Source organism: Homo sapiens, chromosome 7, assembly GCF_000001405.40.
Source record: "Homo sapiens chromosome 7, GRCh38.p14 Primary Assembly".
In the NCBI taxonomy this organism is placed as follows: domain Eukaryota; kingdom Metazoa; phylum Chordata; class Mammalia; order Primates; family Hominidae; genus Homo; species Homo sapiens.
Window position 1 is genome coordinate 101,358,224 of NC_000007.14, and position 1,103,592 is coordinate 102,461,815.

The window sequence follows — 1,103,592 nt, forward strand, 5'->3', positions numbered from 1 at the left end:
ATCTGTTTAACAAAGCACATCTTGCACCGCCCTTAATCCATTTAACCCTGAGTGGACACAGCACATGTTTCAGAGAGCACAGGGTTGGGGGTAAGGTCACAGATCAACAGGATCCCAAGGCAGAAGAATTTATCTTAGTACAGAACAAAATGAAAAGTCTCCCATGTCTACTTCTTTCTACACAGACACGGCAACCATCCGATTTCTCAATCTTTTCCCCACCTTTCCCCCCTTTCTATTCCACAAAACCGCCATTGTCATCCCGGCCCGTTCTCAATGAGCTGTTGGGTACACCTCCCAGACGAGGTGGTGGCTGGGCAGAGGGGCTCCTCACTTCCCAGTAGGGGTGGCCGGGCAGAGGCGCCCCTCACCTCCCGGACGGGGCGGCTGGCCAGGCGGGGGGCTGACCCCCCCACCTCCCTCCCGGACGGGGCGGCTGGCTGGGCAGAGGGGCTCCTCACTTCCCAGTAGGGGCAGCTGGGCAGAGGCGCCCCTCACCTCCCGGACAGGGCGGCTGGCCGGGCTGGGGGCTGACCCCCCCACCTCCCTCCCGGACGGGGCGGCTGGCCGGGCGGGGGGCTGACCCCCCCACCTCCCTCCCGGACGGGGCGGCTGGCTGGGCAGAGGGGCTCCTCACTTCCCAGTAGGGGCGGCCGGGCAGAGGTGCCCCTCACCTCCCGGACGGGGCGGCTGGCCGGGCGGGGGGCTGACCCCCCACCTCCCTCCCGGACGGGTCGGCTGGCCGGGCGGGGGGCTGAGCCCCCCACCTCCCTCCCAGACGGGGTGGCTGGCCTGGCAGAGGGGCTCCTCACTTCCCAGTAGGGGCGGCTGGGCAGAGGCGCCCTCACCTCCCGGACGGGGCGGCTGGCCGGGCGGGGGGCTGACCCCACCTCCCTCCAGACGGGGCGGCTGGACCGGGCGGCTGACCCCCCACCTCCTCCCGACGTGGCTGACACCCCCACCTCCCTCCCGGACGGGGTGGCTGGCCGGGCAGGGGGCTGACCCCCCCACCTCCCTCCCGGACGGGGCAGCTGGCCGGGCGGGGGGCTGACCCCCCCACCTCCCTCCCGGATGGGGCGGCTAGCCGGGCGGTGACCGCCCCCACCTCCCTCCCGGATGGGCTGACCCCCCCACCTCCCTCCGGACGGGGCGGCTGGCCGGGCCGGGGGGCTGACCCCCCCACCTCCCTCCCGGACGGGGCGGCTGCCGGGCGGAGACGCTCCTCACTTCCCAGACGGGGTGGCTGCCGGGCAGAGGGACTCCTCACTTCTCAGACGGGGCGGCTGCCGGGCGGAGGGGCTCCTCACTTCTCAGATGGGGCGGATGCTGGGCGGAGGGTCTCCTCACTTCTCAGACGGGGCGGCTGGGCAGAGACGCTCCTCACCTCCCAGACGGGGTCGCCGCCGGGTAGAGGCGCTCCTCACATCCCAGACGGGGCGGCGGGGCAGAGGCGCTCCCCACATCTCAGACGATGGGCGGCCGGGCAGAGACGCTCCTCACTTCCCAGATGGGATGGCTGCCGGGAAGAGGCGCTCCTCACTTCCTAGATGGGATGGCGGCCGGGCAGAGACGCTCCTCACTTTCCAGACTGGGCAGCCAGGCAGAGGGGCTCCTCACGTCCCAGACGATGGGCAGCCAGGCAGAGACGCTCCTTACTTCCCAGACGGGGTGGTGGCCGGGCAGAGGCTGCAATCTTGGCACTTTGGGAGGCCAAGGCAGGCGGCTGGGAGATGGAGGTTGTAGCGAGCTGAGATCACGCCACTGCACTCCAGCCTGGGCACCATTGAGCACTGAGTGAACCAGACTCCGTCTGCAATCCCGGCACCTCGGGAGGCCAAGGCTGGCGGATCACTCGCGGTTAGGAGCTGGAGACCAGCCCGGCCAACACAGCGAAACCCCGTCTCCACCAAAAAAGTATGAAAACCAGTCAGGCGTGGTGGCGCGCGCCTGCAATTGCAGGCACTCGGCAGGCTGAGGCAGGAGAATCAGGCAGGGAGGTTGCAGTGAGCCGAGATGGCAGCAGTACAGTCCAGCTTCGGCTCAGCATCAGAGGGAGACCGTGGAAAGAGAGGGAGAGGGAGACCGAGAGGAGAGGGGAGAGGGGAGAGGGGAGAGGGAGAGGCAGAGGCAGAGGCAGTACAGTCCAGCTTCGGCTCGGCATCAGAGGGAGACCGTGGAAAGAGAGGGAGAGGGAGACCGAGAGGGAGAGGGGAGAGGGGAGAGGGAGAGGCAGAGGCAGAGGCAGGGGCAGGGGCAGGGGCAGGGGCAGGGGCAGGGGCAGGGCTAGTTATCCAATTTTTGTATTTTTAGTAGAGACGGGGTTTCACCATGTTGGGCAGGCTGGTCTCGAGCTCCTGACCTTGTGATTTACCTGCCTTGGCCTCCCAAAGTGCTGGGATTACAGGCGTGAGCCACCATGCTTGGCCATCTTCCTGTCGTCTTCTAACAACAATCCTACAATCCTTCTTTGAGGGGAGAAGGACAGGCTCAGTATGTAACCCAGGCTGAAGTGTCATGGCACCATCATGGCTCACTGCAGCCTTGAACCCTTAGGCTCAAGCAATCCTCCTGCCTCAGACTCCTGAGTAGCTGGGACTACAGGCACACACCTCCACGCTTTGCTTTTTTTTTTTTTTTGTAGAGATGGGGGGGTCTCACTATGTTGTCCAAGCTGGCCTCGAACTCCTGGCCTTAAGCAATCCTCCCGCCTCAGCCTCCCAAAGCATTAGGTCTTTGTTGTTTTGTTTTTTGAGACGGAGTCTCACTCTGTCCCCCAGGCTGGAGTGCAGTGGCATGATCTCAGCTCACTGCAACCCCGGGTTCAAGCGATTCCCCTGCCTCAGCCTCCTGAGTAGCTGGGATTACAAGTGCATGCCACTACGCCCAGCTAATTTTTTCTATTTTTTTAGTAGAGACAGGGTTTCACCATGTTAGCCAGGCTGGTCTTGAACTCCTGACCTCAAGTAATCTGCCCACCTCAACTTCCCAAAGTGCTGGGATTACAGGCGTGAGCTACTGTGCCCGGCTTCCAAAGGATTAGGATTACTGAAGTGAGCCATTGCCACTGGCCTCTACAATCCTTTTGCAAAATGTGCTCCAGTCCAGCAAACACTTCCATATTTGATGGTTTTTCTCCATCCTGTAGGCATTTTACAGACAGGAGTTTTCAACTGGTCACAGGGGCAGAGCAAGCCTCAGGGCATCTGCACCCTTAGGTTGCTTTTGGAAGAATTAGGAAAAAAGCTCCCAGGCCGGGCTAGGTGGCTCACACCTGTAATCCCAGCACTTTGGGAGGCGGAGGTGGGTGAATCACCTGAGGTCAGGAGTTCGAAACCAGCCTGGCCAACATGGCGAAACCCCGTCTCTACTAAAAATACAAAAATTAACCCGAAATGGTATTGCTTGCCTGTAATCCCAGCTACTCGGGAGGCTGAGGCAGAAGAATCACTTGAACCCGGGAGGCAGAGGTTGCAGTGAGCCGAGATCGCACCACTGCACTCCAGCCTGGGTGACAGAGCGAGACTCCAACTCAAAAAAAAAAAAAAAAGAAAAAGAAAAAAAAAAAAAGGAACAAAATGCTCCTAACCCGGGCGAGTAGAGTACGGGCTGGATTTCTGGTCCCACCTGGGCCTGGAGCAGGGTCCAAGCCCTATGGGAATCCTGCAACATAGAAAAGACCAAAACTTGGGTCCAGGCTGGCCTTGGGCCCAGCATGGGATCTAGGACTCTGCTTTTCTGTTTATAAAAGGTGGGATTGTCCTACATCTTCCTGAAGCCCTTTTCTGGATAGGATGTCTCATGAATCTGTGATTCTAGCTACAACTTTTTTCTTTTTTTGAGATGGAGCCTCACCTTGTCATCCAGGCTGGAGGCCAGTGGCCTGATATTGGCTCACTGCACCCTCCGCCTCCTGAGTTCAAGTGATTGGCTTGCCTCAGCCCAGCCTGTAGTTGAGATTACAGGCACCTGCCACCACACTAGGCTAATTTTTGTATTTTTAGTAGAGACGAGGTTTCACCATGTTGGCCAGGCTGGTCTCGAACTCCTGACCTCAGGTGATCCGCCCACCTCGGCCTCCCAATCTAGCTACAACTTCTCACCCCAACTGACCCTTCCGCCCCTCCCAAAGCTTCTTACCTGGAAGAGACAGCGGGGCAGGTGGGGGCTGGAGGTTAAAGGGGAAGGAGGAGAATCCTGGGAAGCTCTGGTCAGTTTCTCACGGGAACGCAGCGCTTTGATCCAAAGAGCCCTGCACAAGGATCGGAAGACTCGCATTTGTCTGGCTTAACTTTCTCCAGCCTCAGTTTCCACTTCTGAATGGGACCATCGAGGGCAGTGTGGCGAGGATTCACCAACATCGTCCAGGTGAAATTGGCAGACACAGAATGGGCGCTCCGAAAGCATTCGCGGACCCGAAGAAGGTTTGGTTTCAAAGGTTCTAAGGTGTGTAGCGGGGGCCTGGGCGCGAGGTCTGGCTTTCGGGGTGTTAGGCTCCAGGGACCTCCTGCGGAGCTCGCACCCTAGCTCTGCCGCCACTGCCGCCTCCTCGGCCCCGGACCGCCGAGGGTTAACAAAAAAGCCCCACGCCCCCTTTGACGGCTTAGAGCCCACCTCGCCGAATTTGAAAAGGCGGCCCCGGAGAGGCGTGGGCGCCCCCCACACATTTCCAGCTCGCACCCGGGCTCCGACCGCTCGCCCCGCTCCTCTCGCTGTGCTCCCGGCCGGTGCCGCGGGTTCGGTCCGGGCGCCGGTGCGCTCCTGCCGGTCCTCGTGCCCGGGACTCCGGGTCCCCGCGGGCTGCTGCGCACGATGAAGCTGGCCCTGCTCCTGCCCTGGGCGTGTTGCTGCCTCTGCGGGTCGGCGCTGGCCACCGGCTTCCTCTATCCCTTCTCGGCCGCAGCTCTGCAGCAGCACGGCTACCCCGAGCCCGGCGCCGGCTCCCCTGGCAGCGGCTACGCGAGCCGCCGGTGAGTAGCTCGGGGCCGAGGGGCCGGGGGGTGGGGGGAGGGAGCGGACAGCGGGGGCCCTGGCCACTGGGTGGCTGGAGCGAGGCTTGGGGGCTGGAGAGCGGGGCGATCCGGGACTTGGGGGCGCAGGGCAGCGGGGACTGGGGGCTGCAGACACCGGGCAGCTGGAACGAGAGCTGGAGGGGGTTGGGGTGCGGGGCGATTCGGGCCTGGGGGCGCGGGGTGGCGGATGCCAGGGGCAGGGGACACGGGGCAACTGGGACGAAATGGCGGTGGCTGGGGGTTGGGGTCACGGGGGGAAAGACCGAAGGGCCTTGGGTGCAGGGCGATTGGGGGCTGGGGCGCGGGGCGGCGGGGGTTGGGGGCTGCAGACGGGGCAGCTGGAACGAGCGATGGAGGAGGCTGGGGGTTGGGGCCGCGGGGCTGCGGGGCTGCGGGGTTGCGGGGGCTGAAGGTTCGGGTCCGGCTCCGGGGCTGCGGTGGTCTCTGGCCGCGCCCACCCTGTCCCTTCCTTTCTTCGCTTCCCCAACCTTCGCCCCCTCGTTCCGGGCTCCGAGTAGAGGTGGTTCCGACCGCCGTGGCTGGGGCTGGGGCTCTGCCCGGGGCGTTCGGCCGCTCACGTGGCTCTGCCGCTCACCTGCGCGGCTGCGGCTTTGTGTCGCGGAGCAGGTTCTCGGGTGGCCAAGGCCTCGCGTCCCGGGCACCCCTCTCCTATCAGCGGCCCCAGGACACCAGAGGGGTCATTCCCGCCCAGTCTTTGGGGCTGAGGCCGCGGAGGATCCTCGGCTGCGACTCCCCAGCCACCCCGGGACGTGGAACCGGCTGGGATCGGGTGGCTCCGTGGCGGGGTTGGAGAGGGCGCAGGGTCACCGGGCCCGGGCGCCGGGACCCGCCAGGCGTCTCCTTCCTCTCGGCCGGCAGGTGGCGCCATGGCCACCCCCGGGACGCTCAGGGCTGCGGCTCCGGAGCCCGCATTTGAATTTCCCCAGAAAACCATAAGCATGCAAGTAAAAGTTGCCAAACGCCTCGTTTGCATAACTCGCTTGAATTTAGCTTTTCTCATTTAGTGATAACTACAACCTACACAGCTATGACAGCGCTCTGGAATGCACTACCTGTGTCTGTTCCCTCCGTCTCTTTTTTATATTTTAATTTTTTTTTTTTGCAGAGGCAGAATCTCAACTCTGTTGCCCAGGCTTGTCGCAAACTCCTGGGCTCAAGCGATCCTCCCGCCTTGGCCTCCCAATCTCCATTTCTTTTGATCCTTAACAACCCTAGGGTTAAAACATTAGAGTAGTATCTTTCCTTTAGCTGAAGAAACAGAGGCTCAGGATTTGCTAGGCCTAGGAGCCACTCAGGACTGACCTCTTGTGCTTTCTTTCTTTTTTTTTTTTTTTTAATATAGGGTCTTGCTTGCTCCCCAGGCTGGAATGCAGTGGTGCGATCATAGCTCACTGCAAACCTGATCTCCCAGGCTCAAGTGATCCCCCGACCTTGGCCTCCTGTGTAGCTGAGATCACAGGTGTACACCATCATGACTGGCTAATTTTTTGATTTTTTGTAGAGGTGGGATCTCACTGTGTTACACATGCTGGTCTCAAACTTCTGGCCTCAAGAGATCCTCCTGCCTCGGCCTCCCAAAATGCTGGGATTACAGGCGTGAGCCACCACGCCAGGCCCAGATCTGGTGTTTTCTAGCATACTGCTCTGCCTATCAAAGCTAAAAGACAGCTCCTAGTTCTTTTTTTCTCCTTGATATTTACCAAATCAGAGGACTCCAAGATGATTTCTGGCTAATTCCTTAATAACAAGGAGACAGGGATGTTTCATGCTGGGAAGAAATATACAGTCATGGCTGAATAGGGCGGGACCCAGAAAAGCATAAAAGTGCCTCTGGAAAAGTTTGTATGCAATCCTATTTCTCTCATTTTGTTTGGAAATACTTACCCGGGGCTTCTATGAGGAGCATTCTCCAAACACCCACGCTAGTGTGGCCTCTGCACAGTTCCATATGAGGATTGTCTAAAAAACAAGCTTTTCAAGTTACAGAATAATATATACAGCACGATTTCATTTATGAAAAGGAAAATCAGATCTACATCTAGGTAGATAAATGCCTGAAAAAAGTTTCTAGGAAACCATTTCAGCAGTTAATGTTATGAAGAAGTCTAGGGCTGGGCCAGGGGACTGTCCCATTTTCCCTCTGTCTGCTTGTGGCTTGTCTGAATGTTTTTCTGGTTTCTGTGTTTTTTTTGAGACAGAGTCTCGCTCTGTCTCCCAGGCTGGAGTGCAATGGTGCAATCTTGGCTTACTGCAACCTCTGCCTCCCAAGTTCAAGTGATTCTCCTGCCTCAGCCTCCCAAGTAGCTGGGATTACAGGTGCCCACCACTGCGCCTGGCTAATTTTTGTATTGTTGGCCAATAAAAAATGTAACGTTGGCCAGGCTGGTCTCAAACTCCTGGCCTCAAATGATCTGCCTGCCTCAGCCTCCCGAAGTGCTGGGATCACAGGCATGAGCCACTGTGCTTGGTCCCTAAGAGAACCTACTGGCCGGTACGGGGATTGAATGGATGTTTTGCAAGGAGCGTATATTCATGTAATACTTTTGTAATTAAAAGGTGTGGGAAGGAAAAAAAAAAAGGTGTTTGCAGCCTGAAATACGCCTGCAAAAAAGCAAGAGGTGAGGACCATGAAGAGCGGGAGCGAATGGGGACCTCATTCTGGCATTTGGTGGGTTGGAACTTGGGGACATCTGCAGAAACTTGGAAGGGATCATTTTAGCACAAACAAAAAGAGGCTCAAACAAGTGTGGAATCTTCCAGAACTCTTTCCACCAGGATAAGAACAGGGAGAGGATATAATTAGGTTTAGGGAGGATGTGGATGAATCTGTGGGCAATGGATTCCTAAAAAGGATACCAGAAGGTGTTGGGGAGGCTTGGGGCACATTGATATTCCAGAGTGTGACTGAGTCTCTTTGCCCAGAAAGCCCAGCGTGGGCATTGCAGGCACCTGGTTGTTGCCTGGGTGAGTTACAGGCTGGAGCTGGCTTGGGCGTCACATGTTTCTGTGTCTCATGAGCTATCTATCACAAGTGTCCCTTGTCCTTGAGATCCAAGATGTCCAGAAGCTGAAGGCTTGGGGACAGCAGTGGTCCTTGCAGCCTTGGCCTTCAGTAGTGTGTTTACCGGGGCTTGGCTTCAGTTGACAGGCAATGATGACAGGGCTGTTTCTTGACAAAGAGTGCTTTAATTTCATTGTTACTGCTCCTTGTTAACGTCTGATTTTTTTTTTTTTTTTTTTTTTTTTTTTTTTTTTTTTTTTTTTAAAGACAGGGTCTTGCTCTGTCACCCAGGCAGGAGCGTAATGGTGCAATCATAGCTCACTGCAGCCTCGACCTCCTGGGTTCAAGCAATCCTCCCACCTCAGCCTCCTAAGTAGTTGGGACCATAGGCATGGGCCACCATGGCTGGCTAACTTTTAAATTTTTCATAGAGGTGGGGTCCTGCTATGTTGCCCAGGGTGGTCTTGAACTCCTGGCTTCAAGTAATCCTTCAGCTTTGGCCTCCCGAAGTGTTGGAATTACAGGTGTGAGCCACTGTGCCTGGCCAAAAAGCAGTTTTTAATTGTTAGTTTGTTCAAATCAGGATCTAAATAAGTCTGCTTATTGGTTATTCTGTCTTTTCTCTCCCTTTTAGTGTAGGAAAGTCTTCCCCCTTTGAGAGAGTACTTTTTCCTCCACGCTGTTGACTTGTTGAAGACCAGTTGTTCTCTGCGATGTCCACGTACTAGATTTAGCTATTTCCTTCCCAGTGGTGTAGTTAACTTGATCTGCAATGTCCACGTACTAGTTTTGACTAATTGCTTCCCAGTGGTGTAATTAATTGGATCCTCTGCCCCCTGTATCTCTTCTATTTTGGAAGTTAGGTTGGAAGGTTTGATTAGATTTATGGTCTCTATTTGGGCTTGCTGGGAGAGACAGAAATTCTTCATAGGTGGTCTAGTCTACCATATTATATCAGGAGATGCTCTGGACTGATGTGTGTGTCCCCACCAAATTCATATGTTGAAGCCCTATCCTCCAATGTGGTGGTATTTGGAGGGGGGACCTTTGGAGGTAACTAGATTTAGATGAAGTTGTGAGGGCTGTGCCCCATTATTTGATTAGGGATGTTATAAGAACAGGAAGAGAGGCCAGGTGCGGTGGCTCATGCCTGTAATCTCAGCACTTTGGGAGGCCCAGGTGGGTGGATCACCTGAGGTCAGGAGTTTGAGACCAGTCTGGCCAACATGGTGAAAACCCGTGTCTACTAAAAATACAAAAATTAGCCGGGCGTGGTGGTGCACACCGGTAGTCCCAGCTACTTGGGAGGCTGAGGCACTAAAATCGCTTAAGCCCGGGAGGCGGAGGGTACAATGAGCTGAGATCATGCCACTGCACTCCAGCCTGGGCAACAGAGTGAGACTCTGTCTCAAAAAAGAAAAAAAAAAAAAAAAAGAAGAAGAGAAATCAGAGCTCTCTCTCTTTGCCATGTGAGGACACAGCACAGCAAGAAGGTGGCTGTCTGCAAACCAGAAAGAGAACCCTCACCAGGAACTGAATCTGCCAGCACCTTGATCTTAGACTTCCCAGCCTCCAGGGCTATGAGAAATAAATGTCTGCTACTTAAGCCATTCAGTCTGTGGTATTCTGTTACGGCAACCTTGAGCTGACTAACAGAAGGATGTGGCTTTATTCTGGAAAGCTGGGTGTTAAATATTCAGCAGAACACCACTGTCTACAAGTCTCCTCCACTGTCTCCCTTCTTTTTGTTGCAATTTATTTGTTGAAGAAACTTGGCCTTCTAGATTGTTCCTTTTTCAGGATTTTGTTGGTTATATGCTCATGGTGCCTGTGAACATGTTCATCTGTCCTCTTTATTTCCAGATAATGGGAAATTAGATCAAGAGCTTGGTTGGATCTAGTTCTTCCTCCTCCTTCGTTTTCTATTTTGGCAGAATTACATCTTGGGTGCTGTAGTGTTTTTCCATTGGAAATCACAACGTCTGGTTGTCTCTCTTTTTCTCTCGTGATGCTTGAGGTGTTGGTGATCATTGCGTATGTCATTCTTTCATTAAGGATCGCAAAGTGGATGCAAGACAGGCAGGCCCCCAAATTGGGGCTTAGCCAGGAGGGTTCTTGGCTTCACCCAGGAAAGAATTCAAGGGTGAGTGGGTGGTTTCAGACAGCAACTTTAATTGATGTGGCAGTGTACAGCTGCAGCAGAGGTCCTGCTCCTTGCAGAGCAGGGATACCCCATAGGCAGTGTGCCCAGACTAGCAGCTCAGAGGCAGTTTGGCACTATTTATACTTACTTTTAACTATATGCAAATTAAGGGGCAGTTTATGCAGGAATTTCTAGGATGAAGGTGGTAACTTCTAGGTTGTTGGGTTGTTGCCATGGAAAGGCATGGTAACTTCCGGGTGTTGCCCTGGCAAATGGTAACTGACATGGTGCCCTGGTGAGTGAGTCTTATGGGGATGTGCTTCGTCCTAACCTGTTTTAGCTAGTCCTCAATTTGGTCCGGTGTCAACCCCAACCTCCAGAGTCAAGTCCCGCCTCCTACTTCAAAGTAGTACTATAATTTTGACTCTTTTTAAAATTCGTAATTGCTAGAATACTTATAATTTCCCCCTTATTTACTATTTGTAGGTAGAAAAAACTCACTCAAAATCTGGCTCTTTCCAAAAAAAAAAATTCTTTTTGCAAATGTAAGCAATTTGTGTGTGTATGTGTGTGTGTGAGCGTAACAGTGTGTATGAGTATGTGTGTGTTTGTGTCTGTATCCTCCTCCTTTTCTTACACAGAGGTAATATGCTAGTTACTCTGTCTTCAACTTGGCCTTTTTCCATCATAACGTGTTGTGGAGATGGCTCTATCAAAAAGCAAAGATGGGGGGGCATGATGACTCACGCCTGTCATCCCAGCACTTTGGGAGGCCAAGGTGGGTGGATCGCTTGAGGTCAGGAGTTCGAGACCAGCCTGGCCAACATGGTGAAACCCCTTCTCTACTAAGAATACAAAAATTAGCTGGGCATGGTGGCGCATGCCTGTAATCCCAGCTACTTAGGAGGCTGAGGCAGGAGAATTGCTTGAACCCAGGAGGTGGAGGTTGCAGTGAGCTGAGATCACGTCACTGCACTCCAGCCTGGGTGACAGAGCAAGACTCAGTCTTAAATAAATAAATAAATAAAGCAAAGGTAATCTGCATCTTTTTTTTTTTTTTTTTTTTTTTGAGACAGAGTCTCGCTCTGTCGCCCAGGCTGGAGTGCAGTGGCGCAATCTCGGCTCACTGCAAGCTCTGCCTCCCGGGTTCAGGCCATTCTCCTGCCTCAGCCTTCTGAGTAGCTGGGACTATAATCACCCGCCACCACACCCGGCTAATATTTTTGTATTTTTTTTTAGTAGAGTTCTGCATCCATTTTTATGGGTCTGTTGTTCTGTACAGTGTGAGTGACTGTATTTATTCAGCTAGTCCTCTACTGATAGACACTTGTGTTGGTAAATGGCAAACACATGTTTAATTCTGCTAGATAGCGTCAAGTTTCCCTCCACTGGGGTTACAGCATTTTGCATTCCCATCAGCAGTTTCTTCTTGGGGTACATTTTGAAGAGTCCATTTTATTTTATTTTATTTATTTGTTTTTTGAGATGGAGTTTCGCTCTTGTTGCCCATGCTGGAGTGCAATGGCATGATCTCGGCTCACCGCAACTTCCGCCTCCCAGGTTCAAGCGATTCTCCTGCTTCAGCCTCCGTAGTAGCTGGGATTACAGGCATGTGCCATCATGCCTGGCTAATTTTGTATTTTTTGTAGAGATGGGTTTCTCCATGTTGGTCAGGCTGGTCTCAAACTCCCGACTTCAGGTGATCCACCCGCCTCAGCCTCCCAAAGTGCTGGGATTACAGGCATGAACCACCGCGCCTGGCCTGAAGAGGACATTTTAAATGATGCTGGTTGATATGGCCTTTCAGGGGTAAGAATAGACTTCCCTGATCTTATAGCACCTGCAAGTCCTGGCCACCCCTAACCTTTTTGGGGCTTGGGGCAAGACTAAAGATGAAGACCATTCACCATTTGGCTAGATATTTAAAAGTATAAAATCAAGCTGACACACTGTTTGTTTTGTTGTTGTTGTTTGTTTTGTTTTTGTTTTTTGAGACGGAGTCTGGCTCTGTTGCCCAGGCTGGAGTGCAGTGGCACGATCTTAGCTCACTGCAACCTCCGCTTCCCAGGTTGAAGCGATTCTCCTGCCTCAGCCTTCCGACTAGCTGGTATTACAGGCATGCACCACCATGCCTGGCTAATTTTTTGTATTTTTAGAAGAGATGGGGTTTTGTCATGTTGGCCAGGCTGGTCTCGAACTCCTGACCTCAGGTTATCTGCCCACCTCATCCTCCCAAAGTGCTGGGATTACAGGCATGAGCCACTGCACCCTGCCCACCTTTCCTTCATCTATACCTGCTGCTTCAAACTCTCTCTGTCTCTGAATTCACTTTCTTGTGGTTTCGTCTAAGCCAAAGTGCTTGGTGTGTCCCCTCCTCACTCAAAATGCCTCCCTCTTACCTTGACTCCCCCCTCTTTTGGTAGAACCACAAGCACCCTTCCTCCAGGAAGTCTCTCTGGATTTACCTCCCAGCTTTCTGTTCATCTCATTTGTGGGTAGCCCCTGCACCTGTGATTTGTGGGTAGCCCCTGCATCTGTGATTGTGGTTTTGGTTCTAGAACTCACTTCCCCAGTTTCCCTCCTTGCAGATGGAGTCATTTCTCCTTCCTCATTTACTCCCTACAGGAGTGGCTCTGAGCAGCCGTCCTTGGGCAAGCGTGCATGAGCTGGAGCTTAGCCCTGCCCACCACCCACCACTGCCTCTTGGAAATGTGAGCCGCTCCAGGTCAGGCATTTAATCACCTTGCATTCACTGAGCCCACGTGTAGGTAGGGTAGAGGCTGGGGACTCAAACGTGAAGGCAGGGGGCTGTGCCTGGTGGCCTGCATGGAGGAAGAGCTCAGCAGACTCTGGGGAAGTGGATGATCACATCCATGGGGACTTGTCCCTCCGACTGGATTGCATGCCTCTGCAGTGTTGGACCCCTGCCTTTGCTCTCTGGTTCCCTACATTCAAGAATTGGCAACTGTGATTAGCTATGGTGCCTCATGCCTTTAATCCCAGCACTTTGGGAGACCGAGGTGGGAGGATCACTTGAGCCCAGGAGTTTGAGACCAGCTGGGACAACATAGCCAGACCCTGTCTCTGTAAAAAAAAAAAAAATTAAAAAATTAGCTGGGTGTGGTGGTGCACACTTGTAGTCCTGGTGGAAGCTGAGGTAGGAGGATCACTTGAGCCCAGGAGTTTGAGACCAGCCCGGGAAATATAGTCAGACCCTGTCTTTGCAAAAAAAAAACTTTAAAAAATTAGTTGGGCATGGTGGTGCACACTTGTAGTCCCAGGTATTTGGGAGGCTAAGGTGGGAAGAACGCTTGAACCCAGGAAGTTGAAGCTGCAGTGAGCTATGATTACACCACTGCGCTCCAGCCTGGGTGACAGAGTGAGACCCTGTCTCTGGGGCAGTGAGATGTTTCAGACCCAGCCTCCGTCCTTGATGAGCTCAGAGACTGGTTGGGGAAAACAGATCCATGAGCAAGAGTGGAATTTGGTGTGATACAAATGTGTGCAAAGTGAGCTAGGGGAGTTAGGGTTTGTGGGAGCCTGGGAGTCTTTGTGCCTCAGTTTTCTCATCTGTAAAATGGGAATGACTTCAGTACTTCATTAAGTTGTTCTGGGGCTTACATGGGTTAATATTAATAATGTTCTTAGGAAAAAGGATAGTAAACCCTCTGTTCATGAATGTGACCGTGGACTGCATTCATATGCCTTGCAAAGGTTGCAAGGACGGGGGAGTTCCACAAATATATGAAGCCTTGGAATCTTTTTCTGGGGAGCATTTTGTTTTTTGAGACGGAGTCTGGCTGTGTTGCCCAGGCTGGAGTGCAGTGGTGCGATCTTGGCTCACTGCAACCTCCGCCTCCAGGGTTCAAGCGATTGTCCTGCCCCAGCCTCCCAAGTAGCTGGGATTACAGGCGCCCACCAACATGCCAGGCTAAGTTTTGTATTTTTAGTAGAGCTGGGGTTTCTCCACGTTGGCCAGGTCTTGAACTCCTGACGTCAAGTGATCCATCTGCCTTGGCCTCCCAAAGTGCTGGGATTATAGGTGTGAGCCACCGCACCTGGCCTTCTGGGGAGCATTTTGTTAGGATTGTGTTCCTGACCACATACTTAGGGAAATGTTCTAGTGGATAGAGACTAAATGTTGAGGACTTCTCAGAGGAGTCAACATAGGAGGTGGGTTTTGTAGGATGAACAGGAGAGCTTGAGGCAGTGACTGGGGCATTCTGGGCAGACAGACAACTGTGTAAAGGCTTGGAAGTGTCATTAGCTATTGCCTGACATATAGTTAGTGGGACTGAGTTCAGAGTGGCTGGACTAATGGGATGTGGTGGCTCATGCCTGTAATCCCAGCACTTTGGGAGGCCAAGGTGGGAGGATTGCTTGAGCTCAGGAGTTCAAGACCAGCCTGGGCAACACAGCAAGACCCCGTCTCTACCAAAAATAAAAAATTAGCCAGGTGTGGTGGAACACACCTGTAGTCTCAGCTACTCAGGAGACTGAGGTGGGAGGATTGCTTGAGCCCAGGAGTTTGAGGCCGCAGTGAACTATGATCGTGCCACTGCACTCCAATCAGGGTGACAGAGCAAGAGCAGACCATGGGCTTGGGCAGGCAGAGGACAGGCACTGAGCTTTTGGAGTCTGGATGTGAAGTCTCCTTCCTGCCACCTTGAGGAGCTTGCCTTCATAGTCTGGGCTTTGTCACAGTCAGGCTTGTGCCAACTTTGCTGGTCGGGGAGAGGCTGGCAGAGGAAGGATAGTGGAAGGAGGGAGGCCAGTTAGGAGGTAGTTGATGGATGGAGCAGGGGAGAAGGGAGTGCTCAGAGCTAGCAGGACCTGGCCCCTTGGTGGATCACGGATAGGCAGAGACAGGCTACAGGCCTGAGCTCCTGGCTGTCTCCAGTGCCTGGGGGACACCAAGGAGCCTGCTGCTTTGCTTCTCAGAACATTGCAAATTTTTTGCAGCACTTTCTTGGTTTGCAATGGCAGCAAAGCAGAGTTCAAACATCTTGCATTTTTGTGAAATACTTTTATTTTTCCTGCATGGAGTTTTCAACCCCAAATTTCAGCATCTCCTGGACTTGCACGGATCAGGTGCTCAAGGAAAGTTTGTTGAGTGAATGAATGAACACATGAATGAATGAACAAATACCTTGACCTTTCTCCTTTGGGACACCGAGGCAGTGCCTCTGCCTCAGTGCACGTTTGCAGTTCTGAGGGATCCTGGAGCGAGGTCCCTTTCTCTGCACAGGCCAGCTCCTGAAGCTGCTTTTAGGGGAACCATGGAGACTCCAGCTTTAGAGGTCCCGCTTCTCCCTTTGAAGTGTGAGCACATAGAGGAGGGAGACTTTTCCTGAGAATCACACAGAATGGCTTTGATGTTAATATCAGTGAGACCTTGTCCTCAAGCTCCAGGATTTTCTGAATCTTCCCTCTCTTCATCTCACTCCCCTCTTCCCCCAGCTCATCTGTTATTTTAAAATCCATTCCCAGAGAAACAATTCCTATGGCAATAAGAGCACTCCTCCAGGCTTCTCTTGGCTCGAACTCGTGTGACACTTCATTGCCACTTCCAGAGTGTGTGAGCTGGACCCGGACCAATTCAGCCTGGGGCAGGGGAAAAGAGCAACAATAACTAACTGTTAGAGGATTTTCGGGAATGTTAGCACAAAGTGCTCCGGGAATTCTGCAGACAATCCTACGGAAACATACACATGCCGTGCTGTTCTGCCCTCCGAGTTGTCAGGGGTCCCTGGCCTTCCCAGCCTGGCCTTGTCTCTACCTGCCTCCCAGAAACCAGGGTCTAGAGCTTCTCTTCGGAGTCCTGTAACAGACTACCCTGAAACAAGCTGGACTGAGTCCAGGTTAATTCTGAAATACTGGAGGAGAGCGGTGTGCGTTCTGGCCCCCTGCATCTCCTTGTTTGCCCCACCCCTAACTACCTCCAGAGTGATCTATGTAAAGCAGGAGTCCCCAACCCTGAGGTCACAGACAAGTACCGGTTCAAGACCAGTTCAAGGAACCGGGCCGCACAGCAGGAGGTGAGTGATAGGCGAAAAAGCCTGAAGCTTCATCTCTACAGCTGCTGCCCTCGCTCGCATTACTGCCTTAGCTCTGCCTCCTGTCAGACCAGCAGCGGCAGTAGATTTTCATAGGAGCTCCAGCCCTGTTGTAAACTGCACAGGCGAGGGATCTAGGTTATGCACTTTTATGAGAATCTGATGTCTGATGATCTGTCATTGTCTCCCATCACCCCCAGATGGGACCGTCTAGTTGCAGGAAAACAAGCTCAGGGCTCCCATTGATTCTACATGATGGTGAGTAGTAGGATTATTTCATTATATATTACAATGTCATAATAATAGAAATAAAGTGCACAGGCCAGACACGGTGGCTCACGCCTGTAATCCCAACACTTTGGGAGGCCAAGGCGGGCAGATCATCTGAGGTCATGATGGAGTTTGAGACCGGCCTGGCCAACATGGTGAAACCCTGTCTCCAATAAAAATACAAAGAATTAGCCAGGTGTGTTGGCGGGCACCTGTAATTCCAGCTACTTGGGAGGCTGAGGCAGGAGAATCGCTTGACCTGTGAAGCGGAGGTTGCAGTGAGCCGAGATCACACCACTGCACTCCAGCCTGGGTGACAGAGTAAGACTCCATCTTAAAAAAAAATTTTTTTTAAATAAATAAAAAAAAAGAGGAAGGCTGTGAAGAGTAGGATCTGGAACCAGGCTGCCTGAGTCTGAGTCCAGGTTCTGTGTGGCCCTGACTAAGTTGCCTGCCCTCTCTATGCCTCAGTCACCTCATCTATAAAATGGGTATGATTAGAGTGTTTCCTTCATAAGGTCATTCTGGGGCTTATGCAAGTTAATATTAATCAAGCGCTTAGAACAATGTCTAGTATGTGCTCTAGGAGGCCATATGAAAGGATAAAGGCTTCTCTCAGATGGTGTAGTGTGCTGATGGGGACTTGGCAAAGCTTGGGAAGATGATGGATTTCACAAACATAGGAAGCATGGCTGGGCACAGTGGCTCACACCTATAATCCCAGCACTTTGGGAGGCCAAGGCATGAGGATCACTTGAGACCAGGAGTTCGAGACCAGCCCGGGCAACATAGCGAAATCCCCTGTCTACAAAAAAATAAAATAAAAATTAGCCAGGTGTGGTAGGGCACACTTGCAATCTCAGCTACTTGGGAGGGGAGGCTGAGGCAGGAGGATTGCTTGAGCCCAGGAGTGTGAGACCAGCCTGGGCAACATAGCAAGACCCCATATCTACAGAAGAAAGAAAGAAAGAAAAAGAAAATTGGCCAGGCACGGTGGCTCACGCTTGTAATCCCAGCACTTTGGGAGGCTGAGGTGGGCAGATCACGAGGTCAGGAGATCCAGACCATCCTGGCTAACACGGTGAAACCCTGTCTCTACTAAAAATAAAAAAATTGGCTGGGTGTGGTGGCGGGTGCCTGTAGTCCCACCTACTTGGGAGGCTGAGGCAGGAGAATGGCATGAACCCGGGAGGCGGTGCTTGCAGTGAGCCAAGATCGCGCCACTGCACTCCAGCCTGGGCGAAAGAGTGAGACTCCATCTCAAAGAAAAAAAAAAAAAAAAAGAAAATTAGCCAGGCACGGTGATGTGTGATTGTAGTCCCAGCTACTTGGGAGAGGAGGCTGAGGTGGGAGGATCACTTGAGCCCAGAAGCATGAGCCCAGCCTTGGCAATATAGCAAGACCCTGTATCTACAAAAAAAAAAAAAAAAGAATAGAAACTAGCCAGGTGTGGTGTTGAATGCTTATAGTCCCAGCTACCTGGGAGGGGAGGCTGAGGCGGCAGGATCACTTGAGCCGAGGAGGTGGAGGCTATGATTAAGTCACTGCACTCCAGTGTGGGTGACAGAGTGAGACCCTGTCTCAAAAAAAGTCTCAAAAATATCCTCCCCAAAACAAAACAACAAACATATGAGGCCACAGAATCCTTTTCTAGGGTGCCTTTTGCCAGGGTGGTGTCTTTCAGACTGCACACCCTGTGAGATGCTGTTGTGGATGGGGGCTAAATGCTGAGGACTTCCTAGAGGAGTCTCCATTCAAAGCAGGTCTTGTAGGATGAGCAAAATGTCCTGATAGGTTTCCGGTGCTCTCCCAGAGCTGGTCCTAAGCCTGCTCACTGGGGTCGTTTCGGACCTTCTCCTGTAGCTGAGCCCACCCTTGCTGCTGCAGGGGAGCCGGAGAAAACAGAAGCTGTAATCCTGATGGTTTTTCCTTGTCTCTTAGGACCCTGCTCAGGTTTTCAAGACCAGAGTGAGGGGTGTGGGCCTATCTGCACTCCCAGCTGAACCTCAGCCACTTTGGGCGTCAGTGCAGAGGATCATCCCCAGATGTGATTGAGGAGCAGATGGGAGGGATCGGAGGGTGCTCAGATGCCTGTGGTGAGGACTGAGGCTGAGGATTTATTTTCTTTATTTTATTTTCTTTATTTATTTTTTGAGGCAGAGTCTGGCTCTGTCACCCAGACTAGAGTGCAGTGGCGTGATCTTAGCTCACTGCAATCTCTGCCTCCTGGCTTCAAGTGATTCTCCTGCCTCAGTCTCCCGAGTAGCTGTGATTATAGGTACCTGCCACCACACCTGGCTAACTGTTGTATGTTTAGTAGAGATAGAGTTTTACCATGTTTGCCAGGCTGGTCTCAAACTCCTGACCTCAGGTGATCCGCCTGCCTCGGCCTCGCAAAGTGCTGGGATTACAGGCCTGAGCCACTGTGCCTGGCCTTCTTTTCTTTTTTCTTTTTTCCTTTTAAATAGAGATGGGGGTGTCACTATGTTGTCCAGGTCAGTCTCAACCTCCTGGCCTCAAGTGATCCTCCCACCTTGGCATCCCAAAGTGCTGGGATTACAGGCATGAGTCACTGTGCCCGGCTGAGGATTTCTGATGAGCTTCATGTCCCAGACAGTGTGAGAGCAGAAGGGACCTGGGGAGGCCCTAAGGTTGGGGGGAAAGGGCTTTTTCTGCCTTGTCTCATGCAGCCAGCCTGCAGTGACTCACTTTTTTTTTGGAGCCAGGGTCTCACTCTGTTGTTCAGGCTGGAATGCAGTGATGTGATCACATAGCTCACTGCAGCCTTGACTGTCTGGACTCAAGTGATCCTTCCACCTTAGCCTCTCGAGTAGGTGGAACTATAGGCATGCACTACCATGCCTGTATCATTTTGGTATTTTTTGTAAAGACTGGGTCTTGCAACGTTGCCCAAGCTGGTCTTGAACTCCTGGGCTCAAGCGATTCTCCTCCCTCAGCCTCCCAAAGTGCTGGAATTACAGGTAGGAGCTACTATGACCAGCAGTGACTTACTTCTGAAGGACCCACAGTTAAGCCAGCAACTTCCCTTCATTGCTTTAGTCCCTCATCAGTGAACAAAACAAAATAGGTTGGAATCAAATGAGGAAATGTGTTTAGTAGATAGGCTGACTGATCATTGCTGTTCATTTGAATGAGGGCTCCATCTATCCTTTTTTAAATTTTAATTTTTTTACATTTTAGAGACAGGGTCTTGCTCTGTCACCAAGGCTAGAGAGCGGTGGCACAATCACAGGTCACTGCAGCCTCCACCTCTCGGACTCAGGTGATCCTCGTGCTTCAGCCTCCTGAGTAGCTTGGACTACAGGTGTGCACCAGCATGTCTGGCTAATTTATCATTTAAAAATTTTTTGGGGGGCTGGGCCTGGTGGCTCAAACCTGTAATCCCAGCACTTTGGGAGACTGGGGCAGGTGGATCACCTTAGGTAAGGAGTTCGAGACCAGCCTGGTCAACATGTTGAAACCCTGTCTCTACTAAAAATACAAAAATTAGCTGGGTGTGGTGGTGCATGGCTGTAATCCCAGCTACTTGGTATTGGCTCTGTTTCTCCATAGGCTGTGAGGCAGGGATTTAACTTAGTTTTTTACTCAAACCGCCCTCACACTTTTATTGAATAACCCATTCTTCCTTGCTAATTTGAAATGCCACTTTTATCATATACTAAATTTCCCTATATGCATGAAGCAGGAGAATCGCTTGAACCGGGGAGGCAGAGGTTGCAGTGAGCTGAGATTATGCCGTTGCACTCCAGTTTGGGCGACAGAGCAAGACTCCATCTAAAACAAAAAAAATTTTTTTTTGTACAGACAGTGTTTCCCTATGTCACCCAGGCTGGTCTCGAACTCCTGGCTTCAAGCGATCCTCCAGACTTGGGGGCTGGGGACACCAAGACCGGTGGGGGGACAGACATTTGCTCTGCATGTGTGTAAGCTGTTTGCACTCATGACTGAGTGGTGGTTTGCAGCCTAAATATTATCTGTCTTTGTTTGCAAGAATTTGATCTCCCACCCCCTTTCTTGTTCTGGAAATGCAAGGACTCTGCGGCATTTGTCCGAGAATCTCCGACAGTTCCCAGCCCCTTGGAGGATGTCCCCTGCTTGGAGTCTTTATGATCGGCTCAGACTTTTCTTTTCCCCGGGGAGTTGTCCCTGGATCAGGGTTTGTTGCAGGATGTCTGCGGCTGTGCGGCCCCTGGAGGCGACCAGGCCTGCCAAACACTCACTGGAGTCTCACTTGGGCTTCCCCAGCCCCCGTAGTTACGAAGCCTTTGAGAGAAGGTAGCAGTTTCCTTCTGATTTGGCTCCGGCTGTCTGCGCCCCAGCCAGTTGCCTCTGGCTTCTGACATTTTTGTCATTCCTGCTCTTCTGGGAGGGTTTATCTCCCTTCCTGGCCTCCTTTGATTGACTTGGCCACACGGCTGATGCTTGGGCTCCAAGAAGTCTTGGCCTGCCCCGGGCACCCATTTCTGCCGTGATGTGATCCTGGCTGGCTGCAGGATTTGCCAGCCTCTTCCCATCTTTTGTTCTGCGACTGATGACAATTAGACCCTGAAACGCTTCACACAGGGACTCTGAACATGTGTGTCTACCAGGGCAGGAGTGGAGCAGGCAGGTGAGCCTCTGCATCAGGGGCTCGGAGGGAGCCCCGTCCTGGCTCTGCCTGATGGGAGAAGACCTGGCTGTGCTCCTGGTCTCTCTTGGTGCTCTGCTCACCATTGCCTGCCTTTCACCCTCCAGATCCTTCCTGCCTCTCACCCTCCAGATCCTTCCTGCCTCAGGGCCTTTGCACAGATTGTTGCCCCTGCCTTTGTCAGAGGTGCGTGAACCACAGCAGCTACATCATGAATACAGGTTGGGTAAAATGAGGCTGAGGCCTACTGGGCTACTTACCCAGATGGTTATGGCATTCTAAGTCACAGGGCGAGATAGGAGGTCAGCACAAGATCATAAAGACCTTGCTGATAAAACAGGTTGCAGTAAAAAAGCCGGCCAAAACCCACCAAAACCAAGATGGAGATGAGAGTGACCTCTGGTCGTCCTCACTGTTACACTCCCACCAGCGCCATAACAGTTTGCAAATGCCTTGGCAATGTCAGGAAGTTACCTTTTATGGTCTAAAAAGGGAAGGCATGAATAATCCACCCCTTGTTTAGCATATCATCAAGAAATAATCATAAAAATGGGCAACCAGCGGCCCTTAGGGCTGCTCTGTCTATGGAGTAGCCATTCTCTATTCCTTTACTTACTTACTTTCTTTTTTTTCTTTTTGAGACGGAGTCTCACTCTGTTGCCCAGTCAGGAGTGCAGTGGTGCGATCTCGGCTCACTGCAACCTCTGCCTCCCGGGTTTAAGTGATCCTTCTGCCTCAGCATCCCGAGTAGCTGGCACTACAGGTGCCTGCCACCATAGCTGGCTAATTTTTGTATTTTTAGTAGTGATGGGGTTTCACTATATTGGCCAGGCTGGTCTCGAACTCCTGACTTTATGATCCACCTGCCTCAGCCTCCCAAAGTGCTGGGATTACAGGCGTAAGCTACTGCACCCAGCTACATTTTTTTTTTTTTTTTTTTTTGAAACAGAGTCTCTCTCTGTCGCCCAGACTGGAGTGCAGTGGCGCTATCTTGGCTACTGCAACCTCTGCCTTTCAGGTTCAAGCAATTCTCATCCCTCAGCCTCCCAAGTAGCTGGGACTACAGGCACGCACTACCACGCCTGGCTAATTTTTTATATTTTAATAGAGACGAGGGTTTCACCATGTTGCCCAGGTTGGTCTTGAATTCCTGAGCTTAGCCAATCCACCCACCTTAGCCTCCCTCCTTTACCTTCTTAATAAATTTGTTTTTACTTTACTCTATGGACTTGCCCCAAATTCTTTCTCACACAAGATCTCAGAACTGTCTCTTGGGGTCTGGATCAGGACCCCTTTCTGGCCACACCCTGATCAGTCTTTGTGACTTTTGGCCTAGGTAACTCCTGCCCAGACTTTAGAGATCAGCTTAAACATCACATCTTCAGGGACCCTTTACTTGCCCTTCAGGATAATATCAGGTTCCTTTGTTAAAAGCTCTTAGAGCTAGCTCTCTAACTTAGAGGCTTATGACAACAGTGAGTAAATTCCATAACTAACGAATTGATAATTCATGAGTGGTTATCTTCCCAGAGATGGCAAATTCTCCCAGGGCAGTGGTCCTGTCTGGTTTTCTTCTGTAGCTCTAGGTTCTAGGTTGTTCTCTGTCATCCTTGCCTGGATTACAGAGGGTGCTTGGGAAATGACCAACCTCTTTGCAAGCTGTGTTAGATTCGTTTTGCTGCTGTAACAAATTACCACAAATTTAGTGACTTAAAATAATACCAGTTCATTATCTTACAGTTCTTGAGATCAGAAGTCCAAAATAGCTCTCACTGGGCTAAAATCAAGGTATTTACAGGGCTGGTCTTTTTGGAGGCTCTGGGAAAGAACCTATTTCCATGCCTTTTCCAGCTTCTAGAATTTATCAGCATTCCTTGACTTGTACCTCCTTCCTCTATCTCCAAAGGGCATTACTCCAACCTTTCTTTCTGATACCTCCTTTCTCTCTGACTTTGATCTTCCTGCCTCTCTCTTGTATGGACCTTTTAGATTAGGTTGGGCTCATCTGGATACCCCCTCAACTTCAGTATGCTTAATTTAATCATCAAGTCCCTTTAACCATGTGTCTTAGTTCCTTTTGTGCTGCTGGAATAGAAAAGCACAGACTGGATAATTTATAATGTATGAAAATTTATTGGCTCATGGCTCTGGAGGCTGGGAAGTCCAAAAGCCAGGGGCTGGTATCTGGCAAAGGCTGTGTCATTTTATGGTGGAAGGGCAAAGAGAGGGAGAGAAAGAGCGAGAGATTAAACTCTAAGCCTCAAGCCCTTTTACAATCCGTATAATCTATTCGTGAGGGTGGAGCTTTTATGACCTAAACATCTTCCATTAGGCCCCACCTCCCAACACTGTTGCACTGGGGATTAAGTTTCTAATGTGTGCTTTGTGGGGGACACATTCAAACCATAGCACTGCATAAGATAACATTTTCTCAGGTTTCAGGGATTAGAAAGAGGACGTCCCTGGGGGAGATATTATTTGGCCAAACACACAAACGGAGATGAAAAGGGAAAGATGTGCCAGATACTGGGGAGCCTTGGAGGGTTGCACTGATCTTAGGCTCCAAAAAGAATTAAGACTGAAAGTGGCTTTGGCATCAAAAGGCTGTTAAGATTCAGCCTTGAGCTAAGGGTCATTAGAGCATGGATTTTCCATTTGTTTTTTAAAATTTTTATTTATATTTTGTTGCTATTTTGAGATAGGGTCTTGGCCTGTTTCCTGGGCTAGAGTGCAGTTGCATGATTATGGCTTACTGCAGTTTCATACTCCTGGGCTCAAGCAATCCTCCTGCCTCAGCCTCTTGAGTGGCTGGGACTGCAGGTGCATGCTACCATATCTGGTCAATTTTTAAATATTTTGTAAAGAAGAGGTCTTGCTATCTTGTCCAGGCTGGTCTCAAATTCCTGGCCTCAAGCAATTCTGGGTTGGCCTCCCAAAGCACTGGGATTACAGGTATGAGCCATCGTACCTGGCTCTGTTTCTCCATAGGCTGTGAGGTAGGGATTTAACTTAGTTTTTTGCCCAAACTGCCTTCACACTTTTATTGAATAACCCATTCTTCCTTGCTAATTTGAAATGCCACTTTTATCATATAATAAATTTCCCTATATGCATGATCCTTTTTCTGAACTCTTATTTTCTACTGAACTCTATCTGGTCTGGTGCCAAAACCACAGTTCTGTGTTTTAATTATTATATCTTTATCATATATTTTGTTAGCTGATAGAACAATTTCTCCTTCACTGTTCTTTATCAAAATATTCTTAGTTGTTCTTATACATCTTTTTATTTTGGGTGAATTTTAAAATCATCTTTTCTAGGTTTATAAAAATGCTGTTGGGATTTTGATCAGGGTGTGTTAAATTAATGGAGTCATAGGATTACAGGTTTATGGCCAAGCTTGGTGGCTCACACCTGTAATCCAAGCACTTTGGGAGGCTGAGGCGGGCAGACTGCTTGAGGCCAGGAGTTTGAGACCAGGCTGGCCAACGTGGAGAATATCGCTACTAAAAATACAAAAGTTAGCTGGGCGTGGTGATGTATGCCTGTAATCCCAGCTACTCTGGAGGTGGAGGCAGGAGAATCACTTGAGCCCCGGAGGCAGAGGTTGCAGTGAGCTGAGATCACATCACTGCACTCCAGCCTGGGTGACAGAGCAAGATCCTGTCTCAAAAAAACAAAAACAAGAAAGAATTACATGCTTATAACATTGTGTGTTTTTTAGGAACATGTCCTGCTGCTCCATTGACTCAGAGTTTTTTAGACTTAGGCATTTTATCATTTTTATTGCTGTCATGAAAGGACTCTTTTGTTCCTTGCCATTTATAAACATTTATGTTTGGCAGGTAGGAAAGCTGTTCATTTGAGGCATGTCGATTTTGTATCAGCTACCTTTGTGAATTTTCAAAAAATTATTTTAATTTTTTTTTAGGTAGTTCTCTAGGGTTTTTGGAGGTGGAGAATTTTATTTTTTATTTTTATTTTTATTTTTTATTTTGAATTTTAATTTTTTGAGATGGAGTTTCACTTTTGTTGCCCAGGCTGGAGTACAATGGCACGATCTCAGCTCACCGCAACCTCCACCTCCTGGGTTCAAATGATTATCCTGCCTCAGCCTCCGAAGTAGCTGGGATTACAGGCATGTGCCACCACGCCTGGCTAATTTTTTTTTTCTTTTTTATGAGACAGAGTCTCGCTCTGTTGCCCAGGCTGGGGTGCAGTGGCATGATCTTGGCTCACTGCAATCTCTGCCTCCCCGGTTCAAGCGATCCTCCTGCCTCAGCCCCCCTAGTAGCTGGGATTATAGGCATGTGCCACCGTGCCCAGCTACTTTTTGTATTTTTAGTAGAGACAGGGTTTCGCCATGTTGGCCAGGCTAGTCTTGAACTCCTGACCTCACGTGATCCACCTGCCTCGGCCTCCCAAAGTGCTGGGATTACAGGCATGAGCCACAGCGCCCTGCCTAATTTTGTATTTTTAGTAGAGATGGGATTTCTCTATGTTGGTCAGGCTGGTCTCAAACTCTTGACCTCAGCTGATCTGCCCACCTCGGCCTCCCAAAGTGCTGGGATTACTGGCATGAGCCGCTGTGCCCAGCCGATAATTTTTTTTTTAAGGAAGGCAATATTTTTTGCAAGTTTGTTTATTTATTTATTTATTTGAGACAGGGTCTCACTCCATTGACAAGCCTGGAGTGCCGTGATGCAATCACTCTTTACTGCAGCTTCCAACTCCTGGGCTCAGGTGATCCTCCCATCCCAGCCTTCTGAGTAGCTGAGACCACAGGCGTGCGCCACCATGCTTGACTAATTTTTAAATTATTTGTAGAGATGGGGGTCTTCCTATATTGTTCAGGCTGGTTTTTTTTTTTTTTTTTTTTTTTTAAGACGGAGTCTCACTGTGTTGCCTAGGCTAGAGTTCAATAGCGTCATCTCGGCTTACTGCAACCTCCGCCTCCGGGGTTCAAACCATTCTCCTGCCTCAGCCTCCCGAGTAGCTGGGATTACAGGCTTCAGCCAGCTAAATTTTGTATTTTTAGTAGAGATGGGGTTTCACCATGTTGGACAGGCTGATCTTGAACTCCTGACCTCAGGTGATCCACCTGCCTTGGCCTCCCAAAGTGCTGGGATTACAGACATGAGGTACTGTGCCTGGCCTCAGGCTGGTCTTGACCTCCTGGGCTCAAGCAATCCTCCAGCCTCGGCCTCCCAGTGTGTTGGGATTACAGGCATGAGCTATTGCACCTGGCCAGTGGAGACTCTTATAGTCTTCCAATGTGTGTGTATGTGTGTTGGTCATTGTGTGTGTTAGGACTCTCTAGAGGGGCAGAACTAATAGGATATATATGTATATATGAAAGGGAGTTGATTAAGGAGAATTGACTCATGCAATCACAGGGTGAAGTCCCATAATAAGCCGTCTACAAGCTGAGGAGCTAGGAAGCCAGCAGTGGTTCGTCCTAGTTCCAAAACCTCCAAAGTAAGGAAGCCAACAGTGCAGCCTTCAGTCTGTGGCTGAAGGTCTGAAAGCCCCTGGCAAACCACTGGCGTACATTTAAGAGTTCAAAAGCTGAAAAGCCTGGCGTCTGATATTTGAGGGCAGGAAGCTTCCAGCACGGGAGAACAATGAAGGCTGGAAGACTCAGCAAGTCAGCTCCTTTCACCTTCTCTGCCTGCTTTTTCTAGCCACGCTGGCAGCCGATTGAATGGTGCCCACCCACATTGAGGGTGGGTCCTCCTCACCCAGTCCACTGACTCAACTGTTAATCTCCTCTGAAAACACCCAGAAACAACTAGAAACAATACTTTGCATTCTTCAATCCAATCAATTTGACACTATATATACACACACACACACACACTATATATATATATATATATACACACACACACATATATATGTGTATATATATAGTATGTGTGTGTATATACGGTGTGTGTGTATATATATACTCGACACTAAATATGTATATATATATATGTGTATATATATGTGTGTATATATATATATATATATTTGTGACGGAGTCTCACTCTGTTGCCCAGGCTGCAGTGCAGTGGCGTGATCTTGGCTCACTGCAACCTCCGCAGCCTGGGTTCAAGTGATTCTCCTGCCTCAGCCTCCTGAGTAGCTGGGATCACAGGCATCCGCCACCATGCCCAGCTAATTTTTGTATTTTTAGTAGAGATGGGGTTTCTCCATGTTGGCCAGGCTGGTCTCGAACTCCTGACCTCAAGTGATCCACTTGCCTCAGCCTCCCAAAGTGCTGGGATTACAGGCGTGAGCCACCACGCCTGGCCCCATACAATTGAAAAAAATTTTTTTTAATTTTTTAATTTATTTGTTTATTTGTTTTTTGAGTCTCACTCTGTCGCCCAGGTTGGAGTGCAGTGGTGCGATCTCGGCTCACTGCAAACTCTGCCTCCCAGGTTCACGCCATTCTCCTGCCTCAGCCTCCCAAGTAGCTGGGACTACAGGCGCCCACCACCACGCCCGGCTAATTTTTTGTATTTTTAGTAGAGACCGGATGTTAGTTAGCTAGTAGTTAGCTAGGATGGTCTCGATCTCCTGACCTCGTGATCTGCCTGCCTCGGCCTCCCAAAGTGTTGGGATTACAGGCGTGAGCCACCGCGCCCGGCCACAATTTTTATATGTTGGTTATACCTCAGAGAAATAGGGGAATAAAAAACCTCAAAACCTTGTTGAGTTTCATCAAGGGTGGGGCTTCATCTTTTTTGCAGAGGATGTCCGAAGTAGAAGGCTCTGAGGGGAGAGAAAAGTTCTAGAGAGGGGATGATGCTGCAGTTGGCCAGACTGCATTCTGAATTGTGTATCTCCTGCCGAGTGTCTGCCCTGAGCAGGCCTCCTCTGGTCCTGTCCTAGCTTGTTTTTTTTTTTTTTTTTTTTTTTAATTTTTTGAGACAGGGTCTGGCTCTGTTGCCCAGGCTAAGTGCAGTGGCACGATCACGGCTCACTGCAGCCTCAACCTCCTGGGCTCAAGCAAGCCTCCTGAGTAGCTAGGACTACAGGTGTGCACCACCTAGCTAATTTTAATCTTTATTTTTTTTGAGATAGGGTTTCACTCTGTTGCCCAGGCTGGAGTGCAGCGGTGCACCGCACCTGGCCCTGGCTTGCTTTGTTCTCGTTTCACGCACTTCATCTGCAGCTGAACCGCAGGCCCCTGGGGGTCAGGAGCCCTGTCCCAGAAGGTTATGTCTGTCACGACAGGTAATCCAGCACTGAGCACAGGATGTGAATTAAAACAATCCCTTATTGAATCAACGGCAGCTGGACCCACTGGGACAGCGCTGTGTTGACTTTTTGGGCTGCAAAGTCCAACTCACGCAGGAGCTCACAAGGCTGGAGTTGGATTCTGACCCGAAGTGAACCAGGAGTGAACAGGGAGCACGGTGGACCCAGACCCAATGTGAGGGTCCAGGCTGTTGCCTGAGTAAGGAGTTTGGCAGGAAAGCTCAATATTCTGTACTGGAAGGGGGTGGTAGCATTGCAAGTTGTCTGCCTGCTAGGCCTAGGTCCGGGACAGCTGCTTGTGGGGACAGCTGTCTCAGCGTCGGACAGAGCATCTGCCCTAGATTAATCCCAGAACCTGGCCACGCCCCTGGGGAGCAGAGCCGGGGTAGGGTTACCGCACACCAGGAAACGCGCCTGCTTTGCTGACAGCGGGTGGGTAGCTTGCAGGATGGATGGGCTCTGGGGGCGGCCAGGGGTGCCACTGGGAAAGGCAGACTCACTGCTGGCTGAGCCAAAGCCACCCCCACGGGATGCAAGCTGACACTCCCAAGAGCTGCTTTCTTTCCGCTGGACCCGAAACCGGCACGAGATGATCTCCAAGAATTATGAGAAGAGTTGGGAATGGAAACCAAATGTTCGTGTCAGGTAGAAAAAGCTGATGGAAGCCCATAGCCCAGCAGGCTCTGGGTGCTTCAGGGTTCAGGCTCCTGTGGTCAGCACAGATGTTTAGGTGAAAGAAACCCGACACACTGAAAAAAAAAAAAGTTTATTTTTTCCCCCTTGATTATATTTATTATAGAAAACCTGGAAAATCTGGAAAAGTGAAAAATCATTTATCATTGTATTTTGCAAACATTTTAAACTTTTTATTATTTATATTGTGGTAAAATAGACCTAACAGACGATTTACTGTCTTTTATTTTCTTCTTTTTATTTTTATTTTTTTTTGAGACAGAGTTTTACTCTGTCACCCAGGCTGGAGTGCAGTGTGAAGCATTCTCTCTCTCGCTCTCTCTCTCTCTCTTTATATATATATAAATACATACATATATATATAAAGAGAGAGATTTTATATATATATTGTAATATTTTTTAACATATATTTTAATATAATTATATATATATATATATTTATATATATATATATATATATATATTTTTTTTTAAGACAGAGTCTCACTGTGTCACCCAGGCTGGAGTGCAGTGGTGCAATCTCGACTCACTGCAACCTCCATCTCCTGGGTTCAAGCGATTCTCATACCTCAGCCTCTCGAGTAGCTGGGACTATAGGCATGCGCCACCATACCTGGCTAGTTTTTGTTTCTTATTAAAGAGGGGTTTCACCATGTTGGCCAAGTATCGGACTCCCAGCCTCAAGTGATTTGCTCACCTCAGCCTCCCAAAGTGCTGGGAGTACAGGCGTGAGCCACTGCGCCCTGCCAAAATTTACCATCTTAAACCATTTCCCAGTGTATAGCACAGTGGCATTAAAGACATTTACATTGTCATGCAATCACCATCACCATCCATCTCTGGAACTCTTTTCATCTTGCAAAACTGAAACTCTGGGCCGGGCGCCGTGGCTCACGCCTGTAATCCCAGTACTTTGGGAGGCTAAGGCGGGTGGATCACCTGAGGTCAGGAGTTCAAGACCAGCCTGGCCAACATGGTGAAACCCTGTCTCCACTAAAAATACAAAAAATTAGCTGGGTGTGCTGGTGGAAGCCTGTAATTCAGCTATCTGGGAGGCTGAGGCAGGAGAATCTCCTGAACCCGGGAGACGGAGGTTGCAGTCAGCCGAGATCGCGCCATTACACTTCAGCCTGGGCAACAAGAGCAAAACTCTGTCTCAAAAACAGACAAACAAAAAGCCCCGAAACTCTGTACCTGTGAAATGCTAACTGCATTTCTGTCCTCCCCTGGCCCCTGGCAATCACCACCTATTTTCTTTTTTTTTTTTTGAGACAGTCTCACTCTGTTGCCCAGGCTCGAGTGTAATGGCACGATCTCAGTTCACTGCAACCTCCACCTGCCAGGTTCAAGCAATTCTCCTGCCTCAGCCCCCCAACTAGCTGGGACTAGGGGCACAGCCACTGTGCCCGGCTAAGTTTTTTTTTGTACTTTTAGTAGAAACAGGGTTTCACCATGTTGGCCAGGCTGGTCTCAAACTCCTGACCTCAAGTGATCCTCCCGCCTCGGCCTCCCAAAGTACTGGGATTACAGGCGTGAGCCACCATGCCTGGCCCTTTTTCTTTTCAGCCTTGGACTTAGCGACTGAGTAGCTCCTCTTGTACATTGCCTTTCTGGAACACATAGCAGATCAGGAATATCTACCAATTCCTCTGACAAGGACAGGATTTTGGCCGCCATGGGGCTTCCCCTTCTTGGGCTTTTTAGCCTTGAGGTGACCGTTTTTCACCTTGCCACCAGAATCAGCCTTCTTGGCTTCAGGTTTCCTCAGTATCCGTCTTAACATTTTCACCCACTGTCTTGCAAGATGGGAAAGAGCGGGTTTTGACCGAATGGGTATGAAGTGGTATCTCATTGTGGTTTTGATTTGTCTTTTCCTAATGATTAGTGATGTTGAACATCTTTTTAGGTGCTTGCTGGCCATTTGTATATCTTCCTTGGAGAAATTTCTATTATTAAGCTGTTAGCCCTGTTTTGAATTGGGTTGTTTCTATATTGTTGTTGAGTTGTAGGAGTTCCTTATGTATCTGGATATTAACCCTTTATCAGATGTATGATTTGCACATTTTTTTTTTTTTTTTTTTTGAGATGGAGTCTCACTCTGAAGCCCATGCTAGAGTGCAGCGGCTCAGTCTTGGCTCACTGCAACCTCTGCCTCTGGGGCTCAAGCGATTCTCCTGCCTCAGCCTCCTGAGCAGCTGGGACTACAGGCATGCACCACCATGTCCAGCTATTTTTTTTGTATTTTATTTTATTTTTTGAGATGGAGTTTTTCTCTTGTTGCCCAGGCTGGAGTGCAATGGCGCGATCTTGGCTCACGGCAACCTCTGCTACCCGGGTTCAAGAAATTCTCGTGCCTCAGCCTCTCGAGTAGCTGATTACAGGCATGCGCCACCATGCCCAGCTAATTATGTACTTTTAGTAGAGACGAGGTTTCTCCATGTTGGGCAGGCTGGTCTCGAACTCCCAACCTCAGGTGATCCGCCCATCTCGGCCTCCCAAAGTGCTGGGATTACAGGCGTGAGCCACCGCGTCTGGCAATTTTTTGTATTTTAGTAGAGATGGGGTTTCACCGTGTTGCCCAGGTGGTCTTGAACTCCAGAGCCCAGGAGATTTCCCCACCTCTTCTTGTATTCTGTGAGTTGCCTTTTCACTCTGTTGATTGGATCTTTCGATGCACAGAAATTTTTACTTTTGATGTAACTTAATTTATTGATATCTCTTTTTTTCTCCTGTTGGCTGGGCTTTTTTTGGGTGTCATAGCCAAGAAATCATTGCCAATCTAGTGTCATGAAGCTTTTAAGAGTTTTAGACCTTTTAGGTCTCATGTTAAGGGTTTTTTTTTTTTTTTTTTTTTTTTTTTGAGACAAAGTCTCATTCTGTCATCCAGGCTAGGGTGCAGTGGCACAATCTCAGCTCGCTGCAACCTGCCTTCTGGGTTCAAGCGATTCTCCTGCCTCAGCCTCCCGAGTAGCTGGAATTACAGGTGTGTGCCACCTGTAATGGGGTTTCACCGTGTTGGCCAGGCTGGTCTTGAACTCCTGACCTCAAGCGATCTGCCCGCCTCGGCCTCTCAATGTGCTAGGATTACAGATGTGAGGCACTGAGCCTGGCTTTAGTTTTGTTTTGGTGAGACAGGGTCTTGCTCTGTTGTTCAGGCTGGAGGGCAGTAGTGCAATCATAGCTCACTGCAGCCTCAAACTCCTGGGCTCAAGCCATCCACCCACCTCTGCCTCCTGAGTAGCTGGGACTACAGGCATGCACTACCATGCCTGGCTACTTTTTAAATTTTTTGAGAAATGGGATCTTGCTATATTGTCCAGGCTGGTCTCAAACTCTTGGCCTCAAGTAATCCTCCAGCCTCAGGCTCTCAAAGCATTCAGATTACAGATGTGAGCCACCATGCCTGGCCTGGAGCCACTTTTAAAGAAGCCACCAGCTTTAGGGCATGGAAGTGGATGGAGAAGGGAGATATTTCTAAAAATTTCTTGGAAATATCTGGTGAGGTCTCAGGGATTCCGAGGCTGGGAAGCTCAGTGGGCTGTGCAACCGGTCCAGGCTGTGTGGGGAGGGGGCCTTGCCTGTGGGCCTCCCGGGGACCTCAGAATTCTTTGCTCCTCTCTCCTCCCACTGTGGCTTTAGAGATCCTTTCCCTCTCTAGGTCTACTCTTTGGCCTGTGCCCTTTGCCTCTGGCCTGACCTGCTAACCAAAGCCTTCTGTTCTGAGGTCAGCCGCTGCCTGGCTGTGGTAACAGGAGCCTCAGGGGAACAGAGCAGCGGAAGGAAAGGGGGATGGGGAGGGCCCCAGCCCTTGAAGCTGAGCAGATGGCAAAGAAAAACATGGCCTGTTTGCCTCTCTGGGGTGTCCGGTTCTGGGGGCAAGGCAGGAGTTTCTCTGGTCTCAGTTTATTCACACATGACTGTGCGTGGGAGCATATAGGGGGGTGTGGGTCACCCCCTTTTTGCTGGAAGCATCCGGGCCTGGCCGGGATTCTATTTTTTTTATTTTTTTTAAAAAGTGTTCCTGGGGCCTGATTGTATCTGATCTGTGAATTCATCTTGGGCAAGGGCTGTGATATACTCCTGGGCCCGTATCCTAGGACCTAGAGAAGGTCCTATTGGATGACAGCTGGAGCCAGGAAATTTCAGAAGCAAACTAGAGTCTTCATGTTTCTCATTTAGTCCTTCTAGGTCTTCTCTATGGTTCTCTGGAAGGAGACATTGATCTCTGCATTTGGACCCTATTTTTATTATTATTTATTTTTGAGACGGAGTCTCACTCTTCTGCCCAGGCTGGAGTGCAGTGGCACGATCTCAGCTCACTGCAACCTCCACCTCCCAGGTTCAAAGAGATTCTCCTGCCTCCCGAGTAGCTGGGACTACAGGCGTGTGCCACCACGCCCGGCTAATTTTTCTATTTTTAGTAGAGACGGGGTATCACCATGTCAGTCAGGCTGGTCTCAAACTCCTGACCTCAAATGATCTGCCCACCTCGGTCTTCCAAAGTGCTGGGGTTATAGGCATGAGCCACCATGCCAAGCCTTTCTTTTCTTTTCTTTTCTTTTCTTTTCTTTTCTTTTTTTTCTGTAGAGATGTGGTCTTGCTATGTTGCTCAGGCTGATCTTGAATTCCTGGTCTCAAGTGATCCTCCCGCCTCAGCTTCCTAAAGTGCTGGGATTACAGGCATGAGCCACAGCACCTGGCCTGGAAGTGCATTCTCAGAGTCCAGCAGGGCAGTGTGTGTTCTTCGAGGCAGGGAAGTGTATGGGCCTGAGACATCAGTGGATGCAAATGGCTAAGGAAAGAGGTCATTCTGGCAGAGGAGGGAGAAGTTGCTAGAGATTTCACTGCAGAGGTGTGACGGGGCTGGGCCGTGAGGGTGGCGGGTGCACAGGCAGGAGGGTTACTCCAGGTTGCAGGAAAACAGCAGGAGTGAAGGTACATGAGGGCCATGAGTCTGGCCTGTTGGGGCAGTGTGCATCTACCTCCTGCCCCCCAGCTATAGGCACCGGTTCCTTTTTCCATCTGTTGTTATGAGCAGGTGCCTTCCGTACCAGCTAGGGAACAAGTATCCAACAACCAGGCTTTTTTTTTTTTTTTTTTTTTTAAGATGGAGTCTCACTCTGTCATCTAGGCTGGACTGTAGTGGTGCCATCTCAGCTCACTGCAACCTCCGCCTCCCGGGTTCAAGCAATTCTCCTGCCTCAGCCTCCTGAGTAGCTAGGATTACTGGTGCCCACCACCATACCTGGCTAATTTTTGTATTTTTAGTAGAGATGGGGTTTCACCACATTGGCCAGGCTAGTGTCAAACTCCTGACCTCGAGTGATCCACCCGCCTCAGCCTCCCAAAGTGCTGGGACTACAGGGATGAGCCATTGCACCTGGCCAAAAACCAGGCTTTTTGGTGATGGCTGGGAACCCAGAAAGGGTGACAGTCATTTGTGATCCAATTCCTAGTTGTCTGAAATGTGCCTCCCTCCACCGCATGGCCTCACCACTGATAGCTTGGTCACCTATCAGCTGTGTGGTCTGGGCTTGCCACGGGTGGGACGCAGGAGAGTGGCCCTCAAAGATAGGTAAGTCCTAATCCCTGCAACCTGTGAATATGCTACTTTACATGGTAAAAGGGACTGTTCAGATGTAAACAAAATAAGGATCTTTTTTACATTTTCAATAAAAAAATGTTTTTTTGTTTTTTTTTTTTTTGAGATGGAGTCTCGCTCTATTGCCCAGGCTGGAGTGCAGTGGCACAATCTCAGCTCACTGCAACCCCCACCTTCTGGGTTCAAGCAGTTCTCCTGCCTCAGCCTCCCAGTAGCTGAGATTACAGGCGTGTGCCACCATGCCCAGCTAATTCTTTTGTAATTTTAGTACAGACAGGGTATATTAGTCAGAGTTTTCTAGAGGGACAGAACTAATAGGATATATGTATATGGGAGTTTGTTAAGGAGTATTAACTCCTGAATTAACACGATCACAAGGTCTCACAATAGGCCATCTGCAAGCTGAGGAGCAAGGAAGCCAGTCTGAGTCCCAAAGCTGAAGAAATTGGAGTTGGATGTTTCAGGGCAGGAAGCATCCAGCACGGGAGAAAGATGTGGGCTGGGAGGCTAGGCCAGTCTAGCCTTTTCACATTTTTCTACCTGCTTTATATTCTAGCTGCACTGGCAGCTGATGAGATGGTGCCCACCCAGATTGAGGGTGGGTCTGCCTTTCCCAGCCCACTGACTCAAACTGACAACATCTTCACAGACACACCCAGGATCAATACTTTGCATCCTTCAATCCAATCAAGTTGACACTCAGTATTAACCATCACACAGGGTTTCATCATGTTGGCTGGGCTGGTCTTGAACTCCTGACCTCAGATGATCCACCTACCTCAGCCTCCCAAAGTGCTGGGATTACAGGTGTGAGCCACTGTGCCTGGCCAATTTTTAATTTATTTTAGAGACAGGGTCTCACTCTGTCACCCAGGCTGGAGTGCAGTGGTGTGATCCTAGCTCACTACAGCCTCAAACTTCTGGGCTCCAGGGATCCTCCCACTTCAGCTTCCTGAGTAGCTGCGACTACAGGTGTGTGCCACTACACCTGGCTAATTTTTAAAAATATTTTATTTTTTAGATTAAAAAAAAATTTTTTTTTTAGAGATGGGATCTTGCTATGTTGCCCAGGCTGGTCTCAAACTTCTGGCCTCAAGTAGCCCTCCTGCGTAAGCCTCCCAAAGTGCTGGGATTATAGGCATGAGCCACTGCGCCTGGCTGGGAACCAATGCTTATTGAGCACCTACTGTGTACTAGGCTTAGAGCTAGGACCAGTGGACCTTGTAAGAGGGTAGCAAGAGGGCCAGAGTGAGTAGTAGGAGATGTTACCATGGAAACCAGAGGTTGGAGTGATGTCAAAAAGAAGCCTCCAGCCAAGGGACAGGGGGATCTCTAGAAGCCAGGAAAGGCAAGAAATAGATTCTCCCACGGAGACTCTGGAGGAAACTCACCTGCTGTCACCTTGGACGTCTCATTTCTAGAATGATAAGATTATAAACGTGTGCTGTTTTAAGTCACTCAGTTGGTGGTAATTTGTTATAGCACAAGGGGTTTTGTTTGTTTTTTAGAGACAGGGTCTTGCTGTGTTGCCCAGGCTAAAGTGCAATGGTACAATAATAGCTCACTGCAGCCTCGAATTCTTGGCCTTAAGCAATCCTCCTGCCTCAGCCTCCTGAGTAGCTGGGACCACAGGTGTGTACCACCACGCCTAGCTATTTTTTTCTTTTCTTTTTTTTTTTTTTTTTTGTAGAGATGGGGTCTCGCTATGTTGCTCAGGCTGGTCTTGAACTCCTGGGCTGAAGCGATCCTCCTGCTTCCACCTCCCAAAGTGCTGGGATTACAGGAATGAGCTGCTGCGCCCGGCCAACCACACTCTTTTCTCTCATCTGTAGAATGGTCTCAGTATCCTTGTCCTGACTCTGTGTCTCTGAGGATGAGAAAGCAGGAGACCTCCAGTTCTCCTTGGCTGTTGCTGTAGATTTGTTTCCATAAAGCGGTTTCTTTTTCTTTTCTTTTTTTTTTTTTTTTTTTTTTGAGACAGAGTCTCGTGCTGTCACCTAGGCTAAGGTGCAGTGGTGTGATCTCGGCTCACTGAAACCTCTGCCTCCCAGGTTAAGTGATTCTCGTGCCCCAGCCCCTTGAATAGCTGTGATTACAGGTGCCTGCCACCATGCCTGGCTAATTTTTGTATTTTTAGTAGAGACGGGGTTTCTCCATGTTGGCCAGGCTGGTCTTGAACTACTGACCTCAGACGATCCGTCTGCCCTGGCCTCCCAAAGTGCTGGGATTGCGGGCATGAGCCACCGCGCCCAGCCCCATAAAGCAGTTTCTAGATCTCACTGTCATATGGCTCCGAATGTCCTGTTGTGAGATCTCTTCTGAAAGGGAGAAAACCTTATCCTGAGGAATTCTAACCGAAAGCCTGGAGAACCCACCACAGACTGATTAAAAGAAATCTTTCTCGTAGGAAAACTGCAAGTCCTGAGTCTCCAGCTTTTTCATGTGTGACCCTTGGGTGGCCCACTTCAGAGCATTCTGCAGCTTGTGATGGGTTTAATTTTCTGTTTTGATCCCACGGTGAAACCACAAATGAGTAGAAGTGCCTTAGGCAGGCCCTCCGCCCTGGTAGCCCCACTCTTGGGATGAGGCTAGGTGGGAACTGGCCGTCTGCAGGGGTTCCTGGGAAAAAAGCTCTTTAATCAGCGGGGCTGGAGGGAAAATGGCTCTGCAGGAATGAATTGAGAACTTGAAACGGCATCTTTCCCTCTGGTTGCCAGGGGAGAGTTGCAATTCTTTTGCGGTGATTTTGTGACTTTCTTGTGGTCAACCCCCTGGTGCCTGTCGGACTTGAGCACAGCAGCCAGATGAGAGGGGAAAAATAGGGGGAAGGTGGCTCCTTCCACCTGAGGGACATCTGCCTTTAATCACCGCTGAAAACAAAGCAGGCCAAGGAATTGCCTGCGACCCGCTGAGGGCAGCTCAGGTATCTCTGGAGGCTGCAGCCTTGGGGTTGTCGAGGGTCTCAGCCTTGGGGTCTTTGTGCACTTAGGTGCTCTGGGAGAAAACCTTCTGGAACTTTGTTTTGTTCACATCCGGCCCTTGCTTGAAAACTCCTGGTGGCCCAGCATGGTGGCTCACGCCTGTAATCCCAGCATTTTGGGAGGTTGCAGTGGGAGGATTGCTTGAGCCCAGGAGTTTGAGGCCAGCCTGGGCAACATAGTGAGATCCTGTTTCTACCAAAAAACCAAAAAAACATTAGCCAGGTGTGGTGTGGTGGTGAGTGCCTATAGTCCCAGCTACTGGGGAGGGTGAGGGGGGGATAATTGCTTGAACCCAGGAGGTTGAGGCTGCAGTGAGCCGAGATCGCACCACTGCACTCCAGTCTGGATGACAGAGCAAGACCCTGTCTTTAAAACACAACACAACACAACACAAAACTCCTAGTGGTTCCCCATGCCTCAGGCCAAGGTTCAAATCCCATAGCATGGCACTTAAGGCCTTTGTCTCTTCCTAGTCTACTGCCCAGCCTCAGCCTCACTTCCCAGCCCCTGACTGACTACTCCAAGCCCCATAGAGCTGCTCCTCTGACAATTCCAGAGCTGTTAAGCATTTCTTTTTTTTTTGAGATGGAGTCTTGCTATGTTGCCCAGGCTGGAGTGCAGTGGCACAATCTCAGCTCACTGCAACCTCTGCCTCCCGGGTTCAAGCAATTCTCCTGCCTCAGCCTCCCTAGTAGCTGGGACTACAGGTGCCCGCCATCATGCCTGGCTAATTTTTGTATTTTAGTACAGATGAGATTTCACCATGTTGGCCAGGCTGGTCTTGAACTCCTGACCTCAAGTGATCCACCCACCTCGGCCTCCCAAAGGTGCTGGGGTTACAGGTGTGAGCTACCACTCCTGGCCATGCTCTTTAGAGGACTGTGGCACCCTAGAGGAGGACAGAATCCCAGGCTTGGGGACAAGGGTTTGATGTCAGAGACTGGAGAATGCAGCTCCCTAGAGCAAGACCCAGTGGAGATCAGACGGTGAATGTGTGGAAGAACTGGGGCTCCACATCTTGTGGCTGTGGGGTGCTCCTTCAGCAGCCCAGGCCTGGGGTGACGCTGGGTAGATGGGGCTGTAAGATGCAGAGGTGGGGGAATGAGGAGCAAAGACAGGCTCCAAAGCATGGGATGGAGAGACATGGCCAAAGGTGAGGCTTTGGGAACAAAGGGAGGGGCTAGAGTCCCTGTGCAATGGGTGAAGTTGACCTCCCTGTCCCTCCCCGGCAGAACCAGACACCACCTTCTAAGGGCTCCTGTGCACTGCAGGTCCTTGCCTGTTCTTGTCACCTGTGTCATGTTTCTGTGATTCTTTGTGTTGTCTGTGTCTTCTCATTAGATTGCAGGTCTCCTTTTCAGCTGTCTCAGGCCAGTAAGTGTCTCAGGATCTGGTGCTTAGAAAGGGCTTCACAAATGTTCATTGAACAGAGGACTTAGAATTGCTTTCTTTTCCTTCCTTCCTTCCTTCCTTCTTCTTCATCTTCTTTCTTTTTTTTTATCTTTCTTTTTTCTCTTCTTTCTTTTCTCTTTCTTTACTTCTTTTCTCCTTCCTCCTTTCTTTGCTCTCCTTCCTTCCTTCCTTCTCCTTTCCTTCTCCTTCTCCTTCCCTTCCCTTCCCTTCCTTCTCTCCTCCCCCCCCCTCCTTTTTTTTTTTGAGACAGGGTCTCCCTCTGTCACCCAGGGTGATGTGCAATGGTGGGGTCATAGCTCAGTGCAGCCTCAACCTCCTGGGCTCAAGTGATCTTCCTGCCTTAGCCTCCCGAGTAGCTGGGACTACAGGCACACACCACCGTGCCTGGATAATTTTTTGTTGTTTGCAGAGACAAGGCATCTTGCTAGGTTGCCCAGGCTGGTCTCGAACTCCTGGCTTCAAGCAGTCTTCCCACCTCAGCCCCCCAAGGTGCTGGGATTACAGGTGTGAGCCACCATGCCTGGTCTAAAGTGTATAATCTCAACTATACAGCTTGATGAGTTTCTACTTATGTGTATGCTCATGTAAACCACCATTCAGGCCCAGAGGGAGAACATTTCCAGCACCCAGAGGGCTCTGGTGTGCCCAGGTAGGCCCCCTAGAGGTAACCATGGTTCTGATTTCATCACCATAGAATAGCTTTGCCTGTCCTTGAATGTCATATAAACAGAATCATTCAGCATGAACTCTATTGGGTGTGACTTCTTTTGCTCTGCATCATCTCTGTGTGATTCATTTAGATTGTTGAAGTGGCTTGTGCTTTTTCAGTGCTGTGTACTATTCCACTGCAGGAATCCCATGCTGCTTCCATTCTCCTTTCGTGGACATTCTGGATTGTTTTTCACTGTATCTATTTTACAATCTATTGGAGAATATGAGCTGGAGCTTGTCAGCTTGAACTTGTCATTTTCCAATGAGGAGACCTGGAGATTAGGGGTCACTTAGCCAATGTCACCTGGGAAGTCACAGGCTGAGCTGGGATAAGACCCCAGTTTCTTGACACACAGCTCTGTGATTCCCTCTCCCTCCGCCCATAAAGGGCAGAAATACGAACTCCTGAGCTTTCTCGGCAACCAAGTCCTCTTATTGGGCTTATGGACATGTCCGCTTATGGACGGAATCCTGACTTTCCCTCGCCCCAAGTCAGCAGGTCACAGAGAACCCAAGCAGCCTCTAAGATGTCATAGGTCTCCCTCCTGACCTGCAATAATGGCAAGAATCAATGTGTCAGCGGCTGCTTTTCGTCGTGTGCTTCCGTGAGCCAGACTTTGCACCAAGGGCAAATGTGTTATTCACCCTCTCAGCCCTGCTTCCTTGTCTGTACCTCGGGAAGCAATTCAGTCCCCTCCCCAGTTATCACTCCCCAAAGCAGCGCGTAGAGTTCTCAGAGGGCCGCTGCAGAGGAGGGGGTCGACTTTGCTGAGTCGAAGCCCTTCATCATAAGGGCATTATCAGGCGGCAGTCTGATTAGAATCACAAATGCCTGGCTAGGGTAGATATGGGAGGAGGGGCTGATTCTGTGCTGGGAAGGTGGGAGTGGTGCGGGATGCTTACCCAGGTGTGGAGTGAGCCCCTGGGTGGGCTGCACAGGGGGATGGACAGAGCTTTAAAATACTCAGTGTGGGTCAGAATTGCCCATCAAGATGAGAGACACTAGGCGTGGTGGCTCATACCTGTAATCCCAGCACTTAGGGAGGACGAGGGAGGAGGATTGCTTGAGCCCAGGAGCTTCAGACCAACCTGGGCAATATAGTGAGACCCCCATCTCTACAAAAAATTTCAAAATTAGCCAGGTGTGGTGGCGCAGGCCCATAGTCTCAGCTGCTCAGGAGGCTGAGGCGAGAGGATTGCTTGAGCCCAGGAGGTCAAGGCAACAATGAGCTATAATTGTGCCACTGTACTCCAACATGGGCAACAGAGTGACACTCTGTCCAAAAATTTTAAAAAAAGGAATATTCTTTCTAATGAGCTTTCTTTCCCTTTGTCTCTCTCTTCTTTCTTTCTTTCTGAAGCACGATCTCAGCTCACTGGAACCTCCATCTCCTGTGTTCAAGCAATTCTCCTGCCTCAGCCTCCTGAGTAGCTAGGATTACAGGTGTGCACCACCACACCTGGCTAATTTTTGTATTTTTAGTAGATATGGGATTTCACCATTTTGCCCAGGCTGGTCTTGAACTCCTGACCTCAGGTGATCCTCCTGCCTCGGCCTCCCAGAGTGCTGGGATTACAGGTATAAGCTACCACACCTGGCTAAATTTTGTATTTTTAATAGAGACAGAGTTTCACCATGTTGCCCAGGCTGGTCTCAAACTCCTGACCTCAGCTGATCCTCCTGCCTCAACCTCTCAGAGTGCTAGGATTACAGGCGTGAGCCATTGTGCCCCGCCTTCATTCTAATTTTGAACATGCATTCCCATGGGAAATAATCTGATCACAAAATATGTTAGAAACAACATAAGAATCATAAAGTTGTTTCTTCCAATACACAGTTTATGTATAATTAGTTCTTCCATGGCCCCCGCTGCCCCTGGCCTTCCCAGATATTTACTTATCACCCACTCAATGCCAGATGCTGCCGCAGAGATCCAAGTTGAGTAAGTCTCTGCTCTCAGGGAGAGAGAGACAGTCATGTCCGGGGGTGGTACAGTGGCTGCGAGTGCTGTGGGCAGAGTTGGAGGAACCAAAGGGCGGGGACCAAATCTGTGCAGAGGGGACAGCAAATATTTGAGAGTGAAGGGGCCACTTGAGCAGGATGTGGAAGACGAGTAGGTGGCCCTCAGGGAGGCAGGGGTGGGGAGGGGAGTAGGCATTCTAGACTTTGGTGGGCTAAAGGCCCAGATGTGGAGAGAGGCATGGCTCAGCCTAGGGCTCAGGGGTTCAGGAGCGCAGGGAGATCCTTGCAGAAGGCCTGGTGGGCTCGGTCATGGAGTGGGCTTTGTCCCTTCCAGACCTCAGTCCACACTGCCTTTCTTTTTTTTCCTATTTTTTTTTTTTTTTTTTTTTTTTTTGAGATGGAGTCTCACTCTGTCACCCAGGCTGGAGTGCAGTGGCACGATCTCGGCTCACTGCAACCTCCACCTCCTGGATTCAAGTGATTGTCCTGCCTCAGCCTCCTGAGTAGCTGGGATTGCAGGTGCCCGCCACCACTCCTGGCTAATTTTTGTATTTTTATTTTATTTTATTTTTTGTTTGTTTATTTGTTTTGAGATGGAGTTTCGCTCTTGTTGCCCAGGCTGGAGCGCAATGGTGCGGTCTCAGCTCACTGCAACCTCTGCCTCCCAGGTTCAAACGATTCTTCTGCTTTAGCCTCCCGAGTAGCTGGGATTACAGGTGCACATCACCATGCCCAGCTAAGTTTTGTATTTTTAGTAGAGACCGGGTTTCACCATGTTGGCCAGGCTGGTCTTGAACTCTTGACCTCAGGTGATCCACCCACCTTGGCCTCCCAAAGTGCTGGGATTACAGACATGAGCCACTGCGCCCGACCCACACCGCCTTCCTTCCTTCACTTGTTCATTCAGTAAATACCACTGATGTGGGCCCTGCGCTAAACCCGAACGAGGGGTGGGGAGATGCGGAGACGGGAGTTCAAGGGCCTGTGGTCTCTCTGCAGGCTGCAGTTACACGGGTCAGGTGGACAGCAGCACGTCTGCACAGGTGTGTCCCGTGTGAGGCTGCATTTGGCTGGAAGTTGTCACCGAGTCCCTGGCTTGGGGATGATTTTGCAGACCCAGGGATGGCGCTGTCATACCAGCTCTTTGCAGAACTACCTGCCTGGAGAAGGCATAGGGGTAAGGCTTTCCCTGATCCTTCAAGCCGTCTGGACAGTGGAGACCAGCCCCAGAGGATTGTAGAACATGACGAGGCCTTTGACTCTGCCTGCCTAGCCTCCCAGTCACTGGGCTTCTGGACAAGAGGCAGCACTGCTCTGAGCTTCCTACCAGTGATGATGAGGGTGATGATGAAAGCTATGTCAGCGGGATGGTCTCTAAAGCCTCTCCCAGCTCTAATCCTGCCAGGAGGAGGAGGAAGAAGAAGAGGAGCAGGAGGTGGAGGAGAAGGAGAAGGAAGAGAAAGAGGAGAGAAGGAAGAGGAGAAGGAGGAGGAGGAAAAGGAAGACTAGAAGAAGGAAGAGGAGGGGGAGCAGGAGGACAAAGAGAAGGAGGAGGAAGAGGAAGAGTAGGAGGAAGAAGAGAAAGAGGAGGAGGAAAAGGAGGAGGAAGAGGAAGAGTAGGAGGAAGAAGAGGAAAAGGAGGAGGCAGAAGAGGGAGAGGAGGAGGTGGAGGAGGAAGAGGAGGAAGAAGATGTTGGAGGCTGAGGAGGAGGAAGAGTAGGAGGTAGAGGAAGAGGAGGAGAAGGAAGAGAAGGAGGAGGAAGAGGAGGAAGAGGAGGAGGGAGAAGAGGAGGAGGAGGAGGAAGACCCTGGAGAGGGATGGACCCTGCAGCAATTTCCCAACTGGGCCCCAACCCAGGACACCACCTCTTGTCTCCAGCGGAAAGCTGCAGGATCTGGTGGTGTCGAAGCCACGTTTCCTCTCTGCCTGCTGGGGGTTACGTGAACTGCCAAAAATTCCTACCTTGAAAGGTAGGAAGAAATGTCAGACTTGGAAAGAAATGATCCAACATAAAAGGCAGACTTCATTACCAGCCGGGTTTATTTCATTCTCCCCTGGATTCGGAGTGGCTTCAAATTCTCCCGGGCCTGACCTTTGCAGGGGAACTGAGGAATTTCTCAGAGATGCCAAGACAGCAGTGTGTGGCGGGGGTGCCACCGGCTGCCGGACAATTAGTCCCAGAGCCTGGTCCTTTGGAAAAGGTGTTCTGCTGGTGGAGACTCGCTGGGCTGTGATGTGATCGTGTCGGATGCCAAATTCCACAGTCAGTCCCTTTCAGCAGTCACATTCCTTAGATTCTTATCAGGGATTTTCCCCCCCAAGTGAACACTGGGAACCAGCCTCCCCGCTGATTGCAGGAGGATGGGAGGAAATTAAAAGCAGGAATCCTGGCGGTTGTCCTGGTTCGTCACCAGCTTGCCGTGCCAGCTTGAGCCCTTCCCTTCCCCTTTCCCCTTCTCTGGGCCTCGGTTTTCTCACCTGTAAAAAGGGGGTTGGGGCGGGATGATCTTTCCAAGGCCTCTGGCTGTGAAAATTCTATTTTCTCTTTCTTTTCTTCTTTCTTTCTCTTTTTCTTTCTTTCTTTCTTTCCTTCATTCTTTTTTCTTCCTTCCTTCTTTCCTTTCTTCTCTTTCTCTTTCTTTCTCCCCTCCCCTCCCTCCCTTCCTTCCTTCCTTCCCTCCCTCCCTCCTTCCCTCCCTCCTTTCACTGCTTCCTTTCATTTCTTTCTCTCTTTCTCTCCTTCTTTCCCTTCCTTCCTCCCTCCCTCCCTCCCTCCCTTGCCCCCTTTCCTTTCCTGTCCTGTCCTTTCCCTCCTCTCCCCTCTCCTCCCCTCCCCTTTCCTTTTCTTTCTTTCCTCTATCTTTCCTCTTCCTTTCTTTGACAGGGTCTTGCTCTTTTGCCCAAGCTAGAGTGTGGTGGTGCAATCTCAGCTCACTGCAGCCTTGACCTCCGGGGCTCAAGAGATGCTCCCACCTCAGCTTCTCGAGTAGCTGGGATTAGTCACGTGCCACTATGCCCAGCTAATTTTTAAATTTTTAGTAGAGATGGGGTCTCGCTGTATTGCCCAGGCTGGTCTCAAATTCCTGGCTTTAAGCAATCCTCCCTCCTCAGCCTCCCAAAGTGCTGGGATTACAGTCATGAGCCACTGCGTGTGGCCGGCAAAGTCTTAATAATTCTCCATTCAAGTCCATAGAGAGATGGTTTCAGGGGACAATAGACCTAAACAAAATTCTGTCTTCACAGAGTGGGAGATGCTTGTGGGACAGTTGCTGCAGTGGGAGATTAGGAGTGGGGGCCTTCTTGTGTGTCCCCTCCTTCATGGGGGAGCATTCCTCCCCCTGAAATGGTGCAGCTCTACTAAGTCTCTACTAAAAATACAAAAATTAGTGGGGTGTGGTGGTATGTGCCTGTAATCCCAGTTAATTGGGAGGCTGAGGCAGGAGAATCACTTGAGCCTGGGAGGCAGAAGTTGCAGTGAGCTGAGATTATGCTACTGCACTCCAGCCTGGGAGACAGAGTGAGACTCTGCTTCAACAACAACAACAAAACAAAACAAAACAAAAAAACTTTTTGTAGAGACCAGGTCTTGCTATATTGCCCAGGTTGGTCTTGAACTCCTGGCCTCAAGTGATGCTCCTGCCTCGACCTCTCAAAGTGCTGGAATTGCAGCATGAACCACCGTGCCCAGCCTAAACCATCTTTTCAATGGCAGTCCTCTTCTCTTCTGTTGGCCCACATTTTAAAACAGCTTTTATGAGAGTGCCATTTATTCAGAAAAAAAGACTCCAGGATTATCCTGGTTAAATTTCAGATTAAAGCCTGATCCAGGCCGGGCACGGTGGCTCACGCCTGTAATCCCAGCACTTTGGGAAGCCTAGGCGGGCAGGTCACTTGAGGTCAGGAGTTCGAGACCAGCCTGGCCAACATGGTGAAACCCTGTCTCTACTAAAAATATAAAATTTGCCGGTGTGCTGGTGGGCACCTGTAGTCCCAGCTACTTGGGAGGCTGAGGCAGGAGAATCGCTTGAACCAGGGAGGTGGATGTTGCAGTGAGCCAAGATCATGCCATAGCACTCCAGCCTGGGCAACAGAGCTATGCAAGAAGAGAAGCTGTGTCCTTATTTCTGGACACAGTTGTGTGAGGTTGTGAAGCCTGGAGCGGTGGCAGCCATCTTAGAGCCATGAGGCAAGACAGCCTGGGGAAGGCAGAGCAGGAGGCAGGGTCTTTGACTGTGTGATGCTGCCTAATTAGCCAACTCTGCAGCCACTCACTTCTCAATATGTGAAATCTTAAGTGACCTGGTTGTTCAAGCCCAATTTATCAGTAGGGTTTTTACAACGCATCTGAAAGCATCCTCGCCAAAACAACCTGCTGTCAAAACATACTATCAAGGCGTGAGAATGTGAGACCGGGAGACACTTGGTGTCCTGGTTGCACCATTTACCCTCCCCCCCCAAATGGCTTTGGGCAAATCTCAATGCCACAACCTCAGTTTTCCATCTACAAAGTAGCAGTTCACCTTCCCAGGGGAGCCAGAAGTCCCAAAGACAATAGCACCGATATGAATGTAAATTTGTGGACTGCAAACTTCTAAGCATAGCAGATGTTACCATTAAACTATAAATAGGCCAGGCACAGTGGCTCATACCTGGAATCCCATCTCTTTAGGAGGCTGAAGTAGGAGGATTGCTTGAGCCCAGGAGCTCAAGACCAGCCTAGGCTATATAGTGAATCTCCCTGTCTCTACAAAAACAAAGTGCGAAAATTAGCTAAGTGTAATGATACGCGCCTGTGGTTCCAGCTACGCAGGAGGCTGAAGAGGGAGGATTGCTTGAGCTCAGGAAGCAGAGGTTGCAGTGAGCTGTGATCATGCCACTGCACCCCAGCCTGGGTCACAGAGTGAGATTTTGTCTCCAAAATAAATAAATAAACAAATAAATAATTGTACTTTATGGGCCGGGCATGGTGGCTCATGCCTATGATCCCAGCACTTTGGGAGGCGGAGGCGGGCAGATCACAAGGTCAGGAGATCGAGACCATCCTGGCTAACACGGTGAAACCCCGTCTCTACTAAAAATACAAAAATTAGCCGGGCGTGGTGGCAGGCGCCTGTAGTCCCAGCTACTCAGGAGACCGAGGCAGGAGAATGGCGTGAACCCCGGGAGGCAGAGCTTGCAGTGAGCTGAGATCGCGCCACTGCACTCCAGCCTGGGTGACGGAACAGAGCGAGACTCCGTCTCTAAAAAAAAAAAAATTATACTTTATAATGAAAATATAATCATAATCCTGAACTAGCTCTATCTCTTCTGGTAAGGAAAGGAGACAAGACTTTTTACCCACATGGTATCTACATTTTTTTTTTTTTAGAGACAAAGTCACTGTATCACCCAGGCCAGATCGCAGTGGTACAATTACAGCTCACTACAGCCTTGGACTCCTTGGGCTCAAGTGATCCTCCCACCTCAGCTCCCCAAATTGGACTACAGACACAAGCCACCATGCCCAGCTAATTTTTTTTTCCCCAAATGCTGATCCTCCCTGAATGCTGGTCCTCCCTAAATCCTGATTGTCCCTGAATGCTGATGCTTCCTAAAATGATCCTCCTTAAATGTGCTCCTCCCTGAATGCTGATCTTTTCTCACGTGGTCCTCCCTCACATGATCCTCCCTAAGTGCCGACCCTATAGAAAGCGCTTGGCACCATCTCTCCCCCTAGCCTGTTCCCTCTGGCCCTCCTATTAATGGCGGTAGTTGGGGATCACTGCTGAAGTGCTCAAAACCACACAGCCTGCTTGGCCAAATCACATACTTCTCAGCTGCCCCCTCCACATGGAAAACTCAATCCATCAGTGGCCCCGCCAGCCCTTCCCGCCAGTGCGCAGGCAAGGAGCCGATGCTGCCTGTGGGGCTGGCTCTCAGGTGGGGTGGGCCCCAAAATTCCCCACCGTGGAAGCTGCTGGAGAATAAATGCAGATAACGAGGAGGGAGGAAGCTGAGAGGCTGGTGGCACGGCCGTGCTCCGTGGAGTAGGTCGTGCACTCCCGGAGCCCCTCTCCCTCCTCCCCGGATGGAAATCCACACAACTCCTTTGCCCTTCAGACCTCCGTGCTGCGCCCTGGAAACCATGTCATCGCCTTTGTGTTTTTGCAAAAAGATTTGGTCAGTCGCCATGGAGATTTCAGATCATCTTTTCCCTCCAAAAATCAATGACCTTAACTTTTCAATTCCTTCCCTGCGGTGCTTCGAAATGGACAGTTCCAGTAAAAACTATTATGAGGAAACGCAGGCAGGTCTATCTGCTATCCAAACACTCCTACTGTTTTTTGTGCCCGAAAAACTGATCAGGCCATGGTGTTACATACACTCGGCTATTCCTATGTGAACAAAACCACCACTCCCTGCGGTGTTGAGGCGGATGAGTGATGGACAGGAACAGCAGCCTCAGAGACACTCATTTTGCTGGAAGGGATGACCCGATTTGTGCCAATTTGCTCGATGGCAGACAGATGATGGAGAAGTGCTCTCAGGGGGCTGTTGGGGGGCTATGGCCATGAGCACCTTCATGGACTGTCCATTTACCCCCACTGGGCTCAGCTTCCAGCTTCTGCCTCTCCATCCTGCCCCAGCAGGTACTCCTGGAACCCCACTCTGAGTTCCCTTCTTTAAAAACTTTCCATGTGTTGGCCGGGTGCAGTGGTGCAGGCCTGTAGTCCTAGCTACTTGAGAGGTGGAAGAATCTCTTGAGCCCAGGAGTTCTGAGACCAGCCTGGGCGACATAGCAGGACCCCATCTCTGCAAAACATTTCTTAAAAAAATAGCTGGGCATGGTGGCACGCACTTGTAGTCCCAGCTACTTGAGAGGCTGAGGCAGGAGGATTGCTTGAGCCCAGGAGGTTGAGGCTGCAGTGAGCTAGAATTGCATCACTGCACTCCAGCCCGGGCAACAGAACAAGATGCTGTCCCTGTAAAAAACAAACAAGAAAACCTCATCCTACTTTCCACGTTTTCACCTCCTCTTTTCCAATAGGGTGAGTCTCCAAGCTCCTCCAGAGCCAACATGTCTCCACCTTCCACCCCCATCGAGTGGGTATCCTGCTCGCCCCTTCAAGGATGGGGTATCTACTCCACCCACTGTGGGCAGCCCATTGCACTTGTGGGCAGCTCTTCCTGGCAGCGGGTACCTCCTTATCCTGAGTGATGCCTGTCTCCCAGCAGCTTAATGCTCTGACCTGACTCCATGCCCTCTGGGGCCATGAGAGCAAGTCTGGTCCAACTCCCCTACAGGATGTTGGGGCAGAAAGCTGGCTGCCTTCACCATGGCCCTCCGCTTGTCTCTGCTCGATATTCCTGAGGAACCTGTCCTCAACAGCCCTCACCTGTTCTTCTAGAGAGGGCAGGTCTGAGCCTGAGGAGCCATGGGACCTCCTTTTCACCTGGCCAAATCCCGGGTGATGACTTTTCTTCCCATGGAAGCTCACGGCTCTAACTCTGACATCAGCCTCCCCTCCCTCCCAGCTCAATCACCTTCTGCTTGTAGGACAGTGGCCATAGATATCTCCTCCCGGGGCTCTGGGTGGCAGTTTCTCTGCATTTCTATTGAACCTCATGGCAGACACAGGGAGAGTCCTCAGTGAGGTAGGAGATGGGATTTGACTCTGGAGGTGGGGTGCAGACACTGGACCAAATTGAGGACTAGCTAAAACAGGGAAGAGGTGAAAGCACCTCTCCATAAAACATACCCCCTAGCACCATAACGATTTACCATTGCCATGGCAACACCCAGAAGTTACAGCCCCTTTCCATGGCAATGACCTGATAACCCAGCAGTTAGCACCCCTTCAAAGTTATCACCCGGAAGTTACCACTTAATCATATGCAAATTAAGGGGCGGGTTATACAGAAATTATGAATAACCTGCCTGTTAATTTGCATACCATTAAGATGGGTATAAATAGGAGTGAAGCTCTACCTCTGAGCTGCTACTCTGGGCACACTGCCTGTGGGGTAGCCCTACTCTGTAAAGAGCAGAACGTCTGCTGCTGCTGTGCACTGCTGCTTTGATAAATTTGCTAATACCACTGGCTTGCCCTTGAATTCTTTCCTAGGCTAAGCCAAGAACCCTCCCTGGTTAAGCCCCAACACTGGGGTTCACCTATACTGCATCAGTGGAAGAAGATTCTGAGCCAGAGTCTAACATGGAGGGTGTTTATTAGGGATGGCTTTTAGGATAAATCCCTGGGGAAGGGAGGGGACTGAGGCAGGAATGAGCAGAAGGAGACGAGCCTCCATATAGGCCAGGACAGCTGCCCCAGACCCCATGAGGCTCTGCAGCTGGGATGCTCTTTCAGCGTTGTCCCCAGGCAGGGATATGTCCAGGCTTTTCAAGTGCGCCTCCACCAGTCACAGGATGGAGGGTGCCCCAGGAAGAGCTGGGACCTTGGATGAGGTGACTCTGAGCAGCTGAATGATGGATGTCTGTTGACAGCACTTCCTGTAGCTGGGGCTAAAAGCCTTTCTCAATGCAGGGGATCTGGGTGGCACAGCCCAACATCTACCACAAGGGCTGGTGGGCATGGAGGGGAACAAGGTGTGTTCCTGATGCTATTTTGCTAGTAAGACAGCCTGGGATGGCCTTTGATTTGTAGAGGCCACAACTCTGTTGACTCATGCTGAACTTATTGTTGGCAAGAACCTCTACATCCCATCTGAGGCTTGTCCTCTGGGCTCTGGGGCTGCAGTGCAGGACTTCATATTTGCCTGGTTGTATTTCATGTTGTTAGACTTGGCTCCTTGCTGCGGCTGTGCAGATCTAGCTTGGATCCCAACTCTCTCCTAAGACCCAGGCCCCTGTCTCTGCTGGCTCCTGGTCTTCCACAGTTCCCAGCAGCAGTTTACTGCCTCCCCAGTCAAGGTCTTCCTCTCCTAGAGGCATGGCCTCAAGAAGACAGACAGCCACGTGCCAAGACCCAGATCGTCTGGCTGTTTAGCAAAGTGTCTAAGAGTTGCCCGTTGACTTGTTGTTGCCTTGGACATGTTATTTACTCCTTCCTGTGCCTCAGTTTCCTTCTCTGTAAAAGTAGAATAATAACAGTACTTACCACCCAGATTTGGGTGAAGATGATCAGGACACCTTGCTTAGGTAGCAGAATGAGGAGGGGAAGAGAAACCACTCCATGCGCTTGGCTGGGGTCTGAACCACACTCAACTCTCATCTCACTGGTTTCAAACAGGAGTAGGGATAGTTCCTCCTCCTTGCTATTTTTCCTGGTCCTTGAGGGATATGGGTAAGAAGGACCTATGAGGGGATATTTTATTTGCTCTCTGATTATCCACCTGTTCTCATTAGCAAAGTGGATGGAGCATGGGGTTGGGAATGAGAAGACTGAGTTTCAAGGCATAAATTTACTACATACTCATTCTGTGACTTGTGGTCTTCTCTGGAGTTTCTTATCTGTAAAATTCCTGCATGTCACATTGTTGAGAAGACCGAACAGAAGAATGTACATGTATTCATTTGCCAGGGCTGCCATGCCACCGACTGGGTGGCTTAAACAAAAGAAGTTTATCTTCTCATAGTTCTGGAAGCTGGAAGTAGAAGCTGGAAGTAGATCAAGGTGTGTTACCACCTGATCAGGGTTCTCACCCACCATGCAGATGCAGCCAAAATACTGAAACAGCAGGTGTTGCAGCAGAGAAAGCATTTAATTATTTCAAGGCAACTGAGCGAGGAGGACAGGAGATAGTTCTCAAATCCACCTTCCTGAGATTTCAGAGGCTAGGGTCTTTTTTTTTGAGACGGAGTCTCGCTCTGTTGCCCAGGCGGGAGTGCAGTGGTGTGATCTCTGCTCACAGCAACCTCCACCTCCCGGGTTCATGCCATTCTCCTGTTTCAGCCTCCCGAGTAGCTGGGACTACAGGTGCCCACCACCACGCCCGGCTAATTTTTTGTGTTTTTAGTAGAGACAGGGTTTCACCATGTTAGCCAGGATGGTCTTGATCTCCTGACCTCATGATCCACCCGCCTCAGCCTCCCAAAGTGCTGGGATTATGGGTGTGAGCCACCGCACCTGGCCAGAGGCTAGGGTTTTTAAGGTTGGTTTGGTGGGCAGGGGGCTAGGGAATGGGTGCTACTGATTGGTTGGGCATGAACTCTTAAGGGTGTTAAAACTATCTTTGTGCACCAAGTCCATTTCTGGGTGGTGGAGGGTCATGGATTGCTGGGCCAGCTGGTGTTCGTTGGTTCATCAGTTCATCTGAATGCAAACTCTAAAAAGTATTGCAAAGACCAGTCTTAGGTTTCACAATAACATGACTCCTGAATGCTAAGTTATTACAGAAGAGCAAACTAGGGAAAAATAGTGGGTTCTTGTTTTACCGTACCTGCATCTTAGCAACTTTTGGTTGTCACAAAAGAAGTTACATGACTAAGGATCATTGTTCTTAAGAAAAGAAGTTTATTAATCTTGTTGGACAGCCTGCCTGGGACTAGGAGAGGAAGGTAGTGAATTATTAGTGACTACTGTCTGTTGAAATGACTGTACATGTAATCATGCATAAAGGATGAAAAGGTCAGAGAGAAAGGAAAAAATATATAACAAACATCTTATGATTGAGTTCTCCCGGGTTCAAGAGATTCTCCTGCCTCAGCCTCCTGAGTAGCTGGGACTACAGGTGTGCACCACCACGCCCGGCTAATTTTGGTGTGTGTGTGTGTGTGTGTGTGTGTTTTGAGACGGAGTCTTGCTCTGTAGCCCAGGCTGGAGTGGAATGTCACGATCTCAGTTCATTACAACCTCTGCCTCCTAGGTTCAAGTGATTCTTCTACCTCACCCTTCCAGAGTGCTAGGATTTCAGGCATGAGGCACCACACCCAGCTAATTTTTTTTTCTAATTTTTTTTTGTAGAGCTGGGGTCTTGCTACGTTGCCCAGGCTGGGCAAACCTTAGTTCTAACAGAGCTTCTTGAACACAGTTGGCAGGCAACCTCACTGGCACTGGCCTTTCTGAGGGATTGGGCAGGTGTGGCCAGGTAATTAGAACAGTGAGGGCAGGTGTGGTGCTGGGGAGCTGGGCCTGAAGCTGGACACCCCCAACCTTGAGATGGCTCAGATCCTGCTGGGGCTCAGGTCCTGGCACAGACCACAGCCCAGAGCAGCTGCTGTGGTTGAGCTGAGTGACTGTGGATGGGAGGGCTCCTTCTGGGATGCAGGGGTTGGGGTCGGAGCAACAGAACTTTACCAGGCCTGCCCTGTGTCCGCCGTCTTCAGGAGCTGGGAGTCTTCCCATAGGACGAAGGCTAAGACAGAGGCATACAAGGGGGCCCTGTGGGACAGGAGAACCTTTCCTGGCTGGAGGGTCAGGGAAGGCTCGCGGGAGGGACACGGCCACGTCTGTGCTTGAGAGCGCGCCCTCTGGTGGTAGATAGAGGAGACTGCAGGCTGGGAGGGCAGGAGGGGCCGAGGTTCAGGACCACCATGGGAGGGGCGTCAGGACACGGACTTGCAGGCACGGTGCCTAATTGGCCGTAAGGAGGCAGGGAAGGGAGGGAGGAAAGGAGAAGGTGGAGTCTGGGTGATTTGCTCCTGGTAAGGAAACGGGGAACTTAGAGGTGCTGGCCTCCAAGCTGGAGGAGCAAGTCGGGGTTGAATAGTGATGGATTCAGTTGGATTGGACAGGTTGGCATTGTGTGTACTGCAGTGTCCTGTGGGACATGACGGTGTGTGACCACTGTCTAGGCAAGCAGGCAGGCACAGTGGTGACTCAACAGGGGGCCAGGACAGAGCTCAGGATGAGGAAGTGGGGACAGACTGTGTGGTTCTGGTGGAAAGGAGGGGGGCCCTGGCAAGGCCTTGGGGCCTTGCAGAATTGCTTGAGCCCAGGAGGTCAAGGCTGCAGTGAGCTATGATTGTGCCACTGCACTCCAACCTGGACAACAGAACAAGACTCCATTCCAAAACAAAACAAAAGAAAAAACAAAAGCCCTGGTCTCTGACTCAGGCTCGGGACTCAAGTGTCCTGGGGAGGGAGGGGACGCATGAGATCAACCCTCAAAGCAAAGCTCAGTTAGGAGCACTGGGGCTTGGAAGGCCAAGCCTGAGGCTGGGGTAGAGGTGGTGAGGTAGGAGGTGGAACTTGACTCCAGGGGCAGAGCTTGGACACCAGACCAAATTGAGGACTAGCTAAACAAAACAGATCGGGGCAGAAGCGCCTCCCCATAAGACATGCCCACCAGTGCGCCATGTCAGTTTCCCATTGCCATGACAACACCAGGAGTTACCACCCCTTTCCATGACAACGACCCAACAACCCTAAAGCTACCACCCTCATCCTGGAAGTTTACGCATAAACCACCCCCAATTTGCATACAATTAAAAGTGGGGCCGGCACAGTGGCTCATGCCTGTAATCCCAGCACTTTGGGAGGCCCAGGCGGGCAGATCATTTGAGGTCAGGAGTTTGACACCAGCCTGATTAATATGGTGAAACCCCCTCTCTACTAAAAGTATAAAAATTAGCCAGGCGTGGTGGTGTGCACCTGTAATCCCAGCTACTAGGGAGGCTGAGACAGGAGAACCCCTTGAACCTGGGAGGCGGAGGTTGTAATGAGCCAAGATTGCATCGCTGCCCTTCAGCCTGGGCCACAGAGCGAGACTCCGTCTCAAAAAAAAAAAAAAAAAAAAAAAGTGGGTATAGATATGAGTGCAGCCCTGCCTCTGAGCTGCTACTCTGGGCACACTGCCTCTGGGGTAGCCCTGCTCTGCAGGGAGCAGGACCTCTGCTGCTGCTGTGCACTGCCACTTCAATAAAAGTTGCAACACCACTGGCTTGTCCTTGAATTCTTTCCTGGGGGAAACTAAGAACCCTCCCTGGCTAAGCCTCAATTTTGGGGCTCCCCTGTCCCGTGTCACCAGGGCAATGGGGGGAAGAGGCTGCTTCAGCAGCATCTCTTAGGGCAGCAGGCAGCCTCGGAGAGGGGTTGACTGGTCACATTCCGAGATGGGCATGAACCTGGGAAGTGTCCTGAAGATCTCTCTATCGCATCATGACATGATTTCCTGAAATCACTTAGCACTTGTTTTCTCTATTAACCGCCAATTAAGGATTTGATGGCTCAGCCAAGTCACAGAGCCAAACGCCTGGTGGGGTGAAAGTACTGTGCAAGCAAGCCTTGAGCTGGTGGTGGCTCGGGACGGTTTGATTGCTCCTCCCCCTAGGTGAAGTGGGCCGCCTCTTGCAAGAAAAAGAGACTTGTGGCCGGGCGCGGTGGCTCGTGCCTATAATCCCAGCACTTTGGGAGGCTAAGGCAGGTAGATCACTTGAGGTCAGGAGTTCCAGACCAGTCTGGCCAACATGGCGAAACCAGTCTCTACTAAAAATACAAAATATTAGCCGGGTATGGTGGCGGGTGACTGTAATCCCAGCTACTTGGGAGGCTGATATAGGAAAATTGTTTGAACCCAGGAGGCGGAGGCTGTAATGAGCTGAGATCATGCCATCGCACTCCAGCCTGGGCCACAAGAGTAAAACTCCATCTCAAGAAAAGAAAGGAAATGAAAGGAAAGGAAAGAAAAAGAAAAGAAGAAAGAAAAGAAAAAGAAAAGGAGACTTGTTTGGGAGCAGATCCGTCCTCAAGACCTTTGCTAGGAGTGAGTTTACTGTCTTGGACCCTCCCTGAGTGCTCAGCTGGGGAGAAGGGAAGGGAAATGAGGAAGGAACATTGCTGAGATGATGCCCAGAGATAATGCCAGTCCCTTGCCATCCTGATGGAGGCTGCCGGGAGTGTGTTCATTTCTTGGCAGTTCGAGGACCAGGCCTGCCATGTCCCAGTTCTGTCCTCCTGGGTCAGTCCTTCCAGGAGGGTCGTGAAAGGGACATGTGTCTCCTGCTAAGCACCTTTCTGGGTGCAGTTATTTTATGGCCCCCAGAGCACTGTTCACCCACTGCTGTGCACCCGCCATAGTCAGGAGCTGAGGTGCGCAGGTGGGCGGTGGCAGGACGACACCACCAGACAGCAGACAGAGGCAGACAAAACACTCAGGACGCAGGGATCCTAGGGGCAAGGCAATGGGGGTCCCCACAACCGCGGCTACCTGGGGATGCACAGGCTTTAGAGCTCCATCTGGAAAGGCCTGGAGCCCTTTCCTTGTCTCTGCCTCCCTTCTTCGTTGTTTTTGGCCAAGTTTTGATTTTTGGAAGCCATTTCCAGCCCATTTAAAGACCAAATGTTATGGGGACGGTGATTTGAGGTATTTGGAAATGTTTTCCAATTCACAGCTCATTTCTCTATGGAAAGCCCTGACTCAGTGTGGTTCAGAGATGCTGGACGACGGCCTGTCTGTTCTAGAACCCTCGGGCGGATCTCAGGATCCCACATTAAACCATCCTGAGGAAAGTCACCTCTCTCTCTCTCTCTCTCTCTCTCGCTCGCTCTCGCTCTCACTCTGTGTTTGTGTGTGTGTGTGTGTGTGTGTGTGTCGGAGTCTTGCTCTGTCACGCTGGCTGGAGTGTAGTGGCACGAACTCGGCTCACTGCAACCTCTACCTCCCGGGCTCAAGCAATTCTCCCGCCTCAGCCTCCCGAGCAGCTGGGATCACAGGCACCTGCCACCACACCCGGCTAATTTTTTATTTTTATTAGAGACGAGGTTTTGCCATGTTGGCCAGGCTGATCTCAAACTCCTGACCTCATGTGATCCGCCCATCTCGGCCTCCCAAAGTGCTGGGATTACAGGCATGAGCCACTGCGCCCGGCTCACCTTTCTTTTTGGAAACACACACTGAGTGCTTGAGCTGGAGCTGAGGCTTTCCAGTAGAATCAAAGGAAGGGCCTAGGCTGCTGAAGTCTCCCACAGTTTCAGGACCTTTTTAATTGGCAGAGGTGGAATTCACAGTTTGTACTGGGTAGGTGGGATCCCGCCAGTCCTCGGGTCAGGAAGACTAGACTCCCTTTGCAGCTCAGCCTGTGGTTTGAGCTGTAGCTATGGGCAATGAAGTTTAACCTCTTAGACTTTCTTTTCCATCTGCAAACTAGGACTGTCTTTAAGCTGTTAGATTCCTTTGTAGGGTTTAAGTAACCAGTTGATTAAGAATGATGCCTTGATTTTGGTAATGCTGCATGATTTACACACTACTGACTGGGATGTGTTCATTTAGTCCTGATCATAACCCCCCCCCTTTTTTTTTTTGAGACGGAGTCTCTCTCTCTGTCGCCCAGGCTGGAGTGCCGTGGTGCGATCTTGGCTCACTGCAACCTCCGCCTCTCAGGTTCAAGCGACTCTTCTGCCACAGCCTCCCCAGTAGCTGGGATTACAGGCGCCCTCCACCATGCCCGGCTAATTTTTTGTATTTTTAGTAGAGACTGGGTTTCACCATGTTGGCCAGACTGGTCTCGAACTCCTGACTTCAGATGATCTACCCGCCTTGGTTTCTCAAAGTGCTGTGTTTACAGGCGTGAGCCACTGTGCCCAGCCTCATCATAACCTTAAAAGTTAGATTTTAAATATAACTGAGGCTCAGAGAAGGGACATCACTCTGCCTAAGTCATACAGCAGGTTTGTGGCAGAACCTGGTTTTAAACTAGGTTTCCTGGTGCCTGTGAGAAGAGGGCTCAACTTTTCACTACTTTCCCTTTTCTTCCATGTTTTTGTTTTGTTTTGTTTTGTTTTGAGACAGGGTCTGGCTCTGTCATCCAGACTGGAGTGCAGTGGTGCGATCATAGCTCTCTCCAGCCTTGATCCCTGATCTCAAGCGATCCTCCTGCCTCAGCCTCCCGAGTAGCTGGGACCACAGGCATGTGCCACCATGCCTGGCTAATTTTTACTTTTTATTGTATAGAGATGGGGTCTTGCCGTGTTGCCCAGGTTAGTCTGGAACTTCTGGGCTCAAGTGATCCTCCCACCTCAGCCTTCCAAAGTGCTGGGATTATAGGCGTGAGCCACTGCACCCAACCCCTTTCACGTATTTTTGAGTGTGCTAGTACTGGTAATATGTATTTTCCTAGAAAATTGTCCAGTAGTCAGGATTTTTGAAATTTTTTGATGTAAGATTATACCTAATATTTGCTTATACATTTAAATCTCTATATGGAATTTTTTTTTCTTGTTCTTCATGTCTATTAAACCTGAGTTTAGCAGGGCATGGTGGCACACGCCTGGAATCCCAGCCCTTTGGGAAGCCGAGGTGGGACGATCACCTGAGCCCAGGAGTTTGAGACCAGCCTGGGCAACATAGCTAGACCCTGTTTCTACAAAAATGCAAAAGTTAGCCAGCATGTTGGCGCACACCTGTGGTCCCAGCTATCTGGGAGGCTGAGATGGGAGGATTGCATGAGCCCAGGAGGTTGAGGCTGTGGTGAGCCATGATCATGCCACTACACTCCTGACCTCAAGTGATCCACCCACCTCGGCCTCCCAAAGTACTGGGATTACAGGCATGAGCTACCACACCCAGCCTGAACTCATGTCTTTCTTCAGCTCTTGTAAATTTTCTTGTTATTTCTTCAAGTACATGCTTCTCTTTGTTCTTTTTTGATCATGCCTTCCAGAGCTACTACTATATAGATGTTGGTCCTTGGTCTTCCTCTAGGTCCCTTGTTGCCTGTTTCTGCCTGTTTTCCATCTCCTTTTCTTTTTGCAGTGGCTACTGGGAAAGGTCACAGCTTAGATTTGCAGCTCATCGGTTTGCCCTTTAGCTGTTTCCATTCTGTTTTTCATAGTCATACATTTCACTTCTAAGATAATGCATTTTTTTAATTTCATTTTTTTTGTGTGTGTATGTCACAGGGTCTTGCTCTGTCACCCAGTGTGGAGTGCAGCGGTGCGATCATGGCTCACTGCAGTCTCAAACTCCTGTGCTCCAGCGATCCTCCTGCCTCAGCCTCCTGAGTAGCTGGGACCACAGGCATGTCAGGGACCATGCCTGGCTAATTTTTGTATATTTTTGTAGATACAGTGTTTCACCATGTTGCCCAGGCTGGTCTAAACTCCTGGGGTCAAGCTATCCACCCGCCTCAGCCTCCCAAAGTGCTGGGATTACGGGTGTGAGCCACCATGCCTGGCCAGAATTTTTTAGTGAGTGATACATTGTCTTATTTCTTTGAGGACATTAATTATGCTTTAAAAAATTATCTCCATCTATTTGCTTTACTATTTTTTAAGGGGATGTGATTTATTGCCTGTTGAGTTGGTGCCTTTCTTCCATGATACTGGCCTTTTTTCCTCAAATAATTTGAAAGTCTTGGTATCTGGGGTTTTCCATTAGCTTGTTTCTGTTTCCTGAGAATTTGTCTGTTGGTGGGCTGGAGGTATGGATGAAGAATGGGAAACGAGTGTGTAAGAATTCATTTATCTGTCTGACTTTGAGAGTGACCCTGTTTCTCCTGGAGGTCACAAGCTTTTTTTTTTTTTTCTTTTTTCCATCCCCCAAGACTGAAAGGTCACCAGTTTTTGAGGTCAGCCAGCACCCACTCCTGTGACCATACCTACCTTAGGACAGGTGAATCCAATGCCTAATATCTTTTTTTTTTTTTTTTAAATAGAGACAGGGTCTCGCTCTGTCACCCAGGCCAAAGTGCAGTGGCACTATCATATCTATGTATCTCTACATATCTATAGATACAGGTATATCTATATATCTAGACATAGATATAGAGATATATCTCTATATCTAGACATAGATATAGAGATATATCTCTATATCTAGACATAGATATAGAGATATATCTATAGATATCTATATCTATAATATATTTATATCTTGAGATGGAGTCTTACTCTGTCATCCAGGCTAGAGTGCAGTGGTGCGATCTCGGCTCACTGCAACTTCTGCCTCCTGGGTTCAAGTGATTCTCCCGTCTCAGCCTCCCAAGTAGCTGGGTCTACAGGTGTGTGCCACCAAGCCTGGCTATTTGTTTTTGCATTTTTAGTAGAGACAGGGTTTCTCCATGTTGGCCAGGCTGGTCTCGAACTCCTGACCTCAGGTGATCCGCCCACTTTGACCTCCCAAAGTGCTGGGATTACAGGCATGAGTCACCATGCCCAGTCGTATATATATACTTTTTGTAGAGACAAACAGGATCTTGCTATGTTGCCCAGGCTAGTCTAGAATTCCTAAGCTCAAGCGATTCTCCCACCTTGGCCTCCCAAAATGCTGGGATTATGAGTGTGAGCCACCGCACTCAGCCTCCAATGCCTGATTCCTGAAACCAGCAGGGACAAGGACCCGGGTCCTACCTGTCCAGCTCTTTCTATGGTGGTCCCCTAACCAATCTCTCTGATGGTCACCTTTGGGTCCCTCTCTACCTCCTCATCTGCATCTGTGCCCCCATGTGGCTCCTAGCTTCAGCCCCGGTCCTCTTTTGTGTGTTTCTGGCTGTGATTTTTGCCTTCAATGTGGGCCCATCTACTTTCTGTCTCTTAGGGACCCCTCCAAATGTCTGGCCCATTGCTTCTCTCTTTCCAATGCCCTTGAGGACTTTTTTTCTTATTTTATTTTATTATTATTTTTAGACAGGGTCTCGCTCTGTCACCCAGGCTAGAGTGCAGTGGCATGATCACAGCTTACTGTAGCCTCAACCTCCTGGGCTCAAGTGATACTCCTGCCTCAGCCTCTTGAGTGGCTAGGACTATAGGCGTGTGCCACCACAGGTAATTTTTAAATATTTTTGTAGAGATGGGGTCTCGCTATGTTGCCCAGGCTGGTCTCAAACTCCTGGGCTCAAGTGATCCATCCTCCTCGGACCCCAAAAGTGCTGAGCCACCACCCGGCCAGGGACTTATTTTTTAATTTTCAATTTCTAGGCTATGGGGATGGGAGGAGGAGGTGGGAGCACCTTAACCTGATCCCGTATTGTTTGTGTACGTCCCTTCCTCTTTCCTCCTCTCCACTGCCCAAGCTTGCTGCCCCTTGCTTCTTGTACTCTGAAGGCATTTATTCCCTAGCCCGGCAGGTCACATGTCTCTTCCTTTCTCCTGGCTCCTCCCCTTCCTTCAGCCTTCTGGCTCTTTCTTTCTTTCTCTCTCTCTCTCTCTCTGGCTCTTTCCCTTCCTCCCTCCCTCCCTCTCTCCTTCTCTCTCTCTTTCTCTCTCATTCCTCCTCCCCTCCCCTCCCCTCCCCTCCCCTCCCCTCCCCTCTTCTCCCTTCCTCTCCTCCTCTCTTCAGGGTTTCACTCTGTTGCCCAGGCTGTAGTGAAGTAGCATGATCATAGCCACTATGATCCTGGGCTCAAGCCATCCCCTGCCCCAGCCTCCTGAGTAGCTGGGACTACATGTGTGTGCCACCACGCCTGGGCTAATTTTTTAATTTTTATTTTGTAGAGGCAGGGTCTCACTATGTGGCTCAGGCTGATCTTGAACTCCTGGGCTCAAGAGATCCTCCTGCCTCAGCCTCCTAAAGTGCTAGGATTACAAGTGTGAGCCACTGTGCCTGGCCTGGCCACTTCCCATTGCAGGCAAGTCTCTAGACTTGCCGTGGTCTCTCTCCGCTCTGTGCCTGTTACACCGCTGCTTCCCCTGCTGGCTTCGTCCCCTCTCACGGCCCCCACACATTGGTCAGTTGGTCGGTTGGTCGGTTGGCTAACTTATCTTGCACTACTCAGCTGGTGGCCTCAGGGCCTGCTGGGCGAGATGCCCTGCTCCGTTCCTGTAGCTTGTGTGTTCACCACGTGGTGGAACGTGTTACCTGCTGTTCCTATGGACTGTGTCATCTCCTCTCCCCACCAGGGTGAGATTTCCACGGGCAGGGCTGAGTCTTTCTCACCAATTCCACACTGAGTGGTCAGTGACGGGAATGATGCCAGGGCTTGGTGGCCAAGGGTTGCAAGTGTTCTCTCTTCCCCTCAGACCGAGACAGAGGGTCTCAGTGGGCCCCCCATCCAAGAGAGCGAGCCTCCACCCCAGGTTTGCGGGGGCCCCTCCCTGTCCAGCACGGCCCCCTGACCCGAAGTTGGCAGCTCTGGGAACAGGCAGGGCTCATGTGACTGTTGCTCTCTCCACAGGCACTGGTGCCATCACACAGTGACACGGACGGTGTCCTGCCAGGTGCAGAATGGCTCGGAGACGGTGGTCCAGCGCGTGTACCAGAGCTGCCGGTGGCCGGGGCCCTGCGCCAACCTCGTAAGGTAAAGGCCGCTGGGCTAGGCTGCTCTGCCCTTCCCTCCCATTCCCTCGGACAAAACCAGTCCCAGGATGGCTCTGGGAGAGGCTGGGCTGTGCTCACAGACAAAGGCTGAGCATGCATTTATGGAGCACCTTCTGTATATAAGGCATGGGTGTGTGTATATAGGGTATATATGTGTGTGTGCAAAGATGTCAGAGACATGCTCCTACCGCAACAGAACCACACAACCCAGTGGGTGTTTGACAGACAGAAGACCACCACAGATGAGTGGGGTATGGGATCCGAGGTCGGGGAAGGCCAGGTGGGGTTGAAGAGGGAACCAACCAGCCTTATGGCTCCAGGCTGGAACGAGGGGCTACAATGACCTTGGAAATCCAGCCTGTCTTTGGCCCCATCCATCACAGGCCTCGCCCCTGGCAGCACTGCCCCACTCACCAGGCATGTCCCTCTCACTGGCCCTACTTGTTACTGGACCTGCCCCTCACGAGGCCTGCCTTTCACCAGCCCTGACCCTCATGAGCCCCACCCTTCACCAGCCCTGCCCCCACCAGCCTTGCCCCTCACCAGCTCTGCCCCTACCAGCCACGCCCCTCACCAGCCACACCCCTCACCAGCCCCTCCCTCTCACCAGCCCCGCCCATAGTCAGCCCTTCCCTCTCACCAGCCCCTCCCTCTCACCAGCCCCTCCCTCTCACCAGCCCTGACCAGACCACAGGCTTCAGGGACTCTTCAGCATCCGCAGAGAGATCTTGCTGTCAGACACCAGCATTCACGGTCTCCAAAGTTCCAACTCTCCTTCTTTTCCCTTCTTCCTCCTCTCCAGGCCGTGCTTAGCTCCAGGGACTGGCTTCCCCAAACCACTCTCCCCACAGCCTGCCCAGCCTGGGGCCTCTACCCCAAGCACCGTGGAGCCGCTGTCCTCAAACTCCAAATCCCTTCCCCTCCTTTGTGCCCTCCCTAACGGGACATTTTGCCTGGGTCAGGGTTCTCCAGAGAACCAATAGGAAGGGATGGGGGAGAGGGAGAGTGGGAGAGAGATTGAAATGGTAAGGAATTGGCTTGTATGATTATGGAGACTGGCGATTATTCCAAACCTGCAGGGTGGGCTGGCTGGCTGAGACCCAGGGAGGAGAGCTGATGTTGCAGCTTGAGATGGGCTGGCTGCTGGTCAAATGCCTCCTTCCTCCGGGGAAGTCAGTCTTTTTCTTAAAGCCTTCGACTGATTGGACAAGGCCCACCCACATTATAGAGGGCAACCTGCTTTACTCCAAGTCTACTGATTTAAATTAATCTTGGCTGGGTGCGGTGGCTCATGCTTGTAATCCCAGCACTTTGGGAGGATGAGGCGGGTGGATCACTTGAGGTCAGGACTTTGAGAGCAGCCTGGACAACATGGCGAAACCCAGTTTCTACTAAAAATACAAAAATTAGCCAGGCGTGGTGGTGGGCGCCTGCAATCCCAGCTACTGAGGAGGCTGAGGCAGGAGAATCACTTGAACCCAGGAGGTGGAGATTGCAGTAAACCGAGATTGCGCCACTGCACTCCAGCCTGGAAAAAAAAAAAAAGAAATTGCTACGTCTCATGACTGGTGATGTTAACTTTGATCGCTTGCTTATGATGGTATCTACCAGGTTTCTCCACTGTTGCATAATTATCTTTCCCTTTGTCTTTTACATGTATGTTGTGGGGAGACATTTTAAACCTATACGAACATCCTGTTTCTCATCATACTATCATATTGCTTGCAACAGTTAATGCTATGGTGTTTGCCAAATGGTGATTTCCTATTTTCATTCTTCTTTAATAGTAGAGATGCTTCACTTGAGACCCCTATTGCATACAAGTGTTTTGATACAGGTCATTCTGCAAGGGGAATGGCTAGGTAAACGGAATGTCATTCATTTTCATTTTTATTAGAAACAGCTGCTTTTGCCAGTTGCGGTGGCTCACGCCTGTAATCCCAGCACTTTGGGAGGCTGAGGCAGGTGGATCACCTGAGGTCGGGAGTTCGAGACTAGCATGACCAACATGGTGAAACCCAGTCTTTACTAAAAATACGAAAATTAGCCAGACGTGGTGGTGGGCACCTGTGATTCCAGCTACTTTGGAGGCTAAGGCAGGAGAATCACTTGAACCGGGAGAAGGAGGTTGCAGTGAGCTGAGATTGTGCCATTGCACTCCAGCCTGGGCAACAAGAACAAAACTCCATCTCAAAAAAAAAAAAATGCTGGTTTTAAATGCTATACTAGAGAGATGGCAGTGGGTCCAAAATGAAAAAAAAAAAAAAAAAAAAAAGCTTTTTCCTTTTCAGCAGAGGGTACAGACACTCCCTATCCCCTGCCTTCCCCACTTCCCCAGGAGCTAAATTCCAAGACTCTCCTGCCTTTCTCGTCAGCAGGGAGTTTCAGATTACCAGGTCATGGCCTCTTGATTTGGGAACAGCTTCTGAGAAGAAAAGTCTTTGAAGTCTGATCTGTCTGTGACCCTGACAGGCTGGGCTTTGGCTCAGAGCTCTGTTGGAGAAGTGGCTGTCCTACTCTTTCTTTCTTTCTTTTTTTTTGGAGACAGGATCTTGCTCTGTTGCCCAGGCTGGAGTGCAGTGGTGCAATCATGGCTCACTGCAGCTTCCAATTGCTGGGCTGAAGTGATCCTCCTGCGCCAGCCTGAATAGCTAGGACTACAGGCATGCATCACCGTGCCTCACTAATTACTTTTTCTTTGGTAGAGACAGGGGTCTCGCCATGTTGCCCAGGCTGGTCTTGAACTCCTGGCTTCAAGGGATCCTCCTGCCTCAGCCTCTCAAATTGCTGGGATTACAGGTGTGAGCCACCATGCCTGGTCTCAACAAGTTAAAGCTGTTACACTATCAAAACACAATAACGCAGCCGGGCACGGTGGCTCACGCCTGCAATTGCAGCACTTTGGGAGTCTGAGGCGGGTGAATCACCTGAGGTCAGGAGTTTGAGACCAGTTTGGCCAACATGGAGAAACCCTGTCTCCACTAAAAATACGAAAATTAGCCAGGTGTGGTGGTGAGCACCCGTAATCCCAGTTATTCAGGAGGCTGAGGCAGGGAGAATTGCTTGAACCTGGGAGGCAGAGGTTGTAGTGAGCCAAGATCGTGCCACTGCACTCTAGCCTGGGCGACAGAGTGAGACTTCCTCTCAAAACAAAAACCAAACAAAAAAAAAGAAAAATACAATAATGCACCTATAAGAAAAGCTGGACAAGCTAGCGCCTGAATCACTGACCTGGACTGAAAATTTTTCAAGTGATCATTAATGTTGCATAGTTGTTCTCTCCTTTACCACTTAAGTAATTATCTGAACAATGTTTCAGAAGTGCTGGGGTCCGGCCCGGCGTGGTGGCTCACGCCTATAATCCCAGCATTTTTGGAGGATAAGGTGGGTGGATCACACGGTCAGGAGTTTGAGACCAGCCTGGCCAATATGGTGAAATCCCATCTCTACTAAAAATACAAAAAAATTAGCTGAGTGTGGTGCCACATGCCTGTAATCCCAGCTACTTGGGAGGCTGAGGGAGGAGAATTGCTTGAACCTGGCAGGCGGAGGTTGCAGTGAGCCGAGATCGCACCACCGCACTACAGCCTGGGCGACAGAGTGAGACTCCGTCGCAAAAAAAAAGAAGGACCGGGGTCTTCGATGTGGTGTTCACTGACTTTCCAGGGAGTTCTTCTCACTCACTCCTTGGAGTTCGGAGGCCAAAACAGAACATTCAGTCAGGGCTGACATGAATTTGTCATAAGTCTCCCCTTTGCCTATAACATATAACTAGTGGGAACCTTGCTAATTAAAACAATTTGGCCAGTGACAGTGGCTCACACCTGTAGTCCCAGTTACATAGGAGGCTGAGGCAGGAGGATTGCTTGAGGCCAGGAGCTCGAGACCAGCCTGGGCAACACAGTGAGACCCACCCCATTTTTACAAATTTTTTAAAAAACATCAGCCATGGGTTGTGGTGCGCACCTGTACTTGGGAGGCTTAGGTGGAAGGATCGCTTGAGCCCAGGAGTTCGAGGCTGCAGTGAGCTGTGATTGTGCCACTGTACTCCAGCCTGGGCGACAGAGCGAGACCGTGTCTGAAAATAAATAAATAAATACAATAATAAAACTTAATTTTCATTCTCTTAGAGAAATCCCAAATTGCTGATCTTAATTGTCATAATTTCTGCTGTTATTATATTTTACTAGGGAATGGGCCGGGTGTGGTGGCTCACACCTGTAATCCCGGCACTTTGGGGGGCCAAGGAGGGTGGATCACCTGAGGTCAGGAGTTTGAGACCAGCCTGGCCAACATGGTGAAACCCTGTGTCTACTAAAAATACAAAAATTAGCCAGGTGTGATGATGCACACCTGTAATCCCAGCTACTCAGGAGGCTGAGGCAGGAGAATCACTTGAACCTGGGAAGCGGAGGCTGCACTGAGCCAAGATCATGTTGCTGTACTCCAGCCTGGGTGACAGAGCAAGTCTCCGTCTCAAAAAAAATTTAATAATTTATTAGGGAAGGAGAGGTTAACACAGTTTTCTTTCTCACTAGTAACTCATAAATGAGCTAGAATTGGGTGCACACCCTCTGTCTGTGGCCTTGGGGCTGCTGTCTGGGCAGGGAGAGGCAAGATGACAACAGGTTGCAGCATTATCCTTTGGTCCCCTGGGGTTCCATATGCATTCCTGTCTCAGGTCCTGGTTTTGCTGGCCTTGCCTATATGAAGCATCTGGTTTGTGGCAGCCATCTCACTGGTCTCCCCACTCCCCACCCTGCCCCGCTCTAGCTCCTTCTCTCCACAGAAGCTGGAGGGATATTTTATTTTATTTTATAAGGGTCAGGATCTCCCTTTGTCCCCCAGGCTGGAGTGTAGTGGTGTGATCATAGCTCACTGCAGCCTTGAACTCCTGGGCTCAAGCAATCCTTCTGCCTCAGCCTCCTGAGTAGCTGGGACTACAGGCACACACCACCATGCCCAGTTAATTTAAAAAAAATTTTGGCCAGGCGCGGTGGCTCATGCCTGTAATCCTATAACTTTGGGAGGCTCAGATGGGTGGATCACGAGGTCAGCAGTTCGAGACCAGCCTGCCCAACATGGTGAAACCCTGTCTCTACTAAAAATACAAAAATTAGCCAGGCGTGGTGGCGGGTGCCTCTAATCCCAGCTACTCAGGAGACTGAGGCAGGAGAATCGCTTTAACCTGGGAGGCAGTGTTCATTCCCTGGCCGAATTGCTCATCGTCTGCCCGCTCTGCTAGTCTGGGAGCCTTAGGAGGTCCGGGACTGTCTCATTGGCTGCTGTGTTCCCCATACCTGGCTTGCAGGAGATGAAGCAGCATTACTGAATTGAGGTTAGGTTAGGAGGATGAAATCAGATCAGAGATGTCAGAGAACTCTGGGTTTTGTTTTAGATGGAGTCTCATTCTGTCACCCAGGCTGGAGTGCAGTGGCGTGATCTCGGCTCACTGCAACCTCTGTCTCCCAGGTTCAAGTGATCCTCCCACCTCAGCCTCCCAAGTAGCTGGGACTACAGGTGTGCATCAGGACACCTGGCTAATTTTTTTTTCTGTATATTTAGTGGAAATGGGGTTTCACCATGTTGGCCATGTCGGTCTCGAACTCCTGAACTACCTCAAATGATCGGCCTCCCTCGGCCTCCCAAAGTGCTGGGATTACAGGTGTGAGCCACCATGCCCGGCCCCCAGTGCTTCTTAGCATAATTTTTTTTTTTTTTTTTGGAGACGGAATGTCATTCTATCACCCAGGCTGGAGTGCGGTGGCGTGATCTCAGCTCACTGCAACTTCTGCTTCCCGGGTTCAAGCGATTGTCCTACCCCAGACTTCTGAGTAGCTGGGACCATAGGTGTGTGCCACCACACCTGGCTAATTTTTGTATTTTTAGTAGGGATGAGGTTTCACCATGTTGGCCAGGCTGGTCTCGAACTCCTGACCTCAAGTGATCCACCCATCAGCCTCTCAAAGTGTTGAGATTACAGGCATGAGCTGCTGCGTCAGGCCAGCATAATTTTTTAGCATAGTTTTTCAGTTTTCTTAAGAGTCTGCTGCAAGAGTCTGCGTGCTGGGTAGAATTCCCTGAGCGAGCAGAGCCTGGGTGGGAGGAACTCGGAAGGTTCCTGGGAGCACTTTGAGGCAGGGTCTGTCTTCTGCACTGGTTTCCCCATGGCTCATAATGGCTTGTGTCATCACTATAAATGACGTTACCAAAAGAAGCTTCAATAACGGGGGAATATTCACCTCACAATCTATCTGGGAGAGGCGGCCAGGTCTCAGCCATGAAGATCCTGGGATCCTTTGACTGAACTCTCCACCCACACCTGTGTGTCCACCATGACCTTCCTCAAGGTCGCAGAAGGGCAGCAGCAGCTCCAGGCATCACGTCTCACACCACAGTGTCCCAAAAAAGAGAGGAAGGGGATGGGACACAGTTTTCTCCTATCAGAGAGTACAGCCTTTTCCAGAATCCCTAGCAGACTTCCCTGGATGTCTCATTGGTCAACATTTTTCCTCTGAGCCTCAGTTTCTCCAGGGCTAAGATGGTGGTGATAGAAGGCTGCCTCAAGAGGTTCTTGGAAGGGGATGTGAGGTTTGCAGGGGAAGGTCCTGCACTGAGCCTTGCTGTAATAAGAACCCTGGGAATGCAGACTGAGGCCAAAGTATGGGTGAGCTATGAAGAGAATCAGAAGCAGGTCCCAGCACGTCAGCCGAGGCAGCTCCCAGCGGGCAGTTCTGGCCTAGGCATGCCTTGATCTTGCATTCCGCTCTCTGAGGTTAGGGTGGCAAACCCCAGCTGGGCCCTGTGTAGCCGCCTTGTGTGGTACTCTGTTGCTTACCATCCTGCCTGCTCAGTGTGTCTTGCTACATTTCACCCCCAGCATTTACATAGAAATTTGCAAATGTGTGTATTTCTTGTCTGTTCCCCCTCATCATTTACTTATTTATTTATCTTTAAGAGAGGGAGCCTCACTCTGTTGCTCAGACTGGAGTGCAGTGGCACAATCATAGCTCACTTTGGCCTCGAATGCCTGGACTCAAGTGATCCTCATGCCTTAGCCTCCCAACTGGGTGCCATGATGGATGGATGCCATATGCCTGGCTAATTAAAAAATTTTGTTTTTTGTAGATATGAGATCTTGCTTTGTTGTCCAGGCTGGTCTTGAACTCCTGGCCTCAAGTGGCCATTCCACTTCAGCCTCCTGAGTAGCTGGGACTACAGGTGTGTGCCACCACACCTGGTTAATTAAAAATTTTTTTTGGCGGGGCATGGTGGCTCATGCCTGTAATCCCAGCACTTTGGGAGGCCCAAGTGGGCAGATCATTTGAGGTCAGGAGTTCGAGACCAGCCTGGCCAATGTGGTAAAACCCCTTCTCTACTAATAATACAAAAATTAGTCAGGCATGGTGGCAGGCACCTGTAATTCCAGCTACTCGGGAGGCTGAGGCATGAGAATCACTTGAACCCAGGAGGCGGAGATTGCAGTAACCAAGATCGTGCCACTGCACTCCAGCCTGGGTGACAGAGTGAAACTGTTTCTTAAAAAAAAAAAAAATTATTTTTTGTTTTAGATATGGGATCTTGCTTTGTTGCCGAGGCTGGTCTTGAACTCCTGGCCTCAAGTGATCCACCTGGGCTTCCCAAAGTGCTGGGATTACAGGTGCGAGCCATTGCACCTGGCTGTCTTCACCATTTTCAGGAGCTGTAGGGGACCCAATTCTGGTTCCCTTCATTCTTTGAAGCATTTTGGATGCTTTCATTTGTGTTGGCTTAAAACTTTTGTGTGGAAAAGAGAATGGAGTCTGCTCCTCATGGTGTGACTAATGTAAACAGCCTCTCCTGGTTCCCCTCTTCCTACGACACATTTCTTTTGCTATTTTACACATTTGTGATTTCTACGGCGTGAGTATATTCTAGATTTATTGTCATGATAACACAAGAAAGAGAAAGGGGAAAGTGTCTTCCAGGTTGTTCCCCAGGCTTTTTTGGGAGTTGGAGGTGTCAACTTAAGCAACAGAGAGAAGCCCTCTGAAAGAAATGACAGCCCGGGCAACATAGTGAGACCCTGTCTCTACAAAAATTTTAAAATTAGCTGGGTGTGGTGGTGCATGTCTGTAGTTCCAGCTACTCAGGAGGCTGAGGTGGGAGAATGGCTTGAACCTGGGAGGTTTGAGGCTGCAGTGAGCTATGATTGCGCCACTGCACTCCAGCCTGGGCAACACAGTGAGACCCTGTCTCAAAAAAAAAAAAAAAAGGCAAAGAGAATGATATTTATTTGAGAATGGGCATTGCAACGGGAGTATGCATGCATCGTAAATGATGCGGGTATTCAGGGAGGAAAAGGAAGATAAGGGTTTTTAAAGAAAAAGTGAGAAGTAGATAATTGTTCTGAATCAATTATCCTTGGCTACAAGTATCAAAAACAAGGGTGGTGTCAGTTCAAGGTTGGACAGGCAGTCGCTGGGTAGATGTAAATATATTTTTGTGCATGTGTAAGGTTGTGGTGGACTTTGTGCAAGGTTGTGGTTTTTGCAGTCTTTTGTGGTCGTGTGTGTGTGTATGTGTGTGTGTGTGTTGAGACACAGTCTTGTTATGTTGCTCAGGCTGGTCTCCAACTCAAGCAATCCTCCTGCCTCGCTCGGCCTCTCAAAGTGTGAAGATTACAGGCATGAGCCACCGCACCTGGCCCGCAAATAATTTTATCCCATTCCCTGGCTTGTATTTTCATCCTCTAAACAGTCTTTTGAAGAGCAAAAGTTTTTATGTTTGATGCAATCTAATTTATCAATTTTCTTTTTCTTTCTTTCTTTTTTTTTTTTTTCTTGAGACGGAGTCTCACTCTGTTGCCAGGCTGGAGTGCAGTGACGTGATCTTGGCTCACTGCAATCTCTGCCTCCAGGTTCAAGCAGTTCTACTGCCTCAGCTTCCTGAGTAGCTGGGATTACAGGCACCTGCCACCACGCCTGGCTAATTTTTGTATTTTTAGTAGAGACAGGGTTTCACCATGTTAGCCAGGCTGGTCTCAAACTCCTGATCTTAAGTGATCCATCCACCTCAGCCTCCCAAAGTGCTGGGATTACAGGTGTGAGCCACCATGCCTGGCCTCTGCTTTTTTTTCTAAAAGTTTTATCGTTTTCTGTTTCACATTTAAATTCATCATACATTTTGAGTTATTTTTTGCATAAGGTGTGAGGTTTAGGTTGAGTTTTATTTTTTTGGCCTATGGATGCCTAATTGTTCTAGCACCATTTGTTGAAGACGTCTCCTTTATTGAATTGCTTTTATAGCTTTCTCAAAAATCATTTGGACATTTTTTTTTCTTTCTAAGTTCTCTGTTCTGGTCCATTGATCTGTGTAACTAGTGTTTTGCCAATACCACACAGTCTTGATTACTATGGCTATATAATAAGTTTTGAAATCAGATAGATTGATTCTTCTCACTTTATTCTTTTTTTTCCTTTCTTTTTTACTTTTTTTTTTTTTTTTTTTTTGAGACAGGATTTTGCTCTGTCGCCCAGGCTGGAGTGTAGTGGTTCAATCATAGCTCACTGCAGCCTTGACTTCTTGGGCTCAAGTGATCCTCCTGCCTCAGCCTCCCGAGTAGCTGAGACTACAGGCACATGCCACCATGCCCAGATAATTAAAAAGAATTTTTTTTTGTAGAGATAGGATCTTGCTACATTGCCCAGGTTCGTCTCAAACTCCTGGCCTCAAGCAGTCCTCCTGCCTTGGTCTCTCAAAGTGCTGGGATTACAGGAGTAAGTCACCATGCTTGGCCTCCAGAATTGTTTTAGCTATTACAGTTCCTTTGTCTTTTCATATAAATTTCAGAATAATCTTGTCTATATCTACCAAAAGTCTTGATGGGATTTTTTAAAATAGGAATTGCATTTAACCTGTATATCTATTTGGGGAGAATTGGTATTTTTAGCATGTTGAGTCTTCCAATCCAAGAACATGGTATCTCTCTCCATTTACTTAGATCTCTTTTTATTTCTTCCAGCTTTCTTCATTGATTTCTTTGATATCTTGTAGTTTTGGGCATACAAATCTTATACTTATTTTGTTAGATTCATACCTAATTATTGCATTTTCTGTGTGATTGTCAGTGGTATTTTTTGGTAAAATTTGTAAAGCTGTATTTTTAATTTCTTTCTCTCTTTCTCTCTTTCTTTCTTTCTTTCGACGGAGTCTCACTCTGTTGCCCAGGCTGGAGTGCAGTGTAGTGGCGCGATCTCAGCTCACTGCAATCTCTGCTTCCAGGGTTCAAGCGATTCTCCTGCCTCAGCCCCCTGAGTAGCTGGGATTACAGGCACGCAGCACTGCACCCAGCTAATTTTTGTATTTTTTTTTTTAGAGACGGGTTTCACCATGTTGGTCAGGCTGGTCTTGAACTCTTGACCTCATGATCTGCCTGCCTCAGCTTCCCAAAGTGCTGGGATTATAGGTGTGAGTCACCATGTCCAGCCAGTATTTTTAATTTCTATGTCCATATGTTCTTTGCTAGTTTATAAAAACACAATTGATATTTATATATTGATCTCGTAGCCTGTAATGCAGCTGAATTCACTAGTTCTGAAAGGTTTTTTGTAGATTCCCTGAGATTTGCTATGGAGGCAATCATGTTGTTTGTCAACAGAGACAGTCTTATTCCTTTCCTTTTGATCTGTATGCCTTTTATTTTATTTTATTTGAGACGGAGTCTCGCTCTGTCACCCAGGCTGGAGTGCAGTGGTGCGATCTCAGCTCACTGCAACCTCACCTCCCGGGTTCAAGCAATTCTTCTGCCTCAGCCTCCCGAGTAGCTGGGATTACAGGTGGCCCACCACCATGCCCGCTAATTTTTTTTATTTTTTATTTTTAATAGAGATGGGGTTTCGCCATGTTGGCCAGGATGGTCTTGAACTCCTGGCCTCAAGTGATCCACCTGCCTCAGCCTCCCAAAGTGCTGGGATCATAGGCATGAGTCACTGCGCCCAGCCTGTATGCCTTTTATTTTATTTTCTTGCCTGTGTACTGGCTAGACTTGTAGCACTATGTTGAATAGGAGTGGTAAGTGTGGAGAGAATTGTTTGTTCACAATAAAACATTCTGCTACTAAAGATGATATTAAATGTAAGGTTTTCTTTTTGCTTTTCTTTCTTTTTTTCTGAAACAAGGTCTCTTTCTTTTGCCCAGGCTGGAGTGCACTGGTGCAGTCATAGCTCACTGCAGCCTGCAGCCTCGACCTCCTGGGCTTAAGCAATTCTTCCATCTCAGCCTCCCCAATAGCTGGGACTTTGGGCGTGTGCCACCATGCCCAGCTAAGTTTTGTATTTTTAGTAGGGATGGGGTTTCACCATGTTGCGTAGGCTGGTCTTGAACCCCTGAGCTTAGGGAGCTTCCTGCTTTGGCCTCCCAAAGTGTTGGGATTAACAGAGGTGAGCCACCATGCCCGGCTGTAAGGTTTTCAAAGATGCTTTTTATCAAATTAAGGAAGTTTTCCTCTTACTATTTTTCTGAGAGTTTTTTTTTTAATTATGGGTGTTGAATTTTGTCAAATGCCTTCTTTGCATTGATTGATATGATCATGTGATTTTTCTTCGTTAGGCTGTTAATATGATGACTACATTGAGTAACTCTCAAATGTTGAAGCAATGTTGCAATCCTGGAATAAACTCTACCTGGTGATAATTTTGTGTTTGTTTTAGAGATGGGGGTCTCGTTTTGTTGCCCAGGCTGGGGTGCAATGGTGTGATCATCTCTCACTGCAGCCTTGACCTCCTGAGCTCAAGCAATCCTCCTGCCTCAGCCTCCCGAGTAGCTGAGACTACAGGCGTACACCACCATGCTTGGCTAATTTTATAATTTTTTTTTTTTTTTTTGGAGACGAAGTTTTGCTCTCGTTGCCCAGGCTGTGAGTGCAATCTTGGCTCACTGTAACAGTTGCCTCCTGGGTTCAAGAGATTCTCCTGCCTCAGCTTCCCGAGTAGCGGGGATTACAGATGCCCGCCACCATGCCCAGCTAATTTTTTGTATTTTTAGTAGAGACAGGGTTTCTCCATGTTGGTTAGGCTGGTCTCAAACTCCTGACCTCAGGTGATCCACCCGCTTCAGCTTCCCAAAGTGCTGGGATTACAGGCATGAGCCACCATGTCCATCCTGATTTAGGTTTTGAAGAGATCCCTGGCTGCTGTGGGAAGAATGGACATTGACCCGGCATGAGATGATGGTGGCTCATGCTAGGGGGATATCTGAGGACATGAAGAGGAGTGGGTGGATCCAGGAGGTATTCTGGAAGCTGAGATGACAGGAATGTCTGGTCCCTTAATGGCAGGGAGCAATCAGGGACTACCCTAAATTCCTGGCTTGAGCAGTTGGCTGGCAGGGCATGCCATTTATTGAGATGGGGACACTGGGAGGATGTCAGGCATGAGAGGTGGGAGCCGGCAGCTGTGCTTTGGCTGAGTTGAGTTGCCTGCAAGCCATCCATAGGGAAAGGGTATCAAGTAGGAGGCTGAGTCCCAGGAAGAAGCCAGAGCGAGAGGCAGATTATATCTCAGAGATCCTAAGATGCCATTGGTAGTAAAAAGTGCATTCTTTTTTTTTGTTTGTTTTTTTGAGATGGAGTTTCACTCTTGTTGCCCAGGCTGGAGTGCAATGGCATGATCTCAGCTTACTGCAACCTCTGCCTTCTGGGTTCAACCGATTCTCCTACCTCAGCCTCCCTAGTAGCTGGGATTAGAGGTATTTGCCACCACACCTGGCTAATTTTGTATTTTTAGTAGAGACAGGGTTTCGCCATATTGGTCAGGCTGGTCTCGAACTCCTGACCTCAGGTGACCCACCCGCCTCGGCCTCCCAAAGTGCTGGGATTACAGGCGTAAGCCACTGTATCTGGTGAAGAAGTGCATTCTTTTATTATGGTTAAGAATGCCACTGGACCGGACGTGGTGGCTCACTCCTGTAATCCCAACACTTCGGGAGGCTGAGATGGGTGGATCGCTTGAGGCCAGAAGTTTGAGACCAGCCTGGGCAACATAGTGAAACCCCGTTTCCACTAAAAACAGAAAAAATTAGTTGGGCATGGTGGTGGCCACCTGTAATCCAAGTTACTTGGGAGGCTGAGATGGGAGGATTGCTTGAGCACATAAGGTAGAAGTTGTAGTGAACCAAGATCATACCACTGCACTCCAGCCTGAGCAACCAGAGCCAGACCCTGCATCAAAAAATAAATAAATAAAGTTGTGGGACTGGAGGTGACCATGGAGATGAATAAATGGAGAAGGGATACTGGCCTCAGAAGAGTCCTGTGCATCCCAGCCTTACAGGTGGGGCTTAGGAGGGGAGGCAGGTGTCCTCCTGGTGTCCTGGGAGGTGTTTCCAGAGGGAGGGTGGAACAGAGAATGCACTGTCCCAGATGCTTCTGAGACACCCCATAGGATGAGGGCAGAGGAGTAATCATTGGGTTTGGGGTCACTGGAGACCCTGGCAAATGCAGTTTTTGGGCAGTGATGCTTATAAACCACTGAGAATGATCCTCAGAAAGGGGAGAAAGGCTGGGGCAGGCGGGGAAAGGACAGCTGCAGGGACCAATGCTGGAGAAGCCGAGCAGGGTGGCTCGGAGAAAGAGGGGGGCCCTGTCAGAGCAGCAACAGGAGGGAAGGCCACAGCAGGGGTGCCCACGCAGGGGGATCCACAGAACACTGAAAGTGATTTCCAGGCTGACTCTTCCCACCAACCCAGGAGTGCCTTGAAGGCAGGATGCTCTGTCCTCATCTCATTATTCCCAGGACTTTACTACATGGACCAGCACATTGAGGTGCTCAACAATGTTCATTAAATGAATGCGTTCATCTTCTTGTGAGATGAAAGGAAAATAGGTATCTGTAATACAACCATTTTCTTTGTGGATTTTCCCATCTGGTGATTACTCCCTTCCCTTCCCTCCCTCCCTCCCTCCCTCCCTCCCTCCCTCCCTCCCTCCCTCCCTCTTTCTTTCTGCTTTCTTTCTTTTTCTTTCTTTCTTTCTTCTTTCTCTGTCTCTCTTTCTCTCTCGTTCTTTCTCTCCCCTTCCTTCCTTCCTTCTCTCTCTCTCTCTCTCCCGCCCCACCTCTCTCTCTTTTTCCCTTCCTCCCTCCCTCCTGTCTCTCTCTTTCTCTTTGTCTTTGTAGAGACAGGGTCTTGCTCTGTTGCCCAGGCTGGAGTGCAATGGCACAATCATGGCTCACTGCAGCCTCCAACTCCTGGTCTCCAGTGGTCCTCCCATCTCAGCCTCCCGAGTAGCTGGGACTACAGGCACACGCCACCACGCTTGGTTAATTTCTTTTTGTTCTTATTTTTTGTAGAGACAGGGTCTCACTGTGTTGCCCAGGCTGGTCTTGAACTCCTGAACGCAAGTGATCCTCCCGCCTCTATCTCTCAAAGTGCTGAGATTATAGGTGTGAGCCACTGCGCCTGGCCTGATTTTTTTTTTTTTAATAATATTAGAATGTTGTATTGTGTGTGAGTGAGTGTGTTGGTGAGGAGAGAAGGCGGCACTCAAAACTAACGCTCACTAGTGAGCATGGGGACAGGGTGCGAGGCAGGGTGCCCAGTCAACAGCATGATGTGGACAAGAATGCAGGCACCTGCCTGCTCCGGTTGGGTGTACTGGGGACAGTGACCTTACCTGGGGTTTTGCAGATCATGTGTTCATCTATTCAATTGTTCATTCAATGTTGTCTGAGCAGTGAAGGGCCAGGAACTAGTGTGTAGAGAGAACACGATCCTCTCCTCGTGTGTACAGGGTTGATGCGGGGAGGACATGTTCAAAGATTCACAGCATTGGAGGGAGACCTGGTCCGTGGGTTTCCCTTGGGAGTGACATTTAGCAGAGACCTGGGGGACTAGGAGATTTCACTAGGGGAAGAGATGCTGGTGAGGAGGAAAGAGCTCTGTTCAGGGTTGGGCGTGGTGGCTCACGCCTGTAATCCTAGCACTTTGGGAGGCTGAGGCAGGCAGATCACCTGAGATCAGGAGTTCGAGACCAGCCTGGCCAACATAGTGAAACCCTGTCTCTACTAGAAATACAAAAATTAGCCAGGTGTGATGGCGGTTGCTCCTAGCTACTCAGGAGGCTGAGACAGAAGACGTGCTCAAACCCGGGAGGCAGAGGTTGCAGTGAGCTGAGATTGTGCCACTGCACTCCAGCCTGGGCCACAGCGAGACTCCATCTCAATAAAAAAAGAAGACAGCTGTTCAGGCCATGTAGTCGCCCCTGGAGGAAGCCCCTGGCTGGAGGCAGACACCCTGGGCCAACCCCCTCCCTGCTGGCTGGGAGGCTGGACTGGACTGGGTGACTTTATTGCCAGGGTCGGGGACTCAAAGGCAGACAGACAAACCATGCTTCCCTCCTCCGTGCCTCAGTTTCCCATCCTGGGAAATAGAACCCCCCCACCTTCCTCTGGAGTGGATCACAGCCCCGGCTGGGCTCTGTTCATTGCAGTGGGGACGTTGGGCGTCACGGACATTGGGTGTCACTGACACCACCCTAGTCCCCTCCTAAACCCCTCGGTTGGCTGCTGGCTGGGACGGGCTGGGGCTCTGGGGCCTGATAGACTTAGAAGGACAAGTCCCAGGGACTCGGGGGGTTAAGTTTTCTTCGGCCGGGCTTCCCCTGCCCTTGGCTGTCTCCCAGGCCCCTCGGAGTCCTTTGATGGCATTAGAGCCAACCTTTTCCAGATGTGCTGAGCAGAGGGATTTGCCGGAACTCTCCGGGGCTTCATCTGCCTCCTTCATTCCCCTCTGCCAGACGGCCCCCTGCCCGCCAGCCTCCCCCCTCTGGTTGGGTCGCCTGCTGTTCAGGATGGATGCCCGCAAGGCAACACAAAGTCCTGGATTGAAGTGCTTTCTTAAAACATGCTCTTTCTTCCCTGCCTCTCCTCCTTAGCGGGACTGTTTGGGTTGAGAAGCTCACCATGGCTGCCCACCCCAAGCAGTGGGGGCCTGTCTGGGCTGCATCCACTGCACCACCCCGCACCGCCCCCAGGTGGACTGTGACCCTGGGCCAGAGGGTGAGGTGAGGTTTGGCAGAAGACCCTGCCCACTGGGCCCACTGTCCATTCCGTCTGGCTCTCGGGAACGTCTAGCTTGGATTCTGGGGAGGCTGGAGGCCTCAGAAATGCAGTGGGAAGCCCCTTTCCCCTCCCCGCTGGCCTGCAGCTATTAATCAAGAGATTAATAATCCCCTGCCTCCCGCTCTGAAACCTCCACTCTCGTTTCCTGTTGAGTCTCCAGCCTGACTCGGAACCTCCCAGTCTGTTTCTCCCCTCGTGGGGGTTCCTAGTGAGGAAGTGGAGGCCAGGGGAGGAGTCGGGGGCGGGCAGGCATGGAGGCTGAGAAGGGGTACGTGCCCAGTGAGGGAGGGGCATCTGGCTCCCCCAGGCAAGGTTCTGGGCTGGCAGAGTCATTCTGAGCAGGCGATCCCTGGATGGTGCAATGTCCCCCCGCACCCGAGGCAGGACTTCGTGACGCTTTGGGCCACATCCACTTTGGAGACCAGAGAGCCAAGACCTCTGCTTACTCACCTCCAGTGATGGGGACCTCATTTCTCCGGGGAGCCCTCCCCACCAGCATTTCATTTTTTTTTTTTTTGAGACAGAGTCTCACTCTGTCCCCCAGGCTGGAGTGCAGTGGCACAATCTCTGCTCACTGCAACCTCCACCTCCTGATTTCAAGCAATTCTCCTGCCTCAGCCCCCTGAGTAGCTGGGATTCCAGGTGTGCACAACCATGCCTGGCTAATTTTTGTATTTTCAGTTGTGACGGTTTCACCATGTTGGCCAGGCTGGTCTCGAATTCCTGACCTCAGGTGATCCGCCCGCCTTGACCTCCCAAAGTGCTGGGATTACAGGCTTGAGCCACTCCCAGACTGAGACTGCATCCAGGCACCCTGTTCGTTGAATGCTTCGTTCTTTCCACCAGTCTTCACTGGGTGCAGACGATGTGCCTCGCTCTAAGCTAGGCAGGCGGTGTAGCCAGTGGCTCCGTGGAGAAGGATGTCAGACAAATAATTACATACATGGGTGTACAATCATAAGTGCTTAGAAGAGAAGTCTGGGTACTTTGAGGGTGTAGATTGAAGAGGCCCAGCTTGCTGTAGGGTGGAAGGGACCGAGTGTGGGCTAGTCAGGGTGGGCTTCTAAGAGGAGGCAGCACTTTCACTGAGCTCTGGGAGGCTGCATGACTTGGGCAGAGACAGAGCACATGCACACAGGGCCAGTGGAGTCCTGAATGGGGGCGGAGTTCCGAATGGGGGGCGGAGTTCCGAATGGGGGCGGAGTTCTGAATGCTGGTGGAATTCTGAATCGGGCGGAGTTCTGAATGGGGGCGGGGAGGAGCTGGTGGCCAAGGAGAGGAGGAGGGATGGCCAAGGTATACAGTAGCCAGATGGCAGAAGTCCACAAGGTTAGGCTTAGGATTTGGGTATTGTCCTAAGATTTTTTTTCTTTTAAGAGACAGGGCCTCACTCTGTTGCCCAGGCTGGAGTGCAGTGGTACATTCACAGCTCGCTGCAAGCTCAAACTCCTGGACTCAAGTGATCCTCCTGCCTTAGCCTCCCAAATAGCTGAAACTACAGGCACGTGCCACTACACCCCACTAATTTTTTTTTTTTTTTTAAGAGACGGGGTCTGGCTATGTTTCTCAGGTTGGTCTAAAACTCCTGGACTCAAGCAATCTTCCCACCTCAGCCTCCCAAGTACGTGGGGACTACAGGCATGCACCACTATGCCTGGCTAATTTTTAAATTTTTGGTAGAAATGGGGGTCTTGCTATGTTGCTCAGGTTGGTCTTGAACTCCTGGCTTCAGGTGATCCTCCTGCCTTGGCCTCCCGAAGTGTTGGGATTACAGGCATGAGCCACTGTGCCTGGCCTTGTCCTGAGATTGAAGAAAAGCTAGGAGAGGTTCAAGGACATTTCTGCTTTAAAAACGTCACTTGGAGCTGGGCGAGGTGGCTCATGCCTGTAATCCTAACAGTCTGGGAAGCCGAGGCGGGCGGATCACCTGAGGTCGGGAGTTGGAGACCAGGCTAACCAACATGGAGAAACCGCATATCTACTAAAAATACAAAATTAGCCAGGCGTGGTGGTGCATGCCTGTAATCCTAGCTACTCGGGAGACTGAGGCAGGAGAATCACTTAAACCTGGAAGGTGGAGGCTGCAGTGAGCCGAGATTGTGCCATTGCACTCCAGCCTGGGCAACAGAGCGAGACTCCGTCTCAAAAAAAAATAAACAACAGTAAAAACAAACAACAAAAAAGCATCACTTGGGAGAACCAGAGAGGGAGGGAGGCAGATGGGGTATATGTGGAAAGATGGGGTATATGCAGTCAAGGGTGGGGTGAAGGTTCAGGGCTGGCTCCTCCACTTTCTGTTGGTGTGGACCAAGTCCAGCTCTGCACCTACCTGCCGCACAGTCTCTGGTGGACTCAGTGTTTTCATCCATAAAATGGGACAGTAATACTCTCAGGTGTGAGTGGGCCGAGTACGCAGGCATTCAGTGGCTACAGCCCCCTTAAGTTCCCCTTTCTTTTCTTTTTGTATTTTTTTTAGACAGTCTCAATCTTGCGGTCCAGGCTGGAGTGCAGTGGTGTGATCTCAGCTCACTGTAACTTCCGCCTCTCGGGTTCAAGCAATTCTCCTGCCTCAGCCTCCCAAGTAGCTGGGATCACAGGCGTGCACAACCACGCCTGGCTAATTTTTGTATTTTTAGTAGAGATTTTTAGTAGAGATGGGGTTTCACCATGTTTGTCAGGCTGGTCTCGAACTCCAAGACGATCCACCCGTCTGGGCCTCCCAAATTGCTGGGATTACAGGCGTGAGCCACAGCGCCCAGCCCCCTTTCTTTCCTGAGCTGATTTTGCCATCCTTAAAATGGGCATGTAGAACATTTTCCAGGGACCAGTGAGGGGCTCGCCCACCTTCAGCTCATTCCTGGAGTCTGGTGGTTTTGGCAGACAGACTCTAGGAGGACCACCCCACCTTGGGGTTTGTTTGGACCCACACCAGGCTGAATGTAATACCCAGGAAAAGCCTCAGCTCTGCATCCTGAAGGGGTGCCAACAGACCCAGGAGAGCCAGATCCCTAGTCAGTCGATTGATAGTGATATGTACCTCCTGGGTGCTGGGCAGATGTGGTGGGAGACCTTAGAAAGGCTTCCTGGAGGAGGTGACCTAGAGAGAGACAGAAAGAGAGAGAGACAAGAAAGACCAGCCCCTCAGAGGGCAATAGGGTGAAACCCCGTCTCTACTAAAAATACAAAAATTAGCCAGGAGTGGTGGTGCGCACCTGTAATCCCAGCTACTCGAGAGGCTCAGGCAGGAGAATCACTTGAACCCAGGAGGCGGAGGTTGCAGTGAGCCGAGATTGTGCCACTGCACTCCAGCCTGGGCGACAGGGTGAGACTCCGTCTGAAAAAAAAAAAAAAGAGGTAAGGAAACTGGTGTGCTGGAGATTTGTGAGAAGACCAGTGTGGCTGGAAAACAAAGTCACCTGCGAGGCCAGGGAGGACACCAGATCAAAGCAGGCAGAGCCCGTGGGCCATAGAGTGGACTTGGTGACCACTGGAAGTCATGGATGGATGGGGCTGCTCCACCTTGGGGAGAATCCAGGCATCAGAGGCCAATCTTGTTTTTGCCTCCAAAATCTAAGAGTTGTTAAAGTCTTAGGGGTAGGAGGGACAACACCCCGCTCCAGAGCTGTGTGGCACCTGGCCGGGACCTTGTTATTGGCCCTTAATGTTCCCACCAAGCAGCAAAGTTGACACTACCATGTGGCTGGGGACTCTGCAGGGAGCCTTGAGGAAGATGAGTTCCCTCTTGGAGCCTGGTGTCCTCAACTGAGTGCGGCCTTAAGGCTGACAGAGGTTAAATAAAATATGTACACCCTGTTTTTGAGGGAGGGCAGTCCCTAAACTGGATCTGCATTTTAGAAAGTTTGCCTAGGCCAGGGGCAGTGGCTCACGCCTGTAATCCCAGCACTTTGGGAGGTCAAAGTGGGCAGATCACCTGAGGTCAGGAGTTCAAGACCAACCTGGCCAACATGGTGAAACCCCATTTCTACTGAAAATACAAAAATTAGCCAGGTGTGGTGGTGTGCGCCTGTAATCCCAGCTACTCAGGAGGCTGAGGCAGGAGAATCGCTTGAACCCGGGAGGTGAAGGCTGCAGGGAGCTGAGATCGCGTCACTACACTCCAGCCGGGGCAACAGAGCGAGACTCTGTCTCAAAACAAAAAAACAACAAAAAAAGAAAGTTTGCCCAACTGGACCCTAGCGGCAGGGGCTGGCAATTCTTCATGGGGACAGGAGGCCAGCCTCCCTCGGGTTTTTTTCCAAGACTGGGGAAATGGGCCACAAATGTGGAACCTGTCTTGGGCATTCAGGTGAGACTCAGGGGGGCTACCAAGCTGAGTCTTGGCCGGTTGGGATGGTGACACAGTGCCACCTACTGGTGTGCCCCACGCCTGGACTTGGCAGCCATCAGGTTCCAGAGTGGCATGGGCCAAGCCCATGGAATTCAGAATGAGGGGCCAAGAAAGACTGTGGCCAGGAGCGGTGGCTCATGCCTGTAATCCCAGCACTTTGGGAGGCCAAGACAGGCAGATCACCTGAGGTCAGGAGTTCGAGGCCAGCCTGGCCGACATGGTGAAACCCTGTCTCTACAAAAAATACCAAAATTAGCTAAAATTAGGTTAAAAATACAAAATTACTCCTGTAATTGCAGCTACTTGGGAGGCTGAGGCAGGAGAATTGCTTGAACCCGGGACACAGAAGTTGCAGTGAGCCACGATTGCGCCACTGCACTCCAGCCTGGCGACAGAGAGAGACTCCGTCTCAAAAAAAAAAAAAAAGAAAGAAAGAAAAAGAAAAAAGAAAAGAGCATCTCCAGAGGGATGAGCTCAGTTTCTGAATCAGGGGCCCGAGATCAGTCCCTGTGTGTAGATGAGAGGGAAAACCTTTGCCTGTACTGAACGAACACAAATTAGTATTACTGGGCTCTGGAACCAATTCTGCCTGGGTTCAGATCCCAGTTCCACCACCTTGACAAAGTTGCTTAACCTCTTTGTGCCTCAGTTTCCTTGTCTGTAAACTGGGAATAATGGCCTCTGTTGTTCTCAGTCAGCTTATGTAAACCACTCAGTACACTGTGAGTCTGCAATTGAAGCTACTATTATATTTATATATTTTTTAAGACAGAGTCTCCCTCTGTCACCCAGACTGGAGTGCAGTGGTGCAATCTCAGCTCACTTCTATCTGTGTCTCCCAGGTTTAAGCGATTCTTGTGCCTCAGCCTCCTGAGTAGCTGGGATTACAGGCGCCCACCACCATGCCCGGCTATTTTTTGTGTGTGTGTTTTTAGTAGAGATGGGGTTTCACCATGTTGGCCAGGCTGGTCTCGAACTCCTGGCCTCAAATGATCCACCTGCCTCAGCCTCCCAAAGTGTTGGGATTACAGGCGTGAGCCACCGTGCCCGGCCTATCATACCTACTTTTATTGTTCTCATGACCATCTTCATCATTCCAAGTGTGGATTGAAGTGAGAGTGTCTGGTGCATCTGGAGGGCTCCCGCCTGGTGGGTGAGGGCCAGAGGTGTCTGTGTGAGGTGGAGGAGGGCCAGCACATTTGGCTCAGCAGCCCGGACTCTCTCCTGATGACAGTGGGGACGGCCGAAGGGTGTGGGTTGGGAGGAATGAGGTCAGGTCTGTATTTTGCAAACCCAGCATCCATGCACCCCTCCTGCACTCACAGCCTTACACCAGGCATCCTGGTCTCCCTGGTATCCTCATCATACAGACCAGGAAACAGGCTCAGAGAGGTTTAGGTACCTGTGCAATGTTGTATAGTGAATTAGGGACAGAGCCCAAATGCCAGGCTTGCACTCCTGAGCCCAGGGCTCCATTGATCCCATCGTGCAGAGGTTAAGGGAGGGACCTGATTTTTTGGCATCAGCTGTGCTCAGCAGGGTGCAAACAACAGCAGCTTGGCCCTTGCGCCTGCCCCGGGCCCTGGGTGGACTCTGTAGTTTTTCTGGTCTCTCGTAGTCGGAAGACCATTTCAGGAATTAATTTTAAAACTGCCATTTTTAATCTAAACAAAAGCTCTCCTCTGTCCAAGCTGGGCCTGCTTTCGGCTGGCAGATCTGCGGCAGCAAGAGGGTTGTGAGCCCTTTCTGTTTTTCTAGGTCTTTCTTTTTTTTTTTTTTTGAGACAGAGTCTTGCTCTGTCACCCAGATTGGAGTGCAGTGGCACGATCTCGGCTCACTGCAACCTCCGCCTCCCGGGTTCAAGGAATTCCCCTGCTGCAGCAGACTCTGTCTAAAAACAGAACAAAAGATATGGCATAGAAACATATTTGGGGTTGAAATATTTTGATTTCCTTCCTTATCTGCCATGCGATGTTATGCTAGAGCCTGGTTGGAAAGCCAGCCACATCATATAGGGTTAAAATAGAACCTGTGTGATGAGGCTTTGTGGTTTGAAAGGCGTGACTCCCCAGGCTCCTTAGATAGGAATCTGGGCAAGAGAAGAAAACGGTCAGAGGTTAGTCCTCAGGTATGTGAGCGTGTTTAGTGTGTTAGTGTGAGGCTGAGTGTGTGTTTATCCAAGCGTGTGAATAGGTGCATGTGTGTGTACATAATTGCGTACAAGTGTGTGACTGTGAGTGTGCATGAGTGAGTCTGAGGGTGCTGAGCACGTGTTTGTGTGAGTGCGTGTGTGGAAGTGTGCACGAGTGTGTTTGTGCGAGTGTGCAAGCACGAGTGTGCACACGAGTGTGAGAGAGCAAATGAGTGTGTGACTGTGTGAGGGTGTGCGTATGTGTTAGTTTGTGAGAGCTTGCAAGTAAGTTTGTGCAAGCGTGTGAAGGTGTGAGAGTGTGTGAGGGCACGTGTGTCCTCACATGGGTATGTGAATGTGTGTGCATGTATGTGAGTGTGTGTTTATTGTGAAAATCGTGTATTTGTACTCATCATCGCATACCAGAGTCACTTGCTGTAAGGAGGGGTGACCTTGGAACTAAGGCTCTGCCACCTCTTTCCAACCCCCCATCCTGCACTGGATTGCCCAGTTGCTCCCAAAAGCTGGGGGCTTTGCTCTCCAGCTCACAGCTGTGGGCACCTCTCCTGGTCATCTCCTACCTCCTGTCCCAGCTGCACACAACCACGCTACCCCCAGATCTCCAGGGGGAAACTGGTTTGCTGGAATGTTTATGAAACACGAGTGCAGGTTTTTGCTTTTTTAAAAAAGAAATGAGCGTAACAGGATTTTTCAGATTCAGAGCTGTACTTCTGAAATCCAGTTCTCCACTCGTGTGTTTTCCTGTCAACAGTGCGTCTCCAAACGTCGCGCCTGCTGCTACCAATTAATTCATGATTGTTTCATTCACCGATTAAGTTGCTCGATGTCAGCAGATTTAAATTTTGTGAAGTTATGTAGTTTTGTCTTCAGGGGGACATTGTGCAAACTTGATCAAGCAGCAGTTATGACAATGCACGTAAAGTGAATAATAAAAGCTGAATGTGTCTCCCTTATGAAATTTGGTCATGCATTTTATATTCGCGATTCTTGGAGTGTGACAAAAAAGCATCCAACTTATGTGTAAGAAAAATTTCGAAACTGTGGGAGTGTGAAACTTTACGATGGGATTCACAGCATTTTGCAAGAATTTTTTTTTTTAATTCCTGCAAGAGTCCCACTACTGTATTCCAAGTTTTTTCTTTTCCTTTTTCTTTTCTTTTTTTTTTTTTTTTCAGAGACAGGGTCTTGCTCTGTTGCCCAGGCTAAGTGCAGTGGTTCGATCATGCTCACTGTAGCCTCAAAACTCCTGGGCTCCAGTGACCCTCCCACCTCAGCCTCCCAAGTAGCTGGGACTACAGGTGTGCACAACTATGCCGGGCTAATTTTTTTATTTTTATTTTTTGTAGAGACAGCATCTTGGTATATTGCCCAGGCTGGTCTCGAACTTCTGACTTCAAGCAATCCTCCTGCCTCGGCCTCCCAAAGTGCTAGGACTACAGGTGTAACCCCTACTCCTGGCCGTGTATGCCAAGTTTTCTTCATTGAAGTGTCTCGCTCTTCTCAGGATGATGACACAGTTTTATAAATCTATGACCGCAATATAGCACAAAGTGGGTGTTCAATAAACCCACTTTGGGTTTATTGTTGGTGAATCAACCAAAAGAAATTATAATTGGGAAAAAGGTCAGAGTAGATGATAGTTGAAAATTTTGCAGGTCCTGCTAATTTCTTTCTTCCTTCCTTTCCTTCCTTCCTTTCTTCTTTTTTTTTTTTTTTGAGACAGAGTTTCACTCTTGTTGCCCAGTCTGGAGTGCAGTGGCGTGATCTCCACTCACCGCAACTCCGCCTCCTGGGTTCAAATGATTCTCCTGCGTCAACCTCCCGAGTAGCTGGGATTGCAGGCATGCGCCACCACACCCAGCTAATTTTTGTATTTTTAGTAGAGATGGGGTTTCTCCATGTTGGGCAGGCTGGTCTTGAACTCCCGACCTCAGGTGATCCGCCCACCTCGGCCTCCCAAAGTGCTGGAATTACACGCGTGAGCCACCGTGCCTGGCCCCTTTTCTTTCTTTATCATCTTGGTCAGTGTTCAGTGTTCAGGACACTTTCCCCTCACAGGTGGCCACACTTGGAGAGTTGTACAATGGCAGAGCTAGAGGGGACTTTATTTTTTATTTTATTTTATTTTGTTTGTTTATTTTTTTTGAGATGGAGTCTCACTCTTTCACACAGGCTGGAGTGCAGTGGCATGATCTCGGCTCACTGCAACCTCCACCTCCCAGGTTCAAGCTATTCTGCCTCAGCCTCCTGAGTAGCTGGGACTACAGGTGCCTGCCATCATGCCTGGCTAATTTTTGTATTTTTAGTAGAGACAGGGTTTCACCATGTTGGCCAGGCTGGTCTCGAACTCCTGACCTCAGATGATTCACCCACCTCGGCCTCCCAAAGTGCTGGGATTACAGGCGTGAGCCACCATGCCTGGCCAGGTACTTTATGTTTACTATTATTTTTTGTTTGTTTAAATTTATGGGTTACAAGTGCAACCGATATATTGCACAGTGGTGAAGTCAGGGCTCTTAGGAAATCCATCACCCACATAATGTACTGTATTAGACTGTTCTTGTGTTGCTATAAAGAAATACCGGAGACTGGGTAATTTATAAAGAAAAGTTTAATTTGGCTCACAGTTCTGCAGGTTTACAAGCATGGTGCCGGCATCTCCTTGGCTTCTGGGGAGGTCTCTGGAAACTTTCATTCACGGCTGAAGGCAAATTGGGATTAAGAGAGTGAGGGGGCCGGGCGCGGTGGCTCACGCCTGTAATCCCAGCACTTTGGGAGGCCGAGGCGGGCGGATCACGAGGTCAGGAGATCGAGACCATCCCGGCTAAAACGGTGAAACCCCGTCTCTGCTAAAAATACAAAAAAATTGGCCGGGCGTGGTGGCGGGCGCCTGTAGTCCCAGCTGCTTGGGAGGCTGAGGCAGGAGAATGGCGTGAACCCGGGAGGCGGAGCTTGCAGTGAGCCGAGATCCCGCCACTGCACTCCAGCCTGGGCGACAGAGCGAGACTCCGTCTCAAAAAAAAAAAAAAAAAAAAAAAGAGAGTGAGGGGGCACCAGGCGCGGTGGCCCATGTCTGTAATCGCAGCGCTTTGGGAGGCCGAGGTGGGCGGATCACGAGGTCAGGAGATCAAGAGCATCCTGGCCAACAAGGTGAAACCCTGTCTCTACTAAAAGTACAAAAATTAGCTGAGAGTGGTGGCATGTGCCTGTAATCCCAGCTACTTGGGAGGCTGAGGCAGGAGAATCGCTTGAATCTGGGAGGCGGAGGTTGCAGTGAGCCGAGATCGCGCCACTGAATTCCAGCCTGATGACAGAGCAAGACTCCGTCTCAAAAAAAAAAAAAAAAAAAAAAAAGACAGTGATGGGGGAGGCGCCACACCATTTTAAATAACCAGATGTCACGTGAACTGAGAGCCAGAACCCACTTATCACCAAGGGGATGGTGCTAGACCATTCATGAGAGGTCTGTCCCCTGATCTAATCACCTCCTACCAGGCTTCACCTAATGCTGGGAATTACATTTCAACCTGAGATCTGGAGTTTGGACAAATATCCAAACCCTATCACATACATTGCATTCATTACCTACCCATCCCTTTCCATGTCTCCATTGTGTACACATTGTTTACCTCCCTCTTAGAGAACATATGGTATTTGTCTTTCTGTGCCTGGGTGGTTCATGTAAGATAACAGCCTCCAGTTCCATCCACGTTTAGATCACAGCTGATACAGAGAGGGATGGCGACTTGTGCAGGGTCACACAGCTGTCACTGCCCAAGGGGTTCACCTTGCCTGCTGCTTAGACACAGCTGATTTATCAAGACAGGGGAATTGCAATAGAGAAAGATGGCCGGGTGCCATGGCTTGCTCCTGTAATCGCAGCACTTTGGAAGGCTGAGGTGGGTGGATCACTTGAGGCCAGGAGTTCGAGAGCAGCCTCACAAACATGGTGAAACCCTGTCTCTACCAAAAATACAAAAATTAGCTGGGCCTGGTGGCACACACCTATAATCTCAGCTACTCCGGAGGCTGAGGCAGGAGAATCGCTTGAACCTGGGAGGCAGAGGTTGCAGTGAGCCCAGATCGCGCCACTGCACTACAGCCTGGGCAACAGAGTGAGACTCTGTCTCAACTAAAAAAAAAAAAAAGAGAGAGAGAGAGAAAGAGTAATTTACACAGAGCCGGCTGTATGGGAGACTGGAGGTTTTTATCACTCAAATCAGTCTCCTGAGCATTCAGGATGGAGTTTTTAAAGACAATTTGGTGGGTAGAGGCTCGGAAGTTGGGGAGTGGTGACTGGTCAGGTTGGAGATGGAATCGTAGGGGGTCGAAGTGAGGTTTTCTTGCTGTCTTCTGTTTCTGGATGGGATCATAGCACTGCTCAAGCCAGATTACAGGTCTGGGTGGTATCAGCTGATCCATCGAGGACAGGGTCTGCGAAATATCTCAAGCACTGATCTTAGGTTTTATAATGGCGATGTTATCTCCAGGAGCAATTTGGGGAGGTTCAGACTCTTGCAGCCATAGGCTGCATGACCCCGTAAACCATAATTTCTAATCCTGTAGCTAATTTATTAGTCCTACAAAGGCAGACTGGTACCCAGGTAAGAAGGGGGTCTTTTTGGGAAAGAGATATTATCAATTTTGTTTCAGAGTCAAACCATAAACTAAATTTCTTCCCAAGATTAGTTCGGCCTACTCCCAGGAATGAAGGAGGACAGCCTAAAGTTAGAAGCAAGATGGAGTCAGTTAGGTCTGATCTCTTTCGTTGTCATAACTTCCTCCGTTATGATTTTTGCAAAGGCATTTGCACAGCCAGTGAACACGGACCCCGGCAGTGGTTTCCACGCCATGGGGGCCTCCCGGAGCCCTGGCTGGGCAAAACAGCCTGGCCCATCTTTGCAGCAGTGGGGTCTGGAGGTGGGTGGGTGGGAGCTCATGCCCCCCTGACGCTGTCTGTGTGTTAGTTACAGGACTCTGATCAGACCCACCTACAGAGTGTCCTACCGCACGGTGACGGTGCTGGAGTGGAGATGCTGCCCTGGCTTCACCGGGAGCAACTGTGATGAGGGTAAGTTGGCAGGCACTTGGGCTGCAGGGGGCCAGGCGTGGGCCAGGCTGGAGTTTCTCCCTTCTCTGGCCTCCTCCTGCAAGCAGCTTTCCTTTCCTCCGTAGCTTGAAATCCTTTCCTTTTCCCAATCGCCTCTGAAGCAAATGTTCTGTATCGGCCTGGCCAAACCAGGATGAAGCTGCCCGCCCTGCCCGTGGGCACCGAGGCAGGTCCTAGTTTGCACTGGTTGGGTAGTGGAATACAGAAGCCAAAAACAGCACTGGTGCCAGGGGAAGGGATTTGATTTCTAGCCGGTTTCTTCCACTTTTGGCTCCGATGCACCCAGAACCCCTGGGGCAGGCAGAGTTGGATATCTGGGCTCTGAGCAAATGCGGATGAGGTCCCACCAGCCTTGAGGCCACGTATTTTGTAGACTGAGACAGAGAAGCTGACCGGTAGCTGCAGATAGACGTTCACCCAGCTGCTTTCTGCCTTTCTGCCCTGTTGGTGTTTAGCCCGGGGGCCTGGGCTCAGCCTGGCTCTGGAGCCTGAGAGGGTCACATAACAGCACTTAGGTGGGCCAGCAGTGGCAGACAGAGCAAATCCCCCTTCACTGCTGGCCAGGGAAATTGAGTCCTGCCTAATGAACAAGTTTGCAGCCCACCTTGTTCCCCAGCATGGCTGGATGGGTCTGGAGGCTGAGGCTCAGCGGTCAGATTTTTCTTCTTTTTCTTTTTTTTTTTTGAGACAAGGTCTCACTCTGTTGCCCAGGCTAGAGTGGAGTGACATGATCATGGCTCACTGCAGCCTCGAACTCCTGGGCTCAATTGATCCTCCCACTTCACCCTCCTGTGCAGTTGGGACTGTAGGTGTGCACCACCATACCTAGCTATTTTTTTGTATGATTTTTAGAGACGGGTCTTGCATTGTTGCTCAGGCTGTCTCGAACTCCTTGGATCAAGCGATCCTCCCACCTTAGCCTCCCAAAGTGCTGGGATTACAGGTGTGAACCACCTCTCCCGGCTGGAGGGGTCAGTTTTGTATTTGGAAACAGTAGCTGTCTCCCACCTTCGCTTTCTGACAAAATTCTTCTCTTCTCTGTCATCTTGTTACTTACTGATTTGATAGCAGGATCTATATGCTTTGAGTGTAAACTGTCTAAAGAGCTCTTTGGGTTACAAAGAATAACGCAATTGACAGAAATAGAGACTCTGACAATTGCTTCAGGGGGCCTCTGGCCCACAGCAGAGCTGAAGGAAAAAGGCTGGGATGCCAGGGAGTCCGACAGGTGCCTCTGGTCCTGGTTGATGAGGTGCCTGATGCTGGCAGGGGAGGCTGGGCTATCCTTGTTGGAGGTTCCAGGGCTGACTTGGACCCTTCTTTGGAGAGGAGCAGGAAGGACCTCCAAGGTGAAGGGGTGAGGGGATGCCAGGTTTCTGAGCAGTGGGCTGGCCCTGGCATAATGCTATGGTGTTGAACGACCACAGCTCACAGGTCCCTCATGGAGGCCTGAGCCCTTCAATGCCAGGACTTGGACCTGCCATTCTGGTCAGCGCCACGGCTGTGGACACAGCCATCTGGTCCCCCCAACGGGATGGAGCAGGCCTGCCATCTAGATCCTGCCAGGGGCCGAGGAGGCGAGAGTTGCTAGGGAAGTGATTAGTTTACCCTTAAGTAAGTACCTGAGCCTGTTTCAGTGATCAATAAAATCAGCAATGTTAGCCGGGAATGGTGGCTTATGACTGTAATCCCAGCATTTCAGGAGGCTGAAGCCGGAGGATCGCTTGAGCCCAGGAGTTTGAGACCAGCCTGGGCAACATGGTGAAACCCTGTCTCTACTAAAATATACAAAAATTAGCCAGGTGAGGTGGCATGTGCCTGTAGTCCCAGGTACTCAGGAGGCTGAGGTAGGAGGATCACTGATGTATGTGTGTATACACACACACATGTATTTGTAGATTGGGGGTCCCCAAGACCACCCTTAGGTTTGACACCTTGCTAGAAGAACTCAGAGAATGTATTAAAAACTATTATGCTCATGGTCATGGTTTATTACAGCAAAAAGATACAGATTAGGATGGGCGTGGTGGCTCATGCCTGTAATCCCAGCACTTTGGGAGGCTGAGGAGGGAGGATCACTTGAGGTCAGGAGTTCGAGACCAGCCTGACCAACATGATCAAACCCCAACTCTACTAAAAACCCAAAAATTAGCCGGGCATAGTGGTGGGCGCCTGTAATCCCAGCTACTTGGGAGGCTGAGGCAGAAGAATCGCTTGAACCCAGGAGGCACAGATTGCAATGAGCCTAGATTGTGCCTCTGTACTCCAGCCTGGATGACAGAGTGAGACTCAGTCTCAAAAAAAAAAAAAAAAGATACAGATTAAAATGAGCTAGGGAAGAGACACATGGGGCAGGCCGGGCACAGGAGAGTTTCATGTATGGAACCTCTAGTTGTCGCCTCCCAGTGGAGTTGTGGACAGCTGTACTTTCCCAGCAATGACATGTGTCAGTATATACAAAATATTGCCACCCGGGGAAGCTCATCTGAGCCAGAGATTTTACTGTGGCTTAGGTACATGGACCATGGCCAGCCTGCATGGCTGACTCAGATTCTAGCCCCTCTGGAAGATGAGCTGGTACCAGGTGGTGCAAGGATGTCCTCATCAACGACATTGTTAGCACAAACTATCCAATGTGGCCTGCGTTAGCATAGACTGTGTGGCATGGTCGAAGGTCCCCAGGTAGGCAGATACTGTGACCAACCTGGACATTCCAAGGGCTTCCAAATACCTCCCACGAGCCAAGTGCAAAGGCCAGACCTCCTTTAGGGTAAGATTAATTCTTTGTGTGTGTATATATATAATATGTGTATTACATATTATTATTGAAATATATAATATATAGTAATTGTGATATATTAATAATATATATTCTATATTCAATAATATAGAATTATTGAATTATTTATATTCCATATTCTATATGAATATGAATTCCATAGTCTATATGAATATGAATTCCATAGTCTATATGAATATGAATTCCATAGTCTATATGAATATGAATTCCATAGTCTATATGAATATGGAATGTAGAATGATATACAATTCTATATGGATATTGAATGCGTTATTAATAATTTATATATTCCAGTAATATATATTATCAATAATTATAGATATTAATTATTGATAATAAATATTATCAAATAAATATTCATATATTGAATAATATATAATATTGAATAATTGTTGATATATATTATTGAATAATTATTAATAATAATTAATATATATTCCAGTAACATATAATATATATTATTGAAATATATGATACGTATTATATATTGTTGAAATATATAATATATAATTGAAATATATAATATAGTCATTGAGATATATATGTAATATATATCTCAATAATTAATATAATCTCAATAATATATATAAAATATGTTACTGTAGACAATTTATACATTGTATATAATATATACAATATGAAAGATATATTTATATATGATGTAAATTATGTATTATAATGTGAATTATGTATTATAATTTATATTATATTTCTATTTAAACAATGTATGTATTATATAAATTATATATAATGTTATATTTAAATTATAATTTATATTATATATAAATTATATACAATTTAAGTATCCCTAGTCCAAAATCCAAAATGTTCTAAAATCTGAAACTTTCTGAGCCCTGACATGATGCTCAAAGGAAATGCCAAGTAGAACATTTTGGATTTCTGATTTTCTGATTTGGGATGCTGAACTGGTAACATAATTATATATTATACGTAAAGTATATAATTTATATATGTATATAAAAACGAACCTGAAATTAAGACCACTAAGGTTGAGCCTATGGGGTAGTAAAGACAAAAGCTTTGTGGTTATTGTCTCTACTGAAAAGAAATCATTTGCATCTTTTTTTTTTTTTTTTTGACGGAGTCTCGCTCTGTTGCCCAGGCTGGAGTGCAGTGGCACAGTCTCCACTCACTGCAACATCAGCCTCCTGGGTTCAAGCGATTGTCCCACCTCAGCCTTCTGAGTAGCAGGGATTACGGGCATCCACCACCACACCCAGCTATGTTTTTTGTATTTTTAGTAGAGATGGGGTTTCACCATTTTGGCCAGGCTGGTCTCGAACTCCCGGCCTCAGGTGATCTGCACCCATCGGCGTCCCAAAGTGCTGGAATTGCAGGCGTGAGCCACCGCGCACAGCCAAAATCATTTGCTTTTTACCAGTTTTGTATGAGTTAACATCCAACTTGGCAGAATCTGAGCTGCAATGCATAGTGAGCGGTAACTCAAAGTGACATTCTCCTGGGGTGTCATACGGCACGTGGGCAGGCTCATGAGATAGTGCTGTAGCCTGACTCTAGAAGGTTAGTCCCTCAGCTTTTTGCCCTATTTCCACATTTTGCAGAGCTCTTCTTGCAGACTGAGTGGATGAAACACAGTAGCCCATGGCAGCAGGTGGCAGGACCGTGGGAGGACAGTCCCTGCTGACTGGGAGGTCCTCACCACCAAGTAGGTTCATGTGGGGCTGTGGACCCACCTTTCTCAATAGAGGAGGCAGAAGTGAAGGGGGGTGACTGTGAGCTGGTGAATTGTTCCAAAGGTGTCCACCCTCAAGGGCTTGGCACTTCCCTTCAAGAAGAAATTTCTTATCCGATAAACCACATTGATATGATCAATATACAGTCATGCGTGGCTTAATGATGTGGCTATGTTCTGAGAAATGCATCATTGGAAGATTTGTCTTTATGGGAACACCAAAGGATGTACTTACAGAAACCTAGATGATCTAGCCTATTACACACCTAGGCTAGATGGTCTAGCCTATTGCTCTGGGCTACAAACCTGTATAGCATGTGACTATGCTGAATTCTGGAGGCATTAGGAATATAATGGTAAGTATTTGTGTATATCAACATATCTACACATAGAAAAGGTACAGTACAAATATATTATTATTATTATTTATTAATTTTTTTTTTTGAGATGGAGTCTGTCTGTCAGCCAGGCTGAAGTGCAGTGGTGTGATCTCTGCTCACTGCAACCTCCGCCTCCTGGGTTCAACGGATTCTCCTGTCTTAGCCTCCCAAGTACCTGGGGTTACAGGCATCTGCCACCATGCCTGGCTAATTATTGTATTTTTAGTAGAGACGGAGTCTCACCATGTTGGCCAAGCTGACCTCAAGTGATCTGCCCGCCCCCGCCTCCCAAAGTGTTGGGATTACAGGCGTGAGCCACTGTGCCCGGTCTAAAATACAGAATTATAATTTTAATGGGGGTGGGGGAGCAGACGTGGTGGCTCACGTTTGTAATCCCAGCACTTTGGGAGCCCAAGGCAGTGGATCACTTGAGGTCAGGAGTTCGAGACCAGCTTGGCCAACATGGCAAAACCCCGTCTCTACTAAAAATAGAAAAACTAGCCGGGCGTGGTGGCACGTGCCCGTAGCCCCAGCTACTCAGGAGGCTGAGGCAGGAGAATCACTTGAACCTGGGAGGAAGAGGTTGCAGTGAGCTAAGATAGTGCCACTGCACTCCAGCCTGGTTGACAGAGCGAGACCCTGTCTCAAAAAGGAAAAGAAATTTTATGAGACCACTCGTATATGCAGTCTGTCGTTGACTGAAATGTCGTTATGTGGCATGTGACTGTACTCACCAGAAACATCTGGAGTTCTTGGACTGATTATGATGAGTTCCAGCACCTCTCAAGATGCTCTCAGCCTCAGACCTCTGCCAGCCCCTCCCTGGTGGAGAAGCCTTCTGGGCTTCAAGCACCTTGCTCAGGATGCGTGTCCCCTTCTGAAAGTTTTAGGGTTAAGTGACTCTTCTAGCTGTGTGCCTGAGGGTCCTGGACATCTCAGGAGTGGGGAGTTGGCAGCTGAAGAATTCCTGGGAGTCTGAGCCTGGGCTGAGTTTGGGATCGGCTCCTGAAAACCCTTGTAAAGATTTTACATTCCCGAATATAAACCAATAAAGACAGCAGGCTAAATCAAGGCCATGCCCATGTCTTGGGCACATTCCGAAGATGGTTGTGGTGAGTCCCGCACCATTAATTCCCTTTTGCGTCTCATTCCTGCCTCTCTGGAAACAAGCAGGTCCATGAGATGCAGTTCAGTGGGTTTTGCTGTGGTTCAGTGGGGTTTCCCTCCCTAGACACCCCAGGAGTGCAGGTCTAAGGTTTGGAAATACTTTCCTTTCTACATATGTCTATACATGATCCATCTTAATGAATTGCACATTTCGTGTTTGTGAATTCACCTCCTTGATAAAATTGATGGGTAACCCCTAAATCAATAACTTGCAGCGGTCATTCATGGATATGGGGCACAGTAGCAAAAACTTTGAGTCACCAGACATGCATGTTTCCTACTGAGGTCAAACCAGGTGACACCCTGGCTCCCTGTTTCCCTCTCAAACTGCAAAGAAGTGTCCTGTTCTTTTCTTTTTTTCCTTTCCTTTTCTTTTCTTTCTTTTTTTTTTTTTTGTTATGGAGTCTCGCTCTACTGCTCAGACTGGAGTGCAATGGCATGATCTCGGCTCACTGCAACCTCCCAGGTTCAAGTGATTCTCCTGCCTCAGCCTTCCAAGTAGCTGGGATTACAGGTGCCCGCCACCACACCCAGCTAATTTTTGTATTTTTAGTAGAGACAGGGTTTCACTATGTTGGTCAGGTTGGTCTCGAACTCCTGACCTCAGATGATCCACCCACCTCGGCCTCCCAAAGTGCTGGGATTACAGGGGTGAGCCACCGCACCCGGCCAAGTGTCCTTTTCAAGGTCTGTTTAGTACCATAGTTTTTGCATCTTTCTGCCTTTTTGGGGGTGGTTTGTTGTTTAGAATGTCCCCCAGGCATAGCGCTGAAGTGCTCTCTGGTATCCCTAAGCGCAAAGAAGCTGTGATGTTCCTTGCGGAGAAAATATGTGTGTTAGATAAGCCTCGTTCAGGCATGAGTTACAGTGCTGTTGGCTGTGAGTTCAATGTTAATGAATCTACAGTAAATATGTTAAAAGGTGCCTTTAAACAGAAACACAGGTAAGACAAGGTTATGTATTAATGGGTTGATGATCCTGAAATCAGAGGCTCAAAGGACCTAACCCTGTATTTCCCGTATAAGCAATGGTTCAGTATTCACTAAGGTAGTGTAAATGGTGATTTCATAGAGCATAAATTCTGTGAGCCAGCATCAATTGTATATATGGATCTATGTCTAACTAAATATCTAAAACAAAATTTTTTCTTTATCTTTTTTTTTTTTTTTTTTTGAGATAGAGTTCTGCTCTGTCACCCAGGCTGGAGTGCAGTGGTGCCATCTCCACTCACTGCAACCTCCGCCTCCCAGGCCCAAGTGATCCTCCCACCTCAGCCTCCCAAGTAGCTGGGACTACGGGCATGAACCACCACACCTGGCTAATTTTTGTGTATCTTTGTAGAGACGGGGTTTCACCATGTTGCCCAGGCTGGTCTCCAACTCCTGGGCTCAAGCAATCCACCTGCCTAGACCTCCCAAAGTGCTGGGATTACAGGCATGAGCCACCATGGGCAGCCTAGTTTTTTCTTATTACAAAAGTAACTACATGTTTAGTGCAGAAAACATAGAAACACGTAGTATTACACCTCTCACTTGGGTGAGAAGCCTCCAGATCTTTTTCTGTGCTTGCATGTTAATTGCACTGTACATGCTGTTTGGTAAGTTTCTTTTCTTTTCTTTTTTTTTTTTTTTTTGAGACTGAGTTTCACCTTGTAGCCCAGGCTGGAGTGCAATGGTGCAATCTCAGCTCACTGCAACCTCCGCCTCCCAGGCTCAAGCGATTCTCTTGCCTCAGCCTCCCAGGTAGCTGGGATTACAGGTGTGCACCACCACCCCCAGCTAATTTATTATTTTTATTATTTTTAATTTTTTTTGAGATGGAGCCTAGCTCTGTCACCCAAGCTGTAGTGCAGTGGCGTGATCTCAGCTCACTGCAACCTCCGCCTCCTGGGTTCAAACCATTCTCCTGCCTCAGCCTCCCAAGTAGCTGGGACTGCAGGTGCACGCCACCAGGCCTGGCTAATATGTTTTGTATTTTTAGTAGAGACGAGGTTTTACCATGTTGGCCAGGCTGGTCTCGAACTCCTGACCTCAGGTGATCCGCCTGCCTCGGCCTCCCAAAATTCTGGGATTACAGGCGCGAGCCACTGCACCTGGCCTGGTAAGTTTCCTTCTCACATAAATTATCATGAACATCTGTCTTTGGCAATAGATAGCCTTCTATAATATCATTGTGAGTGGTTGTAGAACTTGAGTATACACACACTTTATTAAATAATGTAAGATATTTAAATTGTTTCTAATTTTTAAATAACATTACTGTAAGTATATATATATATATATTTTTTTTTTAATGGAGATAAAATTTACACATACTTAAATGCACAGATTTTCTCTTTTTTTGAGATAGGGTTTCATTCTGTTGCCCAGGCTGGGGTGCAGTGGTGTGATCATGGCTCACTGCAACCTTGACCTCCCAGGCTCAAGCAATCCTCCTACCTCAGCCTCCCAAGGAGCTGGGACTACAGGTGTGCAACATGCTGAGCTAATTAAAAAAAAAAATTCTGTCTGGGCGCGGTGTCTCACGCCTGTAATCCCAGCACTTTGGGAGGTGGATCACCTGAGGTCGGGAGTTCGAGACCAGCCTGACCAACATGGAGAAACCTCGTCTCTACTAAAAATACAAAATTAGCCGGTCGTGGTGGCACATGCCTCTAATCCCAGCTACTCGGGAGGCTGAGGCAGGGGAATCGCTTGAACTTGGGAGGCAGAGGTTATGGTGAGCCGAGATCACGCCATTGCACTCCACCTCGGCAACAAGAGCAAAACTCCATCTCAAAAAATTATATATATATTTTGTAAAGACTTGTTTACAAAACAAGTCTTATTATGTTGACCAGGCTGGTCTCAAACTCCTGGTTTCAATCTATCCTCCTGCCTCGGCCTCCCGAAGTGCTGGGATTTTAGGTGTAAGCCACTGTGCCAGGCCCACAGATGTTAAATGTACAATTTGATGAGTTTTGATAAATGCATACTCATTTCCATCAGCTCCCAGAAAGTCTCTACCCCAGTGTAATTGCTCAGTGGGTTCTTCCTGCCTGCCGCCCAGACAAAACCAGTTCGCTGAGACCGTGGTATTACAGTAAAGAAGTATTTTAATTAACATGATGCCGGCCACGTGGGAGAACTGGAGTTATCACTCAAATCAGTTTCCTTGAAGGCTTGAAGGTTAGGGTTTTTCAAGGATAGTTTAATGGGCAGGGGACTAGGGAATGGGTGCTGCTTACTGTTTGGGGATGCCATCATAGGGGTGTGGAAAACGGTCCTTGGGCACTGAGTCCAACACTGGGTGCAAGGCTACAGGACTGGTTGAGTGATGAGTCATGAGTCCGGGTGGGGTCAGTCAGTTGCCAGCATGCAAAAGTCTGAAAAATATCTCAAAAGACCAATCTTAGGTTCTACCATAGTTATCTATAGGAGCAACTGGGGAAGTCATCAATGTTATGACCTCTGGCCGCATGTCTCCTGTGTCATAAAGGATTATAGAAACCATGTCTACATTTTAGCAGAATTCAGGCACCTATAATTCTAATCTCATGTCCTTTCATTGTCTTTCAAAGGCAGTTTCCTCCCCTAAACAAGGAAGGAATCCGTTTTAGGGAGAGAGTGTTATCATCCTTGCTTCAAAGTTAAACTATAAGCTAAATTCCTTCCATGTTCAGCTTGGCCTCTACCCAGGAGTGAGCAAAGACCCCCAGCGTGTGAGGTTAGAAGCAAGATGGAGTCAGCTATTTCAGATTTCACTCACTGTCATAATCTTTGCAAAGGCAGTTTCACTAGAAAGCACTGTTCTGACTTCTATCATCATAGATCAATTTTGACTATTCTTGAACTTTATATAAATGGAACCATACAGCATATAATCTTTTGTGTATGGTTTGTTTCACTTGCATTTTTGAGATTCTTCCATGTTTTACATATACATGTGTAGTTTACTTGTATTTGTTGCTGGATATTATTCCATTGCATGAATAACCATCATTTTGCTAGGTTGTGGTATAGCTTAACTTTTTTTTTTTTTTTTTTTTGAAATGGAGTCTCACCCTGTTGCCCAAGCAGGAGAGCAATGGCACGATCTCGGCTCATTGCAACCTCCGCCTCCTGGGTTCAAGCGATTCTCCTGCCTCAGCCTCCCAAGTAGCTGGGACTACAGGCACCCACCAGCACACCTGGCAAATTTTGTATTTTTAGTAGAGATGGGCTTTCACCATGTTGGCCAGGCTGGTCTTAAACTCCTGAGCTCAAGCAATCTGCCTGGCTCGGCCTTCTGAAGTGCTGGGATTACAGGGTTAGCCATGGCACTTGGCCTCATTAGATTTATACTTTAAGGATAATTCCTTAAGTCACATTTCACCAGTAGATGTCCTACCAGTTAGTTCAATCTGGCTAGCAGCATAGTGGACTTCATCACCTTTACCAATATCATGTCAATGTGTCTGTATTCCTCACCTGTGAAATGGTACTTTAGGCCGGGCACAGTGGCTCACGCCTGTAATTCCAGCACTTTGAGAGGTTGAGGCAGGAGGATCACCTGAGGTCAGGAGTTTGAGACCAGCCTGGCCAACATGGTGAAACCTCGTCTCTACTAAAAATCCAAAAAAACTAGCCGGGCGTGGTGGTGCATGCCTGTAATCCCAGCTACTTGGGAGGCTGAGGCAGGAGAATCACTGGAAGGTGGAGGTTAGAGTGATCTAAGTGAGCCAAGTGAGCCAAGATCACACCACGGCACTCCAGCCTGGGCAATGTGAGTGAAAACTCTGTCTCCAAAAAAAAAAGAAATGGTACTCTATAGTTTAGAAAGTGTTTTCAGTTTGTTGTGTTTCCATTTTGTAGATGCAGAAACAGGCGCAGAGGAAATAAGAGATTTGTCCAAGTCATCTAGCTAAGGAGTGGCCAGTGTAGAACTGAAACCTGGGTCTTTTTTTTTTTTTTGGAGACATGGTCTGACTTTGTTGCTCGGCCTGGAGTGCAGTGGCATGATCATAGCTCACTGCAGCCTTGAACTCCTGGGCTCGAGCAATCCTCCCACCTCAGCCTCTTGAGTAGCTGGGACTACAGATGCGTGCCACCATGCCTGGCTAATTTTTTAATTTATTTCATTTTTGTTTTGTAAAGTGAGGTTTCACTATGTTGCCTAGATTGGTCTTGAACTCTTGGCCTCAAGCGATCCTCCCACCTTGGCCTTCCGAAGTGCTGGGATTACAGGCATGAATCACTGTGCCTGGCTGAACAGGGATCTTTTTGTTCCTAATTAGGTGCCCTTTACTCTAAGCTACCTGGGACCTTTGCAGTCTTGGGAAATCCCACCCGAAGTTGTCCCAGTACAAGGGACAGGGCCGCTAGTCTCTGGGCTGGCTCCTTCCTGCAATTCCTAAGGTGGCCTTGTCCCTAGAGTTCTTTTGTTTGTTTGTTTGTTTGTTGTTTGTTTTTTGAGACGGAGTCTCGCTCTGTCACCAGGCTGGAGTGCAGTGGCACGATCTCGTGCTCACTACAACCTCTGCCTCCTGGGCTGAAGCGATTCTCCTGCCTCAGCCTCCTGAGTAGCTGGAATTACAGGTGCCCACCACCACACCCGGCTAATTTTTTTTTTTTTTTGTATTTTTAGTAGAGATGGGATTTCATCGTGTTAGCCAGGATGGTCTCGATCTCCTGACCTCATGATCCTCCCACCTTGGCCTCCCAAAGCATTGGGATTACAGGCATAAGCCACCACACCTGGCCTACACCTGGCCTACGACCGTGGAGTTTTAAGGCCCCATCTCACATTGGCTTGGTGTTGTAGAAGAGATTTACCACAAAGTTGATCATCTCCTCAACCATCAGGAGATGATAACTTTATTCTGAGTAGGGGATTTTTACTCTTTTTTTCTGTATTCCAGCTGGAAATGAATCCAACCAGGACAGGAAATGAATCCCCTAGACTCCTATATGGGCAAGGGCAGGCCTGGGACAGAGGGGCTTAGCTAGTCCATCCAAGCGTGGAGCTGATTGATTTGAGTCCAAGGCGATGCTAACCATTCTGCCCCGACTCTAGCTCTGTGTACGGGCATGTCTGTGTTTTGAATGGCTGAGGGTTCAAAGCCAGAAGGAGTTAGTTCTCCTGAGAAGAGGCTGCAGCCTCCTGGTCTATCTGCAGAGCTCATCGCTTTAGGAAAGTGACTCCCCATGAATCTGATGATGTTTCTGAGACTTGCCTTCCATAGCTGTCATTCAAACTAGGACCATTTATCAAAATGAGCCGAGTGCATAGCACGTTCCGGGCGCCGGATGCTTGGATCACATTGATGAATAAGGGACTTCAGGGGCTCCCAGGTGTGCTGTGTGTGTGTGGTGGAGAGTGTGCAGGGGCCAGAGGAATGAACAAATCATCCAATACTGTGAGATAAGGACTTCGCTAAAGGTACGATTGAGGTGTTGTGAGATTCACAGGAGGTAGAGATCTGGGTGATCCTCCTCTGGTTCAAGGCCTGGCTCCCTGGGTCTAAGTTTCTCAGAATCCCACTTCACCATGCATCCTCTCTCTTCTGTAGATTGCATCTTTCTTCCCCACTGGCTCTTTCCCATCAGCACCTAAGGATACTCCAGCATCTCTCTCCTTTAAGAAAACAGCCTCAGGCCAGGCGCGGTGGCTCACACCTGTAATCCCAGCACTTAGGGAGGTGGAGGTGGGCGGATCACGAGGTCAAGAGTTTGAGACCATCCTGGCCAACATGGTGAAAAATTGTCTCTACTAAAAATACAAAAATTAGCTGGGCATGGTGGCACGCATCTGTAATCCCAGCTACACAGGAGGCTGAGGCAGAAGAATCGCTTGAACCCGGGAGGCGGAGGTTCCAATAAGCCGAGATCATGTCACTGCACTCCAGCCTGGGTGATAGAGAGAGACTCCATCTCAGGAAGAAAAAAAAAAAAGAAAGAAAAGAAAACAGCCTCATTGCGTCTACATCATTCTTTTGCTGTTGGCTTTTCTCAGCCAGCTTTCTTGGAAGCACTGGTTGCTCTGCCTGACTCAGTTTCCTTGTTTATAGGGTCTTCTCCAACCTCTGCGGCCAGGTCTCTGCCCTGCTTACTGTCTCATTTGCACCTGCGGGATGTTACTTTATTTTATTTTTTGAAACAGGGTCTTGCTCTGTCACCCAGGCTGGAGTGCAGTGGAGCTATCATAGCTCACTTCAATCTCCTGGGCTCAAGTGATCCTCCTTCCTCAGCCTCCCAAGTAGCTGGGACCACAGGTGCACCACACCACGCCCAGCAATTTTTTTTGTTTTGTTTTGTTTTACATTTTGTAGAGATAGGGTCTCTCTATGTTGCCAAGGCTGGTCTCGAATTCCTGGTCTCAAGCAATTCTCTTGCTTTGGCCTTCCAAAGTGCTGGGATCACAGGTGTGAGCCACTGCACCTGCCCTCCTCCTCCTCCTCCTTCTTTTTTTTTGACGGAGTTTCGCTGTTGTTGTGCAGGCTGGTGTGTAATGACACGATCTCAGCTCCCTGCAACCTCCGCCTCCCGGGTTCAAGCGATTCTCCTGCCTCAGCTTCCCAGGTAGCTGGGATTACAGATGCCCGCCACTACACCCGGGTAATTTTGTATTTTTAGTAGAGATGGGGATTCGCCATGTTGGTCAGGCTAGTCTCAAACTCCTCACCTCAGGTGATCCACCTGCCTCGACCTCCCAGAGTGCTGGGATTGCAGGTGTGAGCCACGGTGCCCAGCCACCTCCTTCTTCTAATTATGATCTTCCCTGGGGCTAATTTCACACATTGCCACTCAAGGTCACACACCTTACCTTTCTCACTACAGCAGAGGAAGCATTTCTAGAACCTCCTGGTTGGGGCTGGGGTCCCATCACATCCACACTGTGGCTGGGAGAAGGGAAGGGCTTTGGTCAATGTTATCAATCATCAGCTCCAGTTGGGCCTGAGGCATATAAGTTCAAGGTCTCGTCCACAGTGTGCTGGCCCAGACTGGGCAGAGCCAGTGGCTGGCAGGGGTTGCCGGTCCACTCCAGCCCTCACCGTTGGGGCCATGGGGTGGGTTGATTGGGTTTTGCCTCTGCTTAGCCTGTTATGGTGATGGTGAGTAGAGATGGATGGGCTGTCTATCCACGGAGCACTTTTTTTTTTTTTTTTTTTTTGAGACGAAGTCTTGCTCTGTTACCCAGGCTGGAGTGCAGTGGTGCGATCTTGGCTCACTGCAACCTCTGCTTCCCAGTTTCAAGTGATTCTCCTGCCTTGGCCTCCCAAGTAGCTGAGACTACAGGTGCCCGCCTCCACGCCCGGCTAATTTTTGTATTTTCAGTAGAGATGGGGTTTCACCATGTTGGCCTGGCTGGTCTCACACCCCTGACCTTGTGATCCACCCGCCTTGGCCTCCCAGAGTGCTGGGATTACAGGCTTGAGCCACCGCACCCAGCCTCAGGGAGCATTTTAAACTTATCTCCTTTTCTTTTTTGAGATAGGGCCTCACTCTGTCATCCAGGCTGGAGTGCAGTGGTGCCATCTCGGCTCACTGCAACCTCTGCCTCCTGGGTTCAAGCAATTCTCCTGCCTCAGCCTCCTGAGTAGCTGGGATTATAGGTGTGTACCACCACACCTGGCTAATTTTTGTATTTTTAGTAGAAAGGGGGTTTCACCATGTTAGTCAGGCTGGTCTCGAACTCCTGACTTCAGGTGATCTGCCTGCCTCAGCCTCCCAAAGTGCTGGGATTACAGGCGTGAGCCACCGTGCCCGGCCTTAACTTCATGTATTTATTTCTTTTTCTCTTCCTGGGGCCTCCAGGGCTGTGGTGTCATCAACAGTTCCCCGTACTGTTTACTGGGACCCCCATGCTTCCGGCCCCCGGTGACACGTGGGAGCTCAGTAGCTGGCAGGGCAGGACCCATCATGAGAGTCCCAGAACTGGGGAACACCGAGAAGCAGAGAATGGGGCCCCACGCAGACCAGGAGCCCCATGCCTGAGCTGCAAGGAGGGACTTGCAGGCAAGGTTTTCCACCTGGATCTGTTCAGATGCAGTGACCTTGCAGAGTGATGGGGCCGGGACACTTCGTGCATCAAAGCACATAATTAACAATAAAAAGGAAAGGGGCCCAAGAAGAGGGGTCCCAGAAGAGAGGTCCAAGTTTCCTAGAGGGCAAGGACAGGCCATGATTGACAAGCCAGAAGTGGGCTCATGAGAACTGGGCTTTCTCTGCCAATAGTTGTGCTGTCCTGACCTAAGCTTACCTTCTCTAAATGTGTCAATCTAGAAAGAGAACAGGGCTTTGGTTTTGCAAGATTAAAAAGGTCTGCAAATTAATTGCACACACATTGTAATAAATCTCCACCCCTTTTTCATCTTGCAAATTCTATGAATTTTGGATGCCTCATATAAGTGAAATCACAGTGTTAGTTTTTTTGTGACTGCCTTATTTCGCTTAGCATTATGTCTTCAAGATTCATCCATGTAGCAAGGGTCAGAATTTCCTTCCTTTAAAGGCTGAATGATATTCCACTGTAGGGATATTACTATCCATTCATCTGCCATGGGACATTGATTTGGGTTGCTTTTACTTCTTGGCTATTGTGAATAATGCTGCCATAACCATAGGTTGCAAATATCCCTTCCCTCCCCTCCTTTCCCTTCCCTTCCCTTCCCCCCTCTTCCCCCTCTTCCCCCTTCCCTCCCCTTTTCTTTTTCTTTCTTTCACTTGTCCTTCCCTTCCCTTCCCTCCCTCCCTTTCTTCTTCCCTCCCTCCCTCCCCCTCTTCCTTCCTTCCTTCCATCCTTCCATCCTTCCATCCTTCCTTCCTCCCTCCCGTCCCCTTTCTTTCTTTTTCTCTCTCTTTCTTTCTTTTTTCCCCTCCCTCTCTCCCCCCTCCCTTCCTTCCTCCCTTCCCCTTTTCCTTCCTTCTTTCTTTCTTTCTTCCTTTCTTTCTCTCTCTCTTTCTTCCCTCCCTCCCTTCCTTCCTCCTTCCTTCCCTCCCTCCCTCTTTTTTCTCTTTTTTCTTTTCTTTCTTTCTTTCTTTCTTTCTTTCTTTCTTTTTCTTTCTCTCTTTCTTTCTTCTTTTATTCTTTCTTAATCTTTCTCTCTCTCTTTCATTGTTTTTCTTTTCCTTTTTTTGTGACAGGGTCTTGCTCTGTCACCCAGGCTAAATTGCAGTGGCACAATGATAGCTCACTGCAGCCTCGACGTCCTGGGCTCAAGCAATCCTCCTACCGTAGTCTCCCAAGTAGCTGGGTCTACAGGCATGTACCACCATGCTTGGCAAATTTTCAAATTTTTTATAAAAATGGGATCTTGCCATGTTGCCCAGGCTGGTATGGAACTCCTGGCCTCAAGTGATCCTCCCATATCAGCTTTCCAAACTGCTGGGATTACAGGCTCATGCCACCACTCCCAGCTAATTTTTTATATTTAGTAGAGATAGTGTTTCACCATGTTGGTCAGGCTGGTCTCGAACTCCTGACCTCAGATGATCCACCCACCTCGGCCTCCCAAAGTGCTGAGATTACAGGTGTGAGCCACCAAGCCCAGCATCTAATTCTTATTTTATTATTATTTTTTTTGAGATGGAGTTTTGCTCTTGTTGCCCAGGCTGAGGTGCAATGGCGCGATCTCAGCTCACCACAACTCTGCCTCCCGGGTTCAAACGATTCTCCTGCCTCAGCCTCCTGAGTAGCTGGGATTACAGGCTCCTGCCACCACGCCTGGCTAATTTTGTATTTTCATTAGAGATGAGGTTTCTCCATGTTGGTCAGGCTGGTCTTGAACTCCTGACCTCAGGTGATCCACCCACCTTGGCCTCCCAAAGTGCTGGAATTACAGGCTTGAGCTACCGTGCCCGGCCTCTAATTCTTATTTTTATTTTATTCATTTATTTTGGAGACAGTGTCTTGCTCGGTTGCCCAGATGATCATAGCTCACTGCAGCCTCTAACTCCTGAGCTCAAGTAATCCTCCCACCTCAGCTTCCTGAGTAGGCGGGACTACAGGTACACACCACCATGCCCGGCTAATTTTAAAATTGTTTGTAGTGGCGGGGTCTCGCTATGTTGCCCAGGCTGGTCTCAAACTTCTGGCTCCAAGTGATCCTCCCACCTCAGCCTCCCAAAGCACTGGTATTATAGGTGTAAGTCACCACCCTTGGCTTTAAGCTTCTAATTCTTTCTTTCTTTTTTTTTTTTTTTTTTGTTGGGACAGAGTCTCATTCTGTTGCCCAGGCTGGAATGTGGTAGTGCGACGATAGCTCACTGCAGCCTTGAACTCCTGGGCTCAAGCAATCTTCCCACCTTAGCCTCCCAAGTAGCTGAGACTACAGGTGCACACCACCTGTAGCTCTGCTAAGTTTTAAATTTTTCACAGAGGTAGGTTCTCGCTATGTTGCTGAGGCTGCTCTCCAACTCCTGGGCTCAAACGATCCTCCTGCCTCAGCTTCTCAAAGTGCTGGCATTGCAGATGTGAGCCACCACGCCCAGGCTCTCTGCATCATTTTAACAAAGAGTCATAGCCTCTGAGCCCTGGGCTGTGGCGGGGCCAGCCCTGTTTCCCTCTCACACTCCAGTGCAGGACAACATCAGCAAGTGCTTTCAGATTACAGGTGTGAGCCACTGCGCCTGGTCAGGAGTTCAAGACCAGCCTGGCCAACATGGTGAAACTCTGTCTCTACTAAAAATACAAAAAAATCAGTCGGGCGTGGTGGTGCATGCCTGTAGTCCCAGCTACTGGGGAGGCCAAGGCAGGAGAATTGCTTGAACCCAGGGGGCAGAGGTTGAAGTGAGCCGAGATCATGCCATTGCACTCCAGCCTGGACGACAAAGTGAAACTGTCTCAAAAAAAAAAAAAAAAAAAAAGAAAAGAAAAAGAAACAAAGGAAGTGCTCTCGGCCTGGCGTGGCAGTGATATAAGACATCAGGCCCCTTCCCATGTAACCGGAAACCCATGAACAGAGCCTGGTGGTTTTACAAACAGGAGGAGCAGAATGGAGAACAGAGAATCTCATCTTCTGGGGGTCCACACGTGTTCCCCAAGATTGTGGGAATGAGTGTGTGCAGCTGGCTTGGGCAAGGGTGCCGTGGCACTGCAGGGGCCAGCAGCTTTCCACCTATCCAGGACTTGCTAACAACTTGCTAACGGCCCTGACTGAGATGACTCAGTTTCCCAGCTAGAACTCCCCAGCAGCAAATGCAGGCTTGGCTGCTGTATCATTGATCACTCCCAGCCTGTCCCTGCCAAGCAATTCTATATCCCTCACCTGCTTGGAGAGTGGAAAGGCCACAGGCGTCAATAGCCTCAGACCCAGCATTTAAATCCTGGCTCCACACACTAGTTCTGTGGGCTGGTCGCTTCCTGTCTGAACCTCCATTTGCTCATCTATAAAGTGAGCACAGCGATACCTGTCTTGCAGAATTGTCAATATATTGTATATGAAATGAGGTGACAAGTACCTGATGTGGCACAATTGGTGGTACAGAGTAGGCCTGAATAAATGGCCCTTGTTACTGTCATTCCCCGACCTGCCCAGCACTAGGCACAATAGTGTTAGAAACCCACATTGATTAGCCGGGCACAGTGACTCATACCTGTCATCCCAGCACTTTAGGAGGCCAAGGCAGGAGGATTGCTTGAGGCCAGGAGTTAGAGACTAGCCTGGCCAACATAGACCCCGTCTCTACAGAAAACTTTAAAAATTAGCTAGGCATGGTGGTGTGCACCTGCTACTCAGGAGGCAAAAGTGGGAGAATCGCTTGAGCCTCGGAGGTTGAGGCTGCAGTGAGCTGTGATTGTGCCACTGCACTCCAGCCTGGGTGACACAGCGAGACCCTGTCTCCAAAAAATATATAAATAAATACAGACTGACTGATTTTTGTATTTTCCCCTTCAGGATATAGATGCTTAGGACTGAGATGAGAATGCTAAGACCCCGGCATGTTCTGGTGTGTGTGTGTGTGTGTGTGTGTGTGTGTGTGTGTGTGTGTGAGAGAGAGAGATTCAGTCTCTGCCTTTTCATGCAACGTGAAGGGTCTCAGTATGGATCCCCTGAGTACCAGAAAGCACCCTGTCAGGTAGAGGGTGCCAGGAATCCCCGGTCTTGCTGCCAGCGCTGGGAGCCCTGGGCTGAGGTCCAGAGTTAGTGACCCCCTGCAAAGCTGCTGTTTTCCTTTAGGGAGTGGAGATTGGTTGGGGTTTGGAGTCCAACCAAATTCCCCTTGGAGGGCAGCCCATCAGCAACAGGGATGCTGTGAACGTCCCTGGGAGGTGGTGGGTTGTGTAGACAGAGGCCGGAAGTCAGGACCTTTTGAAGCAGCATTATTGTCAGGGGTAAATACCTGAGGTTCATCATCTCACGCCAGGGAAATCAAAGACATGGACCCACAAGAAGTGAGTTTAAGAGCAGAGGTTTAATAGGTGATAAAGAGAGAAAAGAGAACAGCCCTCCCTCCTGCAGATAGAGAGGGGCTGCCGAGTGGGTCTTCTGGTTTCATGGCGAAATGCACAGGGCGGGGGGAGGATGGGGGGTGGTTTATAGATGAGCCTGAAGAGGCAGAGTCTGATTTACACAGCGCCCGAGAGATTGGTCAGACCAGGTGTGACGTTTGCATAGTGTGCGAAGAAGCTGGCCATCCCACCCCAATCTTTTATTGTGCAGACGGGTTCTCTACCTGGCTGCTGCCATCTTGTCTGTTCCTTCCTGTACACATGGTTGACAAAGAAAAGGGAAGATGGGGCCGGGCGCGGTGGCTCACGCCTGTAATCCCAGCACTTTGGGAGGCTGAGGCGGGCAGATCACGAGGTCAGGAGATCAAGACCATCCTGGCTAACACGGTGAAACCCTGTCTCTACTAAAAATACAAAAAATTAGCCAGGTATGGTGGCGGGCGCCTGTAGTCCCAGCTACTTGGGAGGCTGAGGCAGCAGAATGGCATGAACCCGGGAAGCAGGGCTTGCAGTGAGCCGAGATCGCGCCACTGCACTCCAGCCTGGGTGACAGAGCGAGACTCCGTCTCAAAAGAAAAGAAAAAGAAAAGGGAAGAAGGAGCCGCCATGTTGAACCTACCTGGCCCCCAGGTAACCCTTTTCTATTGGCACGGCTGCCGGCATTTACATATGCAAGCTTTTAGCTTGCTTACCTGTGCTTGTAGATTTTCAGGCTGCTTTTTGTTAGAAAAGAAATGATTCACACTTGTAATCCCAGCACTTTGGGAGGCCAAGTCTGGTAGATGGCTTGAGGTCAGGAGTTCAAGACCAGCCTGACCAACATGGTGAAACCCCGTCTCTACTAAAAATACAAAAATTAGCCGGGCATGGTGGTGCACGCCTGTAATCCCAGCTACTCAGGAGGTTGAGGCAAGAGAATCGCTTGAACCCGGGAGGTGGAGGTGCAGCCAGCCAAGATCACACCACTGCACTCCAGCCTGGGCAACAGAGCAAGACTCAGTCTCAAAAAAAAAAAAATAAAAGAAATTATTTTGCAGCTGCTTTTTATTAAAAGGAAACCCTTACCAAGGACTCTCTTACCCCCACTATCTGCCTAAAGAATTTCTTTCTAGCTCTTTTATCACTTTGTAAGTGACCTGCCCATCCGTTTCTCTTCTGGAAATAGGGTCATAGGAGTAGCCCTGCTGGGGAAGGGGCACCTTGGAGGTCTCTGCTCCCCGAGGCAGGGCTCCGTGCCGCCAAGCAAGGCCTCCGTAACGACCCACTGAGCCCTGGTTATCGTAAACTTCCTGCAGAAGGGGGCTTACCTTCCCATGATGCCATGTCTAGACACAAGGTCAGGTATAAGTTATGGAGATGATGTAGCATGTTCGGTGGTTAAACCGTAAAACTTTAATGAGAGATTTCTGTGTCTTGAACATGTGCTGGGGAAACTGTGGGAGGAGGGAGGGGGAGACGCATTCACTTCCTTTCCACTTCTTCTCTGGCCATCTGTAGGGGTGCAGGCACCGCCCTGGAGGCCAAGCCCTTGGCGCTCAGCTGAGATTTGGTGTCAGTGAGTGGCCTCCACCAGACCTGGCAGTTCCCAGGCCTGGCTCCCATTAAGCAGCTAGATGGAGCTCTGCCCTGCTGCACCGGGTGGACCTTGGCCAAGTCACAGCCTCGCAGGGCCTCGGTTTTCTCATCTGTGAAATGGGGTTGGGAGAGAGACTCTCCCAGCACAAATGTTTCCATCTCCTGATCTTCTATGATCTGGCAGAGCGCATCAGCAGACACGCATGTTGAGCAGAAGGAATGCCTCTCTGAGTTTCAGACCTGCCTCGTGGGGCCCTGGGGACACTGTAGGGCAGAGGAATAGCTTTATGGACTGTAAAGTGCTGTGCAGACACACAGCCCTCCTGGAAATTCTGGGGGTCTCTCTCTGAAAAGGGGTGAAAGCTATGCTGGTAGCTATTTAGGAGATATCTTTGTGGAAAAGGAAATGGAGACTGCTGTGGTTTTTTTTCTGACTCCAAATACATTGCTCCAATTCTCTGACACCACCACCATTCCATTCAGACACTACTGGGAGTTAGAGCAGACCCCAGAGTTTAAGGGCTCAAGACCATAAGACTGCTCCCACGTCAGATGCCGGCCATAAACGGGGTGCCCAGTTTACCTGCACTTATGCAAATTCAAGGGTTTACACGATTTCTCTCTTTTTTTTTTTTTTTGAGACAGAGTTTTGCTCTTTTCGCCCTGGTGTGCAGTGGCACGATCTTAGCTCACTGCAATCTCCGCTTCCTGGATTCAAGCAATTCTCCTGCATCAGCCTCCTGAGTAGCTGGGATTACAGGCGTGTGCCACCATACTCAGCTAATTTTTGTATTTTTAGTAGAGATGGGGTTTCACCATATTGGCCAGGTTGGTCTCGAACTCCTGGCCTCAAGTGATCCGCCCACCTCAGCCTCCCAAAGTGATGGGATTACAGGCGTGAACCACCGCGCCCAGCTGGTGTCCACGATTTCTGCCTCATGTTTGGTAATTCGCTAGAACCACTCACAGAACTCAGGAAAGCACTTTGCTGATGGTTACCATCTTATTGTAAAGGAAACACTTGAGTAGCAGCCAACTGGGAGAGATGCACGTGAAGTGGCGTCGCTGTCTGGGGTAAATACTCAAGATTCGTTGTCTCACGACCATGGGCAACTAGGACACAGACACACAAAGAATGATGGTCAGTGCAGAAGTTGAATCAGCGAAAGCAAGAGAAGAGCTCTCTCTGCTGCAGAGAGAGGGGTCCCGGAGAAATGGATTGCCTTTTTTTTTGTTTTTTTTTTTTTTTCGAGACAGAGTCTGGCTCTGTCATCCAGGATGGAGTGCAGTGGTTCGATCTCACTGCAACCTCTGCCTCCCAGGTTCAAGCGATTCTACTGCCTCAGCCTCCTGAATAGTTGGGATTACAGGCGCGCACCGCCATGTCCAGCTAATTTTTTGTGTAGGGAGGGGGTTTCACCATGTTGGCCAGGCTGGTCTTGAACTCCTGACCTCAGGTGATCCGTCCACCTCGGCCTCCCAAAGTGCTGGGATTACAGGCATGAGCCACCACGCCCAGCCCCGGGTAGCCCTTTTCTATTGGCATAGCTGCCGGCATTCACCCCTGCAAGCTTCTGTCTTTCTTCTCTATGTCTGCTGCTTGATTTTTCAGGCTGCTCTTTGTTAGAAAAGAAATGATTTGGGGGCTGCTTTTTGTTAAAAGGGAAACCTTGCCAAGGACTGTATCGCCGTTGCTCTCTGCCTAAATAATCTCTTTCTATCTCCTGTATCACATAGGCCAGTATGGAGGGTGGGGACGGGATGTAGAGCTTCTCTATCTTTTCTGAGTATCCGCTGTCCCAGAACATTCAGGTGCTTACCAACCTGGAAGCTCCATAATCTCCACTGTTAGGGTTTTTATATGGGGTCTCGTTACATAGGCTCGATTGATTACATCATTGGCCATTGTTGATTAACACAATCTCATCTTTCTTCTCTTCCTGGGGGTCAAGGTTGGAGCTGAAAGTTCCCACCCTCTAGTCACGTGGCTGGCTTCTCTGGCCCCCACCCTCTCACCCTGAAGCTGTCTAGGGGCCCAGCAGGGATCACCTCACTTAGCATAAACTCAGATTTGGGGGAAAGAGGCTTGTTATGAATAACAAAACACACTCCTATCACTCAGGAAATTCCAAGGGTCTTAGGGGCTCCACGCTAGCAATTTCAACAAAGACCAAATACATATATTTTATTATACCACAGACACAGAGGCCTTTGGAGCTGAGGCTGGATGCTACTCTGTGTACTGAAGACACTCACTCGGGCCTTAAGGTCAAGGTACAGGAGGCCCTGATTTCCAGCAATGACATTTCACAGTGCCAGCCCCCACGTGCCATAATATCTGTTCCCATGCAATTAAGCATAAGGGCTTTATACTTGCCTTGTGCACATGGCTGAGCAATGGCAGAGATTTGAATAGGGTGGCTGATGTGGAGCCACATCACGATACACCCTGTGTGAGTGTGTTACCGGAAAGGAGTGTCATCTAGACTCCCAATAGTGGGTTCTTGGATCTTACACAGGAAAGAATTCAGGGTGAGTTGCCGAGTATAGTGAAGCTAAGATAATGTATTAGAGACTACTCAATTACAGAATAGGCTATCCTCAGAAAGCAGAAGGAATACACTCACGTCAAATACAATGCTTGCTTAAATAGAATAACAGAGCTAAGAATAATGTTTTGTTGTTGTTGTTGTTGTTTGTTTTTTTTTTTTTTTTTTTTTTTTTTGAGACAGAGTCTCACTCTGTTGCCCAGGCTGGAGTTCAGTGGCACAGTCTCAGCTCACTGCAACCTCCACCTACCGAGTTCAAGCGATTCTCCTGCCTCAGCCTTCAGAGTAGCTGGGACGATAGGCACGCACCATCGTGCCTGGCTCATTTTTGTATTTTTAGTAGAGATGGGGTTTCACCATGTTGGCTGGGCTGGTCTCCAACTCCTGACCTCAAGTGATCTGCCCACCTTGGCCTCCCAAAGTGCTGAGATTACAGGCATGAGCCGCTGCGCCCGGCCAGAATAAGGTCTTACATGCTTTATTCCAAAGGTTTGTGATCAGGTTGTGACAGGCAATTAGTATTGCTATTCTCTTGTGTAACTGTTGATTTCAGCAAGAATTAATAGGTATGCTATTATCTTTAAAGCAAAACTTTTTTTTTGAGACAGGATCTTACTTTGTCACCCAGGCTGGAGTGCAGTGGTATAAACATGGCTCACTGCAGCCTCAACCGCCCAGGGTCAAGCTATCCTCCTGCCTCAGACCGCCAAGTAGCTAAGACTATAGGCATGCGCCATCACGCCTGGCCAGTTTCCAAATTTGTTTATAGAGATGATGGTTTCACCACGTTGCCAGGCTGGTCTGGAACTCCTGAGCTCAAGCAATCTGCCGACCTTGGCCTCCCAAAGTGCTGGGATTACAGGTGTGAGCCGCTGTGCTCAGCCTTGAAACTTATTTTTAAACTAAGGATGTTTTTTCTTCTTAAGATATCAGGGCATCAGGACATCTCTTTAAGTTCGAGGTCTTATTTAGTTAGTTAACTCATCCCTTCCACCATAAACACCCTGTAACCAAGAGTGCCTAACTTCCTGGGAATGTAACCTACCAGGTTTGGCTTTATTTGGCCATTATTCAAGATGGAGTCACTCTGGTTGAGACTCCTCCAACAGGTGGATCCATTCCGCCATGGAGGGGTTGTGCTAAGCATGTATGGACTGAGGCCATCCTGGTAGGTGAGGACCATGTAGCTCAGGTCATGCACATTGCGCCTCGGGAAAATGCCTCCCAGGAGAGCATGGAGCAGCTGGGATGAGGACAGCCCTTCCCTCAGCCAACTGTTCCACCATCAAATCGCATTTACGAAGTGCCCACATGCTCTTAGGAGCCCATAAACACCGCAATCTGTGGCTCTAACCCTCACTCCTTCCAGTCGAAGTGTTGTGGGGCCCCAGGGGACCTCCGGATCTGCAGAGGGGGTGCACTTGTCTCTGGGTCTCCTGTTCCCACAAGAACCACCTAAAGCATTGCCTGCGTTTCCCCGACATGGCGTTGGAATGTTCCAGAATCCCTGAGCCTTGCTGTGCCTTTGTAGTTATTTATTGCCTGGGCCTCTCATTCAGTGCTTCTCTTACAGGCTTGGAGTTTTCTTCTTTTTTTCTCAATTGCCTATATGTTTATCTTCCCAACTGGTTTATGAGCTGACTATGGGTTGCATCTTTTTTTTTTTCTTTTTTTTTGACACGGAGTCTCACTCTGTCGCCCAGGCTGGAGTGCAGTGGCACAATCTCTGCTCACTGCAAGCTCCACCTCCTGGGTTCACGCCATTCTTCCGCCTCAGCCTCCCGAGTAGCTGGGACTACAGGCGCCCGCCACCACGCCTGGCTAATTTTTTGTATTTTTAGTAGAGACAGGGTTTCACCATTCACCGCATGGTCTTGATCTCCTGACCTTGTGATCCGCCCACCTCAGCCTCCCAAAATGCTGGGATTACAGGCGTGAGCCACTGCGCCCGGCCTGGGTTGCATGTTTTGCTGCCGCTTTTTGGTCTGCTAGGACCCCACCCAGAGGAGAACAAACACTGGGGCTTGGCACCACCTGCAGTCAAACCTGGTCCCACCACCTCTAGTTGTGAAGTTTTGGACAAGGGCTCATACAGGCAACCTCAGCACTTTGGGAGGCTGAGGCAGGAGAATTGCTTGAGGCCAGGAGTTCAAGACCAGCCCAGGCAACAGAGCAACACCTTGTCTCCACACACACACACACACACACACACACACACACACACACACACACAAACACACACAACAAAAAACAAAAACAAAAACAAAACAAAACAAAAAAAATTAGCCAGGTGTGGTAGCTCATGCCTGTAGTCCCAGCTACTTGGGAGATTGTGGTGGGAGGATTGCTTTGAGGCTGGGAGGTTGAGGCTGCAGTGAACTATGATTATTCCACCAAACCGCAGCTGTGTGACAGAGTGAAACCCTGTCTCAAAGAAAAAAAAAAAGATATTTCAAGCAAGCTATCTACTTTTTCAGAGCCTCACTTTGCCCATCAATGAAATGGGAAAAAATGATGCATATCCTCCAGAGTGTTGGAAATATCCTCCAGAGTGTTGGAAAGTAGAGAGGCTGCTTGAATGTGTCTGGTGCATGGTGGGCACCCATGAAACAGGTCCAATGCCAGCCTGTGAAAAGCATGTACGGCTGGCAAAGCCCTGAGCCCTCAACATCACTTCCTTTTACTTTCCCAGTAACCCTGGGCAGCAGGCAGGCAACACTGTGTTCCCATTTTACAGATGAGAAAGATGGGGTCAGGTGGTTAAGTGATTGGATGAAGGCCACATAGATAGTAAGTGAATGATTGATCCTACACCAGAAACCGGGCTTGCTTTTCCTGGCACCATCCTCTCTGAGGAGGAAATGAATGAATCAACAATTACAATACAGGGTTGGGCTGGGTGTGATAGCTTATGCCTGTAATCCCAGCACTTTGGGAGGTCGAGGTAGGAGGATCACTTGAGCCCAGGAAGTCGAGACCAGCCTGGGCAATATAGCAAGACCCCATCTCTAAAAAAAAAAATTAGCCAGGTATGGTGTCACACACCTGTAGACTCAGCTACTCAGGGGGCTGAGGTGGGAGGATCGCTTGAGCCCAGAAGTTTGAAGCTGCATTGAGCTATGATCCCGCCACTGCACTCCAGCCTGGGTGACAGAGCCAGACCCTGTCTCAAAAAATAAATGAATAAAATAAAATAAAATACAGGGTTGCACTGTGTCTGGGGCTATGGTGAAAGGCCTCTGCATGATGGTAGAGGGAAGAAAAGATTTCTATTCTCATCCATTGCTAAGTCCATAGTTAATACCCCTGTGACACAAGATAGATTAACAAGAGAAAAACATGCACATTTGTTTAAGTTTTATGTGACATAGGAAACTTCAGACATGAAGACCCAAAGAAACAGGGAGACCTGTGTATTTTTATGCTAAATTTGATAAAAAAGCGGACAGCTGTGGAGAAGTGTGATTGCACAAAAAGAGTATGATCTCAGGCCAGGCGCAGTGGCTCACGCCTGTAATCCCAGCACTCTGGGAGGCCAAGGCGGGTGGATCCCTTGAGGTTAGGAGTTCGAGACCAGCCTAGTCAACATTGCAAAAATCCATCTCTACTAAAAATGCAAAAAATTAGCTGGGTGTGGTGTGGTGGGTGCCTGTATTCCCAGCTACTCGGGAGGCTGAGGCAGGAGAATGGCTTGAACCTGGGAGGCAGAGGCGGAGGTGAGCCGAGATCGCGCCACTGCACTCCAGCCTGGGCAACAGAGCAAGACTCTGTCTCAAATAAAAAAGGTATGACCTCATCATAACAAACTGGGTGAAACTTAGCAAGGCATGTTCAGATTCTTCTCTGTGTCCCTGTGTCCTCAGAGACAAGGATGTTCCTTTCCTTTAGGTAGGGAGGGCACCTCTGGGGTAAAAGTCTTATGATCTACTTTAGAGGAAAGTCAGAGAATTCTTTTATGACCCGTGTCAGGGGAAAAGTGTGGGGGAAAGTCAGAAAGAACTTCCTGCTTCTGCTGTTTTCTCAAACACCAACATACCATATTTAGGGGTACAGTGTCCTGAGCCCCACTGATGGAGAGAAGCAGGGGCTGTTATTTCCACTACAGAAGGTTTTCAGAGGCCTTATTCACACACAAAGGGTGAGGGTGGATTTCAGGGCCACTAAGTTACGGGCTGGACGCGAGTGTGTGTGTTCGATGTGTGTGTGCGTATATTGTGGGCCTGGTGTGTTTCCGTGTTGTTGTGATGTGCATGTGTGCCTACTGTGTATTGGATGTGCGTGGCGATGATGCATGATTCTGTGGTGATTCCTTCCTTTCCTTCCTTCCTTCCTTTTTCTTTCTTTCTCTTTCTTTCTTTCTTTCTTTCCTTCCTTCCTTCCTTCCTTCTTTCTTTCTTTCTCTCTCTTTCTCTCTCTCTCTTTCTTTCTCTCTCTCTTTTTCTCTCTCTTTCTTTCTCTTTCTCTCTCTTTCTTTCTCTCTCTTTCTCTCTCTCTCTCTTTCTTTCTCTCTCTCTTTCTTTCTTCTTTCTTTTTTTCTCCCTCTCTCTTTGTCTCTCTTTCTTTCTTTCTTCTTTTCAGTATCTCATGTTGTCACCCAGGCTGGAGTGCAGTGGTGCAGTCTCAGCTCACTGCAACCTCTGCCTCCCAGGTTCAAGTGATTCTTGTGCCTCAGCCTCTTGAGTAGCTGGGATTACAGGTGCATGCCACCACTCCCAGCTAATTGTGTGTGTGTGTGTGTGTGTGTGTGTGTGTGTGTGAGTAGAGATGGGTTTCACTATCTTGGCCAGGCTGGTCTTGAACTCCTGACCTCAGGTGATCTGCCCACCTCGACCTCCTAAAGTGCTGGGATTATAGGTGTGAGCCACAGTGCCTGGCCAATTCTGTGGTGATTACATATATGCCCATGTGTTAGTGTTGTCAAAAGACAAAATCATAACAAATGTAGTTATAGATCTAATTGGTTTTTATTCAAGGTTTATCAATTCGGGCAGTCTTCATTCTATAAAATAGAATAAGAGCTTCCACTGCAATAGCAAAACACTGGGTTTTGTAAGATGGAAACAAGGAAATAGAATGATAGGAAAAAACCGGGTTGGTTAACATCGGGTTACTTCTGGTTACTTGGTTACTTTTTTTTTTTTTTTGAGACGGAGTCTCGCTCTGTTGCCCAGGCTGGAGTGCAGTGGCATGATCTCGGCTCACTGCAAGCTCTGCCTCCAGAGTTCATGTCATTCTCCTGCCTCAGCCTCCCGAGTACCTGGGACTACAGGCGCCCGCCACCACACCCGGCTAATTTTTTGTATTTTTAGTAGAGACGGGGTTTTACCGTGTTAGCCAGGATGGTCTCGATCTCCTGACCTCGTGATCCACCCACCTCGGCCTCCCAAAGTGCTGGGATTACAGGTGTGAGCCACCATGCCCAGCCATTTTTTTTTTTTTTGAGATGGAATCTTGCTCTGTTGCCCAGGCTGAAGTGCACTGGCACGATCTCGGCTCACTACAACCTCCTCTGCCTGGGTTCAAGTGATTCTCCTGCCTCAGCCTCCCGAGTAGCTGGGATTACAGGCATGCACCACCACGCCCGGCTAAGTTTTGTATTTTTAGTAGAGACCAGATTTCACCATGTTGGCCAGGCTGGTCTTGAACTCCTGACCTCAGGTGATCTGCCCGCCTCAGCCTCCCAAAGTTCTGGGATTACAGCCATGAGCCACCGAGCCCGGCCTCTGGTTACTTTTTTGTAAGGGTTAAGGCAAGGGGGATGTCTGTATTATACTGACTCAGGTAGACTGGAATCTCCTCTTTTCAGGGAAAACTGGTCTGTTAGTGTGTGAATTGTAAGGTATTGTGTGTCTGCGTGGGATATGCGTGCTGTGTGTGTAGTTAGTGTGAATGATACATGGTCATGTTTGTGCGTGTTTGTGTGTGTGCATTAGCATGCGGAGTGTGAGGTTTGTGTGTGTGCAGTTTGCACAGATGTGCAGTGAGTGCATAGTATGTGTATTATAAGCCCTCAGTGACCCTCTCTTGGGCTGGTTGGATCTGCCTGAGAAAATTTGTCTACTCTTGTATCTGGAGGGTGTACATCTGGCCATCTGCCAGCTAGGAGCTGAGGGGGAGGAAGGGTGTATAGGGAGTATCTTGATATTCAGTGTCTAAACTTGCACTTAATTCCCAGTTTTCAGTATAGTTCTCAGACCCTCAATCATACCTGGTATTCTTCAGTCATGAGATTCCCCCATTTTTTCTCTCCTAAGAATAAGCCTCCAGATTTCTGCCTGAGTGAAGGGGAGGACACAGAGACATCCTCTTTCTTTGAGACTTTGAACCTATCTTGTTTTCAGCACCTCTGTATACCTTCATTTGTCCAAGTACTTGGTATGTTGCCATTGTGGGAGGGGTGTTCTGCGGTGTAGATGAGATTTTCTCAGCTTTCCCTGACCTTTCGTGGGTCAGTAAAATCAGCTACCATTTGTCCATTTGTTTTGCGGTTTCCACATTTCTGTTGCTGTTGACTCTTTTACCCTTGTCAATTTCTTTGTTCTTGTCCATTGATATTTCTTTTTTATTTATTTATTTTTTGAGACGGAGTCTCGCTCTGTTGCCCAGGCTGGAGGGCAATGGCAAGATCTCGCCTCACTGCAACTTCTGCCTCCCAGGTTGAAGCGATTCTCCCACCTCAGCCTCCTGAGTACCTGGGATTACAGGTGCTCACCACTACGCCCACCTAATTTTTGTGTTTTTGTAGAAATGGGTTTCATCATGTTAGCTAGGCTGGTCTTGAACTCCTGACCTCAAGTGATCCACCCACCTCAGCCTCCCAGCGTGCTGGGATTACAGGCATGAGCCGCCACGCCCAGCTCATTGATATCTTTTAAGAAAACACAAACCTTTCTGTGACTTGAGGTGCGGTTTCGGGAGAGCGTGGTGGTAAATGTGTGTCTGCTATCTGTGCCCAAAACAGATGAGCAGAGGAAAATAAAGTGTCCTTTTGTAAAATTAGGTCATGACACAGGACAGCCAGACTCAGTCACCCTTAGTGTCCCTCTCACCATTCTAATGGTAAAGTTAAAACTCTGAATCTCCAAAATTTACATAAGAAATATTTCAAATTAACCGAAAGTACACAAAACGCCCCATAAAATACATATATACTTACCACTAAGATTTAACAGTTGTTAGCATTATGTCATATTTGCTTCAGTGTTTCCTTTTTAACTTTTTATTTTGAAATAATCCAGAACAGTGTATTTTAAAGGAATAAAATGTTATGGGTATGGCTAAAGTCAGGTATCCTGTATGCGTTTTCTCTTTTTCAAAATGTGACACTAATCAAGTTGGTGGGTGTCATTCCTAGACAAATTTCTCTACTTTTACTACATATATATTTATAGCTATAAACAAAACATACTATTGTGTGTTTTAAAATTTGCATAATGATGTTCTGCTGAATTCATCATTTTGTAGCTTGCTTTTTCACTTGACAAAATAGTAGTAAGATCTATACATATTGACTCTTTTGCCTCTCATTGATTTTAACTGCTTTATAGTATTTCACTGTGGGGATATACTGCCATTTATTTATCATTCCCCTACTAACAGATATATTGCTTCTGCTTTTTCACAATTACAAACAGTGCTGCAGGGACTACCTTTGAATCCTTGTGCATGCGAGCAAAGGCTTGCCCAGACAGAAAATACTTACAGTTAATTCTTCTACATATTGTCAATTGCTCTCCAAACTCAGTGTTCCAATTTCCACTTCACCAGCAGTGTATAAAAGTTTTCCATTATTCCACAGTCTAGCCAATTTTTGGTGTTACTAGAATTATTACATTTTGGACACAAATGGATGAGAAACTGTATATCATTTTAAAATTTGCATCTCCCTAATACATCCAAATTTAAGCCTCTTTCAGTTTTGTTTGTTCAAAAATTAGTCTTTAGACATCGCTCTTGAATGATGGTTTAGCTGGGTATAAAATTCTGGGTTGACAGTTATATTTCCTCTGCATTTTGGAGATATTACACCATTATCTTCTAGCCTCTATTGTTGCTGTTGAAAGATTTACTGAAGGTGTCTTTGGAGGTAATTCATTCCTTTTCTTTGGTTGATTATAGTATTTTGTCATTATATTTGGAATTCTGCAGAGCCACTATGATTTGGTGTCTAGATATGTATCAGTTTACTTACCCATTTAAGACTCTTTGTAAATCTTGAATCCTTGATACATGAGGATCCACATATTTTTAAATCAATTCCAGAAAACCTCAAGCTATTATCTCTTCAGATTTTGCCTCTTTATAAAATTTCCTCTATTCTTTGTTTCTGGAACTCCTTTTATTATTTGTTTGTTTGCATTTTTATTGGCATATCATCATTGTACATATTTTGGGAGTACATGTGATATTTTGATATGTGTATATAATACATAATGATCAAATATCCATCACCTCAAATATTTATATTTTTCCTGTGTTGGAAACATTACAATTCTTCTCTTTTAGCTATTTTGAAATCTATAATAAATTATTGTTAACTATAATTTCTCTACTGTACTATTGAATACTAAAACAATTTTTTTTAAGAGTCAGGGTCTCACTAGTTTTTCCAGACTGTTCTTGAACTCCTGGGCTCAAGCAGTCCTTCCACCTCAGCCTTCTAAGCAGCTGGGATTTAGAACTTATTCCTTCTATCTAGCTGTATGTTTTTACCCAGTGGAAGTTCTTTCAGATAATATCCTCATTCTCTCATTCTATCCTCTGAGTCTCTAAACTGCTCATAATTTCTATTTCTTTTGCATTTTGGGCAATATTCTCAGATCTAGCTTTCATTTTATTTGTCTTCTCTTCAGTGTGTCCAATAAGACTTTTTATCTGCCAATTTAATTATTATTATTCTAATTTTTCCAAGTTATACTTAGTTCCTTTTCACTTCTACCCTATTTTCAACTCCTTCTTTTAGCTCTTTGATATTTTTAAACATTCTTATTTTACACATGTCATATTTTATTTCATATTAGAGTTTTTATTTTCTCATGTTGCTGGGGCTTTAATCTTTCTGATTGTTTTAATTTATTTTTGTTTGTTTGTTTGTTTTGAGACAGGGTGTCACTCTATTGCCTAGCCTGGAGTGTCATAGTGCAATCCTGGCTTACCATAACCTTGACCTTCTGTACTCGAGTGATCCTCCCACCTCAGCCTCCCAAGTAGCTGGGACTATAGGCGTGCGTCACCATGCCCAGCTTTTTGGGGGGTATTTTTTGTAAAGACAGAGTTTTACCATGTAGCCCAGGCTGGTCTCGAACTCTTGGGCTCAAGCGATCCTCCCGCCTTGGCCTCCCAAAGTGCTGGGATTACAGGTGTGAGCCACTGTACCTGGCCTTCCCTGGTGCTTTTATTTCCTCTCTCATTGTTGCTTGTTTCCTTGTTTGTTTTGTAATTTTTTATGGTTAACTCATCTTTGTCACAGCTTGTTTTTCAATGAGAAAACAAGCAGTCCGGATTGTGGAACCATTCTTCCACAAAGCTTTGTAAGGCACTCCAGAATATCCTGGGCAGGAGTTGATTTTCATGTTAGTTTCTTGATTTGTGGGTTTCTGGATAAATGCTAGTGAATTTCTGATATTAATTCAAACCTCAGATCCAAACAAGGCACAGGCCTGAGGTTTGGATGTTATCAGGGGAGATTTTCTTTTTAAATTCAGGCAAAGAGGAGATGCCACGTTGTTCCCTCACTCTGCTGATCAGCAGACAGTTTTCTAGCAAATCTTTCATGGAAGGTTGTCATTCCTTATTTCATGGGTTATCAGAATGCATGGGTGTAAAACCCCACACTGAAACAGCTAAGTTACTATGATAGCCACCCCACCCAAGGTCAGTTATAGCATCTTTATGATTTCATATAGCAGCTTCTGTGTCTTCAGTTTTTCTCTTTATTCTTGTAAGCACCTCCTTTCTTTCTTGGGAACTCAGCTATGCATTTATCACAATTATATATATATATATAATTATATAGAATCTCCCAAAATATATATATATATATATATAATTGAAACAGGGACTCACTGTCACCCCGGCTGGAGTGCATGGCACGGTCATAGCTCACTGCCATCTCAAACTCCTGTGCTCAAGCGATCCTCCCTGCTCAGCCTCCTAAGTAGCTGGGACTACAGGAGCATACCACCACACCCAGCTGATTTTTAAATATTTTGTAGAAACGGGGTCACGCTATGTTGCGCAGGCTTGACTTGACCTCCTGGCCTCAAGCAATCCTCCTGCCTCAGTCTCCCAAAGTGCTGGGATTACATGCATGAGCCACCCCACCCGGCCAATTTTTGGTATATTTTGTCCAGCATTCCAAAGTGTTTGTAGCAGAGGTTTTTCTGGTTATCTTACACACCATCCTGTTAAAGAGGTATCTTTTTAACCTTCTTAAGTTTCAATTTCTTTATTTAGACAGTGGGAATATTGTCCTTTCTACAAAGAATTATCGGGACTAGGTAAGGATTTAAGTAAACAATCTAACCATGTGGTAAGTGCACCATAAATGCTAACAATAATGATTATTATTACACTAATATCATATGTACTCTTTTTCCTTTTTTTTTTTTTCCTAGACCAAGTCTCACTCTGTCACCCAGGCTGGAGTGCAGTGGCATGATCTCGGCTCACTGCAACCTCTGCCTCCCGGGTTTAAGCAGTTCTCCTCCCGAGTAGCTGAGATTACAGGTGCCTGCCACTATACCTAGCTAATTTTTGTATTTTTTAGTAGAGACGGGGTTTTGCCATGCTGGCCAGGCTGGTCTCTAACTACTGACCTCAAGGGATCCACCTGCCTTGTCCTCCCAAAGTGCTGGGATTAAAGGCGTTAGCCACCACCGCGCCTGGCCTTCTTTTTCCTTTTTATTGATGTTTTTATGTAGCTCAGCATGAGGCCTTTGAAAATAAAATAGCCCATTTTCTCTCACTGTAAGTTGCAATCTTTAATTGCACCAAATTCCTCCCAAGAAGGAAGTGGCAGAAAGGCAATAAAATGAGAAGTGAGTGCTCTTATATTGTGTGAGTTACATTAACATACATTATCTCATATCACCCCTATCATAATCCCATGATGCAGGATATTGTAATAGTCAGGATGGACTAGGTTGCACTTTGGAAACAAACAGTACCAAGGTTTTAGCAGGTTAGCCCAGCACAAGTTCCTGTCTTACTCCTGCTTCATGTGCAGTGCTGGTCAGTGGCTGAGCATCTCAGGGCTCCTTAGGGTGACTCACGCCTGTAATCCCAGCACTTTGGGAGGCCGAGGCGGGTGGATTACTTGAGACCAGGAGTTCAAGACCAGCCTGGCCAACATGGTGAAAACCTATCTCTACTAAAAATACAAAAATTAGCCAGGCGTGTTGGCACACGCTTGTAATCCCAGCTACTCAGGAGGCCAAGGCAGGAGAATCGCTTGAACCTGGAAGGCGGAGGTTGCAGTGAGACAAGATGGTGCCACTGTACTCCAGCCTGGACGACAAGTGAGACTCTGTCTCAAAAAAATGAAAAACAAAACAGAGTTCCTTAGGCACAGAAGTTTTACCATCTGGCAGCTGTGGGATGCCTGGGAAGTTGCGTGTGGATCTTTTACGGCCTCAACCTCTTACAACTTAACTGGTGCAAACAAATCATATGACCATGGTCTGCTTTAAGGGAGCAGGGAAATGTAGGGAAGAAAATGGGGCATTTAGTCACTACATTTGTCTCTGTCACCCTCAAAATAGAAAGAAAGAAATTAGCTTTTTTTTTTTTTCTGGAGACAGAGTCTCGCTCTGTCACCCAGGCTAGAGTGCAGTGGCATGATCTTGGCTCACTGCAACCTCCGCCTCCTGGGTTCAAGCGATTCTCCTGCCTCAGTCGCCCAAGTAGCTGGGATTACAGGCACATGCCACCGTACTCGGCTAATTTTTGTATTTTTAGTAGAGACGGGGTTTCACCATCTTGGCCAGACTGGTCTCAAACTCCTGACCTCGTGATCCACCCACCTCAGCCTCCCAAAGTGCTGGGATTACAGGCATGAGCCACTGTGCCCAGCCTTTTTAATTTAATTTTATTATTTTTTTAAAGAGACAGGGTCTTGCTCTGTGGCCAAGCCTATAGTGGAGTGGCGTGATCATAGCTCATTGCAGCCTTGAACTCCTGGGTTCAAGCCATCCTCCTGCCTCAGCCTCCTAAGTAGGTGGGACTACAGATGCATGCCACCATGTCCAGCTAACTTTGTTTTTTTTTTGAGACAGTGTCTCTCATTGTCGCCCAGGCTGCTGGAGTGCAATGGCGCGATCTCAGCTCACTGCAACCTCCACCTCCCGGGTTCAAGTGGTTCTCCTGCCTCAGCCTCCCGAGTAGCTGGGATTACAGGCACACACCACCACTCCTGGCTAAATTTTTGTATGTTTAGTAGAGAAGAGGTTTCACTATGTTGGCCAGGCTGGGCTCAAACTCCTGACCTTGGGATCTGCCCACTTCGGCCTCCCAAAGTGCTGGGATTACAGGCATGAGCCACTGCACCTGGCCCCAGCTAACTTTTTAAAGTGTGTGTGTGTGTGTGTGTGTGTGTGTGTGTGTGTGTGTGTGTAGACAAGGTCTCGCTGTGTTGCCCAGGCTGGCCTTGAACTCCTGGCCTTGAGTGAGCCTCCCACCTCAACCTCCCGAGGTGCTGAGGTTACAAATGTGAGCTACTGCACCTGGCACTAGAAATTAGCTTTTATTTACACTTTCTAAGCATTCACACTGTGCCTGGTTCAGGTCTTACATTCTCTTTAGACTCTCAGCAATGCTGTGAGGTAGCTTTGCTGATGGAGAAACAAACTGTGTCTCAGAGACATTAAGGAACTTATGCAAGATGCCATGCTGAAGAAATGAATTAGTAGCTGTGCCAAAATTTCACTCCACATCCTATACTTCTTATTTTATTATTATTATTATTTTTGAGGCAGAGTCTCCCTGTGTCGCCCAGGCTGGAATGCAGTGGCGTGATCTTGGCTCACTGCAACCTCTGCCTCCCAGGTTCCAGCGATTCTCCTGCCTCAGCCTCCTGAGTTGCTGGGATTACAGGTGCCCACCACCACACCCGGCTAATTTTTGTATTTTTAGTGGAGACAGGGTTTCACCATGTTGGTCAGGCTGGTCTCGAACTCCTGACCTCGTGATCTGCCCACCTCAGCCTCCCAAAGTGCTGGAATTACAGGTGTGAGCCACCATGCTGGGCCCTTTATTATTATTTTTAGATGGAGTCTTGCTCTGTCACCCAGGCTAGAGTACAGTGGCACAGTCTCGGCTCACTACAACCGTCACCTGGGCTCAAGTGATTCTCCTGCCTCAGCCTCCCGAGTAGCTAGGATTACAGGTATGTGCCACCATGCCTGGCTAATTTTTGTATTTTTAATTAATTAATTAATTAATTAATTTTTTTGAGACAGAGTTTTGCTCTTGTTACCCAGGCTGGAGTGCAGTGGCACAATCTCGGCTCACTGCAACCTCTGCCTCCTGGGTTCAGATGATTCTGCCTCAGTCTCTGAAGTAGCTGGGATTACAGGCATGCGCCACCAAGCCTGGCAAATTTTTGTGTTATTAGTAGAGACGGGGTTTCACTATATTGGCCAGGCTGGTCTCGAACTCCTGGCCTCAAGTGATCCACCTGCCTCAGCTTCCCAAAGTGTTGGGATTACAGGCGTAAGCCACCATGCCCGGCCTCACATCATATATTTCTACCGGGGGAGAGAAAGAGTCAGAAAAAAAGAGAAGCATACATGGAGGAAGGAGAGAGAAGGCCAGAGGTCAGCTCTGCACACGCCGGTGCTGAGAGGTGATGCTGCCTCACCTGCCTGAGCCCTGGGAGCAGTCAGGTTCCAGCTCACCTGCGTGAGGTGCTCCCAGAGGACTTTCACATCAGGCCAGACACATGCATCTTTGGAGACACATTTTGACGTCAGGCATGAACGCTGAGTGACAAGTATGAGTTTGGGTCTTTTTCGTCATAGGCTATGATGCTGCAGGGGCAACCAAGACTCCCCTGGGACACACGCTTGTGAGCTAATGGACCAGAAAGGGTGTGATCCTCATAGTCGCTTCCTTCTCTGTGCCCCCAGTAGCTTGTTCTGGCCTCTGTTACAGGTCTTGCCACCCAACTCCAACTCCCCTGCCTATGGCTGCCTTTGTTTACCTGCCGTCATCTGATCTCTGCATCCCCAGTGCCCTGGACAGGGTCTGGCCCTGAAGAGCCCTCAGGAAAGGCTCTTTGGTGAGACAGATGGACAGTTCTGGCAAAAACCTGTATGTGCTGGGGCTACAGGTGTTGGGGGTGGGAGCAGTGGGAGGCAGAGGGCTGAGATGAGCCGAGGCCCAGCCGCGGCAGCCATGTGACCTTGGGATTGTCCCATCCTGTCTCTCAACCTCTGATAGTGGTGTGGGGTGTAAAGTGATCTCAGCGGAGCCCGGGCACGATGGCTCACATCTGTATTCTCAGCACTTTGGGAGGCCGAGGCAGGTGGATCACTTGAGGTCAGAAGTTTGAGACCAGCCTGGACAACATGGTGAAACCGCGTCTCTATTGAAAATAGAAAAATTAGCTGGGCACGGTGACGGGCACCTGTAGTCCCAGCTACTCAGGAGGCTGAGGCACGAGAATCACTTGAACCTGAGAGGCAGAGGTTGCAGTGAGCCAAGATTGCAGCACTGCACTCCAGCCTGGGTGACAGAGTGAGACTGTCTCTAAAAAAAAAAAAAAAGTAGTCTCAGATTCTCTGGGATTTTCTGGGATTTTCGGATCCGTCTTCACCCTCTGGGCATAGTTGACCCTTGGGAAGGGAACAGACAGCGATCTTCAGTTTCACAAGGGGACTAAGCTCAACTGTTCATTCCACGTCCCCCCCAACCCCACAGCCTGAGGCTGTCCGTGTCATACCCCATAGGGAGCTCTGAAGCCCGGTCTTGGGGTTCACAGGCCAGCCTCAGCAGAGACATTGAGGACAGTGGGGGCTCCAGGTCAGACTTGCACAGGCAGGTCCCTGCACAGGCAGCTTTGCGGTGGCGGGAAGGGCTGGAGACAGCCCTCACCCGCCCGCCCTGGCCCTGCCGTCAGCAGCTGCAGGGAAGAGGACCGGGCGCATTTATAGAATTCCTGCCTGCAAAGGCCATGCAGTTGTTTTAAATTAGCATACAAATCGACATTAGTGTAGTACATCTGTTGTTAATCCACATCCCGGTGGAACGGAGATGCCAACACGCCTTTTATTAGGCACGTCGATCCCATAATGTCCTTTCTCCCTGCCTTTGTCTTCTATCAGAGTCCGTAATGGGTTCCAGGATGTCTTTTATTTTGCTATGGACCACGTTTCCTCCTGCCCAGCGGATCAGAAACGTAATGGATTCCAGGATGGAATTTATGTTCCTTTGGAATCAGACCCTGTACGATGAATTCTAAAGCCTTCGGGCAAATCTCCAGGGAGGCCGTGGCCCTGTGTTTGCCCCCATGGTCATCAGACAGGCACCGGGAACCCGGGCACAGTCCCAGGGCTGGAGGGGGAGGAAGGGAGCCTGGGCCGACAGCTCCCAATTAAGGGAATTCCAGGCAGGCGTGGGAGGAGAGGCCAGGGGTGCTGGTGGAGACAGACAGGGAAGCTGGGAAGATGCAGGGCGGGGAGGAGGGGGCACAGATATTCTAGAAACCCAGGAACCGGCAGCACCAGTGTTTCTGGGGCTGGTCACAGACACTGGACACCAGTTTGCGAGGTCCTGGAGAAAAGGACCTTGACCCTGAGTATCCCAGCAGGCCTGGGGAGGAGGGCAGGGTGTTGTGAGCCAGAGACTGCCCTTGGGGCTAACCAGGCCGGGACTAAGATACCCAGCTTTACCCTTTGCTCATGGCATGGCCCTGGAGAGTCACTGTCTCTTGCTGAGGCTTGGATTCCATAGCCTGCACCCCATCACCCCGTGTCAGCACCAAGGGCTCCCCAGCCAGCATGCCTCCTCTGCCTGCTACCAGGCCTTCAACCAGTTTCCTCGGGTTCTTTCAACCCCCTCTCTCACGACATGGCTCTCGGTGCCCTCCCTGCCATCTTGGCTCCTTCTAGGGCACACTCGAGGGGCCCCATCTCTCTCAAGAGAAGGACTCAAACCATCCATGAAGCTGGGGCTGTGGAGGGCAGGGTCCAGGACTCTCCTCCCACCTCTGAGATGCCGCGCTCCTGTGCAAACCTGAGACCCTCGGCCACTCTGGCCACCACTGTGTCCCCAGGGCCTCCAGTCCTCCAGCCAGCCCTGTGGTTGGCCACCCTGCCCGTAAGATAAGCCCACGCCCTGTCACTGGGGCTGGAGGGGCTCTGAGCAGAAAAGATCACCTTCAGGGGCAGGTTTGGCCCCCACCACAACACTGATTTTCCAGACCACAAAGTGAACCCACCCTGCACCCACCGGCTATCACAGTATCGTTTTTTATTTTGTTATAGAGATGGGGTCTCACTATATTGCCCAGGCTGGTCTCAAACTACTACAGTGTCTTTTACATTGAAGGCTTTAAAAAAATTGTGATTAGGCTGGGCGCAGTGGCTCACGCCTATAATCCCAGGACTTTGGAAGGTCAAGGCAGGCAGATCACGTGAGGTCAGTAGTTCAAGACCACCCTGGCCAACATGGTGAAACCCCCATCTCTACTGAAAAAAAAACAAAACAAAAATTAGGCAGATGTGGTGGCGGGTGCCTGTAATCCTAGCTACTGGGAGGCTGAGGCACAAGAATCGCTTGAACCCTGGAGGCAGAGGTTGCAGTGAGCTAAGATCGCGCCACTACACTCCAGCCTTGGTGACAGAGTGAGACTCTGTCTCAAAAAAAAAAAGTAATTAAATATACATAAAATACATTTTAACATTTTAATCCGTTTTTAATTTTATTTAATATATATATATATATATATATATATATACACACACATTTTTTTTTTCCAGAGTCTAACTCTGTCACCCAGGCTGGAGTGCAGTGGCGCAATCTCAGCTCACTGCAGTCTCTGCTTCCTGGGTTCAAGTGATTCTCCTGCCTCAGCCTCCTGAGTAGCTGGGATTATAGGTGCCCGCCACCACGCCCGGCTATTTTTTGTATTTTCAGTAGAGACAGGGTTTCACCATGTTAGCCAGGCTGGTCTCGAACCCCTGACCTCAGGTGATCCTCCCTCCTCGGCCTCCCAAAGCGCTAGGATTACAGGCGTAAGCCACCGCGCCCGAACTTTAACCAGTTTTAAGCGTTCAATTCAGCCGTGTTAGGTACCGTCACACTGTCGTCCAGCCATCTCCACTGTCCATCTTCAGAACTTTTTCATTGTCCCAATTAAATTGCAGACTTTTAAAGGAGGAAAAAAAGTTTATTGTGTGTGTCCTGTCTAGCGCACTCTTCCAGGTTAGTTGTACCTTTTATTGTCTTTGAGCCAGTTTACAGCTCTGTAAAGTTGTGCAGTAATCATGAGAATGGATTTTTGTCCACGTTCCTGTAAGTTAATTGTGTCCGGTGGAATGCAATTGGATATTGCCCTGGGGACAAACCTGTTTTGCGTCTATTTGTAAATTCACAGCAGCATTCCGTGTTTGCCTGCAAGATTCCGTGCTTCTACGAATTTGCCTTTGAACCGCCCATGGCATCTGTCTGCTTTGTTCCCTCTTTGATTAATGTGTTAAATAAAATCTTTGACACATGTTCATTTTCTACTTGTATGAGAGCCGTGATTTTTTTTTTCCTCTTGTGGGAATCAGTCCTTTAACAACAGGACTTTAGTCTGTGGGATTGGAGGAGCTGTGGTTTAACCCCTGAGATTCCTCAGCCAAAGGCACTGTCCCACATGAAGTTAGAATATGTGGAGTCCAGCTAGGGAAAGAGGTGCCAGATATATTCCATCCTCTGTCACCCTAAGAGCAAATGACAGTGATTCTGTGCTCAGCCTGACCAGAGCTGCAAGAGACCTGAGAGCCTCTCTCCAACTGGCTCATGTTACAGGAACAGGGTCCTGATCCAGACGCCAAGAGAGGATTCTTGGATTTCACACAAGAAACAATTCATAGCTCACCTCAGCTTTGAACTCCTGGGCTCAAGAGATCCTCCTTCCTCAGCCTCCTAAGTAGCTGGAGGTATGCACCACCACACTCGGCTATTTTCTTTCTTTTTCTTTCTTTCTTTCTTTCTTTCTTTCTTTCTTTCTTTCTTTCTTTCTTTCTTTCTTTCTTCCTTCCTTCCTTCCTTCCTTTCTTTCTTTCTTTCTGTCTTTCTTTCTTTCATTCTTTCTTTCTCTCTCTCTTTCTCTCTTTCTTTCTTGTCTCTCTTTCTTTCTTTCTTTCTTTCTTTCTTTCTTTCTTTCTTTCTTTCTTTCTTTCTTTCTTTCTTTCTTTCTTTCTTTCTTTCTTTCTTTCTTTCTTTCTTTCTTTCTTTCTTTCTTTCTTTCTTTCTTTCTTTCTTTCTTTCTTTCTTTCTTTCTTTCTTTCTTGTCTCTCTCTCTCTCTTTCTTTCTTTCTTTCTTTCTGATGGAGACTTGCACTATTGCCCAGGCTGGAGTGCAATGGCCCGATCTCGGCTCACTGCAACCTCCGCCTCCCAGGTTCCAGTGATTCTACTGTCTCAGCCTCTCAAGTAGCTGGGACTACAGGCACCTGCCACCACACATGGGTAATTTTTGTATTTTTCAGTAGAGATGGGGTTTCACCATATTGGCCAGGCTGGTCTCGAACTCCTGACCTCGTGATCTGCCCGCCTCGGACTCCCAAAGTGCTGGAATTACAGGTGTGAGCCACCGTGCCGGGCCTTTTTAAAATTTTTAAGTAGAGACAAAGTCTCAGTCTGGCTATGTTGCCCAAGTTGGCCTCAAACTCCTGAGCTCAAGCGATCCTACCACCAGGGCCTCCCAAAGTGCTGGGATTACAGGAATGAGCATTGTGCCCGGCCAACAGTCCATTTTTATGGGCGGCCCATGATAAAGCAGAGAGGCAGGCCAGGCACAGTGGCTCACACCTGTAATCCCAGCACTTTGGGAGGCCAAGGTGGGAGGATCACCTGAAGTCGGGAGTTCGAGACCAGCCTGACCAACATGGTGAAACTCATCTCTACTAAAACTACAAAAATTAGCTGGGTATGGTGGCACAAGCCTGTAATCCCACCTACTCGAGAGGCTGAGGCACAAGAATCACTCGAACCCAGGAGGTGGAGATAACAGTGAGCGGAGATTGCACCATTGCACTCCAGCCTGGGTAACACAGTGAGACTCTATCTCAAAAAAAAAGGTCGGGCACTATGGACCATGGCTCATGCCTGTAATGCCAGCACTTTGGGAGGCCAAGGTGGGCGGACCACCTGAGGTCAGGAGTTCGAGACCAGCCTGGACAACATGGTGAAACGCTGTCTCTACTAAAAATACAAAAATTAGCCAGGCATGGTGGTGGGCACCTGTAATCCCAGCTACTCAGGAGGCTGAGACAGGAGAATTACGTGAGGTTGCAGTGAGCTGAGATCACGCCACTGCACTCCAGCCTAGGGACAGAGAATGGCTCTGTCTCAAAAAAAAAAAAAAAAATTAGCTGGGCATAGTGGCACATGCCTGTATTCCCAGCTACTCAGGAGGCTGAGGCACAAACATTGCTTGAATGTGTGAGGCAAAAAAAAAAAGCACTATTACCTTAAGCCCTGTGAGCCTCAATTTTCTCACCTGAAAAATGGGGATGATTGTGCATGCTCCCCCCTGCACGGCATGGTCAGCTGTGTTTGAAGCCACCTTCAACTAGATCACGAGAGCTGGTTTTGTGTATTGCCTCCCAACTCCCGTGCAGGGGTGTCGTATTGGTGGCTTGAAATTGGCCATGCTGGGAGTATTTACACCATGGAAATTGACAGACACTACAGAGAGCTGGTTGTTAAACACTTACCAGCACACCATTGGTGGCCATCCCAAATGTGTGGTTGTGTTACAAGAAAGGGGTCCCAATAGAGACCCCAAGAGAGGGTTCTTGGATCTCACACAAGAAAGAATTGAGGGCAAGTCCACAGTGCAAAGCAAAAGCAAGTTTATGAAGAAAGTACAGGAATAAAAGAAGGGCTACTCCATAGACAGAGCAGCCCTGAGGGGTGCTGGTTGCCCATTTTTATGGTTATTTCTTGATGATATGCTAAACAAGGGGTGGATTATTCATGCCTCCCCTTTTTAGACCATATAGGGTAACTTCCTGGTGTTGCCATGGCATTTGTAAACTGTCATGGTGCTGGTGGGAGTGTAGCGGTGAGGACGACCAGAGGTCACTCTCATCGCCATCTTGGTTTTGGTGGGTTTTGGCCGGTTTCTTTACTGCAAACTGTTTTATCAGCAAGGTTTTTATGACCTGTATCTTGTGCTGACCTCCTATCTCATCCTGTGACTTAGAATGCTTTAACCATCTGGGAATGCACGCAGTAGATCTCAGCCTCATTTTGCCTAGCTCCTATTTAAGATGGACTTGCTCTGGTTCACATTCTTCTGATAGTTGGAGGACCTGGCATTTGGGATGCATGTCCCCTCTGAGGTGTGGGAACTTTGGTACAACAGGATGGGTGGACAGGCTGGGGTCCTCTGGGGAAAATCCTGCTGGGATGGAATGATGAGGGCAGGGTGCTCACCTGGAGGCCAAGACAGTGGGGGCCAGAGGAAGCCGCTGGTAAGCCTGGATGTTGAATTTAAGAGGGTGAGAACTGAATCCTCTTGGAAGTGACATTTCCTGCTCTTTCCTCTTGTCCAGACAGTAGAATCTTGACGGAAAACTACTGTTATTTTCCCTTAAGAAAAAGCAATAGATAAAAATAATAGCAAAAATCACACGGAACATGATGAGGATTTGCCACTGTTTCTTGGGGAGCCTCTAGGTATGAGGTGTGGTGGGCAAACCATGGCCATCAACTACTGTCAAAATTATTATTTTACTTTAAAACAATTATTTATTATTTTTTAAAATAGAGTTGCAGGCCGGGCGCGGTGGCTCATGCCTGTAATCTCAGCACTTTGGGAGACTGAGGCAGGAGGATCACCTGAGGTCAGGAGTTCAAGATCAGCCTGGCCAACACGGAGAAACCCCATCTCTACTAAAAATACAAAAATTAGCTGGGTGTGGTGGTGGGCGCCTGTAATCTCAGCTACTCAGGAGGCTGAGGCAGAAGAATTGCTTGAATCCCGGAGGTGGAGGTTGCAGTGAGCTGAGATCATGCCACTGCACTCCAGCCCGGGCAACAGAGCAAGACTCTGTCTCAAAAAATAAATAAATAAATAAATAAATAAATAAATAAATAAATAAATAAATAATAAAAATAGAGATGGGGTCTTGTTCTGTTGCCCAGGCTGGAGTGCAGTGGTGTGATTACAGCTCACTGCAGCTTCCAGCTCCTGGGCTCAAGTGGTCCTCCCATCTCAGCCTCCAAAGTAGCTAGAGCTACAGGCGTGCACCACCACGCCCAGCTAATTTTTGATAGGGGTCTTGCTGTGTTGCCCAGGCTGGTCTCAAACTCCTGGGCTCAAGTGATCCTTCACTTTGGCCTCCTGGAGTGCTGGGATTAGAAGTGTGAGCCACCACACCTGGCCCATTGTCAGATTTAGTCCTCAAACAAGATGGAAATCATCATTCCCCTTTCACAGAGGAGAATAAGAATGGGGAAGAGAGGTTACTTTATTCAGGGACATTCAGCCGGGAAATGTCAGAGCCAGGATCTGTCTCAAGCCAAAGTGTGTCTTTCCCCATCTCACTGCAAGAAGCTAGGACGGACCAGGCTGCCCACCCCCTTCCCCCTGCCCTTGCCTCCCTCCCCACCCCGCCCACTCTATCAGACTGGCCACTCTTCCCTCCTTCCTCCATGCTTAGGCCCCAGTACTCCACCCTTACCCCTTCAGTGTTTGCCTGGCAGGCTCTAGTCCATCTGCAAAGGCTCAGCTCAGAAGTCCCCGCCTCCATGAAGCCCTCCTGACTACTGGGTTCCTGCAGAGCTGGCTTTTGCCATTAGTTCAAGTCCTCACCACACTAGGTGAGAACAGCTGTCACCTTGGCCAGGGCTCTTCGCTTGTGGACCTCTTTGGCCGTCTGCTGAATCCTGTAGACTCTTACTCAGAACGGTATTTTTAAGTGCATAAAATGAGCTATGAGGATTATCAATGACCATGAAATACAGTGCATCGGAATTTTGTTTTAAAAAATCAAATTATGGCCGGGCGCGGTAGCTCACGCCTGTAATCCTGGCACTTTGGGAGGCCAAGGTGGAGGATCACGAGGTCAGGAGATTGAGACCATCCTGGCTAACACAGTGAAACCCCATCTCTACTAAAAAAAAAAAAAAAAAAAAAAAAAATTAGCCGGGCGTGGTGGCGGGCGTCTGTAGTCCCAGCTACTTGGGAGGCTGAGGCAGGAGAATGGCGGGAACCCGGGAGGTGGAGCTTGTAGTGAGCTGAGATCGTGCCTCTGCACTCCAGCCTGGGCAACAGAGCGAGACTCTGTCTCAAAAAAAAAAAAAAAATACAGAATGATGAGTGTGTTTCTTTCCTAACGCAAACAGCAAGATCCCACAGTAAGGCTGACAACTTTCAGAATGTTGGAGTAGAAATGAGCGGGAAAGGTATTTCAAGACAGTGGCAATAATTGTGTGAATTCGATTGGGAACGAAGACACAGGTACTTCTACTTCTATTGCATTGTCGTTTTGTTTTGTTTTGTTTTGTTTGAGACAGAGTCTCTCTGTTGCCCAGGCTGGAGTGCAGTGGTGTTAGCTCACTGCAAACTCCGCTGTCTGGCTTCAAGCAATTCTCCTTCCTCAGCCTCCCGAGTAGCTGGGATTCCAGGCACTTGCCACCATGCCCGGCTAATTTTTGTATTTTTAGTAGGGATAGGGTTTCACCATGTTGACCAGGCTGGTCTCGAACTCCTGACCTCAAGTGATCTGCTGGCCATAGTCTCCCAGAATGCAGGGATTACAGATGTGAGCCACTGCGCCTGGCTGTCTATTGCATTGTTGATGTTGTTGTTACTACATTCATAATAGGAAGAGATGCTAAATCGCAGTTTGGTGAAAGTAAAGGCGTAGTTCTATTTCCTATCAAAGTTCACCCATCCCTGATTTCTATCCTTGGACCCTGGCTAAGAGCCTAGGTTACAGACTCAGAGCCCCTTGAGGGGCAGGATTGAGTTTCGTCTGCATTTCCAGCCAGGTTTGCACATTGCAGACAAGCTGACTACAGCCAATCATGCAGGTTTGGTGAATGGGTGAGAGAGTGAATTAAGTCAAGGAAGCCACAGCAGGGGGCCCAGCCCGCTCCTCCTCCAGTCCCAGCTCTTCCAGCTGCACTTGTTTAATGGTATGAACGTGACTTGGCTTGGTCCCGGCGCCATGGCTGGGAGCACAGGCTGCCCAGAGCGTACACTGCAGGTTGGAAGCGAGACCCTCTCTCTGAATCAGTGTCTGAATGTGTGCTGCCTAGAGTTGGTCGTGATTCATCTCCTCTATGGGGAGAGGGGCTGCCTTCATCTCAGCCCTGGGCTTCCTTCCCCGTGGCTTCCAAACCCTCCCCCTGGCGAAAGGCAGCCTGAAGGAGCTGCTGCGGTTTAAGAAAGTAATTGACCTGATATTATTCTGGCCTGGAGAAAAAGATCCTGAGTGTTGTCTTAAAGAGGCATTACGTTATCTGCTGAGAATGTCAGGAGATCAGGGGGATCGGTGCCCCCCTCCCACCTCAGGTAGAGGAGCCATCAGTCCCAGCTGGAACCCAACACACAGGGCTAGAGCTTTATCTGCCTGAGGCAGCCAGGATGTCCGGCAGAACAGGTGCTGGAGACCCTGGTAGTCAGAGCTTTCCAAAACATGTTGACTTGATTTCCCTCTCTTTCCAAGAGAAGCTGTCGAGCAATTCAAGCTTCCAGGGCACCTCTGGCGGGGGGATTTGGTGCATGGGCACAGGCAGGGGCTACGTATGGGCAGCCTGGGGAATTTTTTTTTTTTTTTAAGATGGAGTCTCGCTCTGTCGCCCAGGCTGGAGTGCAGTGGCATGATCTCGGCTTACTGCAAGCTCCGCCTCCCAGGTTCACGCCATTCTCCTGCCTCGGCCTCCCGAGTAGCTAGGACTACAGGCACCCACCACCATGCCAGGCTATTTTTATTTTTTATTTTTTTATTTTTAGTTGAGACGGGGTTTCACCATGTTAGCCAGAATGGTCTCAATCTCCTGACCTTGTGATCCGCCCACCTCGGCCTCCCAAAGTGCTGGGATTACAGGCATGAGCCACCGCGCCCGGCCAGCGTAGGGTATTTTTGCCACCACATCTGGCATCTGGTCACTCTGTGCCTAGGGCCTTCAAAGTCCTCACACATAACCAGAAACGTGGCTCAAGGCCGGGCGCAGTGGCTCACACCTGTAAGCCCAGCACTTTGGGAGGCCGAGGCGGGATGATCACACGAACCCAGGAATTTGAGACCAGCTTGGGCAACATAGTAAGACCCTGTCTCTACAAAAAATAAAAAAAATTAGCCAGGCCTGCGGTACCAGCCACTTGGGAGGCTGAGGCAAGAGGATCACTTGAGCCCAGGAGATTGAGGCTGCAGTGAACCATGATTACAACACTGCACTCCAGCCTAGGCAGCAAAGCGAGACCCTGTCTCAGGGAAAAAAATAAAAAAGGCGGCTTAGCATGACTAGGCATGGCCCAGTTCCCAGCAGCCCACGTCTCCTGGCAAACCGGATGTTGCATTTCCCAAGACCATCTGCTTCCATCCAGAGTGGAGAACTCCTACTGGTCAGAGTCTAAAGGCAGCTGATTCCTGGACCAGTCGGCTGTGGCCAGGGCCATGGGGTTAATGCCCGGGTAACTGAATAGGTTCATTGCCCAATGCACACAGCAGGTCAATTTACCAAGACACCGGATTGCAGCAGAGAAAAAGGTTTAATCATAGCGTCACTAAATGAGGAGATGGGAGGAAACCTCAAATCTATCTCCCTGAGGAGTTTGGGGCTGGGGTTTGGGGGTTTTGGAGTGGGCTGAAGTGTGGAGATGGTTGATGGGTGGAAGAGTGCAGGGCGAGGTCCTGGGACTGAGAGGGGAAGAAGCTGTGTTCTACGCTCATCCTCTTCCTCTGTGGGGTCTTCAAACTCCACAGGAAAGGGGTGCAGATCTAGACCCCAAGAGAGGGTTCTTGGACAGGGGCGGTGGCTCACCCCTGTAATTGGGAGGCCAAGGCGGATGGATCACTTGAGCCCTGGAGTTTGACACCAGGCTGGCCAACATGGCAAAAACCCATCTCTACCAAAAATACAAAAAATTCCCAGGCGTGATGGCGCGTGCCTGTAATCCCAGCTACTCAGGAGGCTGAGGCAGGAGGATCACTTGAACCTGGGAGGTGGAGGTTGCAGTGAGCCGAGATAGTGCCATTCAACCTGGGCAACACAGTGAGACCCTGTCTCAAAGAAAAAAAAAAAAAAGAATTCAGGGTGAGTCTGTAAAGCGAAAGTAAGTTTATTAAGAAAGTAGAAGAATAAAGTCCAGGCCCAATGGCTCACGCCTGTAATCCCAGCATTTTGGGAGGCCGAGGCGGGCAGATCACTTGAGGTCAGGAGTTCGAGACCAGCCTGGCCAACATGGTGAAACTCCGTCTCTACTAAAAATACAAAAATTAGCTGGGTGCAGTGGTGTGTGCCTGTAGTCCCAGCTACTTGGGAGGCTGAGGCAGGAGAATCACCTGAACCCGGGAGGCAGAGGTTGCAGTGAGCCAAGATCAGGCCATTACACTCCATCCTGGTGGACAAGAGCAAAACTCCATCTCAAAAAACACAAACAGAAATAGTTCTGGAAACATGACATGTGACCCAGGGAGCGGGAGGCTCCTCCTGTGTCAAGTTCACCCTATTTTGACTAACATGTACTGAGCACCTTGAAACCCAGGCGCTGGGCTGAGCCTCTTAAAGGTATTTAACCCTGGCCACATGCAGTGGCTCATGCCTGCAATCCCAGCACTTTGGAAGGTCAAGAAGGGTAGATTCCTTGAGCCCAGGAGTTCGAGACCAGCCTCGGCAACATAGCAAAATCCCGTCTCTACAAAAAATACAAAAAATTGGCCAGGTGTGGTGGTGCATGCCTGTAGTCCCAGCTACTCAGGAGGCTGAGGTGGGAAGATTACTTGAGCTCAGGAGGCTGAGGCTGCAGTGAGCTGTCATTGCACGATTACACCCCAGCCTCGGCAACAGAGCAAGACCCTGCCTCAGAAAAAAAATAAATAAATAAAAGGCCAGGCGCAGTGGCTCACATCTGTAATCCCAGCACTTTGGCAGCCCAAGGTGGAAGGATCACTTGAGCCAAGAAGTTCAAGACCAGCTTGGGCAACATAGCTAGGCCCCATCTTACAAAAACATTTTTTAAAAATTTGCTAGGTGTGGTGTCATGCACCTGTAATCCCAGCTACTTGGGAGGCTGAGGCAGGAGGAGCACTTGAGCCCAGATGTTTGAAGCTTCAGGGAGCTTTGATTGCACCACCGCGCTCTAGCCTGGGCAACAGAGCGAGACCCTATATTCATGAGTGTTGCAATGAGCCAAGTAGTGGAGGTTGGCTTTTGAAGGCAGAAAAGGACTGAGAAAAGCTAACACAGAGAACAAAAAGCCAATTGGTCATTTCAAAGTTACTTTTCTTGTAAAGGTTGAAGCAGAGGATGGCTTCTTCATCATGCAGGCTAAAACTGGCCAGTTTGGCTATTGTCTCTCTCCCCGGATTTCTCAGCAGGTCGGATAAGGATCTTAGTTTCTTTTTGGTGATGTGAATCTTAGCATGAGTGACTCCATTTTGGTTTGGTCTGTTGGAGCCTAGGGCAGGAGTTCAGTCCAAACCAATGACCTCTTTCTTATCAGTTTCATGTAACACAGAAAAAGTAAAGCCAAGGCTGCCCCTAGTGCTCAGTTCCTCGGGGCTCCCCCTGGACACCCAACATCCTGCCTTTGGGGACCTCAGAGTTACACCAGAATGATAGAGAGAGGAGACCCAGGTGTGCACAGCCCGCAGAGTGTGGCATGAGCACTGCGCAAGAATTGGGAGCCCCGGTTTCTCACACTGGCTCTGAGCACCTTGGTGAGCCTTGAGTAAGTGTCCGATGCCTCTAAGCGTTTGTTTGCCTTTCTTTGCATGAGAAACAGTGACCCTGCCGGCGACACCAAGGCTGTGGATGCATGTAGTGGAGTCTCCACTCTGCACACTCTGGATTTATTTCGTGATGTTGCTTTTCATTTGGAGAAGGTCTTTGAAACAAGCAAGCAGTGAGATGTTCTTCTAGACATGTATGTTGCAGGCTTTGGTGAAATTCAACAGGATGTTTTCCCAAGTCAAAGGCTATTGTTGTTGGGAGACGCAGGCTGGAGAGGATTTCCCCAGGGTTTGCAAAGGCGAGGGAGGCTTGGTGCTGGCTCCCCACCGCGCGCGGCACCCCTGAGAATCTGGTCTTCATCGAGCGCTCTCAGGCACGGCATGTAAGCCGATCCCCGCACAAAACTGTGCATTAATGAAAGTTTTGACAAAGAGATTTCATTTTGGAGCTCACGTTCCCTGAAGGGTTTGTAATAATTGTACTTGAAATGGAGCCATTCGGCCTCAATGCTTTCCAGATTGGGGGCGCGAGGCATAGCCCATCCCGGGAAGGTCGGCTGGGGAGGGGGAGGCCGCAAGAGGTGCCTTGGCTGGAGTTCGCGGGGATCCCTGGCACTGGCTGACCTGGGGACTGTGTGTCCACAGCCTCGACCTTCTGCATCCTCCCAGCCATCACAAGGTGGGCGTTAGGACTCTTGATTTAAAGCTGAGCACAGGGCTGGGCACATTGGCCCACATCTATACTCCCAGCACTTTGGGAGGCCAAGGTGGGAGGATTACTTGAGCTTGGGAGTTTGAGACCAGCCTGGGCAACATGATGAGATCCTGTCTCTACAAAATATATAAAAATTAGCCATGGCCGGGTGCGGTGGCTCACACCTGTAATCCCAGCACTTTGGGAGGCCGAGGTGGGTGGATCACCTGAAGGTCAGGAGTTCGAGACCAGCCTGGCCAACCTGGTGAAACCCCGTCTCTACTAAAAATACAAAAATTGGCTGGGCATGGTGGCGCATGCCTGTAATACCAGCTATTCTGGAGGCTGAGGCAGGAGAATCACTTGAACCTGGGAGGTGGAGGTTACAGTGAGCTGAGATTGCACCACTACACTCCAGCCTGAGTGACAGAGGGAAACTCTGTCTCAAAAATAATAATAAAAATAATATTAAAAAATAAAAATAAAAAAATTAGCCAGGCATGGTTGCACATACCTGTGGTCCTAGCTAATCTGGAGGCTGAGGCAGGAGGATCACTTGAGCTCAGAAGGTGGAGGCTGCAGTGAGCCATGTTGTTCACATCACTGCACTCCAACCTGGGTGATAGAGGGAGTCCCTGCCTTAAAAAAAAAAAAAAAAACACCTTTGTTATGGTTTCCTGTGCTCCCTTTAAAATGTATTCAGGCACAGTGGGTAGGGGCAGTGTTCTACCCTTACCCTTGAGTGGAAACTGGACATTCCCATAACCATTTGACAGTCAGTTGAAGTCATAAGCTATGATGCATCAATTAGCTGTCTTGTTCTATGGAATAAGCAAAACTCCAAACTTGGTTCAGGATTGAACCTGCCCCTTCTGCATTTGGGGCCTGCTATTGTGGCTGTTTGGAGTAGGCTGGGGCATGCGTGCCTTCTCTGCTATTGCAACGTCCCCGCCTCTCTCGCCACCCTTCCTAGCCTTTCCAGGGTTGAAGCGGGGATTGCCGGGAGGGGGGGCAAGTTGAGCAGGACATCTGTACTTGCTGTGGTCTCTCCTCCTCTCTGGGCTACAAGGCTCATAGCTGCCTTTCTCTTTGGAGGGACACCCCTACCCCCATCTCGATCCCAAACACTTGGCAAGTGCACTTCCTTCTGGCCGTTGCTTATGGTTTTTTCAACATCCAGGAGTTTGGAGACCACCTCCCAACTTCTCCTCTGCTGATGTCTGTTCATTACACTGGACAGGAGGTGATGCCCTGGCCAGCTTGCTGTCTGCATGGCCTGCATCTGATCTAAAATACCGGACCGGGCGCGGTGCCTCATGTCTGTAAACCCAGCACACTGGCAGGCCGAGGCGGGCAGATCACCTGAGGTCAGGAGTTCGAGACCAGCCTGGCTAGCATGGTGAAACCCCATACCTAAAAAAAACCCCACAAAAATTAGCTGGGCGTGGTGGTGGGCACCTGTAGTCCCAGCTACTTGGGAGGCTGAGGCGGGAGAATCACTTGAACTCCAGAGGCTGAAGCTGCAGTGAGCCGAGATCGCGCCATTGCACCCCAGCCTCGGCAACAGAGCGAGACGCTGTCTCAATAAATAAAAAAATAAATAAATAGATAAAAAAAGAAAAGTGCCGTGATTGTCTAAATGAGGTTGTTAGAAATGCTTAGGAACCACCGGGCGGTGGCTCACGCCTGTAATCCCAGCACTTTGAGAGGCCAAGGCGGGCGGATCACGAGGTCAGGAGTTCAAGACCAGCCTGGCCAACACGGTGAAACCCTGTCTCTACTAAAAATACAAAAAAAGTTTAGCCGGGCATGGTGGTAGGCGCCTGTAATCCCAGCTACTAGGGAGGCTGAGGCAGGAGAATCGCTTGTACTGGGAAGGCGGAGGTTGCAGTGAGCCAAGATCGAGCCATTGCACTTCAGCCTGGGCTACAGGGCGAGACTCCGTCTCAAAAAAAAAAAAAAAAGAAAAGAAAAGAAAAGAAAAAAAAAAAAAAAAGAAATGCTTAGGAACCTGCCAGTTGGAATAATCCTGTGGAATCAGGGAGTAAGTGGGTTGGGGGCCACGAGAGTCATTAGCTAGGAGACACGCACACATCCCCATGTCGGCCCCAGGCCTCTTCCAGCTCCCATGGCCACTGTGTTGGGCCTGGGGTACCTAAATGCCCCCACAGCAGTGGTGGGGCAAGGCCAGGAGGAGCTCAGAGGTGAGACTCCTTGAAGATAGCCAGTTTCTTCAGCTCCAATATCTTCCCCTGCTTCTTCCATATTCACCAGACACCGCCTCCAGGAAGCCTTCCCTGGTCTGTCCAGATGGAAGCCAGGTTCCTCCAGGAGCTGCCCCTCTTTTCAGCCCTTGTCACTCTCTGCCTGTTGTTTCTGCCCCAGGCCTGTATCCTTTGCGCTGTGTCACACTCCATTTGAGCAAGATGGCCACTGGGTTCATCCCCATGGTGCCCAGCACAGGGCTTTGTCCAAAGGGGTGCTCAGACTCTTGGAGGTGCATGCTCATAGAAAGTATGTGTGTGTGAGTGTGCGCCATGGGCTGTGTGTGTACATGAGCTGTGTACAAGCGTGGACTATGTGTGCAAACACAGGTTGTGTATACAAACAGCTGAGTTTGTGTGCGTGTGTGTGCATGCATGGGCCCTGTGTATACATGGGCTGTGTGTGTGCATAGTGAGTACATGTACATGGGCTGCGTGTGCAGCTCCAAAATCTTCCGCCCTTTCTTCCGGATTCACCAGACACCTCCTCCAGGAAGCGTTCCCTGGTCTTTCCAGAGATGGAAGCCAGGCTCCCTAGAAAAATCTAGTTCAAAACTATGCTTGAAGGCCGGGTGCGGTGGCTGACGCCTATAATCCCAGCACTTTGGGAGGCTGGGGCAGGCAGATCACCTGAGTTGAAGACCAGCCTGGCCAACAGGACGAAACCTTGTCTCTACTAAAATTACAAAAATTATCTGAGCATGGTGCCACATGCCTGTAATCCCAGCTACTCAGGAGGCTGAGGCGGGGGAATCACTTGAATCTGGGAGGCGAAAGTTGCAGTGAGCCGAGATCGCACCACTGCACTCCAGCCTGGGCGACAGAGCAAGACTCAGTCTCAAACAACAACAACAACAAACAACAACAACAACAAAAACCAGCTATGCTCAAGAAAAATACACACGGAATATATTGCCCCTTCCAAAGCCTTTGAGGTCATTTGGCCCAATCCCCTCTTGTTCTAATGGGGAAACTGAGGTTCCAAGAAGGGATTGGGCTTTCTATACTAACAGGTCCCAGACTCAGAAACTCCTGCCAAGCTGGAGGCTAAGGCCCCTCAGGGACTGGCAGGTGCTGTGGAGAACACAGGACCGGGGCCGGAGTTGGGCTGGAGCTGGGCTGGAGCCCCACTGTCAGGGGGGACCCAGGAAAGGGGCTGTTCCACTGCAGCCTGGGAGGGTGGCTGGATTGGGAGCCCCCTCATCTGACCCAGTGTGGGTGGGTGGCTCAGCCCATGGGAGTCTCAGCTCACAGGGTCTAGGGACGCATGCCCCCCTCTTGTTGCCATGCTCCCCAAGCGGCTGTCCAATCTCTTCTTGGGCACTTACAGGAACGGGCACTCCCTCCTTCCCGGGGCTGCCTGGCTCTGTGCTGAAAGCTCATTCTCTAAGGGGCGGGAGCTGCTCTACATGGTGTCCGCCCAGTGACTTTGGGTCCCAAGGTGGGGCCCATCTGCTGCCTCCTCCTTCTCAGGGTGAGCTGCCCAGTCCCTCTGTGGCTCCCCAGGGCCCAGCCTGCCTGCTGCCCCCAGAACCTTCTCCAGCTCATCTACCATTGTGAAGAATAGAGCCTGGGCCTCATATACGCAGTTACTCCTGTTACATGCCTTTGTTGTGATTTCTTCTCTCATCAGTGATGCACCTTCCTCCCAGGCCCCAGAACTGGGTGTTGGGGCAAGGTCTGTGGGGTCCCCTCTCGCCTCTGTTCTCTAACAATGCATGGTGCTGGTGACAACAGGACGGTCACCACCTCCTGGTTTGTATGTCTCAGAAATGATGGTTGGAAAATGAAATATAAACAGCACTTCTCAAACTGTCCCACGTGCAGGAGTCACCCTGGGGGGTCCTATTTAAATGCAGATTAGGATTGATAGGTCTGGGACAGGGCCTGAGTGTCGCCCTACCCTGCCCTGCCTTGTCACCCAGGCTGGAGTTCAGTGGTGCGATCATCACTCAATTGCAGCCTCAAATTCCTGGGCTCAAGGGATCCTCCAGCCTCAGCCTCCCAGGTAGCTGAGACTACAGGTGTACATCACCACACCTGGCTAATGTTCGTATTTTTTTAGAAGCAGGGTCTTGCTATGTTGTCCAGGCTAGTCTTGACCTCCCGGCCTCTGGTGATCATCCCGCCTCAGCCTCCCAAAGTGCTGGGATTACAGGCGTGAGCCACTGTGCCCAGCTAAGGGTCTGCATGGCTCACAAAGCCCCAGCACTTGCGGACAGGGGGTCTGAACCACACAAGATTGCCTCAAGGGAAGGTGCTGGAACTTTTGTTTCAGTCCTGAAGTCACAGGCACTGGTCAGGTTTGTGAGCAGGGAGGTGACACCTCCAAGGGACATGAGTAGGGAGCAATGGCCATTCTCCTCCTTGGAGAGTCCCTTGTTAGAACCTAGGCCTGCCACTTCCTGTTTCACAGTAGTTCAGTATTTACAGTAACTTCCAGGAAGGGGACCATGTGTCACGCCTGAGCTGACCCTTTCTCTCTGCTGCGAGCTCAGGATGTGGGCAGGCGACCCTGAGCCCAGCAGGGCCCTCCATCTGCAGGTGTCCCCCAGCTCCCCAGTGTCCCTGAGCTCACTACCCCAGCTGAGCCCCAACACCTCTTTTTTTTTCTTTGGGGACACAGTCTTACTCCATCACCCAGGCTGGAGTGCAGTGGTGCAATCTCGGCTCACTGCAACCTCTGTCTCCTGGGTTCAAGCGACTCTCCTGTCTCAGCCTCCTGAGCAGCTGGAATTACAGGCGCGTGCCACCACACCCCACTAATTTTTGTATTTTTAGTAGAGACGGGGTTTCACCATTTTGGCCAGGCTGCTCTCAAACTCCTGACCTCAAATGATCTGCTCGCCTCGGCCTCCCAAACTGCTGGGATTACAGGCATGAGCCACGGTGCCCGGCCCACTGGCACCACCTCTTTGCCCCATGCTGACCCCTCTCATGTTGGGATTAGGGACCAGGGCCAACCTCCTCCCCTGTCTATGCTCGCCTGATTCGGGGACTTCCGCCTCGCTCCTCTCCACTCCAGAGGCACCAGGGCTTCTGTCTGAGCTGTGACCCCAAAGTTGCTGTTGACAACTGACATGTGTCCCGGGTCCTGTGATTTAGAAAACATCTCACCTCTGCCTCCGCCATCTCATTGGTCCTTCTCCAGGGCACCCAGAGGCTGGCATTGTTATGAGGATTTATGTGAATTTTTTACTTCCTTGTCGTCCACACGATGCTGCTGAGTTCAGAGCGATTCAGTGAATTTTCCACCGTCACCGGCCATGAAAGGCCAGAGCCTGGACTCTTGGTTGTTGCCCAGACTGTGTGTGTGTGTGTGTGTATGTGTGTGTGTATGCCTGTGTGTGTCTGTGTCCATTTATGTGTGTGGGCTGGGCACGGTGGCTCACGCCTGTAATCCCAACTTTGGGAGGCTGAGGCGGGCAGATCCCTTGAGGTCAGGAGTTCCAGACCAGCCTGACCAATATGGTGAGACCCCATCTCTACTAAAAATACAAAAAATTAGCCGGGTATGGTGGCGAACGCCTGTAATCCCAGCTATTCCAGAGGCTGAGGGAGGAGGATGGCTTGAACCAGTGAGCAGAGATGGCGCTATTGCACTCAGCCTGGGTGAAAAAAAAAAGTTATGTGTGTGGATGAATGCACGTGGGTCTGGGTGTGCACGTGTGTAGATCCATGTTGGGTGGGTGTGCCCGTGTATGTGAGCACTCTCTGTGATTGTGCAGAAGTGTGTATGTGTGTTGTGTGTGTGCATGACTGTGAGTGTGCATGAATGTGTATGAGTGTGTTGTGTGTATGCATGAGTGTGATGGGTGTGTGGGCACTCTGTGTGTGCATGGGTGCATGTGTGTGCCTAGGTGTGTGCATGAGTATGACCACTCCATGTGTGTGCATGACTGTGAATTTACTTTGTTTTTGTGTGTACATGAGTATGTGTGTATACTTTTTTTTTTGGATGGAAAGAGGAGTTTGTTAAGGAGTATTAACTCACAGGATCACGAGGTCCCACAATAGGCCGTCTGCAAGCTGAGGAGCAAGGAAGCCAGTCCGAGTTCCAAAGCTGAAGAACTGGTAGTCCGATGTTCGAGGGCAGGAAGCATCCAGCATGGGAGAAGGATATAGGCTGGAAGCCTAGGCCAGTCTAGTCTTTTCACATTCTTCTGCGTGCTTTGTGTTTTGGCCACACCGGCAGCTGATTAGATGGTGCCCACCCAGATTGAGGGGGGTGGGGTCTGCCTTTCCCAGTCCACTGACTCAAATGTTAATCTCCTTTGGCAACACCCTCACAGACACACCCAGGATCAATACTTTGCATCCTTCAATCCAATCAAGTTGACACTCAGTATTAACCATCACAGCTGCCTTCTCTTATAAGACGGGGAAACTGAGGCCCAACAGCCCAGAGATGGACAGACACTTGCCTAAGATGACACAGTGGTATTACAGACTAGACCCTGAGTCTCCTGGTCCCTCCCAGCTCGTTACACCTTCGAGGACCCTAGGACAGGAGAAGCCACACTCTAAGCTAGAACCCATCCTCACACCACAGCCCTTGAATTCTCCTTCTGTCCTTTCCCTCTGCCCGAATGGGGTCAGTGGAGGGAATGGACTCTGGGTGAAATCACACCCATTCAGAGCCTTTGGGACAAATATTTGAGAGTCACCAATTACCTGATCATCAAAGACATGCCTTTAACTTCCTGACTGTCCCGGTTGTTTGGGGCGGCCAGGAGGCCCCCTGGAATCCCTACTGTCACTGGCATATTGCAAGCACATGTTTTCTGCACACAGAGCTGCTCACAATAAACCAACGCTGAAAAGCACATTAAAATGAATCGGAGAAGAGAGAGTCACTTTGTAACATGCTTTATTTTATTTTGTTTTTGCCTTGGAAAGGAGCATGTTTTGGCTGCCAATGAAAGAGCTGGTGGGGGCCTCTTAGCAGAAACCAAACGGGTCCAGATTAGACCTACCCAGCCCACCCCCTGGGACAGTGGCTCTGGCTCCAGGGAGCTGAGAGGGGCCCCGAGACCAGGGGTGAGCTGCAGGGCTGGTCTAGAAACTGGAGATCCCGGGTACCAGCCCTGAGCTCTGGGACACTGGATCCCTTTTCTCCTTTTACCTAGCCTCCGTGTTCCTAACTGCAGAAGAGATTCCCTGACTGTATTTGCTCCTTCTGATTAGTCAGTGGGCACCACGGTCCCTAAGGAGAGTGCATTTCTCATAACAGCTCTGCAAGATGGTTTGGACCATCCGGGGATTTCCAGCCAGAGTGCTGTTATTTTGCATGGATTGGTCACAAGCTGAGATTCATACCTTTCTGTCCAATCCCTCTCCAACTTCCCTCTTAGGTGTGCTGTCTGCAGCCTTCTCCTCCCTGCACACATCCAAAAGCAACTCCTCCCCACTCCCTAGAACCACTCCTTTTTTTTTTCCCCCTCACTCTATTGCCCAGGCTGGAGTGTGGTGATGTGATCTCGGCTCACCGCAACCTCCGCCTCCCGGGTTCAAGCGATTCTCTGGCCTCAGCCTCCCGAGTAGCTGGGACTACAGGTGTGTACCACCACGCCTGGCTAATTTTCGTATTTTTAGCAGAGACAGAGTTTCACCACGTTGGCCAGGCTGGTCTCAAACGCCTGGCCTCAAGTGATCCGCCTGCCTCGGCCTCCCAAAGTACTGGGATTACAGATGTGAGCCACCGCGCCCGGCTTTGCCTAGAACCACTTCTAATTCTCCTTGCTCAGTGAAAAACACTACTCCGTCTAGCCAATCTGCCGTTGAAATCAGAAACCTCAAAGCCTCAACTCTCTCCTTGTGACCCTGTTGCAAGGGATCCCCAACATCCCGTGGATTCTTCTGTCTCTACAGCCCTCTCTAATCCATCTCCTCTTTTCTGCCCCTCCTGGCTTTGTTTTTTGTTGGGTGGGGGGAGCAGGAGACAGAATCTTACCCTGTTGCCCTGGCTGGAGTGCAGTGGTGTGATCACAGTTCACTGCAACCTCCACCTCCCCGCCTCAGGTGATCCTCCCACTTCCCCATCCTGAGTAGCTGGGACCACAGGCACACGCCACCATGCCTAATTTTTAGTGTTTGTAATAGAGATGGGGTTTCTCCGTGTTGCTCAGGCTGGTCTCCAACTCCCGGGATTAAGTGATCCTCCCTCCTCCACTTCCCAAAGGTTGGGATTACTGGCGTGAGCCACCACAAAGTGGCCCATTTTCTTACCTTAGATCTCACCCACCTATCAGAACTGTCTCAGCAACCTCCGGTCTCTCCCCACCAAGAGCAAGCAGAAATCTAAACATTCCCCTTCCCTGTTTGAGACCCTTCTGGACTTTCCACCCCACCTGGATATCAGCCAAATAGCACCGCCGCTGGTCCCTGTGGTTTCTTTGTGCAGATTAAGGAAAAAGCGCCCCTTCCTCAAGGCACGTGACTGCCATCTGCTGGAAAACTGCCGTAATATATATAAAATTATGAGGACCATGATATGATGGCGCCCTCTAGGGTTGTGCAAACACAGCATCCTGAATCCCACAGCCTCCTGGCTTTCAAGAGCCTGATGGCCCTCCAGCCTCATGTCTTCCACTCCTTGTGCCTGCTCACATCTTCTCTTCCACTGATCACAAGCTGTTTGAGGCTCTCCAAACACACTGGAGCATGGAGGTGGAGAATGTGGACTTTGGAGACAGAATCCCAGCTCCGTCATGTAACTGTTACAAAATTCCTTAACCTGGCCAGGCGCGGTGGCCCATGCCTATAATCCGAACAGTTTTGGAAGCCTAGGAGGGAGGATTGCTTGAGGCCAGGAGTTCAAGACCAGCTTGGGCAACACAGCGAGACCCCATCTCTACAAAAAATAGAAAAATCATCCAGGCGTGGTGCACACCTGTAGTCCCAGCTCCTCAGGAGGCTGAGGTGGGAGGATCGCTTGAGCCCAGGAGTTTGAGGCTGCAGTGAGTCATGATCACACCACTGTACTCCAGACTGAACAACAGAGATAAAACCCTGTCAAAAAAAAAAAAAAGATGATGGTCTTAACATTTAGGGTGGCATGAACCAACAACCCTCCCTTCCCACCCCTCCTTGATAAACAGATGAAACATTGGCCCCTCTCTCCTAAAGCATGCCCGGGCACAGAGAATCTTATTTACAGGAACCCTCAGAGGATTCTCCCATCACTCACGAAACCTGACCGTAAGGTCTTTCAGCTCAGATGAAGGAGGAGAGACCCCTAATCTTTGCTGGGTGTCATTTCACATGTGGAAGTGGTCACTTTTCAAATTCAGGTCTTTACCTTCCCACCTGTATTAGTTCGTTTTGTGTTGCTATAAAGGAATACTTGAGGCTGGGTAATGTATACAGAAAAGAGGTTTGTTCCAGCTACTCAGCCAGGAGGCTGAGGCGGGAGGATCCTTTGAGCCCAGGAGGTCGAAGCTGCAGTGAGCTATGATCGTACCACTGCACTCTAGTCTGAGTGAGGTTTACTTGGCTCACAGTTCTGCAAGCCTGGCACCAGCATTTGCTCAGCTTCTGGTGAGGCCTCAGGAAGCGTTTACTAGTGGCAGAAGGTGAAGGGGGAGCTGATGCGTCGCATAGCAAAAGAGGGAGCCAGAGATGGGGGAGGAAGAGGTGCCAGCTCTTTAAGACAACCAGGAGGCTGGGCATGGTGGTTCGTGTCTGTAATCCCAGCACTTTGGGAGGCCGAGGTGGGCGGATGATTTGAGGTCAGGAGTTTGAGACCAGCCCGGCCAACATGATGAAACCCACTTCTCTACTAAAAATACAAAAGTTAACCAGACGTGGTAGCAGGCGCCTGTAATCCCAGCTGCTCAGGAGGCTGAGGCAGGAGAATAGCTTGAACCTGGGAGGCGGGGGTTGCAGTAAGCTGAGATCGTGCCACTGTACTCCAGCTCAGGCTACAGACTGAGACCCTGTCTCAAAAAAAAGAAAAAAGAAAAGAAGAACAGAAAACAGCCTCTGATTCCCTCCCTCCTCCTTGCACCTAGAGCAATGGCATCTCACTAAGGCTGGTAAACTCACTAATGGGATGCCAGTCTGGCCAGGGATCACTGGTTCTTGCTGCCAGATGAAGAGTGGGGCTGCAGAGGTACAGGGCAGGGTTCATTCCCACCCCCAGAATGGTCTAGGCCCGGCCAACACGGGTGAGTTGAGGCCCCCAGCAGCTCAGGGTTTGGCTTCCTGGCCTCTTTCAGCACTGGGGGCTCTTTTATTTTTTTTTTGACGGGGCCTCACTCTGTCACCTAGGCTGGAGTGCAGTGGTGCGAGCTTGGATCACTGCAACTCCTGCCTCCCAGGTTCAAGTGCTTCTTCTGCCTCAGTCTCCTGAGTAGCTGGGACTACAGGTGTGCACCACCACGCACGGCTAATTTTTGTATTTTTAGTAGAAACGGGGTTTCACCATGTTGGCCAGGCTGGTCTCGAACTCCTGACCTCAGGTGATCTGCCAATCTCAGCCTCCCAAAGTACTGGGATTATAGGCATAAGCCATCGCGCCCAGTCTTTTTTTTTTTTTTAAGAGGGTCTCACTCTGTCACCCAGGCTGGAGTGCAGTGGTGCAATCATGGCTTACTGCAGCCTCCAATTCCTGGACTCAAGTGATCCTCCCACTTCAGCCTCCTGAGTAGCTGGGACTACAGGCAATCATCACCAAGCCCAGATAATTTTTGAAATTTTTTTGTAGAGATGTAGGGATCTCACTATGTTGCCAGGGTGGTCTCAAACTCCTGGGCTCAAGCAATCCTCCCATCTTGGCTTTCCAAAATGCTGGGATTACAGGCGTGAGCCACTGCACCCGGCCTCTCAGAGGAGCCTTTTAAAGATGTAAATGAGATCATGAAATCGCCCTCCCTGAAACTCAGTAATTCCGTTCACTGTGATAAAAGTCCCCTCCTGGGCCCTGCAGGTAAGGCTGCACCTCATCCCATGTCACACACACCTTTGCTCACTACCTGCCAGCCTTTTCCCTGCCTCAGGGCCTTTGCACCTGCTATTCCTGCCTTCTGACACAGCTGCAGAGACAGGGCGAGCCTGGGGCTTGGGGCTGAGTCAGGCTCACTGCAGCCTCAAATTCCTGGGCTCCAGTGATCCTCCTACCTCAGCTTCCCATGTAGCTGGGACTACAGGTGAGCACCACCATGCCCAGCTAATTTTTTAATTTTTTGTAGAGAATGAGGCTGGGAGGGGGTCTCACGATGTTGTCCAGGCTGGCCTCAAACTCTTGGCTTCAAGAGAGCCTCCTGCTTTGGCCTCCCAGAACATTGGGATTACAGGCGTGAGCCACTGTGTCTGGCTAATGGGGGCTTCTCTGAGCGAGCCACACAAGGTGATTCAGAGCACTTGTGCATCTCACTTTTTTCTTTTTCTTTCTTTCTTTTTTTTTTTTTTTTTTTTGAGACGGAGTCTCGCTCTGTCGCCCAGGCTGGAGTGCAGTGGCACGATGTCGGCTCACTGCAAGCTCCACCTCCCAGGTTCACGCGATTCTCCTGCCTCAGCCTCCCGAGTAGCTGGGACTACAGGCGCCCACCACCATGCCTGGCTAAGTTTTTTGTATTTTTAGTAGAGACAGGGGTTTCACCATGTTAGCCAGGATGGTCTCGATCTCCTAGCCTCATGATCCACCCGCCTCGGCCTCCCAAAGTGCTGGGATTACAGGCGTGAGCCACCGCACCCGGCCCATCTCACTTTTTTCAAAAGTATTCCCATCTGAGTTCAAGTCGACATCAGGTGGTGGCGCACGGGCAGAGGCCCTCTCCCTGCCTCCCTTGGCCTGGCCACACCAAACCCTTTAGAAGGCTTTGACTTGGGAAAGCATAACCCGCTGGACTCGGTTTCAGGGCTGGGTCTCCTGGATGCTCAATGTGAATGCTACTAACTGAACTCCCAGAACAAATCCTGATTCTCAAGGGCAAAAGTGGCCTGGCTGGTCCAGGGGCTGAGCCCTTGTGGGTTCCGTTAAGCTATCCTAAGAAAAGGCGGCTCAGAGCCCTGCTCTAGGCTGAAGGCAGACAGGACCTGCTGGTCCCTGGCCATGGTAGTCACCAAGCGCCACACGTGGACAAGAACGTTTCAAGTCCCAGGACATAGGATTGTCCCCTGATCTGGCCAGTGTGGCTGATAGTATTCATGTGACTACTTGCAACCTTACAAAAAGGGGCCCATCAGAAGTGTTTCCCCACAGGCCAACAAAAGGGAGGACCCCGGTTCTGCTGAAGTCCAATTCTGCCAGGACTGTAGGTGGGAGGATTGCATAAGCACGGGAGTTTGAGACCAGCCTGGGCAACATAGTAAGACTCCATCTCTACAAAACCCCCCAAAATTAGCTGGGCATGGTGGTGCACACCTGTAGTCCCAGCTACTCAGGAGGCTGAGGCGGGAGAATTGCTTGAGCCTACTTAGGAGTTTGAAGCTGCAGTGAGCTATGATCACACCACTGCACTCCAGCCTGGGCAACAGAGTGAGACCCTGTCTCTAAAAGTAATAATAATAAATAAAATGAAAGACACAACCGAATTCATAAGGCAGGAATGTGCTCTAGGTGCCCCAGTTACCAGAAGCTAAGGAAGCAGAGGGTTTCGCTGCTGGTGCTGTGGTCACCGTGGAGGTCGGGGTGGAGTGAGAATATTGGTCTTGGTTTACCCCTGAGTCAGCACAGGGGAGGAGGTTGGGCTCCTCTGTTGCTGAGTTAGGGCTATGACTTAGTGCAAGAGGCAACTCAGGAAAGCCCACTGGCTCATGGAGGCAACAAGAAAACTTGTCCATCTTCTGTGTACTCTGGATGGGGAAAATTTGGCTGGAAAAAATCAAAACCTAGCCAGGTGTGGTGGCTCACGCCTGTAATCCCAGCACTTTGGGAGGCCAAGGTGGGAGGATCACTTGAGACCAGGGGTTCGAGATGAGCTTGGGCAACATACTGAGAGCCCTGTCTCTACAAAAAAATAAAAAATTAGCCAGTGTGCGGCATGTGCCTGCCTGTAGTCCAAGCTACTAGGGAGGCTGAGGCAGGAGGGTCGCCTGAGTCCAGGAGGTTGAGGCTGCAGTGAGCTATGATCGTGCCACTGCACTCCAGCCTGGGCAATAGAGCAAGACCCTGTCTCAAAAAAACAGAAACAAAACCTTGGCCTCTACTTCCCACAAATTGGCCCTACCTCTGTGACCACCAAATATTCAGTTGGAGCTATAAATGATTTAGGCACAAACCCCCAAATAAGATAGCTATTCAAATCCAGCAGTGCACCAAAAAAGTAATAGGTCCTTACCATGTAGTTCTTCAGAAAATCTGTTTATGTAATCCACCTCATTCACAGATTAGAAGATAATAGAGTTTGATGAACTTCAACACCTATGCATGATGAAAACTCTTGCTAAACTAGGAAAAGAAAGAAGCTTCTTGGCACATAGATCCTGGCTGCTGCACTCCCCAGAAAGCATTGCACTAGTGTGAGACATTAAAAGCCTCCCTTTTTACAATTTTATTATTATTATTATTATTATTATTTTGAGATGAAGTCTCGCTCTGTCGCCCAGACTAGAGTGCAATGGCATGATTTTGGCTCACTGCAACCTCCGCCTCCTGGGTTCAAGCAATTCTCCTGTCTCAGCCTCTAGAGTAGCTGGGATTACAGGCATGCGCCACCACACCCGGCTAATTTTTTTGTATTTTTGTAGAGACAGGGTTTCACCATGTTGGCCAGGCTGGTCTCGAACTCCTGACCTCAAGTGATCCACCCTCCTTGGCCCCCCAAAGTGCTGGGATTACAGGCATAAGCCACCACGCCCAGCCTCTATTTATTTTATTTATTTTTATTTTTATTTATTTATTTATTCTGAGACAGAGTCGCCCACGCCACTGAGTGCAGCAGCGTGATCTTGGCTCACTGCAACCTCTGCCTCCTGTGTTCAAGTGATTCTCATGCCTCAGCCTCCTGAGTAGCTGAGACTACAGGCATGTGTCACCGTGCCCAGCTAATTTTTGTATTTTTGTATTTTTGTATTTTTTTAGTAGAGATGGGGTTTTGCCGTGTTGGCCAGGCTGGTCTCAAGCTCTTGGCCTCAAGTGATCCACCTGTCTCAGCCTCACAAAGTGCTGGGATTACAGGTGTGAGCCACCATGCCTGGCCAGTAGCCTCCCTTTAAGGTCATGAATGGGATTTGGAGGTAGTTGTCACAACTTCTACCCAGCATTGCCTTTCAGATCCTAACCTGTGCAATATGTGGAGTTAAAGGAATAAAAGGCAAATTGGAAACATTTTTATGACAAAAGGCAGTGTTACCACAGCACAAACACATGCTACAGATTGGGAGGAGATATTCGCAAAGCATGAAATTGACGACGGGCTGGTATTGGAAATACGGCAGAAAGAACTCCTATGCATCAAAATGAAAAAGACAGAACAACCTAATAGGAAAACGGGTCAAGGGCATGAATGGGTATTTCCCAGAGTGGGGAAACAGAAATGGCTCAAAAACCTGTGAAAAGATGTCCAGTCTCATTAACAATGTAGAAAATGCAAATTTAAACCACAACAAGGCTCGGCACGGTGGCTCACTCCTGTAATCCCAGCACTTTGGGAGGCCGGGGTGGGTGGATCATTTGAGGTCAGGAGTTCAAGACCAGCCTGGCCAATATGGTGAAACCCTGTCCCTACTAAAAACACAAAAAAATTAGCCGGGCGTGGTGGCGGGTGCCTGTAGTCCCAGCTACTCGGGAAGTTGAGGCAGGAGAATTGCTTGAACCCAGGAGGCAGAGGCTGCAGTGGGCCAAGATCACGCCACTGCACTCCAGCCTGGGTGACAGAGTGAGACCCTGTCTCAAAAAAATAAAAATAAAAATAAAAACAATAAAAAAAATAAACCACAACGAGATTCTGTTTCACACCCACCAGATTGGCAGAGCTGCTGAGGTTTTGGACAGCTGCCTCTCTGGGCCCTGGGGTCTGGAGGAGGAGGGGTGTTGGATGAGTCAGGGGACCCAGGGTTGTCCCCAACAACCCTATTAGGGAGGTTTATTCCTTCCAGCTGGGGCTGGCCGGAGAGCAGGGGACAGTGAGCTATGGCTAGCGAGGCAGTGCTGTTTGGGTCTTACCCCAGGCTCTGGGGGTGGGTGGGGCTGATCCACTGATGTCAGGACCCCCCTCCAAGACAGCTAGATGTGTCTTTGGCTGCAGCGCCTGGGCCCAGCCTGCAGAACTGGCGGGCAGGAGAGAAGGAGAAAGGGGATGTGGGGTAACCGGGCAAGGCTGCCCTTCCCTTGTACTTGGACAGTCTCCTCCTCGCAGAGAATCTGCATCTCCAGCTACCCATCCGCCACCACCATATCCCTAAAGCTCAGAGAGGCTGAAGTGGGGAGATCTAGGCTCCCTTCCCGGCTCCTCCCATGCTCCAGCCCAGCTGTGAGCAGAGAGCAGGCATCAGACACTGAGGCCAGCCTCTGGTTGTCCCAAGTTCTTTCAATGGCTTTGCTTCTGGCCTGAACATCCTCCCATCTGCACCTTCGTGAGTCCAGCTGGGCTCCCAGAAGCCTGGGATAAGACCAGTGTGGACGCCAGCCCTGCCCACGGGGCAGGAGCTTTCCTGGTTGCTCCAGACCAGTGTCTGGGTGCCGATAAACAAGGCAGACAAGAGCCCCAATTTAGTAGCCTCACTCTGTGCCTGAACAGAGTCTTCTGTCTCCTTCTTGGAACCTGCACACAAACGGTGCCTCTCTGATCAAGGAGAAATTGGTGTTTCTGGATTCGAGACCCTCTCTTACTATAAATATTTATTTTTTTTTTGAGACAGGGTCTCAACAGAGACTCTGTTGCCCAGGCTGGAGTGCAGTGGCGCGATCGGCTCGCTGCAACCTACAACTTCTGGTTCAAGTGATTCTCCTGCCTCAGCCTCCTGAATAGCTAGGACTACAGGTGTGTGCCACCACACTCAGCTAATTTTTGTATTTTTAGTAGAGACAGGGTTTTGCCATGTTGGCCAGGCTGGTCTGGAACTGCTGGCTTCAAGTGATCTGCCCGCCTTGGTCTCCCAAAGTGCTGGGATTACAGGCATGAGCCACCATGTCTGGCTCTTTTTTTTTTTTCTTTTTTTGAGACAGAGTCTCTTTCTGTCACCCAGGCTAGAGTGCAGTGGGTTGATCCCTCGGCTTGCTGCAAGCTTTGCCTCCCTGGCTCAAGTGATTCTCATGCCTCAGCCTCCCAAGTAGCTGGGATTACAGGTGTGTGCCACCACAACCAGGTAATTTTTGTATTATTGGTAGAGACAAGGTTTTGCTAGGTTGCCCAGGCTGGTCTTGAACTTCTGGCCTCCAGTGATCTGCCCACTTCAGCCTCCCAAAGTGCTGGGATTACAGGCATGAGCTGCTGCACCCGGCCAGACCCTCTCTTACCTTTTCTGGGCTTGGCCATCTCTCTCCCGTCCTTCACTGTGGGGACAGAACTACCTCTCAGGCATCTGGAAGGCGAGGGGGATGCTTTGTAACGCATCGTGCCCCCTGTGGAACTGAGGATTAATTCTTACTTTGGTGTAAATAACTGAGGGGGAAGTAAGGAGTTGCTGCCCTGGGAGGGTGAACCTGGTTTTAGCCCTGGGTTGGCCACCATTCAAATGTGTGATTGTGGCCGTGAGCCACTTAACATCCAGATATCTTTTCTAATCTGTACGAAGAAAGGGCTGAGTGAGATCATTCTAAGATCCTTCTTGTCTTTACAACTGTATGGGAGATTTGCTTTTTTGTTGTTTTTTGTTTTGTTTTGTTTTGTTTTTTTAGAGAGAGAAAGAGAGTTTTGCTCTGTTGCCCAGACTGGAGTGCAGTGGCAATAGTCATAGCTCACTGCAGCCTTGACCTCCTTAGCTCAAGCAATCCTCCCACCTCAGCCTCTCGAATAGCCGGGACTACAGGTGCGCACCACCATGCATGGCTAGTTTTAATTTTTTTTTTAGAGATGGGGTCTCACTAGGTTGCCCCACCTAGTCTCAAACTCCTGGGCTCAAGTGATCCTCCGGCCTCAGCTCCCAAAGTGCTGTGATTATAGGCATAAGCTAGTGCACCTGGTGAGATTTGCTTTTTAATATAAGAGTACAAATTACAGCTGTCTTTTCTCAGCCATGCAGTCTAGTCCCACATTCTCTAACCAGTTCAGGGGCCCAGGAGACGGCTTTGATCATTCGTGTCTTAAGGGCCAAACAACTGAGGTTCAGAGAGCCGAAAAACTTTCTCAGGGTCACACAGCGTGTCGGGGGCAGGGCCCAGAGAGATGACTAGGCCTTAAGCTATTAGGCAACCACTGTAAAATCCTGCACAGAGGCCGTCATGTTGTTCGAAGGCATTTTAAAGAACTATTCGGGGCAGCAATACACAGAAAGTCTCCCTAAGAAAGAGCCAGATCGTGTTTGGGTGATTTCCCAGGCTGGAAAATCCAGGCAAGTGGAAGAAAAAATTCATCCTTGGTGAAGGTCGGTGCCTGGTAAGGGGAGGGGCCTTGTCGAGTGCTCCTCGGATTACCATGGCAACTGCCTCCTGCCAGGAAAGGTGTGATCCTGAGTCTGACCCTGAGACTCAAGGAGTCTCCTTCACTTGCCCCGTGATTCTTCCCTTCCTGTCTCCTTCACCCATCCCATCTCCCGCCTGAGCTGACATCACTGCCCTAGGGAAGCTGAGCCCAGGCTGCCAAATGCCACCAAGCAGGTAGCTTCCGTGTGAGCGCAGTATTCCCCAGAGATGTGGATGGATCTCCTTCACCTGTTCCTCCGTTGGGTGTCTAGGAACCTGGGCAATGGGGCTCTGACACCTGCCTGCCCATCTGTATTGGTCCGTTTTCACGTTGCTGATAAAGACATACCCAAGATTGGGCAATTTACAGAAAAAAAGAGGTTTAATGGACTTACAGCTCCACGTGGCTGGGGGAGCCTCACAATCACTGCGAGGTGACTTGCTCCTCCTTGCCTTCCGCCATGATTGTGAGACTTCCCCAGCCACGAGAGAGCTTGTGCTGGGTGCAGGGAAACTCCCACTTATATAATCATCAGATCTCGCGAGACTTACTCACTATCACGAGAACGGCATGAGAAAGACCTGCCCCATGATTCAATTAGCTCCCACTGGGTCCCTCCCACAACATGTGGGAATTCAAGATGAGATTTGGGTGAGGACACAGCCAAACCATTTCACCATCTCTTGCCCATCTTGATCCCAGGGGATAGAAGATAGCTGGGCTGGAAGACAGGGTTGGGGTGCTCCAGGGCTTCCCCCACTGCAGTCAGAGAAGCTTCCCTTCTCCCCGCATTTTTTTTTTTTTTTTTTTTTTTTTTTTTTTTTGAGATGAGGTCTTGCTCTGTGTCCCAGGCTGGAGTGCAGTGGTGCAATCATAGCTCACTACAGCTTCGAACTCCTGGACTCAAGCGATCCTCCCACCTCGGCCTCCCGAGTAGCTGGGACTACAGGCATGCACCACCCAGGCCTAGCTTGTTCTAAAAAACTTTGAGAGACGATGTCTTGCTAAGTTGCTTAGGCTAGTCTTGAACTTCTTGGCTCAAGAGATTCTCCCACCTCTACCTCCCAAAGTACTGGGATTACAGGTGTGAGCCACTGCACCCAGCCTGTCTTTTGTTTTTAAAACTCTGCTGCCATTTCTCTCTGAAAGCCCCAATGGCCAGAGAACCTTGCCCGCATCTTGCTGTATTTTTGGGAATTTGTCTGTTCCTTGAGAGGCGATTGCCTCCTCCTGAGCCTTGACCAGTGGGTGCTACAGGAAGATGAGGCCTCACCTAGTCCCAAGGCTGTGGGTGCCCCTCAGCCCTCTGGGGTTCAGAGTGCCTGGCAGTGTCAGGCCGCTCCCCACCCCACCACAGCCTGGAGGCTCCAAGGCTGCCAGCTTTGTTTCATGACCCTTTGAACCTTGACCTTGGGCTTGGAGCACCATTAAGACAAATTCTTTCCCAGTGATGAAGAGCAATGGCAGCGCCAACTCCCCGTGTCCAAGTGGGTCAGGAACCACAGAGTCCGTCTCCCCCTGCACTTGGTGTCATCTTTCAGGCCCAGGCGGGGCCAGCTGCCAGCTTTGCGGGGCCCTGGAGTTATTTATGATTTCTTTCTGGATGAGGAAGAAAGGGTTAGAGCACTTGAAGCAATAACTTCAGATGAACAATGCGATCCTCAGAAATCCACCCAAGAGAAGCAATTGAATCGCTGAAACCGGCAAGATAAACATGTACAGTGATGTTCCCCTCTCCTGGTATCCTTGCTGCCCCAAACAACTGCTGGGACTGATCACTTATTTTTGTTGCAATGAAATCCCCGTCAAGTCCTGAGGGACATTCCTGGAAGACTTGAAATCTCTCCACCGAGCACATTGTAACCCAGCTTCCTTCATCCAAGCATCCCCAGCTGTGGGGACCCCAATCTGTCCCCAACGGAGGGCCAAGAAGTACTTGATCCTGAAAGAGTCTCGTCCCTCTATACTCACACCTTCATTCTGGGGACATCTCCCATTCATGGCTGGTCTGAAGGAAAGCTGGTCTATGGAACAGTGTTGCTGATAAATTAATATATTAATTTAATCAAACAGACCTGCCATGACCTGTTACACTTGCCTGTCCAGAAGAGGCGAGCTAAACTCATCTCCAGGTAATCTGTCTGGCAGGTGACACAGGTACAGATATGGCCCCAGGAGGTGTCAGGATCTGGGCACTAATGCTCATGCACCTTTTTGGGAGCTCTCCCGGATGTTACAGTTCTAACTCACTGACTCCTGAGGTTTCCAAAGTGGCCCAAAGCAATCAGGAGCCACAAATTCTTTTTTTAGTTTTTCCCCTAGAGACAGGGTCTCGCTCTGTGGCCCAGGCTGGAGTGCAGTAGTGTCATCATAGCTCACTGCTGCCTCCAACTTCTGGGCTCAAGCGATCATTCCACCTCAGCCTCTCCAACAAAAGGAACCAAAGTGAGCATTAGGAGGCTGCAGAGGGAGAGGCTGCCGGGCCCTGCTGGTGGCTCCCTGCCACTCTGCACAGGCTGCTGAGGCCAGGGGACAGGCTTCCTGCTCTATGCATGTGCACCTTCTGAGATCCCACTCAGCCACTGCCAGCTGGGGGACACTGAACAGGGAGCGGGGTCAGGCACTGGGAACTGCCCTGTGCATCCTCAGGCAGAGCACAGCCCTCTCTGTGCCTCAGCCACCCATAGATCAGAGGCAGGGACCACCTGGACACTCTTTTAAAGCCCGTTCAACCTCGTCATTCTGAGTCAGTAACTAACGGAGCTAGAAGTCACGTCATCTGGGCGTCCAGTGTTCCCTCCTCTCTCCTCGGGAAAAGGAGCTGAGTTTTGCTTGCTGAGAGCAGATGGATCACATCACCGCGGCTCATTCTCAAGCTTCCATGGTGAAATGTGATCCCCTGTGAAGCATCCCAGGCCCTCCAGTCCAGGCAGGGCTACAGGATGAGCAGCCAGATGCCCTGGTTCCATTTCAGCTCATCTGCTCCCTCTCAGTGGCCCTCAGTTTTCCTCCACAATAAAATGGGGCAATAATCCCCTGGTCTATTGCCTGGTCCAGATCTTTACCCTCAGCCTGCAGGGAGTGTCCTTATCTTTAGTCCCAGCTGTTTATCCAGGGAGGATGTGCAGGAAGGGACAAGCTCTCTGTGTGCATGCTGAGTAGAGACCACCATTGCTACATCCAGAAGTCCCCCCGGAGCATCATAAGCTGAAGATGGGGTCTGAAGGTCTCAGGGTACGCTCTTGAGTCAAGCCCACCCAACACCTGCCTGGGGCAGGCAGGGCAGCTCAGCTAGAGACGGTGCAGAACACAGGGTCCTTGGGGACCCTCCCAGCCTCCTGATAGCAGAGCCTTTTATAGCCAAATCATTTTGGAGAGAGACTCATTTAAGAACTGGCCAGGTGCAATGGCTCATACCTGTAATCCCTACACTTTGAGAGGCCGAGGTGGGAGAATTGCTTGCGGCCAGGAGACGCGACCACCCTGGGCAACATACTGAGACTTCGTCTGTACAAAAAAATTTTTAAAAATTAGCTGGGCATGGTGGTGCACACCTGTACTCCCAGCTACTCAGGAGGCAAAGGTGGGAGGAAGAGAACCAGGTTGACAGACAAGCACAGACACATACACACACACACACACACACACACACACACCCCCGTGTTCTTGCATGTTTTTGCTCCAGCAGGGGGACATGTGGAGTGGTCTTCCTTTTGCTCCCCTCTCATGCTCCTTCCCCAGCAGCAGGGCCCTGACTCTCTCTATAAGCCCCTTTATGTTTTTTCTGGACTTAGTGGAAATGGGAAACAGCTGCTGGGGGCTGCAGGGAGAAGCAGTTCCCATGCACAGTAAGGAAGCCTCACCAGATGGCTGATCTTGATCTTGGACTTCCCAGCCCCCAGAGCTGTGAGGAAATAAACTTCTGTTCTTTATAAATTACCCAGTGTATTAGCCTGTCTTCACACTGCTATAAAGATACTACCTCAGACTGGGTAATTGACGAAGAAAAGAGGCCCAACTGACTCACAACTCTACATGGCTGGGGAGGCCTCAGGAAACTTACAATCATGGTGGAAGGCAAAGGGGAAGCAAGGCGTGTCTTCACAAGGCAGCAGGAGAGAGAATGTGTGCAGGGGGAACTGCCACTTTTTAAACCATCAGATCTCATAAGAACTCCTTCACTATCACAAAAACAGCACGGGGAGACCACCCCCATGATCCAGTCACCTCCCACCGTGTCCCTCCCTTGATACATGGGGATTACAATTCGAGATGAGATTTGGGTGGGGACACAGAGCCAAACCATATTACCCTATCTCAGGTATTTGGTTCTCATAATGCAAAATAGACTGAGACAGGTGGATATACAAAAAGTGATCCCATCCAGGGTGCTAAATTCTGTAAGCCAGTTGTGTACAGGGTGCATGGCAATTGGTGGGAAGGTGGGTGCCTAAGTGCCCTTGGGGTGGTCAAGGAAGGCTTCCTGAAAGAGGTGGTGCTAGCTGACCAATGCAGGTGTGAGGGAGGGTTGGGAGCCATTTCTAGATGAGAGTACAAGACTGGTAAAGGCTTAGGAGAGCAAGAGGTGCACAGAGCATGGCAAGTAGGCCACAGCAGCAGCACATAGGGTGACAAGGTTGGATTGGCATTTGAGGACAATTAAGAGAACACTTTGGCATGTTTATTACAAACTGATCATGCCTGTGTAACCAGCACCCACATTAACAAAGAACGTTCTCATGATCTTGAAAGCCCTCTTCTTGCCTCTTTCAACTGTGACTCTCCCCACGGGTAACCACTCACCTGAATTCCAACACCTTAGACTCTTCCGCTTGTTTCTGAACTTCAGATAAATGGAATCAGACAGTAGGTACTTGTTTGAGTCTGTCCGCCTTCACCTGACGTGTTCTGTGAGACTCGTCCACACTGTTGCATGTGGTTTGCCTACTGTTCTGACCGTGTTGCATTTCATTTTGTGATATGCAATTTATTTATCCAGTTGGCCATTAATAGGAATTTGGGCTGTTTCTAATTTTGGGTTATTCTGAGCAATGCTGCCATGAACGTTCTTGTGCATGCCTTTCAGTGAACATATTTATTCATTTTGTGAATGAATTTCGTGCCTGTCTTGTTCTCTCATCTAGAAGTGGCTCCCAACCCTCCCTCACACCCGCATTGGTCAGCTGGCTCCTAATTAAGCACCACCTCCTCCAGGAAGCCTTCCTTGACCACTCCAAGGGAACTTAGGCACCCACCTTCTCGCCAATTGCCTTGCACCTGTGCCCAACTGGCTTACAGCACTTAGCCCTCTGGATGGGATAACTTTTCGTATATCCATCTGTCTCAGTCTGTTTTGTGCTACTAGAACAAAATATTGGACACTGGGTAATTTATAAGGAACAGAAGTTTATTTCCTCACAGCTCTGGGGGCTGAGAAGTCTAAGATCAAAATCAGGCATCTGGTGAGGCTTCCTCACCATGTTTGGGAACAGCTTCTCCTGCAGCCCCCAGCAACTATTTCCCATTTCCACTAAGTCTAGAAAAAGCAGAGAGGGGCTTCCACTGGAGTAACAGGGACTTAAGACAGAGATCAGGAAGATGTTTGATGCTGAAGTTTATTATATCCTGGCTTGTATTTTCATGGGAAGGGAGGAGATATCTGGGAATGGAGTTGTTGTGTCATAGAGCGGGCTTATATTCAGCCTTATTAGAGACTGCCAAAGGGGTTTTAAAAGTGGTTGTACCATTGATACTCCCACCCGCAGTGTATGACAGACAGTTCCAGTTGCTCCGCATCCTCTCTAATACTTGGTTAAAAAAAAAAAAAAGAGTAACTGTTAGTCTTTTTAATATCAGCCATTCTAGTGGCTATGTGGGAGTATCACATTGTGGTTTAATTTACATTTCCCTGATATGGCAAATGAACTTGACCCCCTCTTCATATGATCATTGGCCATTTGGAGCTCTTATTTTGTGCATACACATATTCCAAGAATCCTCTTCCAGTTGGTGATATACTTCTTCATTCATTCTCTTAATGGTGTCTTTTGATGAAAAGAAATTCTTTTTTTTTTTTTTTGAGGTGGAGTTTTGCTCTTGTTGCCCAGTCTGGAGTGCAATGGCACGATCTCGGCTCACCACAACCTCCGCCTCCCGGGTTCAAGCCATTCTCCTGCCTCAGTCTCCCGAGTAGCTGGGATTACAGGCATGCGCCACCATGCCTGGCTAATTTTGTATTTTTAGTAGAGATGAGGTTTCACTATGTTGGCCAGGCTGGTCTCAAACTCCTGACCTCAAATAATCCACCTGCCTCAGCCTCCCAAAGTGCTGGAATTACAGGCGTGAGCCACCACACCTGGCCCGAGAAATTCTTAATTTTAATGTGGTCTACTTTATCAATTTTTTTAAATGGTAATGCTTCTTGCATCCTGCTTAAGAACTCTATTTTGAGGTCATATAGGTAGTCACCTATGTTTTCTTCCAAATGCTGTATTTTTTTACCCTTTATGTTTAGATCTACAATCCAACTGGAATTGACTTTTGCACGTGGTATGGATTAGGAGTCAGATTCTTTTACTTTTCTTTTTCATTTGTATATCCAATTGACCAGCACCATTTATTGATATGTCTATCCTTTGTCTTCTATACTGCATTTGCGCCTTTTTCATAAGCCAAGTGATGTGTAAGTGTGGATCTATTTGTCTAACTTTGTACCATCCATCTGTCTCGTGTCTTAATTACTATAGTTTTGTAACAAGGTCTCAATTCTAGTAGTATAAATCTTTTACTTTTGTTCTTCTTCAAGACTGCCTTGACTAGTCTTGGACATTTGTATTTTCATATACATTTTGGAATCAATCGGACAATTTCCACCAAAAAAAAAAGTCTACTGGGATTTTGACTGGGATTGCATTGACTCTATAGATCAACTGGAAGAATTTATATATATTTATTTATTTATTTTCAAAAACAACAATTGTGGCCAGGCACAGTGGCTCATACCTGTAATCCCAGCACTTTGGGAGGCTCAAGTGGGCGGATCACTTTAGGTCAGGAGTTCGAGACCAGCATGACCAACATGGTGAAACCCTGTCTCTACTAAAAATACAAAAAATTAGCCGGGCATGGTGGTGGGTGGCTGTAATCTCAGCTACTCGTGAGGCTGAGGCACTAGAGTTGCTTGAACCCAGGAGGCAGAGGTTGCAGTGAGCTAAGATGGCATCACTGCACTCCAGCCTGGGTGACAGAGTGAGACTCTGTCTCAAAGAAAAAAAAAAAAACGACTATTGCAGTGACATCGATGATTAATCACCTGTACTCCCCCTACTGCTAAGGGAAAAACCTTCTATACAGTTGAGTTACAAAGGAAAATCAAGACAATTTATCAGGCACCTACAGCCAGAAAATGCTCTGTTGTTTCCAGAGGTATAGACCTGACATGTTTGATGTCCCAGCGTAACACACCAACCCAGTGGTATAGACACTGACATGTTCAATGTACTAGTGTAACACACCAGCTGCAATTTTTACTGGGATGGGGAGAATTAACATCTTTATAATATTGAGTCTTCCAATCCATGAACATAGTATATCTTTCCATTTATTTAGTTATTTAATTTCTCTCAGTGGTGTTTTATAGTTTTCAGGAGATTTAGTCCTATGTAATTTCATACTTTATGATGCTTTTGTACATGGTATCACTTAATTTCTTTTTCTATTTGCTTGTCGTAGGTAGGAATATGATTGATTTTTGTAAACTGTCTTTATATTCCAGCCACCTTGCTAAACTAGCTTAATAATTCTATAACAGTAGTTTTTCATTAGATCTTGCTGGGGGGAAGATGCTTTGGCCTGTGGTCCAGCCATGGTGCAAGACCCATCAACCTTGAATAAGGGTTGGATGTGGAGGCAGAGAGGGAGAAAAACAGACTCTGCCAGCCAAGTCAACAGAACCCCCAGGGTTATAGACAGACTTTGTCCATGCCCAGTCATGGTCCAGGCACTTGCTTTCATATCATTGAGAATGGGTGCCCCAGAGAAGAATCTTATGAATCTTATGATTTGTGAGTGTGTGGCATGGCCTTTGATGCCAGCTTTCTAAGAGCCAGGTGGAGCAAGAGTGCTGAGATAGTTCCCACTCAGTATCCATAGTTTGACTTCATTCTTTTTTTTTTTTTTTTTTTTTTTTTTTTGAGACAGAGTCTTGCTCTGTCACCCAGGCTGGAATGCAGTGGCGTGATCTCAGCTCTCTACAACCTCTGTCTCCTGGGTTCAAGCCATTCTCCTGCCTCAGCCTCTTGAGTAGCTGGGACTACAGGCGTGTGCCGCCATGCCCAGCTAATTTTTTGTATTTTTAATAGAAACGGGGTTTCACTGTGTTAGCCAGGATGGTCTTGATCTCCTGAAGTCGTGATCTGCCCTCCTCAGCCTCCCAAAGTGCTGAGATTACAGGTGTGAGCCACTGAGCCTGGCCTCTGACTTCACTGTTTTTTTGGTTTTTTTTTTTTGAGATGGAGTCTCTCTCTGTCACCCAGGCTGGAGTGCAGTGGCATGATCTTGGCTCACTGCAAGCTCCGCCTCCCGGGTTCAAGCAATTCTCCTGCCTCAGCCTCCTGAGTAGCTGGGACTACAGGTGCCCACCATCACGCCCGGCTAATTTTTTGTATTTTTAGTAGAGACGGGGTTTCACTGTGTTAGCCAGGATGGTCTCGATCTCCTGACCTCGTGATCCGCCCACCTTGGCCTCCCAAAGTGCTGGGATTACAGGTGTGAGCCACTGCACCTGGCACTTCATTCTTACTTAAGTTAGAAAGTGACCAAACGTAGAGACTTTCTTCCTTTGACCCCCCTCCTACATGGCAGTCCAGCCTTTACACTGACACCCCAATGCTACCCTGCTGGCTCACCTCTCAATGGGATTTTGATAATGGGGATCCAGCCAGTCTCCTTGGGGACAGCCACAGTGGGCCATGCTGCCCTCCTATTGGCCATGGTATCTTTTTAGCTGGAGCAGAACTGCGTTTTCTTTTTCTTTTCTTTTCCTTTTTCTTTTTTTTTTGAGACAGAGTTTCGCTCTTGTTGCCCAGGCTGGAGTGCAATGGCGTGATCTCGGCTCACTGCAACCTCCGCCTCCTGGGTTCAAGCGATTCTCCTGCTTCAGCCTCCCGAGTAGTTGGGATTACAGGTGCCCGCCACCACATCCAGCTAATTTTTGTATTTTTAGTAGAGACGGGGTCTCTCCATGTTGGCCAGGCTGGTCTTGACCTCTCAACCTCAGATGATCCACCCACCTCAACTGCCCAAAGTGCTGGGATTATAAGCATAAGCCACTGCTCCCAGCCTTCTGGATGGATTTTTAAGGATCGCCTCCAGCTGGGCCCTGGTTGGGGTGGCCTGCTGGTGGCACTTGCCCTGCACATGCCCTCTGCCTGCAGACCCCTCTGAGACCTCTCACAGAGGGAGCTGGGCCTCTGGGGACAGGACCATCCATGTGCCTTGCCTCCCACTGGGATCTTGTGGCTCAAGTAGACTCCAGCTGCCTCTTTCCATTTCCCTGCAATAACCAACTCCTGCCCTATCTGCAAATCCCCTCTCAGGGCCCAGGCCTTGGGAATCCAGCCTCATTTGGGAGGTGGGTCCTGAATTCTGGGAGCAGAGCCATCACCAGGAGCAGTGCTGACCAAAGGCAGATGGCAGGTGGACTTGACAACTGTTGTCCTGCTGTGGGTGGGCAGAGCCCGGAAGTGAGAGGCCGAGGAGGAGGTCACCGGTGGCAAGAGTGAAGAGTCCTGGAGCCTGAAGCCACTGGAGCTGATCCAGTGTAAACCCCCTTTATAGATGGGAAAACTGAGGTGTGGAGAGAGAGAGGGCGTCTCAAGCCACACGGTGAGTTCCTGGCCAACTTAGACCCAGGTCTCTATAGTTCTCTTTACAATGAACACACCGCACAATCAACTCTCTCTCTCTTTTGAGACAGCGTCTCAAAAGGACACTACATCTCCAGCCCAGGCTGGAGTGCAGTGGCACAATGACAACTCACTGCAGCCTCCACCTCCCAGGCTCAAGCAATCCTCCCACCTCAGCCTCCTGAGTAGCTAGGATTACAGGCACACGCCACCATATCTAGCTAATTTTAAAATTTTTTCTAGAGACGGGGTCCTGCCATGTTGCCCCGACTGGTCTCCAACTCCTGGGCCCAAGCGATCCTCCCACCTTGACCTCCCAAAGGGCTGGGATGACACGCATGAGCCACCCCACCTGGCCTGCTCTCTCTCTCTATGTCTCTGTCTGTCTCTTTCTCTTTTCTTTTTCTTTTTTCTTTTTATTTTTTTCTCTTTTTGAGATGGAGTCTAGCTCTGTTGCCAGACTGGAGTGCAGTGGCACGATCTCGGCTCACTGAAACCTCTGCCTCCCAGGTTCAAGCAATTCTCCTGCCTCAGCCTCCCGAGTAGCTTGGATTACAGGCACGCACCACCACGTCCAGCTGATTTTTTTTTTTTTGTATTTTTAGTAGCGACGGGGTTTCACCATGTTGGCCAGGATGGTCTTGATCTCTTAACCTCGTGATCCGCCCACCTCAGCCTCCCAAAGTGCTTGGATTACAGGCGTGAGCCACCACGCCAGCCTGTGTCTTTCACACACACACTTGCTTGTGCACCCACAAACACAGACTAGTTTGCCTGGTACGTTGACACTTCCAACATACACCTATTGGCAAAGGTTTACCCCGCTGGTTTCTGTGTGGGTCCTAGACGCTGGGAAAGGCACTGTGGCCCCAGGTGCTCCAGGGCCAGTGTGTTCTCGGAGGGGCCAGGCATTTGGGACACTTCATAATCCTGGAAAGTTAGCGACCACATCGTAGAGTAGTTCGGGCAGGGCCTCCTCTGGTCACAGAGCCAGGAGGGGGCAGGATCAGCACCCCCATCACCATTTCCATGTTTCCAGCACTCCAGTGAATAATCAAAGAAAGTTAAACAAACATGCTTTAATTGCCTGTCGATGACAGATGCCAAGGGAATGAAAATCCCGTCCGGTTCTGGAGCGCCTGCCCGGGGATGGGGGTGGTGTGGGGAGTCCGAGCTGGCTGGGCCTCTAGGGCCTCACCACAGCTGGGGAGCTGGACCCACCCCACAACCCCCATGTCCACCGTTGGCCAAGCTGCTCCTCACCTGCCAAGCAGGGTGCCCAGTGCCAGAGCAAACTGGGCCCAGGCCCAGCATAATTTCCAGAAATAGGTCTTTGAGAGAGCTGGGCCTCCCCCTCCATCCGCTGAACTTCCACCATGCAGGGGATCCTATTTGTTGCCTCAGGCCCTTGAAACACTCTGCTCAAGGCCCCTAAAAGCCTCCAGATTGTGCAGTTTGCCCAGAGTTCCTGGACAGGCCAGGGCTGTCATTTGTAACTTCCCCATGTCCACCTCCTCCTCCTCTTCCCTCAGGCCCCAAGGGTGGGGTGGTGTCTTCCTGTGTGGCTCGAGCTGGAGAGTTGCTTTTCCCTTCCCTCCCCTTCCCTCTCCTCCCCTCCTCTCCCCTCCTGTCCTCTCCCTTCCCCTCCCCTCTCTGACAGGGTCTGGCTCTGTTGCCCAAACTGTAGTGCAGTGGCGCCAACATGGCTCACTGCAGCCTCAACCTTCTGGACTCAGGTGATCCTCCTGCCTCAGCCTCCAAAGTAGCTGAGACTACTGGCACGCACCACCATGCCTGGCTAACTTTTGTATCTTTTTGTACAGACAGGGTCTCACTGTGTTCACCAGGCTGATCTCAAACTCCCGGGCTCAAGCGATCCACCCACCTCAACCTCCCAAAGTACAGGGATTCCAGCCATGAGCCACCACACCCATCCTTCTTTTCTTTTTTAAATATGTTATTTTATTTTAAGGCTAGGTGCTGTGGCTCACGCCTGTCATCTCAGCTCTTTGGGAGGCCAAGCCGGGTGGATCACTTGAGGTCAGGAGTTCGAGACCAGCCTGGCCAACACAGCGAAACCCTATCTCTACTAAAAATACAAAAATTAGCCAGGCACGGTGGCACGTGACTGTAGTCCCAGCTACTTGGGAGGCTGAGGCAGGAGAATCACTTGAACCCCGGTGGCAAAGGTTACAGTGAGCCAAGATTGTACCACTGCACTTCAGCCCAGGCAACAGAGCAAGATTCTGTGTCAAAAGAAAATTATTTTATGTTAGATTCAGGGGGTTATATGTGCTTGTTTGTTACATGCATAATAGTAGGGATTGGGCTTGTAGTGCACCCATCACCCAAATATTTTTTGTTTTTTGTTTTTGAAACGGAGTTTTGCTCTCTTGGCCAGGCTGGAGTGCGATGGCTTGATCTTGGCTCACTGCAGCCTCTGCCTCCCGGGTTCAAGCGATCCTCGTGCCTCAGCCTCCCTAGTAGCTGGGATTTTAGGCATCTGCCACCACACCTGGCTAATATTTGTATTTTTAGTAGAGACAGGGTTTCACCATGTTGGCCAGGCTGGTCTCGAACTCCTGATCCTCTCACCTCGGCCTCCCAAAGTGCTGAGATTACAGGCGTGAGCCACCATGCCCGGCCTCATCACCCAAATGTTGAACACTGTACCAGAGAGATTATTTTTCAATCCTCATACCCCATCTTTATGTCCATATATACCCCTTGTTCAGCTCCTACTTATAGGTGAGAACATGCAATATTTGATCTTCTGCTTCTGAGTTTGTTCGCTCAGAATGACAACCTCCAGCTGCGTCCATGTTGCTGCAAAGGACATGATTTTATTCTTTTTCATGGCTGTGTAATATTCTACAGTGTATATGCACCTCATTTTCTTTATCCAATCCACCATTGGTGGACGCTTAGGTTCCATCTTGCTTTTTCCAAGTGATCCTGGTCAACCCACAGAACACAGCTACTAGAGAGGGGTCATGCATCTCTGCTTTCAAGTAGACAACCCCTGAAGGCAGGCATTCGGGTCTGTGCAGCCCTGACCCTCTCCCCACCAGTATTAGAGTGTTGGCACAGTGTCATCCAGTCGCAGGAACATCCACAGAGCCTTCGGGTGGATGAGGGATGATTAGAGGTAGAGGAGAGGAGGTGGACAGATGGGGAGCAGGGTGAATGTATAGGTGGGTAGATGGGGGTGTTTAGGGCTGGGGTAGCTTAAGGTGTAGGATGGGTAGCTGGGTGGGTGAGTGAATAGGTGAACAAATGGAACCCTGTTCATTTTGATCTCTGCCTTTCCCATTAAGGACTTCTTTCAGCCGCACAGGAATCATTGGTTGTGTAAGTTTAAGAGGAAGGCACTAGGCTGGGCGTGGTGGCTCTCACTTGTAATCCCAGCACTTTGGGAGGCTGAGGTGGGCGGATCCCTTGAGGTCAGAAGTTCGAGACCAGCCTGGGCAACATGGTAAAACCCCGTCTCTACTAAAAATACACAACTAGCCGGGCGTGGTGATGCGTGCCTGTAATCCTAGCTACCCGGGAGGCTGAGGCAGGAGAATCACTTGAACTTGAGGCGGAGGTTGCAGTGAGCAAGATTGCATCACTGTACTCCAGCCTGGGTGACAAGAGTGAGACTCTGTCTTTAAAAAAAAAAAAAAAAAAAAAAAAAGCAGGCACTGAAAGCCCCCTGGACGCCAGGGCCTTGTTGACTGGGGACTTCCTGGAGGCTGGCCTTTCAGGGACTCCACCGTTTCATCAGGGATGTTCCCAAATGTCAGCGTCGGTGGGTCTTTCCTCTTTGGCAGGCCCCTGTTTCCAGGGAGGACTCCCTCCTCTGCCCCATCTGGGGCATTTTGAGCCCCAGGAGAGCCAGTGGCTCCCAGTCTCCATCCCCGCCTTGGGTTTGCAAGGCTGGCTGGTGCACCTGGCTGCATGCACCTTGCAAAATAGTATTTGCATTGTTCATCTGCCAAGAGGTCCCTCCGCCTTTCCCTTTGCTTTGTGGATTTTATACCTTTTTTATTTCTTGTTTTTTTTTGTTTTTTGTTTTTTTGTTTTTTTGTTTTGAGAAGAAGTCTCACTCTGTCACCCAGGCTGGAGTGCAGTGGTGCGATCTCGGCTCACTGCAAGCTCTGCCTCCTGGCTTCATGCCAGTCTCCTGCCTCAGCCTCCCGAGTAGCTGAGACTACAGGCGCCCGCCACCATGCCTGGCTAATTTTTTGTATTTTTTAGTAGAGACGGGGTTTCACCATGTTAGCCAGGATTGTCTCGATCTCCTGACCTCATGATCCTCCCGCCTTGGCCTCCCAAAGTGCTGGGATTATAGGCGTGAGCCACCACACCCGGCCTACCTTTTTATTTCTTTATCAGCCCTTTCCTGAGAGGAAACAGAAGGGAACCTGTGTTCAATCCACCATGTTTAACTAGAAAACCACATCCCTGTATCATGTGTCTTTGGTGAAGTCCTGCCTGGTCCCAGAGTCAGAAAACTGTATATATTCCTCTAGTTGTTTGAATGTTCAGTGTTTATACCTCAGTCTTCAATCTGTTTTATGCATCAGAGGTACTGACAAGGTTTTATGGAGGAGAAAGAGTTCTATTCCTTAACAAATGCTTATAAATCACTGATTTGGGCCAGCCAGGGGTAGAAGGGAGGGAAGGAGGGAGAGGGGCCCTCTGCTAGGCCACATGTCACTGAGGAGCAGCGAGTAGGGTGTTGCCCCCTCTTGACCCGAGACTGAGCACCCTGAGGGTACAGCCTCGACCACCTATTCCCAGGGTCCTGAGACTCCCCCCAACTCCCCGTGGTTTCTCCCCAAACATCTATTGCAGAGGAATCGCCCTTTGTTTTTTGTTTTTTTTTTTAAGGACAGGGAACATTTCAAGGTGATTTGCGTTCGATGACAAAGACGGGGATAGCTCCAAGAACAAGGGGGAGGCTGACAGTGTCGGGGGGCCGTGGACTGTGCGTGTGGGCTGCAGTTCTCACCTCTCCCAAGCAGGATCGTGGTCAGCCCCAGCACGCAGAGTGGGAGCTATTCAGTTACCCAAATACCTCTTAGGCATCTGTTTAACAGTGATGGGGATGTGCAGGGTCAGGCTTTGAAATGAGCTGAAGAAAGAGACTTTAGGCATCCCCTGACTTCTAGAGCAATAAAAGCTCTTTAGAACAGCTTTGAACCATCTATTTCATCATTAAAGAGCTCCAGGTCTCGGGCCTCGGGGGAGACAGACATAAAAAGGTAATTACAGCCCAGAGAGATGTGCTCTTGGGCGGGGTCAGCATCACAAGGCTCCTAATTGGCCTTCCGGGCTCCAGTCCCTCCCACTTCCATCCACTGCACACTCTGCTGCCAGAGTGAGCATCTACAAATGCAAACTTGACCTCGAATTTCACCCGCCTAAGACCCTCCAGTGACCTACAGACACTGCCACAGCCCTTCCCAGGCCCCTGGTGTTAGAGATCCTTGACCTTTCCAGCCTTGGCAGTCCTCAAGTGTGTTCTGAGTTGGCCAACCTGCCCTGTTCTCACTCCCCTCCCAGCCTCAGAAAATGTACTCTTTCAGAATGCATTCCTTTTTCTTTTAGAATGCATTTGCTCTTCTCTCTGCTGAACCTGGCCAGCTATTGTGCATTTCTCAGGTCTCATCTTTGATGCCACTGCCTCCAGGACGTCCTCCTTGATTGTCCCCCTGATTGGACTGGCTTTGGCATCCCCTTCCTACCCTGTGTCTATTAGCCCAACTCCTTCCCCAGACTCTGGTTCTCAAAGTCAGGGGCCCACCTCACTATCTGTTCATCAATTGTCAGATATTTTTTGAGTCTCTGCTTTGTGCCAGTCACTGAGATTCATGGGTGAACACAATAGAAAAAGACCCCTGCCTTCATTGTGCTCACCAGCTCATGGCATCACCTTGTCTGAATAAACAGACAGTATAGTGTACTGCGCGTGCTCAGAAGGGAGGCTCAGTGGTCCAGCAGGCTGCATGGAGGAGGGGGCTCTGAGGGTAAGGCTTTGAAGGATGAATAGGAGTTTTCCAGGCAAAATGACTGGAGATTTCTCTGCTTGCCTGCCTGCCCAGAGGCTATCCTGGTGACTGGGCTGCTGTCTTCCTAGGGTCTACACTCTGCTCTCATATAAGTTCCTCTTCTCTTTCAGAATGCATGAACTGCACCCGGCTCAGTGACATGAGTGAGCGACTGACCACACTGGAGGCCAAGGTCAGTCGGGCTGGGGAGTCTGGGCCTGGGGAGCTGCCTGGGGACCTTGGGTGGTGGAGGGAGGCATCAGGCAACCACTGGGTGTGGCCGTGGAATTCCCAGCCCCGGGTTTCCAAGCAGGCTTGGACAGCCGGTCCCAGGTACTGGGTACTGTTCAGGCCTTGGTGGCTCTGGGTGGCCTTCTTGGGCTGGGAGGTCCCGGGCAGCAGGCTGGTTTTGGGCAGGTCAGAATGGTGCTGAGCTCCCAGGACCCGGGGGCTGGGAGGCTGGACACCCAGAAGACAGTGGAAAGAGGAGGGAGTCTCTGTCCCTCCAGGGCCACTGTTCCCACCTCCAGAATGGGGCTGGGCACAGAGGAACCGATGGGAAAAGACTCCGTGGAGGAGGAACTGCTGGGAAGTGACCAGCTTTTGGCCCAGTCTATAAGAACAGGACTCCCTAAGTGGAGTCAACCCAGAGGCAGAAGGAATCCACAAAGGACAAGTAATTTACCTGGCAGTGACCCCAGGCAGCACTGGGCAGGGAGAGAGGCCAAGAAGGGTATGCCCAGTACAGGTGTGTTCATGGGCAGGTGACCTGTGGGAGCACCTGGGGCTCCATCCCACGCTCCCTCTGGGAGACGGTGGTTTTGAGAACGTTTCAGGGGCAGCCACCTTAGGGCGATGAAGCCAGGCATCTCTCCTGCTCCTCACTGGGTAACACTTACCCGAGGGTACCTCTGTCTCAGCAGGCTCATGCCAGCTCCTGTGGCTGGAGAAAGCCCTTGGCAGAGTTGCAGGTGGCCACAGGCAAAAGCCAAAGCCAGGTGGGGCTGAAGGGTGCGTGTGGGGCGCCAACAGTGTCTGCCCCGATGGGGACAAGCCCCGTTCTCACCCAGAGGGCTTGGTAAGCAGGCTCTGGTGTTTAGCCAGAGGGGCTCGACCTGAGGGAGGACAGGTCTGGAGGGATGAGGCAGCCTCCAAATATCTACAAAGCCTCTTGGGACAGCAGGGTTGGCTGCACTGCCTGGCCCCCCAGGGGAGAGCCAGCACCAGGAGGCTGGAATCACCTGAGCCTGAGGCAGAGCTCTCTCCGGGGAAGAACTGTGGTGACCAGAGCACGTGGCATTGTCCAGAGAGAGTGTGTGAACAGGGCCACGTGGCAGGGAGGACCAGGGACCTGAGACGGTGGGGCTGGAGCCCCAGGCAGCAAGAACCCCTAGAAGAGAGCAGGGCCAGGGTCAGCCATGCCTCCACCCAGAAGAGCACACATACACACGCATGCATACCCACATAATACATGTGCACACACATGCACACATAGGCACCTGTGCACACACATCTGTGTGCATGTGGAGACACACATACATATATACACATACAGACACACACATTTGCACATGTGCACACAGACACATGCACACACACAAAAACAGGGACACACATATGTAATACCCATGGTCACATGCACGGATACTCAGGCATACATACACACACACACAAGCATGCATGTCAATGGGCACACATACATATACACACACACACACACACACACATGACACAACTGTGCACACATTAACACACACAGCCCTTGACAACTCCACATTACCCTTGGCCCTGACTTCCGCCCTGGGGGTTGCAGGTGAGTGTGGCTTGGAGTCAGACATTTGTGGGACCACCACCCGCCAGCTGGGTGACTCTCTCAGAGCCCCCTTCCTCATCTGTAGAATGGATCAGAGCATCAGCCCTGCAGGGCTGTTGAGAGCCTCCAGGGAGATGGCAGTGGGAACCGGCTTTGGAAATGGTCTAATGCTGACCAGGAGTCAAGGATTAGTGCTGTCACCCACGCCAGCCACGTCACTGTTCCCGCCTTACAGATATGAACACAGGTGTGCGGGAGACATCTGTGCAGAGCAATGACGGGGAGCCCCACGGCATGCATTCGCGGCTTCCCTTGTCCTCCAGCCCTTCCATGGGCGGGCAGGGTCTCCCAGCAGCCCAGGCCCCTGGGCACAGGCCTGGGATGGGAGAGACCCAGCTGCTCTCCTTGGAGTCTTAGCTCTTGTGGGGCAGGATTGGAGGGCTCCAGGGAGCAAATGTTTCCACATGGGCTGAGCCGGGGCCAGGACCCCCTAGAATGAGTATAGGGGAAGATGTTGAGCCGGTAAGCTTCTGGCACCTGAGATTTTAGAAAAGGCAGGGTCCCCGAGCCATGCCCAGCCTGATGGACATTTTCCTAGTACCGGAAGCCTCTGTGTGGTTTGGCACAGAGCAGCAGCCCTGGCCTCAGCCCAGTATTGTGGGTGTTAAAAGTCGCAGCTCTAGGGTAGGATGGCCACATTGCCAGCTGTCCCCCACCCACCTGGCCCACATCCTCCCATCATGAGCAATTCCTCCCTGTGGTCTTCCCGGCCCTGACACCCTCTCCACCAAGGGCCCCAGCTCCATGGCCTCCAGCAGCAGGCCCGGGGCAGAGCTTTGTCCTGTGACCCTGAGTGAGAGGACTGTGTCCTCTCTGTGTGCCTCGAGGGCTGGAGGGAGGGACAGCAGTGCGTGGGAGGAGCCCAGGCCAAGATTCCCACCCTTCCTCCACTCCATCTTGGCCAGCCCTTCCCTCTGGATCTCAGTCGGATGGCCTGGAAAATGGAAATTGGAGTCACTTCGTTTTGAGGCTGGTCCAGAGTGGGGAAGCTCAGGCAGCTCTCGAGTGGGGAGCTGGGGTTGGTAGCTTGGGCCTGGAGTGTGCAGAGATGGGGTAGCTCTGCAGCCCCCGTCCTTTTGACAGTTGTCTGCATTTCTAAGTAGGGGCTGGGAGACTCCTATCTTAGCTCCCCCGTCTTGTCTGGAGCACCTTCTGGCCGCCCACCTGCCCACTCCATGCCCACGTATGTTGAGAGGGCCTCTAGGAGGTTTTTTTAGACAAGGTCTCGTGCTATCTCAGTGTGGTGGCGTGATCTCAGCTCACTGCAACCTCTGCCTCCTGGGACAGGTTCAAGTGATTCTCCCGCCTCAGCCTCCTGAGTAGTTGGGATTACAGGTGTGATCCACCACATCCGGCTAATTTTTGTATTTTTAGTAGAGACGGGGTTTCCCTATGTTGGCCAGGCTGGTCTCAAACTCCTGACCTCAAGTGATCTGCTCGCCTTGGCCTCCCAGTGTTGGGACTACAGGCATGAGCCACTGTGCCTGGCCCCACTGGCAGCTTTGATGGCCCAGATCAGAGGGCCCTGAGAGGCAGCGGCCTGGAGAGGGGAAGGGAACACCAGCTGGGCTAGTTGCCAAGACAGCCCAGCGGCACCAGAGGCCATGCCGAGGTCAGGCGAGTCTGCAGGAGCCAGGACACGGAGCTGGGTTTTCAGCTTAGATCAGAGGCTAGGGGTCAGCCAGGGCAGAGGCTGGGATCCTAGCAGGGTGAAGGCAGAGCCAGGACAGGAGCCAGGCAGGCAGATCCCAGACAGGGAAGCAGAAATCAGATGGCTTGCATAAAACAGCAGCAACCCAGAGCCTGGACACTGGGGCTTCTGCTCCCTTAGACAAGAAGTCTGCTTTGGTATGTCGGGAAGGAGGCAAATGAGAGAAACCTGGCCAATGGTAGCTTATTCCATAAGGACATTTATTGTTTATTCCACAAGAAGTCCAGGAGCAGAGGTGGTCTCGGGATTGGTTTGGTGTCCAAAGAAGCCAGGCTCTTCGCTGACTTCTTAGTGAGCTGGTTGATGCCTCATGATTATAAAGTGGCTGCTGCAGCTCCAGGCATCACATCCTCACCTTGTATGTAAAGGCAGGAAGTGGAGGGTGAGGTGAAGCACCCAAACAGACTCCTTACGTTTCATGAGCCTGTGCTGGGGCAATGTGACCACCTCCTGGTTGCAAGGGAGCTGGGAAACTGAGTACCTGGCCAAACAGAAAGGGATGGCTCTGCCTGGCTCAGGCTGGTCCTGATTCCTTTCCTGGGTCACATGTACAGAGTCACAAGAGGGAGTTCTGGGGCAAGAGAAGAAGGGGCATTGGGGGCCAGGCAACCCACAGAGTCTGCTCCATCTGCTCTCCCACTGGTGCAGACCTAGAAGCTGGTCCAGGATTTCTGCCACCCTCTATTCCTGGGACAGGCTGGCAGGCAGAAGGCCAGCAGGGTACCGGGGAAGATTCCTGCTTGCCCTCCCCTCTCCTGCCCCGGGCTTTACTCTCTGACCTCATGGACCACAAACAGTACACAAGAGTCACAGAAGCCTCAGAGTCCCAGCAGTCTCTGGTGCAGAGGGCAGTGTCCCGGCTAGTCTGCCAGGCCACAATGACATCATCAGGGCCACTGCCCCCGAAGGCCGTGGCCTGGTTTTCTTGGCCCCACGCCCATGGCTGCCCACCCGGGTGAGCTCATGCCTGGACAGAAATGGGATCAGTTTCTCCAGGTCAGACACAGCCAGGCCAGGAGGGCTGAGACGCTGGCAGGGGCAGATTCCAACCAGGGCTCCTCTGCCCAGGTCTGCAGGCTCTGTGGGCAGGGGTGTCCCAGTGGGAGGTGCCCCATGAAGGAGAGAGCTAGGCCTTTTGTACTGGCTGGCAGGTCACTTCGGGGGAAGCCAGAGCTTTGCCCAGAATGGGGAACACTAGAGGTTGCCTGTAGGAGGCCAAGGCGGGACCCCTCCCCAGATCTCTCCAGGCTTCACCCTGCTCCCTCCTCCTCCACCCTAGCCTCCCCACACCATCCCTGCCTCCTCTCATGGTCCTCTACCTCCACTTCCCAGCCCTTGGGACCACCCCCTGTTAAATATGGCCATCTGAGTTCCCCTTGGGATACTGCAACCCACCCCCGCCAACTTATCACCTTCACTCCCAAGCCTGCCCCTCTCCCGTGCCCTTGTTCGACTGGGGGCATTTCTACTATTCCCAGCAGCCAGGCCTGAAAGGGGAGACACACTCCAACCTTCACCCCACCTCCTGCCCCCAGCCCCAGGAGCACCAGGGCCTGACGCTCCTCCAAATCCCCTGCGCTGGCCATCCCAGGCCCCTTCCATCACGTGACCTGACAGCCACCGTCTTCTTGCTCCTCTCCAGAGCCCCTAAACTTGGCTGTGGCCCGTCAGCTTCTTCAGGGGTGCCAGTGGCTGGGGCAGGAATCGGAACCCTTCTCTCCTCCTGGAGATTCAGGAGAACGGGGTCCACCCTTCACTGCCGTGTGATCTGAGCCAGCTGTCCCCGCTCTCTGTGCCTCCACGAAGCTCAGCCGGGGTTGAGACAGAACTGTTGGGAGGATAAACTGTGGTTTGGTGGATGAGGCACCACTAGGGGCCCCGGCCTCACCGCCCATTTGCTGGGTGATCTCAGGCAAGTCACTTGCAGTCTCTGAGCCTCTGTCTCCACCTCATTTGTGATGTCGCCGCAGTGACCCTCCCAGTTTCATGGACCCTTCTAAGGACCAGAAAGGGGAGGGGCTGAAAGAATTGGCTCTGGGGGGTTAAGGGGCCCTGGGCCAGGCATCCAGGCCATCGGAGGACTGTGTCCCATAGAGGGGTGGAGGGGGAGCCCGTTCTGCAGCCCACAGCAGGGCCTGAGCCCAGGGGGCCCAGCCAGAACCCTGGGTGCAGGGTCAGAGCCCTGAGCAGCCGCTAAGTGCACCCTGGAGACACCCCTGCTGGGGAGGAGCCCAGAGCAGGCCACTTTGTCCCCAGGGATCCCAGGACTGTCCCCCAGGCCCAGGGGCACTGCAGAACTGGTGAGGGAGCTACTCAGGCAGACCATCTGCCTGTGCACCATGGACTCTCAGCTCAGCCCAGCAGGTCCTTCACGCCCCTCGGCCCCAGGACCCACCCAAGTTCCCAGCAGGGATCTCCACCCACCCTGAGCCTATTTCTGGCACACAGCGCCCCCTGCTGGCCTCTTCGGGGGCAGCAGAGACTCACGGGGCCTCTGAGTCCTGGCTCTCAAGTTGTTTAAAGGAAGGAGAAAGTCTCCCGGTCCCGGGATCTGGGTCTCAGCCACCTTTGACTCCTGCCTCCCTCAAGGAGGGACAGATGGGGCCGCATTGCAGGCTGGTCCCAAGCAATCGTGGCCACTTTTGTTTTTCTGGAAAGTCTTCTAAAGGTCATGTGCCACAAGGGGCCTATTTATACCCACCCTTTCACTCTCCTCCCTCCCTTTCTTCCCTTCCTTTTCTGTCTGTGTGTGTGTGTGTATGTGTGTGTGTGTGTGTGTGTGTGTGCGTATGTGTGTGTGCTTTTTTTTTCTCTCTCTCTCTTTTTGTAGATGTGGTCTCGATCTGTCACCCAGGCTGGAGCGCAGTGGCACAATCATAACTCACTGTAGCCTTGAACTCCTGGGCTCAGCCTCCTGAGTAACTGGGACTGCAGGCGTGTGCCACCACGCCTGGCTAATTTTCTTTATTTTTTGTAGAGATGGGGGTCTCACTGTGTTGCCCAGGCTGGTCTCAAACTCCTGGCCTCAAGTGATCCTCCAGCCTCAGCCTCTTAAAGTGCTGGGATTACAGGCATGAGCCACCACTCCCAGCCAGCACAGGGACTTTGACGGTGTCTGAAGGGCACTCCTTGAACCTGAGGGTCCAGAAAGACTTTCCTGATGTCAGAAGGAGGAGAGGGCTGGGATGGAGGGAACCTGGGCCACGAGTGAGGTTCTCCCACTAAGGAGCGTGACGGGGCACACACAGCGTGGACAGCTGCAGGTCTCATGGGGTGCACATGCATGTCCCTGTGTGTCACGCATGTCCCTATGTGTCAGGCCCAACTGGGACCTGACTCTCTATCTCCTTTGGCCCAGGTCCTCCTGCTAGAAGCAGCAGAACGGCCCTCCAGCCCGGACAACGACCTGCCAGCCCCCGAGAGCACTCCGCCGACCTGGAATGAGGACTTCCTCCCCGACGCCATCCCTCTTGCTCACCCTGTGCCACGACAGAGAAGGCCCACGGGCCCAGCCGGTGAGTGAGGGCTGCAGAGAGGACAGGCTGGGGCAGCCGAAGGGACCTTGGGCATGGCCTCCCAGGGCCTCCCTAGAGAGGCCACACACTAGACACTCTAGTTCCAACATGCCATGTGGCATTTTGAAAAATTAAGCTAACAGTTGAAAATGGGTATTTCACCTAAAAGCCAGGATTTCTAGTTTCTCTTAAGAAGTAGACGATCTGGTCAGGTGCAGTGGCTCATGCCTGTAATCCCAACACTTTGGGAGGCCGAGAAGGGTGGATCATTTGAGGTCAGGAGTTCGAGACCAGCCTGGCCAACATGGTGAAACCCTGTCTCTACTAAAAATACAAAAATTAGCCAGGCGTGGAGGCAGGTGCCTGTAATCCCAGCTACTCAGGAGGCTGAGGCAGGAGAATCGCTTGAACCCGGAAGGCGGAGGTTGCAGTGAGCCGAGATCACGCCACTGCACTCCAGCCTGGGGGACAAGAGCAAAATTCCGTCTAAAAAAAAAAAAAAAAAAGTAGACCATCTGGCCGAGCATAGTGGCTCACTCATGCTTGTAATCCTAGCACTTTGGAAGGTCAAGGCAGGTGGATCATTTGAGGTCAGGAGTTCGAGACCAACCTGGGCAACATGGTAAAACCCCCATTTCTACTGAAAATACAAAAATTAGCCCAGCATGATTAATCCCAGCTACTCCTAAGGCTGAGGCATGAGAATTGCTTGAGCTGGGGAGGTGGAGGCTGTAGTGAGCCAAGATCATGCCACTGCAATCCAGCCTGGAAGACGGGGTGAAACCCTGTCTCAAAAAAATAGATGATCTTGGGCAGGTGCAGTGGCTCACACCTATAATCCCAGCACTTTGGAAGGCTGAGGTGGGAGGATTGCATGAAGCCAGGAGCTCAAGACCAGCCTGGGCAACATAGTGAGACCCTGTCTCTACAAAAAATTATAAAAATAAAAATGAGAAAATTGGCCATCAGGGCTGGCAGTCCCTCATGGAAACAACCAGCTACTGGGTTGCCACTGTAGGTCCAGTCCAGGCTGTGCAGTTTGCCGCAGTCCCCACCATTCCCTATTGTCTTACAGCTCAGCTACTGTCTTCAGTATCTGCCCTGCTCCTTGGCTTCTGCACTTATGGCCCCCAGCCCAGCCTTGCTGGGTTCAATTTTGCAGCATTCTGCCTGGCCAGGGAGCAGGAACTTACTGCTTCCCACCTCTTTCTGGGGTTTGCTCTCTGAACTCTCTGGCTGGAATTGGAGGACATCTGCCCCCCTGCCTTCCTGCCACACTTTTACAATTTTATTTTATTTTATTATTTTATTTTGAGACAATGTATTGCTCTGTCACTGAGGCTGGAGCACAGTAGTATGATCATAGTTCACTGCAGCCTTCATCTCCGAGGCTCAGGTGATCCTCCTGCCTCAGCCTCCCAAGTAGTTGGGACTACGAGTGCACACCACCACACTTGGCTTTTTTTTTTTTTTTTAATTTTTAGTAGAGACGAGGTCTCACTGCGTTGCCAGGCTGGTCTCAAACTCCTGGCCTTAAGCAATCCTCATGCCTCGGCTTCCCAAAGTGCTGGGATTTACAGGTGTGAGCCACCATGCTTGGCCCTGGCCACATTTTAAAGTTAAGGGGAAGAATTTTCCCTCTGCAGATTCTACCTACTGGTCTGGGCTCTGCCACCTGGGGCTGTAATTACCTTTGCTTTAATCACAATTGTAATAATCATAGTTGCAATCGATGAAGCCCTCCTGGTTGCCAGACACTGAGGTGGGGCTTTATCCTGGAGGACATTTAGCAAACAACACCTGTCTATAAGGCTGAATCCAGGGGTTGAAGGCTGAGGTCTACCATGAGTGGTCAGGATCTGCACTGTGCCAGTTATTAAATATTTTCATATCAGATATGAAAATATTTCAAATACAGATATAATTTTTTTTTTTGACATGGAGTCTCACTCTATCACTCAGGCTGGAGTGCAGTGTCGTGATCTCGGCTCACTGCAACCTCTGCCTCCTGGGCTCAAGGGATTCCCCTGCCTCAGCCTCCCTAATAACTGGGATTACAGGCACGCACCACCAAGCCCCGCTACTTTTTGCATTTTTAATACAGAAGGGGTTTTGTCATGTTGGCCAGGCTGGTCTTGAACTCCTGACCTCAAATGATCTGCCCTCCTTGGCCTCCCAAAGTGCTGGGATTACAGGTGTGAGCCAGCACACGCAGCCTAATTTTTGTATTTTTAGTAGAGACGGGGTTTCACCATGTCGGCCAGGCTGGCCTCAAACTCCTGACCTCAAGTGATCCACCCGCCTCGGCCTCCAAAGTGTGGAATTACAGGTGTGAGCTAGCGCACCCAGCCTACAGATATCACTCTTAATCTTCACACAAAGCTTGGAAGCCTTGAGGTTACAGGGGAGACACCTGAGGCTCAGAGAAGTTAAGTGACACCCCTGGGGTCACCCAGCAAGCCAGCAAGCTGGGGGCATTTTGCCTCCATGATTCTCTGCCCTTAGAGCCCTTTGGAGGGGGCGCTCTCCCTCTGCCCTCTGTTCTGAGTGTCTATTCTGATGCTGGGTTGGGGAGCAGGGGCAGAGCAGGGAGGAGAGATGCATGACACAGGTGGCCTCCAGTGGCCAGTCCCAGGGCCGGGGAAGGAGAGTAGGGTATCCTGCATTCTTGGAAAGGGACTGAAGGCTGCGGGAGGAGGGCCGAGCTCAGGTCTCCTACGGGAAGGGGGACCTCTCTCACTCTGGCCCCCGGCCTACCCCTCGAGCCGCTGTCCCTAAGGTCTCACCCCCAGAGCGTTACCTCATGCCCACATTCTTCAGATCTTTCTTGGGGGATGGAGGAGGAGGGGCTTCCCATCCCACCGGGGACCCAGGCCCACGAAAGCGCATGCCTGGCAAGACCTTTCCAACCAGGGGAAAATGCAGTTTCAAGAATGGCCACCAGGTGGGGCACACACTCTACACATGGTGACACCTGCAGCCAACCTGGATTCCAGAGCGCAGGTGGGGCTCTTCCGAGGCCAGCAGCCCCCAGCCAGGCCCTCCCCACCATACCACAGTCCCATGCAGGCAGAGTGCAAAGGGCCCTAAGACTCAGTGCAGGTCCCTTCATCAGATCAGCAAACTTTTTTTTTTTTTCTGAGACGGTCTCGCTCTGTAAGCCAAGCTGGAATGCAGTGGTGTGATTATAGCTCACTGCAGCCCAGACCTCCTGGGCTCAAGCCATCCTCCCACCTCAACGTCCCCAGTAGCTGGGGCCACAGGCGTGCACCACTATGCCCGGTTAACTTTTGTATCTTTTGTAGAGATGGGGTCTCACTATGTGGCCCAGGCTGGTCTCAAACTCCTGGGCTCAAGTGATCTTCCTGCCTCAGCCTCCTAAGGTGCTGAGCAAACATTTTTCAGCATCCTCTCTGGGCCAGAGGGAGAAAAGGCTGTCCCCTGGCCACACAGCAAGCCTTACCTCTCCATCTCCTTGTCCACCCTTGGGGTTTAGAGATCTGTAGCTGGGAAGATCCATCCTTCAGGACCTCCTGGGGCCTCCTCGGAGGCCACCTGTTGGGGAGCACTTTGCCACAAGCCCGGTTCTTGACCCTAAGCAGAGAGACAGCAGGGTGTGAGAGAGGGACCTGGAGCTAAGCAACTTCATCTGCAGCCTGGCTGTGTGAGCTTGGGCAAGGGACCAACCTTCCTGAGCCTCAGTTTCCCCACATTGAAAATGGGAACGAAAGCAGTTCTTAGAATCATAGATGTTTGTAAGTGCAAAGCTGGTTTGTAAGTTGTAATAACCAGCTCCAAGGTGATGTGAGTGCCTTTGCCTGTTTAGGGAGTCCCAGGTAGGCAGGGCTCCTGGGGGAACGTAGGCTGACAGCCCAGGGGGCCAGGCCTGGAGCCACTGGAGGCTGGGGGTCCACCATGTTCTGATGCCCTGTCTCCTTCTCTCCCCAGGGCCCCCGGGGCAGACAGGACCACCAGGGCCTGCAGGCCCCCCCGGGTCTAAAGGTGACCGAGGCCAGACAGGAGAGAAGGGTCCAGCGGGGCCGCCTGGTAAGAAAACCCCCCACATATGTGATGTTGTCAACCTGCGGAAGGGGCTGGGCTTTCTTCTCTACTGGAACAGGCGAGGTGTCCCACGCACCCACAGCCCTGATCTTGCTGGGTACCAGAAAAACGGGGTCTTTTTTTTTTAATTTTTTGAGAGGGAGTCTCGCTCTGTTGTCCAGGCTGGAGTGCAGTGATGCCATCTCGGCTCATTGCCACCTCTGCCTCCCGGGTTCAAGCAATTCTCCTGCCTCAGCCTCCTGAGTAGCTGGGATTACAGGCATGCGCCACCACACCTGGCTAATTTTGTATTTTCAATAGAGACAGGATTTCACCATGTTGGTCAGGCTGGTCTCGAACTCCTGACCTCAGATGATCCACCCACCTTGGCCTCCCAAAGTGCTGGGATTACAGGCGTGAGCCACCACCTCACCTGGCTTTTTTTTTTTTTTTTTTTTGAGATGGAGTCTTGTGCTGTGTCGCCCAGACTGGAGCACGGTGGCACAATCTCAGCTCACTGACACCTCCACCTCCCAGGTTCAAGCAACTGTCCTGCCTCAGCCTACTGAGTAACTAGGATTACAGGTGCCTGCCACCATGCCTGGCTAATTTTTGTATTTTTAGTAGAGACAGGGTTTCACCATGTTGGCCAGGCTGGTCTTGAACTCCTGACCTCAGGTGACCTGCCTGCCTTGGCCTCCCAAAGTGCTGGGATTACAGGGGTGAGCCACAACACCTGGCCAAAACAGGGTCTTCAGGGGCTTCGGGTACAGGCATGAGCATCGAGGCTGTCAGGGGCCAGGAGCAGTTCTCAGCCATTTAAACACCTCCAGAGACCACCCTCTCAACTCCTCCTGGGTCCTGCCGGGGAAGGACCCCTGGTTCAGCAGGTACAGGGCCAGCCCAGGATGGTGGCTTATACTTGGTGTTCCTGCCACAGGGCTGAAGTCCCTGGGAGGGACCAATGGGCCTCTGGCCAGAGCCTTTGCTGATTTCACCGTCCCTGCCCCCCTCACCCTCCCAAGCTGCCACTAAGTGTCCCCTCTGGACTGGGCTGGGAAGGGAAGCCCATTTCATTTACACCCCAGGACACCCCCAAGGAAGACTGTGGATCGGAGGTCACCACTGACTGCCTGTGGGCCCCTGACCAACCCTGTTTCTTTCAAGGCCTCAGTTTCCCCATTTGTAAGTTGCAGCCACCCGCCAGGCTCCGGCTGCCACAGTGACTGTTCTTTTCCTCATTGCAGGGCTCCTGGGGCCTCCAGGGCCCCGTGGGCTTCCTGGAGAGATGGGGCGCCCCGGCCCCCCAGGACCACCCGGCCCAGCAGGCAACCCAGGCCCCTCACCAAACAGCCCCCAGGGCGCCCTCTACTCCCTGCAGCCGCCTACAGACAAAGACAGTGAGTAATGCCCCTGGGGGGCCAAGGGAGGGCTGAGCTACGCTGTGTTCTGGGAGGGATCAGCCTTCCTTAAAGGATCCTGGGAAGTGGACCCCACCACATGCCCATCCTGCTGCACCCAACTGGCTCACTCCTGCAGGCCTCCTCCAGGAAGCCCTCCATGCAGTGTCCAGGGCCTGCCAGTGACGATGACAGGGAACAGCTTGGGAGCAAGGCTTGGTCCTGGGGCTAAGCATCCTCAAGTGGACCCAGGGCTAGCCCCAAGCCCTGCTTTTGGCCCCAAAGTGGCCTGTCTCTGCCTCAGTGCTCAGCTCCCTGCCTTTGGGGTTGTGAGCCCCAAAGTTCACTCTGCTGGCTGACTTGGCCCAGATTCCCTACCTGGCTACCCCACCCCACCAAGGTTATCCCTTATTGTACTTGTTCCTCACCCGCCCTCACTGCAGGTCATTCAGCAGGTGTTTAGTGAGCACCTACTATGTGCAAGGCACAGGATTTTAGCCACTGGGGACACAGCAATGTGCAAAACAAACTCCGGCCCTCGGGGGCACCGGCCAGTCCAAGAGAGCCTCTGAACACACAGAAATGTCCACTTCTACCTTGGGAGGTGGGGACAAGGAGGTGCAGAGAGTGGACGGGACCAGGACTCTGGGCCTAAGGGACCATGAGGTAGTGGGAGGCCAGGCAGAGGAGTCCGTGAGCCCTGAGAGGAGCATCATTTCTGGTTAAGTGTCCCGGCAACTGGGGAAGATTTTTACTTTAATTTTTTTTGACATAGGGTCTGTTGCCCAGGCTGGAATGCAGTGGCGCCATCATAGCTCCCTGCAGCCTCTCACTCCTGGGCTCAAGGGATCCTCCCACCTCAGCCTCCTGAGTAGCTAGGACCCTAGGCATGTATCGCCACATCTAACTAATTTTTTTTTTTTTTTTTGAGTGGAGATGGGGTCTCACAATGTTGCCCAGGCTGGTCTGGAGATGTGGTCTCACTATGTTGGGCAGGCTGGTCTTGAACTCCTGGCCTCAAGTGATCCTCCCTCCTCAGCCTCCCAAAGTGCTGGGAGTACAGGTGTGAGCCACTGTGCCCAGCCTGGGGAAGGGTTTTATGAGGAAGGTGATGGCATTGCCCTGGGGCCCTGGGTCTGGTTCAGGATTGGCCAGGGTGAATCAGGTGAGGGGCTCATCCTGGAGGGCCATGGGAGATGGGTTGTTAAACAGACTCCACCCCTGCTCCAGGCAGTGTGGTCGCCATGATGTAATCAGACTCCCCAGGCACAGCTCAGAGGGGTGGGCATGGAGGGCTTCCTGGAGGAGTGAGCCAGTTGGGTGCAGCAGGATGGGCCTGTGGGATGGAGCCTGGAAGAAGATGCCAGCCTGGGGCATTGGAGAAGTGAGCAGGGCAGACCCAGAGTCTGAAGAGCCTGGAATGTTCTAGAAGGTATTTATGTTTTATATGAAGCTGACCGACCTGGCTTTCCCTGCTCTTTGTCTGGGCCTCTCCGTGCTCCTCTGAGCAGTGGGGGCAACAGTATCTGCAGCGGGCCCCAGGGTGATGGGAGGAGCCCCCCTGGGCTTCGTGTGGCCTGGCTCAGGGCTCAGTGCCCCGGACCAGCCTCCCAGCACTGCCAGGTCTGCCCCACCAGACCCCTGGCCGCTCCGCTCTTCCCACAGATGGAGACTCAAGGCTGGCCTCTGCCATCGTGGACACAGTGCTGGCAGGTGTCCCAGGACCCCGGGGTCCCCCTGGTCCACCAGGTAAGTGAATGGTGGGCTGGCCTGCATTGAGGACTCCATCCCCCCAGGGCTGGCCTGAGCCATGGGGCCTTGAGGGGAGCTGGAGGTCGGCTGGCGGTCCATGGCTTCTGGGCAATGCTGGGGACTGGGTCTGTCCCACCCGCTGTGTGGCAGGAAATGAAGCCCCTCGTTTCCTAGTGGCAGTGCCCCTGGGGGACTGGATGCATGAAACCCACGTGATTCTGCTGGAATAAGATGCCTGCATGAGGCTGCCCTTGCATGGGCCAGAGTGGGACACACACCAGTGGGGGATGGGGTCAGGACAGAGGTGGCAGGAAGTCCCTACCTTTGAGGCAGAAACCAAGGGGTTCAAAGGGGCTGGGACCTGGCTGTCAGTCCTGGCCTGACCTTCCATCATCCACATTCCTCATTGGGGGAAGAATGCAGGGCTGACTGCCTTGTCCCTTTCTGCCCGGGAAGGGAGTCATTCATTCATTCATTCATTTGTTTATTCACTGATTCATTCATTCTTTTATTCATTCATTTATTCATTCATTCGTTCATTCATTCATTCATTTGTCCATTCATTCATTCGTTCATTCATTCATTCGTTTATTCATTCATTCATTCATTTCTCTGTGCGTCTCACAAACATTCATTGAACATCTGCCACTACATGTGCCAGACAGTGATCTAGGTTCCCGGAACTCCTGAATAATCAAAACAAACATCATCGAGAAACTCTCATTCTGGTGGAGGACAGGAATATCATCATAAATTGTGACTTCGACAGGATCTGAGGGAGCTACAAGGGAGAAGCTGGGGCGTGGCGGGGAGGCGCCGTCAAAACGTGACATTTCAGAAGATGCTCTAGGGAGGAGAGGGAGTAAGCTCAGAGGGTACCTGGGGGCCTTCAGGTGACATGCCAGGTCTCTGGAGAACTGGACAGACTCCTGACATTTGTCCCCTGGAGTGCCTGTCCTCACATGCCCTCTCCAAACCTGGGAGCCAGGCCATGCTGGACAGCCCAACATGCGGCTCCCTGCACCACAGGGAGGGATCATGAGAGACCCTCCCTGGGCCCGTGTGGGGTCATGAGAGACCAAGACCTTACTCTTCCTAGCAGGCTGGAGATTAGTCATGAATCTCCCTCCCTGAGCTGGGCACACACATGAGACCCAGCCCGGCCCTCTGGGTACTCCACATCCCATGGGGCAGACAGACGTGTAAACCTCAGTGGCCATGGGCGGTGGCTGGTTTACATAAGGGATTTGCCTGGAGAAGCAGTGGAAAGCTGGGAAGGCTTCCTGGAAGAGGTGATGCTCTGTGTCAGACTGGTAGGAAAACCAGTAGGAAAGGGTTTGCTGGGAGAGTGGAGGAATAGGGAGGCTCCAGGAGGAAGGACAGCTTTAGCAGAGACGCCAGGAGGGTGTCTGGCTGGGGCAGGGAGGGTGGGAAGGGGCCGGGCTGAGGACTTCAGGAGCCCTGAAAGGGATGTAACTGGGCTTGGATTTTTGAGAGTGTACTCTTGGGGGCCATAGGAAGGGTCGATGATCAGGAGGCTGTTATAGTAACCCCAGCAAGAGGGATGGGTCCCAGGTCCCGAGGCGGGAAAGACCGGAGAGACGTACCAGGGGACCAACTGGCTGGGGCGTGGGAGCAGTCTGGACGGACTTCCTCCCTTGCCTGCCGGGTCTCGGGATTGGGGCTGCGTCGTGGACGAGGCCCTGGGAGGAGGAGGTGTGGGAGCTGTGGGCAGCCGGTGGAGAGGACCCTGGGCTCCGAGGATGGAGACCTCGTTGAGAGGGGGTGTGCCTCCCTCCTCCCCACACCATTCATTCCCAAACCCTCCTTTACTTCCCATGGAGACAGATCAAGAACAGGTGCTGGGGTGGGAGGCTGGGGGCGCCCCCTCTCTGGCCCCAGGTGACCATCTGTGACTCTGCCCACAGGTCCCCCTGGGCCTCGAGGTCCCCCAGGACCCCCAGGAACACCTGGATCCCAGGTAAGGACTTTGCCATTTTAGGTAGGGTGTGGGAGGCGGCGGGTGGCGGGTGGCCTTGTCTCCCTAGGGGAGAAGAAGCACCTTTTTACCAGCAAGAGTCACTCAGGAAGGAGCCAGTCGGCCTGGCCGGTGAGATTTTATTTTATTTTGTTTTATTTATTTTTAAATTTATTTTTGAGATGGAGTCTCTCTCTGTCACCCAGGCTGGAGTGCAGTGGCGCCATCTCAGCTCATGCAACCTCCACCTCCTGGATTCAAGTGATTCTCCTGCCTCAGCCTCCGGATTAGCCGGGACCACAGGCGCACGCCACCACGCCCAGCTAATTTTTGTATTTTTAGTAAGAGATGGGATTTCACCATGTTGCCCAGGCTGGTCTCGAACATCCGACCTCAAGTAATCCATCCGCCTCAGCCTCCCAAAGTGCTGGGATTACAGGTGTGAGCCACTGCGCCCAGCCGAGATTTTAATTTTATTAGCAGCAGTGACTCTTTGCTGAGTATATCCTCCTCCTGTTATGCCAGGGAGGTGTTAGCATCACTCGCATTTCACAGATGAGCTAACTGAGTCCCAGAGAGACCAGATGCTGCCTGAGGTTGTACAGAGGGTGTAGGCAGAGTTGGGCCAGGTCACAGAATCTCTGCCTCAGCCCCTCACCTTGCCCTGAGAATTGCCCATGGGGAGGCGGCACCCCAAGCCTGACTCAGCCCCTAACCCCAGGTTCGCCCTGCCTCTGCAGCTGTCAGAAGTCAGGAAGAGCAGGTACAAAGGCCCTGAGGCAGGGAAAAGGCTGGCAGGTAGTGAGCAATGGAGTGTGTGGTGTCGGATGAGGCACAGTGGGCAGGGCCTTATCTACGGGTCCCAGGTGTGGGCTTTTGTTACAGTGGATGGAATTATTGAGTTTCAGGGAGGGTGATTCCATGATCTTATTTACATCTTTAAAAAGCTCCTCTGAGGGGCCAGGTGAGATGGCTGACGCCTGTAATCCCAGCACTTTGGGAGGCTAAGGTGGGAGGATCGCTTGAGCCCGGGAGTTTGAGACCAGCCTGGGCAACATAGCAAGACCCCATCTCTATAAAAAATTTAAAAATTAGCCTGGTGTGGTGGCGTGCGCCTGTAGTCCCAGCTACTTGGGAGGCTGAGATGGGAGGATGGCTTGAGCCCAGGAGTTGGAGGCTGCAGTGAGCTCTCATGGCACCACTGCCCTCCAGCCTGGGTGACAGAGCAAGACCCTGTCTCATTAAAAAAAATTAATTAATTAATTAAATATGTAAAAATAGAAAGTAGACTCGGCATGTCTGGCCAATGGAATAAGTCTGGTGAGAAGGGCAGGGAAGGCTGTAGTTTCACTCCCTGGTGTCTGTCAGGAGCAGCTGGGAGGACCAGGGAGGCATTTCCTGAGAAGGGGAGGCTTCGGGATGGGGGGCACCAGGAGTTCCCTTTGGAGAGAGGGGGAGTGGGCACCTCATGGTCAGCTGGGTGGCGATGTCAGGGGACAGCTGGACACGGGCCTGGGGCTCCCGGGAGCCGTCTGGGCTGACATCAGCACACGTGGGACCCTGGCCATCGCTGTTAGTATCACTAGTTCTCTCCACACACCGGACCACCTGCTCCCCTTCTCTGCCTGACAGCCGTACGTGGCATTGGCCCATTTTGCAGGTGAGAAGACTGAGGGCTCAGCTGGGGTCCCTAGTCAATAGCAGCTCCAGGTGGCTCCAGGACTGGAGGCCTTTGAGTCTGCCCTTCCCGTGCCGGCCGGGCCATCCTCCTCTCCCTTCCTCTTCTGCAGACTCAGAGCACAGTGGGCGGGGAGGGGGGTGGCCAGAGGGCACTGGAGACTTGGCCAGGACCGGCAGGCCTCACACGCTTCCTTTGGTTTTCTGCAGGGCCTGGCTGGAGAGCGAGGCACAGTGGGGCCGTCCGTAAGTGTGGGCTGTGCAGATGGGCCTGGGCCACTCCCAGGCAGAGGCTCTGATGCAAGCCCAGGGCACTGGGTGGCGGGGGTTGGTGGGGGGGTTCAGCCCTGGGTGGCCCTGCTGGAGCTCAGGCAACAGGGAGGGACTGAGAAAGGACTCAAATCGCCTCCTGCTGCGGGGTGAGGAGGGAAGCGACCTCCAGAGAGTGCGCTGACAGTCCTGAGTGCCTGCAGCCCTGGATTAATGCACTGTGTGACCCTGGCCTTTCATTCATGCGCTGTGTGGCCTGGGGCCATAGGTTAACATGCCGTGTGACCTGGGAAGTCCCTTCTTTTCTCTGAACCTCCCAGAAATAGGCTTAGACAGCCTTCCTTTAATCGACTTTCTTGGAAACAAGAACTTATGAGTCTCCCAGCCTGACCAACATGGTGAAACCCTGTCTCTACTAAAAATACAAAAATTAGCTGAGTGTGGTGGTACGCATCTGCAGTCCCAGCCACTCTGAAGGCTGAGACAGAAGAATTGCTTGAACCCGGAGGCAGAGGTTGCAGCGAGCCAGGATCACGCCACTGCACTGCAGCCTGGGTGACAGAGTGAGACTCCATCTCAAAAAAAAAAAAAAAATTATGAGTATAGACTCCTGCCTCTAGGGCCAAGGAGTCAGGCGCTTCCTTGATGCCCAAGCCTCACTGTAGGGGTGTGGGGCGGGGAGGAGGAGTGGAGCTTTGCTGAGCACCTACTATGTGCTGGCCACAGTGGAGGTGCTCTCTTCCCCCACAGCGCATGTAAGCTTCACAGCGACCCCAAGAGACCATGCTTTATTATCCCCGTTTGCCAAAACTGGCCACTAAGGCTCAGAGAGGTTAAGTAACTTGCCCAAAGCCACACAGCGAGGCAGTGGTGGAGCCTGGATTTGAACCAGGGAGTGTCAAGCTCCCAAGCCATGCCTCCTCCCGTGCTTGTCTAGTGACCAAACACAACACAGGAGACACAATGATGGCACTTCTAGGTGCCAGGCTCTAATCTAAGCTCATTGTCCCTATTGATTAACTTAATCCTCCTAACAACAGATGAGATAGATACTATTACTGATCCCATTTTACAGTTGGGAAAACTGAGGCACCAAGAAGTACAGTGACCCACTCAAGGCCACACAGTAGTAGCTGGACATTTACATGTTACTGTGAGCTGGGCATGGTGGTGGCTCATACCTGTAACCCCAGTGCTTTGGGAGGCCAAGGCAGGAGGATCATTTTGAGGCCAGGAGTTCAAGGCCACCCTGGACAACATAGTGAGACCCACCCCCATCTCTATAAAAATATTAAAAAATTAGCTGGGTTGTGGTGGTGCGTGCCCATAGTCCTAGTTACTCAGGAGGCTGAGGTTGGAGGATCACTTGAACCCAGGAGGTAGAGGCTGCAGTGAGCCATGATCGCGTCACTATACTCCAGCCTGGGCAACAGAGCAAGACCCTGTCTCAAAAAATTGGCTGGGTGCGGTGGCTCACGCCTGTAATCCCAGCACTTTGGGAGGCCAAGGCAGGCAGATCACCTGAAGTCAGGAGTTCGAGATGAGCCTGGCCAACATGGTGAAACCCCGTCTCTACTACAAATACAAAAATTAGCCAGACATGGTGGCGCATGCCTGTAATCTCAGCTACTCAGGAGGCTGAGGCAGGAGAATCGCTTGAACACAGGAGGCAGAGATTGCAGTGAGCCGAGATCACAACACTGCACCCCAGCCTGGGTGACAAGAGTGAAACTCCATCTCAAATAAATAAATAAATAAAATACAATAAAATATGTGACTTTGAATCTGGTATTACTGGCCTTGTGTTGGAGACAGACAGCAGCCCTTCCAGGCAGGCTACTCAATCCTGGAAGGGCCCAGGCATGAACTTGCCGGCTTCCTAGCCTGAGTCTCTTCTGCCCCAGAAGCAGAATGAAGCACTTACAGCCAACCCTGGACACTTCCCTGCCATGCCAGGCTGAGCAGGCTGTGCCCCGGAGCCGTGGCCTCCCCTGCTGTGCTCAGCCCAGGGCAGGAGTCCCCTGGGCCCAGCACCCGTTTCCCAGGCCCTGCCTGCCCAGCCTGCCCCTGACTCCCTGCAGGCCCCCAGGGAACTGGAGAGGGTGGAGAGGTGCCCCCACCTCCCGTTCCAGTGTTGACTGTGTGACTTGCTTCTTAGGGTGAACCTGGCGTGAAGGGGGAAGAAGGAGAGAAAGCCGCCACTGCAGAGGTAACCATGGCTGCCCTTCACGTTCCCTCCCGCCTCCTTGGCTGTGAGCACTGTCACGGGAGGGCAGGTGCCCCACAGATCTGCGCTGACCGTCAGCCAGCCCCGAGCTGGGTGCTGGGCCACCGGGTGTACAGGGCCCCTGCCCTGAGAAGTTCACAGCCCCATGGGAACTCAGCTGAGTACAGCAGTGATTGCAAGAGAGTGAGAAGGTGGCTGGGTGGGGATGCCACAGAGGGGGTGATTGGCCCTTGGGGGGGCTTCCCGGGACAGGGAGAGGAGTCGCAAACTTGTAGGAAAGACAGTCTCCCTGGAGGAGGCGTCAGGCTGCAGAGTCCCTCTCAACGGACCGGGTTCTCCCGTGAATGGCGTCTCGGCATGGGCGTGCTTACAAGGTCAAGGGTGCTGGGGGACTGAAGGGGACAGGGCTGCTGGATGTGGTAGAGGATGGATGGAGGAAGAGGGACTTGCAAACTGGGAATCTGAGGAGAGAAGATTGGAGCAAGCGGAGGCTGGGGCCAGTGGGAGGGGGCAGCCAGGGCACGGGCTTGGCTGTGGGGACCTGCGGCTTCTGGGAGGAGGAGGGGAGGCTGAAGCTGGGGTAGTGGATGAAGGGGATGAAGGGCTCATCTGAGGTCCAAAGTCAAATTCCTCCCCTCAGCTGGCCCTGAGCTAGGTGCTGGGCCACCAGGTGTACAGGGTCCCTGCCCTGAGAAGTTCACAGCCCAGTGAGGGACACAGCTGAGGACAGCAGTGATTGCCAGAGAATGAGAAGGTTGTTGCGTGGGGGTGCCACTGAGATGGGGCCGGCAGGGGGGGCCTTGAAAGCTAAAAGCGAAAGTGCCTGAGCAGGGTTTCCCTTGAGTGTGTCAAAGCTGGGTGGGCAAAACAGCTGGGAGGGCCAGGGCGGGTCCAGGGGACCTTCAGGAAGTCCTTGCAAGACCAGAGAAAGGGAAGAGGCTGGAATCAAGGCCGCTGTGAGGGGTGCAGGAGGTAGTAAGAGGGGCTGAGGCATGAGCCTGATACACTGGTCACTCACAGCAGTACTCTGAGAGGTGACTGTGACCCCCTCCATTTCATAACAGCAACCTGCCTGGCCTGTAATCCCAGCACTTTGGGAGGCTGAGGTAGGAGAATCGCTTGAGCCCATGAGATCAAGACCAGCCTGGGAAACCTAGCGAGACCCCATTTCTTAAAAAAAAAAAAAAAAAAAAAAAGTAATGAGACAGGCGTGGTAGTGTGTGCTTATAGTCCCAGCTACTTGGGAGGCTGAGGCAGGAGGATTGCTTGAGCCCAGGAGGTTGAGGCTGCAGTGAACTACAATCGTGCCACTGTACTCCAGTCTGGGTGACAAAGCAAGACCTTGTCTCTAAAACCTAAAAAAACCCCAAAAAACAAAAACAAAAAAACCAACCACCTGTGGCTTAGGAACATGAGGCTCAGCCAGGTCCCTTGGTCTCCCCTGCTCCTTCTCTGAGTTGGGGACACGACACTGACATCCCTGTCCCAGACCCTGTAATTGGCTCAACTTCCCATTGTCTTTGGTCCCCTGGTGGGCAGACCTTTCTCCTATAACCCAGTAGGATGCTTTTTGGTTTCCTTTTGTTTCATTTTAAGCTAAATTAATCTGAACATAAGACAGATCTGTCATGTTACACCAGCAAAAGGCACCCATTCTGCTGCCAACTCCCAGGGCTGGGCAGGATGGGGACAGTGGCTTTGTCTCCTCATCATCACTTTTCAGAGTGGCCTCGACACCTGCCTTCTCAATAAGTCAGCACCCTGTCTTGGCTGACTCAGGTGTCTCTGTGCACAAGGTCCTCTGCTTGTGTGCAGACCGGGCCCTTGAAATACAGACTCTGCCATCACGCCAGCCTGCCTGCCTGCACTTTGAAATGGTGGCTTTCTCTGCTGTCTTTCTTGCCTGGCATGGCCACACCTACCCTGCCCCTTGCCTGCTGTTTGGTGGCGAGCTCTTGGGCATTCAAGGAAGGAAACAAGCAAAGAACTTCCTACCTTCGGGCCCTGGGATAGGTGCTCTGTCCTGGTTAGGGTATTTTCAGGACATGTGGGGGAAGCTGACAGGCAGCTATGGTGGAAGGAAAAGCTCAGGCTGGAGGCTGACAGGTGTGGATCTGCAGTCTGGATCGGCCGCTTTGCCAGGCTGTGTGGCCGTGGGGAGGTTGCCTGCCCTCTCTGTGTTTCAAGCTCTTTGTCTGTGAACAGGGTTTGAAGCCCTGTCTGGCACATAGTTGATGATGTTCAGTCTATGCTTATTTGCAGTGGTGAGGGTGTCGGGTGGGAAGAGGCAGGGGTGGGGGGCTTTGAGGACACATACACTGTCACTGTATCAGGATGGCCCTGACCCCTTCCTCATGGCCGGCCCTGACCCTGCCTGTTTCCTCCCCGCCAGGGCGAGGGGGTGCAGCAGCTGAGAGAGGCCCTGAAGATCCTGGCAGAGCGAGTCCTCATCCTGGAGCACATGATTGGGATCCACGGTGAGCAGTGACCAGGATCAGCGGGCTGGGAATCTCTCTCCCCTCCTTCCTCTCCCAATGCTGCCCTCATGGCTGCTGCCTAGGGTCTCTGGTCTCCCTCCCTTGCCCCTAGTCTGACCCTCCCCCTCCCCTGCTCAAGGACCCTCAGTGGCTCCCTGCTGCCCTTGACAGACTTCCAAGTGCATCAGCCCAGTTTCCCAGCCCCTCCCTAGTATAGCCATGGTGGGCAGAGCCCTGCCCAGCCATGTTGAGGCCCCTCCCACCTCCATGCCTTTGCTCGGGCCATGCCTCTGCCTGGTGAACACTGACTGCCACTTCGGGACCTGCTCAAAGATCTCGGCCTCTGTGAAGCCTTCTCTGAACCCTCCTCTTTGTCCCTATGGTGACATAGGGGAGGCTTCCATTCCATGCTGGGGTTTCTGTGACCCTCTGGGAGTCCCTTGTGCAGAACAGTGAATGATACCTCTGCAGGGCCTGGAGTAGAGGCCCATCAGCATTTGCTGGAAAATGAATGGATGAATGAATAGGTGAATGGACAGGTGGGTGGGTGAGTGAGTGAGTGAACGAATGGCTGGTTGCCTGGATGAATGTATGCATGGGTGGATGCATAGATAGATGAATGAATGAATGAATGAATTGTTGAATGGACAGGTGGATAGGTGGATGAGTGAGTGGATGGGTAGATGCATGGATGAATAAATGAATGGGTGGATGGATAGATGGATAAATGGATGGATGGATGGATGAGTGGACAGGTGGGTGGGTGAATGAGTGAATGGATGGATGGATGGATGATGGATGAGTGAACAGGTGGGTGGATAAATGAGTGGATGGATAAGTGGGCAGGTGGGTGGGTAAATGAGTGAATAGATGCATGGATGAATGAATGAATGGGTGGATGGGCGGGTGAGTGGACAGGTAGGTGGGTGAATAAGTGAGTGAATGGATGGATGGATGGATGATAGATGGATGGGTAAATGAGTGAATGAATGGATAGATGCATAGATAAATGAATGACTGAGTGGATGGATGGATGGATGGATGGATGGATGGATGGATAGATGCATAGATGAATCAATGAGTGGATAGGTGGGTGGGTGGATAAGTGAGTGGATGGATGGGTGGATGGATGGATGGATGGATGGATGGATGGATGGATGGATGGATGGATGGACGGGCAGGTAAATGAGTGAATGAATGGATAGATGCATAGATAAATGAGTGACTGAGTGGGTGGATGAATGGGTGAATGGATGAATGGGTGGATACACAGATGGATGAATGGGTCAATGGACAGGTGGATGGGTGAATGAGTGAATGAATGGATGGATGCATGGATCCATGAATGAATGAATGCATAAGGGGCTGAAAGCCTGCTGCTGCCTTGCTTCTCCACGCTGGGCAAGAGCATCTCTCCGTGGCCACATATCATGATCAAATGTACCCCCAAGTGTTCCTAAGGCTCTACCTCGAGTCCACCCTCCTGCTCTCCTTCCAGATCCCCTGGCCTCCCCAGAGGGAGGTTCTGGCCAGGATGCTGCCCTGAGAGCCAACCTCAAGATGAAGAGGGGTGGCGCCCAACCCGATGGGGTCCTTGCTGCCCTGCTTGGGCCCGACCCTGGACAGAAGAGCGTGGACCAGGCCAGCAGCAGGAAGTGAGAGCCCACTGCTCCAGGACACCCTGTCCTGGCTAGAGACCCAGCCCCAGAGGCCTGAGCCGCCGCTGTTTCCTAAAGATGCCCCCAGGGGAACTGGGCTCCAGGCATGGATGATTGTGAGGACATGGGGGGCTTTGGGGACAGATAATGTCTCCAGGGGCAGGGTCTGGAGGGGCCAACACCCTCATCAGAGCCCTCCTCTGGCCTGTCCCCTCCCCTACCCCCACTCCCGGCTGGAGACGGGGTCTGGGTGGGCTGGGTGCTGGGAATGAGAATAATCCTAATACCCATCATTTATTGAGTCCCTGCTGTAACTGGCCCTGTCCAGGGAACTTTCGTTACGTTGTCTCATTATTTAACCCTTAGGAGGTAAGCTTATTATCCCCACTTCACAAGGGGACCGAGGCTCAGACGGTAGAAATAACCCTCTCTTGGCCACCAGATCACGGGTGGCAGGGGCAGGATTTGAACCCAGGACCCTCAGTTCCTGAAGCCATGTTCTCTCGACCCTGCCAGCTTCCCCTCTTCGAGAGAAAACTCAGACAGGGAGGGCGCAGGGCCAGAACGGCTCCTTAAGGCAGGCAGGGCTGCGGGGAGGCTGGGCCAGCCAGCCTGAGGGGGTAGGCAGGGTCCTGCAGGGCCTGGGGCTTCCCTTCCTCATCCCCCTTCCCCACTGGCTGGGGGAGCAGCCTGGACTGCAGCTCTCAGAGGCCAGGGAGACCCTGAATAAATCACTGCCAGCCATACGGACTTGAGGACCTTGAGAGAGAAGCATTGGGGGTGCAAGTGTCCACCAAACCAGATAGGCATCCCTGGCCACTGCCTCCCAGTCTTGCTGAGCCCACCCGCTCTCTCTGGGTCCATCCCATCCCTGAGCCAGGGGAGGCAGCATTTCATGGGCATGTCTATCAGAGGTGGGACTTGCAGCCTCTGCCCCACGAGTTTGTCTCTCAGTGGACTCTATAGGTTTGCTACTTTTGCATGACACAGCAAGCCCAGTGTCCCCTTTGCAAGCTGCAGAGAGGGAAACAGAGTCCCAGGCCTGCTGGGAAGAGATGCTCCTGCCTCCCACCTTCCAGAGTTGGGGGCCTGGCAGGCTCCATGGCAGGCACCAGGTCCCTAGCAGCCCAGAACAGCTCTGACTGGAGCCCTCAAGGCCTCTGGGGCCAGGGTCTCCGTGATCAGCTCAGCCCTGGTGTTCCTCTCTTGCTGGGCTGGGACCTGGGACACAGCCACGGCAGCAAACTCAGAGAATTGAAGGTGCTGGCGCCACCCTGGGGCACTCTGTCTTCACAGCAGGAGTGACTGTCTCCAGTGCTCTTGGTACTCCTGTTTGGCTGTGGCCTGGTCCCTCTGGGCCCTGGGATCTTCTTCTGGCCCTTGAGGCAGGTCTGGAGAGGCAGTCTCTGTCTTCATGGAGGGGTGGTCAGAGGCGGGCGGGACCACCAGCCTGTAGCGTTATTATTATATGTGACAATAAAGGTGCTCTCCCCACTGTGGGTCTGTTTGTGTGGTGACAGCTCTGCAGGAGGCTGGTCTGCATCTTACCGGCCAGGTGCCAGGGAAGCTGTGAGCAGCTCCAGCCAGGCCCGGGGTGACCACAGGGCCTCTGTGGCAGGGAGGTCCAGCTCTGCCCTCAGGACCTCCAGGGAGGGGGCTGGGAGTGACACACGATAGGCAAGCCCCGGATTGGGGCTTAACCTGCAAGGGCTCTTGGCTTCACCCAGCAAAGAATTCAAGGGCAAGCTGGAGGCAAGAGAAACAGCTTTATTGGAGGGGCAGGACTACAGCTCCATGACTGCTCGTGCAGAGCAGGGCTTCTCCCCAGGCAGAGAATAGCAGCTCAGGGCAGTTCTGCACCATATTTATACCTACTTTTAATTGCATGCAGATTAAGGGCTGGTTTATGCAGAAATTTCTAGGGAAAGGGTGGTTATTTCCGGGTCATCAGGTCTTTGCCATGGAAAAGGGCAGTGGCTCCTGAGTGTTGCCATGGTGATGGCAAACTGACATGGCACACTGGTGGGCGTGTCCAATGGAAAGATGCTTCCGCTCTGTCCCTGTTTTGGCTAGTCCTCAATTTGGTCCTGTGTCTGAGCCCTACCTCCAGAGTCAAGATCTGTTTCTTACCTCCAGAGGGTGAGGGAAGCCCCTTCAGAGGCCACCTCACCCCTCCACCCAACCACACTGTCTATAAACTGGGCCTGGCCCCCAGCTCTGCAAGAAGGTGAGTTAAGTTGGGGCGGCCTCAGGGCTCTTGGAGGAGCAACCCTGATCCTGCTCCATGCTCCTGTCCAGGTCTGGGGTCAGTGACATATCAGAGACCCCAGGGAGACCCATATACCCTGATGACAAGTCCCAGGTACAACACAGAGACCCAAACCACTGCTGAATCACCCTGTGACCCTTGTAGGTATTAAGCTCTTGCCCTGTGTATTATGTCTGTTCTCACTCTGCCAATAAAGATATACCCGAGACTGGGTAATTTATGGTAATTTATAAAGAAAAAGATGTTTAATGGACTTACAGTTCCATGTGGCTGGGGAGGCTTCACAATCATGGTGGAAGGGGAAAGGCACGTCTTGCATGGCAGCAGGCAAGAGAGAGAATGAGAACCAAGCAAAAGGGGTTTCCCCTTATAAAACCATCAGATCTCGTGAGACTTACTTATTCACTACCATGAGAACAGTATGGAGGAACCGCCCCCATGATTAAATTATCTCCCAACAGGTCCCTCCCACAACACATGGGAATTATGGGAGCTACAATTCAACATGAGATCTGGGTGAGGACACAGCCAAACCATATCACCCTGTGTCCAGTGCCCAGTGCTCAGCTACAGACAGAACCCTGCCTGCCTCTGCCTGGAGCTTGAAATCCTATAGAGAGGGTGAGCATTGAACACCACACCAGGCCAGGCATGGTGGATCACACCTGTAATCCCAGCACTTAGAGAGGACAAAGTGGGAAGATTGCTTGAGGTCAGGAATTCAAGACCAGCCTGGACAACATAGCTAGACCCTGTTGCTACAAGTGTTTTTTTTTTTTTTTTTAAAGTTAGCCTGGCATGGTGGTGGCTTGTCCCTGTAGTCCCAGATACTTGGGAGGCTGAAGTGGGACGATCATTTGAACCCAGGAGTTGGAGGCTGCAGTGAGCCATGATTCCGCCATTGCACTCTAGCCTGGGCAACAGAGCGAGATCCGGTCTCTAAAAATTAAACATAAAAAAACACCACAGCAATCATGTGGAGGAAGGAGATTCCAGGCTGCTCTGAGAGTCCAGGACCCAGAGACCAAAAGGGCAGGGAGAGCAGGGAAACAGAAAGAGAGAAAGAGGGAGGGAAGGGAAAAGAGAGACAGAGCAAGAGGCGAGAGGGAGAGAGAAACAAGAGACAGAGACAGAGAGATGGCCTGCCAGAGCTTCATCTGTCTTTATTTGCTGGTGAATAGGCAACACGTTCCTTAAGCCGGAGCCTCTTCTTCCAAGCCCCATTGGCTCTGGGATACTTCCTCCAGCCACAGGTCCTGGGCCCAGCAGGCACAGCTCATTCAGCAAACAGGGAGACCCGGGGTCGGGCAGGTGCCTGAAGTCAAACCTTGGCAGGAACCACTGGGCAACTGTCCCAGGCAGGGAGTGTGAGTAGGTTTAGGCTGGAGAAATGTCCTCGCCCCTTTTATTCCTTTTCCCAGGGCAGGAGTTACAAAACCACGCATCTTTCCTTCCTTCCTCCTTTCCTTCATGTAACAAATCTTTTATTGATCACCTTAATTGAGCCAGGCCCTGAGAACTTTCCATGAACAAAAGACAGGAATCTCTGCCCTCAATGAACCAACGCTTCAAGGGGAAGAAGTCAAAATAGGCAATAAACAGCCTGGACAACATAGTGAGACCCCATCTCTAAAAAAAAAAAAATTAGCCAGATGTGGTGGCATGCACCTGTTGTCCCAGCCACTTGGAGGCTGAGGCAGGAGGATCACTTGAGCTTGGGAGGTCAAGGCTGCAGTGAGCTGAGATCACACCACTGCATTCCAGCCTGGGCAACAGAGCAAGACCCCGTCTCAAAAACAAAACAAAACAAAACCAAAATAGGTGGTAAGTGTATGTATTTTTAAAGCCAATAAGATGATAGGCTAGAAGCCTAGCCACGTCCAGATGATCAGCAATATGGAAGCGCTAAGGACTGGGAGCTGACAATTAGTCTTATTTTTTAATTTTTAAAACTTATTTTAATTTTGTGTGTGTGTGTGAAAAAACACCTCCTCTCCTCCTTGGGGAAGCAGACCAGCAGGCATTCATTCCCCCAGACCCAGTGGCAGAGATGGGATCCTAAGAGAGAGATTTGCCTGCATTACCTAGGACACCAAAACGTCCTGCCCCAGGGCTGCCCCCACTTCCCCCAAGGTCTTCCCCTTCCTTTTGTCTTAAAGGCAGACTCCACGCCCAATGACACCTTTGTCTTTCAATCAAGGGGTTGCTGAGTTTGGAGGGTGTGAACTGAGCTTAGACGCTCCAGGTGGGCACCCTCAGGTGGGCACACGAAGCCCCCCGTGGTGCAAGGTGGAAGCTAGTGAGGGAAGCAGAAGGGCTGGAGGATGACAGGGGCTGGCTCTCCCGGCTGTCACCTTCCAGCACAAGACTCTGACAGTCACAATTCCAACGTCAAACCTGGCCTTCCAGGTCCTTGGAAAAAGATATCTGTCAAAGTAGGAAGATAGAGCCTGTGTTACTTAACAGCTGGTTAGCTCAATGTATAACTTTTTTTCTCTCTCTCTCTCTGTCGCCCAGGCTGGAGTGCAGTGGCACGATCTCGGCTCACTGCAACCTCCGCCTCCCAGTTCAAACAATTCTCTTGCTTCAGCCTCCTGAGTAGCTGGGATTACAGGTGCCTGCCGCCACACCCAGCTATTTTTTTTTTCCTGTATTTTTAGTAGGGACGGGGTTTCACCATGTTGTCTAGGCTGGTCTCGAACTCCTGACCTCAGGTGATCCACCCATCTCAGCCTCCCAAAGGGCTGGGATTACAGGTGTGAGCCACCGCACCCAGCCTCGATGTGTAACTTTTAAATAGACTCATGGGATGCCTTCATTTTTCCTCTGGTCCCTGGATCCCGCTATGGGAGAGCCTGGATGGGACCAGCAGAGTCTAGGAGGGTAGGGAAAGGGCTGTATGAGGAATGTTTGGGGAAAAACAACTTCCAAGCTCCCGCCAGCAGGGTGGACGGGCCAGCCCGGAGTGTGTTCGATGGAGCCAGGGTAGCAGATACTGTGGGTCCCAGAGAAGGTCTGAGACAGAGCTGAGGGAGAAGGTCTCCCCCAAGGGGCTGGGTGTGAGTTGGTCCTTAATATGGTGAGGACAGATCCAGTGCTAAACAGTGAAACATGTCACCTCCTTTAACGTCACAGCCACCTCTCTCATTTTGGGGTGAGTCAGCTGAGCCCCAGAGAGGTTACATAGCTTCCTCAAGGTCACACAGGCGGTTGGCGGTGAAGCTGAGTTCCAGATCAGGTCTGTGGGATTTGGGAAGCCATGCTCTGCTCTGCCCCCGAGAAAGCGGTTCTGGAAGGAAAAAAGAGAGTTCACATAAACCCAGGGATGGCGCTGCCGAAGAGGCCAAGTGTGAGCAAAGGCTGGGGGCGGATAAAGGGCAGAGGAGATTTGGGTGGGGGTGGAACGAATCTCCCAGGACACTGAAGCACCTGCCAGGGTGGGGATCTCCGAGGACCGTGATGCTGGAGGGAGAGGAAACTGACCACTGAGGGTCTCAGTCTGGCCTCTCCTTGCCATCTGGCCGTAGAATGACCTTTCTGAAGTGCAAGCCTGGCGTTGCTCCTCCCTCACTCATGAATCTGCTGTGGCTCCCCTGTTCCTGGCCTCAAGCCTGAGCTCTGCCCCCTGGTGCTGTCACCTGGGTCCCTGTCCTGACCACCTTCTGCACACATAGTGGCTGCAGCCCCAGGAGTCAGCCAGGAGGTCTGCCCATTGTCCGGCCTCATCTCTGTCCAGCTGTGGAGGCTGGCTCCCCCCGCGCAAAGCAGTGCTAAGCGTCTGCAGGAAATGGGACAGCGCTGTTGGGGGAAGGGCCTCAAAGCCCCAGGGGGAGCCCAGCTCTTGGCCTTGTGTGACCCCCTCAAATCTTCACCTCCTCTCACCCCTGCAGCCAAGGAGACAGGGCGGGCCCATCTGATCCTCTGCCCAGCTTCAGGAAGGTTCTTGCATGCATGTGTGGACACCGCCGCTTGCACTTCCAAGCTGTCCACAGGGCCCAAGACTCGGAGTAGGAAGCAAAGCACCCCAGGCTCCCAGCTAGGACGCTGCAGGGCTGGACTGTGGTCATCCTCCCCTGCCCAAGATTGCCTTCCCTCCTCCCTCTCCACAGCCCCTGGGGAAAGGGGACTCACCAGGGTCAGCTCAGTCCTGGCAGGAGCCTCCAGGTCCCCTCCTGGCTCACAGCTGAGCTTTGAGGGCCAGATCTGGGGACAGGCTGGCTAGAGCCCTCACTGCCTGGGTGCCCAGAACTCCCAGTCTGAGGCCACCTGCCTGGGCACTAAGGAGGGAGAATTAGCATAGGCCCCTGCTCACCTCGCCCCGCCCTGCTCCACCCTGTCTCCACTTTGCCTGGCCCAGACATGGCTGTCTCGAATTTCCTGCCTGAGTCTCCTCTGCTCTCCTGCGCTTCCTGCCTCTGCCTCCGGCCGCTGTTTCCTGCGCATACCCCCTTCTGTGGCCCGGGGTCCAGATCAAACCTGACATTTCTTCTGAAATGCCAACTGGCTCTAGGCCCTGCTATACATGTGCGTGTGCATATGCAAGTGTGTGCATGCATAAGAATGAGTGTGTTCATGTGTGTGCATGTTCTGTGTGTACACATATGTGCACGTGTGTGCATGTGTAAGAGTGTACATGCATGAGAATGTGTGTGTGCGTGTCCAGTGCGTATACACATATGTGCACGTGTGTGTGCTTGAATGTATGTGTGTGGGTATTCGTATCTGCTACGGTGTGTACACACAGTGTGGAGGTGGCTCGGGCTGGGCTGAACCTCAGAGGTTCCCACGAAGGCACGCTCTTCTTAGCCTGGTCCTGGCATGTCCTGAAGACCCACGAGGGGCAACTGTCCTACCGGAATGGCAGAAACAGCCCGACTCTGGCTTTGGGCTCAGCCAAGGGTGGTCAAGGTGCCATTGGGGTCCCCCAGCTTCACTCGTCACCTCCCTAAATCCAAAGCGCACCCTCCCAACTCTGTCTCTTCCAGTCGGCTGTGAGCGTCCTGTGTGCCAGGTCACGTCTGCGTGCCCAGCTCAGGCCAGGTGCAGAGCAGATGAATGACTGCAAAGGAATCACTGGCACAAGGCAGGACATTCACGGTGGGGGCGTGGCTTCTTCCCTGACACTGGCACATAGCAGGACATTCACGATGGGGGCGTGGCTTCCTCCCTGACACTGGCACATGGAGGACATTCACGATGGGGGTGTGGCTTCTTCCCTGACACTGGCACAAGGCGGGACATTCACGACGGGGGCGTGGCTTCTTCCCTGACACTGGTACACGGTGGGACATTCACGATGGGGGCGTGGCTTCTTCCCTGACCCTAAGAGGCCATGTTGGAGGTTATGGGCAGGGGCAGGTGGGAGCCAAGACTGGCCTACATCAGAACAGCAGCCCCCTCCCCACTCCAACCCTCCACGCCTGCAGTTTCCACCACCCCCGAGATTTCTGGAACACCTCTCTCCCAGACCGGCTTTATGGATTATATAAAAAAAGAATTTCATGAGGTTTTCAGTTAATTGAATTCCAGGGAGATTTATTCCCAATGTTATTAATAAATTCTAATGCCACCTATAACTTTCAATTGCCAGTTAATTAACTTGCAATGGGTGCATTGTAAAAGGCAAATTAAATACTTTTTCAGGCAGGGGCTGGCAAATTTAATGAGCTGATGTGTCCCAAGGGAGACGGCCGGGCTCACACATCCCATCAAATACTCCTCCCATCAGCAGATGAGAGTGTGATCTGGGTGAGTGACAACTGGACCTCCGCATCCTCATCTGTAAAAAGGGATCACAAAACCTGCCTCCAGGACCCTCAGATACCTGGAGTGGATGCTGTGTTTTATTCATACACAAATACAACGAAGGGGCCCTGGGGCGGTGAACTTTATGTGTCAACTTGACTGAGCCATGGGGTGCCCAGACAACTGGTCAAACACGCCTGCCCTGCCCAGCCCAGGTCAATTCATCTGGTCAGTCTACAGGGGATTGGGGGCAGGCCAGCCTCTGCCTCCTTCTGAGTAGAGAACAAGGATGGCAGTAAGGACGGCAGGGAAGACAAGGAGCAGGGGATCCCAGGGAGGACCACCGGGCTCACTGGAGGGAAGAGAGTCCTCCCCTAGGAAGGGACACAGCTGAGGAGTCTGAGAGATTTAGTAGGAGTTGTCTGGGTGAAGGAGAAGGCAGGGCAAGTTGGGGAGGCACGAGCACGTGCAAAGGCCCAGTGGTATGAGAAGGGGAAAAGCACTGGAAATTGTTGGAAATGCTCTAGGGTGGAGCCGGCAGGGGAAATATGATAATGTGGGCTTATTACAAGGCTACAGGGATCTCAGTGGACCCCAAGGACAGGAGCTGGAGTCAGAACAGGTCCCAAGAGAGTAGTACTGGATCTGAGTTAGTCCCAAGGCCTCAGTGTCAGCAGGAGATTACTGATTCCCATGGGCTCTGCCTGTTGCCTGTTTGTCCCTCTTCTTGTGGCAATGTGACATTTTGTCTTGGCCTCATAGCTTCAGCATGCTCATGACTTCTGCTTCTTCTGATGGCTTGCCATGACCTCTCACTGGCTATCCTTCAACAGCAGTCAGCTTTGCAGTGACACAATATTCAAACTGGGTGTCAAGCACCTTCATTGTCTCCCCAGTGACCCAGCACGCAGGCTCCCTAAAGGTAGAGTTCTCAGGCAGTACCTGGTGCTGTAACAAATATCCCATTGACCTGGGGGCGACATTTCTCACAGCTCTAAAGGATAGGAAGTCCAAGATCAAGGTGCCAGCAGATCCGGTTCCTGGTGAGGGCTCTCTTTCTGGTTTGCAGATGGCCGCCTTCTTGCTGTGTCTTCACATGGTGGGGAGAGAGAGAGGAAGCAAGCTCTGTTGTGTCTCTTCTTATAAGGACATTAATACCATTATGAGGGCCCCACCCTCATGAACTCATATAAACCTAATCACCTTTCGATGGCCCCACCTCCAAATGTCATCACAATGGGGATTCAGGCTTTAACATACAAATTTTAGGGGCACATAAACAAGTGGTCTACAGCAGTAGAATGCCTTGTCCTTGTAGGCAGACAAGGACAGACCTCGGTCTGGTCTCCCCTAGGCCTAGACACAGATACTTGATAAGGAGGGAGGATTCTAGGGAACCAAGGTCAGAAGCCTCATAGAGCAGGAAGTATGGGTTTTGTGGCCTGTTGATGGCAGAAGCTTCTATCTTAGGCTTAGAGTCTCCAGCTAGGCTCTTGCTGGGAAAACAGTGCAGTCTTTGCTTTCTTTTATATCAGAGCTGCATTTTCAAACGTAACCATCCCACACCCACTCTCCAGCTATTCGAGGACTTTGATGACAGCCCTCCAGTTTCTCAGGATGTAACAGCAGCAAATCACTGTGCACTTTCTCACTTGCTGCCCATGATCCCCCATGCTCCAACCACCGGGCAGGCCCATATTGGGCATGAAAGGATCTTGGCCTTAATTTTTCTTTTGCCTCGTGGCGATAAAGGGAGCATTTTGTTTTTTTCAAAAGACAAAACCAAAAGGTGCATCTTAATTAGGGAACAGGTGCAGTGAGACCAGACTGAACTCTGCCAGGCAGCAGCCTTTCACTTTGTGCGCACAATGCTTTTAATGCAGCCCCGTTGCCATGGCGATTACCATGTCTCAGCTTACTGAGGTGGCGTTGCAAACCTGTAGGGAAGAAATGGATTATTCAATAAATGATGCCGGGACATTTGGTTAGCTATTTGGAAGGAAATAAAATTAGCTCTTTCCTTCACACCATACATTAATATAAATTCCAGAGGACCTAAAGAATTAAATGTAAGAAAGGGAAATCATTAAAAAGCAAACAAATGTTTGATCTTGGGGGTACATGGAAACATTTTAAACCTAAAAGCAGTAGAAAAAATAACAAAGATTAAGGTAGAATTTAATACATAAAATTTAAATCTCCTTGTTTTAAAAATTATTTAGTTAATTTTATTGGGAGACTACAAAAAAGAATAAAATGGTTGCAAGAAATATGACAAAAGATTAATACCTCTAATATGTAAAAAGTAATTACAAATCAATAAAAATGAACAGTCCAATAGAAAAATAGTGAATGAGAAATGCCCAAAAGATGAAATAAAAATATGTAATAAAATATTTTTAAATATTCAGCTTCATTGGTCATCAAAGAAATGCCCATTAAAACATCAATGAGATTTTCTCCTATAGCTTATCAAAGAACGTTTAAATATAATTATAGCATTCAATCTCATTGAGTGGAGTAAAATTGAGTATTCCTATTCATCTCACATGTGAAAATACAAGTTGGTATAAAATTTCTAGGAAAAAAATTAAGTTTATGCCACAAGAGATTTTAAAATGTTCACACTATTCAGCTGGTAATTTCACTCCGAAGATATCCTAAGGTGCTGTCCAGGATTGAAGCCAAAAATGTAGATATGATAATATTCATTATAAGTATTTAATAGAAGTTTATAATTTACTAAAACACGTGGGCATGGTTAAATAAATTATGATACATAAATATGATGAACTATTGTGCAGCCATTAAAATAATATTTTGAATAATACTTAATGGCATGGAAATATGTCTATGACATAATATTAAGCGGAAAATAGTATACCATTTGGGTTTCTTAGCTGACAGCAATAGAAACCCACTCTGGCTGTCTGGATAAAGCAGAAAAGGAATTCATTGGAAGAAAATTGTAGGGCTTGGAATCAACAGGAACACAGGAGAACTAAACTGAGAAAGAAAGAAAAATAGAGAAAGAAATAGAGGAAGAGAGAGAAAGCAAGGAAATATAGAGAAAAGAAAGAGAGAAAGAAGAATGAAGGAAAGAACCAAGGAAGGAAGGAAAGGAGCAAAAAGGCAAAACAGGGCAAACATCCATCAACAGCTATAGTTACGGTACCAAAGTAGACATATGGTATGATCCCAAGTCAAGGCAAAATTGGCTATTCAGAAATACCAAATTCATCCCGGAATCTCAGTGCTTCAACCCTTGCAATGTTTCCTTCTTACTCACACAAAGTAAGTACTTACCAGGTTGGGCAGCCTGTCACCATCTTGTAGCCCAGCCATTGAAAGAACGTAGGCTCTGAGACTGTCACAACAGGGAAGACAGAGATGGAGGAGTCTCCATGCGAGTGATGCTGTCATTTCTGTTCACAGTCCATTGGGCAGCACTAGTCATATGGCCCCCAACCTCACTGCAATGGAGGCTGGGATAAAGAAGGCAGTGAGCCAGTTGAGGCTGCAATTTGAAACACATGGTACACTTAATTTAGGATAATTTGAGGAAGATTTAATTTCAAGGAGACTATTTTCAAAGGTGTGGGTGGGCTGCAGAAGAACCAGAAGGGAGAATGGGAGAATGTGATGAGCTAGGGCTATTAACAGCCCAAAGAGACGAGGGTCAGATTGGATTTTCAAAATCTCAACTATATGCTGTTTATAAGCAGCACATTTTGAATAAAAGATCACTATAGAAGATTTGAAGCATACAGTTATCCAGCTTCACCCAATGGACAATATATAGAACACACGCCTACCAATTGCATAATATGTGCTCTTTTAAAGTGTACATGGAACATTTTCCAAAATAGACCATATGCCTAGCCATAAATAAATCTCAACAAATTTCAAATGATTAAAATAATAAAATATGTTTTCTGACTACATTGAAATTAAACTAGAAACTAATAACAAAAAAAAATAGAAAATATCCCAAACCCTTGGAAATAATCCACATTCTTTTAGATAATTCAATATGTCAAAGAAGAAATCACAACATAAATTATAAATTCATGGAAATAAAAATGTAACGTATAAAATTTGTGGGATGCAGTTAGCACAGCTCTTCTAAGAATATTTACAACTTTAAATGAATATGTTAGAAAAGAAAAAAGGTAGAAAATGAATGATCTATGCTTTAATCTCAAGATGCTAAAGAAAAAACAGCATATTTAGAAAAAGGAGAAGGAAAACTAAAGGAAATAATAAAGATAATGGCAGAAATGAATAAAATCAAAAGCAAATGTATAGAGAAAATTTAAAAGCCACACATCGATTAAGATTAATAAAACTGATAAATACTTAGCAGGCTGGATCAAGAAAAAGAAATGAGAAAACATAAATTAGCCATGCCAGGAGACATCACTACAGATCCCCAAGACTTTCATGATACAGCAAAAGGATATTGTCAACAGCTTTATGCCAATAATTTAAAAATTTAGATGAAATGGCCGGGTGCAGCAGCTCACACCTGTAATCCCAGCACTTTGGAAAGCCAAGGTGGGCAGATCACAAGGTCAGGAGATCGAGACCATCCTGGCTAACATGGTGAAACCCCGTCTCTACTAAAAATACAAAAAATTAGCCAGGCATGATGGCGGGCCCCTGTAGTCCCAGCTACTCGGGAGGCTGAGGCAGGAGAATGGCATGAACCCAGGAGGCAGAGCTTGCAGTGAGCCGAGATCATGCCACTGCACTCCAGCCTGGGCGACAGAGTGAGACTCTGTCTCAAAAAAAAAAAAAAAATTAGATGAAATGGATAAATTCATTGAAAAATACAATGTACTAAAATCATTATAAGAAAAAATAAAAAATTGATATACTTTTATATCTGCTAAAGAAATTGAATTCATAATTAGAAACATTCCCACAAAGAAAACTCCAGCCTCAGATTGCTTAAGTGATGAATTCTACCAAACATTCAAGGAAACTCATAGAGACAGACAGACAGATAGTAGATTAGTGGTTGCCAGCGGCTGGGAAGTATTTGCTTATTCTAGACATGTTATATCAATGGAATCATACAATATGTGGTCTTTTGTGTCTGGCTTCTTTCATTTAGCATATTTTAAAGATTCACCCATGTTAAAAACAAATAAATAAAATTTTATTCATTTTTATGGCTGCATAATATTCTACCATATAGATAAACCAGATTTTGTTTATCCATTCCTCAGTTGATTGACGTTTGGGCTCTTTCTACTTTTTGACTATTATGAATAATGCTACTATGTACATTTTTGTACACGTTTTTGTGTTGACACATGTTTTTGCTTTTCATGGATAGCTATCTTAGAGTGGAATGGCAGGGCCATTTGGTAACTCTCTGTTTAGCTTTTTGAAACACTGCCAGACTATTTTCCAAAGTGGCTGCACCATTTTACAATTCCACCATCAATGTATGAGGACCACAACCTCTCTATATTCTCATCAACACTTGTTATTGCCTTTTTAAATTTTAGGCAAATTAGTGAACATGAAGTGGTAGGTCACTGTTTTGGTTTGCATTTTCCTAATGACTAAGAATACTGAACATCTTTTCATGACTTATTGGCCATTGTTTATCTTTGAAGAAATGTCTCTTAAAATCCTTTGCCCACAACAGACCTCTACCTCCCACCATATAAAAAAGTGAACTCAAAATAGATTATACACCTAAATGTGGGAGCTAAAACTATAAAACGCTTGGATGAAAACATTGATATAAATCTTGGTGACCCTGGATTAGGCAACTTGTGGATTGAAGTTCTAATTGGTATGTTTGCATTTTTACTGTTGAGTTGTAACAGTTCTTTGTATATTCTTGATAAAAAGTCCCTTATCAGGTATATGATTTGTAAACATTTTCTTCCATTCTCTCATTCTGAGGGTTGTCTTTTTACTCTTTGATAGTACCTTTAGAGCACAAAGGTTTTATTTTTGAGAAACTCCTATTTATCTAATTTTTCTTTTCTTTCTTACATTTTGGATGTCACATCAAATAAACCATTGCTTAATCCAAGGTCATAAAAATTTACACCTATGGTTTCTTCTAAAGGTTTTGTAGTTGAAGCTCTTACATGTAGGTCTATAATATATTTTGAGATAGTTTTTACATGGTGGGAAGTAGGAGCCTGCTGTGGGTGGAATTGCGCCTCCATCAAAAGATATATTAGAGTTCCAGCTCCCAATACCTGTAAATATTACCTTGTTTGGAAATAGGGTCTTTGTAGATGTAAACAAGATAGGATTGGACCTATATCCAATGACTGGTGTCCTTATAAGAACACCATGTACAGGGATATAGAGATACACAAGAAGAATGCCATGTGCCAATGGAGGCAGATATAAGAGTAAAGTGTCTGCAAACCAAGGATTGCAAAGTATATACAAGCCAGAAGCTAGGAAGAAGCAAGGAAGGATCCTCCCCAAGAACCTTCAGAGAGAGCAAGGCCCTGTTATGACACCCTAATTTTGGACTTCTAGCATCCAGAACTGTGTGACAATAGATTTCTTTGCTCTTAAGCCACACGGTTTAGAGTAATTTGTTATGGCAGTGAGGAAACTAATAGGGGATCCAACTTCATTCTTTTTCAAGTGGATATACAATTGTCTCAGTCTTTTGTTTGAAGAGACTATTCTTTCCCCATTGAATAGTCTTGACACCCTTGTTGAATATCAGCTGACCGTAAGTGTAAGTGTTTATAGCTGGACTCCAATTAGATTCTATTGAGCTACATGTTTTGTTCTTATACCAGCATGACATTGTCTTGAGTATGGTACCTTAGCAGTTTTGAAATTAGGAAGTATACATCTTCCAACTTTTGTTTTTCTTTGTCAAGATTGTTGTGGCTAGTCCCAGTTCCTTGTATTTCCATAATAATCTTGGCATTAGTTTGTCAATTTCTACCAAAATAGCCAGCTGAAATTTTGATAGCGATTGATCAATTTGGGGAGTATTGCTATCTTAACAATATTAACTCTTTCAATCCATGAACATGAGATGTCTTTCCATTTATGTATTTTATTTAATTACTTTCAGCAATGTTTTATAGGTTCCCACATAAAAGTCTTGCACTACTTTTGTTAAACTTAATCCTAAGTATTTCCTTCTTTTTGATGCCACTGTAAATGGATTTGCTAAAACTTTTTCAGGTGGTCACAGTGGCTCACACCTGTGATCCCAGCAGTTTGGGAGGCCAGGATGGGAGGAACACTTGAGGCCAGGAGTTTCAGACCAGCCTGGGCAATATAGTGAGATCCGTCTCCATAAAAAATTTAAAAATTAGCTAGGTGAGGTGGCAAATGCCGGTAGTCCTAGCTACTTGGGAGGATGAGGTTCAAGGTTTGCTTCAGCTCATGAGTTTGAGGCTGCAGTGGGCTATGATTGAACCACTGCACTCCAGCCTGGGCAGCAGAGTGAGACCCTGTCTCCAAAAAAAAAAAAAAATAAACAAAATAAAATGAAATATTTTCAGATTGTTTATTGCTAGTCTATAGAAGTAAACTTGAATTTTGTATGCCAACCTTATATCCTGAAACTGCTGAACTTGTTTATTAGTTCTAATAGTGTGTGTACATATTCTTTAAGATTTTGTATATACAAGTTCTTGTCATCTGAGAATAGAAATAGTTTTATTTCTCTTTTTCCAATCTGGATGGCTTTATTTATTTTTCTTGCCTAATTACTCTGGCTAGAATCTCTAGTACAATGCTGAATAGAGATAGTGAGAGAGGACATCCTAGTTGTGTTCTTGATTTTAGGGTAGAAACATTCATACTTTCTCCATTAAATATGATGTTAGCTATGGGTTTTTTGTAGATGCCCTTTTTCAGGTTAAAGAGGTTCCCTTATATTCTTAGTTTATTGTTTTGTTTTGTTTTGTTTTTATCATGACAGTGTGTTAGATTTTATCAAATGCTTTTTCTGCAAATTTTGAGATGGTCCTGTGTGTTTTGTCCTTTCTTCTATTAATATGGTGTATTACTTTGATTGATTTCAGATGTTAAACCAATCTTGCATTCTTGGGATGAATCCCACCTGGTGGTGATACATAATCGTCTTATATGTTCCTGAATTTGGTTTTCCAGTATTTTATTGAGGATTTCCATCTATGTTCATAATGGATACTGGTTCATAAATTTCCTTTCTGGTGATGTCTTTGTCTAGTTTTATTATCAGGGTAATACTGGCATCATAGAATGAGTTGGAAAATGTTCTATTAGCTCATATTTTCTGGAGGTTTTGTGAAGAATTTGAGTTTATTATTTGTGTTAGTCCATTTTCACAGTGCTATAAAGAACTACCTGAGACTGGGTAATTTATGAAGAGGTTTAATTGACTCTCAGTTCCACAGGCTTACCAGGAAGCATGACTAGGAGGAGGCCTCAGGAAACTTATAGTCATGATGGAAGGCAAAGGAGAAACAAGCACCTTCTTCACATGGTGGCAGGAGAGAGAGTGAGGGAAGCAGGAAGTGCCACACAATTTTTTTTTTTTTTCAAGACGGAGTCTCACTCTGCAACCTCCGCCTCCTGGGTTCAAGCGATTCTCCTGCCTCAGCCTACTGAGTAGCTGGGATTCCAGGCACATGCCCAGCTAATTTTTATATTTTTAGTAGAGACACGGTTTCACCATGTTGATCAGGCTGGTCTCAATCTCCTGACCTTGTGATCTGCCGGTCTCAGCCTCCCAAAGTGCTGGGATTACAGGTGTGAGCCACTGCACCTGGTTGAGAACTCACTCAATATCATGAGAACGGCAATGGGGAAATCTGCCCTCATGATCCAGTTACCTCCTATCAGGCCCCTCCTCCAATTCAACGTGAGATTTGGGTGGGGACACAAATCCAAACCATAACATTCTCTGCATTTTTGGTAGAATTCGCCAGTGAATCCACATGAGCCTGTGTTTCTATTCTCTATTTTATCTACTTCACTCCAACAGATACAGGAGCTAGAAAGAAATTATTTAGGAAGATAGTGAGGGTAAGAGAATCCTAGTGTAGCAGGACGAGCCACAGACAAAACTCCTCAGACACTGAGTTAAATAAGGAAGGGGTTTATTCAGCCGGGGGCATTGGCAAGACTCCTGTCTCAAGAGCTGAGCTCCCTGAGTGAGCAATTCCTGTCCCTTTTAAGGGCTTACAACTCTAAGGGGGTCCACATGAGAGGGTTGTGATCGATTGAGCAAGCAGGGGGTACGTGACTAGGGGCTGCATGTACCAGTAATCAGAACGAAACAGAACAGGACAGGGATTTTTACAATGATTTTCCATACAATGTCTGGAATCTATAGATAACATAACTGGTTAGGTCGGGGTCGATCTTTAACTATCAGGCCCAGAGCATGGTGCCAGGCTGTCTTCCTGTGGATTTCACTTCTGCCTTTCAGTTTTTACTTCTTTCTTTGGAGGCAGAAATTAGGCATAAGACAATTATGAGGGGTGGTCTCTTCCCTTACTAGGTAAGGTTTCCTTTTAATAAAAAGCAGCCCCCAAATAATTTCTTTTCTAACAAAAAGCAGCCTGAAAAATCAAGCTTCAAGCATAGATAAGCAAGCTCAAAGCGTGCATAGGTAAATGCCAACAGCTGTGCCAATAGAAAAGGGACACCTGGAAGCTAGGTATATTCAACATGGAGGTTCCTTCTTCCCTTTTCTTTGTTGCCACATGTGTAGTAAAAAAGCAGGCAACATGGCATTGGCCAAGTAGAGACCCCATCTGCATAACAAAAGATTAGGGTGGGATGGCCAGCTTCTTCGCACACTATGCAAATGGGACACCTGGTCTGACCAGTCTCTCATGTCCTATGTAAATCAGACACTGCCTCCTCAAGCTCGTCTATAAAACCCCATGCATTTCACCATGAAGCCCAAAGACCCTACTTGGGAGTCCCTCTCCCTCTGCAGAAGAGAGAGCTTTTCTCTGCCTTTCACTTATTAAACCTCTGCTCTTAAACTCATTCCTTGTGTGTGTTTGTGTATTCAGTTTCCCTGGTGTGAGGCAATGAACCTCGGGTATTTTCCCCAGACAAACCATGCCCCTTCACAATCTTTATTATTTCCTTTCTTCAACTTGTTTTAGGTTTAGTTTAGACTTCTTTTTCAAGTTACAGGAAGTGGAAGTTTAAGTGACTGATTTAGATCCTTATTCTTTTTCATATAGGTGATTACAGCTATAAATTTTCCTCTAAGCACTGCTTTATGGCTGCATTCTACAAGTTTTGGTGAGTTGTTTCATTTTTATTTAAAGCATGCTCTAATTTCCTTGTGGTATCTTCTTTGATCCATTGGTTACTTAAGAGTGTGATGTTTAATTTCCACATGTTCCTGAATTTCCCAATTTCCTTCTGTTATGCATTCTCATGAGATTAGAAAACATACTTTGTATGATTCCAATCTTTTTAAACTTACTGAGTACTTTTTTATGGCCTAACATATGGTTTACAGTGCAGAATGTTCCATGTACACTTGAGAAGAACATGTATTCTGATGTTGTTGACTGGAGTGTTCTGTAGGTGTCTGTTAGGTTCCACTGAATAATAGCGTTCCTTTAATTCTTAAGACGTGGTTTCCTCTAGTTTTTGCACATATTCATAACAGTGTACTTGAAGACTTTGCCTAGTAATTCCAGTGTCTGGACTTCCTCAGAGACAGTTTCCTGTGAATGGACCATACTCTTCTGTTTCTCTGCATGTCTCATAATTTTTTGTTGTTGAATATTAGACATTTAAAATAATATAATGTAGCAAATTTGGAAATCAGATTCCCTGACCCCCCACCACAAAGAGTTTGTTGTTGCTATTGCTGTTTGTTTCCTTAGTGATTTTTCTGGATTAATTCTATAAAGTCTGTGTTCTTTTTCATGTTTTGCTGCTAAAATTCCTGTTAGCTTAGTAGTCAACTAATGATTGCACAGGCTTTTTTTTTTTTTTTTTTTTTGACAGAGTCTTGCTCTGTCATCCAGGCTGGAGTGCAGTGGCGTGATCTTGGCTCCCTGCAGCCTCTACTTCCTGGGTTTAAGCAATTCTCGTGCCTCAGCCTCCCAAGTGGCTGAGACTACAGGCACACACCACCATGCCTGGCTAATTTTTGTATTTTTGGTAGAGATGGGGTTTTGCGTGTTGGCCAGGCTGGTCTCAAACTCCTGGCCTCAAGTGATCCACCCACCTCGGCCTCCCAAAGGGCTGGGATTACAGGTGTGAACCACTGTGCCCAGCCCAGATATTTCTTTAAATCCCTTAACCCCATAAGTGTCCCAGCCTTTGCTGAGGAACACTGTGTGTGTGTGGAGCCTGACTTCAATGCTTTATCAAGCAGTTTGCAGCTCTGCCGTAGCCTTCATTTCCTTCTTGTGCAGAGCCTCAAGGTCAGCCAGAGGTGAGACATCAGGGTCTTATCAGGTCTTTCTGTGCATGTGCACTGCTCTGCACATGCATGAAGCCTCTATCCTATCATCCCAGGAATGTATCGAAACTTTTAAAACCCCCAAAGGAAAAAAAAACCCAAAGGATAACTCATTTCCCAGTTTTTCCTTTCATGATTTTACATAGCCTATTGACCCCAAATGGTATTGCCACATAGGCAGCTACGATGTTGAACAGTTACTGCTGATTGTTTTTGACAAGTGCCCTGAGGCCAGGGCTGGTCACACAGAGTAAGCTCTGAGTCAGGTCAGATAAAGACAATCCCTGGGAACAGAGCTTTTCAGGCAGCTTCCAGACAGGTCAAATAGTGGCCATTTTCTGGGGATAGAGCTTTTTGTGGGCTGGTTTCGCAGACATCATAGTTGCAAGGCTGTTGGTTTTCATGCCTGCAACAGAACTGTAAAGAGGGCTGTGGGAATAAGACAAGTTAAAACTTCACAAAGCTTGCTGTTCTTACTGCAATACGGCCTTATTTTATTTTTTTTAGAGACTGGGTCTCACTCTGTCTCCCAGGCTGGAATGCAGTAGCATGATCATAACTCACTGCAACCTTGAACTCCCAGCCCAAGTGATCCTCCTGCCTCACCCTCCCCAGTAGCTAAGACTACAGCCATGTACCACTGCACCCTGATATTTTTTAAAAAATATATAGTATTTGTAAGGATGGGGTGTCACTGTGTTGCCCGGGCTGGCCTCGAACGCCTGGCCTCAAGCGATCCTCCTGCCTCAGCCTCCCAAAGTCAGCCTTATTAAAAAATAATAATTGTAATAATAAACACTCCTCAGGTAGCTGCAAGCCTTTGGTTAATTTGCAGAAGTATGAAAAAATTGATTTTGACTGTTTTTGCCAGCATGCTCATTGCTTTTATGAAGGAACAGATTTCAGAAGTCCTTATTCTAATTATCCTCTCATTCTGGTCATGCTCCTCCACCTGTTTTTGTGCCTAAAGTTTTATTGGAATGCAGGTTTGCCCATTCATTTACATAGTGCCTATAGTGGCTTTCACACACAACTGAAAAGTTGGACAGTTGCGACAGAAACCATATGGCCTGCAAAGCCTAAAATATGTACTATCTGGCCTTTAGGAAAAGGTTTGCCAAGCCCCACCATAAGGCAAGAAAATGATATACAGATTGCAAGGAAAAAGTAAAGTGCCATCATCCACAGGTGAAATTTTTTGGCATTTAGAATTTTTTTATTTTTTGATCATTTATTCATTTATTTAGAGACAGGGTCTCACTATGTCACCCAGGCTGGTCTTGAACTCTTGGGCTCAAGTGATCCTCCCATCTTGGTCTCACAGAGTACTAGGATTATAGGCATGAGCCATTGCACCCAGCCCAGAAAATTTTAAAATCTGTGAACAACTTGTTAGAATTAGTAAGTGGCTGGACATGGTGACTCAATGCCTATAATCCCAGCGCTTTGGGAGACTGAGGCAGGAGGATTGCTTGAGGCCAGGAGTTCAAGACCAGCCTGGGAAACACAACAAGACCCTGTCTCTACAAAAACAATAAAATAAAAATCAGCTGGGTGTGGTGGCACCTGCCTGTAGTCCCAGATACTGGAAGGCTGAGGCAGGAGGATAGCTTGAGCCTGGGAGTTGGAGGCTGCAGTGAGCTATGATTGTACCACTGTACTCCAGCCTGAGTGACAGAGTGAGACTGTGTTTCCAAAAAAAAAAAAAATAGTAAGAGAATTTAGCAAGATCATTGACTACATTAGCATGCAAAACTCAGCTGCAGGACTTATGAACACACCCCTCCCTGCCTCTCTCAGTGATCACGACTAAAAATTCTGAACAGAATGCCTATAGTAACTGTCTGAGAACTCTGAAAAGTAGATCATAGGTGGCAGATTAAGGAAGGAAATGAAAACTGAAAGAATGATGGGCATTGCTGTGAGTTCCTGGACTGGTTGGTTGGTTGGTTTTTCTCCACATTCCATAAGATAGATTCTAGCACAGCTCAAATCCTGGAGCTGTGAAGTGGTTGGAGGAAATGCCTTGTCTTTCTGGCCAGAGAACCAGGAATGGGGGACAAAGAGTCAGGGGGTGGGGGCAACTCCAAATTTTTATTTTTTATTTCCCTTTTGACTGCATCTCCATTTGCTCTCTTCTCTTCTGAAACTCATTTTCAATGGATGTCTCCTCGTAGGTTGACCCTCTAGTGTTTTTGTCTTTTCTCTCCTAATATCCAATCACTCTCCCATTTCTCCTGGGATTTTCCGTTGCACATGCCATTTCCTCTTCAGGGAACATCAAAGAACACTCTTCCTGCCCCTGCAAAGAGATGTCTACTTAACTCCACCACCCAACATTCAGATGGCTTTTGCCATCTTCTCTGACTAGCCAAGTCTCTCTACTGGATGCTGTATTTAGTCCATTCAAATGCTGCTAATAAAGACATACCAGAGACTGGGTAATTTGTAAAGGAAAGAGGTTCAATTGACTCACAGTTCTGCATAGCTGCAGAGGCCTCAGAAAACTTACAATCATGGCAGGAAGGGATGCAAACATGTCCTTCTTCACATGGTGGCAGCAAGGAGAAGTGCCTTAACAAAAGCAGGGAAAGCTCTTATAAGACCATCAGATCAGGCCTGGCATGGTGGCTCATGCCTGTAATCCCTGCACTCTTGGAGGCCGAAGTGGGCAGATCACTTGAGGTCAGGAGTTCAAGACAAGCCTGACCAACATGGTGAAACCCTGTCTCTCTACTAAAAATACAAAAAATTACCTGGGCATGGTGGCGCATGCCTGTAATCCCAGCTACTTGGGAGGCTGAGGCAGGAGAACTGCTTGAACCCAGGAGGCGGAGGTTGCAGTGAGATGAGATCTAGATTGCACCATTGCACTCCAGCCTGGGCAACAAGAGCGAAACTCCCTCTCAAAAAACAAAAAAAAACAAAACCAATCAGATCTCGTGAGAACTCACTAATTATCATGAGAACAGCAGCATGGGGGTAACCACCCCCATGATTCAATTAGCTCCCACCGGCTTTCTCCCACACCACATGGGGATTATGGGAACTACAATTCAATATGAGATTTGGGTGGGGACACAGCCAAACCGTATCAGAAGCACTATGTCTTTTTCATTTCCAGCACTGGTTAGAGTTGTCACCTTGCATTTACTTGCACAATTCTTAGATTGCTGCCAGTTTCCTGTTCGGTCCATAAGCCCTATCTGACTTTGGTCCATCATTGTGCTTCCAGAATCTAAAATGGTGTCTGACATGTAGAGGGCTTCCAAAAATGTTTCCTGAATGAATGATGAATGTCTCTATGTCTTTGCACATGTTGTTCCCCCTACCTGAAATATCCACCCTTTCCATCCCCTGTCAGTACACCTCTGCATTCCTACAAGAACCAGCCCAAGTGTCACCACCTCTGGGAGGCCTCCCCTGGTGCCCTAGGCAGACACATTGCTTCTGCAGCATTGTGACCATGGGCTGGAAGAAAGCAGCCTTGTCACCTTGCACTACAGTAGCCTGGGGCATAAATATTGTCTAAGAAATCATTGCAGTTTCCATATTTTTATGCAATAAGGAAGCCTACTTCCAGCATGAACCCAACTTAGAAAATACTCTCAGCCAATATTTCAGATTTCAGCACAACCCTCCATCAGGGTGCATGACGTGAGGACTTTACAAATGCCGCGGCAGAACCTATGGGCCTAGATGAGAGGGAAGGGGTGGAAGCTGTGCAAGGGCCCACAGCACGGGCTGCCCTGTGGAGGCGGGTCTAGATGCTGCTGCTGATGCAGGTCTGATGTGTCAGCACAGAGACCCACCCTGAGCCCTGGAGGAGTCCAGCCCAACGCTTAGTAGCAAGGCATTTACAGAGGATCCATTCCACTGTGGAGGGAGCATGATTTATCCTCGTAAATAACACCTACTCCACATTGATATGTGTCTTCCTTGGCACAACCCTGCCAGCTCTACACATGGGATTTCAAAAGTGACTGATTTCTCAATCTAGAATCCTGCACAATGTCACCTTGGACCAAGAAATACTTTTTTTTTTTGAGACAGTCTTGCTCTGTTGCCCTGGCTGGAGTGCAGTGGTGCAATCTCGGCTCACTGCAACCTCTGCCTCCCAGGTTCAAGTGATTCTCCTGCCTCAGTCTCCTGAGTAGTTGGGATTACAGGTGCCCATCATCACGCCTGGCTAATTTTTGTATTTTTGGTAGAAACAGGGTTTTGCCATGTTGGCCAGGCTGGTCTCGAACTCCTGACCTCAAGTGATCCACCCACCTCGACCTCCCAAAGTGCTGAGATTACAGGCATGAGCCACTGCGCCCCGCCCAAGAGATCAATTTTACAGCAAAAGGTCCACAATGGATACATGGCAATGGGATCCATTGGTCCTATCAACAACTACATGAGCTGGACACAGTCAGCCTGGATGACCATTGAAATGGCTTATTAAAGGCTAGGCTAAGGGGTCAATTTGAGCTTTCTCTGTGGGGTTTGGAGCTTGTATTAAATTAAAATGTATCTGGTGGCTCATGCCTGTAATCCCAGCACTTTGGGACCCCGAGGAAGGAGGAACGTTTTGAGGCCAGGAGTTCAAGACCAGTCTGGGCAACACGGTGAGACCCCAACTCTAAAAAATATATATAAAATAGCCAGCCATGTTGGTGGATGCCTGTAGTCCCAGCTATTCAGGAGGCTGAGGTGGGAGGATCGCTTGAGCCCAGGAGTTCAAAGCTACAGTGAGCCATGATTGTGCCACTGCATTCCAGCCTGGGCAACAGAGCAAGACTCTGTCCCCAACTCTCTGCCTCCAAGAAAGTACCTGGGATTTGTTTTAATCAGGTATGGTGAGGCCAACAGGTCAGGAGATGAATGCCGTGAAGCAAAAATTTTTACTCACCCATCCCTAGAAACAGGAGGCCACGTGGAGCCACTCAGGAAAGCACTCGGGTAGGTCAGGAGGGAGAGGCGGAGGGGGAACGGGGCAAGAGCCTTCACTGTGGTTTGTGCAAGAAGGAACGGGTAAGGCTGGGGGAATGGGTTGATTGGGTTTGGGATTGGCTCATTTGAGTAATTTCAGCAGCCTCCAGGGTATAGGGGCCACTCCTAGCTGTCTGATGTCTGGCCCTGGGATGCTGGGGGTAGAGGAATATTGTCTCCAAGAGTGCAAAATCCAGATGGAGAAGGTGGTTGAGTTTAGGCTCTGGATTGGTCGGTTTGCATACCAAAGGCGTGCTAGCGCTCGCAGGAAAGTTGTTTACCATCTCTAGGAATTCACTAGCGCTGGAAGGAGCAGTCTCTCCAGGATTAGCAAGGCCCCCAGAAGTCAAAGCATCATAAAGTACAGAAAATTTAAACAAATATTACTGATACGAGCTATCTTCTACAATGTGCCGTACGCATTGAACCAACAGTTGATGCACCGTATCCCAGTAGCTGGAATTGAAATTTTCCCAAAGCAAGGACTGACCCCTCCCAAATCACTCCCAGTGACCCCAGTGGCACCAGACAGCCCGATTTTCCAGTTGCCAGAGAAACACTTCCATTAGAAAATTCACTGAAATGGGCCAAGTGCAGTGGTTCACAGCTGTAATCCCGGCACTCTGGGAGGCCGAGGCCAGTGGATCGCTTGAACCCAGGAGTTTGAGACCAGCATGGGCAGCATGGTGAAACCTCATCTCTACCAAAAAAAAAAAAAAAAAAAAAAAAAAAACCAAAAAGTTAGCTGAGTTGTAGTGGTGTGCATCTGTGGTCCATGCTACTTGGGAGACTAAGGTGGGAGGATTACCGAGCCTGGGAGGCAGAGGTTGCAGTGAGCCATGATGGCACCACTGCACTCCAGCCTGGGTGACAGAGTGAGACCTTGTCTCCAAAATAAATAAATAAATAATAAAACCATGAAAAGTTCCTCTGAACCTGCATCTGTACATGTGTAAATGTTATCTGTCACTTTGGGTTTCTTGTGCCGATGAAATAGAATTCAAAGGAAGGAGCTGCCATACTAATGGGGGTCATTACTGAGTATTATGAGGGGTATGGATGGCTGCTGCACAGTGGAGGTAGGGAGGAGTCTGTCTGGAACATGGGGTTTTACCAGGACCCCAGGAGCCCAGCAGACCATGAGGATCTTGGTGCATTCGTGCCTGGCGATAACGGTAAACAGGGGGCAGTCATGCCTGGCAGAGAACAGGCAACCAAAGGCTGGGGTCCCTCAGGGATGAGGGCCTGGGTCACCCCAGCAGGCAAGAGCCTTAGACCATCTGAAGTGCTGGCTCAGGGTGAAGGAAATCTTGCATGGGTTCTCTCTAGAGGGGACTGATGACAAGTATTAATTATGGTCTTGGGACCAGCTGCAGCTGCCCAGAATGTAGCTCATTCCAACACATCTTTGTATTCACTCTCTCTGTAGGTCATGCCTGTCCACTCTCCCGAAGACTCAGTGCCACCATGGACTTGGGGTGGGCACACGTGGATCTGAGTGGTGCAAGGGGTGGACTGTGGCAGACACTTTCTGGTGCTCTGTGTCACTTTCCATTAATTTCCTTCTGATTTCTGCAGCAGCAGTGGTGGTCAGTTACGGGCAAGCACAGGCATGCAGGGAGTGTCCCACATCAAGCATGTGACAGCATCTTTTCCCTCTCTGGCTCAGGGTCCTTTCAACAACAAGGGTCTGTTGAGGCTATGAGCAAGCTCTGTCCAGGATTGTGAGGAAGTCAGTGTCCTCAAGGGACACCCTCTACCTCTCGGGGGGTGGAGGAACAGGTGGATACATGCTCCAGGCTCCTTCTTGCAGAAGGACAATTCTGGGAGACATTCTGTACTCTTTGCAAGGGTTCCTACAGAATCAAGCCCCCTTTGCTGAAGCAGCGACCTTGATAACTCACCCTGACACCAGCTTTTCCTCTTTCCCTTTAACACTCTTTTTTTCTTCTGTCTGTTCCTTGAGGTGCCTCCCAAATAAACTCCCAACTCCCAAGACCTTGTCTTAGGTTCTGCTATGAAGGCCCCCAAACAAAGACACCCCCGTGTTTTTGTTTGTTTGTTTGTTTGTGACGGATTTTCACTCTTGTCGCCCAGGCTGGAGTGCGATGGCAGGATCTTGGCTCACTGCAACCTCCGCCTCCCGGGTTCAAGCGATTCTCCTGCCTCAGCCTCCCAAGTAGCTGGAATTACAGGCATGCGCCACCAAGTCCAGCTAATTTTGTATTTTTTAGTAGAGACGGGGTTTCTCCATGTTGGTCAGGCTGTTCTCAAACTCCCGACCTCAGGTCATCCGCCTGCCTCAGCCTCCCAAAGTGCTGGGATTATAGGCATGAGCCACCACACCTGGCCTGTTTGTTTGTTTTTTGAGGCAGGGTCTTGCTCTGTTGCCCAAACTGGAGTGCACTAGTGCAATCATAGCTCACTGCATCCTTGACTTCCCAAGTTCAAGTGATCCTCCCACCTCAGCCTCCTGAGTAGCTGGGACTACACGCATGCATCATCATGCCTAGCTAATTTTTTGTTGAGATGGGATCTCACTATGTTGCCCAGGCTGGTCTAAAACTCCTGGGCTCATGGCCAGGTGTGGTGGCTCATGCCTGTAATCCTAGCACTTTGGGAGGCTGAGGCGGGTGGTCACTTGAGGTCAGGAGTTCGAGACCAGCCTGGCCAACATGGCGAAACCCCGTCTCTACTAAAAATGCAAAAAAAATTAGCTGGGCATGTGGTGCATGCCCGTAGTCCCAGCTACTTGGGAGGCTGAGACAGGAGAATCACTTGAACCCGGGAGGCAGAGGTTGCAGTGAACTGAGATCGCACCACTGCACTCCAGCCTGGGTGACAGAGCAAGACACCATCTCAAAAAAATAAAAATAAAAAGTAAAACTCCTGGGCTCAAGTGATCCTCCTACCTCAGCTTTCCAAAGTGCTAGGATTGCAGGCATGAGCCACCGTGCCTAGCCAAAGACACCCTGTAATCAAGCAGTCCTGGTGGAAGGGCTGGGGTGGCCCAGGGCAGCAGGTGTCTGGCCAACAGTTTCTAGTGTTTTGTGACTGCTACTTACTGACACACATAAAAGAGACAGTCATACTGGTGTGTACTGGTGGAATGTCGACTCTTATCTTCAACAGTGCCAAAGTTCAGGGTTTAGTAAAAGTATTTAAACAGGGCGTGGTGGCTCACATCTGTAATCCCAGAACTTTGGGAGGCTGAGGCAGGTGGATCATGAGGTCAGGAGATTGAGATCAGCATGGTTAATACTGTGAAACCCTATCTCTACTAAAAATACAAAAAATTAGCTGGGTGTGGTGGCACATGCCTGTAGTCCCAGCTACTAGGGAGCTGAGGCAGGAGAATCGCTTGAACCTGGGAGGCAGAGGTTGCAGCGGGCTGAGATCATGCCATTGCATTCCATCCTGGGTGACATAGCAAGACTCTGGCCCTCCCCGCACCCCCCGCAAAAAAAAAAAAAAAAGTACTTAAACTGGGCCTGGTGGCTCACATTTGTAATCCCAGCACTTTGGGAAGCTGCAGCAGGAGGATAGCTTGGGCACAGAAGTTGGAGACCAGCCTGAGGCAACATAGTGAGACCCTCCATCTATACAAAAATTACAAAAATTAGCCAGGCATGGTGGCATGTACCTGTAGTCCCAGCTACTTGGGAGGCTGAGGTGGGAGGATTGCTTGAGCCAAGGAGGTCGAGGCTGCAGTGAGCCATGATTGTGGCACTGCACTCCAGCCTGGACAAGAGTGAGACCTTGTCTCAAATAAATAAAAATAAAAAACAGTATTTACAGGTCTGAGAACCGCGCAGGTCAAGCCATTCATAACTAGTTCTTTCATGTATTCATAACATTCCAAGACAAAACCTCCATTTAGGTGATTATCTGAATGGCTGGGGCCTATGCCACTGGTATACAGAGTATGCCACTTGGTAAGTGGTCTCTCTTTTCCTAAATGGGGCTTCAGCCAGAAATTTGTCTTGTTTGGTTTTGTAGGGTGGTCAGATTGTGCCAAGCATTACATATGATGCTTGAGTCATAATCACGTTGATAACAGAAAAAGAAACCATTTATGGGCCCTTCCTGTACTAAGCACTTCATATGCAGGATCTTGTATGCCTCAGAATTACCCTCCATGGTAGCTATTGCTGTTACTTCCAATTTCTTGATGAGGACACTGGCTCAGAGAGGTTAAGTAACTTGTCTGGGGTCACTCAGCAGTTAGGTGACAGAGCTGGTATTCTTGCCCTCTCCCTGGGCTGTTTTCTTAGTAGCACCTGTGAGCTCCCGCCTGGAAGAGATGCAGTCATTTCCGCTCACATCCTATTGGCTGGAACTGGTCACATGACCCCAGGTGAATTGGGAAGGAGGCTGGGAGGTAGAGAAGCACGTGGCTAACTGGTGAACATTTGCAGCTCAGCATCAGATACAGCCGGGTGCAGGCAGGGCTCTGTGAGATGTGGTCATCTCTGCACATTGATTGCCATGCAAGGCTTGACTCAGAGCATCTGTTGGCCTGTGTCTGCTTCTCCAACCTGTGCACGCACAAATGGGACCAGCCCTCGGCATCTCTGAGAGACTAGAAGAGGCCTTGAACTCCACTTGGGATCAGCTCTTCCGAACGCAGATTAATTGCTGTTGATGTTCTTTGGACATAATTTTCCGCGAGACAGGATCATTTGGAAACCCATAAATACACATTCAGATGCACGTGATGGATAAGAAACTCGGCTCCAACGAGTCATTTGAGCTGCCATAAATCTTGTTTGCATTTTCTTCCCTGGTGCCTGTAAATCAGGCCCTATCTCCGCCTTCTGGGTCCTGGTGGCCCCTACCTGCCATCCATTACACTGCAGGTGGGGCATCTGACAGTCAGCCCCACACGCCGCCCTCATGCCCTACGCACATCCATCACGTGGCCAACCCTGCATCCTGCCACCCTCCTGGGGGGCCAAGGTTCCCTGAAGTTTTACTTGTCTCTCGTGCTTTTCTGAATAGCAGTTGTCCCCTACCCCCAAAATCACAGATTACACAAGCCTGATTGGGTTTTAACGACATGCAAGTTTTAAAAGCAAACTGGAGAGAGCTGCTCCTGGGTTTCTACCTTCTCCTTGGCCTGTGCCCCTGTGAGCTGTTTTGTTTTCAACAAGCCAACCATGCAAAGAGCAGGCAAAACCTCACGGGGTTTGGAATCAGACGCGGTGGGCTGCAATGGTTCTGTAATTAAGAGATTTCAGCCGAGTTCTTTCTCTGGGCCTCAGCGTGCTCATCTGCAGGATAGAGATAACAAACCCTACTTCCTCAGATTGTATCTCAGTGTAATAATACTCAGGTAATCGACGTAAGAGAAACCCCCAAAACTCAGTTGCTTAACCCAATGTACAGGTTTGATTTTTGCCCCATGCAAAATCCAGTATGGCAGCTTCCTTCTCTCTTACAGCTTTGTTTTCTGGAGTGGATATTCCTCTAAGATCACCGCGGCAGGAGAGGAGAGAGACAGAAAGAGGACCTTGGCTCCTAACTGCTCCAGTCCAGAAGAGATGCAGTCACTTTCTGCTCACATCCTATTGGTTGGAACTGGCCACATGACTCCAGGTGAATTGCAAAGGATGCTGGGAGGTAGAGAAGCACATGGCTAATTGGTGAACATTTGCATTCCTGCAAGAGTGGTTGTGAGTGTTCAATCACATGCAGTTCTCGGGGCAGGGCACCGAAGGGGTCTAGCAGAGCTTCGGGATGTCAGAGATGAGCCTAAAATAAGATTGGCCGGGCGTGGTGGCTCATGCCTGTAATCAGAGCACTTTGGGAGGCCGAGGGGGGCGGATCACTTGAGGCCGCCTGGGCAACATGGTGAAACTCCGTCTCTACTAAAATACAAAAAATTAGCTGGGCATGGTGGCACCTGCCTGTAGTCCCAGCTACTTGGGAGGCTGAGGCAGGAGATTCACTTGAACCTGGTAGGTGGAGGTTGCAGTGAGCTGAGATCACTTCATTGCACTCCAGCCTGGGTGACAGAGTGAGACTTTGTCTCAAAAATAAAATAAAATAAAATTTTGCCTGTGACCTGCTCTGGGCTGGGCAGCAATTTTTGTTCCTTTGGAATCCAGGCAGGACCCAGAGGTCAGCCCTGGATCAGAGGGACTGTTCCTCCTTTCTTCCTTCTCCCACCCTAAGGATGAAATCTGTTGCTTGTCCTGGTGGAATTCTCTTTTTCCAGCTCCCATTCTCAAAAGCACCCCATAAAATACCAAAAATAAACACTGTTCATGGCTTCCATTTGGGGAGGATTTATCTTTTTCCTTTAATACTTCTTACCACAACATACCAGTCTTTCATCTTTGCATGCCTGGGTCTGTGACCCTACCCTGGGAGGCAGGCCAAAGGCGGTGTATGCAGGCCTCTTGGGTCAAATGAGGACTTACCCCTCTGAATGCTGAGGAAAGCACAGGGGACTGTCTGGGGAAGGCAGCACGCAGTGAACAGACAGGGAGATGCTGGGTCTGGGCCTGGAAGGATGCGTAGGAGTTTGTCGAGTGGCAAGGTTGAGGGAACAGACAGGGAGACATTGGGTCTGGGCCTTGAAGGATGCATAGGAGTTTGTCAAGTGACAAAATTGAGTGTGTTCCTGGCAGAGGGAGCAAAGTGTGCAGAGAGATAGGAATGGGAATGGACTGGCGTGTTCTGGGAGCAACTGGAAGTTCCGGAAGTCTGGATGTTAGGGTTCCTGGGGATGGAGAGGCCAGGAGGACTGGGTTGTGGAAGACCAGACTTTATCTCCAGGACAGTGGGGAGCCAGGGAGCAGTGCAAGTGAGGCGGGGACGTCCCAGGACACCTGTCCACCACGGCCAACTTTTGTGACAGCACTGACTCTTGTATTGGTGGCAGGGTGGCTTGTTTTCTCCCCACATTTCACTTCCTGAGCAAAGGCAGTCTTGCAAGAATCTGAAAGGAGGCACCACATAAAATGACTCTTTTTTTTTTTTTAAGTAAAAAGTCAACAGTTCCGTGATCTTTGTAAAAATTAATCAGGAACACATGCGTTCTATTTTTCGTAAATTGCAAGGGATCAAAAGGAAAGGAAAATGCTCTTAGGGTGAAAGACAATGGGAGTTCCATCACCAGCTGGAACACTCCACACACTGTCTTGGAGTTGGGGGGCCTTCCCTGCACCCGGCGTCCTGGTGTGCCTCCCTGGAGAGAGAGCATGGGCTGGGCACGAGATATGGGGTGGGCTTAGATACGACCCAGACCTGAGATGCTCCCAGACAGGAGCAGGGGACCAGGCCCAGCAGGGGGCAATGACAATCTCTGGAGGGACAGTCCAGGGCCGAGGGAACCCAGAGAAGGCCTCTAAGTGTCTCAGACACAGGAGGAGGAACAATTGGAGAGGAGACCAAATGGGTGGGCTGGGGATGTATTAAGACTGTCTTTTTTTTTTTTTTTTTTTTTTTTTTGAGACAGGGCCTCTTTCTGTCACCCAGGCTGGAGTGCAGTAGCACGATCTCAGCTCACTGCAACCTCTGACTCCTGGGTTCAAGCAATTCTCCTGCCTCAGCCTGAGACTGTCTAGAATGTACAGCTAATGAATCTCTATTTTTCTCTTGTACTTTTCTCCCTTACTATCTGAGGATGGGGGCACAATGGCAAAAGCCCTGGGCACAGAAAATCAATCCAGCTTTTCTCTTACAGTGAGGCCAATCCCATACTTTGTAGGGTTTTTCATTTTTTTTTTTCTTTTTGAGATGGACTCTCGCTCTGTCACCCAGGTTGGAGTGCAGTGGCACGATCTCGGCTCACTGCAACCTCTGCCTCCTGGGTTCCAGCTGTTCTCCTGCTTCAGCCTCCTGAGTAGCTGAGATTACAGGCATGCGCCACCACGCCCTGCTAATTTTTGCATTTTTAGTAGAAATGGGATTTCACCATGTTGGCCAGGCTGGTGTCAAACTTCTGGCCTCAAGGGATCAGCCCGCCTCAGCCTCCCAAAGTGCTGGGATTGCAGGCGTGAGCCACCATGCCCAGCCCCAATCCCATCCTTTGAACCTCAATGCCCTCATCTGTAAAATGGAGATCATAATGAGCCCTACTTCCCCCAGGGGAGCTATGGACAGGTTCACGCTCTCCGGGGCCTCTCTCACACTGGCCTTCCCCTTGCCGGCCTCCCCTGGGTCTATCTGCTGTGGGGGCTGCAGTCACTCATGGGCAGGAGAGGTGAGGAAATGCAGTTGCACAGGCCTAGACCCAGCTGATGCCCTGTGTGTCCAAAGCCCAGTGGGGCCTGGGCTTCTGGTGGCCAGGACGCCCCTATGTCCAACCCAGGGTGGAGAAAGAGGCCAGGAGGACATGGTACTCTGAAGGCCTTTTGTGTGGCATCCTCAAGGAACCAGATCCAGGGCTCCTCCTGCACCCTGAGCCCCACCACGGGACCAGAGCAGCACCCAGCCTGCCGCCAGCCACCCCCGCGGTGGCCTGGTGCCAGCCCTGCAGGCGGGCAGTGAGATAATCCGGCTAGACGGGCTGCCATCTTGGCACGTCCCAAGACGCCCGAGGCCACGGGGAGCTTCAAAAGGAAAATTAATGTCTCTTACCAGCAATTAGAGGAAATTATTCAGATAGAAATCTTGTTTTCTATCTCCTCATCCTTGTTTTTGAATCCCCAGCCTTTGATTTCTTTCTTCTCTGGGGATTCTCAGAAAGACACTCTGAGAGCCTGGGCTGTGCACTGAGGCCTAATGAGGGCCTGGCACACCTGGCATCACAGCCTCGCCCGGGGTAGTCGGCTTCTGAGGCCTGTGCCTCCTGAACCCAGCCCTGAGGTCTTCCAAAGAGGCTGGCGGGCCCTTGGCAGCTGAGGGCAGCTCTCCCGAGGTGGGTGGGCCTCTGCTGGGGCTGGCTCCCCCTGATGCCCAAGGGAGGTGGCACCGGGCTACAGGCGGACGTCATGCACCTGGGGTGAAGGGGTGCTGAGGGCACTCTTGGGTGGAGGAGAGGCCCAAGGGGTGGACTCAGTGGGAACTGACACCCTTCCTGTCTCAGCGGGGACCCCTCATGCTCTCCGCCCGTCAGTCTTTCCCCACTGCCTCAGATGCAGCCTCAACTTCCCAATCTGGCGCTCAAAGCCCTGCAGATCTATCCTCGTCAGCTTCCCTGGCCCTTCCCCCCATCCCCTCCTCTAAATGTCCCCCGCTCCACTTGCCCAGGGTGCTGGGCTTATTCCAGACAGGAGCTCAGCCGCCATGACCCACGGTGGCACACACCCTGACCTGACGTAAATGACCTTCTTCTCTTTTTCTATCTGGCAGACTCCTGCACCTCCTCAGGTGGCCCAGCCCTGCCTCACCTTCTCAGGGATGCTGGCTTGGACCCCACCCAAGAGAACAGTTGGCATCTCCATCACCTAGCCCAGGCCACTGTCCTGAGCTAATCAGGAGCTACTCATGGGCTCTCTTCCCTAGAAACTCCTCGAAGCCAGGGAGAAGGGCGGCTTCATCTCCAGGTTCCCAGCACCAGGTGGCCCAGAATGGGCTTTAATAAGCTCCTGCTTGAATGAGTGACACCCAATGATAATGATGGTTTGAATAAATAAAAGAATGAAAGAATGAATGGGACTGATTAGAAGAGGCACCAGGAACAAGGTGTCAAGAGACTAATCTTGAATCATGATTCAGTCACTTCCTCCCTGTGTGACATGGAGCAAGTTGCTTTACCTCTCTGGGCTTCATTTTTCAGTTCTGTAGAATGGGATTAATAGTTTTAGCCCTGCCTTCAAAACAGTTGTGTGGCTAAAACAAAATAAAGGTGTTGCCAGGCATGGTGGCTCACATCTGTAATCCCAGCACTTTGGGATGACGAGGTGGGTGGATCATTTGAGGTCAGAAGTTCGAGACCAGCCTGGCCAACATGGTGAAACCCTGTCTCTACTAAAAATACAAAAATTATCTGGGCATGGTGGCGGGCGCCTGTAATCCCAGCTACTCAGGAGGCTGAGGCAGGAGAATTGTTGAGCCCAGGAGGTGGAGGTTGCAGTGAGCTGAGATGGCACTACTGTATTCCAGCCTGGGTGACAGAAGGAGACTTAATCTCTAAATAAATAAAGAAATAAATAAAGGGGTTGAGCATGCAATTATATTAAAATTACATGTACCACTCATCCCTCCCTCCATCCATCCATCCATCTACTCATTCATCCAATTATCAATTCATCCATCCATCCACTCATCCATCCACCCGTCTATTCATCTATTCACCCATCCACCATCCATCCACTCATTCATCCATCCACGCACTCACACAGTCATTCACCCCCTCACCCATCTAGGTATCCATCCAATTATCCACCCATCCATCCATTCATCCATCCATTCACTCATTTATTTATCCATCCAATTATCCACCCATCCATCCATTCACTCATCTATTTATCCATCCAGTTATCCACACATCCATCCATTCATCCACCCATTTATTTATCCATCCAATTATCTATCCATCCATCATCCATCCATCCATCCATCCATCCATCCATCCATCCATCCTCTTGTCCATTCCTTTAACAACCACTCACTGAGACCTCCTGCATGCCAGGCCTGTGTTGAGGAATGGGGGACAGTGTGGGGTCAGAAGAAGTACCTGCCCAGGGAGAGGTCATCAGTGGCAGCAGAGAAGCCCAGACAGGAGCTAAAGGAAGGAGGCTGAGCATGCCATCTCAAGAGTGCAGCCCAGGCTGGGTGTGGTGGCTCACACCTGTAATCCCACCACTGTGGGAGGCTAAGGCAGGCAAATCGCTTGAGCCCAGGAGTTCGAGACCAGCCTAGGCAACGTGGTGAAACTGTCTTTAGAAAATATTAGCCAAGGCCGGGCACGGTGGCTCATGCCTGTAATCCCAGCACTTTGGGAGGCCGAGGTGGGCGGATCACCTGAGGTCAGGAGTTCGAGACCAGCCTGGCCAAAATGGTGAAACCCCGTCTCTACTAAAAATACGAAAATTAGATGAGTGTGGTGTCGTGCACTTGTAATCCCAGCTACTTGGGAGGCTGAGGCAGGAGAATCGCTTGAACCTGGGAGGTGGAGGTTGCAATGAGCCAAGATTATACCACTGCACTCCAGCCTGGGTGACAGCGCAAGACTCCGTCTCAAAAAAAAAACAAAACAAAACAACAACAACAAAAAAAAAAACAAAAAGAAAAGAAAAGAAAGAAAGGAAAAGAAAAAATTAGGCAAGCGTGATGGCGCATGTCTGTAGTCCCAGCTACTCGGGAGGCTGAGGCAGGAGGATCACTTGACCCCGGGAAGCAGAAGCTGAAGTGAGCCCAGATCACACCACTGCACTCCAGTCTGGGTAATAGAGTGAGACCCTGTCTCAAAAACAAAACAAAACCAAAAAAGAGTACTACCCAAATCTCTGCTTCCCACCGCCTCAAATGCACCTGCTCTTGTCATGCTCAGCCGGCTTCAGAAACCCTAGGAGGCCAGGAACACTTCTGCCAGGGGTCCAGTTGGGAGGACACCTGGAGAACCTGGAGGTGGAGGTAAAGAGGAAGGGAAAACCAGACACAGAGAGGTGAAGAAATATGCCCCCAACTACTGTTGAATTGGGATGTGAGTCCTGAGCCACATTCTTAACCAGGTCCACATCCTGGATCAAATGGGCCCTCAAGTCCAGTGCTTGGAAAGCCTCCAATAAGTGGCTGGCCAGCATCTGTTACATACTTCCCCTGACGAGACACTCACTACCTTTCCAGGCTAGTGAGGCTCATCTGTGTACGGCTCTGACTGTGAAAAGCTCTTTCTTGGATAGAGGATCCACATTGGCCCTGGCTCGGCGCACTGGACCCTGTATTCCTGCTGGCCTGGAATGTCCGTGCAGAAACTTGAAGACAGTGGTGTGTCTCTGAGCCTTCTCTTTCCCAACATGGGTACTCTTCCCTGCTCCCCCCAAGTCCTTTCACCTCCCAGCTGTCCGTCTGGCACAGAAGATCAAGTGCATTGTTGAGACCACAAGGGAGGGGAGGCAGCTTAGGAGATCAGGAAAAAAACTTATGACACTAATTTAGGGTCTTAGCCTCACTCTTGGCCTTATCCTGTGTTTTCTAGACATTAACTTTCGTCAGCCCCCAAATCTTGATTTAATCATTCCATCTTAATGTATTGTCTTCATTGCTATAAAATGCCTTGATTCCTTTTGGGGAGTAGAGATAAGTAATAAATAAAGGTACCAGTTAACCCCCCCTAAGTTTTGGGGGATGATCACATCTGGGTCCTTTCTCTCTTGCCTGCTTCAAGAAACAATTGTTAATTCTTTTAGTAAGTTTCAGGCCAGTTGATGTAATGACAATATCTTGAAATCAACCATCGTGGCCAGGCATGATGGCTCATGCCTGTAATCCCAGCACTTTGGGAGGCTGAGGTGGGTGGATCACATGAGGCCAGGAGTTCGAGACCAGCCTGGCCAACATGGCAAAACCCTATCTCTACTAAAAATACGAAAAATTAGCTGGGTGTCATGGTGCGCACCTGTAATCCCAGCTACTCGGGAGGCTGAGGCAGGAGAATCACTTGAACCCGGAATCTGGGAGGCGGAGGTTGCAGTGAGCTGAGATCACACCACTGCACTCCAACCTGGGTGACAGAATGAGACTCTGTCTCAAAAAAAAAAAAAAATCAACCACAGTGAGGGTCTTTACACCATGAGAATTGGCAAACGCTACCAGTCAGGGCTTTCCCCACTACATTTTCCAGCACACAACTGAATATGCCTCTCATCTTTCTTCTCCCCATAGAGCAGTCAAGTGAGGAGGACTGCCTGATCCTAGAGACTCTGATCCTCCCAAGACGCAGACCAGGGCTCTATTCTCACAGGACTTTCCCCTCAAGTGACTCTCCTCTGTGCACACATGCTGTCTTACTCTGTATTCTTTTAGGAGCCACAGGGCTTCAAGCATGCACCCATTCATTCAACATATGTTCAACACCACTATCTGGCAGGCCCCAGGCTGGGGACTTGTGACTGGGGACTTACAGATTGGACAGAGCTGCCTTCTCTACCAGTGCCTTGAGGGGACTCACTCTATGTCATGTGCATGATTCATGCTATCTCATTTAACCCTCACAACATCCGGGCCCATTTTATAGATGAGAAAACTGCAGAGCCTGGAGTGCCAAGTGGGTGATTTCTATCTGTTCCACTCCGAAGACCCAGGCTTACCACTCCAAAATGACAGTGGTGGTGATTTTTTCTTTTCTTGTTCGGTCTTCACTATGGCTCTGAGAGGAAGCTGTTCATTGCTCTATTTGCCAAGGGGGAAAACCTGAAGCTCAGGGATGTTGACCGGTCCAACTTGCAAGCTTAATGAAAATGCAGGACTCTGTCTCCTAAGCCAGGTGGTGGTGCAAAATGAGCCCCACTCCTGGGGTGGAACCTTGAGTTGGGAGCCCTGAGTTCTTGGCTCAGCTCCACTGGGGATGTCAAGGGTGACCTTGGGCAAGTCACTTCTCATGATCTAAGCCATTCTGTGCCCCTCAGCCCTGATTGCTCTGAGCCCCAGACCCTGCCATCCCCTGTCACTTGAGCTTCATCATAAGATGTTCCATGAGCATTGCCACTTATTGCAACACAGATGGAACTCTCTAAGCCTCTGTTTCCTCATGTGTAAAAACTGGATAACAGTAGTTTCTACTTTACAGAATATTGTGAGGATACAATAATATCATACTCTCAATGGATTCCTCACACTGCAGTGGTGTGATCTCAGCTCACTGCAACCTCCGCCTCCCGGATTCTGGGTTCAAGTGATTCTCCTGCCTCAGCCTCCTGAGTAGCTGGGATTACAGGTGCACTCAATTAATGTTAGCCATTAACTCTCTGGGAACATGTCCCCACTGTCTAGCTGGCTGTGGTACTCATGTATGAAGCCCACAAACATTCAAGTATCCAACGATCACCTAAAATGCACACAAGTTCATCCATTCAGTGTTGACATGGACAGATGGTATGATGGATTACAGATGGCTATAAATTATTTGTCATGCCTTTCAAGAAATCTATTTCCCCTCCTGTTTAGTCTAGACTATCCTCATGGCTGCTTACCCAATAGAATGCAATGGAAGGAACAGTGGCCAGTCAGGGTCCTAGTCTTTGTGAAGACTGGCAGTTTCTGCTTCTCCCTCTTGGAACACTTGCTCTTGGGACACTGCTTCTCAGAAACCAGCCATCATGCTCCAAAAGACGTACAGAAGCCACATTTAGGCACTCTGGTTGACAGCCCCGCTAAAGTCCCAGGCAACATCCAACATGAGCTGCCAGTCATATGGATGGGCCATCTTGGATATTCCAGCTCGCTATAGCTCCCAGATGGCTGCATCCCCAACCAACATCACATAAAGCAGAAGAACCTCCCAGCCAAGCACAGTCAACTCATAGGATAATGAGATTTAAGATGGTTATTGCTTTAAACCACTAAGTGTTGGGACAATTTGTTATGCAGAAAACCAAAGTGTTGGGGCAATTTGTTATGCAGAAAACCAAAACATATAGTATACCCATTTATGAAACTTTAAAGTATTTATTTACTACTTTTTGAAAAAGATTAGTCATTCTGTACTACAGAAAACTATAACAATAATTTGCTGCCTGTATTTGTATAGCCTGCAAGGTAAGCAAGGCTTTTACACTATAACATGGCTGGAAAAAATCAAAAGAAGAATATTATTTTGTGAGCTATGTGAGAAATTTATACAAAATTCGAATTTTAGTATCCACAAATAAAGTTTGATTGGAATACAGGCATGCTCATTCATTTATAGCTTGTCCACAGCTGCTTTGTCATGAGAGCAGTAGAGTTCCATGGTGGTATCAGAGGCCATATGGACCACAGCACCTAAAATATTTACTGTCTGGCCCTTTCCAGGAAAAGTTCACCAACTCCCTTCTCTAGACCATTAAATATGTATCATCATTTTGAACTTAAAATCCTGCATATAAGAACTTGTATGTGTCTGAAACTTATTGACTGAGTCCTGTAAGGAAAAAGCAAAAAAGCAACAGTGGGCATTTTTGCTTATTTATTTTTAATGTTTATAGAGACACGATCTCAGTCTATCACCTGGCTGGAGTGCAATTGTGCAATCATAACTCACTGCAGCCTCCATGTCCCAAGCTCAAGTGATTCTACCACCTCAGCCTCCTGAGTAGCTGGGACTACAGGTGCATGCCACCATGCCCAGCTACATTTTTTATGTTTTATTTTGTAGACACAGGGTCTTGCTATGTTGTCCAGGCTGGTCTCAAACTCCTGGGCTCAAGCAATCCTCCCACCTTGGCCCCCCAGAGTTCTGGGATTACAGGTGTGAGCCACGGTGCCAGGTCTATTTATTTGTTTGTAAGTTTGAAAGCTTTCAGAAGTATAAGAATGGCCCAAGCTGGGTGTGGTGGCTCACACCTGTAATCCTAGCACTTTGGGAGGCGGAGCTGGGTGAATCACTTGAGGTTGGGAGTTCGAGACCAGCCTTACCAACATGGAGAAACCCCGTCTCTACTAAAAATACAAAATTAGCTGGGTGCGGTGGCACTTATGTGTAATCCCAGCTACTCGGGAGGCTGAGGCAGGAGAATCGCTTGAACCTGGAAGGCAGAGGTTGCAGTGAACCAAGATCATGCCATTGCATTCCAGCCTGGGCAACAAGAGCAGAACTCCGTCTCAAAAAAAAAAAAAAAAAAAAGAATAGCCCAACAGTGTGCAAACATAGGAGGAATGCCTAGAAAGCATTCAAAGAGAGATCAAAAGGAAACTCTGATTATGGGGGTGAACAGGGGACTTTGAAGAAAGAAACCAGAAATGGAAGGGGTCCTAGTGGGAAAAGGACATTCCCTAAGGCCAGGACAGTATCCATGCCCCCAGCCCCTTCTATCCTCCCCACCCCCACTGTCCTGCCCTGGCCAGAGCTCCAGGCCACACTGTTCCCACTGTAGGGCCTACACTAGCTGTCTCCATCTTTGTCCCCTGCCCATCTTCCTCCACTAGGGCTCAGCTTGACAACCCTTCCTCATGCAGCCTACCACCTCTAAGCCTGCATTCCCTCCCTTCTCTATGCTCTGAAGTTCTGTATACAGGACTTGCCTCTAAGATCCCACTGGCCAGGTCGTAACGTTGAGACCCAACCACTCATTCTGCTCCCTGGGCTGGGTGCACCTCGTGGGTAGTCATTGGCCTTATTTATCTCTGGGCCCCCCGGGAAGGCATGAGAGCCAAGCTGCTGAATACAGGGGCCCTGCAGCTTGTACTGAGCATTTGAGTACCAGACACTTCTAGGATTTCACGATGGAAGACCCTATGATACGGCATCTCCTTCCCATGCCCCACTATCAGGGACAAGGGGTGCAGAGACAACGGGGCCTCCCAGCTGGAGGGACTGTTCAGGGCCAGCTCTGAGCTGCCTCCCACCCTCGCCTAGCCTCTGGCAGGGCCTCTGGCCAGGCAGGAACGGCCAACAGAGTCACCTCCTGCTGACAAGCCTGGCGCTGACAGCCAGGATCTGGGAGAACAAGAAGTCCATTCAAGGCGCAGGGCCGGGCGGGCCCACTTTCAGGTGTATGATCTCACCTCTCGGAAACTGGCAAGCCGCCGGAGGGCCTCGTCAAGGCTTTGATGACCCTGTGCTGAGGACGCAAATCCTAGGCCTGGCCGACACCCTGCTCCAAGGACCAATGACTGAGGCCAGAGAGGGTCCCAGATGGAGCCTGGGTAGGGGTGAAACTGCACAGGCGGACGGGCAGAGCGTCCACCCTGGAGAAGAGACCCAGGCCCAACCAGGCCCCAGAGCCTGCACGAGCACCTGGAGTGGCAGGGACAGCCCAGCCCCCTCCTGCCCCACTTCCTGGGAAGCAGCAGCTTGTGTGTTCTGGTCGGTCGGCTTTGGCAAAGCTGACTGGTGACGTCAGGCAGGCACCCCCTCTCATCCAGATCCTGGGCCCCCCACACACTGGGCCCAGCTGGGGGATGGAGCTAAAGGAACTTTGCTCCCAGCTCATCTTGTTTCTGGGCTTTGTTGCCCAGTGGCCACTGGCACCCTGGTGGAAGGGACCAGCCAGGGGGAGTAGTAGGCCCCATCTCAGCTGGAATCTCCCAGGGTAACTGGGCCTGCAGCTTGCTGGAGTCCGTACTTTTCTGTGAGCTCACAGGGCAGATCCCAGAAGCCAAAACTGACCCAGAGGGAATGGAACTCAGATGGTCAAGAAACCACTGCCCTCTGCCCTCTTGGCATGTGACCTTAGTTCCACCCATAGAGACCAGATGGCAGTCTCTGGCTTTTCCAAGGACCCGCGGGGCAGGAATGCAAGACAGAGCACACACTGGCCTCTCACTGTGACCAGCAGTGGCCTCTGTCGTCACCTCTGTGGACGGCAACACGGGCCTTCCATCCATTCCCCAAAAGGAAGGCAAAGCCACAGCACCCATGCAGGGGCCGAAGCCTCACGGGAGGTTCCCCATGCCTTCGAAATGACTACTCTGCTCTGGCCGGAGGACCCGGGTCCTGCCACCTGACCTGAGAGCCTCTCTCAGCTCAGGTCCTGCCTCCTGATCACTCGCTGAGCTTGGCCTCCCAACAACTGTGATGACAACAGGCTGTCTACTGCCTCTCGGAGCTCCTCCTGCCCTGGCGGGCCTGGCTCATTGGTGCCCTGGATGGCTCCCCATCTCCCAGCAACCGGGACTTCTCCCTCCTCCAGGCCCCCGGGACTCTGCCTAGCCCATGCCCTGGGATGTTTATGGATGTGTCCACTGCCCAGCTTCTCAAGAACAGAGGCTGGGTGTGAGCCCACACCGATTCCTAGTGCTTAGCATAAGCCTGGTCCAAGGAGGCACCCACTGGTGGTTTGCAAAGTGAAGTCTCTGGTAATTGAAAGGGCAGTGTGACCACATCCTTGGAGTGGAAAGATGACAGGCTTCGAGAGCAGACAGCCGTGGGCAGTTGTGGCCCTTGGACAAGTATCTTAGCTTATCTGAGCCTCAGTTTCCTCATCTGCAGAATGGGAATATTAGCACCTATTCCCCTACAAAATAGCACAGCAACACAAGGCTAAAGAGAGGTGTTTGTTGTTTTTGTTTTTGTTTTGAGATGAAGCCTCACTCTGTTGCCCAGGCTGGAGTGCAGTGGTGCAATCTCAGCTCACTGCAACCTCTGCCTCCCAGGTTCAAGTGATTCTCCTGCCTCAGCCTCACGAGTAGCTAGGACTACAGGTGTCTGCCACCGTGCCTTGCTAATTTTTGTATTTTTAGTAGAGATGGGGTTTCACTGTGTTGGCCAGGCTGGTCTTGAACTCCTGACCTCAAGTGATCCGCCCACCTCAGCTTCCCAAAGTGCTGGGATTACAGCGTGAGCCACCATGCCCGGCCCTAAGGCTGGAGAGAGATTTTAGAGAGACCAACCGCGTGAAGCCCCGTCTACCAGATCCAGCACAGGCGCTCAAAAAAATCAGTCCCTGCTCCAGCTCTGGGCTTCTCTGTCACTGGCCTTCTGTGCCCAGTCCCCCGGAAACTGATCTGAGCTGGGGTGTGAGCCTTCACAGCAGCGTGTAGGGAAAGTGCTGGGCCAGGGTCCTCCGCCCTGACTTTTGGGCTCATCCTGCCACTTCCTGCCTATGTGTGCAAACGAGAGCTGCCTTTTCTCTCTGAATCCCAGCTTTCTCAACTGTAAAATGGGTACTCCAGCCTGCCTGGCCCACCTCACAGTGGAGGTCCAGGTGCTGTGTAGACTGTTGAGGGCCATGTGTCAGGTGGCCCAGGCCACCCAGGGACTGGGCAACCTCACTGGCAGGTGGGCATAGGGACGGCTCTTGTCCAGGAGGGCCTGCCTGGATGGTGAGCCAGTGAGAGTCCTCAGTCCCCAGCCAGGACTGCTCTGGGCCCAGCCTGGCCGGAGATCCCATCCCAAAGGCAATGACCATGCTTCAGCCTCTCGAGTAGCTGGGATTACAGGCACACAATCATACCCAGCTAATTTTTTTAGTAGAGACGGGGTTTCACCATGTTGGCCAGGCTGGTCTTGGACTACAGACCTCAAGTGATCCGCGTGCCTCCGCCTCCCAAAGTGCTGGGATTACAGGCGTGAGCCGCTGCATCTGGCCAGGCCTCCAGCTTTTATGGGAGACTCACGTCTGCCCGCTTGATGGAAGTTCTGGGCAGGGCAGGAGGGAGAAGAACCAGTATTTACCAGAATGGATGAGGGCATTCCAGGAGGGGCCTTTCGCTGAATGGAGGCAGTGTGGAAAAGGGGCAGGTGGGACCCAGACGGTGCAGGAGCCTGAGGCTGTCCCTCCAGGCTGTCCCAGGGATCCAGAGCCTCATCGAGGCCCCATCCTTGGCTCTTCTACCGCCCCTATCCATGGAAGCCAGGAATCTTGTTGCCCCACTTTGGGAGTCAAACTTCACAGCTTTGTCTGTCTCCAAGCCTCCCACTGGAGGTGCTTGGAGGCCTCAAACCTGCAGCCTTGAATCACCCAATGCCCTGATGGGCTGGGCTGCAGAGAGGGAGGGAAAGGTTATGGGAGTGCTGGCAGTGGAAATGGCTGGAGGTATAATGTCATTCCATTTGCAGACCAGGAAACAAAGGATGGCAGAGGGGACCACACAGCCAGGCAGTGACAGGTGGGGACAGAAAGGGACACCCCCCTGCCACCCATTGTCCTGGGGGTGCTGCCCAGGTTCCTGAGTGAGTGGTTGGGTCAGGTCACCTAAAGAACACTTGGAAGCCCGCGAGGAGAGGAAACCCACTTTGAACAAATGTGGAGAAAGGCGTGGATCAGAGTCTAACAGCTGAGGTCCCCGATGACTGTGTCCCGCTCCATTTAGGGCCCGGGACACACAACCCTCCTTGGTCCCCTCCCGTGGACATGGGACCAGGACCAAGGTCTCTTCCCCCTGAATATCCCGCCCTCCCCAGCCTCCTGCCAACTGCCTGCCTTCCAGTGCCCCCGAGGACACAGGACTGAGGCTGGATAGAGGATTGCTTCGTGGACCTTTGCTGGGGACATGTGGACAGGCAGGGGCCACCAACTCAGAGCGAAGACGTCACAGATGTGTGAAAACACTGAAGATGGGGACACAGAGGCACCGAGCGTTAGGTGGCTGGAGTCACTGGATCACAGCGTCTGGAGCCAAGGGTTTCCACTGTTCCCAGGTGTAATTCCTCCCCGCAGCCGTGCAAGGCGGGTGCCCCAGCTGTACTCACTTGGCTGCTCTGTAGGTCGCACAGTCAGTAAGCGGCAGAGCTGGGACAGGCCAGGCAGGTAGGCGTCTTGACTCGGTGCCTTACCCTCTCTGGCCTCAGTCTTCTCATCTGTCAAATGGTATAATAATAGGATGTACTCCTCAGGGTTGCTGGGAGGGTTACACACGTTAGTGCACACTGCCTGGGGCTCGGTGACTGTTCTCTAAGTGTTTGCTGCTATTTTTTTTTACTTAAGGAAACTTAACATCGAATAGGTTAAGCAGCCGGGGCTTGAATTTAGTCTTCTCTGCACCAAAGTTGCGCTGTGGACTCTTGTGCCGACTGTGATCTAGAGATTCCCAAGCCCCAGAGGCTTTGGGGAAGGCGGAGCCAGGAGAGGCTGCTCAGCTGTCAGTAGATGGCGCTGTGGAGCCACAAGGGCCGCCCTCGCTGCAAAAGCCCGTTGACGCACCAGGCTGTGCACAGACTGGGGTCTCCCCGCCCTGGGCCAGGCCCTGCACCAGATATGGCCCCAGGAGAGGGGGTGCCGCTAACCCTGTTTCCCTGATGAGGGATATGAAGGCTCAGAGAGGTTGAACCACTAGCCTTGAGGTCACACAGCTATAAGGGGCAGGGCTGGGGCTCCCCACCCCAGATGCCTCACTGAGCTCTCCAGCCCCACCCCCATCCCACCCCTCACCCTGGCCCTCAAGAGGCCACAGTGACTCCCTGGCGCTTGATGGGAGCCAGGCGCGTCCCTCCTTCCCCCATGGCTGGACATTCCAATGAAGCTGAAGCCACCAGCTTTGAAGTGAGAGCTAAACCCGGATTAGGGCGGCTCCAGGCTGGCCTCTCCTTCCCAGCCCCATTGCCAGGCCCACGCTCACCAACCACGTCAGGCCAGAGTCCTGGCGGCACAAAGGGGTCTGGGGCCTAGAGGAGGCAGGACCTGCCCCGCACAACACAGTCCCTCTCATAGTCTGTTAAGAAGCCTCGGGGGCCCCCACGACCTGCTACTAGCCTGAAACCCCACGTCACGCGGGTGCCAGCACAGAAGCTCCCACGGGGCTGGGAGGCTGTGTGTCCGTCTGTCTGTGAGCAGCCACACTTCCCTGGCCTCACCCTGCCTGTTTGGGTTCCAGGATCAAGCCTCTTTATTCAAGGAGATTTGGACTCAAGACTGGAAGATGACACTGGTATAGTGAAGCTACACCAGTTCTGGAACCCGTGTTCCAGAAGGTTCTGGAACATCCACCTTCAAATTAATCTCTCACAGCCTCTTCTTCAGAATTCAGCTCTTCCCAGACTTCACTTTTTTTTTTAATTTTATTTTATTTTACAGAGTCTCGCTCTGTCGCCTAGGCTGGAGTGCAGTGGTACAATCTTGGCTCACTGCAACCTCCACCACCAGGGTTCAAGTGATTCTCCTGCCTCAGCCTCCCAGGTAGCTGTGATTACAGGCATGAGCCACCATGCCCAGCCTTATTTTATTATTATCTTTTTGAGACGGAGTCTCACTCTACCGCCCAGGCTGGAGTACACTGGTGCAATCTCTGCTCACCGCAACCTCTGCCCCCCGCTGGGTTCAAGTGATTCTCCCACCTCAGTCTTCCCAGTAGCTGGGATTACAGGCATGTGCCACCATGCCCGGCTAATTTTTATATTTTTAGTAGAGACGGGGTTTCACCATGTTGGCCAGGCTGGTCTTGAACTCCTGACCTCAGGTAATTCACTCACCTCGGCCTCCCAGAGTGCTGAGATTCCAGGCGTGAGCCACCGCGCCTGGCCTTTTCCCAGACTTCAGTGATTCTCATTTCACCTTCATGACTTTTTTTTTTGTAGCTAAATATTGTTTACATTTATCTTTTTCCTTAAATCGACTCCTATACATATGTTTATTTTAAAGAAAGCTTTTATAAAAAAGAAACCTTGCTATCAAAAATGAAAAGCTAGTCCCCTGTGCCACATACAGACAACATGCATAAAAATGCATGCCATGGCTGGGAGCAGTGGGTCATGCCTATAATCCCAGCACTTTCGGAAGCTGAGGTGGGTGGATCACGAGGTCAGGAGTTCGAGACCAGCCTGGCCAACATAGTGAAACCCTGTCTCTACTAAAAATACAAAAATCAGCCAGGCGTGGTGGCAGGTGCCTGTAATCCTAGCTACTCAGGAGGCTGAGGCAGAAGAATTGCTTGAACCCAGGAGGCAGAGGTTGCAGTGAGCCGAGATCATGCCACTGCACTCCAGCCTGGGTGACAATGCAAGACTCCGTCTCAAAAAAAAAAAAAAAAAATGCATACCATGAAAACGGAACAATGCCGTTCAATTCTGGCTGGCTGCCGGGGCCTAGGGAAGGCTCTCAGCCTGGTGTCTGCTCCCTTGCTAAAGAGGGCAGTAGGCTGGTCAGAGACCTGTCTGCACCAAATCCAGCATCTCTCCTTGATGCAACCAGGAGAGAACATTGTGGAAGGAGACTCCCTTTCAGCATCTTTCATTTGGAGACTGGTCATCATCTCCTCTTTGTCTGCATTTCTGCCACCCATTCTTCAAGTTATCACCTCCTCCAGGAAGCCCTCCAGGCTGAAAAGGGCATCCCCACTGTGCTTCTTCAGCTCCACAGGCATTTCCTGACTTGGCATTTGTCATCCTGGTTTAATAAATCACATTTCTGGTTATGTCACTCCCAATGGAGTGAAAGTGTCCCTTTTTTATTCCTTAGAGACAGGGTCTTGCCCTGTCACCCAGGCTAGAGTGCAGTGGGACAATCATAGCTCACTGCAGCCTCCAATTCCTGGGCTCAGTCAATACTCTTGCCTCAGTCTCCCAAGTAGCTGGGACCCCAGGCACACAGTACTACACCCAGCTTTTTTTTTTTTTTTTTCAGAGATGGGGTCTCACTATGTTGCCCAGGCTGGTCTCAAACCCCTGGCCTCAAGCAGTCCTCCTGCCTCAGCCTCCCAAAGTGCTGGGATTACACACGTGAGCCACCACACCCAGCAAGGGCCAAACCTTTACCATGGCCCACACAGTTGTGGGCCACTCTCTTCCATCCACCACAGCCTGTCCTCTGGCTGTCTACCTCTCTGTCACCTTGAGTCCTTCTTGCATCATGATGTCCTCACTGGTCATGGCGTTGGCCTTCTCCTGGATATAAGCTCAGTGTGGTCTGGTGAGGTGTTTCTGTCCACCCTCGGATCCCCAGGCCTAGCCTGCTTGAAGGAGGAGAGCAGCCTGGAAACTTGGCATCGTCACTGTCTCCATTTTCCAAATGGAGAAGCTGAGTCCCAGTGAGGTTGGTGACTTTCCCAGGGACACCCATCTAGCCGTGGCAGACCTGGATGCAAACCCAGGCCTCCGGGGCCAGCAGGGATCCACCCTCCCCTAAACTCCCTCCCTCTCAGGGCTCTACTTCACCTTGATCAAGCGAGACCTTGTGTTTGAGAGAGACAGGAAGAGAAAAACAGACACGGACAGACCCCTGGGATCCCCGGAGGCCCAAGCCAACCCCCAGTCAGACTGAAATCCTTAGCCCAGCCCGGGCCTCAGCTCACAGCAGGCATAGAGTACAATTTTCCATCCAGACTCTAGCTATGGGGGCACCCCCTCGGAACCTCACCGCATGCCTTCACCAGCCCCTGAGGCCTGAAATTCCATGAGGACATTTCATTGCCCTGAAGTGTGGTGTCCCAGGCTAAAGACACCATCAGCCCCTAGTCCCCACTTCCACCCCAGCCATGTCCTGGCTGTGAAAAAGGTGCAGCCGCTCCCAGGGTTGCCAGAAAAACAGAGTGATGGTGGAAGCCGGTGCCAGGCAGGGTCCCTCCACCAGCCACGCTGTCCCGGGAGGGGCCCCACCCTTCTGCGATCAGCAGAGGATCCCTGGGAGAGTCGCCGCCCCTCCAGCTCCAAGCCCCTGGGGTCCGTCCTGGAAAGACCTTCAAAGGACTTGGCCATTCTTGAGTGAGCGCCAGGACGGAATCTGCTCCCAGAGTCAATTTAAGCAGCCACACGGGTGGAAGGAATTTGCTGTTTCTCTTAACAGCGACCCCCTCATGATTTATGCGGGGGCCACTGTCCGAAGGCCCCCGGCTGATGGCTCCTGAGCGGAAAAATGAAATGCCAAGACCCAGGCATCTTGCTGGGCTAATTACTCTCAATGAGACCCAGCTGGCTGTGGGAGCCGGCGGCGCCGGGGCAGGCCCGGATCCCTGTACCCAGCTCCCTGGGGCTACAAAGGCCTGTCCCAACCCTGCCTGTGTTCCCTGTCTGTCACCTACCAGGCCAAGTGTGGGGCTACCAAGGATTCTAGGAGAGCCACTTTGGCCAGATAACAAGATGCATCACCTTGGATGCTGCCAAGCAAGCCCAGGACTGGCCATGGCCTTGGGTTTGCTGCTGCCCTGGGGGGTACATATCCTTGAGACACCAGGGGCCCTGGGGTTCCATTCTGCTTATGGGAAGACTAAGGCCCAGGCAGACAGGGAAAGTACCCTGAAGCCTCCAGGAGGCTCAGGAATAATTGCAATTCCAGCCTCAGCTTCTGCCCTGCAGTGTCTTGGAGGCCCAAAGCCACAGAGCTGCTTCCAGATAACTCCCGTGATTCGGGGCTGGCTCTCTGGGTGTCCTGGAGACAGTCAAATATTTCCCAAGAGCCTCCTGCATGCCAGGCCCCATGTAGGGTGCTGGGGGCATAGCTGTGGGCAAATCCAGCCTACTCCCTTCCCTCAGGGACTTATGGCACTCTGGGGGAAGACAGACACCACTTACCAAAAAGTGAAAGTTCTTGGTGCCATGAAACTACATGGAAAGTGATTTGGCCTATGCCGCTGTCAGGGCCTTAGGATACGCTGCTGACCTGAGACCAGAAAGCTGAGTAGGGAGCATGATGGTTACTACTGGGTGTCAACTTGATTGGGTTGAAGGATGCAAAGTATTGATCCTTGGTGTGTCTGTGAGGGTGTTGCCAAAGGAGATTAACATTTGAGTCAGTGGACTGGGAAAGGCAGACCCACCCTCAATCTGGGTGGGCACTATCTAATCAGCTGCCAGTGAGGCCAGAATATAAAGCAGGCAGAAGAATGTGAAAAGACTAGCGTGGCCTAGCCTCCCAGCCTACACCCTTCTCCTGTGCTGGATGCTTCCTGCCCTCGAACATTGGACTCCAAGTTCTTCAGCTTTGGAACTTGGACTGGTTTCCTTGCTCCTCAGCTTGCAGACGGCCTATTGTGAGACCTTGTGATCCTGTGAGTTAATACTTAATAAACTCCCCTTTATGTATATCTATATCTCTCTCTATATATATATCCTATTTTATATAATGTTATATAATATATATTATATAATTCTTTATATATAAATCTATATATATCTCTCTCTCTTATTAGTTCTTTCCCTTGTGATCCTGTGAGTTACTACTTAATAAACTCCCCTTTATATATATATCCTATTTTACATATATCCTATCCTATTATATATATTATATATAATACAATAATTCTTTATATATAATAATTCTCTCTCTATATATATATATCCCATTAATTCTTTCCCTTGTGATCCTGTGAGTTAATACTTAATAAACTCCCATATATATATATATATACACACATCCTATTTTATATATATATATCCTATCCTATTATATATCTATCCTATTAGTTCTTTACCTCTAAGAACCCTGACTAATGCAGGGGGGATTGGGCAAAGGGGGCAGGGAGTGTTCCAGGTAGAGGGAGCAGCATGAGCAAGACTCTGCAACAGGAGGAAACGTAGGGTCCCCAATGAAACTGTGCAGCTGGAACCCAGAGCCCAGGGCACGGTGGTGCAGGGAAGTTCAAGAGGCCGGCAAGGGGTTCTTTTGTTTGTTTTGTTTTGTTTTATTATTTCTTTTAGAGATAGGGTCTTGCTTTGTTTCTGAGGCTGGTCTAGAATTCCTGGGCTCAAGCAATCCTCCCACCTTGGCCTCCCAAAGTGCTGGGATTACAGGTGTGAGCCACCGCACCCCGCCACGTTCTTGTACCTTTAGAAAGGTGCTTTCAGAAAGAACACTGGAAAGACGATGTGTCCACCCACATGCTCATTCTTGCTGATTTCTCTCTGGCTTTTGGGAGCCTCAGCCCTCTACCCCTGGAAGGGCAGCTCTGTGGATTACCCCAGCTACAGGGACGGGAGGAAGAACTGTAGAGCCTGGGGTCATCCAGGTATTCCTCAAGGACTGGACAGAAAGGCGTGGATATTGAAGGCAGCTAGTCATGTGCCCAGGTCAGGGGCAGTGGAGACCACCAATGAACCACAGCTTGGGAGAGAGGGGCCTCCAGGAGGCCATGCTGTGTAACTCCCAAGAGTGGCAGAGACCAGGGAGTTGGAGCCGCCAGCAGCCTCACAGCCATCTTGTGCCTTCTGAGAGGCCCCCTGCTTTTCTTTTCCCTGGGGCCCCACTTGTGCCGCATCACTCCCATGCCTGTAGCCTACCCCCATCCTGGTATCTCCCAGCCAGAGACCATTGAGGGCAGAGGTGAGGTGTTACTGGTGTTATTGATCACCCTCTCTGAGCACTGGTACAGAGGAGGTATAGACAAGTGGAGGCACTGAGGACAGAGGAATAAATGAGATGAATGCCCCGGCCTCCTCTCTGAGCTGACGTGGAGTCCCTCTGGCCTTCCCTACCGGCTGGCCCTGTGTCTTGGAGGAGCTGGGCTCCTGCAGGTGGGCAGGCCTAGCTGCAGGGAGCAGCTGGCAAGCAGATGCCTGTGGCCTGCAGTACCTTGGCGCTGGCTTGGTTCTGCGGGGCACAAACAGGTCTGACAAGTTCCTCAGCAGCAGAGACAGGGCTCGGTCCGTGATTTCTAGGAAAGTCAAAGTCTTGGAGAGCAAGCGGAGCCAGGCTTGGGGTGGAGGGAGGAGCTCCTCTGCTATGTACCTGTCCCCTGTGTCCTGAGCCCAGAGCTCCAGACTGATGGTGGTGCTTCTCTCTCCCGCCTCCCACAGAGGGAACAGGAGCTCAGCAGTGGGGAAAGAGGAGGGGAGACCTTTCACTGTGGCCAAGGGGTAGGGGAGTGTGGCCCCTGTGGTGAAGCAGCTACCGTCAAAGCCAGGGCTGGCCCTCTGCAGGGTCCAACATGCCACTCTCCTTGGCCTCCTTCCTCCTGGCCTCTCAGGGTCTGAATTCTACCCCTCAACCCACAGCCTCCAATCCTTGGCTCCAGGGACCTGCTCCCCCAACCTCAGCCACCCGATTCCAGGGTCACACCTTAGACCTGCTCTTCTCTTCCTTAAACACTCGGTTCTTGTTTCTTACTTTTCTTTCCTTTCCCTCCCTCCTTCCCTCCCTCCCTTCCCTCCCTCCCTCTCTCTCTCTTTCTTTCTTTCTTTCTCTCTCTTTTTCTCTCTCTCTTGCTTTTTTTCTTTTTCTTTCTTTCTCTGTCTTCCTTCCTCCCTCCCTTCCTCCCTCCCTTCCTTCCCTCCTTTCTTTTCTTTTCTTCTCTTTCTCTTTCTTTCTCTCTTCCTCCCTTCCTCCCTCCCTCCCTTCCTCCCTCCCTCCCTTCCTCCCTCCCTCCCTTCCTCCCTCCCTGCCTTCCTCCCTCCCTCCCTTCCTCCCTCCCTGCCTTCCTCCCTCCCTCCCTTCCTCCCTCCCTGCCTCCCTTCCTCCATTCCTCCCTCCCTCCATTCCTCCCTTCTCCCTTCTTTTCTTCTTTCCTCCTTTCCTTTCCTTTCTTTTCTTTATTTTTTTTTCTTTTCTTTTTGTTGATACAGGGCCTCAGGATCTCTCTCTATCACCCAGGCTGGAGTGCAGTGGTGCAATCACAGCTCACTGCAGCCTTGAACTCCTGGGCTCAAGTGATTCTCCTGCCTCAGCCTCCCAAGTAGCTGGGACTACAGGTGTGTGCCACCATGCCTGGCTAGTTTTTTTGTATTTTTAGTAGAGATGATGTTTGGCCATGTTGGCCGGGCTGGTCTCAGATTTCTGACCTCATGTGATCTGTCTGCCTCGGCCTCCCAGGGGCCGGGGTTACAGGCATGCGCCACTGCATCTGCCCAACAGTTCCTTAGATATAACACCCAAAGCACGAGCAGAAATAGCTAAAATAGACTTCATCAAAATGTAAAACTGTTGTACATCAAAGGGCACTATCAAGAGAGTACAAAGACATCCTACAGAATGGGAGAAAATATTTGCAAATCACATATCTAAAAGGGTCCAGGCTGGGCGTGGTGGGCTCTTGCCTGTAATCCCAGCACTTTGGGAAGCCAAGGTGGGAAGACTGGTTGAGCCCAGGAGCTCAAGACCAGCCTGGGCAGCTCTCCAAATAAATAAATAAATAATAAAATAAAATAATATAGAAATTAACCAGGTGGGGTGGCTCATGTTTATAGTCCCAGCTACTTGGGAGGCTGAGGTGGGAGGATTGCTTAAGCCTGGGAGATTGAGGCTGCAGTGAGCTGTGATGGTGCCACTGCACTCCAGCCTGGGTGACAGGGTGAGACCCTGTCTCAAAAATAAATAAATAGACAAATAAATTAAAATAAAAAGATCTAGTATCTAGAATATATAAAGAACTTCTAAACTCAGCAACAAAAAAGTGTAACACAATTTTAAAATGGGCAATGAACCTGAACAGATTTCTCCCAAGAGATACAAATGGCCAATAAAAACATGGTAAGATGCTCAATGTCATTATCCATTAGAGAAATGCAAATCAAAACCCAAATGAAATACCACTTCATACCCATTAAGATGGTTATAATTTTGGAAGAAAAGAAAAACAGAAAATAACAAGTGTTGGCAAGAATGTGGAAAAATTGAAACCCTTGTACATCACTGGTGGGAATACAAAACGGTGTAACCTTTTTGAAAAGCAATTTGGCAATTCCTCAGAAAGTTAAATATAGAGTTACCATATGAACCAGTAATTTCACTCCTAGGTATATGCCTAAGAGAATTGAAAACATGTATTTACACAAAAACTTGTACACAAATGTTCATAGTAGCGTTATCCATAATAGCTAACAGAAATATCTCAAATGTGCATCAACTGATGAATAAACAAAATGTGATCTATCCATAAAATGGAATCTTATCTGGCTACAGAAAGGAATGAAGCCAGGTGTGGTGGCTCATGCCTGTAATCCCAACAATTTGGGAGGCTGAGGCAGATGGATCACCTGAGGTCAGGAGTTCGAGACCAACTTGACCAACGTGGTGAAACCCTCTCTCTACTAAAAATACAAAATTAACCAGGCGTGGTGGCGTACGCCTGTAATCTCAGCTACTCGGGAGGCTGGGGTTGGAGAATCACTTGAACCCAGGAGGCAGAGGTTGCAGTGAGCCAAGATCATGCCACTGCACTCCAGCCTAGGCAACAAGAGTGAAACCCTGTCTCAAAAATAAATAAATAAATAAACAAATAAAGTCTACAACAAGGATGAACCATGAAAATGTTATGCTAAGTGAAAGATGCCAGACACAAAAGGCCATGTATTGCAGGATCCTATTTATATGAATGTCCGGAACAGGCAAATCCATAGAGACGGGCAGTAGTAGCTTCATGGTTGCCAGGGGCTGAGTGCAGGAAGAATAAGGAGTGACCACTAATGAATTTCATTTTGTGGTGATTAATATTCTGTTTGTAAATAGTGGTAAAAGGCAGGGCGCGGTGGCTCACACCTGTAATCCCAGCACTTTGGGAGGCCGAGGCGGTTGGATCACCTGAGGTCAGGAGTTCGAAACCAGCCTGGCCAACATGGCAGAACCCCGTCTCTATTAAAAATACAAATGTTGGCCGGGCATGGTGGCACGTGTCTGTAATCCCAGCTACTTGGGAGGCTGAGGCAGGAGAATCACTTGAACCCGGAAGGCGGAGGTTGCAGTGAACCGAGATCACGCCACTACACTCCAGCCTGGGTGACAGAGTGAGACTGTCTAAAAAAAAACAAAAAAGAAGGGGGGGGTTTTATGGTATGTGAATTGTATCTCAATAAAAAAGTTTTTTTTTAAGTATGCACTCTTTCGCCTCTTTTTCCATACAACATAGTATATATGAGCAATCAACCAAACTGTTGTGTACATCAGTAGTTTGTTCTTATTGCCATGTGGTATTCCCATGTATGAGTGCCCTATCATTTATTTTTATTTATTTATTTATTTATTTATTTTTTCAGACAGGGTCTCGCTGTCGTCCAGGCTGGAGTGCAGTGGTGTGATCACAGCTCACTGCAGCCGCCAACTCCTGGGCTCAAGTGATCCTCCCACCTCAGCCTCCTGAATAGCTGGGACTATAGGCATGCGCCACCATGCCAGGCTAATTTTTAAATTTTTTTTTATTTGTAGAGATGGGGTCTTGCTATGTTGCTGGGACTGGTCTCAAACTCCTGGCGTCAAGCAATCCTCCTGCCTCGGCCTCCCAAAGCTCTGGGACTACAGGCCTGAGCCACTGTGCCCGGCCTCTTTTCAGATCTTTATGGCCATTTGGATATTATTATTGTCGTCTACCTTTTTTGGGGTTATAATCTTTCTATTATAGATATGTAGGATTTTAAAAAAATACATCTTCTGGATATGAGATCTTGTCATGATCTACGTTGCCAGTATCTTTTCTCGTCCGGTGCCTTTTTGCATTCTTAACTGTATCTTTTGGTGAGCAGAAGTTTTTAATTTTGATGAAGTCCAACTTATCCACTTTTATGATCACAGTTATGTGTGTCCCATTTAAGAAATCCTTGCCTACCCCCTAAACATCCCTTGAAGCCACCTCTTCCCTTCTGACGTCTTCACCTCTAGCCAGCTCTTTGCAGCCAGTTTTCTCCCGTGCTTCTCCATTCTCCTCCCACCGATGTCCCCACCCCACTTTTTGCCCCCTCCTCTGCCTTCCTCACTGCAGTCAGCACCATATCCTGCCCAGGGACAGTCCTGGCTCCTCTGAGAGTCCCTGGGACCAGCACAGCCTCTGGCATGCACTAGGTGCTTAATAAAAGCTCCATAAATGAAGGCAATATCCCGTGGCTTAGCAGGGAATCGTTAAAACTGTCAATTAGCTCTAAACACCAGCTCCTCGGGAACATTTGAGCAGAGCCAGAGGAACAAAAAAGGTTTGGAAAAACCAACAAGATAGGAATGTTTCGTTTTCTCCCTCGCTGGAGCATTTACCGCACAAACTCAGACCTCATTAGCATTATTTATTCTTGCTTTGTCCCCAACCGTAGGACAAGGGAAGCCTTTTTCCTGCAGCCTCTGGCTGCAAGAGCTCCCTGTCACACCCCACAACAGTGTTTGCTGCCCCTGAATGTCGGGGAGACTTGTGATCCCCTAATCCTTCTCTTCACCGTGAGTGATGACGTAGCACAGGTTTCTGTAGTCCAGGTTGCCGCACACATCTGGGGGAAATGCTGCAAACATCTGCTTGACCTGAGAAGGAGCAGAGAGTCAGCCTGCACCAGGCCAAGTGGGGGCCAGAGCAGAGAATCCGCCGTGACCCACCAGAATCCCAGTTTACCTCCTCCTCACTGAAGCGGTCTGCCTGGGTCATAAGTTTTTCTTTGATGCTGTTCAAGGGAGAGACACAGTCATGTTCAGGGAACGGGATACCCAGCTTGAACATGCAGATCCCAGGGGTGATGAGGGGCAAGTGGGGGCAGGGGGACATCCTGGACCAGGAGGACATCAACCTGGGGCTGACCCTGCCAGCCCCCCCGATGGCCAAGTAGCTTCTGAACCTCGGTTTTCTCCTCCATGAAGTGGGCTTTCCTCCCAGCATCAGGTAGGGACCAAAAGCAATGACCTGGGGACCCCACCATGAGGGCTACTCTGATTTCCCATCATGCACTATAATCAAGCTCTGGATCATTGAGGGGAGACACCTCAGGTCCCCCACCGCAGAGCCTCTTTTGCCTGATTCTGGACACACTCTTTCCTCCAGCTTGTGACGTTCACTGACACCTGCATAGTGTTTTAGAGACAAGATGCCTGTGCTCTGCCAAGGGTACAGGAAGGCCTGCCCAGGTCCGTGTCCTCCTGGGCCTGCAAGGGCCTGCCCCCTCAAGCTTGGAGGGTCCTGCAGGGTTCTTAAGGGAGCTCAGTGGGCAAAGATGGGATCAGACGGCTGAGTGGGGCCTCGTCCACCCAGAGTGTCCTCTGGCACCGGCTGCGGCAGGCCTCGCTAAGGACCAATGCACATTTTCCATTATTTATGTTTCTGTGGGACAGTCACAGTTTCCAGCTCTCCAAGCCGGGGACTTTTCACAGACTCTGTTTCAACCAGAGCCTCCACCGTGGCCTGTCTGGCCTGCCTGGCCTGCAGCCACAGATCCAGGTCCCATGTCCCAAGGCAGTGCCTTCAGTTCCCAAATTAGGTCCCCAAAGGGTCTTCCCAGCCTTGTCCTTGCACTGGTGAGAGAGAAAGTGGTTGACAGTAGAGGGAGGGCTTGGGGTTACTCCGGGGGTGACTCTGATGCCTCCCCAGGTCCCCAGGATGGAGGTAGGAGCCACAGACCCCGAGGGAGGGGTGAAGGGGAGGACTGTGGACTGCAGCAACCCTCAGCATCCCCTCCCCATCCCAGGGGAGTATGTGACTCATGGTCTTGGAGTTGAGAATGTGTGAGACGGGACAGACCCTCTCCACCTCCACCCCTGCTGCGTCTGCCCTCTCCCTTTGAGATGCGAGAATCTCAAAACCAGCAAAACTAGCCTCAAAATGAAGGCTGGCAGCATTACAGTAATTGATCAGGAAGCCTGGGCCTGGGGAGGAATCTCACCTGCCCCAGGCCACCCTCAGGTCCAGCAAGGTTCTGAAGGGACTGCGTCGGCACAGCTCAGAGGTCAGCCCTGAATCTTGGGTCCTGGGAAGGCTGCCACTCCCCCGCCCACTCCTGCCTGCAATTCTTGGCTCTCTGTTCCCTTGCTGTCACTGGGTGGGGCACCCCTACCCTCATGATGGCAGCCCCGGTGCCTGCCAGACAGCTGCCTGCAGCCACTTCCCCTTCATGCATTCCAAGTGAGCTGGTCACTTTCCCCAATCCTTACTGCCCTCTTGCCCGAGGCGGTGCTGGCTACGATCTGGCTCAGTCCTCTCCCCAGACCCTGGATCCTATGGGCACTGGCCCCTGGCTCTTTGCTTATCTGTCCGCCCGACTCCATCTCGACGGCCATGACCCTCCTGGGAGCTGCAACCCTCTCCTCTCCTTCTCCAGGCTGGCCTCCATGGTGTCCTTGCCTAACTCCTCCTCAGGTTCTCCCATGCTCCCAGGGCAGACGCAGGGTCCAGGGGCTAGGGTGTGAGCGCTCCCCCAGAGGCCCCGCCTGCCGCTCTGTGCTCAGTCTCCCCTACACCACCTCCACCCGCACCCTCCAGCTGCAGCCAACTCTGAACAAACATGCACATGCCAAGCCCTGGCCCTCCAAGCTCTCTGTTCCCTCATCTAGAATGCTGTTCCCCCCCTAGCCTGGGCAACCTGCAGTCATTCTTCAAGATCTGCCTTTGCCCCCACACCCACCCCACTAGGAAGCTCTCCTGGAGTGACCCACCACTTCTTCTTTTTTTTTTTTTTTTTGAGACAGTCTCACTCTGTCGCCCAGTCTGGAGTGCAATGGCGTGATCTCGGCTCACTGCAACCTCCACTTCCTGGGTTCGAGCGATTCTCCTGCCTCAGCCACCAGAGTAGCTGGGACTACAGGCATGCACCACCATGCCTGGCTAATTTTTTTTATTATTTTCAGTAGAGATGGGGTTTTGCTGTGTTGGCCAGGGTGGTCTCAAACTCCTGGTCTCAAGTGATCTGCCCACCTCGGCTTCCCAAAGTGCTGAGATTACAGGCGTGAGCCACCGCGCCCAGCCTGACCCACCATTTCTTATCCATTTCTACTTCCACGCACACATAGAGAAGGGGACACCAAGGCCCAGAGAGGGGAAGGGACATCAAGCGATATCACTGGGCTGGGCAGCGGCCCCCCAGCTCCTGGCTTCTGGGAGAGGAGACTGGGCGACCATCCACCCTGACCCCAGCCCAAAGCTGGCTTATTCCCCTGAGCATTTTGGGGGAGTCAGGGGAAACTTACACATCGGCCTTGACGAAACCTTTCCCTTCAGTGTCGAACACTTTGAAGGCGTGGAGAATGGTCTCCTCTGGGTCCGTGCCTATAAGCAGCACATACAGGGCAGGGAGAGAGGCAGGTGAAGAGGGCCCCACAGGGACAGGCACAAGGCTGGGCAGGGGCTGGGGCTGGGGGCAAGTCCCACGGCCCCTGCACAGAGGCACAGCTCTGGGGAACTTCTTCCCCAACTTTCACTGCACAGCGAGGGCCGAGCTCACTTGAAGCAAGAACAAGGAGGGAAACAGGTAATTGTAATCATAGACAAGGGTACCACATATATATATTTTGTGAACAACCTGAGCAACTGTACACGGAGACCCTGATTGAGCATTTAATTTGTGCTTAGCCCTTCCCTATTTTACAGATGGAAAAGCTGAGACCCAGAGAAGTTAAGTGACTTGCCCAGGGTCTCACAGCTGCATGACCAGTGGTCTGGGTGAGGGGGCATGACTCTGGGGCTCACGTGTTACCCAAGCTGTGCACAAGAGGCCGTGGGTGGAGGAAAAAGAGTTCTGTACGTGGATGCCAAAAGGCTGGGGCTTGGGCAGTGTGGCATTGGAGGGGTCTGAGAGAGATTGTCCCGGCCAGAAGTGGGGCAGGTGGGCCAACAGGCCAAGGGAAGGGATTCACGGGGGCAGAAGTGAAGCCAGAGAAGTTCTGCTTTTATCCCGGTCACAGCACAGCCTTGGGGAGAGATGTCATTAGAAGAAATTAATCTGATACCCACAATGGGATTGAATGTGCAGCCCCCACATTGCACCAATGGGAAACTGAAGCCCAGAGAGAGGAAGGGTCTTGCCCAAGGCTTCACGGGCTGCGTGAATGACAGCAGGTGACCTGGCCACCCTCGCCCGGTGCCCTTTCCCCTTCTGTCACCATGTCCCCCTTGTTCACTGTGGATGCGGGGGTGCCCCCTTCCTTTCTTCAGTGCTCAAATGTGTCATTGGTGAAAGGGGACAGAGATGGTGCTTGCTACCCACCTCACAGGAGCAGCTAAGATAACATACCATTCATGGTAAGGTTTTAACGAACATGGGTTGATCAGGGCTGCAAATACATCTGAGCGCTCTATGCCTGCAGCTTTAAGATTTTATCCCCTGGAGCTCTGAGAGCACCCATGGAGTAGATGTGGATATCTTGGTTTATCATAGAAAAAACAGGCTCAGAGATGTTTCATTACTTGCCCAAGTCCCCACTGATAAGAGAAGGGAGGATTTAAACCCACCTCTGTGGACTCCAGAGTCCCCTGCTCCTTTTGTCACCCTGTGCTCTTGCCAGTCAGATTAGGTCAGCCAGGGCCATGTGCCTCCCTCATCAGACTAGGTCAGGGCCATTTGTTCCTCCACCATCATACTAAGTCAGGACCATCTGTGCCTCCCCCATTAGAGTGGGTCATCGCCATCTGTTCCTCCTGCATCAGACTGGGTCAGGGCCATCTGTGCTTCCTCCATCAGATTAGATCAGGGCCTCATCTGTGCCTCCCCCATCAGACTGGGTCAGGGTCATCTGTGCCTCTCCCATCAAACTGGATCAGGGCCATCTGTGTCTCCCCGATCAGACTGGGTCAGGGCCATCTGTGCCTCTTCCATCAGACTGGATCAGGGCCTTCTGTGCCTCTTCCATCAGACTGGGTCAGAGCCAAGTGTGCTTCCCCCCTCAGATTAGATCAGGGCCTCATCTGTTCCTCCCCCATTAGACTGGGTCAGGGCCATCTGTTCCTCCCCCATCACACCAGATCAAGGTCATCTGTGCCTCTCCCATCAGACTGGGTCAGGGCCATCTGTGCCTCCCCCATCGGACTAGGAACTAGCCAGGACTGGGCAGTGTCTGAGTCTCTGGGCATCTCTGAAACTGGCACAGAGTGAAAAAACCTGGCACACACTGGCCTTGCTGGCCTGGGAACTCCTAGAGGGCAGCGCCATGGACTGCCTCTGGGCAGGGTGGCAGGGAGCTGGTGTGCCCAGCAGAGAGGCTCAGCCCAGGGTGCAGCGAGGGCAGGGCTCCAGGCCCTCACAGCCTGGCCAAGCAGGCAGGGGGTAGCAGGTGCCTCTAGGCGGGTGAGGGTTGAGTGACCAGAGCATCACGTGGGGCACCCATGTGGGATTTGCCTCCGAGGCCACAGCCTCCCAGGTTTCACTGATTAGTTGAAAATTCCCAACGTCTTTGAAGAGGCCTCACTGCTGAGGCAGGTTTGTGGCCGGCTCCAGCCTATCCCCCTGCGGACAATGCACATGGATTTAGGCACCCAGCGCAGCCCTGCCACTCCCTGTTACCGTGGCTGGCAGTCCTCCCTTCTCTCCTCCCCAGAAAGAGCCTCTGTTCTTGAGACTGCAAACCTCATAAAATCTGCTATAGAGTGGCCACTTCCTCCCATCATCGTTGGGAATCTCATGACACAGTCTCCTCTTCCCAATTAGCGGGGTGAGGCGGCGCCGGCCCCAGCACCCTGCCCTCCCGGCTCCTGTCCCCTCCCACCAGCCTCTCACGCAGTCTGGCCACGTCTGCATGACAGGCTCAGCCGGAGCCCCAGTCCCGGCGCCCCTGCAAAAATGAGAAAAAGCTGCAGCCCTGCAGCCCACACCAGGCCCTGGATCACAGCTTCAGCTCAACCATGGACCGACACGAGCTTTTAGTCTCAATCTTCCCATCTGCGAAACAGGTTTGGGGCCCACTGTGAGCTGACAGAGTCCCCTCCCCTTCCCCTGAGCACTCTTGGAGGTCTCTCTAAACTCCTGCTCTGGCAGCAGGGCCCCTCGCCCATGCCCAACACCAGGGGCGGGAGGTGCTCACAGCCTCACCTCCTGGGCCCGGCCCTGGGCCGTCCACCCTGGCAGAACCACAGGCCACTTCCCCAGGCCCTCCCACTGGCCTTTAACACGCCTCCTTCAGTTATGTGCCTGTGGATAAAAGAATCAGGCCTGTCTGCTTCCTTTGAAGTTGCTGGCTGGAGTCACACATGTCTTTTCCACAGAGCATTCTTCTCTCCCGGCCTCCTGGGCTTCTGAGCTCTTCCAGGAGGCGCACATGGTCCTGGGAATAGGCCCCGACAAGCTGCCTGGAGGTGGGCCCAGTGATGCTCCTGATTCGGCTACACAGCCCCAAGTTCAAAGCCTGCTCCAGATGAGCCTGCCCTCCCCAGCCCTGGGTTTCCTCATCTCTCGCACCCAGGCTGATGGCTGCCTTCCTTCTGGCTCTGGATCTGCCAGGACACGGTGCGTGGAGGCTGCTCTACCCCACAGCAGGTCACGACCCATGACAGTACTGATTTTTCACCCCATCAAACCTGTGATGTCAGGTCGGATCACCCTGTGGTGGACTGAATGGTGGCCCCTAAAAAGAGACGTCCACCAGAGGCCGGGCACGGTGGCTTACGCCTGTAATCCCAGCACTTTGGGAGGCCGAGGAAGGCGGATCACGAGGTCAGGAGATCGAGACCATCCTGGCTAACACAGTGAAACCCCATCTCCACTAAAAATACAAAAAAATTAGACGAGCGTGGTGGCAGGCACCTGTAGCCCCAGTTACTTGGGAACCTAAGGCAGGAGAATGGCGTGAACCCGGGAGGCATAGCTTGCAGTAAGCCAAGATCACACCACTGCACTCCAGCCTGGGTGACAGAGCAAGACTCCGTCTCAAAAAAAAAAAAAAAAAAGATATGTCCACCAGAGCCTGCAAATGTCACCTTATTTGGAAAAAAGGACTTTGCAGATGTAAGTTAAGCATCTTGAGATGCAGAGATCATCTTAGATTATCCCAGTAGGACCTGAATCCAACGGCAGGTAGAGTCCAGGCGCGAGGGCTCATGCCTATAATCCCAGCAGTTTGGGAGGCGGATATGGGCGGATCACTTGAGGTCAGGAGTTCGAGACCAGCCTGGCCAATGTAGTGAAACGGTATCTCTACTAAAAATACAAAAAAATTTAGCGGGGCATGGTGGCGGGTGCCTGTAATCCCAGCTTCTTGGGAGGCTGAAGCGTGAGAATCGCTTGAACCTTGGAGGCGGAGGTTGTCCTAAGCTGAGATGGCGCCATTATACTCCAGCCTGGGCAACAGAGTGAGACTCCATCTCAAAAACAAAACAAAATAAACAAAGAGGCAGGTGGAGGGAGGTTAAATAGAAGAGGGCGGGGCCATTGACGGCGAGGCTGAGATGGGAGAGGTAGAGCCACCAGAGGCTGGGAGAGACAACGGATTCTCCCCAAATCCTCTGCCAGATTTCGCACTTCTGGGCTTCAGGACTGTGAGAGAATACATGTCTGTTGTTTTGAGCCACCTGGTTTCACAGAATTTGTTACAGCGGGCTCAGAAAACTATTATAAGCCCATTTTACAGACCAAAAAACTGAGGCCAGAAAGCAGATAAATCTGTGCAAGGTCAACCTAGGAGTCAATGGGAAGCCAGGGTCTGACCCTAGGCCTAGCCAAGGCAGGGGGTTCAAGGGAGGGGGCCTGGCAGGGGCAGCCTGAGGGTGCAGAGCTGACAGTGCTCACTTCCCAGGGACCACTGCCTGGGCTGACCCTTCCTTTTTTTTTTTTTTTTCTTTTTTTTTTTGTAGTGGAGTCTGTCTCTGTCACCCAGGCTGGAGTGCAATGGCACCATCTCGGCTCACGGCAACCTCTGCCTCCCAGGTTCAAGCGATTCTCCTGCCTCAGCCTCCCGAGCAGCTGGGATTACGGGCACCCACCACCATGCCCAGCTAATTTTTGTATTTTTAATAGAGACAGTGTTTCGCCATGTTAGTCAGGGTGGTCTTGACCTCCTGACCTCAGGTGATCCACCCACCTCCGCCTCCCAGAGTGCTGGGATTACAGGCATGAGCCACCGTGCCCGGCCTTGGCCCTTCCTTCTGACCACGGAACCCTCAAGCTCCAGGATGTCACTATGGGAGAGCTCCCCCGAGGCCAGGACAGAAAGGAGACACAGATGGCTCCAACCCTCCACCCCATGCCTAATGCTGTGTCTCGGGCGGGTACAGTGGTTAGAGCCAGGGTTTGGGGTTGAGGTTGCATCCCGGCCACTTTTTGCTGGAGCATCTGGGGCAGGGGTCGTGACTCCTCTGGATCTGAGTCTCTTCATTTGTGAATGAGGCTCCCCGATCCTTCCTCTGGGGGCTCCAGTGACCACAGAAAAAGACAAGGGGAGTAACTTGCCCTGCACAGGGGTCGACCACAGCATCTTTTGGAAACACCCTCCCTCCGGCACCCTCTGCCTATACCCCCAGCCCCATGTGCAGAGCGGGTAAAAGGAGCTCACAGGTAGGAAGGTAGGGAGGCAGCATGGCTGGGGGCAGTGGGATGGGTGGGCAAAGGGGTTAAAGGCAGTGTTTAGTTTTTATGGTTGTTGTTGTTGTTGAGACAGGGCCTTGCTCTGTCACCCAGGCTGGAGTGCAGTGGTGCGATCTCGGCTCACTGCAACCTTCACCTCCCAGGCTCAAGTGATCCTCCCACCTCAGCCTCCAAAGTAGCTGGGACTACAGGCATGTGTCACCATGTCTGGCTAATTTTTGTATTAGTAGAGATGAAGTTTCATTATATCACCCAGGCTGGTCTCAAACTCCTGGACTCAAGCAAACCGCCCGCCTCAGTCTCCCTAAGTGCTGGGATTACAGGCGTGAGCCACCATGCCTGGCCAAGGCAGGGGTCTTTATAGTTACCCCAGTCTGCGGTGAAGAGAGGGAAACCGAGGCAGGGCCCCTGAAGGTGCGTGCACCTGGGGGCTGGTGTCTGGGGCCACATCATGCTCCCACCTGTGGTGTGTATGTGTGTCAGGCCCCTGCCTTCCTACATCCGTCCCCCTGCCATTCCCTGCTGCCCCTCCAGGACTCCAGGAGCCTGGCTCACCCTTCAGCTTCTCCCCAAACATGGTCAGGAACACCGTGAAGTTGATGGGTCCGGGGGCCTCCTTCACCATGGCCTCCAGTTCCTCGTTCTTGACATTGATGCGGCCTGTGGGAGGTGAGAGGTGGGGGCAGGGAGGATAAGAGAGATCAGAGCTTGGGCCTCGGAGGATCCCACAAAGCCTCCCCACTCAGCTGCTCCACGTGCCCCCCACTCAGCCCTAAGGCCCTGACGCCTTTTTGGGGGACTCTTTAGGGGGCATTTGGGCCACAGTCAGCTTCCGGCTGCCCCCAGCCTCATGAGAAGGGAGCAAGTCACTCTCATCCCCATTTTACGGTGAAGAAACTGAGGCCCAAGAAGCTGCAGCTGAGGTGCACGGGGGCTGCAGGCTCAGGGTTCCTGTGCCCCAGGAGGGGATCAGTGGATGCCTGGATGCTGGGATTCCCTGTGGTTCCAGGGGACACTCAGATTCCCAGGGGATCAGGGCCTGGTTACGTCCGTTCTGCCACCTAAACCCTGCATAGGCGACTTCAGGCTCTTCCCTGGGGCCTTAGAGGGATCAGAAACCTCAACCTGGGAGTTGGGTCTTTCCCTCTGACTCAGCTTCTCCCCTGCTTTCCTGGCCCCTCCCCACACCCAGGGTCCCCTACACCAGGCCCAGGCCCAGGCCCAGGCCCATGCTGCTACTCCTGTCCCTGAAGTGTTTTCCCCTTCCCTGGCCGAATCCTTCTCCAACCCCCCAGGAAGGTCCCCCCCTGACTTTCCAGACAGTGGCTGCCTTTACCCTGTGCTCCCCAGCACAGGAGCCTCTCACGCTCACCGCGAGCCCTGCCCTGCTGGCCCCAACCGCCCACTCTGTCTGGCTGGCCTGGCCCTAATCTCCCCCGGCTGCTGGCTCACCCACCCAGCGCGGCAAAGGTGTCCCTCAAGTCCTCTTTGTCGATGAAGCCATCACGGTTCTGGTCCATGATGGTGAAAGCCTGGCAGAGACACAGGTGCTAAGTAGTCACCTGCCCTTCCAAGCCCGGCCACCTCCCCCAGGGACCGTCCTCCTGCCGACTGCTGCCCAAGGAGCCTCGGGGCAGGTCCCTCTGGCAGCCCAGCTGGGATGGGCTCCATCCCCAACCCCTCATTTCAGGCTCACAGCAACTCCAGTTTGCAGACAGGGAAACTGAGGCTCAGAGAGAGAAAAGTCTGGCCCGAGGTCACACAGCAAGCACAGGGTCAGGTACAGAGAGACAAAGAGGCTGCCTGAGGGCAACAGGTCACTCACCCAGGCTCTGGGCCATGGCCATGGTGGCCTCAAAAAATAATGTCATTGGCCAGGCTTGGTGGCTCATGCCTGCAGTCCCAGCAATTTGGGAGGCAGAGGCAGGAGGATTGCTTGAGGTCAGGAGTTTGAGACAAGCCTGGGCGAAATAATGAGACCCTGTCTCTACAAAACATTAAAAAATTAGCCAGGCATGGTGATGAATGCCTGTAGTTTCAGCTACTCAGGAGGCTGAGGTGGGAGGATGGCTTGAGCCCAGGAATTTGAGGCTGCAGGGAGCATTGACTGCAACACTGTACTCCAGCCTGGGTAACAGAGCAAGACCCTGTCTCAAAAAAAAAAAAAAAAAAAAAAACCTAATCATTTAAAAATGTAGTAATGGGCGCTGGGCACTGTGGCTCACGTCTGTAATCCCAGCACTTTGGGAGGCCGAGGCGGGTGGATCACCTGAGGTCAGGAGTTCCAGACCAGCCTGGCCAACATGGCAAAACCCCATCTCTACTAAAAATTCAAAAAATTAGCTGGGCATGGTGGTGCGTGCCTGCAATCCCACCTACTTGGGAGGCTGAGGCAGGAGAATTGCTTGAACCCGTGAGGCAGAGGTTGCAGTGAGCCGAGATCATGCCATTGCGCTCCAGCCTGGGCGACAGAGCCAGACTCTGTCAAACAAACAAATAATAATAATAATAATAGTAATAATGACATCTTCAGCCCCTCGAGACTGAGGACTGAGCCTCTGCCCAGCTCCTTGAGCAACTGGCATGCATTCCAAGAATCCTCATAACAGCCCCATGGGGCAGCAGACCAACCTCTTTAAACTCCTGGATCTGGGACTGATCAAACATGGAGAAGACGTTGGAGCTGGCGGTGCCTTCTGCTCTTTTCCGAGCTCTTCTCGGTGCCTGCGAGGTAGCAGACAAGGCCTTGCAGCGGCCCCTGCCTCGAGGGTCAGCCCCCACCCCCTGTCTCACCTCCCAGGGCATCACGGTCCAGAATGACACCGCTTTGCCCTTCCCGGTGCCTACAGCAGACAGACAAGGCTACCCCTGAAGCCTTGCAGGTAATCAGGACGTTTTCCCAGCCCATGGCAAGAAGCCTGCACGGCGTGCACCCCCACAGAGCTGGACAGCTGCTTCCTGGCCCTGTCCCCCGGGCTCCGGAAGGTGGGCAGCCGGTGCCCGTGCTGCAGAACAGAGGCGGGCATCTCTTCCTTCAGCCTCCCCATCTCTACCCCGGCATCCTCCACTACAGCTGGAATCTGACCTTATCGCCAGCTGCTAAAAACCTTCTTCGTGTTCTCAGGAGAACAACTGCGCTCTTAGCCCCACCACAGGATCTGCCTCTTGCCCTGTCCCAGAGCTGCTACTCCCTCTCACCCAGGCCCTCTACTCTGTCCCAGAGCTGCCTTCCCTCCCAGCGTTTGCCCCTGCCTGGAATGCGTTGCTCTGTTGGAATTCCCTGCTTGGAATGCCTTCCCTGGAGAATCTATCTAGAGACTCCTACCCATCCTGCAGGCTCAGCTCCCTGTCACCTCCTCCGAGAAGCCTTCCCTGACCCCAGGCCACTCTCCCCTCCCCACATGGCTCCACTGTGGACTGTCACCCCTACAGCATGTATCACACTGTCCTGACATATCTGTGCGTCTGTGTCCTCGACTAAGTGGACATCTCAGGGGTAAAACCCACTTTGCCCCATCTCTGATCTCTCCTATCCCCACCCTGAACCTGGCTCAAAGTGGGGATCAGCCAGTGCTTGGAAATAGCTGCCCAGAACTCAGGGCCAACCCACGCAGCAGGCAAAGCAGGAGGCCACCCACGTTGAGTAGTCAGATGGTTTCTGGCCAGCCTTCCTGCCTCTGTGATGTCAGGGTGTCTGGAAGTCCACCATTGGGCATTTGCTGAAAGCCCTAGGTCCCCAAGACCCTCAAGAGTCCTGTTCCTGGGCAGCCATCCTTACAGCCCCCAGGGGCGCTGTGAGCCCCAGAATGGGCTCTCGATGGGGGAAAAGAATTGCTGGATTCCAGACGGGGAGGTGGACGGGATGGCACAGAAATGGGTTCCCACCACCAGCTCCTGTCTCCGTCACAACTTGTACCACCCTCTCCTGCCAAGCCCTTGTCTACCTGCCCCCACCAGAGCAGAGGAGTCCCCTCATCCCCTGCTCCCCTCCCCCAACGCCTGTGTGGTCTCCCCTGCCCCCAGCTCACTGCTGTCCCCACCCCCGCCCAGGAGCCCGCGTCGTCGAGGGCAGGGGCAGAAGCGCCGGCTGACTTATAATTAGCTTTTACTGGGTGCTCTGTCTCTCCTAATCCTTTGAAAGGGGGCTGCCAGGGCGGCCGGGACGTTATGATGCTGTAAAACCTCTGTAATATTTATAAATCCTTTCAGACATCATAAAGAAAAGAACTTCCCCACAGAGTTCATCCCACATAATTACATATACATTTCCTCCGATTAATAAAAAATGATCACTTCCGTCTGTGGGAGGTTCTGCCCTTTCTCTGGCACACCTGGCTGTGGCCTCGGCGTCCTCAGTCCCTGCCCCCCACGCCCCCAGCCTCTCATGATCCCCCTGGTTACACCCCCACCCTACACTGTCCCAGAGCTCCACGAGGGAGGGAGAGATCATTTTCTTTACAGCACAAGAGTCCTAAACCCTAGGGTCTTTGCAGCCCAGCTGTCTTGAAAATTCCTTTTGAGAATGGGCCCCTGAAAAATAAAATTCCCCTGAAAGGAACATCTCAGGGAAGAAGGGGGGGTCACCCGGATCTGGGTTCAAAGCCTGGCTTGGCTGCTCCCAGCCTCCGTGATGTTAAGAAATTCACTTGTCTTCTCTGAGCCTGTTTCCCCATTTATAAAACCTAGAGCAGGTCAACCTCAAAGCATCAGGACATGTATTAGACACCTACGGACCTCCAGGCAGGTCCGTCCTGGGGACCCAGGGCTGAATCAGGCCCCGTCTTGGTCCCCAAGAAGATCACAGTCCCGCTGGTGACAGGCAGTCCATAGAGGCTGACTCGGAGGAGGGACAAGCGCTGAGAAGACAAGACAGAGAAGCCCCTAGGCCCTCGGGCAGTCAGGAGGTGACAAGCCGAGGCTGACAGCCAAGTCAGAGCTCTGTGCCGAGAGGGACTAACTAATGAGGCAGGTGAGACACAGGCACAGAGGGACAGCCAGATTGATACCCCGCAGGGAGTCCCCAGGGGCAGGAACCCAGAGCAAGCCCTGCGTCACATGAGGTGCACAGGCAAAGGTGAACAGGGGGACCTCGGAGCTCCAGAGGTGCCACGCTGCCCCAAATACTGACCCCCGGCCCTCCCAGGGGGCCCCTGCCCTCAGAGCCACTGCCCCTGTGAAGCCCCCAGGCCCTGCCCACCTCGTCTCTCTCCACCCTCCTCTTCCTCATTCCCCAGCAGTCCCCACAAAGTCCAGGAAAGCAGAGGCTCAAATCAGGACCCACGTGGAGAGGAGTCCCGAGTGGGGCAGGTCCAAGCATGGGATCAAGAGCAAAGAGCAGGTCAGACCAGGGACAACATCAGATTAAGGTCAGGAAGGTCAGTGAGAGGCAGGATGAATTCAGGCAGGAGGTGAAGGTCAGAATCACACACAGAGTCAAGGTCACAGAACAAGGTCAAAGTTGAGAAATGAGGCCGGGCGCTGTGGCTCACGCCTGTAATCCCAGCACTCTGGGAGGCCGAAGCGGGTGAATCACTTGAGGTCAGGAGTTCGAGACCAACCTGGACAACATGGTGAAACCCCGTCTCTACCAAAAATACAAAAAAAAAAAAATAGCCATGTGTGGTGGCGGGCGCCTGTAATCCCAGTTACTCGGGAGGCTGAGACAGGAACCTCACTCGAAGCCAGGAGGTGGAGGTTGCAGTGAGCCGAGATCGAGCCACCGCACTCCAACCTGGGCAACAGAGTGAGATTCTGTCTAAAAAAGAAAAGGAATTGCGGAGTGAGGTCAGGGGCAGGGGCAGGGGCAGGGGCAGGGGTGGGAGGGAGGGGACCGCAGTGCTGAAGCCAAAGACACAACAGCCACAGGCCTGAGCTCCCCAGGGAGGAGGTGGAGGTGAGAGGAAGGTAGCCGTGGCAGAGCAGAACAACCCCAGCCTACCATGGTCTGGAGAGCTCCCTGAAGCTGCAGTTGGCCTGGGGATAGCTCAGAGATGGCCCTTAAATAGTGGTCCTCCCAGGGCCCCTGGCATGCACCGGGCCCAGTGTGGAAGGTGATCCATGACAGGACGGAGACCTCCCTGCCAGGCACCTGCCTTGGGCCATTCAGAGTGGATAGGGTTGGGGGGAATCCGTGGGCAAATACCACGGACGCAGGGACTGCCTAAGCCTCCAGGATCTCCGAGAGCCCTGGGCCAACTGTTTTCTCTAGAGCCAAGGGACCAAGACCCAGGAAGGGGCATTTGGCCAAGGACACAGAGTAAGTTGAGGCTGCCTACCCCAATGGGAAGACTTGGCCTTGAGCCGTCAGGGAGTGTTGCCCAGGGTGGGGCCACCCATGCTGGCTGGGACCCACTCAGACTGCAGTGTGGCCGGACCTCTGGAGCTGTGGGACTCTGGGTGGGACATCACCCTCTAGGAGGCTCAGCCATCTCATAGGAATAGGGGGGAGTGTATGAAACCCCCGGTCTGCTTATGGAGAGAGTTTCTGCACCAACCTGGCCCTCGGGGGCCCCTTCTACCAATATGCCTATTATCAGGGTGTCCATTAAGCACCCCCAGGCCAGGGGACCCCCTCAGGGCACTGAAATGCTCAATGAACAGAGAAAGCAACAGGACAAATAAAAGAAAAATGGGGTGGGCGCAGTGGCTCACGCCTGTAATCCCAGAGCTTTCGGAGGCCAAGAGGGAAGGATCGCTTCAGGCCAGGAGTTCAAGACCAGCCTGGGCAACATAGTGAGACCCCTATCTCTACAAAATATCAAAAAAATTAGCCGAGCATGGTGGTGTGCTCTTGTAGTCCCACCTACTCAGGAGGCTGAGGCAGGAGGATTGCTTGAGTCCAGGAGTTTGAGGCTGCAGTGATCTATGATTGTGCCACTGCACTCCAGCCTGGGCGACAGAGTGAGATATTGTCTCTTAAAAAAAAGAAAACAGAAAACTGGAGGTGACTCTGATGAGGAAGAACTGAAAAATGAGACCTCCATTCCACCCTGGCCTCACACACACACATCCATCCCCACCAGGCCTGGCCCAGCCCAAGAATTCTCTAGTAGATCTGCCAAACAGAGCCCACACCTGCCCTGGAAAGCCCCTCCTGTGTCTAGTGCAGCCCCAGCAGCCCCAGCTCGGCCTCAGAGGCTGCCACTGTCCATCTGGGGCCCGCCATATCTGAACAGCTGCCAGGGCCGGCAGTGCTGGGTTCAGGCAGTGAGCCCACGGGTCCCCAGGGGCTGGAGAGCTTAACTGTCCCTGGAGCTGGCCTCAGGCCTTCAGCCCCGGGTACAGCTGATCCCCTGCCTTTGGGGAAGGGAATATCATAATAATAATAAGAAGAGCAGCTAATATACAACACAGAAGGTCAGGCCATGTCTTAAAACACGTGTCCTCACATTCAATCCATATCCCATTTTCCAGATGAGGAAACTGAGGCACGCATGGGTTAAGTCACTCACCCAAGGCAGATAAGAAGTGGGGCCAGAGGCCAGGCACAGTGGCTCATACCTGTAATCCCAGCACTTTGGGAGGCCGAGGAGGGAGGATCACTTGAGGCCAGGAGTTTGAGACCAGCCTAAGCAACATGGTGAAACTCTGTTTCTACAAAAAAATTTTTTTTAATTAAAAAATTAGTCAGGCATAGTGGTGAAGTGAAAAAGTTCCCTTATCCCGTTCATAGGGCATGCGATGGGGGTGTGGCTCGCTTCTTCCATGCCCAGCTGCTCAAACCTCTAGGCGGACCATGCAGACAGGCAGGCTATGGGGCTCCGACCCCACGGCAGTGTCTAGGGGTGGATGCTTACAGCTCCTGAAGCCCCAGTGGGCGTGTGTTACAGGATGCTCTTTTACTTTTGCCATCTGTAGGTGGCTTGTGTTCATCAGCTCAGTTAGACCCTCTGCCTTATTGCAAGGACAAAGGGCTTTTTGTATCCTGGGGTTCTTGCCTTGGTGTACTGTGAAAATTGAATCACATGTGGGCTTGGAGAATGAGTGCGAGGTTTTATTGAGTGGTGGAAGTAGCTCTCAGCAGATGATGGGGAGCCAGAAGGGGGATGGAGTGGGAAGGTGATTTTTCCCCTGAAGTCAAGGTGCTCAGCAGCCAGACTCTCCTCTGACCATCCCCAGCCAAATTCCCCTGGGCATTTGTGTTATTCAGCCAGTCGATGGCCTGCCAGCATCTGCCAGTGCTGTCGGTGTGCTCTTCCGATCCTCTGCTCCTCTTGATGTCCAGCCACCTGTGTGTGTACCCACTGGGGTCTCAGGGTTTTCATAGGCACAGGATGGGCGGGGGGGCGGGGGGCGTGGTGGGCCAGGGTGGTCTTGGAAAATGTGACATTTGGGCATATAAACAGGAGTGCCTGTCCTCACCTAGGTCCGTGGGCACAGGCCCAAGGGTGGAGCCCTTGCCAGGGACCCTGCCTTTCTCCTCTCAGCACTTCCCTGTCCCCCCTCCTGTATCAGTGGCACATGCCTGCAGGCCCAGCTACTTAGGAGGCTGAGGTGGGAGGATCACATGAGCCCAGGAGGTTGAGGCTTCAATGAGCTGTGATTGCACCACTGCACTCCAGCCTGGACAACAGATCAAGGTCTCATTTCTAAAACAAAAAAAAAAAAAAAAAAAAAGAGAGAGAGAGAGGGAGGGCCAGGACAAGAGCCCCTCTTTCTAGTGTTTCCAGAAGGAAGCTTCCAAAAGGTTCTGCTCATCCAAACTCTCCCCTCCTCCTGCTCCCTCCCAGTCATCCCTGACTACAGCTATTTCTGATGTCCCTAAACTCCTGTGACTGAGTGCTCCTCCCAGAGCTGGGGCCAGGTCCAGCCATGATGCTGTGCAGCCCGCTTTCTGCAGCAGGAAACCGTGTGCCTCAGTTTCCCCGACAGGGCTGCTCTCCTGGTGTCCTGGCGTTCCTCTCCGGGGAGAAAAACCACACGTTCCACAGGTGTTCAACAAGCCAGGCGGAAAGGAGAACCCAGCTCTGGGGACGGGAGCCTGGATTCCAGTCCCAGCCGCCTGGACCTGCTACAGAAGGGGGCCTGTGTGACCGCGACAGTGGCTAGGGTGCAGGCTTTCCATGCCCGGTCTGTGAGCCTGGCCCTGGGGCCTCCTGGCTCTGGGCTTACAGAGTGGGTAGCAGACCTATAACTCCTGCTTCCTGCCTCTGGCTTCCTGCTGCCCTGAGGCCTCTGCAAGCAAGGGCTCTTGCCTCCGGGGAGCACGCCCAGGACCGTGGCAGGGGCTCCCAAAGGCCGGGGACAGGCCTGAGCAAGCGGAGAGCCCCCCCGCCTGCCCGGAGGAGGGGAAGCGGCGCTGGTGAATCACACCGGGCTTACAAATTAGTCTGAGTGGATTTCCTCCCCTGGCCTCCTCCTTCATAGGACCGGAGGCAGGAAGAACCGGTGAGAAATCTGGTAGAGACGTGAAAACCCCGGGGTGAGATGGTTGGGAGATGTTTGTTCCTGGGGGGCGGGAAGTGTGAGGGTGCAGTGGCCTTGAGAAGGGGGAGCCGTGAGTTCTGCACCCACAGTGGGACCCTCAGTTTTCCCCATCTGAGAAATGGTGCCAGCAGCCAGGACCCCTTGAGGCTGCCATCGGGAAGCTTAGTGCCATTGGAAGGAGGTGGGCTTTGGGGTCATCGGCCTGGGGTTTGGAGGGCAGAGCCTTCCCCTGTCCCCCTTTCCCCCTGTGTAGATGGAGTCCTTGACAGAACTTGCAGCCTCTCCAAGCTGCAGCCCCCTCACCCAGGTGACACTGCAATGAGTCAGTTGTCGTGGCTGGGTCACACTGTTTGACTCAACTGACCACAGGGCCAGGGCCAGTTCTTGGGGTCAGAGACACTCTGAGAGGTCTCTGCTCCCAGCCAGGGGACCCTGGAGAGTAAGTGTCCTCTGGAACTGGAATTCCAGGTCTGCCTGGGGTTGAGTCAGAGAATACTTAGCACTCTCGGTTTCCAGAGGTAACTGAGGTCCTGGGAGTGGCCAAGCCAGGAAGGGAGCTTGGAACGAGCCCAGCTGCCTGGCAGGGGGACAGCTGTTCCCCAGACAACACTGGAACAAGCCGGGGAGATGCCTTCCCCTTTCAACCCTCACCCCTAACCTCTCACCTATAACTCCTCAGGGTCAGCAGGCTGTCCCTGTCCCCCAGCCCCACAGCCCTTGACCCCTTCCCTGGCCAGCCATCACCCTGACCTTGGCTGTTCTGCAAATTCTTCCCGAAATCTCCTTCCTCCAAGCCTTTGGCCACATTGTATGTTTCCCTACTCATCACAATCAGTCTCCAGCCTGCTTTAGAACACCTCTCGGACGGCCGTGGTGGCTCCCGCCTGTAATCTCAGAACTTTAGGAGGCCAAAGTGGGTGGATCACCTGAGTTCAGGAGGTCAAGACCAGCCTGGACAACACGGCAAAACGCTGTCTCTACTAAAAGTACAAAAATTAGCCAGGCGTGGTGGTGTGCGTCTGTAATCCCAGCTACTCGGGAGGCCGAGGCAGGAGAATCGCTTGAACCTGGGAGGTGGAAGTTGCAGTGAGCTGAGATAGCACCACTGCACTCTAGCCTGGGTAACAGAGTGAGACTGTGTCTCAAAAGAAAACACAAAAAACAAAAAACAACAAAAACAAAAGGAAGCCAACAGTGCTGCCTTCAGTCTGTGGCCGAAGGCCCAAGAGCTCCTGGCAAACCACTGGTTTAAGTTCAAGAGTTCAAAAGCTGAAGAACTTGGAGTCTGATGTTCGAGGGCAGGAAGCTTCCAGCACAGAAGATGAAGGCTGGAAGACTCAGTGAGTCTTCTTATTCCACTTTCTTCTTTCTGCTTTATTCTGGCCTCACTGGCTGATTAGACGCTGCCCACACAGATTAAGGGTGGGTCTGCTTCTCTCAGTCCACCGACTCAAATGTTAATTTCCTCTACCAACACCCTCACAGACATACCCAGAAACAATACTTTGCATCCTTCAATCCAATCAAGTTGATACTTAATATTAGCCATCACACCTACCTACTGAATTTGAGAGCCTAGGCCACTTTCTGACCTTCCCTGAGCAATCCCAGGCTGCCGTAAAAAATGCCTGCAAATTCTTTGACACTTTTTCCATGGAGAGGCGGGATCTATAACATCATTCCTTGCCAACAGGCAGGCTTTTGTGACTGCTTTGACCAAGAAAGTAGGGTAGAAGTGTCACTATGTGACTTCTGAGGTTAAGTCACAAAAAGCCATGGAGCTTCTACCTTATTTGCTGGGACTTTGTGCTGGAGCCCTGAGTCACTCTATGACGAGTCTGACTACCATGAGGCGGCCATGTTGTAGGGAAGACCAAGTCACACGAAGAGGCCCCGTGTCTGTACTCCAGTCAGCAGTCCCTGCCTTTGAGTCATCATCCGAGCCTCCCAGACAACAAACGTGTGAATGACCAGTCTTCAAGTGATTCTGGCACCAGCCATGGAGTCATCCCCATCCTTAGAGTCCCCCGAGCTGAGGCCCTAGACATTATGACAAGCCACCCTCACCATCCCTTTTCTGAATTTCTGATCCATAAGAACCCCTGAGCACACTGCTATGCTTTGGGGTTTTTTTTTGTTTTTTGTTTTTCTTTGAGATAGAGTCTCACTCTGTTGCCCAGGCTGGAGTATAGTGGTGTGATCTCAGCTCACTGCAACCTCCACCTCCTGGGTTTAAGTGATTCTTCTGCCTCAGCCTCCCGAGTAGCTGGGATTACAGGCACCCAACACCACGCCCAGCTAATTTTTGTATTTTTAGTAGAGACTGGTTTCACCATGTTGGCCAGGCTGGCCTTGAAGTCCTGACCACAAGTGATCTGTCCGCTTCGGCCTCCCAAACTGCTGGGATTACAGGCATGAGCCACCATGCGCTGTGCTTTGGGCTGATTCTTTACAAAATATCATAATAACCATCACAGTGAGATTTAAATGTGCTCTGTAGGGGGACAGGCTACACAGCCATAGTCTACTCCTCAGGGCTCTGGGGAAGATGAGAGCATGAATTTGAAATCAGATGAAAGTGACTTCAAGTCCTGCTGGACCACTTGCTCTGTGACCTCACCCACATCACTGAATTTCCCAGAATCCTCAGCTTCTCCACCTGTCACATGGAATCAGTTTTCACTTGGCAAGTTTGTTACATGCCTGGCGCTTGTAGACTGCGGCTACCAATCCTGTCTGGTTATTGGCAGAGGACATGCTGCCTGTGACAAGACACTGAGCCAAGAGATGCCTCTGTTGGGCTTCCAGAACGTGCTTCCTGTGCCAAGGCTCCAGTGTCCTTAGTGGAAGAGAGACGCCCTCACGGCCTGCCCTTTCTGGCCTGGCCAGGGCAGCATGACTCATTGGATGACCCCTCGCCCCATCCCAAATGTCACAGCCCTGCACCATGGCTTCCCTTAGACCCTGTGGCCCAAGGACACACAGTAGGCTGGGTCCACAGGAAACACCCAAAGCCACAGAATGCCATTTGCCCACTCCCCCATCTGTATCTCCTTTACCCATCTCTGTCACATATTGAGAAAATGGCTCCAGATTGGGGGTGCACACAGCCCCTGAGCTCCTGCAGCCATCAAGGCTCCTGACAGGCTGGAGCCGACCGAGAACTAGAGGCCGGCTCAGGCCAGAGCAGCCACACATAGCATTTCAGACAGACCCTGACTCAGGGCCAGTTCGCCTCTTTCTCCCTTAAGCCAGAGGAAATAGCCTCGTATGTCCATCAACTCTCTCATTGCCAGGTGGGATGCCTGAGATGTTGACAGTTAGAGACGGTGGGCTGTCTTTTCCGAAAGCCCCTGGTGTCCCCTCCTCCCCAGCTCCCGTCCCATCTGGAGCCTTCTTCCAACTGGAGATCACTTAGAAAAGACAAAGAAACCTTTAAACTAAGAATGCCTCCTGGAATGCCTCTTGCCTGTTTTATAGCTGCAGCTCAGCGGGCTGGTGAATGTGCTCTCTCGCCCACAGAAGCTCAAGAGAGGCATCCCATTCAAGGGGCCTGTGGTCACAGCATCCTGCTGTAAAAATAGCTGTGGATGGCCAGGCACGGTGGCTCACGCTTGTAATCCAAGCACTTTGGGAGGCAAGGTGGGAGGATCACTGAGGTCAGGAGTTCGAGACCAGCCTGGCTAACATTGTGAAACCCCATCTCTGCTTACAAAAAAAAAAAAAATTAGCCGGGTGTGGTGGCACACACCTGTAATCCCAGCTACTCAGGAGGCTGAGGCAGGAGAATCATTTGAACCCAGGAGGCGGAGGTTGCAGTGAGCCGAAATCACACCACTGCACTCCAGCCTGGGAGATGGAGGAAGACCCTGTCTCAAAAAAAAAAAAAAAAAAAAAAGAAAAGAAAAGAAAAAAAAAGCTGTAGAATCAATGGCTGACAGGAGGAGAAAGGGGTAGGGTTTTTCTGCCCAGTGGGACTGGAAGTCACCCTAAAAGTGAGTAGATGAGGTCTCTGAGCCAGGTCTGGGAACATGTGGCTGGATCTTGTTTGCTCTTTTTTTTTTTTCTTTTTTTTGAGACAGGGTCTCACTCTGTTGCCTAGGCTGGAGTGAAGTGGCACAATCAGGGCTCACTACAGCCTCCCAGCCTCAAGCAATCCTCCCACTTTAACCTCCCGAGTAGCTGGGACTACAGGTGCACACCACCATGCCTGGCTAATTTGTGTATCTTTTGTAGAGACGAGGTCTCGCTATGTTGCTCAGGCTAACCTCAAACTCCTGGGCTCAAACGATCCTCCCGCCTCAGCCTCCCAAAGTGCTGGGATTACAGGTGTGAGCCACCGCACCCAGCCGGCTTCCTGACTTTTGAGGTTTTGGGACTCCAACTGGCTTCCTTGCTCCTCAGCTTGCAGACGGCCTGTTATGGGATTGTGTGAGACAATTCTCCTTAATAAACTCCCTTTCATATATACATCCATCTTATTAGTTCTGTCCCTCTAGGGAACCCTGGCTAATACAGTAGGGGAGCCAGAATTCAGATCCAGGCCTGAGGGACTCTGTCCCACAGCCAACTATGTGAGCCCAGGAAGTCCAGGAAACTCAGTGGGGGGTGGCACAGCATGGCAGGTGGTGACTCTCTGGCTACAGCCAGGAAGGCCTGCATTTGGAAAGGAGGCCAAGAAAGGAAGAGAGGTCGGGCCCCCTTTTGCTGCTGAGAGTGACCTTGAGAGGAGGCTGGGCCTTCCTTCAATGCCAGCTCCCTCTGACTCAGCCTGGACTGGGGCATCACCTCTCTGGGTCTGCGTGTCCCCACATGCCCTTCCTTAAGCCCCTGACCCAAGCCCTGGGGGAGGGAGGGGCTTACACTGCTCCCTCTTGCCTCACTCTCCATTGACAGCTGTAGAAACTGAGGCTCACAGGCTGGGCGTGGAGGCTCATGCCTATAATCCCAGCATTTTGGGAGGCCGAGGTGGGTGGATCACCTGAGGTCAGGAGTTTGAGATCAGCCTAGACAACATGGCAAAACCCTGTTTCTAGTAAAAATACAAAAACTAGCCAGGTGTGGTGCTGCACGCCTATAATCCCAGCTACTCGGGAGCCTGAGGCAGGAGAATCGTTTGAACCCGGGAGACAGAGGTTGCAGTGAGCCCAGATCGTGCCACTGCACTCCAGCCTAGGCAACAGAGTGAGACTCTGTGAAAGAAAGAGAGAAAGAAAGAAAGAAAGAAAGAAAGAAAGAAAGAAAGAAAGAAAGGAAGGAAGGAAGGAAGGAAGGAAGGAAGGAAGGAAGGAAGGAAGGAAGGAAGGAAGGAAGGAAGGGGAAGGGAAGGGAAGGGAAGGAAGGAAGGGGAAGGGAAGGGAGGGAAGGAAGGGAAGGAAGGAAGGAAGGAAGGAAAGAAGGAGAAAGAAAGAAACTGAGGCTCAGGAGGGCTGAGCCTCCTAAGCCAGCTGCTTCACCAACCTTCTGCCAGCTCTAGCCCTTTCATCCTTCTGCCCTGTCAGTCCCTGCCCTCTGCAAGTGGGACAGGGGTGAGGGGAGTGTAGGAGCTCAGGTACGTGCATTCTCCAGCCCCCGTGGCATTTCTGCAGGGGTTTGGAGCAGAAGAGAATGATGAGGTGGGCAGAATCCCCGGAGCCTGCGTGGAGGAGGAGAGAGAGGATGAGCTGGGCCCTGCTGGATGCCTGGTTTCCCTATCTTTCCCCTAAGAGCCAGGCCGACCTCGTCCTGCTGGACGGCTGAGGAAACTGAGGCCTGGAGCAGCGAGGGGCCTGCTCAAGGTGCACCACTGCAATGCCAGCCGCGACTCCACCCACCCCATTCCCTAAGGGATGCCTGGGAGGTGAATAACCTGGAAGTTCAGGTGGGACCTCCCAGAGGATCTAGGCATCCCTGTAGTGGACAGTGGCTCAGGCAGGCAGTGCCCAGGCTCGGAACCCTCCCAGGGGCCTGGAGGTTGCCAAATGGGCCCAATTTGCTGTGCTAATGTGGGCTTTCTGCTGCTTGGAACCTGTGCACACCCTCCTCCAAGAGCTGAGCCAGCAGCAACAGGACAGACTATAATTATGACAAGTTACATCCTGTTGTCCTGGCTCAGTTATTAGCCACATCGCCCAGCACCCAGCAGCTTGCACTCCGGGGGTCTGCCAGAAGCAGGGAGGGTGAGGTGAACCATTTGTTAACACTCGCCCCCCATCCTGCCATACAACTTCTCCCCCACCCCCTGCCAACTAGGGATGCCTTTTCCTGCTAGTTACTCATCCCCTAAACCTGACCTCAATCACCCTCCAGGGGAGATCGCTGAGCTGGACATTCCACCAGCCTCTACAGACCGGGGCACCCACAGCAGGGAGGATGGTGGACAGTAGGGAGTCCTCCCGAAAGATATCCCACAGCAACCCTCATTTTTCCGCCTTTAATCCCACACTTCTGGGGCTGGGCTCTGAGACAGGAATGCCATCCATGTTTGTTCCTTGCACAACTCCAGGGAAGCCACTCACATAGACTGCAACAACTTAGAACCTTAGACTCCAATTAAACTGTGGCCTCTGCAGTTGGGCAGTGTACAACTTGAACGGCTGTACATGTTCTGCAAGGTACAATTTCTCAACTCCTTCCCTCAAGCAAATAAGACACAAGTCCTGGAGGCACAGATCTGTCCACCCAGCTGACAAATTCTGGGGCTGCATTTCCAGAATGTTCTATGTGAAGTGGGAAAAGGATTCTTTCTTTTCTCTCCTCCTCTGGGCCAGTGTCATCATGGGAGTTCTGAGTACAGTTGCAAGCCTGCTCTGGGAGAGAAACAGATACATGGAAGGAGAAATTCCAGGAGCTCGGGAGACAGCAAGGACCCAGACCCACATTGTCTGAGCCTGGCTGATGTTCTTCAGTCAGCAGAGCTTCTCGGACCTCAAGTTTAGAGAGTTAGATTCATCATGAATTTTGGTTCATGGAACACCCGATCATTGACCCATAGCTGGCCCTTTTTATCTCCATCTGGTTGATTAATTGATTGATTGGCTGATACAATGAACATCCATGAACACCACCCAACTCAGGGACTAGAATGTCACCAATAACTTATGTCACTTGTGCCTTCTGATATAGTTTGGCTGTGTCCCCCGCCAAATCTCATCTTGAATTGTAGCTCTCACAATTCCCACGTGTCATGGGAGGGACCTGGTGGGAGGTCATTGAATCATGGGGGTGGGTCTTTTTCATGCTGCTGTTCTCATGATAGTGAATAAATCTCATGAGATCTGATGGTTTTATAAAGAGGAGTTTCCCTGCACAGGCTATTTCTCTTGGCTGCTGCCATGTGAGACGTGCCTTTCACCTTCCGCCATGATTGTGAGGCCTCCTCAGCCACGTGGAGCTGTGAGTCCATTAAACCTATTTCTTTTGTAAATTACCCAGTCTCGGGCATGCCTGTATCAGCAGTGTGAAAACGGACTAATACATATTCCTACCCACCTGCCCTCCTTCACACAGAGGAACGACCATCCTGAACTTATGCCTATTATTCTCACCCTGATTTTATGACATCTACATGTACACTTAAACAATACATACTTGAATTTTGCTTGTTTTTAAACTTTTTTTTTTTTTTTTTTGAGATGGAATAGTGCTCTGTCGCCCAGGCTGGAGTGCAGTGGCATGATCTCAGCTCACTGCAACCTCTGCCTCCAGGGTTCAAGCGATTCTCTTGTCTCAGCCTCCCAAGTAGCTGGGACTACAGGTGCACACCACCACGCCCAGCTAATTTCTGTATTTTTAGTAGAGATGGGGTTTCAACATGTTGGCCAGGCTGGTCTCCAACTCCTGACCTCAGGTGTTCTGCCCGCCTCAACCTCCCAAAGTGCTGGGATTTCAGGCGTGAGCCACCACGCCTGGGCGATTTTTTTTTAAGACAGAGTTTTACTCTTGTTGCCCAGGCTGGCATGCAATGGTGTCATCTCTGCTCCCTGCAATCTCCACTTTCTGGGTTCAAGCGATTCTCCTGCCTCAGCCTCCCAAGTAGCTAGGATTACAGACATGCGCCACCACGCCCGGCTAATTTTGTATTTTTAATAGAGACAGGGTTTCACCATGGTGGTCAGGCTGGTCTTGAACTCCTGACCTCAGGTGATCTGCCCGCCTCAGCCTCCCAAAGTGCTGGGATTACAGGTGTGAGCCACTGCTCCCCGTCACTACATGATTTTTATTACAAAAAAATTTCTTGGCCAGGCTTGGTGGTTCACAGCTGTAATCCCAGCACTTTGGGAGGCCGAGGTAGGAGGATCGCTTGAGGCCAGGGGTTCAAGACCAGCCTGGGCAACACAGCTAAACTCTGTCTCTACTAAAAATAAATAAATAAATAAGTAAATAAATAAATAAATAAATAAAATAATTAGCTGGGCATGGTGGCATGTGTCTGTCATCCCAGCTACTCAGGAGGCTGAGGTGGGGGAAGATCACTGGAGCCCAGGGGTTTGAGGCTGCAGTGAGCAAAGACGGCACCATTGCACTTTAGCCTGGGCCACAGAGTGAGATCACTTCTCAAAAAATGTGTATTTTTCTTTCTTTAGTAATAACTAACCTCAGCTTACTGTAACTTTTTTACTTTATAAGCCTTCCAATTCTTTTTAACTTTTTTACTCTTTTGTAATAACATTTACTTTAAAACACAAACATATCATACAGCTGTACAAAAATATTTTCTTAGGCCGGGCGCGGTGGCTCATGCCCGTAATCCCAGCACTTTGGGAGGCCAAGGTGGGCGGAACACTTGAGGTCGGGAGTTCGAGACCATCCCAGCCAACATGGTGAAAACCCGTCTCTACTAAAAATACAAAAAATTAGCCCAGGCATGGTGGCGGGTAACTGTAGTCCCAGCTACTTGGGAGGCTGAGGGAGGAGAATCGCTTGAACCCAGGAGGTGGAGGTTGCAGTGATCTGAGATCTCGCCACTGCACTCCAGCCTGGGTGACAGAGCAAGTCTCCATCTCAAAATAAATAAATAAATAAAAATAAAATAAATTTTTTTCTTTATATTCCTATTCTATAAGCTTTTTGCTATTTTTAATTTTTGTTTTTACTTCTTAAACTTTTTTGTTAAAAACGAAGACACAAACACACACATTAGCCTGGGCCTACATGGGATCAGCATCATCAATATCACTGTCTTCCACCTCCACATCTTATCCCACTGAAAAGTCTTCTAAAACTCCTGGGGCTGTCATCGCCTATGACAACAATGCCTTCTGGATACTTCCTGAGGGAACTGCCTGAGGCCGTTTTATAGTTAACTTCTTTTTTTAATAAGTAGAAGGAGTACACTATAAAATAATGATAAAAAGTGTAGTATAATAAATACATAGGCCGGGTGCAGCGGCTCACGCCTGTAATCCCCACACTTTGAAAGGCCAAGGCGGGCAGATCACTTGAGGTCAGGAGTTCGAGACCAGCCTGGCCAACATGGAGAAACCTAGCAAAAAATACAAAGATTAGCCAGGCTTGGTGGCATATAAATCTCAGCTACTCGGGAGGCTGAGGTAGGAGAATCACTTGAACCTGGGAGTCAGAGGTTGGAGTGAGCCGAGATCAAGCCACTGCACTCCAGCCTGGGCGAGAGAGCGAGACTCTGTCTCAAAAAAAAATAATAATAAAATACATACATACATAAACCAGTAGCATAGTCATTTGTTATCATTATCAAATATTATGTACTATATATCATTGTATGTGCTAGACTTCTTTTTTTTTTTTTTTAAGACAGGGTCTCGTTCTGTTGCCCAGGCTGGAGTACAGTGGTGCAGTCACAGCTCACTGCAGCCTCAATCTCCTGGGCTCAAGTGTTCCTCTTGCCTCAGCCTCCCAAAGTGCTGGGATTACATGTGTGAGTCACTGCACTTGGCCTTGCTTATTTTTAAACTTTAAATAAAGTTTAAAGTTAGCAAAAGTCTCTAGAAGTTGCCTTTTCACTGGACATGACACAATCAGGCATCACTTAATGACAGAGATAGATTTTCTGAGAAATATGTTCTTAGGTGATTTTATTGTTGTGTGAACATCCTACAGTGTATTTGCACAAACCTAGATGGACTAGCCTCCTACACATCTAGGCTAGAGGGTCTAACCTGTTGCTTCTGGGCTACAGACCTGTATAGCGTGTGACTGCATTGAATGCTGAAGACGCTTGTAACACAGGGGTAAGTGGGCAGGCATTTGGCCATCTCACACTATTTAGATGAGGGATTCCTCCTTCACCAATGGGGTGAATAGGAGATTATCAGGGCACATGTGACTTGCTTTGATCAATGGCATGAGAGGAGAAATGATGGGCCAGTCCCAAATCTAAAGCCTTGACTCTCTCCTTCTGCCTTCACCCCATGCCATGACCAAGAGAGAAGCTGCACCCTCAGCCTGGGACCCAGGAAGAATATACTCAGAGCAGAGCAGCCCTGGCCAATCCCCAGACTCTCAGCTTGAGTCAGGACTTCCCACCAAGCTCAACATAGCCCCAACCTAGATCAACCAAGCCCCAGCCAAGCTGCAGAGCCATTAGCATTAACGAATGTAGCTTTGAGCCACCAGAGATGGGGGTGATCTGTTACTCAGCATTATGGTGTCAACGGCTAATCCATTGAATCAAAATTCACTTATGTTGCTATATGACGCCACATGTGGCTTATTCTTAATTGTGTACCTATAGGCCCATTAATGTATCCACTTTTCTTATTGATGAGTATTTGAGTTGTTTCAATCTTTTGCTACCATAAATAGCACTGTCTTAACCTTCTTTTAAATTTCTCAGCCAGGTGCGATGGTATACGCCTGTAATCCCAGCACTTTGGGAGGCTGAGAAGGGCAGATCAACTGAGGCCAGGAATTCAAGACCAGCTCAGCCAACATGGTGAAACCCTGTCTCTACTAAATACAAAAATTAGCCGGGCATGGTGGCGGGTGCCTGTAGTCCCAGCTGCTCGGGAGGCTGAGGCAGAGAATTGCTTGAACCTGGGAGGCGGAGGCTGCAGTGAGCCAAGATTGTGCCACTGCACTCCAGCCTGGGTGACAGAGTGAGATTCCATCTCAAAATAAATAAATAAATAATCTTGATGTGTGTGGGCAAGAGTTTCTCTGGAGAATATAGCTAGAAGTAGAAACGCACATATTCAACTTTACAAGATAGTATCAAATTGTTTTTCAAAGAGGCTGCACCAATTGTCACTCCTACCAGTCATCCATGAGACCCGGCTCATTTCATCCTATCCAATATCTGCTGTCAGAGTTGGGTGGTTTTTTATTTTTGCTTTGTTTTGTTTTGGGTTTTGTTCTTGCTTTTCCTTTCTTTCTTTCTTTCTTTCTTTTTTTTTTTTTTTTGGGACAAAGAGACAGGGTGTCACTCTGTTGCTCAGGCTGGAGTGTAGTGTTGCAATCATAGCTCACTGCAGCCTCAAACTCCTGGGCTCAAGCAATCCTCCTACCTCAGCCTCCTGAGTAACTGAAACTACAGGTACACACTCCATGCCTGGATAATTTTTATTTTTTTATTTTTGTAGAGATGGGGGGGTCTCGCTATGTTTCCCAGGCTGGTCTCAAACTCTTGGCTTCAAGCAATCTTCTTGCCTCTGCCTCCCAAAGTATTGGGATTATAGGTGTGAACCACTGCACCTGGCAGAAAAATATTTTTTTATGAATGTAGTGTAGCCCAAGTTCTCCATCTTAATGTAGCCAAATTTTTCTTTGCTGTTTTGGTGTGTCTCACACCACTTCACTAATAGCAAGCAACATTAATGGCAACTAGATGCTAAATGTTCTATAACAGGGATAAGTTGAATTATGTCAAATCCACACAATGAAATACTATACTGCAGGCCAGGCATGGTGGCTCACGTCTGTAATCCCTGCACTTTGGGAGGCTGAGGTGGGCGGATCACCTGAGGTCAGGAATTGGAGACCAGCCTGGCCAACATGATGAAACTCCATCTCTGCTTAAAATGCAAAAATTAGCTGGGCATGGTGGTGTGCACCTGTAATCCCAGCTATTCAGGAGGCTAAGACAGGAGGATCGCTTGAACCCGGGAGGTGGAGGTTGCAGTGAACTGAGGTCATGCCACTGCACTCCAGCCTGGGTGACAGAGCAAGACCCCGTCTCAAAAAAAAAGAAAAGAAAAGAAAAGAAAAATATTATACTGTAGTTAAAAATCATTATTTCAAACACATATGATATTAAAAGATATTCACATTGTAATAAGTAAAACGGCTAAGTAACAAAATTTGATTCTAAATGTGTTAAGATAAACTGAAATGTCTTCCACCTGTCATTAGACCCAGACTTAGAATAAAAATCAATCTAATCCAAGCTGAGTCCATCCACGCAGGTTAGAAAAGAGCCCTTTATTGCTAGAGAGGGTTTTATGGTGATGTAAGTCAGGCTTCCCAGGAAAATCTACGGAGGGGACAAGACCAACGCCGTATAAATGAGGGAAACAGATTCATCTTTTTTTACAGAGTCTTTTTTTTGAGACCGAGTCTCACTCTGTCACCCAGAGTGGAGTGCAGTGGTATGATCTCGGCTCACTGCAACCTCTGCCTCCCAGGTTCAAGCAGTTCTCTTGTCTCAGCCTCCTGAGTAACTGGGATTACAGGTGTGCGCCACCATGCCCGCCTAATTTTTGTATTTTTAGTAGAGACGGGGTTTCACCATGTTGGCCAGACTTGTCTTGAACTCCTGACCTCAAGTGATCCACCCACCTGGGCCTCCCAAAGTGCTGGGATTACAGGTGTGAGCCACCGCACCCAGCCCAGGTTCATCTTGATTTGAAATTGGCCATGTTACTTCTGAGAAAGAAATGATGAAAGCAGTGGTCATTTTGGTGAGATGTGCTTAGTTCTTGCCCTCCTGAGGGTGGTCCCTGCCGCCCTCTCTGGGAGGATCCTGAGGTGGTCTGGAGTGCCAATCTTTGTTCCCCAGCAAAGCACCAGAAGGGGCCAGTGGAGGGTAGGGGAGACAGGGAGAGTCAAAAATTTCTGTCATATAAGATTAGAAACAAGTCAAGTGTGGTGGCTCATGCCTGTAATCCCAGAGTTTTGGGGGGCCGAGGGGGGAAGATCGCTTGGGCCCAGGAGTTCAAGACCAGCCTGAGCAACATAGCAAGACCCCATCTCTACAAAAAAATGTAATAATTAGCTGGGTGTGATGGCACAGGCCTGTAGTCCCAGCTACTCAGGAGTCTGGGGTGGAAGGATCCTCGAGCCCAAGAGTTCAAGGCTACAATGAGCTATGATGGCACCACTGCACTCCAGCCTGGGTGACCGAGGAAGACCCTGTCTCTAAAAAATAAAGTCAAGAGGGCAGGCACGGTGGCCAGCACTTTGGGAGGCCGAGGTGGGTGGGTCACTTGAGGCCAGGAGTTCGAGACCAGCCTGGCCAACAGGGGGAAACCCCATCTTTACTAAAAATGCAAAAATTCCCCGTTGTGGTAGCGCATGTCTGTAATCGCAGCTACTTGGGAGGCTGAGGCAGGAGAATGCAGTGAGCCAAGATTGCGCCACTGCACTCCAGCCTGGGTGACAGCAAGACTGTCTCAAAAAATAAAAATAAAATAATAAAATAAATAAAATCAGTAACTATCTATTGGAAGGTGGAACTTCTTTGAGATCTGCATCAAAGTTACATTTGTATAACAAATGCCCTAATTTATTTATGTTGTCTATTTCAGGTGGCTGGGCGCAGGTGGTGGGGGGAAGCCCCTACAGAGATTGGAGGGGGAGCTAAAGATTCCCTAAGCCCTCACTTGTGCTGTGTGTGGTGTAGGTGAAAGTGACAAGGGGTTTCTTTCTCCACAGGGGAGGAGAGGCGTATCTAAGACCGGGATGTATCTAACATGGGGACTTAGAGGGAGGGGGTGCAGAGGAGAAAGGAAAACAGGAAGAGGGTCTTCTCCTTCTCTCTGCTCCACCTCAGAGCCGCTAGCAGAGCTGGGCACGTGGCGAGTTCTCCGGGAAACCTCCCAGGCTCCGCTCACGCTCCCACATGGCCCCAGGTGACCTCGGGGTGCCCGCGCTGTGGGGAGCCTTCAAGGCGCCCGAGTGAACCTGGGGACTGTTTGAAGTCCCGGCACCTTCTAAGGATTCCGTTTAACAAGCTGGGTGCCGTGAGCACTTGGATGAAAGGCGCTATGTAAAGACATGATATCATAACCTATTAAAGCTCGTTTTCTTAGAAACAGGAAGGTCCATTTGCCAAGAGTAAACAGTGAGGGCAAGCCCTGCCCGGGCACAGGATCCCACAGTTGAGAAAGTCATTCTGGGTGGGCTCAGGAGCCAGCGTGGGTCAGAGCGTGGGGGTGCAGAGGGGTTGGAGGTCTCCCCCACGCCCCAACCCCAGGAGGGAGAAGTCAGCAGAAACAGCAGCTGGGGCCCCAGAGGGCTGGAGAATTCCAGCCTAGCAGGAATGAGGGAATTACTGGCCCGGTCTGGATGGAGGGGGCCACTCCGTCAAACTCAGAAACACCCCGACATCCTCTGCAGGATGTCACCTCCATGAAGGGACAAATGGGGGGTGCTGGCCCTGTAATTCCCCTTTCATTAATTCTACAAATGTCAGGCCGGGCACGGTGGCTTACACCTGTAATCCCAGCACTTTGGAACACCAAGGCGGGTGGACCACTTGAGGTCAGGCGTTCGAGACCAGCCTGGGCAACATGTTGAGATCCCTGTCTCTATTAAAAATACAAACAAGTAGCCAGATGTGGTGGTGTCTACCCATGATGCCAGCTGCTTGGGAGGCTGAGGCAGGAGAATCTCTTGAACCCGGGAGCTGGAGGCTGCAGTGAGCTGAGATCGACCCACTGCACTCCAGCCTGGGCGTCTCAAACAAACAAACAAACAAACAAACAAAAACATTTTTTGGAAGAGGTGGTGTCTGAGCTTCACCTGGAAGGATAAGTAGGACTTGAGGGACAGAACAGGAAGGGACACAAGCACCTTGAATATGTCCAGGGATTTCCAGAGGCAAAATGCACTTCACTCACCCAGCAGGAGGGCCCTGGGCTGGAAGCAGGGCCGGGCTTCCCATCCCTTCTTGAGCATGAACAAGCCAAGGCTTGCAGTGGGCCTGTGACCCACCCCTGACCAGACCCCCCACCTCCCACCCAGCTCTCCCCTACCCCCCACCACGCCAGGCCCTGGCACTGAGGCTGTACCGCGTCTCCCCGTCCTGCAGAGTCCAATCAGCTCCCCCAAACTCAACCTCAGGCCGCGACCCTGGCGAAGGCCCGGAGGAGCCAGGCGCTGCTTCCCAGCAACTGCGTTTCCTCAGCCTTGTTTACAGTTGTTGAACTATTTTCGTCAAATTAATTAAATACATGCTAAATCCTCTCCAATTTGTTGTGCGATAAATTAAAGATGCGAAGATTGTGAAACGCTCAAGAAAACCCACTGATGCTGATAAAAGCCGGCACCACAGCCCCGAGTCAAGCATCAGGCAGTCCAGAGTCTGCTTCTACCACCCGGCTGAATCAGAGTGGGGTTCTGAGGTCTCAGCGGCCAGGGTCCCAGGGAGACTTCATGTCTACCCACAAAGGTGACTCAAGGCCCAGGGGTGGCCCATGTCACTGGAGAGCACAGCGCATGGCTGTCAGGGGCACAGGACACAAAGTCCTTCCCCAGAGTGTACCGCAGGGCTTCCTACAACCCCTCAGGTCAGCAGCTTGCAGGAATAGCAACAGCTTGACCAGGCATGGTGGCTCACACTTGTAATCCCAGCACTTTGGGAGACTGAAGTGGGAGGATCACTTGAGCCCAAGAGTTTGAGATCAGCCCGGGAAATACAGGGAGACCCCATCTCTACCAATAATTTTTTAAAAAACTAGCCGAGGCCAGGCGCGGTGGCTCATTCCTATAATCTCAGCACTTTGGGAGGCCAAGGTGGGTGAATCATTTGAGGCCAAGAGTTCAAGACCAGCCTGGCCAACATGGTTGGCCATCTCTACTAAAATACACATCTCTACTAAAAATACACAAAATTAGCTGGGCTTAGTGGCATGCACCTGTAATCCCAGCTACTCAGGAGGCTGAGGCAGGAGAATTGCTTGAACCTGGGAGGCAGAGGTTGCAGTGAGCTGAGCTCACCTCATTGCACTCCAGCCTGGGTGACAGAGCGAGACTCGATCTCAAAAAAAAAAAAAGAAAAGAAAAGAAAAATTAGCCAGGCGTGGTGGTGTGCACCATGAGTAGTCTCAGCGACTCCGAAGCTGAGGCAGGAGGACCGCTTGAGCCCGGGAGGTCAAGGCTGCAGTGAGCTATGATCACGCCACTGCACTCCAGCTTGGACGACAGAGTTAAGAACCTGTCTCCAAAAAGAAAAGAAAAGAAAAGAAAGGAATAGCAACAGCTAATGTTGATCTGAGATCGCAGTGCACAGTAACTCACGTAATCCTCATGCAACTCTCCAAGGGGGCAGGTGCTGCTATTATCCCATTGCACAGAGGAGAAAATGGAGGCACAGGAAGTAACTGGCCAAGTTCACACAGCCTGGGAGGACAAAAGGCCTGGATAGAGGCTGGGCTGTCCAGCTGTAGAGTCTGTGCTGGTAACCACTATGTACACGAGATCCTCCTCGAGATCCTCCTCTAGCTCTGGCCTGTGCCAGGCATGGCTTTGGCAGAATCAGCCACCACAGGCCAGACCACACCCCTAGGAGGCCTCTGGGGTCTGGGACACACACCATCCCACCCACCCCACAGCTAGCATCTACCTCGTTCTAGTCTTGTTCTGTGTAAAGTGTACCCCATTGGCCTACATGAGAGGGCAGGTCACCTATGAAAATCCCTTCACTCAGACAGGGGCCTCCTGCACCTGCCCGGGAAAAAAAGAGAGGCATGAGTGTTCCAGCCAGAGAAACTGAGGCACAGAGGGTCTTGCATCTGTGAGTCCGTGGCCTAAGCCCCCTTTCCTGGAGCAAGGTGATGCGTAGATTCAAAGTGACCCCACAGCCATTGCCCATGTGGATCCAGTGGAACCCCAGGCTGTGTGTTTGTTTGTTTCGAGACGGAGTTTCACTCTTGTCACCCAGGCTGGAGTACTATGGAGTGATCTCGGTTAACTGCAACCTCTGCCTACAGGGTTTAAGCAATTCTCCTGCCTCAGCCTCCTGGAATTATAGGCACGCACCACCACACCCAGCTAATTTTTGTATTTTTAGTAGAGAGGGGGTTTCACCACGTTGGTCCGGCTGGTCTCGAACTCCTGATCTCAAGTGATCCACCCACCTCGGCCTCCCAAAGTGCTAGGATTACAGGCATGAGCCACCACGCCCGGCCTGTGTTTTCTTTATTCCATGTTGTGGATGAAGAGACTGAGGTCCAGAAAAGAACAGGGACGCGTGCCCAACATGCAAAGAGAGTGGGTAGGAGAGCTAAGTTCAGACCCGGGAAGGGCTGGCTGAGCTGCTGGTACCCAAAGCCCAGGTCCCATGCTGGGGCTCCCCGGTCACTGCCATCACTCCACTCCCCCAAGGTGGCAGGCAGTCTGGGTGTCTTGGGGCCCAGGGTACCTTTCACAGAGCCTTGATTCCACTCTTTGAGGTGGGCACGGGTGTACCCCACCCGCTAAGCAGCACTGAGAGGCCAGAAACAACTGTGGATTTGAAAACATCTCGTAAACTCCAAATCCCAAAAAGGATGGTGATTGTTGGAAATGTTGATGCTGGAGAAGAGGATGGGGACAAATTAGGTGAGTTCCAGGCCAGTGCCTCTTGCCAAGACACATGCACCCCCTCAACAGACCTCATTCCTTTAATATATATATATATATATTTTTTTTTTTTTTTTTTTTTTAAGAGACAGGGTCTCAGTCTATCACCCAGGCTGGAATGTAGTGATGCAATCATAGCTCATTGCAGCCTCGAACTCCTGGGCTCAAGTGATCCTCCTGCCTTACCCTCCCAAGTAGCTGGGACTACAGAAGTGTGCCACCACACCTGGCTAATTTTTTTGTATTTTTAGTAGAGACGGGGTTTCACCATGTTGACCAGGATGGTCTCGATCTCTCAACCTTGTGATCTGCCCCCGCTTGGCCTCCCAAAATGCTGGGATTACAGGCGTGAGCCATCATGCCCGGAAGCATTTTTTTTTTTTTTTTTAGCTCATCAGCTATCATTAGTGTCAGTGTATTTCATATGTATGGCCCAAGACAGTTCTTCTTCCGATGTGGCCCAGGGAAGCCAAAAGATTGGACACCCCTGGATTGGAGGGACACCAGTGGGGAAGAGCCAGGAGGATATGGGACCACCTGCGATCAAGGAGAAAGCTCACCCCCACTTCCTGTGCTGTGGCCAATGGGTGGTGCCAGTCCTGCTCCTTCAAGGAAGCAGAACCAGGGGGGGTATTTATTATAGAATAAGAATGAGCATTGGCCAGGCTCAGTGGCTCATACCTGTAATCCCAGTATTTTGGGAGCCTGAGGCGGGCAGATCACTTGAGGTCAGGAGTTCAAGACCAGCCTGGCCAACATGGTGAAACCCTGTCTCCACTAAAAATACAAAAATTAGCCAGGCATGGTGGTGCATGCCTGTAATCCCAGCTACTCAGGAGGCTGAGGCAGGAAAATCACTTGAACTCGGGAGGCGGAGGCTGCAGTGTGCTGAGATGGCACCACTGCACTCCAGCCTAGGCGACAGAGCAAGACTCCATCTCAAAAAAAAAAAAAAAAGAGGGGGAGATGTACTGGGGACCAGGGAAAAGTCAGCGGCCAGCCCTCCCGCAGCAGGGAGGCAGGCAGAAGAGCTGGAGCTTGTGGGGAATCCCGGAGCCCGGCGGATGTGGCTGCTGCAATATGAAGGCAGGGCCAGTGTAGACGCTTATGGAGGTCTCTTCACACCATCTCTGTAAGATCACAGCCAAGCGTCCAGGGAAGGCACGGGTCACTGTGACTTCTTAACAGGGCCAGCAGCCTGGGAGAAGAGCCAGCCACCAATCAGGGAATAGGACATGCAGAAGAGTGTGGATAAACTGGAACCTGCGGGCACCTCTCTGTCCGTCTCTCTGCCCTGCCTCTAGCCATGATGATGCTCAGAGCACAAAGTTCGCTTTAGTCCAACTCTAACTCAGACCCACAGCGGGAAGGGGATTCTAGGAAACAAGGCTCCAGCTTGGCCAACTTGACTCAGTACAAAACCACCACAGCAGGAAGAGATGGAGCTGCTTGCTGAGACCAGGCGCCGGGGATGGGGGCAGGTTCAGGGATGCCTGGTATGGTTGTGTATGTTGTTCACTGCTCAAGAGCACCTGGCTAGGGAGCCAGGAGGGGCTGAAGCTGACCCTGGCATGAAGCCATATCTACCTGGAGGAAGGGGCGTCTTTTTCTAACTTGCATAAGATACCATTCAAACCTGGGCAGGATGAGGGAAAGGCGTGGTGTGCTGGTTGAGGTGGAAGGTGTGGGGGTGTCCATAAGGTTAAACTTCTCCCAGCATCCATCATCCCCCTCTGTGACCAACACTGTAAGGGCCCCATACACAGGGCCCTTGCTGTCAGTTGGACTAACCAGTAACAGGCTTGTGGCATATGGCGATGGTCCTAAAATTCCCAGAGGGCAGGCAGTGCAAAAGCAGGCAGAGCCAGCTAACTTGGAGGGAGGATTATGCCTTAGGCAGAGCTGTTTCAGATAGAACGAGATGTCTTTTGAGGTAGTGAGCTCCCCGTCACTGGAGGTATTCAAGCAGAGCCAGATGGATGCTTGCAGGGTTTGGTGCAGGGGATGTCATGAAGCTCCAGGTGGCAGTTCAGCCACTTGCTCCTCCTGGACAGTGAGTCAGACATGAACAAGACTTCAGAGGATTGGTGGCAGGTCTCGGGCAGGGTTGGGGGGAGTTCCTCTCCAGCCCTCCCCCACCCTTTGTCTCTGCTCAGTTCTTTTTGGAACCAGTTTAGGTATTTAGAAGATTAATTTCATATTTGTGCAAAGCAGGGGATTAGGAGGGGAGGAGACTGAGGCTCTCTGCAGGTCGTTAATCTAAAAAAAGACTGCAAAATCGCTCTGGCCACGAGTCACAGCTGAGGGTGCCACTCACCGCCAGCAAGCCAGGGCTTTTCATCAGTAGTTTGCTTTCATTTTCTGCCGTCTCAGGACCAACACTCTTGAGCTCTGGGGAAGGTCAAAGGCAGAACATGGTGGGGTGGCCTCCATGCCACAGAGCAAGGAGGCTGGAGTGCCACCCCCATCACGCCAAGGTCCAGACTGCAGACCTCAAACAGAATTACTGCCATGAGGACCACCCTGATTCCTCAGTCCACTGCCACCTCCTGCCTCACTCTTCGGTGCTCCTGGAGAAACCAGAGGCTCAGAGAGGGCATGGATTCACCCCAGCACACACAGCAAGTTGCTGATTCCTGACTCAGAGCTCCTCCTCGATGCTGCCACTTAGAGTTGAGGTGGTGGGAGCTGCTGGAGCCGTTCTGGGACTATCTGGAAGCACAGCCCATACATCCAGGAGTCTAGGGGGATTTTTTTTTTTTTTGTAACAGCATTATTGGGATAGAATTCCCAAGCCATACAATTCATCCATTTAAAGCAGGGATGTCCAATCTTTTGGCTTCCCCGGGCCACACTGGAAGAAGAATTGTCTTGGGCCACACCTAAAATACACTAACACTAATGATAGCTGATAAGCTAAACACAAACAAACAAAAAAACTGTCGCAAAAAAAGTCTCATAATGTCTTCAGAAAGTTTACGAGTTTGCGTTGGATTGCATTCAGGGCCGTTCTGGGCCACGTGTGGCCCATGAGCCTCGAGTTGGACAAGCTTGATTTGAAGTGTACAATTCAATAAACTATCGAACTTTTGTATATTCAGAGTTGTAAAGCCACCACCAAAATCAATTTTAGAACAGTTTCATCTCCCCAGAAAGCAACCCTGTACTCATTGGCAGTCACTCCTCACTTCCTTCCCCATCCCAGCTCCTCGTAAATAATCTACTTTCTGGCCAGGCAGGGTGGCTCACGCCTGTGATCCCAGCACTTTGGGAGGCCGAGGCAGGTGGATCCCTTGAGGTCGGGAGTTTGAGACCAGACTGGCTAACATGGTAAAACCCTGTCTTTACTAAAAATACAAAAATTAGCTGGGTGTGGTGGCGCACATCTGTAATCCCAGCTACTCAGGAGGCTGAGACAGGAGAATCACTTGAACCTGGGAGGTGGAGGCTGCAGTGAGCTGAGATCACGCCACTGCACTCCAGCCTGGGCAACAGAGCAAGACTCCGTCTCAAAAAAAAAAAAAAGACAAGCTCAGGAAAGATTTTGGCTAGTAAACTAGAAGGGAAAAAGGAAGAGGCTGGAAATGTCGGGGTTTGCAGGGTTTGAAAAGCCAACTGTAGGCTGGGTGCAGTGGCTCCTCCCTCTAATCCCAGTTCTTTGGGAGGCCAAGGTGGGAGGATTGTTTGAGCCCAGGAGTTGGCGACCAACCCTGGCAGCATAGCCAGACCCCATCTCTACAATAAATTTTAAAAATTAGCTGGGCATGGTAGCATGCACCTGTAGTCCAAGCTACTCGGGAGACTGAGTGGGAGGATCACTTGAAGCCAGGGGTTCGAGACCAGCCTGGGCAACATAGCAAGTCTCTGTTGGAGTCCAAGGCTGCACTGAGCCATGATCGCACCACTGCACTCCAGCTTGGGTGACAGAGCAAGAACATGTCTCAAACAAAACAAAACAAAATAGAAGAGAGAGAGAAAAGAAAAGCCAACTCTTTCTGGCTTTTAACTTCATATATGTTAAATGTCAATAAATTTACCTTCGTGTATGTAAAGTGTCAATTAAAAAGTGCCCTTGACGAAACAAAGTTAATTCAGGAGACAGAAGATAACTTGAACAAAAACTAGTTAACATCCCCAGGGGATTCACTAAGTAAACAAAAAAAGAGCTCTGGGGAATTCAAAATATCTTTGCTAGAATTTTTAAAAGGTAACAAAAGAGTTGGTGATTAAAGCTGAGGAATCTCCCAGAAAGGAGAAAAAGAGAGATGGGAGATAAAAGATCAGACGTAGAGGGGAAAATCCAACCGCTATCCCTGGGCGTTCCAGAAGGACAGAACAGAGAATATAGAAGGAAATAAGTGATCAAAGACACACAAGAAGAGAAGTTCCCAGAACAGAAGGCTAGGAGCCTTCAGATTGACGGCCATGCAATATGATAATAAAACTAAAGATGGCGAGGTGCGGTGGCTCATGCTTGTAACCTTAGCACTTTGGGAGACCAAGGTGGGAAGATTGCTTGAGGCCAGGAAATCAAGACCAGCCTGGGCAACATAGTGAGACCCCATTTCTATTTAAAATAAAATAAAAATTTATTTTGTTTTTATTTTTATTTATTTATTTATTTTGTGGCAGAGTCTCGCTCTGTTGCCCAGGCTGGAGTGCAATGGTGCGATCTTGGCTCACTGCAGCCTCCACCTCCCGAGTTCAAGTGATTCTCCTGCCTCAGCCTCCCGAGTAGCTGGGATTACAGGTGCCCACCACCATGCCTGGCTAATCTTTGTATTTTTAGTAGAGACAGGATTTCACTATGTTGGCCAGGATGGTCTCAAACTCCTGACCTCAGGTGATCCGCCTGCCTTGGCCTCCCAAAGTGCTGGGATTACAGGCATGAGCCATCACACCTGGCCAATAAAATAAAATTTTAAATAAAACTAAAGAAAAGGCATGAAGAAACATCACTGAGAAACTTCAGTAGGTGTACCAGTGATAAACAGATGGTCCTAAATATTTCCAGTGGGCAGAGGTAAAAGCAAGTCACTACAAAAGAACTGCTGATCAGCTGGACACGATGGCTCACGCCTGCAATCCCAGCACTTTGGGAGGCCAAAGTGGGTGGATCATTTCAGGTCAGGAGTTCAAGAGCAGCCTGGCCAACATGGTGAAACCCCATCTCTACTAAAAATACAAAAGTTAGCCGGGTGTGGTGACGCATCCCTGTAATCCCAGCTACTCGGGAGGCTGAGGCACGAGAATCGCTTGAACCTGGGAGGAGGAGGTTGCAGTGAGCAGAGATCATGCCACTGCACTCCAGCCTGGGCGACAGAGAGAGACTCTGTATCAAAAAAGAAAAGAAAAGAAAGCAACAGAGCTGTGTCTTCTCGGTTCTCAAGGATAAGTTTTGTTTTTTGTTTTTTGTTTTTTTTGAGATGGAGTCTCGCTCTGTCGCCCAGGCTGGAGTGCAGTGGTGCGATCTCGGCTCACTGCAAGCTCCACCTCCCGGGTTCACACCATTCTCCCGCCTGTCTCCCGAGTAGCTGGGACTACAGGCACCCGCCACCACGCCCGGCTAATTTTTTTTTTTTTTTTTTTTTTGTATTTTTAGTAGAGATGGGGTTTCACCGTGTTAGCCAGGATGGTCTCGATCTCCTGACCTCGTGATCCACTCGCCTCAGTCTCCCAAAGTGCAGGGATTACAGGTGTGAACCACAGAGCCCGGCCAAGGGAAAATATTTTTAACCTAAAATTCTATACCCAATCCAACTATTGTGAATGCGGAAAATCTGAGACGGGTCTGCCTTAATTTAGAAAGTTTATTTTGCCAAGATTGAGGACACGCACCCGTGACACAGCCTCAGAAGGTCCTGATGACATGTGCCCAAGGAGGTCGGGGCACAGTTTGGTTTTACACATTCTAGGGAGACATGAGACATCGATCAACATATGCAAGATGAACATTGGTTTGGTCCGGAAAAATGGGACAACTCAAAGCAAAGGTGGGAAGACTCAAGCAAGGAGGGGGCTTCCGGGTCATAGGTAGATAAGAGACAAATGGTTGCATTCTTTTGAGTTTCTGATTGGCCTCTCCAAAGGAGGCAATCATGATGACACGCACCTGTAATCCCAGCTTCTCGGAAGGCTGAGGCGGGAGAATTGCTCCAACCCGGGAGGCGGAGGTTGCAGAGAGCCAGGATTGTACCACTGCACTCCAGCCTGGGCAACAGCACAAGACTCCATCTCAAAAAAAAAAAAAAAAAGATATGCCTTTATCTCAGTGAGCAGAGGGGTGACTTTGAGTAGAATGGGAGGCAGGGCTGGGAGGCAGAGGCTGCAATGAACCGAGATCAGGCCACTGCACTCCAGCCTGAGCGTCAGAGTGAGTGAGACTCTGTCTCGAAAAAAATAAATAAATAAAAATAAAAATAATAAAATGAATTTAAAAATCGAAAAATGCTTTTGTAGAGATGGGGTCTTGTTATGTTGCCCAGGCTGGTCGCAAACTCCTGGGCTCAAACGATCCTCCCACCTTGGCCTCCCAAAGTGCTGGGATTACAGGCGAGTGCCACTGTGCCTGGCCTGTGAATGCTTTTTGCTTTAGGGTCCAGTTTTTCTTTCTCTGGCAGTTTCTAAATGTTGTTCTTTTGCCTGCATTTTCTGCATCTTGAGTTCTTCTGATGTTTCAGAAATGACATCACATCTATGGGGACCTTGTTTTCCCTGGGTTTCTGGTCACTGGTGTTCACTACTCACCCATCCTCTTTTGCTAATCTGGATCCTGGCATCTGGACACCCCCTGGACTGCAGCTGCTATTGCCTGCATCCCATTTCTCCCTCTTTTTTTCTTTCTTGGTTTTTTTTTTTTTTTTTTTGAGATGGAGTCTCACTGTGTCGCCCAGGCTGGAGTGCTATGGCTCGATCTCGGCTCACTGCAGCCTCTGCCTCCTGGTTTCACGCATTTCTTCTGCCTCAGCCTCCCGAGTAGCTGGGACTACAGGTGTGAGCCACCACGCCCGGCTAATTTTTTATTTTTTAGTAGAGACAGGGTTTCACCATATTGGCCAGGCATGTCTCAAACTCCTGACCTCATGATCTGCCCGCCTCAGCCTCCCAAAGTACTGGGATTACAGGCGTAAGCCACGGCGCCTGGCCCTCCCTCTTTCTTGGTTTATTTATTTACTTTTCCTTCTGGGAGGGATGGATAGACAATACATTCGTGAAAATTTTGGAAGTCTAAAAAATAATATGGTCCCCAGGCTTGTTCAATAGTGTGAAAGGAAAATAAATCCTGGGGCCCCCACATCGCTAAGCTAAAGAGAAAAGTCAAGCTGGGAACTGCTTAGGGCCAACCTGCCTCCCATTCTGTTTTGTTTTGTTTTTTTGAGATGGAGTCTTGTTCTGCCGTCACCCAGGCTGGAGTGCACTGAGGTGATCTCAGCTCACTGTAACCTCCGCCTCCCGGGTTCAAGCGATTCTCCTGCCTCAGCCTCCCTACAGGTGCCCGCCACCATCCTTGGCTGATTTTTTGTATTTTTAGTAGAGACACAGTTTCATCATATTAGCCAGGCTGGTCTCGAACTTCTGACCTCAGGTGATCTACCTGCCTTGGCCTCCCAAAGTGCTGGGATTATAGGTGTTGGCCACCATGCCCTGCCCCCCCAAATTTTTTTTAATTAGCCAGGTGTGGTGGAGTGCCTGTAGTCCCAGCTACTTAGAGGCTGAGGTGGGAGGATCACTTGAGCCTGGGTGGTTGAGGTTGCAGTGAGCTTTGATGGTGCCACTGCAATCCAGCATGGGCAACGAAGTGAGACCCTATCTCAAAACAAACAAACAAACAAAAATTCTGGGGTCACGTTATGGTTGATGAGCAAGCCAAGGTGTGACAGTCAAGGGAAGCATCTGAGTGGGGTGGAGAGGAAGTCATTTGCCTCACTGTGAGATAGGTGACCCTCGAGGCTCAGAGGCTGTGAGGGTGGAGGAGTGAGAGGAACCCCACAAATGGGGCTAATGTCTTCACTGAATGAGGAGTTATGGGGATCAATGAATGAGCCTCCAAGGATCCTCAGAGACGTTTCTGCTGCCTGACCAGGCCAGCATCCCACAGCCAAGGAGGCTGGGCTCTGTATTTGGTTCATTGATCCAAGTTCCCTCTAGACCCCGGGATCATCTTCCTACCCCACCCCACACTGATCCCTCCCACCTCTCATCTCAGCCCACTCCAGTTCTGACAAACACATTCCCCAAGACCTCATCAAATCCCACATCAGTACATGCTCGGGAAGGAGTGGAGTTGGTTCCAGAGAGGTTGGCAGTGAACTGGAGTGAGAGATGGACAGAGAAATTAAGGGAATTTTCCTGGAGGGAAGGGCTTGAGGGTGGAGGTTGGGAGGCTCAGCTGCTAGAAGATCCGAGGAAGAGGACGCAGACCAACTGTGGTCTGGGACCCCAGATTGCTGAGCCATCAGCAAGGGGAGGGTGCTGCAGGGAGTTCCATTTGGGTTCAAATAAGGAAGCCCTCTTGAAGGAGTGAGTTCTCCATCCAAGGGGGTGTGTAAGCAGAGGCTGCACATCCACCCCGCTGGGATGGTGCTGGTAGGATTCAGGCATGAGATGAGGATCTCCAGCCCTGAGACTCTACGAAAAGGAGATGAAGAGCAATGGGAGGGAGGGGAGAGCAAGACAGTGCCCGAGGCTAAAGAACAGACGCCACTATCTCAGCTGTGGAAGCAGCAGCTGGAGATGGAACAAGCCCTTATGTGTGGGGAATTTGCCTCAGCAGATGAGGTACAGCGAGGATGCTCATGATATCTCCTGAAATGAATACAATCTGGAAAAAAAACAAATTCAACAGAACCCATTTTTTTTCCACTAATAAACCAAGCCAACTTCAGTGCCATCCTAATTTATCTGTTGAGAAAGAAGGTCTTTATTCTCAGGAGGTGGGAATACCACTTCTTTATTATCATCATCATCATCATCATCATCATTTTTTTTTTTCTGTTTGAGATGAAGTCTTGCTCTGTCGCCCAGGCTGGAGCACAGTGGCACGATCTCAGCTCACTGCAACCTCCATCTCCCAGGTTCAAGTGATTCTCCTGCCTCAGCCTCCCAAGTAGCTGAAATTACAGGTGCATGCCACCACGCCCGGCTATTTTTTTTTTTTATTTTTAATAGAGACAGGGTTTCACCATGTTGACCAGGCTGGTCTTGAACTCCTGGACTGATGTGATCTGCCCGCCTCGGCCTCCCAAAATGCTGGGATTACAGGCATGAGCCACCGCATGCCCAGCCAGACTCCCAAGTTTTCTTTGTCAATTCTTGCTTTAAATATCTTGAGGCTATGTTATTAATGTATAAAAGATAAAAATGTTCTCTCTTTCTGATGAATTTACTTTTTTATTTTTCATTGACCCTCTTTATCTCTAGTAGTGCATTAGAGCTTAACGTCTATTTTTTCTAACATTAATATAGCTACCTCACCTTTTTTCTTTATTTGCCTAGAGCATATTTTTCATCCTTAGATTTCTAATCCTTCTGTGTTCTTATTTTTGTGTGTCTTATGTTTTTGTGTGTCTTATAAATACCATATACTTGAATTTTATTTTAATTTTGTTTGACAATCTTCGTCTTTTAACTGGAGAGTTTAGTTTAGTTTGTTTATTTATTTATTTATTTATTTATTTAGAGATGGAGTCTTGCTCTATCGCCCAGGCTGGAATGCAGTGGCTCAATCTTGGCTCACTGCAAGCTCCGCCTCCCGGGTTTACACGGTTCTCCTGCCTCAGCCTCCTGAGTAGCTGGGACTACAGGCACCCACCACCACACCCGGTGAAATTTTTGTATTTTTTAGTAGAGACAGGGTTTCACGGTGTTAGCCAGGATGGCCTCGATCTCCTGACCTCGTGATCCGCCAGCCTCAGCCTCCCAAAGTGCTGGGATTACAGGCGTGAGCCACCACGCCTGGCCTATTTATTTATTTATTTATTTTTTAGATACAGAATCTCACTCTGTCGCCCAGGCTGGTGTCCAGTGGCACAATCTAAGCTCTCTGCAACCTCCACCTCCCGGGTTCAAGCGATTCTCGTGCCTCAGCCTCCCAAGTAGCTAGGACTACAGGTATGTGCCACCATGCCCCCGCTAATTTTTTGTATTTTAGTAGAGACAGAGTTTCACCATGTTGCCCAGGCTGGTCTTGAGCTCCTGAGCTCAGGCAATCTGTCTGCCTCATTCTCCCAAAGTGCTGGGATAACAGGCGTGAGCCACCACGCCCAGCTAGTCCATTTACATTGAAGTGATTGGTGAGCAATTAGGGTTTATTGCTATCATCTTATTATATTTTCCTATTTGACTCATGTTTTCTCCTTCTTCGTCCCTCTCTTTTCTTGTCTTCCTTTGGTTTATTAGTTAGATATTATTGTAATAATGTTGCATAACAGAAAACTTCAAAATCTCCGTGGTTTACAACACCAAAAACGATTTCTCACTCGAAGATCTGAGGCTGGCTACCGCTCTGCTAAGTCTTCTAATTGTTCTATATTGTGGGTCTCCTCTAAGCATATTTTCACAGGGAGCAGGCTGAAGCAGGAGAGGCTACCTAGGGCATGTTTTTCTCACAGCAGTGACAGGCACAGAGGGACAAAGCTAAATCATGCAAGGACATTTAAAACCTCAGTTTGCAGCCAGCTGCAGTGGCTCACACCTGTAATCCCAGCACTTTGGGAGGCTGAGATGGGCGGATCACTTGAGGTCAGGAGTTTGAGGCCAGCCTGGCCAATATGGTGAAACCCCGCCTCTACTAAAAATACAAAAATTAGCCAGGCGTGGTGGTGTGTGCCTGTCATCCCAACTACTCAGGAGGCTGAGGCATGAGAATCACTTGAGTCTGGGAGGCAGAGGTTGCAGTGAGTCAAGATCACGCCACTGCACTCCAGCCTGGGCGACAAGAGTGAAAGTCCGTCTCAAGAAAAAACAAACAAACCAGAATGTAGATTTTCCCCATGAAAGACAGTTTTGTAGGGCCATTTCAAAATACATCAAAGAAATATATTTGTGGGTAAAATACTTTGATTTCTTTCAGGGCCTGCTATCTGTCATGCTGGTATCTTATTGCTAAAGAGAGTCTGTTTTGTCAGTCTTAAGGTCTCTGTTTTAATGTGAATGCTGGTCAGCTGTACCTGAATTCCAAAGGGAGGTGGGTATAATGACGCATGTCTGACCAAAGCCATTCCCATCACAGCCTGAACTAGTGTTTCAGATTTACTTTAGAATGCCCTTGGCCAAGAGAAGGGAACTATTCACTTGGCTGGTGGGGGTGCTTAGAATTTTATTTTTGGTTTACAGCTCCTAGGAGAAATATGTGTGTAGGTATGTACACCCACCACACACACACACCCCGCACTCATATAGATTATAATATAAAAACAACACATTCTGGCTGGGCGCGGTGGCTCACGCCTGTAATCCCAGCACTTTGGGAGGCTGAGGCGGGCGGATCACCGGAGGTCAGGAATTCGAGACCAGCCTGACCAACATGGTGAAACCCTGTCTCTACTAAAAATACAAAAATTAGCCGGGCATGGTGGAGGGTGCCTGTAATTCCAGCTACTCAGGAGGCTGAGGCAGGAGAATCACTTGAACCTGGGAGGCGGAGGTTGCAGTGAGCCGAGATCACGCCATTGTACTCCAGCCTGGGCAACAAGGGTGAAGCTGTCTCAAAAAAAAGAAAAAAAAGAGAGACAAGAAGAAGGAAATGCATTTAATACACCTAATTTACCAAACATCGTAGCTTAGCCAAGCCTACCTCAAACACGCTCATGTAACCAAGTATCGCCATTTTTCTAAGAGATAGTTTATTTTTCTCTCTCCCTTCTTTTCTCTTTCCTCCTTTACGCTGCTTCCTATTTAGCTATTTAGAAATGCAATTATAGCCTTTTACCTCCCCTGCACCAGATACTCTCTATTTTAGGCATCCCCAGCCCCCAGGCCATGTTAGGAACCTGTTAGGAACCGAGCTGTGAGTGGCAGGTGAGTGAGCATTACTGCCTAAGCTCCACCTCCTGTCAGATCAGCGATGCCATTAGATTCTCATAGGAGCGCGAGCCCTATTGTGAACTGTGCATCCGAGGGATCTACGTTGTATGTTCCTTATGAGAATCTAACTAATGCCTGATGGTCTGTAGTGGAGCAGTTTCATCCCAAAACCATCCCCTGCATCCGTGGGCTATGGAAAAATTGTCTTCCATGAAACCAGTCCCTAGTGCCAAAAAGGTTGTAGACTGCTGCCCTACAGGCAAGTTCATCTAACCATGTGCTTAGAAGCTCCAGAGCGGAACTCTCTCCCACCACGAAGTTGCCTTGGCAGACAACAGTCCATCTGCAGCCCAAAGTGTGCCCGCTACGAAACTCTCCCCTACCTGGAGAGTTTTTGGCCACTTCTCCAATGTAGTTCTATCCACAAAGGTGCCAGCAGTCACCAGCTCAAGGGCCTGGTCATGCTAGCACCAAAGCTATCATGAAGAGCCCCCCAACCTGCTTGCTTCCTTCCCTGCATGTCACTCATGCCAAGCCCCCTTCTAAAAGCACCTGCCTTCTGCTCTAAAAGTGAAGGGATACCCTTAAGGCAGGAAGCCTGTACTTCTCCCCCTAAGCTAGCTTTGGAATAAAAAGTCACTTTCTTGGCCAGGCGTGGTGGCTCACGCCTGTAATCCCAGCACTTTGGGAGGCCGAGGCAGGTGGTTCATCTGAGTTCAGGAGTTCAAGACCAGCCTGGACAACATGGTTAAACTCTGTCTCTACTAAAAATACAAAAATTAGCCAGGCGTGGTGGTGCGCACCTGTAATCCCAGCTACTTGGAAGGCTGAGGCAGGAGAATGGCTTGAACCCAGGAGGTGGAGGTTGCAGTGAGCCAAGATTGCACCACTGCACTCCAGCCTGGGTGGCAGAGCGAGACTCTGTCTCCGAAAACAAACAAACAAAAAGTCACTTTCTTTTTTTTCTTTTTCTTTTCTTTTTTTTTTTGAGACAGAGTTTCACTCTTGTTGCCCAGGCAATGGCGCCATCTCGGCTCACAGCAATCTCCGCCTCCTGGATTCAAGCAATTCTCTTGCCTCAGCCTCGTGAATAGCTGGGATTACAGGCATGTGCCACCACGCCCACCCAGTTTTGCATTTTTAGTAGAGACAGTGTTTCTCCATGTTGGTCAGGCTGGTCCTGAACTCCTGACCTCAGGTGATCTGCCCACCTCAGCTTCCTGAAGTGCTGGGATTATAGGCGTGAGCCAGCAAGCCTGGCAAAAAGTCACTTTCTTTATATCAGACTTTGCTCTTGTTCATCGGACTCTACAAGCAGCAAGTGACTGAACCCGCAATTCGGTTACACTCAGAACACTGACATTAGCCTACGGTTGGGCAAAATCATCTGGCAACACAGTACACTGTACAGTATCATTGTTGACTCTCATGGTTGCCTGGCTGACTGGGAGTTGCAGCTCACTGCAAGAGAGTATCATACTGCATATCGCTTGCCCCGGAAAAGATCAAAATTCAAAATTCGAAGTATGGTTTCTACTGAATGCATATCATGAAGTCAAAAAATCCTAAGTTGCACCATTGTAAGTCTGAGACTTTGTATGTAATCTTTCATCCTCTGCCAGAAATATCTCTTCAGTAATTGTCCAGTGCTTTAAGTATATTTCCAGGGAGCTGGGGAGTAGCAGGGCAAAGGGCCTTGGGCAGAATGGTCTATGCCTTTGTGCCTCCGAATTTCATCTGTCAAATAGAAAAAAGAATCCAGGTCAGATGAGCAAATGGAATCGTGTCAAAGTGCTCAGCAAACAATAATGTACAAGAAAGTGCTTAGCAAACAATAATGTACACGAAAGTGCTTAGCAAACAATAGTGTACATGAAAGTGCTTAGCAAACAATAATGTACACGAAAGTGCTAGCAAACAATAATGTACACGAAAGTGCGTAGCAAACACTAAGGTACACAAAAGTGCTTAGCAAACAATAATGTACACGAAAGTGCTTAGCAAACAATAATGTACACAAAAGTGCTTAGCAAACGATAAGGTACACGAAAGTGCTTAGCAAACAATAATGTACATGAAAGTGCTTAGCAAACAATAGAAGTGTTAATACCACCTGCATTCTTGCAATAGCACTGAAACTACAACTTCAGTGACACTCTGGTTCTAAGCATGATTTTCAGTTATTCCCAAGGAACTGAAGTTGATGTAGCAGTGAATGTCCCAGGAGCAATTAGACCCACTTCACTTCTCTTGATTGTCATTTAATATTCTTTTATTAAGCATCAGTTGTGAGTGCAACCTGGAGAACCACTTGATGTCAGAGACATCAGAACTGAGCTCAAGAGACACTCAGATACCTGATCCAGACCTCAAAGGAAAGATCTGTCCAAAGTTGAGAAACTAAGAGAATGATCTGTCCACCTAGACAACGCCAGGCCCTAGGAGAAAGTCTGTCCACTCAGACCCTACAGGAGAAGCTCAGGGAACAGTTTGACCACACAGGAGCTGCTGAAGAACAGCCAGTCATAGGTGTTGGGGGAGAAGGGTGCCGGGAAAGAGGCAGGAGGAAGATGTGCTTCCAGGGGGGCAGAAGTTAATGGCGCCCAATGCAGCTGAGATTGCAAGTATGACACAGACTGAGAATTACCCATTGGGTTTGGGCCATGATGTGGTTTGGTTGTGTCCCCACCCAAATCTCATTTTGAATTGTAGTTCCCATAATCCCCATGTGTCACAGGAGGGACCCAGTGGGAGGTAATCGAATCATGTGGGCAGTTACCTTCATGTTCTCATGATAGTGAGTGAGTTCTCATGAAGGCTGATGGTTTTATAAAGGCTTTTCCCCCTTTTGCTCGGCACTTCTCCTTGCTGCTGCCATGTGAAGAAGGACATGTTTGCTTACCCTTCCACCATGATTGTAAGTTTCCTGGGGCCTCCCCAGCCATGCTGAACTGTGAGTTAATTAAACCTCTTTCCTTTACAAGTCACCCAGTCTCGGGTATAACTTTATTAGCAGCATGAGAACAGACTAATACACCCCATGTTCCATCTCATTTCATCTTCAAGCACCCCTCTGGAGATGGGTTCAGAGAGGCAAGTGGCTTGCCAAAGGTCACACAGGTGAGAGGAGCCAGAGGCAGAATTTAGAGGCTGGCCAGGCACAGTGGCTCATACCTGTAATCCCAACACTTTGGGAGACTGAGGTGGGAAGATCACTTGAGGCCGCAAGCTCAAGACCGAGCCTGGGCCACATAGCAAGACCCCATCTCTACAAACGAAAAAGAAAAAATGATCCGGGCATGGTGGTGCATGCCTGTTGTCCCAGTTACTCAAGAGGCTGAGGTGGGAGGATCACTTGAGCCCAGGAAGTTGAGGCTGCTGTGAGCCATGATCACGAGACTGCACTCCAGCCTGGGCGACAGAGTGACACTCTTGTCTAAATAAATTAATTAATTAAATAAAGCCTCAGTTTGTGTTACCTCCACTCACAATCATTGGCTAAAGCAAGTCACACCGTCAGACTCAATATCAAAGGTGGGGGGAGTTTGAAAACCAATAGCCTCAAATTCTTTGGTTTTGAAACTTGAATGTGATGAGAATCTCCAGGCTACTCATTAATTTGCATCTGAGATGGGACTCAGAATTCCACTGCATACCCACGAGGCCCCAGTAGCATGCATGGCCTCCTTCCTACTGACCCTTGTAGCCGGGGGTCCCTGAGTTCTGTTGGGCTCCCCTCACCACCCTGCCTGCAAACACATCTGAGTATATCACCGAGGTTGCTCCCCAAGGGAGGAGGGTGGCCCCCAGGGCACTCGCGGCCCCTCCCCTCTGCCTGGCCCTCCCCTGAGCTCTCTGCAGATTCCTCATTAGCAAGTGCAAAGCCAGCCCCTTCACGCCTTCCCAGGCCTTGCAAGGACTGAGAGAGGCTGGAATGCAAGCCCCGAACCACCCTCCAGCAATCCTTCATTATCCCTTCCCTCGCAGGTCCCACCACCAGGTAATTCCATTGTTAATTAAAATCCTGCAGCCTTTAATATCTCGGCTCATAATTGCTGTTTTCCCCAGCCCTGGATTGGCTGTGCAGGCTTCGGGGGGGACCCGGGTTTTTTTTTCCTGGGATCTGCTTTGTACAACCACCGGCTGTCTATTTCCTCAACCTCAGCCAAAAACCTTCTTCTCCGTGGGCTTCAATAGTGGAGCAATGGGGACCACCCTGGGGGCCATATTAGCACCCCCTGGACACCTCCTAGGAAAGGAGGCCAAGGAAGGAGTCAGTCTCTTCCCCCAACCCCAGGCAGGCCTCCAAGTACAACCCCCAGCAACACAGCCTGGGAGACAGAGACAGCCAGCTCCTGTACACGCAGGCCACGAAGGCTCCAGAGTCCCGCAGAGGCCCCCTGAGGCCATGTTCATGGGCAACAAGGATCTTCCTCATCCACGTATCATTTGCTGCTCCCCCGAGCCCCGAGCCCCCATTGTTCAGCTAAAGAAGAAAAAGATCAGAGAGGGAGGTGAATTTCCCAAGGCCACACAGCAGAGCCAGGAGGCCTAGAGTGCAGACCCTCTGCTCTTCTGACCATACCCTCTGCCCGTTGACCTTCAGGCCCTTTCTCACCTTCCTGCTCTCAGCGTTGATACTTTTCTTCCTCCTCTGCTAGCCTCACTCACACTTAGCCCGGCCCCTGTCTCTTCCTCTGCCATTCCCATTCTAGCTGAGGATGTGAATGCTGTAGATGCCCACAGGGGAGGCAGGGGGCCAACAATGAGAAAGGACAGAGGACTGTGACTATTGGTCACAGATTTCAAAGGCTGGAGGACCACAGTGGAGCCAGGAGGGGGACGCGCTGAGGTTAGCCCTGTCTTTTTTTTTTTTTTTTTTTTTTTTTTTTGAGATGGAGTTTTGCTCTTGTTGCCCAGGCTGGAGCGCAGTGGCACGATCTCGGCTCACCACAACCTCCGCCTCCTGGGTTCATGCACTTCTCTTGCCTCAGCCTCCTGAGTAGCTGGGATTACAGGCATGCACCACCACGCCCAGCTAATTTTGCATTTTTAGTAGAGACGGGGTTTCTCCATGTTGGTCAGGCTGGTCTCGAACTCCCAACCTCAGGTGATCCACCCGCCTTGGCTTCCCAAAGTGCTGGGATTACAGGCGTGCGCCACCGCGCCCAGCATGCTCCATCTTAATCACTCTGTGCTGTTGACCCAAAGGCCCCGTAAGGTCTGAAGGATCAACCCCCATCCCCTGCCCACTGGGAAGGTGACCAGGTATTGCTCTCTGTGGAAGACAGCACCTCACTCAAGGCCAGGCCCCTCTTGGGCAACTGTGCAGATGGGGGCAGAGCTTGGCTGGCCTGGCTCCAGCTTTGGAGGGTCTGAGGGTGGACCGAGCTCTTGTCACAACTGCCCTGCTCCTCCCTCTGTGGCCCCTGCTGCCATCCTCCTCCCGGCAGGTGTTGACCCCAAGGCCATATGACCATAAAACCTCCATCCAGAGTCTGCATCCCGGGGGACCTGGCCTTCTAGAGCCATTTTTCTTTTTGGGATTTCTAGGGCCTGCTTCCTCTCTTCTCCCTTCCCACAGGGACCCCAGACCCTGTGCACCATGACCTATTACCCACGCCTGTCCCATGCTCCTGGCTGGTCTGTCCTTTCAGAACTGGAGAACGGAGACGTATCCTCTCCACTCTCAAGAACCTCAGCTCGACCGGGTGCTGCAGATCCTGCCTGTAACCCCAGCACTTTGGGAGGCTGAAGCAGGAGGATTGCTTGAGCCTGGGAGTTGGAGGCCAGCCTGGGCAATGTAGCGAGACCCTGTTTCTACAAAAAGTTTAAAAAGTAGCTGGGCGCATGGTGCATGTCTGTAGTCCCAGCTACTCAGGAGGATGAGCAGGGAGGATCATTGAGCCCAGGAGTACGAGGCTGTAGTAAGCCATGATTGCACCACAGCACTCTAGTCTGGGCAACAGAGTAAGACCCTGTCCCCCCACCAAAAAAAAAAAACCTCAGCTCCCCCTAACAGAAAGTCTCCAGGGGCCGAGGACCCCTTCAGAGCCCTTGATGTTTCTGAGGTCAGCTGTGTCATCCCAAATTTCCAGGAACTGGAAAATCTGTCACCTGTCCCAGTTGCATAGCTGGGAGGTGTTGGAGATGGAGTTCTGAACACATCTGGTTCTCATCTAATCCTCAGCTCACAGCTGCCTCAGTCAGCCTCCAACAAGATTCCTCTGTCACTGGTGGCTCTGCGAGAAAACCAATCCCTGAACTGACCAGCTCTTCTGACTGCTCAGAAGTAGGATCATGTTTTTGTTTTTGTTTTGAGATGGAGTTTCACTCTTGTCATCCAGTCTGAAGTGCATTGGCACGCTCTTGGCCCACTGCAACGTCCACCTTCCACATTCAAGCAATTCTCCTGCCTCAGCCTCCTGAGTAGCTGGGATTACAGGCACGTGCCAGCATGTCCAGCTAATTTTTGTATTTTTAGTAGAGACGGGGTTTCACCATGTTGGCCAGGCTGGTCTCGAACTCCTGACCTCAGGTGATCCGCCTGCCTTGGTCTCCCATAGTGCTGGGATTACAGGCATGAGCCACCGTGCCAGGCCAGAAGTAGGATCGTGTTTACAGAGCACTGCTTGCATTCACTCATTCATTCATTCATTCAATAAACATGATGTCTTGAGCATCCCTTGTGCCAGGCAATGTGTTTGTTGCTGGGGACACCTTAGGGAACAAGATGGACAAAGCCCTGATCCTCTTGGAGCTTCTATTCTAGGGAGAAAGATACACAATCAACAAGATAAGTAAAATAACATACAATAGGTTAGATAGCGCTAAGTGCTAAGGAGGAAAATAACAGGGAATATGGACAGGAAATGCCTGCGGTGGGTTAGAGGGTGAAAGTTGAGTCAGGGTGGCCAGGGAAGGCCTCAATGGGAAGGTGGCTTTTGACAAAAGGGTGCAGGAAGACCAGGTGCAGTAGCTCACGGCTGTAATCCCAAAACTCTGGGAGGCTGAGGCAGAAGTTTGAGACCAGCCTGGGCAATGTAGCAGGACCCTGTCTCTACAAAAAAACTTTTTTAATTAGCTGGGCCTAGTGGCACGTGCCTGTAGTACCAACTACTCAAGAGGCTGAGGTGGGCGGATCACTTGAGCCTGGGAGGTCGAGGCTGCAGTGAGCTATGATGGTGCCACTGCACTCCAGCCTGGGTGACAGAGTGAGACCCTATCACAAATGATTGAGAGAGAGAGAGAGAGTGAAAGGGTGAAAGAGTGAAAGGGTGCAGGGCCCAGCTGGGAACAATAGGTCACACGGAGCCCTTTCTCTGGACTCTTGGTGGGGAAGTTCCTCCAAGGAAGAAGTTCCTCCAAACAGAGGCTAAGCAGAGAGGAACGGCTGCTGCCCCAGCTTCTCAGTCTGGTTGTCCTGACAGGGGCAGCAGGAAGGGTGCACGGACACCCACCTGAGTGAGGAGCTTGCTAGGCAGGGGGCCCCCTTGTCCCAGTGCTTCCACCAGTGCACCCAACCTGAGCCCCACCCAGGTCCTGCTCACCTGCTGAATGGCCTTCCAACACTGAAGACCTCAGTCAGCTGCTTCCTAGCAAGGAAACACCTGCAGCCTCCTTGCAACAAGTACTATATATTGGAAGGGCACCCTGAGATTCCAGGTGAAGGAAATCGGTCACCCAGAGGTGTTGTGTGTTCCCTGCAGGAGATAATGCAGCTTCAAACCAGGTCCCCCAGCCTCCGTGAGGAAAGTGCCCTGCACTGTCATCCTGACCACAGTTCCTGGAAACCCACGAGGAAATTGGCACATTCTGCAGATCTGATCTGCTGGCTTCATCTCTGTGAGGCACCTCATCAGTGACAACACCCAGATCCAGGCTAGAACCCTGTAACATTCCACTAGTGAATCTGTGCTGGCTGCCCCTTCGTGTTTGCTAACAAGCTTTCTGAGGTATCAGGGAGGGACACCAAGCTCTCCCCGCTGTGTGACCTGAGTGTCGTGTCTCTCTTTAGCTCCCATGTGTGGAGGGAAGAAAGGGAAAGGTGCCAGCTGATATCAAAATGGACAGAGTAAAACCATGACAAATACAAGACAAACTACCCAAAGTCCTTTGGAACCATTCTGGCCTTGGGAGGTGTCTGAATCCACAAGAAAGACTCAGTGAGAGTTAAAAAGAAGCATTCTGCTCAAGACTGGAGAGCAGCTGGGATGAGGCTAAGTAGTAATGGACAACAGCTACAAATTCATGAGAATGGGAACTGCCATGGATTGGACAGCAGGGCCCTCGTGTGTGTGTGTGTGTGTGTGTGTGTGTGTGTATGTGTGTGTGTGTTTAAGAGATGGAGTCTCATTCTGTCACCCAGGCTGGAGTGCAATGATGTGATCACAGCTCACTGCAGCCTCAATCTCCTGGGTTTAAGTGATCCTTCCACCTCAGCCTCCTGAGTGCCTGGGACTATAGGCATGCACCACCATGCCCGGCTTATTTTTAAAACTTTTTTGTAGAGATGGGGTCTCAAATTCCTAGCCTCAAGCAATCCTCCTGCCTCAGCTTCCCAAACTGCTGAGATCACAGGTGTAAGCCACCATGCCCAGACCACACACACTTTTTATTCATGAGAAAAGTGAGGCTCAGATAAATTAAGTATCTTCTTCAAGTGGTGTGGTAGGGATTTGAACCTGCATCTCTTCAAATTTCAAGAGGCATCTTTTCTCCTTTGAGACAGCCAAACCCCTCAGGATGTGCGTGTTTTCCATAGGTGGAGGGAGCACCTTGAGTGCCAGCAGGAGGCAGTGTGGAGCAGAGGAAAGGCCAAGGCTTTGGACTCAGACCCACCTAGGATTGCATCTCAATGCTGTGCTATCTTGAACAAGTTACTAAGATTCTCTGAATCCTGTTGTTGTTGTTGTTGTTGTTTTCCTTATTGGTGCTGCAATAAGTTATCACAAACTTAGCAGCTGAAAACAACACAAATGTATTATCTTATCATTCTGGCAGTCAGAAGTATGAGATGGGTTTCACAGAGCTGAACTCAAGGTGTCGGCAGGACTATGTGGATTTCTGGAAGCTTGAGGAGATAATCTGTTTTCTTAATTTTCCTTTTTCTTTTATTTTTTTATTTTGTATTTCTTTATTTTTTTTTTGAGACAGCATCTTGCTCTGTTGCCCAGGCTGGAGTGCAGTGGGGCAATCTCAGCTCACTGTAACTCCACTTCCTGGGTTCAAGCAATTCTCCTGCCTCAGTCTTCCAAGTAGCTGGGATTACAGGTGTGCGCCACCATGCCCGGCTAATTTTTTTGTATTTTTAGTAGAAACAGAGTTTCACTATGTTGGCCAGGCTGGTCTCGAACTCCTGACCTCAGGTGATCCACCCGCCTCAGCCTCCCAAAGTGCTGAGATTACAGGAGTGAGCCACCATGCCATGCCCGGCCTTAATTTTCCATCTTATAAGACTACCCACATTCCTTGGCCTGTGGTCCCCTTCCATCTTCCAAGCCAGTGTATTAGTCCCTTCTCGTGCTGCTATGAAGAAATACCCGGGACTGGGTAATCTATAAAGAAAAGAGGTTTAATTGACTCACAGTTCCGCATGGCGGGGGAGGCCTCAGAAAGCTCACAATCATGGTGGAAGGCAACTCTTCACAGGGCGGCAGGAGACAGAATGAGTGTCAGCAGAGGAAATGCCAGATGCTTATAAAACCATCAGATCTCGTGAGACTCACTCACTATCACGAGAACAGCATGGGGGAAACTGCCCCCATGATTCAATTACCTCCCACCAGGTCCCTCCCACAACAGGAGGGGATTATGGGATTACAATTAAAAATGAGATTTGGGGCCAGGCGCAGTGGCTCACAGCTGTAATCCCAGCATTTTGGGAGGCCAAGGAAGGCAGATCACCTGAGGTCAGGAGTTCAATATCAGCCTGGCCAACATGGTGAAACCCCATCTCTACTAAAAATACAAAAATTAGCCAAGCATGGTGGAATGTGCCAGTAGCCCCAGCTACTCGGGAGGCTGAGGCAGGAGAATCACTTGAACCTGGGAGGCGGAGGTTGCAGTGAGCCGAGATCACGCCACTGCACTCCAGCCTGGGCAACAGAGCAAGACTCCGTGTCAAAAAAAAAAAAGAAAAAGAGAAAGAGAGATTTGGATGGGGACCCAAAGCCAGACCGTATCAGCCAGCAAGGTAGCATCTTCAGATCTTCTAATGCTGACCTCCTCTTCTGCCTCCTGCTTTAAAGAACCTGATCACGGCTGAGCGCAGTGGCTCATGCCTGTAACCCCAGCACTTTGGGAGGCCGAGGCGGGTGGATCACCTGAGGTCAGGAGTTCCATACCAGCCTGGGCAACATGGTGAAACCCCATCTCTACTAAAAATACAAAATTAGCCAAGCGTGGTGGCTCATGCCTGTAATCCCAGCTACTCGGAGGCTGAGGCATGAGAATTGCTTGAACCTGAGAGGCGGAGGTTGCAGTGAGCTGAGATTGCGTCATTGCACTCCAGCCTGGGCAACGAGTGAAGCTCTGCCTAAAAAAAAAAATTAAAAAAAAAAATTAAAACCAGTTTTAAAAGCGATTATCTCACCAAGGTTATCAAAATCTTTAAAGGAGCCGGGGCCAGATGCTCCCTGCCACCCGCAAACCCACCCCTGGTCTGCTGTAGGCAAGCTGGGTCACAGCAGGCTTGGCAATAAGGGGGTCCCCAGGGGAAGTGCTCCCTCCAACTGGAGGCTCCTGCCCGGGCTGTGGGGATGCCCTCCTGGGAGGTGAACTGGCTGGAGTTGTGTGCCAAGACTTAATTAACCCTGGAGCAACCAGATATCCAAGGACAACTCTGGAGCCGCTGAGAGTGACCCAACCTAGATCTGGCACTTCCCCCAAACAGCCCCAGGTGCAACAGACTAGGGGGGCCACCTCCCAGTCAGCCACAGCCAGCTGGCTCCAGGCCTCTGGAAGTGCTAGTGCTTGGGGTCCACTGAGCTTTCTGACTCCTCCTCAGATATTTTAAAAATCCTAGCCTAAATGAATTTGCTACTTGCAGTCTTGTGCCTTTAAGTGAAATTCAAGCCACTGATTTCCAGAGTCTAAGTCACCAGCTGGTTTTACAAATAGACATGCAAGGTCCTAGAATCTTCCAGCTGTTTGCCTTAAAAGACAGGACACCAGATTTCTTTTATGAGGCAACCCTTGAGCCCCTACAGGCCTAGCTTTGGAAGGAAGGAAAGATTTAGGCTGCTTAAGTCTTATTGCAGCCACTCATGGCTACCATAGACAGTTGTGCAGCCTGCGCACTACACAAATGCCTCTGGGATGTCAGGGGGAGCGAACATGGGAATTAAGATCCAGCCACACTGCACTCACCAATGGCATATATGATCTCAGACTGGCCCCTCCCAGAGGGAGGTGCGCACACAGCGCAGGCTCAAACTCTGCTTCTCACACTAGCTGTCCATCATGCACAAAACGTGGCCTACCCGCACAAAATCAGGATGCTGCTCAAATCAAATGTGACACAGCTCAGAAGCTCACAAAACTCAAACTGGTCTATTCCCCCGTGTGTTTGAGGATCACAAGCTTAGATGTCAAGGCAATGTCGAATTTCCATCTGGGTGCCTGGACGTTACTCTCAATTTCTGTGTTCATTGTGTCTCAACCAGTAACTGTTTGCCCAGTGCTGGGCCTAGAGGCAGCCCTGCTCTCACCCATTGTGGGTTTCCTGAGTATACTCTGGGGCCTCCTAACCTCACTCTTTGGTAGATAGTCAGAAATCAAAGCCAGGGGTAAGTTCTGAGTCCAGAAGAAGAGGCAGTGAGGACCTCCTTCCACAGGCCCCATTTTTCTTCCTTTCTTTTCTTCCTTCCTTCCTTCCTTCCCTCTCTTCCTTCCTTCCTTCTTTCCCTTCTTCCTTCCTTCCCTTCTTCCTTCCTTCCTTCTTTCCTTTCTCTCTCTCTTTCTTTTCTTTCTTTCTCTCTCTCTCTTTCTTTCTTTCTTACAGAGTCTCACTCTGTTGCCCAGGCTGGAGTGCAGTGGCGTGATCTCAGCTTACTGCAACCTCACCTCCTGGGTTCAAGCAATTCTCGTGCCTCAGCCTCCCAAATAGCTGGGACTACAGGTGTGCGCCACCACACCTGACTAATTTTTGTATTTTTCGTAAAGATGGGGTTTCACCATGTTGGCCAGGCTGGTCTTGAACTCCTGGCCTCAAGTGATCCACCCACCTTGGCCTCCCAAAGTGCTGGGATTATAGCCATGAGCCACTGTGCCTGGCCCAGGCCTGGCTTTCTGTTACGCCTGGACGTGCTCTCAGCAGCTTACTAGCTGGTATGGAGAGGACGTTTCAGAGGAAACACAGACTGTCTCGGCTCTGAAAAGCTGCCTAGATTCTGTCCTGTTTGTGAGAAGGCTGGCACTGAAACCTCCACATCACCCTGAAGTCCTGGTCTAGACCCAGGAGGCATCAGCAGTGTGAGGTGCTAGGCTAGTTATCTGTTGTTTCCTAACAAGCCACTCAAAGCACTGTGGCTTTACAAATTTTATGATTCTCGTCCTCATGGTTTCATAGAGCTTACTGGTTTCAGCTGGGTGGTTGGTTCTGGCCTGGGGTCACTTGTGGAGTTACAGTCAGATGGCATCAGTGGCTAGTGTCATCTGACTAGAAGTCCAGGATGGTCTCCTTACTCACATGTCTGGTGGCTCAGCTAGAAGACCCAGGGCCTGGCCAGATCACTCTCTCTCCCTGACAGACTTCTCCATGAGGCTCCTTGGGCTTCCTTCCAACATGGCCACCTCAGAGGAGTCAGACTTGTTACACAGTGGCTGGCTTCCCCTAGAACAGGTGTTACCAGAGAGCCAGGTGGAAGCTGCAAGGCTACTTCTGACTTAGCAGGGCACACAGTCCTGCCCACTGGAGGTATACCCAGGGCCAGCCCCTATGTATTCAAGGGGAGGGGATTATATAAGGGCATGACAACCAAGAGGCAGACTGGGCGCGGTGGCTCACGCCTGTAATCCCAGCACTTTGGGAGGCAGAGGCGGGTGGATCACAAGGTCAGGAGATCGAGACCATCCTGGCTAACACGGTGAAACCCCGTCTCTACTAAAAATACAAAAAATTAGCCGGGTGTGGTGGCGGGGGCCTGTAGTCTCAGCTACTCGGGAGGCTGAGGCAGGAGAATGGCGTGAACCCGAGAGGTGGAGCTTGCAGTGAGCCGAGATCGCGCCACTGCACTCCAGCCTGGGCGACAGAGCCAGACTCCGTCTCAAAAAAAAAGAAAACTAAGAGGCATGGTTTATTGGGGCCCTCTCTGGTTACTATCCATGACAAGGGTGGGCAGGTCCAGGGTGGGACAACAGAGAACAGGTGGCCTGACTCTTCCCTCCAGCTAGGACTGAGCTGGGCTTTTCCACAAGCACCATCATCCATTTATTTCACAATTGTTCTGTCACCTGCCACAGAGATGACTCAGCCCCTGTGCTCACCAACTATCTTTCCTATAGGAAATGATCCTTCCAGGTGGAGAAACAGTGCAAGATATTCCCGTCCTCAGTATTCAATCCAAATCACTGATTCAATATCTGCATATTTGATAACAGGCCTGTAATCCAAATGCTTTGGGAGGCTGAGGCAGGAGGATCTCTTGAGGCCAGGGGTTCCAGACCAGCCTGGGCAACATGGCAAGAACCCATCTCTATAAAAAAGATTGGCGTGTTAGTGCACACCAATAGCCCCAGCTACTCAGGAGGCTGAGGTGGGAGGATCATTTGACTCCAGGAGGTCGAGGCTGCAGGGAGCTATGATCACACCACTGCACTCCAGCCTGGGCAACAAAGACCCTATTGCAAATATATTTATATCATATTTATATTTATATTATATATTTATTTGTATTATATAATTATATTATAAATATGTCATAAAATATAATATAAATATGAATTTATCTTTATAAACATATATAATATATATATATACACATATACAGTATTGACTATAGCCCACTCTGTTTTTCAGCTAGTTCAGAAAGATCCACAATTTTTTTCCTCAAGCCACAGCCTCCAAATGATTGAACTCTTTCGTGGATTTCCAGCCAGACCAAGGACATGCACAGCTCTCTATCCATCCACCCAGGAACTCTAAACAAGCTCCTCCCCTCCCAAGTCTTGGTTTTCTTCTGGAAGAAAGGGGGTTTATGGAGACAGAGAGGTTGACCAGATGGCTGGACTCCAAGAGCCACCATTATGATCAAGGAGCTCCAGCTACCTTCATACTCTTGGGCAGGTTCCTCCCTTATCAGAGTCTTAATCTCCTACCTGGATCACAGAAAGTCAGACAAGATGACTCTATGGGCCCTCCCAGCACCACCATGCTTCAGACTCTCATCCGACCCCCTTCTGCACATCCAGGAATATAACCATTGCCTTGGGATTGGGATTTCAGCCCAGATGTTCAGTGTAGCCTGTTCTCCCCCAGATTCCACTCCTCTGAAGTTCAAACAATTGCAAACAGGCAGACACTGCAATGGAAGCTGATCTGAATCCATTCTCTGGCTGGGTGCAGTAGTTCACACTGGTAAACCCAGCACTTTGGGAGGCCAAGGCAGGAGGATCACTTGAGCCTAGGAATTTAAGACCAGTCTGGGCAGCATGGCAAAACCGCATCTCTACAAAAAATAAAAATAAAAATTAGCTGGGCGTGGTGGTGCACGTCTGTAGTCCCAGCTATTTAGGAGGCTGAGGCAGGAGGATCACTTGAGCCCAGCAGGTCAAGGATGCAGTGAGCTGCGATCACACCACTGTGCTCCAGCCTGAGCAACAGAGTGAGACACTGTCTCAAATAAAATAAAATGAAATATTAATAAAATAAAAATAAATCCAGCCGGACGTGGTGGCTCACGCCTGTAATCCCAGCACTTTGGGAGGACAATGTGGGTGGATCGCAAGGCCAGGAGTTCGAGACCAGCCTGGCCAACAAGGCAAAACCCCGTCTCTACTACAAATACAAAAATTTGCTGGGCATGGTGGTGCATGCCTATAATCCCAGATACTTGGGAGGCTGAGGCAGGAGAATCACTTGAACCCGGGAGGCGGAAGTTACAGCGAGCCAAGATCATGTCATTGCACTCCAGCCTGGGCAACAAGAGCAAAACTCCATCTCAAAAAAATAAAAAAAATAATTTAAATCCATTTTCTGGCCCCTAGCTACCACTGAGTGATGGGGCCAGGGTGGGCAGCAGCTTAGTGTAGCAGAAAAGATTGAGATGAGGGGTCTGCCCGGCTGGGTGACAATCCAGGCTCTCCTACTTGGTGACGGCATGACCTTGAGGCATTTCTTAACCTCTCTGAACCTCAGTTTCCCCATTTGCAAAATGAGGGTTATAATGCCCACCTCACAGGATAGTTCCTATCTGAGAAGGCCGGAGGAGTGCATGTTATTATTCAAACTGCATGCTGGAAAGTGACATCTGTTTCAAAGGCAGCGGCGCTGATTCTTGTCACCGGCTCAGAGCCCTCCCTGATATAATTTAGGAGTTCTGGGTTTGGGAGTGATCCCCGGGCAGAGCTGCCATCTCCCTCCACCCCTGACATCCGCAGGATGAATAAACCCTGCAGCCCGCCTGGAAGGGCTCTTGATGCAGTGGCCTCAGAAGATGCCCTGGGCTGTCGTACTCTCCAACAGGCCGTGCTAAAAAATGACTCCAAGGAAAAGTAAGCAGACACTCCAGGCCATAAATATTTCAGAGCGGAATGAACGTCCTTTCCCCAGCACCGACTTGCCATATATATTATTTATAAAACCATAACTTGAGTTGAAAGGTAGTCGTCGAAAGAATAGACAGTCTCACTCAGATTCACCCGGCGATTGGGAAAACCATCTAGAGGGAGAGAAAATAATGTCTGGGCTAGGTGAGGTCATAGGAAGTCACCTGGCCCCATCCCCTGGCCCCAGCCTCGCCTGGAGGGACAGCCCAGAGAGGCCCCAGACCCAGCAAACTGCCAGGTTTGCACAACCCAGGGCCTCCCTGGTTTCTTAGGAAATCTCCATCAAATGCCAAACAACAGTCACAACCAGACGGTTAAAAAAAAATCTGTTATCCCCCCTTTATAACAGGGGTAGGGCTTGTCATGAGAGAGCGAGTTGAGAAGGGCTTCCCAGAGGCTATTGGGTGAGCAGACTCACTCCCCAGCTAATTTTTGTATTTTTAGTAGAGACAGGGTTTCACTGTGTTGACCATGCTGGTCTCGAACTCCTGGCCTCAGGTGAGCTGCTCACCTCGGTCTCCCAAACTGCTGGGATTACAGGCGTGAGCCACCGTGCTCAGCCCTATATTGATTTTGTAATATGTATGTAGATATGAGGTAGGAGGTGGGGCTTGACTTAGGACCAGATTGAGGACTGGCTGAAACAGGGAAGCAGCAGCAAAGCCCCTCTCCATAAGACACGCCCACCAGCACCATGTCAGTTTCCCTTTGCTACAACATCCGGAAGTTACCACCCCCTTTCTATAAATTTCTGAATACTCCACCTCTTCATTTGCATGTAATTAAAACAGAGTATAAACATGTACAAGAAGACAGCTTCCACTCCCTTTGATTTTATCCCTGACCAATCAGCACTCCTGGCTCACTGGCTTCCCCTCACCCACCAAGTTGTCCTTAAAAACTCTGCTCCCCAAATGCTCAGGGAGACTAATTTGAGTAATAATAAAACTCCGGTCTCCGGCACAGCCGGCTCTGCGTGAATTACTCTTTCTCTATTGCAATTACCTGTCTTGATGAATCGGCTCTATCTAGAGAGGGCAAGGTGAACCCCTTGGGCGGTTTCAGCCCCACCCTGCCATGGTGTGCGTGCGCATGTGTGCAGATGTATCTTCCTCCCCCATCCAATCCTCAGGCCGGGCTTGTGCCCCTGAAAGCCCGCAGTTCTGCAGGAGGAGGTCCCTGTGTTCCCTCCCAGATCCTCCCAGGTTATGCCAGGAACCCAGGGAGGACTCACAGATGCCCTGGAAACTCCAGCTTGGCTGCAGTGGGCCCCTGAGGCTCTCCCTCTCCTGTTGTAAGGCACTGCAGCCCCCTGAGCTACTAGGACCCTCAAGGGTTGGCCACACTGCCCACCTCATGGAGGACGCCACCACAGCAGACACAGGTGAAGTCCGCTCCAAAGTATGGGTGTCCAATGTCAACAGCATCACAATCTTCTACGAGGCACCATCTCATCATCACCAAAGCTGCCAGCCCCGTGATGTGGAAGCACAAGAGGAAATGGTCTCAGCCGGGGACGGTGACTCATGCCTGTCATCCTAGCACTTTGGGAGACCAAGACAGGAGGATTGCTTGAGCCCAGGAGTTCAAGACCAGCCTGGGCACCACAGCAAGACCTCCCCGCTCCAACCATCTCTACAAAATATAGAAACATGAGTCAGGCATGGCGGAGTGCACCTGTAGTCCAAGCTGCTGGGGAGGCTGAGATGGGAGGCTCGCTTGAGCCCGTGAGTTTGAGACCAGCCTGGACAACACAGCAAGACCTCCGTCTCCAGCCATCTCTACAAAATATAGAAAAATGAACCAGGCGTGGCAGAGCACGCCTGTAGTCCCAGCTACTGGGGAGGCTGAGATGGGAGGATCACTTGAGCTCAGGAGTTTGAGACCAGCCTGGGCAACATAGCAAGACCCCTTCTCCACAAAAACAATTTTAATAATTAGCCGGGTGTGGTGGTAAGTGCCTGTGGTCCTAGCTACTTGGGAGGCTAAGGTGGGAGGATTGCTTGAGGCCAGGAGTTTGAGGCTGCAGTGAGCTGAGTTTGTACCACTGCACTTCAGCTTGGGCGACAGAGTGGGACCCTGTCTCCAAGAAAAGAGAGAGAGAAAAAGAAACAAAATAGAAATCACTGGTAACTCCATGACCCAGAGGTACTCCAATTACCATTGGCGTCCATGTGTGTGGATGGACGGTTACATATGCATAAATATCTATACACATACATATGTATATATCCCTGTAGGACAGTATGAATGAACTTTAATTTATTTAAACTATTCCCTACTATTGTTCCCACCTAAGGCGTGGGAATCCCAGGTCCCAGCTGGAGAGAGACTGTCCCAAGGCAATACCGTGGCAGCACTGAGGTCAGTGAATCACCAGCAGAAATGAAAGCCGCTGGGCGCTGGGCCGAAGGGCTCAGGAGACTCAGAAGACACTTCTGGGATCAAGGCCCAGCCCAGCTGTCTGGGGGCTGTGTGGTATCTGGGGACAAACCAAGGAAGGACAGGGCGCTGGTGGGGTCTTCCTGGCACTGTCGTGTTCAAAATGAACACAGCACCACCTGCCCCGGCCCCCATCCCACAGACCCCCTGCTCAGACTCATGACTCCAGTGGGGTGGCCCATACCACCCTACATGCAGGCTGGGGCTCTTCTCCTTCCCCACAGTGGATCCCAATCTAGCAGCCACGGTCAGCAGGACCAGGGCACGGCGGAGTGGGGCATGGAAAGGTGGGAGAAGTTGCGGGGAGGGCGCATGAGCTAGGGAAGGTCTCGAAGGCTCTCAGGGAAGGCAGAAGTTAGGCTGCTAAGGGCCTGGATGGGGCCTGATACAGAGAGAGGAGGGGACCTTCCAGGAGAGAAAAAGTGCACCAAGACCCCAACCAGAAGCAGACATCGCCTGGTCGGCGGGGAGGCCCACAAGGCCACAGTCCCTCACCACCACCCAAGGGAAGCCCCCAGGATCGGAACCACTGGCCACCCTCAGGCTCATTGGCTTGGTATGGCTCTTTATTTTATTTTATTATGATCATTTTTTAAGAGACAGGGTCTCAACCTGTCATCCAGGCTGGAGTGCAGTGGACCATGATAGCTCACTGCAGCTTCCAACTCCTGGGCTCAAGCAATCCTCCTGCCTCAGCCTCCCGAGTAACTGGGACTACAGGTGTGTGCCACCACACCTAGCTCTTTTTATTTTTCACAGAGGCAGGGGTCTTGATTGCTGCCCAGGCTGGAATGCAGTGGCGCTATCATAGCTCACTGCAGCCTCAAATTCCTGGGCTCAAACGATCCTCCCGCCTCAGCCTCCCGAGTAGCTGAGACTACGCTACAGGCATGTGCCACCACATATGGCTAATTTTTTAAATTTTCTCTAGGGATGGGGTCTCACAATGTTGCCCAGGCTGGTCTTGAACTCCCAGCCTCAACTGATCCTCCCACCTCGGCCTCCCATAGCATTGGGGTTACAGACATGAGCCCTGGCACCTAGCCAACTCTTTAAGATCAAATGCTGGCCGGGAGCAATGGCTCATGCCTGTAATCCCAACACTTTGGGAGGCCAAGGTGGGCAGATCACCTGAGGCCAGGAGTTCGAGACCAGCCTGGCCAACATGACGAAACCCCATCTCTACTAAAAATACAAAAACATTTAGCTGGGCGTGGTGGTGCACACCTATAATCCCAGCTACTCAGGAGGCTGAGGCAGGAGAATTGCTTGAACCCAGGAGGCAGAGGTTGCAGTGAGCCGAGATCATGCCATTGAACTCCGGCCTGGGCAAAGAGAGCCAAACCCCTTCTCAAAAATAAAATAAAATAAAATGCCTTTTGTACCCCCAACCATTTGAGGCGGGGAAGATACAGGGCCCTACTGAGAGGCGAAGGGAGCAGGGCCCGGGGTCACTGTGTGAACTTGGGTGAGATTCCCATGCTCAGGGGGTAAAACAGGGTTTGCGGTACCTACCTTAGGGCTAGAAGTAAGAATGAAATGCAAGAGCAAACATAAAAACCCCAGGCTGGAGGACTGAGCCCATCGGTGCCTTGGGAACCACAACAGTGGGATCATTCACACACAGACAGGCCTGGTGGAATCTTCCAGACCGGCGCCTTGTGGCGAGGAGGCAATATGTCCCACGAGGCCCACTCAGGCCCCAGGAGCCCCCCTCACTTGGGCACAGCCCAGCTACCATGCCCTCCTGGTTAGTGGGCACAAGAGTGTCGAGGGAATATGCTTTGTGGGCAGCAAAGTCCTTCTTCAAAGGGGTGTTTCCACCTGCAGGTCTGAGCAGGACATGAGGTCATGTCGGGCCCCAGGACAGCAGCCCCTGTCCTAGGCTCGGCCCTGACCCACCTTCTCTGGAAGCCGGTCCTCGAGTACCCTTAGGGCCTTTACACACTCACACGTGCAGACACACGCACATGCACACACACACGCACGCACACACACGTGGACACACATGCACACACAAACACACACATGCATACACGCACACACGGACACATGTGTGCACACACGTGCGCAGACACACGTGAACACACGCACACACTCACACACACATGCACACACAGCTGCCTCCACTCACTCAGGCCTCCACCAACCCCCTCCCCAGCTGTAGCCACCACTGCCACCCCCAAAATTAAAAAGAAATAAAAATAAAAAACTGAACGAGTTAATTTGCTAAAATGAACCAGAATGCAATAACTGATTACATTTTTCCCCAAAGGAAACTTGAGTTAATTTGGCCGGTGACTCATATGACTGGCTGCCAGTGACAACACACACCATCCCAGACACAGCTCCTCGCTGTGCCCCGTTGCCAGCCGTCCCCCTCCTGGCTTCCCTCCTGCGGGAGGCGGGGACAGAGGGGTGGAGGCAGAAGTGCCCACTGGATAAAGAGCTGTTTGAGGCCCTTCTGAAAGTGCAGGATACACACGCATGCACACAGACATATATCTGTACAGAAGTGCGTGTCTGTGCACTCACACCAGGCACGCACATGCACACACACATACACACACGCCTGCACCACAGCTGAACTCTGGCATGGGCTACTCAGTAAATCATTCAACGATAACCTCTGCATACCAATACTGGGGGAAAATCCAATTAAAGTAACTCATTACTAAGTCATTCCTATTTTCCCAGCATCTTAAAGCTCCTGGGAAGAGAAGGGAAGGACAGGCAGATTACTAATGTGACCTCTCCTAGGCTGTGGGGAAAATTCCTGGCCCGGCTCCCAGGAGTGGAGGCCCCAGATGGATTTCTCTGTCTGCTCGGGGGTGGGGGGAACACTGGGTACAGCCCCCCTCCCCATCCCTGTGCCCTGTATACGGCCATAGCTTCTCCTGAAAACAGCACACATAGCTCAAGCTAAGTCCTAGGGTCAGCAGACCCAAGAGGCCCAGCCTTGTCATTCACATGCTGTGTGACATTGCACAAAGCACTTAACCTCTCTGAGCCTTAATCTCTTCTCTAAAATATCTTCATCTGATGGTTGTTTTTTGGGTTTGTTTTGTTTGGTTTGGTTTGAGACAAGGTGTTCCTCTGTCACTCAGGCTGGAGTGCAGTGGCACGATCATAGCTCACTGCAGCCTTGACCTCCCTGGCTCAAGCAATCCTCCCGCCTCAGCCTGCTGAGCAGCTGGGACTACAGGTAAGTACCTCCATGCCTGGCTAATTTTTTTGTATTTTTAGTAGAGATGGAGTCTCACCATGCTGCCCAGGCTGCATCATCTGAATTTTTTTTTTTTTTTCCTGAGATGGAGTTTAGCTCTTGTTGCCCAGGCTGGAGTGCAATGGTGTGATCTCCGCTCACTGTAACCTCCACCTCCTGGGTTCAAGCGATTCTCCTGCCTCGGCCTCCTGAGTAGCTGGGATTACAGGCGTGCACCACCATGCCCAGCTAATTTTTTGCATTTTTAGTAGAGATGGGGCTTCGCCATGTTGGCCAGGCTGATCTCGAACTCCTGACCTCAGGTGATCCACCTGCCTTGGCCTCCCAAAGTGCTGGCATTACAGGCATCAGCCACCGCATCCAGTCCATCTGATTTTTTTAAACTAGGGGGTGGGGGAAAAGGAAAGGCACACACTTTTCCTCTTTCCCCCTTGCCACTGGGTGGGTTACAGAAGCGATGGCGGGAGCTGAAGCAGCCATATTGGACCCAAAGATAGAAGTCACCTACTGAGCAAGACAAGAAAACCCAGCAAGATACAAGGAAAACGGAAAATGGTTCCTTGAGATTGTGGAGCTGCCGTGGAAGCCCTGGATTGTTTGTCATCAGACTATTATATGCAAGAGAAACAAACTTCTATGTTGTCTTTAAAATATGTTACGTATATTTATATATCACCATCATCCCTATGCTCACACATGGTGAAATCTAAAACCATTCAGAGGCCAGGCGCGGTGGCTCACACCTGCAATCCCAGGACTTTGGGAGGCCGAGGCAGACAGATCACTTGAGGTCAGGAGCTCAAGATCAGCCTGGCCAACATGGTGAAACCACGCCTCTACTAAAAATACAAAAATTAGCCAGGTGTGGTGGTGCACACCTGTAATCCCAGCTACTCGAGAGGCTGAGGCAGGAGAATCACTTGAACCTGGGAGGTGGAGGTTGCAGAGAGCCAAGATAGTGTCACTGCACTCCAGCCTGGGCGACAGAGTGAGACTCCGTCTCAAAAAATAAAATAAAATACAAAACCATTCAGAGGAGGTCACTCGATAAAGACAAGAGATGTCCCCAGACTCCTCATCCAGGAATCCAGCGAAAGGGCACTATCCAGGGCTCCACGTTTTGGCCCAACTCGCCCAGCAATTTCTGTGCATCCTCAGGTACATCATTTTCCTCCCCATGCCTCAGTTTCCCTACCTGTCTTTTGACACTAATATCAGTCTCAATTTTTAAATGCTGACCAATGAAGGACTCAAGCCAAGGATGGGCAGGAAATCACTTTGTAAAGAACTGGGATTGGGCAAGGTGGCTCATTCTTGCAGCACTTTGGGAGGCTGAGGTGGGAGGATCACTTGAGGCTAGGAGTCTGAGACCAGCCTGGAGAACACAGAAAGACCCTTGTCTCAAAAAAAAAAAAATTAAATTAGCTAAGCATGGTGGTGAGCATCTATAGTATAGCCCAGCTACTCTGGAGGCTGAGGCAGGAGGATCGCTTGAGCCCAGGAGTTTGAGGCTGCAGTGAGCTATGCTCAAGCCACAGCACTCCAGCCTGGGTGACAGAGAAAGACTCTGTCTCAAAAAAAAAAAATATTTTAAAGAGCAAGAAGGCTGGACATCCGGGCATGGTGGCTCATGCCTGTAATCCCAGCACTTTGGAAGGCCGAGGTGGGAGGATCACTTGAGCCCAAGGAGTTCAAGACCAGCCTGGGAAACATAGGTAGAACCCCATCGCTATAAAAATTAAAATTAAAAAATTAGCTAAACATGGTGGTGCGTGCCTGTGGTCCCAGCTACTTGAGAGGCTGAGGCGAGAGGATCCCTTGAGCCCAGGAATTGGAGGCTGCAGTGAGCTGTGATCACACCACTGCAGTCCAGCCTGGCAACAGAGAGAGACCCTGTCTCAAAAATAAATAAATAGGCGGGGGGATCACAAGGTCAGGAGATCGAGACCATCTTGGCTAACACAGTGAAACCCCGTCTCTACTAAAAATACAAAAAATTAGCCGGGCGTGTTGGCGGGAGCCTGTAGTCCCAGCTACTCCGGAGGCTGAGGCAGGAGAATGGCATGAACCTGGGAGGCGGAGTTGCACTGAGCCGAGATCGCGCCACTGCACTCCAGCCTGGGCGACAGAGCGAGACTCAGTCTCAAAAATAAATAAATAAATAAATAAATAAACAAACAAATAAATAAATAAATAAAGGACAGAGAAAAGCAGGAACTGGGTCTAGGTGTCTAGGTGGGACCGATGACTGGCTGGAGCACAGAGGGCAGAGACACCCGCAGCCGCCAGGCTGGTTTCAAGCTCACCTGATCCTGTTGCTAAACCACCTGGCAGGAGAGGAAGCTGAGAAAGAGAGAAAGCTGGAGGAGAAGCTGGAGTCCCACCACCCAAGCCCTACCGCACAGCTGCAGGTCGTCAGAGCCTGCCAGAGCCCTGTGCCCGCCTCCCAGGCCAGACAATGGAGACAAATGCAATCCCAAGTGGGGCACAGGTCAGGGCTCCATGTGGCCCCAGGAATGATGACACCTGGGGACGGTTCTCAGAGTGGCCAGACGTCTGCCTAAACGCTGAACCCAAAATTCAAGCACAGAATAACTGTCCACCATGACCTTGAAGGCCAGCTCTCACAGCCCCGGGGAGCAACAGCCAGGCTTCTAGGCAGCGGGCGCCAGCGGTGCCCACCCTGAGGCACACCCAGGCCCCACCGTCCCCTTGGTGTGGGTCTGAGCTCGTGCCTTTCGGCAGGTGCACAGCCTTGGGGTCGGTCTAGCCTGGATTCGAATCCCACCTGTATCACTTACAAATGGAGGGACCTTGATCGAGGAGGGTTTATAACCTCCCAGAGGCTCAGCCCTGCCCCTACACCCAGGGGGCTGCTGAGAAGCCGAGAAGCTGAAGGAGTTCAGGGCATAGACAGCCGCGCATGCTGTAGGCTCACACATAGGAAGGGGACTTCCCCTCCCTCCCAACTGTGGCCATCTGCACCCTGACTGGCATGACAAAAGGGCAAAAAACATTGGTCAAATTTCTATGCAGCATCCTTCAGTGTCCCCAAGCCCTGTCATTTCAAGATAGAAATCGGGCCAATGTGCTTCCTCTTCTCCAGAAAACAGACTCCAAGCATGGTCAAAAAACCAAAGGTGACTGGGCACAGTGGCTCACGCCTGTAATCCCAGCACTTTGGGAGGCAGAGATGGCTGGATCACCTGAGACCAGGAATTTGAGACCAGCCTGGCCAGCATGGCAAAACCCCATCACTAACTAAAAATACAAAAATTAGCCGGGCATGGTGGCACACACCTGTAATCCCAGCTACTCGGGAAGCTGAGACAGGAGAATCGCTTGAACCCAGGAAGCAGAGGCTGCAGTGAGCCAAGATCACACCACTGCACTCTAGCCTGGGCAACAGAGTGAGACTCCATCTCAAAAAACAAACAAACAAAAAACAAAACAAAACAAAACAACAACAAAAAAACGAACAGCGAGGGAACCTTAAGGATCCAAGATTCCCACTGAGAAACCAGGTCTCTATTTCTCCTTGTTCGGTTCTGGAGCCGCACGTTCTGGACTTCTCCAGGCCCCAGACACAGCAGAAAAAAAACACGAGAATCCTCATGCACCTGGCTTTTTCATTTAATTAATTAATTAATTAATTATTTGTTTGTTTAAGACAGAGTCCCGCTGTATGGCCCAGGCTGGAGTGTAGTGGCGCAATCTTGGCTCACTGCAACCTCCGCCTCCTAGGTTCAGGTGATTCTCCTGCCTCAGCCTCCTGAATAGCTGGGATTACAGGTGCCCGTCACCACACCCACCTAATGTTTGTATTTTAATAGAGATGGAGTCTCACCATGTTGGGCAGGCTGATCTCAAACACCTGACCTTCCATCTCAGCCTCCCAAAGTGCCAGGATTACAGGGGTGAGCCAGCACTCCCGGCCACACCTGGCTTTTTCTTATTATTTATTTATCTATTTAGAAATGGGGTTCTCACTCTGTGGCCCAGGCTGGAATGCAGTGGCGCAACCACAGCTCACTATAGCCTTGACTTCCAGGGCTCAAGTCATTCTCCTGCCTCAGCCTCCTAAGTAGCTGGGACCACAGGCACGTGCCACCACATCCGGCTGATTTTTTAAATTTTTTGTACAGCTAGGGTTTTGGTATGTTACTCACGCTGGTCTCAAACTCCTGACCTCAGGTGATCCGCCCCCCTCGGCCTCCCAAAGTGCTGGGATCACAGACATGAGCCACCGCGCCAGGCCCACATTTTGATTTTTAAAGCACCACCACATAGCTTTATGTCCTCGTTGTTTTCCACCTGAATCTCCTTATACAAGACTCAGGCTGGGCCAGGCACAGTGGCTCATGCCTGTAATCCCAGCACTTTGGGAGGCCAAGGCAGATGGATCACCTGAGGTCAGGAGTTCAAGATCAGCCTGGCCAACATGGCAAAACCCCGTCTCTACTAAAAATACAAAAATTAGCTGGGCATGGTGGCGCATGCCTGTAATTCCAGCTACTCGGGAGACTGAGGCGGGACAATTGCTTGAACCCGGGAGGCAGAGGCTGCAGTGAGCCGAGATCATGCCACTGCACTACAACCTGGGCAACAGAGTGAGACTCAGTCTCAGAAAAAAAAATAATAAAATAAATAAATAAAAAGATTCTCAGGCTGAAGTCACGAAGTAGGGTGGCCCCGAGCCCCCCTCAGCAGACACAGCCCAAGAGGGCATCTGCAAAGAGCAGGACTGTGGGTTGTGGGCAAGACGTGGAGGGGAGGTAGAGGAGAGAAGGGGACCCCCTACACCAGGAGGAATTTGCAGGCTTCACCAGGGAAATAGGACGGCACCCCCTGCCCCAGGGAGGTGGGCAGGGCATAGAGGGCATTTTCCAAATTGTACAGCCACAGGGACCACTCTGCCCAGAGCTCCACTCACACCCTCCAACCCCCTAGTCACACAGACACACATTCACACACACACACTACAGTCGTACACACACAGACATGCATTCACATATACACTCACTGACATACAGATACATACTCACAGGCACACACAGACATGCATTCACATACACACTAACGCAAAGACACACACAGACATTCACACAGAGTCACACTTACACACAGACATGTATTTACACATTCAAATGAATACACACACTAACACACAGAGACACACACAAACACGCACACACAGACATGTAGTCACACACCAGATGCACACACATACACTAACACACAGAGCTGTACTCACATAGACCACACACATACACACATAGGCATCATCACTACGCTAATGTCTCTCAGTGTCCTACGACAGGTGTGCACGGCCTTGCCTTGCACTGAGGTGCCCCTGCAGTATTGGGGGTTCCACCGTAGTACTGGGGTCCACTCACCCATAGACCGTGCATCTCCAGCTTCATGCGCAGGAATTTCCCCATGCCACAGGGCCTTTTGCTGGGGAAGATGCTGGTCTGCCCAAAGTCAGCGTGGAATCTGGGCAGAGCCAGAATGACCTGCCCCAGGCTTGGGAGCCGAGCATATAACCCCCCTACACACAGCGCCATTCAGACCCTGGCACCCCACCGTTGGGCTCCCTAAAGATGTGTCCATTCTGCTTGACTTAAACACTGTATTCCTGGTTGGTCCTTCAGTGACAGGGGAGGGAGGAAGAGGCTGTGGCTTGCAGGACAGGGGGTCAGGATATGGGCAATGGCTTGGGGACCTCCTACTTGTAAGGAACCAGGGTGGGGTCCTATTGGGTGGACAGGAGACCCTGCAGCCCTGGCCTCACTGCCTTCTGGGATCCTCTGCCACAGGTCCCACCCCGCAGCCCATCCTGGGCCTGCGACCCACAGCCTGTGCCTCCTGTCCCCTGTCCCTCCCAGTGCACCCTGAGCCCACCCTACCCAGCCCCCGCCACCCCCCTGCTGCACTCCCAGGGCTGACCTTCTTCCCTGCCCAGGCTGGACATCCCTCCTCTCTTGCCTCCCCCTTGACCTCCCTGATGGGACTAAGTGGAGGCTTCTGTTCATGGAAACTGGGGTTAAGGAAGCAAACTACAGGGCCTGGGGTCAAGGTCAGGTCCAAGGTCAGGGCTGAGTCAGCCCTGACTTCGTTCCTCCCGCCTCTTCCCCCGGGCATCCAGGCCCTTAGGTGTCAGGAGTTACAGCCTTGCCCTCGCCTCCTGCTCCTCTGGCCGAGGCCAGGGCGGCCCCTTCCTGTCCCCCCTGCCCGTCGTTCGCTCCCCGAGGGCGCAGCAGAAGCACGGGGAACTCCGGACCCCACGAGGCGCTCTGGACGAGGTCGAGCCGCCGCTTCCCCCGGGCGCCGCTAGGTGGCGCCGCGCTAACGAGGATCGGGATAGACCGGAGGGGCCGCGCTGCCACCAACCGGGTCTCCACTCCCCAGGTCCTCACTCCCCGGGCCCCAGCCTCGCCCCAAAGCTCAAACACGCACCCGGGAACCCTTCCACCACCCTCCCTCCCCACCCCTGGCATCCTTAGCCCTCGGCAGCTCCCGTGGTCCCAGGGGCCTCTCCGGTCCCTCAGCAGGAGACCTGGAGTGCACGGCCTGTCCATGCCTCTGGGACGCAGGACAAAGTGGACGAATAGGAATCAACCGTGGGGAGGGAGGGGCCACCCAGGAGAATCCCAGTCCACGGAGTAAGGGAGGGTGGCATGCTGAGTGCCAGGCAGAAGGCCTGGCCCAGGCGGTGCTCCCTAAGTGAGGGTGCACCCTCACTTACATCCTTCCAGGATAGTTCCTCTTCACATCCTTCCAGGATAGTTCCTCGCCTAGGCGTTTTCTCCCTCAGTTTGGGGGTAGTGGTTTTTAGGGCCCCGTGTGAGAGTGAGAAGGCTCAAGGGTGCCACTACCCCAAAACCAAGGGGGCAAGGGGCAGACCCCAACTGTACCAGGAGCAAGGAGCTGCTTTAATTTACTCCTCCCAACATGTCTATTAGACGTTTTACCAACGAGGAAGATGGGCTCAAAGCCCAAGGTCACATGGGGGTGGATGGCCAAGGCAGGGTTGGAACCCAGGTCTGGCAGATGCCCTTGCCATGCCCTGGGGTGCCCCAACTCTGACCACAATGAGCCCTTCCAGCTCCTTCCCAGCCCAAAACTAAACCCTGAGGCAGAGTGACTGGGCCACGCTCAGACGTCCCTGACTCTATGCCCTACCTCTGTCCCTCTGAGACTCCCACTGTCCTACAGCTGCCTTCTGGTCTTTGCAATGGCTGATCGTCCTGCCGGGAAAGGTGTTTCCCCAGCCTCACCAGGGCCCACTCTGGCATCAACTCCTACAGGAAGCCCTCCCTGATTGATCCCTAAGTGGAGGCTTCGGTTGGGTCCCAGCCTCAGGAAACTGGCATCAGAGCCTCCCATGGTCCCGGGCTCAGACACAATAGTGAACTCAGCCAGGTGAAGGAAGAGCTGAGAGCCCACCACCACCACGATGCTGGTCCATCGGCAGCCTGTAGCACGCCCCAAACACCCCATTTACAAAGAAACTTTTCAAAGGGCATTTAGGGCAGATGATAAAACTATGGCCCGGAGAGGCCAAGTGACTAGTGCAGAGTCACACAGCAAACCAGAAGAGACTAGACACCAACCAAGATCTGTCACTATATTCATAAAAGAAAAGAAGGCTGGGTGCGGTGTTTTGTGCCTGTAATCCCAGCACTTTGGAAAGTCAAGGGGGTGCAGATCGCTTGAGCCCAGGAGTTTGAGACCAGCCTGGGCAACATAGTGAGACCTCATCGCTACTAAAAATGTAAAAATTAGCCCAGCATGGGGACGTGTGCCTGTTGTCCCAGCTACTCAGGAGGCCGAGGCAGGAGAATTGCTTGAGCCCAAGAGGTGGAGGCTGCAATGAACCGTGATTGTGCCACTGCACTCCAGCCTGGGTGACAAAGCAAGGCCCTGTCTCTAAAAAGAGAAAGAAAATAAAAGGAAGACCAAAAGCAATGAATTTAAAACACACACACACACACGCATGCATGAGTGCATGCATGTACTTAAGTGGTAGGGCAAAGTGCCGCTGCGGACTGCAGCTGGGAGAGAGGGTGACTCAGTGCCAAGATGCCCTGCACAGGGCCCCACGCTTCTGAGAACAGTCCAGAAGCCGCTCCCAGCATGCAGCTAAAGCCATTCTCTCCTGTGGACACATCCCTGGGGACAGACCCCGTCTGTCATCACCTGGCTTGGGTAACCCAGAAAGCTCTGCCCTCCAGGCACCAGGACAGTGTCACCCATAATGAATGCCCCAGAGCACCTAGGGGTAAGTTGAGCTGGGTCAGGCCGGGCCAGTCCAGGCAGCCCCCAGGAACCCCAAAACCCACTGGCATCTACCTCTCAGGGTCTCAGGCTGAGAGCCATAGGTGCTGGGGGACATTCTGGAAAGTGCCCCCAAGAAGGCTTCACAGAGCAAGTCCTACACTTGGGAGTTGGATCCAGGTTCAGCCCCTGCTCTGCCCTACCTCGGTGTAGCCCTGAGTGCTTCTTTGAGTTTCATTAATACAACCATGGGCTGGGGTGGGTGGGCACAGAGTAGCATGTGCTGGAGAGAGAGAGAGAGAGAGAGACAGAAAGAAAGAGAAGGCACATGCATATCATACATACCTTCACACTACTACTTCTTTTCTTTTTTTTTTTTTTTGAGACAGGGTCTTGCTCTGTTGCCCAGGCTGGAGTGCAATGGCATCATTGAACTCCTGGCCTCAAGCAATCCTCCCACCTTGGTCTCACCACACCTGGCTCATTTTTTTTTTTTTTTTTTTTTTTTTTTTGAGACGGAGTCTCGCTCTGTCGCCCAGGCTGGAGTGCAGTGGCGGGATCTCGGCTCACTGCAAGCTCCGCCTCCCGGGTTCACGCCATTCTCCTGCCTCAGCCTCCCAAGTAGCTGGGACTACAGGCGCCCGCCACTACGCCCGGCTAATTTTTTGTATTTTTAGTAGAGACGGGGTTTCACCGTTTTAGCCGGGATGGTCTCGATCTCCTGACCTCGTGATCCGCCCGCCTCGGCCTCCCAAAGTGCTGGGATTACAGGCGTGAGCCACCGCGCCCGGCCCACCTGGCTCATTTTTAAAATTTTTTTGTAGACATGGAATCTTGTGCTATGTTGCCCAGGCTGGTCTTGAACTCCTAGTCTCAAGTGATTCTCCTGCCTCGGCCTCCCAAAGTGCTAGGATTACAGGGCATGAACCACCCCTGGCTCCTCTCTCTCTCTTTTTCTTTCTTTCTTTCTCTTCTTTGTTCCTTCCTTCTTCTTTTTTTTTTTTTTTTGAGATGGAGTCTCGCTCTGTCACCCAGGCTGGAGTGCAGTGGTGTGATCTTGGCTCACTGCAACCTCCACCTCCAGGGTTCAAGCAATTCTCCTGCCTCAGCCTCCCCAGTAGCTGGAACTACAGGCACCCGCCACCACGCCAAGCTAATTTTTTTTGTGTTTTTTGAGACGGAGTCTTGCTCTGTCGCCCAGGCTGGAGTGCAGTGGCATGTTCTCCACTCACTGCAAGCTCCACCTCCCGGGTTCACGCCATTCTCCTGCCTCAGCCTCCCAAGTAGCTGGGACTACAGGCGCCCGCCACCACGCCCGGCTAATTTTTTGTATTTTTAGTAGAGACAGGGTTTCACCATGTTAGCCAGGATGGTCTCGATCTCCTGACCTCGTGATCCGCCCTGCCTTGGCCTCCCAAAGGGCTGGGATTACAGGCATGAGCCACTGGGCCCGGCCCCTTCCTTCCTTCCTTCTTTCTCTTTTCCTTTCTCTTTCATGCTTTTTTTTTTCTTTCTTTCTTTTTTTCTTTTGAGAGCCAGTTGTAAATCATTTACCTGCAAAGGCTGAGAGAGCAGCCTCTTCCTCCTCCAGCCCAGGAAGCCAGCCAGCAGCACATCCAAGCAGCAAGCCTCCCTCCCTGGGTGTCGCTGCCGCCCACCCGGCTGCACAGGGAAAGCTTGCGACGTCTGTTCTTCCTCTTGCTTTATTTCTTCGTTTCCTTGCCTAAGCCTGGGAACCTGCACTGACCCTGCCCTCCCTACCCCCTCTTGACCTCTGCCCCATGGATGTCTGGCCCCAGAGTGTTCCTGGAGGACATCCTCTCTGATATTTTCAGAGTCACCTCTGGGCCTCCCGGGGACTATCCACACGAGGGGGTGATGGTTTCTGAGGTTGGACCCCGGGAGAACACAGCAGCAAGCCCTGAGCCTCCAGGACAATCTCCGCACCACTCAGCAAGAGCCCGTGCTGATCAATCAGTGAAACGGGAAGGCAGGGCCATCGCTAATTCAGGCAGCACCGGCATGGAGTTGGCCTAATTTGGAAGTGGCCTCTGCTAAAGCTGGCCTTCGAACCCTCCAAGGGGGGAAAAAAAAAGAAAAGAAAAGCTTTACTAAGCTATAAGCAGAAGCAGGACTGCAATCGAGCTGCTTCACCTATTTAAGGAAAGTGATCATTTTCAAATGCGTTTAATGCATGAATTCGGGTACACCAAAAACTGATATCCTGATTATGATCTGCCCTTTGTCCCCTAAAGGTGGTGACACTCTCCTTAGCACTACCAGCAGTCAGAATTGCTGCCAGCACTGAGCATTAAACTCCCCATCTTGTGTTTTGTTTTTGTTTTTGTTTGTTTTTTTTTTTTTTTTGAGATGGAGTCTCACTCTGTTGCCCAGGCTGGAATGCAATGGTGCAATCTTGGCTCACTGCAACCTCCACCTTCTGGGTTCAAGCAATTCTTCCACCCCAAACTCCTGAGTAGTTGGAATTACAGGCACACACCACCACGCCTGGCTAACTTTTGTATTTTTAGTAGAGACAGGGTTTTGCCATGTTGTCCAGCTGTTCTCAAACTCCTGACCTCAAGTGATCAACCAGCCTCAGCCTCCCTAAGTGCTAGGATTACAGGCATGAGCCACCATGCCCGGCCAAAACTCCTTTTTAAAGAACATCCTTGGCTGGGCACGGTGGCTCACGCCTGTAATCCCAGCACTTTGGGAGGCCAAGGCGGGTGGATCACCTGACGTCAGGGGTTCAAGACCAGCCTGACCATTATGGCAAAACCCTGTCTCTGCTAAAAATACAAAAATCAATGGGGTGTGGTGGCACATGCCCAAGTAGTCCCAGCTACTTGGGAGGCTGAGACAGGAGAATTGTTTGAACCTGGGAGGCGGGGGTTATAGTGAGCTGAGATCATACCACTGCACTCCAGCCTGGGTGACATAGTGAGATGGTCTCAAAAACAAAAAAAAACAAAACAAAACAAATTCTGGCCAGGCACAGTGGCTCATGCCTATAATCCCAGCACTTTGGGAGGCCGAGGCAGGAGGATCACTTGAGGTCAGGATTCTGAGACCAGCTGGAGCAACATAGTGAAATCCTGTCTCTACAAAAAAAAAATGCAAAAACTTAGCCAGGCGTGGTGGTGCACACCTGTAGTCCCAGCTACTCAGAAGACTGGGATGGGAGGATCGCTTGAGCCCAGGAGATCAAAGCTGCAGTGAGCCTATGATGATGCCACTGCACTTCAGCCTGGGCAACAGAGCGAGACCTTGTCTCGAAAACATAAAAGAACATCCCGCCATCCATTCCATCAGGCAGCCCTTCTCTCTTTCATGTAGCAATGTTTATGAAAGGACAGCTGTGGTCACAGCCCTGTTGAGTTCACACACAGAGATGTTTTCTGTGGCACGTTGCTCCTGTCCTGCCCTTCATGGGGTCTGATTGCAGAGGCTCTGGGAATAGGACGTCACTGGACTGCAAATTAGCACTGGCACCACGTCGGTCCCACGTCCCGCCCAAGTCTAACTTGACTTCTCTTAGTTGCTACCCCGTCAATGTTTGCCCAGTGAACGTTCACTGGTCCTGCTCACACCCCAAGCGAGTGGCTGGCAGGAAGGCCAGGGCTGTTGGGGAAAGCAAGTAACTGCCTGTTCTGGACGAGGTCAGTGGCTTTTAATTATTTTTCAGCAGAATTCTCTTTACAAGCAAAATCATAGTCAGAGCCTCCAGATGTAAAACAAGAGAGAACAAAACGGCTATAGTTGAATTGGGCCCTGCCTAGCTGCCCCTCCACCTGGGATTTCCTGGATTTTCTCTGGATCTTCAAGTTTTGAAGTCTTTTTTTTTTTTTTTTTTTTTTGAGACGGAGTCTCCCTCTGTCACCCAGGCTGGAGTGCAGTGGTGCGATCTCGGCTCACTGCAACCCCCACCTCCCAGATTCAAGCAATTCTCCTGCCTCAGCCTCCTGAGTAGCTGGAATTATAAGTGCCTGCCGCCATGCCCAGCTAATTTTTTGTATTTTTAGTAGAGACGAGGTTTTACCATGTTGGCCAGGCTGGTCTCAACCTCCTGACCTCAGGTGATCCACCTACCTCAGCCTCCCAAACTGCTGGGATTACAGGCGTGAGCCACCGCGTCCAGCCTAGCTTCGAAGTATCTGGTTTCCACCAGGGCCTGATTCTGCCTTCATCCAGAAACTCAGTCTCGAACTCCTGTGGGTGTAAAAGAAAATATAAGGAACAAAAATTGCTGGCACAGTGGTTCATGCCTGTAACCCCAACACTTCAGAAGGCTGAGGCAGGAGGATCGTTTGGGGCCAGGAGTTGAAGACTAGCCTGGCCTCTTCAAACATAGCAAGATCCTGTCTCTCTCTCTTTTTTTTTTGAGGCGGAGTCTCGCTCTGTCGCCCAGGCCGGACTGCGGACTGCAGTGGCGCAATCTCGGCTCACTGCAAGCTCCGCTTCCCGGGTTCATGCCATTCTCCTGCCTCAGCCTCCCGAGTAGCTGGGACTACAGGCGCCCGCCACCGCGCCCGGCTAATTTTTTGTATTTTTAGTAGAGACGGGGTTTCACCTTGTTAGCCAGGATGGTCTCGATCTCCTGACCTCATGATCCACCCGCCTCGGCCTCCCAAAGTGTTGGGATTACAGGCGTGAGCCACCGCGCCCGGCCTTTTTTTTTTTTTTGAGACAAGGTCTCTCTCTGTCACCCAAGCTGGAGTGCAGTGGGGTGATCTTGACTCACTGCAGACTCGAACTCCTGAGCTCAAGCAATCCTCTTGTCTCAGCCTCCCAAGTAGCTATGACTACAGGCACACACCACCACACCTGGCTAATTTCACTCCTTTTTAAATTTTTTTGTACAGACAGAGTATGGCTATGTTGCCCAGACTGGTCTCGAACTCCTGGCCTCAAGCGATCCTCCCACCCCCGCCTCTCAAAGTGCTGGGATTACAGGCATGAGCCACTGTGCCCAGCCAAAACCCCCATCTCTACAAAAAAGAAAGATTAGTGAGGCATGTGGTGCACGCCCGTAGTCCCAGATACTTGGGAGGCTGAGGCAGGAGGATCACTTGACCCCAGGAGTTCAAGCCTGCACTCCAGCCTGGGCAACAGGGTAAGACCTCCATCTCTAAAATAGAAATAAATAAATAACAAACACTGTGCCAGGTGCAGTGGCTCACGCCTGTAATTCCAGCACTTTGGGAGGCTGAGGCGGGCAGATCATTTGAGGTCAGGAGTTCAAGACCAGCCTGACCAACATGGTGAAACCCTGTCTCTACTAAAATACAAAAATTATCCAGGCATGGTGGTGGATGCCTGTAATCTCAGCTACTCAGGAGGCTGAGGCAGGAGAATCACTTGAACCCAGGAGGCGGAGGTTGCAGTGAGCCAAGATTATCCCACTGCACTCCAACACTGGCGACAGAGTGAGACTCCCTCTCAAAAAAATAAAATAGGGCCAGGCGCTGTGGCTGTAATCCCAGCACTTTGGGAGGCTGAGGTGGGCGGATCACTGGAGGTCGGGAGTTTGAGACCAGCCTGGCCAACATGGTGAAACCCCGCCTCTACTTAAAAAAAAAAAAAAAAAAAAAAAAGCCTGGCATGGTGGCACACTCCTGTAGTCCCAGCTACTCGGGAAGCTGAGGCAAGAGAATCACTTGAACCCAGGAGGTAGAGGTTACAGTGAGCGGAGATTGCACCACTGCACTCCAGCCTGGATGACAGAGAGAGACTCCATCTCAAAAATAAATAAAAATAAAATAAAATAAAAATAATAAACAAAAATTGGAAATTACAATAACGTCTCCAAAACACCATTTCCTGGGCTCCACCTCCAGCTCCCCAGAGTCCCAGAAAGAAGAATTCTCTTCTTTTGCACCTAACGGCTACCCTCTCCCTCCAAGGCTCCAGGTCAGCCTGGCAGTGATGATTCTGGTTACACCATATTCCAAACCAATGACTGGGACACTGAGGCCTGCAGAAGACCCCGTTGTCCCTACCAGCACCTCGGACACCAGATTGGACCTAGGAGCCATCTCCCATGACTGTACAAGTGACAATAAATCACTCATTCTTCATTCATTCATTCATTCAATGCTGCCGTGTCCCTGGTGCCCAGTGCAGAGCCAGGGACAGCTGTGAAGGGCGCATTCTCATTGACATGTGCCAGGCTTTGCACTGGGCACCAGAGACATGGCAGTGCCCAGGTAGACAGAGGTGCTGCCTGCATGAAGCGTGAGATGGACTCTGGTGAGGACACGGGCAGTCCCAGCCTGGAGCCACACAGGCATCCATGAGAGCAGGAGGGGAGCTTTGGGGCACATGGAGGGATCTGATTCAATCTGGGAGTCAGGAAAGGCTTCCTGGAGGAAGTGGCCTCTGAGCTGATACCTGGGGAGTTAGCAAGAAGAAGAGGGTACAGGCTGGGTGTGGTGGCTCATGCCTGTAATCCTAATGCTTTGGGAGGCTTAGGCAGGAGAACTGCTTGAGGCCATGTGTTTGAGATCAGCCTGGGCAACATAGTGGGACCCCATCCCAAAAAAAATTTTTTTTAAAGAGGGTGGGTGCATGGCCGGGAGTGGTGGCTCATGCCTATAATCCCTTTGGGAGGCCAAGGCGGGTCGATCACCTAAGGTTAGGAGTTCGAGAACAGCCTGGCTAACATGGTGAAACCCCATCTCTACTAAAAATATGTAAATTAGCCAGGCGTGGTGGCACACATCTGTAATCCCCGCTGCTCGGGAGGCTGAGGCAGAATTGCTTGAGGTAGAGGTTGCAGTGAGCCGAGATCGCACCACTGCACTGCTGCACTGCAGCCTGGGCAACAGAACAAGACTCCATCTCCAAAAAAAAAAAAAAAGAGGGCTGGGTGCGGTGGCTCACACCTGTAATCCTAGCACTTTGGGAGGCTGAGGTGGGCAGATTGCCTGAGCTCAGGAGTTCAAGGCCAGCCTAGAAAACATGATGAAGCCCTGTCTCTACTAAAATACAAAAAATTAGCCAGATGTGGTGGTGGGCGCCTGTAGTCCCATCTACTAGGGAGGCTGAGGCAGGAGAATCGCTTGAACCCAGGAGGTGGAAGTTGCAATGAGCAAAGATCGTGCCACTACACTCCAGCCTGGGTGACAGAGCAAGACTCTGTCTCAAAAAAAAAAAAAAGGGTGCAGGTGAAATGGGGTTCCAGCAGAGGAAATGGCACATGCCAAGGCTCAGGGTGTTGCAGGAGTGTGGGAGCTGGAGTTTGGTGTGGCTTGGAGAGAGAGGTCAAGGTGAAGGTCCGGAATGAGGAAGGCTAGTGAGGGACAATTGGATTTCTAAGGTCCTAGTAGGCAAAGCAAAGAGGGAAACTCGATCAGTCATTACATTCATGGGTCCAAGCAGGTGCTGGGGATATGGACGTTTTTTTCCAAGGACTGAGGCCAGGGAGAGAGGCCTTCTGTGTGCTCCCATAGGTGGGTACAGGGGCAGGGGGAGGGTAGCATTTTGGACAGCACCCCCATGACAGAGGCACGTTGGTAGTCCGGGGCCGAGCAAAGGCTGGTAGAAGTCAATCTGTGAGCGTCCAACTCCCAGGGGTCCCATTCCACCATACCTCGAACTGGTAACATTTGGGATCCCGGAGCAGCAGACGGCCCACCTTGTTCATGGGCAAACAGCCCAGTCCCTATCTTCCGCTGCTTTTCCTCGTCCTTCCTCAAGGCACACCTTGTACCAATGTGGCACTGGCCTTTAGCAGGCAACCTTGCCTGAGCCCTGCAGAGGTGCATCCTTGCCTGCACTGGCTGGTTCCCAATGGAGCTGCGGCTGCCACCAACCCCCAGACCCCAGGCCTCCTGCTGGTGCTGCACAATCTCGGCTCACTGCAACTCTGCCTCCCGGGTTCAAGTGATTCTCCTGCCTCAGCCTCCTGAGTAGCTGGGATTACAGGCACGCACCACCACACCCGGCTAATTTTTGTGTTTTTAGTAGAGACGAGGTTTTGCCATGTTGGCCAGGCTGGTCTTGAACTCACCACCTCAGATGATCCACCCGCCCGGCCTCCCAAAGTGCTGGGAGTACAGGTATGAGCCACTGCGCCTGGCCTCTCCTATTGTTTAAATGCATCTCTGTATGCCTCCTGACATCCTTTTCTGAGCAAGGCAGGTGCAACTAACCAAATAAACAAATTCAAAATGACTCCCCACCCACCCACTCCTCCCAGTACTGAGCCATTGTCGAAAGGTGAGTGTCATGAGGCCAGGGTGACTTTATTCCCAGGGGGCCCCAGGCTTCTTGTGCCAATGAACCCAGGCAGACCTGCACCCACTCTGCATATGCCCTGACATCTTAGGGAGGCAAGGCCCCCTTCCCGCCCCAAGCCATCCATTCATACATTCACTCAGTCACTTGTTCAGCAGATGACGGGTCTGAGGAGGCTCTAGCTGGCTCACCCCCTGGCTGCCCTGGGCCTAGGGGACATGGACCTCAGCAGCTGACCGATGGGACCTGTGGGACAGTCTGTCCTCACCCTGGCATGAGGCTTGCTGCAGAGTCCGAAGTCACCGTGTGCCTCCGGGCCTGGCTCTGTGCTGGCAGAGACTGTTCCCTGGAGCAGATGCAGGCTCCCATCTGGGGCCTCAGAACCCCGGCCCTGCCCACTGTCTGTAGCCTCTGTCACCTTCTCCTACACAGGCATCTCCAAGGCATCCCCTGCAGACACAGCTCCAACCTCCGCAGGCATCGGGCCAGGGCTCCCTGCAGGACGGCCATCACCCCAGCGGGCACCAACCTCCTTCCTCTTCAGAGCTGCCCCAGGTCTCCAGGGACTGGATCCAAGGCTCTTGCGTCTTAGAGAGGACTGGAGACGCCCTGTCCTTCATCCCCTCCTCCTGCCTCAGCGCAGCCCTGGATCCTCAGATCCTTCCCCAGGATAAGAGATGGTGGTAGAAGTGAAAGCTCCATTTCTCCTTCATGCCAATAGGCAGACAGACAGACAGACAAAAAGGCAAGCAAATAGGCATGCAGACAGACAGGCAGATGGGTAGGCAGACAGACGGGCAGGTAGGCAGGCAGATAGATGGACAAGCGGGCAGGCAGACAGGCAGGCAGACAGACAGGCAGGCAGACTGGCAGACAGACAGGAAGATTGTCAGGGAGACACAGAGACAGGCAGATAGGCAGGTGGGCAGGGAGACAGGCAGATGGGCAGACAGGCAGACAGAAAGCAGACTGGCAGGCAGACCGGCAGACAGATGGACAGGCAGACAGACAGGCAGACTGGCAGGCAGACAGGCAGACAGACAGGCAGACAGATGGACAGGCAGACCCACAGACAGGCAGACTGGCAGGCAGACAGGCAGACAGATGGGTAGGTGGGCAGGGAGACGGGCAGATGGGCAGGCAGAAAGACAAACAGGCAGACAGACGGACAGGCAGACAGTCAGGCATGCACAAAGACAGGCAGACAGACAGGAGGCCAACAGACAGGTGGTCAGAGCTGCAAAACTCCCAGGCCAAGCAGAGACATTTTGACAGAACTGGGTGGTGGGTTTCCCAGGGCCCTCTCCACTGTGGTGACGAGCAGTGGCTCAACCCCCCACCGGAAGGTGGAGAACAAAGACCAGGCAAGGGGGCCACCTTGTCCTTACCCTGGTCACCCCAGCCATCACCCCCTTGGGGCCCCGCTGACCCATGAACTCTCCGTGGCTCCCGGAGGCGCCATCACCCTCATCTTAGGGGAGGGCGCCTCGCGGGGCCGAGAGTACGGAAAGAGTGCAGTCTTATTGTGCACTTTTTCTTAAATCTGCGATAAGCTCCTTCTATTAGACTATAGATCTCGTCACATAAAATAGATTTGTGGACTCGCAGCCAGGGAGAGCCACGTTCTGGAGCGGCGGAAACGGCTCATTTTTCCCTCTCTTCCGAGAGTAACTGATGGTCATGAATTTTTTACCCAAATGTCGCCACTAAAGATGTCACCAGCCTCCCTCCCCTGGAGATTTTACGATCTGGCTCTAATGGGGTGGGGGTGGGGGGCCTGGGGAGAAGGGACTGGTGTGACCTGGGGCTGCAAAAAGGATTCAATGTCATCCGGTGGGGCGGTGTGGAATCAAAGGGGTCAGAGGCTGGGGTGTTGATGCCGGGTGACAATAGCAGTTCTGTTTACTGAGCAGTTACTGCGTGCCAGACATGTCATCCACCCTCTCTGGCTGAAGTTCTTGATGCAAATAAGATAACATGAAGTAGCCAGGCCAAGATGTAAGCCATACACTTGCCTTCTCACCTGTAAGGAGAGAATAACTCTTCTTTATTTTTTATTTTATTTTATTTTATTTTTTGAGACGGAGTTTCGCTCTTGTTGCCCAGGCTGGAGTGGGCAATGGCGTTATCCTGGCTCACCGCAACCTTCGCCTCCCGGGTTCAAGCGATTCTCCTGCCTCAGCCTCCCAAGCAGCTGGGATTACAGGCATGCGCCACCACTCCCAGCTAATTTTGTATTTTTAGTAGAGACGAGGTTGCTCCATGTTGGTCAGGCTGGTCTAGAACTCCTGACCTCAAGTGATCTGCCCACCTTGGCCTTCCAAAGTGCTGGGATTACAGGCAAGAGCCACCGTGCCTAGCCTGTTTTTTTTTTTTTTTTTTTTTAAAGAGAGAGAGGGTCTCGCACTGTCACCCAGGCTGGAGTGCAGTGATGTAATCATAGCTCACTGTAGCCTCAAACTCCTGGGCTCAAGTGATCCTCCCACCTCCGCCTCCCGAGTAGCTGGGACCACAGGTGCAAGCCACCACACCTGGCTAATTATTTAATTATTTGTAGGAAGGACAAGGGCTTGCTATGTTGCCCAGGCTGGCATTAAACTCCTGGACTCAAGCGATTCTCTCTCCTCGGCCTCCCAGAGTGCTGGGATTATGGACACAAGCCACCACACCTGGCTGGGAATAACTCTTTTACAAGAATCTGTGTCAAAGTCCTTCAGCAAGGCTACACTCTAGGAAAATGGGATGCTGGCTTTGGCAAGGCGTGTTTTCTGTTTGGGTCACTCATTAGGGAAATACCTACAGCCATTGTGGGAGAGGGGATGAAATTAGGACTGGAAATAGCCACTGTCTCCCTGCTCATGGAATCCCAGCCAGCCTCCCCAATCAGGAAGGGTGAAGTCCATGCCGGGAGGGCCTGACCAACACCTGAAGTACCAGGAGAGCTGGAGCCATAGACTCGTCACCCTCTGCGGAAGGACGGGGAGCCGGATTGAATGAGAGGGTCCTGGGAAACAAACAGAAAGAGGAGATCCAGGTGTAGGAAGAATGTTTTTGAGGGACGTTACCCCCAAACATCCAGGCTGTCAGGGCCTGCTCCCCTCGGACGGTGCAGAGCAAGGAGAAGGTCAGACAATGGCCCCGTCATCCTCCCACACCCTGAGCTATACAGTTAAATAACAGCGGCACCTCCATCACAGCCCAGGGTCTATTTGGTTTGCAGGGACTGGCACCAAGCAACAGACACTTGAGGAAGGGGTGCTACTTCCTGATCAGCAGAGAAGGGACTAAAGAAATGCTCCTGGCCGGGCACCGTGGCTCACGCCTGTAATCCCAGAACTTTGGGAGGCCGAGGTGGGTGGATCATCTGAGGTCAGGAGTTGAGCAACATGGCAAAATCCCATCTCTACTATACAAAAATCAGCCAGGCATGGTGGTGTATGCTTGTAATCCCAGCTACTTCGGAGGATAGGCAGGAGAATCGCTTGAACCCGGGAGGCGGAGGTTGCAGGAAGCTGAGATCGCGCCGTTGCATTTCAGCCTGGGCGACAGAGCAAGACTCTGTCTCAAAAAAATAAAAATAAAAATAAAAATAAATAAAAAAACAAAGTCCTCTTTCCCAGGGTGAGGAGGCACAGCCTGGGGGAGAGGGAGGGAGTTAGCATGGAGCCCATGGGAGGGGGCAGCAAGACTGAGGGATGGGGGGCAACGGAGGAGAGACATCTAGCGCCAAGTCCCAAGAGGGGACTCGGGAAATGTCCAGGGATTGATTGACACTTTACAAGACTCAAACACGTTGCACGTGGCACTCCCCAGATTATTGCCCTATAAATGAGTATGCAGCACGTTGACTGCTTCATGACCGGGAGGAATCCAGCCCGACACAAGTAAACAGACGACTGCAGTACCGCCCAATAACGCTAATAGGTGCTTTGAGAGAAGTGAGTTCAGGGTTCGCTTTCCAAGCTCAGGGTTAGTGACTGGCTTGCTGGGCAAATTACTCACTCTGCCTGGGGGCAAGGAGATGTCCAGGAAGGCTTCCTGGAGGAGGGGACAACTCAGCTAATAACCTTTAAGAGCACCAGGAGTGCAATTCTCTTGTTGGCAAGAGAGTGATTAATACCGGAGGTGGGTCCACTGTGTGGAGGAGAGAGTGGAGGGACAGTGAGAGAGGAGAAAAAGTTAGGGACAAGCTCAGAATCTCTTGGAGCTAGAGCGTTTTTTCTTTTCTTTTCTTTTTTCTTTTTTTTTTTTTTTTGCCCGACCGCGGCTCACTGCAATCTCCGCCTCCCAGGTTCAAGCAATTCTCCGGCTTTAGCCTCCTGAGTAGCTGGGATTACAGACCCATGCCACCATGCCGGGCTAATTTTTGTATTTTTAGTAGAGATGGGGTTTCACCATGTTGGCCAGGCTGGTCTCCAACTCCTGACCTCGTGATCCGCCCCCCTCGGCCTCCCAAAGTGCTGGGATTACAGGCGTAAACCACCATGCCCAGCTGGGAGCAAGAGTTTTATCTTGAAAAATACATGCAACTTTCCCATCCTGCTCCGTAATACAGTGTTGGTTTTTGTTTTGGGTTTTTTTTTTTTTTTTGAGAAAGGGTCTCCCTCTGTCTCCTAGGCTGGAGAACAGTGGCACCAGCATGGTTCACTGCAGCCTCAACCTCCCAGGCTCAGGCAATCCTCCCACCTCAGCCTCCCGTGTAGCTGGGACCATAGGTGCACACCACCACCCATCACGCCAGGCTAATTTTTAATTTTTTTGTAGAGATAGAGTCTTACCAGGTTGCCAAGGCCGGTCTCGAACTCCTGGGCTCAAGTGATTCTCCTGCCTCAGCCTCTCAAAGTGCTGGGATTACAGGCATGAGCCACCACGCCCAATCAGCGTTGGTTTTCATGTAAAAACAAGTTTTCTTTTTTTTTTTCTTTCTTTTTTTTTTTTTGAGACATAGTCGCTCTGTCACCCAGGCTGGACTGCAATGACTGCAATGGCTCACTGCAACCTCCGCCTCCTGGGTTCAAGCAATTCTCCTGCCTCAGCCGCCTGAGTAGCTGGGATTACAGGCATGCGCCACCACACCTGGCTAATTTTCACATTTTTAGTAGAGACAGGGTTTCACCATGTTGGCCAGGCTGGTCTCAAACTCCTAACCTCAGGTGATCCACCCGCCTCAGCCTCCCAAAGTGCTGGGATTACAGGCGTGAGCCATTGCACCTGGCCTAAAAACAAGTTTCCTAATTACTTACCACATATGAGTAGACAGGTCAATGGAACAGGAAACAAAGCCCCAAAATGTACACCAAAACATAGTGGAATTTAGCATATGATAAAGAGGGCCTTACATCAGTGAGGTAAGCATGGGCTTTTTAATAAATGGTGTTGGTAAAACCAGGAAACCACCTGGAAACAAATAAAACTGAATCTGTTCGCCAGAACACAAAAACAAATTCCAAATGGGCCCAAGATTTAGATGTAAACATTAAAATCATAAGAGAACCAGAAGAAATATGAATGAATCCCTTTATAACTTTGGATTGGGGACCATCTTCCAATGACTTAAAATCCAAAACCAAGGAGGGGGAATAGTGAGCATTTAAGTTGATGATGATGATGATAATGATGATGATAATAATAATAATAATAATAATAATGGGGCCAGGCACGGTGGCTCATGCCTGTAATCTCAGCACTTTGGGAGGCTGAGGGAGATGGATAACCTGAGGTCAGGAGTTCAAGACCAGCCTGGCCAACATGGCGAAACCCCGTCTCTACTAAAATTACAAAAAAATTAGCCAGGTGTGGTGACATGTGCCTGTAATCCCAGCTACTCAGGAGGCTGAGGCAGGAGAATTGCTTGAACCTGGGAGGCAGAGGTTGTAGTGAGCTGAGATCATGCCACTGCACTCCAGCTTGGGCAACGAGAGCAAAACTCTGTCTCAAAAAATTAATTTAATTAATTAATTAATAACAATAATGAACAACTTCTACATGACAAAGAACATCATATGCAAAGTAAGTCAAAAGATAAACAGGGAGAAAATATTTGCAACTCATATTACAGCCAAGGGGCTGCTCTCCCTAATATGTAAAAAGTTCTTACAAAAAAAGAGAAAAAACACCAAAAATCTGGTGGAAAAATGGGCAAAGGATTTGAACAGAGCATTCCAGAGAAAAGAAATATAAGTGGGCTTTAAACATATGAAAATGCTCAACCTTATTCACATTAAGAGAAAAATGGGCCTCGGTGGTGGCTCACACCTGTAATACCAGCACTTTGGGAGGTTAAAACAGGAGGATCACTTAAGCCCAGAAGTTTGAGATCAGCCTGGGTAAAAATCTCATCTCTACAAATATTTTTTTTTTAAAAGTGAGCCAACATGGTGGCACATGCCTGTAGTCCCAGCTACTCAGGAGGCTGAGGCAGGAGGTTTGCTTGAGCCCAGAAGGTAGAGGTTGCAGTGAGGTGAGGTTGGGCCACTGTACTCCAGCCTGGGCAACAGAGTGAGACCTGTCTCAAAAAAAGAAAAGAGCGAGAGAAATGAATTATACACCACACCAGAATACCATTTCTTACCTATCAGATAGGCCAAAATCCAAAATTATGCCAACACGGTCCAAGGATGAGGCTATTGTGTAGGCAAACAGGCCGTCTGGTATGTTGCTGGTGGGAATGCAAAATGATACAACCCCCAGTGGCAAGTGGTTTAGTAATTCTTATCAAAGTTACGGATGCATTCACCCTATGGCCTGTCAGTCCCACTTCTGGGAATTTGTTCAACAGTGCCACCTTGAACATGTAAGAAATGATGTACATATAAGCTTAATCATCGCAGCTGCGTGTAACAGCAGAAAGCTGGCAGCAATCCAGTTGTTTCACACATTATGCAAAAAGACAGTGAAATAAATCATGGTACATCCACACAATGAAATACTATGAAGCTGTTGAAAAAGGAGGAGGAGGAGAAAGAGGAAGAGGAGGTGGGAGAGGGGAAGAAGAGGAGGTGGGAGAGGGGAAGAAGAGGAGGAAGAGGAGAAAGCTCTCTATACCCTGACGTGGAAAGATCTCCCAGATAGAATATTGGGTAAAAACACAAGGAGTAGAACACCATAGGCTGGTGGGGTGTCTCATGCCTGTAATCCCAGCACTTTGGGAGGCTGAGGCAGGAGGAGCGCTTGAGCCCAGGAGTTCGAGACCAGCCTGGGCAACATAGCGAGACCTCGTCTCTGCAACAAATCTTTTAAATTAACTGGCATGGTGGCTCACACCTGTAGTCCCAACTACTTGGGAAGCTGATGTGGAAGGATTGCTTGAGGCTGGAAGGTCAAGGCTGCAGTGAGCCGTGATCATGGAACTGCACTCCAGCCTGGGTGACAGAGCAAGGTGCTGTCTCAAAAAAAATAAAAATAGGCTGGGTGCAGTGACTCACACCTGTAATCCCAGCACTTAGGGAGGCTGAGGCAGGTGGATCACCTGAGGTCAGGAGTTCGAGACCAGCCTGGCCAATATGGTGAAACCCTGTCTCTACTAAAAATACAAAAATTAGCTGAGCATGATGGTGGGCACCTGTAATCCCATCTACAGGGAAGGCTGAAGCAGGAAAATCACTTGAACCTGGGAGGCGAAGGTTGCAGTGAGTTGAGATTGTGCCACTGCAGTCCAGCCTGAGTGGCAGATTGGGACTGGGTCCCAAAAAATAAAAATAAAAATAAATAAAAAGAACAGCATCTATGTCAGCAAATACAGATTGCTTTATGCATTTGCATAAAGAAATACTAGAAGGATACACAAGAAACTAATTGTTCCTCTAGGGATCAGGGGGATGAGATCCCTGGGACATGGATAGTGGGACTTGTGATCAATGCCTTTTCATAGCAGTTTGGACGTCAAACCGTGTGAACATGTTACATATCCACACTTTTGTAATGATATTAACATAAACAACTTACCAAGAAAGTAAACATCGATATTTATCAGGTATAGGTCTGGTGGTTTGTTCATCCCTGAATACCAAGTCCTAGATCCATGGGAACTTGCCCCCCATTTTGGGGGAAACAGCAATGGGGAGCCATTGAAAGTCTCTGAGCAGGGCAGGCACATGGTGAACCCAAGAAAGCCCATAGCCCTGCAGCCAGTGCTCAGGGCCAATGGACAGCTGCAGGGCCAGGGGACCTATGGCTGCGGCAATAGGGGCAGCTTTGGATGAAAGCGGAACTTCCTTGGGGGCTCAAGTCCCCATGCACCCCCGTATCCAATGTCCAAGCTGCCCTGGAAGCAGCTTATCGCTCAGCTCTTGCCTTCTGCTTCCTACATAGGGAGGAGATTTCTACGATCGGGAGAGAGTCGGCACCCGACAGGGCTCAAGGAAGTCCACAAGAGCCGGTTTCCAAGACCTGGGGCTCGGGCTGGGCTGGCTGAGCCCAGGCCCCTCAACCATGGCAAGTTGCTGAGAAGCCCTGCATGGCAGCTCTGATACCCAATGGGGACCTAGTGGGTGTCCCTCTTCTCCCTTTCAAAATGAAGACATCCTTCCAGCTGCAGCTCAGGTATAAGTGAAGACAGAGGGACTCTTAGGATCACTCTCCACACCCCACCTCCTTCAGGAAGCCTTCCTGGGCCATCAGGACGGTGGAACACCTCTTCAGCCTCCGTCTCCTGGACCAAAACTTGCCCTGCTGCCCTCTCCGAGTCCTCCGTCCAGGGCTGCGACCCTTGATCCTGACTTCACACCACCCCATGACCAGCCCCCCAGCACTGGCATGCTAGTCCTTCATCTGCAGCTCCCAGCCCCTCACCTTTCCTGCCCCTGTGTGGGAGCTTGTCCATACAAATATTTTGCAAACTGTAAAGGGCTGCGTACCGACAAACACTTTGCAAACTGTAAAGGGCTGTGCACTGACAAGCACTTTGCAAACTGTAAAGGACTGTGCACCCACAAGCACTTTGCAAATGCTAAAGGGCCATGTACCGGCAATGTCTCCTGAGGTTAGGAGGAGAGGGAGGGAGAGGAGAAAGCCTCTGACTGTGGTTCTCCACCACAGGCCTGGGTTTTACTGCCCTCATGAAATGCTGTGTTTGCTCGGCACCCCACCCGGTGGCTTGTACACACCTGTACGCGGAAAGCTGTAATTTTGCAGCATTAATCACAGGTAGGATCACACCCAAGTTCCTGGCACTCCACTCCCCAGGGAGGGCTGGCCAGGCCGTCGCCTTTGTGTTCCAATTATGCTGTCTTTTATTGCTTTTTTTTTTCTTTTTTTCTTTTATTTTTTTGAGATGGAGTCTCACTTTGTCGCCCAGGCTGGAGTGCAGTGGCGCGATCTCAGCTCACTGCAACCTCAAGTGATTCTCCTGCCTCATTACAGCTGCCCACCAACATGCCAGGCTAATTTTTGTATTTTTGTAGAGATGGGGTTTCACCATGTTGGCCAGGCTGATCTCGAACTCCTGACCTCAGGTGATCCGCCCGCCTCCCAAAGTGCCGGCATTACAGGCATGAGCCACCATGCCCAGCCTTATTGCTCTTTTAACGATAACAGAAACACTTAAAGAGGCAGGGTCCGAGGGTGAAAAATGACACGCAAAAAAAGCCACTGCACTTGGTGCCTAGAGGAAGTTCTGTGTCTGGACAGAGCGCTCCCCATAGGCGGGTGTGAAGAGGCTGTGTGAGGTAGTGGCTAGCACATGTGCTCTGGCATCCTACAGGCCTGAGTTCAAATTGTGGTTCTCGTGCCAACCAGCTGTGTGACCCCAGGCAAGTGACTTGCCCTCTCTGAGCCTCCATTTCCTAATCTCTAGAACGGTATATTGAAGACAAAGGACTGAAATGACCGTGGGGAGAGGCTGCTACTTAGTAGACCTTTGTCAATGCCAAGTCCTCCCAGGTCCTCCCATAGCTAGTGCTGTCTGTTTCTCCCACCAATTCATGTCATTTCCTACAGGTGTTCACTCACTGCTATGCACGCGGTAGGCACGCAGGGTGGCCGAAAGAGCGTGGGCTTTGGAGTTGATTTTTCTTTTCTCTTTCTTTTCTTTTCTCTTTTCTTTTCTTTTTTTCTTTTCTTTCGGAGTCTTGCTCTGTCACCCAGGCTAGAGCACAATAGTGTGATCTCGACTCACTGCAAACTCCGCCTCCCAGGTTCAGGTGATTCTCCTACCTCAGCCTCCTGAGTGGCTGGGATTACAGGTGCCTGCCACCACGCCCAGCTAATTTTTGTATTTTTAGTGAAGACAAGGTTTCACCATGTTGGCCAGGCTGGTCTCAAACTCCTGACCTCAGGTGATCCACCCACCTCAGCCTCCCAAAGTGTTGGGATTACAGGCATGAGCCACCACACCTGGAGATTTTTCATCTATTCAGTAAATATTAACTTCCTGTGGCCAGGGTGCTGGGGATCTGGCCCCACACAGACGGTGTAGGAAGGTGTCCCTTGGCCCATGCCTTCCTGATGCTGTGCCCTGGGTTGGGAGAGGAGTGAGGCAGGTGCAGGAGGAGAGCAACACGTGCGAAGGTCCGGAAGTGAGACAGAGGGGCTTTGGGAACAGTAGACTGGAGTGTGCAAGGGAGGGCGGGAGACAGGAGGCCCGAGGCCAGATCCTAAAGGGCCTTTGCACCTGGGCTATGGAGTCCGAGCACCATCCAGAGCACACAAGGAGCCACCAGAAGGACTCAAAGTGCTTTGATGCGCTAAGGGGAAATGTGGGTTACGAGGCCAGGACTGGAGGCAGAGGGTTGGTAAGAGGTTGCAGTTGTGGACCAGTTTCAAAAGATGGATGGGGGCTGGGCACAATGGCTCATGCCTGTAATCCCAGCACTTGGGGAGGTCAGGAGTTCGAGACCAGCCTGGCCAACATGGTGAAACCCCGTCTCTACTAAAAATACAAAAAAATAGCTGGGCGTGGTGGCAGGCGCCTGTAATCCCGGCTATTCAGGAGGCTTCAGCAGGAGAATCGTTTGAGCCCAGGAGGCCGAGGTTGCAGCGAACAGAAATCTCACACCACTGTACTCCAGCCTGGGTGACAGAGGGAGATTCCATAAAAAAAAAAAAAAAAAAAAAAAAAAAAAAAAAAAGATGGATGGGAACCAAATCTGGGGTTACTTTTTTTTAGAGACAGAGTCTTGCTCTATCACCCAGGCTGGAGTGCAGTGGTGCAATCACAGCTCCCTACAGCCTTGACCTCTCGGGCTCAAATGATGCTCCTACCTCAGCCTCCTGAGTAGCTGGGACTACAGGCATGTGCCACTGAGCTGGGCCGGGGTAACTTTGTGTCCCTTCTTGGCCATTTACCAGCTGTGAGACCTTAGGCATGTGATTGATGTAACTCCCAGCCACGTTTCCTTGTTCCTAAATTGCAATAGTGATGCTTGGTTCCCCAGGTAGCAAGATTTAATAGAGATTAAAAGAGGGGCTAGCCGGGGGTGGTGGCTCATGCTTGTAATCCCAGCACTTTGGGAGGCTGAGGTGGGTGGATCACCTGATGTCAGGAGTTTGAGGCCAGCCTGGTCAACATGGTGAAACCCCGTCTCTACTAAAAATACAAAAAATTAGCCGGGCGTGGTGGCGCACACCTGTTATCCCAGCTACTCGGGAGGCTGAGGCAGGAGAATCACTTGAACCTGGGAGGGGGAGGTTGCAATGAGCCAAGGTCGTGCCATTACACTCCAGCCTGGGCAACAAGAGAGAGACTCCATCTCAAAAAATAAAAAAATAATAAAAGAGGGGCTATACCATACTTAATAAATAATTGCATAGCTAAATAAATGGGGACAGAAGGACCGCTCTTTCATACAGTAGAATTCTGATTAATATGTGTACAAGAAAAGAAGGAAATAGGAAAGTCACCAGTAGACAACGATTGTGGCAAATGATATCACCAATGGATGCTAAAATTGATGGATGAAAGTTTAAGCAGAAACAGGATGTGCCTGGTCTCAAAGTATCACCCCAAAATAACGATTAACTAGCAAGAGAAGGGAGACAGTAACTGTACAGGGAGAAACCCCTGTAATCAGTGAGCAAGACTCATACCGCAAGATGCGCGCAGACTGCACTGAGATGGACGTGATGTTATCTTTGTGATATTCTCACCCCAAATGCATACACTCGCTCTGAGCAAGAGAATGCACTGGACAAACTCAAAATTGAGGGAAATTGGACAAAATAGCTGATTGGGGTTAGTCTTCAAAAGTGACTTCCGGCCGGCCGCGGTGGCTCACACCTGCAATCCCAGCACTTTGGGAGGCTAAGGCAGGCAGATCACCTGAAGTCAGGAGTTTGAGATCAGCCTAGCCAATATGGCAAAACCCTGTCTCTACTAAAAATACAAAAATCATCTGGGCATGGTGGCTCGCATCTGTAATCCCAGCTACTTGGGTGGCTGAGGCAGGAGAATCGCTTGAACCCAGGAGGTGGTGGTTGCAGTGAGCCGAGATGGCACCACTGCACTCCAGCCTGGATGACAGAGCAAGACTCCGTCTCAAAAAAAAAAAAAAAGTGACTTCCAGGCTGGGCACAGTGGCAGTGGCTCATGTCCATAATCCCAGCACTTTGGAAGGCTTAAACAGGAGCATTGCTTGAGCCCAGGAGTTCAACACCATCCTGGGCAACATAAGGAGACACCGTCTCTACTAAAAAATAAAAATAAAAAAATAGCCTAGCATGGTGGTACATGCCTGTGGTCCCAGCTACTCAGGAAGCTGAGGTGGGAGGATTGCTTGAGGCCAGTAAGTGGAGGCTGCAATGAGCTATTATTGTGCCACTGCACTCCAGCCTGAGCAACACCGTGAGACCCTGTCTCAAAAAAGAAAAAAAAAATGACTTCCAAAGTGTCAAGGTTATGAAAGAAGAAAGACTGAGGAGCTACCACCAACAGCAGGAGGTGAAGGAGAAATAACAATTACATGCAACGTGGGATCCTGAGAGCAGGATCCTGAGACAGAATAAAGAGAGCCATGAAAAAACCAGTGAAATTCAAATAAACACGCTTTGCAGTTTTCTTAATGGTATTGCACCCACGTTAATCTGCTTCTGATTATTGCACTGTGTTTATATAAGACATTAACTTTAGGGAAAGCTGGGTGTGACCTATACAGAAACTTTATTTGTACAACTTTTCAGTAAATCTAAAATTATTAATAATTTAAAATAAAAAAAGTTTTTTTTTTTAAAAGGACTATATCAGTTATCAGTTGTTCTTAGCCTCAGAGACACATTTGATCACCAAGAGGCCAAGAGAGTTGTGTGTCTTGCTTTTATTTATTTATTTTTTTTAGAGATAGGGTTTTGCTACGTTGCCCAGGCTGGTCTCAAACTCCTGGCCTCAAACCATCCTCCTGCCTCGGCCTCCCAAAGTGCTGGGATTATAGGTGTGAGCCACAGTGCTTGGCCCCCAAGAGAGGTTTTTAATACTGTGTCCTGGCCCCTCCTGGGATCAGTTGAACCAGTATCTTGGGAGAGGCCCAGGCATGGTTAGTTATTAAAAATCCCCAGTCGATGTTCATGGCAGCCCCTGTTGAAGGGTGGGCTATATGTAAATTACTTGGCCCAGAGTAGGCTCTTTTTTTTTTTTTTTTTTTTTTTTTTTTGAGACAGGGTCTAACCCTGTTGCCCAGGCTGGAACACAGCGGTGCAATCTCAGACTCTCTGCAGCCTCAAATTCCTGGACTCAAGCAATCCTCCCACCTCTGCCTCCCGAGTAGCTGGGACTACAGGCATGCAACGTCTCACCTGGCTAATTTTTTTTTTTTTTTTTTGTAGAGATGGAGTTTTGCCATGTTCCCCAGACTGGTCTTGAACTCTTGAGCTCAAGCGATCCACTCACCTCAGCCTCCCAAAGCTACAGGCATGTGCCACCATGGCTGGCCTGGTTCTTCAATAAATGATCATTCCCCAATATAAATGTGTGGGTTCATCACCTGACATCTTCATGCACTCACAGACTACTGAGCACCTACTACGTGCAAGGCACTGTGAGACATAGCAGGGATGCCACGGTGGGCAAGAAAGACAAGGTCCTCATATTCCAGAGCGGGGTGGGGACAAGATAAACAATAAATGCGTGAAATGAACACACATGGGACTTTACAAAAAAAAGGAGACTTTAATGGAAATAAATGGATATGATAGGGAGTAACTGGGGATGGAGGTGCAAGCTCCATTAGATGGAGTAGTTCAGGAGGACATCCTGGAGGAGGTGACATTTTAGCTGACAGTTAAATTGGAATGATGAGAAAGATGGAATCATAAGAAGAGCCAGGGAGAGACTAGATTTTCTGTGCAATGGAAAGACTCCAGTGATCATTGAAGGGATGAAGGGCAAGGCAGGGATGTTCTTTGATCTGATTTTGTTTTTGTTTTTGTTTTTGTTTTTAAGACAGAGTCTCGCTCTGTCACCCAGGCTGGAGTGTAGTGGCGTGATATCAGCTCACTGCAACCTCCACCTGCCGGGTTCAAGTGATTCTCTCACCTCTGCCTCCTGATAGGCTGAGACTACAGGTGACCGCCATCACACCCGGCTAATTTTTGTACTTTTAGTAGAGACAGGGTTTCACCATGTTGGCCAGGCTGGTCTTGAACTCCTTTCCTCAAGTAATCCACCCACCTTGGCCTCCCAAACTGCTGGATTTACAGGTGTGAGCCACCACACCCAGCCTCATATATATATATTTTTTTAATTATTATTTTTTAGAGACAGGGTCTCATGCTGTCATCCAGGCTGGAGTGCAGTGGTACAATCATAGCTCACTTTAGCCTCCAACTCCTGGGCTCAAGTGATCCCCCAACCTCGGCCTCCCAAAGTGCTGGGATTACAGGCACAAGCCACTACACCCGGCCTGATTTAGGATTTTTAAAGATTACTCTGGAAAGCAAAAAGGTTACTCTGGCTGCCAGAGGGAGGCTGATCCATGGGGGATGAGTTAGGAGGCTCTAAGATCTGTATAGGAGAGAGATGATGGTGGCCCAGACCAGAAAGGCGGTGACAGAGGAGGAGTTGAACACATTGAAACTGGCACCCCGTTGAGCTAAGGTTTGGGGTAAGCAGTGCCCTGGCCACCTAGCTCCTCAGCAGAGCAACTGCCCTTTCATTTATAATTATTATTATTATTGAGATGGAGTCTTGCTCTGTCACCCAGGCTGGAGTCCAGTGGTGCAATCTCAGCTCACTGCAACCTCCACCTCCTGGGTTCAAGCGATTCTCCTGCTAAAGCCTCCCAAGTAGCTGAGATTACAGGTGCCCACCACCACACCTGGCTAATTTTATACTTTCGGTAGAGACAGGGTTTCACCATGTTGGCCAGGCTGGTCCTGAACTCCTGGCCTCAAGTGATCTACCCACCTCTGCTTCCCACAGTGCTGGGATAACAGGCATGAGCCACTGTTCCTGGCCAGCAACTGCCCTTTCAAATCCAGCCAGTGCCTACTTGTTAACACCTATCGCATGCCAGTCCCCCAGCCCAGCATCATCATGGCCACAGGCTCCCCTCCTGCAGTCACCCATATGCCTGAACATGTCACATCCTACAGTCACCCTGTAAGCCACATGCTCCCGGAGTCCCTAATACTGATGGCAGAACTAAAGCTCAGAGAGGAGTAGACACTCAGCCAACATCACACAGCTTGTGGAACCCAGGACCGCCTGTCTCGCTGCCCCAGGCTGGTTCCCCAGTCAGGACCCACCACTTCCTCTGAGCCTGGAGGATGAGGGGAGGTGTTGGCAGAAAGCCACCCTAGTGCTCCGAGCAAACAAGAGCAGGATTGATCTCCAGAGCCAAGCTGAGCCCACGCAGCCGAAGATGGCAGCACTGTCATCTCCAGGGTGCCTGGGCCTCAGCCCAGAGACATAGTTCTACCTGCCCAGCCTGATCCCTGAATTCCTAGACATCCCAGCCCAGGAAAGCCAAGTTCCCAGGAAAGCAATTCTTACTAAGGTGTGAATGGCTGATAGCCAGTCCTTTCCTGAAAGGGAGTGACAGCATGGGGACACTGAGTTCCAGAAGCAAAAGAAAGGGGAAGGTACTAAAAATAAAATCTTTGGCCAGGTGTGGTGGCTCACGCCTGTAATCCCAGCACCTTGGGAGGCTGAGGCGGGCGGATCACTTGAGGTCAAGAGTTTGAGACCAGCCTGGCCAATATGGTGAAACCCCGTTTCTACTACAAATACAAAAATTAGCTAGGTGTGTTGGCAGGCGCCTGTAATCTCAGCTACTCAGGAGGCTGAGGTAGGAGAATCGTTTGAACCTGGGGGGCGGAGGCTGCAGTGAGCCAAGATCACGCCACTGCACTCCAGCCTAGGAGACAGAATGAGACTCCGTCTCAAAAAAAAAAAAAAAAAACTTAGCCCCTTTTCTATTTTACATCCTCTTCACAGCTGGAGCTCCTTGGGGCTCAGTTATTAGCTGCAAACTCCTCCACTTAACTCCTCAAATCAGCAACAGATGGAGGAACTCAACTTTCAGCCCAGCCCCACCTAATGCTGGAGTCCTGTCAACAGTGGACAATTGTCCCCTCCTGGCTTGAACACCTCCAATGACCAACCCTTATAATGTTCATTAAAAAACCTAGTGTTATTTAACAACATTGCTATTAGAAAGTCCCTTTGCATGTGTGAGCAACAAAGCAGTAGGTATAAAGCAAACACAGCTGGAACTATTGGTTTCCCTTTTACAGATGGGGAAACTGAGGCACCAGGAGGTGAAGGCATTGCCCGAGGTCACCCATGAAAGAATGGAGCTGGCCAGGCACAGTGGCTCATGCCTGTAATCCCAGCACTTTGGGATGCCGAGGCAGGCGGATCACAAGGTTAGGAGATCAAGACCATCCTGGCCAACATGGTGAAAATACAAAAAAAAAAAAAAAAAAAAACTAAAATACAAAAAAAATACAAAATTACTAAAAATACAAAACAAAAAATAGCTGGGTGTGGTGGTGCTTGCCTGTAATCCCAGCTACTTGGGAGGCTGAGGCACAAGAATCGCTTGAACCCAGGAGGTGGAGGTTGCAGTGGGCCGAGATTATGCCACTGCACTACAGCCTGGCGACACAGCAAGACTCCGTCTCAAAAAAAGAATGAAGCTGGGATGTAAACCAAGGCAGGGATCCTGGCTCCTGAAACCTCTCCAGTGAGTGATCTGAAGGCCCCGGACCCTGGCCTGCTGACTACATCATTAGCTACTCCCCAAGTAAAGTGTGGTCTCCCAAAGGCCACTTCCAATGCCCTGCCATGTGCCCCAGGAGGAAGCGGGGTCTTCCTGACCCAACTTTGAACATGCACTTGGAGCCGGGCGCGGTGGCTCACGCCTGTAATCCCAGCACTTTGGGAGGCCGAGGCGGGTGGATCACAAGGTCAGGAGATCGAGACCATCCTGGCTAACATGGTGAAACCCCGGCTCTACTAAAAATACAAAAAATTAGCTGGGCCTGGTGGCGGGCGCCTGTAGTCCCAGCTACTCGGGAGGCTGAGGCAGGAGAATGGCACGAACCCGGGAGGCGGAGCTTGCAGTGAGCCGAGATCGTGCCGCTTGCATTCCAGCCTGGGCGACAGAGCCAAACTCCATCTCAAAAAAAAAAAAAAACAAAAAAAAAAACGAACATGCACTTGGAGTCCCCAGTCAAGACAGCCTGGAAGAAATGAGGGCAACATGGGCGACTCAGTGGACCCCAAATGCATGCCACCATGGCTTCCCCTGATCCACACATCTTCTCTTGTCCCCTCCCTTCCACCCACTCACATGCTGGGCTTTCTCAGCATCCCTGGCAGGGACCTCTGTCTCGGATCACAAAGATGAATAAGAGAAGGAGGCTGTTGGCCTGGCACAGTGGCTCACAGCTGTAATCCCAACACTCTGGGAGGCTGAGGTGGGCAGATCACCTGAGGTCAGGGGTTCGAGACCAGCCTGGCCAACATGTGAAACCCCATCTCTACTAAAAATACAAAAATTAGCTAGGTGTGGTGGTGCACACCTGTAGTCCCAGCTACTCGGGAGCCTGAAGCAGGAGAATCTCTTGAACCCAGGAGGCATAGGCTGCGGTGAGGCAAGATCGCATGACTGCACTCCAACCTGGGCAACATAGCAAGACCTCATCTATATGTAAATAAAATATGCATAATAATAATTTTTTTTTTGAGATGGATTCTCACTCTGTTGCCCGGGCAAGAGTGTAGTGGCATGATTTTAGCTCACTGCAACCTCTGCCTCCCAGGTTCAAGTGATTCTTCTGCCTCAGCCTCCCGAGTAGCTGGGATCACAGGCATGCGCCACCATGCCTGGCTAACTTTTGTATTTTTAGTAGAGACGGGGCTTCACCATGTTGGCCAGGCTGGTCTCGAACTCCTGACCTCAGGTGATCTGCCCGCCTCAGCCTCCCAGAGTGCTGGGATTACAGGTGTGAGCCACCATGCCAGCCTAATAATAATTTTTAAAAGACAAGGCCGGCTGGGCGCAGTGGCTCATGCTTGTAATCCCAGCACTTTGGGAGGCTGAGGTGGGCAGATCACCTGAGGTCAGGAGTTTGAGACCCACCTGGCTACCATGAGGAAGCCCTGTCTCTACTAAAAATACAAAAAATTAACCGGGCGTGGTGGCACACGCCTGTAATCTCAGCTACTCAGGAGGCTGAGGCAGGAGAGTTGCTTGAATCCAGGAAGCAGAAGTTGCAGTGAGCTGAGATGGCGCCACTGCACTCCAGCCTGGGTAACAGAGCAAGACTCTGTCTCAAAAAAAAAAAAAAAAAAAAAAAAGACAAGGTCTCATCCTTTCCTGGTTGGGTCTTGAGAAATCACCTCTCTGAGCCACACAAGATTCCCTCCAAAAACAGTCCCACATCTAGAGGGCACAGAGCCGTCTCTGCCCTTGCACCCCTTCCACAGTGATTGTGGACTCTGGGATGAAGGGACAGCTGCACCCATGCCCCCTTCTGCCTGTTCTCACATCCTTCCAATCCTAGACCACCCCTCACCCTGTTCTCTTGGGAACCCCAGCTGCCCTCAGCCCCAGACCCCCCGAACCATACTCCCACTGGGACCTGGGCTGCCTTAATCCGAGCCCCCTCCCTCCCTGCAAAAGGCTGCGAACGCTTTTGAGGGCTGGAACATCTGGCTAATGGTGGGGAAAGTGCTGAGACGACAGGTTATTTCAACACTGTCATCATCTGTTGGGTATTTCAACACTCAGTGCTTGTGCAAGAGACTTAATGGGACCTGTCATAAACTCACGCTGTCTCAAAGCTCGGGCACGTCGCGGCGGGGCTGATGGGGAGTTGTCAGGGTTTAGCAATAGGCCCTGTCTTGGGGCCCGTAGCCTCCTTAAGGGTTATTTGTCTCCACTGTGGAAGGCTCAGAGAGAAATCTCAAGATGTCAGAGAAAATCCCGAGCAATTACCTCCCGGGGTAATTAGATGGTGGCACAGATAGCCTGTCTTCCTGCCTTCCCTCCTGCCCGGCAGAGGGAGGGAGAGAGGGGGACCAGCCGGTCCAGCCCCCTGCGCCAGCCCCGTGGGGGAAAGAGGCCGCAGATGACCTCATGGAAGCAACGGTGGTGAATCATGGCCCAGACCACATTCACATTTCCCCGGGGGTGGGCAAGCGTGTTGATCACCGGAGGGGCAGCTTCAACACCCAGAGAGATGGGGGGCAGGTCGGGGAGTAGGGGTGCTCCAGGATGTTTGATTCGGTTCAGCCCTGATCCAAGACTTTGTCTGAACTCAATCGCCTCTCTAAAAGGCTACACAGGGTGGAGGGCGGGGTAGCGCCTCCCGAAACCAGGAGGCGAGGTCCCCGGGAGGGAGGTCGCCGACCACACTTGTGAGGGCTGTGCAGAGTTCCCCACCACTGGCTCTCCCGGGGCAAGTAAGAGGCCCTGCCCCATGCCGGCAACACCGGAAATGAACTAAACTGGGCAGAGCAGAGACTCTAGGGCCTCAGACAGCCCCACTGCCCGGGAAGAGGGGCAATGGCTCAGCTACAGAGGCCTCTTGGTATGGGGATTCATAGGAGGGCCCTGGGGAGGCCTGAGGGATGAGTGATCAGACTCCCTCAAAGAAAACCAGAGCCCCAGCTGAGAACCAGCTCGGTGCCCATCCACCCTCCCCGTTCCACCCCAACACGCTTATCCCCAGAGTGTTCCGGAGAGGTGGTTCCAACTAGGGGTCTGGTGGGAGTTCATGAGGATGGGAGTTCATGAGGAAAGAGAGCACAGGATCCCCAGCCCTGGATGGGACAGGCGGGGAGGTGCCGGGAAGAACACCCAGGGAGAAGGAAGAACATGGAGAACGCGGAGAACGCATCGGGTACGCCAGCAGGACTGTGTGCCTGGAAACCAGAATGCAGGCCATTAAGACACGGACCGGGCAGGCCTGGGCAGGGCAGCCCACGAGTGCAGATCCCTTGGGGCACTGGGGAGCCACAGAAGGTCTTTGATCCCTGCAGTTACACATATACCAAGGGACTTTGAGCCCCTTCTCAGGATCGGTCTGGCAGCAGCTAGGGAAGAGTTCTAGGGGTGGGTAGGAGGAGGTGGGAGGTGCAAGAAGTCGGAGAATAACCTAAGTGAGGACAACCGCCAGGATGAGAAGGCGGAGGGGGCATGGGACTAAGGACGCTGGGAAGTAGACACCCCAGGACTGGGGCCCGAGCTGGGAGGAGCTGGACGAGGAGGGGCCCTTTCTCAGAACCAGTCTACAGAGGTGAGAGGGAGGACAGATGGGGAGGGGCTTGCTTGGACTTTGGGATCTTCCTAGAAATCGGCCACACAGGACCCAGATGGTCTCTGTGTCCCTCTGTCATGGGGACAACGATCCTCCGCTTCAATCGGACCCTTAGAGTCACTCAGACATTCTCCCAGGGCACACATCAACCAAGAATATGGTTTTTTGTTTTGGTTTGGTTTGGTTTTGTGGCTTGTTTGGGTTTTTTTTCCAGACAAAGTCTCACTCTGTCACCCAGGCTGGAGTGCAGTGGCAAAATCATAGCTCACTGCAGTCTCAAGCCCCTGGCCTCCAGTGATCCTCCCACCTCAGTCTCCCAAGTAGCCAGGACCACACAGGCGTGCGCCACCATAACTGGCTTTATTTATTTATTTTCAATTTTTTTTTTCTTGAGACAGAGGCTCGCTCTGTCACCCAGGCCGGAGTGCAGTGGCACAATCTTGGCTCACTGCAACCTTCACCTCCCGAGTTCAAGTGATTCTCCTGCCTTAGCCTCCCAAGTAGCTGGGATTACAGGCATGCGCCACCACACCCGGCTAATTTTTTTGTATTTTTTAGTAGAGATGGGGTTTCACCATGTTGGCCAGGCTGATCTCGAACTCCTGACCTCAGGTCAGGTGATCTACCCACCTCGGCCTTCCAAAGTGCTGGGATTACAGGCGTGAACCAACGCGCCCGGCCATTTTTTTCTTTCATTATTTGTAGAGACACTATGTTGCCCACATTGGTCTTGAACTTCTGGAATCAAGTGATTGTCCTGCCTCAGCCTCCCAAAGTGCTGGGATTACAGGTGTGAACCACCGCGCCCGGCCCAAGCCCCTGCCTTTATATGATCACATCACCACCTCCAAACAGAGGAGAAGCTGCCAGCCCTGCCATCTTCAGACAGACAAGGTTGGGGACGGAATGGTTTCCTCTGACTCGCAGCTGGGGCTCACCTGATGCTCTCTCCTGTCCTGTGTGGCAGGCACTGTGATCATCCCATTTTACAGATGAGAAGACTTGCTGCTCACAGGTGCAGAGCCCAAGGCAGCCATCCCTGTGATCTCTCTCCTGCCTGGGGCACCTCAAGTGTCAGGACCGGCCCTCCTTTACTTTCTGGGCAGGAAACCTCATTGGAGCTCCCCTGCGTGAGGTGGGAGGGATCCAGCCCCTGCCCCTCACCAACACTCCAGTGTGGCTTCCTGTCTGCCACCTGCCTCCCCTCCCATGCCAAAGACCAACGTTGCCTGGGTATAGGGGCCCATGGTGAAGCAACCATGAAATAGAAAGGGGCCCTGGGATGGGAGTCGGGAGACGGATGCTGTGGCAGCCCCAGCCCTGACCCTAACATATTCTGCCATCAGGAGGAAGTTATCTATCAATTCCAGGCTTCCAATTCCTGCCCTGCAGAAAGAGGCAGTGGCCTACAGTTTCTAGTCAAGAGATGACATTGTGGCGTGGTGGAGAAAGGCCCCCCAAGCACAGCCAGCCACCAGGTTGGGGTTTTAGTCCTGCCTCTGAAGTGGACAACCTCGCTTCCCCAGGCCTTGTCTTCTCTTTTTTTTTTTTTTTTTTTTTGAGACAATCTCGCTCTGTCACCCAGGCTGGAATGCAATGGTACAATCTCAGCTCACTGCAACCTCCGCCTCCTGAGTTCAAGTGATTCTGCTGCCTCAGCCTCCCGAGTAGCTGGGATTACAGGTGCGTGCCACCACGCCTGGCTAATTTTTGTATTTTTGGTAGAGACGGGGTTTCACCATGTTGGCCAGACTGGTCTTGAACTCCTGACCTCAGGTGATCCACCTGCCTCAGCCTCCCAAAGTGCTGGGATTACAGGCGTGAGCCACCGTGCCTGGCCTTCTCATCTTTAACTGGGGTACAATGGCATCTCTCTCAGACACAGCCCAGTGCAGGTGCCACGAGAGTGACGTATGATGTTCTCAGTGTGACAGGCAATGTCCCCATCCTGTTCTAGAACCTTCTGTGGTTCCTTGACAGACCGTCCCCAGCTGGAAGGCTGGACCACGAACTACTTGCTAAAAACAGGTCTGTGGACTGTGGGCCGAGCGCAGGGGCTCATGCCTGTGATCCCAGTGCTTTGGGGAGCAGAGGCAGAAGGACTGCTTGAGGCCAAGACCAGCCTGGGCAATTCAGTCTCTACAGAAAATTAAAAAATTAGCTGGACATGGTGGTGCATGGCTATAGTCCCAGCTACTCAGGAGGCTGAGGTGGGAGGATTGCTTGAGCCCAAGAGTTGGAGGCTGCAGTGAGCTATGATCACACTACTGCACTCCAGCCTGGGCAACATAGTGAGATCCCATCTCTACAAAAAAATAAAAATAAAATTTAAAAAACCGGTTTGTGCCAGGCACGGTGGCTCACACCTGTAATCCCAGCACTTTGGGAGGCCAAGGCAGGTGGATCACCTGAGGTCAGGAGTTCAAGAACAGCCTGGCCAGCATGGTGAAACCCCATCTCTACTGAAAATACAAAATTAGCTGGGCATGGTGGCGGGCGTCTGTAATCCCAGCTACTCGGGAGGCTGAGGCAGGAGAATTCCTTGAACCTAGCCGGTGGAGGTTGCAGTGAGCCGAAGATCACGCCACTGCACTCCAGCCTGGGCAACAGAGTGAGACTCCCTTCGTCTCAAGGAGAAAAAACAGAAATACAAATACAGAGCAAGGAGAATGCACTGGAAACCCAAGAGTGAGGAGTTTGAGGGCTGGGACAGGGGTGACAGGAAGGATGACATTCCCTCCTGCATGCCCCATGGCAGGCCACGTGCCAGGAACGAGATGCCCACAGTCCCTACTCCTACCCCCCCAGCTCTGAACCCAGGCAGGGCTGCATACAGCATGCTGAGAGGCCCCTAGCTTCTGAGAATGGGGCCCAGGAGGGCATCCAGACTGGCTCTGACCCCTCGCTCTGGAGCAGCCTCCCGGCCCGGCCTCCCACTTGGCGCGGGGCAGCCCGGATGCCGTGGGTCAGGCCAAGGGCCTCCCGCCGTGGCCTCCCCCTCGGCTGCGCTGGATGGTACCGTCTCCTCACGCATCTGCCAGTTTACATTTCCCCAACGAAAAGCAGCTTTGTTTATGGAAAGAGCTATTTTGGTTCCACGATTTCCCTCCACTCCTCCGGCTCACAGGCGGGATGGCGGCTGCTCTCTTGGGGAGCTAGGAGGAGCCGTGGAGCCATCTCCACCCTCTTGGGGAGGGGACCGCAGGGCTCTGGCAGGTGGAAGGGGACAGAGACCAGGGACACAGTGCCATCACCCCCACGAAGGCTCTGAGAAAAGGACCAATGCACAAACCATGTCCAACACCAGGTCAGGGCAACCCTGCCCAGAGGCAGGAGAATGGGGTCCCCACGAGCTGCTGACTTGGGCACGGCACACTCTGCCTGCCCCAACCATGTGCCCTGGGCTCTTGGACCATACCCTCCTCTTCCCACAGCTCTGCCTGGTAAGGAGGGTTATTATCCCCATTGCACAGATGAGCAATTGAGGGTCCTGGAGATGACGAAGCATCTGCAAAATTATAAAACTTGGGGACAAGGGGCAGAGTTCCCTTCCCGGGACCCGGGGGTCTGACCCCAGATCTCATGCTTCTTCCCCTGATGCCACCCTGTGATGGAAGTAGAGACACACGTCTCATAGAGACGGGAGCCAGTAGGAGTCCAGGGTCACTGTCATGCCTCAAAAAAGGTGTGGCAAACATTAACTCCAGTCACAGGAGGCAGCAAACCAAGTGTGAGTGGTAATAGTCCAGTTTACAGTATGGAGGCCTGCCTGGAAGGAAACTTCAGTTTCCTAGATGGGAGCCCCGATGTCCCAAGGGGCAGGAGGAAACAAGTAACAGTATCCCTCCAAAAAAAAAATCAAGAGGCCAGGCCAGGAGCCGTGGCTCATTCCTGTAATCCCAGCAGATTGGGAGGCCAAGGTGGGAGGACTGCCTGAGGCCAGGAGTGTGAGACCAGCCTGGGCAACATAGGAAGATCCCATCTCTACTAAAAATTAAAAAAAGTGAGTGCAGCATGGTGGTGGTGCACTCCTGTAGTCTCAGCTACTTGGGAGGCTGAGGTGGGAGGATCACTTAAGCCCAGTAGTTAGAGGCTGCACTGAGCTATGATCACACCACTGCACTCCAGTCCAGGAGATGGAGCAAGAAACGGTCTCAAAAAAAAAAAAAGAGAGAGAGAAAGGCTTGGCCAGGCACAGTGGTTCACGCCTGTAATCCCAGCACTTTGGGAAGCCGAGGTAGGCAAATCACAAGGTCAGGCGTTTGAGACCAGCCTGGCCAAAAAGGCAAAACCTGTCTCTACTAAAAATACAAAAATTAACTGGGTGTGGTGGCAGTTTCCTGTAATCTCAGCTACTCGGGAGGCTGAGGCAGGAGAATTGCTTGAACCTGAGAGGCGGAGTTTGCAGTAAACCGAGATCGCACCACTGTACTCCAGCCTGGGGGACAGAGCAAGACTCTGTCTTGAGGGAAAAAAAAAGAATTATATAATAGATCTACTTCCTACTCTTCCCTCCAGATGAAGAGCTCCTGGCTGGGGGTCAGACATATTCCTTTTGCCTCCCTGAACACCTCCAAATGCCCCTCCTCTGTCTGGGGAATTCCCCACCTTGTGAATTACATCCACCTTTTCAGACTCTCTTGCAGCTAAGGTTTAATCATGTGACCTGGGCTCCACCAATCCATGCACCCATCAGACTCAGAATGAGAAGCAATGACCCAGGAAGTAGAGGCCATGTGGAATCCATTCTGGCTAGCAAAGGGTCAGCTCCCACATCCAGTTTCTGAAGGCAGCACCATGACCCACGTCAGAGCCCAGTGGAAGGCCAGCCTGGCATGTGGTGGGATTTGGGGCCTCGCTTCTGATTGTACAGCCTCAGAGCCTGGGACTCTGGCTTTCGGGGAGATACTGAGTTACATAGGAGCTTTGAATAAATTCCTTATCTGCCTAACCCAGCCAGAGTGGGTTTCTGTGTCTGGAATTACAGACCCTGATGTGCTCACCTCAGGACAATGAAAATGCTCTGGGAAGCCCTGGCTCAACCCAGCTGACAAGAGTCAGAGGCATTTGTGCATGAGCAAGAGGCCTGCCCTGCCTCCTCCAAGACGGCCCTGTGATGGGCCACACGCTGGGGATGGAAGGGAATGGAGGCCCACCAGGCCAGATCCTCCCTGGCCTGTGAGATGCCCCAACACCAAACCCAGCCCAGGACAGAGGTCTGGGCAAGAGTGGCTTTCAGGGCCCAATGGTCCTGCACATCCAGGTGGCTCCGAGGAGGGGACTCCAGAGCTGTGCCCCACAGGAGGATCACTTGAGCTCAGGACTTTGAGACCAGCCTGGGCAACATAGTCAGACCCCATCTCTACAAAATATAAATAAAAATAGCCAGACATGGTGGTCCCAGCTACTTGGGAGGCTGAGGCAGGAGGGTCATTTGAGCCCAGGAGGTTGAGGCTGCAGTGAGCCATGGTTGTGCCACTGCACTCCAGCCTGGACAATAAAGTGAGACCCTGTCCCCCACCAAAAAAAAAAAGACTTGACATCTCATCTTCTCTTTCAGGAAGCTTCTAGCCCTACGCTTTCTGAGTCAGTTGCCTCCCAGGAACATCCAGAGGCACTGGGGCCCCATCAGCCAACACACGTCCACACTAGATTGAAACTGTCCATTTCAGGTCGTGTCCGTCCATCTCCCTATTGAATGGCAGCTCCCAGAGAGCAAGGGTCATATCCGGACCACTCTGAACGCCCAGTGCCAAGCACAGTCATGACGCGGTAGATGCTCAGTGTGTTTGCTGAGTGACTACATGAGTGACAGAATGGATGTGCTCCCTTGTGGGAGAAGCCTGAGGTCTTGGCATGGTGAGAGCCAGGAAGGAGAAGAGCAGTTGCAGAGTGGCCCCGTGGCTTGGTGGGCAGCACACACTCCTACCTGAAGCCCCCAGGCCATTGATCACCTATGCAAAAGGCATGAGAAGGGCTGGCCAATGCCTGCTGCTCCCGCCACTGTGGGTTTATTCATGAGCCCCGCGGAAAAGTATTTCCCAGGAATCTGGAGCTGCGGACTTGCTTTAACGCTCCACTTATCCCACTATTGATGTGGATTTTTAGACGCAAGTTCTCGCTCTGTCGCCCAGGCTGGAGGGCAGTGTTACTATCATAGCTCACTGCAGCCTCAGCCTCCCTAGGCTCAGGTGATCCTCCTACCTCAGCCTTCCGAGTAGCTGGGACTACAGGTGTGCGCCACCACGCCCGGCTAATTTTTATATTTTTTGTAGAGGTAGAGTATTGCCTTGTTAGCCAGGCTGGTCTCAAACTCCTGGGTTCAAGCAATCCACCCACCTCAGCCTCCCAAAGTGCTGGGATTGCAGGCATAAGCCACCGCGCCTGGCTCCCAACCACTAATGGTCTGTATCTAGGAGACTTGCACCTCTCCATTTATTTGCCAGGGACACCTGTCCAGCACACGTCAAGGAATGAGGCAGTGATTGAGCGGCTTTGGAGTCTCTCTTCTTTCCCTAACATGGGCAGGCAGAAGGAAGTTCCCAAGGGGCCCCTCCGAGGGAATCTGGCAGCTCCAACCCACCAGCTTGGCTGCCATCGTCAGCAGAAGAGGACAATCGCATAGGGTCTCTGCTCCTCCAGGCCACAGCTGCCCAAGACTCGCACCTGGTCCTGCAAGCTGGCATCAGTGGGGTTATCCTGGCCCTACAGGGCTGGCCCAGAATGACTCATAGCCCACACCAAACCGTGGATGGTGGAAGACTCTGGACTCCCTTCCCAAGATGTCTGTGACATCTTGTTGTGGACACAGCGTTAGTCATATGTCACAATTGCCCGGGACCCAGAGCCCAGCTTCCACTGAATTTCAGTTCAGGGACAGCCTCAGCTTCTTGCATGAGATGCCTTCAGCCTCCAGCACAGCCACCAGATGTCAAAATCCTTTACCTTAGTTTCCATGCCCAAAACCACTCACGACAGGCATCTGTGTGGGTAGGTTTACTGTCGCTTGGAGAGGCACAGGGATTTGCTTTGCAATTATCAGGACCTATTAAAATCCTTCTCCCTGGCCGGGTGCAATGGCTCACGCCTGTAATCCCAGCACTTTGGGAGGCCGAGGCAGACGGATCACGAGGTCAGGAGATCGAGACCATCCTGGCTAACACGGTGAAATCCCATCTCTACTAAAAATACAAAAACAATTAGCCAGGCGTGGTGGCGAGCGCCTGTAGTCCCAGCTGCTCGGGAGGCTGAGGCAGGAGAATGGCGTGAACCCGGGAGGCGGAGCTTGCAGTGAGCCGAGATTGCGCCACTGCACTCCAGCCTGGGCGACAGAGCGAGACTCTGCCTCAAAAAAAAAAAAAAAAATCCTTCTCCCTAGATGTTTCTGTGTCATCTCTGCTCTGGCCTCCGCCTTCTCCTTCCTCCTCCCGCCCCTGAAATCCTGCCTACCATCCAAGCAGAACAGTCCAGCCCCCATGGTCCTGTCTTCAATCCCAAAGCATCTGATCCATTTTCCTAAACAAGGAGGATTTGCGTCTAAGCAGAATTTGGTACTGGTTCTTAAAATAATGGATTTTTTTTTAATCCCATGACACTGGGATCAGAGTCATCTTCTCAGCACAGTTCCTGGCACTTCTTATGTTGCAAGGACCTGAACTGAATGGACAGAGACCCAGACCTCAGAGAGTCCAGGAGAAGTGAGCCCTACGTGGACCAGAGCAGAGCCGGTGGGGTGATAACAGGATGAGAGAAGGCAAACCAGCCCTGGCAGGGACTAATGAGGGCAGTAGCCTCTCCTTGGAGGAGCCAGAGAAAGCTTTGCCAGAGAGGTCACAGGAAAGCCAGTCTTGGAGGGGTTTCATGAGCAGAAAAGGCAGCTGGGACGGTCAGCCAGCAATACCTCTCCAAGATGTAGCACTCACACTGCACCGTAATCATTGGGTTCAGACCAGGCATGGTGGCTTACGCCTGTAATTCCAGCACTTTGGGAGACTAGGGCAGGAGGATCACTTGAGACCAGGAGTTTGAGACCAGCCTGGGCAGCATAGCAAGATCCCACCTCTAAAAAAAAAAAAAAATTAGCCAGCCATGGTGGCACGAGCGAGTGGTCCCAGCTACTCGGGAGGCTGAGGTGGGAGGATTGCTTGAGACCAGGAGTTAGAGGCTGCAGTGAGCTATGATTGCACCACTGCACTCCAGCCTGGGTGACACAATGAGGCCCTGTCTCTAAAAAATAAAAATTAAATTAAATTAAAAAAAATAATCCGGTTTAGTGTCTGCCTCCTCCATCAGACTGGAAACTCATGGAAGGTGAATGACAGGGGCTGAGGTGCAAGTTCAATCAGCCTCTGGCCCTGGGAGGAGGAAAGGGAAAAAGCAAGTTAGGGGATGGGACTGTAGTCGCAGCTCAGAGGCCCTGGGTGCCTCTGACACTGAGGCAGAAACAAGGGGGAGCATTAGCTGGATTTCTATCCTACACGTGTCAGCGGACGTGATGGTTTCAAACTGAAAGTGAGCAATTTGTGGGTCCTTGGGCCACACCTATGAAAGGCTTTTTTATTTTTTATTTTTTGAGACAGGGTCTGGCCAGCTATTTTGTTGTTGTTGTTGTGGAGATGGGGTTTCACTATGTTGCCCAGGCTGGTCTCGAACTCCTGGCTTCAAACGATCCTTCTGCCTCTGCCTCCCAAAGCACTGGGATTCGAAAGGCCTTTTATGTGAAACACTTGTGACCCACCAAAAATCCCATTGTAAGTCCTGTCGCTCTGACAAGCATCATAATCGCGCATCTGTCCAGAATTCTGCATTTAGGAGGAGGCTTTAAAGCCCACGTGCTCAGAGCTACGGTGTAGACCCTATACTCCACCATCCTGCCACAGGATTCAGGGAGCAGCTGGAGGTAAGATAATTGTAGGCTCCAGGCTCTGCACCCTGGGTGGGATTAGCATTAGTCAGTAGGTTTCTCTGTTCCCTCAATCTCCCCGCTCCCGGGACTTGCAAAGCAGTGAGAGTGGGCAACATGCCGTGTAACACAGTTAATTACACGTTGATTGCATTGTGCTGTAATTACTGTTCAGGCGTGTGGGGCTCCTCACCTGCACTGGATCCTGGAACTCAGAGAAAGAAGCTTCTGTCTCCTGTAATCCCAGCACTTTGGGAGGCTGAGGTGGGCAGATCGCTTGAGGTCAGGAGTTCAAGACAAGCCTGGGCAACATAGCGAAACCCTATCTCTACTAAAAATACAAAAATTAGCCGGGCGTGATGGCAGGTGCCTGTAATCCCAGCTACTCGGGAGGCTGAGGCAGGAGAATCGCTTGAACTCGGGAGGAGGAGGTTGCAGTGAGCCGAGATGCCACCAGTGCACTCCAGCCTGGGTGACAGAGCGAGACCCTGTCTCAAAAAAAAAATTAAAAAAAAAATTAAAATTATAATAAAAATAAAATTGATTGTAGAAATTGCACTAATGGATACATTAGAAGCCATTGAATTGTATATTTTTAATGGATGAATTGCATGGTATGTGAATTATATCTCAATAAAGCTATTACTTAAACAGGAGAAAACAAAAAACCCCAGCGACAATCTTCCTCAAGCTCCTTGGCAATAGGAGGCCTTGCCGTCCCCACCCAGCCTGCCTGAGTTCCTGCTTACAGTTGCTTCTTTTTTTTTTTTCCTTTGACACGGGGTCTCCCTCTGTCACCCAGGCTGGAGTGCAGTGGCGCAATCTCATCTCACTGCAATCTCCACCTCCCGGGTTCAAGTGATTCTCCTGCCTCAGCTTCCTGAGTAGTTGGGATTACAGGCACCTGCCATCATGCCCGGCTAATTTTTGTATTTTTATAGAGATGGGGTTTTACCATGTTGGTCATGCTGGTCTTCAACTCCTGACCTCAAGTGATCTGCCTGCCTTGGCCTCCCAAAGTGCTGGGATTACAGACGTTAGCCACTGCTCTCAGCTGCTTCTTAAATGCGGCTGGGGCCAAGCAGAAAAATGGCCCTCTCTCATGCTAGGCAAACGCAGAGCCCACTGGACAGAGTTCCCTGAGATCGAGGCAGGGATGACGCATGGCTGCCTTGTGACCAGCTATCTCTCCGCTCTCTGGTGAACTATCCCAAGCCAGACCGTGGTTTTGTAATTTGAAGTCCAAGGCCGTGAATCAACATAATCTACTTATCAAGACCAAAGGCTGCGGTCGCCGTGCATGTAGAAGGAATAGCTCACAGTGCGTGGCGCCTTCATGCCGGAGGGCTGGGCCACACCCTGGTGCACACTGGGGGTGGTGCCCAAGGATCCTGCTGGACTAACCAAACACAGCCCTGGGCCACACCTTCCCACAGGCCTCTCAGCCCTCTCAGCTCTTCCACTTGGAGCCTGAGAGTCTGACACCCCCCACCTCACCCCCAGTCAGCTCTGTGACTCCCAGTGCTCTGGCTTTGGGATTTGTTTTGTTTATTTTAGAGACAGCGTCTCTCTCACTGTGTTACCCAGGCTGGGGTGCAGTGGCGCCATCATGGCTCAATGCAGCTTTCAACTCCTGGCTCAAGTGATCCTCCCACCTCAGCCTCCAGGGTACCTGGGATGACAGGCATGTGCCACCATGCCCAGCTAATGTTTTAAATGTTTTGTAAATGTAGGGGGTCTATGTTGTCCAGGCTGGTCTCGAACTCCTGGCCTCCAGCGATTCTCCCACCTTGGCCTCCCAAAGCCTTGGGATTATAGGTGTGAGCCGCCGCACCCAGCCTGGCTTTGGCCTCGGCATTTACGTTATGTTGTAAAACACAAAACTTCAATCAGGGCCAAGTCTTTCAGCTTAAAACCCTTCAGTGCCTTCTGGGGATAAATACTGAGCTCTTGGGCCCAACTTGGTTTGACCCCTGGGAGTCCTACCCCTACTGGGAGCCCCCACAGCTCATCCTCCCCATGGCCCCTTCACTCCAGATACATGGGTCTTATTTTAGCTCTTTGGTTTTTTGTTTGTTTGAGATGGAGTCTTGCTCTGTTGCCCAGGCTGGAGTGCCGTGGTGTGATCTCAGCTCACTGCAACCTCCGCCTCCCGGGTTCAAGTGATTCTCCTGCCTCAGCCTCCTGAGTAGCTAGGATTACAGGTGCACGCCACCATGCCCGGCTAATTTTTGTATTTTTAGTAGAGACGGAGTTTCACCACATTGGCCAGGCTGGTCTCAAACTCCTGACCTCGTGATCCACCCGCCTTGGCCTCTCAAAGTGCTGGGATTACAGGCATGAGCCACCATGCCTGGCCTATTTTAGCTCTTTATAGTCCTCCTGTCCCCTCTTACCTGTGAGCCTCTGGGTAACGTCTTCAGCCTGTTATCTTTGCATCCAGCTAATTAGGTCACTTATTCCTACAGAAACCCATCTTTCAAGGAATGGCCATCCCTGCCAAGGCCACTGAGCCCTGTTGACCCTGGACTCTCTCCTGTCTCTTCCCTGGTGCTGGCCAGTGTGTCCACGTTGCTGTGATTGCTGAATTAATGTCTGTCCCTCCCTCCAGGCCGTGCATGATGACACCCCCTGTAGCTGCCATGGAGCCCAGCACCCAGTGGATATGCAAAAAGCCCACGTAGGCCGGGCATGATGGCTCACGCCTATAATCCCAGCACTTTGGGAGGCTGAGATGATCACTTGAGGCCAGGAGTTTGATACCAGCCTGGGCAACATAGTGAGACTCCATCTCTACAAAAAATTTAAAAATTAGCCACTCATGCTGGCGTGCACCTGTCATCCTAGCTACTTGGGAGACTGAGGCAGGAGGATCACCTGAGCCCAGGAGTTCCAGGCTGCAGTGAGCTATGACTGCACCACTGCACTCCAGGCTGGCCAACAGAGTGAGACCCTGTCTCTGAAAGAAAAGAAAGAAAAGAGGGAAAGAAAGAGAGACAGAGAGAGAAAGAGAGAAAGGAAGGAAGGAAGGAAGGGAGGGAGGGAGGGAGGGAGGGAGGGAAAAGAAAAGAGTGGAAAATTCAAGGTTGGTGTAAGCTGAATGAAAAAGCATTGTCCTGGAGTTGCACTTAAGCCCATTCCTGTTTTCAGCTTCTCGAACTCTCCCATTTTTCCCAAGCATAAATTGATCCCAGTCCTCCTCTACCTATAACCCACCAAGAGCTTCCCATTGTGATTATAATAAAACCTAAGCTCCTTACCATCACTCACAGGCGACATCACCTACAGGTCCTACAGGGACATGGTCCCTGCCTCCTCTTACATCACAGTGGGAAACTCTTAGAGGGTTCTAGGGGGAGAGGCGTCTTCCCTCCTGGATTGACATTTCAGCCACTTTGTGCCCCGACCCTCTCCAAGTTCATTTCCGTCTCCCTCTCTGCAGGGCCAGGTGATTCAGAAACTGATCGCATGCCAGAGAACCAACGACCCACTGCCCTTCAGCCTCTTCACAGGGGCATTTGCAAGAGAAGGAGTTTTTCTTTTCACCAGCGTCATTCGGAATTGCCAGGACAAGGTGATAATAAAAAGCAGACGGCTTTGAGTAATTTTATTATTGTTATTAAATTGGCTACAGACAAGGCATTCCCTCATTACCTGCACCTGGGAGGGACCACTTGCACCACTGCCAGCCCCAGCTCCAAAGGAAGACGTCCACCATCCGTCCCTCCACTGGGCAGGTATAGGAACAGAGGATGTGACCTCATGGCCACCCCATAGGGTCACCTGATACAGAATGAGGCAGGCACCAGCATGGATTTTATGTCACCCCACCAGGGTGATGAGGGGGGCAGCAGGCCCTCAGTCATGTGGTCACAGGGCAGGATTTCAAGGAGTATCCACATGACAGGTTTTTGATTTGGGCCTTGGAAAGAAGTAAGGTATCCATGGCCAGGTGTGGTGGCTCACACTTGTAATCCCAGCACTTTTGGGAGGCCGAGGTGGGCAGATCACCTGAGGTCAGGAGTTCGAAACCAGCCTGGCCAACATGGTGAATCCCCGTCTCTACTAAAAATGCAAAAATTAGCCCGGCATGCTGGTGGTTGCCTGTAATCCCAGCTACTCAGGAGGCTGAGGCAGGAGAATCGCTTGAACCCGGGAGGCGGAGGTTGCAGTAAGCCGAGATCGCATCACTGCACTCCAGCTTGGGTGACAGAGTGAGACTCTGTCCCAAAATAAATAAACAAGCAAACAAACAAATAAATAAAAGAAGTAAGACACCCACCACACACCCTTCTGTCAGCTTCCTCTGTGACTAGTGTGGATGTTCTCAAAGGCAGCAGAACTCTAGGACCATTCCTTTATTTTTTTCTTTGGAGAGGATCTTACTCTGTTCCCCAAGCTGGACTGCAGTGGCGCAATCCTAGCTCATCGCAGCCTCCAATTCCTGGGTTCAAGCGATCCTCCTGTCTCAACCTCCTAAGTAGCTGAGACTACAGGTGCATGCCACCATGCCTGGCTAATGTTTAAATCTTTCTGTAGAGATGGGGTGGGTAGTCTCGCTATGTTGCCCAGGCTGGTCTTGAACTCTTGGCCTCAAGCCATCCTCCCACCTAGGCCTTCTAAAGTACTAGTATTACAGGCCTGAGCCACAGCTTTTGGCCTAGGACCCTTCCTTAGAGTCCCTGCTGTGAAGCTGGGCTGGGCTGCTGAGGGGCCATGGCAGATGCTGATTACAGGGAACAAGAGCAAAATAGGAAGAGCCTCTGAGCATCCTTCCCTGGCTGTTCCCTATGCTTGTCCTTCTCCTTGCCCCAAACCTACACCTATTCCCCACTCTCTCAAGGAGGTCCAGTTCTGTGCATTTTATTTTTTTTAAGAGGTAAACTGGAGCAGGCTGGGCGCAGTGGCTCACGCCTGTAATCCCAGCACTTTTGGAGGCTGAGGTGGGCAGATCACTTGAGGCCAGGAGTTCGAGACCAGCCTGGCCAATGTGGTGAAACCCCATTTCTACTAAAAATACAAAAATTAGCTGGGCATGGTGGTACACGCCTGTAATTCCAGCTATTCAGGAGGCTGAGACAGGAGAATCGCCTGAACCCAGAAGGTAGAGGTTGCAGTGAGCCAAGATCGTGCCACTGCACTCCAGCCTGGGCAACAGAGCAAGACTCATCTTTAAAAAAAAAAAAAAAAAAAAAAGATGTGAACTGGAGCAAAGTTACAGCCAATGGGTGCTGGTCACATGCCAGCAGGGGTTTTTTCATTTTGCCTCTCTGGGAACCCTCATATTCCCTGTACCCCTGCCCCCTAACAACAGAGTGAGCTCCATGACAGCAGGAAGAAGAGACAGGACTGGGGAATGGATCAAACAGGGTCCTGCTGAATAACTAGCCAGGCAGTGGAAATGCTTCTGAACAGTAAAATTTCAACAGAAACACCAGAGAAAGGAGATGCCGGCCAAGTGGGCAGAGAAAGCTTGGCCCGGAACACAGCTTCCCGTTCCAGCTTCCGCAGGGGGATTAAAGACAGATTCGGCCGCTCACATCCAGCCCTTGTGAGGGGCCCGCCGCTGCCCCAGGCATTAACACACACCTCCTGATTCATTTTGTCCTGACCACAGCCCTTCGGCATGCCCATTTTACCGGTGGTGGCACTGAGTCTCTGAGAAACGTAATGATTGCATAGGGAAGCCAGGCTCTCTGCCGGCCGGGCCGGCGCAGGGCTGTTTTCAAGGGAAACTGAAACCTGAAACCTGACCTCCCTGCCCTGGCTCTCAGCACAGCCTCCTGCCACCCTCCCACTATCCCCACCCTCACCCCCCGCCCCCCGCCACTCCCATCCCCCTTCTCACCCATCTGCCTGCAGGCTGGTGGCTGGCCACTACTGGAAGACTTCCAGGCGCTCTCCCCTCTCCAGTCCCTGAAACATTTTGGAAGAAGGGAGAGGCCGGGAACTTTGGGTCCAACATGAAGGACATTAGTAGGTGTTAGAAAAAATAGTCAAGTGTGAAATAAATTCCTGCAAACCTCCCGGCCTTGCTGGGAACCTTCGCTTCACCATCCGACAAACCCACAGCTAATAAATCAGAGGCGGTGACCAGAGCTGGAATGACCAAAACAGCCTGAGCTGGATCCACACAGAGCCTCAGAGGGGCAGAGAAGGGAGCCCTCTGGCCACCTGCCCTCTCCTGTAGCGCCAGCTCCCTGAGCACTATTTTTTTTTTTTCCAAGACGGAGTCTCACTCTGTCATCCAGGCTGGAGTGCAGTGGTGCAATGTCGGCTCACTGCAACCTCCGCCTCCCGAGTTCAAGCGATTCTCCTGCCTCAGCCTCCCAAGTAGCTAGGATTGCAGGCGCGTGCCACCACATCTGGCTAATTTTAGTATTTTTAGTAGAGACGGAGTTTCACCCATGTTGGCCAGGCTGGTCTTGAACTCCTGACCTGCAGTGATCAGGAGTTCACTGCAGTGATCAGGCCCGCCTCGGCCTCCCAAAGTGCTGGGATTACAGGTGTGAGCCACCTCGCCCAGCCCTCCCCACGCTTTTTGAGTTCTCCCTGCAGACTTAGAATCTTTGGACAGCCTCCAAAATGACTCCCTTACAGCCAGAGCTGGGTCCCAGGTCATGAGAGGTTTTCAGAGCGTCTGAACAGACAGGCCAGCTCAGGGATCTCTGAGAGGGTTTACCTCCCACTCTACCAAGCCTCCTCCTGAGACCGCAACCCCCATACCCTGAATCCTATTCCCAGCTGGCCAGGCCTTGTGCCACCTCTTCTCACCAGGCAGGAATTGAGGCCCACAGAACAGAAGAGATCTGTCCAGAGCTTACTCTGAATCTATGTTCCCTCTCTGGGCCCCAGCATGTTGTGTCTGTACCTGAAGGATATATGTACAACCTGACGTCTCATGTGGGCACGTGAATTGTAGCCGGCTGGCTCAACCAGAATCCAAGCTCTGTAAAGGCAAGGCTTGAGCCTGGCCTAATTTTTGCAGGCTAAAATGCTAGCTCAGACCCCAGCTATAGAAAGAAAGAAGAAAGGAGGGAAGAGAGGAAGAAGAAATGTGAAACAAGGAAGGTTTTGGAACTGGGATTTTATTCTGATGGGGCCACAGTAACAATGAATTGTACAATTCCTTCAGGCGCGGTGGCTCACACCTGTAATGCCAGCACTTTGGGAGGCCGAGACGGGAGGATCGCTTGAGGCCTGGAGTTCCAGACCAGCATAGGCAACAAAGCAAGACCCCAAATCTACAAAAAATTTTAAAATTAGCCATGCACTGCATTCCCAGTGGTGCGGGCCTGCAGTCCCAGCTACTCAGGAGGCTGAGGTGGGAGGACTGCTTGAGCCCAGGAGGTCGAGGCTGCAGTGTGAGCTATGAACATCATGCCACTGTCATCCAGCCTGGGTGACAGAGGGATATTCTGTCTCTAAAAAACAAAAATTAGCAGCCGGTCACAGTGGCTCACACCTGTAATCCCAGCACTTTGGGAGGCTGAGGCGGGCAGATCACAAGGTCAGGAGATCAAGACCATCCTGGCTAACACAGTGAAACCCCGTCTCTACTAAAAATATAAAAAATTAGCCAGGCATGGTGGCACGCACCTGTAGTCTCAGCTACTCTGGAGGCTGAGGCAGGAGAATCGTTTGAACCCAGGAGGTGGAGGTTGCAGTGAGCTGAGATCATGCCACTGCACTCCAGCCTGGGCGACATAGTGAGACTCTGTCTCAAAAAAAAAATAAAAAAAAATTAAAATTAAAAATTAGCCAGGCATGGTGGTGCACGCCTGTAGTCCCAGCTCTTCAGGAGGCTGAAGCAGAAAGATCATTTGAGCCCAGGAATTCAAGGCTGCTGTGAGTTACAATCATACCACTGCCCACCAGCCTGGGCAACACAGCAAGACCCTGTAAAAGAAAAAAAAGAAAAGGGATTTTGTTCTCCTGCTCTAGAGTGTGAAGTCCCAGGGAAGGGCTGTGATAGGCCCAGGTGGTGTCATGTGACCACCCCATTGGCCCAATCACGATGACCAGAACTGAGTCTGATTCAAGAAACAAGGAAATGGCCCAGGGCAGACAGAGTCCCAGATGTCCACTACACGTGGGTTTATTTCGTTTGCCCAGCATATCAGCTCTGGAAAGGAAGGCAAGAAGAAGGGGTAAGTACTATGGCCTCCACCTTCTGGCTGAGAAACTGAGACCTTAAGAGATTTCTTTTCTTTCTTTTTTTTTTTTTTTTTTTCTGAGGTGGAGTCTGGCTGTTGCTCAGGCTAGAGTCTAGTGGTATGATCTCGGCTCACTGCAACCTCCGCCTCCCAGGTTCAAGTGATTCTCCTGCCTCAGCCTCCCAAGTAGCTGAGATTACAATCGCCCACCACCACATCTGGCTAATTTTTGTATTTTTAATAGAGACGGAGTTTCACCTTGTTGGTCAGGCTGGCCTCAAACTCCTGACCACGGGTGATCTACCAGCCTCAGCTTCCCAAAGTCCTGGGATTACAGGCGTGAGCTACTCTAGCCAGCCAAGATTTCTCCCATCATGAAACACTAAGTGGAACCTGTACCTGCCCACACCCATTCCCCACAAAGGCCAGGCCACAGCTGCCCCCACATCAAAGGAAAATTCAACTGGGGCCAGACACAGTGGCTCACACCTGTAGTCCCAGCACTTTGGGAGGCCAAGGCAGGTGGATCACCTGAGGTCCGGAGTTCGAGACCAGCCTGGCCAACATGATGAAACCCTGTCTCTAATAAAAATACAAAAATTTAGCCAGGCGTGGTGGTGGGCACATATAATCCCAGCTACTTTGGAGGCTGAGGCAGGAGAATCACTTGAACCCGGGAGGTGGAGGTTGCAGTGAGCCAAGATCGCACCACTGCACTCCAGCCTGGGCAACAAGATTGAAACTTCATCACACACACACACACACACACACAAAAGAAAAAAAAAGAAAAGAAAATTCAATTGGGACTTAACTCCTCCCGGAATTAAAGTGAGAGAAAGGAAAATGGATTTCAAATGTGTTTCGAGAGATTTCATCAAGACTGAAATGGCATTTTCTAGCACATGTCTCAGCACAAATCCATGTAGAGAAGGAAGCCATGTTCAGATGAGAATCTCAGAGCTATGCATGATAGAATTGAAAGAGGTTTGGCTGGGCATGGTGCTCACACTGTAATCCCAGCACCTTGGGAGGCTGAGGCGGGCAGATCATCTGAGGTCAGAAGTTTGAGACCAGCCTGGCCAACATGGAGAAACCCTGTCTCTACAAAAATACAAAAATTAGTTGGGTGTGGTGGCACATGCCTGTAATCCCAGCTACTCAGGAGGCTGAGACAGGAGAATCACTTGAACTCAGGAGGCGGAGGTCAGCCGAGACTGTGCCACTGCACTCCAGCCTGGGCAACAGGGCGAGACAACGTCTCCAAAAAAAAAAAAAAGAAAGAAAGAGAGAGAGAGAGAAGGGAGGGAGGGAGGGAAGAAGGAGGGAAGGGAGGGAGGGAGGGAGGGAAGAAGGAGGGAAGGGAGGGAGGAAGGAAGGGAAAGAGGGAGGAGGGGAGGGAGGAAGGAAGACTGTCTACTTTTCAGGGTTAGTATGTAGCATTCAATGTAAAACTACACACAGAGTGATTAGAACCGGTCATAGCACACAGTGAACGCCAGTACAGCCTGTCTACTGCAGTTATTATCCGTGTGCCCTTTTACAAGTCTCCTGCCGTCTTGGAAACTTGGCTTCGCCATCTGCGTAACAGGTGAAATGGTGGTGGCACCCCTTGAGGTGGGTCACATGAGTGTCACATGGGAAAAGTTTTGGAGCATGTCTTTGCAGTGTGTCCAGCTCAGATCAAAGGCAAGGGGTTGGGATTCTCTCACACCCTACAGGAGCCCCAGTGCATAAAAATGGGCTATTCCTGCCCTCTGTGAGCTTACAGTCCAGTGCAGGGGACTATTAAACTATGCAAGGAGATACAGCATGGAAGGACTTGCAGGCTGTGATATATGGAATTTGGATTTTGTCTTAAATCCAATGAGAAACTATCAAAAAGTTGTAAGCAGGGAGAAATGTGATCTGATTGACATTTTAATAAAATTACTCTGGGCCAGGTGCGGTGGCTCACGTCTGTAATCCCAGCACTTTGGGAGGCCGAGACTGGCAGATCACGAGGTCAGGAGATTAACACCATCCTGGCTAACCAGGTGAAACCGCGTCTGTACTAAAAATACAAAAATTAGCCGGGTGTGGTGGCAGACGCCTGTAGTCCCAGCTACTTGAGAGGCTGAGGCAGGAGAATGGCGTGAACCCGGGAGGTGGAGCTTGCAGTGAGCCGAGATTGTGCCACTGCACTCCAGCCTGGGCAACAGAGCGAGACTCTGTCTAAAAAAAAAAAAAAAAAAAAAATTACTCTGGTTGCCAGGCGCAGTGGCTCACGCCTGTAATCCTACCACTTTGGGAGGTCAAGGCAGGAGGATCACTTGAGGTCAGGAGTTCAAGACCAGCCTGGCCAACATGGTGAAACCCCATCTCTACTAAAAATACAAAAATTAGCCATGCGTGGTGGTGCATGCCTGTAATCCCAGCACTTTGGGAGGTCAAGGCAGGAGGATCACTTGAGGTCAGGAGTTCGAGACTAGCCTGGCCAACAAAGTGAAACCCCGTCTCTACTAAAAATACAAAAATTAGCCACGCATGGTGGTGCATGCCTGTAATCCCAGCACTTTGGGAGGTCAAGGCAGGAGGATCACTTGAGGTCAGCAGTTCAAGACTAGCCTGGCCAACATGGTGAAACCCCATCTCTACTAAAAATACAAAAATTAGCCATGCACGGTGGTGCACACCTGTAATCCCAGCTACTTGGGTGGCTGAGGCAGGAGAATTGCTTGAACCGGGCAGGCAGATGTTGCAGTGAGGCGAGATCGTGCCACTGCACTCCAGCCTGGGCGACAGAGTGAGACTCCATCTCAAAAAAAGAAAAAAGAAAAAAGGTTACTCTGGCTGCAGGGTGGAGGATGAGTGAATGGGAGGTGGAGCGAGGGCAGAGGCCCCCACGGGTAGGGCAGCAGAGATGGCCAGGAATAGTTGGATTGGGGTATTTTTCGGAGCTGGAGTCTACACAGTTTGATGTCAGATTGGGTGGGGAAGGTGAGGGAGAGGGTGATGTCAAGAAGGACTCCAAGGCTTCTGGCCTGAGCCCTGGGTGGAGGGCGGGGACATATCCTGAGAGGAGAGAGCCTGAGTTGAGTTTGGGACACGGGGAGTTGAACATGCCCTTGAGACATCCAAGTACAGGTCCCAGGGACAGCAGGGTATGCACCGTGACAGAAGGGACTCAGTGAGTGGGTGCTATTGTGAGGGCGGGTCTGCTATCCTTGGAAACAGAGCTTCGGAGGACCTAAGGGTGAGACCCTCGGGCCAGGGAGACCTGGACAGCCCCAACCCCTTCTTCCTAAGTCCCAGTACTCCCAAGTCTAGGGGAAATCTGGAGTCTTCCAAGGACTTGGTTCTAACACAGTGGTGCACATTCCTGCAATTTTCAGGGAGAGAAGGGGCCCAGAGGGATGGAGCCAGCCTGGGCTGACTCCAGGGAGGAGGAAGAGGAGGAGGAGGAGGAGGAGGAGAGGCACAGAGTGTGGCCTGGAAGCCCCTTCCTCAGTCTGTTTGCACAGCTGTCCAGGCCTGGCTGGGCAGGGAGGGAGTGAGTCATGGGTTTCCGGTTCACCAACCCCCACCTCCAGGGCAGGACAAGGTGCCTGCAGGTACAGAGTTTGGTGATGAAGTCTCCCCTGGGGAAGCTCCTCCTCTCTCCCTCCTCCCCAGCCCTTTGATCACACCTCTAGGGGTTGTTTTAGCTTTGTTTTTTGGCTTTTTGTGTTTGGTTTTTAGAGACAGGGTCTTGCTCTGTTGCCCAGACTGGAATGCAGTGGTGTGATCATAGCTCACTGCAGCCTCCAACTCCTGGGCTCAAGCCATCCTCCAGCCTCAGCATCCCAAGTAGCTGGAACTGTAGGCACACGCCACCACACTTGGCTAATTTTTTAATTGTTATTTTTTGTAGAGACGAGGTCTCGCTATGTTGCCCAGACTGGTCTGGAACTCCTAGCCTCAAGCGATCCTCCTGCCTTGGCCTCCCAAAGAGCTGAGATTATAAATGTGAGCCATCACACCTGGGCAATCCCCGTTTCATGGTTTAAAAGGAAGACTCGGGGCCCAGTGCAGTGGCTCATGCCTGTAACCCCAGCAGTTTGGGAGGCCAAGGTGGGCAGATCACCTGAGCTCAAGAGTTCGAGACCAGCCCGGCCAACGTGGCAAAACCCCATCTCCATTAAAAATACAAAAATTAGCCGGGCATGATGGCACATGCCTATAATCCCAGGTACTTGGGAGGCTGAGGCAGGAGAATTGCTTGAACCCAGGAGACGGAGGCTGCAGTGAGCCAAGATTGCACCACTGCACTCCAGCCTGGGTGTCAGAGTGAGACTCCAACTCAAAAAAAAAAAAAAAAAAAAGGTGGATTCGGGAAGGTCAAGTGACTTCCCAAGGGCATTAGGCATCTCTGTGCTGGGCCTGCCTGACCCCAGGTCTCTGCTCCTGTCCACTGTGCCCTCACAGGATACCTCTCAGAAGTGAGAGAACTCTCTAGGTAGGAGCCAGAAAAGCATCGGAGGAAATTTCTCTCCCAGACCCATGATTTGGTTACTCCTCTCCTCAGCCCTGCCAACAGCCCCAAGGTGCACAGAGACCTTGCTTCTGAGACTCTGGCCAAGCTGGCTCTGAGAGTGAAAGGCTCAGTCTCTCTCGCCTGGGGAAGAAACATGCAGGCTTTAGAATCATGCAAGTAACCGTTTACCCACTTGGCTTCCTGTTAGGTTGTGTTTTTTTTTTCTTCCTTCCCCCAAGGGATGTCTCTTATCTGAAGGTTCTTAGGGGCTTTTGGTGCTGGGCTGTTTACCAATGGGTGACTGTTAGTGTCAGAACCAGCCTCTTGGGAAGAGTGAGGTGAAGAAAAGCAAGACCAGGTGAGCCCTTGGTCATCCACACAGCCACAGGAGTACAGGCTGGATGGGACAAGCACGCCCTGGGCAGTGAAGGACCATGGCCACATCCAGCTCTCCTGCCAATTTCAGGCTCCGTCTTCCAAACAGGGCGCGATTTAGCCAAGTGAAAGTGAGTTGGTGGCTGGGCGTGGTGGCTTAAACTGGTAATCCCAGCACTTTGGGAGGTGGAGGCAGAAGGATCACTTGAGGCCAGGAGTTGAGATCAGCCTGGGCAACATAGTGAGATCCCACTCTATAAAAAATTATAAAGTTAGCCAGGCGTGGCTACACAAGCCTGTAGTCCCAGCTACTTGGGAGGCTGAGGAGAGAGGATCACTTGAGCCCAGGAGTTTCAAGCTGCAGTGAGCCATAATTGCGCCACTGCACTCCAGCCTGGGCAACAGAGGGAGGTCCTGTCTCTTCAAAACAACACATTTAAAACATTTCACCTGTAATCCTACCACTTTGGGAGGCCAAGGCAGGTGGATCACCTGAGGTCAGGAGTTCGAGACCAGCCTGGCCAACATGGTGAAACCCCATCTCTACTGAAAATACAAAAATTAGCTGGGTGTGGTGGCTGGCACCTGTAATCCCAGCTACTCAGGAAGCTGATGCAGGAGAATCACTTGAGAGGGGGCGGAGGCAGAGGTTGCAGTGAGCTGAGATCATGCCACTGCACTCCAGCCTGGGCAACAGAGGAAGACTCTGTCTCAAAAATAAAAAATAAAATAAAAATAAAACGTTAGAACAGTGCTTGGTACACAGTGATGGCTCAGTAGATGTGAGCCAGTTATGAGTACTTAAAGCATAGCCTGTGCAAAGAGGCCGTGCTTCTAGCTTCACCTTTCCAACAGCATCTTTCCAGAACTTTCTATCTCCTGGTGGGCAAGGACCGTGAGAAACACCATAACCTGGAGAGGAATTCTGGGTCTCAAGATGGCTCCAGTTGTGCCTGTCTTAGGCAAGTGGGGTGGTGTGTGTGTGAGGGTGAGGGGTCCCAGGAAGGGTCCCCACACTTCACTCCTGCACCTCTCGCTCCCCACAGCCCCCCTCCCCTTTTCTAACTCCAAAAAGCCCAGAGGCCCAGCCGTGTTTGGAGAAGGAGGGGGGCCCTGAAGCTTGGGCCACCTTCAAAGTGACTGCAGGGAGGAAGATGTGGACACTAGACTACGTACTGACCACTCTGAGAAGGAAGCCCGCGGGGGAAGGTGGATGGGCGGTGGGCGTCACGGCAAAGGGGTTTAGGGGAGACAGGGATGTCTGTGAGCTGTGGGAGGTGCACACTGAAGACCCAAGAGGTGAGAATGGATGGAACTGCCCCTGAGAAGGGGGACAGGGGTCCCCTCCTCCCCTGAGAAGGAACAAACCGTTGCACTTGTCGGCAGGGCCCTGAGAAGTGGAAAGTGGATTTGATCTTCCTTAGACCATCACGTACCCGCAGCACCCTAGAATGTAAACAGGGCTGGGAATGCGATGACCAGGTCCTGGTACCTTAAGGGCTGGTACCTCTACCTCCATCGGGACCTGGTGCCAGAAATAAGAAGATTCTTAGACTATCCCCACTGGAGGCTGGGCGCAGTGGCTCAGCCTGTAATGTCAGCACTTTGGGAGGCCTAGGCGGACAGGTCACTTGAGGCCAGGAGTTCAAGACCAGCCTGGCCAACATGGTGAAACCCCTCTACTAGAAATACAAAAATTAGCCGGGCATGGCGGCGGGGGTCTGTAATCCCAGCTACTCGAGAGGCTGAGGCAGGAGAATCACTTGAACCCGGGAAGCGGAGGTTGCAGTGAGCCGAGATTGTGCCACTGCACTCCAGCTGGGACGACAAGAATGAGACTCCATCTAAACAAAATAATAAATAAAAAATAAAAATAATAAAAGAATATCCCCACTGGAAGGGTCCTGCAAGGCCAGCCACGAATCTGTACAAGTCCTCGGACAGACTGAGAAACTGAGGCTCAGAGAAGCGGCCCCCACCCCATCGGAGCGTCCCAGCTCCACGCGCGCGCCTGGCAGGGGGCGCCCTTCCCCGCCGCGCGTGCCGGGCAGGGTCCCCCAAGGAGAAATCCCTCTTAAAAGAGTTTTTCCTTTCGCGTGAACTCGCCGCCTGCATCCAGCAGCGCGGTCTCCAAGGTGAACCTCGCACAAATGCGTTGCAGATGTACGTCCTTCCATTTCTGGCTACCGCGGAGCTGCTCGGGAGCGGCGGCGGCGTCCCCAGAGCGATCCAGCCCGCGTTTTCCGTTCCGCCCGCCAACTTTTGCAAGCTGTAGTTATTTGATAATGATTTTTTTTTCAAACCTCTCCCAATAATTGTTATCCTCCCCGCCCGGTGCAGCTCAGGTGATGGGCACAGACGGCAACGCAGCCGCCGCCGCCGCCTCCTCCTCCTCCTCGTCCTCCTCCTCCTCCTCCTCCGGGTGCGCTAGGCTCTGGCTCCAGCCCAGGGGGAAGAGCCACAGCGGAGGCGCCTTCTGCAAAGGCAGCGGGGACGGCCCCGGAGGCTGAGCCAGAGCGACCCCGGATCCGCCCCCGCCCCCCTCCATGAGGCCTCTCACACCCTCCCCCGGCCCAGGCCACCTCCCCCAAAGCCCACTCTCCGGAGGCCAAGGCTGTCTGGTGAACGGCTAGGGGCTGCTGGGCACAGAGTTCAACGCTGCAAATATTTATTAGACACCTACTGTATTCCCAGGCCCTGAGCAGAGCTGGCCTCCAAAACAAATGAGAACAGCCCTTGCCCTCAGGGAGACTGGGGGACGCCACCCCTAACCTGGGAAGGTGAGAGGGGCTTCCAGGGCAGGGATACCCCCGACAGAACCTGCTCAAAGTGCCAGAGCTAGACAAGGAGGGAAGGCTTGGCTCCGCAGCAAAGCTCAAGGCAGAGCTCCGCCCCTCCCCCATCACCTTCAGCCCTTCCTCCGGTTTCTGCCAAGGGTCATCACTGAAAGCACCCTCAGAGTCTCTTTTAGAAAGCTACGGGTCTCTGCGGTCGTGGTGGCTCACGCCTGTAATCCCAGTACTTTGGGAGGCCGAGGCGGGCGGATCACTTGAGGTCAGGAGTTCGAGACGAGCCTGGCCAACAAGGAGAAATTCCGTCTGTACTAAAAATACAATATTTAGCCAGGTGGGATGGTGTGTGCCTGTAGTCCCAGCTACAGCCCATCGCTTGAACCGGTGATGAGCCGAGGTCGTGTCACTGCGCTCCAACCTGGGCCAGAGCGAGACTCTGTTAAAAAAAAAAAAAAAAAAAAGCTACCGGGCTCAGAAAATGGAGTCATGTAGGTAAGAGTGGAAGCAGGTGGCTGAGAGGCAGGCCCACACTAACTCCTTTTTGGAATCCCTGAGGTGCACACATAAACAGGGGTGGCAGGAGGGCAGGCTGGAGAGGGCCCAGGTGAGCTGCTGACCCCCACGGGACGGGGGGAGGTCACATCTGGGTCTGATGGCTCAGCCACAAGTGGTTTGAAAGGGGCCCTTTGCTGGAGGGAAGTAAGCCCAACCTCAGCTTGGTTACATCCCCAGAAAGCCCGGAGAGTTCTTTTTTTGTTTGTTTGTTTTTGTTTTTTAAGCCTGAGCTCATTTTTTAAGTTTTTAAGTGAATATTCAGTTTTGGTTTAAAGTTTTTAAATGAATACTAAGAGTTTTCGTTAAAGTTTTTTTTACGCATACTAAGTTCTTTCTTTCATTAAGCCTGGGTTGATTTTCAGCTTTTTAATGAATACCATTTTAATTATTTATTTTAAATACTAAGGTTTTGTGTTTTGTTTTGTTTGTTTTTGTTTGTTTATTTGTTTGAGACGAAGTCTTACTCACTCTGTCGCCCAGGCTGGAGTGCAGTGGTGCAATCTGAGCTCCCTGCAACCTCTGCCTCCTGGGTTAAAGTGATTCTCCTGCCTCAGCCTCCCGAGCAGCTGCGATTGCAGTCATGCACCACCATGCCTGGCTAATTTTTGTATTTTTAGTAGAGATGAGGTTTCACCATGTTGTCCAGGCTGGTCTCAAACTCCTGACCTCAAGTGATCCACCCACCTCGGCCTCCCAAAGTGCTGGGATTACAGGCATGAGCCACCGTGCCTGGCCTTAAATGCTAAATTTTTATTTTAATAAGTTTTTAATGAATTCATTTTAAGTTTTTTGGGGGTTTTTTGTGGGGGTCCAGGGGGGACCAGGTCTTGCTGTGTGGTTCTGTCACCCAGGCTGGATGCAATGGCATGATCATAGCTCACTGCAGCCTCACACTGCTGGGCTCAAGTGATCCTTGGTAGTGGCCGGAGTTCTGGGTACCTGGAGGTGGGCAGTGATAGAGGCATTTCCCAGGCAGGAGGTACCACTTAGGTGATGACTGACTCCTGGTGACTCTTTGACCTTGCCTGAACCACGAGTGACTCTGGAGCAGCGAATGTATTATCTCTATCACGCCAACCAAGAGCTGATATAGATAGGGCATTATTGAAGATCCATCTAAGGGCAGATGGAAGAGGGGCCCATGAAGCCACACTCCAAGGTCTAGTTTTCTTGTTGTTTTTTTGGGGGGAGTGGGAGACAATTATGGGTTTTTGTTCTTTGAGGGATTTTGGGGGTTTTGTTGGTTTTTTGGTTGGGTTGTTTGCTTTTGAGACAGGGTCTTGCTGTGTCACCCAGACTGGAGTGCAGTGGCACAATCATGCCTCACTATAACCTCAACCTCCTGGGCTCAAGTGATCCTCCCACCTCAGCCTCCCAAGCAGCTGGGACTACAGGCATGCACTGCCATGCCTGGCTCATTTTTAAATTGTTTTTTAGAGATGGGTTCTCACTATGTTTGCCCAGGCTGGTCCTGGACTCCTGGCCTCAAGAGGCCCTCGGCCTCCCAAAGTGCTGGGATTACAGGTGTGAGCCACACCACAGTTGCCCTCTAAAGTCTAGTTTTATCTTGTGAAGAGTGAGGAGCCGCTATGAGGTGATAAGTCAGTGTCCTTCCAGACCCTTCCAGGAAGCCCACTCCGACTGTTACCCTGGGGTTCACTGGTATCTCTGAGCACCTTGTGCTTCTGAGCCAGGCCCCCGGCTATGGAAGGGGTGGGGGCGATGCTCCTAGAGGTTGGAGGACAGATCATGAATGACAGAACAGTCTGATTTTCCTGGAGGACGCCCCTCCTTAGACAGGGCAAGCCCCCAGCCAGTGCCTCCTCCTTCCCAGCACTCAATGCTCCTCCTCTGCCTCCTTCACCTTTCACTTCCTCTTCCTCCACCTTCTGCTGCTCACCAGAGTCCAACTCACATTTCTTTAAAAACTTAAAATGGGCTAAGTGCATGGTGGCATGCACCTAAAATCCCAGCACTTTGGGAGGCTGAAGCAGGAGGATCGCTTAAGGCCAGGAGTTCGAGGCTGCAGTGAGCTATGATCACACACTGCTGCACTCCAGCCTGGTTGACAGAGATCCCATCTCTAAATATTAATAATAATAGACTGGGTGTGGTGGCTCATGCCTGTCATCCCAGCACTTTGGGAGGCTGAGGAGGGCAGATCACCTGAGGTCAGGAATTCGAGACCAGCATGGCCAACGTGGTAAAACCCTGTCTCTACTAAAAATACAAAAATTAGCCAGGCCTGGTGGCGGGCACCTGTAATCCCAGCCACTCGGGAGCTTGAGGCAGGAGAATCACTTGAACCTGGGAAGCAGAGGTTGCAGTGAGCTGAGATCGTACCACTGCACTCCAGCCTGTGCAACAGACCATGATTCAGTCTCAAAAATTAATAATAATAATAATAAAATAAAGCTTCTTTGATGAACGGATCCAAAATTTTCCGATCAGAAAATCTAGAAAGAAGGTATTTTAATTTCAGCATATGTGTAAGTTTCATGGTTTCAGGGGTGTCCAAGGGAGAGAATACAGTCACAGGCTCTTAGTTTCTGTTTCTGGTTGGGTCAGTAAATCCCCTTCCTCATCCCTCTTTTCCGCTTGTCACTAGAGACAGAAACTAAAAACCATGGTTTCAGGCTGCTAAAAGCCTAAAACAGAACAGAACAACAACAGCCAAACAAGGCAGGTTGGGCAAGCTTGATAGGGTTTAGTATCATTTTTTATTGTTTATTCTGTATGGACAGGGCACATCATCTGCTCATTGTGGGACCTGCGCAAGACCCAGATCAGGGCTACCTCCTCCAGGAAGCCTTCCAGGCTCTACAGGCTGCGTCAGGTCCTATCTGCCGTGCTCCCACAGCCCCTGGGGTCCTCACCATTGCAGTCCTCAATACGCAATATTGGAGTCATTGGTTTACCCATCCCTCTCCCTCATCACGAGCTCCTGGCGGCAGAAACTAGAGTCATTCCTCCCTGCGTCCCCAGCGGTGCAAGCAAGGTGCCAGGAACAGTTAGTGGCACTGAGTCTGAGAAGCAGGCTGGCCTGTGTAAGTTGCCTTCTGCTCCAGCTGTGTCCTGGGTTGTGATGGGATCAGACCGCCTTCTAAGAGGCCCTTTCACAAGCTTGCCACCCTCCCCCACCGGGTTGTGGGACCCTCTTTGGAGCCTCAGAGAAATCCCTTTCTTCCTGTCTCCCTGGACTCAGCCACCACCCTCCCAGCCTGCCGGGAGGGGACTCCCACAGACACCTCCCCTCCCTGTCCAGCCCGGAGGAGGGGGATCAGATGCCGGGCTGGAGGCCCCTTGTCTGCACAGAGGCAGGATTTATCTCAGTTTGGGGAGGTCTGGGGCCCCCAAAGTCCTAGATCATCATTAGTTCCATCAAAGAGGCGGCTGTGATCTCAGAGACAAGATGCATGGTGTTCAAATTGGAAACAGCCTGGTGGGCCGAGGGGCCGCGCTGGGCGGGGAGAGGGTTCGGGCCGCCTCCGGGGGACCCCAGGACACTGGAGGCATCCCACAGACGGTCACAGGAAGAGGAGGAGGAGGAGGAGGAGGAGGGAAGAGAAAACATTCCACTCAGGCTCCAGGGAAGAGAGCCGTGCACAGATGGAGCAAAGCCAAGTCTGCGAGTCAAGGCGACCTCCCCACGGAGGCTGGAGAGAAAGGATGGCCAATTGTACTCACCAGTCACCCCATGAGGGTCCTACTGCGTCCCACCCCGCACCGCAAACCTTCGTGGGCCCTGTCTCACCACCCACAGCAACCCCTGAGAACTAGAAAGTGAAGGAATGCATTGCCTTTGCTTTACAGATGGGGAAACTGAGGCTCGGGTGGGGGGAGGGCAAATGGATGTGCCCTAGATCACCAGGGGTACCTGGCACGGCTGGGGTTCCAGCCCAGGTGCCTGGGTCTCTGGAACTTCACCCTGACTCTGGAAAGCCATAGCAAGGAATTGGTTTTTTTTTTTTTTTTTTTTTTTTTTGAAACGGATTTTTGCTCTTGTTGCCCAGGCTGGAGTGCAGTCTCGCGATCTCAGCTCACTGCAACATCCGCCTCCCGGGTTCGAGCGATTCTCCTCCTCAGCCTCCCAAGTAGCTGGGATTACAGGTGCCCACCACCATGCCTGGCTATTTTTTTTTTTTTTTTTTTTTGTATATTTAATAGAGATGGGGGGCTGGGCACAGTGGCTCATGCCTGTAATCCCAGCACTTTGGGAGGCCGAGGTGGGTGGATCACGAGGTCAGGAGATCAAGACCATCCTGGCTAACATGATGAAACCCTGTCTCTACTAAAAATACAAAAAAATATTAGCTGGGTGTGGTGGCGGGTGCCTGCAGTCCCAGCTACTCGGGAGGCTGAGGCAGAAGAATGGCGTGAACCAGGGAGGCAGAGCTTGCAGTGAGCCGATATCGCGCCACTGCACTCCAGCCTGGGCGACAGAGCGAGACTCTGTCTCAAAAAAAAAAATAGAGATGGGGTTTCACCATGTTGGCCAGGTAGACCTCAGGTGATCTTCCCGCCTTAGCCTCCCAAAGTGCTGGGATTACAGGCGGGAACCACTGTGCTCAGCCAAGGGATTGTTGAGTGTGTACAGTTCTCTATCCTTGTCGCTGCCTGTTAGCGGCTGGCACCGAGACAGCAGTTCGATTTGAAACTTGAGGTTTAAAATAGAGCTGGAGAAACAAAACAGAAATTTCTCCTAAATATTGAGAAGTAGCCATACTAGCAGACAGAATGAGATTTAACTGGCACATTCAACTATAGAAACAAACATAAAAGATCTCTCCCACCCTACTGCTCTTTGTGGGTAACCATCTCCGTCTAGACCCCCTCCAAAGGATGTCCTCTAACCCCTGCCCACCCCACAGGCCTCCAGATATCTGGTCCCTCCAGTTCCCCTGGTCCCCCACCTGTGCTCCCCGCATACTCCCCACAAGTCCCTTTCCAGTGGATGGAGGGTAGTTGAAGCCGCTGTCTGCTGGTGCTGTGGGCCACCTGGGTGCAGTCCCTGCCTGGCTCTGCTGAAAAGACAGAGGCTCTGACTTAGTGGATGTGGCCTCCAACCCCCAATGGACAGAGGGAGCCTCCAAGAGGTAGCCAAGACATTAAAATGCCTGCAAGGTGGGGGGGGTGGTAATGCTTTAGTGGACGATAGGACCAGAGAAGTGATCAGGTGAGGAAGTTGTCCCTAGGAGCAGGGGAGAGAGAGGAGATAGGACTTCTGTTGGTCGGGCATGGCAGTTCATGCCTGTAATCCCAGGACTTTCAGAGGCAGAAGTAGGAGGATCACATAAGGTCAGGAGTTCAAGACCAGCGTGGGCAACATAGCGAGACCCTGTATCTAAAAAAAAAAAAAAAAAAAAAAAGCCTTCTGCCTAAGAGTGTTTCAGAGACTCTGTTTATAATGGTGAAAAATGGGAAACAACCTAAATTTCCAGCAATAGTTAACTAATCCCATGTGATGGACTATCAAATCACCATTACAAGCAATGCCTGTGGACTTCTTTTATTAGCATGGGAGAAGTGCTGTCAGCACGATACAAGATTAAATGAGATAATTTATGTAAAGGATTTATCACAGTGCCTGCCACAATATAAACACTCAAAAACTATTAGCTGTGGTGTGTGATAAAGGCAGGAATGAAAAAACATATATATATGGAATAATTCCAGATTTGTAAACAACAACAAACACGTTTTAAAAGGCAGGAGGGGCTGGGCACAGTGGCTCATGCCTGTAATCGCAGAGCTTTGGGAGGCCGAGGCGGGAGAATCGCTTGAGCCCAGGTTTTCAAGACCAACCTAGGCGACATAGCAAGACCCCATCTCTACAAAAAATTTTAAAAATTAGCCAACCGTGGTGGCGCATGCCTGTAGCCGCAGCTACTCTGGAGGCTGAGATGGGAAGATGACTTGAGGCCAGGAGTTTGAGGCTGCAGTGAGCCATGATTGCACCACTGTACTCCAGCCTGGGTGATACAGCAAGACCCTGTCTCAAATAATAATAATAATAAAGGCAGAAGGAAATATTAGAAAATATTGTTGAGTTGTGGGATAATTGGAGATTTGGGGGCTCACTCCTCTGTATTCTCCAATTTTTCTATGAGTGAATATATTTTTCTATTAGTGGAAATTTTTTCCAGCATTTTATTATGCAAATTTCCCAACATGCAGCAGAGTTGAAATAATATTACAATGAGCAAATATATACCTCTTCCTAGATTCCACACTAACATTTTATTATCTTTTATCTCACAACCATTCACCTACCTAACCTCGCTCTATCCAGCCATAAATCCATCCTAGTTTTCATAATGCCTTTCATTTTATATTTTTATTTTGTTTTGAGATGGAGTCTTGCTCTGTCCCCCAGGCTGGAGTGCAGTGGTGCGATCTCGGCTCACTGCAACCTCCGCCTCCTGGGTTCACGCCATTCTCCTGCCTCAGCCTCCCGAGAAACTAGGACTACAGGCGCCCGCCACCACGCCCGGCTAATTTTTTTTGTATTTTTAGTAGAGACAGGGTTTCACTGTGTTAGCCAGGATGGTCTTGATCTCCTGACCTCGTGACCCGCATGCCTCGGCCTCCCAAAGTGCTGGGATTACAGGCGTGAGCCACTGCACCCGGCCCTATAACGCCTTTCAAAGTAAACTGCAGACACCTTCCCGTAAATACTTCAACATGTGTATCAGGAAAAGTAGGGTTTTTGTTTTTGTTTTTGTTTTTAGACAGAGTCTTACTTGTTGCCCAGGCTGGAGTGCAGTGGTGCAATCTCCACTCACTGCAACCTCTGCCTTCTGGATTCAAGTGATTCTTCTGCCTCAGCCTCCTGAGTAGCTGAGACTACAGTCATGCACCACCATGCCTGACTAATTTTTGTATTTTTTTAGTAGAGTCGGGGTTTCACCGTGTTGTCCAGGCTGGTCTTGAACTCCTAAACTCAAGTGATCCTCCCACCTTGGCCTCCCAAAGTGCCAGGATTACAGGCATGAGCCACTGCACCTGGCCAGGGAAAGTAGTTTTTAATAGTTACCTAGAGGAGAGAGGCTGTCCTCAGCCCTGAGAAAGCAGCCCCCCTTCTCCACCCTTCTTGCAACAGGCTAGTCTGGAGGGGCTGCCGTGGGGTGGGTTGAGGCCCAGCCCTCCAGCCTTCCTTTCTGGGTGACCTAATCGGCCCTTGCGGCCCAGGGGTTTCTCCTGACCTGATGCAGAGACAGTGAGATGTAAATAAATCTCTGTTCTTTTCATCACCTGAGGGTGTGGTGAAGATTACCTGAGATAAACCTGAATTCACCTTGGGCTTCCTATAGGGGTAAAGTTGTCAGATTAAGCAAAAAATATATATAAAAATCAGCCAGAATTGGTGGCATGCACCTGTAGTCTTGACTACTCAGGATGCTAAGGTGGGAAGGATCGCTTGAGCCCAGGAGTTCGAGACTACGGTGAGCTATGATCGTACCACTGCACTCCAGCCTAGGCAACAGATCAAGACCCTGTCTCTAAAAAAAAAAAAATTGCTGGGCACAGTCGCTCATGCCTGTAATCCCAGCACTTTGGGAGGCTGAGGTGGGCGGATCAAAAGGTCAGGAGATCGAGACCATCCTGGCTAACACGGTGGAACCCCATCTCAACTAAAAATACAAAAAATTAGCTGGGCATGGTGGCGGGCAGCTGTAGTCCCAGCTACTTGGGAGCCTGAGGCAGAAGGGCATGAACCTGGGAGGTGGAGCTTGCAGTGAGCTGAGATCGCTCCACTGCACTCCAGCCTCTGTGGCAGAGCGAGACTCTGTCTCAAAAAAGAAAAATTAATAATAATAATAATACATAATATAAAAAATACAGGACACCCAGTAAAATTTGATTTTCAGATTAACAAAATTTTTTAGTGTAAGTATATCCCATGAAATATTTGGGATATACTTGTACTAAAAAAATGACACAGTCTGTATTTTATCTGGCAACCCTATGCAAGATGGGAGAATCAAAGCCCCAGAAAGGAAAGCATGTCAGGAGTTAGGATACGGGTTGGGTTATTTTTTTTTTTTTTTTTTTTTTTTGAGACAGGGTCTTACTCTGTTACCCAGGCTAGAGTGCAGTGGTATGATCATAGCTCACTACAGCCTCGACCTCCTGGGCTCAAGCAACCCTCCTACCTCAGCTTCCTGAGTAGCTGGGACCATGGGTGTGCACCACCACACTTGGCTAATTTTTTTATTTTTAAGAGAGATGGGGTCTTACTATGTTGCCCAGGCTGGTCTCAAATTCCTGGCCTCAAGCTTTCCTCCCACCTCAGCCACTCAGAATGCTGGGATTACAGGCGTGAGCCACCATGCCTGGCCCAGGGTGGGATTTTTTATAATAAAGTCTCACATTTGTACTGTACATTGTAGCCCACAAGGTGTTTTCAATTTGTCATCTCACTCAAGGATCATTATCAGTACCCAGGAGAGTAGGATTTTATTCCCATTTTAGAGTTGAAGAAACTGAGGGTCCTAGAAGCCCAGCTTCCAGCTTCCCCACCCAGCTGAAAAGGTGCGGAGTTGGTGCTCAGCCACGGCATCTGGCCTCCCGTGCAGGCTCTCCCCGGTCTGATTTCTCACTCTGAGCTCTCAGTAGACTACACATTTTTATCCTGAAACCCACAAGCGGGGTTCCGGGACGAGGCTTTCAGCTCCAGCTGCTTGAACGACCCTGTTTAAATGGACGTTAAAACGATGCAGAGAGAGTCCACCATCTCATCTCACTCAGAGGGGTCATGCAGAGTCAGAGAGAGGCCTCTGCGGGGTCTGTCCTCTCTGAAGTCCCTACTTTCCTATTTGCAGGGCAATTGTGTGCCTCGCAGGGCGAACTGCAGAGCCGAGAGGTAGGCACTTACTAGGCGACAGAGCTGAACCACCAGCCAAGACCAGTGATCCAGGCAGAGGCTGAGCTCTGTGTAGCTTTGGTGAAACTGAAGTTTTAGAGTTTTTCTTGCATCAAGTAAGAAAGACCATTATCCGGCCGGGCACAGTGGCTCACACCTGTAATCCCAGAACTTTGGGAGGCCAAGGCTGGTGGATCACGGGAGGTCAGGAGTTTGAGACCAGCCTGTCCAACAGAGTGAAACCCCGTCTCTACTAAAAATACAAAAATTAGCCAGGCATGGTGGTGGGCGCCTGTAATCCCAGCTACTCAGGGGGCTGAGGAAGGAGAATGGCTTGAATCCGGGAGGTGGAGGTTGCAGTGAGCCAAGATCATGTCACTACACTACAGCGTAGGGGATAGAGCGAGACTCCATCTCAAAAAAAAAAAAAAAAGACTATTATCCCGTTTATCTGCATGCATGTGGCCATTGCTTCATCTATTGGTTGCTTGGTTTGTCTGGAGATAGGGTCTCGCTCTGTCACCCAGGCTGGAGTGCACTGATGCAATCATAACTCACTGCAGCCTCTCACTCCTGGGCTCAATGATCCTCCCACCTCAGCCTCCCAAGTAGCTAGGACTACAGGTGTGCATCACCATGTCCAGCTAATGTTTAGTTTTTATTTTTGTAGAGTGGTTTTGCTATTTTGCCTAGGCTGGTGTCAAACTTCTGGCCTCAAGTGATCCTCCTGCCTCAACCTCTCAAAGTGCTGGGATTATAGGTGTGAGTCCCTGCACCCAGCCAGTTCAATGCATTTAAGCAGTGATTTTAAAACGTACTTTCTTTTGCTATCATTATTCACTGAAAAATATGCATTTAAATTTAGTAATGCAGTAACCAAATCTTTCTAGGTTGAATATCGTTGCATGCTGTTCTGACAAAGGAGGGGAAAACTCCCTGTCTGAATTTCCATGTTCCCTCCTCCTACACACATACACATCCTGCGCCACAACAGACTTTTTCTTTCCCAAAAGGAAGGTTCTTTTTTTTGTTTTGTTTTCACTTTGAACTCCTGAGATTCGTTTCTGGCAAGGTTCCTTTCCTCTCTCTCTACCAAACGGTTTTGAAACAGTCATCATTTCCCTGAGATGATAAACAGTGAGAGATTGCTTTTACTTTTGAAGGCAATGAAAACACGTCTATGGTTTCACTTTGAAACACATCAGGAAAAACACTCCTATCACATTTAGCACGTGTAAAGGAATTCTCCATTCATGGGCCACCTGTGTGTCTGATGATCGTTTAATACTGCTTCCCAAGTTTCAGCAATCGCTGGAAGCCACTCAATCACATCCAGCCTCGCGATGTGAGACCCGATATGTTTTCAGCAGTTACCCAGCGTCCTGCGGGTCTCTCCGCCACTCCCGTTACATGTGTTTTTGGGTAATCGCCAGTCTTTTCACAGATGAATGCCAGAACATGGAACAAAGGCTTGAATGCAACGAAAGCACGTCGCGGTTTTTTTATTTTTCTACAAAAGTGTCAGCATCACAAATTGCAAAGGACAATGGTCCCCGATGTGCCTGCACAGACCCCGTTATTCCACCTTGTACAATACTGCGGTGCAGCCAGGGTTCCCCACAGATGTGTCCACCCTTCTGTTGCGAATTCGGCCACCCATGTGACAAATTCCACTTTGATTAGCAGATAATAATTTGTTACTGACAGTTTCATTAGGGAGTCAATATCTTCGTCTCGCCCAAACTGCAATGATTTCAGATGTGCTTTACTTCTTTTGTATTTTCAGAATTTTTACAGAGATTTTATTTTTCAAAGCAGAAACTCCTGTGCTATGTGAATGAGTCTATATATATATATATATATAACTTTATATATATATATACAACTTTATATATATATATATACACGACTTTATATATATATATATACACACAACTTTATAATATATGGGCAACTTATATATGTCTTTTTTTTTAGATGGAGTCCCCCTCTGTCACCCAATCTGGTGTGTAATGGTTCAATCTCGGCTTACTGCAACCTCTGCCTCCTGGGTTCAAGCGATTCTCCTGCCTCAACCTCTCATGTAGCTGGGATTACAGGCACCTGCCACCATGCCCAGCTAATTTTTGTATTTTTATTAGTGATGGGGTTTCACCATGTTGGCCGGGCTGGTCTCGAACTCTTGACTTCAAATGATCCACCCGCCTTGGCCTCCCAAAGTGCTGGAATTATAGGCGTGAGCCACCATACCCAGTCTACATATGTCTCCTTTTTTAGAGATAGATGGGGTCTTGCAATGTTGCCCAGGCTGGTCTTAAACTCTTGCTCTCAAGCAATCCTCCCACCTCTGCCTCCCAAAGTGCTGGGGTTACAGGCATGAACTACTGCCCCTGGCCTCAACTTATGTATGTCTTTATGACCATATATATAAGTTAGTCTTAGTCATCTTTTCAATACCAGCAAAATCAAAGAGTCTCTATAAATTGAGATAGCGATTCAGATTTTTCTTACCTAAACTACAGTGGTTCTTTCCCATCCCAGAGATGGCCTTTGCATATTATCAGGAAACATTGATTTCATCTGCCATGCCCTGCAATGTTTCGGCTTTTATTTTTCTGGTGATTTCATTTTGAATTTGCTGACTTCTATAGGCATCAACAGATTCATACATTAGAATCACTCTCTTTTATGGCCTCCCAAAACTCCCTCCAAATTGGCTTTATTCACAGAAGGAATATTCTTGTCATGACTCCTTAACGATAAACACTGTTTTGCAAGAAATAAAATAGTTTAACCTTGAATTTCAGGTGTGTTCTTGTTTCCTCAAGCTGTTATGAGTGAGCAGATAATAATCTGTTAGTGACAGTTTCACTAGGAAATCAATATCCTCTCCCAATTGCAAATGATTTCAGGTGCATTTTACTTCTTTTGTATTTTCAGAATTTTTACAGAGATTTTCTTTTTCGAAGCAGAAACTCCTTGTACTGTGCAAATGAGTCTGCTCTGCAAAACATTGACAGAAACAATGAGGAGGGGTTTTTTTTGTTTTGTTTTGTTTTGTTTGAGACAGGGTCTTGCTCTGTCGCCCATGCTGGAGTACAGCGGCATGATCTCAGCTCACTGCAACCTCTGCCTCCCAGGCTCAAGCAATTCTCATGCCTCAGCCTCCCGAGTAGTTGGGACTGCATGCACATGCCACCATGCCGGGGTAATTTTTGTATTTTTAACAGAGATGAGGTTTCGCCATGTTGGCCAGGCCACTCTCGAACTCCTGGCCTCAAGTGATCCACCTGCCTCGGCCTCCCAAAGTGCTGGGATTACAGGTGTAAGCCACCTCGCCTGGCCAGGGAGGGTGTTTTTTTTACCCCATTTCCTACCCTGCAAATCTGACTCCAAGAGTTTTCATCACTTCCAGATTTGCCTTAAACTCTTCACACATTAAAAATACATTTTAAGACTCGGTAACATAGCGAGACCCCATCTCTACTAAAAATTAAAAAAATTAGCCAGGCATGGTGGTGCATGCCTGTGGCCCCACCTACTCGGGAGACTGAGGTGGGAAGATTGCTTGAGCCCAGGAGTTCAAGGCTACGGTGAGCTATGATCACACCACTGCACTCTAGCCTGGGCAATGGAGCAAGATCCTGTCTCAAAAAACTTAAAATTAAAAATAAAGTAGAAATAAATTTTAGCTTATCTCTCACAAATGTCAAACTATGTGTGGCATCCTGGCATGAAACCCTATAATTTTCTATATCTATATTGCCATCATTTACATACAGATTAAGTATTGGTGATAAAGGCATACTTGAAACATTGAGTCCCACCATTTGACAACATGACTCAAGAATGAAAAACAGATCGGGTATGGTGGCTCACACTTGTAATCCCAGCATTTTGGGGGGCCAAGGCAGTAGGATGGTTCAAGTCCAGGAATTTGAGACCAGCCTGGGCAGCATAGTTGGAGACCCTTGTCTACACAAAAAATTCAAAAATTGCCAGGCACAGTGGTTCACGCCTGTAATCCTAGCACTTTGGGAGGCTGAGGCGGGCAGATCAACTGAGGTCAGGAGTTTGAGACTATCATGGCCAACATGGCAAAACCCTGTCTCTACTAAAAATACAAAATTTAGCTGGGCCTGGCGGTGGGCGCCTGTAATCCCAGCTACCTGGGAGGCTGAGGCAGGAGAATCGCTTGAACCAGGAGGTGGAAGTTGCAGTGAAATGAGATCGCGCCATTGTACTCCAGTTTGGACAACAAGAGTGAAACTCCATCTCAAGAAAAATAAATACATAAAAAATTAGGTAGGTGTGGTGGCACAGACCTGTAGCCCCAGCCACTTGGGAGGCTGAGCTGGAGGGATTGCTTGAACCTGGGAGGTCGAAGCTGCAGTGAGCGATGACAGCGACATGGCACTCCAGCCTGGGTGACAGAGTGAGACCCTGTCTCAAAAACAAAACAAAACAGAAAAAACATTGCTGGCATTCCTAAGAATGGGGTCAATACCTTCAGAATCGGACTGCCCTGGACTCAAAACGCTCCCACGTTTCCACTTATCCACAGGCTTTTTAGACTGACTGAGCCAAACTCTTAGAAATATAAACACAGCATTTGATTTTCACATCTTTTTTCCAATAATTGCACTTACCAAGAGAGAAACCATAGCTGACCATGATCAATGTATCCAATGATTGAAGGAGAGTAAAACATTTGTTTTCCCCGCAATACAAAGGTATGCACTTATCAACATGAATAAGTTTACTTCAGTCAGCAGGCACAATATTTGTCAACTGAGGATGCTAAACTGATGGATCCCGTGGTGTTGGCTTTCATTTTTCTTTTGTAAGTGTCTTTTTAATTTCTCTTTTATGGAGATGGAGTCTCACTATGTTGCTCAGGTTGGTCTCGAACTCCTGGACTCAAGCAATCCTCCCACTGTGGCCTCCCAAAGTGCTGGGATTACAGGCATGAGTCACCGTGCCCAGCCAGCTTTCATTTTCTATCTTGATAAGGAGATAACTATTTTTTATTATTACTATTATTTTATACTACTACAGCAGAAAGAGAAGAATGGGCTAGGTGTGGTGGCTCACACCTGTAATCCCAGCACTATGGGAGGCCGAAGCAGGAGGATTGCTTGAGGGCAGGAGTTTCAGACCAGCCTGGCCAACATAGCAAGACCCCAGCTACAAAAAATTTAAAAATTAGCCAGGCCTGGTGGTGCATGCCTGTAGTCTCAGCTACTCAGGGGGCTGAGGTGGGAGGATTGCTTGAGGCCAGGAGTTTGAGACCAGCCTGGGCAACACAGCAAGACCCCATCTCTACAGAAAGAAAAAAAGTTTTAATTGTTTTAAAAAGAGCTGGGCCCAGTGGCTCACGCCTGTAATTCCAGCACTTTGGGAGGCTGAGGCGGGTGGATCACCTGAGATCAGGAGTTCGAGAACAGCCTGGCCAACATGGCGAAACCCTGTCTCTACTAAAAATACAAAAATTAGCTGGGCACGGTGGTGAGCGCCTGTAATCCCAGCTACCTGGGAGGCTGAGGCAGGAGAATTGCTTGAACCTGGGAGGCAGAGGTTGTAGTGAGCCGAAATCGCACCACTGCACTCCAGCCTGGGGGACAGAGCAAGACTCTGTCTCCAAAATAAAATAAAATAAAATAAAATAAATTGTTTTAAAAAGGGAATGATGAATTGTGTTTCACGCATATGTAGCTAATTCCACATTGTCTGACTTCTCTAACAGGTTTTTGACATTAATGCAGTTTTTCTTCTCTGCCTTTTTGGGAAATCGGGGTCACTCCTAGGATGTTCCATTCACCCTCTTACTCCTTGGACTTTTGAGGAACATTTCCATGCCAGGGACACAGCTAAACCCTGGACACACAGATGAACAATCCATTTCCTGGCCTGGAAAGCTCATAACTCCAAAGGTAAGACAGCTGTTGACAATTCTAAACCGTTTTTATTTACAACACTTCTAACACCAAACCCAAACGTGTGAGGTTTTCTTCCCCACATCAACCAATTCTCCAACTTTCCAGACACCAACTGGGTGTCCCACAATTCAAATCAATTCTTCTTTATTTTATTTATTTATTTATTTATTTTGAGACAGTGGCCCAGGCTGGAGTGCAGTGGTGCAATCACAGCTCACTGCAGCCTTGACCTCCCAGACCCAAACAATCTTCCTGCCTCAGCCTTCCAAGTAGCTGGGACTACAGCACCACCATACCTGGCTAATTTTTAAAAAATTCTTTTTGCTGAGACAGAATCTTCTTATGTGGCCCAGGCTGGTCTTGAACTCCTGGGCTCAAGTGATCCTCCCATCTCAGCCTCTAAAAGTGCTGGGATTATAGGCATGAGCTGCAGCACCCGGCCAATTCAATTCAATTCCTTTTTTTCTTTTTTTTGAGACAGAGTTTCTCTCTGTTGCCCAGCTGGAGTGCAATGGCATGATCTCAGCTCACTGCAACCTCCACCTCCAGGGTTCAAGCGATTCTCCTGCCTCAGCCTCCTGGGTATCTGGGACTACAGGCGTGCGCCACCACGCCTGGCTAATTTTTGTATTTTTAGTAGAAATGGGGTTTCACCATGTTGGCCAGGCTGCTCTCGAACTCCTGACCTTAAGTGATCCACCCGCCTCGGCCTCCCAAAGTACTGGGATTACAGGCGTGAGCCACCACACACAGCAATTCAATTCAATTCTGACACTAACTGCCAGGAGTTAGGGCAGATCCCACAGGATAAGGACTCAGGCCCACAAGACTGCTCCCCACTTCAGATGCCAATCACATGTATTGAGTGCACAGAGGACCCACTTTTTTTTTGAGATAGGGTCTTGCTCTATCACCCAGGCTTCAGTGCAATGGCACACAGGATCATAGCTCACTGCAGCTTCGATCTCCTGAACTCAAGCAATCCTCCCACCTCAGCTTTTCAAGCAGCTGAGACCATAGGTGCGTGCCAGCATGCTCGGCTAATTTTTATTTTTTATTTTGTAGAGACAGAGCCTCGTTATGTTGCCTAGGCAGGTCTCAAACTCCTGGATTTAAGCGATCCTCCTGCCTTGACCTCCCAAAGTGCTGGGATTACAGGCGTGAGCCACGGCACCCAGCCCCATATCCGCATTTTTGTCCAACTTGGCTATAAAGTTGTGGGTTCCCACAATCCCCTCCTCAGATTCAGTAATTTGCCAGAATGGCTCACGGAACTCAAGGAAACACTTTCCTTACTATTATTGGTTCATCTTCAAGGATATTATAAAGGATACAGATGAAGACACAGAAGAGATTACACAGGGCGAGGGGTGGGGGACTGGTGGAGTTTCCGTGCCCTCTCCAGCAAGCCACGCTCCCCGCATCTTTTTTTTTTTTTTTTTTTTTGAGATGGAGTTTCGCTCTTGTTGCCCAGGCTGGAGTGCAATGGCGCGATCTCGGCTCACTGCAACCTCTACCTCCCAGGTTCAAGCAATTCTCCTGCCTCAGCCTCCCTAGTAACAGGGATTACAGGCATGCATCACCACGCCCGGCTAATTTTGTATTTTTAGTAGAGATGGGATTTCTCCCTGTTGAGGCTGGTCTCGAACTCCTGACCTCAGGTGATCCACACACCTCGGACTCCCAAAGTGCTGGGATTCCAGGCTTGAGCCACTGCACCCAGCCTCTCCCCGCATCTTGATGTGTTCACCAGCCTCGAAGCCCCCTCAACCCAGTCATTTAAGGGCTTTATGGAGGTTTCATTACATAGGCATGATTGAGGAAATCATTGGCCATTGGTGATTAATTCACTCTCCAGTCTCTCTTCCCTCCTTGCAGGTCCAAGTTGGGGCTGAAAGTTCCCACCTTCTAATCATGTGGTTGGTTTTTCTGGCATCCACCCCCATCCTGAAACTGTCTAGTGGCCCAGAAAGTGTCACCTCATTAGCATAAACTCAGATTTGGTGGAAAGGAGTTTGTGATGAATAATAACAGACACTCTTGGGCCGGGTGTGGTGGCTCACACCTGTAATCCCAGCACTTTGGGAGGCCGAGGTGGGCGAATCATCTGAGGTCAGGAGTTTGAGACCGGCCTGGCCAACATGGTGAAACCCAGTCTCTACTAAAAACACAAAAATTTGCTGGGTGTCGTGGTACACACCTGTAATTCCAGCTACTTGGGAGGCTGAGGCAGGAGACTCACTTGAACCCAGGAGGCAGAGGTTGCAGTGGGCCAAGATGGCACCACTGCACTCCAGCCTGGGTGACAGAGCAAGACTCCGTCTCAAAAAATACATATAAAAAAATAAAAATAAAAGACACTCCTAGCACTCAGGAAATTCCAAGGGTTTTGGAGGCCTGTGCCTAGAACCAGAGACAGACCAAATATAGATCTATTTCTTACTATATCACAGTTACAGTGGGATAACTGCAGGAGATTGGTAGGTCATTTCTTCCTGGTGGGGTGAGGAGGAAGGAGCAAAGGTTTCATAGAAGTGACTGGCAGCCAGGCAGGGTGGCTCAGGCCTGTAATCCCAGCACTTTGGGAGGCTGAGGCAGAAGGATTGCTTGAGTTCAGGAGTTCAAGACCAGCCTTGGCAGTATAGCAAGACCCCCATCTCCACAAAAAAAAATTGAAAAATTAGCCAGACATTGTGGTGCACACCTATAGTCCCAGCTACCCAGGAGGATGAGGTGGGAGGATAGCTTGAGCCTCAGAGGTTGAGGCTGCAGTGAGCTGATTGCATCACTGCACTCCAGACTTGGTGGCAGAGTGAGAATCTGTCTCAAAAAAAAAAAAAAAAAAAAAAAAGCCAGGCACGGTGGCTCATGCCCTGTAATCCCAGCACTCTGGGGGGCTGAGGCGGGTGGATCACCTGAGGTCGGGAGTTCAAGACCAGCCTGACCAACATGGTGAAACCCCGTCTTTACTAAAAATACCAAAAATTAACCAGACATGGTGGTGCACGCCTGTAATCCCAGCTACTCGGGAGGCTGAGGCAGGAGAATTGCTTGAACCCAGGAGGCGGAGGTTGCAGTGAGCCGAGATCGCGCCACTGCACTCCAGCCTGGATGACAGAGAGAAACTCTGGCTCAAAAAAAGAAAAGAAAAGAAAAAAAGAAGTGACTGGCAGTGGCAGGAGCAGGGGATGACTTGTGGCCACCCATAAACCCAACCAACACCCAAGCCACCACCTCCAAAATCATACAACCTCAGTGGAAAGGCCATGAAAATTCAGTTTGAAGACAAGTTCCCAGTTTCTCTACCCAACCTGATTTCAACCCTCAACCCTCTCCCAAATAGAAATTGGGGGGGGAGGGGGTGCTTTTTCAGGCCCTTTGCCCACCTTTGGGGAGAGACAGCCTCCTCCTCTGGCACTAAGAGGATGCTGGTGTTAGCTAGCACCATCCTTCACATCCAGAAAGGACTCCCTGCTCCCGGCCCCCAAAAGCAGACCTTGTTCCACCTTGGATGGGGCTGATATGACAAACACCGGTGCCTGTCCCAGGATCAGACACATTGCCACAGAATCTCTGGGCATGGGACCTAGGTGTCTGCATGCATTTAAAACAAGTTTTTTAATTTTTATTTTTTATTTTATTTTATTTATTTATTTTTTTTGAGACGGAGTTTTGCTCTTGTTGCCCAGGCTAGAGCACAATGGTGCGATCTCGGCTCACTGCAACCTCCGCCTCCCAGGTTCAAGCAATTCTCCTGCCTCAGCCTCCCGACTATCTGGGATTACAGGCATGCACCACCACACTTAGCCTGGCTAATTTTGTATTTTTAGTAGAGACGGGGTTTCTCCATGTTGAGGCTGGTCTTGAACTCCTGACCTCAGGTGATCCACCCGCCTCAACCTCCCAAAGTGCTGGGATTACAGGTGTGAGCCACTGTGCCCGGCCAAATTTTTTTATTAAAGAGATACGGAGTCTCACTCTGTTGCCCAGGCTGAGGTGCAGATTATAGCTCACTGCAGCCTTGATCTCCCAGGCTCAACTGATCCTCCTGCTTCAGCCTCCCAAGTAGCTGGGACTACAGGTGCGCACCACTACACCTGGCTAATGTTTTAAAATTTTTGTCAGCCGGGTGTGGTGGCTCACAGCTGTAATCCCAGCACTTTGGGAGGCCGAGGCGGGCAGATCACCTGAGGTCGGGAGTTCAAGACTAGCCTGAAGAAACCCCATCTCTACTAAAAATAAAAAATTAGCTGGGCGTGGTGGCACATGCCTGTAATCACAGCTACTCGGGAGGCTGAGGCAGGAGAATCACTTGAACCCGGGAGGCAGAGGTTTCAGTGAGCCGAGATCACACCATTGCAGTCCACCCTGGGTAACAAGAGTGAAACTCCGTCTCAAAAAAAAAAAAAAATTGAAGAGACAGGGTCTCACTATGTTCCCTAGGCTGGTCTTGAACTCCCAGCTTCAAGCAATTCTCCCACCTCAGTCTCCCAAAGTGCTGGGATTACAGGCATGAGCCACCGTGCCTAGCCCTGCACTTTTAAACACCTGCCCGATCACCTGTTATGCACACTGAAGTTTGAGAACTGCTGCTCTTATCTTTTGTTTCATAAAGAGGAGTGGGGCTCCCTGGGAAGCCAGACCCCTAGGACAGCCAGGGTCACTGATGCCCATTGGAAGGCTGGGCCCTGGAATTGAAAAGCCTGCCTGGTTGTGAATTTGGGCTCTGTCCAACAGCCTCACCAGGGAGGACGTCCTCCATCCGTCAGGCCAGCCTGACTCCCACCCAAACCAATCCAGAGGGAGGAAGGAAATCAAACATAGCATCTGGATTTTGCCAGCAACAAGGCACTCAGGGACCTTACCCGCTTTTCCATTTCCTGGCTCACAGCCCACACCCGCTTCCCCCTCCCCTACGACACAGCCTTGGGTCAGGTCTCCCCAGCTCCTACAGCTTCCTCCATGGTCCCTCTGCCTCTAGTCTCTGTGCCTCCAACACATATGCCATTCTGCTGCCTGGGCAATCATCCATAAATGCAAATTGATCTGATTTCTCCCCATCGAAATCCTTAAATGACTCCTCATTGTCTATGAGGAAATGTCCAAATTCATCAGCCCAGCATTTAAGACCTTTCAGACATCCGACTTCCTTTCCTTGTCTCTGAATAGCCCCACTGATGCTCCTACCCACCATCTACCTGCTGCCTCATCCCAGCACGTCCAGGCACCCCTGGCGCCGTGTAGACAGTGGTTATGGACTCAGCTTCTGGAGCCAGACCTCTTGAGTTAAGATCCTGGCCATGCCATTGACAAGTTTCTGGGCCTGGCTGGGTGCCATGGCTCACACCTATAATCCCAGCACTTTGGGAGGCTGAGGCAGGAGGCTCGCTTGAGGTCACAAGTTCGAAACCAGCCTGGCCAACATGGTGAAACCCCGTCTCTACTAAAAATACAAAAAAAAAAAAAAAAATAGCTGGGCATGGTGGCAGGCGCCTGTAATTTCAGCTACTCAGGAGGCTGAAACAGGAGAATCACTTGAACCCGGGAGGTGGAGGTTGCTGTGAACCGAGATTGCGCCACTGCACACCAGCCTGGGTGACAGAGCCAGACTCCATCTCAAAAAATAAATAAATAAATACAAATAATAATAATAATAATAATAATTTTAAAAATGTAAAAGCCTGGAATCCCTTTTGCTCCCTCTCTTACCATGTGACACACCTACTCTCCCTTTATCTTCCACCATGAATAAAAACTTCCTGAGAGGCCGGGCGCGGCAGCTTACACCTGTAATCCCAGCATTTTGGGAGGCCGAGGCGTGCAGATCACTTAAGGCCAGGAGTTCAAGACCAGCCTGGCCAACACGGCGAAACCCCCTCTGCACTAAAAATACAAAAATCAGCCAGGCATGGTGGCACATGCCTGTAATCCCAGCTACTTGGGAGGCTGAGGCAGGAGAATTGCTTGAGTCTGGGAGACGGAGGTTACAGTGAGCAGAGATCATGCCACTGTACTCCAGCCTGGGCAATAGAGGGAAACTCTGTCTCAAAAAAAGAAAAAAAAAAAAAAGGCTCCCTGAGGCCTACCCAGAAGCTGAGCAGATGCTGGCACTATGCTTGGACAGCCTGAAGACCCCTAAGCCAAATAAACCTCTTTTCTTTATAAATTATCCAGTCTCAGGCTTTTTTTTTTTTTTTTTTGAGACAGTCTTGCTCTGTCACCCAGGCTGGAGTGGAGTGGCGCAATCTCGGCTCACTGCAATCTCTGCCTCCTGGGTTCAAGTGATTCTACTGCCTCAGCCTCCCAACTAGCTGGGATTACAGACACGAGCCACCATGCCAGGTAAATTTTTATAATTTTTGGAAGAGACGGGGTTTCATTTTGTTGGCCAGGCTGGTCTCGAACTCCTGACCTCAGGTGATCCACCTGCCTCGGCCTCCCAAAGTGCTGGGATTATAGGCATGAGCCACCGCTCCCAGGCTCAGGCATCCTTTATAGCAACGCACAATGGACTAACACATTTACCTTGTATCAGCTTGAGGACCAAACACTAAAAGCCACATGATAAAGGAGAATGCTGATTTCTATTTATGCAATGTTTCCTAAAGTCATAAAAGACAATGAATATTTCCAAAAAGAAGAAACTGAACAGAATAAAAGGTTAGACTTTTTTTTTTTTAATATCAGAGAGGTAATGGAATAGAAAACCTTTTTTGTTTAATTAGTCATTATGATCAGGTATCTATGGAAACAAGTCCGTGATCATGCTGGAAATAGGTAAATCATCTCCTCATTGAACAATGTAACAATCAACACAAAAGCTGGAGGTGTGAAACATCCACGTTCATTTCTTCAACAAGTGCTTTTGTTTTCTTTTTTTTTTTGAGATAGTGTCTTGTTCTGTCACCCAGGCTGGAGCGCTCTGTTGCCCAGGCTGTGGTGCAGTGGCGCGATCTCGGCTCACTGTAACCTCCGCCTCCCGTGTTCAAGGGATTCTCATGCCTCAGCCTCCCGAGTAGCTGGGACTATAGGTGCCTGCCACCACCCCCAGCTAATTTTTTTTTTTTTTTTTTGAGACGGAGTCTCGCTCTGTCGCCCAGGCTGGAGTGCAGTGGCGCGATCTTGGCTCACTGCAAGCTCTGCCTCCCGGGTTCACGCCATTCTCCTGCCTCAGCCTCCTGAGTAGCTGGGACTACAGGCGACTGCCACCGTGCCCAGCTAATTTTTTGTATTTTTAGTAGAGACCGGGTTTCACCGTGGTCTCGATCTCCTGACCTCGTGATCCGACCGCCTCGGCCTCCCAAAGTGCTGGGATTACAGGCGTGAGCACCGCGCCCGGCCCACCGCCAGCTAATTTTTACAATTTTAGTAGAGACAGGGTCTCACCATGTTGGCCAGGCTGGTCTCGAACTCCTAACCTCAAGTGATCTGCCTGCCTCAGCCTCCCAAAGTGCTGGGATTACAGGCACAAGACACCATGCCCAGCCTCCTCCTAGTAATTTTCTATCCACTCACCCACCCTGCTCCCAGCCTATGAATTCCCACTTTTTCCTGTGGTATTTGTAGTTAAGTCCAATCTCTTTCTGTACTGCAAGATCCCATCGTGGTGGTTATTTACCCTGTCGCAGTGGGCCTCGCTTTTATTCAAGGTGTCAGTTTTTTCTTTAACACTGGAAACTTGTTAGAAACACAGAGTCTGCCCAGGCCGGGTGGCTCATACCTGTAATCCGAGCGCTTTGGGAGGTCTAGGCGGGAGGATGGCTTGAGCCCCGGAATTCTAGACCAGTCTAAGCAACACAGCAAGACCCTCATCTCTATTTTAAAAAGATTTCAAAATTTAGCCAAGCGTGGTGGCACACGCCTGTGGTCCCAGCTACTCAGGAGGCTAAGGCGTGAGGATCGCTTGAGCCCAGGAGGTCAAGGCTTCAGTGAGCTGTGATCGCACCACTGCACTCCAGCCTGGGCAACAGTGAGACCCTGCCTCCTAAAAAAAAAAAAAAAGACAGAAAAACACAACAAAAAAAGATCACAATGAGCCTTTTTTCCATTTTACAGATGAGGAAGCTTCAGCTCAGAGTTGAAGGTTTCCTAAATGGCCCAATAAGGGTGGTCTGGTGCCTTGCTCCAAAAGGCCTTATCAGTAGACCTGAGACGATGGGCTGGGTTGTCTTCATTAACCTCTGAAAGCATGCCTGGGGAAGAAGGGACCAGCCTGGGCTCCGAAGGCCTCCTCAGAACAAGACCCTGCTTGTCCAAGTGCCTCACTCCCGGGTGGCTTGATTTCCAGGAATATCAGGGCAGTTCCCTGCAACGCCCGCTCAGACCCAGGAGCCTTCCTGGTATCAGTCCTGATCCCAGCAAACTGCACAGATGGCTGTGTCCATCCCCTGGCTGTGCAGGGAAACCCAGGGAGAGCTTGAACCTCAGCTACTGGTCCCTGCTTTCAGGCCTAACCCTGCAGCAGCTGAAACCAGGGAGAGTCGGGGCCGGAGTCTGCAGGGGTTGTAGGGTTTCTCTCTGCTGCTGTGAGCTGCAAAGTCCATTTCCAGCCTCAGCGAGGGCTGCCTCCTGCCCTCTGTTCTACTCTTAACCCCTACACCATGGGACCATTTGCTGGTCTCCAGATTTCTTTGTTTTTTTTTTTTGTTTTTTTTTTTTTTGAGACAGAGTCTCACTCTGTCACCCAGGCTGGAATGCAGTGGTGCGATCTCGGCTCACTGCAAACTCTGCCTCCCAGGTTCAGGCGATTCTCTTGCCTCAGCCTCCCAAGTAGCTGGGACTACAGGCACCCGCCACCACACCTGGATAATTTTTGTATTTTTAGTAGCCTGTTGGCCAGGCTGGTCTCGAACTCCTGACCTCAAGCGATTCACCCGCTTTGGCCTCCCAAAGTGCTGGGATTACAGGCATGAGGTCTCCAGATTTCAAGCTCGCACATGTTAGAGCTCACCCTTGGAACTCAAGCCAACTCTTGATTGTGCAGAGAGAAAGACAGAGCCCAGAGAGGGTAACGGAGCTGCCCTGGTCACACAGCAAGCCAGAGGCACAGCCAGCCTGGCACCCAAGGCTTTCCTTTTCAGGGCTTCAGCCTGCAGGCCCACCATGTGCCCCAACGTGGCCATGGCCAGAACCTTGCCCCAAACACCCACTATAGGGCCCTTGTACCTGCTGTTCCCTCTGTCTGGGAGTCCCATCCTCTCGACATCCCTATGGCTTATTTTCTGATCTCTGCTCACAGATCAGCTCATTGGAGAAGCCCTGTCTGACTCTACTTTCTAAAACAGACCCCTCCCCACTCCTGCTTTGTGGCTCTGCACAGCTCTAGACATTGTCTGATACTATGTTCTCTGCTAATTGTTTTATTTCGGTCATTTTCTGCCTCTCCCTGGCCTGAATTTAAAAGCCAAAAGGGCTGGTGTGGTAGCTTACACCTGTAATCCCAGTGCTTTGGGAGGCTGAGGGACGAGGGTCACTTGAAGCCAGGATTTCAAGACCAGCCTGGGCAACATAGCAAGAACCAATCTTTAGAAAAACTAAAACTAGGTCGGGCGTGGTGGTGCACACCTGTAGTCCCAGCTACTTGGGAGTCTGAGGTGGGAGGATCCTTTGAGTCCAAAAGTTTCAGACCAGGCCAGGTGTGATGGCTCATGCCTGTAATCCCAGCACTTTGGGAGGCTGAGGTAAGTGGATCACTTGGGATCAGGAGTTTGAAACCAGCCTGGCCAACATGGTGAAACCCTGTCTCTACCAAAAATACATAAATTATCCAGGTGTGGCGGTACGCACCTTGTAGTCCAAGCTAATTGGGAGGCTGAGGGGGGAGGATTGCTTGAGCCCGGGAAGTGGAGGCTGCAGTGAGCTATGATGGCGCCACTGAACTCTAGCCTGAGCGACAGAGTGATACCCTGTCTCTGTTAAAAATAAATAAATATTTAAAAAATAATAATAAAAGCCAGAGTGGCAATGACTTTGTTTTGTTTGTTGCTGTGCCTTCTGTGGCCGGAACAGTGCTTGACATAGCAGAGGTTTTCACTAAATATCTGTGGAGTGAATGCATGAATTCACCCATGCTTTCCAGGTCTGAGGGTGGTGAAATATTCCCTCACCATTGTGTGCGGAGAGCTACAAACACATCCCAGCTTCTTCCTTTCATTTCCTCTCTGGTTTGCAGATTCAGCCTCTCACAATTCGCTGTTTCCAGGGAATTGCATGAGGGAAACGGGCCTCATCTTCATCTTGTCTTTAGATTACTGGTCTTTATCTTCCCCACATACACAAGCCCCAACCACCAGCCACCACCATCCTCCCCTGGGCCCTTCTAATTGCTCATCTTAGAATGGTCTCTCCCACCTTCCAGGTAAAATGGCAGACAGTTTGCAATTCTACCTCCTTGTCTATTTAATCCTCACGGCCATCCACAGATGCCACCGCAGTCACACTCAGCATCCTGAGTCCCAGGCTCAGAAAGAGTGAATAACTTCCCCGAGACCACACAGCTAGGAAAGGAGCAAAACAGACTCAAGCCCCGATGCCCTGATTCAGAATTCTGTTGTCAGCTTTTCTCTCTCCCTTTCTCTCTTCCTTTCTTCCTTTCTTTCTTTCCTTCCTTCCTTTCTCTCTCTCTTCCTTCCTTCCTTTCTTTCTTTCCTCCTTCCTTCTTTTCTTTCTTTCCTTCCTTTCTTTCTTTCTCTCTCTTTCTTTCTTTCTCTTCCTTCCTTTCCTTCTTTCTTTTTTCTTTCTTCTTTTCTTTTTTTTTTTTTTTGAGACGGAGTCTCTCTCTGTCGCCCAAGCTGGAATGCTGTGGCGCCATCTTGGCTCACTGCAAGCTCCACCTCCAGGGTTCACGCCATTCTCCTGCCTCAGCCTCCCGAGTAGCTGGGACTACAGGCGCCCATCACCACGCCCGGCTAATTTTTTGTATTTTTACTAGAGACGGGGTTTCACTGTGTTAACCAGGATGGTCTCGATCTCCTGACCTTGTGATCCGCCCGCCTCAGCCTCCCAAAGTGCTGGGATTACAGGCGTGAGCCACCGCGCCCGGCCTTTTCTTCCTTCTTTTCTTCCTTTCTTCATTTCTTTTTTCCTTCTTTCTTCCTTCTTTACTTTTTCTTCCTTTCTTCCTTCTCTCCTTTCTTCCTTTCTCTTTCTTTTTCTTCCTTACTTCCTTTCTTTCCTTTCTTTTTTCTTCCTTTTCTTCCTTTCTTCATTTCTTTTTTCCATCTTTCTTTCTTCCTTCTTTTCTTTTCCTTCCCTCCCTCCCTCCTTCCTTTCTTCCTTCCTTCCTTTTTCTTTCTTTCTTTCTTTCTTCTTTCTTTCTCTTTTTCTCTCCTTCCTTCCTTCTTCTCTCCTTCTTTCCTTCTTCTCTCCTTCTTTCCTTCCTTTTTTTTTTTCTTAGATGGGCTCTTACTTTGTCACCCAGGCTGGAATGCAGTGGCATGATCACAGCTCACTGTAGCCTCAACCTCCTGGGCTCAAAAGATTCTCCCACATCAGCCTCCCAAATAATTGGGACTACAGACATGTGCCACCATACCTGGCTATTTTTAAGGTATTTTTTTAGAGACACAGTCTCACTATGCTGCCCAGGCAGCCTCAGATTCCTGGGCTCAAGCAATCCTCCTGCCCCAGTCTCCCAAGAAGCTGGAACTGCAGGTGCACATCACCATGCCTAGCTAATTTTTAAATTTTTTGTAGAGACGGGGTCTCGCTACGTTGCCCAGTCTGGTCTCAAGCAATTCTCTCACCTCAACCTCCCAAAACATTGAGATTACAGGTGTGAGCCCCTTGCCCGGCCACTTGCCTTTTCTAGGTCATCTCTGAGGTCCAGCTTGGAGGGAAAATGCCAACACTAAATCAACACTGGGGGAGTAACTGAAGTGCCTATTAAGTTGCCGGTGCTCCATGAGGGCCCATGATCCCAGACCAGGGGGCTCTGTTCGTGGAGTCTGTTCTCTTGGGATGCCGTCCAACACGTTGGGCAATTCTCCTTCTTTGGTCCCTCCTTTTTTTTTTTTTAAACGGAGTCTCCCTCTGTCACTCAGGCTGGAGTGCAGTAGTGCAATCTTGGCTCACTGCAACCTCCACCTTCTGAGTTCCAGCGATTCTCCTGCCTCAGCCTCCTGAGTAACTGGGACTACAGGTGCCTGCCACCACACCTGGCTTCGGCTAATTTTTGTATTTTTTAGTAGAGACGGGGTTTCACCATATTGGCCAGGCTGGTCTCAAACTCCTGACCTCATGATCTGCCCACTCAGCCTCCCAAAGTGGTGAGATTACAGGTGTGAGCCATGGCACCTTGCGGCCCCGTCTTTTAATTAATTAATTCATTCCTTTTTTTTTTTTTTTTTTTGAGACGGAGTCTCGCTCTGTTCCCCAGTCTGGAGTGCAGTGGCGCGATCTCGGCTCACTGCAACCTCTGCCTCCTGGGTTCATGCCATTCTCCTGCCTCAGCCTCCCGAGTAGCTGGGACTACAGGCGCCCGCCACCATGCCCAGCTAATTTTTTATTTTTAGTAGAAACAGGTTTTCACCGTGTTAGCCAGGATGGTCTCGATCTCCTGACCTTGTGATCCACTTGCCTTGGCCTCCCAAAATGCTGGGATTACAGGCGTGAGCCACTGTGCCCAGCCTAACTTTTTTTTTTTTAATTTACTTATTTTTTTTGAGAGAGAGTCTCACTCTGTCGCCCAGGCTGGAGTGCAGTGGCGCGATCTCCTACCACCTCTGCCTCCTGGGTTCAAGAGATTCTCCTGCCTCAGCCTCCCATGTATCTGGGATTACAGGTGTGGGCTACCACGCCTGGCTAATTTTTGTATTTTTAGTAGAGATGGGGGTCTCACCATGTTTGTCTGGCTGGTCTCAAACTCCTGGCCTCAAGTGATCCTCCTGCCTTGGCCTCCCAAAGGAGTTGGAGATCCACACCTCACCTCTACCAAAATACAAAACTAGCGGGGCATGGTGGTGGGCACGTGTAGTCCCAGTTACTCAGGAGGCTGAGGCAGAAGAATAGCTTGAACCCGAGAGGCAGAGGACACAGTGAACTGAGATCACATCACTGTACTCTAGCCTAGGTGACAGAGTGAGACCCAGTCCAAAAAAAATAAGAAAGAAAGAAGGAAAGAGAAAAGAGAGAGAGAGAGCGAAAGAAAGAGAGAGAGAGAGCAAGAGAAAAAGAGAGGAAGGAAGGAAGGAAGAAAAGAGAGAAAGAGAAGAAAGAGAAAGAAAGAAAGAAAAAGAAAGGAAGGAAGGAAAAGAAAAGAAGAAAAAAAGAGAAAGAGAAGAAAGAAAGAGGGAGGAAGGGAGGAAAGGGAAAGGAAGAGAAGGGAAGAAGGAAGGGAGGGAGGGAGGAAGGAAGGAAGGAAAAAAGGAAGGGAAAATAAGCAGAGAGGAGAGTATTTAAGGAGGGAGGGAGGTATGGCCAAAGTTGTGAAGTTGGTAATGATCATGGCCTATTTCCAGGAAAAGTAGGTCTGGCAGAGCCAAGCATTCCCCATGGGAGCCCTGGAGTGAACAGGGGAGTGGAGACAGATGATGGACGGCCTTGAATGACAGGCTCAGGGATTTGGACTTCTCATAGGCCACAGGAAATCACTGAAAGTTCGTCAGCAAAGTGACATAATGGCTCATGATTGAGAAAATGTATGGATGGACTGTGGGAGTGGGTGGAGCAGGAAGGCAGCCCACATTAGGAGGCTGCCCTGCCAGCCACGTAGGAGGGGAGGAATGATAGAACATCACCCTGAGGTCTCACCCCCATCATCCACAGGTGAGAAAACTGGGGTCCCAGAAGGGAAAGTGACAGTGACATGCCCAAGGTCGAAAAGCCACCAAGGAACAGAGCCTGAACCTGACCTCTGCGTTTTAATTTTTTTTATTTTTAGAGATAGGGTTTTGCTCTGTCACCCAGGCTGGAGTGCAGTGGTGCTATCATAGCTCACAGAAGCCTCGAGCTCCTGGGCTTCAAGTGATTCTCCCACCTCAGCCTCCCAGATAGCTGGGACTACAGGCGCACACCACCATGTCTGACAAATTTCATTTTTTTATAGAGATGAGGTCTCACTGTGTTGCCCAGGCTGGGAGATTTTTTGTTTTTATTTTCCTTGGAGACAGAGTCTTGCTCTGTTGCCCAGGCTGGAGTGCAGTGGCATGATCTTAGCTCACTGCAACCTCTGCCTCCTGGGTTCAAGCAATTCTCCTGCCTCAGCCTCCCGAATAGCTGGGACTACAGGTGTGTGCCACCCAGCCCGGCTAATTTTTGTATTTTTAGTAGAGACAGGGTTTCGCCATGTTGGCCAGGCTGGTCTCAAACTCCTGACCTCAAGTAATCCGCCCTGCCTCGGCCTCCCAAAGTGCTGGGATTGCAGGAGTGAGCCACCACGCCTGGTATGTTGTTGTTGTTAATTTCTAGCCCCAGTGTCTTTCTGTTACGGGAGGCCCTCCCTGAGGCCACCCAGACCATAGAACCCAGTAGATACTCAAAAGATAAATGCGGGTGTGATGGTTTGATGTGCTGCCCAGCTTAGGTTGGTGGCAGTAAGGAGGCATAATAAGTGTTAAAGACAGGGCTTAGGGATCGATGGTGGTTTGGAGCAGGGTAGGAGGGGAGGTGATCAGCAGGGCTTAGACCACCTTCGAAGATCCATGACAGCCAGAGGAAGTCAGGCCAGGGTCTCATTTGTCTGACACAGGAGGAGCTCATTATAGAGATGCCTACACAAGAGGGTCTCCTCTAGGTTGGAGCTGCAGAAAGACCCAAAGTGCATCAGAGCCGGATGCGGTGCCTCACGCCTGCAATCCCAGCACTTTGGGAGGCCAAGATGGGAGGATCACTTGAACCCAGGAGTTGCAGACCAGCCTGGGCAAACATAGCAAGACCCTGTCTTTACAAAGTATTTTAAAAATTAGCCAGGCGTGGTGGCACTTGCCTGTGGTTCCAGATACTTGGGAGACTGAGATGGGAGGATTGCTTGAGCTAGGAAGGTCGGGGCTCCAGTGAGCTGTGATCGAGCCACTGCACTGTGATCATGCCTGGGTGACAGAGCTGAGACCCTATCTCAAAAAAAAAAAAAAAAAAAAAAAAAGCAACAGGAACAACACAAAAACAGGCCGGGCGCGACAGCTCACACCTGTAATTCCAGGACTTTGGGAGGCAGAGGGGGCGTGGATCACTTGAGGCCAGGAGTTCGAGACCAGCCTGCCCAACATGGTGAAACCCCATCTCTACTAAAAATACAAAAATTAGCTGGGCATGGTGGTGGGTGCCTGTAATCCCAGCTACTTGGGAGACTGAGGCAGGAGAATCACTTGAACCCAGGAGGCGGAGGTTGCAGTGAGCCGAGATTGTGCCGTTCCGTTGCACTCCAACCTGGGCAAGAAAAGCAAAATTCTGTGTCAAAAACAAAAAAAAGAACAACACAAAAACAAAGGGCATGAGAGATGCCCTGATCCAGAGTCTGGGTGTGGACACACAGTGGAGAACAGGAGAAGGAATTCGAGAATTCCCCTAAGGGGGCCTCCCAGGGACACCCCAACTTGCTGGGCATCTGCATGCCCCCCACACAGTGGGAGGCCCAGCATGGGAGAATAGAGGCCCCCACCTCCTGGCAGCAGAGCCAGCGGGCTCTCCTGATGACTATGAGCTAATCACTTACCTTCTTTGTGTCTTGGCTTTCTCATCCGTAAAATGGGAATGATGATACTTCCCTACCTCATCGCCGAGTTATGAGAATTAATTAATGTTTATAAAGGACTTGGAGATCCACAGATGAAAGCCTCTAGAGAACTACAAAGTATCATTACTGTAATTACATTACACTATTATATCTCGGGCCAAAGGCTTTCTGCAGCTTTGCTTATTACTGAGAATGGGCGATGGCGTGCAGATAAAACCCAATCTCCTCCAACCATCGCGCAAAACGCCGACCCAACTTCATCCAGATCTAAGCTCCGGGAGATTCCATCAGGCTTGGAAGACATGACAAGCGTCTCCAGCATGAAAATCCCCCAGGGGCAGTGAGACATGGAGAAAAGACTACCTTCTCAGTTTCCTCCTGGGAGCAACAGTTCTGGGGGTCTTAGGGAATCAGGGGCTACTCTGCCTTCCTCCAGAGGCCACCTCCTCATAGGTCAGTCTGATTCAGCATCATGCAGTCAGGCTTTCTCTTCTTGGGGGCACCCCCCACTTTTTTTTGGTAGAGACACAGGTCTTACTTTGTTGCCCAGGCTGGTTTGAAACTCCCGGCTTCAAGCGATCCTCTTGCCTCGGCCTTCAGAAGTGCTGGGATTACAGATGACATGAGCCACTGCACCTGGCCTCTTGGGGACCCTTTTTTATGTTAAACTGGGGCCTCTATAGGATCCCTTCCCATCATTTCCCTGGCCCCAAGTCAGACTCTTCTTCCAGACCCAAAGAAGACAGCTGTTTGGCCTTGAATGGTAAACTCTCCCTCGTTTATTGAACCTCCAACTATTTTGGTGTTTACCCATCTTCCCTCATTTCACAATAGCCCAACCTGACTGGGTAGGCGAAAGCTAGATCAGAAAGAAATATAATTACCTTTTTACGAGCTTATGACATGGTTGCACCCTACTCTCCTGCCAGCTTGTCCAGTCACTCACGAATGATGATATACATACTATAAATTATATCATTATCGACCTATAATTACAGGCAACATATATATGAATCCCCCTGAAGGAGACTGGGGCTCCAAGATTACGTATCCTTGCCCCTCGGTCCCTTGGGAAAAAGCCCGTTGCAAGAGGGGAGGTTGTTACCAATTTCCAAATATCACAGACGCTCTGTTAAAACAACAGAGACGCCCCCTCCCACCTTCATGCATACACAACCCCAGGCTCCCTTAGAACAAATCAGCTCACCCCCCAGCACGCACAAAGCCTGAGATGTTGGCAGGAACAGATGTGGACATGTGAGGGCTGATTCTCAGGGGGAGACCAAGGGCAGAGTGCCCTGGCTCCGGGAGCTCCAGGGAGAAGGACTGGAGTGTGTGGAGCAGGACGAGGCCCTAGGATACCAAAGTAGGGCAAGGCTGGGAGGGCTATTGCTCCCCTCTGTCCTCAAAGGACACCCTTAAAGACACCTGCACCTCCCAGGACAGAGCATTGGTGCCCTCAGAGATGCCCTCTCTCCATCAGGACATTTCCCAGTGCCCGGCAGTGGTCTAGCCACACAGTCACCCTGCATCATCCTGAAGAGTGATCTGGAGGGCTAGACCTGGCTGAGATGGGCTGCAGACGCTCCCGGGCCTTTGGCTGATGGCAAGGGGGTGTGACTGCTGAGCTCAGCTCAGTTCCTCATGGGAACCCTGGGCCGGAAGGAGATAGTAGGCTTGGTATAGGAAGGGGACCAGGACCACTCCAGATCTCCCGCTAGGTGCTAGAGCTGGCCAGCCTTCCACACCTCTCTTCCTCCCTTCTGTGGGCTTCCTGGAAGCTCTGGGGAGCAGAACATGAAAATGGCAAGTGGAGCCGGGCATGGTGGCTCATGCCTGCGATCCCAGCATTTTGGGAGGCTAAGGTGGGTGGGTCACCTGAGGTCAGGAGTTTGAGACCAGTCTGGCCAACATGGTGAAACCCTATCTCTACTAAAAATACAAAAATCAGCCAGGCATGGTGGCGGGTGCCTGTAATCCCAGCACTTTGGGAGGCTAAGGCGGATGGACCACCTGAGGTCAGGAGTTGGAGACCAGCCTGGCCAACATGATGAAACCCCATCTCTACTAAACATACAAAAATTAGCTGGGTGTGGTGGTATGCGTCTGTAATCCCAGCCATCCGGAGGCCGAGGCAGGAGAATCACTTGAATCTGGGATGTGGAGGTTGCAGTGAGCCAAGATCAAGGCTCTGTCTCAAAAAAAAGAAGAAAAGAAACAAGAAAACAGCAAGCCTCATTCATCCTTAGGGAGCTCAGAGAGACAGAGAGAGGCCCTTGGCCAGAGGAGCATGTATTCTGCAATGAATGTGACACCAGAGGACCTGGACAGAACCCAGGGGCAGGACAGAGGGAGGTGGGAACTTGAGAGATCAGGAAGGATTTTGCAGGTTTGGAAAATGGGAGAAGGAGGTTCTGCAGAGAGAGCGTCTCGCATGAAGGCATGGAGGTCTGTCCACGCTGCAGTGAGCACGCCTGCAGTACTTACAGCACTAGCCGGGCAGAGGTGAGAGGGGAGGCTGGATTGGGCCAGCTCTCCCCCCTCCACCCGTCCTATCTTACCTCCAGCTTTTCCTCATACAAACCCACACTCAGCCAACCCGACACCTTGGCATCTCCAGTGATCCCCTCAGTCTTCTGCAACTTTTCCTCCTTCCTCTTCCTTCCTTTGTGACATCCCCTCCTCCCAGTCCCACCAGCTTATCTGGTCACACTTGGGATGTGAGGGCCTGGATGATTGTCCATCAGGGTATGATACACACCCTGATCCCCAAATACCCTTGCCTTGGTCAACTCCTCCAACCAGCCCGGGACCGGGCACACAGCGATGGGAGCAGGAAGAGGAAGAGGGTGCCGGGGGATGGAAGGGTTTTACCCAGAGTCACAAGTGGCAGACTCAAAACAGCCGAAAGCCTCCTCCATCTGGATGGCAGGCGACCCCAACTGTGGCTCTCCCTCGAATCACATCTTGTAAAAAAATCATTTGCACATTTGAATTCAAAGCCCCTCAAAACAGTATAAACACCACCATCCCGCGTACCATAAAAACCACACTGAGCATTTATGGAAACTGAAACATGTGTATTAACATATGGCAAAAATTTCACTTACTGCATCTTTTTAGCATTGGACTGATGCATGAGGCATCTGTGCAAAAAGCGTTGGAATGGAAGCTTCAGAAACGAGCAGAACGAGAAAAAGGCTGTCGCGGAGGCTGGCAGGCCAGCAGGGCGGCAGGGAAGCCCGAGGATCCATCCCTGGCACAGGCTGGTGGCTTTGGCAGAGAGGCAGGGGTTGGCCCACCGAGGAGCAGGGCCCAAGAGCGTAGGCAGCGCAGCCATCCACCGCAGACCCTCCGAAGCAGCCCCCACCTGCCCTTCAAACGATTCTCCCACTTCAGCCTCCCCAGTAGCTGCGATACAGGCTCCCGCCATCATGCCCAGCTAATTTTTGTATTTTTAGTAGAGACGTGGTTTCACCATGTTGGCCAGGCTGGTCTTGAACTCCTGACCTCAGGTGATCCATCCACCTTGGCCTCCCAAAGTGCTGGGATTACAGGTGTGAGCCACTGCGCCCGGCCACCACCTTCCTTCCTCTTTCTTTTCTCATTTTTCTCTCCTTCTACCTCCAAGCAGTAGATGGATCTTAGACGCTGGAAACAGGAGAAGCAAGCTCACTTCTTTTCTCTCACCTCTGGTCCGAGCAGGAGAGAGTCGAGTCATTCTATGCCCCACAGTCCATGATTGAATCTTTTCTTTAATATTTATTTATTTATTTACTTACTTATTTTTGTAGAGATGGGGGTCTGGCTATGGTGCCCAGGCTGGCTCGAACTCCTGGCCTCAACAATCCTCCCTCTTTTGCTCTCAAAGTGCTGAGGTTACAGGCTTGAGCCACAGCACCTAGCCTCATGATCGAGCTTTGATGGGAGTCCCAGAGTAGGACCTTCACTACCTTCTGCTTGGAACCAACAGCCAAGTGTCCCTTCTGGCTCATCTAGGCTGCAGCCTGCCCCATTATCTCATCTAAAAGGCCAGTTAGGGCCAAACATGGTGGCTCACGCCTGTAATCCCAGTGCTTTGGGAGGCCAAGGTGGGAGAGTCACTTGAGCCCAGGAGTTGGATGCTGCAGGGATCTACCATCATGCCGTTGCACTCCAGCCTGGGTGCCAGAGCAAGACCCTGTCTCAAAAAAAAAAAAAAAAAGGCAGGAGGCAGTCAGCAATGTTCTTCTCCTTCCTTAAAGGAATGTTTGTGGTTCCAGGACACACAGTCCCTGTTCACTGAGCCAACCCCCCATGCTGGGCTTCTTGTCTAGGAGTGGCAGCTGCAAGTAAGAATGCCAAGACCCTGACCAAACCCAGCATTCCGATGGTCACAGGTCCTTCAGCATCTTCAATTCTAGCTGGCTGCAGCCTCAACCCGGCAAGTGGAGGTCCCCTTCAGGCCTGCAAATGGGGCTCTACCCTGAGTTCTCACATCAGCACATGGCATGGAGCCACGCTTAGGGATGTGCTAGTCACTCTGAGTTGCTTTGAAAGAATAAGCCAGCCTTGGGCCAGGCGCGGTGGCTCACGTCTGTAATCCCAGCATTTTGAGAGGCCGAGGTGGGTGGATCACCTGAGGTCAGAAGTTGGCGACCAGCCTGGCCAACATGGTGAAACCCCGTCTCTACTAAAAATACAAAAAGTAGCTGGGCCTGGTGGTATGTGCCTATAATCCCAGCTACTCAGGAGGCTGAGACAGGAGAATCGCTTGAACCCAGAAGGCAGAGGTTGCAGTGAGGCAAGACTGAGCCACTGCACTCCAGCCTGGGTGACAGAGCGAGACTCTGTCTCAAAAAAAAAAAAAAAAAGTCCGGGCGCAGTGGCTCACGCCTGTAATCCCAGCGTTTGGGAGGCCAAGGCGGGCGGATCACGATGTCAGGAGATCGAGACCATCCTCGCTAACACGGTGAAACCCCTCTCTAGTGAAAATACAAAAAATTAGCCAGGTACAGTGGTGGGCACCTGTAGTCCTAGCTACTCAGGAGGTTGAGGCAGGAGAATGGCATGAACCCGGGAGGCGGAGCTTGCAGTGAGCGGAGATCGCGCCACTGCACTCCAGCCTGGGTGACAGAGTGAGACTCCGTCTCAGAAAAAAAAAAAAAAAAAAAAGAATAAGCCAGACTCATAAATAGCCACTGGCCCAGGGTGGGTTACAGTTTCCATAAAATGAAATAACAAGAAATGTGCTTTGGGTTACTTTGATACTGTATGTCTTTGACAAGAAGTCATGTGTCTTTGACAAGAGGTCAGGTGGACTTTCAGCTTCCCTCTGAGTGACAGAGCATCCAAAAGGATGATGCAAAGAACGTGGCCACGTGGCTGTGGAGCCTGTGGGATGGGGACATGCGGCAGATCCACTCATGTCATGACATGAATGTGGAGCATGAAGGCACCAGAACCACCACACCTCACACCTTGCAGGCTCAGGCATCTGCTGGCCTCTATCATCTGACTGGGGTCTCTGCTAATTGAGGGATAGGTGTGAGAGTGAATAGACACAATCCTGAAAGCCAGGTGGAACAGCATCACCAATGCATAAACATTCTGGCTGCCAAGAAGGGCGCTTCCGGCCGGGCATGGTGGCTCTTGCCTGTAATCCCAGCACTTTGGGAGGCCGGGGCAGGAGGATTGTTTGAGCCCAGGAGTTTAAGACCAGCCTGGGCAAGCTAGCGACACCGCTATCTCTACAAAAAAATAAATACATAAATAACAAAACTATATATATATATATATATATATATATGTCATGAATAGTAGCACACACCTGTAGTCCCAGCCACTCAGCTACTCAGGAGGCTAAAATGGGAGGATCACCTGAGCCTGGGAAGTCGAGGCTGCAGTGACCCTTGATGGTGCCACTGCGCTCCAGCCTGGGCAACAGAGTGAGACCCTGTCTCAAAAATAAATAAATTGGTCAGCATGGTGTCTCATGCCTGTAATCCCAGAACTTTGAGAGGCTGAGGCAGGTAGATCACCAGAGGTCAGGATTTGGAGACCAGCCTGGACAACATGGCGAAACTCTGTCTCTACAAAAAATACAAAAATTAGCTGGGTGTGGTGGTGGGCACCTGTAATCCCAGCTACTCAGGAGGCTAAGGCAGGAGAATCACTTGAACCCAGGAGGCAAAGGTTGCAGTGAGCAGAGATTGTGCCATTGCACTCCAGCCTGGGCAACAAGAGTGAAACTCCATCTCAAACAAACAAAAAAAATTAATTAATTAAAATAAAGAAGGGGCCTTCCAATGTGGGGGCTTATGGGTCCTTGGGGTTTTTTAATCCAAGGCTGAGCAAGTCTGTTTCTCACCAGTGAGGGGTAGCCAAGCTGGTCTGGAACTGGGAGCCTCCATCGATTTCTCCCGATGGCAGCTTTCCAGGTCCACAGTGCTGATTTGTGCTGGAGTGCTATCCTATCTGTTAATCAATGGCATGGGAGAGAACATGGACCGCTGGGCAGATGCCCACAGTGCCTATCAAAGAATAACATTGAGTCTCAGCCTTACACGTTAGGAGGAAATTAATCCACTGCCCTCCCACTCATGAGGATGCTCCTCCCTGGACCCAGACACGCAGTTTGCAAAGTGCTTCCGTACACATCGACACGGTTGAGATGTGCAGCCACCCTATGAGGGAGGCATCCTGACCCTCACCTTCTTAGATGGGAGGAAACTGGCCGGGAGCCGTGACTCCCACCTGTAATCCCAGCACTTTGGGAGGCCGAGGGGGGCAGATCACCTGAGCTCAAGAGTTTAAGATCAGCTTGGCCAACGTGGTGAAACCCAATCTCTACTAAAAATACAAAAATTAGCCGGGCATGGTGGCACGTGCCTCTAATCCCAGCTACTAGGGAGACTGAGGCAGGAGAATCGCTTGAACCCAGGAGGCAGAGGTTGCAGTGAGCTGAGACCACGACACTGCACTCCAGCCTGGGCAACAGAGCAAGACTCCATCTCAAAAAGAAATAATAATAATAAATAAAAATAAATAAAAGGGAGAAAACTGAGAATCAGAATATTGAAGTGACTAGCCTAGGGCCATATGGCTAGTGGGTGGCAAAGACGTGACTCAGAACAATGTGCCCTGGCCCAAGGGTCCCTCTCTCTCCAGAAGACTCCCCCACCTCCAGTCAGGAAATCTTAACTCATATTAAAAGCCAGACACTAGGTCCTAGCCCTGTTTCTTGCACAGTGGGTACTGTCTGGGTGGCTGCTAACTCCTTATCAGAAAGTAGACTTTCAGCCTAATGCAGTGGCTGATGCCTGTAATCCCAGTACTTCGGGAGGCCGTGGCAGGAGGATCACTTGAGTCCAGGAGCTCGAGACCAGCCTGAGCAGCCTAGCAAGACCCCATCTCTACAAATAAAAATAAAAACATGAGTCAGGTGTGGCGGTCCACAGCTGTAGTCCCGGCTACTCAAGAGGCAGAGTTGGGAGGATCCCTTGAGCCCAGGAGGTTGAGGATGCAATGAGCTATGATGGTGCCACTACACTCCAGCCTGGGCCACAGAGTGAGATGTCTCAAAAAAATAGTAGACTCTCTTAGTCAACCAAATTGCCTAACATTCTATCTCTTTAACCATCAGAATATCAGAACCTGGCCCTGAGACAAAAGAATATCTAACTTTCCTTTCTTGCTTTGATAAAAAGCAAAGCCCAAGAGGTAAAGTCAAGGATTACCAACCATTCCCCCCAGCCAGCATCCTGGACTTGGGGTTTATCCCCAGCTTTATGGGGTTCCTGGCCAGGCAAAAGGCAGGCAGGGCTTCCTAGCTCTCTCTATCTTTCCTGTTCCTCTCCTAAAGAAAAAAAAATGTGGTGGGGCCCAGAGCACAAACAAGTTGCAAGAAGATGAGATGATACCCTCTTGTCACCATCCTGGTATTTCAGTATCTAGAGAATGGCGGCTCAGTGCTTGCATTGGCAAAGAAAGTGGGGTAATTGATATACCTTACGACATCTTTCAGAATGTGCTCCTCCCTGCTTTAATTTCAGCCTCAAGGTGTGGAGAAGCAGGCTGCTTTCTGAAAAACAAGAAAAACACATCCTTCCGTTAACCAGGGTACTAAATGGCTTCAGGCCTTTCTCACACCTACAGCCCCAGAGGGCCCCCAAGAGTCCTTGGGTGGTCTAGGAACCTTTCTTTATTATTATCAGGGACAGGGTCTCCCTCTATCTCCCAGGATGGAGTGCAGTGGCACGATCATAGCTTACTGCAGCCTCCAACTCCTGGGTTCAAGCCATCCTCCTGCCTTGGTCTCCCAAAGCACTGGGATTACAGGTGTGAGCCTTAACGCCCAGCCCTAGGAGCCTTTTTTATTGAATCTGTCCCGGTTTCCTCCTGCTGGAGAAGGGGTGGGAGGATGTGCTATGGTTTGGCTGTGTTCCCACCCAAATCTCATCTTGAATTGTAACTCCCACAGTTCCCTCGTGTCGTGGGAGGAATCCAGTGGGAGGTGATTGAATGATGGGGGTGGGTCTTTCCTGCACTGTTCTCGTAATAGTGAATGAGTCTCAAGAGATCTGATGGCTTTAAAAACAGGAGTTTCCCTGCATAAGCTCTCTTTGCCTGCTTTATATCCTGGGCACGCCAGCAGCTGATTAGCTGGTGCCCACCCAGATTAAGGGTGGGTCTGCCTTTCCCAGTTCACCGACTCAAATGTTAATCTCCTTTGGCAACACCCTCATAGACACACCCAGGATCAATACTTTGCATCATTCAACCCAATCAAGTTGACACTCAGTATTAATCATCACAGGTGGGTGTGGGGTTGGATGGCCTTCCAGAAGATTCTGTTCTGAGTGACCTTGGGAAGCCAGGCTGTGACGTTGGAATGAAGGTCCAGAGATGACTGTGTACGAAGGGAAGGTCGAATGTGGGTGGGCAGGGGACAGGGCTTGCTGTGTTTCTGGCATTCAATGTCCACTGTGATGGAGGAAAAAAACTCTTCCTGAATTCCAGGGGGAATTTTGAGTGATGTCAGGAGAAGCAGTCACACAGGTGTGCAATGCATGTTTGCCAAGACAGCCGCATAAGCCATCGGCAGGAATCAAGGTACAGGAAGGGCTTCCTGGGGTACTCAGTTGGGAAAGGGGTGCTTTGGAGTAGCTGGGAGGGCTGGAGCACTTAGAACACTTAGCCCGCTGGGAGTCACTCCATGGACAGAACATGATAAGGCAAAGGCCACATGGAGGACCTGAACACCTCTGGGTGACCTCAGACAGTCACTTCTGGTCTCTGGTCTCCGTCTCCTGTTCAATCATCAAAGCTGTTTACCGACTTCCAAGAGTCACTGTAAGTCCCAAGTGTGGCGACAGGCGTGCAGGAAACTCACACACTATAAATTCCCTTTCAAAAGTCAAGAGGAAGCCGGGGGAGTGGACGTTGGTCTAGACTGCTGTGACATTTCTGAAGCTCCTCTGAAAATCCACCACCATCCGCACTGTGCCAGGAAGAGCCTCTGTCTGAGGACAGCCATTGAGAAGTGGACAAGAGTGGGTACATTTACAATTTGCAGAGAGGAGAAAAACAAAAAAAGGAAGAAAAACAGTCATCCGCGCTGGCTGGCTCACGGTCACACACATTTCTGGGTCCTTCCCCAGCAGGCAATGACATCTGGTAACCCCATTGTCTGCTATCTGCAGGGAAGAAAGTGTTAGACACGAGGGCAGATGGAGTTTGCCTAACGTGTCTGTTCTCTTCTTTGCTGCCTTTTCAACTCTTCTTGGGAATGCAGCAAAATAGCAGCTGTTCATAATTTCATGAATAAAGAACTATGTAAATTTCAACTATGAAAATGTGTTGCGTCTCTTGTGGGCAAAGTGTGGTGTATGCTCCTGCGCCGTCTCTATTTCCATCTCGTGCGCATGTTGGAGTTTATCTAAACGGCACTCTCTGGGTAGCTGCTCAGTTTCAGATTCAGACTTGGCTAATTCATGACAAACGGCTTCGAGAACTATCCCTGCTTAGCCAGAGCAACAGGCTTGGAGGCCAAGCTCTCAGGGTTGCAATTCAAGGCCCATCGCCTCTGAGTAGGATGTCAGTCTCTTCTCTATGCCTTCCTTCCTTTTCTTTCTTTCCTTCTTTCTTTCTTTCTTTCTTTCTTTCTTTCTTTCTTTCTTTCTTTCTTTCTTTCTTTCTCTCTCTCTCTCTTTCTCTCTCTCTCTTTCTTTCTTTCTTTCTCTCTCTCTCTCTTTCCTTCCTTCCTTTCTTTCTTCTTTCTTTTTTTTGGACAGGGTCTCGCTCTGTCGCCCAGTCTGGAGTGCAGTGGTGCAATCTCAGCTCACTGCAACCTCCACCTCCTGGATTCAAGCAACTGTCCTGCCTCAGCCTCCTGTGTAGCTGGGATTACAGGTGTGCATCTCAGTGACTGGCTGATTTTTGTATTTTTAGTAGAGATGGGGTTTCAGTATGTTGGGAAGGCTGGTCTCGAACACCTGACCTCAGGTGATCCACCCACCTCGGCCTCCCAAACTGCTGGGCCACCTTGTGAGCCACTGTGCCCAGCCTCTATGTGTTTCTTTTTATTGATCTGTAAAATGGGTATAATGATGTGGGAAAAAAACAGAAAAGAAAAGAAAAACACACACACACACACATAAAAACAGAACATTTGTGGGCTGGGTGCGCATACCTACTGTGGGAGGCCCAAACAGGAGCATGGCTTGAGGCCAGGAGTTTGAGATCAGCCTGGACATCATGGTGAGACCCCGTCTCTATGAAAAACATTTAATTAGCTGGGCATGGTGGTGCACACCTATAGTCCCAGCAACTTGGGAGGCTGAGACAAGAGGGTTGTTTGAGTCCAGGAAGGAGTTTGAGGCTTCAGTGAGCTGCAGTCGTGCCACTGCACTCCAGCCTGGATGACAGAGACCCTATCTCTAAAAAAAGAAAGGAAGAAAAAAAAACAACATTTGCATAATAATTATGAAAGCCAATTAAGTTTAGAGTTTTCTTCCAAATTCCTGCACAAGACCAAAATTACCAGCAAAGGATTCCAGTCCCTAGGACCTAGATGGGTCTCCATGGGTATACGCAATTCTAAAGCTGTCATATCCTCGACTCCTGGGATCTCCAGGCAGCTTCTGGACAGTTATGGGCACCAACTTGCTGGGGAAGATACTGCACTCTTTGCGAACAGTCTTTCTAGTTCATTTCAGAAGGGCAGGGGGCACCCCTTTTTGGATGGGTGTCATCTGGGAAAGATACTGAACCTATTGTGAAGGAATCCAGTGTGTGGAGTGAGGAACTATGAGTGGACGCTGTAGAAATTCCAAGTTCAGGCTGGGCACGGTGGCTCACACCTGAAATCCCAGCACTTTGGGAGGCCGAGGCGGGTGGATCACTTGAGGCCAGGTGTTCGAGACCAGCCTGGGCAACATGGTGAAACCCCGTCTCTACTAAAAATGCAAAAATTAGCCAGGTTTGGTGGCATACACCTGTAATCCCAGCTACTTGGAGGCTGAAGTAGGAGAATCGTTTGAACCCAGGAAGCGGAGGTTGCAGTGAGCAGAGACCGCGCCACTGCACTCCAGCCTGGGCAACAGAGCGAGACTCTGTTTCAAAAAAAAAAAAAAAAAATTCCAAGTTCAGCCCCTTAAAAGGAGGAGTTTTCTGGTGATGCTCCAGAGATGGACCAGGCTGCTCTGGAAGGATGAGGGCAGAGTCCTGGTTTCCAGTTGGTTAGGGTGCTGCAGAGAAGCACCTCTCATGTTTTGATGCACGCAGGAATCACCTGAGGACCTTGTGCAAATGCAGACTTTAATTCAGCAAGTCCAAGATGGGAGGCATTTCTAACCAGCTCTCAGGTTTTTCTAACCTGATGCAGGTGCAACTGGTCCCCAGACCATACTTAGGACGCTGATCTTTCTTTCTTTTTTCTTTCCTTTTCTTTTCTTTCTTTTTTTTTTTTTTTTAATTTGAGATGGAGTCTTGTTCTGTCACCCAGGCTGGAGTGCAATGGCACAGTCTCAGCTCACTACAACCTCCACCTCCCAGGTTCAAGTGATTCTCCTGCCTAAGCCTCTCAAGTAGGTGGGATTACAGGCGTGCACCACCACACCCAGCTAATTTTTGTACTTTTATTACAGACAGGGTTTCACCATGTTGGCCAGGCTGGTCTCAAATTCCTGACCTCAGGTGATCCACCCTCCTCAGCCTCCCAAAGTGCTGGGATTACAGGCGTGAGCCACCTTGAGAACACTGATCTTTCATATCTCCCCAGCCCCAACGTCTGTCCTTCTGTGATTCTATGATCAAATGACCATTGAGTTAATGGCACAGCGGGTCCTGGTTGGCTTGGACCAGTGAACGTAGCAACAGGAGTTAGAGAACCTCCATTCACAGCGTGTTCTTAATGCCGCCTACTTTTATCCTCATAGACAAATGATTTCTGTGTTTTGTTTTGTTTTGTTTTGTTTTGTTTTGTTTTGTTTTGTTTGAGACAAGGTCTCACTGTCTTCCAGGCTGGAGTGCAGTGGTGCAATCTCAGCTCACTGCATCCTTGACTTCCCGGGCTCAGGTAATCCTCCTACCTCAGCCTCCCAAGGAGCTGGGACTACTGCCCGCCACAAGGCCCAGTTAATTTTTGTATTTTTCATAGAGATGGGGTTTTGCCATGTTGCCCAGGCTGATCTCGAACTCTTGGACTCAAGCGATTGGCCCGCCTCGGCCTCCAGCGACTGGCCCACCTCGGCCTCCCAAAGTGCTGGGGTTACAGGCGTGAGCCACCATGCCAGGTTAACTTTTGTAACTTTTGTAGAGATGGGGTTTTGCCATGTTGTCCAGGCTGGTCTCTAACCCTTGGGCTCAATTTAATGGCCTGCTTCAGCCTCCCAAAGTGCTGGGATGGTTTTCTGTTTTGTGATTAGCAGAGAGAGTTCTGCTGGGATGGTTTTCTGTTTTGTGGTTAGCAAAGAGAGCCCCACTGCACCTGACCCTCCTCCCTGAGGCCATTTGGGAGATTGTGGAGTCAGACCACATTGAAAGCTCAGCTCCAAAGGGCTTCCACTGAGGAGGCTGGGGCTGGTGTGGTTTGTAGCTTCAAAGAACTCAGACAGAGGTCTTTTCCAGAGTCAAGGTGAATAGAAGAAAGCAAATTACAAGAATGTCATTGTGCCTGCAGGCAGGGAATTTGTGACTAAGACCCTATCTCTGTCCTATGTTGCCTATGGCTCCCCCTCATTCCCCAAGCCCAATCCATTCCTGCCCACCCTGATCAACACCAAACCATCAGATTAATCCAAAGCACATCACAAAGATTTTCCTCCCCTTGCCAGGCACCAGGTCTGGAGCTGGGGGCCTTGAGGTGGGCCAAGCACAAGGCCCCTCCTCATGTTGTACCATGAAGACCAAGTGATCAGTACAATAAGAGAGGTGGAAAGGACTCCTGTGGACTGGGGTAAACAGGGTGGGTTTCCCAGGGGAGGTGAGATTTCAGAGGGGTCTTAAATTATGAAGATAAAGATCATTGACCTAAGTGTCCATCAACAGTGGATTGGCTAAAGAAAATGTGGAACCATATATACCATGGAATACTATGCAGCCATAAAAAAGAATGAAATAATGTCCTTTGCAGCCACATGGATGCAGCTGGAGGCCATTATCCCAAGTGAAATAACTCAGAAACAGAAAACCAAATACCACATGTTCTCACTTATAACTGGGAGGTAAACAATGGGTACTCATGGATATAAAGATGGAAATAATAGGCCAGTCAGCGTGGCTCACACTTGTAATCTCAGCACTTTGGGAGACCAAGGTGGGTGGATTACTTGAGGTCAGGAGCTCGAGACCAGCCTGGCCAACATGGTGAAACCCCATCTCTACTAAAAATACAAAAATTAGCCAGGCGTGGTGGCACATGCCTGTAATCATAGCTACCGGGGAAGCTGAGGGAGGAGGATTGCTTGAACCCAGGAGACGGAAGTTACAGTGAGCCGAGATCACACCACTGTACTCCAGCCTGGGAAACAGAACAAGACTCCATCTCAAAAAAAAAAAAAAGATGGAAACAATAGACACTGGGGTCTCTAAAAGCGGGGAAGGGGCAAGGGCTGAAAAACTATGTCATGGATATTATGTTCGCTATTTGAGTGATGGGTCCATTAGAAGAGCAAACCCCATCATCACACAATATACTGAGATCACAAACTTGCACATGTACCCCATGAATCTATAATAAATAACAACAACAACAAATTAACAAGGTATTAAAAAAAATAAAGATCACTGGTAATGGGTCAGAGGTGAGGCACATCATGGAGGTTCCACAGAAAAAGCCCACTGAAGAAGCATGGGGGCCGTGTGCGGATGCTCAGGCCTGGAATCCCAGCACTTTGGGAGGCCAAGGCGGGAGGATCGCTTGAGGTCAGGAGTTTGAGACCAGCCTGGCCAACATGGTGAATCCCCATCTCTACTAAAAATACAAAAATTAGCCAGGTGTGGTGGTGCATGCCTGTAGCTCCAGCTATTTGGGAGGCTGAGGTGGGAGGATCCCTTGAACTCAGGAATTTGAGGCTGCAGTGAGCTATGATCGCACCACAGTGCTCCAGCCCGGGCAACAGAACCAGACCCTGTCTCTAAAAAAATTAAAATTTAAGAAATTAAAAAAAAAAAAGAAAAGGAGAAGAAGAATGAGGGTAGTTCTTGGCCCACGACTCCTCAGTCATGTGCTTAAAGCTTTACCTTTGACCAGCAAACCCTACCCCTATGCCCTCAGCAGCCTCTTCCCAATCAGGCCCCCTTCCACCTCTCTGCTTGTATTAGGTCAAACTCAGTTCTCAATTAGCTGGTCGTGGTGGGCGTCTGTAATCCCAACTACTCAGGAGGCTGAGGCAGGAGAATCACTTGAACCTGGGAGGCAGAGGTTGCCATGAGCCGAGATCGCGCCATTGCACTCCAGCCTGGGCAACAGAGCAAGACTTTGTCTCAAAAAAAAAAAAAAAAAAAAAAAGCCTGGGTGCAGTGGTTCACGCCTGTAATCCCAGCACTTTGGGAGGCTGAGGTGGGCAGATACCAGAGGTCAGGAGTTCGAGACCAGCCTGACCAACATGGAGAAACCCCATCTCTACTAAAAATACAAAATTAGCTGGGTATGGTGGCGCATGCCTGTAATCCCAGCTACTCGGGAGGCTGAGGCAGGAGAATCGCTTGAACCCAGGAGGCGGAGGTTGAGGTGAGGTGAGATTGCGCCATTGCACTCCAGCCTGGGCAACAGGAGCGAAACTCTGTATCAAAAAAAAAAAAAAAAAAAAAAAAAAAATCAGTTCTCCGGGAAGCGGACTCTGAGACAGAATTTTCAGTGAAGAAAGCTTTTTGGGACTGGGTCAATACTTCTGGATCAATTCATTTAAGGAAGTGAGGGAAGGGCTGAGCTGCTCTAAAGTCACAAACAAAGGCCACAGCAAATCCTGTGAGGTCCCCGGAACTGCGTTCACCCATCAGGGTTGTCCCACCCTGAGGCATGGGGACTGGGCCTTTATAACCCCTACACTGAGAAGCCATAGATGTTGGCTGCCTTCGGGGAGGGCCATGGACTTGACCAAGGTGGCTGTCTTTGGGGAGGCTATATTTGCAAAAGGACTCAGCTAAAAGCTGTTAGCCACCAGCATTCCCAGCAGCGGGGCACTGAGGGTGTCAGTCCTGAAGGAATGACGGGCAATGCTCCACCCTCCACTGTGCAGCCAGACCTACTCCCCACCTGGTCAGAGAGAGGAGCCTCACCTCGGAGGAGGGACCTGTGCCCTTGGCCTTATAGCACAGAGAAAACAAGAGAAAGCAAACTTGTTTCCAAAAGACCATCATAAAAATACTCTTTGTTGATTTTTCTTTTTTTAATTAAAACATGTTTTGTTTTGTTTTTTTTAATTATCAGTCATAGAGATGGGATCTCACTATGTTGCCCAGGCCGGACTCGAACTCCTTGTCTCAAGCAGTCCTCCTGCCTTGGCCTCCCAAAGCTCTGGGATTACAGGTATGAGCCACAGCACCCAGCTCCCTCTTGTTTTTAAATCGTTTTCCCCTCCCCTTCTCCTGTTTGAAGGCAACATGGCACAAGTCTTACTCTTGAAGCAGCAGCCTCTCTGACCGTAGAGAAAGAAACATCTGTGGAGAGTTTTCAAATGGCAAAAATAATGACAGTAATCAGCCGTCTTGTTACTTCTTGGGGACTGGGTGAAGTCAGTCCTTATTCAAAGAGATGGAATTTTCAGCATGGTTCCAATATGTCTTTTAATGGTTACACACATAGGTCCCTGAAAAGTATCCATGAGAAATAAAAAGAGCTGGGCTGTTTCTTTGAGTATTCTTTCAGCAGAAAAAAAAGAAAAAAGAGAAAACTGACTTGAGGGTATTGCTAAAAGATTTTCTGGTGTGGTTTTCTTTTCTTTTTCTTTCTTTTTCTTTTTTTTTTTTTTTTTGAGACAGGATCTTGTTCTGTCACCCAGGCTGGAGTGCAGTGGCATGATCACGGCTCACTGTAAACTTGATGTTCTGCACTCAAGTGATCCTCCCACTTCAGCCTCCCGAGTAGCTGGGATTACACGCACGTGCTACCATGCCCAGCTAATTTTTGTATTTTTTTGTAGAGACAGGGTTTCGCCATGTTACCCAGGCTGGTCTCAAACTCCTGGGCTCAAGCAATCTGCCCTATTTGTTTTCATTTGAGGGACAGGGCATCATGTACTATTTAATAAAAAAAAAAAGCGCCAGGCATGGTAGCTCACCCCTGTAATCCCAGTACTTTGGGAGGCCAAGGTGGGAGGATTGCTTGAGCCCAGGAGTTCAAGACCAGCCTGGGCAATATAGTGAAATCCTATCTCTACAAAAAATTTAAAAATTAGCCAAGTGTGGTGGCAAATGCCTGTAGTCCCAGCTACTTGGGAGGCTGAGATGGGGGGATCGCTGGAGCCCAGGAGTTCCAGGCTGCAGTGACTGGTGATCACACCACTGCACTCCAGCCTGGGCGACAGAGCGAAACCCTGACTCAAAAAAAAAAAGGAAAAAAAAGAAAGAAAGGAAAACAAATTGGATCATCAAATTGTCTGAGTCACCTGAGAAACCACAATTTAATGCCACCTTTCGATACCCAGAGTTCCTATCTTTGAATCAAATTAAGTAGAAAAACAAGTTAAAAAAAAAATCCTTAAATAATTATGGAGGTGGGCAGAGGGTTTTTTTTTTTTTGTGATCGAAATGGTTGATAATGCTTGTAGAAGAAAGGAAAAACATCTCATATAAAAATTTAATCTGAATGTTTTTGTTGTTAAAAGTCTCCTGTGAATCATGAATTATGAAAAACATGACCCAGGAAAGCTGTGAACAAGTTGATTCAAGTATCTCAGGCATGTGATGATCTCACGCCCCAGTCCAGCTTGGCTTCTGGGACGGTTAGGATTTTATCAGGTTCAGGGAACACTGATGGCCTAATTCTGGCTCCAGGCCTCACCCGGCTCTTTTCACACTGGCGCCAGATGTTTGGGAAGTTTTCAGGAAATTGTGGAAAACCAGACCTCAGGCTGGTCACCTTCCAGCAAGGTAGGAGGTGGCTGGTATGGTTTTCCCATTATTTTTTTCTTTTCCCTTTTTTTTTTTTTTGAGACAGGGTCTTGCTCTGTCACTGAGGCTGGAGTGCAGTGGTGTGATTTAAGCTGACTGCAACCTTGACCTCCCAGGCTCTAGCGATTCTCCTTAAGGATTGCAACCTCAGCCTCCCAAGTACCAGGGACTACAAGCCCACACCACCACACCTGGCTAATTTTTTTATTTTTTGTAGAGACGGTGTCTTGCTATGTTGCTCAGGCTGGTCTCAAACTCCTGGGCTCAAGCAATCCTCCCACCTCAGCCTCCTAAAGTGCTGGGATTACAGGCGTGAGCCACCGTCCACAGCTGCTCACCCATTCTTAAATACAAAAGGAGACCCTGAAAATAAACTGTACAGAGGGATAGATTAGACCTCATGACCCTTGACCTTTAACTCTTCACTGAGGAAGGAGCCCGGCTCCTTTTTTCCTACCTGCACTCATCAGACATTTATTACACGTGGTGGGGCGTGGTGGCTCACAGCTGTAATCCCGGCATTTTGGGAGGCTGAGGCGGGTGGGTCACCTGAGGTCAGGAGTTCGAGACCAGCCTGGCCAACCTGACGAAACCCCGTCTCTACTAAAATTACAAAAAATTAGCTGGGTGTGGTGGCGCGTACCTGTGATCCCAGCTACTCGGGAGGCTGACACAAGAGAATAGCTTGAACCCGGGAGGTGGAGGTTGTAGTGAGCCTAGATCGCGCCACTGCACTCCAGCTTGGGCGAAAGAGCGAGAGTCCGCCTCAAAACAAACAAACAAAAAGACATTTATTAGATGCCTACTATGTGCCAGGCCTGTAGAGAAATATGACAAGGTCTCCGCCCTGAGGTGGAGCTCAGGTCAGTGGAAGAAATTGGAAAATAACTGAAACACAGTGAGACCAACAGACTGCAGGCAACATCCGATTCTGAGATGAAATCCATGTGACGTGCTCTGAGGGCCAAAGGATAGCCTTGGCCTGGAGAGTTGGGCACCCTTACAAAGTGGGACAGAAGACATGCCCGTCCCTTGCATGGAGTGATTAAACCCCGGGCAAAGAAAGGAATCAGTGATGACTCTGGTGCCTGGGACGTTCAGATGCGGGTGGATGTTAGAAAACGCTTTAACAACTGTCCAATCAGAAGGGAGGGGCCCTGACCAGTCATGGTGGACGCTGGCCATTAAAGGACTGTGGGGCCCTATTGGTGTACATGGTGTCTGGGGAGCAGGGAGGAGGGAGGATTCTGGAGGGCTGGAGCACTGATGGAAGGATAGAGGCTGAGACTGGAAGTAGGGGCTTAGAGCTTAACTCCAGGGAAAATAGCGAGGAGCGTGAAAGACTTGCCGGAGAGAGGCCAGGCGGGGCACAGTGGCTCACGCCTATAATCCCACCACTCTGGGAGGCTGAGTCAGGTGGATCACATGAGGCCAGGAGTTTGAGACCAGCCTGGCCAACATGGCAAGACCCTGTCTCTACTAAAAATACAAAAATTAGCTGGGTATGGTGGTGCACACCTGTAATCCCAGCTACTCGGGAGGCTGAGGCCGGAGAATCGCTCGAACCTGGGAGGCGGAGGTTGCAGTGAGTTGAGATTGCACCACTGCACTCCAGCCTGGGCAACAGAGGGAGACTGTCTTCAAAAAAGGGAAAAAAGGAGAGATGCCAGAGGTAAGCATTTCAGGAGGCTCACCCAGGTGGCCCTGGAGAATGGCCACTGGGTGACTTGGTCCCTAGATCCTGTGAACTTGAGAGTATAGAACCCAAGGGGGAGGGAATGAAGGGAAATGAAAAGCAGAAGCAGGTTGGGAGCGGTGGCTCACACCCATAATCCTAGTGCTCTGGGAGGCCGCAGATCACTTGAGGCCAGGAGTTTGAAACAAGCCCAGGCAACATAGTGAGACCTCATCTCTATTAAAAAAAAAAAAATTTATCCAGGAGTGGTGGCATGTGCCTGTAGTCCCAGCTACTTGGGAGGCTGAGATGGGAGGATCCCTTGAGCCCAGGAGTTTGAGGGTACAGTGAGTTATGGTCGCACCACTGCACTCCAGCCTGGGCAACAAAGCAAGACCTTTTTCTCTAAAAAAGAAAAAGAAGGCCAGGTGCAGTGGCTCACGCCTGTAATCCCAGCACTTTGGGAGGCTGAGGTGGGCGGATCATGAGGTCAGGAGATTGAGACCATCCTGGCTAACACAGCGAAACCCCGTCTCTACTAAAAATACAAAAAATTAGCCGGGCGTGGTGGCGGGTGCCTGTAGTCCCAGCTACTCAGGAGACTGAGGCAGGAGAATGGTGTGAACCCGGGAGGTGGAGCTTGCAGTGAGCCGAGATTGCGCCACTGCACTCCAGCCTGGGCGACAGAGCAAGACTCCATCTAAAAAAAGAAAAAAAGAAAAGCAGAAGGGTCTGGGCTGTCGTTCCCAATCTTTCCCTCTTTCTGATGCACAGTGAGGGTCCAGTCACGTGGTGTCCACTTCTATCATCTCTCCACCATCCATGACCTAGAAGCTGCCCAAGGCAGAAACTGGGCTTTACGGACCTGATTTCTGTATCATCATTTTTTGTTTTTTTTTGAGACGGAGTCTCACTCTGTCACCCAGGCTGGAATGCAATGGCGTGATCTCAGCTCACTGCAACCTCCACCTCCCAAGTTCAAGCAATTCTCCTGCCTCAGCCTCCCGAGTAGCTGGGACTACAGGCACATGCCACCACACCCAGCTAATTTTTGTATTTTTAGTAGACATGGGGTTTCACCATGTTGGCCAGGATGGTCTCGATCTCTTGACCCTGTGATCCTTCTGCCTCGGCCTCCCAAAGTGCTGGGATTACATTGCACCCAGCCCTGCATCACCTTCTTAAGCCCCTTTTTTCCGGCCCCACCTAATACCACGCATGTCAGGGTTGCCTGGCCTAGCACAGCACAGCCTAGCCTGGAGGAGAAGTCCATACTTACCTATGCCTGGTGGGGGATGCCGCCTTCACCAAGGTGTGAGCCCATGGAGGCTGGCCTCCTTTAAGAGTCTGGCCAGAGGACTTGAGGTGGCCTAAACACACCATGAGCAGACTAATGATACCAAAGTGGAACCAGAATGATAAGTCCTAGCTCCCCAAAATTTGAGCATCTATTCTGTGCCAAACACTATAGCAGACATTTTATTATTTATATGTTTATTTATTTTGAGACAGAGTTTTGCTCTTGTCACCCAGGTTGGAGTGCAATGGCGTGATCTCGGCTCACTGCAACCTCTACCTCCCAGTTCAAGCAATACCTCAACCTCCTACGTAGCTGGGATTACGGGTGCCCGCCACCATGCCCAGCTAATTTTTGTATTTTTAGTAGAGATGGGGTTTCATCATGTTGCCCAGGTTGCTCTTGAACTCCTGACCTCAGGTGATCCACCAGCCTTGGCCTCCCAAAGTGCTGGGATTACAGGCATTAGTCACCCCATCTGGCCTATGCTACTTACTTCCAATACCCTACCATTGTCCTTTTAGTGATGACCATACCCAGGCGATCTCGATGCCCAAGATTTAAGGTGCAGGAAATCCCACTGGAGTTCAGAGCTGCTGCTTTTTTTTTTTCCTCCAAGAGAAATTGTTGAAGTCAAACTTGACCAAGTTCTTTCTGCAAACTGGATGCCTTCACATGCCTGTCTCCAGATCCATGCTTCAAGGCTAAGTGTTATTAATAAAAGTAATGCAGATTGGGAGGCCGAGGCAGGCGGATTATGAGATCAGGAGTTCGAGACCACCCTGGCCAACATGGTGAAACCCCTCTCTACTAAAAATAGAAAAATTGGCCGGGCGTGGTGGCGGGCATCTGTAATCCCAGCTACTTGGGAGGCTGAGGCAGGAGAATCTCTTGAACCCAGGAGGCGGAGGTTGCAGTGAGCTGAGATTGTGCCACTGCACTCCAGCCTGGTGACAGAGCGAGACTCCATCTCAAAAAAAAAAAAAAAAAAAAAAGCCATCCTGGCTAACACGGTGAAACCCCGTCTCTACCAAAAATACACAAAAATTAGCCAGGTGTGTGGCAGACACTTGTAGTCCCAGCTGCTCAGGAGGCCGAGGCAGGAGAATGGCGTGAACCCGAGAGGTGGAGCTCGCAGTGAGCCGAGATCGCGCCACTGCACTCCAGCCTGGGTGACAGAGCGAGACTCTGTCTCAAAGAAAAAAAAAAAAAGTAATGGAGAAGCTGAAGGTTACCCAACTCGTTTCCTGGGCTTGCTTCTCTCTGTCACAGTTCCCTGACAATGATGAAAGCCTGTTCTTTCCAGCCCTCGGCCTCTGTTGGTCCTCACTTTGCAAATGTCTTTCCCAATCTTCACCCACACCAGAAACTCCACGTCTCCCCATGAGAGTTCCCAGGACACCCCGTGAGCCGTTTGCAAGAGAGTGTATCACCTTTAACTCGCCCCTGTCTGTTGCAGGAAACAGGGGTCAGACTGTTCTACGCTTTGAGCACATGGCCTTTGAGGCTTCTCACTTGATCCTCAGAGCTAAATGCTCTCAGATCAGAACAGCAAAGGACTTCGGCCTCAGACCCAGCAAGAGATGTTGTCATTGCATACAATCAGCCAGGAATGCCTTCATTCATTCTACACATCTTTATTGACACAGCCTGGCCCTGAAGTCAAAAGAATGAGAAAGGAGGAAGACAGGCTTGGTGCCTGCCTCCCTGTGTTTAGAGGTTAGCAGAAAAAGAACTAAATCAGGGATGCATTAGAATTATGGTATTACGCCACCATGGAATACTATGCAGCCATAAAAAAGAATGAGTTTGGCCGGGCACAGTGGCTCACCCCTGTAATCCCAGCACTCTGGGAGGCTGAGGCAGGTGGATCACCTGAGGTCAGGAGTTTGACACCAGCCTGACCAACATGCTAAAACCTCGCCTCCACTAAAAATACAAAATTAGCCAGGCATAGTGGTGCATGCATGTAATTAATCCCAGCTACTTGGGAGGCTGAGGCAGGAGAATCACTTGAACCTCGGAGGCAGAGGTTGCAGTGAGCCGAGATGGCACCACTGCACTCCAGCCTGGGCAACAAGAGAGAAACTCCATCTCAAAAAAAAAATAAAGAAAGAAAGAATGAGTTAATGTCCTTTGCAGGGACATGGATGAAGCTGGAAGCCGTCATTCTCAGCAAACTAACACGGGAACAGAAAACCAAACACCGCATGTTCTCCCTCATAAGTGGGAGTTGAACAATGAGAACACATGGACACAGGGAGGGGAACATCACACACCGGGGCCTGTTGGGGGGTGGGGGGGCAAGGAGAGAGAGAACATTAGGACAGATGTCTAATGCATGCGGGGCTTAAAACCTAGATGACAGGTCGATAGGTGCAGCAAACCACCATGGCACATGTATACCTATATAGCAAACCTGCACTTTCTGCACATGTATCCCAGAACTTAAAATTTTTTAAAAAAATTATGGTATTATGCATACTAGGCTGGGTGTGGTGGTTCATGCCTGTAATCCTAGCACTTTGAGAGGCCGAGGGGGGTGGATCGCCTGAGCTCAGGAGTTCAAGACCACCCTGGGCAACATGATGAAATCACGTCTCAACTAAAATGCAAAAAATCAGCCAGGCGTGGTGGCGCACCTGTAGTCCAGCTACTCAGGAGGCTGAGGCAAGAGAATTGCTTGAGCCCGGGAGGTGGAGGTAGCAGTGAGCTGAGATCACGCCACTGCACTGCACTCCAGCCTGGGCGATGAAGCGAGACGCTGTCTCAAAAAAAAAAAAAAAAAAGAAAGAAAGAAAAGTGTGGTATTATGCATACTAACAACAGGGAAAAGTGAACCAGCTCCCAACTGAATCCTACTTTGCTAAGTTGTGTACATGTTTTCTTTATTCATTTCCATTCACTTATGTACAAGTTAAATATATATTTTTTAATTCCTGCTGTATCCGTCAGGGGACTAGCAGGAAACAGAATCAAACAGGGACGATTTAAGAGAAGTTAAGAAGGGACTAGGAGGCTGGCTGTGGTGGCTTACGCCTGTAATCCCAACACTTTGGGAGGATTGCTTGAGTCCAGGAGTTTGAGGCCAGCTTGGGCAATATAGCAAGACCCCATCACTATAAAGATTGTTTTTGGTTGGCCACGGTGGCTCACGCCTGTAATCCCAGCACTTTGGGAGGCCGAGGCAGGCAGATCACTTGAGGTCAGGAGTTCGAGACCAGCCTGGCCAGCATGGTGAAACCCCATCTGTACTAAAAATATAAAAAACTAGATTGGCATGGTGGTGCTTGCCTGTAGTCCCAGCTACTCGGGAGGCTGAGGCAGAAGGATTGCTTGAACCCGGCAGACAGAGGTTGCAGTGAGCCAAGATCGAGCCATTGCACTCCAGGCTGGACAACAGAGCAAGACTCTGTCTCAAAAAAAAAAAAAAAGGTTTTTTTTTTTGTTTTTTTTTTAATAGCTGGGCATGCACCTGTAGTCCCAGCTACTCAGGAGGCTGAGGCAAGAGGATTGCTTGAGGCCAGGAGTTTGAGACCAGCCTGGGCAACATAGAGAGACCCTGTCTCTATAAAAAAAAATTTTTTTTAATTAGCCAGGTGTGGTGGCACACTTCCGTGGTCCTAGCTACTTGGGAGGCTGTGGCAGGAGGATCACTTGAGCCCAGGAGTTTGAGGCTGCAATGAGCTATGATTGCTCCACTGCACTCCAGCCTGGAAGACAAAGTGAAATCCAGTCTCCAAACAAACAAACAAACAAACAAACACCTCACAAACAAACAACAAGCAAAGGACAGTTAGGAGCGCTGGTTAATCCGTGCTCTTTCAGGAAGCCAGGGTGCACAATTTACTCTCAAAATAAGAGTGGGCAGGGGTGGAGACGGTAGTCATTCATTACCATTCTCTCTATATTAATCGACTAAACCGATAACCACCAGCTGTCTCGCGTCTTTGTGAATTCACAGACATAATGTGTGTGCATCTGGGTCTTAACAAGAGATCATGGAGGCTGAGTAATGTTTGGGCAGAGAAAAAAATTATTGCATTAAGCAATATGATCTTCAAAAATTGACAGCTGGTGATATGGAAGCTTTCAATCTTTTATTTTGTCTTAGGCTGAGAGGCAAAGTCTGGTGTTTAGCTGTATTTTGTATTGATTTTCCAAATGACAAAGAAAATTTCAAAAGCTGTCAAACAAACACGAGACACTTACGAAGTGAAGCTGTGTTTCATTGGGATTTATGCTTTCTTCCTCATCTATTATGGATATTTCATTAGCGATTAGTCAGAAACTTTTGAAGCTAGCTTCGGAGTTTGTCATTTAGAGCTTTCATATCAATTTCCTTAAAACATAAGAAATAACATTCCTATAAATAAGGCAAAGGGCTAAGGCAGATAATACAGTGCGGAAGGCAAAACATAATTTCCAAACATATGCAATTATGAAAAATAGAATAACAAAGTAGGCAATGTTTCAAATGAAGTTCCTAAATGCACATTTCATTTAAGCTTAATAAAATATCACTTATATTGCAGTAATACCATTTAATTATTAAAAATTCTATCCAACCGGATTAATAACTATGTAAAAGATGCTTGTCTAAATTCGAAATTTTCCTCCACTCAGCAGCCTCTCATTATGAAGACTAGCCCTCTTTTAGAATGAATTTTCTTCTGTCCATCAAAAACCCTGCCTGTTAACTCATTTTTAACACTGTAAATTATTTATATCAGATGCTTGGAAACACAGAGCAAAATAGAGAAGATGTCACCCACGCATCATTTTATGTTCATTTTTCACCTACTATATCTTCTTAGGCTCAGGCAATTTTAAAAAAACAAATTTTTTGAGACAGTCTCACTCTGTTACCCAGGCTGGAGTGCAGTGGTACGATCTCAGCTCATTGCAGGCGCCAACTGCTGGGCTGAAGTGATTCTCCTGCCTCAGCCTCCTGAGCAGCTGGGAAAACAAGTGCATGTGCCACCGTGCCCCAGCTAACTTTTTGAATCTTTTGTAGAGACGTAGTCTTGCTATGTTGCCCAGGCTGGTCTTGAGCTCCTGGCCTCAAGCCATCCCCCTACCTCGGCCTCCCCAAGTGCTGGGATAGAAACTGGCCTTTATACATGCTAGGTGTCCCACAGACACTGGACATGTGTTATCATTTTTTTTTTTTTTGAGATAGCGTCTCACTCTGTCGCCTAGGCTGGAGTGCAGTGGCACAATCTTGGCTCACTGCAACCTCTGCCTCCCGGGTACAAGCAATTCTCCTGCCTCAACCTCCAGAGTAGCTGGGACTATAGGCATGTGCCACCACACCTGGCTAATTTTTGTATTTTTAGTAGAGACGGGGTTTCACCATGTTGACCAGGCTGGTCTTGAACTCCTGACCTCAAGTGATGCACCCGCCTTGGCCTCCCAAAGTGCTGGGATTACAGGCATGAGCCACAGCACCTGGCCGACATGTGTTATCTTAATTATTCCTTACAAGCTCGTGAAGCAAGTTTTATTGCCCCCATTTTATGGATGGGAAAAGTGAGGCATAAGGAAGTCATACAACCAGTACAAGCAACTGGGCCTCTTCTGAAACTTCACAATTTCTGCCTTTTCCTGCTCATCACACCACTAAAGCAACTTGTAATTATTACCGACTATAATTCCCAATGAATTCTGTGGCTTTGTGATTTGGCTTTTGTTGAATTATGAACAACCTGTTTTTGTTATTTTTTTTTTTTCTTTTTTCACCTAGAGTCTCGCTCTGCTGCTCAGGCTGGAGTGCAGCAGTACGATCTCAGCTCACTGCAACCTCCACCTCCCGGGTTCAAGCAGTTCTCCTGCCTCAGCTTCCCAAATAGCTGGGATTACAGGCATGTGCCACCACACCTGGCTAATGAATCATGAACAAGCTCAATTCCAGATAACAGCAATAGGGCCTGTCTCACCCATGATACACGTTGGGAATAGATGTTAAATTGATGGTTTTATTAATCAGTGACATGCCACGGAAATTCAATCTCACAGAGTTTGGGGACTAGACAACCAGACAGGATGTGCTGGGAAGTTTCCATCTGTGTTTAAAATATGTTTTAGAAGTGGCTGCTGGCCTATTGTGGTTGCTTTTTACTCAATGGTTATTGCAATCTTGGCCTCAGGATACCAAAGAGTAAGACTTCAGTTGCTCAGTGGGATCTGAGATGGGTAGGAAGGCGGTTTTTATTCTGTGCAACAAGACTCTTTGCTTCCTTCACTTAGTTTGGGCTCCAGAGCCTTTAGAGGATTTGGTGATTTCCCCCGACCACTATTTCTAGCAAGTCAGGAAGATGAGGCCAGTGGCTCAGGGGTTGAGGCCACAGCCTGGGAAAGGTAACGCCACGGCCAGGCACAGTGGCTCATGCCTATAATCCCAGCATTTTAGGGGTCTGAGGCAGGAAGATCGCTTGAGGTCAGGAGTTCAAGACCAGCCTAGGCAACATAGGGAGACCCCCTGTCTCTACACACACACACACACACACACACACACACACACACACACACACACATATACCTTTTTTTTTTTTTGAGACAGGGTATCACTCTGTCACCTAAGTTGGAGTGCAATGGCGTGATCTCAGCTCACTGCAACCTCTGCCTCCCAGGTTCAAACAATTCTCATGCCTCAGCCACACGAATAGCTGGAGTTACAGGTGTGCACCATCACACCAGGGTAACTTTTGTTATTTTTAGTAGAAATGGGGTTTCACCATGCTGACCAGGCTGGTCTCAAACTCCTGACCTCAAGTGATCCACCTGCCTTGGCCTCCCAAAGTGCTGAGATTACAGGTGTGAGCCACCACACCCAGCCAAAAAATGAAAAAATTAGCTGGGTGTGGTGGGGTGTGCCTGTAGTTCCAGCTACTCAGAAGGCTGAGGTAGGAGGATCGCTTGAGCCCAGGAGTTGGAGGCTGTAGTGAGGTATGATGACACACCTCACTGGGTGACAGAGAACGAACCTGTCTCAAAAAATTTGAAAACAAACAAACAAAAATTAAACCATATTGGCCAAGTGCAGTGGTTCGCACCTGTTATCCCAGTGCTTTGGGAGACCGAGGCAGGAAGATCACTTGAGCCAGGACTCTGAGACCAGCATGTTTCTACAATTTTTTTTTTCTGAGGTGGAGTCTCACTCTGTTCCCCAGGCTGGAGTGCATTGGAGCAATCTCAGCTCACTACAACCTCTGCCTCCTGGGTTCAAGTGATTCTCCTGCCTCAGCCTCCCGAGTAGCTAGGATTACAGGCACCCACCACCATGCCCAGATAGTTTTTGTATTTTTAGTAGAAATGGGGTTTCGCCACGCAGGCTGGTCTCGAACTCCTGACCTCAGGTGATCTGCCTGCCTTGGCCTCCCAAAATGCAGGGATTACAGGTGTGAGCCACTGCTCCTGGCCAAAAAAAAAATTTTTTTTTTTTAATACTAGCTCTATGTAGTGGCACACAGCCCTAGTCTCAGCTACTTGGGAGGCTGAGGCAGGAGGATCGCCAGAGCCCAGGAGTTCAAGGCTTCGCCACTGCTCTCCAGCCTGGGCGACAGAGGGAGATTTTGCTTCTGAAAAACAAACAAACAAACAAAAAAACAGAACCATATTGACACATTGTTATTACATCGCTATTAACTAAAGTCCACAGTTTACATTAGGGTTTACCTTTCTAGTTGTACAGTTCCGAGGATTGTGAAAAATGCATGTCACGTGCTTACCATTACAACATCACACATAATATTTTCCCTGTCCTAAAACTGCAGTGCTATGGCTCCATCCCTCAGGTATTTTCATCATCCTGAAGTTAAGCAAAAAATGATATTCCAGGAACAAGAAAGTAAGAACAAACACTACACTCCTAATGGGCTGAGACCATTATAGGATATGGATCTGGGCTGGTGAATGCAATGTTCTAATAGCAATGAAACAGAGTTATTGAAGGAGAGCAGGGCCAAAGATCCCTTCTGGAATGAGGAATAAGGAGGAAGAAAAATTAAAACCGTCACTGAGGGATGATTGTGCCAAGGTCTAATGTGTATTAACTCATTTAATCCTAACAAAGATACAAGAAGGTATGTTCGATAATTATCTTAACCTCTAGCATTGGATCTCGTTTTGAACACAGCCATAGGGATGGGTTAGGTAAGGTTCAGATATTACAGGTGAGGACAAGGTGACTCAGAGAGGTTAAGTAACCAGCCCAAAGTCACCCAGCCAAAAAGCAGCATGCAGTGCTTAGGGTTTGCACACAGGTCTGTCTGTCTGATGTCCACACCTGTGACCTTCTCTCTGCCCCATGGCGCTGGCTCCTCTGAGATGCAGAAGGGTGAGGATTGAGCTTTTTTCTTCATCTGCAGAGTGCCCGCTGCAATTTGTTCCAGGGAGCGCGAGGGAGGCAGTTTTTAAGAGACTCAGTAACAGGAAATTTGGTCTATTGTTTGAAACAAGAGGTGCAAACAAGTGCCCGCTTTGAAGTGCTGAATAACAAACTCTGCCGGGAGTGGAAAGGCAAGAGGCTACAAGATTCTTGAGTTGGTGTCAAATGCGCAAGACACGGGGCAGAGGGGAAGAGGCGGCGCAGGAGAAACTGGGGCAAGATCTGTTTGAAGAGAACGGGTCTTAAATAGATCAGGCTACAGGGGACAGCAAGGGGTAGGGGGAACCAGAGGGTCATTTCTTTCTTTCCTTTTTTTTCTTCCTAAGGGAGCCTGTGTGTGTGTGTGTGTGTGTGTGTGTGTGTGTCTGTGTGTGTGTGTGTGTCTGTGTGTGTGTGTGTCTGTGTGTGTGTGTTTTAAAAGAAAACATCACAATCACAGGTGGGGGTAAGAGGCAACCAGGTGAACAGTAAAACACAGACAAGTTTCAAAAGAAAACAAAACCAAACCCCACCACCTGGTCTGACTTGGTTGGTAATAAAACGCTAGCGGATAAACGGAGCTTGTGTAAACTAATCCCACCTCCCACTCACAAGTCAGTATTAAATTTAGGAATGAGAGAGTCTAAGATACCGACTTGGAATTACTTACAATTGTTTCACTAAACTGCTCGCCTTGGACTGTGTAATAGCACATTCATGACCCCACCCTCCCAGCCATAGCTGCCAGAATGGGATTGTTAATCAGATACTTCCCCAGACAGTCCATGAAACCAGACTCCCCTAAAGTGAAGATAGAGCCCACGGCAATTAGCAAGTAGATTCCCAATGATGACTTGGAAAACACACCCTTTTCTAGCTGCTTAGACTGCCAACCACCCGTCTTCCTGTACTTAAGGGGGACTTTTGACTCTTCCCGACGTCTCTCATTTGCAATCAATGTCTCATTCAAGACCAAGGTCAAGTTATCAATCTTGATTATAGATGCCCTGGACCGGGGTGTCTGGAGCCTCCACCGCCGCAGAGAGATGTCTGGAGACAAAGCCTCTACGGGGAAGGATTGCTGGCAAGCAGGTTGCTGCAAGGTAAGATGAAAGAATCCTTCCTGGGCAGGTAATACCCAGGACTTCCTGAAGGGGGGATATCGAGGCTCCCTTTTGGACAGCTCAGGTAGGTTCTGACCAGTTCGGGGACCAGGTGTGGCAAAACAGCTGCATGTAAGTCTGGGGTGGTACCGAAAGTCCACACTTTGGCTTACCAGAGAGTAAGTCGTTGTGGAGCAGTTCTTTTTAATCTCTCTGAGCCTCAGTTTCCCCCTGTGTAAAAGGGAGCTAATGCTTTGTACCTTGCAAAGCTGCTACTGGGGTTAGAGGGAAGCTGTGCAGAGCTCAGTGGGCAATAACTGTTGTGATTAGGTGGTTTTACAGGCAAAGATGACTCTTGCAGACTTGTGACTTCCCATCTGGCCTTTCCAACCTCAGGAGGACAGTAGATAACAGCGATGTCCCTTCGTGGCTCTATTCCCAGTCCCTTGCCAAGAGTTCTCATAAACATTTTATTCTGGGGAGGCGTGAACTCAGAAGTCCCCCAAAGGGAAAGAAGTCTAAGAGAGGTGTATGGCTGAGTCAGAACGAGGGACCCTGAAGTCTTAAGAACATTGTCTTCTAGGTAAATCTTGACTCACAAATAAAACCGAGTAGTACCAAATACGAATTTTCGTGTGTACATCAAATAATTGGCTTAATAGGATCAAACCAATTACACATTTTCCAGGTCTTCCCAGTTGAATTTTAAGCTCTCTCCCGGGCAGGAGCTACTGTATTTCGGGTGACTTTATATACACTCCGCCACCTTGCCTTCTTGCCTGCTCCAGCAAACACACACACACACACACACACACACACACACCCCACCACCACCACCACCACCAATACCACCAGACTGATACAGGCTTTAGGAACAGTTGTTGACTTTATTTGCATGATATTTGAGAAAACAGGAAACTTGACTTCTCTGTATAGAGCTGGGGGGGTCTCAGCCCTGGTTTCTGAAATAAAAGGTCTCAGGTAGACAGGCCTGGAAGCTGAATATTAGACCAGTCTTAGCAGGGTTTACAGGCGTGAGCCAATGTGCCCAGCCCATTATTGTTTTCACAGGTTACTGCCCTGTTCCCACTCCCAACTAAATTGTAAGCTTCTAAGGGCAGGGACGTAGTCCACCTCTGCCATGTGGTTGGTTTTTTTAGTGTCTGACACAGCACTTTGCTCAACACATAGTGTTTGGTGATTGGACAATGGGCTTTCCAGCATTATTGGTGACATCCTTATCTGCCCCTCAGAAAACCTTTTTAAAGAATACAGGCCAGGAGCAGTGGCTCATGCCTGTAATCCCAGCACTTTGGGAGGCTGAGGCGAGAGGATCTCTTGAGCACAGGAGTTTGAGAACAGCCTGAGCAGGATAACGAGACTCTGTCTCTACAAAAAATTTAACAATTAGGCTGGGCGTGGTGGCTCACTCCTGTAATCCCAGCACTTTGGGAGGCCGAGGTGGGTGGATCACGAGGTCAGGAGATCAAGACTATCCTGGCCAATATGGTGAAACCCTGTCTCTACTAAAATACAAAAAATTAGCCGGGCGTGGTGGTGCGTGCTGGTAGTCCCAGCTACTTGGGAGGCTGAGGCAGGGGAATAGCTTGAACCTGGGAGGCGGAGGTTGCAGTGAGCCAAGATCATGCCACTGCACTGCAGCCTGGCAAGAGAGCAAGACTCCATCTCAAAAAAAACACAGACAACTTTTAACAATTAAGCATGGTGGTGTATGCCTGTGGTTCCAGCTACTTGGGAGGCTGAGATGGGAGGATCACTTGAGCCTGGGAGGTTGAGACTGTAGTGAGCTATGATCATACTACTGCACTCCAGCCTGGGCAGCAGAGCGAGATTGTCTCAAAAAAAAAGTAAAAACAATTAAAAGAAAAAAGAAGACAAAGATCTCGAAGATCCAGTTCAGCAGTTGGTATTGTGTCTGCTGCCTTCCTCAACTTGACCGTAATGACTTCAATTTCTCTCAAATGCCTTTGTTTTTATGTTCACTTCAATTAGCGCTAATAGAACAATACTTCGCACCTTCATAAGGTCTTTCCTTGGAAAGCTCCAAAGCATTTTACAAGAAAGTGTTAATTATTCCCATTTTACAGGCCCGAAACCTGAGGCAAAGTGAAACAGTGACTCAGTGGCAAAATTAGGATGTGATTTTCCCTCTCTGTTTTCAATTGCCTACTATAATCACTAGATCACAGGACCCCTTTTAGGTTAGAGTTAAGTTACTGTTTAAAGAGATGACAGGCTGGCACGGTGGCTCACCTCTGTAATCCCAGCACTTCGGGAGGCCAAGGCAGGTAGATCACCTGAGGTCAGGAGTTCAAGACAAGCCTGGCCAACATGGTGAAACCCTGTCTCTACTAAAAATATAAAAAATTAGCTGGTTGTGGTGGTGGGCACCTGTAATCCCAGCTACTCAGGAGGCTGAGGCAGGAGAATCACTTTAACCCAGGAGGCGGAGGTTGCAGTGAGCTGAGATCATGCCATCACACTCCAGCCTGGGCAACAAGAGTGAAACTCTGTCTCAAAAAAAAGAAAAAAAGAAAAAAAAAAAAAAAAGACCGGGCGCAGTGGCTCACGCCGGTAATCCCAGCACTTTGGGAGGCCAAGGTAGGTGGATCACGAGGTCAGGAGTTCAAGACTAGCCTGGCCAAGATAGTGAAACCTTGTCTCTACTAAAAATGCAAAAATATTAGCCGGGCATGGTAGCGGGCGCCTGTAATTCCAGCTACGCCAGAGGCTGAGGCAGAGAATTGCTTGAACCTGGGAGGCGGAGGTTGAGGTTGCAGTTAGCTGAGATCGCACCACTGCACTCCGGCCTGGGCGACAGAGTGAGACTCCGTCTCAAAAAAGAAAAAAAAAAAAAGATGACATAGGCTCTAATGTGTCCTTATTTTAAATAACATTTACTATTTCCCTGCATTATACAGGTGGTATGTACTCATGTAGAAAATACATAAAATATAGAAATAAGGCTGGGTGCTGTGGCTCATCCCTATAATCCCAGCACTTTGGGAGGCCGAGGAGGGAGGATGGCTTGAGGCCAGGAGTTCAAGATCAGCCTGGGCAATATAGAGAGACTCTGTCTCTACCAAAAATTGTTTAAAAAAAATTAGCAAGGCTTGGTGGTGTATGCCTGATGACTTGAGCCCAGAAGTTCGAGGCTGCAGTGAGCTATGATTGTACCACTGCCCTCCAGGATGGGGAACAGTGAGACCATGTCTCAAAAAAAAAAAAAAAAAAAAAAGAAAGAAAGAAAAGAAAAAATATTAAGGAAAATAAGTCACTTATAAATTCATCATCCAGAGACACCCACTCTTAGGAGTTAGCCTTTTTTTTCCCTAGCATTCTTTCTTTCTTTTTTTTTTTTTTTTTGAGACAGTCTTTAACTGTTGCCCAGGCTGGAGTGCAGTGGCGCGATCTCAGCTCACTGCAACCTCCGCCTCCAGGGTTCAAGCGATTCTCCTGCCTCAGCCTCCCAAGTAGCTGGGATTATAGGCACCTGCCATTGCACCGGGCTAATGTTTGTATTTTTAGTAGAGGCGGGGTTTCACCATGTTGGCCATGCTGGTCTTGAAGTCCTGGCCTGAGGTGATCTGCCGACATCGGCCTCCCAAAGTGCTGAGATTATAAGCGTGAGCCACCATGCCAGGCCCACACAGGCTTTTCAAATTATACAAGTGTGTGTGCCTGTGTCTGTGGGTGAATATTTTAATAAGAAAAGTAAGTGCCAGAGTCGATGCCTACTTTCCTTACTTCTTCCTTCTGCCATTCACCTCTCTCTCACAAAAATAAAATGTTGACATCCCCTTAGATTCTACCCTAGTTAAAGCTAGCTTCTTAAACCTCTAAAGATATTATAATACAGACTCTCAAAAACTGACACTACATCAAATATTTCACGTGCATGGAGCTTGAGGGAGTGAAAAAGTTTTCTACTCCTGCTAGAAATACGAGCTTTTCTATTTCCTATTTTCCACTGGAACAACCTTTCTCTTCTCTCTTTTTTTTTTTTTTAAGTCAGAGTTTTGCTCTTGTCACTGAAGTGCTGTGGTGTGATCTCAGTTCACTGCAACCTTCACTTCCTGGGTTCAAGCGACTCTCCTGTCTCAGCCTCCCGAGTAGCTGGGACTACAGGCAGGCGCCCACCACCATGCCCAGCTAATTTTTGTATTTTTAATAGAGACGGGGTTTCACCATGTTGCCCAGGCTGGTCTGGAACTCCTGACCTCAGGTGATCCACCCGCCTCGGCCTCCCAAAGTGCTGGGATTACAGGCATGAGCCACCGCGCCTGGCCGGAACAAGCTTTCAAAATCTTGCAAACCACACTTACTCAGGAAAAAAAACAATATACAATCTGACAGTGCTTGTGACAAAAGAAAATCTAATTATATTTCATGAAAACAAATCTTCATTCAACACCAACTGTATAACTGTGGAGACGTGTCACAAAAGAGGGTGTAGAAAAATATTTTGCTTTGTATGATGAATACAACTGGAAAAAAAAAACCCAACCCATGTCTATACCCTACATGGCCTAGCACCAGGGACATAGTTGTCGTTTAAAATATTGGATGGCAAACTTCTGTTATAAGAGCAATATTAATAATGAAACTCAATATAAATAAAACGCCCATGGTTCATATCTCCCAGGAGGAAAGCAAAGAAATTAGTATAAGTCTGAGCACAGAACTTGAACTTTACATTAAGCAAGTTAATAATAATATTTATATAGTGTTTTACATATCTCAAGCCCTTTCAAGCTACTGTTACCCTATTAATTTCTAGTGATTCAGTAATGACATCAGTGAGAGTCACAGAAGATGGCATTTATTTTAATTGTGTACAGGAAATGGGTAATATGACCTCTCTGTGGGAGTCTCATGATGTGGGGGAGATAAAAAAGGAAAAGTGAGATTTGATATTCGAATAAACTCAAAATATCAAGAAAATGTAGGCCCGGGTGTGGTGGCTCACGCTTGAGAATTCTAGCACTTTGGGAGGCCGAGGTGGGAGGATCCCTGGAGACTGGGAGTTGGAGACCAGCCTGGGAAACTCTGCTCCATACAAAAAAAGAAGAAAAAAAATAGCCAGGCATGGTGGCACATGCCTGTGGTCTCAGCTTAGCAGACTGAGGCTGCAGTGAGACATGATGGTGTCACTGCACTCCGGCCTGGAGTACAGAGTGCAACTCTGTCTCAAAAAATAAAGAAAAGAGGTCAGGCGCGGTGGCTCACACCTGTAATCCCAGCACTTTGGGAGGCCGAGGCGGGTGGATCACTTGAGGTCAGGAGTTCGAGACCTGCCTGGCCAACATGGTGAAACCCCATCTCTACTAAAAATATAAAAATTAGCCGGGCCTGGTGGTGCATGCCTCTAGTCCCACCTACTCCAGAGGCTGAGGTGGAAGAATCGCTTGATCCCGGGAGGTGGAGGTTGCAGTGAGCCGAGATCGCGCCACTGCACTCCAGCTTGGGCAACAGAGCGAGACTCTGTCTCAAAAAGTAAATAAAAAATAAAATAAAATAAATTAAAATAAGAGAAAAGAAAACCAAATTTATATTAGAATATAAATTTGGTAAGAAAGAGATTGCAGCCAGGGGTCAGTGGCTGGTGAGATGGGCTTTGGAAGCTTGTGTGATAACAAAAGCTCCAGGTCTCTTGTCAGAAACTTGAATGTCCCAAAGCAAGGAGGAGTCAAGTCCATTAAGCTTGATGTATTTTCTTCTTTTTTTTTCTTTTTCTTTTTTCTTTTCTTTCTTTTTTTTTTTTTTCTGAGATGGAGTCTCACTCTGTCACCTAGGCAGAGTGCAGTGGTGTGATCTCGGCTCGCCACAACCTCCGCCTCCCGGGTTCAAGCAATTCTTCTGCTTCAGCCTCCTGAGTAGCTGGGATTACAGGCACACGCCACCACACCCAGCTAGTTTTTGTATTTTTATAGAGACGGTGTTTTACTATGTTGGCCAGGCTGGCCTTGAACTCTGGATCTCAAGTGATCCGCCTGCCTGGGCCTCCCAAAATGCCGGGATTACGTGAGCCACCTTTCCGCCATAGATGTATTTTCAAAGTGTAAGCCACCACCATCTGAGAGGCCAAGCTGTACACTTTTTTTGTTTAAGACAAATCGGAGAGAACAGAACATAATCATTAGAGGTGTCGAAAGATACCTAGAGTGAATGTCATTAACATATGCTGTCCAGAAGTGGAAAGAAGGGGGAAATGGTGGGCCAGACATGAAGTCTTTGAAGATTTCCAAAAGGAGACCGAGAAATGCTGTCACCAGAGTCAGGGTGGGAGGGTGGTCAACAGGAGTCTACTGTTTAGAAATCATTACAGTTTGTTCTTACAAGTTGGGCAGGTTTTTGGTACAATTATATAACTGCACATACATTCAGGGTATTGAAATGAATGATGTACTACTATACATGTAATTACATGTAGCAAAATGTATACTTTTATTTGGTGGGTATTTACATATAGTACACTGAATAGTGTACTTAAAAATAATTAACATAAAATATTCTTTTAAAAACAGAGCAATTAAAAGTTGTTTGGTTTTCTTGAGCTCAAAAAATAAAAGAATCTGGAATCTTCCTTTCATTTATTCAAGTAGTCTATGCCAAATCATTCTAAAAGGCAGTCGCCAAAGACAAAAGAAAGAGTCATTCTCCTCTGTTATTCATAATCTTTTGATTTAAGGAAAAGGGATTTTCAAATGTAAAGTGTCTCAAAACTTCTGTCTGGTCTTAGTCCTAAATTTAAAACATTTACAAATTCAGGCAGCTTGAATTACTACCTCGATATAATTTTGAACTTCTATGTTTGTAAAATTGAGATTCTCCACATAACTTTTTATTAAGAGTATGATTCCTTTATACCATGCATCAAAATAGTCATATCTTTATGTTTATTTATGAATAAATTACGATAGAAGCATTTAGCATTATGAATTGTTTCTGATTATCCAAAATATTTCTTGTTGAAAACTATTTGAAACTCATTCTAGTTTGGATGCAAAAAAAAAAAAAATTCAGAAAATGCATTAAGGTTTTAGAACGAACCTCTTGATTTTTCCTTTGAAGTATATCTGATTTCTGAGTTTTTTTCATTTTCCTTCTAGCTTGGTAAAAATTATAGATTATTCCCCAACTTTTCTTGGGGATAAAGTTTCTTAACTTTAGGTGAAATTTAATTGTATGAGTCCATAATAAAAGATCTTGTGTGGGATAAAGAAAATGGATTTTTAAAATAATGCCTTACAGTGTAAGACATTTTTCAATTTGGAAGAAATTCTTGATAGTTAATTCCTTCAAGGAATTAGGTGAAGTATAACAGAACAACTTTTAAATTTGAATCTTTAGAAAACAACGCGACACATTTTCACTTCTTGGAGCTGCCAAAAGAGGGCCAATTTAGTAGTAATTACCCATATTTTGGAGAATTGGACAATTTTTTTTTTACTTTAGTGGATTTAATAAACTATATGTGGATGTCAGGGAAAGGAGAATCCACTAGTGTTAGGAAGATAGGAAAGAATGAACTCCCAAAAGCACTTTACAATTTTCTGCAAGTTAAATTAGTTAGTATTATCACATCCCTCATGTGGCTACTTACTGCTTTTTAGGCAAAATAAAATGGGCCAGAAAAGAAATTTAGGAATTCTGGGCTCAAATATTAATTATTTAGTTACCTTATTTGGGGCTAAGCTGTATTTCATTTAAAGGCGTCAGGAACAAACATCATCTTGGTCAGTTCCTCCATCTGATGACTGGGGGCTTGATTTTGAAAGCTTGGGTGGCAAATTGGTCATATACTTGGAAACTGTGAGATTTCATCCCCTAAAGGGAGAGCCTGAGTGTCGAAAAGTGACCAAATGCCTGTGGATTGTTTTTTTTTTTTTTTTCCTTGTTTTTCATTCTAAGTAATATTAATTATGTGTCCAGGTGCCCTAGGTATTTCTTGGTACTGGGCCATTTATCTTGAGAACTTACCTGCCTCTCACACCGTGCTCTGGGAGGTCATAGCCATTACTGTATTATCTTTGTAGGTGCCAGTGGAAATCTAGGTCCTAAAACCTATAAAATATTTTGTAAATATTTTATGCAGCGCACATCTTTGTAGATCCACTCTGCCAGTGGGTACTCCTGGGTTTTTACAATGGTGGGGCTAAAAATCAATCTGAAACAATACAAAAGAAACAAAATAGTCTTTGGAAATAAATACAATTTGCTTTTATTCTGTGTCTATACTTGCTCAAGAAAAATAAAGTGCACTTTAAAAAGTTTTTTTTAGGTCTCTGCTGTTTCACTCAACGCAGATAACTTTTGATCAGTGGTTTATTTTGAATGAATTTCTTTTTACAAAGTAACGTTTTATGGTGCTGGTGAAAGTTATTCTAAACTCCTCCCTTCCCACCACCCCCTGCAGAGAGCAACAAGGTTTATGTAACCCAAAACTTTGGTGGGAGAACTCAACTGTATTTAAATAGAGGTTAACCTCTGGGCCATCCAATATAGTGTGTCTGTACTAAGTCAGGTTAGCATGTAAATAATATAAATATAACCAGAAATGTAACAACGGTATTTAATAGTCATCAGATTTATTTCTAAAATATTGCCATGGATTCAGAATACTGAATTCCAACCAGATGTATTTCGGGAGTATTACACAGGTCATATATATTTCACTTTTTTGGTTCAAACCCAGGGGATCTACACGATAATTAGATTGAGAACATCTGCATCAAATCCAAACCATTTCCCTGATCCTTCCTTGAGCCTTCCCCATGGGAGGGATTTCTTTTTTTTTTTAAGCCCCTGCACATTTTGTCTAGCCACCTTTAGCGCAATTCCTAGGTCTCGCCTGCCTGCCACCGCAGAAATAGACATGCCAGGGGAAGGCGGAAGCACCCCCCCCCCCACCCCCGCCGCCTCCCCGAGTGTGCAGGCATCCTTAGAAGTCGCATTTCCCCGGGACAGGAATGTCCCTCGGTGGCAATGCCGCTTCCCGCCAGAAGCCTGACTCCGGGACAGGGCGTGGCAGGCGCGGGGGCCTGGGCGCGCCGGTGGGCACGTGCGCGGGGACCCGAGGACCCGAGGACCCGAGTGTCGGGGCGCCGCTGCCCTCTACCGGGCGGCGCGGTCGGAGCTACAGCGCGGCGGCCGGCCGACTGAGCGCGCGGGCCGGGGCGCCCCACACGGAGGCAGCCCTTGGCCACCCGAGATCCACAGTGCCCTGCTGTGCGCGGCGTCACCGCATCTAGGGTGGAGGCTCGCAACGTGCCCCCCGACGCCAGCGCGCTCCCACCCACCGGCGAGTCAAGGTTGCGTTGGGGAGACAGTGAACCCCGTTCCCGACATCAGGGGCCTCCCCTTGGGGAAACTGAGGCCCCTGGCCAGCTGCGCAAGACCTGGGGACACGCGTGTTCTCTAAATCTTGGGACTTTCATTTCCAGCCTCTTCCTCCAAAAATGCCGAATTCACTGCGCCAACCCTCGAACTCACTTGAAAAGCAATTGTTTTCCACTTGCGCGTTTTATTTTGTATCCTATGCAGATTCTATTTACATATGCATTTTGAGATTAAGGAATTTGGGGACTTGTTTTAACTAATTACTCGTTCAGTGAAGTACGGGAGAGTCAAAGAACAGTATTCCTACTGGAAACTCCAAGTCACACGTGTGTATAATCAATGAAAGATGACGATCATAAAACGTGTGCTTTCGCCAGCTTTCCGCGAGGAGAGAAATCAAAAGAGAATTTATTTTTTGGTTTGCATTTTAGCATTTCTGTAAACTTGGGACCACGCTTTCCGTTTTCAGTGAGTGCACCCACACTTTCCAACTTTCTGCGCCCAAAGTTGCAACAAACCAAGGTGTCTGAACCACAGGAAGTTTCTTGGGCTGTTCCGCTGAAGCGGCGCGGGGGGACACAGAACTGGGCTCCCAGACTTTTCCTGTCGTGGCCTAAACTGGAACGGCTTGGGCGAATGGGGGCTGCCGGGACCCCCAGCGCTACCGCCGTTGGGGTGCGTTCGGGTGCGACGCTGGCACCGCCGCTGTCCGGGTGTGGGGCATCCACGCGCGCGGCCCCCTGAGAGGGTCAGGGCTGTTTCCCCCTCAACTCCACTCCTCCAAACATGCCACGCTGTTCCTGGTCGTGTCGGTGTCCCGGTCCTCGCTGGGCGCAGAGGGATCAGAGTGTTGCCGTCCACCGTCGGGGCGCCTCCCACGCACGCTGCTGCGGGGGGCCTGGGCCACGCAGGGGTCGGGTGTGGGGGGTCCCGGGCAGGTGGTAGCGGCGTCTCCGCGCTCTGTACACTAACCACTACAGGGGCGCTCCGACGTTCCCCCCAACCGGAGTCTTGAAGGCGCTGCGCTCGGCCACCGCGGGCGATCGCGATCCCAGCGGGAGACCCCCCCCACCCCCGCAGCCCTCCCCAGGTGCGCGGTGCCGGGGGACCCCGGGCGCTGCCCTCCAGCGCCCCCTCGGGGCCGGGTCTGTGGCCGGCGCGACCGCGGACTTTGGGGGGGGTTGTCCCGAGGGGCGGGGGTCGCCGGTCGGCCCGCGGAGGGGAGGGGGAGGGCGGCGGTGGGGGGGTTGGGGGAGCAGGGGCCGGGGCCGCGCGCGCGAGGCCGGGCCGCGGCCGCCGCGCCCTGGGGCTGCGACTCCGGCTCCGGCTCGGGCTCGCCATGGCTGCGGCGGTGCCGTGAGGAGGAGTCCGCGTCCTCGGTGGCGGCGGCGGCGGCCGGCTCCAGGCCGGGTTTTGGCGCCGCCCGCCTGCTGCCTCCTGGCGGCTCCTGAACTCCAGCCCCCTCTCTATCAGCCGCTCACTCCGTCTCAATATGTCTCAAGATGGCGGCCAATGTGGGATCGATGTTTCAATATTGGAAGCGCTTTGATTTACAGCAGCTGCAGGTCAGGCTCCTCCGCGCTCGGCCTCGCGCCCGGGGGTGGGGGCTGCGGGCGGTCGCGGCCTCCGCCGGGGGCCCCGGGCTGGCCCAGCCGCCGGGGGGCCCGCGGCGGCGGGGAGGAGGGGGGTGCCGGGCACCGCGGGGCCGAGTCGGGGCCGAGTCCCTCCCGCTCCCCGGCCCCCATTGATCACTCGCTTGATCGGAAATTGATCCTCTTTGTTCAATTCATCGATCAGCCCAAGATGGCGCCGGGAGCCGCCGCCGCCACCACTGCCCCCGGTGTCTGCCCCCACCCCGGGCGCCCCCCCGGGCCCCGCGCCGCCGCCGCCGCCAGCGCCGCCGCCGCCGTTGCCGCCGCGGGACCGGGGAGGGGGCGGCCCCGGCGGCCCGCGGGGTGCGCGCGCGAGCGGGGAGCGGGGAGCGGGCGGCGGGGGGCGGGCGGCGGCGGGCGCCGGGAGGGGGCCGCGGCCCGGCGGTGGCGCCCGCCCGCCCGCTCGCCCCGCGCCCCCGGCCCGCCGTATTCCCGGGGAAAGTTTGTGGGGAGTTGCTGCGGGGGGTGAAGCGCCTGCCTCTCCAGGAGGAGCCGCCGCCACTGCCGCCGGCGCGGCGGAGCTGGGGCTGGTGGCGCTGTGGTGCCGCCGGCTCGGGGGAGGGTCAGAGCGGCCACCGGCGGCGGCGGCGGCGGCGCGGCCCGGCTCCGGCCAGGCGGGCGGGTGGCCGGGCAGGCGCCCGCGCTCGCTACCCCCGGCCGGCCCCGGCCGCCGCCCCCGGCTGTCACCGGCCCGGGCCGCGCCGCCGCTCCGGCACCCCGCGTGTGGCTCCCGGCGCGGACCCCCGGGTTTGTTTACGTCCCGGGGAGCGCCCCGGGGCCACCCGCGCACCTCGCGGCCGCCGCGCTCTTTTGTGTGCCTGTGTCGGTGACGCGGACCTGTTCCTCCGTGGCGGACCCCCGCGGGGGCTCTTTGGGGAAACTTGGCGAGGGGCGGCGGGGGTGCCCCGCGCGCAGTGTCGCTGGGTCCCGGTGTCCCGGACCGCCGGGTGCGGGCGCGGGAGGAGGAGGCTGCAACTTTCCCCTAGGCAGGCCCCAAGCTGTTCCCCCGGGTGCCCGGGCAGTGTACGCTGCCTCCCCGCCGCCGGTCCGAGCCGCGATCGCCGCGCGCCTGGGGGCTCCGGCGGCCCCCGGTGACCTGCGGCGCCGGGTCCCTTCCTTGCGTCCCCTCGGGGCTTCTGCCCTCTCTGCAGGGCCCGCCATGGAGCGCGCGGCGGGTGCGCTCGGAGATGCCTTCTCGGGCCGGGTTCTCGAAAGCAGAGCCCCGGGGGCCCGTTGGGACCGTGGCATGCCGGGCGGTGGTCCGCGCGCGGAGTCCCCGGCGCCGCGGGGGGACCGTGCCGGGGCTCCCCGGCCCGCGCCCGAGTCGCCGCCGTGCCCAAGGGGCGAGTGCCTGCCTGCCACCCCCCGCCCGGAGGAGCGGCGCACCCTTAGGGTCCGCCCCGCACGTGCCAGCTCGGCGCCCGCGGCGCCGGGACAGCCCCGGGACTCTGCCAGGTGGATGTTGTGCGTAGCCGGAGCCAGGTTGAAGGTGAGCGGCGTGTGGGCCAGAAGTCCCGAGGTTGCAGGCGCGGAGGGAACCGGGGATGTCGGGGGGTGCCCGGGTCCCGCGGCTTAGAATGCTCTAGGGCGGCCTGGTGCTCTGGGAGGGGATAGGAGGGTTCCTCAGGGCCCCTGGGGAACTGCAGCTACTCCCAACTGCTAAGGTGTGCGTGAAGATAAACTTGGCTGAACTTTCCTAACCTGGAGGACTGGTGACAGTGACCTACCGCAATACCTTTGGGAGCAAAGCTCGAGATGCAGGCTTGTATCAAACGAAGCGGGTTGGATTAAAACATATTTAAATGGAATCTGACAACTTTAATTGTATATGCTTGTTTTCTGCTCTTGCCTACTAAGAACGATAAAGCCGAGTCATAGTCGTTATGAAATTTCCTGAAATTTCTCGCTTAACTAGGAAGAAGACTATGCGAAATATGTATTTCCGATAAGATTAAAACTTAAAGGAGTTTAAGTATTTATTGACTAAAATAGATTACTCCAAAGTGTCTATTGTGTAAATTAGATTCCTGGATGTAATGAACACAGCCGAATGGCATTTTTGATAAATTGGTCTACCCTGTTTTAGTAAAAATAGCTCCCTTTTACCATAATTTAATTCCTGTGCTTACTGTAAAACCCGTTGTGGAGTTTTAAGGACAAACATTATTATTATTTTTCTCTCTTGTCTTCCTAAATGTGACATCCTAGCTTAATATCAATGAAGTGTCTTTTTTAAAGCATCCTGGCAAAATTGCCTGGAAAATGGATTTGGTTTCTAGAGTTACTAGATTTTAAGAACTCTAAACCTTCCTGTCCCCCATATTAGCTACTTCTTCAGGGGATCAGGGCTCCAGGGTTCCATCGAAAGTTTCCATGTCAGTTTACTTGCACTTTATGTGGATATTAAGAAGAAATCAAAACCAAACCCCAAAACAAAGTCCCTTATTTGAACTTCATTCCTCTTTACTCCTTTGCTTTTGGTGGTTGCTAACGATTTGGCCTTAGATGATTTCCTATGGGTTTGCAAACTTTAGTCGAATACGGAATGTCAAAGTTCAAGTCTCAGGCCAATCTGGTTCTTTCTCTGGGCGGTGAGGAGGCCTTTGGAGTTGGTGTCTGGTTAATTCCCACCGATAGTCAGTGAGTCAATAGAACGAGTTTGGGAGAGAATTCATTAGTTCCAGATTTTTCTCATTTTTCCAGACCTCTTTATACTGAGATTGGGTTGCCACCTGGGGGTAAAGAGGCTGATCGGTCTTTGCAGAGAGAAATCCAGGTTGGAGACGTCAGCGGGTCCAGGTGAGGTTGGGCCGTTCCGCAGTTCTGCAACCCTGGCTCACTGGGTTCTTGTCCCTCGGCTTCCTGGGTCTTGAAGCTGCTGCCTTGGCACAGGAGTGTGTGCTCAGGAAGAGAATTTCTGAAGATTGTGTTTTATTCCGTTTCCTTTTTAGTCCCAAAGGCTTGTGGTATGGAAGTTTCAGTGCTTTGGTATTGCTAAGACTAGTTGGACAAGTTTTTTATCCTATCTCAGACTTGTAAAAACCAGGTTTTCTTTTCTTTTTAAATAAGAAAAGCACTGTTGTATAAATTTGTCTTTTAAATACATATTTGAAAGGAGGACACTTTCTAAGACAAAGCTCATGGCACTCTGTATGTTAGTGGAGCTTTGAACTCTTTGGGACGGGGCCCGCCAATGACTGCCTTCCCTTTGGGACATTATTCCCACATGGTGACCAGCCTTCCCCTTTAAGCAGCTTCTGCAAAAGTAAACTTGAAAAGTTGCCTTCTTTTTCAGAATCAAAAAACAATTTCAGTTTTGCTGAAAGTCCATTTTCTGATGGCTTTTTTTCCCCCTGTTGTGGAAGTGTGTATGTTACTGGCTGTCCAGTACTGTTTGCCATAATAAGTATATTATTTTAATTAAAATGTCCCATCTAGTACCCTTTATAAAAGAGCAGTTCAAGAAATTACACCACTGCTGCTCCTGCTTTTGTTTTCTTGGTTCTTTTAATATGGGTGTCTTTGAGGTTGGATGTGGGAAGGGGTCATTGGCAGTTGATTTAAGTTTTTTCCTATGTGAAACTCTTTTTTTCCTTAAAGGTGCAAGTGGTGAGTTAATGCAACAACTCCTGGTACAGTTGAGTCCACAGAGAGCCCTTTGACTACATCCTCGGCTTCGTGTATCTTCTGTCGGTAGTTAGCCAACCTAAGAAAGCTGAAAGGGCCAAATAGTCCAATACCTTCAGGAATGATTCTCTCCTAAATCCACTGAGCTAACCTTAAAAATGCAGTCTGGTGAACTGTGCTGAGCCTGAAACCTTTAATGGCTATTTAAAAAGTCTCCTGTTTTTGTACAATTAAGACAAACCCATCAGGGTTTATATGGGAGCTGTGAAGGAACAGTAGTTTGTGCTCTCTGATTCCCTTCTGGGTCTACCTGTAGCAGTAAACAATCAAAACCACTCCTGAGGCTGTACTCACTTTCTGTGTCTTAGGAGAGAACACAAGACTAGAAGTAGAAAATCCACATTTGTTTCAGCTCCTCTGTAATGCCCCAGGAACGTCTGTTTTTAGTGAAATGAAGGAAGGACACGTTTGTTAGGGGAAAACTCATACATTTCGTAAGCAGAGAAATTCATCATATGAAGAATCCTACAGAGGTAGGTTAAATTCCTACCCGTGCTTCCATTTCAAATAGTTTACACATTTGTCACATGTAAATTTCACAGACAGGTATATCTGACGAATTGTAACACAAATGGTATGTAAAAGGCAACTCTAACCATTATTCAAATATACAGGATCCAGGATCGTGAGTTATTGTAGAAATTACTTAAGACCTATTTAAAATTATTGAATACATAACTTTAAAAAATGTAATTGCTCTATGAAAAGTGACTTTTATTATAATTGTCAAAGACAGAAATTTGTCTGTCTTGTCCTTTTGTTTTGTCTGAAGCCCCGCGTTATCGCTGCAGAGAGAGAGTTTTGGTTTCCACCGAAATTTCCCTGCCTCCGATTGTTTAAACCAGACCCTTAATCTTATTTTAACATATTTAAAATGTTCACAAAACCCGGAAGAATTGTTTTGTGTAAGTAGCAAGCGAGTGTAGCTTAAACACTCAAGCAATTCTGGTATCTAATTGGAAACAGGTGGAATTCTTGGAATCCCATGTTTGAGTCTTTTTATAGCAAAGCCCAGGGACACTTTTCACTTATAGCCATTCGTTTTGTCGAAGCTATTTGAAGAGGGGCCCCACAGCCTCTCCTTATGTCCCACTGTTGCTTACCTGGACAAAGCAGTCGTGCTGGGCGCTTTAGGAACTGGATACCTGTGAATGCCTGGATGCCGAGAGAAGTGTGTGTGTGTGCCGATAATGGAGTGAAAAAGGAATCTAATGGTATAGTTAGACAAGCAATTTAATATCTGCATTGTTATATGACTTTAGAGCAAAGAATTTGTGAATTCATTTGTGATTTCTGACTTGATGAACCTTGACTGACCAGAGCATGTAGGTACATTTTATTATACCCCAATAATGATATAGAATTCAGAGAGAAGATACTCCCCCCCGCCCCCAAAAAAATTCTACATTTAGAGAATATAAGCTCCACCAGCAACCATAAAAGTATTAACTTGGTGAGGGGGATATTTTCTTTCTTTTTTTTTTTTTTTGAGACAGAGTCTCGCTCTTTCGCCCAGGCCGGAGTGCAGAGGCACTATCTCAGCTCACTGCAAACTCCGCCTCCCGGGTTCACACCATTCTCCTGCCTCAGCCTCCCGAGTAGCTGGGACTACAGGCGCTGGCCACCAGGCCTGGCTAATTTTTTGTATTTTTAGTAGAGACGGGGTTTCACCGTGTTAGCCCGGATGGTCTCGATCTCCTCACTTAGTGATCCGCCCGCCTTGGCCTCCCGAAGTGCTGGGATTACAGGCGTGAGCCACCGTGCCCGGCCCCTATTTTCTTTTCTTTTCTTTTTTTCTTTTTTCTTTTTTTTTTTTTTTTTTTTTTTTTTGAGACGTGGTTCTGTCGCCCAGGCTGGAGTGCAGTGGTGCGATCTCGGCTCACTGCAAGCTCCGCCTCCAGGGTTCAGGCCATTCTCCTTCCTTAGTCTCCCGAGTAGCTGGGACGATAGGCGCCCGCCACCATGCCTGGCTAGTTTTTTTGTTTTTTTGTTTTTTTTTTTTTTTGAGATGTAGTCTGGTTCTGTGGCCCAGGCTGGAGTGCAGTGGCGCGATCTCGGCTCACTGCAAGCTGAGCCTCCCGGGTTCACGCCATTCTCCTGCCTCAGCCTCCGGAGTAGCTGGGACTACAGGCGCCCGCCACCACGCCCGGCTAATTTTTTCTATTTTTAGTTGAGACGAGGTTTCACTGTGTTAGCCAGGATGGTCTCGATCTCCTGACCTCGTGATCTGCCCGCCTCGGCCTCCCAAAGTGCTGGGATTACAGGCGTGAGCCACCGTGCCCGGCCGATGTTTTCTTAAATATTAATGGCAGGGCCCTCTGGATTGACTGTGTTATTTGACCCATTCCAGTTTTCAAGGCGTGGTCTTGAAAAGCTGTCGATCACCCTGGTTTTGGGATGTGTTTCAGAACCAAGTTTCGATGGTGTGTCAGTGTTGGATTTTCCTGCTGAGGACAGCTAAGGTTTGGTATGGAGCAGTTTTGGATTTGCTGAGCTGTAATCAGTCCAGCTTCTCTGCTGTCTTCTGAGAAGGTTGATGGAGGAGAGTGGTCTTTGGCGGGGATGGAGGTTTCCCTGCAGGAAATGAACCAGGACTGAGGGGAACCTGTGCCGTTCCCCTCATTTGTCCTGCGCCTGAAACAGCTTTGAAGCACCTGGCTTGTGACTTAAAAGATTTTTAAAAAGCATTTGTGCTGCCCTATTCGGGTATTACACAGTGAGGGTGAACCATTCTTTTCGAAAGACGTCTAAGGCCGGGCACGGTGGCTCATGCCTGTAATCCCAGCACTTTGGGAGGCCAAGGCAGGCAGATCACTTGAGGTCAGAAGTTCGAGACCAGCCTGGCCAACATGGCAAAACCTCATCTCTACTAAAAATACAAAAATTAGCCTGGCGTGGTGGCGCATATCCATAATCCCAGATACTCGGCAGGCTGAGGCATGAGAATTGCTTGAGCCCAGGAGGTGGAGGTTGCAGTGAGCTGAGATCGTGTGACTGCTCTGCATGCAGCCTGGGTGACAGAGCGAGACTCTGTCTCAGAAAAAAAAAAAAAAAAGACATCTAATTTGTTGTAAAACCTGTCAAGAACCTTCCCTTTAAAAAGCTAATGCCTCTCTAATAAAAATAATTTTAATTTTGTTGTAATTAAATTCAGAGAGGATGATGTTAGTGCACAAAATAAAGATTGTCAATTTCTTTATTTTAATCCAACGGCATTTCCTAACTGCAGGAGGCCCAGGACCGTTGGCAGAAATTTTGTGTTGATTAGAGCCTCGGGCCATGGGAAGTGCAGGTACTGTGGCCACAAAGTTCGTCGCCCAATCCCTGGCTGACCCCACAAGCAGGACTGGTACAGATCCCACCCTCAGGGGTCTTCCTACACAGAGAAACATAATCACACAGGTGACTGGAACGGAGCCAAGGATGGTGGTGTTCCTCCTAGGGATTTACTAACACTGCCAGCAACTCAAGAACTAGCCAGCCGGGAGTTTCCTAGTAAGTGAAACTGACTTGGTTCTGCTTCCTTTCATGAAAACCTTTGTGAAAATGAGCCCAATAAGGGGTCCGAACCTTTATAAAGCACACGACCCCCCAGAGTGGACCGGGCCCTGGCCGACTCCATCAGCCGAAGCTTGAGATCTTGGATGGTCTGGATGGTCTTGACCGTGTGTGATTGATGCAGTTAACAAAGCAGGAAATTAACAGAGCTTACTCTGAGACACCAGGGAAGTGGCTTGTTCTTTCTTGGGGTTACTTTGAGTGGATGCTGGCACACTGCTTGTTTTCTTATAGATACCTTTCTATTGGGCTGTGTTTATTCAATAAGGAAATGCAGTTAACATTTTTTTAACAAGTAAACCATGGGTTATGAGGTGTTCCGAGTTTGGTTAAGGGAAAAACAAATTGACAAATTAGCTCTTTCTTAAGTGAGTATTGCGAAACAGTGAGAAATAGAATGCCTGTCGTACCGTCATTAAAAATTTATCTGGGTGTTGACAGCTTTTTGTTAAATGTAAGACATTCAGATCCTGTCCACCCAGCATATGAAAAAACCAAACCAAACCAAACCGAAAAACAAAATGCAACACAAAAGCTTCTTTCCATTTCCCCCCAAAAGCAAGACAATTTTTCTTAAACTGGGGCTTTCTCCCTAATGAATTGCCATGATTTTGTTTTCTCTAACATAGTTTAATATCTTTAAGACAGAACGAATATCAACTCTTTTTATTTTATTTTTTGAGACGGAGTCTCACTCTGTCGCCCAGCCTGGAGTGCAGTGGCACAAACTCCGCTCACCGCAACCTCCACCTCCCAGGTTCAAGTGATTCTCGTGCCTCAGCCCCCCCGAGTAGCTGTGATTACAGGTGTGCACCACCACGCCCAGCTAATTTTTGTGTTTTTAGTAGAGACAGGGTTTCACCATGTTGGCCAGGCTGGTTTCAAACTCCTGACCTCAAGCAATCCACCCCCTTCGGCCTCCCAAAGTGGTGGGATTACAGGTGTGAGCCGCCGTGCCTGGCCTCCACTCTTTTTAGACACCTTTGTTGAGTTGTTGTTTTGGGCCTGTAAGTTTCTCTGGCTTATTACCACTTTCCCCTCCTGTTTCTAGGGAAGAAATGATTATTTAGATAAAAAATAATTTGATAAAAGGTAGCAGATGATACCAAAGGTAAATCTTTGTCTTGAAGAGCCTGAAGCTGTGAGCATTGGTAAAGCCGTGGGCTGCAGTGAGGGAAGGGCCGGCTTGGAGCCGCCCTCAGCCTAGCCTCCGGGTGTTACCTGGAGCCCTTGCTGTCAGGACGGCCTGTCACTTCTCGCCCTTCTCCTGCCCTGCCAAGCCTGTCCCTTCCTGTGTTGTGACAACTTTTTTTTTTAAACAAGTATTTCTACAGCTCCATTATTTTGAGATTCTTGGAAGAAAGATACTATGTAAATGAAAATTAAAAATAAAATTCTCGCTGGAGGGAATCGTATACATGTAACGTTTTTGATGAGGTTTGGAAAAGACTTTCGTTCTCCCTCTGGAACTGGGAACATTCTGTGGCTCCCGTCACCATTTCTGTGTCACTCTGAAAGGTGTGGCAGATAATGGTGAAACATATTATTTTCTGTTTTTCACCAAGTAGTTGACCCAGAACTTGAACCCATGCAGTCCTGGGTCCAGTGAATTATTTCTGCTGCATACAGTTCTGCTGTGTCCTCGCCGAGAGCGTAGTCAGCAACCGCCCGGAGAATACCAACCTTTCAAAAGAAAAAGGGCTGGAGTCCCCAACATACAGAGATTACAGCTAAAATTACGACCAGAGCTGTTAATCAAATCCCATCTTCCCTTCCTATTCACACAGTAGAGATGTTATAAGTCATACAGGTTTGAGACAGAAAATTGAGAGCAGAGGAGCATGTGTTTAAACCAGCATAGAAACATTCATTTACCAGAATTGCTTTATTTCAGCCGTATCTCAACTCGTTGCTTACACAGTAACGCATGCTGTCTCGTCACTCAGCCAAGTGGGAGACAAGTTCAGGTTTCTGCTCCATGGGATCCAGGAGCCTGCAGTCACCGATGAGCCTGGAGGACCACAAGGTGGCCAGGGCCCTTGGAGAGCTGTGCTGCGGAATCGTAAAGCTACCATCCGGAGCTGGCCGTCCCAGAGGGAAGGCTTGGTCATCTCTTCCCCTCCACCTGGTCCTCAGCCCTGGTCCCGCAGTTTGTCATCCCGCAGTTTGTCAGCATCGATGTGGGACTGGGAGAGGAAGGATATTGCCAGTTATGGTTGAATGTCATTGTCAGGGGAGTAAGAAGTAGTTTGTGATTGTTTTACGTGGCTCTGTGTTGGTATATAATTATGCTGTCATCTTAAAACGCCCTGATACCTTAATGAAATCTGTGTGTGTGTGTGTGTGTGTGTGTGTGTGTGTGTGTGTGTGTGTGCGCGCGCGCGCGCAGTTAGTCTTCGGGGCTGCTTATTGTGTGTGAGAGCCAAGTCTTTCTAACACACGAGCTGAGTGCGTCGTCTTTTACTTGTTTCAAAACTGCCCATTCGAAACAGGTCGCAATCCATTATAAATGCAGCTGCCAGATTAATCTTCCCGAACCATTGATTTCATCATGCCATTCCTCTCCTTAAACATCCATGGTGGCCCACTTAGGCACAGAGTGGAGACCACATTTCTTAGGGTAGCAGACAGAGTTCCTGATAGTCCTTTCTGCCCCACCTAAACCTTTTCCATCCCAGCTAGAATGACTCCAGAATCTTGCTTATTTGGGGGAGCTCCCTCCTCCTCCCTCTGTACATCTGAGCTTCAAGCCTACTTCAGAATTTTTTTGTTTTTTTTTGTTTTTGATTTTTTGAGGCAGGGTCTTGCTCTGTTGCCGGCTGGAGTGCAGTGGTGAGATCATAGTTCACTGAAGCCTTGACCTCCCGGGCTCAAGCAATCCTTCCACCTCAGCCTCCCGGGTAGCTGGGACTATAGGCATGCACCACCACGCCTGGCTGATTTTTCCATTTTTTTTTTTAGAGACAGGGTTTTGCCCTGTTCCCCAGGCTGGTCTTGAGCTCCTGGGCTCCAGTAATCCTCCCTCCTTGGTCTCCTAAAGTACTGGGATTATAGAGGTGAACCACTGCGCCCGGCCTTCAAGCCTATTTCATGCATTCCTTTTTCTTTTGCCCCTGTGTGCCCGGCAGTAGTGATGGAGACTTAAAATAGCAGTGGCTTCCCGCCTAGAGGGCGGACAGGACTGGCAGGACGAGGCTGGGATGGATGGAGCAGTGTGTCTGAGCCTCTGGGAAGGCTGCAGGAAGGGCTTGGAAGGCGGGTCGGGGAGTGGGCAGGGGGCGCCCACTGAGTTCTGTGTGCTTGGGGAGGTGTGGGAGACAGGGCTTTCCAGCAGAACAGTCGTGGGGTGGCCGGGGATCTCTAGGGCTCCCCTCTGAGCTTGGGTTCCCTCCCTCTGCCCTGATTATCCCTTGGGTACCCACCACACCATCGCCACACAGGCCCCCACTCTCTGCCTTGTGTGTCCGATTTAGGACTCATTCAGCTGGTTAAGAATGCAAAATTAATTCTTTTTTTTAATATAGTGAAAGCAGGTAGATTATATTAAAATGGCTGTGTTTTGAAAGCTACTGATAGGTACACCTATGGAATAGATGTTTCTTTTTCAGTCCCATTAATTATCTTTCTGTGCAAAGTAACATAAGTGTTACTTTTTCAGTCCCATTAATTATCTTTCTTTGCAAAGTAACATAAGTGTTGGTTAAAATACAGTTGACCCTTGAACAACATGGGGATTAGGGGCTGATCCCTTCTGCTGTTCCCCCTACCCCACCTGCACAGTCAAAAATCCACGTATAACTTTTTTTCTCCCCTCCCCTCCTTCTCTTCTCTTCTCTTCTCTTCTCTTCTCTTCTCTTCTCTTCTCTTCTTTTCTTTTCTTTTCCTTTCCCTTCCTTTTCAGACGGGGTCTCATTCTGTCACCCAGGTTAGAGTGCAGTGACATAATCATAGCTGACTGCAGCCTGGACATCCGGGGCTCAAGCAGTCCTCCCACATCAGCCTCCCAGTAGCTGGAACTACAGACACTCACCAGCATGCCTGGCTAATTTTTAATTTTTTTCTTTTTTTAGAGACAGGGTCTTGCTTTGTTGCCCAGGCTGGTCTTGAGCTCCTGGGTTCAAGTAATCTTCCTGTCCCAGCCTCCTAAAGAGCTGAGATTATAGGCATGAGCCACCAGGCCCACATAAAACTTTTCATTCCCCAAAAACTTAATTACTAATAGCCTACCGCTGATGGGAAGCCTTACCGATAACATAAACAGTTGCTTAACATGTATTTTGTATGTTAATATGTGTGATATACTGTATTCTTAGAATGAAGTAAGCTAAAGAAAATGTTATTAAGAAAGTTGTAAGGAAGAGAGAATATATTTACTAATCAGAATATAGAATGGATCATCATAAAGGTCCTCATTCTCTTTGCCTTCATGTTGAGGAGTCTGAGGAGGAAGAGGAGGCGTTGGTCTTGTTGTTTCAAGGTGGTGGAGATGGAAGGGCTGGAGCAGGTGGAGGGGGAGTCGGGAGAAGCAGGCCCAATTGGTATAACTTGTTTTTTTTTTTTTTTTTTTTGAGATGGGAGTTTTACCCTGTCACCCAGGCTGGAGTGCGGTGGCGGATCTCGACTCACTGCAACCTTCGCCTCCCAGGTTCAAGTGATTCTCCTGCCTCAGCCTCCTGAGTAGCTGGGACTACAGGCACCCACTACTACACCCAGCTAATTTTTATAGTAGAGATGGGTTTCACCGTGTTGGCCAGGTTGGTCTCAGAATTCCTGACCTCAGATGATCTGTCCGCTTCGGCCTCCCAAAGTGCTGGGATGACGGGTGGGAGCCACCATACCCAGCCCCACTCAATGTCACTTTTATTATGGAAAAAAAAAAATCTGCGTGTAAGTGGCCCCACACAGTTCAAACCTGTGTTGTTCAAGAGTCAGCTATATGTATAATTGTACCTGTGGCACATAGAACACAAAAAGATCCACATTTTTAAAAACAGCATTGGGCAGAACAATTTTTTGACAGAGGTCTGTTTGACTCTGCTGACAGCCTGAGTGGGAGGAAACTTCCCCATATGAACGAACGGGGAAAGTGCATGTTGTAGTTCTCAAAACCCAAAAAAATCTAAGAGAAACCCAGCAGCAAGAAACACAGAGGTTTGGGTGTCAGCATCGGAGGAATGTCTCACGTCTGCCTTGTCCCCCAGACCCCGTCCCTGTGTCTGGGCAAAGGCACGCCCCGCTCCAGGTCGGCCCCATTTCAGAGCAGTGGCCCTCATAGGCTTTGTGCCTCTTCATTTAGTCTAAGAAACTACCTAGGATATTTTTGTAGAGGTGACATCACTGTCTGGCTGCAGAAGCATTTGCTTGGATTTGGGGAAGTGAGGGCTGGGAGAGGAGGGCTTAGAGAGGCAGGATGCCCAGGCCCATTGCGGGTGGCTGATGGGGGGTGGGCTTAGCATCTGCAGGGACAGGGTGGAGGGAGAGGAGCCACCCCAGGCAGGGGGAAGGGGTGTGCCCCCTTTGGGATATGGAGGTTTTGGGGGGCTGGTGGGAGGGAATTCCAGGGGTCGAGCCCCTGGGGAAAAGGAGGCTTTAAGGTCAGTGGAAAAGTGGGTGCCAAAGTCTGGAAGATGAGTTGAAACCTGGAGTTTGAAGCCCGGGGAGGATTTTGTTGGAGTGTTGGCTGGTGCTGGAGAGTTTTGCATCACTTGGGGTGGGGTGGGGTGAAGAATTAACTTGAACTGGCACAGCACCCCTTTGTCTTGACTTTCCCTGTTCTGGAGTGAGGACGGCTTGATGTTTCAGCAAAAGGAGTAGTGGAGAGGGAGAATATTTGCTTGTAGGATTGGGTTCCACATACCATATCTACAGTTTTACATCCACTGGTGACAAGACAGGAGCTTTTCTATTTTTGTTTTGTATTTTTATGTTTTTGTGCACTAACAGTAATGGTTTCATGGGAACAGATGGCGGACGGACACGGGCTTAGGCTCTTGGTTTATTTCATGTTACTTGCATGACAGCCCTATGGAGCTGCGTACCTGCCATAGGTGAGAAGCCGGGAGTTGGGGTTACATCCCGGACTTTGCTGAGCTCCAGGAGTGTTTTTCCTCCCGACCTGCGCTGTTCCCTAGACAACCCTCAGCCGAAGCAGTGGGGTCATCGGGTGACTCAGAAGGGACCTCTTCTCAGGGGCCGCCCAAGATGAGCTTGGCTGGGTCTGGGTCACTTAGCAGTGAGCAGCAGGGGATGGAAATGGGGCCGGGGTGGGTGGGCTTGAGGGGAGCACTTTCTCAGGGACGCCTGGCTGGAGCCTTGCCCTGGCAAGACTTCAAACTCAGCCCCGCAGAGAAGGGTCATCTGATGATAGAATCACGGCTGCCCCATCATTCCCATTAGCAAACTTCATCTGATAGTTGGGGTACGGTTGTGGCTCAGGCTGTAAGGAGCCCCCCTGTTGCATTACTCACTATCCTCAGATGCCCCATCCTTGCCTGAAGCAAGTTTGTTGGGACAGTTTTGGGGAACTGTTAGGAGAGAGGCCTGGTCATGGGGCCGGAGGGGCCCAGAGGAGCGGCCTGCCCTATCTGTGGGCGGTTCGGTGAGTGCTAGATGGGGTGTCTCTTTACAAGACTTTCCTCTGAGATGCTGGGGCTATGCCCCTGGGTGCTGGGGAGTGAATTGCCCGTAGATACTGATACCTGTACTTAACCCTGTGACGGTCAAGACCAGATCCCCACTCTCCAAGCCCCTGGGAAACTGGTTGATGTAGCCCCTGCAGTGATACCGCACTCAAATCCATGCAGATCCCCTGACATGGTCGGGGCAGCACCCACCACGCAGGCTTCTGTTCTGAGCTACATGGGATGTTGGGCGTGTGTTTTCTAAGAGACTGATTTCATAAGACATGTACCAGTGGCCGACTGGCCTGAAACAGCCTGGTCACAGCGACATCCCTGAGATCTTAGCTTCTTTTCCTCGGGGAATTATCATTGGACTGGAAAACTGAGGTTTTGGGCCACTCTGGATTCAGATGCTTTTGTTGTTGTTGTTTTGAGACAGGGTCTTGATCTGTTGTGGACTGCAGTGGTGGGATCATAGCTCTCTGCAACCGCGAACTCCCAGGCTCAAGTGATCCTCCTGCCTCAGCCTCCTTTGTAGCTGGGACCACAGGTGTGCCCCACCATGCCTGGCTAATTTTTTTTACATATTTTTATACAAACAGGGTCTTAGTATGTTGGCCAGGCTGGTCTCAAACTCCTAGGCTCAAGTGATCCTCCTGCCTCAGCCTCCCAAAGTGCCGGGATTATATAAGCGTGAGCCACCACGCCTGGCCCAGATAACTCTTGCCTGCCTGATTTTTTTATAATGATGCACTTTGTTTTGTTAAAAATTTATAAATTTAAAGACAAAATATGCAAAAATGTGCCCTGGTCTCAGAAATAACACAGCACATTCGAGTGAAGTTGTTGGCAGTTCCGTGTGTTTTGGGGTGATTCATTTTTTTCATAGGTTGTTGGGGCCGTGCATCCATTCGTGTTCTGAGCACACTCCATGGTACCTGATGACTCGAATGGATCCTGTTCAAGCCCCTGGGTTACCCAAAGAAATATACTTCTGGCCTGCTGGTTGGTCAGAGAATGCAGGACACATTGGGGTATCGCGAGGTGTCCAATGGCAGCGGGTTGGGTGTGTCTGCTGTGTGAACAGGGCAGGGGTTTGGGAAGATGGACTCTGGCTGTCTTGCTCCAAAGACTTCCTTAGGCTGTTGTTGAGCATTTATTGAGTGTCTCCTGTGTGCCGGGCAGCATTCTAGCATAGGGATTGAGTGACCAGACAGTAGGGAATCCTTGCCCTTAAGGAACTGACATTCTTTTTTTTTTTTCGAGATGGAGTCTTGCTTTGTCGTCCAGGCTAAAGTGCAGTGGTGCAATCTCGGCTCACTGCAACCTCTGCTTCCTGGGTTCAAGTGATTCTCCTGTCTCAGCCTCCTGAATGGTTGGGATTACAGGTGTGCACCACCACGCCGGGCTAATTTTCTGTATTTTTAGTAGAGGCGGGGTTTTGCCATGTTGGCCTGGCTGGTCTCGAACTCCTGACCTCAGGTGATCCACCCACGTCAGCCTCCCAAAGTGCTGGGATTACAGCCGTGAGCCACCATGCCTGGCCGGAACTGACATTCTTGCAAGGGGGATGGAAGACAAAGGCAAGGAATAAGTGAGTGCCCAGTGGCCTGGGAACAGACGGAGCAGGACTGATACACAAAGCCCCACAGAGTCACTTCTGTCTTCTGAAGGCCCTGAGAAATAACTTTATTATTATTATTATTATTATTTAGAGACAGAGTCTCGCTCTGTCGCCCAGGCTCCAGTACAGTGGTGTGATTATAGCTCACTGCAGCTTTGACCTCCCGGGCTCAAGCTATCCTCCCACCTCAGGTTCCCGAGTAGCTGGAATTACAGGCATGCGCCACCATGCCAGGCTAACTTTTTTGTATTTTTTGTAGAGATGGGGGGGTCTCACTGTGTTGCCCAGGCTGGTCTTGAACTCCTGGCCTCAGGCGATCCTCCTGCCTTAGCCTCCGAAAGTGCTGGGATTCCAGGCCTGAGCTGCCATGCCTAGCCCCGATTTTTAAACTGAAGAGGGATGGTTCAGTTGTTGGGGTGTGTCTTAGAGGATCCTTCTGGAAGCCCCACATGGAAGGCGGGCTAGAGTGAGGAGGGAGGGGTGATAATGGAACCAGGAGGGTGTGGTGGTCATGGCCCAGTGAGAGGATGCCAGGCTGTGGCCGTGCCAGACTCAGTGTGCCTGGCCCTGGCATTTCAGGCAGGGACCACTGAGGGGTGATGGGAGAGATGGGGCTGGGTGAGTGGCATTTCCACAGGCATCCAGAGGGGTGCGAAAAACTGAGGTTGGGGAACAGCAGGGGCAGGGAACAGCCTGTGGAGGGTGTGGTCATCAGTGTCCCCCACCGACATGGCACATCCAGCGAGCCCACTGTGTCCCCAGCACCTGCGGTGCAGGGGGCTGGCACCTTCAGGGGCGGGCTTCGTGCAGACGTCCACCCAGTCAGTCCCCACAGGTTTATCAAACACAAGTGGGGCGACAGGACCCACACTTCGGCGTTGGACGTGACTCACGCGGGGAGTTGGCTTGGAGTTCCTTTATTCATCCCTATTTGCTTTCTGTCTGTAATCCTTTGTAATTCCCTGGTTTCATGATGTAATTCTAATGGAAATAAACCCGAACCTTTCAAAATTATGTAATTAATTGCATTCAGCTTCAATGACAATGACTAATTATAGTGATACCTGGTGGCAAGGCAGGTACCTACTGCTGGGGGGCTCCTGTCTGCTTGGTACTAGGACTGCCACTTCTGGGCGCGTCGGAGCGGCTGCACAGGGGGTCAGCTGGCTGTCCTGTGGCCTGCTCCGGTGCCTCTGGTCCCCATCTTACCAGGAGCAGCGCCATGGCCATGCAGGGAGGGGCCGGAGAGGGAGGTGGTGTGCAGGGAGGAGCTGCTTAGGGGTGGGAGGGCTTGGACTTGTCTGCAGGTTAAAGAGAAGTCTTGCTGGGAAAGTAACTTCGGGGCTGGTTCCCTGAGAGCATTCTTCTCTGATTCATGTATTTTCCTGAGAAAAAGGGAGGAGGGTGCGTTCGACTGAACGTGAAGCGTTCAAGGATCGGAAAGGCAAGCCAGGTACAGTGGCTTACACCTGTAATACCAACACTTTGGGAGGCTGAGGCAGGAGGATCACTTGAGAGCCCAGGAGTTCAAGACCAGCCTGGGCAGCACAGTGAGACCCCATCTCTACAGAAAAAAAAAAAGAAAAGAAAAGAAATTAGCCCAGCATGGTGGCTCACACCTGTGATACCAATACTTTAGGAGGTCAAGGCGGAAGGATTGCTTGAGCCCAGTTGTTCAAGACCAGCATGGGCAACAGTGAGACCCTGTCTCTACAGAAAAAAAAAAAAGAAAGAAATTAGCTGAGCGTGATGGTGCACACCTGTGATCCTGGCTGCTCAGGAGGCTGAGGCAGGAGGATCGCTTGAGCCCAGGAGTTGGAAGCTGCAGTGACGTATGACAGTGCCATTCCACTCCAGCCTGGGTGACAGAGCAAGAGGAAGACTCTGTCTCTTAAAAAAAAAAAAAAAAAAAAAAAAGAATCCAAAAGCAAGCTTATGGAGAAGGGAGAAAGTGCGACAGTCACCTCGGGGCGTGGGAGAGCAGAAGATGGATGTCAGGTTAAAAACCATTACTGTGCTGTAGTATTTCCAGGAGGCCAAGTCCAGGGCTCTGGGACCTGTACACTGCGGCATCAGACCCTAAAACAGAGCTCTCAGGTTTTCGCCTTCCCAGGAAGTCTGCATCCTTTTTGCAGACTGGTTTTATTCTGTGTTAGGAGGAGGCGATTTTGCTAAGAAATCTTCACTGCAATTTTCCCCCCCAAATCAGGGCACTTGGCATCTCCTTCTAACGGGGGGTGCAGAGTCTGTCCTAGAATGGGACGCACAGTGTTCACACGAGTACCGAGTAGGTGGGGTGCTGGGCCGGCCCCTCTGATCCTGTCCTACCCTGTGCAGCCACGTGCCTTTCCTTATCCCCAGACTTCTGTTGTCACGATTCTTCCAGGGAAGAATCTGGAAGTGGAATCCACAGGGCGGTGCCCAGGGATGGCCTTTAGTGCCTAGTGTTCTGTTTCAGAGAGAGGCCTCTTATTTATTTGAAAAGCTGATTGTTTCTTTTTTTTTTTTTTTTTTTTTTTTTTGAGATGGAGTCTCCCTCTGTTGCCCAGGCTGGAGTGCAGTGGCACTATCTCAGCCCACTGCAACCTCCGCCTCCTGGGTTCAAGCGATTCTCCCGCCTCAGCCTCCCGAGTAGCTGGGACTACAGACACCCGCCACCACGCCCAGCTAATTTTTGTATTTTTAGTAGAGATGGGGTTTCGCCATGTTGCCCAGGCTGGTCTGGAACTCCTGACCTCAGGTGATCTACCTGCCTTGGCCTCCCAAATGCTGGGATTACAGGCATGAGCCACCACGCCCAGCCTTATTTTCTATTTTTAAAGAAAGAGCAAGACTGAAAACATTTGCATGCACAGTGAGTTTTAAAAAGTTCCTTTTTTTAGAGAGGACCAAGAAGGTGCAGAGTACTCTTGAAAAGAAATTTTTTTTCTGTTCTAAACGTGCCGCTTGTTGCCCTGGTGCAGAGAGCAGTTCTTTTGATACAATACCTCCGTCCCGTAACTTTTTTTTAAAGCTAAAATTCATATAATGTAACATTTACCTTTCCAAAGTTTAAAATTCTGGCCAGGCCTGTAATCCCAGCACTTTGGGATGCTGAAGCGGGCAGACCACTTGAAGCCAGAAGTTTGAGATCAGCCTGGCCAACATGGCAAAACCCTGTCCCTACTAAAAATACAAAAATTAGCCAGGTGTGGTGAGCGCTTGTAATCCCAGCTACTCAGGAGGCTGAGGCAGGAGAATCTCTTGAACCCGGGAGGCAGAGGTTGCGGTGAGCCAAGATCTCGCCACTGCACTCCAGCCTGGGTGACAGAGCGAGACTCTGTGTCATAAATAAATAAATAAATAAATAAATAAATAAATAAAGTTTAAAATCCATAGGTGTTTGGTATACTCACAATGTCGTGCAGCCATCACCACGATCTAGTTCCAAAACGTTTCCAACACCCCGACAAGAAACTCCCATACCTGTCAGCAGTTACCATTTGTCCTCCCTCCTGTACCCCCGGCACCCCGTAACCATTCATCTATTCTCTGCATCTATTCTCTGCCTCCATGCGTCTCGGGAATCATGGATTACGTGACCTTCGTGCTGTGGCTTCTCTCACGTAGCACAGTGTTTGCGGGGCTCACCCACATTGACTCATGCACCTGTCTGGGCCGCATTCTTTTTTATGGCTGAATAATATTCCCTGGTATGGGCATACCAGGTTTTGTGTATCCTTTCATCAGCTAGTAAACATTCGAGCTGTTTCCACTTTTTTGGCCATTGTGAATAACGCTGCTGTGAACATTCGTGTACAAATGTTTGTATGAATGCAGTTTTCCATTTTCTTAGGTGCAATTGCCAGGTCATATGTAGTCACTCTGGGCTTTGCTTTTTGAGTCTGTTGTATTTTATTTATTTATTTTTTTATTTTTGTGGGTGCGTATATTTATGGGGTACATGAGATGTTTTGATACAGGCATGCAATTCATAATAATCACATTGTGGAGAATGGGGTATCCATCCATCACAGATTTATTCTTTGTGTTGCCAACAGTCCAATTATACACTTTTAGTTATTTTATTTGTTTGTTTATTTTGAGTTGGAGTTTCACTGTTGTTGCCCAGGCTGGAGTGCAATGGCGCGATCTTGGCTCACTGCAATCTCCATCTCCCGGGTTCAAGCGATTCTCCTGCCTCAGCCTCCTGAGTAGCTGGGACTACAGCTGCCATGCCTGGCTAATTTTTGTATTTTTAGTAGAGACGAGGTTTCACCATGTTGGCCAAGCTGGTCTCGAATTCCTGACCTCAGGTGACCCACCCACCTGGCCTCCCAAAGTGCTGGGATTACAGGCGCGAGCCACCGCGCCCAGTTGCTTTTAGTTACTTTAAAATGTACGATTAAATTATGATCGACTATAGTCACCCTGTTGTGCTGTCAAATACTAGGCCTTATTCATTGATTCTATTTTTTTGTAGCCATTAGCCGTCGCTACCTCCCTGCATTGTTGCATTTTGGCCTCTTATGTGTAAGTCCCGTTTGTTCTCCAGAATGCTGCTTTTAACACCCAGCCCGTTCCATCTCTCTCTCTTCTGCCTTGGGTGTCATGCTGTCTCTTCCTCAGATTTCTCCTGGGGTGCAGGTGCTCCCCTGCGAACCACTGCTGTGCACAAAGTGATTTTGTGCTCAGGCAGGTGGATCGCTTGAGCCCAGGAGTTTGAAACCACCCTGGGCAATACAGTGAGACCCCATCTCTACAAAAAAAATGGCTGTTGTGCAGTTTGGGATGAGAGTTGGTTGCCCCCGCGGTCCTCCCTTCCCCCAACCCCACCTGCCCTCCTTGCTCAGCAACAAGGGACCCCCTTCACTGGACTATGAAGCCTGAGGGTTGTCTAAATCAATCCTTGGCCAGGCGCAGTGGCTCATGCCTGTAATCCCAACACTTTGGGAGGCCAAGGCGGGTGCATCACCTGAGGTCAGGAGTTCGAGACCAGCCTGGCCAAGGCTCTGAGAGCAGCGAGACTCCTTCTCAAAAAAAAAAAAAAAAAAAAAAGAATCCTGGCTGTTCCTTCCCCACGGCCAGTGGGCATTACACTTTGTTTTGGCTGGAGAAACCGGGAGTGCCCGTTGTCTGCCTGGAGACATGCCTGTGGGAGAAGAGGCTGCCCCCACCTGCTACCATCATCCCAGCATGGGTGCGGTGGGGGGCAGGGGAGACAGAGTAAAAATCGCAGAGGACATGGGGCAGAAAGATGGAAGGAACCTGGGCCCTCGATGGCTCTGAGTGAGTCAGTCCTGCAGTGCCCCGTCCCCATTTTTCTGTGGCCTGGGAAAGTCAAATTTCCTCATCCTTTGTAGTTGGCCATTGTGTTATTTGGAGATGGAAGAGCATTCTGAAACAAGCCACTATAATGAAAATCCAGGTCGTAGCAACTTGCCGTGCACGGCTTTGGCTTGGCATGGACTTACAGTGACATCTTTGAGATGCACTTGTCCGGGGTGCAGGTATATTTGAGAGTGTGAGGAGGACATATGTCCTCTAAGCTCTGTTTTCTAAAGGCAGCAGAATTCCATTTGCCAAGCCAGATGTCCCTCAATACGTTAGATCCCACCAATAAAACATTAAGCAATTACAATGGTTAATATTCACTAAAGTATAATTAGAAGCTGGCGTAAATTGTGAATGAAATTGGCGGGTTCCATACGTTACAGTGAAATACCAAATCTTTTTTTAGTTGTGTATGTGTATCTCAGTGAGTCTGTCAACTCAGATGAGTGAATCTTACCTCCTCTGTGGATAGAAACGAGCTCAATTTCAACTCAGTTCACTATAATTTTAAATGTTTAAGAACATCTTGCCAGTTGTTCTATCATGTTAAAGTTACTGAAATCTGGCTGGGTGGAGTGGCTCATGCCTGTAATCCCAGGACTTTGGGAGGCTGAGGCGGGTGGATTGCTTGAGCCCAGGAGTTCAAGACCAGCCTGGGCAACATAGTGAGACCCTCTCTACAAAAAAAATCCAAAAGTAGCTGGGCATCATGGTGACGCACACCTGTGTTCCCAGCTACTCAGGAGGCTGAGGTGGGAGGATCACTTGAAGCCGGGAGGTCGAAGGTGCAGGGAGCCATGATCGTGACACTGCATTCCAGCCTGGGTGACAGAACGAGACCCTGTCAAAAAAAAAAAAAAAAAAAAAAAAAAAAAAGGATACCAAAATTCTCAAGTCAAATTATAAGGGTTTTAACATTCCCATTTCTACACCACGTGCAAGAAAAACAAAATCCTTGTTTTCTGCCTGCCTTTATGGTCCGTTCTCATTTTCAGCCCCCTTTCCTCATTCTACTCTATTAATTATGCCTTTATATGGATGCAAACTTGTAAAATATGTGGCCTATTTTGTGTGTATACGTGGTTTTAATTCATAAGTGTGGCACTGTGCCCTAAATCTTTTTCTCCTTCCTTTTCACTCGTCACATTTTTTTTTTTTTTTAAATGACACAGAGTCTCGCTCTGTCGCCCAGGCTGGAGTGCAGTGGCACAATCTCGGCTCACTGCAACCTACGCCTCCTGGATTTAAGTGATTCTCTTGCCCCAGCCTCCTGAGTAGCTGGGACTACAGGCGCCTGCCACCATGCCCGGCTAATTTTTATATGTTTAGTAGAGACGGGCTTTCACCATGTTGGCTAGGCTGGTCTTGAACTCCTGATCTCAGGTGATCAACCCACCTCAGCCTCCCAAAGTGCTGGGATTACAGGCGTGAGCCACCTCACCTGGGCTCACTCACCACAATTTTTGAGATCTTGTTGTCTATGTCATTCCCTGTGAATTTTGTTTGTTATGACAGCCGTATTGAAATCCATCTTCAGGGCCAGGCGCGGTAGCTCACGCCTGTTATCCCAGCACCTTGGGAGGCCGAGGTGGGTGGATCACCTGAGATCAGGAGTTCAAGACCAGCCTGACCAACATGGTGAAACCCCCGTCTCTACTAAAATACAAAAAATTAGCAGGGCTTGGTGGCGCATGCCTGTAGTCCTAGTTACTTGGAAGGCTGAGACAGGAGAATCGCTTGAACCTGGGAGGTAGAGGTTGCAGTGAGCCGAGATTGTGCCATTGCACTCCAGCTTTGGCAACAAAAGTAAAACGCTGTCTCAAAAAAAAAAAATCCACCTTCAGAATTGACCTGTGTTAATCTGTCCAGACTGCCGTAACAGAATACCATAGATGGGGTGGCTTCACATATTTACACAACACATATTTATCTCTCATAGTTCTGGAGGCTGGAAAGTCCATGATCCGGGTACGGGCCAACGTGGTTCCTGGTGCGGGCCCTTTTCCTGGCTTGCAGATGGCCTCGTTTTTGCTGTGTTGCCACATAGCAGAGAGTGTGCGCAGGCAGGCAAGCCAGCTCTCTGGTATCTCTTGTTTTAAGTACACTAATCCCATCATGAGGGCTTTACCCTAGTGACCTCATCTCATCCTTACGACCTTCCAAAGGCCACACCTCCAAGTACCATCATATTGGAGGCTGGGGCTTCAATGTATGAATTTGAGGGGGGTGGACAACACAGTTCAGTCCGTAGCAGCACCCTAGCTCACACGTCCATTTCCCTGGGGCTGGTCACCCTCGGTGGTATCTGACCCCCCTCCCCCAAGCCCCTCCATGCACAGCACTGCTAGGAACGTTCTTACACACGTCCCTTACCAGTATCCAGGAAAAGCCTTGCTGGATCCAGCCAGATAGTGGTCCTTCTTTCACGAAGCACCTCCAGATCGCTTCCCAGCGTGGCTGCCCCACTTACTCCCCCACCCACAGTCGTGAGAGTTTCTTTCCCCCACAATCTCATCCGTGCTTTGTGGAGATATTTTTTGCCAGTGAGATGGTTTTAAAGTGGTACTTCAGTGTTGTGTCATTTTCTCTGATCACCAGGGAAGTCGATCTTTGCGATAAGCCTCATTTTATACTTGTCAGCTTTTCAGATTTCGCCTTTTGTAAATTGTCTGGTCATATATTTTGTCCTCTTTTTTTTTTTCTAAATGGTTTACCATCTTTTTGTTGATTTGCAAGAGCTCCTTGTATGTTTCACATGCGAATAATTTGTCAATTTTCTTTCTTTTTTTTGTTTTTTGAGACAGAGTTTGCTCTTGTTGCCCAGGCTGGAGTACAATGGCGCGGTCTTGGCTCACTTCAGCCTCTGCCACCTGGGTTCAAGCGATTCTCCTGGCTCAGCCTCCCCAGTAGCTGGGATTACAGGCATGCGCCACCACACCTGGCTAATTTTTGTATTTTTAGTACAGATGGGGTTTCACCATGTTGGTCAGGCTGATCTCAAACTCCTGACCTCAGGTGATCCGTCTGCCTCGGCCTCTCAAAGTGCTGGGATTAGAGGCGTAAGCCACCACGCTGGCCGTTATAGTTTTTTAAATTAAAAAAATTTAAAATTCTAATAGATTATTGTGGTATAGAGGAAACAATTGGTTTTTGTTGATTTCGAAGCTGGGAAGCTTGCTGTTAATATTTTTACTAATTAACTTGATTCTGTTGCATTTTCTCTGGAAATAATATATGCAAAATAATGCAAGTTTTTATTTGTTCCTTTCCTTCTGATTCTTACAGTGGAGTGACTTGCTGGCTAGAATCTGAAGTACTCAATTACATGGTGGTGGTGATAGAGGCTGCCCTTTTCTTTCTCTTTCTACCAAAGGAGATTTTTGGTAGAAGGTTTAACCAGGTGAAGGAACTACCTTAACTCCCCTTTCCATAGTTTTTAGAGAATTTTTTTTGGTATAAATAGGCGTTATCCTCTTGCAAATACTTTTCCTTAAAACCTATTCATGTCCATGCAGTTTTTATCCTTTAGTTTATGAATGTGGTAAATTACATTGATTGACTATATGATGTTGAATCATTTATTGCTTTCTGGGATAAACTCTTCTTCCTCTTGTATTTTAAAAATATTGTTGGATTTGATATACAGTTTTCAAATCTGTGTTATTAAGTGAAATTGGCCTATAATTTTCTTATTCAGTTGGAATTGAGGTTTACTAGTCTCATGAAATGGGTAAACATTGTGTTGGAACAATTTATATAACATGAGGATTATCTGTATCTTAAAATTTGATAGCTCACCTTTGAAACCATCAGGGCCTGAGACTTTAGAATGGTGGCTGGGAGGCATTTAACATTTCACTTTTTTTGTTTTTGGTCTATTGAGGTTTTCTATTCTTTATTTTATTTTATTATTATTATTATTTTTTTTTGAGACGGAGTCTTGCTCTATCGCCCAGGCTGGAGTGCAGTGGCGCGATCTCAGCTCACTGCAACCTCTGCCTCCCGGGTTCACACCATTTTCCTGCCTTAGCCTCTCGAGTAGCTGGGACTACAGGTGCCCGCCACCACGCCTGGCTAATTTTTTGTATTTTTAATAGAGACGGGGTTTCACCGTGTTAGGCAGGATGGTCTCGATCTCCTGACTTTGTGATCCGCCCGCCTCGGCCTCCCAAAGTGCTGGGATTACAGGCGTGAGCCACCACGCCCGGCAGGTTTTCTATTCTTATGCCAATTTTGGCATTTTATAATTTTCTAAAAATGTTTTCATTTTATCTTGGTTTTAAAACTTAACTGTTCTGTGATCATAGTATTTTTTTTTTGTAAATCTGTTTTGAACTCTAGCTGTCTCCCATTTCTACATTCTGTATTTCTGAATTTATTTACAACTCTTCTCTTTATTTTTAGTTGTACATAGAGGTTTGTTTATCTTACTGATCTTGAAAAAACAGCTTTTGGTCTTGTTAATCTTGCCTTTTTTTTATGTGGCTTATTTCTCACCATTATTTTACTTTCTGAGTGCATTTTTTTTCTAACTTATTTTTTTGAATACTCAGCTTTTTATTTCATTTTATTTATTTATTTATTTATTTATTTTTGAGACAGCCTCACTCTGTCACCCAGGCTGGAAGGCAGTGGTGTGATCTTGGCTCACTGCAGCCTCTGCCTCCCGGGTTCAAGTGATCCTCCCACCTCAGTCTCCTGAGTAGCTGGGAGTATAGGCGTCCCTGCCACCACGCCCAGCTGAGTTTTGTATTTTTAGTAGAGACAGGGTTTCACCTTGTTGGACAGGCTGGTCTTGAACTCCTGACCTTGCATGAGCCACCCACCTCAGCCTCCCAAAGTGCTGGGATTACAGGCATGAGCCACCACTCCTGGCCTTGAATACTCAGCTTTTTAAATTGGGGTTCTTTCTTGTTTTGGATAAATCTATTCAAAACTGTAACATTTCTGCTAAGTATTATTTTAGCTGTGTTCCACAAATTTTGACATGTAGTGCTTTCATTTTTATTCATTTTGTAATTTTCTATTCATTTTGTAATTTCCCTTATAATTTTCTCTTTAACCTAAGGGTTATTTAATACTGTATATTTTTTAGATTTTTGACACTTTTCTTTAATGGCTTTTAAAAATGTTGTTGCTGTCATTTTTATCACATATGGTCAGAGAACATAGTTCACATAATCCTGGTTCTTTGGAATCTATGAGGTCTTCTTTTTGGTGTCTTGCACATGGTGGATTTTTGTGAATTTTCCATATGTGCTCAAAAAGAATGTGTTTTTTGAGTAGAAAAAAACGTTATATATGCAGTATACAAGTGACATATACCATATAGTCATACAGTTTGTTTGGTATATGGAATACATTCATGTCACTGTTTCTTTGATAATTTTCTTCCCATAGTTTTTTTTCTTCTTTCTTTCTTTGAGACAGAGTCTCGCTGCATCACCCAGGCTGGCACGCAGTGGCGTGATCTCTGCTCACTGCAACCTCTGCCTCCCAGGATCAAGCAATTCTTGTGCCTCAGCCTCCCAAGAAGCGAGAATTACAGGAGCACATCACCATGCCCAGCTAATTTTCCTAGTTTTAGTAGACTGGGTTTCATTATGTTGCTCAGGCTGGTCTTTAACTCCCGGACTCAAGTGATCCTCTTGCCTCAGCCTCCCAAAGTGTTGGGATTACAGGTGTGAGCCACCATGCTGGGCCTTCCTACAGTTTTTGACAGTTGTTACATTATATTAGGTTAAGGCTGTACTGTTACATTGCATGTATGATCATGATCATGATCTTTAGATTTTCCTGATGTATTGGTTTTTTTTTTTTGATGTCTGTATAGACTCTTATTATGTTTTTCATGTTAAATTCTATTCGTTTTGACATTAAAATTATTCTATTTTTTTTTTTTTTTTTTGAGACAGAGTCTCTCTCTGTCGCCCAGGCTGGAGTGCAGTGGCGCGATCTCGGCTCACTCCACCTCCCGGGTTCACACCATTCTCCTGCCTCAGCCTCCTGAGTAGCTGGGACTACAGGCGCCCACCACCACACCCAGCTAATTTTTTGTATTTTTTAGTACAGACGGAGTTTCACCGTGTTAGCCAGGATGGTCTCGATCTCCTGACCTCATGATCCGCCCATCTCAGCCTCCCAAAGTGCTGGGATTACAGGCGTGAGCCACCGTGCCTGGCCTATTCTCCTATTTTTTTTGTTTGTTTTTGGTTTCCATTTGTTTGATGTTGCTTTTTCTCTTTAATTATTTCCAATCCATATCATTTTGCTTTCATTGCATTTGTTGCAGATCTGTGATGTAAGATCTTGTTTTTAAAACCCAGGTTGAGAATCTTTGATAAGTGAATTTAGCTGAGACACATTTCTGGTAGTTGTGTTATATTAGGATTTCTGCCATCTTATTTTGTGTTTTCTGCTTACCATTACTTATTTTTAAAAAAGCTTTTCTTGTAATGCTTTGTAGGGTTGAACTTTCTTCTGCTGGATTTTAAAGTTGTGCAATCTATTTTATTCTTCTAGAGCTCAGAATTGTGATTATTCTTAAAATTATTAAGAGCCACTTATGTGATTAGTTTTTCCTATCCATTTCTTTTTTTTTTCTTTTAGAATATAATTGATTTTTAAATTCACTTACTTGTTTCAACTGCCTGGAGTAGGGATTCCTGTCAGTTTCTAAAGGCTATTAATATCTTTGTCTTTCTGTCAAACAAGTTAAGTGATAGGGACCTCGTTTCCTCCCTTCAGCCTGTTGAGATCGTTTAGATTCTAGGATAATGGTGCCATATAGGACTGTGGCCCTCGGGTGTGCAGAATCAGCGTCACCAGGTATTAGACTTTCAGTATTAATGTTCTCTCCTTGCTAGAATATGTGAACAAATGTGAACCTTTTGAAAGAGCCAATCCTTCAGGATGGATCCAGAATGGCTAACCAGGCCTAAATCTAAAATAGAGCCAGACGGCCATTTGCAGATTGGAAGTCACACACTTAGTCTGAGTTCCCTGAAAACCTGCACCTTTCTTAAGTTTGGGACTTTCAGAGCTCACCTGACCCAACTAGTCTGAGTTCACCAGCCCTGGCCAATCAGGGCTCAGCTGTGTCAACCAATCAGCCCTAAGCACGTTTGAATCATTCATAAAGAAATCTGACTGGGAACCTGGGTGGGCACTGTTGCTATTAACAAACACCGTCCCCCTCCCCGCCCCCGCCCCCGCCCCCAACCCCAGCAGCTTCTGTTTACACGGAAGGCTGCATCTCCCTGGTTTGCACGTTGTCCACGGGAATAAAGTCTCTTTCCTCCAGATTCCTTTTCAGAGCACTTTTGTTAAGTATTTTAAATGATAGTGCATTTAAAGAAGTCTTTCTGTGATAAACTTCCTGAGACTTTAAAGTCTGAGTCTATACTTATTCCACCCTCATATTTAAGTGATACATTAGCTGGATGTAAAATTGTAGGTCAAAATTCTTTTTCTTCAACACCCAGATTATTCCCCTGTTTTCTTTTTGCACAGAGAGTCACGGTTGAGAAATATGAGGACAGTGTGATTCTTACTGCTTTGGAGGGAAGTCTGGTTTTTCTTTTTATCCCTGTCTTCATTCTTTTTTCTTTTTATCCTTGTCATCGTTCTTCTTTTTTCTTTTTGTTTTTCCGAGACAGTCTCTCTCTCTGTCGCCCAGGCTGGAGTGCAGCAGCACGATCTTGGCTCACTGCAACCTCCGCCTCCCGGGTTCAAGTGATTCTTGTGCCTCAGCCTTTTGAGTAGCTGGGATTACAGGCGCCTGCCCCCATGCCCGGCTAATTTTTGTATTTTTAGTAGAGACAGGGTTTCACCACGTTGGCCAGGCTGGTCTCGAACTCCTGACCTCAAGTTATCCACCCACTTTGGCCTCCCAAAGTGCTGGGATTACAGGCGTGAGCCACTGCGCCTGGCCTGTCTTTATTCTTTAATGTCACCAAAATGTATCTAAATAATGATTTCTTCCACCTACCTATCTTATTTGGCACTTTACTGACCCTTTGATTCTGATGTCTTATTTTTTTCTTTTATTCTAGGGAGTTCTCATACATTTATCTCTCCAAATATTTTCTCTCCTCTCTTTATTTTTTCTTCTTTCTAGGACACCCACTGTACAGGTGTCAACCCTTCTTCTGTTGTCCATCTCTCTCTCTCTCTCTTTTTGAAATGGAGATGGGGTCTCACTATGTTGCCCACTCTGGTCTCAAACTCCTGGGCTCAAGCAGTCCTCCTGCCTCAGCCTTCCATAATGCTGGAATTACATGTGCGAGCCCCCATGCCTGACCTGTTCTCTGTATCTCTTAACATTAGCCTCATTCTCAAACATGAAGAGAGTAGCCTTGGTGTAGACTGGCCACGAATTGGCGATTGTTGAGATGGGCGATTGGTAGTGAGGGTACCCATGAATTGGCGATTGTTGAGACAGGCGATGGGTGGTGAGGTACTGTTTGTATGTATTTGAAATACTGTCTGTGTATAGCTCCAGTTGAATTACCTCCTACTGAGACCCACTGGCCTTAGCCTGTGGTGTGGGGATGAAAGTGGGGAGGGAATAGAGGAGGAGGCTGGCTAGATAGGCTTGGGGCTGGCTGCCAGGACAGTTAACATGACTTACATGGCACATCGTACATTTCTATGGAACAGTGCTGTTCCGATTTAGCCCCTTGCTAGGCAAAGTGATTCATGAACCAGCAACAGTGGTATCACCTGGGAGCTCGTTAGAAATGCAGGATCTGGCCGAGCACAGAGGCTTATGCCTATAATCCCCGCACTTTGGGAGGCTGAGGCCGGAGGACCACTTGAGTTCAAGACCAGCCTGGCCAACGTGGTAAAACCCCATCTCTACTAAAAATACAAAATTAGCCAGATGCAGTGGCACATGCATGTAATCCCAGCTACTTGGGAGGCTGAGGCAGGGGAATCGCTTGACCCCAGGAGTCGGAGATTTCAGTGAGCCGAGATTGCACCACTGCACTCCAGCCTGGGTGACAAAGGGAGACTCCATCTAAAAAAAAAAAAGAAAAAATGCAGGCTCTCAGGCCCCACCCCAGGCCTCCTGAGACAGAATCTGCATTTTTATGAGATTGTCAGGTGAATCATATGCACATGAATGTTTGCACATTAAATGAGCACTGGTCTGGATCCTTTAAAAAGGAATGATTGGTTTTATTTAATTCATATTTTAATAGAGTGACTCCTCCCTTATCTTCCAAGTTGAGCTCTCCCAGCATAGATGGCCCAGCTGCCAGGGCTGATGCCCATAGTCTGTGCATAAACAGGGGAGTTCCCGAGCCCTTTTCCAAGCCGCTTTTAAATGCAACTCCTTTTTTTTTTTTTGAGATAGGCTGTTGCTCCATTGCCCAGGCAGGAGTGCAGTGGTGCAATCCTAGCTCACTGCAGCCTCGACCTCCTGGGATCAAGCGATCCTCCCACCACAGCCTCCCACCTAAGCCCCCTGAGTAGCTGGGACTACAGGTGTGTGCCACCACACCCAGCTGATTTTATTTTTTGTATTTTTTGTAAAGGCGATGTTGTTCAGGCTGGTCTTGAACTCTTTGGCCTCAGCGATTCTCCCACCTCAGCTTCCCAAAGTGCTAGGATTGCCAGCGGGAGCCACCCTACCCAGCCGAACTCCTTTCTTACACGTAGTTCTGACAGTATCGATCATCCACTCTTCAAGGTGCTAATACATTAAAACAGCAAATTGGAAGTAGGCCAAGGAGGTGCTAGTGGCAGCCCCACGGACAGTAGCAATTAAGACCAGTTGCTAGCTTGATAGTGGGAGACCAGAAAGACTAAAAATAATTGCAGGCTGTGTTGGTCTGGTATGGATGCTGACTTCCTGACATGTAGCTAGGTGGAGTGGCTCATGCTGTAATCCCAGCACTTTGGGAATCCAAAGTGAGACGATAACTTGAGGCCAGGAATTCAAGAGCAGCCTGGGCAACATAGCAAGACCCTGTCTCTACAAAAAAATTTAAAAAATTAAAAAAAATTAGCTGACATGGTGGCACGCACCTGTAAGTCTCAGCTACTGAGGAGGCCGAGATGGGAGGATCGCTGGAGCCCAGGAGTTCGCGGCTGCAGCAAGCTGTCATTCTACCACTGCACTCTAGGTTGGGCAACAGAGCAAGGTCCTATCCCTAAAGAAATGACAAAATAAACAGTCAACCACCTGGTGGAGAAGGTAGTATTTTCACCAACGCTGTAGCAAATGTCAAGGCCAAGACAAACACTTGTTTGGAAAATTTAGTTTTGGGGAAACTCCTCTCCTCTAGTGTGCTGGATTCATGATATATTGTTACCTGGAAATGGCAGCCCTCAGTGGATAAGAACCTGGGGTTTTGGAGATGACCCATGTTTGGCGGCACCTGATCCCTATCAGCAGCCATGCGTCCCACTGTCTAGGCAGTGGCCAAGGGTGCTCTGTCTTGGACGGCAGACAGCACATCTGATTTGGAATTTTTGTTCCAGCACTTCTTAGCTGTGTGACTTTGGGCACTGCTGAACCTGCTTCCTCCGTGAAACAGCCAGTGATAAAACTATTTACTGTGTAGAGGATTCTGTGAGACTCAACGTATGGCAGTGCCTGATGTACTATTCTAAATTTATTTTTATTTTTATTTTAGAGATGGGGTCTTGCTGTGTTGCCCAGGCTGGTCTTGAACCCCTGGCCTCAGGTGATCCTCTGGCCTCAGCCTCCCAAAGTGCTTTTTCATTTTCTCCTCAAAATGAGAAAGTAAAGTGTTATGGTGTTGGCAGCTCACCCATAGAAACTGCTTTAAAGGCCAGGCATGGTGGCTCATGCCTGTAATCCCAGCACTTTGGGAGGCCAAGGCAGGCAGATCACCTGAGATCAGGAGTTCAAGACCAGCCTGGCCAACGTGGTGAAACCCATCTCTACAAAAATAAGCTGGGCATGATGGCGGGTGCCTGTAATCCCAGCTACTCAGGAGGCTGAGGCGGGAGAATCACTTGAACCCGGGAGCCAGAGGTTGCAGTGAGCCAAGATCACGCCATTGCACTCCAGCCTGGGCAACAGAGCAAGACTCAAAAAAAAAAAAAAAAAAAAAAAAGAAAAGAAAAAATAAACTGCTTTATATTAAAAGAAAAATAATGGTCATAATCTGGCCTTAGGGGCTATAGCATCAATGGTGAGGCCTAGATCGCCCAGGTCACTGGGTGTGTATTGACGTTGTTTACATGTTTTATTTCTTTTATGCTTTTTCCCAGAGATTGATTTTTTTTTCTCCCTTATGTGATTCAAAATATCTGCTTACACGTTAAACCCAGCTCAGTTGGCATAATGTCTTTTTAAGGCACAAGCCAGCTTCCTGGGTGTGAGCAGCTTCCACATCAAATGTTCAGTGGGCAAATGAAACATGTGAGTCACACAACACTTGGCACCTCTGTGGCTTTTAATATTTGGTGGCAAACTTCCTACCGCGAGGAGAAAATTTTCAAAGTGGAAGTCCTTTCAGATCCAGATGGCAAAAGAATTTGTTGGGCGAGGGATCTTGATTCTTAATGTTGAGGGGACTAGGAATGTTTGAATTTTCTCCCCCTTGTATTTTCCCAGCCTGGTAGGCCTCCATGGGGGCCAAATTTAGTTGCGAATTTGCCCACTTTTGTGCAGAGTGAGGCTCCATCTATGGAATGTGCTTAACCATAAGGATCAGAAAAATTTCTAGTAGCTTTGTTAAGTGCACAGCAAACAGAAGACAAAGTGTGGCCGGGTGCGGTGGTTTATGCCTGTAGTGCAAGCACTTAGGGAGGCAGAGATGGGAGGATTGTTGAGCCCAGGATTTCAAGACCCAGCCTGGGCAACATAGCAAGACCCCCTTCTCCAGGAAACGGAAAAAAAAAAAGAGTTTGAAAAAAGTGTGTAGACTAACTGAACACTTGCAAGGCAATTTTTTTTTTTTTTGACTGTCTGGAGAGCTTGGGTTCCATGAACACAATACAGCTCTTGTTCCACGTGACTTACAAGTTGGGCCCCGGGTTTTGTTTTCTTGGCCGAGATCTTGAAGACTGTCTCCAAGTAGGTGTTTCTTCCTTGGCAGCAGGTTTGGCCAGTTATGTAGTCAGCCCTGTCCTTCTCTGAAGGGTGGGTAGTTGAGTTGGGGGTATGAGAGGGGTGACAGTGGATCATCTTAGCTTTTTTTCTATTTCACGTCATTGTTCATGGATACAAGTGCAGGTTTGTGACATAGGTAAACTTTTGTCATGGGGGTTTGTTGTACAGATTACGTCATCACCCAGGTATTAAGCCCAGTATCCATTAGTTTTTTTTTTTTTTTAGTTATTTCTCCTGATCCTCTCCCTCTTTCCACCCTTCACTCTCCAAAAGGCCCCAGTGTGTTTTTCCCCCCTCTCTGTGTCCATGTGTTCTCATTGTTTAGCTCCCACTTATAAGTGAGAACATGCAGTATTTGGTTTTCTATTCCTGAGTTAGTTTGCAAAGGATAATGGCCTCCAGCTCCATCCATGTCCCTGCAAAGGACGTGACCTCTTTCTTTTTTCTGGCTGCATAGTATTCTGTGGTGTGTATGCGCCATGTTTTCTTTATCCAGTCCATTATTGATGGGCATTTACATTGATTCTATGTCTTTGCTATTGTGAATAGTGCTGCAGTGAACATACATATGCATTTATCTTTATGATAGAATGATTGATATTCTTCTGGGCCTATACTCAGTCATGAGATTGCTGGATCGAATGGTATTTCTGTCTTCAGGTCTTTGAGGAATCATCACACTGTCTTCTATAATGGCTGAACTAATTTACACTCCCACCAACCGTGTATATAAGTGTTCCCTTTTCTCCACAACCTTGCCAGCATCTGTTACTTTTTGACTTTTTAATAATAGCTATTCTGACCGGTATGAGACAGTATCTCATTGTCTCATGCAATTTTTTTTTTTTTTTTTTTTTTTTTTGACAGGGTCTCACTCTGTCGCCCAGGCTGGAGTGCAGTGGCGCGATCTAGATCTTGGCTCACTGCAACCTCCGCTTCTGGGTTCAAGCTATTCTTCTGCCTCAGCATCCCTAGTAGCTGGGATTATAGGAATGTGCCACCATGCTTGTCTAATTTTTGTATTTTTAGTAGAGATGGGGTTTCACCATCTTGGCCAGGCTGGTCTCAAACTCCTGACCTCAGGTGATCCGCCTGCCTTGGCCTCCCAAAGTGCTGGGATTACAAGTGTGAGCCACCATGCCTGGTTTATTTCATTTTAAAATGCAATTTTTCTGAAGGTAGTCATTGTTTTTGCATGTTTTCTTTTCTTCAAAACATTTTTCATTTGTTAATCAACATTTTATAAGGCTTAATATTAAAAAAGAACCAACCCCACCCCACTTCTCCCCACTCTCATTTCCTACACCCAAGAGCAGCCCTGGTTTTCTTTTTCTTTCTTTCTTTCTTTTTTTTTTTTTTTTTTTTGAGACAGGGTCTCTCTTTGTTGTCCAGGCTGGAATTGCCGTGGTGCGATCATGGCTCGCTGCAGCCTTGACCAGGTATAGGAAATGAGAGCACTGTGCCCGGCTAATTGTTGTATTTTTTGTAGAGATGGCATCTCACCATGTTACCCAGGTGGTCTCGAACTCCTGGGCTCAAGCAATCCTCCCGCCTCCGCCTCCCAAAAAGCTGGGATTACAGGCATGAGCCATTGTGCCCAGCCAGCCCCTGGTTTTCTAAGTAGCAGGCTTATACCACTTGTCTTTGATATTTCAGTGTTAGGTGTTGACTTACTGATGTGTTTTATGAGACATGGATGAGGATTCTGGCCTCAGAAAAGGCTGCCTACGCCTCTCTCTTTCTCAGAATAGTCACATTTCACCTGTAATTCCAGTGCTTTGGAAGGCCGAGACAAAAGGATCACCGGAGGCCAGGAGCTCTTGACTAGCCTCGGCAACATTGCAAAACTCTGTCTCTACCAAAATAATTAAAAATAAAAAAATTATCCAGGTGTGGTGGTGTGCACCTGTAAGTCCCAGCTACATGGGTAGCTGGGGTGGGAGGATTGCTTAAGCTGGGGAGGTCAAGGATGCAGTGAGCTATGACCACACCCCTGTACTCCAGCCTGGGTGACAGAGCGAGAGTCTGTCTCTTAGAAAATAACAAATAAATACATTTTTAAAAGCATAGTCATACTTCTCTTTTTGGCTCAATCAATTTTCAAATATACAGTGTTTCCATAGCTATGACTTTGTAAATATTAGTATTCTTTGTACACTACTTAATGTATGCCTAAACTCTCCTCCAGCAACATAGATCTCTTAAAATATGGAAGGCCATCAGTGAGGTAGGGTTTCATCTTTCTTGGTGACAGCCCTTCTTGGCCCCCCTATTCTGCCCAGCTGGGTCTCCCATTCCTCATCATCTCGGGGGCTTCCTCCCATCTCTCTCCAGCTTTGGATCTCCTGACTCGTGTACGCCATGGCTTTGTTCTTCCTGGTTAACCTCTCATTTGCTGCGGGGATGTTCTCCGATTGCTTCCTGATAGATGGTGACCATATCTGCGATCCGACAAGATCTTCTTTATTCTGTCCTCAAATCCCAGGTTGGAAAACACTTCCTGCAGAATGGGAAAGATTTGGCTCCCCGTTTTCTAGCATCCGTCAAGGGCGTTCTGCATTTTTGTCCTTTGTTCTAACACCTTGTAGAGTTGTCTTTTTCTTCTTCTTCTCAGATTTCATGAACACGCACCTTGGCGTGGTTCTTATGGCCTGGTCTCTGTTTTCTGTCTTCCAGAGTTGCGTTAGTCAGATGTTGCACTTTGTGGCCTGATCTGCTAATTTTTCTTACTTTTCATTTGTCTTTCTTCTCTCTTTTTTTTTTTTCTTTTGAGACAGCGTCTCACTCTGTCACCCAGGCCAGAGTGTGGTGGCACCATCATGGCTCTCTGCAACCTCCACTGCTTGGGCTCAAGGGATCCTCCTGCCTCAGCCTCCCCAGTAGCTAGGACTACAGGTGCACACCACCACGCCTGGCTAATTTTTTAAGTATTTTATAGAGATAGGGTCTCACTATGTTGCCCGGACTGGCCTTGAACTCCTGGTCTCAAGCAGTCCTCCCACCTTGGCCTCCCAAAGTGCTGTGATTACAGGCGTGAGCCACCGCACCCAGCCTTACCTTTCACTTTCATGCCTCTGTCTTTTTTGATGTGTTTTCTGCAGGAATTTCTCAACCTTCCAGTCTTTCTAAACTTTTATGCATCTTATTTTAGATTTCCAAGTTTTCTTATTCTTTGAACATTTTTATGGTCTGTTCTTTCATGGAAGCATCATCTTTTATATTCCTGGCTACATTCATCACAGTTTTTTAAAAAGTTTTTGGCCAGGCAAGGTGGCTCATGCCTGTAATCCCAGCACTTTGGGAGGCCAAGGTGGGCTGATTGCTTGAGCCCAGGAGTTTGAGACCAACCTGGGCAACATGGCAAAACCCTGTCTCTACTAAAAAGACAACAATTAGCTGGGCATCGTGGCACACACCTGTAGTCCCAGCTACTTGGGTAGCCGAGGTGGGAGGATGGCTTGAACACTGAAGGTGGAGGTTGCAGTGAGCCGAGATCACACCACTGTACTCCAGCCTGGGCGACAGAGCAAGAACCTGTTGCAACAAATAAAAAAATTTTAAAAAAGTTTTCTTCTGTTCTCTGCGTTGGAATTTTTTTTTTTTTTTTTTTTTTTTTTGAGATGAGGTTTCACTCTTGTTGCCCATGCTGGAGTGCAATGGAGTGATCTTGGTTCACTGCAACCTCCACCTCCTGGGTTCAAGCATTTCTCCTGTCTCTGCCTCCCAAGTAGCTGGGATTATAGGCACATGCCACCATGCCTGGCTAGTTTTTTGTATTTTTAGTAGGGACAGGGTTTCATCATGTTGCCCAGGCTGGTCTTGAACTCCTGACCTCAGGTGATCCACCTGCCTCGTCCTCCCAAAGTGCTGGGATTACAGGCATGAGCCACTGTGCTTGGCCTCTGCATTGAATTCTTACTGTCTTTACTTTGTAAAATGTTTTTTAAAAATATATAAACAGTTGCATACCATGCATTTTGGTTGCAAAATATAATACAGTGAACACCCAGGAACCCTCCACCCAACCCTAAGAATCAGAGCTTTGCCAGTCAATTGCATCCACCTGTATATTCCTCCCACCTCCTATTCCCTGCCCCCTCTCTGGGACAGGTGACCCATCCTAAGTAGTGTATTTATTATGCTCTTGCCTAAAATAATGTATTTTCTGCACCCATGAATAGATGCTTAAGTAGTATATGATTACTCTTCCCTGAGTTTGAGCTCTATAAAAATGGTATTATTCTGCAATAGACTTGCAGGATTTGCCTTTTGAACTTGAGTTACTGCAACATTATCTGTGAGGTTGTCTGTTATAACTGTGGTCCATTTATTTTCTCTGATGCTTAAACCCAGTTGTGCGGCTAGACCCAAATTTCTTTAGCCTTTGTCCTGTCGCTTTGTCTGTTTTCCTCGTTTCCCTCTTTGTTTTGGTCCCAGTTAGAGGTTTCCTCAAATGCCTAGTGACGTGTTGTTGTTTGTTCATATATCAGAGCATGGCAATAGAAAGGGTGTGTGTGTGTGTGTGTGTGTGTGTGTGTGTGTGTGTCGGGGTAAAGAGCAGTTTTGGTGGCCCCCACCGTAAGTAATTAACCCAGGTGTCTAGTTGCGGGGAGCCCCCAGGCATGGGTATCAGTGGCTCATTCTCTTGGACTGGTCAGTTTCTCTAGCAAGGAGCCCTCAGTGTTCCTGCTGGGTGGTGCAGTTGGGAACTGTTAGTCTGACCACCTGTCTTCTAGGCACCAGGCTGGGGCATGTGCTGGGATATTCACTCAGCCCCCTGCCCATGGTCATGAGAAACCCCAGTCTTCTGCCCACAGTGCAGGAGGGACCTGACCGCAGTGGCATTTTGCACACCTGCCCGGCCTCCAAGTCCTGCAGCTCGAATGAGCTTGCTTGCTGCAGGCGGCCTGCTCCATCTTGAGGCTTGTCTGGAAAGGCGGCTTCGGCTTTCCAGTGCTTTCCAGCGCTTTCCAGCTTCTGAGATTTTGGGGGCTTTTCATTTGTTCTTGCTTTCCTGTCCTCTTTGTCAGGTGAGTTTATACCTTTCTGTTCCAAAGCAAACAGGATCGTCTGCCATGTTGAACTGGATGTCGGACAATTCTGAAATGTGTGCATGGGGCAAGGCTGTGTGTGATGATACCAGTTTCATAGGAAACACTTCGGTTTTGGTTTTGTCTTTCAAAGTCATCTTTTGTGAGCGCCTTCTAGCCGGGCTGCCAGCGGGTAACATATGATTAACACAAGTTTGGAGTCTGTCTGCAGAGCAACTTTATGAAATGCTCAGAAAGCCAGTCTCCTAAGCATAGGAGCCTGTTTGGTGGTGATGGGATGAGGAAGCAGTGGGGGCTTTGGCACCAGAGGCCTGGGCTCAAATCCTGCCTCCATCATTTAGGGGTTGGGCATCTCCATTCCCTTATCTCTGGGTGGCGAGAACTTCCTAAGTTCTTAGTGTTTGGAAGGGACCCCCTCCATAAAGTGAGGTGCCTCTTGGCCACTGCTCAGCCAGTGGGGGCTGTTCCTAACAGTTGCCTCCTCCGATTGCTGGAGTAAGAAATGACACCCTGTCTCCCATTTCTGTGGCACCCCATTCTCAACAGTGATGGTTCTGCCTGTTTTTAGTCACACACACCTGCACACTTCAAAGGACTAAAAATGGACTCAGTTTTCTTTCTTTTTTTTTCTTTTTGAGATGAAGTCTCACTCTATCACCCAGGCTGGAGTGCAGTGGCATCATCTTGGCTCACTGCAACCTCCGCCTCCTGGGTTCAAGCGATTCTTGTGCCTCAGCCTCCCAAGTAGCTGGGACTACAGGCATGTGCCACCACACCCAGCTAATTTTGTATTTTTAGTAGAGGTGGGGTTTCACCAGGCTGGTCTCAAACTCCTGACCTCAAGTGATCCTCCCACCTCAGCCTCCCGAAGTGCTGGGATGACAGGTGTGAGCCACCTCGCCCGGCCTGGACTCAATTTGGATTGCAATGCCCCACAATGGTGACCTCCCTCTTCTCTGTTAATGCATCCTCTTCCCTCTTGCTTAAAAATTTCCCCAGTGCCGTGGCATCTTACCTCCTGCTGAAGTGTGTGCTGATGCTTTGCTGGGGGCTGGACCCCGTCCCTTGGAGCCTGGCCCAGGCCCTGCCTCCCAGTGAAACCCTGGCCGCCTTTCCAACCTCAGAGGCTCTATCTCCTCCCAAACCCTGTAGCCCTTCCAGTTGCTGGTCACTGACTTCCATTAATTGGCCCGGTGGCCTTGCCTGCCAGGGGGACCATGAGGTGAGGGGCCGTGTCCTCCGAGTGGTCTCTTTCTCCAGGGTGCTGGGGACCCAAGAAATGCCTGGTCGTTTCTCATAGGTTGATAAGGAAAATGAGGCCTAGGTAGGGACAGGCAGGATTTCACCTGAATTTACAAGATGATGCAATGGAAGAGTCTTCAGTATATTTTCACGTATTTTAGAATTGAGTTACAACATTCATTTTGGTACTTTCTCTGTGTTCTCCCCATGTGTTAAAAAGCAGCTTAAGGCCGGGCGCGGTGGCTCATGCCTGTAATCCCAGCACTTTGGGAGGTCAAGGCGGGTGGATCACGAGGTCAGGAATTCCAGACCAGCCTGGCCAACATGGTGAAACCCCGTCTCTACTAAAAATACAAAAATTAGCTGGGCGCAGTGGCAGACGCCTGTAATCCCAGCTACTCGGGAGGCTGAGGCAGGGGAATCGCTTGAACCCGAGAGGCGGAGGTTGCAGTGAGCCAAGATTGTGCCATTGCACTCCAGCCTGGGCGGTAGAAGGAGTTTCCAGCTCAAAAAAAAAAAAAAAAATGCAGCTTAAGTGCTGGTTTAGCGCCTGTAATCCCAGCACGTTGGGAGGCTGAGGCGGGAGGATCACTTGAGCCCAGGAGTTTGTGACTAGCCTGGGCAACATAGCAAGAACCCGTCTGTACAAAAAATAAGAAAAATTGGCCAGGTGTGGTGGCGTGCATCTGTAGTCTCAGCTCCTTGGGGGCTGAGGCTGAAGGATCGCTTGAGTCCAGCAGGAGGTCAAGGCTGCAGTGAGCTATGATCAAGCCATTGCACTCCAGTCTGGGTGACAGAGTGAGACCCTGTCTCAAAAAAAAAAAAAAAAAAAAAAAAGGAAACAAGAAAGAAAAAAGCAGCTAAATTCTGCTGGAAGTGTGCAGTAAAGCACAAGTTTTCAGCCATCAACGCAGGGAGCCGTTAATCACGACCCATAATAACCAGAATGTTATTCCACGGTTGCGGTTTGTTTATTTCATCAGAGTTGCGTCTTCACCTATTTCCCTCCCTACTCTTAATTGTTTATCCAAGTTAGTGTTTTCCATTCTTTCACTGAAGGCTCTAAAAATGGTCCCATCAAGAAGTCTGGTAGATAATGGAAGACGAAGTGGACTTTACAGAAAGATGAATTTTCTTCCCTAGAGCTGGAAAACCCTTCAGCGTGTCATGCGTTCCCCAGCCAGGACAGACAAAGCCACGCAATCTGTTTCCTGCAGGCCCAGAGGGGAAGGCTTCCTCCTTGTGGTTAGTGACTTCAAAAGCTGTCCTCACTAGAGCAAGTCCAACTCTTCCTCTAGTTCTGATGACTTCACGGCAGCCAACTGAGCTGCTGAACGCTGTTTTTTTCTACGCAGAAACCCTCCCGACTTTCACGAGGAGTTGACAGGTTTTCCTCTTCACTCGGGCTCCCTTGTCATCGTTAAACTGAAACTGCTTTCTTGTAGCCAAATTCTGTGGTCCCTTTTCGGCCTCGGCCTCCTTGACCTCTCTGTGTCCCCACCTTGGCTCTCCCACGCCTGCCAGCCGTACCACAGGCCCCGGGTGTGAACCCTCCCTCCGCGGTCATGCAGCCACGCCTCTGCTCAAGCTGTGCCTCCTCCTGGGCGCACCCTCCCTCTCCCATCCTTCAGCCTCTGAAGTCCTGCCCAGCTCCGGTTCCTGTTTCTGTTAGGACGAGGCCCTTCAGATCCTCTCCAGCAGGTGGACTCTGTCCTGCCCCGTACCACCCGCCGCGGGCCACTTTTGGGCCTGCGCCATGTTCCTGCCCTTACCCCGCCCGGTGTTAGCGTCACGTGGGTCCTGATGTCCTCCCTCTCCCAGGCCTCTGCTTATCTGATTGGGGGCTGTGCTTGACTCTGAAACCCGGGCACCTCCTACAGGGCATTTTGCCTGTCACAGGCCTAGCATTCAATACCTATCATATTTTTGAAATATCTGCAGAAATAAAAAGAAATAACTATTTTCTTCTTCAGGAGTTAAGATGCGTGGCCACCAAGTACTTTTCAATACATAAAATATGTTTTCAGCACAGAAAGGCCTTTCACCGCTCTTACTTACATAGTCTGCTTTTGGTATGATGGGGACGGATGAAAAATGAGGACTGTAGGCCTCCGAAGTCAGCTGTTTTGAATTAAAGCAGCGCACGCTTTGAGTCAGGTGAAGCGAGGATGGGGTTTCACCCGTTGAGGATGAATTTGCTGGGTTACTTTAAACTGGAACTGTTCTTTTCAGAAATGAGTGAAGCAGGAAGGGAAAGACGGAGCTTGTCTGGCTGGGTCGGATGACCCCCTTTGCCAGGCCGTCACCCCTCTAGGTTGAGTTAGCTCAGAATAACTTAGCTGTGCTATAGCTTTGCATAATTGCAAGGAGCTTTGTTTCGTTTTATTTTGCAGGGAATTTTTTTCCCCCCTTAGCTCTTCCTCCTGGTGTATTTGTAGAAATCAGCTTCATCATGGTCATTTAACAGTAAGGGCTGGGGGTGGTGGCTCACGCCTGTAATCCCAGCACTTTGGGAGGCCGAAGTGGGAGGATCACTTGAGGTCAGGAGTTCAAGACCAGCCTGGCCAACATGGTGAAACCCCGTCTCTACTAAAAATACAAAAATTAGCCGAATGTGGTGGCACGCACCTGTACTCCCAGCTCCTCGGGAGGCTGAGGCAGGAGAATCACTTGAACCCAGGAGGCGGAGGTTACAGTGAGCCAAGATGGTGCCACTGCACTCCAACCTGGGCAACAGAGCGAGACTCTGTCTCAAAAAAAGAGAAAACAGAACATACTATTTTTGTTGTTTCTGAGGAGTAGGGTTTCTTACCAGGGAACCTGCTTTAAAAAAATGCAGTATGTAGATTCCTTAAGAATAAAGTTAAGCAGCAGCTAACCAAGCACATGGCTAAAAACCCGGCCAAGAGCATTGTAGTATCTGGTTTTGGGGTTGGTGGTGGGGATCCCATTTTAGAGGCCGACTTTGGTTTGTGATGGTTAGGTTTTACTTTCTTAGGTCTCAGCTCACATGTCCCCTTCTCAGAGGAGCCATCCTCACCCATCCCTTCTTGGTCCCTCCCGCCTTCCCTGACTTTTTCTTCTTCAATGACTTATCTGCACATGATCCCCTACTTATAAAACCTGTGTCTTCCACTCCTCTCACCCGAAAGAATGTTTGAATTCTGAAAACAATGACTTTGTTCTTAGCACCCACAACAGCAAATGCTCAGTGAGCCCTATGTTGAGTGAGTTAGTTGTGAGCTGTGGTGGTTTAGTGAGGGTATACTTTGGCCCTTAGAATGCGAATGCCTTTTTTTTTTTTTTTTTTTTTTGAGATGGCGTCTTGCTCTGTGGCCCAGGCTGGAGTGCAGTGGCACGATCTTAGCTCACTGCAACCTCCGCCTCCCAGGTTCGAGAGATTCTCCTGCTTCAGCCTCCTGAGTAGCTGGGATTACACACACTCGCTACCATGCTCGGCTAATTTTTATATTTTTAGTAGAGACTAGGTTTCGCCATGTTGGCCAGGCTGGACTCAAACTCCTGACCTCAGGTGATCCGCTTCCCTCGGTCTCCCAGGGAATGGCTGTTTAATCACAAGAAAGTCTTCCCTTCATGCGTTGTGAAAACCAGCAGTATTTTAATTGAAGAAATCCGGTATTGTTTGGCTTTCTAGATTTGGAAGTAGGTCAGGTGGCTAATGATTGAAAATGGACCGGCAACCAGAGGGCCTTTGGAAACTCTAGCTCGACTTCAGGCTATAGTTTTGTTTATGCCCTTGTCACTAAAGGCACTGCCCATGAGAGCTGGGTTTGCAGTCCCTGCTGAGCCTGGGGTTGAGAGCAGAGCCCTAGAGTAACTCAGCAAAGGCATCCCTCCCTGCACCTGAGCTGGGGGAGAGGCGGCTTATGATTAACTCAGCGATGTCTCAAATGCCATTTCTAGAGGCTGAACACATTAACTTTTAAAAAATGATTTAAAAATTACCAATTGACCGTATCCGGGGCTGAACCTGCGTGATTCAGCTTCTTTTAAAAATATCTTTTCTCAACAAATTGCTTCCTTAACATTTTAATTTGTTGATCATCAAGGAAGCTTGCCAAATATTAGCTGTTCTTTTCCATTTCCTACCGCCTCAAGCTTCCCGTATTTGGCCTATTTCAGTGGAGCTGTAAGGTCACTCCCTATTTTTCTTCCCAAATAACTGTATTTATTACTGTCAGGTATTGGCGGGTTTGATCCAGCTGTCATCAGAACGTTTGGAAATACCGTTTTTTGCCAGAATGCTGATTTAATGATCTCATACTGACATGGCTTGTTCTCTCTGCAGACTTGATAACTTGTTGAATATGTTCCCTCTTCTTATTGAGCAATGGTGCTTTTTGAAAATTTTTCCCAGCCAGAAGGCTTCATGGGTAGTATCTTTAAGATCCTAGCAGAAGGTTGCTTTTCTCTCTCTCTCTCTCTCAGTCCTTTCTTTTTCTCTTTTCTTTGCTTCTTTCCTTCTTTCCTTTTTCTTTCTTTTCTTTCTTCTCTTTCTTTCTCTTTTCTTGGCTTATTTCCTTCTTTCCTTTGTCTTTCTTTGCTCCTTCCTTCCTTCCTTTTCTTCCTTCCCCTTTCTTTTTCCTTCCCTCCCTCCCTCCCTACCTTCCTCCCTTCCTTCCTTCCTCTCTCTTTCTGTCTCTCTGTCTCTGCCTGCTTTTTCCTCTCTCTCTCTGTCTCTCCCCCCTTCTCCCCTCTCCTATCCTCTTCTTCCTTTTTTCTTTTTTTGGAAGGCCCAGATTAGTAGCAGAGACTCTCCTTGAAGGGGATAGATGCATTGTCGCTGTTTGGTATTTTGAACAGATTCTTAAGAAAATGTTTTCCTGGTGGAAGATTTCAGACACACATGAGGTGAGAATAATGAACCCTGTGTGCTGCCCCCAGCATGATCAGTTCCAAACTATTGGCCTGTCTAGTTTCATCTCCGCCCCTGCCTACTCCTGGAATTTTGAAAAGGACATCATATTATTTTCTCCATAAATATTTCAGTATGTATCTCTAAAAGATAATGTCACTTCGAAAAAAATACCTAATACCACGATCACACCTAAAACATAAATGAACAATATGAAGGATGAGTTTCTGCTGTGTGGCATGGCAGAATGATGCTCTGTGGGGTCCCAGGGGAGAGGTGAGCTAAGTTCAGTGTGTCACCTGCTGTCACCTGCCATCACCTGTCCCAGGGCCTGGGGCTAGCCACTGCTCTTTTGTGAGCCTCAGTTTCTTCATCTATAAAACTAGAGGATTGTACTAGTCTGTCTGTCTTTCCTTCCTTTCCTCCCTTTCCTGTCCTGTCCTGTCCTTTCCTTTCCTTTATCCTCTCTCTCTTTTATCTCCCCTTCCTCCCTTCCTTCCTTCCTTCCTTCCTTCCTTCCTTCCTTCCTTCCTTCCTTCCCTCCTTCCCCTCTCTTCTTCTCTCTTTCCTTTTTTTAAAGAGACAGAGTCTTGTTGTGTCACCCAGGCTGGAGTGCAGTGGTGCAGCCATAGCTCACTGCAGCCTTGACCTGGTAGTCTCAAGTGATCCTCCCACCTCAGCCTGTGAGGTTCCGGGAACACAGGTGGGCAACACCATGCCTGGCTAATTTTTAAATTTTTTGTAGAGACAGGCTAGTCTTGAACTGGCCTCAAGCGATCCTCTTGCCTCAGGCCCCCAAAGTGCCGGGTTTATAGGCTGAGCCACTGCACCCGGCCTGCACTAGTTTTTTTTGTCTCTAGAAATCTGCATCTCTGAATGTGTTAGGTCCTGACCTGCTTTAGAACGGATCTCAGCCACCCTGCTCCTTCGAACCCACATTTCTGCCCCGTGTCTGCTGGTCGCAGGAATTGGCACATTTTCCTTTAGCTGCGCCCACCAGTCCTTGCACGCATACTCCTGGTCACTTTTTTAATGTCTGGCAGATGGTTTCAAGTGCAATGGCGTCTCTGCGTAATAGTTGATTCTCTAAAGAACAGAGTCTACTAAGTGGAAGCTGCGTTTCCACATTTAGCAGTTAGCTGTTAAGAGCCAGTAACAGGTGCAAATTTGCAACCCGTTTTTTCCCCAATCTTTTGGAATGGAAATGGTTCAGTCATTTGAATTTAACAAACTGCCTGCCCGGCATGCACTGCAGATGCTGGGCTGCAAAGCTGGTTTTGGTGCTGGTTGGCCCCCTGGGTGCCCCTGTCTACTGAGGGTGGGACAGGCGGAGGACTGGGGGCTCAGTGCTGCAGAGGCACATGTAGGGTGGGGTGGGGTGGGGTGGAGAAGAAGTCCTGACCAGTCCTGATTTGGTGGTGCTGGTGCTTATGGGCTAGTGAGATTTCTGCATGCCCAGGCTGGCTGGTAGCCATGTGTCAGTCACTCATAATCCCAGTACCAGAGTTATCATCACCCCTAACTTTTTTTTTTTTTTGAGACGGAGCCTCACTCTGTGGCCCAGGCTGGAGTGCGGTGGCACGATCTCGGCTTACTGCAACCTCCACCTCCCGGAGTCTCCCTCTGTGGCCCAGGCTGGAGTGCAGTGGCACAATCTCGGCTCACTACAACCTCCACCTCCCGGGTTCAAGCGATTCTCCTGCCTCAGCCTCCCACGTAGCTGGGATTACAGGCGCCTGCCACCATGCCCGGCAAATTTTTATATTTTTAATAGAGATGGGGTTTCACCATGTTGGCCAGGCTGGTCTCAAACTCCTGACCTCATATGATTCGCCCACCTTGGCCTCCCAAAGTGTTGGGGTTACAGGCATGAGCCACTGTGCCCGGCCACCCCTAATGTTTTGATTTATTTCCTTTGAATTTTTTTTTCTCTGAATAAATGGATTGATGATATCTATTGACATAGTCAGAAACTCAAGAAACATCTATGGAGCATCTAGCCATGGAGCAGACACTCCTGTTGGTCTCGGGGGTGTGTGGCGGGAAGGTCAGAGTCCTTCTAGTCCTCCAAGAGCTTCCAGTCTGGTGGGTCCCTAGAATATAATACATTGTGTGTTGTCGTAGGCGGGACTTGCACGCTGTGCAGTTGGCTTTACGGTTGACACCAGGCCACCAGTGGCCTCCTCCGCCTGCCCTTCCAGCCTGCGGTTGTCCTTCAGCTGCTGCCTGTGAAATGTGATCCTTTCCATAAGTCCCCAGCACAGAGACTGGGAAGGCAGTTTCTAAGAAGGCCCTTCTGTTGGGCTGGCTCAGAACCTGCCCCCTTTCCTCTGACTTGCCTATAAAAAGGTGGGTTTTTCCTCCTGCCTATAAAAAGGTGGGATTTCACACTGACATAATTTACATCGAGGGACATATTAAACCTGGTGTAATTTGCAAGTGTGCCCTGAACACGTTTCATCATCAGGCTCGTTGTGGAGACCACGGTGTCCCTTTCCTTCCCATCGTAAGTCCCCGGTGTGTGTGTGTGTGTGGAAAGTTTAGAGCTCCCAAAGTTTAGAGCTCAGAGAGGATAAAGACCCGTATTACTAAACTTATCAGGAAAATGTGGCTTCAGATTATTTTTTTTCACAGCAATAATTGCATTTCATGTATTTTTTTTTTTTACTTATTACAGAAAATTTCAAATATATACCCAAACAGAAGAAGATCATGAATGCTTTTGTGTCCATGACTCAGCTTCAATAATAATTATTTACTTGTCGCTGGCCTTGTCTTATCTGTAACTTTCTCATCGCTCACCCGACTTAAATTTTGAAACAAATCCCAGACATCATATCTTTTGCCATCCACAGATACATCAGTGTGTATCTCTAAAAGAGAAGGACTTTGCAAAAAGTACAACCACAATACCATTAGCACACCCTCGAAAAATGACAAAGATTCATCAATATCAGCTATCCAATATCAAACTGCCACTTTCCCACAAATGTCATAATTAAAAAAAAATTTGTTTCAATCAGAACAAGAAAATCCAAGTGAGATTCAAGAGTCCCGCTGGGACTGGTTCATGTGTCTTTGTCTTTTGAGAGTTCTTTTTTTTTTTTTTCTTCTTTTTTTTTTGAGATGGAGTCTCCTTCTGTCGCCCAGGCTGGAGTGCAGTGGCATGATCTTGGCTCACTGCAACCTCTGCCTCTTGAGTTAAAGCGATTCTCCTGCCTCAGCCTCCCGAGTAGCTGGGATTATAGGCATGTGCCACCATACCCAGCTAATTTTTATATTTTTAGTAGAGACGAGGTTTCGCCATGTTGGCCAGGCTTGTCTCAAACTCCTGGCCTTAAGTGATCCACCCGCCTCGGCCTCCCACAGTGTGGGGATTACAGGTGTGAGCCACTGCGCCCAGCCAGGGCTCTTTTTATATTGCAAAACTGAAACTCTGCACCCATTAAACAATAACACTCCATTTCTTCCCCACCATGCCCTGGCAACCATGATTCCACTTTGTCTCTATGCCTTTGACCACTCTAGGTCCCTCGTCTAAGTGGAATCATACAGTATTGTCTTTCTGTGACTGGCTCAGTTCACTTAGCACAGTGTCAAAGTTCCTCCATGTCGTAGCTTGTGTCAGAATTTCCTTTCTTTCTAAGGCTGAACAATATTCCGTGGTGTGTGTATACCCCATTTTGTGTATTCATTCATCAATCAGTGGATGCTTGCGTTGCTTCTACCATTTGGCTGTGGTGACACTGTGTGAACTCTGGTGTGTATATATCTCTTCAAGACCCAGTTTTCGTTTCTTTTGAGTTTATACCCAAAAGTGGAATTCTGTTTGGGTTGCACCATTTTAAATTCCCACCAATGGTGCACAAGGGTTCCAATTTCTCCACAGCCTCGCCAGCATTTGTCATTTTCTGGATTGTTTTTTTTTTTTTGGAGACAGGATCTCACTGTGTTGCCCAGGCTGGAGTGCAGTGGCACAATCATGGCTCACTGGATCCTTGACCTCCTAGGCTCAATCAATCCATCCACCTCAGCCTCCTGAGTAGCTGGGACTATAGGTGTGCACCACCACACCCCGCTAATTTTTATATTTTTTTGTAGAGATGGCGTCTTGCTGTGTTGCCCAGGTTGGTCTTGAACTCCTGAGCTCAAGCGATCCTGCTGCCTTGGTCTCCCAAAGTGCTGGGGTTATAGGGGTGAGCCACCATGCCTAGCCTGGATTTTTTTCTTTTTTAATGGTAGACATCTTAGTGGGTTTAAGGTGGTATCTCATTGTGGTTTTGATTTGCATTTCCCTAATAGATAGTTATTTTTATTTTTATTTAAAGGGAGTCTCGCTCTGTCGCCCAGGCTGGGGTGCAGGGGTGCTATCTTGGCTCACTGCAACCTCTGCCTCCTAGGTTCAAGCAATTCTCCTGTCTCAGCCTCCCGAGTAGCTGGGACTACAGGCGCACACCACCATGCCCAGCTAATTTTTATATTTTTAGTAGAGATGAGGTTTCACCATATTGGTCAGACTGGTCTCGAACTCCTGACCTCAGGTGATCCACCTGCCTTGGCCTCCCAAAGGGCTGGGATTACAGGCATGAGCCACTGTGCCCAGCCTAATAGATAGTTATTTTTAATACTTATTTAAGCTTCATGTTTCAACTGGGGGTGCTTCATGATATATTAATATTTAATGAGCCACCTTAATTATTTCTAAAAAAGTAAAAAAGGGAAATACTATCTCCCACATGGTATTATTCATGATGTATATCTTTTTTTTAAATGTTTTGTAGAATCGGACCAAAATCAGACCAATCCTCTCAGTTTATCACAAAGATACCAAAACCCAGAGAGAATGAGGCTTTGCCTTAGCCTCGGCCCTGGGAGATAGAAGAGGAGCCTGGGGCCTGGGTTCCCCCTGCCGTGGCTGCCCAGTCCTTCCGCTGACACCATTTCGAGGTCCCCTTGTGGAACTTCTGTGGGAGGCCAGGTGCACAAAGTCCGGTTTGTTGAGCTACAGATGCCCGCCAGCAGTTGCTGTTATTATAGACTGGTTGTTCTGATTTGTCAAGAAACCCAGAACAACTGTTTTTCTTCTTTGCAGTGGATGTGTGTGCACATGACCTTTTGAGAACATATTTCCTGATGTGGTGGAGGCACTGATGTTCGTGCAGACTAGCTAAGTTAAATCTTCATTTCTTTCAGCTGAAATTGCCTGGCTGCTCCTTTAAGAAGTGCACTGTGTGGAGTTATCATGTTTCTCATGCTGTTAAATGTTTACTGGCAATCCTGTCTACTTTAGCGTATTGTTGTCAAATGACAAGGGAGTCCCCTGTCAGAGAGCAATGACACAGCCTGTACTTTTGGGGGCAGCCAGCGTCCGAGCGTTTCCACATTCATTCTTACGCAGTTGGTAGGCTCAGGATGTTTGTGAACGCCGAAGGGTGTGCGTGCACCCTGGAGTGTGGAGATACTAGCATGCTATTTAATGATGGCCACCACGGGACGTGCGCACTCATTCATTAAGCTAACGTTTTATGGTTTGTTGAGTGAAAGCAGGCACAATGGTAGGTAGTGGGTACTGGAGCAAATGACTGCACCGGCCCTCATGGGACTTCCATTTCAGTGGATTCAGGGGAAAGCAGCACGTGTTTTTGAGAGACCTTGGCAACGCAGGCGACCTTGACGTCGACCAAAAGAAGAGAGATTTGGAATGCTTGTTTTACAGCCTCCGGTCAAAAAAAATCATATGGGACCCTTTATTGCAGACTGGAACATTTATTTCAAGGTCTCAAATTAAACTAGAGGAGGCCAGGCATGGTGGCTCACACCTGTAATCCCAGCATGTTGGGAGGCTGAGGTGGGAGGATTGCTTGAGCCCAGGAATTTGAGACCTGTTTGGGCAACATAGTGAGACCCCAATCTCTACTAAAAAAATAAAAATTAGGCTGGGCATGGTGGCTCACGCCTGTAATTGCTGCACTTTGGGAGGCTGAGGTGGGTGGATCACTTGAGGCCAGGGGTTCGAGACCAGCTTGGCCAACATGGCGACACCCCATCTCTACTTAAAAAAAAAACAAAACAAAAATTAGCTGAGTGTGGTAGTGCACGCCTGTATTTCCAGCTACTTGGGAGGCTGAGGAACTAGAATCTCGAACCTGGGAGGTAAAGGTTGCGGTGAGCCGGGATTGCACCACTGCACTCCAGCCTGGGTGACTGAGTGAGACGCTGTCTCAACAAGAACAAAAACTAACCAGTTGTGGTAGCACTTGCCTGTAGTACCAGCTATTTGGGAGGCTGAGGTGGGAGGATCACTTGAGCACAGGAGTTGGAGGCTGCAGTGAGTCATGATCATACCGTGGCATTCCAGCCTGGGTGACAGAGCAAGACCCTGTCTCTTAAAAAAAAGTTAAACTAGAGTAGATAAATGAGCAGGCATAGTTGTTTGCTGATCATTCACCGTTGAGACAATGAACAGCTCGTTAAATAAATTGTTGGTAACAATGAAATCAGGAGAATTTCAATCCTGAGTCAGTGTACACAATACAAGGCACAAAACGTTGAGTTAAAGGTGGTTCTACTTTGCCCTCTAAGCATTTTATTGACTTCAAAACCTACAAAGGCGGCGCCATGGCATATAGGAATATAGGAATAAGGCATATAGGAATAAGAAGTTTCAAAAAGTTTCATAAAAGTTGTATTTGGGGCTGGGCATGGTGGCTCACGCCTGTAATCCCTGCGCTTTGGGAGGCCAAGGTGGGTGGATCACTTGAGGTCAGGAGTTCGAGACCAGCCTGGCCAACATGGCGAAACGCCATCTCTACTAAAAATACAAAAACTAGCCGGGCGTGGTGGTGCCTGTAATCCCACCTACCCGGGAGGCTGAGGCAGGAGAATGGCTTGAACCTCGGAGGCGGAGGCTGCAGTGAGCTGAGATTGTGCCACTGCACTCCAGCCTGGGAGACAGAGCAAGACTCTGTCTTGAAAAAATAGAAGTAAAAAAAGAGAGAGAGAAAAGCAAATTACCTGAAATCCAGAAAGATCAGAGAAGGGAAGGAATGGCTGGAGTAAGTGTTGATCAGCGGACACACTCAAGGGTTTCGTAATGTGCTCGCCCTGCCCCAGGCATCAAGGGAGGTGCTCACTCTGTGCACTCTGAATCCCACCAGGGGCCCACCTGCCACCCTGTTCTCACCTGTGACCACTCACGGCAGCCACAAGAGGCACAGGTGTTAGGTCTGCCCCAGCCACAACACCTCAGCACGTGGTGTGTGGCTTCAACCAGGTCACCGTGGGCACACTGGGAGGGGAGGGCTTCTGTGCGGCCACGCTTAATAAACAGTCTGCCTGGGAAACTGAGCATCCAAAGTGCCCTCTGAAGGAGCGGGATGCTGCTGCCCGTGGTGGCTCCGTCACACGCATTCTGGAAGGTACCTCCCGGTAAGCAACCTGATGTTTCATCTGTCACTGTTGATGCATCTCCATGTTAGAGAATTAAGCATATGGAAGCAAAACACCTCAGGAATACAGAACGCATTCATGATCACCACGGAAAATCAAATCAACTCAAAGTCCAAATGCAACTTTTTTTTTTTTTCTGAGACAGGGTCTTGCTGTGTTGCCCAGGCTGGAGTGCAGTGGCACGATCTCAGCTCTTAGTAGAGATGGGGTTTCACCATGTTGGCCAGGCTGGTCTTGAACTCCTGACTTCAAGTGATCTGCCCGCCTTGGCCTCCTAAAGTGCTGGGATTACAAGTATGAGCCACTGTGCCTGGCCTCTCTTTTTTAAAAAAAATAGAGATGAGGTCTCGCTATGTTACCCAGGCTGGTCTCAAACTCCCGGCCTCAAGCGATCCTCTTGCCTTCACCTCCCAAAGTGCTTTGATTACAGGCGAGCTTTTCTCTTTTTAAGCCAACTTGTGAGTAGAATCATTCACTTGTGCCTTTAGCTGTTGTCTCTGTGTTGAGGAATCCAGAGTCCAGTCCTTCTAGACTTATCTGGGGACCCGAGTTTCCTTCTGTAGAGTTAAAACCTGTTGCATCCATCCCCAGTCCCTTTACGGCACCTGTGTAGGCCTGTAGTGGAGCTGGCTTTTGTCCTTTGCTGTCCCTGGCTGAGCCTTGGCCTCATCTTGGGCCAGCGCCTCCTCCCCTGGGCTGCTGTGATGTGTTGGCATTTCCTGGGTAGAGTCTTGTACTTGCTGTTTTCTCCTGTCTCAGTCTTTTCCCCCAGGGACCTGGCATGTCTGTGTGTTGGGGACCCTTTGCTCATCTTACACACTGAGGACAGGCACCTTAGCGCTTGGTGCCCTGGGATGGAACAGCCACTGGACAGCCAGCCCTGTGCCCTGTGTCCACTGCAAACCTGATCCTGTTTTTTGGAGCCCTTCACTTGGCAATGAGACCTTCATGGGTGGGGTTACTGAAGCAGGAGTTGGTTTAAGTTAAATACCATCAGCCGCAAAGCTCAGAATGGATGATGAAGTGCTTTAGGGGTTGACAGGGCAGAGCTGGCTGTAGGGAGTGATGGAGAGAGGCTCCCAGGAGGGGAACCCTCTGACGTGGGAGTTAAAGGACTGGGGCCATTTGTCGTGGGGGGATGGGAGCAGTGGCTTGGGAAGGGACAGAACGGGAGCAAGAGGGCCTTGCGCACTGATGCTTTTGAGGACTGAATCTGAACGGGAGAGTGGGGAGAGGGCTGGAAACCTGGGCGAGAACAGGAGAGGAGAGGCCCCTGGATGCCAGCAGAGCTGTAGGCATGATCTGGGCCATGCCCTGGGAGACGCTTCCGCAGGAGATGGTGCGGCTGGGGTGGAGACTTCCTGGCTTCCGAGGGCGGGCGAGGGGGCAAAGGGCCTGGGGCATGGACTTGGGCAGGTAGCAAAGGCCAGAAGGAGTGGGAGTCATTCCACCTGGGATGTGGGAATGGCTGGTGGGGGCAGGTAGGGGGAGACCAGGATGAGCCCCATGTGCGCGTGACCTGTGGCAGAGGGGCTGTGTCAGAGCCCCGGCTGGCGAGAGGAGCATCACTGTGTCCAGAGGACGCGGTGCCTTTCAGACCCCTTGAGTAAGAGACAGAGTGGGTCTGTCCTGTCTAGGCTGAGTTTTCATTGCCCAGCACAGTGCCTGGCACACAGTAGGTGCTTAATAAACACGTGGACTGAACACAAGAGGTTGAGGGGAAAGGTCGGAATTGGCCACAGGTCTCCTAATGCCTGGCATGTGCGTCAACGCATCTCTGAGGATGGAATTTAAAGGCAAGAGCTGGAGGCCCAGGGCTGAGGCTGTGGGGTGAGCACAGCATTTGCGGGGCGCGGGAAGGGAGTGGCTGGTGGGGCGGGGGAGGGAAACCAGCACGTTAGAAGGTCAGCCAAGGTCAGGCGGCCAGCAGGGCGGGAGGAGGCGTTGGTGTGCACACGCGGGGAGCCTCCGTGTCCTCAGGACACCATGGAAGACGGCAGGACACACGTGCGAGCCACAGCAGGTGGGCGGGAGCTCACAGGCTGCAGAGGAAGCGCAGGGGAGGCGCAGGGGAGGCCAGGCTCTGGCATTTCCCAGGAATGTAAACCCCGGTTTCAGCTTTCCCCGTGGCTCCCCTCCGCCAAATCTTAAATCCTCTTGTTAAGACGCGCTCCGCCCCTGTGTCCTTATTTCCCACCGTGGTGGGCAGCTTGTCTGCCATCCCCTTCCAGGTGCCCCGCAGAACCACCACCCTTGGGAAGGCGGCTCCTCGTGCCCCCCCTCTTGTGCCTTCCCTCCCCAGTGCCTTTTCTGACCCCCTCCTGAGACCGCCTCCCTGTGGGCCATTTGAGCACCTGTAGCTTTCCATCCGGTGTCTTCACCCCTTTGCTCTTTGTAGCTGTCTCACCCCGCTGCAGCTTGTGAGGCCATGCAGGCCCTGATGTTTAGTGTTTTTTTTGTTTTTTTTTTTTTTTTTAAAGACAGCATCTCCCTTTGTCACCCAGACCGTTGTACAGTGGCACCATCCTAGCTCACTGCAGCCTCAACCTTCTGGGCATAAGCAATCCTCCCACCTCAGACTCCTGAGTATCTAGGACTACAGGCTCTTGCACCCACCACACCGGGCTAATTTTTGTATTTTGTTGTTGTTGTTGTTTTGTGGAGACAGTGTTTCACCATGTTGCTCAGTCTGGTTTCGAACTCCTGGCCTCAAGCAATTCACCCGCCTTGGCCTCTTAAGTACCGGGATTACAGGCATGAGACATTCCCTAATGTTTAGTTTTAAAGAGGGGGTGGTGCTATTTATCTCCAGGCTCAAAGCAGGGCATTCTTTCCTTAGGATCTGCGATACTCCAGTCAAGGCTGTTTCTTTTCTGCCTTTTGTAAAACTCTTGTCTAGAAATTAATGGATGAGGGAAGCTAGGGACTCTTCTCAGATTATTTCTTGTGAAAACCTCAAGAGTCTGAATTTACAGGGAAATCTTACAATTAGCTCGATGTGGATTACAGAGCGGCAAACAACCTTAAGTGGTAGAGCTGGTTCTGCAAGATTTTTCCAACCCTTTGTGGTCTAGTTTTCATTTTTCCCCTTTTAAAGTTGTTTTCAGCTAAAGCTGTGAGGACAGTATAGAGTTTTGCCTTGTAAAATTGGTAGTGAGTAATTTTAGAATAGATGCTTATGAAGTCTGTAAATAAATAGTAAGGCGCCTCGCCTAGTTCCACGCACATGTCAGTTTCGTAACTATCTCCCCAAGCTGAGCTCACCTGCCAGTGCCTTGGATGGACCTAGCCACCAGGGGCTGCAGATGAGTAGGAGAGCGGGTGTTGCCCAGAGCAGGGCGGACACCCCTGTTCCCTGTCATGTTTTCTTCTCAAAACCTGCTGCAGGCCATTGGAGAGCATTCCTGTTGCTCTCTGCACCCCTCTTTCTGAAGCATTTTACTGTGTGATCCTAGCATCCGTGGTTCAGGAGATCCTGCTACATTTTCCTGACTGCCTTGCTCTGCCCGGGAATACCTGGCTTATCAGCAGAATACAGGCCTCTGCTTAACTGAATTTGGTCCTGTAGTGAGGACTAAGAAGTGATGTACTCAGTTACATGATAATTCTAAAAAATAAAAAAAAGCCTTTTTTTTTTTTTGTTAACACCCATCATAGTGGCAGAATCTTAAGTCTGCATGTAGAGGGGGTTGGCAGGGCAGTAGAAGCAGGGGGCCCTGTGTCCTGTTGGTAGAAGAGTGAGCAGAATGGCCACTGGAGAGCCACTTGGTGGAGGTGCCTGCAGCACAGCGAGCAGCCTCCTTCCCAGATGAAGCATGCATCTTAGAGGCGACCTTGGGCACGTGCACAGTGAGACAGGTACAGGAGTGTCTGTTGTCATATATTCCATGGGAGTGCAAGAGCCGGAAGGATGCAGATGTGCATGGGTGGTGCTGGCCCCCATCAGGTGGCATCTAGTAGAAGTAAGTAAGGGTGGTGGTGGCATGTGTGGTCACCTTGCCAGCGTCGCCTCGCACAGGAAAGGGCTGTTGAAAATTTGTGGGCCGGGTGCCGTGGCTCTCGCCTGTAATCCCAGTTCTTTGGGAGGCCAAGGCGGGTGGATCACCTGAGGTCAGGAGTTCAAGACCACCCTGGCCAAGTTGGTGAAACCCCGTCTCTACTAAAAATTAAAAAATTGACTGGGCATGGCAGTGTGTGCCTGTAATCCCAGCTACTTGGGAGGCTGAGGCAGGAGAATCGCTTGAACCCCGGAAGTGGAGGTTGCAGTGAGCCAAGATTGCACCACTGCACTCCAGCCTTGGCGACAGAGCGAGACTCCATCCCCCCAAAAAAAAAAAAAGAAAAGAAAGTTGTGTGCAGCGTGATTCTGTGAGTTCAAGATGCAAAGCAATGACTTTACATTATTAAAGATCTAGCAGACATAGAAGGATATTTTATTTATTTGTTTATTTATTTTTGAGACAGAGTCTCTCTCTGTTGCCCAGTTTGGAGTGCAGTGGCATGATCTTGGCTCACTGCAACCTCTGCCTCTTGGGTTCAAGTGATTCTCATGCTGCAGTCTCCCGAGTAGCTGGGATTACAGGCGCCCATCACCACGCCCGGCTAATTTTTGTATTTTTAGTAGAGACGGGGTTTCACCATGTTGGCCAGGTTGGTCTTGAATTCCTGACCTCAAATGATCCACCCACCTTGGCCTCCCAAAGTGTTGGGATTACAGGCATGAGCCACCGCGCCCGGCCCATAGAAGGATTTTTTTGGGGGGAAAGAATCTGTAAAGTGATTATTTTGGAGGTGGAGAGGAGAAAATGAGACTAAAGAAGATAGAGTGGGGGCTTCTATGATTTTTTTTTTTTTTTTAAATAGATATGACAAAATGATAAAATTTGGTAAAGCTATGTGTTAGGTACATAGGAATTTATACTTTTCTGTATGCGTGAAATATTACGAAAAAATAAAGCCACATACACTATCTGTTTTTGTGTGTGTATGTGTCAATAGGATTTAGGCCTTTTTTGCACTTCTAGGTTAAAGTTTTCAAGATGAGGGTATTTTTTCCCCCTCTCTGTTAGAGAATACTAAAGTTATGTTGGTTTTATTTTTTATTTTATTTATTTACTTAGTTTTTACAATGTACCATTTTAATCATTTGGGTATCCTTTTTAAAATCTCTGAGCTTTTTTATTTTTTATTTTTTTTGAGACGGAGTCTCGCTCTGTCACCCGGGCTGGAGTGCAGTGGCCCGATCTCAGCTCGCTGCAACCTCCGCCTCCCAGGTTCAAGTGATTCTCCTGCCTCAGCCTCCCGAGTAGCTGGGATTACAGGCATGCACTGTCATGGCCAGTTAATTTTTGTATTTTTAGTAGAGACGGGGTTTCACCATGTTGGCCAGGATGGTCTTGATCTCCTGACCTTGTGATCCTCCCATCTAGGTCTCCCAAAGTGCTAGGATTACAGGCGTGAGCCACCGCGCCTGGCCTCAGCTTCTTTTTTTTTTTTTTTTTTTTAATTTTTATTTTAAGTTCCATAGTACATGTGCAGGATGTACAGGTTTGTTACATAGGTAAACGTGTGTACCATGGTGGTTTGCTGCACCTAGGTATTAAGCCCAGCATGCATTAGCTATTTTTCCTAATGCTATCCCTCCCCCCACCCCATATGTTTTATTTTATTTTTTATAGAGACAGGGCCTCACTATGTTGCCCAGGCTGATCTCAAATTCCTGGCCTAAAGCGATCCTCCCACCTCAGCCTCCCAAAATGTTGGGATTACCAAGTGTGAGCCACCATGCCTGGTATTATGTTGGCTTTAATTATATTTGTGGAAGAACTTCTATGTTCTCTTTCCTTATTTTAAATATTGGGAGATAGATGAAACATTTTAGGTTTCTCTACATTTGAAGAAGAGGTATATTTTCTTAGGTTCTTCTTTTTGTGAGACAGAGTGCAGTGGCACGATCTTGGCTCACTGCAACCTCCACTTCCCGAGTTCAAGCGATTCTCCTGCCTCAGCCTCCGGAGTAGCTGGGATTACAGGCGTGCACTACCACACTCGGCTAATTTTTTGTATTTTTAGTAGAGACAGGGTTTTGCCATATTGGTCAGGTTGGTCTCGAACTCCTGGCCTCAGGTGATCCGCCTGCCTCAGCCTCCCAAAGTGCTGGGAATACAGGCATGAGCTACCGCGTCCTGCCAGGTTCTCCTTTTGATAGAATAATATAGGTACTTGCCTCTGTTTCTATTCAGTATCAGTGAATTATCTACAGGAAAATGAACACAGGAAGACTGCTGAAGTAAAGAGGCCCACAGTGCCTGCATTCCCTTGCCTCATGTAGTCTTAGACTATTCAGGATGCTTTGAAAAGAGTAAACTGTAAATCATATTTCATATTCTTTGGGCCAGGAGTCTGGAATGGTTTCATATTGCCTGTGAAACAAGAGATGCTTCTCAGAATGAGATTTCTGGCTTAATTGAATTCGGATTATTGCAGGCAGGATGGGAGTGAAATGGTACATTCCTTTCATGCCAGTTGTGGAGAGGATCTCCGTGCAGGCCGTTGATAGAATAATATCCTGTGCTTCCTTGGTGTCTCTCTCTGAGGAAATAAGGGCTTAATATGTCCTATTCAATTAATCCTCACCGCATCCTTAAAGGTGACTGGAAGGCAGATAGTATTAACTCCATTTTACTTAAAAAGCAGCGGAAACATGGTGATTTGGAACTCCCTGGGAGCCCTCGAACTTTTCTCTAAACTCCACCGGTAGCTGAGGAGCAGGACACACGCACAGAGGAAGGACATATTTATGGCGCATCGCCTTGGTGCCAGGCACCGTTGGGAACTTTTTAGGATCGTGATGTCTTTGAATTCTCAGGACGTTTCTGCGAGGTGGTGGGCGGTATCATCCTGGTTTTTCAGGGAGAAGTCAAGTCACTGGCCCAGGTCCTCAAGCTGGCCAGTGTGGCCCGGTCTGACCCCGAGGTTCTGCCCGGGTTTCTGTCCCTCCAGCCTGGCATCGTGAACTCAGGGGAAACAGATGGGGAATCTGTTGTTGTAACAAAGATTCTAAGGATTTGAAGCAAAATCAACACACTCAGTTGTAGAGGGTACCACGTGGTTGATACCATTGAAGACAATTGCACCTAAATGAAATAATTTGATGGCGTGGAGTCCAGTTTCAGAGCGTTTGCATCACACCTTCTGACACCAGGCTGGGGGGCCGCCTGTCCCAGAGCATCGAGGACAGACACCGCTGCTGTTAGACCTCATTCCACCCCTTTAGTGGGGACCCACCGCGCGCTGGCCGCAAGCCTATTTTAATTTGTAACAATTCTGCTTGATGACAGGAAGACGTCAAAAAGGAGAAATCAGGCTAACTGGGGCTCCTTGTCCACTTGGGGGGCATGTCTCAGTGTCTTGCCTGGGGCCTTGTACACACCCTCTCTTACCGGGAGTAAAGTGAGGTTTAGAAAGATTACCTTTGTCCTGGGTCATTCTTCCTTAAATCACAGCTAGGATGCAAACCCAGACCTCTCTGATGTCAGTTTGCAAGCTCTTTCAGGTACCGTCAGCCACATGCCAGGCCTTCAGTGGGGTGATGTTTTTTGTTGTTTTTAGAAAATACTGCTATTCACTCATGGGAAATAGGGACGAGGGCTTAGATTTCAGCTGCTTTGCATTAGACAATGATTTCTCTTATTATAAGCAGAGCTCTCTATTAACCAAAAACACTTGGCTGTTAGACATGGTGTTTAATTGCTGTTAGAATGTATTTTTGTCACACTGCCCTATAATAAGCCAAAGAACTGTTTGTGCCAAACAGTGAAGGGAAGCTAGGGGAGGATGAAAACTGTGCCTGCTACTCCACCTCCCTTCTTTCGAGGTCGTGGTGTTTTGTTTGCTGTTTTAGCTGTGGTGTGTGTGTACCACTCGTACCTTTCACAGGAGGACACCTCATCTGAATACCAGTCAGGACCTGAGACGCGTTGAGCCCCTCCCCACAGTGCCCACGGGTAGGTGCGCCGCTCTCTGCCCCTTCCGGGAGCTCTGCTTTTTCTACCTTTAGAGATTTCTTTCATCCTCTATTACGTAGGCCTGACTTTTTGCCTAATAAAGGAAAAACAACCATCTATTTAGCACTCTTTTTTTTTTTCCCAAAATGGAAATGACTTTCTCTCTGATTTTTACAAAGCAAAAAATGAGAGTAAAGATTAAGAAACTACAAGAAATTATGGTGAAGGGAGTAAAGATGGCCATGAATCCTATGACTGCCGATGGTTTGGTCCCAGGATGCATTATTCAGATATTTTCTCCCTGTGGGCTTATGTAAACAGAAAGCTAGGTGAGTGGAAGTAACACGTCAAATACTGATTTGTGGCTGGGTGCGGTGGCTCACGCCTGTAATCCCAGCACTTTGGGAGGCCGAAGTGGGTGGATCACCTGAGGCCAGGAGTTCGAGACTAGCCTGGCCAACATGGCGAAACCCCATCTCTACTAAAAATAAAAAATTAACCAGGTGTGGTGGCACACGCTTGTAGTCCCAGCTACTCTGGAGGCTGAGGCAGGAGAGTCGCTTGATCCTAGGAGGCGGAGGTTGCAGTGAGCCGAGATGGTGCCACTGCGTTCCAGCCTGGGCGACAGATTAAAAAAAAAACAAAAAAAAAACCTGATTTGCAACAATTTTGTGTCCTAGCCTAGAGTTTACCGTGCTATTGAAAATATCTTTCGGCTGGGCGCGCTGGCTCATGCCTGTAATCCCAGCAGTTTGGGAGGCCAAGGCAGGCGGATCACGAGATCAGGAGATCGAGACCATCCTGGCCAACATGGTGAAACCCTGTCTCCACTAAAATAGAAAAAATTAGCCAGGCGTGGTGGCACGCACCTGTAGTCCCAGCTACTCAGGAGGCTGAGGCAGGGGAATCGTTTGAACCTGGGAGGTGGAGGTTGCAGTGAGTTGAGATCGGGCCACTGTGCTCTGACCTGGCAACATAGCAAAACTCCGTCTAAAAAAAAAAAGAAAAATGAAAAAGAAAATATCTTTCAATGATAGTTAATATATATATACACACACACACTGTATTTGAAGTGACATGTTACATGGTTTTCCACTATATGATTTCTCATATTTCATCAAATTGATCCTCTTGAACTCCTGACCTCAAGTGATCTGCCTGCCTCGGCCTCCCAAAGTGCTGAGATTCCAGGCGTGAGCCACCGCACCCGGCCTCTGATCTTTTTTTCATCTTTTTCCTAGTTTCTGACCTCACTACCACTCTGCACCACGTTGGGATGGGTATCCTTGTACATCCGTGCAGCTTTTCTATGATTTTTAATGTCTGATTATTTTCTTAGGTTAAATTTCTAAAAGTAGAAGTGAACAGCGTGTGCACATTTTTATGACTTTGGGTACATTTCATTACATTACTTTCCAGAAAAGTTGGAACAATTCATAGCAGTAACTGCACTGAATTTCTTGTATTACTTACCTATTTTTAAGCAAGTAATATAATCTCTTGGTTCCAAAAACAAAGCATAAAGAAAAGTCTCCTATCTGCCTACCTCCCCACCCACTGTTGTTGATTTTTTGGTGTGTATCCTTCCAGAGTTTCATTATATACACAGAAACAAATACCAGTGTCACCCTCCTTTGTATGCACATAGTCTAGCATGCCATGCACACTCTTGTGCAAGTGGCTTTTTATTTTTTAAAATTAACAGGCCAGGTACAGTGGCTCATGCCTGTAAACCCAGCACTTTGGGAGGCCAAGGAAGGCGGATCACTTGAGGTCAGGAGTTTGAGATCAGCCTGGCCAACATGGCAAAACCCCGTCTCTACTAAAAATACAAAAATTAGCTGGGCATGGTGGCGGGCACGTGTAATCCCAGCTACTGGGGAGGCTGAGGCAGGAGAATCGCTTGAGCCCAGGAGGTGGAGGTTTCAGTGAGCCGAGACCGTCCCACTGCACTCCAGCCTGGGTGACAGAACGAGACTCTGTTTCCAAAATAAATAAATAAAAATTAACAGTGTTTCTTACACTTTTCAAATCAGTACATTAAAATCCCTCCAATTGTGTGTGTGTGTGTGTGTGTGTGTGTGTGTGTGTGTGTGTGTGTGTTTATTAAAGCGACACCATTGTTCAATGATATGAATAGGTATATTTTATATACTTGGTTCCATTTTGATAGATATTTGGGTTGCTTCCTTGAAGAATGTTGTGCGTACACCGTTTGACACAGGTGCAAGCTTATCTGCAGGGGGAAGCCGATTTGCAGGACTCATTCCTATAGGGAGAGGGGCCAGGCCCAGGGACTTAAGTGTTTGTGAATTTGTAGGAACTGCCAGATTACCCACACTTAGCAGTTTACACCCCTTCCCTCCAGCACTGGCTGCAGAGAGCCCTGTCCTCCAGGGCCCTAATGCTAATTCTTTCATGATTGCACTAATTATATGCACAAAAGGAATGCAACAGAACAAAACAAACCACCTGGTTTTGTAGGTGTGGAAGTGCACATTGCAGTAAGGAGTCAATGAAATCGGTTACTGTGGGACAGGACCCTCCCCTCCCCTTGGTTATTTTACTAACTTGGAATAACGCCACTTCCTTGTAGGAAACAGGCAGTGACTGTCAGTGAGTGTGCCTAGGAGAGGGGTGGGTCCTTTTAGAGACCAACCTCGCAGTTAGCCAGCAACAGGCTGCAGCTTAGCTAGATGAAAAGTTAGTTTGAGAAACTGAAGTCATTGCCGCTAAGGCTGGCAAGGTGTGGCTGGGGCCAAGTTGGGGGAATGTCGTAGTAGCCGGCCCTGTGCGCCTGAGCCCACAATTACTGCGTCGCTGCTGGGGTCTGGCAAAGCTCACCTTGATGCAGTTTTGTTCAAAGCAGTGCAATTTCCAAGCCTCAAAACAGATCCTTTTCAATACAATGTGATTGTAAAAATTCTATTAATAAAGAGAAAAAAAAGACGCACCAGCGGCTTACAAGATCTTTTTTTGTTTTTTTTTTTAAGAGACAGAGTTTCACTGTCGCCGAGGCTGAAGTGCAGTGGTATGATCTCGGCTCACTGCAACCTCCGCCTCCCAGGCTCACACAATTCTCCTGCCTGAGCCTCCTGAGTAGCTGGGATTACAGGCGCGCACCACCATGCCGGGCCAATTTTGTATTTTTAGTAGAGATGGGGTTTCGCCATGTTGGCCAGGCTGGTCTCAAACTCCTGACCTCAGGTGATCCTCCTGCCTGGGCCTCCCAAAGTGCTGGGATTACAGGCATGAGCCACTGCACCCAGTCACGAGATCTTAAAGTAGAAGTAACTATGGTATTTTTTTCGAGAATTCTGTTAGGGCGAGAAGCCCATTCGTACTGTGCTGGAACCATCCTGACCCTGTCTGTTCTTTGCAGGAACTCAAACCAATATGCCTAAGTAGCTGAAACTGTTGCATTTCAAAGCCTTTTCAAGCATATCTTGAGGACACTGTTCCCTGCAGCTGAACTGAAGTCTTGATCTGAGCCCAGGAGGAGTCCCTGGGGTTGTCTTGTTGGGGGTGGGGAAGTGGGAATGCTTGCATTCAGCTTTGGGGGACCTTAACCCTTTGCCCCCTCCCCTGTCCCCCCTTCACATAGCTTTAACATGAAAGTCTTTCTGTCTGTCAGATCTCCCCTGTACAAAGAGTGGTCTACTCTAAAAATTGCTTTGAAATTGGAATGGACCCCTCCCTCTCTTCTATTTTAGTTCTAGTTTCTAGCTCTTTAAAATAATGCAACTTTTCGCTTTATTGTTCTAAATCAATGCATTCTAGCCGTTGGCTGTCCCAGTTGCTTCCCTGTGGCTGGGAGCCCCTCTCTGTGGTTGAGGCTGGTCTTACCATTGCTCCAGTTGTCTTCGGCCTTCTGGGGCTTACTTCCCCTGCCCTGGAGGCCTGAGGCCAGCCAGCCAGTGTGGTGTGACCCCCCTGACAGTGGGCTCTCCCGGCTGGCCCAGTTGAGGGTGGTCAGTTCCTTTTGTGGCCTTGCCTTCTTGGGAGATAAAAGTGGCCCCCTGGGTGCCGTGCGGCCCGCCCGCAGGGTCCTTGGTGGAGCTCCAGCATTGATTCCTGCAGGTTCAGCTCCTGCCCCAAGGCAGCGTCCAGCTGGCTGAGTGGGGTTCTCCCAGGGTCTCTAAGCACAGGACAGCCTGCTTCTGCATGGGGGCGCACAGGGGACCGCAGAGTCACACTCAGACCCTTCTACCACCTCCTGACTTGTGGACTTTGGTGGTGGGTGGCGACAAACTGGAGTCCACTGGGTCTGTGGCAGAGAAAGGTGGCTTTGCTGGGGGCTGGGGGAGAGGAGGCGTTTTTGGATCGCAGCATATACCTTGTCTAGAATTGTATAAAAACCTACAGGAAAAGGCTGATTTTTTTTTAAAAAGGCTGTTTTTTTAAAAACAACTAAAGGCACAAAAACTCCAAGTGTGAGAATATCCAGAATGCGTTTATATAATGTGCACCGTTGAAAGGAACATTGAAAAAACAAAAAACTCCGAGGAACAGGTCATTGGGTTTGGAGAAGTTTCCTTCAGAAAGTTCTCTTCCTGCTCGTTCACTGTGGATTAAAGCTCGTTGGCAATTTCGGAAGTTCACGTTCTTGAGACTCGGTGCCTTTGGAACAATGGCTCACAATGAGGACGGTGTGCGTTCCCGGCAAGAATGAGTGTTGGGGGCTTTTCTCCTTATCACCCGTTCCCCAGACCCCTCTCATCGGCCTCATAAAGAAACAGATGGTTCATCAGGAATAGCTCAGAAATCACGTTGGCTCCTGGCTGTATAAAGAGTGGGAACTGGGATCATAAACATTTGAAATCTCCTAGGAAAGGACAATGATTCCCTCAATGAAATATTGATGTAAAGGGAGCATTTTAAAAGGCAGAAATGATGAACCTGATTCAGGTTGAAGCTGGTAGTGTACTTTAACCTTTTTGAGAATTGTTAATTTAAAAGCAAATAGAATGAAATATAGACTATAAAAGCAGATTAAATCATTTTTATGCATCCTGGGTTTTTTGGTGTCACGTGACAGGAAGAGTTACTACAAAGAAGACCAGGTTTTGGAAAGACGGTGGGGTTCACGTGATGAAACACAGGCCATGACCCCTTTAGGAATTGGATGGAAGCCAGCCAGGCCAGGCCCCCCACCCCCAGGTCCTGGGTTGGGGCTCTGTGGGCCCAAGGAGTCCTCCAGAACCAAATTCTCCACTAAGAGCAATTTTTAAAAGAGCAGCTGCTCATCCCATGTCCAATTAGAGTGAGCAGATGTGTAAGAAACATGTCTTTGATTGATTTTGGGGGAGCCCCCCGCAGTTTGATGTTTTGCTTGGAGGTAGGGGAAACGGGGGCTGAGTTACAAGTATTACCTGTAGGAATAAACAATTCTTTTGAAACATCAGTAGGGAAGAAAGAAAAAAAAAGGCAGCTTAAGATTTATCTAAAAAGGAAGTGGAAAGTTAAAGTTGCTGGAGATCTCATTACTGTCTGTCTCGCTCACCGTAATTAAAAAATGCCTGAATGATCTTAATAACACATGATTCAGCTGACAAGCACTAATTGCCCTGTATCAGGCCAAGAGAAGATGAATGTTGTCAAGAAAACCACAAGTCAGACAAGCTGATTCTCTGTGAGTCTGACACCGTGTTCCCATGTACAGACCAGTTTTTACTGGAGTTCTTCCAGCATCAAAAGCAGCTTCTTACCTTCCCATTAATTTTCATCGCTGGCAGGCCCGAGTTGTTTGCGATACACTGACTACCTCCCTTGATTCCTCCTCGCTGGCTCAGGAGCTTGGGTCTGCAGACAAAATGTAAATATGTTTCTTGCTCTTATCTTTGTCCTTTTTCAGGGAAGAAATCTGTTCCCGTCCAATATGAATGCCCTGGTGGGCTTGTCAGTAAATTACATGGTATTTGGGAATTGATTTTCTGACGCCACCGATTTGTCAAGAACTTATCCTGCCTTTTCAGCGATTTGACAGCACCTGTTAGGCTGTAGGGCCATGTGATTGGGCAGTTCTCCTGCCGAGAAAAAGGGGACTGATGACTTTCTGTCACTTGGGCATCCAGAAACCTCCTTGAAGGTGGAGGTTATTGAGGGAGGAGGCAGGAGTGGAAAAATGCTATTGGTTTATTCCTGTGCTTTTATAGAACAGCCGAACCATTCTATGGCAATAAAACAGAATCACAGGGCAAGGTGCAGTGGCTCACACCTGTCATCCCAGTATTTTGGGAGGCTGAGGCAGGAGGATCGCTTGAGCCCAGGAGTTTGAGACCAACCTTGGCAACATAGTGAGACCTTGTCTCTACCCAAAAATAAAAAAAAAAAATCAGCTGGGCTTGGTGGTGCACGCCTGTAGTCCCATCTCCTCGGGAGGCTGAGGTGGGAGGATCGCTTGAGGCTGGGAGGTGGGAGCTTGCAGTGAGCCATGATCACACCACTGCACTCCAGCCTGGGCAACAGAGTGAGATCCTATCTCAAAAACAAACAAACAAAAAAGGAACTTGTTTCCTAGCAAGAAGCAGATGAGGCTGGTGAATAAGCATACCACATAAGTAAGTAATCCACTAACTTAGGGAATTTCGTGACCAGTCACTCAGCACGCCCTGTTGCGAAGGGGACGGCTGACCAATAGGATCATCTCAGAGTCACCCTCACACAACTTGGCTTAGCCTAGTTGGCAAAAGTGTCTCTTCAGAGACCTACCCTCCTGGAATTGAAATAAAATGAAAATTTGTGATGACGATCAGCTACTGTCAGTGTGACTTAGGTGTAGAAATTAAAAAAGAAAAAAAGACCACTCTAAAGGCATTTGTGCATGAAGACACCTACAGAAATAAAGCCGGGGTGCTGTTCTTGGTCTTCATTCAGGCTAGCACCTCTCGTCACCTTTTCACTTTGGAGCTCAGGGCCTGGTTCACTCAGCAAGTGAGCGGCTCACACAGTAGATGCTCTGCACATAGTAGTAGGTACTCAGAATATAGCAGCTGTTGATGTACATGTTTCCAGAGGGGCCAACACAGGAATCTGCACGTGGGTCCTTGCTTTAAGCCCAGCCCCTCTCTGTGGGCGTGGGATGGAGTCTTCCTTTCTTGGTGACCGGCGCCCTCTGGGGTCACTGGAGGCCTGGACTTCCCCACTGGCCCAGTGACCTTGTTTCCTTGTTCCCTGTCTCGCCCAGCCTTGGCTGTCCTGGGATTTGAAAATCTGGGATAAAGCCTTTTTCGGGCCTCTAAGGCCCTGCTGGTTCTGCGTGTTCCAGAGAGCTGCACCTCTGGGTGGTGAGCTGGCCTTTTTGGCATTTGATTTATGTATAGCCCTGAGTCACTGGGAGCGGATCTAGAGTCCAGGCCAGTGACTGATTTCAAACGCTAACACTCTTGGCTCGGGCTCAGGTTTCAAGTCAGCCTCCAAAGGGGATGTTTGCTCATTTCGTCATCTTCCTATCACAGCAATTTTCGTCATATGGAGGGGTGGCACTCATGTACCTTGATGATTATTATTCTTTTAAAAAATGAAGTTATTTATGTTATGGGGTGAGTTCGTCACACAGTCCGAATGTGGAATGTTGCCATCCTTTTCATCCCAATCCTGCCAGTGATTTCTGTTTACAATAGAACTATTGACATTGTATGGGGATGAAACTAGCATGAGATAGTAATTGTTGGCTTGCCTGAGATTTTCATCATATGTACACATAGACAAAACCTGGCTTTAGTTCCTAAAGCTATTGCTGTTTATTGTACTTTTATTAGCCAATGTTACAGATCCCCGTAGCATGCCAGAGGCTATTAAGAAATACAGGGGTCGGGGGCAGGAACGAAGTCCCTGGCCATGGATCATGCAATTGATCTATAGTTATTTTTTTTTCTTTTTCTTTAATTTTTTTTTGAAATTTTAAATTATTATTATTACTGTTTTTTGCGATGGAGTTTCACTCTTGTTGCCCAGGCTGGAGTGCAATGGCATGATCTCCCCCTCCCAGGTTCAAGCGATTTTCCTGCCTCAGCTTCCGGAGTAGCTGGGATTATAGGCGCCTGCTACCATACCTGGCTAATTTTTGTATTTTTAGTAGAGATGGGGTTTCACCATGTTGGCCAGGCTGGTCTTGAACTCTTGACCTCAAGTGATCCACCGACCTCGACCTCCCAAAGTGCTGGGATTACAGGTGTGAGCCACCATGCCCGGCCCAAATTATTATTATTTTTTATAAGATAGGATCTTATCACACAGGCTGGACTGCAGTGGTGCAATCATAGCTCACTACAACTTCCAACTTTTGGGCTCAGGTGATCCTCCCACCTCAGCCTCCTGAGTAGCTGGGACAGCAGGTACATGCCACCATGCCAGGCTAAGTTTTAAAATTTTATTTTGCTAGGGGGTCTCGCTGACTTGCCCAGGCTGGTCGTGAACTCCTGGCCACAAGTGATCTTCCTGCCTTGGCCTCCCAAAGTGCTGGGATTATAGGTGTGAGCCATGCTTTTGGCCAATTTTTAGTTATTGTGGATACATAATAGTTGTACATATTCATGGAGTACTTGTGATGTTTTGGTGTAAGCATACAATGTGTAATGATCAAGTCAAGGTAATTGGGATATATACTTATAGTTAGCCTACAGTCTTATTGATAATGTTCTCAGAAATTTCTGATTCCAGAGCTCCTTGCTCCTCTCCCATAATTAGATAACGTGTTTTTCTGTCCGGTAATTGCTGTAGTACTCATTTTTAGATGGGGTAGGGAAGGCCATGTGCCATGTTGGGGCCTCATCCCAAAGACCTTGTGCTGTTTGGGACAGGTAATTATTTAAAGCCCCGTGTGAGGTGGGTGGGTGTTAAACTCATGCTCTCCACACCTTCCCAGAGTGCCTGGGAAAGCAGGCTTCTCTAAGAAAGTGGAATAGCGAATAGGCAGTGATCCCTGAGAGAGATACATAATGATTGTCAGTTTCATGGATTACAGATAATTCCGTTTAATGTCCTCTGTTTTTCCTTTTTGCAAATTTCTATGCATTATATAGAACATTGACTTTAGCATAGAAAGTGCTAATTCTTGATTTGGCACTTTAATGGATATTTACACAGTGACACCATAAACATTGGATAAACAGAGGATTTGTTTTAATGAGATCTTCAGTGATTTGAAGCCGTTTCCCCCTTGCCTTCTGGAATCCCCGGCTCCAGTTCTGCCTGGTTTTGGTGATGCTGTCACAGTGGAGGGCTGACTGCAGGCCTCGACTGTGAGCCCTCACTCGGCCACCTTTTCATTTCCTCGCTGGGTTCCAGGCTCTTTGAAGCACTCGCCTCCTCCCCTCCCTGCATGTCCTCTGTAGTGCCTATTTCTGTGATTTGCATATAGCGGAAATATTTGTTGAACTGAATTATTTTTACACACAAGCCTTTCATGTGGCCAACATTTTGAGGTCTGTCTCCTTTGGCGGGAGTCTGGGAGGAATCTTCCAGTTCACTAAGAAGTGTTTGATAGCTTCAGGGCAGGCGTGCCCTGATTGGGGCTGGATGCCCTGCCTCCATCCAGAGGCTCTCTGGCCAGGAGGGGAATGAACCAAGTGCCCAGATTCCCCCCTACAATGTTTATGCAGAGGTGACTGTCACCTGCCAATGGTGACAGTCCACCAGGGAAGTCCAGAAGGCCTTTGGATTAAAGCTACAGGAGAGGCAGGTCCCCTTGCAGGGTCAGAAGGGGAAGAGAGAAGAGAGAGAGAACCAAAGGTGGGAGGTTCAGCTACTCGGGAGGCTGAGGTGGGAGGATCCCTCAAGCCCAGGAGGTCAAGTCTGCAGTGAGCTATGATTGCACCACTGCTCTCCAGCCTGGGCGACAGAGCGAGACCCTGTCCCAAAAAATAAAAAATAAAGATGGAAAGATGGGAGGATTCTCCCCAGGAAGGCCCAGGCCGCAGGGTCCCCTTGTCCTTAAAGGCCAGCTCAGTGAGGCTACAGGTCCCCTTGCCCCAGTTCCCCGAGCACAGAGCAGGCATGGCCTCGGACGACTTCCTCTTTGTGTCTCGTGGACTACTCAATAAATATTAATGTTTTCCAAAGATATCTTGCCCAGCTCTCCCTGACGAGGCTGTTGGCTTGAAGGAATAACAACACTCGTTGCACTCACGGAATATTAAGTCTGTGCCAGGGCCTGTTCTGAGCTCATGACTTGTGCTACTCGGTCTCTCCCCACAAGCTCACAGGGCGGATGCTATTTTCACCGCCGTTTATAGGAGAGGAAACTGAGGCACAGGGTCCTTCAGTGACTGGCCCCCATGAGCAGGCAGCACATCTGGAATTCCAGCCTGTGCAGCCTGGCCCCAGGATCCCCATGCCTCTGTGGGGGACACTCTGGAAGTGACAGGTGAGGCACTTCTCTGGCCTCTCTGGATCTCCTGCTGGCCCTGAATGTGGGTGGTTACCCTTTTGGGGTGCTGTCGGTGCCTCTTAGATGTCTCAGTGACCCTACAGGGTCTGCCTTCCATAGGACTGCCTTTTTCTTTTTTTTTGAGACAGGTTCTCACTCTCCTGCCAAGGCTGGAGTGCAGTGGCACAATCTCACCTCATTGCAACCTCTGTCTCCTGGGCTCAAGTGATCTTCCTACCCCAGCCTCCTGAATAGCTGGGACTATAGGTGTGCGCCGCCATGCCCAACTAATTTTTTTTTGTAGTTTTTTTGGTAGAGATGGGGCTTCACTGTGTTGCCCAGGCTGGTCTCAATCTTCTGGGTTCAAGTGATCTGTCCACCATGGCTTCCCAAAGTATTGGGATTACAGGTGTGAGCCACTATGCTCGGCCGGCACCCACCTTTTTGTGGACTTTTCTTTGTTGACTTGGCATTCGGCAAGGTGTAGGCTTTTGCCACCAACACGATACCCGTGGGGAGAAGCCCCCTGGCCCCCGTGCCTGCCAGAAGAAAGGCTTAGGGTCCCCTGCGAGGACCCACACGTGCACTGCATGCCTGGATAGCCCATGCCAGCCTCACTGAGGCTGGATTTAGTTCCTGAGTATGTTATGGAGAAGTGCCCAGAGCAGGGACCGCAGGCACAAGGTGGGCCTGGCCTTTGGAGGAGGCTGGGCACGGCCACCTGCTCCTCCTCTCTCCCATGGGCAGGTTGGCCTTGTTGCCATTGGAAACTCTTGAGAGCCCACGGGTGTTTTCTGGCCATGTGACCTAAATGGGAGGCTTGCTGAAGGGTAGATGCTGCTTCACCAGCAACAAGAGGAGCCCCCAGACCTCAGCCACAGGATGGCCCCCACCCTGCTGAGCCCCCACTCTTCGCTCCCTGCTCAGCAGAGCAACACATACCATTGCCCAAAGGATGGACCAGGCACAGCGTGGGGCCCAATAGCAAATGTTCTGACGAAGGAGGTCAGTGCCGGACACTGCTGGGCGTTGTTGAGTCCTGGGCTGGCAGGGACAGTTTTGCAGGGACGGTTTGGAAGGGGCTTTGCTGGGGAGGGGGTCTCTAGGAGGGGCAGCCCCTGAATAGGGCAGCCGAGTTGCTGTGACTGCATCTTCCTTTCTTTCCGATGGGGGCAAAACTCACTCTTCTTTTTAACCATTCTCTGTTATCTGTTTTTCTTTTCTTTTGAAACTTTTTTTTTCTTTCTTTTTTTTTAGAAAGAGGATCTTGCTCTGTTGCCAGGCTACAGTGCAGTGGTGTGATTATAGTTCACTGAAGTCTTGATCTCCTGGGCTCAAGCAGTCCTCCTACCTCAGCCTCCTGAGTAGCTGGGACTACAAGTGTGAGCCACCATGCCTGGATAATTTTTATTTTATTTTTTTAGAGATAGGGTCTTGCTATGTTGCCCAGGCTGGTCTTGAACTCCTGGCCTCAGGTGATCCTCCTGCCTCGGCCTCCCAAAGTGCTGGGATTACAGACATGAGCCACTGCACCCGGCCATGTCCTCTTTTTCTGATTCGGGAGGATAAGGGCTCCCCATGACACTGGCATCAGCATTGGGAGCATTTCCGTGACCCCAGGGCTGCTGATACACCCTGTGGACAGGGCAGGACCCACAGCTAAGTCAGTAAAGCACCATCCTCTGGGAGTGGCTGTCATACGACATTTCTTGCTTTTAGGACCATTGGACTGAAAAACCAAATCCTGCCACTGGATCTGGTGATGACGGTGACATTTTTTTTTTTTTTTTTTTTTGTTTAGAAGCTTATGATTCATCGGATCTCTTTTGGTTTACGGAAAGCCCAGATGTCGTGGTCCCTCTGCGTGCCCACTCCAGGAGAACGCATTCAATGTCAAGGAACCCTGTAGTGTGCAAAGTTGGATTTAGGGATTTCCCGAATAAAGCTCACTGAGGGTCAATGAGTTCCATAAACATTATTGAGGCCGGGTGTGGTGGCTCACGCCTGTAATCTCAGCACTTTGTGAGGCTGAGGTGGGGGGATCACCTGAGGTCAGAAGTTCCAGACCAGCCCTGCCAACATGGCGAAACCCCGTCTCTACTAAAAATACAAAAATCTGGGTGTGGTGGCACATTCCTGTAATTCCAGCTACTCGGGAGGCTGAGGCAGGAGAATCTCTTGAACCCAGGAGACGGAGGTTGTAGTGAGCCGAGATCGTGCCACTGCACTCCAGCCTGGGTGACAGAGTGAGGCTCCGTCTCCAAAAAAAAAGAAAAAAAAATTATTGAATGTCTTCCTTGTACCTGACACTGTGCTTTATCCCATTTAATTCCACTGGATAATATGTTAAATTCAGACTTGTTCGTAGATTTATATACATGTACATATCCCTCTTAATACATTGGTTTATTCTGTTTCTCCATGTTCATACCGCCAGCCTGATGCCTCATTTGCACAAATGAATGGATGAGTGAATCCAGCTTATTCTTTTATTTCTCCCTGGGATCTGGTATACAAGAGATGGTTATTTTTTAATTTGAGACAGAGTCTCACTCTGTCACCTAGGCTGGAGTGCGGTGGTGCAATCTCAGCTCACTGCAGCCCCTGCCTCCTGGGTTCATGTGATTCTCATGCCTTAGCCTCCTGAGTAGCTGAGATTACAGGTGCACACCACTATACCCAGCTAATTTTTGTATTTTTGGTAGAGTCAGCATTTCACCATGATGGCCAGGCTGGTCTTGAACTCTTGACCTCAAGTGATCCACCTGCCTCGGCCTCCCAAAGTGCCGGAATTATAGGGGTGAGCCACCACACCTTGCCAAGAGATGGTCATTAAAGTTGAATTTTGGCACTCCTTGCAGAAACCCTACAAAGTTGGTATCACCTCTATTTTGCATATCAGAAAACTGATGCTGGCCAGGTGCAGTGACTCATGCCTGTAATCTTAGCACTTTGGGAAGCTGAGGCAGGAGGATTGCTTGAGGTCAAGGGTTCAAGACCAGCCTGGGCAACATAACCAGACCCCGTCTCTACAAGAAAATTAAAAAATGAGTTGGATGTGTACCTGTGATCCCAGATACTTAGGAGGCTGAGGTGGGAGGATTGGTTGAGTCCTGGAGTTTAAGGCTGCAGTGAGCTATGATTGCACCACTAAATTCCAACCTGGGCAATGGAGCAAGACCCTGTCTCAAAAAAAAAAAAAAAAAAAGTGCTGAGAGAGATCGTTTCCCGAGGGTCTTTGGATAGTTTGTAGAAAAACAGTACTGTTCCTTCTAAAGCCCTGTGGCTTTTTCCCTATTCCAGGTGCACATTGGCCTTTGAGGCTGGAAAACACTTTTACTTACTTCCAGCTTTATGGGATTCATAAAATGGCCTTGAGAAAAGTAAACCGATTTTTCTCCTTCTAAAAACATCCAGTGGGCCGGGTGCAGTGGTTCACACCTGTCATCCCAACACTTTGGGAGGCCGAGGCCGGCGGATCACTTGAGGTCAGGGGTTTGAGACCAGCCTGGCCAGCATGGTGGAACCCCATTTCTACTAAAAATACAAAAAATTAGCTGGGCCTGGTGGTGAGCACCTGTAATCCCAGCTACTCAGGAGGCTGAGGCAGGAGAATTGCTTGAACCTGGGAGGTGGAGGTTGCAGTCAGGCGAGATCACACCGCTGCACTCCAGCCTGGGCGACAGAGCAAGACTATATCTCAAAAAATAAATAAACAAATAAATACATCTGGTGCAGGTAAAGTGTTCAGGAAGTAATTTCCTGGAAGAGGGAACTCTGCAGTTGCAAATGCGGCCTTCTTACAAGTCGCTTGTAGGGTGTTGAAACTCTCTCGCGATCCCAGTGACTTGAGATGCTCTGTTTTCTGGATAACTAAGCTTTTCCACCTTCACTACGGGGTACCAGGGTCTTTGTAGCAGAGAGGCAGCTGTCTTGATGGTGGAACCACTCCCGCCAGTGTGTGGTGGGGTGCCCCCGGGGATTTAGGGAGAGAGAAGGCCAGTGGCAGGGACTGGCTGGAGGAAGAGGGTGCGAGGAAAAACACTGGCTGACATTTGAAGGAACGTGCTTCAGTATCAGGGAAGGCCAGCGTGGGATAATCGGTGTCTTGGCAGATGGGGTTGACGGGGAGCCCTGAAGCCGGCAGTGTTTAGAGATTCAAAGAATAGGGGGGCTGTGGGGAGTCTTTTGGTTCACAGCAGTGTCCCCCAAACCGGCACAGTGGGATGAGAGTGGGCTGGCCAGGGAAGGGGACAGGGTGTTAGGTCCAGAGGTGCTAAAATCCCCAACCATGGTCAAAATGGGGACATGAGAGACTCGGGGTTCAGAGCTCACATGAAGGACAGCTGTCCCCCCCTCCACCCCCGCCTTGGGTCAGAGCTGGCTAGGAGAGCCCACCCTGCAGCCTGTCCTTCGTGGGAATCAGCATGAGGGGTGCAAAGTGCTCAGCAAGGCCCGGCACCAGGTTTGTTCTTGGGATCAGAGTGATACACGCGCCTTACATTTTTTTTAAGCTGCTGGTTTTGCGGGTCAGTACGGGGAAAAACGGTGAGTCCCTTTTATAAAATATATAGAGAGGTTGGTGCGAAAATAGCAGCTTGTTTCTGCTTGCGTATTTCTACTCACTGCTGGGACACAAATCTACCCTTCCATTTTCTGAATTGTATTCATTCAAACTCTGATTTAACCTCTATTTAGTTAATGAATTGGGCAAGTTAACCTCGAACTCTTCCAGGCTGTGGCTGTTACCGTCACCATCTCCTGCTTCTCACTTTACACACTCATATGAGACCTTTTTTATTTCTGAAGTGTGGCCTGACATTGTTTAGGCTGTTGTTTGGTGCTTATTTTTAACTCTTCTTTTGTCACTTAAGTAGGATGTCTTAATTCTTGTTTAGTGTTAGATCACTTAGCAGGATTTTTTTTTTGAGCGGGGGCGGGGGGAATATGATTTTGTGTCACATTTTGAATACTTCTCTATGGCAGTATCTTTTAGAGTTATTATGGACCCTGTAATTCTGTTCTCAAAGACGTTTAACCACTAGAGGTAGACACCAAAAATGTTTTATTTGTCTCATTTGGGACTCTAATTCAGTGAAGTTGGCTGTTTGGAGTCTGAGACTGGATCTGTTTTTTTATTTTGTTTTGTTGTTGTTTTGTTTGTTTTCAGACAGGGTCTTGCTCTTCTGCCCAGGCTGGAGTGCAGTGGTTTGATCACAAGTCACTGTGGCCTCTAACTTACATGCTTAAGCAATCCTCACGCCTCAGACTCCCGAGTAGCTGGGACCACAGGTGCTCACCACCAGGCCCAGCTGACTTTTGTATTTTTTCTAGAGACAAGGCCTCATAAGTAGTTGTTTCCCAGGCTGGTCTCAAACTCCTGGGCTCAAGTGATCCTCCTGCCTCAGCCTCCCCAAAGTGCTAGGATTATAGGCATAAGCCCTCACACCCAGCCAGGACTGGATCCCTTGACTCACTTAATGATCGGGGTTTACTTCTGACCTGCATGGGGTGCTGTGGGGAACCCAGAGATCAATAAGACAGCCCGTACCTTCTTGGAGCTGTATTTAGCAGGGTCATAGAAGACGCACTCATAATCAGAAACCATCCAGAATGTGACTTCTGGCCAGGGAGAATAGGGAAGGGTTCATGGAGATGGTGGCATTTGATTGAATTCTGAATTTGGGGTTGTAGGTTTCAAATATTAGTTTGGGGACAGTCATCCTTTTATTTTCTTCTCTAAATTTAAAGAAATTGTTATTTTTAAAAACCAATTGGAATGGGTATTGAATTTCTGTGTGGAGAATGTCTACCAGTTTTTCATCATTTTCTCCACTGTATAGTGTCAATAAGTGTTAAATGCAATGGTCTGTAAGACTTTGTTGATAATTTTCTTTTCTTTGACATAGACTTGTAAACTGGAAACCCTGTGTGGGTAATGGGCAGTGCCTATTTCAGCATCTTGTCCCCAGAAATCCACTCCCTAAAAGGCTTGTTGAATGAATCAGATCTAGGAGCATCTCTTTTGTGTTGGAGCGGAGAGTCAGTCCGGACTTTGAGCCTCTCCTTGCACTGACCAGCGGCAGGCTGAAGACAGTTGGACTTAAGAAAACTTAATCTAGAAGCAATATGCTGGTCAGATTCTTTCAATGCTAGGTTTAGTATCGTTCCTTTTTCTCCCATTTGGTGAAGTGGTGTAATGCTTTAGCACATTTTAAATAAGATTACACAAGCGGCTGTTAGTTGGCATCAAGAATCTTTTAATCTGGAAAGAAAATGTTACCTCCTTCATTTGCAAAACAGAGTGTTTCTGGCACCGTATCCCAAAGTGTCTTCTGGTTGTTCCGTTTTTCAGAAGTTACTGTGGGCTTCTAATTACCCTCATTTAGACATCCAGGACAGAAATTGCCACTTCAACAAGAAAATTTTGTAATGAGCCGGAGGAAATGGTCTCATCATTACTACGTTATACGCAGTCTGAGAGTCTGCGTGGATTTTTATTTCACAAGAATGTGACTGTTTAATTGAAAAATGTTGTTAAAATGTGCTTTCTGTTCCTATCAGTATGTTGTTAGTGCTTATATAGCCATGCTCGAGTCAGTGAAAATTGGTGCCCTTTGCCAAAATACTTTTTTTCATTTTTGTGTATAATTTTGTGAGCTAGGTCTATTTTTGTTTAATTAGGCCCTGCAAGAGAATGAGGGAGAGCTGTATTTAAATTTTTAGACCATTAAAGGGCCTAAAACTATCCTAGATGAAAGGCCCCCAAAATTAGCTTTAATATTTATTATATGAATAAAACCAATAGGGAAAACGTTTCCAGAAACCCTTTCTCTTTTTCCTTCTTCAGACAGCTGGCTAAGATTAATTGCAGGCCTGAACGTGGGCATGTTTGCTAGTTTCTCTTGTTCTATTACTAGAAAATAACTCTTAAGAGAGGAGAGAAATACCGTCTTCTTGTATTTGGGGGGCAGGCTGTACATTTTATAACTCACTAATATAATGAAATGTTTGTTGATAACATCATATTTTGCTTTCTGATAGAAAAGTCCTAATTTCTATTTTCTTTTTACTTTTTATTTTTATTACTTTTTTTTTTTTTTTTTTTTTTTTTTTAAAATAGAGATGAGGGCTTGCTGTGTTGCCCAGGCTGGTCTCGAACTCCTGGGCTTAAGCAACCCTCCTACCTCAGCCTCCCAAAGTGCTGGGATTACAGGCATGAGCAACTGCGCCTGGCAAGTTTGTTTTACTTTTTATTTTTATTACTTTTTGTTTCTAATTTCTACTTTCGACAGGATTCCTTTTAAAATTTTAATCTAGGAAACAAAACTGCACGTGAAAGATTTGCCTTGTAGACGGAAAGTTCTGGAAACATCAGCTCCAGGCTGTGGTGTGAAGCTGTCGGGCTGATTTGCCTGGTAAGAAGCGCGTTTGGGGCACGGAGGGTCACCTTGCCCCCTGCGAGCGTTCTTTCATCATTTGAGCAGCCAAGCATCCCTTTTGGGCCAAGTTTGCCAAAGACTCTAACGTAGAGAAGTGGACAGACCCAGTTGCATGCTGATGTTAGGGGCAGAGAGAAAGAAGGAAAGATCCTTGCCTAGCTTAAGCCCTTGTGCTTCTTCCCCACATTTATTTGACTTCCCAAATTGGATTGGCTGTTGTGATTGAAAAGATTGTCAGCACTATGTAAATGAGAATGAGAAGTAAAAGTGCATCTCATGCAGATAATTTCTATGTAGATAATTTGCCATAAAAATTTATATTGCAGTCCTTAAAACCTTCGGAGATTTAGTCTGTCTAGGGAAAGGTGATTTATACGGCATTAAAACACTTTTTATGTCCCAGTCCTTTAGATTTAATGTTTATTGCCTATAAAAATGAAATCTTCTTGTGGATATTTAAAAGTTTTGGTACTGTGTGAAATATATATTCAAGTTAGAAATGCTTTGGAGATGTTGTAAATAAGTGGCAAATCTCTTGCTCCAAAGTCCACTGTGTTGTCTGGGCCCGCATCTTGGCTTTGCACGCCTGAAAAGCTGCCTCGGGTACCGGTGTCTGATCATCACCATAGTGGGTCGCCAAGTAGGAGAATGTCTTATGTAGGGATTTGGTGGTTTTTCAAAAAACTTAAATTAGCTAACAAGGATGGGACTATTATAATTCCTCAGAAAGTTATGCAAGGTCTGACCAGAATTTCATTCCAATCTGCAGAAAGACTGAATTATGGTGCAGTTTTTTTGGTTTTTTGTTTGTTTGTTTTTTGAGACGGAGTCTCGCTCTGTCGCCCAGGCTGGAGTGCAGCGGCACGATCTCGGCTCACTGCAAGCTCCGCCTCCTGGGTTCACGCTATTCTGCCTCAGCCTCCCAAGACGCTGGGATTACAGGCGCCCACCACCACACTTGGATAATTTTTTGTATTTTTAGTAGAGATGGGATTTCGCCGTGTTGGCCAGGCTGGTCTCAAACTCCTGACCTCAGGTGATCCACCCGCCTCGGCCTCCCAAAGTGCTGGGATTACAGGCGTGAGCCCCTGCGCCCGGCCTATGGCGCAGGTTTTAAAGAGTGGAAGTGCTTTGACAATGGAATGCCCAGTACAAAGCAGTTTTTAGGCTTTTGCAGCCACTCAGATTCATAACAGCACGCTTCAATTCTGGTCTTAAATAAAACTCTCATGGAGTAAATAAATCATATGGTGGGGACAGCACTGCTGTGGAGGAGGGTACTGTTTAAGCATTTTGGGGGTTCCTGAAAGATGTTTCTCAAAGTGAGCGCTGGAGAGGAGTACCTGGTTTGATTGTTGAACTAAAGTGTGGTTTCTGTAACCCTAGGGAGTTCTTCCCTAGGTATGATTGAGCTCCCTGAGTGCTGGGATGGTGACCTCCCCAGCCTGTCTCCAAGTCTGAGTACTGGTCGGCTTCCTAGACTCCTTAAAACGCTGGGTATTTTATTTAATTAATTTATTTATTTTTGAGATGGAGTCTTGCTGTGTCGCCCAGGCTGGAGTGCAGTGGTGCGATCTTGGCTCACTGCAACCTCTGCCTCCTGGGTTCAAGCAGTTCTCCCGTCTCAGCCTCCTGAGTAGCTGGGATTACAGGCATGCACCACCACGCCTGGCTAATTTTTGTATTTTTAGTAGAGACGGGGTTTCGCCATTTTGGCCAGGCTGGTCTTGAACTCCTGACCTCAAACACTGGGTATTTTGGAAATCATGTGGGAAGTGCTTTTCCTAGAGTTTTGTAGCTCCTCAAAAAGGCAGAACTAATCAACCAGGCTTCCCCATTGTAGCCACAGTTGGATCCCAATGGTAAGGGCCATTGGGAAACCAATGGTCTGGGTGAGTCTGGCCTGGGACCCTGGCATGGGGAAGAGACTGGACTTGAAGGCTTTGGATGGGCAGCTTGGTCTGGACAGTATTGGAAATAAAGGAACTTGAGACTTTGAAATTGCTGTGATGGGGGTGTTCTCACCTGTCCATAGGGGTGGGATGTCAGTAAGCTTTGCCGGTGTCTGTCCCATAGATAGACTCAGCTCTGCATTGCAGCCCCAAAAGGAGCCTGCATTCTTAAAAGAATTTTAGGGGAAGAAAGATTTAAGAGAGCACCTGAAGTCCTGAATCCCTTCAGAAGGAATTCATGGCTGCCTGTAGTCAGCTGCCAGTCCAACCTTGCCCTCCAAAAGAAGTCACAGAGATTGAGTTTTCAGCGAGGCAGGGAGAAGTTGTCACATTTGCCTAATTCTTGTAGAGGTGAGAGTGGGAGTAAACTGGAAGGGGGCGGATTATTGGTGATTTGGGGGCCACGTTTCCTTGTATCACCTGTAAAGTTTTTTTTTTGTTTTTGTTTTTTTTTTTTTTTTTTGGAGACAGGGTCTTACTCTGTCATGCAGGCTGGAGTGCAGCGGCACAATCACGGCTAATTGCGGCCTCAACCTCCCCAGACTCCCAAGTAGCTGGGACTATAGGCATGCACCACTGCACTTGGCGTATTTATTTATTTATTTATTATTTTTTCGAAGAGACAGGGTCTCCTTATGTTGCCCAGGCTGTTCTCAAACTCCTGAAGCAATCCGCCCACCTCAGCCTCCCAAAGTGCTGGGATTACAGGTGTGAGCCACCATGCCTGGCTCACCCATAAAATTAAAATGAAAAGAGCAGACCACAGCCAGCAGTCTTCCGACCTCCAGCTCTTGCAGGTCGTGGGCAGCCTTGCCCCAGGTGCAGCAGGTAGGCCAGGAAGCAGGTGTGGGAACAGAGCAACAGCAGGCACCGTGGGGACATGCACAGTAAGCGTCGAATCGGTGTGCGTTTGCAGAAACGTGAATGGGTGAATGAAGGGGTGTATGAAGGTATACACAGGAACGCCACAGTCAGCTTTGTGTAAAGTAGACCAGTGAACAGATTGCTGGTATTGCTTCTGACAGCTCTGCTCCTCAGGGGAAAATGGTGAACTCACTTTAGAACTCGCCTTTGTCAGCTCCAACTAGACTCTGGAAGGAACACAAATGCTCAGACTTTCCCATGACAGACTGTGAAGCAAAGCCAGTTACACAGCTACCGTCACTAATATTTTTGGTATAAAGCAGTTGCTAAAATTAATTCCAGTCTGAAACTTGATGAATTCTCAGTCATGGAATTAACAGGTCTTAAATGGGAAAAATAAAAAATTAGCTTGATTAAAAATAAATGTTTGTGCTGAAATGTGGAGCCTGTCTGTCCCTAACAAACTAAATATGAAGTTTTTCATCTTAGAGGATTTGTTTGCCTTTGAGTATTCATAGGGAAAGTGCACGTTTGTACCAGAAATTTAGAGACGCACTCCCAGTAAGTTCTTACGAGCAGTCAGTATTATCCTTTTTGTATAAGGCAAGCAGTCAGTCCCTATGAAGAGTAAGATACAAGCCTGGCTCAGCAGTGGCCCCCCTGAGCCTATCTGATGTGCAGAAAAGTCACGCACACACAACTGTCTTGAAGGGCAGCCTCCTTTCAGCCAGCACCCATTTACTCCCTCTTATTAGGCCTTCCTCTGAATTTATATCAAGCAAACTATTTAGGACGCATCTGCGAAGCAGGAAGTGTGTTTCATTTTGTTTTTAATGAGGTTTCAAACTCTCTCTTCCCATCTCTGTCCCTGGATGACAGCGCAGAGTTTTACGTCATTTGCTATTAGACATCTTGTGGCTTGACATCCTCGAAGGCTCAGCCACCCCTGGGTGTGTTTGGTTAATACAGCAAGTGAAGCCTGGGCAACATATCGAGGCCTCATTTCTACAGAAATTTTTAAAAAGTAGCTGGGCATGGTGGCATGCACCTGTCGTGTCAGCTACTTGAAAGGCTGAGGTGGAAGGATTGCTTGAGCCCAGGAGTTCAAGCCCGCAGTGAGCTATGATCGTGCCACTGTACTCCAGCCTGAGTGAAGGGCGAGATGTTGTCTCTTAAAAAAAAAAAATAATAATAATAAAATAAAGAAAAGAAAAAAGTAGAGGTTCTGTGCTTAGTTAGAAGATATCTAACAACACAATTGGTTAGACTTTCATAATTATTTCTGCTGATGTAAGTATCACAGCGCAGGTCATGGGCAACAGTTTACTGTTTTCACACCCAGCTTCAATGTTAAATGAACCCCAGACTATAGCGTGACCAGTCTGATATTATCATCCCCAAATCTTTATAGTTTCAGCTCTTGGGATGGATGACTGAATAACCATTTTTTTTCCAGTGTGGTAGTCTTAGGGTTTTGCTTATTGGTGTGTGTGTTTCAAGAGGAACCTCTGTTCCTTGGACTTGATGTGAGTGGCAAGTCATGTAAAAAGCTGGATTTTATCAATAGTTTTTGTCTAAAAACCAAAACCAAAAAATTCTTCCCCTGCAGTACCAGTGCTTGAAATAAACCACCCTCCTACCCCCACCCAGCTTGCCTGCGTGGATCCAGTAGCACCCCCGGTACCCCGGTGGGCCTTTTTGGCAGCCCCGAGGGGTCAGGGATCTAGGGGGAAGAGTCACCGCAGGGAGCGCAGATGTACTTGGAGTGGGGAATGGTTGGGGGGGACCCATTCCCCTGCTTTAAACCGCAAATGTCTTTTGATATCTAGTAAAATTGGCAAGCAGAATGATTGAAAACATGTGAGAGGTAACTGGATCTAAGTCTCAAGTAGTACATATTTGAGAAGTTTTCCCCAATGTAAAAGTCACTCTTTAAGAGCCTTAAACTAATAAAAACAAGGAAATTCCATGTTACGGCTGCCACTCGGCCTTTTCATTTTTATTCCAGAAGTCAGATCTGACAGGTCAGCAGCTCACTGGCTCTGGGCTCCCCGTGTTTAAAGCAGTGGGGACGAGGAGAAGAACTGGCAGCCGCCGGGACGGGGAAGTCTCCAATGCCATTCAGTGCCAGGCTCGTAATTCCCTCTTAGTTTATCCTATTTTCTCTTCTTGGGGCGGCTTCCTGTATGTACTTTATTCACTGAAGCTGCTTCAGGATTCCTTCAGAGACTATTCTTGTTTCTTTCCATTTCTGTGTCTTTTTTTTTTTTTTTTTTTTTTTGAGACAGAGTCTTGCCCTGTGGCCTGGGCTGGAGTGCAGCGGCGCGACCTTGGCTCACTGCAACCTCCGCCTCCCGGGTTCAAGTGATTCTCCTGCGTCAGCCTCCTGAGTAGCTGGGATTACAGGCACGCACCACCACACCTGGCTAATATTTATATTTTTAGTAGAGACAGGGTTTTGCCATGTTGGCCAGGCCAGTCTCGAACTCCTGACCACAGGTGATCTGCCTGCTTCGGCCCCCCACAGTGCTGGGATTACAAAGCATAAGCCACCGCACCCGGCTAATTTCCTTTATAGTTACACTAGCTTGGAAGAATAACATACTGAGTGGCGTGGAAGGCGTTGGTGCACATAGGTGCAGCATCCCAGAGCCCCGTCCACTGGCGGCTATTTGTGCATGGCTGCCTGTGGCTTCTTATCTGTGATGGAACCTCGTGGGCAGAGAAGTGGCTGGAGAGCATCACCAAGGCTGCCTGGTCCAAGTTGCTTCCTGTTGCTGCATGGGCAGTGTTCTGGGGTCCAGACCCTGGGTGGTAGTGATAAGATGGTGATGGGGTGGAGTGGGTCCTTATAGATCCCACATTACTGAGCGGCCTTTTGCCCTTCAAACCAGATCACAATCCCCTCCCTGCCAGTTGGTCCTCAAGAAATCACAGGAGGCTGGGCGCAGTGGCTCACGCCTGTAATCCCAGCACTTTGGGAGGCCAAAGCAGGTGGATCACTTGAGGTCAGGAGTTCGAGACCAGCCTGGTCAACATGGCAAAACCCGGTCTCTACTAAAAATACAAAAAAAATTAGCCAGGTGTGGTGGTGCACTCTTGTGATCCCAGCTACTCGGGAGGCTGAGACAGGAGAATCTCTTGAACCCAGGAGGCAGAGGTTGCAGTGAGTCAAGATTGGATTGTGCCACTGCACTCCAGTCTGAGTGATTCTGTCTCAAAAAAATAAAAAAATAAAGAAGTCACAGGAGGCCCAGCATACAGAGAACATCAGGTATAGAGAGATGTCCTTCCTGGGCCAAAACAGGTGGTGTCATTTTGCTGAGTTTGATAGAGAAAAAGTCCTGATGTCTGTGTACATAAGAACTCACGTCTAGAGTTCGAGAAAAACCGGTGATGAGAACTTGAACTTGGAGGAGTCACAGGGGGATCAGGAAAGCTTGGTAATTGGCATGAATTTCCTACCTCCAGGGGCCTGGCACAGAGACCTAGGATGAAGAGGGGGCCATCGAGCATGGTGTGAACTTGGAGAGTGTGGGGAGCTGCCCCAGCCGAGGGCACTGGATGGGAATTCATGCCAGAACCCCATCACATAGCGGCAGGAGCTGTAATTGTGCTTCTTAATTGTGTATCTTCATTTAGTGCGAGTTTAGGTGGTTAGCAATAGCTCTTTAGCTAGCTTTACAGAGTCTAAGTTAAAGAGCCCCTCAGCTATCTTGTAGAAAGCGCCCTGGACAGGATGGGGTGATGCTGACAGCTGGAGTCACTGTTCCAGCGCCCAGAATGGGGAGACTAGCAGCACTTCTGGGCAGCCCATGAAGCAGCCTCTTCCCTCTGCCGGTGTCCCTCATGTCCAGCAGAGCTAGAAGTGAAACTCACTGAGGATTGACGCGGCCCCTTTAAAATCGCATCTCCGCTCTTGGCACCAGGAGCTGTCATGTAGTGTAACCTGTTGGTGCCCAGAACCCAGGTTTCCTGGTGGCAGCCAGCGGTACCGGTGCCAGGAGGCAGCGAAGGAATCACTTGCGACGCCCGCTCTCTCTGCCATACGAGTGTCGTTCTGCGGGGCCATCTGGCTGGCAGCAGCTCTCAGCCAATGGCAGGATGTTGTAAACCTCACTCGCTGAATGCGGCACCGAAAATCTTGAAAATTAACTGCAAAAATAAAATCAAAGCTGGCTCCGAGATGGTATTTCTTGGCCTGGCATAAGCTCTCCGGATGAACTTGCTCTGCCTTGTTGATAGATGCCTCTTACTAGTTTGGTTTTTTCCCAGGAGCCAGTTGGCATCTTTTAACTTTTCCTTGTAAAATCCAGGCAGAAACATTTTGAGAGCTTTCTGGAGTTTTTATTTGCTAATTAAAATGTGAGAAGGGAACACAGCCACAGGTAGAGGTCTAGTGCAAGCCACAGCTGTGATTCAGAAGAAGAAAAAAAAAAGCCAAACCTGACAGTTTCAAAATGAAGTTATTAGCACTTCACCTATAACTGTGATAGCTTTTAACTTGCAGGATCCTTCTCTTAGGCACCACCTCCCATCCGAACCCCAGAGCATATGGGAAAAGGAGCTAATGTGTGTAAGTTGCAGGATACTTAATCACTGAAGAATCTAACAATGATAACTACTATCTCTCTGGAACTTTTTTTTAACTTAGAAGAGTATGTCTTGTTCTGTTTATATATCACATAGTTTTCCAACGACCCTGGGAGGTGAGGTAGGTGGTATATTTTACCAATGGGAAAATCGATGCTCAGGAAGTCTTGGTGACTTGCTCAAGTTCCCATAACAAGAAGCTGCTGAATCCAGGATGGAACCTGGTCTACCCCAAATGCCCCTACTGCTTCCTAGGGCCCAGTAATGCCCCTGGGTAGGGCGGGCCCAGCTCTGGAAGAAACAGGGCTATACAAAAAATCACCCAATATTGGGTCACCAGCCTTCTTCTACTTGCAAAATAATTAAGCAAAATCTGTTTTTATTTGTTTTTGAGACGGAGTCTTGCTTTGTCGCCCAGGTTAGAGTGCAGTGGTGTGAACTTGGTTCACTGCAACCTCCGCCCCTAGGGTTCTAGCGATTCTCCTGCCTCAGCCTCCCGAGTAACTGGGATTACAGACTTGCACCACCACGCCCGGCTATTTTTTTGTATTTTTAATAGAGACAGGGTTTTGCCATGTTGGCCAGGCTGGTCTCGAACTCCTGACCTCAGGTGATCCACCTGCCTCGGCCTCCCAAAGTGCGGGGGTTACAGGTGTGAGCCACTGTGCCTGGCCACAAAATCTATTTTAATTCTGCAAGTTATAAGCAGCCAGTGGCCCACCAGGCCCAGCTGTACGTTCCCAGGGACCCCCCAAAGCGTATATGTCCCGGGCACACACACACTAGGTGGTTTGTTTTGTTCCCCAGCAGCCCGTGTCTGCCCGGGCAGATGTTAGTGGCTGAGAAACCCCAACAGGGAGTGAGCCACAGGCCCGCGGGTGGCTTCCCTGCCAGTGTTCTCCTCGCGAAGGGGAAGGGAGCCCTTGCCAGAATGGCTGGTGCCCTAACAAATTGATTCCTGCCAAACAATAGAAATAAATATTTTCAGCAGACAGAAATGTTGGCTCTGAAAGCATTCAAATTAAAGGCTTATTTCTGAAACAAATACTTTAGGAGGAAAACATTTTTACCAGCGCAGATGAGATCAGAGCTATTCCTTTTGGCAGTGGCAGGACTATTTTGAGACTCAGCCACAACGGTTTCCCTGCCCCGTCTCGTTTTTCACTGATGACCTCGCCCCCTGTTTCATGGAGACAGGGAATTGCATTCAGCTAGAGGCATGGGGAAGAGATGGTGGCATGGTGTTCTGCAGAGAGCCTCAGTTGGACAGTCGGCCGAATCTGGATTCAAATCCAGGCCCTACCTCTCCTGCTATGATTTCGACAAAGCCGGTCAGTCATCTGATCATCAGCTTCCTCAGTCTGTGAAATGGGGCGGTACCTCCCTTGCAATGGTTAATAGCGTTATCCTCAGGACCTGGGGGTCATTGGAGGCCAGCACTGTCCCTAGAACTCTCTGTGTTGATTAAATGGTCTCTACCCGCCCCAGCAAATATAATTGCCACTAGCTACATGTAACTGTTGGGCCCTTGAAGTATGGCAGCTGGAATGGAGGGAACAAATTTTAAATTTAACTTAGATGAAATGTAATCCACATGTGGCCACTGGCTACCATTTTGGATAGTGCAGTTCCCATTCATCCCTCTCATTTCATTAGTTGGTCCCTGGAGCCAATTAATTGGTTGGAGGGTCAACCCACTACAAATCTCCCAAGTCTTTCTCTGTGCCGGATGCAGCTGTGCGGAGTTGGGACCTGTCTGTTGTCTTTGACATCCGTCTTCTGTCCTGCAGACGGAGCAGTGGGGCAGTGCCATCGAGCTGGGCAGAGGAATTAATATCTTAGCCATCAACTGCCCAAATCAACCTTCATGGGCATCTTTTAATTTTCTAAGAGATGGGGTCTTGCTGTGTTGTCCAGGCAGGACTCGTGGGCTCTTTCCGCCTCAGCCTCCCGAGTAGCTGGGACTACAGTTGTGCACCACCACACCCCTCTGATATTTCTTAATTTTAATGGCTGATGTTTCTTAATTTTAACAAGTTCCCATATGTCTCATGATGTATGCTAAGTATAAAAAGAATAATAGAAGGCATGAAGTCAAGGGGCCTGTTTCCCGGGCATTTGTTTCAGTGGTGAGTCACATTCATGCGAAGCCTCGGTTTCCTTATCTGTAAGACCAGATCAGCAAACCACCTGTGGCTGCCTCTCTCCCTGGTTGACCCCGAGGCCAAGAGGAGGGGCAGGGTCAGCAGCCGGCCAGACCTCAGTAGCCCCTCCCCATCCTGGTATGGGGGAACACAGGAGGTAGAAAACAAGTGACCTACACAAGGCGGGTGGTGGCGGGGGAGGTCCCACTTTAACAGGAGGCAAGATGGCCGGGAGAAAGCTATGGGGAACCCAGGCAAATGGAGATGAGCAGACCCCAAGAACCGTACCCTAGGGGGCTGGCTGGGTCGGGGGAATTAGGGTCCTTTGGGCTCCTTGCAGAGCCGAAGATTGTAGTGGGGAGCACTGCGTGTGCCTACAAGGCTGAGCCTGGCAGGCAGAATTATGTGTTGTTTTGAGATAACAGCCACAACAGAGCAGTAAAGAATACTGCTTATAAAACGGACATTTTTTTGTAGCTCAAAAATGGTCAAATATCAGTAATGTCATGTGGTTTGAGTAATCCATAAAGCAGAGCCCTTCTCGTTAGGGCTGAGAATTATCCTCCCCTCTCCCTGCCACAGAGCCGGCCACGTGGCCTGCCCCGGCACCTGCTCCGCCTTACATGTCATTATGCGTCTCCGAGACAGCGTCTCTCACATCTCACCGTTTAAATGAGCGTCTAGCAAGTATTCTATGGAGTGCAATGCTTGTTGGATACATCTGGCATTTTCATCTTCGCAGAGTGGGTTTGTGACGGGGTGAAAAACAAAAAAACAAATTCTTGATTCTTGATGGAAATCTCTCAGTCCTGAGAGATTTATAAAAAAGGCTTGTAGGAAAACTTTGTACGCGTAGCTTTTATACTCATAGACCAAATTATAATTTTTTATTCAATCTTATTTTCTGAATAGGTAACGTGTTCACTTGGTCTAAAATCAAAATTTTAGCCAGGTCCGGTCACTCGCACCTGTAATGGCAGTACTTTGGGAGGCTGAGGTGGGGGGCGGTCACTTGAGCTCAGGAGTAACATGGCAAAACCGTGTCTTTACAAAACACACACACACACACACACACACACACACACATTAGCTGGACATGGTGGCACGCGCCCGTAATCCCAGCTACTCAGATGGCTGAGGCGGGAGGATTGCTTGAGCCCAGGAGTTCGAGGCTGCAGTAAACTGTGATTGCATCACTGCACTCCAGCCTGGGTAACACAGTGAGACCCTGTCTCCAAAAAAATAAAATTTGTATGTTTATATACTGAGAAATTTTGTCTCCGCCTCTGTCCCTTTTTACCCCTACTGTCTACCCTAAGTCAGTACTGTACTTCTGTTCATTTTCTGGGGGTGTGCTGAACAGATTCAAGAGAATAGCATTTCCATGGAAAGGCCGCAGCTTGTAAGTTTCACTTGAATTTCCGTGATTGGGAGTTAATATCAAATGATCTCTCAGAATCAAGAAATACTGATACATATCAAATGTATAATAACATTTTGAGAATTTTTTTTTTTTTTTTTTCAGACAGAGTCTCACTCTGTTGCCCAGGCTGGAGTGTAGTGGTGTGATCTTGGCTCACTGCAACCTCTGCCTCCCGGGTTCAAGCGATTCTCCTGCCTCAGCCTCCCAAGTAGCTGAGATTGCAGGCGCCCACCACCACACCCAGCTAATTTTTGTATTTTTAGTAGAGATGGGGTTTCACCATGTTGGCCAGGCTGGTCTCAAAGTCCTGACCTCAGGTGATCCCCCTGCCTTGCCCTCCCAAAGTGCTGGGATTACAGGCGTGAGCCACTGCGCCTGGCCCCATTTTGAGAATTAAAGGAACATGGGCACGTAATCTTTATACGAGGTGGAGTCAGATTGAATAGCAAGAGGAAGAGAAACTGACATCCACGCTCATTGCACTGGGCGTTTTATGTGACTTAATCCTCATAGCAGCTCTATGAAGTATGTATCAGAGGGTGTCCCCATTTTACATTAAATCACTTGCCTGGATCACTCAGCTGGGGAGGGTGAGAGCCAGGTGACCTACCCAAGGCTGTGTCTCTGGGTGGGGGGCTCAGAACCTCTCTCCCTCGTTTTGTAGTAGCCAGACATTGTCTCGTATAAACTATGGCAACTGGAAGTGAACCAGGTCTTTTCCTGCCCTCTGATTTTGGTGGAAAATGTGACCTACCCAGGAAAAGCACTATGATTTTAGGAGTTTAGGTGCACAAAGCTGTTTTCCAAGCATGCTCATTCTTCTCCCAATTTGGGACTCATTGCTGCCTCTCTGCCCTCATCTGTGGGGCCAAGGGAGCTGGAGCGACAGCCACAGCAGACCGCTCTGCATCCCTGTATGCGTTGTGGGAAACAGCAGAGGAGGTGGCGTTGCGCCCATCTTACAGACTCCAGATTCTGTTCACCCGACAGGCAGTGGGAATCCGTGTTCACGCTGGTCCCTTGGATCAGAAATTCAGTACCCTTCCCTCCACACCATGCTGTAGACACCTCTTTCCTCTCCTAGACCCGGAACATCCTCTCTTCTTCAGGGTACTGGGGACCAAGATCCACCCTCGTGGTGAGAAAACCACACCATAAATAAACACAGCCACCATACGCCGTGAGATCTGGCCAAGAGGTTTCCTTCTGTTCATTCGGCCCTAATCTCCAAGATGGGAAGGCATTGCCAGCTGCCCTGTGTAGAGATTCCTGAACACGCAGTGTTTCTTATTAACCCGCCAGATAACCAGAAAATCAGTCTTTGGGCAAGCGCTTGCTTCTCCACGTGCCCAGTATTTTCTTTCTTTCTTTTTATTTTTTTAATGAGACAGGGTCTTGCTCTGTCGCCCAGGCTGGGCTCGAACTTCTGGCCTGAAGTGATCCTCCCACCTCAGCCTCCCAAATAGCTGGGACTACAGGTGTGCGCCACCATGCCCAGCTAACTTTTTTTTTTTTTTCTGGAGAGACAGGGTGTTACTATGTGGCCCAAGCTGGTCTCAAAGTACTGGGCTCAAGTGATCCCCCCACCTCGGCCTTCCAAAGTGTTGGGATTACAGGTGTGAGCCACTGTGGCCAGCTATTCTTTAATTTACTAGCGCTGACTACATGCCTGTGATGTCCCCAGGACCCTGCAAAGTTCTGGGAAATTCATAGTGAGCAAAACACAGTCCTTGCTGGAGTTCACAGCCCATGGGGAGACGGCACCAACCCTGTGCCCAGACTAGGGGAGCTGCCACGCAGCCACTCACTGAGCTGGGCACACAGGTTCCCATCTCTTATGAGGTGAGGCAGGAGGAGCAGGGAGGGAGCTGGGGAAGTGGCATCAGAACATTTTTTGGAAGAGAGAAAGGAAAGGTTTCCAAGCAGAAGGAACAGCCTGTGGCGAGGTCCGAGGGGAAAGGAGGGGACCCTGTTCTCTGGGGACACTAGGGGAACGTCAGCATGCCAGGTCAGGGTTCTGGGGAGCCCTGGGTGGTCTTATCGATGGCCCCCAGGAAGCCACAGAAGGCATTTGAGCAGGGAACGCCAAGCTCACGGCGGGCTTTGGCAGGGCGCGCCCCGTGTCCTGGAGGACTGTGTCCTGGTCATCTTTCTAGGCCCCCACTGCATGCCCTTGAGGACTAGGAAGGGTGCCTCCTTCTCTGCATCAGGCTGACTCCTAGCAGCTGCCGTATCTCCAGCTTTCCTGCTTTCAACTATGCTTTTTGTCTCCTTTTCCTCATTGCGAGCCTAGGCCTGTATGGGGTGGTGGAGTGGGTGGGAGCTCACTGCTTAGGTGGGTGGGCAGTGTGGGTGGTGGTGGTTCCATGGGTCTCTCCCTCCCACTGTCCCATCTTTGCCACTCATCTGCTGCCCCCCACTCCCGGACCCCTTTTGGAGGTCAGTCTCACTCTGTGGAAACCCTGGCTTCCTGGTTCGAGATGCCCCCTCTGGCCCACGTGTCTGACATCACGTACCAGAACACTGTGGCCATCATTCAGGATTTTTTATGACACAGTAGTGAATCAAAGCCTGTCAGTGGGAAAGTGATGGGGAAGGATTAAGTGTCTGAGAACATTTGGGAAATATGAGGTTAGACCTGGTTCTCAAACTTATGAAATAAGTGAAAACATGAACGTTCACTTTGGGAATTCTGCAAGATTCTCCTTTAAATGGAGTCCATGAAGAGAACAAAATGAATTTTCTGCAGCGTTACGCAGGAGCACTTTTCTGGAAATGAGGTTTCCTAGGACTTTGTCAGCCCTTCAAAGCCTAGGTCTCCTTACTAGAGGGGAAGAAATGAGATTTTATTTATTTTTATTTTTATTTTTTATTTTTTGAGACCAGAGTCTCACTCTGTTTCCCAGGCTGGAGTGCAATGGCACAATCTCGGCTCATTGCAACCTCCGCCCCCAGGGTTCAAGCGATTCTCATGTCTCAGCCTCCCGAATAGCTGGGATTACAGGTGTACGTCACCACACCCGGCTAATTTTTGTATTTTTAGTAGAGACAGGGTTTCACCATGTTGGCCTGGCTGGTTTCGAACTTCTGACCTCAGGTGATCCACCTGCTCCAGCCTCCCAAAGTTCTGGGATTACAGGTGTGAGTCACCCACTGGCCACAAACTTATGAAATAAGCAAAAACATGAACTTTAACTTTAGGAATCTACAAGGTTCTCCTTTAAATGGAGCCCACGAAGAGAACAAATGAACTTTCTGCAAATGAGATGTCCTAAGACCTTGTCAGCCCTTCAAAGCCTAGGTCTCATTACTGGAGGGGAAAAAATAAGATTTTAAAATATCAATGTTTAGCCAGACTCAGTGGCTTACCCCTGTAACCCCAGCACTTTGAGGAGGCTGAGGTGGGAGGATCGCCTGAGCCCAGGAATTCGAGACCAGCCAGGACAACATAGCAAGACTTCCATCTATTAAAGAAAAAAAAAACCATCGTTTACTTTTAGGAGTAGGCATTACATTTACGTGCTTAAAATACCAAAGGTACCCAAGTGTAGATATGAAAGACTTTCCCACCCCCAAGTGAGTGCCCAGCCCCTTAATTTCCCTCCCTGGTATGGATACTACCAGTATCTTATGTTTGTAGAACCTTCTACAGAACCTTGTGTAGGTAGAAGCAGATTCTATGCATCTATGTGTATCTGTGTATTTGCAGTGACTAGATTGATTGCTGTTGATGGACATATTCTGGGGAGGTGTTTTTACACTTCCATTACTGAGCACAGGCTCACAGGATGGCACTTTCCCGCATGCACCACCATGCCTGGCTGATTTTTGTATTTTTAGTAGAGACAGGGTTTCGCCATATTGGCCAGGCTGGTCTGGAACTCCTGACCTCAGGTGATTTGCTCGCCTCGGCCTCCCAAAGTGCTGGGATTACGGGCGTGAACCACTGCGCCCAGCCTGTTTTTTGTTTGTTTGTTTGTTTGTTTGTTTGTTTGTTTTTGAATAGAGACAGAGTTTCACTGTGTTGGCCAGGCTGGTTTTGAACTCCTGACCTCAGGTGATCCACCCACCTCAGCCTTCCAAAGTGCTGGGATTACAGGTGTGAGCCACCATGCCTGGCCTCAATTTCTCCCTTTTCTAAGCCCCCCACCTCTGTTTTTGTCCCATGGTCTGGTCCTGTCGGCCTTGTTGCACCTGGCAGTCAGGGTTGACTTATGATTTACTTGAACCATCCCTGGAGCCCCTGGCCTGGTGGGGGATGCTGGTGGCAGAATGAATTCGGGTCTGAGGTCAAGCATGTGTCTGTGAGAGTACACAAAATGAACTGTGATGTAGCGTTTACTGTGCCACAAACTTGAAATGCATCATCTTGATTATGTCCAGAGAAAGGAAGTCATTTGACCACAGCCACACAGGTTACAATGGGGATGCGGCCTGGAGTCCAGGTGTGAGCTACCACACCCAGCCCACATACACTTTAAAGATGAGCAAATCCAGGCTGTAATCCCAGCACTTAGGGAGGCTGAGGTGGGAGGATCACTTGAGGCCAGGAGTCCAGTCAGGTTTGGGAGGCCGAGACAAGAGGATCGCTTGAGCCCAGGAGTCCAGTTTAGGTTTGGTAGGCTGAGGCGGGAGGATCGCTTGAGGCCAGGAGTCCAGTTCAGGTTTGGGAGGCCGAGGCGGGAGGATCTCTTGAGGCCAGGAGTCCAGTTCAGGTTTGGGAGGCCGAGGCGGGAGGATCTCTTGAGGCCAGGAGTCCAGTTCAGGTTTGGGAGGCCGAGGCGGGAGGATCTCTTGAGGCCAGGAGTCCAGTTCAGGTTTGGGAGGCCGAGGTGGGAAAATTGCTTGAGGCCAGGACTCCAGTTTAGACACCACTGTTTGAAGCGTCTTGGGATGTTTTCAGTAGGGGACTTGGAGAAGTGATGGAAAGAGGCTGGTGGGTGGGGCTTAGGCCCACCACCCCTTTCTAGCCAGAGAACCCTCCATTCATCGAAATGATTCTGTTGTTGGAAATGAAACAAAAAATAAAATGGTCTTAGGACCTTCCTGTGCAGGAACCATGGCCGACCTTTCCCTTTTTGTACAAGTGATCTATTTTTTTCACTAGCAAAACCATTTAAGATTTCTATATAGGATGTGCTGTTTGATTAGTTTGACAGATAATCCCCCAAGAAACATCAGATGAACTCACTCTTTGGATTAAAGTTTGAGATAATAAAACAAGAATACTTGTGTTGCTGATGTGGCCAGCCCAAGTATGTTTTTCCCACCAGCCCAGAGGTTCTGGGGGCAGGAGGCATCCTTTGCAGGCCTAGAAGGACCCACCCTGTGGGAGCCTGGCCCTGTGCATCTGCAGAGAGCACTTGCTGGAAATCTCAGTGGGAAATGGTGGGGATGCCTCCCATACCCCCACTTTAAAACAAACAACTGACAATTACACTTTTTTTTTTGAGACAGAGTCTCGCTCTGCTGCCCAGGCTGAAGTGCGGTGGCACCATCTCAGCTCACTGCAACCTCCGCCTCCCGAGTTCAAGCGATTCTCCTGCCTCAGCCTCTCAAGTAGCTGGGATTACAGATGCACACCACCATGCCCAGCTAATTTTTTGTATTTTTAGTAGAGATGGGGTTTCACCATGATGGCCAAGCTGGTTTCGAACTCCTGACAATTATACTTTTTGAGACAGGGTCTCCCTCTGTCACCCAGGCTGGAGCACAGTGGCTTGATTATGACTCACTGCAGCCTTGACCTCCTGGGCTCAAACGATCCTCCCGCCTTAGCCCCCCAAGTAGCTGGAACCACAGGCACCCACCACCGTGTCCAGCTAATTTTTGTATTTTTTGTAGAGATGGGGTTTTGCCATGTTGGCAGGCTGGTCTCAAACTCCTGGGCTCAAGCGATCTGCCTGCCTAGACCTCCCAAAGTGCTAGAATTACAGGCATCATCCACTGTTCCCGGCCCACATACACTTTAAAGGTGAACAAATCCAAGCCAGGCATGGTGGCTTATGCCTGTAATTCCGCACTTTGGCAGGCCAAGGCGGGCAGATCGCTTGAGGCCAGGAGTTCAAGACTAGTCTGGCCAACAAGGCGAAACCCCCTCTCTACTAAAAACATAAAAATTAGCTGGGCATAGTGGCTCATGCCTGTAATCCCAGCTTCTCAGGAGGCTGGGTCTTGAACCCTGGAGGTGAAGGTTAACCAGTGAGCCGAGATCACACCAGCGCACCCCAGCCTGGGCGACCGAGCAAGACTGTCTCAAAAAAAAAAAAAAAAGATGGGCAAATCCAAATGGATCTCTGGTGTTATTTAAATACTTATTTGGGAAAAAAATTTTCCCACTATTTCTGTTAAGCAGACAGCTGGTTACATGGTAGTTTTTTAATTTTGTTTTTAATAACATCTGAAATGCCTGGCAGAAAGTCTGGAGTTGGGGGCAGAGAGAAACTTAAAATGTTAGGAGCTTTGCCCTTTGAGGAGCTGTCAGAATTGGAGAAAAAACATCCCAGAAATTGTAATCAGTGAGGAAAACAGGATTCCAGCTATCCACAGCACCCCAGCTGTACACCAGCGTCACGGGATGAGGGATGCCTGTGTGCACGTAGGCCTTGGTTTCTGAGCTGAGACAGCAGCAGCCAGGCCGACTTGGTGATAGGCTTGGCCTGCCCCTGCAGTGGACTGCCTGGGCCTGGGCCTGGGCCTTGGCCTTGGTCTCAGCCCTGTGGTGGATGATCTGAGCCTTGGCTTTGGCCCTCCAGTGGATGGCCTGAGCCTTGGCCTTGGCCTTGGTCCTGCCGTGGATGACCTGAGCCTTGGTCTTGGCCTTGGTCCTGCGGTGGACGACCTGAGCCCTGGCCTTGGCCTTGGCCCTCCAGTGGATGACCTGAACCTTGGCCTTGGCCTTGGCCTTGGCCCTGCCGTGGATGACCTGAGCCTTGGTCTTGGCCTTGGTCCTGCAGTAGACAACCTGAGCCTTGGCAATTGGCCTTGGCCCTCCAGTGGATGACCTGAGCCGTGGCCTTGGCCTTGGTTCTGCTGTGGACGACCTGAGCCTTGGCCTTGACCTTGGCCCTCCAGTGGATGACCTGAGCCTTGGCGTTGACCTTGGCCCGCCAGTGGATGACCTGAGCCTTGGCGTTGACCTTGGCCCGCCAGTGGATGACCTGAGCCTTGGCCTTGACCTCTGAAGCTCTTCTGTGCAAGGGTGGGGCTCCTGTTGGTGACACCCACTTGCTGAGTCTACACCTGGGAAGCTCTTGGTCAGCTCGGCCCATTGACTTGAGAGAGGAATAGTTGCCGTCCAGCGAGTGCTGGGGGTGTAAGGTGGACCGGGCCACACGGCTGCCAAGGGGCCGGCTGGGTGGGACTGAAACCTGACCCATGTGGGTCCTCATTGCCTCCTGACATCAGTCATCCTGTGATCTCTTAGAAAGATAAAAACACATTTTCTGCGTTCTGGTGCCTCTCCTTGCCAGACATTTTCTCAGTAAAGTTTCTGTCTCAGCCTCGTTGGAAGTGCCAGGTTCTGAGCCCATCAGTTTGCTGCTAGCCTGCCAGCTTCCCATGACCTGGGACCTGGGACCAGGGGCCCGCAGGTGTTTCTAGCTGGAGAGGAGTTCTAGATAGTTCTGAGCGGATACCCTCCTCTGTCTTCCTCGGGAGAGTTCTGGCTTGGTTTGGTGGTGTTTTCTGTGACCAGCAGTGGCCACCGCCACCACCAACCCCTCTTCCCCCTCCCCTCTTCCTCCCCCTCCCCCCTCCCTCCTCCTCCTCTATCTCCATACGCCCTGAGACTGGCCAGTGGGCAGCATATTGTGCAAGAAACAGCTGTTGTTTTGACAAAGGACATAACTCGCCTCACTTCTTGCATCACCAGACCCACGAGGCTCTGGATTCCAGGCCTCTGCCCCTGCAGGTGGACACACAGACCGTAACGCAGAGGCTCACGTGTCCCACACTATGCATTACCATTTGTGTACGCACTCGTTCACATTTAGCAGGATTGTAAAAATTAATAGTTAGTGCAGTTCTTCCAGCTAGATAATGCATCCAAATGGCAAGACAGTCCAAAGATACACACTATGGAGTAAGTCCCTCTCCCCACCGGCCCCTCTGGAGAGAGCCAGGCACGGTCACAAGTTTCTTCTGTATCCCTCTGGAGATAATCACAGCCTATGCGAGCATATGGATGGATATTCTTTTAAACATTGTGTTGCGGTTTGCTTTTTGGCTTGGATGTATCTGATGATTATCATATCCCTTACAATACACCGTGTTTTTTTACATTACAGGAAAATCTGTGAGGGGCTAAACCGACAGGGTATTGCTGGGCATGGAGGAGGTTGGGTCCAGGTTTTTTGCTCTTTGTGACTTTTTAATGCCTTTCAGATGTGACGACTCTCCATACGCCTTCTCACACGTGACCCGTGACTCATGGGCCGAGGCCTCTGCATTTGGGACCCCCACCTCCACCTCCCCAAGATGCATTTCATTCCCTTGTTAATGTGTCATTGTAGTTGACGCTTTGAGGATAGGCAGGCTTGGTAGATAATAAAACAGTATTTGGCTTATGTTTAATCGCTGTCTCCTCCCACAGCCCGAGAACGCCTTAGCGTCCTTCAGAAAGGATTTGGTGGTACTGGTTTTTATGTGTGTGTGTGTTGTTTTTTAAAAAAATTTTCTCCAAGGGACCTGGTCAAAGATTTCAAGCCTTAAATCTGATCAACCCAATCTGGGGCGGCGGCAGCTCAGTCTCTCCTCCTCGCTGTGCCAATCTGTTTCTGTGGTGGCGGGTGGCGGCTCGGTGTTAAATTTGGAGACCCCCGTGGGTTTCCCATGCCGACCTGCATATGTCTGCGGGCACGGGGAAGGGAGGGCCGCAGACCCCCGTTGAGTCCCCGACTGCCAGCAGCAAGTTGCCGCAGGCGCACTGGCTCTGCAGCCCCGGGATCAAGGTGGGTTCACCTTGCACCGGGCCACCTGTTTCAGTTTCCTCCTCCACCAGGCAGGCTCTCTGACAGATCAGCCCAGGGAGGGGCAGGTGGGGACCGAGGGGGACGGAGGGGGCCCACAGACCCCCGGCTCATCTGGCATCTTCCCCAGCGTTTCCCACACTTGACCCACTAGATGAGAAGTTGGGGGTCGGGGCTGGGACCCCACCTTCATACCTCCAGCGCCTGCCAACTCAAAGACATCGGTAGATGCCCACCGATTGGGTAACCGCCCCCAGCACCCCCACCCTGCTAGGCTTCCATGCAGTGGGGGAAGTAGGGACCCCCGGCCAAAAGCAGTCATGTTCTTTTTGTTTTTCTCCTAAGTTTTCTGCGTCTGTGTGCGATTGGAACGAAACATCAACTCTTTTTTTTTCTTTTTTGTCATATTTCAATATTGGCTTTCTTCCCCGCCTTCTTTCGAAGGCTCCTTTTATAACTTCGGCTGCTGCTGCTTAAATATAGATGTCAAAGCCCTCCTCCCTCCAGATTGTTTATATTTTTGAAGAGCCTTCTGCTTCGCTGTGACTGCTCCTCTCTTATCTGTATCCCCCGTTCCACCACATTGGTTTCGGTTGCTCTTTTTTTTTTTTCCCTGCCTTCCCTTAACTGGGATGTGTTTCAAATGTGGTCTATCAAAATGTTCAGTGTTTCCCTTTTTTCTGCAATAGCTTTGACATCTGTTCTTGAATTCTAGCCCACGTTATTCCTTAGGACTTGTTTGCCCAAGATGTGCCTGAATGCCAGAAATACTAAGGGGAGAAGAGTGTGGTGTGGTGGTATCTTCCCCTCATTGCCTGGTTTGTTGTTTTATTGTCGTTGTTGTTTTTTTTTCTTTCCTCCCCTGCTTTTTAAAGTGTCTACGATTCCTTCCTTCTTCCTTCCTTCCTTCCTTCCCTCCCTCCCTCCCTCCCTCCCTCTTTCCCTCCCTCCCTCCCTCTTTCCCTCCCTCCCTCCGTCCTTCCCTCCCTCCGTCCTTCCCTCCTTCCTTCCTTCCTTCCCTTCTTCCTTCCTTCCTTCCTTTCTTCTTTCTTTCTTTTTTCCCTTGGGACACCTCACTCATGCCCAGGCTGGAGTGCAGTGGCGTGATCTCGGCTCACTGCAACCTCTGCCTCCCCGGTTCAAGCGATTCTCTTGCCTCAGCCTCCTGAGTAGCTGGGATTACAGGAGCCCACCACCATGCCTGGCTAATTTTTGTATTTTTAGTACAGACAGGGTTTCTCCATGTTGGCCAGGCTGGTCTCAAACTCCTGACCTCGGGTGATCCACCCACCTCGGCCTCCCAAAGTGCTGGGATTACAGGCGTGAGCCACCTCGCCCGGCCTGTCCATGATTTGTAAGTTGACAGCATGATTTCATCCCATCCGGCATGGCCCACCCCGTAGTAGTACCAAGGAAGCATTTCCCAGCAAGAACTTGTAACGTGTAGGTTTGCTGGTTAACTTCCGCCAAGGAGGAAAGCCTGTGGGACTTGGTGAGCTGGGTGGTGGGGGGTGGAGAAGGAGAGGCTCTAGTGTGCTTCTTGGAGGCGTGGGGATAAATCTTCAGCTTTGATTTTTCTCGCCGTTCAGCTCTGCTTGGACTCAGGGTGATGGTCCCAACCGTGAGAAGCCAGCTAGAGCAGCCACCTTGGATCCCAGCAGAACGGGCCGCTGTGTGTCTTTAGTTGCCAAAGCGACTCGGCAGGAAAACAGGCCTTTTGGTGGCGACAGCAGTGTGTCCTTGGGCGCCTGCTGTCAGCCTGGAACACCATTCTGGGGCCATCTGCTGCAGGCTTGTTGGAAACAGATCCTCTTGGCAGCTCTTCCCAGAATTTCTGAGGCCAGGGCACAGGTTCTCTGGCGCGTTGATTATCGGTTTGTTGCGGGGAGCAGAGCCCAGAGTCCTCAGCCCCCTAGCGGGTCCCTCATGGGGAACCCACTCCTGGTGGTCCTCAGCGTTCCCGCGCAAGTAATGTGATTTGAGAATAACTGCCAATGGTGCCTCATTTCTGAAAAGTGGTTGGAAATAATTATTCTTGGAATTTACCTTTTAAAGGTCCCTCTTGAAAACTAATCATAGGTTAATGGTCTCGAACATGATGCTTGGCCTAGAGTGAGCTCACCATAAACATTTGTTGAATGAATACAAACCAAGTATTACTCTCAGAGATCCCAGGCCCACAGCATTGAAGGACGGCCACACGGAATGCCCCGAGGAGGGGATAGATCAGCAGAAGGACTAGAGCTCAGGAGAGTGGCTGGCTGGAAGGAACCCTTGGGAAGAAGAGGCGTGGAGCAACTTGGGGAGGCGGGTGCTTTGGGCATTAGCCTGATAGTTGTGGCTGGAGCAAGAAAGATGTTTCTGTGTATTCTGTTATGGGAACAGAGTCATTTATGGCGTGCACATTGAGGCACGACCCATGATGTTGAACGAGCTTGGTTTTCTCAACCACTTCACATGGGACGGACGTGGGATGGGGGGATAATGTTCATTTCTCTGCCTTCCCGCCACCCTCCAGCCCCTCCTCTGCCAATGAGTTGATGTTCCTTAGAGCCACTGGGGTCTCTCCCCCAGTGTTCTGGTCAAATGCAAATAGGACCCTCCTCTAGTACACAGTGCAATTACAATCTCACTTTTCCTTTCCTGTTTCCCCAACAGAGAGAACTCGATGCCACCGCAACGGTATTGGCGAACCGGCAGGATGAAAGTGAGCAGTCCAGAAAGCGGCTTATCGAACAGAGCCGGGAGTTCAAGAAGAACACTCCAGAGGTGAGGCGCGTGACCATCGTGTTCGCTTTGAAGGGATCTTAGAATGCTGGTGCATGTTCAGGCGACGCTCCGTGAGCGTTTCATTTTCATCAGATGAACGCACGGCCGGCAAACAACCCGTTTCTTTCCCCAGATGTCTTCAGCCCCATTTCCAGCAGAACGCATGCCATCCTGCAGGCTGTGGGGATGTGGAAATTGATAGGTTGTCTGGAAATATGAAAGTCAGAGCCAATTCCAGGTGCAGATACTGGACAAGCTTGGTCTGTAAGAACACGTGGGCAGGTGTGTGGGTGTCTCAGACCCTCGAGCTCATCCCAGACCCTGTCCCATGTCAGTTAGCAAGCCACCAAAGTCCATAAGGGATCCTGTGGGGTGGAAGGTCCGCGGGGCCTGCTTCCCTGTTGCTGGTGCAGGCGGAGTGTCTGAAGGCTGCACGCATCTGGGCATAGCAGTGCGCCTAACGCTTCTTGTAAAACAGACATTTCGCCTGCTAGGCCTTTTAAATGCCTCTCTGTTTCTTGAAATATGCCGTAAAGGGCAATGGAAATGTGCTTTTTATATACTCCTGTTTTTTCTCTCGTGAGTGTGCAATCGGGGGACAGTGTTGAGTTGCTGGGGTGGCGTTTTTCTGCTCGTTTCCTGGCCCCTTCTTCCTTCCCTTCAACCCTATCAGGGGCTTACTAAGAAAAAAAAAAAAACATCCAAGCGTGTTGCAGGCAGATGAGCAGTCGCGGGAATGGCTTTCCGGGTGACATCTGCCAGTTTGGTCCCCATGGCGCTCATCCCGCGGGCTCGGACCCCAGCCTCTCTTACATCTTCCCCTTGTATGGGAAGGGGTCGCAGCAGCCCACAGCTTCGGCCCGGCTTCCGGGCTTGGGGAATCTTCTCCGTATCGTAGCTCTTGGCTCCTCCATATAAGACATAGGAACATGCCTGGAGGCAAAGCTCCTTTCTAGGAGAGATGCCCCTCTCTTACTTACATAATATTGCTGGGAAATTATATGTGAATTGCATTTTTAAAAGCGGACTCATTTAAAATGTTTCAAAAGAGGCTTGCTAGTCAAGGGACTGCTGGCATGAATCATTATGGAAAACAAATTAATAACCTTCTGTCTTCAGAATAAATATTTTAGGAGAAAGCTTGGTAGCAGAGTAGAAAGAAGGCAGCCTTTGGCCACAGAGCCAGCTAAGGGTTCAAATCTCACACCCGCTGCTTGCCTCGGCTGCCCCTAAATGTGGGTACTCCATGTTTCACGAGACCAAAAATGCAGGTGGGAGTCACTGGTGCTTGGGGGTTTCTGCCTTCTCTGCCAGTGTTGGGGAGTGGGGGGCCCTATTCTCCATGTCAGCCTTGCCATGAGTAAAAACAGGAGGAAAAAAAGAGCTGGGGACAGAACGTCCTTCTTCTGTTGCCTCCAGCGGCTTCAGAGCAGACTTTCCTGGAACTCCGGTTTCCTGAGCGCTTGTCCTTGACTCAGTTTCCCCAGCCCAAGCCCCGCCACATCCATCGTGCTAGCTCCTCTTAGTGCCGTTCCTGTAGCTAGTGGTCACCCACCGTTCTGTATTGTCACTGCCCTTTCCTCGGTGACCATATGTCTGAGGGTTTCCATAGAAAATCTTAGAGGTTTGGCTGGGCGCAGTGGCTCACGCCTATAATTTCAACACTTTGGAAGGCTGAGGCAAGCAATCACTTGAGGTCAGGAGTTCAAGACCAGCCTGGGCAACATAACAAGACTCATCTCTGTTATAAAAGGTAAAAAGAAAAAAGAAAACGTTTTGTGGTTAAAAACAAACAAAGAAACAAAAAAACCCAGAAAATCTTAGAGGGGCAAGGCCATCCTTCAGAGGCCACGGACAATAAATACACGAGTGTATTCAGCCAGAGAATGAGGTTCCTAAGAGGCCTGGCTTCCTGGGTGTTCCTCAGAAGTCCCCAACTCCTAGTGACAGTGGAGGAGGAGCGTGTCCCCCTTCGGTCACCCTGTCCGTTCCTTATGCTCTGCTGATAAATGCCGCTTGTACTGCACTGAGCCCTATCCCTCCATCGTGCCTTGTGTCGAATTCCACATTAGTTACTCAAAGACACCTGGCCTTAAACTTGGCGTTTTTATCTCCTTCTGATCCCAATAAATGGAAGAGGCTTGGGGAGGCGGCAGCCTGGTAGGTACCTGCCACTTGGGGCATTTCTTCTCAGGACACATTTTTAGACTCTGTCTTCATGGAGAAAGGGGCTAGAACCCACCAGGAAGGGGAGGCAGATGATGGAAGGTCACCACCTGCTTGGCCCTGACCCCGCCACTGCCAGTGGGTGGAGGGTGGTGCCCACTTCCTCATCTTTGGCTGTAGTAACGAGGGTCTCACTGCAGCATGCGGTCCTGGGGAGGTGGGGAGAGGGGAGCTGGCTGCAGGCTCCTGCCCCGCCAGCCCTATGCACTTTCTCATCCAAGGACCAACCTGGAAATCTGTGGGGCGCCCACGCGGAAAGTCCAAGACGAGACCCACTTCACTTGTGCCAGCAGCCAGAGCTTCCTGCTGGTAACTTTTTTTTTATTTTTTGAGACAGAGTCTTGCCCTCAGGTTGGAGGACCACCCAATCGCTCAGGTTGGAGTGCAGTGTCACAATCTCGGCTCACTGCAACCTCCGCCTCCTGGGTTCAAGTGATTCTCCTGCTTCAGCCTCCCAAGTAGCTGGGATTACAGGCACATGCCACCACCACACCCAGCTAATTTTTGTATTTTTAGTAGATTTCACTATGTTGGCCAGGCTGGTCTCGAACTCCTGACCTCAGGTGATCCGCCCACCTCGGCCTCCCAAAGTGCTGGGATTACAGGCATGAGCCACCGCGCCCAGCCCTCCTGCTGGAAATGTTGAAACCACATAAGACCAGAACAGTGGTGGGAGTCGGGGGCTGTGGCCGGAGTGTGCTGGGTGTGCAGGAGGCGGAGTTCCCTGCTGTTCCCTGTGACAGCAGGTGTGTGTGTGTGGGGGGGGAGCTGTGACAGTACGTGTGTGTGTAGATAGCACATGTGTGGAGCCTCAGCTCAGTGCCTGGCCTGTGTCCCAAGGGGACACTGGGTCACCGTTTGTTTGGGGTCTCAGTCTTGAGGAGCCACCACTGCCCTGACACTGGTTGCTCCTCTGGCCACACCGCAGGATTGATTACTAACCGTGGAGGTGACGTCGGGTTGTTGCATGTGTAGAAACGAGGCTTGCTTAGAGCTTTCGCCCGTTGGGTAGGACAGCCTGGCTTACCGGGAGGAGGGTATCCTCTTCCCTATGGATGCAGCCCACGATCCCCATGGCAACATACCTTCCAGGGCACAGCGTGGCAGAGCCAGGGCTGGTGGTGTTCCTGCTGGTGTGACACCAAGGGTGTTGATCTTGATGGAAACGCCCACGTCTCTCTTTGTTCTGGGAAAGAAGGAAAGGTTTCCTGGTGTCTGATGAATGTCTAATGTGTTCCACAGGGAGGATTAGGCACCCGCGAGGGTTCAGTGGGGAGTAAAGTTTGTCTGCCATCGGAGATTTCACCTTCTAGACTGGCCCTTCCCAGATGTCACTGGGAAAAGCTCTAGTCCAGGAGGGAAAAGGTGGGCTGTGACGGGGAGGTGGCCAGGGAGGGGTGCTGTGTGGTGGCTGGGACTCTGACAGGCGGGAGAAGCCACAGGAACATCAGGAGGTGAGCGCCAGGATGGCTGGAGCCTTGAAGGGTTTTTCTGGGGACAGGATCCTGCTCTGTCACCCAGGCTGGAGCGCAGCGGCACGATCACAGCTCACTACAGCCTCCAACTCCTGGGCTCAAGTGATCCCTCCGTCTCAGTGTCCCGAGTAGCTGGGATTACAGGAACGTGGCACCACAGTGCCTGGCTAGTATATTTTATTTTATTTTATTTTTATGTGTTTTTTTTTTTTTCTTCAAGTGTCTTGCTCTGTTGCCCAGGCTGGAGTGCAGTAGCACGATCTTGGCTCACTGCAACTTCCACCTTCTGTGTTCAAGCAGTTCTTCTGCCTCAGCCTCCCGAGTAGCTGGGATTACAGGCATGCGCCACCACACCCAGCTAATTTTTTTGTATTTTTAGTAGAGGTGAGGTTTCACCATGTTGCCCAGGCTGGTCTTGAACTCCTGACCTTGTGATCCACCCGCCTCAGCCTCCCAAAATGCTGGGATTACAGGTGTAAGCCACCGCGCCTGGCCGTAGTTTTTAAATTTTCTGTAGAAACAGAGCCTTTTGCTGTTGCCCAGGCTAGTCTCAAACTCCTGCGCTCAAGCAGGGTCCTCCCACTTTGGCCTCCCAAAGTGCTAGGATTACAGGCACGAGCCACTGCGCCCAGTTGAAGGTTTTCTGTTTAGAATTAGTTTTTTAAAGTTTCAGTTTTATATCATTAGATTAATATATTTGCCATCATATGATATTGTGTCTTTTTAATCCAGAAATTGTAGTTAATTTGCAGAAGATTGCAGTTACTCTGCAGATAAAATTGTATACGTTTTCTTTGAATCTACAAAAAGAGTCCCTTTGAAAGAAAAACATTTTTAAATGTTCTAACTGAACATCCATTCCCTATTGAATTAAGAATCAATCGTGGAACATAATAGGCGGTGGAGTGTTTCTAGGGTATATTGCTTTCTATATTTTTGTTTTTTTTGGAATATAGTGGCACAATCATAGCTTACTGTGGCCTCGATGTCCTGAGCTCAGGCGATCCTCTCCTTATAGCCTCCAGAGTAGCTGGGACTATAGGTGCGTGCCACCACACCCTGCTAATTTTATGTTTTGAAGAGACCGGGTCTCACTTTGTTGCCCAGGCTGGTGTCAGACTCCTGGGCTCAAGCTAAATCACCCACCTTGGCTTCCCAAAGTGTCGGGATTACAGGTGTGAGCCACTGCGCCCAGCTCTGATTTTTGTATTTCTTACTTAAGGCGACATACTTAGTAGCTGTGCGTCTTGGGGCAGATACCTCCCAAAGCCCCAGTTCTGTCATCTATAAATAATGTAACAACAGGGCCCCGCTCGCAGGGTTGCTGTGTGCACATATGTGTGTGTACGTACCCATGTGCCTGTACGAGAAGGGCTGCGCACAGGCCTGTCCCTAGAGTTTAGCTTATGTTCGTTATTAGCATTAACCTGGGAATACTCACCGTGTAACTCATGAGATACAGTGGATTTCTGTTCCTCAGAGCTAGCTTGGGGAATTTCTATGTTTTATTTTATTTTATTTATTTATTTATTTATTTATTTACTTATTTATGAGGCGGAGTTTCACTCTTGATACCCAGGCTGGACTGCAGTGGCGCCATCTCTGCTCACTGCAACCTCCACCTCCCAGGTTCAAGTGATTGTCTTGCCTTAGCCTTCTGAGTAGCTGGAATTACACGTACCCGTCACCATGCCCGGCTAATTTTTTGTATTTTTAGTAGAGACGGAGTTCCACCATGTTGGCCAGGCTGGTCTTGAACTCCTGACTTCAGGTGATCCACCCGCCTCGGCCTCCCGAAGTGCCAAGTGGCATGAGTCACCACACCCGGCCTTAGCTCGGGCAACTTTAAAAAAAAAATAACAACAAATATAGGTAGTTTCAGCTTAAAGTGTTTCAAAAGTTGGTTTGTGGCCAGACACAGTGGCTTACGCCTGTAATCCCAGTGCTTTGGGAGGCTGAGGTGGGAGGATCGCTTCAGACCAGGAGTTTGAGACCATCCTGGGCAACATAGTGAGATTCCATCTCTACAAAAAAATCAAAAGATTAGCCAGGATGGTGGTGTACACTTGTAGTCCCAGCTACTTGGGAGGCCGAGGTGGGAGGATGGCTTGAGCCCAGGAGGTTGAGGCTGCAGTGAGCCATGATCATACCACTGCACTCCAGCCTGGGCAACAAAGTGAGATCCTGTCTCAAAAAAAAAAAATTGGTTTGTAATAACAATTAATCATCTTACAAATATTTATTGAACACCTTCCATGTGCCAGACAGTTTGGCCCTGGGAATAAAACCCTATCTCCATTCTTTAAAAAGTTTCTTATCTTTCTTAGTAAGCAAATAGAACCCAATGGCAGAGCGTGTTAAGTGCTAGGATAGAATGACTGGAATCTTCTGACTGTAGACTTTCCCCACAGAAACACTCTTATGTCAGTGGTGATAAAGTTCTCTGGATAAGCCACATATGGCTCAGTAACCCTTTTTATAGATAAACAGTTCTGCTTTTTGAGCCTTGGTTCTTAACCTTTAAAATATCCATGAAAGTTGAGGACCTACGCACCTGGGAAATGCACGTTTGCAGTTTCTGGGGGGCTCCCAGACACTCATCCATGCAGCCTTAGTTTAGAACACCAGTTCTCTGGGCCCATAGTCCCAGTTTCAGCTCACCATTCCAGGAGAACCAGTGGGTCACCTCTACTCTCCTTCTCCTCCTTGTGTCCTGGGGTGGAAGGGGATGAAGGAGGGAGGAGGGGGGATTCTAGAGCTTTGGGGTGGGTGACAGATGAGTACCAAGGCCTGACCGCTGGGCAGGGACAGGGTGTGCCTGGCCTTGGGCTGGGTGCTGGGGAGTGGGAGATGGGTGAAGGAGCAAGGCCACCTGATGTGACAAGGGGCTCCACGGGCTGGCAGCAGGGGCAGCACCTCTGCACTGGGCTGGCCACAGCATGTCAGGAGGGAGCAGCAGCAGCTATCTGGAAGCCTGGTGGTGTTAGAATCATGTATGTGAGCAGTGGAGGCTGAAAGCCTAGCTCTCGCAAACCCCAGAAAGTGTCTCTTAGCTTTTCCGTTTGCCGTTTGCTTTTCCATGGCTTTGATCGCGGTCAAACTCCGATTTCCCGCGTGTGTGATTCCAGAGTTCTTCTGGAGGCGAGGTTACGGGAGGTCTGCAGCATGTCTGACCTGCAGCCCCGGCTCACTGGCCTGGCTGTAGGGAGTTAGTGGATGGAGAGTGGCTGGACAGTTTGGAGACCAGGTAACCCAGCGTGGGGTCCTCCCTGGAGAAACCCCCAGTGCTCCTGCGACATCGGCCTGGCTTCAGGGCTCTGCTATTTGAATGTGATGCTCAACTCTCCAATAAATGGTCGTCTGTGTTAGGCTTGCTTCCAGAAAGAGCTCAGGGATGGTTTTGGGTTTTGTTCTGCTTCTTTTCAATATGGGAGGAACCTTCTCTGATGGGAGAAAAGAGAGGAGGAGAACCACATTCCTGAGATGCTGTGATTTTATCATGAAACCATCCCCAGCCCTCATCCTGGTGACGTCAGTCGGCCCAGTCCTACTCCAGAACGCTTCTTGGGTGTCTGTCTGCAGGACTTTGCTCAGTTAATTTTTGTCTCCTCTAAAACAGACCCCGTTGCTCTGGGAGGAGAGCCGAGCTGCGGCTCAGGGGCCGTCACTGGTCATTTTTGCCCTGATGTATTTTTGCCTCTACATTTCTTGATCTCTGGAACGTTAATCCCAACGATGCCTGGTCTGCGGTGCTCACAGTCTGTGTCTGTGCTTTCTACACCTGTCCTGCTCAGATGCACATGATGTCACACCCAGGTCTCCATCCTGGCTCTTGTTGGCTGCGGCGGCAGCCCTGACTGTCGGAGACGCCTGGCTCAGCATGCCCACCTTGCAACAGGGAGCACCCTGTGCTGCTCACAGAACTGCCCATCCACTTTCTTTTCCTTTCCTGGGTGCCAACATCTTCCTCTGCCCCTTCTACGCCGGCCTGGCGCATTTCTCTGATTTCTGTGTTCCCGGGTAGCAGTTGTAAAAATTCAGGCTTGGGAGTTGTCTTGAGATAGGACTTGGAAAGGAATCTTTTACCATCGTTGAAATTGGCTAGATTTGTGGATTCCTTCCCGACCCTGGCAGGCACGGTGAGGGGAGGAGGTCCCTCCTTTTTATTGATCAGGATGCACTGTGTGCGGGGTAAGCCAGGAAGCCACGCACCTGATGCTATCTCTGCCATGGGGAGGAGGACAGAGGATGGGAAGATGCTGTGAACTTTTATGATTCGTTTTTCACTCTCGGTGAGAAAAGGAGCTAGCAGGATGGGTGAGGGAGTGGAGGGTAGTAATATATAGTTGTGGCCTGGGCCCAAACGCATTTAGTCACTGCCTCGACAGCCTTTATATAGACACCACCAGAGTGACTCAGCCTGGAAAAAGAGAGTCACTTAAAAATAAAGTTGCGACTCCAGTGGACACGTGGTGCACAGGCTGCCCTGAGATAGTCACCAGGGCTCCATGGCCCTGCACACCCCCCAGGACCCTGGGCGAGTCAGGTGGTGAAGTGAGGGTGATCGTTGTAACCCCATCTTGGCATTGACGTGAGGATTTAGCAAAGTCACATATCATCCCAATTACTTTTTTCCTTTTTTTTTTTTTTCTTTTTGGAGACAGGGTCTTGCTCTGTGGCCCAGGCTGGAGAGCAGTGGCATGATCTCAGCTCACTGCAGCCTCAACCTCCCAGCCTCAAATGATCCTCCCACCTCAGCCTCCCGAGTAGCTGGGACTACAGGCGTGCACCACCACACCTGGTTATTTTTTTTTATTTTTTATTTTTTGTAGAGATGGGGGTCTCACTTTGTTGCCCGGGCTGATCTCGAACTCCTGGGCTCAAGCGATCCTCCCACCTCAGCCTCCCAAAATGTTGGGATTACCGGCGTGAGCCACCACACCTGGCCTTTGATGCTTTCTAAACATGAAACAGCATCCAGGCATCATCGGCTACTCCTTGATATGTCAGTGTTACCCACTGGACTCTCAACTCTTCTCTGTTATCAACAAATCTTGTTTTACTCCTCATTAGACCCTAAAACCACTGCACACAGAAAAGTGAAAAGCCCAGCCTCATTTTCCTTTCATCACGTTGAGCCCATTGAGTTGGCTTCATTGAAGGCCCACAGCCCTGATGTGACACAATGGGGCCTTTTTTTGAGCTAGAATTCCACTCCGTCACCCGGGTTGGAGTACAGTGGCTCGATCTCGGCTCACTGAAACCTCTGCCTCCCAGGCTCCAGCAATTCTCCTGCCTCAGCCTCCCAAATAGCTGGGACTACAGGCATGTGCCACTGTGCCCAGATAATTTTTTTGTATTTTTCATAGAGATGGGGTTTCACCATGTTGGCCAGGTTGGTCTCAAACTCCTGGCCTCAAATGATCCACCTGCCTCGGCCTCCTAAAGTGTTGGGATTACAGGCATGAGGCACAGTGCCTGGCCAAAAGTAGATTTCTATAGAGATAGAAACCCCCAGGGGTGAGGGGATAGAGGAATGAGGAATGACTGATAGTTGGTATGAGGTTTCTTTTTGGAATATAAAAATGTCCTAGAATAAGACAGTGGTGATACTTGCACAACTTTGAATATGCCAAATGCCACTGAACTGTGTACTTTAAATGGGTGAGTTGTATGGTATATAAATTATACATCAATAAAGCTGTTATTTAAAAAAAAAATTCAGCCAGGTGCAGTAGCTCACGCTTATAATCCCAGCACTTTGGGAGGCTGAGGCAGATGGATTGCTTTTGCTCAGGAGTTGGAGACCAGCCTGGGCAATATAGTGAGACCTCACCCCTACAGAAAAATAGAAATATTAGCTGGGAGTGGTGGTGCGTACCTATGGTCCCAGCTACTCAGAAGGCTGAGGTAGGAGGGTCGCTTGAGTCTAGCAGGAGATTGAGGCTTCAGTGAGCCATGATTGCACCACTGCACTCCAATGTGGGTGACAGAGTTATAACCCCCGTCTCAAAACAAACAAACAAACAAACAAACAAAAAACCTAAACTAAATTAAAAAAGAATTCCTCTCTTCATGGGGGTGTCAGAAACCCCCGAAGAGATTTCTTATTCAGTTGTTCTCTCATCCTCTAAAGAAACTCCCCACAGAAAAGTATCTTGTGAATTTTCATTTTTGCAGGGGGCAGTTTGGTTTTAAAAAGTCTACTCCAGGATTTGGCAAAATGAGAAAACCCCAGTAATCAACTTGTGTGTTTAATCATTCTAGAATCACCTACTGTTAAGTTATAATAAGCCTTTAACTAGAAAAAGTTTAAAAATTAAAAGTGAACTTTTAACTGTTACCAATTAAACCCTTTAAGCCAGTTTATCAACCCAAGACATTATTTTCTTTCTTTTGGGTCTCTAGGGGAGAAGAGGTGCCTTGAGTGGGACCAGTAATGAAGGCAATTTGAACCTAATTCGGGCCCCAGTCAGGGAAGGTGGCTGCATTATCCCCCTACATCCCAGCAAGACTTTGCCGCATGGTCTGGAGGGCACCAGCAGGGGCCTGTAGGGAAGAGGAGGTTGCCTGGGCCCAGGGACATTGAATGCTAGTCAAGCCCTGGTTTCATTTGCTCCAACAGCATTAATAGTATTGTGACCTCCATGGCACTGTGACAGAAACTTAACCCCAGTTTCTTCGTCTGCAAAAAACATACCCTGCCTACTTCAAGGGGTCCTGGAGGCTGAATGTCCAGTCTCAGGCCAGGAGTAGAACGCATAACTAGTAAGTGGTGACGTGCAGTGACCTTGAGCAAGGTCAAAAACTGTTCTAAGACTTGGTCCCCTTATGTATAAGCAGGAAGAATTGGTGCTATCCCATTTCACCCAGGAGGTGAAATGAATTCAGATGCACAGAGCATATAGTAGGTGCTCAACAAACACCCTCCTCTCTTCTTTCCTTCCTTGCTTTCTTTTACAAGTAGTCCTGAGCCCTTTTCTAGGGCCAGGGGCAGTCAGATACAGCAGGGATGGAGGGAGAAGATTCCAGATCTCACAGAGATCTGGCAGTGGCCAAGTAAACAAATGATGCACAAGATAATTTCAGGTGGCGGTAAGAGCTCAGACAGAACAAGATGGCAGTGAGTGATCAAGGATGGGCGAAGGTACTTTGGGGAGTCAGAGAACGTGTTTTGATCTTAAGAATGCAAAATGACTTTTTGTATCACCTGTCAACACAACACACACACACACACACACACACACACACGGAGGCTTTAGTGCAAATTTTGAAATAACCATTGATTAATTTTGGCAAGCTGTTAGCAGTGGAGTCCCCCACATTTCTTCCATGTAAAGCCCTGATCATCTTGGCTGTAACCACTCACTTACTTTGAAGCGTCAGATTCAGTCTCTCTGCTTTCTAAGACCAGGGATGCTATTTAATCTGGGCATTAGAAAATTCAGTTGGCCAAGTGCGGTAGCTCATTTCTGTAATCCCAGCACTTTGGAGGCTGAGGTGGGAGGACTGCTTGAGACCAGGAGTTTGAGACCAGCTGGGGCAACATAGCGAGACCCCATCTCTACAAAAAAATGAAGAAATTAGCCGGGCGTGGTGGTGCATACCTGTAATTCAGGAGGCTGAGGTAGGAGGATCCCTTGAGCCCAGGAGTTCAAGACTGCAGTGAGCTATGATTGCGTCACTGCACCCCAGCCTGGGCGGCAGAGCAAGACCCTATCTTCAAAAAAAACAAAAACACACACACAAAATTAGTCAATGAATTGTGGAGTTTCAAAGAGACCTTATTTTGTTTGTTTGTTTTCTGGGCCAAAGGCCCAGAAATTCTTAGGTAATTCTTCGGTAATTAATTCTTAGGCAATTCTTAGGTAATTAACGAGGAGCTAATCTCCCAGTTGCTCTGTTCCTTGTCACTGGAAGTGGTCAGAGCTGTTGCGGGGCTTGGCCCAGGGGCGGCGGGTGGCATCTGAAGACCCCGCAGGCCCTGCTTTCCTTCCGGGAGCATCTCAGGACGGCCGCTTTGTCTGTCTGCCCCCGCCCCTTGCTGAAACGTCAACAAGGCCGGCATCCCCTTTCCTTCCTGAGAGCCATGTGTCGCTTCCTTCATGTGTCCAGCCGTTTTTACAGGGCTATTTTAAGTATAAAAGACGCATTATCTGAGAGTTTAATAACTGTCAAAAGGGAAGCACTGTCATTAGATTCATGTGCCCTGGAATTTTAGTCAAAAACATGCTGCGTTCTATCACGTCTAAGCCTCTATTTTCTTATCTCAAAAAATAGGAATGATAACGACCTCGGAGTCATTATGGGCTGGATGAACTCTTATAGGGATTCAGAACAACCCAGGCACCAAGTAGAAGGTCAATAAATGGCTTATTGTGTTCATGTTACCAAAATCTACTCTTTTGAGAAATTGTGTTCACAAATGGCCTTTTTTTTTTCTTTTTTCTTTTTTTTTTTTTGAGATGGAGTCTCCCTCTGTCACCCAGGCTGGAGTGCAGTGGCGCGATCTTGGCTCACTGCAACCTCTGCCTCCCAGGTTCAAGTGATTCTCCTGCCTCAACCTCCCAAGTAGCTGGGACTACAGGCACCTGCCACCACGCCTGGCTAATTTTTGTATTTTTAGATGGGGTTTCACTATGTTGGCCAGGTTGGTCTCAAATTCCTGACCTTGTGATCTGCCCGCCTCGGCCTCCCAAAGTGCTGGGATTCTAGGTGTGAGCCACCACACCCGGCCTCACAAATGGACTTTTTTTTTTTTTGAGACGGAGTCTCGCTCTGTCACCCAGGCTGGAGTGCAGGGGCGCGATCTCGGCTCACTGCAAGCTCCGCCTCCCGGGTTCATGCCATTCTCCTGCCTCAGCCTCCCAAGTAGCTGGGACTACAGGCGCCCGCCACTACGCCCGGCTAATTTTTTGTATTTTTAGTAGAGACGGGGTTTCACCGTTTTAGCCGGGATGGTCTCGATCTCCTGACCTCGTGATCCACCCGCCTCGGCCTCCCAAAGTGCTGAGATTACAGGCGTGAGCCACTGCACCCGGCCACAAATGGACTTTAAAGTTATAAATGTGACGGAGGGCAGTGGCTCACACCTAGAATCCCAGCACTTTGGGAGGCTGAGGCTGGCGGATCACTTGAGCTCAGGAGTTTGAGGCAGGAGAATCGCTTGAACCCAGGAGATGGGGGTTGCAGTAAGCCAAGATCGTGCCACTGCACTCCAGCCTAGGCTACAGAGTGAGACTCCGTCTCAAAATAAATAAAAATAAAATAAAGCTATAAACGAACACTTAAAAAAATTATTAAAGCCTAGGGTAGACCCTAGTTTCTACTGCGGACTTGAACAGATACAGTAAAATTAAAACTTGCCTTCTTCCATATGTGTCTAGAGAGTAATTTTCTCTCCTTTTGCATTAGTTTCACTGTTCATAGAGTGGAAATGTTTGCTGCTGGACTTTCTTTTTTGAAGCTATTCTTTGAGAGTAGCCCATAACTTGTCTTTCTGGTCAATAACCTCAACTGAAATGCATTCTGAATGGAGAACGTCATTCTGTGTAGGATTTAATAATAACTTCAGCACAGAAAAGCACTCTCTGCCTCTTCTCAGCAAACAACTTTGTTGAGCATGATTTTAAAGGTGTAACGGCTAAATGTGAAAGCCATATGATTTGGTTGAAATCGTGGTGAGCTGTTATTAATATTTATTGAGTACTTGCTAGGAGTCAGGCATTATGCTAAGTGCATGACCATCATTTCTCTGCCCCTGGAAGTCACCCTGGGAGCTAAGTATCATCGGTGCCACTTAATGAAGCGTAAGCCACCCACCCACCTACCAGGATTTTCCCGGGCAGACAGACTCCTGGGAATGAGGCCATATAATCCCCTGAACACCCTGCCTCCTTAGGGTTCCAGAAGCCAATTTTTTTTCTTTTTTTGAGACAGATTTTTGTTCTTGTCACCCAGGCTGGAGTACAGTGGCCTGATCTCGGCTCACTGCAACTTCTACCTCCCGGGTTCAAGCGATTCTCCTACCTCAGCCTCCCAAGTAGCTGGGATTACAGGCACCAACCACCATGCCCGGCTAATTTTTGTGTTTTTAGTACAGATGGGGTTTCACCATGTTGGCTAGGCTGGTCTTGATCTCTTCACCTCAGGTGACTCACCTGCCTTGGCCTCCCAAAGTGCTGGGATTACAGGCATGCGTCACCACGCCTGGCCCAGAAGCCAAATTTTTAGTCACTTAACCATTAGCAATTCCTCTTCTATTAGATTTTTTTTAAAATTGCTTTTGAGTATTTCTTTGAAGTGGCATACTCATTTAAAGGATTCTATATGTCAGGGGGAATGTTTTCTAGGAGGGTACTTAGGAAGGAACATATCGTTATAGCCTAAAATTTGCCATTGGCCTGTGAAAGCCTTCTTAACTTACGGAATTGATTATAAGCCAAAGCGTGGGAAAATCTCCCCTTCCACTTTGAGATTATGTCAGTCAAGAAAATGACAATTGGATACCAAGCCATGCTAACTCTGATACTTGCTGTCTTCGTTTTCTTCTTTCTTTGGCTAGGGGGATGGAGCGCGTGTGGTGTGGGTGGGACTAGTCACTGAGCATGTTATTGACTAACATTGGCTTTTCATTTTAACTTGCAAATGTGAGTGGCATAAAAGTGAGTTTACGAGGAGCATGACTGGCCTGTTATGCAGAGTCTTGTAATTTTGTTTGTGGCCCTTTATTTTAAGAAGATGTTGTGTTATATAGTTGGTGTCCTTAAAGGAGTATATAATTGGATCTGGAAGCTTAGATTGTGATTCTGACTTGGCCACTTAATGAATGCAAGATCTGAGCAAGCCATGACCTCTCTGTTGTTCAGTCTAAGAAAGGAGGTGTTGGTGCTGAGCATGGTGGCTCATGCCTGTAATCCCAGCACTTTGGGAGGCTGAGGCGGACGGGTCACTTGAGGCTGGGAGTTCGAGACCAGCCTGGCCAACATGGCGAAACCCCGTCTCTACTAAAAATACAAAAATTAGCCGGGTGTGGTGGAGTGCACCTGTAATCTCAGCTATTCAGGAGGCTGAGACGGAGAATCACTTGAACCTGGGAGGCGGAGATTGCAGTGAGCCGAGATCACGCCACTGCACTCCAGCCTGGATTTCAGAGCGAGACTCCGAGGTTCTGTGTGGCTGAGAGCCACACATTTTGCAACAAGAGACTCGTCCCTTTTCCATAGGTGTCCTTATTCCTATTGATCTTACCTGTGGGCCCAAGACTTAGGCACATCCCTTTCTTCTTAAAAGGCATCACCTCCTCTGCCTCTTGGAGTTTTCCTACCCAGAATTCATTCATGTGTGCAGCAAATATTCCTGGCAGTCCCATTGTGTGTGGAATGGGGTAAACCAGGAAGACTGTTGTGAGGGCTCAGTAACTTCAGGGACACAGCCGTCGTAGCTTATAATGGCAGCTGATATTTAGTGAGCACTTACTGCATATCCAGTACTATTCTAAACACTGGAAAGGCATTTAACTAACTTAACACTCACAGGATCCCTACGAAACAGGTACAGTGTTTATTTCTGTTTCAAAGAGAGGGAAACTGAGGCCCAGAGAGGAGGAGTAACTTGCCTAGGCCCACAGGTGGCAAAGCTGCCTGAAGGTTTTTTTTGAGACAGAGTCTCACTCTGTCGCCCAGGCTGGAGTGCAATGGCACAATCTCAGCTCACTGCAACCTCTGCCTTCCGGGCTCAAGCGATCCTCACTTCAGCCTCCCAAGTAGCTGGGGCTACAGGCATGCACCATGGTGTCTGACTGATTTTTGTATTTGTTGTAGGGAGGGGTTCTCACTATGTTACGCACGCTGGTCTCAAACTCCTGGGCTCAGTCCCTCCCAAAGTGCTGGGATTATAGGTGTGAGCTACCGTACCCCTCAGGAATTCTTATTTTTTAGATGGAAATTTTAAATTGGCTTTTATTGGAATCTCATTAAATTTGTAGATTTGGAGAGGCTTTAGAAGGCATTTTCAAGTTTTGATTGATTGTTTTAGATTTCATTCATAGGTGAATTTCATTCTCTATATTTTACTTGAGGGATCCACGGAAACTACCTACATGGACTTCACTTACTCTGGTTCATTGTGTGGGATACAAAATCGTCAAAATTGAAGGATTGATCATTGTGTCTGGAGCCAGGCATAAAAATAAACCTCACTCTGTTATCATAGGTGGCTGTGATTAAGATCGAGGGAAATGTCGGCCCTGGGCCTCCTAACATTGACAGTTTCCTTCAGAAGATTAAGTGCGGCTTCATTTTTGGCCCGGGCCATCAGTAGCTTAAAGCCATTACTGTCTATTGGCTGTTTGGTTTGTCTGAAATATGGGGCCGGCGTCAGCCTATTTCCCTGGGGTCAGGTGTGTTCACATAATCAAAGTGCCAGGAACCCATATCGCATGCAAGCGTGTGTGTTCAAATTAGCCTTCTCCAGGGAGGAATTCACAGCACCAGGAATACGCGCAGAGATGTTCTTTTGCACTTTTGCATTTTAAAACGTGCATCGCTTACGAGCGCAGCATTTTCAAGCCTTTTCTTGAGATCAGCTCGTTCAGTTACATGTGCTTTTGAAGATGACCATTTGTGAAACCATCAGCCACTGGCAAAGTGAAGAAAAATGAAGATTTCGGCCTGGTTGATGTGTGCTCGGGGAAAGGTGATAGCTTCTGTTTCCTTGAATTAAAAGCTGCAGACAAGTATATTTTCATTTATTTTGTTTATAAATCAACAACCCACGAAAGGTATTTCATACGTATTTAAATGATTGCTTTGCCGCCATCAAGAAAAAATACTGTTTCACTTAACAGTGAATTGAGACAAGGAAAAGTGATGTGTGAATAGAAATAAAGAAATTAAAGTAAAAAACAGGATCAGGGTAGGTTCTAGGGCTAATAATTTAAGAACAGAACATGTGGTTTAACTCTTTTTGCCACTCTAAGGAGAGGTGATATTTGTATTTTTCTTTTTACTGAAACCAGATCGTGAGACACGCTTTTCATTCATACTTGAAACTTGATAAAATGTTTGGCTTTATATTAATTTTCTCAATTATAAGTGTGGGAAATGAATTCGTTGATAACCCTTTTCAAGTAAATGAACTGATTAGAACCAGAAGAGCCGAGAGTCATTTTTATTTTAAAATTCTTTTTGCATGAACACATGTAGTGTTGAGGAATATGTGGAAAATTGAAATATTGCTTCTCTCCTACCGTGTCTCCAGTGCCTCGATAAATCACCTTTTTTTTTTCCTTTTAAAATGTCTGGCCTTATAATTTATGTTTGCATAACCCATTACTAAATTCATAGTAGGTGTTTTAGTTGGCAGGCATTATTCCAGGGATTTGGAGGAGTTTAAAAAAAATACAGAGCCTTTGTTAGTATTTATACTAAGTGGACATTTTCCTTTTTTAACAACAACAACAAAAAAGAATTAGATTTTTAAAAAAGAATTCAGAGCTAGCTATTTACCTTTTTCCTAGACAAACACTATTAAGTCCATATTCTCACATTATTCATTGTCTTAATGGAGATTAAGATTTCTTAATGGACTTTATTATAGCTTTTCTTTCTTTTTTTCAAAATTAGAACTGGCCGAAGAAAATGCTTCTACTATTAAGATCAGATGAATTTCTACAGAATTTTCAGTAGGTGTCATGTTGTATAGGAAATAAACATTTCTGTTTTAGTAGGTTTTCGATTTCTTACCTCCCGTTGACCGTTTTGATCATAAAGTGAAGATGAATACATTCATTCATTTACTGCAGTCTTTGGTACTTGAACAGAAATAGCAGTGTTCTTGGTTTGTTCGCATACTTGTGGCTTACCTTTGAGACTTTCTAATTTTTAACCAGACATTTAAAAATAGCCATTCTGTCTTTTAGCCCTAATTTAGAAAAACTTGTAGCGCTTTCCTTTGAAATGATGAAAAAAAAAGTTCTTTCTGTTTTCTATCATCAAAGTTTAAAAAGCGATGTTTGGATATTTTAAAAGCCGGAAAGACCATGTATGGCGTGCTGAGGAAGTTTGCTTTGTTTGATCATTTTCTCTTCCCCTCACCCCCATCAGCTGGCTAATAATGTTTTCCATGTTAAATGTGTATCACAGCCTGTTGAAATCCCTGTGGTTAATCAGAAGAGAAGTTGTTTCTATCCTATGGAACCTTAATACAGTTGTCAGGAGGTTTGTGAACAGAAATTCAGAATTCATCACACTGTAACGATGATCTAAAGGTCAAGTTGTACAGTATAAATTTGAAAATCTCTCTCTGACTTCCTTTCTACCTAAATTAGAGCCTAAAAGTCATGAGAATTTTGTCTTCTTTTTGTTTATTTTAGAGATAGCATAGTCGATGTTTTAAAAAGTTGCCACCTTTTCACTATAATGCGCTCCCATTATCAGAGATGTTTATTCTGGTTGTATCTCTCTGACAACCTTCAATACTTAACAGAATAATTTAGTTTGGATTCAAAGAAGTGCCTCTTCTATTTCTGTGTTTGTTTCTAGAAACTTTGAGGTGGAGGAATTATTGTTCCTTCTTCTTGGCAATGTTCAGGGTTTCACGAATCTGACTTTTAAAAGCCCAGCTCTCAGCCCCGAGCCTCTCATGAGTTAAAGAAAGGGTTTTGCAGCTTTTGGTAGACGAGAAACACATTTTATGGCTCTTCATGAAGTTGCCCGCTCCGTCCACGTCCTGTCCTCTTCCTCCTTCCCAGTTTCTGGGCTCCCTGGCTCTTGTCATGAGGCTTTCAGTTTTGTGTCCCAGAAAGCGCTTCCCCCGGGGACAGTGCCATGCCAAGGCTGGGAGAAGGGAAAAAGGAGGTGTTTATCGCCTTGAAGATGCCTTCCAGCCTTTATTATTAACTCCCTTCCAAAGTAAACTTTCGGGTTTTTTTCAAGTCTGTTCTGGCCAAAGTACAGTTGGGTTTGCCGTGTTCTCTAGGAGTAGAGGTGAAAACAGCATTGCCCGGGGTGAGGAGCAGGAGGAGGAAGGGTCCACGTATAGGAGTGGATGGAGGGGATCTGTGAGACAGCTGCTGGGACAGATCCGACTTGGAGACTGTCAGGCCTCTGAGCCCAAGCTAAGCCATCATATCCCCTGTGACCTGCACGTACACATCCAGATGGCCGGTTCCTGCCTTTACTGATGACATTCCACCACAAAAGAAGTGAAAATGGCCTGTTCCTGCCTTAACTGATGACATTATCTTGTGAAATTCCTTCTCCTGGCTCATCCTGGCTCAAAAGCTCCCCTACTGAGCACCTTGTGACCCCCACTCTGCCCGCCAGAGAACAAACCCCTTTTGACTGTAATTTTCCTTTACCTACCCAAATCCTATAAAACGGCCCCACCCCTTTCTCCCTTCGCTGACTCTCTTTTCAGACTCAGCCCACCTGCACCCAGGTGAAATAAACAGCTTTATTGCTCACACAAAGCCTGTTTGGTGGTCTTTTCACACGGACGTGAGTGAAAGAGACTGCCATTCATGAATGGACAAGGCCTGGCTCCGTCCACGCTTTCCCAGCTCTGTGTCCTGCCATCGGACATGCTGGCACATCTGCTGTGGGTGCCCTGCACTTCTCCGGGCACTCCTGGCCCAGCTGGGGAGGTTGGCATGGTATCCACCATTTTGTTCTAAAGTAGTAAATGAAACTCTTGGGAGGGCAGCACCCAGCAGATGTTTGGAGCTAGAGACAGGGCTCTGGGGATGTGTAGGAACCCGGACCTGGTGTGGCAATGGTGTGGGGCTGTCACGAGGCGTGAGGAGGCTGGGGTGGTGTTGGGGACAGCACACGATGCTGGGGCTCAGGCCAAGTGAAGCTTGGACTTCACTCTGTCTGAGGCTTTGCCAAGTGTCAGAGGGTGCACACTTGGGAGTCACATGGCCAGGCTCACATTTCCAGCCGAAGTTACACTCTACAGCCTGGCAGCAGATGGACGTTTGGGGACAGAGGTGGAGCCGGAACAGCTGAGACACTGTTTTAGAGGACTCTGCGAGAAACACGCTCTTAAAACAAGGAAGCGGTGGTTATGTCTTATTCAACAACGATCTGTTGTGGACCAGCTGTGTGCCAGGCAGTTGCAGGCCCTGAGGCTGCAGCAGTGAGCAGAAGGCCAAGGTCCCTGCCCTCGCGGTGCTTACATTCTAGTGGAGACAGATGTTAAACTACAGGGCAGGAAAACACTGTCAAGGAGATGCAGGTGGAGGATTCTGACTGTGGAACTGGGGCATAGAGACAGTGGGTTTTGAAAGCACTTGGCTGAGAAGGATGGGAGGAGGGAGGAGGGAGGAGGGCGGGTACATCTGTAGATGGACCAGGTTAAGGTATGGACTTCCCCATCCTGACAAGGGGGAGCCCCAAGCTTGTTTTCAGGTGTGACGGGGGTGGGGAGAAAGAGAGCATTCCAAGAGAGGCACGAACGTCATTTCCAGAGCGAGATGAAGGTCACAGAGTTTGGGAGGAGATGGGATCCGGCACTCGGGCTGGCGAGCAGACAGGAGGGAACTCAGGGAGATGGGAACCCCGGGGAGGAAGTTAGGGCAGGATCCCCTGGGAGTTTTCCCGGATACATAGGAGAAAAGGTTATCCTTCAAGGGTGAGCGGGGGCTAAGTGCAGGGGACAGAAGAGAGGAAAGCCCGGCGACCATCATGCCCGGCTGCCGTGGGTGGTCTGGATTGGAGGCGGCAGCCGGGCTGTGTTTGTGCGGAGGGTGGCAGGGGGCCAGCGGAGGAAACTGCCCAGGCGCCAGCCCTGCCATCCCCACCGGCCTCCTCGCTTTGGGGTTTTGCTTTCTGCCCTGGCCACGTGGGACCGGCTAGGTGGAGATCATGCAATCAGGGTTCCCAGCTCTCAGAACCATAATGGTTAAGCAAGCAGCTTCGTTTCCAGGCACGCAGGAGCTCCCCCGTGTCAGCGTTTTCCTAACATGGCTAATCATAAAAACCTCCTGGGTGTGTGTGTATGCTTGTTAAAAATACTGTCCCTGGGCCCCACCCTAGACTTAGTGAGACACAGTCACCGGGGAAGGGCCTGGGGACTTGCATTTAGAACCAGCTCCTGGAATGCTTACTCTGAGGCCAGTTTGGGCCCCCTCCCATGGCCTCCCTCTGTGTCCCTTCCTCCAGATGCTGATTGAGGATGTGTCCCCTGCCGGGACTGTGTTTGCATGTCTCTGTCTCTGTCACAAAGTAGATGCCTGGGGAGTGTGTGCTGCGTGGCCCCCTGAAGACCCTGTACCGGGATGTCAGCACCCCAGCCCCCAGCTCCTCCCCCTGTGAAAGACATTAGCTCCTGGAGGGGCTCAGGTGGTGGAAATGAATCTTAGCATCAATGTTTAGACCTAAAAGCCATCTCCAGGTCATCATAGCACATGACAGAGATAGAGGCAGAACCTGGTGGCCATAGGATTATTTCTGAGCAAAGATCGCCCAAGCTTTGGCATAGGCCAGGGTTATTCACATGTCCGAGTCCCTGGAAGTGGGGTGTGAGGAGGTTGTGGGGGGCCTTCAGAATGAGGGAAAAGGGATAAATCAAAATCAAGTCTTTTTTTTTTTTTTTAATTGAGACAGAGTCTCGCTCTGTCTCCCAGGCTGCAGTGCAGTAGCACGATCTTGGCCCATTGCAACCCCTGCCTCCCAGGTTCAAGCAATTCTCCTGCCTTAGCCTCCCGAGTAGCTGGGACTACAGGTACGTGCCACCATGCCCAGCTAATTTTTTTGTATTTTTAGTAGAGACGGGGTTTCATCATGTTGGCCAGGGTGGTCTCGAACTCCTGAGCTCAAGTGATCCACCCGCCTTGGCCTCCCAAAGTGCTGGGATTACAGGCGAGAGCCACCGCGCCCAGCCTAATGATATAAATATTAGTAGATTTCTGCTTACTCACTTCACCACCAGCATTTTCTAGCAAATGTGAGTTCAGCAGACACCAAAGATTTTTATAAATCAAAGTAGACAGTCTTTAACGTTGAGAAGATTCTGTTAACTCATCTGTTCTACCCACACTCTTGCCCTTCCCTCCTCACAGAAAAGCCAGGAGAAGGGTGAATAATTGAATTACAGATGACAGTAAATATTTGGATCTAGCTGCTTATGAGGCCTTAATGATATCAGTCAGTACAAAAGGTTGATATCCATGTTTTTTGGTGTGTGTATTTTTTTTTTTTTTTGAGACAGTCTCACTCTGTCACTCAGGCTGGAATGCAGTGACGTGATCACAGCTCACTGCAGCCTCAACCTCCCAGGTTCAAGCGATCCTTCCATCTCAGTCTGCTGGGTAGCTGGGACCACAGGCGTGTGCCACCACACCCAGCTAATTTTTTGCAGAGACAGGGTCTCGCTATGTTGCCCAGGTTGGTCTCTCAAACTCTGGGGCTCAAATGATCTTCCTGTGTCAGCCTCCCAAAGTGCTGTAGTTACAGGCATGAGCCACTGTGCCTGGCCGATATCCACCATGTTTGGAGCCTGTTTTTGGTTACATTTCATCCTCATCTACTGGCCTGGAGATATTGGTGTCAATCAGTTCTTCACTGGGGGAAGAGATTTTTTTAAAAAGTCAGATTTACACTCAGTAAGATTCACCCTTTTCAGGTGTCCACTTTGATGAATTTTGACAACCACATATAGTCATGTGCCACCACCACTATTAAGATAGAGGACAGGCTGGGTGCAGTGGCTCACACCTGTAATCCCAGCACTTTGGGAGGCCGAGGTTGGCAGATCACCCGAGGTCAGGAATTCGAGACCAGCCTGGCCAACATGGCAAAACCCTGTCTCTACTCAAAACACAAAAATTAGCCGAGCGTGATGGCTCATGCCGGTAATCCCAGCACTTTGGGAGGCTGAGGCGGGCAGATCACTTGAGGTCAGGAGTTTGAGACCAACCTGGCCAACATGGTGATACTTCGCCTCTACTAAAAACACAAAAATTAGCTGGGCATGGTGGTGTATGTCTGTAATCCCAGCTACTTGGGAGGCTGAGGCAGGAGAATCGCTTGAACCTGGGAGATGGAGGTTGCAGTGAGCCAAGATCGTGCCACTGCAGTCCAGCCTGGGCAACAAGACCAAAACTCTGTCTCAAAAAAAAAAAAAATACATATATATATATATATATATATATATATATATATATATATATATATATATATATATGATGGTTCCACTGTCCCCCCTATTCTCCCAGGCCTCTATGTAGTCAGTCCCTTCCCCCACCCTCAGCCCATGGTAACCACTTATCTGTTTTTTGCTGGCATCATTTTGTATTTTCTGGAGTGTTACATAGAGGGATCATACCATATGCAGTCTTCGAGTCTGGCTTCTTTCACTTAGCGCAGTGGATTTGCAGTTCAACAGTGTGGCCGCTGTCAGTGCCAAGTAGTATTCCATTGTATGGATGTACCACAGCATGGAGGGATTTTTAAGGCTGGTCAGGCAGTGCTTATGTCACAGGTCCAACATCCAGTCCCCTGGGCCATTTAAAGCCAAGCACAGCCCCACACCTAACCCTCGTCTGAACGATCTTGTACAGCCACTCTGCAGTTTCACATCCTGAATGTGAGCAGTCTTTTTTTAAAGAAGGAGGTTTTGGGCCAGGTGCAGTGGTTCATGCCTGTAATCCCAGTACTTTGGGAGGCTGAGGCGGGTGGATCGCTTGAGCCCAGGAGTTTGAGACTGGCCTGGGCAACATAGTGAAACCCCACCTCTATAAAAAAAATACGAAAATTATTGGTGGTGGTTGCCTGTGGTCCCAGCTGCTTGGGAGGCTGAGGCAGGAGGATCACTTGAGCCTGGGAGTTTGAGACCAGCTGGGGCAACATAGTGAGACCCCTGTCTATAAAAAATACAAAAATTGGGGCTGAGCGCGGTAGCTCACACTTTGGGAGGCCAAGGTGGGTGGATCAGGAGGTCAGGAGTTCAAGACCAGCCTGACCGACATGGTGAAACCCCATCTCTACTAAAAAGACAAAAATTAGCCAGGCATGGTAGCGGGAACCTGTAATCCCAGCTACTTGAGAGCCTGAGGCAGAGAATTGCTTGAACCCGGGAGGTGGAGGTTGCAGTGAGCCGAGATTGCACCGCTGCACTCCAGCCTGGGCAATAGAGCGAGACTCCATCTAAAAAAAAAAAAAAAGCCGGGCATGGTGGTGTAAGCCTGTGGTCCCAGCTACTTAGGAGGCTGAGGCAGGAGGATTGCTTGAGCCCGGGAGGTTGAGAATGAAGTGAGCTCTGATTGCACCACTGCACTCCAGCCTGGGTGACGGAGGGAGACCCTGTCTCAGGAAAAAAAAAAAAAAGAGGAGGTTTTAATGTTCGCAAAGCTGGTCAGTTTCCAATCTGGTGTCACCAGTGGAAAAAAGATGTAAGTGTTGTTGGCAAGAGAAGCTCACCCAGAGACACGCTCCATGAAGTCCCTGACCCCCGCTGGGGGTGCCTGTGATGGAGGGTAGGCTGTGGTGCCTGCGGGCGCGCACAGGTGAGATGGAAGGAATAAGGGGTTATTCCTTCTGGGTGCAGCTCTGCCTGGAGGCCAGAGCTGTCCTCCTCCCTTCGATCTCTGAATTAAAGACGCTCTTCTAGTATTTTCTTATGTTGATATATATGTGTATATATATATATGTGTGTGTGTGTTTTCTTATTGTTCTAGTTCTTATATTGTCATTTAATTCCTTTGTCCTTTAGCTTGCAAGGGAATGTGTTTTCTTATTAGATTGTAAGCTCTGGGGAGGTAAGACCAGCACTTCCACCCTCCCAGATCCTTGGTTGGGCACGTTATTGATCAGTCCACATCTGTTGCTTGGCTGATTGATTAAATGCTGTGGTGCCCGTGTTCACTGAGGGATTCCAGACCCCTGTCTAGCCCAAGGATGCCTCACAGTGGGAATGCTGGCACAGCTGTCTTGGCAATCAGTAGACCATCCTGTCAGTTCTTCAAGCCCAGAGAGGGTCCGTGACTTGCTCAGAGTCACACAGCAATCCATTAGCGAGGCCAGCCCCTTCCCTGGGCTCTGCATTTCTCTTGTAGTGAAGAGCTCCTCACAGTTTATTTGCATACTGTAAATTTGCAAAGTCAGAAGGAAAAGGGCAGGGAGCCGGGCTTCCTTGAGGCAGGTGGCTCTTTTAAAGCTGGGGCATGTTGTCGCCAATCTGAGCTTGTTTCCATGGACGCAGCCAGCCGGGCAGCCTGTTCCCGTCAACCTGAGCCCTGATGGAGCCTCGGACCTGACAGGCTGCCTGGGGAACTCACTGGGAGGAGGGCGGGTTGGGGGAGACCCAGAAGCCATGCTGGAGTCTCTCTCTGGCCTACTTTTTGCCATAGTTTGAAGGGAAAGTTAGTGAATTGCCAGGATCAACCTGCAGTTTCCCCAAAACTTGCACAGGAGTGGCTTTCATCGCTGCATGGGGAGACCTCCTTTGCGGGTCTGCTTAGCGGTAGCTGGATTGTCTCTGAGGGATACCTGGCTTTCCTAACTGTTCCTGGAGAATCTTAAAGACGAAAATGGAAGAAAGGGCTCACATCTTTGTTTTGTGCTGCAAGCAAAGTCTTGGAAAAATGAATGATGCCAATGGAATCTATTTCTTGTAATTAATTTCCTCAAGCTACTGGATCTCCTTTTCTTGCTGAGATTGTGGTTTGGCAGCTGCAGTTTGATAGCCCCATTCTGAGACTGGATCCCTCTCTTCCCTCATCTGGTAGTTTTCACGTCGGGGCATTCCTGAACTCCGTCTGCCTCGTTTCAGGCTGGGATCACAGATCAGGAGCGAAGGCTTTATGATATTAACTAGTCAACAGATACATTCTTTGAAGAATTTCTGTGTTTTTAATTACCCCACGAAAGCCTTTGGACGCACGGGTTATGAGGGGCATTTTGCATTGCTAAATTCCAGCCTTGATTGCAAACCTGAAAAGAGCAGAAACTGCTCAGAACAAGTTGTTAAAACCACAGACACAAGGGAAAGGTTTCTCTCTCTCCCTCCCCCTCTCTCTGTCCCTGTTTTTAAGTCCTTTCAGCTGGAGGTGAAACTGCAACGTTATCAAACATGCCAGTACACACTGTTTCCCAGGCCTGTTTTTGCATGAGTTGGGGTAGAAATGTACCCAGCTTCTGTTCCAGTAGGTGGAGAAAGATGCTTAAATCCTAGAAGCACTGTTCACCTACCTTTTTAGGGTACTGCAGGTTTAGCTCGAGGGTTGGAGGGCATCCAGAAAAGCATGACTAAGAGAGAAAAAGACTACTCCCAAAGCTAACAGGGTGGAGTATCATAGCCAGGACAGGAAAATTCCCAGCAGGGAAACGGCCTGTCTGTAATGCAGACACATTGGGTCATAGGTTTGCTTTCACAGAATAAGTGAAATGGAACAAAAGTCTTTTTTGAATTCTCATTCCAAGAGGCCCAGTTTCTGCAGGTGTGTCTTTTCGATCTTACCTTGTATTCAGTATTATTTCAAGCAATCTCCATTTTAGGCAGTGTCTACTCCAGACCAAAAAACCTGGCTAAGAAAGAAATTTTGTTGATTTTGAGACAGGGTCTTTCTCTGTCGCCCAGGCTGGAGTGCAGTGGTGTGGTCTCAGCTCACTGCAGCTTCAACCTCCTGGGCTTCAGCGATCCTCCCACCTCAGCCTCCCTAGCAGCTGAGACCACAGATGCCTGCCACCACACCCGGTGAATCTTTAAATTATTTGTAGAGACAGGGTTTCCCTGTGTTGCCCCAGGCTGGTCTCAAACCACTCCTGGGCTCAAGTGATCCCCCTGCGTCGACCTCCCAAAGTACTGGGATCACAGGCGTGAGCCACCGCAGGCCTCCCAGACTCTGGGTCAGAGGGCAGCTTGAGCTCCTCCACCGACTGCTCCAAGCCTTTGCCCCAGCTCTTGGTGCCTGGGGTGGTGGGAGCAGCATGGGCTTCGCTGCACACGGACCTGGGCCCAGATCTTGGTTCCATCGGCTGCTGGGAGATCAGTTCCCTTCTCTGCACCTCCATTCAGCTTGGACGGGAATCTGTCCTTCCTAGAACAGCTGTGATTAATAACTGAGACCACACCCATGTTCGTTGTGGCTTAGCGCCATGCACACAGGTACCTAGTGGATGTTAACTTTCCTCTCCATCCTGGTCAGTGCTTTTTTTTTTTTTTTTTTTTTTTTTACTTTTTCTTTTTCTGTTTTTGAGATGGAGTCTCGCTCTGTCACCCAGGCTGGAGTGCTGTGGTGCAATCTTGGCTCACTGCAACCTCCACCTCCCTGGTGCAAGAGATTCTCCTGCTTCAGCCTCCTGAGTAGCTGGGATTACAGGTGCCCGCCACCATGCCTGGCTAATTTTTGTATTTTTAGTAGAGACGGGTTTTCACCATGTTGGCCAGGTTGGTCTTGAACTCCTGAGCTCAAGTGATCCACCCGCCGTGGCCTCCCAAAGTTCTGGGATTACAGGTGTGAGCCACTGCACCCGGCCTCTGGTCAGTGCTTCTGTTGAGTTCAAGAAAAATGACCAATTCATCTAAAACCCCGAGCTGGCAGATGCTCTCCCGCGCGGCGGCGGCTGACGTCAGTGCTACTTTCAGCGTCTTTGGTGCAGTCTTGGTGTTCGCTCTCAAATGGGCTCTTTTCAGTATCACATATCATATGCAGGATGCAGAGGGGCCCGGCTTACATACCGAGAGTCAGAGGACTCATGCGGCCACAAGTAGGTTGGGAACAGTGTCCCCTAATAGGATGAGTTTTGGGCTTTAAAATTTAAAAAAAAAAAAATGGGGGCATTGATGAGTCTCGTTGGCACCTTTTGGCTTGTGGAGGCTCGTGATCTAATATTGGTCTCTGCTGTATACCCAGCACACTACCTGCCACTTAGCCATTCCATAAATATCGTTAAATAAGTGAATTAGGCCGAGTGCCATGGCTGACACTTGTAATCCCAGCACTTACAGAGGCCGAGGTGGGAGGATCGCCTTGAGCCCAGGAGTTTGAGACCAGCCTGGGCAACATAGCGAGACCGCGTCTCTATTTAAAAATTAAAAAAAAAAAAAAAAAAAGACAACTTGAGCCGCACACAGGTTCTTGCCAAAGCCTCTATTAGTGCTGTGACTCGGGAAAGAAAACTTGTTTTTTTCTTCAGTTGACTGGGCTCAGCCATCCCAGGTGTGAGTGACTCAGGCCTTGAGAGCAGGTAATGGATCCATAGGGAGCCCTGTCCCCACCCAGGGAGACTGTCCCAGCCCCTCCCGATGGCTCCTTCCAGAAAGGGGCGCAGTGGGCTGGGTTGCAGGGGGTAGTTGTGTCCAAGAGTCCTGCAGGATGGAGTGGGAAGGGGCAGGAGGGGTGTCCTGCACTGCCAGCTGTTCATCTACCCCAGTGCCATGGAAACAGAGCTCCTGCTTTTCCCCAGGAAGGCGTTGATACATTTATAGGCTAGCATTCAACATCAGCGTTGTGCTCTGGCAGTCTCAGCAGTAAGACATAAACCTACCAAGGTCTGGGGGAAGCACTGGGTGTTACCATCCTGGCTCACGCGGGAGACGCATGCTCCTCCGTGACTGTTTGTGGCCAGTGAGCCACCAGTTGACACCAGCAATCCAGCCTTCTGCCCCTCTCACTTCACAGATGAGGGAAGTGGGGATCTGCCTAAGGTCACACTTTGGTGCATTTCTCAAATCAAACCCAGGAGCCGGAATTTTTCTACTGAGCTCCTGCTAAGACACCCTGGGTCGTTTCCTCCGGGCAGTCCATGTCATCTGCTGTGGCGTGTATGTTCATGGGTGATTCTGTTTCTGTTTTTAAACCCTGTGCCTCTTGGTTGGTGCTTTTCCTCCTGGAGGATGCTGCAGACCTGCAGCGGTCACCTCGGGCCACCCAGGGAGCAGGTGGGCACACCCAGGTTGCATCTGTCGCCACACTGGTGCAGGCCGTGTTGCACATCACTGCTGCCGGGTTGACCCCACTTGGTATGAAATGAGAGGGCCTCTTTTCTGAAGCAAGGTGTTGCAATTTAGCCTGGGGATGAAGCTGCTTCTTCCAATACCCAGAGTTAACACCAAATGCCACGAGAGTGAGAAAATAAGACAGCATTGCACTTTCCCAGAAATTGTCACCCCAGGGTGCCACCCCACCTCCCAAGCCCACTCTGGGACTCCTTCCACACACAGTCACCCACTGGTTACCAAGCCTGCGGGGCAGGTGCTAGGTGCGTGCTGGGAGTCAGGGGTGGATGAGGTCTTTTGCAGACAGGGCAGAGCGACCTCAGGGCAGAGCCATGAGGGCCTGTGTGCAGCGGCTTCCACCCAGGCAGGCTCCGGCTCTGCACCTTCAGCTACAGGATACACTTGCTTTCGACACCTCCACTGTCATTTAGACACAAAGCACACCACCACCGAAACCACTCCACAGAATGTAGAGTTTCTTGCCAGGAAAATAAAATAAATTAAAAGTCACTAATACTTTTATTTAAATTGCGAGTACATTTCCTCGCTGTTGCATTTTGTAATTTATACCTGGGAGTTAATTTATTGTTATTTACAGTTGCACAAGGACTCATGGAAATGCCTTGTGTATCGAGTGTTCTCATTATGCTGGGCACGGTCCCAGGTGCCGGGGAGGCAGGTCATAGTCCTGGCCTCGTGGAGCTGATGTTCTGAACGAGAGTTGAGTACCCAGTGGGACATCCTGAGAGCCCAATGCAGGTCCTGGTCAGGGCTGTGGGGACTGTGGGGAAGACCTGGATGGCAAGAGGAGTAGGGACAAGATCTACAGGATTCTGCATGCAGGGCTGCAGGCCAAGAGGGAGGAGTTGGGGGTTCTAGTCCGCTAGGTTCAGGGAGCCAGACGTGTCTGCTGTCCCAAACCTCCTGTGCTCAGGAACGTGGTTCTGATGAGCCTGTATCACCTTCCCTTCCCTCCACCTATGGGTCTGAGTGGCAGGAAGAGTTCTAGCTGTGTCAGCCAAGGCCGGGGACACCAGAGGCACAGGGCTTGGTTTAGGAGTCAAGACAAGGCATTTGCTTATTTAAAGAATGAGTTCTATGCACTTCCAATGAGTGGTTCTGTGGTCAGGAGGGCGGCACCTGGAGAGAGGTCAAGGTAGAATTGTGGATTTGGAAGGGTGGAGGATGGAAGGCCCCAGAGGAAACCAGCAGTCAGGGACTGAGGAGGTGATGGCATTCTCTAGTGTGATGTGTGGACAGACAGAGTAGAAGAACCAAAACCAGTCTTGGAGCGACAGGTGGGTCAGACGGCAGCTTTCTCTGGACCCGGGTCAGGAAGAGAAGGGTTTCCAGCAGGAGGGAAGATTGCGCTTAGGAAGAGAAGGGTTTGCTGGGCTCGATGGCTCACGCCTGTAATCCCAGCACTTTGGCAGGCCAAGGCATGTGGATCACCTGAGGTCAGGAGTTCATTTTGAGACCAACCTGGCCAACGTGGTGAAACCCTGTCTCTACTAAAAATACAAAAATTAGCCCAGCGTGGTGGTGTGCGTCTGTAATTCCAGCTACTTGGGAGGCTGAGGCAGGAGAATCACTTGAACCTGGGAGGTGGAGGTTGCAGTGAGCCAGGATCGTGCCACTGCACTCAAGTCTGTGTGACAAGAGCGAGACTCCGTCTCAAAAAAAAAAAAAAAAAAAAAGAGAGAAGGGTTTCCAGCAGGAGGGTCAGTGGCGGTGAAGCTTGCAGCTGGCAAATGTTGGGTTGGATTTGGGGTGGGGAGTGAGGCCAGGAGCTGGTGGAGGGGGGCAGAGGAAGGAAAGATCACTCACTGCTAAGCCTTTCAGATGAGTTCCCCGTGGTCATCAGAGGTAGGCCTTGCTGTCTTAATTTTACAAAAGATGAAAGCCACAGGAGGCATAGACTTGCTCAGAGAATTCATACTCAGTTCAGCAGACTCCAGTATTGATGCTCAACCCATGCTGCTGCTGGGGAGGGCTCAGGGGACAATGTTAAGTGAGACCAAGGAGGTGGCACCCCTGAACCAGTCTCTCCGTGAGCTCGGCGGTGAGAAAACAGTGCACAGGGAGAGGAGCCACAGAAGGCCCGGGATGTGTCACCCAGGGTTTCAGCTGGGAGGGGACAAAGCCGATTTGGGTGGGAGAGTGGAAGTAGGTCCCAAGAACTTTTATTTTAAATGTTTTGATGACAGATTTAAAACTTGAGTAACTTCATTGTAAAATGGCCAGGCGTGGTGGCTCACACTTGCAATCCCAGCACTTTAGGAGGCTGAGGCGGGAGGATCCCTTGAGCCCAGGAGTTGGGAGACCGGCCTTGGCAACATAGTGAGTGAGACCCTGTCTTGACAAAAAATTAAAGAATTAGCCAAGTGTGGTGACATGTGCCTGTAGTCTCAGCCACTTGGGAGGCTGAGGCAGGAGGATTGCTTGCACCCAGGAGCTCGAGGCTGCAGTGAGCCGTGATCATGCCACTGCACTCCAGCCTGAGCAAGAGCGAGACTCCGTCTCAAAAAAACAAAAACCGAAAAAACCACCTCACTATTCTAGGCCCGAGCCCGAGCTTAAATATTTACCCCATATCCAACCATAAGTTAATCCCGCACACACCTTCATCAGTTTCTTAAAGAAACTGGTGCCCCAGCACGGGGCATGCCAACGTATTAGACAGGCAACAACTTAGACATGGGGATGAAATGAATTCCATCTTAAATCTCAAAGTGCACAATACAGTCTCTAAAATTAAAGAAAAGAAAGATTTATTTCCAAAAAAGCCCACAGTGAAATAATTGTCTCAGTCTGTGGAGAGAGCTAATTTGGACAGAATCACATATTTTGATTCCTGGGATTTTTTTAAAAGGAATCTTTTAAAGCAGTAAATGAAATATTTTTGGATGTAGACAAAAATGACTTACTTAGCCATTCCACTGGCAATGTGGAAAGGATGAAGACCAATTTTGAGTTAGCAAGGACACCTTCAGAAAGTTCAGCTCCCAGGAATTGTTGACCCTAGCCATCCATGTCTGTATTTCCTGAGGACTATTGCTTACGGAATTAATTGGGACTAATTTCTGTTGCACCTGATCTCCAGCCAAAACACTCACATTTTGCCTCATCTGCAGAGACCTGGGCTGAGTTTTATCTCTGCGTCACTGCCGAGTTCCCTGCCCCCGCTCTGTTAACAGAGCTATAATTAACTCACAGGACGCCAGGCAGCCAGATTCGGCCAGGCGCCAAGAAATCAGCCCCAATTACTATATTCACATTGTCAGTAATGCCCACTTCACAGCTTCTGCTAATTTGAAATGGCAAGTTCCAACTTTCCATAGTAAAATTACCATTTTTGTCCTATTCTATTACGTGGTGATATTTGTCCATTATTTGGGCTCCGTAAACTTGGCATTATCACGACAATTAGTTGTTGAGGGTTTTCTAAAATGATTTGCAATTACATCTCTTAAGCGGAAAACTGTCTGCTCTGATGGAGTGAGAATCCATTCCCTCTGTGCCCTAGATCCACTTTAGGAATTGGCTTTTCATAGGGGAACGTGGTGCCTCGGGATTTTATAATAAAGTCGAGCCTTTAAAATAAGGGCTAGCCTTGGAACGTTGCCTGCTTTGTAGATTTCCAGTGTTCAAGTTGTCTGATTTCTTTATAAAGATGGAGAAGTGTCTCTGTCCCTCTGGGTCTCCGAGTTCCCTTGAGTCTGGGCCTCTGTATCTGGATCCCCTCAAGCCCTACTTTGTTGTAAGAGCCAAATTAGCCAGGGGCTACTGGTTGGTGGCTCTGCTGGGGGGGCATCACAGAGTCTCTCTTCTCTGACATTTGCTGACCTTCAACCCGCCCTGGTACAGGAGCACCCCATTGAGGTCCTCCGTTTTCCAGAGTCCTGTCCCTGAGGAATCACCTGCCTGAGTCCCTGAGCTTGGGACTGGCTGGCCTGATTGGGTTGTACATTTTGTTCTCTTTTCAGCAGAGAAATCTCAGGAGGCACCATGCCAGGCCACTGTGCCCCTGCAAGTGTGTCTGAGTATGGCCCAGGACCCTGCCCATCACTGGTCTGCAACAAGATAAGCACAGAAGTTCAGAGTAGGTGTCTAGAAATGTTCATAGCAATTTAACGTGACGGTGACATCCAAGTGGCATTTTAATTTTATTTTATAAAGATCTGAGTCCACAATGGGCTGGAAATGTAAAAATCTGTTGTGTGTTCTTCTCCCACAGATTGTTTGACAAACATTGGTCATTATTATTATTATTATTATTTTGAGACAGAGTCTCACTCTGTCGCCCAGGCTGGAGTGCAGTAGTGCGATCTCAGCTCACTGCAAGCTCCACCTCCTGGGTTCACGCCATTCTCCTGCCTCAGCCTCCCGAGTAGCTGGGACTACAGGCGCCCGCCACCACGCCTGGCTAATTTTTTGTATTTTCAGTAGAGACGGGTTTCACCGTGTTAGCCAGGATAGTCTCGATCTCCTGACCTCGTGATCCGCCCGCCTAGGCCTCCCAAAATGCCGGGATTACAGGTATAAGCCACCGCACCCAGCCAAACATTGGTCATTATTTAATCTCCTCATCTCTGATTGGATTTCACTGTGATCATTTACTGTGGCTAAGGCAGAGTGCTTGCTTTTTTTTTTTTTCTTTTTCTTCCTTTTTTTTTCTTTGAGACAGAGTCTCACTCTGTCGCCCAGGCTGGAATGTAGTGGCACGATATTGGCTCACTGCAACCTCCACCTCCCGGGTTCAAGTGATTCTCGTGCCTCAGCCTCTCAAGTAGCTGGGATTATAGGTACACATCACCATGCCCAGCTAATTTTTGTATTTTTAGTAGAGATGGAGTTTTGCCATGTTGCCCAGGCCAGTCTTTGAACTCCTGACCTCAGGTAATCCACCCACCTCAGCCTCCCAAAGTGCTGGGATTACAGGCATGAGCCACCACGCCTAGCGAGTGCTTGCTTTTTCTGCTAGACAGTGGTCCTCAGGCCCAATCCCTGAGAGAGGGGCTTCTGAGAGGTGAAGGAGGCAGGAGTTCTTGCCCCTGACTCTCAGGAGCTGGTGTCTCCTGGGCATCACTCACGGATGGGCTGATTATTGCTCATTACCCCACAGGATCCGACAGTTCCAGTACAAGCTGCTTCTTTGAGACAGAGTCTCACCCTGTCGATCAGGCTGGAGTGCAATGCTGGCGCGATCTCAGCTCACTGTAACCTCCGCCTCCTGGGTTTAAGCGTTCTCGTGCCTCAGCCTCCCGAGTAGCTGGGATTACAGGCACCCGCCACCACACCCGGCTAATTTTTGTATTTTTAGTAGAGACGAGGTTTCACCTTGTTGGTCAGGCTGGTCCTGAACTCCTGATCTCAGGTGATCCGCCTGCCTCAGCCTCCCAAAGTGTTGGGATTACAGGCGTGAGCCACTGCGCTCGGCCCAGAAGACTTATATTTTATGATATAAGAAAATTATATGAAATTCCCAAAAAAACCCAGAAAATTATATGAAATTCAAATTTCATTGCCCATAGTTTGTTGTTTTTTTAAAAAAAAAATTGTAGTAAAATACACATAACATAAAATTTACCATTTTAGTTATTTTGAAATCTACAGTTTAGTGGAATTAGGTACATTCAGTGTTGTGCAAGCCATCACTGCCATCCATCTCCAGAACTTTTTCATCATTCCATAACTCACCTCCATAAATAAAGTTTTATTGGCACTCAGCCATACTCATTTGTTTATCTATTGTCTGTGGCTGCTTTTCTGGGCTACAGCAGCAGAGTTGAGTAGTTGCAACAGAGACCATATGGCCTGCAAAACTTAAAATATATTTTTTTCTTCTTTCTTTTCTTTTTTTATAGAGATGAGGTCTCACTACGTTGGCCAGGCTGGTCTCAAAAATCCCAGACCTAAGCAGTCTTCCTGCCTTGCCTCCCAAAGTGCTGGGATTACAGGCGTGAGCCATGTAGAATATTTACTATCTGACCCTTTCCAGTAAAACTTGGCCAACCCCTGTCCTGGTGCACACTCTCCTTACTTCTTAGTTACCATAGCAACTGCCTAACTGGTCTCACTTCCTTTGGTTTCATTCCCTTTCTGTATATCTGCCCCCTGGAGGAGTTTTTCCAAGATACAATTCTGATTGATTAACTTCGCTGGTTAAAATCTTTTAGCAGGCTGGTGCGGTGGCTCAACTTGTGATCTCAGAACTTTGGGAGGCCAATGTGGGCAGATCACTTGAGGCCTGAAGTTCTAGACCAGCCTGGGCAACATAGCAAAACACCATCTCTACTAAAAATACAAAAAATAAGCCGGGTGTGGTGGCGCACGCCTGTGGTCCCAACCACTTGGGAGGCTGAGGTGGGAGGATTTCTTGAGCCTGGGTGGCAGAGGTTGCAGTGAGCCAAGATCATGCCACCGCACTCCAGCCTGGGTGATAGGGTGAGACACTGTCTCAAAAAAAAAAAAAATTCCTTTAGCAGCATCCTGTAGACTAATGCCATGTCTGGGAACACCAGTCCCAGGATAACTGCACTAGTTATTAAAGGCTCTATAAACTCTTGCAGAAAAGAAACCTGCTGAACATCGATCAACCCAGTACCCTTCAAAACTCATTGACTGGGCAAGTCTTTTTCCTTTTTTTTTTTTCTGGAGACAGTCTCGCTCTGTTGCCCAGGCTGGAGCGCAGTGGCATGATCTCGGCTCACTGCAAGCTCCGCCTCCAGGGTTCATGCCATTCTCCTGCCTCAGCCTCCTGAGTAGCTGGGACTACAGGCGTCCGCCACCACACCCTGGCTAATTTTTTTTTATTTTTAGTAGAGACAGGGTTTCACCGTGTTAGCCAGGATGGTCTCAATCTCCTGACCTTGTGATCCGCCCGCATCGGCCTCCCGAAGTGCTGGGATTACAGGTATGGGCCACTGCATTTTTCTTATCACCCATTCTCATTAGCCTACAGCAGGGATTGGCAAACTGTTTACTGTAAAGAACCAGATGGTAAAATACTGTAGGTTTCGGCAGGGCCATATGGTCTGTTACAAAGACTCAACTCTGCTGTAAAGTAGCCATAGATAATACAAAAATGGTGGGCGTGGCTGTATGCCGATAAAACTTTATCTAAAAAGACAATCAGGCCCATTTGAACTCCTGTCCTGTAGAGCAGTGGCTGTCAAGGTGTGGCCCAGGCCAGCAGCATCACAGGACCTGGGGACTTGTTAGAATTGCAGATTCTGACCAGGCGTAGTGGCTCACACCTATAATCCCAATACTTTGAGAGGCCAAGGTGGAAGGATTGTTTGAGGAGTTCAAGACCAGCCTGGGCAACATAGCGAGACCCCGTCTCTACAAAAAAAAATACAAAAATTAGCTAGGCGTGGTAGCATATGCCTGTATTCCCAGCTACTCAGTAGACTTGAGGATTGCTTGAGACCTGGAAGGTTGGAGCTGCAGTGAGCCGTGATTGCGCCACTGCACTCCAGCCTGGGTGACAGAGCGAGACCCTGTTTCAGTAATAAATAAATTAAAAGTACAGATTCTCGGGTCTACTCCAGACCTGCTGAATCAGAAAATACGCGGGCAGGCCCAGCCGCCTGTGCCTTCACCAGCTCTCCTGGTTAAGGCCTGAGAACCCTGCTACGGAACCCCGAGTACCTTTCAGAACATGTTGACCTCATTCGCAGGGATCAGTGGCCCTTTGTCATCTGGTCTCTGGCCAGTGTCCCTCCCTCATCTGGTGGACTTGGTACTGATGCCGAACCACCTGTGGGTTCCAAACGTGCCATTGTTTCTCCCACCCACGCATTTGCACAAATGTGGTCCTGTGTGGCTCACTCCCTTTTCTGCCGCCACCTTCTCCCCCACTGCGCCATGCTGGTCTCAGCTCGGGGCTTACCTGGTCCCAGAGGTGTGTTGGGAGGTCCCCACCCCTTGCCTCTGCCCGTTGCCTTTTCCACCCCTGCACTGGGTGTGCATAGGTGCGCAGGGCACGTGTGTGTCCTCTGCGGTCACTGACTTGATTGTCTGCCTTTCCCAGGAGGACATGGGCTCTGTCGGGACATTTTATCCGTCTGTTTACAACATGAAATAGACACCTCCGAAATGTGTGTGTGTTCCGTAAATGAAGGAGCAGAGGGACCCCTTCGGAGCATCTCAGAGGCCAGGAAGCCTGGCTTCTGGCCGCCCTGCCCGCTCCTCACGTGTGAGGGGAACTGGGGAAGTCGAGTCAGCCCGCTGGGGTTCCTGATTCTCTGCGGTTCTGGGAAGAGCTTGCAGTGGAAGGCCTCCCAGCCATTTCCTCTTCTCCCCCAACTGTGACTCACTGATTGATTAATGTTTGGAAATTGTGACTCATCTTGTTAGAGAAGGAAAAGGAAATTTTATTCTCTTCATTCTCCCTCCCTTTCAAATAAGTAATAAATAAAAAGTGGCTGATCTTCCACTTGGTGCGGTAAGAAGCATTTAAATACATTCCCGGCCCTCATAATTGGTGGCTTCTTGGAGAAAGGTACTTATTAGAAGAAAAACACTTCCCTATGTGTTGTTGTTCGGCCTTCTCGTTGATGAAATTACACGGTGAGTTGGTGAGCGAATTTACCTTGCCCCTTTTTAAAGGTATTTGTGGCAGCTCTTGTTGTAGGAATCAGGGGAGAGGAGCCACTTCTCTTTTAGTAAGAAATGCGAAGAGTGGCCTCTCCATCTTCAGAGTTTCAAAATGAGTTCACTCTGGTGGTGAGTAATGATGTCTTAAGCTGGCTTATTAAAGGCGGAGGAATAAGATGTTCTTGCTTTACCTCACGTACCAAATATAGATAAGGCGCTGGATCAGCAGAGCCTCAGGCCCGTGCCAGGACACAGTCGGGCCTGGCGATGTCTGTTTTGTCTCACGACTGGAGGGTTGAAGGGGAAGCACAGCCTTTGCTTTTAAGGGTTTTCTTCTGGGAAATCCACAAAAAAAAAAAAAGCATTTGTTCACTTCTCACGTTGTGATGTTGAAATTATGGCTTGGAGTTTTACATTTGCCTTTTAATTCTCTTTATGGGCAGCATGTCTGTATGTCTTAGGCTCTTGGTTCTGGAAGACCAAGTAAATTCAGTATCTTTTCAAATTGTAACCCTCTGGTCTGGGTAACACAGCAAGACCCCCATCTCTACAAAAAAAATTTTTTTAAGTCAGCCAGGCATGGTGGTGCACACCTGTAGTCCCAGCTACTCAGGAGGCTGAGACGGGAGGATCACCTGAGACACGAGTTTATGTGTCTGAGACGCCTGAGACAGGAGTTTATGACCATCCTGGGCAACATAACAAGAGCCCATCTCTATGACAAAATGTGAAAATTAGCCAGGTACAGTGGTGCACACGTGTAGCCCCAGCTACTTGGGAGGCTGAGGTTGGGGGATAGCCCAGGAGTTCAAGGCTGCAGTGAGCTATGATGGTGCCACTGCACTCCAGCCTGGGTGACAGAGTGAGACCCTGTCTCAACAAAATAAAATTGTAACCCAAAGTAAGGGCTCAATAAATGTTAGCCACTGTGATTATTCTATTATTCCCGTCCTCGTTGTAAATATTTGTGTGGCTTGGTGCCTAGCGTCTTTTGTAGCTGTATGTATTGCCAAGGAGAATCCCAAGGAAAAAAAGTAGAAATATGGTTAAAGCTGGCTGGGCACAGTGGCTCATGCCTATAATCCCAGCACTTTGGGAGGCCGAGGCAGGCAGATCACTTGAGTGCAGGAGTTTGAGACCAGCCAGAGCAACATAGCAAGACCCCTTCTCTACAGTGTGCTGGCATTTGCAGTGCAGCCACCATTGCCCATGGTAGCGATGAGGAAGCTGTGGCTTAGACCAACTTCCAGAATCACTGCTCTGGTCACACAGCTGCTCGCAGGTGGCATCATGAACACACCTAGTCTGACTGTTGCTTAACCACGACAAACTCCATCTCCTTCCACTTTGCCTGGCTGAGGATCGGATGCATTACATAGAAATATTTGAATTTGGAAGCTGTTGAAATACAGGTTCAGGCCAGGCATGGTGGCTCATGTGTGTAATCCCAGCACTTTGGGAAGCCGAGGCAGGCGATCACCTGAGGCCAGGAGTTCGAGACCAGCCTGGCCAACATGGTGAGACCCTGTCTCTACTAAAAATGCAAAAATCAACTGGGCCTGGTGGTGCACACCTGTAATCCCAGCTACTCGAGAGGCAGGAGAATTGCTTGAACCCTGGTGGCGGAGGTTGCAGTGAGCTGAGATCATGCCACTGCACTCCAGCGTGGGTGACAGAGACAGATTCAGTCTCAAAAAAAAAAAAAATGCAGGTTCAAGGAAGGGAGAGGATGATTTGTGTTCCGCTCTGCGCCTCCTCCCTGGTCCATTCCCTTCTCCCTGTTGGACCATTGCTGTGACACAGGTGATCTGAGCATCAAGAAAAAGGCATTTCTTGCTTCTCAGTGATATTAGCAAGCACCTGCTGCTTGTATTCACTGTGCTGAGTTCTACCCATTTATTCTCTCATTCAGTCTTTACATCTCCCTGATGAGGAGGCATAATAATATCATGCCCATTTTATAGACTTGAGGGAACTGAGCCCAAGCCATTCAGCCAGAGAGTAACCGAGCTGGAGTTCCACCAGGTCTGTCTGCTCTGATAGCAGGCATGCCTGACCTCCGCACCTACCCACTTCCCCACTTCTGCAGTCTCATGTGTCCCAGGGAACGCACAGCTGGGGCCCCTCTCCTAATTTGCACCCTTCCTGAGCCAGTTCAGAAGTCCCAGACTGTGTCTTTCTGGCTGGCTGTGTCACTGGGCCCAAGGATGGTGCTACGGGGCTAAAGATCTTCTACACTGACCCTCTCCACTAACGGGAAATCAGAAAAGGGAACTTGAAGAGAACATTGGCACCAATGGTTGGACCTAGGGATTTGTAGCCACCTTTCTAAGGGAGATAGAGGACAGGGCTAAGAGTCACAACTTTTGTTCTCTACCCTTGAGCAATCGAATACTTGCAAAGCCCTGTTTCTAAGGTTAAAAAAAAAAGGCTGGGCCCTGTGGCTCACGCCTGTAATCCTAGCACTTTGGGAGGCCAAGGTGGGCGGATCACGAGGTCAGGGGATGAGACCATCCTGGCTAACACGGTGAAACCCCGTCTCTACTAAAAATACAAAAAATTAGCCGGGTGAGGTGGCACATGCCTGTAGTCCCAGCTACTCGGGAGGCTGAGGCAGGAGAATGGCGTGAACCCGGGAGGTGGAGCTTGCAGTGAGCCCACGTCTCAAAAAAAAAAAAAAAAAAAAAAAAAGGAGGCAGCTTTGGGGGACAAAACATTCAGCGTGGCCGGCTCTCCGCATCTTACAGTGGTAGGGATGAAATGCACGCGCCCTCATTTGAAATGAGAATCGCAGTGCCTCAGTTAAACAGCGGCCTCTCCGGATGCCAAGCTGAGATCATTTCCATTTCTGTGCCGAGATCGGCCTTTTGCAGAGATAGATGGGTTATATTTATCACCAGCTAACTTATTAGCATGTGACACCAGATACACCAAATTGTAATCTGACTCATAAAAGGATATGTAGTTCATGACTTGATGGTGAAGCAGGTCAGTTTAAAAAAAAAAATCAGATGGATTATGGAGTCAACGTTTCCTTCAGAAAACTTCTTCAGGGGTAAACTGGTATAATAGGAATGTCTGTTCAGACTGTTTTGAAAACAGTTACCTTGAGAATTTTGTATTCCTTTGACCCAGCAATCCCACTTTTGAAAATCTATCCCAAGGAAAAAAATTAGAAATACAGTTAAAGCCGCCTGGGCACAGTGGCTCACGCCTATAATCCCAGCACTTTGGGAGGCCGAAGCGGGCAGTGCGGGTTGAGTGCGGGAGTTTGAGACCAGCCAGAGCAACATAGCGAGACCCTGTCTCTACACAAAATACAAATTGTTTGCTGGGCATGGTGGTGTGCACCAGTAGTCCCAGCTATCTGGGAGGCCAAGGCGGGAGGATCGCTTGAGCCAGGGAGGTCGAGGTTGTGGTGGGCTGTGATCACACCACTGCATTCCAGCCTAGGTGACACAGTGAGACCCTGTCTCAAACAGAAAAAAAGAAATGTGGCCAAAGCTTTATGAACAATAATGTTAATTATAGTGTTATTGATATACTAAAAACAGGTGGGAGGGAACAAGGCTAGTGTCCAATATAGAGGAACGGCTAAATGATGCTAAAAATCATTCATTCAAATTATTATGTAACTGATATTGTTTCCCAAGAATATTTACTAACACAGAAAAGATCATGATATCACCTAAAGTAAGAATTAAAGATGCTGTATCACCCTAGTTTAATGAAAGAAAAATGTTCAAAAATATAAAGACAAGATGAATATATAGACATACAGCACAATAGATGCAAATACCTGCACATCACACAAGGGCTGGTGAACATGAGGACACTGGATTCTTCCAGGCCTTTTTCTAAGTCTTAGCAGGGATTATTTTTGGTTGGTGTGAGATTGGCTTTTTTCTTTGTTATGCTTTTCTGTGTTTTGCAGATTTTCTCCATAGAGAATGTTACTTTTTTTTAGGCAGGGAACGGTGGCTCACGCCTGTAATCCCAGCACTTTGGGAGGCTGAGGCAGGCAGATCACCTGAGGTCAGGAGTTCGAGACCAGCCTGGCCAACTTGGTGAAACACCGTCTCTACTAAAAATACAATAAAAATTATAGCCAGGTGTGGTGGCAGGCGCCTGTAGTCCTAGCTAGTAGGGAGGCTGAGGCAGGAGAATCATTTGAACCTGGGAGGTGGAGGTTGCAGTGAGCTGAGATCACGCCACTGCACTCCAGCCTGGGCAACAGAGTGAGATTCCATCTCTTAAAAAATAAAATAATTTAAAAAAAACAAGAGAATGTTACTTTTTAATTTGAAAACAATAAGAAAATGTCCAAGTCTGCAAAATAGAGTCTTTTTGAAAGACTCTTCGTACTTATTAATTTATTCACCAGACATCTTTAAACGGAAACAGTGGTTAAGTGTGAGAGTTTGGAAGTCCCACAGATCAGAACCCCAGCTGCCGTTTACTCACTGCAGTCCCTGGGCAAGTAATTCAGTCATCTGAGTTTCCTTGTCCCTACCCGTGTAATGGGGGATCTCTGGTACCCATCTCATGGAGCTGCTAAAGTGATTAAATGAGACAAAAGTATGCGAGCCCTTTGCTGGAACATGTTTCTGGAATACTTGCTGTTATTAGTGGAAATATTGCCACCGTGCCATGTGCCAGACTCCGTGTGAAGTGTGCAGAGTGCTAGGTGGGTAAAAATAGCCCCCCTCCTTCTAGAACCTCCAACCCAAAGGTGGGAAGGGGCACACAGGTAACAGAAATGACAGCGTTGACATCTGGTGTGTGCTGTGTAAGTCATGTCATCTGTGCTGAACCCTGGGGCTCAGGAGAGACGTAGTGGGGCTGTCGTGGGAACTGGGCCCTACTTGGGAGCCAGGATGTGGGCCCGGCCTGAAGCTGCAGCAGCAGCAGCAGCAGCAAGATGTGAGAATATTTAGGAGATGGAACTTGGTTCAGTGGGAGGAGTAACCCAAAAGGACTCTAGGGTGGTCCTGAGATTTTCTTTTCTTTTTTTTTTTTTTTTTTTGAGGCGGAGTCTCACTCTGTTGCTCAGACTTGAGTGCAGTGACACAGTCTCAGCTCACTGCACCCTCCACCTCCCAGGTTCAAGTGATTCTTCTTCCTCGGCCCCTCAAGTAGCTGAGATTACAGGTGCGCACCACCATGCCTGGCTAATTTTGTATTTTCAGTAGAGACGGGGTTTCACCATGTTGGCCAGGCTGGTCTCAAACTCCTGGGCTTAAGCAGTCTGCCCACTTCAGCCTCCCAAAGTGCTGGGATTACAGGCATGAGCCACTGGCCAGTCCTGAAGTTTTCACAGAAGCATGAAAACACAGAGAGAATTCCTTTTCTGTCATAAGGAGATGATGCCCTTTTTTTTTTTTTTTTTTTTTTTTTTTTAAGAGACAGTATTGCCCTGTCGCCCAAGCTGGACTCCAGTGGTACAGTCGTGGCTCACTGCAGCCTCGACCTCCCTGGCTTAAGCAATCCTCCCACCTCAGCCCTCCTAAGTAGCTAGGACTACAGGCTCATGCCAGCCACCATGTCTGGCTAATTTTTAAATTTTTTATAGAGACACGGTCTGGCAGTGTTGCCTAAGCTGGTCTCAAATTCCTGGGCTTAAGTGATCCGCCCACTTCGGCCTCCCAAAGGATTACAGGTGTGAGCAACCACGCCCAGCCTGGATGATTGGATGGTGCCTATAGATTCAGGAAAAACAGACTTTTCCCCCAGAATGTTTTCCTTACCTAGCTCTATGTGTGTGCAGTGTGTGTGTGTGTGTGTGTGTGTGTGTGTGTGTGTGCAAGAGAGCGTGGCTAAGACAAGGGTATTCACCTGGCATCCTCATTCCCAAGTTGCCAATACTCCTCTCCCCTTTTTTCTTAACTCACCACCTGGGAAGTTTTCCTATTTCTCTCCCTCCTATCCCAGATAAGAAGAATTGCCTTCTTTCCTCCCAGCTGATTTGCTTTTCTCGTCATTATATGGCAAACCAGGCTGCACTCCCCTCCTAAGGCAGGCGGTGGTTCTCTTTGGGCTCTGAGTCCTCAGTGTTCTGCCTCTTCGGGTGCCAACCAGGAAAGCCGCCTTCCGCTTTTAGAGCAACGTGAAGAAATCATGGCAGCCCACGTAAGATCTCTCATTATTTCTGTTGAAACTGATTCTATCGAGGGTGGAGTGCATTGCCTTTAATTTCTTTGTTTGCGTGTATTTTTTTTCCCCTCTCTCTCACAAGAAGTATATTCTTTTCTTTCCTGTTTGTTCCTGCTCGATTTGGGGAGGCTGCTGTTTCCACTGCCTAATTAATGGGAAGGTGTTCTGCGGAGGATTTCACCGCGTACATATTCTCTGTTTGGACATGGTACAACCTGTGGACCCTTTTAAACATAGTTACATGTTTGACTCTTTATAGGGTAATAACTCGATTAATTTTGCAAGGCTTTTTAGAATACCATTGTTCTCTTGAAAAGAACAGGTTTGCTGTTTTAACAAGACTTTAATGCCATCGAGATGCCTCACATTGGCACGGTTGCGTAAGAATCGCACGGTCCCATGAAATGAAATTGAGAGAGCTTTTTCCGGCGCCTGGTTGGTTGGGGCGGCCTCCGTTCGGTGCTTTTTTCATCCTCGACCCAGTGACCAACTGTGTTTGCCCTGATGTTTCTTTCAATTCCACCATTCCGAAATGTCTCCGGAATCTGTCGTTTTAGCTTTTGCAGCAAGGTTCGTTGTGTTTGTCTTGCCCGCTTCAGGTTTCTCTAATGAGATTCACGTGTAAAGGAGGATTGGCAATTAATCGGATGACTGATTAATTGTGAGATTCTTATTCTTACCAAGGAATGCTATGGAAGTCCTGGCTTCAGATAAAATTCTCAATGAGGGCCAGTTGCAGTGGCTCACGCCTGTAAGCCCAGCACTTGAGGAGGCCGAGGTGGGAGGATCACTTGAGCTCAGGAGTCTGAGACCAGCCTGGGCAATATGACAAGACCCCATCTCTGCCCAAAAAGAAAAAATTAGCTGGGCATGGTGGCACACACTTGTGATCCCAGATACAGCTACTTCGGAGGCTGAGGTGGGAGAATCTATTGAGCCTGGGAGGTTGAGGCTGCAGTGAGCAGAGATGGCACCACTGCACTCCAGCCTGGACAACAGAGCAAGACCCCGTCTCAAAAAAGCAAATTCTCAAAGAGGCCTTAATATACCTTTTTTAATCATAAGCTTTAAGAGCCTGGTCATGCAAAGATAATTCAGTGAGATGAAAGATTGTTTATTTCCTACTGTGCATTGGTCACAACTTTGATTCCACAGAAGGGCAGTGTGCTGTCCTAACAGAGCTGAGTGTGTGGAGTCTTAAGAGCTTCCTCCCTCTCAGCAAATGTGTATTAAATGTTTCTGCTTTGCCAGTTCCAGTGCCAGTGCCCTGTGATTAGAAGGTGAGCTTCACCGAGGCCTCCTGGTGTTGTGGAGAGGGAGCCCCGGGAATGGCTGGATGCAGAAGGTGAAGGTTGAGATGCAGGAGAGGGAGCAGTTAGCCTTCTGGCTTGGGCTGTGGTGGGTGGTGCCCTCCATGAGATTCCAAAAAGGACTAGTTTGGGGAGGAATGAAATTGGCATTTGGAGAGTGTAAGATACTAGTGGAGTCTCCAAGCAGAGCTGCCCAGGAGACAGGCTGGCCATGAGGAGAGTAGCATTCACCTGGATATAGATTTGGGAGCCACTCACCGGGAGAGAGATTCCATCTGTGTGTCCCTGGGCAGCGTGATCATGGGAATACTGCTTAACCTCAAATCCTTGGCTTTCTCTGTAAAGTAAATGTAATAAGATCTCCACAGGGTTTGCTGTGAGGGTTGAACGAGCTCAGTGCACATGAAAATGCCCTATACACTCGAAACCAGCTATAAATATTGGTTATTATTGTTAGGATGCTGACGTTCAAATATAAATTGCCAAAATCATTTGGGAAGCATTGCATACTCCATTCCCACATGGAGAGTTGCAGGGCATGTGATTATCTGTTTGTTCATTTAGTCACAATATTGATCAATATAGAACAAAGCAGTATATTTTAAAAATCAACCAGGAGCAGCCATTCTTTGAAGTGTTATGCAACCATTAAAAATTAGGTTTGGCCAGGCGCGGTGGCTCAAGCCTGTAATCCCAGCACTTTGGGAGGCCGAGCAGGCAGATCACCTGAGGTCAGGAGTTCGGGACTAGCCTGGCCAACATAGTGAAGCCTTGTCTTTACTAAAAATATAAAAATCAGGCGTGGTGGCAGGTGCCTGTAGTCCCAGCTATTCCAGAGGCTGAGGCAGGAAGATGGCTTGAACCCAGGAGGCGGAGGTTGCATCGAGCCAAGATTGTGCCACTGCACTCCAGTCTGGGCAACAGAGAGAGACTCCATCTCAAAAAAAAAAAAAAAAAAATTGCAGAGAGTTTGTAGTACATGGGTCAGGCTTAAGCAAAAAGAAAGCAACTTAGGAAGTATATATACAGTATTATTACAACTACAAAAGGAACAGGCAGAAAAAACCCTGGAAGGAACCATGCCAAAATATTAAGTCTCCTTTAGGGAGCAGGACTTGGAGTCGTATTTCTTTATGTTTTTCTGTGCTTTAAACATACTCTGCCATGACATATTCCTTCTGTGATCAGAAAAATATAAACTAACAGTAACAGCAGAACATCCCTTCCCCCCAAATACAGGTGGGAATTAGATGTCTGAAGAGCTGAAAACACAAATGTATCGATTTCATCTTTTTAATATTTCCCTGCAATTCATCTTGCCTTAATCACCGTTTTCTCTCTGTCCGTGGAATCACAGAGCTAACTGCACAGAAACGGTGTGAATGAAACCAAGTTGGCCCTACGTGGAATCTCAAATCGCTCTACCCTTTCGGGATCTTCCGTTTAAGTTTTTGGATAATGAAAATTTGATCTTGATTTCAACTAAAGCTGTTGTGTATAAATCTAACCTTTCTATTTAGCGAAGGTTTTTAGCGGTCCATAGAGGCCGGAGATAACGAACTGTTACTTGTCTTCTGTCTTTCCCGTGTCTGCCATGGGTTCTGGTTTGTAGGCAGATATAAATGCAGATACGTGTGCCCCTGTCGTGTCTGAAAGGATGATAGAAGCGAGCTGAAGACTCCTTCCTGGGAGAAATGGATTTCTCCCTTGCTTTTAGAATCCTCAACTCCTCCCATTCATTCTGAGCAATAGCCATCATACCATATTTCATCAATCTCAGATTTCTTTTTTCTTCCTTTTTTTGAAACAGGGTCTTGCTCTGTCACCCAGGCTGGAGTTCAGTGGTGCAATCATAGCTCACTGCAGCCTCAAACTCCTGGGCTCAAGCAATCCTCCCACCTCAGCCTCCTGAGTAGCTGGGACTGCAGGTGTGCACCACTGCACCAGGCCAATTTTTGTATTTTTTGTAGAGACAGGGTCTTGCCATGTTGCCCAGGCTGGACTCAAACTCCTGGCCTCAAGTGATCCTCCTCCCAAAGTGCTGGGATTCCAGGCATGAGCCACTGTGCCCAGCCCAATCTCAGCTTTCTGGTTTGGCCAAGGGATTTACTTTCAAGTTGTAAAGTAAACAACTTGTGCTTTTCTGCTTTTGCCATCTCCTGGTTCCCCCTGCTGATGCCACCTCTGATGCCACTTGTCACCTTTCTCTAAACCACCCCCTTCTCTCACCTGGCAGGAAAATTCCCTGCCTATCCTTCAGTGACCCCAGCACCGGTTTCAGTGCCAGAAAATGTGCTGTCCTCCCTGTATTTGGCTCGCCTGTCCTCCCCCTCACTGATGTTTTCTGCTCATTGGGTGGGGGAGGAATCACATGGGTTAGGTGCCCATCCGTCCACTCCTGTATTCCATGCGCGACCACGGTGGCCCAAAGTTGGATTCCAGCATGTGATGTTGAATGAGGCAGGCGTGGCTCCCGTCCCCGGGCTGCACCCAGCAGTTCATCCCGGATCCAGGCCTCTGCCTTCCTCTACTCTCACCTCTTCTCCTCTGCAGAGAAGTGACTGCTGCTGGTTAGTAGGGTGGGAAGTGGAGGCTGGAGGGCATTTGAGAGGGCAGAGCTGAGTTCTGGCCTGATCCAGTCACTCAACAGCCCATTTCCTCATCTAAAAATAGAATAATAATCAATTACTTAGTACCTGTCAACACAAGCCTATGTATATATATATATATTTTAAGAGACCAGGTCTTGCTCTGTTGTCCAGGTTGGAGTGCAGTGGCGTAATCATGGCTCACTGCAGCCTCAGCTCTTGGGCTCAAGTGATCCTCCCACCTCAGCCTCCCGATTATCTGGGACTACAGGTGTGTACCACGACATCTGGCTAACTTTTTAATTTTTTATAGAGATGGGATCTCACTATGTTGCCCAGGCTGGTTGCGAACTCCTTACCTCAAGTGATCCTCCCACCTCACCTTCCCAAAGTGTTGGGATTACAGGCATGAGCCACTGTGCCTGGGCAAGCCAATATTTTAACAGGCCCTTTACCTATGTAATTTCACTTCAACTTCTCGGCAACCCTGTGAGGTCGGGAGATCGGGTGTTCTTGTCAAAGGCACATCAAGAAATGACAAGGCGGTACCGGGCACAGTGGCTTATGCCTGTAATCCCAGTGCTTTGGGAGGCCGAGGCAGGTGGATCACCTGAGGTTAGGAGTTCGAGACCAGCCTTGCCAACATGGTGAAACCACGTCTCTACTAAAAAATACAAAAATTAGCCTGGCGCAGTGGTGAGCACCTGTAGTCCCAGCTTCTCAGGAGGCTGAGGCAGGAGAATTGCTTGAACCTGGGGGGCGGAGGTTGCAGTGAGCTGAGATCATGACAGTGCACTCCAGCCTGGGCAACAGAGCGAGACTCCATCTCAAAAAAAAGGTGAAAGAAATGACTGAGCAGGAATTTGGGCCCAGGTTTCGTCACCAAATTTTGTATGTTTTAGCTATCATTATTGCTGTCCTTGTTATTGATGTTATCGGCCCTGAGGGTATAATGATGAGCAGAATATATCCCGATTCTAAGAAGTCAAGAGGAAAGGAAGCTAGCTTTGCTTTATTTCAAGTTTCTCATTCTTTTTTGCCGTCATTCTTTTTTGATCACAAAATGCCCACCTGTGCTCTAGAAACCACGCCTCCATTGGACAGGCTTTGGGAGTACTGGCTCCAGTGATTTGGGTGGTTTTGCACTGATTTCTCATCCAGCAAGCAAACCTCAACACCTTCAGACTGTCCCCAGCAACCAGAATATTATCGTTTCAGAGTTTCGAGGGACCATAGCTGTCAGCCTGTCTGTCCACCCTGCCTGGCGCTGGCCTTAATTGGAGGATGGTTGCATTTGGACCAGAGCAGAGGCAGATATCTCATTCCTCCAATGAAATACGAGGGCTTGTGCAACAGGCTTCTTATCTCATCTCCACCTGATCCCAGGAGCCTGATTCCTTTCCAGGGAGCAGCAGATGAGACTTTTCTCTTTCCAACACCAGTGTGTGTGAGCGAGTGAATGAGTAGGGTTTAATGGTGATTAAAGGCGTGGTCTTCATTTTGACACCTTTTGTTCTATAACAAGCCTGACAACCATGAACCTACTTCTTGCCAGACAGAAAAGTCATTCCCGTGCCTTGCCCCTGAGCCTCCTCGGAAATGGCAGAGCTGCACATGAGGAATTATGCTTCCTCGAACAGCAACATATGAGTCGTGCCTCTTCCCTAACACCGCTTTGCAGTTTGTGACTATAATCTAATGAATCCAGCTGACGTTGATCAGGTCCTTGGTGTGGGCGAGGCACTGTGCGGCGGGGAGGGGGCTTCCTTCCTTTGTTCCTCCCTAGTGCAAAGCAGTGGGTATCACAGACGAAACTCACAAGCCACAAAGAGGTTCCCAGGTCGAGCTGGCCTTTGTGCCCATGACGTCTCCCTCCCAGACCTGTTCTCCTTCCACCATCCTTGGTTCCCAGTCAGGGCATGGTGGTGGGGGAAGGGCAGGGTCAGCAGGGCATATGGCCTGGCCCTGTCCTGCAGTGGGGTTGACTGCGGTACTGCTCCAGAAAAATGGACTTTGTTGCCAGCGTTAAAAAATGATGACTTGGCCAGGCGCGGTGGCTCACGCCTGTAATCCCAGCACTTTGGGAGGCCGAGGTGGGCGGATCACGAGGTCAGGAGATCGAGACCATCCTGGCTAACACAGTGAAACCCTGTCTCTACTAAAAATACAAAAAAAATTAGCGGGGCGTGGTGGCAGGCGCCTGTAGTCCCAGCTACTCGGGAGGCTGAGGCAGGAGAATGGCGTGAACCCGGGAGGCAGAGCTTGCAGTGAGCCGAGATCGCACCACTGCAGTCCAGCCTGGGCAACAGTGTGTGACTCCATCTCAAAAAAAAAAAAAAAAAAAAAAAAAAGATGACTTGGAGATTGAAAGAGGTTGAAGAGATAGCTAAAGGCAATGTGTGGACCTCATTTAGATTACAGTTGGAAACAAGCCAGCAGAAAACGTGTTTCTGAAACAACTGGAGAAATTAGAACAGTGGGTTTCTGGATATTTTATGATATTGAGGCGTTATTGCTATTATTTGTGAAGTGATAATAGTGTTTGTTTTGTTTTGTTTTGGGACAGGGTCTCACTCTGTTGCCCAGGCTGGAGTGCAGTGGCACCATCAGGGCTCACTGCAGCCTCAACCTCCCCGGGCTCAGCTGATCCTCTTGCCCCAACCTCCCAAGTAGCTGGGACTACAGGTGCGCGTCACCATGCCTGGCTAATTTTTGTATTTTTTGTAGAGGTGGTGTTTCAGCATGTCACCCAGGCCCCGGATTATAGTGTTTTGACTGTCTTTTTTTTTTTTTTTTAAAGGATCCTTATCTTTTAGAGAATTCACACTGAGATATTTCTGGATCAAATGACTTGATATCTGAGATTTGCAACAATTAATACAGTAAATGAAACAAGCCTGGCCGAGAGTTGATACTCATTGAAAGCGCATGATGGGCACATGGGGACTGGTGTTACTGTTTGCTTGATGTGGGCTTGTCTTTGAGATTTTCGTAGTAAGGTGGTATTTTGCACAAAACCCCAGCTCTGATTTTTCTGGGAAAGTGGGAAGGCCTGGTGATTGCAGGCTGCTGGAGCTTTAGATGGGTGGGAATGTCCTAGGTGGCGGATGTCCCATGGTCATGTGGAGGGAAGGATAGAAAGAGCATGGCAGGGGGCCAGGTGCCCCGACAGGTGAGGGCCACCTGCAGGGAACATCAGAGGTGTGTGCTTCTTGAGGGTCGTTACCCACGGTCTGTATCTCCCTATATTCACCAAAATACACGTGGGACTTCCCTTCTGATCAGGTGCACAGCCTAGGGGATCCTCTGGGCCGAGCGGACCTGCCAGGGAAGCTCTCAAGTGGTCTGGATAGAACAAGCAGGGGGCTTCTGCAACAAGCCGGCCTAGCTCCAGGACACCCCCATCCAAGAGGGATTTGACAGATCCATCCCAGCCCCATAACTTGGTTCCTTTGCAGAGGGATCATTTGGAATTTTTTTATTTTATTTTATTTTATTTTATTTTGGTGAGATGGAGTCTCACTCTGTTGCCCAGGCTGGAGTTTAGTGGCGCAATCTCGGCTTACTGCAACCTCCACCTCCCGGGTTTGAATGATTCTCTTGCCTCAGCCTCCTGAGTAGCTGGGATTACAGGTGCCCTCCACTTATGCCCAGGTAATTTTTGTATTTTTAGTAGAGATGGGGTTTCACCATGTTGGCCAGGCTGGTCTTGAACTCCTGACCTCAGGCTATCCACCCGCCTCAGCCTCCCAAAGTGCTGGGATTACAGGCGTGAGCCACCGCGCCCGGCCAGAAATCTTTTTCCATTTGCCACACTTGTGACTTAGCCAAGTGTCTTTTTCAAAGACTAATAAAGCCTTCACAGCTTCCGAAACACCGCGCTAGATCTGGTAGCCGCGGACAATTTGGATTCCTTCTCCAGTGGGAAAGATTCAAAACTGCAGGTTTCAGAAGCCTTTAAAAGCTTCTTGTCTGTGTGATGTTCATTGAATGCAAATTCTTTCGCAAATAATGGCCTGCAACTGCTTTAAAGAAATAAACTCATCTTGCTGAGCCCGGGCATGTATGCGTCAATGGTGAAAAACTGCAAACACACATTCTGTTAGCAGAATCGTTTAATTAAACCACATTCTTGAAATGGTCTGCACTATAGGAAGGGATGTTGTGTGCACCACACTTTCTAAAAAGATATGTAAAAGGTCCCCAGAAACATATAATCAGAATTTATCCTAGACAAGTAATTTCCTCTCCCCATGTCTGTGTCCTCATCTGTAAAATGAGGTAGTGGGGCCAGGACGTCTGTAAGGTCCTTGTAGTGATGCTGTTCACAGGTGCTGTTACTTGGGGGAATCATAATGCTCTAGGGTTTTTGGTTTGGGGATTTTTCTTTGTTTTTTTGAGACAGGGTCTCCCTGTGTTGCCCGGGCTGGAATGCAGTAGTGTGATCGTAGCTGCCTGCAGCCTCAACCTCCTGGGTTCAAGCAGCTCCCCCTGCCTCAGCCTCCCAAGTAGCTGGGACTATAGGTACACACCACCACAACTGGATATTTGTTAAAATTTTTGTACAGAGGAGGTCTCCCTGCATTGCCCAGGCTGGTCTCCAATTCCGAGGCTCAAGTGATATTCCCACCTTGGCCTCCCAAAATGCCAGGATTACAGGCATGAACCACTGCACCTGGTACTAGGGTTGTATCGTTTGTCTTTTAAAAAATCTTCACATAAAAGTTAATTGTGGGGTGGGAGGGAGTTCCTATATCAAAAGTATGTTGAAATACAAGAGTCAAGAGGTTGAGTCTGGGGTCCAGGTGGGTCCCCTGGACAACCCTCTGCAGACTTGCTGCTGCTTTTGTTAAAGTGTCTGGGAGTCCCAAGCCACATGGGGTAGGGGCATCAGAAGAGTCTAGAATTATTATTTTTGAGACGTGGTCTCGCCCTGTTGCCCAGGCTGGAGTGCAGTGGCGCGATCTTGGCTCACCGCAGCCTCCGTCTCCCAGGTTCAAGTGATTCTCCTGCCTTAGCCTCCTGAGTAGCTGGGGTTACAGGCGCGTACCACCGTGCCTGGCTAATTTTTGTATTTTTAGTAGAGACAGAATTTTCCCACGTTGGCCAGGCTGGTCTCAAACTCCTGGCCTCAAGTGATCCACCTATTTTGGCCTCCCAAAGTGCTGGGATTATAGGCATGAGCCACCATGCCCGGCCTGAAGAGCCTAGAATTCTTCAGCCTTCTCCAGGATATCCCTGCTGCCTGGGTGGGAGACAGGGGAGAGTTGGTAGGGAGAGGACTGTGCTGTGGAGGTATGACTCTGCAAGGTGACCCCGGCTCAGCAGCTGATCAGCTCTGTGGCCTTGGGCAGGACACGGGGCTCCCTGAACTCCTCTCTCCACATTGGTAAAGGGTCTGGTCAGGCCAGCTGTGGGCTAGTGGTGAGAGTAACAGAGATACTGATCTGTTACTGGAAACGCCATGAGCTGATTGCTGTCATTAACCTCCCTGTACTGAGAGTTAAACAAACAGGCACCTAGGATGGGTGCAGTGGCTCACACTTGTAACCCCAGCACTTTGGGAGGCCAAAGCAGGAGGATCACTTGAGGCCAGGAGTTTGAGACCAGCCTGGGCAACATGGTGAAACCTCATCTCTACAAAAAAAAAAAATGCAAAAAATTAGCTGAGCGTGGTGGCGCACACCTGTACTTTCAGCTACCCAGGAGGCTGAGGTGGGAGGATTGCTTGAGCCTGGGAGTTCCAGGATGCATTGAGCCAAGATCGTGCCACTGCACTCCATCCTGGGTGACAGAGCAAGACCCTGTCTCAAAAAACAAACAAACAAAAAACAGCAAAAAAAAAAAAAAAAAAAAAAAAGCAGGCACCCAGATTTTCCTGTACTGTAAAGAGAAAAACCTTGAATTTGGATTAGGAAGGTCTGACCCTGTCACAAACAAAAGTGACCAAATCATACATTTTGAAATTCACCTCCTTTGACAAAGCCAGGATCCTCATGAAAGAGAAGATTCTGATGTGAAGTCAGCCCTGCACTTTCAGCCTTTCCAGCGTGCAGGTTGATAGAATCCCACACTTTTTAGCGGTCGAAGGGAACTTAAGATGTAGCAGTTATTTCAGAGTTGTGAAGCAGAGACCAAAATAGTTTGAAGCTGAATTTTAAGCCTCTTTTGGCCAGATCAAAGAAACCCAAACTCCTAAAAATACCAAATTAGCTTTTTAAGCATAGTTTCTATCTTTAGTTGAAAATGTGTGCAGTGTATACTTCTGGAACCTGCTTAAATGTATCCATTGAAATGAAGATGTACCTTGAAAAAAGAGGCGCCTGATCTGCAGTAATAATTAAGTAACTTTCTCTGCCCTTGACTCTTGCCCCAACGCGTATCAGGATTCCACGGTCCCCTTTCTCCTTCCTTTTTCAATTCTGAAACCATCCTTGTCTTCTTGCCGGAGTTAGCACCAAAAAAAAAAAAAAAAAAAAAAAAAAGTTACTCTTGTAGTTTACATGTCATAAATGAAAATGGATATTCCCTCCCAGGGCATAATCTGAAATATTTGTATTTGGGTTTCAAATGTGTGATAAGATGCTCTCTGTGGCAGATCGGCCTTTCTAATTGCTGTGCTTGTTAAAATTCAAATTAGGCTTTATTCTCTTAGCAAACGTTGACTGACAGTTGCAGAGAGTGGCCCAGAATGGCACTGAGTGATGGGTGGCCAGGAAGCCTGCGGTAGGAAATTCACAACAGACCTTTCATAGAGAAACGGCTGGCCTTGACTTTGAGTCCTTCCATCCCAGGTGCTTTAGAGACAGAGCCGCCTGACCCTTCCTTAGCTTGGCCCGGGGGTGCGTTGGAGGGGGCTGTTCCCACCTGCAGTTCCTAAAGGACAAACTGTCTGATACAGGCTTCATGTGGGGCTGGCCAAACCCCACCGAGGTTTGCACACACCCCAGGATTGCAGAACCTGAGCTCGAGGAGTGGGACATGACCTCCCCACGCCTCTGCTGAGTATCCCAGACCTTCCCATGTCTTTCTTTTCTTTCTTTCTTTTTTGAAAAGGAGTCCCATTCAGTCGCCCAGGCTGGAGTGCAGTGGTACGATCTTGGCTCACTGCAACCTTGGCCTCCCAGGTTCAGGCATTGCTCCTGCCTCAGCCCCTCGAGTAGCTGGGATTACAGGCGCGTACGACCATACCCGGCTGATTTTTGTCTTTTTAGTAGAGACAGGGTTTTACCATTTGGGGCAGGCTGGCCTTGAACTCCTGACCTCAGCTGACCCACCTGCCTCAGCCTCCCAAAGTGCTAGGATTACAGGCGTGAGCCCCTGCACCCGGCTGAACCTTCCCATTTCTAATCAGAACTGACCCTGGGATCAACTGACCTCCTTGGAGTGTAGAGGCATCCTGGTTGTCTGGGGACTTTGGGTGGGATCTCTGCCAGTTTTGCCTGCAGCAGAAGGAAAGGGAAGTGACTTATCTTAGGCACCTGCTTTGAACAAGGCACTGAGCTGAGCACGTTCACATGTATCTACTAATTTAATCCTGACAACAGTCCTGAAAAAGATACTTTCCCCATTTTCCATCTGGGGAGACTGAGGCTCAGAGAGGTCACTGGCCTGCCCAGTATGGCGCTGCCAGCAAGGGTTGAGCTCATATTGAGTCTGGGTCGGTGTGACCCTACAGCCATGCCCTTGACACTATGCCATTCCTGCCCTCCTGGCTGGTTGTGTTCTGCTCACTTCCAAGAATGATTTCCAATGGCTTGCAAAGTTACAGTTAGCACAGTATGACAAGCAAGGCATGAGACTGGGAGTGAGTGGGAACGAAGAGGAAAGAAAGTGAGAGGAGGCTGGGCATGGTGGCTCACACCTGTAATCCCAGCACTTTGGGAGACCAAGGCAGGAGGATCACTGGAGCCCAGGAGTTCAAGGTCAGCCTGGGCAACATAGGGAGACCCAATCTCTATTGTAAAAATAAATTGTAAATAAAGTGAGAGGAAAAGGCAGTTAGAACCAGAATTAGACAACTATCCAAAGTTCCCCAGGCCCTGTGTACTTTGTAAAGATGAGATACAGACTTGATTGTGAGCTTCCCAGCAACCAATGCAAAAAGGGCAACCAGATAAGTCATGTGACTTACGCTGTCCACAAGCTCAAAACAAAGCATGTGTTGAGGGAAAGCACAGCTCCTCTGGTGTTGGCAAAAAAAATTCTCCCTAAAGATCCTCGTAAAAAGAAGTCACTTGGTTTCATTGCCGGTTACAAGTTGCTGGCAACCAAGTGCCACTGGCAGGTATCTTACAGCTTAATAGAAGCAGCATTACATTGGTCTAAAAGAAGACAAGAGAATTACAGGCCCATTTTTAGGAGTGGATACACCTCTTTCTATAGGTAGAGGAACTTCTGTCTGGATTTGTGAGTTGGGTGATTTCAGATACTGATTTATTTTTATTTATTTATTTATTTTGAGACAGAGTCTCGCTCTTTCGCCCAGGTGGGACTGCAGTGGCGCTATCTTGGCTCACTGCAAGCTCCGCCTCCCGGGTTCACGCCATTCTCCTGCCTCAGCCTCCCAAGACGCTGGGACTACAGGCGCCTGCCACCACGCCCAGCTAATTTTTTGTATTTTTAGTAGAGACGGGGTTTCACCGTGTTAGCCAGGATGGTCTCGATCTCCTGACATCGTGATCCGCCTGCCTCCGCCTCCCAAAGTGCTGGGATTACAGGCGTGAGCCACCGTGCCCGGGCCAGATCAACTGATGTTTTGAGTTCAGATACAGAGTAAATGTAGCTTGTAAAGTACTGGTCATTAGAACCAGAGAATGAACTCTGTCCCTCTTTTAAATCTGGTTGGTTTAGTCTTTTTAGACACATACCGTTCGGGGACAAAGAGATCGATCAGAATTTTCTTGCCTCCTCGGACGGCATCTGACCTGGCTAGGTTGCGGGGATCTGTTGGAGAGAGAAGCGTGTCATGGATCCCGCATCGAAAACAGCCTTGAAGAGGGCCAGGAGCACGGAGGACCTGGGGAGGGCCCTGACCACTGGACACATCTGCCCTTTGCTCCTCCTTTTTGTCTCTGCTGGTGGCCCTTTCTGCTGTATTCACGCGCCCTCACCACCTCCTGTGTATTCGTGTGCTGGAGTTCAGCCGCCAAGGTGGAGAGAGACTCCCTGTCGGGGAAGGACTCCGGCCCCAATGCCTCCTCCTCCAGGCCAGGCCGCCATGGTGGGTGGGAAGAGAGGCCACTCCTAGAGAAAGAGACACTGTCAGTAGGTGTCAGGAGGTGTCCCGGGAGCTCGCCGCGTGGTAACCAACAGACACAGCCCTTCTTGGCATTCAAAGTTGCACCCTGATGCCTGTGAGGGAGTCGTGACTTTCTGTTACCACTGACCCAGGGCAGAGTTTTAAACAGTGACCTTAAGGCGAAAAGCTCCAGATCTCGTTACTGACCAGTGCAGCCAGCCACTGCCTTCCTTCCTTTTTGATTCTAAAAATGACACTCGGGTTTTAGAGGGTTGCTTTTCAGGCAGCCGAAATCCCCGCATGCACCTTCTCGTACATTTCAGGAGAGAAGAATCAAGTCCATCCACGGTATCCTTGCCCAGGTACCGGTATCCATCAGAGCGTGATTGGGGTTTCAGCAGAGCCAGGCCTGCTTTTCCTGGCAGAGGCTGGGCCCCTTTAGATTTTTCTTGTAGATTTTGCTTGAGCCTCCCAGCCCTTCCTTGCTCAGCACCTGTGACCCACTGGGTCACAGTGACCCACATCCCATGGCTCTGACCGCAGCTGGACTCATCTCACACTCACGTTCATCACGGCTCCCAGAAGGCACGTGTTTTTAATGAGAGGCTCATTTCCACCACTGCCCCCCAGCCCTCCGCAGCAAGCCAGTGCAACGCCAGGACAGTCTGCTGACAGGGGAATTGGAGACTGGAGGGAGCAAGTTTTACCTTTTTGGTTTGACCATTTAAATTGAAGTCATGCATACAGGGAAAGTTATGCATATAGAAAAATGTACACTTCATACTGCGTGCATTCAATTAATTTGCGCCAAATGAATGCACCCGTGTCCCCTGCACCCAGATGGAAAATGCCACCAGCACCCTTAATAGCCCCCACCTGGACCCCTGAATTGGAGTGAATTTTGAAAGAAGAGGGAAAGAAAGTGACATGTCCCAATTAGAACATATGGGACAGGCACTTTCTATACTGTCCACCTTGCCCCAGATTCTTTTTCTTTTTCTTTTTCTTTTTTTTTTTTTTTTGAGACGGAGTCTCACACTGTCGCCTGGGCTGGAGTGCAGTGTCATGATCTCAGCTCACGGCAACCTCCACCTCCCAGGTTCAAGAGATTCTCCTACCTCAGCCTCCCGAGTAGCTGGGATTACAGGTGTCCGCCACCATGCCTGGCTAATTTTTTGTATTTTTAGTAGAGACGGGGTTTCACTATGTTGGCCAGGCTGGTCTGGAACTCCTGACCTCGTGATCCACTCGCCTCAGCCTCCCAAAGTGTTAGGATTACAGGCGTGAACCACTGCGCCCGGCCCAGATTCTTTTTTTTTTTTTTGAGATAGAATCTGGCTCTGTCACCCAGGCTGGAGTGCGGTGGCACAATCTCACTGCAACGTCCACCTCCCTGGGCTCAAGTAATGCTCTCACCTCAGCCTCCCAAGTATCAAATTCTCATTTTAAAAATTAAGAATCAGACCCAAAAAGAACAAATGACTTGACCATGACTGAGGCCACAGAGCCGAAAATGTCCCCATCCTGGAGTCTTACTGTGGCACACTCTCATCTTAACCACACACTCTAGTTTTATCCTCTCTGTGTCTTTCATAGATTATCAGGAAGCGAAATAACCTGTTAATATTTTCAAAAGTTCTTATGAAATGTGAAGTGCTGTATAATGATTAAGATAGAAAGGAGAAACTAGGAAACGAGAGCTTTTAATCCTAGCTTACAGGAAATTCTAACTAGTAGGAAATCTAATTCAGGCAGCGCTGGGAAACATCACAGGCTATGAGATGAAAGTCAGCTAAATTGGGATCTAATTCTATAATCTAAATATAGATGTAGATATATTACAGGTTGGCCTTTTCAGCTGGAGAGAGTATCATTCACTCCAAAAGTGCCTTTTGTATCACAGAGAAGAGCGCAGCCAGGGGTGATATCAGCTGAGGAAGGGGGCGGGCAGCTTGGCGTGAGGGGCTTTCATTCATTCCTTAGTCATCTCTATTTTCTTAAATTTTATAGTAGGAATTATTTGTGCGTTGTATGTATAATAAACACATGGAAAAGACAAGAGCGAGGAAGGCATCTCAGGAGTGTTTTTGGGAAGGAGGCTGTCATGGCATGTGGGCAGAGGGAGGTCTGGGAATGGGATTTGCTGGGTCAGAAAGATGTCCATGTTCTTTGCCAATTTGGCATCAGAAATGGCCCACACCAGCCAGGTGTGGTGGCTCATACCTCTAATCCCAGCACTTTGGGAGGCCGAGGTGGGTGGATCAACTGAGGTCAGGGGTTCGAGACCAGCCTGGCCAACATGGCAAAACCTCATCGTCCCCACTAAAAATACAAAACTTAGCCGGGCGTGATGGGAGGTGCCTGTAATCTCAGCTGCTCAGGAGGCTGAGGCAGGAGAATCCCTTGAACCCGAGAGATGGAGGTTGCAGTGAGTCGCGATTGTGCCACTGTACTCCAGCCTGGGCAACAGAGCAAGACTCTGTCTCAAAAGGAAAAAAAAAGAGAGAGAGAGAGAGAAAAGAAAAGGCTCACGCCTGTAATCTCAGCACTTTGGGAGGCTAAGGCAGGAGGAGCTTGAGACCAGCCTGGGCAACATAGTGAGACCTCCTTATCTCTACAAAAAATGAATTTTTTTTTTTTTAATCAGCTAGGCATGGTGGCATGTGCTTGTAGTCCCAGCTACTCAGGAAGCTGAGGTGGGAGGATCACTTGAGCCCAGGAGTTCGAGGCTGCAGTGAGCTATGATTGTGTCATGTACTCCAACCTGGGTGACAGAACGAGACCCCGTCTCTAAAAGAAAAAAGAAAATGCCTGTTTCAGTTGTCACTCCTCACCAGTGAGGCATGGGAGTGTTCTCTTCCTCCAAACCTCACTAACCCTGGATAATGGCATTGTGATAAATTTTCCACTGGTCAAAAAATATATATTGCCTTAAACTCAAAACTCGTCCATCAACAGTGAGGTTGGCTGTCTTTCCGTGTGTTTGTTAGCCAGTGGTATCTCCTGTGTAAATTACCTTTTGACATCCTTTGTTTATTTTGGTTGGTCTTTTACCTCGTCGTCATCTTACTCACTTTTAAAGAGCATGAATTAAGGCCGGGCACAGCTGCTCACGCCTGTAACCCCAGCACTTTGGGAGGCCAAGGTGGGTGGATCACCTGAGGTCAGGAGTTCCAGACCAGCCTGGCCAACATGGTGAAACCCCGTCTCTACTAAAATTAGCCAGGCGTTGTGATGGATGCCTGTAATCCCAGCTACTTGGGAGGCTGAGGCAGGGAGAATCACTTGAACCTGGGAGGTGAAGATTGCAGTGAGCCGAGATCACACCACTGCACTCCAACCTGGGCACAGAGAGAGACCCCATCTCTAAAACAAACAAAAAACCACAGTATGAATTAATTATTTCTCTCTTACATGTTGTAGAAATTTTTCCCAAATCTACCATTCATTTTGTAAACATAAACTATATTTCTGTACTCTCTTATAGTAATTGTAGATTTCTAGTGTTTCACTTGGTTTTTGAATCGACAACAGTTTTGTGTGTAGGGTATTGTAGTGTAAGGGATCTGTTTTTTCCCCCAGGCAGATAGCTCATTTTCCCAATGCAATATTCCTTTAAATATTCTGAATAAAAGAAAATTTTAAAAATCATTTTTGAGCGATGGGAAATGTGAACCAAAAATATGCATAAGGAATTTTTGATTGAAAAACCCAGACGGGGGCAGGAGTTTGAAATGAACTTCCCCTAAAAGCCAAAACTTGTAGAGGTGGCAGCCTGAGGGCTTTCCAGAGAGCTGTAATTGACTGTTTCTCCCATCAGCCACTCTCCTCTTTCTCATAACTTTTTTGGGCAGCCATTAAAGATCTGATGACGAGTGTGAATGTGGCAGCATTTTGGCATTTTGGATGGTGGCATAATTGCACATATTGAAAAACTCTAAATTTACATCGGTGGATCCAGTGCGTCTCATTATACTGGAGGTGTGAAAACTCCATGTGCCTCTTTGAACAATTGTCCTGCTCTGTCACAGTTCAGGGGAAACAAAAGTAGCTCCAACTTCCCGAGATTTAAATTTGACTTTATTCCATTTAGTTGATATTGTAACTAGAATTTGAATAGTCTTTTCCCTTTCTGATTTTTTTTTTTTTTTTTTTTTTTTTTTTGGAGATGTAGTTTCGTTCTTGTTACCCAGGCTGGAGTGTCGTGGCATGATTTCAGCTTGCTGCAATCTCCACCTCCCAGGTTCAAGCAGTTCTCCTGCCTCAGCCTCCCAAGTAGCTGGGATTACAGGTGTGTACCACCACACCCGGCTAATTTTTGTATATTTAGTAGAGATGGGGCTTCACCATGTTGGCCAGGCTGGTCTTGAACTCCTGACCTCAGGTGATCCTCCCGCCTCGGCCTCCCAAAGTGCTAGGATTACAGGCGTGAGCCACTGCACCCAGCACCCTTCCTGATTTCCATTTCCGCTTTTATCTCTCCACTCCCGAAGATGTATCAACCCACAAGGAACTTCCTTCCAGCCCTTACTTAAAACATTGCTCTTTTTCCAGCTCCAGATATTCCCTACATTGGCTGCCACTCCTCCTTGTCTCTGTTCAGTCTTGGAAAATTGGTTTGGTCCAAGCTGAAGCTATTCTTTGAAGAAATACCATTATTTTTAAATAAAAGGATTCCCCAGCCTGGACAGTGTAGCAAGACCCCATCTCTACCAAAAAATCAAAACTTTAGCCAGGCATGATGGTGCACACCTGTAGTCCCAGCTATTTGGGAGGGTGATGCAAGAGAATGGTTTGAGCCCAAGAGATCGAGGCTGCAGGTTAGCTATGATCGTGCCACTGTACTCCAGCCTGGGCAACAGAGTGAAACCGTGGCTCAAAATAAATAAATAACATAAAAAGATTCTCCTTTGAGAGAATCGCTTGAACCCAGGAGGCAGAGGCTGCAGTGAGTCGAGATTGCACCACTGCACTCTAGCCTGGGTGACAGAGTGAGACTCTGCTCAAAAAATAATAATAATAAATAAATAAAAAAGATTCCTCCTTCCAGGAGCCAAGAACTAGGAATTTCAAGCTGCAATCTTGCTTTTTAAGCATGGTTATATATGGGGGGTCAGCAGAATGTGTGAAAATTATTGAAAAGTAAAGCATGAGATGTGACTGAGCTCTTGAGAGCAGACCACTTTCCCCTTCTTAAAACGTTTTTTTTTTCCCTGACCCCTGTCTGAGATACAGGCTCTCCTGGTTCGGCCCACCTTGCCCATCACTCTGCTGGGTCCCCACTCGCGCCCTGCACCTGAGGTTAGAGGGCACATAAGTCTCGGGGACCTGCCCTTTGATATCTACAAGACCCTGTCCTCAGGGGATCCCATCGACTCTCGTGGCTTAAAATACCATCCACAGAAGGATGGCGTCTATATTTATATTAACCCAAATATTCAACTGAATATTCAACATCTCTACTTGGAAAGACATCTCCGGCTTCACATGGCTTCAAAAGAGAACTGTTGACCCCTCCCACACACACCGCCTGCACCACCAATCCCAGTCCCCCTGTCACCTCGGGAAATGGCGTCACCACCCAGGGGCTGCTCAGGCTAAAACCTAGGTGTGCCCTGGGGCTCCCCCTCCTCTCCCCCGACATGCCTGGTCCACCAGCAAGCCCGTCCTTCCTCCTGGATACACCTGGGCTCCCAGCTACACGCTGTCACCTTGGCCCAAGCCACTGTCATGGCCACCCCACCACCACTTCCGTTCTTGGCTGCCTTCTGTCCATTCTCTTTCCCCAGCGGCCTCAGTTTTATTTCTAACGAATGCAGTTCAGATCTTTCCGTCTCCCTGCTAGACCCTCTGATGTCTTTCCATCCAACCTTCCACATTCTGTGACCCCACGTCGCCCTCACTGGCTGGGCCACGGCCCCTCTAGCCCCGGTCTTCACCCTTGAACCTGCCTAGCCTCTGTCCTCCTCCTCTGCGCCCCGTGGCTTCTTCCACTTTCTTCCACCTGGCTCACCCGGAATTCCAGCTACTTGTGCTCTTCCTGTCACACATTGCCTGGTGTGTCATTTCCATCTCTGTCTACCTTTCCCTCCTAGAATGCCATTCCCATGAGAGCACTTTCAGGCCACTTCACGGCGTACGTCCAGCCCCAGGCACAGAGCCCGGGGTATCATAGGTGCACAGTAAACATCTGTTGATGGGCTGGCTGGATTCTATGTGGGAAGCATAATGACCAGTGGTCACAAATTACTGGGGCCAGAGGGGCGCTGCCTGGTGTTAACCGCCTGGTGCCTGCCCTACCTTTAAAGCCAAGAGTGTCCATTTAATGAGCAAGAAGCAGAAATCCTGGGCAAGCAGTGCAGATGTAGGCTCTCGGGAACATGTTGACCACTCAGAAAACCTTCCAGGAGGTGAGTACCAGGAGATGGAGGTGCTCTAGACTGTGATGCTGGGAAAGGATTGTGGGCTAGAAAAAGGGCTCCCTAGGGCCGGCATATGGGCCACTGGGTGGAAGAGGGGCTCTGAGACCCTCACCCTGGAGCAGGTCATCACCCACACCGAAGGAATGAAGCGTGAATTCGGTCACGCTTAAAATGTTGAATTGTTGGCAAAAGCCCAAGTTAATGAAATAGCATGGAAAATGGATGTGATGAGATTTTTGAATTGTAATTAGATTAACATTGTCACTAGTTATCAGTCTGATATATCTTATAAATCAAACGTTGGGTTGATTTATCTTTTATCACTTCTAGGGACTTACTCCTAACAGTAACTCACAAACCAGCCCCAAATCAGAGCTGGTAGGATGGGCTCCCAGCTATCTTTAGGAGGTTTGTTGGTTTGGGGAAGACAGCTCCCCCTTGGCAGGGCTCAGGTGTTTTCTTTCTTTTTTCTTTTTTTTTTGAGACGGAGTCTTGCTCTGTCATCCAGGCTGGAGTGTAGTAGCACAATGTCGGTTCACTGCAACCTCCACCTCCTGAGTTCAAGCAATTCTCATGCCTCAGCCTCCCGAGTAGCTGGCACTACAGGTGCCCACCACCATGCCCAGCTAATTTTTGTATTTTTAATAGAGATAGGGTTTTACCATGTTAACAGGCCAGGCTGGTCACGAACTCCTGACCTTAGGTGATCCACCCGCCTTGGCCTCCCAAAGTGCTGGGATTACAGGCGTGAGCCACCGTGTCCGGCTGGGTGTTTTATTTCTTCGTCTGTTATTCAGGAACTTTGTTTCCAGCGCTGTGAGTATGAGTACAGGCCCAGGGCTGGGTGACAGAGTGCGGAGAGCGGGGCCCTACCCTTGAGCTGTTTCTGGAAGGGCTCCCAGCCAGCACCGGGCTTAGGGAGCAGTGCCCTGCAGTGTCATTCTGGGCCAGGGAGGTTGTGATGAATATTATTCTCAACAGAGGGTCCCCAGGGCAGTGATGCCACTACTCAGGATCTTACAGAAGAAGAACCTTCAGGCTGGGTGTGGGGGCTCACACCTGGAATCCCAGCACTTTGGGAGGCCAAAGTGGGAGGATTGCTTGAGCCCAGGAGTTCGAGACCAGCCTGGGCAACATAGCAAGACCCTGTTTCTCCAAAAAAAATGTTTAAAAAGTAGCTGAGCATGGTGGCATGCACCTGTGGTCCCAGCTACTGGGGAAGCTGAGGTGGGAGGATTGCTCCACCCGAGAGGTCGAGGCTGCAGTCAGCTGTGATTGTGTCACTGCAGTCCAGCCTGGGCGACAGAGGGAGACCCTGTTTCCAATTAAAACAATAAAAATCTTCATTTTGAAGAATCTGACCAGTTCTCTACCTGGCACTTGAGTGAAAAATGACACAATCCAAAGTAGGTGGCAGATTGGTTCTCACTCAGGCAGACCCTGGAGACACCTCTCCCGCTTCTGACTCAGGGGAGAGTGCGGTGACATAAACCACCTTCTTCTGCTCTAGGCCAGCTTGTAACTGTTCAGCCAGCCAGCCGTCTCCTAACTCTGTGACCCCCGGCCCAAGAACAGGGCTCCTGAAGGCCCCGAGAACCAGCCCGCCGTCCGCACGGATGTACCTGGAAGCCACAGTGCCCCACACCCCGTGGGACTTTCTCCCGAACACAGCACCTGCGCTTCCTGACTCCTCTCTCTGAATCTGGCCTTTGAGTTCAATGTCCTGGGAACTTAACTCTAGGGATGCTCTTTCCCCCTTTAGCTACCGAGTCACATGCTGCGTCTTTGGAAATTTCAGGCAATATTTAGTTTGGTGCAAAAGTCATTGTGGTTTTTGCAATTAATTGCAAAAATAATAAATGGAAAAATGAATTTGTGGACATCAGGCTTGCCTAGGGAGATGACCTAGGGAGAGGCCTCTTTTGGCATAGCTCCTGAACAGGGAGAGGTCCTGACATGAATACCCCCCGTTTTGTGAATCCTGAGCCAGTACTGTGTCCCCGGCCCCCTCCTCCCCCAACCTATACACACGCCTCACTTTCCCTTGCAGGACGTTTTCTACCACAGTTCCTCTCTCCTGACATAGTATGTGTTTGTTTCTTACTTGTCTTGCCGCATGAGGATGTAAGTTGCCTGAATTCAAAAACATGTCTTCTTTTTTGTGAATGAAAGAGTGGCTGGCATGTAGCAGGTACTGAAATTATTTGTAGAGTGAATGATAAATCTCAGTTCAGGGCACTCAGTGTGGCCTGGGCTACGTGGAATAGCCAATTGGTGGCCACAGAGAGTGGCCAGCCATTCCCAGGCTGGCAATGTGAGTCTTAGCCACTCTCTTTTACAGATAATGTGCTTATTAAAATGATATCCCAGGCATTCCCCAGTGGTGTTTGAATCGTGAATGCAAATGTCAGAGGCTCTGAAGTTTAAAGTCTTTTTTTTTTTTTGAGACGGAGTCTCGCTCTGTCGCCCAGGCTGGAGTACAGCAGTGCGATCTCGGCTCTGCAACCTCCGCCTCCCTGGTTCAGGCGATTCTCCTGCCTCCGTCTCCTGAGTAGCTGGGATTACAGGCAAGCACCACCACGCCCAGCTAATGTTTGTATTTTTAGAAGAAACGGGGTTTCACCATGTTGGCCAGGCTGGTTTTGAACTCTTGACCTCAAGTGATCTGCCGCCTTGGCCTCCCAAAGTGCTGGGATTACAGGCGTGAGCCACCGCACCTGGCCAGGTTTCAAGTCTTGACTCTAATAAAACCAGGGAGGTTTCGCTCAGCCACATAAGTGGGAGGGAAAATTAACTGTTGCTTTCTGTATTCACCAAGATGGCCTAAAATAAGCAAGCAGAAAAGGGAAGAAAGAAAACCAAACCCATGAGGTTGTCCAAGTCGATCTTGGCAGGTATTTTCTTGCCTGTTGATTGCTAGAGTTTCCCTCTACCTGCATTGCAGGCTGAAATGTATGACTCAGCCCTGACCAATAACATAGCAGTAAAAAGTAGTTTCCCCTGAGAGCTTTCTCTTCCTCCATAGCTGTGACTGCTGACATCTTCCACTGTAAGTGAGAAAAGTTGAGTGTGCCCTGCTGCCTCGTTTTTCTCACCAAGGTGTTATGAGCTGGTAGGGAAGGCCAGGAGCTAGGGCAGCAGCTTTAGAATTAGTGCAAGAGACAGGAGGACAAGTCACTGGGTCTCCTGAATTTCCTCACCTGCAAAACAGGGACAGTTTTTAAATTTCTTTTTTTTTTCTTTTTTTCTTTTTTGTTTGAGATGGAGTCTTGCTCTGTCGCCCAGGCTGGAGTACTGTGTTGTGATCTTGGCTTACTGCAACCTCTGCCTCCCAGGCTTAGGTGATTCTCATGCCTCAGCCTCCTGAGTAGCTGGGATTACAGATGCGGGCCACCATGCCCGGCTAATTTTTGTATTTTTAGCAGAGATGAGGTTTCACCATGTTGGTTAGGCTGGTCTTGAACTCCTGGCCTGAAACGATCTGCCTGCCTCGGCCTCTCAAAGTGCTGGGATTACAGGTGTGAGCCAACAGGGACTTTTTTTTTTTTATTATACTTTAAGTTCTAGGATACATGTGCACAACGTGCAGGTTTGTTACATATGTATATATGTACCATGTTGGTGTGCTGCACCCATTAACTCGTCATTTACATTAGGTATATCTCCTAATGCTATCCCTCCCCCCTCCCCCCACCCCATGACAAGCCCCGGTGTGTGATGTTCTCCTTCCCCAACAGGGACAGTTTTAATCAATCCCCTTTCTGGGTGGTGTCAGGACACCCACAGAGGTGTGGGTCTAAGCGCTTTGTGAGTGTCCACGTCCTGTGCCTAAGGAAAGCACTAGTCATTCATTCATTCACCCAACAGTTCCTGACGGCCCACCTCAACAGGAAGGAATATTATACAGCCACTAAAATGTAAAATCACCAGTGCTGTTCAGAAGGACGGAGATGTTTATGTCATTGGCTGTGTGACCAAAAGAAAAAGTTCTGCTGGGGATGTGGGATGGGCATATACGTGTTTTGAATATAAGATCTTTCTTTAATGCTGTTATATTTGGTCTCCATAAAATAATTATTCTTTGGGTGACAACCTCTTAGAAAAAGAAAGACAAAAGCAGCTATTTGCATAAACCTCAGCCCAGGTGTGGTCTCCAGCCCCAGGAAACTTCTCTAACACCCCTCCCATCCTCCCACCAGTGGTTCCTCCCTCGGTGGCATGAGGTGGTTCAGTTTTTTTCCTCTGTGCCCACCCTGGGGTGCCCTGGGCCCATGGCCACTGACTGCAGTGAACAATTATGTGTGAGTCTGTTAGTTCATTTGCATTGCTATAAAGAAATACCCGAGGCTGAGTAATTTATGAAGAAAAGAGGTTTACTTGGCCCATGGTTCTGCAGGTTGTACAAGAAGCATGACGCCAGCATCTGCTGCTGGTGAGGCCTCAGGAAGCTTCCAGTCATGATGGAAGGCAAAGAGGACTTGACATATCACATGGGGAGAGAGAGAGTGAGAAGGGGGAGGTCCCAGACTCTTTTAAACAACCAGATCTCACAAGAACTCAGAGCAAGAATTCACTCATTACCAGGAGGTGGGCACCAAGCCATTCATGAGCAATCTGCCCTCATGGCCCAAACACCTCCCACCAGGCCCCACCTCCAACACTGGGGATCACATTTCAACATGAAATTTGGAGGGGACACTAGCCGGGTGTGGTGGCATGTACCTGTAATCTCAGTTACTCAGGAGGCTGAGGCAGGAAAATCGCTTGAACCCGGGAGGCAGAGGTTACAGTGAGCTGAGATTGTGCCACTGCACTACAGCCTGGGTGACAGAGCTGAGACTGCACCACTGCACTCCAGCCTGGGTGACAGAGCAAGACTCTGTCCCCCCCCAAAAAAAAAAAAATATATATATATATATATATATATATATATATATATATATACACACACACATATATATATGTGTGTGTGTGTGTGTGTGTGTGTGTTAGGGGACAGATGTCCAAAGTGTGTCAGTGTCCATCATGGCTATTAGACTGTCAGGCATTGAATATGGGCCCATGTTTTATTTCTCTTTATTTCCTCATTGTTGAACACATGGGTGTGCCTCCTATGGATGGGACCAGTGGCTGACTCACCTTTCCAAACTTGCATCCTGATGATCTGTAAAGTGTACCCACCCTGTAAGATTGTCGTGGGACAATGTAGATAAAAACCTCGATATACAGCCTAGTACACAAAGGACGGTGTAAATATTCTCTTCCGTGCTTCGTAGATTTCATTTTTGAACGCTCAGATTGTTCTCCGGCAAAAAAAAAAAAAAAAAAAAGTGCTTGCAGTGAGAACCTGCCCTGCACTCTCAGGCGAGCTGTTGGGTGCAAGTCCTGCAGGACTGAGCTCTGAAGGCCACCCACACCCTGGGTTGTGCTTGGATGATGGCATCCCTCCTGGCACAAGCGCAGATGGGCAGTCGGGAGGGAACATCAGCCTGGGAAAACTAGATGTCAGTGAAAAATGCTGGAGGTGGCTGGCGTTCGCAAAACTCAGTCGTAAAAAACAGCACGTTCTCAGTACAAAATGAGCACTGTTAAAAATAAACCGCGCAAGAAGAAATATATGAATACGAGGGCATGGCAAACAGTTTTGCAAGGTATTAAGATCGCATTAATCTTAATTTTATTATATATTAAAGTTTCTAACTTTTCAAATAATGCAGTTTTCGTTGTTTTAAAACGTCTGAGAATTATAGAGCTATTTGGTGTGGCTCTCAGGCAAGGACTCCTGCCATTTATTGGGGCCCTGGTTTTATTTAATAGCCAGATGAATGGAATAGTTAATAAAAGAAATATTGCTTTATTCCCTGACATTTATGTCCTTGGTTTCCAATAAAGAATTGAAATTATGAATAGTTGATGGTTTAAATTGATGTTTTATGTTGAACGCTAGCTATAATTTGCCCTCTGAGGATTGTAATACCGAGAAACAGATGGTTTCTCACAGTAACAAATTGCTATGTGTATACACGCTATAGTCTTGGCTTTCAGATACTTTCACCTTTGGTTCTGAGCTGCTCTGCAGACGGGAGAGGGGGGTCGTGCGGGGAGATCAGCCTCTGGAGGAAGGGGTTTCCTGCCCTGTGGGGGAGACACAGACAGGCCCTGGGGGTTCAGGGAAACTGGGGAAATGTAGCTAGCCTGGCATGGTGTCAGTACCTGGGGCCAAGAGGAGCGTTCTGTCCACGATCATGGTGGCAGCTGCAAGGTAGTGCCTGCAGGACTGCTGTGCATGTGGCTGTTTGACACCATGCCGTGCTGCAAACTCCACATCTTCCTAGAACAACCAGGAGAATGCCGTGGAGACTTGTTGCCAGATTTTTGCAGTTGCCCTGCAGTGGAGAGGTTAAGAGCTTGGACTCCGGAGCCAGGTGGCTGGGCCACTTTGGGGGAAGTTTCCCAAATTCCCACATCTCAGTTTCCTCATCTGTAAAATGTGCATAAGAGCAAAAGCCACCACCCTGTTTTGAGGATTCAGTAAAACCATCCCTCTAACACAACACTGAGCCCAGTGCCGGGTATGGTGTCAGTGTCTGCCAGGTAATGGTGTAACGAAAATTACAAAGCAGATTGATGTGGTGTGATTCTTGACGTTACAAAAGCTTCCTTGTTTTTCAGAGGGAGTTCCCACAGGGGTTCTTTAGACAGGCAGTGCATTAAGGTTGCAGAAATTTACTTTCCAGAAGGTTTTAAAGGAACGCAGCTTCAATGGCAGCAAGGTACCTGAAACAGGAACCCTTCCAGAGTGTCTCTGTTTTGTTGGCCTTTGAGACCTGCCGCTTCTGACTGCGGGGACCTGGGCTGCCCCAGATCTGTCTGTCAGAAGCCTGGAGTTGTTAAGCTGGTGAAATTTAACACCACTGTAAAGAGCCCCTCACAGACAATTCAGGAACGCTTACAGATAGAAACCGGTCCTGGTTTTAAGGTGTAATTTTGCACAAGTGTTAACAACAAGAGATGGAATTGGTAACGAGGCACTGGGGTCGGATCTTCATATTTTTGTCACATTTCATCGGTGAGATCAGTAGGTCTGTCTCCCCTAAGAGGAGTGTGGAATTTAGTGTTTTTCCTTTTTTGGGCTGTGACCCAAGAGCTTGTTTTCAAGATATGTATTTATTTAGAATACAAGGCTCTTTTCCATAAGGAAAGAAAATGTTACAGAAATGAGCTCTCAGTTAATTGAATAAGAAACCTGTTCGTCTCATGACTCACTTAAGAGAGAGCTGGCAGCCCTTCCTGAATGCCTATTACAGGCGGCACTGTGTCCTTTTACTTAATCTTCCCAAGGAGGATGAGGGTTGCAGGCTCCCCAGGCCCATCGCTGTGTTGGTGAGTGACAGAGCCTCTGTAAAGGAATGGGGATGAGCTCTGAGCCCTTTTCCCGTGGGCTCTGCTGCCTGGAGGCATGCCCTCCCTCGGCTTGTCTTCCAGCTCTCGCACAGAACCAAGTGTTAACTGGTGGTGGTTTGGAGACGAGAGGAAATGGACCGTAAGGACCATTGAGTTGGCATAAGGAGACCAGGGCCCAACTCCGGACCCTACCAGAGCAGAGTCTTTCTCCTCTGTAATGTGAGACTGTAGAGCTCTAGAATGTTCCTTCTCCAACTCAGAGCTGATGCTGTCAGGGCCCTGCTGCAGGGTCCTTCAGTGGCTCCCTGTGGCCTGAAGGACAAGCCAGCTCCTGCCCTGGAAGCCGTGGGGATGTGGTCCTAGCCTGTGCTCCTGCCTCGCTCACCTCCCTGGAACACCAGGGCCACCTCTCTGGGCTCCTCCTGTGCCCCAGTCTGCTCCTGCCACCCCTGTCCCACCGTGCTTCCTCCCTCCCTGTGCCTCAGCTCAGGCCTTGCCACCTGGAGCTCTGACCTCGTCCGTCTTGGAATGAGGCACCTGCATGGGTAGCCCATGGGTAGAGTTGCAGTCATCTGTTTGCTTTCGATTCACTCCCGCATCCCGACACAGTGCCCAGCACATCATCGATGAATGAGTGTGGGGCAAATGCTTGCACAGAAGTCCGTGCGTGAGCCACGACGGTAAACAGAGGCGCTCCTCTTGTCCTAATGTGGAACTCCCCAAGCTACGGGAAAGGGGTGCATATGGACCGCTGCTCACTCACGGCTCAGATACTTCCACGGTAATGGGTTGGCGACAGTGACTCAGCTTCTCATAGGTTCAAGCGGAAGAAATGGTGAGTCCTGGAGCACTGCTTGCTTTGAAGTCTGTTTCAGACTAGGGTCATGTTTCAAAGTTTTTGAATTTCTTTTTTATTCAAAAGACATTTGATGAGTTGACTATTGGGGGAACCTTGACCCCGGTGACTCCGTGGGACAGGGGATACCCCCGGGGTCCCTTATAAGCCTGCTGACTCACCGCCTGTTCTCCATCTTCTGTCTTCCACATTAGAAGCAAGGGCGGGGACATTGCCTTTCCCGGCCGCTGCGGTGTCCTGGCGCAGGGCACGTGCCTGAGGGCCCTTGGTCATCCGAGGGAGGACTGCACCAGGGACATCAGAGTGCTGATCTTACAGGAAACGGCAAATGAATGGAATTGGTCTGACTCCATATTACTCCTTACTTAGATGTAAAACAAATACACATGATTTTTCATCCTAGAAGAAAGTCTAAACGAACTCTTGACAAAAACAGCCAAGTTCAGAGAAAGCTGACTCTGTTGGTGTAAGAAGCGTTTTTTCAGGCTGGGCTGCTGGCTCATGCCTGTAATCTCAGCACTTTGGGAGGCCGAGGCAGGTGGATCACTTGAGGTCAGGAGTTCGAGACCAGCCTGGCCAACATGGGGAAACCTCGTCTCTACTAAAAATAGAAAAATTAGCTGGGCGTGGTGGCGCATGCCTGTAATCCCAGCTACTTGGGAGACTGAGGCAGGAGAATCACTTGAACCCGGGAGGCAGAGGTTGCAGTGAGCTGAGATCACGCACTGCACTCCAGCCTGGGCAACAGAGCGAGAATCTGTTTCAAAAAAAAAAAGAAGAAGAAGCTGTTCTCCGTGAGTCAGCCCCGGTGTCTGATAAGTGTCTGCAGCTGACAGCTCAGAGCTGGTGTCAACCCACTTTGGAGGCTGGGGTGGGAGGCAAGAAACCCAGACAGAACCCCTCCTGGCTGCAAAACCTCCAGGCTTAACTGTGGCGCCCACTCCATGGTGGGTCTTAACTCTCCTGAAAACACTTCATGGGCTGTGGGCCTCTCGGGTGCTTCTGCGCCAGCTCTTCCTCTTCACCTCCTGCCACAGATCTGTGTCCCCAGGCTCTCCTGTGTGTCTCCCTGCTCCTCCTTTCCCTCCAGGTCCGATTCCACAGCCCTGGGCTGCCTTTCCACCTCTGCCTTCTCTGGGGTATGTCCTCGCCTCTCCTGTCACCATTGTCCTCAGGGATCTTCCAGCTTTCCAGGCATTTGGAAAGAGGCCTCCATACCTTGATGTGGCCTCCCAGGTTCCTTGCGACAGAGTCCTGCGTCGGGATACCAGGGGCTGGGCGCGGTGGTTCATACCTGTTATCTCAGCACTTTGGGAGGCCAAGACAGGAGGATTGCTTGAGGCCAGGAGTTTGAGCCAGCCTCGGCAGCATAATGAGATTCCATCTCTACAAAAAAATAAAATTTAGCCAAGTGTGGTGGCATGCACCTGTGGTCCCAGCTACTCGGAAGGCCAAGGCAGGAGGATTGCTTCAGTCCTGGAGGTTGAGGCTGCAGTAAGCTATAATCGTGCCATTCCAGCCTGGGAAACAGGGTGAGATCCTGTCTCAAAAAAAAAATAATAATAATAATAATAATATTTGTAGGGGAAGGACACTCAGATTTCCTACTGGAAGCAAGGCTTCCTCATTCCATCAGATTCTGCTCCTCCTCCAAGGCTCGGCTCAGGGGCCTGCCCCTCCATGAACCTTCCCAGCCCTCAGCCCCCTTCCTTCCTATTCCCCCAGCACCGACGTCACCTCATCCTGCCCGACTCTGTAGCATGCAGGCCTCCGTCCTCCACCCAGCTGCAGAACCGGAGACCTCAGGTGGTATCTGGTTCCACGTGTCCCCAATGGCACCTCGCCTGGAACGATGTCTGCGCCGACCAGTGATAACAATCGAAATAGCAGGCGTGGCTGACCGTGTGCCGAGGCTCGGCGTGCCGCACTGGCCAGCCGTGATTTCATCTCAGCCTCTAGCATCCTGCTGGGGTAGGTTAATAATCCCTGGATTTCTCAGATGGGAAATGTTAGGAAAGTCTGTAAGCCCCCATGGAAGGTCCCGGAGCCCAAATTCAAACCCGAGTGGAGCGTTCTGTTGCTTCACTGTGCTCTGGTGTGAATTTTAATGTAAGGCCCTGGCATTTAAGAGCTCGAAGACACCATGGAGGTGGAGAGCTCAGCCCTGTCATTGGATGGAAGCTGAGACTGGTGAGATTCTCACCGGGGCTTTTGCAGGGAGTTTGGGGGAATTTTGAAGGTGGTACAGGTGTTCTGACCCCAACACCATCTCCTCCAGCTGGGCCACACACTTATTTCCTGCTCCTACCCCCGTCCTTCCCACCCCTTGGATTCTGGGTGTACAGAAGAGTGGGCACATGCTAAGGTCAGCCCTGGGTTAGCCTCATGGACAAGGTGGGCCTGGAGCAGGAACCCGCCTGATAGAAGACACTCAAAGTCTGTCCGTACACGCTCGGTGTGGGCATCGCTTGCACGCAGGTGCAGCTTTTGCTGTGGGAAACCACTTTAAATGAATTGATAGCCTCACCACAGTGGAGCCATGGCCCGACTGTGGAGAGACTCCATTGTAGAGAAATATTTGAGTGAAAGGTTTCATGTCAGAATAGCATCTGCATGCAAATAAGAGGCATGGGCGGGTGCAGTGGCTCACACCTGTAATTCCAGCTACTTGAGAGGCAGAGGCAAGATGATCTCTTGAACCCGGGATTTTGAGACCAGCCTGGACAACATGGTAAGACCCCATCTCTTAAGGAAAAAAAAAAGGTTTAAATTAGCTGGGCGTGGTAGTCCCCGTAGATGAAGTTATTTGGGAAGCTGAGGCAAAAGGATTGCTTGAGCCCTGGAGTTCAAGGCAGTAGTGAGCTATGATTGTGCCACTGCATTCCAGACTGGGCAACAGAGCCAGACCCCATCTCTTTTGTTTGTTTGTTTGTTTGTTTGTTTGTTTTGTTTTTTTGAGATGGAATCTCACCCAGGCTGGAGTGCAGTGGTGAGATCTTGGTTCACTGCAACCTCCGCCTCCTGGGTTCAAGCGATTCTCCTGCCTCAGCCTCCCAAGTAGCTGGGATTACAAGTGCCCACCACCATGTCTGGCTAATTTCTGTATTTTTAGTAGAGATGGGGTTTCACCATGTTGGCCAGGCTGATCGTGAACTCCTGACTTCAAGTGACGCTCCCACCTCGGCCTCCCAAAGTGCTGGGATTACAGGTGTGAGTCACCGCGCCTGGCCCAGACCCCATCTCTTTAAAACAAAAAAGTACATGGGATAAATGGGGAAAACACTCTTGAGACAAGACCAAAACATACAGTGGCTGCTAAATGTCAGTGCCATGAGCCCAGGGTTCTCCTACATCCCCTTCCGTGGTCAGGGAGGACTGCTGGGCTCTGTGTCTTCTGTGATTCTCCCCTGGCTCTGAGCCCTTTGCACCTGCAACTCACAGCGCCGCTCAGGTCCCTGGGGGTAAAGTGCCATAGGATAAAAGCCACAGGAGGGTTTTGAAATGCTCTTTTCCTCTCAGATATGTATTTCCGCATCTTTACGGAGTCTCATCAACGCTTTTTAAACCTCCCCTGGGATTTGAACCAGCGCCCATAGATACAGGTGGCTTGTCAGGTCAGCTAGGTGCTGCTACTGAGGCAGCATCTGTCCCTAGCCCCGCACCCACAGGTTCAGAAGGGGAACGCTTCCCCCGGGTGGCTTATGAGATCCAGTACTTCTAGTTTCACTTCTTTAAAAATACCGTAAAAAAGAAAAAGGCTGTCAAAACACAAGCAGTGTTTGAAACGAAGCTTTGTAGGTCCCCCTACACCACCACCGTCGTGGGCAGCATAGCGGATGAGTTCTGGGACACCAGCTAAAATGTGGGCAAGAGAAGCCAGGGCGCGTAGCAGATGTGTGTGTGTATCTTTATGGGATTCAAGTCATGTCTCTGTTTTGTTGACCAACTTCCGCTAGAATTCATAGCCATCTAGCCTATGTATTGGATTTTTATTTCTGTGATGTCTGCTTCTTTTAAAAATATCAGTTGGGGCCGGGTGTGGTGGCTCATGCCTGTAATCACAGCACTTTGGGTGACCGAGGGGGGTGGATCACTTGAGGTCAGGAGTTCCAGACCCACCTGGCCAATATGGCCAAACCCTGTCTCTACTAAAAATACCAAAATTAGCTGGACGTGGTGGTGTGCACCTGTAATCCCAGCTACTCGGGAGGCTGAGGCAGGAGAATCACTTGAACCCGGGAGGCAGAGGTTGCAGTGAGCTGAGATCGCGCCACTGCACTTCAGCCTGGGGAACAGAGTGAGACTTCATCTCAAAAAAAAAAAAAAAAAAATCAGTTAGTAGCCAGGCACCATGCACACACCTATAGTCCCAGCCACTCAGGAGGCTGGAGGATCACTTGAGTTCAGGAGTTCAAGACCAGTCTGGGCAACATAGCAAGACCTCATCTCTACAAAAAATAAAAAATTAGCAGGGCATGGTGGCACATGCCTGGAGTCCCAGCTCCTTGGGGGAGGCAGGAGCATCTCTTGAGCCCAGGAGTCCGAGACCAACTTGGGCAACATAGTGAGATTCCGTTTCAAAAATATGTATCAGTAGGTTAATCTAGACTTTGTTTACATGGGCCAAGTGGCCAAGGTCACATCTTAGAGTTGTGGACTGTATAATCAGGTAAGTGTGGCTACAGTCACAGAAAGTCAGGGTAGAAAGAGGCTTGGAGGGGGGTGCACTTCTTCTAGCCAGAGCTTTCCTACTGAGCTCCTTAAAGCACAGGGGAAAGTGGGACGGGGTTGGGGGGCAACCTAAAACCCACCCCCTCCCATCTTCAACCAGTGCGACCCTGTTTTTACCTGCTCAGCAGTATTGTGCATCCCTGTAAAATTTTATTTGAAAATGGCCTTCTGCAGTTAAAACTACAAAAAAAGGTTGAAAGTGGCCAACTTAAACTCCACTCTGTTTCTTTTTTGATTGGGGAGACTGGTGTGCATAGAAGGGAGGTGTCAGCTAACGAGACTGTTACCTCACCACAGATGCCCACCCGTGGGTGATGGAGCTCCCAAGTCCTGGGCCACACCCTACGTGCCCCATGCCCAGCAAGTTGGGTGGGGGAGGGGTCAGTACATGTTTGTAAGATAAAGAAAAACATCCTTCCCAATCAGCCGTATTACCCAGAGGGTGATACTGATTTAGATCTTATTTCAGTTTGGTTAGAGAAGCTCAGGTACCAGTGAGCAGAAGTCTGGCCATTGTGGTGGCTTCTGGAAGATGATGTGCCATACTGTTAGCAGGGGTGCAATTTGGGGTGTGAGGCCACCAGAGCTTTGATTTCCGCCCCCGCCGCCCCCCTCCAACCCCCGCCCCGCCGGATTATTTGGAGTTTTTTTATTGTTGTTCATGGTAATTACCTGCTATTAGACAACAATCTAGTTCCATTTGCAATAGGGAATAATACGTCTGTGACACAGTCTCCAGACTTAGGGAGCCTCTGGCCACCCCGAGGGGGCCCTGGTCATTCTGCTGCTGGTCATGCCTAGCTCTGGGTGGCCGACTAGGTGGCCTGGGCGGGAGGGTCCACTCTTTGCCTTTATAAAAAGAAGGGCTTGGGCCAGGCGTTGTGGTTCATGCCTGTAATCCCAGCACTTTGAGAGGCCAAAGCAGGAGGATCACCTTAGGTCAGGAGTTCAAGACCAGCCTGACCAACATGGCAAAACCCCGTCTCTACTAAAAAATACAAAAGTTAGCCGGGTGTGTGGTGGGTACCAGTAATCCTAGTTACTCGTGAGGCTGAGGCAGGAGAATCGCTTGAACCCGGGAGGTAGAGGTTGCAGTGAGCCGAGGTTGCACCATTGCACTCCAGCCTGGGTGACAGAGTGTGACTCCGTCTCAAAAATAAATAAATAAATAAATAAATAAGATAACAAGGCGTGCTGGAGATGGCCACAGGCCTCCAGCAGCCGCACCATCAGAGAAATGGAGTCAGAGAGAGCTGCAGCTGCTCTGATGGGGGGTGGGAGTATGCAGGATCCTCTGGGGGTGGCTCAGGCCTCCCAGGGGAGCACTTACCTTTTCATTTCATAGTATGTCGGAGCTGCTGATGCAGGAATAAAGCAAAGTGCCTGGCACTCTGCGCGACTGCTATTTTTTCATTCATTCATATATTTGTCCTTCCTCTACACATGTATGGCAGATTAACAAAAGCACCTCCACGGCCTAGCTATGTGGCCCCCACGGGTTTCTTAGCCTCTCTGAGCAAGTTGGACAGGGCTGCCTTTTCCTCTCCCTAACTCTGACTTCTGTCCCAGCCTCTTCCATCTAATGTCAGCCCTCATCCCTGCCTGCCCCTCCCGGTGCAGACTGGGACATTCTCAGGCTGTTTGAGCCACCCCTTCATCCTCTGTGCTTTTCCCTGGCATCCTGGACTCCCTTCTCCCCTTCATGGTGCTCCTAGGCCATTCCCAGCGCTCCTGTTACTCTCTCTGTCCTCCCAGCCCCAAACCCGTCCAGCTCTGTATCCATCTGCCTGGCTGCCATTCATGCTGCAGACGTAGCACTCCCAGAGCCCATCTGTCTCCACACATTGAGGCTTCCAGCCCCCTAACCCCGGTAGTGGCCACAGTGCCCAGTGGGCCACCCCAGCCAAGCCCAAGAGTGGCCACATGGGAGCCCTTCTTCCATCTCCCTCCCCTCATCCACACATTACCAAGTCTTGCCAATTTCATCTCCTGAGGACCTCAGCTTCTGTCATTCTCTCCCCATTATACTGCAGTTGCCACCGTTATTTCTCTCCTAGACCTTGGCTGGCATTACTTGGACATTCATTTCTTTGGAATCTCTTGGCCAGCTTTGCACACCTTTAACTAGACTAAGAAGATTTGAGGCCAGGGGCAGTAGCTCATGCCTCTAATCCCCAGCAGTTTGGGAGGCCGAGGTGGGCAGATCACCTGAGGTTAGGAGTTTGAGACCTACCTGGGCAACATGGTACCCCGTCTCTATTAAAAATACAAAAATTAGCCAGGTGTGGTGGCACACGCCTGTAATCCCAGCTACTCGGGAGGCTGAGGCAGGAGAATCGCTTAAACCCAGGAGGTGGAGGCCGCAGTGAGCCAAGATTGTGCCATTGCACTCTAGCCTGGGTGACAGAGCGAGACTCCGTCTCAAACAACAGCAACAAAAAAGGAAATATGAGCTCCCTTCCCAGATCCGTGCCTCTGGACCTGGGCTGAAGGCTTCTACTCCCTCCATTGTCACCTTCGGGAATCTGCTTGTTACCTTCCTCCCAAGAATGTTCCAGAAGGTCTTGGTTTAATTTCTGGAGGGCATTCAAGAACTCAGTCATCTCACGTGTCTAGAAGAGAAACATTAAGGCCAGGCACGGTGGCTTATGTCGGTAATCCCAGCACTTTGGAAGGCTGAAGCAGGAGGACCACTTGAGCCCAGGAGTTCAAGACCAGCCTGGGCAACATAGCAAGATCTCATCTCTACAAAAAAAAAAAAAAAAAAAAATTAGCCGGGCATGGTGGCACATGCCATTAGTGTCAGTTATTTAGAAGGCCGAGACGGGGGGATCATTTGATCCCGGGAAGTGAAGGTGCTGTGAGCTGCGATCCTGCCATTGCATCCAGCCTGGGCAACAGAACAAGACCCTGTCTCAAAATTAAAAGAGAGAGAGAAACAAACATGGCAGCTCAGAAACCTGGCTGGGGGTGATTGTGGGGAACTGCTGCTGACGGGCTCTTGGGCACACCCCTCACTCCAGCCATTCTGCCTGGATGCCTTAGGAACACTCCTCATACCCTCCTAAGAGTCCCATCCAGGCCGCCATGGCTCACTTATCCCTGCCACGTGGACTCCAGAAAACATTCTCAGTAGAAACCCACAGAAACTGTTCCCAGTCACAAAGCACGCCAGGTGCATCCTGTTCTTTCTGTCATTTAAAAAAATGAATGTGTCTCTATCCCTCCTTCTTATAAAACAGTACCCTCTCACCCTGCATGGCTTAAATTCTGGTCTATCTTACGCCTTTGGATTCAATGACCTTCATCAAATGTCTGCAAGGCAAGGGCCATTTACAGTAAACATGGTGGGAACTTAGCAATGTACTTGGGAAATAAATTCTGGTCACCAAATAGAGAAGCAAATGCAACAAATAATCCCACAGACCATTATAAAATGTCTTTTAGACGATAGTTGTCAAGAATTAGAGTTACTCGTCCAAAACTGTTGTTGGTGTTTGGAAGCATCCAAACATCGGCTGGCCCATGTCCCATAGGGGCGTCTGCTTAGCACCCTGGTGAGTGGAGAGTTGTGTGTATGGGGACTTAGCAGAGTGGGAAGCAGCTTGCAGGAAGGTTGCCAACGCTTATTAATATTTACCAAAAAGATGCAGGACCGGCTGCGGTGGCTCACGACAGTCCTCCCAGCACTTAGGGAGGCCGAGGTGGGTGGATCACCTGAGGTCAGGGGTCCAAGACCAGCCTGGGTAAAATGTAGAAACTCCATCTCTCCTAAAAATACAAAAATTAGCCGGGCATGGTGGTGCACACCTGTAGCCCAGCTACTCGGGAGGCTGAGGCAGGAGAATCGCTTGAACCCAGGAGGCGGAGATTGCATGAGATGAGATCGCGCCACTGCACTCCAGCCTGGGCAACAAAGAGCAAAACTCCATCCAAAAAAAAAAAAGAGAGAGAGATGCAGGACCATCTGCCTATGTTCCATTTTGGTGATGATATCTGACCTTCTGGGAGAGAGAACATCTTACCCCACAGACCCAGGAAGGCATGCACATGAGGATGGCAGGAGAGTGGCTGTGGACACTTCCTGTGTCACCATCCTCTGCTCTAGGTGTGTACTGGTCACAGGCACAGGACAGAAGGCTCCCCAGAGTCCGATCCCGTCTCTTGAGCTCAGCTGGCTATCCTGGAACCCCCCAACCCGCTGACCTTTGGAAGTGGACAGCAGCCCACGCCTGCAGGTGGTCCGGCCCTGCTGTGCAGCCCTGTTACAGCACGTTGTGTTTTTCTGGCTTGTCTCTGCCAAGCCCCATGTGACCATGGAGGGGGCCCCGAGCAGACCTGGGGGTGGCGGTACTGAGGCAGAGGCAGGCGCACAGTGGTTTCCAAGGGAGAAAATGAATTCATGATCTAAAATGCAAAACCTTAATTATGCCTGACTCCTTTCCTCCCTCCCTCCCTCATTTCTCTCCCTCCCTCCCTCCCTCCCTCCATCCATCCTTCCCTCGTTTCCTTCCCTCCGTCTTTTTCCTTCCCTCCCTTACTTCCTTCCTCTCTTCCTCCTACCCTTCATTGACCTTTCATTTTGTGACTTTGTCAAATACAGCCCCAGGCTATCTTCTCTTTCTCCTCTGCTCCAGGTTGTTTTCTCTTGCTCCTCTGCCGCATACATACCCTTCCACCCTGCGTCTGCCCATGGAAATCTCGTGTCCCCTCCAGTATTCCTGCCCACAGTGGCCTTTGTTAGGAAATTCCGGCACAGTCTCCTCACAGGGCAGCCCTTCTGGGAATCGCTCCCCTGCGCTCGTGTGCACTCCCCTGCGCTCGTGTGCACTCCGGCCCAGCCTTCAGAGCTGCTTACCTGGCTCTTGTCTTGTGTCCTCTGACCGCCCATCAGGGCCTGCCCATGGGGCTCTGTCTGCAGGGGAGCAGCCCCAAACACAGTCCTTGTCAGCACGCCGATCTGGACCTGAATTGGGCCCTTGCACACACTAGCTGTGGACCGAAGACAAATCAGGTTCTCCCCGTCCCCAGAGTGGGGAAAGCGGTAGTGTGGGCCTCCCTGGGGTGCCCATGATGGTGTAATGAGTGCGTGCACGGAGCCTGCTCCACGTCTCTATGGACATTTCCATAACTTTTCTTTTGGTTTGTTTTTTTGTTTGTTTGTTTGTTTGTTTTGTTTTCTCTGAGACGGAGCCTCACTCTGTCACCCAGGTTGGAGCGCAGTGGTGCAATCTGGGCTCACTGCAACCTCCGCCTCTTGGGTTCAAGAGATTCTCCTGCCCCAGCCTCCCGAATAGCTGGGATTACAGGTGCCCACCACCACGCCTGGCTACTTTTTGTATTTTTAGTACAAACGGGGTTTCACCAGGTTGGTCAGGCTGGTCTCAAACTTCTGAACTCAAATGATCCTCCCGCCTCAGCCTCCCAAAGTGCTGGGATTATAGGCATGAGCCACCAGGCCCAGCTAACTTTTCAATTTATAAACACTAATACCTACTTGTGTCCCGTGGCCTCATCTCAGCCATGTGAGGCCGATGTTGTGCCCATTGTACAGATGGCAGAGCGCAGCTGTGTGTGCAGTGCGGATTGCAGGACTGTGCCTGAGTCTGGGACAGGGTCTTTGCCACAGCTCTTGGGATCCTCTCTTCTCATCAATGTTATCTCAGAGAGCTTTCACTGTTGGATAAGAGGTTGACCCTGGACCCCACCCCAGTGCTGCTGGGCCCTGTGGGCACTCACAGAGCAGTCCTTGCTGGCCTGACTCATATTCCTGAGTCTCAGGGGTTCCTGTGCCACCAGAGAACGAACTCCCCAACTGTCAGTCACTCAGCTCAGTGCCTGTATCTTAAATTGGGCACCTTTAGCAAAAGTGCAGTGTGGAACTGTGTATCCTGCTGCCCCAGCCCAGGACCTAGCACAGAGCCGGGTACTGTGCCATAATAAGCCTTGGTAAAGGCTGCTGTAGGCTTCACAGTACAGATGGCAGGGCTGTGCCCGGGCTGCAGGCTCCCATTTACCAGATGTGTGCAGTGTGGATTGCAGGGCTGTGCCCGGCTGCAGGAACACATTTACTGGATGTGTGCAGCACGGATTGTAGGGCTGTGCGTGGGCTGCAGGCACACATTTACTGGGTGTGCACAGTGCGGATTGCAGGACTGTGTCTGAGCTGTAGGTGCACATTTACCGAGTGTGCACAGTGTGGATTTCAAGACTTAGAGATGAGACAGCCAGTTCCTGTCCTGCCCAAGGGTCGGGCAGGGATACGCATCAAAGACCCTGGGCATCTTTCCCAGCCCGGGCGGTGCCCCCAGCCATCGCTTCTCAGCAGGACAGCCGGCAGGGCATCTGTCGTCTTCGTCCACCAGCATCACGACCTGTTTGGGGGAGAAGTAGTATTTCCACACCCCACTCAGGGCGATAGCGTTTGAGGAAGAAGAGAAAGAGAGACTTTTGGCTTTCCTGATTTCAATCTTTCTGAAGGTGGACCCATCACTGGTGAAAAAAATTGGTTTTTTTGGAACCAAGAAAGCAGCCTCGGCCTCCAGTGCCTGACCAGGCTCTGGCCAGGGTATAGGATCCTGGCGAGGATGCTGTGCTGTGTTGGGCAGGAAGCCACTTCCTCCCTCTAAACGTCAGTGTCCAGCTCTCTCTTCGTCGCTTTCTTAAGTTGAGGGAGCTGCTATGCCAAGGGCAAGCAAGAAACAGGCCCCTGAGCCCCCAGGTTCACGGCTGGGCTTTGAAGCAGGAGTTTCCTCTTCGCCCTCGGGCCACACCTCTGTAGGGTGCCTCTGCAGCATTTCCCTCCTCGGGCAGGAGCCTAGCTTGCAGAGGACAGACAGGCAGGAATGCTGGCCTCCATCGTGCCACCAGATCCTGTCCCCAGGCAAGCAGGAGGGGAGGGGAGGCAGTCTCATCACTGCAGCAGGAGGGGCCACCTCTGGAGTCCGCATGGCTGTGGCTGGGCTGTGCTTCTAGAAGCAGCAGCTGTCGCCTCCACTCTCTAGGGATTTTTATCTTTCCTTTACAAACTTTTTTTTACCTTTTTTTTTTTTTTTTTTTTTTTAAGATGGGGTCTTGCTTGTTGCCCAGGCTGGTCTCAAATTCCTGGACTCATGTGATCCTCCTGCCTCAGCCTCCCAAAGTGATGGGATTACAGGCATGAGCCACCGCGCCTGGCCGATTTTTATCTTTCCTACCAGCCTTTTCATATGAGCTGAGCCTGCAGGCTGTGCCTAAGCATAGCCCTTTGAACTTGATTGACCATGAGCTTTGAAAGGCTGCTTTGCAGTCTCAGTTCTCTGGCAAATACACCAGCTCGGTTAAGACGACTTTTCTTTGATTGATGTCGGCTACATCTAGAAAGCAGGATTGCCACCACTCCTCGAAGCACCCCACGATTAGAGTGTCTGAGCGCTGCTTCTGCTCTGCTGAGGCTGGTGACAAATTGCCTGGAAAGACCTCCTGACAGAGGATGACGGGCTCGTCTGCAGCAGGGCCGCTTGCAGCCCAATTGCTTCCAAGATTAAACCTTTCCAAGGCAGTCTGCACTGCCCCATACACAGTTGGGCTGCTTGGTTTAAGATTATGGATGAATGTACTGAATTGGATCTCATTTAAAAATATATAGGTTTTGAAGTTTGAGGGCTCAGGAAGAAAATGAAATCCTTTGTCCCAAACCAGGGCCTGGTTTTATCAGTGGCATGCGTGCGTGTGTGTGTGCGTGTGTGTGTGCATGTGTGTTCTAAAGAGACCCTAGTGGCAAGGCACAGTGGCTTATGCCTGTAATCCCAGCACTCTGGGACGCCAAGGCAGGAGGATCACCTGAGGTCAGGAGCTCAAGACCAGCCTGGCCAACATGGCGAAACCCCGTCTCTATAAAAGTACAAAAATTAGCTAGGCGTGGTAGCAGGCAACTGTAATCCCAGTTACTCAGAAGGCTGAGGCAGGAGAATCCCTTGAATCCGGGCGGCGGAGGTTGTAGTGAGCCAAGATCGCACCATTGCACTCCAGCCTGGGTGACAAGAGCAAAACTCTATCTCAAAAAAAAAAAGAGAGAGAGAGAGAGACCCTAGTTTAGCTCTTTTGGAAAGCAGCTGCCCTGCATTGAGACACATGTGTCTTAAGCTTGCTTCTGGACGCTAGCACTAAAATAGCAATCGGACTCTGGATGCCTCTCACAGGCAACTTGTCCACAAAACCACTTCCAAATGTTTTCCCAAGTGCATGCGTCTGACCCAGGCTTCTTTCTCATCCGCCTCTTGTGGAAGGAAGATCGCATCTTGAGTTCTAAAGATTTTTAAACAATCTCATACCTGCAGAGCAATGTATATTTCAAGACCATTGACATTGGAAAACATTCTTGTTTAATCAATGACTCTGGTCCTGCTTTAGATTTCTCCAAAAATAGCCAGATCCCGTGGGCACGTTGAAGCTGCAGCCCATTGTGCAGAATTGCTTAATGTGTACCTCACCTGGTTTTGGCCTTCACACAACTGTTGCTCCCTTAGCAAGGGGTTCATTTGGTTGGGTTTTATGTGCAGGAATGCTGGTGGGTTGGGTGAGTATTAGTATTTAAGGGAAGGTTTTGTTTTTGTTTTGTTTTGTTTGTAAGAGCTAGGGTCTCACTTTGTCACCCAGGCTGGAGTGCAGTGGTGCGATCATAGCTCACTGCAACCTCAAACTCTTGGGCTCAGGTGATCCTCCCACCTCACCCTCCCTGAGTAGATGGGACTATAGGGTGTGCATCACCATGCCAGGCTAATACTGTTTATTTGTATTTTTGTAGAGGTGGGGTATCGCTTTGTTGCCCAGGCTGGTCTTGAACTCATGGGCCTCAAGTAATCATCCCACCTTGGCCTCCCAAAGCATTGGGATTACAGGCATGAGTCACCATGCCTGGCCATAGGGGAAGATATTTTTAAACAAGATTTGCTTTTGACTAGTGTCCTGCATTTGTTAAAGACCCTAGATTGCTCCAGGTGTTCTAAAAATAACCAAGCCCACCTGCCTGCCTTCTAGATATGGGCTGGAGGGCCTGCCAGGAGCATTCTTGGGGATTGCCAGTAGCCCCAGTTAGCCCAGGCTGACTTACACTTCCTCCCTCTCTTAACCAAAATAATGTTGAATTTTTGTGTTCCTTGTCTTTTAACTGAAAAGCTCCTGTTTGTTTGTTTGTTTATTTTCTGAGACAGAGTCTTGCTCTCTTGCCCAGGCTGGAGTGCAGTGGTACGATCTCAGCTCACTGCATCCTCCGCCTCCCAAGTTCAAGCCATTATCCTGCCTCAGCCTCCCGAGTAGCTGGGACTGCAGGTGCCCTCCATCACACCAAGCTAATTTTTGTATATTTAGTAGAGACAGGGTTTCACCATGTTGGCCAGGCTGGTCTCGAACTCCTGACCTCAGGTGATCCACCGCCTCAGCCTCCCAAAAGTGCTGGGATTACAGGCGTGAGCCACCGCGCCCGGCCCCGTTTGGTGTTTTTAATGCTGTATTGCCATTATTTGCACTTATTCTTTTGCAAAATTTCAGCACCTGGTGGTCAGGATGTTCCTCCTGGCCATGCACATGCAGGACACACAACAGGTTCTTGATAAGCGTGTGCTGAGCAAAACTCACTCCTTCCTTCTGGACACATTCATCACAGGTGTGCTCGAAGCAGCAAGAGCTTGCCCCTGCTCAGAAGTGCTTAGTTGCTAATTAGATGTTTCCGCAAAGGTACTGAAATTGGAGGCATCAGTGTTCATCCTTTAGCTATAGCGTTGGAAAAATGTGATTGATTTACAACTGTGACTAAAAAGGTGTTTAGAGAACTGTTCTATGTAAAACAAGACAGTAAGCTGGGCACGGTGGCTCGTGCCTGTAATCCCAGCACTTTGAGAGGCTGAGATGGGTGAGTTGCTTGAGCTCAGGAGTTCTAGACCAGCCGGGGCAACATAACGAGACCCCCATCTCTATAAAAATATATATTTTTTAAAAAGCTGAGTATGGTGGTGCATGCCTGCAGTCCCAGCTACTCCAGAGGCTGAGGCAGGAGGATCTCTTCAGCCCAGGAGGTGGAGGTTGCAGTGAGCTGTGCTTGCACCACTGCACTCCAGCCTGGGCCTCAGAGTGAGACCCTGTCTCAGAAAGAAAAAATAAATATATATAGTGTGTGTGTGTGGTTGCAACTTTTGCACATCACCTTGAGTTCTGGGCAAGGGGAGAGGAACTGAGATTGGTCACTCCCTTCTTGCGTGGATGGCTGTGGGATTTGGGTGAGTTTTTTGCTCCATAGTGCTTTTCACCCTGTATTTTCTCATAGGTTTTGCCCCACTGGGGCTTTGTATAGAGATTGGGGCTCTCAGGTCCCATATGGCACTTACTAGCGAGAGTTCCGAGTGGCCAGTCCCCTCCCTGCCCTGGCATTGGTACAAGGGGGCCTTGCTGTTGGACCACAGTCTTCCAAGAGTCCAGCTCCCCTGTTCTATCGAGTCTGAAGCAAGGTCCCACTTGGGAGTTACAGATCAGGCTCCTTTGATGTCAGAGCATCGCAGCGGAATTCTAGGCCACCCGGCAGTGAGTGCTCTCTGCAGATCTGTGAGTGGTGCTGGGCCGCCCTGCCACCTCCATCCCTAGCACCGTATCTGTGTGAAAAAGCTGTGACCTGCCCCTTGGGTGGAAGCCTTCCAGTCCTTGGAAGGGGAATCTTTGCTGCTGCTACTGTCTGCAGAGAGACTCTTTTTATTTTTATTTATTTATTTTTTTTGATGGAGTCTTGCTCTGTCACCCAGGCTGGAGTGCAATGGCACAATCTCGGCTCACTGCAACCTCCACCTCCTGGGTTCAAGCAATTCTCCTGCCTCTGCCTCCTGAGTAGCTGGGACTACAGGTGCTTGCCACCACACCCAGCTAATTTTTGTATTTTTAGTAGAGACAGGGTTTCGTGTTGGCCAGGCTCGTCTCAAACTCCTGACCTCAGGTGATCTGCCCGCCTCGGCCTCCCAAAGTGCTGGGATTACAGGCGTGAGCCACCAAGCTCGGCCCAGAGGGACTCTCTAGAGAGGCCCCTTGATCCCACAAGGGGCGGGGGTCTCTGGCCAGGCACAGCCCCTCCCCACTAAGCCCAGCACCTGGTGCCGAACACACACACACACACACACACACACACACACACACACACGCCCGCCCCCCGCTCCACTGTTCTGTTGTCAGTTGTGTTCGTTGTTTTCTTGTAAATAAACAGTATGACAATAAAGGGAAGTTACTTCTTAGCTGCTCAGAAGGTGACCAGAGCAGGGCTGGAGTGCCAGCCTTGCATTCATTGTTTGCTTTATTGCAAGGCTGCTTGGAATTGAAGGGGATCTCCGTTCGAGTCTGAGCTGGAGGAAGGAAGGGGCTCCTGTACCATGTATAGAACTTGGGCTCTCCCCGGGGTCAGGGGCCTGGGCTCTGGTGCAGCCCCACCACTTCATCAGGTCACCCCAGGTGGTTTCAGCCTCTGATTTCTCATCCCTGGAATGGGGTGTTTGCAGCCTCGTAGGTTGCTATGGGGATTGAATGAGATATGTTCATGAGCCAGTAAGGCAGCCAAGATGTCACTTACATGGAACTTACATTGCAACCCCAGTTTTAGAATAACATAGGATATTAAATATCACCATCTCCTTGAATACTCATAGTCCGCAGTTTGCTTCATGTTATAAGGTGTTTAGTTCTAGGCTGAGCCTGTAATCCCGCCACTTTGGGAGACTAAGGTGGGAGGATTGCTTGAGGCCAGGGGTTTAGAACCAGCCTGGGCAACATAGTGAGACCCCTGTCTCTACAAACTATATGTATACACGTATAAATTTTATAAAGATGTTTAGTTGTTCTGAATTTCCTAAAAAATACAGCTTAACTTTTTTGTCTTCCTTTACCTGCACCTGGATGCAGTGGGAAAGATTTTCCCAGTAGCACAAGGTGGACCAGGTGAGCTATCCTCACCCAATGGGGCTGAAAGACAGGGCTTTGATATCCTGCCCCAGAGCCCGGCTGTTACCACATGGTTTGATTTGCGATGCCAAGCAGGCTTCCTTACGGGTCCACACACCTCTGGTTTTTAGCTTGAGATTGGGGCAGCTGTTCCTCCTCTGGCCCAGCCAGGTATAATCAGGTACAAAGGAAAGTGACCTAGAATGAAGAGGTTGCCCTGACCTGGTGGTGGAATTGGAGCCTGGGAGCACGGGTCGGATGGCTTAGTTCATCTGTTTGGCAGTGGATCAAATCCCCCTCCTCCCACATACTTGATTTATGTGGACTGGGAAAGAATGTTGGGTTTCAACATAAAGAAAACAAATTTGGCTGATAACTCGTAAATCACAATAAACTTTCATTCCAAGAGTGTTCTGGGCTTCTAAGAAATATATTCCTATCTCACATCTCAGTTGATATTCACAGCCACCATTGAGCTAGAGTCATTCCCAGGTGGAGAAACTGAGGCTTGGGAGTTATGCCTGCCTTGGAGAGGGATGGGGCTAAGACTTGGGCTCTGGTGTCCTGACCACCGAGCCTGGTTCCTTCCACGTGGTCTGATTCCTGGGATGTGAAGCAGCCATCCTCACAGGGCCACACACCTGGACAGGTACACAGTGCAGCAAGTAGAGAGGCAAAGAAACAAGGGAATTGATCAGGGGTCCACACGCTTTCTCTAAAAGAGCCTGGTGCTACATATGTTAGTCTTGACGGAGAAAGAGGCAAAATCAGGATATCATGTAGGCACTTATATAACCACTTTAAATGCAACCATTTAAAAGTGTAAAAACCATTCTTAGCTCATGGGCCATAAAAATCCCAGCAGCTGGCTGGTTTTGGCCGGCTTGCCGCAGCTTGCTGACCCCTGGGAGAGAGCATCTGCTGCTATTGCAGGCAGGGGACTGCAGGTCATCCCCCTGTTTGGGTCCCACTCCTGCCCGTCATTCAGGCTCTGTCAGCTTCTACCCAGAAGTACCTGGGAGTCGGGGGTTTTGCTGTGTCACAGAGAACTTGGCTCTCGATAGAGTCGGAAAGGAATTCTGGGAAAACTCTAGAGATGCATTAAAAAATCTCCACTGGGCCGGGCGCGGTGGCTCACGCCTGTAATCCCTGAGGCAGGCACATTACCTGAGGCCAGGAGTTCGAGACCGGCCTGGTTTTTTGTTTTGTTTTGTTTTGTTTTGTTGAGACAGGGTCTTGCTCCATCATCCAGGCTGGAGTGCAGTAGCACGATCATAGCTCCACTGCAGCCTCGAGCTCCTGGGCTCAAGCGATGCTCCCACCTCAGCCTCCCAAGTAGCTGGAACCACAGGTGTGCACCACTGCACCCGGGTTAATTTTTTTATTTTTGCAGAGACGATAGTCTCCCTATCTTTCCCAGGCTGGTCTCAAACTCCTGCCCTCAAGTGATCCTCCTGCCTCAGCCTCCCACAGGGCTGGGGTTATAGACGTGAGCCACTGCACCTGGCCTCTTTCTTCTTGAGGCTAGTTTTCCTGACTGCGTGATTCCCAAAGCTTCACCCCACTGATGCTGGGTTCCCCTCCTCTGTCTACTCCACCTGCTGAGGCTGGGGCTCTCAGGGACACAGTCAGCAGCTCAGCCTCTGGAAAGACCTGGAAAGATCACATCCTTCTGGGAACCTGCTTCTGGAGGCACAAGTAGTGTAGCTCCTCTTAGGCCCTTTCGATGAAGTAAGAGCAGCTCATTAGCATCCCAGGCTACAAAGCCTAAAACCCTTTGCTTTTACCAAAACCAGAGGGTCTAAAGAGAAAGGTCACGAGGAGCGAGCGGCCGCGTGGATGAGGTTGGCCAGAGAAACTGGTTTGTTTTGGAAGCCGATGGAAGATGCGCTTGGAAGGCTAAGGCTGCCGAGGTTGAAGTCCGTCATTCTCAGTGCAGACCCTAGGGAGGAAGTAGCAGGACCCCAGTGGGGCTGCAGGCATTCAGAAAGAGAGCTGCCTGGGGTTTCCCTTCAGAACCTCCCTCCTTTTAACCCGGGAGTAAAGAGAAAAAGACCCGCGGGGTCCACTGGCTCGGAAGTCGGTCTCTTTCAGTTTGGAGCCTCCAGTTGGAAACCTGCCTTTTAATGGCCAGGCTGATGGTCTAGTTACTCTTTGAACAGGGAAGCCTCGTCAGGCTCTCTGCTGACCACGCCTCAGTGCTCCCTCGAAGGACAACTCTGGAATGCCAGTTTTTATCTCATCTCGGTAGAATGGATTTTTTTTCTTTTCTTTTCTTTTCTTTCTTTGAGACAGAGTCTCGCGCTATCACCCACGCTAGAGTGAAATGGCACGATATCGGCTCACTGCAACCTCCGCCTCCCGGGTTCAAGCAATTCTCATGCCTCAGCCTCCCGAGTAACTGGGATTACAGGAGCGCGCCACCACACCTGGCTAATTTTTGTATTTTTAGTAGAGATGGAGTTTCACTATGTTGGCCAGGCTGGTCTCAGGCGATCCACCCGCTTCAGCCTCCCAAAGTGCTGGGATTACAGGCGTGAGCCACCGTGCCCGGCCCTAGAATGAATTTTTCTTTTAGGGAAAATAAGGTTATTGGTGAATGGGTTTGGGCTGTCATCTTCAGAAACTGATTTCATCTAGAACAGTTTGTGACGGGCAGATGTGGAATAAAACCACTGGATGCATCAGGCGTCACTGCCAAGGGTGCAAGGGGCTGCTCCATGCTGGGCGTGCGAGAGGAGCAAGAAGCCGTCCCCGCCCACCACGGTGCAGGCCGGGATGCAGCGGAAAGCCCTTGCTTCTTAGATTTCCCACACAAAAGTGTATTTCTTGTAGATTTCGCCAGCGCGGGCCTCCTCCTCTGCTTGGCAGTGGCTCTGCACGAGCTGCCTTGGGATGGATCTCTCATCTTTGCTGCTGGCCTCATCCAAGGAACAGACCCCATGCACGGAGCCTAGATGCCCCGAGGTCTTCACTGATGGCCCTCTGAATTTTTATTTTGTTTGTATTTCATTTGTTACTGATTGAATTTTTGAGACAGGGTCTCGCTCTGTAGCGCAGGCTGGAGTGCAGGGGCGCGATCCTGGCTCACTGCAGCCTCGGCCTCCTGTACCTAAGCCATGGCCCTCTCTGACTTTGAACCCCTCAGTTCATTCTCAGATCAGACCACTCACTCACTGAGGCCCTCGGCTCTTCCACAGGTCTCAGCCTTTTGCCCCTTATAGTTTTTAGTTGTTGCAGCCTTTCTGTTCTCTTCCCCTCTCCTGTTAAGGGGACATTTCCAAGCACCCTGGCCACAGAACCTCCTCACCTCCCACCCTCCGCCCCTGGGTGCCAGGGCCTGGGTTCTCTGTGGAAGTCCTGCCAGCTCCGGGTATTTCCCACGTGGATTTCTCATCATCTTCACCACCAGATCAGTTCCTGGCCTGCACCCCTCCTGTCTGGCTTGTGGCAGGGGCTGCCACCCTCACCTGGGCCCTAAACTTCTACAAAGCCCCACTCTCTCCTGTTCCCGTCAGTCTGCTTGCCAAGTCCAGTTTATTTTAATTCTGGGGAACGTTGTCTTCCTCCTCCCCCCTCCCTCGCCACCACCCACCTCTGGTGTTTTTTTTGTTTTGTTTTGTTTTGTTTTTTTTGAGATAGAGTCTCACTCTTGTCACCCAGGCTGGAGTGCAGTGGTGCGATCTCGGCTCACTGCAACCTCCGCCTCCTGGGTTCAAGCGATTCTACTGTCTCAGCCTCCTGAGTAGCTGGGACTACAGGCACCCGCCACCACACCCGGCTAATTTTTGTATTTTTAGTAGAGGCAAGGTTTCACCATGTTGGTCAGGCTGGTCTCGAACTCCTGACCTCAGGTGATCTACCTGCCTTGGCCTCCCAAAGTGCTGGGATTACAGGCACCACTTCTGGTTCTGTTACCTTCGTCCAAACTTGTATTTCCCAGCTGGTATCTTCCATCTCCAGGCTTTCCCCTCTGGCCTGTCCTTTAGCAGGAGTCACCTTCCTGAAGCAGACCCTGGTCTGGTCTCTGCGTACTACCTTTTGCATGGTTGGTGGCCGTCCACCCGCCTCTCAGGCCATGTCTGGGTTCTTCTAGGGGCTTCGGTGATCTGGGAGCCTGTCCCCGCTGGCCCCCTCTCCCATGTCTTACTCCATCAGCTTCACCTTGTTTGTATCTCTGGATCTCCTCTTTTTTCCTTCTGTTTGTATCTTGTCTCTTTCTAGAAAGCCCCCCCACCTCTACTCGCCCCTCTGTGGCAAATATCACCCAATTCAGGTGCCCCCAGCCCAGCAAAGAGGGATTTTCATTCCTTGGGCCCCCGTTGTAGGCTAGCTGCGCCTGTCTTTCGGCACATTTCATTTCCTGCCTGGTATTTCGGTCGTGTGCGTGTCTTTATTCTCCTCGTGTAATCCCTGAGGTGCAGAGTGCGTGTCTGTCCTCCTCTGCCCTCTCTAGAGATTGGGATATGACCAGTGTTCAGCCCCCAACCAAAAGAGCCTAAGAACCCCAGGTCCCCAGCCTGTCCTGCTCTGCTGGGGGCCCACATGCCTGGGGACAAGGCACCTTTCCTTCCCTGACCTTGACTAGGACAGGACATGGGGTAGGGCCTGAACATTGAGCAATTGTCAAACTGCCTACTTACGATGAACAAAATAGCTTTTCAGGAGGCGAGACCACAGCACAGTCATGGTGAATCCTGATGCGCACCCCAGGTCTTTTATCAGGATTTTTGTTTTTCCTGGTGGGCACAGATGTAGGTGGAGCAGATCAGAGGCCTCTCAGGTTCTTGATCACTCATGGCAGTTCAGGCCTGCCAGTAGTGAGGTCAGAGATCCATACAGCAGGGGAGAGAAGGGAGGTACAGGGAACCCTCGGCCCCGCGTGCTCCAGCAGGTCTGCATGATTAACCTGAATTGCAGTGTTCAGAGGCTCGGCCTGCCAGCCACAGCGGTTCCAGATGAAATGCAGCTTAGAAGGCAGCATGGTGTAGTAGCTTTGGCGCCAGCCGCACCCAGAGTTTGGATTGTAGCCAGATGGCCTCAGGTGCAATGTATAACCTCTGGGAATTCCAGATTTCCTATTTACACGACAGGGATGATTCCATACCTGAAGGGCTGTTTGGAAGCATCTAGAAGCAAGCACAGTGGAGTGGCTGTCATGACGCTGACCGCACAAATGATGGTGTTAGGATCCCTCCACGGATGTGGCCAGGTGACACCCCTCACCTAGGCCGCACAGCACCCTAATGTACACACTGAAGAAAGGCTGCGTGGGGCTGCAGAGCGGCTCATTTCTAAGAAGGCCAAAGAAATTGCTCAGTCCAGACCAGGGAACCCAGTTTCTCTTTTAGAGGTGGGATCTTGCTATGTTGCTCAGGCTGGTCTCGAACTCCTGACCTCAAGTGATCCTCCCGCCTTGGCCTCCCAAAGTGTTGAGATTCCAGGCATGAACCACTGCACCCAACCTGTAGCCTCTTTCTACAAGTAAAATAATTCAGGTGAGTTCAGGCCCACGCCAGGTCTTAAACCCTGGCCCTCTGCCCATCTTCCAGCCTCCACCCCTTCTCTCTCCTTACAGAATCTTCTGTTCTTCTGCACACCAGCGTGGCAGACAGGTTGGCCAAGGGCCTTGGACTTCTTTATCTCTAGTACATGTTCCTGTAAATTTAAACCTCCTCAGTTGGGTAAAAGCTTTGGAATTACTAACATTCCTTTTGTGCTGCCTAACGTTCTTGCCATTTAAAAGATTAGCAGGCATAATTTCAGTGAGCCTTCGTGACTGGCGTGCCTCACTTAGCTTAATCCCTGGTTGGTACATGTTAAAACCTATAAAGACAGCCTCTCCAGCACACATGGGGAGCTTGAAAATGAAAGAAAGGTTGCTCTGACCTCTCAGAACTGCGGACTTCTTAAAAAAGAAAGAGTGAGGTGGGCGGCCTCCCTTGCTGCCGGTGCTAGATTCCATGATATGAAACAGCAAGGGTGCAGCTGGGTGCGGTGGCTCATGCCTGTAATCCCAGCACTTCGGAGGCGGGGGTGGGCAGATCACCTGAGGTCAGGAGTTCGAGACCAGCCTGGCCAACATGGTGAAACCCCGTCTCTACTAAATAATACAAAAATTAGCCAGGCATGGTGGTGAGTGCCTGTAGCCCCAGCTACTCAGGAGGCTGAAGCAGGAGAATCACTTGAACCCAGAGGTGGAGGTTGCAGTGAGCTGAGATCACGCCACTGTACTCCAGCCTGGGCAACAGAACAAGAAGACTCTGTCTCAAAAAAAAAAAAAAAAAAAAACTGACTTGGATATGTGCTTACATAAGAAAGGGAGATTCACCAAGTGAACCATGCATAGCATCTCTTAAATCTGTATCATGGAATTCGTGATTGGGCCTCTCTTTCATATCAGGCAACATACATGTGATGTACATACCTGTAGCTTCCGGGAAAGGGAAGGAAGTAGAGATGACATTGTCTGTTACTCGTTTGTATGTGTGTGTGCGTATTTAAGTAAATATGTGTGTGCATAGGGACATGTCACATGCATGTGTGGCACATTTATAGGATGAAGAGGTGTCTAAAAGACATTGAGGAAACTCAGTGAAGGAGTTCTGCCGGCGGGCGTGAGGACCACGCTAAAAGATGCCGGTTGTGCTTTGTGTCTAAGCTGAAAGCATGGATATCATTTTATAAAAGTAAAATTATATTGGCCAGGCGTGGTGGCTCATGCCTGTAGTCCCAGCACATTGGGAGGCCGAGGTGGGCGGATCACCTGAGGTCGAGAGTGTGAGACCAGCCTGACCAACATGGAGAAACCCCCATCTCTACTAAAAATACAAAAAATTAGCCAGGCATGGTGGCACATGCCTGTAATCCCAGCTACTCAGGAGGCTGAAGCAGGAGAATCACTTGAACCTGGGAGGCGGAGGTTGCAGTGAGCCAAGATCATGCCATTGCACTCCAGCCTGGGCAACAAGAGCAAAACTCCATCTCAGAAAAATAAAAAAAAAAAGTAAAATTATATTGTTATTGACGGTCTCTTTGTTCGAGTAAGCCGTCTCTGGATATATCATTGTATGGTGTATTCATGCCAAGGATTTGGTGTGAGTCTTGAAGCATTCACACCAAATTGTGGCCAAGCCCAGCACTGAGAGCGCAGTGGGCGTTCGGAGGACACGTTTGGATTTTGTGATCCTCTGCCTGGCAGGAGCTGCTCAGCCCCTACAGCCCCTTCCCCGAGACCACCAATGCGTTTCTCTTCAGTTTTGCTATTCTCATACGCTGGTGATGGGATTTTGGAGACAAACATGGTCTCTTCTGCTTGCTTGCTTGCTTATTTATTTATTTTTCCTCCCAGGTTCAAGTGATTCTCCTGCCTCAGCCTCCCAAGTAGCTGGGATTACAGGTGTGCGCCACCATGCCCAGCTAATTTTGTGTTTTTAGTAGAGACGGGTTTCACCGTGTTGGCCAGGCTGGTCTTGAACTCCTGACCTCAGGTGACCTGCCCACCTTGGCCTCCCAAAGTGCTGAGATTACAGACATGAGCCACCGCGCCTGGCCTTCTGCCTTTTTTGGTGAACTCCCTGTGGGTGGGAGAACTACCCGGTGGAGTCGGTACCTAACCAGGGCAGGACACGGAGGTACACCCCTCTCATTTTCGGCAGCAGGGTGAGAGGATTTTTATTATCTTACTTAGACACTTGAATTTATTTTTTTATTTTGAGACGGAATTTCGGTCTTGTCACCCAGGCTGGAGTGCAATGGTGTGATCGCTGGTCCCTGGGTTCAAGTGATTCTCCAACCTCAGCCTCCCAAGTAGCTAGGATTACAGGCGCCCATCACCACACCTGGCTAATTTTTGTATTTTTAGTAGAGACGGGGTTTCACCATGTTGGCCATGCTGGTTGACGCTTGAATTTATTTATTTATTTCAGATAATTTTGGACTACAGAAAGGACTCTTTGAAAGGGTATTCTAAAATAATTTCACCCAATTAGGTTTTAAACATAGTCTGCCATATTGTTGATTTCACAGGATTTGCTTTTTTAAAAAAATGTATTTTATTTATTTAGAATTTTTCTTTAAGAGATGGGGTCTCACTCTGTTGCCCAGGCTGGAGTACAGTGGTGCGATCTCGGCTCACTGCAACCTCCGCCTCCCGGGTTGAAGCAATTCTCATGTCTCAGCCTCCCAAGTAGCTGGGACTATAGGTGCGTGCCACCATGCCTGGCTAATTTTTGTATTTTTAGTAGAAACGGGGTTTCACCATGTAGGCCAGGCTGGTCTCGAACTCATGACCTCAAGTCATGCACCTGGCTTGGCCTCCCAAAGTGCTAGGATTATAAGCGTGAGCCACTGTGCCTGGCCTTCAGTAGCTTTTAAAGGTTGTAGCTGAAGATTTTGTACTTGTCACATGGGGGAATATGATAATGAAAGCAGAAGATAGACTAGTCACTCTACTTTTCCCAGCGTCCTCTCTGACTGGACTCTTTGAAGGTACTGCCCAGGGTCATGAAGAGATGGCCCTGGCTGCTTCCAGAAGGTATACATTCCCGTGTCCACTCTGTGTCCTGGAGAGTGGGGGCGGGGGGAGGGGGTTGTCCGTCTTTGTATCTCTGTCTCTCAGTACAAATTTAATGAAGGAATGAATCAATGAATGAATGAAGCAAGCATTCCCCCAGAGAATTCTTAAATCATCTTAGCCGGTCATGGAATTTCCCAGCAAGTCAGCTTTTAGAATCCTGAAAATATTTTCAGTATTCATCTCTTTAAGGAATATATCAAAAGCAGTCAGCACCAACCACGGTTTTTCAGCTGATTCCCAAATGTGTGATAAGAAACACCTAATTCCTTGGGGGAGAAAACTTGTTCAGGTTAAATTCTTGCGGTAATCCTTACGGCCCTGTGGTGTTCGCTAAGATGTAGCAAGAATGTAAATAGCTAGGTACTTTGATCTACCTCAAATACTTACTAGTTTAAACATTCTGCCATTCTGCCGTCATACCAAAAAAAAAAAAAAAGCACCATCCCAGGGTTATGAATGACGTTACTGTCTTTGGACATGCTGTCTTGTGTGGCTGAGACGTAGATCAAGAGAAATTTGTAAGAAAGACAATAAGGTACAAAAATCGCCGAAGCTAATGTCAAGATGGAGATAAATAGATCTATATTTGCCATATATGGTAGTAAAAGAAAAGTCTGTGCAAATTTGCTCGACATTTATGGACTTCTATGATTCATCTACCAGGGCCAGCAGCTCCAGCCAAGAGATATAGAATGTCTTCAACTGTATTTCTTTCCTAAATTGTTTCATTACAAAGAAGCCATGTTGTGTATTCAGAAGAAAATTCCAGGACCGCATGAAAGTCACTATTTGGGAACAGGCCTGAGAAAGCTTGCTTAGAGGAATTCCAAAAGTATTCAAAAGGCAGTTATTGACCAAACACATAATAATTCTCTAAGCATCAACAATTTTCCATAGATCCAAGCTCACATATACAGCGTATTTTCTGTGGCTAGTCACTCCAGAAATAGAGGGTTCTCTGCTTTCTTGACTGATTGACTCATATGCAAACGCTTCTCATTTCATTTTGTTATTTTTTTGAGAAAGGGCTTGTTCTGTCTCCCAGGCTGGAGTGCAGTGGCACAGTCACGGCTCACTGCACCCTCGACCTCTCTGGGCTAAGCCATCCTTCCACCTCAGCCTCCCGAGTAGCTGGGACCATAGGCACACACCACCATGCCTCGCTAATTTTTGTATTTTTTGTAGAGACAGGGTCTCGCCATGTTGCCCAAGCTGGTCTCGAACTCCTGGGCTCAAGCAATCCTCCCACCTCAGCCTCCCAAAGTGCTGGGATTATAGGCATGCATCAACATGCCCAGCCTGTTTTTTGTTTTAATCTGTTATTGAGTAAGGTGCAATTTGTGGCTCCATATACAGGGACAGGTTGCAAAACAGGTACTGAGCCGTGTGTATCCTTCAGGTCCAAGCAGCTTCTAAACTGTGTCTATCTCTGTTCAGGTCCCTGGAACTCTCCTGGGCAGCAAGCTCACAAGAGACCGACCTCTGTGGCCTTCGAAGCGGGTTGCTGTTAGACACACCTTTTAGAAGCTACATTCATAGTATCTCAAAAGACAGACATAAGGGGTACTCGGTATGGCCACCACTCACTCCCACAACACAGCCACCATTTCCCACCCAGAATTTCCTGTGAAATGTGCTCATTTTAAAACAGCACACATCCTGAGAATTGCAAAGTTGGGCATAGAGATCAATACAAATTAGACTTCTTTTTAGATACGCTCTACGCTCTGCAGAGCCCTCTGGGGTCTCCAAGGGCTGGGACCTGCTGGATAAAACTGGATGAAACTAAGTTGCTGCTTCTTTGGTGCCCTTGAATGGACTTTCTTGGCTGCAGTGACGTTAGGTCCGCTTCCTAGCCGCGTGCTGCTCTGCCATCGGGGATGCTAAAGTCGGGGAGGGCCAGGAAGCCTTTCTTTGCTTGGAAGTTTTTGTTTCTCCTTCGCCTGCTAGGTTGGGATAATCCGTTGGGAAGTCTCTGAGCGTCTTTAAACATAAAATCTAGTTTCAAAGGTTTAAATTCCCAAGTTGCCCCCTAAGTTACATGTTGCTTAGGCTTGGTTGCTATCTGTATGGTATAAATAATTCCATTTAGAAATTAAGAAATTATGGGCTGCATTTTTGATGCCAGTGGCTCTGTAGTATCCCCCAACCACCAAAAAAAAAAAAAAAAGAAAAAAAGCATCTAAAAATTGTGAGGTTACCGCTTAGCTCTGTCTTTCTGGCTGCACATGGGTTACCAGGTGCCTTGCCAAGACCCTGCCTCCGTGTCCACCATGCTTTGTGTCTGCAAGTAGATTTACCCATCGTTCATTATTAATTATTCCTCTGAGCAGCTCTGTGAAGCTAGTAAATATTAATAAACAATATGTGCTGATTATGAACCTAAGACAAAAGGATGTCTTTTTCAAGCTGCTTAATTTTAGGTAAACTAGTTGCACACAAGCGATGAATAAACGTGAAGTCAGGCATCCAGGCGGTGAAACAAAATCAAACTGGAACTGCAAAAGGAGAGTGCCTGAGATCTGATTTTATTTTATTTTTGGGATGGAGTCTCACTCTGTCACCCAGGCTGGAGTGCAGTGGCGTGATCTCGGCTCACTGCAACCTCCGCCTCCCAGGTTCACGCAATTCTCCTGCCTCAGCCTCCCAAGTAGCTTGGACTACAGGCACACACCACCATGCCCAGCTAATTTTTGTATTTTAAGTAGAGACGGGGTTTCACTGTGTTGGCCAGGCTGGTCTCGAACTCCTGACCTCAGGTGATCTACCCACTTCAGCCTCCCAAATTGCTGGGGTTACAGGTGTGAGCCACCGCATCCAGCCGAAAGGATACAGTTTATTTAAAGACAAAGGAAAAAGAAAAACCATAATTGTGTTCACTTAGAAACATCTCCCATTTCATACTGATGTCTTTCCTGGTGGTGGTGTCCAAATGCTTATATGTGTGTGAGATTCATTGTTACCATGTTGGGATCAGACTGTAAACAAGCTTTATAAAAGTTCGTGGCTCCTTTCACTCATCCACCCGCTATGCATCGTCCAGATCTGAGTTCACGTGCTCCTTCCCCAAAGGAGCCTTCTCTCCTGTCTAGGGTCAGGTCTGCCTCTTTTTTTCTTTTTCTTTTTTTGGAAGCAGGGTCTCACCCTGTCACCAGGCTGGAGTGTGGTGGCGCGATCACGACTCACTGCAGCCATGACCTCCTAGGCTCAAGCAGTCCTCCCACCTCACTCCCAAGTAGCTGGGATTACAGGCACATGCCACTACACGTGGCTACTTTTTAAAATTTTTTTGTAGAGATGGGATCTTGCTCTGTTGCCCGGGGTGGTCTCGACCTCCTAGGCTCAAGCGATCCTCCCTTAGCCTCCCAAGTAGCTGGGACGACAGGCTCATGCCACCACACCCAGCTAATTTTTTTGATTTTTAGTAGAGATGGGGTCTGGTTATGTTGCCCAGGCTGGTGTTGAGCTCCAGAGCTAAAGCAGTCCTCTCGCCTTAACCTCCCAAAGTGCTGGGATTACAGGCACATGCCCCTGTGCCCGGCCAGGCTTGCCTCTTAAACTCCCTTCGCTCCACATGCCCTTCTGCAGCACCGGCCACAGATAAGTGTCATCCATGCTGGTGGTGATTTGACTCATGTCTCACCTGCCACACAACAGAGGCCCAGGAGGCACAGCAGCCTGTGGTCTCTGCTCATGATTGAAGGAGCCCCTAAAACAGGGCCGGAAGGCCCAAAATAGCCACTCAACAAACATCTGTCGCATAAATGGAAGTCACGTGCCTCATTCCAAGTCTTTGCTGTTCTTCAAAAAATAATGGTACTCCAAAAAATAATGATACTCCAGATTACACTGAGCCATGACCACACCCCTGCACTCCAGCCTGGACGACAGAGCGAGACCTCGTTCCTTACAAAGAATTATACTGAGTACCTAATATGCAATTGCATTGCTTTAGTAGAATTCTCTCATAAGTACTCCCCTGGTGTCGGAATCCACATTGTTCCCAGTTGTTCTCTGTTCTAAACTCATGCTGAACATTCTTGTGCATAAATCTCTGCCTACATCTCTGATTATTCTTACGGATAGACTCCTGAAAGTACTAAGAGGAAGGATTAATCTGCGTTCTGATTTTAAACAGCCCATTTGTCTAAATATTAGCAGGGCCTAAGATCTGGAATAAATGACACAGTGGCAAAAGTCGGAGTCACACGTCCTGGTTGGTTTCAGAGAGTCCTGGGGTGAAATGGTGCCTTTGGGGTCCATCCCTGTCTAGCACAGGAGTCCCCTTTGCAGCAGTGTCCATAAAACGTTAGCTTGGGCTGGGTGTGGTGGCTCATGCCTGTAATCCCATCACTTTGGGAGGCCGAGGTGGGTAGATCACCTGAGGTCAGGAGTTTGAGACCAGCCTGGCCAACACGGTGAAACCTTGTCTCTACTAAAAATGCAAAAATTAGCCTGACGTGGTAGTGGGCGCCTATACTCCCAGCTACTCAGGAGAATTGCTTGAACCTGGGAGGCGGAGGTTGCAGTGAGCCAAGATCGCACCACTGCACTCCGGCCTGGGGGACACAGAGAGACTCCATCTCAAAAAAAAAAAAAAAAGTGAGCTTGGTGATGAGTCTGGGAAGAGCATCTCTTCATTCATTCAGTCCACAAGTATTCACTGTGTCTGCCCCGAACCTAGCACCATCCTTTGGCCCAGGAATAGAACGGAGGAATGTACATCTCCTCAAATGTCTCCTAGAAATTGAGACCTCACCATTCTCGCTAAGCTCCCTGAGGGCAGGGACTGTGACTGTCTCATTCACTGCTCGTAGTTAATGCTCAAATGGTTTTTGAATAAATTAAAATACAATATGTGGGCCAGTGCGGTGGCTCACGCCTGTAACCCAGCGCTTCGGTAGGCCGAGATGGGTGGATCACCTGAGGTCAGGAGTTTCAGATCAGCCTGGCCAACATGGAGAAACCCCATCTCTACTAAAAAATACAAAAATTAGCCAGGTATGGTGACACACACCTGTAATCCCAGCTACTCAGGTGGCTGAGGCATGAGAATCGCTTGAGCCTGGGAGGCGGAGGTTGCAGTAAGCCAAGATCACACCACTGCACTCCAGCCTGGGCAACAGAGCGAGACTCTGTCTCAGAAAAACATGTGGTTCCTCTCTTTGACAAGTTCCAAATCTATTGATGTAATTGATGTATAGATACATCAGTAAATCACAGATGTATTTTCAAAGTTCTGAAATGTAACTAGAGATTTGTTTATTTTTGAGATGAAGTCTTGCTCTGTCACCCAGGCTGGAGTGCAGTGGCATGATTATAGCTCACTGTAGCCTCAACCTCCTGGGCTCAAGTGATCCTCCCACCTCACCCTTCCGAGTAGCTCGCACTATAGGCACTTGCCACCATGCCTGGGTAATTTTTTTAGAAACTTTTTGTAGAGCAGGAGTGTCCCTATCTTGCCTAGACTGGTCTTGAACTCCTGGCCTCAAGCAATCCTCCTGTCTGGGCCTCCCAACGTGCAGGGATTACAGGTGTGAGCCACTGTGCCCAGTCAGAGGTTTCGACATGAGCAGTTATTCAGAAAGGGACCTGGAAGAATATTTTGAAATCAGACCTAGAGTCAAATCAGACTTATTTAAGAGAATTAACCAATGGAGCCTGAATTTGGCTTCTCCCATTTCCTACCACTGATCCCCTGGCCATGAGGACAGTCCTGCAGGAAATTCCTGTGCCAGGTGGGCTAGCCCAGGACACATGGCTTTGGAGACTAGGCAGGGAAGATCCAGCCCAGGGTACTGGAGCTGGCGCTTGCATGCCCCTCTCACTGGGGTGTCTGATCCCCAGATGCCAACGAGGCTCTGGCTGTCCTGTCTGAGCTGCCCCTGAGGCCACACACAGGATCTCAGAGTGGACAAACAGCCTTTCCCTTGACAATGAGCAGTTCTCAGCTCTGAGACCAGAAGAAGCCTTAGTGCAACCATTTCTCAAAGTTTCAGTCTCTTAAAATTGAGGACTCCGGAGAGCTTGAGTGCGTGCGTGCGTGCGTGCGCTGTATCTCTCAGTATTGACTGTGTTAGACATGAAAGCTGAGGAGTCTGCAAAGCACAGGAACACACAAACACACGAGCCGCTGGTGTCAGAGTGAGGCTATCATCACACATCGCAGGCATCTGGAAAACTCCACTGTACACTTGCGGGAGAAGGCGAGGAAAAGGCAAGTAACAAGAATAGTTTTGACCTTGTGGATCCATGAAAGGATCTGGGGAGCCGGGAGTCCCCAGACCCTGCTTTGAGGATCGTTGGCTTAGTGGCATTGGCATCCAGGCTCCACCATAATCCTGAGCCGTGGCCACGTGCTGCCAGATCACGGCCTCTGTGCAGTTCGAATCTGCCCTTCTTCTTAGTCCTTTGCACCATCCTCAGCCTTTATCCTCCTCGGTCCACATTCAGGCATTGCCACTTAGATAACCGCCCCCGCGCCCCCCTCCCACCCCACTTTTCAACATCAGACAAGTCTTTTTTTGTTTGTTTGTTTTTTGAGACATAGTCTCATTCTGTTGCCCAGGCTGGAGTGCAGTGGCACAATCTCGGCTCACTGCAGCCTCTGCCTCCCGGGTTCAAGCAATTCTGCCTCGGCCTTTGGAGTAGCTGGGATTAAAGGCACATGCCACCACGCCTGGCTAATTTTTCTATTTTTAGTAGAGTTGGGGTTTCACCATGTTGGCGAGGCTGGTCTTGAACTCCTGCCCTCATGTGATCCACCTGCCTTGGCCTCCCAAAGTGCTGGGATTACAGGTATGAGCCACCATGCCCGGTCTCATCATCAGACAAGTCTTGCAGATCCCCTCTTGATCAGGAACTCAGGGGTCCCCACCTGCAGCTTCAGGGTACCCCTCGCTGCTTACCAGCAGGCACCCTATGTTGAAATCCTGCACCCTCATCTCAGTTCCCAATCCCACCAGTCCCCCAAAGCCAGCCCTTCCCGTGGTGGAGTTGTACCACGTACCACGCAAAAGCCACAGCATCAGCATTGGAGACTCTGCCAGGACACGGAACGTGTTTTAAATGGCACAAAGACATTTAAATGGGAAGAAATTATAGCAGGAGTGAGTTTATCCCTTTCAAGATAATCTTATTTAATAACCAAAAAACTCACAAAGATGTGCATTTTATCCGACTACAAAAGCAGCGTGGCGGGTTATATATTGTGGTAATTACATGTTTGGGGTTTCATTCCTCCTTTAAACCAGATTTCTTTTATTTCAGAAAATCAGCCATTGTAGAAAAAGACTATTCATTTATTTCATTGCTGGGTGGCCTATACACTGTAAAAATAGGTCAAGAACAGTAATCTAAATTGACTGCTGATAAATAATTAAAGCTAATGGAATTTTTCTCAAACCTGTGAACTAAAATCTTTGAGAAATTGCCAGGACATACTTACTGTCTGCTGTTGTATAGAAAGATATTTTTTATTTAATACTTGAGTTTCAATGCCATTTAAAATTACCCTTTTCTATCACAAGGACTGGAAGGAATATGTGTTCATCTATAAAAGTAACCAAAGGAACGATGCCGTGTTGATGGTTATATGGTTCATCTTCAGATGAGATGGGAAGTGACGGTTTCAGTATCCTGGAACAAAAGAAACATCATTTTTCACTGAACTGGATTTTAAGTTGAGGTCTACAGTCCACATATCATATAATATATATTGTCTTGTTTTTAAAGACTCCATACCTGGTCTGAGCTCTTGTATACATTGATAAGGGAAACTTAACAGCTATCTAACGTGACATCCAGGAAAATAAATACTAAGAACATTTTTTCTTTCATTAGTAATTACTGTTCTCTCATTGCTGCTACCAGGACCTTATAAAAAGACATTGGGGTCAGGCGTGGTGGCTCACGCCTGTAATCCCAACACTTTAGGAGGCCAAGGCAGGTGGATCCCTTGAGGTCAGGAGTTCAAGACCAGCCTGGCCAACATGGTGAAACCCCGTCTCTACTAAAAATACAAAAATTAGCTGGGCATGGTGGCGGGCGCCTGTAATCCCAGCTACTTGGGAAGCTGAGGCAGGAGAATTGCTTGAACCCAGGAGGCAGAGGTTGCAGTGAGCTGAGATCGCGCCACTGCACTCCAGCCTGGGTGACAAGAGCAAAACTCGGTTTGGAAAAAAAAAAAAAAAAGAAATTACAAAGTGAGCTAAGACCAGAGGAGAGGGGAGAGGCAAGAGCGGAGAATTACCCCAGATGAGGGAGATCTGGAACAGAAGGTGACAACAGGCCAAGCCACAGGGCCAGGTCCCTAAGGGTCCCCACCTCTAGCACCATTGGCAACAACCTTGTGAGAGTCAGAATCAAGTCTTTCAGAAGTGACCCAGTTCAGCCCCTCACTACCCCCACCCTGCCCTAGTGCTCTTGGAAAGACTACATTGTCTCCGAAGGAGAAAGGGTCCCACCCCTGAACTGTCACTGTACAGGATGGGGTACCACCAAGAGATGTTGTACCTCTTAAATGCAGTCAGGGTTATTTCCCAGAAAAGTATCCAAGTTACTGTAGGATGAAAAAGACATCCAGAAAAACCTGGATTATCAGATTTTTTTTTCCCCCATTTGGAGACAGGGTCTTGCTCTGTCACCCAGGCTGGATTACAGTGGCACAGTCATAGCTCACTGCCATCCCAAACTCCTAGGCTCAAGCCATCCTCCACCTCAGCCTCCAAAATAGATAGGACTACAAGCCTGCACCACCATACTCACTAATTTTTGTATTTTTTTCTAGAGACGGGATTTCACCACGTTGCCCAAGCTGGTCCCGAATGCCTGGGCTCAAGCAATCCTCCTGCCTTGGCCTCCCAAAGTGCTGGGATTACAGTTGTGAGCTACCAGATACTTTTTTTTCTCTTTTTTTTTTTTTTTTTTTTTTGGATGGAGTTTCCTGGGTTGAAGCGATTCTCCTGCCTCAGCCTTCTGAGTAGCTGGGATTATAGGCATGCACCACCATGCCCACCTAATTTCGTATTTTTTGTTAGTAGAGATGGGGTTTCTCCATGTTGGTCAGACTGGTCTCCAACTCCTGACCTCAGGTGATCTGCCCGCTTCAGCCTCTCGAAGTGCTGGGAATACAGGTGTGAGCCACCACACCCGGCCCAGATATTTTAAAAACAGAAATGACTTGATGACTTTGGAGATGTGTTTGTAATTCACAGCCTCCTTCTATGTGTGCATTGTGTTTGTGCTGATTCCAGTGAGCCTCTCGCTCCTGCAGACAGAGGTGAACCTCCATGCAGCAGCTCAGCGTGTCACCAGCTCTGGGTCCCTGGCACGCGACTCTGGGATATGGGGAGTGGAAGAGAGCTCATGGGAATTGGGAGCACGAGGCCCTAAGATGGAGCAGAGCCTTCCAGAGAGGGCTCGGGAGTGTGTGTGTTACGACTCCCGCTCGTACGTTACAGGTGCAATTGAACACTGCATGACGATTTTGTCTCTATTTTGCTTTTACATCAGAATGGTTTCCTCCAGCAATTGGCATTACCTAGAAAATTCCTTAATAGCATTTTGCTGTTCAGTTCTCTGACCTAAAAACTGAGTTGTGAATCAGCAGTTTCGAGAATAATGGAAATACGGCCAGACACAGTAGCACACGCCTGTAATCCCAGCACTCTGGGAGGCTGATGTGGGTGGATCACTTGAGCCTAGGAGTTTGAAATCAGCCTGGGCAACATGGCGAAACCCCGTCTCTACAAAAAATGCAAAAATTTGCCGGACATGGTGGCGCATGCCTCTAGTTCCAGCTGCTCGGGGTGCTGAGATGGGAGGATTGCTCGTGCCCGGGAGGTCACGACTGCAGTGAGCTATGATTGAGCCACTGCACTCCAGCCTGGAAGAGCGAGACACTGTCTCAAAAAAAAAAAAAAAGAAAAGAAAAAGAAAAGAATGGAAATCCTTCCACATAGAAACCTCTCTGTGTAAACATCATTTATTTGCTGTGTACTCAAAGGAGAGGAGGTTGACATGAGCTATTTTGGCTTTTGCCAAAAGGCATATGATTGGAATTATCTCAAGAACATCACTTTCTGTGCATTAAGATGTTTGTTGCTTTTTGCCCAATAGATGGGATGGGATGGAAACAAGGTGAAAACATCACTGACAAACCTGAATTAAGTATATAACTGAATTAAGTGTGTAACGTGTAACTTGAAGTAATTAAGTTTTAAAACATGGCCGGGTGCAGTGGCTCAAGCCTGTAATCCCAGCACTTTGGGAGGCCGAGGTGGGCAGATTACTTGAGGTCAGGAGTTCGAGACCAGCCTGGCCAACATGGTGAAAACTTGTCTCTACTAAAAGTACAAAAATTAGCAGGGCGGGGTGGCTCGCACCTATAGTCTCAGCTACTTGGGAGGCTGAAGCAGGAGAATCGCTTGAACCTGGGGGGTGGAGGTTGCAGTGAGCCGAGGTCACGTCACTGCACTCCAGCCTGGGTGACAGAGCGAGACTCCATCCCCCTCCCCGCAAAAAAGTTTTTAAACGTGTTCACTGCCTCCTTATCATTTGTTCCACTGTGGTTTTGGCCAGCCTGAACCCCACTTTTTCCAGTTTATGACCACAAAGAAGGATTGTGCGGGTGTGCATGAGGACCAGTAAGTGGCAGAGTCTGCATTTTCTGGTGCTGTCCAGACAGCAAAGAGTGCTGTGTTCTAGAAAGACAGTAAATCGTATCATGTCCTTGCTAACCGACGATGGAGAATTCTGTGGGTCAGAATTGAGCATCTTTTTTGAGACAGAGTCTCTCTCTGTTACCCAGGCTGGAGTGTAATGGCATGATCTTGGCTCACTTGCAGCCTCAACCACCCGGGTTGAGGTGGGGAGCCTCCCAATGTGCTGGGACTATAGGCGTGAGCCGCCGTGCCTGGCCAGAATTGAACATCTTTGTATCTTTCTTCTTAGTTTAGTACAAAACTGAATAATATTTGCAGGCAGCAGAATTGGATCGGGAATTTCTCAAACTGCCAAAGATGAAATTAGAATGAGTGATTTTTGGCTGGCAGCTTGAAGTACATATATATCAGTTTGTGTATGATACGTGTGAGTATGTAGTGGTTTTTCCCTCTTCAACTGTCTTTAAATATGTGTGCGTGCGTGAGTGTGTGTACAAACACACGTAGCTTTAATATCAAAAAGGTTATTTTTGTAGGTCTGTTAGGAGACATGAATATGCTCAAAAGGGAAAAAAATACATGGATAGGGTGAGAGGAGTTTGCTTTATTTAAGGACATGATAAAAGGCATAGCCCTTCTGCCTTTCTGGAATGCTGTAACAGAATATAGAAATAATTGTATCATCTCCTGTACTTCTCAGAGCTGGTGTTTGCGTGAGGCTGGCCCTGTGCCAGGTTGGCAGGGTTGGGGGTAACCCAGGAGCATGCCTGCTAAGGCACACTGCCATTCAGGGCCTGGCCTTGCCCCTGCGCCCCAGCCCCCTGCTCTCCTCCATCCAGCTCTGCCCTCTTCCATTTCTCTGCTACAGTCTGAAATCTCTCAGCCACACCAGCTTTCTCATTCCATGACCTCATCTGACTTGTCTCCTTCCCCTCTGAATCTGAGCCCTTGTTAAGCCTTTTTTTGTTTTTTCTTTGAGACAGAGTCTCACTCTGTCACCCAGGCTAGAGGGCATTGGTGCAGTCTCAGCTCACTGCAGCCTCTGCCTCCGCGGTTTAAGCGATCCTCCCACCTCAGCCTCCTGAGTAACCTGGACTACAGGCATGCACCACCACGCCCAGCTTATTTTTATATTTTGAGTAGAGATGGGGTTTCGTCATGCTGGCCAGGCTGGTCTCAAACTCCTGACCTCAGGTGATCCACTTGCCTCAGCCTCCCAAAGTGCTGGGATTACAGGTGTGAGCCAGCGTGCCCAGCCATAGCTATTCTTCCATTCATTCCCTCATGCACCCTTTCCATGTCTTTTGAGTCCCCACTGTGTGCCAGGCCCCATGGTCGTTTTCCCTGGACCCTGCTGGGATCATAGTAATCTTCCCCCATCATTCTTTACGCCTTCCACACTCTTTTCCCTTGTTACCCTTTGTGTTATATGTTGTCCTCTACCTTTCTGAAAAGCACAGTGGGTGAAATGCGGTGATGTGTTAGCTTCCTGTTGCTGCTGTCGCAACCTGCCATGCGCCGAGTGGCTTAAAACAACAGAAATTTATCATGTGACAGTGCTCGAGTTCAGGAGTCCAAAGTGGGATGGATTCCCCAGGCTGGAATCAAGGTGTCAGCCAGAGTTGTGTTCCTATTAGAAGCTCTGGGGGAGAATCAGTTTCCTGGCAGTTTCCAGCCTCTCGCGCTGCCGGCATTCCTATAGCATTCCGACCTCTGCGTCGGTCCTCAGATCTCCTCTGACTCTGAGCCTCCTGCCTGTCTCTTACTAGGAGCACTGGGATTACACTGGGCCCACCTGGATAATCCAGGGTCATCTCCTGACTCATGATCCCTGACATAATCCCATCTGCAAAAGCCCCTTTTACCATTGCAATCTAACACATTCACAGGCGCCAGCTATGAGGACGTGGTTATCTCTGGCGGACTATTATTGGTGCTGACCACAGATAGCCTTATTTATATAAAAAGAGATTGGTGGCCAGGCATGGTGGCTCACGCCTGTAATCCACAGCACTTCAGGAGACCAAGGCAGGCATATCGCTTGAACCTGGGAGTTCAAGACCAGCCTGGGCAACATAGTGAAATCCTGTCTCTACGAAAAATACAAAAACTAGCCGGGTGTGGTGGCGCATGCCTGTGGTCCCAGCTACATGGGAAGTTGAGGTGAGAGGATCCCTTGAACCCGGGAGGTGGAGGTTACAGTGAGCCGAGATCATGCCACTGTACTCCAGCCTGGGTGACAGAGCCAGACCCCGTCTTAGGTGGGAAAAAAAAAAGATTGGTAAAGAATCTGATTATTTTTTGTCCTGGAGCCTGGTGTAAAAAAATAGAAAATCATCTAGTTGAGGAAGTAACAGGATTGACTTCTCCAAGGAAATAATGGTATCACGTTTAGAAATGCATCCTTTGGAACAGTATATAGTTAAAAGGGAAATTATAATGCTTCTTGACCAAATGTTTCTACAGGATCACAATACAAAATAACGTGGGCTGTGATGATATTTGTCAAAAAACTTGTGGTACAGTGGCCAGGTGCAGTGGTTCACACCTGTAATCCTAGCACTGTGGGAGATCAAGACAGGCAGATCGCTTGAGTCCAGGAATTCAAGACCAGCCTGGGCAACATAGCAAGACCCTTATCTCTACAAAAAAATAAGAAAATTAGCAAGGCATGATGGTGTGCGCCTGTAGTCCCAGCTACTTGGGAGGCTGAGGTGGGAGGATCGCTTGAACCCAGGAAGTTGAGGCTGCAGTGAGCTATGATCACACCACTACACTCTAACCTGGATGACAGAGCAAGACCCTGTCTCAAAAAAACAAAAGCTTGCTGTACAGGCCTGTCCTGTAGGTCCCTCTGCAATGATGGAAAAATTCTGTGTCTGCATTGTTGGAAGCAGTAGCCACCAGCAACGGGTGGCTACCGAATCCTTGAACTGTGGCTAGGGTAACTAAGAAACTGAATTTTCCAAATTTATTTAACTTTAAGTTATATTTAAATATAAATAAGCACATATGGCTGTATGTGTTGAATAAGAAGACTTTTTCATCTGGGATCTTGATAGGTCTTACTTAGGAAGCCTCTGATAAAATAATTTGCAGAGTTTTATTTCTAATGGCAAGGTCAGTAGCTTTCCTCAGATTCTCAGAAGGCTTCATCAACTAAAATGTAGGCCTAGCCCGGTGGCTCATGCCTGTAATCCCAGCACTTTGGGAGGCTGAGGTGGGCGGATCACCTACGGTCAGGAGTTTGAGAACAGCCTAGCCAACATGGTGAAACCCCGTCTCTACTAAAAATACAAAAATTAGCCAGGCATGGTGGTGGGCACCTGTAGTCCCAGCTACTCAGGAGGTTGAGGCAGGAGAATCACTTGAACCTGGGAGGTGTAGGTTGCAGTAAGCCGAGATCTCGCCACTGCACTCCAGCCTAGGCAACAGTGAGACTCCGTCTTTAAAAAAAAAAAAAAAAAAAAAAAAAACATAGTTTCAATGCCTAAACTTTCAGTAAATAAGATATTATCTTAGTCGAGTCTTTTCAAAGTTTTTGAAGCACTTTCTCAGTTACTTCATTTTAAATAAAATGCTCTGAACAAGATCATAAGCATGCACCTATGGGATGTCCTGGTGTTTCGAAATGGGCACTGGTGGCATGGGATAAAATTTATTGTGACTCTGTCAGATGTGGATTCAAAACAGGCTGTATCTCCGACTTAACAGTGCATTAAAATGGCAGCTAGGGCCGGCCATGGTGGCTCATGCCTGTAATCCCAGCACTTTGGGAGATGAAGGTGGGCGGATCACCTGAGATTAGGAGTTCCAGACCACCTTGGCCAACATGGCAAAAACCCATCTCTACTACAAATACAAACATTAGCCGGGCGCCTGTAGTCCCACTTACTCGGGAGGCTGAGGTGAGAGAATCACTCAAACCCAGAAGGCAGAGGTTGCAGTGAGCTGAGATCTTGCCACTGCACTCCAGATTAGGCGACAGAGCGAGACTCCATCTCAAAAAAAAAGAAGAGGCAGCTAAAATACAGTGCAGTGGCCCAGGTCCATTTCAGATAGAAACAGCCAGGCAAACCCCCCATTCTAGTCTATTTTATTCTAAGCAGATTATCTCACTTAGACTGACATCAGCAAAAGCTTTAGTCTGTAGCACATTCAAAATGAGGTATATGTGACCAGGAGTTAGTAGAAATAAAACATCGTTGTAGGCCAGGTGCGGTGGCTCACACCTGTAATCCCAGCACTTTGGGATGCTAGGGTGGGCACATCTCTTAAGCCCAGGAGTTTGACCCTCGCCTGGACGACATGATGAAACCCTGTCTCTACAAAAAAATACAAAAATTAACCAGGCATGGTGGCGTACGCCTGTAGTCTCAGCTACTTGGTAGGCTGAGGTGGGAGGATGACTCTAGCCCAGGAGGCAGAGGTTGCAGTGAGCCAGGGTTGTGCCACTGTGCTCCAGCCTGGTCAACAGAATGAGACTCTGTCTTCAACAACAAGAACAACAAAGAACCACCTCGTTGTATTCTTAAATAAGTTTAAATCCTGAAGCGCCAGTTGGCGTTATTGATGTTTTAGGAGTGCAGGAATGGGTGAGGTCCCAGGCTTGCTTTAGATAGTGATAATTAGCACTGACTGCCACGCTGTTTTTAGGAGGCCTTAACCAATGTTTCCCTTCTTTCTCCTTCTCAAATGGCTGCTTCCTGACCTCCGCCTCCTGCTCCAGGATTTGCGCAAGCAGGTAGCGCCGCTGCTGAAGAGTTTCCAAGGAGAGGTAAGCTTTTCTATTCATTTTCTATCCTGAGCCACCCTTCGTGGCTAATTGGTCTTTTTATTCACATTAAAGAAATGCTCCGGGCAAAAGGTGCTGCCCAGATGGTGCCTTCCCGGCTGCTCCGACCCAGCGTCATGCAGATTTTGCGCTCTGTGATGTGATTTTCCATTGGGTCCTTGGTGAAAGCCCTCCTGGAAAAGGAAGCTATGCTCAGAATACACAGAGCTGTGGTGGATTGCCAGCAGAAGTGCCCCGTGTGTGGTTGCAACAGGCAGGTTGTTGGCGCTACGGCCTTCAGGAGCCCATGCATCCCCTCTAGGAAGTCGCCTTGTCCCCCTGAGCTGGTCTGGGGCTGCCACTGCCATGAGTGTGTGCCATAAGTGTGGTGCTTTGCTGAGAGGCTGGCGGGGGCACAGGGAGGCCACTTGATCACAGGCTTGAAACACAGAGCATCTAGCAGAAGCCACGAGGAGCAAGCCTAGGCTCAGTAGAAGGAAGTGGTTTCTAACGGATCCTTCCAGAGAAGGACGGAGCCATCTGGCAGACGGCACGTGGGTGGCAAGTCACCTGGGACATCCGCCCTGGCTACCTGTTAGCGGGAACAGCAGCCATAGAGGGGACTGGGCTCCACGTGAGTGACACTCTTTGCCAGCCCTTTGTGTGAAGATTCAGTGATGTTTAGAAAACCAGAAATTATATTATTCTTGCGGATTTATTGAATCTCACCTCTTTAGCTTCTCCCGACGGAAAAACAGAAAGTGGAATCATAGCAGGCTGATAAGGAAAGGAAACGAGACATTTCCAAAGCCCCTGAAAGAGCCCATATTGGTACAGTCTTAGGGATTTTTTTTTTTTTTTTTTTTTGGCGACAGAGTCTTGCCCTGTCACTCAGGCTACAGTCCAGTGGTGCAATCTAGTCTCACTGCAACCTCCGTCTCCCAGGTTCAAGTGATTCTCCTGTCTCAGCCTCCCCAGCAAATGAGATTGCAGGTGTGCACCACCACACCCAGCTAATTTCTCTATTTTTAGTAGAGATGCAGTTTCACCATGTTGGCCAGGCTGGTCTCGATCTCCTGACCTCAGGTGATCCACCTGCTTTGACCTCCCAAAGTGCTGGGATTACAGATGTGAGCCACTGTGCCTGGCAGGGATTTTATTTTCTTGCAACTGCTAAGTCACAGGGAACACATGGGGGAAGGGACAGGAGAGATATGGCCGTGAGATACAGGAGAGATATGGCCGTGAGATACAGTAGGTTCCTCTTGGGACACAGGTGATGTGGGCCTTATATATGGAAGGCTGGGTTCCTGGTCCCAGAGCTCTAGAGCAAGTTGTCGGGCTTCCATTTGGGAAATTCATCAACTGGGAGCGAGAGCAGGGAGTGAGTGAATGAAGGAGGCCAGGGCGATTGTAGCCAAAGACAGAGAGGCGATTTCAGGACATCAAAAGGGACCAGCGTAGAAAGAAGACACAGCAGTTGGTGATGGCTGGAAATTTTCGAGGGCAGAACAGTACCCCTCTCTTCTTATGATCTTCTTCCTGCCTCATTCAGCCCCCATGCACGTAGCTTGGTCCGGCCAGCAGGACACCTGCATCCCAGGGCTTGGATGGACTTGAACAGTCTTTTTCTCAGAACTTCATCTCCAAGCCCGTAGTTGATGAGTGAGGCTGTTACCTGACACCTACCCACATTTGATCTTACCTGTTCTGTTACCTGTCCAGCGGCTTTTGGGAGACCCACTGGCTTCCTAGTTCTCTCGCTCAAAGAGTTCAGTGTGCTTTCTAGGTGTTTGCTTGTTTTTCTTTCTTATTGAAAAATTTCAAAGCTGTGTAAAAATGGAAAGATTAGTACAGTGAATACCTGTATGCTTTTTTTTTTTTTTGAGACAGATTTTCACTCTTGTTGCCCAGGCTGGAGTGCAATGGCACAATCTCAGCTCGCTGCAACCTCCGCCTCCTGGATTTAAGCAATTCTCCTGCCTCAGCCTCCCAAGTAGCTGGGATTACAGGCATGTGCCACCACGCTCAGCTGAGTTTTGTATTTTTAGTAGAGACGGGGTTTCATCATACTGGTCAGGCTGGTCTCTCATTCCTGACCTCAGGTGATCCGCCCGCTTCGACCTCCCAAAGTGCTGGGATTACAGGCGTGAGCCACTGCGCCCGGCCCACCTATATGCTCTTTACCCAGATCCACAGTTGCTAACATTTCACCCCATGTACCTCCCCCCTCCCCTCCCCGCCCACCACTTTTGCTGAACATTCAGAAGTAAGTTGCAGAAGCAGGCACTGTGTCCCTCAAACACACGTGGAAGGCTCCCGAAGTTAAGGAATTATTAGCATTCTCCTACATTACCACAATAACCACAAATATCACACCTGGGAAAATTCACAGTAATTCCAGGTCATCTCATATTTGATCCAAAATCAAATTTTTCCAATTATCCCCAAGATGTCTTTTATAACGGCCCTCCTCGCAACTGAGGTCCAGTCAGGTTCACACATTACATTTGGAAATCTGTCTATCTAATTTTCTATTTTAAAAAGTGTTTTTTTTTTTTGAGACAGGGTCTCGCTCGGTAACCCAGGCTGCAGTGCAGTGGTGCCATCATGGTTCACTGCAGCCTCCACCTCCTGGGCTCAGCAATCTTCTTGCCTTAGCACTCCCCTGCCCCCACCGCCAGATAGCTGGGACTATACATGTGCACCACCACATCCGGCTAATTTATTTTTATTTTTAGTAGAGACGAGGTTTCAATACATTGCCCAGGCTTGTATCGACATCCCGGGCTCAAGCCATCCTCCCACCTTGGCTTCCCAGAGTGCCTTGATTACAGACATGAGCCACTGTACCCGGCCCCTGCATTATCTCTTTTAATGTAGGACATCCTCTCCATCTCCATCACCTTCATTTCTTTTTATTTTTATTTTTTCTAGACAGGGTCTTGCTCTGTCCCCCAGGCTGGGATGAAGTGGCACAATCTCAGCTCACCACAACCTCCACCTCCCAGGTTCAAGCAATTCTTCTGCCTCAGCCTCCCAAGTAGCTGGGATTACAGGCATGCACCACCTCGCCCAGCTAATTTTTGTATTTTTAGTAGAGATGGGATTTCACCATGTTGATCAGGCTGGTCTCAAACTCCTGACCTCAAGTGATCTGCCTGCCTCAGCCTCCCAGAGTGAGTGCTGGGATTACAGGCATGAGCCACCGCGCCTGGCCTGATTTTTTTGTTTGTTTGTTTGTTTGCTTTTTTGAAGAGTCTTAGCAAATTATCTTGTAGATTAGCCCACATTCTCAGTAGGATAATGGGTTTGATTCCTGATACCTTAAATTTGAAATACCCAAGAAACATCTAGGCTAAGCTTCCATTTGCCTATTTTTTTTTAAAGGCCATATGAAAGCTAATCATAAATAAATACATAAAATTATCATAGATTTTGAACCCACAAAAGAAAGGTAATTTTTTGGCACCATTAATTAATATTTATCAAGCCTCCGCTAATTTATAAATAAATTTTATTATGTATACTTAAGGTATACAACATGATGCTATGGGATACATACAGACAGTAAAATGGTTATACGGGGAAGCAAATTAACATATGCATCGTCTCCCTTAGTTACTCTTTTTCATGTGTGTGGCAGGAGCAGCTAAGATCTCATTTAGCAGAAATCCCTCATATTGCAATTATATTTACTATAGTCCTTGTTTGCACATTAAATCTCTAGACACTCCCAGCATCATCCCTCCCAAAATGTGACATTTATATTAAATAATTTGTACTTTTTTTTTTTTTTGAGATGGGGTCTGGCTCTATCACCCAGGGTGGAGAGCAGGGTGGCATGATCTCGGCTCACTGCAACCTCTGCCTCCCTGGCTCAAGCGATTTGCCCACCTCAGCCTCCCAAGTAGCTAGGACCACAGGCTCTTGCCACCATGCCTGCCTAAATTTTTGTATTTTTTGGTAGAGGTGGGAGTTTCACCATGTTGGCCAGGCTGGTCTTGAACTCCTGAGCTCCAGTGATCCGCCCGCCTCAGCCTCCCAGAGGGCTGGGATTACAGGCATGGGCCACCACGCCTGGCCTGGAAGTGGTTTTTAAAATATTTTACTTCCATCCTTTCATTATGATGTGTTCCTATTAAAAAGGTGATCATGTGTGGAATCCCAGCAGTTTGGGAGGACAAGGCAGGAGGATCGCTTGAGCCCAGGAGATCGAGACCAGCCTGGTCAATATAGTGAGACCCCGTCTCAGTCTCATGCCTATAATCCCAGCACTTTGGGAGGCTGAGGCGGGTGGATCACCTGAGGTCAAGAGTTCGAGACCAGCCTGGCCAACATGATGAAACCCCGTCTAATAGACTAAACATACAAAAATTAGGCGGGCATGATGGCATGTGCCTGTAATCACAGCTACCTGGGAGGCTGAGGCATGAGAATCAGTTGAACTCGGGAGGCAGAGGTTGCAGTGAGCCAAGCACTCTAGAGCCACTGTACTCTAGCCTGGGTGACAGAGTGAGACTCCGTCTAAATAAATAAATAAATAAATAAATAAAAGTTTCAGATAATGAAATGATTACTTATAATTATTATAACAAAATCATAAAATGTAACTCACACTGAAATTAGATATCGATTGATTGATTATGATACCTAATTTTGGGTGTTTCACAAGCCCAGCAAATTGATGGGTGGTGTGGGGGAGGTGTACCCTTAATATGAAGTCCAATTTAAAGCTTATTCTAGCCCAACAATTTAGACAATCCCTTTAGTAAAGTAATGCACATACCCTCTAGGAAAATGCTGTCTTTCCACTAGTCTGGCCAATCCTTGCTTCTCTCCCTGAGAAGGGGCGTGTTATGGAAGGTTGAGGGGATGAGGGGCTGGCTCAGAGAACCTCTTGGTAGTGGGGGACAAGTGTCCTCAGGGAGGAAAATCCTCTTAAGAAATAACTTGAGTGCTCGTATTAGAGAATAAATGAAAAACAATCTATGAACTAAGCATCGGCTTTATAAAATTACAGTAGGCTGGTATGATGGCTCACGCCTGTAGTCCCAGCACTTTGGGAGGCCAAGCCAGGAGGATCATCTGAGGCCAGGAGTTTGAGACCAGCCTGGCCTAACCTAGCAAGACTCCATCTCAATTAAATAAATAAACAAACAAATAAATGTACAACAGAATAAGTTCAAATAGAATGAAAGAAATGACAAATATAATAATAAACATAAGAATAGAAATGAATGAAAAAAACAAAGAGCCAGGAGAGAAACATTGCAAAAGTCATTTATTTGAAAATACCACTGCAACTGACAAACCACTGTACTCATCAAGACAAAAAATGTTAGGAATAAAATTGGGGATGACATTGCAGCTGCTGCAGAGATTAAAAAGATAAAGGGAATGTTATAAGCAACTTTCTGCCAATAAATACTGAAGTCGAAAAAGTTCCAAAATTCTGTAACTACCAAAATTGATTAAAGAAGAAACAGACAACTTGAATAGCTTTGTAACTATTACTGAAATATTTCCATAAGGTCTAGACAGTTTCCAAGAGAGTTTTATCAATCATTCATGAAATAGAGAGTTCTCATACTTAGCAGACTCCTTCAGAAAATAGAAAGAGCGAGCACTTCTTAACTCCTTTTATGAGGCTAATATAACCTTGATACCAAAACAAGACAAGAACAGTACAAGAAAGGAAAATTAAAAGTCAGTCTTATTGGCCACGCATGGTGGCTTACGTCTCTAATCTCAGCACTTTGGGAGGCTGAGGCAGGCAGATCACTCGAGGTTGGGAGATCGAGACCAGCCTGGCCAACATGGTGCAACCCCATCTCTACTAAAAATATAAAAATTAGCCGGGAGTGGTGGCAGGCACCTGTAATCCCGGCTACTTGGGAGGCTGAGGCAGGAGAATCGCTTAAACCCAGCAGGCGGAGGTTGCGGTGAGCTGAGATCATGCCACTGGACTCCAGCCCAGGTGACAGAGCGAGACTCCATCTCAAAAAAAAAAAAAAAAAAAAAAGTCAGTCTTATTATTGAATAAATACACAGAAGTCTTTTCAAAGGTATTAGTAAATTAAGTCCATCAAGCTTGGTATATCCCAAGAAGGCTGTTTTGTTTAAAATGTTCAAAACTTATTAACATAAATCCATGTCATTAGCAGATTAAAGGAGGAAACAATTTCAGTAGTTATATGAAAAGATTTTGATAAAATTTAAATCCATTCATGATTAAAAACTACCAACAGGCTAGGCATGGTGGTCAGGAGTTTGAGACCAGCCTGGACAATGTGGTGGAACCCTGTCTCTACTAAAAATACAAAAACAGGCCGGGCACTGTGGCTCACACCTGTAATCCCAGCACTTTGGGAGGCCGAGGTGGGCGGATCACAAGTTCAGGAGATCGAGACCATCCTGGCCAACATGGTGAAACCCCAGCTCTACTAAAAATACAAAAATTAGCTGGACGTGGTGGCATATGCCCGTAATCCTAGCTACTCAGAAGGCTGAGGCAGGAGAATCACTTGAACCAGTGAGTCAGAGGTTGCAGTGAGCCGGGATCGTGCCACTGCACTCCAGCCTGGTGACAGAGAGAGACTCCGTCTCAAAAAAAAAAAAAAAAATACAAAAACAAAAAATTAGCTGGGTGTGGTGGGTGCAGGCCTGTACACCTAGCTATGCAGGAGGCTGAAGCAGGAGAATCACTTGAACCCAGGAGGCAGAGGTTACAGTGAGCCGAGATCGCGCCACCGCACTCTAGCCTGGGCAACAGATCAAGATTCCATCTCAAAAACAAACAAACAAACAAAAAACCCTACTAACAAACTAGGAATAGAGGGAAACATCTTAGGAATAGAGGGAAACTTCTTTAATGTGGTAAAAGGTATTTATCAGAAACATACATTAATCATCAGACCCAGTGGTGGTAAAAAAAAAAAAAAAAAAAATTCCCAGAAAACCAGGAACAAGACAAGAATACCTACTATTGCTACTTTAATTAACACTGTACTGCAAATCTTAGCTAGCAGAGAAGACAAAAAGAAATAAAGTACAGATAGCTCTTGACTTACGATGGTGCAACTTTAGGATGATGCAAAGAAACTGTACTTTGAGTACCCATACAACCATGCCGTTTGTCAGTTTCAGTACAGTATTCAATAAATTACATGAGCTGGTGAATACCTGATGATAAAATAGGCTTTGTCTTGGATAATTTTCCCCAACTATAAGCTAATGTAAGTCTTCTGAATATATTTAAAGTAGGCTAAGCTAAGCTATGATGTTTGCCAGGTTAGTTTATTAAATACATTTTTGACTATAATATTTTCAGCCTACAGTATAAGTATTGCAACAGAAGAAATCAAACTGTCATTTTTCAAGTGAGCCTCAATTATTTAACCAGGTTACTAGATACAAAATCAATATACAAAAGTAATTATATACCCCTGTATCAGCAGCAAACTTAAAAAGTCATTTTTAAAAAGGATACTACTGGAGATAGCCAGCCAAAAAAAAAAAAAAAAAACTATAGCTAGAAATGAATGTAACAATACAAGGGAAATCTTTCTAGAGAAAGATGTAACATTTATATTGAAGGATATTAAAGGAGAGTTAAATGGAGAGAGAGAAAGTATACAAGGAGAGAAATTTCCACTACTATTGAAGCGATCACTTTTCTCCAGATTGATCACAGAATCAGTCATTGTAGTTCCAGTAAAAATCCCAACAAAATTTTTTTTGTTTTGAGACAGAGTCTCGCTCTGTCACCCAGGCTGGAATACAGTGGCACCATTTCAGCTCACTGCAACCTCCACCTCCCGGATTCAAGGTTATCTCCTATTTGATCTAAAATCAAATTTTTCTGGTTATCCCTAAGATTTCTTTTGTAACGGCCCTCCCTGCAGCTGAGGTCCAATCAGGTTCACATATTACATTTGTGTAATCCCAAGTAGCTGGGATTACAGGCGCCTGCCACCACACCCAGCTAATTTTTGTGTTTTTAGTAAAGACGGTTTCGCCAGGCTGGTCTCAAACTCCTGACCTCAGGCGATCAGACTGCCTCTGCCTCCCAAAGTGCTGGGATTACAGTCATGAGCCACCGAGCCCGGCCCCAGCAAGAATCTTAATGAAACTTTTGAAAAGCTGATTCCAGAATTTTTATACATATGCAAGAACAAATGGTAAATAATAGTGAAGATAATACTGAACCACTCCAAGTTAGAGGAATTGCCCTACCAGATTATTAAAGCTGCAGTAGTTGGCAGAGAATGAGATAAATAAACCAAAGGAACACAATAAAGAAATCAGAATCTGGCCGAGCGCGTTGGCTCTTACCCGTAATCCCAGCACTTTGGGAGGCCAAGGCAGGAGGATCACTTGAGGTCAGGAGTTCCATACACCAGCCTGACCAATATGGTGAAACTTCGTCTCTACTAAAAATACAAAAATCAGCCTGGTGTGGTCACGTGCTCCTGTAGTCCCAGCTACTTGAAAGGCTGAGGCAGGAGAATTGCTTGAACCCGGGAAGCAGAGGTAGCAGTGAGCCGAGATTGTGCCACTGCAGTCCAGCCTGGCCCACAGAGTGAGACTCCATCTCAAAAAAACAAGCAAACAAACAAAAAAAAAAAAAAACACCGGAATCTGGCCTATGCATATATATAGAAGCTGAATAAATTGCAAAGATGGTATGGATCAGTGAGGAAAGGGGGGACTTTTCATGGTCCTCTGACGATTGGCAAATCCTTATAGATTAAACGAAGTTGAGACCGAGTGCACTGGCTGCTATCTGTAATCCCAGCACTTTGGGAGGCTGAAGCAAGCAGTTCCCTTGAGCCCTCGTGTTAGAGACTAACCTGGGCAACATGGTGAAACCCTGTCTGTACAAAAACTTACAAAAATTAGCTGGGTGTGATGGCACACGCCTGTAGTCCCAGCCACTTGGAAGGCTGAGGTGGGATGATTGCTTGAGCCCACAAGTTGGAGACTTCAGTGAGCTGTTGATCGCGTGCCACTGCACTACAGCCTGGCTGACAGAGCAAGATCCTGTCTCAAACAGACAGGCAAACAATTAACTAGAGTTGGAGCCCTACCTTACACCGTGTGGAAACACAAATTACAAGGAGAGTCTTAGATCAAAGCTTTAAACTTTATAGAATAAAATATAAAAGATGATGACTTTGGGCTGGGTAGAATTTCTTTCTTTTCTTTTCTTTTTTTTTTTTTTTGAGACGGAGTTTTGTTCTTGTTGCCCAGGCTGGAATGCAATGGCACGATCTTGGCTCACCACAACCTCTGCCTCCCGGGTTCAAGTGATTCTCCTGCCTCAGCCTCCAGAGTAGCTGGGATTACAAGCATGCGCCACCACGCCCAGCTAATTTTGTATTTTTAGTAGAGACAGGGTTTCTCTGTGTTGGTCAGGCTGGTCTCGAACTCCCAACCTCATGTGATCCACCCACCTCGGCTTCCCAAAATGCTGGGATTACAGGTGTGAGCCACCACGCCCGGCCCTGGGCTGGGTAGAATTTCTTAAACAGAAAACCATAAAAGAGATTGTTGCAGTAAACTACCTTAAAATTTTTAAATAGGAGCTTTTTTCATGGAAAGATACCCTAAAGAAAGTGGAAACATGGCCGGGTGTGGTGGCTCATGCCTGTAATCTCAGCACTTTGGGAGGCTGAGGCAGGCGGATCACTTGATGTCAGGAGTTTGAGACCAGTCTGGGCAACATGGTGAAACCCTATCTCTGCTGAAAATACAAAACTTAGCTGGGCATGGTGGCACATGCCTGTAGTCTCAGCTACTCGGGAGACTGAGGCACGAGAGTTGCTTGAACCTGGGAGGTGGAGGCTGCAGTGAGCTGAAAGCATTGCAGTCCAGCCTGGGCGACAGAGTGAGACTCTGTCTCAAAAAAAAAAAAAGCAGAAAGATAAGGCCAGTACACTGCTAGCTCCATGGTATGTTCATGTGAACTAGAAAAAAGGTTTGCCGTTCTCAATACTTTTCACATCACCTGTTGGAAACTTGCCATAATAAAGATTCATACTTACCTCAGTGTTTACCGTGATAGATTCAGACATCCAGAATGTGAAGCATACTGTCTAGGGCTGTGCATCCCACCGTTGTATGTGGGGTAACCTTGGCCATGATTTACAAATCTGGAAGAGGTAGTTGTCACACCTGTAATTAACAATGTTCACAAGATATTCAAAATGCTCGCATGTCAATGGGGGGAGAAACCCAGTAAGGAAATGAGTACAAGTCATGAGCATAATTGTCAGAACATTGGAATGGTCAGTAGCTATATGAAAAGATGTCTAGGTTGCATAATAACCAGGGATATGCAGATTAAAATAACTCATCTGCAAGTTATTCCTCCTGACCAAGTTGGCTAAAATTAAAAAGTCAAGTTAGGAGCATAAGTTGATTTAAACTTTTTGAAAGCCAATTTGGCATCTGGTGATAAAGACTCACCTGTACCTTGACGCGGCAGTTTCACTCCTAAATATATACGCTAAAGAAACAAGCATGGCGGGTGCGGTGGCTCATGCCTGTCATCCTAGTACTTTGGCAGGCAGAGGTGGGAGTGGCGCTTGAGCCCAGAAGTTTGAGACCAGCTGAGCAACATAGTGAGACCTCCATCTTGACAAAAAAATTTAAAAAGTTACCCAAGCATGGTGGCACATGCCTGTAGTCCCAGCTACTCAGGAGGCTGAGGCAGGAGGATCACTTGAGCCTGGGAGTTGGAGGCTTTGATAGCAACACTGCACCCCAGCCTAGGAGACAGAGCCAGACCCTATTTTAAAAGAAAATTAAATAGATAAATAAACTTATTTGCCCTGGAAAACCAGTTCAGAAATTTTGAAAATAGTTAACATATGAAAACAACCCAGCCGGCCATCAACAGGAAAAAGAATATGATAAAACTTTGTTGTAACAAAAGATTAATAAAGAAAAGCATATGGATTTATTTGCTGAAAGTTACGAGCTCTGTATACCCAGGGCCTCTCCTTCACGAGCACTAAATAAGTGTTTATTGGATGGGTGGATGGAAGCATCGTCCTCATCTTACAGATAAAAGGACTAAACCCGAGAGAGGATTCCAAGTCACACAGGTCATAATGGCAGGACTGGCCTCGATCCTGGGGCCGTCTGGCATCCCAGAAGTGCTAAGGTTGGTGTGCTCTGATACTGCTTGAGCGGGGAGGAAGCAGTGCCTTCAGCCCCTCCCTGATCTCAGCCAACCTTTCCAGTCTTTGACTGACACTTTGAGAGGCCGAGACAGGCGGCTCACTTGAGCCTGGGAGCTCCAGACCAGCCTTGGCAACGTAGTGAAACTCCATCTCTACAAAAAAATGCAAACGTTAGCCAAGTGCGGTATCATACACCTGTAGTCCCAGCTACTTGGGAGGCTGATTTGGGAGGATCATTTGAGCCCAGGAGGTTGAGGCTGCAGTAACCTATGATCACACTGTTGCACTCCAGTCTGGGCAACAGAGCGAGACCCTGTCTCTATTTCAAAAAAAAAAAAAAAAAAAGATTGATGTTCATCTTGCATACAGTGCTCTGCAAACCCTGCCTGAAGCCCCCTTCCCTTCTAACCAGCCCCTCCTAGACAAATTCTGGAGCTTGGTGCATTGTCTCGTGTACATCCATAACTGTGTCCATGCGCTTTGCTACAACCACGATCTGCATCGTTGGAAGGAGTGGAGCCCAGGTTAACTGTGAATTTCATCACAGTATCACCTGCTGACATGGCCTGAGGGAGGGACCAAGGAATGATCTGAAACTTCCCTTTGTGCTGAATGTCTCCCTTACATGCAGCGCGCTGGCCACGTTCAGAGCTGCATGCAGGACGTGCTCTCGGAGGCTGGGTTTTACTCTCTGGTCTTCATTCAACGCAACCTTTTCGGGAGCCTCCTGCTTCCAGCTATGGGCCAAACAGTTGCTAAAGATGTCTCATTGAATACAGTCAACTAGGATCCTGCTATTCTAATGAAGGGAAACTGATGATAAACACAAAAGGCAATGTTAGATGGCGCCAGGCACTGCGAGGGAGACACACTGGGTCTTGGGGTAGAGCGGGAAGAGGTGGTAGTGACTTCTTCAGTCATCCAGGGAGGCCTCTCCAGGGAGGATGACGGAACATCAGAGGAAAGAAGCAAGGAGAACCAGCCACACTCAGAGCTGGGAAAGAGCAGCAGGAAGATGGGGGCAGTGAGTGCCAGGGCTCTGCAGGGATGGGCTTGCCTGGCAGGGAGCAATACCAAGGAAGTTAGTAGGGCCCGGGTCATGCCAGGGCCTTGTAGGCAGAACCCTTAAGTCTCTTTGTAGGGACCCTTTGGTCTCCCCTTTGAACTAGGCCCTTTCAAAGACGTACAGTAGAAAGCAAATTCCCCATGGGCACCGGCAGGATGATTTGACAGATTCTAATCAAATAATTGGGGAAATAAAGTTGGGTGAACTACAGCAGTCTATGAATGAGTTAAAAGTGACTACGAGTCTGCTGCCCATCTTGCAGCCCATATCTGTTGAGCTGTAACATATTTAAGCATTCAGATCTAAAGGCCATTGCTAAATAAAGCCAGGGCGTCCATGTGGTTCGCTCCAAAGAGCATTTCACAGGGAGCCAGTCCAGGCGCTGCCGCCCACCACCTCTGTGACCTTGGGTGAGTCTCGGGGCCTCTTTCTGCCCGACTTTGCTCATCTGTAAAACGAGTGGGTTACCCAGATCCTCCCCCAAGGAGCTCCGTAGCTCTGAAACCTCATGAGACTCACTGGAGCAGTACTTTGGTTGACTATCGCTAGCAGAACCGAAAAGGACATTCTCCAGCAATGTAAATCTGTTCAAAAATGGGATGAGCTGGCTGGGCACAGTGGCTCATGCCTGTAATACCAGCACTTTGGGAGGCTGAGGCGGGTGGATCACAAGGTCAGGAGTTCAAGACCAGCCTGGCCAACATAGTGAAACCCTGTCTCTACTAAAAATACAAAAAAAAAACAAAAATAAAAAAATTAGCCAGGCATGGTGGTGGCACCAGCTACTTGGGAGGTTGAAACAGGAGAATTGCTTGGACGACCACCTGCCAGGGAGATTGTCACCTCTTATCCATTCTTTTTTTTTTTTTTTTTTTTTTTTTTTGAAATAGAGTCTCTCTGTGTCACCCAGGCTGGAGTGCAGTGGCTCACCATAATCTCTGCTTCCTGGGTTCAAGCGATTCTCCTGCCTTAGCCTCCTGAGTAGCTGGGATTTCAGGTGTGCGCCACCATGTCCGGCTAATTTTGTATTATTAGAAGAGATGGGGTTTTACCATGTTGTTCAGGCTGGTCTTGAACTCCTGGCCTCAAGTGATCAACCCGCCTTGGCCTCCCGAAATGCTGAGATTACAAGCATGAGCCACCATGCCCTTGCCTTATCCATCCTTCTAAATGCCAGATCCTCCAAGTCTTCCCAAAATACCCAGCCAGAAACAGATTCTTCCTCTTCTCATCTCTAATAGGGCTTCATTTATATCTCCCTTTTGATTTTTTTTTTTTTTTTTTTTGAGATGGAGTCTTGTTCTGTCACCCAGGCTGGAGTGCAGTGGATGATCTCGGCTCACTGCAACCTCCACCTCCCGGGTTCAAGCGATTCTCCTGCCTCAGCCTCCCAAGTAGCTGGGACTACAGGTGCACACCACTATGCCTGGCTAATTTTTTGTATTTTTAGTAGAGACGGGATTTTGCCATGTTGGCCAGGCTGGTGTCAAACTCCTAGCTCAGGTGATCCGCCTAGTGGTTAGGATTTGGCGCTATCTCTCCCTTTTGGTTTTGAGCCTAAAGACATTCTGCCCTTATAGTTTGCTTACCAAGGCCTTATGCTTCTAAAATGTAGAAGGGAGGATGTGTGTGTGAGTGTGAGTGAGTGTGTGAGTGTGTGTGTGTGTGTATGTGTCTTTGTACCTGTTTCTGTCCCCATCTTACCAGTACTTGCCTAAATACTGCATTAAGCATCATGGGTGAAATAGGATTAGAGAAGGTTGGACCAGATCAGTGGCTCCCAAAGCTGCTGCTGGGTTGGACCAGTGCTGCACTGGCCCTATGAGAATTGCTCACATGTTTCCAGAAATACAGCTCCCCAGGCTCCTACCCTGACATTCCGGTGTAGAAGGCCTGGGGTGGAACCTTAGAATCTGTCATTTTTCAAAGCCCACCTCTGATGCTCATGCACTGCTAGTTGTAGGAACCACTGGGCTCGGTTCCCTGAAAGAGCTCTTTCTCCTGGTAACAAGTTCTGTGACTCTCTCTGCCCACTCAGTCTTCTTAGATTGGCATGTTAGAAGCTCCATGACTTGCCTTTGAAATATTTTTCCAGCTTCAAAGTCCTGGACTTCTACTCTGGCCGAACTGGCCTGTGTATTATGAGTCACCTGAACATACTTTTTGATTTCCTGAAGGCTCTGTTATTGTTAAGACCCTTTTGCTGTTCCCTACCTATAAAACTCATTTCCATCCTTTAGGGCTGAACCGAAAAGTCTATCTCCTTTGATCATTTTCCTGACCATCTCAACCTATTTCTAACTTTTTCCCTCTTTTTTTATCCTCAGCTCTATTAAAGTATCATTAACAAAGAAAAGTTGTATATATTTATAGTGTATAATGTGATGGTTTGGGGTTTTTATTTTTTGAGACAGGATCTCCCTCTGTCACCCAGGCTGGAGTGCAGTGGCATAATCAGGGCTCACTGCAGCCTTGACCTCCCGGGCTCAAGCAATCTTCCTGCTTCAGCCTCCCAAGCAGTTAGGACTATAGGCTCCTGGCCAGGCTAATTTTATATTTTTTCGATTTTAGTAAAGCCGAAGTCTGGCTGCGTTGCCCAGGCTGGTCTTGAACTCCAGCAGCACAGTCTCAGCTCACTGCAACCTCCACCTCCTGGGTTCAAGCCTCAGCCTCCTGATTAGCAGGGACTGTGGACGTGTGCCACCACGCCTGGCTAATTTTTTTATTTTTTGTAGAGACGAGGTTTTGCCACGTTGGCTAGGCTGGTCTTGAACTCCTGACCTCAAGCGATCCTCCCACCTCATTCTCCCAAAGTGGTGGGATTACAGGCGTGATCCACCACACCCAGCCCAATGTGATGTTTTGATACATGCATACATTACGAAGTGATTTCCACAATCTGACAACATACCCATTAGCTCACTGTGTGTGTGTGTGTGTGTGTGTGTGTGTGTGTGTGTGTGTGTGTGTTGAGAACACTTGAGATCTACTGCCTTAGCAAATGTCATATATATGATTACAAGATTATTAACTATAGTCACCATGCTGTACCTTGGAAAAGAAAACCTACTTTTCTTGCTTAAGTAAAACTTTTACCCTTTTCAAGGACTGGGGGACCTTGAGTATGTGCAGATTTTGGTACACGCAGGGGGTCCTAGCACCAATCTCCTGCGTGTACCAAGGGATGACCGTGTGTATAGAAAATCACATGTTTATTACCCATGTATTTGTTGTTGGATGCTTAGTCTGTTTCCATATCTTTCTATTGTAAATAGTGCCGCAGTATACATGAGTGTGCAGATAACTCTTAACAATACTGATTTCAATCCCTTTGTGGTGTTGCTGGATCGTATTAATTTTGGGGGGAACCTCCGTACTGTTTCCCATAATGGCTGTACCAATTTACATTCCCACCAACAGTGTACAAAGATGCCCATTTCTCCATGTCTCACTAGCACTCGTGTGTCTTTTTGGTAATAGCCCTTCTAACAGGTATCAGGTGATACCTCATCGTGGTTTTGAGTCAAATTTTCCAGATGATTAAAGATGTTGAGCAGCTTTTCATATACCTGTCAGCCGTTTGCATGTCTTTTTTTAGAGAGAGACAGGGTCTCACTCTGTTGTGCAGACTGGCGTGCGGTGGTGCGATCATGGCTCACTGTAGCCTTGAACTCCTGGCCTCAGGTGATCCTCCTGTCTTGGCCTCCCAAAGTTTTTGGGATTACGTGAGCCACTGCGCCAGGCCTTATGTGTTTTCTTTTGAGATCCTTAGCCCATTTTCCGTTTTTTTGTTTTTTTTGGAAAGAGTCTTGCTCTGTCGCCCAGGCTGGAGAGGCTGGAGTGCAGTGGTGCCATCTTGGCTCACTGCAACCTCCACCTCCTAGGTTCCAGCGATTCTCCTGCCTCAGCCTCCCAAGTAGCTGGGGTTACAGGTGTGTGCCACCACACCCAGCAAATTTTTGTATTTTTAGTAGAGATGGGGTTTCACTATGTTGTCCAGGCTGGTCTCGAACTCCTGACCTCAGGTGATCTGCCTGCCTTGGCCTCCCAAAGTGCCGGGATTACAGGTGTGAGCCACTGCGCCCGGCCACCTTAGCCCATTTTCTAAACAGGGTGCCTGTTTTCTTGTTATTGCATTAACTTTTCCCCTCTTTCCAGCCTGCTCTTAAGATTGTACATGCTTTGAGGGCCCGTATCTTGTCTTAGATGCTTTATCTATTCTTTGCCTTATGGAAGTGGTTACATAAAACATTCTTAGCTGAATTTCCCCCTGCTTCTCGCCTTCTCCTTGTTAATGAGTACTTATTGAGTGTGATGTGCGAGCATCTACTTTGGTTCCTAGACGCCCACAAGCAAAATAGGTCAGTGCCCTGCTGGGAGTAGGGAGGGGTTGTCAGGGTCTTCTTTGGGTTTGTGGCCAGACAGGCGACTGTGGAGCAGACCAGGCACTCTGGGGACAGGATGATGCGTTCTGGCTGGAAGATACAGGGAGGCTTCCCAGGGACCCTAACACAGCCTGCTGCCCTGGACCTTTGCTGGGGAACTGACTTCTCAGCCAGTATGTCTGTCCGCAGGCTCTTGGGCCTTCTGCAGTGGTGGAGGTGACAGTGGTGTTAGCCGTGGTGGTCACTGTGGTGATGTGGCTGCTGTACTGTCATTATCTTATGGCAAAACCCGCAAGCCTGACACACACAGTGTCTCCCTGTAAGTTCGCGCCATGATGGCTCAATTAGGGACCCGTCGGACTGCGGCTCAACATCCAGGCCAGCTGCATAATTGAAAGCACATTTTCTCCTCCAAAGCTGCAGCTGGTTTGGTTCTGCTCATGCAGAAAGGGATCTAACCTTGCATAACATAGGAAATGAACAGTTGAGAGAGAAGCCAAATTCAATTTCAGTCAGATATGTTGAGGCTAAGTCCATGATCTATGGAAGCCGGGGCAGGAGCCGTGCGCCTGTGGAAAGGGGCGCTCTCAGCAGTCTATTAATCACGGCCGCCCGCCCGGCGCTGCCGCCACTGCCGGGTGCCACTGCGCCCGCGCGCCCCCTCCGATGTGGGCTGGAGCGCAGCCAAGCACTCCAGAAGTTAACCTCTTAAAGACCCGGAGCTGCTTTCTGTTGAATAAATGTAATTTTGTGGTCAGAAATAAATGCTTGTGATATAGCAGGAGCTTTGAAAACAACGGCAAGCTGGAGCGATTACAAATTGCTCCATGTTGTACAAGTCAACAGCAGACATCAAAATTCCACGTGGAGGGCAAATTGATTTCGGCCCAGAGCTCTGCAGCTATTCAATAAAAGTCCTATTAAACCATTGTATGTAATGAACAATCCAGAGCAAATCTAATATTTTCAGTGGATAATTATTTTTAACATCCTCTCGGTAACTGCTGGTAGATTTCTTGGATGTTTACAGCTCGAACTCGGGCAGAGTGGGCCTTCCCAGCTGTCATTTGGCATCTCCGCCAGGGGACCCGCTCCAGGGACCCAGCTGCGTACATGGCTCCTGAACATGGGGCTCTGGCCTTGGGGTTCAGGTTGCCAAGGAAGGGTGCATGGGGTTTCTGAATCTCCCAGTGCCTGGGATGTAGTAGGTGCCTGGGAAATGTTTGTTGAATTGAGCTGAACTGAGTTGAAATGCACAAGAGGAAGCTCTAAGAACCCCAGAATGACTTAGGAAAATGATATTGTGGCAAAGTTGACTCAAAACCTGAGGCTGAAGAGACCAGTGGGTTGCAGGTAAGGAAATTGAGGTCCCTTGTGATAGACCAATGTCAGCCCCTATGGGAGTCGGGACAGAGCTGGCACCCCGGGAAACCCCAGGACTTACCCAATTCACTTCCCGTTTTTGGAGATGGACTCTTGCTTTGTCACCCAGGCTGGAGTGTAGGGATGCGATTGCAGCTCACTGCCACCTCCGCCTCCCAGGTTCAAGTGATTCTCCTGCCTCAGCCTCTGAAGTAGCTGGGATTACAGGCACGCACCACCACACCTGGCTAATTTTTATATGTTTAGTAGAGACAGGGTTTCGTCACGTTAGCCAGGCTGGTCTCGAACTCCTCACTTCAAGTGATCCACCTGCCTCAGTCTCCCTAACTGCTGGGATTACAGGCGTAAGCCACTGTGCCCAGCCCCCATTTCACTCCTGTTCTGTTTTGGTTTGGTTTGGATTTTTTTTTTTTTTTTTTTTTTTTTTTGAGACAGTCTCACTCTGTCACCCAGGCTGGAGTGCAGTTGCACGATCACAGCTCACTGCAGCCTGGACCTCCTGGGCTCAAGCAGCCCTCCAGCCTCAGCCTCCTGAGTGGCTGGGACTACAGGTACACACCACTACACCCAGCTAATTTTTGCATTTTTTTTTTGAAGAGATGAGGGCTTGCTACGTTGCCCAAGACGGTCTTGAACTCCTGGCCTCAAGCAGTCCTCCCACAAAGGCCTCCCAAAGTGTTGGGATTACAGGCATGAGCCACCACACCCAGCTCACTTCTGTTCTTGACAGCTTGCGAAGTGCATTCTTTGTCAGGGAGGCCACACTGGGAGAGTCGCCAAAGCGATCTTGTTGCTCATCTAGTGTTCCCACCCCCAGGATGCTCCCCTACCTTGCTCATGACAGGGCTGTAACCCTGTCCCCTTCCAGACCAAGAGCTTCTCAGGGAAGGTCTGTTCATTCATTGATTCATTAAATATTTGTGGAGCATGTATGCCAGGCTAGACCAGAACTAGACCCTGGTTAGTGGTGGTAGGTGAATGAATGTAGCCGTTGCCTTCATGAAGCTTAACAGTTTAGCAAGATCTGTATCCCCATGTGGCACAGTGCTTGGCGCTCTGTTAAGTGATGGTGGATGGGTGGATGGATTGGTGGATGAATGGGTGGATGGTGGGTGTGTGGGTGGATGGATGATTTGTTAGATAAATGGGAATGGATAGATGGTTGATTGCATGGAGGGAGGGTGAATAGGGGATAGATGGATGGATGATTGGATAGAAGGATGGATGGATAGATGATTGGATAGAGGGATGGATGGCTGGATGATTGGATAAAGGGATAGATGGATGGGTGATAGGATAGAGCTATGGATGGATGAAGGGAGAGATGGAGGGAGGGAGGGAAGGAGGGAGGGAGAGATGGATGGATGGATAACTGGATAGAGGGATGGATGGATGATTAGTCTAGAGGTAGGGAGGGAGGGAGGGATGGATGGATGGATGGATGATTAGAAAGCAGTATGTGTCTGTAAGAATAGATTGACTCTTACTCATTTTCGTCTCCTGGAGTAAAATCATCCAACTTGTAATGCTCAGTCATACAGTATTTATTTGACTATCGTGGAATTTAAATTTCTAGGGTATTTTATTTTCTGCAGATCTCCCTTCCCTTGGAAAAACTCAATATGGATGTTAATTAGGTTTTACTAAAGTTCCATCAATTTAATGCAGTCGTTCTTTAAATGAAACTGACACCAAGGACCACATGGCCAAAGGAAGCCCACGTTCCTGTGTGTGGTTCTGAGGAGGGAGCATAGGATGCAGTTTGATAACAGCTGAGAGCCCTGAGGAGTTTGTTGCTGGATGTGGAGTATTCCATGTCTCGTCCCTCCCCCAGTCTTTTTCCAGTTGTGTCACAACTCCCTTTGCTAATAATATTTTGCACAGCATTTTACGTCTACAAAGCACCATTTCCATGATGTCGCTCACCCTTCGACACCACCCTGTGCTGGGGGCATCATCATCATTCTGAGTTACCAACAGGAGGGGTAGCAGACAGTCCAAGGGGCAAGGCAGGGACTCCCAGCTCCAGGCTCCAGCCTCTCCTCCCCTCCACCCTCTCCTGGTCCTGTCCTGAAATCTTTGGCTCCCTTGAAACTTGTTATGCCCGGGCAAATGCCACCCTCGTGCCACTGTATTCCCACCACCTCCAATGAGTGTCCCCCACCTGATGGGGTCACACACTTGTCCAGCCACCTGCACAGAAAAGCCTCATGGACACAGCCCTGTGAGGTCAGAAATAGACCGAACAGGGTCACTCGGTTGGAAGGCGTGGTAGTGTTAGAACCCAGGTGTTTGAACTCGGTCTAATATTCATTCCACTCTTTCACACACACGTAAGGGCACATGACCACTATTAATCAAATTTTCAAAAAAAAATCAGCTGGGCACAATGGCTCATGCCTGTAATCCCAGCAATTTGGGAGGCCAAGGCGGGTGGATTACCTGAGGTCAGGAGTTTGAGACCAGCCTGGCCAGCATGGTGAAACCCCGTCTCTACTAAAAATACAAAAATTAGCTATGCATGGTGGCACACGCCTGTCATCCCAGCTACTCGAGAGGCTGAGGCAGGGGAATCACTTGAACCTGGGAGGCAGAGGTTGCCATGAACTGAGATTGCGCCACTGCACTCCAGCCTGGGCAACAGAGCGAGACTCCATCTCAAAAATAAATAAATAAAGGGAATTTGACATAAAATCGTTAATGTTGACTGTTTCAGCCTGGGTGACAGAGCGAGACTCTATCTCAAAAAAACAAACAAACAAACATGAGCTCCATGTCTGTTTCATCTGTTCCCCTCTAAGTATAAACTTCCTGAGCCTTCTAAGTCCAGCCAGGTGGGCCAGCGGTCACCGAGATCCTTCCTCGCTGGGGGATGGAATAGGCCTCCCCTGCTTTGCTGCTGTTCTTTGGCCTTGTCCCCTGCCTCTTTTCTTGGACCACCTACAAGGACCTAGGGGGACACAGTACTGGGGGCAGGAGCTGGGAAAGGCCTGCCATGGTTCACTGATAGTAAGAAATAGAGACTCACTCGGAGAAATTTCCTCTGAAATACAGCAGACTCAGCGCAGCCCTTTGGGCAGATGAAGGAGGCTGAGAAGAGCATCCCTTCAGCAACAGCTGCGTGCCAGAAGCTTCGTTCCGTTCTGCCATTTCATCTGCACAGCAGCTCAGCCCGGAGGGGAGAGGAGTAAATGGGCCCAGAGAGATCAAGTAACTTCCTTGGAGCTTGTCAGCCTTGAGCTGAAACTTGGACTCTGATGTCGAACTCCGAAGCCCATGCTTATTCTGTAAAGCCTGAAGAGTGTCTTATAATTGATTTAGAAGTAGGAGAAGAGGGGGAACCTGTGAGATTACACTGTCTTCCAGCATAACAAGAAAAGAGAAACCAGTTGGATGCGGTGGCTCACACCTGTAATCCCAGGTGTGATGGAGAGGCCGAGGCAGGAGGATCACTTGAGCCCAGGAGTTTGAGTCCAGCTGGGGCAACATAGTGAGATCCCATCTCTACCAAAAAAAACAAAAACAAAAAAAGAAAAACGGAAACCCATGAAATGATCCATGGGTACATAGGAAGGGAGAGAAACTGGTTCCTAGGGCTGTGGGAGGAATGACCGCAGGCCTGCCCTGGGAAAAAGCTTTGCTTTTCAGGGAGCCCCTTGATGTTTGGGGACTTAGGAGAGCAAGTCTGGCCCTGAGATGTGGGACCAGGCATCCCCACAGAGCACACATCAGCAGATAAGGGCTGCCGCTCTAGGAACAGTCTTGTCCCAGCGCAGGCACGAGGAGGGCTCAGGAATCTGGCTGGGAGCATTCCTGCCGTCCCTACTGAGGAGCTGCCACTGTGGACCAGAACACCCCCCTGATAGGAGCAGACTCCCGGGGTGTAGACACTGCTTCCCTTTTCACACCGTCTCCTGAATTTTCTCCTGGGTTCCTGCTTAAAGGAGCGGAGAAAACCAAACTGACAAATCACTGATCTTGGAGTCAGATCTGGATTTGAATCCTGACATCATCATTTGCCAGCGTGACCTTGAATATCTCATGTCCGCTTCTCTGTCCCATCCATATAACAGGAAATCTCTCTCGCAGAGCAGCGACGTTATATGCACATGTTTAAAGATGATGGCATAAAAGCAGTGCTGGATGGGAGCTGGTAGCTAGTTATTGATTATAGGATCCTCTAGGTCCTTTAACTTCTTCAATAGCCGTAGTCCCCAGGATTTAACCTTCTGGGGCTTTCCCTGTATCTCTGTCCCATCCACACTCCAGAGTAACCTCATCTGGGCCGTTTGGGGCTGGTGGTTCCAAATTTTTGCCTCTGGCCTGGGCCCGTCATCCAACGCCAGGCCTCCCTGGGGCTCCCACTGTGGGTACCTCGCTAACTAATAATCTTCATTTCCCATGTAAACACAGGCACCTGCGTATGCCCCATTTCGGGAGAGGTAACCAGCCCCTAGTTGCCCTGGCCAGAACTCTGGGAGAAGCTATGTTCAGTATTAGACCCTGTGAATTCTTTTTATTATTATTATTATTATTATTATTATTTACTGTTGTGTTGGGCTCTCGCTCTGCTGCCCAGGCTGGAGTGCATTTGTGTGATCATAGCTCACTGCAGCCTCAAATTCCCGGGCTCAAGTGATCCTCCCGCCTCAACCTCTCGAGTAGCTGGGACTATGGGCACATGCCACCACTCCCTGCTAAGACCCTGTGAATTCTATTTCCCTAACCTCGCTGGAATCAGCTCCCTCCTTCCCAGCAGTTGGCTTTCTCCCTCTCTTTCCTGGTCTGGTCTGTCTACCACCAGTTGCCATCCTGTCCTGAGTGATCGCTTCATTTCCCACCCTGATTGACATCCTCAGGGATTCCCCTTCAGCATAAGCTGCCCCCACCCCGGGCGTGGTCCCTTGCACCTCCCTCCACAGGCTGGCCCCTGCCTGCCTCCTCACCTCACGTATCCCCAGTCACCTCCTCTGCTCCAAGGCACGGCAGGTCCCTGCCCTTCTCTGAGCAGGCCACTTTGTTTGAACACGTCTCTGTGTCTTTGAATAGCCCTCCTCTCCCCACTGAAGCCTTCTGCCTCCCACCACGAATAAAGATGATCTTTGTCTTCTTTAAAACTTGCCCTAAGTTTGCAAAACACAGGATGTAGAGCAGCATCTAATAGACTATCATTTGTGTTTGAAAAAAAAAAAAATAGGGCCGGGCGCAGTGGCTCATGCCTGTAATCCCAACACTTTGAGAGACTGACGCGGGCGTATCACCTGAGCTCAGGAGTTTGAGACCAGCCTGGCCAACATGTTGAAAGCCCGTCTTTACCAAAATACAGAAAATTAGCCAGGCATGATGGTGCGCAACTGTAGTCCCAGCTACTTAGGGTAGGAAAATCAGAGGCAGCAGAATCGTTTGAACCTGGGAGGCAGAGGTTGCAGTGAGCCAAGATCGTGCCTCTGCACTCCAGCCTGGGTGACAGAGCGAGACTCTGTCTCAAAAAAAAAAAAAAAGGAACACAGTGCATGTCTATAGGTGCTTGTAAATGCATAAATACCTCTGGGAGGATGCCCAAGACTATCTTTACCTCCAGACCAGGCAGCTGGATGACAGGTGGATGTGGATGGGAGGAAGACCTACTTTTCACTGTCAACTTTGTTTTCGCTTTGCTTTTCTTTTTACAATTAAATGACTTTTAGTGTATTCACCAAGTCATGCAGCCATCACCCTAATTCCAGAACATTTTCGTCAGCTCAAAAAGAAACCTCATACTGGCCGGGCGCGGTGGCTCACATCTGTAATCCCAGCACTTTGGGAGGCCAAGTCAGGCAGGTCACTTGAGGTCAGGAGTTTGAGAACAGCCTGGCCAACATGGCGAAACCCCGTCTCTACTAAAAAAACGAAGTACAAAAAAATTAGCCAAGCGTGGTGGTGGGCGCCTGTAATCCCAGCTACTCAGGAGACTGAGGCAGGAGAATCACTTGAACCTGGGAGGCAGAGGTTGCAGTAAGCCGAGATTGCACCACTGCACTCCAGCCTGGGTAACAGAGTGAGACTCCATCTAAAAAGAAAGAAAGAAACGTAATACCCATTAGTGGTCACTCCTCATTTATCCCAACCCCAACCCTTGGCAACCATGAATCCCCCTTCTGTAGATTTGGCCATTCCCCCCATGTCTCTGTAGATTTGGCCATTCTTAACATTTCATATCAATGAGATCAAATAATATATTAGTTTTTTGTTCCCGGCTTCTTTTACTTAACCATGGTTTCGATATTCATCTATGCTGTAGCATATACCAGTACTTGCTTTCATTCTTTTTATGGCTGAATAATATTCCATTGTATGGATGTCCCATGTTTTATTTATCCAATTATCAGCTGATGGCCATTTGGAGTTTTGTTTCCCCACTTTTTGGCTATTATGAATAATGCTTCTATGAACATCCATATACATAAGTTTTTGTGCAGGTAAACACTTTTGTCTTTCTTGCCTACCTAGGAGTAGAATTGCTGAGTAATAGGGTAACTCTATTTTTAACATTTTGAGGAATGGCCAAACTGTTTTCCAAGGTGGCTGTGTAATTTTACATTTCTGTCAGCAATGTAGGAGGGTTCCAGTTCAGTTTCTCGACATCCTTTCTAACACTTAGTATCATCTTTTTTTTGGGAGACAGGGTCTCGCTCTCTTGCCCAGGCTGGAATGCGGTAGTGTGATCTCGGCTCAGTGCAACCTCTGCCTCGCAGGTTCAAGCGATTCTCCTGCCTCGGCCTCCTGAGTAGCTGGGATTACAGGCACGTGCCACCATGCCCAGCTAATTTTTTTGTATTTTTAGTGGAGACAGGGTTTCACCATGTTGGCCAGGCTGGTCTCGAACTCCTGACCTCAGGTGATCTGCCCGCCTCGGCCTCCTAAAGTGCTGGGATTATAGGCGTGAGCCACCGCAGCCGGCCCCATTATATGTCTTTTTGATGCTAGTCATCCCAGTGGATGTTGTGGTATCTCATTGTGGTTTTGATTTGCATTTCCCTAATGAGTATTGGCATTGAGCATCTTTTCATGTGCCTATTGGCCATTTGTATCTTTGGAGAAACATCTATTCATATCCTTTGCCCATATTCTAATTCAGTTACTTTTATTAAATATTTTTAATTTTTGTGGGGATGTATATATATATTTATGGGGTGGAGCACATGAGATGTTTTGATACAGGCATGCTACGTGTAATAATCTCATATGGAAATGGAGTATCCATCACCTGAAGCATTTATCCTTTGTGTTACAAATAATCCGATTATACTTCTTTAATTGCTTTTAAATGTACAATTAAGTTATTGACTGTAATCACCCTGTCGTGCTATCAAATAATAGGTCTTAATTCATTCCTCCTGGCTTTTTTGGTACCCATTAACCATACCACCTTTCCAGCCCCACTACCCCTCCCAGCCTCTGGTAACCATCCTTCTACTTTCTATGTCCAAGAGTTAAAAATTGTTTTTATGTTTATATCCCACAAATATGTCAGAATATGAGATGTTTGTCTTTCTATGCCTGGCTAATTGTTTTTTTATTTAATGAGTTGTAAGAGGGCTTATATATTCTGGAGTATCTTTTCAAAACTTCCATTCTGTGGGTTGTCTTCTCACTTTTTTTTTTTTTTTTTTTTTTGAGACAGAGTCTCACCCTGTTGCCCAGGGTGGCTGCAGTGTCACGATCTCGGCTCACTGCAACCTGTGCCTCCCAGGTTTGAGCCATTCTCCTGCCTCAGACTCCTGAGTAGCTGGGATCACAGTTGTGTGTGCCACCATGCCCAGCTAATTTTTGTATTTTTAGTAGAAACAGAGTTTCGCCATGTTGGCCAGGCTGGTCCCGAACTCCTGACCTCAGGTGATCCACCTGCCTCAGCCTCCCAAAGTGCTGGGATTACAGGTGTAAGCCACTGCACCCAGCCTCTCTTTTCAGTTTCTTGGTAGCGTCTTTAGAAGCGCAGAAGTTTTATATTTGATGAAATCCAATTTGTCGATTTTTCTTCTGGTATTTGTGCTTTTGGCATCATACCTAAGAAACCATTGCCTAATCCAAGGTCATAAAGGTTTACACCTGTGTTTTCTTTTAAGAGGTTTTATAGTTTTAGCTCATATATTTTGGTCTTTGATTTATTTTGAGTTAATTTTTGCATATGGTGTGAGGTAGGGATCAAACTTTGCTCTTTTGCATGTGGATATCTGGTCGTCCCAGCAACATTTGTTGAAACACTGTTCTTTTACCCTTGAATTGTCATGTCACTCTTGTCAAAAATCAGTTGATCATAATATGAGGGTTCCTTTCTGGGCTGTATTGATCTGTGTGTTTATCCTTATGCCCCTACCAGTTCAGGTCAATGTAGTTTTGTATTTAGTATTGAAATTGGGAAGTGTGACTCCTCCAACCTTGTTTCCTTTTTCAAAATTATTTTGGTTATTTGGGGTCATTGCATTTTCATATGAATCTTAGAATCAACTTGTCAATTTCTGCAAAGAAGCCAGCTGGGTCTAGGCACAGGGGCTCTTGTCTGTGATTCTAACACTTTGGGAGGCCAAGACGGGAGGATCACTTGAACCTAATAATTCAAGACCAGCCTGGACAATATAATGAGATCTCATCTCTACAAGAAAAAAGTTAAAGATTAGCCAAGCATGGTGGCGCGTTCCTGTAGTCTCAGTTACTCCGGAGGCTGTGGCAGGAGGATCACTTCAGCCTGGGAATTGGAGGTTGCAGTGAGCTGAGGTTGTGACAGTGCACTCCAACCAGAGTGACAGAGTGAGACCCTGTCTCCAAAAAAAAAAAAGCCAGCTGGAATTTTGATAGGCATTACCTTGAATGTGTAAATCAACTTCGTGACTATTGCCATCTTAAAAATATTAAGTCTTCCAATCCATAAGCATTGGCCATCTTTCCATTTAGTTTAGTGTCTTTCAGCAGTGTTTTGTGGTTTTTAGAGCACAAGTTTTGTATTTCTTTTGCCAAATTTATTCGTAAGTATTTTATACTTTTTGTGATGCTATTATAAATGGATTTTTTTTTTTTACTTTCACTTTCAGATCATTTATTGCAAACATGTAGAAAGACAAATGTTTTTTTACAGGGATACTTTGTTGCATTGAGCTCCACTTTTTTATGCTTTGAAGATAGTGTGTTTCTTCAAAAATGGAAGTCTGTAGCAACCCTGAGTCAAACAAGTGTGTCAGCATTATTTTTCCAACTGCAGGTGCTCACTTCCTTTCTCTTTGTCACACTTTGGTAATTCCCACAATATTTCCAATTATTCACTATTATTATATCTGATATGGTGATCTGCAGTCAGGGAGCTTTGATATTACTATCATAATTGTTTGGGGACACCACAAACTGTGCCCCATATAAGATGGCAGACTTAATTGATAAATATTGTGTGTGTTCTGACTACTCCACCAACCAGCTGTTTCCCATCTCTTCCTGTCTTTGGGTTTCCCTATTTCTTGAGACACAACAATATTGAAATTAGGCAAATTAATAATCCTGCAATGGCCTATTAAGTGAAAGGAACAGTCACATGTCTTTCACTTTAAGTCAAAAGCTAGAAATGATTAAGCTCAGTGAGAAAGGCGTGTTGAAAGCTGAGGTAGGTTAAAAGCTGGACTTCTTGCACCAGTTAGCCCAGTCATTAGTGCAAAGGAAAAGTTCATCAAGGATATGAAAAGTGCTGCTCCAGTGAACACATGAATGATAAGAAAGCCTTATTTCTGATAGGGAGAAAATTTTGGTGATCTGCATAGACGATCAAACCAGCCACAACATTCTCTTAAGCCAAAGTCTAATTCTCTTAATTGGGTCTTAATTGTCTCAAGCCAAAGCCCTGACTCTTCAATTCTATGAAGGCTGACAGAGGTGGGGAAGCTACCGAATAAAAGTTGGAAGCTAGCGGAGGTTGATTCATGATGTTTAAGGAAAGAATTTATCTCCATAATACAAAAGTGCAAAGTAAAGCAGCAAATGCTTTGGTGGAAGCTGCAGCAAGTTATCCAGGAGATCTAGCTAAGATAATCAACGAAGATGATGGCGCTACACAACAGATTTTCAATGTAGGTAAAATAACCTTCTCTTGGAAGAAGATATAATCTAGGACTTGCATAGGTAAAGAGAAGTCAGTGTCTTGTCTTTAAAGCTTCCAAATGCAGGCCGACTCTCGTTAGGGGATAATGCAGCTGGTGACTTGAAGTTGAAGCCATTGCTCATTTACCATTCGGAAAAATCCTAGGGCCTTCAGAATTAAGCTACACCTACTCTGCCTGTGCACTAGAAATGGAATCATAAAGCCTAGATCACAGCATCTGTTTATAGCATGTTTTACTGAATATTTTAAGCACACTGTTGAGACCTACTGCCCAGAATAAAAAAAGGTTCTTTTCTTTTCTGAGACAGTCTTGCTCTTGTCACCCAGGCTGAAGTGCAATGGCATGACTTCAGCACACTGCAACCTCTGCTTCCCAAATTCAAGTGATTCTTCTGCCTTAGCCTCCTGAGTAGCTGGGATTACAGGCTCCCACCACCATGCTCGGCTACTTTTTGTATTTTTAGAAGAGATGGGGTTTCACTATGTTGGCCAGGCCAGTCTTGAACTCCTGACCTCGTGATCCGCCTGCCTCAGCCTCCCAAAGTACTGGGATTACAGGCATGAGCCACCACACTCGGCTGATAAAAAGATTTTTTGTTTTTTGTTTTTTGTTTTCTGGTTTTTTTTTTTTGAGACAGAGTCTCGCTCTGTCACCCAGGCTGGAGTCTAGTGGTGCGATCTCGGCTCACTGCAACCTCTGCCTCCTGGGTTCAAGTGATTCTCCTGCCTCAGCCTCCCGAGTAGCTGGGATTACAGGTGTGTGCTACCACGCCTGGCTAATTTTTTGTATTTTTATTAGAGATGGAGTTTCACTGTGTTAGCCAGGATGGTCTCGATCTCCTGACCTCGTGATCCGCCCGCCGCAGCCTCCCAAAGTGCTGGGATTACAGGCATGAGCCACCGCGCCTAGCCGAAAGGTTCTTTTCAAAATATGACTGCTCATTGACAGTGCACCTGGTCAACAAGAGCTCTGGTGGAGATGTACAAGATGAATGTTGTTTCCATGCCTGCTAACACAACCTGCATTCTACAGCACATGGATCAGGGAGTAATTCTGACACTCAAGTCTTATTTTTTAAGAAATACATTTTGTAAGGCTATAGCTGCCATAGATGGTGATTCCTCTGATAGATCTAGGCAAATTAAATAGAAATCCTTTCCTTCTGGAAAGGAGTCACCATTTTAGATTCCATGAAGAACATTTGTGATTCATGGGAGGGGGTTGAAATAGCAACATGAACAGGAGTTTGGAAGAAATGGATTCCAACCCTCATGGATGACTTTGAGGGGTTCAAGGCTTCAGTGGAGGAAGGAACTGCAGATGCGGGGGAAATAGCAAGAGAACTAGAATTAGAAATGGAGCCTGAAGATGTGACTGAATTGCTGCAACCTCATGATCAAACTTGAATGGATGAGGGGTTGCTTCTTATGATGAGCAAAGAAAGTGGTTTCTTGAGATGGAAACTACTCTTGGTGAAGATGCTGTGAATATTGTTGAAATGACAACAAAGGATTTAGAATATTCCATAAACTGAGTTGATAAAGCAGTGACTGGGTTTGAGAGGATTGACTCCTATTTTTTAAGAAGTTCTACTGTGGGTAAAAATCTATCAAACAGCAATGCATGATACACAGAAATCTTGTGTTAACGAAAGAGTCAATCAAGCTAGCCAATTTCATTGTTGCCTTAACAAATTGCCACAGTCACCCCAAGCTTCAGTAACCACAACCCTGATCAGTCTAGCAGCCATCCAACACCAAGGCAAGACTCTCCACCAGCAAAAAGATTACAACTCCCTGAAAGCTCAGATAATCGTTAGCATATTTTGGCAATAAAGCATTTTTTAATTAAGATATGTACATTTTTGAGACATAGAGCTATTACATACTTAATAGACTATGATACAAACATAACTTTTATATTCACTGGAAAATCAAAAAATTTATGTGACTTGCTTCATTGCAATATTTGCTCTTTTTGTCATATTTGCCTTTTTTGTTCTATTTTTGAGACAGTCTCCGTCACTCAGGCTGGAGTACAGTGGCACAATCTCGGCTCACTGCAACCTCCACCTCCAGGGTTCAAGCGATTCTCATGCCTCAGCCTCCCGAGTAGCTGGAATTAGCAGGCATGTGCCACTACACCTGGCTAATTTTTTTTTTTTTGTATTTTTAGTAGAGACAGGGTTTCACGATGGTGGCCAGGCTGGTCTCAAACTCCTGACCTCAGGTGATCTGCCTTTCTCAGCCTCCCAAAGTGCTAGGATTACAAGTGTGAGCCACCGTACCTGGTCTGTTTTTACTTTCTTATGGTGGTCTGGAACCAAACCTGCATTATCTTTGAGGTATACCCGTATATTGATCTTGCATTGTGAAAGTCTTGCTGAATGTGTATGTTTTTATACATCTACAATTTTTTTATTGTACACATATATTATCTACTCACAACAATGGTGATGTGAAAATCTCAGGTAGGCATTTATCCCCTAGGAAGCCTGCCCCACTCCCCCACCGGGATTTACCCGAGGGAGGTAGGAGAGGGGAGCATTACCCCATCTTAAACTTTTTGGGAGCAGCAGTAGGAATCTGTGTCTCCCATAGGCTGGAATAGAACATAGCCTAGCACATCTTAGCCTCCTTAAATGACTTTATTGACAGAATGAAGGAAGAAGTGAAGCGGGGGTGAGCAAGCAGCCAGCACCTCCTTCCTCTGAAGAGCCTGCTGCAGGCAGGTTTCCCTGTTGTCTAAGCTGTGATCTGCTGTCCTGGAGCATTTACCTGCTCATGCTGGTTTTGCACTGTGGGGAGAGAGAAGACAGCTAATCTTTCTTCCCCAAGACAGCCTTTCAGATAGATGTTGACAGCCAGAATGGCAGATGTACTTGGAAGGGCTTTGTAAACTCAAGGAGAATAGAGATGCTTGTTGCTGTTTTTATCATCTTGGCTTTTAATCTTGTGCTGTCCCCTGCCACAAATCTCCTCTATGGATCCCACACCCTTTCTCCAAGCCAGCGGCTTCTTCGGGGCCTCTCTAGTTTTCCTCTTAGAAACTTTACTAAGTGGGACCGGGTACAGTGGCTCACACCTGTAATCCCAGCACTTTGGGAGGCCAAGGCGGGTGGATCACTTGAGGTCAGGAGTTCGAGACCAGCCTGGCCAACGTGGTGAAACCCCATCTACTAAAAATACAAAAATTAGCTGGGCGTGGTGGCAGGTGCCTGTAGTCCCAGCTACTCGGGAGGCTAAGGCAGGAGAATCACTTGAACCCGGGAGGTGGAGGTTGCAGTGAGCTGAGATCGTGCCACCTCACTCCAGCCTGAGTGACAGAGTGAGACTTCATCTCAAAAAAAAAAAAAAAAAAAAATTTAAAACCCTCAAGATTTGGCCTGCGTACGTGTCTGTTTTGGACAGCATCCGACTCAGTCTTAGCTGACTTCTAGTGTTTAATGTGGCCCTTCAAACCATGCTTTGCTCTTGAAAACATTCTACAGCCAGACTTCGAGTGAGACAAAACTACCCTATCATATCCCTGCAGTTTTGTTGATTTTTATTGTCCTATAGTCCGACAGAGCTCATCGATTTGAAAATTCTTTTAATGGCCTGTGTTTATTTCTAAATCATTAGCTTGTAAACTCCCAGGGCATAGAGGCTAGTGGATTGTTCTTGAATATGCCGTCTTCACTGTGGTCTTAAATGTTGCTTAGGGGCCAGGCGCAGTGGCTCACGCCTGTAATCCCAGCACTTTGGGAGGCCGAGGTGGGCGGATCATGAGGTCAGGGGATCGAGACCATCCTGGCTAACATGGTGAAACCCTGTCTTTACTAAAAAAATACAAAAAAAGTAGCTGGGCGTGGTAGTGGGCGCCTGTAGTCCTAGCTACTTGGGAGGCTCAGGCGGGAGAATGGTGTGAACCTGGGAGGCGGAGCTTGCAGTGAGCCGAGATCACACCACTGCACTCCAGCCTGGGAGACAGAGCGAGACTCTGTCTCAAAAAAAAAAAATGTTGCTTAGGGTCCTGGTCCTCCAGGACTTTCCACATCTTGGCTTCCTGCTTGATTTGATCACGACGGGGAATAACCTATGGTGTGGTGGAAAGAAAGGTGCTGACTTTGGATTTATTAGCGAAGGTTAGTGCTGTTGACCCGGTTTCTATCCAGATGGTGTCAGATACTTAATGTAGGAGGTTCCCACATTTATAATCACAACAGCTCAACAAGGAGGGAGTTACTACCCTCACTTAATGGACGAAGAGATCAAGGCTTCAGTATATATATACACACACACATATATACATATATATATATACACACACACAAATAAACACACACACACACACACACACACACACACACACACTTTGCTGCCCAGTCCTGGAGTGCAGTGGCATGGTCTTGGGTCACTGCAACCTCCACCTTCTGGGTTCAAGCAATTCTCCTGCCTCAGCCTCCCAAATAGCTGGGATTACAGGTGCCTGCCACCACACCTGGCTGATTTTTTGTATTTTTAGTAGAGATGGGGTTTCACCATGTTGGCCAGGCTGGTCTTGAATTCCTGACCTTGTGATCTGCCCACCTCAGCCTCCAAAAGCACTGCGATTACAGGTGTGAACCACCGCGCCTGGCCTTTTTTTTTTTTTTTTTTTTTTGGAGACAGACTCTCACTGTGTCTCACTCTAGCCCAGGCTAGAGTGCAGTGGCATGATCTCAGCTCACTGCAACCTCCGCCTCCAGGGTTCCAGTGATTCTCCTGCCCCAGCCTCCCCAGTAGCTGGGATTACAGGTGTCCACCACCATGCCTGGCTAATTTTTGTATTTTCAATAGAGACAGGTTTCACCATGTTGGCCAGGCTGGTCTCGAACTCCTGACCTCAGGTGATCCATCTGCTTTGGCCTCCCAAAGTGCTGGGATTTACAGGCGTGAGTCACTGTGCCCAGCCAAAGACTTCAGCATTTAAGTAACCTGCCTCCCGGTCACCCAGCCAGTGTGTGCTGGAACTAGGATTCAAACCCAAGTCTGTCTTTTGATCAAACCACACACTCTTTCCATTGACCATGTGGCCCCCAGCCCCAGTGCGCAATGCTGGATGTTATCATATCCCTAGGAGGGGCCAGGAGCCAGGGTCCAAGTAACTTGGTGGGTTTCTGCGTCTGAGAAATGAAGCTGGTGAGACGGCGGTTCCTTCACTGTTTTCCAAGGGCTGCCACGGCTTTGATCTTGACAGCAACCAAGATGTATCTCCCCACTTTGCAGATGAAAAAACTGAGGCCCAGAGAGGTTAATTCAATGGTTCAGGCAGAGCACCTGTTTTATGTTGGAGCTGGAAATCAAACCCTCATGTGCCAACAGCATGCCCAGGCCCTTGGCTGTGTGTGGCGTGGACTTGCCTACCACATGGGCATGGCCAGGCCCCTGTGGTGCAGTGGAGAGATGAGCCTTTTTTATTTCAAAATACACAGCACTTCTTGGCCGGTCACAGTGGCTCATGCCTGTAATCCCAGCACTTCGGAAGGCTGAGGCGGGTAGATCACTTGAGCTCAGGAGTGAGCCACTGTGCCCGGCACTGTATGTTACTCTCTTAGAGATATGGCCAACTCGTGAGATCTGTAACCATCAGCTTTTACTAGATTATGCTGCAGTAACAAACAAACTGCTACAAATCTCAGTGGCCTGTGGCAACCAAAGATCATTTCTTGTTCATGTGTCATGTTGACTAGGGCTGGCTGTGACTGTGCCCCAGCCCCGTGGGTGGTCCTCATTCTAGGATCTCAGTGGAGGAAGTAGGTCCTATAAGGTCCTTGCAGCAGAGGGAGGGAGCACACTGGCTCTTAAATCTTAATGCTCAGATAAGACACCATCACTTACATACCATTGGCCAAAGCATTTCGTGTGGCTATGCCTGACATCACTGAGGAGGGAAAGCACCCAGGGGGAAGTTGCTGTTACACCACAAGTCACGTGGCAGTGGGCAGCGATGTGTGACGCCTCCTCCAGGGAGCCTAGATGGTAGTTGGGAGCGGCAGCAGCATATTCCATGTGACTCCGGGAACCCACAGCACAGCCGTGCTGGCACTCACATGGTTGGGCACTTTCTCACCCCTTCCATATCTCAGAGATCTGGTGGATTTCTATGAAACTTGTTTTCTAAACCTAGACTGAGTTTTTATACTATCATAAGCGGATACTGATTGAGAGCTAGATTAAAATACCTTCCTATAGACATTTGTCTTTCTCTTATTTTATTTGAGACAGGGTCTCACTGTCACCCAGGCTGGAGTGCAGTGGTGCAATCATAGCTCATTGGAGCCTTGACCTCCTGAGCTCAAGGGATCCTCCCAAAGAGGTGGGACCACAGGCATACACCACCACACCCACCCAGCCAATTTTTTATTTTTTGTAGAGACAGGATCTTGCTACACTGCCCAGGTTGATCTCGAACTCCTGCACTCAAACGATCCTCCCACCTTGGCCTCCCAAAGTGCTGGGATTATAGGCGTGAGCCACTGCACTACACATTTGTCTTTAAATGTAACACTTAGCCGGGTGCGGTGGCTCATGCCTGTAATCCCAGCACTTTGGGAGGCCGAGGCGGGCGGATCACCTGAGGTCGGGAGTTCAAGACCAGCCTGGCCAACATGGAGAAACCCCGTCTCTATTAAAAATACGAAAATTAGCTGGGCATGGTGGCAGGCACCTGTAATCCCAGCTACTCGGGAAGCTGATACAGAAGAATCTCTTGAACCTGGGCGGGGAGGTTGCAGTGAGCCAAGATCGCACCATTGCACTCCAGCCTGGGTGACAGAGCGAGATTCCGTCTCTAAATAAATAAATAAATGTAACACTACATTAAAAAAAAAAAAACTCAGCCTTATGAAAGTGATGTTGCTGAAAACATAACCGTGGAATCCAGTAGCGGCCATTAGTGCAGATGTGCGGGTCACTGCAGGAAGACAGCTGGAGAGCGCTGTTGGGTGTGTACAGTGGAGAAAGACACCTCCCAGGAGCTACTGCCAGCCAAGTGGCTGTCATCATCTCACAGCACACAAAACAGATGCTTACTACACAGAGAACTCTTTACATATTAAGTATTTCCTTTTCTTTTTTTTTTTTTTTTTTTTTTTGAGACGGAGTCTCACTCTGTCGCCCAGGCTGAAGTGCAATGGCACGATCTTGGCTCACTGCAAGCGCGGCCTCCCGAGTTCACGCCATTCTCCTGCCTCAGCCTCCCAAGTAGCTGGAATTACAGGCGCCTGCCACCACACCCAGCTAATTTTTATAGTTTTAGTCAAGAGAGACGAGGTTTCACCATGTTGGCCAGGCTGGTCTCGAACTCCTGACCTCAAGTGATCCACCCACCTTGGCCTCCCAAAGTGCTGGGATTACAGGCGTGAGCCACCGTGCCTTGTCAAGAACCCTTTACATATTGAGCATTTTCATAAATATTTAAACCTGGATTCCTGAACCCTTGGGTCACATCTGCAGACCATGCAGTTGGCCATTGCGGAAGATATTAAAAGCATATTAAACACCCACTGCGTGCCCGTGGTCGGGAGGAAAAACAGTTGATGCTACAGCTTAGTTTTCCAGGAATTCAGTATCCCTGAGTCAGGCAGCCTTATCTGTCATCCTAGAACTCCAGGACAGCCCCAGGTGGTGGTGGGAGGGGCCGCGGCTGGGAGATGGAGCTGCTCTGAGCCTGCAGATCAGGGTAGCATTCCTGGGAGGCGCCTTCCAGGCGGAGGGGAAATTGCTCATGTGTTCTGGGAACTGGGAGTGACTGGGTGTGGCAGGAGTGTGAGGCATGGCAGGAGGTGAGCCTGAAAAAGAGGCTGATCCCTCAGAGCAGGACAGGTTTTACCCAAGGCTGCAGGCCAGTGTCTAACCGTCTCTAGATCCGTCCTGGTTTAGCTTCTTCCAAATAGTTTTGTGTCTGTGTGAGAGTGTGTGTGAAACGGAGTTTTGCTGTGTTGCCCAGGTTGGTCTTGAACTCCTGGGCTCAAGCGACTCTCCCACCTTGGCCTCCCAAAGTGCTGGGATTACAGGCATGAGCAACGGTGCCGGCTCTAAATGGTTTTAAGGGCACGGTACCTACCTCAAGCTAACGTGCAGGCAGGCACGAGGTAGCTGGAATTCTAGCCTAGGATTCTCTCTTCAGCAATTCTTGCCTTAAGACCTCACCTTAGACGTTTGCTCATTCACAGATCCCTCCCCTTCTCAGAGGGAGCTGTGTTACCAAGCCTTGGCTTGTACCTCCAAGGCATGCAGTGGATGGGCTGAGCTCCCTGCAGGGAGTCAGGCGGGTGTGTGGGGGGCATGAAGGTGAGCAGGACACTGTCCCTTCCTCCCTCCCTCCCACGGATGCTCTTCCTGGCTGGTAGCCATGTGGACACCTGGGGGGAAGCTGTTCTGTGTGGCAGAGTCACTGTGTTGTGTCTGGTACTGGGGCCCTTGCCAGGGTAGGTCAGTGACTCGTCCAGGCCCTGGAGGCTGCTGCTGTCCCCTCCTCGTGCAGAGGAGGTGGGGCTGGCAGTCAAAGCCCAGGCTCCCTCCCTCCCTCTAGACTCAGAACAGCCCAGGAACCCAGCTCGAGGTCTGGAGGAAGTGATGTGTGCATTGGGTCTTGCAGCATAGATAGGTTTTGAGTGGACGGAGAGGTTAGCGAAGGGTGTTCCAAGTAAGCAAAGCACGGAACTAGGAAGTCACTGGCTGCAGCAGGGAAGTCACACAAAGGGACAACCTACCACAGACTGGGTGAGCTGCAGAGGGAGGATGGACTAAACTCCAACTTCAGGGTCATTCTGGTTGTTTTTTTTTAAGACAGGGTCTCACTTGGTCATCCAGGCTGGAGTGCAGTGGCTCAATCATAGCTCACTCCAGCCTTGAACCCCTGGGCCCAAGCGATCCTCCCACCTCAGCCTCCGAGGAGCTGGGACTACAGGCGTGTACCACCGTGCCTGTCTAATTTGTATTTTTTTGTAGAGATAGGGTCTCACTATGCTGCCCAAGCTGGTCTTGAATTCCTAGGCTCAAGCCCTCCTCCCACCTCAGTTTCCCAAAGTGCTGGGATTACAGGTGCATGCCACCATGCCCAGCTAATTTTTATTTTTGGTAGAGATAGGGTCTCACTCTGCTGCCCAGGCTGGTCTTGAACTCCTGCCTCCATTTCCTAAATTGTTGGGATTACAGGCCTGAGCCACTGCGCCCAGCCTTGAGGCCCATTCTTGTCTGCGGAGCGGAGGGGACTTTATCATTTAGAAAAGGATCTTTTAAGTCATCTCTTTTAAGAAACCTCATGGTCCATTTGCATACTGAATTCATTAAACTCATCGGCCTGACCGTGTTCCTCAGGACTGGGCTGGAATTTCCCTGTGTTAGTGGAAGAGGGCACGGGGAGAGGACTGAGAGTCTTGGTCCCTGTGATACAGCTCTGATGAGTGGAGGAACACTGGGGTTTTTGGTTTTTATGCCGGTTTAGATAAAATGACATGGATACACGTGGAGTGGTTTTTTTTTTGTTTTGTTCTGAGATGGAGTCTCGCTCTGTCGCCAGGCTGGAGTGCAGTGGCGTGATCTCGGCTCACTGCAACCTCCGCCTCCTGGGTTCAAGCAATTCTCCTGTCTCAGCCTCCTGAGTAGCTGGCATTACAGGCGCCTGCCACCATGCCCAGCTAATTTTTGTATTTTTAGTAGAGACAGGGTTTCACCATGTTGACCAGGCTGGTCTGCATCTCCTGACCTTGTGATCCACCTGCCTTGGCCTCCCAAAGTGCTGGGATTACATGTGTCAGCCACCACGCCCGGCTCAGTGGAGTGGTTTTAAAACCCCGATGTCCACGGGGCTGGTTCCTTCTGCTGGCTGTAGGGGAGAATCTACTGTGTCCCTGTCCCAGCTTCTGGTGGTTTCCTGGTCATCTTCTTCTTTGTAGATCATCAGCCCAGTCTCTCCTTCATCGCTCTGTGACATCCTACCTGTCTACATGTCTGTTTCTGTGTCCAGGTTTCTCCTCCTTATTGGATCCAACTGGACGAGGGCCCAGGCTAATGACCTTGCCTTACCTTGATCACCTGCAGAGACCCTAGCTCCAAATAAGGTCACCTTCACAGGTATTGGGGGTCAGGACTTCATCATCTTTCAAGAGACACAATTCAACCCATTATAGCCCCGAAGTGTGCCGTGCAAATTACCAAACCCCACATCCTGGGGAATAACCCAAACAGGAGACAGGAGGACAGAGTTCAGGATCCTTCCAGATCCCAGCCCTTGCCTCCAGGAGACGCAGCCACCCGGTACCCTGAGTCGGAATACCTCGGAAGTGAGGGGCCCTCCCTAGGCAGATCCTAAGCCAGAAAGAGAAGCCTCTGTGTGGCCATCAAGCGGTACGGACAGCAGCCAGGGCGTCTGCCCAGCTTCCTGGACAGACTCTGCTACCCACCTGCCTCTCTTAGAAGAGCCCCAGGTTGCGTTCCAATTCATCTGGAGAAGCAACTCCAAATCCGTTGCTTACTCTAGACATCTATAATATGTGGGCTTAGGTACAGTTGAAACAGTGCCATTTAGACAGTTCCCAAAATTTGTAATAGATACTGAGAAAGATACATGATACGACAGGGAAAGAAAACACAACACACTATCTTACGTATAGGCTGATTTCAAGTACGTACATACACACACGCGTTTTAAGCAGCTTGATTGAGATATAATTCACATACCATATAATTCACCCATTTAAAGTCTGGAGTTCATTGACTTTTAGGATATTCACAAAGTTGCACAGCTGTCACCACAGACAATTGTAAAATGTTTTCATCACCCCAAAAGGAAATCCCACACCCTTCAGTTGGCATCCACCAGCCCCTCCTTCCCACCCACCCCCAGTCTGAGACCACTCTTAATGTATAATACATCTGTCTCTTGTTTGCCTGTGTGTCTGCATTTCATGTAACTTTTTTTTTTTTTTTTTTTTTTGAGACGGAGTCTTGCTCTGTTGCCAGGCTGGAGTACAGTGGTGTGATCTCAGCTCACTGCATCCTCCACCTCCGGAGTACAAATGAAGCAATTCTCCTGCCTCAGCCTCCTGAGTAGCTGAGATTACAGGTGCACGCCACCATGCCCGGCTAATTTTTATATTTTTAGTAGAGATGGGGTTTCATCATCTTGACCAGGCTGGTCTTAAACTCTTGACCTCATGATCTGCCCACCTCGGCCTCCCAAAGTGCTGGGATTACAGGTGTGAGCCACCGCACCTGACCACAACTCTATTTTTTTTTTATATAATTAGGAAAAAAAAATAGAAATAAAGACCTGATAGTCTGACTCCTGCCGGTGAGTGGAGGATTTCAATTATACTTTTAAATTTTTTTTCTATATTTTTGATATTTTTCTGATCACACAATGAGCATGAGTTGCTAATAATGGGGGAGGGGGTTATTTTAAAAACAAGGCATGGTCTTGTCATATTAATAGTCCTTGTAGGCAAGGCATGGTGGCTCATGCCTGTAATCTCGCCTGACCCCTGAGGTCAGGAGTTCAAGACCAGCCTGGCCAACATGACGAAACCCCGTCTCCACTAAAAATACAAAAAAAAATTAGCTGGGCATGGTAGCACACTCCTGTAGTCTCAGCTACTTGGGAAGCTGAGGCAGGAGAATTGTTTGAACCCGGGAGGTGGAGGCTGCAGTGAGCTGAGACTGCGCCACTGCACTCCAGCCTGGGCAACAGAGCGAGCCTCCATCTCAAAAAAAAGTCCTTGCATATTGTTCTGAGATTCTACTCAACACCAAATTCACAACCTTGTTTTTTGTTGTTGTTGTTGTTGTTTAATTTGAGACATGGTCTCGCTGTGTTGCCCAGGCTGGAGTGCAGTTGTACGAACACAGCTCACTGCAGCCTCGAACTGCTAGGCTCAGGCAGTCCTCCCACCTCAGCCTCCCAAGTAGCTGGTATTACAGGTGCATTGCCACCCCGCCCAGCTAATTTTTTTGTTTTTTGTAAAATTTTTATTTTTAAATTTTAATTTGTAGATAGCTCATTATTTTGCCCAGGCTGGTCTTGAACTCCCGGGCTCAAGCCATCCTCCTGTCTCTGGCTCCCAAAGTGCTATGATTACAGGCGTGAGCCACCACACCTGGCCCAGAATCACAGCCTTATCTTATCGGGTTGAGGGGGTGGAAATGTGTCTGAGTTCCAAACAATTGACTTCAAATTGGAATCTTGGTGCACAGCTTGTTAGAAGTTGGAAATGCTTGCATTGCGCTAGGCTGCTATGTGTTCGATTTTCTAGGCCCAGCTCCCACTAGCCATCGTCCCCCAGTTCTGAGCGCCCCACATCCTTAATCAGGAGACCTCTCTCAGCCCTTAACAAACTGCCCGGTGGCTCAGGTGAGAGGCCCTGTAATTAAACCGCATCCTTTGCCTCTGTAATAACATCGGAGACAGCATAGTTCTAGGAGGGGACAGACGGAATATATAATTTCCTGTCCTTTGCCTGAGCCAGTATGACATTGGTACATGTGCAGTCTTGCGTGTTTCGGCTGTAAAGTGCGATCTGTTGTCTCAGCAAGTGTGTAGGTAAGCTAAATATTCTAACAAGTCAGTCCAACCATGGCAGGCTCTTTGCATATGCGTCCAGCATAGTTGATGAACAGACGTCTACACTAGAGGAAACTGGCTCAGTTAGTCAGTTCACAAAACCAATCCTGGCCACCATCGCAAAACCTTGCCAGTTGCCTAATCTGGAATCCCCGGGACCGTCCTCAATTCACCTGGTTCTTCTGGGCCTCACGTCAACTGTGTGTGTCGCTGATCTCTCCAGCCGCCCTCTCCTCCTCCTCGACACCCACAACCACTGCCCAGCGCATCTCACTCGGATGAAAGCAGTGACGTCCGAGGGTTCTCTTCCTCCCTGCCCCCTCCTGTGCTCTTTCCACCCTGACCGCTGCTCAGGTGATGAGGGTCTCCCTGCACCATGCACCCTTGTGCCCCTCAAAATCTCACCCCACTTGATTGTCCAGCTGCGTCACCCACAGCTCCTGCATATGTATCCGCGTTCCCACCTGGCAGACTCTCGTGGGTCCCCTATGCCCCATGGTGTGTTGTAGCCGTGTTGGTGGACTCTTAATCTGGACTCCAGGAATAGAGCACAAGCTGACATGCAAATGAGTGTCTTAAAACAGAACACATAGGCCAGACGCAGTGGCTCACGCCTGTAATCCCCGCACTTTGGGAGGCTGAGGCGGGCAGATCACCTGAGGTCAGGAGTTTGAGACCAGCCTGGCCAACATGATAAAACCTCGTCTCTACTAAAAATACAAAAATTAGTCTGGCATGGTGGTAGGCACCTGTAATTCCAGCTACTTGGGAGGCTGAGGGCAAGAATCGCTTGAACCTGGGAGGCAGAGGTTGCAGTGAGCTGAGATCGTGCTACTGCACTCCAGTCTGGGCGACAGAGCAAGACTCTGTCTCAAAAAAAGGAGAATTTTATGAAATTCTTTGCTCCTGGGATTTGAATGTGTTCGTCCGTTTACATGCAGCATCTTACCCGTCCACCTGGGTGAAATGCTTTTTAAGACTCTGCTCTAAGGTCACAACTTTACTGCCTGAAGTTCCCTTCTGCATGTCCCCAGGGATTTAATTACTTGTTAATTACATACCTGTTTCCCTCCTAGACCCTGAGCTTCTGGGGGTAGGAACTGTCTCTTCCCACCCACCTCTGATCCCCAGCAGTGTCTAGCACATGGCCAGCTCTTAAGTCAGCATTTGGAGAAGACAAAAGACCAGGAAGGGCACGCCAGACCATTCTCTATGGAAGACCCACCCAGTGTTCCCTGCTGTATAGTGAATGGCTCCATACTCCCAAATCTCTGCTCCTCCCTTGTTTACCTTCATGAACAGGGTCCTTTTGTGTTTGCAGGCATTTCCTCTAAGAGGCTGAAGCCCAGTTGTCAAGCATCTCCCTTGCTACGGGAATTCACTAGATGTGTAATGCTTTGTAAATTACCTCTTGACAAATGTTGAGCTCTTTGTTTTTCTTTTCTTTCTTTCCTTCCCTTTCAGATTGATGCACTGAGTAAAAGAAGCAAGGAAGCTGAAGCAGCTTTCTTGAATGTCTACAAAAGATTGATTGACGTCCCAGGTAAGCCCCGGCAGTAATGGCCCACCAGTGGGGGGCGTTGTGTCTGGTGAGTCGGTGGGTTTTTGGCTCATTCTTCTTGGCTTTCCTAAGGAAAATAAATACACCATCAGTGGCAACTTCCCCCCAAGAAACCAGGGAGTGCAGGACACATGAATTCTTCACAACCCAGACTTTGGGTACGGAGGGAAATTGGATGCACTTGTTGAAGTACTCACGTAATCTCTAGGGGATGACTTCGTAAAAGCAGAGATCCAAATCTCTGGGGCTACAGCATAAAACCCTGCACGTACTGCAGAGAAGATGCAGACCTGATGTGTGTATGCTGTGTGGAAGTCCCTCATATTGCCCAAAGCCACCTTTAAGACTTTAGGAATGGCCCTACTAAGACACCTGGAGTGTCCCGCTCCCCTGCCAGGTCATCCAAGATCAGTGGCCCCTGGACAAGCCCTTCACTTAAGGGTTATGGGCAGAGGGTAACTGATAATCCTTGCAGCTACAACCAAGTATATCAGTTGTTTCTTTTATTTTTTTTTTCTAATTTTATTTATTTATTTTTGAGACAGGGTCTCGCTCTGTCGCCCAGGCTGGAGTGCAGTGGCACAATCTCCGCTCACTGCAACCTGCACCTCCCGGGCTCAAGCGATCCTCCCACCTCAACCTCCCAAGTGGCTGGGAGGTACGTGCCACCACATTCAGCTAATTTTTGTATTTTTTGTACAATGAGTGCGATGAGGTCTCACTTTATTGCCCAGGCTGGTCTCGAACTCCTGGGCTCAAGCTATCCTCCCACCTCAGCCTCCTAAAGTGCTGTGAGGTTACATGCAGGAGCCACCACGCCTGGCCCTGTTTCTTCTTTTAGAGGGATTGAAGAATTAAAATTTAAATATGTTTGTGAGGCATTCTAAGAGGTGATGGCTTCCGATTCTTTATTCTGGAAAAGTGAGAAGGCAGGTAGAGTGCCTTGAACTCTCTGGTCCTGTTTGTGGGTCCTCGATTGCCTTAGAATCTGGAGTAAGGTGATGGACATAACTATGTGGGGCCCAGCTCAGCCCTGGAGAGATGCTGATCAGAAAATTAGGAAAGTCACTTGATGCCTTTTTCTGCCAAGCAAAGAATTGGAATTACCACCACCCTCCCCTCCCCACCCATTACAGTTGTGCCCTTGCCCTTGTTAGCAATTCTCTGAATATCATTGACATCATTAGAGCTACATTAACAGAGCGAGGCAGACTCAGGTCTCCTTTGTACCTGTACTTGTGTTCTGATTCAGGTCTACCACGGGCTTTGCTGTCCCCTCTTGGAGCTGGGATTAATAGAGGTCACACCAAACACGGGATGGCAGAAAGCACTTCGGACAGGGAATGAGGAGACCCAGATTCTCCTTCCCTGGATGACATTCCTTTTCCTCTCTGGACTTCAGTGTTCTCATCTGTAAAATGGAACAGGGTCAGGGAACAGCCTAATCGTAGAGAATGGTTTGCTTTGTTCTAAACTTTTGCTGTCTTAGGAGCTTATCTAGTTATTGGTTCCAAATTCTAGCCTTTTGGTTTTCTGTGAGAGTTTGTATCTGACTAGGAGTTCCCTGAAGAACCTGACTGAGCTTCACGAGGAGGCTCCTTCACAGTAAAATGGATCAGAGTGTTACCACTGGAGGGTGTCCAGGTTCTTGGCGTTTTGAGCAATGAATTGGACAAAATGCACAAAGCAAGGAAAGAATGAAGCAACAAAAGCAGATATTTACTGAAAATGAAAGTACACTCCACAGGGTGAGAGTGGGCTGAGCAGCCGCTCAAGGGCCCAGATACAGATTCTTCTCGGGTCTAAATATCCCCTTGAGGTTTCCCATTGGCAATTGGTGTTCACCCCATGTAAATGAAGTGGTGGCCCTCATTCAGTCTGATCAGTTGCAGAAAGCAACCAACCAGAGGCTGAAGTGAAGTTATAAAGGTCACACTCCTATGCAAACATCTTGATTGGTTGCGGAAAGTAACCAATCAGAGGCTAAATTGAAGTTACAAAGTTGTACTTCTATGCGAACGAAGACTTGGCCCTGCAATCAGTCTGGTTGGTTGCAACCAATCAGAGGCTGAAGTTACAAAGTTACGCTTCTCTGCAAACATCTGATTGGTTGCAGAAAGCAACTAATCAAAGGTACTTTCAATTTCCCATCTGCAGGGCAGAAAAGGTGGAGGTTTGCAAAGGAAGTAGACGCTGGTCCTTTTGTTACTTAGGCGTGGCAAGTGGGGGTTTTTCCTTCGATTTAGTTCTAGGAAGTCAGGGTGAATCAGCCTTTGGTTCCCTGCCTGCAGACCCTATTTTCCTGCCTCAAGAGCACTGTCCCTCGGGCATCAGCAGCCTGGCGGGCATCACTGGCATTTTCTTGTGCATAAGGTAGTGACTGAGAATTTTCTCTCTGGACTATGTCATGTCCATACTGACGCAGGGATAAAGAATTTACAGAAAAAGCATGACCTGGGCTTTGAGAAATTTTATTTTGTGTTTCGAAAGAGTTCATTCTTTGACTTTTTGTTGGTTCCTCAGGCTCAGGAAGGTTCTGCTCCATTCTATTCCAAGAAGTTCTTGCTACCACTTCTGGGAGCAGGATCCCAGAAGGGGAGTGTTTTCCAGCTGAGAACTTTGTCCAGTTGGTGATTTAGTCGGAAGAAGACTGGCTTACTTCATCTTTGCCAGAGACCCAAAGACTGTTTAGCTGCTGTTTTCTAAATAATATGTAATCTCTTTTCTTTCTTTTTTTTTTTTTTTTTTTTTTTTCTGAGACAGAGTCGCACTCTGTCAAAGAGGCTGGAGTGCAGTGACGTGATCTTGGCTCACTGCAACCTTCGCCTCCCAGGTTCAAGCAATTCTCCTGCCTCAGCCTCCCACATAGCTGTGATTACAGGCACCCATCACGACACCCAGCTAATTTTTGTACTTTAGTAGAGACGGGGTTTCGCCATGTTGGCCAGGCTGGTCTCAAACTCCTGACCTCAGGTGATCCGCCTGCCTCAGCCTCCCAAAGCGCTAGGATTACAGGCGTGAGCCACCATGCCCAGCCTAGCTGCTGTTTTCTAAATAACCTATAATCTCTTTTCAAAAAGTCAAATTTGTACCTCAATTTTTCCCTAGTGAAATTTTCCAACTGGGCAGTCACTTTAAAACATTGCTAGGTTTCTTTCTCTGCAGTTACGTTCTGTGTTAATTTCCCATAGAAAAAAGACCGTTTTTCTCATCAACGTTTCCTCTTTACCTGAGCCAACCTTGTCCATGTACATGTACAAATTTTATAGAATTTTGATCATAGCATGGGTATATATTCATATTCTGCCTTTCTCACTTAATATTATGATTCTTATTATTACCATAAGCATTTTCCTATATTGGTAATATTCTTCACAATTTTTATTTCTGGCCAGAGAATTGAAGTTTGCAGTTTAAATTGATGGATGGTGGGAGCAAAGAATGTTTGATGTTTTCTGTAATACTAAAAGTCAATCAGAATACATCTACATTCCACATAGATCCCTTTCACCCACCGCTTCCCAGGTATTTCTTACAAATGCTGTGATCTGCCACATCTAACAAGTTACTTGCAAAGCAGGAATGGTGCTCGGAGCACTCTCCCTGTGTTTTGAAGTCTGATTATTGCTCAGATGCAATCATTCTGTGGCTGAGGCTTACAGGAAGGGCCCGGTCAATAGTGATGATGCATTTACTGACAGTCACTCAGTCGAGGGGAGTCGGGGTGCCTTAACTGTCTGCATACTTCAGGCCTTAATCCAGTGGAATCCAGAAACATTAGTAGGGTGCAGTAAGTTCTGCTAGTTGCAAGAGACAGCAACTCACACTGTCACAGGAAAAGGGAGGAAGCCCTTGGGAATAATGCAACAGGCATTCCAGCTATATGCCACACAGCCCTGCTCCTGGATCACAGGGAGAGCCGCCAAGCTGGCCCCAGGAACAGCGGAGCCAGAGTCTCACCCAGCCCAGGAGTGACAGGCACCTGACCGCACCAGCTCCCACCTGCTTCCCCTTCCTGAAGTTTTATTTATTTGTGCATTTCCTTGTTGCTTATCTCTGGGTCTCATTAGAGTGACAGCTCCATGAGGATAGGGCTTTGCATTGTGGCTCTCTGCCCAGTGCCTGGCACACAACAGGTGGGACATAGTGAATGACTGAAGGAGTCAATGGACCCAAATTCCCGCCACTCCCACTGAGTCCTCAGCAGCGGAGTTCACCAAGGGTTGCACTGGTGACTCTCAGAGCTTTGTCCCTGGTCCAGGTCTCACTCCTGAGTGCCAGCTTGCATATCTGACTGCCGCCTGGACTTTCCCACTGGGATGGCTGGTGGGCACCCACCTGATGTGTCCGGCAGAAGCCGTCTTCTTACTGCCTGCCTTCTTTTGGCGGGTAGCATCACCTCCCACCTTACTGCTCATGTTCTGAGCTTTTTGTTTTTCTTGAGATGGGGTCTTGCTCTATCACCTGGGCTCAAGTGCAATGGTGTGATCTCCGCACACTGCAACCTCTGCCTTCTGGGTTCAAGCGATTCTCGTGCCTCAGCCTCCCAAGTAGCTGGGATTACAGGCGTGCGCCACCACACCTGGCTAATTTTTGTATTTTTAGTAGAGATGAGTTTTCACCATGTTGGCCGGGCTGGTCTCGAACTCCTGACCTCAGATGATCCGCCCCCCTCAGCCTCCAAAAGTGCTGGGATTACAGGCGTGAGCACCATGCCTGGCCTGTGTTCTGAGCATTTTGTCACCAACTCTGGCCATCCAACCTCTAGGATGTCTCAATTCCAGCCACTTGCCTTCACCCAAACTCCTGCCCTACAGTCTGCAGTTCACGGTGGCATGAGTCTAAGTGCTTACAGGGCGGCCAGACTCTTCCTGGCTAATCGCCACCGACCCCTCTGGATTAACCTGTTGAGACGCCACTTCCTGACAGAGAGGTCTTCCTGGCCTCCCCAGCTGGTTTAGGGGACCCTTCCCATGCACACACACACCCTGGCCGGGGACCCTGCCATTCACTTCATCATAATTCCTTGGTAACTGTTTGGCCGAGAGACTGGTTCAGTGCGGTTTTGTCCCTATTTCCTTTATATCCACCCCAGTGCCTGCCATGTGGCAGAAACTCCATAAATATTGCTAAATGAATGCAGAAATTAATGAATCAAATTATTTCTTCAAAATGCTGAGTGTTTTTTTGGTCTCAGGCTCCTACTGTTCCCACTGAACCACCCTCCCGAGGTTGAAGCTTCCCAGTGAGGGCGAGCACTGCAGAGCACTAAGACAAGTCAATTGCAGGAGAACAGAATGTATCTTTTATTGAGTTGTAGCAGTTTAATAGCTGTCTGAACTCTCATTTTACTTTGTTGTCATTCTATAAAGATTTACATGCCTGCATGGACATTTATACAGCACTTAGCATTCGGAGTTGCCCAAACCAGCACATGTGCATCTGAGGACTTCGGCTCTGGGGCCGGCCCTTGGTGTCTGGGATCTGTGTTTGGTTTACCAGACGTCCCGCCGGCGCCCCAAGCCCAGCACACAGGGTAGGATCTCCCTCCACCCCAGCTTATCCCCCACCATCCCCACCCGCCCCACTTCTCCCTTGGTGTTCTGGCTCCTCCCTCTTCTTCATCTTCCACCTTCTATAATTTCCTTCACATTAAAGACACAAAGGCCAGGCATGGTGGTTCACGCCTGTAACCCCAGCACTTTGGGAGGCCGAAGCAGGCAGATCACCTGAGATCACGACTTTGCAACTAGCCTGGCCACATGGTGAAACCTCGTCTCTACTAAAAAAATACAAGACATTAGGTGGGCGTGGTGGTGGGCACCTGTAATCCCAGCTACTTGGGAGGCTGTGGCAGGACAGTCGGTTGAACCCAAGAGGTGGAGGTTGCAGTGAGCCGAGATTGTACTACTGCACTCCAGCCTGGGTGACAGAGCAAGACTGTCTAAAAAATAAATAAAATTAAAAAAAAAAGACACCAAATAAGCATTTAGCAATACAGTAGCATTGAACCCTCATGGTCCTCATGTACCTCTGAGTAGGTTTGGTAGTTCATACCTTGGTGTTTGTTCTTTTCATTTGCCACCAGATCGCTTCTTATTTCTTAGTCAGTTTCGCGAGTACTATCAGACTTGTCTTCCTGGGTATTACTCGGGTCAATGCCTGAGACCCCAGCACCCCTCATGCCCCACACCACACCCCCAGGGCATCAAGAACCAGGCTGAGCCCCAGGGATACAACAGCCAGCTCAGTTCCTGCCCTCAGACTATAGAGGCTGGTGGGAATATGGGCATTAAAAAGTAATTGCGACCGGGTGCAGTGGCTCACACCTGTAATCCCAGCACTTTGGGAGGCTGAGGTAGCTGAATTACCTGAATTACTTGAGCCCAGGGGTTGAAGACCAGCCTGGGCAACACGGTAAAACCCCGTCTCTACAAAAGATACAAAAGTTAGCTGGGCATGGTGGCGTTCGCCTGTAGTCCCAGCTGCTCAGGAGGCTGCGGTGGGTGGATCACCTGAGCCCAGGAGATCAAGGCTGCAGTGAGCCAAGATCACGCCACTGCACTTCAGCCTGGGTGACAGAGTGGGACCCTGTCAAATTAAAAAAAAAAAAAAATTAGAAAAAAGAAGAAGAAAAAGTAATTGCACAAATAACTGAATTTTAGGTGCGATAAGCAAAGCCCACTGGGCAATGAGAGTATAGAATAAGGTGAATCAAGCAGGACAGAGGCAGCTGCCCTCAGGTGGCACCAACTGGGGCCAGGAGAAGAAGCCACAGGAAGCAGTTTTCTGACCAGAGAAAGCAGCAGCAGGGAGGAGCTGGGACAGGAAGGAGACCAGCAGGTGGGGAGAATGTCGGGTCAATGGGGCTTAGTGAGCAGAAGAGGAAAAGGACCCAGCAGCAGCCAAGCCCTGCAGCAGCCAGACGGAGACACTGAAGTAGTCAGAGGGGCTGTGAATAATGACTCTGGGGATCGGGCGCAGTGGCTTACTCCTATAATCACTGTACTTTGGGAGGCTGAGGCAGGAGAGGTATTTGAGGCCAGGAGTTCGAGACCAGCCTGGGCAACATAGCAAAACCCCCCATCTCTTTAAAAAAAAAAAAAAAAAAAAAGATGAACAAGTAAAATATGCAGCCTCTGTCTCTAGTTCAAGACCAGCCTGGCAACATAGCAAGACCCTCCCATCTCTTTAAGAAAAAAATAAACAAGTAAAATAGGCAGCTTCTGTCCCTTACTGTAATGAAATGAGAAATGTCTCTGCTCTTAAAATGTAATGTGACCCTCTCAGGTAGCTGGGAATATTCTGGAATGACCGCTTCTAACAGGCTCTTGCATAGCTGGAATTTTACTGAGTTCTAAGCAAAATTATGACAGTATGCATAATTCGTCAGTAATTAACCTTGTGTGGGTGACTTGCTCTTGCTTCTTGATACTTTTCATTTTTTTTTTTTTTTACAATGAGTATGTATTTATTTCTACAATGGTGGAGAACATAAATTAGTAAAATATTCAACTTGCAATCTTAGTTTCTGAATAGGCCTTATTAATGTATTGCAGATAAGAACTTAGTCAACTAGTTGTAGGGTAAAACACAAGTGTGACTTCTCTGTTCCAGAAACATCTTAGTAATGTTTTTGGGGGTTTTTGTTTGTTTTTTATTTTTTAGCAGCGGGGTCTCTGTTGCCCAACCTGGAGTGCACTGGTACCATCATAGCTCATTTAACCGCCTCCTGGCTCAAGTGATCCCCCTGCCTCAGCCTCCTGAGTAGCAGGAACTACAGGCACACGCCACCACACCTGGCTAATTTTTAAATTTTTTGTAGAGATGGGGTCTTGCCATGTTGCCAAGGCTGGTCTCAAACTCCTAGGCTCAAGCAATCCTCCCGCCTCGGCCTCCCAAAGTGCTGAGATTACAGGCGTGAGCCACCACACCCAGCCTAGTAATGGTGTATTTTAAAGAGTTCCTAGGTAGAAGAAAAAGACTAGGCACTCCAGAACTTCTGTGCTTTGGTTGCAAAGTTCACTGGAAGCATCTCTTTGCAAGTTGTCCTTGCCTCTGTCTGTGACCTGCTATCAGAACCGTATTTTACTGCTTGCTGAGATGCAGTTTAGTTCCTACAGACACAAACCCTTCAAATATAAAGGCAGTGCCTGGAAGGGTTTATTTTAAGATTTAAATCTTAGGAAGCACATTACCAGTGATATAAAATATTCATTGACTCATGAAACACTGCTAGAAGTCGCTGTTTCGTGACTGACTCGTCTCCCTTTATTTCCATAGGTTAACTGGTCTGCCTTTGTGAAAAGTAGATGTAGGTTTTTCGGAAGTCCTAAAAGAGAGCTGGCTGGAAAGAGTGCATTTGTAGGCCATTCCATTTTCAGAGCCTGCTCCCAAATGCCTGTGCTCTGAGGTCCTCCCCCTGGGAGAGGTTTCATTTTGGATGTAGGAAAACCATCTCTCCTGGTGACTATCCTTGTCGGCCTAGCATCTGAGAATCTAGAAATAAAATGGAATGTCATCATTTTTGAGAACTGCTTTTTAATGCTCCTCCAGGAGAATAAAATAGCAGTCTGGTTCTTGGTGCCTGCTACTTTCAAGTGAGGACACATTACAGGTTAAAATTAGAAAACACTGTTCTTTTATACTTCTTTCTCCACTGCCTGCCCCTCACTCAAAGATCCCACATTAAGACTCCTGGAAAAAAAGTTGAAGAAATCAGCCTGGCGTGGTGACTCACGCCTATAATGCCAGCACTTTGGGAGGCCGAGGCAGGCGGATCACCTGAGGTCAGGAGTTCAAGACCAGTGTGACAAACATGGTGAAACCCCGTCTCTACTAAAAATAGAAAAATTGGCCGAGCATGGTGGCGTGCACCTATAATCTCAGCTACTCGGGATGCTGAGTCACGAGAATCGCTTGAACCTGGGAGGCGGAGGTGGCAGTGAGCCTAGATCATGCCACTGCACTTTAGCCTGGGCAACAGAGTGAGACTCTGTCTCAAAAAAAAAAAAATGACAAAATCTTATGATTTCGTTAGAAATAGCCCCTGGTTTTCATGCCAAGAAGTTCATCAATGTGCCACTTGGTAGCCTTCTCGAAGGTGATAGAAATGTGGCCATTGCAGCCTGATTCTGTACGGTGACTCCAGTCCACGTATTCCAGGTCTCCAGGTGTTGGCAAACAAGACCTGGGACCCAGGGCCCCTCCGGAGAGCTCCCTGTAACTTCAGTAGCAGGAGACATGCGGGATCCCTTTACAAATCCTCAGTTTGCCTTCATAAAACATTTTCATTCATGTGATTAAGAAGTAATCACAGGCCCCAAACAAAACAGGACAGAAAGAGGAACTGGGTCTGGAAGAATAAAGCCCTGTGGGTGGCGGATAATGTGCTGACTCCTGTCCAGGATACAGGTCCCTGGCCCTAAGCTGGTCCTGAAACAGCCTCGGGGGACGAGGCTGTATGCTCTGTCCCAGTTACACTCAGGCTCCGGCATTAGGGAAATTGGAAACCAGGCATGGAAGCAGCGTCCCTACCTTCCTCGGCCAGGTTCATAAACCTGGGGCTCAATCCGCCTCTCCATGTAGGACACTGTATGTTTGCAGGCTGAGGAATTGGCCACCACTGTTCTAAAGACAAGCAGGCATGACAAGATGGGCGTTAGGCCTGTTGCCGCCAGGTTTTGCCGGCTGCCGTCCTTCCCAAGGCTTTCCCTTCTCCATCCATCCTCCCCCGGTCCCTCGACACAGCACTAGAGTGAGAACACCCTGGATGTGACTTGGGGACTCCTCCTCGGTGTGCTTGCGTGGAGAGTGGAGAGGTGCGTCGTTTGTGCCCCGCTTTGCCATGACCGGGGTGGTCCTGGCACGCCGGGTATCTAGACAGCTTTTCATCAGTCGCTCATCAGCATGCTAATTGCCGTATGACTAATTATGCCCTGAATTCCAGTTGATTTTCTTAATGAGACAGCTGGGTTAATTATGTAATCGTATGATTACATTAGCCTAGAGTGCCCTGGCGAAAAGTAGCGTCTGCCGCATTGTGATGTCATCGCGGGGACGGTGCTCACAAGGGGGACATTCATCCTCAGGCTGGTGGCAGGGGACAGCCCCCATCGCCCGCAGAGCGCACTGTGCAAACATGAGCCTCATGTCTATTAAGATTGGCTTTTTCAGCCCTCACAACCTACAAGAAAAGCAGTTCACCACCAGCAGTCTCCTCGCCACCCTGCGCCCTCTCCACGCCCCCAGCCGAATCCAAAAGCCGCCTGCAGGCCTCTGCAGCTCTTCTGAGATCCAGCCATGTGTCCTTTCTTCTCACAGGACCTCTCTGCACCGAGGCTGTTGGGCTTTATCAGGGCACACCAGCACTTCCTTCAGAGTGATCCGAAGAACTCAAAGCAAAATGTTTGCATTAAAGTCCCAGAGCGACTTAGTTGACGATAACATATAAACAAGCCCTAGACTGGCCCCGACCTTAGATCCCACTGCGCACGCCAGATATGCTGTTTCATTCCTTCTTTCTGCCCAATCTCTAACACACATCATATTTACTAGGAAAATACATGACCGATACCTTCTGGTTTCTGGCCACTTCGCTACTCCCCATCACAGCAGAACTCCCCTGGGAGGTGACTGCCTGCTGAATCACTTCTTCACCTATTTACACTCTTCCTCCTTAGACTTTTGTGGCCTTCTCCTCTTCCTCTGCCAGGGCTCTAAATGTTGGAGTATGCCAGGACGTTATTCTTAGCCTTTTCCTTTTCATTTGCATTCCCTCCCTATCTAAAACTCCACATGACCAAAAGAGAATGATCATTTCCCCCCACGTGCTCCCAAGATAGTCAGTGACATCACCATTCACGCAGGTGCTTTGGCCACTGATATGGTTTGGCTCTGTGTCCCCACCCAAATCTCACCTCAAATTGTAATCTCCACATGTCGAGGGAGGTGATTGGATCATGGGGGCAGTTTCCCCGTGGCTGTTTTCATGATAGTGAGTGAGTTCTCACGAGATCCGATGGTTTTATAAGTGTTTGGCAGTTCCACCTTCGCTCATCTCTCTCCTGCCACTTTGTGAAGAAGGTGCTTGCTTCTCCTTCACCTTCCGCCACAACTGTTTCCTGAGGCCTCCCCAGCCATGTGGAACTGTGATTCCATTAAACCCCTTTGCTTTATAAATTACGCAGTCTCAGGTATTTCTTTTTTGTTTTTTTTGAGATGGAGTCTCACCATCGCCCAAGCTGGAGTGCAGTGGCATAATCTTGGCTCGCTGCAACCTCCTCCTCCTGGGTTCAAGCGATTCTCCTCCCTCAGCCTCCCTGGGATTACAGGCGCCTGCCACCATGCCCAATTAATTTTTGTATTTCTAGTAGAGACAGAGTTTCACCGTGTTGGCCAAGCTGATCTCGATCTCCTGACCTCGGGTGATGCGTCCGCCTCCGCCTCCCAAAGTGTTGGGATTAGAGGCATGAGCCACCATGCCTGGCCCAGGTATTTCTTTATAGCAGTGTGAAAATGGACTCATACAGCCATAATGCACAACTCAGCCTGGGTTCCCTTCTTTCTTTCACACCCAATAGCCAGGCTGTCAGTAAGTCCTAGTGAGCCAGCAGCCTCCAGAATGTATCCCAGATTCGCCCACTTACCCTTCAGCCACTGTCACCTAGTCCAAGCCACCAGTCTCTGTCACCTCACTGCACTCACACCTCCACCTAACGTCCTTTGCACAGCAGGCAGACGGGTCTACGTCAGTGGTCTCCAAACTACTTTTGCTTATGCACCCCAAGAGTAAAAAAGTTTGAATTGGGCCAGGCACGGTGGCTCACGCCTGTAATCCCACCACTTTGGGAGGCTGAGGGCAGGCGGATCACCTGAGGTCAGGAGTTCGAGACCAGCCTGGCCAACATGGTGAAACCCCGTCTCTACTAAAAATACAAAAATTAGCTGGTGTAATGGCAGGCGCCTGTAATCCCAGCTACTCAGGAGGCTGACGCAGGAGAATTACTTGAACCCAGGAGGTACAGTGAGCCAAGATCGCGCCACTGCACTCCAGCCTGGGCAACAGAGCGAGACTGTCTAAAAATAAATACATACATAAACACATACAATGAAATGCGCTCATTTCAAGTGTGCAGTGTGATAGCGTGGCCACCTTCACAGTCAAGATGTAGAACATTTCTATCACCTCAAAAGTTCCCTTCTGATCCCAGTACCCAGCAACTGCTGTTCTGCTCTTTGTCACTTCTGGAGTTGTATAGAAGTGGAATCATTTGGTCTGTGGTCCTACATCTGGCCTCTTTCACTCAGCGCGGTGTTTTGGGATTCATCTAAGTTACTGGTGTCATTAGTCCTTTCCTTTTTATTGATGAATGATATTCCACTGTGTGGATATATACCAATTTGTTTATCCAACAGTTATGTTGACAGACATTTGGTTGGTTGTGGGTATTATGAATCAGTCTATAAACATTCATGGAGAAGTTGTTACATAGGTATATGTTTTTATTTCCCTTAGGCAAATACTTAGGATGAGGGTCAGGGAACCTGTACATTTTACCTGATAAGAAATGCCAAGCTGCTTTTCAATGTAGATGTATCTTTTTTTATTAATTTTTTTCATTTTCTTTTCCTCAGGATAGCAAAGTTACAGTTGTATTATTTTATCCCCTCATAAGAAATTGAGAGGAGTTCCAGTTGCTCCATGTCTTCTGTTTCATCGGTTATTTTCTAATTTTAGACATTCCTAGTGAATGCGTAATGTATTTCACAACGATTTTAGTTTGCATTTTCCTGATGATTAATGATGCAGAATATTTTTTCATGTGCATTTTTGCTTTCATAGATTTTTATTTATAAAGGTTTCAATCCCTTGCACATTTGAATTTTGGAGACAGGGTCTTGCTCTGTTGCCCAGGCTGGAGTGTAGTGATATAGTCATAGCTCACTACAGCCTCAGTCTTCCAGGCTCAAGCGATCCTCCCACCTCAGTCTCTCGAGTAGCTGGGACTACAGGCATGTGCCACCACACCCGATTAATTTTTTGTTTTTTCTAGACATGAGGTCTAGCTGTGTTGCCCAGACTGGTCTCAAACTCCTGGGCTCAAGCAGTCCTCCCACCTTGGCCTCACGAAGTGCTGGGATTATGGGCATGAGCCACCGTGCCTGGCTTCTGTATACGTTTTAGATTCAGCTTGTCAGTTTTTACAAAGGAGTTTTCTGTGATTTTGATTAGGATTCCACTGTATTTGTAGATCAATTTGAGGAAAATTGACAACACTATTTATTCTTCCATAATATATTTATTTAGTTCATCTTTAATTTCTCTGAGCAGTATTTTACAGTTTTGATGTATAAACCTGGCACAGATTATGTTCAGTTTATTTCTAAGTTTAAGTCATGTTTTTGAATGTTATATTAAAGGATATTTTCTTTTTTAAAAAATCTACAATGTTTATTTTATTATTATTATTTTTAATCTCGCTTCATCACCAAGGCTGGAGTAAAGTGACGCGATCTCAGCTCAGTGCAACCACCGCCTCCCAGATTCAAGCAATTCTCCTGTCTCAGCCTCCCAAATAGCTGGGACTACAGGTGCCTGCCACCACACCCAGCTAATTTTTGTATTTTTAGTAGAGACAGAGTTTCACCATGTTGGCCAGGCTGGTCCCAAACTCCTGACTTCAAGTGATCTGCCCACCTCAGCCTCCCAAAGTGCTAGGATTACAGGTGCGAGATTAAAGTTTATTTTCTTTTGAAATTTGTTTTCCAATTGTTTGTTGCTTTTATACAGAAATATAATGAATTTCATATATTATATAATTTTTACATTTTAACAAATAATAAAATATATAAATATATATTTTATATTATGTAATGTTTATATAATAATAATATAGGTGACCTCTTAATGCTCACCTATTAGCTCTAGAAATTTTTTTGAAGTTTTCTTGAATTGTCCATATGCCCTTGAAGACAATATATACTTTTTTCTTTTTTTTTTTTTTGAGACAGAGTCTCGCTCTGTCACCCTGGCTGGAGTGCAGTGGCACAATCTTGGCTCAGTGCAACCTCCGCCTTCTGGGTTTAAGCAATTCCCTGCCTCAGCCTCCCAAGTAGCTGGGATTACAGGTGCCCGCCACCACGCCTGGCTAATTTTTTTGGATTTTTAGTGGAGACGGGGTTTCAGCATCTTGGCCAGGCTGGTCTTGAACTCCTGACCTCGTGATCTACCCGCCTTGGCCTCCCAAAGTACTGGGATTACAGGTGTGAGCCAACGCACCCGGCCACAATATATACTTTATTGATGTTGGATGGAATGTTCTGTAAACATCAGTTAGGTCAAGTTGGTTGATAGTGTTGTTCATGTTTCCTGTATCCATCCTGATTTCTGATCTATAATGCTGTATATTTATTTTCCTTGCTTTTTTTTTTTTTTTTTTTTTTTTGGCACTTGCTACCTGTATAAAATGTTGACTAGAAGTAGAGAAAGCAGACATCCTTGCCTTGGACCCAACATTAGGGAAAAGCATTCAGACTTTGATAATTAAGTATAATATCAACTGTAGATTTTTTTGTAGTTGCCGTTTATAAGATGGAAATTCTCTCCTATTCCTAGCTTGCGGAGAATTTTTGTCATAAATGGTATTGAATTTTCTCATATTGTTTTCGGCATCTTTCGAGATGATCATATGATTTTCCTCCTTTATTCTCTTAACATGGTAAAATAATTTGATTCTCAAATGTTAAACAAATCTTGCATTCCTAGGATAAATCTTACTTAGCCATGCATTTTATGCATAATATGCATTTTATAATATATTTTGTGCATTTTAAAATTTGCTGGATTCAATTTGCTACTGTTTTACTGAGGACTTTTGCCGTTAAATTTATGAGGAACGATATGGTTTGGCTGTGTTCCCATGCTATCTCATCTTGAATTGTAGTTCCCATAAAACCCACATGTCGTGGGAGGGACCAGTGGGAGGTAATTGAATCATGGGGGTGGTTATCCCCATGCTGTTCTTGGGATAGTGAGTGAGTTCTCACAAGATCTGATGGTTTTATAAGGAGCTTTTCCCGCTTTGCTTGTCACTCCTTCCTGCTGCCATGTGAGGAAGGACATGTTTGCTTCCCCTTCTGCCATGACTGTAAGTTTCCTGAGGTCTCCTCAGCCACGCTCAACTGTGAGTCAAGTAAACCTCTTTCCTTTACAAATTACCCAGTCTAGGGTATGTCTTTATTAGCAGTATGAGAGCAGACTAATACAGAAATATACAACTATAGTTTTCTGGTTTTTTTCCTTTGAATATCCATATAGGGTTTTCACTTTAAGGTTGCACTGGTCTTGTAAAATAAGTTAGAAAGTGCTCCCCCTTTCCTCTATTTGCTGAAAGAGTTTGTATAAGATTGCAGTTATTTTTTCGTAAAATTCAATTCATCAGTGTTGCCATCCAGGCCTGGAATTTTCTTTATGGCAAGTTTTTAAATTACAAATTAACTTCTTTAACAGATGCAAGGCTATTAAGTTTTTTAAATTTCTTCTTGAGTCAGTTTTGGTAATTTGGAATTTTTAAAGGAATGATCCATTTCATCTAAATTATCAAATTTGTTGGCATAATATTGTACATAATATTTTATTAACTTTTAAATATCTGTAGGATGTGTAGTGATGTCCTTTCTTATACTTCCTGACATTAGAATTTGTGAATCCTCCCCCCGGGCTTTTTTCCTTGATTAGTCTGGCTAGAGGCTTATCAATTTTAAAGTTATTTAAAAATAGAACCAGCTTTTGTTTGCATTGATTTTTCTCTTTTTTTTTTTTTTCCTTGTTTTCAGTTTTGTTGCTTTCTGTTCTTATTAGCTACTTTCTACTTACTTTGGGTTTAATTTGCTCTTCTTTATGAGTTTTACTAAGTGGGCATTGTTTTATTTCATTGTGGTCAGAGTACATGTTTGTATGATTTCTGTTCTTTTGAATTTATCAAAAGTTGTTTTCTCATCCTGTACATCGATGAATGTTCCATGTGTACTTAAAGAGAATGTGTATTCTGTAGTTGTTTGAATGGCATGTTCTAGAAAAGTGAGCTCTGTTTAGTTAGTGGTGTTCTTCAAGTCTCTTATATCCATATTGACTATATAAAAATCATAATATTAATTAATGTGAATGGCTTTTTTCGTTGTTTTTTTTTTTGAGACAGAGTCTCGCTCTGTCGCCCAGAGTTGAGTGCAGTGACACGACTTTGGCTCACTGCAACCTCTGCCTCCCGGGTTTATGCAATTCTCCTGAATGTGGATGGCGTTTTGAAATCTAATTATTATTTTGGATTTTTCTTTTTTCTTTCAGTTCTGTCAGTTTTTGATTTGCATAGTTTAAAGCTTTGTTTTGGGGCAAATATACCTTTAAGATTATTATATCGTCTCTCAATTGTTTGATTCTTTTAAGTTTATACAATGACCTTCATTATTCCTGGAAATATTCCATATCGTAAAGTATTCTTTTTCTGATTTTAATATAAGCACTCTGGCTTTCTTTTGATGAGAGTTTTTATGTTATATATTTTTCTATACTTTTACTATTAACCTGTCTGTATCTTTATGTTTAAGTTATGTAAATACCTACATCTTGCTTTTTTATCCATCCTATCTGCCTCTTAACTGGAATGTTAGATCATTTACATTTAATGCAATTATGGATAAAGTTGGATTGAAGTCTACCATCTTACTTTTTCTATTTGTCTTGCCTGTTTTTTCTTGTATTTTTCCTGCTTTTGATTAACTGATTTTTTTAATGTTTTTATCTCCCCAATTATCTTATTAGCTATAACTCTTATTTTCTTAAGGGTTACTTTAAAGTGAAAAGTAAGCCAGCCATGATGGCTCACACCTGTAATCCCAGCACTTTGGGAGGCCAAGGCAGGCAGATCACCTGAGGTCAGCAGTTTTAGACCAGCCTGACCAACATGGAGAAACCCTATCTCTACTAAAAATACAAAATTAGCTGGGCGTGGTGGCACATGCCTGTAATCCTAGCTACTCAGGAGGCTGAGGCAGGAAAATCTCTCGAACCCGGGAGACAAAGGTTGCGGCGAGCTGAGTTCGTGCCGTTGCATTCCAGCCTGGGCAACAAGAGCAAAACTCCATCTCAAAAAAAAAGTGAAAAGTAACCATCTTTAACTTATCATTTTATACCTTCAAATAATACACCATTTCACATACAATATAAGAATCTTATAATACATTGTCACTTTCTCACTCTTGTTCTTTTGTGCATTTTTACTGATTTTACTTCTACCTATACTACAACGCTATAATACATGGTTACTATTTTTTCTTTAAACCATTAACTTTTAAAGAAATTAAAAATGAAATTATAATATTTTATTTTTACTCATCTATTTACCATTTCCAGTGTTGTTTATTCCCTTGCGTGGATTCAAGTATGCACGTGAAATCATTTTCTTTTGGTCTATAGATCTCCTTTTAACATTTATTATGATATAGGCACACTGGCAATGAATTCTGTTAGCTTTCATTCATCTGGGGAAAAAATACCTTAATCTCACCCTTTTTTTTTTTTTTAAGACAGAGTCTTGCTCTGTCACCCAGGCTGGAGTGCAGTGGTGCAATCTTGGCTCACTGCAACCTCCATCTCCCAGGTTCAAGTGATTCTGCTGACTCAGCCTCCCCAGTAACTGGGATTACAGGTGTGTGCCACCATGCCTGGCTAATTTTTGTATTTTTAGTAGAGACGGGGTTTCTCCATGTTGGCCAGGCTGGTTTCAAACTCCTGACCTCAGGTGATCTGCCTGCCTTGGCTTCCCAAAGTGCTGGGATTACAAGCGTGAGCCACCGCGTCCAGCCACCTTCATTTTTAAAGAGTATTTTTTGTCAGATATAAAATAGTTTCTTGGGTCTGCCAGTCATGGTGGCTTATGCCTGTAATCCCAACACTTTGGGAGGCTGAGGCGGGCAGATCGCTTGAGGTCTGGAGCTGGAGACCAGCCTGGCCAATATGGTTAAAGCCCTGTCTCTACTAGAAAAACAAGAATTAGCTGGGTGTGATGGTGCACACCTGTAATCCCAGCTACTCGGGAGGCTGAGGCAGGAGATTCTCTTGAATCCAGTAAGCAGAGGTTGCAGTGAGCTGAGATCGTGCCGCTGCACTCCAGCCTGGGTGACAGAGCAAGACTCTATCTCAAAAGAGAAATAAAATAAATAAAATGAAATAGTTTGTTGGTGGTTTGGGTTCTGGTTTTTTCTCTCTCTGGACTGACTGTTTCTGAGACAGGCGATCTCCAGTAATTCATATATATTTTTTTAACCTATATACAATTAATCTTTTTCTCTTCACCATTTAAGATTTTCCTTTTCTAATTTTGATTTCAGAAACTCTCTTACGCTTACTGGTGTTCTTTGGGTTTATCCTGCATGGAGTTTGTAGAGTTTCTTGAATTTTTAGGTTTATAGCTTTTATGAAGTTTGGAACATTTTGCCACTGTTTCTTCAAATACACCCTTTCCCTCTTTCTGGGAAATGTATGTTTGGTTGCTTAATTTTGTTTCATAGGTTGCCGAGGGTTTACTAACTTTTTTTTTCAATCTTTCTGTGTATTTCTGTTTGGTTTGTTTCTGTGACTATATCTTTAAATTCACTGATCTTTTTCTTTCACTGTGTCTAATCTATTGTTCAGCCAATCAAGTGAATTTTTTCCATTTCACATACTTTAAGCTTCAGAATTCGATTTGATTCTTTATGTTTTCTGTTCCTCTCTGTATTGTATTCATATTTTTCTTTAAATCCTTGGACATGCTGATAATAGATGTTCTAGTCTGCTTCTTCCATTATCTCTTGTCATTTCTGGTTCTGTTTTTATGAAGTGATTTTTCCCCTGATCATCCTGCTGCTTTGCATGTCTAGTAATTTCCTATTGAATTTTAGACATCATGAGCTTTAACTGGATTTTGTTGTCTTATTTAAGTTTGGGCAGGCAGTTAAGTTACTTGCAGGTCAGTTTGATCATCCTGAGACTTGTTTGTAGCTTTTTGGAGTGGATATGGGCAAGCCTTGAAGATGAGTTTAGCCCTCCACTCAGGTGGGACACTTCCAGTGTCTTTACTCTTCAACAAGTCCTTGCTCTTCAACAAGTGTGTCCTCTCTGGCTGGTTGCAGTTGGAAAGTCCTCCAGCCCTCAAACTGTGGGAGGTTTTCAGCTCAGACTTTCCTTTCTATTCTTGCCTGGCCTTAGGAGTTTCACCCTGTGCATAGGCACTTTAGCTCTTGGCAAAAGATCGCCTCTCTGCAGATTTCTGTAGCTCTTGTCCCTCCTTTTCACACTCTGCCTTGCAAATTCCAATTGCTGCAGCCACCCAATCTTGTGATGTGTGTCCTTCAATGGACAGGGAGACCATCACACTCCGCTTGGGTTTTTTTCTTCATTGTGATGCAATCCAGAGAGTTCTTCCTGCCAGGAAGGGTAACATAGAGCTCATCTCATTTGCTTCCCTTCCTTCAGGGAAGTCTTGTTCCACCAGTTGTCCAGCGTCTGTAAATAGTTGTTTCATTGACTTTGCCTAGTTTTCTAGTTGTTTATGACCAGAGCACAAGTTGAGTATCAGTAGATCTGTCATGGCCAGAAGCAGAGACTCCAAGTTCTGTTAATTTTGATTTTTGGTTTTCATGGAAATGGCTGGAAAAAATAACTTACAAAGATAAATAGATTCAAACCAAAGAAACACATTATTGGCTATCTTTACAAAAATAGGATTCATATTTATGAAATCTAGGTATAGGTTGAGTGTCTTTTATCCAAAATGCTTGGAATCAGAGTGTTTTGGATTTGGGATTTTTGAATTAGGGATATTCAGCTTGTACTAATTATGAGAAGGTATTTGTTGAAACTCAGCTAGTCAATTTTCATTTTCCATGATACCGTTTTTTTTTTTGTTTTTTTGTTTTGTTTTGTTTTTTTTGAGATGGAGTCTCGCTCTGTCACCCAGGCTGGAGTGCAGTGGCGCAATCTCAGCTCACTGCAAGCTCCACCTCCCAGGTTCATGCCATTCTCCTGCCTCAGCCTCCCGAGTAGCTGGGACTACAGGAGCCCGCCACCACGCCCAGCTAATATTTCTGTATTTTCAGTAGAAACAAGGTTTCACTGTGTTAGCCAGGACGGTCTCGATCTCCTGACCTCATGATCCACCACCTCAGCCTCCCAAAGTGCTGGGATTACAGGCGTGAGCCACCGCACCCCGCCTCTTTTTTTTTTTTTTTCCTAGCTTTTCAGAAGATCCTGCATTTCTTATATTAATTAACAAACGATTTGAAACTTCTTTTGGCAAATGTTTACTCAGATTTGAGTTGGTAAATAATAGTAGATAACATTTATTGAGTGTTAACTCTGTGTATGGCAATTTTCTTAAGTTAATCCTCACGGCAGCACCATGACATATGCACAGTTAGTATGCCCAATTTATGCATGAAGAAACTAAGGCACAGAGGGGTTAAGTAACTTGTCCAAGATTGCACAACCAATAAATGAGAGAGCTGAGACTTGAACACATGCAGCCTGGCTCATACTGCAGACCATTACACTACACTCCCTCTTGTGTGATATAAGGCATTGAACCATTTTTGTAAAAGGTGCTGTCTTTGCCCATCAGTATATAGATGATGGAAACATTTCCAAATATTCACTTTTAGAATGCTGTCACTGTAGCATAAAATAGTTATTTTCCTCAACAAGCATTAAAGCACCACATTTATTGCAACAACTTAGAGTATGTGTTTATTTTTTCAAAAGTATCTGTCAAGCGGCATGTTACTGATATGATAGCCATTTACCATCACAAAACAGGGCAGGTAATTTGGATCCCTTAGCTTGCTTTTTTTTTCTTTTCTTTTTTTCTCTCTGTTTTGAGGACAGGGTCTCGCTCTGTTGCTGAGGCTGGAGTACAGTGGCATGATCATAGTTCACTGCAGCCTCTAACTCCTGGCCTCAAGCAATCCTCCCACCTCAGCCTCCCTAGTAACTGGGACTACAGGTGTGTTCCCACCATGCCCAGCTAATTTTTTATCTTTTATTTGCTGAGACGAGGTCTTGCTATGCTGCCCCAGCTGGTCTTGAACTGCTGGCCTCAAGTGATCCTCCCACCTCAGCCTCCCAAAGCACTGGGATTACAGGCACGCACCACCCCACCCGGCCAGGATCACTTAGCTTTTCTAAAGAAAATTATATAGCTCATCTTTAAGCTTAAAACTCTTACATGCTTTTGCCAAGAGAAAACCAACAAACCATTGTGTGGGTTGAAGTACTACAGTTTTGGTTTGGTTTGGTTTGGTTTGAAATGGAGTCTTGCTCTATCACCCAGGCTGGAGTGTAGTGGTGTGACCTCGGCTCACTGCAACCTCCACCTCCCAGGCTCAAGCAATTCTCCTGCCTCAGCCTCCCAAATAGCTGGGACTACAGGTACGTGCCACTACACCCAGCTAATTTTTGTATTTTTCCTGGGGACAGAGTTTCACCGTATTGGCCAGGCTGGTCTCAAACTCCTGACCTCAGGTGATCCACCTGCCTTGGCCTCCCAAAGTGCTGGGATTACAGGCGTGCGCCATGCCGTCCATCTCTGGCCACTTCTTGACAGGAAAAGAATTGCATCCAAAATCTGACCATTGGCTCATTTCAGACATTGTACTTTCAGCTCTAGCATTTAGTTTGCTTCTTTTTATATCTTCTTTTTCTCTCCTCCTTGCACTCCTATTTTTCTTAAAATCCTTGTGCACAGGCTCCCTCTCCCAGATCTCTTTTCCCTTCCTGTTCTGCCTCTCCTTCCCTGGGACCACACTGGCTTCTCACTATGCCTTGACCATGCCCTGTTCACAGCTACCACGGGACCTTTCACTGGGCGCTGCCTCTGACTGGGGTGAATCCTTGCGCTGCCTGGCATTACCATCCAGATCTTCATCCCCACTCACTTCTTCAGAGGCCTTCCCTGTCCCCTTGTCTCTAGGACCCATTTCCCTCACTCCCTGTGCCTCTCCTCTCCATGCTCAGCAGCGCAAACGCTCCTCACTCACAGTGGGGCTGTGCCCCAGTCAACCCATCACAAGTGGAAAATATCATAAGTCAAAAATATATTCAATACCCCTAACCTACCAAACATCATAAGTTGAAAATATCATGAGTCAAAAATGCATTTAGGCCGGGTGTGGTGGCTCATGCCTGTAATCCCAGCGCTTGGGGAGGCCAAGGTGAGCAGATTGCTTGAGGCCGGGGGTTGAAGACCAGCCTGGGCAATGGGGTGTGAATCCCTATCTATACTAAAAATACAAAATTATCCTGGCATGGTCGTGTGCGCCTGCAATCTCAGATACTTGGGAGGCTGAGGCAGGAGAATTGCTTGAACACGGGAGGCAGAGGATGTAGTGAGCCAAGATAGCGCCACTGCACTCCCGTCTGGGTGACACAGTGAGACTCCGTCTCAAAAAAAAAAAAAAAAAAAAGAAAGAAAGAAAAGAAAAAAAGAGCTCCTTTTCCCGGTTTCTCCAGGAGCGCTCTTCCACTCATCTGGTCTCCTGCCTTGCGTTTGTCATTTACATGCATGGCTTATCTCTGCTATGAGGCTGAGCCTTTCCCAGAGCAGCTAGTTGGTTCCGTTGCTTAGGAAATATTTGTTAAATTAGTACTGAAAGAGATTTTCTTTGGCTGCTGGTTAAGAAAACAGAAGCTTTTTTTTTTTTTTTTCTGAGACAGGGTCTCACTCTGTCCCTCAGGCTGGAGTGAGACCCTATCTCTTTAAAAAAAAAAAAAAAAAAAGAAAGTCATAGCTCTCTGCAACCTCCACCTCCCAGGCTCAAGCAATCCTCCTACCTTAGCCTCCCAAGGAGCTGGGACTACAGGCATGCACCACCATGCCCGGCTAATTTTTGTATTTTTTCCAGAGACAGGGTCTCACTTATGTTGTCCAGGCTGGCCTCAAACTCCTGGGCTCAAACAATGTTCCCTCCTCGGCCTCCCAAAGTGCTGAGATTACAGGTGTGAGCCACTGTGCCTGGCCAGTAAGCAGAAATCATACTGAGAATTTTTCAAAGTCGTTTGCCTGGCGGGCTTCTTTCCTTTTTCTTTCCCTCCCTGGGTGAGATGCATCCACCCCATACATTGCAGAGCGGGCTCCGCCAGCCTCTGACTGTAATGGCTGGAATTAACGAGATAATATTGCGTGCACTTAGGAAAAGGTGCTGAATATGTACAGTATTGTTGTTTGTAATAATTATGTTCCTTGAGCCCTGTGTTGCATAACAAGCTATATAATACCTCCAAGATTGCTTTAGGAATTAAGTATCAGATGATTGTAAAACACTTTACAAGATTGTCGCATTGGGTGGGCGGAGCTGGCAGGAAAGCGTGTTGAATCGGAGGAGGAGGAGGCTGGGAAGACAGGGGTTACCGGATTTTGTGTGTTCCTGTTTTATATATGGGTGTGTCCTCTTCGCCTCCTCCAGACAATTCCCTAATTGAGCTGCTAAGATCGGAGGCATCTGACGTTCGCATAAGACCTGACAATCCTTGTGTGGGGTTTAAATGGCATTGGAAATCATTAACAAGACAAAAAGCTATTATTTCCGTAGATTAACACACAGGTTGGGTTTTGGCACGCCAAAATTCATTGTTTTGGTCTTTAGCCCAAACATGCTAGAGTCATTATATTGTCATGCAGTAATTAGCTGTTCCTTTAATACAAGTAATAAAAATTAAGCCTAAGAAGTTCTTTAGCAATGCCTCTTACATATCCCAAAACAATATTCAAATGCTGTAGGCATTTAGCCATTCAACTGTGCTGTAGTAAAGTTTGGAGTTTAATGCACAGAGATGTTTGAACATTTAGCTCATCCTTTAGTCTGTGACCAGCTTTGCTACATAGGCATTAACCTTTAATAGTGTCAGACTAAATATACATGCCATGATGAATGATTATGAGATTGCCTGAATTTTCATTTACAGTATAAGGCTCTGAAAATTGGTGTAAAGGTCTGGTTCCTCCTCACTTGATAATGTGCGTGTCATTTTCATATGTCACCGGATTCCTTGCTTAACCGCATGGGAGAAGCTATTTTTTAATTCGAAGCAGATACAGTGGGGTCCTGGCCTTTTGAAAAGAATGAACTGGAAATGTTGACAGAACTTTTAGGGAGGGCAGGCAGTATACTAGGTGTGTTCTTTAAAGATATAATTTGCTGGCACTTGTGCTAGAAAGCCTACGTGAGCAACTCTTAATAGAATTTTATACGTGATCAAAGGTTCCTCTCTTTACCTCCTCTTCCCTGACCTCTATGTCAAGTTTAAATCGTGGTTCTGTACAAAGGAGGCTGTGAACGGGCTGTTCACTTTCTTGAAACCATTTGCCCAGCACAAGGTCGTGAAGGTGGGGAAGAGGGGCAGGCTGAGAAGGTGAAGGTATCCAGAGAAGTTATGGAAATTTTTTTTACAAACAGCACCTGGAATCTTTTCAGGAATTCTGTTTTTTTGTGTTATCACGACTCCTGCTTACAAAGAACCATCTCCCCAAGATAGCATTTTTTTTTTTTTCCAAGACAGGATTTCGCTCTGTTGCCCCGGCTGGAGTGCAGTGGCTCAATCACAGCTCAATGCAACCTCGACCTCAAGGGCTCAAGGACTTCTCATGCCTTAAGCCCCCCAGTAGCTGGGACTACAGGGGTATGCCACCATGCCTGGCTAGTTTTTTGGTTTGTGTTTTTGTTTTGTAGAGACAGGCTTTCACCATGTTGCCCAGGCTGGTCTCGAACTCCTGAGCTCAAGCAATCCGGCCACCCTCGGCCTCCCAAAGTGCTGGGATTACAGGCATGAGCCACTGCAGCCGGCCTCCAAAATAGCTTTTGGAGTCAAATTTAACATAAATATTTTGATGCTGATTAAAATAATAATGAAAAGCCATGCACCAGAAAGAGATGCAATTATAGGCTGTGTATACGTGCAGAGTAAGTGCCCAGCAGCCAGGGATTCTGCATGATGGACTGTGTTGCTGTGAAACCCCAGCACCCGGGATCTGCTGACGTTGAGCCCAACATATCCCAGCGCCTGCCTTTTGTAAACTCTGCAAAGACGCTGGCATCCTAAAGAGTCCCTGGCTCCTGCTGGATACGTTAACCGAGGCATGGTAGACCTGGCCCTCGATTCCAGGAACCTAGGGTGGTCTGAAAAATTAATGACTCTGGCATTTGAAAATTAAGTGAGCTCTTGAATATATACTCTTGTTGATCCGCTGGGCATGGTGTTTGGCATTCTTCGACTGGAGACTAAATCTCTGCAGCCATCTCACAAGTGACACTGGCGCCCATACCAGAAATATATTCAATAATCTTTCTAAGCCCTGTGGACTTGGGTATTCTTCCACTCTGACGGAGCCTGAGAATTCCAAAGGAAGTATGCCCCAGGTACCCAGCAGGCGGAATATAATTGCCTCTTAGGCAGCAGAAAGAAAACTAAAGATCACATTGATGCGGAAGAACATTTAAGGTCTCTCTATCCTGTGTTGAATTCACAGTAAAGGCGAGAGCCGTGAGTTTGTACTGTAAATTCCAGGTCTGTGACTTCTGACTTTGGATTAAAATCCAGTTTTCTGGAAGTGAATCTGATGGCAGATATGACCTTGAATTGGCTGCAAGACCCCAGCGCTGGCCTGGCTGCCGTGCAGCGCGCGCTGCTCTGCACTTAGTTATCATCAGGAGTGTGGTGGCCTCCTGGCCAGCTGGTCTACGACAGGGCCATGCCGGGTCACCAGCTGTGCCTCTGCAGGGGTCTCCAGCCTTGGGACCTGCGGCCGCTAACCCCTGACTCTTCTGAACACCCTTCATTAGTGAAGGAGGATCGTAATGGAAAGTGGTCATGTCATGAAATGGGGTGGCTTTATAAAGCCTAAGTGTTTCTTTCCTCTGCTTCACCTCTGCTTCATTCTTTACCTTGTTGTAAAGAATGGTCACTCAGGGCTGGGTGGGGTGGCTCACGCCTGTAATCCTTTGGGAGGCTGAGGCGGTCAGATCCCTTGAGTCCAGTTTGAGACTGGCCTAGGCAACATAGGAAGACCCTATCTTTACCAAAAAATACAAAAATTAGCCCAGCGTGCTTGTGCATGCCTGTAGTCCCAGCTACTTGGGAGGCTGAGGTGGGAGGATTGCTTGAGCCCAGGAGGTGGAGGCTGCAGTGAGCCATGATCATGCCACTGCACTCCAGCCTGGGCGACAGAGTGAGACCCTGTCTTAAACAAACAAACAAACAAAAAAGCATGATCACTTGGAGTTAACAGACTTAGGTGTGCATTCTCCATGCCAACCAACTAGCTGGGTGACCTCAGGTGAGTCATTCTGCTTCCCTGGGCTTTAGTTTCTGAGGCCTCTTTCTCGAGATTGTTGTAAGGCTCAAAAGACACAATCTCCATAAAGTGTCCCGTGAACTGTGTGGCGTTCTCAGGCATCAGGTGTCACTTCCAGCCTCATAATCACTGGACCCTTAAACATCCCGGCACCTGTCCACGGACTTGTCCGTCCTCCACGTGCAGCTCCGGGGATGTGATTGACCTCCTGGGGCTGCTACCTGGTGTATTTCTCTACTTATCTGATCAAAGAATGAAAATCATGAAAGTGTCACACCAGGCAGGAGTAATCGGCAAATACCAGTGAATCTCATGGCTATTGCCACCCCATTTTCACACCTCGAGGACCCCGGGCTGGGTCCATCCTTTGTAAAGCACTGGAGAATTCTCCCACCCAGCAAGGGGGCTGGCTGCAGGGGCATGACTGTGGCCTCTGGGGAGCCCCCGGAGCTGATGTCCCAGGAGCCCCACTCTGAGCCTGTGTACCGCCGTGGAGGGGGCCTGTTTGCTGGCCGAGTGGGGTGATGGCTGTTTTCCTGTTGTGCAGATCCCGTACCAGCTTTGGATCTCGGACAGCAACTCCAGCTCAAAGTGCAGCGCCTGCACGATATTGAAACAGAGAACCAGAAACTTAGGGAAACTCTGGAAGAATACAACAAGGAATTTGCTGAAGTGAAAAATCAAGGTTGGTGGAAAATGCGTTCTTTGCTTTTTCTTTTCTTCTTTTTTTTCTCTTCTTTTTATTTTAATTGGCTTTTCCCATACTTTTGAGACCAGCTCTCCTTGTAATATACACGTCATAAAGTCAGGGTGGGGCAGGAATCTGAGTCGTTAAAGAGAGATGATAATCATGCTGAGCTATTTCGAAGTAAAACTTTTCCTCTGCACAACAACGACGTAAGATTTTATTGCCCTCTGATGAGACCGATCAGGATTCTTTGAAAATTCTTCCCGTATCATTACGTGATTGGGTCTGCCTCTTGAAAGGCCCATGCATTGCCTCCAGGCGACACCTGTCAGAGAGCCAGCTCATGATCAAAGGGTCACACACAGTAAGTCATTTAATAATTGCTGTGGATACATTAAGGCTTCAGACACATCTTAAAGGCTGCATGCTTAAGCCCCGCTGTTGCCTTGTCAGTATCGCCTATTCATTAGGAATTTAATGAAAGAAAACAACCTCTTGGTGTGTTTGCCCAGCCGTCAACAAGACAGAGAGGGCAAAGGTTGCCTGGCTTTTCCCGTCAGGGAAGAACAAAGGAATCTCTCCTTTACCTAAAATCCAGAGGCACTCAGGATCCAGGAGCCTGTTGGCTTCCTTGGCTTGAAGGAAAATCACAGCTCCCGTCTGACAGCAGCAGCAGCAGGCTTTTCAGCCAGCTCCAAAGAATAATTCGGCCAGTTTGTTTTGGTTTGGGAATGTGAGTACGGAATTAAATTGAAAGGGGAGGCTGCCCATTCCTAGTGGCCTTCCATTGACCATTTGTAGAGACTTCAATAAAGAGTTAATTGGGGCCACGTGCGGTGGTTCACACCTGTAATCCCAGCGCTTTGAGAGGCCAAGGTGGGAGGACTGCTTGAGGCCAGAAGTTCGAGACCAGCCTCGGAAACGTAGCAATACTCTGTCTCTACAGAACATCAGAAATTAGCTGGGCATGGTGGTGCACACCCGTGGTCCCAGCCACTCAAGAGGCTGAGGCGGGAGGATCGCTTGAACCCAGGAGGTCAAGCCTGCAGTGAGCCATGATTGTGACACTGCACTCAGTCTGAGTGACAGAGCAAGATCCAGTCTTTAACAACAACAGAAAAAGTTAATTGGCAAAGACTTCTTTTTTTTTTTTTTGAGATGGAGTCTCGCTCTGTCGCCCAGGCTGGAGTGCAGTGCACGATCTCGGCTCACTGCAAGCTCTGCCTCCCGGGTTCACGCCATTCTCCTGCCTCAGCCTCCCGAATAGCTGGGACTACAGGAGCCCGCCACCACGCCCAACTAATTTTTTTTTTTTTTTTTTTTTTTTTTTTTTTTAAGTAGAGACGGGATTTCACCGTGTTAGCCAGGATGGTCTCGATCTCCTGACCTCATGATCCACCCCCCTCAGCCTCCCAAAGTGCTGGGATTACAGGCGTGAGCCACCGCACCCAGCCAATTGGCAAAGACTTTCTAAAAGTGTCCTTTGGCTTTAAAAACACTGCAGATAGACCAGGGAAGAAGAATTGTCCATGGGAATGATCCAGAAAGCATCTGTGATGATGTGTGAAGAGCCAGAGGTAGAGGCATGGGCTGTGAGGGCGGCGGTGCCTAAGACCTCCGAGCACACCTCCCTGTAGTGTGGGCATGGGGGTACTCAAGCCCTCAGGCCAGCATAGCTTCCTTGCTGAAATTTGGGGGCACGAGGTGACAGGCAGCTGGGGAAGCCAGACCCCGCTTCTTTCTGGCTTTGCAGAGAGTGGTGAGCCTTTAGGACTAGAAGGGACAACTCTGTCCTGCTAGAGAGCGAGGCATTGGGCTTACTAGGGCTGGAACTGCTGTGAGGGAAGGTATTACCTTCCCTTGTAGGAAGCATTTCTTGCCAGAATCACGCCAGTATTGCAGTAAAAGGTAACCTGCAAATCTGCACATTGAGTTTTCATAGATACGCTACCCTAAAGGGGAGTATCCTGGTTTTTTTTTTTTTTCCCCTTCATTGTCCTCTGGTATCTAATTTTGATAGATCCACTCTCTGGTTTGTTTGGTGAGTGTTTTTTATTTATTTATTTATTTTAGATTCAGGGTCTCGCCCTGTCACCCAGGCTGGAGTGCAGTTGCATGATCATAGCTCACTGCAACAACCTTGACCTCCTGGACTCAAGTAGTCCTCCCGCCTCAGCCTCCTGAGTAGCTGGGACTACAGGCATGTGTACCACCGTGCCCAGCCTCTTTCTGGCTTATTTTATTTTTTTGAGTTTGCTTTTGTTTTGTTGGAGGGTGGTGCAGGTGGGGCCTGGTGGGCTGTGCAGGATTGTCCTTCCCTTCTCCTTCTATCACTGGTGCCTAAATTACCAGCTTCCCAGTGGCCAGGGCTTTGCACAGGGGCTGACCAGGAGCCAAGCTGGGTGTGGATGTTCTCTCCCCAAAGATCTCATCCACACTCAGGAGTGGCTTTTCACAATGAGTTATAGAGCCCAAGATTTAAGAACAGCTCCAGGCCAGGTGCAGCGACTCACGCCTATAATCCCAGCACTTAAGGAGGCCAAGGTGGGCAGATCACTTGAGGTCATGAGTTCGAGACCAGCCTGGCCAACATGACGAAACCCCATCTGTACTAAAAATACAAAAATTACAGGCATGGTTGGGCACGCCTGTAATCCCAGCTACTCAGAAGACTGAGGTGGAAGAATGACTTGAACCTGGGAGGTGGAGGTTGCAGTGAGCTAAGATCACACCACTGTACTCCAGTCTGGGCAACAGAGCGAGACTCCATCTCTAAAAAAGAATGGCTCTGGAGGCAGACAGACAGACCTGGTTTGAGTCCTTTTATTGCTACCACCTAGCTATGTGACCTTGGGCAAATTATCTCACTTTGCTAAAAGCCTCTTTCTCTTGGGAGGCAATTCTGATACTTACCAGGTAGGGTTGGTGTGAGCTTAAATATGCATATACACACAGCATTTGGCACTCAATAGTACCTGCTACTTATTCAGCAGTGTGGTTTTTGAAAGAAATTTACCCTCCTTTATTTGGATAACAAGTTTTCCCAAGCTCCAGAAAAATGTCATTTCCTCTCCCCCACTTCCAAGAATAAAAGTGATTATAATTTGGGAAGGTGGGCGGTGCACATCACTTCTTGTAATTATCACACCAGTAGTGTAAATGATTAAAAAGTTAGAGCAGGGGCCAGCACAATGGCTCATGCCTATAATCCTAGCACTTTGGGAGACCAAGTCGGGAGGATCTCTTGAGGCCAGGAGTTCGAGACCAGCCTGGACAACATAACAAGACCTATCTCTTAAAAAAAGAAAAAAAAAAAGATGGTGTGAGTCCATTGTGTGTTGCTGTAAAGAAATACCTTAGTCTGGGTAATTGATGAAGAAAAGAGGTTTATTTGCCTCATGGTTCTGCAGGCTGTATGAGCACGATGCCAGCCTCTGCCCAGCTTCTGAGGGTCCTCAGGAAGCTTTTACTCATGGCAGAAGGTGAAAGAGGATCAGGCATGCCACAGGACAAGAGAGGAGGGGGCATCCCAGACGTCTTAACCAAATCTCAGTGACTCATCACCAGAGAGAGGCCACCAAGCCATTCATGAGGGATTCGCCCCCATGACCCAGACACCTCCCACTTGGCCCCACTTCCAACACTGGAGATCAGATTTCAACCTGAGATTTGGAGGAGACAAACATCTAAACTATATCAGGTACATAATAAAAGTTAGAGCAAAGAGGGAACTTCTGCCTCATGGGCCACAGCCCCACCCATCCCGCAATGATGAGTAAATGGAGGCCCCAGGTAATGCCAAGCCCTTTAGATTCCTCTCTGTTATGCTGGCCCCGTCCTCCCCTACACATGCCTGGGAGGCCTGCTGAGACACCCAGCATCTGCCCGGGATACAGCCTGGGCCAGAAGGCCAGAGGCGCTAGGATAAAGTGGCCTCTGGCTGAGGTTGGGCTGGTCCGTGAGCACTCACCCGGGTCCAGGGGGTGGCAAAGAGACCTCATCAGGCACAGCACACTGTCGAGGTCACACACTGTGATGTGTCACTGAGGAGCCCCACTGGAGCAAGCGTTAGCGTCCAAGTGCTGTACAGCCACTTCCAGCCGGTCCTTAAAGGCAAAAATGAGGCCAGGCATGGTGGCTCATGCCTGTAATCCCAGCACTTTAGGAGGCCGAGGTGAGCAGATCATTTGAGGTCAGGAGTTCGAGACCAGCCTCGCCAACATGGTGAAACCCCGTCTCTACTTAAAAAATACAAGAATTAGCCAGGTGTGATGGCACACGCCTGTAATCCCAGCTCTTCGGGAGACTGAGGCACGAGAATTGTGTGAACCTGGGAGGCAGAGGTTGCAGTGGGCCGAGATTGCGCCACTGCACTCCAGCCTGGGTGACAGAGCGAGTATCTGTCTCAATAAAAAAAAAAAAAAAGACAAAAATGCTGTATGTTTACACGAGAGTGTAGACCATTGACGTAGCAGAGCAGTTCAGGCTTTTTCAGAGCTGACCTGTCTGGAGTCCATTCTGGAAGTGTCCAGCTCTTGCCTCACTTTGGCCTCGTCCGTATGGCTTGAGAGAGACGTATCACCAACCACTGTGTGCACAGAGCATTTCTTCCAGGACCTGAACAGCCAAACCAAAAGGCGGAAAGTTGCCCAGTCCCCTCTGCTGTGCCCTGATGGGATCGTTGGTGGAATTCCACCTCTCTACGGAAAGCACTCTGGGACACACCTCATGAAAAAGGCCAACCTCTTAACAAAAGAGCCTTTCACACAAAAATTAGCCAGGTGTGGTGCGCGCCTGTAATCTCAGCTACTCGGGAGGCTGAGGCAGGAGAATTGCTTGAACCCAGGAAGCAGAGGTTACAGTGAGCCAAGACTGCACCACTGCATGTCAGTCTGGGCCACTGAGCGAGACTCCGCCTCAAAAAAAAAAAAAAAAAAAAAAAGCCTTTAGCTTGTATGCACTAAGCCGCGTGGGTGTTAATCGCCCAGGTGTTTTGCTCCTGCTCTGGCCAGCGCATGTCCGTGCAGCTCAGGGAGCAGGAATGGATGTGAGTTACACACCTGGCAGGTGCCCTTGCTGCACCAGAGGGAGCTCCATTGCCACAAGCCCTGTCTGGGCTTCCCCCAGCTCTGCCCGGCCTCGGCTCCTTCAGTCATTCATGCCACAGTGCTTTCCTGAGCACACGTCTGTTTGCCAGCACTGGGAACACAAAGAAAATGAGCCTCGCCTGCTAAGAGGTAGATCTGTAGCAGCGGGCGACAATTCCTAAGAGCTCCCCTCTCTTGGGGGCTGGGGCCACAGTGCTTTTCCACAAAGCATCCAGCATGCGGAGTGGCATAGGCGTATCTGGAGGAGGGCGCACGTGGAGTTGTCCTGCCCCAGAGCCACCCACACACAAAGCATCCAGCATGCGGAGTGGCATAGGCGTATCTGGAGGAGGGCGCAGGTGTAGTTGTCCTGCCCCAGAGCCACCCACAGGTCTGTTCCATTCATCAAATCCGCTTTGATATTCCCCATTTGGGCAGTTGAGGTGATGTCTGTGAACCTGCAGTTGGTGGTACCAGAGCCGTCTGGACCTGCGCTTTCCCAAGACAGCCCTGCCTCCCAAGGGGCCCCTCGCTGCCCCACATCCTTGGTGCTCACACCTCACTCTAGGACTCCTCCAGGCCACATGCCAGTCACCGGAGCATCTTCCCCCAGGCTACGGCACCCTCTGCTCTGCACACAGCCCATGACCACCAGAGTGGTGGGCACTCCAGGGTGGGTCCCTTCCAGCCCACTCCCTCCATGCTTTATCCACCTAGCACCACATGTTTCTTGTCACTTGTGAACCAGCAGAGCTGCAGGGCCAGGCCTGCTTGCTTGCTTCCTTCCTTCCTTTTCTGTCTCCCTCTCTTTCTTTTGCTCTCCGTTTCTCTCTCTCTCTCTCTCACTCACTCACTCACTCACTCACTCACACTCTGTCACCCAGGTTGGAGTACAGTGGCGCAATCATAGCTCACTGCAGCTTCAAACTCCTGGGTTCAAGACATCCTTCCACCTCAGCCTCCCAAGTCCCTAAGCTGGGACTGCAGGTGTGTGCTACCACGTCCAGCTAATTCTTGCCCTTTTTGTAGAGGCGGGGCTCGCTGTGTTTCTGGGGTTGGTGTCAAACTGCTGGGCTCAAGGGATCCTCTCACGTTGGCCTCCTAAAGTTCTGGGATTACAGATGTGAGCCACTGTGCTTGGCCTGTAGACTTTCATCTTTTTTTTTTTTTAATTTATTTGTAATTTGTGTGGGTACATAGTAGGTGTCTATATTTATAGGCTACATGAGACGTTTTGATACAGGCATGCAATGTGAAACATCACATCATAGAGAATGGGGTACCGTAGACTTTCTTGACTCCACTTCGATTGCTTCTTCCAAAATGCACACACTATTATGAACTATTTTTTTTCTGAGAAAGTACTTAAACCCACCTAAAACTTTATTAATCATCCCTCAGTTACAGGACTAATTTAAGACTCATCAATAAGATGATATGATATTTTACCATTGATTTCCATCTCCCCCCACCCTTTTTTTTCTTTAACTGGTACTACAGAAACCAAAGCTCTTCTTTTCAGCAAAATCCATTGATCCTCCTCAGCCTAAACGTTTAAAGTTCAATTTAACATTTAGGGAGTAAAAGGTCTCTGAAGGGACTCATAACCATTGATTTTGTGTCAGAGTTGAAGAGCTAAGGTTTAAAACACACCGATCCTACCAGGTTATGAGAGCCTTGTACCTACAGCCATATGGAATTGTATGCTTCTCTTACTGTAGGTTTTTTTTTTTCTTTTCTGCAGAGGTTACGATAAAAGCACTTAAAGAGAAAATCCGAGAATATGAACAGACACTGAAGAACCAAGCCGAAACCATAGCTCTTGAGAAGGAACAGAAGTTACAGAATGACTTTGCAGAAAAGGAGAGGTGAGCATGACTTCCAGGCACACACAGACTGACATAGCATTTGCCCCTGAACTTCACATCATCAGACATGTTGATAAATGGATCTGCAAAATAAGCCCAGGTTGTAACCCCAAATCTATAAGGGGTAAAATGTTTCAAAAATGATATTCTGGCTGGGTGTGGTGGCTCACGCCTGTAATCTCAGCACTTTGGGAGGCCGAGGTGGGTGGATCATGAGGTCAGGAGTTCGAGACCAGCATGACCAACATGGTGAAACCCCGTCTCTACTAAAAAATACAAAAAAAAATTAGCCAGGCATGGTGGCGCACGTCTGTAATCCCAGCTACTTAGGCTGAGGCAGGAGACTCACTTGAACCCGGGAGGCAGAGGTTGCAGTGAGCCGAGATCGCGCCACTGCACTCCAGCCTGGGCAACAGAGTGAGACTCCATCTCCAAAAAAAGATATTCTACATTTGTGAGGTTTCCTTGAGCGAAATGCATCTGTCTTTCCCAATCGGTGGATGGTGTCAGGCAGCCAGTGGGCCCAAGACTATCCAAGCCGTGCAGGTGCAGAGGTGAAGCTCAAGGCATGAGTCGTTAGCAAGGCGGCACCTGGCAGCTGGACCTGGGCTGAGACCAGAGAGGAAAGCCCATTTCCCAGTGTGTGTCCTCTGGGGACAAGCCCTGGGCTAGTGCTAAACTCTTTCTGCCTTCTCAAGCAAATTGATATTTAATATTACACACACACACACACACACACACACACACACACACACAGACTCTCTGATGTATTTAATATTACACACACGCGCACACACACAATCTCAGTGGGTTTTTTGGTATTGCCTCTTTCATTACCTCACATATCAGGGAGTTAGTATCAGTAAAATATGTTAATGCCCTATGTAACTGATGTGAGTTTTAGATTTCTAATGACTTACATTACCAAAAACGTTTCCCACAAATAATGAGTTGGTTTTCCCCTAGTGTGATGAGTTAATGAAAGTTAGATTCCTTGTAACAACAATAAGGACTATTGAGCTTACGGATCCCAACCATATAGATCTTTTTTTTTTTTTTTTTTTTTTTTTAAGACAGAGTTTCACTCTCATTGCCCAGGCTGGAGTGCAATGGCGCAATCTCGGCTCACTGCAACCTCCGCCTCCTGGGTTCAAGTGATTCTCCTGCCTCAGCCTCCCAAGAAGCTGGGATTACAGGCATGCGCCACCACGCCTGGCTGACTTTTGTATTTTTAGTAGAGTTGGGGTTTCACCATGTTGGCCAGGCTGGTCTTGAACTCCTGACCTCAGGTGATCCACCCACCTCAGCCTTTCAAAGTGCTGAGATTACAGGTGTGAGCCACCACGGCTGGCCTAGATTGGATTTTTTTAAACTCATGGGTTAAATTAAGGTATTAAGTTTTATACCCGCTCCCATCAAGTAAAAGAAAAGCAAAAAAGGGAAAAAAAAGATACTGAATTTTAACTCTAGTATGAAGAAATGTATGTATCCATCAACAGGAAGCACTAAATTTATGACTACAGGTAAGGGGCCAAGTGGGACTGTGGCTGGTGTGGGATTTTGTTGTTTTATTTTCAGTTGACTTCCTATGCTGAATACTTGGTGAACTTTTCTTTTTTCTTTTTTTTTTTTTTTTTTTTTTTTTTGAGATGGAGTCTCACTCTGTCACCCAGGCTTGAGTGCAGTGTCGCAATCTTGGCTCACTGCAACCTCCGCCTCCCAGGTTCAAGTGATTCTCCTGCCTCAGCCTCCTGAGAAGCTGGGACTACAGGTGTGCACGCCACCACGCCCAGCTAATTTTTGCATTTTTAGTAGAGACGGGGTTTCACTATGTCGGCCAGGATGGTCTCGATCTCTTGACCTTGTGATCTGCCCGCCTCGGCCTCCCAAAGTGCTGGGATTACAGGCGTGAGCCACCGCACCCGGCTCTTGGTGAATTTTTCTAAGGTGGGCTCTGTAACAATATCATTGGGTTAGGAGGTGGGGCTTAGACACTGGACCAAATTGAAGACTAGCTAAAACAGGGCCTGGAGAGAAGCAGCTTTCTATAAAACATGCCCACCAGTGTGCCACATCAGTTTACCATTGCCTTGGCAACACCCAGGAGTTACCACCCCTTTCCACAGCAATGATCTCACAGCCCAAAAGGTACTACCCATTCCCTAGAAATTTCTGTATAAACTGCCTCTTAATCTGAGTACAGATTATGAGTACAAAATATGAGTACAAAACTGTCCTCAGCTGCTACTGGCAGCACACGGCCTATGGGGCAGTCCTACCTCACGAGACCAGTCACAGAGCTGTAACGCTGCCACCTCCATAAAGCTGCCTTCTTCAGCCCTACCACCAGCTCGCCTTTGAATTCCCTCCTGGCTGAAGCCCAGAGCCCTTGCCAGCTAAGCCCTCCTTTGGGGCTCGCCTGCCCTGCAGCATCATGAAGGCCTCTGAGGAATGCCATTAAGCTGACTTCATTCAAAAAGAAAACTGGCTGGGCACAGTGGCTCACATCTGTAATCCCAGCACTTTGAGAGGCTGAGGCAGGAGGATCCCTTGAACTCAGGAGTTCGAGACCAGCCTGGGCAATATAGAGATATGCCATCTCTATGGCATGAATGAATGTATGAATGCGCCATGCATGTCAGCATGTGCCTATAGTCTCAGCTACTTGGGAGGCTGAGGCAGGAGGATTACTTGAGGTCAGGAGTTCCAGGCTGCAGTGAGCTATGATCAGGCCACTGCAATCCAACATGGGTAACAGAGCAAGACCTTGTCTCAAAAAAGAAAAGAAAAGAAAAGAGGCTGGGCGCAGTGGCTCACACCTGTAATCCCAGCACTTTGGGAGGGTGAGGTGGGTGGATCACTTGAGGTCAGGAGTTCAAGACCAGCCTGACCAAGATGGTGAAACCCCATCTCTACTGAAAAAATACAAAATAAGCCAGGCGTGGTGGCACATGCCTGTAATCCCAGCTACTCGGGAGGCTGAGGCAGGAGAATTGCTTGAACCCAGGAAGCAAAGGTTTGCAGTAAGCCGAGATCACACCATTGCATTCTAGCCTGGGCAACAAGAGCAAAACTCTGTCTCCAAATAAAAAATAAATAAAAGAAAAGAGAACTGCCAGCTCCCGCCCACCCGGGGCCCTCCCTGCATCAGAACTTGGCCGTAGGCTTTCAGTACATTCTCTCACTAATTGCCCAGAATGGATCTGCAATGTAGACCATCTCTTTTCATAGAGGGAGAAAGCAGGTCGTGGGTGAGGTACCTCCTACAGCTTTTGCGGCTAATCAGGGCCAGAGGTGGGACTTTGCAACTCCAGACTGGCACCTGCCCATCTCTGCAGCCCTTGCCTCCCCGTCTGCTCCATTGTGGCCACCTGGAGCCCTGGTTGCCGGACCAAGGCCAGTCCCTTGGGGCCACGCCCAACTCTGCAGGTGGAGGCCGCATCCATCGTCCCTGGGGGAGCGCGGCAGGGCACAGACTCCAGGAAAGGAGTGCGCATCACAGAGTCAAGGCTCGGACAGATGGGCAGACCCTTGACCCCGTTGATACGGATTTGGTCCTAAGTAAATGCCTTTTAGGAAAGCACTCCTCACCAGTGAGTGATCAAGGGGGAAAACGCGAGCAATCTCAGTGCCCTGCCATGGAGAAATGGGTTAGTAAAAAGAACGGACCATCCCTAACTGGGATGTTATGTCACCGTTAAAATATTAATAATAGTTATGGAGAATTCATAGTAACATGAGAAACGTACCTAATATAATATGAAGTCAAAACATGCACCGTACAAAATTATTTACAGTGCAGTATGATTGTACATCTTCCTACAGCAAACTCATGCATTACCACAATGTGGAAATAAACACATATGGGAATTAAATATTATTAAGTTGACTTTTCTTGTTTTTTGAGACAGAGTCTTGCTCTGTCACCCAGGCTGGAATGCAGTCTCACAATCTCAGCTCACTGCAACCCTCCGCTCCAGGTTGAAGTGATTCTCCTGCTTCAGCCTCCTGAGTAGCTGGGATTACAGGTGTGTGCCACCAAGCCTGGCTAATTTTTCAGTAGAGATAGGTTTTCTCCATGTTGCTCAGGCTGGTTTCAAACTCCTGACTTCAGGTTATCTGCCCGCCTCACCTCCTGATGTGCTAGGATTACAGACATAAGTCACTGTGCCCAGCTCTTGACTTTTCAAATTAGGTAAAGGGATTAGCTATATTAAAATATACAATAACTGATTCTTAGAGGGAAGGGCTGAAGCTAGAATTTACTTCATTCATTTTGTGTGTGTGTGTGTGTGTGTGTGTGTGTGTGTGTTTTGAGACAAAGTCTCTCTGTCACCTAGGCTGCAGTGCAGTGACACGATCTCAGCTCACTGCAACCTCCACCTCCTGGGTTCAAGCAATTCTCCTGCTTCAGCCTCCCAAATAGCTGGGGTTACAGGTGCCCAACATCACACCCAGCTAATTTTTATATTTTTAGTAGAACAGGATTTCACCATGTTGGCCATGCTGGTCTTGAACTCCTGACCACAAGTGACCTGCCCACCTTAGCTTCCCAAACTGCTGGGATTACAGGCGTCATTCTTTATAACAAAAAATTGTTGATGGATCTAGGATTTAAATATTATAATTTTTTGTCACAAACATACTGGAAGAAAACTGGGGTGCATATTTGTTTTTATTAATATGACTATATAAAACTTAAAACAGATTCTCAAAAACAAATAATAACATTTTAAAAACATCAACAAACTGAAGAAATATTTGTACCATGTAAGACAAAAGGCTAATTTTCTTTATATACAAAGAGGACTTCTAAATTAATAAGAACAAAATCCGCTCTACAAAAATAGGCAAAGGAGATAAGTAGGCATGTCATACAAAGAGAAATAACATAGCTTTACTCAGCAGTAAAAATTTAAATTTGATTTTATCTTGTGTTGGCAGAGTATACGAAAACACACTTACATATTGTTGGTGGGAGTTTAAATTGGTGAAAGTTTTTTGTTGGGAAGTTTTTCACTATCTATCAAAACAAGAAAAGTGGCCAGGCGAGGTGGCTCATGCCTGCAATTTCAGCACTTTGGGAGGCTAAGGCAGGCGGATCACTTGAGGCCAGGAGTTCGAGACCAGCCTGGCCAACATGGTGAAACCCCATCTCTACTAAAAATACAAAAAACAGCCAGACTTGGTGGTGCACACCTGTAATTCCAGCTTCTTGGGAGGCTAAGGTATGAGAATTGCTCGAACCCTGGAGCAGATGTTGCAGTCAGCCGAGATCATGCCATTGCTCTCCAGCCTGGGTGACAGAACAAGACCCTGTCTCCAAAAAAAAAAAAAGAAAAAAGAAAAAATTGCAGATACTCTTTGGCCATTGTAATTCCTCTGTTAGCATTTCATCTCCAACAGATTCACTCTCAAAATTATACAGCAGTATCTCCACAATGATCGTTGAGGGACTGTTCAGTAGAAAGAAACCTAGAAACAATCTGAGTGTCCACAGAGGCTTAAGTTAATTATTTAATAAGAATGAGGGAGAACTATGTTTGCTGGAATAGAACATTTCCAAAATACAGAGAAAAGTGAATAAGGGACCCCAGAATGTGGTGCACGTTGTGATCACCTTTGTATTAAAAGAACAGGGCAGGGAGATTATATTATACTATACTATATTAAACACTTCTATTTCAGTAGCCTATTTCATATTCATATTACACTATAGTATATTACATTACTTCATTATTACACTATAGTATCCTGCATATTAGTTCGTACTATGCTATAGTATATTTCATTCATATTTTGCTATACTATGTGACATATTAATTTATATTGTGCTATAGTGTGTTACATATTCACATTATGTTATAGCATGTTACATATTAGTTCATATTAAGCCGTAGTATATTACATTAGTTCACATTCCACTATAATGTTACATATTAATTCATATTATGCTATAGCATGTTACATATTAGTTTGTATTACACTATAGCTTGTTACGTGTTAGTTCATGTTACGCTCTAGTGTGTTACGCATTCGTTCATATTACGCTGTAGTGTGTTATGTATTAGTTCATATTACCCTATAACGTGTTACATAGTAGTTTATGTTACACTATAGTGTGTTACGTATTAGTTCATATTATGCTATAGCTTATTACATATTAGTTCATAGTACACTATCATTTGTTATGCATTAATTTCTATTATGCTATAGTGTGTTATGTGTTTGCTTATATTACACTATAGGCTGTTACATATCATATGTTACATATTCATATTTTGCTATAGTATGTTACATATTTGTTTATATTACACTTTAGACTGTTACATATGATGTCGTATTTCTGTACATGCAGAAACATTTTAGAAAAATACAAATGAACTCCATCTGAGGAGCGGAAATGAGCCAAGGAATAGTAAGACTCTTTCACTTCCCATGCTCTTGTCATATTTGATTACATCCCTGAGTGTCCATAATTGAAATACATGAAAATATTAACAGTGCTTTTCTAGAGGTGATGAGAATTGGGTTGACTTTGTAAACTGTGTCATTTCTACTTTTCTGTATCCCAGTTTATTATTATGAGAGCATATGTTAAATTCATATGATATAAAAATAATCAACTTATTTTTGGAGGGGTTTTTTTTTTTCCCCCAGATTAAGAGGAAGGAATGCTATTTATTGACCAGGGAATTCACTTAGAGATCCTGGGAAATCTGAATCTGTGGAATGCAGTTGCGAGCATTCACAATGTCCCCATTAGGTATTGCAGTTGCGTTTGCATTCCATTATAACAGAGACGGAACAGCTGCCACATCTATTTAGTGCATCCTTTATTCCAACAAACTCCTTCATTGTGTCAGCAGAATGTAAATGGATCATTCTTCTTGCGCTAACTTCAGAAAACAATGAGTGCATGATGATGATTTTTTTTTTTCTTTTTAAAATCTGGCATTTCAAGAACAAATTACATTTAGGATAACCTTCTACGCCAGTTACCACCCATCAAGCCCCACGGGTTGCACACTTGCCGTGATGTGACACGCAGTTACAAAGTTGGGGTGTGGAAGCTGCGGGAGCGGGGCCCACGGCACACGTGTCGTTGCGGGCGATACCCCGTGGTGCGCCTGCCGCCAGCTGAGCGCAGGGAGGGAGCTGAGCTCAGCCGAAAGGCACACGTGCATTTCAGTTGGTAAAGGAGATGACCAATTTGGCTTCGTCCTCTTCCTTTGCAGAAAGCTGCAGGAGACACAGATGTCCACCACCTCAAAGCTGGAGGAAGCTGAGCATAAGGTTCAGAGCCTACAAACAGGTTTGATACTCTCCTTCCTAGTACCATGGATGTGGGGAGGACCCAGGGGGAGAGTTGGGTCAGCCCCTGACCGCCCCGGTCCCCGCGGATACCTGTTGCTCTTCGGGGCCGTGGGAGCTGCCGGGAGCCCACGCTGAAGAATTCCGCAGCACGCCCGCCAGCTGCTGCGCCTCATTCCTCACTGACTTTGAGTTGTTAATGTAGAGGTGGGAGGATCTCGATTCCATTTTCATCCCTTCCACACGCCATCCTTGCTTCCTGCTCTTTTTCCAACAAACACTTCTAAATCACCAAACTGTCAAGGACTGACATTTCATTTGGAACAATAATAGAAAAAAAAAAAAAAACTCACTTCTACCCTAAGTGAAGTTAAGGAGAACAGTAATTTCAGACCTTTAAAATTTAAAAGCCACCAAAAAAGGTTATGCTCAAGTTTTTACAGTATCTTTAAACTTCTTTCTCTCTCTCTTTTTTTTTTTTTTTTTGAGACGGAGTCTCGCTCTGTCACCCAGGCTGGAGTGCAGTGGCACGATCTTGACTCACTGCAAGCTCCGCCTCCTGGGTTAATGCCATTCTCCTGCCTCAGCCTCCCGAGTAGCTGGGGCTACAGGCGCCCACCACCATGCCTGGCTGATTTTTTGTATTTTTAGTAGAGACGAGGTTTCATCATGTTAGCCAGGATGGTCTCGATCTCTTGACCTCATGATCCGCCCACCTCAGGCTCCCAAAGTGCTGGGATTACAGGCGTGAGCCACCGCGCCCAGCCCTCTCTCTATTTCTTTTTTTGTTTTGTTTTGTTTTTGTTTTTTTTTTGAGACAGGGTCTTGCTCTGTCACCCAGGCTGGGGTGCAGTGGTGTGATCTCAGGTCACTGAAACCTTTACCTCTGTGGGCTCAAGCAATCCTCCCACCTCAGCCTCCCCAGTAGGTCGGATTACAGATGCCCGCCATAATACCCGCCTAATTTTTGTGTTTTTAGTAGAGATGAGGTTTCACCACATTGGCCAGTCCGGTCTGTATCTCCTGAGCTCAAGTGAGCCACCACACCCAGCCTCTCTTTTTTATTTCTGAAAGAGAAGCATCACCATGTATTTCATTTAAATGTATTTTTAAATTTTTATTATTTTTTTTGATGACCCAGAACTGAGCAGATTATTTAAATGTAGACAGACATCAGAAGTCATAATTCAACTTAAAACACAAATGACGAGAGTGGGAGAAAATAATCACCACAAATTTGACAAACGGATAATTAAAAAATGTAAAGGCTGTAAATCAATCCATTAAAGGAGAGAAACAGTGCAGTCGAACAATAAGCAAGGGATATGAACAGTCAGTTCACAGAAGAAATGCAAATGGAAACTACACATATGAAAAAATGCAAAGTTTTTTTTACAGTCAGGGAGATGCAGATTCAATTAGTGAAAGACTGTTTTGCCTGTCAGACTGACAGCATTTTTTAATTATTTATTTATTTATTTTTGAGACGGAGTCTTGCTCTGTTGCCCAGGCTGGAGTGAAGTGGCACAATCTCGGCTCACTGCAACCTCTGCTCCCCGGGTTCAAGTGATTCTTCTGCCCCAGGTTCAAGTGATTTTCCTGCCTCAGCCTCCCGAGTAGCTGGCGTTACAGGCGCATGCCACCATGCCCGGTTAATTTTTGTATTTTTACGAGGTTTCGCCATGTTGGCCAAGCTGGTCTCGAACTCCTGACCTCAAGTGATCCACCTGCCTCAGCCTCCGAAAGTGCTAGGATTACAGGCATGAGCCACTGCACCCAGCCTAATTTTTTATTTCATTTTAGAGACATGGTCTCTCTCTGTCGCTCAGGTTGGAGAGCAGTGATACAATCATAGCTCATTGCAGCCTCAAACTCCTGGGCTGAAGTGATCCTCCTGCCTCAGCCTCCCAAGTAGCTGGGACTGCAGGCAAACACCACCACACATGGCTACTTTTTTTTTCATTATTTCTTTTATGGACATGGAGTCTCACTGTGTTGCCCAGGCTGGTCTTGAAGTTCTGGCCTCCAGTGATCCTCCCACCTCAGTGTCCCAAAATGCTGGGGGATTACAGGTGTGGGCTACCGCACCTGGCCTTTAAAAAAAATATAGCAATTCTGGCCTGACAAAGACTTGTCAAAAATTATTGAAACATCCAGTGTTGGTGACGGTGAAGTGGCACTTATGGAATGGATGGGCATGGAAGGAGCCTCTTGGGAGGCCAGCTGGGTGGCATTTATGTAAAGCTCCAGTGCCCAAGCTGTTCAGCCAGCAGCTTCACTTCCAGGTATCCTGATGAGAGAACTGAAGGTTATTGCCACTGCCTGGGTCCACATGTGGAAGGACTCCCATACCATACTGCCCAGGGAAAAAGGCTAGTCTCAAGAAATATTCATACCGTCCCATTTATGGGGGTAGAAAATAAAAAAAGATATATACACACACATATATACATGCAATTATGTATGGAAAATTTTTTCTTAACGTAAAATACACTTTCTTTTATTTTGTTACACTTTTTTGAAATGAGTCTCGCTCTGTCACCCAGGCCTGGAGTGCAGTGGCATGATCTCGGCTCACTGCAACCTGCATCTCCAGGGTTCAAGTGATTCTCCTGCCTTATCCTCCCAAGTAGCCGGGATTACAGGCTATGCGCCACCATGCTTGGCTAATTTTTGTATTTTTAGTAGAGACAGAGTTTCGCCATTTTGGCCAGGCTGGTCTCAAACTCCTGACCTCAGGTGATCTGCCCGTGTCAGCCTCCCAAAGTGTGAGCCACCTCGCCCAACCAGAAATAATAAAATACACCTTAAAACATGAAATCATCCAGGTACAGTGGCCCACACCTGTAATCCCAGCCCTTTGGGAGGCCAAGGTGGGAGGATGACTTCAGGCCAGGAGTTCCAGACCAGCCTGGGCGACATAGCAAAACCCTGTCTCTACAACAGTGTTTTAAAATATTAGCCAAGCGTAGTGGCTTGCACCTGTAGTCCCAGCTACTTGGGAGGCTGAGGCAAGAGGATGGCTTGAGCCCAGGAGTTAAAGGTTGCAGTAAGCTGTGATTGTGCCATTATACTCCAGCCTGGGTGACAGAGTGAGAAAACTTGTCTCTTAAAAATGGAAGGGAAAGAAAGAAAGAAGGAAGGGAGAGTGGGAAAGAAGAAAGGAAGGGAGGGAGGGAGGGAGGAAACTATTAACATTGGTTCTGTCTTTGTAGGTGCTTGGGATTAGATGAGGCAGAAATGAAGGGGGATTTCCTATTCCATTTTTTGTATTTTCATCATCTTGGCCTCTTTTGTGTGTTTTTAATCTTTATTTTTCCACGCACCTCGCTCCTCACAGAAATCTTTGCCTCTTTTGAAATGGGAATAGATTACCTGTGTATGCATTCTTTTAAAATTTCATTTAAATAGTTAGTAATTCTTTGCCTTTCAGCCCTGGAAAAAACTCGAACAGAATTATTTGACCTGAAAACCAAATACGATGAAGAAACTACTGCAAAGTAAGTCTCTCTGCTTGGCCTCCCTTATCCGTACACATTTCTCACCTGATTTTGCTTGAGTAGGGCAGGATCGAGAAGGTTCTTGACCTCTGTGCTGCTGCAGGGACACAGTGTATTTCCCATGAGTTACTTGCGTCGGTTCAATGCACGTTCTAGCACTCACTGGGTAATCCTTCCAACAAACTTCTTTCCTTCTTTATTGTGAAGGCTGGTCACTGCTATGCCTTCTGCCATGAAAATTTGGGAGTTAGTTTATATAAGATGTGACACATGGGACATTTTTTGTGTGGAGTTGAGTCTGGGTAAATCACATGTCTTTTTCGCTGGGCCACAGTTCTTCATTTCTCCCAGGGCCCTTTAGGAAGGCCTGCCCCAGAATAAGCACATTCCCACGCAGGCATAGGGGTTCATGTCACACCTAACAACGCTAGGTGTGGATATACGGATAGACACAGATTCGGGCAGGCAGAGTCACAAAAGGCCAATTCCTACCCAGCTCTTGTCCAAAGGAAATTAGAGGTGTCCACTACAAGTGTACTTTTTACCCGCCCATCTTTCATGCAGAACACCAGCAAGGAAGAAATAATAATTGACATAAATCATGAAAAGATGAAGAAATGGCAGAAATTGCTCCTAGCCATTGCCTCCTCTACCAAACTCCCGGGGAGCAATGCCAGGCTAGAGTTTGAACCACTTTTTCCTGTTCTGGAAGGCTCTTCCCATCTTCCGCGGAAACACACACGCGTGCTTACTGCCATGTCTCTTGGGTTTCCCTATTCCAGTTACAAAGGTCCCCGCACTCTGCTCACACAGTGCCTCCGTGGGCATCGGCAAGAAGACGGGTACTTCTGAATGGCGCCGCTGTCCCACCAGGCTCCACCTCTGTATGGGGTGCCGGCACTTACTGTCCCTCTGCCCCATCTCACGTGACCTTGGGCTTTGAGGGTGCTGCTGGGTCTGTTGCTTTCAGGATGCTGTGTGGGGTTCTTGGCCCTTTGCTCTGGGTCATTTAGTAGCCTGAGACCTCGAGAGCCCAGCTTCGTAGCCTGGTGGTCAGAATGGATTCTGATCATGAGTATGAAACTTACAAAGACTAAAACATCACCACTAGATCAGCTACTCTCTTCTCTCAATTACTGCTTGGACCTGATTAAGCAACTTACTTACTTGCACTAAGTAGGTTGTTTTTCTCAGTAAATCTGATTTTTAAAACTTACTATATTTCACCGAGCATGGCAGTGTGCACCTGTAGTCCCAGCTACTTGGGAGCCTGAGGTGGGAGGATCACGTGAACCCAGGAGTTGAGGCTGCAGTGAGCTGTGATCGTACCAGTGCACTCCAGCCTGGGCAACAGAGCAAGACCCTGCCCCTAAAAAAATTTTTAAAATATTGTTTTAGTTTTAAAAAACATGTCAGGGGCTGATTGTCCTTCACATAAAAATTAGCCCTGTCTCAGGACTGTAGCTGAGAGGGCAGTGGCTCTCTTGGGGTGCGCCCCACCTGCCCTCTGAAGTAAGAAACATTCTTGTCTCCCCAGTGGTGAGCCAGGCCGAGGGGTGTGGTGTGCATGAAGGGAGAGAGACTCACTCGGTTAGATGATAGGCATGGCTCAGAGATAATAGATTCATTCATTGATTCAACAGACATTCACAGAGGCTTCCTCTGTGCCTCGCCCTGTGCAAATTCTGAGACTGTTACGGCTCCATGGGGAGACAGGCCATTGCAATCCAGCATGCCCAGTGCTGCAATCAAGGGGACAGGGCGCTGACGGTCAGCAGGTCAGACAGGGAGCCTGCAGGTGGCAGGCAGGGCACTCCCATTGGGATAGTCAGAAGAAAGTTTGGCAGGGTGCAGTGACTCACGCCTGTAATCCCAGCACTTTGGGAGGCCGAGGCAGGTGGATCACCTGAGGTCAGGTGTTCGAGACCAGCCTGGCCAACATGGCAAAACCCCATCTCTACTAAAAATATAAAAATCAGCTGGGCATGGTGGCGTGCGCCTGTAACCCCAGCTACTGAGGTGGCTGAGGCAGGAGAATCGCTTGAACTCTGGAGGCAGAGATTGCAATGAGCCGAGATAGCACCACTGCACCCCAGCCTGGGCTACAGAGCCAGACTCCATCGCAAAAAAAAAAAAAAAAAAAAAAGGTCAATATTGGGCCTATTTGCAGAGGTGCAGTTCCTAGGCTCATAGTACCGGCAGGGTTTCCACGCCTGGGTTTGAATGAGCCAGAGCGGGGAAAGGTAGCTAGAGACTGAAGGTGAGGGCCCCCTCGAGGGGAGCCGTGGCCTTGGGGAGGGAAGAGGGACCCAGGGCAGCGCCAGGGACCCCTTAACTGATCCCCTCTCTCCTCCCACCAGCCAGGGGAGCTGGGGAAGGGCATAGTACATCCCTAGCATCAGGGGAGCGCAGGGAAAGAATTGTCGAGGAAGCCTTCCTAAAGAGGGTGGTATGGGATTCGGGATTGGAAGATGAGTCAAGTCAGGTTTTGCAGAGGTTTGTGAAGATGCAAGCCTGGCGAAGCCTGTCTTGGGGAGGACCTGCCAGAGGTTCCGAACGATTTGCCTGTGGGGTAGGATGGGGCAGCCTGGTGGGGCATTTCCCACATCAGAAACGGTCTGGACACTGACAAAGGCAGCCTAGGACCAACCACGTAATGTAATAGTTCCCAGAGTAAGTCATCCCCCAAAAATGCAGAGAATGGCCTGAGAGAATTGGATCTTGGCTACTTTCTTTTAACTTTGGAGGCCATGGGCTCATTCTGAGACCTCCCCCACTGCCTTTGCCTCCCCTTTTATTTTCCAGGACAGATTTGTCACTATTCCGTCTGCTTCAAGTCCAACCTACATGTATTTTATTAGACCAGACACGTTTTCATTCATGTTTGTGAATATAAGCCCCTTGGGGCAAATCTTTTCACATATGGTCTTACAGCATTTCAAAAACAATTTATTTTCCCTCTTCTGAAGGAGGGATTCTTAGGGCCAGGCGCGGTGGCTCACACCTGTAATCCCAGCACTTTGGGAGCCTGAGGCGGGCGGCTCACTTGAGCCCAGGAGTTCAAGACCAGCCTGGGCAACATGGCAAAAGCCTGTCTCTACAAAAAATACAAAAATTATCCTGGCATGGTAGCTCCTAACTGTAGTCCTGGATACTTATGAGTCTGAAGTGGGAGGATCGCTTGAGCCCAGGAGGTCGAGGCTGCAGTGAGCCTAATTATACCACTGCACTGCGACCTGGGTGACAGAGCAAGACCCTGTCTAAAAAAAAAGGGATTCTTAAATATTTGTTGACGGGAATTGGAGAGGCATGAAGGAAGATGGGTTTTGGAGAAAGACTGACTTGGGATTGATTCACTAGGGTCCACTACGAGCTCTCTGCGTGACCCTGAATGAGCTATGAGCTGTCCACCTCCCTTTCTGACCTGTACAATGGGCATACCGGAAGTCAAGTCACTGGGTGGTTTTTGTTGTTGTTGTTGTTGTTGTTTTGTTTTGAGATGGAATCTTGCTCTGTCGTCTAGGCTGGAGTGCAGTGGCACGATCTTGGCTCACTACAACCTCCACCTCCTGGGTTCAAGCGATTCTCCTGCCTCAGCCTACCAAGTAGCTGGGATTACAGGCGTGCGCCACCACATCCAGCTAATTTTTGTATTTTTAGTAGAGACGGGGTTTCACCATGTTAGCCAGGATGGTCTTGATCTCCTGACCTCATGATTCGCCCACCTCAGCCTCCCAAAGTGCTGGGATTACAGGCGTGAGCCACTGCACCCAGCATGCTAGGTGGTTTTGAAGAGGCAGGAATGGGATGTGTGTGTATAGCACCTGGCATGGTGAGAGTCTGAGGCTAAGCTGTCGAGAGATAGAAGCTATTCCCAGCAAGCTCAGAGCAGGGCGTGGTATGCGTTTCTGAAATTAACGGCCTTGGAGGAAATTGACTTTCACCGCATCACCACGACGGACTGGGCCCACATTGTCTGTCTGTCGTGGGGAGATGTCACAGGGTACCCATCCCTCTCCCGTTTTGGAGAGAAGCCCGCAGGTCTGTGGTACTGAGGCTGCTCCGAGACCCCGGTTTATCGTGAGCAGTCATCGCCATGCGTCAGCTGGGACAGCACGGGCTGACTGTGGCAGACAACGGCAGTAAAGTTTTCCATGTGTAGGCTTGAAGCAAAATGTAATTAGCCTTTATGTGCAGAACAAGGGCCCATTGATGAATACAGCTGGTCTTTGTTTTGTCCTGTCGTTGAGAGTGGGAGGTAAAAGTGTTCTTCTTCATGTTTATTAATGCAAGATTCCTTAGACAAATGGCAAGCACAGTTTAATATTTGTTGGAACATGGGGGCTTTGCCAAAACAGTTGTTGTGTAAGAGGATTGCAAGGTTTCCGATTATAACCATTTCTGGGTTAAATAAATGAATTATTTCTGCCCTTTTTTTCTTTTTTGAAATTTTTTTAGAGTCAGGGTCTCACTGTGTTGCCCAGAGTGGTCTCAAACTCCTGGCCTCAGGTGATCCTCCCGTCTTAGCCTCTCAAAGTGCTGGGATTACAGGCATGAGCCACTACGCCTGACATTCTTTTTTCTTTAGTTAAAAACATAGCTCCTTCTCAGATGGTCACCCTGTGTACGGATCTTCCCGCTTCTCTTAGCAAATGGAGATTTACCACCCTAATAGCCTTAACCTTGGAGACTCTAGCAAAGGAACGTGCTGTGGATTTTAACATCTAAACAATTCCTTGGGATGGATGGCCGTGGAGGTGGCAGATCCCTGGAATCACGCAGCAGTAGGCAGCCCAGAGAGAGGCCTGGGCATCCCTCACTGCCCCAAGTTCCTGCATCCGTCTCCTGCAGCTGTTCACTTACTTGATCTTGGGTTTGGGTTGCTACTGCACCCTCCAGCAGGAATGTCGCCCTCCCAGCCAAGCGGCTAGTGTTCTGGGCAAAAATGCAGGAATTCCCATTTTTGCTGAAGTCCACGATCCTATGCCCTGTCCCCAAGAATCTGGATTGGAAAAGGAGTTCCAGCTGCAATACACACAGTCAGCTTCTTGCATTCCTCCCCACTCGTGGGCCGAGGCACTGAGCCTCGATGAAAGAAAATATTGAATCGCACTGAAATACTACATTTTTTATAGCTAATGTTAGTCTTAGGAGAATTTGCACCTCCCAAACCTTTCCTGCCAGTAAAATTCGTATTTCTTAAGGTTACTCATGTTGTATTCCTAGCCTATATGCTTTTTTCAAAGAACGACATTGTGTATACACATACTTACATAGTACGGTTACAAAAGAGACATTTACGAGGAACTTCACTTAGGTTAATTTTAGAGTATTTTCTTTATAACATGTATATAACCAGTACTTTATCACAAAATACAACGTGCTCTGAAACAGCAGAAAACTTTCCCGTAGCTAACTCAGCACTGGGGAGCCTCTACGCTTCTTTGGAGGGATAGAGAACTCCAGATCCCAAAGGAGGACATAAGACAGAATTTGAAAAGGGGAGGAGGCTGGGCATGGTGGCTCACGCCTATCATCCCAGCACTCTGGGAGACTGAGGTGGGAGGATCACTTGAGCCCAAGAGTTTGAGACCAGCCTGGGCAACATAGTGAGACCCCACCTCTACCAAAAAATACAAAAATTATCTGGGCATGGTGTTGTGCCTTTAGTTCCATTTACTTGGGAGGCTGAGTTGGAAGGTTCGCTTGAGCCTGGAAGTTCCAGCCTGTAGTAAGCTATGATTGCATCACTGTACTCCAGCCTGAGTGACAAAACGAGAGCCCATCTCTAAAAATAATAATAATAATTTTTAAAAGGAGGGGAGGAGGATACCAGCAGTTCAAGACACAAGTCTGCATGGCAAATGTGGGTGGGATGGATACTTTCTTTTTATTTTATTTTTTATTTTTTTGAGATAGGGTCTCTGTTAGTTATTCAGGCTGGAGTGCAGTGGTGCGATCATGGCTCACTGCAACCTCCACCTCCCGGGTTCAAGTGATTCTTCTGCCTCAGCTGCTGGAGGAGCTGGGATTACAGGCTTGTGCCACCATGCCTGGCTAATTTTTGCTTTTTGGTTTTTTTTTTTTTTGGAGACTGAGTCTCGCTCTATTGCCCAGGCTGGAGTGCAGTGGCACGATCTTGGCTCACGGCATCCTCCGCCTCCCGGGTTCAAGCGATTCTCCTGCCTCAGTCTCCCAAGTAACTGGAATTGCAGGCATCTGCCACCACACCCAGCTAATTTTTGTATTTTTAGTAGAGACGAGGTTTCACCATGTTGGCCAGGCTGGTCTCGAACTCCCAGACTCAAGTGATCTGCCCGCCTTGGCCTCCTGAAGTGCTGGGATGACAGGTGTGAGCAGCTGGGATGGATACTTTGTTTACATACTGTTCTGGACTATTTCACAATGATTTCCTGAGTGTTATCTTGTTTGCCCTTTCCTGAAGTCACTGGGGCAGCTTTTATTGTGCTCATTGCATGGATGAGGAAGCAGTCCCAGGAACACGCAGATTCAGGCCCTGGACCTGGTCCTTTAGGCTCAAATTCCAGTGCTTTTTGCTTGAGACCACGGCGGTCTTCAAAGCCCCTTTCTGGTGCCAGCTTTGTAATCAAGCAGCAAAGGTGAGGGCTAGTCAGGTGAAGGCAGGCGTTCCTGGGGGGTTCAGCCTTTCCCAGCCTCACAAGCCCCCGTTGTATTTACCATAGCAGATTGATTTTTCCCTTTTTGAACAATAATTCCTCATGAAAGACTCACAGAACTGGGGCCAGGTAGAGCCCGGTTGAGTAAACCTGAGAATCACCCAGCTGTCTTGACCATCATATTTAGACAAATATTGCATCCCCTGATTGAATTTGAAAGGGACAACTTAAGCATCCTGAAAACAGAGTCTGTCTGCTGTACCTTTAAGAATGTAAAATTTTCTATTTCCTGTCTTTTTGATGAGTCATCAGTTTCCAGTACGAGTTGCTGTAATTACCCTGGTTGGATTAATTTCCCTAAAAATAGAGAAGCAGCCACTTTTATGGTTTTCAGAGTATGGACTTGAATAAAGAACCTCCTGTCCTTTAAACCTTAGAGAGCACTAAATCAGACTTGCAGGGAAAAACCGATGGCCTTTTTTTTTTTTCTTCCTGTGTCTTATCTCCAAAAGGGGCTTGTGGATTTTGTAGAATTCTTGGGATTTTTCATCTCTGTACAAGTATTTTGCTCCACACCTAAAAATTGATGCCTGGGTGAGCCCTGAAGGATTTTCCTTGTCTTTTGTAGTAACACCAGCTGTCTTGGCCCCCTCTGAATAGTACAACCATGACCTGGTGTCTCCCCAGGTTGGGGGCTAGACAAAAACAAGGGGGTGGCTTCATAGTTCCAAGTCCAGGTAGAAATTCCTCTGAGCGCTGACGATTCTTTGCCAGTTCTGTGGCCCCCAGACATGGCTAGGAAATGTAATTGACATGTAATAGACATGTCTATTGCAAAGCATCAGTGAGAATTGCCAAACTTTACTCCTCTCCTTCATTGATGTTTAGGGAAGGGCTGCTTTACTGTGGTAGGTGTGGTGTCAGGTGCTGGAACGATAGAGTAAGGACAGGGTGGGAGGGGGCTTACAGACGTCACATGCACACACACAGGCTCACACACTCTGTACTCAAAAACACGTACACATAAATAGAGAGGCAGCCGGGCACGGTGGCTCATACCTGTAATCCCAGAACTCTGGGAGGCCGAGATGGGTGGATCACCTGAGGTCAGAAGTTCAAGACCAGACCAGCCAACATGGTGAAACCCCGTCTCTACTAAAAATACAAAAATTAGCTGGGTGTGGTGGCGCATGCCTGTAATCCCAGCTACACGGGAGGCTAAGGTAGGATAATTGCTTGAACTTAGGAGGCAGAGGTTGCAGTGAGCTGAGATCGCGCCACTACACTCCAGCCTGGGCAATAGAGTTAGACTCTGTCTCAAAAATAAAAAAAAAAGAGAGGCACTGTGCATGTGGCCATGTATATAAACATGTTTGTGAATATAAACATGCAATCAGTTTTTAAAAAATTTTTATCGGCCGGGCGCAGTGGCTCATGCCTGTAATCCCAGCACTTTGGGAGGCCGAGGCGGGCGAATCATGAGGTCAGGAGATTGAGACCATCCTGGCTAACACAGTGAAACCCCATCTCTACTAAAAATATAAAAAATGAGCCAGGCGTGGTGGCGGGTGCCTATAGTCCCAGCTACTCGGGAGGCTGAGGCAGGAGAATGGCGTGAACCCGGGAGGCAGAGCTTGCAGTGAGCCGAGATTGTGCCACTGCACTCCAGCCTGGGTGGCAGAGTGAGACTCCGTCTCAAAAAAAAAAAAAAAAAAATTATCATACAGTCTCTCAACCAGTCCTACTGCTTTTTTTTATTTATTGATTTTGAGACAGGGTCTCACTCTGTCACCCAGGCTAGAGTACAGTGATGCGATCTTGGCTCACTACAACTTCTACCTCCCGGTTTCAAACGATTTTCCCACCTCAGCCACCCAAGTAGCTGGTATCACAGGTGTGTACCACCACACCTGGCTAATTTTTGTATTTTTAGTAGAGATGGGGGTTTCACCATGTTACCTAGGCGGGTCTTGAACTCCTGAGCTCAAGTGATCCACTCATCTCGGCCTCCCAAAGTATGGGATTACAGGCATGAGCCACCGCGCCTGGCCAATAAAGCAATCATATTCATCCAGCATCCTTTGAGAGGGTAGAGAAAATCATTATTCACAGACTGTCACCTGGGTTTGGCGTGCATTCCTACAGATTTTACCTATTTAAGAGATCCTTAAAGTTTTTCTGATTCACTGTTAAGGTAAGCCTAGGGATCTTGCAGTGTATATGTGAAGGAAATGGGTAACGGACTGTTGAGTGAATACAGTGTATAGATTGTAGCACATATGGTGATCTGTGAAACGGGGGTGTCATGACACACCCCTTCCTGCATCCCAAAATTGTGGGGGTCAGGGTGGATAACGGGCATTTCTGCAGCCTGCACAGCAGTGCCGAATGCAGGCTGCAATCCAGCAATGTCACTGCTGGGTATTTATCCAAAGAAAGGAAATGGCTGTGTTGCAGGCATACCTGCACTCACACGTTTATCACAGCGCTGTTCACACAGCAGCCTAGGTGAGGAAGTGACCTATGTGCCCAGCTTCAGATGAATGGATGAAGAAAATGTGTAGATCCACAGTGGAATATGATGGAGCCTTACAAAAGGAAATCCTGCCATTTGCAACAACAACGTGGATTCATCTGGGGGATGTTACATTAAGTGAAATGAACCAGGCACAGAAAGACGAATACCACAAGATCTCACTCATGTAAAACGTTGATCACATAAAAGTTAAGAAGAATGGTGGTTACCAGGGGGTGAGGAGAGGTTGGTTAAATGATACATATTTATAGGTAGACAGGAGGAATAAGTTTGAGAGATGTATTAGACAGTGACTATAGTTAATGCCGGTATATTGTAAAATTGGTTAGTAGAAATTTTTTTTTTTTTTTTGAGACAGAGTCTCCCCTCTGTTGCCCAGGCTGGAGTGCAGTGGCATGATCTCGGCTCACTGCAACCTCCGCCTCCTGGGTTCAAGCAATTTTTATGTCTCAGCCTCCCAAGTATCTGGGAGTACAGGCACAGGGCACCACGCCCAGCTAATTTTTGTATTTTTAACAGAGACAGGGTTTCGCCATGTTGGCCAGGCTGGTCTCGATCTCCTGACCTCAGGTGATCTGCCCACCTCAGCCTTCTAAAGTGCTGGATTTACAGGCATGAGCCACCGCGTCTGGCCCCATTTTTTAAGTGTTGACTGAAAACTACCTCAAAAGACCGGCTTTATCCCACACTCTGTACACCACAGGCTTAGCACGTCGTGGCTCTCCAGGAACTCTTGAGCCTTCCCCATGATGATGAGTGGGTCAGGGTTACCGCAGAGCTGAACGGCCTCTGTAGCGTTCAGCCTGCAGCCTGCCCAATGAGGACGTTTGCGCTCTGGAAAGGTAAACTCAGGATGCTGTTGGCTCCTAAGCAGAAAGCAGGCGCCACCCAGCCTTCAAGTGCTTCAACAGTGAAGAGTTAGGACGGAGGCCCAGCCTGGAACATTCACGCCACCTTCTGCCCCCAGTAAAATTCCTTAAAGCTATGAGGTTCTGACTCACCACGGGGAGTCCCTGGCCGCCGCTGGGAGGGCCTTGGCCATGCAAATCTCAGTGACATAGCACGTCTTATTTGCTTCAGAAGTGGCAGAGGAGAAAGTGACTTGCCTCACGCTGCCCGGTTCCACCCAGGGACCTTGTGAAGAGACGCGGGAAGGCTGGCAGAAAGGAGAACCGTCCTTCCTGTGGAATACTCCCGAGATCGCACCACTCCACTCCAGCCTGGGTGACAAGAGCAAAACTCCATCTCAAAAAAAAAAAAAAAAAGGCACTGTACATGTGTCCATGTATATAAACATGTTTATGAATATACATAAATAATTTTTTAAAAAATTTTGTCATGCAGTCTCAGCCAGTCCTGCTGTTTTTATTTTATTTTATTTTATTTTATTTATTTTTTTGAGACAAGGTCTCACTCTATCACCCAGGCTGGAGTGCGGTGATATGATCTTGGCTCACTACAACCTCCGCCTCCTGGGTTCAAGCAATCTTCCCACCTCAGCCACCCAAGTAGCTGGAATTATAGGCTGTTTCCTTTTACATGACATTATTTTCCCTTTTTTATGTTTTATTTTATTTTATTTTTGAGATAGAGTCTCACTCTGTTGCCCAGGCTGGAGTACAGTGGTGCGATCTCAGCTCACTGCAACCTCTGCCTCTTGGGTTCAAGCGATTCTCCAGCCTCAGCCTCCCGAGTACCTGGGACTACAAGTGTGCACCACCATTTCCGGCTGTGTGTGTGTGTGTGTGTGTGTGTGTGTGTGTGTATTTTTTGTAGAGACGGGGTTTTATCATGTTGGCCAGGCTGGTCTTGAACTCCTGGTCTCAAGTGATCCACCCGCCTCGGCCTCCCAAAGTGCTGAGATTAGAAGTGTGAGGTACCACGCCCGGCCCGTGACATTATTTTTAAGTACAAAAGCCATACATGTTTACTATACAAAGTTTAGAAAATTCTCAAAGATTTTTTTTAAAGGAAGCAGATCATCACTCATAATCCCACAGCAAAGATGATCATTGTTAACATTTTGGCCTATTTCCATAGTCTTTTTTTCTATACAGATTGTTCCTTACAATGGCATTATGTCCCCTAAACCCATCGTAACTTGTAAATACCTTAAGTCTAAAATGTGTTTAGCACACCTAACCTAAATGTCATAGCTTAGCCTCGCCTATTTTAAGCGTGCTCAGAACACCCACGTTAATTAGTCTACAGTTAGGCAAAATCATCTAACACAGCTGTCCCCAACCTTGTTGGCAACAGGGACCAGTTTTGTGAAAGATAATTTTTCCATGGACCAGTGCAGTGGGGGGCGCGGTTCAGGATGATTCAAGCACGTTCTATTTATTGTGCACTTTATTATTATGACATTGTAATATATAATGAAATAATTCTACAACTCACCATCATGTAGAATCAGTGGGAGCCCTGAGCTTGTTTTTCTGCAACTACACAGTCCCATCTGGGGGTGATGGGAGACAGTGACAGATCATCAGGCATTAGATTCTCATAAGGAGTGTGCAGCCTAGATCCCTCGCATGCGCAGTTCACAGTAGGGTTTGCACTCCTATGAGAATCTAATGCTGCTGCTCATCTGACGGGAGGCAGAGCTCAAGCAGTCATGAGAGCAATGGGGAGCAGCTGTAAATACAGACGAAGCTTCCCTCCTGCAGCGCATCTCCTGCTGTGCGGCCCAGTTCCTAGCAGGCCACAGATGTGGCCAAGGGACTGGGGACCCCTGATCTATATAGTGCTTTCTTTTTTCTTTTTTTTCTTTTTACGAGATAGGGTCTCACCCTGTCACCCAGCCTGCAGGGCAGTTGCACTATCATAGCTCACTGCAGCCTCCAACTCCTGGGCTTGAGCGATCCTCCCACCTCAGCCTCCCGAGTAGCTAGGACTGCAGGTGTGCACCCCACACCAGGCCAGTTTTGTATTTTTTGTAGAGACAGGGTCTTGCCGTGTTGCCCAGGCTGGTTTTGAACTCCTGGGCTCAAACAATCCTCCCACCTTGGCCTCCCAAAGTGCTGAGTGGGATTATAGGCATGAGCTGCTTCGCCCAAACTCGTCTGTTTTTTACCAGTGGCATAGACTGATAACATGATTTTGATTTCTAGGGTTTGTTTTTTGTTTTTGTTTTTTTTTTTACCTGACATGTTGTAAATATTTCTTGCTTATCATTAAATATTCTTCAGAAACACAGTGCATACTGCATAACATTCCATCACGTAGGTGAGCCCTAAGACTTACCACTTATTTCCCTGCTGTTCAGGAGCCTGATTTATTACACTGCTTTCATTGCCCTTTGGGGTTTAATCTGGGGAGCTTTGTCCCTGTTCTTTCTATGCCTTCATGTTCTGCCAGTGGCTGTGGCATCTTTTTCGTGTTTTTTGTTTGTTTGTTTGTTTGTTTTGTTTTGTTTGAGACGGAGTCCTGCTCTGTCACCCAGGCTGGAGTGCCGTGGCATGATCTCGGCTCACTGCAACCTCCACCTCCCAGATTTAAGCGATTCTTCTGCCTCGGCCTCCTGAGTAGCTGGGACTACAGGTGTGTGCCACCACGCCCAGTGAATTTTTGTATTTTTAGTAGAGACAGGGTTTCGCCAGTTGGCCAAGCTGGTCTGACCTCAGGTGATCGGCCCACTTCAGCCTCCAGAAGGGCTGGGATTACAGGCGTGAGCCACCACGCCCAGCCGGCTGTGGCATCTTGAGGTAGCCTCCCAAGGCCATCATCAGACAAGAGCGTTTGGAAGCCCAGAATTCTCCAAGGGCTCATGGCAGTACTGGCACGGGGCCTCTGTTCCTAGACTGCTGCTCCATGACGTTTGTAGATGCCTCTAGTGAAAAGTCAGGGACAGTGGATGATATGCACGGCTCAGAGACCCTGACTCTGGTCCCATCTGTCCCCAGGTGTGACCCCACAAAGCCCCTCCCTCGGCCGCAGCACCGGATTGGGCCGGGTGCCAGGCAGGACGGAGGAGCTGGCCCTTTTGTCAGCCTCTTGCACTTTCTTGCCCAGTTCTACTTCCCAGAGACCTGGATCTCGGATGCTGTCCCCCAGCAGGGCCTGTTTGTGGAGTGGCCTTCAGGCAGGGCTGCATCCAGGGCACCGGGCACAGCATGAGTCACGGTGGGAAGAACCTGGGTCGCAACATCGTAAAGACCTGGGTTTAATTCCCAACTCCATGAATTATGTAACCTCAAGCAGGGCAGGAGGTTTCCTTACTCAGACCTTAGTATTTTCATAAGTGAAATAAAAGAATGCCACGCCTCACCTGTAATCCCAGCACTTTGGGAGATCAAGGCAGGTGGATCACTTGAGGCCAAGAGTTTGAGACCAGACTGGCCAACATGAGGAAACCCTGTCTCTATTAAAAATACAAAAATTTGCTGGGCGTGGTGGCATGTGTCTGTAATTCTAGCTACTCGGGAGGCTGAAGTAGAAGAATCACTTGAACTGGGGAGGTGGAGGTTGCAGTGAGCTGAGATCCCGCCACTGCACTCCAGCCTGGGCAACAGAGACTCTGTTTCAAAAAAAAAAGAGAAAAGAATGCCACATTAGTGCCTGGTACAGGACCTCTATAAAGGGTGGCTGACATTGCTGCTCCTGCTGCCTGCAAGGCACCTGGCATCACCTGGCACATTTTAAAAAGGTCTGCTTACCTCCCCCTGCTCAAGGTCTCTTCCCACTCTTAAGAATTATGTCGCTTTCCATGATGAGTTTGTAAAAATCATTATCCGCACTGCAAGACCTACTCATCCATATTAGCGTGCCACAGCTGGGGCACCCAGGTGTAAAGCTTTGTTTCCCATCATCTTCCTCAGGGACCCTAAATTTTAAAATCTGCATCAGTCACCATTGAGGTGCCACTAAATGTGGTGGCCAAAAGTTCCAAGTTCAAACCATTGCACAGCTGCAAATGCCTTCATAGATGGGTCTCTAAAAAATCAAACACCAGGGCTGGGCACAGTGGCTCACCTCTGTAATCCCAGCACTTTGGGAGGCCAAGATGGGCAGATCACTTGAGGTCAGGAGTTCGAGACCAGCCTGGCCAACATGGTAAAACCCTGTCTCTACTAAAAATACAAAAATTAGCTGGGCGTGGTAGTGGGTGCCTGTAATCCCAGCTACTCGGGAGGCTGAAGCAGGAGAATGGCTTGAACCTGGGAGGCAGAGGCTGCAGTGAGCCGAGATTGTGCCATTGCACTCCAGCCTGGGAAACAGAGTGAGGCTCCATCTCAAAGAAAAAATCAACACCAGAGGTTAATAATCTAGTAACTAACTGTCTTCTATGTGCCACATTTTTGCAAGATCCAAGTTTTAAAGTGAGAACAAGTTGTTCGGTCCCCGCCCAGCTGACTGTGACACCAAGGTGGCGGCCCGCATTGGAGATCTGGTTCCATCTGACTTGGAAAATTTGGGGCACCGTGGGCTGGTGTGAAACAAATTAAAAGAGGTGCCAAACAGCCAGGCACCCAGCAAGGATGCCCAGGGCTCTTGTTCGGGGATTTCGTTAAAAAACTTTTTGGAACCCACCTCAAAGAATGAAAAGTTTCCTATAGGAAGGCAGGAGCGAGCGAGATAATTGAACTCATTGATTTCCTTCACGGCTTGTTTGCCCTTTCATTCTCTTCCCGAGGTGCTATTTGTTGAGGAATGTCTCCAATTGCCAGAAAGACAGTGGGGTGTCTCATATTTCCTCGCCACCTCTCCTTTCAGCCAGTGCTGAGTTCTAAGGCAAGCCTGCAATATGAATTTTTAATGCCGAGCTTTATGGCATCACTCCCGCACAGCCCGACTGCATCACTCTCCTGAGCCTTCAGATTTAATGCTCCAATGAACAGAGCAAAGACTGGGGCATTCAACATCAGTGAGAATTAACCCCCACATGACCACAGCAGTGCCCTCTGATTTTCCTAAAGAGGGTTGGGAAAAAATAAAAATTATGTAGTGTTGGCCGGGTAAGGTGGCTCACACCTGTAACTCCATCACTTTGGGAGGCTGAGATGGGTGGATCACCTGAGGTCAGGAGTTCGAGACCAGTCTGGCCAACATAGCAAAACCCCATCTCTACTAAAAACACAAAAATTAGCTGGGCGTGGTGACGGGAGCTTGTAATCCCAGCTACTTGGGAGGCTGAGGCAGGAGAATCGCTTGAACCCAGGAGGCAGAGGTTGCAGTGAGCTGAAATCACGCCACTGCACTCCAGCCTGGGCAACAGAGCAAGACTCCATCTTATAAAAAAAATTATGTAGTGTTGAGAATCCTTGCTATCCAAATAGCCTGAAGCACAAAAGCACAGCTTATTCTTGAAATTTTATGGAATAGCCTATATTTTGACCTTTTTGCTTCTTCTAAGTTGGACGATGTGTGCTTCGAAGCATTTCTGTGATCTTCCCACCCTTAAAAAAAAAATCTCTGCAGGCTGGGAGTGGTGGCTCACGCCTGTAATCCCAGCACTTTGGGAGACTGTGGTGGGCAGATTGCCTGAGGTCAGGAGTTCAAGACCGGCCTGGCCAACATGATGAAACCCTGTCTCTACTGAAAATACGAAAATTAGCCGGGCGTGGTGGTACACGCCTGTAGTCCCAGCTACTCAGAAAGCTGAGTCAGCGAGATCATGCCACTGCATTTCAGCCTGGTCAACAGAGTGAGACTCCATCTCAAAAAAAAAAAAAAAAAACTCTCCAGTTTGTAGGATTTAATGAATATATAGATGACCGGCTGTTCTGCGGTTTCCGTGGAAAGCCCAAATGTAATTAGAAATCCAATTTCCGATCGATTTTTCCAATGGAAAAAGGACCAGTTGTGTTAAGTGGCTAATTCTTTTTTTATGCAGATGGTTGATTGTCATTTTCTTATAGTAGCTTTCTGAATTTTTGCAGACGTCAAAACTAAGAAAAAGTTGTATATAAAAATTGCTCAATTGGCCAGGTGCAGTGGCTCACGCCTCTAATCCTAACATTTTGGGAGGCCGAGGCAGGAGGGTCGTTTGAGGCCAGGAATTCAAGACCAGCCTGGGCAAAACAGCAAGACATAATTTCTGTTTAAAAAAAAAAAAAAAAGTTTGAACATAAAAACTGCTCAAATTTAAGTACATTAAAGAAGGACAGAGTCTTTAGTAAATGGTAGAATAACAAGCCAACTATGTAGAAGCCAGTAGAATCAGAGCTGAGCCCCATGCAAAATAAAATCTATTTAGTTATTTTTATTTATTTTTTATTTTATTTATTTATTTTTTTTTTTTGAGACAGGGTCTTGCTGTCTCACCCAGGCTGAAGTGCAGTGGCGTGATCTTGGCTCACTGCAACCTCTGCCTCCCAGGTTCAAGCAGTTCTCCTGCCTCAGCCTCCTGAGTAGCTGGGATTACAGGCGCGCACCACCATGCCTAGCCAATTTTTGTATTTTAGTAAAGATGGGGTTTCACCATGTTGGCTAGGCTGGTCTTGAACTCCTGACCTCAAGTGATCCACCCACCTCTGCCTGCCAAAGTGCTGGGATTACAGGCGTGAGCCACCACGCTCAGTTTAGATGTTTAAAACATTTAAATGTGACCAGAAAGAAATCCATAAAAACACTAGGAGCAATTTTAGGTGTATATTTATATAATAAGGGGGTGGAAAAACTTTTTTTTAAGCATGATGCCAAAAGTAGAAATCACAAAGGGAAGAAATTCAGAGCTTTGTGGAGATGGATGGGCGGGTGGATAGATGGATGGGCGGGTGGATAGATGGATGGGCGGGTGGATAGATGGATGGGCGGGTGGATAGATGGATGGATGGACAGACGGATGGGCAGATGGATTTAGACAGACTGGCAAAAATATTTGCAATATATATGAGAGAGAGAGTGTGTGTGTGTGTGTGCGCGCGCGCGCGCGCACGCCACGCACACACGCATCTTTACAGAACAATAAGAAAAAGTTTCATTTCCCAATAGTAAAACCTCTATATTTTCAGTTTCTTACTAGACATTTCTACTATGAGCATCTCAAACTCAGATTAAGTTGTTATTCTCCGTAACTTCCCCCTTCCCTATAGTCAGCCCCCTTCTGCTTTCTTCCTCTGCCCGACCATACCTGCTCCTCCTTCATTCCAGAAACTGAGGGTATTTCGTCACTCCTTTGTGAGCCCTCCTGTCTAATTCATGTTAGTTCCGCCTTCTTGCAACATTGTACATTCCCAACTTCATCACCACTCTCACTACCGTCATTTTAATTTGTTTTTCTTTGCTTTTCTTTTTTTTTTTTTTTTTTTGAGACAGGGTCTCGCTCTGTCACTTGCAGTGGCGCAATCTCTGCTCACTGCAACCTCCACCTCCCAGGTTCAAGCGATTCTCCTGCCTCAGCTTCCTGAGTAGCTGGGATTACAGGCACCCGCCACTACACCTGGCTAATTTTTGTATTTTTAGTAGTGACAGGGTTCACCATGTTGGCCAGGCTGGTCGCAAACTCCTGACCTCAAGTGATTCACCTGCCTCAGCCTCCCAAAGTGCTGGGATTACAGGCGTGAGCCACCGCACCCGGCCTTAATTTGTTTTTCGTCTCTTGGTCTCACTTCAAGATCTTCTGAACTTGACCCTCTGCCACCAGTATCTCCCTGGACAAAACCACCCTCCAAGCATCTGCTAAAGTTATCTTTCTAAAATCTGTCTGATCCTGCTAAAACCTGTCCCACTTAAAATCTCTCCGTGGCACCCTCTCTCATATCTAAGGGAAAGTCCAAAATCACAGCATGATGCACAAGGCACTTTGGGATGCAGCCCTGCCTTCCCAGCCTCATCTTAGGCCAACTCAAACTCCACCGTCCTATAGAATCCCAGGCCTTTCTTTCCCCAGCTCACCTTGCAGCCGGTTCTACCTTTCCTGACAAGCTGATCCTGCCCTGCCTTGCCTGCTCCTATGCCCACACTTACCTGCTGTGGTGAAAGAGGGCTCTGGTCTCCCTCATTCTAGGGGCTCTTCATGTGGGGTCTATAGAGAGAACCTGGGGGCTTCATGAATTGGACCCAGAAAAAAATACATCTTTTTTTTTTTTTTTTTTTTTTTTTTGAGATGGAGTCTTGCCCTGTCACCCAGGCTGGAGTGCAGTGATGCAATTGTGGCTCTCTGCAACCTCCGCCTCCCGGGTTCAAGCGATTCTCCTGCCTTAGCCTACCAAGTAGTTGGGACCACAGGCATGTGCCACCACACCCAGATAATTTTTGTAGTTTTTAGTAGAGACAGGGTTTCACCATGTTGGCCAGGCTGGTCTTGAACTCCTGACCTCGTGATCCACCCGCCTCCGCCTCCCAAAGTGCTGGGACTACAGGCGTGAGCCACCACACTCGGCCTAGAAAATACATCTTTATTTCCATCAGTGTCTAACTGCAATGTAGCATTTCCTTCCATTGTAAATGAAGCCCCCACACCGGGGTAATTGCAGACTGTGACCTCGTTGCGAGTGGAAATCACAGAGGCTTTCACATCTCATTCCCGTTGTTACGGAGGTCACAAACGCTGTTTGGATTCATCACTACTTCAAAATGTCAGTGGTTCTTAGATTTGTTATTTAGTGCAACAGTAAAGAACAGTTGTTCCTGTATCACAAATCTGGTTTTAAAAAAAGATTGTCCTGGCGCGCTGGCTCACACCTGTAATCACAGCACCTTGAGAGGCCAAGGTGGGCAGATCACTTTGAGGTCAGGTGTTCGAGGCCAGTCTGGCCAACATGGTGAAACCTCATATCTCCTAAAAGTTTAAAAAATTAGCTGGGAGTGGTGGTGGGCACCTGTAATCCCAGCTACTCTGGTGGCTGAGGCAGGAGAATCGCTTGAACCCGGGAGGTGGAGGTTGCAGTTAGCTGAGATTGCACCACTGCACTTCAGCCTGGGCAACAGAGCTAGACTCAGTCTCAAAAATAAAAATTAAAAAAAATTGCAATAACTGCACTTCAAAATAATTGTTTTCCTTGGTCCTTAAAACATGATTAGACTTCTGTCCAATAATGGCCTTGTGGACTTACGTCTTTAAAACATTCCAAATAGATGCCTGTATTCTTGACAAGACTTCCAGAGGGGACCGTGGCAAAGGAAGGGTTAAGCATCTGCGTCAGACTGACAGTGTCTTGACCGGATCCTCCTCCGTCTTTCCCCCACCGCTTTGCACAGTGCCACATGACTTTTTATTTGTTTTGAGACAGGATCCAGCTCTGTTGCCCAGACTGGAATGCAGTGGCGCAATCACGACTCACTGCAGCCCTGACCTCCTGGGCTCAAGTGATCCTCCCACCTCAGCCTCCTGAGTAGCTGGGACTATAGGCAAGTGCCACCACACCCAGCTAATTCTTTTTATTTTTAGAGATGGGGTCTCACTGTGTTACCCAGGCTGGTCTCAAACTCCTGGGCTCAAGCGATCCTCCCACCTCTCCCTCCCGAAGTTCTGGGATTACAGACAGGAGTCACAGCGCCAGGTCCCTATTTATTTTACTCTTTGTGTGTTTCCTTATATCCTGTAAAAATGGGTACAGTGGAAACTGGGCAGTAATTCTACACGTATTCTGGATTTTAGCTACTCACATTTATGGTTACTTTTACCTATCAATTAATTGCTTTTCTTTTCACTCGAGTTTTAGTGATTTTCACTGTCCAAAAGAATCGTGTATAGTTGACCCTTGAACAACACAGGGGTTAGAGGCACTGACCCCCGACACAGTGAAAAATCCAAGTACAACTTTTGACTCCTCAAAAGCTTTACTGACAGCCTGCTAGTGACCGGAAGCCTTACCAGTTACATGAAGTGCCGATTAAGATGTTTTGTAAGTTACATATGTTATATACAATATTCTTCCAATAAAGTAAGGCAGAGAAAAGAAAATGTTAAGAAATCCTAAGGAAGAGAAAACACACTTTCCGTTCATTAAGTGGAAGTGGATCATCAAAAAGGTCTTCATCCCTGTTGTCTTCACATCAAGTAGGCCAAGGAAGAGGAGGGTTGGTCTCGCTGTCTCGGGTGACAGCGGAGGAGGACGTGGAGGAGGTGGGAGGGGGGCCAGACACACTCAGTGTAATTTTACTGAAAAATATTCAAGTTGAAGTGGAACCATATTGTTCAGACCCATATTTGAGGGTCAACTTGTGTGTGTGTGTGTTTGTGTGTGTGTGTGTGTATGTACACACACACAAAAAATAATATATATAAAAACATGAGTCCCAGCAATCTTATCCTTAATCATTTCTAATGTGGTTTCAGTGAGAGAAAATAGTCTTTTCAGGCCAGGCACGGTGGCTCATGCCTGTAATTCCAGCACTTTGGGAGGCCAAGGCAGGCGGATCACTTGAGGTCACGAGTTCAAGACCAGCCTGGCCAAGATGGTGTAAACCCATCTCTACTCTAAATACAAAAATTGTCCTGGTGTGGTGGCGCGTGCCTATAGTCCTAGCTACTTGGGAGGCTGAGGCAGGAGAATCCTTGAACCCGGGAGGTGGAGGTCACAGTGAGCTGAGATCACGCCACCACACACCAGCCTGGGAGACAGAGCAAGGCTCTGTCTCAAAAAAAAAAGAAAATGGTTTTTTCTCCTCAATCCATTTTCTTATTTTTCAATGACCTATTATATCTTTAATGTGTCTGAAGTTTATTATATCATATAAAATAATATTTGTTTCTGTTTGTTATTCTTTAATACTCAGTTTGCCCAATAATATTGATGATTTCTTCCCCCAACATATAATATCTGACAAATCAGGTATAAATACATATAGCTCTGGATTTCTGTCTATAATTTCATTCTATCAGTCTAGTTTTTCACTCTAATAAGTGCCACACTCTTGATGACGTCTCCTTGTTTTCTATTTCAGTATTTGTATAGCCAGTTTACTATTGTTGTTTTTAGTTTAAAAGAAAAAAAAACAACAACCTTTAGTATTTTGGTCACCTATTTTTTCTGTATGCATCTCGTCATTTTACCAACTTTTTTTTTTTTTATTTGAGATGGAGTCTTGCTCTCTCACCCATGCTGGAGTGCAGTGGCACGATCTCAGCTCACTGCAACCTCCACCTCCCAGGTTCAAGCAATTCTCCTGCCTCAGCCTCCCCAATAGCTGGGATTACAGGCACCGCCACCACACCCAGCTAATTTTTGTATTTTTAATGGAGACGGGGTTTCACCATGTTGGTCAGGCTGGTCTGAAACTCCTGACGTCATGATCCGCCCACCTTGGCCTCCCAAAGTGCTGGGATTTTAGACGTGAGCCACCGTGCCCGGCCATTTTACCAACTTTTATAAATTAACTTGGGAGAGAAATGTATGTTTCTTTGTATTTAATGCAGCTGCACATAAATGTATCATTCTCTTCCTTTGCTCCAAGCATTTTGTAATCCAATTTTTCTACAGATGGAGTTTATGCTATGTTATTTTAATTCCCACGTGCTTCTGTGTTTACCTCTGTTGTAAATGAGACAGATCTTTTATTTCATTTTGTGGATGTTTATTACTGGTGTAGGGGAGTTTGTTATTTTCTTGTGTTTACCAAGAAACATAGGGCTTTGCTGAACGCTTGATTGTCCCAGCCCATTTGCTCAAGTGAATCCCTGGGATTTGGGGAGCACGGGACTGCATTACCTACAAGTAGTGAACGTGCACCCTGTGTGACACTCAGAACTTCTGATCCTCTTCTTTCATTCCTGTGTTCAGAAGGAGCATTCTGTTATAGGTCTGGGAAGAATCGTGGAGGCTCTTGGTTTAAGCCTGTGTCCCTTTCCATGTTAATCAAATGCTCCAATGATTTCCCCTCTGTAAATTGAACTGTGACCTGGTTTTTAGATGCCATGGGATCAAAGCCCCGCAACTGTGTTAGATCCTTCTAGTGGGGTAGTTTTCTATTAGGTCGGTGCAAAAGTAATTGCGGTTTTTGCCATTAAAAGTAATGGCAGGTTGGGCGCGGTGGCTCACACCTGTAATCCCAGCGCTTTGGGAGGTTGAGGCAGGCGGATCACCTGAGGTCACAAGTTCAAGACCACACTGGCCAACATGGCTAAACCCTGCCTCTACTGAAAATACAAAAATTAGCCGGGCGTGGTGGTGGATGCCTATAATCCCAGCTACTCGGGAGGCTGAGGCATGAGAATTGCTTGAACCCTGGAGGTGAAGGTTACAGTGAGCTGAGATGGCACCGCTGCACTCCAGCCTGGGCGAGAAGAGTGAATCTCCGTCAAAAAAGAAAAAGGTAATGGCAAAACCACAGTTACTTTTGCACCGACCTAATAGTAGGATTACACTTTTAAATAGTACATTTCATTCCATTTTTATTTTACATATTTTATAGATTTTCTTGCTTATTTAAGACAAGTTGAAGCTTATGTTTCTATTTACTGTGCCATTTAGCATTTCTTATTTCTCCCTAACATTATTATGCTACATATAATATTGATTAGTCTGGCTTCAAACCTTACCTTAATTAGCCTTAAAAAAAAAATCTAGTTGGCCAAGCACACTGGCTCACACCTGTAGCCTCAACACTTTGGGAGGCCAAGGCAGAAGGATCACTTGAACCCAGGAACTGGAGACCAGCCTGGGCAACGTAGTGAGATCGTCTCACTAAAAAAAGTTAAAAATTAGCTGGGCATGGTGGTGCTCACTGTAGTCTTAGCTACTTTGGAGACTGAGGAGGGAGGATTGCTTGAGCCCAGGAGGTCAAGGCTGCAGTGAGCCAAAATCGTGCCACTGCACCCCAGCCTGGGCAACAAAGTGAGATCCCGTCTCCAAAAACAAAAAGTCTAGTTAATCATTGCCTTTTTACTCAAAATGTGTTTCTACCACCCTTTTTGGATTTTTAAAAAATATGTATTTTATTTTTATGGGTAAATTTGGCCTAATTACATTTTACTGATATAACTCTTAACTTAAATTTCTCTTTATTGTTGAATTGTTGATCCTTTTCTTTTTTCTAATTCACAGTATCTCTGTCCTAGGCTTTCTGATCTATTTAAGGAAGATTGAGTGAACAGCCTAATTGACCCTCTGAATGTCCCCTGAGCCTTCTAATCCGCCCTGCCTTGAGCCTCCTCTTGTAACTGAAATTCACTTTCTGATGCAGAACCATTGAGCCCTTCTGAAACCTTTTCAAAACTATATATTTAAATTTTCTTATCAAACTGTACTGTTATTAGATTACATGTCTAGCATAGCAGCAAATTATACTTCATTATATTAACCTTGCCACTTCCCTCTACAATGAGACCCGATCTTTTATAAGATACTCTGGACCTACAAATTCCTGCTGGTGAATTCTTTAAAGTTATATGGATTTTCAACGATCGTCTACTCCCTTTACAAAGCAGCTGCTGTTTAGCAGGATTATCCATTAGTGGTAAGAATCCTTTATTCCCTAGCATATGGTAAATATTTTTTACCAACTTGAGGTATGCCACGTAGATCCCACGGGATTTACACACATAGACAAAGGCATTCTTCTCATCACATTGTTTTAAACAATCCAGCTGCCATTTTAGCTTTCACTAAACTTAGAAATGTATCAGCTTGGCCGGGCATTGTGGGTCACACCTCTAATCTCAGCACTTTGGGAGATCAAGGCAGGCGGATCATTTGAGGTCAGGAGTTTGAGACCAGCCTGGCCAACATGGAGAAACCCCATCTGTACTAAAAATACAAAAATTAGCTGGGTGTGGTGGTATGCACCTGTAATTCCAGCTACTCAGGAGGCTGAGACCCGGGAATCACTTGAACCCGGGAGGCAGAGTTTGCAGTGAGCCGAGATCGTGCTGCTGCACTCCAGCCTGGGCAACAGAGAGAGACTACATCTTAAAAAAAAAAAAAAAAAAAAAAAGGAATGGTATCAACTCGACACCCAGGGTCCTTCTGTAAGTTAAAACCTGGGAAGTGCCCTACCCTGGCATTTGAAAAGTGGCTGAATCCAATTTCCTGTCCAGAATTACAATGACATTGTATTGATACATTGATGATCAAAAGCATAGCTAAGCTGTAAGGCTGGTTATTGGATATACATCTTCCAAGTGGAGAGATTATTACCACCTGAAACAGCTTTTGGCTTGTCCATTAAGACTCCTTTCCAGCCAGGCATGGTGGCCCACCCCTGTAATCCCAGCACTTTGAGAGGCCAAGCCGGGGGTACTGCCTGAGCACAGAAATTCGAGACAGGCTGGGCAACATAGCAAGAACTCATCTCTACTAAAAATTAAAACCACTTTCCAAAATGAATTTTTTTTTTAAGACAGGATCTTGATCTGTCACCCAGGCTATAGTGCAATGGCACAGTCATAGCTCACTGCAGCCTCAAACTCCTGGGATCAAGCCATCCTCCTGCCTCACCCCCTTAAGTGGCTGGTTCTACAGGGGCACACCAGCACACCCAGCTATTTTTTTTTTTTTAATTTATTGTAGAGACGGGGTCTTGTTACATTGCCCAGGCTGGTCTCAAGCTCTTGGCCTCAAGCGATCCTCCAGCAGTCCTCCCACCTGAGCCTCCCAAAGTCCTGGAATGACAGGTCTAAGCCACTCTGCTCAGCCCAAAACAAATTCTATAACCAAACCAGAAAAGTTGTTTTTTGTTTAGCTTTTTACCTTAAAACTTTCATTACCCCTACTTCCAACAAAGTATTTGAGGTGGATTTAACACAAGACACAGCATCAATAAAGCTCTTAAGTGAAGTCTGAGATTTAAAGGAGCATAGCTCAGTGGGGAAGATGACTTCTAAGGCTTGGCTTTGAATAAAGCCCAACTCTTCAATAGCTTGGTGTGACTAAGACATGCTCTACCTATGTGGGTTTGTTTTTTTGTTTGTTTGTTTGTTTGTTTGTTTTTGGAGACAGAGTCTTGCTCTGTCACCCAGGGTGGAGTGCAATGGCACGATCTCGGCTCACTGCAACCTCCACCTCCGGGTTCAAGCAATTCTCCTGCCTCAGCCTCCCAAGTAGCTGGAACTACAGGTGCACACCACCATGCCCAGCCAGTTTTTTGTATTTTAGTAGAGACGGGGTTTCACCATGTTTGCCAGGCTATTCTCAAACTCCTGAACTCAGGCAATCCACCTGCCTTAGCCTCCCAAAGTGCTAGGATTACAGGCATGAGCCACTGCACCCAGCCTCTATGTGTTTTTTTTATTGTTAAGAGTTCGAGGCTGGGTGCAGTGACACACACCTGTAATCCCAGCACTTTGGGAGGCCGAGGCGGGAGAATCACTTGAGGTCAGGAGTTCAAGACCAGCCTGGCCAACATGGTGAAACCCCGTCTCTACTAAAAATACAAAAAAAAATTTAGCTGAGCGTGGTGGTGCACGCCTGTAATCCCAGCTATTGGGGAGGCTGAGGCAGGAGAATCTCTTGAACCCAGGAGGCAGAGGTTGCGGTGAGCCAAGATCATGCCACTGTACTCCAGCCTGGGGGATGGAGCGAGACTTCGTCTCAAAAAAAAAAAAAAACAGCATTACTATGCCACCCTGATACACTGCTTGGCTAGGAGGGAAAACTTCTTGTTGCAATTAACCTTTCTATTTTTTTCGCTACGTCTAAGTATTGTGAACTTCCTTTGTGGTATTTTAGTGATTAGACAGGATGGAGGGCGTTCTTAAAGATTCATGGCCAAATCCAATGATGTCAGAGTGAAGGGAACGGACGGTCTTCGTGGGGCCAGCAAGTCTGGCCCCATCTGAATTGTTTGTCTAACACTTCACAAGCAGAATAGGAACCGCTGAATTATTCATTTTCAAGTTGCCCTAAAAAAGGTACTTAGCCTGCCGAAAGGCAGACTTTCGGTGCCAGCGAGAGGAAGAGGAAGGATGCTGTCTTTCCTATGAACGTTCTCGTGCCTCCACTGCCTGGGTCTTCAGTTTCACTTCCCAGCCCTGCGGGGTACAGGAAACCACCAGCTAACTTAAGTGCAAGGCAATTAAGCGGGGAGGGAATTGTGGACAAATCTATAGAACTCTGAAGCCACAGGTGAGCCAAGCATTGACTTTACTGGGGAAAAACCAGGTGGAAGAAGGTTGAAGGAGCTTGGGTTGGTCAGAAGATGCCAGGATTTGGGACCTGAGCCAGGGAGGTGGGCCCAGGAAGTGGGATTGGGCTTGGGGATGGGGAAGGAGAGGAAGCTGAGAGCGATAACTAGTATGCAATCAGAAATTTTTTTTATTCTTAGTTTTAGCTTCTCTGCCTCTGCCACCAAAGCTTTGTTTTGGTTTTTGAGACAGGCTCTCACTCTGTTGCCCAGGCTGTAGTGCAGTGGCACAATCTTGGCTCACTTCAACCTGTGCCTCCCGGGTTCAAGCAATTCTCCCACCTTAGCCTCCCGAGTAGCTGGGATTACAGGTGCACACCACCACTCTCAGCTAATTTTTTTTTTTTTTTTTTTTTTTGTATTTTTAGTAGAGACGGGGTTTCTCCATGTTGGTCAGGCTGGTCTTGAACTCCTGACCTCAAGTGATCCACCCGCCTCAGCCTCTCAGAGTGCTGGGATTACAGGCGTGAGCCACCATGCCTGGTCCCAACCTTTCCTTAACACTTCCTACCACACAGTACTTAGGGGAGAAAGTCATTAGAAACCCTTGTACTTGGGAGTAAAGGCCAGGCTTTTAGTAGAGACAGGTTGCCTACCATGCCCTTGAGCCCATGCACCACTGCGCCGCCCTGCACCTCAGTTTCCCCACTTGTGAAATCCTAGCAGTCTTCCTCTGTAGGTCTGCACTGCTCCCCTGTGGTGTGTCTTTTGTGCAGCGCAGGAGGCAGATGAGAGAGAGAAGCCCGCGTCTTGTCCAAAATATGATTTGGCGCATTCTTGGGCAGCGTCTGTTGGAGGTACAGGCGGGATGCTCACAGGTGAAGTAAACCAGGAATGGCAAACAGAACCTGAAAGGTGGTTCTGAAAGAGAGAATGCAGAAACTGGGCAAGCAGTACTCCCACCTGTAGGAAGGTTTGCTGGCGAAGTTTCACACTAAAACATGAAGGAGACTGTTAAAAACAATGGGTATAGATGACAGAACAGCATCCCTTCCTAAACAGCCTTTAAAAGTCTGAAACTAGGGCCAGGTGTGGTAGTTCACACCTGTAAGCCCAGCTAGTTGGGAGGCTGAGGCAGGAGGATCACTTGAGCCCAGGAATTTGAGGCTGCAGTGAGCCATGATAGTACCACTGCACTCCAGCCTGGGCAACAGAGCAAGACCCTGTCTCTACAAAAAATAAATTAGCCATGTGTAATGGTGCACACCTGTAGTCCCAGGTATTCAGGGGATCGAGACAGGAGGATCACTTGAAGACAGGAGTTCAAGACCAGCCTGGCCAACATAGTGAGACCTTGTTTCTGCAAAAAATTTAAAAATTAGCCGGGAGAGGTGATGCACACTTGTAGTCCCAGCTACTTGGGAGGCCGAGGCAGGAGGATCTCTTGAGCCCATGAGTTCAAGGCTGCAGTGAGCCATGGTCAAACCACTGCACTCCAGCCTGGGCAACAGAGCAAGACCCATCTATTAAAAAATAATAATAATAATAAAAACAAATCTGAAAGTAAAGAAGTAACAACCGGTCCCCATTTCCTGCCAGGTTGTTGTCTACCCGTGATTCCTGGCACAGTTGGGGCAAGTCCCCGGAGTGCAGGAGCCATGTTGCCTGCGTCTTTGTAACTGTCCCATGGCCAGGGGGCTCAATGGATGGCAGGCTGCCGGCCCACGATGTCAACAGCAGGAACTTGTGCCTCAGTTTCCTCCATCACCTAAGTGTAGGCCTCTCACCATGACAGTTCCCTTCCTGGGTCAGATGGTACTTGGGGGGTTCCCTTCCAGAATTCATTTTCTTCCCATTCTCTGTTCTTGGCTAACAATCTTTTTCTTTTTTATGAGACAGAGTCTTGCTCTGTCACCCAAGCTGGAGCACAGAGGCGCGATCATAGCTCACTGCAGCCTCCAACTCCTGGGCTCAAACGATCCACCCACATCAGTCTCCAAAGTAGCTGGGACCACAAGTGCATACCACCATACCCAGCTAATTTTTGTATTAATGTTTTGTAGAGACGGAGCTTCACCATGTTGCCCAGGCTGGTCTCGAATTCCTGGGCTCAAGCGATCCTCCCACCTTGGCCTCCCAAAGTGCTGGGATTACAGGTGTGAGTCACTGCGCCTGGCCCAATCATTTTCTGTGTCAAAGAAAAACATATATATGGTATATTATTTTTTAAAGTCACATTCTTCTTATAGAGATGTGCTCTTTGTATACATTTTTTTCCCCTTGGCAAGTGGGTAAACGGGATTCCGGGAAGGTAACTGTCTTGACTAAAGTTAGCAGAGTCTGGCATCAGGTGGACCGCACAGGACGGCCACTTCTTCTTTTGTTTTTTTGTTTTGTTTTGTTTGAGACGGAGTCTCAATCTGTCTCACCAAGACTGGAGTGCCGTGGTGCGATCTCAGCTCACTGTAGCCTCCACCTCCTGGGTTCAAGCCATCCTCCTGTCTCAGCCTCCCGAGTAGCTGGAATTACAGGCATGCACCACCCCACCCGGCCAATTTTGTATTTTTAGTAGAGACGAGCCTTTACCATGTTGGCCAGGCTGGTCTCGAACTCCTGACCTCAGGCAATCCACCCACCTCAGCCTCCCAAAGTGCTGGGATTACAGGCGTGAGCCACTGCGCCCAGCCAGGACGGCCACTTCTAATCCATATTCTTTTCCACAGCTGCAGCCACAGCCATGCAGCGTCCTTTAGATTCTCCTTCTTCTTGAGTATTTTTATGTCTTGCTTATCACCTTGTTTCATTGCAAATGGAATAGTAGCAGTCAGCATCAGTGCACGCTTTACAATTAATGAGTGACGATGGAGGGATACCTGACTACTGTGATGCTCTTCACTTTTTTTGTTGTCTTATTGGGTTTTTTGTTTATGTTTCATATGTTAAATTTCCGACGTACGCGTGACCTGGTGTCAGCATCTCCCGTTCATGGCCCATCCCGTCTCACCTGTCCCCACTCCTGTTTTGACTTGAAGCTACTCCCAGAATCCTTTCATTTCCTTTCTAAACATTTTAACACACATATCCTCACAATAAGGACTTTCTTTTTAATATAGTCACAGCGCAATTAGCACATTCAAAAATAATTTTTCACCTGCAGTCCCAGCAACTCAGGAGGCTGAGGTGGGAGGATTGCTTGAGCCCGGGAGGTTGAGGCTGCAGTGAGCTATGATCACACCACTACGCTCCAGCCTGGGTGACAAAGCAAGACCCTGTCTCAAAAAAAAAAAAAAACAGTAAAAATAATAATCATAATAATTTTTTAATATGATCAGGTAAATCTAGCCAGTTTTGAAATTTCTAGTTGCCCCCAAACTTCATAATGGTTTTATTTTCTAAAATTATTTTAATTTAGGCTGGGCGCAATGGCTCACGTCTGTAATCCCAGCACTTTGGGAGGCCGAGGTGGGTGGATAACTTGAGGTCAGGAGCTTGAAAACAGCCTGGCTAACATGGCAAAACCTCGTCTCTACTAAAAACACAAAAATTAGCTGGGTGTGGTGGCACACACCTGTAGTCCCAGCTACTCAGGAGGCTGAGGCAGTGGAATCACCTGAACGGAGAGGCGGAGGTTGCAGTGAGCCGAGATCGCACCACTGCACTCCAACCTGGGCGACAGAGCAAGACTCCGTCTTAAAAAAAAAAAAAAAAAAAAAAATTTGAATCTCGATTCAAGTAAGATCCACACGTTGCAGTTGGCTGGTGTATCTTTAAGTCTTGGTCATTGTATAGATTCCCTCTTCGTCACTTTTTCTTTTCCTTGCAATGTATTTGTGCTAGAAATGGGGTCATTTGTCCAGAAAAGATTCTCCACCCCACTGCTGAGATTTTACTGATTGCCTCCCCAGAAATAGTTTATCATGCTCCTCTGTCCTCATGCTTTCCTGAAAATTTGTGGTTGAATCTAGAGGCTTGATCAGATTCAGGCTAGAAGTTTTTGGCCAAAAGCCCCTTTGTGGGTGATTGTGATGATCTCGCGATGGTGTCAGGTACTGGAAGTGAGCGCTCACCAGAAGAGAAAGGTCCTGACTTTGATACACAATCATAATGAATCCAGGCATGGAGCTTGGTGGTTTACAAAATCTTTTCCTTTCTTTTTGTGTTCTTGTTTTATCCTCATGCTAATTTCTTTGAATTTCATGGCTCCTCCTGTATAGGTGACTGTCCAGCTCAGAAGTCTGTCCAAGGTCAAACAACTAAAAGACAATGGGAGGGCCGGGCGCGGTGGCTCACGCCTGTAATCCCAACACTTTGGGAGGCCGAGGTGGGTGGATCATCTGAGGTCAGGAGTTCAAGACCAGCCTGACCAACATGGTGAAACCCTGCCTCTACTAAAAATACAAAAATTAGCTGGGCATGGTGGCAGGCTCCTGTAATCCCAGCTACTCATGAGACTGAGGGAGGAGAATTGCTTGAACCTGGGAGGCAGAGGTTGCGGTGAGTCGAGATCGTGCCATTGCACTCCAGCCTGGGCAGTAGAGCAAGACTCCATCTCAAAAATAAATAAATAAAAATTTTTACAAAATAAAAATGCAGTGGAGAAGAATTCCAACCCATTTTCCACCAGCCACACTCTTTTCTGTAGACCACAATTTTCCTAATTTCACTTGATTTTAAAGAACAAAGGAACCTGCACACCCAGCCTGCTCTCCACTTCTTTGGGTAGAGCAGGGCTGTTAGAACTCTAGAGAGATGCAGGAAGCAGCCGCCGATGAACCCAGATGCTCATCCCTGGAGGCACTGTGCGGTCTCAGGAGCAGAAGCCGAATGAATTATGCAATATCAGAGCCTCATTCCCTGGGCCGCAGCTGTCCCATGTTCCCTGCCTGGAGATGACTGAAGCCCGAGTGACAGTCACAGGCTGTTCCCGATCACGCTGGGGTCACACGCTCTGGTGAGCACCCAGCCGGCCAGAGCTGTGCTATTGGTTTGGCACAGGTAGAAAGTTGACCCCGCACGTGCCGTAGAAGGTCATTTCGTTCGGTTCATCAGCTATACTCGGACTGGCTAAAGGAAGATTTTATTGAAATCGTTTCCCATGAACACGTCAACTTGTGGGGCAGGAAGGGAAATTTTCTTCCCGTTTGGGATTGAAAAGATGAGGCTTAACCAAACTCGTTCTTATGTTCGTTGGTTTGTTTTTTCTTTCTTTCTTTCTTTTTTTTAAACAGACTCTCACTCTGTTGCCCAGGCTGGAGTACAGTGGCGTGATCTCGGCTCACTGTAACTTCCACCTCCCAGGTTCAAGCAATTCTGCCACCCCAGCCTCCTTAGTAGCTGGGATTACAGGCGCACGCCACCACACCTAGCTAATTTTTGTATTTTTAGTAGAGATGGGGTTTCACCATGTTGGCCAGGCTGGTCTCAAACTCCTGAACTCAAGTGATCCACCCACCTTAGCTTCCCAAAGTGCTTGGGATTACATGAGTGAGCCACTGCGCCTGGCCTAAACTTGTTTTTAATCATTACTTTTGTATCATTTAAATTAGTATAATGGTAATCTACAGAGAACAAATTCTGGTTAATTTCTGAGCAGACAGAGGTGACATCCTGGCCGTTTAACTGTCTCTCGGCACAGTGTTACTTCCAGCAAAAATGAAAACCGCTATTTCCAGAAGGTTATCTGTAGGGATAAAGCTCCACAGACTGGACCGACTCTCTTTCCAGGCCTTTGATTGGGGAGGGGTGGGGCCACCGTGGAGTGTGACACATTTGATCCGGGGCTTGGCAGATGCAAGATGGCTTCATCCTCCCCTCTACTTCTGCCAAAGCAGAAGTGGTTTAACCTTGGGTGGAAAACGAAAGATAGGGCAAGTCATACAGATGAGGGCTGCCAAGAAAACCTTTCCCCGAAAAACACTCTCTCCTCCCCTCCTCCCCTTCCCCATCAGCCTCCGTGTCTTCAGTCCTGACCTGGTTCACAGATCCGTGTTGGGCACGGGGATGAGTGATGAGTGGTGAGCTGGGCCACCTGGTTCTGCACTCCAGGACCTCACGGTCCATTGGACAAAAAGAAGCCTAATTCTGGGTCTTTCAATACTTCTCCCCCAAGACTATTATTGCCTTGTTTTTCAGAGGCTCTGAAAAGCGAATCATTTTCCTTCTGCAATAACATCTTGTAGGCTCTTTCCTTAAAAGTTGTATTTACAATTTGCCAAAAGAATTCTACCCTTTCTGCCCTTTAGAATACTAGCCAGTGAATGGCTGTCTGTCAAGAAGACAGGGGACCTCAGGTATCACAGGTGTCATTAATTTGCATATTTGGGCCGGTGCGGTGGCTCATATCTGTCATCCCAGCACTTTGGGAGGCCAAGGCAGGTGGATCACTGGAGATCAGGAGTTCGAGACCAGCCTGGCCAACATGATGAAACCTGATCTCTACTAAAAAAATAGAAAAATTAGCCGGGCATGGTGGCGCATGCCTGTACTCCCAGCTACTCGGGAGGCTGAGGAGGCGGAGGTTACAGTGAACCGAGATCGCCCCACTGCCCTCCAGCCTGGGTGACAGAGCGAGACTCCGTCTCAAAAATAAATAAATAAATAAATAAATAAATTTGCATATTTGGTCAACCAGTATTTTGTGAGTACCTGCTGTGTTCCCTGGAACTATGGCAGTGGATAAGCAAGTAATCAATATATGAACAAGAGACTTTGAGACGGGAATAAATGCAACAGAAACAAAATGAATGGACAATGGAGAGTGTGGCTGTGGAGAGGCCTCTCAGAGGAGGGCCAGGAGGGCTGAGACCCAGGCCTGTAGGTGGGACAAGCATGGTGCTTCCAAGAAACAGAACAGGACTAAAGAGGCTGGGCACGGTGGCTCACACCTGTGATCCTAACACCTTGGGAGGCCAAGGCAGGCAGATCACCTGAGGTCAAGAGTTCGAGATCAGCCTGACCAACATGGTGAAACCCCGTCTCTACTAAAAATACAAAAATTAGCCAGGCGTGGTGGTGCACACCTGTAATTCCAGCTACTAGGGAGGCTGGGGCATTCTCAAGAATCACTTGAACCCCGAAGGCAGAGGTTGCAGTGAGCTGAGATTGCACCAGTGCACTCCAGCTTGGGCAACAGACCAAGACTCCGTATCAAAAACAAACAAACAAAAAAACAAAAAACAAAGAAATGCCCATCTTTTATTTTAAAAATCTTAATAAAATAGGGATATAGTTGGATATTTCATTAATAAATGTATATATATAATGTATTTTATATATAACTACACATTAATGTATGTGTTATATATATATAATATATTAATATATATATATTATATATTACTCAAGAACATGAGTAAGTTCTTGAGTGGTGATTTGTGAGATTTAGGTGCACCCATCACCTAAGCAGTATACACTGCACCCAATATATAGTCTTTTTTCCCTCACCCCCCTCCCACCCTTTCCCCGCAAGTCCCCAGAGTCCTTTGCATTTTCATCGCTTAGCTCCCACTTACGAGTGAGAACATACAATGTTTGGTTTTCCATTCCTGAGTTACTTCACTTAGAATAATAGTCTTCACTCCCATGCAGGTTGTTGTGAATGTCATTAACTCGTTCCTTTTTAGGGCTGAGTAGTATTCTGTCGTGAGATAAGAAATATTCAAAGGGTGTGGGAAGAGACTCTGCCGTCTTTATTTGCAGATGTGGTCACAGGATGCCTCGCAACCCCGAGAGAGCCACTGAAAAGTTGTTACAAAATTGAACAGGCTTCCATTTCCCTGTGGCCTCTCTCTCTAGACAGCCGTACCTCTCTATCCCAGTGTCCCCTGCTCAGTAAATCTGTACTCATCCTCCAGGGTACAGACTGGATGTCCCCTACTCCGGGATACTGTTTCTCCTGGTGTCTGCAGAGGCCCTTGTACCACTTTCTGGGATGTCACTGTGCTGAATCGCTGGTGGCTGCCATTTCCTTCCGCCTCCCACTGGGTAGACAGGAAGGGGGTCCCTGCCCACCCACCCACCCATGCCCGGTATATCCCTGCTGAGCTCCTAGGATGTGCAGGGTGTATTCCTGTGTGCTAGCGAGAAGGGAGTCCCAGCGCCACTACGCCATTGCCCACTCCTCCCCTGGGACATTTGTTTCCCTTGGGTGTGGTTCATGGTAGGTGCCCCATGGGCGTTATTGGTGGGAGACCTCCCTGTCTCAGTCTGAGCTGGGCCCATCGCCATCAGGGCACGACAGCCACAGCAGGTGCCTTTGCTGGGAGTAATCTTGCCCTGGCTCGCATGAGACTGCAGACCAGCCCTTCTCCGTAAGTTCAGGCGTTTGTGCTCCGATCAGCTTTTCCTATAGGTTTGTCCCCCACCCCTTGCCCAACTCTTTGACCCCCCGAGTTAAGGGGATTCCAGACCTAGAGCCAAGTGACCTTCCTCAGAGCCTGGCCCTGTCTCCACCGCTTCAGCAACCTGCTCTTTCTGGACAGGGTCCAGCGAGCCCCACCTCTGTCCGTTTCCTCTACCCCCTGTGCTAAGGAAGCCTCACCTGCAGTGTAGGTTGTGGTGAAAAATGTCCCCCCTTAAGGACAGAGCAGGTCATCACGTGCAGCCCTGGGGTAGAAGGGGAGAGTTCGCTTGATCAAACCTAACTGGAGCTTTTCTTTTAAAGCAGGAAGAATTAATCTGTAGATATTTCTCCTTTCAATGCCAAAGAACTTTATGATCTGGTATTGAGACTATTGGTGGGTTTTTTTTGTTTTCTTTGTTTTTTTGTTTTGTTTTGTTTGAGACAGGGTCTCGCTCTGGTACCCAGGCTGGAGTGCAGTGGCACGATCTCAGCTCACTTCAACCTCTGTGACCGGGGTTCAAGCGATTCTTCCGCCTCAGCCTCCCGAGTAGCTGGGATTACAGGCGCTCGCCACCATGCCCGGCTAATACTTGTATTTTTAGTAGAGGCAGGGTTTCATCATGTTAGCCAGGCTGGTTTCAAACTCCTGGTCTCAAGTGATCCACCTACCTCGGCCTCCCAAAGTGCTAGGATTACAGGCGTGAGCCACTGGGCCCGGCCGAGACTATTGGCTTATGAATCAAGTCTAAGAAGATACACTAGTCTTTGAAGGCCGCTCTGTATGTTTTTCCAACTGCCTTGTAGATATACTTTGTTTTAACAGCTCGTTTTAACAGCTCCTGATGCCAGCGTGCTTATTTGGGTATTGAAATATGCGCCAACACCGTGCCCCGATGCCACGCGTTAGCCCCCAGGAGGCTTGCGTGAAAGTAAATACTAGAATTTCCAGCGTGGATATAATTTCCCTTCCATCGACCTTGACCATGTCCTTTTCAGTTCCTCATAAAAACTGTGTGTTAGCCCAGAGAATACCCTGAAATGATCTGTGGTGAACTGATTGAACGAACTACATATTCTAGGCCAAACTGAAATTATTCGCTATTTGAAGTCAGAGCTGAGCATAATACCGGGCAGGTTAATAGATCAGTGGAAGCTGTTTCGTCAGCTCATAAAAACGTGAGAGATCTAAATTTTTATAATAAATCATTTTGCTGAGCAAACAATATGTGCGGTTATTACAGACTTTGGAAAATAAATGATTTTAGACCAATGTCAGGCTGCAGATACTGATGTGGTTAGTTGAGCCTTCAGCATGAAGAGAATGAAAAATCTTTGGAATACTGTTGACACTCACACCATGAAACCACATGCCATTTAATTCATTACTGCGCTTCCAAGATTACATTTACAGTTGTGGTATTAACCCCTGGGCATTTTTGTATTACTTATTGCAGACAGTTTGTCAGGCAGGATTAATTCAGTGGGGGGAGGAGGCAGCAGTTTGGAGAGAAAGTGGATGATTAAGACTGGGGTGGGGCTGGGCGCGTCGGTTCACGCCTGTCATCCCAGCACTTTGGGAGGCCGAGGCGGGTGGATCACCTGAGGTCAGGAGTTCGAGACCAGCCTGGCCAACACGATAAAACCCCGTCTCTACTAAAACTACAAAAATTAGCCGGGTGTGGTGGCGCATACCTGTAATCCCAGCTACTCGGAAGGCTGAGGCAGGGAGAATCGCTTGAACCCAGGAGATGGAGGTTGCAGTGAGCTGAGATCATGCCATTACACTCCAGCCTGGGCAACAAGAGCGAAACTCCATCTCAGAAAATAAAAATAAAAATACAAAAATTAGCTGTGATTGGGTGTGCCTGTAATTCCAGCTACTTGGGAGAGGCTAAGGCAGGAGAGTCACTTGAACTGGGAAGGCAGAGGCTACAGTGAGTTGAGATTGTGCTACTGCACTCCAGCCTGGGCGACAGAGTGAGACTCTGTCTCAAAAAAAAAAAAAAAAAAAAAAAAAAAAAAACCTGGTTGGGAGGTGCCCCAAAGCAAGACCCGCCTCCTTGGTCCTGGTCTGCAAACACTGATGGCCACACTCACATCTTCCAAAGCCCCCGATCGCACTTACTCAGCTAGTTGTATTTTTCTTTCGGCTTTTAAAAAAGAATACCTCCTTAGAAAAATTAATAATGGGCCAGGCACAGTGGCTCAGGCCTGTAATCTCAGCATTCTGGGAAACTAAGGCAGGAGGATCGCTTCAGGCCATGAGTTCAAGACCAGCCTCGGCAACATAGCAAGATCAACTTTGTCTCTACAAAAAAGAAAAAACTAGCTAGGTGTGGCAGTGCATACCTGTAGTCCCAGCTACTCGGGAGGCCAAGGCAGGATTGTTTGAGTTCAGGAGTTTAAGACCAGCTTGGGAAGCATTGTAAGACCCCTGTCTCTAAAAAACAAATTTTTCTTTTAAATTAGCTGGGCTTGCTAGTGCACACCTATAAGTCCCAGCTACTCAAGAGACTGGGGCAGGAGGATCACTTGAGCTCAGGACAAGAGTTGGAGGCTGCAGTGAGCTATGATCGCACCACTGCACTCCATCCTGGGCAACAGAACCAGACCCTGTATCAAAAATAAAAAAGAATTCTCAGAAAAATGAGTAACAAACATACAGATTTTTGTTTGTTTGTTTTTGTTTGTTTGTTTTTTTGAGACAGGGTCTCACTTTGTCACCTAGGCTGGAGTGTAGTAGCACCATCTTGGCTCATGCTCCTCCTGCCTCAGCCCCTCAAGTAGCTGGGACTACAGGCATGCACCACCACACCCGGCTAATTTTTGTACTTTTAGTAGAAACGGGGTTTCACCATGTTGGCCAAGCTAGTCTCGAACTCGCGACCTCAGGTGATCCACCTGCCTTGCCCTCCCCAAGTGCTGGGATTACAGGCATGAGCCACTGCATCTGGCCGACTTTTAAAATAATAATCAGAGCGTTTCCTCGCCAACTGCATCCCTGGTTCCTCCCATTGTCTCCTCCTGTGGTTTCTGGTCCCTTCTGTGAATGGAGACAGCAGCCCCTCCGAGCCTGGCTGTCACCACAATCCCTGGTATGGAATAGGCCTGCCCTGCAACTGCAGAGTGTGGTGTCGTCATTGTCATTCGAAAGCCTGGGGAAAGAGAGTTGCTTTTGTCATGAAAGGTAAGTGCAGTCCTTGTTATCACATTCAGTATTTTGGTCCGTTTAGCAGTTGCTTAGTAACCAAAGCACAACTGACCAGGAGATGGAAAACTTGAAATTCACTTCCAGGATTGCCTCACACTGCCAAGTCTGCACCTTCCCGCGTCAGTGGGACTGATTTTTTTATAAATGATGTGAAATCTTCTGGAGATGAGGCGTGGTTTTCCGGATATTCGGTGTCCTGATGAAAATCCAAAGCCATGTGCTATCTGAGAAGAAATCCAGAGAGTGTGCACTTTCCAGGAGGTGCCCAAGCCCCACCCAGGCCCCATAAACCTGGCAGGAACTGGACTCGACCCACATGGACCCCAGCCCTGCCAAGCCGGCCTCTGTGTAAAGCTGGGCCCCTGGAACTTTGCTCTTCTCTATGCCTGGGCCTTTGGCCACTGGCAACACCAGGTCGCAAGTGAGGAGTGGATGAAAGCAGCCAGGGGCGGGCCAGCACCCCCAGGCAGCCACGCCTCCAGCTTTTCAGCTCCGCACTCCCAAGATCAGGGAGCTGCACCCAGGGAGACGGTGTCCTCCTGTTGCTGCTGCTCCCGGAAGAGTCAAGGCTAAGTAAGCTACCTGGCCAGAGGGTTTTCCTGGTTGCCAAGCAGCAGGGAGGAGTCATCGGCAAGGCATCTCAGAGATGGGGGCCATCCCCTTCCCTTCCTTCCTATGTTCGGCAGAAAGGCATTGAATGCCTACCGTGTGTTTTTCTCCTTCAATTCGCTTGAGAGACACGCAGCAGGGCTGGCTTCTCTGTCCTCCCACCGTGTACATTGCCAGAAAGAGCGGCTGGTATCCCTGGAGGACCCAAACACACAAGCAAAAACAGCTGGGCCCCAGAGGAGGGCAGTGCTTCTGAAAGACACACCCAGACCCCAACAGTGGGTGTGATATGAGGCAGGACAGCTGGGCCACAAAGACAAAGCACCACAAAGGCACTCAGGGAAACAGAGGAAGATATTGGCAGTGTGAAGCGAAACCAACAGGTAATTTTCAAATGGACCAAGTGGAAGTAACAGCGTAAAAAAATTGAATAACTTAGGAGCAAAGAAGAAAGGATACATTGCCAGCTGGGTCTGATGGCTCATGCCTGGAATCTCAGCACTTTGGGAGGCCAAGGCCAGAGGGTTGCTTGAGCTCAGGAGTTCGAGACCAGCCTGGCAACATAGCAAGACCCCATCTCTATAAACAAAATGTTTTTAAGTAAATAAATAAAAGAATCAACACAAGCCTGGAAAATAAAGATGAAGATATTTCCCAGAAAGTAACTAAAAAGATATAGATGTAGATGTTAGAAAGAAAAGAAAATTAGAGATCAATTCAGGAGCTCCAACATCCACCTAATAGGAATTCCAGAAAGAGGAAGTAGAAAATAGTTCAGGTGCAGTGGTTCACACCTATAATCCCAGCACTTTGGGAGGCTGAGGTGGGAGGATCGCTTGAGCCCAGGAGTTCAAGACCAGCCCGGATAACATGGCAAACCCCCATCTGTACCAAAAAAAAAAAACAAATAGAAAAATTAGCTAGGCATGGTGACATGCGCCTGTAGTCCTAGCTGTTAGGGAGGCTGAAGTGGGAGGATCGCTTGAGCCCAGGAGACTGAGGCTGCCTTGAGTCGTGATCACACCACTGTACTCCAGCTTGTCTCCAAATAAATAAATAAATAAATAAATAAATAAATAGCTAAAGACCAGTTAGATCAAGTTAACCTTGATCCAGAAGGCAGCAAGAAAAGGATAAAGAAATAGCAAAATATAAAAGAAAAGTTAAATGACATGGAAGACAGAAGTAGCTATGCCAACAATATCCAAATAACAGTAGTCTCAAACAGAATAGAAGTATTCAAATGAAAATAGCCAGAATTAAAGAAAGAGAGGGCTTATATAGGGGCACACTGGAGCCATTAGGAAAAGTGCTCACCTAGACCCACATTCAGTGTCTCTTCACTCACCAGCCGGACCAGTCCCCATCCACCTCCCAAGTTCTGCAGCCAGCTCTGCTGATGCATTCAGAGGAGGATTTAGGCAATTGTCAACCTCTGCACATCTTGTTGTGGGTACGCAGCAGCTATGTATTTTCATTGTCATCTTTTAAATCTATGACATAGATGAGATACGCAGGACCTAAGCCTGCATCTCTATGTGCCCATTCCAGCACCAGGAAACTTTTAGGGGTCTGAAACACTAGTGGAGCTAGTGAATGAGTGAATGACGGTAGCCAGGGCAGTTTTGACCTGTGTATGTGGACATTGGAAATACACGATAGGTAACTAACTGAAGTACAAAATTGTGTTTAAAACTTGTGATTTGGGACAGGCGCAGTGGCTCATGTCTATAGTCGCAGCACTTTGGGAGGCCAAAGCGGGTGGATGGCTTGAGCCCAGGAGTTTAAGACCAGCCTGGGCAACATGGTGAAACCTTGTCTCTACCAAAAAAAAAAAAAAAAAAATTAGGTATGCTGGCGTACACCACTAGTCCCAGCTACTCTGGAGGCTGAAGCGGGAGGACTGCTTGAGCCCAAGAGGCAGAGGTTGCAGTGAGCCAAGATCACACCACTGCACTCTAGCCTGGGTGAGAGTGAGACCCTGTCTCAAAAAGAAAAAAAAAAACAACACAAAAAATCCTTGCAATTTGCCTTAAGTAAAGTTTGCAAGCTTTTATTTTGTGTCTGAAGGAGTTTACGCTCTGAATTCTTCAACAGGGCGTCAAGGTAGCAGCTTTCTGCATTGACTGGTGATTATCCTTTTCTGATATGTTTTAAGACCCTTAACACTTTTAATTTTTTTAATTACCATTTGTAGTATTAGACTATCTTTGCACAGCAATTTTTCTGTCAGATCTTGGAGGTTTCACTTTGAGATGATACAGAAGGATGTTTCATCATTTAAGAAGCCCTGACCCTTCCCCACTCCCTGCACCCAGCACTGTATTGCAGAGGCCCAGTTTGGGTATTTATCTTACAGAGACGCTGCCTTCTTCATGAAATCGTCCTAAAAATAGCTTCATTTAACTAGGCCATTTGACAGGCTTTTTCAGACTTTTTCTCAGACCAGTCTGAAAGCCGGATATTATTTCAAACAGATACAATGAACATTGAACCCGATCACAAGGCATCTGTTACCCTATTCAGGCTGCTGGGAGTTGATAAGACTACCTCAAATCGCTGTGTGTAGTTAAAGGCTGCAAAAGCCTCAGGCCACAAAAATTCCCCAGCCCAGGGGCCCGGAGACAGTTTTTCCAACTCTCAGCGTCCAGGGTGTACCTTAGCCTGTTTTCTGTTGCTGCAACAGAACACCTGAGGCCAGGGTGATTTATAAAGAAGATAGGTTTATTTGGCTCACAGATCTGCAGGCTGGGAAGTTCAAGGACATGGCCCTGGCTCCTGGCGAGGGCTTCCATGCTGCATCATAACAGTACGGATAGGGTCAAAGGGGAGGTGGATGCGTGCCAAGAGGGACAACCCAGGGAGGTTCCTGGCATTATGATAACCCAGTCTCAAGGGAACTCATCCAGTCCCTAAAGTCTGGTCAGAGCAAGAACTCATTCACTGCCAGGAGAATGGCACCAAGCCATTCATGAGGGCATCCACTGCCATGACCCAAACACCTCCCTCTAGACCCCACCTCCCAATGCCCCCACACTGGGGATCAAATTTCAGTAGCAGTTTTGGTGGAGACAAACCATAGCAGGGTGGGTGGGTACTCTCACTTGGACGTGCCTCCTTGGGACCATGGAGCAGGTTTCGGAAGGATAGAACTCTCATTGTCAGGCCTGTCCAGCACCCTGGGCTGTCCCCAGGAGTAGACTTGCCCGTCACAGACAGGATGGGCCACATCCAGGACTCTGGCATCCAACGTGACGTGCAGCCCTGTGAATACAGGACAAATTCTAGGGATATAGGGCAAAAGGGACCTATGGCCCAGCATTCAGAGAGAGCTCACAGCGTGGGCACCCAGTGAAAACTCAAACCTGGAAACTAGGACTAGGGACAGTGCCACTTCCTGAGACAGAGCTGCTGAGAGGGTCTGGGAAGGGTGGATGGGGTGGAAGTAGGAGATGAGGTTCCCTGGGACGAGAAGGCATTCAGGCAGGCGGCGCAGGTGGAGGCCTAGTGCCGAGGAAGGCCTGGCTCTTTGGGGTCCCGCACGAGATGGGAGTTGTTAGAGCACAGGGTCCTGAGAAAGAGTGGCGGGTAAGGCCAAGAGGAGGAAGGAGCCTTGGCATGGAAGGGCCTTGCGTGTGGCTGAGGGAGGGATTGCATCCTGAAGGCAGCAGAGTGCAGGTGCATGTGGACTCAGAGCCACAGCATGAGAGCCCTCAACCCCAACCAGGTCCCTGTGGCTGTAACATTGGCTCCATGGCCCTTGGGTATGCTAAAAAAAAAAACCTTCCTTGGGTCACAGACAGTTCCAGCCTGTGGCCTTCTAACAGAGACCATCCTCAGGACCTGCTTGCAGACATTGGGGTGGTGGTCTGCCCGGGTGTGCTGCTCTAACCTCCCATAGGCTTTTGGAGTTGGCCGTGCCCTTCTCAAAAGGACTCTCCAGGCCGGGCGCGGTGGCTTATGCCTGTAATTCCAGCACTTTGGGAGGCCAAGGTGGGTGGATTACCTGAGGTCAGGAGTTTGAGACCAGCCTGGCCAACATGGCAAAACCTTGTCTGTACTAAAAATACAAAAATTAGCCGGGCGTGGTGGTGCACGCCTGTAGTCTCAGCTACTCGGGAGGCTGAGGCAGGAGAATTGCTTGAACCCAGGAGGCGGAGGTTGCAGTGAGCCGAGATCTCATCATTGCACTCCAGCCTGGGCGACAGAGCTCTGTCTCAAAACAAACAAACATACAAACATAAAAGCACTCTCCGCATTCCTCTCTCATGATGCTCTGTGTTGGGTTCGCGTATTTGCCTTCAGATTACTCAAGGAAGTACTTTCAAAACAGAAAAAGGGAAAGACAGAACCTGGACAATTGCTTTTACGACCAGGCTGGGCCATAGCAATGAACCCAGGCTGTCTGCACTGCAGCCTGTACAGTCCCCCAACCTGTGTCACCATCCTCACCTGCCCTCCTCACCTCCAGTTGGCCACCTTCTCCTGGTTTCCTCATTCCTGGTGAGGCTTTCACTGCCAAGTGCCTTTTCCTAAAGTAGCCTTTCCCCAGCTCCTCCTCTCACCCCCAGCCTGGCAAACTTCTACTCATCCTTCAAAACCCCACTTACCTGTCACCTCCTCTGCAGCCTTCCTTGATTCCCTCCCACAAAGAGAATTTATTTCTCCCTCTTTTTTTCAGAGCACTCTGCTCAGAGCTCTTTTTGAACCCTTGGCAGGACATGCTGTATTTTATATTTTTATGGTTATGTCTCCCCAATGAGATTGGGACCCCATCAAAGGCAGGCACCCCATACGCACCAGACACATGATTATCAAAAGAGCGCATGGCATCAGCAAGCACATCTCTTCCCCCAGTGTGAGCCCACCTCCTCCTGCTGGACAGCATTGACTCACGGGTCTGCACAGCCCTTCCCGAGCCCTGAGCTAGGAAGCTGTCCCATCAGTCACCCCCTGAGCCGGTCTCCTTGTGACTAACCTGCTCTCTCCCTCTCACCCTCCTAGGGCCGACGAGATTGAAATGATCATGACGGACCTTGAAAGGGCAAACCAGGTAGGACCCTGGACGCTTTTAGTCCTAAAACCCACAATAGCGGGCCCGTTTCTGGCATCTCGGAAGATGCGTCACCCGAAGTTAGAAGGCCGGTTATCCTTCCATTTTTTACTGACAGCTTTCAACGTCGATGCTCCTTCTGTTGTCATGAGAAGTAGGAAAAGACATAAAAAGTCCTAGGAACCATTTCCTTGGCAAAGTCTTTGATGTGGTTCCAACATCTCAGACATCCCATGGTGAACATCCCCTCCAAAGTGGTAACTGTCTCCTTTTCCCTACTCCATCTCTAAACACCCGTCTTTGTAGCTGTGGCATCCATGACAGTGTAGACATCTCACCATGGAATTATCCTCGGAGAGTTCCTTAGTGTAGACATCTCACCACGGTGTTATCCTAGGAGAGTTCCTTAGTGTAGACATCTCACCACGGTGTTATCCTAGGAGAGTTCCTTAGTGTAGACATCTCACCACGGTGTTATCCTAGGAGAGTTCCTTAGTGTAGACATCTCACCACGGTGTTATCCTAGGAGAGTTCCTTAGTGTAGACATCTCACCACGGTGTTATCCTCGGAGAGTTCCTTAGTGTAGACATCTCACCACGGTGTTATCCTAGGAGAGTTCCTTAGTGTAGACATCTCACCACGGTGTTATCCTAGGAGAGTTCCTTACCGCCACGTTCTCATGGGTCGCAGCCACTTGCTCCAAAGAGGGCTCTCAGCTGACGGCCCCTTTTTGGCTGACACTTGGTGCTCAGAGAGGCCTTATGGCAAGTACCCAGCACAGTGTCCGGCCCAGATCAGGCACAGGACGCATCTTAACCATTAGCGTACTTTTGGGTGATTCTAAATACTCTGCTTCCTGGAAAATTCAGCCATCCCCAAAACCCCTTCCTCCCCCCAGGAGCCCACAGAACAGGAAAACATTTTGCTTTAGCTGGTGCTGCTGTTGCTCTGAAAAGAAAGTGGTCCCCCAGCCGGGCACAGTGGCTCACGCCTGTAATCCCAGCAGTCTGGGGGGCCAAGGTGGGAGGATCACTTGAGGTCAGGAGTTTGAGACCAGCCTGGCCAATATGGTGAATCCCCGTCTCTACTAAAAATACAAAATTTAGCAAGGCGTGGTGGCAGGCGCCTATAATCTCAGCTACTCAGGAGGCTGAGGCAGGAGAATCACTTGAACCCTGGAGGCAGCAGTTGCAGTGAGCCAAGATCTAAGCCTGGGCAACAGAGCAGAAACTCCATCTCAAAAAAATACAAAATAAAATTTAAAAATAAATTTTTACTACCCAGCCTTGGGCTGGGTGTAGTGGCTCACGCCTGTAATCCCAGCACCTGGGGAGGCCGAGATGGGTGGATGACTTGAGGTCAGGAGTTTGAGGCCAGCCTGGCCAACATGGTGAAGCCCCATCTCTGCTAAAAATACAAAAATTAGCCGGGTGCGGTGACATGCACCTGTCATCCCAGCTGTTCAGGAGGCTGAGGCAGGAGAATCACTTGAACCCAGAAGGCAGAGGTTGCAGTGAACCAATCATGCCACCATACTCCAGCTTGGATGACAGAGCGAGAATCTGTCTAAAAAAAAAAAAAAGCAGTTACTGGAAGGAGTTACCTTCATCATAGATCACTATTCCTATTTCTCAAGTTTCCACCGACTCCACCTCTCTCCTCAAGGCCAGTCTTGGGCATGCCTTGCCTTTAGATGGCACTTTAGGGCAATCTAATGTGCCCAACAGGAGAGCCTGGTTTGTTAAACGGGAGAGCCTTATCCTGTGAATATCAGTGCTCTATCCAGAACAGGTTCTCTGTGGTCTCAGAGGCAGTCCCCAGCTACCTAAGAAGTTTGGCAAAGCGAATGCACTTCTCAAGGTGCCAAAGCCACTCGGTGGACCCCAGTCTTAGGAGACACCAGACAAGGCTGTAGGGACAGGTGCTGGCTCCGCAATGACACGGGTTCAGTTCCTAACTCGGTATTTCCTGTGTGGCCTTGACGGGTCTCTTAATCTCTTAAATTTCTTGGTCATAAAAAAATCAAAAGAAAAGTGAACCTTGAGGCCATTATGCCAGGGGAAATACGCCAGTCACAAAAAAAGACAAATACTGAATGATTCCACCTGTATGAAGTATCTAGAGGAGCCAACTTCAGAGAGACAGAAAGTGCCACGGTGACTGCCAGGGACGAGGAGAGGAGGGAAATACGAAGTTGTTGTTAAATGGGTACAGAGTTTTGGTTTTGCAAGATGAAAACATTCTGGGGATTCATTGCACAACCACGTAAACGTCCTTGACGCTACTGAAAAGTACGCTAATGGTTAAGATGGTAAATTTTATGCTTTGCGTAGTTTGCCACGATTTAAAATATGTTAAAAAATTTTTTGAAAGAAAGGAAGGGAATTTAGCTAATGCTTCCTTTGCAAGATTGTTTCGAGGATTTGAGGTAAAATGCCAGAGTAAAAAGTAGATGGTGGCCGGGCGCAGTGGCTCACACCTATAATCCCAACACTTGGGGAGACCGAGGCAGGCGGATCACTTGAGGTCAGGAGTTTGAGACCAGCCTGGGCAATTTAACAAGTCCCCCATCTCCATAAAAAATACAAAAGTTAGCTGGGCGTGGCAGTGTGCCTGTAGTCCCAGCCACTCGGGAGGCTGAGGCAGGAGGATCGCTTGAGTCCAGGAGGTAGAGGTTGCAGTGAGCTATGATTGCACCACTGCACCCCAGCCTAGGTGACAGAGTGAGACCCTATCTCAAAAAAAATAAAAGAAGTAGATGCCTAAATAAATGTTAGTTCCGTAGCTGCTGAAGAAGCTCAGGTTTTGGGGGAATTGTAAAGTCCTGCCTTCAGGAAAGGGTGGTGAGGGGTAGAGGTGAGTTCTCACCAACAACTCAGCCAGAGTTTATAGCCTGATACGGCTACATTAATAGAAATACAGTTTCTAGAATGAAGGAGGTGGTGATTCTGCTCATTGGCAGCAAGGAGTCCGTGCCTAGGAAATTCCATTTTTTAAATTTATTTATTTTTCTTCTTTGAAATGGAATTTTACTCTTGTCATCTAGGCTGGAGTGCAATGGCACGATCTCAGCTCACTGCATCCTCCACCTCATGGGTTCAGGCAATTCTCCTGCCTCAGCCTCCCAAGTAGCTGGGATTATAGGCGCCCACCATGCCCAGCTAATTTTTATAGTTTTAGTAGAGACGGGGTTTCACCGTGTTGGCCAGGCTGGTCTCGAACTCCTGACCTCAGGTGATCTGCCCACCTTGGCCTCCCTAAGTGCTGGGGTTACAGGCAAGAGCCACCGCGCCCAGCCGGAAATTCCATTTTAGACTGGAAGCCACAGTATAAGGAAAACAGCTCCTTGGAGTGCATTCAGAGATGACTCCATGGCCAGGACAGGGAGGGGCTCTAACATAAAAAGAACTAGGGGGTTCGGAGACGTTCCTAATCTTGGGGTAGCAGGGAAAGACGGCAGCACCACTGGACAGCAGGAGCAAGAGGAATAATTTCAGGAATCTGGGACGCGAAAAGATAAGGGGGAAGGGTCATGGGGGCATTTGTGGGTTCTGTCCTTGTAGTTCTCAAGAGCCGACCAGAAAGAAAGGCCAGGGGACGGAGCCAGGCTTTTTCTGAGAGACCCCTGTAGACCCCAGCCAAGCATAGAGGCTGGCGAGAGGAAACTTTTTTGTTTTTGCTTCTGAGACAGTCTTGCTCTGTTGCCCAGGCTGGAGTGCAGTGGCACAATCTCAGCTCACTGCAACCTCCCCGTCCTGGGTTCAAGTGATTCCCCTGCCTCAGCCTCCCAAATAGCTGGGACTATGGGCATATGGCTCCCCATCCTGGGTTCAAGCGATTCTCCTGCCACAGCCTCCCGAGTAGCTGGGACTACGGGCATATGGCTCCCCATCCTGGGTTCAAGCGATTCTCCTGCCTCAGCCTCCCGAGTAGCTGGGACTACAGGCATATGGCACCACGCATGGCTAATTTTCTTATTTTTAGTAGAGATAACTCCTGGGCTCAAGCGATCTGCCCACCTCGGCCTCCCAAAGTGCTGAGATTACAGGCACATGCCACCACACCCAGCTAATTATTGTGTTTTTAGTAGAGACGGGGTTTTGCCATGTTTGCCCAGGCTGCTCTTGAACTCCTGGGCTCAAACGATCCACCCACCTCTGCCTCCCAAAGTTCTGGGGTTACAGGCATCAGCCACCATGCCCAGCCAGGAAGCTTATTCCCAGTGGTCTGGCTCTCCAGAGTTGCCACGCTGAAAGATGCTTGCTCTGGAGAGAGTGAGCTCCCTGTCACCAGAGCTATGCAAGCAGATTCAGGCCAGCCCTCCCAGAGAGCATGAGATGGGGAATCACGCACAGAGTGGACCGAAGGAGGGATTGAACAAGAAGGCTCAAAGGGTCCCTTTTGACCCTGAAGTCTAGGATTTCGTGAAGCTACAGGTGAACCCATTGGCATGAGAAGCATCCAGGGAGGAAAGATGCAAGCCCTTGGAATATCGAGAGAATATTTCCAGCAGGAAAAGAAGTGGAAGGTTAAAGGAAAGCCAGAGAAGGGGACGTTGCCCTGGGCCATCAACTAAGAGAAAAGCTGCCCAGAGCCAGGCATGGTGGCGGCGGTGCCTATAGTACCGGCAGTTGGAGAGGCCGAGGCAGGAGCATCACTTGAGCCCATGAGTTTGAGACCAGCCTGGGCAACATAGTGAGACTTTTTTCTCTACAAAAAAGTTTAAAAAAAAAAAAATAGCCAGGTGTGGTGGTGTGCACCTGTGGTCCCAGCTAACCCAGGAGGCTGAGATGGGAGGATCTCTTGGGCCCGAGAGTTCAAAACCAACACCAGAGATGCGGGTCAGAGAGTGGGCTGGTAGGACGGGACCTGGCCAGGCCTGTGGGAGGGTCTGAGTATGAAGGATTCATCCTGGGAGCAGTGAAGAATCGTAGGCGGGATTGAGACATCAGGTTTGAGTTCTAGAAGGATCTCTCTGGCTATACATTGGAGAACAGATGGGAGTGGAAAGACCAGAAGCCAGGAGAGCTGTGGGAGGCTATTGTGTAAGTATGGGGAGAGATGGCATGGGCCTGAGCTGAGGCCATCCCTGCGGAGGTGAGCTGGAGGCGGGCTGGGCAGGAAGAGGAGGGCGCAGACACAGTCCAACACTGGTGCAGGTGGCAGGCATCTGGACCAACACCTTTCCCATCAGGAAACCCCCCAGGAGGAGCAATTTACTAGCTCACTGGCATACAACATTCGTTTTCCCTGGGTGTGTAGTTAGAATGTTCTACGGAGACCTGAAGTGCTCGTTTATTGCTCAACCACTGTGCTCCTGTTATGGAGAAGTAGCAGAGGGGTCGGCACCTGTCAGTTATGTCCGAGCCTCATTCACACCTGTTTGTTGAACATCAGGGCACTGGCATAAATACTCACTGTCCCAATTGGTGACAGTAAAGGATCAGATCTCTTGAGACTTCATGGTCAATAAGAAGCCACAGCTTTACACTTTGAACTGCATGTGAAACCCCGTCCCGTCCGGGGGCTTTCAGCAATTCACAGCCTTTTTGTGGTGAAAAAAAGTGGCCCGCCCACCACCCCTCCGGGGCCTCCTTTCTGAGCAGTGGTGATCCGAGTTGCTGGTGGGTCTCAAACTCCTGGGCTCAAGCTATCCTCTCGCCTTGGCCTACCAAAGTACTGGGACTACAGGCATGAGCTACTGCGCCCGGCTTTGAAGCCAGCATTTCTTTACTACCTACGAGGCCTGCTCAGAGTCCGTGCTCAAAAAGATGTATTGAATGAATATGGGCTTTGACGCACAGGCTGGAGCGCAGTGGCATGTTCTCCTAGCCCACAGTGGGGCTGGGAGGGAGTCATTGAAGTGAGCTGCCCTCTTCCTGTTCACCTGCCTGGTGTTTATGTCACAAGACTGCCCTAGTGGAGGACTCTCCAGGTTGAGGTTAGGGGTTGGAAACCACAGCTGACCCTCACCACGGAGAGTGGGTCTCCATGGAGGCCTTGGCCACTGGTGCAGCATCAGCGTGGGACACGTGGTGGTCAGCATTTGGTCTCCAGCTGTGGTAGCTGTTCCCGACCTCCTTCCTGCAGAGTCAGTGACATGGAGTTACCTCTGGGAGTCGAGATGTTCACTGTAATTGCATGCTGCGGGTAGGGCAGCAGGGCCTTAGCCCATCATCAGCTCCTGGGTCTACTTTGTTCCTCGGGGGACTTGCTCATCTCTGGTGTCCTCAAGCCTGAGTTTTAATGGCCATGCAAGCAGAGAACAAGAGACAAAACCTGGGGCCAAGAAGGGGGTGGAAGATTGGATCAGAGAAAACCCCCCTCCCCCGCCATATAAAACCAGGGACTTCAAAGGCCACACTCTGAAAGTGTAAACTGGCAGGGTGGGGGAAGGAGTCTGCCCTTAAAGGGGAGACGGTGAGGGTTCTCTCTTGTTGGTTCCAGAGGGAGAAGAAAATGAGCCTCCCAAGAGAATTCCTAACCACAGCCACCTCTCCACAGGTCTGGGGCCATGTCGCACATGAGACCCCCCAGCCCTCTCCCCACACCTTCGCCCCACCAGGCTGCAGCTGGCCCAAGGCCCTGTCTTTATCCTCTGCAAGCCCACCCCTCTCTGTGTCCTTCCCATGATGCCTTACCACGTTTTATGAGTCAAATTGTTCAGACTTTAGAGGCCTGGAAGTAGCTGTCTACATCCTGTATTCACATCCCAATCGGGCACTGCGGTTAGGGGAAAGCTTTTTTTTTTTTTTTTTTTTGAGATGGAGTCTCACCCTGTGACCCAGGCTGGAGTTCAGTGGCGTGATCTTGACTCACTGCACCCTCCCCCTCCCAGATTCAAGCAATTCTCATGCCAATTCTCATGTCTCAGTCTCCCAAGTAGCTGGGACTACAGGTGCACACCCCCACGCCCAGCTAATTTTTGTATTTTTAGTAGAGACAGGATTTCACCATGTTGACCAGGCTGGTCTCAAACCCCTGACCTCAAGTGATCTGCCCACCTCAGCCTCCCAAAGTGCTGGGATTACAGGCGTGAGCCACAGCACCCAGCAAAAGCATTTACTTACCATCCTTCCTGGGGCCTTTCAGGGACCCTTGAGGGATGGGCAGGGGTTGGGGGGCCCGTGGAACTTCTTCTAGGATGAGGTGACCTCGTGGACCCCTGGTTCCGGCTCTCCTTCCCCAAATCACCCAGTGAGGAATATGACACCAGCCCAGGGAGCAGAAAAGCCTCCTTCACCTTCCCCAGAGAAGCGAGGCTCCCCTGGGTCTCACGGTGGAAACCATCTCTGTATTTGCTGGCTTGACTCTAACAGGAAGAATTCCTGAGACACGGTGTCGCTGGCTGCTTGCTACCTCCCAGGTGACTGCTGAGGGGAGGCAGAGTTTAACCTGATGCCAGCTAAGAGTAATTTCCCCCAAAAGGGTCTTCCATTTTGAGATGAGGAGGATGTGAGGTGTGCCTGGGGCCACACATGCCAGGGACCTTCGTGACAATGTCCTGGACACCATCGCCAGGTGATGGGCATCGGCTTGTGTGAGCCCCGTGGCCACCAGTCCCCTTGCCGGGTGGCTGTTTTCTGCCATCGTGGTCTGGGTTACCACTGATATGCAAGCAGTATCCTCCTCGCCCCTGTGTTTCTAGCATCAACTCTGATTTCTCAGCAAATGACAGAGAATAGACAAGAAAGAGCAAGAAAGATCTCCCAGGACAGTGCTCAGGCTTGGCGAGGGGCCGTTCTCATGGTGGGGCAGACACAAAAGTAGAACGAGGGCTCCCAGTGGCCCTGTCTCTGCAGGGACACAGGAGGAGACGGGAGTCCGGCGGTGACCACAGGGAAGTGATGTCTCAGGGCCGCCACCGCTAGATCTGGGGTTCCAGATCTAGAAACACAGCTACAGCTGGTTTAACAGGGGTCTTCAGGAAGACGCCAGAGCCTCAAAACCAGTGTCACCACACGCCGACCCGGGACAGGGCCCCCTTCTTCCTGCCTCAGCTGCCAATGATGGGCTACGCTTACTTCTCAGCTCCTGAAATGAATTTATCCCAGCTCCAGATCAGTGTCTGTTTCCCTGTTCCTTCCTTTCACTGCCATTAGGCCTGTTTTTAGTTTGAATTCTCCTGTTTCGTGGATCTCACCACACAAACCACCTCAACGCTTCATTTTGTGAGTTTTGTATTTTTTTTCGACGCCCTCAGGACAGAAATCCTGAATAACTATGTGATCAGAAAGTTGCGTGAAAGTAACGAAGGCAAGCCACAAGTGATAGAAGTCTGACACCGTGACCGCCAACAGATGGGCCACAGAGAGACTGTCCGTGAACTTGGAAACTGATTGCAAGTGCAAATGCTCCACAGAAATTATGCAATCAGGCCGGGCGCGGTGGCTCACACCTGTAATCCCAGCACTTTGGGAGGCCGAGGCAGGTGGATTACTTGAGGTCAGGAGTTCAAGACCAGCCTGGCCAACATGGTGAAACCCTGTCTCTACTAAAAATACAAAAATTAGCTGGGCGTGATGGCGGGCATCTGTAATCCCAGCTACTCAGGAGGCTGAGGTGGGAGAATCACTTCATCCTGGGAGGTGGAGGTTGCAGTGAGCCAAAATCATACCGCTGCACTCCAGCCTGGGCAACAGGGTGAGACTCTGTATCAAAAAAAAAAAAAGAAAAGAAAAGAAAAAGAAAGAAATTATGCAATCAGAAATTGAAATCATCAACAGCTAGATCCCTTCTTTTGTGAACCATCACCCTGTGATGAGATGGTATCCGCTCTGAACGGCTAAATGCCTGCTTGAGACCATGTAGGCTCCCGGGGACACCTTGTAACCAGATGCCCGGGACTTCCCCAGCGCTGGCCGTTCCAGAACACTTCAGAGCCAGTGTTACAAGTCAGGGTGGTGAGGCCACCTCCTTGGCTGCCACCAGAACAGCTTCTCCACTAGGCTAAGAAATAGGTTTTCTAGCCCAAGAGACCAGGAGAAATATCTCCAAATACATCTTATTCCAGGCAGAGTCTTAGATATTTTCTGCCCAAGAGTTGAACTGACCAGCAAGGGAGGCGTAAGCTCTTCAGTGATTTGACGTGATCATCAGAAACACTTGGCATGACACATCTGGAAATAAACTGGGAAAAATCTTTTTTGTTGAAGAGGACATTTTTCTGTAGTCTTAATAGTTGATTAGGTCGGATGCAGTGGCTCACACCTGTAATCCCAGCTCTTTGGGAGGCCAAGGCATGGATCACCTGAGGTCAGGAGTTCAAGACCAGCCTGGCCAGCGTGGCAAAACCCCGTCTCTACAAAAAATATAAAAATGAGTCGGTTGTGGCATTGTGTGTCTGTAATCCTAGCTACTCGGGAGGCTGAGGCAGGAGAATCGCTTGAACCCGGGAGGCGGAGGTTGCAGTTAACTGAGATTGCACCACTGCACTCCAGCCTGGGTGACAGAATGAGATTCCATCTCAGGAAATTAAAAAAAAAAAAAAAACCAGTTGATTAATTAGCATGAACCAGAAATCACCTCTACAGTCCTGGACATACAGGTCACCTTGCCACCTTCCTGATGGCTGGTTCTAGATTCAGTGTGGACGAGAGATAGTGACAGAGGTGACCTGCTTGGGCCTAGACACACCCACCCAGGCACCACATGAATTCAACTGAATGTAATTCCAAGAGCTCCTGGAGAGGCAAGGCAGGCGGCCACCAGCACCGCCCTGGGCGGACGGAACTGCCATTAGAAATATCCTAAATTGGCTGGGCGCGGTGGCTCATGCCTGTAATCCCAGCACTTTGGGAGGCCGAGGCAGGCAGATCATCTGAGGTCAGGAGTTCGATACCAGCCTGGCCAACATGTGAAACCCCATCTCTACTCAAAACACAAAAATTAGCCAGGCATGGTGGGCACCTGTAATTCCAGCTACTCAGGAGGCTGAGGCAGGAGAATCGCTTGAACCCAGGAGGTGGAGGCTGCAGTGAGCCAAGATCATGCCACTGCACTCCAGCCTAGGCGACAGAGCGAGGCTCTGTCTCAAAAAAAAAAAAAAAAAAAAAATCCTAATTTGTCTGTATGCAGGGCAAATAGATTCAATGCTGTTGCCACAGAATTGCTTAAAGCTGCCAAAGCCACTCCTCCTAGAACTAGATTAATCAGCCAGTTCCAGGACAGGCCAACTTCTTGTTTGTCTTTCTGAGTCCTTTCTCAGCCATTGTTAGCCACACGCTGCCATGCCACAAAATAAAACACACGATGGAGACGCTGCTTGGCCAGGCTTTTCTTTTCTTTTCTTTTCTTTTCTTTTATTTTCTTTTCTTTTCTTTTATTTTCTTTTTTTTTTTGAGATGTGGTTTTGCTCTTGTTGCCCAGGCTGGAGTGCAATGGCGTGATCTCTGCTCACCGCAAACCTCTACCTCCTGGGTTCAAGCGATTCTTCTGCCTCAGTCTCCCGAGTAGCTGGGATTACAGGCATGTGCCACCATGCCCAGCTCATTTTGTGTTTTTAGTAGAGACGAGGTTTCTCCACGTTGGTCAGGCTGGTCTCGAACTCCTGACCTCAGGTGATCTGCCCACTTCAGTCTCCCAAAGTGCTGGGATTATAGGCGTGAGCCACCGTACCCAGCCAATTTTTTGTATTTTTAGTAGAGATATGGTTTCACCATGTTGGCCAGGCTGGTCTCGAACCCCTGACCTCACATGATCCACCCGCCTCGGCTTCCCAAAGTGCCAGGATTACAGGTGTGAGCCACCATGCCCAGCCTTTGGCCAGGCTTTTCTGATTGAATGTTTCTAGCAGTGGAATGTAAGTCTGGGAGGAAGAAGCAGAACTTTCACCTCAGCCCACGTGTCCCATGTCATTCGCCACCATCTCCCACCTGTCTTAGAACTGTGCCTCAGTCCTAAGTATTAAGCCGGCACAAGGCCATTCACAAACGACCTCTGCCTGAGTTGTGTGTCCTGGGCACTTCCGTGGCTAGGGACCGTGTTCCCATTTTCCAGACGGGTAGGCAGCAGCTCAGTGAGTTTGGGTAACTTGCCATGGTATGTCTTTTCCCAGACACCCTGTCGGGTGGTGGGCACTGGGGTGACCTGTCCTCGTCATCCAGTGGGAAATCCCCATCTGCTCTCTGGGGGTGGTTGTTTCCTTGTTCAGGAATTGCAGGCAAATGATGGAAAAGTCCACTCATTTGTCCCGCAGCCCCCAGCACTGGTCTATGCTGTCCTGTCTACGTCCTCGGATTGGCCTGGTTGGCTGAAAATGCCAGGATCAGCATTCAAAACACTTTGTCCAGTGAAGGGTTAAATATGTTGAAATAAGCCCGGCCTTTACAAAAGCAGTGGCATTTACATCCTGTACGTTTATGGAAATCCTTGCTGAAGAAAAACAACCACAACATTGTTTGTGCGTGTTTTTAGGAAGAGAATGGCCAAAGTGTCTTTAATTCACTGTTTACCCGTGAGAATTACTCCCAGGAGTAATCCCGCAATAAAATCTTCTTGGTCTATGAGAATAGAAAGAAATTGAATCAAAAGACTCGATTTCCACTTGTATTTATTCAGTCTGGGAAATTCAGTGGGCCGGAGTATTAGTATCAGCAGGGGATTCCTTTGCTCCTAGCGTTAAATTACTGTCATAATCGCTCAATTATTTCTTCCTTGTACTGTTTAAAATAAAAATCCATCACATTCTGTGTTTTTTTTCCTAGCATTTATTAGGTTGAGTGTTTAGGAAAATCAATTATAGTCAGTCAGGCATGAATTGATGAATGTTCTTGTAATAATTGTCAGTTGTTAAACTGAATGTACTTTCTCTTTCACCCCTTTTCATTTCCTTCAGAGGGCAGAGGTGGCTCAGAGAGAGGCGGAGACCTTAAGGGAACAGCTCTCATCGGCCAATCACTCCCTCCAGCTGGCCTCACAGATCCAGAAGGCACCAGACGTGGTGGGTAGCCCCGGCCCCGTGGGGGACTGTCCCCGCCTGGCCTCCGCACCTTCGAGTTACAGCCGCTTGCTCCTTTTTGTTTTCAGCATCTCTTTTTGGGAATCACGTTTTAACTAGTACTGCTTTCTCGGTGGGGTTTGCTTTGACCAATTGGGGGCCGGAGCTTGTTAAAGTCGAAGGAAGAGCTTTGCTAACTGTGCGTGGGTGGGCTGAGGCTAGCGTGGCATCCACCCAGGGCCAAGGTGGAGGCTACGCAGGCACAGTCACAGACACAGTCACGATGCCCCAGCCAGGCCTGGGGGTGTGATCGCTGGCATGCGGGTGCAGACCCGAACCAGGAGCCTCTCCAGAATGACACGGAGAAATTGAGGGTTTCCGCTGTGCCTTTCCAAGATGAGGAACAGTTCAGGATGAGCTGGGAGGGTAGGGGTGGGCGGGCAGAGAGGTAATAAAATAACATTCTGCACCGAGTTTATAGAGCAGGAAGAGTGGGTATCACACCACTTTTTTGCAGCTTGCTTTTTCTGAAATTAGCGCAAATGGCTCTTAGCCCAAACATTCCCAGCTCGATCAAGGTGGCTTTGAACTATGGGTTTCCAGACTCTCTTTCAATGCTGTATAGGGACAAGGAACAGCGTAGGAGCTAAGACCTTGGGTGTTGGAGCCATAGCCCCCAGTGCAGACCCCAGCTCAGCAGTCTGGTGATGGGGACAAAGGAGCTTAACGTCCCTGAGTCTCCGTTTCCCCGCCTGTAAACTGGGGGGTTGGTGCGAAAGTTATTATGAGCAAATAACTTAGAGCAAAGCTGGACATGTAATAAGACTAAGTAAACCTTAGCAGTAATTCTAGTTGTAGTTGGCACCATTATCTCTGATCCCTCAGTTTTGGGTTTTTTTTTTTTTTCTTTTTTTTTCTAAGACAAGGTCTCTCTCTGTTGCCCAGGCTGGAGTGCAGTGGCGCAGTCTTGGCTCACTGCAGCCTCCACCTCCCAGGCTCAAGGGATCCTCCCAGCTCAACCTCCCGAGTAGCTGGGACTGCAGGCGCACACCACCACACCTGGCTGATTTTGGTATTTTTTATAGGGACTAGGTTTTGTCGCGTTGCCCAGGCTGGTCTCAAACTCCTGGACTTAAGTGATCCTCCTGCCTCAGCCTCCCAGAGTGCTGGGATTACAGGCATGAGCCACCACGCCTAGCCTGATCCCTCAATTTCTAGCACATAATTTCATCACTAGTTCACTTACAAACCTCAGTTTTCCCATGTGTAAAATAGGAATTAAGTGATCACAAGGCCGCTCTATGGAGCCCTCATCCTAAGGTTACAATGAGTACATATCAGTTGTAGGAGTCCTTTTATCCAACAGTGACTCCGTCAAGCCCTTGCCGTATGCTAGGGCTTGTAGTGGACACCCGAAGAACCATAAGGAGTAAGATGAGGCTGGTTGCAGAGAGTACAGTCTCATCAGAAGAACTTGCTCTTGTAATAAATTCAATCATTGACAATCATTATTTCCACCCAATCTGTGAAACAGAATACCGTTATTTCTTTTTTTTGAGAGAGAGTCTTCTTCTGTCGCCCAGGCTGGAGTGTAGTGGCGTGATCTCAGCTCACTGCAACCTCCACCTCCACCTCCCGGGTTCAAGCAATTCTCGTGCCTCAGCCTCCCAACTAGCTGGAGCTGCAGGCGCATACCACCATGCCCAGCTAATTTTTGTATTATTTGTAGAGATGGGGTTTTGCCACATTGCCCAGGCTGGTCTTGAACTCCTGTCCTCAGGTTATCCACCTCCCAAAGTGCTGGGGTTACAGGCATGAGCCACTGCGGGATCTCACTCGGTCACCCAGGCTGGAATGCAGTGGAGTGATCATGGCTCGCTGTAGCCTTGACCTGGGCTCAAGCGATCCTCCTGCCTCAGCCTCCCAGGTCTTGAACTCCTGTCCTCAGGTTATCCACCTCCCAAAGTGCTGAGATTACAAGCATGAGTCATCATTCCCGGCCCTATTTTTTTATATAGATGAAGAAACAAAACCTCCATGAATGTAAACACCTTTTCCCAAAGCACAGTCAATCTAATGGCTGAGCTAAGACCTGAATTGGGCGTTCTGGCACCCCAGACTGTGGCTTTTAAATTATTCCCCAGGAATGAATCTAGATCAAGGTATTAAGACTCCCTTCTAAGAAAAGATTTTAGCCTTCTTTTTAAAATTAACATTAATTAAAACATTTGTTGCTGGGCGCAGTGGCTCACACCTGTAATCCCAGCCCTTTGGGAAGCTGAAGCAGGAGGATCACTTGAGGCCAGGAGTTTGAGACCGGCCAGGGCAAAATATCGAAACCCCATCTCTACAAAAATTTTAAAATTAGCTGGGCATGGTGGTATGTGCCTGTAGTCCCAGCTACTCAGGAGGCCGAGGCAGGAGAATTGCTTGAACCCAAGAGGCAGAGGCTGCAGTGAGTTATGATTGTGCCACTGTGCTCCAACCTGGGCAACAGAGAGAAACCCTGTCTCCAAAAAAGTAAATATGAGACTGGGTGTGGTGGCACACACCTGTAATCCTAGCACTTTGGGGGGCCGAGGCGGGCAGATCACCTGAGATCAGGAGTTTGAGACCAGCCTGGCCAATATGGCGAGAACCTGTCTCTACTAAAAATAGAAGAATTAGCTGGGTGTGATGGTGGGCGCCTATAATCCCAGCTACTCAGGAGGCTGAGGTAGGAGAATCGCTTGAACCTGGGAGACAGAGGTTGTGCAGTGAGATCGTGCCATTGCATTCCAGCCTGGGCGACAGCAAGACTCCATCTCAAAACAAAACAAAACAAAAAAAGATATGATTGAAGTGTTCCTGGATGTAGAGAAAAGATTTGCATTGAGCAGGCCATCACGTCCTTCATACTTCATGGACTCTGGAACTTAATTTTAACTGAATGTCCCCTTGGCTCTGTTACAGTTCCTTCCTCTAAGTTTAGACAAACTGGATCCAGCACCATGGCTAGGGTGGGAGGCAGCCTTCAGGACAGGGTCAGCGGCTTCCCCTGGCCCCTGGGGTCCTGCTTCATTCTGCAAAGGAAGTCGTCCATTCTGATGTGTCTACACGGGGCCCCTGAGCTCAGTGTTTTGGTTGAAAAGAATTCTGGCACTATCCTGGACTGCAGCAACCAAAACATTTCAGAAGGAAATGAATGTTTTTGCAGGTAGAGTCCGTTGTGGATCCTAGGGGCGCTTAAACACTTCATCATCGGTTAAGTGCCGTGTTTACATGGCACCGGTTCAGTCTCCCCAGAGCAGCCCCGTGGGGCTCCCCGCGGGCGTGTATTCCCACATAGCCAGTGGGTTCCAGCTGCAGCCAGTTGGGGAGCAAACATAGGAAACTGGGCCAGCGGAAAAATGGTCTGTTGGGCTTGGCTGGCAGAATGCAGCAGAGAAACGGTGGAGTCTGTAGATCTAGCAAAGGCCAAAACCCATCCATTGGGTATCCCAGTGGAATCTCCGATTCTAGAAGGTGAGCGGTCACTGAGTGAGCTGCTGGCCCAAGTTTGCAGCCATGCTGGGCTTTGCATAGTTTTGTTTGTTTGTTTGTTTTTTAGTGAGATGTAGCCCCGCTCTGTCACCCAGGGTGGAGTGCAGTGGCGCAATCTGGGCTCACTGCAACCTCCACTCCTGGGTTTAACCAATTCTCCTGTCTCAGCCTTCTGAATAGCTGGGATTACAGGTGTGCGCCACCATACCTGGCTAGTTTTTGTATTTTTGCTAGAGATGGAGTTTCACCATGTTGGTCAGGCTGGTCTCAAACTCCTGACCTCAGGTGATCTGCCCACCTCAGCCTCCCAAAGTGCTGGGATTACAGGCGTGAGCCACCGCACCCAGCCTCCCTAAAGCTTTGAAGGCCACCTCTTCCTCTCTCTGATTTCCTCTCTAGCTTTTGCCCATGTCTCTCCCAGCCATCACCCTATGGACTGACAGGCCGCTGCTTCTCATCCAGGCCCCCTGGATCGCTCCCCAAGCCCCTCTCTGTTTCTTTCTTCATTCTCCCTTATGTCCTTGTGACAGCACAACTGGGAGTGCCCACTGTGTTGAGATGGAGTGAGCCACAGTTTCAGATAAAGGAAGGATGGGCCAGGCGCAGTGGCTCACACCCATAATCCCAGCACTTTGGGAGGCCAAGGCAGGCGGATCACAAGGTCAGGAGTTCGAGACCAGCCTGGCCAAAATGGCAAAATCCTATCTCTACTAAAACTATAAAAATTTGCCTTTGCCAGGCATGGTGGCATGTGCCTGTAATCCCAACTACTCAGGAGGCTGAGACAGGAGAATCGCTTGAACCTGGGAGGGGGAGGTTGCAGTGAGCTGACGTGACACCACTGCACTCCAGCCTGGGTGACAGAGCAAGACTCCATCTCAAAAAACAAAAACAAAAAAAACAGATAGAGGGAGGATGGTCATGTCTGTGTCATTTCCAAGGTCTTACTGCTTTGGGGTTCATTTTCACCTCATTTAGTTCGTGCGAGACAGCGATGATTTTTGCTGTTTTATGAAGGAGGAGTTTGTGGCTTGAGTTGCTGGGAGTTGGCCAGTGTGGCCGAGCTCTTGTGGCCATGCCCAGCCGGGCGCAGGAGTTGAGCCCTCGACCACCCGCTGCCCGGTCCCCACTCTGGGTCCAGGGACAGCACTGAAATCCACACCTTTGACCTGTGTCACTGGAAGCACCTGTCCCAGATACATTCACTTTGACTTGCGCCTTGTAAAACCCACATTCCCTTGGCTGGTTTTACTGACCCTTTTCGTAAAAGCCCTTTAATCAGTGTCTATGGCCAGCACCCCTCAGGGTGGAAGATTAAGATGAAGACGTGATATAGCATGATTCAACCTGTGCCCAGACTGACCTCCCTACATGTCACTTCTGCCATGTCCCCTCCTTGCTCCAGAGCTGGCAGGGACTCCCCAGGGCTGCCACCACATGTCCAGGCGCCTCTGGCTACCCCTGGCAGCTGTCACTCCTCCAGCCCTGCCCCACACTCCTGCCAGCCTCTGCACCTGCCTGCATGTCCTCCGCCCTTCCCCGGCACCCACCCTGAGATGGAGCCCCCTTTCCTTCCGACAAGGTCCCGCCAGCCCTCCCGAGGCCCACCCATTCCCCCCTCCTGTGGCTCAGCCCCACGTGCCACTGTCCTGGTCCTCCTACCCTGGAGGGCTCGTGACGTTGGCCCTGCCCGGCATTATTCAGAGCGGTGCTTTCCAGACTCCCTGTGATGGACAGTTTTGTTTTGTTTTTTAAATTTCCAGTCTGTGGCAGACTGATCGTTTTATATAAAAGACATTTAAAATGTCACCGAAATGCCGAATCGCTATAAAAGTTTCTAAACACTTATTCTCGATTTCTGTAATTGCCTCACTGTGCACCAGCAACAGTTTGCAAATTGGCAACGATCCCTGCAGCTCACGCTGCACAGAACGGGCCTGGACAGCCTGTGCCTGGTAAATAAGCCGACAGGAGATGCTCGCTCCAGCCCCCCAGGGCCACGCGCACAGCTGTCAGAGGTCAGGAGAACCGAAACACCTCTTTTACAACCTCATACAAATCAAAGAAGCAGGAAGGAGTACCCTCTTTGCACACAAAACTTTACAGACTTAAATGGTAAAGGCCTCATTTTCCCCGAGGGAGATATAAAACATTATTTCCCTGAGTGAATGCCTGCCTGTCCCCAAATTTGAAAATCCGTGGTGAGCACACGGTGCATGGGATGGCCCAGCTGTACCTGCCAGCTGGGGCCACGGTGCCACCCTTTCCCCACAATACAAGCAAGATCAGGACGTGAAACTGAGCACTTCAGAGGGGGGACAGCGGCAAGGACAGTGGCTTTCTGTGTTACAGCATGAGCTGCCCCCAGGATTCGGCTGTCATAGACACCATGCAGCTCTGCCCTCTCCACCCCTGTCCCCGTCTGTCATGCCCAGAATTGCATCTGCCCTGCAGAAAATATTTCAGAATCTTTCAGGAGCCAGGATTCCTTTTTTTTTTTTTTTTTTTTTTTTTTTGCTTTGACACAGAGTCGCTCTGTCACCCAGGCTGGAGGTCAGTGGTGCAATCATGGCCCACTGCAGCCTCAACCTCCTCAAGCTCAAGCAATCCTCCCGCCCCAGCCTCCTGAGTAGCTGGGACTATAGGCATGCACCACAATGCCTTGCTAATTTTTGTATTTTTTTGTAGAGATGGGTTTTCGCCATGTGGCCCAAGCTGGTCTCGAACTCTTGAGCTCGGGTGATCCACCCACCTCTGCCTCCCAAAGTGCTTGGATTACAGGTGTGAGCCACAGCACCTGGCCCCGTGATTACTTTTAAAGGTTGAAAAAAGTACTACTTGAGTCATTGAGAAGTAGAATTACAGATTTGACTTTTTCCTTTTTTTTTTTTTAATACCTTAGCTTTTTTCTATTTTGCGTATTTTCCACAATGAGCATTTAGTGAGGTTAAGGGGTGGGTAGCCAGGTTTTTTTCACATCAATTATCCTAAGAGTTCTTCAACAAAGGAACACCAAATATACATTTTCCACATCTTTTAATTCTTTTATTAAATAAAATACTGGCCGGGCACAGTGGCTCATGCCTATAATCCCAGCACTTTGGGAGGCCAAGGTGGGTGGATCACTTGAGGTCAGGAGTTCGAGACCAGCCTGGCCAACATAGTGAAACCCCATCTCTACTAAAAATACAAAAATGAGCCAAGTGTGGTGGTGCCCACCTGTAATCCCAGCTACTTAGGAGGCTGAGGCAGGAGAATTGCTTGAACGCAGGAGACGGAGGTTACAGTGAGCCGAGATCGCGCCACTGCACTCCAGCCTGGGCGACAGACCAAAACTCTATCTCAAAAAAAAAAAAAAAAGAAAAGAAAAAGAAAATGCTGATACAGAGTTTTCAATTTGTCAGACAATATCTCAGCTTCCGGGTAATTTAACAGTGAATCTCAAGGACCTTGAATCCCACCTTGTGGTGGAAAATCTCGGTGGTTTGGGAGCATTGGAGGGAGGCTTCCTCCTCTGAGCCACCCACTCTGCTGTTCCCCTGCCTGGAGCACTCTTCCCTCTTCCCCAACGCTCAGCAGCCCCTCCCCACCTCCTCCTCCTCCAGGTCTCTGCTCACACATCACCATCTCAGTGAGTCTTTTCCTGGCCATCTTACTAAACCCCCTGCCTCTCAGCTCTGACTCTGGCCTCTGTTTTAAGTCTCCTTTGACAGTGGTCACCCCGCACACTTTTCATTACTAATAAGTGTATTTTCTGCATCTCACTCATCCTGCCGCATCCCTGCTGGGCTGTAAGCCCTGGGAAGACAGGGACTTTTCTCCTGTTTTTTTTTGTTTTTTTGAGACAGAGTCTCATTCCTTTGCCCAGGCTGAAGTGCAGTGGTACAATCTCAGCTCAGCGCAACCTTCTTCTCCCGAGTTCAAGTGATTCTCCTCCTCAGCCTCCCGAGTAGCTGGGATTACAGGTCACCACCACGTGCCTATAATTAGCCCAGCTAATTTTTGTATTTTTAGTAGAGACGGGGTTTCACCATGTTGGCCAGGCTGGTCATGACCTCCTGACCTAAGGTCATCCACCCACCTTGGCCTCCCAAAGTGCTGGGATTACAGGCGTGAGCCATTGCACCCAGCCTGGACTTTCTTTGATTCACTGCTATATGGTTGGTACATGGTAGGCACTCAGTACATATTTGTCCAGTGAATGAATCGAGGTGGCAGCTAACCACAGGGGGAGGAAGGTTGCATAGGGGAAGTGCAAGCAAGGGCAAGAAGTGACATCCTGCCATCACCATCCACACACTGACATCTGTGCAGCTTCTGTCTCAGTTGCCAGCACAGGTAGCCTCGAGCACCCGCCTCAAGGCCAGCGCAGTTTTGTCATCTCTTTTCTCCTCCCCAGGAGCAGGCCATAGAGGTGCTGACCCGCTCCAGCCTAGAAGTTGAGTTGGCCGCCAAGGAGCGGGAGATCGCACAGCTGGTGGAGGACGTGCAGAGACTCCAGGCCAGCCTCACCAAGCTGCGGGAGAATTCGGCCAGCCAGATCTCACAGCTTGAGCAGCAGCTGAGCGCCAAAAACAGCACACTCAAAGTAAGGGGGCTGCGGGGCCCGGGGGTGGCCCGAGGAGGCAGGGCGGATGGCTGGACACACGCGCACACACACACCCTCTGCCTTTCTGGACTTGATAGCAAGTGTGGCAACCTTGAACCTCTGTAAAGTAGCACCAAGCAGAGTCCCGGAGTCCATGGCAGGGAGACTGGATGTTAAACCCTGGCATCAGCCCTTGTGTAAACAGCATTTCCCTCTTTTTTTTTGGAGTCGGAGTCTCGCTCTGTTGCCCAGGCTAGAGCACGGTGGTGCAATCTCGGCTCACTGCAGCCTCCGCCTCCCAGGTTCAAGTGATTCTCCTGCCTCAGCCTCCCATGTAGCTGGGATCACAGGCGTGCATCACCATGCCCGGCTTATTTGTTTATTTATTTATTCATTCATTTATTTTTGAGACAGAGTTTCATTCTTGTCACACAAGCTGGAGTGCAATGGCATGATCTGGGCTCACAGCAACCTCCACCTCCCAGGTTCAAGCGATTCTCCTGCCTCAGCCTCCTGAGTAGCTGGGACTACAGGCGCCTGCCACCACACCCAGCTAATTTTTGTATTTTTAGTAGAGATGGGGTTTCGCCACATTGGCCAGGCTGGTCTTGAGCTCCTGACCTCAGGTGATCTGTCCACCTCAGGTTGCCAAAGTGCTGAGATTACAGGTCTGAGCCTCTGCACCCGGCTCTTTAACTGAGTTTTGCAGGGCATCCTAGCTTTCTGAGGATACCCCTACAGGAGGAGCTGGTGTACTATAACTCCAGCACTTCCGGTGCATGAGCCAAATGAAACCCCAGAGGTCCATGGAAGTCACATCTGACCTTCTAAGGGACATTCTCTTGTCCAAGCACCTTTTCCCTCAGTGGCCCCTGTCCAGGTGCTGCTTCAGTCTAGGCTCCCTCCCACTAGGCACTCTTGGCTTTTCCATAAATTTCTATCCCAGACGCAGAACCCAGAGCTTTTTCCACATATTAAAAAGTAATGATTATACTTTAGGTATTTATGATCCGTTGAAGCAAGTGTAATTTGAAGAGGGTCCTGGGACCCTTGATTCACAGGCTTCAGAGCCAGGGGAGACTCTCGGAGTTGTCTGTCTTGACAGCGAAGAAGGCAGGACCTTCAGGGCAGGGCTTCAGCCCCAGGCCAGGGGTTCCCTGCTCTGCCCGGGGGCTGCCCGTTCAGGCCCATTCCTTCCCCAACCCGGTACCTCCATGTTGGGTGGGTGAGGGAATGAGTGGCTGTAAAGTATATTCATTGTATGAATAAAGTGGGTCAGGGTTCATTGTGAACATTTAAAGGAAACCTTTTCTGGTATGAAGTAGTCCTAGGATGTACTTAGGTCCATTGTGTTTTGTCGTTGTTGTTGTTGTTGTTGTTTTTGAGACGGATTTTCGCTTTTGTCGCCGAGACTGGAATGCAATGGCGCAGTCTTGGCTCACTGCAACCTCCGCCTCCTGGATTCAAGCAATTCTCCTGCCTCAGCCTCCTGAGTAACTGAACTACAGTCACGCGCCACCATGCCAGACTAACTTTTATATTTTTAGTAGAGGCGGGGTTTCACCATGTTGGCCAGTCTAGTCTCAAACTCCTGACCTCAGGTGATCACCAGCCTCGGCCTCCCAAAGTGCTGGGATTACAGGCGTGAGCCACTGCCTTTTTTTTTTTTTTTTTTTTGAAACGGAGTCTCACTCACTGGCCCAGACTGGAGTGCAGTGACAGGATCATAGTTCACGGCAACCTCGAAGTCTCGGGCTCAAGCGATTCTCCTTGCCTCAGCCTCCCAAGTAACTGGGACCCTGGGACCAAAGACATGCCCCACCACACCCAGCTAGTTTTTTAATTTTTTGTGGAGATGGGATTTCACTGTGTTCCCCAGGCTGGTCTGGGACGCCTGGGCTCAAGCAATTCTCCCACCTCGGCTCCCAAAACACTTTGGGATTATAGGCATGAGCCGCTGCACCTGGCCCAATGTCTTTTTTTTTTTTTTTAATTGAAATTTTCTTTTTGACACATGACCAAATTTATACCAAGACTAAGTTTCCAGCAATCTATTGCCTATGCTGATGGCTCCCACGACCCTCCCTCACTCCTTTCTTCTGCCTCTTTGGGGTGAATTTCACCCATTCACTGAGAACTGCCCAGCGCCGGGTCCCTTGGAGGAGACAGTCCTGCCGACTTTGGGGAAATGGTTGAAACCTGGTTCTGTCTGTCCTCAGCCAGGTCGTTTTTTTTAAATTTTTATTTTATTTTATTTTATTGTATTTTATTTTATTTTATTTTATTTTATTTTATTTTATTTGAGACGGAATTTCGTTCTGTTGCCCAGGCTAGGGTGCGATGGCGCCATCTCCACTCACTGCAACCTCTGCCTCCCATGTTCAAGTGATTCTCCTGCCTCTGCCTCCTGAGTAGCTGGGATTACAGGCATGAGCCACCACTTCCGGATAATTTTGTATTTTTAGTAGAGATGGGATTTCTCCGTGTTGGTCAGGCTGGTCTCAAATTCCCGATCTCAGGTGATCCACCCGCCTCCGCCTCCCAAATGCTGGAATTGCAGGTGTGAGCCACCGCGAACCAGGTCATTTATTTTGTCACCGCCGTTTCTTCCTCTCTCATCAGCTTACCCAATGAGTACCAGGATTCAGTTTTTATTTCTACATTTAATCTCATTTTCTCATGTTACAGCCATTTCTGACCCCAGCAACGGCATTATGATGAGATAATTTGCCTTTCTCTCCATTGTCAAGTTAAAGGGCGTGACTCAGATACACACCGGCTACAAGAGAGCAAAGCTGTAGACCTCACATTTTTTATTATAGAGCAATTTCTTCCAAATCAGTTAAGGTTTCAATGTTTGCCTTCACAAAAAAATGAAACGCGGTTTTGCAAATTAATGTTCGTTATCCGTATCTTGGGGGAATTGTTTAATACCGTGCAGTTAATGAAACAATTCAGCGATACTTCTTCCAAAATCATTGCTACCTTATCTTCATCTAATCTAATAATCAAAACATATCTTCTAGTAACAAGACTTCTGATTTTAATTATCTTAACTCCTTGTTGCCAGATTGTCCTGATACGAAACCCACATGCAGAAAGCATCTGACTTCACCAAACCAGGGTTTCCTCTCGCCCCAAAGGAATAAGGTTAATTGAATGAGATATGTTCTGAGGGCTTTTTGTTTTTCCTAATGTGTATAATGTATAGCCTCAAATATAACCTAAAGGAATACAATTATTAGGAAAATATTTTTATGAATAAGACTTGGCAAATTGGCAACCTGATGCTTTTGCCATGGGGAACCCTGCCCCCGCAGTCTTGGCTACTCAAAGAACTCACCTTTACTTACCACGGAGCTGCTTTCTTTCTTTCTTCTTCCTGTCCCCTTCCCCTCTTTCATGTCTTACGGGGGACCCTCGGACACACGATGGGGCCTTGAATCAGGTTGCTGTTTGGGAGAGGAGGCTCCAAGCTCCCAGCTCTGGGCTCAGCTGTTTGGAGTTGCAGGTGGTTTTCCCATGAACACTTGGCAGCAGGTCCTTGATCTTTGAGACATGTGCCAGGGTGTTTGGTGACAGTCACTTGGGGAGAGGGCATTTCCCATAAGCAGAAGGCTTATTGGGCAGAATCTTTTGTCCTGAGTTCACTGAGTTGTTTCCACCCATACTTTCCAATGATACTTTCTGTAGTTGGATATATCAGAGGACTGACTAATTGGTTTTCTTTCTCTAACCCATTGAAATTCTCCATCTTTCTGCCACTGAGATTTCTCCTCTTCCCTCAAATTTGATTTGTTATTTCACAAGGATACCAGACAGCTGCACATCTTCGAGTCTGTCCTGTCCAGGGCTCTACTTTTTCAAGCAAAGCTCCCCATAAATGCCCCGCTATCCACGTGTGTCATGGGACATCGCTAACCTTTAATTAGGCATGGAAACAGACGCAAAAGTGGAAGATGTTTCCTCCTGCCTAATCTGACAAGTGCTTAAGCATAGTGCCACTTGTAAAGAAGAACTGTTTTTGCAATTAATGAAATAGCCCGACCGCCGTGACAAGGCTGCTTTTTGATAACTCTCTATTCTGTGGTCTTCTGTTGGAATGCTTTAATATAGAAGCAGTATAATTAGCTAGTCAACTGCACTGTACTTGCTACAGCACAGAAGATAATGCTACCAATAGCTTCGATTTAAAATAGATATTTATAAGAAAGGCTAACTAAAAGAACACCAGTCTCCCAGAAGGAGAAATTATATTTTTCTAGAGATGCGTTAAAGATCAGTGCTTCCCACTGGGTGGATGGTCACATGCGTTAGAATCACCTAGGGGTCTTTTCCAAACTGCTTCTCTTTCCCCACTCCTGAGGTTCTGATGGGTCCCATGGAGACACTATGGGATGATGCTGTGTCCCTCGGGGCACTGAGGTGGTATAAAAGAGGTGGTATAAAACCGTCCCTCTGGCCTTGGGTGTCTCTCTTTTCATCTTGCATTCTCGGAGCCCAGGAGTTCAAGACCAGCTAATTTTTTGTATTTTTAGTAGAGACAGGGTTTCACCATGTTGGCCAGGCTGGTCACGAGCTCCTGACCTCAGGTCATCTGCCCGCCTCAGCCTCCCAGAGTGCTGGGATTACAGGCGTGAGCCATCGCGCCCGGCCCCATCTCTTAATTTTTTTTTTTTTAATGAGCCAGAGTGGTGGCACATGCCCGTTGTCCCAGCTACCTGGGAGGCTGGGGAGAGAGGATCATTGGAGCATACACAGCACCCACCCCATTGCTTTGGAGATTTGGACTCACCGTCCAGAGTCCACAGTATCCTTGGGCTCCTCCCCAACTCCCAGCATCAGCAGAACCTAAATCTCCATGCCTGCTGCCTCTGCCTGAGGAACCATGGAGACACATGTCCTTATCTATGGAGAGTCCTTGTCCAGTAGAAGAGGAGGTGCATGCTGCCCAGGCCTGGACCCCAGAGATGCAGTGTCAGCTAAGGGTCTGTGCCTCAGACCCCTGCCCTGGGCCAGGGGGTCCCCGTGAGACCGAAGACTCCCACACCAACTCTAACCTGAGCCAGTCAGACAGCACCATGTGGAGCCTGGCCCCATTTATCTGCACTGCAGATGCCACTCTGCCCCCACGGTCAGAATTTTATGGAAAAGAGATATTGTCACCTTGACCACTGGCTGTGCAACCTGGAAGACATGACCTTTCCCTGGGTCTCTGCCTTAGTCAGACCTGCCAGAGGCCCCTTTGCTGTTTTTTTGAGACAGGGTCTCACTCTGTTGCCCAGGCTGGAGTGCAGTGGCACCATCATAGCTCACTGTAGCCTCGACCTCCCTGGCTCAAGGAATCCTCCCACCTCAGCCTCCCAAGTAGTCGGGACTACAGGCACACGCCACCACACCCGGCGAATTTTTATATCTTTTGTAGAGATGGGGTCTTGCTATGTTGCCCAGGCTGGTGTCGAACTCCTGGGCTCAAGTGATCCTCCCACCTCAGTCTCCCCTAGTGCTGGGGTTACAGGCGTGAAACACCATGCCCTGCAGTAGATAGACATAGTTTATAGATTAAACACCTAATTTGCTAAAGCCAAAATAGTTGGCATTGTAAAGTTTATTATCATTTAAGTCTTAGCCAGGCTTTTAAGAGCTTCAAATAGACAATTCTTCTGGCATTTCAGGACCCAGCTGGGGAGCACCAGCTAGGTTTCTGGAGCCATGTGGGCTCCGTGTATCTTTTCCATCGTATTATTACAACAGGCGTGTTTGATTGGCACTTGATCATCCTACATCTCACCACTGTCCTTTGAAAACCCATATTCATTCTGAATCTCCCCATTCTTCAGATGAGAAATGTGAGGCCCAAACAGGCTAAGGTTATCCAAGGTCACAGTCAGCTAGGGTAGGACCAGGTTGGCAGCCAGGTCTCTGACACTTGGCCTTTTCTTACCTGTCTGTGTAAAGCCCACGTGTGTTCCTTAGATTCATGCATTTTATTTTATTTTATTTTTAAAGACAGGATCTTGCTCTTTTGCCCCAGGATGGAGTACAGTGGCGTGATCATAATTCACTGCAGCCTCAACCTCCAGGGCTCAAGTGATCCTCCCACTTTAGCCTCCCAAGTAGCTGGAACTACAGGTGTGCACCACCACACCCAGTTAATTTTTAAATTTTTGTAGAGACAGGGTCTCTCTATGTTGCCCCTGCTGGTCTTGAACTCCTAGGCTCAAGCAATCCTCCTGCCTCGGCCTCCCAAAGTGCTGGGATTCAAGGCATGACTCACTGCACCCAGCCAGACAAGTGCATTTTTCAGGAAGATGACCAGTTCCCAGATTCTCTTTCCACAGCCTTGGACATGAAGTTACCCTTGACAGCGGGAGCCACTCCAGGGCACATGTGCTCTTTCTCTGTGGCTCTGCTACAGAATAGCGGGGACCCTGGGAGGTGACAGGCTGAGATCCGCAGACCTTCACGAACAGAGCCCCTGGAGAAACAGAACCAGAGACTCTCTTCAGATCCAATGTAGCCAGATTCAACCCCACCTAGCAGGGATGTAGTAATTGTAGTAACAAGGACAGTAACAGTGCTAACCACCATTTACAGAGCACTTTGCCATGTGCCCACACTGTACTAAGCTCTAAGTACCCAATATTTTTTTAATCCTCATCAAAGCACTGTAACATATAAACATGATCCCCATTTTATAGATAAGGAAACTGAGGCTTGGAGAAGTCAAGTCTGGGTGGGTAGGTTGGTTGGTTGGTTGATTGGTTGATTTATTTATGTATTTAGAGACAGGGTCTCACTCTTTTGCCTGGGGTGGAGTGGCACCATCACAGCTCACTGGAGCCTCCACCTCCCAGACTCAAGTGATCCTCCTGCCCCAGCCTCCTGAGTAGCTGGGACTGCCGGCACATGCTAACACACCCAGCTAATGTTTTGGGGTTTTTTTTTTGTTTTTTTTTTTTGGTAGAGACGGGGTCTTGCTATGTTGTCGTGCTTATCTTGAACTCCTATGCTCAAGCGAGCTACCACACCTGACCCAAGATGTTGAGTCTTATCTAGGTTCACCCTGCAAGTACGTGGTGGAGCCAGGATCTGTCGGACTCTGGAGTCCAGGTTTGCAGAGAGCCCCCGGCTCATCCTGGCCTCTCCGGCATCTCACTTCCTCCCTGCAGGCACGTAGGACCGGCCTCAGCTCTGTCAAGATCTGCACTGTAGGACCCCAGAGATTTTTTTCTTTCTTTGGGTAGTCAGACCCATCTGCAAAAGTTTTGCAATCATGAAATCAGATAGCGTATGAAATGCTAGGAATAAGCGCAGGTCTAGCATACCACGCGGCCAGCGGTAGCGTGACCTGACAGGAGGAGTGCGTCTTCAGAGACATTGGGAAACTGGCGTGCCTGTCGCCCGTCCCAGGGTCAGAGTCTTCGAAACCAGGCTTTCTGGGAACCCAACAAGGAGTTTCTGATCGAAGAACCGCACTGAGGACAGTTAGTCTTTTTTCCACACTGGGCATTTTCAGCATTGGAAGTCAATGGGAGCCCTGCGTCTGCAGGTTTTGAGATGTGGCACTCACAGCAGGGTCACTAGAATGGAGACATCCATGGGACCAGGTTACAGGCGCTCCGGCAGTTGGGAGAAGCGTCGCCAAGCAGCCTCCCCTAGGCTCCATCCAGCTTGTCTGCCCAAGACAGAAAACGTCATAGAAGGTTTACAGAAGAGATCTTGGGGACTTCCTAGTTCAACTGCCCCTAGGTAGATGGCAGAACCCTCAATGGAAGCTGTTTAGCTCTCAGCAAAACTCACGGCCAACTAAAATACAGTCGTGTGTCACTTAACAATGAGGCTGTGTTCTGAGAAATGCGTCAATAGGTGAATGCGTTGTTGTGCAATCATAGTGTGTACTTGCACAAACCTAGATAGTATATATATATATATATATTTTTTTTTATTTATGCCTATTTTTCATACAGAAAACCAAATGTCCCAGCACCATTACTGAGCATTAGTCATTTCCCTTGCTTGATCTGCAGTGCCTTTATAAAGGGCCGTATGTCAACTTTCTCTGTATGTTCCATTAGAATCTTACGGGACTCAGGCCAGGCGTGGTGGCACACGCCTATAATCCCACACTTTGGGAGGCCGAGGCGAGTGGATCACTTAGTGTTAGGAGTTCGAGACCAGCCTGGCCAACATTGTGAAACTTCATCTCTACTAAAAATAGAAAAATTAGCCAGACATTTTGCAGGCACCTGTAATCCTAGCTACTTGGGAAGCTGAGGCAAGAGAATTGCTTGAACCTGGGAGGCAGAGGTTGCAGTGAGCCAAGATCGTGCCACTGCACTCCAGCCTGGGCAACAGAGCGAGACTCCATCTCAAAAAAAAAAGACTCTTATGGGACTTAGGCAGCCTTTGTTGACCAAAGCGTTATGCGGTGCATGATTATACATGGATTCCACTCCTAAAACCTTCCAATTAGGGCCAATCACAGGCCTTCAAAGAAGACCTGCAGCCGTGCCCCTAGACAGAAACTGTAATGGGACTTAGCAGTGCTAAGAGTCCCAATATCAAGCCAGGAACCTGGAATCTCGGCACTTTGAGAGGCCAAAGCAGGAGGATCACTTGAGCCCAGGAGTTCAAGACCAGCCTGGGCAACATAGTGTGACCTCGTCACTACAAAATAACTTTAAAAAAAAAAACAAAGAGTCCCACTGTTGAGGGCCCAGAGTTGCCAACATCTGAACTGGTTCTTTGCTTTGTGCAAACCCTTGAGTAATTGCTGTTATTCCCATTTTACAGATGAGAAGTTTATTAACTTGTCCATAGGCACCCAGGTCAGAAGTGACAGACTCGAGTTCCAGGCTCAGGCTGTCGGCCTTCTTGGTCTGTGCCATGCCAGGCTCTGAGACCCTCTGTGTGCTCCTCCCTCTGTCTGCCTTATTCCCAGCCGGCTCCTATTCTCTGGATATGACCACGTTTATGCACGCTAAATTTAGACCACACCTGGCTAATTTTTTGTATTTTTTTTTTTTTTTTAGTAGAGACGGGGTTTCACCATGTTAGCCAGGATGGTCTCAATCTCCTGACCTCATGATCCACCCACCTTGGCCTCCCAAAGTGCTGGGATTACAGGCGTCAGCCACCGCGCCCAGCCCTGAATTTTTAAAACATCGGGCAGGTTGGGATTTGGATGGTGCCATCTCCTCCCCAAAGTCTAGAATGTTCTCAGTTGGCTTTAAACTGTGGTCTTAGCCATGGCTAGTCAAGGGCACCTACAGGCATGGTGGCTCACGCCTGTAATTCCAACACTTTGGGAGGCTGAAGTGGGAGAATCACTTGAGCTCAGGAGTTTGAGACCAGCCTGGGCAACATAGCAAGACCCCCTCTCTTAAAAAATAACCGGGTGTGGTGATGTGCATCTGTAGTTCCAGCTACTCAGGAGGCTGAGGCAGGAGGATCACTTGAGCCCAGGAGTTGGAGGCTGTAGTGAGCTATGATCGCACCACTGCACTCCAGCCTGGGTGACAGAGCAAGATCCTGTCTCTTTTTTAAAAAAAAAAAGAAGAAGAAGAACAAGAAGCATAATACCTAGAAACCCTGTAGAGGGGAAGTTACCGGAAATGACAATTGTTCACCTCTAGCTTGGAAACATGCTGAATGGCCAGAACACCCTCCCGGCACCGCCCCTCCATATTCTTGTTTTATGTAGAGTTGCCTCATTTCCTCCAAGGAGCTCCCTTTAGAAAAGATCAAAAGCAAACTAGTCCAAAAACACCTTCAGAGAAGAAAGCACCCCCTACGACCACCCTACAGCAATGGCTCCTCTCACAAGAAAGCCCTGCAGAGCTGTGGGCAGAAACGGCCACATCAGGCTGGGTGGGGTGGCTCACACCTGTAATCCCAGCACTTTGGGAAGCTGAGGCGAGAGGGTCACCTGGGGTCGGGAGTTCGAGACCAGCCTGGCCAACATGACAAAACCCCGTCTCTACTAAAAACACAAAAAAAAGTAGCCAGGAGTGGTGATGCATGCCTGTAATCTCAGCTACTGGGGAGGCTAAGGCAGGAAAATTGCTTGAACTTGGGAGGCGGAGGTTGCAGTGAGCGAAGCCAAGATCACGCTACTGCACTCCAGCCTAGGCAACAGAGCGAGAGTCTGTCTCCACCAAAAAAAAAAAAAAAAAAGGATTAAAAAGGAAAAAAAGGAAACAGGCCACATCAATCCCCAGTGAGCTCACAGACCTTTCTGGAGCCCACTGGAGCGTCATCATACTTTGGAAATGTGCCATCCCTCCCCTAGGCCCCTGAGAGGGAGCAGCATCTCGGTCAGGGCCCTCCCCGCAGGACTCAGACCAGCTGGCTGTCAGGGAAGCCACCAAGCACTCGACTGAACAGGTCCCTGCTCCTAAAACCCCAGCATCCAGGGGTTCAGGAGTGGAAAGGCCTTTGCCCTGATGCCTATCTGATGCCTACTCTCAATACAAAAGGGCTGTGTCTCTCGTTAGTAGAGGTCCTCCCAAAGGTGTTGACAACCAGCTGTATGAGTCCCTCAGCCTAATATATTTTGTTTAAAACCACACGCTGCTTTTCAGACACCAGGAAAGCCTCTCCTCCTGTCCTCCTGTTTGCTGTTTCATGGCACTTCCTACAAAGTACACTTTTCCTCCTCTGCTTTTCACCTCTGCAAAGATTCTTCCTTCTTTTTTTTGGGTGCGGGGGGGGATGCTTTTTTTTTTTTTTTTTTAAAAAAAAAAGAGGTAGGGTCTCCACTCCTCACTCTGTCACCCAGGCTGGAGTGCAGCAGCACAATCATAGCTCACTGCACCCTCCAACTCCCGGGCTCAGGCAGTCCTCCCACCTCAGCCTCCCAAAGTGCTGGAATTACAGGCGTGAGCCACCACACCCTTCATTCTGCTTTTGCTAAGTTGTACGTTACAACCTTACAGCATCCCTACACACTTTGCCGTGCCTGGGCACGCACTCACACTGGGCAGGCCAGGAGCGTGAGGGACAAAAGATGGCCCCAGCACCGTTGACTCCATTCGCAAGGGCTGGCTTCCCCTCTCAGGCACAGCTGGCTGTTCCGCAGTGAATGCCGTCGGTGAAGTCCGTCGACCTGTTGTCAGGCATGGCCACTGATCAAATTCTTCTCTGTTTTCAGCAACTGGAAGAAAAACTCAAAGGCCAGGCTGACTATGAAGAGGTGAAGAAAGAGCTGAAGTAAGTACGGAGAGCCCTGTGGCCCCTCACACGCTGGGGCGCATTAGGGCCATCTGCTAACAATGCCAGGCTGGTGGCAGGAAGCCTTGGCCCCCTGCCCTCTGGCTCAGCAGATGCCCGTAAATGCAGCCAGAGTTCTACCACTGCATGGTGTCCTGGGCTACCCACCACTGTGGGCGTTTGCCCTTGGGCCTGTCCCTGAATTCTTTGGACTTTTGCTAAAAGCTGTGCATTGCAGGTATTCCAGAATGTATGGAATCAGGGGCATAGGGCTTTTACAGAAATGATCAAATATGACCTTGTTTTGCAACTATAAATTCCCCAAACAGAAACAAAGCACAGGAGGGAAATGTTTTCGGGTTGAAGGTGGGCATATGGCCTCACGCTGCCCCGGCCTCCTGGACTCAGGAACTCTGTCTTCCAAACTCTATTCTCCATCTGTGAGGCTGTAGCCGAAAGCTTATCATCTTTTCAGGGCTAATGATGGCATTCTCAGTTCTCAAGCTTCAAAGTTCCTTTCTCGGCCAGCAGCCCCCACCTCTGCCTCCTCACCCTGAGCCTGCTTTGGCACTCTGGAGCTCCCAGGTCCTGGTCTTTACCTGTCCCCCCACATCCATAATGCTCCAGGCTCACTGACCTCCCCTGCAAGCCTGGAGCCTGTGGTCAGACCCTCTACGTTCATACAGCTCCCCTGGATCGTCAGCCATTCCAAGCCTTCCCACTGGCATGCCCGCCTCACTCCTAGGTTATTAAGCACTGCAAACGAAGGTTGCCTAGGGCATGGTGACCAGCCCCACAGGTCCCCCGTGCTTCTCGCGGCTGGAGCTCTGCTGGTTCGAGGCTTCCTCAGGGGTTCCTCCCTGCCCTTGTCACTGTTACCCCAACCACTATCCACAGATGCCCTAGCCCTCTGCTAGGGACAGACTCCCGCCTCTGGTCTTGGGTGCCACCTCCCATCTCTGCAGGCTGCCCCCTCTGCCTAGACCTTGAGTCCCTTCCTTCCTGCCCCTCCTGCTGTCCCATCAGCCCCTTTCTCTCTTGCTGCTATTTTCCATTTCTCCTTTTAAGATGAGCCTACACCCACTCACCACGTTTTCTTTGTGTTGTTAATTCCATTCTGCTAAGAAAAGCTCCTCGGGCATCCTCTTGAACCATCTCACTTCCATGACCAGCTGCCTTCTCTCGCCTGGGACCCCCAGCCTCCCTGGCGTCTGCTGGCCCTGGTAGTCCCTGTCCCCACCATGCTCTCCCCCTGAGCGGTCTCATCCCCTCTCCAGCTGCAAAGCCTCTGCCGGCACCTCCTCGGACAGACCCCTACATCCCTCTAACAGTTCCAGCCTCTGTAACTTACTTACTTGCTTGCTTACTTATTTATTTATTTGACAGAGTTTAGCTCTTGTTGCCCAGGCTGGAGTGCAATGGTGCTATCTCGGCTCACCGCAACCTCCGCCTCCCGAGTTCAAGCGATTCTCCTGCCTCAGCCTCACAAGTAGCTGGGATTACGGGCATGAGCCACCACCCCGGGCTAATTTTGTATTTTTGGTAGAGATGGGGTTTCTCCATGTTGGTCAGGCTGGTCTCAATCTCCCGACCTCAGGTGATCCACCCACCTCAGCCTCCCAAAGTGCCGGGATTACATGTAACTTATTATTAAACATTACCTGGTTAACCTTCTCTACCTGCCTCTCCTATCCCATTCTTTCCTTCCTTTCCCTCTTCTTCCCTCTTCCAAAAAGAAAAAGAAATTGGGCCTTTTAATTTTGAGCCAGAGAAACTGCTGCGAAGGCCTTTGCCCAGCCTCACCCTGGGAGTTAGTCGTCGTCTTCATTGTCGTCTTCGTTGTCTTCTTCTTTCTTCCTCTCTTCTTCTTTCTTCCTCCTCCTCTTCTTCTTTCTTCCTCTTCCTCTTCTTCTTCCTCTTGCTCCTCCTCCTCCTCCTCTTCTCCCCCAACCCCCACGTTCACTTCATCCCCTGGGAGCTGAGGCTTCCAGGCTCCAGCCTGCAACACATACCGTTCTACTCCCTCTCATCCACAGCCTGCCGGACCACAGGCTGCCCCTACCCCCACTGAAGGGCTGCCACACCAGCCCCGCTTGTCACTGCATTTCTGCTAACTCTTTCTGTTGCGTCCGCACATGACAGGCCCCACCACCATGTGCACATCTGGAAGCCCCACTCAGGTGGCTTCTTTGCCCAAATGCGCTCCTAGTTTTCCACTTCCTGGTGAACCAGCTGTGCTCTTGAGCTCTTGCCCGCGTCCCCTTCTCAGCATCGTCCCATTTCCACTTCCTCACCCCCACGCAACAGGGGATGCTGACCTCAGATCCTCATGCACTGCAGCACAAGACACCCTGTCCCTTCAGGGCCCTTCTCCAATGCTTGTTCATCATGACACTGAGACGTGGTCTCCAATCCATCAAGATCCCTCCTGCTGGGGTCCTCACAAGTTCTGTCTTAATGGACCACTTGGAGTCTTGCCTATTACCTGTAATGGCCTGTAAATTTCCTGGAGTACGGACCAGGAGTGGTTCTGATTCCCCACGGCAACAAGCGGATAGCAGGCTGCTGGTAAAGATCTGTAGAATAGATAAAGAGCCACGTGGTCTTTTATTACATAATCCTAAAGAAAATAGGAAACGAAGGACAGGATTCCATCTTAAGAAACCCCTTTCAGCTGGGCGCAGTGGCTCACATCTGTAATCCCAGCACTTTGGGAGGCCGACAGATCACCTGAGGTCAGGAAACCAGCTTGGCCAAAACCGTCTCTACTAAAAATAAATTATCCAGGTGTGGTGGCTCACACTAGGGGGACAGAGGCCGAAATTGTGGCTGCAGGAACATGGCGAAGGTCCGGTTGACTCTGCACCTGCGAGTCGTAAATCTCACGGTCCAGCCAGCCTGCTCTGGGTCTCTCTCTTCCATCCTTGGTATTTCAAAGAAACACTTGCAGCTCCTTCAAAGCCACATAGCCTCACTTCCCCTCTTCTCCCTGGTAAACTCAGCAAAAAAGGGACATCCACAGCAAAAGGAACTCAAGAAACAGTAATAATCCTGGGGACCTGGACTCACTGAGACAGCCCAGAGACCGTAGTGATCAGGGTGCGGCCCTTTTCAGTGCCATTGAGAACAAGGGAGGGAGAAGTCACCTTCTCTTGCCACATCTTTGTCATTGCACTCCTTCCCCAACCTGGGGCTGCAGAGAAGGTCTGCCCACCTGGCTTCTGAGTCATCCAAGTCTAGGAGGTTGCTCTTTGCCTATGTCCCCTGGTCCCCAGGTAGGTGCCAGTTAGGAGTGAGGTGTGGGCAGTGGCCGCCCTGGTGGGTTCCCCTCTCTCTGGCTTCTCCTTACAACTTTTTCCTTCCCTTTAAGCTTTACAAATACATTCCACTTGCAACAATGTTATGTCTGTATTAAACTTTAAAATTATACTCTGAACAGACCTGGTGTGATTCCATATGGAATGATTTACATGCTAGGCAAGAAACTTTTGCCAGCCAACTGCTAGTTGAATAGTTATTCTAGAGACATTATCAGATTCTATTACTGCCAGGGAAGTTGTTAAAGTTGACAGTTCTTCGGTTCCTGGAGAGCAGGAAATTGTAATGTTAATGCTTATTAATGTGGCTGTTGTCAAAGGTATAAGTAGAAAATAATCACTCTGGTGGCTCATGCCTGTAATACCAACACTTTGGGAGGCTGAGGCGGGTGGATCACTTGAGGTCAGGAGTTCGAGACTAGCCTGGCCAACGTGGTGAAACCCCGTCTCTACTAGAAATACAAAAATTAGCTGGGCATGATGGCACATGCCTGTAATCCCAGCTACTCGGGAGGCTGAGGTAGGAGAATCGCTTGAACCTGGGCAGAGGTTGCAGTGAGCCAATATCGCGCCACTGCACTCTAGCCTGGGTGACAGAACGAGACTCTGTCTCAAAAAATAAATAAAATAACCCCTCTGTTGTGCTCTTGCAGCATTCTGAAGTCCATGGAGTTTGCACCGTCCGAGGGCGCTGGGACACAGGTACGTGTCTCACCTCAATGGTCAGCACTAGCATCAGCCCCGCTGCTGGTTACCACTGGTCCCTCCGGCATATCCCATGATCCACTGTTTCTACGAGACCTCTCACTTACAGCCGATGAGTCATACTTCAAGAACATTTAACCAAGTTGAAGCAAATTATCTTTTTTTTTTTGTCTCCTTTTTTTCCATGTGTCCAAGGCATGAACCAGGCATAGATCAAAAGCCAAGCTGGGGATGAACAAGGGATTGCTTCATCCCTGACTGATAGGAGATGGGCACTACCAAAAAGCAAATTATCTTTAACAAAAAGAGGCAAAAAGAGAAAAGCTAGTGTTTTCCAAACTGGTAACTGAAGTGAAATTGTGATTTCACTTCAGCAGGTACTAAGAACATAAATAAAAAACAATTTCAGATTGTGTTTAAGAAGGCCAGGCTCAGTAGCTCATGCCTGTAATCCCAGCACTTTGGGAGGCCAAGACAGGAGGATCGCTTTGAGGCCAGGAATTTGAGACCAGCCTGGGCAATATAGCAAGACCATGTTGCTATTAAAAAAAAAAAAAATAGCCAAGTACTGTGACATATACCCGTGGTCCCAGCTACTTGGGAGGCTGAGGCAGGAAGATCGCTTGAGCCCAGTAGTTCAAGGCTATAGTGAGCTATGATCGCACCACTGCACTCCAGCCTGGACAACAGATTGAGACTGACTATTTTTTTTTTAATTGCATTAAAGAGCAGCCAAAAATGGATTGGTTTAGGAACTTTAGTTACATGCTGCCTCAGTAGAGAAGGTACAAGGGAAGGATGACTGTGGCCCAGGGTCATCTGGTGGCCAATTAAAATTGACATCCCAGACCAAGCATGGTGGCTCACTCCTGTAATCCCAGCACTTTGGGAGGCTGAGGTAGGTGGATCACTTGAGGTCAGGCATTTGAGACCAGCCTGGCCAATATGGTGAAACCCTATCTCTGCCAAAAATATAAAAAATTAGCTGAGCGTGGTGGCGCACGTCTGTAATCCCAGCTACTTGGGAGGCTGAGGAAGGAGAATCACTTGAACCCAGGAGCCAGAGGGTACAGTGAGCCAAGATCATGCCACTGCACTCCAGCCTGGGCGACAGAGTGAGACTCCATCTCAAAAAATTAAAAAATCAAATCAAATAAAATTGACATCCTAAGTGGAATCTGACTCCTGATGCCCAGAAGACAGCCAACATCTTTGTGGCTGGCAAAAAAAAAAAAAAAAGAAAAGTTCCCTTTACAGTAACGTTCGGACAGACGTTTGTGGCTTGGCAGCCAGTCTTATGGCCAAATGAGGCACGGGCTCAGGTCGCTTGAGTTTGAGAACAGATGAGAGAATAATTAATTTTTTTAGGAGCTGTGGAAGTCTAAGAAGGAAAATGACTTCAACTAGAATCCATTCTTTCTAAAGGGAACTTGTTTTCCACGTGTGTTAAACGACTTGGGGGGAAATCAGCTGTCCGCAGCCCACTTCCTAATCAGATCGAGAGCTGGGTGGGAACGCGGACAGATGGAGGGAGGCAGGGCTCCAGGCCTGGTGGCCCCGGGAGCGGGTGAGTGGCCGGCCCCGCAGTGAGACCCCCGCTCTGCCCCTTCTAGGATGCGGCCAAGCCCCTGGAGGTGCTGTTGCTGGAGAAGAACCGCTCGCTGCAGTCCGAGAACGCCGCGCTGCGCATCTCCAACAGCGACCTGAGCGGTAGGTTGGCCGGGCTTCGCGCGTGTGCGGTGGTTGGTTCGCTTCCAGGGGTCGGTCGAGGACGAGGAAGGTGAATCGTGAGTCTGGACAGATGCATGGCCAGAGAAGCGCCGGTTGACGAGAACCTTTGACTAACGCGTGTTGGGTGCCCTCCTCCTCACCGCTCCTCCCTTCCCTTCCCCGCCCTGCTTAAAGCTGGATGTCGAGACGGGCCAGCCGCACAGGCTCTGCGGAGGTCAGTTAGGGGCAGTGCGGCTGGAATCCCCGGGAGGGACAGCTCGGAGGACGTCGGCCTTTCTGATCTGTGTCTGGTTGTGCTGCACAGAGGCCAGGGGCAGTGTGAACCCAGCCTCGCTCTGGTGGTGTTTTCAGGGACAGCCCCGGGCCTGCCGGGTCCAGTAGAGGTTTTTCTTCCTTGGTCAGGTTTCCCCTGGGGACGCGTCCCCCATCCTTAGCCTTTCTTGGCTCATCCCCCAAATGGTGGCGTCACTTGACTGTGCTTCTGGTTTGGGCAGCTGGTAAAACGCGTACAGGTGTCTCGGGCTCTAATGGTATTGCATTCTCAAAACGGGCGCGCGCCTCCACATCGAGGGGGCTCGGTACGGTGCATCGCCTCAGAGCAAGAGGTGCGAGCGAATCCATTGGTCCTAAAATGTCAGTGTTTGCTGCTCCTCCGGCCGGGGCCAGCGGGCCCAGTAAGAGGCCCGCGACCCGTCAACTCTTCCCTGTGTGTGTCACCAGCTCCTTGTCACGCTAGGAGTTTGAGTCTATGTCAAGGGGACTCTCCAGGCTGCAACGTACAAGAAAGGCGCAAACATGAATGCATGTTGCTTGTTTTGGGAAGCCTCGTTTGGCTGACTTACAAATTTAATCGGAAAACAAACCAACCCACCTCATTGGCCCTTGTAAAAAAAACCTGCACTTTTTTTTGTTTTCCCTTTTGCGGGGGCAAACTTTTGCATTTTGGTCTTGGTTTTTTTTTCCCCCTTTGGAATCCCCCATAATGCATTCTGTTTGCCCTTCCTTGTAGGGTCAGCCAGGAGGAAAGGGAAAGACCAGCCTGAAAGTCGGCGCCCGGGATCTTTGCCGGCCCCCCCTCCTTCTCAGTTGCCCCGCAACCCGGGGGAGCAGGCTTCCAATACTAATGGTACACACCAGTTCTCACCAGCGGGGTTAAGTCAAGACTTTTTCAGCTCATCCCTGGCAAGCCCCAGCCTACCCCTGGCTTCTACAGGAAAATTTGCACTAAACTCTCTTCTCCAGCGGCAGCTAATGCAGTCCTTCTACTCCAAGGCTATGCAGGAAGCCGGAAGCACAAGCATGATTTTTTCAACAGGTCCATACAGCACAAACTCCATATCTTCCCAAAGTCCATTACAACAAAGCCCAGATGTCAATGGCATGGCCCCATCCCCCAGCCAGTCAGAAAGTGCTGGGAGCGTCTCCGAGGGCGAGGAGATGGACACTGCAGAAATCGCCCGGCAGGTCAAAGAGCAGCTGATTAAGCACAATATCGGACAACGTATTTTCGGACATTATGTGTTGGGACTGTCTCAAGGGTCCGTGAGCGAGATTCTGGCCCGGCCCAAGCCATGGAATAAACTGACTGTTCGTGGCAAGGAGCCATTTCACAAGATGAAACAGTTCCTCTCCGATGAGCAGAACATCCTGGCCCTCCGTAGCATCCAAGGCAGACAAAGAGGTGAGAGACTGGCGTTGGGTGGCGCCAGCGTGCGAGCCCGTCACAGAGTTGCACATGTGTGTGTGCATGCGTGCGTGTGTCTGTGTGCGTGATGAAACATTTGTGCATCACATCAGGTAAAGTTCTCTTTGCTTCTGCCACGTCCAGAGCTCAAGGGTGGCCCGGCATGAGTTAAGGCTGTTAGATTTGGGAGATCTGGCCTTTGAAACGCACTCAGCACTCCATACTTAGGAAACCCTATAGTATTTCAATACTAGAGATCGTATCAGAGGGAATTGCATTACATGATGTATAGCGTCTCCGTATGCTTAGTGGCCGCGGGTCCAATTGGCCTTGGGTGCTGGTCTCACTTTTGGGAGGAGCCCTTAAGTCCCCTCCAGCCCCATAGCAGCAACGTTGACTGGGCTCGATCCTCATGCAAAGCTGGTTCTGTAGGGAGAACACATCACAGATGACACCTCCCCTCTTCCCACCCCGCAGAAGAGGGCGTGTCCCATGGCCACCTTCCCTACATTGTTCACGGTCCATTAGTGATTTGTTTAGCATTATGAGTAAAACAGGCCTGGCTTGAGTAAAATACACAAAAGTTTTATTTAAGCACCCTTTCTACCCCACCCTCCGTAAAAAGATAAAATGTCAGTCACATTCATAATTTCAAAAAATCCCAGCCGGGCACAGTAGCTCACGCCTATAATTCCAGCAGTTTGGGAGGCTGAGGTGGATGGATCGCTTGAGTCCAGGAGTTCAAGACCAGCCTGGGCAACATATATTTTGTAATCTTTTGATCTACAAAAAAATCAAAAGGTTAGCTGGGCGTGGTGGCGTGTACCTGTGGTCCCAGCTACTTGAGAGGCTAAGGCAGGAGGATGGCTTGAGCCCAGGAGGTGGAGGCTGCAGTGAGCCATGATTGAGCCACTGCACTCCAGTCTGGGCAACAGAGTGAGAACCTGCCTCAAATAAAAAAACAAAAAAGAAAGTTCCTTTTCTGTTTAAGACCAGGGGATCAATGTGCCACATCAACAGAGCTATTGAGAGGTCATTTCATCAGACATGTTTGAAACACCCTGAAATTTAGACTCAAACAGAGCAGGGAGATGTTTTGAACAGCATCAATTTGCACCAAGAAAATGCAGTGTTTTATGAGGATGTTAACCGAAATTGAATGTCTTTGGATGATTAATGCGAGCTTTGTTCTGGGGGCTGGCGGGTGATCCTCCTTCAAGGCAGTCCTCCCTCCCATGGACCTCCCTGGCCTCAATGCCGTAGGTCGCTACTTAGATTTCCCCCATCTCCTTTTGCAGCAGAGCCACGGCCTCTGCGGGCCGGTCAGCCAGGGAAGGGCCTCTCAGAAGATTCTAGAAACTCCCGAGTTGCACAGGCAGCCCTGAGCCCTTTCTTTAGTGACAGGCGGCTCAGATTTCATGTCACACAGCCCATATCGTCAACACCACCATTCCCCTGATTGTTTTGTTCTTACCACACTTGTTTTTCAACAGAGAATCCAGGCCAGAGCCTGAACAGACTATTTCAGGAAGTACCGAAACGAAGAAATGGGTCTGAAGGTATGTTGCAGGCAGGCGTTTTCTTTGCAGTCAGTCACCTAGGGAAGCAGCATGTCCTTAGCTGTGTATTTGGGTTAAAACTGTGCAGTGTGATTCTGGCCTGGAACCTGATGGAAAAACAGCTAGTAAGTATAAAACAAGGCACGGGTTCAAGCACACCCAGCCCCTTCCTCCCGAGCTGCCTGCCCTCTCCCAAGCACAGGCGGGGGTGAGAAGAGGCATTGCTAAGCTAAGCCCCCCGAGTCTGAATCCCAGCCCACTTCAGATCCTAATTACCCGGTCCCCCGTTTTTCTCAGACGCAGTTGAAAAAATAACAGCGGTTGCTCTGAGAAAAGTCAGGTGACCCGTCAAATTAAATACTGCTGCTTCCTCGTATTTTTAACTCGGAAACACACTCAAGGTCCTATGGAACGGACGCATCCCACATCGTCCCGGTGGCATACTTGTTTTTAAATGGTGGTATACTTGTTTTGAATGCAGTGGTTCCTATTTAGGAAGGTAGTAAGAAATTAAACTATCCGGGTGGCTTCCCGAAAGAGCTGGGGCCAGCCCCTGGGCCATAGTAGCCTCATTTCGTCGGCACGTGTGCCTGCACAAAACATCACCATGTGGCCGAAAGAATCCATCCTCCCCACTTAGGAATTTCTGCAGGCTCCTTTCCTCGTATGTAAATTTTAAAAAGATATTATGTGATAATAGGTGCAAACAATTTTTTAAGTTAAGCCTTTCTTCACCCTGTGCCTCTGAATGATTGATAGACAATCAGCCTCAAACCCTCTGCCCTCCTTTTCCGTTTATCCTGTGTGGGACCCCAGCATCCAATAAACATCTAACCCCGAGGAGAGTCAGTCCCAAGCCACAGCAGTTGCTTCTAAGTGACTCATGAGAAACATTGCCTTTTAATCACTCGCCTTTTATATATATGGATTAAATGATCGGTTCTCCCGGGTACTAACCCACGGGTGGTGTCCGGCTTTGGCAGAGTAACATTGACCGTAAGGTCAAATGAGCAGGAAATCCCTCCTGCCCGGTGTCGCTGTGAAGTTGCACTCACAGCAAACACAGGCCACTGGGAGGCCACATCTGCCTCCTTGTGTCACCAGCCCCCACCCGGGGCTATATATCAGAATGACGTCTTCGCGCAGCGCTGATTTTTGTCCGGGGTTTGGGTTTGATGTCATTGGCGCAACTTCTCCCCACAGGTAACATCACCACCCGGATCCGAGCCTCGGAGACTGGCTCTGATGAAGCCATCAAGTCCATCCTAGAGCAAGCCAAGAGGGAGCTCCAAGTGCAGAAAACTGGTACAGCTTCCATTTCTTCATCCACTGTCTTCAAACTTAATTAAGAGAATTGTCATGAGTGCTCTGGTCAGCAGTAATTAACTATTTTTTTTTTAAACAATAATGAATGCCTGTTCTCAAGCATTTAGGCACGTAGAGAGAAGCAGGTCTGTGTGATCTGTATTTGCCTAATAGTTACCTTTTTTTTTGAGATGCAGTCTCTCTCTGTTGCCTGTGCTGGAGTGCAGTGGCACGATCTCAGCTCACTGCAACCTCTGCCTCCCGGGTTTAAGCGATTCTCCTGCCTCAGTCTCCCGAGTAGCTGGGACTATAGACATGTGCCACCATGCCCATGATATTTGTGTTTTTAGTAGAGACGGGGTTTTACCATGTCGGCCAGGCTGGTCTCGAACTCCTGACCTCCAGTGATCCTCCCACCTCGGCCTCCCACGGTGCTGGGATTACAGGTGTGAGCCACCGCGCCTGGCCCCTAGTTGTAATTATTCACAGAAATTACGCTCCTTAACTTTGACAGAACCACTTGCATTTCAGAATATAGCACAGGAAAATGAATACCAAGTATAAAAATTATCAGAGGTCAGGCGCGGTGGCTCACACCTGCAATCCTGGCATTTTGGGAAGCTGATGGGGGAGGATGACTTGAGTTCAGGAGTTTAAGACCAGCCTATGCAACACAGTGAGAGACCTTGTCTCTTAAAACACTAGCCAGGCATGGTGGCATGCACCTGTGGTCCCAGCTACTTGGGAGGCTGAGCTGGGAGGATTGCTTGAGCCAGGGAGGTGGAGGGTGGGTACAGTGAGCCGTGATCGTGCCACTGCGCTCCAGCCTGGACAACAGCGAGATCCTGTCGCTAAAAAAAAAAAAAAAAAAAAAAAAAAAAATTCTCGGGGAAAGGAGCCCCAGGAGGGCAGGTCGGGGAGCACTTTCACTGACACCCCCTTTATTACCCTCTACATCTGTGTGTATACCAAAGGCCACCAGGTCATCAAGCTGTAGTGTCAGGCCCTGGTCCTTGGTTGAGACAAGATGCCTGAATGTTTCACTGACAGGGGCCATGCTGGGGAAATACACAGTGTGGTTCTCCCAAATAACCCACACTTTGCAGTAGGTCAAGTTAGGATGAGAAGCATGTCCCCAGCTGAAGGGGGCCGCCCTGCCACACTCTCACCCCTGTTTCTCCATGCAGCAGAGCCGGCCCAGCCTTCCTCCGCATCCGGCAGCGGGAACTCTGATGACGCCATCCGCTCCATCCTGCAGCAAGCCCGCCGGGAGATGGAGGCCCAGCAGGCTGCCCTCGACCCTGCCTTAAAGCAGGCACCACTGTCCCAGAGTGACATCACCATCCTCACCCCCAAGCTTCTGTCCACCTCGCCCATGCCCACCGTGTCCAGCTACCCACCTCTCGCCATCTCCCTGAAGAAGCCCTCCGCAGCTCCTGAGGCCGGTGCCTCTGCTCTGCCGAACCCCCCGGCCCTCAAAAAGGAGGCCCAGGACGCCCCCGGGCTGGACCCCCAGGGAGCAGCCGATTGTGCACAAGGGGTCCTGAGACAGGTGAAAAATGAGGTGGGCCGCAGCGGTGCCTGGAAGGACCACTGGTGGAGCGCGGTGCAGCCGGAGAGAAGAAATGCCGCCTCCTCCGAGGAGGCCAAGGCCGAAGAAACGGGCGGCGGGAAAGAGAAGGGCAGCGGTGGCAGCGGAGGTGGCAGCCAGCCTCGGGCCGAGCGCAGTCAGCTCCAGGGACCCTCGTCGTCAGAGTACTGGAAGGAGTGGCCCAGCGCTGAGTCCCCATACTCCCAGAGCTCAGAGCTGAGTCTGACCGGGGCCAGCCGCAGCGAGACACCACAGAACAGCCCCCTGCCATCCTCCCCGATCGTGCCCATGTCCAAGCCCACCAAGCCCTCGGTCCCCCCGCTGACCCCCGAGCAGTACGAGGTCTACATGTACCAGGAGGTGGACACCATCGAGCTCACCCGGCAGGTTAAGGAAAAGCTGGCCAAGAACGGCATCTGCCAGAGAATCTTCGGGGAGAAGGTAAGGGATCTGCTCTGGGGGCTTTGGTTCTCCCATCTCTTCTCCTTGCTGAGGACCAAGTATCTATCCCGCAGCCTGTGACCCTCACCCATTTCAATTCACCCAAGAGCAGAGCGTAAGGCATCCTCTGCTCCCAGACTTCCAAGGTGCGGCTGGTGAACATTGCAGCCCCGATCCCATTTGCCGAGCCCCGACTGCAGCCAGGTTCTAGGCTCAGCCTTTCACCTGCATGCTGCCCTTTCGACCCCTCACTTGGCGCTGGGAAGTGGATGGTAAAATCCCCAATTGACAGGGAAGGACACCAAGGCTTGGGGACGTTAACTACTTGCCCCAAGCTGACCGGCAGCCGAGTCCACATCCAGCTTTTGCTGCCAAGGGGAGCTGAGAGGCACCCCTGCAGGCTTCCTTGGCCAAAAAAAATCCCATCTGATCACACAGAGGGACCACCAGTACGCAGAGAGCCAAAAGGGACTTACTAGAAAAAGCTGCAGAGAGCATTATTGTTCCTTTCTGTGTAACTCTTGGATATTGTTCAGTCAGAGAGGTCAAGCAACCTGCCCGGGGACACACAGCTTGGGGATGGCCCAAGCAGGGTGGCCCGTGTTTCCCTATCATCCTTCCCTGGCTCAGGAAAGTGTAATCGTGCATGGACGAGCTTCTAGGCCTTTCTGTTCTTGGCACTTTCCTGGTCACTGAGATTCAGGAGAATGAGGGTTAACCGTGCCTGCCAAATCTAAAATAAACATCATGTCCTAGTATCATTTTATTTATTTATTTTTTGAGATGGCGTCTCACTCTGTCGCCCATGCTAGAGTGCAGTGACGCTATCTCGGCTCACTGCAACCTCTGCCTCCTGGGTTCAAGCGATTCTCCTGCTTCAGCCTCCTGAGTAGCTGGGATTACGAGTGCCCACCACCACACCCAGCTAATTTTTCTATTTTTAGTCGAGTCAGGGTTTCACCATGTTGGCCAGGCTGGTCTCCTGACCTCAAGTGATCTGCCTGCCTTGGCCTCCCAACCCCCTACCATTTTAGATTAAATAACGGAGTGCTGAATAGAAGGAGAAGCACCCCTCTCCCCTAAAAGGCACCTTCCTGAGGGAGCACGTGGCTGGATCAGCAGGGGACAAATCCCACCCCCTCCCCTGCCAAGCCAGGGTCCCTGCATGGCGCCGTCCCCGCACTCCCCACCCCGCCTTCCACTCAGTGTTTGCCGTATGCTGTGCTGTGAATCCCGGTGGTGTCCGATGGCGAACTTTGCCCTGATTTTGCAAAAGGTGAAGGGGGGCGACTAGAAATGAGGATGAGTATTTCAAGTCCCTTGAGATTTCTAGTTCAGTGTTGTAAAAATACCATTTGAGAACATTGAAATAGACATTCGTGCTCATGCCTTAAATTTAGCAGAGACTTAATAACATTGAACTTGTTTGGCCCGTGAGTGCAGTTTTATTCTGGAACTTGAGAACTTTTCAAAAGAGTGATCGGATGCAGCCCCTAAATATCCCAGGGCGGCATCTGTGTCCTGTGGGGGGTGTTTGTGCCTATACATATGTATGGCCATATGGGAGCGTCAGAAAACTCGGGTGTGTACACGCAACTCGGCAATCATCTGCGGCGGAATGTCACTCCCAGGCCGGCTCCCCAGGTCCCACCAGCTCACCTCTGGGCCCCCACCTTTGATCAGGATGTGGTCAGAACAAGCAGACCTTTCTAAATGCTGGCCTGGCTCAGCGTTTGCAGAGGACACCAGCTTCGCCAGTCCCACCGGCACCCACTGCCCCACCTCTGGAGGGATCTTGTCCCTGGAACCTTAGCCTTTCCCGGTGCCACCAAGTGAAGAGCAAGGTGCTTGTACACACCTCCTCCGCGGGGTGTCAGGGTGACAGCCCTGCCATCTTGGCAGGATCAAGACCCTGGGATGAGACCCTCTTCCCTCCCTGGGAGCTGAGAGCTGTGGCTGTAACCATGGCTCACCCGAAAGTCCCCCTGTGCCGGGGTCTCAGCCACCGTTGATCTTTAAATGCATATTCCCTGCCCACAAGCTGTCACCGCCACCAGGCCGTGGTTCTGTGCTCAGAAGTCAGCCCTAGACGCGCCCTCTGCGTGGTGGGTGTGCATTGCAGCAGCATCTGTGGTGTCATGCTAATAGCCAGGCACTGATGGCCTGTGTGTTCGGTGCCACTCCAGGTGCTGGGCCTGTCCCAGGGCAGCGTCAGCGACATGCTGTCCCGACCGAAGCCATGGAGCAAGCTGACGCAGAAAGGCCGAGAACCCTTCATCCGGATGCAGCTCTGGCTGAACGGCGAGCTAGGCCAGGGTGTTCTACCCGTCCAGGGCCAGCAGCAAGGGCCAGGTAATGGGGGTCCTGCCACAGGAGAGGGGCTGCCCCCCCATAGCAAGGACCTGGTCACAGCAGCCCCACCTGGGCTATGCAGAGAGGGAGGAGGGAACTCCGCCCCAGGAGGTGGCCAACCACACTCCCCACCGTGGGCTGGTGCTGGGGGACAGAACCGTCCCCTTCCTCCACAACCTGTTGCCGTGGGACTGACTTCAGTGTTTAGGAGAGATCATGCCTGTCTAATTTTATAAGCAGCAGAAAATGAGTTACCAATTTAAAAAATGCTGTTTATACATAAATACAGGTAAAAGTCAAGTAGCTGAATCAGGGAGTCAGGAAAGAAAGTCAGCCAAAGGTACAAAAGTGGAAGATGTCACAGGCGAAACCTTTCACCTGCTCCCGGCCCGGGGGCCTGGCCTTGCAACAGCAGCGCCTCCCCGGCCCGTGGGTCCCCATGCCCGCCCCTCCCCAGGAGGAATGGGAAGCCTCCCCGGGCCTTGCCACATTCAGTTAGGAAGCTTTAAGCCCTGGGCCGCGTTCCTTCCTTTAATTATAACCTTTTTCTACTTTAGTCCTCCACTCCGTGACATCGCTCCAGGACCCGCTGCAGCAGGGCTGTGTGAGCTCAGGTAAGCAGCCAGTTTCTGTTGCTTTTGCATGAAATGTCTCACTGCCTTTTCTGTTGTCCCGTGCTGTGGTCTGTCCCGGCGAGACTCCGAGGGACCGCACATTCTGGATTTGGGGAGCTGAAATATGGCATCCTATCTGCAAACGGGGTCCCTCTCTGTGTCAGTTTCTAATGGAGAGCGAGCTGACAGTGCATGGAGGGACTCTGCCAAGATTTGCACGCCCACTGTCATCCTTTGTCGGCCCAGAGCCTTGTGTTCAGGGCTGGGGTCTAAGTCGGAGACAGATTCCCCACTCAGGGGGCTTACCGTCTGATAGGAAGGGATAAAGCACGGGCACACGTCCCTCTCCTGGTGGGGTCATGTCGGGGGACTTCTTATCTAACCGGAAGACATCCAGGCAGCCTCTGAGCAAGAAAATGGGGAGCTTTGAGCTTGAGCAGTGGGAAAGGTAGGGTAGCAGAAAGGAAATGGCCAGGAAGCCCCTGAAGACAGCTCAGGTGTGAACGAATGGAGAGCTGGGGACTGAGATCTGAGCCTGGGAGCAGGTGGTGGCGGAGAGTGGTGGCTGCAGGCTGAGAAACTCGGGCTCCTTCCTGTCTGCATTTCACAGCCTCGAGGTCTCCAACCACACTTGTTCTCTTTGCCACATGGTGCCTGGACACAGCCCACCGAGGCTGACCCATGGCCACGGCTCCCAGGCTCTCGTCTGCGCCCCCCCGCCTCCCTTCTCGTGCGCCAATCCCACACTTGGAGCTGAGCTTTTCACAGCCAGCTTTTAGGAACAGCCAGCACTGTGAGCTGGTCCTCTTTTTCCCTTTCTGTATTTTTCTAAACATGTTGATTCGTCTCCATATCCCATTGATTCATTGAAAACACAAACAAAGCTAACAGGAGCACGAAGCCCGCCAGCTTGCCGCAAGCTCCACGAGGGGGAACATGTGTAGCACGGGGAACAGCTGTGTGGCAGTGGCTGCTGCTTCTACAAGAGACCAAACCCTCATACAGATGCAGCCGGGGCACCTCGGTGGCATCCAAGTCCCCAGTTGAGAGTTCTGCGTGTTTTCCGTGTTCTGATTTGACTCTGACCAACGTGGGGGTCGAGAGGCTGCATCTCACCCGCGCCGTGGGTCTTCTTGGCTGGACATCTAGGTGGAGCGGGTGCCCATTGGAAGAAGGGATCACTCATTCTGGCTTGGCCAATTTAATTAGAAAGTACCAAGAACTAATCCAGCACTGGCTCGAGTTCAGAATACTTCAGGGGAAATAATGGACATAGCTGTTTGTGCTGGAGTTTTACGGACGTCTGCTTGGAAAGTTAGCCTTGACCCCCTGCTCTAACGGGAAGTTGGCCTTCTTGAAACTCACGAGAGTATTTGATTCCATTGAGGCAGGACTGAACTTGGCAGAAAGTGACTAATGTATTCTAGATCAAAACCCCTTGTTAGACCAGGTGCGGTGGCTCACGCCTGTAATCCCAACACTTTGGGAGGCCGAGGTGGGTGCATCACCTGAGGTCAGGAGTTTAAGACCAGCCTGGCCAACGTGGTGAAACCCCGTCTCTACTAAAGATACAAAAAAATTAGCTGAGTGTGGTGGTAGGAGCCTGTAATCCCAGCTAGTCAGGAGGCTGAGGCAGGAGAATTGCTTGAACCCAGGAGGCGGAGGTTGCAGTGAGCTGAGATCGTACCACTGCACTCTAGCCTGGGCAACAGAGCGAGACTCCATCTCAAAAACAAAAAAAACCCTCGTCCTACATAAAACAGGAAGTCTCCCCTGGTGCCAGGCCTGCTAATGATCGATGCCAGAAGCAACTTCTATGTGACGGAACAAATCCTTGAAGAATGACGTTTTACTTTGTATTGTAACGGATCATCGCCACTGTGCTGGAACGTTTGTACAACAGTCACATTTCAAACCTAGGAAAAACACACTAGGCTCCTAAGAGGAATGTAAATGATATTTGTAAAATATCAATTGACTTTATAGAATAAAGTTAGTTAAGACTCCTGGGCAATCTCGCAGATTGGAAGCAGGAGAGAGAAAAAGGCGATGAGCCCCTGGATGAAACGGAACAGAGTGTAGAAGTTGCCAGTGGTTTTTGTGAAGAGGCAGCAGATGGGTGTGTCTCCCCCACCCGCCTTCCATGTCATTCCAGCAAGAGGGGAGGTTGAGCACAAATCACTTACCCAAAATCTTGAAGTCATAGGAAAGCCACCAGCAGAAGCAAAAATCGTGGTGACTAGGGAGAAAAATGGAAAAAGATTTCTTATTTGCAGGAAAAAATATTTTTTTTTTTTTGAGACAGAGTCTCGCTGTGTCACCCAGGCTGGAGTGCAGTGGCACAATCTCAGCTCACTGTAACCTCCACCCCCCCAGGTTCAAGTGATTCTCCTGCCTCAGCCTCCTGAGTAGCTGGGAATACAGGTACCCATCACCACGCCCGGCTAATTTTTGTAGTTTCGGTAGTGACAGAGTTTCAACATGTTGGCCAGGCCGGTCTCGAACTCCTGATCTCAGGTGATCCCCCCACCTTGGCCTCCCAAAGTGCTGGGATTACAGGTGTGAGCCACTGCACCTGGCCAGGAAAATTTTAAAAAATTGTATAGCATAATGATGGCCAAGTGAAAATATTTCTCTGGACCAGGAAGACTAGGAGGGCTTTGCCAGAAAGAAAAGAGATTATCATATGGTTTTCCTCGTCTGAATCTTTACTATCAGAGGTTACTTTTCAAGGGAGTTTCACACAGAGGCTCACATCTGTAATCCAAGCACTTTGGGAAGCCAAGGCAGACAGATCACCTGAACTTAGGAGTTCGAGACCAGCCTGGGCAACATGGTGAAACCCCATCTCTACAAAAAATGCAAAAATTAGCCAGGTGTGATGGCATGCACCTGTAGTTCCAGCTACTTGGGGGACTGAGGCGGGAGGATTGCTTGAGCCCAGGAGGTCGAGGCTGCAGTAAGCCAAGATCACGCCACTGCACTCCAAGCTGGGTGACAGACGGAGACCCTGTCTCAAAAAAAAACAAAAGAGAAAAGAAAAAAAGCTATGTTCACAGTATATGGAGTGTGTGTGTGTGTGTGTGTCTGTGTGATGGAGTCTCACTCTGTCGCCTAGGCTGGAGTGCAGTGGCACAATCTCAGCTCACTGCAACCTCCGCCTCCTGGGTTCAGGCGATTCTCCTGCCTCAGCCTCCCAAGTAGCTGAAACTACAGGCATGCGCCAGCACACCCAGCTAGTTGTATTTTTAGTAGAGACGGGGTTTCGCCCTGTTGGCCAGGTTGGTCTTGAACTCCCAACCTCAGGTGATCCACCCGCCTTAGCTTCCTAAAGTGCTGGGATTATAGGCATGAGCCACCGTGCCCCACCTAGTATATGGAATTTAATTTAGAAAAATAGAGTTGCTAACAGTGGTTTTTAGTAAATCCTTGGGATTAGTGACATGAGAGACTAGAATCTTCCTTGACTGTGTCTCTGTGGAAGCTTCCAGCAGTGCTGCCCCTGAAGCAGGAGAGCGAGCCTCTGTCCTAAGATTGCTACAGGATTCCGATTCCCTGTTCTTCCCATGGCTACCCCAGAATCCTTTCAAGAGGCCCCCAGACCCAGAAGATGCTCCCTCCATTGCTTGCCTCAAGTAGCTCGCCGTGGTAGAACCAATGTCTGCAGAAAGGTCATTGCAAGCCCGGCTTGGCTTCTTCCTGAATGTCAGTGAGAAATGCTCAGTGCTTGAGATTCTGGGCCTCGAAGATGGACTGGCGGTTGGTTTTCCTTCCCAGGTAGGCAGGGACTTTGGACAACTTGCTCAGCCAGCCACAGCCCTGCAGTAAGGGAATCGGGCTTACAGCGGAGTCCGTGGGGGCGGATGGCTCTGTGCTCTGTGCTCGGTTACCATGGTGATCAGGTGCCCTGCGCTAGAGTGGCCTCGCCCATCTGAACAGCAAGCTGCTGGCCCAGGAGTCTATTTTCTTTTCCTCACTGAGAGCTCCCGTCAGCCTTTTCCTGCCGGGCTCTGTTGCCTTGTCTGTCCTTCCGTTTTCCTTAATGACTTAGACGCCAATTTGCCAAAAAGGAGAGAGAAACTGACATTTCATTCACATCATCACTTTTTCCTCTTGGTGGATACAACTGGTTCTGAATGTTCCTCTAAGAATCCGAGCATGGGGGTGACGGGCTTGGGCATTAAGGAAATTTGATGCCATTTTTAAGCAGCAGCGTCACTAGTGACCCACCACTTTTTCTTAGACACTGTTGAGGCCTTGAAAAGGCGTAAGGTGAGCGGTAGGTTCCATGCCAGTCATGAGTAACTTTTTTTTTAAGAAAAAGGATTTTTAAGAGACAAATCTTCAGATCAGTTACCTGTTCATAGATTTCCTGGTACGTCTTAACTTTCTACAAATATTTTTTTTTGTTTGCTTCTTGCAAAATGCCCAGCACCTTGGGATATAAAGGGGGGTGTAGTTATAACCAGGGTCATCTTTGATCTCATTTGGAAAACTTCATTTCAAGATGGAGTTGCAGGTGGTCCTTGGGGACTGATTCTGCAAGCCCCTTTTGTCTGTCAGTCATTCCAGGCTTCATCCCTCATTTCTGGACCTCACACTACTTAACCATACCAAATGTTCATAGAGGAGAAGGTAGAGGCTCATTAAGGCTTGTTTGCTCAGAGTGTGGCCTTCTTATCATTTAGCAATTTATTGTATCTTATTCTATTTATTTTATTTATTTTTTATAGACAGACGGGGACTCACTCTGTTGCCCAGGCTGGAGTGCAGTGACACAATCACAGCTCAATACAGCCTCAATCTCTCAGGCTCAAACAATCCTCTCTCCTCAGCCTCCTGAGTAGCTGGGACTTATAGACACTTTCCACCACACTCAGCTAATTTTTTTATTTTTTGTAGAAGTGGGTCTCTCTTTTTTATTCGTTTTTGTTTTTGTTTTTTGAGATGGAGTCTCGTTCTGTCACCTGGGCTGGAGTGCAGTGGCGCGATCTCGACTCACTGCAACCTACACCTCCGGGGTTCAAGTAATTCTCCTTCCTCAGCCTCCCAAGTAGCTGGGATTACAGGTGCCTGCCACCACACCCAGGTAATTTTTGTATTTTTAATAGAGATGGGGTTTCACCATGTTGGCCAGGCTAGTCTCCAACTCCTGACCTCGGGTGATCCTCCCACCTTGGCCTCCCAAAGTGCTAGGATTACAGGTGTAAGTCACCACACCCGGCCTTTTTTATTCTTTATTTCCAAATACCCAAGTAACCTGGTCTCTGTTGCCAGGGCTGGTCTCAAACTCCTGGCCTCCCAAAGTGCTGGGATTACCGATGTGAGCCACCATACCCGGCCACTTTGTAACTTTTTAATGTGGGAGCGTTTCATTGCTGTGGCTAACAAGCTGTTACGTCTGCATTCACACTGGCTTCAGGTGTATTATGGCTATCCAGGTGGAAGGATGGTCCCCTGCCCTTGGCTGAATCGTGAAATACCCAGCTCTTTCCTGGCGTGTTAGGAATGATGGGTTCCAAGCCTTCTCTGCTGCCTGTTGCTGTTCCCAGTCAGCCAACAGAGTATCAGTTGCCTCTTTGAGAAGACAGCTGCTATGGTCTGTCTCTAATGTGGGTGGTCCAATGTGTGCCCCTCTTTGACGTGAAGCCCACGGGGCCGTGGGCTGTCCATGACCTTGTACAACCAGGAGATTCCCCTTGGCTGCAGCCCCTATCGCGGACAGGTCCACGTTCCTTTTGAATGTGCATGCGTATCATGGTCATGGCTCTTAGCTGGTTCCCACCAGACAGCCAGGAACACGTGTCCAGGGCTCGTGAGCTTTGAACTCTGCAGTAAGATTCTAAAGCAGTGTCCTTGATAAGCAGTCAGTCGGCTCTCCCACATTCATGGCTAACAGTCAGTGTCGGGGGCATGTGGATAGCATGTTCATAGGGACAGGAGAGGCTGATTGCACCCCTGGGCATTCCACAGCACTGTCTAAAGCAGGCAGGGGCCAGGCGCGGTGGCTCACACCTGTAATCCCAGCCCTTTGGGAGGCCGAGGTGGGTGGATCACTTGAGGTCAGAAGTTTGAGACCAGCCTGGCCAACATGGTGAAACTCGGTCTCTACTAAAAATATAAAAATAAGTCAGGCATGGTGGCTTGCACCTGTGATCCCTGCTACTCAGGAGGCTGAGGCAAGAGTATCACTTGAACCCAGGAGGTGGAGGCTGCAGTGAGCAATGATAGCATCACTGCACTGCAGCCTGGGTGACAAAGCGAGACCCTCTCCGCCCGCAAAAAAAGAATACCTCTTCAATTGGAGACATTAAAGAATCAGCTTTTCGGCTGGGCGCAGTGGCTCACACCTGTAATCCCAGCACTTTGAGAGGCCGAGGCAGGTGCATCACCTGACGTCAGGAGTTCGAGACCAGCCTGGCCAACATGGGGAAACCCCGTCTCTAGTAAAAATACAAAAATTAGCCAGGCGTGGTGGTGCACACCTGTAATCCAGCTCCTTGGGAGGCTGAGGCAGGAGAATTGCTTGAACCCGAGAGACCCAGGTTGCAGTGGGCCGAGATTGCACTATTGCACTCCAGCAGGGTGACAAGAGTGAAACTCCATCTAAAAAAAAAAAAAAAAAAAAAAAAACTCAACCTGATCTCGGCTGAGCTAAGATGCAAAGGGACTGGCTGTGCCACTGTGAACCCTTCCAGAGGCAGGTGAGGCAGGCCGCGCGGGAGCAGCACGGGAAGTCCCGGCTGATGAGATGAGGCTGGGGGGCCGCCCCAAGAGCCACAGGAGGAAGGGCACATGCGCTTCTCAAAAGTTCCTTGATGTGTGATGTATAGGGATCACTCAGGGACCTTGCCGGAAAGCCCCTTTGTCACTGTGCGTGACCTGCTTGTTCAGTTCCCCAAGCGCCTCCAGATGCTTGTGGGATTCAAGATGGGGGCTGGCCACATGTTGCTGGAACCAGCACCCTGTGACATTTATGCAGGAGAACATGGGTATTTGAAGGGTCTTTTGTTCCTAGGACAGCCCTGCCTGGGGGACCCTGCACACACAGATCCTGCACAGATGTCAGGGGCAGCCAGTGCTGAGTACCACAGCCCACTTTAGGTTTTGTTTCAAAGCAACAAACGTCGCTGTCATCAAGTGAGCAAGGCAGCCTACGCAGGCTGCCAGCACCGCCCCAGCACCCTGCAGTCCCACCTTCCAGCACCACTCGTCACACACCCTTGGGGAAGGCTGCTTTGCCAGAACTCGGCCCCCCAAAGTCTCTGTTCCTAGAGCAGAATTTGTCCCTGTGCCTCACCCAAAGAGAGGGAAGTCATAGCCCAGAGTCACCGATTTATTTGACTTTTTTGTTTTTATTATGATTTGCAGGATTTTTTCCAAGAAGTAAAATGCACCATAGTTACAAAATGCAAGCATTCAAACTTACAGTCTTTTTAAGAAATCGGTCACCATCCCTCCCTCATCTTCCTGTCACACACCACCCCCACCCCCACACCCCACCCCACCACCATCCCCAGTTTGTCATGTGTCCTTCAGGACAGTCATGCACCTAAATATTTATTCCACGCAGATGGGGGGCGTGCAGGCCTCAAAAAGGCCGTGTGCCTTGCTTTTCTCACTTAGTAACACACCGTGGAGACCTTCCTCCATCAGCACATGGAGAATTTTCCCTTTTTGTGTGTACATGTGTGAGAGGGAGTCTCGCTCTGTCACCCAGGCTGGAGTGCAGTGGCACAATCTCGGCTCACTGCAGCCTCCGCCTTCCGAGTTCAAGCAGTTCTCCTGCCTCAGCCTCCAAGTAGCTGGGATCACAGGTGTGCACCACCACACCTGACTAATTTTTTGTATTTAGTAGAGACGGGGTTTCACCATGTTGCTCAGGCTGGCCTCGAACTCCTGACCTCTGGTGATCCACCCATCTTGGCCTCCCAAAGTGCTGGGGTTACAGGTGTGCACCACCACACCCAGCCAGATGTCTGCTTTTAAAACAGAATCTAGTCGCATCTTCCCACCTCCTTTGGTGGAGATTGTCCCTTGCAGATGGTGCAGGGTACTCCTGGTGCCGCAGTCCTGTGAGAGGTGATCTATATGTGCCTTTCCAAAGTCTCGACTTCTACAAAATGCTATTCCATCCTTGGAAGTTGCCTGTTCATTGACCAATTCCTTAAAGTGGACACAAAACCTTGAGCTTCCAGAGTAAGACTATAGGGCCTAGGTCATTGCTTAGGCCATTTGGGGCCAAGCTAGTATGGAACCAGGCCAACTAGGCTAGACACAGCCGGCGAGGCTGAGGGCTCACATAACTCTCGTTCTTCCCGTCGCTTTCCCTGGACCCTCCATCCTGGTGCTCCCTGGTTTCCCCTTCTGAAAAGGCCCGACAGGCCCAGTCCAGCTTGTAGACACATCCCGTTCTCTCCCCTTCAGGCTTTCCATAGAAAACAGAATTTACAGCACATTGGGCATTCAGTACAAGAGGCAAAAGTAGGTCATAGGAGCAAATGAGGACTTCAGTTTTCAGTGGTTGAATTCTAGGGAAGGAATGAAGAAGCTTAAATGCCTAGAAACCCTCAGGTGATTGCAGAAAGGGGGGTGGGAATAAAACAAGGGAGTCCACATGCTGGTGTGGTCTCTGTGCCACTCACAGAGCTGATGTCCGTAATCCTTAATCAGTAAGTGAGGCCGGGCTCAGTGGCTCACACCTGTAATCCCAGCACTTTGGGAGGCCAAGGCGGGTGGATCACCTGAGGTCAGGAGTTCAAGACCGGCCTGGCCAACATGGCAAAACCCTGTTTCTACTAAAAATACAAAAAAATTAGCTGGGTGTGGTGGCGGATGCCTGTATTCCCAGCTACTCGGGAGGCTGAGGCAGGAGAATTAACTCGAACCCAGAGGTGGTTGCACTGAGGCGAGATCACGCCACTGCACTCCAGCCTGGGCAACAAGAGCAAAACTTCATCTCAAAAATAATAATAATAATAATAAGTGGAAATGGTTCCCTTCTCTTACGGATGGAGTAAACCAAGGCTCAGAGATAAAAGGTGATTTGCCCCAATCAAGAAGAAGGTGGTGGCCAGGCGTGGTGGCTGACGCCTGTAATCCCAACACTTTGGGAGGCTAAGACTCAAGGATCGCTTGAGTCCAGGAATTTGAGACCAGCCTGAGCAACATAGCAAGACCCCATCTCTACAGAAAATTTAAAATTTAGCCGAGCATGGTGGTGTGCGCCTGTAGTCCCAGCTACTCAGGAGGCTGAGGCAGGAGGATTGCCTGAGCCCAGGAGTTGAATCAGCAAATCAGTGACAGCATGGAAGCCACATTTACTAGGTTTGGCTGTTGGAAAATGTGTAATCCACCTGGCCTAGGCTGCATGGAGTGTCCATGCTCCTTTGAAACCTCTTCTGGTCTAAATTCAGTGAACGTATACACACTGGCTTGAGGTCCTCTGCCTGCTACAGGGCAGCCCTGCCTTTCAGCTGTCACGGCCCCCCGGAGCCATGCCGACACCCAGGCCCCAGCCCCATGCGGACTGGCCCGAGGGACCTGCCCCGCTCCCGGTGAGGATAAGGAGGGGAGTTTCTTAATGGCATTGCCCTGGATAGATTGGGAGCCAGGCAGGAGGCTTCCATCGGGGCCTCCTCTAGATTTTGCGTTTACTTCTTCCCTTTGGAACCGGATTCCTAAATATAGCCCGAGTCTGAATTGGCAGATGTTGGGTCTGTCCTTTCCTTGACGGCCAAAATTAGTCTGTCATTTGGCACCTAAATAAAGCAGCCAAACTACCTTTATACCAGCTTTGCAATTAGGCGGTAGTTGGAACATTCTATTTGATAAGGAAACTTTTATGGATGCCTTAGCAGCACCTCTGAACCCAGGAGGCTGAGGAGAGAGGACACCCGGGCCCCAGAGGGACACTCCTTCCTCGCCATCAGGCCTTCTCATTCCAGAGTTAAGGTCAATTTTGTTCCATGTGGCTTAAAAACACCTCGTGAATGTGGAAAAGACAGTCAATGCTCCCCAGAAATAGCATTCTAAGAGCATGGCAATGGTTACTCCAACTTTTTTTTTTTTTTTTTTTTTTTTTTTTTGCAAGCAAAGAAAAATCTGTCCAGAGTGCCTGGAGCTGGGTTAGTGCAGGGACTCCCCAGGGGCAGCAGAAAGATGTTATAATCAATTATCACATCATAACACTGATGTATGATAATTACTGAGTGTTTCTCCTGAGATAGTGCAGCATTTGGCTGGGATGCCGCTCTTTCACGGTCCACTGCCTGATTAATATGCAAATAATAGGCTGATTGCATGATGAATGCAGAAATGAGTTCGCTGATAACGTGAGCACCGAAGCGGGAAGATGATAAATTACTTTTACTGACTGTCCTACATTAAGTACCCTTTCTCAACAATTTCATCACAAATTAAGTAAAGCAGTATGGAGAGATTAGGAGGACGTGTAAAATAATGTACCTTAATGGTTTTTCTAATACCATCGTGGAAGACGAAAATCTCAACTTGGTTCTGCCCGGGTCTTTGTAGGGCCAAGTGAGTTCACTCACCTGGGCATTGAGTGGAAGACAGGAGGCACCCCACCACACCGGCGTGTTCCACGGGCCATGATCAGCCATGGATTCTCTGAGGAATATCCCATTGCAGCCCAGACATTACCCGCACACTGGGCCAACAGGCAGCATCATGGAGGGAGGAGGACAGGCTGCTCTCGGGGCAGACGCAGCATCCTCCACACAGATGGGCACCCCCAAGCCTGCTGTCCACCATGTGCCTGCAGGAAAGGAGCATTTCTGGGCTGCAGGCCTGGAAGACTCGGAAAGAAAACAACATTTAAGACCTCCTGCCTGGGCACAGTGGCTCACGCCTATAATCCCAGCACTTTGGGAGGCCGCAGCGGGAGGATCACTTGAGGCCGGGAGTTTGAGACCAGCCTGGACAACATGGGGAAACCCCATCTCTACAAAAAATACAAAAATTAGCCAGGCGTAGTGGTGTGCATCTATAATCTATAGTCTATAGTCCCAGCTACTTTGGAGGCTGAGGCGGAAGGATCATTGGACCCTAGGAGGTGGAGGTTGCAGTGAGCTGAGATCACGCCACTGCACTCCAGCCTGGGCAGCAGAGCAACACCCCATCTCAAAATTTAACAAACAAAAAAAGACCTCCTTGACCTCTTTTTAGCTCTTCCAAGTCTCAGAAATCTGGAAAAATTAATTTCACTATTAGAATGGCAGTGGGCACACCGGCCAGAGAGCATGACTTGGTAAGGGATGGGTAGGTTTGTCCAAAGCCAGAATTGAACCCTTGAGAAAAAGAGGGCGTGCGTGTGTGCGCGCACACACACACTCTCCCCCCCACACACACACACCCACACACGCACACACACTCCCACACACACACTCTCCCACACACACACTCCCACACACACACACACACTCCCCACACACACACCCCCACACACGCACACACACACACTCTCCCACACACACTCACACACACACACTCCCCCACACACACTCCCACACGCACTCTCCACACACACATGCACACAGAGTCCCACACACACTTCTGCACACACACACTCTTCCACACACACTCTCCCACACACACACTCTCCCACACACACCCCCACACACACTCTCCCACCACACACACACACACATTCTCTCTCCCTCACACACACATTCTCTCACACACACATTATCTCACACACACACACACACACACATTTGCAGTGATTAATCTTTGATTACAGCAAAGCAATTTAACTAGAGGCTTTGTTTTTTCCCGTCTTAGTAATATATATTTAGACTGTTTGTATGACATACATTTTGTCTTAATGCACAGGGACGCATTGATAAGTGTTCGTACACACAGCTGGCTTGGTAATAAGGTTATTGAAGGTAATTTGAAAGCATCATTTCTAAATCAGTATGGATCTGCAGAAAAGCCGGAACAAGGCGAGCCTGTGCCCCTGAAGCAGGGCCATCTGTGTCACCCAGTGTCCCTTCAGCAATCTGGCCAGACTGAGTTCACTACCAAAATCGAATTGTAATTTAAGCAGGGTTTTTAATTTTTAATATCTTCAAGCTCTGCTTTTGATATGCTTATTTCCTTAAGAGCTTATAAAAGATACACAAGCCAACTGAGCCCAGAGGGAAAGTGACTTTCCACTCCGAATCCCCGGCAGGTCCCCTCCCCGCCCGCGGGTGAGCTCTGGTTCTGCGCAGGTTCCCGCCAACCACAGGGCCTCATCACCTCTGCAGCTTCCTCCTCGTGCATTTCAGGCCAACACAGAATTTCTAAGATCATTTCTCCCCACCGTACCTTCCCATGTCGGGGAGATGAAAGAGGAGAGTCGAAAACCATCCCCAGAGGGAGGGAGGCTCCAGATGGATGCCATGGTGTCTAGAGGGAGGGAGGCTCTGGATGGATGCGATGGTGTCTAGAGGGAGGGAGGCTCTGGATGGAAGCAATGGTGTCTAGAGGGAGGGAGGCTCTGGATGGACACGATGGTGTCTAGAGGGAGGGAGGATCTGGATGGACGTGATGGTGTCTAGAGGGAGGGAGGCTCTGGATGGATGTGATGGTGTCTAGAGGGAGGGAGGCTCTGGATGGACACGATGGTGTCTAGAGGGAGGGAGGATCTGGATGGACGTGATGGTGTCTAGAGGGAGGGAGGCTCTGGATGGATGCGATGGTGTCTAGAGGGAGGGAGGATCTGGATGGACACGATGGTGTCTAGAGAGAGGGAGGCTCCGGATGGATGCGATGGTGTCTAGAGGGAGAAAGGCTCTGGATGGACACGATGGTGTCTCCTCTAGTTAGAGGAGCTCATGGTTGACTTCTCAGAGCAACTTCTCACTCGCTTGGCAGCAGGGACCTGTCACACCCCTGTGCTGTGGCCAGGACCATGTTGCCTGCACTGCTGCACCTCCAGACCCTGCCCTGACACTGCTCTCCCCAGAAACACCCTCGTCCCAGACTCTTTGTTTGAGTGACCTGCTTAGTGACTTCGGCCTCCCGCTTTGGTTACAAGATGTGGGGGCGCAGGGTCTGCCTTGCTCACGGCTGTACCCCCACACCTGGCACATGGAGGGTTTCCCCATTGTGGAAAGCTCAGGTCCCATCTTCAAGTAACTTAGAAGTCAGGTTTGGGGAGGTAAAATACAAATCACACAAGTTAAACAACCTTGCTCTAATTGAAACAGGTTTTCTTTGGGGCCAGATATGGTGGCTCATGCCTGTAATCCCAGCACTTTGGGAGGCCGAGGCAGGAGAATCACTTGAGCCCAGGAGTTCAAGACCAGCCTGGGCAACATAGTGAGACCCTATCTCGACAAATAATAATTATAGTAAATTAGCTGGAATGGTGGTATGTGCTTGTAGTCCCAGCTGCTCAGGAGGCTGGGGCAGAGGGATTGCTTGAGCCCAGGAGGTCGATGCTGCAGTGAGCCGTGATTACGCCACTGCACTCCAGCCTGGGCAACAGGGTGAGACCATGTCTCAAGAAAAAAATCAAGAGAGAAAGAATTTTGGCTCCCATGTCATTATAAGAGTTTCTCGGGCAAACCTAAAAACATATATTGTTGGCCAGGCACGGTGGCTCAGGCCCATAATTCTAGCACTTTGGGAGTCTGAGGCGGGAAGATCACTAGAGTCCAGGAGTTCAAGACCAGCTTGGGCAACATAGTGAGGCCCCCCATCTCCACAAAAAATTAAAAATAACCAGGCATGGTGGTGCACGCCTGTCGTTCCAGCTACTCAGGAGGCAGGGGTGGGAAGATCACTTGAGCCCAGGAGGCAGAGGCTGCAGTGAGCCAAGATTGCACCATTACACTCCAACCTGGACAACAGATCAAGACCCTGCCTCAAAACACACACACACACACACACACACACACACACACACACACTATGGCTATATAGTTGTCACACAGACACACCCCAGCACCTACTAGGTACCAGAGACTTTGAGTTCATCTTATCCTATTCTTTCTTTAGTCCCTGCAGAGGGTGTGTGTGTGTGTGAGAGAGAGAGAGAAAGAAAATCATTGCTGTTCCATTTTATAGAAGAAACTGGCACCCATTGGTGGGGGTGGGGGGGACATTGATCTTTCCTGGAGTGGGGCAGAGCTACCACCCATCCCCTCTAGTTCCTCTGAGGCATCTTCCCTCCCACTCCAACCCTTCTCCACCTCCTCCCCCACACCCCCTACAGAATCTTTCTCAGGTTCTTTCTGCTGTTGAAAAACAGTGATTTGATAGGTTTGGGGCTGGCAAGGGATGTGCCCAAAGCTTGATGCTGCCACTTGTAAGGGCACAGACCTTCCCAGGGGGCAGAAGGCCAACCCAGGACCCTCGGGAATTGGACCTTCGCGTCGGCCCCCCGCTGGCGTCAGGCATAGCTGCTCACCTTCTTGGAAAGAAAGCCATTTTGTAGTTTGGCCACGCTGGGTACGTCTCTGATATTCCTTAGGATGTTGTTGGGCTACTTTTGTTTCTTTCATGGTAAGGAAACGTCCAGTGGCCCAGGAAGGAGGTGCAGAAAGCTCATGAGTGTCTCTGTGACATCTGCTAAAGTCGCTGCATATTTTGTTTCAAGCTCTTGCTAATCAGTCAAGATGCCAGTCTTACTCAAAAGAAGAATACTGTAGGTTTTTATATGGGCGATGTCTAATGGAGATGGAGGACTGTTCCGATGGAGATTCAGCAGGGCTGTGAGCTTCTGCTGCTGGATTCAGAAGCAAGGCTTGGGAACTGAGGAGCCCAGCGTCGCTGCCATGGTTGAGGAAAGCCTTGGTGTTCAGAAATTTCGGAGCTGGTCATGCAAGGGTGTCTCATGTTTGTGATATGAGCCTGTATGACCAAAATACAGGAGGCCAGGGCCGGGCACAGGGCCGGGCACAGTGGGATCACACCTGTAATCCCAGCACTTTGGGAGGCTGAGGCAGGCAGATCACTTGAGGTCAGGAGTTCGAGACCAGCCTGGCCAACATGGCGAAATCCCATCTCTACTAAAAATACAAAAATTAGCTGGGCCTGGTGGCACACACCTGTAATCCCAGCTACTCAGGAGGCTGAGGCAGGAGAACTGCTTGAAACCGGGAGGCGGAGGTTGCAGTTAGCCGAGATTGCACCACTACACTCCAGCCTGGGCAGCAGAGTGAGACTCCATCTGAAAACAAAAAACAAACAGGAGGCCAAATGAGCATTGCTGTTCCCCTTTGATGCTGAGAAACTCACTCCAGGCGTAAACCACCAGGGGGTGTGGTCTGTTTAGAGCACAGGGTCAGTTCCGGAGCAGGTCTGGTGCCCACATCACGATCTGTCCCTCTAAACCTAGCTAGGAAGTATCCAGGCTGGTGGCCACCCTGTTGTGTCTTCTGAAGCTGTCAGCACCGGTCGCTGGAAAGGCCCGCAGGCTGGGAAGAGTCTTTCTGAGCCTCTAGGGCTCCTGCCAGCCCCGGCATGCCCACACCGGGCACCTCAGAGCCTGCCGTGCATCCTTGTATCTTGCACCAGTCCCCGCCACCTCCAGGCCCATCCCTCCCTCGGGCTCTCCTTTCCTCTCCTCCAGGGCTCCCTTGATGTTTTTTATTTGTGTTTTTTTATTTTGTATTTTATTTTATTTACTTATTTATTTTTTTGAGATGGAGTAGCTGGGACTACAGACATATGCCACCACACCTGGCTAATTTTTGTATTTTTAGTAGAGACAGGGTTTTGCCGTGTTAGCAGGGCTGGCCTCAAACTCCTGACCTCAAGCGATCTGCCCACCTCGGCCTCCCAAATGTTGGGATTACAGGCGTGAGCCACCGTGCCCGGCTCCCCTGCTCATTCACACTTAATGTGCCAGGCCACGACCACCTCCCCTCTCCCCTCTCCCCTAACCTCCTCCCTCCTTCCACCCGCCCTTCCATACGTGTCTGTCTGTATAGTCATTGGAATTTCCTGGCTTGGCATGGGCTCAAAGCCGAAACCATGGACAGAATGAAAAGTGGCGCATCAGACCAGCCGCCAGTTAAATAATGTTTGGGTTCTTGTCAGAATGTCACGGAGTACCCTGTCATTTTGTTTCAGCAACTTGTCCTTCTGAATGCACAGTTCGCCTTATGGCATGCCAGCAGTAAAAATGTCACTTACAATAATTACTTTTTGGTGAAAATGCTTGCTGACTTCCCACCTTCAAGCTGTTTTTTACACAGTGGGGAGATAATAAGAAACGACTTTATCCTGACTGCTCAAATGAACACTAAATGGAATTTGGGTTCTTATTACTGCAGATAGAGGGCCGGGTATGGAAATTTCAACAGTAGATCGGAAGAACTGCAGAGAGATGTATCTCCGAGAATTACGGCGGGTGCGGGTTTTCAATTGGCTCCCATTGAAAACTTAAGGCAGCTGTTGTTTGCCTGCTGTTTTTGGAATATAATATTTTTCATAATCCTTTTATAGTTCGTGAATGCCTTGTGTATCTCAGAGGGCCTTGAGTCACTATCTCTGCTTTCTGTAGCTTGCTCACCAAGCTCCTCTTATGCCAGATTCAGTGCCTTGTAAAAAAAAAAAAAAAAAAAAAAAATTAATTCACATAGATGACTTTTTAAATGTAACACCTTACTATTGCTGTCAAAACTGGATGGATGGTACTGTGCAGTGGGGCTTTTAAAATATGCAAATTACCCATTTTCAATTGTCCTGGTCCTGCAGGCTGCAGGGTCCTTGGAAGCGAGGTTTTTGTCTGATTTCTCCCTTATCCCCAAGACACAGAGTAGGTGCTTTAAAAATATGTGAGTAGGCTGGATGCGGTGACTCATGCCTGTAATCCCAGCACTTTGGGAGGCAGAGGTGGGTGGTTCGCTGGAGCCCAGGAGTTCGAGACCAGTCTGGGCAACATAGCAAGACCCCATCTCTCTACAAAATATACAAAAATTAGCCAGGCGTGGTGGCACACACCTGTGGTCCCAGCTACTTTGGGTCATACATTGGCAAGGAGGCTAAAGTGGGAGGGTCTCTGAAGCCCAGGAGGTCGAGACTGCAGTGAACCATGATCACACCACTGCATTCCAGCTGGAGCAACAGAGCAAGACCTCGTCTCAAAAAAAATTAAAATGAGAGTGAAATGACGCAGGAATGACGGTAGGCTGCAATTCAGAATCACGTGGTGTTGGCAGATAGCAGGATGGGTAGGAAGGTCGAGGTTTTCCCCTCCTGATCCTTGCACCATCTGTGTGACTTTAACCAAGTCACGTTGCCTGTCTGAGCCTCTGTTTTCTCACCTGGGATGTAGGGTGTAAATTTCCACCCCAGGGACCATTGGGAGAATTGAATGAAGCCACATGCAGACGCCCTCAGCTCGCTGCTCCATTCACGCCTGGTATGAAATGTGTTTTGGTTCCCTTCCACAATCCTATGAGTGGATCAGCTTTTTGTGACTCATCGTTAAGTCTTCGAGATTCACGCATGTCGATATGTGGGTTGTAGAAAAACTGTGCCTGGGAAGGCAGGCACAGTCACTCTGTCACTAACGCACACTTGGGCGCAGGGTGCAGGCGCCACCAGCTGTACAGGGGCTGTTTAGAATATGGCCCATCCACCTAGCTCCTGGCTGTGTGTCTCGGGGCACCGTATCTTTTTTTTTTTTTTTTTTTTTTTTTTGAGACAGAGTCTCACTCTGTTGCCCAGGCTGGAATGCAATGACACGATGTCAGCTCACTGCAACCGCCACCTCCCAGGTTCAAGCAATTCCCCTGTCTCAGCTTCCCGAGTAGCTGGGCACGCGCCTGGCTAATTTTTGTATTTTTAGTAGAGATGGGGTTTCACCATGTTGGCCAGGCTGGTCTCGAACTCCTGACTTAAGGTGATCTGCCCACCTCAGCCTCCCAAAGTGCTGGGATTACAGGCATGAGCCACTGCGCCTGGCCAGGGCACCATATTTTACCTGTGTAAAATGTGGGAAGTGGCCGGGCACAGTGGCTCACACCTGTAATTCAGCACTTTTGGAGGCCAGGGTGAGAAGATCACTCGAGGCCAAGAGTTTAAGGACCAACCTGGGTAACATAGCAAAACCCTGTCTCTATTTTTTAAAGTTTAAAAAAAGTTTAATGTTTTAAAAAAGATAAATGCATCATACAGGATGTGGCCTTTTGAGTCTGTCGCCAGCGTCCCTGTCATGTGTCAGGCATTGTGGGAGAAATAGCACTCAGTCATAAGATTTATGTTGACTGTAGGTCTTTATAGAAACAAATACATTTGACCAGGTGCAGTGGCTCACCCTGTCAGGGTGGCGAGGGTGAGGGGACCCTCTGTGCAGCGGGGAGAGTTGGCTTCCTGTAGGATTCACTGTCTGTCCTAACAGAACAAAAATATGGTCAATAGAAAAGAAACATTACTTCTCCTTTCAAACATTAGCAGATGGAGCCCTGTGATTAAAACGATACTTTCTGAAACAACAAGGCTTTGCTCTGTTCCATGCAATTAAAAATAATAATAAAAAAAGAAAAAAAGGGTCAGGCGCGGTGGCTCACACCTGTAATCCCAGCACTTTGGGAGGCCAAGGTGGGCGGGTCATCTAAGGTCAGGAGTTGGAGACCAGCCTGGCCAACATTGTGAAACCCCATCTCTACTAAAAATACAAAAATTACCTGGGCTTGGTGGCACGAACCTGTAATCCCAGCTACTCGGGAGGCAGAGGCAGGAGAATCGTTTGAACCCGGGAGGCGGAAGTTGCAGTGAGATCGTGCCACTGCACTCCAGCCTGGGCAACAGAGGGAGACTCTGTCTCAAAAAAGAGAAAAAGAAAAGAATGACTTTCTCCCCAACATGATGTTCTGAGCTCGTGGATTCACGGTGTCTCCAACGCGTCTGTTTGCTGTGGCATCTCTCCATGCCTGTGCAAAAAACATGTACTCAATCCTGTTTCTTTGACCTGAGACCATAGCCACAACTGTGCATGCAGATGTCTGTTGGCGAGTAAACTATCTCCCAGGAAGAGCATGCAGCTTCCAGCTGTCTTCTACATTTTATTTATTTATTTATTTATTTAGAGACAGAGTCTCACTCTGTCCCCAAGGCTGGAGTGCCATGGCACGATCTCAGCTCACTGCAACCTCCGCCTCCCCCATTCAAGCCATTCTCCTGCCTCTGCCTCCCCAGTAGCTGGGATTACAGGCACCCGCCACCATGCCTGGCTGGTTTTTGTATTTTTAGTAGGGAGGGGGTTTCACCACGTTGGCCAGGCTGGTCTCAAACTCCTGTCTTCCAAGTGATCTGCCCGCCTCAGCCTCCCAAAGGTCTTCTGCATTTTAGACTCAGATTGAGAGTGGAGAGACAGATACAAGCCACCTCCAGCAACCAGCCGCCACATGTCACTTTCACATGCCTGGACCTCTCAGGGCTCGGACAGGGCTTTGATCTCAGGGGGCCTGCCTTTGTCTGTAGTCACAGCCTGGAGCACAGAGGGACACCTGTAACAGTAGTGAGCGCCCCTGTTTAGTTCTCCTGGGGGTTCATGATGGCACAAATCCACGCCACTGGCTTGCAAGGCGCACTGGAAGAAAGAACTGTACAGCCTCTGAGTTTCGTGGTGGCTCTGCCTCCGCCAGCACCCAGAACAAAACAGGGAGATGCCACAGCAGCCGGCACCACACTCGGTTTATTAGCCAGACAGCCATGATGTTGACCTTGCTGTGGGTTAAAGGACACAAAACCTGAAGAGAAATCTGTTTATCATTTGGGAAATTCATGCCATCCTTGACAGTATCTGGTGAGCAAGATGGATGATCTGCCAGGCCGGCCCCTCGCATGGGTGAATCACGCCATCCTTACGGTACGGTTCCTCTGCCGGCTTCAGACACAAAAATAACATTTGTGGGGTTTTATATCCAGTTCTCTGGTGACCCGGGGGGTGAGCAGAGAGAAGAAATCTGATTTGTAAGATTCACATTGCCCTAAAGATTTATACGGACCATTTCTGCCTCTTACGCTTGTCTCTTCTACATCTTTCAAAAACCGGTTTGGCATGTGTTTTTCTCTTTGTAACCTGATTTCCCAGGTCAAGGACACAGCCTTATGCGATGGCGGAAGTTTGTGCCGGTTCAGGACGATAAACGGGTTGATCGCTTAAGTTGCAAATGTTTTATTTGAGGTTTTGCTCTTTCTAGGTATGAATACAAAATATTCCTTGTAGTTGGAATGTATTTATGGCAGGTTAGTGTATCCTGGATACAGTATGTCCAGAAAAGGACTCTTAAGATAAATGGTAAATTGAAGTTAAGTTGCTGCTCTATGCTACATTTTCTTTTCAGCCAGGTAACAAGTATTTTGGGCTATCTACTATGGTGCTGATGTTGACTGAGTGACCTGCTAGGGCCCAAGGGAGAAGCAGCAAGAGTAAGACCCTTGGCCAGGCACAGTGGCTCCTGCCTGTAAACCCAGCACTTTGGGAGGCCAAGAAGGGAGGATCACTTGAGGCCAGGAGTTCAGCCTAGGCAACATAGCAAGACCTCATCTCTACAAAATAAAAAATTAGACAGGTGTAGTGGTGCAAGTCTGCAGTCCCAGCTACTTGCAAGGCTGAGGTGGGAGGATTGCTTGAGCACAGGATTTTGAATCAGCCAGGGCAACCTAGCAAGACCCCATCTCCACAAAAAAAAATTTTACAAGACCCTGGGAGCAGAGAGCATGGCCTGGGCCCTCTTACCTGGCACTGTGGGGTCTTACTCTGTGTCACCCTCAGTGGGCATCAGGGGAGAGATTGTGCCAAGACACTGAGCTGGGCCAGGGGCAGATTCTGCCTTGCAGGCAGGACCTCAGCCCGAAGCCACATCTTCCTCCAGGACAGTTTCTATCTGCAGAAATTAGGAAATGGTCTAAGTCTTTATCCCAGACATCCCAGAACTGGAATCCAGCCTCTTTTATCAGGTTTTATGGGCTGTTATCAGAGGCCAGAGGGATCACTCACCAACAGAGCCCAGCTGGCATTTCCCACTGGGCACCCACGGCGACCCCAACAAGGCAGAGGAGAGTGTAGACTCTGGCTTGTCCACACCAGCCCAGTCACTTCTGCTGTTGGTTACAGCATGGCTTATACCAGCAAAGAGCTCGGTTTTCAGAAGCAGGCAGAACCAGCAAGTCCCAAGGTTGGAGGTAGAACTCTAAAATGGAAGAGCTGGGGAAACAGGGTGCTCCTCCTCTCCTTGCCTCTCTCCATCTTCCCCTAGAGTTGGGTGCTGTGGAGTTCTCTGCTCTTCACAACAAAAAAACAGCTGGGCATGGTGGTGTGCACCTGTGGTCCAGGAGGAGCCGTGATTGCACCACTGCACTCCAGCCTGGGCCACCGAGCAAGACCCCATCTCTAAAAACATAAAAGTAAAAATAAACCAACCTAGGTCCTGAGACCCAGTGCTGGAGGACCAGAAGCTATAGCCTTATGTTTCCGCAGTTGTTGTTTTTTTTCTTTTTTGAGATGGAGTCTCACTCTCACTCTGTCACCCAGGCTGGAGTGCAGTGGCACAATCTTGGCTCACTGCAACCTCCACCTCCTGGGTGCAAGTGATTCTCCTGCCTCAGCCTCCTGAGTAGCTGGGATTACAGGCGTGAGCCACCATGCCTGGCTGATTTTTGTATTTTTAGTAGAGATGGAGTTTCACCACGTTGGCCAGGCTGGTCTCGAACTCCTGACCTTAGATGATCCACTCGCCCAGCCACATTTCCTCCTAAGGGTCTTCCTAACTGTGGTGACTACGTATTGTGGGCAGCCCTCATTTAAAACAATCTGTCTATGCTTTTTGTTCTGGAAAATATGGACAACATAACTACACAAGTTATGATCTAGCCAAAGTGCTTCTGAATTACCAAATTATGGGGTTTCATTAGAAGAAATGACAGCGATAACATGATTAATAGGAGTTTTTTTAGCAGAATGCCCTCATGTTAAGCCTTCCGAAGCCTTTCTTTTAAACCCCTAGTTTTTCTCGCAATGATGTTATTTTTGTTTTTTAATATGGAAGACTAGAGGTTACTCTCAGTCAAAAAAATATGAAACAGTTCACTAAGACCCACAGAAAACCCTACCGTCTGCTTCTCCTACAGAGCGTTTAATTAGTATTTCCTAGATAAGGAACGTAGATGGTCGTGGTAAAAGACAGCTATTTTCAGGCACGGTTTCTCGTGTGCTTTAATTACAGAAAGCACTCCAAAGACCTCCGCCAGCTGCAGCCCTGCCCCTGAGTCCCCGATGAGTTCCAGTGAGTCGGTGAAGAGCCTGACCGAGCTGGTCCAGCAGCCCTGTCCCCCCATCGAGGCGAGCAAGGACAGCAAGCCACCAGAGCCCAGTGACCCGCCAGCATCCGACTCCCAGCCCACAACCCCGCTGCCTCTCTCCGGACACTCGGCCCTCAGCATCCAAGAATTAGTAGCCATGTCCCCGGAGCTGGACACCTACGGCATAACCAAGCGGGTGAAGGAGGTGCTGACGGACAACAACCTCGGTAGGTTCTCCTCTCGGCTGCTGAGTCAGGAGGTGGCAGGGAGTTTGCAGGAGGAGCAGGTGAAGGGCGGGCCCTAGGCCAAGCCAACCACAGAGTCTCAACTTGTGTAGGCACCCTTTGAGAACATGAAACATCCTATAGTTGTGAACAGTAAGGAGCGTGCCGTCTGCAGGTCAGTCCCCACCTCCTCCCCACCCTGCACCCCCACGGGGACCAGTTAGAAGATGAGCATGGAGTCAGAGTGGACTCGGGAGGATCCACACAGACTGTCTCTTTTTTTTCTTTTTTTTTTTTTTTTTTTGAGACAGTCTTGCTCTGTCACCCAGGCTGGAGTGCAGTGGCACAATCTCAGCTCACTGCAACCTCTGCCTCCCCGGTTCAAGTGACTGTCGTGCCCCAGCCTCCTGAGTAGCTGGGATTACAGGTACCTGCCACCACTCCTGGCTAATTTTTGTATTTTCAGTAGAGGTGGGGTTTCACCATGTTGGCCAGGCTGGTCTCGAACTCTTGGCCTCAAGCAATCTGCCCACCTCAGCCTCCAAAATTCTTGGGATCACAGGATCCCAAGCCAGGCATGAGCCATCGTGCCTGGCTTAGATGTATCTCAATAGAGACAGTCTGAGTAAGTCCAGATTTCTTGAGGCCACAGTCTGAGACCAGCCTGGGCCACATAGCAAGACCCCATCTCTACAAAGAATTTTAAAATTAGCTGGACATGTTGATGTGCACCTGTAGTCCCAGCTACTCAGGAGCCTAAGGTGGGAGGATCACTTGAGCCCAAGAGTTCGAGACCAGCCTAGGCAACATAGCAAGACCCCTTCTCTATAACAGATTTAAAAATTAGGCCGGGCATAGTGGCTCATGCCTGTAATCCCAGCACATTGGGAGGCCACAGCAGGAGGATCGCTTGAGTCCAGCCAGGAGTTCGAGACCAACCTGGGCAGCATGGCAAAACCCTATCTCTACAAAAAATGTAAAAATTAGCCGGGTATGGTGGTGCACGCCTGTAGTTCAGCTACTCGGGAGGCTGAAGCAGGAGAATCGTTTGAACCCTGTAGTTTTAGGCTGCAGTGAGCTATGACCATGCCACTGTACTTCAGCCTGGACAACACAGTGAGATTCTGTCTCAAAAAAAGAAAGAGGTAGACACCCATTAGAGCCTGGCATCCTCGGGGCTCCAGAGCTGGGCAGCGTCCACCCGGCAGTGCCAGGATGGCTTAGTGGAAGGTCTAACGGACCCCGGTTCTCACTCTGCTCACTGAGTCCGTGATGCTGGCCAGGCTGCCTGCATTCTCAGATCCCCCTCCACGAAACTGGAGTAACCACGCCTGCCTGGGAGCAGTGAGTAGCAGCATTTTCTAGCACCAGGCCCGACTGGTAATAATAGTCATTGTTATTTTATCATTGCTGTTCCCGCTGCCTTGCGAAGCCATCTCCATTTCACAGCCCACAGCTGGGGCGGGCAGCCCCTGGGGAACTCACTCCGTCACCCTGGCATCCCACCGTGCCTCAGACCTGGCCTCGGCCTGGCACATGCTCTAGCCCCCTGGGTGCTCGGCCTGGGTTGGTTGTCTGTGCTCTGTGTCACTGGTCATCAGCTGCTGTGGCTGTAAGAATGTTACGGTGTTTCATCTTTTTTTTTTTTTTTTTTGAGATGGAGCCTCACTCTGTCGCCCAGGCTGGAGTGCAGTGGCGCAACCTCAGCTTACTACAGCCTCTCGGCTCACTGAATGCCGGGTTCACGCGATTCTCCTGCCTCAGTCTCCCGAGTAGCTGGGATTACAGGCATCCGCCACCGTGCCCAGCTAATTTTTGTATTTTTAGTAGAGACAGGGTTTCACCACGTTGGCCAGGATGGTCTCGAACTCCTGACCTCAAGTGATCCACCCACCTCGGCCTCCCAAAACACAGGGATTACAGGCATGAGCCACCGTGTCTGGCCTTTTTTTTTTTTTTTTTTTTTTTTGAGACAGAGTCTCACCGTCTCACTCAGGCTGGAGTGCAGTGGCACAATCGCGGCTCACTATAATCACTGCCTCCTGGGTTCAGGCGATTCTCCTGCCTCAGCCTCCCAAGTAGCTGGGATTACAGGTGCCCACCACCACGCCTGGCTAATTTTTGTATTTTCAGTAGAGACAGAGTTTCACCATGCTGCCAAGGCTGGTCTCGAATTGGCCTCTGGCCTCAGGTGATCCACCCACCTTGGCCTCCAAAAATGCTGGGATTACAGGCATGAGCCACCACACCAGCCAAGCCTATTTTGTCATTTTAAACCACCGTGCTCCTCCAGTGTGGTGTTAACCAGGCAGGGTTCCCTGGTTTAGGCACGCGGAGATTGGAAACCCACCCTTTCTATCTTTATTTCCCAAGGGTGAAAGTCAGTTAAAGGGGCAGTGTTCTCTGCAGAGCATGTAAGCACAACCCTACCGAGTGGTTGCAGTTTGTCTGCTGCTCATGGAAAGGCCTTGTGTGTCTTTTCTTTCTCCCATGGGATGAGAAGAGAAGGGAGGCCGAGCATGGTGGCTCACTTGAGAATGACAGGTGGCCTGTAACCCTAGCACTTTGGGAGGCTGAGGCAGGTGGATCACCTGAGGCCAGGAGTTCGAGACCAGCCTGGGCAACACAGTGAGACCCCGTCTCTACAAAAAAAAAATTTTTTAAAAATTATTATCCAGGCATGGTGGCACCCGCTGTAATCCCTGCTGCTTGGGAGGCTGAGGTGGGAGGATCACTTGAGTCCAGGAGGTTGAGGCAGCAGTGAGCCACGGTGGCATCACTGCACTCCAGCCTGGGCAACAGAGCAAGACACTATCTCAAAAAAAAAAAATTAAAAAAAAAAAAAAGAACAGAGTAGCTGAGTTCCACTAAAGTTTGCTCAGTGATCTAACAGCCTGGAGGTTAGGCCAGCTTGTCCAGTGGAAGCCTCCCATCCCCATGTCTGTATGCAACAGACAAAACAGAATGAGAGAAAAAGTCATATCAATGAGACCTTATATAATTAAGTCAATTCATAAAAATAAAAATGTAGCTGTTGATTTGAAAAAATGGCTAATTCCCATATGTTCATCAGTTATTGAATCATGCAGGGATTCCTAGACTTGAGTCATCTCCCACTTCATAGCTCGTCACACATCCAAGGAAGCAGACCAGTTGCATCACTCCTGCCCACCTCCTTATAGGAAGTGGCATTTCGTGTAAATGTTGAAAATCAGATAGGGTCTAGCTCTGTTGCCCAGGCCGGAGTGCAGTGGCACGATCATAGCTTACTGCAGCCTTGAACTCCTGGGCTCAAGCAATCCTCCCACCTCAGCCTACTGAGTAGCTGGGACTACAGGCACACACCCCAAGCCCGGCTATTTTTTTTTTTTTTTTTTTTTTGAGATGGAGTCTCGCTCTGTTGCCCAGGGTGGAGTGCAGTGGCGCGATCTCGGCTTACTGCAATCTCCGCCTCCCAGGTTCACGCCATTCTCCTGCCTCAGCCTCCCAAGTAGCTGGGACTACAGGCGCCCACCACCATGCCCGGCTAATTTTTTTGTATTTTTAGTAGAGACGGGGTTTCACTGTGTTAGCCAGGATGGTCTCAATCTCCTGACCTCGTGATCTGCCCGCCTCAACCTCCCAAAGTGCTGGGATTACAGGCGTGAGCCACTGCGCCCAGCCTTTTTTTTTTTTTAAATAGAGATGGGGTTTCACCATATTGCCCAGGCTGGTCTCAAAACTCCTAGGCTGAAGTTATCATCCATGCCACCATCATTGCTGGAGTTTTCCTTGATGTTGGTTTTACTGGGTGAAGGTTTGTAGCTTTCTTCAGGCTCTCAAATGGGTCTGTAGCCCCAAAACAATTAAAAGTCATGGCTAGGAAACATCTAGGAGTCATACAGATAATTTTCCAGGAATAATCATCTGATTTTTTTTTCCCCATTCAGCTGGGAGGCCTAAGCAAAGAGCAACTAGCTATTCATATATATTGCTTTCCCGAACATAGCAAGCTCCTTGAAATGAAAATAGATTCTTTTACCATGTTAGCATTAAGTAAAATTTTCTCTTTTTTTTTTTTTTTTTGAGATGGAGTCTCGCTCTGTCACCCAGGCTGGAGTGCAGTGGCACGATCTCGGCTCACTGCAAGCTCCGCCTCCCGGGTTCACGCCATTCTCCTGCCTCAGCCTCCTGAGTAGCTGGGACTACAGGGGCCCACCACCACGCCCAGCTAATTTTTTGTATTTTTAGTAGAGACGGGGTTTTACTGTGTGAGCCAGGATGGTCTCGATCTCCTGACCTCATGATCTGCCCACCTTGGCCTTGCAAAGTGCTGGGATTACAGGCGTGAGCCACCGCACCTGGCCAAAATTTTCTTATAACAACTAAAAAAAAAAAAATCATAAGGACTTGGGACATTTATAGGCTAAAGAGTTTGAAAAGCAGAGAAACACAGGTTTACAAAATCAGTAAATTTATCTTTAAGTTTTTTGTTTTGTTTTGTTTTGTTTTTTCTTTTTCTTTTTCTTTTTATCTTAAGTTTAAAATGACTAAGCCAGGCGTGGTGGTGCACACCTGTAATCCCAGCTACTCGGGATGCTGAGGTAGAACAATTGCTTGAGCCCAGGAGCTCGAGTCCAGCCTGGGCAATATAGCGAGACCCTGTTTCTTTAGGGAAAAAAATTAAAAAGACTGATAAGAAATTAATGTCTCAGCTTCAGTGCTTTCTAGGCAGTAAACTTTTACTTGGAGGCCCCCTTCTTAGAAGCCAGTGTGTGGTGTTTCTATTTCACATAGAGGATGTAAGCCACAGAGAGAACAAGCCAGCCCTCTGTCGTCTCCCTGCCCCGGATGGGGAGAGGTGCCTTCTGTTCTGTACACTTTATGGGGTCAAACGCTGGCCCCTCTGATCCCAGTCTCCACTTCCACCTAATAAGTCCTGTTCATTCAAGTACTCCCGTCAGGCCTTCCAGGTTATCACTGATCCTAATTTGTATCTTTACAAGCGGTGGCCCTCTAAACCAGCAGCGGAATGGCCCTCAGAGAAGTGAGCCTTTCTTTCTAAGCTCCTGACAAGCATTGCCAACTCAATGCGGCTGTGCTCTCCATAGCGAAATGCCCTCTGATCAGCCTGTGAAGCGGGCTGCCTGCCCCTGCCTGGGAGAAGAAAAGGTATCAGGAAAGGGGTTTTGATCCACTTCCAGTTACTTTATTTAGCAAAGGCAGCCTAGACTGCAAAAGCAGACTTTGGAATTGGAATCGGCCGGCCTCTCAGAAAAGCAGAGCTGGGCAGCTCCCTCTCCTCTGTCCTGCTGTGATTGTGGGTTGCCTGCCCCGTTTTCTCAGCGAGACCTGATAACCTTGCTAATTGTGGAAGGAGACGCAGGTTGCCCTCTGATTTGAGGTTGTACAAGAGAGGTCTCCTGTTTGCTGTTTGGCCTCCTGAGCTCTGGCTTAGAGATTTCACTGCCTCTGAGAAACACCACAGGTGTTAGCGTGACCTCAGCACATACAAAGCCTGAAGGCTTTTTTTTTTCCTTTTTTTTTTTTTTTTTGAGACAACGGTCTCTCTCTCTGTTGCCCAGGCTGGAGTGCAGTGGTGCAATCATAGCTCACTGCAGTCTCAACCTCCTGGGCTCAGGCAATCCTCCCATCTCAGCCTCCTAAGTAGCTGGAACTATAGGTACATGCCACCACGCCTAGCTAATTTTTTGTGTGTGTATTTTTGTAGAGACTGAGTCTCACTGTGTTGCCCAGGCTGGTCTCAAACCCCTGGGCTCAAATGATCTTCCCGCTTCAGCCTCCCAAAGGGCCCTTCCGGCCACCGCACCAGGCTGAAGGCTTAAGAGAAACGTCACTGGCCAGATGCGGTGACTCATGCCTATAATCCCAGCACTTTGGGAGGCTGATGGGGGTGGATCACCTGAGGTCAGGAGTTCAAGACCAGCCTGGCCAACATGGCGAAAACCCGTCTCTACTAAAAATACAAAAATTAGCCAGGCGTGGTGGCGAGCACCTGTAGTCCCAGGTACTCTGGAGGCTGAGACAGGAGAATTGCTTGAACCTGGGAGGCGGAGGTTGCAGTGAGCCAAGATTACACTACTGCGCTCCAGCCTGGGTGACAGAGCAAGACTCCATCTCAAAAAAATAATAATAATAAAGAGAAATGTCATTGGTTGTGTGTACGGAGAATGCAAGAGCAATGCCAACTCCCTGGCCAATGGAGAGTATTATAAGTCTGGTTGAAGATATATTTCTACCACATGTTTGCTGTAAGCTAGGATGTCACCAGCCCAACCCTGAGCCTTTAAACTCCTGTGTCTGATTTTAACCTTGACACGTACTTGTCCCTTCAGATCCCTGGCTCTCGGTGACAATACCTGTCTTGCTTCTGTTTTCTCTCTAGGCCAGCGCTTATTTGGGGAGACCATCTTAGGGCTCACCCAAGGCTCTGTCTCTGACCTCCTTGCCCGCCCCAAACCCTGGCATAAGCTCAGTCTGAAAGGACGAGAGCCCTTCGTCCGGATGCAGCTGTGGCTGAACGACCCCAACAATGTGGAGAAGCTGATGGACATGAAACGGATGGAGAAGAAAGGTAAGTCTCCCTGCCCCGCCCGGGCCGGCTGCGTCCGCATTCATAGACAGGCTGTTTCTTTCAAATCTTTCACACACAGCTGATGAGGGACATTGACCCATGACCAAGGGACCAGAGGACAGGGCAAAAATATTTTTGGATGGTCATCAGCTAATGAGTACCTAAGAGGGCTGGAAAGTTGTGTAACTTTTTCTCTCCAGCAGCCTGAATCTAAAGATTTTTTTAGCACTGGGAGCACTTTTAACCAAGGAGAGCGAAACAGCTCTGGGGGCGCTGCATTTGGTTTTTGTGTTGTGTGGGTGGCTGATCGGGCTATCACAGCATTTACTGAGCATGTACCAGGTGGCTAGAGGCCTTCCTTTGTTATCAGAGAGAGAAATAAGAAATGCATTTTGTAGGCAGGGCACGGCGGCTCACGCCTGTAATCTCAGCACTTTGGGAGGCTGAGGCAGGCGGATCACTTGAGGTCAGGAGTTCAAGACCAGCCTGGCCAACATGGCAAAACCCCCTCACTACTAAAAAAAAAAAAAAAAAAAAAATATAGCCAAGCTTGGTGGCGTGCGCCTCTATAATCCCAACTACTTGGGAGGCTGAGGCACAAGAATCGCTTGAACCCTGCAGGCGGTGAACAGAGATTGAGCCACCGCACTCCAGCCTGGGTGACAGACCATGACCCTATCTCAAAAAAAAAAAATGCATTTTGTAGATCAGGAAACAGAGGTTCAGAGAGGTTCGGTGCCTCCACCAAGGTCACCCGGCCTGGAAAGTGACAAAGCAAACTCCTGCCACAACAGATCTCTCTCTTGCTGTTATTTCCCAGCCTCTGGGGATTTGGCCTCCCTAGAGGAATAACCCCACGTGCACCCACATGTCATCTCGAATGTGGATTCATGTTCTTCTTGCAGCCTGTAGGCTACAGCATAGGAAAAATGCCTAAAGCCAGGTGTGCTGTGCCTCTTGGTTTGCAGTTTCTAAGCGCTGGTCCTCGCCAGTGAGTCCGCCCCTCGAGCACCCTCAGTCCTCAGGTCACCTATGGTGCTGGGAGCTCACTGGGCGGCTGAACTGCATCCCTTAGGGGCAGAGACTGGGAACCAGCTGCTGCCGGTCTGACCGTAAGAAGCGGCAGCCTCCCTGATCAGCTAACGCAGAGGACCTTAACTAAGAGTGGGCATCCCAGGGGCCGGGCACAGTGGCTCATGTCTGTAATCCCAGCACTTTGGGAGTCCGAGGCAGGTGGATCACTTGAGGTTCAGAGTTCAAGACCAGCCTCAGCAACATAGTGAAACCCCATCTCTACTGAAAAATACAAAAATCAGCCAGGCATGGTGGCGCACGCCCGTAATCCCAGCTACTTGGGAGGCTGAGGCAGGAGAATCGCTTGAACCTGGGAGGAGGAGGTTGCAGTGAGCAGAGATGACACCACTGCACTCCAGCCTGGGCGGCACAGCGAGACCCCATCTCAAAAAAAAAAAAAAAAAGAATGGGCATCCCAGGCCCTTGAGTGGCTCTGCCCCAGCCCACCCCACCCCCGTCCCCGCCACACACACACACACACACACGCGCACACAACATCTGAGCCAGGGGTGGGTATGGAACCCAGGCCTGTCAGTTCTTAATTCACCCAGAAATTCCAGCCAAGCATCGCCGTTCTCACCCAACCCGGGAAAGGACTGCTGAAGGAGAGAGAGTGTCTGGTGCCTCCTCCAGGAACCCTATGGGGGTTCCTTTATAATAATAGAGGCTTCTATTTTCTGAGAACTGCCCTGTTTGCCAGGCACTGCGCTAAGACTGCTGTTCATCCACACGACTCTGCTTAGATGTCCTTATCCAGGAAATACGAACCTCGGTGCTTCATGCAGCCTAGCAGATTTCAATAGCTCCTATCAGTAGGGAACGGGAATTCATACTCAGGGCTGTCAGATTTCAAAGCAGATGCTCTTAAATATACATCCGCTGCCTCTGTGCTGCGAGCTGCCCCCCTGGGATGACCCAGGGGCACTGCTGCTGCCCACTGATGACCTGCCCAGGTGGTGGCCTCTGCCCCATTCAGGGCCCCTCTAGCGAGCTCTGGCCTGCCCTTGGGCCTGTAGTCTAAGGGTCTGAGGTAGGCCATGCCTCTTGGGCAGCCCCAGGCAGCGCTGTAAGCTGCAGAGGCCTGGTGCCACATTGCCCCCCTAAAAGTTTTCAACTTATTTTTCGTTTTGTTTTTTGTTTTTTGTTTTTTAAAGTCTCGCTATATTGCCCAGGCTGATCTTGAACTCCTGGCCTCAAGCAGTCCTCCCATCTCGGCCTCCCAAAGCGCTGGGATTACAGGCATGAGCCACTGCGCCCGGCCTTTTCAATGTCTTATTATGGGAAATCTCCAACATAAACAAAAGTAGAGAAAATGCTGTCATGAACCCAATAGATCTGTGCAGAGTTTCCCGTGATCCCCTCACCCGAGCAGCGTGAAGCTTCCTGCACTAGCCAGGAGGCAGCCCTCAGCCCTTAGGAGGGAGGAGGCCCTGACAACCCAACTCCCTGCTGTGTTTCTCACCCTGGGGCCCTTAGGAAAGGACCTTAGTCCCCGCAAATACATCTCCAGGGCTTCCCAGGCCTCCCATCTTTCCCTCGGCACAGGCTCGGGGCGCCCTCTTGTGTTACAAATGAATTACTGTTTCTGCGGGGCCCAGACCTTTCCAAAGGTGCCCTAGTATCCAAAGCCGCTGTGGTCCGATGGCCTTCTCTTCACTCCTGGGGGTGCCGGCCACAAAGGCTGCTCCCTAGAGAGGCCTTCTCCAGCCCCCTGCCAGCCCCTGGTCAGTCGTCTGTCCCCTAGGAGGGAACTGGAGGGAGTCCCCACGGTTGGACAATCCAACTCCTTTCTCTGGATCCAGCAGCTTTGACTCCGCTGTTTGGGTTTTCTATGGGGAAGATTTACCTTCTCAATTGCTTCTGAGTTCTCATGACAAAATGGCAAGTTAATTAAGGAAATCCCTTGCCTAAGCTGTTTATTTTATTTTTTTAGAGACAGGGTCTCTGTTGCCCAGGCTGGAGGGCAGTGATGCAATCATAGCTCACTGCTGCAGCCTCGGTGTTCTGGGCTCAAGTGATCCTCCCGTCCCAGCTACTCGGGTGCACGCAGCCTCGGTGTTCTGGGCTCAAGTGATCCTCCCATCCCAGCTACCCGAGTAGCTGGGACTACAGGTGCACGCCACCACACTGGCTAATTTTTAAATTTTTTTTGAGACAGGGTCTCTCTATGTTCTCCAGGCTGGTCTCAAACTCCTAGGCTCGAGCAATCCTCCCATCTCAGCTTCCCAAAGTGCAGAGATTATAGGCGAGAGCCACCACGCCCGGCGATGTCCTTCAGGATTCAGTTTAAACATCATCTCTTCTAGGCAACTTCCCCTTCTGCCTCCCCAGGTGTAGGGACCAGCCCCACAGGGTCTGTGGGTCTCTCCCCGTGTGTGGAGACGAGAGAGTATAGAAATAAAGACACAAGACAAAGAGATAAAAGGCAGCTGGGCCCGGGGAACCACTACCACCAAGTTGTGGAGACTGGTAGTGGCCCCAAATGCCAGGCTGCACTGATATTTATTGGATACAAGACAAAGGGGCAGGATAAGGAGAGTGAACCATCTCCAATCATAGGTAAGGCCACGTGGGTCACATGTCCACTGGACAGGGGGCCCTTCCCTGCCTGGCAGCCGAGGCAGAGAGAGAGAGGAGACAAAGAGAGAAACAACCTACACCATTATTAGAGACTTTTAGTACTTTCACTAATTTGCTACTGCTATCTAGAAGGCAGAGCCAGGTGTACAGGATGGAACATGAAGGCAGACTAGGAGCGTGACCACTGAAGCACAGCATCACAGGGAGATGGTTAGGCCTCCAGATAACTGCGGGCAAGCCTGACAATGTCAGGCCCTCCACAAGAGGTGGAGGAGCAGAGTCTTCTCTAAACTCCCCCGGGGAAAGGGATACTCCCTTTCCCGGGATACTCCCTTTCCCGGTCTGCTAAGTAGCCTGTGTTTTTCCTTGACACTGAGGCTACCGCTAGACCACGGTCCGCCTGGCAACGGGCGTCTTCCCAGACGCTGGCGTTACCTCTAGACCAAGGAGTCCTCTGGTGGCCCTGTCTGGGCATAACAGAAGGCTCGCACTCTTGTCTTCTGGTCACTCCTCACTGTGTCCCCTCATCTCCTATCTCTGTATGGCCTGGTTTTTCCTAGGTTATGGTTATAGAGCAAGGATTATTATAATATTGGAATAAAGAGTAATTGCTACAAACTAATGATTAATGATATTCATATATAATCATATCTAAGATCTATATCTGGTGTAACTATTCTTGTTTTATATTTTATTATACTAGAACAGCTTGTGTCCTCGGTCTCTTGCCTCGGTACCTGGGTGGCTTGCCGCCCACACCCAGGCCTGGCCGAGGAACTCTTCTCAGTATCCCCATGGTCTCTTGCACTTACTTACCCCCACCCCACTTTTCACTCTGCTGGGAACATCTCTCTGGATACTTCTCTGCCTCCCCTACTAAACTGTTAAGTTGTGCAGGGACAGGTGAGGACCTGACATTCCGTCAGAGCAGGTCCTTGGTGAGCATGTGCTGGTAACAGAATGGCTCTCATCTTAGCGTTGTTTCTTTTGTTTTGTTTTGTTTTGTTTTGTTTGAGACGGAATCTTGCTCTGTTACTCAGGCTGGAGTGCAGTGGCACCATCTCATCTCACTGCAACCTCCACCTCCCAGGTTCATGCAATTCTGCCTCAGCCTCCCTAGTAGCTGGGATTACAGGTGCGTACCACCACGCCCAGCTGATTTTTGTACTTTTAGTAGAGACGGGGTTTCACCATATTGGCCAGGCTGGTCTTGAACTCCTGACATCAAGTGATCTGCCTGCCTCGGCCTCCCAAAGTGCTTGGATTACAGGCATGAGCCACCATGCCCAGCCTCATCTTAGTGTTTTGAGATGCTCTATGCAAAGTCCTGCAAGCCGGCACTGTGCCGTCCCGCTAGCGGGACTGGGGATTTGGGCTGCTGTCCCAGCTGGGCCTGACCTTAGTCTGCCATCTCTTCCTCCGCAGCCTACATGAAGCGGCGGCACAGCTCAGTCAGTGACAGCCAGCCCTGCGAACCGCCCTCTGTCGGCACCGAGTACAGCCAGGGCGCCAGCCCCCAGCCCCAGCACCAGCTGAAGAAACCCCGGGTGGTGCTGGCTCCGGAGGAGAAGGAGGCGCTGAAACGAGCGTATCAGCAAAAGCCATACCCGTCACCAAAAACCATCGAAGACCTCGCCACCCAGCTCAACCTGAAAACCAGCACCGTCATCAACTGGTTCCACAACTACAGGTACGACGGCTGGCTCACAGGGAGCGCCGGTCGGCCCAGGGGAAGGGGCTGATCTGTCCGGAGGCCGCCATGGCGCACAGGGGTGAGGCTGGGGCCGGAGGTGGGGCGCTGGGAGCTCGGTGATTGGTCCGTTCCTTGGTCCCTTAGGGTTTTTTTTTTCTTTTCTTTTCTTTTCTTTTGAGATGGAGTTTCAATCTTGTTGCCCAGGCTAGAGTGCATTGGCGCAATCTCGGCTCACTGCAACCTCCGCCTCCTGGGTTTAAGCAGTTCTCCTGCGTCAGCCTCCCAAGTAGCTGGGATTACAGGCATGCACCACCAAGCCCGGCTAATTTTTGTATTTTTAGTAGAGACGGGGTTTCACTATGTTGGTCAGGCTTGTCTCAAACATCCTGACCTCAGGTGATCTGCCCACCTCGGCCCCGCAAAGTGCTGGGATTACAGGCGTGAGCCACCACGCCTGGCAGTTCCTTAGGTGTTATTGGAGGTTTTAACTGCAGAGATGTAAGGCCACGTCCCTTCCCGTCACTGTCACATAGTTAGAAACAGGTGGTATCTGCCATGACCCAGAAAGAAAATCACCTCTCGATTACATCATTTAATAAGGGAGAGTGTAGGCATTCATGGTTCAAAAGGAGTGAAACTTTTGTGGTTTAGTTTATATATATCTATATTTATAGTTATATTCATATTTATTTATTTTTAGAGACAAGGGCTTGCTCTGTCACCCAGGCTAAAGTGCAGTGGTGCAATCATAGCTTACTGCAGGCTGGAACTCCTGGGCTCAGGCAGTCCTCCCACCTCAGCCTCCTGAGTAGCTAGGATGCCAATGCACCACCATGCCTGCTGATTTTTTATAGAGACAGGGGTCTCGCTCTGTTGCCCAAGCTGGTCTCAAACTCCTGGCCTCAAGCAGTCCTACCACCTCAACCTCCCAAAGCCTTGTGATTATAGACATGAGCCACCACACCTGGCCTGAACTTTTATTTCTTAGTGATTTTGCAGTGCTTTCTCGGGGTCTTCTGCCATGTTATCTTCCAAATTAGTTTGATTAGTTCTGTAATTAAATAAATGAAGTCATTTAAGACCTTTGCATTTGGGAAAGTTCATGAGTTAATGAAGACAGATTGAGCATCTTCTAGATCTCAGATTCTGAGCTAAGTATTTCACCGAGTTATATCACTTAATCCTCACAGCTCACAAATGTATATGAGATACCTTATTCTTGTCATTCCTTTTTTGTTGTTGTTGTTGTTTGAGACGGAGCCTTGCTCTGTCGCCCAGGTTGGAGTGCAGTGGCACGATCTCGGCTCACTGCAGCCTCCTTCTCCCAGGTTCAAGCGACTCTCCTGCCTCAGCCTCCTGAGTGGCTGAGACTACAGGTGTGCACCACCACGCCTGGCTAATTTTTGTATTTTTAGTAGAGACGGGTTTCATCATATTGGCCAGGCTGGTCTCGAACTCCTGACCTCAAGTGATCCGCCTGCCTCGGCCTCCCAAAGTGCTGGGATTACAGGCATGAGCCACCGCACCCAGCCAGTTCTCTTCATTCTACAGATGAAAAATATAGAACTCAGAGGGGCTAAGGAGGTCAGGCCCCAGTGCTGTCTTGGTAGAACAAAGTGCACTGGGATGAAGTGTTTGGAGTAGATGGAGGAAACCCACTGAAGGATCCTGAGTTGCTGATCATAGCTATAACCATACTCTCTGCTGCTAGAAACCAAGAATTCCAGGGCCCTGATGGAGATCCCTAAGCTAGTGCCTTGCCATTGACCATCTCAGGTGCTGCTTCCCATTGTCCCTAGGGCACGATAACATTGGGGTAGGTGCTCCTGGTTCAACCAAGGTCACCCTACGTAGGTCTAGCCGATGGCAGTGGGGCCCTCCCAGCTGTGCACATGACACAGTCATGGGCAGCACAAAGTCACAGTCAGGCTGGAGGGGAAGTTGTGTCTCTCACCGGGCCCTCCCTCCCCCATAAGGTCCACTGGAGTTCCTAAAGGGGCCCAGTAAACCACCCAGGCTCTGAACAAATTGGGAAACTAAAATATTAGGTCAGAGTCCAAATCACACCTTTATTGCCCATAGAGGCAAAGTCACAAGATGCTGCTCATTGTGAGAACTGAGCGCACCTGCTACGTGGACCCTAGACTCAGGCAAACTTCCCCACAATGGCAGCCCTGGCCCCGCACAGGCCTCCCCGTGTTCCAGCTACCTCCCGCAAGGACAAAATCCAGGATTAGCCAGGCGTGGTAACACGCACCTACAGCCCCAGCTACTCAGGAGGCTGAGGTGGGAGGATCACTTGAGGCCAGAAGGCGGAGGTTGCAGTGAGCCGAGATCACACCACTGCACTCCAGTCTGGGTGATAGAGCCAGACCCTGTCTCAAAAAAAGAAAGTCCAGGAGCTGCACAGCCAGTTTCTTCATTCCAAATTTAGCAATCAGATCAAAACAGAGGCAGAGGGAGGCCAGCAGTTAGAACAGTGGAGGTCCCTCTACTTGGAAGGAAACTTCAACAGTAATGAAGCAGAATGAAGGAAATGAACGGAAACGTGGACAGGGGTTTCCTGAAGCTTCTCTTTGCCAGGTGCCATGCTATCCCATTTCCACTTTCTTTCTTTCTTTTTTTTTTTTTTTTTTTTTTCTGAGACAGAGCCTTGCTCTGTCACCCAGGCTGGAGTACAGCAGCACGATCTCGGCTCACTGCAACCTCTGCCTCCTAGGTTCAAGCTTCTCCTGCCTCAGCCTCCTGAGTAGCTGAAATTATAGGCACCCACCACCATGCCCGGCTAATTTTTTGTATTTCTAGTAGAGACTGGGTTTCACCATGTTGGCCAGACTGGTCTCAAACTCTTGACCTCAAGTGATCCACCCACCTCGGCCTCCCAAAGTTCTGGGATTACAGGCGTGAGCCACCACGCCTAGATGCCATCTCTACTTTCTAGCCACAGAGATGCGTGCACTTTGAAGTCTCCTGCAATTCACATCCATTTTAGGGCATGTGTGATAACGCTTTCTATAATATAGACACATGCAAAGCCCTAGGTTACCATCTGGGCATAGATGCTACCAATTATACAAAACAGTTCCAAAAGTATGTTCCCTGGCCCTGCTGGAGCCACGTTTGTTTCCCAAGTCCCCCAACAGGCCTCAGCTGCATGGCAGTCACTGCCCCCTGGCCAGGGTACACACCCTCGGGTTTCTCAGTTTGCTGCTTGTCTTGCTGGTCTTCTGACAGTCATACCCGTCACACTGTAGTCTGCGGTCATTGTGGGGATGCCTCTTTTGTGCATTTTAGCACTAGCAAATTCAGTGGTACACCTGTGGCAAAGATAGAGAAGGGGAGAGAAGAAGAATACCAGTAGGACCTCAAAACTTAGTAAGTAAAATTTAGTAATCACAGGTCTGGGCTGGGTGTGGTAGCTTATGCCCGTAATCCTAGCACTTTGGGAGGCCAAGGCGGGTGGATCACTTGAGGCCAGGAGTTCGAGACCAGCCTGGCCAACATGATGAAACCCCGTCTCTACTAAAAATACAAAAATTAGCCAGGTGTGGTGGGGTGCGCCTGTAATCCCAGCTGCTCAGGAGGCTGAGGCAAGAGAATCGCCTGAACCTGTGAGGTGGAGGTTGCAGTGAGCCATGATCATACCACTGCACTCCAGTCTGGGTGACACAGCGAGACTCTGTCTCAAAAAAATAAATGAATCCCAGGTCTGAATCCAGAGTAGACACTCAACAAATGCTTCCTTTCAAAAATAACTCCACAACAAAGCAGGCTGGGCTGAGTCAAATATGGGATCCAAGAGATGAGTTTGAGCTGCAGAGATCTGGAAAAATATCATGGAAGAGGTATGAAATGAGCAGGCTCTTGAAAGGAGGATTGGAGTAGAGAAGAATTTTATAAGCAACGAAACAGGTGGAAGGAGAAACGAGGGGCCGAGCACAGTGGCTCATGCCTGGAACTCCACCACATTGGGAGGCTGAAGCAGGAGGATGGTTTGAGGCCAGGAGTTTGAGACCAGCCTCAGTGAGACCCTGTCTCTACAGAAAATAATAATAATAATAATAATAATAATAATAATAATAATAATAATAAAATAAATGAAGGAGAAGTGAGCATTCAAAATTAGCATGAAGTCGCTTGTCTAAGATCACCCAGCAGGGGCGGGCTTGGTGGTTCACGCCTATAATCCCAGCACTTTGGAAGGCCAAGGCGGGCAGATCATCTGAGGTCAGGAGTTCGAGACCAGCCTGGCCAACATGGTGAAACCCTGCCTCTACTAAAAATACAAAATTAGCCCGGTGTGGTGGCACATGCCTGTAATCCCAGCTACTCTAGAGGCTGAGGCAGGAGAATCTCTTGAACTCCGGAGGCGGAGGTTGCAGTGAGCCGAGATCACGCCATTGCACTCCAGCCTGGGCAACAGAGCAAAACTCCGTCTCAAAAAAATAAAAATAAAAATAAAAAAAGACCACTCACCCAGCAGGCCAAGGGCAGAGGGCAGAGCAGAGATGCAGACTGAGTTTCTTCTCCAACACTTTGGTTCTTTCACTAAATGCTTTGTACAGACCAACCTGCCGTTATACCCGACAGAGCTTCCCGACACTGGATGTGTTAAATCCCTAACCAAGAACGTAGTTTTTTACGTTCTTTTCTCAGGGGTTAAACAGGAAAAGTAGATTTTCTTTTCTCCTGTCCCACTGGAACCCTCAGGGAGTAACACTTGGTGTCAATTTTTGCCCCCTCAAAAAAAAAACCGAGCTTTATTTCCTCTTATCCTTTCACTTTAAGGGAATTAGAAATATCTCTGGCTAAAGGCAATTAAAAATATCTCAGGCTGGGCCGGGCACGGCCTGTAATCCCAGCATTTGGGGAGGCCAAGGTGGGAGGATTGCTTGAGCCCAGGAGTTTGAGACCAGACTGGGCAACATAGTGAGACCACGTCTACAAAAAATAGAAAAACAGGCGGGCGTGGTGGTGCATGCCTGTGATCCCAGCTACTCAGGAGGCTGAGGTGGGAGAATCACTTGAGGAGGTTGAGGCTGCAGTGAGCTGTGATCATGCCATTGCACTCCAGCCTGGGGAACAGAGCAAGACCCTGTCCCCCAGCAAAAAAAAACATATCTCAGGCTGACCATTTACCCAGGATTGATGACGAGATTGCCAGAACAACATGCCACAGGACACTGCTCTCCCCTGGAAAAACAGGTCCACCCAGTTAGGAACTCAGATTCTGAACCCTCGCAGCCACGGCATTCTGCGAGCCTTGTGTGACTTCCCTAAAAACCACAACTGCTCCTGGAAGCTCATCTTTCTAGGCCAGAAGACAGTATTCCTTAGAAATATGGAGACAAATCTAGGCTAAAAAGGATGATGTCTCACATCTGTGGAGCACAAAGCATGTGCCAGGCACTGAGCCAAAAAGGTTTTTGTTTGTTTGTTTGTTTTCTGATTTTGGTTTTGGTTTTGGTTTTTTGAGAAAGGGTCTCGCTCTGTCGCCGAGGCTGGAGTGCAGTGGCAAAATCTCAGCTCACCGCAGCCTTGAACTCCCAGGCTCAGCCAATCCTTCCATCTGAGCCTCAGGAGTAGCTGGGGCTTCAGGTGCATGCCACCACACCTGGCTAATTTTTTGTATTTTTCTGTAGAGATGGGGTTTTGCTATTTTGCCCAGGCTGGTCTCTAACTCCTGAGCTCAAGTGATCTCCCACCCAGGCCTCCCAAAGCCCTGGGATTATAGGCATGAGTCCCTGCACCCGGCCTGAGCAGACAGTTTTATAGATATATCATCTTATTAGTCCCTCCATCAGCACCCAAGTGCAGTGCTGCTGGCCCCATTTTACAGGCAAAGTCTGCACACAGGGGCCAAGCTCATGAGCATGGAAACACAAGCCCCATGCCTAACGGTGTCCGCTCCCCACCCCAGCCTTAGGGCTTATCACAGCACACAAACAGCGGCTGGATAGGGGGAAGGGTGACCCCTTTTTGAATGGCTACTTTGGGTCCTACATCATACATTTAATACCTTATTTAATCTTAATAACTTCTCTGCAAGGAAGATACCATTCTCCACATTTTTCAGACAAGAAATAAGAAAACTGAAGTTGTAGCCAGGCGTGGTGGCTCACCCCTGTAATCCCAGCACTTTGGGAGGCCAAGGCAGGTGGATCACCTGAGGTCAGGAGTTCAAGACCAGCCTGGCCAACATGGTGAAACCCCGTCTCTATTAAAATACAAAAAATTAGCCAGTTGTCGTGGCACGTACCTGTAGTCCCAGCTATTTGGGAGGCTGAGGCAGGAGAATCATTTGAACCCAAGAGGCAGAGGTTGCAGTGAGCTGAGATCGCACCACTGCACTCCAGCCTGGGCGTCAGAGTGAGACTCCCTTCTCAAAAAAAAAAAAAAATGAAAAATGAAATTTTCTTATTTCTCACAGAATGCTATGGCTATGAGGTTAAATAACTTCTCCAAGTTGCACAGCTAGTAAGCACCTTAGCCAGATATCCAACCCAAGTGTGCCTGCTTCCAAAAAGCCTGTACTCTGGTTTTGGGTCGGGCTGGGACCAAACCTTCACTACCCATATAGCCTCCCGCCTCCCCAACCAGAATAGGTGGGGTGGAGAGTTTCACCCCAACTAGCAGTCTCACTGCCAAGGAACTTGAAAGCCATAGCGCCCAGGAACCTGTTCACAGAAGCCACCATTTCCTGGGCTCCCAAGGTAGCCCCAGGGAAGGGGGAAAGACTTACACACCTTGGAACTTCTGGGGGGCTTCTCAGAACCTTTCCTTTCTGAACCAGAGCTCACAAATCTTTCAGGACAAGGTTCAGAGCTCACTGCACGCAGGAATCAAATAACTCCATAGCAGATTCACAACCCCCTGCACCCCACCAGAGTTCAATACCCTGGGCTAAGCTACAGTAGGATCTTCCCCAGGGGAGTCCCCACAGTCAGCACAGGACCCGGCGCAGAGTAGGAGCCCAGAAAACCTTTGTTTTTTTTTTCCCTTGAGACAGGATCTTGCTCTGTCGCCCAGGCTGGAGTGCAGTGGCAGTCTTGGCTCACTGTAACCTCCACCTCCCAGGTTCAAGAGATTCTCCTGCCTCAGCCTCCTGAGTTGCTGGGATTACAGGTACCTGCCACCACGCCTGGCTAATTTTTGTATTTTTAGTAGAGACAAGGTTCCACCATGTTGGCCGGGCTGGTCTCGAACGCCGGGCCTCAAGCCATCTGCCCGCCTCAGCCTCCCAAAGTGCTGGGATTGCAGGCGTGAGCTACCATGCCCAGCCTCAGAAAGCCTTATTGGCCGGGCTTGGTGGCTTATACCTGTAGTATCAACACTTTGGGAGGCCAAGGCAGCAGAATCACTTCAGCCCAGGAGGTCAAGTTTGCAGTAAACTATGATCTTGCCCCTGCACTCCAGCCTAAGCAACATCATGAGATCCTGTCTCTACAATATTTTAAAAATTTAGGCATGGTGGTATACACCTGTGGTCCTAGCTACTCAGGAGGCTGAGGCAGGAGGATCACCTGAGCCTGGGAGGTGGAGGTTGCAGGGAGCTATGATCACACCACTGCATTTCAGCCTGAGTGACAGAGCAAGACACTGCCTCTAAGTAAAATAAGGAAAGGAAAAAAAAAAAAAGAAAGAAAAAATACAGAATTTGGTGGAATTCCACCCTACCCTGGACCACAAGCCCCCAACCTGACCTTCTGTGGCTCAGAGATTAAAATTGTCACTTTGGCCACTATCCAATAATTGGTCCTCTCTCCTGAAGTCCTGATGGATGCAGCGGTTATCAGGCAGTTTCACTGATGAACTCACCCAGCCTTCGTTACTGCACACCAGGCGCCAGTGCAAGGCCTGGGTGTACAAAGAATAAATAGGACCTTGCCTTTCTCAGTCTAGTTGGAGCGGGATGGGATGGGATGGAGGAAACGTGTCACTCGATAAGAACCCTGGCCAGAAGTGGTGGCTCATGCCTGTAATCCCAGCACTTGGGGAGGCCCAGGCAGGAAGATTGCTTGAGCCCAGGAGCTCAAGACTAGCCTGGGCAACATGGCAAGACTCCATCTCTTTAAAAAATTTAAAAATTAGCAAGCATAGTGACACAGTTGTGGTCCTAGCTACTCAGGAGGCTCAGATGGGAGGATCACTCAAGCCCAGTAGTTGGAGGCTGCAGTGAGCTGTGATGGCACCACTGCACTCCAGTCTGGGTGACAGAACAAGGCCTTGTTTCCAAAAGGTTTTTGAAAAATAAAATAAGTGGCCGGACGCAGTGGCTCACACCTGTAATCCCAGCACTTTTGGAGGCCAAGGCAGATAGCTCATGTGAGGTCCGGAGTTTGAGACCAGCCTGGCCAACATGGTGAAACCCCATCTCTTCTAAAAATGCAAAAATTAGCTGGATGTGGTAGTGGGTGACTGTAATCCCAGGTACTCTGGAGGCTGAGGCAGGAGAATCGCTTGAACCCAGGAGGCAGAGGTTGCAGTCTGCGGAGATTGAGCCACTGCACTCCACCTGGGCAGCAACAGGGAAATTCTGTCTCAAAAAATAAAAATTAAAATAAGTGCCCGCGGCAATTTGTTGCAGTGGAGAATAGGGGAGTGGTGTCCCAGCCCTGGGATGGCTCCTGGCCAGGCCCGGAGGGGTGGGTGGTGACTCTGGAGAGGGGCTGCCCCGTGGCCCGAGGGTCGCTGGAGGGGCACGGAGGGGCCTCCAGGCTGGACGGAGCAGGAGCCCCAGAGAGAGGGGTCTGGCTGGGGTAGCACCAGAGGCCCTTTCCCCAGCAGCACCCCCCTCACGTCCCCGCCGCTTGTTGTCTTGTAGGTCTCGGATCCGCAGAGAACTGTTCATTGAGGAAATTCAGGCCGGGAGTCAGGGCCAGGCGGGCGCCAGCGACTCACCCTCGGCCCGCAGCGGCCGGGCGGCGCCCAGCTCGGAGGGCGACAGCTGCGACGGCGTGGAGGCCACTGAGGGCCCAGGCAGCGCCGACACCGAGGAGCCCAAGTCTCAGGGAGAGGCCGAGCGGGAGGAGGTGCCGCGGCCGGCGGAGCAGACGGAGCCGCCGCCCTCGGGGACCCCGGGCCCGGACGACGCCCGCGACGACGACCACGAGGGAGGCCCCGTGGAAGGCCCGGGGCCCCTGCCCAGCCCCGCCTCCGCGACCGCCACCGCCGCGCCCGCGGCCCCCGAGGACGCCGCTACCTCAGCCGCCGCCGCGCCGGGGGAGGGCCCCGCGGCCCCGAGCTCCGCGCCGCCGCCCAGCAACAGCAGCAGCAGCAGCGCCCCCCGCAGGCCCAGCTCGCTGCAGAGCCTTTTCGGCCTCCCCGAGGCCGCGGGCGCCCGGGACTCGCGCGACAACCCCCTGCGCAAGAAGAAGGCCGCGAACTTGAACAGCATCATCCACCGCCTGGAGAAGGCCGCCAGCCGGGAGGAACCTATCGAATGGGAGTTCTGAGGGGCCGCGGCCCTGGGGCGGGCAGCCAGGCTGGGCCGCAAGGGCCTGGACGGGGTCGGACGGGGCAGGCGCTGCGGACACCGTGGCCTGGGCTTGGCCCGCGGCCTGCACCGACCCCGGGCCGGACCTGAGCCCGCAGCCCAGACCCCCTCCACGGTCCGCGGCCTGCACCGACCCGAGGCCCAGATCCAAGGCCGCGGCCCAGACCCACTCTGCGGCCCGGGCCGACCCTGCGGCCTCCACCAACCCCGCGGCCCAGACCCAGCCCGCGGCCTGGACCCCTGGACCGCTTTGCGCACTTACCGCCCTGCGGGCCACAGGGCAAAATCGCCATAGGCCAAGGTGCATATAGAAAACAAAGGAGCATTAAGCCCAATCTATGTCGTGTTTTCAAGGAAGAAAACGGAAATGTGTGGTCGAGCTTTTTTGTACCCTGAAGTGTTTTTTTTATTGCCCTAAGTGATTTCCACAGGTTCTGGAATAACTCTTACAGCTTTGCCTTGTGTCCTCCTGTTCCGTGTGGGCTTTAAAAGAAAAAAAATCAAACCCACATATTAAAAGGGGGCTTTTTATCTGCCATCTAATGGCTTCAGAGCGATAATACACTATTATCTTCTTAAACCAGGAAAAAATAAAAGGGGGGGTGGGATTTTTCAGAAAAATTAAAAAAGAAAGTTTTTGTAGCTGTTCAGTTGCCACTAAGAGATTGCACAGTCAAAACGACTCTAAACACACTAGTTTGGATTCCTAAATATTTTCAAGAAAAGAATCTTCTCGTTTGAAACTTTGAATTAAAATAAAACACATTTACTCCACATATTTTTTAACAAAAAGAAAACGTCACATCAGGAAACTCTGATTTTGTGGTAGCTGACATAGTGTTTTCTTGTACGTGAATAGAATCCTGACATGTAGTGCACATTGATGTATAGCTTTAACTGACCCTGGGTTTTGCAGACCAGGGTTTGTTTAATACACTCCATTCTAGGCCAAATCAGGACAAAAAAAAGAAAAAAAAAGAAAAAAAAAAAAGAAAAGATCCGAATCTAGGTATTTTATAATCTGCTTTTTAACCTCTAACCGCAGAGCACGCTGATCAGACCTCATATCTTGGAGGTTTAGGAGACAAGTTAGAACTGTAGCATGTACCTGTTAATTTTGTTTAATTTATGGTGTCTCAATCTGTCTGTGCGTCTGCACGTGTGCAAGCATTGAAAGAAAGGAGAGAGTAGTCCGGGCGAGCACAGCAGGCAGTTCCAGGGCCAGACGGGCCCATCCCCAAGTAGATAGCAGTCTACGGATCTCTCTCTGGCACAGAAGGCACCTCACCTCACACCACTCTCCTGGATACCTGATGAACTGAGCCCTCCCAGGGGAAGACACTCCCCAGGCCTGGGCAGGGCTTACACGCGCACTCTCTCTCTTCTTTCCCTTTTTCTTCCCACCGCAAGCACTGATGACCCTGTTGAACTCGTGGGAAACTTCCTTTCTCTGCAGGAGAGAGAACGTGGCATTCTGGGCTCCCCACTCCCATCCCTGTAGAAATGGCCCAAACTCACACCAAAACGTGGATGCTCTTCAACTTCCAAACCTACCATTTGCCCTTCTTTCATTTCGCCTCTTAGTTCTTTTTATGCACAGTTTTAGGGCAGTCTAAGTACAAACTGAAAGTCTAACTTGTCTCTGATTCCTCCCTTGTCTATGTGTATATGCGTGAGAATAGAGGCGGGTGAGAGTGTGCGTGCGTGTGCGTGTGTGCAATTTTATACGTCTGTGTATTTTCTTAAGTACCTGTGCACACGTAGAGTGCATTACTGCCACCTTTTTCAATAAGCTGTTTTATCAGTTACGGCTTCTACAAGTTTGCTAATTTAGACTTCTTTATTGCCATATCTTTAAACTAACAATAGATGATTTCGGTATATATATATATTTTTTTTTGCTTATTTATAGGTGCTGTATTTTATTATCTGATTGTTAGGAAGGGATGAAAGGGGCAAATATTCTTTAGAGGGATAGACTGCCGGCAGTATTGGGTATAATTTACAAGATGTAGTTGTCATACTGTATATTACTGATTGAAAACTTTTTGACCGTATTGTGTATCATTGAAACCTTTGTCTTAGGTCAACATCTTTGGATGACATTTTAATGGTGCATTCATTATTTCTTAAGTTTAATTAATATTACTTTTTTTTTTATTTGGGGGGTGGGAGGGAGTTATAATTTTAAAGGTATGCTCTGGCTGTTCCACCTCCGTGTGCTTGTTAATTAACTTGTAGGACTTTGACTGTAAGATGTGAAACCACGTTTCTTGCATGATGTTTTAGAGATTATTTCATTTACAGTCTTTTAACCTGCAGCTGCAGCACTTAGTTCACGTTTTCACAAATTTCAAGAGTCACTACACTAAAGACAATGCCTTTTCATGAATAAGAAGTTTTCAGAAGGCTCTAGGGGGCTGGGAGGCAGGCTGTTCGTTTGTCTTTTGTTGGGGGTATCATTTCTGAACTTGAAATCCAGTTCAGGGAGAAGAGAATTCAAAATTAGAGGAGCTTAAGGGGACACGGGTCAACATCTAGCTCGATTCAGGTGCATTGAGAAGAGTGAGTTCACATCGGTGACCCTTAGGACAGTGAGTGGCAGAGCCCTGACGACTGTGGTGTCCTCTCCACAAAACCCTCAAGGGACTTTTGTCATCATGTGTGATGAATCTTTAAATATCGTCTAATTTTCATAAGAATGAAAAGAAGTTAACAGGAAATAGTAGGCTAGGGTTTAGTTTTAAAGGCATGACTGTTATTTACAAAGGTGTTAAATCTGAGGAAATTGACAAATACAGATTTGTCCATTCTAGTGGCCAAACAGTAACAGTCTAAAATGCAGTCATTTTGACCCTCCCAAGCAATTTAGTCATATGTGTTGTTTTCTCTTTTCTGTTTTTACTTCTTAGATTTTTAACTAGGTTACTGTTGGTTCCCATTCTGTCTTTTTTGCCAGACTTACATCTGGTGCCAGATACAATCAGTTGGTTAAATTTTGCTTGCAGTTCTGTGTATTTTTTTTCCTCTATTATTTATTTTTTTAAAAAAAATAGAGATCCTAACCTTAGATCTTTGATGTGAAGCTAGCACTGTCTGTAATACTTCTAAGAGCTGCCACTAAAATAATACAGCAATCCGTGGCCAGGGGAGCACCCCCTCCTGGTTGGGCCCCTCAGTTGGAGTCTAAGGGTTAATCTCTCATCTTGCTAAGCAGTATTCAAGTGCCTTGAACAGTGTCCCCTCGGCATGGCTCCCCTTCAGCAGGCTGGCATTCCAAGCAGTGGCCCCCGCAGGCAGCCGACCCCCTTCCTCTTCACGCTCTATGAGTTTAAAAAGCTGATTTGTACCTCTCCCCTGGGGGAAACGGTTCCATATAAAACACTAACACTTAATTACAAGCTCCATTATGCCATTTTAAATGGCTTCTTTTTGTTAATTGGAGGCATTGTTCATAACTTAAGGCTTTTGCCATTAACTTAGCTGGCTAAGCAGAGGCTCGGGGTAAAATCAGTGTTTGCATTTAGCCTCTTGACCCGGAGTTCCGGCCCAAGCTCCCTTGTGATAGCCGAGATGGCAGGTGTGTGAGTTCTGTCCTAGACCTGTGCCCAACTCACTTCCACCCCAGAGGAGTCTTCTGTCCTCCTCCCCAACCCCCGAGCTCCCTGGTAACCTCCTCTTGAACTTCTGTATCAGTGAAGACATCTGTGGTTTCTGCTCACCAGACCTCTCTTTAGAAAGGGTTATCAGAGCCATGGAGCTTAGCTCAATTGGATTCTTCTAGACGATCTTAGGAGGCATCTTGGCATGAGGCAGCTTCTAAGCGTCTCCTGGGACAGGATTGGGGTGACAGCCCAGGGATGCATGCATGGGAGAACTCTCTGAGAAATGCCAGGATCGTGGCTCACAGGGACCCACCATCAAAACCTGCTACTTTGTGCAAGTAATTGAGGCAAAAGATACCAGTCGACAGCCTCCCTGGGGTAGATCCCTTGTACCTCCAAAGTACAAATACCTCCCTGCTCAGTTTCCTTCCTGTCGCCATCTTTGTTTTCTTCCCATTGAAAAACCATCCTGTCTGATGTGGACGTTCAGGTCTGCTGGTTGGCGGTCCGGGCCCAGAGTGCAGCAGAGCTCTGGGTTAAATATTCCTTTCTGGCCACCGCCCAAGCCCAGGTGGCCAGCTCTCATACCCCATCTCCCTCCTTGGCCAGGGCCAGCATCAGGCGTGCAGCTCATGACCAGTTTACACAGGCTGCAAAGAGATCGCTGTGGGCCTCGGCTGACTACTTTAAGATTATGCCACAGCCAGGCCCTAAAAAGAGAGGGGAACAGGAGTCCCCAGGTGAGCTCTCTGACGGGCAGGTGCCTTCCCGACTAAGGTTGGACTGGATGACTTTGTTCCTCCTGCATGCATGTCCTTTGATGCAAGGGTGATCAATGAACTCTGTTGACATTCTATGCAATGTTTTTCATTCCTCTGATTTTAGCAAAGCAAATCTTACTGAAAAATAGCAGAGCCAGGGGAACAGACGCATGTCCTTCTGGGAGTCACACAAAAGCAGAGAGATTTTGAACTGAGGGGCGACAGCCTTTGCCTTAAATGCAGTATGACAGGCGCTTCTTGGCAGACCAGTAAAAACAAAAGCCCATAGACCTTACTCATCCCAAGGCCGACAAGCCAGCTGTACAGGGCGAGATGTAGCAACACGGGGCATGAGCGGTGGGCGTGCTGGGCTATTTGCTGTGGTACTTTAGGCTGGAGGTTTGGCTCCTGTGCTGCCGGTGGGGGGCCCTGTCCCTCCCCAGATGTCCTCCCTCTTCTTCACACTCCTCATTGTCCCTTCTACCTCACTAACCTGTCTTCTCCATCTGATGTCACCCAGAACCACACCCCACAGAACTGTGAGGCACGTGGGCTGGAGAGAGCAGAAAAGCTGCCAGCGCAGCAGACACGAACATCCCTCTGCCTGGTGGGCCGGCTTTGTGTGTCTCTCCTTTTGTGAGCGCAACACGGACAAACAGCTGTGCTCTGCAAGGCACACGGATGTTTCCCTTCCACCTGTTCCCAAAGCTCCAGCAGCTGTTTCTTTTGCAGGCAGGGCGTGGTCTCGGGGCTCCGAGGGTCTTGTCTTTGGTCCGCCTTCCTTTCTGTCCAGTCCTGCTCAGCTGTTAAGATCCATCATGGCCATTATCCTTGTCCCGGACTGCCCCAAAGTTCCCAGCTGGCTTTGGGGAACACTGTAGCTCTTGGGTGTCTCTTGTCTCTGGCATGGTTTTAGCGTCACTGCGAACACTCCTTTGCAAACATCAAACATCTCAAAGACGGAAAAGGATAGATGGCTTCCTCCAGCCTACACGCCCCGTCCACAGTGGCATCACCCTCTTATCCCAAAAGAATATGCCAGTTCCCATCCAGCACCGAAGAAAATCAGCTCCTGGGGCTGGTGGTTGGAGGTGGGTCTGTCCACTGTGGGGGCCAAAGTGTTCCCCTGCTGGAGACAGTTTGCAAGTAAGAACCTAAGGATGGGGACAGCATCCTGTGCTTGGGCATTGACCAGCCAAAGCTCACATTTAGAAAGCCCTCAGTGCTTCTGTGGTTTCACCTGGGCATCGACGACATTAGGGAAGCCTTTGTGACCACAAGGGCAGGGCTTGTGCCCTGAGTGGCGAGGTGGTGACCTGAGGCCAGTGTGATGTGGTTGGATCTCAGCGTGTACTGAATGCCAGTCTGGCCGGCACACTCGAACGCTAAGAGAATGGTCCAATTTGATGATCTTATTTCTATTTCGATCAGGTTTTGACTTTTTGTAGATGAAAACTACCAGGGAAAAGGGGAAGCAGGTACCCAATAAAGTTTAGAAAGATCCAGTCTGTGAAACCCTTAGAGATGGGCTGAAAGTTAAGTCCACCAACCCTTGGGCTTAATCAGGACGGAAGAGGAGGGGGTGTGGGGGGCAGAGCGTAAAACAAGCCCCAGCCCTACTCCCGGCCCCCCAGCCCAGTCTTCCCAATCCCAGAGGCCCCGGCGGCCTGTGCTCCTCACCACCCTGGTCAGGGGAATAGAAGGAAATGCAATTTCCGCCTGTCTGCCCGACTTCCAAAAACTGCCTCCTCCTGCCCAGGCCTCTCCCACCACCACCTTCCCTCCAAAGATAACCGTGTCCATGCCATCCGTGGCATCATCTCGAGTTTTCATTTTTGGATGAAGTGACATTTAGCTTTAACAAGACATTTCCAAAGCGCCTAGTCTCCTCCAAAATGCTAACTTTAAAAGTTGGGCATTGTAGGCGAAAAATCCCAAAAAAAAAAAAAGACAAAAAAAAAAGGCTGGCGAGAGAAAGACATTTGGCTATGCATAAATGTGCACTTCCCCCATGCCCCCGTTCTTAAACTCTTAAGATGCCTTTGAGTTGCTTTTCATGAATCCTTTTAGTTTACCCGATAATGTTAAGAAAGCATTAGTCTACGTTACTGTAATTTCTGTAGTGTTTACGCTTTAATTTCTACCACAAAATATGCTATATGCTATGTATCAAGCTTTCTGTAATCAGAAAGAAAAGGTGCCTTATATCCCAATGTCACGGCTACATCCCTATGGAAATTAATCAGAAGCACAGTGTGTACGGAAGCATTGGGACTTCTGCTGGTGAAACAAGAGACCATTCAGCAAGACACATTGAAGTGGCACGGAGCTGCTTTTGTTTTATAATTCTTTTTTCCCCCCTTTTCCTTCTTCTTTTTTATTATTTTATTATTTTTTTTGTACTTTGCTTTAAACGGAAAGCACTTAAATAGATGACTATGTGTAAAAGCTCTGTGCAATTGAAATCATTTTTCTTCATTTTAAAAAAATAACGTATTGCACACCAAATGAACTCAAAGTAAGCTTTAGACCAGGACGATTCAGGTTATGAATGAGTTTGTTCACTGTAGTTCCGTTTGTTCATGAACCGAAGGGAAAACAGGCCTCCCCGACTCCCTCCAGTCTCCCAGCCTGCCTCTTGGTGACCACTGTGCTGGGCGTGCAGGGCCCGCGGGCTCTGGCCGGAGCCGCTGGCCTGACGAGGCAGGATAGGGAGTATCCGTGATTCAGAAGCTGAGACCCTTCCCCAGTGTCTGAGGCCACAGCCATCCCTTCCAGCACTTAATCTTGTCTTGTTGAAATGGACTGACTGCTACTGACCTGCCGGCGTGCGTGAGGGTGATTATAAAAGGATGTTTCCTTGAGAAAAAAAAAATTATTTCTATCCTCTTCTATTTATTATTAGGTTAATCATTTAAGTACTTATCAGGAGTGTATTGTTATTTTGTGTTTTGTTGTCATAAATGCTTTTTGCTGTCACTCTAGTGGTTACTATCCTCTGCCTTCCTCTCCTCCCCTACTCCCCCAGAGAACCAAGGCGTCTGGGGGATTGACTGGGGGGCAGAGGGGGTTTCCCCAGCAAAATCAAACACCTGTCTCCAGAGTAGCCACTCAAAAACTGGTGGTCTCTATGTGTCTAACTTTTTAAATGAGAGTGTTTATGAACAAAAAAATTTACCAACGTGTGAGGGAGTTGCTGAGTTGAAGAATGCTCGCTTGAGGAGCTTCAGAGGAATCTTAGCAAAGCCAAGTTCAGTTCCCCAAAGCCTCCTAGAGCCTCTGGTAAGACTTCTGGGTTCATGAAGTTTCGGCGAGCCGTGGTCAGAGAGGGCGCGGTGGCCTGGCCAAGACTTTACCTCCAAGCGAGAGAGTGATTTCTTGCAAGGCCCGCATGGGTTGATACGTTTTGGTTGGTTTTTTGTTGTTGTTTTTCTTGCGTACAAAGTTGGTCAAAACCATCTTTCAAAGCAACAGTGTTTTGTAGTACCAGGCTGTGGCTTGAGGGCTCACCTAGGAGATCATAGGCAGAGGGCCCCTTTCCCCTATAGGTGGTTCAACGTGGAGGAAGGTTGGGTGTGGAGATTGCTTGCTGTGGCCCCAAGCTCAGCCAGCAGGACACCCAGTTGTTGCCAATCAGGTGTGAAGGTGAGGCGCCCTGCCTTGATCCCATGGGCCCAGCAGAAGGAAACTTACCCCAGGCCAAGGCAAGGGCCCTGCTCACCCCAAGGTAGGCTGGGAAGAGCATCTCTTTCCATATCATCACCTCCCCTTCTCCAAGATTGCCGGGGGCCCTGATTTTGTTCTCTCTTTGAAAGAAACCCTCCACCGAAACAATGGTCCCCATCTCCCCAGAAGCCTTTTTTTTTTTCATTTTTCTCTAATTAGTCTATGCATTTCTCTCTCTCAAACCATCTTCTGCCTCTTCCCTTGAGAAAACGGGCATCTCACGTACCCCCATCTGAGACCTCTTGGAAAAAAAAAATCCCGTGTATTCTGGAGATGTGAGAATTCACCCAAAATTCTTAAAACATTGGAGAATAGCTTGTTATAAAATAAAAGTGGGGGTAAAAAGAAGGTGGTTTTCCCCACATCCCTTTGCATTGAATAAGAGACCTAGTTCTTTGCGTTTGTGCAATAACTCTTTGCTGCTTGCCTTGAGAGCGGGTAGCACCACGCTCCTGTCCAGACTACTAACAGCACAAGACGCACTCACAGGGTGGCGGAATCTTCCGGAAAACTCTCTATAAGCTCAGCTCCCCCCACCCCACCCCCACTCTAGCGTTTTGTCACGTCTTACATTTTAGCAGTATTTTATATTTTCTGTAACGCACCAAGTCTTAGATCTTTCTAGAGCTTGTTTGTTCATCCTCACAATCACAGATTTTTTTCTCCAATCCTCACAGAGACCCAATTGACCAAAAAAGAAAAAAGGAAAAAAAAAAAGTCGTCTTTTTTTTTTTTTTTTGTACAAATCGCTTTGAGATGCCTCTGGTGTGTTGCTGTGTGACATCTCTCTGGTAACATTTTATTTCTTGCTATTTGTTTTTCTACATTAAGAGTCAAAGTTGACCTGGCTGGCGTGGGGGTGGGGGAGGCACCCGTCGGCCCCTTGGTGTTGTCCCTCTGTCTTTGGTTAGCCATACGATGTTTGTTCTCAGCACTGTACAACGGTCCCTATATAATACGGAGAAGCAATATCACTGTATGAGACTCACACCATGTATTATTATTCACTAGCACCCTAGGTGTGATAATTGAAGTAAATATCTTTTATACAAACACAAGAATGTGTGGGTTGTTTTTATTTAAAGTGCTCTGGCCTGAGGACGAGCAGCAAACACTGTCATTCGAGGTCCAAAGGGCACCTCAAGAATCGCCGTTCCCGAGGTCGTCCCCTTTGCACCTGTCCGCAGGTCCTCGGGCGTGTGGCTTCCGGGCACACAGAAAACCGTGTGGTTCTAGGATACATGGGGATCTCGGGCACTGCTCTGTCAATCTGCATCTGGTTCACAGGAAGGGCTTCGCCAGGGCCTGCGTTCCTACTTGCTGTTGTCACCAGCACTGTTTGCCTACCCTTGAACCAAGCCCTTACCCTCCCTGGCGTCCGCTTCCTTTTCTGTAAAATGGAGACACCATCTCCTGTCATATAGGCTTGCTGTGGGGAACCAGGAATGGTGGCCAGTGCTGGTGCGGCACTGGGCTGGTGGTGGCAGCCCCAATCGATGGCACTTGGGCGACCAGGACTACGGCCAGTCTCCTCTGCCGTGTGGCCTGCAGCTGGTCAGTGGCGTGGCCTCAGCCTTCTGTGTGGGGGTCTCACTGTGCCCCTGACTCCTGATGTAACAGAAAGACAAGTGAAAGGCACCAGTTAATGCTTGCGAGTGGGACAGTGGCTTGCGGGTCTCTGGAATGACGGGGCTACTGAGAAGAGTCTCTTTCCAGATGGCGCTCGGGCTGGAGGTGGGGGGAGAGCTCTGCAGAGGTGGCTGTTAGGCTTCTCCGCGCAGTTGTGACTCAGAGGCTGTTGCTCGTCTTGGGTTGGAAAAGAGCTGTCTGCCAGGCCGACGTGTGTCTGGTGGAAGTGGGGGATGACTTGGTCGCATATTAATTTGGAGATTTCAGATTGTGAAATGTCCACATGTGATACAGAATCGTAAGCCCCTCTCCCAATTCAACTGGATTCAATCCTCCCTCCAGTGGGAGAACCCAGAGTATGGGATGGAGACACCCCCCAGTGCCAGGTGCCCTCGGCAGCCCCGTGTCTGATGCAGTCACTTAGGGCCGGGGGTGTCTCTAGAGTTGCCCAAAATGCTGGTCCCCTCAGATAGGAGAGGCCTGCATAAAACCCTAAGAGCTGGCCCAGCGCAGTGGCTCACGCCTGTAATCCCAGCACTTTGGGAGGCCGAGGCCGGTGGATCACTTGAGGTCAGGAGTTCAAGACCAGCCTGGCCAACATGGTGAAACCCCGTCTCTACTAAAAATACAAAAATTAACCAGGCATGGTGGCGGGTGCCTGTAATCCCAGCTACTTGGGAGGCTGAGGCAGGAGAATTGCTTGAACCTGGGAGGCAGAGGTTACGGTGAGCCGAGATTGTGCCACTGCACTCCGGCCTGGGCGATAGAGCGAAACTCAGTCTCAATAAAACAAACAAACAAAAAAATAACCCTAAGAACTCTGCCAGTTTGGTATTTGACAGACTGAAGTCTAACGTGGTTAATTTTTCTGTTTGCTAGTTTAGGTATGCCCCTATGTATTTCATGATCTGCTAACTAAATTAAAATAAGAAATGTTAAAAAAAAAAAAAAAAGAAAGAAAAGAGAAAGGAAGGAAGGAAAGGAAGGAAGAAAGAACAGTTGGGCACAGTGGCTCATTCCTGTAACTCCTATAGGCCCAGCACTTTGGGAGGAGGTCAAGGCAGGAGGATGGCTTGAGCCCAGGAGTTTGAGACCAGCCTGGGCAACATAGTGAGACCCCATCTCTACAAAAAATAAAAAATTAGTTGGGCATGGTGGCATGTGCCTGTAGTCCTAGCTACTCTGGAGGCTGAGGTGGGAGGATCACTTCTGCCCAGGAGTTCAACGCTGCAGTGAGCTATGATGGCACCACTGCACTCCAGCCTGGGCAACACAGCAAGACCCTAAATCTTGGGGGGAAAAAAAAAAAAAGGAACACTTAGCTCAAAGTCTTTTTCCTCAGAAAGTTGAGACAGGATCTCAGTCTGTCACCACCTCCTCCTCCCAGGCTTAAGCAACCCTCCCATCTCAGCCTCCCAAGTAGCTGGGACCACAGGTGTGCACCACCACGCCTGGCTAATTTTTTGCAGAGAAGGGGTTTCACCATGTTGCCCAGGCTGGTCTCGAACTCCTGAGCTCAGAAGATCCACCCACCTGGTTCTCCCAAAGTGCTGGGATTACAGGCGTGAGCCACCGCGCCCGGCCCCTTATTTGTTATTTGTTTCGTTTCGTTTTGTTTTTAAGATGGAGTCTGGCTCTGTCACCCAGGCTGGAGTGCAATGGTACAATCTCGGCTCGCTGCAACCTCCACCGCCTGGGTTCAGGCGATTCTCCTGCCTCCGCCTCCCAAGTAGCTGGGATTATAGGTGCCCGCCACCACACCTGGCTTTTTTTTTTTTTTTTTTTTTTTTTGTATTTTTAGTAGAGATGGGGTTTCACCATGTTGGCCAGGCTGATCTCGAACTCCTGACTTCAAGTGATCTGCCTGCCTCAGCCTCCCAAAGTGCTGGGATTACAGGCGTGAGCCACCATACCCAGCCGCGTTCCTTATTTGATGCTCTGAAGAAACACAATTGCAGGTAGACAGGGTGGCGCGACGTGATGATGAGATATATTAGAGCACTTGAATTGTCTGCAATGGTCCTGTGTGCTTCTGTTACAAAGCCCCTCTGAGTGGCTGCCTGGGGGCATGCTGCTCCTCTCCACGGTCTTAACATGCCAGCTTTGGGGGCACACAGCTTGCTGGTGTCTACTTCAGCTCATCACTGATTCCTGTGAGGTGGCAGAGGCCTGGGCCTGCATGTACGGACCCAACCAGGGAACTGGGAGGGCTCCACAGAGCTACCGTGATGTTGCCCAGGCTCCCGGCCAGTGGGCCGTTGCTTAGCAACCGACTCATGCAGTGTGGAGTGACCGGCCTCCACAGACAGGGGAGACACAGCCTGGGCCCAGCCTTAGGCAGGCATTGCTGAAGTTCCTGTCTTTTCCAAGAAGTTCAGACTCTTAGAATACCAACAGGAAGGGCCCTGGTCGAGCATGGTGGGTCACGCCTATAATCCCAGCACTTTGGGAGGCTGAGGTGGACAGATCACCTGAGGTCAGGAGTTTGAGACCAGCCTGGCCAACATGATGAAACCCCATCTCTACTAAAAATACAAAAATTAGCCAGGCATGATGGCACATGTCTGTAATCCCAGCTACTCAGGAGGCTGAGGCAGGAGAATCACTTGAACCCAGGAGGCGGAGGTTGCAGTGAGCCAAGATTGCGCCACTGCACTCCAGCCTGGGCAACAGAGTGAGACTCTGGCTCAAAAAAATAAAAAATAAATAATACCAATACGAAGAGCCCTTTTTTTTTTTTAAGCAGAATCAAGTATGGATAAGTAATAGCAGAGCTTCCCATTTGGGGCAGTGGTGTGGCCTCCAGGGAGCGGGATTTGAGGACAACCCTCCCATTGTTCAGGGAGGCGTCAGTGTCTCTGTGGTCAGGAGACACTGGCTGTATCAGGATCCCAGCAGCGTCTCTTAGTGGCTGATGACCGTGAGCAAGTCTTAAGTCGATGCTCAGGAAATCTTTGAAAGAATAAATGAGTTTAACTTCCTAGTGCTTCTGTTTCTGTCTCTGTAAAGGGGATATAAAAAGCCAAACTCGGTCGGGCACGATGGCTCACACCTGTAATCCCAAGGCTTTGGGAAGCCAAGGCAGGAGGATCACTTGAGGCCGGGAGTTCAAGACCCACCCTGGGACACATAGCAAGACCCCATCTCTACGAAAATGTTTAAAATTCGCCGGATGTGCTGGCACATGCCTGTAGTCCCAGCTACTTGGGAGGCTGAAGGATCGCTTCAGCCCAGGAGCTCAAGGCTGCAGTGAGCTATAATTGCACCACTGCACTCCGGCCTGGGTGACAGAGTGAGACCCTGTCTCCAGTTGAAAAAATAAGAGGTAGGTGGCTCATGCCTGTAATCCCAGCACTTTGGGAGCCGAGGCGGGTGGATCACGAGTTCAAGAGATTGAGACCATCCTGGCTAACATGGTGAAACCCTGTCTCTACTAAAAAGACAAAAAAATTAGCCAGGCGTGGTGGCAGGCACCTGTAGCCACTCAGGAGGCTGAGGCAGGAGAATCGCTTGAACCCAGGAGGCAGAGGTTGTAGTGAGCCGTGATACCTCCACTGCACTCCAGCCTGGGCGACAAAGCAAGACTCCATCATGGATGGATGGATGGATGGATGGATGGATGGATAACTCACAGGGTTACTGAGAGGACCCAGTGAGAAGACCTGGAAACCACTCACCCAGCACCCAGTGGCAGGGCAGAGCCTGGAAGGATCCAAGTGAGGCCTATGCAGTTACTGGCAGTGGAAGCAGCAGAGGACTGGCTGGCCCTGCCAGGGTCTTGCTGCCCGTGGCCAGGCCCCATCTCCTGGGGTCTTTAGTCTCCTCTAACACACATGGCCTCTGGGTTTGGCTGTGATGGGGTGGGACTGAGCCGTGGTAGATGCTTACATCAGACGGATTGCAAAGAGGGCCAGCTGTGCCCCAGCCTGGGAGACCCTGCAGCTGTGGGAATCCCGGTGCAACTTTCCAACTGAGGAAACAGATGCTTGCCGCGGGGTAGTATCCACTCGCCCGTGAGCTAATACATACCGAAGGCTGACCGTGGGCCGCTGCCTTACACGCTGGGGTTATTACAGGGCAAACCAGGAGCTCACCTTCTTGTGGGAGGGACAGACAGTAGACGTAATAAATAAGTGAATGAGATAGTTGCTTCGAAGGTGATCAATGTTATAAGGAGGATGGGAAGAGCAAGTGAAAAGGGTTAAACTTTTTTTTTTTTTTTTTTTGGAGATGAAGTCTTACTCTGTTGCTCAGGCTGGAGTGCAGTGGCGTGATCTCGGCTCACTGCAACCTCCACCTCCCAGGTTCAGGCGATTCTCCTGCCTCAGCCTCCCAAGTAGCTGGGATTACAGGTGCATGCCACCACGTCCAGCTAATTTTTGTATTTTTAGTAGAGACAGGGGTTTCACCACATTGGCCAGGCTGGTCTCAAACTGCTGATCTCAAGTGATCCACCCGCCTTGGCATCCCAAAGTACTGGGATTACAGGTACGAGCCACCACACCTAGCCTTTTTTTTTTTTTTTTTTTGAGATGGAGTCTCACTGTTGCCCAGGCTAGAGTGCAGTGACACAATTTCAGCTCACTGCAACCTCCTCCTCCCAGGTTCAAGCAGTTCTCCTGCCTCAGCCTCCCAAGTAGCTGGGACTACAGGTGCACACTGCCATGCCCAGCTAATTTTTGTTATTTTTAGTAGAGACAGGAGTTTCATCATGTTGTCCATTCTGGTCTCGAACTCCTGACCTCAGGTGATCTGCCCGCTTCAGCCTCCCATAGTGCTGGGATTACAGATGTGAGCCACTGCGCCCAGCCGAAAGGGGTTAAAGTTTTAAATCGGGTGGTCAGGGTAGGCCTCCCTAAGAAGTTCACTTCTCTGTTTAATTTATTATCTTTTTCTCTTTTTTTTTGAGACAGGGTCTCACTCTGTCACCCAGGCTGGAGTGCAGTGGTGCGATCTCAGCTCACTGCAACCTCCACCTCCGGGGTTCAAGCGATTCTCCTGCCCCAGCCTTCCGAGTAGCTGGAATTACAGGCGTGCATCACCATGCCCGGCTAATTTTTGTATTTTTAGTAGAGACGGGGTTCACCATATTGGCCGGGCTGGTCTCGAACTCCTGGCCTCAAGCGATCTGCCTGCCTCGGCCTCCCAAAGTGCTGGGATTACAGGCATGAGCCACTATTCCCAGACAGAAGTTAACTTCTTTTTTTTTTTTTTTTTTTGAGACGGAGTCTTGCTCTGTCACCCAGGCTAGAGTGCAGTGGCGTGATGTCAGCTCACTGCAACCTCCGCCTCCCAGGTTCAAGTGATTCTCCTGCCTCAGCCTCCCAAGTAGCTGGGATTACAGGCGCCCACCACCGCGCCCGGCTAATTTTTGTATTTTTAGTAGAGACGGGGTTTCACCGTCTTGGCCAGGCTGGTCTCGAACTCCTGACCTCAGGTGATCCACCCGCCTCGGCCTCCCAAAGTGCTGGGATTACAGGCATGAGCCATCGCGCCCAGCCCAGAAGTTAACTTCTAAACAGTACTGGCAGAGCTGAGGGAACGAGCCCTGCAGATGTGAGAAGGAAGGACGTTCTAGGCAGTGAGAACTGCCAGTTCAAAGGTCTCGTGGTGCAAATGTCTCTGGAAACCAGCATGGCCGCAGCACCGTGACCAGGAGGAAGAGTGGGAGGCGATGAGGTCAGAGAGACCAAGGAGAGGCGGAGCATGGGGGCCTTGTCGGCTATTGCTGAGGCTTTGTTTTTTACTCTGAGTCAACTGGGAGGCATTGGACGGTTTGAACAGAGGGTCCTGGCTCTGGTGGGGAAACAGGAAGTAGGATTCATTGGTAGGAGTGAGTAAGGAGGGGTCAGCACAGGGGAAGCCCTCAGAAGCTCACCCAGGAGGCCACAACTGGGGCTGCGTTTAACCCCCACAGCCATGCCAGATGAGCTGCTTCTCAGCCACCACGTGGGATCGATTTCTTCCACATTGAACTTGGTCAAGGCCCGCTGCTTTGTGCTGTGGATCTTCTGGCAGCCAGGGAACTTAGACTTGGCCCTGCATATGGCCTCAATCACACCCTCATGGTTCTGCTCTTAGTACGGATAGACACAATGACCTGGCCAACATAAACCCTGGCTGTCACACCCTGGGGCTTTCCAAGGGCACCCCGAATACTTGCCTGGTGCCTAGACCACAGACAGCACGAGGTCAGAGACACAAATGTCCAGTGGAAAGAATTGTCTCCAACGTTCCTTAGGGCAACCCATGTAAGAAACAGACTGTGTGGCCGGGGGTGGTGGCTCACGCCTATAATCCCAGCACTTTGGGAGGCCAAGGTGGGTGGATCACCTGAGGTCAGGAGTTCAAGACCAGCCTGGCCAACATGAAGAAACCCTGTCTCTACTAAAAATACAAAAATTAGCCGGGCATGGTAGCGGGCGCCTGTAATCCCAGCTACTTGGGAGGCTGAGGCAGGAGAATTGCTTGAACCCCGGAGGCAGAGGTTGCAGTGAGCCGAGATTACACCACTATACTCCAGCCTGGGCAACAAGAGCAAAAATCTGTCTCAAAAAAAAAAAAAGAGAAAGAAAGAAACAGACTGTGTACTTTACTGAGGAGGCTGCTGTTTGCAACCACTGCACCCTACAAGGTCACTATTTTTTTTAAGAGACAGGGTCTCACTCTGTTGCCCAGGCTAGACGGCAGTGGCATAATCATCGCTCACTGCAGCCTTGACCTCCTGGGCTCAAGCAATCCTCCTGCCTCAGCCTCCCAAGTAGCAGGGACAGGCGTGCACCACCACACACGGCTAATATTTTAATTTTTTGTAGCGACAGTCTGGCTATGTTGCCCAGGCTGGTCTCAAACTCCTGGACTCAAGCAATCTTCCTGCCTCAGCCTCCCAAAGTCCTGGGATTACAGGCATGAGACAGTTGCACCCGACCAACTTTTTAAAAGGCTCTCTCTGGCTGCTGCTTGGTGCCCAGATCATAGGTTGCAGAGGGAGGCCAATGAGGAGGCTGATGCCATCATCACAATGAGAGGTGGTCATGACTCGGACTAGGTGGCAGCAGTGGTAAAAAGAGACTGGATTCTGGAGATATTTTGAAAGTAGAGCCAAAAATGAGACTTAAGGCAGGGGCAGTGGCTCACGCCTGTAATCCCAGCACTTTGGGAGGCCGAGGTGGGTGGGTCACTTCAAGCCAGGAGTTTAAGACCAGCCTGACCAACATGGTGAAACCCTGTCTCTACTAAAAATACAAAAATTAGCCAGGCGTGGTGGTTCATGCTTGTAGTCCCAGCTGCTCGGGAGGCTGAGGCAGGAGAATCTCTTGAACCCAAGAGGTGGAGGTTGCAGTGAGTTGAGATCATGCCACTGCACTCTAGCCTGGGTGACAGAGTGAGACTCCGTTTCAAAAAAAAAAAAAAAAAGAGAGAGAGAGAGACTTAAGACAGATTCAGCATCAGGAGTGATGGAGAGGAGTGAGGCTACCTCCCGGGGTTTGGTCTGAGCCACCGAAGGGTCGCAGAGAGCTGGGTCAGGCCGGGAAGGGGGTCTCTGCCTATCCCTGCAGATGTCACCTCCCGAGGCTGGACTACAGGGGTCCACACTTGGGCTTGGGGAGTACAGACTTGGGGAGGAAGGGATCAGGCTGAAATTCAGACCTGTGAAGGTTGAAATGCCAGTAGAAGATCAAGTAGAAGATAAATCCAAGGAGAGGCGTGGACTGGAGTCCCACACTGGGGAGGCATCGGCTTGTCAATGGCATCCCGCATGGCCAGAGCGGATGAGGGGGCAGAGTGAGGCATCTGCGGATGGTCCCTGTGCAGCAGCGGCAAGAAGCTTAGCAGGGAGGGCAAGGACCAGTCAAGGAAACAGGGCAGAGCAGCCAGCCGGGGAAGGAGGCCCAGGAGGGTCGGTGACCTGGAAACTAGCTGCTAACACAGCAGCTCAGATGAGAGCCGAAAAACAAGGACGTGGCAATGTGCGGAGGTCATTAGGGACCTTGGCAAGGACAGTCAGCGTGAGGGGTGGCAGAGTCTGATGGGAAGGGCTTGAGGAATTGGAGGAGCGGAATTAGACGCTTGAGAAGAGACAGCTTCTTCAAGGAGTTTTGCCAGAGTGGGGTCAAGGGAAGGGGCGTGTGTGCATGTGTACATGCCTGCTAGGAGAACATGCTTGCATGCATGTAGAAGGCAAGAGCCGGTGCTGCAGGAGAGGGTGGCATTGCTGGAGACCCCATTGCATAGGGGTGGGGGCCAGCACCTGCAGGCATGGGGAGCCGGCTGGGGGGGCTCAGTGGTCACCTGAGGCTACCTGCAGGATCTACAGGTGCAGAGGCAGGGAGGGGTGGATGAGGCAGCAGCTTGGCCCCCTCAGTGTCCTCCTAGCAGAGATACCATGTGCACCGAGCGTCTCCACCATTCCTACCTGGCCTGCAAGTGATTTAATAAGACAGGGGCAGCCGGGCATGTGGCTCATGCCTGTAATCCCAGCACTTTGGGAGGCTGAGGTGGGTGGATCACCTCAGGTCAGGAGTTCGAGACCAGCCTGGCCAACGTGACGAAACTCTGTCTCCACTAAAAATACAAAAATTAGCCAGGCATGGTGGTGCATGCCTGTAATCCCAGCTGCTTGAGAGGCTGAGGCAGGAGAATCACTTGAACCTGGGAGAGAGAGGTTGCAGAGAGCCGAGATCATACCATTGCACTCTAGCCTGGGTGACGAGTGAAACTCCGTCTCAAAAGAAATAAAAAATAAAAAGACAGGGGCCCCTCGCGCCTTCAGGAAAACCGTAGGTACAACACCGCTGGCCTCGCTATGATAAGTCTCTGCATTTAATCCTTCTGCAGTCAGAAATCATGCCTAGACTTTTTTTGGGCGTGGTGCAGAGAGGGACAGGGTCTTGCTCTGTCACCCAGCCTGGAGTGCAGTGGTGCAATCGTAGCTCTCTGCAGCCTGGAACTCCTGGACTCAAGCGATCCTCCCGCCTTAGCCTCCTGAGTAGCTGGGACCACAGGTGCACACCACCATGCCCGGCTAAGTTTTGTATTTTTCTGTAGAGATGACGTTTTGCCATGTTGCCCGTGCTGGTCTCAAACACCTGAGCTCCAGCGATGCTACCACCTCTGCCTCCCAAAGTGCTGTATTCCAGCCGTGAGCCACTGCACCGGGCCCTCCTGAAGTCTTGACCTTAAAGATGCTTTGATTCCCTCCTCCCCTCTGTGAGGTGCCCCCTCTAGGATGTCTTTGTGGGTTCTCCCAGAGGATGAGGTCCCAGTCTTTCCTGAGGGGAAGGGGACCGTCTTGGGCCCTTGCACCACAGACTCCTTTTCTGAGCCCCTTTCCCTGTCTTATGCTCACTTATCCACCCGTCGCCTGTCATCCCTCTCTCCCCTAAACAAAATCTGTCCCTCTCTCCTGGGTTTCTGGGTTGCAGATGGTCCATTCCACACACTCTATGCTTCTCAAGATCCCCTCTCGGGCACACGTTACTGCTCTTCCACCAGTTCTGCCCATCGGGCTGTGCCTTGCAGCCCTGCATGCCCCCACCACCTCGACGACAACACCTTCGCCTCGCTCAGCCTCTCTGTAGCTTCTGACCCCCTGACCCTCCATATTCATTGACCCTCCTGCCTCATCTTGGTGCCTTCACATGCATCCTCCTGCTGTCTCCCCTGCCTCCTGCTGCCTCTTCTCAGGGTCTTTGCGGGACCCCCTTTGTGGATCACCCCCTGAAGCTCTGGCCACCTCACAGCAGCACTGTCTCAGGACCTGTCCACCACCCCTGATTTTCTGTATTAGCTGTTCTTGCATTGCTATAGAGAAATACCTGAGGCTGTGTAATTTATCAAGAAAAGGGGTTTCTTTGGCTCATGGTTCTGCAGGCTGTACCAGAAGCGTGGCGCTGGTGTCGGTTTGGCTTCTGGGGAGGCGTTGGAGGCTTTACTCATGGTGGAAGGCGAAGTGGGAGCAGGTGTGAGACATGGCGAGGCCAGGAGGAAGAGAGAGAGAATGGGGGTGGGGGAGGTGCCACGCTCCTTAAACAACCAGATCCCTATCTCAGAGACAGCACCGCGCCACAAGGGACCCGCCCTGTCCCCCAAACACCTCCCACCAGGCCCCACTTCCAACACTGGGGATTAATTACTTTTTTTTTTTTTTGAGACAGGGTCTTACTCTGTCACCCAAGCAAGAGTGCAGTGGTGTGATCACAGCTCACTGCAACCTCTGCCTCCTGGGCTCAGGTGATCCTCCCATCTCAGCCTCCCTAGTAGCTGGGACTACAGCTACACCACCACACCCAGCTAATTTTTTGTGTGGGTTTTTTTGTTTGTTTGTTTGTTTGTTTGTTTGTTTGTTTGTGTAGAGACAGGGTTTTTCCATGTTACCCAGGCTGGTCTCGAATTCCTGGGCTCCAGTGATCCTCCCTCCTCAGCCTCCCAAAGTGCTGGAATTATAGGCAAGAGCCACTGCACCTGGCTTGATTACATTTCAACATGAGATGTGGACAGGGATGAATATCCAAACTATATAATTCCACCCCTGCCCCCTCACGCAAATCTCATGTCCTTCTCACATTGCAAAATACAATCATGCCTTTCCAACAGTACCCCAAAGTCTTTTTTTTTTTAGATGGAGTTTCACTCTTGTTGCCCAGGGTGGAGTACAATGGTGCCATCTCAGCTCACTGTAACCTCCGCCTCCCAGGTTCAAGCCATTCTCCTGCCTCAGCCTCCCAAATAGCTGGGATTACAGGGGTCCGCCACCATGCCCGGCTAATTTTTTTTTTTTTTTTTTTTTTTGTATTTTTAGTAGAGACGAGTTTTCGCCATGTTGGCCAGGCTGGTCTCAAACTCCTGACCTCAGGTGATCTGCCCGCCTCGGCCTCTCAAAGTGCTGGGATTACAGGCGTGAGCCACCACGCCCACCCCCACAGTCTTAACTCATTACAGCATTTTGGTCACAACCATCGAACAAGTCTCTAAGAAGTTCCAAACTTTCCCTCATCTTACTGTCTTCTTCCATGCCCCCCCCAAACGCTTCCAAGCTCTGACCGTTGGGGCCCTAGATCTCCTCAACCAGCATATCCAGCCTCAGGTCCACAGGTCCAAACCCCACCACACACATGCCCTTAGCTGTTCACAAGCACCTTCGTGCTTACCAGAACCGAGCCAGCCAGCTGCCCACCCCTTCCCCCACAGGGGGCCAGGCCCGGGCCTCCCCACCTGGGTTCTGTACAGCGATGGGGTCCACAGCTCTCTCTCCAGCTCCTTCTGTGTCCTCGCCCCAGAGCCCTGTACTCCAGAGGTTGAAGAACTTGCCGAAGATCGTGAAATTCATAAAAGGCAGGGCCAGAATGCAAGCCCGGTTCTGGACTTGACATCAAGTGGCCACCAGAGATGTCACCCCAGCTTCCCCACCTGCGTGTTCCAGCCTCCAGCAGAGAAGGCAGGGTGAGGCAGCCGGTGGGGGATAGGGGACCCTCCCGTGGCCGGTGAGGCCCTGTCCTTCTCTAAGTACATCTAACTGAGGCCCCTCTCTGGTGGAAGCCCGCACAGCCAGTCTCCTGGCCTTCGCTTCCTCCCAGCGTGGAGTGACAGTTTCAAAGCACAGCTCTGGTTGCTGCTGGGATCCAGCTGGGCTCTGGGACAGTGTCCAGATCCTGTCCCCTGCAGCCTCCAGTTCTCTGTCCACCCCCCTCTACCCACAGCCTTCCCTCCAGTCTCACCGTCTGCCAGCCTCTGCTGCCCTGTCTTACCCAGCCTGTTCTCTCTGCCTCACCAGCAGCCATCCCCCAATTCTGCTGCCCGTGCAACTGGCCTGTGCTCCTATCACCCCAAGCCACCTCTTCAGGGATGGCCTCCCCCAACCACTCAGCCCTGCACCCTCAGATCCCCTCAGGAGCTAACCCAGTGCCCAGAGCATCTGCAGCAGCGCCAATGGCCAGGCCTCCAGGCCAGCTTAACACATGGGCCTTTTCCAGGATAGCGGGCCACCAGCTGGGAACCGGGGCAGCCTAGGATAGAGGGTTTGCAGCCAGGATGCTCACACCTGCACAGAATGTCACCTACATACACGGCAGGACTGTGTGCCCACCCCTGCAGTAGCAGACACAGGAACAAGTGCACGGGGACCAGGCCCACGCACCCCATCATCTCCCTGGTGCCCACGGATGGTGCTGGGAGCTGCAAGTTGCTGCCACCCCAGGGACCTGACCAAGACCACACTGGGGTGGTCACAGACTGGGGGCAGATAAAACAGGCAGTGCAAGGAATCATCTCAGCAGCTTTTTATCCACCCCTCTTGCCAGGCGCACACCTCCAGGGAAAAGGGCTCACTCTGGCCAGGCAAAAGTCACCTCTGCAAAGGTTCTCCATCTCAGCCCTGTCTCTCTGTCCCCCAGGCCCTCATCCCTGAGGTGGAATGTGGCTTCCCTGAGCCTTGTTGGAGCTTAACGCCCTCTTTTTATCCCAGGAGTCTGTCCCCATGGTCCCAGCACGGTTCTTGGATGTGCTCCTGTTTGTGGCCAAACTGAAGCATCCCCTCCCTTGGTCCAGGACCTTCACCTCTATTAATGTGACCCAAGGCCCCATTAGCTTTCTGGTGGTTTCCTCTCCCTACATCTCACAACCGCTGTCCACCTCCCATCCTAAGCATGTGTGGCCGGCTCTGCCATCCCATCCCACAGGCCAGGACCCAAGGACTCTGTACTCAGGCCAGGAGGGCATGGTATTTATCGTCTCTCTGGACCTCTCCCCTTTGGGGTCTCCTTAAAGTCCCTGCAGGTGGCCCAGGGCCAGCCCCAACCCTGCCCCCGACAGTCCTCCCTCCAAGGCCGGGTCCTGCCTTCAGGTCCTGCCTCTTCCCTCATCCCCTCCTCACTTCCGCAGATACCACCTTCCTGCCAGGGACCCAGGGGCTCAGTGAATGTCTGAAGGAAGAAATCCATTTAGGGGCCCAGTGCGGTGGCTCACGCCTGTAATCCCAGCACATTGGGAGGTTGAGGCGGACAGATCACTTGAGGTTGAGACCAACCTGGACAACATTGCTAAACCCCGTCTCTACTAAAAATACAAAAATTAACTGGGCACGGTGGCAGGCGCCTGTAATCCCAGCTACTCAGGAGGTTGAGGCAGGAAAATTGCTTGAACCTTGGAGGCGGAGGTTGCAGTGAGCCGAGATGGAGCCACTGCACTCCAGCCTGGGTGACTGAGTGAGACTCTGTCTCAATAAAATAAAATAAAATAAATCCATTCGGGGCCTGAACGAGGCGAGACTCTGGTGTGAGCAAGGGCTTAGACAGAGCTGGGGGTGGATGCCTTGGGTTTGGTCCCAGGTCGGGAAGCCTCCGTTCTTTGACTGTAAAATGTGAATCGTCTTTTCTGACTCATCTATAAGGACTTGGTGTGCAGTGGGAACCCAGGAGCATGTGGGGGTGAGGCTGGGCTGCCCCATCCTGGCCCAGGACACTAAGCCCAGCCAGGGCAGGTATGACAGCCGGTCAGCAGGCCGCGCAGTCAGGGATGAGTCCACGGAGGAGGCCGCACATACCATTTCCCTGGCACTGCCCACAGCCTGCAGCCTTTGTGCATTTCTGAGGCCACAGTGCCCCCTGGCGGCTGTGCAGCCTACCCCAAAGGACAGCGTCCTGGGTCTCAGGCCTCAGTCTCCCTCTCTGCGGCCCCAACAGCTCACCCTAAACAAGGTTTATTGTTACCATGTTACATGTCACCATTTGGGACCAGAAAGGGGGATCCAGTGGCCCTGAGCCGCACAGTCAACCAGAAACAGGGCCAAACCTCACCCTCAGGGCTGCCTGGCTCCTGGGTCACTGAAGTCCTGCCTGGCAATGCGTGCTTGGGTCTGGGTCCCTTCCCCGACATCTCTCACCCTCCTGCAGGGCAGGAAAGTCACAGTTTGGATGCTTTGTTATAAAGATGACCCTGGCACCTGGAGGAGGGAGAGACAGACAGGGCTGTGGGTCGGGGGACTCCTTGGGGACCACGCCACCCCAACCACTGCAGCTGGAGCCTCTGTTGGGGGCGGGACCAAGCACCTCTGTTGTCAGCCCAGAGGTGGCACCCCTACGCGCCCCACTGCACCCCCGCGGCTTTCTCTGCCTCTCCTACCCCCAGGCTTCCCACTGGACATTATCCCAGAACATCAGCTAGGAAGCAACCTGAGCCTCCTTGCCCCTGCCTGACAAGCAAAGTGAGGCCCAGAGAGGGAAAGGGGCTGGCCAGGGCCCCCCAAACAGCCGTGGGCAGAGCCACATTGCACCGGTTTCTCCTAATCCCTGACCTGAGCTCCTTCTCCTACCCAGGGGATTTCATCAATCCAGAGAGTGCTTGGGGCCAGGAGTGCCTCTGACAGTCAGGGAGGGCTTCCTGGAGGAGGCCCTAGGTCTAATGGGGTCTTCTAGGCAGTGGTGAGTTGGGAGGGAATAGCCAGCACTCTCACAGCATCCAGGCAGCCCTGCTTCCAGACCGTGGGTTGGAGAGGCAGAACCAGGGGAGGGCACCAAGGGTCCCACCAGGCTCCCTCTGACGGCCATGTCTTCCTTTGGCCACAGGACGCTGTGCGGAGCTGCAAGTCCGTATCACTGAGGCTGTGGCCACAGCCACTGAGCAGAGAGAGCTGATCGCCCGCCTGGAGCAGGACCTGAGCATCATTCAGTCCATCCAGCGGCCCGATGCCGAGGTGAGCCCACCCCCCTGCCCCATGCCCATCTCGATACCTGCCCAACTGACTTAGCCTCTGCAAACACTGACTTCCCAGATTAGCCTGTGTATCAGGCAGCTGGTGACAACCCAGAAGGGCTGTCACCTAAAACCATTGGGTTCTCCCTGCTTACTCCATGAATACCACCCTGCCTCCGATTTGGGGTGACAGGCCATGGGGCAGAGGCCACAGGGCTTCCTAGCGGTAGCACAGAGGCCCGTCTTTCCAGGCACTGCCCTGAGAGCAGAGGCAGAGGCAAGGCCAGGACCATGCACCCATCTCCCAGCTAAAGGACCTGGAGCCCAGAGATCACAGCAGGCTGGGACATAAACAGCCCAGGGAGAGCATCTCCTCGCCCACCTCCCATTCTGTAGAGTCCACAGTGGGACTCCGGGAGAGAAGTCTGGGCTGTCCCAGGTCACGTGGCAGGCTGGTTGCAGGGCCAGGGAGGCCCAGGTGTCTGATGCATGTCAAAGCTGAGTGGCTGCGAGGAGAGCTGCACTGCTGCTGAACTCTGGCCTCAGGAGTGACTCAGGGCCCAGCCATCTCTTCTTTGGTAGCTCATGTCACGTGTCCAGGTCCGGGCCCTCCTGCAGCCAGCCTGCACCCCGGATGGCCCCACCCACTCCTTGCCACACCCACCCTGCCATTTGCCTTGGCCATGCTGAAAGGGAATATTCCGTGCCCATTGTGCGGAGGCACCTCCTCATCGCTTCCTGTCACCTGCAGGGTGCCGCTGAGCACCGCCTGGAGAAGATCCCAGAGCCCATCAAAGAGGCCACTGCCCTATTCTACGGTAAGGAGAGGCCTGACCCATGGGAGGAGGGAGGAGGAGGGAAGAGGAGACAGGTGATACCGCCTGAGAACACAGATCCCCAAAGAGTAGTCCCTTCCTCTAAGAAGGTCAGGCCCCCACGCCTGCAATGCAGCAGCAACCTTCAAAGGGTCGGGTAAGGCTAGGTGTGGTGGCGCACACCTATAGTCCCGGCTACTTTGGAGGCCGAGGTGGGAGGATCGCCTGAGCCCAGGAATTGGAGGCTGCAGTGAGCTATGATGGTGCCACTGCACTCCAGCCTGGGCGACAGACCGAGACCCTGTCTCTAAAAAACAAAAAGGTGAATGAGCCCTCAACCTGCCTTTCTGGATCTTAGACTGACACCCCCCACCTTGGGGCCCTGACCCTTCAGCCCTGCCGGTGGCCTGTGAAAGGCTGGTGAGTGGTGGTCAGCCAGGCCTCACTGCCAAAGTGCAGCCGGAGGTCCGTGCAGTGAGGGGAAGGCAGCCTCCTTGGGTATTGAGGACAGAAACTGAGGCTGCTGGACTGGGATACTGGGGGTGTGCCCATGCCTCCCCAGTTCCCCTCCTGCCCCTTTGCTTCCCCAGGGGATATAGGCCTAGTCTGACAGCTGCAAGGGTCTCAGATTCAAGGACAGAGTGACTGGGAGGGGAGTTCTGGGCCTGGCCCTCTGACAGCGCAGACGGGGGTGCTGGGCCCTTCCCCAGCGTGCGTATTGTCAGGTCAGCCCCTGCCATCCATTCTCACGCTCCCCGGTTCCCCTGGCTGTCCCCTCCCCTTCCCCGACCTGCCCAGCACCAGGGAGTCAGACACCATGTGGCTTCTACCCCATGGCATTTGGCAGAAATCCCCCAGGGCTGGGGGACCCACCCCAAAGGGCCGCCTGCTGGGTTCCACCTCCTGCCACCCCCCAAGCCACCCTCCTCTACCTGCTAGGACCTGCAGCACCAGCCAGCGGTGCCCTCCCAGAGGGCCAGGTGGATTCACTGCTTTCCATCATCTCCAGCCAGAGGGAGCGCTTCCGTGCCCGGAACCAGGAGCTTGAGGCCGTGAGTCACATCCTTCTCTCCCTGATGCTCCTTGGGCCCAAGGACACAGTTGGGGAACACACAGGCTTTCAGGAGAGAGATGTGGCACAGACCGTAAACCTCAGGGGGAAGAGATTTGTTCTGTGCAGTCAGGGAGGGCTTCCTGGAGGAGGTCATGCCACACTGGGCTTTGAAAGAAGACTCAGATGCTCACAGTAGAGGAGACACGGGGGCCAGTGAGCCAGAAGGGAGCATAGATCATTCCAGGTGAAACAAGTCGCCAGGCAAGTGCCCTCTTGCCAGGCTGGGAGGCGTGGCCTTCAATCTGCAGGGAGGGGCACCAAGGAAGGATTTAAGCCAGGCAGTGGCACTGCAAGAATGCAGGGTGAGCCAGGTGCGGTGGCTCACACCTGTAATCCCAACACTTTGGGAGGCTGAGGCAAGTGGATCACTTGAGGTTGGGAGTTTGAGACCAGCCTGGCCAACATGGTGAAACCCCGTCTCTACTAAAAATACAAAAATTAGCCGGGCATGGTGGCGGGCACCTGTAGTCCCAGCTACTTGGGAGGCTGAGGCAGGAGGATCGCTTGAACCTGGGAGGTAGAGGTTGCAGTGAGCTGATGAGATCGTGCCACTGCACTCCAGCCTGTGTGACAGAGCAAGACTCCATCTCAAAAAAAAAAAAAAATCCTTCCTTTTTAAGGCTGTATAATATTTTATTGTGCATATAGACCACATTTTGTTTATCCATTCACCTATTCATTTACATTGCTTCCACCTTTTGGCTGTGGCGGATAATTCTGCTGTGAACATGGGTGTATAAATATCTCTCCAAGTCTCTGCCTTCAATTCTTTTGGGTATCTACCCAGAAGTGGAATTACTAGATCCTATGGTAATTCTATGTTTAACGTTTTTAGAGGAAGCGTCATACTGCCATATACTTTTTTGTACTGCTCAAGTTTTGGTTGTGTTTGTTTTTTGAGACCGAGTCCCGCTCTCTTGCCCAGGCTGGAGTGCAGTGGCACAATCCTGGCTCACTGCAACCTCCACCTCCTGGGTTCAAGCGATTCTTCTGCCTCAGCCTCCCGGATAGCTGAGATTACAGGCGTCTGCCATCACACCCAGCTAATTTTTGTATTTTTAGTAGAGACAGGATTTCTCCATATTGGCCAGGCTGGTCTCGAACTCCTGACCTCAGGTGATCTGCCCACCTCAGCCTCCTAAAGTGCTGGGATTACAGGCGTGAGCCACCGCGCTGGCCACTGCTTGAATTTTGAATAGTGTGAAAGAAACACTTATTCAAGCATTTGAATAAATTGAAAACTGAGATTCCATTTCACGTTGCCTTTAGATTGGCAAATATTAAAACCACAGCGTGTGATTCCATGAATACGAACATTCGGTATAGGCAAATCCATAGAGACAAAAAAGAGACTGCCGGTTACCAGGCAGTAGGGGAGGAGGGAATGGGGAGTGACTGCTGGCAGGTTTGGGGTTTCTTATTGGGGTGATTTTAAATGTTCTGGAATTAGGTAGTGGGGATGGTTGCATAACATTGTGAATACAAATGACCGAACTGTACACTTTGAAATGCTGATGTTTATGTTATGGGTATTATATCTCAATAATAGTTTTTAAAAGGCTAATACCAATGACAAAAAAAAGTATGAAGAAATCTGACCAGGCATCGTGGCTCATGCCTGTAATCCCAGCACATTGGGAGGCCGAAGTGGGAAGATTGCTTGAGCCCAGGAGTTTGAGACCAGCCTGGGCAACGCAGTGAGACCCCGACTCTGCAAAAATAAAAAAGTAGCTGGGCATGGTGGTGTGAGCCTATAGTCCCAGCTACCTGGGAGGCTGAGATGGGAGGATCGCTTGAGTCGGGAGGCTGAGGCTGCAGTGAGCTCTGGTCATGCCACTTTATTCTAGCCTGGGTGATAGAGCAAGACCCTGTCTCTAAAATATATAGACAGGGGCCAGGCGCAGCAGCTCACGCCTATAATCCCAACACTTTGGGAGGCAGAGATGGGTGGATCACCTGAGATCAGGAGTTCGAGACCAGCCTGAACAAAATGGTAAAACCCTGTCTTTACTAAATACAAAAAAACTAGCCAGGCATGGTGGCACATGCCTGTAATCCCAGCTACTTGGGAGGCTGAGGCAGGAGAATCGCTTGAACCCGGGAGGCAGAGGTTGCAGTGAGCCGAGATTGATTGCGTCGTTGCACTCCAGCCTGGGCAACAAGAGCGAAACTCCATATCAAAAAAATAATAAAAATAAAAATAAAAAATAAAATAAAATATATAGACAGGGTCTTGCTCTGTCATATATTAAGGTTGATGCAAATGTAATCATGGTGTTTGCCATTACTTTTAAGGGCAAAAACCACGATTACATTTGCACCAACGTGATACATATGAAGAAACCTGACCCAAGATCCCTGACTTCTGCCTGTGGTGGGGCCACAGTGGGGGAAGGGGCAGCTTTACAGAGTCAGGCAGGTCAAGGAGAAGGCTGTGGGCACAGAAGGGGCTCCAGGTAGACGGAGCAGCACCTGTGCCAGCACGGAGGCCTCTCCCCCACCCCTTTCCTTGCCCCTCCCCCCCCAGGAGAACCGCCTGGCCCAGCACACCCTCCAGGCCCTGCAGAGTGAGCTGGACAGCCTGCGCGCCGACAACATCAAGCTCTTTGAGAAGATCAAGTTCCTGCAGAGCTACCCTGGCCGGGTGAGGGCCCTCCCCTGGCCTCAGCTCCAGGTGGACCAGGCAGGGAGAGAGGCCGATCAGGGCTCTGGAGATGGGAGGGTCGGGGACCAAGACCTGCTGGGCAGCACTGGGCCCCAGAGACCCCTGAGGCCTTCCGACATCTCCCCACCCACCCACCTGCCTGCTAGCTGCCCTCCCTAAGCCGGGAGAAGCTCACAGAGTGGAGCCCCTGTCCAGATTCATTCATAAAAACTGGCCAGAAGGACCAGGCACGGTGGCTCATGCCTGTCATCCCACCACTGTGGGAGGCCGAGGCAGGAGAATTGCCTGAGCTCAGAAGTTCGAGACCAGCCTGGCCAATATGGTGAAACCCCGTCTCTACTAAAAATACAAAAAAAGTATCCGGGCATGGTGGTGCACACCTGTAGTCCCAGCTACTCAGGAGGCTGAGGCAGGAGAATCGCTGGAACCCAGGAGGCGGAGGTTTCAGTGAGCCAAGATCACACCACTGCACTCCAGCCTGGGCAACAAGAGCGAAACTCCGTCTCAAAAATAAAATAAAATAAAAATAAATAAAATAAAATTAAAATAAAATAAAATAAAATAAAATAAAAAAATAAAATAAAATATAAAATAAAATAAATAAAATAAAATAATAAAATAGTAAAGTAAAATAAAATAATAATAAATAAAATAAAATAAAATAGAAAAGAAAATACTAGCCAGAAGGGCCAGGCACAGTGGCTCATGCCTGTAATCCCAGCACCGTGAGAGGCCGAGGCGGGTGGAGTTTGAGACCAGCCTGGCCGACATAGTGAAACCCTATCTCTACTGAAAATACAAAAATTAGCCAGGCATCGTGGCACGTGCCTGTAGTCCCAGCTACTCAGGAGGCTGAGGTGGGAGGATCACTTGAGCCCAGGAGGTACAGGCTGCAGTGAGCTGAGATCCAGCCACTACACTCCAGCCCAGGTGACAGAGCAAGACCCTGCCTCCAAAAAATAAAAATAAATAGGCTGGGCATGGTGGCTCAGGCCTGTAATCCCAGCGGTTTGGGAGGCTGAGGCGGGCGGATCATTTGAGGTCAGGAGTTCCAGACCAGCCTGGCCAACATAGTGAAACCCCGTCTCTACTAAAAATATAAAAATTGGCTGGGCGTGGTGTCATGCACCTGTAATCCCAGCTACTCAGGCGGCTAAGGCAGGAGAATCGCTTGAACCTGAGAGGTGGAGGTTGCAGTGAGCCGAGGTCACACCATTGCACTCCAGCCTGGGCGACAGAGCGAAACTCTGTCTCAAATAAATAAATAAGCAATAATAAAAAATGTAAACAGAATTTGGTCCACACTCCAAAAAGCAACCAAGAGAGTGGATCAGAAACTCACTTGCCGAGTTTTTCTGGGCTAGGGAGGCCTGTGCGTGGCTTCTCTCAGCCCCCAGGCCTCCCAGGGGCCACCCCGTGCCAGGAAACCCTTTCTATGAGTGAGAGAAGAGCGTGGGGCATAGTGGGGCAGGGATTCACCTCTCCCTCTTCCTTTGGGGCCCAGCAGCCCCCAGCCCTGTCCCCACCCATCAGAGCCGCTCCTTGGCCACCAGAGGGCACTCAGACTCTGCAAACCAGCCTGGCTCTGGGTGGCCAGCTGGGGGGCGTCTCCTCTCCCAGCTGCCTGCCTGCTCGCATGACCACCCCACACTCCCAGCAAACCCACCTTCCTGCAGCTGCGCCCGGCCCTGCCTGGGCCTCAGTTCCCCATCTGTGCCCGGAGGCACTGTGGCCCTGACCCCATGGGTAACTCCATGCCCCTGTGGCAGGAGGCACCAGCCACATTCACATTGTCACCCCAGCACCCTCTCCTCCCGCCTCTGAGATCTAGGGCTCCCTCCCCCACTTCCCTTTTTTGCAGATGAGGAAACTGAGGCTCCCCTGGGCTCCTGCCCTTCCCGCTGGGCCCCAAGGCACTGACTGGTTCTCTTCCCCTCCCTGTCTGTGCAGGGCAGCGGCAGTGATGACACGGAGCTGCGGTACTCGTCCCAGTACGAGGAGCGCCTGGACCCCTTCTCCTCCTTCAGCAAGCGGGTTCGTGAGCCCAGCCTGGGCAGGGGAGGGGAGGGGCATCAGCCCAGGGAAGCCCAGGGGTCCCCCCATCACTTGGCCCCTATCCCTGAGCACTCGGCCTTCCCTGGCTCCCCTCCACCTGCCCTTGTCTGGGTGCTCTCGGCCAGCCTTGCCACGCCAGCCCTGCACACCCTGGCCCCTCAGGCCAGGAGCCCCCCCAAGACAGCCTCCCCACCGCTTCAGTGCAATGTAGGCCCAGGGCCCATTCAGGAACACCTGCCGAGGACTACCCGAGGGTGTGTGGCAGTGACCGGGTTAACCTGGAGTGCATTTGCGGGACAGGCAGACAAGGAAAAACCAGTTACAGCTCCCAGAATCGGGCGATCCATTGTGGGGACCCCACCCCACAACTCCCCTCCCCCACCCAGACTGCAGAAGTTCTGCCCGTGGAGTACTTTCCCATGGGCAGAATGGACGGCTGCAGAGGCGGGGAGGGGCTCTCACAGATGTCAGGGGAGTCCAGAATGTCACACTGAGTAGACTGTGCACCCAGGGAAGCCCCTGGCAGCACCCTGGCAGCCCCCTGGGGGTCTGCAAGAACAGCGGGCAGGGTGTCCTGTGGCTGGCCAGGCCCTGCTCTCTGCCACAAGCCAGGGCCTGTGAGGTCCTTTGGGGTCCTTTCCTGACTGTCCCTCCCTGTGCAGGAGCGGCAGAGGAAGTACCTGAGCTTGAGTCCCTGGGACAAGGCCACCCTCAGCATGGTGAGTCCCTGCCCCTACCCACCCCCTCCCTGGACAGGCCTGAGCCTCTGTCTCCAGGCACCTCTTCACCTGCCCTGCAGCCCAGGCTGGAGGAGCCGCCAGCCCTGCCAAGAGTGGCTGTGTGATCTGGGACAGGGTCTCTCCCCTTCCCGGGCAGATCCTCTGAGAGCATGGTTCACAGCATGGTTCTGAACTGGGCTGTAGAGGGGGCATTCCTCAGAATTCCTGCAGCCTAGAGTCAGACATGGTGGCTCACACCTGTCATCCCAGCACTTTGGGAGGTGGGAGGATTGCTTGAGCCCAGGAGTTCGAGACCAGCCTGGGCAACACAGTAAGATCCTGTCTCTACAAAAAATAAAATTAGCCAGGCGCAGTGGTGTGCACCTGTAGTCCCAGCTACTCAGGAGGCTGACGGAGGAGGATCACTTGAGCCTAGGAAGTCAATGCTACAGTGAGCTGTGACCACTACATTCCAGCCTGGGCAACCTTGTCTAAAAAAACGTTTTTAAAGAATTCCGGTGGCCGGGCACAGCAGCTCACGCCTGTAATCTCAGCACTTTGGGAGGCCAAGTTGGGCGGATCACCTGAGGTCTGGAGTTCGAGACCAGCCTGGCCAACATAGTGAAACCCTATCTCTAGTAAAAATACAAAAATTAGCTGGGCGTGGTGACGCACACCTGTAATCCCAGCTACTCAGGAGGCTGAGGCAGGAGAATCACTTGAACCCAGGAGGTGGAGGTTGCAGTGAGCCAAGATCACACCACTGCACTCCAGCCTGGGCGACAGAGGGAGACTCTGTCTCAAAAAAAAAAGAATTCCAGCAGCCCATGTCCCTGGCCCATAATGATGGAATAGGGGCCCCAGCTTCCTGTCCCTTCCCTCCCCTTGCCACCCTAGGGCCCTTTCTGTGAAGCCCAGGCAGCCCTGCAGGGGTGGGTGAGGCCGGCCCCATCCCCACTCACCCCCTCCTTGCTCCCAGGGGCGTCTGGTTCTCTCCAACAAGATGGCGCGCACCATCGGCTTCTTCTACACACTGTTCCTGCACTGCCTGGTCTTCCTGGTGAGTGTGCACACGGGCGGGCCAGAGGCACATTCACCATCCCCAGCCCTGACCTCCAGGGCAGCAGGGGCCTGTTACGGTGGCCTGGCCCCTGGGCCTACCCCAAGCTGCATCTCTAGCTTGCGGCCATGCCTCTCCCCTTCGAGAGCCTTGGCCCACCCCAGGGACGAGAAGGACCCACCCCATTGGGACCTCTGGCCAGGGCACCAGCCGGGCCGCTCCGTGAAAGAGGCCTGGCTGATCACATCTGGGACTGGTCCTGAACGGGCTTCATAGGAAGAAGGGATGGAGTGGGAAGGGAGCAGGTCTAATGAACTCCACCAAGGGACAGTCACGAAGACTGCACAGAGAAGGGGCGTCTTGAACTAACCTCCCCAGCTGTGGAGGTGGCGTTCTAGTTAGCGGATAAGGGCCTCCATGTCTGCCAAGTTGGGGGAGAAGAGGGGTGGAAGGCTGTGTCTCTGGAAGGATCCAGCCTTGGGGACTCCTGTCCCCCGCACAGTCAAGATGGCCCCTACAGAGCTAACCTGGGCTCAAGTTCTGACCCCAGGGTCCAGCGGCTCCTGGCCCTTCCAAGGGTTGGCCCACAGTATTAGAGGAGGTGCCTCCGTGTCTGGGCCCATCTGATCATCTGCAGAAGCAGTGGGTGCAGGAACATGTCTAAGACCCACCCGCCCCGGAGTCTGGGGCTCGAGAACCTTTATGTTCCAGGCCAGGCCCAGGGGCCATGGGTGGGCTGCAGGGGTGGCCTTGAGGCGAACGGGCAGCTCACCGTGTCTCCACCTGGCCAGGTGCTCTACAAGCTGGCATGGAGCGAGAGCATGGAGAGGGACTGTGCCACCTTCTGCGCCAAGAAGTGAGGACCCCCACTTGGGCCCCCCCTCAGCCCCACAGCGAGCTCCCAGCACCCCCGCAACACCCCCGAGTTCCTGCCTCATGTCCCCCACTCCTTAGCCCTCCATCACAGCCCCCCATTCTGGCCCTCCCCCTACCCCTACTCCCGGTATCCACTACCCCCTAGCCCCACCCCATCACATGGTACACACCCCCCTTCCCCAACACACACACTCGGCCTCAGCAAAGCTTCCCGTGTCCCCCAGGTTCGCTGACCACCTGCACAAGTTCCACGAGAATGACAACGGGGCTGCGGCTGGTGACTTGTGGCAGTGATACCCCGGGGCCTCCCCCGTGACAGTGACGGCTGCGCCTCCACCCCGACTGCTCAGTGCATCTAATCACTTAGACTCCCCTGAAGAATCCCCCATGGAAACTGCCCTTATCCGCTGTCCAGCAGCTGCCAGAGGCCCCAGGTCACCTCGGGTCCCCTTGAAAGAATGTCTCGGTCACATCAGGCCCGCTAGGTCCAGAGAGCGAGCCCCCAATGCCCGGCCAGGCTAAGCCGCAGAGACCCTCTCAGCCCCCACCTCAGGTTAGGGCTCTGCCCGCAGCCTGACCTCTAGCCCTGGTGGCAGAGGTCCCTCAGCTGCGAGGCTAATTGGGTGACCACCGATTCCAGCTGCGGTTAATCCAGCTTGGGCCTGTCTGCACTGCGATCCTCTTGGGCTCTCCTAGGATCCCCCCATGCCCCGTAAGAGGTGGAAGACGCTTCCTTCCAGGACAGCAGGCTTTGAGTCCAGCACCCCCAGCCTGCCTTTGCCACCAGCCCCACCCTGCAGAGTATATGAGGCTTGACAGAGTCTGCCCCCTCCCCCACTGCACCCCAAGAGAGAGAGCCCCAGCCAGCGGAACAGTTTCTATTACCCCCTCCCTGCCCCCAGACCCATGTGATTTCTGCTTTCTTCTTTAGCAAGATATTCTGGTTTCTAGATAAGGAAGAGTCTCTAATGAGCCCCCGAGCCCCAGTCTCTTCAGACTCATGGATTGGTATGAGGGGTCTGAACGTCTCCTAGCCAATCAGAACTGGCTGTGGACCACCCTAGCACGGCCACCTCTCAGGGCCACTGGCAGGCCTTCCTGAGTTAGATTTGTAGTTGCATATTTAGCTTTGCACATTTGAAATAAACCACGGTTGCAGCCACCCTGGTGCCCTGTGCTCTGGGACGCTGGAGGGACTGGAGGCTGGTGGGGATGCCTGCGGTGCCACCCCTGGGAGCTGGGGCTGGCCTCACAGCTGGGCACACAGAACATTCCTCCCCCTCTTCTCATCTCCAGGAATTCCATGAGTACATTCAGAGCTCTGCTGAAACCCAGATCCAGTGTCCGAGTGCTTTTGAGAGGACAAGTAGCACCATCAAAAAGGGAAACCCATTCCTTTATTCAAAAACCACCCGGGGCCAGGCGCGGTGGGTCACACCTGTAATCCCAGCGCTTTGGGAGGCCGAGGCAGGTGGATCACTTGAGGTCAGGAGTTCGTGACCAGCCTGGCCAACGTGGTGAAACCCCGTCTCTACCAAAAATACAAAAATTAGCTGGGCATGGTGGCGCATGCCTGTAATCCCAGCCACTCAGGAGGGTGAGGCAGGAGAATCGTTTGAACCCGGGAGGCGGAGGTTGCAGTGAGCTGAGATCGTGCCAGTGCACTCCAGCCTGGGAAACAGAGTGAGACTCCATCTCAAAAAAAAAAAAAAAACCACCTGTCGGGCTGTGGTTGGGTGTATGACGTGTCTTGGTCCACGTCAGTTCCTGGGGAATCTCTGCTTCCCTTTCTGTGCTCCCCTTTCCCATGGGCCCCCGCCTGCCAGGGGCTGCAAAGCCCGTGCCCATCAATCTCCCTGAGCACCAGCCTCGCATGGGAACCCCCCGAGACACAGGTTCTGGGCCACCTCACCTCCAGCCCAGCCTCAGATAGAGGAGCGCATTCTCTGGGTCTGGAGTGGGTGCATTAACTCATTGTCCAGCTGTCACAAGACTGGCTGCAAACCCAGGTCCCCCACTGCAGCCCACCAGGCCAGGGTCCCCTGTGCTACCTCTGTCTCCATTTTAGTTCTGAACAGTCTAAAGCATGTGTATCCAGGGGCCTTTCTTTGGGGTCCCCGTCCCAGCACCCCTCATCTCCCCCATGAGGACTTCTTCCAAGCCCCTCAAGCCTCCTGCCCTCAGGGACCCAGGATGGACCTTTCCTCCCTGACCTTCATTCCTATCCCCAGCGAGGCGACAGCTGCTCTTGGCCAACCACGCCCCCTCCACCCCCACAGCCACTTCCACATCTCCATCAGTTCCTCCTTGTGGGTCCGAGGCGCTCTGCCGCCGGCCCCTCCTCACTTCTTCCTCCCTGGGGATGGATCCAAGCTATTGTCCTGCCCATGGCTTCCCATCTCAGGACCCTCTCTGGCCGCTATCATCCCAGCAGTGGAGTTCAGCCCACTACTCTGAACCAGGTTAGTCCACCGCGGGTCAGGCTCTCCCCTCTCCCAGGAGGGTGGAGACCACAACCAGGCCATGTATGGAGCTTCCCTTTCTCCCACTCTCGGGCACCCCCTCCTCCCCCTTCCCGGCCTCATTCATAGGTGTCCTGGTTCCCAACCAGGCGTGCAGGCCTGTGTGCAGCTCCGATCGAGGGCTGGCCCACTGCCGAAGCTTTCATTAAAGTGTCTGCTGGCCTGGTCCTGCGGAGGGAACAGAGCCGAGATGTGGGGCAGGGAAGGGGTCTGCCTGTCTTCCGTGCCCCCGTGGAGGGCAGCACCGGGGTTTTGGGCAGCAGGTGAAGGCTCTGTCCCCTCCACCTTCAACTCTGGAAGCCCCACCTTTCCATCCCTAAGAAGGGTTTGATAAAAACCCTTGTCTGTAAATTAGAGATGGGAAATGGCTCTGGGAAAAGTCAGAGGTCAGTTTGGGCCCGGGAGGGCGACAGATGGAGGCAGCTCCGGCTGGCAAGGAGACCAGGACAGAACTGCCAGAGGTGGGGGCAGGGGACAAGGAGGGAGATGAGGGGAGAAGACACCCAGGGGTCCCCCCCTGCTATCTCCAGGAGCAAGACTACTCTCTTCTCTGAGCGGCCCTTTCCACACCTCTGCCCCCACCGAAGCCCTCCCTCCCCTCTCAGACCCCTTCCAGGCCTGCTGAGCCCCCTGCACCTCTTTCAGGAAGCCTCCCAGAGCCCCCGCGCTGTGCCCTCAGCACCAGGGGTCAGGCTACAAATGCCCCGCAAAGCCCAGCGGGACTGTTTCCTCAGCCCCACTGGTCTCTGCCCTAAAGCAGGCGAGTTCTGGAGCCAGGCAGGGGTGAGGAAGGTGCCAGGGTTGTGGCCCCTCATCGCCCCTCTATGATCTCTGACACCTCTCCGGGTGGCATCAGGCCCCCATCACAGCGAAGGCTGGGTGGTGGGGGCACTGCGCTCAGGGGGGCCGTCCCGCCCTGTGGCCCGGGGGCGATTTCCCGCACCGGAGGGCTGCAGGGAGGGGGCGTGGTGGCGCCCTCGAGATTTATGAGAACCAGGCGTCGACTTCCTCCGTTGCGACATCCAGGCCTCCTCCAGGCTCCCATTGTCCCTGCTGCGGAGAGTCTGGCCACAGCGGCGGCTCCCGCGAAGCACCCGTCAGCGAGGGGCGCTTCGAGGGCGTCCGCGTCCCATACACCCGCCACGCAGGACATTCCCCCGGCCCCACGCTCCGCGCTCCCGGGGCCACCACCACCGCGGGCTCGAGGGGTGGCCTCCACGAGGAGGAGTGGGAGTCCCGCGCCTGGCCTGGGGCCGGCTCGGCGACATGGGGACCCCCGCCCAGATGGGGCGACTCGGAGCCGGCTCCTAACCCCTCTCTCCGGGCCCCAGGACCGGGCAGTCTCGGCACCGCAGCTGCGGGGAGCCAGCAAGCACCGGCCACCGGCGCCGCTCGGGCTCCGCGGATGGCCGGGGGCGGGGCCTGAGCGGCGCAAGTGGGGGCGGGAGGGGGCGGGGCCAGGACGCGCGAGGGGGGGCGGGGCCGGGGCTCGCGGCGGGGGCGGGGGCGGGGCGGGGCCGGGAGGCGCGCGCCTCGCGGGCGGAGGGGCGCGCCGCGCTGGGGCTGGGCTTGGAGCGCGCGGAGCTCGGCTGCCAGAGAGCCGCGCGGGGGACGCGCCGGGACCGCGAGGAGCGCAGGAGCCTTCGAGGCGGTGAACGAGGGAGGGAGCCCAGTCCGCCGCGGGCCATGAGCCACCGGGCCCGGGGAGCCCGGCCGCGGTCCGGGCAGCGCTCAGCCGGCGCCCCAGCCCGCTCGGCCGCAGCTGCGCGCCTGTAGGTATGGCCTCCTTATACCCAGTTCCTCGCTCCCTGGTCCTTCCCCCGGGACCCCTGTCTGTCCCCGGGGACGTGCGCTGTGTGCGCACCGCTGCCCGAAGGAGAGCGGCCGCACGCGCCTTGGTCCGCGCGTGTCGTCTTTGTGTGCGCGGGTGGGAGGGAGGAGGGCGCGCGAGGGAGGGGAGGCGCCCCCGGCTGGGATCTGCTCCCCGATCCCCATCCCGGGCGGGGCGGGGAGCCGCTGGAGGGGCCGAGCCGCCTCTGGAGCAGCTGCGCCCCCGCCCCCTGCTAGGGCCCCGGCCGGGTAGTGGGGCGAGAGCAGCCGGGTCCTTAGAGGAGGGGTCTCTGGTTGGGGGAAGGGGTGCCCAGGTCTCTTCCCTACGCTGGGAGCGCTGGGAGGGGGCGTCAACCTAGAATGAGGGTGAGGGCCACGGGATGGGATCGGGGAGGACCTCCTCCAGGCCACAGGCACGCCCTCCCTTTGGCCCAGGCCCCCCTTTCTCGACCTGCCCAGCCGGGGAGCTCCCCGGAGCCCCCGATTGCCGGGAGGATCGTGGAGGGTGCCCAAGAGGCCGGCGCCTTTAAGAAGGGGCGGGTTCGTGCCCTCCATTCAGGCCCTTGGGCCTCGGCCATTGATGAACCTGCGGGCTGCGCGGGCCGGAACCGCGCCAGCCCAGCGGGCTGAAGCCGGGCAGAGGCAGGGACGCATCCTGGCCCCCTGCAGCCCCGAAGTGGGGGCCTTCAGGGAGGGAAGTCTGCAGTGACTGGAGCCTCTCAGGAGCCACGCAAGGCAGACCGGGCAGCCCCAGGCGAGACTCTGAACACGAATAAGCCAGGATCTACGTGCACTTCGAGCTAGTGCAAGGGAGAGCCTCAGGCTAGGCTGTCAGACCTGGGTGGAGCCCTACCAATGCCCCCGAGCCAACATCACCTACCCTGTAAAATGGGATGGTGCTGCCTGCCTCCTGGCTAAGGGACCGGCAACTCCCGGCAGGAATTGCGTCCCAGAGTCAGGTCCCTGGAGCTCCTCTGGGAGGACTGGGGGCAGGGGGTGTGGTTTCCCCAAGAGGTTTTGACTGCCTCTTGAGCTGAAGCCCCCACTACTGTGTCCCACCTTGAACTCTCCCAACCTCTTCCCTCCTGGCCTCCCCACTCCACGCAGGAAGAGGTTGGGAGAGTGACCTAGAACTTTTCAGCTCCAGGAGCTTTGGGAGAGGTCTGGTGGTGGCGGTGGTGGCACTTCTTTTAGGCTAGTGTGGATCAGGGCATTTTTGGGGGTCTCAGAGACAGTTTCCCACCAGCTACTTCCTTAGAGGTCTGTCCTACCAACATACAAGAACAGCCCCACCCCGTGGCAGGCCGGCTTCTGATGCTGCTTGGTTGAATGCTTCTAGGTAATCAAGGGTTAATGCACACGCTTTTCTTTTTACCCTTGTTGTGAAAAATCTGTCTGAAGTTTCTAAATCCCTCTTCCCTACTTAGCGTGAATCTCCTAGGGAGGACTTCTATACAAATACCCAGGGGTGGGCTTCCCTTGGGGGTCTTGGAAGTGGGATCTCCACCCAAGTGATCCTGGGCCTCCCAGGGCTGAGCTTTTGGTTTCAAACTTACTTGTGCCAAGCTAAGGGCATCAGGATCGCCGTTCGTGTCATCTTTACAACAATCCTGTGGGTTTAGTGCTATTATTATCCCCACACACTTAGGGAGGGGAAGTGACTGGCCCAAAGTCCCGCAGTCAACGAGCCAGGCCTCCCAACCACTCCTCTCTGACAAGAGGCTGGCACTTCTTGCCCTGCCTACCCAGCCTGGGTTGCAAGGAATTGGGGGTTTAGGGGCTTCAGGCCTCCTGGCTGCTGTCTTCCCGGGGCTACGCTCATTCTTACTGTCCAAGTGAGGCCAGGGGACTGGTCAGAGCCCTGGGGCCTGGGGAGGTTTCTCTTCCCTGCTCACCTGGCTGGGTGCCGTTTTATGGCTATGCTCTGTCTAGGGGGATAGCAGGTGTGACCCCTCAACACGAGGTCACAGCCCACACCTGTTTGGGCAGAGCAAGGCAGGGCATCGCTGTGTGGGCGTGCAGCATCTTTTGGTTCCTCTGGGTGAAGCAGGGTTTGGGCCCCATTCTCCACATACTTCCGGGCCATCTGAGGGTAGCGCCCACCTGGGGGGTGGGGAGGACAACCAGCCAGGAGCTCACGGTTCGGTGGAAGAGACAGGCCACAGCCATGTGGTGTGGTGGAGGGGCAGGGGGCAAGGGTGGAGGTGGGAAGAGGATCAAGGGGCGTTCCCGAGGCCTCTGTGGGCTTGGGGGCCTGCCTGCTATTGGGGCAGAACAGGGGAAGTAGGCAGTGCCCAGCTGGGTGCTGAGGCTCTGTGCAGAGGACAGGCAGGAGTTGGAGGAAGAGGATGTATTTGAACTTGGATGTGGTGAGTTTGAGGTACCTGGAGATCAGCCAGGCTGGGAGTTGAGCTCAGAGAAAGGCCCAGGGAAGCTTTATTAGCACCTGTAGTCTCCAGAGTTCGGGGATGCTCAGATCTTAGGGGTGCCACCAGAGGTCTCAGGAGGCACTGGTATGAGTGTCCTGGAAAAGCCAGAAGGCAGCTGGGTGGGATGAGTTGGTGAGGGGCACTAAGGGGGTATCCTGCAGGTTTAGGGGGCTGGGCCAGGGCCCATGTGAGAGTTATGACACTGGGGGAGTGGAAGGGGCTGAGTGTCTCAGGCCAAGGCTGGAGATGGGAGGGGGGAACCTCTGCTCTGCAACCCCAGAAAGGCAGGGTGGGGTGGGAGTAACCAGGGCCAGTGCAGCTGGAACCAGCTCAGCCTGTCCTCCACCTGCAGAGCCCATCCAGGAACTGTCCAGCACTGGGTGCTCCTGAAGGAGGCTGAGTCTGCCTCTTGAGCCCACAGGCCCTGGCTTAGCTTGTTGTCCTGGCCCCCACTCCCTGCTTATCTGACCCGCACTTCCTGCAGAGCCCAGCTGTGGATTCCCCCGCCCCCCCACCCAGCCGCTCAGAGTGCCCCATCCTCTAAAGGTGGTCATTTCCTTTCCTGAAACAGGGATTCAGTCTTCCCACTCTGCCCTTGGAAGCGGAGTTCCCCAGAAACAGGTCTCAGAAAGGGACCAGCCTGGAACTTGGCTCCATACCCCCCTTTTTTTTTTTTATTTTTTTGAGACAGAGTCTTGCTCTGTCGACCAGGCTGGAGTGCAGTGGCGTGCAACCTCAGCTCCCTGCAACCTCCGCTCCCTGCAACCTCCACCACCTCTGGGGTTCAAGCAATTCTCATGCCTCAGCCTTCTGAGTAGCTGGGGTTACAGGTGTGCACCACCACGCCTGGCTAATTTTTGTATTTTTAGTAGAGATGGGGTTTCACCGTGTTGGCCAGACTGGTCTCAAACTCCTGACCTCAAGTGATCCGCCCTCCTCGGCCTCCCAAAGTGCTGGGATTACAGGTGTGAGCCACTGCACCCGGCCTCCCCTCTTGTCCATTCTGCAGCCCTGGACCCTCCCACCTGGCGTCTGACACACAGTGGGAGCTCACCACTGCGTGGTGGCCAGAGCATGGTGGGTAGTCACCTCCCTCCCCAGAACCCCATTTCTTCATCTCTGCAATGGAGAAACAACTCTTTCTTACAGGGAAGATGTGAGGGGAGAAGGGTTTTAACAGGGGCATGGCCCACTGAAATGTGGGTTCTAGAACGCTGACCTTGGCCACATTGGAGGCTGGGTTTATGTGTTGGGGCAGTGGGTACCTCTGCAGCTGCCTGCCAAGAGCAGTTGGAGGAAAAGGGAATGAATAGAGCTGTGATTTTTAAACAAATTGCTTATTTAATCTTCATGACAGCCCCTTAAGTTTAGCACTGCTGTCACCTCCATCTTAACAGATGGGGAAACTGAGGCTCCAGAGTCCAAGGGGTCATTTCACTGGGTAGCAAGGCAGCTGGGATCCAAACCCAGACAGTCTGGCTCCAGATCTCAGACTTTTAACACTGTCCCAGCATGTCAAATGACCAGAGGTGGCCATAGGGAGATGCCCAGGCAGTGGGGCTCCCTTTGCTGGGGAACAACTGTCAAAGGCAACTGTGGGAACCCCTGGGACTGAGGGTCTGCAGACGCCGGTGCCAGCAGGGCTTGTCAAGCTTGGGATGTCTGCAAAAGCCGGGGGGCTCAGCAGAAGGGCTCCCACCCTCCCGTGGCGGTGGCAAAGGCTGAGCGTGGCATGAGAGGCCTGGGGTTGTCCTGGGTGCAGGGCTGTTGCAATAGCTGCCTCCAAGCGATGCTGCTCAGGCCGAGCCTTGGACTAGAAAGTTATCTGCACGGAAGAGCAGCTAGGGAAACTAATGCTCAGAACAGCCAAGACCACTAGTACCTAATCACCCATACAGAGGCATACAAGTCCCAAGGGCTCTGAATCCACACCTGTCCCCATCGCCAGCCAGAAGGCCCCCACCCATCCACTCTGCAGCAAAGTCACAGCAAGTTCAAGGGTTAAGTTAAGACCAGAAGCCATGCCTACTTTGCCTTCTGCCGGGGTGGTGGAGTGAGCTCAGATATTCTGGGAGGGGAGAGTTGGGGAATTCCAGCCACATCTGGCAGGAGGCCCTGGTTCAGAGCCTACCTTGTGGGGATGTGGTCTCTGCGGAGGTGAGCAGTAACACGGGCTTGAAAACCAACGCCCACGTATTCAGCAGTGAAGCAGAGACTGCGCTGTGTGCTGTGTTCCTGAATCTGCAGGGGAGAGAGAGACTCATACCTAGTCAGCGGGTGGGAGTCACTCCAGGCCGGAGGGATGACCTGCCCAAAGAGCATCTGTGTCCTGCCCAGGGAGGGGTGCAGAGAGGAGGCTGCAGGGGTGGAAGGGACTGCCCCACCGAGGCCAGGAGGGTGCTTGAGGAACAGCAGGATTGAAGGAGCCTATGTTGTCCAGAGTGAGGCTGAGTGGGCCAGGCCAGTGCTGCTAAGGTCCTGAGGACCCCTAAGGGCAGTGGACATGAGAAGGCATGGCTGGGCAGGTTTTCTGAGGATGGTGGAGGTGAGCAGAGTGAGGCCTTGTCTCTTGTGTCAGGCAAGGAGGTACCCCAAGAAGAGGCTGCATGAGACCAGCCTGGGCAACATAGTGAGACCCCCATCTCTACCAAAATATCAAAAAATTACCTGGGACCGGGTGCACTGGCTCACATCTATAATCCCAGCCCTTTGGGAAGCTGAGGTGGGCGGATCACCTGAGGTCGGAAGTTCGAGACCAGCCTGGCCAAGATGGTGAAACCCTGCCTCTCCTAAAAATACAAAAATTAGCCGGGCTTGGTAGGACGCACCTATAGTCCCAGCTACTCGGGAGGCTGAGGCAGGAGAATCGCTTGAACCCAGGAGGCGGAAGTTGCAGTGAGCCAAGATCACGCCATTGCACTCCAGCCTCGGCAACAGAGCAAGACTCCGTCTCAAAAAAAAAAAAAAAAAATTACCTGGCCATGGCGTCTTGTGCCTGTAGTCCCAGCCACTTGGGAGGCTGAGGCAGGAGAATTGCTTGGGCCCAGGAGTTCAAGGCTGCAGTGAGCTATGTTCAAAGTGCAGTGCACTGCACCCCAGCCTGGGCCACAGAGTGAGACTTTGTCTAAAAAGAAAAGGCCTCAGTTTCCCCATAGCGAATGGTTCATTGGGGGGTAGGTGGCACTGCCCACCCCAGGACATAGGAGAGAACCCTTAGTTCTGACCGTCTCCCCCTTCATGCACTTGGTTCTCTGACTGCTGCTCTGAGGACGGAGCTAAGTGAGGGTGCAGGAGGAAGGGGGGGTCTCTTGGCAGTGGGGCGCAGCCTTTTGAGGTGCTGCATAGCTAGTTTGACCTGTGGGACCACTGACCATCCCTCCTCTTCCCGGTGCTCCTGGCCTCCTGTGGCTGGGATGGTGCTGGGGAGGAGGTGGGGGGTGCCAGCTGGAGGTGGGCGGGGCTCCTGCCTCTCCCCGCCCCCAGGGCCACCGCCCACTGTGCCGCGCATCGATTGGTCGCGGGCCCATTAGGCGGGGCGGCGAGTCCGACTCATAAATATTTTAAGGAATGACCCGGCCCTGGGGTGCGGAATTGCTGCGCGGGCGGGGGCTGAAGACCGGCTTTTTTTTTTTTTTTTTTTTTTTGGTCCTCCAATTGTCAGCGCTATTTTTACCGCCGGAAAGCCGCCGCCCCCTCCCCCATGCCGGCTGGACCTACTGTCTAGCCGGGCTGGTGGCTGGGGTCTCTTGTCTGGGTTGCTGGTCGTGGGGTTAGGAGAGGCCGTGGCCTGGAAAGGCGATGAGCAGGGACTCCATTAGACTTCCCCTGCCCTCCTCGCTCCATCCCCCAGCACCAAAAACCACTCTGAAGCCCCCATCCCATCAGAGATGGGGAAAAAAAAAACACATTTTTTCAGGAGGAGAAGGCAGACAGCCCAGCTGAGCCTAGAAAAACCGGAGGTGGGGGGGTGTAATGGATGGGGGGAGGGTGGTCTACCCGCCCAGTGCTCCGAGGAGGGCCAGCACCACAGGGGGCCCTGGCTGGGCTTCCTTTGTCTCCAACGCCAGTCCTCAGAGAAGCAGCCTGTGAGGGGGAGAGGCAACCCCCTACCTGTCCCTAGTCCCAATGGAATGACAGCCCAGTCTTCAATGTCCAAGGCCATCACTTCTGCATCAAAATCAGGAGCCCCTAGAAGCCACACACAGCTCCAGCAATCCCATTTTACTGATAGGGAAGTGGAGGCACCAAGAGACACAGGGCCCGGCCCAGGATAGAGTCCAGATCTCCCAGAGCCCAGTCCAGCACTGCCTGGCACCAACTCAGCTGGTCTGTTTGGACACCTTGGGACCATAGGAGGAGAGCTGACCACCAAGAGAGTTAAAGACCATAGGGTCTTGGAGATCAGAGGGGGAGAGCAGTATAGGGAAGTTTTCCTGGGAGAAGAGAAGGTTTTGTTTCGGTTTGGTTTTTTGAGACAGAGTCTCGCTCTGTTGCCCAGGCTGGAGTGCAGTCGTGCAATCTCAGCTCACTGCAGCCTCAACTTTCTGGGTTAAAGTCCTCCTGCCTCAGTCCCCCAAGTACCTGGGACTACAGGCGTGTGCCACCACACCTGCCTAATTTTTGTATTTTTAGTAGAGACGGGGTTTCACCATGTTGCCCAGGCTGCTCTCGAACTCCTGAGCTCAAGTGATCTACCTGCCTCGGCCTCCCAAAGTGCTGGGATTACAGGCTTGAGCCACCACATCCAGCCAGAAGAGAGGGTTTTGCACGGTCTAAAGGGAGGGGAGATGTTGAATAGTCGGAAGAGCAAAGTCCCTAGAGAGGGCTTGAAACACCAACCTTGGCAGCACCAAGGTTGGAGGAGCTCCCGCCCTGCCCATGCCTGCACATGGGTTATAACATTGCAGACACCACCTCCTGTGCCATCTTGCCAGTGAGTGGTCAGAAAGTGAGAAGAGTGGGCTCAGAGGTTGGGAGTGTGGTCAGTGTCACTCACTCAGGGAGCACCCACGGGGTCACGTCTTGAGCCCAGGTCAGCCAAGCTCCCTACATGGGGTCTCCTCCCCAGTTCTGGTCCCAAAGATGGGTGGGGACAGTGCACTCCTGCCCCTGCCACAGCCAGGCCCCCTTCCCTGTGTCTTGCAGCCTCCCCTCTACAGAGAACCATGTCCGGGCCTCCCTCTCTCCATCTGTAGCCAGGTGGGGGCCTCCCTGCTGGCACTGCTGTTTGGAGACTTATACCTCTAGCTGCTCAACCTGCTTCCTCTGCATCCGGGGCTGGACCTACTGAGGGCTTCTGTGCCAGGCATCAGGCCCACAGGCTCCTGGGTGGCCTGCAGGGTTAGGTAGGAGAGGTCAGGGCAGTCCCAACCTCCCAGTGCCTCCCAGGCCAGTCCCTGCCTAGGACCTGGCCACACCTGCCATGCCCTTGGAAGATTCCTCTCTAAGTTCCACTCCCACTCCAGTGAGGGCCACCTGAGACCCACCTGCGAGAGCCTCCCCCAGGGCCCTGTCCCCCATCTCTGTGCCTTCTCCCTACCAAGGGTTCCTCCAGCCAGGAGGAAGAGCTGGGGGCGACAGGGATTGATGTCTAGGACTCGGCACTGGGGCTGACTTCCTGCCTGCCGCTGCCTGCCCCATGTGGGGGCATAATCATCTCACTCAGGGACCCCACACCTACCCTTCCCAGGCTGCCAAGTCACTGGCTCTGAGCCCCCTGGGGGTCCTAATGGTATAGAGAGAGAGGTGGCCACCGTCAGGAGCACTAGCCTACTGGATAAATGGATGGGCTTGGAGCTCAGGGACAGGGTTTCATGGGTTCAGCTGTGGCCCCACCCCCACCCCAGGAAATACCACCCCTGCAGGTCATGGCCTGGGCCTGGGCTCGTGACCTTCCCTGGAGGCCATGGTGGTGGTGGTGGTGGTGGCAGGTGTGTTCCCGTCTCCACCCCTCAGGGAAGAAGCAAGTTCCAGGAGCCTGGACTTTTGCCCTGCGCACTCTCTGTGTCAGATGGGGAGACAGCCATGAGGACAGACACTTGAAGTACCCTATAACTGGCACCATGCAAGAGAGACAGGCAGGAGGAGACTGTGGGAGCTCAGAGGAGACACTTGTGCTGGCCTGGATCAGGGAGAAAGGAGGGGTGTCGGGAGGCTTCCTGGAAGAAGTGGCTTCTGGATTAATTATTGAAGTGTGAGTAGGAGTTAGGGAAGAAAGGAGGAAGCACGGGGCAGGGAAAAGGTCAGGCATGAGCAAAGCTCGTGGGTTCCTCAGTCCCCATCCTTCCCCCACCTTCGTGAACTCTAACCACCACCACCACTACCCAACTGCCAATGTCCTGATAAGTCCTGCCCCCAACTCATTGTTCAGGCCCCCAGCACCCTCTTTATTTTCTTTGCACTCATGAAGCCCAACGCAATAACCACCTCTTGAAGGAAACCTTCCAAACTCCCGACTCCCCTCCCCCAGTACCAAGGCAGGAGTCTCCTAGGAGACCGCTGGTTTGGAAACCTGTCCTTGAAGCTAAGCAGGCTCAGCCGGGAGCCCTGTTCTGTCCCTGGGGCTGTCCCTTGGTTATTGACTGCAGATTGATGGCGAGGTTGCCCCAAGGAGAGAGGGAATTCCCACGGTGCCCTATGGCCCAGAGGCCTCGCAGATGATCTCACAGAAATGGGGCAGCTATTTTTACCTGGCATTTAATTACATGGTTTGGATCCCAGAGGAGAGATGAGATGGTGATCCCAGGAGCTGCGAGGGAGGGGCATTCCGGAAACTGTGGGGACCCTGGGAGGACAGGCGAGGGCATGATCCTCTAACTCATTTCCTTGGAAGGATGGTCGCTTGTCCCCCAACACTAAGCCGGCTCCTTAGACAGGGACTCCCCAGGCACTACATCACCGCACTTTATCACTATTGGTAATTTTCCCCCTGGCTTGGATGGGGGCTGTAAGCACACAGCAGGTTGGACCTGTGTCCCCAGAGGCAATGGCAAGGCCCCCAGGTGATGGGCTGGGCCCAAGCCATGCAGTTTAGCCATCCAGAGCTGTGAAGGATGGAGGGGCCTGGGAATAAGAGGATGAAGCTGGGGTGAGGAGACAGCTGGGATTCCTGGATTGGGGATTCAAAATCGGATTTGAATGGGAATTCTGGGGGAAGCCAGATTCCAGAACGTGGGAATGTAAGTAGAAGCGTGCAGGCCATTGTGATGGAAAGAAGCAAGGTCTTCAATGTCCGTACAAAAACTTGGTCCCTTTAGCCAGGCATGGTAGCTCTTGCCTGTAGTCTGAGCTACTCGGAAGGCTGAGGCGGGAGGATCGCTTGAGCCCAGGAGTTGGAGGCTGCAGTAAACTGTGATCTCGCCACTGCACTCCACCCTGGGAGACACTGCAAGACTCTGTCTCAAAAAAAAACAAAAAACAAAAAAACGCTTGGTTCTTATCCACAGCTTTGCTTTCCAAGGCTTCAGATACCCGTGGTCAACAGAGGTCTGAAAATATTAAATAGAAAATCCCAGAAGTAAACATACAAATACAAATGTAAATTGCAGGCCAGTCTGAGTAGCAGGATGAAGTCTCAAACCATCCCGCTGTTCTGCCTGGGATGTGAATTATCCCTTTGTCTGGCATATCCGCACTCTGGATACGACCCGCTCGCCACTTAGGAGTTGTCTGGGTTATTAGATCCAAAAAAAATGTAGCGGGCCAGGTGCAAGTGGCTCGTGCCTGTAATTTCAGCACTTTGGGAGGCCAAGGCCAGAGGATTGCTTGAACCCAGGAGTTCAAGACCAGCCTCATCAATAGAGTGAGATCCCATCTCTACACACACACACACACACACACACACACACACACACGCAGTATACAGAGGTTCAGTATTAGCCAGTTTCAAGCATCTGCTGGGGTTCTTGGGACATATACCCCTTGAACGAGAGGGAACTACCATATTTGATCCACACTAGGAGGAGACCCCTCAAGTCCTGGAGTCACTGCAGACCTGGGCGAGAACCCTGGACCTGTCTTGTCACTAACAAGCTGTTTGTCCTTAGGCCCCAAGTGAGGGCTTAGGCGGTGACAGCTGTGACATGCCTGGTGTGCCAAACTCATTCATTTGTTCATTCAGTCAGTGTTTCCCAAGCGCCTGCTGTATGCCCAGCACTGAGGACACAGCCGCTTCTAGGACTGGCAAAATCCCTGCCTTGTGAAACTGGCATTCTCGGGGGAAGGGGGTGGAGGGGACACACAACCAAGCAACTAAATATATGATATGACAGCCGGCAATAAGGATAATGGTGAAAATAGGCAGAGTGCATGAACGCATCAGAGGGAGTATTGTCATCAGAGGGATTTGTCATTCTCAAGAGTGGTCAGGGAAGGCTATCCGCCAAGCCATTGGTTGAGCAGAAACCTGAAGAAGGTGAGGGAATGTGGAGGAAAGAGCATTCCAGGCATGTGCAAAGGTCCTGAGGTAGAAATTTGGCTGCTATGCTTCTGGGAGGGCAAGGAGGCAGGTCCAGCCAGGGAAGAGTGGCAGGAGGTATATCCAGAGGGGTAAACAGAGGCAGATTATGTCAGACCCTAGGGGCTGTGGATAGGGCTTTGGCTTTTACTCTGACTGTAATACGAACCACTGCAGGATTTTGTGCAGAGGAGGGATGTGATCTGTCTTGTATTTTGGTTTTGGGTTTTTGTTTTTGTTTTGTTTTGTTTTTGAGTCAGAGTCTCTATCACCAAGTGAAGTGCATTGTCACGATCATAGCTCACTGCAGCCTCCAAATCCTGGGCTCAAGCGATTCTGCCACTTCAGTCTCCTTAGTATCTAGGACTGTAGGCATGCCACCACATCCAGATTGGTTGTTGTTGTTGTTTTTGAGACAGAGTCTTGCTCTGTTGCCCAGGCTGAAGTACAGTGGTGCCATCACAGCTCACTGTAGCCTCAACCTCCCAGGCTAAGGTAATCCTCCTGAGTAGCTAGGACTATAGGCATGTCACCACATTCAGATCAACTTTTTTTGTTTATTTTTTGGGACAGGGTCTCGCTCTGTCCCCAGGCTGGAGTACAGTGGCCCCATCACAACTCACTGTAGCCTCAACCTTCCAGGCTCAGGTGATCGTCCTGAATAGCTGAGACTACAGGTGTGTGCCACCTTGCCCAGCTAATTTTATGTATTTTTTGTAAAGACAGGCTTTTGCCATGTTGCCTAGGCTAGTCTTGAGCTCCTGAGCTCAAGCAATCTGCTCACCTTGGCCTCCCAAAGTGCTGGAATTACAGGCCAATGTGTAAGCCAATGTGCCCGGCCAAGACAATTTTTTTGTTATTACTTTTTCTTTCTTTCTTCTCTTTTTTTTTTTTTTTTTTTTTTTTGAGATGGAGTCTCGCTCTGTCGCCAAGGCTGGAGTGCAGTGGCGCGATGTCGGCTCACTGCAAGCTCCGCCTCCGAGGTTCACGCCATTCTCCTGCTTCAGCCTGTGCCTGCCCCCACGCCCGGCTAATTTTCTGTATTTTTAGTAGAGATGGGGTTTCACTGTGTTAGCCAGGATGGTCTCGATCTCCTGACTTCGTGATGCGCCCGCCTCGGCCTCCCAAAGTGCTGGGATTACAGGCATGAGCCACCGCGCCTGGCTTTTTTTTTTTTTTTTTTTGAGGTGGAGTCTGGCTCTGTCACCTAGGCTGGAGTGCAGTAGTGGGATCTCGGCTCACTGCAACCTCCGCCTCCTGGGTTCAAGCGATTCTCCTGCCTCAGCCTCTCAGTCAGCTGGGACTACAGGCATATGCCACCATGCCCAGCTAATTTTTGTATTTTTAGTAGAGACGGGGTTTCATCATGTTGGCTAGGATGGTCTCAATCTCTTGACCTCCTGATCCACCCGCCTCGGCCTCCCAAAGTGCTGAGATTACAGGCATGCGCCACCGCACATGGCAGTCTTGAGTTTTGGAAATGACTGGGCTCCTGGGAGGAGAACAGACTTTAGAGGAAGTAAGATCAGGATCCCGGGGACCATAAAGCAGCTGCTGGAGTGCTGCATGCAGGAAAAATAGTTATGCGAATCCCAGGACGGCAGCCTGGACCTGGAGGAAGGAGCTGAGTCCTCGGTATATTTCAAAGGTCCAGCCAGCAGGATTCCATGTGATTTCTTCCTTTCTACCGGGCTTTGGGGAACATCAGAAGAGGTCACTGAGGAAGTGAGGTCACCAGAGGCTCATGGGGACCCCACTTGAAAGCATCCATCATCCCAGCCTCTTCTGCCAGCCCCAGGAATGACCCTGAGGTCCCTGAGACTACTATTTGGGGAGAGAATGAATGCAGGACTGCCCCTTCTGCAGACACCACCTCCTGCCTCCCCAGTTGTCTTTCTCTTATTTTTTGCAGTCTCCCTCTGTCGCCCAGGCGGGAGTGCAGTGGCGCAATCTCGGCTCACTGCAACTTCTGCCTCCTGGGTTCAAGTGATTTTCCTGCCTTAGCCTCCGGAGTGGCTAGGACTACAGGCGTGTGCCACCACTCCTGGCTAATTTTTGTATTTTTACTGCAACCTCTGCCTCTTGGGCTCAAGCAGTTCTCCTGCCTCAGCCTTTCGATGGCTAGGGTTACAGCGTGCACCACCACACCCGGCTAACCGGCTAATTTTTGTATTTTTAGTAGAAACGGGGTTTCACCATGTTGACCAGGCTGATCTCGAACTCCCAACCTCAGGTGATCCACCCACCTCGGCCTCCCAAAGTGCTGGGATTACAGGCGTGGGCCACCGCGCCCGGCCCCAGTTGTCTTTCTCTTTACACACATCCATGCTGCTTGGAATGGCTGCCTGCTGTAGTCCCACAACACACACGTGTGCATGTACACACACACCCACACAGCCCCAGAGAGTCCTAGGGGAGCTGGAAGGAGGGGACAGGTGGGCGCATTGATCACAGGCCTGAAAGTCACTGCGCGCTCTTCTCGCCCGAAGCCGCAGGTGGCTGCGATGGGACGGAAGCCATGAATGGTGCCGGCCCTGGCCCCGCCGCAGCCGCCCCGGTCCCAGTCCCGGTCCCGGTCCCGGACTGGCGGCAGTTCTGCGAGCTGCATGCGCAGGCGGCCGCCGTGGACTTTGCGCACAAGTTCTGCCGTTTCCTGCGGGACAACCCAGCTTACGACACGCCCGACGCCGGCGCCTCCTTCTCCCGCCACTTCGCCGCCAACTTCCTGGACGTCTTCGGCGAGGAGGTGCGCCGCGTGCTGGTGGCTGGGCCGACGACTCGGGGCGCGGCCGTGAGCGCAGAGGCCATGGAGCCGGAGCTCGCGGACACCTCTGCACTCAAGGCGGCGCCCTACGGCCACTCGCGGAGCTCGGAGGACGTGTCCACGCACGCGGCCACCAAGGCCCGCGTTCGCAAGGGCTTCTCGCTGCGCAACATGAGCCTGTGCGTGGTGGACGGCGTGCGCGACATGTGGCACCGGCGCGCCTCGCCCGAGCCCGACGCGGCAGCTGCCCCGCGCACCGCCGAGCCCCGCGACAAGTGGACGCGGCGCCTGAGGCTGTCGCGGACGCTGGCTGCCAAGGTGGAGCTGGTGGACATTCAACGCGAGGGGGCGCTGCGCTTCATGGTGGCCGACGACGCGGCCGCGGGCTCCGGGGGCTCGGCTCAGTGGCAGAAGTGCCGCCTGCTCCTGCGCAGGGCTGTGGCCGAGGAACGCTTCCGCCTGGAGTTCTTCGTGCCGCCCAAAGTGAGTTACCCCATAATCCCACCTAGCCTGGGGGGACCAGAGGAGGCACCTGGGCAGCAGCTGAGGGTGCCAGGGACTGCCTTTGGGGACCGCGTGGTCTAATCTGGTTGACAGGGTGAAGTATTTGGTGCCAGGACCCTGGGAGGTGGGCCTGTCATGCCTCTTGAACAAGTCACCCCTTCAACCCCGGTTCTTCCTTTGCGAGGAAGGGTCCTCTGGCTACACCAAAGGGTTCTGGGGCACTAATTTTTTCTTTTCGTGTGTGTGTGTGTGTGTGTCCGTGTGTGTGTGTGTGTGTGTGTGCGCGCGCGTGTGTGTGTGTCCCTCTGTCACCCAGGCTGGAGTGCAGTGGTACGATCTCGGCTCACTGCAACCTGTGCCTCCCAGGCTCAAGGGATTCTCCTGCCTCAGCCTCCCAGGTAGCTGGGATTTACAGGCACCCACCACGATGCCCGGCTAATTTTTGTATTTTAAGGAGAGACAGGGTTTTGCCATGTTGGCCAGGCTGGTCCTGAACTCCTTACCTCAAGTGATCTGCTTGCCTCAGCCTCCCAGTGTTGGGATTACAGTCGTGAGCCACCATGTCCAGCCTTTCTTTCCTTTTTGTTTTGAGACAGGGGCCGTCACTCAGGCTGGAATGCAGTGGTACAATCATGGCTCACTGCAGCCTTCACCTCCCAGGCTCAAGCAGTCCTTTCTTAGCATCCCAAGTAGCTGGGACCACACACACCGCCACTCCCAGCTAATGTTTTTTATTTTTCGTAAAGACGGGATCTGACTATGTTGCTCAAGTGGTCTGGAACTCCTGAGCTCAAGAGATCCTCCCCCACCTTGGCCTCCCAAAGTGCTGGGATTACAAGCATGAGCCACTGTGCCCAGCCCAGGGCACCGTTCTTGATGTTGTTCAAGAGCCTGGCTACCTGCCCTCCTCTCCTGCAGCCCAAGGGTGCCTGGCACCTCCCAGAGCCGAGGCCTGCAGGGATGAGGGCAGGAGTGACCGAGCACATTCGCAGAGGGCTCCCTGGGAGGTCTGTGTCTGACTCCATGGGGCTCTGCTCTTCCCCAGCTCAGCTGCCAGACTCCAGCCCAGCCCCTGCCCAGGGGGTCCTTTTCTGGCCAGGGGGATGCCAGGCTTCTTTCTGGCTGTCACCAACATTGTTGCTCACTGGCATGCACTGACCCTTCCCCTCTTAGGGGCTGGCCATCAGGTCCCTGGCAGTAGTGTCACGTCTTCTCCAAGGTGGCCCCCCTGCTTTGGAAAGTGGGAATAGCTGTAACAATAGTGCCCACCCTCTGAGAGCCCACAGTGTGTCCAGACCCCAGCCTGGTGGGCATCTGCACAGACACACTGTCATCCTCTGGGTACCCCACCCCAGCGAGGTGAGCACATGGTCCCCAGATTACAGAAGAGAGCGCAGACAGATGCTCAGAGAGGGAAGTGTGGCCTGCCCAACGTCACCCAGCTGGCGGGTGCCAGAGCTGGTCTAACATGGCAGGACATGGTGGCGCGCACCTGTAGTCCAAGCTACTTGGGAGGCTGAGGCAGGAGAATCGCTTGAACCCAAGAGGCAGAGGTTGCAGTGAGCCAAGACTGCACCACTGCCCTCTAAGCTAGGCGACAGAGTGAGACCCTATCTCAAAAAACCAAACCAAAACAAAACAAAAAACTGGGGGCCGAGCGCGGTGGCTCATGCCTGTAATCCCAGCACTTTGGGAGGCCGAGGCAGGTGGATCACCTGAGGTCAGGGGTTCGTGACCAGCCTGACCAACATGGAGAAACCCCGTCTCTAATAAAAATACAGGATTACATGCCTGTAATCACAGCTACTTGGGAGGCTGAGGCAGGAGAATCACTTCAACCCAGGAGGCAGAGATTGTGGTAAGCCGAGATCACGCCATTGCACTCCAGCCTGGGCAGCAAGAGCGAAACTCTGTCTCAAAAAAAAAAAAAAATCCGATCTAATGATACCTGCCACCCTGGTGGTCCCAAGAACGAAAGGAACATGGAAGTGGAGGTCCTTGGGCACTGAGAGGTTTAGGCAGGGGGAGGTTTTGCTGGTGCAGCAGCCGACAGCACCCCCAGGGACCACCGGGGACCCCACACCCACCTCCCGCATCAGGGCCCACTCTGTCCCTGGGTGCTCTCTGAGTCACCCGCCGCTTCTTGGCTCTCTCTCCATCTCTCAGTCTGCTGGGGTGCAGGGGTGTGGGCTCCCCAAGGCTCATTGCCCATGAGCCACATGGGCCCTGGAAAAGTGACTTCCCAGGGACACAGCTACTCTCTGAAGAGCTTTTTCCCCAGGTCCCAGCACCCCTACACTTCCCTAGGGCTTTTTTCCTGCCCAGGCCCCTGCCTTTAATTCCCTGGGAGAAATCCTAGACCCCTAAGCCCGACTCCACTCCTTGTCAGAAAGGGAAACCGAGGCCCAGTGACGGGTGGGGTGGGGCTTACCCGGGGTCACCCAGAGGGCAGGGACAGAAGCCCAGGGCTCCAGTGCCTTGGGCCTGAGTGACAGTCACAGCTGCCCTTCTGTAAATAGCAGTGTCTGCTGCCCTCGGAGAAGGGGAAGGAGCAGCTGGTGCCCGCCCCCGCCCCACTCCACCGCTTAGTCCCAGCAGAGCCCACTAATTTTGCTGCTGGCAGAGGGCAGCGTTCCTGCAGGGTCACTGGGCCCTTCCCCTCCTTTGTGTCATGCAAAGGTGGGGGCATTTGTGGGTATTCAGGAGTCATTCCCATGGGAGGGCAGCTCCTACCATGCTAAGAACTTGGTTGAGTTTCCCAAATGTGTCTGGTCCCAGGAGACAGGCTCCCAGGGTGAGTGAGCCCCCTGGGATGCCCTGAATGATACCCCCACTGCCTCTGCACCCACCCACGGTCCAGATCTCTTGCCTCCAAGAGGCCTAGATGCACCCTTGGAGCAGTCAGGAGCTCGGGGCCTGCAGGCTCAGAAGCCATTGCCTGGCACCTTAGATTTCCCTCTCACACAGCCTTTGAGGTGCCAGCCCTGGTGAGTCAGGTCTCTGGCTTCCTGCCTCCTCACCCCTGCAGGAAGAGCCTCCTGAACCCCAGGTCCCCTCATTGCCCTATGCCAGGCCAAGCCCTGGGGACCCAAGGAACAATGAGGCCGGCCCCCCGCCATTAGGGAAACCACTGGGAAACCTGGTATTTTCAAGATGCTTGCAAATCTTACTGGGGTGAGCCCCGGAGGAAAAGCTTGGGCTACCTAAGTGTTCACCAGGTGGCCAGCACCCTGGAACAGCACTTTTGGAGGTTCAAGCTCTGTGGGCAAAGGCCTGGAGTTGTAAACAAGTTGACCATTCAGGCATGTGGGCACAGTGCGTTGTGGCTGGAGCAGGTGGGAGGAAGCTGGACCAGGACTGACGGACCTCAGATTCCAAACTGGGGAACCACAGCATCTCTGGCCAGCAGGATACCTGCTGAAGCTTCCAGTCCAGGCCTCCACTGCAGGCCTCTGTCTGCTCTGTCCCCAGCCCCGCTGGCCGGCACGATGGCCACACACCGGGGTTAGCCAGGCCCCGTTCATGCTTCAAGCCTAGCCCTGCACGCGCTGGACAGGGGCCAGTTCTTCCTGGAATTCCCATCTGCCTGCCCATCAAATGTGTGGCCTTTCCATTTCCTCCTAAGAAAGTTCCTGTCCTGGAGACAGCGCTGCTGGGAATCTCACTCAGGCCAGCCCCAAGGGGGCCTCAGGCTCACGGCAGGGAGCTTTGAGGCAGAGCGAGTGGGGCCAGGCACAGAGTGGCGGTCCCACAGAGCCCTGCCAGCTCACCTTGGATCAACCCTGCCCGCAGCGTTGTTGGGAACACTGGTCCCTTTTACTCACTCCAGGAAACAGTGAGCCCCGTTCTGAGTCGGGGGCTCCAGGCCCTGCTCTGGAAGGTCGGGTCTGTAGTAGGAGACCAGCATTTTTTCTTTAAGCAACCAGGTTTTAAGACCCATCATTTTTTATTTTTTTATTTTATTTTATTTTATTTTATATTTTGAGACAGGGTGTCACTCTGTCGCCCAGGCTGGAGTGCAGTGGTGCAATCTCAGCTCACTGCAACCTCCACCTCCCGGGTTCAAGTGATCCTCGTGCCTCAGCCTCCCAAGTAGCTGGGATTACAGGCACGCACCACCACGCCTGGCTAATTTTTGTATTTCTAGTAGAGATGGGGTTTCATCATGTTGCCCAGGCTGGTCTGGAATTCCTGACCTCAAGTCATCCTCCTTGGCCTCCCAAAGTGCGAAATTACAGGTGTGAGCCACCACACCCAGCCAAGACCAGCATTTTTTAAAACGTGAACTAGAATAGAATAGAAAATATCACACTCTATCCCACACAGGAAGGGTAACTATTGTCTGGTGAGATGTTTGTTTCAGAGATATTTTTACCTGCGTATGTGTGTATTGGGCCCCAGTGTTAAATGTATTTCTCACAATGGGTCAAGGTCAAAAATAAGAAAACCACAGATCTCGTGGGTGCATTGGGCAGAGGGCAGCCCAGGTGGGGTTTTCTCCTCAGGGCTTGGAGGTAGGAGGCTCAGATGTCAATTCTGGTTCTGTCCTGGACTTGCAAGGTGACTATAGGAGGAGGTCCTTTTTTTTTTTTCTTTTTTTTTTTTTTTTTTTGAGGCATCGTCTCACTCTGTCACCCAGGTGGGGGTATAGTGGTGCCATCATAGCTCACTGCAGCCTCGACCACCTCCCCTGATCAAGCGATCCTTCCACCTTAGCCTCCCAAATAGCTGGAACTACAGGCACTCATGCCACCACACTCGGCTAAGTTTTTTGGTCTCTTTTTGTTTCGTTTTTTTTTCTGTGAAACGGAGTTTCATTCTTGTCGCCCAGGCTGGAGTGCAATGGCGCAATCTCAGCTCACCGCAACCTCCGCCTCCTGGGTTCAAGCGATTCTCCTGCCTCAGCCTCCCAGATAGCTGGGACTACAGGCATGCACCACCACGCCTGGCTAATTTTGTATATTTTTTAGTAGAGATGGGGTTTCTCCATGTTGGTCAGGCTGGTCTCAAACTCCCGACTTCAGGTGATCCGCCCGCCTCGGCCTCCCAAAGTGCTGGGATTACAGGCGTGAGCCACCGCACCCAGCCCATTTTTTGGTCTCGAGTAAAGATAAGGTCTTGCTATGCTGTCCAGGCTGTCCTTGAACTACTGGACTCAGGCCATCCTCCTGCCTCGGCCTCCCAAAGTGCTAGGATTACAGGCATGAGCCACCATGCCTAGCCAGGAAAAATTTCTTTCTTGTTTCAAAGAAATGCCTTCCTCAGCTTCCCCCTCTGTGAAATGGGGATTGGGATACCTCTGTACCAGGGTGGCTGTGGCAGTCTATTTGAGGGCCACTCTAACACCTGGCAGCGGGGAGGGGATGGAAAGGGTGTCGGGAAATGCTGGGGCCACTCACTATCCTTCTTCTGGCCCCCAGGCCTCCAGGCCCAAGGTCAGCATCCCACTGTCAGCCATCATTGAGGTCCGCACCACCATGCCCCTGGAAATGCCAGAGAAGGATAACACATTCGTCCTCAAGGTGAGGTCTCACCCCTAACCTCAGAGATCCTCCAGCTGCCCCAGGCCACCTTCCCTTTAGGTGCTACAGCTCCCTAGGGGAGCGAGGGGAAGGAGCCTAAGGCAGGACAGTAGTGGGAGGGAGCCCTGGTGTGGGGGGTTCCCAGACCCTATGACAGATGCCTAGCACATAGCTAAGACTTGAGTCTGGGCTCCACAGCCAGGTGCCTCGGGCGTCGCCCAACATCTGGGCCCCTTGCTCCCATTTACCCCTGGGCCTGGGCGAAGCTCATCAGTTTCACTTCCTGCCCTCCCTTCCCCCACTGGAGCTAGCACACACCCACCTCGCTGGTGGCCAGCCGGCAGCAGTTATGCAAATGTTCCTGTCCCAGGGCACTGGAGTGTGGGAACTGGGCGGTCTCCCACAGAGGGCACAAAGGCATCAAGGGGGGGCGGGGAGGCACCCCGGTGGGTCTAGGGGCAGCCCAGCCTTTCCCAGGCCCCACACCGCTGCCAGGGTGGCCTGCAGGGGTTTCTGAGGACACGGCTCCAGGCTGCCAGAGCTGTGGTCCCTGGGCATCCGCAAAGGATCAGAGGGTGTTGGTGAAGCAATGTCCCCGGGGAGGCCTGGTCCCACCCACTCATCCTGCATGAAGCCCCCACCCTCTTCTCCCAGCTTCTGGTTGTGTTTGTGTTTCTGCCCGTTCTCATTTGTTTAGTCACGGACTCACTTATTCATTTAGCGAGTGTTTACCAACCCCGGACCCTGAGTCATCCCAGGCTGGGGGCTGGGGACACAGCCCCTGCCCACCTGGTACCCTCTAAACTGCTGATCATGCATGACAGCCTTGAGGCAGAGGGGCTCACCTGCCTCAGTTTCCCCATCTGTTCAGAGCGGGATTAAAGGCAGTCTCCGAGAACCCTCCCAGCTCTGTCATCCTGGGAGCCCAACAACTACATTTTTTTTGTTTTTTTTTTTTCTTTGTTTGGAGATGGGTCCCACTCTGTCACCCAGGTTGGAGTGCAATGGCGCGATCTCGGCTCACTACAACCTCCTCCTCCCGGGCTCAGGTGATCCTTCCATCTCAGCCTCTTGAGTAGCTGGGACCAAAGGCACACGCCACCATGCTTGGCTAATTTCTGTATTTTTGGTAGAGACAGCGTTTCACCATGTTGCCCAGGCTGGTCTCGAACTCCTGAGCTCAGGAGATCTGCCCTCCTCAGCCTCTCAAAGTGCTGGGATTACAGGCGTGAGCCACCGCGCCCGGCCCAGCAACTGCATTTTGACAGAGGCACACCACCGGAAGCCAACAGCACGGGACCTGGGTGTCCCAGAGACCTGGGTTCAGGCCCTGGCCCTGCCACTGGCTGCTGTGTGACTTTGACCAAGTTCCTTGGCCTCCCTGAACCTTGGTCTTCTCATCTATAAAATGGGGGAAATGGCTCCTCTCCCTCACAGGGCCGTTGGGAGGAGTTGAGCAGAATGCAGGGTTATGCTCTGGGCCTGGCCCCAGCAGGGATGTCTCCTGCCCTCTTCCCCTTCAGAGGCTTCGTATCTCAAGCGCATGGCCATGCCGGTAGAACTCCAGGCACTAAGACATGCAAGCCCCCCTACTCAGTGTGCTTGGCCAGCCTGTCTCTCCACTCAACTTGAACCCCACCCCTGGGGTGCCAGGGCATGGGTTGGGGATGCTGGGCCACCCATCCCTCCCCCTGCCAGCATGGCCTCCTCAGAGGCTGTGTCTCTAAGGCAGAGGAGCTGAGATCAGTGGGGTGGGACATATCCCCAGTGGGGAGGCCCAGAAGGGAGGGAATACAGAGTGTGAGCTGGGTCCCTGGCCTGAGTTCCAGGTGGTGCCCGATGGTGACCCCACTTTCTTTCCTGCTGCTCATGCCCTTGAGCCCTGCTGTGGGAGAGGGGGATCAGCCATTTGAGCCACTCTGACCCTATGTCCTGTGGTCTGGAGCCCATCTGCTGACCGTGTTCTGCACTCCCGGCCACCTTCCTCCCCAGGTAGAGAATGGAGCCGAATACATCTTGGAGACCATCGACTCTCTGCAGAAGCACTCGTGGGTAGCTGACATCCAGGGCTGCGTGGACCCCGGGTGAGTGTCCAAGTGGCCCGAAGATGGGTGGACAGGCTGGGTATATCCTTGGTCCAGCCTTCACCAGGAGCAGCTTCCTAGCAGGGCGGGAGCTCAGCTTGAGAAATGAGCAATTCAATGCGATTCAGGTTGGTGCCAGCCAGGATCACCCTCCTTTAAAATACCCCCTACCTCCAATCGCCAGCAGACTCTGTGAGGCCTGCTCTATGGGGCCAGGGCCTGGGGACCTGGAAGGAAGTTGGACCAGGTCTTGTCTTCACCCCAAGAGAGCCTCAGAGCACTGGGAGTTGGGCAGAGATGGCAGTGAGTCCCCAAAGGGCTGGGGGCCTGGTGCAGTGGCTCACATCTGTGACCCCAACACTTTGGGAGGCCCAGCTGGGAGGACCGCTTGAGCCAGGAGTTCAAGACCAGCCTGGGCAACATAGCCAGACCCTCTCTCTCTCTCTCTCTTTTTTTTTTTTTTTTTTTTTTTGAGACAGGGTTTTGCTCTGTTGCCCAGGCTGGAGTGCAGTGGTGTGATCTTGGCTCACTGCAATCTCCGCCTCCCAGGTTCAAGCAATTTTCCTGCCTCAGCCTCCTAAGTAGCTGTGATTACAGGCGCCTACCACCATGCGCAGCTAATTTTTATATTTTTAGTAGAGACGGGGTTTCATCATGTTGGCCAGGCTGGTCTCGAACTCCAGACCTCAAGTGATCCGCCCAACTCAGCCTCCCGAAGTGCTGGGATTACCGGCATGAGCCACTGTGCCCAGCCAACCCTGTCTCTTAAAATAAAAAAAAATAGAGAGAGCTGGAGAGAGGCTCCTAACCCAGCCCTGGGCTCAGGTCAGGGAAGAGTTGCTGTTAGGCGTGCTCACCTAACCCAAGGCTTAAATAAAGAGTGGACCAATGCCAGGCAGAGGAAGATGGGAGAGGGCAGAGAGAAAAGCCCAGCAAAAAGAGTGGAAATGGAACTGGGCACGGTGGCATGCATCTGTTATCCCAGCTACTCAGGAGGCTGAGGCTGGAGGATCACTTGAGCCCAGGAGTTGGAGGCTGCAGTGATCTAGGATTGCACCACTGCACTCCAGCCTGGGCAACAGAGCAAGATCCTAACTCTTAAAAAATAATAATAAAAATTTGGCCGGGGCCAGGCACAGTGGTTCATGCCCATAGTCCCAGCACTTTGGGAGGCCGAGGCAGGCGGATCACCTGAGGTCAGGAGTTTGAGACCAGCCTGGCCAACATGGTGAAAACCCATCTCTACTAAAAATACAAAAATTAGCCAGGCATCGTGGCGGGCATCTGTAATCCCAGCTACTCGAGAGGCTGAGGCAGGAGAATCGCTTGAACCCGGGAGGCAGAGGTTGCAGTGAGCTGAGACTGTGCCATTGCACTCCAGTCTGAGCGACAGAGCAAGACTGTCTCAAAATATTAATAATAATAATTTTAAAAGGTGTGCAAGTGTACAAGCACCTGGGACTCGCAGGGAACATCAAGGCCTTTGGGGTAGCCAGTGAGGAGGAGATTTTGATGAGAGCTCAGGAAACGGGTAGGTCAGGGACAATGGGAGCCATGGCAGGTAATAGGCAGAGGGCAGTTACGGTCAGCTGTGAACAGGAAGAGCAGCAAGAAGGTTGGCTCCACCATCCAGGAGAGATGCCAGGCCAGGAGTAGGAGGGATAGGCAGCCCGACAGGCTGAGCAATTGGCAGCAGCTCTGCTGGCTAATGGGGTGAGCCAAGCCCCGGGGGGAAGGGCCGCTGCTTTCTAATTAACAGCTTCATTTAAAGAAACACAATTAAGGTCCTGGGCGCCTCCCAGGCCCTGATCCACAAAGTGATTGTAATCCCTCCTCCACCGCCCTCCGGACCATCTGCTCTGCAAACTCTTTCCCCAGCCGCTGTGAAGGTGAACCTCACTTAGTGGAATTTTCGAGCTGGCAGGGTCCCAGACACCTCATGTCACAAATCGGGAGAGAAACCTTCCCACCCTCTGAGGGTCTGCACGGGATCCCAGGAGGAGCCCAGCCCCTCAAGGATAGTGGGCAGGGATCATGGGCCCTCAGTGGGGACTGTCCACTCAGTGGTATCCGGGCCAAGAGAGAGCCTTCCCCTGGGCTTTCTGAAGTTTCAGTGGAAAATCAATTTGCAAATGGCAGATAAATGAGAGAAAAGGCATACAAATTTATTTATTTATTTTTATTTTATTATTTTATTTTTTAGAGGTAAGGTCTTGCTCTGTCACCCAGGCTGGAGTACAGTGGTGCAATCAAGCTCACTGCAGCCTCGACCTCCTGGGCTCGACTGATCTGCCTGCCTCAGCCTCCCAAGTAACTGGGACTGTAGGCACATGCCACGATGACTGGCTTAATTTTTTTTTTTTTTTGAGATGGAGTCTCGCTCCATCATCCAGGCTGGAATGTAATGGCACAATCTCAGCTCACTGCAACCTCCACCTCGCAGGTTCAAGCAATTCTCCTGCCTCAGCCTCCCAAGTAGCTGAGATTATAGGCACCTGCCAACAAGCCCAGCTAATTTTTATATTTTTAGCAGAGACGGGGTTTCCCCATGGTGGTCAGGCTCGTCTCGAACTCTTGACCTCAGGTGATCTGACAACCTCATCATCCCAAAGTGCTGGGATTACAGGCGTGAGCCACTGCAACTGGCCTTTTTTTTTTTTTTTTTTTTTTTAGAGACGGGATCGGGATCGTGCTATGTTGTCCAGGCTGGTCTTGAATTCCTGGGTTCAAGAGACCCGCCTGCCTCGGCCTCCCAAAGCACTGGGATTACAGGCATGAGCCACAGTGCTTAGCTGCACAAGGCAGATTAATAGGAGAAAAAGCATGTAAATTTATTTAACGTGTATACATAGGAGCCTTCAGAATGAAGACTCAAAGATACAGGGGAGGGCTGGGCGTGGTGGTGCACGCCTGTAATCCCAGCACTTTGGGAGGCTGAGGCAGGCACATCACCTGAGGTCAGGAGTTCGAGACCAGCCTGGCCAACATGGGGAAACCCCATCTCTACTAAAAATGCAAAAATTAGCTGGAGGTGGAGGCGGGCCCGCTGTGATCCCAGCTACTCAGGAGGCTGAGACAGGAGAATTGCTTGAACCTGGGAGGCGGAGGTTGCAGTGAGCTGAGATTGCACCACTGAACTCCACTGGGTGACAGAGTGAGACTCAGTCTCAAAAAAAAAAAAAAAATCCCAGGCATGGTGGCTCATGCCTGTAATCCCAGTACTTTGGGAGGCCGAGGCAGGCGGATCACGAGGTCAGGAGTTTGAGACCAGCTTGGCCAACATGGTGAAACCTCATCTCTACTAAAAATACAAAAATTAGCTGGGCCTGGTGGTGGCATGCACCTGTAATCCCAGCTACTTGGGAGGCTGAGGCAGGAGAATCACTTGAACCTGGGAGGCAGAGGTTGCAGTGAGCCGAGATCACACCACTGCACTCCAGCCTGGGCAACAGAGGGAGACTCTGTCTCAAAAAAAGGATACAGGGAAATGGTCCATTTTTATGCTTAGGTTCAGCAAAGTATGGACAGCAGTGTAGAAAGAGGATTGGATACAAAGGGTAGGATCTAAAGGGAATAGACTGAGCAGGGGACCCAGCCAGGCCTGTCTGTCCAGATTCTTCTTGGCCTCTCTGAGTAGCATTCCTTCCTTCTGGGTGTGGGACAGAACCCTATCTTGAATGGGGGTCTTATGACCTACAGTCAAACCAGGCAGATTGGGTAATTTCTTTCTTTCTTTTTTTCTTTCTTTCTTGCTTTCCTTTCCTTCTTCCGTTTCTTTCTTTCCTTTTGTTTTTACTTTTTTTTTCTGCTCCGTTGCCCAAGCAGGAGGGCAGTGGGGCATGATCACAGCTCACTGCAGCCTCCAACTCCTGGACTCCATTGACCCTCCTGCCTCACCACCACGCCCAGCTAATTTTCTTTTATTAAGATGAGATTCTCAGGGCCGGGCGCGGTGGCTCATGCCTGTAATCCCAACACTTTGGAAGGCCAAGGTGGGCGGATCACCTGAGGTTGGGAGTTTGAGATCAGCCTGGCCAACATGGAGAAACCCCATCTCTACTAAAAATACAAAATCAGCCGGGCGTGGTGGTACATGCCTGTAATATCAGCTACTCGGGAGGCTGAGGCAGGAGAATTGCTTGAACCCCCGGGAGGCAGAGGTTGCAGTGAGCCAGGATTGCGTCATTGCACTCCAGCCTGGGCAACAAGAGCAAAACTCTGTCTAAAAAAAAAAAAAAAAAAAAAGACGTGTTCTTGCGGCCAGGTGCAGTGGCTCACGCCTGTAATCCCCACACTCTGGGAGGCCAAGGCGGGCAGATCACCAGTTTGAGACCAGCGTGGCCAACATGGTGAAACCCCATCTCTGCAAAAAATACAAAAAAAAAAAAAAAATTAGCTGGGCATGGTGGCGCATGCTTGTGATCCCAGCTACTCAGGAGGCTGAGGCAGGGGAATCACTTGAACCCGGGAGGCAGAAGTTGCGGTGAGCTGAGATCGTGCCACTGCACTCCAGCCTGGGTGACAGAGCAAGACTCCCATCTCAAAACAAACAAACAAACAAAAAAGATGGGGGTCTCGCTATGTTGCCCGAGCTGATCTCAAACTCCTGACCTCAAGTGATCCTCCCACCTCAGCCTCCCAGAATGCTAGGATTACAAACATGAGCCACTGTGCCTGGCTGGATAATTTCTTTATGACAAGTTTTTACATAGAATATTTTTAGGTTGGCCGGGCGCAGTGGCTCACGCCTGTAATCCCAGCATTTTTGGAGGACGAGGCAGGCAGATCACGAGGTCAGTTTGAGACCAGCCTGGCCAACACAGTGAAACCTCATCTCTACTAAAAATACAAAAAAATTAGCCGGGCATGGTGGCAGATGCCTGTAATCCCAGCTACTCAGGAGGCTGAGGCAGGAGAATCGCTTGAACCCAGGAGGCAGAGGCAAAGTGAGCCGAGATCGCGCCACTGCACTCCAGCCCTGGCAACAGAGTGAGACTCCGTCTCAAAAAAAAAAAAAGAATATTTTTAGGTTTTATGACTACGTTTTGGGAAAAGGGGTTCTGGTTTCTGTGACCCACCTTGGGAAAAAGGGACTTTTGTTTCTCTGGTGCCTCTGGGGAGAAGAGGACTGAGAGACAAGTAGGCAGGAGAAGGTCAGAGAAAAACTTTTTTGTTCGAGGCTGCTGCTGAGGACTTTGTTTTGCGGTATTGTTTTCTGAGCCCCAACAGTGGCCTGGTCAATCACACGGTGGCCACAGAGCCAGTGTAGGGTGGGACAGAGGGACATGGAGGCAGAGGGAGGTGACCAGAGCCAGGAGGCCTAGATGCTGGGCCATGGGACTGCCAGCCACTGCCTGGCCACATAAGTAGCCTGTGGTCCGAGTCCAAGTCCCACGGCAGGACATGGTTTCCATTTCTTGTCTCCACAGTGACAGTGAGGAAGACACCGAGCTCTCCTGTACCCGAGGAGGCTGTCTGGCCAGCCGCGTGGCCTCCTGCAGCTGTGAGCTCCTGACTGATGGTAGGTAGGGGGACAGGGTTGAAGGAGGGGCACACTCAGGGTGGACAGATAAAGATACGTGCATCTTACCTGCCACTTCCCCAGCAGTCGACCTGCCCCGCCCCCCAGAGACGACAGCCGTGGGTGCAGTGGTGACAGCCCCCCACAGCCGAGGTCGAGATGCCGTCAGAGAATCCCTGATCCACGTCCCGCTAGAGACCTTTCTGCAGACCCTGGAATCCCCGGGCGGCAGCGGCAGTGACAGCAATAACACAGGTGCCAGTGGGGACAGCCTGCTCTTCCCATCCCACCTCTCCTGGACCCCCACCCCCAGCCATGGCCACCCATGGGCTCCCTAAACCTTGCTAAGCCTCAGAAGCTGTGACATCTCATCCTCCTGGGTCCTTCACACGTCTCCGAAGTACTTCTGGCTTTTGTAGACTGGTCTAGGAACCTGGCCCCTCCCACTGGACCCAGTTTCAATAGAAAATGTTCACAGGGGCCGGGTGCGGTGGCTCACGCCTGTAATCCCAACACTTTGGGAAGCCAAGGCGGGCGGATCACCTGAGGTCAGGAGTTTGAGACCAGCCTGGCTAACATGGCAAAACCCCGTCACTACTAAAAATATAAAAATTAGCTGGGTGTGGTGGTGCACACATGTACTCACAGCTACTCGGGAGGCTGAGGCAGGAAAATCACTTGAACCCGGGAGGCGGAGGTTGCAGTGAGCCAAGATCACGCCACTGCACTCCAGCCTGGGCGACAGAGTGAGACTATGTCTCAAAAAAAAAAGAAAGAAAAGAAAATGCTCACAGGGGCTGGGTGCAGTGTCTCACACCTGTAATCCCAGCCAGTGTTTTTTGAGGCTGAGGATCACTTGAAGCCAGGAGTTTGAGACTAGCCTGGACAACATAGCAAGACGCTATCTGTACAAAATTTTTGAGACAAGAGTCTCACTTTGTTGCCCACGCTGGAGTGCAGTGGCGGATCACAACTCACTGCAACCTCCACCCCCAAGTCCAAGCAATTCTCACGTCTCAGCCTCCCGAGTAGCTGAGATTACTGGTGCCCGCCACCTCGCCTGGCTCATTTTTGTATTTTTGGTAGAGATGGGGTTTTGCCATGTTGGCCAGGCTGATCTTGAACTCCTGCCCTAAGTGCTGGAATTATAGGTGTGAGCCACCACGCCTGGCCACAAACATTTTTGTGCCTGTAGTCCCAGCTACTTGGGAGGCCGAGGTGGGAGGATCACTTGAGCCCAGGAGGTCAAGCCTACAGTGAACTGTGATCACACCATTGCACTCCAGCCTGAGCAACAGAGAGAGACCCTGTGAAAAGAAAAAAAAAAAAAAAAAAGAAAAGAAAAGAAGAAAGGAGGGAGGGAGGGAGGGAGGGAAGGAAGGAGCTCACAGAAAAGGGTCCATAGGGTTGGAATCAGGGATTGGGAACAGGCGACTGGATTTGTTCCTAAGTTTGCTGATGACTTACAGAGTAACTCCAGGATAGTCCTTCACAGCTCTGTGCCTCAGTTTACCTCATAGACTTCACCAGTGGGTTGGGTCAGCTCCCTGCCCAACTCTAAAATTATTCCAGCTGGGCACAGTGGCTCATACCTGTAATCTCAGCACTTCAAGCAGCCAAGGCAGGAGGATCGTTTGAGCCCAGGACTTCCAGACTAGTCTGGGCAACAAGACTCTGTCTCTACAAAAAATAAACAAAAATTAGCCAGGCATTGTGGCACAGGCTTATAGTCCTAGCTACCCAGGAGGCTGAGGTGGGAGGATTGCTTGAGCCCAGGAGGCCAAGGCTGCAGTGAGCTATGATTGTGCCACTAGACTTCAGCCTGGGTGACAGAGCAAGACCCTATCTCAAAAAATAAATAAATAAATAAAATTATTTGGCTGGGCGCAGTGGCTCACACCTGTAATCCCAGCACTTTGGGAGGCCAAGACGGGCGGATTGCCTGAGCTCAGGAGTTAAGACCGGCCTGAGCAACATGGTGAAACCCTGTCTCTACTAAAAATACAAAAATTAGCCTGGTATAGTGGTGCATGACTGTAATCCCAGATACTTGGGAGGCTGAGGCAGGAGAATCACTAGAACCTGCAAGACGGAGGTTGCAGTGAGTCGAGATCACGCCACTGCATTCCAGCCTGGGCAACAGAGCAAGACTCTGTCTCAAACAAAAAAATATTCAGGCCAGGTGCAGTGGCTCACACCTGTAATCCCAGCACTTTGGGAGGCCAAGGCAGGAGGATCACTTGAGCCTAGGAGTTTGAGACCAGCCTGGGGAACACAGCAAGACTCCATCTCTAAAAAATAAAAAATAAGGCTGGGCGCAATGGCTTACACCTATAATCGCAGCACTTTGGGAGGCCGAGGTGGGTGGATCATCTGAGGTCAGGAGTTTGAGACCAGCCTGACCAACACAGTGAAACCCCATCTCTACTAAAAATACAAAAATTAGTTGGGTGTGGTGGTGGGCGCCTGTAATCCCAGCTACTCGGGAGGCTGAGGCAGGAGAATCGCTTGAACCCGGAAGGCAGAGGTTACAGTCAGCCACCGGGATTGCAGCATTGCACTCCAGCCTGGGCGACAAGAGCGAAACTTCGTCTCAAAAAAAAAATAAAAACTAAAAACCAACCAACTTTTTAAACATTATTCCAACAGCATTTTGCATGTAAAAAAACCAACAAGACGTCACCTCTCTTCTCACATTTATTTATTTGTCCCCCTTTCTCCTTCCCCCCATGTTCCTCACACTGTCATCCCCACCTCAGGGGAACAGGGTGCAGAGACGGATCCCGAGGCTGAACCCGAGCTGGAGCTATCCGACTACCCATGGTTCCACGGGACACTGTCCCGGGTCAAGGCTGCTCAACTGGTTCTGGCAGGGGGGCCCCGGAACCACGGCCTCTTCGTGATCCGCCAAAGTGAGACTCGGCCTGGGGAGTACGTGCTGACCTTCAACTTCCAGGGCAAGGCCAAGGCAAGTGTGTGGGGGGCGCCATGGGGGTGCAGTGGCCAGCCCTGAGGGAGAGGGGTCATGGTGACCCCGGTCCTGAGGCTGTGCCCTGGAAGCAGCTGCAGGCGAACAGGTGTGGCATGACTTCCCACGGGCCCCACTCACCCCAGCCATGCTCCGTGAGCCACCTGCGTCCCTCCTACACATCACTGAGGGACTGCAGTCAGCCCTATTTCAGCCTCTGCATTCTCCAGAAGGGGAGGCCACCTACTGGCGGCTGAGCCCTCAGGAGGCTGGGCCCTTCTAATAACCCAAATTTGCAAATCCTTTCAGCTCCTGCGCGCGGGGGATCTCATAGCACTGGAGCTTCGGAGGGTCTCCACCCAGAGATCGCCCAGTGGGGGGTGGGAGCCAACCAAGGCCCTCAGAGCCCCACCTTCTGCCCCACCGACCTCAGACAGCCCCTCTTCCCTGCCCAGGTTAGGTCACCAACCCCTGAGGAACACACACGGGCAAACCCTAGAGACCCAGCAGGGGAGGAGGAGCTGGGCTGGGTGGGAGAGCTGTGCAGGGTCTAGGGGGTGGGGTTCAGCATTGGAGGGGACAGCCTGATCAGAGACCTGCAGGGGAGGGAGAATTGTGGAGGGGAAGACAGTCAGGAAGGCGATCCCAACAGCACCCAGCTGGATCAGAGGCATGATGGTACACCCAGGCGGTGTGCTTTCAAGGAAGAGGATTCCTTGCTATATTGACCTGAAATGCTTTGTTTTTGTTTTTGTTTTTTTTTGAGACAGTCTCGCTCTATCCTCCAGGCTGGATTGCAACATCGCAATCTCAGCTCATTGCAACCTCCGCCTCCCGGGTTCAAGCGATTCTTGTGCCTCAGCCTCCCAAGTAGCTGGGATTACAGACACGTACCACCACACCTGGCTAATTTTTGTATTTTTAGTAGAGACAGGGTTTCACCATGTTGGCCAGGCTGGTCTCAAACTCCTGACCTCAGGTGATCCACCCACCTCAGCCTCCCAAAGTGCTGGGATTACAGGCGTGAGCCCCCACGCCCGGCCTATTGACCTGAAATTCAAAGGAAAATTTGACAGCAAAGGCAAATGATTATGGGGGGGTGCAATGTGGCCAGAGGGGGCAGGAACCTCAGTGCCCACCCCCGCATCCCAGGTTTCCGATAAGGAAACACTCAGCCTGGGCTCCTGCCAGGACGGATTTCCTGGCGGCCCCTACTAGAGGAGGGAGAACCTTAGGACTCCTGCTCCAGGCCTGCAGCTGGGGGACAGTGTCTCTCTGCAGGGACCCCGGCTGCCCTAACCCCTAGTGGCTCAGTGCAGAACCTCTGGTGGCTTCTCTCCTCCTCCAGGTTGGCCCCACCATGCAGGAGGTAGCACCTCCACCAGGGACATTTCCTTGGCAAGCAGCCACCCTTACAGTTCCTCCGACAACCAGGTGCTTAAGGCCATCCCTGGTGACGTGCAATTTACTTCTCAGCCAGTGCTGCTCCAGGCAGCCTCCCAGAGGGCCTGGATCTGACTCATGCCCAAGCCAGAGGCTAGGATGGGGGAACAAAGGGTGGGTGGCAAGCTCCTCTCCTTCCTGGAACAAGACCCAGCCTTGAACCTGCCTCTCACCTCTCTACCCAGCTGCTCTTCTCCCAGAGTGGAGATGACTGCCCCAGGCCTGATAAGTAAATGGTGGGACAAAGCAGGAACCCCAGCCTCCAGCTTACATACCTCCTGGGAGGGAAGATCACTACCTTCCCAGAGGCAACTCTTTCCACCTTCACAGAATAAATGTCTGGAAGGTCTGGCAGAAGATTGGGATGCGTCCAACTTGCTTCTTCTCTCCCCAGGGACCCAGCTGTGCCCTGCGCAGGCTCTGCCCAGCTATGAGGCTGTGGTGGGACCCCTCTGTGCTGTTTCTTTCGGGCTGAGTCCCTGCATTGTCCTAGCAACTTATTCTGCTAAGTGGCAGAGCTCACTTGTGGGACCGCCACCCCGCTCCAGGGATTGTCTGTATTTTTTTGTTTGTTTTTTAAAGGGTTGGGGGGTATCTCACCATGTTGGCCAGGCTGGTCTTGAACTCCTGACCTCCCGTGATCCATTCCCCTCAGTCTCCCAAAGTGCTGGGATTACAGGCGTGAGCCACCACACCTAGCAGATTGTCTGTCTTTTATGCAGGTGGCCAGACCAGCTCCCCCTCCTGGGCTTGGGGCTATGCGTGTACCCTCAAACCACTCCTCTTAGCTCCCCTCTTGCCCCACACACCCCAGAGATAGCCACTTGTTTCTGCAGTGGGATACATGTTGAGCAAAATAGGGCTTAAGTCAGAGACCTGCAGCTCTCCACTAGACACCACAGGCCTATGGTTTCTTACCCTGAGGCACCTGCCTCACACAGGCCCTAGAGACCTAGAGAGAAGCCAGCCCTGTTCCAGCTGTTCCCACAGCGTGCGGTCACTCCTCCCCAGCCAGCCCTGGGGAGCTTTCCATGCCTCCGGGTTTTGGCTCTGCAGGGACAGAGGGCCAACCTCTAGCCTCCTGGGCTGGGGGAACCACCCAAACAGGAGTTTTCTTCCCTGCTCTGTGCTCTGTGACCATGGGCCAGTCACTCCCCCTCCCTGGGCCTTGGTTTTCCTATCTCTAACATGGGGGCAGTAATCCCTATCTTCTGGCATTAGGGAGGGGATTAGAGATTATAGGTGTGTAGGGCATGGGCCCATAGTGGAGGTGCTCCCAGCATGGGGACAATGCCTGATGCCTTCCATCTCAGCCTGGGTCCGTTGCCCCCATTCCCCATCTCCAGATGGGGCTCATGTGTGAGGGGCCCCCGGCCCTGACACAGCCCCATACAGCCCCTGTGAGCCTTGGTCCTTCCATCAACCCCCAAAGGCGCTTACCCAGGTGCCCAGCCCCGGACCTGCCCCTGACCACACCCACCTGTACCCACAGCACCTGCGCCTGTCCCTGAACGGCCACGGCCAGTGTCACGTACAGCATCTGTGGTTCCAGTCTGTGCTTGACATGCTCCGCCACTTCCACACACACCCCATCCCACTGGAGTCAGGGGGCTCGGCCGACATCACCCTTCGCAGCTATGTGCGGGCCCAGGACCCCCCACCAGGTAAGATGCCGCCACCTGGCTGGTGTGATTACTCAAGAAGACTTCCCGTTGATTACTCAAGAAGGTGGTCCCTGGGGTGGGATGAGCCCCAGGTCTCCTGTCCCATAGCCTCAGCCGTGTCCCTCCCACCCTAGCCTAGCCACAGCAATTTCAAGCAGTCACGTCATAAGGAATGGAGGCAGAAGTGGCAGCCTAGAGGCAGCCAGGTCCCTAATGATTCCTGGCAAGGGGAAGGGGGCGCCCAACAGCAGTGCAGGTGGGTGTATGGGGGTGGGGACAGGGGTGTGGATTGGGGCAAGTGGGATGAAAGGAGCTGGGCATATGGATTCTTAAGCCCTGCACTGGGGAGGCTCAGAGCAAAGCTGCTGGGACCGAGCACTAAGGGCATGGGTGCATGTGCATGCGTGTGCTTGTGTGTGTGCATGAGTGTATGTGTGCATGTGCCCGTGTGCGTACGCTTACGTGTGCGTGTGTGCGCATATGCATGAGCGTGTGCATGCGTGCATGGGCACGCGTGTGCTTGTGTGCCTGTGTGCGAGCGTGTGCATTATGTATGCGTGTGTGTGCACTCCTGTGCATGTGGCTATATGGGCGTGCACACGCGTGGTTAGGTACATGTATGTGTGTGTGCTTCTGTTTATGCATGTGGGCGGGTGTGCTTGCATATGTGTCCGAGGACATGGGCTGCAACTCGGAAACCTGAGCGTGGGCCCTGGCCCCTTGAGGGATCCCGGCCTCCCTGCAGGATGTGGCCAGCCCAGGTCCCCACTCACGCCCTGCCGTCGCCTTGTTGCAGAGCCGGGCCCCACGCCCCCTGCCGCGCCCGCGTCCCCGGCCTGCTGGAGCGACTCGCCCGGCCAGCACTACTTCTCCAGCCTCGCCGCGGCCGCCTGCCCGCCTGCCTCGCCCTCCGACGCCGCCGGCGCCTCCTCGTCTTCCGCCTCGTCGTCCTCTGCCGCGTCGGGGCCCGCCCCCCCGCGCCCCGTCGAGGGCCAGCTCAGCGCGCGGAGCCGCAGCAACAGCGCCGAGCGCCTGCTGGAGGCCGTGGCCGCCACCGCCGCCGAGGAGCCCCCGGAGGCCGCGCCCGGCCGCGCGCGCGCCGTGGAGAACCAGTACTCCTTCTACTAGCCCGCGGCGCCGCCCGGGTGGGACACGCCAAGCTCTTCAGTGAAGACACGATGTTATTAAAAGCCTGTTTTAGGGACTGCACCCGGCTCTCCTGTCGTCCTTTCTCCCACGGGGAAGGCGGGGACTGCGGGGCAGCCACTCTCAGAGACACCCGTCCATCAGGGACCCCCGTCCAGCCCAGTGTGGCCTGACACCTGCCAGGCCCCCTTGCAGCTCTGTCTCTGGTGGGACAGCTGAGGGACTCCCCATGGGGCGTCGGGCAGCACCTGAAAGAGGGCCCAACAGCAAGGGTTAGGGCTTAGGATCGGGAGGGGGCTTTACTGGAGCTGTGAGGGAGAGAGATGGGAGGTGGTAACAATGAGGGGTGCTGAAAAGAGAGGAGGGGGCATTCAGGACACAGTGAGGGATGGGGAGCACGCCCAAGTCATACGGAGAGCTTGGATGCCAGGAGGAGGAGTCGAGGCCCGGACTGGGAGGGTAAAGGCGTTTTTAGACAGATCTATGAAGCCTGGCGGTGTGGACAGGGCGGCAGGGCAGGAAGAAGCCTGGCGGTGTGGACAGGGCGGCAGGGCAGGAAGAAGCCTGGCGGTGTGGACAGGGCGGCAGGGCAGGAAGAAGCCTGGCGGTGTGGACAGGGCGGCAGGGCAGGATGTCTCCATATTAGCCCTTAGGGGATTGGGCAATGGAAGAGGCTGGATTTCCCAGCTCGGTGGTAGACTTAAACTTGGAAGAAGCTTAAAGAGCCCTCCCACCCACCGCGCTCCACCTCATTCACACCCAGCCCCCACCCCGTCTCATTCCCACCCCACACCTACCCACAAGTGGAATTCCAGCTGTGACTCCCATGACCCCAGGCTCTGGAGACACTGCTTGCTGGCAGTCCCAGGACCCCAGTCCCCAGGCAGTGTTCAAGAAAGATCCTGTTCCTACTAAGCCAAACCTCTGCCTTCCCCACAACACCCCAGACCTGGGGTCACAGACCCACAGTCCCCTTGCCCAAGACTGGCCTTGCAGGGCTTGGGTCAATGATGCATCCATCTATTTTTCTTTCTTTCCCCTTCCTTCCTTCCTTCCTTCCTTCCTTCCTTCCTTCCTTCCTCTCTTCTCTTTCTCTTCTCTTTCTCTCTTTCTTTCCTTTTCTTTCTTTTTCTTTTTTGAGACAGGTGCAGTGGCACAATCTTGGCTCACTTGCAGTCTCAACTTCCCGGGCTCCAACTATCCTCCCACCTCAGCCTCCCAAGTATCTGAGACTACAGGCGTGCACCACCACGCCTAGCTAATTTTTTTTGGTAGAGACAGGGTTTCACCATGTTGGCTAGGCAGGTCTCGAACTCCCGAGTAATCCTGGGTGGGAGGCGATCCACCCACCTCAGCCTCCCAAAGGGCTGTGATTATAGGCATGAGCCACTGCACCTGGCCAATGATGCAGATTTCAGATCCCTAGACATCTAAAGCTCTCAGGACTGTAACTAAGACACAGCCTCTTCCCCATAAAAGGGGCATGAACACCCTTGGGTGGCTCCCAGGGCTTTCAGCCACCCAGTCCCCATGCACAACATCATCAGGAAGTGACAGAGTAGGGCCCCCTGCTACCACCATGATGAGGGAAGAATACAAATTCAGCGATCAGGAGAGCACCCTGCTACCTCTGCTTCTAGCACCTTCATTCGGTTGTGGCTGGAGTCCTTCTGCCCCCGTGCCCTGGTGGTTTGGGGTCTATGCTAGGCCAAGTGCAAGTCCCCATTCCACTCCAACAAGAACAGAGCGGGCTCTGGACTGAGGCTTGGGCTGGGCAGACGAACAGGGGCAGACTTAAGACTTAGACCCACCAGGTGGGGGCAGTGGTTCACGCTTGTAATCCCAGCACTTTGGGGGGCCAAGGCGGGCAAATCATCTAAGGTCAGGAGTTCGAGACCAGCCTGGCCAACATGGTGAAACCCCTCCTCTACCAAAAATACAAAAAAAAAAAAAAAACTAGCCAGGCGTGGTGGTGCGTGCCTATAGTCCCAGCTACTTGGGAGGCTGAGGTGGGAGGATCGCTTGAACCCGGGAGGTGGAGGTTGCAGTGAGCCAAGATCGCGCCACTGCACTCCAGCCTGGGTAACAGAGGGAGACTCCATTTCAAAAAAAAAAAAAAAGACTTGGACACAGAGTGTGCAAGCCTTCAGGCCCTCCTGTCCTTTCCTCCTGATGTCGTCAGCCACAGCAGAGGCCACTCTCCATGCCGAATGCTCAAAACAGAATCAGCACAGAAGCAGGCAAAAGCACTGATTGACTGTCACCTTTGCTCAATGGGGGGCTCATGCACATATGCACACACATAGAGTATAAGACTGTGGGAGAGGGTCTGTGCCAATCCTAAGGGGGCAGGCGCTGTTCCTGGGGTGTTCCCAGGTTAAAGTGAATTCGGGGGGGGACAGCAGAAGTTGATACGGTGACTGCCCCCCCCCGGGCTCTCCCAAGGGATGCAGCAGGAAGGCCCAGGAGGTCAGTGAAAAGGGGGCTCTCTCTTCAGTATGGTCACCAGCGTGAGATCCTCAAGCCTGTCACTCAAGAGGGTGGTTCCAGATAGCCCAGACTCAGTGGCTCTGGCGAAATCACAGCCATTGCACAGACGGCAGCAACATTTTCAAGGGGGTTTCATTTGTTCCTCAACAAGCATTTCAGATGCCTGCTCTGCGCCAGGCCAGGCCCATGGGGTAGCTGAGCCAAGCTTTGGGACCACAAGTGCCCTGGCTGACCTGTGACACTGGGTGTCGCAGACATGGGGGACTGCAGGCGCAGGAGCAGCGAGGTGGGATATGAGACCTGCAAGGTAGAGAGAGCCTTGAATGCCAGGCCAGGGAGTTTGGAAGGTGCTGAGAGCCAGTGCCAATTAAAATGGGAGCTGAGATCACCCTGTGGCCAGAGGGTTGGGGCAAGGATGGATTGAAGGCGGCAAAATGAGGCGGGGGGCCAGGGAGGCTGTGGTGGGTCTGGGTGAGGGGCAAGGGGCCAGGGCAGGGCAGCAGAGCAGGAGGACAGTGACGGAAGAAAGATCACAACCGGGTGTGGTGGCTCACGCCTGTAATCCCAACACTTTGGGAGGCCAAGGCGGGTGGATCACTTGAAGTCAGGAGTTCAAGACCAGTCTGGCCAACATGGCGAAACCCCGTCTCTATTGAAAATACAAAAATTAGCCGAGTGTGGTGGCACGTGCCTGTAATCCCAGCTACCCGGAAGGCTGAGGCAAGAGAATGGCTTGAACCCAGGAGGTGGAGGTTGCAGTGAGCCGAGATCATGCCACTGCACTCTAGCCTGGGACACAAAGAGAGACTTGTCTCTAAATAAATACATAAATAAATAAATAGAACTGGCGTACAAAACAAAATCAAATACAGTACAATAAAAATCAGTTCCTTCTGGTGGGCGTTTCTGTTATATTTTTCTTTTTTTTTTTTTAGGGGGCATGGTGTGACCGTGCTTTCATGGTCTGTCTTCCTACTGAAAATCAACATCAATCGAGCTTCTGCCTTCCTGCTCCGGGGAAGGGTTTTTTGTCCTCCCTGAGATCACCTTAGACCCTATTGGGCACTTCTAACTTAGAAAAGTTCTAGCCCATTTGGGGTAGAAGAAATAAACTTCCTGCGATGGCGAGGGGCTCTTACATCCCTAGTATTAAGAGACAGCAAAGCAGCCAGGCGCGGTGACTCATGCCTGTAATCTCAACACTTTGGGAGGCCGAGGCAGGCAGATCACTTGAGGTCAGGAGTTCGAGACCAGCCTGGCCAATATGGTAAAACGCCATCTCCACTAAAAATACAAAAATTAGCCCAGCGTGGTGGCGGCACCTGTAATTCCACCTACTCAGGAGGCTGAGGCAGGAGAATCACTTGAACTGGGGAGGTGGAGGTTGCAGTGAGCCAAGATTGCTCCACTGCACTCCAGCCTGGGCAACAGAGTGAGACCCTGTCTCAAAAAGAAAAAAAAAAAGCAAAGCGATACACTAATGTGAATGTTGAGTAATGAATCTCATTCATTGTCCCCAAATCCTATATTTATTTCTTATTTATTTTAAAGAGCATCTTGATCTGTTGCCCAGGCTGGAGTGCAGTGGGGCAATCACAGGTCACTGCAGCCTCAATCTCCTGGGCTCAAATGATCCTCCCACCTCAGCCTCCCAAGTAGCTGGGACTACAGGTGGGTGTCACCACACCCTGCTAATTTTTAATTTTATTGTAGAGACCAGGAGTCTCACTATGTTTCTCAGGCTGGCCTTGAACTCCTATCCTCAAGTGATCCTCCTGCCTCGGTCCAAAAGCCTTTTTTTTTTTTTTTTTTTCTGAGACAGAGTCTTGCTCTGTCACTCAGGCTGGAGTGTAGTGGTGGGATCTTGGCTCACTGCAACCTCTGCCTCCCGGGTTCAAGCAATTCTCATGCCTCAGCCTCCCGAGTAGCTGGGACTACAGGTGCCCACTACCACGCCCAGCTAACTTTTGTATTTTTAGTAGAGACTGGGTTTCGCCATGTTGGCCAGACTGGTCTTGAACTCCTGACCTCAGGTGATCCACCCACCTCGGCCTCCCAAAAAGCTGCAGTTACAGGCATGAGCCACCGCACCCGGCCTCAAAATCCTTTAATAAGAAAAAAACATGTATTTGGCCAAAACATGCATTTGGCTAGGTAGAAAGTTTTCTGCAGTGCCCACCCTTCCCCCTAAAAGGCCCTAAGCCAGGGATTTCTAATCTCTTTTGTGCCTCAGGCCCCTGACAGTCTGGGGAAGACTATTATAGCCTGCTTAGCATAATGTTTAAAGTGCACAGAATTAAATACATAGACTTGCAAGGAAAACCAATTACCCTGAAATTCAGTCAAAATACTAAATACAATTAAAAAGTAATCAAAATATTTTTTAAACTGGTGATGTGGTAATATACATGCTTCTTTATTAACACTTTAAATAGCAAGCTTTAATAGCAGCCCTCATAACTACTGTAATTTCAGTCAATGATGAGCATGAATGATACTTTGGGGTTCTGTAACAAACTAGACGCGCTGTGAAAAGATCCCTTATTTGAATAAGCTCAATGGCTCACATCTGTAAGCCAGCACTTCGGAAGACTGAGGTAGGAGGATCGCTTGAGGCCAGGAGTTCAAGAACAGCCTGGGCAACAGAACGAGACACACCCTACTCTGCAAAAAATACAGAAAACAGCCGGGCACGGTGGCTCACACCTATAATCCCAGCACTTTGGGAGGCTGAGGCGGGAGGATTGTTTGAGCCCAGGAGGTCGAGACCAGCCTGGGCAACATGGCACAACCTTGTCTTCTCTGCAAAAAAATACCAAAAAAATTAGCCAGGCACGATGGCATGCACCTGTAGTCCCAGCCACCTGGGAGTCTGAGGTGGGAGTATCACCGGAGCCTGGGAGGTCAGTTGCACCACTCTGTCTCAAAAAAAAAAAAAATGCTCTCTCATTCAAGGTTACCCTTCTATTACTCCAAGGATTCACCCCATAATCTTATCTTTCTTGATATGTTACATTCACTGAAATGTTCACATCAAATCAAGTTTGTAGACACTTGTCCTTACCACCTTACAAAAAGTGAGATGGTATCAACAGAGGTGAGACACGGCTTTACCTGCATGTCACTTTTGGCAGCTTTCACAGCATTGAAAAGATCATTGGCTGGTGGCTCTGACTGTTTCCGGCTATGACGATGTACCACTCGGGACCCTTTCTTTCGTTGTTTGCCACCTAATATGTATAAAAAGATCAGAAATATGAAAAAAAGGTAACAGTGACATTAACACTTGGTCTCATCATTATCACACAAGTAGGCTTACGCTGCCCATTCCACAGCACAGTCTGAGTTAGACTCAGTCCTGAAATAATTGATTTTTATACTGTTATGAAGTTTAACTTTTTTCCCTTAAAAAAAAAAAGTCCTTGAGTCCCCTTCCTATATCTCTATATCCTAACGTCCTTTTCTCTTCTTTTCTCTTCAAAATTTCTCCTCTTCCTATTTCCGTCCCTTAATACTTTGTAAATCTTGTCCTTTTTTGAACCATATCACCTGAACCTCTTTTAAGTTTTTTTCTTTTTTTTTTTTTTTGAGGCAGAGTCTCGCTCTGTCACCCAGGCTGGAGTGCAGTGGCGCAATCTCGGCTCACTGCCAGCTCTGCCCCTGGGGTTCACGCCATTCTCCTGCCTCAGCCTCCCGAGTAGCTGGGCTGCTTCCCCCACAAGATTCAAAAACAAAAGAAAACTGGCTGACTCACCGGTGTTGTTTTCGGTGGTCGTTTTGCTGCTTTCTTCTTCACATTGCGATTGAAGCTATCTTCAAAGTCACTGCCTTCATCAGCTAATAAAGAGTCAGTATTCCTGTGAGAAAGTACCGTTCTCTTTAAATATAACCACCCTAATTCCCTCCATATAAAAGGCTAATGAATTAGTTTCTCTGTCTCTCACTGCACCCCATCTCCATGAGAAAAACATATTCAGATTTTAAGAAAAAATGAGCTTATTGTTAGTAGGAAGTTGGGATAAAGTCTTTTTTTTTTTTTTGAGACAGAGTTTCACTCTCGTCACCCAGGCTGGAGTGCAATGGTGTGATCTCGGCTCACTACAACCTCTGCCTCCCAGGTTCAAGTGATTCTCCTGCCTCAGTCTCCCGAGTAGCTGGGATTACAGGTGTTTCACCATGTTGGCCAGGCTGGTCTCAAACTCCTGACCTCAGGTGATCCACCTGCCTTGGCCTCCCAAAGTGTTGGGATTACAGGCGTAAGCCACCACACCCGGCCAGGACAAAGTCTTAAAGGAAAACTTTCACATGAAAGCAATGGAGACGAAGAATGAGGAAATGAGGAGGGGAAGGACAACCCTTCCCAGTATTCTCTCCGAAGAAGAGAATCAAATGCTACTCACTTAGCGGGTAGAGAGATCACTGCTCTTTGTAGAGAAAAATAATCATGGCCCAGGAAGTCATCCATCATTCATCCATAAACGGGAGAGTAATATGGACCTAGAGTTAAATTTCACCCCGTGAAACATCAACCACGTCTTATCAATTCAAGTTTATAACATTGATATAATCGGGTACACCACAGCAGCACTGACAGAAATAGAAATGATTCAGAGAAAGCCAATTAAAACAGCCAGGGGACAAAGCAGATCTGTATGACATTAGCTTTTTTCCTTCCGGAAAGTTAAAAAACCAAGATATATTATTATAAACTATACAGAATAAACTCATATGTGGTAATAAATAAGGATACACAGACCTGTTTACAAAATCCCCAAGCAGAAGAACTAGGGGACACCAGATAAAAAGTTTATACAATTTACCAGGCAACAAGTAAAGAACTCTTTACTCACCCATCTGCCACCTCCCAGCCCCCACCAGGGGTTGTACATGCTGAACACAGAAATGTGTTTAAGAGAGGTTTAGACACGATGGATGATGGATTAAAAACAGGATGTGCTTGAACCCGGAAGGCGGAGGTTGCAGTGAGCCAAGATCACACCACTGCACTCCAGCCTGGGCGACAGGGCGAGACTCCATCTCATACAAACAAACAAACAAACAAAAAACAGGATGTACTACTATTTTGATGTCTACAACATCTAGGACCCCCCAAAAAAAACACCTGGAGCTGGAGGGAGGGTGTCACTGTGCTGAACGAGTACAGCACTTCTGGTGTATTCACACAGTCCCACGCATATTATCATCAATGTGGGAAAACGAGAGGGGGAAGGCTGCCACGGACACAGGAAGTGGCCGCACAATGCAACATCTACTTACCCTCTGAGGGATGGTTTGAGTCCCTGTCATCGAAGGGTAGACTGGCAGAGGAACTAGAAGATGCAGACAAGGCCCTCTTGGTACCTCCCGCAGCTCTCTGCAGTGGGGAAGACATGCTTGGCGAGGAGGAGCTATGGGGCCAGGAAGACGAGGACCGCAGGGTAGGTTTGGCAATCCAGCTGGGGAAGAAAGAGAAGAAAGGGCTCCTACCACAGCACTTCTCCATCCCCAGCCGTGAGCAGTCCCTTTCTTTGCAAGGGAATGGTTCTAGAACTGTGGGGTCAGGTGAGGGGGACCAAAAACTAAGACAAAGGCTGGGCACCGTGGCTCATGCCTATAATCCCAGCACTTTGGGAGGCCAGGGCAGGAGGATGGCTTGACCCAGGAGTTCAAGACCAGCCCGGGCAATACAGCAAGATCCCATTTCTACAAAAAAAATAATACTAATTAGCCAGGTGTGGTAGCACGTGCCTGTATTCAGCTATTCAGGAGGCTAAGGTGGGAGGACTGCTTGAGTCCAGGAGTTCAAAGCTGCAGTGAGCTATGATCGCACCACTGTACTCCAGCCAGGGTGACAGAGTGAGACTCTGTCTCAAAAAATAAAAATTAAAAAATAAAAAATAAAAGGAGACATTATAGGAGGCAAGTCTGCAAAGCCTTAACTACAAACTAAAGAAACCAAAAGGAAAAAGAAGACTTTAAAAAATCTTTAGAAGTCTAAGAAGTCTTAAGTCTGTTCCGGGTGGAGCAGAGTTAAGTATGCCAATTAAATTATTGGGTGCTGGCCGGGCATGGTGGCTCACATCTGTAATCCCAGCACTTTGGAAGGGCAAGGCAGGTGGATCACTTGAGGTCAGGAGTTCGAGAGGACAACACGATGAAACTCCATCTCTACTGATGGATGTGAAAGGATGACTCCATCTCAAAAAAAAAAAAAAATTACGTGCTGACTGAAAATAAATTTGAAAGCAAGGTGTGTGACAGGGAAGGCTACTACCTGTGTAATATTCTGTTACTTAATGATAAGTCCTGAGTCATATTTCCAATCTCTCTTAACCAGCCTGTATTTGTACATTGCTTGTGTACAAGCTTGCTAATTTCCACAAATGGCAGTAGGTTGTCTGCTCCAATAGGGCCAAAAATGCATCTACTGGATTCAAAGCTCAGTAAGGGCCAGGTGCAGTGGCTCATGCCTGTAATCTTGGCACTTTGGGAGGCCAAGGCAGGCAGATCACTTGAGGTCAGGAGTTTGAGACCAGCCTGGCCAACATGGTGAAACCCCTTCTCTACTAAAAATACAAAAAATTGCTGGCCGTGGTGGTGGGCACCTGTAATACCAGCTACTGGGGAGGCTGAGGCAGGAGAATTGCTTGAACCTGGGAGACGGCAGCTGCAGTGAGCCGAGATCATGACACTGCACTGCAGCCTGGACGACAGAGTGAGACTCCGTCTCAAAAAAACTCAGTCAGGAATGAAGAATGTCTGAAGTACTGTATGTGTAACGTGGCTTGTGATTCTTAAGCCCTGAGTGCAGCTTGAGCTAGTCCTTCATGATCTAATACCAAAATGTTCAAGATCTGTTTTATGTCATTGGTGCCTTCTAATGTTGGCCTGTTGTTTTCCTTGCTGAGACTAGATTATGATGTGGTATATTGTTTTTATCAATTTAACTTATAAGTATTTATAAGCAGCTTATTCTTCATGTTGCTCTCATTTACCCTGGAGATGCTTGATTGCTTTTTTTTTGTTTTTTTTTTTTTTTTTTGAGACAGGGTTTCACTCTGTTGCCCATGCTGGAGTGCAGTGGCACGATCACAGCTCAATGCAGCCCTGACCTCCTGGGCTCAAGTGATTCTACCACCTCAGCCTCCTGAATAGCTGGGACTACAGGCACGTGCTACAACACCTGGCTAAGTTTTGTACTTTTTGTAAAGATGGGGTTTCACCATGTTGCCCAGATTGGTTTTGAACTCCTAGGTTCAAGTGGTCCTCCTGCCTTGGTCTCCCAAAGTGCTGGGATTACAGATGTGAGCCACCATGCCTGGCCAAGATGTTTTATTGCTAATTATTTGTCTGTCCACATTGTTATCATCTCCTAGAGAAATTGCTAGAAGAGTGAGATTACGTGTCCTCTAAGTTATAAGTTCACAAATAAAAGCCCAAAGGAAGTTAGGTAGCAGACTTAAAAACAAATTAAAAAGACCCTGCAAAACTTGGTCTTAAATGAAAGGTGACATTCTCCAACCTGGGTTGTCTTTCTGGTTTCATGGGACTGTGCAGTGCAGTTGGAGGGTGACTGGGCCCTGTTTCCACGGCACTCTCTAGGTGCAGGGACCATTGAACCATGTCTGCTATTCCTGTCTTAGCTCTGTACTGAAATAACAGTTGTGTTACTGGGTTTCAAAAGAAAGTCCATCCCTCCTGATCTAGGCAGAAAGCCATTAAAGAAAACAGAAGGATAATGAGCAGTGGGAAAACAAACCAGAAAAGTTACCGATTCACCCATCTTGTGTCAGAATCGACAGGCCTGTTGCTCCTGCTGGAAACCTAGGATGTACGTTTGCAATGAGAAAAGAGTGAAAGACTTGAGCAGGTACATTACGAAAGAGCAATCACAGCGGCCAGTGAATATGAAAAGGTCCTCAACTTAGAGAAGTCTGGAGAAATCCAAACTAAAACTACCCTAGGATACCACGCTACACCCACCAGCTTTAGGCAGGATGCAAACATCAGGAATTCTACCCTGCTGGTGAGCAGTGAGAGAGCGCATAAACCAGTATAACAACTTTGGAAAACAATTTAGTAGGGTGGAAAGCCAGGTGGACCACTGAGCCAGCAGTCCCATTCATTAGTACATACCCCATGCCTGCTCCTCTGTGTAAGAATATTCACTGCAGAGACCGGGCGCGGTGGCTCACGCCTGTAATTCCAGCACTTTGGGAGGCCGAGGTGGGCGGATCATGAGGTTAGGAGATAGAGACCATCCTGGCTAACACAGTGAAACCCCGTCTCTACTAAAAACACAAAAAGTTAGCCAGGCGTGGTGGCGGGTACCTGTAGTCCCAGCTACTCTGGAGGCTGAGGCAGGAGAATGGCGTGAACCCAGGAGGTGGAGGTTGCAGTGAGCCGAGATCACGCCACTGCACTCCAACCTGGGCAACAGAGCGAGACTCTGTCTCCAAAAAAAACAAAAAAAAAGAATATTCCCTGCAGAATTGTTCATAGCAGGTTAAAATGGAAAACAATCCAGTGTCCCTGAGCAAGAAGGAGGGATAAATATATGGTGGAGAGTCATGAAATAGAACAGCATACTACAGAGAAAATGAATACTTCTGTTGTTACAATAAAATGACTTCTAAAATAATGTCTACAAAAAAGAAGCCAGGGCTGGGCACCAGTGGCTCATGTTTGTAATCCCAGCACTTTGGGGGGCTGGGGTTACAAGATCACTTGAGGCCACGAGATGGAGACCACCTTGGATCTCGTTAACCACCTTTTATGTAGAGATGTGGTGAGACCCCATCTCTACATGGAAAAAAAAAGCCAGACATATTAAATATACGCTGTATGCTTACCTATATTGTGATACCCTACCTTATTTTAACGTGATTGTCTCTCTTAGCTGAGAGAGCCAGACAGGCTCCATTTTAGTTCCTTCACTTGCAGCCCCCTCCCTTAAAGGCATAACTAGTCTAAGCTGACTCCATGCACGTCTAGGAATGCACTTACTGATAAGGTATCGAGGCAAGCTGAACCAGCAGCTCTTGGGGACTCGCTCGGTGGATGATACCAAAAGACCCTGCATTTATCTCTTTGTGGTAGTTTGAGCCCCTGCACCTGGAACTGTTTATTTTTCTGTAACTATTTATGTAACCAATTAATCTTTTTAATTTTTCCCTGTTCTGCTTCTGTAAAAATTGTTTCAGCTAAACTCCCCCTCCCCTATTTAGACCACGGTATAAAAAGAAATCTAGCCCCTTCTTCGGGGCCAAAAGAATTTTGAGCTCTAGCCATCTCTCAGTCACCGGCAATAAAGGACTCCTAAATCAGTCTCATGGTGCGGCGTTTCTCTATAACTCGCTCGGTTACAACAATATCAAGACTATATTGTTTAGGGGCCAGGCATGGTGGCTCACGCCTGTAATCCCAGCACTTTGGGAGGTCGAGGCAGGCAGATCGCTGGAGGTCAGGAGTTCGAGACCAGCCTGGCCAACATGGTGAAACCCTGACTCTACTAAAAATACAACATTAGCCGGGTGCAGTGGACGGCGCCTGTAATCTCAGCTACTCAGGAGGCTGAGGCGGGAGAACTGCTTGAACCCGGGAGTCAGAGGTTGCAGTGAGCCGAGATCATGCCACTGCACTCCAGCCTGGGTGACAGAGTGAGATTCTGTCTGAAAAAAACAAACAAAAAAAACAAACAAAAACCCAGACTATATTGTTTAGGGATACTTAGTTGACAAAATAACAGACACAAACAGGACATAATTACCATAAAAATCAGGACCTGGGGGGGGGGGTTGGGGGGGGAGATTTAAGTGGAAAGAATGGAGCGGTGACAATGTGTGTCAACCTGGGAGGTGGTGACCCTGGGGTTCGCTTTGTAATTCCTCAAAATGAGCATTTATGTGCTATTCACTTTTCACAGGGCAGAATCTCTGAACTAACATGTTTACGCAGCCATATGCAAAAAAAAAAAAATGGATAATTTGTATTCTAATTAAAATATTTAAAAATTGGAGACAAGGCGGCCGGGCGCGGTGGCTCAGGCCTGTAATCCCAGCACTTTGGGAGGCTGAGGCGGGTGGATCACAAGGTCAGGAGATCGAGCCCATCCTGGCTAACACAGTGAAACCCTGTCTCTACTAAAAACACACACAAAAAAATTAGCCGGGCGTGGTGGCAGGCGCCTGTAGTCCCAGCTACTCGGGAGGCTGAGGCAGGAGAATGGCGTGAACCTGGGAGGCGGAGCTTGCAGTGAGCCGAGATCAGGCCACTGCATTCCAGCCTGGGCGACAGAGCTAGACTCCGACTCAAAAAAAAAAAAAAAATAGAGACAAGGAACTAACTATGTTGCTCACGCTGGTCTCAAACTCTCAGGGCTCAAGCAATCCTCCCGCCTCGGTCTCCCAAGGCGCTGAGATTCCAGGCATGAACCACTGTGCCCAACCAGGGAAAAATAAAATAAAATAAATAAATAAATGTATATATATATACATACACACACACGGGTGTGTATGTATATATATATGTATATATACACACACGTGTGTATGTATATATACACACACGTGTGTATATATATATACACACACGTGTATATATATACACACACGTGTATATATACACACACATATGTGTATATATATATGTATGTGTGTATATATTTTTCATACGTGTATATATATAACATTTTTGTTTTTTTGAGACACAGTTTCACTCTTGTTGCCCAGGCTCGAGTGCAATGGCTCGATCTCAGCTCACGGCAAACTCCGCCTCCAGGGTTCAAATGATTCTCCTGCCTCAGCCTCCCGAGTGGCTGGGATTACAGGCGCCCGCCACACGCCCAGCTGATTTTTGTATTTTTAGTAGAGACGAGGTTTCAACATGTTGGCCAGGCTGGTCTCGAACTCCTGACCTCAGGTGGTCATGTTTTGTAGACAGCAGGAGCTTCATGAAAAGAAGCCAATGAAGGGCAAGGAAGTGTAGCTGTCTACCTACGGGAAACCAGCCAGGAGCCTCCCCACAGGGCACCTGTAATCCCAGCTACTTGGGAGGCTGAGGCAGGAGAATCGCTGGAACCCAGGAGGCGGAGGTTGCAGTGAGCTGAGATCGTGCCACTGCAGTCTAGCCTGGGTGACACAGCAAGACTCCGTCTCAAAAAAAAAAAAAAAAAAATCAGAAGTGGACTGTAGCCTATAGTGTGTTGCCTAATAAACTTATTTTTAGAGATACTTCTTTCAATTTTCTGTGAGGTCATCTGCAGTTTCACATGGTAGACAGACTTAGGTGAGATTCTTAGCAAGGTAGAACGAAGAGTAAAGAGGTTTGTTTATTTCACAAGGGTTTATTGAAGGCCTACGATGTGTTAAATGCTGTAGGAAATACCCACTGATTTCTCTTTCATGGAGGTTTCCTGCCTTCTCTTAACAAGTTATCAATTAAACGGTTTACTGGAAATTGCTAAGTTAATGAACACACGGGATACATTCTTTGGATGAGCAGACATTGGTTGGGCAGAGGAGGAAGAGGAGAGCGGTTTAGACAGAAACCTGCTTATACACTGTAGTGTCTAAAAGAGCTTGTGATGTTCAGGAAACAATTGTTCACTGCGCTACAATATAGGGGACGGCCAGTTGCAGTGGCTCACACCTGTAATCCTAGTGCTTTGGGAGGCCAAGGAGGGCAGATCACCTGAGTTCAGGAGTTCAAGACAAGCCTGCCTGCCCAATATGGTGAAACCCCATCTCTACTAAAAACACAAAAATTAGCCGGGTGTGATGGTGGGTGCCTGTAATCCCAGCTACTTGGGAGGCTGAGACAGGAGAATCGCTTGAACCTGGGAGGCAGAGGCTGCAGTGAGCTGAGATCATGCCGTTGCACTCTAGCCTGGGCGACGGGGTGAGCACTCTCAAATAATAATAATAAATAATAATTATCATAATGGTGATGATGTAGGGGACTTGATGAATGGAAAGGATTAGAGAGATTCTGAACATAAGGTAGTTTTGGGCCCAGTGATGACTAGATTTTAAATTTCATATAGTAGGAAGTGGGGCACTAGTAAATTTTTAAGCAGAAGAATTATTTGACCAGATTTGTGATTTCAAAAATAGCTCTGGTGATAGAGTGGAGGATGGCTTGGAGCAGGGAATAAAGGGCAGTAAAACTGTTATAAAACTCTTAAAGCTAGTACAGCAAGACTTTGAGGGTCTTTGCAAAGACAGCAGCTGGCAGCTTCAATTTGGAGTAGGGTATCAAAGGCAACTGTGTATAAGGAATAGTTATGTAACTGGTACCCAATTTCTGAGATGATTTTGACTTAAACATTGTGTATTTTCCAGCATACTGTTGGTTTTTCTAATTATATGGGAAATTATGTTGCTTTCACTTTTTTTTTTTTTTTTTTTTTTTTTGCTCGTTGCCCAGGCTGGAGTGCAATGCTGCAATCTCAGCTCACTGCAACCTCTGCCTTCCCGCTTTAAGTGATTCTCCTGCCTCAGCCTCCTGAGTAGCTGGGTTTATAGGCGCCCACCATGATGCCTGCCTAATTTTTTGTATTTTTAGTAGAGACAGGGTTTCACCATGTTGGCCAGGATGGTCTCCAACTCCTGACCTCAAGTGATCTGCCTGCCTCTGCCTCCCAAAGTGCTGGGATTACAGGCATGAACAACCGCGCCTGCCCCCCTTTCTCCTTACTGGGTATGTTAAAATTATTTCTTTCAAAAGAAAAGGCTGGTCAAAGTGCAACGGTGTTAACCACTAATTGATCACAACCAGTTACAGATTTTTTTGTTCCTTCTCCACTCCAACTGCTTCATTTGACTAGCCTATGGACAAAAAAAAAAAGAGGAAAGAAAAAGCTAAACTATTTAATCTGGGCTAGTAAATGGCCAGAAAGGGCTTTATAAAAATGAAATATACAAAATGATACTCGTACGTTTAACTAAAGGTATAGTTATGACTCTTCAATTTGCATATGTTATAAATAATATCAATATAAAAGCTTATAGCATGGGTCCATTTTTTTTTTTTTTTCTTTTTGAGACGAAGTCTCACTGTCTCCCAGGCTGGAGTACAGTGGCGCGATCTCGGCTCACTGCAAGCTCCGCCCCCCGGGTTCATGCCATTCTAGCATGGGTCCATTTTTAATAAATACATAAATATTTAAACTTTCTAGATCTAAAGCTTAAGGACTATGGAGTGGATCTCATTGAAGTTTCAGACAATGGATGTGGGGTAGAAGAAGAAAACTTTGAAGGCTTAAGTAAGTTGACTTTGTCTAATCCTATTATAAAATAATTGGGCCACATGTCTCAGGATTTTGAGTAACACTGTCTTGGGAAACGCAAAAACAGTTTTTTAAGCCAGTTACTAGATATCATGTATATCTGTTGTTTTAGCACTTGAGGTATCTTATTCCTTACTTTACAGTCTCTTTCAGCTCTGAAACATCACACATGTAAGATTCAAGAGTTTGCCGACCTAACTGAGGTTGAAACTTTCGGCTTTCAGGGGGAAGCTCTGAGCTCACTGTGTGCACTGAGGTGATACAATGTTTTTATCCATTCACTTGACCCCTTAGAAACACCTCTCAGAAAGTTAATTGGAATTGTTATTATTTACAATTTTCTATCTCGGTATCTCAGCTTCTAGCTTCTGAATTCTGTTTTGTCTCACTGCCAATCTAAGTCCTAGTACTTCTGAAATGTGGGAAATAAATGAATGAAATGAAGCAAATAGTATTGTTAAAAAAAAATGGTTACCCTTATTAGAACAGTAACTTCTCAATTTTAACATAACATATAGGTAATAAATGATAGTTACCATTACTTTTCATCATCAAATTTTAGGGAAACATTTCACCAAAGCACTATTTAATTATAGCACATATACTAAATTTTTATAATTATATTTAAATATATATATACATATATATGTGTATATATATATACACATATATATGTGTGTGTGTATATATGTGTGTGTATATATATACACATATATATGTGTGTGTGTATATATATACACATATATATGTGTGTGTGTATATATGTGTGTGTGTGTATATATATATATATGTATTTTTTTTTTTTTTTTAGACAGAGTCTCACTCTGTCACCCAGGCTGGAGTGCAGTGGCACAGTCTCAGCTCACTGCAATCTCTGCCTCCCAGGTTCAAGTGATTCTCGTGCCTCAACCTCCTAAAGAGCTGGGACTATAGCGTGCACCACCACTCCTGGCTAATTTTTGTATTTTTAGTAGAGATGGGGTTTTGCCGTGTTGCCCAGGCTGGTCTGGAACTCCAGGCCTTAAGTGATCTGCACTCCTCGGCCTCCCAAAGTGCTGGAATTACAGGCATGAGCCACCGCACCCTGCCCTACATATACATTTTAATTATAATATCTTTTGGATTCTTTAAAAATTTTAAAAAATTTTTTAATTCTTTAAAAAATTCTTTAAAACAATTTTATTTGAAGAGTAATAACAAAACAAATCTCTATTTGTGAATAAATAAACCTTGAGATCATTTATGGTTTTGCAATTCAACCTGAAAAATGAAATCAAAGCTTTTATCAAAACAAAGCATGTTTAGTGCTCTCTGTCTCACTGTCTTTTAGATGCCAAACCTTAGATTTTATGATGACTCCTCAACCGTTTAGATCTTGGTTATCTCAGAGGGATCATCAGCTTTTTAAGAAAGTTTTGAGAGAAAAGCAAGTGAAGAAAAGCGTAGTCAATGCTCAACATCACGGGTCTCTCACTGAACACACCACGCCTGGTATTCTCTCACAGCGATGTCACCATTTCTACCTGCCACGCATCGGCGAAGGTTGGGACTCGACTGGTGTTTGATCACTATGGGAAAATCATCCAGAAAACCCCCTACCCCCACCCCAGAGGGATGACAGTCAGCGTGAAGCAGTTATTTTCTACACTACCTGTGCGCCATAAGGAATTTCAAAGGAATATTAAGAAGGTACAGTAAATTAATCCTGGTTTTCAAGAGTATTGGTTAATGCACATGAGCAAAAGATTTACTAAAGATGTTTATTCTTCAGTTGATACTCTTGCCATAATCTATTGAGAAATGCTTTATTTGCATTTCTCGTTAAAGACTTAACATTAAAGACTTAACTTAGGGTGATTTACTTTTTTCTTTTCATCACATAGTGTTTATTAGGACTGGGCAACATAGTGAGACTCTGTTTCTATGAAAAATTAAAAAAAAAATTGACTGGGCATGGTGGCATCCACCTGTAGTTCCAGCTACTTGGGAAGCTGAAGTGGGAGATTCACTTGAGCCCAGAAACTTGAGGCTGCAGTGAGCTATGATTGCACCACTGTATTTCAGACTGGGAGACAGAGTAAGACCCTGTCTGGAAAAATATATATACATATATATATTTTATTTTTATTTTTTATTTTTATCTTTTTTTGAGATGGAGTCTCACTTTGGCGCCCTGGCTGGAGTGCAGTGGCACGATCTCGATTCACTGCAACCTCCACCTCCCGAGTTTAAGCGATTCACCTGCCTCAGCCTTCTGAATAGCTGGGATTACAGGCGCGCACCACCACACCTGGCTCATTTGTTTATTTTTAGCAGAGACGGGGTTTCACCATGTTGTCCAGGCTGGCCAGGCTGGTCTCGAATTCCTGACCTCAGGTGATCCGCCCACCTCGGCCTCTCAAAGTGCTGGGATTATAGGCGTGAGCAACCATGCCTGCCTTATGTACTTATATTTTAATGAGACTATTTCTCTTGGTTTTCTGATAAATGAGTTACTGGAACCCTTATGAATCTGAATGCAAAAGAAACAGCTAAATGTTATGTAATTGTTGTGTTTAAAAACCAGATTATAAAACTATCTGTATTATATGATTACAGTTTAATAAAAACAAAACAACGGCCTAAATGTGTATAGTATAAAGGCTGGAAGAGTCAGCACTTTCATGTTCTCAGCGGTTATCCTTGGATGTGAGATCTCATGCACTTTTTGCTCTCTTCTTTGTGCCTTTCCATTTTGTATGTGTATTTTTTACAATCTAAAAAGTTACTTAAACATATGCAGCTAAAAACTTTTTTTACTCGTAAAGCATTTGGTGCTAATTTTAACTGTTCTTTTTTTAGACAGAGTCTTCTCACTCTGTTGCCCAGGCTGGAGTGCAGTGGTGTGATCTTGGCTCACTGCAACCTCTACCTCCTGGGTTCAAGTGATTCTCCTGCCTCAGTCTCCCAAGTAGCTGGGATTATAGGTATGTGTCACCATGACCAGCTAATTTTTGTATTTTTAGTAGAGATAGGGTTTCACCATGTTGGCCAGGCTGGTCTTGCACCCCTGACCTCAAGTGATCTGCCTGCCTCAGCCTCCCAAAGTGCTGGGATTACAGGCATGAGCCACCACACGTGGCCTTTTTTTTAAAGCTTTTTTGTAAGTCAGCTAGCAAGAACACAGGAAGAAATACTCAAATCTCCCTTACCCAGCTGGGGGCTATGTCAGGTTTTATAAGCATAGGGTAATGAGTTGTGATTTGATTGGATCTTGCAATAAAGTAATGCTGGGAGGTGTGATCTGACTGGATCCTGCCATGGGATGACACCAAAACTCAATCTGATTGGATCCTGGCTCCTGCCATGGAGTGTCCAGTTCTTAAATCAGTCTCAGCTCTTCAGGCCGAGCTCTTAGGTTCCACTCCGTGGTTGCATGCTTGGTTAACCTGGGCATGCACAGGGTACATGCCCTTCAACCTGTGGGTCCATGGCAATTGAAAAACAACTGACAACCTCATTACATAAAAGTTGAACTGAGCCGGGTGCAGTGACTCACGCCTGTAATCCCAGCACTTTGGGAGGCCAAGGCAGGTGGAGGTCAGGACTTCAAGACCAGCCTGGCCAAAATGGTAAAACCCCGTCTCTACTAAAAATATAAATGTTAGCCAGGTGTGGTGGTGCACCCTTATAATCCCAGCTATCTGGAGGCTGAGGCAGCAGAATCACTTGAACCTAGGAGGTGGAGGTTGCAGTGAGCTGAGTTAGTACCATTGCACTCCAGCCTGGGTGACAAGAGTGAAACTCCGTCAAAAAAAAAAAAAAAGTTGAACCAGATTTGGTCTGATGCAGTTACAGATCTACAAACCTCACCCCCACCCTTCTGCCAACACCTTCCACTCCTCATTCTTGAGGGATTAGGGATGGAGGTCATGCTTCTGCTTCGACTTCATGCTGAGCAGGGCACTGAGTCCCCTAAAGTGAAAGGAATGAAACTCCTGGGCTTCTGAGTTCAAATGAGTTCTGGGGTCACCCGGAGTAGCTTGAAAGGCTGGTATTGTTGTAATACAAGCTGAAGGTGGAAGTGTTGGATCCTGGAGAACAAACAGCTCACCATCCATTTAAATAAATAGGACCAAAAAGTAACAGAACAGTGGCCACGAGGGGCCCCAACAGAGGAAGAAACCAGGTGAGGTGCGGTATAGTGGACTCGACTGCCTTCTAAATCTCAGTTGTTGGCTGGGTGCGGTGGCTCACACCTGTAATTCCAGCAAAAGAAAAGCCGAGGCAGGGTGATCACGAGGTCAGGAGTTCAAGACCAGCCTGGCAAACATGGTGAAGCCCTGTCTCTACTAAAAATACAAAAATTAGCTAGGCATGGTGGCATGTGCTGTAGTCCCAGCTACTCGGGAGGCTGAGGCAGGAGAATCGCTTGAACCCGGGAGGCGGAGGTTGCAGTGAGCCGAGATTGTGCCACTGCACTCCAGCCTAGGTAACAGAGCAGGACTCCATCTCAGTCAATCAATCAATCAATCAATCTCAGCGGTTGAACTACCCTTGACATGGTTCAGCTCTGTATCCACACCCAAATCTCATGTCAAATTGTAATTCCCAGTGTTGTGGGAGGGACCTGGTGGGAGGTGATTGGCTCATGGGGGCCGACTTCCCCCTTGCTGTTCTCGTGATATTGAGTGAGCGCTTGTGGGATCTGGTTGTTTAAAAGCGTGCAGCCCTCCCACTTCACTCTCTCTGTCTCTCCTGCTCCAACATGGCCAGACGTGCCTGCTTCCCCTTCGCCTTCTGCCGTGATTGTCAGTTTCCTGAGGCCTCCCCAGCCACGCTTCCTGTACAGCCTGCAGAACTGTGAGTCAATTAAACCTCTTTTCTTCATAAATTACCCAGTTTCTCATAGTTCTTTATAGCAGTGTGAAAACAGACTAATGGACCCTTCTGGTTGAAGGAATGCAGCCATTCTGCTTGTTTGACTATGTCCTTTCTATTCATCTCTATTTCCTGGGAGGTGTTTATCCAAGTGCAATAGGAGGTATTGGTGACTGCACAGTCCCCTCAGTGTTCTGCTAGTAAATAGTTGAAGGTTGATCATTGATCTCCTGCGTTTTCAGTCTGGCATGGAAAAGCCCCCATGCAACTGGTAGTAAAGATATCAATAAGCACCAGGAGGTATCTAAATCCACCAGGAGCCATAGGCATCACGTTGACGTCCATTTACCAGTCTTCCCTGGCAAGATTCTTCTGAATTGTGCTGCCTTGGCCAAAAGAGGTGTGGGAGGGGCTGGGCGCAGTGGCTTGTGCCTGTAATCCCAACATTTTGGGAAACCAATTCAGGTGGATCATTAGAGGTCAGGGGTTCAAGACCATCCTGGCCAACATGGTGACATCCCATCTCTACTAAAAATACAATAAGTTAGCTGGGTTTGGTGTTGGGTGCCTGTAATCCCAGCTACTCGAGAGGCTGAGGCAGGATAATCGCTTGAACCTGGGAGGAGGAGGTGGCAGTGAGCTGAGATCGTGCCATTGCACTCCAGCGTGGGCAACAAGAGTGAAACGTCGTCTCAAAAAATAAAAAAAAAAGTCCGGGCGTGATGGCTCACACCTGTAATCCCAGCACTTTGAGAGGCCAAGACGGGTGGATCACGAGGTCAGGAGTTCAAGACCAGCCTGGCCTAGATGGTGAAACCCTGTCTCTACTAAAAATACAAATATTAGCTGGGCATGGTGGCATGCACCTGTAATCTCAGCTACTCAGAAGTCTGATGCAGGAGAATTGCTAAAACCCAGGAGGGGGAGGTTATATTGAGCTGAGATTGCACCACTGCACTCTAGCCTGGGCGACAGAGCAAGACTCCGTCTCGAAAGAAAGAAAGAGAAAGGAAATTCCCCAGGGAAGTACCTCGGCTGATTTCATAAACAGGTACCGAAGGAAGCAGAGGCATGTGGAGGACTTCCCCACCTCGTGCAGCTATTTGGGCCGTGGCGTCTGAAATTTATTATTTCAGAGTCACCCCTTTGATGACCTTGGCAGTGAACTGCAGTCATCTGTTTAGGCCTTTCCATGGCCCACGTCAATGCCGTTATTTCTGTTTGTTGCACATTTGATTTCCTTGTTGTTGGCATTTAGAAGGCCCCCTGCTTCCCAGATCACACCACGGGCATGGACCACAGAGATTGCATCTTGTGAGTCTGTAGAAATGGTCAAGGCCTTGTCCTCTCTTAGGTCCAGAGCTCAGGTGAATGCAGATTTTCCCGGCCATCTGTGCTGAAGTCCCTGTGGGGAGGCTCCTGGCTGGTTTCCTGTAGGTAGACAGCTACACGTCCTGCCCTTCATTGGCTTCTTTTCATGAAGCTCCTGCCATCTACAAAACATGTCTCCCTTCTTGAATCACTTCTCTGTTATTGAAACTCTAGAAGTCAACCGGGCATGGTGGCTATGCCTATAATCCCAGCATTTTGGGATGCCAAGGCGGGTGGATCACCTGAGGTCAGGAGTTCAAGACCAGCCTGGCCAACATGGCGAAACCCCGTCTCTAATACAAATACAAAAATTAGCCAAGCATGGTGGCCACTGTACTCCAGCCTGGGCGACAGAGCAAGACTCTGTCTCGAAAAAAAAAAAAAAAAAAAAAAGAGAAAGAAAGTATCATGCTTTTCTGCATTCTGTGAATTGTTTTAGTGAGTTATCGAACTTGAGGGCATGGTGGGAACCTCCAAATTTGCAGCCAGTTGGTGAGAAGTACATGTGGTCTGAGGACACCCAAGCCTGCAGGTGTGTCTAAAGCGAGGGCAGCCTAGTAGGGGCTGGTGGCCTTAACCTGTGGCATTTGAGGTAACATCAGGGAGTTGACATCAGAATTGCATCACATAGGCTGGGCGCGGTGGCTCACACCTGTAATCCTAGCACTTTGGGAGGCCAAGGCGGGCAGATCACGAGGTCAGGAGATCGAGACCATCCTGGCTAAGACAGTGAAATCCCGTCTCTACTAAAAATACAAAAAATTAGCCAGGCATGGTGGCGGGCGCCTGTAGTCCCAGCTACTTGGGAGGCTGAGGCAGGAGAATGGCGTGAACCCAGGAGGCGGAGCTTGCATTGAGCCAAGATCACGCCACCGCACTCCAGCCTGGGTGACAGAGCGAGACTCCATCCCCCCCCCAAAAAAAAAAAGACCAAAAACAGAATTGTGTCTCAGGCCAGATGCAGTGGCTCATGCTTATAATCCCAGCAATTTGAAAGGCAAGGTAAGAAGATCGCTTGAGCTTGAGTCTGAGGCCGCAGTGAGCTATGACCACACCACTGCACCCCAGTCTGGGTGACAGCGCAAGACCCCAACTCCAAAAAGGAAAAAGAAAAATCACAAAGAATTGCATGTCAGAGTGCCTGTCTTTCACAGCTTTAACTGCTGCAGGAACGAACTTTTTTTTTTTTTTTTTTTTTGAGAGGGTGTGAGGAGACACAATCTCTGCTAGTGATTCTCCTGCCTCAGCCTCCCAAATAGCTGGGATTATAGGCGTGCACCACCACGCCTGCCTAATTTTTGTATTTTTAGTAGAGACAGGGTTTCACCATGTTGGCCAGGCTGGTCTCAAACTCCTGCTGGGATCATGGGCGTGAGCCACCACGCCCGGCCACCTTTAGAGTTTTCTTACCACCTGGTTTTCCTCTCTCAATATCTTTCTCTCATTTCCTGCCTTAAAACTCTAGCTTGGCATCTGGGCGCAGTAGCTCATGCCTGTAATCCCAGCACTTTGGGAGGCCGAGGTAGGTGGATCACTTGAAGTCAGGAGTTCGAGACCAGCCTGGCCAACATGGTGAAACCTTGTCTCTACTATTTTTACAAAAGTTAGTCGGACGTACAGACGGGTGCCTGTAGTCCCAGCTACTTGGGAGGCTGAGGCAGGAGAATTTGTTTGAACCCAGAGGTGAAAGTTGCAGGGAGCCGAGGTTGTGCCACTGCACTCCAGCCTGGGAGACAGAGCAAGACTCTGTCTCCAAAACAAACAAACAAACAAAAAAACCCTGTAGCTTGGGATCAGCCTTCTCTTCTATTGTTTTTCTTTAAAAAATAAAAATTAAAAATAGATGTAGATGCTATGTTGCTGAGGCTGGCCTCAAACTCCTGGCCTCAGGTGATCCTCCCACCATGACCTCCAAAACCGCAGGGATTGTAGGTGTGAGCACTGCACCCAGCCTTATGTTTTTTTCTACATAAAAAACAGCACAGGATTATCTTCCAGAGCTAATAAATATGTTCAAATAACCACAACCCCATTAAGGAAAAATATCACTGGGCAGCAAATAATCAATCCAGACCAATATGATCACAATTGCTGTGAAGGTGAGAAAAGTTCATTTTTATTATGTTTCCCCAAGAGACCCACTCTATTGTTCTCTTGAAAACACACAGCTCATGTCCTCCTTTAGAACACACATTCTCTTTAAAGTAATATACAAACATGCCAAAACAAGGTAAAAAATTACATCTGAATTCTCACATTTCAAACATATATGAAATATCAAATAAAAATTTATTTTTACAAGAATTTAGGGGAACTACTACATAGCTATAAATGTAATATATATGTTAACTAAGTATCATAGATAAAATCCATGCTCCCTTCAGCAGCACGTGTAATAATAGATACAAAGATTGAAAGGTAAAAGATTTAGGATGAAAAGAATCCTCTCTTAAAAAGGAAAACAAAATTATATGTATGTGTATATAACAGTTATAATACCCATCACACAGCTTTGTAGAAACAGCATCTATTCAAAAATACCAGTATTTCCAAAATATTTAAAATAATATTTAATGTAAAAATAATATTTAAATAAATAAATATATTTAATAAATATTTAAATAAATAAAATAATATTTAAATAATTCTATACCCATGTTTTTCAAAATAAACCAATAAAATAGATAGTATATATTAGACGTGTTAGTATATATATCTGAGACATGTTAAAAATCACAACTGAATTCTCACAATTCAGTCACAAACCTAAACAGCAAATAAAAATTTCTATCACCAGAATTATGTATTTTTCTGGTGGGGAACTACCAATAGCTATAAATAGAAGAGATTATTATGGAAGTATCATAGATAAAAAGAGTGCTCGCTTCAGGAGCACATATAATAATACAGAAACAAATTTAAAGATAATAAAATATTTAGGATAAAAGAATTGTCTCTTAAAAATGAAAAGAAAATTAGCTTTATGTATATATAACAACTATAACTCTCATCAAAAAACTACAGGAACAGCATGTTTTCAAAAGTACAACAATTTCCAAACTATTTGAAATAAATCTATGAATAATTCAATGGCCGACATTTTCCAAACAAACCAATAAAATGCAGAGTGTGCATGAAGCTATCTGTTACAATCTGTGGCACTGATATTTCACAAAAGAATTCTGTCCCAATCTGAGCCCCTGCATTGTGCCTTCAAATCCTCCTGGACTGCAAGTCCGTAAGAAACAGGACCTCCAGGTTCCGCCCCAGGGAGGTTGGAATTCAGCAATATAAAAAGGGTGGTGGTGCCGCAGGAAAGGGTGGAACTGGAAACGCTCCTGGTTTCTTACTTTTCTCCAAGGACTCCTAGAAGGACCCCACCCCCCTCCCCCCACCCCTGCTCCTAGGAGGACAACGTGATCACTGTATTCAGCTCCATCAAGAATGGTCCAGGTTCTTCTAGATGATCTGCACAAATGGTTCCTCTCCTCCTGCCTGGTGTCTGCCATTAGCATTGGAATAAAGTTCCTGCTGAAAATCCACATCTCCCCTGGGTCCGGTGTTCTGGAAGCGAGAGAGACAATGTCACACTTCAAGGAGGCAGCTCTCTAGACAGGAAAGTTATTCACGTCCCATGTCAATTGAGAAATGCAATTTTATCTGCTGCCTTTCATTCTATACCCTGCTTCTGAACCATCGTGTTCAACTGTGAAACTCACACTTTGGTGACCACGACTCCAAAACTCACTTAATACACCCAAGGTCAGCCCCAGTGATCTGCTTCATACCAAGGACTTTGGGTGGGTCTGCCCAGGGAGTAGGGCACCCTCAGAGAATGTGGCTTTGGACTTTATCACAGCTGGGGCCTTTTGTGTCACTTAAGATCTAAACTTGTAACCATGCTAGATGTGTTTCTAATGTGACAACATCACGAACCACGAGTCCAGAAGCCTAATCCTTAATCCTACCTCCTCATGATGAAGTCTCATGCTCTGTGCTCAACGTGGTTAGCTGCACAAGATGTAAACCAAAGCTTCACTGAACCCTCGACCCAAATCAGTAACTCAAGTGCGTCAATCATAATGAACCTCCCCAAACTCAGTTTTTATGATTATTTTTGAGGCAGGGTCTCACTCTGTCGCCCAGACTGGAGTGCAGTGGCAGGATCAGGGCTCCGTGCGGCCCCGACCTTCCAGGCTCCAGCGATCCTCCCGCCTCAGCCTCCTGAGTAGTTGGGAGTAGAGATGCGTCCCACATCGCCTGGCTAATTTTTGTATTTTTGTGGAGAGGGGATCTCGCCACGTTGCCCAGGCTTGAAGCCAGATCAAGCAATTGGGTTCTTCGGATTTCCGAAATAGACCCCAATATTCTGCCTTTACCCCAGAGGATGCAGATGTACCTTCTCTCAGGCCGATGACCTCAGGCCTCCCCGGTCCCTGGAGCTCTAGGAAAGGTGAGCGCGATCTCGCGCCCACACCCAGTGCTCTGGGTCATAAGCCTGGATCTGGAAAAACAAACGCCCTTTGAGAAGACGGGGACTCGCCAGGATACCCCTCTCTCCCCTCATCCAGCCTCCAGCCCACCCAATTCCTCCCCACCTCCTCCACCTCCCCAGGCCCCACTCACCTCCTCCAACTCCTCTGGGGAAACCCAAGCCCTGCAGCTCATGGAACAGAAGAAGTGGAACCGTCGTTTCTGGAACAGGACTATCTGAGAGCGGTTCTTCCTGGCCCTCGAGTTCATGGAACGGTATAACTGGAACCGATGCTTACGGAGCAAGGGTATGCGAGAGCGGTTCTTCCTGGCCCTCGGGTTCGTGGAACGGTATAACTGGAACCGACGCTTACGGAGCAAGGGTATGCGAGAGCGGTTCTTCCTGGCCCTCGGGTTCATGGAATGGCCTAACTGGAACCAACGCTTACGGAGCAAGGGTATGCGAGAGCGGTTCTTCCTATACAGGAAGTGGAAGATGTTTTGTTTGGAGTCCTCGTCGTCCTCCTCCATGTCATTGGCCAGGTAGCTGAGGACAGAAATCAGGTTGCTGCTCAGGGGCACCACCAGGAGAGGCCTCCGGCTGAGGTCAGCTTCCCAGAGAGGAAGGTAAGGGACCGTCCCTAGCTCAGGACTGGCACCCACCCTGCAGAGAGCCATGCCTTCCTCAGGAGGGCTCTGCTGGACAGAGACCTGATCAAGGGCGTCTCCCACTCCTTCAGGATGGAGACAAAAACCCAACTGGTGGCCGAGAGTGGTGGCTTACGCCTGGAATCCCAGCACACTGGGAGGCCAAAGCAGGAGGATCACTTGAGGCCAGGAGTTTGAGACGGGCCTGGGCAACATAGCAAGACCCTCGTCTCTATTAAAAATGTAAGAAATATGCAGACGCGGTGGCTCATGCCTGTAATCCCAGCACTTTAGAAGGCTGAAGCAGGTGGATCGCTTGAGACCAGGAGTTGGAGACCAGCCTGGTCAACACGGAGAAACCCCATCTCTACTAAAAATACAAAAATGAGCCTGGTGCGGTGGCACACCCGTTAGGCCTAGCTACTCAGGAGGCTGAAGCACAAGAATTGTGTGAACCCAGGAGGCGGAGGTTGCAGTGAGTTGAGATTGGGCCACTCCATTCCAGCCTGAGAGGCAGAACAAGACTCTGTCTCAATAAACAAACAAACAAACAAACTGTCCAGGTGTGGTGGCACAGCCCTGTAGTCGGAGCTAATAAAGAAGCTGAGGTGGGAGGATCGCTTGAGCCCAGGATATGGAGGCTGCGGTGAGCTATGATCTCACCACTGCACTCCAGCTTGGGGGACAGGGCAAGTCTGTCTCAAAAAAATAAAAGAAATTGAATACATTGATATTTTGCCAGGACCCTGCCTTCTACAGGCATTTAGTCTAATGGGACTGGGAGTAATCAAGGCAGATGACCTAATCCCAGTGTCCAGGATGTAACTAGAGAGCTACGGGCATGCAGAAGTTGGAAGATGAGGGAAGGCATCACAGAGGCTGTGGGGTGAACTGATTTCAAGGAATGGGTCCTTCCCTTCAGAGCCACATGTGTGCGGGACACCCAGACAGAAAACACAAACACAAAGTCGAGTGGAGGGCATTTGGAAGGAGCAGTGAAGCCGAGCCAGGAAATACCAAGATGGCGAGCCAGTGTGCTTGTAGAGATTGTAGAGAGGGTAGAATTGACACTGTGGACCCTGGCCTCGATAGAGAAAGGCATCAGCTAAGGAAGTTGTTCAGGTGGGCAGTGAGGTTGTCGTGCTTTGGAAAGATGTTCAGGCTGCACTAGGAAGCCCCCTGGCTTGGGGAGAGACTCCAGGAGACCCCAGCGGGGAGCATTTGACAGTAAATTCGAGTGATGCGAGGGGGACCTGAACTGTGGCCTCTGTCATGGGAACCCAGAGGAGGTCGATGGCGTTTGTGGTTGATGTGGGAAGGAGAGAGAGAGAAGAACCAGAAACGTCTGCTTGCTGGAGGAAGCGGCATGTCCGCTCCTCCACTCCTTTTCTTTTCCCCTTAGGAGCGGTTTATGGTTCCTTTTGTTTTATTCTTTTATTTGTACACTGGCATTGGAGTTTGTTTTTTTGGCTTTTTTTTTTTTTTTTTTTTTTTTTTTTGAGAAAAAGTCTCACTCTGTCACCCAGGCTGGAGTACAGTGGCTCGACCTTAGCTTACTGCAACCTCCACCTCCTGGGTTCAAAGGGTTCTCTTGCCTCAGCCTCCCGAGTAGCTGGGATTACAGATGCACACCACCACGCCCAGCTAATTTTTCTATTTTTAGTAGAGACGGGATTTGGCCATGTTGGCCAGGCTGGTCTCGAACTGCTGACCTCAGGTGATCCGCCTGCCTCGGCCTCCCAAAGTGCTGGGATTACAGGCGTATTCCACTGTGCCCAGCCTGAGTTTCTGTTTAGAAACAACAGTCTATGATAGTATAATCCTCTCTTTTTTGTACACAGAGTAAAGAGGACAAATAGGTGAAAGAATAAATGAAAGGCTGGAATCCCACTTCCCCCGCTGTCCCAGGGCATTGGATATTGACGGATAGGAGGCAGCAAACCACTCACAGAGCCAGGAAGAAATGAATGCGTTGGTATTGCCAGGAGGGGAAGCCAGCCCGGCTGAAATACGCTATGACCATAGCCAGGAGATACTGATGGAGAGAAAGGAACACAGAGAGGGAGAGGTCACATCTTGGAAGAGGAAGATTGTGGAGAGGGGGAATGAGGGTCTGGGGAGGGGCTGCCCATCAGAGAAGGGACCTCAGTGTTGGGGTGACTACTCATTTGGAAATTGCGGGATGGAGGGGTATTCGAAGGTCGGATGCAAATCCGAGAAGCCAGAGGAAGGGTTTTGGGTGATGCTCCCAGGATGGTGGGCTCCGATGGGATCTTTGGAGGGGGTGTGTCTAGGTCGGCTGGTGTCAGGAGGGTCTTTTGTGTGCCAGGCAGAGAACTGTCCCGAAGAGCTGAGAGTAGAGGGGCCAGGAGCTTCAGGGCTGCGGCCAGACTGTGGCCCAGAGCTCAGATCCCAAAGGACCCATAGGAGAGGCAGGGGCCACTCATTCACTCTGCAAGAGACCAGCAGAATCCTGAGGGAGATGCTGACAAATCATAAAAAGACCAAGAATAGCCGGGAGTGGCGGCTCAAGCCTGTGATCCCAGTACTTTTTGAGAGGTGGAGACAGGAGGATCATGTGAGCCCAACAGTTCGAGAACAACCTGGGCAACATAGTGAGACCCTGTTTCTACAAACATTTCAAAAATTAGTTGAGCATGGTGGCATGTGCCTAGTCCCAGCTCCTCAGGAGGCTGAGGAAAGAAGATTGCTTGAGCCCAGGAATTAGAGGCTGCAATGAGCTATGTTCATGCCACTGCACTCCATCCTGGGGAGCAGAGCTAGACTCTGTCTCACAAAAAAAAAAATTTGTGGGTGCCAAGACTCAAGACCATGGGAGCTGGTCGGGCACAGTGGCTGACGTCTATAATCTCAGCACTTTGGGAGGCCAAGGCGGGTGGATCGCCTGAGGTCAGGTGTTCAGGACCAACCTGGCCAACATGGCAAAACCCCGTTTCTACTAAAAACACAAAAATTAGCCAGGCGTGGTGGTTCATGTCTGTAATCCCAGCTGCTTGGAGGCTGAGGCAGGAGAATCACTTGAACCCAGGAGGCATGGGCTGCAGTGAGTCAAGATCGAGACACAGCCCTCCAGCCTGGGCAACAGAGCAAGACTCTGTCTCACACACACACACACACACACACACAAAAAAAAAAAAAAAAAAAAAAAAAAAGACTGTAGGAGCATCTGGTGGGAGGTGGTGGAGGGAGAACTGTGGGTTTGGAAGCTGCGCCCTCCCCCCAGCCATGCGTTGGAACAGGAACAGTTACATGGAGAACAACCTTACCTTGTCCGACACCCTCAGATCTTTGTCCCAGGCCAAGAATCTTTTAATGACAGGATCCTCTGTGATTAGAGAGCAGATGTCAGTGTGAGAAGCAGGACAGGGTTTCCGTGGGAGCAGCAGGGCAGGGAGGAGAAGTGTGCCTCCCGGGGGGAAGTCTCAGGATTGTGGCCGCGGGTGAGGTGGATGGGAGAGGGGAGAATGACTTTCACTGGGCAAGGGAGAGAGGCTCCTGCTCTGAGACTCCCCTGAGAAGAGGCCGAAGGAGGCCCTGGGTGTGAGAATCTACAGGATGTAGAGCTGGGAATCAGCCAGGACCCCCTCCAGCAGACACGGAGGGACCACTGCAGAGTCATAAAGGAATTCCCATCATTTCCTCATGAGACAGTCACATCAGGGTGTGACCATGGCCTTGGTATCCCCCACTATGGATGGAGACACTTAGGTTTAGAAAAGTCAGTAAGAGACATTAAGTTTCAGAGGGCACAGCGGAAACCACTTTCTTTGTTTATTGATTTTGTTTTTCTTTATTTGATTTTTATTTTTATTTATTTATTAATTTATTTTGAGACAGAGTCTTGCTCTGTGGGCCAGGCTGGAATGCAGTGGCCTGATCTTGGCTCACTGCAACCTCTGCCTCCCGGGTTTAAGCGATTCTCCTGTCTCAGCCTCCCGAGTAGCTGGGATTACATGCATGAGCTACTGTGCCCAGCCTTGGTTTTTCTTTTGAGACAGGGTTTTGCTCTGTCACCCAGGCTGGAGTGCAGTGGTGTAGTCATAGCTCACTGCAGCCTCAAAGTCCTGAGTTCAAGCAATCCTCTTGCCTCAGCCTCCCAACGTGCTGGGATCTCAGGCGGGAGCCACTGCGCCTGGCCCGAAACCAAGCTTTCTTATCCCAAGCGCTGACCTTTATCAAGTTGACCTAATCCTTTATCATCTCCTAAGTGTCCCTCATGAGTGATCACTTCACATTCCTCCCACATGGAGAGCTCACCCACTGGGGCCTATTTTTCCCATTGGAAAAGTGTGGTTATTGGAAGTTTCCTGTTTTTGGAAAGAACAGGATTGGAGGTGCTCTCTGGGGTGTCCTCCTACCAAGCAGCCTGTTGAAGGCCTCGTGGTGCTCAGGGAGCACGAGCGACACTCGCCGTCGCTTCAGCTTCATCTTGAGGCCACACAGCATCTCCGCCACCCAGATCTCCTCAGGCTCAGGGGCGAGCACCTTCCGTGGCTCCTCCTCCAACGACTCCTCAGATTCGTCCCACCACTCCATCTTCCTTTTCCAGCAAAAGGACCTATGCGGGGGGCTGGGATCTACCCCAGGGGCTGAGTAAAGAAACCAGGCCACGGTGTAATGCTTCTGCAGTTGATCACACTAGAGCCCGACCCAAAACCCCAAACCACTCTCCATCCTCCCCAGCCTCGCAGACTGCTGGCTTCTCCAAGCCATCTTTCCTTCTGTCTGTCTCCTCTGCTGAGCTCCATGTGCCGCTCCTTCTCCTCCCCATTCTCCCGTTTTTCTGTCCTCAGAACACTTCCTCATATCCTTCCCTGGTCCCTGGCTCTCTGAGTCCCTTTTTTTTTTTTTTTTTTTCGTTGTTGTTGTCGTTGTTGTTGTTGAGAAACAGTCTTGCTTTGTGGCCTAGGCTGGAGTGTAGTGGTGCGATCTTGGCTCACTGCAACCTCTGCCTCCCGGGTTCCAGTGATTCTCCTGCCTAAGCCTCCCAAGTAGCTGGGATTACAGGTGCCCACCAGAACGCCCAGCTCATTTTTGTGCTTCTAGAAGAGACAGGGTTTCACCATGTTGGCCAGGCTGGTCTCCAACTCCTGGCCTCAAGTGATCTGCCTGCCTGGCCTCCCAAAGTGCTGGGATTACAGGTGTGAGCCACTGCACCCTGCCTCAGTACCTCCATTCTTCCCACACACCCTCCTCATGTGCTCCTTCCTGACTTCTGGGCCCTTCCTTCCTTTTTTTTTTTTTTTTTGAGACAGCGTCTCACTCTCTCACCCAGAATGGAATGCAGTGGCGCTATCTTGGCTCAAAGCAACCTCTTCCACCTGGGTTCAAGCGATTATCCTGTCTCAGCCTCCTGAGTAGCTGGGATAACAAGCATGCCTGGCTAATTTTTGTATTGTTAGTATAAATGAGGTTTCGCTATATTGGTCTGGTTGGTCTCGAACAACTGACCTCAAGTGATCCACCCATCTCAGCCTCCCAAAGTAATGGGATTACAGGCATGAGCTACCACACCCGGCCTTCGTTTTTCTTTTGACACAGGGTTTTGCTCTGTCACCCAGGCTGGAGTGCAGTGGTGCAGTCATAGCTCACTGCAGCCTCAAAGTCCTGAGTTCAAGCAATCCTCTTGCCTCAGCCTCCCAACGTGCTAGCATCTCAGGCGTGAGCCACTGCACCTGGCCCGAAACCAAGCTTTCTCATCCCAAGCGCCAACCTTTATCAAGTCTAGCCTAGTCCTCTATCGTCTCCTAAGTGTCCCTCATGAGTGATCACTTCTGAGTCCTCCTGCGTGGAGAGCTCAGCTACTGGGGGCGTATCTTTCCCATTGGAAAAGTGTGGTTATTGGAAGTTTCCTCTTTTTAGAAAGAACAGGATTGGAGGTGCTCTCTGGGGTATCCTCCTACCAAGCTGACTGTTGAAGTCCTTGTGGTGCTCAGGGAGGATGGATGACACTCGCTGTTGCTTCAGCTTCATCTTGAGCCCACACAGCATCTCCACTACCCAGGTCTCCTCAGGCTCAGGGGCGAGCTCCTTCTCCGGCTCCTCCTCAGATTCATCTGACCACTCCCTCTTCCTTTTCCAGCCAAGGGACCTACATGGGGGGCTGGGATCTACCCCAGGGGCTGAGTAAAGAAACCAGGCCACCGTGTAATGCTTCTGCATCTGATCACCTTAGACCCCGACCCAAAACCCCAAACCACTCTCCATCCTCCCCAGACTTGCAGACTGCTGGCTTCTCTAAGCCATCTTTCTGATTTTCTCCTCTGCTCGACCCCATGTGCCGCTCCTTCCCCTCCCCATTCTTCTCTCTCTCTGTCCTCCGAACACTGCTTCATGTCCTTCCCTGGTCCCTGGCTCTCTGAGTCCCTCCTTTTTTGTTTTGTTTTGTTTTGACACAGAATCTTGCTTTGTCACCCAGGCTGGAGTGTAGTGGTGCAATCTCAGCTCACTGCAACATCCATCTCCTGGATTCCATTTATTCTTCTGCCTCAGCCTCTCAGGTAGCTGGGATTACAGGTGCCTGCCATAATGCCCAGCTCAATTTTGTACTTTTAGTAGAGACAGGGTTTCACCATGTTGGCCAGGCTGGTCTCAAACTCCTGGCCTCAAGTGATCCGCCTGCCTTGGCCTCCCAAAGTTCTGGGCTTACAGGTGTGAGCCACTGCACCCAGCCTGAATTTCTCCATTCTTCCCACACACCCTCCTCAGGTTCTCCTTCCTGACCACTGACCCTTCTTTTCTTTTTTTTTTTTTTTGGAGTGCAGTAGTGTGCTCTCAGCTCACTGCAACCTCTTCCTCCCAGTCTCAAGTGATTCTCCTGTCTCAGCCTCCTGAGTAGCTGGGATTACAGGTGTGCACCACTACAACTTGGCTAATTTTTATACTTTTAGTAGAGATGGGGTTTCACCATATTGGCCAGGCTGGCCTTGATCTCCTGACCTCAGGTGATCCGCCCGCCTCGGCCTCCCAAAGTGCTGGGGTTACAGGCGTGAGCCACCGCACCCGGCCCCCTTCCTTCGTCTTAGTCAATCCTATCCCACCTCTTCTTCCACCAGTCCCCTCACCTGATGGTCCCAACATTTCATCATCCACCACCTCCTGGAGGGGGTACCCCGAGGTGCTCCGCTGGGGACTCTGCTCATTCTGGGGGTGCGGTTGACGGCTGGTCGTGATCTTTCCCGTAATCTGTCCCCTCTTACGGAACCTAGTCTCCGTTCTGTCCATGGCCTTCTTCTGGACACTTCTAGGATCCAGAAGAGTATGTTATCAATTCTCAAGCCTAGGAGAAGTCAGGAGTAGAGAACAGCTCTGAGAAGATACTGTTGTCCAACTGATCTCCAGGCACCACGGAGTCCGGTCCCTCCAATCAGGAAGGTCGGAATCTCTGATGTCATCGTTCATGCCAACCTGGCAACCAGTTTGAAAAAAAACACATGTAACTGCCAGGCTGATCTCTTGTCCTGGAGATCCTGGGTGAATGGTATCTCCTGCCACTGTCCCAACCTCAGACCATTGTCCAAAAGCATCTTCAGGGACTCCACATCCCTCTATTCCCTGTCCCAGCAGAGGCTGTGTCCTCTCCACTCAAAGCCTGAAGCATGTTGGGGTCTCTTCGTCTCTGTACATGCCCATTTCAGAGTCCAGTCTGGTGGGAGAGGGAACAGAGTGGGAAAGAAAACTAGGGTAAGCAGAAACGATGAAACCTTATAAGAGTGAGAGTATCATGTACAAGAGTGAGATTATCATGTACAAGAGTGAGATTATCACGTACAAGAGATCCCAGGAATACTGACTTGATGAAAAAGTCACATCAGAGCACTCAGTTTGGCAGAGCTTTTCTGCCGAATGTTTACTCACATTCACTGTCCGAGATTCTATACTGGGGGTACACACGTCCTCTGCCCTAAGGCAATTTTGAGTCCAAGAGACATTTTGAGGCCTAAAAATCATAGGAAACTGCCCCTGAGCTCACACATATTTCCAATGGTGTCCCCAGTTTCAGGGAATCCATGGATTACCTAAGCCAGCCCCTCCAGTTCGGCTAAGAAACTCTAGTCTATATATCAAGTTTTGTATCATATGTATTGCTCTGAACTCAGAAATTTCCCTTCCATTTATGGATTCTATGAATAAAATATCACATGTACAAAAAGACTAAGTCAAAAAATTTCAGCTGTGCACAGTGGCTCATGCTTGTAATCCCAGCACTTTGGGTGGCCAAGGGAGGAAGATTGCCTGAGGCCAGCAGTTCGAGACCAGTATAGGCAACATAGCAAGAGCCCATCTCTAAAAAAACAAAACCAAACCAAATTAGCCAGGTGTGGTGGCTGGCACCTGTGTTCCAACTACTTGGGAGACTCATGTGACAGGAAGATCACTTGAGCCCAGGAGTTAGAAGCTGCAGTGAGCCGTGATCTTGCCACTGCACTCCAGTCTGGGCAACACAGCAAGATACTGTGTCAAAAAAATTTTTTTTGATAAAAAATAAAAGAGTTACATGACATTCAGAGACCATCCAAAAAACCTGTGGGTTCCCGGCTGGGCTCAGTGGCTCATGCCTGTAATCCCAGCACTTTGGGAGGCCAAAGTGGGTGGATCACTTGAGGTCAGGAGTTTGAGACCAGCCTGGACAACATGGTGAAACCCCATCTCTACTAAAAATACAAAAAATTAGCCAGGCATGGTGGTGGATGCCTGTAATCGCAGCTACTCAGGAGAGGGCGCTGGAGAATCACTTGAACTCATGGTGCGCAGGTTGCAGGGAGCCAAGATGGCACCATTGTGCTCCAGCCTGGGCAACAAGAGCAAAACTCCATCTCAAAAAAAATAAAGAACCTGCGAGTGAGTTCCCACACGTTTTCCTAATGGGCTGCTGCTTTCCTAGGAGTCTCTCGCTCATAGAAAAGGCACAAACTGAAAGAGGAAGCAGATCCCATTGCTGTGGAAGTCCCATTGTTAGGAAGCTCTGCTTTTCTGGAGTTCAAATTCGCATTCATGACGCTTTAAACCGTCAGAGCTGGGTGGGTCCTCCTACAACAAAATAGTTTGCTCTCTCTCTCCTAGTTAACAGGCTTTCAAATATTAGAAGATCAATGTTCTGACCCCATTAAAATTTCTCTTTTGTGGAATGAAAAGCTCTGATTTAACCCATCTTCAAGCCTGGTTTGCATATTCCTCTCTCTTCCGGCCACCTTGTCTAGACACACTACACTGAGGCCATGCCCATCACAAATGATGTCGATACATTGTCAAAAAATTGGCAAACCAGGCGCGGTGGCTCATGCCTGTAATCCTACCACTTTAAGAAGCAGAGGCAGACAGATCACCAGAGGTCAGAAGTTCGAGACCAGCCTGTCCAACATGTTTAAATCCATCTCTACTAAAAATACAGAAAAAATGAGCTGGGCGTGGGGGTGCACATCTGTAATCCCAGCTACTTGGGAGGCTGAGGCAGGAGAATCACTTGAACCTGGAAGTCAGAGGTTGCAGTGAGCCAAGATTGCATCACTGCACTCCAGCCTGGGTGACAGAGCGAGACACCATCGCAAAAAAAAAAAAAAAAAAAAAAAAAAATGGCTAAACAGCCCAGGTTTGGTCTGATATGTTCAGAAAAAAGCAAAACAGTCACCTCTCACCTTTTCTTTTCCCGCAGTGATGCAGTTGCATACAACAATGGCTGTAGGTATGCTGCAGAAATATCATTCAAGTGAAACGGAAGGGCTTTCCTGGCCAGACACAGTGGTCACTCCTGCAATCCCAACACTTTGGTTGGCTAAGGTGGGAGGATTTCTTGCGGCCAGGGGTTCAAGGCTGCAGTGAGCTGTAATCCACCACTGCATTCCAGGCTGGGCATCAGAGTGAGGCCTCTCTCTAAAAAAAAAAAACCCTTCACTCCCCAAAAAAAGGGATTTGCAAATACCAGCCTTTCAGCATGAGGATCACATGGAGGAACATTAAGATACAGATGCTGGGACCCAGCCCTATTGATTGTAATTCAGAAACTGAGGTGGGGCCTGATTTAGCTCCATCATTGGAATCCATTCAGATTTGAAATTCTCTGGGTTGGACAGTTCAAGAGAGATCCTAAAGAAAGCAAAATCACTATGGACTGAAATGAGCAGACAAGGTTTTCTGAGCATGGTGAAATATGATCTGGGCCTCACTTGGGAGGGCTGTGGCCAGGCCTTGAGTCCTTGGCTCAGTGGGACCTTCTGAAACAGCCTCCAAGCTGCGCCCCTGCTTCCTTTGCTTTTGGATGACCCCCTCTAGCAGCTTTGGTGCTGATGGGAATAAGTCGACCTGCAGCGGAAGTTCAGCCCAAGTCTCAGCCCAGCAGCCTCCCCAAACCTGGCCAGGGTCTGGTCATGCTGCCATCTCTGCAGTTCTCTGTGGAGTTGTGGTTCCTGTACCTTGAAGAGAACTTCCCCTTCTGGGACCCAGAAACCCAGTGAACCCTCAGGAAAAAAGGGAATGAAATTACTGAAGACAACTCTGTGGCAGGGAGAGGGAAAAGAGGCTCTTTGTTTTTGTTTTTTATTTTTTATTTTTTTATTTTTTGAGACAGAGCTTCACTCTTGTTGCCCAGACTGGATTGTAATGGCTCAATCTCGGCTCACTGCAACCTCTGCCTCCCATGTTCAAGCACTTCTCGTGCCTCAGCCTCCAGAGTAGCTGGGACAATAGGCACACACCACCACACCCAGCTAATTTTTGTATTTGTAGTAGAGATGGGGTTTCGCCATATTCCCCAGGCTGGTCTCGAACTCCTGGCCTCAAGTAATCCACCTGCCTTGGCCTCCCAAAGTGCTGGGACTACAGATGTGGGCCACCGTGCCCAGCCCTCACTGTATGGATTTTCTGAAAAAAAAAAAAAAAAAAAGATTACATTTGTCTTACTTGCCAAAAGGGAAATTAACCTTATCTCCTCTCCTTTTTAAAGAGTATTTCCTTGATAAACCTTGTAATATAAATAACTTCTTTTGTGCCTTTGATATGTACCTAAATCTTTTAAAAAGGTAAATGAACTTCTTGCCAACCTTACAACCCAGGAATTTTTTTTTTTTTTTTTTGAGACAGAATCTCGCTGTCACCCAGGCTGGAGTGCAGGGGTATAATCTCGGCTCACTGCAACCTCCACTTCCTGGGTTCAAGCAATTCTCCCATCTCAACCTCCTGAGTAGCTGAGACTACAGGCATCTGCCACCACGCCTGGCTAATTTTTGTATTTTTAGTACAGACAGGGTTTCACCTTGTTGGTCTGGCTGGTCTTGAACTCCTGACCTCAGGTGATCCACCAGCCTCGGCCTCCCAATGTGCTGGGATTATGGGCGTGAGCCACCGTGCCTGGTCACAATCCAGGAATTTTTTTCTTAAGAGCCTAAGAGTCTTGTCTTTGAAATGTAAACCTGGAGGAAAATAGTGTCCCTATCTTCCTGTTGCCTAGGGAGTTTAGCCTAGGCACCTTGAGCTGTTACTACCTGCTTGTCAAGGAGATGTGAGAAGTTTTATTTTTTCATTGGATACAGGTAATTAACTAGCATGGATGGCCACGTTGATTTCCAGGTGAATTTAGGATGAGTGTTTAAGAATGCATAGCAGGCCAGGCGCGGTGGCTCACACCTGTAATCCCAGCACTCTGGGGGAGGCCGAGACGGGTGGATCACTTGAAGCCACACAGAAATCGAAAGAAGGAGTTTGAGTCCAGCCTGGCCAGTATGGCGAAACTCTGTCTCTACTAAAATACAAATATTAGCTGGGCATGATGGCACATGTCTGTAATTCCAGCTACTTGGGAGGCTTAGGCACGAGAATCACTTGAACCCAGGAGGTGGAGGTTACAGTGAGCCAAGAAGATCACACCACTACACTCCAGCCTGGATGACAGAATGAGACCCTGTCTCAAAAAAAACAAAACAAAAAAAACTGCATAGCAAGTCCTTTTGCATGAGGATGAGTTACTATTTATCTTGAGAGCATGTATGCAATGGATTGTATCTGCCAGGCTATATAAAAAGGACGCTTTGGCCGGGCGCCATAGCTCACGCCTATAATCCCAGCACTTTGGGAGGCCTAGGCGGGCGAATTACGAGGTCAGGATTTCGAGACCATCCTAGCTAACATAACGAAACCCCATCTCTACTAAAAATACAAAAAAATTAGCCAGGTGTGGTGGCACGCGCCTGTAGTCTCAGTTACTTGGGAGGCTGAGGCAGGAGAATCGCTTAAACTGGGGAGGCAGAGGTTGCAGTGAGCCGAGATGGCACCACTGCACTCCAGCCTGGGCGACAGAGCAAGATTTTGTCTCAAAAAAAAAAAAAAAAAAAAAAGGAGGGTTTATTTCTCTTTGCATCTCATTAATGGATCACCTGTGATGGGCATCACAGTCTGGTTTAATGCTTATTCAGTAATAAAATTGTTTTCTTTATTTTCTGAATTTGTGGAGAGAATATTCTAGGTTAACAGAATAATCTATTTATTTACTTATTTATTTTGAGATGGAATCTTGCTCTGTCTCCCAGGCTGGAGTGCAGTGGCCTGATCTCGGCTCACTGCAATCTCCGCCTCCCAGGTTCAAGTGATTCCCCTGCCTCAGCCTCCCAAGTATCTGGGACTACAGGCACACACCACCACACCCAGCTAATTTTTTGTGTTTTAGTAGAGACGGGGTTTCACCATGTTGGCCAGGATGGTCTTGATTTCCTGACCTCATCATCTGCTGACCTCGGCCTCCCAAAGTGCTGGGATTACAGGCGTGAGCCACTGCACCTGGCCTCAGAAGTATTTATTTTTAGTCTTTTCCTTACCAGTTTTTATGAAACAACTGGGCAAGAACACTGTTAGATTTCACCAAAAAATTGTGATGAATCATTGTCTTTATGATCCCATTTTTGAAAATTGACATTTTAATTGTAAACCAAAAATAAAATTCTAAGCCCCCACAACTGACTCAGTGGACTCCCCTGTTGGCCAACAGGATCCAAAATAAACATGGAAAACTAATTTAGGTCATGATGGGAAGGAGGGGGTTGGACATGCCTTGTCATAATTCTCCTCCCGTCAGAGTTTAGGCACAGCTGACCAACATTATGATCTCTATTAGAATAGAGATCATAGGACTGACAAAACAGGCTCTTTTTATCAGTAAGATACCCATCTCCAACCAGACTCTGATATAGCATCACATGACAGATAGCAGTCCCTGAAGTAAATCACAGTATTTTACCCCGTAACATATTTTCTTTGACAAACTTTAAAATAGTCCTGCAAAGCCATCTCTTTGGGGGAAATTTGCATTCTGTAGAGAATCTCTTTCCCTTACAGAAAAGACTCCAGGTCTTTTCTGGAGAGTCTGACACCTTTTAAGATCCAATAAGAGATATTTATCATCTATTCTCTCTGAAGCCTGTTCTGAGGCTTCACCTACATAACAAGAACCTTGGTTTCCACAATCCCCCTTATCTTAACTCAAACTTTTCTTTCTTTTTTTCCCTCCCTCTTTCTTTTCCTTCCTTCCTTCCTCTCTCTCTTTCTCTCTCTCTCTCTCTCTCTTTTCTTCTCTGTTGCCCAAGCTGGAATGCAGTGGTGCCATCATGGCTCACTGTAGCCTCAACTTCCCAGGCTCAAGCGATCCTCCCATCTCAGCCTCCTGAGTAGCTGAGTCTACAGGCATGCACCACCACACCTGTATAATTATTTTTTTTGTAGAAGTAGGGGGTCTCGCTGTGTTGCGCAGGCTGTCCTTGAACTCCTGGCCTCAAGGGATCCTCCCAGCTCACCCTCCCAAAATGCTGGGATTACAGGCATGAGCCACTGCAATGGCCCATTTCTTTATGTAGTCTTCCAGCTGTTCAGCCAACACTTAACTCTGAACCAACTGCCAATCTTTCAATCTACTAGTGACCTGAAAGCCTTTCCTGGCTGACCCAACATATACTTCCCATGTATTGATTTATGTCTTTGCCTGTAACTACTGTCTCCCTAAGATGCATAAAACCAAGCTGTAACCCAACCACTTTGGGCTCACGTTTTCAGGACCCCCTGAGGTTGTGTCACCAGCCATGGTCACTCAAATAGGAGGCCCAGAATAAAACTCTTTACAGACTTTGACTCTTTTTGGTCAACATAACCTAACCCTAAACATAATCCTCCTGGGGAAGGTAAGATCACAGGTATCTCTTCTTCATTCAATTTGTGTGTGTATGTCCTTATTTCTCTACAGTTTTTAGGCATTCACTGTGTGATCTAGAAAAGCTATGGAGTCTCGCTTTGTCGCCAGGATGGAGTGCAGTGGCGTGATCTCGGCTCACTGCAACCTCCACCTCCCAAGTTCAAGTGATTCTCCTGCCTCAGCCTCCCGAGTAGCTGGGATTACAGGCACGCGCCACCACGCCCAGCTAATTTTTGTATTTTTAGTAGAGACAGGGTTTCATCATGTTGGCCAGGATGATCTCTATCTCTTGACCTTGCGATCTGCCCGCCTCGGCCTCCCAAAGTGCTGGGATTACAGGCTTGAGCCACCGCGCCCAGCTACAAATTCTATTTTCTTTTTGTTCCTTGGAAAGCATCGCTGGGCATTTATCCTGTCCCAGTATTTGAGTGAAACTTCTCAGCATTTCAGAGCAGTGACCATGATACACCCTTTCCTTTCCTTCTCCTTATGGGAAACTTGGTTCTAACCCAGAGGACTTGGGCTCCAGGACCCAGTAACGCAGCCCTGGACTTGACCCTAAAAGGGAGTAAAGACAAAGGTGAAGTTCAGTCCGGGGTTCAGGGTTGCCAAAGCTCATAGCCTGGAGCTTCTTCACCTTTAGGCGGGGTAGAGACATTTAAAATGGCCCCTAAACTTGGAGGGCGCGTAAAGCTCATAGGCTGGAGCTTCTTAACCTTTAGGCAGGGTAGAGACATTTAAGACGGCCCCTAAACTTGGGGAGCGCATAGGCTCATGGGAAATAGAGTCCGTTACTTGTCCTGGGACCGGTGGTGGGTGTCCCGGGAGGCGGACTTCCGGTGCACTCCTGCGCGTGTGCACCTCTCCCTGCGTGCGTGTTCGCGCGTGCGTGCTTGCACATGCGCGCCACCTCCGCACTGCCCTGGCTTCCTGCGCCTCTTCAGGTCATCGCTTGCTCTCGTTCCCAGGCTTTGGCCTCTAGTGGACGAGAATCACCGAGTCTGCGGGGCTGGACGCTGACTGCCCGGGCCAGCACCTAGGCGGGCGGGAGCTGTGCGGCCCAGGGTTCACGCGGGCCGGGTAGAGGCTCGAGCCGGGACCCCCGAGCGTGAACCCCGGAGCCGGCGGCGCTGGGGCCAGAGGGGCCGGGCGGGAGGTGGTGGCGGAGGCGAAGGGGCGACGGGACCTGGGCCTGGCCCGTGTGTGTCCTCGGCGGCCTGGCGCCGGCCGTCGCTGTACGGTGAGCCCCAGGGAGGCGGATCTGGGCCCCGAGAAGGACCCCCGCCTGGATTTGCCCCGTAGGCCCGGCCCGGGCCCCTCGGGAGCAGAACAGCTTTGGTGAGGTGGACAGGAGGTGACCTCGCGAGCAGACGCGCGCGCCAGCGACAGCAGCCCGCCCCGGCCTCTCGGGAGCCGTGGGGCAGAGGCTGCGGAGCCCCAGGAGGGTAAGTCTTGGGTTTTTGGGCCCGGAGCGAGAAGGGCCTGGGTGAAGTCACCGTGTGTTGGGGACCTTAGAGTGTGGGGCAGAGGGAGGGTCCCGATTGCTTGCCGGAGAGACATGTGTTGGGTTTGAGGGCAGGGTCTGGCTGCACCGAACAGGCGCTGCATGGGAAGATCTGGGAGGACGAGGCTTACGGAGGCGTGGAGGGTGTCACCACCCTCAGCTGCGGACGTCGTCTCCACTCCCCGCTAACCCCTAACAGTCCTTCCTCCTCCTCTCCGTGCTCCAGATTTGGACCGCCTTTAAACGTCCGTCAGCACTTCTATTCTCTCACTTAAGTGTCTGCTGATCCCCCCCTTAGATCTGCCCTGGGAGAATCGTAGTAATGCAGGAACAGTCTGCAGGGATTCTCTCCTGCTGCCTCAGTTGCTAGGGGAAGAGACTGGGCCTTAGCAGGTGGGTGACTTGACCAGGTCACCGGCTTTGTGGGTAGAGCTGCTCATAGTAGAACCCAGGAGACTTATCTCCCAGGCCAGTGTTCTTTCTCCCGTATCCTAGTTTTCTTAATAGAAGATTATTAGGTGCAGCAATAACCAAGTTCAGTTAGATAATTTAGAAACAAAACCATATTTTATACACATTCATTTCATTTCTGAGAGCTCACATACTCAATTCCTATGGCTTATTTTATTTTAAGCAGTTTAGAGAGACAATAAGAAAATGCGGGCGGGATGCAGTGGCTCACACCTGTAATCCGAGCACTTTGCGGGGCTAGGGCAAGAGTATCCCTTGAGACCAGGAGTTAGAGACCAGCCTAGACAACATGGGGAGACCCTGACTACAAAAAATACAAAAGTCGCCAGGCATGCTGGGATGCATCTGTGGTCCCAGCTACTCAGGAGGCTGAAGTGGGAGGATGGATGGAGCCCAGGAGGTCGAGGCTGCAGAGAGCCGTGAATGCACCACTGCACTCCAGCCTGGGTGGCAGATTGAGACCCTGTCTCAACAAACAAACCACAAAAAACATGAGCCGTATAATGGGAATTTTTTTTCTTTTTGCACCTTGTATTTGATGATGATGGCAGACTATTTGTAAAAGGAGTCGTGTTACCCATGAGAGTCTAACTCATCTAATTACTACCTGATTATCTTAGAGTTACAGGCGCATGCTTCCCTATCACTCTTTTTTTTTTTTTTTTTTTTTGAGACAGTGTGTCTCACCCAGTCTGGAATGCAACAGCGTGGTCTCGGCTCACTGCAACTTCCACCTCCCAGGTTCAAAGGATTCTCGTGCCTCAGCCTCCTGAGTAGCTGGGACTACAGGCATGTGACACTATGCCTGGCTAATTTTTTTTGTTATTTTTAAGTAGAGACGGGGTTTTGCCATGTTGGCCCAGGCAGGTGGATCACTTGAGGCCAGAATTTGAGACCAGCCTGGCCAACATGGCGAAACCCTGTGTCACTCTTTTAGACCCTTCTGAGTGTTTGCAGGTTGAGTGTTCACAGGGTGTTAGCCTATTGAGCTTTCTTTTGTGGTTCTTATGCAGGTGATTTCTGCCTTTGCAGGCCGGAGCCCTCATGACTTCAGTGACCTGCTTCTGCCCCTCTAGGTCTATCAGCCACAGTCTCTGCAAGTTTCCAAGAGCAGCAGAAAATGAACACATTGCAGGTGAGTTTTCCTGCTTGTGTATATGTTCCTCAACTTTATTTTATGATGCATTTTAAGAGGTTTGTAAGGATTCATACTTTTTTTTTTCTTTTTTTTGAGATGGAGTCTTGCTCTGTTGCCCAGGCTGCAGTGCAGTGGCATGATCTCGCTTCACTGCAACCTCCACCTCCTGGGTTCAAGTGATTCTCCTGCCTCAGCCTCCTGAGTAGCAGGGATTACAGGCGTGCGCCACCATGCCCAGCTAATTTTTTGTATTTTTAGAAGAGATGGGGTTTCACTATGTTGGCCAGGCTGGTCTCAAACTCCTGACCTCAGGTGATCCTCCCGCCTCAGCCTCCCAAAGTGCTGGGATTACAGGCATGAGCCACCGAGCCCAGCCAGGATTCATACTTTAAAATGGGAATGTGGAAATAGACATTATCCTGTAAAATATAGTTAGTGTGGCAGATCAGCACCAAAAATGATTTGTGAAGCTTGTATGTATGGGTAGTATATTTTAAGGCTGTTGAAATTGAGCCGCACCTAGGACTGATATTCTTGGCAGTCATCACAAAAGGAAAATGCCATCTGTATTAGTCCATTCTCACACTGCTATAGAGAAATAACCAAGACTGGGTAATTTATAAAGAAAAAAGGTTTAATTGGCTCACGTCTGCAGGCTCTATCATAGGAAGCATGGCTGAGGAGGCCTCAGGAAACTTACAGTCAGGTGAAAGGTGAAGGGAAAGCGGGTGCATCTTCCATCACCAGAGCAGGAGGAAGAGGGAACATTGGGGATTACAATTGAACATGAGATTTGGGAGGCGACACACACCGAAACCATATCACCATCCATGACATCGTTTGCATTGATTATAAGGAGAAACCAGTTTTGTTACTTGTGCATTTAAAAGATTTTCTAGGACTTGGAAAAATTTCTTCATTCAAGTTGATATAATTGTGGATAGCTTTCCTAACAACAACCATTAAATTACTGTAACTTATGGCTTATTCTCGGTGCTTATGTAAGCAGAGGGCCTGCTGCCCAAGGAGAACTTGGTGCATAATTTTTCCAGGGACGGAAATATCGTGATCCAAGTAAACAATTCTGTTTTTACTGTTGAGTCCTAGATCATGGGGGGAATGAATGACGTGATCATCCGTCAAATATTTGTTCGTCTTTTTGTTCGGGTTGCACAGCAAACAATACAAACAGTACTCTCTTGTGAAGATTTCCTCATTTCTGTTTCTCATTTCACTTCTCAGTGTTTTCGTTTTGTCCTTTTCACTTTGCTAAGTCAGTCAGTAAAGGTGACCAGTGATTTAATTGCAGTCAAATCCAGCGGGCATTTCCTAGCCCCTTCCTCACAGGACCCTTTGTCTGCCTTTGACATCCGTTACTTCCAAACTGATATTTTCTCCATGGAGTCTCTCTTTTCTTGGCTTTTGAAAAGATTCATCTGTAAGTATTTGTTTGTCTTTAAATGGTGAAGTCTGTTTTGTTTTGTTTCTTTTTTTCTTTTTTTGAGATAGGGTCTTGCTCTGTCGCCCAGGCTGGAGTGTAGAGACATGATCACAACTCACTGCAACCTCAATCTCCCGGGCCCACACGATCCTCTTGCCTCAGCCTCCCGCGTAGCTGGGACTACAGGTGCACGCTGCCACACCTCGCTAGTTTTTTTGTATTTTAGTAGAGACTGGCTTTCACCGTGTCATGCATGTCGAACTCCTGAGCTCAGGCAGTCTGCCCGCCTCGGCGTCCCAAAGTGTTAGGATTACAGGCATGCGCCACTGCTCCCGGCCTAGAAATGTACTCTCACTGTATTGCTCAGGCTGGTCTCAAACTCCTGGCCTCAAGCAGTCCTTTCACTTTGGCCTCCCAAAGTGGTAGGATTACAGGTGTAAGCCACCACACCTGGCCAATAAGGAATCTTTTTAAAAGGGGCTAGGAATAACCCATAATACTCTCTTTCTTAATACATGTGGCAGTTGGGTTAAATCTTTTAATAGTTCCCATAGTATGTCTCCTGTGTGCTTATTGTTTTGAAGAAACTGGGTTGGTTATCTTCAGTTTGGATTGTGTTACCCTTGTTTCACCTTTAGCACATTTTTAAAAAATATCTTTTATGCCTTGGTAAAATTGGTAGTTTGATCTGGAAGTCTAATCAGGTTTATGTTCAGTTCTTTTCACACAACTATACCATATGTGGCATTTGTCTACTTCTGGAGGCACGTGTTACCTTCTTTGTTTTTGTGAAGTTAAGAACTATTGACTGTTGATTATTGCTGTGATTTACTATTGCTGTGATTTGCCTTCATTAGGGGAGGCAAAATGGTGATCTGCTAATTCTACCATTTCTTCTTTATTTACTAGCCAAAATACCTTTCTTTTCTTTTTTTGGAGACAGAGTCTCACTCTGTCACCCAGGCTGGCACGTTTATGGCTCACTGCAGCCTCAAACTCCTGTGCTCAAGTGATCCTCCCACTTCAGCCTCCCAAGTAGCTGGGAGTATAGTCATATGCCACAATGCCCAGCGGATTTTTAAATTTTTAGTAGAGACAGGTTTCTCTATGTTGCCCAGGCTGGTCTGGAACTGGGCTCAAGTGATCCTCTTCTTTGACCTCCCAGTGTTGGGATTATAGGCATGAGCCACCACGGCTGGCCTAGAATACTTTTCTAAAGATAAATTTCTATTCTCTGTTTGTTTATGTAATTCATGCAGGAAAGACAGTTTCTAAAATATTGAGTAGGCTTTTAAGCAGGAGGGTATTTTGTTTTGTTAACCATCATGAGCTCATGGGTTTAAACAGATAGTAAATATTTCAGTACATAGAAGTTGTGATTCTTTTTGAAAATTAAGTGGTTCCATCTTTGGCCAGACGGAATCCCTTTAAGTTGGTTTCTGAGTCCTTTTGAGATATATTTGATATATATGATAGCAAATGTATACATATAATATATATTTGATAGCAAATATATACATATAATATATATTTGATAGCAAATATATGCATATAATATATATTTGATAGCAAATATATACATATAATATATATTTGATAGCAAATATATACATATATATTTGATAGCAAATATATGTATATATTTGATAGCAAATATATATAAATTTATATGATTTCAAAATAAAATGCTAAAGTGGTTCCATCTTTGGCCAGACGGAATCCCTTTAAGTTGGTTTCTGAGTCCTTTTGAGATATATTTGCAAAATATGATAGCAAAAGAGCACATATAAAAAATAAATGATTGCAAAAATGCACATATAATAGATATTAGATAGCAACAAAAAGCAGATAATATATAGTAGATAGCAAATATATACATATAATATATAGAAGATAGCAAATATATACATATATATTTGATAGCAAATATATACATATATTTGGTAGCATTATTTTCTATTTAGCATTTTATTTTGAAATCATTTCAGATTTTCAGAAAAATTGCAAGGATTTTACAAAGAAATCCCAGATACTTCCTTTTGTTCAGATACTTCATTCTTAACATTTTCCCACATTAATCATTTATATGCCTATATATGTATGTGTATATATATATTTATATATATATATATTTTCTGAACTATTTGAGAGTGGTATAAGTGTCAGCTTCTTTACCCTATAAATTTTAGATTAGAGCTCATAAAATCAAGAATATTCTATTAAATATCCATAGCACAGTAATTGAATTCAGGAAATTTATCATTGATTTAATACTTTTATCTAAACTATATTTCATTTTCCAGTTTTGCCAATTTCCCAATAATTTCCTTTATAGCAATTTTTAATTTTTGGTAGAAGATTCAGTCTAGGACTGTTAATTGCCTTTAGTTTTCATGCTTTTTAAGTCTGTTTAATACGGATTTGTTCCGCAGTGCCATTATAACATTTGCAGAATACAGGCCAATGATTTTATAGAAGTCTTTAAATTTAGGTTTCCCTGATCTTTCTTCATGATTAGATTTAGTCTGTGAATTTTTGTCTGGAATGCTACATGGAACCTCTTAAATTTATGGCTCAGAACAGGATCTGTCTTGGGAAAATTCTGTGCATGCCTGAGAAGATGGCTTGTTCTGCTCTGGTTGGGTGGAGTGTTTGATAAATGTTAATGAGATCAAGTTGGTTGGTTGTGTTGTTCAGGTGTACTATATCCTTGTTGATTGTGTGCCCACTTGTGTCAGTTGTGGGGGAGAGGGGATTGAAATCTGCTGCAGTTGTGGTTCTGTTTCTCTTTGCAATTTTACCACTTTTTGCTTTATGTGTTATGTTAGATACATAAATGTTCAAGGTTATTACATCCTGTTGATTAATTAACCACTTTGTAAAATGGCCTTCCTTATCCCTGCTAATATTCCAGGCTGTGAAATGTACTTTGTTATTTATGTAGCATTCTTTTGAGTAATACATGCATGGTATATCTTATTCCATCCTTTTATTTTTAACCTATTTGCATCTTTATATCTAAAGTATTATTTCTTATAGGCAGCAAAATTTGGATCTTGCTTGTTTTCATCAGTCTATTTCTGTCTCATAATTGGGGATGTATAGACTGTTTACATGTAATGTGATTATTGATAAAATGAGTTAGGTTATAGTCTGTTGTCTTTGCTTTCTTTTAGTCTCATCTTCTTTGTTTCTTTTTAAAATGTCTCTGTCTTCCTTCCTTTTGATTAGTTGAGAATTTTTTATGATTCTACTTTATATCTTTTGTTGGGTTTTTAGCTATGACACTGTTTTGTTATTTTAGTGAGTTAGAATTTATAGTATGCAACTTTCATTGTCATAGTTTATTCTTAAGTAATATCCATTTTTCTTAGAATAAGAGAAGCTTGTAATAGGACACTTCCATTTCTCTCCTCTTGGTCTTTACACCGTTGTTCATTTTATTTTTACAGGTGGTATCAGTGCCACACACTATCTATTACGTTGTTGTTAATTAAACAGTATTTATTTATTTATTTATTTATTTATTTATTTTGAGACAGAGTCTCACTCTGTCCCCCAGGCTGGAGTGCAGGGGTGCTATCTTGGCCCACTGCAACCTCTGCCTCCCAGGTTCAAGTGATTCTCCTGCCTCAGCCTCCTGGGTAGCTGGGATTACAGACACCCACCATCACGCCCGGCTAATTTTTGTATTTTTAGTAGAGACGAGGTTTCGCCATGTTGGCCAGGCTGGTCTCGAACTCCTGACCTCAGGTCACCCATCTGCCTCAGCCGGCCAAAGTGCTGGGATTACAAGTGTGAGCCACCACACTTGGCCCAGGTATCTTTTAAAGAGATTTAAGTAATGAGAGAAAATACACAGTTACCATTTCTGGTACTCTTCATTCCTTTGTGTAAATCTAAATTTTTATTTGCTGTCATTTTACTTCTGCCTGAAGGACTTTAACATTTCTTCTAGTTGATGATGAATTATTATATGTCTGCAAATGTCTTCATTGTGTCTTTGCTTTTAAAGGTGTTTTTGCTGGATTTTTCTCCACAGTGCTTTAAATATGTTTCTCTGTTGTCTTCCTGCCTACATTTTTTTCTAAGAGAAATCTGATCTCATACTCATGTTTGTTCCCCTATATATAACATGTCTTTTTTTCTTCCCCCCTTATTGTTTTAAACTTTTTATCACTAGTTTTGGACAATTTGATTGCAATATGTCATGGTATCATTTTTTTCATGTTTCTGTTTTGGGGATCATTGAACTTCTTGGATCTTGGGTTTATGGTGTCATCACTTGGGGAACATTTTTATCATTATCTCTTCAAGTACCCGCCACCTCCCCTCCATTGATTCTTGTTGCCTGTATATTAGGCCACTTGAAATTTTCCCACAACACACTGTTGCTCTTTATTTGCTTTTAATTCTTTTTTCTCTGTTTCATTTTATGTAACTTCTGTTGCTGTCTTTATATTCACTAATCTCTTTTTTCCACGATGCTGTTCATCTTTTCCAGTATAATTTTCATCTCAGATATTGTACTATCTGTAGAACGTTAGCGTGGGTCTTTTTTACATCTTGCCTGTCTTGATTTTTTTGAACATTTGGAATAGAACGATGAACTCTCTCAGTGCTCTGTGCCGGTTGTGAACTCTGTGTCAATTCTGGGCCAGTTTTGATGGACTGATTCTTTTCTTCCTTATGGGTTGTAATTTCCTGCCCATTTTCCCATCCCACAACTCTTTCTCCTCACATCTGCCTCGGTTCTTCTTCCCTGCTCCATGGCCTGGAAACGCTCAAGGCAGAAGTTGATTGGTTCACCTTATTTCCCATCACTCATAGATAACTCTACTGCCTGATAATCAGTGCCTTGAAAACCATTGCTTCAGCCCAGGCGTGGTGGCTCATACCTGTAATCACAGCACTTTGGGAGGCCAAGGCAGGCGGATCATGAGGTCAGGAGTTCAAGACCAGCCTGACCAACATGGTGAAACCCCGTCTCTACTAAAAATACAAAAATTAGCCAGGCATGCTGATGCATGCTTGTAATCCCAGCTACTTGGGAGGCTGAGGCAGGAGAATCGCTGGAACTCGGGAGACGGAGGTTGCAGTGAGCCAAGATTGTGCCATTGCACTCCAGCCTGGAAGACAAGAGCGAGACTTTGTCTCAAAAAAAACAAAAACAAAAACAAACAAACCATTGCTTCATATATGTTCTCCATTTTATTTTTCTTTCTGTTTTTGATTTTGTTGTTGTTCTTTGGTGTGTGCTGTTTCAGGTTGGAGGGTATATGCAGTACCTGTTAGTTTATCACACCTGAGGGCAGAAGTCCTCATGTCTCTCTCTCTCTATTTTTTCTAATATATATATTTTTTTCTTTGTAGAGACAGGGTCTTGCTCTGTTGCCAAGGCTGGTCTCAAGCTCCTGGCCTCAAGCAGTCCTTCTGCCTCAGCTTTCCAGAGTGCTGGGATTACAGGCATGAGCCACCACACCTGGCCTGGATCCAGTTTTATCCATGTCCAAATGGTTTTTTTCCCTGAGCTGTTTTTGATTTTCTTCCACCTCATATGAACTGTAGTGTCGGCTTATCTAGTTCCAGGAAAAAGCTTTTTGGTATTTTTATTGGGATTGCATATTTATAAAGTAATTTAGGGTAACTGATATCTTTGTATTATTACGTTGACCTTAATAATACAACTAATTTTTTTTTTTTTTTTGATTTTTAGTAGAGATGGGGTTTCACCATGTTGACCAGGCTGGTCTTAAACTCCTGACCTCAGGTGATCTGCCCGCCTCAGCCTCCCAAAGTGTTGGGATTACAGGCGTGAGCCACCGTGCCCGAGCACTTTTTTTTTTTTTTTTTTGAGATGGAGTCTCACTCGTCGCCCAGGCTGGAGTGCACTGGCACAATCTCGGCTCACTGCAAACTCCGCCTCCTGGGTTCCCTTCATTCTCCTGCCTCAGCTTCCCGAGTAGCTGGGACTACAGGCACCCGCCGCCATGCCCGGCTAATTTTTTGTATTTTTAGTAGAGACGGGGTTTCACCGTGTTAGCCAGGATGGTCTCGATCTCCTGACCTCGTGATCCGCCCGCCTTGGCCTCCCAAAGTGCTGGGATTACAGGCGTGAGCCACCGCGCCTGGCCGCCCGAGCACTTTTACTTTTCCTTAGTTATATTCCTCTAATTGTTTTCTCTTCTCTAGTTGTAGATAATGAGCATTTTATTAATACCTTGTTCTTGATCTTAATGGGAAGGTATGTAGTTTTTCCCTGTTAAGTAAAATCCTGACTTTTGGACCAAGAAGACTGAGGCATAAGAGTTTATGTGTGTGCGTGTGTGTGTGCACGTGCATGTGCGTGTGTGTGTATATACACAAACTATATATGTGCTTGTGTGTAATTGAAATACATATGTCACATATATATCATACGTACTACTGCATATTAGGGTGTAATATTTATATTTGTATATATACATAATATTGATGTTAATGAAGCATCCATCAGTTTCTGTTTTCTTTAGTTTGTTTTTTTAAATCAGGTTTTTCTGTCAAGCTTTTTCAAGTATCTTCATGGATACAAGATTTTTCTTCTTTGCTGTGTTATAGTGGCCTATCATATTAATAGGTTTCCAAATATTAAACTAGTCTATATTATTGGAATAAGTCCTATTTGTCTGTTGTATATTATGTTTTTAATCTGGTACTGGATTTTGTTTGGTTATGTTTCATTTTGGGTATTTGTATTGATATAAGTGGTATTGTATTGGCATGTAATTTTATGTTATTTATTGGCTGATCCATCTTCTAACCCCTCCACCTCCTTGCCTTCTGGACTAACTTAACCTAGAAGGTTATTACTCTCTCTCGGTGATTTTATCAGCTCCTGTGGCCTGCCTGTGGATAAGCTTGGATGTTCTGCTTTAGTTTCTCAGCCCACCAGCCTAGCGGCTCTGCCTCTGCTATCTCTTGGGATCTACATTGTCCTAGCTATATCACTGGGTTTGAACCCCTTGTTGATATCTTCTTTATAAATAACAGGATAATGCAACATGCTTACTGGGCACTTCCTTTTTCTAAACTACAAGTTTGGGCAGGGTATGCTGGCCCAAGACTGTAATCCCAACACTTTGGGAGGCCAAGGCAGGTGGATTGCTGGAGCCCAGGAGTTTTGCATTTTTCTTTTTTTTTTCTTGAGACAAGGTCTCGCTCTGTTGCCTAGGATGGAGTGCAGTGTCGCATTTACAGCTCACTGCAGCCTTGACCTCCCAGGCTCAAGCCATCCTCCTGCCTTAGCCTCCCAGGTAGCTGGAACTACAGGCATGTGCCATGATGCCCAGCCAATTTTTAAAAAAAATTTTATTTTTAGTAGAGATGAGGTTCTTACTATGTTGCCCAACGTGGCCTCGAACTCCTGAGCTCAAATGATCCTCCCATCTCGGCCTCCCAAAGTGCTAGGACTATAGGCATGAGCCACCATGCCCAGCCCCAACCTCTTAAAAATTGAAGCTGCTTCATGTTTGCCATTGGTACTTTTTACACCTCATCATATTCTTCTTCCCCTTCATCCCATAGAATACACAATTCATCTTTAAGGACTTCAAGTTAACTGAGTCTGTGAAGCCTAACTGATGGCATAAAGTTAAAATAATTTGATCCTCTTTTGTTAAATCATTCTGCACCTTGTCTGCATTACTCTAATAACAGCTTTGGGCATTCATTCATTTAATGAATATTTATTGCTGTGAGATTGAGATGTTTGAGATAAAACTCAGCCATGCAGATAGCCAGAGGCCACTGGCTATGAGAATAAAAAAGACAAAAGAACAAGGAGCTGAAACTAGGTGAGAGCCCCAGAGCAGTGAGTTAGGAAGAAGAAGACCAGGAACTGAGTGGTGGGCACTCCAACATGAAGAGGTCCAGGAGAAGGGGAGGGCCTGGCAGCAAAGAAGTGACAAGGAGTAAAATGCTTGTGTTTGTTTACATGTTTATCTCCTTATTAGGTTGTCTGCTTTCTCAGAGCAGGCATGGTGTTTCACTCATCTCATGTCCCCAAAACTCAGTTCAGTTGCAAAATAGGAGCTCAGTTGTGTTTTGGGTTTTTATTTTTGTGGGGTAATATATATTTTATATATATATATCCCCAAAGGATATATGTTTCCTGTATGATTTCCAATATGATTTCCCTTCCATAATCTGTAACATAAAATAAGGTATACAATGTTCATGGTTAACTTTACGAGTGAGCTTTGTAAAATGATATCCCCCTATCCCTTTTCCATATCTCCCAATTCTGATCATGTTGCCATTACAGGGGCCAGTGTCATTCAAAGATGTGGCTGTGGATTTCACCCAGGAGGAGTGGCAGCAACTGGACCCTGATGAGAAGATAGCATACGGGGATGTGATGTTGGAGAACTACAGCCATCTAGTTTCTGTGGGTGAGGATAGCTTGCTTTCTGAATGCTCTCAGTTGAATGGGGTTTTATCCTTGAGTTTGAAGAAATAAGTGATGACACCATTTAATTCCTTGTGGGCACTAGCTGGAGCGTTTATATTATTCTTCATTGAAAGGTTCTAACTTTGATAAGGTAAAAAATGGAGCACTTCTGTTATGCAGCTTATGAGGTGGCAACATCTTGTACTTTGGAGATTCTGAAGCCAAGCAGCTTGCCCAAGTCCTTCTTCTTTTCCCATTAACAGGGTATGATTATCACCAAGCCAAACATCATCATGGAGTGGAGGTGAAGGAAGTGGAGCAGGGAGAGGAGCCGTGGATAATGGAAGGTGAATTTCCATGTCAACATAGTCCAGGTAAGTTAGTAGATTATCACATGTTAAAAAACACTCATCCCCGACCTTTGGGAGTGACTAAAGAGTTGTTTATATGTACTCGGTACCCTCAGTAACACCTCCCAACCCCCAAATATCACTTTCCTTCCCACACACATACCACATACATGAACTCTTTTGTTGATTTTACATTTGATTTACATTGGTAGGGATTTTTTCATTCTAACCTGTACTGGGGACCCAGTCACTTCCTCTTTCTCCAGCATTATCGCTCACTTATTTACTCCCTCGCCATTAGAGAATTGTTGTGAGTTTTTTGTTTGTTTGTTTGTTTGTTTGTTTTTTGGAGACAGAGTCTTGTTCTATCACCCAGGCTGGTGTGCACTGGTATGTTCTCGCTCACTGCAACCACTATCTCTCAGGTTCAAGCGATTCTCCTTCCTCAGCCTCCTGAGTAGCTGGGATTACAGGCACATGTCACCACGCCTGGCTAATTTTTGTATTTTTAATAGAGACTGGGTTTCACCATGTTGGCCATGCTGGTCTTGAACTTCTGGCCTCAAGTGATCTGCCCACCTCAGCCTTCCAAAGTGCTGAGATTACAGTCCTGAGCCACTGCTTTCGGCCTTACAGAATTGTTTTGTTTTGGGGCATTCAGAAGTCTGACATAAAAATTAACTTGAGACTTTTAGGTTCATTCTTTTAATCTTCCATTTTCTTTCCTTCCTTGCTTTAAAAATACCTTGGACTTATTTTCTGCCCTCGATTTTATTTACTTCTTTAGGCATTCAGATACCAAAACCTCGTCCTCTACCTATGCTTGCGAATTGAGTCACAGCTTGTGGTTTACCTTATTTCCCCAAGTCCATGCTCAGTTGATGTGATGATATAGCGCTCCCTCAGCTTTCCCCTCTTTCCCCAGTGCTCATTTATGACCCGTCTGTGTGTTCATTTCCCCTTCCCCATAACTGGCATCATGCTCTGTCCATAGTAGACATTCAGGAAGTGTGAATTTCATAAGGGAATGTTGGTTCCTTTTCTTGCCTTTTCAGGAGTGTCCCCCTAGAACCCGTTTTCTACTTTTTTGGTTTTCTTTGTATCCCTTAAAAGAGTTTTTCTAATCTCAACTTCTAAGACCTTTTTTCTTGTGTATTTTTGCAGTTTGCCTCCAGATTGATATGTCTGACACTTTTAACCTAGTTGAATATTTTACTTGACAACATAGCAGTACCAGTGAGATAGTTCACTTCCTTCTTTCTCAGAATGTCTGATGATAAACTGTGCACATTCCAAAATCATGAATTCTGTCTACCTTCCTCACCTCCCAGTATTTGATTGTGTTAGTCTCCTCTCCATTGTTTGTGTTCTTTGTCTTCTGTGAAATGCCTTGCAGATCATCAGCACATTGTTTCTTTTGACATTAGTGTTCAGTATTCTCCCATACCTGGATTACAGTGGATCCATCTTCCATTCAAAGGATCATGGTCCTTTTCCTTCATCTGCATTTTACTGGCCCAGATAATATATATTTTCCCTCCCTTTCTTCCTCCCCTCCCCTCCCTCGCTTCCTTCCTTCCTTCCTTTTTGAGATGGAGTCTCACTCTGGTCACCCAGGCTGGAGTGCAATGGCATGATCTCGGCTCAGTGCAGCCTCCCCCTCTCAGGTTCAAGGGATTCTCCTGCCTCACCCTCCCAAAGCAGCCGGGATTACAGGTGCACACCACCATGCCTGGCTAATTTTTATATTTTTAGTAGAGATGGGGTTTCACCATATTGGTCAGGCTCGTCTCTAACTCCTGACCTTGTGATCCGCCTGCCTCATCCTCTCAAAGTGCTGGGATTACAGGCCTGAGCCACTGTGCCCAGCCTATTTATTTATTGAGACAGAGTCTCACTCTGTCACTGAGGCTGGAGCGCACTGGCGCAATCTTGGCTCATGATAACCTCTGCCTCCCAGGTTCAAGTGATTCTTGTGCCTCAGCCGCCCGAGTAGCTGGGATTACAGGTGTGCACCATCATGCCCGGCCTATTTTTGTATTTTTAGTAGAGACGGGGATTCAGTCTGTTGGCCAGGAGTTCACTCTGTTGGGCTCCTGGCCTTGTGAGCTGCCTGCCTCAGCTTCCCAAAGTGCTGGGATTACAGGCGTGAGCACTGCACCCAGCCCCCTTCATTTAATTTTAAATTGTGGTTAAAAAAAGAACCTAACATGGCCGGGCGTGGTGGCTCATACCTGTAATCCCAGCACTTTGGGAGGCCGAGGCGGGCAGATCACGAGGTCAGGAGATCAAGACCATCCTGGTGAACACAGTGAAACCCCATCTCTACTAAAAATACAAAAAAATTAGCTGAGTGTGGTGGCGGGCACCTGTAGTCCTAGCTACTTGGGAGGCTGAGGCAGGAGAATGGCATGAACCTGGGGGGCGGACTTGCAGTGAGCAGAGATCGCACCACTGCACTCCAGTCTGGGCGACAGAGCGAGACTCCGTCTCAAAAAAAAAAAAAACCACGTTTGACCTAGCCCAAAGATTCCAGCACATAAGAACTCCAGGGAAATGAGTGGCTCACAATAAACCTAGTAAACCTATAAAGACAACTGGAATTAAAATGTGCTCAGGTCCTTGTAGAAGACAAGAAATCCAAAGGAAATCAAGCAAAGGGGGAAAAAGAAACAGAAAAGATAAAATGAATGTACCAACTCAATACTAGGCCATAAGGCTAAGTCTCCATAAATTTCTTTCTTTTTTTTTTTTTTTGAGACAGAGTCTCACTCTGTTACCCAGGCTGGAGTGCCGTGGCACAATCTCAGCTCATTGCAACCTCTGCCTCCCGGATTCAAGCAATTCTCACGCCTCAGCCTCCCAAGTGGCTGGGATTACAGACAAACGCCACCACATGCAGCTAATTTTTTTATTTTTAGTAGAGACAGGGTTTCAGCATGTTGGCCAGGCTGGTCTCAAACTCCTGGCCTCAAGTGATCTGCCTGCCTCAGCCTCCCCAAGTGCTGGGATCAAAGGTGTGAGCCACTGTGCCCAGCCCCTACATAAATTTCAAACACCACATTCCCTGAATACAACACAAAAAAGTTAGAAATCAAATAATGAAAATATAACTAGCAAAATTCTGTATGTTTGAAAATTTTAAATATTTTCCCAGAAACTATAAAACTACATGTTAATGTGGATAAATCTCAAACAATCTTAACTGAAATAATTAAATCACAGAAGCCTGAATAATGGATTCATTTACATAATTAAAGAACACATTCATAGTGGTAACACTATAATGAAAGATGAGAAAGATTAACACAAAGTTCACCCTAGTGTTTACCTATGGGTAATAAGGGGACTGTGAGGTAGGGTAGAAAGAAGGTACACAAAGGATCTCTACAGCACTATTAATGTTTCACTTCTTGAGCTGGGGCTAGAGATCTGGGTAATCATTTCATTTTTATTTTTTAAACTACATATAAGCTTTGTACACTTTTGGATATTAGAACTTCAATAAAATTATAAAAAAGAGAAACAGGGGAAAAAGTATAATTGTCAAGATGGAGCTAAAAAAATAACATGGGTGAACAAGGTGCCACCCACATGCAAGCTTCCTTCCCATGTCATGTAATGCCTCTCCTCATCTGCTCCATCAATCAATAAAGGCATAATCACTCCTGTGATACCTTTAAGAAAAGAACACACTCTCTCAAAGCTGGGTGCAGTGGTGCACGCCTGTAATCCCAGCCTCCTTTGGGAGGCCGAGGCGGGCAGATCACCTGAGGTCAGGAGTTGGAGACCAGCGAAACCCATCTCTACTAAAAATACAAAAATTAGCTGGGCGTGGTGGTGCTTGTCTGTAATCCCAGCTACTTGGGAGGCTGAGGCATGAGAATCGCTTGAAACCAGGAGGCAGAGGCTGCAGTGAGCCGAGACTGTGCCACTGCACTCCAGCCTGGGTGACAGAAAGAGACTCTGTCTCAAAAAAAAAAAAGGAACATGCTCTCTCATTCAAGGTTACCCTTCTATCACTCCAAGGATTCACTCCATAATCTTATCTTTCTTGATATGTTACATTCACTAAAACGTTCACATCAAATCAAGTTTGTAGACACTTGTCCTTACCACCTTACAAAAAGTGAGATGGTATCAACAGAGGTGAGACACTGCTTTACCTGCATGTCACTTTTGGCAGCTTTCACAGCATTGAAAAGATCATTGGCTGGTGGCTCTGACTGTTTCCGGCTATGACGATGTACCACTCGGGACCCTTTCTCTGGATGTTTGCCATCTAATATGTATAAAAAGATCAGAAATATGAAAAAAAGGTAACAATGACATTAACACTTGGTCTCATCATTATCACACAAGTAGGCTTATGCTGCCACTTCCATGGCAGAGTCTGAGTTAGTCCTGAAATAATTGATTTTTATATTATGAAGTTTATTAACTTTTTTCCCTTAAAAAAAAAAAGTCCTTGAGTCCCCTTCCTGTATCCCTATATCCTAACGTCCTTTTCTCTTCTTTTCTCTTCAAAATTTCTCTTCTTCCTATTTCCGTCCCTTAACACTTTGTAAATCTTGTCCTTTTATGAACCATATCACCTGAACCTCTTTTAGGTTTTTTTTTTTTTTTTTTTTTGAGACGGAGTGTCGCTCTATCACCCAGGCTGGAGTTCAGTGGCGTGATCTCGGCTCACTGCCAGCTCTGCCCCCTGGGTTCATGCTATTGTCCTGCCTCAGCCTCCCAAGTAGCTGGGCTGCTTCCCCCACAAGATTCAAAAACAAAAGAAAACTGGCTGACTCACCGGTGTTGCTTTTGGTGGTCGTTTTGCTGCTTTCTTCTTCACACTGTGATTCAAGCTGTCTTCAAAGTCATTGCCTTCATCAGCTAATAAAGAGTCAGTATTCCTGTGAGAAAGTACCGTTCTCTTTAAATATAACCACCCTAATTCCCTCCATATAAAAGGCTAATGAATTAGTTTCTCTGTCTCTCACTGCATCCCATCTCCATGAGAAAAACATATTCAGAATTTAAGAAAAAATGAGCTTATTGTTAGTAGGAAGTTGGGACAAAGTCTTTTTTTTTTTTTTGAGACAGAGTTTCACTCCTGTCACCCAGGCTGGAGTGCAATGGTGTGATCACGGCTCACTGCAACCTCCACCTCCCAGGTTCAAGTGATTCTCCTGCCTCAGTCTCCCGAGTAGCTGGGATTACAGGTGTTTCACCATGTTGGCCAGGCTGGTCTCAAACTCCTGACCTCAGGTGATCCACCTGCCTTGGCCTCCCAAAGTGTTGGGATTACAGGCGTAAGCCACCACACCCGGCCAGGACAAAGTCTTAAAGGAAAACTTTCACATGAAAGCAGTGGAGACGAAGAATGAGGAAATGAGGCACGGGAAGGACAACCCTTCCTAGTATTCTCTCCGAAGAAGAGAATCAAATGCTACTCACTTAGCGGGTAGAGAGATCACTGCTCTTTGTAGAGAAAAACAATCATGGCCCAGGAAGTCATCCATCACTCATCCATAAATGGGAGAGTAATATGGACCTAGAGTTAAATTTCACCCATGAAACATCAACCACATGTCATATCAATTCAAGTGTGTAACATTGATATAATCGGGTACACCACAGCAGCACTGACAGAAACAGAAATGATTCAGAGAAAGCCAATTAAAACAGCCAGGGGATAAAGCAGATCTGTATGACATTAGCTTTTTTCCTTCTGGAAAGATAAAAAACCAAGATATATTATTATAACCTACACAAAATAACCTCATATGTGGTAATAAATAAGGATACACAGACCTGTTTACAAAATCCCCAAGTAGAAGAACTAGGGGACACCAGATAAAAAGTTTATACAATTTACCAGGCAACAAGTAAAGAACTCTTTACTCACCCATCTGCCACCTCCCAGCCCCCACCAGGGGTTGTACATGCTGAACACAGAAATGTGTTTAAGAGAGGTTTAGACACGATGGATGATGGATTAAAAACAGGATGTGCTTGAACCCGGAAGGCGGAGGTTGCAGTGAGCCAAGATCACACCACTGCACTCCAGCCTGGGCGACAGGGCAAGATTCCATCTCATACAAACAAACAAACAAACAAAAAACAGGATGTACTACTATTTTGATGTCTACAACATCTAGGACCACCAAAAAAAAAACACCTGGAGCTGGAGGGAGGGTGTCACTGTGCTGAACGAGTACAGCACTTCTGGTGTATTCACACAGTCCCACGAATATTATCATCAATGTGGGAAAACGAGAGGGGGAAGGCTGCCACGGACACAGGAAGTGGCCGCACAATGCAACATCTACTTACCCTCTGAGGGATGGTTTGAGTCCCTGTCATCGAAGGGTAGACTGGCAGAGGAACTAGAAGATGCAGACAAGGCCCTCTTGGTATCTCCCACAGCTCTCTGCAGTGGGGAAGACATGCTTGGTGAGGAGGAGCTATGGGGCCAGGAAGACGACGACCGCAGGGTAGGTTTGGCGATCCAGCTGGGGAAGAAAGAGAAGAAAGGGCTCCTACCACAGCACTTCTCCATCCCCAGCCGTGAGCAGTCCCTTTCTTTGCAAGGGAATGGTTCTAGAACTCTGGGGTCGGGTGAGGGGGACCAAAAACTAAGACAAAGGCTGGGCACCGTGGCTCATGCCTATAATCCCAGCACTTTGGGAGGCCAGGGCAGGAGGATGGCTTGAGCCCAGGAGTTCAAGACCAGCCTGGGCTATAGAGCAAGACCCCATTTCTACAAAAACAATAATAATAATTAGCCAGGTATGGTAGCGCATGCCTGTATTCAGCTATTCAGGAGGCTGAGGTGGGAGGACTGCTTGAGTCCAGGAGTTCAAGGCTGCAGTGAGCTATGATCGCACCACTGTACTCCAGCCTGGGTGACAAAGTGAGACTCTGTCTCAAAAAATAAAAAAAATGAAAGAAAAGAAGACATTATGGGATGCAAGTCTGCAAAGCCTTAACTACAAACTAAAGAAACCAAAAGGAAAAGGAAGACTTTAAAATACAGGAGTAGAACCATCTCATTTTCCCCATAGTCCAATAGGTCCCTGCAATTGATCCCCAAATGCTTAAAACAAGGCCGGGCGCGGTGGCTCACGCCTGTAATCCCAGCACTTTGGGAGGCCCAGGGAGGTGAATCACTTGAGGTCAGGAGTTTGAGATCAGCCTGGCCAACATGGTGAAACCCCGTCTCTACTAAAAGTACAAAAATTAGCCAGGTGTGGTGTGAGTGCCTATAATCCCAGCTACTCGGGAGGCTGAGGCAGGAGAATCGCTTGAACTTGGGAGGCGGAGGTTGCAGTGAGCAGAGATCATGCCACTGCACTCCAGCCTGGGCGACGAGTGATATTGTCACTGTCTCCCCCTTGCTAACCTCCTAGGTGCTTAGGATAAAACGTCAAATATTTAACATGGCTTCACAGACATCTTGTATCATTTGGCCCCTGGCTACCTTACCTCACCCAATTTCCTCCTTTGCTCTGTACTCTAGCTACACTGTCCGAGGAGTTCCTAAAACATCACGCTGGGTCCGACCACAGGATCTTCACATGTGCTGCTCCCTCTATCTGCATCGCTCTTTCCTCTTCTCTTGTTTGCTTAACTCCTATTTACCCTCGGGCTTAATCAGCACTTTCTCACCTCTCCTAGTCTGTTGCTCTTATTTAAGATCAAACAGCAGAGAAATGTGAAGTCCACTGACTTCCGGGTGGAACAGGGTTCAGTATGCCAATTAAATTATTGGGTGCTGGCTGGGCACGGTGGCTCACACCTGTAATCCCAGCACTTTGGAAGGGCAAGGCGGGTAGATCACTTGAGGTCAGGAGTTTGAGAGGACAACATGATGAAACTCCATCTCTACTGAAACACAAAAATTAGCTGGGCTTGGTCGTGGGCACCTGTAATCCCAGCTACTCAGGAGGCTGAGGCAGGAGAATCACTTGGACGCACGAGGGGGAGGGTGCAGTGAGCCGAGATCGCACCACTGTACTCTAGCCTGAGCGACAGGGTGACTCCATCTCAAAAAAAAAAACAAAAAAAAAATTAGGTGCTGACTGAAAATAAATTTGAAAGCAAGGTGTATGACAGGGAAGGCTACTACCTGTGTAATATTCTCTTACTTAATGATTAGTCCTGAGTCATATTTCCAACCTCTCTTAACCAGCCTGTATTTGTACATTGTTTGTGTACAAGCTTGCTAATTTCCACAAATGACAGTAGGTTGTCTGCTCCAATAGGGCCAAAAATGCACCTACTGGATTCAAAGCTCAGTAAGGGCCAGGTGCAGTGGCTCACGCCTGTAATCTCAGCACTTTGGGAGGCCGAGGTGGGCAGATCACCTGAGGTCAGGAGTTCGAGACCAGCCTGGCCAACATGGTGAAACCCCATCTCTACTAAAAATACAAAAATTAGCCAGGCATGGTGGCGGGCGCCTGTAATCCCAGCTACTCGGGAGGCTGAGGCAGGAGAATCGCTTGAACCGGGGAGGTGGAGGTTGCAGTGAGCCGAGATCACGCCATTGTACACCAGCCTGGGCAACAAGAGTGAAACTCCATTTCCAAAAAAATAGTATCAGCCGGGCATGGTGGCTCTTGCCTGTAATCCCAGCACTTTGGGAGGCCATGGTGGGCAGATCGCTTGAGCCCGGGAGGTTGAGGCTGCAGTGAGCTATAATCGCACCATTGCACTCCAGCCTGGGTGACAGAGAGAGACCCTGTCTCAAAAAAGAAAAGAAAATGTCTACTAAGACCTCCACTCCCTATAATGGCACATTAAGTATCTCCAACCAACCCACTCAGTGAGTAAGATAGGAAAGCTGGTCAAATGTATTTTTTAAAATCTTAAGCCATTGTAATGTTGAGGAGGTAGTGAAGAATGATGAGGCTACAGCCTGGGAGAAGAACAAAAAATCTGGAGAGGTGAGCCCAGCATTTCAAACTACTTTTTCCTGGAGTTGTCTGCCAATTTGGAAGAGGTGGATGAATGTCTAAAAGGCTGAGAAGGCTTTCAACAGCCTTGTTGGGCTAGGGAACAATTATTTGAATACAGGACCTGCCAAGGCAAGGGGCCCTATTAAAGTCTCTGCACTTTGGAGTGAAACCAAAAAAAATGCTGCATCCTAGGAATCAGAAATAGACCAGAAAGCCAGGCACAGTGGCTCACACCCATAATCCCAGCACTTTGGGAGGCCAAGGCGGGCAGATCACTTGAGGTCAGGAGTTCCAGACCAGCCTGGCCAGCATGGTGAAACCCTGTCTCTACTAAAAATACAAAAATTAGCCGGGCATGGTGGTGCACACCTGTTGTCCCAGCTACTTGGGAGGCTGAGGTGTCACAAGAATTCCTTGAACCCAGGAGGCGGAGGTTGCAGTGAGCCGAGATCACACCACTGCACTCCAGCCTAGGTGACAGAACGACACTCTGTCTCAAAAAAGAAAAAAAAATAGAAAAGAAAGAAATAGACCAGCCCTTCTGTGGACTAAAGTCCAGCTTCTAATCATCTCCGTTCCTGAAACTGAATAAAAGTAATCATAGATTCATAGATTGTTGGCACTCTCAAGCGCTAGCAATGTATATCCTGGCAGAAGCCAAGGTAAATTCTCTCCAGAGGCAGTTAATATAATGCTATATTAAAAATAAATATCAAGGTTTAAAGGTTAAAAAAAATTATTCCTCAAGATAAACAGTAACTCTTCACTGTAATAAAAAGTTAAATTCACCAGGAAGATAAAAGAATTCTAAATTTGCATGTACCTAGTAATATTGTCTTAAAATACATAAAGCAAAAATCAACAACTCTATAAGACTAAATAGCTAAACGAAAAATAGTGGGAAATTTTAACATACTTTTCAACAGAAACTGATAAAATAGTTAGACAAATAATTAGTAAGGATATAGAAGATTTGAACAACTTAATCTATGGACATATATGGTCACAGTGACATGATGAAGCTGGCTTGTATCCTCTCATGAGAAACAATTTTTAAAATTTCAAGACTTTTGTGAACCAGCTGATATCGCGCTAGTAGCTTGACATTGACCACTATGGGAATATTTATATAATAGTATGATAGGCAAATGCTACCAATCACAGTTTTATCCCCTTCCCCTCTGAAGCCAGTTAGTTTTTTTACTTTTTCTTTTTTTTTGATAGAGATGGAAGTCTTGCTATATTGCCCAGGCTGATCTTGAACCCCTGGACTCAAGCCATCCTCCTGTCTCAGTCTCTCTAGTAGCTGGGACACCATGTCTGGCCAGTTGTTAAGTTTTGTTTGTTTGTATTTGAGACTGAGTCTCGCTCTATCGCCCAGGCTGGAGTGCAGTGGTGCGATCTCAGCTCACTACAACCTCCATCTCCTGGGTTCAAGCGATTCTCCTGCCTCAGCTTCCCCAGTAGCTGAGAGCACAGACGTGTGCCACCACACCCAGCTAATTTTTTTCTTTTGTTTTTTTTTGTATTTTTAGTAGAGACGGGATTTCGTCATGTTGGCCAGGCTGGCCTTGAACTCCTGACCTCAGGTGATCCACCTGCCTCAGCCTCCCAAAGCGTTGGGATTATAGGCATGTGCCACCGCACCTGGCCATGCTGCATCTTCTTTGCCCTAAATGACCCCTTGGTCTGAAGAGATGACATAGGAGATCCCTTCCCCACAAGTCAGATGCATTTTACAAGCCCTTGAATGATGGTGCTGGCAGAGGTACTGCAGATAGAAAAGGCCAGTCCATTTCTGGTGTAGTACCAATTAGAGTAAGACAAATCAATGCCCCCCTCTGGGATGAAAGGCGGCCAGTGTAATCAACTTACCCCCAAGAGGCTGACTGGGCTCTTCAAAGGATCGCACTGTATCATGGGTCATTCAGTTCAGGCATTCAGTAACAGCAGTAAATATATCAGCCTTGCTGAGAGTGAGCTCACGCCATCGTGCCCATGTGTAGCCTTCAGTCCTGCGCGTGGCCATTCTGCTGATGGACCAATTGCACAATCACTGGAATGGCTTAGGACAGACACTGTGTGACCTCCATAGAGAAGCTATCTTTTTTGTTTTGTTTTTTTGTTTTTTGAGACAAGGGCTCACTCTGTCACCCAAGCTGGAGGGCAGTGGTGTGATAATCACTTTTGGAGGCTGAGGCAGGAGGATCACATGAGCTCAGGGGTTCGAGACCAGCCTGGACAACAGAGCAAGACACCATCTCTACAGAAAATTTAAAAATTAGCCAGGCGTAGGCCGGGCGCGGTGGCTCATGCCTGTAATCCCAGCACTTTGAGAGGCCGAGGCGGGCGGATCACGAGGTCAGGAGATTGAGACCATCCTGGCTAACACGGTGAAACCCCGTCTCTACTGAAAATACAAAAAAATTAGCTGGGCGTGGTGGTGGGCGCCTGTAGTCCCAGCTACTCAGGAGGTTGAGGCAGGAGAATGGCGTGAACCCAGGAGGCAGAGCTTGCAGTGAGCTGAGATTGCGCCACTGTACTCCAGCCTGGGCGACAGCGAGACTCCGTCTCAAAAAAATAAATAAAATAAAATAAAATAAAAATTAGCCAGGCGTGGTGATGTGCTCCTGTAGTCCCAGCTACTCAGGAGGCTGAGTTGGGAGGTTCACTTGAGCCCAGGAGGTTGAGGCTGCAGTGAGTTATGATTGCCCCACTGCCCTCCAGCCTGGATGACACAGCGAGACTCTGTCTCAAAAATAATAATAATAAGTAAACCAATAAATAAAAAGAAGTGTGGGGGCTTCAACCACATTGGCCTCTGGGTTTTCAAAAACCTGTCACCCCAAGCCTTGGCCTTATGGTGAGCAGGGCAGATTTACAGGCCCGAGCTGCCTCAGAGGGCACAAGGAGCTAAAGGCTGAACTCCTCACGAAAGCAACTCAGACAATGGAGGGTTAGCTCCCCTGCAACCTGGCAAATCCACACTGTAAATTAGGTCAAGTTTATTGAGGTACAATGTTCATATGATTAAATCCACCCTTTTAAAGTATATGGTTCAAGTCCAGGCACAGTGGCTCACACCTGTAATCCCAGGACTCTGGTTTGAGACCAGCTTGGGCAACATAGTGAGACCCCCATCTCTACAAAAAAACAAAACCAAAAAATACAAAAATTAGCTGCACATGGTGGTGCGTGCCTGTAGTCCCAGCTACTCGGGAAGCTGAGATGGGAGGATTGCTTGAGGCTGAGAGGCAGAAGTTACAGTGAGCAGAGATCGAGACACTGCACTCCAGTGTGGGCGACAGAGTGAAACTCTGTCTATGAATAAATAAATAGAAGTATATGGTTAAATAAGTTTGATAAATGTGGATGGTTGTGTAGCTGCCACCACAATTCAGATATAGAACATTTTTGTCATCCAAATATTATGCAGAGAGGCCAGGTGCAGTGGATCATGCCTATAATCCCAGTGCTTTGGGATTCTGGGGATAGAAGGATCACTGGAAGCCAGGAGTTTGAGACCAGCCTGGGCAATACAGCAAGACATCATCTCTACAAAAATAATAATAATAATAAAGTAAAAATAGCCAGGTGTGGTGGTGTGCACCAATAGTCCCAGCTATTCAGGAGGCTGTGGCAGGAGGATCACTGAAGCCCAGGAGTTTGAGGCTGCAATGGGCTATGGTCACGCCACTGCGCTCCAGTCTAGGCAACAGAGTGAGACACCATCTCAAAAGAAGGAAAGAAGGTAGGAAGGGAGGAAGGGAGGGAGGGAGGGAGGGAGGGGAAAAAATATCTATTACCCAAGAAAGTTCCCTGAGGCCCTCCCAGGTCAGTCCCGTCCTCCTACTTGGCCCATGGCAACTGCTGATCTGTTTTCCATCCCTATCATTTTGGCTTTTCCAGAACATCAAGTAAATGGAACCATTCAGGTTGTGGCCTTCTATTAATAGATCTGACTTCACTCACTAAACATAATGCATCTGAGATCCATCCACGTTATTGCAAGCCTCAAGAGGTCCTTCCTTCCTTTTTCTTTTTTCTTTTTCTTTTTTTTTTTTTTGAGATGGAGTCTCACTCTGTCGCCCAGGCTGGAGTGCAGTGGCACGAGCTCGGCTCACTGCAAGCTCCGCCTCCCGGGTTCACGCCATTCTCCTGCCTCAGCCTCCTGAATAGCTGGGACTATTGGTGCACACCACCACACCTGGCTAATTTTTTTGTATTTTTAGTAGAGACTGGGTTTCACCCTGTTAGCCAGGATGGTCTTGATCTCCTGACCTCGTGATCTGCCCGCCTCGGCCTCCAAAAGTGCTGGGATTACAGGCATGAGCCACCACACCTGGTCCCCTTTTTTTTTGAGATGGGGTCTCACTGTCGCCCAGGCTGAGTGCAGTGGTATGATATCTTAATCCACCTTCTTAATCCGACTCACTGCAACCTCCGCCTCCTGGGTTCAAGCAATCCTCCTGCCTCAGCCTTCCAAGTACCTGAGATTACAGGTGCACACCACCATGCCCAGCTAATTTTTGTATTTTTAGTAGAGATAGGCTTTCATCTTGTTGGCCAGGCTGGTCTTGAACTCCCGGCCTCAAGTGATCCTCCCTCTTCAGCCTCCTAAAGTGCTGGGATTACAGTCATGAGCCACCGCACTCAGCAAAAGCTCCTTCCTTTTATTGCTAAGTAGTATTTCCCTGTAGGTCTAGATCTCAATTTGATGGACATATGGGTTGTTTCCAGTTTTTGGCAATTATGAATCAAGCTACTGTTTGTATTTGCATACAGGTCAGTCAGTGGACATATATTTTCATTTCTCTAGTTTGAGACCAGCCTGGGTAACGAGAGTGAAACTCTGTCTCAAAAAAAAAAAGAAAAGAAAAGAAAAAAAGAAAAAAGAAAAAAAACCCTGCTGTTTTAGTACTTAAAGTATCAACCACTACTCAAAGAATTGAGATAGGAGTACCCACTCGTCTAGGGTAATCAACCATCCTGGCTTGCCCAAGATTCTCCTGGTTTTAGCACTGAAGGTCCCACTTTCTGGGAAACCCTTCAGTCCTAGGATCAAACTAGGACAAGTGTGGTCACCTATTTTTTTTTTTTTTTTTCAGACAGAGTCTCTCTCTGTCTCCCAGGCTGGAGTGCAGAGGTGCGATTTTGGCTCAGTACAGCCTCCGCCTCCTGGGCTCAAGCAATTCTCCTGCCTCAGCCTCCCGAGTAGGTGGGATTACAGGCAGCTCCCCCCACCCCACACGCCCGGCTAATTTTTTTTGTATTTTTAGTAGAGACGGAGTTTCACCATGTTGGCCAGGCTGGTCTCGAACTCCTGACCTCAGATCATCCACCTGCCTCAGCCTCCCAAAGTGCTGGTATTACAGGCGTGAGCCATGTTATTGAATGTCAGGCTCTGCTGGACACTGCATGTCCAAACGTCATTTTACCCATGTGCCAGCGACAAGGTAGATTCGCTTGTACCAATTTTGCACATAAGGAAACAGCCTTAGAGAGGTTAGGTTGCTTGTGCAAGCCCAGGGTAGGTGGCACCCAGTCTGCCAGTCTGCAACGCACTGGTATCTTCCAGCCAGTAGACCTTGCTCCCTGGGTGCCCAGTTCTGGATCTCAGGAAAGGTGGATTAAGGCTCCTAGTGGCGGGACCTGGGTGGGGATTTGCTGCCCTCTGGTGGCAGAAGGGACATCACCCTGGGTGTGAGACTTGTGGGCATCTGTGAGGCGGCCTTTCATCCCAGGGAGCCGGACCTCAAATCTGACCTCAGCCCCAGGAAGGTGCCACCAGGAAGGTGCCACCTAGGAGGGTGCCACCAGGGTTCCCGCCAGGGTCTGCTGGGGCCCTGTCCCATCTGTGTGAGTCACATAATCACTCAGGCTGTCACAGACCCAGGGCTAGACTGCTGGGTTTGAGTCTGTGTGGCCCTGAGCCAATTGCTTTCTCCTCTGGGCCTCAGTTCCATTTCAGTAGAATCAGGATGATAGCCTGGGCAACATAGCAAGACTCCAGCTCTACCAAATAAATAAATAAATAAATAAATAAATAAATAAATAAATAAAATATTAGGCTGGGCAAGGTGGCTCACGCCTGTAATCCCAGCACTTTGGGAAGCTGAGGCGGGTGGATCACCTGAGATCAGGAGTTCGGGGCCAGCCTGGCCAACATGACGAAACCCTGTCTCTACTAAAAATACAAAAATTAGCCGGGCATGGTGGCGGGTGCCTGTAATCCCAGCTACTCAGGAGGCTGAGGCAGGAGAATCGCTGGAACCTGGGAGGCAGAGGTTGCAGTGAGCCGAGATCGCGCCATTGCACTCCAGCCTGGGTGACAAGAGAGAAACTCCCTCTCAAAAAATAAAAATAAAAAGTTAGCTGAGTGTGGTGGCACCAGCCTGTTGTCATAGCTACTCAGGAGTCCAAGGCTGAAGAATTGCTTGAGGTCAGCCTGGGAAACATAGCAATACCCCATGTCTACAAAAAATGTGAAAAATTAGCTGGGCATAGTGGTACCTGCCTGTAGCCCTAGCTTTTCTGGACACTGAGTCAGGAGGATCCCTTGAGCCCAGGAGTTCGAGGCTGCAGTTAGCTATACTGGCACCACCGCACTCCAGCCTGGTGACAGAGTGAGACCCCGTCTATTGAAAAACATATATCTGCTGATAAATATGTCCACAATTTAGACCAGACTTAGACACTGAAGTTATTACCAGCTCCTTCACACCCACATGCCTTAACTCTCTCTTGCCTTCATGCATTCCTTCACTCCATTCATTCGCTTAACTTTCATCCAGCAGATATCTGCCAAGCACCAGCTCTGTGACAGACACTGAGGCTGGGGGTGCCAGGGAGACCTTTACCAACCGGACAGACACTGCCCCGCACTCCTGGCTCTGTGGCTTTCTGATAGTCCGTGGCCTCACATGTTCATTTATTAAGTGTCCTTTTATTGATTGAGTCTTCATTCTTTCTCTTAATGTCCTTATTCATTCATTCATCCATCACTTGCTCATCTCACTGACACGTCTATTCAGTCTTCATATATGTTTTCATTCCTTTATTCTCCAAGCATCCTGGAAGTACCCACTCTACACCATGCCAGGGTTAGATGCTGGGATTCTGGCCCAGCCCACCACACTGCCAAGCCCATGGGGACACAGATGGTGAGGACATAGTGGTAACTACTTCACCAGTTATTGGGATTCAGAGCTGGGAGAGCACCAAGAAGGGAGCAATTCACTTCCTGGAAGTGAGGGGTGGGAGAGGCAATCTGAGAAGGCTTCTTGGAGGAGGTAGCATTTTGGCCAAGTTGAGAAGCCTGTATGGGAGTTCTCCAAGGAGGAAAAGATGCTTTGTTTTGTAGACAAAAACCTTCGTTCTGTGGAGTGTTTGGAGAAAAGTGAGGTACTGGTTGCTAATGTGTGTGATCCTGGGTGAGTTTGTGTGCATGGCCCCAGCCAGGCCAAGCCCTCCCCAGGTTCCAGTGACAGACCTGGGCCACTAAGGACCCTTAATTCCACCCTGAGCTCCTAGAAAACCACCCACTATTGGGCAGCCAGGAATGACCTTTGGAGAACAAACACTTCACCCTCCAGGTACCATCCACTTGTCCACCTGTTCATCCTCTTGGGGACTCAGTGGGAGGGCGACCCTGTCCCTAGGAGCCCATGTCCCTCCAGCAAATGTTTCTTTTATTTTTATTTTTATTTATTTATTTATTTTGAGACAGAGTCTTGCTCTGTCGCCCAGGCTGGAGTGCAAAGGCGTAATCTTAGCTCACTGCAACCTCTGCCTCCCAGGTTCAAGCAATTCTCCAGCCTCAGCCTCCCGAGTAGCTGGGATTACAGGTGTGCACCACCACGCCTGGCTATTTTTTGTATTTCTAGTAGAGACGGGGTTTCACCATGTTGGCCAGGCTGGTCTCAAACTCCTGACCTCAGGTGATCTGCCCACCTCGGCCTCCCAAAGTGCTGGGATTACAGGCATGAGCCACCACACCAGGTTTTTGTGGTCACGGAATGGTCTTGTGTGATGTTGGTGTCCTGGAAATTACTTTTGTTTGACAAGAGAACACCAAGACCCAGCTGTGAATGTCTGTCCAGCTCCCAGGGAAACAGAACAGGAACTGGACAGAGCTTCTCCTTCACATCCTTTCCCTTTTTCCTTCTTTTGTCCCACTGATCACAAAACCCACACCATTGCCTCGCTGACAATATAGCTGCTAACCCCGAGGCTTTAGTCATACAAAGAAAATAAAGAACGAAACTGTCTCAAAAAAAAAAAAAAAAAAAAAAGAATTCCAGAGACTGGCCTTAGGAGATCCAAATATCAAATGAAGCTTGCGGAGTGTCCCACCTCGGGAAGGAATGCTGAACAATTGATTGACACCCTTGTTGCCACCAGCCAGACTACCAGGTGACTCATTACTTAAGATAACCATCGCAACCAGATATGCGACCTGCATACCCTCAAAACCAGATATGCGACCTGCATACCCTCACGTGCTTTGCCCAGCCCAGCCTGCATACCCTACCCCTGATGTCAATTCCCATGCTTTGCCTAATAAAAAAAATTCCCAGCCAGGCGCAGTGGCTTATGCCTGTAATCCCAGCACTTTGGGAGGCCGAGGCGGGCGAACCATGAGGTCAGGAGATTGAGACCATCCTGGCCAACATGGTGAAACCCTGTCTCTACTAAAAGACAAAAAATTAGCCGGGCGTGGTGGCGTGCACCTGTAGTCCCAGCTACTCGGGAGGCTGAGGCAGGAGAATTGCTTGAACCTGGGAAACGGAGGTGCAGTGAGCTGAGTTCGCACCACTGCACTCCAGCCTGGCGACAGAGCAACACTCTGTCTCACAAAAAAAAAAAAAATTCCCCACTGGCTCTTCCACAAGTCAGCTGGAGGATCCCTTCACTTCTGCTTCCATTGTCTTCCCTGCACTCAAGCACAAGCTCTGAAATAAATGCCTTGTCTGGGAAATCTGCTTGGATCCCTGTTAAGTTTCATTACAAGGGGAGCCAAACAGCCTATGGTCTGTAACACCAAATGTATGTGAGCAACAGCTTTTCTCTTTCTCTTTCTCTCTCTAATTTTTTTTTCTTTTTCTTTTTCTTTTTTTTAGACACAGAGTCTTGCTCTGTCACCCAGGCTGGAGTGCAGTGGCACGATCTTGGCTCACAGCAACCTCCATCTCCCAGTTTCAAGCTATTCTCCTGTCTCAGCCTCCTGAATAGCTGGGATTACAGGCACACACCACCACACCTGGCTAATTTTTGTATTTTTAATAGAGATGGGGTTTCACCATGTTGGCCATGCTGGTCTCAAACTCCTGACTTCAAGTGATCTGCCCATCTCGGCCTCCCAAAACGTTGGGATTACACGTGTGAGCCACCATGCCGGGCCTTTTCTGTTTCTCAATGTCAACTAAACAAAAAATCAGGCTTTTAAAAAATTAAGGTTGGTTTTTTGCAATCTTACTGAGGACTGTAACCAGGGAAAGTCTTTCACAGAGTTTGTTAAACTGCTCCAAAACAGAGTTTCAGCACACATTTATATATTTATATTTATATACAGTTTATATAAAAACATTTATATACAGTTGGTGGTGCCCTGCATGTGCTCAGAAGTTATATCAAGCTGGGCGTGGTGGCTCATGCCTATAATCCCAGCACTTTGGGAGGCTGAGGCGGGTGGATCACCTGATGTCAGGAGTTCGAGACAAGCCTGGCCAACATGGTGAAACTCCATCTCTACTAAAAATACAATAATTAGCCAGGCGTGGTGGCGTGCACCTGTATTCCCAGCTACTCAGGAGACTGAAGCAGGAGGATCACTTGAACCTGGGAGGCAGAGGCTGCAGTCAGCCGAGATTGCATCACTGAGCTCTAGCCTGGGGGACAGAGTGAGACTCTGTCTCAAAAAAAAAAAAAAAAAGTTATATCTAATGTGCTCAGAAGTTAACAATAGAGCAAAATTTCATCAAGGCTGTGTGTGAGGGTATTATCTAGTTACAGATTACAGAGGCTTGGCTGGGCATGGTGACTTAACACCTATAATTTCAGCACTTTCGGAGGCCCAGGCAGGAGGATCGCTTGAGCCCAGGAGTTCAAGACCAGCCTGGGCATCACAGCAACACCTTGTCTCTGCAAAAAATAAAAATAAAAAATTAACTGGGTGTGGTGGCATGCGCCTGTAGTCTCAGCTACTCAGGAGGCTGAGGTGGGAGGAGTGCCTGAACCCGGGAGTTCAAGGCAGCAGTGACCTATGATCGAGCCCCTGCACTCCAGCCTGGGCAACCAAGCGAGACCCTGTCTCTAAAAAAAAAAAAAAAGTTATAGAAGCATAATCATTAATCCCGTCAGAGATTATGTACAGGAAGAGGCAGGGGCTAGGATCATTGAACTTGTCTTTTCTAAAAATGCAGTGTTCAGGCAAGAGAGGTGGAAACCTGTGTTCTCTCTCGCTCTTCCCAGCTTATTGTTCAGGGCGTTATTGGAGAGGGCTGCGCTCAGTCACCGAGTCACGGCCTTTGTGAAATCCTGCTCGCAAGCAGAATGAGCAGACATGGTTCCTTAGGTTTATTACTGTGCCTCACACTACGAGACGGTCATTCATTGGCAGAGGTGTATTTGCGGGGGGCCAGGTATAGAGTAATTCAAGGCGGACAAAGGAGGAATGTCCCAGTCTTCAGGAAGCTCAGTGACATGTTTGCGCTGTCTTATGTAAACAGGAGATTGTCAGAAATGGAGGAGGGGGCACCAGATCCAAGGAAGTGCCCGGACAAAGCCGGGAGGCGAGGAGAGCCGACGGGGAGGAGGTGCCGAGAGCATCAGCGGGGCTGCTCGGTGGCACGAAGACGCCCGCGGGGACTGGAGAGGTCGGCTAGGGCCAGGCTACTCAGGCACGGAGGGCCACCTCCCCTTCAGGGACGTGAGCATCTAGCTGCACTGATTTGTTGTTCAGGAACAGGAAATGAAACCCCGCAGCTTTGAACACAATAACCCACGCCAGCCTCAGGCTCATGAATATTCAGCAGGCTGCTTGCGCCTTGCAACCCCGCCTCCGTTCCCCTCTGCGGAGACTGCGTATGCGTCGCCGGCGCGCGGCTGTGTCGTCATACTTGCGCGCCGACGCCGCCGCTCGCTTGTGAAACTGGAAGGCTGCCATGGCTAGCCCAGCCGCCTCCTCGGTGCGACCACCGAGGCCCAAGAAAGAGCCGCAGACGCTCGTCATCCCCAAGAATGCGGCGGAGGAGCAGAAGCTCAAGCTGGAGCGGCTCATGAAGAACCCGGTGAGACGAGGCCCAGGCTCCACGGCCCGTCCGAGGCCCACCCCCTTCCTCTGCAGCGCTTCAGGGTTCCCGCAGGTCCACCTTCCCCGCCTCCAAACTCAGAAACTCAGTATCCGACCCTCCAAGAGCAGTCTTTGGGGAGGAGGAGGAGAAGGAGGCTGTCCCGGAGATAGTGAACTTCCCGTCTGTCCTTGTGTGAGAGCCCAGCTTGAATCAAAGCACGGTGGAGCGGCTTCCCGTGCTCCAAGACCCCTTCTGGTTTAACTTTCTGTGAACAAAAAGCGTTAGACTGAAAAGGTAGAATTTGTGGGTTAGCAAAAGGGTATACTCTAAACAACACTGATCGTTAGAGAGACAGTGGCCGAGACGTTTGGAGCTGGTCACTCCTCTCCCGCTCACACCCCCTCTGGGCCTCGGTCCCCTCAATCATAAAAACAATTGAACGGGAACGTCCTTTATACCTTTAACTAGAAAAGCTTGACTCTTCTTATCTAGTAGTGTTAAAGTTGGCGGTTTCTAGCTGGAAACTATGGCTTAGGTTTTTCAGTTCTGCTCTGGAAAGCGTAGCCCTGGGAAGGTGTGGACTGTGTTATACCCAAGAGTACATAGGATGAAAAAAGCCACGACAGAGGGAAGAACACAAAATCAGCTCTGTGTCCAAGTAGCAAAGCAGTCCTGCTTCATTAGTCAATTAAAATTCTTTGGTCTTAAGAGATGTAACTTGGGCTGGGTGCTGTGGCCCCTGCCTGTAATTTCAGCGCTTTGGGAGGCCAGGCGGGAGGATGGTCCGAGGCCAGGAAGGAGTTCAAGACCAGCCTGGGCAACATAGTGGGTCCCTGTCTTTACAAAAATAAAAAAATTGCCTGGTGTGGTGGTGTACGCCTGAGAGTCCTAACTATTCTGGAGACTGAACCGGGAGGATCACTTGAGCCCAGGAGTTCAAGGCTGCAGTGAGCTCTGATTGCACCACTGCACTCCAGCCTGAGGAACAGAGCAAGAACCTGTCTCTAAAAAAAGAGAGGGAGATATATAATTTTGTCAACAGGTTTATACTTAAATGCTTTCATGTTTAAATGTTGCAGGACAAAGCAGTTCCAATTCCAGAGAAAATGAGTGAATGGGCACCTCGACCTCCCCCAGAATTTGTCCGAGATGTCATGGGTAATGGCTGTGTGTGTGTGTGTGTGTGTGTGTGTGTGTAAATATAATTTTTTAAGGTAGCTATAGGCTGGGCGTGGTGGCTCATGCCTCTAATCCCAGCACTTTGGGAGGCCGAGGCGGGCGGATCATGAGGTCAGGAGATCGAGACCATCCTGGCTAACACGGTGAAACCCCGTCTCTACTAAAAATACAAAAAAAATTAGCCGGGCGTGGTGGCAGGCACCTGTAGTCCCAGCTACTTGGGAGGCTGAGGCAGGAGAATGGCGTGAACCCAGGAGGCGGAGCTTGCAGTGAGCCGAGATGGCGCCACTGCACTCCATCCTGGGCAACAGAGCGACATTCTGTCTCAAAAAGAAAAAAAAAAGGTAGCTATAAAAATCCTGTAGTTGGTATTTGTTAAATCTCTGATGAGGGGAAATGTGTGTTCACATGTTCGTGTTTTGCTTTTACAATGACGGGGATATAGTTGCTTTTATTTGTTTTTCATTTGACATTGGTAAATTTAGCTTAAGGGCTATAGTTGCTTATGGTTTGGCACTATAGAATTTTCTCCTGCAGTATTGCGGTTTTTTTTGTTTTTGTTTTTGTTTTTGTTTTTCTTTTGGAGACAGAGTCTCACTCTGTCACCCAGGCTGTAGTGCAGTGACACCATCTCGGCTCACTGCAACCTCCGCCTTCCGGGTTCAAGCGATTCTCCTGCCTTAGCCTCCTGAGTAGCTAGGACTACAGGCCCGTGCCACCATGCCTGGCTGATTGTTTTATTTTTAGTAGAGACTGGGTTTCACTATGTTGGCCAGGCTGGTCTTGAACTCCTGACCTCAGGTGATCCGCCCGCCTCAGCCTCCCAAAATGCTAGGATTACAGCTGTGAACCACAGTGCCCGGCCATCTCCTGCATTATTCTTAATAACGCATTGTGGTTTTTTTGTAAATAAAAATAGTTTTATTATTTTGTTGGATCATAAATTAACATATCTACAGGCTTACCATGGAGATGGTGCGGGTTTAGTTCCAGGCAACCTAGTTAAAGTGAATGTCGCAATAAAGGGAATCATGTAAATTCTTTAGTTTCCCACTGCACATACAAGTTTTCTTTATACTCTACTGTAGTTTAATGTGCAATAGCATTATGTCTTTAAAAAGCAACATAGGCCAGGCACGGTGGCTCGTGCCTGTAATCCCAGCACTTTGGGAGGCCGAGACAGGAGAATTGCTCGAGTTTGAGACCAGCCTGGGCAACACAGGAAGACCTCATCTCTACTAAAAATGTAAAAATTAGCCAGGCATAGTGGTGCATGCCTCTGGTCCCAGCTACTTGGGAAGCTGAGGCAGGAGGATGGCTTGAGCCCAGGAGGTTGAGGCTCCAATGAGCTGTGATTGCGCCACTGCCCTCCATCTTGGGTGACAGAGCAAGGCCCTGTCTCAAAAAAAAGAAAAAAGCTGAAGAAAAAACACTTTTACAAAAATATGATTGTTCTACATATACAACTTTGTAAGCACCTTTATTTCATTTAATGTATCATGGATGTCTTTTCAACTCACTAGAAATTTAGCGTGTCAAATGTGAAATCATGGAGGAGGTGAGAAAGTCACTTAACCACAGTCTGCCCCTCCTGATACTGCATTTGAGTGGGATTTTTAGTGACTTTACATTCAACATTCATAGAACAAATAATTCACGACATCTACAATATGCCAGGTACTGGGCCAGTTCTGGATACAGTGGGGAGAAAGGAAGGCATGGTCCCTTCCACGACTTCCACTTTTTGTTTCTTTAGTCACCCTCGATTAAGGGTGACCTGTGTTGGTAACTGAATTTCATCTAGAACTGTGGACTGTTCTGGCTACAGGTTCAAGTGCTGGGGCCGGCAGTGGAGAGTTCCACGTGTACAGACATCTGCGCCGGAGAGAATATCAGCGACAGGACTACATGGATGCCATGGCTGAGAAGGTCAGTGAGCCAGAAGGCTGGCTGAGCCCCCATGTTTGGGCAGTGTGCGTGTACTTTCTTTAGAAAAAAGCATTTGAAGAGGCTGGGCGTGGTGGCTCAGGCCTGTAATCCCAGCACTTTGGAAGGCCGAGGCAGGGGATCACCTGAGGTCGGGAGTTTGAGACCAGCCTGACCAACATGGAGAAACTCTGTCTCTACTAAAAATACAAAATTAGCCAGGTGCATGCTTGTAATCCCAGCTACTCAGGAGGCTGAGGCAGGAGAATCTCTTGAACCCAAGAGATGGAGGTTGCAGTGAGCCAAGATCGTGCCATTGCACTCCAGCCTGGGCAACAAGAGCGAAACTCCATCTCAAAAAAAAAAAAAAAGAGAGAAAAGAAAAGAAAAAAGCGTTTGAGGAAGAATAGATACTGCTAGTTGTGGCTGGTGTGAGGTCTGCCTTCTACGGACAGCACAAAATGCAGAGTCTCTACTAAAAATACAAAACCCCGTCTCTACTAAAAATACAGAAATTAGCTGGGCGTGGTGGTGGGCAACTGTAGTCCCAGCTACTTAGGAGGCTGAGGCAGGAGAATTGCTGGAACGTGGGAGGTGGAGGTTGCAGTGAGCCTAGATTGCACCATTGCATGCCAGCCTGGGCGACAGAGTGAAACTCCATCTCAAAAAAAGGAAAAAAAAAATAACACCAAGAAATAATCATAAAATATTGTAATATTTAGCCATAAAAAGGAACAAACTACTGATCTGTACAGCAACTGGGATGAATCTTTAAACATGGTGAGTAAAAGAAGCCTTGCACGAAAGAGACCATATTGTGTAATTTCATTTATATGACGTTTTAGAGCAGGTACAATTAGTTTGTGTGAGAAAAAAAAACTGGTTATCTGGTTGGGGTCACGGTTGACTGGGAAAAGACGTATGAGGGGACTTTCTGGGGTGATCAAACTGTACACTCGAGATCTGGGCATTTGGTTCTGTGTAGATACTAACTTTATTTATTATTTTGAGATGGAGTTTTGCTCTTGTTGCCCAGGCTGAGAGCAGTGGGGTGATCTTGGCTCACTGCAACCTCCACCTCCCAGTTTCAAGTGGTTCTCCTGCCTCAGCTTCCTGAGTAGCTGGGACTATAGGCACAACCCCCATGCCTGGCTAATTTTTTGTATTTTTAGTAGAGATGGGGTTTCAGTATGTTGGCCAGGCTGGTCTTGAACTCCTGACCTCAAGTGATCCACCTGCCTCGGCCTCCCAAAGTGCTGGGATTACAGGCGTGAGCCACCATGCCCGGCCAGCTATTACTTTAAAAGGAAGAAGAAAAGCATACACAAATATGAAACCCTATTTAATAACGTGCATGCTTGAATGTTCAAGAATGGAACTTCCCGATGTCTGCAGCTTACTTTGAAATGCACCAAAACAAACAAACAAAAAAATGATGAATTAGTGGAGGAATAGATGTATGAGTAGAGCTCTGGAAGGGAGGAATCATAATTTTCCCCATTTTATAGATGAGGAAAATGAGGCTTGGAAACAGGACTGCTGGGAAGACATAATACAGTGCATACCAATAGAGGTATGGATAGATCAATAGGTGTGTGATAAAGAAAATCCAGCACAACAGGAATTGTTGAGTCAAAGAGCAGTGGATATATCTGCTGTATAATTCTTTTAACTTTTCTGTTTGAAATTTTCAAAATAAAACATTAGGGAAAATTTAAACCAAAGAGACAGCCAGGATACAGAAGAAAATATGTAAGAATTTATTGGAATGGCCAAAATTGAGTTAGAAAAAATTCTGCTTTGGGGGGCCAGCCGTGGTGGCTCATGCCTGTAATCCCAGCACTTTAGGAGGCCAAGGTGGGTGGATCACTTGAGGTCAGGATTTCAAGACCAGCCTGGCCAACATGGTGAGACCCCATCTCTACTAAAAATACAAAATTAGCCGGGCGTGGTGGCACATGCCTATAATCCCAGCTACTCGGGAGGCTGAGGCAGGAGAATCGCTTGAACCCAGGAGTTGGAGGTTGCGGTGAGCTGAGATTGCGCCATTACACTCCAGCCTGGGCAACAAGAGTGAAACTCTGTCTCAAAAAAAACAAAAACAAAAATTAACCAGGCGCAGTGGTGCACACCTGTAATCCCAGCTACTTGGGAGGCTGAGGCAGGAGAATCACTTGAACCTGGGAGACGGAAGTTGCAGTGAGCTGAGATTGTGCCACTGCACTCCAGCCTGGGCGACAGAGTGAGACTCCTTCTGAAAAAAGAAGAAGAAAAAATGTCCTGCTCTGGAAACAGAATGGGGTCATTGTTGTGCTGGCTGTCAACTGATACTTGCTTGTCCTGTAGTTTTTCCTGGCCCCTGGGTGTTGGTGGTTCTTCTTGTTTCTGCCATCTTTTGTTGGTAACAGTCTCAATCCTAGTGAGAAGTATTAGACAGTTTTTGTCACAAAATTCTACCAGGTCACTGCAGTGGGTTTGCCTGTCAAAAATAATGCTCTGTGTATAGAAACCATCAAGCTGGGTGCGGCAGCTCACATCAGTAATCCCAGCACTTTGGAAGGCCAAGGTGGGAAGATCACTTGAGCCCAGGAGTTTGAACCCAGGCAACGTGGCAAGACCCCATCTCTACAAAGAATACAAAGACTAGCCAGATGTGGTGGTAGCCACCTGTAGTCCCAGCTGCTTGGGAGGCTGAGGCAGGAGGATCGCTTGAGCCTGGACGGTCAAGGCTGCAGTGAGCTGTGATCACACCCTGTACTCTAGCCTGAGTTAGTGAGCCAGACGCTGTCTCAAAAAGAAAGAAAGGGGGTGGGGGGTGGAGTGAGGGAGGGAGAGAAAGGAAAAGAAACTACTATCAGAAGAAACACTTTTATAAACTATTTTAGAGGGGAGGACATAGAGTAGGTTGCTGTCTCAAACACTATAAATTCGTCTGAAGTTTTTATGTATTGATTCAAGATTCAGAGAAAATACAGAAAAATGTTTCACAAACCTTGGCCTCTATGCAAATGCAAAGATTCTTATTTTGGATGGCAAAAGACAGTCTCTGAGATTTAAAAAAAAGGCAAGCACGTCCTCATTTTTTAGTGACAGATCACCTCCATCAGAGCCCAGTCCCACTCACCCCTGCTTGAGACATTGCCTCTGCCAGGTGCGGCAGCCAGCGGGGGCTCTGTTTAGTTCACTTGCTGGTAAATTTGGCTTCTTCAGCAGCACAGAGTAAGACATTCACGGCTCAGCTTTTTTTTTTTCTCTGAGACAGAGTCTCACTCTGTCACCCAGGCTGGAGTGTAATCTTGGCTTGCTGCAGCCTCTGCCTCCTGGGTTCAAGCAATTCTAGTGTCTCAGCCTCCCGAGTACCTGGGATTACAGGTGCCTGCCACCTGGCCTGGCTAATTTTTGTGTTTTTAGTAGAGACAGGGTTTCACCATGTTGCCCACACTGGTCTCGAACTCTGGACCTCAGGTGATCTGCCCACCTCAGCTTCCCAGTGTGCTGGGATTACAGGAGTGAGCCACCGCACCCGGACTTCACAGCTCAGCTTCTAAGCAAATCAGATCTTTTAGATTTAAGTCATTTGCTTTTTGGTTGTCCAGAAAGTTGATTAATTAAAGTTGATTTCCTTCCTGAAGGAATATTTTCTGCCCTCAGAGAGAGGGCTTGTTTGGTTTGGTTTCTGTGCCACTGTAAGCAGATGCGTACAGCCCTGGCGGTGCAGACCAGCAGAGGTGTTGAAGGCACCTCTTCCTCCTTTGCCGGCTCCTTATTTTTTGCTCCATTGACCTTTATGGCTGTGACTGGAAGAAACAAGAGATGACACTTTGAATCAGTAGATGTCTTTGTAGTTTACAGGTGGTTTTCTATTTTTTTTGAGACAGTCTCCCTCTGCCGCCTAGACTGGTGTGCAGTGGCGCAATTTCCGGTCTCTGCAACCTCTGCCTCTTGGGTTCAAGTGATTCTCCTGTCTCAGCCTCCTGAGTATCAGCCTCCCAAAGTACTGGGATTACAGGCATGAGCCATTGTGCCCAAACCCTTATTTCATTATTGTTCCTAACAGCTCTGGGAGAGAGGAATTACAATTTTCCCCATTTTATAGATGAGTAGACTGAGGCTTGGAGACAGAACTGCTGAGAAGAAGTAATGCAGTACTTACAAATATCTGTGTGGGTGTGGGTGTGTGCTTAGCAGCAGGTCATGGCAGCAGATGGCGTGTGTTACGCTGCTTTAGAATCAGTCATTTGGTGGCTGGGCACAGTGGCCTGTAATCTCAGCACTTTGGGAGGCTGAGGTGGGAGGATCCTTTCAGGCCAGGAATTTAAAACCAGCCTGGACAACATAGCCAGACCTGTCTCTACAAAATAAACATAAAAATTAGCCAGATGTAATGGCATGCACCCATAGTCCCAAGTACTCAGGAGACTGAGACAGGACGATCTATCAAGCCCAGGAGTTCAAGGTTGTAGTGAGCTATTGTGCCACTGCACTCCAGCCTAGGCGACAGAGTAAGACCTTGTCTCAAAACAAAAACAAAAAAACTCAGCCATTTGGTAACTATGGTTGGGCTTAGGGCTTGAAAATTCCATGGTTCTGACCCTCCGGCCATTCATTCTGATGAGCTCTGGGCAGTATCCAAGGCCCCGGCTGAGCAGATGGTGAGCGCTGCCCTCAGAGTGTCCTCTGCACTCCCTCCTGTATTGTCTCCTATATTGTGCTATGCATGAGTGGTGCCTCAGTCAACTAAAAGAGTTACTTCGCCATCGGAGACCTATGTATTGATTACCTGCCCTGCCTCTGGGACAGCCTTTTAAAGTTAAAATGGCCCTGGGGACCCGGGTAGTGCCTCCGTCACCCCCAGTGGTGTGACTTCTAGAACTCTCCTACTTTGCCTGAGCAAAACCTCCCACAGTCTGCCCAGACCAGAGCGTGTCTAAATGATGTGGGTTTTGTTGCAGCAAAAATTGGATGCAGAGTTTCAGAAAAGACTGGAAAAGAATAAAATTGCTGCAGAGGAGCAGACCGCAAAGCGCCGGAAGAAGCGGTAAGCGGCATGGCCTAACTGTGATGACACTTAAGGGCCAGGGGTGGTGGCTGGGTGAGCTGTCCTTGCAGTCAGTAGTAGTTCCTCTGCATGACCTGTAGGGGTCATGAATGTAGAGCAATGACTTCTACTACCTGAGCAGAGAGCAAGTTCCTTATGACCCTCCAACTGGTTACAGATTGTCCAGAGCTTGCAAGTCAGGACTTCAGTGATCACATTGATTTCTGTGTCTCCTTCAGGTCTGTATTTTTTTTTTTTTTTGAGACAAAGTCTCACTGTGTCCCCCAGGCTGCAGTGCAGTGGCACAATCTCGGCTCACTGCAACCTCCGCCTCCTGGGTTCAAGCAATTCTCCTGCCTCAGCCTCCTGAGTAGCTGGGATTACAGGTGCCTGCCACCATACCCAGCTAATTTTTATATTTTTAGTAGAGACGAGGTTTCACCATGTTGGTCAGGCTAGTCTTGAACTCCTCACCTCAGGTGATCCGCCTGCTTCGGCCTCCCAAAGTGCTGGGATTACAGGCATGAGCCACCACACACGGCCGCATCTGTATTTTAACAAGGTGCTGCAACCAAACTTCCCATTTAGCATGTTTCTTAAATTACGGTTTATGACTCCCTCAAGTGACTACATGGTATATAGGCTGTATGTTTATATGTGTATCTGTGTGTTTACATAAGTGGTCTCTCAACTTTTACAATGAGAGCTGAGGAGGATTCTAACAACAGCCCCTAAATATCTTGAAATGAAAAAGCATCTTTAGGGACCAGGCATGGTGGCTCACAGTTGTAATCTCAGCACTTTGGGAAGCCAAGGCAGGAGGATCGCTTGAGCCCAGGGGGCTGAGGCTGCAGTGAGTTATGATCGCACCACTACACTCCAGCCTGGGTGACAAAGTGCAACCCTGTCTCTACAATAATAATAAAAAAAATTTTTTTTTAAAAAGCACCCCTGTTATTTCTGAGGTTGCTTTGCCTCAGGGCTCCCTGGGATTTGCTCTTGAATCCTAATGAAAGCAGCTGATAAGGACGGACTGGCAGAGTCATGCAAAAGTTTTGGTTGGTGCAAAAGTAACTGCAGTTTTGGACCGTGAATTTTAGATCATTGTAACTAGGCTCAAACCATGTTTATTGATCAGAATAGGAACCATTACAATCAACACATTTTCACCAATGAGAAATAAGTTTATTTCTATAACGTAAAAATCCATGCTCCGGGATTTGAAGAAGTCTTGGAAAGCATTTTCTGCATCCCGCTGGTTGTGGAAGTGCTTTCCCTGCAAAAAGTTGTCAAAGTGCTTGAAGAAGTGGTAGTCGGTTGGCAAGAAGTCAGGTGAATATGGTGGATGAGGCAACACATCGCAGCCCAATTTGTTCAACCTTTGAAGCATTGGTTGTGTGACTCGTGGTCGGGCATTGTCCTGGGGAAGAATTGGGCCCCTTCTGTTGATCAGTGCTGGCTGCAGGCATTGGAGTTTTCAGTGCATCTCATCGATTTGCTGCACATACTTCTCCAGTGTGCTGGTTTCACCGGGATTCAGAAAGCTGTAGTGGATCAGTCCAGCAGCTGACCAGCAAACAGTGACCATGACCTTTTTTGGTGCGAGTTTGGCTTTGGGAAGTGCTTTGGAGCGGCTTCTTGGTCTAACCACTGAGCTGGTTGTCGCAGGTGTCATGTAAAATCCACTTTTCATCACATGTCACAATCTGATCGAGAAATGGTTCATTGTTGTTGCGTAGAGTAAGAGAAGACGGCACTTCAAAATAATGATTTTTTTGATTTTCGCTCAGCTCATGAGGCACCCACTTACCGAGCTTTCTCACCTTTCCAGTTTGCTTCAAATGCTGAATGACTGTAGAATGGTCGATTCTGAGTTCTTTGGCCCCTTCTCATGTAGTTGTAAGAGGATCAGCTTCCATGATTGCTCTCAATTTGTCATTGTCCAATGACTGATGGCTGGCCACGATGCTCATCTTCAAGGCTCTTGTCTCCTTTGCAAAACTTCTTGCCCCACCACTGCACTGTACATTCATTGGCAGTTCCTGGGCCAAATGCGTTGTTGATGTTGTGAGTTGTCTCCACTGCTTTACGACCCATTTTGAATTTGAATAAGAAAATCACTTGAATTGGCTTTTTGTCTAGCATCGTTTTCATAGTCTAAACATAAACAAGTAATAAGTCATTAGCAAAAAAAAAAAAAAGCCGATTAAAATGATGTATAACATAATCACATCTATTTAAGAATATATAGGCCGGGCGTGGTGGCTCACACCCGTAATCCCAGCACTTTGGGAGGCCAAGGCAGGTGGATCACGAGGTAGGAGATCGAGACCATCCTGGCTAACACAGAGAAACCCCATGTCTATTGAAAATACAAAAAATTAGCTGGGCGTGGTGGCGGGTGCCTGTAGTCCCAGGCTACTCAGGAGGCCGAGGCAGGAGAATGGTGTGAACCCAGGAGGCAGAGCTTGCAGTGAGCTGAGATTGCGCCACTGCACTCCAGCCTGGGTGACAGAGTGAGAGAATCCGTCTCAAAAAAAAAAAAAAGAAGATATTCCAGTATCAAACAGCAAATTCCAGCAATGCAAAAACGGCAATTACTTTTGCACTCACCTAATATTTTTCTTATTTTGTTATTGTAATGTTTGTGTTATTCCGCAGGTTTTAGAGATACCATAAGGAGGTGTTTATTTTCTAAAATATACCATAATGTAGTTAAGGAATCAATGTATATGGTTTTACATTTTTAGCCAGAAGTTAAAAGAGAAGAAATTACTGGCAAAGAAGATGAAACTTGAACAGAAGAAACAAGAAGGTGAGTGGTGCCCACTTTTCTTGGCTGTAGCTTCTTTCTTCTTGTTGGTCACAGTGGCTGAACTGTCAGGAAACACAGGGACGGAGAGTTTGGGCTGGTTGGCTGGCCACTGAAGAAATAACAGCTTATTCATATTAGCTAGGACCCATTGAATTGCAAGTATCAGAAAACCAAACTGGCTTAAGCAAAAAGATACTGGTTCAAGTTAGGTTGAGGACAGACCTCCCTTCTGGCATGGCTGGTCAGGGAGATCAGTGACATTATTGGTTATTGACATCTCCCCCTCTGTCCTGATGTCCTGTCCTCAGGCTCACACTCATGGTTTTGAGGTGCCTGCAGCAGCTCTCGGGGCTACATCCCTCCTCGATCTTGTCCAGGAGGGAAAATTGAGAGGATGTCTCAGCTTTCCTAGCAAAAGTCTTTTTGTGTCTCTCTGGCTCTGATTGAGTCACTTGCCAGGTCAGGTAAGAATGCTTTTGGCTACAAGCAACAAAATGCAGCAACAAAGTGCCTAAACCACGAGGAGTTGGTTGTTTTTACAGGATGAGAAATCTGGTAGTAGGTGGCAGCGTGATGTGGCTCAGCAGTGTAGGCTGGCTCCCCCGCACGTTCCCTGGCCTTTACCCTGAGAGTATGAGGTGGCTCCCATGGCTTCTGGCACCGTACCTGTGTTCAAAGCAAGAAGAAGGGGAGTGAGGTGGTACTTATGTGGTCTGCCTTTTTTAAATTGGAGAGCAAAAGTTTCTCCAGAAGTGCCCAGAAGACATCACCTTAGATACTAGGTCTCTTTGCCATCACTAGCTGCCGTCAGGCTAGAGGAATAGAAAACAGAACTGTTGTAACCAACTCAAACCTATCGTGATCCAGCACTGCGAGCTGAGTACATTGCCACCCTAGCCAGATCCAGGTCCCATTAATAAGGAAGAGTAGGAGGCAGGGTTGGCTGTTAGGTCAGCATCCCACCGTGCTGCCAATCCTGCCGCCTCTGAACTCATCACAATGCTAGTGGTGCTATCCCCCATCCCTGGGAACTCATGGGCTGTGAATAAGGGTGGGGGGCCCCAGCTGGAAAGGGCCAAGGATGCTAAGAGACCAAAAAATGACACTGTCCCCCACATGACTGCATCTATGGCTATTCCATGCTTGACTGGATCTGCTTCCTGAGTGCATGATTGTGGTTTTTGGTTTTAGGGTGAAGTCAGACTTTCATTGACGTATTAAAATAGAATTGGGCTGGGCATGGTGGCCCGTGCCTATAATCGCAGCTACTTGAGAGGCTGAGGCAGGAGAATCACTTGAGCCCAGGAGGCTGAGGTTGCAGTGAGCCGAGATCACGCCATTGCACTCCAGCCTGGGCAACAAAAGCAAAACTCCATCTCAAAAAAATAAAACAGGCCAGGCGTGGTGGCTCATGCCTGTAATCCCAGCACTTTGGGAAGCCAAGGCGAGTGGATCACCTGAGGTCAAGAGTTCGAGACCAGCCTGGCCAACGTGGTGAAACCCCATCTCTACTAAAAATACAAAAATTAGCTAGGCGTGATGGCAGGCACCTGTAATCCCAGCTATTCGGGAGGCTGAGGCAGGAGAATTGCTTGAACCTGGGAGGCAGAGGTTGCAGTGAGCTGAGATTGTGCCATTGCACTTCAGCCTGGGTGACAGGAGCGAAACTCCGTCTCAAAAATAAATAAAATAAAATATGATTGGCCACTTCTAGGAACCACTTCCTTATGAGTTGTAAATGTACTGTGTGACACATCGGATATGGTTTTAGGTTGTTTCTCACCCTTTCCTAGAAGAAATTATTTTAAATTGCTAAAATGTGACTGATAGGACCTCATCTCTCAAATAAAGTACCTCAACACTTTCCCCTCCACCGCAACAGTAGATCATGGAAGTACTTGGCCCAAGTAGGAGGATTGGGCATAAAAGCTATTCTCACAATCTGTTAAGGGGTTATTGTAGCTTGGACCTATTATATTTGGAAATTTGAGACCAGCCTGGGCAGCATAGTAAGACCCCATCTCTACAAACAGTAAAAAATCAGCCAGGCATGGTGGTGCACACCTGTAGTCCCAGCTTTTTGGGAGGCTGGGGCAGGAGGATTGCTTGAACCCAGGAGTTCAAGACTAGTCTGGGCAACATAGTGAGACCCCATCTCTACAAAAAGTTTTAAAAATTGGTCAGGTGTGGTGGTGCACGCCTGTCGTCCTATCTAGTCTGGAGGCTGAGGCAGGAGAGTCGCCTGAGCCCAGGAGGTCAAGGCTGCAGTGAGCCATGATTGTGCCACTGCACTGCAGCCTGGGTGACAGAGCAAGATTCTGTCTCAAAAAAATAATAATAATAATAATAGATCTCCTTTGCTGAGTAATTTGACCCTCCCTCCTCAGGGTTTGTTGGTTTTGCTGCTTATCATTGTCATTGTTGCTATTTGTGTGTTTAGTGACTTTCCTAACAAATTCTGTAAAACCTGTATTCTTTGTTGTGTTTGGACTCTGAAGTCTCTGCTCGGTCAGCTTAGTTGGTCAGTGGAAGATGAGAGATTTCCTTGAATGTCTTGAACCACCGCATCTCCCAGTCTTTGCCTAGGAGCTCTGTGTGTGTGTTGGAATGTGCCTCCAACCCCCTGGCAGGCAGTCTGCAATTTGCTGTAGCCTTTACTTCCTGCTTGCACAGAGCCTCCAGGGCAGCAGAGGCGAGCGGTCAGGGCCTTGGCTGTCTTTCTTGGGCATGTGCACTGCTCTGGTGGCCCTCTAGAGTCCCAGCTTTTCCTTTTAAGCTTTTTGGTCAGTTTCTTGTTTGTGTCAATCGTTACTGCTGTCTTGGTTGGTGGGATGTTAAACAGTTGTCACTGATGGTTTTTGACAAACGCCCAGGGGAAAATGCTGTTCACGTTGAGTGAGCTCAACTCAATACTGAGTCAGAGCAACTAAAGACAAGCCTTGCAGGTAGACGTTTCCAGGGAACTGCTAGACAGGTCAACTAGGGCCAGTACCCTGGGAGTGGAACTTCCAACAGCTCCCAACCCAGTCAGCCTCCTCCCATTTTTACAGCTACTGTGGCAGGGGGGCTCTTGGTTTTCAAGACTCCCTCAGATCTGGGGAGAGGGAGACGGGAAATTAAAACTCACAGAACTCACACTCTTAGTGAGGTTCAGGCATTTGAACAGCTCGAGGAGCATTTCCAGAGTTCTGAAAAAGTTGATTTTTAGGATTTTTGCCAGTGTTCTGTTACCTTTATGGAGGAGCAGATTTTTGGAGGCCCTTACTCTTCCATTCATCCCTTTAGATTTTAACTTTCAAACAGCACTGCATTTGAAGTATGTTTCCTGTACGTCAAATGTTTGGGTTATGTTTTTTAATTCATTCTGACAGTCTGTCTCTTTCTTGATATGTTTGGATTCAAGGCTACCATTTAATTTGTTTTTTGTTTTCATTTTTGTGTTTTTGAAGCAAGATCTCACTTTGCCACCCAGGCTGGAGTGCAGCAGTGCAATCACGGCTCGCGGCGGCCTTGAACTCCTGGTGGGCTCAAGCAATCCTCTTACCTCAGCCTCTTGAGTAGCTGGGCCTACAGGTGTGTACCACCATGCCTGGCTAATGTGTTATTTTTTTGTAGAGATGGGGTCTCACTATGTTGTCCAGGCTTGTCTTGAACTCCTGGGCTCAAGTGATCCTCCCACTTCAGCCTCCCAAGTAGCTGAGACCTCAGGCCTGTGCCACCACCCTCAGGTAATTTTTGTATTTTTTATAGAAACTAGGTTTCACTATGTTTTGAACTCTTAAGCTCAAGTGACCCTCCCGCCTTGGCCTCTCAAAGTGCTGGGATTTCAGGCGTGAGCCACCATGTGAAGCTGCCGTGGTTTTTCTCTGGCTGCTTGTTTTTTTTTTGTTTGTTTGTTTGTTTTTAAGTTGGAGTCTTGCTCTATCACCTAGGCCGGAGTACAGTGTGCAATCTTGGCTCACTGCAACCTCCACCTCCTGGGTTCAAGCAATTCTCCTGCCTCAGCCTCCCTAATAACTGAGATTACAGGTATGCACCACCATGCCCAGCTAATTTTTATATTTTTAGTAGGGATGGGGTTTCACTATATTGGCCAGGTTGATCTTGAACTCCTCACCTAAGGTGATCCGCCCACCTCAGCCTCCCAAAGTGCTGGGATTACAGGTGTGAACCACCACACCTGACCTTAGTTCTATTTTTAATTTTTGTGTAATCACCATACTTTTCCATAGTAACTGAACCATTTTAACGCCCACCAGTGCAAAAAGGCTATAATTTCTCCACATCCTCACCAACACTTATTTTCTGTTTTTTTTTTTGTTTGTTTGTTTTGTTTTTAGGTAACTATCCTAATGGGTGTGAAGTGGTATCTCACTATAGTATTGATTTGCATTTCCCTAATGATTTGTGATGTTGGGCATCTTTGTTGTTGTTGTTGTTTTGTTTGTTTGTTTGTTTGTTTTTGAGACGGTCTCGCTCTGTCGCCCAGGCTGGAGTGCAGTGGCGTGATCTCAGCTCGCTGTAACCCCTGCCTCCACCATGCCCGGCTGATTTTTGTGTTTTTAGTAGAGATGGTGTTTCACCATGTTGGCCAGACTAGTCTCGAACTCCACCCACCTCGGCCTCCCAAAGTGCTGGGATTACAGACATGAGCCACCACGCCCAGCCAGCACCTGAACATATTAAAAAATGGTTAATACCCCATGATTGTACATGCTTTGTACCAAATGGGAAGAATAGAGTGTTCTAAGGATAACCATCATAAAAGTGGTTTGGGCTTGGACTCTGGCTCACATCTGTAATCCTAACATTTTGGTAGGTCGAGGTGGGAGGATCTCTTGAGCCCAGAAGTTTGAGACCAGCCTGGTCAACAAAATGAGACCCCATCCCTACAAAATATTTAAAAATAAGCAAGGTGTGGTGGTGCACACCTGTAGTCCTGCCTTCTTGGAAAGCTGAGGTGGGAGGATGGCTTGAGCCCAGGTAGCCGAGGCGGCAGTGAGCTGTGATTGCACCACTGCACTCCAGCCTGGGTGACAGAGCAAGAGCCTGTCCCAAAAAAGAAGTGGTTTGTATGCCACTTATCTTGCCTTCTCAGTTTCCTTATTTTTCATTTTGTGAGAGTAAGCAAGCTTTTCCAGTTATCTGCTGGAAAGAAATGGGAGTAATGTGGTAATACCGAGTTGCGCCCCAAGGTGGCTTTGGTGCGCCGTGGGTCCTGGATGGACTCAGAGGCACAGATCACTCAAGCTATTTTGGCTCTTCTCCTAAAAAGCAGGAGGGGCAGCTGGCTGGGTGTTCTGTTGTTGGAGAGGACATCTCACCGCTTGTTTTCTGTGCTGATCCAGTAGCTCAGGGAAGACTCCCGGCAGTGTGGGACTTGTGTCTGAAATGACAGCATAGGATGACATTAAGCCAATGTGGATTATTCTGCAGCCTTGAACTCCCCAGATGATGTATTCCCACACCACTCTTACTTATCCTAACATAGGCCTGCCCATCAAAGAAATCCAGGGCGCCCTTAGGGGATTTGTTACTAGGTACATCTAGAGCAGAGCTTCTCCACAGTTGCACTACTGATGCCTCAGGCTGGAAAATGCTGTGTCCTGAGGGGCTGTGTCTTGGTCACTGCAGGGTGTCTCGTGGCATCCTAGTGTCTACCCTCCCGAGGCCAGGAGCACCCACCTTCCCCCAGTCATCAGCAATTGGATGTCTCCAGACACGACCAGATGCACCCCAGTGGGGGAGGAGGACGGAATTGTTCCTGTCTGAGAGCTCCTGATCTAGGGGCAGGTATCCAGTGTCCAGAAGGCACTCAGCATGTGTTTGGATCAAACTGTTTCTTTCAGAGCCAAAATCCTTCAACATAATATGTTGGAAAACTACCCACGTCCTTTGTGTCTTTGGAAAAAGAGATACTCTATGATCATTTTAGAAATTTTTAAAATATGCAGAAAAGAACAACATCAAAAATAAAAGTTGGCTGGGCACAGTGGCTCATGCCTGTACTCCCAACACTTTGGGAAGCTGAGGCTGGAGGATCATTTGAGGCCAGGAATTTGAGACCAGTGTGGGCAACATAGCAAGACCCTGTCTGTATTTTGTAAATAAATATAAGTTATCTGTAACCTGTACTAAAAATGACTTTAACACTTTAATATAATTTCTTTGATTTCAGTTTTTTAATATATAAGCCTTATTTCTATAAATGCCATATTTATAGATGTCCTGATTTTATCATGTAACATTGTATCACAAGTGTTTTCCCAAGTCTGTACTTACAAGGATTTTTTTCTAATCTATTCATTCATCTGTTAAAAACAAAGTGTGTGCTTCAGTTGCAGTCAGTGGCATTTTACCCAGTATGCCTGTAGCCTGTGAATAAAATCTCAGATTCCTGGATCTTAAAATAATATATAAACAGTAGTAGAAGAGTACTGGAAGGAGGGCCAGGTGCGGCGGCTCACACCTGTAATCATAGCACTTTGGGAGGGCGAGGCGGACAGATCACATGAGGTCAGGAGTTCAAGACCAGCCCAGCCAACATGGTGAAACCCTGTCTCTACTAAAATACAAAAATAAGCCGGGCATAATAGCGTGTACCTGTAATCCCAGCTACTCGGGAGGCTGAGACAGGAGAATCACTTGAACCCAGGAGACGGTGGTTGCAGTGAGCGAAGATGCGCCACTGCACTCCAGCCTGGGTGGCTGAGTGAGATTCTGTCTCAAAAAAAGAAAGAAAAAAAAAGAGTGGGGGAAGGAAATTATGGAGAAAGCTCAAATATCATTTCCTGAATTGATCACCTTTTTCTCTATTCATTTTCTCTTAGTCTCCATGTGCACATCATTTGTGTGTAGCTACAATTATAGGAAGTTTTCCATTTTGCTTATTTTATTTAACATTATACACGTACTGCTTAATGAAGCAATTCCTTCATAATTTTTTTAGTGACTGGTAATATCCAGCAGTTGACATGCCATAATACACCTAATCTTTCTCCTTTTATGAAACAGTAGATTGATTCCAGTACTTGTCTTCTGTGAATATCCTGTGTCTTTCTCCCTTCCCCCTTTCTGGGGTGATAGATTAAGATAAATTTCTAAACCAGGCATGGTGGCTTACACCTGTAATCTCAGCACTTTGGGAGGCCAAGGCAGGCGAATTCCTTGAGCCCAGGAGTTGGGAAACCAGCCTGACCAACATGGTAAAACCCTATCTCTACACAAAGTAAAAAAATTAGCCATGTGTGGTGGCACATGCCTGTAGTCCCAGCTACAAGGGAGGCTGAGGCAGGAGGATCACCTGACCTTGGGGAAGTGGAGGCTGCAGTGAGCTGTGATTATGCCACTGCACTCTAGCCTGGGTGACAGAGCGAGACCCTGTCTCAAAAAGGAAAAAAAAAATAATAATAAAGATAAATTTCTAACCATGGGAATTACTATATCACAGAGTATAAAAAGAACTCCTGGCTCTGGAAATATATTGCAGGTTACTTTCCGAAGAGATAGCCCCAGTTTTTACCATTGACAGTGTATGTAACAGGGTACACTCTCACCATATCCTCAACATTTTACTCTTCCTCCACATGGGTAAGAATGGGGCACATGAGAGCCACTCAAGGTCTTACTGGGGATTGAGTAAAAAGCCTTACAGAAATACAGTGCAGACCTGCAAGACTGTGGAGGCAGTCCCACTCTCTTGCCATTCCACCCCCCACGCACCCACCTGTGTACAGCCTCCAAAGCTCTGTTTTTTGAAATGGAGTCTTGCTCCATCACTCATGTTGGAGTGCAGTGGCGCCAGCTCAGCTCACTGCAACCTCCGCCTCCCAGGTTCAAGAGATTCTCCCACTTCAGCCTCCCAAGTAGCTGGGATTACAGGCGACTGCCACCACACCAGCTAATTTTTGTATTTTTAGTAGAGATGGGGTTTCGCCATGTTGGCCAGGCTGGTCTTGAACTCCTGATTTCAGGTGATTCACCCGCGTTGGCCTCCCAAAGCGCTGGGATTACAGGCGTGAGCCACCGCACCCAGCCCCAAAGCTATTTTATAAAATGTACATTGGATTGTCAGTCATTCTTCTGCCTTTACAACAATACCCAAGATCACGGAATGCTTCTTACGTACCCCTAGTTCTAAATGCTTTGCTTGTATTAACTAACAATCCTTACAGCAGCCCTGTGAGGTTAGTCAGTGGTGCTGTTATCCCCATTTTACTAATGACAGACCTTAGGCACCATGCGGTGATGGCACCCACAAAGCTGCAGAGGATGTGGGCAGCAGGCCAGGGTGTGATCCCAGGCACCCACACCCGCCCATGAGGCGATGCTGCGTGAAACCCTGTCAGCAGCCCCAGTGTTCCTGGCCCTCACGGTCTGGCCCCTTCCGGTCTCCACCATGCTGGTCTGTTCACTCCCTTCCACATGCCCCCAGCTCTCTGTCCCTCAGCCTCGCTGCATGTGCTTAGGCTGCCTGTACTCTGTTCACGCCGCCTGACTTCTCATCTGACTGGAGAAGCTCTCTTCACCTTCAGCTTCCTCTTACAATGCTTTCTGTTTGTGTAAAGCCTCTCCTCACCTTCCTCCGGCCCCCGGCCCTAGAAGTCGCCTTTCCTGCCAGCCTGCCCCATGGGGTTGTGTGTGCCCTTGGCTGCAGGCCCTGCCAGATCAGATAAGGTGCTTGTCCATTCAGCTATGTCAGTTCCATCTTTTTCAAAATAAGCCTCATTTTAGAATGACTTTAGATTCACAGAAAGATTGCAAAGATAGTACAGAGCGTTCTCATATATCCAGTCTCCCCATTGTTTAACTTCCTAAATTAACCTGGTACATTGGTCACAGTGTGTGAACCCACATCGATACACTTGTTAGCTGAAGTCCATACATTATTCCAGCTGCCTTAGTTTTTACCTGCTGCCCTTTTCTTGCTCCAGAATCCAATCCAGGGCACCGCGTCACATTGTGTTATTACGCATTCTTCGGCTCCTGTTGGCTGTGACAAGTTTCTCAGACTTTCTGTGGGTCCAGTACTCTATAAAATGGCCCTCAGTTGGGATTGGTCTGATTTTCTCATGATTTGACTGGGGTAGTTTGTTTTGGGGATGAGGACCACAGAGGGAAAGCACCCTTCTCACCACACATCAGGGCATTGTACTGCCAACGTGGCCATCAGGTTTTGTGGGGTGTTTTTTTTTTTTTGGAGACAGGGTCTCTCTCTGTTGCCCAGGCTGGAGTACAGTGGCACCATCTCACCTCACTGCAGCCTCGAACTTCTGGGCTCAGGTGATCCTCCTTCCTCAGCCTCCTGAGTAGCTGCAACTACAGATGCGCACCTCCACACCCTGCTAATTTTGGTGTTTTGTTTGTTTGTTTGTTGAGATGGAGTCTCGCTTTGTCGCCCAGGCTGGAGTGTGGTGGCGCGATCTTGGCTCACTGCAACCTCCGCCTCTTGGGTTCATGCCATTCTCCTGCCTCAGCCTCCTGAGTAGCTGGGACTACAGGCACCCACCACCACTCCCGGCTAATTTTTTGTATTTTTAGTAGAGACGGGGTTTCACTGTGTTAGCCAGGGTGGTCTCGATCTCCTGACCTCGTGATCCACCCGCCTCAGCCTCCCAAAGTCCTGGGATTACATGTGTGAGCCACCACACCTGGCTAATTTTGGTATTTTTTCTGGAGATGGGGTCTCATTATGTTGCCCAGGCTGGTGCCATCACTGTTGATGTTTACCTTGATCACATGGCTGAGGTAGTGTGGTCAGGTTTCTCCCCCATATGTTTACTCTCTTTTCCCCTTCCTGTACGTTACTCTGTAGAAGAAAGTCGTTGTGTGCAGCCCACACATAGGGAGTGTGGGGCTGTGTTCCTCCTCCCTGACAGTGGAGAATCTACATGCGTCATTGAAGTCATTCTGCATGCTAGGGTTATTTCTTCTTTCCATGTATTTATCATTATTTAATCATTTCCATCTATCAGTATGAGCTTGTGGGTATTCATTTTGTACTTGATAGTCCATTATTACTGTATTTGTTTTACTACTCATAGTATTCCCAGCTTTGGCCATTGGGAGCTCTTTCAGTTGGCTCCTGTGTTCCCTTGACAAAGTCCCATCATTGTGGGTACCTTTTTTTTTTTTTTTTTTTTTTGAGACAGGGTCTCTTACCTAGGCTGGAGTGCAGTGGCACCATCATAGCTCACTGCATCCTCAAACTCCGGGCTCAAACAATCCTCTCGCCTCAGCTTCCTGAGTAGCTGGGCCCACAGGCATGCACCACCATGCCCGGCTCAGTTTTAAAATTTTTTTGTAGAGACAAGGGTCTCGCTATATGGCCCAGGCTGGTCTCAAACTCCTGGGCTCAAGCAGTCCCCCTGCCTCAGCCTCCCAAAAGTGCTGGAATTACAGGCATGAACCACCACACTTGGCTTCCTTACTTCCTGGTACTATAGGATATTCCAGACTCGTGTCTTGTGTTTCCTGCCCTGGACCTGGGATCAGCCATTTGTCCAAGAAGTCCTGGCTGCTGCTTTCTTCTTCTTCTTCTTCTTCTTCTTCTTTTTTTTTTTTTTTAAGATAGAGTTTCACTCTTTGTTTGCCCAGGCTGGAGTGCAATGGTGCGATCTCGGCTCACTGCAACCTCCGCCTCCCGGGTTCAAGCAATTCTCCTGCCTCAGCCTCCTGAGTAGCTGGGATTATAGGCACGTGCCACCACACTCAGCTAATTTTTGTATTTTTAGTAGAGACAGGGTTTCACCATGTTGGCCAGGCTGGTCTCGAACTCCTAGCCTCAAACAGTCCACCTGCCTCGGCCTCCCAAAGTGCTGGGATTATAGGCGTGAGCCACCATGCCTGGTCCCTGGCTGCTTTTAGAGAAATGGTATTAAAATGGTATTAAAACCCAAGGTCTGGGGACTAGGCATGTTCTGTGCTACTGGATGGTTGCTTTTAGGCTCTCTCAGCTGACAGAGCCAGGAAATTTACCTGTGTACTCCACCAGTATATATGTACATATCTGTCAATACTAATACCCATAACCATCCCCATCCATATTACACTAACATGAGTTCATACTGATGTCTCCAAGTCTAGCCCAGTATGACATAGCTCATTCTAGCCTTCTCTCCTTGTTTCTCTGTCACCTCTCACTCCAATAGTGAGTATCTTTGCTACCACCATCCACTAGCCATTTGCTTAATTGCTCAATGCCAGCATACATGGATAATGGTTTCAGAATTGTTTACCGTTACCCTGGGGGAAGCACCATTATCAACTAGAGGACATTGCTATGTGCAGTCCCTTCAGCCTTACAGCTTACAGAGGCCACTCATTTCAAGAATTACTTAGATCAGCACTTTCTTTGTTTTTAATGTTTAAAAAAAAAATTTGAGACGATGTTACATTTTATCGCCCAAGCTGGTCTTGAACTCCTGGGCTCAAGCGATCCTCCGGCCTCAACCTCCCAAAGTGCTGGGATCACAGGCATGAGCCACCACACCTGGCTGATCAGCACTTTTCCCCACACTCCCTTCACAGAGGTCATTTCGTACATTTATGATACGTTTGGATTCATGTGTCACCTTCTGCGTTCCATCCTGGGACCCTGACTTCCTAAATGACTTTTAAAATTAGCATAATTCAGCCAGGCACAGTGGCTCACGCCTGTAATCCCAGCACTTTGGGAGGCTGAGGTGGGCAGATCACTTGCGGTCAGGCGTTCAAGACCAGCCTGGCCAACATGGTGAAACCCCATCTCTACTAAAAACACAGAAATTAGCCAGGCACTGTGGCGGGCACCTGTTATCCCAGCTACTCAGGAGGCTGAGGCAGGAAAATCACTTGAACCCTGGAGGTGGAGGTTGCTGTGAGCCAAGATCACACCACTGCAGTCCAGCCTGGGTGACAGAATGAGACTCCGTCTAAAAAAAAAATAGCATAATTAAGTTTTAATTATTTGTGCTGTAAGGTTCTGTGGATTTTGTCAAACGCATAGTACCATGTATCCACCACTGCCGTATCATACAGAATAATTCCACTGCCCTAAAACAATTCCGTGTTTCCCCTGTTCAGCCTCCTCCCAACCCCCAGCCCCTGGCAGCTGTTTACTGCCTCTGTGGTTCTGCCTTCTCCACACTGTCATAGAGTCGGAATTAAATCGTATACAGCCTTTCCAGATTGGCTTCTTTTGCTTACCAGAACGTGGCTTAATGCCCCATTCCTTTTGCCAAGTAGTTTTCCACCGTCAAGATAGACCACCGTTTACCCACTGAAGGACAGCCTGGTTGTATCCAAGTTTTGGTGATTATGGATAAAGCTTCAACAGACATTTGTGTGCTACTGTTTTTTTGTGTTTTTGTGTGTGTGTGTGTGTGTGTGTGTGTGTGTGTGTGTGTGTGTGTGTGTGTTTTTGAGATGGAGTCTCTCTGTCGCCCAGGCTGGAGTGCAGTGGCGCAATCTCAGGTCACTGCAACCTCCGCCCCCTGGGTTCACAGGTTTAAGCAATTCTCTTGTCTCAGCCTTCAGAGTAGCTAAGCCAGGCATCTGCCACCACGCCTGGCTAATTTTTGTATTTTTAGTGGAGATGGGTTTTCGCCGTGTTGGCCAGGCTGGTCTCGAACTCGTGACCTCAAGTGATCTGCCCGCCTTGGCCTCCCAAAGTGCTGGGATTACAGGCATGAGCCACCGTGCCTGGCCTTGTGTGCTAGTTTTTGTGTGCACATAAGTTTCACATCAACTGAGTACATCTGCAGGAACATGATTGCTGGGTTGTATGATAGGATTAATCTTGTTAACTTTGTAAGAAACTGCCAAACTGTCTTGCAAAGTGGCTATTCCATGCTGTACTCCCACCAGCAACGATAGTTTCTCTTACCTCACATCCTTCTCAGCACTTGGTATTGTCCGTTTTTTGAATTTGAGCCATCCTAATATATGTGTTGTGCTTTTTGTTTTGATTTGTGACAGTATCTTTTTAATTCTTGTATCACCAACATGAAGCATAGTAACTAACAGGAAATAGCCACTTGATGATTTCTTACTGTTATGTATTTGTTATGTTGAAGGAATGAACTGGGGTAATTTTGTCAAATTGCCAAATGACTTGTCTGTGCCCCCGGTTTCTGGGTTTCTCCTCCCTGAGAATGATACTCTTGGACCCTGACAGTGGGTCTTCCACACACATAAAATCCCTTGTGTTGACTATTAGTGAGATACAGGTTGAGCATCCCAAACCCAAAAATCCAAACTCGGAAATGCTGCAAGATTCAGAGCTTTTGAACACTGACATGACGCTCCAAGTAGGAATTCCACCCCTAACCTCATGCAAGAGGTCACAGTCGAAACGCAGATACACAACACGGATTATTCAGTGTCTCCCAGGGACAGAAGACCCTCCCAGCCTCCTTCAGCTGCAATACAACCTTTCCACATACACCCAGATTTTTCCCCTACACAGGCACACGCCTCTCCAGACCACACACACACCAGCAGCAGGTTCCCCACGATGCCCCACACGGTGCCCAGACCTCCATGCTTACTCACAGTTTCTTTGCTTGTTCTCTGCTTTGTTGTGTAAAGATAATGTTGAAAACATCAAAAAGGCCTGCAGATCCCCTGTGGGTAACAGTGATAAGAAAAAGAGGAAGCATTTGTGTTTTTCTGTAGCCCAGAGAGCCAAGAATGACTGCCACGCGTGACCTGAAGAAGCAGAAGGATAAAAGGTTGAAACACCAAAAGCCATGAACAGAAGTTGGTGAAAAATTGAAAAATGAGGCTGGGCACGGTGGCTCATGCCTGTAATCCCAGCACTTTGGGAGGCCAATGAGGGAGGATCACTTGAGCCCAGGAGTTCGAGACCAGCCTGGGCAACATGGTTGAGACCTCGTCTCTACAAAAAATACAAAAATTAGCCAGGTGTGGTGGCACACACCCATAGTCTCAGCTACTCAGGAGGCTACGGTGAGCCGTGATCACACCACTGCACTCCAGCCCAGGTGACAGAGCGGAAACCCTGTCTCAAAAAAAAAGGCCGGGTGTGGTGGTTCACGCCTGTAATCCCAGCACTTTGGGAGGCCAAGGTGGGCAGATCACCAGGTCAGGAGATCAAGACCATCCTAGCTAACACGGTGAAACCCCGTCTCTACTAAAATATAAAAAATTAGCCGGGTGTAGTGTCACACACCTGTAGTCCCAGCTACTTGGGAGGCTGAGGCAGGAGAATTGCTTGAACCCAGGAGGCAGAGGTCGCAGTGAGCCAAGATCGCGCCACTGCCCTCTAGCCTGGTGACAGTGTGAGACCCCGTCTCCAAAAAAAAAAAAAAGTGTCCAGTAACCCTTTAATCCAAACACAGCATAGTAGGTGGGGATTGAAAGCCTGTTGTTACCATTTAGCAGCCGATCCAGGTGTTCTCATGACACAGCTGTGCTGCTTAATTACTCTGAACATGCTATTTTCCACTGTATGAATGGCCCGTCATATTTATTACCGTTAAGCACTTATGTGTGAATAAGTGTAGGAAAAGGATTGCTTATCAGTAGCAAATTCAGAGTCAGAAATGATGGTGACGCCAAGCCACAGATCAGCCACATGGGTGAGAGATAGACGCCTTTGCTTTCTGATGGTTCATTGTACACAACTGTGTTTCATACACAAAATTATTATTATTATTATTATTATTATTATTATTATGATTATTATTATCAGAGACGGATTCTAGCTCTGTTGCCCAGGCTGGAGTACAGTGCTGTGATCTTGGCTCATTGCAACCCCTCCCTCCCGGGTTCAAGCGATTCTCCTGCTTCAGCCTCCCAATTAGCTGGATGACAGGCGTGAGCCACCATGCCTGGCTAATTTTTTTTTTTTCTGAGACAGAGTTTCACTCTTGCCCAGGCTAGAGTGAAGTGGCATGATCTCCGCTTGCTGCAACCTCCATCCACCTCCCACCCCCGGTTCAAGCAATTCTTCTGCCTCAGCCTCCCAAGTAGCTGGGATTACAGGTGCACCACCACGCCCAGCTAATTTTTGTATTTTTAGTAGAGACGGGGTTTCGCCATGTTGGCCAGGCTGGTTTTGAACTCCTGACCTCAGGTGATTCACCGGCCTCGGCTGTTGAAAGTGCTACGATTACAGGCGTGAGCCACCACGCCCAGCCTAATTTTTGTATTTTTATAGAGATGAGGTTTCACCATGTTGGCCAGGCTGGTCTCACACTCCTGACCTCGAGTGATCCACCTGCCTCGGTCTCCCAAAGTGCTGGGATTACAGGTGTGAGCCACTGTACTCAGCCACAAAATTATTTTTAAATGTTATATTTACCTTCAGGCTATGTGTGTGGGGTATATATGAAACATAAGTGAATTTCATGTTTAGACTTGGGTCACATCCCCAAGATATCTCATTGTGTAGATGCAGATATTCCAAAGTCTGGAAACATCCGAAACATCCGAAATCTGAAACACATTTGGTCCCGAGCATTTTGGATAAGGGATCTGCAGCCCATACTGCATTTTCAAAGGCTTTTCAGCCACGGGGAATGCTTCCAGTCCTCCTCTGTTGCTCCCTTCCACAAACATCCAGCTCAACGAGTATTGTATTCATCAGAAGCAGAATTAAAGATCAGACCCTATGCTCTTTTTTTTTTTTGAGACAGAGTCTGCCTCTGTCACCCAGGCTGGAGTGCAGTGGCGCTATCTCGGCTCACTGCAACCTTTGCCTCCTGGGTTCAAGTGATTCTCCTGCCTCAGCCTCCCAAGTGGCTGGGATTACAGGCGCCCGCCACCACGCCTGGCTAATTTTTGTATTTCTAGTAGAGATGAGGTTTCCCCCATGTTGGTCAGGCTGGTCTCAAACTCCTGACCTCGTGATCCATCCACCTCGGCCTCCCAGGGTGTTGGGATTACAGACATGAGCCACCGTGCCCGGCGCCTTATACGATTTCTGCAGACAACATAGGCAGAGGCTGAGAGAGTCAGAGAACACGTTTGAGCCTGGGTCCCTGTCTTAGTGAATAGGAGATCTCGAGCAGCAAGTTCCTCCACCTCTCTGGGTCTTTTATCTTCTTCATCTGTAAAATGGATATATAAGAGTGGTACTTACCTCATAGACTATTGTAAGAATTAAACAGGGTACTCTATGTACAGACTTAGCACAGTGCTTCCATGTAATAGTGTTGGACAAATATTAGCTATTAAAATATCCTCACCATTTAAACTTTAAAAAAAAAAAAATCTGTGCCCAGGCTGCCGTGCAGTAGCATGGCTCACTGCAGCCTTGAACTCCTGGGCCCAGAAGGTCCTCCTGCCTCAGCCTCATGAGTAGCGAGGACTATAGGCATGTGTCACCAGGCCATTTTTTATAGAAATGGAACTCGCTGTGTTGCCCAGGCTTGTCTTGAACTCCTGGGCTCAAGTGATCCATCCTCCTCAGCCTCCCAAAGTGCTGGGATTACAGGTGTGTGCCATTGCACCCGGCTTCCCCGTTTGAACTTTCAAAGCTAATCATGCTGTGTGGTATGAGGTTGAGGGGAAAAAGGGATGCCCCAAATTAATGAAACTAAATCTTCCAGATGCTTTCGCCAGCGCCGTGCGTGTTCTGTGTTCTTTCTGCGGTCCCATCCTGGGTATGACAGTGAATTTTAGGCTGGGCTGTGCCTTTGGCTGTGCAGGGCCTCCTGCTTAGAGGCCCTTTGTCTGACCTTTGGTGACACAGCAGTAGCAGCGCTCAGGGTCTGTAGTGGGCGTGTGGGTGGCCAGGGCAAGCCCTGCACATGTGCCTCAAGGAGCATTGGCTGGCCCGGGTGAGCCTACCCATTTGTGAGTTGCTGAGGCCACCGTGCCTGCGGCCGGCGTCCTGGCATGGCTGAGCCGGGCCATCTGCTGCCTTGTGGTCTCTGCCTCTGCCTTTCCAACTCTCACTTGTCCTCCTGCTCCCGCGTGAAGAGGGGGAGGGGAGGAGTTGGGAACACGTCCTCATGCTCGGCTTCTGGCTGGCAGTCATGATGGGGGACAGGGAACCTGTGCTGCTCACAGGTGTCAGGAGGGGCTTCCTGGGCCATGCTTGGGAGGAGCTGGGAAGCTGGCGTATGTGTGGGGGGCAGAGCCCTCTGCCACACAGGTTTCGGAAATCCTTTTGCAGACGGCAGTGAGAACTTGAGACTTCAGTGAGAGTGTTGTCAGCCTGGCGTTAGTGTTGAAGAGCTGGGTCGGGAAGTTGCCCACCCAAGAGGCAACTTGAGCCATGTAAAAGTAGTGCGTGGTTTATGGGGTGTCGGGTCTTGCGTGTGCCTCTGGGCCTTTGGGTAAAGATGGGGTGCACCCGTGAGAGCAGTGGTAGATCAGGTCTGTGAGCCACCCTTACTCCTGGGGAATGGCTCAGAGGACTGGTGGACGTGAGGCATGACCCTGGTTTCTTGCCATGCGGTCTAGGAACAGGGACTTTTGACTTCCCATCAGCTCTCCTCTTTGAAAGCACCCTTGACCCTGAACGATTTTGCATGTCTGTAATTTGAATGTCGTGTGGTTACAGGACCCGGTCAGCCCAAGGAGCAGGGGTCCAGCAGCTCTGCGGAGGCATCTGGAACAGAGGAGGAGGAGGAAGTGCCCAGTTTCACCATGGGGCGATGACAATGTTTGCCACAGCCTCTGCCTGGAACCTGGCTCGTGCTGTGACCAGAAGGGAAAGGCGGCTGTTTGGCTCTTTCTCCCCCGCAAGGACCCGCTGACCCGCTGGATGGAGAGCAAAGGAGACCCCTCCCGAGCCGCTCACAGTCCTGTATTTGGCAGGTTTGGGAGCCTGAGGGGCCATCTCCCTGACACTCAGAGGCACTGCCTTGCAGACACCATCCGTGCTCCTGGTAAAGGGGGACAGAGAGCCTCACCTTGCCACATATTTGAACAGTGATGAGTTTGGGGCTGGTTTCTGGGAAGGGAACGTTTATTTAGTAAAGAGCAGAACACCCTTGCGTTTTGTTGGGACATGTGGACCGTGAGTCGCAAACACTCTGGAGAAGGCTGAGATGCCACCATTCCCACGGGGACTGAAGACACATTACGTGGACCTGGTCCCAGGCTCAGTGAGGAGATGGCCTCAGCTGTGGGGCTGGTCCATGTTGCCCACTCACTCCAGTGGGAAGTGGGGACCACGCCATAGAGGGTCTGCTCCCACTGCAGCTCCCGGTGCTCTCGTGTTCTGGGAAGGCCTGGGTGTGTGCACAAGGAGGCCCGGGCCAGGGACTTCACCAGGGGCTGGGTCACAAGGGCACAGGGTGTGTGGAAAGCGCTGTGGGGGAAGAGCCGGTCACCGGAGAGTGAGCAGGCGGAGACTCCAAGCTGGGCTGAGCCAGAGCAGAAGGCGAGGGATTCCCAGCCGGACGGGGGTTCTCTCACCAACAGCTGTGATTTCATCCCGAAGTGGAAGGGGGTCTAAACAGAACAGGCTGAGAGAGGCGGGACTGGGTCAAGTGGGTGGAGCTCCTCCTTGCATGACTGCAACTGTCGGGGCTTTCCGCCGGCTCACAGCAGTTGGGGCCAGCGGGGAGAAGAGAGGCGGAACTGCTGTGTCCTCATGTGGCGCAGCCTCAAACTGGCATCCAGGCACTGGGCCCATGCAGAGAAGGCACCTGCAGAGAGCAGGGCAGCCCGGCGCAGGGGCATGCGCCTAGAATCCCAGCTACTCGGAAGGCCAAGGCAGGAGGACCGCTTGAGTCCAGGGATTCAAGGCCAACCTGGGCAATAGAGCGAGACCCTGTCTCTTAAAAAACGATGATGATGAACACAGAGGACGGGGCACTGTGCTGGGAGCCAGGGGGCCTGGGAGGAGCCGAGACCAGCCTTTTACCTCGGGGTTTTGAGGCCAACAGGGACGACAGAGACAGTTTCTAGTTAGAGCCTTGGCTCCATTTTTGGATGATTTAGCCCCGAGTTCCTGAGTCTATTTTATGCCCCTTACGTACTTTGATAGAACTAAGGAAATAGTGGTTTTGAGTGAAGGGAAAGGAAACCCAGAAACATTTTACGTTGCTTTTACTTCTGTAGTGTAGATTGCCCCGGCCCCTCTCTGAGCCCTGTAGCATCTGTGATAGCTTCTGTCCCTTCATCGGTTCATGTCACAGGGATTTTCTTTCCCAGGAAGCGGACACGGAGAGTCAGCCCTAATAAATGAGCACATGCCCTGGCTGTACATTTTGAAACCTGTTTTTCTCTGTCTGGGACTGGCTGGTTTGTGTTTCGGTTTTAGTTCTCCTATCTTTGGACTGTTGGTTTCCATCCCTCTCCCCACCCCCACATGTGTCACAGCCCCTGCCCTGAGTCTGCAACCTGGAGCTTGTGGGCCGCCTCAGTGCTGGGGAGGGTGCTGGGGCTTGGAGCCTGATGACCTGGCTTTGAATCCTGCCCCTGCCTCTGGTAAGCCAGGGGACTGTCAGCAAGTCCCTTCCTGCCTCTGCCAGCTCACTGGGCCAAGAGAGACAGTCGCCACAGGTGTGTGTTGGGTGGGTGGGCACATGGCGACACAGCAGGATGCCAGGTTGCGGTGGGCTTCACCCCCACGGGGTGCAGGAGATGATATTTAGGCAGGACATGTCCTGTAGCCATTTCTGGCCATTAGTACTAGGTCATCAGGACCTTAAGTTGAGAGATTCTTTCTTCAGGGCATCACTTATTTAGGAAAAGAAGAACAAACAGATGTCATCATTGAGAAAGGATTGGGTGATACTGAGAGCCCCTGCCCTCCCCCCGACAAAAAAAACCACCATTAGGGGAGAATCATGAAGTAATGTCCCTCATTGCTCATGGGTGGGAAGGAGTCTGGAACTGAACACAGAGGTGTAGGTAACAGAATCGTCTCAAACAAACTCACACACAAGAATTCTTATGGCCAGGCGTGGTGAGCTGACGCCTGTAATCCCAGCACTTTGGAAGGCCGAGGCAGGAGGATCGCTTGAGCCCAGGAGTTTGAGACCAGCCTTGGCAACACAGTGAGACCCCATCTCTACAAAAAATTTTAAAATTATCTGGGCGTGATGGTGCGCACCTATAGTCCCAGCTACTTGGGAAGCTGAGGTAGGAGGATCCCTTGAGCCGAGGAGTTGAAGGCTGCAGTGAGCCGTGATCACTCCACTGCACTCCAGCTTGGGTAACACAGTGAGACCCTGTCTCAAAAACAAATATATCTAGGTTCCCTGGTGATGCCCCTGTAATTCTGCATCATTTACGATTCATGCCCAAATAGACATTTAAACAGGTATTTTACTGTTTAAACAGGAGATTCTACTACAGAACCCGCCCCTTTAATTAGTTAACTTCGAGACAAGGGCTTGCTGTGTCCCCCCGGCTGCAGTGCAGTGGCGCCATCATTGCACACTGCAGCCTCCAACTCCTGGGCTCAAGCATTCCTCCCATCTCAGCCTCCCAAGTAGCTAGGACTACAGGCATTCACCACCATGCCAGCCTAATTTTTGTTTGTTTTTGAAACAAGGTCTGGCGCTTTTGCCCAGGCTGGGGTGCAGTGGCGTGATCTCGGCTCACTGCAACCTCCACCTCTCGGGCTCAAGCCATTCTTACACCTCATCCTCCCAAGTAGCTGGGACTACAGGTGCGTACCACCATGCCTGGCTAATTTTTGTATTTTTTGTGGAGACAGGGTTTTGCCATCTTGCACTGGTCTCCACCTCCTAAGTTCAAACAACCCTCCCACCTCAGCCTCCCAAAGTGCTGGGATTATAAGTGTACACCACCGAGCCCTGCCCTGTTACTATTTTAAATTTATTTCGCTGTTTCCAACATTTATATTTTGGTAAAAAACAAATTAAAATTGAGTTAGAGGAGTGTTCTACTAACTCTTGGAAATAGAACTCAGGCCAATTCTTTTTCATTCATGGTGGAGACACGTGTTTTCTCCTTCTCCCTCTTGGAAGTTAATTTCTGTTTACTATTTGGTGTACTTGACTAAAGTTAGCTACGATTACCATATATTAACATATATTTCAGTAGAGAGAACACTCTTGGAAATTAACCTGGAGCGAGTTCCAGGAGGCCGTTTCTTGTTTTCTTACTCCACAGAATGTCACAAATCCACTGGGTGTGGTGGCTCTTGCCTGTAACCCCAGCACTTTGGGAGGCCTAGGCAGGAGGATCACTTAAGGCCAGGAGTTCAAGACCAGCCTGAGCAACATAGTGAGCCCCACATCTCTAAAAAATAAAAATTGAAAAGTGCACCTGGCCTAGTGGCATAGTCCTAGCTACTTCCAAGGCTGAAGTGGGAGAATCACTTGAGCCTGGGAGATTGAGGCTGCAGTGAGCCATGATTGTGCTGCCGCACTCCAGCCTGGGTAACACTAAGACCTTGTCTCAGAAGTAAAAGGCTGGATGCAGTGGCTCACACCTGTAATCCCAGCACTTTGAGAGGCCAAGGCAGGTGGATCACCTGAGGTCAGGAGTTCGAGACCAGCCTGGCCAACATGGTGAAACCCCATCTCTACTAAAAATGCAAAAATTAGCCGGGCATGGTGGCCAGTGCCTGTAATCCCAGCTACTGGGGAGGCTGAGGCAGGAGAGTTGCTTGAACCTGGGAGGCAGAGGTTGCAGTGAGCCAAAATGATGCCACTGCACTCCAGCCTGGGCAACAAGAGTGAAACTTCGTCTCAAAAAATATAATAATAAATGAAAAAAAATAGCAAATGTTTATTGAGCACCAACTAAGTGCAAAATCCAAGGGATTCCAAGGCCCATTGCTAGGCACTGGGGATGGTGGTGGACAAGACACAGTCCTTGCCTTCAGGGGGCTCCAGGTCTGAGCAGGAACAGGATTGGGGAGAGCAGCACAGCCTGCTGTGTGGGCACCTGACCCAGGCCTCTGCGAAGGCGAGCGCTGAGCTGAAGTCAGGTGGCTCAGGAGAACAAGAGTGCCCAGAAAGCGAGCTGGGGAGGGAGGAGGCGCCCTGCCATGGCCTCAGACCCTGTTAATCAGGGGACTGGAGTCTCAAAGGCCACAGGGTAGGGGCTGGAATGGAGAGACATGGGGGACCTTTGAGTTTGTGGAAGGGGACAGGGCTCCTGCCTTGCCATGCAGACCAGAGGTGATGGTGGCCTGAGTTAGTGCAGAAGCAAGTGGGGACAGGGAGAAGTAAGGGAGAGTCCAGCAATGTGGAGGTGGGAGAATTGTCACGACCCGATGGGGAGAGGACTCATGGGTGCCAGCAGCTGAGTGGGTGAGGGAACCCTTCTGAGACAGCTGACCCAGGCGGTGGGGCAGGAATGCGAGGGAAGATGACAGATTCGGCTGTGGGCCTGGTAAAGTGGAGGGCCCTAGGCATATGTGCTGGGAAGAGAGATCAAGGCTGAAGGTGATGATGGGGTTGTCAGGCTGCCCTGGTCCTTGGAACTATGGGAGTAGATGAAACCAGTCAGGGAGGAGCAAAGAGAGGAGAGGGACCCAGACAGAACCCTGAGAATCGCATATCGAGGGGACAGAAAATGGGGGGACAAGCAGGCAGACTCACTGGAGCCAAGGAACAGGGTTTCCTGGTAGAAGGAGGGGTCCCCGATGACAGGGCTGACAGCTGAAACATCCTCTGGGTTTAGGCAGGCAGATCAGCTGAGGTCAGGAGTTGGAGACCAGCCTGGCCAACATGGCGACACCCCATCTCTCCTAAAAAATATATACAAAAACTTGGTGGGCGCCTGTAATCCCAGCTACTTGGGAGACTGAGGCAGAAGAATTGCTTGAACTCGGGAGGTGGAGGTTGCAGTGAGCCAAGATCATGCCATTGCACTCCAGCCTGAATGACGAGCGAAACTCCATCTCAAAAAGAAGGAGCTATTATAGGCCAGGCATGGTGGCTCACCCCAGTAATCTCAACATTTTGGGAGGCTGAGGCCGGCAGATCACTTGAGGCCAGGAGTTCGAGACTGGTCTGACCAACATGGTGAAACCCTGTCTCTACTAAAAATACAAAAATTAGCCAGGCATGGTGGCCCGTGCCTGTAATCCCAGTTACTTGGGAGGCTGAGGCATGAGAATCGCTTGAACTCAGGAGGTGGAGGTTACAGTGAGCCAAGATGGCACCACTGCACTCCAGCCTGGGCAACAGAGCAAGACTCTGTCTCATAAATATGATAGAGAAAGAAAGGAAAGAAAAAGGGAGGAAGGAAGGAAGGGAAGGAAGGAACGAAGGAAGGAAAGGAAGGGAGGGAAGGGAGAGAAGGGAGGGAAGGAAGGAACGAAGGAAGGAAAGGAAGGGGGGGAAGGGAGAGAAGGGAGGGAAGGGAGGAAGGGAGGGGAAAGAAAGAAATGAAGGAAGTGAGGGAGGGAGGGAAGGAAGGGAGAGAAAGAAAAGAGAAAAGGAAGGGAGGGAGGGAAAGAAAAGCAAGCAAGCAAGCTATTCTGTGTTTGGTTAGGAAACCAACTCTGCAAAGCACTGGCAATTACAACTTGCATTTTGCTTCTGTCTGGGCATGCTGGATAAATATGCCTGTGGGGTGGCGGCATCAGTAACGGGCACAGGAAGCTTTCTCAAGGATGAGTGAAGTCGCTGCAAGAGTGAGAATTCAACAAGCAAAGGACTCCTTTGCTGAAAGCACATTCATCTATGATGCAAACTACTGCGTTTACAAAGTGTTTTCTTCCTGTTTTGTGTGTGTGTGTGTGTGTGTGTGTTTTGAGACAGAGTCTTGCTCTCTGGCCCAGGCTGGAGTGCAATGGTGTGATCTTGGCTCACTGCAACCTCCGCCTCCCAGGTTCAAGCGATTCTTCTGCCTCAGCCTCCCCAGTAGCTGGGACTACAGGCGTGCGCTACCATGCCTGGCTAATTTTTGTATTTTTAGTAGATATGGGGTTTTACCAGTTGACCTGGCTGGTCTTGAACTCCAGGCCTCAGGTGATCAGCCTCCCAAAGTGCTGGGATTACAGGCATGAGCCACCGAGATTCATTTTACCAAGAACTCCACGTTGGAAAGCCATAACATGATTGCTTTTTGAGGACTTTACCCCTGAAATTCAAATGTTCCCTCACCCATAGCCATTGATGGGGGTGGCAGGAGGAGGGCCAGTAAGGAACCCTGGGATTTGCTTATGTCCATGTTAGGGCCTAACTTGCCTTTTAGGTCAGTAACCCGGAGGGGGAAACCTGGTTTATTAGACTAAGTGTCCTCCTGGTTTCATTCTGGCTGTCAGCAGTAGCCTGTAAAAGACAACTCGAAGTGTAGATGGATTTAACCTGGCGTCCGTAACATCTACTCTTCCAATTGTCATAAAATGTGGGCTGGCTGACATGAGTGGAATTTTTCCTTCGTTTGGATAAATGTGTCACGGTCCAATGCTGTTGTGACAGATGGAAAAATCCTATGTAGGGCACGCAGCAGCCTACCCGGCATGGAGGAAGGACTCCAAGGGACCGTCTGGCACCGCCGGGCTGATAGGAACCCATCTTGTCTGTCTGTGAATTATTCATGTGCTGCACTTCCTGAAAAGAATGCTCCTGTTTGACTGCCTCGCTCGTAAAACCGCAGAGAATTCACCGTTAAAGGTGAGAGGCTCCCTGCAGTAGGGAGTGGAAGGGGCCAGGGCACAGCAGAAACTCTTTGCTGCTGTCTGCGAACAGCATGAGAAGGACAGCACGCTGCACTGAAGTTGGGACCCCAGGGGTCTCGCTGGGTCTGTGAGTGGCAGTGCACTCTGGGTGGCAACCCCCAATTAGCTCAGTGCAAGCTCTTCATGGTGCCATCCAACACCCTGGGCAGGGGCCAAGCAAGGTGGCCCATGCCTCTATGCCCAGCACTTTGGGAGGCTGAGGTGGGAGGATCACTTGAGCCCAGGAGTTCGAGACCAGCAGAGGCAACATAGCAAGACCCATCTCAATTTTTTTAAAAAATTTAAAAATTAGCTGGACATTGTGGCACATGCCTGTAATCCCAGTGCTTTGAGAGGCTAAGAGAGGATTGCTTGAGGCCAGGAGTTTAAGACCAGTCTGGGCAATACAGGAAGACTCTATCTCTAAAAAAAGAATTTTTTTTTTTTTTTTTGGCTGGGCACAGTGGCTCACATGTATCATCCCAGCACTTTGGGAGGCCGAGGCAGGCAGGATCACCTGAGGTCAGGAGTTCAAGACCAGTCCGGCCAACATGGTGAAACCCCATCTCTACTAAACATACAAAAAAGTAGCCAGGCTAGTGGCGTGCACCTGTAGCTCGGAGGCTGAGACAGGAGAATCGTTTCAACCCCGGGGTCGGGGGTTGCAGTGAGCCAAGATGGCACCACTGCACTCCAGCCTGGGTGACAGGGCAAAACTCCCTCTCAAAAAACAAACAAAAACAAATTTTTTAAAAACTACCACGGTGTGGTGGCTCCTGCCTACATGTAGCCTCAGCACTTTGGGTGACTGAGGGCAGAGGATCACTCGAGCTCAGGAATTCGAGGCTGCATTGAACCGTGATCGCACCACTGCAGTCCAGCCTGGGCGACAGAGCCAGACCCTGTCTCAAAAAAATAAAAAAAAAAATCCTGTGAAAACTCGGGCGTGGCCAGACGGATTCTCCCCTCCCCACCTTCCTTTCCCCTCCACTGCCCACCTGCACCCGCCCGCCCTGTCCCCACTCCCCGCCCCTCTACGCAGCCAGCGTCCAATGCTGGGCACCCCCCGAGGCTCACCCTGCCAAGCCTGGGGCTCCCCTTTTGCGCCCGGACCCAGGGGCAGGGAAAGCCCAGCTCGTGGTCTGTGGGTAGCCGGACCCCCGATGGGGCGGTGGGGGGCCTCGCCTTGACTCCCAGAGCTGGGGCCGGGGACAGGAGCTGGGGCAGGAGGGATGCGCGCGGGTCGGGGTCTTCCCACCTCCCCTGCTCCTCTCCCTCGCGCGATCCCGGGGTGGTTCCAGGTGAGGCGGGGACCCCCACCCCCCCACTCTCCGAGGAGGCGCCGCCAGCCCCGCCCCTCCCGGCCCGGCGGGTGACGTGGCCGCGGCTCTCCCGCGGGTGGGTCACGTGTTGGCGGCGCCTGGTTGCCTTGGCAGCGGCTGCGGCGGCCGCGGGGGCGGGGTGGAGGCGGGGCCGGGGGACCCCGCGCGACCGGCGGAAGGAGGGAGGGGGCCGCGCTCGGCGCCCCGGCCGGGCCACTGGGCCACAGGCCACGCGGCCACGCAGTCCGAGCGGGAGCCGAGCCGGGCGGGGCGAGGGCAGCTCCGGTGAGTGTGGCGGCGCGGGGGCCTGGCGCGGGGAGCGGGGTCCCTGCGGCTGGGGGGGCCGGAATTGGACCGGGGACGCTCGGCGGGGAAGGGGACGACTGTAGGCTGCCCGGGCGCGGTCACTACCCATCCGGGGTTGGTGACCTCCACCCCGCGGGATCCCTGGCGGGGTGCGGCGCCCAGAGGATCAGGGTCGGCGGCGCAGCCGGTTCCGGACACCGGGGCGTCCCTGGGGGAGGGACAGGGATGCAGCCTAGCGCCCCTGGGAGGCCCCCTCCCAGTGCGCCTGCTGGAGAGAGACACTCGCCATTGCCGGTGCCCCAGATGCTTAGAGGAAGTCAAACTCCAAGACCGCCCTCTGGAAATGTGTCCAGTAGGCCAGCCAGGAAGAAAAGCTCATCTCTAGAGAGGGGATCGCGTTATTCTACAAGACCTGTTTTCTCGGACTGCTCATTAAAGCAAAAAAAAAAAAAAAAAAAAAAAAGCAACCCCACAAGGTTCAGTCCCGGAGCATCCTCTAGGGTCTGTGCCACCTGACAGAAGTACAGGGCTCCATCCTGCCCCACCCCACCCCCTGCCTGGGATCCAGTGTGAGGCCCAGACTCTGTCCCTCCCCCTGGGCCACCGGGCCTGGCACACACAGTTGGCATTGGGAACATAAAGGATGGATTTGAACCCCCTCCTGGGCTGCTCCTTCGAGACCTGGAGACCTGTCTCAAGACCCAGCTCCAGGCAGACAGACATCGTTTCCTCCACAATCCCACCCACTCTGGGGACATCTGCAGGGCCTCACCGATGGGGCATGGGAGGCCTGGCGGCTCCCAGGAAGCCACCCTCAGCCCTCACTGCCCTGAGCTCTTCACCTCCACTCTCAGACCTGAGCCCAGCCCACCCTTACTGATGGGGCATCCCTCTTGTTCACCCTTCCTTCCTTTGGAGGCCACCAGGCTCTCCCTTGCGTCCCACTCCTGCCAGTCGGCCAGCCATTTCCCTGGGTTGAACTGTGGTCCCAAACCAGAATGATCTAGCAGTGCCCAGACCGTTCCACTCACCAATTTCTTCCATTCTCCTGTGGCTGGACGCCCAGTCATGCTGCCCAGACCCTCTGGCTCATTCCACAGCCCCAGGCTCCAAGTGTCTTCCACCCACATCTCCCTGCCCCCTCCACCCCCCAGGTGGCAGCCAGTCTTCCCTCCATATCTCCTGGACAAGGAGAGCCACCCCACATGTACACCTGGAGTGGCCTTCCCGTCTCTCGGAATCCTTCCATGCAGGCAGCATCTTGTCTTTGAGGAAAGGTCCCTCTTTTTTAAAATTCTTTTTAGAGGCCAGGCGCAGTGGTTCATGCCTATAATCTCAGCACTTTGGGAGGCCAAGGTGGGCGGATCACTTGAGCTCAGGAGTTCTAGACCAGCCTGGCCAACATAGCAAAACCCTGTCTCTACCAAAAATACCAAAAATTAGCCAGGTATGGTGGCACACACATGTAGTCCCAGCTACTCGGGTGGTTGAGGCGGGAGGATCGCTTGAGCCTGGGAGGTAGAATTTGCAGGGAGCTGAGATTGTGCCACTGCACTCCAGCCTTGGTAACACAGCAGGACCCCATGTCAAAAAAAATTATTTTTAGAGACAGCGTCTTACTCTGTTGCCTAGGCTGGTCTCCAGCTCCTGGCCGCAGGTGATCCTCCCACCTTGGCCTCACAAAACACTGGGATTACAGGCATGAGGCACTTTGGCATGCAAAGGGCCGCTCTGTCCCCTCCCCGGTGTTACCTGCAAGCACCTTTTCCTGGCCTTGGTGTGAGGCAGCCAGTCCTCTGCTCCCTGCCCTCCATTGAAGCCTTTAGCTCAGTGGATGAGGATTGCCCCCCCCTCTTTTTTTTTTTTTTTTTTGAGATGGAGTCTCGCTCTGTTGCCCAGGCTGGAGTGCAGTGGTGTGCTCTTGGCTCACTGCAACCTCTGCCACCACACCCAGCTATTTTTTTTTTTTTAAGACAGAGTCTCACTGTGTCACCCAGGCTGGAGTGCCGCGGTAGGATCTCAGCTCACTGCAACCTCCGCCTCCTGGGATCAGGCAATTCTCCTGCCTCAGCCTCCTGAGTAGCTGGGATTACAGGCGCCCACCACCATGCCCAGTTACTTTTTGTATTTTTAGAAGAGACAGGTTTCCACCATGTTGTCCAGGCTAGTCTCGAACTCCTGACCTCTAGTGATCCGCCCACCTCAGCCTCCCAAAGATGACAGGTGTGAGCTACTGCTCCTGACCCACATCCCCTTACCTTGCTCCCCTACTGGGAGGCCATGAATTCTGGCCTCTTTCATCTTGGATCTTTAAGTACCAAGTGCGCTAAGCACCTGTGTGATGGAGGAGGGAGGACGGAGGGAGCAAAGGTTAGCGTCTCACCCCTCCAGTCTCTGTATACTGCGGTCATCAGACCTGCATGCTCAATTCTGTTAACTATGGGGGTGGGGGGAGAGGAAAAATGCAGTTTCCAAATTACAGCATTTTCTATTATGTGGAGCTAACCTACGGATTGCAGCGTTTCTCTGAATTCTCCCCAAGGGAAGGAACGTCCCAGGGATGGAAGTGCTTGGATGCGGTGCTGCTGGCTGCGGATGTGCGCAAGGAGATGGGATGGAGAGCCTGAGTTGGCATTCGTATAAATGACCTGGTAATTGGCATCCCCTGGCAGAAATAGCACAGAACTGTTCCCAGAGGTCTTGTTGGCCAGGGAAGGCTGTGGCTTTGTAGCCTTGTTGAGAACAAAGGGAAAGGCGACACTGTTTTCCACCTCCAGCACCTTCCTGCGTAATTTCCAAATTGGGGCATTTTCAATTATGGGGGGCTCGACTCTGGCATGGATGGACTAAGTTTGGGGCATTTCCTCAGCTGCTGACCCTGTTAAGCACTCCCCACTCCACCCGTCCACCCCAGCCACGCTCCCTGGGACCTAGAAACACGGATCTGTGTGTAACAGCCTGACATAGACTTTCCGTGGGGCCTATGTGGGCCTGGACATAGAAGTTACTCTTTTCGTTTCTTTTTTTTCTTTTCTTTTCTTTTTTTGAGACGGAATCCTGCTCTGTCACCCAGGCTGGAGTGCAGTGGCGCAATCTTGGCTCACTGCAACCTCCGCCTTCTGGGTTCAAGCGATTCTCTTGCCTCAGCCTCCCGAGTAGCCGGGATTACAGGAGCCCGCCACCACACCTGGCTAATTTTTGTATTTTTAGTGGAGACAGGGTTTCACCATGTTGGCCAGGCTGGAAAAGTCACTCTTTTTGATGTCAAGTAAACCACAAGATGCCTGTGCCCTTGAAGCACGCCCTGCAGATTAATTAGAACTGGATCCTGGCGTGTGGCCGAGCAGCCCAGCTCCTTGGGACACACGCGACCGCCAATCCCCTACTTAGTGGAGATTTGGGTTTAAATTCACAAATCTTGACAGATCTGTCCTTCTGATGTTTAATCCGTGTTAGTCAAACCAGATGTTTACCAGGTGTGAGTCCAGGCATCTCCGCCTTCTGTTTCTCCTTAAAATGTGGTCATGTGAGTTGGTGGATTTCATTTTTCATCTTGCTAAAAGTTTGCCTTGTAGCTTGGATGTGGCTTTAGTTATGTAAGTCCAATATTTTTCTTAGGGTGAACTGTACTGATCAAAATTTAAGTTGAAGGCCAGGTGCGGTGGCTCACACCTGTAATCCCATCACTTTGGGAGGCTGAGACGGGCAGATCACCTGAGCTCTGGAGTTCAAGACCAGGCTGGCCAACATGGCGAAACCCTGTCTCTACTAAAAATATAAAAATTAGCCAGGCATGGTGGCACATGCCTGTAATCCCAGCTACTCGGGAGGCTGAGGCAGGAGAACGGCTTCAACCCAGGAGGCGGAGGTTGCAGTGAGCCGAAATTGCGCCACTTCACTCTAGCCTGGGTGACAGAGCGAGACTCTGTCTCAAAAAATAAATAAATTTAGAAAATAATAAAATGTAAGTTGGATCTGTGAAACTAGCAGCTACTTGGAAATGTTTATTCCATGGCTGGCACCTGGATGTTGGAAGAAGTCTTTCGTCTTCAGATGCATTATCTTATTCAAAAGCCCTAGAGGTGAGGCCGGGTGCAGTGGCCCACACGTGTAATCCCAGCACTTTGGGAGGTGTAAGAGGGAGGATCACTTGAGGCTAGGAGTTCAAGACCAGCCTGGGCAATATAGTGAGATTCCCGTCTCTAGGAAAAATTAAAACATTAGCAGGCATGGTCCTGTGCTTATGGTCCTAGCTCCTCAGAAGGCTGAGGCAGAAGCTTCCCTTGAACCTAAGAGTTCGAGGCTGCAGTGAGCTGTGATCGTACCACTGCACTCCAGCCTGGGCAACAGAATGAGACTCTGTCTCTATTTTTAAAAAAAGTAGGCTGGACGCGGTGGGTCACACCTGTAATCCCAGCACTTTGGGAGGCTGAGGCAGGTGGATCACCTGAGGTCAGGAGTTTGAGACCAGCCTGGCCAACATGGTGAAACTCCATCTCTACTAGGAATACAAAAATTAGCCAGCTATGGTGGCGGGCGTCTGTAGTCCCAGGTACTTGGGAGGCTGAGGCAGGAGAATCGCTTGAAGCCGGGAGTCAGAGATTGCACCACTGCACTCCAGCCTGGGCAACTCGGCGAGACTGTCTCAAAAAAATATATCAAATCAAATAAAATAAAAATAAATAAAAAGTCCTACAGGTGGAAATATCCCCATTCTCACGATGAAAGAGCCAGGTCAGAAAGGTCAGCTGTCATGCTCAGAATCACACAGTAGAGTCAAATCCAGGTTTCATAACTTTAGGTCCTGGAAGGCTGGGCGCAGTGGCGCATACCTATAATCCCAGCAGTTTGGGAGGCTGAGGCAGGCAGATCACTTGAGGTCAGGAGTTCGAGACCAGCCTGGCCAACATGATGAAACCCCGTCTCTACTAAAAATACAAAAATTAGCCAGGCGTGGTGGCGGACACATAATCCCAGCTACTCAGGAGACTGAAGCAGGAGAATTGCTTGAACCTAGGAGCTGGAGTTTCCAATGAGGTGAGATTGCCCCACTGCACTCCAGCCTGGACGACAGAGTGAGACACTGTCTCAAAAACAAACAAACAAAGAAACATAACTTTAGGTCCTGGGCACTTTCTAAACCCCTGGGCTCTGGCGTGGGCTGTATATGGCAGCCTCTGTAGGTTGAATGGGCTTGGAGTCTAGCTCTTCCAGGCCGCAGTAACCTAGGATGTCTGAGCATGTCTCTCTCCCACCCTTAGCCTGGCTCCCACCATGAGTGCTGAGCTTAACGTGCCTATCGACCCCTCTGCTCCTGCCTGCCCTGAGCCCGGCCATAAGGGCATGGATTACCGGGACTGGGTCCGCCGCAGCTACCTGGAACTGGTCACCTCTAACCACCACTCGGTACAGGCCCTGTCGTGGCGGAAGCTCTACCTGAGCAGGGCCAAGCTGAAGGCCTCCAGCAGGACCTCCGCCCTCCTCTCCGGCTTTGCCATGGTGAGTGTGGGCGCCAAGTGAGGAGCACACTGGTCAGATGGGCTTTGCTAACTGAGGTCCCGGGATGCCTCAGGGACCAGAGCCTTCCCTCCAGTCTCTGGCAGCCAGGATGGACCAGTAGGAAGCATCCACCCACGTCCCAGCTGCTCTAAGAGGACGACTCTATCAGTGCGAGTGGGGGCGCTGGGAGTTGCCAGGGGCTCCCAGCTCTAGAATCTTCAGAAAGCCCACTTTGTCCTGTTCACATCAAGTATTTGCTTAGCAAGGAGGGAGGTTGGTGCGGGGTAATTATAGTAGCTCAGGTTCTGTGACTCACACCTGTAATCCCAGCACTTTGGGAGGCCAAGGTGGGAGGATAGCTTGAGGCCAGGAGTTTGAGACCAGCCTGGGCAACACAGGGAGACCCCTGTCTTTACAAAAATAAAATAAATAATTAGCCGGACGTGGTGGCGTGCACCTATAGCCCCAGCTACTTGGGAGGCTGAGGCAGGAGGATCACTTGAGTCCAGGAGGTGGAGGCCTCAATGAGTTATGTCCACACGACTGCACTCCAGCCTGGACGTCAGAGTGAGACCCCATCTCTAAAAAGAAAAAATAAAATTTATTTATTTATTTTGGCCAGGCGTGTTGGCTCACACCTGTAATCCTAACACTTTGGGAGGCCGAGGTGAGTGGATCACTTGAGATCAGGAGTTCGAGACCAGCCTGGCCAACATGGTGAAACACCGTCTCTACTAAAAGTACAAAAAAATTAGCTGGGTATGGTAGCAGGCGCCTGTAATCCCAGCTACTTGGGAGGCTGAGACACAAGAATCGCTTGAACCTGGGAGGCCGGAGGTTGCAGTGAGCCAAGGTCACGCCACTATACTCCAGCTGGTCAAGAGTGAGACTTTGTCTCGAAATAAATAGATTAATTAATTAAAAAGATAAAATCAAATCAAATCGCTGCATGGTACAGGGTTTCCTGAGAAAAGGCGCCCATGTCTGCCCCGTCTCAGGCACCACCCAAAAGTTTGGAACTCTCAGGGATCTCTGAGCAGGGCCTCAGAGATTGATTGGGGTTGGATCAGTTTAGCCCAGTTAGCGATGCAGACGTTCCTGGAATCTGGCCTCCAGGGTGACAAAGGAGAGCTTTTGGCCTGGCTCCCAGCGGCCGCCTTCCTTCTGAGTCATCCCCTAGGACAAGAGTCAGTTTCCGACAAAGCTGCGGCTCTGACAAGGGGCCCATCTCCTGTTGACTCCAAAGCCGCTGACCCACACCCCTGGAGGGAATTGTCCCAGAGGTTAAGGACTCACAGTGAGGACACAACAGTATGCTCACAGGTCCTATTGGGTGGAAGTGATTTATTTGTTTTTTGTTTTGTTTTTAGAGACAGGGTCCCACTCTGTTGCCCAGGCTGGAGAGGGCGGTGGTGTGATCATGGCTCACTGCAGCCTCTACCTCCTGAGCTCAAGCCATCCTCCTGCCTCAGTCTCCTGAGTAGCTGGAATTATAGGCACGTGCCACCATGCCTGGCTAATTTTTTTTTTCTTTTTTCAGAGACAAGTTCTCTGCTCTGTTGCCTAGGCTGGAGTGCGGGGGTGCAATCATGGCTCACTGCAGTCTTGAACTCTCAAGTGATTTTCCCACCTCGGCCTCCCAAAGTGCTAGCATTGCACCTTGTCCAGCCTGTTTCCTTATGTGAAAACAATTATTGTTTTTCTTTTTGTTTGTTTTTGTTTTTGTTTTGAGATGGAGTCTTGCTCTGTCACCCAGGCTGGAGTGCAGTGGTGTGATTTCAGCTCACTGCAGCCTCTGCCTCCTGGATTCAAGCGATTCTCCTGCCTCAGCCTTTCGAGTAGCTGGGACTACAGGCACACATCACCACGCCCAGCTAATTTTGATATTCTTAGTAGAGATGGGGTTTCACCATGTTGGCCAGGCTGGGCTCGAACTCCTGACCTCAGGTGATCCGCCACCCTCGGCCTCCCAAAGTGCTGGGATTACAGGCAGGAGCCACCGTGCCCAGCCTCTATTGTTTTTCTGTAGGCCGGAGCCTCAATTGTTAGATTGATGGTGCAATTTAAAAGAAAAAGCTGGCTGGGTGTGGTGGCTCACGCCTGTAATCCCAGCACTTTGGGAGGCTGAGGTGGGCAGATCACCTGGTCAGGAGTTCGAGACCAGCCTGGCCAACATGGTGACACCCCGTCTCTACTAAAAATACAAAAATTAGCTGGACGTGGCGGCAGATGCCTGTAATCCCAGCTACTCCAGAGGCTGAGACGGAGAATTGCTTGAACCCGGGAGGCGGAGGTTGCACTGAGCCGAGATTGCATCACTGCACTCCAGCCTGGGCCATAGAGCGAGACTGCATCTCAAAAAAAAAAAAAAGAAAAAAAAAAAACCAGAGGTGGCTCTTGCTATGTTGCCCAGGCTGGTTTTTTTTTTCTTTAATTATTGTTATTTTTTTCTTCACCTTATACCAAGGGAGAAATATTGTTGTTTCATTTTGTTTTTTTCCCCCAAGTATTTTTGACCTGCGGTTGGTTGAATCTGCAGATGTGGAACTCATAGATACAGAGCACCAGCTGCAGTGGGAAGCAAGTGAACCATCTGGCGTGGAGCTGAGCCTTGGGGGAGCCGCAGTGCACCTGCTTGATTAGATTAGCATAGCGCCATCCGGTCAGATCGTTCTTCACACTGCAGGGCAGCCTGGGAAAAATAAGTGACAAATACAAATCATCAGAAACTGTAGCTGAGTCGGGGCAGGGCCCTGGGAACAGGCAAAGGTACAGATTGCTGGGTAGAGTTCGCCCTTTATAGTGTGTCTTCCCTCATTAGAATTGCAAAGCTGTTCCTTTGTCTAGCAACACGTGCTTATGCCTAACCTGAAGCTTAGTTCTTGATGCGTATTCTTCCCCCAACACAGAGAACCAGTGATCCAAGGCCCCACCTCATAAAACCTCTGCATAGGCCAGGCGGGGTGGCTCACGCCTGTAATCCCAGCACTTTGGGAGGCTGAGGTGGGCGGATCACTTGAGGTCAGGAGTTCCAGATCAGCCTGGCCAACATGGGGAAACCCTGTCCCTACTAAAAATATGAAAAGGAGGGCCGGGCGCCATGGTTCATGCCTATAATCCCAGCACTTTGGGAGGCCACGGTGAGCAGATCACTTGAGGTCAGGAGTTGGAGACCAGCCTGGCCGATCTGGTGAAACACTGTCTCTACTAAAAATACAAGAATTAGGCTGGGCGCAGTGGCTCACACCTGTAATCTGAGCACTTTGGGAGGCCGAGGCGGGCAGATCACGAGGTCAGGAAATGGAGACCATCCTGGCTAACACAGTGAAACCCCATCTCTACTAAAAATACAAAGATCAGCCATGCGTGGTGGCACACGCCTGTAGTCCCAGCTACTCGGGAGGCTGAGGCACGAGAATCACTTGAACCCGGGAGGCAAAGGTTGCAGTGAGCCAAGATCGCTCTACTGCACTCCAGCCTCGGTGGCAGAGCAGGACTCCGTCTCAAAAAACAAAAAAACAAAAATTAGCCAGGCGTGGTGGCTGGCACCTGTAACCCCAGCTTCTCGGGAGGCTGAAGTGGGAGGATCACTTGAATCCGGAAAGGGGAAGTTGGAGTGAGCCGAGAACATGCCACTGCACTCCACCCTGGGCAACAGAGAGGGAGACTCCGTCTCAAAAAAAAAAAAAAACATTAGCCGTGGTGGCGCATGCCTGTAGTCCCAGCTATTGGGGAGACTGAGGAAGGAGAATCACTTGAACCCGGGAAGCAGAGGTTGCAGTGAGCCGAGACAGCGCCACTGCACTCCAGCCTGGGCAACAGAGCAAGACTCTGTCTCAATAAAAAAAAAAAAATTAATTTAAATTTAAAAAATGCTGCATAAACACAGTGAAAAATTGCCTTCTCTTTTCTTCTTCTTCTTCTTCTTCTTCTTCTTCTTCTTCTTCTTCTTTTTTTTTTTTTTAATAGAGATGGGGTCTCGTTTTGTTGCCTGGGCTGGTCTTGAACTCCTGGGCTTAAGTGATCTCCCGCCTCAGCTTCCCAAAGTGCTGAGATCACAGGTGTGAGCCACCTCACTCAGCCCCTTTTCTCCTTTTTTTTTTTTTTTTTTGAGACGGAATCTTGCGCTGTCTGTCGCCCAGGCTGGAGTGCAGTGGCGCGATCTCGGCTCACTGCAAACTCCACCTTCCGGGTTCACGCCATTCTCCTGCCTCAGCCTCCCAAGTAGCTGGGACTACAGGCGCCCGCTTTTCTCCTTTTAAGGTGGAACAAAACCACTTTTTGCAAGCCCTGCCCCTACCTCATAATCATCTTTATTTCCTGTCTTGGAGGCCTCTGTGGTTTGTAATATTTGTCACTTGGGCCATTTCCTTTGAGGTGACCATAGCCAACCCAGGGCCACACTGAGAAAAACCACCCCTCAGCCCATGTTCCGTGGCTACTGGTTTTTGGATACGTTTCACAAGGGCCCCAACTGTATTACTGCTGAGTTGTTTTTCGGCTCTGGTCCACTAGGACTGCCATGTCTTCTTTTTTCTTTTTTGAGATGTAGTCTCGCTCTGTCTCCCAGGCTGGAGCACAATGGCACGATCTTGGCTCACTGCAACCTTTGCGTCCCGGGTTCAAGAGATTCTCCTGCCTCAGCCTCCCGAGTAGTTGGGATTACAGGCACCCACCACCACGCCCAGCTAATTTTTGTATTTTTAGTAGAGATGGGGTTTTACCATGTTGGTCAGGCTGGTCTCGAACTCCTGACCTCAGGTGATCCGCCCACCTCGGCCTCCCAAAGTGCTGGGATTACAGGCACCCGGCCATATCTTCTTTTATCTAGGAAGTGTTCCCTCACCACTGAAAGCGAGGTGAAGAAATGAGCTGCTAAGAGGTGGCAGTTGCTGAAGGACATTATGAAATCTTCATATATATTATTTTATTTTATCTTTTACTTTATTTTTTCCCCAGACAGGATATCGCTCCATTGCCCAGGCTGGGGTGCAGTGGTACATTCATAGCTCACTGCAGCCTCTAACTCCGGGGCCCAGCCTTGTGAGTTATTTTTTTATTTTATTTTATTTTATTTATTTATTTTTTTGTGGCAGGGTCTCACTCTGTCTCCCAGGCTGGAGTGCAGTGGCATGATCTCAGCTCACTGAAACCCCTGCCCGCCAGATTCAAGCGATTCTCCTGCCTCAGCCTCCCAAGTAGCTGGGATTACAGGCACGAGCCACCATGCCCGGTTCATTTTTGTATTTTTCACAGAGAAAGAGTTTTGCCATATTGGCCAGGCTGGTCTCCAACTCCTGACCTCAAGTGATCCGCCCCCCCCCGCCCCCCACCCTCCAGCCTCTTAAAGTGCTGGGATTACAGGCATGAGCCACCGCACCTGGCCTGAGTTTTGTTGTTTTTTTTTCTTTAAACAGGGATGGCTTAGGTCTAGGAGGGAAACAGTGGAAACAGTGGGTAGAAGAACCTTCCCCAGGCTTCTTCTTTTTTTTTTTTTTTTTTGAGACAAAGTCCTGCTCTGTCACTTAGGCTGGAGTGCAGTGGCATGATCTCCATTCACTGCAACCTCTGCTTCCTAGGTTCAAGTGATTCTCCTGCCTCCGCTTCCTGAGTAGCTGGGATTACAGATGCCCACCACCACGTCCAGCTAATTTTTTGTATTTTTAGTAAAGACGGGGTTTCACCATGCGGGCCAGGCTGGTCTTGAACTCCTGACCTCAAGTGATCCACCCACCTCGGCCTCCCAAAGTGCTGGGATTATAGGTGTGAGCCACCGCGCCTGGCTGACCTCACATTTCAAGACACCAAGCAGAGCCTGCCGTTCCTTGGTTTGTTCGTTTTAGACTCTACCTGCTGTAGCCTCCGACTACGGTTGATGATTTTGCTTCCTTAGCAGACCCAGCCATGCCTCCTTTCCACAGCTTCCCTCCTCACCCTCGGCCTCACTTCCGTCACCTTTCCCGAGCTTTAGAGATGCCGGCTCTCACTGGGCTTTTGGCCTCTGCTGAGGAGGCACCATGTGGTCTGTCTGAGGCCATCCAGGTGTGCAGCTCTGAGTCTGGGGACTCTCCGCACTTTCAGTTGTTCTGTTTTAAAAGGTCAGTTTCCGTTTTTTGTTTTTTTTTTTTGTCAAGATGGGCTGTCACTATGTTGCCTAGGCTGGTCTCAAACTCCTGGGCTCAAGCGATCCTCCTGCCTCTGCCTCCCAAAGTGCTGGGATTACAGGCATGAATCATCGTGCCTGGTCAGTTTTTACCTTTTGAAAGGTCAGTTTCCTTTTTTTGTAGAGACGAGGTCTCACTCTGTCACCCGGGCTGAAGTGTAGTGGTGTGATCATAGCTCACTGCAGCCTGTTATCTCCCGGGTTCAAGCGATCCTCCCACCTCAGTCTCCTCAGTAGCTGGGACTACAGGCATGTGCCACCATGCCCGGCTAATTTTGTATTTTTTATAGAGACAGGGTCTCCTTCTGTCCCCCAGGCTGGAGTGCAGTGGTGCAATCGGGGCTCCCAGCAGCCTGGAATTCCTGGCCTCAAGTGATCTTCCTGCCTCAACCTCCCAAACCACTGGGATTACAGGCATGAACCATTGTACCCAGCCAGTTTTTCACTTCTTTCTTTTGTTTCCTTCCTTCCTTCCTCCCTCCCTCCCTTTTCTCTTTCTTTTCTTTCTTTTCCTTCTTTCTTTTTCTTTTCTTTCTCTCTCTTTCTTTCTCTCTTTCTCTTTCTCTCTCTTTCTTTCTTTCCTTTCTTTTCTTTCTTTAACTTTCGTGGCTTGTTTTCTTTTGAGACAGAGTCTCACTGTGTCACCCAGGCTGGAGTGCAGTGGTGAAATCTTGCCTCACTGCAACCTCCACCTCCCAGGTTCAAGTGATTCTCCTGCCTCAGCCTCCCGAGTAGCTGGGATTACAGGTGCCTGCCACCACGCCCGGCTGCTTTTTGTATTTTTAGTAGAGACAGGGTTTCACCATGTTGGCCAGGCTGGTCTCCAGCTCCTGGCCTCAAGTGATCCACCAGCCTTGGCCTCTCAAAGTGCTGGGATTATAGGCGTGAGCGACCACGCTGGCCTCTTCTGTACTGTTGAGATGTTTTTCTCAGTGCAGTCTTCTTTAGATAATTAGAACAAAGGAAAATGTGAAACATTTGATCAGTGAGGAGGTTGCCCTCTGGTCTTCCAGGGCCCAGAACATGGGTGAGTCCTGCCAGCAGGCAAGCCCATGGCTACCCTGTCCCCCGAACCTGGCCCAGCCCCTGCTCTGCCTGGCAGGTGGCCCTGGTGGGGCCATACCTTGCCCTCTCCACACCCAGCACCACTCGTCTGCTGTCCCCGCAGGTGGCCATGGTGGAGGTGCAGCTGGAGACGCAGTACCAGTACCCGCGGCCGCTGCTGATTGCCTTCAGCGCCTGCACCACGGTGCTGGTGGCCGTGCACCTGTTCGCCCTCCTCATCAGCACCTGCATCCTGCCCAATGTGGAGGCCGTGAGCAACATCCACAACCTGAACTCCATCAGCGAGTCCCCGCATGAGCGCATGCACCCCTACATCGAGCTGGCCTGGGGCTTCTCCACCGTGCTTGGCATCCTACTCTTCCTGGCCGAGGTGGTGCTGCTCTGCTGGATCAAGTTCCTCCCCGTGGATGCCCGGCGCCAGCCTGGCCCCCCACCTGGCCCTGGGAGTCACACGGGCTGGCAGGCCGCCCTGGTGTCCACCATCATCATGGTGCCCGTGGGCCTCATCTTCGTGGTCTTCACCATCCACTTCTACCGCTCCCTGGTGCGCCACAAAACGGAGCGCCACAACCGCGAGATCGAGGAGCTCCACAAGCTCAAGGTCCAGCTGGACGGGCATGAGCGCAGCCTGCAGGTCTTGTGAGGGGCCGAGGGCCGGGGCTGGGAGCGGCCCTGTGCCCGGGAGTCCGCAGAGGCGGGGATTTGTCAGATGCAGACATTTTGCAAGGCTGCCGGGTAGTTCAAGACCAAAGTTTTCCTCTTGTCTTAATACCATAAGGACTGGATGACTTCTCCTGAGATAGAACCGTTTGGTTCAATGAGGGACTGTGTTGCTAAGAGCGTTGGGGGCAAAGCCAGGCTGGTTCCTTGGCCTCGGGGTTTCCTGGGTCGGGGACACGGTGAAGAGGCTCCAGCGGGACCTGCCCATCAGTCCTGGGCCAGGAGGGGCTCCAAGCAGCACCCAGCGGTCCGGGGGAGTCTCAGACCCGGCATGCGTGGCTGGCAGACCTGGGAGAGCCAGGGCAGGGTTTTGCGTTCAGAGAAGGATTGCCCCAGAGACCCGTGGTGGACTTCATGGGTGCTGAGTGGCCCGTGTGACAGTGATGACACGAAGGCTTCGGCGTTTGAGTGGGTGCAGGTGCACGCCAGGGCTTGGTGCTTCCCTGCCTGGCCCTGGAGGGAGCTGGGTGGCCTGGCTTCAGGGGAAGACAGGAGCCAGGACACACGTCAGCCCAGCAGGTGTGGGGGGTGCTGCAGCCCTCGGCAGTGGGGTCAGGCCCTGGGGGATGTTTCCAATGGTGGGCAGCCTGGCCAGGCCGGAGAAGACATGTTCACGGGCATCTATCAGATGCCCCCTTGAGGAGGCTGAGTTATTTGAGGGCTGCTGCAAAGTACGCTAGGCTCAAATTCTCTTTTCCCAGCCAGAGCCCTGGCCACACGGACTCAGAGGGGCCACCGGGGTGGGGAAAGGACCCCTCCCCCACCCCCCGCAGCCACTGGCCTCCAGCTCTCGGCCACAGAATGGCCTCTAAGGCTGACTCAGCCACTCCCTTGGGCTGTGGCAGCAGGAGGCGGGGGCTCTGGCTCAGGCCCCGGAGCCTGTGCAGCTTGCCCATGGCCCTAGGCAGCGAGGGGACAGCCTGGGGGACTTCCTGCCTAGGCAAGGTCATTGGCCGGGCCTGGCCTGTGGATAGTGGGGCCAGGGGCCGGCCCAGGCCAAATGAGTGCCCTCCTTGTTATGACACCAAGTGACTACAAGGGAGGCAAGACCCCTCCAGGCCTCTCAGCCGACACTGGGTCCCACCACACACAGTGACTGTGCCGTGCAGTGCAGGTTCTGGCCTTTTCCTTGAAGGCATCTGGTAGACCCGAAGCCACGCTCTCGGGCCGCACATGCACGCCGCAGCACCAGCTGCCCTGAGCTGCTTGTACAACCAAACACCTTTCCCCTCTTCTCCAGCTGTAACCTGGAGAGTCAGCCATGCCTTGTCTTTTGTTCTCATAAATAGTCACTGGGGCCGGGCGCAGTGACTCACGCCTGTAATCCCAGCACTTTGGGAGGCCTAGGTGGGCGGATCACTTGAGGTCAGGAGTTCGAGACCAGCCTGGCCAACATGGTGAAACCCTGTCTCTACTAAAAAAATACAGAAAATTAGCTGGGCGTGGTGGCGGGCGCCTGTAGCCCCAGCTACTTGGGAGGCTGAGGCGGGAGAATGGCAATGGCGTGAACCCGGGAGGCAGAGCTTGCAGTGAGCTGAGATGGCGCCACTGCACTCCAGCCTGGGCGACAGAGCCAGACTCCATCTCAAAAAAAAAAAAAAAATTAGCCGGGCGTGATGGCGGGCACCTGTAGTCCCAGCTACTCAGGAGGCTGAGGCAAGAGAATCACTTGAACCCAGGAGGCAGAGGTTGCAGTGAGCTGAGATCACGCCATTGCACTACAGCCTGGGCAACAAGAGCGAAACTTTGTCTAAAAAAAAAAAAAAATCACTGGGCTTCTTCATGCTCTGATCACATCTCTCGTAAAAGCTTAAGCTCTCTCCGGGGTCCGGGTTGGCCGTGCCGTGGAATTCTGGGTGGCCTGGCTGGGGTCTCTGGAAATGTGGCTGCAGCAGAGAACAGAGACCCTGACATGCAGTTTTCCGTGCTGAGGGGCCCTAGGGGAGTCACACCAAGGGTCCCCACGAGAAAGTTGTGGCATCCCCGGGGGCCGGAGAAGAGCCCCGTGTCTTCTGAGGGGTTCGTCCTTTGTGTCCCCTGCAGACATTTGTCTGCGACCTTTGCCCTCCAGCATGTATGTACTTTCCTGCAGCCTGTAGAAACGCCTCTTACGGTTTAATATGTGTTCGCTTTGCTAAAGAATATCAACATCGGCCAGGCGAGGTGGGGCACGCCTGTCATCCCAGCACTTTGGGAGGCTGAGGTGGGAGGATCACTTGGGCCCAGGGGTGCAAGACCAGCCTGGGCAACATAGCGAGACCCCATGTCTAAAAAAATTATTTTAAATTAGCCAGGCCGGGTGCAATGGCTCGCGCCCGTAATCTTAGCACTCTGGGAGGCCGAGGCAGGCAGATCACTTGAGATCAGGACTTTAAGACCAGCCTCGGCAACAACATGGTGAAACCATCTCTAGCAAAAATACAAAAAATTAGCCGGGTATGGTGGCGGGTACCTGTAATCCCAGCTACTCAGGAGGCTGAGGCAAGAGAATCGCTTGAACGCAGGAGGCAGAGGTTGCAGTGAGCTGAGATCGTGCCACTGCACTCCAGCCTGGACAACAGAGCAAAACTCTGTCTCAAAAAATAATAAATAAAAATAAATTAGCTGGGCGTGGTGGTGCATGCCTGTAGTTCCAGCTACTTGGGAGGCTGAGGTGGGAGGATTGCTTGAGCCTGGGAAGTAGAGGCTGCAGTGAACTATAACTGTGCTAGTGGCCGGGCGCAGTGGCTCACGCCTATAATCCCAGCACTTTGGGAGGCCAAAGCAGGTGGATCACTTGAGGTCAGGAGTTCGAGACCAGCCTGGCCAACATGGTGAAACTCTGTGTCTACTAAAAATACAAAAAATTAGCTGGGTGTGGTGGCGCTCGCCTGTAGTCCCAGCTACTTGGGAGGCTGAGGCAGGAGAATCACTTGAACCCAGAAGGCAGAGGTAGCAGTGAGCCAAGATGGTGCCACTGCACTCCAGCCTGGGCGACAGAGGGTGACTCCTCAAAAAAAAGAAAAATAGCTAAAATATGATTGTACCACTGCACTCCAGCCTGGGTGACAGAGTGAGACCCTGTCTCTAAAAAAAAAAAAAAGAAAATAAAGAAAAAAGAATGTCAGCATGTCAGCGTTCCTCCAAGGAGTGGCTTTGGGTCAAGAAGACAGGCTGGCTCTCCTAAACAAACGGCTCCCCACGGCTGGGAGAGGCAGCAGGCCCTTACTCTGGCCTGAGTCTTTTGGGAGGGGCCCTGCTGGGCCTTCTCCTGCCACCTACCTTCCTGGACCATCTGTGCCCCTGCCCACGCAGTACCACACTCCCCAGACTGTGGAACGCATCTCCAGTGCCATCTGGGGGCCAGTTACTGTACCTGGTCCCCAGGCAGAGCTCTTGGCCTGGCAGCATCCAGGCAGGTATTAAGTGCCCAGTGATGGTGGCACATGGGTGGGGACGGAGCCACATCCAAGTCTAGCCCTCTGATTAGGAGGATGACAGTCTTGGAATTTCTTGTTCTCTTTCTCCTAGGGTTCTCGTTCTCCCAGCTCCAGCCTTTCTAGTTTCGAGGCATGAGGCAAACCATTGCTGTGGGAATAGCAGTGACCATTGGTAGGGCCATGGTGGCCGGGAGAGGAAACCTCAGGGTCACCCCAGAGCCTGTGGGGAGACGGAGGGTGAGCTGTTGTTGGAGCTGCAGAAACGCCTTGAAGGGCAGCATGGGCGATGAGGAATGCCATTGCAGCCTAGAAATTCGGTTTCTGGAGGTTTAGCCTGATTTTGAAGAGTATTTAAGAACAGAGGGCTCCAGACCAGGTGTGGTGGCTCACATCTGTAATCCCAGCACTTTGGGAGGCAGAGGTGGGCGGATCGCCTGAGATCAGGAGTTCGAGACCAGCCTGGCCCACATGGTGAAACCCTGTCTCTACTAAAAATACAAAAATTAGCCGGGCGTAGTGACACACGCCTGTAATCCCAGCTGCTCGGGAGGCAGAGGCAGGAGAATGGCGTGAACCCGGGAGGCGGAGGTTGCAGTGAGCCGAGATCACGCCACTGCACTCCAGCCTGGGTAACAGAGCAAGACTCTGTCTCAAAAAAAAAAAAAAAAGAACAGGGGCCTCTGCCTCAGTTTGCCCGGGAGCCAGCCAGGGCCCATCCTAATTTGGAGCACAGTCTTCCTGGTGCCTAGACATGCCAAGGCCCCTCCCACGTGGTACACCCTCTCCGTTTAGTACCTGACCACCTGTTTCAAAACGCAGGTGTTTCTGGTTTAGAAACTTGGAAGGCGGAATGTGTTTTCGTGTCTTCTAGGAAGGGTCTGCTGAGGACCAGACCACGTAAGCCTGAGTGGATCCTGACTCAGCTGCAGCCCTTACCTGCCTCGTGCTGATGATCTATGCATGGCGTTATGTAGATCACGTGCGGCAGAGACAGCCACTGTCCTGTGTGCGGGTTTTTAAAACAGCTGCCCTGGATGAAACGGAATAAACCAGTGATGCTATTCAAAGTCTTTCTGTTCTTGGGGGATGCTGTGGGCAGAGGGGATAAATTGCAGCCCCTGGCCCTCCCGTGGCATCTGCTGACTGGGGGACCCACATCGTGGCCTGAAAAACTCCTGGAGCGCCCTCTGGCCTCCTGTCGCTGGTCACTGGCCAGTGTCCTCCCAGGCTGCCCCGGCAAGGGGGCGTGGACATCTCTAGAATGGAGGCAGGGTACTCATGTCCAGACACGCCGCCATGGGGCTCCGCCCCGAGAGCGCAGGGTGCCTCTGCCTGGCGCTTCCCCTCCCAGACAGGGCCCTCTCTTTCCAGAAACAAAAGAAGGGGCAGCCCCAGAGGGTGGCTGAGCGACAACAGAGCCCACCTGGACAGGGTCAGCTTGGCGTTCCCCCCAGTCCCTTGAGGAGAGGAGCTACCAGAGCACTGGTCACCTCAGGACATTCTCCAGCCCCAAGTCCCTGTGGGGCAGCAGGAACAGGTGGGTCCCTCCTGCGGGCTGGTGGCACTGCTAAGGAAGCACCAGACAGCCTTTTTTTTTTTTTTGAGACAGAGTCGCTCTGTCACCCAAGCTGGAATGCGGTGGCATGATCTTGGCTCACTGCAACCTCCTCCTCCCAGGTTCAAGCGATCTTGTGCCTCAGCCTCCCAAGTAGCTGGGATTACAGGCACGCACCACCATGCTTGGCTAATTTTTGTATTTTTAGTAGAGACGGGGGTTTCACCATGTTGGCCAGGCTGGTCTCCAACTCATGACCTCGTGATCTGCCCACCTCGGCCTCCCAAAGTGCTGGGATTACAGGTGTGAGCCAGCTTGCCCAGCTTATGTTTATAGATTTATTTTAGAGACAGGGTTGGGCTCTATTGCCCAGGCCAGAGCTGGAGTGCAGTGGTGCAATCATAGCTCTCTGCAGGCTCCAGCTTCTGGGCGCAAGCAATCCTCCCACCTCAGTCTCCCAAGTAGCTACACTTGGGAGACTACGGGCGCACACTACCATGCCCAGCTAATGTTTTTTTTGTAGAGATGGGATCTTGCTATGTTGCCCAGTCTGGTCTTGAACTTCTGGCCTCAAGCGACCCTCCTGCCTTGGCCTCCCAAAGTGCTGGGATTACAGGTGCGAGCCACCATGCCTGGCCCATTCTGTTTTTTGTCGGCCACTGAGGTAGAGGCCCTCTTCTAGGAAAGAATTTCTGTTTGTTTTGTTTTGTTTTGTTTTGTTTTTTTGAAACAGTCTCTCTCTGTCTCCCAGGCTGGAGTGCAGTGGCGTGATCTCAGCTCGCTGCAACCTCCACTTCCCAGGTTCAAGCAATTCTTCTGCCAAGCTGGGACTACAGGCATGCACCACCACCATGCCCTGCTAATTTTTGTTGTTGTCGTTGGTTTTTGAGATAGAGTTTCGCTCTTGTTGCCCAGGCTGGAGTGCAGTGGCACGATCTCAGCTCACCGCAACCTCCGCCTCCCAGGTTCAAGCAATTATCTTGCCTCAGCCTCCCAAGTAGCTGGGATTACAGGCATGCGCCACCACACCTGGCTTATTTTTGTATTTTTAGTAGAGATGGGGTTTCTCCATGTTAGCCAAGCTGGTCTCGAACTCCCGACCTCAGATGATCCGCCTGCCTCAGCCTCCCAAAGTGCTGGGGTTACAGGTGTGAGCCACCACACCCAGCCTTTCTTTTTGCATTTTTAATAGAGACTGAGTTTCATCACACTGGCCAGGCTGGTTTCGAACTCCTGGCCTCAAGTGATCCGCTGGCCTCAGCCTCCTAAAGTGCTGGATTACAGGCATGAGCCACCGTGCCAGGCCTTGTTAATATTTTTAACTCTGGCACTTCACCCTAGAGGCTGCTAGGAATCAGGTGTGCCAAGCAACTGGCACCACTCCATGGAAAGCGTCTAGGGCAGTGCCTTGGTTCTGCCAATCCTGAGAAGCCAGGCTGCCCCTTGGGCTGGGCAGTGGCCTCAGTACCGAGCCCCAGGCCAGCAAGCCCACAAGCCTCGAGAAAGACTGCACTTCCGGTGGAGGCTGCAGTTTCCTTAAAGGGAAAATCTGCCCCACCCCTGTCAAGGGCAGGACACAAGTCACTGGCATTGAAGGACCCACTCCACACCCAGCAGATCATCGACGCAGACTTTTTTTTTCCCAGATAGAGTCTCACTCTGTCGTCCAGGCTGGACTGCAATGGTGTGATCTTGGCTCACTGTAACCTCCGCCTCCCGGGCTCAAGTGATTCTCCTGCCTCAGCCTCCTGAGTAGCTAGGATTACAGGCGCCCACCATCACGCCTGGCTAATTTTTGTATTTTTAGTAGAGACGGGGTTTTGCCATGTTGGCCAGGCTGGTCTTGAACTCCTGACCTCAAGTGATCCTCCTGCCTCAGCCTCCCAAAGTGCTGGGATTATAGGCGTGAGCCACCTCGTCCGGCCCAAGACTTTTTGCCTCAGATGCTGCAGAGCCCTGGTGGGGCCCAGGAGGGCAAGGCCCACACAGGAGCCGAAACCCATGTAGAACCTGCCAACCTGTAGCTCACACCTATAATCCCAGCACTTTGGGAGGCTGAGGTGGGCGGATCGCTTGAGCCAAGGAGTTCGAGACCAGCCTGGGCAACATTACGAGACCCTGTCTCTACAAAAATACAAAAATTACCCGGGCTTGGTGGCTCGTGCCTATAGTCCCAGCTACTGGGGAGGCTGAGGTGGGAGAATCATCTGAGCCCAGGGAGGTTGAGACTGCAGTGAGCCAAGATTGTGCCACTGCACTCCAGCCTGGGTAAAATGAGTGAGACCACGTCTCAACCCCTTTCACAGCCCGTCTGCGGCCCACCCACCCATGGGTACTGTGGGATGGGGGACAGGCTGGCTTAACACAAATCGAGGCAGGAATAACCCCAGAGAATGGGCTTTGCATGGAGCTTGGCTCCTGTCCCTGCCTGTGAGGGAGGACCAGACTCGGCCTCACCACCTGCCACTCTGAGCAAACAGGCAACGGTGTTTCCTGAACATCTTTCTGAAGCGGCTGAGGGATGTCAGCTGAGCCCCCGCTGGGCCTGCTCTGGAGCGGGATGTCTCCAGAAGCCGCCCTTGGAGCGGGCACTTCCCTATTTGGGCGTGTCCCAGTCCCATGCCTCACCATCCCCTTGCTTGAAGCTCCAAGAGCATGAGAGTGGGCAGCCTGGTCTGCTGAGGAAAGTGTCTGATGGATGCGGAAATGGCCACCCCAAACACCGGTAAGCAGATGTTACCCTGCAGGCGGTGGCTCCTGGGGCCCAGCCCTGCAGAAACACATGGGGCAGGCTGGGCAGAGGGGCTCACACCCGTTATTCCCAGCGCTTTGGGAGGCTGAGGCGGGAGGATCGCTTGAGCCCAGGAGTTTGAGACCAGCCTGGGCAACATAGCAAGACTCTATCTCCACTAAAAATCAAAACAAAACAATTAGCTGGGTATGGTGGCACACGCCTGTAGTTCCAGCTACTGGGGAGGCTGAGGGGGAGGATCACTTGAGCCCAGGAGTTCAAGGCTGCAGTGAGCCATGATTGCGCCACTGCACTCCAGCCTGGGCAACAGAGCAAGACCCTGCCCCGCCGCCTGAAAGAAAGAAAAAAGAAAGAGAAAGGAAGAGAAAGAAAGGAAAAGAAAAAGGAAACATACGAGGCTATGGGGCCGTGTACGGGGGCCAGGCTGTGGCAGAAGCATCCTGGCGTGGCCTTCTCCAGCCCCATCCTGGTTGGGTAAGGTGTCGCCGTGGGTCTTCGTGTCACAGCTTCAAGGACAGACCCAACTCTGGTATCACAAACTTAACAGGTAATGGAGTTTCCTAAAGTGTGCTCTGCAGGAGTGCTGGAAGGGCCAGCATGGAAGGACCCCAGGGAGGGAGATTTCTTTGCTCCACAGCATCCCCAAGCCTCACGAGGCCTCTCCCCTCCAAGTCTCTATGTGCATCGTTCTCCAGATGTTGGAGCATCCTGCAGGGGCCAGCCCAGCCTGTCAGGGGCAGAGACCCTGCACTGGCCCCCTCGAGAGTGGACCCCTGGGCTGGCTTATCTGCTCCAGTGCAGTGAGGATCAGCTGGAGCTCCGACCTGACTCACATCTGGATGCGCAGTGAGGGGCCCGTTGGGGCCGTGATACTGGGAGGAAGCCGGGCTCTGTGCTCTTGCTCCAAGTGAGTTGACCAGGGAGCCGAAGTTAAGGTGGCCTGGGAGCCACGTCCTCCCACCTAGCGGCTGGGCTCTCACAGCCACTAGAAACCCATCAGCCTTTCCCCTGGGTCTATGCGGGGCTCTTCAGCCCTCCTGGGAGCTCAGTGGCTGGGATGCTGCTTTACAGACAGTGCACGGCTCTGCCATCTGACAGCTCCCAGAGGGTTCTGGGGGTGACTGTAAAGAGTGGTGCTGGCCCCGAACCTTTCCTGTTCCCCTGGATTTAGTTCCCAGCAGGTGGTGAGGAACTGAACATTTTGTCCCATAGTGGTGGGAGAGAGGGCTGGCCACATGGGTCCAGGCCACCCCCTCAGCCTCCACAGCCTGCCCCGCACCCAGCCACAGGAACAGCAGAGCAGCTCCCCCATCCAGGTAAGCGCCCCCACCACAGCCCCATCACAAAGGAATAGCCTCCTGGTGTAGTGGGAGGTGAGGAGCTTTTTTTGTTTTCCTTTTATTTATTTTAGGGACAGGGTCTTGCTCTGTTGCCAAGTTAAGTGCAGTGGTATGATCATGAGCTCACTGCAGCCTTGACATGGTGGTAAAGCCATCCTCCCGCCTCAGCCTTTCGAGTAGCTGGGACTACAGGTGTGTGCCACCATGCCCAGACGCCCAGCTAATGTTTGTATTTTTTGTAGAGATGGGGGTCTCACTATGTTGCCCAGGCTGGCCTCAAGCAATCCTCCCACCTGAGCCCCGCAAAGTACTCGGATTACAGGTGTGAGTCACCGCGCCTGGCCGGGAGCTTTAATTTTTCCTACTTGTTAACAGCGTTATGGGGCTGGAAGGAGGCTCTCAGATTTCCCTGCCCTCCTCACATCCCCCAACCCTCCCTGGGCGTGGGGGTGTCAAGCATGAGTCAGGCTGAGCCTGACTCTGAAGCTGTTCCCAGCTCTTTAGTCTAAACTTCAAATCTTCAACCCTGTTCCCTAATCCAACACATTCCCCAAATGAAGGGACTGGACAGTGAGATATCGGGAAACCCCATGAAAATAGATGCATAATAAAGGTGAAAATCATTTAAAATGTTCCCATTTTTTTTTTTTTTCAAAACAGTCTTGCTCTGTCACCGAGGCTGGAGTGCAGTGGCGTGATCTTGGCTCACTGCAACCTCCGCCTCCCAGGTTCAAGCAATTCTCCCACCTTAGCCTCCCGAGTAGCTGGGATTACGGCTGTGAGTCACCACACCCGGCTAATTTTTGTAGTTTTTGTAGAGACGGGTTTTCACCGTGTTGGCCAGGCTGGTCTCGAACTCCTGGCATCAAGTGATCCGCCCACCTCAGCCTCCCAAAGTGTTAGGATTACAGGTGTGAGCCACTGTGCCCGGCCCCCAGTATTTTTTAAGCTCAAATGATCCCATGTCCCCAAGACTGTGACAAACTAAATAACCAAAAAAGTGTGGCCACGGTCCAGGTGGAAGGGGGCTGCCTGGAGGTACGTTCCCATCAAAACCTGCTCCTGGGCAGGGCTCACACTGCTCACAGCATCAGGGGTCAGCCATCTTCTCTTGAAACCCCGTGAGTTGCAGGAGGCCCTGTTCTGTGCTCCTCATTTCAATCCCGGGATCAGTCAAGTCTGGAGCCAAGGAGGCGGTTCACACGGGTCTTCCCTGGAAGGAGAGGGCGATCCGCAGCAGTTCCTGGCCCAGCTCTTGCTGCCTCCCTCCAGGGCCAAACTCAGCCGACAGCTCCCGGAAAGTGACGCAGACGCGGCGGGCCTCGATGTGTCTGCGGTGGATGGCATGCTTCCACTGGTGCCGTGCCGCCCCGGTGAGGACCAGCAGGGAGCGGGCGGGTAAGGGGATGGCCACCTCCACCTCCTGGCATAGCACCGACCGGCTGGGTGCTATCACGCTGTCCACCAAGGCCTCCGGGGCAGCCGACGGGGCCGAGCAGAGGAGCAGGCTCCCGGGCGCCTCCCGACACATGGACAGCACGGTGGGGGACAGGAGGTTGAGGCTGACCAGCCGCTCCCCCCACAGCCAGGCGTCGTCCAGGTGGGGGTCAATGGCAGAGCCCCGCTCGGGGCAGTAGTCCAGGTTGCACTGCTCGACGGGCCGGAAGCCCTCCAGCCCCGGGTAGAGGCCCATCCTCCGCACCACCTCCCGGCTGAAGCTGGGGAGGCCGCAGAAGCCCTCGGTCTTTAGCTTCTGTTTCCGAAAGTTGACTTTGGGGCCATAGTCCTGAAGGATGAAGACAAAGAGGACATGAGGTGTCTGAGTTTACGAAGATGTCTACCACAGACTAGGTGGGAAGAATTCAGTCATAGTGACCCAGGCAAGCAAAAGCCCCCTGGCTTCATGGAGGTGAAGCAGGAGGAGGCAGACTCAAGGAGACAGAAGTGACAGCAAATGGCCGGGCATGGTGGTGCATGCCTGTAATCCCAGCGCTTTGGAAGGCTGAGGCGGAGGGAGCTCTTGAGGCCAGGAGTTTGAGACCAGTCTGGGCAACAAAGTGAGACCTCCTCTCTACAAGAAATTTAAAAATTAGGCTGGGCATGGTGGCTCACGCCTATCATCCTAACACTTTGGGAGGCCCAGGCAGGTGGATCGTTTGAGCCCAGGAGTTCCAGACCAGCCTGGGCAACACAGCAAAACTCTGTCTCTAGTAACAAAACAAAAATTAGACAGATGTGGTGGCACAGGCCTTAGTTCCAGCTACTTAGGAGGCTGAGGTGAGAGGACTGTTGGAGCTCAGGAGGTTGAGGCTGCGGTGAGTGGAGACTGAGCCACCGTACTCCAGCTTGGGAGACAGAATGAGACACCCTGTCTCAAAATAATAATAATAATAATTATCTGGGCTTGGTGGCACATGCCTTAGTTTCAGCTACTCAGGAGGCTGAGGTAGGAGGATCGCTAGAGCCTGGGGGGTCAAGGCTGCGGTGAGCCAATATCACATATTGCACTCCAGTCTGGGCGACAGAGCGAGACCCTGTCTCAAAAAAAAAAAAAAAACCTGTACACAAATGTTCACAACAGCCAAAAAGTGACAACAACGCCAATGTCCATCGACAGATGAATGAGGAAATGAAATGTACCAACATCCAACAGGATGTCACAAAAGAATGGGGCTGGGCGCGGTGGCTCACGCCTGTAATCCCAGCACTTTGGGAGGCTGAGGCGGGCGGATCACTTGTCAGGAGTTCGAGACCAGCCTGGTCAACATGGTGAAACCCCGTCTCCACTAACAGTACAAGAATTAGCTGGGCATGGTGGTGGGCACCTGTAGTCCCAGCTACTTGGGAGGCTGAGCCAGAAGAATGGCTTGAACCCGGGAAGCAGAGGTTGCAGTGAGTTCAGGTCATGCCACTGTACTCCAGCCTGGGTGGCAGAGCGAGACTCTGTCTCAAAAAAAAAAAAAAAAAAAACCTACAATGAAGGGAGAGGGGGCACCCGGGGATGTTTGGACACAGGTGGGGAAGGAGTTGGAGGGAGCGGCGGGCCCGGGGAGGGGGAAGGTGGGAATGCGTGTGAGGAGACAGGACACGGATGGTGACAATGGGAGGTGGGGGCGCCTGCAGCTTGGGAGAATGGGGTGCCTTCACCACCACCAAGCCAGCTACAGAGGGGCAGAGAGCCCAGGAGCGCATATCACAGGGAGATGGGGTGCCCAGGTGCACCTCTGCCCATCGGACACACGTCCTGCAGCGAGTCTGGCTGCCCACAGCCCCAAGGTCTGGGGAACTCGCCCACTACCAACCCTGGAGGTTTGAGGGGTGTGGCTGCAAGGAGGGGGATGGCCCCCAGCAGTAGGGCTGTCTCCTCAGCGCAGCCCAGCAACCCCCATGAGCTCAGGGCCGGTCTACCTGCTTCCTCCGTCCAGACTGGGAGAGCTTCCAGGGGTCACGGTCCATGAGCCGCACCAACTCGGCTTCTTCCTCCCGGGTCACAAAGTCCTCGATCAGCATCACTCCTGGGAAGGGGAAGGCCCAGCCCTCAAAGTCAGACTCCTCTGTGCCCACGGCCCAGCCGGTGTCGGAGCAGTAAATGAAACGGTATGTTTTCTGCAAAAGAAACACAAGTCCACAGGCTGGGCAACACAGCGAGACCCGGTCCCTACGAAAAGTTAAAACAGGCCAGGTGCGGTGGCTCACGCCTGTAATTCCAGCACTTTGGGAGGCCGAGGTGGGTGGATCACCTGAGGTCAGGAGTTCAAGACCAGCCTGGCCAACATGGTGAAACCCCATCTCTACTAAAAATACAAAAATTAGCCAGGCATGGTGGCAGGTGCCTGTAATCCCAGCTACTCAGGAGGCTGAAGCTGGAGAATTGCTTAAACCCAGAAGGCAGAGGTTGCAGTGAGCCAAGATGGCACCACTGCACTCCAGCCTGGGCGACAGAGTGAGACTCAAAAAAAAAAAAAAAGTTTAAATAAAAATTAGCCGGGTGTGGCAGAGCGCACTTGTCATTTCAGCTACTCAGGAGGCTGAGGCGGGAGGATCATTTGAGCCCAGGAGGTTGAGGCTACAGTGAGCCATGGTCGCGCTACTGCACTCCAGCCTGGACAACAAAGCAAGACCCTGTCTCAAAAAAAAAAAAAGAAAAAAAAAAAAGGAAAGACACATCCTGGAGCCATGGCAGCCCCTGGCACTTGTGTGCCCTCAGGAGACCCTCTGATGGCTCATTCCTCCCCTCAGGACACTGTGGAAGGCAGCTGGAGTCTAGGGGGAGGTGCAGGCAGAGCCTCTGCCCCAGGCTGACCGGGGAAGGCCCGCAGCCCTCTTGAGCTAACACGAATTTGATTGGTTTCCTTTCTCACTTTCCTCCCCTGTAAAAGAGAAGGGTTTGTACAACATGTTTTTCCTTCTCCATTTTACAAAGGAGGCTCAGCAAAGTTAAGGAACCAGCCCGAGGCTGGACAGCACCTCCTGCACTCCCATCTCCTCAGCTGCTTCCAGGAGGCCCCAAACTGCCTGACTACCTTGAATCTGTGCACCCTAATCTCTTTAGGTCTTTGCTGATGCCACCCCGGTGTCCCAGGGGTTGGCCCGTGCCTATCACCAGCGTGAGGGTCACCTAGGAGGGCAGCCAACTTCCCTACAGAGCTGAGCGTTCAGTTGAGCTCCTCAGTGTCCCAACCTCCCTTCTCCTCACTCTTGTCCTCAGGGCACCTTTCCAGACCCAGCATCACCCCTCAATCCTCATACCCTGGGCTGTCACTCAACTCCCACCCCATGTCCCTCTCTGCTCTGCCACCAACCCCGAGGCCTGGCGGTACTCTAAGGGTTCCCCCATGCTAAAGAAAGTCTAGAAACCAGGCCAGGCACGGTGGCTCACACCTGTAATCCCAACACTTTGGGAGGCCAAGGTGGACTGATCACCTGGGGTCAGGAGTTCAAGACCAGCCTGGCCAACATGGCAAAACCCCGTCTCTATTAAAAATACAAAAACTAGCCGGGCGTCGTGGTGCATGCCTGTAATCCCAGCTACTCAGGTGGCTGAGGCAGGAGAATCCCTTGAACCCGGGAGGTGGAGATTGCAGTGAGCCAAGATCGTGCTAGTGGACACCAGCCTGGGTGACACAGTGAGACCCCATCTTGAAAATAATAATAATACTTTTTGTTTGTTTGTTTGTTTGTTTGAGATGGAGTCTCGCTCTGTCACCAGAACTGGAGTGCAGTGGCACGATCTCGGCTCACTGCAACCTCTACCTCCTGGGTTCAAGCGATTCTCCTGCCTCAACCTCCCGAGTAGCTGGGACTACAGGTGCGCGCCACCATGCCCAGCTAATTTTTTTCTTGTATTTTAGTAGAGACGAGGTTTCACCATGTTGACCAGGATGGTCTTGAACTCCTGACCTTGTGATCCTCCCGCCTTGGCCTCCCAAAGTGCTGGGATTACAGGCGTGAACCACCATGCCCAGCCAATAGTAAATTTTTAAAAAAGAGTTTCGCCAATGAAATAGCCAGTATTTGCATCTGTGGCACTGAACATTTTACATGGATTATCTAGTTTCATCCCCAGGACAGCCCCAAGAGGAAGGTACCATAACTATCATGGGCAGGAGGTGTGGAGGTT

General features: G+C 49.5%; 8 protein-coding genes, 6 long non-coding RNA genes, 3 other non-coding genes and 2 pseudogenes across 76 annotated transcripts in view, besides 168 other annotated features; 10 read left to right on the forward strand and 9 right to left on the reverse strand.

Moving 5' to 3' along the window:
• On the forward strand, positions 4,165–200,801 carry COL26A1 (collagen type XXVI alpha 1 chain). Of its 6 annotated transcripts, none has more exons than XM_017011744.2 (13): positions 4,165–4,443; positions 61,754–61,876; positions 89,461–89,564; positions 174,859–174,920; positions 181,670–181,826; positions 185,775–185,873; positions 187,115–187,267; positions 188,933–189,016; positions 190,948–191,000; positions 192,885–192,920; positions 195,103–195,153; positions 197,564–197,648; positions 199,147–200,801. In XM_017011744.2, the coding sequence occupies exons 4-13, from the start codon at positions 174,864–174,866 to the stop codon at positions 199,305–199,307; spliced, it is 936 nt and encodes a 311-aa protein (XP_016867233.1). In that variant the 5' UTR covers positions 4,165–4,443; positions 61,754–61,876; positions 89,461–89,564; positions 174,859–174,863; the 3' UTR covers positions 199,308–200,801. The 6 variants fall into 6 exon arrangements, with proteins under 6 accessions (XP_016867233.1, NP_001265492.1, NP_597714.2 ...); NM_001278563.3 differs by lacking the exon at positions 4,165–4,443 and adding an exon at positions 4,652–4,967; NM_133457.5 differs by lacking the exon at positions 4,165–4,443 and adding an exon at positions 4,652–4,967 and having other exon boundaries at positions 89,467–89,564.
• Positions 5,786–6,025: a silencer, noted in NCBI's record as "silent region_18484". NCBI's record gives its function as "represses an Ori minimal core promoter by ATAC-STARR-seq in GM12878 lymphoblastoid cells {active_cell/tissue: GM12878}" and the evidence as "EXISTENCE:reporter gene assay evidence [ECO:0000049][PMID:35858748]".
• Positions 14,396–14,934: an enhancer, noted in NCBI's record as "H3K27ac-H3K4me1 hESC enhancer chr7:101015900-101016438 (GRCh37/hg19 assembly coordinates)". NCBI's record gives its function as "activates a minimal SCP1, AML or CMV promoter by ChIP-STARR-seq in naive H9 embryonic stem cells {active_cell/tissue: H9 hESC(naive)}" and the evidence as "EXISTENCE:reporter gene assay evidence [ECO:0000049][PMID:30033119]".
• Positions 28,055–28,670: an enhancer, noted in NCBI's record as "H3K27ac-H3K4me1 hESC enhancer chr7:101029559-101030174 (GRCh37/hg19 assembly coordinates)". NCBI's record gives its function as "activates a minimal SCP1, AML or CMV promoter by ChIP-STARR-seq in primed H9 embryonic stem cells {active_cell/tissue: H9 hESC(primed)}" and the evidence as "EXISTENCE:reporter gene assay evidence [ECO:0000049][PMID:30033119]".
• Positions 32,725–33,019: an enhancer, noted in NCBI's record as "tiled region #586; HepG2 Activating DNase unmatched - State 5:Enh, and K562 Activating non-DNase unmatched - State 20:ReprD". NCBI's record gives its function as "activates a minimal TATA promoter and a strong SV40 promoter by Sharpr-MPRA in HepG2 and K562 cells {active_cell/tissue: HepG2 | K562}" and the evidence as "EXISTENCE:reporter gene assay evidence [ECO:0000049][PMID:27701403]".
• Positions 32,725–33,102: a biological region, named in NCBI's record as "Sharpr-MPRA regulatory region 586".
• Positions 32,983–33,102: an enhancer, noted in NCBI's record as "active region_26407". NCBI's record gives its function as "activates an Ori minimal core promoter by ATAC-STARR-seq in GM12878 lymphoblastoid cells {active_cell/tissue: GM12878}" and the evidence as "EXISTENCE:reporter gene assay evidence [ECO:0000049][PMID:35858748]".
• Positions 40,395–40,996: an enhancer, noted in NCBI's record as "H3K27ac hESC enhancer chr7:101041899-101042500 (GRCh37/hg19 assembly coordinates)". NCBI's record gives its function as "activates a minimal SCP1, AML or CMV promoter by ChIP-STARR-seq in naive H9 embryonic stem cells {active_cell/tissue: H9 hESC(naive)}" and the evidence as "EXISTENCE:reporter gene assay evidence [ECO:0000049][PMID:30033119]".
• Positions 42,781–43,308: an enhancer, noted in NCBI's record as "H3K27ac-H3K4me1 hESC enhancer chr7:101044285-101044812 (GRCh37/hg19 assembly coordinates)". NCBI's record gives its function as "activates a minimal SCP1, AML or CMV promoter by ChIP-STARR-seq in primed H9 embryonic stem cells {active_cell/tissue: H9 hESC(primed)}" and the evidence as "EXISTENCE:reporter gene assay evidence [ECO:0000049][PMID:30033119]".
• Positions 53,064–53,607: an enhancer, noted in NCBI's record as "H3K27ac-H3K4me1 hESC enhancer chr7:101054568-101055111 (GRCh37/hg19 assembly coordinates)". NCBI's record gives its function as "activates a minimal SCP1, AML or CMV promoter by ChIP-STARR-seq in naive H9 embryonic stem cells {active_cell/tissue: H9 hESC(naive)}" and the evidence as "EXISTENCE:reporter gene assay evidence [ECO:0000049][PMID:30033119]".
• Positions 62,177–62,728: an enhancer, noted in NCBI's record as "H3K4me1 hESC enhancer chr7:101063681-101064232 (GRCh37/hg19 assembly coordinates)". NCBI's record gives its function as "activates a minimal SCP1, AML or CMV promoter by ChIP-STARR-seq in naive H9 embryonic stem cells {active_cell/tissue: H9 hESC(naive)}" and the evidence as "EXISTENCE:reporter gene assay evidence [ECO:0000049][PMID:30033119]".
• Positions 62,729–63,280: an enhancer, noted in NCBI's record as "H3K4me1 hESC enhancer chr7:101064233-101064784 (GRCh37/hg19 assembly coordinates)". NCBI's record gives its function as "activates a minimal SCP1, AML or CMV promoter by ChIP-STARR-seq in naive H9 embryonic stem cells {active_cell/tissue: H9 hESC(naive)}" and the evidence as "EXISTENCE:reporter gene assay evidence [ECO:0000049][PMID:30033119]".
• Positions 64,078–64,603: an enhancer, noted in NCBI's record as "NANOG hESC enhancer chr7:101065582-101066107 (GRCh37/hg19 assembly coordinates)". NCBI's record gives its function as "activates a minimal SCP1, AML or CMV promoter by ChIP-STARR-seq in naive and primed H9 embryonic stem cells {active_cell/tissue: H9 hESC(naive and primed)}" and the evidence as "EXISTENCE:reporter gene assay evidence [ECO:0000049][PMID:30033119]".
• Positions 78,123–78,766: an enhancer, noted in NCBI's record as "H3K27ac-H3K4me1 hESC enhancer chr7:101079627-101080270 (GRCh37/hg19 assembly coordinates)". NCBI's record gives its function as "activates a minimal SCP1, AML or CMV promoter by ChIP-STARR-seq in naive H9 embryonic stem cells {active_cell/tissue: H9 hESC(naive)}" and the evidence as "EXISTENCE:reporter gene assay evidence [ECO:0000049][PMID:30033119]".
• Positions 78,767–79,408: an enhancer, noted in NCBI's record as "H3K27ac-H3K4me1 hESC enhancer chr7:101080271-101080912 (GRCh37/hg19 assembly coordinates)". NCBI's record gives its function as "activates a minimal SCP1, AML or CMV promoter by ChIP-STARR-seq in naive H9 embryonic stem cells {active_cell/tissue: H9 hESC(naive)}" and the evidence as "EXISTENCE:reporter gene assay evidence [ECO:0000049][PMID:30033119]".
• Positions 80,283–81,242: an enhancer, noted in NCBI's record as "H3K27ac hESC enhancer chr7:101081787-101082746 (GRCh37/hg19 assembly coordinates)". NCBI's record gives its function as "activates a minimal SCP1, AML or CMV promoter by ChIP-STARR-seq in naive H9 embryonic stem cells {active_cell/tissue: H9 hESC(naive)}" and the evidence as "EXISTENCE:reporter gene assay evidence [ECO:0000049][PMID:30033119]".
• Positions 103,131–103,643: an enhancer, noted in NCBI's record as "H3K27ac-H3K4me1 hESC enhancer chr7:101104635-101105147 (GRCh37/hg19 assembly coordinates)". NCBI's record gives its function as "activates a minimal SCP1, AML or CMV promoter by ChIP-STARR-seq in naive H9 embryonic stem cells {active_cell/tissue: H9 hESC(naive)}" and the evidence as "EXISTENCE:reporter gene assay evidence [ECO:0000049][PMID:30033119]".
• Positions 127,101–127,754: an enhancer, noted in NCBI's record as "H3K27ac-H3K4me1 hESC enhancer chr7:101128605-101129258 (GRCh37/hg19 assembly coordinates)". NCBI's record gives its function as "activates a minimal SCP1, AML or CMV promoter by ChIP-STARR-seq in primed H9 embryonic stem cells {active_cell/tissue: H9 hESC(primed)}" and the evidence as "EXISTENCE:reporter gene assay evidence [ECO:0000049][PMID:30033119]".
• Positions 127,755–128,407: an enhancer, noted in NCBI's record as "OCT4-NANOG-H3K27ac-H3K4me1 hESC enhancer chr7:101129259-101129911 (GRCh37/hg19 assembly coordinates)". NCBI's record gives its function as "activates a minimal SCP1, AML or CMV promoter by ChIP-STARR-seq in primed H9 embryonic stem cells {active_cell/tissue: H9 hESC(primed)}" and the evidence as "EXISTENCE:reporter gene assay evidence [ECO:0000049][PMID:30033119]".
• Positions 135,678–136,248: an enhancer, noted in NCBI's record as "H3K27ac-H3K4me1 hESC enhancer chr7:101137182-101137752 (GRCh37/hg19 assembly coordinates)". NCBI's record gives its function as "activates a minimal SCP1, AML or CMV promoter by ChIP-STARR-seq in primed H9 embryonic stem cells {active_cell/tissue: H9 hESC(primed)}" and the evidence as "EXISTENCE:reporter gene assay evidence [ECO:0000049][PMID:30033119]".
• Positions 136,249–136,818: an enhancer, noted in NCBI's record as "NANOG-H3K27ac-H3K4me1 hESC enhancer chr7:101137753-101138322 (GRCh37/hg19 assembly coordinates)". NCBI's record gives its function as "activates a minimal SCP1, AML or CMV promoter by ChIP-STARR-seq in primed H9 embryonic stem cells {active_cell/tissue: H9 hESC(primed)}" and the evidence as "EXISTENCE:reporter gene assay evidence [ECO:0000049][PMID:30033119]".
• Positions 145,367–146,056: an enhancer, noted in NCBI's record as "H3K27ac-H3K4me1 hESC enhancer chr7:101146871-101147560 (GRCh37/hg19 assembly coordinates)". NCBI's record gives its function as "activates a minimal SCP1, AML or CMV promoter by ChIP-STARR-seq in primed H9 embryonic stem cells {active_cell/tissue: H9 hESC(primed)}" and the evidence as "EXISTENCE:reporter gene assay evidence [ECO:0000049][PMID:30033119]".
• Positions 146,057–146,746: an enhancer, noted in NCBI's record as "H3K27ac-H3K4me1 hESC enhancer chr7:101147561-101148250 (GRCh37/hg19 assembly coordinates)". NCBI's record gives its function as "activates a minimal SCP1, AML or CMV promoter by ChIP-STARR-seq in primed H9 embryonic stem cells {active_cell/tissue: H9 hESC(primed)}" and the evidence as "EXISTENCE:reporter gene assay evidence [ECO:0000049][PMID:30033119]".
• Positions 149,065–149,824: an enhancer, noted in NCBI's record as "H3K27ac-H3K4me1 hESC enhancer chr7:101150569-101151328 (GRCh37/hg19 assembly coordinates)". NCBI's record gives its function as "activates a minimal SCP1, AML or CMV promoter by ChIP-STARR-seq in primed H9 embryonic stem cells {active_cell/tissue: H9 hESC(primed)}" and the evidence as "EXISTENCE:reporter gene assay evidence [ECO:0000049][PMID:30033119]".
• Positions 149,237–149,356: a silencer, noted in NCBI's record as "silent region_18485". NCBI's record gives its function as "represses an Ori minimal core promoter by ATAC-STARR-seq in GM12878 lymphoblastoid cells {active_cell/tissue: GM12878}" and the evidence as "EXISTENCE:reporter gene assay evidence [ECO:0000049][PMID:35858748]".
• Positions 183,903–184,571: an enhancer, noted in NCBI's record as "H3K27ac-H3K4me1 hESC enhancer chr7:101185407-101186075 (GRCh37/hg19 assembly coordinates)". NCBI's record gives its function as "activates a minimal SCP1, AML or CMV promoter by ChIP-STARR-seq in naive H9 embryonic stem cells {active_cell/tissue: H9 hESC(naive)}" and the evidence as "EXISTENCE:reporter gene assay evidence [ECO:0000049][PMID:30033119]".
• Positions 184,585–184,879: a silencer, noted in NCBI's record as "tiled region #7535; HepG2 Repressive non-DNase unmatched - State 12:CtcfO". NCBI's record gives its function as "represses a minimal TATA promoter and a strong SV40 promoter by Sharpr-MPRA in HepG2 cells {active_cell/tissue: HepG2}" and the evidence as "EXISTENCE:reporter gene assay evidence [ECO:0000049][PMID:27701403]".
• Positions 204,532–210,783, reverse strand: LINC01007 (long intergenic non-protein coding RNA 1007). Of its 3 annotated transcripts, NR_103749.1 has the most exons (3): positions 210,627–210,783; positions 208,263–208,410; positions 204,532–204,864 (listed from the first exon to the last, which is right to left on the reverse strand). It is a non-coding gene; the product is annotated as a long intergenic non-protein coding RNA 1007 (long non-coding RNA). The 3 variants fall into 3 exon arrangements; NR_103748.1 differs by lacking the exon at positions 204,532–204,864 and having other exon boundaries at positions 207,083–208,410; NR_103747.1 differs by lacking the exon at positions 204,532–204,864 and having other exon boundaries at positions 207,083–209,257.
• Positions 205,637–206,499: an enhancer, noted in NCBI's record as "H3K4me1 hESC enhancer chr7:101207140-101208002 (GRCh37/hg19 assembly coordinates)". NCBI's record gives its function as "activates a minimal SCP1, AML or CMV promoter by ChIP-STARR-seq in naive H9 embryonic stem cells {active_cell/tissue: H9 hESC(naive)}" and the evidence as "EXISTENCE:reporter gene assay evidence [ECO:0000049][PMID:30033119]".
• Positions 206,500–207,361: an enhancer, noted in NCBI's record as "H3K4me1 hESC enhancer chr7:101208003-101208864 (GRCh37/hg19 assembly coordinates)". NCBI's record gives its function as "activates a minimal SCP1, AML or CMV promoter by ChIP-STARR-seq in primed H9 embryonic stem cells {active_cell/tissue: H9 hESC(primed)}" and the evidence as "EXISTENCE:reporter gene assay evidence [ECO:0000049][PMID:30033119]".
• A 6,738-nt stretch (positions 210,784–217,521) lies between the features above and the next one.
• LOC107986832 (uncharacterized) lies at positions 217,522–233,552 on the forward strand. Its single transcript, XR_001745314.2, has 3 exons — positions 217,522–217,583; positions 229,184–229,338; positions 233,044–233,552. It is a non-coding gene; the product is annotated as an uncharacterized LOC107986832 (long non-coding RNA).
• Positions 240,029–240,957: an enhancer, noted in NCBI's record as "H3K27ac-H3K4me1 hESC enhancer chr7:101241532-101242460 (GRCh37/hg19 assembly coordinates)". NCBI's record gives its function as "activates a minimal SCP1, AML or CMV promoter by ChIP-STARR-seq in naive and primed H9 embryonic stem cells {active_cell/tissue: H9 hESC(naive and primed)}" and the evidence as "EXISTENCE:reporter gene assay evidence [ECO:0000049][PMID:30033119]".
• Positions 240,958–241,885: an enhancer, noted in NCBI's record as "H3K27ac-H3K4me1 hESC enhancer chr7:101242461-101243388 (GRCh37/hg19 assembly coordinates)". NCBI's record gives its function as "activates a minimal SCP1, AML or CMV promoter by ChIP-STARR-seq in naive H9 embryonic stem cells {active_cell/tissue: H9 hESC(naive)}" and the evidence as "EXISTENCE:reporter gene assay evidence [ECO:0000049][PMID:30033119]".
• Positions 244,447–244,506: a silencer, noted in NCBI's record as "silent region_18486". NCBI's record gives its function as "represses an Ori minimal core promoter by ATAC-STARR-seq in GM12878 lymphoblastoid cells {active_cell/tissue: GM12878}" and the evidence as "EXISTENCE:reporter gene assay evidence [ECO:0000049][PMID:35858748]".
• MYL10 (myosin light chain 10) lies at positions 255,107–271,073 on the reverse strand. Of its 2 annotated transcripts, NM_138403.5 has the most exons (8): positions 270,818–271,073; positions 265,949–266,041; positions 265,697–265,798; positions 264,774–264,849; positions 263,873–263,977; positions 257,997–258,075; positions 255,439–255,487; positions 255,107–255,350 (listed from the first exon to the last, which is right to left on the reverse strand). In NM_138403.5, the coding sequence occupies exons 1-8, from the start codon at positions 270,893–270,895 to the stop codon at positions 255,252–255,254; spliced, it is 681 nt and encodes a 226-aa protein (NP_612412.2). In that variant the 5' UTR covers positions 270,896–271,073; the 3' UTR covers positions 255,107–255,251. The 2 variants fall into 2 exon arrangements, with proteins under 2 accessions (NP_612412.2, XP_016868282.1); XM_017012793.2 differs by lacking the exons at positions 265,697–265,798; positions 270,818–271,073 and adding an exon at positions 266,403–266,480.
• Positions 255,712–256,639: an enhancer, noted in NCBI's record as "H3K27ac-H3K4me1 hESC enhancer chr7:101257215-101258142 (GRCh37/hg19 assembly coordinates)". NCBI's record gives its function as "activates a minimal SCP1, AML or CMV promoter by ChIP-STARR-seq in naive H9 embryonic stem cells {active_cell/tissue: H9 hESC(naive)}" and the evidence as "EXISTENCE:reporter gene assay evidence [ECO:0000049][PMID:30033119]".
• Positions 256,640–257,568: an enhancer, noted in NCBI's record as "H3K27ac-H3K4me1 hESC enhancer chr7:101258143-101259071 (GRCh37/hg19 assembly coordinates)". NCBI's record gives its function as "activates a minimal SCP1, AML or CMV promoter by ChIP-STARR-seq in naive H9 embryonic stem cells {active_cell/tissue: H9 hESC(naive)}" and the evidence as "EXISTENCE:reporter gene assay evidence [ECO:0000049][PMID:30033119]".
• Positions 257,569–258,496: an enhancer, noted in NCBI's record as "H3K4me1 hESC enhancer chr7:101259072-101259999 (GRCh37/hg19 assembly coordinates)". NCBI's record gives its function as "activates a minimal SCP1, AML or CMV promoter by ChIP-STARR-seq in naive H9 embryonic stem cells {active_cell/tissue: H9 hESC(naive)}" and the evidence as "EXISTENCE:reporter gene assay evidence [ECO:0000049][PMID:30033119]".
• Positions 260,610–261,149: an enhancer, noted in NCBI's record as "H3K4me1 hESC enhancer chr7:101262113-101262652 (GRCh37/hg19 assembly coordinates)". NCBI's record gives its function as "activates a minimal SCP1, AML or CMV promoter by ChIP-STARR-seq in primed H9 embryonic stem cells {active_cell/tissue: H9 hESC(primed)}" and the evidence as "EXISTENCE:reporter gene assay evidence [ECO:0000049][PMID:30033119]".
• Positions 261,150–261,689: an enhancer, noted in NCBI's record as "H3K4me1 hESC enhancer chr7:101262653-101263192 (GRCh37/hg19 assembly coordinates)". NCBI's record gives its function as "activates a minimal SCP1, AML or CMV promoter by ChIP-STARR-seq in primed H9 embryonic stem cells {active_cell/tissue: H9 hESC(primed)}" and the evidence as "EXISTENCE:reporter gene assay evidence [ECO:0000049][PMID:30033119]".
• Positions 265,689–266,616: an enhancer, noted in NCBI's record as "H3K27ac-H3K4me1 hESC enhancer chr7:101267192-101268119 (GRCh37/hg19 assembly coordinates)". NCBI's record gives its function as "activates a minimal SCP1, AML or CMV promoter by ChIP-STARR-seq in primed H9 embryonic stem cells {active_cell/tissue: H9 hESC(primed)}" and the evidence as "EXISTENCE:reporter gene assay evidence [ECO:0000049][PMID:30033119]".
• Positions 322,227–322,742: an enhancer, noted in NCBI's record as "H3K4me1 hESC enhancer chr19:7310423-7310940 (GRCh37/hg19 assembly coordinates)". NCBI's record gives its function as "activates a minimal SCP1, AML or CMV promoter by ChIP-STARR-seq in naive H9 embryonic stem cells {active_cell/tissue: H9 hESC(naive)}" and the evidence as "EXISTENCE:reporter gene assay evidence [ECO:0000049][PMID:30033119]".
• Positions 322,743–323,251: an enhancer, noted in NCBI's record as "H3K4me1 hESC enhancer chr19:7309904-7310422 (GRCh37/hg19 assembly coordinates)". NCBI's record gives its function as "activates a minimal SCP1, AML or CMV promoter by ChIP-STARR-seq in naive H9 embryonic stem cells {active_cell/tissue: H9 hESC(naive)}" and the evidence as "EXISTENCE:reporter gene assay evidence [ECO:0000049][PMID:30033119]".
• Positions 330,329–330,458: a silencer, noted in NCBI's record as "silent region_18487". NCBI's record gives its function as "represses an Ori minimal core promoter by ATAC-STARR-seq in GM12878 lymphoblastoid cells {active_cell/tissue: GM12878}" and the evidence as "EXISTENCE:reporter gene assay evidence [ECO:0000049][PMID:35858748]".
• Positions 340,794–341,441: an enhancer, noted in NCBI's record as "H3K4me1 hESC enhancer chr7:101342297-101342944 (GRCh37/hg19 assembly coordinates)". NCBI's record gives its function as "activates a minimal SCP1, AML or CMV promoter by ChIP-STARR-seq in primed H9 embryonic stem cells {active_cell/tissue: H9 hESC(primed)}" and the evidence as "EXISTENCE:reporter gene assay evidence [ECO:0000049][PMID:30033119]".
• Positions 348,048–348,227: a silencer, noted in NCBI's record as "fragment chr7:101349551-101349730 (GRCh37/hg19 assembly coordinates)". NCBI's record gives its function as "represses an EF-1alpha promoter that drives an FKBP-Casp9 reporter gene in an ReSE screen in K562 erythroleukemia cells {active_cell/tissue: K562}" and the evidence as "EXISTENCE:reporter gene assay evidence [ECO:0000049][PMID:32094911]".
• Positions 375,119–376,017: an enhancer, noted in NCBI's record as "H3K27ac-H3K4me1 hESC enhancer chr7:101376622-101377520 (GRCh37/hg19 assembly coordinates)". NCBI's record gives its function as "activates a minimal SCP1, AML or CMV promoter by ChIP-STARR-seq in primed H9 embryonic stem cells {active_cell/tissue: H9 hESC(primed)}" and the evidence as "EXISTENCE:reporter gene assay evidence [ECO:0000049][PMID:30033119]".
• Positions 382,921–383,000: an enhancer, noted in NCBI's record as "active region_26408". NCBI's record gives its function as "activates an Ori minimal core promoter by ATAC-STARR-seq in GM12878 lymphoblastoid cells {active_cell/tissue: GM12878}" and the evidence as "EXISTENCE:reporter gene assay evidence [ECO:0000049][PMID:35858748]".
• Positions 383,121–383,190: an enhancer, noted in NCBI's record as "active region_26409". NCBI's record gives its function as "activates an Ori minimal core promoter by ATAC-STARR-seq in GM12878 lymphoblastoid cells {active_cell/tissue: GM12878}" and the evidence as "EXISTENCE:reporter gene assay evidence [ECO:0000049][PMID:35858748]".
• Positions 384,674–385,617: an enhancer, noted in NCBI's record as "H3K4me1 hESC enhancer chr7:101386177-101387120 (GRCh37/hg19 assembly coordinates)". NCBI's record gives its function as "activates a minimal SCP1, AML or CMV promoter by ChIP-STARR-seq in naive H9 embryonic stem cells {active_cell/tissue: H9 hESC(naive)}" and the evidence as "EXISTENCE:reporter gene assay evidence [ECO:0000049][PMID:30033119]".
• Positions 385,497–385,616: a silencer, noted in NCBI's record as "silent region_18488". NCBI's record gives its function as "represses an Ori minimal core promoter by ATAC-STARR-seq in GM12878 lymphoblastoid cells {active_cell/tissue: GM12878}" and the evidence as "EXISTENCE:reporter gene assay evidence [ECO:0000049][PMID:35858748]".
• Positions 386,246–386,766: an enhancer, noted in NCBI's record as "H3K27ac-H3K4me1 hESC enhancer chr7:101387749-101388269 (GRCh37/hg19 assembly coordinates)". NCBI's record gives its function as "activates a minimal SCP1, AML or CMV promoter by ChIP-STARR-seq in primed H9 embryonic stem cells {active_cell/tissue: H9 hESC(primed)}" and the evidence as "EXISTENCE:reporter gene assay evidence [ECO:0000049][PMID:30033119]".
• Positions 445,642–446,191: an enhancer, noted in NCBI's record as "NANOG hESC enhancer chr7:101447145-101447694 (GRCh37/hg19 assembly coordinates)". NCBI's record gives its function as "activates a minimal SCP1, AML or CMV promoter by ChIP-STARR-seq in primed H9 embryonic stem cells {active_cell/tissue: H9 hESC(primed)}" and the evidence as "EXISTENCE:reporter gene assay evidence [ECO:0000049][PMID:30033119]".
• Positions 455,839–456,248: a silencer, noted in NCBI's record as "silent region_18489". NCBI's record gives its function as "represses an Ori minimal core promoter by ATAC-STARR-seq in GM12878 lymphoblastoid cells {active_cell/tissue: GM12878}" and the evidence as "EXISTENCE:reporter gene assay evidence [ECO:0000049][PMID:35858748]".
• Positions 457,168–457,557: a silencer, noted in NCBI's record as "silent region_18490". NCBI's record gives its function as "represses an Ori minimal core promoter by ATAC-STARR-seq in GM12878 lymphoblastoid cells {active_cell/tissue: GM12878}" and the evidence as "EXISTENCE:reporter gene assay evidence [ECO:0000049][PMID:35858748]".
• Positions 457,598–457,827: a silencer, noted in NCBI's record as "silent region_18491". NCBI's record gives its function as "represses an Ori minimal core promoter by ATAC-STARR-seq in GM12878 lymphoblastoid cells {active_cell/tissue: GM12878}" and the evidence as "EXISTENCE:reporter gene assay evidence [ECO:0000049][PMID:35858748]".
• Positions 457,598–458,587: a biological region, named in NCBI's record as "H3K27ac hESC enhancer GRCh37_chr7:101459162-101460090".
• Positions 457,659–458,587: an enhancer, noted in NCBI's record as "H3K27ac hESC enhancer chr7:101459162-101460090 (GRCh37/hg19 assembly coordinates)". NCBI's record gives its function as "activates a minimal SCP1, AML or CMV promoter by ChIP-STARR-seq in naive and primed H9 embryonic stem cells {active_cell/tissue: H9 hESC(naive and primed)}" and the evidence as "EXISTENCE:reporter gene assay evidence [ECO:0000049][PMID:30033119]".
• CUX1 (cut like homeobox 1) lies at positions 457,784–925,735 on the forward strand. 25 transcript variants are annotated; one of them, NM_001202543.2, is made up of 24 exons: positions 457,784–457,870; positions 557,892–558,002; positions 669,875–669,922; positions 712,116–712,194; positions 739,141–739,278; positions 746,113–746,236; positions 753,475–753,551; positions 756,984–757,050; positions 800,337–800,385; positions 812,223–812,327; positions 820,246–820,434; positions 831,590–831,648; positions 835,619–835,667; positions 837,284–837,380; positions 838,411–839,082; positions 840,579–840,644; positions 841,848–841,949; positions 843,137–843,981; positions 846,168–846,333; positions 846,891–846,947; positions 869,144–869,446; positions 875,829–876,017; positions 881,097–881,361; positions 890,189–900,010. In NM_001202543.2, exons 1-24 carry the CDS (start codon positions 457,808–457,810, stop codon positions 890,817–890,819), a joined length of 4,551 nt encoding a protein of 1,516 aa, NP_001189472.1. In that variant the 5' UTR covers positions 457,784–457,807; the 3' UTR covers positions 890,820–900,010. The 25 variants fall into 25 exon arrangements, with proteins under 25 accessions (NP_001189472.1, XP_047275864.1, XP_011514127.1 ...); XM_047419908.1 differs by having other exon boundaries at positions 843,140–843,981; XM_011515825.3 differs by having other exon boundaries at positions 838,717–839,082.
• Positions 458,413–458,572: a silencer, noted in NCBI's record as "silent region_18492". NCBI's record gives its function as "represses an Ori minimal core promoter by ATAC-STARR-seq in GM12878 lymphoblastoid cells {active_cell/tissue: GM12878}" and the evidence as "EXISTENCE:reporter gene assay evidence [ECO:0000049][PMID:35858748]".
• Positions 458,683–459,002: a silencer, noted in NCBI's record as "silent region_18493". NCBI's record gives its function as "represses an Ori minimal core promoter by ATAC-STARR-seq in GM12878 lymphoblastoid cells {active_cell/tissue: GM12878}" and the evidence as "EXISTENCE:reporter gene assay evidence [ECO:0000049][PMID:35858748]".
• Positions 459,073–459,152: a silencer, noted in NCBI's record as "silent region_18494". NCBI's record gives its function as "represses an Ori minimal core promoter by ATAC-STARR-seq in GM12878 lymphoblastoid cells {active_cell/tissue: GM12878}" and the evidence as "EXISTENCE:reporter gene assay evidence [ECO:0000049][PMID:35858748]".
• Positions 459,183–459,252: a silencer, noted in NCBI's record as "silent region_18495". NCBI's record gives its function as "represses an Ori minimal core promoter by ATAC-STARR-seq in GM12878 lymphoblastoid cells {active_cell/tissue: GM12878}" and the evidence as "EXISTENCE:reporter gene assay evidence [ECO:0000049][PMID:35858748]".
• Positions 459,303–459,352: a silencer, noted in NCBI's record as "silent region_18496". NCBI's record gives its function as "represses an Ori minimal core promoter by ATAC-STARR-seq in GM12878 lymphoblastoid cells {active_cell/tissue: GM12878}" and the evidence as "EXISTENCE:reporter gene assay evidence [ECO:0000049][PMID:35858748]".
• Positions 462,863–463,565: an enhancer, noted in NCBI's record as "H3K4me1 hESC enhancer chr7:101464366-101465068 (GRCh37/hg19 assembly coordinates)". NCBI's record gives its function as "activates a minimal SCP1, AML or CMV promoter by ChIP-STARR-seq in naive H9 embryonic stem cells {active_cell/tissue: H9 hESC(naive)}" and the evidence as "EXISTENCE:reporter gene assay evidence [ECO:0000049][PMID:30033119]".
• Positions 466,134–466,696: an enhancer, noted in NCBI's record as "H3K4me1 hESC enhancer chr7:101467637-101468199 (GRCh37/hg19 assembly coordinates)". NCBI's record gives its function as "activates a minimal SCP1, AML or CMV promoter by ChIP-STARR-seq in naive H9 embryonic stem cells {active_cell/tissue: H9 hESC(naive)}" and the evidence as "EXISTENCE:reporter gene assay evidence [ECO:0000049][PMID:30033119]".
• Positions 473,565–474,206: an enhancer, noted in NCBI's record as "H3K4me1 hESC enhancer chr7:101475068-101475709 (GRCh37/hg19 assembly coordinates)". NCBI's record gives its function as "activates a minimal SCP1, AML or CMV promoter by ChIP-STARR-seq in primed H9 embryonic stem cells {active_cell/tissue: H9 hESC(primed)}" and the evidence as "EXISTENCE:reporter gene assay evidence [ECO:0000049][PMID:30033119]".
• Positions 498,699–498,828: an enhancer, noted in NCBI's record as "active region_26410". NCBI's record gives its function as "activates an Ori minimal core promoter by ATAC-STARR-seq in GM12878 lymphoblastoid cells {active_cell/tissue: GM12878}" and the evidence as "EXISTENCE:reporter gene assay evidence [ECO:0000049][PMID:35858748]".
• Positions 502,636–503,349: an enhancer, noted in NCBI's record as "H3K27ac-H3K4me1 hESC enhancer chr7:101504139-101504852 (GRCh37/hg19 assembly coordinates)". NCBI's record gives its function as "activates a minimal SCP1, AML or CMV promoter by ChIP-STARR-seq in primed H9 embryonic stem cells {active_cell/tissue: H9 hESC(primed)}" and the evidence as "EXISTENCE:reporter gene assay evidence [ECO:0000049][PMID:30033119]".
• Positions 518,818–519,623: an enhancer, noted in NCBI's record as "H3K4me1 hESC enhancer chr7:101520321-101521126 (GRCh37/hg19 assembly coordinates)". NCBI's record gives its function as "activates a minimal SCP1, AML or CMV promoter by ChIP-STARR-seq in naive H9 embryonic stem cells {active_cell/tissue: H9 hESC(naive)}" and the evidence as "EXISTENCE:reporter gene assay evidence [ECO:0000049][PMID:30033119]".
• Positions 525,358–525,525: a silencer, noted in NCBI's record as "fragment chr7:101526861-101527028 (GRCh37/hg19 assembly coordinates)". NCBI's record gives its function as "represses an EF-1alpha promoter that drives an FKBP-Casp9 reporter gene in an ReSE screen in K562 erythroleukemia cells {active_cell/tissue: K562}" and the evidence as "EXISTENCE:reporter gene assay evidence [ECO:0000049][PMID:32094911]".
• Positions 526,637–526,686: an enhancer, noted in NCBI's record as "active region_26411". NCBI's record gives its function as "activates an Ori minimal core promoter by ATAC-STARR-seq in GM12878 lymphoblastoid cells {active_cell/tissue: GM12878}" and the evidence as "EXISTENCE:reporter gene assay evidence [ECO:0000049][PMID:35858748]".
• Positions 527,257–527,306: a silencer, noted in NCBI's record as "silent region_18497". NCBI's record gives its function as "represses an Ori minimal core promoter by ATAC-STARR-seq in GM12878 lymphoblastoid cells {active_cell/tissue: GM12878}" and the evidence as "EXISTENCE:reporter gene assay evidence [ECO:0000049][PMID:35858748]".
• Positions 532,024–532,734: an enhancer, noted in NCBI's record as "H3K27ac-H3K4me1 hESC enhancer chr7:101533527-101534237 (GRCh37/hg19 assembly coordinates)". NCBI's record gives its function as "activates a minimal SCP1, AML or CMV promoter by ChIP-STARR-seq in naive H9 embryonic stem cells {active_cell/tissue: H9 hESC(naive)}" and the evidence as "EXISTENCE:reporter gene assay evidence [ECO:0000049][PMID:30033119]".
• Positions 537,589–538,089: an enhancer, noted in NCBI's record as "H3K4me1 hESC enhancer chr7:101539092-101539592 (GRCh37/hg19 assembly coordinates)". NCBI's record gives its function as "activates a minimal SCP1, AML or CMV promoter by ChIP-STARR-seq in primed H9 embryonic stem cells {active_cell/tissue: H9 hESC(primed)}" and the evidence as "EXISTENCE:reporter gene assay evidence [ECO:0000049][PMID:30033119]".
• Positions 538,090–538,590: an enhancer, noted in NCBI's record as "H3K4me1 hESC enhancer chr7:101539593-101540093 (GRCh37/hg19 assembly coordinates)". NCBI's record gives its function as "activates a minimal SCP1, AML or CMV promoter by ChIP-STARR-seq in primed H9 embryonic stem cells {active_cell/tissue: H9 hESC(primed)}" and the evidence as "EXISTENCE:reporter gene assay evidence [ECO:0000049][PMID:30033119]".
• Positions 542,118–542,617: an enhancer, noted in NCBI's record as "H3K4me1 hESC enhancer chr7:101543621-101544120 (GRCh37/hg19 assembly coordinates)". NCBI's record gives its function as "activates a minimal SCP1, AML or CMV promoter by ChIP-STARR-seq in naive H9 embryonic stem cells {active_cell/tissue: H9 hESC(naive)}" and the evidence as "EXISTENCE:reporter gene assay evidence [ECO:0000049][PMID:30033119]".
• Positions 576,614–577,185: an enhancer, noted in NCBI's record as "NANOG-H3K27ac-H3K4me1 hESC enhancer chr7:101578117-101578688 (GRCh37/hg19 assembly coordinates)". NCBI's record gives its function as "activates a minimal SCP1, AML or CMV promoter by ChIP-STARR-seq in naive H9 embryonic stem cells {active_cell/tissue: H9 hESC(naive)}" and the evidence as "EXISTENCE:reporter gene assay evidence [ECO:0000049][PMID:30033119]".
• Positions 577,186–577,757: an enhancer, noted in NCBI's record as "NANOG-H3K27ac-H3K4me1 hESC enhancer chr7:101578689-101579260 (GRCh37/hg19 assembly coordinates)". NCBI's record gives its function as "activates a minimal SCP1, AML or CMV promoter by ChIP-STARR-seq in naive and primed H9 embryonic stem cells {active_cell/tissue: H9 hESC(naive and primed)}" and the evidence as "EXISTENCE:reporter gene assay evidence [ECO:0000049][PMID:30033119]".
• Positions 577,703–577,842: an enhancer, noted in NCBI's record as "active region_26412". NCBI's record gives its function as "activates an Ori minimal core promoter by ATAC-STARR-seq in GM12878 lymphoblastoid cells {active_cell/tissue: GM12878}" and the evidence as "EXISTENCE:reporter gene assay evidence [ECO:0000049][PMID:35858748]".
• Positions 577,703–578,329: a biological region, named in NCBI's record as "H3K27ac-H3K4me1 hESC enhancer GRCh37_chr7:101579261-101579832".
• Positions 577,758–578,329: an enhancer, noted in NCBI's record as "H3K27ac-H3K4me1 hESC enhancer chr7:101579261-101579832 (GRCh37/hg19 assembly coordinates)". NCBI's record gives its function as "activates a minimal SCP1, AML or CMV promoter by ChIP-STARR-seq in naive and primed H9 embryonic stem cells {active_cell/tissue: H9 hESC(naive and primed)}" and the evidence as "EXISTENCE:reporter gene assay evidence [ECO:0000049][PMID:30033119]".
• Positions 578,330–578,901: an enhancer, noted in NCBI's record as "OCT4-NANOG-H3K27ac-H3K4me1 hESC enhancer chr7:101579833-101580404 (GRCh37/hg19 assembly coordinates)". NCBI's record gives its function as "activates a minimal SCP1, AML or CMV promoter by ChIP-STARR-seq in naive H9 embryonic stem cells {active_cell/tissue: H9 hESC(naive)}" and the evidence as "EXISTENCE:reporter gene assay evidence [ECO:0000049][PMID:30033119]".
• Positions 582,224–583,111: an enhancer, noted in NCBI's record as "H3K27ac-H3K4me1 hESC enhancer chr7:101583727-101584614 (GRCh37/hg19 assembly coordinates)". NCBI's record gives its function as "activates a minimal SCP1, AML or CMV promoter by ChIP-STARR-seq in naive H9 embryonic stem cells {active_cell/tissue: H9 hESC(naive)}" and the evidence as "EXISTENCE:reporter gene assay evidence [ECO:0000049][PMID:30033119]".
• Positions 582,686–582,980: a silencer, noted in NCBI's record as "tiled region #716; K562 Repressive non-DNase unmatched - State 14:Gen5'". NCBI's record gives its function as "represses a minimal TATA promoter and a strong SV40 promoter by Sharpr-MPRA in K562 cells {active_cell/tissue: K562}" and the evidence as "EXISTENCE:reporter gene assay evidence [ECO:0000049][PMID:27701403]".
• Positions 583,686–583,980: a silencer, noted in NCBI's record as "tiled region #4286; HepG2 Repressive non-DNase unmatched - State 23:Low". NCBI's record gives its function as "represses a minimal TATA promoter and a strong SV40 promoter by Sharpr-MPRA in HepG2 cells {active_cell/tissue: HepG2}" and the evidence as "EXISTENCE:reporter gene assay evidence [ECO:0000049][PMID:27701403]".
• Positions 584,000–584,887: an enhancer, noted in NCBI's record as "H3K27ac-H3K4me1 hESC enhancer chr7:101585503-101586390 (GRCh37/hg19 assembly coordinates)". NCBI's record gives its function as "activates a minimal SCP1, AML or CMV promoter by ChIP-STARR-seq in primed H9 embryonic stem cells {active_cell/tissue: H9 hESC(primed)}" and the evidence as "EXISTENCE:reporter gene assay evidence [ECO:0000049][PMID:30033119]".
• Positions 594,095–594,621: an enhancer, noted in NCBI's record as "H3K27ac-H3K4me1 hESC enhancer chr7:101595598-101596124 (GRCh37/hg19 assembly coordinates)". NCBI's record gives its function as "activates a minimal SCP1, AML or CMV promoter by ChIP-STARR-seq in naive H9 embryonic stem cells {active_cell/tissue: H9 hESC(naive)}" and the evidence as "EXISTENCE:reporter gene assay evidence [ECO:0000049][PMID:30033119]".
• Positions 594,095–595,465: a biological region, named in NCBI's record as "MED14-independent group 3 enhancer GRCh37_chr7:101595769-101596968".
• Positions 594,266–595,465: an enhancer, noted in NCBI's record as "MED14-independent group 3 enhancer chr7:101595769-101596968 (GRCh37/hg19 assembly coordinates)". NCBI's record gives its function as "activates an origin of replication core promoter dependent on BRD2, BRD4, P300/CBP and CDK7 cofactors, and independent of MED14, by STARR-seq in HCT116 cells {active_cell/tissue: HCT116}" and the evidence as "EXISTENCE:reporter gene assay evidence [ECO:0000049][PMID:35650434]".
• Positions 594,622–595,147: an enhancer, noted in NCBI's record as "H3K27ac-H3K4me1 hESC enhancer chr7:101596125-101596650 (GRCh37/hg19 assembly coordinates)". NCBI's record gives its function as "activates a minimal SCP1, AML or CMV promoter by ChIP-STARR-seq in naive H9 embryonic stem cells {active_cell/tissue: H9 hESC(naive)}" and the evidence as "EXISTENCE:reporter gene assay evidence [ECO:0000049][PMID:30033119]".
• Positions 594,806–595,100: an enhancer, noted in NCBI's record as "tiled regions #6241 and #11625 (exact overlaps); HepG2 Activating DNase matched - State 16:ElonW, and K562 Activating DNase unmatched - State 14:Gen5". NCBI's record gives its function as "activates a minimal TATA promoter and a strong SV40 promoter by Sharpr-MPRA in HepG2 and K562 cells {active_cell/tissue: HepG2 | K562}" and the evidence as "EXISTENCE:reporter gene assay evidence [ECO:0000049][PMID:27701403]".
• Positions 620,370–621,011: an enhancer, noted in NCBI's record as "H3K27ac-H3K4me1 hESC enhancer chr7:101621873-101622514 (GRCh37/hg19 assembly coordinates)". NCBI's record gives its function as "activates a minimal SCP1, AML or CMV promoter by ChIP-STARR-seq in naive H9 embryonic stem cells {active_cell/tissue: H9 hESC(naive)}" and the evidence as "EXISTENCE:reporter gene assay evidence [ECO:0000049][PMID:30033119]".
• Positions 623,539–623,658: an enhancer, noted in NCBI's record as "active region_26413". NCBI's record gives its function as "activates an Ori minimal core promoter by ATAC-STARR-seq in GM12878 lymphoblastoid cells {active_cell/tissue: GM12878}" and the evidence as "EXISTENCE:reporter gene assay evidence [ECO:0000049][PMID:35858748]".
• Positions 623,689–623,798: an enhancer, noted in NCBI's record as "active region_26414". NCBI's record gives its function as "activates an Ori minimal core promoter by ATAC-STARR-seq in GM12878 lymphoblastoid cells {active_cell/tissue: GM12878}" and the evidence as "EXISTENCE:reporter gene assay evidence [ECO:0000049][PMID:35858748]".
• Positions 626,822–627,734: an enhancer, noted in NCBI's record as "H3K27ac-H3K4me1 hESC enhancer chr7:101628325-101629237 (GRCh37/hg19 assembly coordinates)". NCBI's record gives its function as "activates a minimal SCP1, AML or CMV promoter by ChIP-STARR-seq in naive H9 embryonic stem cells {active_cell/tissue: H9 hESC(naive)}" and the evidence as "EXISTENCE:reporter gene assay evidence [ECO:0000049][PMID:30033119]".
• Positions 627,059–627,218: an enhancer, noted in NCBI's record as "active region_26415". NCBI's record gives its function as "activates an Ori minimal core promoter by ATAC-STARR-seq in GM12878 lymphoblastoid cells {active_cell/tissue: GM12878}" and the evidence as "EXISTENCE:reporter gene assay evidence [ECO:0000049][PMID:35858748]".
• Positions 628,721–629,920: an enhancer, noted in NCBI's record as "CDK7 strongly-dependent group 2 enhancer chr7:101630224-101631423 (GRCh37/hg19 assembly coordinates)". NCBI's record gives its function as "activates an origin of replication core promoter dependent on BRD2, BRD4, P300/CBP, MED14 and CDK7 cofactors, with strong dependence on CDK7, by STARR-seq in HCT116 cells {active_cell/tissue: HCT116}" and the evidence as "EXISTENCE:reporter gene assay evidence [ECO:0000049][PMID:35650434]".
• Positions 628,721–630,160: a biological region, named in NCBI's record as "CDK7 strongly-dependent group 2 enhancer GRCh37_chr7:101630224-101631423".
• Positions 629,866–630,160: a silencer, noted in NCBI's record as "tiled region #5691; HepG2 Repressive non-DNase unmatched - State 15:Elon". NCBI's record gives its function as "represses a minimal TATA promoter and a strong SV40 promoter by Sharpr-MPRA in HepG2 cells {active_cell/tissue: HepG2}" and the evidence as "EXISTENCE:reporter gene assay evidence [ECO:0000049][PMID:27701403]".
• Positions 630,710–631,519: an enhancer, noted in NCBI's record as "H3K4me1 hESC enhancer chr7:101632213-101633022 (GRCh37/hg19 assembly coordinates)". NCBI's record gives its function as "activates a minimal SCP1, AML or CMV promoter by ChIP-STARR-seq in naive H9 embryonic stem cells {active_cell/tissue: H9 hESC(naive)}" and the evidence as "EXISTENCE:reporter gene assay evidence [ECO:0000049][PMID:30033119]".
• Positions 631,415–631,464: an enhancer, noted in NCBI's record as "active region_26416". NCBI's record gives its function as "activates an Ori minimal core promoter by ATAC-STARR-seq in GM12878 lymphoblastoid cells {active_cell/tissue: GM12878}" and the evidence as "EXISTENCE:reporter gene assay evidence [ECO:0000049][PMID:35858748]".
• Positions 633,004–633,063: an enhancer, noted in NCBI's record as "active region_26417". NCBI's record gives its function as "activates an Ori minimal core promoter by ATAC-STARR-seq in GM12878 lymphoblastoid cells {active_cell/tissue: GM12878}" and the evidence as "EXISTENCE:reporter gene assay evidence [ECO:0000049][PMID:35858748]".
• Positions 639,615–640,302: an enhancer, noted in NCBI's record as "H3K27ac-H3K4me1 hESC enhancer chr7:101641118-101641805 (GRCh37/hg19 assembly coordinates)". NCBI's record gives its function as "activates a minimal SCP1, AML or CMV promoter by ChIP-STARR-seq in naive H9 embryonic stem cells {active_cell/tissue: H9 hESC(naive)}" and the evidence as "EXISTENCE:reporter gene assay evidence [ECO:0000049][PMID:30033119]".
• Positions 640,303–640,989: an enhancer, noted in NCBI's record as "H3K27ac-H3K4me1 hESC enhancer chr7:101641806-101642492 (GRCh37/hg19 assembly coordinates)". NCBI's record gives its function as "activates a minimal SCP1, AML or CMV promoter by ChIP-STARR-seq in naive H9 embryonic stem cells {active_cell/tissue: H9 hESC(naive)}" and the evidence as "EXISTENCE:reporter gene assay evidence [ECO:0000049][PMID:30033119]".
• Positions 672,438–672,487: an enhancer, noted in NCBI's record as "active region_26418". NCBI's record gives its function as "activates an Ori minimal core promoter by ATAC-STARR-seq in GM12878 lymphoblastoid cells {active_cell/tissue: GM12878}" and the evidence as "EXISTENCE:reporter gene assay evidence [ECO:0000049][PMID:35858748]".
• Positions 678,446–678,648: a silencer, noted in NCBI's record as "fragment chr7:101679949-101680151 (GRCh37/hg19 assembly coordinates)". NCBI's record gives its function as "represses an EF-1alpha promoter that drives an FKBP-Casp9 reporter gene in an ReSE screen in HepG2 liver carcinoma cells {active_cell/tissue: HepG2}" and the evidence as "EXISTENCE:reporter gene assay evidence [ECO:0000049][PMID:32094911]".
• Positions 703,990–704,289: an enhancer, noted in NCBI's record as "active region_26419". NCBI's record gives its function as "activates an Ori minimal core promoter by ATAC-STARR-seq in GM12878 lymphoblastoid cells {active_cell/tissue: GM12878}" and the evidence as "EXISTENCE:reporter gene assay evidence [ECO:0000049][PMID:35858748]".
• Positions 705,583–706,299: an enhancer, noted in NCBI's record as "H3K27ac-H3K4me1 hESC enhancer chr7:101707086-101707802 (GRCh37/hg19 assembly coordinates)". NCBI's record gives its function as "activates a minimal SCP1, AML or CMV promoter by ChIP-STARR-seq in primed H9 embryonic stem cells {active_cell/tissue: H9 hESC(primed)}" and the evidence as "EXISTENCE:reporter gene assay evidence [ECO:0000049][PMID:30033119]".
• Positions 709,587–709,777: a silencer, noted in NCBI's record as "fragment chr7:101711090-101711280 (GRCh37/hg19 assembly coordinates)". NCBI's record gives its function as "represses an EF-1alpha promoter that drives an FKBP-Casp9 reporter gene in an ReSE screen in K562 erythroleukemia cells {active_cell/tissue: K562}" and the evidence as "EXISTENCE:reporter gene assay evidence [ECO:0000049][PMID:32094911]".
• Positions 737,464–737,975: an enhancer, noted in NCBI's record as "H3K27ac-H3K4me1 hESC enhancer chr7:101738967-101739478 (GRCh37/hg19 assembly coordinates)". NCBI's record gives its function as "activates a minimal SCP1, AML or CMV promoter by ChIP-STARR-seq in naive H9 embryonic stem cells {active_cell/tissue: H9 hESC(naive)}" and the evidence as "EXISTENCE:reporter gene assay evidence [ECO:0000049][PMID:30033119]".
• Positions 738,855–740,054: an enhancer, noted in NCBI's record as "P300/CBP strongly-dependent group 1 enhancer chr7:101740358-101741557 (GRCh37/hg19 assembly coordinates)". NCBI's record gives its function as "activates an origin of replication core promoter dependent on BRD2, BRD4, P300/CBP, MED14 and CDK7 cofactors, with strong dependence on P300/CBP, by STARR-seq in HCT116 cells {active_cell/tissue: HCT116}" and the evidence as "EXISTENCE:reporter gene assay evidence [ECO:0000049][PMID:35650434]".
• Positions 742,754–743,255: an enhancer, noted in NCBI's record as "H3K4me1 hESC enhancer chr7:101744257-101744758 (GRCh37/hg19 assembly coordinates)". NCBI's record gives its function as "activates a minimal SCP1, AML or CMV promoter by ChIP-STARR-seq in primed H9 embryonic stem cells {active_cell/tissue: H9 hESC(primed)}" and the evidence as "EXISTENCE:reporter gene assay evidence [ECO:0000049][PMID:30033119]".
• Positions 743,256–743,755: an enhancer, noted in NCBI's record as "H3K4me1 hESC enhancer chr7:101744759-101745258 (GRCh37/hg19 assembly coordinates)". NCBI's record gives its function as "activates a minimal SCP1, AML or CMV promoter by ChIP-STARR-seq in primed H9 embryonic stem cells {active_cell/tissue: H9 hESC(primed)}" and the evidence as "EXISTENCE:reporter gene assay evidence [ECO:0000049][PMID:30033119]".
• Positions 744,023–744,699: an enhancer, noted in NCBI's record as "H3K27ac-H3K4me1 hESC enhancer chr7:101745526-101746202 (GRCh37/hg19 assembly coordinates)". NCBI's record gives its function as "activates a minimal SCP1, AML or CMV promoter by ChIP-STARR-seq in primed H9 embryonic stem cells {active_cell/tissue: H9 hESC(primed)}" and the evidence as "EXISTENCE:reporter gene assay evidence [ECO:0000049][PMID:30033119]".
• Positions 744,700–745,375: an enhancer, noted in NCBI's record as "H3K27ac-H3K4me1 hESC enhancer chr7:101746203-101746878 (GRCh37/hg19 assembly coordinates)". NCBI's record gives its function as "activates a minimal SCP1, AML or CMV promoter by ChIP-STARR-seq in primed H9 embryonic stem cells {active_cell/tissue: H9 hESC(primed)}" and the evidence as "EXISTENCE:reporter gene assay evidence [ECO:0000049][PMID:30033119]".
• Positions 757,806–758,100: a silencer, noted in NCBI's record as "tiled region #1808; K562 Repressive non-DNase unmatched - State 15:Elon". NCBI's record gives its function as "represses a minimal TATA promoter and a strong SV40 promoter by Sharpr-MPRA in K562 cells {active_cell/tissue: K562}" and the evidence as "EXISTENCE:reporter gene assay evidence [ECO:0000049][PMID:27701403]".
• Positions 760,954–761,453: an enhancer, noted in NCBI's record as "H3K27ac hESC enhancer chr7:101762457-101762956 (GRCh37/hg19 assembly coordinates)". NCBI's record gives its function as "activates a minimal SCP1, AML or CMV promoter by ChIP-STARR-seq in primed H9 embryonic stem cells {active_cell/tissue: H9 hESC(primed)}" and the evidence as "EXISTENCE:reporter gene assay evidence [ECO:0000049][PMID:30033119]".
• Positions 765,291–765,517: a silencer, noted in NCBI's record as "fragment chr7:101766794-101767020 (GRCh37/hg19 assembly coordinates)". NCBI's record gives its function as "represses an EF-1alpha promoter that drives an FKBP-Casp9 reporter gene in an ReSE screen in K562 erythroleukemia cells {active_cell/tissue: K562}" and the evidence as "EXISTENCE:reporter gene assay evidence [ECO:0000049][PMID:32094911]".
• Positions 766,998–767,550: an enhancer, noted in NCBI's record as "H3K27ac-H3K4me1 hESC enhancer chr7:101768501-101769053 (GRCh37/hg19 assembly coordinates)". NCBI's record gives its function as "activates a minimal SCP1, AML or CMV promoter by ChIP-STARR-seq in naive H9 embryonic stem cells {active_cell/tissue: H9 hESC(naive)}" and the evidence as "EXISTENCE:reporter gene assay evidence [ECO:0000049][PMID:30033119]".
• Positions 776,186–776,480: an enhancer, noted in NCBI's record as "tiled region #3063; HepG2 Activating DNase matched - State 8:EnhW, and K562 Activating non-DNase unmatched - State 14:Gen5'". NCBI's record gives its function as "activates a minimal TATA promoter and a strong SV40 promoter by Sharpr-MPRA in HepG2 and K562 cells {active_cell/tissue: HepG2 | K562}" and the evidence as "EXISTENCE:reporter gene assay evidence [ECO:0000049][PMID:27701403]".
• Positions 791,961–792,102: a silencer, noted in NCBI's record as "fragment chr7:101793464-101793605 (GRCh37/hg19 assembly coordinates)". NCBI's record gives its function as "represses an EF-1alpha promoter that drives an FKBP-Casp9 reporter gene in an ReSE screen in HepG2 liver carcinoma cells and K562 erythroleukemia cells {active_cell/tissue: HepG2 | K562}" and the evidence as "EXISTENCE:reporter gene assay evidence [ECO:0000049][PMID:32094911]".
• Positions 794,606–795,311: an enhancer, noted in NCBI's record as "OCT4-NANOG-H3K27ac-H3K4me1 hESC enhancer chr7:101796109-101796814 (GRCh37/hg19 assembly coordinates)". NCBI's record gives its function as "activates a minimal SCP1, AML or CMV promoter by ChIP-STARR-seq in naive and primed H9 embryonic stem cells {active_cell/tissue: H9 hESC(naive and primed)}" and the evidence as "EXISTENCE:reporter gene assay evidence [ECO:0000049][PMID:30033119]".
• Positions 804,862–805,757: an enhancer, noted in NCBI's record as "H3K4me1 hESC enhancer chr7:101806365-101807260 (GRCh37/hg19 assembly coordinates)". NCBI's record gives its function as "activates a minimal SCP1, AML or CMV promoter by ChIP-STARR-seq in naive H9 embryonic stem cells {active_cell/tissue: H9 hESC(naive)}" and the evidence as "EXISTENCE:reporter gene assay evidence [ECO:0000049][PMID:30033119]".
• Positions 805,758–806,651: an enhancer, noted in NCBI's record as "H3K4me1 hESC enhancer chr7:101807261-101808154 (GRCh37/hg19 assembly coordinates)". NCBI's record gives its function as "activates a minimal SCP1, AML or CMV promoter by ChIP-STARR-seq in naive H9 embryonic stem cells {active_cell/tissue: H9 hESC(naive)}" and the evidence as "EXISTENCE:reporter gene assay evidence [ECO:0000049][PMID:30033119]".
• Positions 810,768–811,319: an enhancer, noted in NCBI's record as "H3K27ac-H3K4me1 hESC enhancer chr7:101812271-101812822 (GRCh37/hg19 assembly coordinates)". NCBI's record gives its function as "activates a minimal SCP1, AML or CMV promoter by ChIP-STARR-seq in naive H9 embryonic stem cells {active_cell/tissue: H9 hESC(naive)}" and the evidence as "EXISTENCE:reporter gene assay evidence [ECO:0000049][PMID:30033119]".
• Positions 811,320–811,870: an enhancer, noted in NCBI's record as "H3K27ac-H3K4me1 hESC enhancer chr7:101812823-101813373 (GRCh37/hg19 assembly coordinates)". NCBI's record gives its function as "activates a minimal SCP1, AML or CMV promoter by ChIP-STARR-seq in naive H9 embryonic stem cells {active_cell/tissue: H9 hESC(naive)}" and the evidence as "EXISTENCE:reporter gene assay evidence [ECO:0000049][PMID:30033119]".
• Positions 820,334–820,834: an enhancer, noted in NCBI's record as "H3K4me1 hESC enhancer chr7:101821837-101822337 (GRCh37/hg19 assembly coordinates)". NCBI's record gives its function as "activates a minimal SCP1, AML or CMV promoter by ChIP-STARR-seq in naive H9 embryonic stem cells {active_cell/tissue: H9 hESC(naive)}" and the evidence as "EXISTENCE:reporter gene assay evidence [ECO:0000049][PMID:30033119]".
• LOC124900244 (small nucleolar RNA SNORA48) lies at positions 835,853–835,982 on the reverse strand. The gene has a single exon (XR_007060659.1). It is a non-coding gene; the product is annotated as a small nucleolar RNA SNORA48 (small nucleolar RNA).
• Positions 840,229–841,428: an enhancer, noted in NCBI's record as "CDK7 strongly-dependent group 2 enhancer chr7:101841732-101842931 (GRCh37/hg19 assembly coordinates)". NCBI's record gives its function as "activates an origin of replication core promoter dependent on BRD2, BRD4, P300/CBP, MED14 and CDK7 cofactors, with strong dependence on CDK7, by STARR-seq in HCT116 cells {active_cell/tissue: HCT116}" and the evidence as "EXISTENCE:reporter gene assay evidence [ECO:0000049][PMID:35650434]".
• Positions 853,562–853,871: an enhancer, noted in NCBI's record as "active region_26420". NCBI's record gives its function as "activates an Ori minimal core promoter by ATAC-STARR-seq in GM12878 lymphoblastoid cells {active_cell/tissue: GM12878}" and the evidence as "EXISTENCE:reporter gene assay evidence [ECO:0000049][PMID:35858748]".
• Positions 881,838–881,907: a silencer, noted in NCBI's record as "silent region_18498". NCBI's record gives its function as "represses an Ori minimal core promoter by ATAC-STARR-seq in GM12878 lymphoblastoid cells {active_cell/tissue: GM12878}" and the evidence as "EXISTENCE:reporter gene assay evidence [ECO:0000049][PMID:35858748]".
• Positions 882,329–889,149, reverse strand: LOC124901711 (uncharacterized). The gene is made up of 3 exons (XR_007060458.1): positions 889,068–889,149; positions 884,553–884,681; positions 882,329–882,415 (listed from the first exon to the last, which is right to left on the reverse strand). It is a non-coding gene; the product is annotated as an uncharacterized LOC124901711 (long non-coding RNA).
• Positions 909,693–909,850: a silencer, noted in NCBI's record as "fragment chr7:101911196-101911353 (GRCh37/hg19 assembly coordinates)". NCBI's record gives its function as "represses an EF-1alpha promoter that drives an FKBP-Casp9 reporter gene in an ReSE screen in K562 erythroleukemia cells {active_cell/tissue: K562}" and the evidence as "EXISTENCE:reporter gene assay evidence [ECO:0000049][PMID:32094911]".
• Positions 915,911–916,744: an enhancer, noted in NCBI's record as "H3K4me1 hESC enhancer chr7:101917405-101918238 (GRCh37/hg19 assembly coordinates)". NCBI's record gives its function as "activates a minimal SCP1, AML or CMV promoter by ChIP-STARR-seq in primed H9 embryonic stem cells {active_cell/tissue: H9 hESC(primed)}" and the evidence as "EXISTENCE:reporter gene assay evidence [ECO:0000049][PMID:30033119]".
• Positions 920,988–921,606: an enhancer, noted in NCBI's record as "H3K4me1 hESC enhancer chr7:101922504-101923122 (GRCh37/hg19 assembly coordinates)". NCBI's record gives its function as "activates a minimal SCP1, AML or CMV promoter by ChIP-STARR-seq in naive and primed H9 embryonic stem cells {active_cell/tissue: H9 hESC(naive and primed)}" and the evidence as "EXISTENCE:reporter gene assay evidence [ECO:0000049][PMID:30033119]".
• Positions 921,607–922,226: an enhancer, noted in NCBI's record as "H3K4me1 hESC enhancer chr7:101923123-101923741 (GRCh37/hg19 assembly coordinates)". NCBI's record gives its function as "activates a minimal SCP1, AML or CMV promoter by ChIP-STARR-seq in primed H9 embryonic stem cells {active_cell/tissue: H9 hESC(primed)}" and the evidence as "EXISTENCE:reporter gene assay evidence [ECO:0000049][PMID:30033119]".
• Positions 926,001–926,185: a silencer, noted in NCBI's record as "fragment chr7:101927516-101927700 (GRCh37/hg19 assembly coordinates)". NCBI's record gives its function as "represses an EF-1alpha promoter that drives an FKBP-Casp9 reporter gene in an ReSE screen in K562 erythroleukemia cells {active_cell/tissue: K562}" and the evidence as "EXISTENCE:reporter gene assay evidence [ECO:0000049][PMID:32094911]".
• On the forward strand, positions 926,918–963,488 carry SH2B2 (SH2B adaptor protein 2). Of its 14 annotated transcripts, none has more exons than NM_001394426.1 (9): positions 926,918–927,035; positions 942,299–943,056; positions 948,498–948,599; positions 950,592–950,683; positions 956,113–956,204; positions 956,289–956,459; positions 958,964–959,172; positions 962,108–962,279; positions 963,076–963,488. In NM_001394426.1, exons 2-9 carry the CDS (start codon positions 942,328–942,330, stop codon positions 963,405–963,407), a joined length of 1,899 nt encoding a protein of 632 aa, NP_001381355.1. In that variant the 5' UTR covers positions 926,918–927,035; positions 942,299–942,327; the 3' UTR covers positions 963,408–963,488. The 14 variants fall into 14 exon arrangements, with proteins under 14 accessions (NP_001381355.1, NP_001380919.2, NP_001380920.2 ...); NM_001393990.3 differs by having other exon boundaries at positions 956,292–956,459; NM_001393991.3 differs by having other exon boundaries at positions 942,305–943,056.
• Positions 927,963–928,542: a silencer, noted in NCBI's record as "silent region_18499". NCBI's record gives its function as "represses an Ori minimal core promoter by ATAC-STARR-seq in GM12878 lymphoblastoid cells {active_cell/tissue: GM12878}" and the evidence as "EXISTENCE:reporter gene assay evidence [ECO:0000049][PMID:35858748]".
• Positions 928,613–929,152: a silencer, noted in NCBI's record as "silent region_18500". NCBI's record gives its function as "represses an Ori minimal core promoter by ATAC-STARR-seq in GM12878 lymphoblastoid cells {active_cell/tissue: GM12878}" and the evidence as "EXISTENCE:reporter gene assay evidence [ECO:0000049][PMID:35858748]".
• Positions 930,303–930,392: an enhancer, noted in NCBI's record as "active region_26421". NCBI's record gives its function as "activates an Ori minimal core promoter by ATAC-STARR-seq in GM12878 lymphoblastoid cells {active_cell/tissue: GM12878}" and the evidence as "EXISTENCE:reporter gene assay evidence [ECO:0000049][PMID:35858748]".
• Positions 931,063–931,112: an enhancer, noted in NCBI's record as "active region_26422". NCBI's record gives its function as "activates an Ori minimal core promoter by ATAC-STARR-seq in GM12878 lymphoblastoid cells {active_cell/tissue: GM12878}" and the evidence as "EXISTENCE:reporter gene assay evidence [ECO:0000049][PMID:35858748]".
• Positions 931,303–931,442: an enhancer, noted in NCBI's record as "active region_26423". NCBI's record gives its function as "activates an Ori minimal core promoter by ATAC-STARR-seq in GM12878 lymphoblastoid cells {active_cell/tissue: GM12878}" and the evidence as "EXISTENCE:reporter gene assay evidence [ECO:0000049][PMID:35858748]".
• Positions 931,793–931,872: a silencer, noted in NCBI's record as "silent region_18501". NCBI's record gives its function as "represses an Ori minimal core promoter by ATAC-STARR-seq in GM12878 lymphoblastoid cells {active_cell/tissue: GM12878}" and the evidence as "EXISTENCE:reporter gene assay evidence [ECO:0000049][PMID:35858748]".
• Positions 934,880–934,964, forward strand: MIR4285 (microRNA 4285). Its single transcript, NR_036245.2, has one exon. It is a non-coding gene; the product is annotated as a microRNA 4285 (primary transcript).
• Positions 935,881–936,634: an enhancer, noted in NCBI's record as "H3K27ac-H3K4me1 hESC enhancer chr7:101937369-101938122 (GRCh37/hg19 assembly coordinates)". NCBI's record gives its function as "activates a minimal SCP1, AML or CMV promoter by ChIP-STARR-seq in primed H9 embryonic stem cells {active_cell/tissue: H9 hESC(primed)}" and the evidence as "EXISTENCE:reporter gene assay evidence [ECO:0000049][PMID:30033119]".
• Positions 947,536–948,322: an enhancer, noted in NCBI's record as "H3K27ac hESC enhancer chr7:101949043-101949828 (GRCh37/hg19 assembly coordinates)". NCBI's record gives its function as "activates a minimal SCP1, AML or CMV promoter by ChIP-STARR-seq in naive H9 embryonic stem cells {active_cell/tissue: H9 hESC(naive)}" and the evidence as "EXISTENCE:reporter gene assay evidence [ECO:0000049][PMID:30033119]".
• Positions 947,783–947,942: an enhancer, noted in NCBI's record as "active region_26424". NCBI's record gives its function as "activates an Ori minimal core promoter by ATAC-STARR-seq in GM12878 lymphoblastoid cells {active_cell/tissue: GM12878}" and the evidence as "EXISTENCE:reporter gene assay evidence [ECO:0000049][PMID:35858748]".
• Positions 948,833–948,902: an enhancer, noted in NCBI's record as "active region_26425". NCBI's record gives its function as "activates an Ori minimal core promoter by ATAC-STARR-seq in GM12878 lymphoblastoid cells {active_cell/tissue: GM12878}" and the evidence as "EXISTENCE:reporter gene assay evidence [ECO:0000049][PMID:35858748]".
• Positions 949,894–950,678: an enhancer, noted in NCBI's record as "H3K27ac-H3K4me1 hESC enhancer chr7:101951399-101952183 (GRCh37/hg19 assembly coordinates)". NCBI's record gives its function as "activates a minimal SCP1, AML or CMV promoter by ChIP-STARR-seq in primed H9 embryonic stem cells {active_cell/tissue: H9 hESC(primed)}" and the evidence as "EXISTENCE:reporter gene assay evidence [ECO:0000049][PMID:30033119]".
• Positions 958,593–959,244: an enhancer, noted in NCBI's record as "H3K4me1 hESC enhancer chr7:101957283-101957934 (GRCh37/hg19 assembly coordinates)". NCBI's record gives its function as "activates a minimal SCP1, AML or CMV promoter by ChIP-STARR-seq in naive H9 embryonic stem cells {active_cell/tissue: H9 hESC(naive)}" and the evidence as "EXISTENCE:reporter gene assay evidence [ECO:0000049][PMID:30033119]".
• Positions 959,245–959,895: an enhancer, noted in NCBI's record as "H3K4me1 hESC enhancer chr7:101957935-101958585 (GRCh37/hg19 assembly coordinates)". NCBI's record gives its function as "activates a minimal SCP1, AML or CMV promoter by ChIP-STARR-seq in naive H9 embryonic stem cells {active_cell/tissue: H9 hESC(naive)}" and the evidence as "EXISTENCE:reporter gene assay evidence [ECO:0000049][PMID:30033119]".
• Positions 960,469–960,969: an enhancer, noted in NCBI's record as "H3K4me1 hESC enhancer chr7:101959159-101959659 (GRCh37/hg19 assembly coordinates)". NCBI's record gives its function as "activates a minimal SCP1, AML or CMV promoter by ChIP-STARR-seq in naive H9 embryonic stem cells {active_cell/tissue: H9 hESC(naive)}" and the evidence as "EXISTENCE:reporter gene assay evidence [ECO:0000049][PMID:30033119]".
• Positions 961,598–962,310: an enhancer, noted in NCBI's record as "H3K4me1 hESC enhancer chr7:101960288-101961000 (GRCh37/hg19 assembly coordinates)". NCBI's record gives its function as "activates a minimal SCP1, AML or CMV promoter by ChIP-STARR-seq in primed H9 embryonic stem cells {active_cell/tissue: H9 hESC(primed)}" and the evidence as "EXISTENCE:reporter gene assay evidence [ECO:0000049][PMID:30033119]".
• Positions 963,736–964,484: an enhancer, noted in NCBI's record as "H3K4me1 hESC enhancer chr7:101962426-101963137 (GRCh37/hg19 assembly coordinates)". NCBI's record gives its function as "activates a minimal SCP1, AML or CMV promoter by ChIP-STARR-seq in primed H9 embryonic stem cells {active_cell/tissue: H9 hESC(primed)}" and the evidence as "EXISTENCE:reporter gene assay evidence [ECO:0000049][PMID:30033119]".
• Positions 968,822–970,406, reverse strand: LOC107986717 (uncharacterized). 2 transcript variants are annotated; one of them, XR_001744970.3, is made up of 3 exons: positions 970,316–970,406; positions 969,670–969,752; positions 968,822–969,145 (listed from the first exon to the last, which is right to left on the reverse strand). It is a non-coding gene; the product is annotated as an uncharacterized LOC107986717 (long non-coding RNA). The 2 variants fall into 2 exon arrangements; XR_001744968.3 differs by having other exon boundaries at positions 969,670–969,772.
• PMS2P12 (PMS1 homolog 2, mismatch repair system component pseudogene 12) lies at positions 979,092–980,916 on the forward strand (annotated as a pseudogene).
• Positions 987,523–998,221, reverse strand: SPDYE6 (speedy/RINGO cell cycle regulator family member E6). Of its 4 annotated transcripts, NM_001146210.4 has the most exons (8): positions 997,641–998,221; positions 996,480–996,698; positions 994,935–995,165; positions 993,843–993,901; positions 992,505–992,590; positions 990,061–990,454; positions 989,834–989,938; positions 987,523–988,998 (listed from the first exon to the last, which is right to left on the reverse strand). In NM_001146210.4, the coding sequence occupies exons 1-7, from the start codon at positions 997,798–997,800 to the stop codon at positions 989,879–989,881; spliced, it is 1,209 nt and encodes a 402-aa protein (NP_001139682.2). In that variant the 5' UTR covers positions 997,801–998,221; the 3' UTR covers positions 987,523–988,998; positions 989,834–989,878. The 4 variants fall into 4 exon arrangements, with proteins under 4 accessions (NP_001139682.2, XP_047276750.1, XP_047276749.1 ...); XM_047420794.1 differs by having other exon boundaries at positions 988,247–989,938; XM_047420793.1 differs by having other exon boundaries at positions 988,247–990,454.
• Positions 1,005,332–1,005,651: an enhancer, noted in NCBI's record as "active region_26426". NCBI's record gives its function as "activates an Ori minimal core promoter by ATAC-STARR-seq in GM12878 lymphoblastoid cells {active_cell/tissue: GM12878}" and the evidence as "EXISTENCE:reporter gene assay evidence [ECO:0000049][PMID:35858748]".
• On the forward strand, positions 1,005,638–1,068,459 carry LOC100630923 (LOC100289561-PRKRIP1 readthrough). The gene is given in 9 exon segments (NR_038967.1): positions 1,005,638–1,006,188; positions 1,007,732–1,007,853; positions 1,017,600–1,017,726; positions 1,017,989–1,018,099; positions 1,039,397–1,039,475; positions 1,041,325–1,041,425; positions 1,046,375–1,046,460; positions 1,049,211–1,049,275; positions 1,066,791–1,068,459. It is a non-coding gene; the product is annotated as an LOC100289561-PRKRIP1 readthrough (long non-coding RNA).
• Positions 1,005,660–1,022,410, forward strand: LOC100289561 (uncharacterized; annotated as a pseudogene). Of its 3 annotated transcripts, none has more exons than NR_171051.1 (5): positions 1,005,660–1,006,188; positions 1,007,732–1,007,853; positions 1,017,600–1,017,726; positions 1,017,989–1,018,099; positions 1,022,262–1,022,410. The product of NR_171051.1 is annotated as an uncharacterized LOC100289561, transcript variant 1 (transcript). The 3 variants fall into 3 exon arrangements; NR_171049.1 differs by having other exon boundaries at positions 1,007,751–1,007,853; NR_171050.1 differs by having other exon boundaries at positions 1,005,660–1,005,983; positions 1,007,795–1,007,853.
• Positions 1,005,732–1,005,951: a silencer, noted in NCBI's record as "silent region_18502". NCBI's record gives its function as "represses an Ori minimal core promoter by ATAC-STARR-seq in GM12878 lymphoblastoid cells {active_cell/tissue: GM12878}" and the evidence as "EXISTENCE:reporter gene assay evidence [ECO:0000049][PMID:35858748]".
• Positions 1,006,172–1,006,421: an enhancer, noted in NCBI's record as "active region_26427". NCBI's record gives its function as "activates an Ori minimal core promoter by ATAC-STARR-seq in GM12878 lymphoblastoid cells {active_cell/tissue: GM12878}" and the evidence as "EXISTENCE:reporter gene assay evidence [ECO:0000049][PMID:35858748]".
• Positions 1,037,996–1,038,075: a silencer, noted in NCBI's record as "silent region_18503". NCBI's record gives its function as "represses an Ori minimal core promoter by ATAC-STARR-seq in GM12878 lymphoblastoid cells {active_cell/tissue: GM12878}" and the evidence as "EXISTENCE:reporter gene assay evidence [ECO:0000049][PMID:35858748]".
• Positions 1,038,096–1,038,335: an enhancer, noted in NCBI's record as "active region_26428". NCBI's record gives its function as "activates an Ori minimal core promoter by ATAC-STARR-seq in GM12878 lymphoblastoid cells {active_cell/tissue: GM12878}" and the evidence as "EXISTENCE:reporter gene assay evidence [ECO:0000049][PMID:35858748]".
• Positions 1,038,096–1,038,658: a biological region, named in NCBI's record as "OCT4-NANOG-H3K27ac-H3K4me1 hESC enhancer GRCh37_chr7:102036787-102037328".
• Positions 1,038,117–1,038,658: an enhancer, noted in NCBI's record as "OCT4-NANOG-H3K27ac-H3K4me1 hESC enhancer chr7:102036787-102037328 (GRCh37/hg19 assembly coordinates)". NCBI's record gives its function as "activates a minimal SCP1, AML or CMV promoter by ChIP-STARR-seq in primed H9 embryonic stem cells {active_cell/tissue: H9 hESC(primed)}" and the evidence as "EXISTENCE:reporter gene assay evidence [ECO:0000049][PMID:30033119]".
• Positions 1,038,140–1,068,443, forward strand: PRKRIP1 (PRKR interacting protein 1). The gene is made up of 6 exons (NM_024653.4): positions 1,038,140–1,038,314; positions 1,039,397–1,039,475; positions 1,041,325–1,041,425; positions 1,046,375–1,046,460; positions 1,049,211–1,049,275; positions 1,066,791–1,068,443. The coding sequence occupies exons 1-6, from the start codon at positions 1,038,189–1,038,191 to the stop codon at positions 1,066,886–1,066,888; spliced, it is 555 nt and encodes a 184-aa protein (NP_078929.1). The 5' UTR covers positions 1,038,140–1,038,188; the 3' UTR covers positions 1,066,889–1,068,443.
• Positions 1,047,519–1,047,632, reverse strand: MIR548O (microRNA 548o). Its single transcript, NR_031669.1, has one exon. It is a non-coding gene; the product is annotated as a microRNA 548o (primary transcript).
• Positions 1,047,555–1,062,887, reverse strand: LOC105375433 (uncharacterized). 4 transcript variants are annotated; one of them, XR_007060459.1, is made up of 3 exons: positions 1,062,809–1,062,887; positions 1,054,455–1,054,661; positions 1,047,555–1,049,941 (listed from the first exon to the last, which is right to left on the reverse strand). It is a non-coding gene; the product is annotated as an uncharacterized LOC105375433 (long non-coding RNA). The 4 variants fall into 4 exon arrangements; XR_007060460.1 differs by lacking the exon at positions 1,062,809–1,062,887 and adding an exon at positions 1,058,186–1,058,451; XR_001744971.2 differs by having other exon boundaries at positions 1,049,109–1,049,941; positions 1,054,600–1,054,661.
• Positions 1,057,467–1,057,536: an enhancer, noted in NCBI's record as "active region_26429". NCBI's record gives its function as "activates an Ori minimal core promoter by ATAC-STARR-seq in GM12878 lymphoblastoid cells {active_cell/tissue: GM12878}" and the evidence as "EXISTENCE:reporter gene assay evidence [ECO:0000049][PMID:35858748]".
• Positions 1,057,657–1,057,826: an enhancer, noted in NCBI's record as "active region_26430". NCBI's record gives its function as "activates an Ori minimal core promoter by ATAC-STARR-seq in GM12878 lymphoblastoid cells {active_cell/tissue: GM12878}" and the evidence as "EXISTENCE:reporter gene assay evidence [ECO:0000049][PMID:35858748]".
• Positions 1,057,857–1,057,936: an enhancer, noted in NCBI's record as "active region_26431". NCBI's record gives its function as "activates an Ori minimal core promoter by ATAC-STARR-seq in GM12878 lymphoblastoid cells {active_cell/tissue: GM12878}" and the evidence as "EXISTENCE:reporter gene assay evidence [ECO:0000049][PMID:35858748]".
• Positions 1,062,599–1,063,129: an enhancer, noted in NCBI's record as "NANOG hESC enhancer chr7:102061269-102061799 (GRCh37/hg19 assembly coordinates)". NCBI's record gives its function as "activates a minimal SCP1, AML or CMV promoter by ChIP-STARR-seq in naive H9 embryonic stem cells {active_cell/tissue: H9 hESC(naive)}" and the evidence as "EXISTENCE:reporter gene assay evidence [ECO:0000049][PMID:30033119]".
• Positions 1,067,341–1,068,244: an enhancer, noted in NCBI's record as "H3K4me1 hESC enhancer chr7:102066011-102066914 (GRCh37/hg19 assembly coordinates)". NCBI's record gives its function as "activates a minimal SCP1, AML or CMV promoter by ChIP-STARR-seq in naive H9 embryonic stem cells {active_cell/tissue: H9 hESC(naive)}" and the evidence as "EXISTENCE:reporter gene assay evidence [ECO:0000049][PMID:30033119]".
• Positions 1,067,415–1,067,924: an enhancer, noted in NCBI's record as "active region_26432". NCBI's record gives its function as "activates an Ori minimal core promoter by ATAC-STARR-seq in GM12878 lymphoblastoid cells {active_cell/tissue: GM12878}" and the evidence as "EXISTENCE:reporter gene assay evidence [ECO:0000049][PMID:35858748]".
• Positions 1,068,405–1,068,694: an enhancer, noted in NCBI's record as "active region_26433". NCBI's record gives its function as "activates an Ori minimal core promoter by ATAC-STARR-seq in GM12878 lymphoblastoid cells {active_cell/tissue: GM12878}" and the evidence as "EXISTENCE:reporter gene assay evidence [ECO:0000049][PMID:35858748]".
• Positions 1,073,119–1,073,413: a silencer, noted in NCBI's record as "tiled region #9959; HepG2 Repressive DNase matched - State 3:PromF". NCBI's record gives its function as "represses a minimal TATA promoter and a strong SV40 promoter by Sharpr-MPRA in HepG2 cells {active_cell/tissue: HepG2}" and the evidence as "EXISTENCE:reporter gene assay evidence [ECO:0000049][PMID:27701403]".
• Positions 1,074,812–1,074,951: a silencer, noted in NCBI's record as "silent region_18504". NCBI's record gives its function as "represses an Ori minimal core promoter by ATAC-STARR-seq in GM12878 lymphoblastoid cells {active_cell/tissue: GM12878}" and the evidence as "EXISTENCE:reporter gene assay evidence [ECO:0000049][PMID:35858748]".
• Positions 1,074,982–1,075,761: a silencer, noted in NCBI's record as "silent region_18505". NCBI's record gives its function as "represses an Ori minimal core promoter by ATAC-STARR-seq in GM12878 lymphoblastoid cells {active_cell/tissue: GM12878}" and the evidence as "EXISTENCE:reporter gene assay evidence [ECO:0000049][PMID:35858748]".
• On the forward strand, positions 1,075,352–1,098,602 carry ORAI2 (ORAI calcium release-activated calcium modulator 2). 4 transcript variants are annotated; one of them, NM_001271818.2, is made up of 4 exons: positions 1,075,352–1,075,438; positions 1,077,979–1,078,110; positions 1,080,721–1,080,958; positions 1,088,290–1,098,602. In NM_001271818.2, the coding sequence occupies exons 3-4, from the start codon at positions 1,080,734–1,080,736 to the stop codon at positions 1,088,827–1,088,829; spliced, it is 765 nt and encodes a 254-aa protein (NP_001258747.1). In that variant the 5' UTR covers positions 1,075,352–1,075,438; positions 1,077,979–1,078,110; positions 1,080,721–1,080,733; the 3' UTR covers positions 1,088,830–1,098,602. The 4 variants fall into 4 exon arrangements, with proteins under 4 accessions (NP_001258747.1, NP_001119812.1, NP_001258748.1 ...); NM_001126340.3 differs by having other exon boundaries at positions 1,078,002–1,078,110; NM_001271819.2 differs by lacking the exon at positions 1,080,721–1,080,958 and having other exon boundaries at positions 1,078,002–1,078,110.
• Positions 1,086,820–1,086,899: an enhancer, noted in NCBI's record as "active region_26434". NCBI's record gives its function as "activates an Ori minimal core promoter by ATAC-STARR-seq in GM12878 lymphoblastoid cells {active_cell/tissue: GM12878}" and the evidence as "EXISTENCE:reporter gene assay evidence [ECO:0000049][PMID:35858748]".
• Positions 1,088,269–1,088,816: an enhancer, noted in NCBI's record as "H3K4me1 hESC enhancer chr7:102086939-102087486 (GRCh37/hg19 assembly coordinates)". NCBI's record gives its function as "activates a minimal SCP1, AML or CMV promoter by ChIP-STARR-seq in naive H9 embryonic stem cells {active_cell/tissue: H9 hESC(naive)}" and the evidence as "EXISTENCE:reporter gene assay evidence [ECO:0000049][PMID:30033119]".
• Positions 1,092,300–1,092,359: an enhancer, noted in NCBI's record as "active region_26435". NCBI's record gives its function as "activates an Ori minimal core promoter by ATAC-STARR-seq in GM12878 lymphoblastoid cells {active_cell/tissue: GM12878}" and the evidence as "EXISTENCE:reporter gene assay evidence [ECO:0000049][PMID:35858748]".
• Positions 1,096,489–1,096,989: an enhancer, noted in NCBI's record as "H3K4me1 hESC enhancer chr7:102095159-102095659 (GRCh37/hg19 assembly coordinates)". NCBI's record gives its function as "activates a minimal SCP1, AML or CMV promoter by ChIP-STARR-seq in primed H9 embryonic stem cells {active_cell/tissue: H9 hESC(primed)}" and the evidence as "EXISTENCE:reporter gene assay evidence [ECO:0000049][PMID:30033119]".
• The window catches only part of ALKBH4 (alkB homolog 4, lysine demethylase), an 8,626-nt gene continuing 3,048 nt past the window's right edge, over positions 1,098,015–1,103,592 (reverse strand). Inside the window, exons 2-3 of one of the 2 annotated variants that reach the window (XM_005250464.4) lie at positions 1,101,381–1,101,487; positions 1,098,015–1,099,758 (exon numbers count right to left, since the gene is read on the reverse strand). In XM_005250464.4, the coding sequence (XP_005250521.1) occupies positions 1,099,171–1,099,758; positions 1,101,381–1,101,482 (690 nt within the window). In that variant the 5' untranslated portion in view covers positions 1,101,483–1,101,487 and the 3' untranslated portion in view covers positions 1,098,015–1,099,170. Of the gene's footprint in view, positions 1,099,759–1,101,380; positions 1,101,579–1,103,592 lie in introns of both variants that reach the window. The other variant, NM_017621.4, reaches the window with a different exon arrangement.

Excerpts from the sequence above, each read along its gene's own strand:
- COL26A1 (NM_001278563.3), top strand. The coding sequence starts at position 4,810 with ATGAAGCTGGCCCTGCTCCTGCCCTGGGCGTGTTGCTGCCTCTGCGGG. Across the intron at positions 4,968-61,753 it reads AGCGGCTACGCGAGCCGCCG|GCACTGGTGCCATCACACAG; the intron begins GTGAGTAGCTCG and ends CTCTCTCCACAG. Across the intron at positions 185,874-187,114 it reads GGGTCCAGCGGGGCCGCCTG|GGCTCCTGGGGCCTCCAGGG; the intron begins GTAAGAAAACCC and ends TCCTCATTGCAG.
- MYL10 (NM_138403.5), bottom strand. The coding sequence starts at position 270,895 with ATGTTGCTTAGGCTGGTCTCAAACTCCTGGCCTCAAGTGATCCTCCCT. Across the intron at positions 258,076-263,872 it reads GTTTGGGGAGAAGCTGAAGG|GCACGGACCCAGAGGAGACC; the intron begins GTGAGCCAGGCT and ends TGCTGCTTATAG. Across the intron at positions 255,488-257,996 it reads GGTTTCGTCAAGGCCGATGT|CATCAAAGAAAAACTTATGA; the intron begins GTAAGTTTCCCC and ends TCCCTTGAACAG.
- CUX1 (NM_001202543.2), top strand. The coding sequence starts at position 457,808 with ATGGCGGCCAATGTGGGATCGATGTTTCAATATTGGAAGCGCTTTGAT. Across the intron at positions 753,552-756,983 it reads GGTTCAGAGCCTACAAACAG|CCCTGGAAAAAACTCGAACA; the intron begins GTTTGATACTCT and ends TTTGCCTTTCAG. Across the intron at positions 841,950-843,136 it reads GCTCCAAGTGCAGAAAACTG|CAGAGCCGGCCCAGCCTTCC; the intron begins GTACAGCTTCCA and ends TTCTCCATGCAG.
- SH2B2 (XM_047419779.1), top strand. Across the intron at positions 943,057-948,497 it reads AGTTCTTCGTGCCGCCCAAA|GCCTCCAGGCCCAAGGTCAG; the intron begins GTGAGTTACCCC and ends TCTGGCCCCCAG. Across the intron at positions 962,280-963,075 it reads GGCCCAGGACCCCCCACCAG|AGCCGGGCCCCACGCCCCCT; the intron begins GTAAGATGCCGC and ends GCCTTGTTGCAG.
- SPDYE6 (XM_047420793.1), bottom strand. The coding sequence starts at position 997,800 with ATGGACAGAACGGAGACTAGGTTCCGTAAGAGGGGACAGATTACGGGA. Across the intron at positions 992,591-993,842 it reads ATCTGAGGGTGTCGGACAAG|TATCTCCTGGCTATGGTCAT; the intron begins GTAAGGTTGTTC and ends TCTCTCCATCAG. Across the intron at positions 990,455-992,504 it reads ATTCATTTCTTCCTGGCTCT|CTACCTGGCCAATGACATGG; the intron begins GTGAGTGGTTTG and ends TTCTGTCCTCAG.
- PRKRIP1 (NM_024653.4), top strand. The coding sequence starts at position 1,038,189 with ATGGCTAGCCCAGCCGCCTCCTCGGTGCGACCACCGAGGCCCAAGAAA. Across the intron at positions 1,039,476-1,041,324 it reads ATTTGTCCGAGATGTCATGG|GTTCAAGTGCTGGGGCCGGC; the intron begins GTAATGGCTGTG and ends TTCTGGCTACAG. Across the intron at positions 1,049,276-1,066,790 it reads TGAACAGAAGAAACAAGAAG|GACCCGGTCAGCCCAAGGAG; the intron begins GTGAGTGGTGCC and ends GTGTGGTTACAG.
- ORAI2 (NM_001271818.2), top strand. The coding sequence starts at position 1,080,734 with ATGAGTGCTGAGCTTAACGTGCCTATCGACCCCTCTGCTCCTGCCTGC. Across the intron at positions 1,080,959-1,088,289 it reads TCCTCTCCGGCTTTGCCATG|GTGGCCATGGTGGAGGTGCA; the intron begins GTGAGTGTGGGC and ends CTGTCCCCGCAG.